This window comes from Crinia signifera, chromosome 8 (genome assembly GCF_055691185.1).
Source record: "Crinia signifera chromosome 8, ASM5569118v1, whole genome shotgun sequence".
Lineage (NCBI taxonomy): Eukaryota > Metazoa > Chordata > Amphibia > Anura > Myobatrachidae > Crinia > Crinia signifera.
In genome coordinates, this window is record NC_139224.1 from 40,379,951 (window position 1) to 41,533,383 (window position 1,153,433).

At 43.9% G+C, this 1,153,433-nt stretch overlaps 3 protein-coding genes and 2 long non-coding RNA genes across 9 annotated transcripts; 1 reads left to right on the plus strand and 4 right to left on the minus strand.

Annotated features, from left to right (window-relative positions):
• Positions 1 to 25,692: 25,692 nt before the first annotated feature.
• Positions 25,693 to 901,727, plus strand: CACNA2D3 (calcium voltage-gated channel auxiliary subunit alpha2delta 3). Of its 5 annotated transcripts, XM_083156212.1 has the most exons (39): positions 25,693 to 27,128; positions 27,740 to 27,821; positions 137,117 to 137,128; positions 247,015 to 247,131; positions 336,488 to 336,547; positions 381,472 to 381,634; positions 433,088 to 433,219; positions 442,624 to 442,684; positions 442,774 to 442,924; positions 454,687 to 454,761; positions 461,541 to 461,630; positions 465,646 to 465,759; positions 547,072 to 547,150; positions 553,990 to 554,123; positions 584,332 to 584,349; positions 599,724 to 599,795; positions 605,697 to 605,777; positions 610,612 to 610,686; positions 641,855 to 641,938; positions 652,932 to 653,003; positions 653,109 to 653,170; positions 657,812 to 657,879; positions 662,550 to 662,595; positions 663,155 to 663,252; positions 667,267 to 667,360; positions 673,306 to 673,401; positions 675,077 to 675,198; positions 706,305 to 706,385; positions 794,991 to 795,052; positions 798,724 to 798,768; positions 814,581 to 814,643; positions 828,706 to 828,776; positions 838,308 to 838,383; positions 841,313 to 841,365; positions 847,748 to 847,803; positions 852,283 to 852,394; positions 894,611 to 894,723; positions 899,523 to 899,605; positions 901,316 to 901,727. In XM_083156212.1, the coding sequence occupies exons 1-39, from the start codon at positions 27,010 to 27,012 to the stop codon at positions 901,406 to 901,408; spliced, it is 3,285 nt and encodes a 1,094-aa protein (XP_083012338.1). In that variant the 5' UTR covers positions 25,693 to 27,009; the 3' UTR covers positions 901,409 to 901,727. The 5 variants fall into 5 exon arrangements, with proteins under 5 accessions (XP_083012338.1, XP_083012340.1, XP_083012339.1 ...); XM_083156214.1 differs by lacking the exon at positions 584,332 to 584,349; XM_083156213.1 differs by lacking the exon at positions 137,117 to 137,128.
• On the minus strand, positions 107,448 to 121,455 carry LOC146026888 (uncharacterized). Its single transcript, XM_083157940.1, has 5 exons — positions 121,359 to 121,455; positions 120,967 to 121,182; positions 120,728 to 120,766; positions 119,793 to 120,515; positions 107,448 to 107,497 (listed from the first exon to the last, which is right to left on the minus strand). The coding sequence occupies exons 1-5, from the start codon at positions 121,453 to 121,455 to the stop codon at positions 107,448 to 107,450; spliced, it is 1,125 nt and encodes a 374-aa protein (XP_083014066.1).
• LOC146026989 (uncharacterized) lies at positions 495,353 to 502,073 on the minus strand. The gene is made up of 3 exons (XR_014454613.1): positions 501,646 to 502,073; positions 501,310 to 501,527; positions 495,353 to 495,629 (listed from the first exon to the last, which is right to left on the minus strand). It is a non-coding gene; the product is annotated as an uncharacterized LOC146026989 (long non-coding RNA).
• LOC146025966 (uncharacterized) lies at positions 696,121 to 697,402 on the minus strand. The gene is made up of 2 exons (XR_014454327.1): positions 697,196 to 697,402; positions 696,121 to 696,673 (listed from the first exon to the last, which is right to left on the minus strand). It is a non-coding gene; the product is annotated as an uncharacterized LOC146025966 (long non-coding RNA).
• Positions 736,751 to 753,410, minus strand: LRTM1 (leucine rich repeat transmembrane protein 1). Its single transcript, XM_083156217.1, has 3 exons — positions 753,024 to 753,410; positions 748,132 to 748,728; positions 736,751 to 737,389 (listed from the first exon to the last, which is right to left on the minus strand). Exons 1-3 carry the CDS (start codon positions 753,028 to 753,030, stop codon positions 736,935 to 736,937), a joined length of 1,059 nt encoding a protein of 352 aa, XP_083012343.1. The 5' UTR covers positions 753,031 to 753,410; the 3' UTR covers positions 736,751 to 736,934.
• Positions 901,728 to 1,153,433: the final 251,706 nt, after the last annotated feature.

The window sequence follows — 1,153,433 nt, forward strand, 5'->3', positions numbered from 1 at the left end:
TATGGATTACAGTAAGCTCACCCCACTCCTGTGGTAAGACAGGGGTACAAAGCCGTCAAACGGAGAGTACTCAATTAGTGTATTTCTCCGATCCCGGAAGCGACCGGTGACATCCATGGGGAACGCATGCGTCACTTCCGCCGCCGGGTGTCTGTACGTTCTTGACGAGAATGGGAGGGGAGCGGCAAGTGACACGCATGCGTCACTTCCGCTACTCGATCGCTCCCACTGCCCGGATTTAATAGAGCGGGGAGGAAGTAAATATAAAGCGCACAGCAAGTGCTGTACCTAATAGGCAAGGCGGGCGGGCATCTTAACAATGGGAGGCTATTCTGTGATGCACCACATCTGTGTATCACATCTGTCTCTGCTTTATTACTTGCAAGCCATATTATCATGGATCACTTATACCACTTTACCACCAACATTCCTGGTCAAACGCGGGATGTCTGACCCGGGATTTTGTCGGGTCTCCACACTGGGGTCCCCATTTCCACTGCACTGTGTTCCCAGGTTTTTCCCAGGTAAACACACCGTTTCTACTGAAGCGGATGGGGACCAGGTGGACTGGAGGGCATCTGCGGGCATGCATTGGGGACCAGTGGGTGGGCAGCGGGCAGCAGGGACCGGAGAACGGGCAGCGGGGACTGGCAGGTGAGCAGCGGCAGCTGGAGGGCAGCAGAGATTGGAGGCCAGCAGGCTTTGGCCCCACCTCCATTAATCTGTGGTCTAGAGTACGGAGAGGTTCTGTTATCTATTGTTCCCCACTGGACTCAAAGATAAGGAGTTAAGTCAAGTATAAAGTGGCTTAAGGGATCCAACCCTCATTATGGGGGTTATTCAGACCTGATCGCTGCTCTGTTAAAAGAGCCCTGTGATCAAATATACGCCCCCCTGCTAGAGTGAAATCCTGCCCCGTGCAAGCCTGCGAATTGTGTAGCCCGGCTTGCAAAAATTTGCTGGATCTGCGATAAGCTTCAAATCCATTTGCTCACCAATCTGTGCATAGGCCAGGACCTATTCGTCAGCTGCGATAGAAGCAGTTGCTTAAGGGCCGGAACTGACGTCGCACGCCTTCCTCTCAAACGCCTGGGCAGGTGAGTTTCTCTGACACTAGAAGAAAATGGCCGGTTAGCACCCCCCTAACTCCAGCTTGCTATAAATCAACTTGCAGATGGACACAGCAACTGATACTGTATAGTTGTCAATATATCTAAAATTGTTTTTACGACATCAAAAGTCCCAAAGTTTCTGGGGTTCTAGGTGTACCAGAGATCCACGGCTATTCTATAGAATTCTCCAATCTCCCACCTCCAAATTGCCACTTCCACCACTGGTCTCTTTAGTATCTGTTTAATGTGCAGTTGTTCCTGCTGTAGGTGACAGGTACTCTACATAGATTGAAATACAGGACTACTGAAAAATAATAAGTGGGTTCTTCGTTGACTTGACCCAGACCTACGGATTTGTTAAACACACAAAGTCACAAAATCACTTTCTTTGACCCAGACCTCCGACACTGTTGGTGCCATTTGTCTAGCTTGCACTGGACAGATAGACGCTCGATTGCTCTCATCCAGTCCAGGCTTTACGCTTAATGCTGTGTGTTAATAAATGAGTCCTATTGTTCAGGAAACTATTTACATTTTGTACAGCTATTGATGGCACTTCTGTCTATGAGAGATGCTTCAATGGAAACTTAAAGCATTGTAATGTCAAGGAATCCTCCATTCATCTTACTGGATGCCAACATGCATACAGATATTCTGTGAAATTAATATAATGTCATCATGTGTTATTGATCATTTCATTACAGTAATTCCTCTTTAGATATGGGCTCAATTTTCAATTTAAAACCTCAAGGTGAATTTCTTTTTAGGCCATTTATAAACCATATTGGATAAACACGCTGAAGGGAAGTTTATTTGGGGGGAGAGGAACAGGAGGGGACTGTAACTAATGCTTTTGTTCCATAGATCTGACATACAGACCTTTTGTCTTTTTATCTGTTAGAAGAGCACAGGCCGCCCTCATTTACAGAGCCATCATCACTAGTTCTCGGAGACCTGCAAAGGGATTTTATACACAGGCAGATAATTGACTTGTGAATTAGATTAGGCCACTAATGTATAGCCAAGGCAGTCACTTTATAGCACCGGTCCCACTTAGCAAGACCTAATAGAGTCTAATACAATAAAAGCACTTCTGTCAACAGACTTTCTCAACAAGGTCCAACAATTTGTTTAATAATTCAGTGGACAATTGGCAGATTAGGAAAGTTATAGAGCATCGGAGTTGAGACTCGTGGAGGCTGAATTGTTGCACCTTACATACTGAATATTTGTTGTTATGGTACATACGCTTTATGTACAGAACTCACAAAGCAACGTAACATTTGAGAATGGAAGGGACAAAGATTTGGCCAAATCTACCAATGTTTTTTGTTTTTGTTTTACCTAAAAAAGAGCCACTTAATCAAAGAAAAAAAAGAAATGACACAAATTCAAATCTTTTTTTTTTATACATTTTGGGATTCAGTTTGGCAGTAATGCATAGGTACTATTCATAGTCCTGGTCCCATAGCAATGCTTCATTAGTGCAGTCTTTAGAAAAGGTGAAGTACAGTAGCTGTAGCTCTATAATTCTCAAAATCCTTACACAGGGCTCTAAGGAATAGCTAAAAACTTTTTTTTTTACAAAATAAACCTATTCAATTCATACACTAATCTCAGTAATAATGTGTTACAAATTGTGTTTGAAAAATCTCAGCTAAGATATATTTAATTGATACTTTGAGGCGGTATTCAATGCCCTCGGCAATCGGTGGTGAAGGGGGTTTGTACATCGAGAATGGCTTTTTTTAGCGAGGAATGGCCCCTCGCCTGCCACTCGCTGTATTCTATGTTCTCTGGAAATCCTCGGCGTCAGAGGGCGGCAAGGATTCCTCAAAACGGCAGAGTTTGCGGCAAATGCAGGAAGCTGCATATAGCGCAGGGTTGCCGACTTTTAAATGCTCCTCTCCGGTAGAAGCCCGGAGAGGAGACTATCCTTACCCGATCGGGGGCGGGGCTTGACGGTGCCATCATTAAGCCCCGCCCCCATTACGGGAAATAGGAGAAATGACTGATCTCCATGGAGGGGGCGGGGCTAAAATGACACAATTGTGCCATTTTAGCTCCGCCCCCTCCTCTGAGACCCGCGGATTGCGGCATTTACATGCCGCGATTCGGGGGGCTCAGGGGGGTTCCCCAGATTCTGGGAGGGTTGCCCGATTTTCGGGAGACTCCCGGGAATTCCGGGAGGGGGACTCGATTTTCGGGAGACTCCCGGGACCCCGATATAGCGATGAGCCTTGCCGTTTTGCCGGGAGCAGGCAAAGCATTGAATACTGATAGCGGGGTAACGGCACTGCTCGCTGTAAAGCTCACCGTCAGACAGCTGCCTTCCCCAGTTGAAGTAGGACACACCAGAGAGAGACGATAATCCCAGCCCAAGTGCAAAGGAGAATTCACCACACCTTCTCTTGGGATTCTGTTGGATATTATTCCACTGGGGAAGACAATTAGTCTTCAATTATTTTTAATGGTCTCATGCACTTAGGTGACCAAAGCACCTTAAAAAAATCTTTTTTCTACGTGTTAATTAATAAACACACACTCAGAACGATGTATATTGTATACCCCTGATGAAGTCTTGCTAGACGAAACGCGTCGGGAGTTTTTTACCTGTTTCCTGTGAACTTCTAAGAAACAATAAAACAATATCTGGAGAAAAACAGCAGTTTCATTGATTGTCAATTTGGATAAACACCATATATGGACTTGAAACTAACACAATTTAGGCGCCATACCACAATTGTGTGTTTATATATATATATATATATATATATATATATATATATATATATATATAGTATATATATATATAATATTAATCCATGCATATTAGATCACTTTGAAAGTTTTGATTTTCTCCACTGTTATTCAAAAACAGCAGATCTATCTAATAGTCCTATTGATCTGCTGATAGATTAGCTATTTATTTAACTTGTGGCTCTCAGAACTCTATGGGGAAAATTTAATAGGATGAGAGATTCAGAAAGTGAGAGATTTGGTGAGAAATCGACAGGTTTTTTTTTAAAGCGGCCATCATTTAAACCAGTTTGATTTTAAAGTGTAAATGATTGGCGCTTTTAAAAAACTGGAGATTTCTTACCAAATCTCTCATCCTATTATATTTCACCCAAAATGTCAAATAGCAATGCATACTCCAGTGGTTCCCAAACATTCTTGACCATGGCGCTCTAGAATATCAGCATTTGTTCAAGGCATCCCTAGTCAAAAAGTTTCTTATGGATAAATAAAAAAATACAGTAAATTGTGCTTACAGTAACTGTCACCCTCAGGTTCAGTTATGTGGTGGAGAACATAGCTGTGGTTCTAATTGTCCATACATATTGTCCATACATTTTATGATTGGCAGCCACCAGCACTGGTTTTAGCATAAATAATTAGTTTTTTGTTGTTGTGGACCCCCAACACGAGGCAACCTTGCAAACATCTCGAGGCACCCCAGGGTGCCTAGGCACACAGTTTGGGAACTACTGGCATACTCTCTTGATGCAAACATCACCCCCATTCCAACGATACTGTGTGTGTGTGTGTACAATATCAGCCCCAGGACCGCATGGGCTTCAGGAAGAGATAAAAAGAACCATATGAATTGTCCCTCTTTCAAGTCTGACTGTGTGAGAAGTGAGCCGGCAGCCGGGGAACATGGACTGCAGAGATTCCCAGGCATAGCCATAACCGCAATAGCAGACAGCTGCAGAAAGTGATAACAAATGGTGGTTGCCAATTTCAGGATTCACCACCTGAGCTTCAGCCAGTTCTTAAAGGAATATCAGTGTTAAGGACCTGAGATGTCTACAGCAGCACAAGAGGCCATGGTGTGAGCACTCACAGGGTCTGAGTCTGCCAGGCGCCACAATATTTATATCACAATGATTGTCTTAAATATAATCTTGTTATATCATAATCAATCACTAAAAACCTACAGTACTTCATTATATTTCCACCAGTTATCTCTGTCTATTGGTAATGCAACAATACACGTGACCCCTCAAGCTCGTTGTTCACATGTCATGCTTGACTCTGAACTATCATTTGTGTCCGTCCCCCCCATATTCAATCTGTATCCAAATACTACTTACATGTAAGAAACATATTCAGAATATATCTATAGAGTCACACAAGACACTATAAAAACTCTAATTTATGCAGTCATTGGGGTAAATTTACTAAGATATGACTTCTATTACAGATGGGAAGTTGTGGCAACCAATCAATTCTAGAAGGTGCTAAATTAATAAGTAGATTCTGATTGGTTGCCCATAGCAACAGCCCATCTGAAATAGAACTCCTATATTAGTAAACTTACCCCAATACCTCCTATATTGATTATTTACTTTCTTTCTGCCATACTAATCCATTCATATGACCAGATCTCTACATATTTCCACTGAGGCTCCCCACATGCCATAAGACTACCTCTACATGTTATCATATACCCAATGCCCCTTATATACCCATTAGATGTCCATCCATGTCCCTTTATATGCACATTATATATCCCCACATGATCCTTATAGGCCCATCAGATGATATTCACACATGTTCTTTATATGACCATCAAATGTTCCCACATGCTATCGACCACTTGCAGTATTTGACCATGTTGACCTTTTAACTATTGACCTTTTGACCATGTTGACCTTTTGGCTGTGGACCAATAGTTTTCAACCTTTTGACTGTGGGCCTAGACACTGTAGATCGAATAAATGGATACCCCTCTACTGCTGTTCTCCATGTTTGAAGCAGCACTGCAGTGCCCAATTGATGATGCTGTAGATGCTGACTTCTCTCAAGAGAAGGCCATGGAATAAAAAAATGGACATCTAAGTATAGAGGCCACTGGTGTCAGGCAGGTTTTCTAGGTCCCACTGGGCACTGGCAGGGCCATCTTAACGTATGGGCTAATGGGCAGATGCCCAAGGGCCCCCTAATTCTAGGGTCCCTCAAGCTGGGGCAGATTGGATTGTGGGTATCTGCCTTCTGAGCTTCTTGGGATCCTGTAGAGCAGTGGTGTCAAACTCCTGTCCCTCCAGATGTTGTGGAACTACACATCACAGCATGCCTTGCCACAGATTTTATATAATGGATTGCAAAAACTGTGGCAGGGCATGCTGGGACATGTAGTTCCACAACTTCTGGAGGGTCATGAGTTTGACACCACTGCTGTAGAGAATGCAGCCTGGTCACATTTTTTTCCCCATGAATAGGAGTGGAGAGGCCCCAAATACATTGCTTTACTCGGGGCCTACAATGATGTTAAGACGGCCCTGGGAGGTGGCTGCACCACCTTGTTGGTAATGCAGCCTGCACCTCAGTTGTCATAGGAAACGTCATTGTTTCTCTGTTTGTTAAAGCAGAAATTTAAAAGAGCAGATTTTTTAACAGAAAAACTCCAGTCAGGGGATCAGTGACATATTGATCTCAACTCAAACTTGTGCATGTGGCATGAAGAATTATTCTCTGTAGCTATAGCAGGGTTGCCGACTTTTAGAAAATCCTCTCCGGGAGAAGCCCGGAGAGGAAGCTTTCATTACGATTTTTTGGGGGCGGGGCTTAACCGTGACGTCATTAAGCCCCGCCCCCATTACGGGAAATAGACTAAATAACTGATATCCAAGGAGGGGCGGGGCTAAAACGTCACGATTGTGCCATTTTAGCTCCGCCCCCTCCCCTGAGACCCGCGGATTGCGGCATATAAATGCCGCGATCGGGGGGCTCAGGGGGGTCCCCCTGATTCCGGGAGGGTTGCCCACCCTTCCGGGGGCCGGGAGGAAGGACCCGATTTTCGGGAGACTCCCGCAAATTCCGGGAGGGTCGGCAACCCTGAGCTATAGATCTCCACCTACTGTATGATTGTGTAAGCAAATCCTGCTGAGGTTAAATAAAGCTCAGATTGTACATTTGGTTCTGTCACTAAAACTATAGTGTTTACAGAAACCACACTGAGGGGGAAATTTACTAAAACATTCTTATCTTTAGATCCAACTGATAGTGCACTGTTCCTTGTTCAAATCTCTCCAATATATATCATGCGAAAGAGAGATATAAGAATACCATCATAACAGGTTTAATAATATACAATACACAGTGACATATATGTAAAAATCCTCACACATGAGACAATTTCGCAATTACCATAAAATACAGAGAACTCTGATTAAAAAGTTCTCAAATAAGCAGGTACAGAAAAGGAATCCACTCCAGATGCATCACAAACAGGAGAGAAGAAATCGTCAGCAAATTACCAGATGTTATGGAGAATCAGTGAGCCACTAGATTCTCAAACGGGCAAAGTGATCTGGGACTGATCCTGGACCTCTGCAGCAAGTCTCCGGGCTGCGTCACCTCCTCCCTATTCTTGCACCAAGGGTGGGCTCCTTCCAGTCCTTCTCAATAGGCCGACGCGTTTCGACCACGTCCGTGGTCTTTTTCAAGGCTTTGAAGTGTTTGTCAGAAAGTTCCGTCCGGCAATATTTAAAGTCCATACATTTAATGAACTGTCCAATAAGGGAGAAGGTCCTCCTCGCGTCAGCGCGCTGACATTCCGGCGGTCACGTGACCCGCTCCTGCCGGTCCGTCCGCTGATAGGTGGAATATACTATGATGTATGTGGGCACCTTCTTCCCTGATCAAAGATGGCCGATCCTGGATTTCCTGTCCACTGTATATCTGACTACGGGGAAGGTTGTAACGTGACGCCCGCATGATTTGGGTCACGTGATCGCCGTAGCCAGCCAGCACTACTACACAGGATGTTATTCTTGGTCGCCTTGGCAACCTTTTATTTTCTCATTGGTCCCAAATTTTCCTTATTTCTATTAATAATCAGACATAAAAAGTACATATTAAAAATCCATAAAACAGAGTTTGCAAATATATATAGAAAAAATACATTTAAAAAGAACCGCAATGGATAGTTTCATTCCTTATTCAAAGTGACGAGTGCATGACAGATAGAAAAAAAAGAAGGGGGAGAGGATCATAAAAACCATTTTAACTCGAAATCAGAGTTTAAGCCACCAGGTATCAAAGTGCCATATTCATATATTAATTGCATTTCCTTTTTTGCTAGCAGTGATGCGGTATCCTTGTGTCTCATATTGTTCCTAATAAATTTTATGCCAGCAAAACCTTTGATCGAATTGGTGGAGCAGTTATGCTTCACTTTAAAGTGGTGGGACAATGCATGGGTCTCCACACCTTTCTTTATATTTCGTAGGTGTTCTCCCAGTCTCACTTTTAGAGGTCTGGAGGTTCTACCTATATACACCAAGTCACATGCACATTTAATCATATATACAATGTTACTTGTGTGGCAAGTTATAAATTCCTGAATGGTTACCTCCTTCCCATTGATTGTAACTTTTTCTATTTTGCTGTTACCCTCCCCTTTTATTCCTCGGCATCCCACACATACGCCACATCTGTGGAAGCCTTTAGTTCTCAAATTTCCATCCCATTGTTTTGGGATGAGAGCACTATTTACAAGGTTGTCCTTCAAATTCGGGGCCTTCCTGTATATGAATGCCGGGTTTGCAGGTAGTACTGACTTAAGGGTCTTTTTTCAATTTTTTTTTTAAATCTTTAATATCAGCTCATATAAACTCAATGTCTACTAAGTACTCAGGAGGGGTCTAAAATATGCCCCATCAATTCCAGTAAACAAATTTTCTACATTTGTGGATATTAACAAATACATCAGTAAACTGTGTATAATTTTTTTTTTTCTAATGAAGGATAACAATCCAGAAGTTAGAAAGGAGGAACCACCTCTTACATCTTTCAAACCCAGATCAGTTTTCTTTCCCTCCCATGTCAAAGGGAGTTTCATAGATAGTTTTAGTTCATTGGTTCAGGATGATCTGAAGGATATAAAATTGGAGAAATTCCAGCGCAACCTAAGCTTTAATGAGAGAAAGGCCTTGGAAGGTCTGAAAAAGAACCCAGAACTTATCATAAAACCCACCGATAAAGGTGGGGGAGTGGTGTTAATGGATCGTCAATGGTACAAGATGGCTGTCAGCACTCACCTTGATGATCCTATAACATACAAAAAACTTAAAGCGGATCCTTCAACTAGAATCCAAAAAGAGCTGGAAAATCTAGTTAAAAAATATGTCACACTAGGGGAAAACGAAGAATTTTTTTTGATTCATACAGAAGTCACTATTTCAGTGATCTATCTGTTGCCAAAGGTACATAAGGACCCAAAAAATCCCCCGGGACGGCCTTTTGTGGCGGGGATAAATTCGGTCACAGCAAATTTGTCCGAATTTATTGACCACTTCCTGAAACCTCTAGTATTGTTAAATGACTCACATCTGCAGGACACGGGGGACGTTCTAAGATTCCTACCCACGGTCCAGTGGGAGGAGAGAATGTTCCTCGTGACTGTGGATGTGAAGTCCCTATATACTATCATCGAGCATGAGAGAGGAGTACAAGCTGTCACAGACTTCTTAGAAATAAGCGATATAGATCTACAGGCGAAGGAACTCATCAAGGAAAGAGTTTTGTTTATTTTATCAAATAACTATTTTCTTTTTAATGGTACTTTTTATCTACAACGTAATGGCACTGCAATGGGCACCAGGTTTGCCCCTAGTTATGCCAATATATTCATGGGCAGTTGGGAGCTCGAATGTATTTGGCCAAAAGAAAGACATGGGGCAAACCTGGCGGCCTGGAAGAGGTATATAGATGATGTGCTATTTATCTGGCATGGAGATAGAGATGAGAATGAGAACGCTTGGAATATAGAGTTCTCGTTCAATATTAGCACTACAAGTGTGGATTTCCTGGATTTGACAATCTTTCCAGAAGAAGATAAGCTATGTACCAAAACATTTTATAAACCGACAGATTCAGGTATCTATATTAATTATGACAGCTGTCACCACTTGAGTTGGCTTAACTCCATCCCAAGTGGCCAACTCAAACGGATTAAACGAAATTGTACAAGTGACGTCACTTACCAGGAACAAGCACAGGGCCTCACAAAGAAATTTTCTGAATGCGGGTATAAGAAGGATCTCATAGAGAAAGCAACATCACAAGTAGGGGACACTGATAGACAGATGCTGTTAACAAGGAAAACTAAAGAAAGAACAAATGACAGCAGGTATGAGTGGGCATTCATCTCAGGATACAATGTACAGCATAAGGAAACGGAGAAATCATTCCAAAAACATTGGAAAATCCTGAAAAAAGACCCAATACTTAAGTCAGTACTACCTGAAAACCCGGCATTCATATACAGGATGGCCCCGAATCAGCGGACGGACCGGCAGGAGCGGGTCACGTGACTGACGGACCGGCAGGAGCGGGTCACGTGACTGACGGAACGTCAGCGCGTCAGCGCGCTGACGCGAGGAGGACCTTCTCCCTTATTGGACAGTTCATTAAATGTATGGACTTTAAATATTGGCGGACGGAACTTTCTGACAAACTCCTCAAAGCCTTGAAAAAGACCACGGACGTGGTCGAAACGCGTCGGCCTATTGAGAAGGACTGGAAGGAGCAAACCCTTGGTGCAAGAATAGGGAGGAGGTGACGCTGCCCGGAGACTTGCTGCAGAGGTCCAGGATCAGTGCTAAGTCGCACACTTTGCCCGTTTGAGAATCTAGTGGCTCACTGATTCTCCATAACATCTGGTAATTTGCTGACGATTTCTTCTCTCCTGTTTGTGATGCATCTGGAGTGGATTCCTTTTCTGTACCTGCTTATTTGAGAACTTTTTAATCAGAGTTCTCTGTATTTTATGGTAATTGCAAAATTGTCTCATGTGTGAGGATTTTTACATATATGTCACTTTGTATTGTATATTATTAAACCTGTTTACGCTATGATGGTATTCTTATATCTCTCTTTCGCATGATATATATTGGAGAGACTTGAACAAGGAACAGCTCACTATCAGTTGGATCTAAAGATAAGAATTTTTTATTTGTATATTCTTATTGTTTTAATATACATGTGGAAGGGTTGAGGCGCAAAAGTGTTGGGTGATAATATTCTTTTCTACTGTATTCCAGGAGGGGTGTGGAATTACCTCCATTTATCTCACCAACAGATTTGCTGCCCACCTGGGAGCAAACTTGCTTGAAATAATTCTTAGTTACAACTTTCATAGGGGGTATTCAATCCCTGACAATATTTTTGAAAGTCAGAAATATCGGAAGTTTTTAATCAAAAATAGTTTAAATTCACATTCGATCTACAGTAGTTAAAGTTTTTCTAGTTTTTCCGACATTCGGATCGTTGAATCTGCAGCTCTTTAGGCAGAAATGGGCGAATCTGGGATTAAATAGTTTCAAAGTCCTGGTGCTACCCTGCATTTGCGGTCTGAAAGTGGTATTAGACTTCAAGCAAGAAGTTAGAAGTTATTGTGTCAGGGACAGCATACCTCCACATGGAGATAATGTGGAGGATCCGGTTCAGGTTTTAGAGCAGCTGTAGCAGGGAAACTGATGTGTTCAGGGTTGGTCTGATTAGCAGCACCTGTGCTCTCCTTATATAAGGGTTTTCAGGATAGAGGGTCATTGTTCCTGATGGTGGAACAGCTGCCCAAGTGATAGGCTGGGGTATTGGACTACGGTAGTAACCACTCGAGCATTCTAAAGAGTTTGTACTATGCTGTGACACCAGCATGCTGCAACTTTTTCTTGCTTCTGCTGATTACCTGGTAAGCTGTTTACCTGCTACAAAATAAAGACCAAGACTTCATCTGATCCAGTGTATATGTCACATTATGTAAACAAAGCTGTAAGGCATGAAAGAAGTAAGGTACAGTAGGAAAGGTGGTGTGGCAGCCCACAGAGAAGGAGAAGTGGTGGTGGGGGATCATGTGGACTATCTCTAGAAGTAAAATAATACAATGAGAGTGGGGCGTCCAACGTACCTCCGTGTAATTAATAGATTTAGAAGCATTGTAAAGATGGTCACATGGGCCTACCCAATCTTCTTATGTGGGTCACTGATCATACAAGGCCCCATATGGTAACACTTGTACTACAACCTTTTATAGCCAGCACTTTGGCTTGTTTCTTATACAGTGCAGCAAATTCCATGGCACAGTTGGAAAACACAGTGATAAAACTGGTTAGTTACAGACAGGTGTACAGGTAGGGAGGTCCTGCTTGCAAGCCTACAATCTATTGTGTAATGGTCTATAAGATTGCAAAGGTATTGGTGGGCTATAAGATATGGTGATTTAGCAATGTTGGCCGGGGGACAGGAGGATGGGAAAGTGAAGAGAAAAGGGGGATATGTTTGGACTGAACAGTGGGGATGTAATTGGATAGGAAAGGCTTACAAAAACAGACCTGACTCACACTGGCCTGGACCTGCATTGTACCTCTGGGAACAGGTTATGGACATGCCAGGGCCGGATTTACTTGGTGGGTGAGGGGAAACTAAGGACTCGTTGCCTGTCACAGCTGCTATGGAATGAATGAGGAGCTGCATCAAAAAAATAAATGGTACAATCGGTACAGTGGATTTATGAATGCTGTGTGGGTGGCTCTGGAATTTGATAAGCTGCATGGAGAGGTGAGTTTTCAGGGAGCGCTTGAAGGTTTGGAGACTAGAAGTCTAATACCCCTTTTACACCAAAATCCCTGGTCGGACCCTGGTCTTTGAACACAGGAGTTTTCAGGGTTGGACCCAGCTTCATACCCCATTTACACAGCACTGTGACCCAGGTCGGACCCAGGTCTGCGCCGTTTACACTGAACCTGGGTCAGCACTGCTTTTCCCTATGGATGACATTAAAAATGTCCATTTTAGGACTGATAAACTGCCATCCAACCTTCCCTCAATGATTTAATATATAAATTAAAAGACATGACAAGTTAGCATTGAAAAATGTTGGTTTGTTTATTTTGTAAAATATTTTTCAAAAAGTTTTATTCAGTGCTCAAGCCCACATAGCGGTATAAAAGTGCAGCATCACCCATGTGCTCTCCCCAGCCCCTTCCCCTGCAGCAGCAGACCGAATCTCCCATGTGCTCCCCCCAGTCCCCCCCCCCCCAAAAAATAATAATAATAATAATAATATAAATGATACTGCATCCAATTATGATTTCTGTGTGCACTGCCCGTATCCTTCCTAGCTGCTGTCTTTTGCCACTGCAGCGCACTGTGGAAAGGCGTCCAGCACTTCTGGTATCCTTTTAGCACTACCCGGATGTCCCAACCTGGGTTGGGACCATTTACACCGCCCACGACCCAGGTCTAACCAGTGTTCAACCCTGCTCAGGACCTGGGTAGGAGACCAGTGTTACTGGACCTGGGTTGACCCCTTTTACACCAACGTTGACCTGGGTCCGATCTGGGTTATTCCTTGGTGTAAAAGGGGTATTATTGTGCATGGTAGGGCATACCACAGAGTGGGTGAAGCCCGGAGAAAGTACTGCAACTGTGAATGGGTACGAATAATAACTGTGGATAAGAGACAAAGATCTTGTACAGAGAGGACAGGTTGGGAGATATTTTGAGATAAGCGAAGAGATGTACGTTGGTGTAGTTTGGTTTATGGCTTTGTGTGTAAAAGTATTTTATATTGAAGACCGTAGTATACAGGCAACTAATGGAGGGACTGACTGCGGATCCAGAGATGATGAAGGTCTGGCAACAAAGCAGTATTTAGGATGGACTGTAGTGGTGAGAGTCTGTATTGGGGAAGGCCAACAAGGAGAATATTGCAATAATTAATGTGGGAAATAATGAGAACATGTATTTTTTGCAGTGTCTTGTGTAAGGTAAGGTCATATATTGGATATGTTTTATTAGAGGTATGTAGCATGATTTTGAAACAGATTAACTTTGGGGAACAAAGGACACTTCAGAGTCAAGGATAACACCTAGGCAGTGAGCTTGTGGGGTATGATTGATTGTTGAGTTCTCACTTTGGTAACTAATATTGTTCTATAGAAATAGAATTTCTGTTTGGAAATATCGAGGTGGCGAGTAGGTAAGCCAATCTCAGGATCGGGATTGGTGGGATCCCAGGATTTTGAGCATATTTGGTTGGGATTTGAATCCGGTAATGGTGCCTCCAATCTCTGGATTTTGGGATCGAAATGTGCATGCACATTTGATCCCTTTCTGCCAGGTGCAGAGAAAAATTAGTGTATAATATGATAGAATGTACTTAAAATGACCTGTGGTAGAACTGAGTATACATAGGCTCCAACTCTACTGTACCGGCTAAAATCCACTGTACAAGATTGTACCATTTTTTTAAGCGGCTCCTCATTCATTCCATAGCAGCTGTGACAGGTGCGACTCGGTGAGTCCTTAGTCCTCTTTCACCCACCAGTAAATCCAGCCCTGGCATGTTCTACACCCATTCCAATAGGTGCATTGCAGGTCCAGGCCAGCGTGAGTCAGGTCTGTTTTTGTGAGCCATGTTTCTGTTCAGCAGGTTCATAGTTGTTATATATGAAGAGGTCATGGGTGGATGTTAATTTATTACAATAAGGAACATTTGGAACATTTTACTGATTTGGAGGGTGATTGAAGGCATGTAATATTTATGAGGTTAGCTGGATTTCTATGTAGCTGCGAATCAGGGGAGTGGGGTCAGTGGTTTGGGCTCAGATCTGGTGAAATGTCACCAGCTAATAGAAGCAGGAAAGAGAGATAAATATGCTTGTGGGAAGTTTGTGAATGTTTTTTCTGGTGACAGGTTGTGGATGTTATTGTTAAAGTATAAAGGGCCTAATTCAGCATGCATCGCTTATCAGAGAATTAGCAAACCATGTGATTATCGAAGAACTGGGCATGTGTACTACAAGTGCATTGCGCATGGTGGAATAGCGACAAAAAATTTTGTATGGATCGCAAATGCAATGCGGTGGGAGCTTGACAACAAGAATCTGATTTTTGAGGGTGGAAACTTCACAACAGATTCACAAGCAGCAAGGCCAGACTAAAAATGACTTGCACCTATGAATACTAAACAGGGGGAACACCAAAGACAGTGCTAGGGACAGCGGGAATGGAGCCAACATCACTAATGTCTATGCTGGCATGTCATCATACACAGAAGTAATTGTAATTGTTAGCCACATATTCAATCATGGCCAGTTCTCACCCTGCAGAGGTGTCTCAAAGACAATACTACTAACAGATGCCGCACAAACCTCCTCCCACAATGGTTAATGCCACAACTAGATGTCAAGCACCAACTGGAGAAATGGTAGAACTGCAGCAGAAAATTTCTCCCTGCTGACATCTCTATGAAGTGAACATTTCTTCTAAATCTAAACTTTTGTTATGTTTTCTAGTTTGTTTGGTGGAGAAATGTTTCTATTTCTATTAATTTGGCTTCCTTTATTTTTTACAATTTATCCCCATTCATATGAGAGAGGGGAGGCAAAGGGAGGAGTCGCCCATTGGGTCTTGTGTCACAGTGAAGCCGCCATCCATGGGCAGTGTGTCTGTAGTCTCTGAATGGAGATATTCGATTTCTGACTGCTCTACCTTCATAGTCCTTCCCCCTCCCACCTCCTAAACCCTCCTCTACCTACTGTAGTTCTGACCCCTACAGTGTGAGGCTAGTTACTCTGTTCTGGGACCCGCCCTGCACCCTTCTCACTTCATAGGTTTCTTTTCTCCCCTCTTCTCTCTCAGCTTCCCCTTAGTCCTTCTCTTCCCCATCTTGGTCCCAAGTTTCACTTTCTGGAGCTTTGTACATATTATCTTGTTTTCAGAGTTTTTCCATTTTCCCATTCTCTATCTTTTTCTCTTCTCACTTCTCCCTCTCTCTCCTCTCATTAGCTCTCTCCTCTTCTCACTTCTTTTCTCTATCCTCTTCTCAATCCACTCTCTCCTCTTATCACTCCCTCCCTTTCCTCACTCTCTCTCCGCTTTTCACACTCCCTCTCTCCTTTTCTTACTTCTCTCCTTCTCCTCTTCTCACAACTTCTCCCTAGTCCATTTCTCACTCACTCCCTTTCTCTTTCCTCCTCTCATCCTTCTCTGTCTCCTCTTCTCACTCCCTCTCTCCTCTCCTTTCTCCTTGCTCTCCTCTTCTCACTCCGGGGAAGATTTATTAAGTTCGGTGAAGTGATAAAGTGTCTGCTGTTTTATCACCGGCCAATCAGCTCCTACCTTTCATTTTTCAAACCAAGCCTGTAACTTCACAGTTAGGAGCTGATTGGCGAGTGATAATAAAAAACAGACAATTTATCACTTCACCGAGCTTAATAAACCTGCCCCACAGGGCCAGATGTATCAAGCTTCAAACAGTGATAAAAGGGAGCATGATAAACAGCCAGCCAATGAGATCCTAACTGTAATTTTACTGGATGGGTTCACAAAATGACAGGTAGGAGCTGATTGGATGGTTGTTTATCACTCTCCACTTTATCAGTTTTTGAAGCTTGATACATTTGGCCCTTACTCTCCTCTTCTCCTCCACTCCCTCTCTCCTCTTCTCACCTATTCTTTCTTTTCTCACTTGCTCCTTCTCTTCTCCTGCCTTCTCTTTGACCTTCTCAGTCATCTATTCTTTTCTCACTTCTTGTTTCACTCCATTATTTTCATCACTCTTTTTTGATCTTTCCTTTATACACTTTCTCTCTTTCCTTCTCCCTTCATTATTATTATTATTCTCTCTCTCTCTCTCTCTCTCTCTCTCTCTCTCTCTTTCTCTCTTTCTCCAATGATAATGTGTCTGATCTTTTTATAGTATTCCACATTTCGTTGAGTGAAACTTGATACCTCATGACGTACAATGGAAACAATAAAGGAAGAAGTCTGGGCAAGCAGAACAAACACTATATGGAAATTTTGTGTGGAACCCTTAAGGCCAAATCCTTTATAAATTTTGTGTGGAACCCTTAAGGCCAAATCCTTTATAAAAAAAAATTGTGAAATTCAAAAAAGAGAAAATTCCACAAAACAATTCTGGAAATATTTCACAACTCAACAGAAGATATAGGAGACAGGTAAAAATGTAAACAATGAGATTATTATTATTATTATTTGTAATATTATTAACAGCTTCTTATATAGCGCACACATATTCCGCAGCGCTTCACAGAGATTTAGACATTCACATCAGTCCCTGCCCCAGTGTAGCTTATAATCTATATTCCCTACCACATGTAGACACACGCACAGACATTCTAGGGTTAATTTTGTTGGAAACCAATTAGCCTACCAGTATATTTTTTGATTGTGGGAGGAAACCGGAGTACCCGGAGGAAACCCACGCAAGCATGGGGATAATATACAAACTCTGCACATTTAGGGCCATGGTGGGTATCAAACCCATGATGCAGTAATGCTAACCATTACACCATCCGTAATTAATCTCTAATTCATCATATTTAAATGACACAATAGATCATTGCTATTATTATATTTGTATTGTTTTACATTGTTACAAGAAAATATAAATAAAATGAAAAACTCAAAACTTATGGTGTGTACACACGGTAGATGTGCCTTAAGATCCTATCCACGATCCGATCAGATAGGATCGTGGATAGGATCTTAAGGCACATCCGATTTGCATCCTATCTTGACTATATAGTGCAGATCTGCACTATATAGACAAGGCAGCCAAGACTTTCTGGCTTCCGATACGTGAACGCGCATCGGGATCGGATCGGGATCGCAAGGGTTAAAACCCTTGCGATCTGCATCCGATTCCGATCCGATGCCGATCCGATGTTGACTATATCATCAACATCGGAAAGGAAATCGGACCGTGTGTACACAGCATAACTCATATATTTTATCTAGTAGCGTAAAATGACATACTTTAAATTACTAGCTTATGATTTGTAACTTTCACCTACAGTAGGTCAATTTCAGCAATGCTGCCCTGGGTAACGGAGAAGAGACGCTAAGATTTATTTACCATGCTACAGTATGTAATAGAATCAGCTATGGTCATATAAGAGAAATACGAAGCGACTCCCGTGACATTAGAACGTGGAGCTTAGGATCTCAGCTGAACTTTGCACAGTTACTGAGCAAATAGTGATGTCTCTGTCTGGATACAAATGGGTACAGTTTCAATCTGTAAACGCTGGTTCTAGAAATAGGGCATGTCTGAAGTTCACACTTCGGAATAATGCAAGTATATTGCCCTCTACGAAAAACATTCTACATTAACCCTGAGTGCCAAGTGAATTTGTCAAAATAGGTGTGAAAATTGACAAGCAAACCTTTTTATTCATCATAACGACGCGCAATGTTACCTTATATAGGAAATATATATATTTTCTTAAACAACATTTTTTATTTGAATCTATATAACAAATGCCTTTTTCAGCGGATATTTTGCATACTGGATCTCTCACAGAGATTTTGGCACTCAAAGGGTTAAAGAAATAAAAACTTACCGACAAACTCGCAAACGATGACTTTTACGTTTTGCACAGTAGCACACAATGGGGCAGATGTATCAACCAGCGTTAAGTGCAAAAATGCACTTAACGCTGGTTAACTGGGGGGGATTACGTCTATCCCTAATGTATTACTAGCGCACCTAACGTGCGCTAGTGACAGCCCGCCGAGTTACCATTGGCGGGGCTGTCCCTGCAATCCCCCCCAGGGATTAGCGGCCCGGGGCGATGTATTAACAGCCTTCAAGGCGTTAATTCGCCCCGGCCGCTTCGCCAGCTCAGGGCTAGCGTTGTCCTATCCCCCACTGTGTGCTTCTGGCTCGGGCTGCGCTGGAGATCTCGCGCATGCCCAGTAAGCCGGGCAGGGGGGGGGGGGCGACGGCGAATGCGCATGTGCGGGGCGGCGAGGGAGCCGATAAGGAGAGCCGTTAACGCTGGGGATAACGGCTCTCCTTATCGGCTTGGGGGATGTTAATACATCTCCCCAGTAACGAGTGCCCACTTCTCCTCGTTATGCAGGAGAAGTGGGACGTTATTTCTGAAGCGCAAAGGGGGGGGGGGGGTTAGTACATCTGCCCCTATGCAGTTTAGTAGTGCAAGACTTTGATCGCTTTACATTCTACATGCCAATGGTAGTCATCCCTATTGCTTTATATATTATTTTCGCAGTTGTACTATGTAGGAATAGTTTATAGTTGTTAGAAAAAGCATTCACCCTTTTGGCATTTTTTACAGTTTTTTTTTTTTATGTTAGAGAATACAAAAAGATGTATTCCCGAATGTTTATCACTGATATCAAATTAAAATAAAAAGCAAAAGCTCTAAAGCCTTTTAAGTTTTTCGAATAACCCCTACATAGACAATATTTGGGTCGGGTGCCATTAGTTAATATCCCCCAATTCATAATAAAATAATAGTCAGTAGATACACTGTTTTTTTATACTGCATTGTATGTCTTCCAATCCATTTTATGTTTATTGTACACTGTCAAACTAAGAGCCTAATTCAGTGTTGATCGCAAATGCAAAACCATGTGCAATGCAGATAGATCAAATGTAACCTGTGCAAAGATAATTAGAGTTATTTTCAGGGCCGGCGCCACCACTAGGCAGGTTTAGGCATTTGCCTAGGGCGCCGGCCACTGGAGGGCGGTAGTGAGCTGCAGCAGCAGGAAAGAAAGCTACCGCAGCGCAGAGGAGAGCCGGAGGAAGGAACTGGAAGCTGCAGGCAGCGATCAACAAGCGCGGTGAGTGATTTCCCAAATCCCCCTCCCCCCCCCCTCCACCGGAGCCCGCCTGTAAACTTGCTGTCACTGTCAGTCGCAGACGCAGTCCCCACGGCCCGCCGCCCACCTCATCCTAGCAACCAGCGGCAATCTTCGGCGGTGGGCGGGCGGCGGCCGCCCCAGCCCCCGTCAGCTGAGTAAATCAGCCGCAATCCGCCCCCTCCCCCCGGTGCGCTGGACCGACACCAGTGTCCAGCCGGATACAAACAGCAATCCTCCCAGGTCAATCTCCGGCGGGTGGAGGAGCTGCCGCCCGCCCACCCCCCTCCAAGCCGCCCGCCCAGCAATCCGCTGTCCTCCAGACTCCAGTCAGTGCTGCCTGGCTGCTGAGCCTGGCTGTAATAATACACACACTGTTATAATAACATAACCCAGGTCACTGTCACATGTTACTGGGATAATATAGCCTATGCCTATATATACTAACCGTTGTCCTTATATTTATAGACTGTTATTTTTAATTACACAAAAGTGTGTAAGAATCAGGACAATCCCCATAGCCTATATCATATAGGCTATGGGGATTGTCCTGATTCTTACACACTTTTGTGTAATTAAAAATAACAGTCTATAAATATAAGGTTAGTCACACAGAGCATGTCCTCTATGGGGGGAAGCTGGAGCGGAGCAAATGACTGCGCGCCTGCACAGTTGCACTTCTGGGTTCTCTCTTTCTTGTTATACGAACACTTGTCTCTCCATAAGATCTCTGGGACATATGGGTAATGGGTATAAGGAGCCAGAGGCTTTATATATCCTTGCTGTTATTAATAATCTGTGTGTAGGATATTTATACCATCCTTGCTGTCATTATTATTATGTTGTAAGTGAATTATATCATCCTTTCTGTTATTATTACTCCCCTTTAGGCTAATTATATCAACCTTTCTGTTATGCTATCCCAGTTTGCTCAGTATCAGGGGTGGTGTAAGTTTTTTTGGGGGGGTTTGCGGTCCGCACGCAGCAGGTGTGTCCGGACCATTTTCAGGGCGGCTGTCAAATGAAGAATAGCAGCAAGGCTGTGCTGGGGTGGGGGTGGGGGGCTTGCCCTAGAAATACGATTGCATTGGGTGAATCTTTACATACTGGGCATATTCCAGTATGCGAGAGACTGCAGTTGCAGTTTTGCTACTTTAGCAAAACTGCAACTGATGCTGAATCAGGCCCATATCACTGTAGAATTAAATATGAATTAACTGAATATTTCAACTACAGAATGAATTATATTTCCACCGACCATATGCAGTTACCAACCTGGTATCTCTATCACTGTTGAGAACACGACAATCACTTCTACCCCACAAGCTCGCTGCCTAGGTGTCATCCTTGACATTTGAACTGTCCTTTGTTCCCCACATTCAATATGGCCCCCTCCCCACACCCGCCCTCCCAGCTACTCAGAGCCGTGGCAATCCGCTGCCCTCCAGACTCCAGTCCGTGCTGCCTGGCTGCTGTACACAATTTATAATAAATAATCACTGTCTGTAGCTGCTGGTGGGGACTAGCTGTGTGGTTTGCCCAGTATAAATGTTTGGCATAATGCTCCCTGCACATAGAAATGAATGGACAGCCAGTGATTGGCGGAGAGCTCTCTGACTGAAAGTATGTCAATCAAAAATCACAGCTTTTCATGAATGGGGCAGAGGTGATATTGTATCTCCATATATATTAAAGATAATAATGTTTCGGTGTTGTTCAGTATTATGTGATGTTCTGGTATCCATATGTACAGTATGTGCAGATTAGTCTATAATTCGTGTATGTATAATAATGTATTAAGAAGCATACAGTAACCTTGGAAAAAGGCTGACACAGCCGAAACGCATTGGTTTAAACACCAAATAACACACACACTTTAACCCAGCTTCCTACTAACAGCACAAGAAGCAAGACCTCGCTGGAGAAAAAGGAGTCTTGGTCAGACGTTACAGCAAGAAGCAGAGTGGCCGGCAAAATCAGAGTAGACCCGCTCTACAGTACCCAGCAAGTGAGAGACGCCGCAAAGAGTGGTCAGCCCGGGAGACATCACACCCAAGATCTACTCACGGAGGCGAGCTCCAGACCGGACGGTCAGACCCCAGTCAGGGACTACAAAACGTGAGTGTTAACCAGACAGCCTACAAACACTTGCCCACTTGTGGTAGACTGTGGTACAATGGTAGAGCTATCAGGTTGGTAACTAATATTGGGGCAGATGTATTAAGCCTTAACAAGAGATAAATGCAAGGGTGATAAGGAGAGATAAACGTCCAGCCAATCAGCTCCTTGCTGACTTTTTTCAAACACAGCCTGTAACATGGCAGTGAGCAGGTGATTGGCTGGACGTTTATCTCTCTTTATCACCCTTGCATTTATCTCTTGTTAAGGCGTAATACATCTGCCCCATTGATACATCTGGCAGTATCGCAGCAGGTACATGGATGCAGAGATATACAATATTTGTGATAAGCCCCCTAAAATATTGTTGCTATCATTTATGTTGTTAATCTAAAAATATAGCTAATAAAAATGTTAAAAGTCAATTGTGTATGTGAGAAGTTGGGGGGGGGGGGGGGGGGGGGGGCGGGTATCCTGTAGGTTTGCCTAGGGCGCCTAGATGCCTTGCACCGGCCCTGGTTATTTTGTTTCTGTGCAGGGTAAATACTGGCTGCTTTATTTGTACACTGCAATTTAGATTTCATTTTGAACACACTCCATCTAAATCTAACTCTCTCTGCACATGTTACATCTGCCACACCTGCAGTGCACATGATTTTGCCCATTTGGAAAAGATTTTGCATTTTATTTTTTATTTTATTTTGTTATTTATTCAATGTTATGCCAAGTTTTGTCTCCCTGTACTGTTCCTTTGTACGGCGCTGCGAAACACTTGTGGTGCCTTATAAATAAAATAATAATAATAATAATTTGCGCGCCACTCTGAATCATGCCCAAAGATTTAATTTAATGGGGAAAGTTACTAAGATTGGCAATTACGGCTGATCCGTGGTATGTAAAGGTACGACCGGGTTCGGCCGTAATTGGGCCAAAAATACAAACAGATTTACTAAGCTGCCGTATTCTCCAGATTCGTATATTTTCTGACGGCGAAGCCATTCGTATTTGACCGAAGAGGACTTGATCTCCGCCGGGGGGGATAGTAAGTAGAATGTCTTTTCACGGGTACCCTAAGGATTCTACTTAAGAAGAGGACAGGCTTACGGGGGACCCTATAGGTGAGTATGTATATGTGTGTGTGTAGTATGCATTAAAGTTTTACTTTATTAGTGTGTGTGTGAGATTTATTTGTATATTGGTTATAATGTGGGACTACAAGAGCCAGCGGGCCCATTAATACCCCCCATGCTCGGACTTGTGGATCTCCAAGTCCCTGCATGCGGGGAAGTCTTTCTGGGACTTGTAGTTCCACAACATAAATTAATATTTTCATTATTTTTTTCCCCTACTTTTTAAATCCATCAGCCCACTGCCCACAGCCCACGGTGGTGGGGACACTCTCCCACAGCCCCGCCTGGGCTAACCAGTCAGGGTGATCATGTTTTGGGTGGGGTACCTTATGTAAAAAGTGCCCCCCGGCAGTGGCATTACACCGCTGGCTTTTTAAACCTGGTGCTGGTTTCTGAAATAGGGGGGACAAAAGGAGTAGGGGTCAAGTGCGCACAGATAATGAAGAGGCCTATGAAACCAAGCATACAGATGTCAGTGGCTCAATAACAGGTACTCTTGCAACTCAGCATACCAATGATTATGCGTATTAAGGGGGAGCTATACCAAGTCTCGAAGAGAGCTAAAGCATAGACGTTGAACATAACAACCAATCAGCTTCTGTCTAGACTGTGCTTGACAAATGAGTTAAAAGCTGATTGGTTGATTTTAGTCTCCCGAAGCCAGTCCAAACATGCTACCTTGCCACTCACTTCCCTAGGTCCTGTTGCTGATGACACAATGCATCATGGCCCCTGTGCCACAGCAAGCCACAAACTTTCATTAACTTTCACTCCCCTTGCTTTGCCACGCCCCCTAACAGCTCCTGCTCTGTTGACCATTCTTTCACCTCCCAGAGGGGCAGACAGATGGTTTAACTTTATATTGGCCCCATTAGCAACACTTTCCCCAATTAAGCATACAGTAGCTGTCAACTGTCCCTAATATCCAGGAAGTCTTTGTGTATTCACCAACTGCACAATATAATTCCTGTCTTTTAATGGAATTATTATCTTCTAGTCTCTTTCTTTGTCCATATGAATCAAAAATTGTTATATACAACGCACAAATGTACATTATAGTATAGCTATTTCAGTGTTCATGATGTACTAAGGGTCATAGTTCAATAAGGTTGGCAGTGGGACAGTTGGGTGTGTGATGTGTTAAAGTGCTTCATTTTGGGAGCACAGTGCCTCATGAAAGGTTAAAGTAACGGAATAAATGTGTGTTATTGACTCAAGTCATTCTTTATTTGATTTAATCACCGACATTCTGTTTTTTTGGACCGTGTTTGAGCACTTTGATTGGACGGACACAATAAATCCGTAAGGACCACTCCTGGTTGTTAAAACAGAACACAACCCATCTACCCTCACCAGCTCACCCAACCATATATTCCATTTTTCCTCATATGTCATCAAATATTAAAGCGCATCAACCTTTTCCGCTTTAGACATTTCCTCTCTGCTAAATTGATTTTATCTCAGGAAGCTCTGGCTCACTAATTTTAGCAAACAAGAGGGTACATCCCTATGATCTATGGAATATTGCAGATTACCCACTAATTAATTGTGTGTTCACACAGCTGAACATTTAATGTCCAGCAAAAACAAGGTTAAAATTAGCACATTATGCAACTAAATACAGACCCAACTTTCCGGTGGGTGGAATATTTGGATCATGACGCTTACCAGCAATGGAACGTATGAAAAATATCTTCCTAACAGTTATTCTTTTTTTTTTTTTAGAATAAAGGAAAGAGACTACGCTGTGTGCGGTTTGTGTGCACGCCGGCGAGTAATTCATTATACATGGTAAGCCATCCATGCGTATCTGTACATTTTGCCTGTAGGTAATCTGTGCACCTGGCGATACAACGTCTAATTCACATTAAAGGCACAGTTTGATAAATATGCAGCACATAATCTAGGTTTTAAAATAAAGATATTTAAAAAGTAAAGAAAGACCTGTACATATTGTATATAATGCAGGGCAACCCATTTAGCCCCATTACGGTGCTTTAACAATTATTAATAACATATTGTGTATATTATTATTCTTAGCGTTGTTATTTTATACAGCGCTGTACATTTGGGGATCGTATTACCACCTCAATGCATAGATGACATGAAGTAGAAGTCAAGATGACCCTGGCCAGGGTAAATAAATACAGTGTTTATTACTAATCTGGGAAAATTGCATAATAAATGCGTTACTTAGCTAAACTTTTTGAAACTCTACAGCACGCAGGAGTGCTAGATTTAAAACCGAGTGAGTGTAGGGTTACAATATATACTCACATCCTAATTTGCATTTTTGGGTTCTGTGACAAAAAAAAAAACCGTTGCCCTAGACCTTTATGTTTGGATGGTAATCAACCGAAAAAATGTCCTTATTATCCACTGATGCACAATGCTATCAGATGCTGGCAATACGTGGTAATAGGGAATATATTGTGGGCTGAGTATAATACATGGAAGCCTTTCGCTTATAATCGCACATTAGCATAGATGTGACCGCCACACTACTGGGGGGGGGGGGTGTCTCAGAAACTTTGAAAGACAGTGCTCTGAAGGGGCTTCCAGCGCCAAAGGGGTTAAGGGATAAACCTTGGCAAATGCAGAGATGTTTGCATTGCAGCGGTAAACAGGACTTGTTCTAATAGTATGCTAATTACAAATAATCATGGCATTTTGTGAGCGCTTAGATTAATGGGCGCCTAGCATGCATGCAATGAGAGGAATGTACAACAATAAAAGCGTAGTTCTGACTCGGGGAAGATAAAGGAATAAGTGTTTGGATTAATAACTGGAAAAAAAAAACAAAAAAAAAACTCCAGAGCTGCTGATCTGCTTTTATGGGAGATATCTGATGCACCATCTACCAAAGGGATTCCTCCTCAAACCAAAATTAATAATTTATTCATGGGCTCAAGTCACTTAGCCTGCATTGATCTAGCAAGGCTGCTTTTTTCCTTTCATTCATAAGCATTTAAATTCGGTATATCTCGAGCAGCTGCTGCAGCTGTGAAATACAGGCTAGCATGCCTCTATGCACAGAGACAGGTTACGTATGACTCCATCGAGCCAAGCTGGGCTGACTGTCCGTGTCACCGAATAACTGCCTGCGATACCAACATGACATATCAGCAAAGGTCCGGCTGTCTTCCTTCTCTTCCTCTGCACGTTGCCAGCAAGCTCCTGTTTGGGTGGCTGCTCTCTAGCTGTTCTCAGTCGCACAACAAAAGCTGCTATGCAGTACGGCACTGAATGAATTGGGGGAACTCTCCGGAGGGTGTTCATTGTCCCTTGTGTCAGCTTCCCCCCACCTCACTTGCTGTCAGCACAACACCCCCAGCAACTGTTCGTCGGCAATTCCTCCGAGAAGATTTGCTTGCCGTATAACTGCTCCCTCTTCAACTCTTTCTACCCCCTTTTTTTTCTCGTCCTCACGCACTTGTTCTTAATATATTTTCCGCTTGGTCCATTTGCACAAGTTCCCTTCTTGCTATTTGTCAGCACTTTCCCATTAATGTCCGTTCCTGCTCCAGTGAACCAGCACTAGACTTAATATGGGATGAAGGCTCGAGGTTACCGGGAACAGAAAGGAGACCTGAAGGCAGCTTCTTATTTGTAAAGTGAGCAGTAATTGTGAGAGGACAGGCTACACAGTTGGAATCAATAGTCTGCTTTCTCGCAGCTAAGAGCTCCTCCAGTCTAGCAGTAGGTCAGGGAAGAAGTAACTCCAGTGCACTGCTTACTGCAGAGTTGTACAGGAGTAAGCGCACGAGGCTGCAGTGCTGGTACATCACGCTTCCTGTTACCAAGGACACAACTTTTCAAATCATTGCAGGTTTTTCCCCTCATAGTCTTACACCCATCATCCCGGATACTGTTCTAGGATGGATGATGAATGATCAACTCTGATTCTTTTAAATCTGTTCTACAGAGGGGGGAACAAAAACAACTGCCTGTGCTTTCATTTTACTGTACAAATCTCTACAGACACAAGGCAAGGAAACATGCAAGGGATTGTCACTACTCCACTAGCTGTTGGGATCTTTTTCTTGTTCTTCTGGATAGCCCTGAACACAACGCTAAAGCCAGCGATTGGATCGGAACAGCAGATCCCCTTATCTATGTAAGTGTCAAGTTGTTTTCTGCTGCCCTGCGGAATTTTTTTGTTTCAATGCTGAGAACGTCGCGTAAACTTATCTGGTAGGAAGCAAGTTTAAGAGACTGCAGATATTTTTTTTTTTTCCGAGGGCTATTCTAAAATAACCTATTAAATGCAGTCGTGCGGGGAGGAGATTATGGGTTTTTCCCCGCTTTCCCCCCTCGATATAATTTACCTGCTGTATAATTTTGACCTTGCTTTACGGTTTTTGCAGGCGTCCTCTTGATAGTGTCATTTTTATACGCATCCGTTGTGGAATTAAATTGGTGGTGGATGAACCGGATCATTGATTGCAATGTAATTTCTAAGGGAGTGAAGCACAAGGTTTTTTATTTACAGTAAAAAAAAAAAAAAATACTAAGATCTGCAGTAGATGCAAGACAGAGAAAGGCCTTACCTAGATCTTGGAAGCTAGCTGTACGTTTGCTATGGGCTGGCAAGTACTGGAGCTCCACTCTCCTGTTTTTGCTGTGCTGTTAGTTTTCCTAACTAAGCTTTTCCGATGGGGGGAAAAAAATATTCTCATCTAAATGACGCTGGTGTATTATATTTCTCTCTATACCTTGTCTTCCTAGGGTAAAGCTCTGGGCCTCTGCTTTTGGAGGAGAGATCAAATCCATAGCAGCTAAATACTCAGGTTCCCAGCTCCTGCAGAAGGTAAGCGCAGTGTGATGTTTGTGATATACTCTGATCGCAGCAATTTGCGCGTTGGCAGAGCGTTCCGATAGCAGACACTGCCGGAGGATGTTCCACCGTGCACCCTGCCTTTTATTATACATTTGAATCTAAAAATAACTTGTTAATTAAGCCATTACTCTTAATTGCAAAACCGACGAAGTGAACAGACTGTTTGGTCATGTCATCCAGGAATTTGCGGGGTTTGTGCCTTTTCGGTTCCCAATTCTAGATACAAACAGCTGGTGGAGCGGAGATTTGCTAAGTTAATTCCGAGCCGAATTAGTGTTTATTTTCATATTCCCCTAGCCTGTCCGTGTCAGAGGATTGCGCGTTACAAGCGACAGGAGGCATTTCTGTGTTGTCATCTCTGCAGTTCTTACAATCCCATTATTCCCCAATCATCTCAACCCAGTGCTGGGATGTATTACATCATTACAGATAAGACGCTGTGAATGTGGTTATCTCCCAGCACAGCCGCACAGCTGGGTAATAACCCAAAAGAAGTCATGTACCAACTTGAGGAATCTGTCTAAGTTAAAATTATTGCGGGTAATAATAAGCAAGGTGAAATTGCGAATATCAGCTCAGAGGCAAAAGCTGCACATTTCCGCAGGCTAGAAGAACGCATGGCTTCCAATAAACTAGTCTTATGAACTGTATTTTTTGCTGGTTTGTCCCTGACATAGAGCCATTTATTTTGATTTAGTAACAAAGAGATTGTTAGCGGTGCAAGAGTTAATAGGACGCACATACAGTCTTTGAGGAGTCATTGGGAATGATTGCATTACCAATAATGAATATTAAATAGCAAGTAGTTCTGTTTGGGTCCTTTAACCTACAAATCATTCCACCATGTCCTATAGCCAACCGCTAGTTCCGTACCTTGCTCAGTATTCCTGATCAGGAAGTAGCTGATGTCCTGAAGCCACTGCATAAATTACCAACAATCTTATGGATTTTCAAATAGAGAGAAAAGCACAAAAGAAAAGTTGGATTTGGGCAGGAGACAAACAATCACTAACTGCTGAGGGTTACACTCTTTTAATGACTGTCCTCCATATGCAATCGAAGCTCTCAGTCTTACAAAGAACTTGAAACCACATCCACATGTCCAAAACACAAAGTGTAGTATGCACACACACATACACAGCCTTGTACGATCCAACAAATAAACCTAGTCATTGACATGCAGACACTCCGCATTTTTTCAGAACAGGTCTTCGGTCCTTTTTTTGCTGTAAATTACCCAGCATTGAAAAACACAAATGGAAGAAATGAGTGATTTTCTGCAGCTGCTGAAATTACAGTTAGAATGAAGGAAAATGAGAGATATTATTTAGCAAATTACAACTGATCATTAAGCGTACTTTGATCTGATGAGCGCTGCTGGGAATCTGTGACAGTTCCCAACCGACTTTCTGTACATTAGATATTTTGTAAGATTGTTGATGGCGGCTTGACCCCTCTCATTGTGATCTGCAGTGTGTAAACATAAGATAAGTTCAGAGGTCCTACAGTATTTACACATGATGAGAATCCAGCCACCTATAAATCCAGGCCTGCAGCATTTTACTGGGTCTTACATTTAGACACATCCAGCTTATAATTATAATACAGTATATGTGATAATGCACCCTGAATCGGGCAGTACGGACGGTGTAATGGTAAGCATTACTGCCTCACATCACCGAGGTCATGGGTTTGAATCCCACCATGGCCCTAACTGTGCGGAGTTTGTATATTCTCCCCGTACTTGCGTGGGTTTCCTCCAAGGACTACGGCTTCCTCCAACAATGCAAAAACATACTGGTAGGCTAATTGGCTCCCAACAAATTAACCTTAAAATGTATGTGTGTTCATGTACATGTGGTAGGGAATATAGATTGTAAGCTCCACTGGGGCAGGGACTGATGTGAATATTCAAATATCTCTGTACAGCGCTGCGGCATATGTATGCGCTATATAAGAAACTGTTAATAAATAAATCAGTACAAGCCACAAGGGATATATTAGAATTATAAAGAGCCCAAGCATTGTTATTTTACATTACTGAATTTCATAACCTATACATCCTGCACATCGCTAATGAATTCTAAAATGGAATTTCCAATCAGCGTCTATTCTGTATCAATACTGTTCCACGTATTGGGTATTTTAGAATAACATTATAGTTGAACCCTATGTGCTTTAATACATATACATAAAGCGACTAGATGCATGGAATACGGGCGACCATACTTTGTCTTACTGTATACAGGGTGCGCACGTAACGAGGTGGGGAGCTATGTGTCGACCAACCAAATACCAGTAGTATGTGTAATATTTCCTTATTTCTAATATTTAAAAGGATCCTTCTCATCTTTATATGTACGTGCCAAGAGCGCGCAACAGTCTCTGATGAACAGTTAATGTGAGTGCCAGTGAATTGCTTGTCACTCATGCAGTAAGTGAAAGACATAATCTTCTTCATGCAAATACATTTGTGCCTTATCTTTTTCATGGGGCGCCATGTGGTAATAATTGCAGTCAAGCAAACAGTAGAAAAATGACTTAAGTCCTGAGGGCTCACTCTGATTCACGCGTGTTCCATACAAAGCCCATTCTTCATGGTTTGTGTCCAACTGATCTCCTAATAATCTGGTCACATTTTCAGTGATCTCGGCAAGCGAATCGTTCCTGGACAGTGATTGCCAGCGTCTGTCCGCTATTTCTGCTGCTCAATAGATGTTACACAATAAAACAATGGACATATACAGGCACCAGAACTACAGATCCCACAATGCAATTGTCACACTCAGCCGCGGCGGTGCGCGGCGGGCATATTACTCACCCGTCCGCGCCCGCCGTCGGCTAGCGTGTAGTGGTCTCCGGGTCAGCGGCAGCGGGCAGCGGCAGTCTGGTGGGCAGCAGGCAGCGTGGGACATCGACAGGTGTAGCAGTGTGTGCTGTAATGGTGCCGGGAGGCCGGCGCCGCCATCTTGGTTAAGGGCAAAATAGCAGATTGGCCCAGGTCTGAGGTTTCCTCCCATACTGACCTGACAGCCAATGGCAGCCGCCCTCTTGGGATATAGGGGATCTGCCTAGGGCTGTTCAGTGTCAGTGCAAAGAGTCTCCAGAGGCGTTCACAGCTCCCAGCTGACTCCGGCTCTCTGACTCACCTCTCCTGACCTTGGTGCCTTGCTCGTGCTCTGTGTTGGTCTAGGTTGCTGCTTAACCCCATCGCTGCCAGTTCTCTCCACAGTCTGGTCTCTGCCTGTATCCCTGAGCTTCCTGGCCTAGCCCTTCAAGTCTCCTGCTTCCAAGCAATTCTTCAATCTTCATTCATCATTCATCTTCTTCCAGTCTTCAAGGATCCTTCATTTACCATCAAGTACATTCTCTTTCCGGATCCTCTTATTCTTCAAGACCCCAGCCTGCCGTCCTATGCTATTTGAACTGTCATTATTCAAATGAACTTTCTTCTTCTAAAGTGCCTTACTGGCTCAAGTATTGTTTATCACTAACTGCCACTTTAAGAAAGTATTCAAGTGTGTATTGTTTCCATTTATGAATTCTATTATTAAACCTGCACGATTTAATCCTTCATCATCTGGTCCGTCTCCAGTCGCTACACACCACACGACTTCATCCAGCCCTTCAGTCGTGACAGTTTGCACTGACCCGATGGAGTCGGGTGAAGTACAGGCTTCCATGGCGGACGTCTTTCAAGGTATCGTGACTCGTCTTGAACAAGTGGAAACTACCCAACGCCAAGTGGCTCAATTTCTTCAGGCCTTGTCCCGCCCCAGGCGGCTCCCTCAGTGTCGGTTGCTCCAGCGCCAGAGATTCCAGTTCCTGTTTCCACACCAGGATCCGTAGTTCCTCATCACATGCAACTCCCTACTCCTAGCAAGTATGATGGTTCGCCAAGGGCATGCCGTGGGTTCCTGAACCAATGTGATGTCCACTTCACCTTGCAGTCATCTCACTTCCCAACCTCCAAGGCAAAGGTGGCCTATATTGTATCTCTCCTGGCAGGGTCAGCTCTGGACTGGGTGTCCCCTCTCTGGGAACGCTCTGACCCCCTGCTCAATGATTATGAAGCTTTTATTACCTCTTTTCGTCGCATCTTCGATGACCCTGGCAGAGTGTCCTCTGCCGCCACTGAAATCCTGAGGATTCGCCAGGGTAGCCGATCGGTGGGACAGTATGTTGTGCAGTTCCAGACCCTGGCCTCAGAATTAAAATGGAACGAAGAGGCTCTCCTCTCCGCCTTCTGGAATGGGCTGGCAGGTCGTATCAAGGATGAATTAGCTACTCGTGACTTCCCGGCTACCTTGATCGAGCTCATCTCTCTGTGCAACAAAGTAGATCTACGGATGCAGGAACGCCAACTAGAGAGAAATCGCTCTGATCGTCTTCGCCCTCGCTTCACCCCAAATGCTGTTCCCGTTCCTAGACCAAGTCCTTCCACAACTACACCACCTGATGAACCTATGCAGATCAATCGTTCTCGGCTCTCACAGGAAGAAAAGTCCCGTAGACGACGGGAGAATCTCTGCATGTACTGCGGGTGTGCTGCCCATCTACTGTCCTCCTGTCCATTGCGTCCGGGAAACGGCCGCTCCTAACCTCCCCGAGGGAGGCCCGGTTAGGAGTCTTGCTTTCATCTCCCTCCTCAGCTGTTTCCACCATTCCAATTACCATTGTGTGCCCTCAAGGGGAAAATAAAGTCCAGGCCCTATTGGATTCCGGAGCGGCAGGAAACTTTCTTTCTTCATCTTTCGTCTTTCAACACTCCCTGGCAGTACAACCCTTGACCCATCCCCTGGTTCTCACTGCAGTGGATGGGAGTCGTATCTGTAGTGGGCAAATCACCCTTCAAACCAATCCAGTGACAGTCCTAGTGGGTGCTCTGCATCAAGAGACTCTAGAGTTCTTAGTTCTTCCTCAGTCATCACACCAGGTGGTCCTGGGTCTACCATGGCTCGCTAAACACAATCCTCATATTGATTGGACCAGCATGGAGATCAAGGCCTGGGGTACGAACTGTTTAACCACTTGCATGACTCGTATCATTCCACTCAATCAAATGAATCCTCAAGAAGAGGGAGGTTCCAGTCTTCCGTCTTCAACAGCTTCACCCTTGTCTATACCCACACCATACCATTCTTTTTCTGATGTCTTCAGCAAGGGAGTTGCCGATTCTCTGCCCCCTCATCGTCCTTGGGACTGTCCGATAGAGTTGGTACCCGGGAAATTTCCACCGCGGGGTCGTATCTACCCCTTATCTCTACCCGAGACCAAGGCTATGTCTGACTACATTCGTGAAAACTTGAATAAAGGCTTCATTCGTCCATCCACCTCGCCAGCCGGAGCGGGGTTTTTCTTCGTTAAAAAAAAAGATGGGACTCTCCGGCCATGTATCGACTATAGGGGTCTCAACGATATCACAATCAAGAACCGCTACCCATTACCCCTCATCACCGAACTCTTCGATAAGATCAGAGGGGCGTCTATTTTTACCAAACTGGATCTGAGAGGGGCGTACAACTTGATCCGAATCCGTTCCGGTGACGAGTGGAAGACGGCTTTCAACACCCGGGATGGCCACTACGAATACCTGGTGATGCCATTTGGCCTTTGCAATGCCCCGGCCGTCTTCCAACAGTTTGTAAACGACATATTTCGGGACTTACTGTATCATTCTGTCGTGGTGTATCTCGATGATATCCTCATATTCTCTCCTAACCTTCATCTCCATCGTCAAACTGTATCTGAAGTCCTGCGCCGTCTACGCCAAAATCAATTGTTCTGCAAGCTAGACAAATGCGTCTTCGAGGTCACTTCCATTCCATTTCTTGGCCACATCCTCACCAGCACTGGGATAGAGATGGACCCAGAGAAAGTAAGAGCCATCCAAGACTGGACAGCGCCTACCACGCTCAAAGGTATCCAGAGGTTCCTGGGTTTTTCAAATTATTATCGTCGCTTCATCCGGGACTTCTCCACCCTTGCTGCACCCCTTACAGCTCTAACCCGCAAGGGAGTAGATCCTAGTCAGTGGCCACCCGAAGCCTCGCTAGCTTTCCAACAACTAAAGAATGCATTCGTCTCTGCTCCAATTCTTCTTCAGCCGAACCTCGACAAACCCTTCATTATCGAGGTGGATGCATCCTCAGAGGGAGTCGGGGCAATCTTGTCACAGAAAGGAGAGGACCAGGAACTTCACCCCTGTGCTTTCTACTCTAAGAAGTTTCTTCCAGCAGAGAAAAATTACCCCATTGGGGAGCAAGAGTTACTAGCAGTAAAGTTAGCGTTGGAGGAGTGGCGGTACCTCCTGGAGGGGGCACGACATAAGATCACGGTATACTCTGACCATAAGAATCTCTCATTTCTCAAGCATGCCCAATGTCTTACTGCTCGTCAAGCCCGCTGGGCCATGTTCTTCGAACGATTTGATTTCCAGATCAGATTCAGACCCGGGTCGATGAATGCCAAGGCCGATGCCCTTTCACGCTCCTTCGAGACTCCGGCCGACCTAGAGACTCCTCCTCGACCAATCCTCGACCCTCTGGTTTTTGCTCAAGTTACGGTCCAACCTTCACCTCCTCCAGGCAAAACCTTTGTTCCCCTCAATCTTCGCAAAAGAGTGCTGTCCTGGGCACACGCTTCCCGTTTTGCAGGACATACTGGTGCACAGAAGACCCTAATGTTCCTGTTACGTTCATATTGGTGGCCCACCATTCGTCAAGATGTAACCAGCTTTGTCGCTTCCTGTGTAAAGTGCGCCCAGCATAAGTCCCCCAGAACATCTCCTGCCGGTCCTCTTCTACCTCTAGCCATTCCTACAGAACCATGGTCCCACTTGTCTATGGACTTTATCTGTGAACTTCCTCCCTCCAAAGGGCATACGGTAATCTGGGTGGTGGTTGACCGGTTCTCAAAAATGGCGCACTTCTTCCCATTGAAAGGTCTTCCATCCGCTCCAGTTCTGGCTCAGCTCTTCATCTCCACAATCTTCAAACTTCATGGGTTGCCCAAAGAGATTATATCTGACCGTGGAGTGCAATTCGTTGCAAAGTTTTGGAGGGCTCTCTGTTCCGCTGTACAAGTCAAACTCAAGTTCTCCACTGCATTCCACCCACAAACCAACGGGCAGACGGAACGGGTCAACCAAGACCTGGAAGCCTTCATTCGCTTATTCATCTCTTCTTCTCAAGACGACTGGGTCGATCTTCTGCCTTGGGCGGAATATGCGCACAATAATTCTTATCATTCATCCTCCGGCACCACTCCCTTTTTTACTGTTTTTGGCAAACATCCCCGATCTCCAGATTTCTCAGACTTATCTTCATCCGATGTTCCTGCAGCTGCTGCTTCTTTACAACGGTTTGCGAAAATCTGGTCAGATGTTCATACCGCTCTCCTCAAAGCATCCGCTCGATACAAAAGGATGGCGGACAGGAAAAGAAGAGCGGCTCCCAAATTGAAGGTTGGAGATCGAGTGTGGCTGTCTACCCGCCACATACGCCTTCGGTTACCATCCATGAAGCTGGCTCCCCGATTCATCGGACCGTTCCCAATCACGCAAGTTATTAATCCTGTTGCATACAGACTACAGCTTCCTTCTTCCCTGAAGATCTCAAATTCTTTTCATGTGTCTCTTCTAAAGCCCTTGAGATTGAACTTGTATCAAAAGAAGGTGCCCAAACCGCCCAAGATTGGTTCTGAAAGAGAGATTGAGTTCGAAGTGAGACGCATCATCGACTCACGTTGTCGCAATGCCCATCTGCAGTATCTGGTGGAGTGGCTTGGATTCGGTCCTGAGGAGAACTCCTGGGTTGATGCTGCAGACCTCCATGCTCCCCGTCTGGTGAGGCAATTCTTTCAAAGGAACCCACATAAGGTGCGTAGGTGCCCTGGGGTCACCCAGAAAAGGGGGGGTACTGTCACACTCAGCCGCGGCGGTGCGCGGCGGGCATATTACTCACCCGTCCGCGCCCGCCGTCGGCTAGCGTGTAGTGGTCTCCGGGTCAGCGGCAGCGGGCAGCGGCAGTCTGGTGGGCAGCAGGCAGCGTGGGACATCGACAGGTGTAGCAGTGTGTGCTGTAATGGTGCCGGGAGGCCGGCGCCGCCATCTTGGTTAAGGGCAAAATAGCAGATTGGCCCAGGTCTGAGGTTTCCTCCCATACTGACCTGACAGCCAATGGCAGCCGCCCTCTTGGGATATAGGGGATCTGCCTAGGGCTGTTCAGTGTCAGTGCAAAGAGTCTCCAGAGGCGTTCACAGCTCCCAGCTGACTCCGGCTCTCTGACTCACCTCTCCTGACCTTGGTGCCTTGCTCGTGCTCTGTGTTGGTCTAGGTTGCTGCTTAACCCCATCGCTGCCAGTTCTCTCCACAGTCTGGTCTCTGCCTGTATCCCTGAGCTTCCTGGCCTAGCCCTTCAAGTCTCCTGCTTCCAAGCAATTCTTCAATCTTCATTCATCATTCATCTTCTTCCAGTCTTCAAGGATCCTTCATTTACCATCAAGTACATTCTCTTTCCGGATCCTCTTATTCTTCAAGACCCCAGCCTGCCGTCCTATGCTATTTGAACTGTCATTATTCAAATGAACTTTCTTCTTCTAAAGTGCCTTACTGGCTCAAGTATTGTTTATCACTAACTGCCACTTTAAGAAAGTATTCAAGTGTGTATTGTTTCCATTTATGAATTCTATTATTAAACCTGCACGATTTAATCCTTCATCATCTGGTCCGTCTCCAGTCGCTACACACCACACGACTTCATCCAGCCCTTCAGTCGTGACAGCAATAGCACGAAAGGAGGGAGATGTGTGCCTGAATTTACTTTATTTAAAATCTTTGTTTAGAACGATGTAGAAGAATGTAAGGAAGAGCACTGGGTGGTTAAGAGACCAAGAAGCAAAGAACCAAATGTTGGTTCTGACCCAGTTAGCATTATTAGGTATTAGCAGCACTCACTGTTACTGTATGTGGGGACGCTCAGTGCTGTCTTGATTTGAATCCGTAGACAACTGTACGTGGGTTTTATAGGTTCCATCTATCATCTAAAAAGAGATGGAATGTCAGTTCTGCTGTACCTCCGTTGGTCTTTGCAGCATGGCTGTCATCAGATATTTTGGGGCTTGTGAATGGAAAATAGGCAGGACCCCTCAGACCACTGTCATTATTCCCATAGGGGAAGGGATGAAGCATGAGTGACAGAATAACGAGAACGAATAAAGGGACATGGTAGGGATGAAAGAAGGAATAGGTGGGAATGGGACCAAAAGAATAAGGGGAGATTCTATTTCATCATATAACTAGGAGCCAGACTGCGTCTCCTTGTCTATCTGGGCCCGGGATTGCTGTACTGGCGCCCCCACCCTTGATGTCGGCACTGCAGTGCAGACCCAGTGAAGTGTGGTGGATCTGTACCCAAAATTACAGGTCAAATGAAATGTACTGTAACGCTAATATAACTGATGTATGCCCACACAGTTCTGGGATGGAGAGATATCTGCACCTATTGGCCATGTTAATGTGCATCTGTCCTCTTCAGCAAGCAAAGAATAGCCCCTGCCAACATGATGGTTGGCAAAATAGAGATAGCTTCCAAGGCTTGGTGGGTATATGGGATACAGGGACTTTGGATTATGTGCAATAAAGCAGTTTTAATAGAAATATACTGTGTAGAGCCGGGGTTCTCAAACTCTGTCCTCAGGACCCCACACAGTTCACGTTTTCCAGGTCACCCGGCAGATGCACAGGTGCACTCATTACGCAGGTGGAGCTAATTATTTCACTTGTGATTCTGGGGTAGATTTATTAAGCTCAGTGAAGTGATAAAGTGTTTGTTTTTTGTCACCGGCCAATCAGCTCCTACAGTGGCGTAGCTACGTTTTGGGCGCCCCCCCTCGCCGCCGCCCCGCCAAGCACCCCTACCCCCCTGCCCTGCCGCCCCGCCGCCTATGCAAACCCCCCCCAATCCCCCACAGCCTTACCTATCGCGCTGGTCCCGGCGGCTCCGTTCTTCTGCTGAGGACCACCACAAAATGGCCGCCCCCATACAGCAGACAGTTTCAGAGAACTGTGTGCTATATGGGGGCGGCCATTTTGTGGTGGTCCTCAGCAGAAGAACGGAGCCGCCGGGACCAGCGAGATAGGTAAGTCTGCAGGGGATTGGGGGGGGGTTTAACTATAGCACCGCAGCCCCCGGCGCCCCCACATGGTGCTATAGTTACGCCGCTGAGCTCCTACTGTACCTGTCATTTTTCAAACCAAGCCTGTAACTTCACAGTTAGGAGCTGATTGGCCGGTGATAAAAACCAGACACTTTATCACTTCACCGAGCTTAATAAATCTGCCCCCTCTGTGAGGAGACCTGTAAAACATGCACTGTGTGGGGTCCTGAGTACCGAGTTTGAGAACCTGTGCTGTAGACATTCTGCTTTTCAGTTTGTTAGTAATGAGGTGACCATGGAGCAGAAGCAGGCTGGAGATGCAGAGTAAAGTCCGTGTCACTATAAGCTGCACATGTAGTGTAGGCATTGAGTCAGGGAGCAGTGGCGTAACAACAGCACCGCAGCCCCCGCGGTCACGGGGAGGTGCTGTGTAGGTGCGGGCGCCGGGGGGCTGCGGTGATATTGTAATGCCCCCCCCCATCCCCCGCAGCTTTACCTGTATTCGCTGCGGTGGTCCCAGCTCCCCTCCTGGCTTCATTCTGCTGCTATGGAGAAGGACCATCATAAAATGTCTGGCCCCCATATAGCACACAGTTCACTGAAACTGTCTGCTGTATGGGGGCGGACATTTTGTGATGGTCTGTTCTTCATAGCATCAGAATGAAGCCAGGAGGGGAGCCGGGACCACTGCAGCTAACCCGGCCGCAGCACTGACATCCCACCCGCAGCGCTGACAGGCATCCAAGCTCCCACCTGCAGCGATGACAGCCCAGCTCCGGCACAATATTTAAACTTTTACGCCACTGTCAGGGAGAGTAGTGCATTCCGATTCATTTGCAGTGGTGTTTTCTCCATGTATTCTATAAGGAACTTGAGGCCTGGTGTGAAAATATAAACTTGACAGTAGTCATGAATAGAATAGTACAGTAAGTTCATGGAGAAAAGTACAGTAAGTTAGTGTTGTTGGACCATAAGAGTTATTGATCCCCAACAAGGGCATACAGAGGGCGAGATTCACCAAACACAAAAATGCTGTAAAACCCCCGTTTCTGGGTTTTTACCGCATTTCCATATGCAGCAAAGCCCCGACACTGGGGCTTCGCTGCGGGGAGTTACGCAGTTCTATATGGCGTAACCCCATGGAAGCCTATGGGCTTCCCTTCGCGTCCCCCGCCGCCCCGCGCACCCCCCGCTGATCCGCGATGCCCCCCCCTCACCTGTGTCCAGGCAGCCTCCTGCTGTGCTGCCCGGACCGGTGATCTCCTCCTCCCTGCACAGCTTCCAAGTGCAGGGAGGAGGAAACGGAGCCGTCACACAGCCGGCTGAGGGTGCAGGGAGGGAGGGGGGACCCGCAGCCATCGCCTTGGCGTTAATAATCGCATATGTTACTGCATATGCGATTATTAACAATGCGAGTGCCGGCGATGTGCTGCGCTGGCTGTTAGAGAATCCCACCCAGAAGCTGGTAATATCTGAATGCAGGTGTCAGTGTGGAATTGCTGCTAGGGAGGTAAATGTTTCTGTTGGCAGAGTGTTGCGGTGTTAGTGTGATGTTAATCCACACAACAGAATATAATCAGGACTTTGGTTTATTGAGTAGCCACACGATAACAGTAGTAAAAGAATATAAGAGGTTCTGCAGCAGCAGGAGATTCCGCACACACACAGCAAGGCAGAGACAGTGGCTATGCAGCAGCTTGTACTAAGCGTAATGCGCCGGGGGTGTATGACTGTGACTTACGCTTGTAGTGGTGACAGACCGCATGGCCATGCAGTCTGACACTCTCCGGTATAAGAGGCAGTGAGATCGCGTCAGGCTCCTCTCTGCAGTGTTACTGCTCAGCAGTGTCACACTTCTCTCTCAGACAGTGTGGAGGAAGGAACTTCAACTGACTCATCAGGTTCCTTCCTACACAGACCTAACACTAGGGGACTCACTGGAGCATGCTCAGTGCTGTCTAGTGGACACAGGAGACCAGGTGAAGAGCGCTCTAGTCTCCAACAGTTTCCATATTGAGTTAATGTCTCACAGGTATTAGGTTTGTCTATGTGTGTTTCAGCCTGAGGAACATGGCTCTGAAACGCTCTACAAGTGCGAGATTACTTTACATAAGAAATACACATAGTATTCCTATCAGTAACACCAAGTAATACATATTTACATCATATCCTAATAAATACATTACTGTAAGAAATAATTATTTAGGACAGATTCAATTACTGTAGCCGCAAGTCGGTTTGCCCCACAAGCGGCGTTATATGCTGCAGGTATGGTAGTTCCGCACTCAGACTTTACATGCAGCCCCATAGGTGTACTAAAATCCGTGAGCCTGGGGCAAAATCAGGGTGAGCTCATTTGCCGCAATGCCTCTTCGAACCACTCCCTCCCTAAATGAATTGACCACTTTATATTCACAGTTTTTTTTCTTAGAAACATATAACAAAAGAAAAAATCAGAGACAAACTAAGATATCATAAAGTATTATTGTAGATATATAATAGTTTGTGCAAGTCGTTCTGTTGAATTTACTTTATTTAAAATCTTTGTTTTCTATGATGTAGAAGAATGTAAGGAAGAGCACTGGGTGGTTAAGAGACCAAGAAGCAAAGAACCAAATGTTGGTTCTGACCCAGTTAGCATTATTAGGTATTAGCAGCACTCACTGTTATGTGGGGACGCTCAGCGACGTCTTGATCTGAATCCGTAGTCAACTCTATATACATGGGTTATATAGGTTCCATCTATCATCTAAAAAGAGATGGAATGTCAGTTCTGCTGTACCTACGTTGGTCTTTGCAGCATTGCTGTCATCAGATATTTTGGGGCTTGTGAATGGAAAATAGGCAGGACCCCTCTGACCACTGTCATTATTCCCATAGGGGAAGGGATGAAGCATGAGTGACAGAATAACGAGAACGAATAAAGGGACATGGTAGGGATGACAGAAGGAATAGGTGGGAATCGGACCAAAAGAATAAGGGGAGATTCTATTGCATCATATAACTAGGAGCCAGACTGGGCCTCCTCTATCTGGGCCCGTGACTGCTGTACTGGCGCCCCCACCCTTGATGTCGGCACTGCAGTGCAGACCCAGTGAAGTGTGGCGGATCTGTACCCAAAATGACAGGTCAAATGAAATGTACTGTAACGCTAATATAACTGATGTAAGCCTCTGGTTTAATGCAGCTGCGTACACTGCAGGTAATTATAGGGGTTAATCTTGCTCTTTTTTGCTTGCACCTCTATGGGGGTGATACAAAAGTAAAAAACTGATATCCAAAGCGCAATCAGTGATATTCAGCCTGGATGACACAATAAGCCTTCACCATCTAAGCTTAAAAGACATGTGTACGACAAGAAAAGAGTGCACCCGGGCGAATGTCACATACACTAACATATGTTCAGGATAAATCTTTATATACTAAAAAAGAAAATAACAACAGTATTGTAGGGAAATAGATGAATGCTTTTATTTCACTCAGCACACTCACATGGGTGCAGAGATTATCAGCATATCACAAAGGAGATGTAGTCTTCACTTTAGGAGCCTTGTTTGAGCCTCTAATCCTAAATAGACTTGAGATGGATACAAATAGTGCAATACCGTTTAGACCTGGCTACCGGGAGAATCCATGCCCCTTGGAGGGCGATATGCTTTTTAATCCATCCAAATTGTGAGTGTATAGAATAAATGTTTTCTTGTTTTAGCCAAACGGTATTGCACTATTTGTATCCATCTCAAGTGCATTTAGGATTAGAGTGGTAGTCAATCAACCCCTATGAGGTGAAAGTATCCAAGCCAGCCTTACGCAAAATGTGAGACTAATAGGTACCACGTGAGATAAGTTAACAGTCCCACCTAGTGGCAGTTTTTACCTATGAGCAGGGGCGTAACAAGACCTTTGTGGGCCCCATAGCAAGATTTTGAGAGGGCCCCCCGTGACCTGAGAGAGCAATGGGGGTGGTGGTCGGGGGCTTGCTTTTGAGCTGATCAGAACAGCAGAGAGGTGGTGTAGCCTGACAATGGATGGCGGAGTAAACAGCAATAAGGACAAAGGCGGCATTTAGAGTACTGTAATTCCTGATACTTTAATGAATTAAATGCACTATCCTTTCACAGAATTACAAGACCACATTATGCGCCACACAGTAATGCCCATTGCATCCCATGCCCCACATAGTAATGCCCATTGCACCACATTACACTACATTTAGTAATGCTGATTGCATCACATTACAACCAACTGTCGCCTCACACAGAAATGGCCAATGTGCCACATTCCACCTTGCACAGTAACTCCCATTGTGCCACATTCCGCTCCACACAGTATTGCCCATTGCCCCACATTACACCCAGGACAGTAATTCCCACTGTGCCATATTACTCCCTGTACAGTTATGTCTACTGCACCACATTACACCTTGCACAGTAATGCCCACTGTGCCACATTCCACCCCACACAGTGGGAATTACTGTGCAAGGTGTAAGGTGCCATGTTATGTCCTGCATGGTAATGTCCACTGTACTGCCATTTGCACCACATTATGTTCCAATCAATTATACCCATTGCTGCACATACCTCTATAGATGCTGGATCCTCGATGCTGGTCACCATAGCAGCAAATTACAGCATTCAACTTATCTTCCAAATATCCAGCTATGGATGATCCAGGGGGCGGGCTTATAATGACCAATGGGGCGGGGCTTATAACAGCCCACAGCCCAGGCTCAGGCAGAGCTCTTGGTGACCTGGGGAACTCAGCTGTGGACGGACCAGGTCGGAATATGAGCGGGTCTTCAGAGTCATATCTGTGGCCAGATTACTTATCGCTGTCTGAAGGCAGGGCTGTTTGGAGGCAGAGCTTTAGGCAGGGGGGTTTCTGTGTCCTGTCTGTGGCAGTGCTGCTCCGTACTCTGCAGCGGCAGAAGATCCCAGAGCGTGACTGGGTGCAGGGGGAGCAGCGGGCCCTAGAAACAGCTCGGGCCCCATAGCAACTGCATCCCCTGCACCCTCAGTAGTTACGCCATTGCCTATGGGCTGCAGCCCCCCCAGTTAAAAACCGCCACTGCTCCCACCCATCCTCTCCGCTCTGATAATGCATGCTGCCTAGCCTGCAAACTAATTATTTTTCATGTGCTGCTCCCTTCCTCTAGAATTCTTTGCCTCTCTCACTCTCAGGCTCTCCACCTCCCTACAAAACTTCAAATGGGCTCTCACCAAACCCAGCCAAATCTCACCTTAACCCTTTGTTCCATGCTTACTGTCTACCATCTGTGTCACCCCTGTTTGTCTGCCCCTTCCCTTTAGAATGTAAGCTCTTAGAAGCAGGGTCCTCTTCTCTCATGTGCTTTTCCTTCTCTTACTTAAACCATCTTTGATGGTAACCAAATCCTGTGGTTTCCTGCCACGCTGATACTTATTTCAGTGTCCTCTACTGATGCAGCGGTGGTTATATACCTTGTACTTGTCCTCTATTGTATTCAACTATAAGTCACTGTTTTGCTTATTCGTTTATGCACTCTGTAATTGGGCGCTGTAGATCCCTTGTGGCACCATATAAATATAGTTTATTAATAATAATAATAATAATAATAAATAGGTTGCTTGTACCGCTGGTTACTCTCTTATGCTATCACTTCCTATGGGAGCGCTGTGAACTGCGATACTGCACGCCCCAAAGAGATAGGAACCCTAGGCATGAACATTTGTCTGGAATCGCACATTTAAAAAGTTGGATGGTATTTCCATTCAGATGTTTTCATTTAATACATTAATTTGTATTATTTATGAGGGGAAAATGGCAGAAATAAGTAAAGAAGTTACTAAGCATTGTTGAGTTTATTGTTATATTTTATACGTGGGTAGTGCCAACTCTTACAAACATTGTCATCTATTACTGTACATCAGCCTACTTATTTGTAGAACCCTAATTACACGTCTGTTCTACTAGAGGTGTAGCATGTAGCCATGGTGCCCATCACCTACCAAATGTTCTAGGGCACAGGTTCTCAAACTCGGTCCTCAGGAGCCCACACAGTGCATGGTTTGCAGATATCCTCACAGAATTGCAAGAGAAATAATTAGCTCCACCTGTGGATCTTTTAAAATGTGTCAATGAGTAATGAGTGCACCTGCGCACCTGCCCGGTGACCTTTAGCACTTAAACTATTTTTTACTAATGTAACACTTTAACACTGTAATTGTGGGATACCGAGGACCAAGTTTGAGAACCCCTGTTCTAGGGAAATAAAGTAAAGGGAAAATAACCATTAGGGGCAGAGCAGATATATTCCAACAAGTGATTTCACTAATAAAATCCACAGTTCAGCTTATGAGGATGACTATACCAACACTTTTGAATGTGGATCTGCTTATTGTAATGTGGTATCAAATGAATTGGAGGGCATCACAATGTTACATAATGTGAACTGGGGGCACTGTAATGTGGCACATTATGAAGTGGAGGCACTATAGTAAGGCATAATATGAACTGGGGGCACTGTAAGTTTGGCATAACATGAAGTGGAGGCACTATAGTGTGGCATGATTTTAACCGGGGCATTGTAATGTGGCATAATTTGATTTGGGGACACTGTATGCAGGGGCTGGCTGGCAACTTTTAGCCTAGGGGGCAAGTCCAGAGCACTGGCCCATAATCAGCCAAGTCACCGTCGGAAGGAATGCTTTTGCGCGCCGTAGGCGCGCCGAAAAATTAGGGGCATGGCCTATCATAAGGGGCGTTGCCTGTACCATGATTGTATTGTGTACCTGCAGATTGCACATTTTAGCGAACCTTGTAATACCCATTACACATAAAGCCACATGCCGTAATGCCAATTACACATTATGCTGAACACCATGATGCCAGTTACACATTACGCCCATCACTGCGATGCTAATTACTCAATACACCGCACACTGTGATGCTAATTACACATTATGCTGCACACCTTGATGCCCATTACACCCCATACTGTGATGGCAATTACCCAATGCTCCCCACACCGTAATGTCCATTACGCCCCATACCATGATGCCCATTACACCGCACAATGTGATGTCCACAGTGCCAGATATGCCCCCACAGTGCAAGATATTCCGCCACAGTACCAAATACACATATGCCCCCACAGTGCCAGACACAAATGCCGCCACAGTGCCAGATATTCTGCCACAGTGCCAAATACGCATATTCCTCCACAGTGCCAGATATGCCCCCAGAGTGCCAGAGACACATATGCCCCCACAGTGCCAGAGACACATATGCCCCCACAGTGCCAGAGACACATATGCCCCCACAGTGCCAAATACACATATGCCCCCACAGTGCCAGACACATATGCCCCCACAGTGCCAGATACACATATGTCCCCACAGTGCCAGATACACATATGTCCCCACAGTGCCAGATACACATATGCCCCACAGTGCCAGATACACATATGCCCCCACAGTGCCAGATATGCCCCCACAGTGCCAAATACACATATGCCCCACAGTGCCAGATACACATATGCCCCCACAGTGCCAAATACACATATGCCCCCACAGTGCCAGATACACATATGCCCCCCCTGTGCCAAATACACATATGCCCCCCTGTGCCAGATACACATATGCCCCCACAGTGCCAGATACACATATGCCCCCCCTGTGCCAAATACACATATGCCCCCCTGTGCCAGATACATATATGCCCCCACAGTGCCAGATATGCCCCCCACAGTGCCAGATACACATATGCCCCCACACAGTGCCAGATATGCCCCCACACAGTGCCAGATATGCCCCCACACAGTGCCAGATATGCCCCCACACAGTGCCAGATATGCCCCCACACAGTGACAGAAACACATATGCTGGGGTGAGGGAGGGGGGGGGGAGAGCGCTTACCCACTCGCTAGCTGCGGGCCGTGCTGCGGCTGGATCAGCTTCTCCAGCCCTCCTGCGCTGGCCGCGGCTTCCAGAACACGGCCGCGGCTACAGGAAAATGGCCGCCGGCCTCCTGCACTGAGAACATGTCCTCAGCGCAGGGGGCCGGCGGCCATTTTCCTGTAGCCGCGGCCGTGTTCTGTAAGCCGCGGCCAGTGCAGGAGGGCTGGAGAAGCTGATCCAGCCGCAGCACGGCCCGCAGCCAGTGGGTGGGTAAGCGGCCCGGGGGGCATATGGCACTCTGCCCCCCGGCCCAGCCCGCCCCTGACTGTATGACATAATGTGAATTGGGGATACTGTGCTGCATAATGTGTACTGGCAGGCCTTTAATGTGACATCATGTGCACTACTATGAGAGAAGGACTGAGACAGGGCCCCCTACAAAATGTTGCTATGGGCCCCACAAATTTTTTCCTAAACCTCTGCATGCTGGGTAAATACTGTTTGCTTTTGCATGTAGCCCATGTAGGCAGCAAGGTCGACAGGGTTCTAGGTCGACATGGGTGAAGGTCGACAGGTGTCTAGGTCGACATGGGACAAGGTCGACATGGGTTTAGGTCGACAAATGCGTTAGATCAACATGGGTAAGGTCAACAGGTCACGAGGTCGACATGTTTTTTTTTACCCGAATGTTGGCACAGTCGACGTGGACACAGTCAACCGCAGCACCTCGCTTCGCTCGCTATGCTTCGGGCACAGTTCCTCGCTGCGCTCGGCACACTATTTTATTCTCCCACAACGCCCTAGTGGATGGTAGGGCTTGAATGCGATCTGAAGCGGTAAGGCATCACACTAGTAATACAGTAAGTATCAGCTTAAGTGCTAAAAAGTGTTATATTAAAAAGAATTACAGTAGCAGCTTAAGTGGTAAAAGTGATATATAGGTGAGAAAGAGCAATTACAGTGTTATAAAATACATCGGCGCCCTTCGCGCCCCCCCACCGCGATGCCAGCGCATATGTACTAACATATGCGGCTGGCATCGTGGTGCGGTAACGGAGCCCCCCCGCGATACCTGTACTCTGGTATGCGGGGGGTCTCCGTCATTTCCCAGCTGGCTTCTGCTGCCTACACGCCGGGGACAGCTAAGCAGGCTGTCCCCGGCGCCTCCCCCCCCCCCTGCAGCCGGAAGGACGTCCGGCTGCGTTGATAGGGGGAGGAAGGGCTTACCTTCCGGGGTCCAGGAGGACCTGCAAGAAGGTAAGCCCAAGGGAGGGGGAGAGGGGGGGTCGGCGAGGCGGCGGGGTTTCCCGTAGGCTTCTATAGGGTATCGCCACCCAAATGTGGCGATACCCTGCCCTGCGATAACGGTGCGGCCGGGTAATAGTACATAGGAAAATGCAGTAAAACGGGGGTTTTACCGCATTTTCCCTTTAGTACATCCCGCCCATAAAGTGTTACATTAGTACAAAATAGTTTAAGTGCTAAAAGTGTTACATTACGTAGAGTGAAACCAGTAAAACTATAACAGCAGCTGTAAATCCTGGATAATGGTGCTGCTGGGCCCTTTGGTGAAGTAAATCCCAAATCCGTCCCTATGCACACTACCGCTATATGCACACCCTCCAACATGACCCCTTCCATTAGGTACAAAATGTTCTGCTCCTGGTCTTCCCTCTAAAGCTCCATACACACACTGGGCCTTATTCTGATCTGAGCTCAGTACAAATTTGTTCTGAAAATGGGCAAAACCATGTGCACTGCAGGTGGGGCAGATGTAACCTGTGCAAAGAGAATTAAATTTGGGTGGGGTGTGCTGAAACTGAAATCTAAATTGCAGTGTAAAAATAATGCAGCCAGTATTTACCCTGCACAGAAACAAAATAACTCAAACAAACCTAACTCTCTCTATACATGTTACATCTGCCCCACCTGTAGTGCACATGGTTTTGCCCATTTTAAGAACAAATTTGTACTGAGCTCAGATCAGAATAAGGCCCACTGAGATGTGCGCTTATCGATGTGTGCTACGGGATTCCCGGTGTTTAGATCCCCCATACATTCATAGTGATGTGTGCTAAGCAGTCTGCGATAAACATGTTTTGTATGCACTTGCTGGGCGAGCTAACTAGATTTTGCCTGCACGTGCTAAAGATCTTACTCAGCGATGGTGACGCACGTGACCTTGCATCGCCATCGCTATGGGGTGTACAATCGTAAGCAATCTACATATATTGCTTAGAAAATAGCTAGACATTTCCCCCTTGTGTATGCCCCTTTACTGTATGATTGTTGTCACCTGTGTTGAAACCCCCCTCTCATTAATTGACTAGTTCAGCGCAGGTGACGGCAACCATAAATGAAGTGGGAAGTCCAGGAGCAGAACATTTTGTACCTAATGGAATGGGTCATGTTGGAGGGCATGTATATGCATTATAAACTGTGTGGAAAGAGAATGTTTCCTTCATGGCATGACAGCCTCTAGTGTTGCAAGATCAGGCCTGGTGACAGGGTGGTGGGACAAAGGGGACTGCAATCCTGGGCCCCAAGGTTCAAAGGGGCCCTGAGACTCAGAGTCCCAGAAACCGGCAGCGTCACCTACAGCAGGCAATGGGGGAAATGCACTACTAAGTAATTACTCCCATGTGGCAGTGCCCAATGGTCAGATTAGCATGTGCTGAGCTATGATTGGAGGAGTCTGTCACATGCTCCTTTGACCCGTGGAGATTAGTAGCAGCAGGGGCGGATCCAGGATAAAATGACAGGGGGGGCACCATGATAAAAAAGGGTTTGGGTGGGGGAGGGGCGGTGTTAGTGGTGCCAGTGTACATGCTAAGAGGGTGGGAATGGAATTAAAAATAGGCCCTGGCATTTAAAGTACGCAGTCCCACCATGGCGACAAAAGTGAAGGATGTAGTTGTGCGCGCGCCAAAGGCGCGCTCCAGAAAAGGGTGTGTGGCCACTCAACAGGGGGCGTGTCAACACCATATACAACTTCTACACATTATGCAACAAAATACTAGACCCCATTATACTTGCCCCTTACACATGATGCCAAATGGAATGAGACAAAATTGACATAATGCCACATGGATTGAGCCAAAATTCAAATAATGAATCATGGATTGTGTCAAAATTCACATAATGCCACATGGATTGTGTCAAAATTCACATAATGCCACACGGATTGAGCCAAATGCATAAAATGCCATACTGATTGAGCCAAAATTCACATAATGCCACACGGATTGAGCCAAAATTCACATAATGCCACACGGATTGAGCCCAAATTCACATAATGCCACACGGATTGGGAAAAAATTCACATAATGGCACACGGATTGAGCCAAAATTCCCATAATGCCACATGGATTGAGCCAAAATTCACATAATGCCACACGGATTGAGACAAAATTCACATAATGCCACATGGATTGAGCCAGAATTCACATAATGCCACACAGATTAAGCCAAAATTCACAATACACTTCATAAACAGGGACATTGTCCACCAAAGGCACGCATTAAACATTTACACCAGAATGTCCATTACACCTTAAGTTGGGTTGGGATCATTTGGTCTATTGCATTATCGCCATTATGTCCATTATGTGTTATGCCAAACACCATAATGCCTATTAAAAATTATGCTACATAAGTGCTGCTTCTCTACATGCTCATTGCCAAGGGTTCCATGCTCATTGCCAGAGGTTCCATGCTCATTACCATGTGGGATTACATGCTCATTGCCAAGGGGGAATACATGCTCGTGGTAAATGGGGGACAGCCGCCGCCAGGCAGAAGTGATAGCCACTGACAGTGTCAGAGCCTGGCTGTATTCAGAGCACTGCAGGTCCCGGCTATTTGAAATAATACCCCTTCACACCAGAAAATGCATTCCCAGGTTGGCCCCTTTTACACCAGCCTAGTCCCTGCATTTTCTGGTGTCATGGGGAGAGAAAACCACCCCTCCCCCTTTAACCAGTTATCTAATTTAACCGGCTATATCTTCGGAACCAACTGACCCATTTACATGAGACAAGTATTATATTGAAGAACTTTGGAGTGAGCTTTGAATGATTTTGGTCCAGTGAAACTGGAACGTTTGGTTCCTGAGTAATCTGCCCTCAAAAACATGAACAGCCATGAAATTACATTTAAAAAATAAAGAAATCGGTTTACACGCAATATCTCTGGAACCGATTAACCGATTTGGACCCCCTGGTATCATATTGAAGGCCCAGCGATTTGGAATTGAATGAAATCAACCAAAAGCTTCTGTGATGCCAGGGCGGGAACTGGCAGCCGTCGTAACCGGGTGGGGGTCAGAATTGACGGGTCCCATATTATCCTATGGGGAAAAAACGTTACAGGTTTGCCAGGCGATATCTCCGGTTCCCGGGGGGCTAGAGACACGGGGCTGGGCTCGTTGAAAAGTCCTGGTCCTCAGCTACAAAATAAATGACAGGGGGGGCACGTGCCCGGGTGCCCCCCCCCTGAATCCGCCACTGAGTAGCAGCAGAATCCTCGTAGGAGTGACACACTGAGACTGAAGCTGTGCTATGGTAGCAGCTAGATTCCCTTCACCGGGAGGACCTCCCCTATTATGCACTGGGTCCATGCATACCTGGAGGAGGAAGAGTAACCTGTGGCGAGCGCAGCAAGCCACCTTGCCCAAAGCGTGAAAAGCGTCCACTACAGCTGCAATAGATGTAAATAACCTATACCAAAGTACATTAGACACAAAATAAATATTGCTGTAAGGGCATCAAACAATGTCCGCCCTCACCTGACATCTCATCCTGGTCCTTAAGGTGAAGGGGAATTAGGGCCAGATGTATCAAGCTTCAAAATTGATAAAATGGAGAATGATAAAGAGCCAGCCAATCAGCTCCTACCTGTTATTTTTCAAACCCAGTCTGTAACATGGCAGGTAGGAGCTGATTGGCTGGCTGTTTATCACTCTCCCTTTTATCACTTTTTAAGCTTGATACATCTGGCCCTTAGTCACAACCCTGATACCATGCTAACTGATGTCTGACTACATGGTGGCATTATGTGGGGCATTTAGGGCGAGATGTATTAAAATACATCGCCACCTTTCGTGGCCCCCCGCCGCGATGCCAGCGCATATGTACTAACATATGCGGCTGGCATCGCGGTGCGGTGACGGAGGCCCCCGCGATACCTGTACTCTGGTGTGCGGGGGGTCTCCGTCACCTTCCTGCCGCCTCCTGCTCCCCTCACGCCGGGGACAGCTAAGCAGGCTGTCCCCGGCGTCTCCTCCTCCCCCCTGCAGCCGGAAGGATGTCCGGCTGCTTCACTAGGGGGAGAAGGGGTTTACCTTCCGGGGTCCAGGAGGACCCTACAGGAAGGTAAGCCAGAGGGGGGGATCGGCGAGGCGGCGGGTTTGCGTCGGAGGCGGCGAAAAGAAGCCCATAGGTGGCGATACCCTACTATGCGGTATTGGTGCAGCCGGGTTTTGATACATCGGAAAATGCTGTAAAACCGGGGTTTTCAGTTTAATATATCTCGCCCTTAGAATGATGTAGGGTTTTACAGTGTGTGTGCATGTAGTTACCTCCTAGTCCGGGAACGCCACCCCTTCGGACGCCGGTCTTGATTACCATGTGGGTGTGTGTGGAGGGGAGGGGGGTTCTGCAATGTGGCAAAATGTGTGGGCATTACAGTTTGGTGATGTATTTTAAATATATCTATTTTTTTTTTTTACTGCTGGCTCTAAGTAAAGGCCCCCTTACACTTGTAAGATTTTGTGAGATTTAATCCAATTCAGGTGGATTGAGTCAATTTATCTGACAAAATCTGATGTGCCTGATGTGTAGGACACAATCCACAATCCACAATCCCTTGCCATTGGGTATAACCAAGAGATTGGAAGAGATTGGAAGAGATTGAACCTCCTGCACATAGGATAAATCTCGAGTCAATCAGGTTCAAGTTGTTGATCAATAAGTTGAACAAGTGTAAGGGGGCCTTAAGATCACTGCGCCACCAAGTGGAAGTGTGATGTCTGTAGTGTTGTTGCTTGTATATTCATTTTTATGTCATTACCTAGATTTTGAGCAAAACCCCCTTATATGTGAAAGGAATACATAAAAAATGTTTCCATTATCATAATAACCTTGCACTAGACATTGGTGCTGCTGTATAATTTAGGTCTCCTAGATTATCATATGCACAAAATAAAAGAAGTTGGAGCCTTGGGTTTAAATTAACAAAACTTTATTATCAGCACTTTTCATGGATGGTTTAATCAGTGACAGTAGCAGCAGTGTCCCTTTGCCCTCTGTAATCTCATTTATCTCTGGGAATAATAATGACATACATTCTAACCCCATGCATGCAGGTGTGTTGGTTCTCTAGTATTTTGGTCCTCCATGCTCAGGATAATATTGCAATAGAGATGAAGAGGGCAAAAGCTGTGTCCCAACACTAAATTCAGAAAAATCTCCAGAACCCAAACTAAATTCACATAAACTCTCCTGGATGGACACTAGGCAAGGGCGGATTGGCCCGCCAGGAAACCGGGCCATTTCCCGGTGGGCCGGTCCAGATTTCCACCTGGCTGGGCCGCCGACCGTGCTATCAGGGCCGGTGCAGGCATCATCCTATGCGTCTATGCTGCGGCCGCATAGGATGACGTCACCAGACTCCTGCACCAGCGGGGACCTGGAGCTGCCCGGGCTTCGGTGAGTAGCGCGAGCACCTGCAACCACTCCCCCCCGGGCAGTAGTGCGAGCACCCGCACACCCTCCCCCGGGCAGTAGCGTGAGCACCCCCCCCCCTGGCAGTAGCGCGAGCAACCGCACCCAAACACCCCCCCCCCCCACAGGCTGCTTACAGAATGTTCACAGGCCGGTTATCTTTACCAATCCACCCCTGACACTAGGGGTTACACTTACTAAAATAGGAGATCTATTGAAGATGGAATGTTGCCCATAGCAACCAATCAGACACTGCTTATTTATTTAGCACCTTCTAGAAGATAATCAATAGAATTTGAGTGGTTGCTATGCGCAACATCACAGGCAATATGTAGTAATGTGTGATTTTCTCACTTTTGCGAATTTTGGTCAAAACACGCCCGATTTTGCACGTTTTTAAAAATAGCAACTGCAATTGCGATTTAATTCACACATTGAGCGGTAAAAATCACGTGTTTTGTTATGTGCAAAAAAAAACACACACATTACAATTCACATCTAAATGTTTTTCTATTACAAAGTATCCAATTCCCAAATATAATACTAAGCAATTTTGGTCATTTAAAAATCGCACAACAAATAGACCAGGTTCAGACTGGTGAAATTGACAGAACCTTGCACAGATCAGTGCAAAAAAATTGAATCATCCCCTTCTCACCCTTCATCACCAACCCCTCTCACCTTGCAGTGAGGGAGACCCCCCTGTCACCCCCCTGGCTACTAGAGGTTCTTTCTCACCAGATCATGGAATCTTCTGGAAAAAGTCTGTTTTAAGGATCCATGATACATCATATTTATGATTTGTTTCTTATTTGTCTGAACCCCTGATGAAGTCTTTTTCAAGATGAAACGCGTTGAACTGAAAAATTCAGATGTGAATCATGGAATTTTATTAAAAACATCCGATTTTTATTATTATCAGTTGTACATTTTTATTATCAGTGGTTGTACACTTCGTTTCACTCTGAAACTAGTGGTGAAAAACTATCAGGTGGTGGGTAACTTGAGCGCTCTCTATACACTCCATTTCTATCCTCATTCTATCTCCCACTAATGGGGGATTTATAGAGTAGCTGCTGTACTGTATAGGGCACATTAGGGGTCATTCTCTGTTTTGAGATATATATATATATATATATTTATTTAAATTGTTCCAACTTTTAAATTGTTCGAACATTTGTTTTTAAAGTCTATTGGGTACCAGCCAATATGTATTTTTTTCACCTTATAACACATAAGACACCCATGTTAATGGTATCTAGTAGGATATGGCCACTTAATTAGCAGAACGCTATATTAGTAATCGTTCCAACAGAGCCGCCAGGTGAAACACAAGCCTTACATTTAAAGCCGCCAAGTGGAACGCAAACCACACTAGCTGTGGATCACATATCTAGATTTCCTCCCAAAATGGCCGCGATTTGGACCGCACTTCCGGGCGAGCGTGGAATGCAACTCGGAAGCCGCGGTTTCACCATAGGTGCAAGCAGGGGAGACACTGCACCTACTCTTGCCGCGATCCAATAACTTTAGACAATGATCGGAGCTCAGCCAGCCACTTCACTGCCCCCAAGGGTAATAATTAAGCAATTAGGCATGTTTACACAACCCGGCTTATTAAAATAACATAAATATACTACGGAAAGTAGTTACTAGGCATTGTGGGTAAACCCAATGATTTATGGGTAATGCCACGCTTACTAGATTTAATAGAAACCCCTCTCTACAAATGGGATCTATCAAAGAAATGTTAAGGTTAGTGGTTCATTTTACAACACTGACATAGCTGTTTATTCTAATATCTACAGCATTTAGCATTTATTATGGTACAAAAAATGGACCAATTAAATGCTCACAGGAAATGATGTAATCTCATACCCCCTATAAATTAGAGACCATGGCCCTATCTACTCAGTGTGCTCACCTTCCTTGCAGGAGATAGAGGTCCAAGTAAGAGGTAAGAATATGTATTGGTCTGGTAACCTAATGGACTATTGTTAATATGTGTATTATTTTAAAGGAAAATCTTTGTTTAAAATGGGATATTTAATTCCTATTGTTTATTACACTATTTTTTTATTAGACTCAGTCCAATTTGTTTTATACAGTACATAGACCCATTTATATCGCCATTTTTACCGCTGTTTGGATGCACAGTTATCCATTTTAACCACTGGTACAGTATGTTCCCACAACTCTTTTATTTTCTCTTTTCATGTCTTTATAAATACTTCACATTATTCACTAAGATCGAACACCATAATATTAATTCTAGGTGTAGATGTATTGTATCATCACATGCAGGGAAGGCATGTCTGAAGAATCATAATTTATATGGTATGGATGACACATATATTCCTTTAAAATACATAGAAATTATTTTCTTATATGGTTTAATGTATAGGACATATTTATTTATTTATTTATTTTAGGTTTCTTATCATTATATATAATACCAGCACTTATTCACCTGGTCTCATAGGAAGTGCGGTATGTAATTTCCGACCTCCCTTACAGAAAAAACAAAAAAAAAAAAACTGCCAAATTATTATGATATAATAATTTTAATTCTGATCATGTAGGACTGTTTGAGATTTAAGTAGTAGGATTTTCCTGGTTCAACTTGCTGAAGAACCAAAATAAAAATATCGGATTAACTTTACGTGTTGATTCACTGAATTCCGGATCTCCATATATATGGACATTGTCTATAAATTCTAGGTGCCATACCACATATTGGGTTATATACACAGTATATATATATATATATATATATATATATATATATATATACACACTGGGGTGGGTACTGTCTTGCGCTGTAACCCTAAGGTGGATCTGGATTCAAATTAGTCCTTTTCTTGAAGGATCGTTCCTCCCTTTAAAACACAGTCCTGAGTGACAGGCGGCCGCCAAAAATTCTCCTAGTGGGACGTTTGTTGTTCCGTCTCAATGTGGGTAGATCTAGAAAGTGATGAGAATGGCGCTCTATATTGTAATAAGTTAGTGTGTTCACTGTGACTTTAATTTAAGTTCTGCGTACCGTGAAATGAAGAATAAAGTGCATATCAATAATACTGTCCCTCCTCCTTGGTAGTGCTGGTTACCAGGACCTTCCTGGCTACTGTCCAGACTAGACCTTGTGGTCCCCCAAGTGAGTTCACAGTGGTGCTCCAAGTTTGTGCAGTAGTGATTGCAAAGAAAGAGGATAAGGTACTTATGTAGTATCTGGGCGTCCGATTTAGAAATCGGATCGGATCGCATCGCATCGCATGCGACCAAATCGTATGCGATGCGATGGTCAAGATTTTTCCATAGGATTCAATGTTAAAATGGCCTGAGTCCATTTTAACATAGAATTCAATGGGAAAAAGGGGTCCTTTTCCTTTCCCCACTATCCAAGTGGGCATGTAGTTGGATATAAACCTGTGGCGAGCGTAGCGAGCCACCGAGCCCGAAGTGTGGCGAGCGTAGCGAGCCCCGCGAGGGGACACAGAATACTTTTTAAGAAATATGCGTCCCCTCGCGGGGCTCGCCACGCTTCGGGCTCGGTGGCTCGCTGCGCTCGCCACACTATATAAAATCAACTCTATGCCCACTTGGATAGTGGGGAAATGAACAGGACCTTCTTAACATTGAATCCTATGCAAAATCGCATCGAATCGCATCGCATCGCATCTGATTGTATGCCTTAAGGTAAGGCATACAATCACAAAATCGGCAGCCCAGATACTACATAAGTACCGAGGATAACTCCAATTAAATTTAAATTAGGAGTTTTTTAATAAGTGCACACACAAAAAAAAAATTAGACTTGCATAAATGAATAAAGTGTGCGAATGAAGGTTGGGTAGAGGCCTCTCTACGCGTTTCGTCTCTGACGCCTATAGATTCAGGCTGGACTTCATCAGGAGAGCATATATATATATATATATATATATATATATATATATATACACACACACACAGTAGTTATCAAGAGCAGGACACTCCATCCATTTGAAACAAATTTTATTTTTTAAGCAAAGCAACGTTTAAATACAGGTAGTATTTTCGATAGGCTTAAAGCAGTGAGCAGACAAACATACCTTATAAACCAACAAAGTGAGATATGGGTGGGTTACTACCCGCTACACGTGAAGCACAGAGGGTGTGTGACCATATCATCTGCCGCTGCAGCACGCAAATGATATTTTCGGAATAAACCAAAAATCACTATGGCAACCAACTGCTTGATCTGTAGTGAACACTTCAAGGCATTAGCATAGACGCACATACATATGTACATTTACCTAGACATTATTTTGGTATAAATAATTGCAGAAATATGTATACAGTAATTAGTTAAGGCTGCACAATACTAATAGCGGAATGTAATTTACACATATCATTATATTTTTATACAAGTGCGCATCAGAAAAAATATAAAAAATTAAGAAATAGCAAATATACAACAAAAATTAAAAAAAATCAAAGATAACATAAACAGAAAAAAATATTATATATTATACATGTCCAGGGTTTTATCATACAGTATCAAGATCAACAAATAATATTAATAAATAATAATAACCTTCAGACAAATATGGGCAGTAAAGAAAATTTGTCTTATTTAAGGTGAATCATTACCAATAATCTGACATAACTTTATAGGGCTACAGTATATTAATTATATTAAGCCCTGATGTCTCATTAAGGCCTCTAGTGGCCATAGTCCCCAGCATTAAAATCCAGCGGGCTTCACATTCTAATAATTTATTGTTTCGATCTCCACCCCGATTTAAATCGGGGATATGGTCGATCATGCGATATTTAAGACTTGCAATATTATGTGAAACTTCCGCAAAATGAGGAGCAAAGGGTTGCTTTCTGGTACCTTTATTCAATGCCTTTATGATAGTGGACCTATGGGCCGCCATCCATTCTTTGAAACTTCTTTCAGTCCTACCAGTATAACTTAACCAGTATGGGCAAATTAATTTGGTAGACCACGTATTTGGAGTTACAGGTCAACCTGTGTCTGAAATAAAAGAAACGTCCTGAAAAATTATGGACAAATGTATCTTCTGGGATTAGACATCTACAAGTAGTACAAGTACAACGAATACATCCCAGCATTTGAGGTTTAGGATCAGGTGGCATTACAATATTAGTTTTCACTAAACGGTCTCAAAGGCTCCGCCCTCATTTAAAACAAGGCATGAGTTGTTTATATTATTATTATTATTATTTATATTGTTTATTATATATTTTATTTATTATTATTTATATTGTTTAGGTTCAACTCGGGGTCTGATCGTACAATTTTTGTGCCCATTTTTTGGGGACGTGGCATAGAAGAAAGAAGGCGTGGCCTGTACTTGTGCCTTTACGGCGAGGCCACGACTAATTTTCGCAGCTGCGGGGGCATTGCTCAGCAGCTTCGTTAGTTGCTGGCGATGCCCTCAGACTCTCTGGCCGCAGGAATAGACACTGTTGTGCGCATGCATCTATTCAAGGATGACGGGGGGGACGGACGGATGGACGGACTCCCAACTGCCCCCCGCCATGGGACACTTCCAGCCCCGAGAGGGACGTGGGAATGTCCCAAAAAACATAAGCGGGACAGTTGGGAGGTATGGATTAGGCTCTGCATATTAGACTTGGTACCAGATCAGGCTCTGCATGCTAGATTTGACACCAGATTAGATTTAGGACCAGGCTGGACTGCGTGCATATTAGATATGGCTTAGGCTTGGCATTAGATATTCTTTTACTGTATTACCACATGGTATATATATTGTACAAAATATTACTAATGGCTTTCACATACCCAGCACTCTACTTTTCCTGACTGTGCGGCTGATTCTCCTCCATGCTCACTGGATAAGCGAGCGGCTGCTTTTAAATCAATTAGCTCTTTCAGAGCTTTTCACACTTGATTTGGGATTTATTATTAAGAGGAGAATGAAAATTGAAACCACATTATGCACCATCTGCAATGCTGTTAATATGTACATTAGAATGCTGATTTAAATGGCATGCACAGAATCTAGATCTGATTAAATTATTACTAAAAACACAATTATAGAGATATAGGTTTGAATACTAACACAATTAAGGGGTTACTAAGACTCTTATGATGAAATGCTCTCTCCCAACCCCCAACGCCCCCCCACCCCCCACACATACACACACACACACACACACTTTTAGTGCCAAAATGAATTGCTCCATTTAAAACAAATTGAGAATATGCACACACATGTACCTTGACCATTCTTCAAATATCCCAATGTCTTATGTGTTCCTCTAGCATGGAAAACATTTCACATTCTTAACTTATATAACTAAACCAGAAATAACGACTCGGAGACATAGGTTTGGCAGAAATTGTTAACTGATTTATTTATCGAACTTTAAATTTGATTATTTAAATTAATTAAGTATGGTGGCCAAGAAAAAAAAGCTAATCAACTAAAACTCCACCCCAAACTACAAGCATAAATGGCCTAACTACAACAAGCGGTACCCACTCCATCCTACTGCATTGACTACCCACCCGGCCGGGTGGGGTCGTTGTCCCTGAATGGGTGATACAGCGAAGGCCTAAGTCAATGAGAGATGAGTGCACCGAAACAAGCCATATACGTAAATCAACACATAATGTAAGCTAATTTGATTAAACCTGCCGTTCTTTCCCGCCTATCAGCTAACGCAATGAAAACGCACCACCCTCTAACAAAACAAAAGGGGAGGGAGGGCGGGAAAATTCAGCAGGAACAAGCGGAAGCCTCCTCCCCTTCCTGCACTGATATCTCAGATAACCCATGCTACCCAAGGGTGACACACAGACTGGGCTGTTTAACCCACCACATGCCTATTGCAGGCACTGCATTAATCAAATAAGCGCCATCAGGCTGAAACTGTTCTATAAGGAGTCAGCCACTGATGGATACTTATCTTATTTACTAAGATGGGAGTTCTATTGAAGATGGGACGTTGCTATAAGCTATTTCCAACAGCATTGAAGGCAGAACTCGACAAAACACATCCGACTTTCAAACCAGTCGCATCTGTTTTGTCGGAAATGCCCATGGATTGTCGAGATCAAGGCCAGGTCTCAAGATCATGGTCATGGCCATTTTCTCCAGGACACCCCTTTTCTCCACTCGAAACATTGAATTCTGCTTGTCGGTAAACTGTAGAGCTGGCCAAAAACAGGGCAGGATTCCGACTGTTGGAACGTTACGACAGTTGGAATCCAGGATTGAATACCCCCCTCTATCTGTTATCTTATAAAAGGTGCTAAATTGATACAAAATAGATTCTGATTGGTTTCTATGGGCAACATCCCACCAAAGTGAATAAACCCTTTTGATAGCAGTCATTACTTACCATTTAATTACCATTGCAGTTCATTCCTTTGTTGAATAATGGGGGAAGAGTCCTACATATGCTATCACCAGGTATTGGCTTGTCCCTATTTTTACAAGTCCTGCAGCTGGTGTTAACATTCAGCGGTTACCCTCAGCGATACCTGGGCAAAGCATGGGAAAGCTATCGTAGTTATCACATATTAAATCTTCCAACAAAAGTGCTTTATTGCGCATGTGTGACTCGGCAAAGGGACATGGGGCCAGATGTACTAAGCTTCAAAAGTGATAAAATGGAGAGTGATACACAGCCAGCCAATCAGCTCTTGCCTGCCATGTCATAGACTGTGCTTAAAATAATGTCAAGCAGGAGCTGATTGGTTGGTTGTTAATCACTCTCCATTTTATCACGTTTGAAGCGCATCTGGCCTATGGACTGGACCGCAAAGCAGGGCCTTAACCAGTGGCATAACAATAGCTCCACAGACCCCGTGGTGGCTTGGAGGTGCTAGATAAGGTGCCATGGAGTCTAGTTTGGGCGCCGCGGGGTCTGCGGAAGCTATTGCTGCTAATGGGGCAGCAACCACCGAGTCTGTTGCTGCCGGCCCTCCAAGACCAGCTGAGCCTATTGTCTGCCGTCCCTCCTATTTCCATTATAAATATCCCTCACAAAATGGCCGCCTCCCCCACAGCAGACGGTTATTAAGGATGCTAGAGGCGGCGGCGGCCTCCTCTTGCATCCTAAATAACTGTCTGCTGTAAGGCGGCGGCCATTTTGCAAGGGATATTTTAAATGTAATAGGAGAAGCGGCAGGACCACAGACAGAAGGATCTGCTGCACCCGGCGGGCCAGCGCTGATAGATGCAGCGATGAGTGGTGAGGCGCACAAGTTTTAGTGGTGGGGGTGCACAAATTGTAGTTACATCACTGGCCTTAACTATAGGTGTGGAAGTGGTGCCACCGCACATGGCTCTTAGGCTGTGCTCTCGTTGTCCCATGACACAAGTTTGTGGCTTGTAGGTTTCCTGGAGCAGCACCTTGCAGCCAATAGCACTACTGCAGTATTGAGGACCCTGTAATCAGGGGTCTACAACCTGGAGCCAGCGTTGGTGTCAGTGGCCCTACCTTTAGATGTGTCTTAACATCACATGTGTAGGGACTGGCACAAGGCACAATGATGCCTTCTCCCTTAGGGCCAGGTGCACTAAGCTTCAAAAAAGTTATAAAGTGGAGCGTGACAAACAGACAGCCAATCAGCTCCTAACTGTCATTTTCAACCACAGCCTGTAACATGATAGTTGGTTGGCTGGTTGTTTATCACTCTCCACTTTATCACATTTTGAAGCTTTATACATCTGGCCCTTAGCATGATCCATGACACTTTTGTTCCTTGCATTTTGCCTCCAAGCCCATATAATGACTCTGGGCTGTGTACACTCGCCATTACTTTAACACAAATGTGAGATTGTGCAAGAATTGCAAAGTTCTGAGATATCAGCAATTTATCAGCACGATTTAAATTGCTCATTTTATTCCATTGCAAAACCAGGTTATGTTGCATGAATGGGACCACAAGCTCAGCAAGGCTTCATATGCTGAACAGTCCTTTGGGACCATAAATGAGAAGTGGATAAACAAAATGATCCTCATCTCTTCCCTTATTAATAAGGAAATAAACGATTCTAAAAAGACATGGGATGTTGTGTAGCGCAGGGGGTAACAATGTTCACATACAGTACAGCTTCTATACTGTACGTTATCAAGTGAAACATTTCACAATGTACTATAAATATTTTTAACAGTATTGACCCTTGTCCCAAGCGTCTAAGCCAGTGGCTCCCCAACTGTGGGCCAGGGCACCTTGGGGTGCTTCTGGACAATTGCAGGGCTGCCTGGGGTTGGTGATCCAGGACCAATTCAAATTGTTTATGGTCAATAAAATATGCAAAACCAGTAGTGGTGACTACCAATCATAAACTATGTGGACAAACAGACATAACTCAACCTAAGGAAGACATATAAACAGTTAAAAAAAAAACAGAAAAGAGGCTGCAGCATGGTTCAAAGTTCAAATAGGGGAGTCACACCAAGTTCCACCAACTGCCATTCCAAACTGACTCACTGGAAGTTGGTGTGGTTCCCCTATTTCAATTTTAAACTGTGCTGCAGACCTTCTTCTGGAGCCATCATTGCATATAAACACAATTTACTTATTTATTTTTTTATTCCTACATTTCTCAGTAAGAAACGTTTGGCCTACGTGTGCCATGACGAAAATTCTGAGGGCGCAGTGATTCAAAAAAGTTTGGGAACCATACCTCCAACATCAGAGATCTTTTTAAAGAAAACCCAATTTTTTTATATGCTGCACAATATGAAACCAGCTGCTCTCACACAGTGTGGCAGTGCAGCACCTCCAAAGTACAGCACTACTTGAGGGAAACATCCTGCCGGACAGTCCTGCTGCAGGTTCAATCTGTTGGGTCGGACCCATCAGTGACACGTCGCCGGTACTTTTTAGCACCCGTTATGTGTCGTCCGATCCGTAGGTGTGTGCCAGCGGTGCAGCGCCGCTGGCACACACCTATGTGCAGCAATGGGTCCTGCGGCGGGCAGCGTGGTCCATGTGGCTGGGGGTGGGCAGCAGGTAGCAGGCAGCTGGGTCAGTGCGGCTAGTGGCGGGCAGCGGGGTCAGTGCGGCTGGTGGCGGGCAGCGGGGTCTGTGCGGCTGGGGATGGGCATCAAAGTTCATGCAGCTGGGGGCAGGCAGCGGTGACTGTGAGCGCTATTTCCCGGGCGGTGGGACGGGAAGCGCTACTGAATTTGAAAAGACTGTCCAGGCGCTGATTGGCTGAATTCTTCCAGCCAATCAGCTTCCAGCCAGTCTTTTCAAATTCAGCAGCGCTTACCGCCCAGCAAATAGCGTTACGAGCTCACAGCTGCAGCACGGACACCGCTGCCCGCCCCCCGCCGCAGCTCTCCGGGGATATTACACACAATAAATCACATGCGAGAGACATTACCCCCCTCCCCCTTGCAGTGCTACTGGGCAGAATAAAAGTCCCCCTGTTTTGCCACTGTTACCCCCTGGGCAACCACCAGCCATCAGGAATACAATTTTTATGCTGGGTACACACTGAGCGATTCCTGGCACCGCCAATATTGTTAAATATATTGTTCGTGTCTCGGGGGTAACAATATAGTGCAGACACACTGACCGATATCAGTAACGATATTTTTCAGTGATGTCACCCACCCCCCACTCCATACATGCAGTTGTTGACTGTCGACTTTGAGCTGCATGTACAGACGAAGGGGCGCATCGTTAATGACATTGAGCATACACACAGGAAATATAGATAATGATATCCATATTGTTAATGATATATCGCCCAGTGTGTACCCAACATTACTACACTCCTAGAGGAAGAGAGCAGTTAAACTATAATTTATATTAATTAGCATTCAGCCAGTAAGACCCATTCACATTGCACATCCATCTTTTAGTTCCTAACCACATTTATAGAGTCTTTAGAAGTCCATTTTGTATTGATCTACAAAAAACAGTTAATTTTTCTTGACACTAATTGAGATTTTATTATTGCTTTTGAAACATCTTTTTTTTCTTCCCCTCCGGGGCTCTTCCAAGGTATTTACAATGAAATTGCAGGGGCCGAATGCAAAAACATTATTTCACTTTCTGAATAGAACTTTCATCACATATGCTCCTTGATTGACTGCAAATTTCCATTCCCCCATAGAGCAACAAGTAATGTCACATCAAACAGCTGCATCTTGCTTTGTGCTGGAGCAAATTGTGTTCAGCCTAATAGAAACAGTTAGTAAAACTGTGGGATTGTCTGTAACTATGGCTAATGTCAGAATTTGGACGACATCAAAATTATTTCAATTAACTAGGCTTTGGGAATATTGTTCATAGTCAATAGTGAGCGAAACATTTGGCAAAGATTGGATCTAATGCAAACTTTTAATGGTCTTTTAAAAAGTTTTTACTGAACAGAATTTGGAGACATTAATTAAAACAGGTGCAAAAGCAACATATTATTAACGTATTTAAACAATATAAATAAAATTAGTGGTAATTAAATGGTTAAACATCCTATAAGAAATAAAAAGACAAATATAATAGTATCAGTAGGAGACAAAACTGCACTTTGTAAGCACACATTCTTCCATCCCCTGTCTCTTCTTACTGGCAGCTGCTCTCTGGTCCAGTGCACTGATTGAGGGCTCAGATCCACACACACTAAACGTGGTAGAAGATGCTGCTACCACTGGTCTTATACAGCAGCTTTGCTTTGTCTCTTAGTTGTGGCAGCAACTGTAATAATCTTATTCTCACAGCAAGAAAAGGGATGCGGTTAATTTCCCGGCGGTCGGGATCCCGGCGGTCGGAATCCCGACACTGGAATCCCGACCGCCGAAATCCCGAAACTTTCTCCCTCCGTGGGTGTCCACGACACCCATAGAGGGAGAATATAATAGCGTGCCGAGCGTAGCGAGGCACCGGGCCCGCTGCGTGGCGAGCGCAGCGAGCCCGCAAGGGGGGGCGATCCATGTCCCCCCCTTGTCGGGATTTCGGCGGTCGGGATTCCAGTGTCGGGATTCCGACCGCCGGGATCCCGACCGCCGGGATATCATATCGGATCCCAAGAAAAAGAGAGGGCCAATTCGGCATGAGAAAAGTTAAGAATCCCAGGTTTTTCCTATAAGGTCAGGTGACAAGCTTGTCACTGAGGCAGAACTGGTTATGGTCTGGCTGTCTATAATTCGGGTTAGCCAATCCCTGTTAGGGAAGGTAACTTGAAGTAAGGGTATATATTGGAGTCCCCAGAGGCACAAGGCCTCTTGGGAATTATTCATTCATAGTCCCACCCGCCCAGCAGCAGGTCACAACAGGTCGGATGATCACTGCATTTTTTGTGGCTTTTATGGCACATACGATCATTCCAGGGAACCTACCCCCAAATCATTGGCAAGTTTATCCTGCTCTGTGCGAGGTGACCTGGGAGTTACTTGTGCAGTTTATGTCCGGTCTCGTCCATGAGGGTTAGGTTAGCCCCCACCATGATAGGTGCGTGAATTGGGAAGGACGTTGTAGTCATCCTCCAGGGCATGGCCCGAAGTAAGTAAGCTGGAGCAGGACCCAGGCCACCTTTCCCTCGTTTAGGGTAATTACCAATTGGAATAAAAAGCTGTGACTTTTTTAAGCCAAGCTGTACCATGTCCGTGTCATTATTTTACACCTACATAAGCTTTGCATGGTAAGATTCTAAGGCTGTCCCTCTTAGGGTAGTTTCAATTTGGTTGAATTAAAGGTTATGAGTTAAGTATTCAAGGTTGATGGTTTTATAGGCAGAAATTAATACAGCTCTTATTTTATTATTATTTATGTCTTGGTTCTGTACCTACACATCCCCTTCAGACCCCTTCCTGACTTCTCAAGGTGTGTAGATTATTGGGCAGTATGCAGCAGAAACTTTCTTAAGGTGCGTACACACGTACAGATTTTGCTGTCTGATCTATCTGGTGGGAACAAAAACCTGGAAATGTATCGGAGCATATGACAATCAAAAATATCCACCCAAATGTAGGAATTGTTATATCTGAAGGATTTAAACAATGTGTCTGACTGATCACTGTCTGCGTTTGGGAACAATTTTTTGATTGACATTTGCTCTGATACATTTCCAGGTTTTTGTTCCCACCAGATAGATCAGACAGATGAATCTGTACGTGTGTACACACCTTAAGAAAGTTTCTGCAGCATACTGCCCAATAATCTAGCAGGAATGCCGACTGTCTTTCCAAGTATTCATAAGCTAGTGTTCATTCTAGCACCCGCTATCTTTAAATACCCATGCAGTTCCTGTTCCCTGCCTGGGGTGTCTCTGTCTGCTGTGGTGTTTTATCACAGGTCTGGTTTGCATATCAGTACTGATATACAGACCACACTGTGCTAGAAGCACTACAGCAGAAAGCGACACCCCAGGCAGGGAAGAGGAACTGCATGGGTTTTCAAAGATAGCGGGTGCTAAAATGAACACTATAGCCAAATGTGGATCCACTTGAAAAACAAAAAGTTAGGGATTGATGTATCAATAAGTGAAAAGAGGGAAGATTGGATCTGAGGAGAAGTTGCCTACAGCAACCTATCAGCTTTGATGTAAAATGTATCTACTTATCACTGGGGGTTATTCTGGTTCACTCCTTCTGGCAAATTCCTTCTTAGATGGACAAAACCATGTGCACTGCAGGGGGGCAGATGTAAAATGTGCAGGGAGAGTTAGATTTGGGTGAGTTATTTTGTTTCTGTGCAGGGTAAAAACTGGCTGCTTTATTTTTACACTGCAATATAGAAATGACTTTGAAGTAAAAACCCACCCAAATCGAACTCTCTCTGTAAGTAAAGCCCTGTACACACACTTCGTTTTGTTTTAGATTTGATGTTAGATTCGATTTTCTATTAGATCTGGCATTAGATATTCCCATTCAATTTAGCATTAGATCTGTACTTTTGCATTTGATTCCATTTCGATTTCACAATGTAGGCACAATGTACTCATTTGATTTACTGGATCGAATTCGAGATTTCCTTGGCTGCACAGTCTATTTTTCTTTTCGATTTTGAGAAAACGGGAGCGGGCATCGAAACGAATGCAGATCGAAAGTGTCCTAAAAACTGTTCGATGTGGATTTGATTTTGCTTCTATAAGCAAAATCGAATCGAAAACAGGGAAAAATCTAAGCGTGTGTACACAGCTTAACATCTACCCCACCTACAGTGCACATGGTTCTGTCCATTTGAGAAGGAATTTGCCAGAAGGAGTGAACCAGAATAAACCACTGTTAAGCAGAAACTGATCTACAGTACAGGTCCTACTTTTCCACACTTTTAGTGAAACACATTTGCAGTATCAGATGCTTCGTTTCTGAGATATATTATGGTATTTTTACTTGTGATATTGGAGTCCTTTAGATATTATTTTTGTACTGATGCTATTTATTGTTTTCAGAGTAGCACCTGCTCTTCTGGCTGCAAAACGCATCAAGTCGCTGATTATATTTCTTCACAAAATGTAATGCCAGAAAAAAACAAATTTTAACAATTATAAACTGAGAGAGATGGATGCTTAAAGCAATCTCGTTTTTTTCTTGAGAGATAAGTGGGGAAGGGTTAATGTGCATATATAGCGTCTATGCAAATTTATGTAACGAGTACAGCAGAATCTGCTGCATGTCAAGAGGCAATATGGAGGCTTCAAAATTGCCTGCAGTTCTGATTTCACACAACAAGCCATTATCTGGGAATTTATCATGATAGGTACTTTTCAAGTAAAAGGGTCCAGCAATGAGGATGCGCCTCTTCAAGGGAAATGAATGCTAATGCCCCTGCTTAATGCATTTACTGTAGGTTTGTCTGTTTCTAGATCCTGTATTGGGAGCTAGTAACATTTCAAGGTTAAAAAACCTGATCTTCATGCAAATGTGCGTGATAGGGAAGGGAGATAGATCGGTGACTGGATGCAGCGTGTGGAGGTTTTAGCTTATGGTGATTAACCTTAAGCAAAGAAACTGCTAATCAATATTCTGCATGAATGACTATTGTCCACATACAAAAATGCTAATTGCTTTTCAGGTGAAGCAAACTCTTCTCTATTATAGTGCTGCAGGTGGAGGCTCTCTGAGCGCTGATTCAAGTAGCTTTTCAGTAAAATAGGGTATTTAATGCTCAGTACAGATGGAGCCACCCGCCTTTATCTATATCGTGCATGTGAGACGCTCGAGCACCCCATTCGCAGCAATGGACGTGTATGAGATGCTCACGCGTCATTGGACGTGTATGAGATGCGCGCGTGTCATTGGACGTGTATGAGATGCGCAAGTGTCATTGGACGCGCGTGGAGATGGGACACTCGGGCACATCGGCACTATAGATAATGGCAACTGTTACTAGATAATGTATCAAAGTGGTTAGTGTCATTACTGATATGTCCTAATGCTGGCCATACACTAGACCAGGGGTTCTCAAACTCAGTCCTCAGGACCCCACGCAGATCAGGTTTTCCAGGTCACCTGGCAGGTGCACAGGTGCATTCATTACTCACATTTTAAAAGATCCACAGGTGGAGCTAATTATTTCACTTGTGATTCTGTTAGGAGACCTGCAAAACTGCACTGTGTGGGGTACTGAGGACCGAGTTTGAGAACCTGTACACTCAGTGGTATAGCTAGAAATTTTTCTTTACCCCGCCAAAAAATATTCCGGCTCCGCTGGCTGAGCTGACAGGCAACCCAGGCAGCAGTGAGCGCTGAGATGGTCCCGCTCTGTGCTTATCTAATGAGCGAGGACCCAGCCCAGTGCATATTTAATGAGCGGGACTCGCTGCCTTCTGGGTCGCCTGTCAGTTGTGCCAGCAGCACCCACCCCAGACCCCACTGGCACCGCTACCCAAAGTCACTGCAAGGTTTGCCAACTATGTAGCTACGCCACTGTGTACACTAGACCAACTTTAATCCAATCATCCAACTAGCTGATTGGTTGAAATGAAAATCTGGGACCAGTTTGGTCATCTATGTGGGTCTGATGGACTCACAAGCTGATCACTGTGTAAACAAAGTGAAACAATTATACTTACCTCCCCAGGGTCCACTGATCGGTGCTTCAGTGAGGTCTGCTGGTCAACAGGGCTCTGCGCTGCCCCTGTGACTCCAGTGCAGTTAAGTGATGCTGTAAGGCAGCAGAGAGGGTAATTTGGGCGGTATACCTGTGGTCACAGAAAGTGGAAGCCCTGGTGACTGTGAGCCCTGCAGGGTTCATCGTGATAGAGAGGGGTTGCCACCGGCGGTGGTAGCTCATGGTCAGGTTTAAAAAACACAAAAAAAACAATATTGCTGCGGACACAGCTTACTCACAAGCTCTGTCCCTGCTTGCAATAATTGATACATCTATGTGATGTAATCAATTATCTCATTGCGAATCTGGCCAATGTTATCACATCACTATCTGAGGATGCAGATGGGAATATATCGACCCGTTAAAGTGGCAGCTCTCAATGTTAGACTGGACACCCTACTCTTTGCCTTCTGTCTAATTTCTATGCCCACTCTAGCTGATCCTTCCTGTGTATCTTCTCCCTACTAGCTGCCTAGTGGCTGTAGTTCCCATAGACATTCTTCATAAACTGCTTTTCCATATCGACTCTGCCCAGACAGACCGTGGTCCACACAATGGCTACATCATCTTTCCTGGCCACATTCCTCTGCAGTGGCATATTCTAATATCACTTCTTTTTGATCTGGTATGCTCGAATACAGTGATGGCTAACCTTGACACTCCAGCTGTTGATGAACTACACATCCCAGCATGCCCTGCATCAGTTTTAGCATGGGCAAATAGCAAAACTGTAGTATAGCATGCTGGGATGTGTAGTTCAACAACAGCTGGAATGTCAAGGTTAGCCATTAAGGCTCTATTATGTAGTTTCCTTTGTCTGAGGCAATGACTCCCCCTGATCTGTCTCTGCACTCCCAGTACCCAGCCTCTCAGGTGAGCGCCGGGTTAGAGGTTACAATTATGAGCTTTTCTGTGTATTTTGAAAGTGTACTTAACAATCTCCTGTATTATCAGTAATAGAAAGGTAATTATAGATATTTCTAGACTTTCTTCAGTGCTGCGCTGTACGGTTCTGTCGGAGTGCAGTAAAAATACATTAATAAGGAATGCAGGAACAGCAACCAAATGATAAACAACCAACCAATCAGCTCATGCCTGACATTTTTCAAACACAGGCTGTGACATGGCAGGTAGGAGCTGATTGGCTGTCTGTTTATCACTGTTGAAGCTTAGTGCATCTGACCCTTGATCACTAGAGGGTACAATCCTAAAGGACACCATGGAAGTACAGTACAGGTTGAGTATCCCTTATCCAAAATGCTCGGGACCAGGAGAATTTTGGATAACGGATTATTCCGTATTTCGGAATATTTTAATATTTCAATGATGTTTTTTGAAGTATCTTTCATTTATGCTGTATAAACACATAAACTACACACATATATATTTTATTACCACATAAAATACACACAAATATATTTTATTTGTTCAAAAAACAAGGTTTCAAAACATGAAACAAAATTTGTGTGCTATCTCAGATACTGAATTTGAATGGCAAGCAATCATTTTCTTGTACATATATAGTGCCAGTTACATGTCATGTCCTCAGTAGTGCTGTTACATATGTCCCCAGTGAGTTTTTATCAAAAAAAATAAAAAATTCTTCACTTTCTGGAATGTATGGTTTTCGGAATAATTCGGATAACGGATATTCGGATACGGGATACTCGACCTGTAGTACAAATAGGATAAAAGCATGTCTTGGGTATGTCAGCATTGTCCTGTTCTGCTGATGTGCATAATGCATTAGTGTCAGACGTGGCTTTATTATATGAAGACACAGCAATCAATTTGTACCACTTAATCGAAATTTCCATTTGCAGGAAGGAAATTTTTTGTTTGATTTTAAAATGTAAAAACAACAGATGTGTGTATTTAGTTTAGTTTAATGTAATTTGTATTGGTATGTAATAATAACATTACATAAAATATGATTTCATGGTATAAAGAACCATCCAGGCATTACACCCTTTTGTGTATATGACATTGTATTATATTGTGTACAAATAGGTTGTGCACCTTTTTACTAACATACACTCCTGGCACTGATGCTACTGGACAGATGACCTATCTTGGGATCTTGGGCCAGATGCACTAAACTTCAAAAGTGCTAAAATGGAAGGTGATAAATAACCAGCCAATCAGCTCCTACCTGCCATGTCACATGCTGTGTTTGAAAAATGTCAGGCAGGAGCTGATTGGTTAGTTGTTTATCACACTCCATTTTATCACTTTTGAAGCTTGTGATGCATATAAATGTACTGAATGTTCTTCATGAATTTTTCTTTTATAACATACACTCAGGGAGCAATTGTGTTTGATGTTAAAACATGAGATAATTTGCATGAATGTCAGTCATCTGAGTAACCCCAGGTTACACAGAATGGCTAGTGCCATGACATCTGTGTCTGAAGAAGCAGAACCTGGCATTGGTGCGCCTGCAGAATAGGGCTGTCATGCCCCCCGTTATAAATCGCTGGTTATCACTGCCCCACCTCAAAACAATAACAGCAGCAGCAGCACTGGGATCCTCATCGCATTCACTGAGCTGTGACAGTTTTAGCACACAAACTCTCCACACCACACCCAGTCCCTATCTGCTCCTACGTCCAATCTCTGTATTCACACCTCCCTCTCTCCATATCCAGGAAGTTTAACACAGATCAGTGTCCCTGCAAATATGACTTTCACTTTCTTTTGGGACATCTTTTAACACACAAAGGAGTAATTTGGTCTGTTGAGTGGCCTCTAGTGGTCACTGGTGGTACTTTACCTCATATAGGCGAGGAGGAGATTTTTACTGAAAGTTAAAAAATTATTTATGCCTCATGAAAATGTCCATTCTGCACAATTGTAAAAGACAAGGGCACAAAGACTCAGTAGGTCAAGTAACTGTGTTATGAAATTGTCTATATAAGGCTGGATACATACTGGGCGATATTTACCTAACGATATGGACGATACTGGTCATGATATCGCGTACATATCATACAGTGTGTAGGGTCAATGGGCTAGATTCTCTAAGCTTCAAAAGTGATAAAATGGAGAAGTGATAAACAGCCAGCCAATCAGCTCCTACCTGCCATGTCACAGACTGTGTTTGAAAAATGTCAGACAGGAGCTGATTGGCTGGCTGTTTATCACTCTCCATTTTATCACTTTTGAAGCTTAGAGAATCTGGTCCATATCATTATTGATGCACACGGATGCCGGTAGTTAACGTCACCCCTTCCCCCCCTTTTATCTGTACATGCAGGTCAATCTGTCTAAATTTTTGGCGATTGCATGTAAGGAGCTGGGGGGGCAGGGCAGGTTACCTCACTGATCAATATCGTTAACCATATCGGTGGCCGCGGGAATAGCTCCAATGTGTATCCAGCTTCATAGTGACAGTGGGATAGCAAATTTCTAGCAGATAATGGGGGAGAAGCACAAACATTCACAGTATTTTGCCATCACCATTCGTCTTATTGTTAATAATTGCATATGCACTAACATATGCGATTAGTAACGCAAAGGACAGCTCTTGCGATAAAAGCTATCCTTAGCGATGCAGCGCTGCTGGACTTCCTGGGATGAGTGAGGGCACTGGCTTTGACCTGTGGGGCATGCTGGGTGGGATCCGAGACTGATCCCTCAAACAGTGCCGCGAGGAGAAGCCTATTGGTTGGAGTTTCCCTCCATGACAGAGCCCCGGCGGAGGGGCTTTTGTGCATTCGGAAATGCGGTAAAACCCCTTGAAACTGTGTTTTTACGCTTTAGTGCTTCCTGTCCACTGTGTTTTCTTTCCTTTGTTCTTACTGACAGGCAAAAAAAATGCTTTATTTAATTGACTACTAACGGCTGAGAACGACTATACCAAAAACCAGCTTTGTATGCAAACTATGGAGCATTCAAGCCCCTATAAATGGTCCCAAATTCAGAAATAAACACACATCCAAGTCATTAATCCTATGAATCCTCATCTTCTGTCCCTGTGATTGTGATTTCTCTTGGCGGATATGTAGGTTATGTTTTCGACGTTACCCCAGCAGCTTTTGCTGCAAAACATTGTCTGTTTAGTGCGTTGTATCTGGATGCAGTGTGGATAGAAATCTCTCATCAGGTTACTCAATTAAACAGATGGTCAGTTAAGTAGGCCAGCGATCTTCCGCTCAGTATTTCACAGAGTTCGGTTTAATGTTCATGCAGCAATGTGATGTTGCTGTTGTTTTTTTTTTTCCTATCAAGGGAATCGTATGAATGAGAATTTCTGCAAAAAAATCTGACAAAGCTCTTCAGCGTCATGTTTTAGAGTCGCTGCAGTTTAAATCTGCATTAAAACCTAATAAAAATGAACACTTTAAAAAAAAAATGATTGTAAAGGTGCACAAGGTCAGTTACCCGTGACCACAGGACTATAGATAACACGCTCTCTCACAGACATTTCCGCATTGTGGGCGGAATGTATTAAATGGAAAATGCGGTAAAACCCCGGTTTTACTGCATTTTCCAATGTATCAAAAATGATACCGCACTGAAGGGTATCGCCACCTTTGGGTGGCGATACCCTATAGAAGCCTATGGGCTTCTTTTCGCCGCCCGTCGACGCCGACGCAAACCCGCCGCTGCGCCGACCCCCCCTCTGGCTTACCTTCCTGAAGGGTCCTCCTGGACCCCGGAAGGTAAGCCCTGCCTCCCCCTAGTGAAGCAGCCGGACATCCTTCCGGCTGCAGGGGGGAGGAGGAAGCGCCGGGGACAGCATGCATAGCTGTCCCCGGCGTGAGGGGAGAGCGTGGCGGCAGGGAGGTGACGGAGACCCCCGCACACCAGTGTACAGGTATCGCGGGGGGCCTCCGTCACCGCACCGCGATGCCAGCCGCATATGTTAGTACATATGCGGCAGCATCGCGGCGAAGGGCGGCGATGTATTTTAATACATCCCGCCCTTAGTCTGAATTCTCGACATGAGCGGGTTAGATTTTACTCGGATTTACTTATCTCCAAATTGTCAGTTGGTTATCGGCTGTCACATGTTTTGGATAGCCAATAAGATCCCGCTTTGAGATCCAATTAAATCCGAATGAAACTGAACCTGCTCATCTCTAACCTGAATTCATAGGAAGAGCGCCTTGAATTGGGTTAGGCCCTGTAAGGGAAAGGAATTAGGCCCTGTAAGGGAAAGGAAAAAAATGCATATACAGTAACAGTATGTCTGAAACTAACCATGTTGCCAAGCAAGGGGAGCAAATATATTTATATTTGTTCTGTGCAGGCTAAATACTGGCTGCTTTTGCATGTACTGTAGCGCACAAATGTAAATGTGCCCATACACAAAGCGATAAGCTATATACTTTTTTAACTAGATTGCATCGCATCCATTTATGGGTATCATTAGATTTCAGTTTGAACACACCCCACCCAATCCTGGAACCCAGTGACACGTGCACATGAAGAGGGTGTGGTCAATCATCACTGGGGGCGTGACTAGCTATTCCAATGCACAGGCATGTATCTGTTATTTGCTACATGCACTGTGTTACGGTTGCCATGTGGAGCAGAGATAAATGTGATAAACCTTCTGACACATCTTTATTTGGAGATGCACATACGGTTAATATTCATCACTAGACACCAAGATCACTGTAGCAGAAATTTACAAGAAAAATTAGGTTTAAAGAGTACCAATCGCCACCTACACACTATACAGACTTACTATCCCGAAAATACGGCAATTCGTATTCGTATCGATGTGCTATCAATGCGAATACGAATTGCCGTATTTTCGGGTAGTAAATGTCAAAAATAAGTGTATTTCTAAATACAAATACACCTATTTTTTACAAATTTCCTTTAGTAAATTTCAACCTTAATGTCTGTTTCATATTCTACACTTCATAGCAGCATAGATGCAGAGTCTGTTGCTGAACAGGTAAAACATTGTCAGGAAGCAGGGCCGGATTAAGCCTTCAGAGGGCCCAGGTCATTTTAGACAGGGGGGCCCCCTCCCACTTGTCATTACTGGCCGCAAACTGCACAGGAGAATATTACAAAACACAGAGTAAGGGTAGTATATAAACTAGGTCAATGGGTAACTCCAGGGGGAGGGGGTTTATTATAAACATATATATATTAAAAGCCTGTGTTTGTCCCTCTTTACCTTACTCTGCCTCTGATTAAAAACCTTCCCATGAAAGGCCGCTGCTGCTGCTATCCTCCATGGGCCTAAGAAACATGTGATGAGCTCCTGGAAGTAGTCTACTTCTAAACTACCAGCAAAAACAAATATTGCATGGGATGAGATGCCAAATATGTACAATACTGTAATTCAAATCACTTGCTGTATACCGCAGATAACCCGAATTACCCGTTTACACTGGGTGTGGATTATTATATAGACTGTGCCTAGATAGTGAAGAGGTCAACCACTATACACTAGGCGGACATGCAAAAGGTCGACATACAATAGGCCGACATGCTCAAAAGATTGAGATAAACAAAAGATGGGCGTGAAAAACGTTGACACATGAAAAGGTCGACATGATTTTTTTCTCAATGTTTGGTTGTCAATGTCAACATTTGTCAACAAGGACTCCCAATTATGGTGTAACCCCCACCATGCTTCAGGCCTGGGACACTTTACCATTCTCAATTGTAGTCCACGTGGATGGTAAAGTACGAAAAAAGTCCCAAAATTTAAAAATAAATTGGCTTGTGTTAACCTTTTTGGCCGTGTCTGCTTATTACATGTCGACATTTTGTCAGTGTCGATACGGTACATTTCAACCTTTTGCATGTCAACATTTTGGTGTGAACCAATTGGCTGTCTAGACCCGGCATGGCCAAACTGTGGCCCTCCAGCTGGATATTAATTGCGGGGCAATAGCAACGCGCGGGGCCGTGCATCGCTATCGCTCATACACGGAGCGATGTCGCTACATGTGTAGGACCCATTAGATATTGGTGAGTTGTTTTGTTTCTGTGTAGACCGGGTATATACTGGCTGAGGAACTCCCAACCCCTCCCCACAGGAGGACACAGCGGGCCCGGAGCGGGGCGCTGGAATGTCGCAAAAAGCAGGACAGTTGAGAGGTATGGCAAAGAGGTTCCTGCATTATCACACGCAGTCGTCCCCATTTTCTGGGAGTGGTGAGGTAAGGTCCTGGTCTCGGCTGTAAGGGCCAATCAGAGTAATCTCAGGATACACAGATGGCCAATGCAGATAATCTGTTTCTATGTCTTCAGGTGCAGTACTCAGATCTGCAGTGCTGACAGGACGCATCTTTTTCATCTCTGTATGTGTTAAGGGAAATCACTACTAATTGAGTCAGAAATACAGAATCAATGTTAAACAGCATTTATCAGACCAGTTAGTAGCAATAAGCGGATTGCCTGGGCCTGTTCAGTCTATAGAATCTGGCAGATATCCCCTGACTGATCGCAGCCAGTAATTGCAGATGTACACACACTACTGCATTCTGAACCCCTTTATCTCACAATGAACCCGCTGAGAGCATCTAACCGAGCGCAGGTAATTACGGAACATTTTGTGGTAATAAATTATGCATTTTCACTTGTTATCTAAATACACATTAGTTCCATATAATTATGTATGGTAGATGTCTATACCCACCCTTCTGTTCTAGGCATTAATCCCCGCTCCCCATACACGTGCTGTAGTCTGTTCGTGCACAGATTCCCTCTATCTCATAGAAAAACACTGCAATTATTACACCTTTCATGCCCAAACCAACTGGCATCTAAAAAATGGTTAAAAAAAAAAAGAACATTTCCATAACATTGTACTAATCTGTGTTAATCTGTAAACATAGGGCCCGATTCAGATGCGCTTGCTAGGCTGCATATAGACAGAGTCTAGCGAGCAGGTCATAGTTGCCTACCCTCCTGCATTCTGCAGGAGACTCCCTGATATAACAGCAATCTCCCTCTCTCCCTCACTAGTCTAGCAATCTCCCTCATGTCACCTAGCCCACATTACGCTGTTACATTTTGGGGGAAAAAAGGAATGAGAGACAGATTCATTTACATTGAATCATCAGCACCATTTCCCAACACTTTACCAAGTACAGTATAGTACTGTATCTCTTACTAACTGCTTTGGGGCTCATCTACATTTGGATCTAAGTCATTTTAAAAGATTCCTCTCAGATGTAGCAGTACACACCCACACTTCTAGGTGCCACGTTCACAATCTCTTTTCACAATCTCTCCATATATGGAACTAGACACACCCTTTGGGTGGAGCATGACACGCCCCCTCAATGGGGCACTGTTCTAAATTCTATTTCCAACAATAATCTTTCTGAAACTAGTTTTCAATAGTAGGCAAGTATAGTTATAGATCATGTGTTGTTAATACCAAGATGTATCGCAAGACCTGTGACACTGACCCACAATATCATGTAATATTTTGGAGCTCTATAAATGATGATAAAATTATTATGTTACACTGCTTCAGCTAATTGTTAGCCCCCAGTTATACACATGTAAAACAATAATAAGCGTATGTAAAATAATTACTTGGAGACATATTGGCGATGAAAAGGGTCAGGTTTAGTAATTAATAGCTGAAGTACCCGGCGATAACCGAGTTTAAATGTTCAAATTATTAAATTATCAATGAGTTGGATTTAATTGTCAATACTTTAAAAATATTTAGCAGCTTAGCAGCTCTTCCAACAAACCCATGAGGTGGCTGCTCAATGTCATTTTGTTTTTGGGGTGTCGCCAGTAGCCCTAACCCCCAGCTTGTTCTCATCAATTCCCTCCAGCTTCAAAACAGAAAATAAAGTAAAAGAGAAAAACACTGTAAATGTGTAACAATGATTGTTGGAACTGGAGGGATCAGTGACAAGTCGTATTAATCATTTGAAAAATACAAAAAATGTAAACAAACAAAACTGTAAAAGTGTAAAAACTTTTGAACATTAAAAACAGGAACTTTCTTACCGCTTTAGACCATTGATCTTATGTTTGGTTTTTCCGATTTGCTGGGGAGCCGTCAGTTAAGGTGGGAGAAAGTGTCCAGGTTGAAGAGTCTCGTGCGGCACAGAGGGCAGCTGTTGTTGACCTGCAGCCATTCTGTAAGACAGGGAACATGGAAGGTGTGGTGACAGTGTGATACAGCCATTTTTGTACCTACCTCAATGTCAGAGATGCAGATGGTGCAGTGCTCTGGTTCCTCTCCTCCCACAATGGTGCTGCTGTAGGTGGGGAGACACCGCATGAGTCTTTCCAGCAGGAAGAGTTCTACGGTCACTGCAGCTGCCTGATGGTCACTGGCACTGGGCTCATTTCCTCCTCGTCCAGATCTTCCTCTTCCCGATGTTGGTCCAGATCTTCTTGCTGACCGACTCGAAATGGGATGATCTGCGGCGTCCTGGCCATGGCTCTCTGATGTTCTGGCTGGTATTTCATATATTGTAGATATAACAAATAGCCATATGTAACATGTAAAGATCAGATATTGCTGGTGTACAATAAGAGTTCCAGCAGTAACATGATTTATGTATTATATTACTATATAACTGAAAAACAGAGCTGTAACAGTATGACTGTATGGATGCAGGCCCCAATGCTTAGCGGTTCCTGATCTGTAACTAACAGCATGGGAGGTGCCAGCTAGTAACACAGGGACACTGGCCAAACACCACTGCTATAATCCCTCCCACTACAAAGGACAACTGCTACAGATGAGACATTGGTCTAAGATTTAATTTACTTAACAATCATGGGGCTCATCTACATTTGGATACAAATCATTTTAAAAGATTCCTCTCAGATGTAGCAGTGCACACCCATACTTCTAGGTGCCACGTTCACAGTCTCTTTTCACAATCTCTCCATATATGGAACTAGACACGCCCTTTGGGTGGAGCATGACACGCCCCCTCAATGGGGCGCCGTGCCAAATTCTACTACCAACTATAATCTCCCTGAAACTAGTTTTCAAAAGTAGGCAAGTATGGAGCAGGTCAAGGCCGCTCCAGCGAACGCATGCTCATCCTGCCGGATCCCTTTGCTGTGCCGCTTACACATCTGCTCGCATGCGCCCCCATACCATTGAATGATTTTTCCTCTGTTTGTAGCTAAAAGTAGCCCAGGACTTACTTTTCAGTAAGTCCTGGGCTACTTTCAGGCCGGTCTTCCACGAATTGGGGCAGGCGCTGATGTCATGTGACGTCATCTGACCGGCCCGAGCAGGTGTCTGCCCAACATTTCTATGGGCATGCCCAACGGTTTTTGTGGGCTCACCCATGAACCGCCGAGTGTCCACCCTGACATGCTCCCTGCCTGTTAATCAGGAATTAAAAGTTTGCCAAAGATGTTCGCTCCTGGGGTTTGCACATGCGCATTCAAGCTGGGCCCCAAGGGTCAAAGGGGCCCAGGCAGTAGCCTGTGACCCTCTGTCATTTCTGACATGTTTTTTTTTCTTTTCTTAAAACGGAGCGTTCAGCACCAGGGAGGAAGGGACAGTCAACAAACGTGTTGCCACTTTACAAGTGTAATCAAACACTGCTGATAGTGATTAGACTTGTATAGTGGCAAGCAGTTTGCAGACAGCCCCTTACTCCTAACATGACTCCTGTGACCCTGCAGAGGGAATGCAGAGTGGTTCCAGCTGCAAGTTATTATGGATGTAATGGTCAGTGTGGAGGATATAAGGGGAGAGGGGCATCTGTCATCTTGTATGTGGGTTTGGGTCCCTTGCAAACCCCAGTTCTCAGCAGGGGCACAGTGTTTGCAGTGTTTCCATACACTTTATTTCTCAGGCAGTCACCTGGTAAAATCCCCCTTCCACCAGCTCTATTACATGCCAAATAAGTTCCACTGCGCTGTTTCTATGTAAAACATCAGTGCAGCGCAATGTTTGGATGCCTCAGACATGACGGCAGAGCGTATCCATCCGACAGTATAAATTGGAGGTCTTTATTGGATGGCCATTATTGCGTAAATAAATATGTATTGTGGGCTTTGCTGCCCGGTATAATATAAAGGGGGCAGTGCGTGTTGGGTGGGGATACATACGAATGATGACAGGAGGTCTGGATGCCGGCAGTCAGAATACTGACTCTGGCTTCCCGTAGTACGGAATTTCGACAGGGTTCAGGTAAACATACTAACCTTGCCCCCTTGTCCCCTGTCCCTCTCTAACCCCCTTTCTCCACTTCCCCCCAGCCTAACCCTAAAGTCACACGTGATCCCCTTGAACTGCCAAAGACCTTCCCGGGCGGCAGGATCGCATGCAATATATATCAAGCAATCCCAGCAAGTGCTGCCAGAGGCTGTCTGGTTCCACAGATCTTACGTGCAGCACATACGAGCTACGGGCTCTGATCCGAGGCGTACGGGACGGCGAATCAGATCTAAAACCCATGTGAGTTACACGATTTCTCGGCCCAATGCATCGGAATCGGGCACAATCACAGTAACTCCCCTAACCCCCCACACTAGTACTGCTCATATACCTACCCTAGGGATACCCCATATACCTACCCAAGGGATAATGGATGTTGGCATTATGGCACCAGTCTTCTGTTGGTAGTGGGCATCAGTATTGTTGCTGGTGGCATCCGATCCGTGAGATGCTGAACGCATCCTGTGTGTCTCACGGTGCAGTGGGTTGGGGGGGGGGGGGGGGCGGATAGATCAGTGTACCGGGTCCCAAGATTTGTGTTGCCGGCCCAGTGTGCATTATCCCCTATGCGCATGCACAAACCCACACCATCGGTGGCGGGGGTAAATTCAGACCTTTGCGAACCGGTCTGAATGAGCCCCATAGTGTATGAACCTGATTCAGAGATGAATGCAGAACTGATACAGCTGTGCTGCGTATTACATGTGCCCGTATTGTAGCCGTCTCCCAATGACTCACGGGGTGGTAGGCACATGCGCGCACTGGCTCCCATCGAAGCCCGTGTATAGCTCAGTAACGCCCATAATCAGTGTGCTGCGATGTGTACGGCCGCAGCAACATGGAAACTTCTATGAGTGATGACTGGCTGACTGTGTACGTGTCTTGCAGCAAGTCATTGACCATTTGTGGGCAGTTGTGGAAGTTGGCGGCAAAACGCAGACCATGGCTCCAATGTCTTACTTCATGCAACCCTGCTGTGCAAGGGTTTTAGGCATCTGCTGGGACTCGCAAAGCCTCAGTTCAAATCCAGGGGGCTGCAGCATCTGCATATTAATGCACAGTGTCTGCGTACACAGGGTCTGGTTCACACCTGGTAGCAAGGCTGATGTGGGGCAGATTTAACGTGCAGAGAGAGATACATTTGGGTGGGGTGTGAAGTCTAAATTGCAGTATCAGAATAAAGCAGCCATTATTTACCCTGCACAAACAAAATAACTCCCCCAAATCTAACTCTTTCTCAGCACATGTTCCATCTGCCCCCCCTGCAGTGCAGCATGGTTTTGTCCATCTGTAAAAATTGCAGCCTTGCTAACAGGTGTGAATCAGGCTTACAGTAGGGATGGCCATCAATCATCAATGATTTGAAATCATTGATGGTTTATGGCCGATGTTGAATACTTTTGCCATCAGTGTCAGAGAACCAGACGGTTTCCCTACATCCATGGCAAAAGAGAACCAATGTTTCTTTTTGGTCAAGGTGGCGGAACATGGAGCATAGCTCCGCCCCTGACACCCAGAAGCCCTGTCCCCACATTCTGATTGGTTCACGGGTCATTTAGTCAAATATAATGGATAACCATCGATAGCTAAATCTGTTGATAGTTATCCATCACAGTTTATGACTATCGATAGTAATTGCACCGATGGCCATCCCACAGGCGTGACGGCGTCAGATTACATCTCAGGGTCAGGCACTCAGATAGGTGCTGGATTACTGCTTACTAATATAACTACTACCATGCCTAATTTCCCTCAACACAGGAGATTTGGCAGTTCCATTAAATAAGAGTCGGAGTGTGATAAAAAATTTTTTTTTCATTTTAATGAATAGCTATTTTCTGACGGATTACTTGCACATGTAACAAATTGTATTGTGTCATTCTGTAGAAGCCAAAGACGCAGACATTTATCTCTGCATTAGTAAACAAGCGCATCCCTGTTATTTATGTCTTCTCAGCCTGTAGCTTCTCTTTCTAATAGGAGCAACAAAACACCATTGTGACATGTCATTGGCATTTTATTGTGCCCAAATCCAAAAAGATAAAAAAGCAACAAAGTACTGTTAAGTCTCTGCCCTCAGTGTGCTCACACAACAGCTGATGTAGAGTGGTATAGAGTTATGGTATATAAAGGGTTGACGGTCAAAAGGTCAATCCTATTTGGTCGACACGGAAAATTTTGACATAGACCATACCTCCCAACTTCTGTGTTGGGGAAATAGGGACACTCGCGCGGCGAAGGCCGAAAAGGGTTTGGGGCGTATGCAAATGAGGGCGTGGCTTATGCTAATTAGCCGCAACCTCATTTTCATACAAGAATAGACGCTGTGCGCATACGCACAGCGTCTATTCTATTAGATTGGGGGTCTCCCAACTGCCACCCCCCGCAGCGGGACAATGCCTGCCGCGGGTGGGACAGCGGGACAGGACCCGAAAATCGGGACTGTCCCGCTGTAATCGTGACAGTTGGGAGGTATGCATAGACTAATGGTCAATATGGATATAGTCGATACAAGGCCTTTGTCGATTTGTAGAACATGCGACCACAGTGTAAGTGTTGGTGTGTGGGGGGGGGGTGGCCACGGGACAGCGATGCAGTGCTTTGTGACCATTGACACATCGTTTGGAGGGGACCTGGTTCGGACAATGAAGGAGTGTCCAGACCGTTGCTGGGCAGATCACATTGGCTGCATGATGTCACATGCAGCCACTGCGACCATAAAAATAGCAGCCCAGCTGTGCGGGCAAGGACCGAACCTAAGGATGCAAATGTTTTGCTGTACAGCGAAGCGTTCACATTTCTGCAATGCGATTACAAAATTTTGCAATTGCATTGCAGAGAGGGATCCGGCATGTGGGACAGCCTTGCTCTCGCTGGGTGGCCCCCACATGCTAGTGTAAGGAGTTGTAGTTTTGTGATTATTCACAACACAACTAAACTTGTTGTATGAGGCCCCCAACCGTAACCTAAGTGAATGGTAAAGTATGAAACAGAACAATTTTTTTTTACAGCAAACCTCATGTCTTTTTCACCTGTCGGCCATGTTGACCATTTGGCCAAGTCGACCTTTTGATCAGGACGACCATATGGTGTCGACCTATTGACTGTTGACCCTAACGACTGGATACCGCCCTTTTGTAATGGGCATATTGGGAGTTTTCACACTACGTGAAAACACACAATAAACTCTGCGTTCCAGCTTTCAATCTCATAGACTGAAAGGTCAAACGCAGAAAATGACCACGTGATTTCTGGCTAAATGACCCATGAGGGCTGCTGCTAAGGCGATAGATAGATTATACCGCCTAACTTTGGTGATCTTAAAACCGGGACCTGCTTCATTTGAAAAGTGAGCTGGGCCTCAAGTAAAGGGGGCGTGGCCTTGTGCAGCGACCTCCATTTTTATAATTTTTTGGGGGCTTGCCCAGTGTTCCCTGCACTGAAGAGATGCTGTGCAGAGCAGCAGTGATCTCCTGCCCAGGGGACAGTGTCTCGCGGGAGGGATAGCGGGACTATCTTGCTGGTAGGTATGGATACATCGATTTACACCAATTGCCCCAGTGACGGACAGAGGTTAGCATAGCAAGATGGGGTGGGTCTGGGGGGCAACATAATTTATATACAGCATGGTTGCCTACCTGACCCTCTCCATGAGGGAGAAAATGCTGTGTTCCTGGACTTGCCTGGTAATGTATGATTGCCATCACCTGTGGGGAGCTAGGTAATTGATAAGAAAGGTGTGTTACTTACCACAGGTGACGGCAATCATACATTACCAGGGAAGTCCAGGAACAGAGCATTTTCTCCATCATGGAGAGAGTCAGGTACTGTAGGAAACCATGATATACAGTACTTTATGTTTATTACTTGTAAATACATTCCCATTTTTAAGACTATTATTAGAAAATGTAAATTCTAAGAGAAGTTGTGTATATTTATTGTGAAGCAGCATTGCAGGAAATGTAGAGGAGCTTCTAGTCACACTGGCAGACATGATGTTTGATATTTGATACCACTTTAACTGTATTTGAGAAACCATTTAAGTGGGTTAGAGCCTGGAGCTACGTGCACTCACATAAATGAACAATGAAGGGACGCAAGGACAATGTACTGTCTCGCACTCCCTCACAGAGCGATGGACCATCATGCATAGAAAAGCAAATCTATAACTCACTGAGGGGCCTATTTAGCATTATGGGCTGTACTTTATCTCTCTCTCGCTGCTTCTCACAGAAATGGAAAAAAAATTTTGGAGCCGATTTAACAATAAAATGTGCTCTTATCGCCCTGCGAGCCAGTGCAAGAAACTGCTACATGTGGAATAACCTGGCATTACGGGGTCACACATGCACATTTCACTGGAAGCCCATTTTTATATTACACCCTACAGTACTGTGTAGTGGCTTCCCAGCCTGCCTGTCATATTGCATCTTGAACAATCACCACGTGGTCGTCTCATGTCTTGCAGATTTGGCCGCACAGATGCACACAAGGAAATATACGCTGCTGCTGTAAATGTAGTGATCCATTGATCATCGGCGTCTATCCGATGAGTGGTGCTGCTCTTCCTTGTGGTGTCTGTCCAGCACATTCCAGTCTGGGCTAATTGCCTGATTTAGCAGCTGTGGACTGCACCTGGGACTCACTGATAAATACCTGTTTGTTTCACGGTACTCCCCTTGCCAGATCCTGGTGTCTATTTTCTGGTATTAGTTCCCAGTGTCAGATTCCTTGTGTGCTTCTATTTTGCTGTGTTGGAGTCCTCATATACTCCTGGTGCAACCCAGACTTCCTGCACTGCTCTGACTCACGCAGGGTTGGACTGTCCCACAGGTGGGCAGGGGAAACCCCCGGTGGGCCCCGCGGCCTGGCCACCGCCTCCTCGTAGGATCAAATTCCAGACTGTGCATTTGAATTATACATACAGTATGTGCATTATACTGCTCAGGACTGTGATTTATTGTCTGCAGTGCATTGCTGTCATTCGTTTGGTACATTATCATAAATGCAATAGGGGTATGGGTCATAGGGTTGACACAATTTAGGTTGACATGCATTGGGTCAACCAAGGAAGGTCGACATGGGCTTAGGTTGACACCTCAGAAGGTTGACATCGGCTTAGGTTAACAGGGTCATTAGGTCGACAAAAGCATTAGGTCGACATGGGCAAGGTCAACTGTCAAAAGGTCAACATGGGTTTTCCACTTTTCTGTCCCGAAGGTTGACACAGTCGACATGGACACCATATCGGTCCACCACGTCTCCTCACATAGCTCGCTGCCCTTGCCATGCTTCTGGCTCGATGCCTCGCTATGCTCGGCACACTATTTTATTCTCCCCCCACACCCTAGATCAGTAGCGTAACTATAGAGGGTGCAGGGGATGCAGCTGCTATGGGGCCCGGCGGCTTGGGGGGCCCGAGGACTTAACAGCCCATCCCCTGCACCCTCTTGATGTTTTTTTTCTTAATTTGTTTTTTTTTTTAAACTATCTGATTACCAAGCCCCCGTCAGCAGCTGGGGAGCAGGATATCCAGCAGCATTAGGTGTTGGACTCGGCAGCGTCTATATGCAGGGGGGTGGGGGCAGGAGATGCCCCCACCAGTGAGATGTGGAGCAGGAGGCCAGGGGGCGGGGCTGGATGAACGTGGAGGAGCAGGAGATCAGTCAGCGGCTGCCGCTGTACACGGATGAACAGCAGACTCGGCGGCATGTTGGGGAGCAGGACGTTCCGTGGAACCAGTGTGTGGGGAGACAGAGTCCCGGCTGTGCCTCTATGCAGGCCACGGGGATACAGGAGACCTGGCGGTGGAGTGGGAGGCCTGATGGTAGCGATGATACAGGTGACCCGGTGGCTAACTGTGGAGTGGGAAGCCCATCAGCGTTGGTGAGAGGGGAGCAGGTATCCTCAGGAGGCGCTGCTTATGAGACCCTGTCACAGCGTGGCTCTCCCTCTCTCATCTCTCCCTCCCTCTATCTCCTGTGCTTCCTCTCCCCAGTGTACCCCTGTCCCTCTCATGCTCGCCTACCCCCTCCCTCTTTCCTGTGCTCGCTCTCTCTCTCTCCTCTTTTAATCCCTCCCATGCTGCTCTCTCCTTTTTCCCCATCCTGTGCTCCCCCTTCCTTTCTCCTCTGCGCTCCCTCCCTCTCCCTTCTGTGCTCCCCCTCCCTCTATCCCCTGCAATCCCTTGCGCTCTACTCTTTTTCTCCCTCCCGTGCTCCTTCCCCTCTCTCATTTTTATTCGTTCCCATGAAGCACTCTCTCTCTCTCTCTCTCTTTTCCATGCCCTCTTTGTTGCTCACTCTTTCTTCTGCCCCCTAGGTCGCATAGGGACAACGGTAGTGGGGGGGGGGCCCTTTCAAGATTTTGCTATGGGGCCCACATAGATGTAGTTAAGCCCCTGCCCTAGATGGATGGTAGGGCATGAAATTACGCCTGTCGGCGCGTTGGCAAAAAAAGCCCATGAAAAACCCATATCGACCTTTAGACTGTCGACCTTACCCATGTCGACCTAATGACCCTGACGACCCAAGCCCATGTCAACCTTCTGAGGTGTCGACCTAAGCCCATGTCGACATTCAGTGGTTGACCGAATGCATGTCGACCTTAGGTGTGTAAACCTAACGACCGTATAACATACACTAATAGTATTTACTATGTATACATGGACCCCTACCAGTGCATTCCCCCGGTGAGCCCCTCTTTCCCCAGTCCGACACTGATTGGCGCTACCTCTCATCTGTGCATTCTGCTGTTCCAAGCTGCTAATGATCTTGCTTTGACCACGGGCACTGCTCTGCTAAATTTTGGCTTGGTGCATCCATGTTTACTGTGGACTCCTGCATACTGTACTCTGATTTCTGTACTATGGATCTTATTCTGGTTGACACACCAGGCGGCAAATTTCGCAGCCTTGCAAGTCCACCAAATGCCGCCTGCATGGCCGCCGCCCCCCCCCCTACCCCTCGCACGGCATGTGCATAAACGCATAAACATCCCTTTGCAGTTTGCGTGCGGGGAGGAAATCACCGACCATCTAATGATTTCTACAGCGGGAATCAGACGGGCAGCTGACATCCACTGACATCAACTGCCCGCATACGCGTCATCGCAACATTACCATGGGAACGCCCATAAAACGCTGGGTCGCCACCTCACGCCCCCTGCCCTATGACCCATATCCCCCATGCCTGCTTGCACCAGAGGTCTGCACATGCACATAAATGCAGACCCCAAACATCGCTCCCCTGCGAGAGCTCATAGGGGTGCGAACAGATTCGAATAACCTCCTATAGTCTATCTGCCATCAGGGCTGACACTAGGATTTTTGTCACCTGGGGCAAAGCAGTCATTTGGCACCTTACCCAGGCGCTGCTGCTATAGATTGCCATCTCTATGCTGCTTTTTGGTTTTCCCTCAAATCTGGTGCACGTGCCCCTCCCCCCTCCTCACCTCCCCTGCAAGTGCAAGTTTGGCATTAGAATAGAATTACCACCACTTTGTTTATACTGTTATGAAATAAACTATAAATAATGTCTGGAGCTTTAGCCATAAACAACCGGCAGAAGAGGGAAATGTAAAAAAAAGTGGGCAAGGTTGGTTCATAAGTTAATGAGCTTAGGGAAAGATTTTTGTGTGATACTAGATGATCAGAAGGACCATAACTGAGAGTGGTCATACCAGTGCTGCCACCAACAGGCAAGGCCGAGGGGCAGCACACATGCCTGTTAGTCCTTGCAGCGACACACATCCCTGAATACGCCCTGACTCACTTCTGCATCTCACACATTACTAGTCCACCTGCCTAAACCGCCATCAGCCTAAACTGACAGTATATATACCATAGAATTTAGGATATCCCTGAAGAAGTCTTTATTAAAATGAAATGCGTTGGATTTAAAATGTTAAGCTTAAATTGAAGAAAAAATTACACTGGGTAGCGCAGTGATAAGATCGAAGTAGCCTATGAAGGCTGTTAGGGTGAAATTTACTAAGATGTGAAATACACTTCACAGGTCATGTTGCTTTAGGCAACCAATCAGAAGCTACTTCTTATTTATTTACCACCATCTAGTAGATAGTAGACAGGATGTGATTGGTTGCCCATAGCAACATGACCTGTGTAGTGTATTTCACAACTTTGTTTATTGTTTTATTACATTGTATCCAAATGTGAAATCAGAAGGTTTATTAGTGTACATTATATAATCATTAATCTACATCTGGTACCCCAACAGACAATAAAAATAATGACAGGACCCCAGCAAGTTACTGCAGAAGGTCATCACGTCACATGTGTAGTCAGCAGACAGCACATACATGGCAGCATTGTGGAAGCACAAAATGATGTGAGAAGTCTGAATAACAGACAATTCAACAGATGTTTCAGACTTCTTGAATCACTGACTGAGATTAGAAAAGTCATCAGCCTGATGGTCAGCAACATGGAGTCGCAACCCCATGCTGAGAAGGTCGGGACCCACAGTTTGAGAACCGCTGTTCTAAATAAAGTTCAGAATGAAGAGGGGGGGAGTACTGAGGACACTAAAAAGAGGGCTGGGGGGAGGGGTCTAGTAGGTGTCCGGTTGTCTACAGTGAATATTCACATGTTGTTATTTCTTTAAACACTGTTAAACCTTCAAATGTTAGTGAAGTATATTTATTTATTTATTTTCAGTTTCTTATATAGCGCAGCAGATTCCGTTGCGCTTTACAATAGTATACTTCATTGGTATCATGAGACCTGATTATATATCCGTATATATTCTTTTAGAATGTCTTAAAATGCTCATTTTAGGTTTATTTTGTAATTCTATTCAAAATATTTTTGAAAAAAAAAATAACCTGATAGAAAATAAATTGCTACAACTGTGCTTTGAAGAACATTTTGCTAAATCATAACACACTTAATTCAGGCAACATTTCCTAAAATAAAAGCACTATGTTGCCGGCTAAATCCTTGTGAGAAAGGGCATTTTTAATGGGATGCTGGTGAGCTGTGTACTGTAATGGTTTCCAAAAATAAACAGGCAGCAATATGAAAGCATCAGGGAAAAAGGCAAGTTAAAAATTAATGTAAATAAAGGTTTTTTTTTTCCTTCCATGTTTAAAGAGGATTGTTTGTGTGTGTCTGTGTTATTTGTGGTGGGGGCTAATATCCTATTTTTAGTATTTTGTTTTCCTGACTGCAAACATGGATTGAACAAATGCCTGCATTTTGGAAGGGGGTCACTACAACACTTAGGACCTTATTCCGGTCTATTCGCAAGCCCATATGCGTTTGAACTGGGGCAATGTTTTTAATGCACATGTTCGCTGGGGGCACATACCCATCCTTACGGATGGAGGGTAGGAGGGGGGTCGTAGGGCGGCGGTCTGGCACATTAGCATATGGGATTGCCCAGTGTATCATGGGCGTTCCCATGTGAACGCAGGAAGTTCTTATGCTAATGCAACCGTGACGGAGATGCGGGGGGGGGGGGGGGGGGGGAGGGCAGCTGATATGACTGGATGTCAGCTGTCCACCCACTTCCCCCCCCGAGCGTACACGCATATATAAGGTTGCTCAGATTCTTAACTTTGACACATGAGAGTTAATGGACCTTATTATTATTTTCATCGCCTGAATATGCAAAAACAAAGAAATAAAACCACCTGTGGTTACTCCGACTATGTACAGTAGTTACATATATCAATTATACATACATACAATTTCAGATTTCAATTAAGACGGTCATTTACAGATGTAATGTACATTTTTTGTACATAAAAGATAAAACGAAGGATGTTATGGTGTAGTAAGTCCAATAATCAATTTAAATGGAAAAAATAGAAGAAAGTTCATAAAGCTGGGATCCCCTATGTTCTATGGATCCGTGATATGTAGCTTCTATGGAGTCACCTTGAGTATGTAAATTTAGGTAGTGGAAGCTTACATGAAGCTTACTTTAAATAGGTGCAGGGTACACATATAAAGGTATCTTTCAAATACACCGGATGCTTACATCAAAGCTTACATGCATACGTGGGTTGTCCTCATATAAAGGTATCTTTGTTGACTCCGACCGGTATTAATCCAGATACATTTCTGCGCATGTGCAGAAGCAGGGTGCATGCGGCCACAACGAACAACATTGAGGGGAGGGGGGTGCATGAGGGTGATGGGAGGGTGCATGAGGGGGATGCCATTTACACCGCTCTATCTCAAAAAAGAGGTAACAAAATATTGCAAAGAATGCAAGAACTCTACGTGGTGCATAGATGCTATGGCTGCAAGTAGTAGCAGAAAGCGGTTACTCCTCAACTCCTGGCAGCTTCTATTATACTAGACTCTTCTGTATTAATGTAATGTGATAACATCATATGCAGATAGCTCCACGGACGGAGACGCACCACATCTGCCAGGAATTGATAGTTAGAATTGTAACATGGAAGGTTTAATATTTTTTCATCTGTGTTACCGGCAGAAATTGGACTGTTAAAAATAATAATACAGTGATCTTATCTATAAGGGTTTTTGCAAATCTCATTGCAAATGAACAGTATATATGTGAATCCCTAGTTATGCAAACAGATGCTAACCTACAGTATATAAGCCATGAACAAATTTTCCAGGAAGTGATTGGAAATGAATCATGGGTAATGCAGCCTTTAGGTGACTGGTGTAGTATTATCTGCTGGTGATGATGTCATAAATACGTTTTATGATCTGTATTTCGTAGGTCGCACAGCTTTGACTAGGACAATTTATATTTCAATTTACTTTTTTAGTTTGCAAATATATTTTTAGAACTGCGTCCTTGAGTGGTTTGCTAGTTTTGTTTCTGAATAATATATTTGGTAAGGAAAATAAATAAAATAGGTGGTGCAACGCAGTGACCACCATTAGTTTAGAATCCTTAACCTTACAAGACCTTCAAAGATATCTTACCCAGGTCTCTTGAGTATGTGGCCTCTACTGACATCACATTACCATCGTTGCTAGTTCCTGTGTGGTGTTTATCTGTACGGTAACAAAGCAGCATGTGATGATGTCATGCTGTAGTCCCTGCAGTTATTAGTCTGAAGGTTCTCTGTGACATGAGATTACGACCTGTTCTAAATATTCTGTGTCTGCGGACTTGCTGTGTAGACTTCTTTGCCTGTGCTTACTTTGGCCTCTATGACCACTGTGTTGTGACCCCGTCTACCTTGTCTGGTGACCTTGATTATCTGACCATCTCAAGTTTCTGAGCTCAGTAATTCTGTTAAGGAATTCTGCCTTATTTCACAGGACACAGTTCCATACACACTTTTTGCCTGTCAGTGGCAAAAGATCTGCATATACTGTACTGTTATGCCAGATCTGCATATACTGTTATGTTGGACTGCATTGGGTCCAGAGAGGGTAAGGGTCTCCTCTGCCAGCATGATCTACGTGATTTTTTTTTTATGCTGTACCTGGGCCCGGACCTGATCTCTACGGCCCTTCCACTTTTTGTGGAAATGTAATGCATCCTATGTGTCACGTTTCGTGAAGCACCAGCTGTCACCTGTAATTCCTCCGGTCTCCCAGTGGATGGTGCTGAATCACCTGTCTTGGTCCAACTATATCTGGAGTCACCTTTGGGCTGGTGGGCTGATGGTAAGCCTGTATGGTATCCCCTGTAGTGCAGAAAGAATTTTTGTAAATATCCAACGCGTTTCCCCGCCTCCGGTAACGGTATCAGCGGCTTTTTCAAGGAAAGGCTTCCTTTCTTTCCTTGAAAAAGCCGCTGATACCGTTACCGGAGGCGGGGAAACGCGTTGGATATTTACAAAAATTCTTTCTGCACTACAGGGGATACCATACAGGCTTACCATCAGCCCACCAGCCCAAAGGTGACTCCAGATATAGTTGGACCAAGACAGGTGATTCAGCACCATCCACTGGGAGACCGGAGGAATTACAGGTGGCAGCTGTAAGGTACCCCAAATGCAATATTGTCTGGCCAGACATTAAAACCTGGACAGTTATACATACTAATCCATACAAAGACTGCTACTTAACCAGTATTCTAATCACAACTAACATACTAATGTGACCGTGACAAGTCAAAGGGAAGCAAAATCTATTTGGTTTTAAACCTTAACCCGACACGACCGGTTGTGCAATAATCCTTTTATATAATACCCCCTTTTATGTATTATCATTGTAATTTTTTTCTTTTTCATAATATTGTGTTTTAAATTTCTGTGTATGTTTTATATGTGTTTTTTATTGGTACATAAATAAATTGCATGTACTATTTCCCCCTTATTGCGCAGTTCTACTCTCTGTTTTTTTCTGCTTTAATATAAGGTTGTTGCATTAACGACAGAAGGGAGTGAAGAAATGAGATGAAGTAAAACCTTATTTAATGAAGATACTGCGGTACAGGTTGTAAATAATGGCACAATAATAATACTGTAGTTGCTGGTATGATAAAAGTCAATAATATACAATACTTTATTGAAGAAGTTGAAGATGCTTGGCAATTGAAAGAAGTATTGAAGAATTGTTGAAGAATTGGATGATCGGGTTTAAGGTTGGATGATTGGATGAAGAATTGGATAAAAACTTGAACGATTGGATGAGGATTGGATGATTGTAATAATAATTGGATGGTTGAATGAAGATTGGATGATTGGAAGAATAATTGGATGGTTGGATGAAGATTGGATGATTGGAAGAATAATTGGATGGTTGGATGAAGATTGGATGGTTGAGTATAGAATTGGAGAATTGAATGAGGATATGATGATGAAGTCCGAATGACCTTGCTGAATAGGATCTTGGCTGCAGAACCAGAAGTAACCGTGGAGAATAACTGTCAGGAGTGAGGAGAAAGAGAATACCCCTTTGGGGGGCTAACCTTATCCAGTCCGTTTAGGACTGGACACAGGTATAGCAGTGAGACGATCAGCAGGAGTAGAGTATGACTTCACCGGAGGTGCAGGAACTGTAGTGAACGCTACAGACAGCCAGGAGTGAACAATGATGTATAGGGATGGACATCATTGTACTGACTGCCGGTCTTGCCCGGCAAGTCAGTACTTGAAGGGTGAGCTGTGTGGCGATTGGATGGCTGTTTGACAGCACTAGGTGGAGCCACGCAGTATAGGTTGATGGATCACAAAATATGGCCGCCGCCAGCGGAGGCGACGGAAACCAGCCGGCGGGGATTGTGTGCACATGCGCTGCTGCCGGCGATTCCAGCCAGAGACCAAACCAAACACAGACCTGTCATGGCGGCTCTTATCTCACACCACCCAGACCCTGCATGGCACAAAATGGAAAAATGGAACAGTGTGCTGCAGCTTGACCCGGGACTGGCAGCACTGGTTAGACAGAGACCGCTTATGTGGTGACCCGGCACCACTGAGGGGTTTCGTTCTTATGTGGAGACCCAGTGCCACTGAGGGTATCCGCTCTGTTATGGTGACCTGGCGCCACTGAAGGGATCCTTCTCCACTAAGGAAGCCCGGCACTGATGTGGAAACCCGATGCCGCCGCTGGAGGTATTAAGCAGTTTATACTGAAAAATGGGAAGAAGCACAGTAACTTGTAATGGGCAGGTTAAAATCCTGCTTAACCCCCAAACCACTCCCCCCACCCTGCACATCTCTCCTTTTTTGTTCTCTGTCTTGCACTCTCTCACTCCCCATTCCCCTCTCATGTTTTCTATCTCTTCTTTTACACTCTCTTATCTCACCTGCCCTATCATTGTTCTCCTCCCTCACCTCCCGCCTCCTCTTTCTCTTTCTCTCTGTGTCTTTCCTCTTTTCTGCTCTGTGTCACTTTCTAGCACTGCTGAAAGCAGCATTGCTGTGGGGCCCTCAAAGTACTGAGTACAGCCCTGATCTAGTTTGGTATACAGTAGGTGTTTTTACTTTTTTCTTTAAAACATATAAGTACAAATCAGCAAAAGCCCCAGGAGCCTTTTTTGCTATCATGGGAAAGCACAAAAGCTACAAGGGGGACTGTGAAGAAGCTTCAAGGGGGAATGGCTGGCTCCCATCATTTTTGGGTGTACGTTAAAAGATCGACCATATCTAGATAAGCAGCCCATAGGGTGACACCAGATGGTTGACGGGGATAGATCAACAGGGTCAAAAGGTCATCATTTAAATGGTCAACATAAACTTAGGTTAACATCAAAATGTTGTCAGTGTCAAAAAGTCGACATGCAAATGGTTAACACAAAAGTCAACTTTTTTTTCATTTTTTTTTTTATTACAGGTCAAACCCTAACCCTTGACCTGGTTCCTGACCTTACCATACCCTTCTGCAGTCTTATATTAGCCCTCTGCAAAGTTCCTGATCCTATCCTTCCCTATGGCAGCCTTAACCTCCCCCAAGTACCTAACCCTCACCCTAACCTGAAAAATCACAAAAAAAAACCATGTGTCGATCTTTTGAACCTCTTGACCCGTAGAACTGTCGTCGAACTATTAACTGTCTATCTTCCATCCGGACACCGTCATTTTTCTAACATAAAGAATTCAAGTCATCATTATACTTTCATTAATACTGAACATTGATGTCCTCAGCAAGACGCGGGATCTACGTGACGGAGAAACAGCTTCCCATCGCTAATTACATGTATTAGTGATGATTACAGCTAATCTCCTAATCTAGTTACTTTGTTGATGTTTTGGAATTCAGCCTCACCCATTTACAGCAGATGTGCAGCACCACTGCTACACGCAGGAAGCCTCCTACCGCAACCTGTCACGATGCCTCGAAAGATGTTAATATTTTGATGATTTGGAATATAGATATAATCTGCAACCACTGCTATAATTCTCCTTTCCCGATTTAACATTCATGACCGCCATCCCCTTTATTTGTTGTTTCATTTTGCTGACCCCCCGTAGTCTGAATTATTGTTGCTGGCCGGCTTCTTTTTAAAAGCTTTTATTATTGCGAAGCCGTTATTGATATTTTTCTGCGGGAAATGAAAAGACCACGTTGTGTGCTGTTCTCAAGAAAGGGAAAATAATCAAGGAATGCTCATCTTAACTGTAATACATTCACGGCTTATTTAGATTTTACATTTGTGTCCATTGCAGGTGGTATTCGGATAATTATTATGTATTTGGAGCAGTGGGACTCGTCTCGTTGGGAAAATGCTCGGCACGCACGCACCGGCCTGTGCCATTTTCACCGGTAATTCCCCTATTTCATGCCTCACAGACTTGTACCCTGACCCCTGCTTGATTATATTTTCCCTTTCAAACTTCTGGTCATCTATATGTTTGATGACTATTTCAGATCTAGGATGAAAAGGAAATGGGAAAAGACACGTAGACTATAATATGTATATTAACTGCTTCTCTGCCAATGTCTTCTACACCAGTTAAGATTGTTTGGATGTGTGGTGTGACCCGGCACTACTATATAAGTTGTTTAACAAAATTACTGGCTTCCAATTTAAAGCCATACAAAACACATTTTAAAGAATATTAAGACACCACTTAAGTCACATTCCGAACTTACTGTGCACTAGGGCCCTTATTCTGGTTCACTTGCAAAGGCAAATTCCTTCTCAAATGGAAAAAAAAAACATGCTGCACTGCAGAGGGGACAGATATAACAGGTGCAGAGAGATTTTAATTTGGGTGGTTATTTTGTTTCTGTGCAGGGCAAATACTGACTGCTTTATTTTTAGTAAAACCTTACCCAAATCTAATTCTCTCTGCACATGTTACATCTGCCCCACCTGCAGTGCACATGGTTTTGTCCATTTGAGAAGGAATTTACCTTTGTGAGTGAACCAGAATAAGGGCCTAGAGATGTCGGGCCGCAGGGGTGGTTTTCCCTCAGGCCTCAAGCTGGTCATACACTACTGCGATCTGTCACAGCAGTGTAGGCCAGCCGATCCCCCACCAGGCCACCCGGGACCTTCCCTGGTGGCAGGGTCGCATGCGATACATCATCCAGTCAGCCAGTGACTTTTTTTTATATGCTGTGACACTGCCCAGAGTAGTGGCCCCATACCCTCCTGTCTCCCACACAAACAACCTCTGCTGGTTCATAGAGTTGAGTACCCAACGCTGTAAATACTCATATATGACTGGTGCCCATCTATATCCATTGTTACATCGGGATGCGGTCATTTGGTCTACTGCATTATGGTAGACAGTCATTAGGTCGAATCCATTAGGTCGACATGCTAAAAGGTCGACATGACTCTAGGTCGACATGGGAAAAGGTCGACATGATTCTAGTTCGAAAGGTCATTAGTTCGACAGGTCATTAGTTCGACAAGGTCATTAGTTCGACATTGTCTATCCGACATTCACAAGGTCGACATGGAGTATTTCACTGTTTTTTGAGCCAACATGTGCCGACAGGCGGTATTTCATGCCCTACCATCCACTAGGGCGTGGTGGGAGAATAAAATAGTGTGCCGAGCGTAGCGAGGCACCGTGCCCGACGCATAGCGAGCGCAGCGAGCGATGCGAGGGGTTGCAGTGCACTTTAAACTGTGTCCATGTCGACTGTGTTGACATTCAGGTAAAAAAACAGTGAAAAACCCCATGTCGACCTTGTGAATGTCGACATAGACAATGTCGAACTAATGACCTTGTCGAACTAATGACCTGTCGAACTAATGACCTTTCGACCTAGAATCATGTCGACCTTTTCCCATGTCGACCTACAATCATGTCGACCTTTTAGCATGTCGACCTAATGGATTCGACCTAATGACTTTCTACCATAATGCAATAGACCAAATGATCCCAACCCGTTACATCTGTTAAAAGGTAGGAGTGGGTGTTATCTGGGGCTTAACAATATCTGGGGTGTTTCTGGGCTCCACTGGGATGAGGTGGGGATATTTGTGATATTCGAAGGATTATGGTAATGAGTTGTTTGTCTGCATGATGGAGGTTTTGGGGTCTGTGCAAGAGGCAGAGTCCCTGAGGACTAAGGGGCCCACTGCTGCCTCTGTGACCCTCTTCCTGTCACCCACAATTTTTCCCTATCACACTCTGCCTCCCCCCCCCCCGCCTCTCCCTGTCACCCACTGCCATGATGCATATTGTGAACTTAGGCGGAGGAGCGGAACCAAATTATATTTTTGCACCAGGGTTCACCACCCACAAGTTCCGCCACTGGTCTGTGATCAGTCTCAATGGAGAGGGTATTAATTGGATTGTGGAGGTTTGTGGTTTGTAACCGCATCTTAAGGGCTGTTGGCCACTAGACTGCCAAGCATATTGAAGTAGGCAGTTATAGCTAAGGCCGATTCTTTATCACTGCTTTTATTGGCATTCAAAAAGAATTGCCAGGAAAATTAACAAATACTGTAGCTGCCTTAGTAATAAAACAAATCCCCGGAATCTAACTCTCTATGCACAGGTTACATTGTCCCCACCTGCAATGTACCATAGTTTTGTCCCTTAGAGAAAAAATGTTCTTTGCGAGTCTGAATTAGGCCCATTGTTGGAACATGTAATATCACAATACTTGTAAAGCAGTGTAATACAAGAAAAGGCAGGATTATCACTGTCAGGAAACAGTGGTGTCACAGCAGTAGCCATCATACTGAGATGGAAATAAAATTAATATTTCTTACTACAGCAAAATAAACATAATAAGATTATACAGGTATCTGCATGCAGGCAGCACCTATTGATACATCTCCTGAGCCCATGCCAGCACACAGGACAACTGACAATGGAGGACTTTGTCCAAACACACTGTTATACCAGCCGGCAATGACCTGGAACTTACTCATCCACAGAGAGGCAGCTGTTGGTTGTATATCTGCATCTTAGAAATCTATTTATTAAAAAAAAATGCCTTTTTTCTTCTTCTGGAAAATATGTTAACAATGCATTTAGCTATTAGTTATCTTCAACTGAAATTCTATCTGTATACAATGTTGGTCCTCTATGCTGCCCTTCATTTGCAAAGTAAAAAGACAGCAAAAACATGTATGTATATGTGTGTGTGCATACATGTACTGATGTAAGTAATCAGCATACTACTAGCGGTTGGCCGCCATAGATATAGATGTAGATGGAGCCGGCTCCATCCATGCAAGGGCTGGCGATTCTATCGGCCGGCTCTCACCAGGGGCGCGCGCGCACAAGACGCTCACGTGCCCCGTGGCTACAGAGCTTTCTCCACCGCCCGCTGCCTCTCCCGGTACCCCTTGCTGCCTCGCCGTCCCCCTATCCCTGCCCATCTGAAGTGGAGACGGGCAGGGACCCGCAGCGGCGCCATCCGGAAACTGCGCGCGTCCCAGTCAGATGGAGTGCCTCTGCGCTAGCGATCGCCAGCGCAGGCATGCTGGCGATCCCCGGGCAAGAACTATAGGCGCTCCATCTGTATGTGGGGAGAGATGGTTGCTGAGTAGGAGAGAGCTGTAAGTGGAATGTAAGGAGAAGAGGGCTATGGATACAGGAGGGAAGAGGGCTATGGCTACAGGAGGGAAGAGGGCTATGGATACAGGAGGGAAGAGGGATATGGCAACAGGAGGGAAGAGGGCTATGGCAACAGGAGGGAAGAGGGCTATGGCAACAGGAGGGAAGAGGGCTATGGCAACAGGAGGGAAGAGGGCTATGGCTACAGGAGGGAAGAGGGCTATGGATACAGGAGGGAAGAGGGCTATGGCAACAGGAGGGAAGAGGGCTATGGCAACAGGAGGGAAGAGGGCTATGGCAACAGGAGGGAAGAGGGCTATGGCAACAGGAGGGAAGAGGGCTATGGCAACAGGAGGGAATAGGGCTATGGCAACAGGAGGGAATAGGGCTATGGATACAGGAGGGAAGAGGGCTATGGCAACAGGAGGGAATATGGCTATGGCAACAGGAGGGAATAGGGCTATGGATACAGGAGGGAAGAGGGCTATGGCAACAGGAGGGAAGAGGGCTATGGCAACAGGAGGGAAGAGGGCTATGGATACAGGAGGGAAGAGGGCTATGGCAACAGGAGGGAAGAGAGCTATGGCAACAGGAGGGAAGAGGGCTATGGCAACAGGAGGGAAGAGGGCTATGGCAACAGGAGGGAAGAGGGCTATGGCAACAGGAGGGAAGAGGGCTATGGCAACAGGAGGGAAGAGGGCTATGGCAACAGGAGGGAAGAGGGCTATGGCAACAGGAGGGAATAGGGCTATGGCAACAGGAGGGAATAGGGCTATGGATACAGGAGGGAAGAGGGCTATGGCAACAGGAGGGAATAGGGCTATGGCAACAGGAGGGAATAGGGCTATGGATACAGGAGGGAAGAGGGCTATGGATACAGGAGGGAAGAGGGCTATGGCAACAGGAGGGAAGAGGGCTATGGCAACAGGAGGGAAGAGGGCTATTGCTACAGGAGGGAAGAGGGCTATGGCAACAGGAGGGAAGAGAGCTATGGCTACTGGAGGGAAGAGGGCTATGGCAACAGGAGGGAAGAGGGTTATGGCAACAACAGGGAAGAGGGCCCTGCTTTAAGAAGCTAACAATCTAGTGGGAAGGGCCAACAGACAGATGACATGAGGTGACTTTATGGCAGGATGTAAGCAAAGCAGAGATGGTCGAGGCATGGGGCAGGGGATTGGATGAGCAGCCCCAGGGCTAGGTTATGCTGCGGAAGGGTACACTTTGATCAATAGGTGCCTGTTTGTAGATTTGCAAGGTTGGGGCGAGCATAATGGAGCGAGGGAGCGTATTCCACTGAAGGAGTGCAGCACAGTGAAAATCTTGAACTCGAGCATTAGGAGGCAGTGATAGAACAGAGGTAAAAGTCATCAGCCGACCATAGAGGGTGGGAGGGAGAATGAAGGGAGATGAGGTTGGAGATGTTTGGAGCAGAGGAATTAGAGATGGCCTTGTTGTGAGGGGGTGAAGAGTTTACAGAGAATTCTGCTTGGCTCAGACATCTAATTGTGATAGTTAGTTGACCGATTACCAAGCTGAAAGGGTCCGGCACCAGTGACATTTTCTTCTAAGGTAACAAAACACATGTTGGGAATACACAGGACACATTACAAAACCATCTGGACGCTACCCTGTTGGAAACAAGCACTCAAGAATGTTGAGTTTTTAGCTTGACACCCAATATGCACCCATATTGTTTTATAGAGCATAGTAAAAGATGATCATTTGCCTATTTTATCTTTCGGGAATCCATAGCCCATGCTCTTTGCTCTAGTGAACCTGCAAAGGTGCATTGTCAGGACTGATTATCTCATTGTTGTGCCTTGTACTTCAAAGTATATCACTATTCTAGGGTATGTGCATCCACCCAGCAGGCTTTCTGCTGAGGATGACATCACCCTGAGTTCTGTGCTATCATTACCTGGGACAGTGCCATGTAGGTGTGACAGTAATGCACATATACCACTACTCTGGGATATGCACATCACCCAATGATCTTTCTGCTGATTCCCATACTATCATTACCTCTGACAGTGCCATATAGGTTTCGGAGTAAGGCACATATATCGCTACTCTGGGGTATGCACACCCATCCAATGACCTTTCTGCCGAGGATGACTTGGACCTGAGTTCCGTGCTATCATTACTGTACATTGGACATTGTCATATACAGTAGGTGGGAAAATGTTGATTTACATTAGTTAAGGTCCATATACACTGGCCGTTTTGTCAGCCTGTATGCTGACAGATGATGGGGAAAACCGGTCTGTGCGTGCACACTGGGCATTTTTCACCCGTTTTAGCAATTTTTCCCAGGGTCGAAAACTTTCCAGTGCAAAACGCTACGGAAAGCCGTCCACTCCTCCTTCTCCTGTTAATACCAGCAAATAAGCAGCTGGGCCAGCGATGATGCAGGACTGCACATCCGTGCTCACCGCTCCTTGCTGCCCCATACACACTGGGCGGCTTTTAAGCTGAAAGCAGCTCAGATGGGTAAACTTAGCTGCTTTCAGCTCAAAACCGCCCAGTGTGTACTGGCTTTTAATGGCCTTCATATATCAATATGTCTCTGTTTTTCCACTATCTGTTGTATGCTTGGTCTGGGAATGTTGTGTGTCATGGACTTGCATGTCTATAGCAGAATCCTCCGCTGACAGCTCTGCAACTGACGTTTTCCGGAACGGGTGGCCAACCACTATCAATGACATGGTTGAAATCAGTAACAATAATTCATTGTCAAAGTGTCTTGTAGACATCACTGCATGCAACGTCTAGAGAAATCCCAACCTGTACCAGTGAGCCATTGATACCTGCATGGTTATCTGTCGTCTGCCTCCAGCCAATATATAAGTGTACAAAAAGGAAGGGTAATCGGTTAAATACAGATCTGTTCTGTGATTGGTCCTGCTTCTGTCACACCTGACAGCAAAAAGCGTGTCATTGTTACGGTTACCCTGTGATCTAGAAATTGCCCTCCTTGGTTTTTATTCTTCGGTCAGAGCGGTACTGTAGTGTGAATTCCTTTCAGCAGGATCGTCAATCTGCATGCATGCCTTTATTTTCTTGCAGTAGCACACAAATTATTTCTGAGCCCGTGTGGAAGTGTACGCTATCTGATTCCTATCTACGTTCTATTAGTTTAAGCCGGTGAATAGATCAGGTGATGATAGATGAGTGTTTCACGGCAGATATTAAAACTCCAGCATAAGTCAGTGAAGCGTGAAGGCTGTCTCTCCAGCATTGGGAATGGGTGGAGGAGGAGGAGGGAGGGAGGCTGCTGTACTAGGCTGAAAAATGCTGCTGCAAGATCCGCATTGTGGGACGGCCGGCGCGGCAGAACACTGCTAATCCTATCTTAGAGGACATGGCATTTATTATGAAAATGATGGATAATAGCTGCAGTGCAATTTGGGATATATGTGTTAGAAATGTTGACAGTTCTGTGACATCTTTTATTTCTGCTTATTTTTGTAAATTGTTAATGTTTTTCCAAATATAAGAATGTCCGATCCAAGGTGCAGTTTCAGAGACCGCAGTGCTGCCCTAGGCCACTGAATACATAAAGGAACAGCAGTACCCCATTGCAGTACTGTGAATCCATGCATTTGGATGCGAGGGGATGTGTACACTTACTCATCCTCTAGCATGTGGCGCACAAGTGAAAAATCATTCGATGGTCGCGACCATCAATTTTTTTTTCCTGTTCGCAAATAAAAGACTGACTGTTCTTTCTAGCAGCGATGATCGAAATGAGATATGAGATTTATCGGAAGATTGAAGTCGCATGTTGTTTCCCGTATACTCCCTGGCAGCTACCTGGGTGGCAGGGTGGAATACGATACACCACATGCGGTCCTTTTCCATACAATGTATCGGATGCGATCCCAGTCATGGTTGCGGGATCCGATAAATGTTTGTGGTAGCGTTCACTCTAGAATTTTGTGCGGGCAGGTTGCCGTGGGGCGGACCGGGCCCGCCGATGTCACAGCTGTGGGTGGTCCTGGGCCGCCGATGTCACAAAAGGGGCGTGCCCGGGCTGTGATGTCATCAAAGAGGGCGGGCCCGGCCACCGACGTCATTAAAGTGGGCGGGCCTGGCCACTGTCGTCACCAAAGGGGGTGGGCAAGGCCACTGCCGTCACCAAAGGGGGCAGGCCCAGCCACCGCCGTCTCCAAAGGGGGCGGGCCCAGCCCCTCCGAAAGTTGCTGTGCTGCCGGGGAAGCGTCGGGCATCACCGTCTACGGCGGCGCTGGGCTTCCCTGTGCGGTATTTGTGGCAGCCACGGTGATCTTTGGTTCTAATCCAATGCGCAAGGGACAGAGCATCGAAGCTGAGGGAAAACACATACAATTTGACACTTTCCCAGCAATTTCTCGACCCGATGGATAGGAATCGGGTTAAAAGGGCCATCAAAGATGGTTTAAGTAACCCTGCTTGTTAGAGCTTATATTCTAAAGGAATGGATATCCAGTGTTTATATTTTCCACCAATAACACATACATATTACCAACTCATTTTCCGATGGGTCTGATGACCTAGTAAATGTCGTCCAGCTATAAGTTCAACATCATTTCTTCTGGGCTCTGTACATCACCAAACAGAGAAAGCGGAAAAAAAGTATAAACTGGTGTCCTAATTGTATTTCAAATATATTCATTACTTCCATGTCACTTTGATGAATGCTATATTTACGTAGCACAAAAGTAATGTATTCATTTTAAGGCATCTGAATCCAGAGACAGATAAACTTAGTACTAAATTAGAAAATTAATTTGAACAAGAAAGCCCGTTCCTTCATTGATGTACGGATCCTCTGTTTTCTCTGTTGCCTTTAAAGAGAAAGCTACCTTTTACTTTCTATTACATCTGGCAGGACATATGAAAGCACTGGGTTTTATGCAGGAAATAAACCTGTGTATTCTGCTTTTGCATATACTTGTCAGGAGGCAGCAATAATACTACTGATGAATATGACTGATACAAGGATAAGACATCCTGGGGCTTATTCTGAGTCAGAAGTGATGGCTTCCTTTTGCCGCTGTAACATGTGCGACTTTATGCCGATGCCGCTACAGAACCCATCCCTAGTGTACCTACATGTGTATGCATTCCTCCCAACTGTCCCAATTTTCACGGAACCTTCCTGTTTATTTGGGCAGGGCCGTAACACCGGGCGCTGGAGGGGGGGCGCTATCAGGTCCGGGGACAGCCAGCGGAGGTCCGGTGACAGGCAGCGGGGTTCCTGGTAGCCGCTGTAGCGGCAGCTAGACTCCGTCTGTCTCTACTCTCTCCTACTACGGCGGTGGCGGGATGCGCTGGTGATGACTTTGAAAAGACTTGCCGGACGCTGATTGGCTGAATTCAGCCAATCAGCATCCGGCGAGTCTTTTCAAAGTCATCACCAGCGCTTCCCGCCGCTGCGCTAGTAGGAGAGACGGATGGAGTCAAGCTGTCCCCGGACCCCCGCTGGCTGCACACAGGAGGTATGTATGTTGTCAGCAGGGGGGGGTCTCCGGCGGTAAGGGGAGGAGGGGGGGGGGGCACCAAATGACTGCCTTGGCCCGGGTACCGGAAACCCTAGTTTCGGCCCTGATTTGGGATGGTCCCGCATCCAGCCCAGTTCCGACAGTGTCACGTGGTGGGGGGCAGTTGGGAGTGCCCACTGCTTACCACTGAACTGCTGAGCAGCGGTGAATAGATGCCCTGCGCATATGTACAGGGTATATTCACGGGAGGCAGAGGGATGGGAGTACACAGTGCTGACCACGCCCCCAATGTGATGCAAATGGGGCGTGGCTTCACAATATTGGCATTATGTGTTATGCCCCTCCCAGCATTATGTGTAAACCACACCCCTCCTGACTGAAGCTACATCCCCTTTTCGAGCCGTGCATGGCGGGCTGTGCTGATGTCCCAAATGGGGAATTCTGTAAGTTGGGAGGTATGTGTATGCATGTGCAAGGACTGAGATACCCACTTTGGCATCTTCAGACGGGTCCTGATTCATATGTTGGCAGAGTTGCAATTGCTGCTGTCTTCACAGTTGCACTATTATGCTAATGCAGCAGGGGATGGCATACAATGGAACAGTACAGGGTGACAGATATTATAGCATGGGCGTGCGCAGACCATTTTTTTAAGGGGTGCACCATTGGAGGATGTGTCTATCACTGCCTACTGGGCATCAATGCAAACTAAATAAATCATTCCCCCATACATACCAGAAATGGGGACAGTGCAAAAAGGCACGCTGCAAAAATTTACACTGTAATGCACATTATACATAATGCCACACTGTAATGCCCATTAAACATAATGCCACACATCGTAATACCCTATAAACATAATGCCTTACACCATAATGTCCATTACACATAATGCTGCACACGTAATGCCAATTACACATAATGCCACACTGTAATGCCCATTAAACATAATGCCACATGCCCTATAAACTTAATGTCAAACACTGCAATGCCCATTATACAAAATGCCACACACAATAATGCCCATTACACATAATGCCACACACTGTAATGCCAATTATACACAATGCCACACCGTAATGCCCATTAAACATAATGCCACACATCGTAATGCCCTATAAACATAATGCCACACACCGTAATGCCCATTACACATAATGACACACACCATAATGCCATTTAAATATAATGCCACACACCATAATGCCCTTTAAACATAATGCCACACACTAATGCCCATTAAACATAATGCCACACATGGCATTGCCCATTACACAATACACCACATACGGTAATGCCCATTACACATTATACCACACACCATAATGCCCATTACATATTATAGCACACCATACACCATAACGCCTATTACATATTATACCACATAAGTGAGGCTTACCTACTATACATGCTCATTGTCAGAGGTATATTGCTCAATGTTGGGGATACATGCTCATTGCCAGGGGTTTCATTCTAGTTGCCATATGGAATTACATGGTCGTTGCCCAGGGGGAATTTACATGCTTGTTGCCAGGGGGATCTTACAGGCTCATTGCTAGGGAAAAAAACATGGTTGTTGCTATGGAGTGCTACATGCTCATTGCTGGGGAAGGGGGGTGGGGTGTTACATGCTTGTTGCCAGGGCGAATTAGATGTTCTTTGCCAGGGGGAGGTACTGCATACAGACACATGCATGCAGCTGGAAAGCCTGTGGGTTTGTGGCTGGAGGTGGTGGTGGCGGCAGTGGCAAAGGGGGTGTGTCATCATTAGGGGATGTCTGGGCACCCCCCTGCGCACGCCTATGCATTACAGTAAATACATAACAAAAATTAAGTACAGGTAACAAAGAGTGCCACAATACAACACACAATGCAGCTTAGATGTACAGATGGAGCCGTGCTTATTCAACCACCTGGCGCACCAGAGAGTTCCAACTCAGCGTGCCATTCGACGAGAATGGAACGCACGTGCGTATGAGACGCTCCCGTGCCCAATTTGTGGCAATGGGACGCGTGTGTGTGTGTGTGAGACGCTCGCGCGTCCCCATCTCGAGGACCAGCACATTGAGACGGAGCGCTCTGGTGCACCGGTTGGTTGAATAAGCACGGCTCCATCTGTATGTAGCGAGGGAGTAGTCATCATGCTACCATGGGCTGGCGGTCATAGGCAGGAGATGAGCATTTACCAGCAGGAGAATATTCGGGCAAATATGCTCGAGGTAAGAGGGCCCTGCTCTGAGCTTACAATTTAGAGGAAGACTAAAAAGTAATTTAGAGCCGCTGCAATCGTCTGATTTTCAATTTACACTAAAAATCTGACGGTCATTAACTAATGATATTTTTACACACAAACACAACGCCGATAAACGTCAATGCCAAAAGTACAGTACGGATGGTGTAATGGTTAGCATTACTGCCTCACAGCGCTGAGGTCATGGGTTCCATTCCCACCATGGCTGCGTGGAGTTTGTATATTCTCCCCGTACTTGCGCGGATTTCCTCCGGGTACTCCGGTTTCCTCTCACAATCCAAAGATATAGGTAGGCTAATTGGCGCCCAACAAAATTAACCCTAGAATGTCTGTGCGAGTGTATATGTGGTAGACAATATAGATTGTAAGCTTCATAGGGGCAGAGACTGATGTGGATGTTCAAATATTCTCTGTAAAGCTGCGGAATCTGTGTGCGCTATATAAGAAACTGTTAATAAATAAAATAAATAGAAACATAGAAACATAGAATTTGACGGCAGATAAGAACCACTTGGCCCATCTAGGGCGGGATTCTCTAAACTAAAAATGCAGTAAAAACTCAGTTATCGGGGTTTTTACCGCATTTTGGGATGCTGTAAGCATCCCCCGCCGGGTTACCGCGGCGGGGGGCATCGCCAGAAAAATCTGGCGATGCCCCATAGAAGCCAATGGGCTTCTATCGCAACCCTCCGCTTCCCCGCGCCGACCCCCCGCCGACCCGCATCGCCCCCTCCCCCCTCACCTGTGTCCGGGCAGCACAGCGCAGTGCTGCCCGGACCTGTGACCTCCTCCCTGCACTGATCCTCTTCCGGGTGCAGGGAGGAGGAGAGCCCGGCGCAGCAGCAGCAGCGCCGGGTGTGTGAGGGAGGGGAGAGCCGCCGGGACCTGCTGGGACCCGGCGACACTCACCGCAAAGGACAGCTCTTAACGCAAGAGCTGTCCTTTGCCTTAATTATAGCATATGTTACAACATATGCGATAATTAAGTATGCGATGGACGGCGAAGGGGGGCGGAGATTCTTAGAGAATCTCCCCCCTAGTCTGCCCCTTTTTTAAACATGTTACCTCAAACCATATCTGATCCTTATTTCTTTGTAAGGATATCAATATGCCTATCCCAAGCATGTTTAAATTGTACTACTGTATTTGCCTCCACCACCTCTGATGGAAGGCTATTCCACTTATCTACTACTCTTTCTGTGAAGTAATTCTTCCTCACATTTTCCCTGAATCTTCCTCCCTCTAATAATAGAAAATAATAAATAAGTACAGTTAAATAACAAAATGAAATCCAGGTATTATTTTTTCCTCCCTTATCTTCAATTTAAGGTAAAAATATTGATCTGTAAGGCGACTTTGTGTAACTTTTCTGTCAGGCATTGTTATGTCTATAACCTCTGCCATATGTTACCCATTTGTTCCGTTTTATGTCACACGGTGGCAGCATCAATGAGACGGCATTAATGTTTGTGTCTGACCTGCTTGGAAGCAGATTGTTTCTGGCCAGAACACCGCTCATTTATCAGTAGATATGGGTCATGGTGTGGCGTAATACCAGAGCTTGTTGCCCAGTTTCTCAAAGTAAACTTTGCCAAAAATAGTAACGTGTTTTATAAGGTAAAGGATAACGATGCTGTAACAAACACTGCAAGTAGCATATAATATATTTAGGGGAATATTCTGATTCACTCGCAAAGGCACAATCACTCTCTAATGGACAAAACCATGTGCACTGCAGGTGGGGCTGATGTAACCTGTGCAGAGAGGGTTAGACTTGGGTGGGGTTTGTACTTGAGTGAGATCTATATAAGTAGATAAGGCACACTTTTTCTTCAAACTAATTGGTTTTGACAGGTCCACGCCCCTTTTATACACTTTAATATCAAACGCGATATCGAGTTTGATATGTCTGATATCAAGCCCGTATCACGTTTGATATGAAAGTGGTATAAATAATATTAACCCCCGTATTAAAATATAATTGGTTTGATACTGTAACTTCATACACTGATATTGGCTATGTGAAATAACACATATATAAAGTACGCTTAATGTTATCTTAATCAGCTGGTAGAATTTCTAAACATAATGCTAAAAAGATGTTAGAAAAATATGGTATACAACAGATATATAATTCGTAGAACTGTAGATCTTGTTTTATATCAAATTTGATTTGTGTAGGATGTCTCGCAACGCTGATCATCAAAACAGCCGGCTGAAAGCCTGGTATTATAACGTTTTAAAGCCGGGTAGTTTTTGCGGCATTGATAAATATTATAAAGCTTTGAAAAATAAATTTAAAAGGTCCGATGTGAGAAAATGGTTACAAGAGCAAGACGCGTACACATTGCACAAACCGGCTAGAAAAAACTATAAAAGGAATATGATATGCGTATCGGATATAAATCAACAGTGGCAATGTGATTTGGTATCGCTCATAGATCTGGCAAAGCACAACGACGGAGTAAAATATATACTAACAGTCATCGATATATTCAGTAAGAGGGCCTGGGCTGAAAGTCTGACTGCTAAGAGCGCGACGACTGTCGCTAAGGCTTTTGAAAAATTATTCCAACAGGGGGACGTACCGAGGAAACTACAAACCGATAATGGTAAAGAGTTTCTAAACAAAGTCCTAAAAAAGTTGTTAGAAAAATACGGTATACAACATTTCACAACCAATAATGATGTGAAAGCAGCCGTTATAGAACGCTTCAATAGGACTTTAAAAACACGAATGTGGCGATATTTCACGGCGAATAATACATACCGATATATAGACGTTTTACAAGCGTTCATAACCAGTTATAATAACACATACCATAGAACGATTAAGCGGGCGCCGAATGAGGTGGATGGCTCTAATGCGCTGGATGTCTTCAAGACGATATATGGCGATTACTTTAGAAGTAAGAAAACAAAGGCTTGTTTAGCGGTCGGGGACCACGTTCGTATCTCAAAATATAAGGATATATTTCAGAAAGGTTACGAACAGAGTTTTTCTGAGGAAATATTTGTAATACGCGGCGTGAACACTAAAGGACTTAAGCCGCTTTACACGTTGGAGGATCTCTACGGGGAAGCTATAACGGGTAGTTTTTACCCCGAAGAACTTCAAAGTATACCGAAAAACTATAATAGGATTTACAAAGTGGAGAAGGTTTTAAAAAATAAGACGGTTAGAGGGAGGAAATACGTATTAGTCAAGTGGCGCGGATACCCCACAAAATTTAACAGTTGGGTCGCTGCATCAGAGATAAAAGATATATAAACAAAGAGGAAGATGGATGACAAACCCTTCTACATAACATTGCCGAGTAACGCCTCAGCCGATACATTTCCACAAAATAAGATTTCTGACTATGGCCCTTATTCTGATCGGTGCGGATATTCCCGCATTCTTACGGTGCGGTCCGCACGCCACGGTGTTTTGCCGCGTGCGGCCATCGTCCGTAGAAACGCCCACGTGTCCTCCGCATTCGGACGGACTCACTCTTTAAGAACAGGGCGTGTTTACGGACGACATACAAAGCATGCGTGTGCGGGAGAAACACTCCGATTCGGCACGGTATTACAGAGTATTACAGAGTATGCTCGGGAATACCGCATCCGAACGGGAGCCAAGCGGTGCTACCGCACGTAAGCGGAGTATTTACGCCAAACAACCCACTATGAAGTAACTTCTGCTATACATCACATGACCCACTTATTCAATTACCTATCCTCATAAAAAACTTCTTATTTTGAATTGGAATCAATTAGATGCCAATATATCCTTACAAGCATGCCTAACACATGCATTGCACACATTAACCCTTACAGCAATTGAAGTGCAATGGTTTCAATTAAAGCACTGACAAGCGTCCTATTAGTGAGTAATGAGTAAAGGAGTCGATTCTATTGGGTTCAGGTGTTAATGCTTGTAGTCATTAGGCGTACGTTCGCCTAGCGCATGAACGAGTGGTGTCCGCAAAGCAATAGTACACTTGTGGACACCGCACATTTCTGCCCTTTTTGATCGCGTGCATTCGGAGTGGTTTCCGAATGTACGCCCCCCAACATAAGTGTACTCCCCCGTGTCCGCCCATGTTTCCGCCCCGTTTTGCCCACTTTGAAACTACGCCCATGTGTCATTCCGCATGACGCCCATAATACGCCCCTATTTCCCGAATGATAGCGGTGAACAGTTCTGGACGGGATCTGGCCGAACTGGTACCGAGTCAAGGCGTGGCACATGCGCGTTGCGTTCTCCACGCATGCGCAGACGCCGTAAACACGCGATCCGAAAGTATGCGGTAAAGTCCGCGTCAATCAGAATAAGGGCCTATACCACAAAGTTAGCAAGGCCTATAGACTTAAGTGGAGATTGGGAAGTAGCTCTTACAGAAATACAATACCCACACACCTGGAATACAATCGATGTGCGTGATTGTGTGTTGAAAATAACAAAGTGGGATGGGACGAGCGGTACAGTAACGAGGGTTTGCGTTAAACCGGGGTTTTATGAAACCATCGGGGCGTTACTGTTTTCTTTCAACGCTGAAATTGACCGACATAAACTGGATGGTTTAAAACTATTGTACGATCCGCTTGAACGAGAGATAATCATCGACAACAAGGCGATGTACAACATCTCAGCCGGTCCTAAATTGTCGAGAATACTGGGGTTATACCCGAAAACTAAGTTTTTAAAACCGTGCGCCGACATCAGCGGAGGACAATATACGCTCTTTGTGTACACAGATATTATCGAACATCAGAGGGTCGGTGATAGTTATGTTCCGTTGTTGCGCACCGTTGAAATAAAGGGCCGTAACAACGAGATGGTCACTATACGGTATGAGAAGCCCGATTATGTTCCGTTGTGCAAGACGCATTTTGACACTATAGCCATAGAGATAAAGAATGATCAGATCGAAAACATGTCATTCAAGTTTGGGAAAGCGAACGTGAAACTACATTTCAGACGTCGCAAATCCGAATTTTATTAAAGACAATGGTGGCCGTTAAAAATTATGGTGACCCGGGGCTCTACGCGCAATATTATAAAACACAGGCTGGTAATGGATTACCCGGTTTTCACGGCAGCGCGTATATGTACGGGTGCGGTTTAGGCGGTATTTTTCGAAGCCTGTTCAGAAAAGCGGTACCGCTTTTCCGAAGAGGGCTGGCGATAGCAAAGCCCCACGTGAAGAATGCAGCACGCAACATCGCGAAAGACGTCATCGGACAAGCCACAGCGGCGGTTGTGAGCAAAATACACGATGCAAATCAAGCGAAGCAAGATGGATCAGGTTTAATCTATGCCAGGAAAGGGGCGGCTAAAAATGAACGGAAGCGGGCAATACGACTTCCGACATGGTGCAGACCCCTTTTAAACAAAAAACGGAGCAGACGCGGCTTAATTAAAAAAAGGAAACCGAAGCGGAGGGTCGGTGATATTTTTTAAGCATGTCTTTCATACACAATGAATCCATGGAATGCGCAAAATCTGAACTTGATCTTTTTGACGTACCACCGACGCAGACCAGCGTAGAGAAAAGCCTCTACGTCGAAGTTCAACCTTTGGCGGCATTATCCGAGACCGCTCCGCTTGAATTCTACATAGCGGCCAGCGGGGAACACTACTACGATCTGAACAACACGTTGCTGTACGTGACCTGCAAGATCGTACGGCATGATAACACGGCTATACCTCAAGACGCCAAGGTCGCTCTTATTAATTACCCCATAGCAACTTTATTTAGCCAGGTTGATGTCACATTGGGCGATAGGCTCATATCGCAGTCCAATAATCTTTACGCTTATAGGGCCTACATAGAGACCATACTGAATTATAGCTCAGATGCGTTATCCACAAAACACACAACTGGATTATTCTACAAAGATGTGGCTGGAGAACACAACACAAGAACCCTGGATGGTGTAAACACAGGGTTTATAAAAAGGGCAAGAACAACGACACAAAGTCGAACGGTTGAATTATTGGGGCCGCTACACTGTGACCTTTTTCATCAACATAAACTAATATTGAACGCCGTGGACTTGAAGATAAAACTCATCAGAAACAAAGATGCTTTCTGCTTAATGTCTGCTGAAGCGGAGGCCTTTAAAATTCAGATTGTTGCAGCGTCCCTGTTTGTGAAAAGAGTTCAGGTCTCACCCGCAGTCCGGATTGGACACGCCCAGGCCTTACTGACCACCAACGCCAAATATGCGATCGATAGAGTGGGCATGAAGATCTATAGCATACCGACGGGGAGTCGCGTATTTAATTTAGAAAATCTGTTTTTAGGCCAGGTACCAAAAACCGTTATAGCCGCTTTTGTAGATAATGAAGCGTTTTCAGGAGCCTATGACAAAAACCCTCTACGGTTTGAACATAAAAATGTAAACTTCGCATCCCTATACCTGGATGGAACACCGCATCCGGCCAAACCATTTCAACCAGACTTTGAACACGGTAATGCGGTTCGCGAGTATATGTCACTCATTCAGATCACAAATAAGCAGAAATCAGATTCGGGTATACTAATTGACCGTGAAGAGTACCTCAACGGCTACACACTATTTGCTTTTGATCTGTCGCCTGAACAGGAATGCGCGGAGCATCTGTCTCTAATCAGAACCGGAAATCTACGAGCTGAATTCCGGTTTGCAGGAGCACTAGACCGGACAGTCAACATAATAATATACGCATTATTTGATAATATCATCGAGATCAACCAGAGGCGCGATGTGCTGTATGATTATCTATAAATGAAATAAATAATTTTTATATTTATCGTTTATTTACCAATATTCAGCACCCCAGCAGCGATATGAACACATTACAGATAAATTGTATACTGTACGCTAATCCGGTGACGCGCCTGTTTTTTAAAGGGACCTACCCGTGCGATATGCTACCGAGCGGTAAACTATCGCAATACCCCTGCGCGTTTGTAATCAACACACATACCAGCACCCAACCGGGGGAGCATTGGTTGGCCGTTTATTTTAACAACCAGCGCGAGTGTTACTTTTTGGACTCTTACGGATTAGAACCTGACAACCCCCTATTCCCAAAGGCCATAATAAATTTTTTAAACTCAAATTCAAAAAGAATTTACCACCAAAATAAGCAGTTGCAAGGTTTTAACAGTACCGTTTGTGGACAATATTGTATATACTTTATATTTTTCATGTGTAAAAATTACAAATATACAGCTGTGTTGGCCCGTTTTAGTTTTGATACAAAACGTAATGATCGCTATGTGTCAAACTTTGTAAGACGTCTCCCTAGAAGTCATTGTTTGAGTCGATATACGGGTAACTGTATACAGTCCTGTGTCACCAGTAACCAACATGTGTTTGATAAAAATAATGTGTAATACAAAAATTGTTTGTGTAACTTGTAACTAATGTTGTGATTGAAATGTTGTATGTACATCGCTTATGGTTACTTTCTATTAAAAAATCTTGCTTATTGAACTTTATACCGTGTGATTGCATATTTTTGCAGACAAACTGATTAGAATCAAAGAACAAAACAGCATTTTATAAATCATAATCATATTTTATTGGTACAGGCAAAATGTATTTACAGCAAGATAATCACGAATAACACGATAAACTTTACAGTTAAAACAATACACTAAATACATGATACAATACAAATTAAACGTCATCGTACAAATTAAACACACAAAAATACATTGTATAAAAACATTATAAATTAGTTATATGTTAAAGGTTCAACCACTGCGAATCCTGAAACAGATTTACGGATCTTTTCCTCGGTAGTAAGTAGCCGTGTGGCGTTGTTAACCCGGGGGAATTTAAAACATTTATACGACTTTTTTTAATGTTGTGTATTGGGGAGGCTATATTTACATTGCCAATTTCATCATCGTAGATTTCAGCTTTTAAGCGATCTAACTGTAATCTGTTTGAGGCATTACCAACTACAGTGGACGGGATATTCAACTCAGCCATAGCGCGCATAAATTCAATCCAACCGTTAGGCATTTTATGACTCGTCACGCTGTGATTTTGCGTGATACCCCTTATCAAGTCTAACACATTGGATCCTGGCACTGTGACACCTTTATACATAAACACACCCTTGCGGTCCCAATTCGCAACGTCTTTAGAGCGAACCATTTTACTCATTAGTATTTCACAGTTCTTTTTATACCGCGCATTAACACTGTTCAAGACATCGTGGTAAACAGCGTCGGTAGCATCATCTTGTGTAGGGTTAGCAGTATCCTCAACAGCATTTGCACCGGGTGATAAAAGCGTTAAAGTTGACATTTCTCTATCAGTTTGTTTACTCAACACCAGGTACCTCTGTAACACAGCTGTGTATCGTTTTGCCTTTTCATACTCTGATAAAGCATTATTATGTAGTATACTTATGATCTCTGCATCTAGGCTTTGCGTGGCTGTTTTGCGTATATCATCGCCGGTTGGTTTGTTGTTTAAACGGTCTATCTGTTGCTGGGGGACCAGATACATTTTCTCAGCGTATTCCATCACCGATTAGACAGTAGTCCGGTAATTAATGGAATAGCAAATCCTAGCAACGATCCGATAAACCCACCCGACTGTTTCACCAACCTCTTCTTTTTCCCAATGGCGCATTTCTTATTACAAAGCGATTTTATAAGGTTCCTCTTCTTTTTAAGGTAGTTCAACTGACGCTGTGACAGGGGTATTTTACCTTTAAGCGTATTGAGAGCAATCTCACATATGGCTGTCACCAAATCGTTTGAAGCGTTGGATAATATAGTGTTTCTTTGGGCCGGTTTGGCTTTAATGAGGGTTTTTAAAAGGGCCCAATTACGCCTTATCCTGGTCGACATGTTCACAGCTGTTAGAAGTGGTAATGAATGACTATAGGATGCGCGGTTATAGCTATTTAGAACCCCGCTTCTTAACAACATAAGCTACTGGTGTGTCGGGGGGAAATAAACCGCTTCGTAAACGATAATCATCAAGGGCATTGTTTCTTAAATCAACCAGTAAATAACCGTATGGTGGCTCCGTAGCGGACTCATAGGCTTCAAGAAAAAAACGATATTTTGATGGGTACATTTGTCTAGCCAGAATGCTAACCTGCATTTTATCCCGGGGGTTTTTAAACAGGACCATGTATTTTGTGTTTAAATGTATAGTCCTGCTCTTTCTACCTTGACAAAATATGTTTTGCACAAGGTACATGACACTGAGATTACGATGGTGCACATACTTTGTGAACGCTTTCTCAACCTCAGAATTATTACTCGCTGCATCCATCAAGTCATCTATCACCGTTAAATTAACCTTATCAGGGGGAAAAAGCTGGTCGTCGCTAAATGACTCGGGCAACCCCTCTATAAAACGCATACCAGGGTGAACACTCAGAAGTTGGTCATATATCGGTTGCCAACAGGTGTAAAACCAAACAATATTATCAGGTACATGCGTCATATGTGTGGATGCGTGTTGTATTAGCGTTTTCACAAAATAACTTTTCCCCGAATTGGAGGGCCCAGCTAAAATACAGGAGAAGGGGTGTTGAAAACGGATATCCATCTTAATAACCAAATGGTAGGGTTGTAAAATTATCCGTGAGGTTACGTTTAGTGTAAACGCACTTTTGCGTTTTCTGCAGCATACGGGTTTCAATCTGCCAGTACTTTTTCACACGTACTATACCGGGCTGCCTGGTCACAATTTTTTTCTGATCCTCGCCTTTGGGGTTTAAAGGATAATCTAAGACCAGTTCTTTCAGACTGTCAAAGTTAACGTGCTGCTCATTACAAACATTCAACGTTATACCTTTGACCTTGAGGCTCGTCTTGCCGTTGCTTAGTCTATAGCCGTATGACTTGGGGCCGGCTGAAACAAACTCTGTTATATGCGTACCAGCTGGTAGTTCGCTGGTCAACTCCCCTAGATAATCGCCTAATGGCGGATTCCAGTCACCGGGCCTGCTGACAAATATTACAGAATCTGTATCGTGATACAGACATCTATCTTGTAATCTATCCAATAGGTTGTACAACTCGACGCGTGCGTGCGCTGTGGTAAATGCAGCTATAAATATATTTGTTGTTGAAGACCTGGTATAATGGTCTTTGGCGTATTTCCAGTTGACCATAACAGTTTCTGAGTCTATGAAGTCTAAAGCAGACACCTCATAGTGTGGTTGAAAGGCATATTCAAAAAGCTTATCAGGATCTGTCACTAGACAAGTATTGGGCATGTTGCTACGTTGACCAAATTTACCCCATAATGAGTTTAAAAACAATTTAGAAATTTGTCTTTTGGCGGGGTTGACATTTATGTGTTCGTGTCTTAAAGCTATGCCCTCATTTTTTTGATACGCGTCTATGTACTCTTGTTGTTTCACAGAGTCTGTACACCAATCGGGGTAACCAGAAGCCTCCTGTTTATCTCTGAGGTGTGTTTTAATGTAACCTGAAAACAAATCATCAGATCTCTCATCAAAATGCCACACCTCATAGATTTTACACACTTTGTACCCCTTTTCTATAGCAAGATTTATCTCCACTGTGCACCATGTACCGGTTAGGGCGCGGTTTTCTGAGTCATGAACGCACGGCTCACACTGTCCAGATTCGGCGCATGTGCGGCACAGCGGAAACATTAACTTACCATTCATTTTAACCGGTAAAACTGGAAAGAAAAGGCCTCGCGGAGGATTAATTTTTAATTTAACAAAACCGAAATACTTTGTGACATCATCAAAGTCCTTATAAATGATGCGTGGGTGACGTATAGGATATGTTTTGGTCTTGTTGACAAATGGGTATAGGCTAGTAAAGTCAAAATAGTGTATTTTTTCATCGCACTCTGTCTTGTGATAAAGTTTTATGGCGTTAGTGCGTCCGCCATAAAGACCATCACGAGGATCCAAGGGTTCAGGGATTTCCAAACCTTTCAGAAAAACCTGAAGCTCCTCATCAGTCTCCCTCATTTTCTTCCACTCACACCCCCACATCTCCCTTATCTGAAATCCACACCGTTTAAGGAATTGTATCCTTAACTGTGTCTTGTGCCACAGTTGACCGTAGGTTGTTTTAGTCAGATTGTTTTCATCATCGGCTTTGTAACAGTTGTCACAACCGTGATAAAAACACCCCTGGAATTCAAAAGCTGTTGGCACGCCGTTAATCACGGCGTAACCATCCAGACTGTATCTGCCGACTTTCTTCTCACCACCTTGTAAAGCGTGTCTTATACTCACACCTTCTTTGTGTTCTATGTACATTAACCACTGTATGGCAGGTGTTGAGTAACGCTTCTGGGTCTTGTGATAGTTATCACCCGGTACAAGAGCCAATGTGTTTGCCTGTAAATATTTACAACGATACATAGCCATACAAACCGACGCTAAAGTCGTCAGTTGGAATGGATCAACGTGACGTTTAACGGCTACATCTTTTTTCTCTGCCGCTATTACAAACTCCTGTTCTGTCATGGCTATAACGGCTGATCTGAAAGCTGCGCACCCTTTTTGCAATATTCTGACATCCTCTTTACAATATCGTATTAATTCTTTTTGAAAATTAAACGCCTTGTGTTTGTTTTTTTCGTACCACTCTGTAACATCAGCGGCCTCCTCAGGCATCATGTGTTGTAGGCCAAAATATTCTATTGAGGGCATGCCCCCTATGTAATTTTGGTTATCGGCTGTGTTAAAAAAATGCGGGAAATGACCTTTAACGCCATCAAATCCCATGGCCTTTGGAAATCTGCTCAATTTCATGGGGAGAAAATTGAGAGAGTCTATAAACCTAATCTTCAGATCTTTTATTGTGATACACATTATGTTTCCGCCATTAGAGATAAGGGATACTGTATACCGTTCTTTGATGATCTTGTTCAATACAAAATACGCATCATACCGCCCAGCGTTATGGGCTATGAATGTGTAATGCGCAAATTTTGGTTTCATGAACGTCTTTACAAAATCATCGATACAACCTTTGCCCTTAAACTCCCAGGATTTCTCACCCATTAATGTGAGAGCGTAACAGTAGTTTGGTATATGTATACCTGTCTCCTGCATGCATTCAAAATCATAAAAGATGTATTTGGTGGTGGGTTCTTCCGCTTTGATGGGCTGTATGTAACACAAATGATCCGCAAACCCATCAACATATGCCTTGCAAGTAGAACACTTTAGCCCCTGACACTCATGAGACCTGCGACGGTAGAGACAACACCTGTCGCAATAAACATGTTCAAGACAGGATATTTTGCGATCTAAAGCTAAGGATTTGTGCTCCTCTAAACATTCACGCGATCTGCAAAATACCCTACAAACCGAACATCTTAATGCGGAAGCCCCATCATCAGCGCACGCTTGTCTGTGACAAGCCTTACAAAAGAAAAGACAATCGTGGCTATTTTTGCGCTCAAAAGTTCGATTACAGAAGGAACAGAAATTTCTCGATCCGAGAAATGCGCAGATATTAATCAGGCCATAATAGTGTGAATCGTGATATAATACATACAGGGTATCATCGTAATACGATACTGAAGAAAAGTAATGCCAAGACCCATTATTATGATATAATATTGTAATTTTTGTTTTTAAGTGTTTTTCAAAAACAACAACGTCGCTAAAGCTGACTGCTTTATCGATCGGTAGGTTCAAATCCTTATGAATTTGAAGCGCCCGATCATGTATTTCAGCGTCTGTGGCATTACCTTTATCCAGAAGTTTGCAGATCGATGCCGCAAAGCACAAATAATTGTGCGTATTGTTGAAATCATACAGGTGTCTTCTGCGCCTTTCTATAATTAAGCTGTATGGAATGCGTCTAAGGCCGCGACCAGTTAGGGCCCCACCCGCTCTATTTCTAAAAACAGTGATCACAAACCTTAAACCCGTGGCTAATAAGAATTCTGCGTTACTTTGAAGAGTGTTTGTAATTTGATTCAAGAAACTGACAGCGTCTAATGATTCTTGCGGCTTACGGTGTGAGTAGATGGCGTTGTGTAAACCACCCCCCTCCAATCTTAACTGTACACGATCATTAGGGTCAACACCAACCATGAATTCATCAATCATAACCTGTATAGCGTTGTGTACGGCTTCAACACCCTCTGCAAATGATGTAACTCTTTCCAAATTAACAAATTGAAAATGATTATGATACTCAATAGCTCTGAAATTAGGATGGTGTCGCTCATACCTGTTAACAGCTTCTAAGTACACATCTCGCCGACCTTCACCATTACCGGGTGGCGCACCCCCATCTATGTCATTATGCATGGGCGTTGCGGGGTGTTCAACATTGTCAGGTGACGCAGCGTCACCCGGTGATGGTTGGTCCGGTGATTTGTCAGCCTGTGCACACGGGGTTGGGGGTGTGCCTCGCACCCTGTGTTGTTTACGCTTTCTCAGCCTGTATATGCATTTTAAAGCCTGTTTTATTTTCGAACGGCGAAATAAGTGTGAGATTTTGCACGGTACATTTGCTTTAATTCTTGGGGCTTTTTTACACACATGTAAATTACGTTTCAACCCATAACCCACCATGCCTAGTCACTGATTCGTTTCAATTATCTCGGCAAAATGATACATGTTCGCTTTAATAAAATCCCTAGTCCTCACGGTCTCTGCTATATGATTTGATGTTACATTCATGTACATTTCTACAAGTTCTTTAATGATCTCTGGCTTCTTTTTTGAACCATAAAGCTCATCTTTTATACGGTTCAACAGGGAATTGACATTTCTACGCATGTACCCTATATGCTCACGCATCCTCCCCATGACCGCGTAGTATTGTATTTCCGCATCTTGTCCTAATTGTTCCACATTCTGACCCCCATCAACTATGTCTGTCGATACCACGGTCGGCGGGGCATCCGCACCGCCCAATGCGGTTGCCTCGCCGACCGTGGTAAAAACACTGGGTAGTTTTGTGTAATCATCACCCATTACTTTATCAGGGATTCCGGCTACAGATGTTACAGTCTCATCATCATTCTGTGGTGTATCTGAGACTGACTCTTCACTAGGGGTGATAAAAAATGTTTGCCCATTTAAGTCCTCATCATTAGCGGATAATGTAGCTGCAGGCGTGTTACTGACCACGCTTTGCGTTTCTGCAGTATGATGTTCCTGCGTGTCTGAAATTACGATGACATCATCATCCGTCAGCGGCGTGTATCTCTCTCTTGACAGTCGTAAAGTTTTACGAGTCTTCACAGTCTTTGTATTACCGGCAATGTCAATGTCGGATTCAGTAGGTGTTGCAGGTGTTGTAAATGCGTGCGGGTAATCCACATTACTCACGGTTGGCACTGTTTGTAATGCAATTCTTTTTCTCATGGGTCTACCTTCCGAATATTTCAACCTTCTTTTAAGGTCTGATAAATCGGCATTGTTTTCTTGACCGGTTCGACTTTTTGAAATTCTCCGCTTGCTTGGCTTGAAATCGTCGCGCTCGGTGGCCATGATCTCGGCCCTTGATACATTTTCTTGGCGTTGTGGGTCGATCACCGTTTTAGCGGATTCTCCCCCATCCATTTCAGCATTGAGTGGTTGAGCAACCCCGGCCGCGGCTATCATTTTTGCGAATTGTCGCGGATCCGCTGTAAATAAAAAATAACAACGTTTTAGTTACACATTCGCGGACACTAAGACAACCGCTTTATAACACCTTCAGGCCCGCCTCCCAAAACACCCACCCCTCCATGTCGGTTTGCATCTATACAGTCTGTTTAATACCGGTGGCTTCCATTTGTAAAGAGCAATGATGAACGCGGTCCTATATAAGAAACTAAATAAACATTACATTACACACCTGAATATTTGCCAGATCTTTCCATCGGCGTGGTTCCTACTGTAATAAAAATCACACCGTTTTAGTTACACATACGCGGCCACAAAGACAGTCGCTTTATAACACCTTCAGTCCCACATCCCAACCCCACCTTCCTTGTCGGCTTACGTCTACACAGGCTGTTTAATACCTGTGGTTTCCATTTGTAAAGAACAATGGTAAATGTTGTGCTATATAAGAAACCAAATAAATAAACATACACGGGTATTTGTCAAAGGTTTGTGCCGGCATGGTTCCTTTAAACAATGACCAGAAAGCTTGATCGCTGATCTGGGGTCTTTTTGCACCTTTAGCCAAGCTGTTGTGTTGTTTGGCGTTTGATCCAACACCCGCTGTCGGTTCTCTGTATCCGGATGGTCCCGCTTCACACGTATCGGCCCTAGGTACCGTAGGTTCATACCGGCTAGCTATAGCATCTGTAATACATATATTATCAATTAACAACACATTCGCTGACTTGAGAAAAAAAAACGCCATTTAAGTCATGATAACAACAACTCCTGTGGACACTATTCATGATTTTGCGACGATATGCAACATTTAACACAAAAACACATTATAAAAACATCACTAGCCAAGCGTCAAAATTCACCTTGTATAGCCGGGTTCTGGTATAACGGTTTATAGTGTTTTGCCGATGGTAAATTCCAGAGATCATCCATTATGTGTTCTGCATCAGCTTTCGACATAATTGGTGATACTAACAGAGAACAAATAACACATTAATATCACAGGCTGTATAAAAATGAATATAACAGGATATATATTTATATATATATATACATATATATACAGTATATATATATGAGAGAGATCGAGAGAGTGCGCGCGAGATAGCGTGAGAGAGTGTGAGAGACATATTTTTGGAAATTTAGACACGCCCCCGTATATTTCTTTTAACATACATCACATTTTTTGATGGCATATATGAATACCTACATTTTTGCGACTCGGACAAATCAGAGTATGCTGCGTATGGGTTTTCGAATGTCGTCAGATCCGGCCCGACTGTGAAATCCGAACCAAATGATCCAACTTCAGATGCGTCATTTGTGACATCTGAAACTGATTTATGGGATTAACAATTTAATAAAAAATAATATATACATAAAAAATAAAATAAAAATTAACACAACAATTTTGTAGAACGAAAAATACAATCAACACGTGTAACATTTATACCAATAGGGCGCTTGTCTTAACAGACCCTGTGACTAACACAACTGAGCCTTGTAATAATAATTAACACCAACAACGTAACATTTATAAAACCTGTCAATAGCCCCTGTGCCTTAACAAATCATGCCCCTAGCAACAACAATGTGTCCTTGATCTGTAAACTTACATGTATTTGTCTGCTCATTTGACTGCTGTTGGAAGCTGGGTAAATCTTGTAAATCTCTGAGACTTATTGTGTTTGCATTAATGGTTTTGTATTCCTTTCTCTGTAATAAATAATAATAAGTTGAAATAACAATACAATAAGCTATTGTTAAACTATTGTAAATATCATATACACACCTGCATGTTGATGTTTTGTTAATTGATACAGTAGCTTAATTTGTGGTGAATATTTATAGTTCAAAGTCAATTTCTGCAACAATCACTGTTGATAATAAAAGATAACATGATAAGTATCCATAACGAAATTTGCGTGCACAAAATCACATAAAACTATTAACGCTCTCACAAAAAAAAAAAAAAAACTCATCTATGAATACGACCTGACAATGTATTCTATAGATCATCCAATAAAAATTAATTACAGGGGATCCGACAAAGCTACTGCAGCATCCCCATCATATCACATGTGTAGTCAGCAGACAGCACATATAAATGTGATAACTAGCTCATTATTTAAAATCATTATGTATAATACAATGATACAATATTAAAATGAAGCTATTTATAAATATCAAAGCTGTAATACCAAAAACCACATCTACTAACATTGTATTCTATAGACCAGCCAATAAAAATTAATTACAGGGGATCCAATGGAATCCGGTGTTTAAAATTACTTTTGAAAATTACAATCATCAGTCAAAATGGGTTGACGTGTGTGTAAAACAATATGCCATTTCTCAGGCCCCTGTCTTTAAATGCATAACATATGTATACCCAGACCTCTTTGTTATGTACTCGGATATTTCATTTATTTTAAAAGCAAGAAGGTCCTTAGATGATGTGGAAGTTATCGTGTGGAATATAACTTTTTTTTTTTATTTTTTATAACCCCAAATGGTCAGGATTTTTGTTTGCCGCCCTCTCCATGTTCTAAGGTATGTTCTATTATAAATTTTATAGTTTTTGGTTCTTTTAAATTTATTTTTCAAAGCTTTATAATATTTATCAATGCCGCAAAAACTACCCGGCTTTAAAACGTTATAATACCAGGCTTTCAGCCGGCTGTTTTGATGATCAGCGTTGCGAGACATCCTACACAAATCAAATTTGATATAAAACAAGATCTACAGTTCTACGAATTATATATCTGTTGTATACCATATTTTTCTAACATCTTTTTAGCATTATGTTTAGAAATTCTACCAGCTGATTAAGATAACATTAAGCGTACTTTATATATGTGTTATTTCACATAGCCAATATCAGTGTATGAAGTTACAGTATCAAACCAAATATATTTTAATACGGGGGTTAATATTATTTATACCACTTTCATATCAAACGTGATACGGGCTTGATATCAGACATATCAAACTCGATATCGCGTTTGATATTAAAGTGTATAAAAGGGGCGTGGACCTGTCAAAACCAATTAGTTTGCAGAAAAAGTGTGCCTTATCTACTTATATTGCAGTGTAAAACTAAAGTAAAAATAAAGCAGTCACAATAAAACACCCAAATCTTACTCTCTCTCTGCACATGTTACATCAGCCCCACCTGCAGTGCACATGGTTTTATCCATTAGAGAGTGATTTTGCCTTTGCGGGTGAACCAGAATAACCCCCTTAGTCTCCATGAAGGACACAAATATTATTAGCACCAGAGTTTTCATGTATGCCAATAGGGTTATTATGAGACTTATATCCTCTGGAGCCGATTCTGTGTATTAGTACATTGCACAAAAACATGTTGTGACAATGAAAGCCAGTGACCGCATGCTCACACACAGTTCTTTTATTCCGCAGTGTTGCAGCAGCGATGAAATTTTTTCTGCCATTCAATACATTTCCTATTTTAGTTATAGTGACGCCAATACAGTGACCTTCAATGACCTACTGCAGCAGCAAATAACAGCATAATACATGTCCCCTGCTGGTCATGTAATGCCACTGGCATTTTATAATGAAATGTAAATAAAATGGCCTGTGAGATTATGGGCCAGATTCTCTAAGCTTCAAAAGTGATAAAATGGAGAGTGATAAACAGCCAGCCAATCAGCTCCTGTCTGACATTTTTCAAACACAGTCTGTGACATGACAGGTAGGAGCTGATTGGCTGGCTGTTTATCACTCTCCATTTTATCACTTTTGAAGCTTAGAGAGTCTGGTCCTATATCTGTTCTTAATAAAAGGTAACAATGTAGCTATGAGGGTCAAAATAACAGCCTGCGAATTGCAGGCCCCCTTGAGTTTTTGTTGATTTAGCTGCTAGATTTAGAGAGAGAATAATTTTACCAGGCAAAAACATTTAAAAAAAAAAAAAACCTTCCAAAAATCTGCAAGTGCTTGCAACACGCCGGATTCTGCATTTGCCCAAACTTGCCTATACTCCTGCATTCTGCAGGAGACTTCCTGATATATTAGCGATCTCCCTTACTCCCTGAATCTTCTAGCAATCTCCCTGATTTTCACCTAACCCACATTATGCAGCTGTTACATTTTTTGAGGGGGAAATAAAGAAATGAGAGATACTGTATATACATTCAAATGGGATGAGCAAATGTGCAATTTATCTGCATTGGTTAAAGCACAATTATCCATATCTTCCACTCTACAACAACTGCTTTCACCTATTTCTGCTTTTACCACTCATGAGATGGCTATATGACACATGAATCTGACTCTCGAAATAGCCCTTGATGAAGTGGCTCCAGCTACCCACCACACTCCATAACCGTGGCACTCTAAATTAAGAAGACACCTACAAAAACTTTCATGTAAGCCAAGGTTTAACATAAATGGCGTGAATCTCTTATCCAATGGACTTCCTCACATATAAGACTATCCACCACTCCTATACTTTGCCCTGGCCTGCACATTGCCAAACAAACATATTTCCAAACTTTCATCTCTGTTCAAGCTTATAACCCCTAAAAACTGTTTACATTTAAATAACTTCTCATCCCTCCCTCGACCAAGCCACCAAATGAACTGGTATGCGCCTCCTCAGCCAGTGTTCTGCTCAATTCCCTACCGGAACCCTCTGGCACATTCTCTTCATTTGATCCCACAAGGAATCACATACACTGGTTAAAAATGAAGTCTGGTTCTTTATTCTCAGCAGGTAGACAGCATTCCAGGATAACAGATTGGCATTTTTTAATTTACATCATGGCAGTTCTCACAATAAGGGTACTTCCAGAGAATCACTAACGTAATCCCTGAACCCCGCAAGTTTATTGCTCAGGCACAAACTGCCATTGGAAATACCAACCTTATGTCTTGGACACACATATAACAGGAAGCACCAGGTGCTGCTAATCAGCCAGTGATTCCAAATAAATCCTAGGAACATTACATTTCCTAAAAAGCATAGCTTTATGTTATGAAATGCCCCAGCTTGGAAGTAGTCTATGACCCGTATTCTGGTTCAATCGTAAAGGCAAATTCCTTCTCAAATAGATAAAACCAGGTGCACTACGGGGGGGGGGGGGGGCAGATTTACGGTGTGCAGAGATAATTATATTTGGGTGGGGTCTTACTTCAAAGTATGATCTATATTGCAGTGTAAAAATAAAGCAGTCAGTATTGTCCCTGCACAGAAACAAAATAACTCACCCAAGTTTCTCTCTGCACATGTTACATCTGACCCCCCTCCCCTGCAGTGCACATGGTTTTCTCCATTTGGGAAGGAAGCTCCCTTTGCGAGTGAACCTGAATAAGGGCCTACATTTAAAATATTTGAAACTCTAGACAACCATGCCTATTGTATTTTGGCTGCAGTATTTCAAAAGACTTAATTCACTCAGCTTTTCAGCTCACAGTGGGTGGTGGTTTCTCTATTGAGGAATTATTTTGATCTTTTATGCAGTTTCATATTTTCGGATTATTTTGTGAGTTCTTTTGTCCACAAAATTTTATTAGAATAGCCGATAATTCCAAATAGTTTTAAAATACTTGTCTTTACTTGCGAATGCGAATATTATTGTATAATGCCAGATAAAGCATTGTTATGTAATGTTAGATAATATAAGTTCAATAACTGGAAAAAAAAATAAACTTGTTGCATTGCTATTTTCCAGTCTCACACAATAACAGGGAAACCGTTTAATTCCAACAAAATCCAGCATCCATTGTGCATTCTGATACAGTATTATGAGACTGCTGATAGTATTAACCCTTTGAGTACCAAGTGAATTTGTCAAAATAGGTGTGAAAATTGCCAAGCAAACCTTTTTTTATCATAATGACCTGTTATTGCTTTCCTTATATATGAAATATCATCTTTTAATGCATAAAACATTTATTATTTGAATTTATATAGCAAATGTGAGCAACGCTGGCATTTTTAGCAAATATTTTCCATGGACGTGCGGTGAGGTAAATGGCTCGAGTCCCTTTCAAGTACCAGAGCCAGATTTGCACACAATTTATGAGCCATGGGGTACATGCCGGCATTATACACATGTGCAGCAGTATATACTGCTGGAGATTTGCTGAGTTTTGATCAGAGATGCACAGAAAAGGTAACCAGGTGAGGCACTGCCTCACCTGCCATAGACTTTTTACTCCACCGTTTTGACTATAAAAATGATTAGAATAATAAAAATAAGATTTTTTTTAATAAATTATTAGTATTTCTTACATACTTTATCAATTAAAAATGCTGGCATATGCGCTAGTATGAGAGTAAAGACGGTGCCTCACCTGCCTCACCCCACCGCATGCCACATATTTGAACATTTCCCCCCCCCACCGGTCTCCGTCCCCACCACCAATTATTTTGCTCATATTCAGCTAAAAATCTGCTCCATCCATATTGCCACTTACAGCCCTAGCAGTGCTGGCAGCGGTGGCAATGGCATCAACTAATGCCCACCATAGCTCTCACAGGATCTCCTCTTCCCACACCCCTGCTTCGATGATGCCGGTTAATTCCACAGCAGGGAAGTGCGGTGAGGTAAATGGCTCGAGTCCCTGGCAAGTTCCAGAGCCAGATATTAACACAATATATGAGCCATGGGGTACATGCCGGCATTATACACATGTGCAGCAGTATACTGTACATTGCTGGAAATTTGCTGAGTTTTGATAAGAGATGTGCAGAAAAGGTAACCAGGTGAGGCACTGCCTCACCTGCCATAGACTTTTTACTCCAGAATTTTTACTATAAAATATAAAATTAGAATAATAAAAATAAGATTTTTTTAAAATATTCTTTGTATGTTTGACATACTTTATAAATTCAAAACTCTGGCATATACCCTAGTATCACAGGAAAGGCTGTGCCTCACCTTCCTCACCCCACCGCACGCCACTATTCCACAGATATAAGTGCTCCCATCCCAGTGCAATCAATTCTGCTCCCACAGAAAGAAGAGCCCCCCACCAGGACCCAGGACTACAGGCTGCAACCTGATCAGCCTATTGGTTAATCGGGTGCTCACAGTCACTAAGGGGTATGGTATGGAGTATATATAACATATAGAACTCAAACTCTGGAGATAGATAGAAAATAGAAAATAGATTATTAATAAAATATTTTCTATCTATCTCCAGAGTTTGAGTTCTATATATTCTATATATTCTATATACTCCATACCATACCCTTAGTGACTGTGAGCGCAGAGTGACACCCCTAGGGTGTATTCCCATTTTTTGCATCTGTCTCTAGGTATTTATAGTGTACCTATACTGTGAAAAATAATTCCATGCTGCTGGTGCACTGACGTGTGCCACTGAGTGCCACTGCCAAGCAGTACCTAATAATAAAATTAATTATTATAATTTCTGCTGGTGCACAATACTAGTATTGCTGACGTATCTACCTGTCTGGTGCCTAGTAATGCCTTATCTACCTGTCTGGTGCCTAGTACTGCCGTATCTGCTGCTGCAGTGCCACTCTTGCATGAGCCACGTGTTTGCACCGCACACTTGTGTGGCTTAGCATAGTTATCCATCTACCTCGGTGCAACCTTTTGCCCTAAAAACAATATTGTGAGGTGTTCAGAATAGACTGGAAATGAGTGGAAATTAATGTTATTGAGGTTAATATAGCGTAGGAGCAAAAAAAGATAAATAAACAAATTCTGGGATTTTAGCAGTTTTTATGCTTTTTTAACAAAAAAATCAGAACCCAAAACCCAAAAAATCCAAACACAAAACACTTAGGAGGTGTTTTGCCAAAACCCATTAGAACCCAAAACCTCAAGGTAATCAGAACCCAAAACCCGAAAAGTGGCTGGTGCACATCCCTAGGTAGGAGCAGATACGGACTAAAGGCCCATACACACTAGAAGATATGAAAGACGAAAGATATTGGTGAACAATTTCCCTTGAGCTGATGATGAAAGATATTGTACATTGGCAGATTGACCTGTATGTCTGCATTGTTGATGATGTTAAGGTCCATACACACTGGGTGACTATGCCCAGCATGTATGGACAGCGATGATGTCAATCATCGCTGCGGGGAAAGCCGCTCAGTGCATACACACTGAGCGGCTTTCCCCCTGCCTGTCGCCGACGAAGGGGGAGGACGGCGTTGCCTAGCGCAGAGCTATGCAAAGCCATCTTCAACGCCGCTCATCTGCTGGTATAACCAGCAGATGAGCGGCTTTCCCGGCGATGATGTGGGAGCGTGCAGCAGCACTCACCGCTCATCGCTGGGCCATACACACTGGGCGGCTTTCAGCTGAAAGCTGCTCAAACCTGCTGTTTTGAGTGGCTTTCAGCTCAAAGTCGCCCAGTGTGTATGGGCCTTAAGGCATACACACTAGAAGATATTGCCATCAATATCGTTCAGAAGCCCCTTTCCGAATTAGATTAATGCCAATATCTTCTAGTGTGTATGGGCCTTTATGCAGAGAACTGCTTTTGTCCATTTTCCAGCGTTTGGGAGCAAACGGTTGATTGTAATTTGTTCCCAGAAATTTCTAGAATTTCATTCCAACCAGCCATATTGGACAGATAACCTTTTAGTGTGTATGGGCCTTAAGCCATCATTTTGAAGGCCTTTTAACTATTGGTAATATAAAGCATCACTACAGTATGCCCCTTTCCCACTGCAGGTCTTAAATGGTATATTGCCGTTTTTTTCCCCTTTCTAAACGTTTAAGGCTGAGTTGATTTACCGGTTAAAGTTAACCGGTGTTTCAACACGTTTAAAAAGCAGAGTCCTACATGTTTCAGAGCTGTTTTTTAGGCAGTGGGAATGGGTCTCCCCCACTGCCGTAACCAGCACCAGGCTGAATGAGCCGGGGCTGGTATTAAAAAATCAGGAAACCCGACAAATAGGGCTTCGCTGATTTTTTAAAACCAGCCCCAGGCTCAAGGGCCGGGGCTGGTTCCCAAAATACGGGGGACAAAATGAGTAGGGGTCCCCCGTATTTTAAGAACCAGCCCCAGGCACAACCAGCCAGCAGGGTAATGCCACAGCCGGGGGACACTTATTATATAAGGTCCCGCGGCCAAAGCATTAACCCTACCGACCAGTCAGCCTGGCCAGGGGTCCTGGGGGAGTGGGGATCCCCCCAATAAAGGCCCTCCCCCCTCCAGGACTTACCTGACCAGGCTGAAGCCTGGTGCTGTCCTCTATGCCCTTGGGCTGTGGGCATCGAGCTGATATTTGTGTAAAGAAAATAGATTAAAAACTATTGTCTTATACTGTGGAACTATGAGTCCCAGCAAGCCTCCCCCGCATGCTGGGACTTGGAGAACCACAAGTCCCAGCATGCGGGGCATCAAAGGGCCCGCTGGCACTTGTAGTTCCACAGTACAAGAAATAGTTAAATAAACACACTGACAAGCCAGAAAAATTAAAAGTTTAATACATACATTACACAAACACACTGATACTCACCTATCTTGAGCCCGTAGGTAGGTCCCTGGATCCTGGGTCAGGGGTCCGGGGCTCCAGGGCTGAAGAGTCCGGGGTCCAGGATCCGTAGTAATCCAAAGGGGTACCTGTGGAAGGAAATCCTACTCACTCTGGCGACGGACCCGGCATCTTCTCTTCAAGTCGCACTTCTCCCGGCTGGTAACCGCTCGGACACTGGAGAGACGCAGAGATATTCATCTTCCGCGCCTCTCCTCAGAATGATTCTATTGGCCACCTGGCGGCCAATCGAAAGCCAAAAACGTCTTTTAAACGGTAATTTACCGTTTAAAAGCTGCAGTGGGAAAGGGTCTTTAAGGCTCTTGCCGTTTAAAAACCTGTTTAAAAATAACGGGTAATGACCCGTTTCAGCAATGGGAAAGCAGTATTAAATAATTTAAAAATAATAAAGAAAAATGTAAATGTTAAAAAAAAAAATCTAAATTTATTAGAAATTGTCCAGGAGAGTCAACATGTTGTTCGCACAGGATCACACTGGGAAAGCGCATGTTCTACAGCTGTTTCTTTGCTTCTGACACTTCATGACATATCACAGAATGTAGTTACAATTAGGGGCTGATTTCCAGGTACAGTTTGAAATGTCAAAATTTTGTAACCATTTATTTCTGACATCAATGCTGCATAATAATCATATACATTCACTGCCACAGACAATAAAAACAATGGCACTTTTGCTGAATATAATGGGAATTAATTGCTTTATCAAGCACCAAACAGGCTCCGCTTCATTCAGAAACAATTACCCAGCTGTGGTTATCACAACTTAATAGAACAAATACCCACGGCAAGTTCCGTTTTCTAATTGTTATCAAACACAGTTCTTAAAGGAGAACTGTGCTGGGGGAAATTGATTTTCAGTAGATGTAAATAGGGCGCTGTAGCAGATGCCTTTGTGGAAGGCGTAAAGATGAGTTAGGTACCGGTGTGGGATAAATTTCTTCATTTATTCATTAACGTGATTATGCTACAATCTTATGTTTATTTATACTATCTTTTATCAGGCCAGATGCACTAAGCTTCAAAAGTAAACAAAACGAAGAGTGATAAACAACCAACCAATCAGCTCCTGCCTGACATTTTCAAACACAGTCTGTGACATGGCAGGTGGGAGCTGATTGGCTGGCTGCTTATCACTCTCCATTTGATCACTTTTGAAGCTTAGCACATCTGGCCTATAATCTGTCTAATATCTGCTAACATACAGATTGTTAACTACAGATGTATACACAATCACACAGGATGAAATCGCACCTTAACGACTTAACTGCCCCAAGCGTTCCAGCAAAGACCTTTTCACAAAAATATAGGTACTCTTTACCTAGATGGGCGCCAGCGATTGAAATCGCGGGCGTCGGGGGTAAAAATCGTGGCCATCGCGGGCATCGCGGGTAAATCGGGATGCCCGCGATGCCCGCGATGACCGCGATGACCGCGATTTTCCCATAGGGAACAATGTTAAAAAGGCTGATTGACCGCGATTTTACTGTTAAATGCCTCAATGGACCCGATTTGGCCATAGGAATCGCCATGGGAATTGGCCATAGGAATGGGCCACAGAGCCCAAATAGGCACAATTAACCCTTAAATGTCCCCCCCAATTTTTAACGCCACCCCACGATCCACGGCAACCCGAAGCGTGGCGAGCGCAGCGAGCCCGCGAGGGGCGGCGGTACGCGTCCTCCGACCTTTTCATGCCCTACTATCCACTAGGGCGTGGAGTGAGAATAGAATAGTGTGGCGAGCGCAGCGAGCCACCGAGCCCGAAGCGTGGCGAGGGGACGCGGATACCTTCACAGGTAGACGCGTCCCCTCGCGGGCTTCACAGGTGTCCGCGTCGCCACGGACACCTGTGAAGCCCGCGAGGGGACGCGTATATCTGTGAAGGTATCCGCGTCCTCTCGCGGGGCTCGCTGCGCTCGCCACGCTTCGGGCTCGGTGGCTCGCTGCGCTCGCCACACTATTATATTCTCACTCCACGCCCTAGTGGATAGTAGGGCATGAAAAGGTCGGAGGACGCATACCGCCGCCCCTCGCGGGCTCGCTGCGCTCACCACGCTTCGGGTTGGCGTGGATCGAGGGGTGGCGTTAAAAATTTGGGGGGACATTTAAGGGTTAATGGGCTCTGTGGCCCATTTAACATTGATTCCTATGGCCAAATCGGGTCCATTGAGCCATTTAACAGTAAAATCGGGTCCATCGCGCCTTTTAACATTGATTCCTATGGTAAATCGGGAGCATCGCGTCGCGGGCATCGCGGGTACATTTATGGCCGGCCGCGACGCGACCGACACAATTTCCATGTTTAACATGGGTTTCAATGGGAAATCGCGGGCATCGCGTCGGTCGCGTCGCGGCCAGACATAAATGTACCCGCGATGACCGCGACGGGCGCCCAACTAAGTAAAGAGTACCAAAATATATGTCTTATTCACATCACTAATGTGGCAAAAGTACAATGCTGGGGTACCTTGAATACTTTTTGCATTACAAATACTAATTGTAAGTACTTAGGACTGATTCTATTGCTTTACCCCATGGCTGCCGCTAGATGGCGATTTCACAAAGCATTCAATTGTTGCTCCAGGCGCAAAAAGATTCCACATTTCAGCTTGAGGACTCCTCCATCAATAAGTTTGGTGTAGACGGGTGTATCGCTTTGCACGGCTAAACCTGGTACTTCTGGAATTGCTCTGTTGGGCATCCCGAAAACAATTGAATTCCTCCCATATATCTGTGAATGAAAGTCCTGGCAAAAGTATCTAAAGTAGGGAATCGCTACACATGGCGGATTATTTCATTTGTACCACGGATTCAAGCCGTATTGTGCATAATGGATAGGTGTATTACAAAACGCCAGCATGCCACAGTTTTTACCTATTTGCTCACCATTTACAATCTATAGTCATCAAAATTTAAAGGAGTATCTGATTATTGGGGAGTTGTAAAATGAAAACCAACTGCAATAAGGAAATATTCTATACAAACTACAGAATCAAACTACAGAGCCAGCGGCAGCAGCACCGGCTCCTCACACTCACCCTCCTTCTCCATCTGGCGTGCATGGTGTGATGTCATCAAATGGTGGGGGCTTATCTGTGCGGGCTCCCAGCATTCCGCTGCACTGCCTGTGTATGTCCTCGGGCAGCAGGAGGTACCTGCCGGGCCTGGGGACTGTGTAGTGGGGGATGGCGGCCAGATGACCCGCGGTCATGGCCCTACCCTCTGTCATAGCGGCTGGGCCCGGGACAGTTGTCCCCATAGCACCCACCTGTTGGCGGCCCTGACCACTCAGTTCTCACTATTGTGGGCATGTCTTAGCATGTTCTCTTTCATCATGGCACAATAATGCAGCTACCAGCTCGCTCCCGTCCATTCTGTCCTCAGCTCTGCAACTATCTTCCTTCTCCCAAGCTCCTGCACTGGCTCCCATTCCCCTACAGAATCCTCTGCAAATTCCTTACCCTCACATACAAGGCCCTCTCTAATGCCACTGCTCCCTACATCTCCATCCTCATTTAACTACAACTCCCTCCCACACCCTTCGGCTGGCCAATGACTGTCGCCTCCCCTCTACCCTGGTCACTGCATTCCATGCGCATATCCAAGATTTTGCCTGTGCTGCCCCCTTAACTGGAATGAGCTCCCTCATTTTAGCCCCAAGCTACAAATGGGCACTGAAAACCCACCTGTTCATCAACTCATGTCCTTCCACATTACCTAGTACCGAGGCCTCTCTCTATATCTGCTGCCTCATGTCCTGGCCATCCCTATCATGTTCACTTACTGCCTTCAGGCCTCCTTGTTTGTATGTCATCTATCTGTCCCAGTGGCGTAGCTACGTTTTGGGCGCCCCCCCCCCCGTCGCCGCCCCGCCGAGCACCCCTACCCCGCCGCCCCACCGAGCACCCCTACCCCGCCGCCCATGCAAACCCCCCCTCAATCCCCCACAGCCTTACCTATCGCGCTGGTCCCGGCGGCTCCGTTCTTCTGCTGAGGACCACCAGAAAATGGCCGCCCCCATACAGCAGACAGTTTCAGAGAACAGTGTGCTATATGGGGGCGGCCATTTTGTGGTGGTCCTCAGCAGAAGAACGGAGCCGCCGGGACCAGCGCGATAGGTAAGTCTGCGGGGGATTGAGGGGGGTTTAACTATAGCACCGCAGCCCCCGGCGCCCCCACATGCACAGCGCCCCCCCACGGTGGCGGGGGCTGCAGTGCTATAGTTACGCCCCTGATCTGTCCCCCTCCCTCTAGACCAGGCATTCCCAACCACGGTCCTCAAGGCACACCAACAGTGCACGTTTTGTAGATATCTAGGCTTGAGCACAGGTGACTTAATTAGTATCTGAGGGATTCTGATTAAACCATCTGTGCTGAAGCCTGGATATCACTAAAACCTGCACTGTTGGTGTGCCTTGAGGACCGTGGTTGGGAATGGCTGCTCTAGACTGTAAGCTCAATAGGGCAGGGCTCTCTTCCCACCTGTTCTCAAAGTTCTCATCTTTGGCACATCAATTACAGGTGTTACTCAGCCACCTTCTATACCTGCAACTCTTCTCACTTGTGTTCATTCATCTCTACCAATGATAACCTGCCCCGGGACAATACCCTGTATTGTTCCAAAGCATGCCATATGTATGGTGCTGCGTACCACTGGTGGCACCTTGTAAATATAATGTAATAACAATAATAGGAATACGTTTGGGTGGTCTCAACTTAATTAGATTTTTTTTCCAAATACTCTGGGAGAATGGGTAACTTTGTTAGATGTGTATAAATATTTGTAATAATAAAATGATCTATATTTTTTGATACAACAGACATATTACAATTGTTTTATTTTCAGCCAGCCCTGGTATTTACACCTATGTATTTATTTATTTATTATTAATGTATGGTGAGGATTGACACCCCTCTTACCAGCTGCTGTTGACCGCGCACCTTAATTGTTGTTTACTTTTTTTCTACTTTTCGTAACCATCACAAGAGAACCTTAACATTCCCCTTGGATAAACTTCTATAAAAGCAAAATGTCTTTGACGTCTATGCAGCTGAACAGACCACGCACTGTCCTGAAAATGCGGATGGGGAACATGAGGTCACCACTACAGTAAATGTAGTATATGAGCTTCATGCTTTAGATTGCAGTATAGTGGGCATTTAACGAGCACTCTATTCCCCAAGGCACATCTGCAGTAAGCAGTGCTGTGACAATGGATGTCAGAATGCTCATGAGAAAAGTCATCATGGACAGTGGTTGCTTTGAACCGACTCCCATCAAACGTGGTAGAGACGAAGCGCATTCCACCACTCCACACATGCTCACGTTTAATTTGGAAAATAATTCCTGATTTGGTAAACGGTCTTGATCTGTTTTCAAATGTGTTTGTCTCTCAAGGTTTCTATAAGAGGAATCCTGGTGCTGAGTCACCTGCTGTGACCTCGCAATGTCATGCTCTGCAATCGTTCTTCAAGTGGAACTGAACCTGCTAAATAATGCATGTGTTTCCCTCACCTTTCTATGTGTACCGAGCAGCACGAACCGAGACAGGCTGCCGCGTCAGCAGCCTCCCAGCTTACTAAAATCCATCCTTCATCCTTCCTCATCCGCATCTTGTCTCAGAACTTATTTTCACCTGTGCATCTTGCTCAGCTTCAAGCTCTTTTGCCTATTGAGCGGGAAGCCCTGGACCATGCTCGTGAGCCAGGGTATTAACCTTCATGTGTAACTTTGGAATGGCTTAGTCTGTCAATTTCACCAACCATCGCTGCACAGGAATATCATTTTACAAATACCGCTCAGGCTGATGAAATTACTCCTCAGGCGAGAGACTTCACAGACAACACTTTGTGATCATTTATATTTCGATAGTGTTCAGGGGGAAATTTCCTTGTAGGTGAAATGACCCGTTGTCCGAATGACCAAAATAATTATATTTGCAGCCTGTTTACTTAAGCTCTCCGTGCTCTGCGTCTGTCTGCCTTTCAGTTAGGGCTTACTGAAAGCTGAAAGCCAATGTAGTAATAAATCTGACCCATCACACAATAAAACCTATCCAGTTAATAACACCATGCTTACATATATTAATAGAAGTGGTGCATATAGACCAGTGGTAGCCAACCCTAGCCCTCGAGAGCTACCAACAGTTCACATTTTCCAGACAACCTAGCTGCTGCACAGCTGCACTCAATCACGGACACATTTTAAAAGATCCACAGATGGAGCTAATTAGCTCACTTGTGATTCTGTGAGGAGACCTGCAAAACATGCACTGTTGGTAGCTCTGGAGGACTAGGGTTGGCTACCCCAGATATTGACGAATGGTGGCGGCTTAGCAGCAGTTTTGCAATCTGATGGTTTTATCAAGGCCTAAATGGCGGCAGAGACAGCACACTTTAGAGGGAATGGGTCATATGGTCGACAGTAATTAGGTCAACAGTTAACAGGTCAACCACTATTGGTCAACAGGCAAAGGGTTGACAAGTAAAAAATGCTGACATGATCAAAAAGTCAAAAAGGTCAACGCATTTTTTTCAGTTTTTTTTTTTGGGTGTCTATGTCAACATAGGTCTACATGGATAGTTAAGTATGACAACCCCCTTTATCTAAAAAAAAAAAAACCTGAAAACTCATGTAGACTGTTTTTCATGTCGACCTATTGCTAATTACTGTCATTAGGTCAGCATGAACATTAGGTCAACACAAGCATTAAGTTGACAGGTCAAAGGTCGACATGAAAAAGGGCGAAATGGGGTTTTATAATATTTTTATATTATATAAGCAATAAGGGTCATAACGTTGCTTTATGTATACGTATATAGTTGGAATGTGCATGTTTATATTTCTGTTTGTATTACTTTAACGATCATTTGTTTTGACATACTATAGTTACCCATGTGTTATACATGATCATTAGGAAACATTCAGGGAACCCTTTAATCTCCAGAACTGTATTTCATATATTAAAGAGAAAGTTACAATACTATGTACAGTATGCAGGACTGTGAACTGTGATAAAGGGCTTGATAAGATATTTATACCTGTTCCATTATACCCACAGAGTTACAGACTTTAACATGTCATCTTATTTTCTGTTACTGCTGCAGAGCATCTTCACGGTGAGTCACAATGTGCTGCATGTAATGTAATGTGCTATGCTGGAATTATATATTGACATTGTTCTGTGCTTTATAATTATTATATTACTATAACTAAATATAGTCTCCAAAACACATTGGGGGAAATTTACTAGGATGGGCGTTCTATTTCAGCTGAGATGTTGCTATAGGCAACCAATCAGATCGACTTCTTATTTATTTCTAGAAGATAAGAAAGTATGTGATTGGTTGCCCGTAGCAACATCCCATCTTGACCACACACCTTGACCACCAGGAGGAATGGAGTTGAACAAACTTTCTTATTATGATCATATTAAATCTAGAATGGAATAAGTTTTGTCTTTGTTAAGTTATAGGCCTCTTATGAAGATAATTATTACATGACCCAGCTAACCATGTTATAGAGCTGTCTGCTAGCACCGCCTATTGAATGCTGATGTGTAAACTGTTACTAGCTAGCAGAGAACATAGGATGTATAGTACAGTATGAGAGGGTAGAATGTGCACATCAGTGTCATGGCGCCATATTGCCCTCAGTAGCAGAAATAGGGCTCAGTGGGTTTGAGAGAACTGTTGTAGGGATGATTCAACCAATTTATAACCTGCAAGATTGGAGGGTATACAGTCGGGGGAGTCAAAACATATAAGGTTTGTTTCTGGAGGGTCGACATGTCTTAGGTTGATACATTAAATAGGTCAACATGCCTAAGGTCCACATGGTTGGAAAGTCATTTGGTCGACAATGGCTTGGTTGATAGTCAAAAGGTCGACATAGGTTTTTCACCTTTTTTTTGAGCCGACATGTGCCGACAGGCGGTTTTTCATGTGTCCATGTCGACATTCGGGACCAAAAAAAATCTGTAAAACCCATGTTGACCTTTTGACTGCCGAACTAGCCATTGTCAACCTAATGTTTGCGTCGACCTTCCAAGGCACGTCAACCTGCTTTATGTGTTGACCTAAGCCATGTAGACCAAAAGGAGAAGGCAAAGAGTAAGGGCTGAGTCCTGGGCATCCCTGTAACCCCGTACAATAACATTGACATTACAAAAGCAGAAAGAGCGCGTCATTAGTGAATGTTGCGCTGCCCTCAGCATGTTGAATGGCAGCATTGAGTATGTATTAAATGAACCAAAGTGGTAAGCCGGACATACAGTATTGGAGGTATCTCCTGCTCACCATTTATTGACTCCCACAATAGTTGTTCCCCTAGTTTTCTATGGGGACAGCATTTAACAAGATCTGCAAAATCACGCTTTCCAGATATTGCCTGCATGGACTAATGCCATCTTCAGATGTCATTAGCCCTTTGACTGCAGTGGGGAAGCTCTGCAGGAGAGGGATTTTTTGTGATCCCTTTCTGCTGGGCTGCTGGAAATCCCAAAGCACATGTGTCAAAGCTTCAAGGGGTGCCATAGGTCGACAAAAAGTGATCATTGATAAAATCACTTCTTCCTGATCGCCAGAACAGGCTCTTTTCAGTGTCTTTGTGAGCAAAATGGGTACATCCATTATCCTAACAGAAAGAAGATTCCTCACTTCTTAGACAATGCAGACTGGACTGCATATTTTAATAAATATGAGAGAGAGAGAGAGAGAGAGAGAGAGAGAGAGAGAGAGAGAGAGAGAGAGAGAGAGAGAGATTTTATTATTTATGCAAAGACACCTACTCTTAATAATAAAATATTATCACATATTTTTATATTATCTACATATTTGTTCTGATACTGCCGCACATTTATGTACATTTTATGTTTCAGGATGCTACATAAAAATTCCTAGCTTTAGTAAGAATTAATGTGTATGTATTATCCTGCTTTGTTCTGTTTATCAAAGAAAACATGGGAGATATTAACAATAACATTTTAAAAAGCTCCACTTTATTTTCAGGTCTTCTACAATTAGGCATACATTAAATTGATCCTTTGTGGCAGAAGCACTGAATACTGTATCTTATAAATACAGTAATTATGTCTAAACTCTTCTCAATTTAATGCACTGTCCAGTGATAAATTGTACCGACTCCCACTATATTTTTCTCTCTATGTGCTAACACCTGTGACAATGCCAAATTATCATGCCACAAATTTTCTCTCCTCCTGCCCAGTCCTGTTCCATGCAAGTTATTAGCGGCTCACTTTGAATGAACATAATGCAAAATGAGCACAATGTGCGTCTGTCTATTGATTGACTAGGCAAGTGCCTTTATTTTGCTCGAGAACTCGCTAATTTTTCCAGAAGGACTGTAATTTTAATTTTAATGGTCTCTTTAGAATTTAAATACATTGTATCATTTTAAAAGGAGAATTATTTTTGACAACTTTTTTCCTTGCCAACTCGACTCCTATATTAATACTTCAGATAAAAGAGTCCAGCTAAATGAACGTACGAACATTTTTATGTTGATTACGTGAAAAGTGTTTTTTTATTTTATTTACCAATAGTATATAACAATAGTAAGCAGTACAGGTACTAAGCAGTGAAACTGCAGATACAGTAGGTTCCAATCGAGATTTGGAAGTTCCCATAATTTTCTCTGCTATAGACCTCCTATGCTAAACAGACATTCAGCTGCAATGACCTGATATTGTACATTAAAAGACGGTTTTCTTTCAGATAAAAGAATACCCAGAAGTTTTGTCATTTCATAATTAGGGGGATTCAATATGGGATTCCGACTGTTGGAATCCCAGGCCATTTTAGTTTCTCTTGACTGCAACTCGACAGCGGAATTCAATGTTCTGAATGTCGATTGCCAGAAAGTCGTAGTATAGGTGAAAATGGTTGCGGATTGTCGAGAAATGTCCAAGAATTCGAAAATCCGCATCCATTTCAGACAAAACAGATTAGTTCCCCACCTATTCAATGCTGCCCCTTTTACTGCCGAACTAAGTAAACTATGATAGCAGTGCAATTACACTTGGAAAGATTTATTAGATTTAGACATTTTGATCCCAACTTCTGTTTAAATATTATAGGCAGTGGTGTAACTATAGCACCGCAGCCGGGCGCTATGCATGTGCGGGCGCCGGGGGGCTGCAGTGCTATAGTTACACCCCGCCGCCCGCCCAGGGGTAGCCAACATCAGTCCTCGAGAGCTACCAACAGTTCATGTTTTCCAGGCCACCTAACAGGTGCACTCTTTATTCACTGGCAAATTACAAAGTTCCACAGGTAGAGATAATTACTTAACTTGTGATTCTGTGAGGAGACCTGGAAAATGTTAACTGTTGGTAGCTCTCGAGGACTGGAGATGGCTACCCCTGATATAGAGGGATGTAGCCAAAATGTAGACTTTTAAAACATAGACCATCAAAAGGTGGACATGGACATAAGGTGGACAGGGCCAGGGCAGCCATCAGGGGGTACTAAAGGGGCAACTGTCCCTGGCCACTCCCCTCCACTCTGAAGAGAGGGGAGGGCTTGGGCTGCTCTAGCGGAGCTGCCAGCTGCTGACCCTCTGGCCGCACAGTGCAGTGAATTGCTTACCCTGCATAGTACTGAACAGTGTTCAGCTTACTATGTGAATAGTGCGCCGCTCATGTATACACTGCTGGCTGATAGCGGTTGGCGGCAGCAGCAGCAGCAGCATCACTGCTCCTCGTCCCGACTCCCTACAGGAAGAAGAGGAGCTCATTGAGGTATATAGTGATGAGCTCTTCCTCTTACCACTATGAGCTCTTCCTTTAGGGATGAGGAGCAGTGATGCGACTGCTGCTACCAACCGTTATCAGCCAGCAGTGTATACATGAGCGGCACACTATTCACATAGTAAGCTGCACACTGTTCAGTACTATGCAGGGTAAACACTGCACTGTGCGGCCAGAGGGTCAGCAGCTAGCAGCTCCGGTAGAGCAGCCCGGGCCCTCCCCTCTCTTCAGAGTGGCAGGGCCCGGGACAGTCTGCTCTTTGTTCTGTACTGCACACAGTGCGCAGCACTAGGCATTGAATGCTCCATCCAGCAGACTGTGAGCAACCCTGCCCTCACATACTCATCCTTCCACAATCTCACTGCGCACCCCCTCTTTACCCCGCCCTCGATTGTATCTTTCTGAACTACCCGCATCCTCCACCACTATCTCAGTGGCAGCAAAGTGGGAGGGGGGGCGCACTTCTATGTCAGCTTCTATGTTATTGCTTGGCCTTGCTGTGCTCTGTCTCACACAGAAATGCAGGTGATGGGGCCGAGGGACATAGATTGAAAGAGGGGAAGGCTGGGTGGGGACATCCATTGAAGGGGGGGGGGGGGGGCAGGCTGGGGGTCATACAGTAAAAGGGGGTTAGGCTGGGGGACATACAGTGAAGGAGGGCAGGTTTAAGCACCCAGGGTTACCCTATGGCTATGAGCATGTAACACCCTCTAGCAGTGAGCATGTTTTCTTCCATGGCAACAAGCATGTAACTCCCCCTGGCAATGTGCATATCATCCCACCCCATGGCAACGAGCATGAAATCCCTGGCAAGGAGCATGTAACCCGTAGGGAACTAAATGTAATGCCTGGCAATGAGCGCGGTACCCCTGGCATCGAGTAGGAAACTGCTGGCAACAAGCATGTAACTCCTGGCAAGAGCATGTACGTAAGCGGCAGTTATGTGGCATAATATTTAATAGGCATTACGGTGTTTGTTGTACAATAAAGTAGGGGGTTGGGTGGGTCTACTTTGTCAGTCCCGGGCCCCACAATTTCTGATGGCAGCCCTAGACAGGGCCCCTGGTCTGCAGTGCCAACCATGTATTACAGGAGGTGATCGCTAAGCACATAATAATAACATGTATATTTACAGTATATATGCTTGATGGCGATATTTACTGTGCTGAGAATTGAATCGACCCCTGTAAGCAGTAATACAGGAAGGGAAAAAAAGGTTTTATGCCAAGATCCCAGTAATTGCAGTAGGAAAAAAAACACTACAGTACCTTGGGTCATGGACAAGTCATTGGTCAGTTTATTTTGATGCTGTTCAGGGGTTAAAGTGTGGAAGTGTGGGGGAACTGGTGAGGTGGGACTACTGTAGTTCACCCTACGCCTTTGTCCTGCACAGTTATTCTAACATGAAAGCACTAAAGTGCTTTCATTTTAGAAGTGTTATGCGCCAAGTGTTTCATGCACTAAGTGTTTCGTGCCCAAAACTCTACCAACAGCACTTGCTCTGCCTAATGGGGGAAGAGGGAGGGAGGTAATTAGGTGGCAGAGGGAAATGAGTTCCACCACCTCTACAGCACCACTTTAAGCCCTGATGCTGCTGTACTGTATATAGTTGTAACAGAAGGAAATAGCGAACAACACGCTGCTTTTAGATAATGTTGAAGAAGTAAGTTGTATGGAGAAAGCAGAATGATTTTACTGTGATTGCATTTTACACAAAAATATGTTTAAATGAAGGGATATTATATTAAGTTGGAAACTTCCCTCCTCGCAGACTAGAGGCGAACATCATTATACATGTAAATATGCTCAATTAAGGATTTAATTAATATCGTTCCTCATAGAGCAACAGAAGGGGAACAATGACTTTGTCAGCTCGGTAATCTCTAATTGACAAGCGTATTCCACAAACTGAAATCACAAGCACTAGAAGCTGACTGTATAGCAGGAGTCTCGCCTGTAGATATTAAAGTCATTTCATCCATAAATAAATAGACTTGAAGAATATAAATGCGTAGCAGTCCTATGGAATGGCCAGGTTGGCAAAGCTTTATTCAGGGCATTTATTAAAACGTCTTGGCTTATTTATTTTAACATATTCAGTAAATATGCAAGTAGACATCAGTGGCAGTAAGAACTGACCTAATAATTAATGAAAAGCTGTGTTATCTGCCTAAAGATCGCAGTGACCCTTCATTTAATTAGAGACCAACCTCCTTCATTAATTCCGTAATCCAGCTGTCAGCTGGCATTTCTGACACTGGCACACGCCAGTTATCGCGGGGTGAAAATGCCCCCTTCCACATGAATCTGCATACAGTCACTGCACCTGCCAATTAACTTATTTTTATTCTACAGTTTTGCATAATTAAGAGTTAAAAGTCACATCACAATTTTACTGTATATGTGTGTGTGTGTGTGTGTGTTTTGGCCTAGCATATTACCTACCGTGCACATTTTCATAATTTGATTCCACTTCATTTCAAATTATATTAAGGGAGGTATTAAATGTAGGGTCACGCCTGTCGGGCTGGCCCGACAGGCGTGACCCTGTCCTGTTCTCGGCCGGCTCGACAGGGATTTTGCAGGCATGATTCAATGTCCAGCTTGCTGAGCACCGAGAAGGGGGCGTGGCCTCGAGAAGGGGACGGAAGTCGGCGAGCTGCTGCCAGGAGCTCGTCATTTCTCGACCGTTCTCGGCAGAACATGCTCGACTGCTTATGAAGTCAGGTACGTTCTGCCGAGATCCCTGTTCAATGCTGTTGGGGAAGACAGCATTGAATAGGGCTACGCCACCATTTCCCCCTTCAGAATGGTGGCGGGAGATTGAATACCCCCCTAAAAATCAAACACAAGTCATCCTTATAGAAGCTATACTTTTTTGTGGGCTGAGTTAGTATGCACCCAATTCCAGAGGCACTGTGTGAGTAATAATTTTGTGGAGTAACTAATCTTGACGAGGTCCTGGTTCCTAGTCAGTTTTTAGACTACATTTTTATGGACATTCGTCTAGACCAGAAAGGGATCTTTACACCTAGGTGACAGGTTCATTAGAAATACATCATCTTCCAGCACACTGATTAGTCCCTGAACAACTTATAAACTTCCTATAGGAAGATGGGAGTGAAAAATACATTGTTTCCCCCAGCACACTGAATGATATCAGTAACCAAATGTAAATACTGCATGATAGTAGAATTCACAGATCTTGATTACATATATTTGCACTATATCAAAAAGCCCCCAAGCCATGGTCAAGGCTTCTCTTTGTATTGGGGGTCCCTAATGCTATATCAAAGCATCTAGATTTGTCAAATACAGATAGAGCCATTCTCATCTAGCCCTTTAATAGGAGTAAGTGAGCCAGAGCTGTCAGACTTCATCCTATGCTAATCCCCTACTGCAGGGGTTCCCAATCTTTTTTGAATCACGGCACCCTAGAGTATCAAAAATTTTTCACGGCACCCCTAGGCCAAAAATACATTTATTAGATTGGGTTTATATGTGATTCTTTGGGTCAGGTATGTGGTAAAGGACAGGATTTGCTTCTGTTTGTACACATTTTATTAATGGCAGCCACCAGCATTGCTTTTGCTTATAAATAATTAACCATTAATAATTTGAGTTGGTCCTGGACTACCAACCCAGGGCACCCCTGCATGTGTCCCGAGGCACCCCAGGGAGCCACGGCACACAGTTTGGGAACCACTGCCCTACTGTATTGTTCTATGTATTGTACTCCAGCTGAGAACAAAAGGCCTTGGTGAGCCATGGCTATCCAGAGAAGGCTGGATGAAGAAGGCTCCATCTGTATATGAGACTGAGTGTAACAACACACAATAAACCTTATTTGCCAATGATTAATTTCTAACATATCTAGAAATAATGACACAGACAATTGAAATGTCATTCAAATTGGTCAACCTTATTTACTTTACAGACTTAGCCGCCCAATAAATAAAGGAATGGTCAACTTGAAAATCCCTAACCTTTTAACCCTACAACCTTGCGTGAAGCTTCCCCAATCTCACACTCCCTAGGAGTTTATACTTGCACCTTCTCATTCAAGCACTTGCCCGTCATTAAAGAAAAACCTATAACTGATCGGATGTTTCGAATGCTCCCAGGAGCAGAAGATGGAATTTGTGATAAAAAAAAAACTTGTATGTCCTTGTTCTAGTGTCTTGTCTGAAGCTATGTCCATTGTTGTTGAAACAATTATTACCGGAAAGAGCAGCCAACAAATGTATTAAATAAATTAACAATGTACAAGCTCTACATTCAACTACTTGAAAGATTCAGCAAAAATACTTACCGATGATACTAGCTGATACTAGCGGGCATATTTACTAATATTATTTTTACCAAAGTAATATGAGAAAGGGTATTTACACATTATTTTAGTTTCACTGGCATGTATTAAAGTACAAATACTAAGAAATATAAATGGGAAAGAAATACCCTAAGGAGCCCTGTGATAATAACACTATCCTGAGACTGTCCCTCCAGTTCTTGGCTCCATTCTCCAATCTGACAGGTAGAACAGTGTTAGGTGGTCTGCCATGTGTGTTTAACAAGAACACTGGCTGATCACCCCATAAAAAAATTAAATTGATCTACAGTACATGCCTCTGGTATGGTGATTGGTGTCCCGGTGAGCTCTTCCGTGCCTCCGGTCATCTGTTTGCCATCTTTCTGCATTGTGACTTTGCTGGAAATAGTATATGGGTAATGCACCCCACTGTGTCGGCATTGCTGTGCATAATGGATAAGATATATCATACTTTCTAGAGAACACACGTAGAGAAGTTGCCCAAAACAACAATCACCTACTACAGTATCTATCATTTATCAAGTTCAAGTTATGGACATTTTTACTTCTTATCTCTGATTCCCGATGTTGTGTTCACCAGATGATTAACACAACTGAATGAAATGCAAAATAAGGATTATTGTTTTAACCTGTTTTCAACTTTCCAGTGAATAGATACCAACTATCCATAATTTTCAGGGACAGTCCCAGGTTATAAAGATATGTCCCTAAAAATTGCCATCCCAGAAGGCAGGGTAAGTCCTTGTGGTTCCTGCAAATGTCACTTTTCTTTGTTATTCCCTGGGCTTATCATTTATGAAGTTGGCCCACTAAAAATCTTAATTTAACATGTCACCTCAGTCTGCATTTCTCAATACCCAATCCCCCCCCACACACACACGGTGTTCCACCCTGCACCGCTCTCTACTGCTATGTCCTAGTCAGCTATCCGTACACTGCCCCATCCATTACCGCTTCATCGCATCCTGTGCCATTCACTCTGCCCCGCTTCATTCCCAGCAGCCTGATGGGCTTTCCTCCTCGTTGGCTTGGTCCCTTCTCCCTAATAGAGGACGCTGTCAGTGCATGCCACTGCTCCACAAGCACTTGGTCGGCTTAACAGGCCTTAGAGAATTATTATATAGATGTAGGAAGACAGTGCCGTAAATAAATGTCTAACAAATGTAAATACATTCTATTTTCTAAAAGACATTTATGTTCTCTAACAATATTTTTCTATTCATTTTGATAATGCTGGACAAATAGCATAACTATAATAAACACTATATAACCATGATAACAAGTGACATATTCCTACTGTTGCTCCCTCTTTGTCTTTAAGCTTATGCTGGTTTTGTGGCCTCTCTCCCTCTGGCCTAGACTCCCTAATTCCCTGCCCTCTTATACTTTGTAATTCTCTGATACAGCCTGTCGGTCGGCTTTGTACATTTTCAGAAAGTGTGTTTATTAGGCAGTTTGACAAACTAGCAAGATTGTACCACAGTAACTGTAATCATAATTAATATTTTCTGACCTTAAATCTTAAGGCGGCCATTCTCTATGCAATTATTGGTCCAATCAGCCAAGTATAATGTATGGCTGTTTCAATTATCGCGCTTTCAGGCATACATAAGCTTCCAGTACTCAAGATCAGACAGTGTATGGCAATATCAAATTATTGGTCTGTCTGTCTAATGGTGACTTTTATCTGGCAGTGAGTAGCTATTTTTTTTTTTTTTTTTTTTGTATAATCTGTTTCTGTTGAGTAGCCATTTTTTGTATACAGAAGCAGTACCGGAAATTAGTTATTTTATTTATTATTTATTTATTTACAGATTCTTATATAGCGCAGCAGATTCCGTTGCACTTTACAATAGTAGACAGTGATAGAACAAACTGGGTAACAACAGACAGACTTGGAGGTAGGACAGCCCTGTTGCAAGCTTACAATCTATAAGGACATAGGAGGGAAACACAAGGACAGGCACCAGTAATAGCATAGCAGTCCCACCAAGTTGCAAGTCCAGAAGGGAAGCTATATAATACATAAGTGCCACAGAGGGTTATGTGTGTAGAACTTAAATATGATAGGCTTGCCTGAAGAGGTGAGTTTTCAGGGAGCGCTTGAACGTTTGGAGGCGAGTAGAGAGTCTAATTGTGTGTGGGGATTCCATAAGGTGGCAGCAGCGTGATGAAAGTCCTGTAATAGTGAATGAATAGTGAATAGTGATTTTTTTCACAAACATCCATGTGGCCAATCAAGGGATTTTATTTTAAGATGTCATTTATTTTATTCAGAACAGAATAATATTTGTTTGGCGTGGGAATTTTTATTTACAGTTTACTGGTACCGCAATGGGTAGAACATGTGCACCAAGTTATTTAGATTTACTTAATAATAAAGTGTAAAGTTTGCTAATTTAGTAGGTTTTCTTCACCAGTATTTATAGAAATATTGCATATATCGTTTACTATTTTAAATGATAGGAGTTAACTTTTTTCAGCTACAAAGTCTTGATTGTCAGTATCTTAAACTGTTTTATAGCAAAGGGTGCTATGAAGACAGAAACAGGGTTTTTCTTTTCTTAAAGACAGATAGATAGAATAGTTATTTTTATAAAACAAGTTGTCATTACCTCGCATGAGTAAAGAATATCCCTAAGGGACAATTCAGGATGGAGAAACTGCAGAGATAACAGATTATTTGTCACAAGGGGACCGCTTGAGAAGATGTTTTTTTGATAGAGGTTATCATTCATCTGAGACACATACAGACCAATGCTTTAAAGGAATTTTAGAATCGGGCTGGAGTTCTTAAATAGAATCCAGTAATAAGCTACAGATGTACCTAAACTGATCTATAAGAACACCCCAGTATTCGATACTGGGGTTGTTTTGGCAACTATCACATTGTTTTGCTGGTAATAAGGGCAATAATGTTTAACTGACCCCAACACATGCAAAGCAAGCATTTAATTTTAAAAATCTAATTTTAACTTAAATTCAGATGACTTTTTAAGCATTTTTTTTTTATTTTCTATATAAAATGGTTATGCAGTATAACCACAAAGTGCTTCACAAGCCTTTACAATGGAGACACCATGGAGTGAGGATAAAGCAGCCGTATTCACTATTACTTACTCTAGTAGATGGAGTTGAGGGGGTTTCATATAGCTCACCAGCCATTAAGTTTATCATGTAGCATTGCAGGATCACTGGAAATACTTCTGGGAGGCAGGTAATTCGAGGTCTTTTTGGAGCTAAGTGGAAGATTACGGGCTCTCACTGTGGCAGTTTTACACCGTGATAAAGTGGTGCTGCTTACAGTATGTGCAATACATAGGTGGGTGGCCATCTTGGTACAGGGAATGAGGCTTCCCTGGAGAAAAAATATAGAGTCTATGCAGTAGTGCTCTAAATTTTTAACAGAGAGAAAACCTCCACTTTACAGACTAGTGTATGATATAGAGACGTAGCCACTCCTATACAAAATGAGGAGTACAGCCTCACTTGTAGGACTTTATGCTGTGCCTTGGATATTTTACAAAGCCTTTAGATGCTATTGACATTGCCTATTTCTGGTGCATCTCCTCTGTAGTATATTACCTTTGCAAGATAATGAAGTCATAAAGGTACATTTACCAAAAGACAAGCACTGATTCTGTATATACATTTGGATATAAGTCATTTTAAAATATTCCTCTCAGATGTAGCAGTACACACCCACGCTTCTAGGTGCCACGTTCACAATGTATTTTCACAGTCTCTCCATATATGGAACTAGACACGCCCTTTGGGTGGAGAATGACATGCCCCCTCAATGGGGCGCTGTGCAAAATTCTACTACCAACTATAATCTCCCTGAAACTATTTTTCAAAAGTAGGCAAGTATGATATTAAGTAATGAAAGTACAGTATAGGGACAATTCAAATCTAAATATTTGTAAAGAAAACTTTTGAGGTGACTTAATACTGTTTTTATAAATATATTCAATATACAGATGGAGCTGGCTTCATGCTTGTAGGGGCTGGCATTGCCAGTCGGCAGGCCCCCACCAGCCATCGGAAGGGGGTGCGCACGCACAAGTCGCTTGCGCGCCCCATTCCAACAGAGCTCCCTTCCGCCGTCCACCACCTCCATGGTCCCCACACCCATCCCTGGCTTTGCAGTGAGCCAGGTTATGTTACCTGGTTGCAAGGCACTCGGCAGTTGTGACCAGAGAAATAGATCACTCTCTGATGAAACTACTCCTTACCTACATGAGGTGAAGTACCGCCACTTGACGGACCAAATTACTCTTTTGTGTGCTAAAAGATGTAATTACAGAAAGAGAAAGCACTTTATGCAGGGACACTAATCTGCTTAAAACTTGCTGGATATGGGGTGAAGACAGAGACTGGAGGTAGGAGAAGATAGGGACTGGGAGTGGGACAGAGAGTTTGTGTGCTAAAAACTGTCACAGCTCATAGTTAAAATACATTGAGGAAGCGGTCATTTTGTTTAACTAGTGTCAATATAAACATCTGTATTTCAACCGTTTCCATTAAAGAATCATATAGGGAAGGAAGATGGTTTCACCATCAGCATGGGAAGGATTCTTTATGGTAAGGGTGGTAAAAGCTGTGGAATTTCTTACCACCTGAAATGATTATGATAAAGAGAATTTAAAAATGAATTGATTGACTTTCTCACAATAAATGTTTTTTGTAACTAGAATTGGTAGAGGGAATTATGGTATGCCCGTTGGGCAATTTCTGTTTCAAGTTATCTGGATAAACACTTTTAGAGAATACAATCAGCCAACAAGTGCCTACAAGTGGCTTGACTTGCACAAGTGCAGACAGAAAGTACACTGGGTCTCTGATGAAATCCCAACAAATTCAAAGACTTTTGCCTGTAGGAAATGCCGGTACTCGCCACAGTTATAGAGCCTTAGCCGGCAGGCTCTGCCTGGAAAACCTGAAATTTACAAACACAGCAAAACAAAAAGTTTTATAATAAATAAAAACATTCATTTTATTGAAAACAATATTTAAACAAAGTCAATATCCCACAATATAAAAAAAAAAATTGTTCAGTTCGGAATTATTAACCCACAATCCTCTTTATTTATATCTGCATTGAACAATTTAATTATTGGGTCATGTAGCAATCCGCTCACTAGTAATTAAATGACAATTCATGAGATTAAATAACAGGTCATCCACCGCCTCTGACCCCCCATCCCTTGCGATCACACCAGAATTACAAAGCCTTAGTCGCCAAAATACATTGTTAAAAAAAATGTTAGCTTTATTTTTACTAGTTAAGGAAATTGAGATTACACAATTGAATATATCCACAAACAGTACAAAGTATAAAATGAGCCAGTTGTTATGGCAACCCTAGATGACACGCTCTGTAAGATGGCATTGCTGTAATAATTACATACCAGCATACTGTAGCTGAAACATCTCTAGACGTTGCATAAGATAAATGTACTATTCTGAGACCTTTATTTAAATCAGAAAGTCACTAGCATTCAACTCCAAGGAAAAGGGAGGTTAGGAGACCGCCAAGCGTGAAACAGAAATTGATCTAATTGAAAAATATTTTTTTTAACACACACAAATATTTATGCAAAGCGGTGTGACACGATGTAATGTAAATTATGTTTTATACATATACCTATATACATATATACTGTACAAGGCGGTATCCAGATGGCAGATCAACCAGTCATACGGCGGCTTTGACCTGGTCAAAATGTCCAATAATGGTACATTAATTTGTGGTCGATGGGACGGTGCACGGACAGTGTAATGGTTAGCATTACTGCCTCGCAGCACTGAGGTCATGGGTTTGATTCCCACCATGGCCCTATCTGTGCAGAGTTTGTATATTCTCCCCGTGCTTGCGTGAGTTTCCTCCGGGTACTCCAGTTTCCTCCCAACCTCCAAAAATATACTGGTAGGTTAATTGGGTTGCCCCCCAAAAATTAACCCTAGAATGTCTGTGTGTGCGCGGACATGTGGTAGAGAATATAGATTGTAAGCTCCACAGGGGCAGGGACTGATGTGAATATTCTAAGTGCTGTGGAATATGGCCCTTATTCTGGCTGACTCGCAAGGCTGCAAATTTCGCAGCCTTGCGAGTCCACCAAGGGCCGGCGCCCCCCCCCCCCAAACCCCCGAGGCATGCGAATGGATAATTTGCATAATCATCCCCTCACAGCCTTGGGTGTGGGAGAGAAATCATTCGATGGTCGGCAACCATCAAATGATTATTTCAGCGCTTGCAGATCTGAGACACCTCAGCCTCAGACCTGCAGGTGCCCTGTGCGAGGCCCGCCCCCCGTGTCACAGGGCAATTTGCATGCAATATTGCAACATATGCAAATTGCATGGGAACGCTAGGCGTTCCCATTTGCAAATTGCCCGGCCCACCACCCCACACCACTGCCCGCACTTAAGTGTGCGAGCGGTGTCGGTGCTCGCACACAGCGGCTGCACATGCGCATAAAGTTGCGAACAACCGGTCCCCATGTGAACACGCAGGGGATCAATTGAATCTGTGCGCTATATAAAGTGGTTATAAATAAATAATAAATTAAACCTACAAACTTTTTTTTTACGCATTTACCTTTCCATGTTGACCTTTTGTCTATGGCGGTATTGTGCATGCAAACTGTTTGGGGTTGACCTAGATTTTACCTATTTTACCGCACCCTTACAAGCCTTTTCCTCAGCCAATATTTGAAGCAGACATTTGAAGCTCTATAAGACTTTTGCTTTGTTCTACATCTACAAGAAAACGTTCAGAGTCTCTAAATCCTGTTTTTGTTATAACACGTGCAGGAGATGAACTAACAAGAATACATTATGTGGAATCTCCCTGGATCTAACACATTTCTGAATGTGGGTTTAAAAAACTTTAAAGTGCCATTTTTACTGCACACGTGGTGCGCGCTGCATGTGTGCAAGACCCAGCATTTCTGGGTCTTGCACATTTCAGTTGCTCCTCACTGTCAGCTGTGTGGGCATTACAGAATGGTAACGTAGAGGTAACAGGGAGTTTGCACATACAGTAGAATACATTTTCCATGGATGTGTACACATAGTTGCATCCTATTCAGAGGGGAGTCCTGGTGCAATAGTGTCCACTTGAGCTCTGCAGAGCATAGGGCTGGGAGTGGTGCAGTTGCTTAGATGAGATAGAGATATGTGCTGAGCGATCTGGGCCATACTTGCCATACCTTAAGGGACTCCTCTCCAGGAGAAGCCTGGAGAGGAGCCTCTCTGCAGTTTTTCAGGGGGCAGGGCGTACTGTCTCCACCCCCATTCCAGTAAATGCCATGATTCACGGATCTTCAGGGAGGAGGTGGTACTAAATTACACAATTTGTGTAAATTTAGCCCTGCCCATTCCCCAAAGAGCCGCGAATGCCGGTATTTGACCGGCAGAGGGTAGGGATGCAGGTGCTTATGTGGGAGGCTTGCCCACTCCTCTGGGGAGCTGGGAGGGGACCCATTTCAGGACCCTCCCGGCCATTCCGGGAGGGTAGGTAAGTATGATCTGTTCTAACTAGTGCTTTCTTTAGCAAATGCAGAAGATCTATCTAGAGCTTGACTGCATGTGCAAAAGATTGGAACGGCAATGTCGATGCCCGGGACTGCTCATCGCCATCACTATGGGGCATACACACGGAACGAGCTTGCTGTACTATCTACGATGGCACTAACACATCATTTGGACAGGAAAAGTGAGACATTAATTAATTGAAGTACCTCCCTAGAATTGCTTATAAAGCCATGTTTTACAATGTAGTGATGAAATTTAAAGAAGATTTGCATTTTAATTGATGCTCTCTTGAAATATTTTTTATATGGAATAAATCGCTATGTTTTTTTTTTTAATTGAAACCATTTCTTGGCATGAATTCTTGCAACAGCAGAGTGATTATTTTTATATGTAATGCAGTGAAAACATTCTTTCTCTGTTACTTAGACATAAAAGGCTCTAAGAGATACCCCAGCAGCTTCACACCAACTCCCCCAATCTCACCACAGACATGAGATTTTTCAAACCTATTTTGACAAATTCACATGGCACTGAAAGAGTTAAATATCAGTGTTTAAAAAAAAAAAAACACAGATAATTATGTAGCGATCGTGGGGTTTTCTGTGCTCCCGGCACACTGTACTACCCATTGCATCATGGTAACTCCCTTTGATCCAAAACGATGATTGCATAATTGCATAAAATGGTATAATACACCAGTGCAATTTCGTATGTGTGAGATAAAGCCTCTGATATGAAGCTTAAGGGTGCGTCCAGGTGGAATGTTTTGAACGTATTAGAAGTGCTTTGGCAACAGAATGTTTTCAATAGAATTCTAAAATAAACCACTTCTAAAATAAGTGCCTACAAGCCTTTTTTTTAGAATAAGATAGATAAAAACATGGAAAATGGGAACTCTCTTATTTCTAAAATAAGAAAAACACATTTAGCTTCCTATGCCCTTAACCGTAAGTGCTTGTTTATACATTTTACTCTAACCATTTGGCATATGGGAATTTAGTTACATTTTTCTGTTACTATAATTTAAACATTTTTGACATCCCTTAAAATATTTCAAATCCACACTAATCACCCACTATTAAAAATGTCATCAATTTTACTATGTTAAAGATCAGTTTAGTTCAGTAATTTATATCAATCAAAATCTGCAGAAAAAAATTGTGAATTCATTGAGAAAACTCTGCAATCTAGTAAACAGTGATTTTATTGCTAGGGTAAATCATAGGAAGTGTGATACCTTAAGGGGGATATTCAATCTCCCGCAGCCATTCCTGACGGGGGATACAGTATGGCTGCGGGGCCCTATTCAATGCTGTCTTCCTCGACAGCATTGAACAGGGGATCTGGGCAGAACGAGCACAACTTCACAAACAGTCGGGCCCGTTCTGCGGAGATCAGCCAGGTATTGATGAGCTCCCGGCGGCAGCTCGACGATTCCCGGCTGCTTCTCACGGACACGCCCCCTTCTTGCCCCGTGGCTGGCAGGACATTGAATCCCGCCTGCAAAATCTCAGTCGAGCAGATCGAGAATGGGACAGGGTCACGGCTGTCGGGCCAGCCCGACAATCGTGACCCAACATTGAATATCCCCCATAATTGATTTTGAAAAAAGAGAATTCACTAGTTTTATATATATATTTTCCATTTATTTCATGGGCTGCAAGCTCAAATTAATTTTAAATGAATGGATAATGAAAATTAATAGGACAATTATGTATACAGTATAAATATATACATGAGTGGACCAAGTAAGGTAGCAAGACCTTTCCGTTGTGTAATGTTCTCTATATCATTTTAGATTTCCCATCAGGGCAGACATGGTAGACCACTGCTTCCCCTCACTGCCATTAGTTTCTCATATTAGTCATAAGTCCCAACATCAGTTGTAGGATGGTGGGGCTGGTGCTTATCAAACAGGTGATCATATTTTTACATCTAAAGGTCACATCAGGAGCTAAAATTCATGATCAACTTGTCGAGGGGTATGGTGATAACACCATGTCATGGAAATAGTTTGTGCTTGGTGCACTGCCTTTAATAATGGCAGGATAGGTGTTCAAGATGGGCAGTGATCTGGGTGGCCAAGCATGTCCACCACATGTGCAGCAATAAAGTTCTGAGGACAAATGTATAAGAGTAAGTGATATTGCTGAGGAACTGAACATCTTAGTGGGTTCATAAATGCAGCTGATTTTTTTCAGCTTTAACTAAATATCATCACTTTCCTCTTCTTTAAACTACAGTAGACTAGTTTGCAGGGTTCCCAATATCCAATCCATATAAAGCAGTTATAAGTCCTAGTTGCCCTCTCCTTCTTCCTCCTTTTCCATCCTCTTTATACTTCTTTAGCCCACTCATCCTTCATTCTTATTGTTCCTCTTCTTCCTCCTCATGATCCAACTTCCTGTTCCTCTGATTCCACCCTGCTCATACTCCTTCATTGTACACCTCCATTTGCTATTTCATTAGCCTTCTTAATTAGCCACTTTCATTATCTTCCTCCATCACATTCTTTCTCCTTCATTCTCTATTCCTTCCTCTATTTTTCTCCCTCTTAATCCTCTTGCTTTGTCATCCTCCACATGCTTTATCCTCTTCCTCATTTGTGTTCTTCCTCCTTCAGTTTTTCCCTCTTATAATATCTTCATTTTTGATCAGCTTCCTCCTTCACTTTCCTTTTTCTACCCCCTTCATTGTCCTCCAACTTCTTCCTATTTTTCTTCTCATTTGTCCTCATCTACCTTCCTTTTTTTTCGTTCTCATTTGTCCTTATCCACCTTCTTTTTTTCTTCTCATTTGTCATCCATCACTTTGCCTTTTTATCTTCTCAGTTGCACTCATCCACCTTCCTGGTTTTTACTTTTGTCCTCATCCACCTTCTTTCTATTTCATTTGTCCTTATCTGCCTTCCTTTCTTCTTCTCATTTGTCCTTATCTACCTTCTTTTTTTCTTCTCATTTGTCCTCATCCACCTTCTTTTTTTCTTCTCATTTGTCCTCATCCACCTTCTTTTTTTTCTTTTCATTTGACCTTATCCACCTTCTTTTTTTTCCTCATTTGTTCTTATCCACCTTCTTTTGTTTTGTTCTCATTTGTCACCCATCACCTTCTCGTTTTCTTCTCATTTGTCCTCCTCCGCCCTCCTCTTTTTTTCTTCTCATTTGTCCTCCTTCCTCTTCTTACTTTTAACTCATTCTGTTCCACCTTCATCCTCTCCCTCAATCCTACTGCTTCTTCCTCTTTTATCATCCTTCCTTGTCTAGACTCACTCTCCCTACAGAATCACAGTGCTGCTGGAGCAGAACATTCCCTGCACCGCACATCACTCAGTATCTATGCGGGAAATCAACACTTCGAAAGAGGACAAATGGAAAAGGTATTCCATTAAACCGTAGTTAGAATCTGTTTTGTTGCTAGATAAACTTCTCCATTTGTGCTCTTTAGAAGGTTTGATACAGCTTCTCCATTGTGTGCTAAGATCCTGAAACTAGGGTTTGGCACACACTACTCTGACACTAAGGGGTACATTAACTAAAGCTTCTAAAACTATTTTTTGTTGCTCATAGCAACCAATCAGATTCTGCCTATCATTTCCTAGGGTTCAATAGAGAAATAATAGACAAAATCTATAGGAGGGTACATCCAGGTCTGATGAGAGAGTACGCCTCGAATTTGGCCAGAACCACTTGATGACTTAGGCCAGAGTATAGTCAGCCTCAGGGGCAACAGTAATTGTAGAATTGTAGTTTAGAGACAGATCTTCAGTGTTTCCTCCACTGCATTACTCAGGATGACAAAAAGGAAAAGGGGCATCCAATTGTGTGACAGTAAACTTGTTAAGAAGCCATTGAGTAGAGGCATGAATAGGCTGTGTATTCTCTGTAAAGAGATATCCATGGTTCCAATATAAGATCCACAGCAGAGGATCAGCAAAGTAGGTTAAACAAACCAGTCAATGTAATGGTGGGCCACAGGAAAATGTTGGTGGCTAGCACACCGTCAAATGCAGGGAGGCAACAAATAACAGTGAGTGATACTGGGATGCCACTTAAGCAGAGATAGTAGGGATAAAGTACAGACTTGGGGTTGTGAGGCTGTTAACGTGGGGAAAGGGTGGACAGATAAAGCAGAATAGGAGTGTGACTTACCTCCGAATGGGGTTCCCGGTCAGGATATATATGTTTGCTGGCTTCCTGGTTAGGCCACGTCCCATGTTTGAGCTGAGCTTTGATTGGATGCATTTAGCACAGCAGTGTCATAACTTATTGGCAGGTGCCTAGTGCTGTGGGACCAGCCACCAATTTGTGAGAGGCTATCTGGAAATGTAATTTTGTAAGCACCATTGTTAATATGGTTCTCGCATTTCCTTGGACAATAGCAGGAGGTAAAGCCTCTGTTACCTTCAACATTCCATCATTTGACTGGCTACCTAGATTTTCTCCCATCATCATCTACAGAATTGAGAATAAGTCAGATAAGCAAGAACTGGTGTTTTGACTCTAATCTAATTTATAATGACGGCCTGCCAAGCTCTATTGTAGAAACTAATGTGGTCCAATTCCCCATTTTGCCAATCCAATGCAACTGCTCTGATCCGAGAATCAGCTAAATACAGCATTTTAAAAATCCCAGACTGGCTGAAACTAAAAAAGTTTTGCCCAAAATCATCAAATTGAGGATTTCTAGCATGTTGGATTTCCCGTTAACCCGACCCAAGCATCAGCATAATGGGTAATTGGCCTAATACTCCCTTGATGTACGCATGAGATGTGAGCTCAGACCAACACATTTCCAAATCCATATGATATATGTTAGTTAAGATAACCGGATGTTTATAATGGGAAGTTCTATAACAAAATAAGCATTCTATAAATATATTTTACCAGAAGTCGACAAAAATATAAGTAGATTTTTTTTATTATCTGATTTATGTTAATCATGGAGCTAATTTTAACAGGAACTCCACGTTTGTTTGTTTTTGTTCTATTGATTAATTGATTATATAATTTATAAAACACTATAGGGAAATTTACTAAGATGGGAGTTCTATTTCACATGGGATGTTGCTATGGGCAACCAATCAGAATCATTTTCTTACTTATTTAGTACCTTCTAGAAGATAATACATAGTATCTGATTGGTTGCCCATAGCATCCCATGTAAAATAGAACTCCCATCTTAGTAAATTTCCCCCTGCAGATGGAGCACTGGGAATCGACAGATTGCATCCGCTGGCGATCGCTGGCAGAGAGGCGCTCCATCTGACTGGGACGCATGAGCGTCTCACACGCACGCGCGTCCCAGTCACTCGATGGCGGGAGCAGAAACCCTGCCCCCAACTCTGGGGGGTGCGGGCAGCAGGGGGAGCGTTGGGGAGGCGGCATAGAGGCAGGCTGGGTGGCATGAGCGCGTCCCCTTCCGGTGGCTGATGGGGGCTGGCGGTTGATGATTCTATCGCCAGCCCTTGGCAAGAAGAGAGGCGCTCCATATGTATATCATCAATTCATCGATAGAACAAAAAAAAAAGTGGAATTCATGTTAAACTTCGCTCCATGATTAACATAGATCAGATAATAAAAAAAATATTATATATATAAAAAAAAATGATGTACTGGTGGCGTCTGGCTTAACTGCCATGAAATAAATCTATGTCCATATAAAATGAGGACAGGGCGAGTGGAGATGGAAGCAGGTAGAGCACTTTCACCGCTAATCATGTTTAGCCAATTTCGTTTAGATGATAGCTTCTTTTCCAGTAATTTACCATGAAATTACAGATTGCATTAATGCTATTTAAATTAGATTTTATTCCACTAGCTCCTCCAGAGGAGTCCACATTTCAGAGAGGGCGACGGTACCTGAAGAGGTAATCTGGGATGATTTAACAGCACAAAATCAATAAAAAGGAACCTTAGTCAGGGGAACTGTTTTCAGCTGGTGTTTTCTTTATTAATGGTGAACGGAAATAAATCGACTTGAAGCCAGTGCAGAACAACTGACATTTACAATACTTATACTGCGCTTATTGTAAGAATGGCTGGGGGCTGGATCATCATTAATCACACTGTCAGCTGGAACACGAGAGCCTTATATTTATCATGCAGCCTAGAATTTTTACAAAGAAATTGAAAATAAGTGATAAATAGACATTGGACACCAATTATTCAGTTGCTATTAATCATAAGATTCCCATTTTTTTTTTGTTTTGTCTTTTTAACAGTAAACCTGAGATGAGAGGCTTTTACATTAAATAATATTTGGTTGGAAATCGTGGTGTAGTGGGTGTATGAACTGTCACCAGCTGTGTGGAGAGGCTCCAATGGATTTTTCAGGCAGTTCATGAGCTCATCAATAAGGGCAGTTAATAATCTATCTGGAACTTAGAGATAGCGCAGCCTGAGACATTTAATCTGAGACAGTTAATCAGAGAGAGCAGATCGCTTTTAACTAGAGATGGGCAGGATTTTCAGAACTGTTCCGCAGAATATTGGCCTCGTTCCACGTTTTGGCTGTGGAATTGTTGCACATTTTTCTGATAGAATTTCGATGTATGTGCTTAGCAGGCAATTCCCTCATCATTGTTTTCTGAATGGAATTCCTAGTAGAGAACTTTCTGTGACAACAGAACTTTTAAACAATACAGAACCACCTGTTCTTTGATTGACTTAATATTGTCGTGAAATAATTACCATATATGATCATTATCTGAACTTTACAAGTTAATTTTTCTTGAATGGGAAAAACAGAATACAATGTTATACAGCTTGAGTATCCCTTATCCAAATATCCTTTATCCAAATTATTCCGAAAACCATAGTCTCCAAAATGTACCTTTTTTTTTGTTTTGCTAAAAACCTACTGGGTACATCTGTAACTGGCACTACTGGGGATATGATATGTAACTGGCACTATTGGGTACATCTGTAACTGGCACTACTGGGGATATGATATGTAACTGGCACTATTGGGTACATCTGTAACTGGCACTACTGGGGATATGATATGTAACTGGCACTAATGGGTACATCTGTAATTGGCACTACTGGGGACATGATATGTAATTGGAACTACTGGGTACATCTGTAACTGGCACAACTGGGGACTTGATATGTAACTGGCACTAATGGGTACTATCTGTAACTGGCACTACTGGGGATATGATATGTAACTGGCACTACAGGGTATATCTGTAACTGGCACTACTGGGGATATGATATGTTACTGCCACTACTGGGTATATCTAACTGGCACTACTGGGGATATGATATGTACTGTAACTGGCACTACTGGGTATATCTGTAACTGGCACTACTGGGGATATGATATGTAACTGGCACTACTGGGTATATTTGTAACTGGCACTACTGGGGATATGATATGTAACTGGCACTACTGGGTATATATAACTGGCACTACTGGGGATATGATATGTAACTGGCACTACTGGGTATATCTGTAACTGGCACTACTGGGGATATTATATGTAACTTGCACTACTGGGTATATCTATAACTGGCACTACTGGGGACATGATATGTAACTGGCACTACTGGGGAAATAACATGTAACTGGCACTAAATATGTGCAAGGACATGATTACTTTGCATTCAAATTCAGTACCTGAGATAGTACACAAACTTTGTTTCATGTTTTGAAACCTTGTTTCATGCACAAATAAAATATATGTGTGTGTATTTCATGTGTTTGATGTGTATATACAACATAAATGCAAGAAACCTTAAATTACATCATTCAAATATAAAAATATTCCAAAATACGGAATAATCCGTTATTCAAAATTCTTCTGGTCCCGAGCATTTTGGATAAGGGATAGTAAACCTGTATATAAATAATTGTTTAATTAAACAAATGTTTATGTTCTCACACACCTGCAACACCCCCCCCCCCCCCAGACCTATTCCCTAGGCTGCGTATATTCGCTGCCTAGCGTGCAGGTAAACTCCGCCAAGCCGAAGACCCTCCCCCCAGCTGAGCGAATCTCTGCACTAGCATGCGAGTGGATGTGGCCTCACGGAACTTAAATCATTCGCTGATCGCTCACCATCAAATTATTTTTCCTCTGTTTGTGGATAAAAGTAAGTCTATACTTAATTTTATCTTGGACGGAGATGGCCGAAAAGGGGGAGTCAGGTGCCCGCCCCAAGCAGGCATCGTCACTCCCCCTGCCCCCCATCACTTAGCAAACGCAACGGCCGGTGGGAGCAAATTCAGCTCTCACCAAACGGGTGAACCGCCCCTTAATATAAATCAATAATACATTTGTCTGATCTATTCCTGTATTATTTAAGACTGGCTATCTACAGTATTTCTATTGGTGTAAAGGAACAGATTTATGGAAGGACATTTTCCCAGGATTTAGGGCTAAATTTGGAGCTAATTATTTAATTATTCTGTGAGGAGACCTGCAAAACATGCACTGTGTTCCTGAGGACCGAGTTTGAGAACTTGTGCACTAGATGATATGCATGATAATGTAGTTAACGATGTTTGTTATCATGCATATTGCGTAAAAAATGATCTAAAATGCTGTTAGTTTTGATATTATGTTACAATGTACACTTATATTGCGTTTTTATTCTTCAATGCCTACTGGTGCAGGCCATACAGTGTATAGCACCTCTGCCCGGTGTACAGCTGCTCAGAACCAGTGCGTCTTGCTTCAGTCAGTCTCACTCCACTTGCTCAGTAAATAAGGGCATCCTCCGTCACTGTCATCGATTTATCTACCAGATTGAGGTTAATTCTATTAAATGATGCTGTTTGCAAGGATTGAAGTCACTGCCGGGTTCTCCCTCTTTCCAAATTATATTAGCAGTCTGAATGACACGTTAAGTGAATAACTCCGTAGTAACGTTGCTTAGTGCAGTACAATGCTGGCGTTCCCGGCACTAAAACAATAATCTAATTTATAGAGGTGCAGACATAGAAGTCAGTTGCGGTAGGAAAAGAACACAAGCAACATCAAAATGTGAAATAAGGTAATTACTAAAAAGCTACTTACAGTATGGAAATACAAAAATGTGGTCAAGAAAATATCTCCTGTTCTTTGTATTGATGTCAGTCAGCCACGTTTACCAAGATGGCCACTAAACTTTTACTGCACATGTGCAACCCTACACCACGGTACTTATATGAGACTGTTATGTACTGTCCAGACGTCCATTCCAAGTAGGTTGTGCCACAGATATCACCATTATCATTACCGCTACCGCTGTCCCTGGTGTTATAACCGCTTACTCTTATTCTAAATAACTTCCAAACCGGCTTAAGGATACACTATTTTGCCTAAACTCCAATTCACATTTGTCTGATGCCAATAGGGCATAGCAACAGTTTTCAGTTGAGCCATGGCCCTGCACCCAGTCCTTATGCCATACCACCCACACAATAATTTTCAGATGAGCCATGCCCCTGCACCCAGCCCCTATGCCATACCTCCCACACAAAAGTTTTCAATTGAGCATATTTACCCGTTATTTAACTTTAATCAAGCCTCTTGGAACTGGCCCAAACTCACCACCCAGCCACCCAACGACACGTCCTGTGCTGAATCTTGTCATTGAAGATGGATCCCAGCTCTAGAACCTGCCATCTTGAGCCAAATATCTGTACAAAAGTATAAGCAAGAAAAGCATATTCCCAGGAAGGGGCAACTTTGCACATTTGTAGCTTACCTTAACTAGCATCTGTGTGTCTTTTTTCCACTGGTATACGAATAAATATACAGTATAGTTTTGTGTCCTTTAAGTTAGTTCCATGACCCAACATCCCCATCTGCTGGTGCAACTGACTGACAATTTGGCTATGTTATCACATGCTGTAGTCGGCTGCTCATGCAAATTGGGCCTGATTCAGAGATGTACTCTATTGCTTCCGCACCTGCACCCTGCACCGGTGTATAAAGATGCAGCATCGGTTACAGATCAGTCGATTAAAGAACTTCTGAATAGCCCTGTGGTTGCCCTGTGAGCTGACACACGTCTCAAAAATGATCACAACACTGTTGCGCTTTTGCATGAGTGATAATGCCCTCATGCCATGCATAAACAAATAAAATATTAAAAACTGAGTTGGCTTTGAATTTTTAAAATTAGAAAGGAAAATAAGGGGATTAAAGAAAAAAGGGGGAAGAGGGGAAACCTCTTATACAGTGCGTAGCCAGGGCCGTAACTGGGGGGGGGGGCTAGGGGGTCACGTGCACCGGGCGCTGGAGGGTGGGGGCGCTAGTGTGAGGTCCCGGGGATGGGCAGCGGGGGTCCAGGGACTGGTGGGTTAACACTGGCTCCTACCGGGGTCCCGGGGACGGGCAGCGGGCCGGGAAGCAAGTTTTGAAAAGACTTGCCAGACGCTGATTGGCCGAATTCAGCCAATCAGCGTCCGGCAAGTCTTTTCAAAGTAATCAGCGCTTCCCGCCGCCAGGCAGATAGCGCTAGGAGATGGAGTGAGTGAAGGCTGCCGCTATACCAGTCCCTGGAACCCTGGACGCTGCCTACCCCTGCTGGCTGCACTTAGGTATGTTGGCAGCGGGGGTCCAGGGACTGGTGTAGCAGCAGCTTTCACATACACAGCCGCTCGCTATTTGCCTGGTGGCTTTCACATACACCTCCGCTCGCTATTTGCCTGGCGGCAGAAGGCGCTGATGATTTTGAAAAGACTTGCTGGACGCTGATTGGCTGAATTCAGCCAATCAGCGTCCGGCAAGTCTTTTCAAAATCTGCTTCCCGCCCACCGCCCGGCAGCGCTAGGAGCCGGAGTTAACCTTCTCCAGTCCCCGGATCCCTGCTGCCTGTCCCCAAGGCATTAATTTGGTGGGGGGGCGGCCAAATGACTGCCGCCCCGGGCACCGAAACACCTAGTTTCGGCCCTGGCATAGCAGGGGAGCAGAGCCATGAGAGCAGAGGCCTAAAGAAGCGGTAAAGGAGAACCATGGCAAAGAGTCCAAGGTTCCTCCACCTAATGAAACATCCATGAAGTTCTACATAGACTAGAGTGTCATATTATGTTTCTAAGAGTGTCATATTATATTTCTAAGGAATGTTTTTGCCCTGGTTCACAAAAAAACCATTGCATCAGATAAGTAATTATTTCTTGCCTAAAGATTTGCGCCGCTTCACCGGAGCTAAACCGCTGATGTCTAATTTTGCTAATATCCAGCTGTGTTCAATGATTACCGTTGATGGTAATTTACCACTACAGAGAGTTAATAAATAATTTGAGCTGAACAGATAATCAATACTATAATGATCATCATTTCTAAGCCATGGCTTCAACTGGAAATGCCAATACTTGTTTTTCTAAAAGTGTTCTCTGTGTTAACGTATTGTGCAGATGGCACAAATTGTTACTGGTGTACAAAGTAAAGTCAGATTGTCTGAATTAGCCTGGCATCAGATTACTGAGATTGGCATGGTATTAGGATGGTGGTACCTTTGGCAGTTGGATATCCCTCATTACAAGGTGCATGATAACTGTAGAGCAGTGTTTCCTTGAATCACAGTATCACAGTTTTTCATGGAAAAATGTTTCTTTGAGAAGGTCAGAAAAACAAATGAGGTAGTTAAGTCATTTGGCTTACCTGTTAACAGCAGATAGAGTAATGGGGTGGGAATAGGGTGGTGCTTCTGTTTGTCCATAGTTTACGATTGGATGACACTAGCACTGGTTATAAATATCACGTTGACCGTAGATAATTGAATTGTTCCAGTAGCACCAGCCCTTGGCAGTTTGAGAACCACTTCTGTAGAGCAATACCACCTGTCACTGAAGTCTGATTTTCCCAGTCACTGCAGTATCATGTTTCTCATCATTGATGTATGATGTCCTTAACACTGCAGTATCATATTTCTTCTCCATAAATTTTGATATCCCTTATCCCTACAGACTGATATTCCACCTTCCCTACCAATATTCAGTGGAACTCTTGGACAACTTGAGTTGGTTATAAGACTTCAGTATCTCTGCTCCATTGGAAGTCAGCTAACATAAGAAGCTTTCTGGTCAGGGAGTTTTTAGAATAGTCATGGCCATCGACCATCATCAACCATCTACATTATTGATGGTTTGTAGCCGATGTTTAATACTTTTGCCATCGATGAGGAAGAGCCAGATGGTTTCCTTCCATTGATGGCACAGCAAAACCAATGTTTTTTTTTTTTTCAAGGTGCCGGAACATGAAGCATTGTTCCGCCCCCGACAACCCTAAAGCCCAGCTCCCACATTCTGATTCAGCCACTGGCCAGTCAGTCAAAGAAAATGGATGACCATCGATAGGTAAATCTATCGATGGCCATACACCTCATAGTTTGTTGCTATCGATGGTTGGTTGCAGTAATTCCATCAATGGCAGCCATCGATGGCGACTGTACCGATGGCCATCCCTAGTTTAGAATCCAATAGCCTTGTGTTGAAGCCATATATATCTGAACTGTGCGGCTCCATCCTCCTTTGTGTTATAACACACAATATTACTGAGTTCTGCTGCATTATGTTTACGTGAATTTAATATACAACAAATTCATCCCTCATTTACACAATGTTTTATGCTTATATTTGAATGGCACATTTTTTTTATCAGAGAAAGAAACAAGTCTACTCTTGGTCTGTAGGGCCTTACGGCAACTTTATACCTGGTGCATTTCAGGGGTTGTCAATAGACCACTCTAAAGATGATTAGACTCCAAGCACTTTATATGTAGATAAAGGTCAACTTAGCTCTTAATATGTATAATGTAGCTTAGAGTATTTAATGTAACAGCTCTGTTCTGGTATTGATTAGAAAGGGCATTATACCGGTCATTGCACACATTATCACACACACAAGATCTCCATTCATGCCTGCTTGTTATAGAATCAATACTGTTAAAAAATATTTATTTTATATATTTACATAATTTAGTCCAAGGGCGTAACTACCATAGGTGCAAGGGATGCAGCTGCTATGGGGCCCAGAGCTGAAGGGGGCCCATCTCTACAGTCTAAGTTGTATGTGCTATATACATTTATTACCATCAGTTGCTAAATAGAATATGTAGTTACACCCCTGTGTCGTCTATTTAATATTTTGATACCATAATATCAACATACATTTACATAATGTCGATTTTTTTAACATGTTGACACAAATTTTTATTTTCATTTATTAGCCTAACCCTAAACCTCATACTATCTCTAACTTTAACCCTGGCTCTAAAAATAACACAAAAATATTTATATGTAATTATGAACTATTTTGTCAATCTTATGTCACATGCAGGGGCAAATGCAGGATTGTTAAAGGGGGGTTTCCAGATGGAATAAAAAATAAAATATATATATATATATATATGTATCGAAGTTTAAAAATTATATATACACACACATATATATGATGGTACTGTTAAGTGCTTCTACCCTAGTCAGTCTGAATTGCCAGTCCCAGTCCTTATAAAGTCTTAGAAGGTGCTCCTTCCTGTGCCTCAGCTCTCCCATCATTATACGATTCGCGGCAAAATGTCTTGAGTGGGCGGAGCCTAATCCGGAAAGTGGGCGAAGCTATGGCCGCAATGCTCGAGCAACGAAAAAATGTATGTGCTTCATCACGGGGGGTTTCTGGGTACTCGGAACCCCGCCCCCCGGGTGCGCTACTGACATCGACGTAAGAGCACATGCTCTGTTGCCGAATAAGAGCAACCTTAAGCAAATACGGTCAATTCAGTCTCCACCACTTGAAACTATTTCACAATACTGCACTGATTAATTTCCTGTGCGATGCTTGTATATCTGTATGTGACTTAGAGGGAAATTCACTAAGCTAAATATGCCTAAAATGGGCATATTCGTATAATTAAATACACCTATTTAGGCATATTCCTATTTTCGGCATTTACTATGCCGAAAATACGTAAATTTGTATTTGTATTCATGGCACATTCATATTTGTATTTACGAATACAAATGTACTGTATATGCCATCGAAACAATACGACTAGGAATCACCATTCATTCGAATGATGATTCCTAATTTACTATAATATAAGGCTGCTAATTAGCAAGATATGGCCGCTAATTGCCGGTAAAATATGCTTGGAAAATGCACTTCAGGGGGGCCAGGGGGACATCCCCACGGTTGTGGCATTACCCTGCTGGCTGGTTGGGCCTGGCGCTGGTTCACAAACTCTGGGGACCCCTATTCATTTTGTCCCCCGTATTTTGGGAACCAGGACCGGCCCTTGAGCCTGATACCGGTTTTAAAAAATACAAGGGACCCCTACTTGTTTGGTTCCCTGATTTCTTAAAACCAGGACCGGCTCTTTGAGCCTGGGGCAGGTTATGGCCGCGTGGGAGGGAAGAGGAGGGGCAGCGCCATTTTTTTTATGATTTATTTTTTCTTTTCATACTGCCTATGCCTAGCCCTAACTCCTGTACTTATGGTACATACAGGATGTGTGGGTCTTTGACAGCATCCCCTTATCTATCGCCCTATGTTTGCAACTATGCATGATATATATATATATATATATATATATATATATATAGATATTGCATTGGTTTGCGGCACTCATCCATGTAATAACTGTACAACGCAAATAAATCAGCCAACAGGCAGTGCGGTAAGTCGACGTTTCGGGTACTGAAACCCTTTATCAAGACATAAAGGGTTTCAGTACCCGAATCGTCGACTTACCGCACTGCCTGTTGGCTGATTTATTTGCGTTGTACAGTTATTACATGGATGAGTGCCGCAAACCAATGCGATATCTACATTTCTCTACCTGAGATTGCGTGCACCATACAAGCTGCAACAAGTTCGGATGAGTGCTGGGCATTTCTGCCATCCATACAGAGCCAGATTAAGGTCTAAATGGGCCTGGAGCTGAAAATTATCAAGGGCCTATTAGGCGCAATAATAGGGGTTGTGGCCAGCACCTAATAATATGGAAGGCGTGACCAGTGTTCTGTTTGGGTGGTCTGCTCATAGATGTGTCTGTATTTGTGTAAATACTTTCAACTAATTATATATGCCTGGACAAAGCAGGGGTCTGGCATAGGAAAAATGCAGGGAGAGATATTGGTGGGTGCCCTCCAAAGGTGCACCCGCAGGATGCCGATGTCCTAAGATACTTGCGGGGTGAGGTGGCACTGCAGTGATAAAAAAATACTGAAAGCCGAAATTTGGTAGACAACATTTCAGCACCTTTTATGTGGTCACCTAAGTTTACCACACCATATACCCCTTATACCAGTGGTCTCCAACCTTTTTGGGGTGTGAGCTACTCGCGCCAAAATAAACCACCCAGAGGGCTACTAAAATTAAAAGAATTTTAAAAAATCTGCCTAATAACCAAATAATGCCCTTTACGCATCATGCCACACACCGTAATGCCCCTGACACAATATGCCACATACATAACTGCGTCCACGCGCCAAAAATTGGATGTGTGCATCCAATGAATATGGGGGTGTGATACACATATGCCTCCAATAGTGCAGTGCCAGATATACATATGCCCAAATAGTTCCAGATACACATATGCTCCCACGGTGCCAGGTATGCTCCGACAGTGCCAGAAACAGGAATACCTCCACGGTGCCAGGTATGACCCCATGGTGCTGGGTATGCCCCCACAGTGCCAACAAGTAGGCCCCCACAGTGCCAGCAATAAGTATGCCCCCACAGTGCCAGCAATAAGTATGCCCCCACAGTGCCAGGTGTTTCCCAGCAGCAGCACACTCACCATTGCTGCTGATGCTGCCGGCACCACTGCTTCCCTATTCAGGGGAGAAGAGCACAGCACACCATGCGTCTCTCCTTCCCCTCACTTCCTTGTGACTGTGCCATCTGCCAATCAAAGCTCGTGGACCGGCTCCTCCAGCTCCACACAAGCTCTGATTGGCGGACGTCCCAGTCACAGGGATGCACAGTGAGGGGTAGGAGAGAAGCGCAATGCGCTCTCCTCCCCTCAGGGATAAGGGAAGCAGCAGCGGCGGATAATGGAGTGGCGGGCGGCGGCAGAGTGGGCGAGCCACCTGGATCACTGCCGCAAGCTACCGGTATACAAATCATGCAACACAATAGTAACCCCCTTATACTGTACTTGCCTCTTACACACTATGCCACATGGAATGAGCCAAAGTTCCCCCCACGACTGAGCAAAAATTCACACCATGGCACACGGATTGACTCAAAACTCACGTTATGCCACACAGATTAAGGCAAAATTCACATTTTGCCACATGGATTGAGCCAAAATGCACACTATACCAAACAGATTTAGCAATAATGCACAATATGCTTCATAAATAATGCCTATTTGCCTAATGCTACATAGTTGCTGCTTACCTACATGCTCATTGTCATGGGTTCCATGCTCATTGCCAGGGGTTCCATGCTCATTGCAATGTGGGATTACATGCTCATTGCCAAGGGGGAATACATGCTCGTGGTAACTGGGGGACAGCCACCGCCGGGCACAAATAACAGCCATTGACAGCTGGGCAGAGAGCAGGGGGCTGCCCGGCTGTATTCAGAGCACTGCAGGTCCTGGCTATTTGAAATAATACCCCTTTCACACCAGAAAATGCAGGGATTTAACCAGGATTATGGTCCCAGGATCATGCATGGACATTCCGGGGCTGGCCCATTTTACACCAGCCTGGTTCCTGTATTTTCTGGTGTGAGGGGGAGAGAAAACCACAACCCCCCTTAAACAACCAGCTATATCTTCGGAACCAACTGACCCATTTACATGAGAACAGTATCATATTGAAGAACTTTTGTGTGGGCGCTTGGTTCCAGAGAAATCTGTCCTCAAACAACATGAACAGCCGTGAAATTACATTTCAGAAATAAAAAAATAGGTTTACCCGCAATATCTCTAGAAACAATGAACCCATATGGACCCGCTTGGTATCAGATTGAAGGCCCAGCGATTTGGGTTCGACTGAGATCAACCTCGAGCTTCTGTGATGCTGGAGGGGGAACTGGCAGCCGTTGGAACCGGGTGGGGGTCAGAATTAGTGGGTCCCATGTTCCAGATTTGCCTGGCGGTATCTCCGGTTCCCAGAGGGATAGCGACGTGGGGCTGGGCTAGTTGGAAAGCTCTTGCCCTCAGCTACAAAATGGGCCTATTTGGAAAGTGGGCCTGGAGCTATAGCTCGATCAGGCCCATTGTTAATCCGGCCCTGCATCTATATATATATATATATATAGGGTGCGGAAGACGTGGCACTCGCGGCGACTTGAGAAAGAAGACTCTTGGAGACGGTGTGTATCACCAATCAACGTTTCATTCAATAAAGAATTTCGTCAGGATTACATCCTGACGAAATTCTTAATTGAATGAAACGTTGATTGGTGATACACACCGTCTCCAAGAGTCTTCTTTCTCAAGTCGCCGCGAGTGCCACGTCTTCCGCACCCTACATCACCCCCTTCTGACAGGGGCACCGGGCGCAGCTATCAGAGTCATTGGGAGTGCCGGGCTATCGCAGCTGTATATATATATATATATATATATATATACATATACAGGAAGAGTGAGGGCACTCAAAGTTCCTTTGGTACACCTCGCCCTGGTGCTGAAATAGTCGGAGGACATCCGAATGATAGCAAAGGAATAGAACAAACAGCACTCTCGGGACTTTCAACAAGCAGTAAATAAGGCTAGGACACGGCGGTCTCTTTAAGCAACGTCTAGTGCTTTAATGCACGTCATCAGGCTCAAATTGTACAGCAAATGATACTTACCTATATAGACACCCCCCATCACCGTGCGGCTGGGCTGCCAGGCTCCCGACCCCGTAACCAGACGGGGGGCACTTTAGAAAGGGGGCCCCTCCTACTTGTCATTACTGGACGCAAACTGCATGGGAGAATATTACACTGTCAAAACACAGAGTAAAAGCAGTGTAGGGGGGGGGGGTTGATACAAACATATTTAAATACCACATGAAAAGCCTGTGTTTGTCCCTCTGTACCTTAAAAACCATCCCATGACAAGGCAGCTGCTGTTCTGCATGGGCCTGAGAAGCATGTGATGAGCTCCAACAAGCAAAGCTCAGCACAAGCCTCTCTGCCTCTGACCTCTTGTGCAAAGTCTTATGGGACTTAGTTAACTCCCAGTAATGCATTGCACACTTGTGCAGTCAGTGTGCATTGACTCCTGATGCTCAGCACTATTAATCATTGTCACATTGGCAGATAGGTGAAGCTGCAGCGCCACCCCACTCCCATGCACAAAACCTTTAGCTGAAAAAAAAATTATTTTTTAAATACATGCCAACCACAGGGGGCCACTAGATAGAGGGGGCCCAGGGGTACAGACCCCATGGGCCCACACTATAATCCAACCCTGTATCTAGGAATTAACATTGATTATTTAATGAATTTTATCAAAGTTATAAAGTCAAAATCATAATGTCACATTTCCAAGAGACAGAGAGCAGGATATCTACTGAATCTGTCTATTATTCTTGCAATTTGTAGGCTCCTCATTTTTACCATAATGGTTTCTCCGTAATTGTATTTCTTGAAAATCCTTTTTCATAAGTGATTTACATTTTCTGCCTCATGGATCTAACATGTCACAGTAATTGTGTCCCACCCTGAGATCTCTGATAACAGCATGTATGAAATATGATGGGAAATTAAGGTAAAAAGATGAGTTGTACATTCTGAGTTCTCTATATTTCTAAATGTACAACTGGGCAGGCCTAAGAGATGCCCACCTTTCTAATCATTAAATACTAAATAATTAGTATTGACATTAGTATATACTACAGATTGATTCTCCCATATCTAAAATGGTAGTATTTTAGATTTCAGATTTTTCAGTGTTTTGGAACATTTGTATAAAATAATGAGATGGAAAAACATAGAAACTTAGTATTTTACGACAGAAAAGAACCATTTGGCCCATCTAGTCTGCCCCTTTTATCCTTTAGGTACTTTTTCGACAGTCGACAGTACTTTTTAATGTTTTTAGGTCAAAGTGATATTCAACCTATTCAATTAAAACGCAGATTTTTCGACTATCGAAAAAATCTGGCACAGTCAAAAAACACGTGGATCGGCAAATTAATCACCGAACCATGCTTTTTTTTAACTTTAAAATAGGCATACCCGAAACATGCCTAAAAAACATGTGAAAATGGCTGCAATTGAATAGAAAAGTCTATTTTTGTCAGCTAGCCACAAAAAAAAAAAAAAACAACCCAGACTGAATTGAATACCCCCTTAACCTCTACCACCTTCGGGAACCAAGTCTAATTTATTTATGTTAACACATAGCCTGAAGGTAATTTCATACAATATATGTAATTATTTTGTGCATTTAACAACGTTTATGTACCTTGAATGGTCAGAAAAAGCAATGTCACTGTATCAAAAGCCTCGGATCTGAACATGCTCATTGTACAGTAGCTTCTGCTCATGTGCCGATCGAAAACAAGAGTTGTACAGAAACCATCAGGTTTTATGCATCTCTGAAATAGGCCCAATGTACACAATCCAATGTAAGCAATACTCCTGTACTGTATGTACTACTTACCACTCCCCTTTTAAATATGCCTCCACTGGATTCCCATACCCTCCAGACTCAAATTCAAAATCAGCTGCTTAATTCAACCTCTCTGAAATAAAAAAACACTTAACAACAGCAACTTATCAATACAGGATCTCTTTATTTATCTCATAATGGATGAGATGGACTAAGCCATGAAAAGTAATAAAATTAACAGAGATAAACCACCAACCAATCAGCTCCTACCTGTCATTTTTCAAACACAGCCTGTGACATGGTAGTTAGGGTATGATTGGCTGGTGGTTTATCACTCTCCATATTATCACTTTACAAGCTTAGTACATCTGGCCCAATGGGTATGGGTCATGGGTCCACAGCATTAAGTTCAACATGCATTGGGTTGACCACTGAAGGTTGTCATGAGCCAATGTTGACACATGGGAAGGTCAACATGGGCTTCGGTCAACATGTCATTAGGTTGACGCAAGCATTAGCTTGACATTGGCTAGGGTGACAGTGAAAAGGTCAACATGAGGTTTTTCACTTTTTTATCCTGAATGTGGACACAGTCAATATGGACAATGTTTTGGCGCACCGCGTCCCCTCACACGGCTCTCTGCACTTGACATGCTTCGGACACTATTTTATTCTCGCACCATGCCCTCGTTGATTGTAGGGCATGAAATACCGCCCGTCGGCACAAGTCGGCTAAAAAAAAAAGAGTGAAAAACCCCATGTTGACCTTTTGACTGTTGACCTTGCCCATGTTGACCTTATGCTTGTGTTGACCTAATGACATGTTGACCTTCCCATGTGCTGACCTTGGCTCATGTCCACCTTCAGAAATGACCATTTACAGTCCCAATACTCCTTGATAACAAACATAATTTAGAGCCTTGCCTTTCTGGGCATTGTTGAAGTGTATTAGAAATTGCCTAGCACAGTGACAGGAGAGCTGTCCACAGTGACAATTACAGTACACCTGTGTTCTGAACAAAATAATATAGCTAATTAACATTATATTTACAGTACAAATCATATTTGGTTTATTAAAAATAAAGGAACTTGTTGTTGCGTATAAGAATTTTACCGCAGAGATTCCTAAGGAAAAGATACATATCTGTATACAGATATGTGGTCCGGCACTCCAAACAACAGTGTCTCTTTGCGGTCGGAGCCCCCACAGCTAGAGTAAGCGATATACACAGGGAAGGTGCGGCACTCACGACTCTTGTAACTTGGATGCCTCCAAGTTACAAGAGTCGTAAGTGCTGCACCTTCCCTGTGTGTGTGTGTATATATATATATATATATATATATATATATATATATGTGTGTAGTACAAGAAGATAGACTTTTGTTTGCGCTAAGGATAGCAGTAGCTCTCTATTAGTCCTCCCTGTTAGTGGAGGACGGAAAAAATAGATATAGAAGAAAGTACTGCGTGAGCTGTCCGTACAACAAAGCCAGCAAAACCAAATGCTCGCAGCCCAGAGATCAGGTCTGAATCGGGCCCTCAGTACTTAAAACAACATAATATGGGAATTACTATGAAATGGGTTAGATGACATGGATTTTTTTTTTTTACAGTACAGAGGGATGTGTTTAATTAACCCTTTGTCACATTGGCTCAAGTGAATGCTGATGCGTGACGAATTTCACCCTTTATTTCCAAATAATCCCTATTCCACTCTCTGATCTACATCTGACCTTCCCCTCACCTCTGTACCCATAATCACCTCCCACATCATCTAGAGAATTTATCCCATGCTGCCACCTATTCCTAGGATTCCCTACCACACCATATAAAGCTCTCCTTGCCTTTATACTGTGTAATACTACCATGTTGCCCAACACTCCAACATGAGTAACACTAAGGATTAGATGTATCAAGCTTCAAAAAGTGATCAAGTGGAGAGTGATAAACAGGCAGCCAATCAGCTTTTACCTGCCATTTTTCAAAGCCAGCTGGTGATATGGCAGGTAGGAGCTGATTGGCTCCTACATGACACTTTCTAAGCTTCGTACATCTGGCCCTTACTCTTCCACTTTATCCCTAATCCTACTCTCCTCCTTTTATCTGTGTTCACACTCATGCCATTGCTGTCTTGCATGCCGCTGTTTCCTACGTACACCATTCCCCCACAGTCCAGCGGTGTTCCTCACTGTGCCACATTGCGCATAAACAATAATAATAATTATAATTATGGCTCACATAAATGCATGTATACTCCAACAGGTGTATCATTTAAGTGGTAATGGGGAACTAAGGCAATTAATGGCTCACATGCTGAGTAAACAAATTGCAAAATACAGTCATTTACTAGAAAATCTATTTATCGGGAGTTTGCCACCTGCTATTTTGTATTATTATAATGCACAAATGGTGGGGAACATAATGGAACGGGGACATTTATTTTCATTTTCACATTTTCCATTGTACGGTAGATTGGAGGAATGAGTAACTTTTAATATTTTGGCTGTACAGATTGTATACGTCTACAGCTTGTCAAGAAGCATCTGCGGAGGAGAGTGGTAGAAGCTTCTATGTATGTTCTGCGATATGTTGGGACAGTGTGAAATGAGGACATTAGACAGGCTGGTTCAAGGCTTATAGGAAACTGTATGACTCACATTATTTTTGCATGAAAATCTCATATTTTTAAATAGAAATGCAAATCAATATTTACACTTTGGTATTTTATGAGGACTTGGAAACAATTCGTTAACACCCAATAATGGCTACAGAACAATTAAGCAACTAACAAAGTAATATCATATGGGAACCAGCAATACAGGATAACTGCCTCTCTCCCAGGCTGACTTGGTTCTAGTCTAAACAAGTAACTTCTTACCAAGCACTGGAGTGATCATTCACCTGTATATTCCATTATGGCTTATCAAGGTGGATGTACTGTATGTCAGTGTAAACTGTGTTTAAAAAACAACCTTTCTTGGTGAGTACCAGTGGTGGCTCCAGAGGAGGGGCTTCAGCACAGTTACAAATTCAAATAGGGGAGAAACTCCAACTGCCATTCCAACTGACTCACTGGAAGTCCGACATTCCCTACCCCCTCCCCCCCCTCTTTGAATTTTGAACTTTGCTGAAAGCCCACCTCTGGAGCCAACACTGGTGAGTACTGTATCTGTAAGGTGGCCATACACTACTGCGATGTATCATAGCAGTGTATGGCCATTCAACTCTTCCTGAGCCGCTCCAAGATCGGATGCGATACATTGAATGCAATCCTTTCACATGCTATGTAGGTCGACACTATGTACTCTAGTTAACATCTGTTAGGTCGACAGTCACAAATAGTTGACACTGTCAAAAGGTCGACATGTGGTTAACGTCACATATGTTCTTCCAACTTTAGCTTGATTTACTTAATATCCTAGTGAACTAAGATTGGGAAGTAACCTGTGGTTTGCGCAGTGGAGCGTGTCACCTTGTACCACAAGGGTACGTTTTCATTTATTGTTGTGAAAATGCCACCCCCCCCTCCTAAAAAAAAAAGTGTATCAACTATTACTATGTCGACCTTTTGTATCTCTCTACTGTCTCCCTTTTTAATGTTGACCTTTTGAACCTGTCAACATAAAGCATGTCGACCATAATGGTTGAGCCTATTAACTGTCTATCTAGACACTGTAGATCTTCATACATCTGAATATACTTACGAGAACTACTTTCAATTTTCCTCTATTTTTTTTTTTTATATTGTGTTCACCTTGTGCCAGCAGCCAATCCCCAGGAGTCAGGATTATTGCCATGGGCACTGTATGCAAACAAGGGATATATGAAGAGCATTAGCAGAAAGAGAACGCAGCTATTTCAGAAAAGTAAAAATTCATGATTTCTAAAGTGTATTTTTAACTTGCTTTGAAAACAACACATTTGTAAGAAGTCCCACTACACAGATAACGTCCTCCACAATCACTGTCACCAATAATATAGAGATATATTTACTCTTCCAAGCTAACATATGGTTCTTCCTACAGATATAGATGCTGTGAAATACATTTTCTAGATTTTTTTTTAAAATCAAATTTGCAATGGTGTGCGGTCACCAATAATTATTAAGGAGGATAAGCCTGTATCATAGTTGCCTACCCTCCTGCATTCTGCAGGAGACTCCCTGAAATAGCAGCAATCTCCCTCTCTCCCTCATAAGTCTAGCAATCTCCCTCATGTCACCTAGCCCACATTATACTGTTACATTTTTTTGGGAAAAAAGGAATGAGAGATAGATACATTTACATCAGCACCATTCCCCAGCACTTTAGTATTGTATCTCTTACTAACTGCTTTGGGGCTCATCTACATTTGGATCCAAGTCATTTTACATGATTCCTCTCAGATGTAGCAGTGCACACCCACGCTTCTAGGTGCCACGTTCACAATCTCGTTTCACAATCTCTCGATATATGGAACTAGACACACCCTTTGGGTGGAGCATGACACGCCCCCTCAATGGGGCGCTTTGCAAAATTGTACTACCAACTGTAATCTCCCTGAAATTGTTTTTCAAAAGTAGTCAAGTGTGTCCTGTATTGTTGATGGGCATGAGGTGAGCAATCGCTGGAATGCCGGGACCTTATAGCTTCCAAAGTCTGTACTTTAAATTAATATATGATTCAGACCTAGGGAACAGTGGCTCTAAATTGCCCACCCTCAGTAATGAAAGGTGCCATTTACTGAGAATAAAATGGTTTACACAGAGAGAGAGAGAGAGGGTGCAAATGCACTATGCGATCATTACATTATATAATAAGCGGTTGTTGGTATATCATTGGCCAGTGATATTGGCCTGCCCACCAATCGTCCAGGTCACCTCTTGTCGAGCAGGTCCCTAACACTATGGGGTCACCACCTGGGATGCAGGGAACCCCGAAACATGATCCAGTTAAGGACCCCCCCAGGGCATCACAAGAAAGAATAGTGATTCAGACCTATCTATTTTGCAGTGTAAAAATAAAGCAGTCAGTATTTTCCCTGCATAAAAACAAAATAACTCACCCAAATCTAAATCTCTCTGCACATGTTACATCTGCCCCCCTTCAGTGCACATGGTTTTGTCCAGCTAAGAAGGAATTTGCCTCTAAGAGTGAACTAGAATAAGGTGCTTTTTAATATCTTTATTGGTGATATTGCAAATGGAATTGAGGGTAAAATGTGCCTTTTTGCAGATGACACAAAGGTATGCAACAGGGTAGACACACCAGGAGGGGTAAAACAAATGATTGATGATCTAGGTAGATTAGAGAAATGGTCAAGAGAATGGCAACTACAGTTTAATGCCAAAAAATGCAAAATCATGCACTTGGGTCTCAGAAATCCAAAGATCAATATAGTATAAATGGCACTATAATGGAAACTACTGAGGAAGAGAGGGATCTAGGTGTCACTATTTCAGGGGACTTAAAAGCAGGTAGGCAATGTAACAAAGCAATGAAGAAGGCAAGTCAGATGCTTGGTTGCATAGGGAGAGGTATCAGCAGTAGAAAGAAAGAAGTAATAATGCCACTGTATAGGTCATTGGTTCGACCTCACCTAGAGTATTGTGTTCAGTTCTGGAGGCCATATCTCCAGAAGGATATAAATACATTAGAGACTGTACAAAGAAGAGCAACTCAAATGGTGCATGGCCTACATCACAAAACGTACCAGGAAAGACTAAAAGATCTTAATATGTATACTTTAGAGCAGAGAAGGGAAAGGGGGGACATGATAGAAACGTTCAAATATATCATGGCTTTAACAAGGCGCAGGTGGGAGACATTCTTCACAGGAAGAGGAGCAGCAGAACACGAGGACATGCACTGAAACTAGAGGGAGGAAGATTCAGGGGAAATGTGAGGAAGAATTACTTCAAAGAAAGAGTAGTAGATAACTGGAATAGCCTACCATCAGAGGTGGTAGACGCAAATACAGTAGCACAATTTAAACATGCTTGGGATAAGCATATTGATATCCTTACAAAAAAATAAGGATCAAATATGGTTTGAGGTAACATGTTTAAAAATGGCCAGACTAGATGGGCCAAGTGGTTCTTATCTGCCGTCAAATTCTATGTTTCAAAATAACCCACTATATGAGGACTATATGAGGGAAAGGTAAAAAAAAATGCATAATTTAATTAAATCTAGTAGTTATGACCTTTTGGTGGATTGTAATAGCTGATACTGGTGGACTTCCTTTTAAAATTGGTTTCAATTTTAGCCTCTTTGCATTATGATTAATGTCATACTTTTCACTCTCAATAGTCCTTAATCCCAAATTACATTTCTACGAAAATGCTAAATTGTGGTTGTGCTGGTAACAGCAGCACTGATAAAGCAGCATAAAAATGACATTCCATAAACAACCTGCATATTATGTTCCGGAACAGCAGCCGCACTGCGAGTGGAGAACATTGTATGCCAAGACAAGTTTTATGTTCTTACAAATTAGCTTTGTGCTAATATTTCAAACAGTAGGTACACATCAACTATGCTATACCATACATAAAACATACAAATAATCTAATATCTATTTACAACAATGGCAAATACTAAATTCTCTCTGCACATGTTATATCTGCCCTACCTGCCTGCAGTGCACATGGTTTTGTCCATTTGAGAAGGAATTTGCCTCTAAGAGTGAACTAGAATAAGGCCCATAATCCGTAAAAGCATCATCATCAACATTTTTTTTTTGTATAATGCACAATGAAGGAAATGTACTAACCTGAATACGCCTGAAATAGGCGTATTGGTAAGCATTCGTATGCTAATACGACTGCCTATATGTATTTTCAGCATTTCAATATCACCTACATAAAGCAGAACATTATTTAGGTACCAAACCAAGACAGAAAAAAACATGAGAAAGAGAACAGGGGATGTGTTTGCTAGCTTATAGAGCAATGGTTCCCAAACTCTGGCCCCAAGGACCCCTATCAGCTTATGGTTTTTAGGTCACCTACGGATTTTTTAATGTGACAAATGGTCATACACCTGTTCCCTTCTGGGGACTTGTGTATTCACCGAGAGTGAGGTCAGCTGAGGTGAGTTCCGGGGAAGGGGGGCACGGGTGCGGGGAGGGTTTGTGTTGTGGGAGCAGAGCAGGGGGGGGGGGGTGTCGTGCTGCGGGGGGGGGGGGGAGGTGTTGTGTTGCGGGAGTGGAGCAGGGGGGGGCGGACTGAAGGTCAGTCCCGGGCCCCAAAATTACTAGTGGCGGCCCTGGTCGTAACGTCCATTGTGTCCTATAGAAGGGTAAAGTGATAAAGTGGTAATAAAGTGGAGGGTGATAACGCATCAACCGATGAGCTACGAGCTGTCATGTTTCAAACACAGCTGGTTGGCTTCCACTTTATCAACACTTTATTACCAGTGGGCAGATGTAAGGTAGGATTGGGATCAGCTATAAGGGAGAAAACACACCTGTAAGGTAGGCTTTGGGTAGCACAATGGAGGTAACATTGAAGACACCAGGGGCCAAATGTAATAGGGTGAGAGTTTCAGAAAGTGAGAGATTCACTGCAAAACCAGGTTGATTTTGCCATGTAATTGATTCCTGCTTTAAAAAACAGGGGAAAACTCTCCCAAAATCTCTCACTTTCTAAAACTCTCACCCTATTACATTTGGCCCCAGGTGTGCTGAGGCAAGGTCAGTTAGCACAGTGATTCTCAAACTCTGCAACTCTCCCAATAATTTGGTTAGACGAAAGGAATATAATTAACACCTACTGTGCTGACCCAAATGTATTCTTGGTGGTATAGGAAATATATAAGCATAGCTTCCAACATTGTCTATATAGATATTGGGTGACATTCTATGGGTGACATTCTATGGGATGAGATAAATAGACTTTTGCGATTTTTTTTCGCAAAAACGTCCGAAATCGCATTTTTTTGCATATTTAATGAGCTGCGAAAATGTGAAAAAAGTGCGATTTTTGCCAACAAGTTGGACACACTGGAAATGCGATGGCTGCTTTTCGCAGCACATCGCATCCAGATGTTTTCACATGAAAAAGTATACAAATCGCATATTTAATTATGCGATTTGTATAATTCGCCCAAAAATCAGACCAGGTTCTGATGGGCGAATTAGCCAGAACCCTGCACAGATCGCAATGTTCTGTGCAGGGTTCTGGTGTAAAAAAAAATTTAAACAGTTAAAATAAAAAAAAAAACGAGAAAACAATAGTTTATATTCTTTTTTTTACACTTTACATCAACCCGATGCCCACCGCCCACGGGCATCGGGGACAGCCCCGGACTTTCAGCATGGGCTGGTAAGTCCTAGAGGGGGGGGACCCCTTCTTTGGGGGGGTCCCCACTTCCCCAGGACCCCTGCCCATGCTGACCAGCCAGGGGGTTAATGCTTTGGCCGCGGGACCTTATATAATAAGTGTCCCCCGGCTGTGGCATTACCCTGCTGGCTGGTTGGGTCTGGTGCTGGTTCTTAAAATACGGGGGACCCCTAGTCATTTTGTCCCCCGTATTTTGGGAACCAGCGGCGGGCCTTGAGCCTGGTGCTGGTTTCATTAAATCAAGGGGACCCCTATTTGTCGGGGACCCTGATTTTATGTCACCAGCACCGGCTCAATGAGCCCGGGGCTGGTTATGCTCGGGCGGGGGACCCCGCGCTGTTTTTTTTTTATTTTAATTTACACTTTCCTGCAAACGTGCGATTTTCAGACATGAAAATCGCACATTTTCAGGACTAAAGACATCGCACCACCTCGCACCTATTCGCACTATTTGGCCCGTTTTTTGCATCTCATTAAATATGCGAAAAACGGGCCAATTTTGCGATTTTAAAAAGGGCGAAGTGGTGCGATAAAAAAAATGCACATTTATCTCATCCCATAGAATGTCACCCCAAGCGTCTACAGTAGAAGTCTGTATTTTGATCCTTTGTATCTATTAAGTTTTCTCTTGGTGCTGTGGTTTCTTACCACAGGGGTGGATCAGTTGGTCACCAGCAAGTTGTTAGACAGTCATTAGGTCGACACCATTAGGTCAACATGTGTCTAGGTCGACATGGGTTAGGTTGACAGGGTCATTAGGTTGACATGATTTAGGTCAACAGTGAAAAGGTCGACATGGGTTTTTTCACTGTTTTTTGACCCGACTGTCGACACAGTCGACATAGACACAGGTTAAATACACTGTGTCCCCTCGCATGGCTCGATGCACTCACCATGCTTTGGGCTCGGTGCCTCGCTATGCTTGGCACACTATTTTATTCTCCGACCACACCCTAGTGGTTGGTAGGGCATGAAATACCGCCTGTTGGCACATGTCCATTCGAAAAACAATGAAAGCCCCATGTTGACCTTTTGATTGTCGACCGAATGACCCTGTCGACCTAATGGCCCTGTAGACCTAACCCATTTCAACCTAGACTCATGTCGACCTTCCTGCATGTAGAAATAGACACATGTCCACCTAAATGCATGTTGACCTAATGGTGTCGACCGAATGACTGTTTAACAACTTGCTGGTGACCCAATGACCATATCCCCTTACCACCAGGGCATATAATGGTCCTGGAGAGGTAATTTTTTTTTGGAACTCAATTTTCCCAGTAGCTGCTCTCCAGCATGGTAAGCTGCTGGAGACCCTTGTGGAGGCCAAGGTAAAATGTGCATTCATTTAGCCATGCAGGAGAGCTGGGGCTGAAACTACCTCTGGCAGTTCCTGGCCAGAGGTACTGCTAGCAGCACCCGTCCTCCTCCTCCTCCTGGTGTGTGAGGTGGTAGGTTTATGAGGCTTCAGGGAGCGAGTGCCGTGCGCTGCTTTGGCTGGGCATGGTGGGTGGGCAGAGGCAGAACAGGTACCACCTATAATTACAAATGATGGAATACATAATGGCATAGAATGGAGAGAGCCTAGAACACTGTGCATGCTGAGGAGAGAGCTGTTCTAAACTACATAAAGGGTGAGATTTATTAGGATGAGAGATTCAGAAAGTGAGAGATTTGGTAAGAAATCTCCAGTTTTTTTTAAAGCTGCAATCATTTACACTTCAAAATCAAACTGGTTTTGCAGTGTAAATGATTGCCGCTTTAAAAAACTGGAGATTTCTTACCAAATCTCTCACTTTCTGAATCTCTCATCCTATTAAATCTCACCCAGTGTGTCTTGTGACTGTGGTTGCCATGGTAATCACATAATACTTAATAAAAATAAAATAATTATGTATCTTCTAAAAAGAAACCAGAATGGTTTACATTTTTTTTAAAAATCAAATAAAAATCAATCATTAAATTGTAGCTTTAAGCTCTTTAAACTTACATTTTTTTTCCTGAAAATCTCCATTAAAGGCAATTAAAATCAACTTGTGTTCTAAATTAGTAGACTTTGACAAAGTTTATTAATCACCTCTGTTTCAGCTCCATGTGTGATATCTAGTTTAAAGTAAATTAATGAACCCCGTGATAACGGTAGGCCTGTATTTGGCAGATAAGAGCCAGTTACCAGCTATTTGCTCCAGCCAGAACCTAACGTGTTTGTTTGTGTGTTTCTGGCCTGACAATATGAGTTCCAAGCTCCATAGCACATCTTGTTACCGCTGCAAAATAAATTGCGCAGCGACTGGCATAAAAATTGCTCAAATAGTAAACTATCAGAATTATATAATACAACTTTTATGCTGGTCTATTTAAAAGGGCATAATGTCGTGACATTAAGGAAAACAGGAAAATGGGCTAAATAGCAGGTGCAGCGCTGTAATTTCACCCGGTGGGGTAGCGCATTTTGCTTTTCTGTAATGTAAGAGTAATAAAGGAAAATACATTTCAATTTTCTATTCTGCCTCTTAGCCAGCTGCCTTTTTGCTATTTCTGATGCTTTTATACTAGAGAAACAGGTAACTTAATGGTTATAAATGCTGTTTTATAAGGCACTCCATGTCCTAAGCAGCACTACTTACGAAAGCTTCAATGGGTTATTTCTCTTCACTCTCTCATACTCAGTGGCACTCATTTTCCAGGATGAGAAGAGTGCGCTGCATTAATTGAGTCATTTTGGAAGAGACAGACAGCAGTGAACGTCAGGTTCCTTTCCTTATAATTTGTTTCATGTATCATAGAAGTATATAAGTCTTTGCACACACCCCCATATCCAGAAGCACTCCCTTAGGGCCAGATGTACTAAGCTTGAAAAGTGATAAAATGGAGAGTTGTAAACAGCCAGCCAATCAGCTCGTAACTGCCATGTCACAGACTGAGTTTGAAAAATAACAGGTGGGAGCTGATTGGCTGGCTGTTTATCACTCTCCTTTTTAGCACTTTTTGAAGCCAGATACATCTGGTCCTTAGTACTGTAGCATTCAGTGGCATAACAATAGCTCCTCAAACCCCGCGGGGGCGGGGAGGAGCTGTGTAAGTGTGGGCGCTGGGGGTCTGCGTTTTTGAGGATGTCGGCGGCCTTCTCTAGCATCCTCAAAAACTGTCTGCTGTATGGGGGCGGACATTTTGTGATGGTCTGTTTTCATAGCAGCAGAAGCCAGGAGGGTAGCCGGGACCGCAGACAAGATCTGCAGGACCCTGCTACACAAGCGGTGCAAAGCTGGTAGTTACGCCACTGGTAATATTGCAGCAGTAATACTGATATTCCTGTCATATGCCAGCAGAAATAAGGCACGATAATGCGGCTACCTTAGTAGTGATGCTCTTTTATGCCACCAGTGTTTGTTGTATCTGGTAGTTGCTAGTAGCAATGATAGAATGCCAGTAATATGTTCAGCAGTCGTGATACCCCATAATATGCCCTGCAGTAAGTCACCCCTACAAAATGCAGTCACGAACCCGACAGTCAAGATCCTGAAAAGTATTGATAGGGGAATATCGATGGTCAAAATTTCATCAGATCCCCAAGGTAAGTTCTAGAGTTGGGGTTGCATACTAAGGAGGGGGGGGGGGGGTTCTGGGATAAATGATCAACAATGTCTAGGTCAACAACCACTAATGGTCTACTAATGGTCGACAGTGAGTAGATCGACACCTAAAATGTTCTACATCTTCTAGGCCAACATTGGCAGAGAGTCGATACATGCAAAATGTTGACATGAGTTTTCACATTATTGGTGTCTGGTCTAGGGAGCTGAGGTACTATAGAAGCTTCATTACTATGAAGCCTATTGGCAGGCCCAAAACAAATTCCCTTTGTTTTGCCTGACTGTTGTATTCCAATGGAGTTTTAAATCATGATCTACTACTTTCAGGGGTAGATGTATGAAGCAGTGATAAAGGAGGAAAATTGAGCCAGAAGAGAAGTGGCCCATGGCAACCAATCAGCTGCTCTGTATAATTTTATATTATGCAAATTCTAAATGTTACCTCAGTGCTGATTGGTTCGTTGCCATGGGCCACTTCTCCTCTAGCTCACTTCTCTTCCCTTTTCAATGCTTCATATATCTACCCCTCAGTTTTTTCCACTCAGTGCCATTTTATCTGAGGAGTGCCTTATTTCCATGTGCCTTCCCTGTACCAGCACATGTACAGTGAAGACTCTGGCAACAAGATCCAAATATCTACCTCTCACAGCACTCCATCCCCTCCAGTCATCACCTCAAAGAACCAACACTTCATTTATTACCTCACAGCACTCTCACCCCCCCCCCCCACTCTTCAATAAATGCACACAACACTCAGCGCCTAGTTAAAACAGACAATTCACATTAATTAGAGAGCACAACTCCCAGAGCTAGACTACAACTCCCAGCAGCTGCCGCAGTAATAAGCGATGCACAACCAAGCTGGTGTGGGAGCTGTGCTGTACTGGAAGCCTAGGTGTCATGGTGATATTGGTAGTGAGCTATATAACCATACAAAAAATCAAGAGGTGACAATCTGTTTTTTGGTAATAAAATGCACAGACGAGACGTGTGCTGATTCTGTCTCTAAAAAAACCTTATTTTAATAACACACGCATAAAAAACTCCCTCGATATTGTTGAATCACTCATTAAAAAAAATTGTATCAGGACACCTCTGGGGTTATACATGTATATTACTGGATAACAACTATGTCAAATATTGTGTGATTATGTAAATGCATCATGTTTCCTGGGCAGTGGAATAGAGAGTTCTGGATTGCTTTCCAAAGCTGAACTGTTCTTTCTGGGGAGAAATATATTTTAAAGGCTGTCACCGAGCCGTCCCCAGCCCTGTAGTTCAGAATCATTTGGGAAATAATCAATTTCAGTGAAGCATGGTGATCTATTGATTCGCATCACAGAGTCAGTTTATTGCTGCCGAGTCAAGGGTCTTTACAGTGCGTACAAAACAGCATAAAACAGCTTCTATCAGGACCGGCTTAATTCTTCCATAAAACAAAACTCTATAGGAAATAGACTGTTCATTGACTTCTTTGGAATCCTTTATAGTTGGACGGATTCACTTGGTTGCATAGATTACTCTTTAGCACTGATACAAACAAATACTTTTCTCTCAATCAATCTCAGTTGTACTTTATGGAAGCACGGAAAACAGCTGAAACACACAATGAAACAAATTTAGGGTCTAACTCAGTTTTGATCGCAAAGCACATTTTTTAAATCCATGATGCACTTCAGGTGGGGCAAATGTAATATGTGCAGAGAAAGAGTTAGATTGGGTGACTTGTGTTGAAATTTAAATCTAAATTGCAGTATAAAAATAAAGCAGACAGTATTTACCCTGCACAGAAACAGTATAATCCACCCAAATTTAACTGTCTCTGCATGTGTTACATCTGCCCCACCTGCAGTGCACATGGTTTTGTCCATTTGAGCAAAAATGTGCTTTGCGATCAAGTCTGAATTAGGATCTTAGGGTTGCAAGAGTCCAGAAACAGGCAATTTGCGGACTTCTTTGCACATGTGATCGCAACCTGGAAGGATGAGCCACAAGTTACTATGATAAGGGAATTCACTACGAGTGACATTGGCGCACAGCACACAGGTGTTGATGTGGCATTTTCTGGTTGTGGTCTGGACAATGCAGCAGGTTATGGGTGGATTTTTGACATCACCCGCAGCCGCTGTGGCGGTATTTGCGTCTACATTTACAGCTTAGCTGCACTGGTAGGGGTCGGCTCCAATCACTATGATAAAATTGCTGGACAGCCCTGGACATCTTTTGCTGAGTTCTGGGCAAACCTCAACATGCAATCCCTAGCAGTAGCAGTTTTTGCTGTTTAGCAGAATTTGTTTAAAGTTTTAAAAAAAAAAGTTACAAAAAAAAATGTAATTATCATGCGTGTGGATGATGTCACTATAACCTACATTCATTCATAAATGCCAGCATCGCTCACAGCGACTGTTCTTTTGGAATGAATAAATACAAATCCAGCCAAGCCAATTAAGTGAATTTTAGCTAAATATTGCACCCAAAAGAAGAACAGTCGCTGCGAGCAACGCTGGCATTTTTAATGGATATTTTAAGGATCTCTTACAGCAACGTTGGCACTCAAAGGGTTAATTATTAAAAACAAGGTGTGGTTGGCAATTTTCACACCTTTTATGACAAATTCCCTTGGCACACAAAGGGATTTAAAGTGCATTGCTACCTTAGTGGCAGGACACCTCAGGTAACCACTAAACAATGACTGCAAAGAAGGCTGTTTAAAGGTTGGAACCAATCAAAAGCTTTAATATCAGTGATTGTGAATTCTGATTGGTTCAAAGATGCATCTGCAGTACAAACTGCCTCCATCTCTGAATCAGACCCCAATTTATTGTTACCTCTCTTCTCTAAGCAATGCAATGTGCACCTTTAAAGCGATACAATTGCAATACTGGTTCTATAGTGCTTTGTTTTTACATTTGAAACCGTGATTTTGAATCAGAGCTGTTCCATTTCATTGCCCCCCCTCCAATGGACTCCTACCACTCTCACATTTGTCTGTTGCTAAATAAACAGCCACCAGGAATTTACATAAAAATCAGCAATTTCTGTTTTAACTGACTGAATAAAAATACTATTAAAACATCTGATGCTTAGATTGGTATAATGTTTTCCACCCAATGGCTAATTACTCATTAAAATGCTTGAAAGCACATTATTACTCTTTAAACACATACCACATTATTACATTGTATAAAAATGTGAAAGAATGCATCCAGTGCTGTACTTTATTGATGAACGTATAAGGGTAAATGAAAAGGTGGGGTTCTAACTTGCTAGTAATGACTGAGATAAGCAAAGGCAAATGCGGGGGGGGGGGGGGGGGGTTCTGGTTGCTCAGAAATTATGACAACAATAGCTGGTATATAATATGATCAATAGAGCTTATTCTACCACATTTGCTGTATGTGTGGACCAGACAGTAGCTGCAAAAAAGAAGAGTCAGGAGCCTTACCATGAAGTGGGAGACTGTGAGCTTAGAAAGTGCAGTATTGGTTCCATAATGTTTATGTATTTATTTATTATGGCATGTTTAACCTTTTCCTGACCACTTATCTTTTTTTAAATGTTTGAAACAGCCTACACTTATAGTAGACCATCTGTACTATTAAATATTAATATTGTATTCCATACAGTATCCAGTGTATAAAAAGACTAATTTTCGGGGCTGTTAACACTCCCGTGCTTGCTCTGGAGTGGGATTACATTTGGAAACCCACCCTCTAAAAATCCTGCATTTGCCAATGAGAAGCCCCTATTCATTACAACAATATAAAGTCAGGTTTTTGTGCAGGTTAATGTCTGTCCGTAAGATTGACTGTGTAGGGAAAATAAGCCGCACTTACTGTACATTTGTGTTATGCTTTGTGAATTTGTTATATACTGTACATGTGATTATATATTATATATGATTATATATTTATTAATACATGTGATTCATTCATTCTGTGGAACAAAACAGTGTTTTGCTTAAAACTATTGATTGCAGATAAGCTCTCTGTTTCTCTTAAGATCATGACACGCACATTTGTAAATTAATCATTTTTTTATGCACACTGCTTATTTAATTCAACTGATTGTGGTGTAATAATTTACGTGGGTTGTTGGCAATATTGTAATTTGACATTTCCATATGAGAAAGGTTGACTTTTTCCAGAATGCTTTATCTAGGGATGCAGTCATGTTGACATTTAAAATGTCAACAATCATAATTTTGACAACATTATGGGCCTGATTCAGAGATGGTGCAGTGCACAATGCAGCTGTGTCTTTGGGGGTAGCCTCAGTGTGTAAGAATGTTAATGCCGCAGGAAAAGTCTGTAGGAAATAAAGACTCCTCTTGCCAGCATCTACGATCCGAGTGTTGCATTGTTAGCTGTCCCTGGCATTGGCACTTCAAGTAACAGTCCCTTGTTGTTGTGAACATTGGCTAACTCCTCCCAGCACTGCCCCAAATTCCAGCAGCCTGACAATCAGGGGACACCCAGTTGCCATCAGACTTGTATGCAAACTACCAGGTTTGCAAACATCTTGTTATCAGTCCCAATGTTGTTTGGGGATACGGTTAGTTGGTCGACCTAAATATTGTCAACAGTCATTAGGTCGACACCACTAGGTCAACATACTGGAAGGTCGACGGGTGTCTAGGTCGACATGGCACAAGGTCGACAGGTGGTTTGGTCAACACAAGCATTAGGTCGACATGGTCTAGGTCGACAGTCAAAAGGTCGACATGGGGATTTTCACTTTTTAGCTGACATGTGCCGACAGGCAGTATTTCATGCCCTACATTCCACTAGGGTGTGGTGGGAGAAAAAAATAGTTTACCAAGCGCAGCGAGGTACCGAGCCTGAAGCATTGGAGGTGGTGCACTTTAAACTGTGTCCACGTCGACTGTGTCGACATTCGGGTAAAAAAACAGTGAAAAAACCCAATGGTCAACCTTTTGACTGTCGACCTAGACCATGACGACCTAATGCTTGTGTCGACCTAACCACCTGTTGACCTTGTGCCATGTTGACCTAGACACCTGTTGACCTTCCAGTATGTCGACCTAGTGGTGTCGACCTAATGACTGTCTACCATCTTTAGGTTGACTCTATGAACCATACCCATTGTTTGCTTGGATGTCTGTATTGTTGAAATGTCAACATGGAACATATACAGTACAGATTTTCTACATTTTGCACAAATCAGAGGGTGTGGGGTAGGCTTGGAAAGGGGAGGGTTAATCATTAAGGGGACAATTAGGCTTCTGGGGAAAAGGGGGATATTAGGTATAGACACTATAAGGGGCATATACCCTATTAGATTTGGGGTTTACCTGCAGCTAATTATAAACACGGACCTGATCAGGGAATGTGCTGTACTTGTAGCCTCAGTTAACTCTGCATTCATCTGGGATTTACCTTTTGGGGAACCCTGTTGATTCTGCATTATCAGGTTAAAATGCATATTTATTGAATGGCTCTGCGTGAAACTCAGAGCTTTTCCCCGCACTGTAAACACAGTGCCTAAAAGGATTTCCACTTAAGGTAGAAGGTTTAGGTTGTGGGATGGTAGAATAAGTTTAGGCACTGCAGAGGGTTAGTGATACCCACTGCTGAAACCACCACAGGAACAGAAGCCAACAAACTCGCTGAACTAGGTGAATCGCCACTAGATCACCGGGAACTATTTGTCGACAATGGAATCTTGGTGATATTTCATGATAAATGTCAACAAAATATACAAAATCCCCTTTTTTGAGGTAAATCTTCAAGAAGAACATCTCAGAAAACAATGGCAGGGCAAATTTCTCAAAATGGGAAAAACCATGCTGCACTGCAGTTTGGGCTGATGTAACATGTGTAGGGATGACCATCAACCATCGATGATTCAAACTCATCAAACAAAATCGAATACTTTTGCCATCGATGGGGGGAGACCAAGATGGTTTCCCTCCATCGATGGCACAGAAAAAACAATGTTTTGCTTTTGTTTTTTCAAAGTTCCGGGATACGGAGCATACAGTAGCTCCGACACCCGTAAAGCCCGCCCCCACATTCTGATTTGCCTACGGGCCAGTCAGTCAAAGAAAATGGATGACCATTGTTAGGTAAAACTATCGATGGTCATCCATCACATAGTTTATTACTATCAATGACCGGTTGCAGTATCGCCTTCGATGGCAACCATCGATGGCAACTTCACCGATGGCCATCCTTAAATATGCAGGGAGAGTTAGATTTGGGTGGGGTGTGTTCAAACTGAAATCTAAATTGCAGTGTAAAAATAAAGCAGCCCGTATTTACCCTGCACAGAAACAATATACAGTAACTTCCCCCAAATATAATTCTCTCTGCACATGTTACATCTGCCCCACCTGCAGTGCTACATGTTTTTTGCCCATTTTGAGAACATATTCAAACACTACATAAACAAATACATCTCTGTGCATTATAAATGTATCATAGGTCTGTATTTGTCAGTGTTACTTTGTTATTTTCTACAGATGATTATTACAAAATAATTGCTTCTTAAGAGTGAAATGTAAATTTCCAAAAGGTTATTTGGGAGCGGGAATAGGTAGAACACAATACGCATCTCTTTATTACCTAAACATATTTATTATGGACAATTCATGGGCCAATGAATTGGTTATTAAAGAAAAGAAAGAAATCTAGAGCTGGAACAGGTTTAACAATTATGGGATGGAAAAAGAACATTTTAAGACTATCACAATCAATCTAGCTCTGAGTACAATAATCACCTGACATAATAATTGTCAATGTAAGTTAAGAAGAGACTTTGCTTCTCTGGTATAATCAGGAAAGAGAATCTGCATAAATGTTTCTTGCTCAGACATAAATGGTCTGAATATTAATTATATTATGCAATTGAAAAGAAAGTGCTAGCAGCAAAAATACGGGGCTTTAAATATCTTCAAGGAACAGATGAAGACGGAACGTCAGAAGGTTATACGGTTGATTATTGTTCATAGAATCCGTACCTTTGATTAGACCCCTTTTGTGTTTCGTCACTGAGTTCAAAAGTTCATATAATTAAAATTCCACCCACTTTTATTGGCTAATGACCAGAAAATAAAAAAGAATGGGAGATAGAAGAATTACTAAGCCCCAAATCAGAGAACAAAAATGAGACAATTGTATTTGATTAGCAGGGAAAAAATTAAATGATTACGTTAATGAGTACTGGTAGAATTTCGCAATATCAGTCTATTCATTTGTTAATTGCTCAATTGGGACCTCTTTGAGTAGGAATTCACTCTTCCATTGGGAGTGTTTGCTGTAAAAGCTTCAGCAATCACAGTGAGCAGCTATCCAGCTTTGTCCGTACAAGTATAGTTAAAGGGGCAGTATTGTCGCTGTCCCTGATCATCTGTGACACGAGAGGACATGAACTTTCCTACAACTTCAATCATTTGCTCTATTTAATGGTCCCTGATATTGTTCTAGATGCTGCTTTTCTATTCTATTGATTTTCTGATCTCATCTTGATTCGCATACAGTACTAATGTTCCATGTGACTGACTTCCGATATGACAATAGAAGTTCTTATGTCATTTGAAAAATCAAAAAAAGGTATAATATAAAGTTTTCATTATTATCAATAGCCTTTATCGATTGAAAGTCTTGAATAAATTATATCTTGACCTGGGTTGCAGAGACAGAGACTTATGGGACCTACACACGGGGCGATTTGATTACATTTTCTTAGCGATCCGCTCCTCTGCAACGGCCTCTCTCCCCGCAGTAGACAGCAGCAGGATAGCACACCCCTTGCACTGAGCACTGTGCTACTGGCACCCAAGTGCTGCCAACTCTGCTGGCACTACTGGAACCCTTGTACTGCTGACACATCCACCCCCAGCACTGCCGAAACAACTGGCACCCGCAATGCCGGAATTGTCGGCACTCCTGACACAGTTGTCTCCCTTGAACTGAGGGAACCGCTGCCACTCTCAAACTGAGTACAACACAAGCACACCTGTACTGCCGACACAGTCTGTGCTCCTGCAGTGCCGCCATCCTGCACTGTATCCATCCCACACTGTTTCCATCCCACACTGTATCCCACAGTGTATCCATCACTCTGTATTCCACACTTCATCAGACCCACACTGTATCCATTTTGAAATGTATCCTGCCCGTACTGTATCCACACTTCTTCTAACCCATACTGTATCCAACCCACTCTATACCCCATATTGTATTTATCCTGCATTGTATCCTGCTGTATATCCAATCTGCACTGTATCCCGCATTTTATTCAACCTGCTTTATATCCCGCACTGTATCCAAACCACACTGTATCCAACCCACACTGTATCCAACCCGTACTGTATACCAAACTAATCTTCACTGTATCCAATCCACACTTTACTGGACACTGGGGCAGATGTATTAAGCTTTAACAAGAGATAAATCCAAGGGTGATAAGGAGAGATAAACGTCCAGCCAATCACCTGCTAACTGCCATGTTACAGGCTGTGTTTGAAAAAAGTCAGTAAGGAGCTGATTGGCTGGATGTTTATCTCTCCTTATCACCCTTGCATTTATCTCTTGTTAAGGCTTAATACATCTGCCCCATTGTGTCCAAACTGCACTGTATCCTAGCCACACTTTAATCCGCACTCTGATGGACATTGTATCCAACCTGCACTGTATCCAAACCACACTATACCCCGCACTGTGTCTGATGTACACTGTATCTGACCCACAGTATATCCCGCACTGTATCCGGCCCACACATTATCCCGCACTGTATCTGGCCCACACAATATCCCAAGCCCTGTGTGCAGTTGCAGTGGAATGTAGCCAAGTGGCACTAGTGTACAATGTGCAGTAATGTGAATAACAGACACTACCATGGGGTGTAATGTGAATAGCGGACACTACTATGTGGCGTAATGTGAATTGGTGCTAATATGTGCCCATGCCCCTTTCCCCGTGAAGTCACACCACTACATTTCCAGAGCGCCTTACGTGCGCACTGTTCATATTTTCTGTATGGATGTGGGAGGGGGCTCCATTCCCTTTCTGGCACAAGGCACAAAAATGTCAGGTAAGGCACTATGAAAACAGGTGTATTTATGCTGCTCAGCACAGACAAAAAAGGTTCATTTTACAACACAAGTTTTTAAAAAGCTTTTAAACAGTAATGCTGGGTACACACCAGGACGACTAGGGCCCGATCCCCACAATCTAGATCCAATTCCGATCAATTGGATGTAGATTGTGTGCTGATTGGGCCCTTTTCTGACCTGGTGTGGACGATACCGATCCGATGCGCGGTCCCGCGGGTCGGTCGGTCGTTATTGAGATCCTACCTGCTGCAGGTAGGATCTCAATTACGACCATACAGCCGGGTGCGGGTCGCCATCGGATCGGACCCGCTCACGGTGCACATCGTGAGCGGGTCGTGCCCCCCCGCGTCATCGTGAGCGGGTCGGACGAGACACTGACGACCCGCTCACGATGTGCATCGTGAGCGGGTCGTCCTGGTGTGTACCCTACATAAGTTAACATTTCCATAGCATGGAGTGGCATATACACATATGCCTTTATTGAGGTTTTTTTTCAATATCTGATTATTAAGAATGATGTCCCTGTAAATAATCAACTGACCTTCTGCAGGCGTGTGGCAATGAGTCTCATATATTCTATAGATAACAATAATAAACCGCAGAGCAAATTTAGCCTTTTCAAATACGTCCCCCACAAATTACGACATCCGGCAGCGCTTTTGTGTGAATAATACAAATACTTTTCATGTGAAATGTATAAAGCACATTACTGTAGGTTATGTGTCCTTGAACTTACTGCACGGTGACTGTATTGCGGTTTCTCTTTACTACCTCTCATTGTAGTTGTTTATTTGCCTCATTCACTCCTTTCTCCTTTTTGTCTTATTTCCATTAAATGAAGATACCACTCAAGGCATCGGTTTTATTTTGCAATGTCACAAGCATATCATTTAGCTGGAAATGGCTTGAAAATCAAGATTTAGAATTCATATTTACAGAATAAAATAATGTACTAATATATATACAGTAGACTCGTATATTTTTATGAAGTTTTTTTTTCAACTATTTTATTGATTTTTATTCATCTTATATACAAAATATGCAGAATAAAGAATCATGAATATCATTATTATTTTATTATTATTTAGAAGTTTGTTTATAGTTTGTCGGATATTATAGCTGCATATTGTAAATTAATGATATGTAAATGGGGGAGGTGTACTTTGTTCACATGAGAATGTTGGCATGGTTGTAATGTTGACATGATTGGCATATCGGCATTGGCCAAAGAGGCATTCATCTTAACATTGCTGAAATGTTGACATGATTAGTTTGTGATCCTGATGACCTCCAGCAGATCTGGCCCAATGACAATGGCTACCCTGAACCCCTAGTGTCTAACCATAACCATTCACTGCTACAGACTAACCCTCCTATCCCAGAAGGACATCCAAATTTCAAATGTCAATGAATGCTTGCCCCACTTCCGCTTAGTGGAGAGTGGCTGCAGCAGCTGTCCGTCAGCCTCAGGCTGATGCTTCAGTCGGTATTGGCTTTCTAGAGGGATCTTTGTCTCCGTTCGAAAGCCAATACCGACTGAAGCATCAGCCTGAGGCTGACGGACAGCTGCTGCAGCCACTCTCCGCTAAGCGGAAGTGGGGCAAGCCTGAACATCCGCCGGAGAGAGGCGGAAATCTCCGAGTCTAACGAACTGTATACACACAGGAAGCGGGGTGGAAGTGACGTCCACCCGCCGGAAGTGGGGATGCGCATCCCTTTACTCCATTCGCACGTCTTTTTACTATTCAAACGATGTTTTTTATTTATTCTGCACTAATGTCAGCTACATGTTACCAAGCACATAAGCACCTTTATAAGTAAACACAAATTCTATATATAATTACTTTTATAAAAAACGGAGGCCACATCCCACAGGATGTGACCTCATAATTATGAGCACTAGGCATATCTAGTATAAATAGAGCACCAGACACATCTCTCCCTCACCCCTTGAAGAAGTCTCCTAGACGAAACGCGTTGGGTACTGCCTGCTGACTCCTCCACTAAGTTAAGTCCTTCACTTTTTAGATTGTTTCTTAATTCCCTCCCCATTTTTAGCGATACCACCTGTAGGCATTTTAGAAAAAATCTCGCATTTTTTACTATTGTGTTTTTTCTATGTAAACTGTATTTTACTGTTTGTTCTCCAAATTAGTGCTATTTTGCAATTTTTTATATACGTAAAATAAATTATTTTTTATTATAAAAAGTACTCCTTCTAGTATATAGGTATCTGTTGTCGCTTACACCTCTATTCAACCATTTGCAATATATATATATATATATATATATATATATATATATACAATCCAAAGATCCAGGGCACTCACCAAACTGATAGTCTGCAACAAAAGTCCTTTATTTTCTCATTTCTGAGAGTAAGCCGACATTTTGGACCAAACAAGGTCCTTAATCATAACAATGATCCAACACACAAGCACAACTGCTATTTAGATATAACGATATATATCTCTATATCTATCTATCTATCTATCTATCTAATATATAGAGTAACTGAGATGAAGTTGAACAATTAGATAGTAATTACTTCCTAATAATTCCCCTTGACACGAATGCATGACATTTAAATTGCATGGGCAGCCATGCCACTTACAAATTACCAATCGTTGCGCAACATTTTCCAGTTCTCTCCCTGCTGGAGTGGAAAGTGAATGTTGATTGATGACTGTGTGACAGTAAGCGCTAGTCTGCCACTGACCGGATTATTAGACATCAATCAACGTCCACTGCGCACAATAACCATCTCTCTGTGTCTATTGTAGATTTTCACATCAGCGCCAAGTTACACATATATGATCGACAAACATGTTAGGTCATTGTAGGGTTATCTACCCTCTGAAGGGCAGCGAACGCCCAGGTGATGGACGGGTTATGTTAAATGAAAACATATCAATGGTCGTTTAGCTGCATGTGATAAAATCATCAAATATAAACTCAGTTACTTCCATCTTCAGTGGCACTTGGAACATGCTGTACTGTAAGCCAGTCCAGTCTTGATTCCCTTAAAAGAGACTTAATTACATACATCATATTGGATAAAACCAGGGGAAGGGAAAGTCACAGATGCCACTACGGAAAGAGACTCTTGCAACTTAGAATCGAACCCTTAGTGTGTCATTTTAGTGAGTTAGTCTATGCTTAATGGGTTACTCTGTTTTATCACAAACAAAGGTTTAGGCGTGCAAAGGAGCCAAGTCACTCCCACATTATGGAGTGTTCCCCCCGCTACCCTTCCAGGACATAGACTGCTTACCTTGGCATCCCGGGTGATCAGTCTTTGTCCAAGAGCAAGGGGTGGAGTACAGTAGGTAGTCCATAAAGTTGTGGTTGTGGGAAGTCCCATAATGGCACACCCAACAAGGGTCCTGCACATGCCTATGGACAAAGGGGTCTATGTACTAAGCCTTGGATAGAGATAAAGTACACAGAGATAAATCATCTCCTAATTGCCATGTTGTCAGGAGCTGGTTGGTATATTATCTCTGTCCACGTTATGTGGCCATACACTGCTACGAGACATCTCCATCCGATCCCCCTTGAGCTGCCCCGGACCATCCTGGGTCGCAGGATCGCATGCTGTCTTTTCAAATGCGATGTATCACATGCAACTCCATTCCTCTCCGCTGGGAAGGGGGTCCAATCTGGACATCACATGTGCGGCACATATGATCTCTGAATCCAATCCGATGCACACGGGGCCGTGCATCGGATCAGATGTCAACACATCTGATTTGGAAAGTTTTCATCTGATCTGTTGACCCGATCTGTCGGAATCGGATGAAAACAGGTCAAGTTGGACCTGTGTATGGGGTCCTTAAGGGTTAGTACAGTAAATAGACCCCACTCTGCAAACCAAGACCATACCCTTTGTGTCCATCTTTTTCTCCAATATGAAAGTTTGAGTAATTGGGCTGTAAAATAATAATGTGCATCAGTGCGGCTAGGCCCCATGGCGGTATAAAACTCCCAATCCGCCATCACCTCTACCAACATATTCTATTGCAGATGCTGCCATTGTTACAGCTATGGACTGCATGGTCAACAGCCAAAAGGTCAACCACTCAATAGCAAACATGGTCAAGGTTGACATAGAGGTCACAAGCAAAAGGTGGAAATTGTTGACACATGAGAAGGTCGACATGAGTTTTTACATTTTTAAGTCAATTTCAGCACATGGACCTCAAATTAGTGTACGGCATTCCCTTGCTGCCCTTGCACACTTTAAGATCACATTTGGAGTCCACGTGGATAGTAAAGTAGGAAAAATAATTATAAAAAAATCCATGTCGGCCTTATTTATTTTAATTGGAAACAACAGTGATTAAACAATTGGTAGAAACAAACCGACATAGAGGTAGGAGGGCCCTGCTTCCAAGCTTACAATCTATAGGGATAATAGGGGGGATACATAAGGATAGAATTCCATAGCATGGCAGTCTCACCAGACTACAAGAGAGTCCTGATGGAATGCAGTTAGATATGAATGCTACTGGAGGTTATGTGGGGGTTCAGGAATATGATAAGCTTGCCTGAAGAGGTGAGTTTTCAGGGAACACTTCAAAGTTTGGAGGTTAGAGGAGAGTCTTAGTGTGCGTGGAAGGGCATTCCATAGGGTGGGTGCTGCCCGACAAAAATCCTGCAAGTGTAAGTGGGAGCGAGTAGTGAGTGTGGATGAGAGATGCAGATCTTGTGCAGAGCGGAGGGGTCTGGTGGGGATATATTTTGAGATAAACGAAGAGATATAAGTCGGTGTAGTCAGAGTAATGGCATTGTATGTAAGTAGAAGTATTTTATATTGAATACGGTAATATACAGGCAACCAGTGGAGGGACTGACAGAGTAAATCAATAGACATTGAGCCAGGAAGATCAGCCTCGCAGCTGCTTTCAAAATGAATTGTAGTGGTGAGAGTCTTTTCTCAGGAAGACAGGGTAAGGATGATACTGTATAATGAGTGCATGGATTAGAGTTTTTGCAGTGTCTTGTGTAAGGTACAGATTCATTTTGGATATGTTTTTTAGAAACATGTAACATGATTTAGAGACAGATTGAATGTGAGGAATAAAGGACAGTTCAGAGGCGAGGATGACCCTAGGCAGCGAGCTTGTGAAGTAGGATTGATGGTACTTATGTATTATCTGGGCTCCCATGTTAAATGCACCCCATTTTTTCATACCCCTACTATCCTACTACGCATGGAGTTGATTTTATATAGTGTGGCGAGCGCAGCGAGCCACCCTGCCCGAAGCGTGGCGAGCGCAGCGAGCCCCGCGAGGGGACGCGGTCTCATAAGAAAAACGGGAGCCCAGATATTACATAAGTACCGGATTGATTGTTGTGTTCTCAACAGTGATATAGATATCAGGTTGGTAACTACTCTTGGCTGGTGGGAATATAATTAATACTGTTTTGGAAATGTTAAGTTTGAGGTGGCGAGATGACATCCAAGAGAAAATGGCAGAAAGGCATTCAGAGACACGGAGCAATACAGATGGTGAGAATTCTGGGGAGGATAGATAGATTTGATTATCATCAGTGTACAGATGATACTGAAATTCAAAAGAGTTGATTTGTTTACCAAGAGAGGAGGTATAGATTGAGAAAAGCAGAGGACCTAAGACTAAACCTTGTGGTACACCAACTGACAGATGTATTGAAGAGGAGGTAGAATCAGAGAAGCGAACACCGAAAGAGCGATTAGATAGGTAGAATGAGAACTAAGAAAGGGCTGTGTTCTAAAGATCGAGGGATTGTAGTGTTTGTATGAGAAGAGAGTGGTCGACAATGTCAAAGGCCGCAGAGAGATCTAGAAGAATAAGAAGTGGGAAATGGCCTTTAGATTTAGCAGTGAACAGATCATTGAATACTTTAGTCAGTGCTGTCTCTGTGGAGTGTTGAGAGCGAAAGCCTTACTGAAGTGGGTCCAATAAGTTGTAGGAGTTAAGAAAGTGTGTGAGGCGAGTGTAGGCAAGTCTCTCAAGTAGTTTGGAGAGGCATGGGAGCTGAGAGATAGGATGGTAGTTAGAGAGGCAATTTGGATCAGAATTGTGTTTTTTTTAGAATGGGAGCAATAAGTGTATGCTTGAACAGAGAAGATACCAGTAGAGACAGAGAAGTTACAGAGTTTAGTTAAGCTTGGGATAAGCACAGGAGACAGAGCTTTACTGACTTGATAAAGGATCAAGAGGAAAGTCAGTGTAGTAGGAGGATGAGAAGAGTGTTGATACTTCATCCTCACTTGTGAGGTCAAATGAGGAGAACGTGGCAAAGGGCTCAGGAAAGGAAGTAAGCAAGTCATTGACTGAAGAAGAGCATGACATTTCATCTTGGATTTTAGCAATCTTGTCCTTGAAGAAAGAAGCAAGGATGTTGTGACCTTTTGGTCATGTTGACCTTCTGATTATGTTGACCATATGTGTGGTGTCATCCTGTTGGCCTATTGACACTTTTATTCTTTAACATCAAGTTTGTGTAAAAAAAAAAAGACATTTAAAAAAAATGCATATGGTCGCGTAGATTTATTTTTCAGCAGGCGGAGGATTTGCCTGGGGCGGGGGGAGGCTTGCACTGGCACTGTATACAAAACCTTTAAAAAGGGGTCATGGTCGTACTGACTATTCACTTGTACAGTAGTAGCATTTTACAATAATTATAGAACCCTTATTCTTCCAAAATATCATGCATTGGGAACTAAAGGGTAAAAGTATCTGCTATCTTGGAAGGCTATGAAAGTATATGGCAGTCCCTGCTGCTTTTTCTGCAGCTATGATGAAACGGAGAGAGACACCCCCTGCCTATCTCACAGTAGTGCAATTTCTCTGCTCATTTGAGAGGGGGGAAAATGCACTTGTGTACCGTGTGCTGGCAGTTGTAAAACCAGCAGGTTGCTCACCGCCCCCCCCTAGACTGTGTGAGAGATGTCAGGCTTATCTCACAGTGCCTGCCTATGAAAGTGTGACAGCATTTCTGTTACAGGTCAAAGGATATGTCACAGAGCAAGCACAACTAAGTCCCGGCACGTGTTCCATCTTACATTGCTGCATATAATGTGTTATATGATACATACAGTCACAGTAATGCGCAATTACATTTGTTTTCTAACAGGTAGATTTCTTTGTGTGCAATTAACCCTTTGAGTGCCAAGTGAATTTGTCAAAATAGGTGTAAAACTTGCCAAGAAAACATTTGTATTCCTCATAATGGCCCTTATTCTGCATCGTGCGGTACGGCCCGCGTGCGGCCGTACCGCCGATGTTTTCAGTCTGCACATGCGCAGAGGTCAATCTGCGCATGTGCAGCCCAATTCGCCGCAGACGTAGTTCGTCCGCCGCAAAGGGGGCGTATAGGGGCGTGAGGGGCTTCATACCCTCATTTCCTTATGCATACGCCCCGCGTTTCATGGGCGTTCCCATGCAAACGCGGGGCGTATGCATGCTAATGAGGGTATGACGCCAGTGATGGGGGCGGAAAGCTGACGTCGCCGGATGTCAGTTCTCCGGCCCCATACAAGCTATCACACGGACGATTGTCCGTGTGGTCTCAGCTTGCGGGACCTGGTGGGGCGTGCGGCCCTGCCTTCGATGGTCGACGACCATCGAATGCAGGGGGCAGCTCCCACCATGGTGGAGGCGTACGCCCCACCATTTTCTTGCGGATCGCCAGCCGTCCGTGTACGGACGGCCGTGGCGATCCGTATCGTGGGCGGGGATTGGTTTGTGCGGCCGGAGCCCCGTGTGCGGCTCTGGCCGCACCAACCAGAATAAGGGCCAATGACCTGTCATTTTGTTTGAATGTATATAACAAATGTGAGCGAAGCTGGCATTTTAAGCGGATATTTTGCGCATCGCTCACAAAAATGTTGGCACCCAAAGGGTTAAGTTCTGTCCTTTAGCACCTCGCAACTCCTATGCTTCTGAATATTCCATGAACAAAAAACAAAAAGGACCTTACTAGGAATACAGCTTGAGTATCCCTTATCCAAATATCCGTTATCCAAATTATTCCAGAAACCATAGTCTCCAAAATGTACTTTAAAAAATTTTTTTTTTGATAAAAACGTACTGGCTACATCTGTAACTACTGGAGAAATAACATGTAACTGGCACTAAATCTGTGCAAGGACATGATTGCTTGGAATTCAAATTCAGTATCTGAGATTGTACACAAACTTTGGTCCTTATTCTGATTCACTCTCAGAGGCAAATTCCGGCAAGGGAGACCGGCAGCAACCGCGGAGGAAGTGGCGGGAACCGGGGGCAAGCTCCGTTGCCATGGGGCGCGATACTTTTGCCAGCCCCTGCAAGAACTAGGCCATCTCCATCTGTAAGTAAAATGATCGCATCCCACTATAAGTATGCATTACAGCCTCACAGCATTGATGCCTTGCTTTTGTTTCATGTAAAGGCCCTAACTGTGTAGAGTCAGAGGTGGGTTTAGGATCGCTCATGGGATCCTAAACAAGATACCAACTCGAGGCCCTTCCTCCCTCAAAACATCCACAGCACTAAACTTTTGCAGCTGGCATGGATAGAGTACCTTGGTGTGTGCACAGTCTACTGATGTGGACATCAGATTGCGTAAAAATCTGATTCAGATCTTTTGGAAGTAGTCAAACTGCCCACATACAGTGGATGGAACCTTTTTTTGTGTCCAAGCATTTTTATCCTATCAAAGAACATCAAAGGGACTTTGGAAGTGTGGGTAGGTCCACGTGATGTCATGACATCCCACAGTAGTCACTCAGTGCTCCTCTGGGAACATTTTGGAAATCCAGAGTATTTTTATGGGGCCCCTTGGAACCTGCAGGGGGTTGCTTTGTGGAAAAATCACCTCTATGTAGAGTTTGTACGTTCCTCCTATGTATGCTTGGGTTTTGTTCTCAGGAGTCCCCAAACTATCATAAAACACACTGATAGGTTAACTGAATTCTAAATAAAAAAATGACCCTTATGCATACAGTTTATGTGGTAGGGAATATAGATCGTAAGCTCCACTGGGGCAGGGACTGATGTTTTATTTCAATTTAAAGCACTGCATAATATGTATGTGCTAAATAAATTATTATCAATTAATACTGTAAATAATGAATATATATTTCACCTTAGAAAAGAACAACGTCGTCTTTTTGATTTCTACTTAGTTTAACTTCATGAACTACTTTAAACTCCATAATTGAACTTTAAAAAACATATGAGGCTTGACGCTAATGGGCTTGACTTAAGTTCTTCTCTGAATCAGGCCCTCAGCGCACACAGCTGTGAAGGATTATACATTACATTACAGAGTTCAGGCTACGGGAGGACAAAAGGCGAGCTACCTCAGCAGAAGTTGCAGTCGGCTGGGTGACATTTTGCAAGAACATTTCTCACTAATGCCTTCATTCTTTTCCATTGTTTACCATAATAACCATAATGCATCCTTCTCTGTCACAAACTACTGTAAGACCAGCCACTGTAAAATGAGCTGTCTGCACCAGGCATGCATCTTATCACCCAGAAGCAATGTAATACAAAATATAATTACATTCTCTGATTAGCAAAATGTGGGGCATTATTTAAGTTTCCTGAGGATTCTGCTGATGCAGATAATGTATTAAAAAAAAAGGAATAATAATAATAATAAAACTTGCACAGGGCCCTATCTTTTCATTTATTCAGCCAGCCTGCTCTCCATGTCAATAATTCCAGCGCAAAGCGTTGAAGCAGAACCCCGGAGTCAATGGGTAATTAGCTGTTTCACATGCGGTAAACGCGGGCGATAGAATACTTCATTAGACTTCACTGCTCTTTATGACTTCTTAGGATGGATTCTGATCCCAAACAGTCAGCCATTTTGATCAATATCGTAATTACTCTTATTGATGGATTGTTTTACAATGGAAGTCATCATTGCAATGTGTCAGACACATGGCCCCGGACTGCACGCTCAGTGTGCCACCAATATCTCATTCAAATCAACTTTCTATTGAGGGGGTGATGACAACCGCGAAATTAATTGTTCCACTCCATGTAAGACCTGCATTCTTGTTTTAAAGAACAATTTGTTTCTGCGTTGCACGGCAACTGTACGGTCCTAATGCTGCAGCGTCTTATTCTCTTCATCTTGACTCCCAACTCTGCAGTGCCTCAGTAGAGTTATGTGAGGATGAGTCCTCCTCTTATGTGACCCGGAAAAAGGAAAGATGGCGCGATGAAGTGATGTCATAGGTTTGGACAATGAAGAACTCAATGTTTATGACAAGTTGCAATGATGCTGGTTATAAATACTTGATGACATTTTTCAATTTTGAACAACTGTTCAGAAAATGTATCTTACTCTGTATATAAAGTATACAGATGGAGCGCCTCTCTTGTAGCGGGGGTCTGGCTGTCAGATCGGCAACCGCCAGTTGCCGGAAGGGGGATGCGTGCGCATGAGACACTTGCACGTCCCCTTCCAACTGAGCTTCTCGCCGGTCTCCGCCGTGTCTCTGCTGATCGCCCCCACCTCCCTGAACCCCCCCCCCCCCCAACCATGCCTGTCTCCCTGAAGCGGAGACGGCCAGGGTTTGTGTCCCCTGTTGCCTGGAAACTGGGACACGCATGTGCATGGGAGATGCTCACGCATCCCAGTCAGATGGAGCGCCAGCTCACCGACGCTGGCTGAGAGGCGCTCCATCTGTAGGTCCTTATTTATTCATTATCACTGCACATGTGCTGCAATGGTCGTGCTACCGTGGTCGCTGAAATTATTTTTGTGCAAAGTGATTAACAAAAAGGGAGGGCCACACCACTTCCTCTAGGGGCCAGTAACTTGGTGGAGCAGAATGATGGATACATTTGGGTTTCAAGTTTGTTTCTATAAAATCTCCATCAAGATTATACCTTCTGCCAATCAAAGCACATGGCCCTGACCCATCCCTGTCATCTCCTTTTATAAAGGAGATCCATACCTTCCATTACCTCTCTAATGGTTGGCTGTCTTTCCATGTGTACTGGACTCTCTGGTGGCTGGCTCCTACCTCAGCATTCCCTGGTGAGTCCTATGAAACAGGCCCCAAGTCAACTACTCACTATGGAGGAGATGCATTAAGCCTTGAAAAGTGGAAAAGTGGAGTATGATAAAGTACCACCAGTCAGCTTAAGTTCTAACCACCATATTCCAGATTGTGGGGCAGATGTTGTAAGCCTGGTGAAGAGATAAAGTGAAAGGTGATAACGCACCAGCCAATCATCTCCTAACTGTCATTTTTCAAACATAGCTGATTTGCTGGTGCATTATCACCTTATTCTTTATCTCCGCTTTATCTCTTCACAAGTCTTAGGGGGGCATGCAATGCTCCACTGTTATTCCTGATGGGGGAAAATAGCGGCGGGTCCCTAATCAATGCTGTGTTTACCGACAGCATTGAAGAGGGATGACGGCAGAACGGGCCTGACTTTAGAAGCTGTTTCGACCCGTTCTGATGATAATAGCCGTTTACGCAGACACACCCACTTTTCACCAATCAGCAGACGGGACATTGAATCCTGCCTGCCGATTTGCTGTCGGCAAAACGTAAACGGGCCTGGATCACGGCTGTCGGGAGGGATCGACAGCCGTGATCCGGCATTGCATACCCCCTTAATACATCTGCCTCAGTGTTTGAAGAATGCTGACGAATACTTTACCGTTCTCCATTTAATCACTATTCAAGTCTTAGTACATCTGTCCATAGTTGTGGTTATTCTCTGAGCTTTAGAAGTTAAATAATGATTGATTGTGGAAAGAATTAAATTGAAATAAATAACATGTGGCCAATTTCCCTGTACAGGTAATGATAAGCACTGAAATGTATATAATAATGACGTACTGCATATACTGAGATTCACCTGTTCAATGACAAATTCTTTCTGGAATCTATTTTAAAAATACATTATAGTGTTATTTTAATTTAAGTTAACAGTACAGCTTAGAATGTAATGAAATTGCATTTCTCAATATCCCTTACAATACAATTGGTAACGTATTCAACTAAACATTTAATTTCATATCTACAGTACTGTATATCACTCAGAGACGCTCTAAGAGAGGGTGGGGCCTGTGTGCAGGTTCCAATTGGCTTCCTCCTCTCCAGTGGTGCAGAGACTCTGGCATTGTGTCTACTCCACATGAGCTGGTCTCCTAGAACATGGCGCCTGCACAGCGTTTCCTAGGACACCTTTATTTGCATGTGCAAACCATCGGAAAAGTGTGGCCATTTTCACAGTGATTTTTGTGTTGTGCAGATAGGCCCGGATCAATGAAGAGGTGAGTATCATTAAATGGGTGCACCCATTATAGGTACGCCAGTGATATCACTATTTGCCAAATTGGAGTTATAGAGTAAAGTAATTGGAATTACAGTATATCAAAAGACGGAGCAGGGCGCCAAATAAACATAAACTTACCCTAGGGTGCAGTGAGGGTCAGTTATCCTACCAGACAGGAACATTATATGTACAGTAGATATCTTTTGTTTTCTTAATGACAGTACTCACTGCAGTCATTGCCAACATTTTCTGTGGGATTGGTGTTACTAGGGTTACTTGACAAGCACCAAAAAGTTTTTTTTATTTTTTTTCAGAGGGGGTTATTCTGATTCACTCGGAAAGGCACAATCACTCTCTAATGGACAAAACCATATGCATTGCAGGTGGGGCTGATGTAACATGTGCAGAGAGAGTTAGATTTGGGTGGGGGGTGTACTTCAAACTGATATCTATATTGCAGAGAAAAAATAAAGCAGCCAGTATTTTCTCTCTCTGCACATGTTACATCAGCCCCACCTGCAATGCATATAGTTTTGTCCATTAGAGAGTGATTGTGCCTTTCTGAGTGAATCAGAATAACCTTCAGAGTTTGACTCCATTAACGGCATCTGAAGATGGTGCTTGCCAAATTACCTCTAACCATAGAGCAGTGGTCCAAACTGTGTGCCTAGGCACCCTGGGGTGCCTCGGGACACTTGCAGGGTTGCCTTGGATTGGAGGTCTAGAACAAATTCATATAGTTATGGGCAAAGACCCAACCTCCACGAAGAAGGCTTTTGAAAGCTGAAACGCGTTGAATAATACGGACACTATCCACAATCAGGACCCCTCACAAACAACGCCCGGCTACTCCGTGACGCAACCCCGGAAGACTCTACAGCAAGCACTGAAACTGAGGACGCGGCATGGCAGGACCATCCGTGAAAGGAAGGGTAAGTAGGAGGCAGGCACTGCATGAGAGGCAGGAGGGCTCCCAGTCGGGCGGCGGGACACCACGCACACACCGACAATATCGGTTACGGCGAGGTGATCTTGTCGCCCGCTCCAGTGCACACGCCTGAAACACCGGGACCGCTACACGCTGTGGGATCCACACGCGTGCGGCGGTAACACGTTTGACAGGCTGATCGCACACTGGCACACCCTAGGCTGCACCACCAGTAAACGCTTCCGAAAATCCGCACCCCGCACCCACACCGTGGCAAGTTCAAAAGGGGTAACCGAATCTTGACATTGTGTCTGAGCAGCAGGACGCCGCACTTAGACAGAGACTTTCAGCATTTTGCAATACCAGCAACCAAACTTTTGGGACATTTGACTTTAAACCAAGGAATCGTCTGTTTACCCCCAATCACCTTGGCAAGACGGGCAGCAAGCCCGGTGCGCAAGTTTTTTGGGGAGAAAGTTGTCTAGAAGTATTGTTATCATTTAGACCACTGTTGCAGACGACAATTCATTGTGGGCCTTATTCTGATCGGTGCGGCCCGATCAGAATATGCGGCCGCAACCGTGCAGGCGAATCCCCGCCTTCCATACGGATCGCCACCTGCCGTCCGTACGCGGATATGTGGCGATCCGCATGAAATTGGACGGGGATACGCCTCCTCCGTCTTGGGAGCAGCCCCTGCATTCGATGGTCGCCGAACATCGAATGCAGGGCCGCACGCTCCACCAGGTCCCGCAACACAAGACCACACGGACACTTGTCCGTGTGAAATCATGTATGGGGGCGGGCAGCTGACATCCGGCGATGTCAGATGCCCGCCCCGTACCCACGCGTCACGGCCTCATTACCATGCATACGCCCCGCGTTTGCATGGGAACGCTCATGAAACGCGGGGCGTATGCATAGGGTAATGAGGCTAAGTAGCCCCTCACGCCCCTCTACGCCCCCTGTGCGGCGTATAAAGAATCCGTGCGGCGAAATCGCCTGCACATGCGCAGAGTGACCTCTGCACATGCGCAGACGATCAACATCGGCGGGACGTCCGCATGCGGTAATATCCGCACCGATCAGAATAAGGCCCTGTGTTACAACCTTTCTTGTATTTTATTTTATTTTATTTTGTTTGATTTACGATACCACTCAGTAAAAGCATTTTTATATTGCATCACTGTGTCAGACACAATTTACATTTATATTTGATTGGACACACACCAGGGCAAAGCTCAGCACTAACCCCCATTATTTCCAAAGACCATAACTGGTGGCCTCCAATCATGAAATATGTGGGCAAACAAAGCTTATATGGTTCCTCACTAAATCATTGATCCTAAGGATGACATATAAACATAATTTACATGATTTTATATTTTTTCAAAACTTATCAACAAGAAATTTTTGACCTAGGGGTGTCGTGAAAAATATTCTAATATTCTAAGGCGCCGTGGTTCAAAAAAGGTTTGGAAACCACAGCCATAGAGTGATCTACTGGCTCCACCAATTGGGTTTCATCTGTTGCCCAGAAGGGTTTTTTGCTTTACACATGCCCAGTTGTACATTACAAACATGGGAGTAGGGAACTATTTTTTTTTCTTGATGGTATTTGAGCCCCTTAAATGATAATTTCCTATCGCTGCATATCACCGCAATAATAAATTGAGTAATTTTGCCTATCACAAAGGACGTGTGAGCTGACTTGCCTGGTACTTCTTATGTATCCGCGATCATTTTACTTTTGTTTGGTCCAACAATATACTCTTTTAATCCACCATGAAGAGCCCTTTCTCACCTCTCTCCACATACATATGCCATATGTTTCCATTGGAAATCCAGGAACTACAGTAACAACTACAGTAACAAAAAAATCCCTGCTTAAAATAATAAACTAGAACTGAAACACTCCTATAGCACCAACATTATGTACTTTAAATAGAAGGGAAAAACAGATGTAAAATGTAACATGAAATGACTGTAGCATCAGTGCCCAACAGTGTACGGGGCTTAGAGACTCTCTCTAGTCTTGTCTTCATCATGATGCAAAAATATTCATTTGCTCGTGTTGGTGTGATTTCAATCATGCTTTTAATGTAATTCTTTCCTTCAGTTTCCAGCAATTTACCAACCACTGTGCTGTTAGTAATGATCGTCCATATGTTGTGCGATAAAGAATGAGCTTCATATACTGTAGCTAAATTTCTGTTTCTGCTAAGAAATAATATACACTTATATCGCGCTCACACCTTGGTTTATTCCTATGCACATAAGATAACGCCAATTTGTAAGCAGATAATCAATAACAAAATAAACATACTGAGGACTGACTGTTGTCAAGGTGAGATTAGATATGTAGGGGGAATTTACTAAGATGGGAGTTCTATTTCACATGGGACCTTGCTACGGCAACCAATCAGAATCTACTTCTTATTTCTTTATTTAGCACCTTCTAGTAGATAATAGATAGTATCTGATTGGTTGCCCATAGCAACATCCCATCTGAAATAGAACTCCAGTCTTAGTAAATTTTGCCCTTAGTGTGAGGGAACTGGTGATGAACACAATCCAAAATAAATTCATGAGACAGGTGGAATAATCATATTAGGCTGCTCTAAACCTCAGAGGTAAAATATAAATCTGTTTTATAGGAAATATTAAATGGTGGAATCTCTAATGCCCCTGTCTGGCTGGGTCATCTGGGCAGGTGAAAGAGGTGTCAATGTGGTTCACGGGATTCCTGCTATCCTTGGCCAATGCTACTACTGGGCAAAAATAAATCCCGTAGAACTGCTGGATTTTCAGGTCTGCGGCAGTAAAAACACACAGCCACCAAAAAGTATATTGAAGAAAAATTAAGAAAAATCTTCCATTTTTCCCACTCAATCGGTGGAATGTAATCCCGCCTGAATTTGGTGGCAGTGAGGGATGCCAGACCAACTTGGACATTCTTTTAAAGGGGGCAACAGTATATGGCAATCCGATCCCTCATGTGCCTTCCGGAACCTTCCATCAGATCGGCTGGGTTGTCTGAAACATGAGATTTGGGCCAATTTCACTTGGTGGCTTGGCCCGATCTGTCGGAATCGGATGAAATTGGCACAAAAATCGCATTAGTGTATGGGGGGCTTGGGACTACCCAGTGTGACAGCATAGAAAGGCCTTTGTCCCAACAGGGTAACCAACAGAGATAAATGGATCAGGAAGGGTACCCTCGAATATGCATATTTCTCTCACTTAACGGTGTTACAGATACATTGATTTTACGTGGAGACAAATGTCCATGGAAAAATATCTGCAGTAAATAAGAAACTCTGTAAAATAAAGTGAAAATAGCCTTCATCTGGCAAAGGCTAATGGTGTTTTGCAAACAGTTTAATGTTATCCTATGTAACTCATTCTCTTTATAGAGGATTTATCAGACTACTTGTTTACTCTTCAGAGCGAATTAGGTGCGACAGATACATTCAGCGGTATTGAATTCTACTGGAGCAAATCATCTCAAACTGCCATTTTATTCAAATTGTGTTATGTTCACACAGATGCAGACTGTCTGTGATAAATTCATAAATAAATCATTGTCCTTAAATTGAATGTTAAATATTTTTTTCCTGCAAACGGTAAAGAAATTTGCCGTTTATATTATTCCACAGACACACTGCTTTCTTTTATTTGTATTTAGATCCCACATTCACACCTATTCATGATATATAAAAAGTTGGATATATGAAATTTGTTGCACATAAAGTTACTTTTGTAGAAAAATGTCTATATGTCACGGCGCATGCCAAACCTCGGCACACACAACAGTTTTAAGTGGCACGTCCAAGATTCTAAAGATTTACCGGCTATGTCCAATATGACATTTCCAGATGAAGAGCGAGCTGCACTAAAGGGAAAATGGTGTAAAAAACATTTTTCGGGGTTTTTACCGCATTTCCCGATGCACTAAACCCCGCTCAAAAAGTTGCCATAACGCTATAAAAGCCTATATTCCGTCTGCTGGGCTGGGGATCCGTAACAAATTCCATCCAGCATGCCCTACAGCTGCCGCTGTCACTCCGCAGTCTGTAACATGGCAGTTAGGAGCTGATTAGCTGGTTGTTTATCACTCTCCACATTATCACTTTTTGAAGCCCAGTGTATCTGGCCCAATACGAGTACTATAGGTAGCAACAGTACCAATGAGCCAATACAGGCCGATTTATCTATTTACAGTACTAACAGTTTCTTATATAGCGCACACATATTCAGCAGCCCCTTACGGAGAATATTTGAACATTATATTTACGGAGAATATTTGGACATCAGTCCCTGCCCCAGTGGAGCTTACAATAATGAGCTTCTATATTACCTACCAGATGTCAGAGATTACATGGAGAATAGATAGATAGATAGATAGATAGATAGATAGATAGATAGGTGATTTTTTTTTTCTTTCTACCTATCTATATATCTATCTTTCTTACAACTAGAGCGTGACGAAAGAATGCAAAGTAGATGCATCAAAGCTTTGGTGGAAATCAGCAAGACCAATACACTGACCAAGCTTACAGCTTTAGGGCAGTACAGATGGTGTAATGGTTAGCATTACTACCTCACAGCACTGAGGTGATGGGTTCTATTCCCACCATGACTCTAACTGTGCGGAGTTTGTACATTCTCCCCGTACTTGCGTGGGTTTTCTCTGGGTACTCCGGTTTCCTCCCACAATCAAAAAATATACTGGTACTGTAGGTTAATTGGCTCCCAACAAAATTAACCCTAGAATAAATGTGCATGTATATGTGGTAGGGAATATAGATTGTAAGCTCCACTGGGGCAGGGACTGATGTGAATGTTCAGATATTTTCTGTAATGCGCTGTGGTACAGTATATGTATGCGCTATATATGAAACTGGTAATAAATAAATAAAATTTAGGAATGGCTGTATCTACATGTATAACTAGTGTCTCCAATTTTAAGTGAATTGTATTATTTTTTGGCATTAGATTTCAACTAAAGAGCCCAGCATCTTATTGCATTATTTCACTTTTGCTTGGTTTCTGATAAGCAGTAATATTTCCACAACTGTCATTTTGCAGATGTTTTTCAGCGGTTTCTTTTGAGAATAACAAAAAAATATTGACTTTTTCTTCAAGGAAAAGATTAGACTGTACAATCCACCCCATTAAGTAACGTGCTTCCTCGCACCTGCTCTGCAATTTATAGATTTACTATATTTAGTAAATAACTTGCAGAATAAAGAGGTCCTTTTACCAAACTCCCTCTGGGAATTTTCTTTTTTCCCCCCTCTAGTTCTATGATCTCTTAATGGACTTCCATGTCAAATAAGGTTAAATGAGTTGTGTTACTTTGCCCTCTGACAAATAGAAACATAGAAACATAGAATTTGATGGCAGATAAGAACCACTTGGCCCATTTAGTCTGCCCCTTTTTTTAAACATGTTACCTCAACCCATATTTGATCCTTATTGTTTTGTAAGGATATCAATATGCCTATCCCAAGTATGTTTAAATTTTACTACTGTATTTGCCTCTACCACCTCTGATGGGAGGCTATTCTACTTATCTACTACTCTTTGGGGAGTATTCAACTTTTTTTTCTCCATGTGCAGCGAATCCTGTTTAGGATTCGCTGCACATTCGCAGGGTTCAGGAGTGCTGCAGCGTTCGATGCCAGCCCTCCCTGTCACCCTATTCAATGCTGCAGGGGACAGAGGCAGGCAGTGAGATGTAAGCCTCCCTGCCTGCCCCAGAATTTGTGGGGGAGGGCTCCCGGGGACACAGGCAGCAGAAGCTGCCCCCTGGGAGATCTGGCAGGGAACAGGGGTAGGGAGCTGCTTCACTGGTCCCGCACGTAATAAGCCGGAACCAGAGTGAAGTGAATATATGAATATCTAATGAGAGGCTCCTGGCCCCCTGCTGGGCAATGTGTAAAAAAATAAAATGTTAAAAAAAATAAAACTAAAAATTAAATATATATTAATGTGCTTCAAGCACATGAATAAAAATAGCATGCCCATTCACAGAAATTTTTTTTGGATTTTTTGACACCAAAAAAATAATAAAAAAAACCTATATTTTCAAAGATTACTTTCCCATTCACCTTAAAAAGATGTCAAATGCAAAACGGTGAATCATGGCAAAAATCAGGGAGAAAGCAATTCACCATCCTAGCATTGAATACACTCTCGGCGAATCCCAGTGAAAACCCCATTGAAATACACCAGCGAATTGCAGCGAGCATGAAACGGAGAACTGGCCGGCACTCACTGTATGCTTTCGGCAAACAGTGAACATTGAATAGGGTGAATCACATTTTCAGTGAAAAAGATTTACCGCAAGGAGTGAAAACAGCACAATTCGACGAAAAAAAACGGTGAATCGGGAGCATTGAATACTGGCCTTTCTGTGAAGTAATTCTTCCTCACATTTCCCCTGAATCTTCCTCCCTCTAGTTTCAGTGCATGTCCTCGTGTTCTGTTGCTCCTCTTCCTGTGAAGAATGTCTCCCACCTGTACCTTGTTAAAGCCCTTGATATATTTGAAAGTTTCTATCATGTCCCCCCTTTCCCTTCTCAAAGTATACATATTAAGATATTTTAGTCTTTCCCGGTACGTTTTGTGATGTAGGCCATGCACCATTTTACTTTCCCTTCTTTGTACAGTCTCAATATTCAGACATACACTATTTTATTTTAGAAATAACCCCTATATTTTTATTAAATTGCCTCTTAGGACCAATGTTTTCCTTTCCACAAAAATAGAATATCAGGAAATGACGCACTTTATATTTGTTGTGAAGAAGTCACATGGGTAAATTTACTAAGATGGGAGTTTTATCTATTATCTTCTAGAAGGAGCTAAATAATTAAGAAGTCGAATCTGATTGGTTGGTATGGGCAACATCCCATCTTCAATAGAACATCTTAGTCAATTTTAGCTAAAAAGAGACGTGAAAAAGGTAGACACATGAAAAGGTCAACATGAGCTTTTCACTTTTTATGTGTCAGTGTCCACAACTGTCGACATGGACTCTCAATTAGTGTGTGCCTACTGTATTTTCCAGGAATGTCCAGTATGAGGCCTGAATTTTGGTGAGCTCCCAAAGGTAAACCAGCTTCTGCCCACTTATCCCGGCTGTCTCTGTGAACTTGTCCTAAATAAGTATTCTACCATATTCAATACAAAATTATTTTACTTACACACAAAGCCATAAACCAAACTACACCAACATACATCTCTTCTCTTATCTCAAATATCTTCCATCGCCACCTCTACGCTCCTCCCAAAATCTGCGTCTCCCATCCACACTCATTACCCATTCCCAACTGCAGGACTTTCTTCGGGCTGCACCCACTCTGTGGAATGCTCTCCCATGCACAATAAGACTCTCCTTCAGTCTCCAAACCTACAAGCGTTCCCTGAAAACTCCCCTCTTCAGGCAAGCTTATCAAATTCCAGAACCAGCCACTTAACCTTCATATACCGTTCCTGACCCATCACATCCCCACTGTACAGGCCACACATATCCACTCTCTTTTTTCACATTTTCCATCCTCCTGACGCCTGGCCAAACTGCTGGGTCACCGTATCTTACAGCACACCAGGAGCCTTTGCATTCTAGTGGACTTTATGCAATAAAGAATATCTATCCTTGTGTATCAATGTCTATTTCCCTATAGATTGTAAGCTTGCGAGCAGGACCCTCATACCTTTGACTGTCTGTAAATACCCAGTTTGTTGTATCACTGGCTCCTATTGTAAAGCGCAACAGAATATGCTGCACTATTTAAGAAACTGTTAATAAATAAATAAGTGTTTTCCCCAGAGCTCAGTGATGTTATTGGCTGCAAGTTCCATCATCCTGCCCCACTTGATTCTACCAAATACCGTGTGTGCCAAATAAACAGCTCATAGAGCAATATTTACACATTATCACCCACAGATTAAAGTATCGTAAACTTGCTGGAACTGTAATTACCATGACATTATTAGCTGTTGTTCCATGTACGGCTTTAAAGTGAATCCTCTCTATTTTGACATTAGCGTGTTGCCAGCTCGAAGCTGACATTTACTTGTCAAAAGAACAAAATGATTTTTGGCTTCCCAGTTGAAGCAAAGAGTTGTAAGGTTGGGAGAGCAAAGCTTATTTCATGACTTTTATGCTGCTAATGCGGAGCGATTGCTGTGTTATCAAAGGCAGAAGTAACATCTGTTTGACCAGATTTCACAGGTTCTTTCAATTTGGAAAAGGTCTGCTCTTTTTTAGACTACGAGAACATGTATCTGTCATAATTGGGTCATGATTGCTTGGGTAAATTTATGTGAGGCGTTGCATCATCATGCACCTGCACTTTACGCACCTGTGGTATCTTATGACTAGATAACATATGGGGAGGAAAACTTGCTTTTATGCCAGAAATCTTGTTTTAACTTTGCCAGAACAGACCGTACTGTTAAACCGTGCACACACAGGGAGATTGTTCTTAGTGATTTTTACCACATTGTCAAAATTGATTAGTAGGTTTGCCTGAATTGCCCCGTGTGTACACAGCTGGCGATAGCGTTGCGCGGCACCGTAGCGTTGCTATCACCCGGCCGAGTAGACACTTCAGGAAAGAATATTTTAAATAGACTGCAGTGTCTATTCTGCTGTACTCGCTTGCTGCTGCTGGGGATGGTCACCGGCTTTTCTCCGGCAGCAACATCATGATTTTGACTATGAAAAATCACGTTGTCAAAATCGACCAATATCCTGCCCATGTATACACCCCTTCACACTTAGCTATTATGAATCTATCTATCTATCTATCTATCTATCTATCTATCTATCTATCTATCTATCTATCTATCTATCTATCTATCTATCGACACAGGGCAATATTAGCCAGAATCGCTGGCTAAATGATGACTAAGCAACCATATTGCCTGTGTTTTGGAGTGTGTACATGGCTCCCGAAACCAAACCTGTATTGATAGCTGGTCCAGGAGCATGCTCCTTCCTTTAGACTAGAAATCGCTGGTTGCTGATGTACAGATGCACTGTGCAAGACGAGCATCGATTTCTAGTCAAAATGAGGTCATCAGCACATCCCCCGGACCGGAATAGAGGATAAAAAAAATACAGAATTTCTAGCGATTTTCAGTCAAAATCGCTAGTCGCTGATGACACTGAGTACACTGCGATATGGTCACTGAGCGATATATCACTCAGCTATATTAAGCCCAAATTTATCTGTCCAATCTGTCTGGTGGGAACAAAAATCTGGCAATGTATGGGAGCAAATGACAATGAAATGCTGGAGAACAGACAGTGGTTATTTAATCTGTTTGATTTCACAAATGTATTTCACAGTAGTTTTTTTTTTTTTTTTTGTCTGTTTTCCAGTGTTTGGGAACAAATGGATGATGTTTTTTTTTGCTCCTATACATTACCAGATGTGTTTTCCCACCATAGAAAAAAGGAAAAAGCAGCGCTCTGTGATTATATACAATTGATTCTATTGCATTGTACCTTCGTGGGAGTTTGACTATACCCCCTTCCAATCAGCTGCTCCTACATTAGAAGCAACTCCTATTGGCACCCGAATTCCTGTTCACGTTTGTTCCCACCAGACAGATTGGACATATAAATCTTTAGGTGTGTACTTAGCTAAGGGGGCGTTCAATTCCGGCCCTCGCCTAATCACCGTTAACAACAGCATTTAAGGCAGTTTCCCACAAAACAGATCCAACTTTAAAACAAGTTGGATCTGATTTGTCGAAAATGGCCACGTATTGGCGAATTTACAGCCAGTTTTGGACACTTGACAGTTGGAACATTGAGTTCCAGCTGTCCAAGTACAGTCAACCGGAATGAAAGCGGCCCGGGATTCTGACTGTTGGGACATTCCGGATTGAATACCCCCTAAGTGCACAAATTAAAAATTACTTTAATTTGAAATCCTGATTCTGATCGATTTCTAATCGATTAGTGGTGCACAGTCTGTAATAAATATATATTCACACTCACCCTCTTTGTAGAAAGAGAAGTCGGAAGAACTGGCACTCCAATTATAGGGTCCAACGTGATTTCATTCAGGGCATATGGAAAAAGTATACATACTAAACACATGGCCCGACAGCTGTTTCAACTGTTCAACACAGTTTTCCTCAGTTTTCTACAAAGAAAGTAAGTTTGAATATTTATTTATTACGGACTGTGCACCACTTATCAATGCCGATCATTCAATATACTTCAATATATATATATATATATATATATATATATATATATATATATACTCTTGTGTAATAAAGAAGTCACTCTTTATTCTTATACTTCTACGTTTCGGTTTTGTGTAAAAACCATCATCAGCAATGATGACGGTTTTTACACAAGACCGAAACGTAGAAGTATAAGAATTAAGAGTGACTTCTACGCCGTTTCGGGCATCTGCCCTTCGTCAGGACCAACACAACAATGTGAGCGAACTGAGCAGTGATTAAATAATAACCTCTGCATCCTCTGAATGTAAGTTATTATTTAATCACTGCTCAGTTTGTTCGCATTGCTGTGTTGGTCCTGACGAAGGGCGGATGCCCGAAACGGCATCCAAAGACCCGGATTGACACCTGCGTATATACTGTATATATATATATATATGTTCGTGAATTTCAGTGCTGCTTTGTCTTTGGCTCAGGCACTGCTACTGTATGTATATCAAGTTTATCATCAATTTTATTTGCCACATTATTTCACAGTGTTGTATGTGAAGAGATAAACACCATGAGCGGCTTTACTGGTTTTATTTATATAGTCTTGCTTGCTACATTATTTCATTGCTGGAGGAAGTAAAGAAATAAACAGTTATTGTATAACAGGATATTCATTTAATAAAATTTGATTCTACAACATGGGAAGAACTTTCATAGTAAAGCTGGGTACACACTAGGAGATACGTCGTTAACGATATAGACAATATATATCTTTAACGTTATCGTATGTATATCGTCTCGTGTGTACGTTCAATATAGGCACATGCAGCTCAATCTGACAATATCATCAGCGGCTGCATGTACGGGTGACACCACTGACAGACAATGTGAAATATTACTTGCCTACTTCTTTAGTGTCCTCCCTGGGAGACACTTCAGACCACTTTGGGGACAGGACCGAACTGGCTTATCATTAGGCCCCACCCCCATCACAGAGAAACACCTGCGTGGGTCCTTTGTGATGGGGTGGAGCTACAAAATCATTTGATCTAGCCCCTTTCCCGCAGGGTCTGGTAAATGTTACACCATCCTACCCACTTCACTAGGAAGCGGGCATTATGCAGGACAGCTGCCTAGTCTTCCCAATGGAGGGAATCCTAACAGGGGTCAGGTAAGTATACTTGTGCAATCTTCTGAAGGTACTCGGGATGCTGGCATCGGTATTGTCCTATCATGTAATATTGCTCTGTTACAATTCTATTTACAGTAATACTTATTGTTCTGTGAATGTTGTGAAGTATTTGTGTTAATTAAGGGTTTATCAAATGTTGGTTCAATTAAAAGTTTTGGGAGATAACTGCTTGCACATTTCCATTACAATTCCACTGGCAGCCAGTGCCGTCTTTCCCATTGGGCACGATGGGCAGTTGCCCGGGGGCCCTAGGATGGTGGAAAAGATGGGAAAGATGGTGGCCGGGGTCCGGGAATCCGCTCACCCTCGCTGGGGGATCCGGGCAGGGGGATCAGGGCGGTGGCGTCAGAGGCCTAGCGAGGGCGGTGCCGGTGGAGCACCAGCTCCGGGCGATGGAAGCTATCATGGCGCCGGAGCCGTCCCAGCACCGCCAGCTCGCCCGCTCCATCTCCCCCGCTAGCTCCCACCGCGGCTCGCTGTGTGCGGGAGACGTGATGCTATTTAAAATTCACGTCTCCCTCTGGACCGCCAGCCAATAGGCGCTTGCGGTCCAGCAGCCAATCAACTGGTGGCTGCTGGACCGCGAGCGCCTATTGGCTAGCGCGGTCCAGCGGGATATGTGAATCTTAAATAGCAGGCGCAGCAGCACACACTAGTGCACTGTTACAGCGGGGACTGGAAGCGCCTGGGCAGCGGACAGCTGGGGGGTCCCCACTGTCAGATGTCGCGCGCAGGGGCGATCCGCGGCACTGCTCCCCTCTCGCGACAGCCATCACAGCCGCCGCAGCTAACATCATCATCCCGCCCACCCGGCTCCCAATGTGCTGGTAAGTTGTGGCCATCAGAAGGGGGACCATGCTCGAGCTCCAGTATAACAAACCTAAAAGAGGTCCAGACTCACCACCCTGGTGTTGGATGTTATGGGTATGTTGGGGACAGTGAAAGAGTAGGGTGTGTAATTGGGAGTGGTGTAGAGGAATAGGGAGTGAATGTGACACAAACAGGGGGACTAGGGTGTATATGTGAGTAAAGCTTTATAGGGGGTCTGTGGGTGGAACAGGGTGTTTGTGGTGGGGATAGAGGGTTATGGGGTGTATGTTGGGGGACAGGGTGTTTGTGGTGGGGATAGAGGGACGTGGCAATGAGGTCTCTCCTCTTATATGGAATCAGTATGGGAATTCTGTAAGGGGCAGTAATATGGGCAATGTTTAAGGGGCACTACGAGGGGAATTATGTGTAAGGGACATTACGCCGGAAGCTGACTGGCTGCCGCACGGAGCCAGAGAGGTGAGGGTTGGGGAGGTGACTGTGGGCTCCTGGGCAAACTAATTTGGGGGGGGGGGGGGGTCCAGTGAACTAGGTTGCCCAGGGGCCCTTCCTAATGTTAAGACGGCCCTGCTGGCAGCACCGAAAACAAATGGGAACACTGCACAATATAACATGGAAAGAAAAGTGTTTTACTGACTCTTGTGAAAAATTTCTAGCCGCTGGTCCAGCAGATGATTATGTGGTGATGGTACCATAAGGCAATTCAGGTATCGCTCATGTACGTAAGGTGTGGAACTGGCCAGTTCATCATTTAAAATTATTTTTTTTAATGTCTGTGCAATTTTCATAAGAATAGATTTTTTGAATTGTTAATAGATTTTCCATTTCCCTTAGAGGGAGTTTTGTTGACAGTTTACTGAATCTCATTATTATATCCATTACTATTGACATGAGATTGTTGATGAACATGAAGACTTATCTTTTCTATGATTTTTTTTTTTTGCCTATTTTCAAGTTCTTTTTATAGCATGTTAACAGGGGCAACTGATAAGCACAATCAGACAGTAGTTTATCCATGCCTCCCAACTTTGATGGAGGAGCAGGTGGGACAACGCTGATGAATTTTCGGGGGACGTGGCCTAATTTCGGGGCGTGGCCTATACTCGCGGATCTCCCGCGAGGCCACGCCCCCATTTTGACGCTATGGGGGCATGACCTAGAGGCTCTGTGAGCCTCTAGCCATGCCCCCAGCCCCCTGGCTGCGGGAATAGACGCTGTGCGCATGCACACAGCGTTTATTCCCCGCTGCTTAGCAGCTGACAGGGGGGACTCCCAACAGCCCCCCCTCACCGCGGGACACTGCCGGCCGCGGGAGGGACAGCGGGACAGGCCCTGATAATCGTGACTGTCCCGCTGAAATCGGGACTGTTGGGAGGTATGGTTTATCTCTTGTATAACGTAAGCAAAATACAGTAAATTCACTTGTATATGGCTATAGACATATTGATCCCTGATTGGATACTTTTTTGGTTCAAACTCTGTGATTGGTCTGATTTTGCAGTTGTCCAATTTTTGGGCGGATTTGATCCATGGATATATTTTCTGATACCGAGAACAGTCCCAGGGTGTCACCTCCTAGAGGTGACACCAAAATGCCAGCTCTTTCTCAGTGACAGGGAGCCAGTTGCTGCAGTGTTAAATTATTGTCCTATTAATTTAATTATTTTATTTATAAGGCACCACAAGTGTTCCTCAGCACTGTACAAAGGAACAGTACAGGGAGACAAAACTGAACATTACAGTAAATAAGTAACAGAAATAGATTACAGGTAAAATGAATGCCACAGTTCAATACACATTACAGCTTAACCCCTTGAGTGGTGGGTTTTGATGGGGCAGGACAAACCTACCAGGGCAGGTTTGTCCTGCCCCAGCAAAACCCACCACAGATCACAGGAAGCCGCCGTCCCCCCTCACCTTTGCTCAGGCTTTAGTACGCCGGAGCTCCCCTGCCGCCGCTGCCCCAGCCGCCTGTCAGTCATCACAGAGGCGGCAGGCTCGGGATGTTTTGAGGTGGCTCGGGAGGACTCGGGTGCCTTGACTCTCCCGAGTCCCCCCGAGCTGCCCGAACATCCCCGGAGCTCTGGTGTATGATTGCCGGGTACGCCGGAGTGGATGGACTGGGGGGGACCAACAGGAGAAATGGGGGGTGACGGAGGGGGGGACCCCTAAAGGTAGTATGCCAGTGGTGCTCCGGTGGAGGCACCACTGGCGCGCACCTACTACATAGTGGTATGCCCGGAAATGTCCCGGGACAGCCCGCTGCGGCAGCGCAGCTGAGCCCGGAAAATTTCTGGGCATACCACTCAAGTGGTTAAATGTAAGTAGTGTGGACTTGATCAACGTACTACTAGGGACTGGTGGCCAGAGATGGAGGCTGGGTGTTTGAGTATGGGAGAGCTGTGAGTGCAATGTGAAGAGAAGAGGGCTTAAACAACAGGAGGGAAGAGGGCCCTGCTCTGAAGAGCTTACAATCTAATAGAGCACTGGAGAGCAGGTGGTAGTGCAGGTACATGAGATTCCGGGGATGTTGGGATGCCCCCAGAGTAATGAATGTGGGGTTAGCCATGCCCTCTTTTTGGATGTTTTCAGGTTTTTTTTAGCGCAACGGGTGTCACTGACCCCAGTGCCGCCGCTGATAAAATGTACACTATTCAAATCGGTTCTTATCATACATTACAATATTTATTTCATTCATAGCCTTATAAAACATTTTATTATTTTGTTGATACATTTTTCAGTGCTCAGAAACAATTTTCCATGCTGTAAAGCAAAATTACTGTCGAGTTTTGCATAACTAACAAAAGTGAATGCTGGAGGGGAGTGAATTGATTCGCTTGGTATGCAGTTTACAAAGCATTTTCAATGGAGACAAAACAATGTAATCATTTTACAGTCAATTCAGTTACAGTAAAACACGTTTATCTCTTCCTGCTTTCTAGGCCTTTGTTTTAATTGTTTTTATCAGGATTTAATTACCATAATACACATCTTTAAATCAGTATTCTTTTTGCAGAAATATTTTACTGAACAAACTAAATACTAAAGAAAGCAATTCTACCAAGTTACAGAAATTACCTGCTGGTGGCGCTGTTTTATTAGACTCTATACGCCGATATGTCAAATTCGGCACTATTAACTAAGCTTGGAACGGACCAATCAAAGCACTGCCTTTGATTTCAATGGGATGACTGTTTGTGACCTGACAGTCACAAAAGGGCTTTCAAGGTCCTATTGAAGATTTACAGCATAGTCACGTATGTTTTTATAAAAAATGTCTAGTGTTGGGGAGTCTCTGAAACACTGCCATCTGGTGGCAGAGAGTGAAACTACATCTCTTTCTCACACATGCACAAACTCAGAAGGTAGCAGACTAGCTTTCGGAGCTTTTGCTTTGAGTAGATTTACTAGTCTTTTTAAATGGATTTAGGTGCCATCATGAACGGGCAGCCATTTATATTCGGTATAACACAGCTAGCTTTGACATATTGAGCACCAGCAAATATCATTTATATTTTTAAATCAGATTTATTAACCCTAAAACCTGTGTTCTAAGTAAAGGGTGTGTTCTTAGGAAGGGGTGGGCCAATTATTTTGGTGGACTTCCAAACCTCTGTGAACTGGCCAAGGTTGGTTGGCATTATAGTGAGGCGGCACCAAGTCCCTATTGCTATAAGGCCACAAGCTCTTTGTCTCCCTGATTTTATTCACTACTAGCTTAAGTTTACAAGCTTAGGGTCTTATTTTGGTTCATTCTTTCTGTCAAAATCCTTCTTAGATGGACAAAACCATGTGCACTGCAGGGGGGGGCAGATGTAACATGTGCAGAGAGAATTAGATTTGGGTGAGTAATTTTGTTTCTGTGCAGGGAAAATACTGACTGATTTATTTTTACACTGCAATATAGATCTCACTTTGAAGTAAAACCCCACCCAAATCTAATTCTCTCTGCACATGTTACATCTGCCCCACCTGCAGTGCACATGGTTTTGCCCATCTAAGAAGGATTTTGTCAGAAAGAATGAACCAAAATAAGGCCCTTAGTGTTGGTTCTAATTGGCCAGATGCATCAAGCTTCAAAAAGTGGGAGTGATAAACAACCAGGCAATCAGCTCCTAACTGTCATGTTACAGACTGGGTTTAAAAAATGACAGGTAGGAGCTCATTGGCTGGCTTTTTATCACTCTGCATTTTATCACTTTTTGAAGTTTCTGAGGTGGGAAACCTCTGGATCAGTTCAATGCTTCTAAACACCATTGTTTTCAGCAGGAGTGCGTCAGGACCACAGTGGGATTGGGTTTCGCAACCCGTGGACATCACGCCAAATCACATTACACCACACGAGTGACGCAAAGTTCTGTGATGGGATGGGAGGGGGAAGGGGGTCTCTTTACAATTGTAAGTTCATCTCAGATGTTGCCTGTGATGGAGTTTTGTGCGCCCTTAAAATTTTATATATATATCTGTCTACATCAGGGGTGTCCAAACTTTTTGCAACGAGGGCCAGATTTGATGAAGTGTAAATGTGTGGGGGCTGACCATTCAGCCTGACATTCTTTGAATCATTAATCACATCAGAATGGTCCCCCACTCTGCCCCATTAACTTTATGTACCCCAGCCTGCCCCTCCTTCACTGTATGTCCCCCATTCACTGTATGTTCCCCACTCTACACCCATTCACTCTGTCCCCCAGCCTGCCCCCCTTCTCTTAATGTCCATCAGTGCCTCCATTCATTGTATGTCCCCAAGCCTAACCCTCCTTCAGTGTATGACTCCCATTCACTGTATGACCCCCATTCACTATGTACCCCACTCTGCCCCCATTCACTGTATATCCCCCAGCCTGCCCCTGCTCCCCCTTCTCTGAATGGCCATCACTGCCTCCATTCACTGTATGTCCCCCAGCCTGACCCTCCTTCACTGTATGTCCCCCACTCTGCCCCCTCCCTTCTCTGTATGTTTTCCAGTCCCTTGTGTGAGCCAGAGGAAGGAGAGGCAAAGCAGGAACTGCAAGGACAGTAGATGATTGGGCTCCCGCTGCCATCCTCCTCTGCTCTGTATGTTACGGGAGCAAGCTTCCCCCTTACTGCCCTCCTCCCCACACACTGCTGTCACTGTGATTGTGGAGGAGGGTGATATATGATTGCAGCAGCAGGGGTAGGATGCATACTCAACCGAAAGATGCCAAACACATCTCACTTTGGTGGCCGGCACCTCCTCACTGCTGCAGACAGCAAGATAAAGGCACGCACGCCGGGGCCCCACCTTTAGTATCCTGTGCTGTGCTTCCCACATCTGATGCTCTGCCCACTTCCAGCTGGAGGCTGCGGGCCGCTTGAAATGACAGCATGGGCCGCAATTGGCCCCCGGGCCTTACTTTGGGCATGCCTGGTCTACATCAATAGATATAGATAGATAAAACAGGCTGTCTTACTTGCTTTGTGGGGAGCAGCCAGCCTGTAGCACAGAAACAAGAGACTGTGTCTCTCCTCCAAGCAGCCTCTGTCCACATGGCACATGTTGCCCAGCATCCTGCCTCTTGCAGTGCTTGCGGCTCAGCCAATCACTGAGCTGCCGGCATCTATCCAACAAACTATGGTACAGCTGAGTTGAGTTGGAGCAGCGTGGAGCCAGGTGTGCTGTGCCGCAGATCCATAACAGAGATCTGACCTGTGGCAGTGGGGGGGGGGGGGGGAGGCGGGGGGCCCTGTCAGATGCAAAAGTTATGCGGCGCTGCTGAGAAATCCAGGCCGTAATGACAAGCAGCTCAGCCCATTGGGCCACTTGTCATTGTGCACTGTCGGGAGGCAGCGATCCAGTCAAGATCAGGTCGCAGGCCACATATGGCCTGGGGGCCATATGCTGCCCACCTCTATGTTAGAGTCAGTGAGTCTTAGGGGGTCATTCTGATCCATTTAGATAGGTCCGAATGCGGCCGTGTTACGATGGTTGTGCTCATGTGCAAGACCATTGTGCCGCATCAATTTACAATGTCGCCGGACCATTTGCCCGGGGCAGTGCGGGCTTGAGGCGAAGGTCCCAGGTGTGCCGGGGGTCAGGTGGCTGATGTCACATGACTTCAGCCGTCTTCTCCGTCTTTGGCGGAATGGACGCAAATATAAATCATTCAATACTACCTTATATTTGCGTAGCTTGAAGAAAGCATTCGATGGTCGGCGACCATCGAATGATTTCTCCACCAGCGGAACATGCGAGGGGATGTGTCTTCCTGATTGCGAGGGGATATGGCGGCGGAGGGGAGAGCGATTCGGCGGGTGGCAGGGAAGGACCTCTTGGACTCAGTAAGCTACGAGCTTCGCAGCTTACTGAGTCAACCAGAATGAGGGCCTTAGTGAAACTCAATGACAGTGGGCCATTCTCACTCTCATGGGAGAGCAATTCTTTTTTCTAAGGAATACTTACGCAGATTGCTTATTGCCAAAGCAGAATCGGGCCAAGACGAAATGTTCCAAAACAATCTCAATAATCCTTTTTATACCTACTTTTATTGTTCCCAATGTTTTCATTTAATAACATCAGGCAATATATATAGGAGATTTCATTCTGTAAGTGATGCGATAATAGGTCAGTTAAGCCGCACTGGAACTTGGGTTGTTATTGCGATCACAGTTTGGAACGGAGGTTTACAGCACATTATGATTACATGTTTCACAGCACTATGTAATAATGGGGACTGGCAGCCATATATAGATGTCAAAATTGAAACATAATGTGATACGTTGGTGAAAGAGTCCGGAAATCTAAAGCTTAAAAGATACTGTACGAAAGTATTTATATGGATTGCCAACCACAACGGGCCGCAAGCTTATTTTTATGTTCAATGTTGTTTAAATTCAAATTAGAAATTACATTTTAAAATAATGTACATGTAAGGTATGGTAAGGTGTACTCATAATTTGTCCCAATGCCGCCGACAGGGGGGTGCCAGGGGTACAACTGTCCCGGGCCCCGGCCTCTGGAGGGGCCCGGGCAGCTGCCCACAGTGGCACGGCACCACCCCACCACCGCATCCACACAGATGTCCCCACCTGGCGCAGGCGGCCAGGCTTGCACAATACACAGTGCAGCCTGCAGAGCGCCGAGCCTAGGGGCCTGGCGCTCTGCAGGCTGTACTGTGCAGTGAGTGCTCCGAGCCCCGAGTCCCTGGAGAAGATGCTGCTGCACCGTCGACACCACCGTTGGTAAGTAATTGGGGAGGAAGGCGGGATGCCGGCACGTGCGAGGGAGGGGGGGCCTGGGGGCCCGGGACTGACCTCCAACATCACTAGTTACCAATGGTAATCATTTAAAAGGCCAAAAGAAATGAATGTGCTTAAATATGTAGAATGTACCACAGGGTGTTAGAATGTGATAGTGTTTCTTGCCACTCTCCAAAATAGCTCTTCCAGGGATGCTTCAATCCCTAAACAAGATGGACACCAGGGTTAGTAATGCAAATGCACAGCACCATCTTGCTACTGTGGAGAGTGGAATATGTCATCTCGGGTTAAGGCTTTGCGCATCTAAACCTGACCCTAATGGGAGTCAAATGCATGATCAAAATCACCATTTGAATATCGCCTCGTGATCTCCCGTCACTTTAGACAATTAAACATTTGAATTCCCCCCTTACTGCGCGGTACAGTTCTGCGAAATTGCACTACAGCATCACTCTGTCAGTTTTTGACAGTTTGATGCTGTTTGGGGGCTGGGAGGGGGGAACTGAGGCACTTCGCCGCTTTGCCGCCGAGTTGGGGATGGACCGGAGGGCAGAGATTTCCTGGCCTCTGTGTTGTAGTAGCGGCTGGGTGACAGAGACCAAGCAGCCAGTCAAAGGTGTCACAGAAGAGACGACTGCATCCTTGGAAGATGCAGCTCAGCTCAATAATGCAGCCAATAGGCATGGCGTCCCCTGATGCTATAACATAGTAGTGTTATCACTGCTGTTTCCATGTATGCAGCCAGGGGAGACGAGAGAGGGGGGGAGCGGGTACTAATTACCCGTGCACACACTTGCTGAAGGGGCCCCGCAGGGGCCCTGGTCTGACCCCTCCCTTCCCCCTCCATCCCTCCCGGGTAGCAACAGTAGCACACACTTCTACAGCATGTGCTGTGCTGACAGCAGGCTCAGCATGAGTGTCTCACTGACAGCATGAGAGGTCATGCTGAGCCTGCAGTCAGCACAGCACATGCTGTAGGTGTGTGCTGCTTCTGAGATTACAGTTTTTAGAGTTTTCTTTCACCCTCCTCTAAACATTTTGGGGGCGTGGCCTAAGTGTGGGAGGTTCCCACAACACACACTTAGGCCACTCCCCCAAAATTTTACCGGGGCCCGGCATTCCTCTCGGCTGCTCTGTATGCAGCAGCGATAGCAACTCCGACCACATTATGCCAAATATGTTCATTATTGGAACTGAATTTTCACATTTCCAGTTCCACTGGTCATGTACAAGACAGCTCATGCATTAGCATACCGTATCAGAATAGAGGGACCGGCCAAGCAATAAATGAAGCCATGTGACTCCGGATCAATATCTCTGAGGTGACAGCTGCCTGAGCTATATATTTTTGGAAAAGTGAATTCAATTTCTGTGATACATAGCAATAAAAATCGCTTGTATAAGAGGATTATTGACAAAAAGGGCCTGAATCTCTGCAGTACAGTGATGGCCAGGCAGTGCATCCGAATACACCTGGGAGCTTATTCTACTTTCAACGCTCCCCTGCGTGTACTCACAGGGGAGCGTTTTTTTTGTGTGACTGTGCACGCTCATAGTCATTTATGCGCATGTGCAGCCGCTGTGTGCGAGGGGCCATGGTGTATAGATTATTCGCCGGGCGCTTGCTCACAACAGTGTGGGTGGGGGGCGTGGGGTGGTGGGCCAGAGGATGCGCCCCATGAAAATGTTTGGCATGCTCATGGTAATTCCAAGATGATGCGGGTGTTGGGCGCGGGCAGCTGACGTCACGTGACATCAGAACCCGCCCTGTATTCGGCAGTCTGGACTGATTTTTATTACCATACAGCCGCATGTGAGGGGATGTGTTCGCGTACAAACTCACTCACATGCTAGCGAGGGATTAGGGTGTTGGGGGTGGGGTATTCGGCCAGGCGGTGGCCGGTGTTTACCTGTTTACTAGGCTGCGATTACACCCCGTCTGAATCAGGCCCGAGATATAAGGTCACACATACGCATAGGGGAAAGGTCACTAAAAACATTTATTCAAAAATATGATATAACTGCGATCACTTCAATCCCCATAACTGGTCAGAATCATTGCAGCTGAGGTTCGTAGTTCATTATTACCACACAATGGGCGGGATGTTTTTACATCCGCAGCCCAGCTCCGCCGTACATCGCCGCCCTTCGCATACATAATTATCGCATATGCTGTAACATATGCAATAATTATGGCAAAGGACAGCTCTTGCGTTAAGAGCTGTCCTTTGCGGTGAGTCAGCGGGAACCATCGGGACCCGGCGGCTCCCCCTCCCTCCCTTACCCGGCGCTGCTGCTGCTGCGCCGGGCTCTCCTCCTCCCTGTACCCGGAAGAGGATTTTAGTGCAGGCAGGAGGAGGTCACAGGTCCGGGCAGCACAGCGCTGTGCTGCCCGGACACAGGTGAGGGGGGTTGGTGCGGGGTGGCGGAGATCGCGTTAGAAGCCCATAGGCTTCTATGGGGCATCGCCAGATTTTTCTGGCAATGCCCCCCGCCACAGTAACCCGGCGGGGGATGCTTAGAGCATCCCAAAATGCGGTAAAAACCCAGATAACCAGGTTTTTACCGCATTTTTAGTTTCGAGAATCTCCCCCTATGTATGTGTTTTGTTGTAGACCTATTATAATTCTATATACAGTAGACTGATAATTGTCTCATTAAAGATTCAACCTTACACGTTTATGTATAATATTGATTATTCTATGGTTCCTTTAGGGAATGTTTCAGCAGTAAGATAATGATTAGGCCAGTAGAGAAGACAGAGACAGGACTGTAATGCATACAATTAGGATTATCATTGCATTGAGAATACTGTATAAGACATTATTCCCTGATAAGAATACAAATGTAAAGCATGGGATTTTCTCACATCCTCCAGCTGGAGGTTATTCTTAAATAAGATATAGACTAACGTTATTCAGCTCCTGCCATCCTTATAGCTGCTAATGTGTTATTAGATGCACATAGCTAATACCCCATTAACACCTCACAAATAACTCGGGTCCGACCCGGATCTCTGTGTGGTGTGAAAGCGCCATTTGGAAAAACCCGGCAACCCATCATTCCGACCTGGGTTAAAATAAGGGTTTTACCCGGGTTGCTGAGAAGTGTAAAAGGGTAACCTGGGGCAAGCGAGCCTGGTCCCGTTTAAACTATCGGGAGGAGGCAGCATCCGTTCTAATCGCTGCCTCCTCTTCTGCCTCCCCCCGATGAGGGCCCCACTCTGCCCTGTCCGTGTGCCATCAGCGAGCCGGCTTATTGACGGGTCTCTGAGGGGAACTTCACCTCGCAAATGCGGGGTCGTGTCCTGGACACAATTTGCATAATATCAAATAATACAGAGCAGCTGATTGGCTTCCAACTTTTCATGTGCCTCTTCTCCTCCCTTAACACTGCTTCATACAACAACCCCTGTGTGCCTTATTATTTTGGGAGGTATTTAAATCTGTGACCCTCAGAACTCTATATGCTTCATGGTTGGGGTAATTTACCCTCTCCCTGGACCCTGCAAGTTTAACGTTGCACACCAAGAAGATTTAGGGGGAGATTCTCTAAGGTAAAAATGCGGTAAAACCCCCGTTATCTGGGTTTTTACCGCATTTCGGGATGCTCTAAGCATCCCCCACCGCCGCCCCGCACGGACCCCCGCCACCTCGCATCGCCCCCTCACCTGTGTCCGGGCAGCACAGAGCTGTGCTGCCCAGACCTGTGACCTCCTCCCTGCACTGATCCTCTTCCGGGTGCAGGGAGGAGGAGAGCCCGGCGCAGCAGCAGCAGCGCCGGGTGTGGGAGGGAGGGGGGAGCCGCCGAGACCTGCTGGGACCCGGCGACTCTCACCGCAAAGGACAGCTCTTAACGCAAGAGCTGTCCTTTGCTATAATTATCGCATATGTTACTACATATGTTACTACATCTGGTTGCCTAGAAACCCTCCTGCTCTTGGCAAGTGCCTTAAATCATGACAACAATAGCCCTGGTATATAATATCAAAAGAGCTGCCACCACACCCTGCAGTGTAAGGGACAGAGCATAGATGCTGCACATGCCTAATGTACCAGCTTCTTATACCACATTTACTGCCCTCAAACATCGCAATGGACCAGAGAGTAGCTGGCAGGAGGAAGAGACAGTGCAGCACTGGTTCTATTATGTTTGTGTATTTATTTATTATGACATGTTTAACCTTTTCCTGACCAATTATCTTATTTAAATGTTTGAAACAGCCTATACTACAGACCATCTGTACTGTTAAATATTAATACTGTACGCCATATATTCAGGGCTGTTACCACTCCCCCAGACTCCTGTATTTATTCCAACACGCTGAAGAGTGGGAAATTTTGGATTACATTTGGAAACCCCCCTCTAAATATCCTTCATTTGCCACTGTCACAGAATACTTTACTTTGCGACAGTGCAGTATGTTAACCGATACGATCGTATTATCATCCATAGTTAGGTCGACACCTTTGGGTTGACAGGTGGGAAGGTTGACAGGGTTCTAAGTCGACATGGGTCCAGGTGGACAAGTGTCTAGGTCGACATGGGACAAGGTTGACGCGGCTTTAGGTCGACATATGCATTAGGTTGACATGGGTTGTTTTCACAGTTTTTTGAGTCGACATGTGCCGACAGGCGGTATTTCATGCCCTACCATCCACTAGGGCATGGTAGGAGAATAAAATAGTGTGCCAAGTGCAGCGAGGCACCGTGCCCGAAGCATTGCGAGCGATGTGAAAGGCTGCGGTTGACTTCCAACTGTGTCCATGTTGACTGTGTCGACATTCGGGTAAAAAAACAGTGAAAAAACACATGTCGACATAACGACCTGTTGACCTAACCCATGTCGACCTAACTCATATGTCGACCTTGCCCCATGTCGACCAAGACACCTGTCCACCTTGACCCATGTTGACCTAGAACCCTATCGACCTTGCTGCCTGTTGACCCAACGGTGTCAACCTAATGACTGTCGACCTAACTATGGTTAATAAAACGATCCACACCCCTGATTTTGTATATCTCTAAACTTGTTCACCAAAGCAGCTATAGTAGTTTAATAAGCAATTTGCCATCTGTCTCATTCGAAACTGTGTGTGTAGCACAGGAAAAATACCAATGGGTACAAAGTCAGTGAATAATCGTGGCATACACAAAACTGCAGAACCTAGAAATATAAATAAGTGCCCCCATAGTGATTAGGCCGAGAATCATATTTCTAGCTTCTGGTGTAATTATTGCACTGTACATCACATCTAATTTGGAATAAGCACTGGGGCTTATTTAATAGAATTGTGCAGTTTAACAAATCTCTTTGCAACCAATCAGATTCCAGGTTCATCTATAGTATATAGAACAGTTTAGATAAAGAACTACGATATCTAAGATTAGAATATTCGGTACTCTTTACCTAGAACGGCGCCCGTCGCGGGCATCGCGGGTACATTTATGGCTACCCGCGACGCGACCGACGCGATGCCCGCGATTTTCCCATTGAAAACCATGTTAAACCTGAAAAATCGCGTCGGTCGCGTCGCGGCCGGCCATAAATGTACCCGCGATGCCCGCGACGCGATGCCCGCGATTTCCCATAGGGAACAATGTTAAAAGGCAGATTGACCGCGATTTTACCGTTAAATGCCTCAATGACCGCGATTTTGACATAGGAAACAATGTTAAATGGGCCACAGAGCCCAAATAGTCCCCCTGAAGTCTTAAATGGCCCCCAAAATTTTAACGCCACCCCACGATCAACGTGAACCCGAAGCGTGGCGAGCGCAGCGAGCCCCGCGAGGGGCGGCGGTACGCGTCCTACGACCTTTTCATGCCCTACTATCCACGTCGGCGTGGAGTTGAGAATAGAATAGTGTGGCGAGCGCAGCGAGCCACCGAGCCCGAAGCGTGGCGAGCGCAGCGAGCCCCGCGAGGGGACGCGGATACCTTCACAGGTAAACGCGTCCCCTCGCGGGCTTCACAGGTGTCCGTGGCGACGCGGACACCTGTGAAGCCCGCGAAGGGACGCGTTTACCTGTGAAGGTATCCGCGTCCCCTCGCGGGGCTCGCTGCGCTCGCCACGCTTCGGGCTCGGTGGCTCGCTGCGCTCGCCACACTATTCTATTCTCAACTCCACGCCGACGTGGATAGTAGGGCATGAAAAGGTCGTAGGACGCGTACCGCCGCCCCTCGCGGGCTCGCTGCGCTCGCCACGCTTCGGGTTCACGTTGATCGTGGGGTGGCGTTAAAAATTGTGGGGGCCATTTAACAATTCAGGGGGACTATTAGGGCTCTGTGGACCATTTAACATTGTTTCCTATGTAAAAATCGCGGGCATTGAGGCATTTAACGCTAAAATCGCGGTCAATCTGCCTTTTTAACATTGTTCCCTATGGGAAAATCGCGGTAATCGCGGGTACCCGATTTTGATGTACCCGCGATTTACCCGCGATTACCGCGATTGCCGCGATTTTACCCGCGATCCCGCGATTTCAATCGTGGGCGCCGTTCTAGGTAAAGAGTACCGAATATTCAATAAGTTTTGTGTTTTACATACACTTTAGATCCAAAAGCCTTATTCATTGTTGCAGTGTATTGCACCCCAGACCCCTCACTACTTTGGTCATGTTGCTAATCAACCGCTCACCCTCTGTAGCACGGCTTAATGACTGCATGTACTCAGGGGTGGAAGTGACGATGCCACCAGGCACCCTGAAGCTATTATGGGGCTCAGTAAATATTTGACCCACAACAGTTATAGCTTAATTGTTATTAATTATGGGCATACTGTACCGTATGAGGTGATAGAGTGTCCATACCTATAAATGGTAGATTAAGCTATTGATAAATCATGATCACTCTCTGTACTGTCATTTATGCACAAGGTACATTATGTGCTTCTTGTAGCATCTGCGTGCCTGACAGTTCCTGGTCACACAGTATAGGACCATTTCATTTAGTAATATATGGGCTGATTCAGACCTGTTCGTTCGGCCCGAATTCGGCCCTGTTTTCGATGGTGGGTAGTCTGTGCATGCGCAAAAATGTGCATGTGCAAACTAGAGATGTGCGGCGGCCACTTTTTCAGGTTTTGGTTTTGGATCTGGATCTCCCTTCGTGTTTTGGATCTGGATTGGTTTTGGCAAAACCACCCTTGTGGGTATTGGTTTTGGATCTGGATTTTTATGAAAAAATGCTAAAAATTGCTAAAATAACAGAATTTGGGCCTGTTTTTGCCCCTAAAGTATTAATGACCTCAATAACATTAGTTTCCACAAATTTCTAGTCAATTTTGATCACTTCACAGCTTACAAAATTGTTTTCATTTAATGTAGTTGGGCCAAAAGGGTATACCGAGGTAGCTGGATGACTGAGCTAAGCGACAGCAGTGGGCATCACATACTGTACATGTGGACCTTACACTTCCAACCTGGCACATCTTGGAAGCAGAGCGGCACTGCAGGGGCAGACAGGGTGGCAGTTTAATAAACTATCCCAAAAAAAGAGAAATGCTCCAAAGAGCAAAAAATACAAAGAGGTATCTTTACTTTACACTGGACACAGCCTGTCACACTGGACACAGCCCCTTGGACACTGGACACTGCCCCTAGACACAGCCCCTGGACACTGCCCCTGGACACTGGACACAGCCTGTCACCCTGGACACAGCCCCTGGACAATGGACACAGCCTCTGGACACAGCTCCTGTACACTGGACACAGCCCCTGTCACACTGGACACAGGCCCTGTCACACTGGACACAACCCCTGTCCATATGGAGAACGCAGTCATGGAGATGCCTGCTCAGGGCAGACAGCTGACGTTGCAAGACATCAGCGCCCGACCCCAATTCGGCGATCTCCGAGCTTCTGAAAAGTAAGTATTGACTTACTTTTCGGAGCAATGATTTGTCCTCCTTTCGGCCTCATGCGAGGGGATTCGGGTGCTGGGCAGGGTGGGCGTTCGGCTGGGCGGCAGTCTAGCGAACAAGTCTGAATCAGGCCCTTAGTTAGGATATTCTGCCTTTTAACACATAAAGGCCCTTATTCTGGTTGACTCACTCTTGTGCGAATTCGAATGGGGGGCCGGTGTTTTGCGTATGGGCAGCTGCATTTCTGTGCATGCACATACGCTGGGAATGTGCAATCTCTTCTCTTAATCTGTTTGCCGATTGCACGCTCCCTGCCTTGGGGGGGTGGGGGGTGGAGAGGGGCGTGGGGTGTTGGCCAGGGGCCAGTGGCGTAACTAGCATACAGCAACCCCCGCAGTGGCTTGGAGGAGCCGGGGGTCTGCAGGGCGCTCTCCCTGACTTGCCTTCAGTTCTCTGCTGCTGTGCAGGATAAGAGAGGGCACTGGGGTCACGGAGCTGCACTGATTTATTACTTCTGTATGCAGTCCCGTCCTCCCCAGTCCTCTCAGGTGTGCTAGAGCTCACACAGTCACACACTGGATTAAGGGATAGTCTGTAAACTACTTTCCACTTTACAAGTGTATTCATACACTCTTGATTACACTTGTATAGCCGCAAGTAGTTTGCAGACTGTCCCTTACTTCCAGCGTGACTTCTGAGACTTTTCTTACAGGGTGGACTCTCTGGAGCCTGTAGCACACTAGCATGGAGCATAACGGGTGTTTAAGAGGGGGTGAGTGTCACATAAAGTGTGTCACAGTGTGTGTGTATATCCCATTAACTATGCAAAACCCAGGTGTCATTTTTTCAAATGTATAGATATCTATATTTCATTTTTTATTTCATTTGTTAAATTTCCCTGTTTTGGCACTCAGATGAGGGTGGGTGGGGGGGGGGGGCGCTCCAATTATTTTTGGCAGGGGGGAGCAAAATTTATAGTTACGCCACTGCCAGGGGCATTAGCATATGCATACACCCAGCGCTTCCTGGGCGTTCCAAAGAAAACGCTGGGTGTACATACGGTAATGCAGTCGTGCTGCACGTGTGGGGGTGGACAGCTGACATAACCGGATGACAGCTGCTCGCCCATATCACTGCATTTCTTTGTTCATATGTACGAGTGGTCTGGATCACCCGTACATATGCGTGTGCCCTTCCCATCATTCGATGGTCGACAAGGGGAGGTTCCCGCTGGCATGCAAATGGTTGTTTCTGTAAAACACCCATTCACATGCTGGACGGAAGAACCCGGCGTGCGAATGGGGGCGGGCGTACCACCATTCAACGGGTGGGTTCTGGATGACTCACAAGGGTGCAAATACATGCCCGAGCGAGTCAACCAGAAGGCCCAAAGAAATGTATTGTACTGTAGCTTTTGCAAAATAATAATTCGGCATTGTCCATAGCAACTAATCTGGTATTTTCTTTTATTATCAGAAAAAATGACAGCATCTGATTGAATGAGGCAACTGCATATTTTCCCTCTGCACCAATTTCCATATAGACTCTGTGCAGTGTGAACACAGTGCTTCTGTTACCTGTCCTCGGCTGTCCTCAGCACTGCTTGTCTTGTGGATAACCTCGTAATTGCTCCGCAAATTGGACTCTTTCATTATGCATCTTTTCTCCCGCATATCGCAGACCATTAAACGAGTGGTCTCTTTGTTATTGGCTGTCTTTTGTTTTTCCTAGTTTACCTCCTTGACAATAATGAAGTAAACCCAGCTAAGCTATAATTAAAACTTCAAGCACACGTGCGACAGACTTTGCAATTTAGCTGCATTGTTCACTGATTACATTAAAATGGATCACAGAACCACCAACGAGCCATTGCCATGTGACTTAGCATAGTGACAAGTGATATTCAGATGGGCGAACGATCGCTGGTCTCGTACGAAAATGTGGATGACCGGTGAAAGTGTTTTTTATAGCGCACTCTGTGATTATCCAATAACCAGAAAAAGATACTGCGTAATTTCACAGGTGTGTTTTTTAATTGGATTGTGCATCTTCATTAAGCGGACCTTTAACATCTGCTTCTTAGTCTGTGGACATATTTCACCTTATTGCGCGTAGTTTGGGAAATTGGACTCTTGTGCCAGAAAAGTGCTCTGCTTCTCAATAGGGGAAATAGCGGCCGTTGCCTATTCCATGCTGCCGTTTCCGACAGCATTGAAGGTAGATTTAGACAAAACAGATCTGACTTTAAAACAAGTTGAATCTAATTTTATGGAAACGGCTGTGGGTTGTAAAATTCATGGCCGTTTTCGAAAATCTGACATGCCCACTTTTCGACACTGAACAGGTAGAACATTGAATTCCGCCTGTCAAGTATCTGTCAAGCACAGCAAAAACAGCCCAGGATTCCAACTGGGGAAGGGACAATATTTCTGTTTTCCTACTGACAAACAATTTTAGTAGCAATAATGAACAATCATCCATTGAAAATACTCGTAGTCTTCTGTGCTAGATAGAATAATCTAAAGTAAAATTTAGGTTGGATATCCATCATTGGTTTGCATTGGACTAGCCAGTTTAAGAGCTACCAATGGTTCACATTTTCCAGACCACATGGCAGGAGAAAAGGTGTATGCAAATACCACTGGCACATTTAAAAAAATACACAGGTGGTGCTACCAGGGCCGGATTTGTGCCTAGGCCCATGAGGCACCGGCCTCAGGGCGGCACCAATTAAGGGCGGCAGGCAGGCTGACATTCTGGCACAGCGGGTGGGCAGCGGCGAGTGACGAGCGCCGCAGACACGAATTATCATATGTCGGCGGCAGTGCCGCTCGTCACCCGCCACTGCCCACCCACTCTGCCATACACATTACATCACCACTTAGTGGCTGGGTCCGACGGTCCACCTGTGCGTCCGGAAATGGCTCAGCCACACAGCTGACGGCTCCCGCTTATTGGCTACTCTACACACACACACAGTCTATTGGCTGCTGTGTATCCAGCAGCTGAGCGGCGCGCAGATCCTCCCTGTGCTCATCACAGTGTGTAAGCCGGAGAGAGACTGACGGAGACACTGTGCTAATCACTGTACTAATAAGTGCCTCCCTCCCTCCGGGGCCTCCGTACAGTGAGCAGTCCAAAGTGCTTTAAAAAATATTAAGGTGGGCTACAGTTACATTTTTATGAAATATATAAATAAAAATGTTTATACATATATGATTACATTAAAATAAGGGGAGAGGGGGACACAAAAATGTTGTGCCTAGGGGCAGCTTGACCCCTAAATTCGCCCCCGGATTTCCTCCAGATGCTCTGATTTGCAGGGGAGAACATACAGATAGGTTGCTTGGTTTCTAATTAAATGAACCATAGTGAATGCATACTGTAGAGCATAGGTGGTCTACCAACATGCAGGGCCGGCACCACCACTAGGCAGCTTTAGGCATTTGATTAGGGCGCCGGCCACTGGAGGGCGGCAGTTTGGAGCACCATCCCCCTGGATGGAGATCAGCGCCATCCACAACTTTCTCCCCCCACTGGAGCATCACCCACACCCCCCCCCCCTTTCATCAGCAGAGAGGATCGGAGCAGCAGGGACGCCGGCAGCAGGGGTACATTTCCTGCATCTCTTTACATCACCTGGCAAAACCCGCCTGCCCCCGCTACTTGTGGAGCGCCGCGGCCGAACCCAGGTCCCTCCCGCGCCACAGCACCCATCACCCGGCACAACAACACCCCCACCGTGGATTAGGTACTTTACCACAGCTCTCTACATTGCCCGGCAAACCCACCGGCCCCTCAACCGTGGAGTGCCACGGCCGAACCCAGGTCCCCCCGCGCCGCAGCACCCATCACCCGGTCTCTGTTACCATTCCTAATGCTGGGTACAGCATGCTCTTCACGCAACATGACTGGATAACATCACATCAGGCACACAGAAAAGTTGCGCACTTAGGAGGCATGCAGCAGTGCAGCGGGTGCGGGAGCCACATCTCATTAAGAAAAGAGCCACATTTATATAGAAAATTTAGACTTGAAAGCTCCTATTTGTCAGGGACTGATGTGAGTGGTTTCCTATTCTCTGTACAGTGCTCTAATACTGTAATATAATTATCACTACAGTATAATAGGATAATAATAATACTTACTCTATTCTCCTGAACCACTCGTTTCTTATGGCTGATTCTCACTGCTTAATGGCGAAAATGCAGAGGTTCCGTATTAAGTTCTATTTATAACCAGTACATGATGTGCTGTTTGGTATGTAATGAATAGTAAATTGACCACTGACATGTTCTGTACATTTTTCTATTTAAGACTTGGGCTCCAATTTACCTTACAGCTAAGTTCACCTGTAGGGACTAATAATTGCAATGGTAATACTTATCTGTATTGGGCTGTAAACAGTAGAAAGCCTTAACTTCTAATATATGGAAGAACATACTTTTAGCAGAGTCTGAGAATGACCATTCCAGAGGCTGAAACTTACAGATTCTCGGTTATAAAGGTGAATGCAAAAAATGCAAGGAAGGAAAATGGTTTCCAATAATTATGTTATACATATATTTTCTTCTAGAGCAGCCACGGTTATAAACTAGTGTATTTGCAACCTTTGGGTTTGGTCCTCATGAGCAAGAACAGCTTATACGTCTTGTTCTACTTCCACTTACAGTAAGCTGAATCTTCTCCTCTGTCAGCCCTTGAGAGGCCCCTATGCATGGTGTCACATGTGCATCCCGCCCAACTTAGTGATCTACGGACTCAGGAAACTGCTGCCCACAGGTGGGACATCGGGACAGTTGGAAGGTATGAAGGTGTAGTCAGTCGGCACATTTTATGGGCGGCAGTCAGCAACATCGGGCTCAGATAGCCGAGCCAGCAGTGCTGTCTCGCAGGGGATATCGCCGCTGCGAGATAGCACAGCAATCACATATGTGCAGCTGCAGCACGTGGACTCCAAGCATGCATCGTCGAGTGACAAGTCAAGCAGCGCTGCTGCCGTCATGATTGGCGGTGGCGCTGTTTGTCACTCACCACTGCCCACTTGGAGTCCACGTGCTGCAACTGCACATATGTGATTGCTGTGCTGTCTCGCAGCGGCGACGTCCCCGTACGCTCCGGTGGTTGAGGTTCAGCTCAACGTGCTGATTCTGAGCTGAGCCACTGCCCCCCTGCCGCTATTGGCTGCTGTGTCAATGGGCGTGCAGGGTGGGCGTCACAGTGTGTCTGTGTGCCTCAGCTCCAGGCTCCCACCCTCCCTCCCGAGTCCACTGTACTACAGAATAATAAAAAAAAATGGTGCGTACTACTGTGGCTGAAGTTTGATTATATATTCCAACATCAGCCTGAATGATGAATATGTTAAAATGGGCGGCGGCAAAAGTGTTGTGCCTAGGGGCGGCCTGACCCCTAAATTCGCCCCTGGGTGTAGTAGCGTAGTACAAAGCACAGATGTTAGAGGAATGGGCAAAATAACATCCCTAGATAAAATTTACAGGATATTCTAGAACCTAACTAGCAGTTTTGTGACGTTCCCTGCTATATGGAACAAGCCTAACTGACTTTTACTTTAAGCCGGAGATGAGAAATTTGTTTTCCCAAAAACTAAAAACACATAAACACGGGGGTGAAATGTAATAGAATGGTAAACACTGCAAAATCAAACTGGTTTTGCAGTGTAAAGGATTGCCGCTTTAAAAAAAACTAAAGATTTCTTACCAAATCTTCACTTTTTCTCTCACCCTATTACATTCCCCCCCAGGTGTTTCTAAATATTTCCAAGCCCAGGCTCCAGTTTTCCTGCCAGATCCGGATCCAAAAATAAGCCAAAACATCATCCTCCCGGTGTTGGATCTTGCATAATTTGTATTCAATACAATACCCTCTATTTTGGTTCAGGTGCCAGAGAACTAGGGCCCTTATTCTGGTTGGTGCGGATATGTCCACGTGCGTTCGTTCCGCCGATGTTTTGTGTTTGCGCATGTGCAGAGGCATTTCTGCGCATGTGCGAAAGGGACATACGTCCAAATTCCGCATGAATTGTTTACACTACGAACAGGGGGAGGAGAGGGGCGTGAAGGGCTGTTTGGCCTCATTAACATATGCATACGCTCCGCGAAAACGCTGGGCGTACGTATGGTAATGTGGCCGTGACGCACGTGTAGGGGGCGCACATATGACATTGCCGGATGTCAGCTGCCCGCCCAGATCCCTGCTTTTGCACGGAGAAATGCCAGAGTGGTCTGAGCTCGCGGGAGCTGCCTGACCACTCGGTCCTGCATTCGATGGTATGCGACCATCGAATGATGGGGGAGGTTCCCAGAGATGGAGGAGGTGTATACATGAGAAATCCACTCGTGCTCCGTGCGGTCAGCGGCTTACCGCATTCGGACGGAGTGATCGATCCGTACGGAAGGCGGGTTTAGGACGCTCGGTCCTGGCCGCATATTCGGCTCCGGCCGCACAGACCAGAATAAGGCCCTAGGTGTGGTGGTGAGCTGCAGTGTGACTGTGATTAGATAATGTGAGGGCTGCATAGCATGAAGGTGCCCACACACTAGAAAGATCTGCGATCGTAAGATGTGCGCACAAATTAGCCATGAAATCTTTTTTCCATCCTGGACAAAAGATTTCAGGCAAGCGCACATCTTTACCAAAGATTTTTCTTAAGATCCCGTGTGCGTTCCTATGGATCTTTTGTTAAATCTTCTGATCTTTTTTGCAGTATGTAAGATCAGAAGATTCAGCTAAAGATCCACGGGAGTGCGCATCAGACCAAAATCAGCCAATTTTCGACCGATTATCGGTAAACATCGGATGATATATCGGACGATTTATCGGAAATCGGACAATCGGCCCAAAAATCGTTCTAGTGTGTGGGCACCTTAAGAGTCTTGAATTTTTGTTATTGGTTGGACTAGGACTTGGTTGTGAGACAGATCAATCTCTGTAGGGGGTGGGTAGTTAGATTCTATCAAGAAGTATGTAGGAGGTTTTCTTTAGATAGGTATTTAAGGGGGATTTGAATGACAGCACTTCCTCTTGAGGTTTTGGAAGTTGCAGTTGTGTCCGAGTCTTTATTTTCGTTGATAAGCTAGCTTAAAATGTTATTAAGATACAATTACAATAAATGACTAAATGTATTAAGGCTGTGAGCTATGTACTGTGTCACACTATGTTTCATCATCATCAACCATGAACTAGGGCTGTGGCCTGCAATACTTTTTGTGATATAATATTTCTGATGACCAAAAGTCAAGCATGCATATATTGTGTCAGAATGCTACACTAGGCTGCTGCTTCCATGAGCAAATCAATGTGCAAATCAATGTTAATGGAAGAAATTGAGTTGACACAAACATTAAATAGATAACTTCCATCAACACTATTGTAGAATCACAGAAATAAGGAAAAACGACACAGGATGATATTCGATTACAGCAGTATTTTATTGTAGGTAATTATGCCCTTGAGTGGTGGGTTTTGCTGGGGCAAAACAAACCTACCAGGGCAGGTTTGTCCTGCTCTAGAAATACTCACCACAGAAGGGGCAGCCGCTGCCTATTGCAGCAGCCCCTGCTCCCTTGGTGCGCCAGTGGTTCACCGTTGGAGCCACCAGTGGCACACCCTTTCTTTACAGTGGAATGCTCAGAAATTTTCCGAGAGAGCCTGCGCCGGCAGTACGGCTCAGCCTGGAAAGTTTCCAGGAATACCACCAAAGGGGTTAATCACCTGGGGGCTATTCAATTAGCCCCAAAGATGGCAGCATCAGGTTTTTTTTCCACAAGCCTCCAGCTGGCGAAAGAAAATCCCTGATACCTCTGGGGGTTACCATGTCCAGGCGTTAACATGCCTGTCAGGAGAAGTTGGGAGGTGAATTGAATAGCCACCAATGTTACAACATGAGGCTACCAAGTTGATTACCTATAGTAATACTGTAATTATTATTATTATTATTATTATTATTTTTTGGTGATACCGAAAATATAAAAAAAAAATACAAGCCCGGCTTTGCCAAAATCCGATACAAAAGCACAATGATAGTTTTGTCAACAAAACCAGAACACAGTTTAATTGGCTCACCTGTAAATTGAATAGAAACTAATTGTTTTATTTGCATGGAAGATAGCTTGTGTAAGATTAACTTAATTGTAATGTCAATTTCCCTGCAACCATCAATAGTCATTATGTTTTCTACAGGAAAGAAATTAATTGTTTTTAAGCCATGTTGGTTTTCTATAAAAGAAGTTTAAATTAATTAACTTTTTCTAGATATCCATTGAACTAATGTAAAGTAGTTATAGGCACAATTACAGTATATTAACATTATTTATTTATTTGTGTGTAAGTTTGGCTGTCATTCACAAAACATGAAATCTGTATATACAGTATAGGCAGAAAGTGCTCTTCAGTTTTGGGAGACCTCTCTACAAATTGGAGTGTGCCTCCACTGTGTGGGGAGGGGCAGAGCGAATGTGGGTGAATGGCCATGCCCAATTGTGAATACCTATGTTAAATGAATGGTCATGCAATTTTGGGGCCGTGTTTACACCTTTCTGTGAGGATTTTGGACTCTTCCCCACCTGTTTTACCATTGAGGTCATTGGAAAAATCTAGAGGTCAAATGTAGGGGGTGATTCTGATGTTTTGGGAACTGCGCATGCTCTGTTATACACATGTGCAGCCCCCTGTGTGAATGGCTTTTGTAACTCGTCGAGCCGTTCTCAAGCATTGGGGCAAGCCGGGGCGGAAGGTGGCGGGAATGGAGCTCATCCATGGGAACACCTAGTGTTTCATGGGTGCTCCCATGAAAACTCTGGGGGTTCCCATGTATACGCAACCAGGCCGTTGCCTGCGGGGAGCGGGCGGGCGGCTGATGTCTGGGGACATCAGCTGCCTGCCCCGTCTTCGTCCAGCCGCATGTAAATAAATAAACGTCAGTTTTCACTGACTTCTACTTGCGAAAGAAGGAGAACTCATTCGATGGTCGATGATCATTAAATTATTTGTTCTGCAGCGGAGGCATGCAAGGGTGGAATCGGGGTCAGCAGAGAGGGGTCGGGGGTTCGGACAGGAGGCTTACTGAACACCTGAGACGGGCCCCAACCTGAATCGGGCCCCAAATGTAATAAAACTAAAGAAACTAAGGGGATTATTCTGATTCACTCGAAAAGGCACAATCACTCTCTAATGGATAAAACCATGTGCACTGCAGGTGGGGCTGATGTAACATGTGCAGAGAGAGTTAGATTTGGGTTTTTTATTGTTTCTGTGCAGGGTAAATAGTGGCTGCTTTATTTTTACACTGCAATATAGATATCCGTTTGAAGTACACCCCCCACCCAAATCTAACTCTCTCTGCACATGTTACATCTGCCCCACCTGCAGTGCACATGGTTTTGTCCATTAGAGAGTGATTGTGCCAGTGAATCAGAATAACCCCTAAGTTTGTATGTATCAAACATTTTGTTGATTTAGCATCTAGATTTAAAGTGGTAATTTTATAAAAGATAAAACAAGGTTGACTAAATCACCTAATGGCTAAATCAACCAAAATCTCACTGCAACCCGCAACAAGTAGACACATTTGGGTCCATTTAATAAAATATAAACCCTGTTTGCATAGATGAGATATTGTTGTTGTGATTCAGCATCTGCCTGGTGATGCTCTTAGACTGACCACAAGCTGAAGCCCGGTTCTGTGATCTAAGGATCAGGCAGGTACAGTACAGGATGAGGCAAAAAAAAAAAAAATCCCAGATTTTTCAGTTGATTTTGAATATGATATTGCCCACACGGTGGCCTCCATTCGTAAAAGTCGATAGTCGATTTCTGAAGTTGTGCATTACTCGGCGGGTGATTGCTGGCATTACCGCTGCAATGTCTTGAGGAAACTCACTTTTATTTGTCTGGCTACATTAACAGGTATAATTTTCATTACTGGGTGGAAAACCATCCTCACCATCAGCTTCATGAGAGGCTTCTACACAGTCAATGGGGACACCTTACAGCTGGGTACGCACTAATATCAATCAATTGATCTGCAGATATATCTACATATCTCCATTCACACTGCCCAATCTGTCGGAACTGACATCACAAGTGGGTGGGCGCATTTGAATGCGCCTGCCCAGTGAGCTGTCAATCACTGACAGCTACCGGCGAGGCTGTACGGGCAGTTGGTGGATCACCCGTACACACAGCACGATGCCCTGATATATTTCTAGATCTATTGGGCATCAGCTGTGTTGCAGAGCCAACGCAATATATCTGTGAACGACGCCGGTCACTGATATATCGCTCAAGTGCACTGGCCGATGGTGCATCGATATATTGGCTGTTCAATCGAACGGCCAATATATCGGCCAGAGTTTATGCACCTTTACAGCTGAGGTCTACAAACATCAGCCAAGAACTGTTAATAAACTTAGGGCCACAAAGAAATGACGATATCATATATAAAACCAATAGAAAATATACTATATTCCATTAGATTACGTACTAAAATTTTAAATAGCATTTACCATGCCCTTTTTTAACCTCTAAAATCTGGGAGTATTTTTTGCATCACCTTGTAGAATTCCCTACACATGTGAGGCTGGGGATGCGGTCATTTGGTCTACTGCATTATGGTAGACAGTCATTAGGTCGAATCCATTAGGTCGACATGCTAAAAGGTCGACATGACTCTAGGTCGACATGGGAAAAGGTCGACATGATTCTAGGTCGAAAGGTCATTAGTTCGACAGGTCATTAGTTCGACAAGGTCATTAGTTCGACATGGTCTATGTCGACATTCACAAGGTCGACATGGAGTTTTTCACTGTTTTTTGAGCCAACATGTGCCGACAGGCGGTATTTCATGCCCTACCATCCACTAGGGCGTGGTGGGAGAATAAAATAGTGTGCCGAGCGTAGCGAGGCACCGTGCCCGACGCATAGCGAGCGCAGCGAGCGATGCGAGGGGATGCAGTGCACTTTAAACTGTGTCCATGTCGACTGTGTTGACATTCAGGTAAAAAAAACAGTGAAAAACCCCATGTCGACCTTGTGAATGTCGACATAGACAATGTCGAACTAATGACCTTGTCGAACTAATGACCTGTCGAACTAATGACCTTTCGACCTAGAATCATGTCGACCTTTTCCCATGTCGACCTAGAATCATGTCGACCTTTTAGCATGTCGACCTAATGGATTCGACCTAATGACTTTCTACCATAATGCAATAGACCAAATGATCCCAACCCGTGAGGCTGACATTGATGAAGTACTGTACAGGTGAGCTATAGCTAATGCAAGTGTATGGGCGAAACAATACTTCCGCACATACACTTACTAGATATCAGGTGGTCTACAACTGCCAACAATTTTTAAACTGTTAAAATGCTGGAAAAAGTCAAAAAAATTTTATAACCTCTACCAAGCTATTAGCAAGATGCATAATTCAGGTAATATTTTGCAGTATCTGGAAGTGATTACTAAATAGAAAGTGTGTTATCATTTGATTTATTTCTGAGAAATTAAATTCACATGCAGTTTACTGTTGATCCACTCTGCAGACACGTAAAGTGAAAGCATAGTGCTCTATGCCACAGGATCTCAAACTCGGCCCTCAGGACAACACACATATTTTGCAGGTCTCCTCACAGAGGGGGCAGATTTATTAAGCTCGGTGAAGTGATAAAATGTCTGTTTTTTATCACCAGCCAATCAGATCCTACCTGGGAAGTTACAGGCTTGGTTTGATAAATGATAGGTAGGAGCTGATTGGCCGATGATAAAAACCAGACATTTTATCACTTCACTGAGCTTAATAAATCTACCCCAGAATCACAAGTGAAATAATTAGCACCACCTGTGTCCATGAGTATTAAATGCACCTGGGCACCTGCCGGGTGACCTGGAAAACGTGAACTGTGTGGGGTCCTGAGAACCGAGTTTGAGAACCCCTGCTCTATGCACACAAAAACATATTTAGTCAATATCTCGTTTGGAAGTTTGGGGAAATAAAAGTAGATGTATTTTAGTGCTTTCCACCGGTATGCTGCTCTCATTAGTGGATAACAGGTGTGTGGTATTTGTTATCCAGAAACCAGTGTCCTCTGAATTCCAAATTAAACAGAAAGAAAAAGGTAAATAATGGATGTGATAGACATGATGAAATGCAGTAAACATATCCCGCCGGTTGGGATGCCGTTAGTCGACATGTGCCGGAATCCTGACTCACGGCCAGAAGACAGACGTTGGAATGGCAACTGTAAAGTAGTGTACACACGGTCCGATTTACTTTCTATTCAATCCCGAATCAATCTCAATCTAATTGGGATCGAATCACACAGCACCGTGTACACATTCGATTTAGACTGTATGGCACAAATCTGTACTATATAGTCTTGCCTGCACAGTCTATTTCTCTATTTGATTTCAATGCCGCGGGGCCCCGCACCGGGATCAAATTTAAATTGATTGCTTCAACTTCTGTTTCATTTTGATGTATTTTTTTATTCGATTTTGCCTATATAAACAAAATCAAATAGAAAAATAGACTAAATCGAACTGTGTGTACTCCTTATTAGAATGTTGGGGAGAGTTGGGGAGGATGTCGGGTGTTGTTTAGGCACTCGTGGGTGTATTTGTGTGTATGTTGCCGGGGGAGTAGGGTTAGGCTGTAGGAAGGAAGGGAAAGGGTTAAACACTAAAAAGGGGGAGTTATGGTTAGGCTACAGTGGGAGGGATAGGGTGCAGGCAGGGAGAGTTAGGAACTAATGGGGAGGGTTATGGTTAGACGGCATGGTGGGAACGGTTATGGTTAGGCACCATGTAGGGAGGGTTAGGGGACATGGAGAGAACAAGTATACTTACCCAGACCCGTGCTAAGATGCTTATTATCGGGATGCTGCTGACAGTTTTCCGACTGCCGGCATCCCACCCATCGCCCATCCCTATGTATTCCAACAGGACAACCCAGTGTCTTCTGCAGTCATTGTAAGTAGTTTTTGTCTAATGTTGGAGACATTTATCATTAACCCTTTCAAGTCCAATGTCTAATCAGGCTCAACAGCCCTAGCGCTAGCAGCAGATCCAATGGTGAGCCACTTTAAGAACATTAACATCATTCAACATTCAATGTATACCATTTTTGAATAAAAAAAAATTAAAAAAATTACAATTAATTTAAACAATTAAACGAGACTGAATTGCAAAAAATGTATTTGGACTTCTTTAATAATAATAATAATAATAATAATAATAATATTTTCTGTTATAATTGCCCCACATTGTATGCTTTATGTGTGCAGAACAAATGTCTTCAAAATAATAATGATGTTTTGTTTCTACAGAAATACAAAGAGTTTGAGAAAGAAGTCTCCATAGAAGAAATAGATGGACTTCAGCTTGTTAAAAAACTTGCAAAAGATATGGAGGAGATGTTCCACAAAAAGTCAGAGGCAGTGCGGGTTAGTATATTTTAAATTGTCTACTAATAGGTGCACACCATTGGCTTATTGTTGGTATCTGTGTATAATGAAAAAGGAATCACTCCGATCCTTCCAGCTCCGAATTGTGTGCATCCCTCTCAGATGTATGCCTCTCTCATGTACCAAGGCCCATTTGTACAAGAATATGCTCATCATGTCACAGAATTACATATACAGTATGATGTAGGAGAACATACTGTACTGTACACCCCTGTGATTTATAATTGATATATTGGTACTTGTTTCCTAGCACGGCCACACCGATGTTGATCGGGTCGGTCGCATCGCATCGATCGCATCGCATGCAACCAAATCGCATGCGATGCGACCGACGCGATGGTCCCGATTTTTACATTGATTAAAAAGGTGAATAGGGTCCCTGGGACCCTATTTTACATTGGATTCAATGTAAAATTATCCCCAGACCCTAATTTTAACCCCCTCAACGCCACCCCACGATTGACGCCAACCCGAAGCGTGGGTATTAAAAGGTCGGAGGACGTGTACCGCCGCCCCTCGCGGGCTCGCTACGATCGCCACGCTTGCCACGCTTCGGGTTGGCGTCAACCGTGGGGTGACGTTCACAATGGGGGGGGGGGGGGCATATACAATGAGAAATGGGCCATATTGGCCCATTTCCCATTTTTTTCCTGATTTCAATCTTAAAAAATATCTTAACATTGAACCCTATGGCTAAATCGGGTGCATCGCGTCGGTTGCATCGCGTGCTATGTTAATGCACCCGACCGATGCGATGGACCCGATTTTGCCTTTGCTGGCAAAATGGACCTGATTTCAAAGGAAATCGGGTCCATCGGGGGTAATCGTGTACCTTAAGTTAAGGTACACGATTACCCCCGATGGTGGCCGTTCTAGGAAACAAGTACCGATATATTTGTGTTGTGAAACTAGAAATCAGATGAGAAGAATAAAGTAATGTCTGCAATAGGCATGGAGTGGGTTAAACATACAAGGCTGTTGTGTGACCTCGGGAAGCATGTGAATCGGTGTTCCAATAAGGACTTAGGGAAGTTCAGTGTTAGCTGGGATATCAGTGCAGGAAAGGGAGGAGTCTTCCTCTCTTTCCTGAAGGTTTTCCCACCCTCCCTCCCTTATGTCACTGTGGTGGGGTGGGTGTTAATTGCATTGGCTGATAGGCGGGAAAGAATGGCAGGTTAATAGAATTAGTTCTTATTCAAATGATTATGCTACGTATATGTCTGATTTTCGGTGCGCTCACCTCTCATTGGCTTAGGCCTTCACTGGATCACTGGCTCGGGGACAGCGACCCCATCCTGATGGGTGGGTAGTCAATGCAGTAGGTCAAGCGGATACCGCTTGTTAAGGTAGGCTTAATAACGTATGCAGATTGTGTGGGTGGAGCTTAGTTAATTAGCCGTTCTTTCTGGGCCACCATTAATAAATTAATTATTAATAAATCAATCTAGCTAAAAAATGCTTAAATAAATCAGCTAACAATTTCTGCCAAACCTAAGTCTCTGAGTCTTTATTTCAGGTTTAGTTTGTAAGTTGAAATGTGATGTATATACATGCTAGAGGTCACACACATCAGATGCTAGGATGTTTATAGAAACAGCATCTCTTATACTGTATTTAGTCACTTATAAGTCACAGACACAAACATACTCTGTTTTATAATGTACAGGTGGAAGTTACTGGCAATATTATGTTATAGATTGTGCTTCACTATTTAAGCATGAACCACACAGTGGAATTTGTGGAAAATGTTTTACTGTATAACCAGCACCTGAAATGTAAAACTTTATTGCATGATATGAGGATGAACAAGAGATGATAAGGAGAATGCACTATCACACAAACAAGAGAGACAACACAGTGATAATTTCTGTTTCAGCGCCACCTACTGTCCCTCTGATATAGCTTCTACTTAGCCTTCCACTGTTGCTATACTCTCAGCATCTGATGCTTAGTGGTGTTTCATTTTATATTCTGTTATATTTGTCTTTAAATGTCAGTTTGCACCCTGTAGCCTTTCTTCCCGCAGAATGATCAAGTTTACACATTGAATTGTGAAAGGTGGACAGGTGGTTTACATTTGTTGAAGGGCCTACTATGTTCTCTGTTCTTATATGGTTACTTTCACTTATAGTGCATTACCCCATATTGAACCCAATTATTGTTTAGAAGATTTTTTTTGGTGTGTTTAACAGTGTCTACCTAGGCCATTGTATTATCCCTTACGGACTTAATAAGTTGCTTACAGACACTTTGGGGTCAATTTACTAAGACGGGAGTTATATTGAAGATTGGATGTTGTCCATAGCACCCAATTAATCAGATTCTACTTATTTATTTAGCCCTTCTAGAAGATAATAGAACTCCCATGTTAGTAAATTTACCCCTTTGGTATATATTCACTTGATGTCGAAACTGCCATCTTGCCGAAAAGATGGCAGTTTTCGACATGAATAGATCGGAAGGGGTTCTGATCTATTCAATCCTAGCCGTTTTTTTCGACAGGTTTAAATAATCCACCTGCTTTTGCTGGAAACACGGACATGTTTCCGGCAGGGGTGGATTGGGTTGGAAAACCAGCCCGGGAAATTTTTGAATAATTCCGCTTATCTTTTCCTTCTATTACCAGGGTACCCTGCTTATCTTTATGTGGACCAATATTTTCCTTCCTTAACCGTTGCCCCAATGCCCCTCACACCTAAGGCATACCTGCGGCACGTGCCAAAATTTGGTGGGCACCATTTTTGTCGTTGTGAGGGCATGGCCAGTGCTGTGTGTACTGCTGGCCATGTCCCCAACCCCTCTGCCTGCCTGCCTGGCTGCTGCAGCTGCTGTCAGCGGGTGGGTGGTTGGACACACAGGCGGGCGGGCGGATGGATGGCCGTACACATGGGCAGGAGGCGGGCAACAGTGGTCGAGCCACCCGTTGTGTTCAGGCGAGCTACCGGTAGTTCACGAGTGACAGGTTGGAAACCACTGCACTAATACATAGTAGAAAATATCATAGCACAAGTATAAAAGCACCATTGGGTGTGGTAATCAGTTACTTATAGTAATGCAAACAATAAACATAATGAAAACATGAATCAAAAAACAGAAAGATAAGCAATGAATGAATAAGAAACATTAAATCAATAACATTGAACAGGCATTAGTTGTACTTCAAGCTAGCGCCTTTGAGATTAAGGGAGATATTCAATGCCGCCGGCGACTGGGTTTGTGCAGCGAGGATGGCTTGTTTACGGCGAAGATTGCCGAAAACAAGCCATCTTTGCTGTCTAACCCCCTCGCTGGCTGCTTGTTGTATTCAATATTCCAGAGAAATCCTCGCTGTCAGAGCATGGCGATGATTCCCCGGAATGGCGAAGTTCGCCGCAAATGCAGCAAGCCCACTGTATTTTGTGGTGAGCTCTGCCGTTTTGATGGCCGCACCACCGGTTAACACCTCGCCATAAAGAACCGGCGAGGTTGGAAATGGCAAGTGAAGGGCACTTGGTTGAATACTGAGGGCGAGCCATGACAGCAAGCTATCGCCACTGCTCGCTGTCATAGCTCACCCTCAGGGCATTGAATATACTTCATACAGTAGGAACACTTGCTGTAAAGCACACATATAATCCTCACCCGCATCACGGCCTTACACTCATGGAAACGCCCATGAAATACTGGGCTTTTGCATATGGTAATAGGGCTGCCTGGTGCTCCCTGCCTTTCTCCGCCCCCCGCCCGCTGTCCTGGGTGTGTGCACCCGGCGAACAGAATGTTCGCCGTGGGTGCACGCACCCTGCATCTACACATGCGCAGACGCACATCATCTGTCCCCTGTGCGGACACGCGGGCGATCGAATCAATCCGGATCGATCAAACCGAATCCGGGTCAGCATCAACTAGTGGCCAAATCCAACATCTGGATTTAGCCGCTGATTGAATAATGGATGCCGGATCCATTCCGGCAAAAGAATGTTGGAATGGATCCAGCATCAAATGAATATACCCATATGTCTGTTATTGGGTCTAGGATTCTATAACCATATTAACCCTCACTGTATATATATTTTTTAATAATACTTACTTATTGTACTTATATAGGGCCAGAATATTTTTGTACAACAAAAATCCTCTCCAGTGCTTGGTTTCGTAGCTAGTTTTTCTTGAGGAATGTGCATCAAAAAACTGTAATGTGTTTTAGATATGGTTGCCACCATGCTAACGTAAGTGTCCCTCAACCCCACTGAGGAATAATCTGCTTTGTAAGTACTGTAAGTAGCTTCACCCAAGTACTTTTCTGATAATCTGGAATAAAATATCATGTGACTGATTATATCAGGTAGGGTTTTGTCCTTACTTTCAGCTCCCCCTTTTTTGCTCTGATATATATTGATCTGTATTTTGATACTCAATGTTGTGTTGTTTTAAGAGGCTCATCTTGTAAATTAGCCTTGATTCTCACTTCAAAAAGTGAGTGGATTTTCAACTCAACATATCAACAATAAGTTAAGTAACTATGGCCCTATTTATTATTATTATTATTATTATTATTATTAATAACACTTTCTTATATAGCGTACACATATTCCGCATCGCTTTACAGAGAATATTTGAACATTCACATCAGTATAATTTTTACTAACATCGGCCCTTATTCTAGTTGACTCGGTCGGATGCGTATTTTTGGACGGCCACCGAGTGTTCTTAGCCCCGCCTACCGTACGGATCGCTCACACCGTCCAAATGTGGTAAAACGCAGAGCGAACAACCATGAGCGGATTTTTCATGTGAACACCTCCCTTATCTGTGGAAACCTCCCTCATCCTCTGATGGCGGCCGACCATCGAATGGTGCTCCAGACCAATCGGACATTTTTCCGTATGAAAGCAGGGATATGGGCAGGCAGCTGACATCCGGCTATGTCAGCTGTCCGCCCCCCACACGTGCGTCACAGCCGCATTACCATATGTACACCCAGCGTTTTCATGGGAACGCACATGAAACGCGGGGCGTACGCATATGGTAATGAGCCAAAACAACCCTTCACGCTCTCTCATCTCCCTGCTCGGATGGGTCCGACCAATCATTTTCTGCACGGAATTCACACGTGTTCGGATGTGCGAGGTGTTCACACATGCGCAGATACGCCTCTGCACATGGGCAAACACCAAACATCGGCTGTCTGAACGCACATGCAGCGATCCGACTCAATCAGAATAAGGGCCATTATGTGAAAATGGGTGTTTTCACATCCTTTACACATTGGCTCTTATTCAAATCTGATCGCAGTACAAATTTGTTCTCAAAATAGGTAAAACCATGTGCACTGCAGGTGGGTGGGGTGTGTTAAAACTGAAATCTAAATTGCAGTGTAAAAATAATGCAGCCAGTATTTACCCTGCACAGAAACAAAATAACTCACACAAATCTAACTATCTCTATATATGTTACATCTGCCCCACCTGCAGTGCACATGGTTTTGCCCATTTTAAGAATAAATTTGTACTGCGATCAGATCTGAATAAGGGCCATTATGTAAGTTTCACCTAAATGTACTATATAAGGGCTTTTGGAGCAGTTTTCATGAAAAACTAGTCCATGCTCTCTATTTTTTTTTTTTTTGTAAGCTCATCACATTTCCATACTGCTCAGATTTCTAAAAAAGATTGTGAACAAATACTGGAGGGAGCCTTTCTATGAGCTATCAATGAGTCTCCCGGCTCAATCTCCACTCAAACAGGCAGAGCTGAGTTAGGCCGGTGCCTGTGATCAGCCATGTGTGTCTAATAATACCACAAGCTGATCACCATAAAAAAAAAAACCTTACGATTGCCACGGTCCTGTGATCAGTGACCTGGTGAGCTCCGGCATGACACTGGTCATCTGATCACCTGCTTCCTGCTGTTTGCCCTCCTTCATCTGATGTTTGCTGTAAACTGGCATGTGCTTTTATAGCAGACATCAGATGGTCACAGCGCTGGACGCAGGCGATCAGATGGCTGGAGTCACGGAGTAGCTTACTTAGATTGTCATAATGTCTTCATTAACAATGTCAACTTTCATAATGTTTACACTATGGGGAAAGTTAGGGTAGGCTATGGGATGGGAGGGTCGGGATAGCCAGAAGAGGGAATACAGTAGATCAAGAGCTAGGGTTAGGCTACAGAGGGAGAGGACCAAAAAAATTAGTTTAAATGAACAAAAAAAAAAACGAGGAGAAGCATACATCGCCGGACAAATCTGCCGTTATTGATAGAGGGACAGCGACAACCAAGGGGCACATAAGGAGGTTTCATGAATCGGGTAAGGCTATTGCGCACTGTACTAGAACTAGTACATGCGCTACGGCGCCGCCCCCGCACCGCCGATTATAAAGTACCCAGCCAGCGGGTTTAATAGATATAGTGAAGCGCTATACCCTGCTTTAGCGTGCGGGGATATCGCATATGCTCCACAGCGCCGCAACATAAATCTACCCCTAAGTGTGTTGCTGCAAATGGACAGTGTACAATATGTTATACATTCTCTGGTTTTAATAAAAACATAATAGGGTGAAAAAAGCCTTATCATTTGTTCTTCTTTAGTTCTTGAAAAAAAAGACAAAACCCACCAAACGGTTTGCTCTGAGGTTACAGTATTGGCAACGTGTTACTAAAATAACCTCTTATCTGACTCACAGCACTGAGCTGATGGATTATGAAATTGCTCCGCAGTATCAAATATATTTTATTGTTCTTCATCTCACGTTTGATCATTAATAATTTGCATAACAAACAGATGACATTCCTGAAATTGGATACTGACATTAATTTTATGTGGAATGTAAAATTAATTCCATCACATACTTATTCCTTGTTTATAAGCGTTTAAGGTGTTGGATAAAATAATTATATTTAAAGCTATTAAAGAACCACCTACAGTATATACAGTATCCCCACTGAGTCTCCCATATTGTAAATCACAGCATTAAAACTAGGGATGTGCAGATCTGGATTTACCCGGATCTCAAAACGGGATCTTATTGGCTATCAGCTGTCACATGTTTTGGCTCCAAAACACGTGACAGTCGGATAGCCAATAAGATCCCATTTTGAGATCCTGGTAAATTCGAATCTGCACATAATACATAATACAAATAAAAACATAGATATGAAAACATAGCATAGGGCGAGTACTGCTTGTAAGAGAGCTTACCTTATAATTGGAAGAGGGCACGATTAAAACAAGAGTGAGAAGGAGTGACAAAGCTGCACTTAGATGCAGGGAAACGCGTCAGGAGCAAACCCTGGACACTTTATCCAGCACTTTTATTATACCACCTTTGGATCCGGACCAGTCGCCCCCAGTGACTTTCTTGCCACCCATTCCATCCTCCTTTTCCACCTCTGGACCACATCACCCATTTTGGAGAAATTTCATGCTGCAATGCATTCCGGTTGGAACACAATCTCCAGGTGACAACAACTGTGGTAACTATAAAATTCCACCACCCACAAGTGGGGACTGTGTTACTCAATCTATCCACAGTCTAATTTGGAATATTGGATCCTATGTAGATACTATTGGCGGTATATATAGGAACGGATCCACACCTTAATTGAAGTGTTTTAAATTGTTTTATATGTTATTAAATGGTATACTTTAAATGTTCATTGGTGTAGTAGCGCTACTTTATTCTCTTTTTTCTTCAAAATACAGTACAGAGATGGGCTTTCATAGAAGACTTGAAAGAGAATTCCATAAGTGGCTAGTAGATTGAGAGAAATTCTATTGGTAGGAGTAAGAAGTGTGTGTGTGTTTGTGTGTATGTTTGTGCGTGTGTGTGTGTGTGTGTGTGTGTAAGACCACATGTGCTTCATCCATAGAATACGTAGGTTCTCCTGTGTACTCTGATTAGTCTATATTTCTCTACCGTCCAATGGGATACTGGGCTTCACTACTATGGGGATTGAGACCTCCGCAGGAGAGACAGGCACATAAAAGAACTTTCAGTGTGGGTGCACTGGCTCCTCCCCTCAATCTCCCTCCACTAGTCAGTTTTGAAAAATGTGCCTCAGGAGAGGCAGTGCTTCTGGATGCTCCAGAGTTTTTTCCACATTTATTTTCAAGTTTGTTATTTTGGGGCGCTGTAGTGACCACACAGCTGTCCTGCTTCGTGGGTGTCAGGGGAAGGGTCAGTCCCCGACCTCTTCAGGTGCAGAGCTGACCCTGCTACAGGACAATCCAGTCCTGCGTGGGACTTGTCACCGCACAGCATTGCGCTGTAGCGAGCAAGTCCCCTAGCCGCCGCACACCCCTGACAGGTCTGAAGACATCGGTGGTGAGTACAGGCTGGGGGTCCCACAAGGGGTCCCCGCAGCCATTGCTGTTGCGGCAAGACGACGGCTAGTAATGGCGGCTCTCCAGCAGGGACCGCGTGAACACCGCGTCTGATAACTGGCATAGGGGTGCTGCCGCTGGACCACCAGGGACACCCCTCAGGGTATAATGTATGATATATATTTTACACCTTAATAATGTCAGTATAAATATATGTAAGCGCCAGCTCCGTGTAAGGGGGCGGGGCTTCACTCAGAGCGGGACCAAGCTCTGCTGGGCGCGCGCTGTCACTTCCTGCTTCTTCACACGCTGCCAGACTCCATTACAGGGCTCCTCACTGGCGTGGTGGATCCGGGTACTTGCAGCACGGCAGAGACAGCAGGTTTTTATAGCGATTTAGCGCTGCTGCGCTATCTAGCTTACTCAGACACTGTGTTGTTTATATCACTGTGTTTAGCGTTACCAGCTCACCCAGATCTGTGAGTTCAGGTTAAGGGTGCACTTGGCTCCCCATTTGCTCTGTTTTTTCCCCACTGATTAGTTACAGACAGTAAAGCAAAGCACATAGTCTGTTTTCACTCAGAGGAAACACATCCAGCAGTTGTGTGCACGTGTGTGACTGCGTGGGGGTTGTGTTTGTTACTACAGACATTGTAGTATTATCTCATCATGGTGAAAAAGTTCACTTGCATGGTGTGTAGCACCAAGTTTGTGCCCAAGTCACAGTCCCAGGTTACTTGTGAGGCTTGTATGTCACCTCAGCCCAGTAGTGCTGACACCCAGATCAGTGGGGTTCCCCCACAGCTTGCGGGGCAGTCGCAGGCAGACGAGCAGGAGCCTGCGTGGGCCTCCAACATAAAAACCTTGTTGGATTCTGTGGCTTCACAGCTTTCCACTAACACTCAGCAAACGCAGAGGGTTCAGAGGGAATTGTCCATGTTAGCTGCCAGGGTGGATATTCTTCATACCCAAAATGTACCTCCTCCTCCCGCACAGCCTCAAAAGAGGCAGGCTACTGCTATGGATCCTGACACAGATGAGGACGATGAGGACATATTGGAGGAGGGTGAGGAGCAGGGTCTGCAGGAACCAGCTCCTGAGGCGGCAGTGCATGGTCCCGAGCCCCTTATCAGGGCCATTAGGGATGTTTTAGATCTCCCAGTAGTGGCATCCACAGAAGGAGATCCTTTCTTCATGACTCAGAAGAAACAGCCAGTGTACTTCCCTGAGCAGGCAGAGTTAGAAACTGCTTTCAGGGCTGCATGGCAAAACCCTGATAAGAGGTTTACTCTTTCAAAAAGGTTCACAAATGCATATCCTTTTGAACCTTTGGGCAGAAAGAAATGGGAGGAGCCACCGGTAGTGGACTCCTCTGTTTCCCGCCTCTCTAAAAAGGTGTTGTTACCAGTCCCAGGGGTATCCACCCTTAAGGACGGGGCGGACAGAAGGCTGGAAGCTACCCTCAAGTCCATATATACGGCCAGTGGGGCATCCCAGCGTCCAGTTTTAGCCAGCTGCTGGATGGCCAAGGCAATTCATACCTGGTCAACCCAGATTCAGGAAGGGTTGTTGGGTGACATGACTGTGGCCCAGATAGGGGACAGCCTGCGTCACATTCAGGATACCGCAAAAATCCTGTGCGAGGCACAAAAGGAATTGGGCGCAATAAACGCGCGCAATTCAGCCATGGCGGTTTCAGCCAGACGGGCCTTGTGGCTGCGTCAGTGGTCTGCAGATGTAGACTCAAAGAAGAGTGTGGAGGGTATTCCCTTTGCAGGAGAATGGCTGTTTGGCAGTGAATTAGACGGTTGGATTTCCAAAGCCACGGCAGGAAAATCTACCTTCCTTCCATCAGCCCCCACGGTTGCAAAACGTACCTTCACAGGTGCTTCCCAGCAGTCCTTTCGTGGGAACAGGTTTCGCCCCAAGGCTAGGGGCGCCTCCAATGCCAGCAGGGGCACGAGAGGCAAGTTTAGGAAGCCTAACACCTCCAACACCCAGGACCGTCCAAATGCCGCGACTTCCTCTAAGCCTGCAGCATGACGGGGTTTTCCCGCCACGAGACTCTCTCGCGGTGGGAGCGCGATTGTTGCATTTCAGCCATGTGTGGGACGCCTCGGGTCTGGATCCCTGGGCCAGGGGTCTCATTTCACTAGGTTACAAGCTGGAATTCGACAAGCCCCCTCCCAGAAGATACTTCAGGTCGGCACTTCCAGCATCCCAGGAAGATCAGGTGCTCCTTCAGGGGGCCATTACCAGGCTGCTTCAGTCTCAGGTAATTGTACCGGTGCCAGACACGGAGCAGGGCCAGGGATATTATTCCAACTTATTCCTGGTACCGAAGCCAGACGGCTCAGTAAGACCCATCCTGAACCTAAAGTCACTGAACCCCTTCCTGCGCGTGTTCAAGTTCAGGATGGAGTCCTTGCGCTCTGTGATCGCCAGCCTAGAAAGAGGGGAGTTCCTGGCCTCTATAGACGTCAAAGACGCCTATCTACACATCCCTATCTGGCCCCCACACCAAATCTATCTCAGGTTTGCCTTGGGGAACCACCATTACCAATTCCGGGCGTTACCTTTCGGCCTGTCGACAGCCCCGCGGGTTTTCACAAAGGTAATGGCGGAAATGATGTCACTACTCAGACTCCGGAGGGTGAATGTAGTGCCATACCTGGACGATCTGCTAATAAAAGCAGGGTCGGCGGAGGCTTTAAGCAGTGCTCTCAATCTGTCCATACAGGTTCTAAGAGACCACGGGTGGATCCTGAACATGCCCAAATCATCGCTGGTTCCAACCCAGAGGATGGTTTTCTTGGGCATGATCCTGGATACGTCGGAACAAAAAGTCTTTCTGCCGATGGAAAAGGTCACTGCAATACAACAGCTGGTCAGGGAGGTCCTACAGTCACCTCTGGTACAGATCCATCTTTGCCTCCGGCTTCTAGGCAAGATGGTGGCTTCATTCGAAGCAATACAATTTGGCCGCTTCCATTCCAGGACTTTTCAATTGGATATTCTGACAAAATGGTCCGGCTCCCCCCTGCAGATGCGCAGAAGGATTGGCCTTGCAACAAGAACCAGGATCTCGCTACAGTGGTGGCTAGATTCATCCAATTTGTTGGCAGGCAGACGGTTCCAGATCCAGGACTGGATTCTGGTAACCACGGACGCCAGCCTGAGGGGCTGGGGAGCTGTGACACAGGGAGTCCGCCTACAGGGTCGATGGTCTCCACTGGAGTCAGGCCTTCATATCAACAAGCTGGAGTTGAGGGCGGTCTACTATGCCCTGTTACAGGCAGCTCCATTGTTACAGGGAAAGGCAATCCAGGTCCAGTCGGACAATGCCACCACTGTGGCCTATATAAATCGGCAGGGTGGTACCAAGAGCATGCCTTGCATGAGAGAAGCGTCAAAAATTCTGTCCTGGGCGGAACAGAATGTCCAGGCCCTGTCTGCCATTTTTATCCCGGGGGTCGACAATTGGGAGGCGGACTTCCTGAGTCGTCACGATCTTCACCCGGGAGAGTGGGGCCTTCACACTCAAGTGTTCAATGCCATAGTGGATCTGTGGGGGCTCCCTCAGATCGACCTGATGGCTTCACGATTGAACCACAAGGTAGCAATGTACTGTGCACGGACCAGAGACCCAGGGGCGATAGCGGTGGACGCTCTCACCTGGACCTGGGATTTCCAATTGGTGTACCTCTTCCCACCTCTCCCATTGTTGGCTCGGGTGCTAAAGCGGCTCCGGCATCAGGGGACGGAGGCCATACTGGTGGCACCAGACTGGCCAAGAAGGGCCTGGTACGGGGACATTCAGGCCATGCTAGTGGAAGACCCGTGGCGTCTGCCCCTAAGAGAAGACCTGCTCCTCCAGGGCCCGTTCGTCTTCCAGGACTTACAGCGGCTACGTTTAACGGCCTGGAGGTTGAGCGGCAGATCTTAGTCCACAAGGGTCTCCATCCCTCTGTCGTCACTACAATGATAAAAGCCAGGAAGCCGGTGACGGCGTCTCATTATCATGTAATATGGCGCAGGTATATTGCCTGGTGTGAGAAGAATGACTTGCCTCCAGCCAGTTTTCAATTAAACAGTCTGCTACGTTTCCTTCAGGCTGGCCTGGATAAGGGACTCAGATTGGGTTCCTTAAAGGTCCAAATCTCCGCACTATCTGTGTTTTTTCAGAAAAAGATTGCGGCCTTGCCGGAAGTCCAAACCTTCTTACAGGGGGTGCTGAGGATTCAGCCCCCCTTTGTGCCTCCCACTGCACCATGGGATTTGGAAGTAGTTCTTACTTTCTTAAAATCAGCCCGGTTTGTTCCACTGGAGGAGTCTGAGCTGCGACACCTCACTTGGAAGACTGTTGTTCTACTGGCTCTAGCTTCGGCCAGGAGGGTGTCCGAGCTCGGGGCTTTATCTTGTCGGAGCCCTTACCTTGTGTTCCACAACGATAGGGCGGAACTCAGGACTAGACCACAATTCCTTCCAAAGGTGGTGTCAGGGTTCCACCTAAACCAACCTATTGTGGTCCCTTCTAGCGCGACACACCCAGATATACCAGATACCTTGGATGTGGTTCTCACCCTTAAGGGGTATGTCAAGCGCACAGCTAGGATCCGTAAGACGGACAGCCTGTTTGTGCTTTATGATGCGCAGAAGAAGGGTTTACCTGCTTCAACGCGTACCATTGCCAGGTGGATAAGATGTACTATCCAGCAGGCTTATGCATCAGCTGGTTTGTCGCTTCCTTTTTCAGTAAAGGCTCATTCAACCAGGTCTGTAGGTACCTCTTGGGCGGCTGCTCGAGGGGTGTCGGCAATGCAGCTATGCAGAGCCGCAACTTGGTCAGGGCAACACACGTTTGTGAAGTTCTACAAGTTTGACACCCTGGCCAGGGAGGATTCCCAGTTCGGGAATGCGGTTCTACAGCAGAATCCGCACGTTCCCACCCGTTCTGGTAGCTTTGGGAGCTCCCCATAGTAGTGAAGCCCAGTATCCCATTGGACGGTAGAGAAAATAGGATTTTGGGTACCTACCGGTAAATCCTTTTCTCGTAGTCCATATGGGATACTGGGAGCCCGCCTCAGTGCGGCTTTTTCTGCTGTCAGACCTACTTTATTGTTAGGCTTATTGCCTTGTTTTCTATAGGATAAGTATGACTATAGATTTGTTCTAGTTACAGGTGTCCTCTTAAGTTGTTAGGATTCACCTCTTTTATATGTTTTTTGTTCGTTTGGGTGTGCTGGATGAATCTCACCACAATACATTATCACATACTCCTCACATGCTCTCCTTCGGCACAGTTTTTGCATTAACTGACTAGTGGAGGGAGATTGAGGGGAGGAGCCAGTGCACCCACACTGAAAGTTCTTTTATGTGCCTGTCTCTCCTGCGGAGGTCTCAATCCCCATAGTAGTGAAGCCCAGTATCCCATATGGACTACGAGAAAAGGATTTACCGGTAGGTACCCAAAATCCTATTATTTTGTAGACCTCCACTGGCTTTTCTAAATGTAGCCTGGAAGATAAAACAATATTTGTACTCCCCCCCCCCTAATTAAGCAATAGAAACCTATAACATTTCTGGATACAACATAAAGTTGCACATTAAGACAGCAAATGCTAATTGTGTAGATATCTTGCAGTAGGTCTTAATCAACCGTTATCTTAACTGATGAACCTGATAAACTGTCTATCAGAGCATTCTCCTTAACTCAGAAGATGAGGAGCAATAATAGTTTATATAGGCTATACTACTGTATATACACCCTCCTGCTACCTGACAATGGTAGAAATTTGGAACATGGAGACTAAGGGGGTATTCAGCTCTGGTGGACACTATTGAGGACAAATAGCATCTACTTCAAGGGAGCCACATAGGAACAAACAGGATTCCACCATAAGTATAATTCATTGTCCTTTGTAACATCTACATATATGTACAAAAAGTGCTATTTTTATGATCTGTTTTATTCTTTATTAATTTATTTTATATACTTAATGCTAGCAATTTTATGCTTCTCTTTTTTTCACTCAAATTAGATCATTATGAAACAATAAATTTACAAATTTTGTAATACCCAATTTGATCAATATTTAAATTTATAATATAGTTCTTATTATTTAAGATCTACACTATCTTTATCTCTGTTCTCGGTATTCAATATGTTTTAATATTTCCGACAGTTGGAAATATCGTCTCTTTTTGGCAATTCTCAGTCGAATTTACATTTAAGCTACCGTAATTGATCTCGGTGGCAATTTTTCAACTGTCACTGTCACTGTCTGAAAACACGTGGATCATTGAAAAACTCTCCGATCGATATGTTTCATCCAACAACAAAAACGCATCTGTTTTTGACTATTTTCCGTGGATGCATGTATCATAGGTAAAGCCACTGTTCGGCATTTTTGGCTACCTGAAAAATCCGGACAATATTGAATACCCCATTTACTAGTGGAATGGACATGAGTGGGGTCTTCTTGATTGGATTCAGAAAAAAATAATATTCTGGTTATGTACAGTAGCTGTGGAAAAGGAGGAATTACTTTATTTCCTGTTGTATTTTTGGTGCCTTCAGCTGGCGAACCATATTGCTGGAACAGTCAGTTTGGCATCCCCAGTAAATGTATTTTTTTGGCAAAAACATTTGTGTACTGATAATTTCCTAGGCAAGGTATTGGCTTTCTCCTCTCTCAGAAAAGGTTGCTGAGTTGCTTTTATTTTTGCTTCGATGCACATGCAGATGTTGAGATAAATGATTTTTACTATACTGACTTCTCAACAGATAATTGCAGTCATTGATTAAACTTTTATTGTGGTTTTCACAGACTACACATTGCCAGAGCAAATAAACCTCTTTACAAGCATCGCCCAAATAGTGCATTAAGAAAAAAACTGATGTTTTGCCTTATTTAACACCCTCACCGGGACTCTGGAAATCTATTTTTTATAATTGCCTAGTTCTAAATGTGAATAAGCAATTTATTTTTAATTGTGTTTGATCTGCTTTACAACATGCTAACACAGTGCATTATATTCATAACCTCCATCCAAATATTAGTAAACATATTACAAATATATTTTTTTATTGTGCTATTTATTTTCCGTGTTACCAGGTGTTCAAAGCCAAGCAGATTCACATCGCAACAGCACTGTATAAAGTAATTGCCGCAATACTTTAATTCAATTTCCAAAGATTCATGGTTCGGTGCACCGATGGGGCTTAGCTAAGGAATCCTGGGAATATTAAGCTTTTTATCACGGAACTCCACATGTAGAGCACTAGTTTCCCAAAGTACAGTTCCCTGGCATATGCATTTAATCAAACGCACTTGGGGAATGTCGTTATTTGGGATGACTAAGGATAGAAATACTCTCAGTTATACTTTCTTAGCCATTACTGAATGCCTTCCAGTTTGTAATTATTAATATATCCTAATTCAGAGCTGCAGAATTAAATTTTGAAACAGCTTTGAAACATTGGCCAAAGCTTTTTAAGATCTTTGTGAGTCTTAAACATTTTTAATTTTATAAATGCATATATTGCTATATACTGTACGTTAGTAGGAGAAAGTTTGAGGATCTTTGAAAGTTATCAGTATTATTGCATTATAATACTATATTTTATATAGCAACTTTTTGCCATTTTGACTTAAAGCAAAAACTATATTTATAATATACTATTTGATCTGATATTCATCCTAATAACATCAGAAGCAAATCTAAAAAAAAATCTTTATGTTTCTAATACACTATTTACTGTTTTACAAATCATTATGCCAGGTACACATCCATGTAGCGCACCACAATGTGGAAAACACCACCATTCTCCCTGGCCAGAGATGGGATTGGCGCACTACATGATACGTCTTCATATCTGTATTGTAGCCATGGTTAGAGAAATAGCCAATCAGAGCATGTTTTATCACTAAGAGGACAGGTATTTGCTGGTATGTGAATAAGCTGCTCAAGGGCGGATGGCAAATATAAGCCACGGGGAAGATTGCTACTGGACTCTAGAGGCCTCTATGGTCTGCCTGTGGCCCAGAGAAGGTTGAGGGTGACAGACTGGTGTGGGTGAGTTAGAGTGTAGACGCATGGGTCCTCAAACTGCGGCCCTCCAGATGTTGTGAAACTAAAAATCCCAGCATGCCTTGCCACAGTTTTAACACTCCCTTATAGCAAAACTGTGGCAATGCATGCTGGGATTTGTAGTTTCACAACATCTGGAGGGCCGCAGTTTGAGGACCCATGGTGTAGAGGGTGGCAGGAAGGTGTGGATATTTTTGTTCAGGGCCACTTTAAATTCCTAATCCACCCATAACACCAGGGTAGGGCATTGTAGTGGAATTAACATAATGTCCCAGACATAACTGCAGGAAAAGACACAAGGACGGCTGTAACTCTGTCCAACAATCTGGCCATATGAGAAAAGATGTAGATAGACTTCAGTAGATAGACTTCACCCCCTCAAGGGCTGCTTCCATAAATTTCTCACACTGGTTTTTAATCCCAAAAGTATGGAGATAGGAACTCCCTTCATGTGCTTCTTCACAGTCCCCACCACTGAAGTCCACACTTAATACTCAATAAATATACACTTACTGTTCCTAGGATCTACTAAGCGGTTTGGTATGATGCTCCAACAGTCGGGTCCGATGGTCACTATACTGACATCGGAATCCTGACCGACGTTACCCCGACAGGGGGACGAATGCTAAGATGGCCCTTACGGGCTTGGTGGCTTGCCACAGGTCCTATTCTTCCTCTATGCAGGCCATGGACCCCCACGAGGGAGTATAGCCCCTGTTAGTCGGTATCCCGTCTGTCGGGCATTTAACATTTGGGATTCCGATGTCAATATGCTGACCATCAGAATCCCGGCAGTAGGAGCATCATCCGGCACCTCTACGAAGCCGGCAGATGTGTTAAGGCATTTCCAGGTGGAAATGTGCGGGATCACAGATGCAAATGCATTAGTGTCCATCTCTGACTATTAGTAAATTCACATAATTTATGAGAATGAACCCAACAAGGCGCAGTTCATTCTGTCCTGTGATGTGGTTGGGATAAGGCTGGGGACAAATTCTGCCAAATAAATATTTGAAGTTTTGCAGCAAATGCACAATGTGGTGATTGTTTATAAGGAACTGGGGTCTGGGGTCACCTTGATTAAAGAACTTGTAACACAGCAGACATGGGAATGTTACTAAGTACGCACATGCAGTAGACTTTAGCTAATTATATTTTACATTGAAGATGTTGATTTTGATTTATTAACGGATGCTAAACAAGCCCCCATCTACAGTACCTGGAAGAGAGAAGTAGTAGAATACCATGCTCTGTGTACTGCATGACTTGGCTTCCAAGCTTTATACTGTGGTGTGCTCTCTCCTGGGCCTTCATTGGCAAGGTAAGAGAACTATATGGAGGTGGAAGCTGGCCAGAGATAGGACACGCATCAACATGCAGCTCAGCCTGGAGATTTCACTTGGCGAATTATTACAATACAAATTGCATCTGGATTAGTCTCCGTTTAGCAGTCAAATAACATGCATCAGGACTTTTTGAAATGTTAAATTTGGGGGTCCTTGACTGCAGAAGGACATTGTAAAATGCCATCCTGGAGGTGAGTATGCATAGGTAGGTGGGTGGCTCTTGTTCCCATGGTCAAGCCCTCATCTCTCAACCATGCCACTCAAAGAAAGGCATTGAGAGAATACAAGAATGCTTCTCTAAGAATACAGTGTTAGTAATGAAGAGGGGTGAGTTCCATTTAAATATACTGACTTCCATTGCTGGCTGGTCGCAAGGTGATTGACAGCTGGGGGGCTTTTGTAGGTGGCCCCTTGTACCTTGTTCAACACTTGTTTTTTAGCTTATGCATAACTCACAACATTAAAGGTGGGTGGATGGGGACAAGGGTCATAGCTGTATTATCTAGATGGTGAAACCGTGCCATCAGGAGTATATTTCCTGTCCGACTCAACTCTTCAAAGTCTTCACCACAAGGACCGTTTCACCATTTTTTTATATTACCAATTTGAGTGCTCTGTCATGATTGGGGGACTGTAGTGTCCCGAACATGACGACGGGACAAAATACATAAATCAAGACTGACCTAAGAAACTCCACACATTTGGGAGGAATTATTTCAAGGTTCTACCTTCCTACCAACTCTTTTGTTGGGCCCAACATTCCCCAGTTGAATAGGTATGACATTATAAGTGCTATCCTTACTCAAAAATAATGCAATTAAAAGCTGTACAGGATAATTGCTACACTGTATTGTTAAGGATATCTATTTGTACTGTATGTGTATTTTACTTAGAATACATGGGCACGATTCAGACCTGCTTGCTAGACTGAATATATTTGCTGCCTAGCGAGCAGGTTAACGGCCCCCCATCAAACGCACTGGTTACTCACCATCGCATGATTTTTCCTCTCTTCGCTATACATACTTTTTAGTTGAACGGAGATGGCCATATTGAAGGCGGGCGCTGATGTCATACTATGTCATCTGCCCACCTCGAGCAGGCAGAGGCACGCCTGCATTTACTTGTGTCCGCCCAGCATTTCTATGGGTGGGCCCACTGTTTTTGTGGGCACGCCCAGAAAACACCGGGTTTCCACCCCCGAAACATCCCCCTGCCTGTCAATGAAGCAACAAACGCCCCAGCATATCAAAAAGTTGCCCAAGGCACTCACTGCAGGGGTTTGCACATGTGCATTATCGCCTGTGCACTTGCGCAGACCCCCACTATTGGTGGACGAATTCAGACCTGTGCGAACAGGCCTGAATCGGTCCTTTTGCCTGCTGTAAATCAGGCAAAATAACTTGTATAAAAACCCTAATATCAATCAAACATCACAAAGATATTTATGTGCTAATTCCCAAGATACTCATTCTTTGTATTTTGCTAGAAGCCGTATAAAATGGATAATATTTGCAGGATTTCTAAGCATTTTGAGGAGAGAAATGTGAGAGGTTCGTGGGTGGAAGAAAATTATGGACTAAATGGTACCATAAATAGCCCTAAATGACAGAATCTGCCATAATAGAAGATACAATTGCCTATAATTGTTAATTGTTGCCAACAAATTAAAGGTTTTCCAGAATATTTGTTTACATTCATTTGCATTATTATATTTCTATTCGGTGCTGGCAGGATACAAATAGATTCTTTCAAGTTTATTTAGAGATTGCTCAGATTGTAATTACACCATAGTTCAGTGTCCTCGGCACTTGTGTATTACACAGTTTATGTTATGACTAATTTTCTTCCTGTTTTAATTGGGCAAATTATTCCTCCATCTACAAAATACGGCTGTCAGTAACAGCCAGCAGGTGAAGCAACGGGGCCAGCTACATACATATTTGTACAATGCGAAACACTGGAGTAAGTTTTGCATTGTCATATCAAAGCATACCTCCCAACTGTCCCGCTTATCGCTGGAACGTCCCAGTTTTTTGGGACGTTCCTGCGTCCCTCCCCAGCCAACAGTGTCCCATGGCAGTTGGGAGTCCCCCCCCCCCTTGTCTGTCTATTCTTGCAGCCAGAGGGGCTGGGGCCATAGCCATCAGCTCATGGAGCTGCTGGGCATGCCCCCACAGCGGCAGAAATGGAGCATGGCCGCGAGAACAGGCCACGCCCCATTTAGCTAGACCACGCACACTGTCCCGCAGCGCTGGAACCAAATGTTCGGAGGTATGTGAAAGCAATGTAAATTAACCATGTGATGTTACCACACATATTCTCATGTCAGCCAGGCCTGGCATTTTGCACATTGTCATAAGACTCTTGGATCAAATCTTACTGTAATTATGGTTCAGTGGTAGTAATCTCAAGCTCCCCCAACAGTACATGTTTTCTAGATTTCTTTCATCATGAACAGGCAAGTTATTGTTGGGTTAATAAAAACCGCACCTGTTTTTTAGATATACAGATGGAGCCTGCTCTCGCCAGGGGCATGCGCACGAGATGCTCACACGTGCCCCCTGGCTACAGAGCTGGATCCGCCGCCCGCCACCTCTCCCGCCGCCTCTCTCTGTGTCCCTCGCCGCCCCGCCATCCCTTCCCATCTCCCTGAAGAGGAGACGTGCAGGATGCCGCCGTGGCGCCGTCCTGAAACTGGGACGCTCGTGCGTGTGAGACGCACGCGCTTCCAAGTCAGATGGAGCGCCTCTGCGCCGGTGATCACCAACGCAGGCATGCTGGCGATCCCCGGCAAAGGATCAGAGGCGCTCCATATGTAGAAGTCCGGAAATATGAGATGTGGTGGTCAATTGAGTACTGGCACCAGAAGATGGGTCTTGTCATAGAGCAGCGGTTCCCAATATTTTTTCTCTCCCGTACCCCTTGATTAGGCTTATCATTTATGAGTACCCCTCCTCTCAATTTGAAATATCCACAGTATTCATGAGTGGAGTGGAAATGAGCGGTATGCGTCTCCTGATTTAAGTAGTAAAGGAGGAGTAGTGTGTGGTCAGGAATCAGTTGCCACTGTATCTGGCCGCTGGCTGTGTATGGTCTCTGGGGTTCCCACTAATGCCTGTAGGATTAATGCCGCTGCTTCTTCCACCCGTGTCAGCATGGGGCAGATGAATGCTGATGTCTGAGGGCAGTGCGGGTAGCTCTTAGTGGATTGCTGGTCGGGCAAAATCACAAGGAGATGCTGAAGTCGTTGCAGACGGAACAGGAAGTTAGGCAACGTGGTTCATCTCCATGGCAATGGGAGACTTCCTCCGCCCTCGGGAGGCTACTTCTTACTCCCAACTGGTCTGCAGCGTACCCCCCAGGGGTACACGTACTGTCAAAGAGTAAATAAACTGGACACAAAACACTAATACTTCAATGCAGAGTACTGCCTTGACTTACTAACATATATAGCCTTTAGTCTATTAACCCTTTTGGCAAACACACATTGATATATAGTTCTAACTGATGTCTTACTATTAAAATCATTTGTCCTAGCCAGCTATTCATGGAGGCTTTATAGAACAGACTGGGGTTATTAGTAGAGCATTGCATTGTTGTTAGACACCTGTAATAGACCCAAACTGGATTTATTTTTGCCCATTACCTTGTCCATATGTTTTGTGCTCTAGGACAGTCTGTTCTTGATGACACTGTTCCTGCTTTCCCCACTTTTGCAGCTGTTGTCATTTATAGCCAACATAAAGACAGGTATGTTTAATAGAACAGATTTTATTAAATATACCATGGTTTAGAGTAGTTATGTTCTGGCCTGTGGCAGGATTAAGTTACCACCTCATCCCTTTAATTCCGGACACATATTAATTACACAGGCTCCGTGGCTGGCTGACTTCAAGACTACATTTCAACTGTTTTTTTAAACAGCCACAGAACCTGTGTAATTAATATGTGTCCGGAATTAAAGGGATGAAGTGGTAACCCTAAAAGCTTCATATGATGTTCTTTTTTTTTTTAAATGTAATGGGCTACTTAAGGCCCTTTGCAATTTAAAAGTGTAATTGCTTAGAACTGCATGTCACAGGGAGACGTTGTAAAGGTCTTGACACTTTATCACCGGCCAATCAGCTCCTGACTGTTTAGTTACAGGCTGGTTTTAAAAGGAGACATTTAGTAGCTGATTGGCCGGTGATAAAGTACCAGGCACTTATCACTTCTCCTCCCTTATCACTGCTTTATACATCTACTCCTGAGACCCGGGAATTTACAGGCATGCTAGACCCGGGAATTTGCCGGCATGCTAGACCCGGCAACTTCACGGGTCTGCTGTCTACTGTTTTGAGCTCTAATCAAACATAAATAGTGAAAATATCCAGTTATCCCTCTTAAGTTGCAGAAAGGTAACCCTTCAGCTAATCTATAGACTATCGAAGAGCAAAATGTTAGAGGGCGTTATCTCTGAAAAACTTGGTAAATCCCAATTTTCACAGTCCCCATCAATGACCACGGTGACTGCTTATGGAAACTACAAACTGTGACGGACTGCCACAGATATAGGTCTCTATATCTTGTGTGAAGGATGTTCCAGGTGGTCTTGGCCTTTTTACACATGGCCCTTATTAAATTTTTTATACACTAGATTGTGAGAAGCCAGTAAAGACTGTTAATTCCATACCTAATTACAGTTCAAACCACTTAATATATATATTTTTTAATTAGAGCCGTGCGTAGACCCCCGTGTCATGGTTCTAATTCATCATTATGTTTTGATTTTGACAAAACCACCCTCAGGTGTTTCTGGTTTAGATTCAGTTTTATTCCAATAAAAAAATGTATTAAAAAATCTAATAATAATCATTGATAAAAAAAAAATCTATAAAAAACGCTTAAATCAAGTCATTTATGAATTTCAAAAACCCAAAATTCAGATTTAAATGATTAATTCCAAACCATGGCTAGATCCAAAATGGGACTGGGTTCAGCTTAATTATCTTTGGGATTTGGTTTAGTTGGCTTCACAAAATGTCAGGATTCTTGGTTTTGAGGACCCAGTTGTGATTTAGGAGGTTATTCTGGTTGGTGCGTATATTTCCTAATTATTTCGGAGCGGTCCGCACGCCATGCTGTGCGGACATCGTACGAAGAAACGCCCACTGGTCCTCCGCATTGGGACGGACTCACTCTTTAAGAAGAGGGCGTTTTTACGGACGACATCCAAACCTTTGCGTGTGCGGTGGACACACACATATTCTGCACGGTCTTACAGCGTATGCACGGTCTTACTGCGTCAGAACGGACGGGAACCTGCCCGTACGCACCGATGCAGTGTATTTCCGCAAAACTCACCACTATTATCTGAACACCGAAATCTGTTACATGACCCACTTATGCAATTAGGCAACCTCATTAAAAAGGGATTGTTTGTAAATGTACAAGTGACATGTATATTTATATTAGTGATAGGAAGTTCTGTCCATTGCTTGCAGTGTAAATGTGTGTCAAAAATGCAGCATATATTTGTGTGTTTTGTAATGGTCCATTTAATCTGCAATGGTTCCAATTGAAGCAATGACAAGAGTGTAATTAATGAGTAAAGGAGTGGATTGTATTGTGTTCAGCTGACATTGGTTGAGGTGCGCCTGTACTGATTGGGCGTTCCGAATGCCTAGCGCATGACCGAGTGGTGTCCGCAAAGCAATACTTGCTTATGAAGACCGCATGTTTCCTGCCTTTTTGCTCGTGTGCATTCGGTGTGCTGTCCGAATGTACGCGTACCAGAATTAGTGCACTCCCTCGTGTACGCCCATGTTTACGCCCAGTTTAGCCTACTTTGAAACTACGCCCCTGTGTAGTTCCGAATGACGCCCATAATACGCCCATATTTCACGAGTGAATGCGGTGCACATTTCTGTACGGTATAGGTGAGAACAAGTACGGAGACCTTGCGTGGCACATGCGCATAGCGTTGCCCACGCATGCGCAGACGGCTAAAAAACGCCATCCGAAAGAGTTCGGGAAAGTACGCACAGACCAGAATAAGGCCCTTAGTGACTTGCTTTTGCTTAGTGAAGCAATATTACAGATCCCGGGGATCTCAGAATAACTCTGGATAATGTCTCTGGATGAGAGAAACCATTATGGTCTCTTGACAAATCAACTAAGCAATACCTCCGGGGCAATATAATAAATTAAAATGAAGAAACTCAGGAAATGCCTCCGTGGCAATAAAAAAAATAAACTGGAAATAAACACCTCCTAGGTTATAAGGCTGGATCCAAGGATTCAGGAGTACTTGATCCTGGGATACTGAGGAAGACCGGATCCAAGAGCACCGGGATAACCAGGGATACTGGGAGCACTGGAATACCTCCCTGGATATGGACCGCGTCTATGCCTATATCCAATAGTATAGAAGTAAAGTACTGGCGGGCAATGTCGTTAGATGGTACAGGTGGCAAGGAGCCAGAGGAGTTAGGCTACAACACAGCAGATGAGAATGTACTGGAGCTAGGACTGGAAGCATTGACAGCATGGTGTGAGAATGCACTGATCTTAACTGTATAGGGGTTGATGATCAGAGCAACAAAACAAGCAGGTTTGTGACACAAAATTTGGGCAAATACAGTTCTGGCAAACTGAACCACACAGCTCTACTTTTAATAGTCTGTTCTGCTCTTCTGAAGCAGGCTATGGTTCCTGTATTATCTATTAAATGAATGCCATGGAGTTTAGTTCAGATATACCCTTTTGAAACAATCCACAGAAGTGTTTGTCCTGGAATTCTCTTTCACAGTAGAGGAAGTCATTGGGAATAATTTATGACATTTGAAAGCAGAGAAAAATTGCTTGTCTAAAGTATATTTTCCTTGGGTTTGACCTAATGTGCTCTTAGGAGCCATGTGCCTGCATACTGTATGTATAGCTCGTATAAATTACTACAGGACAGGGGTTGAACGTTTCTTTGAACTGACACAGGCAGAGCTAAGAATAAATCTAGCTATAAAATACAGAATTGTGCCTTAGGAATTCTGTGTTGCACTGCATGGGAGTCAAATTTAAATATGCAGAACAATTTGTTGTGGGGCGTGTCCTAGCACAATTCAGCCTCACGCTGGGCTTGTCCTGTCTAAATCTGCATATTTGGGAAACATTCTCTGTGCTACAGTACATACAGAACCAGTAGTTCTCCCGCAACCTAACATTGCACCATTGTTTGTCTAAGTGCATGTTATCCCTTTTAATCAGCTGTGTACAACCTGATTCCCAAGGGCCACATGTGGCCCTCACTCTCATTAAATGCAGGAAAAGTGCTACTCATTAATTTTTCTGTTCCTGATGATGATATTCCTTTGCCGATTGTTTTTTTTCACCCGTCACTGGGGAGAGGGGTGGGAATTAATCATCAGGGCGTGGCTTAACAAAGATGTCCCAGAAACATGCAGCCAATCAGATTAGCTTCCATGCATCAGTCTCAATAATGTAATTATTCTCACTATCTGCTCTAGTTCTGTTCTGAGCCACAGCTTGTAACCCAGGTAAGTATATTGTCACTGGACCGTCACATGTCATCCTTGCTAATGTTATTATACAATGCATTATAAAATACACAAATATGCTTGAAAATTAATTTAGCTATGCTTTTTATTTAAGTAAAGAGTACAGGAATTATAGAGAGTTATTTTGTTTGATACATTAAGTTTCTTTTATATATATTAGAGAATTTGGGGGGATCTATTTTCATTCCCATAATCAGGAGCATGCTGGAACTTTAAAACAAAGTTTAGCGTTCCAAGCATACAAGCCAATATTAATTCACATATTTGAAAGAATAAAAAATAACCCTTAAATCTATTGTCACATGAAGCGCAATTGTTCTCTGATAACCTCCAGAATTGCATCTGCTGATGCATATTTACCTACTTTACATGAATCCTCTCTGGGATAAGACTAGAGTGTAGATGCTCGCCGCTGCGCTCCACGGGGGGGAAGTTGGTGGCGGTAGATGGGGAGGGGGTTGGAGTTGCGGCTCTGGGTGGGCTCCAGGGGGGGCGGGGGTCACTCACCTGCTCCCAGCCAGCTCCTTTCTTCTTGCTCTCCTCGGAGGGAACTTTGCCGCTGCTGCTTATTCTGCTGCCCAGTACCGCCCTCCAGTGGCCGACGCCCTAGGCAAATGCCTAATGCTGCCTAGTGGTGGCGCCGGCCCTGGGGGGGGGGGGGTGACCATTGTTCTGGTTGGGTAGTCTGCTCATGGGTGTGTCTCTTTTTGGGGAGATATATTGCCGGGTTCCCTCCAAAGGTGCACCCTCAGGACACCGATGTCCTAAGATACTTGCGGGGTGAGGCGGCACTCCAGCCATAAAATAAATACTGAAAAACAAAACTTGGTAGACAACATTTCCGCACCTTTTATGTTGTCACCTAAGTTTACCACACCATATACCCCTTATACAAATCATGCAACACAATAGTAACCCCCTTATACTGTACTTGCCTCTTACACATTTTGCCACATGGATTGAGACAAAATACACCCTATACCAAACGGATTGAGCCAAAATTCACAATATGCTCCTCAAACAGGAACATTGCCGAAGGCGCACATTAAAAATTTACACCATAATGCCCATTACATGTTAAGCCACACACCATCATTTCCATTATGTATTATGCCAAACACCATAATGCCAATTAAAAATTATGCTACATACTGTAAGTGCTGCTTACCTATGTGCTCATTGCCTCGGGTTCCATGCTCATTGCCAGGGGTTCCATGCTCGTTGCCATGTGGGATTACATGCTCATTGCCAAGGGGGAATACATGCTCACGGTAACTGGGGGACAGCCGCCGCCAGGCAGAAGTGACAGCCATTGACAGCCGGGCAGAGAGCGGGGGGGCTGCCTGGCTGTATTCAGAGCACTGCCGGTCCCGGCTATTTGAAATAATAACCGTCTATATCTTCGGAACCAACAGACCCATTTACATGAGACCAGTATCATATTGAATAACTTTTATGTTGGTTTGATTGAATAATTTTAGTCCCATGAAACTGGGCCATTTGGTTCCAGAGAAATCTGCCCTCAAAGAACATGAACAGCCATGAATTTACATTTCAGAAATAAAAAAGGGTTTACCTGCAATATCTCTGGAACCAATTAACCCATATGAACAGCTGGTATCAGATTAGAGGCCCAGCAATTTGGGCATTAAGCTTCTGTGATGCCAGTGGGGGGAACTGGCAGCCGTCGAAAATGGGTGGTGGTCGAAATTAGCGGGTCCCATGTTATCCTATGGGGAAAACGTTCCAACTTTGCCCGGTGGTATCTCCGGTTCCCGGGAGCCTATTTGGAGAGTGGGCCTGGAGCTGTAGCGCCATCAGGCCCATTGTTAAGCCCTGGCCACGGCAGGCATGCAGGAGCATAGAAAAAGAGGTGAAGCTTCAGATAAGACAGGCGGAGCCTTGGGAAAGAAGGAAGGAGCAAGGGAAGCCAAGAAAACAGCACATTGGTCCTGGTCCTGGAGGATGGAGCAGTCCCATGCAGAGAGGGAAAGGGGCGGTTGTTGGGCGCTGATGGGTGGAGACGGAGTGGATAATAACAACCTTGCGTCCTTGGAGCTAGGCGACCTCAGCGCTAATTAACTGCATCAGCCGCCCCGGATATTGTTATGTCTATAGGTGCTGCTGTAAACAAGAGGTGTCCCAACCTCTTTTAACTCAGGTATTTAGGAAATTCATATACAGCGCTGCCTAGTAATCTGTTGAATACAACAATGTTTAGGGTGTATATTCCTACATGCCCGGTGGTATCTCCGGTTCCCGGGGGGCTAGCGACGTAGGGCTGGGCTCGTTGGAAAGTCCCTGTCCTCATCTACAAAATTTGGAGAGTGGGCCTGGAGCTGTAGCTCCATCGGGCCCATTGTTAATCCGGCCCTGACTCTACATATACGGTTAATAGGCCCAAATCTTCAGCGACAAGACTGATATATAGATTTATTTCTTATGCTAAATATTTCCAATGGAAATCATTATAAATGACCTGAAGCAGGAAATATATCCACATTAGTAGGTCTGGATCTTGCAGAGACCTTACTCATTAAATGCCCTCATCCCTTCCCTGGTCAGGGGGCTGGATGTTAACTGGATACACTGTAGATTAGAGAAGAATGTCTTGATGCAGAATAAAGGACATTTTGCATTAGGGGAATACGAGAGGCCGGCAGAGCAGTAAGTTTAGTAATATCATGATTCACTCAGCTATAGTTCAGTCTCACACAGGACAGCGAGGGATTTACGCCTCATTAAACCTGCAGGAATTCAGCTTCCAACACAAAAGATCTCGGCACTGCTATATAAGATACTGAGATTGTTAAACGCCTAAATATTGAAGCTTCAACTGCAAAGGAATACCCAGGAGCGTACTCGTTTACATTCATGTACGGGTTCTGGGTGATTGCCTGGAGAAAAGATCTGCTGGTGTTTGTGTTATTGGGGTTATGGTGAAGGATGAACTTGAACATTGATTCATGACACTGGAATGTACTAAAACAACTACATGCCTCAAAAATATTTGTTCCGAGGTAAGAGGAACAAGGGCACTCTCACTGAGTCTTCCAACATTAATATATACAGAAATACACAACGTATGACGTAGATCTCTGGACTTCAGATGGAAATTTCTATTTTGCCTTCAGCTATTTACACACGGTTGTGGTATACATTTAATCATCTTTGCATATTAAATACTACCTTCCTTATAATGTTTTGCACATTTTTTATAGCTATCGGTTACTCTGTCATCGATGTCAGTGTTTTTGAGTCATCAGCGGTGAGGATTATTTTCATTCCCATCATCAGGAGCTTGTGAAGATGAACCAACATATGTGCAAAGTGGGACCGCCACACCCATTGATGTTTAATATTTGTCCGCCTCGGATGGGAGTAGGCGGAAACCCACTAAAACAGACCATAGATGATTGATTGCTAGTCACTGATTGATTCTGGCCCACCAAACATATTGTATATATACAGTAGAATTTGGTCTTTAGTCTTCCGAAATGTAACAAAGTGCCTGATTCAGAACACTATGCCGATGTTTGTGCAGTTGAACGTTCTGTACTGCACATACCTGTACACCGCAGTTGAGCTTTGCAAAGCAAAACTGTCTTGCCGGTAATGTTCCATCACCAAACTAGGATTTCCACTGCTGACTTGTTGGGCTACTCGTGGCTGGGGGCTGGATACCATATTTTTCCCTGAAGGATAGTGTGGCGTGCCTGTCCAGCTGATATAATAAATGGGCTGGAGGCTGTTTTTCTGCTTCTTGCGTGGCGGGCGGGTTCTTTTCTGCAACTCAGTGCCGCCCTCCAGTGGCCGGCGCCCTAGGCAGATGCCTAAAGCTTCCTAGTGGTGGCGCTGGCCCTGCATGTACCACAGAAAAATAATTTATTGACAATATGTTTTACGAAGGTGTGAGAGAAATCATTGTCAAATCCATGTGTGTATTCCGGCAGCACGCATTTCAGACGATCTTCTTTAATGCACAAGCTAAATCGACTGTTTTTTTTTTTTAATGGAAAAATAAATTGTGTGTTTAGGTGATTCGTCTGTATTAATAAAACATATTTCTCCACTCTGATCCCTTTGAGGAATGGAGTCTTTCTCCGCAATATAAGTACTCCCGCAGGACAAACAATGACTGTAAATTGCAATCAGAATTGTGTTGCACGGCTGAGGTAAACAGTCTCAAACTGTAGCACAAATTGTAGTTTCTGATTCTGTGTTTTACTGTAAAGCTGAAATGACGGCAATCACTGGAGCACAAAGCACGGGAACATGAATACACTTGGAAATAATATTGTTTCTTGTATCACTTTGCAAAAAGCATTCACGGGGGAAAAACAACCACAATTTATGGCAACAAGAGGGGAAGCAATAAGCAAAACAATGCAACCAATGAATCTGCATTCTTCCTCTACATGACATGAATATAAAGGCTGCAATCATATCTACAAGGGAGTATAATTTGATTTGAAAAACCTCATAGGCTGCCCGGCTAATTCTAGCACTAATATAACATAGTAGATAGTAGCGAAAAGGCTGCGCGCTAACTGTCTGTGCTGCAGAAACTGTCAGTTGTACTTAGGAATCCAGTATCAATTTTACACATGAAGAACTAGGCAATAATTGGTCTCAAGTTGTGAAAGAAAAAAGAACAAAAGCACATTTGAAATCAAAACAGCAAAAGAGTCTTTGGACTGGGATACATTTCTTTGGAAATTGTTCGACAACTTTGTAAAATGGGATTGTTATACATTATTAGAATCGTTGCATTTTTTCAGCCTTCTTAATGAAGATCCGTCACCAGGGAGACAGGCAATGCTAAACTACATAGAATATATAGAGTCTGAATACAGCATGTTTTTTTTTTTTTAAACCTTCCTTACACACAATAGGATGCTGAGGGTTGTATGTATATTTATTTATTTAGTTAACCATTTACTGATTGTTATATAGCGCAGCATATTCAGTTGGATACAGTGATAAAGCAAACTGAATAACCAACATAGAGGTAGGAGGGCCCTGCTCGCAAGCTTACAATCTATATTTATGTATATATATATATACTCGGTAGATCCGGCACTCGGTTCCTCTGCAGGGATATTAGTACTGCTCTGGTGCCCTCCTAGAATCGATGATTCAATGTAGGTTTTGTGGAATAAGCGGCACTCTTGAGGCTTTTGTAGAAGTAGGTGAAAGAAAAACTCTTTATTGCATACTACATGTTTCGGGAGTAACCTCCCGTCGTCAGGGATAAAGCAAGTGAACACACACAATCCATTAATATAGCAGCATTAGTACCACCCACACCAATCAGTGTAAGCTCAATCAGGTGGCTCCTCCCCCTCACCTGTGGGCAACAGTTGTCACACAAGGAGTATAGGTAGGAGACCCGCCTTAATGAGTATAGGGTAAATATATATAAAATAAAAAAGTAAAGTGCAAAACAAGTGTACAAAATTTGATAAACATATAAAACATATGAAATGTACAAATTTTGATATACATAAACAGCATATAAAACATACAAATTTAAAATAACTACACGTATGTATGTAACACAATTGTACAATGTGGATAATGTAATGAGTATCTAAAAGGTTAACCAATATTATATATTCTTGTTATATATATATATATACAGATGGGGCCGGGCTCATCTTTGCTGGCGAATCGCCAGAACGTCACCGCTGGCGATCCGCCAGCAGCCCGGCTCGCCATATGACTGAGACGCGCGTGCGTCTCACACGCATGATCGTCTCAGTGTCCGTGCGCCGGGGCAATGGGACCCTGTCTGTCTCCGCTTCAGGGAGATGGACAGGGTTGGGGGGGCAACGGCGAGGCGGTGGGGTCCCCGGGTGACCGCCGACAAGCCGGCGGGGACCCGGGGGAAGCCGTCGGAAGGGGACGCGCGCGCATCTCGTGCGCGCGCGTCCCCTTTCGCAAATATAGATGGCGGGTGGTGGGGGATGGCGGATGGTGTTGCCATCGCCATCCCCTGCAAAGAAGAGCCCGGCTCCATCTGTATATATATATATATATATATATATATATATATATATATATAATCGTTGCTTTTCTTTTGAAGTTTCTTTTTATTGGTAGGTATACTGCTATGTAATTACACCATTTATTCATAAGATTGCCTGGATTGACATACTAAGGCCATTTTTGTTTTCACCACCCAGAGTCTTTTCTATTTCACCCCTGATGAAGTCCGAGTGACGAAACGCGTCAGGTTATTGTGACGATTGAAAGCTTTGACTCCTTATGAATTACTGAATGAAACAACGCTGTCATTTGTTTTACCAATTTTTTATAAATTGTATAATCGTCTTGTGATATTGAAAGAAGTGAGTAATTGCCATCTAAATCAAAGGTGGTGGTGGTGACACACGAGAAAGCACACTCTATATCTTTGTTGTGTATGCTGCTCTTCTTCCCCCACTAACAGGGGGGACTTATAGAGTTGCGGCCTAAATATATCTAGCTTAGCTCAGTGATAGGGTTATCTCTCTCTCTCTCTCTCAATATATATATATATATATATATTATATATATATATATATATATATATATATATATATATAGGATACTTGCGATCTGGCACTCCTGGTACCTTGGTCAATGGCCTGGGTGCCTTCGTAGATAATCGTACATGCAGGTGGGTGAGGATTACTCCTAGGAGATAAGTCACCAACGCGGCACTCCAGGGCTTGTGAGAAATCAGGCAAATTTATTGTGCAACAGTTTCGGGGACAACGTTCCCCTTCCTCAGGCAGACAGCAATACTGTCTGTATTGCTGTCTGCCTGAGGAAGGGTAACGTTGTCCCCGAAACTGTTGCACAATAAATTTGCCTGATTTCTCACAAGCCCTGGAGTGCCGCGTTGGTGACTTATCTCCTAGGAGTAATCCTCACCCACCTGCATGTCTTATTCAGCACATGCACTTACCTTCTTTGTCCGTCCTGAGGAAGAGGCGAATGCCTCGAAACGTAGATTACTGGACAATCTTATGATGCACTTTTAATAAATCCATCTACAAATATTTACATCAAGTCCTGTGAGTGCCGCCTCATTCCGCCTTCTCAGCTTTGGGAAGGGGGGTACCCCTGCTTATATATATATATATATATATATATATATATATATATATATATAAAGATCCAGGGGTCGAGCACAGCCACAGAAGGGAATTCTTAGTTGGGTGCCCACAAACAATAGGGATGCAGCAAACGGAATAATGTAGCACGCCAGACTTCTTCAACAAGTAGTTAAAACTTAACTTTTAATTTGCAACGTTTCCTGCAAATGATGACTGATGACACGGGCATTGAAACGTTGCAAATTGAAAGTTACGTTTTAACTACTTGTTGAAGAAGTCTGGAGTGCTACATTATTCCATTTGCTATATATATATATATATATATATATATATATATATATATATATATATCTATATGTATATATATATATATATATCTAGATATATATAGATATATCTAGATATATCTATATATATCGAGAGAGAGAGAGAGAGAGAGAGAGTAGAGAAGGGCACTCACCAAGGGTAGCTCAGTCAAAGTTTAATAGTTGCAAAGTACCCATATACATCGACATTTCGGTCAAACTAGTCCTTTTTCAAGAAAGGCATACTGTATCAAGGTGGTGTTGCTTATTGCAACCATTTTATTTTGCGTACAATAGGTCACCTCTTTTGTTTGTGACAAAGATATGTTGTAAAGGTCAAGAGATATTTTACCAACTTTTGGGCAAATCATGCAGGGCTGCCATCAGACAATACTGACGGAACTGGCAGGGCCCCACCAGGGATAATTATGTAAATGATGTCATGTTTTAACTATGCGCCTATGTAGTTGACACACCGTATACAATAAATAGTGACTAACATGTAGTACTCTAAATATTATAAATGAAAAAAAAATGCTCCCTTAATTCTTAGAGTTTATGATATAAAGTGGCATACTGTATAAGACGGATGAGATTGAAAAGTAATTCAGAAGAAGAGAGGGGAATGGGATGGATCATGGGAGGCTGGTAGAAAGTTACAATAAAATTAACATAATCTCCAAAATTGTAAGATCCCCCTCTGTCCGAGCCTGGGACTTCAATCCCAGCAGTCCTCATATGATGTAGTGTGGGGGGTAAAGTTCTGTGACTGTCAGATGACTGTGCCTATGTAACTAACTGATGGAACCATTACTTCATGTACATTGTGCTACAGCGCCAGCTGGGCAGCCTAATGCCAAAGTCTCCTTCTCATGCCACACACATTAGATCCTACATGCCAGTTGTATAACCTTCAGTGCATGCACATGGGCAGTATGACTGACGAGTCCCTGAGAGTCTATACACATGTATTTAACAGCATTACAGGGGAAGCTAAATGTATTAGCCTAGGGCACTTGGAACTTTTAATCAGGCCCTGAATAGACATCTTTATGGAGGCTCATCTTCTCTCTTTATAATGATACTGAATACTGCGGGCTGTCATTGTAATGCTCCCAGAGTGCATAAACTACATGCTGTAACCCATAACCCCTGCAGTGCACTTGATCCCATGACTTGGGGCAGTACGGACAGTGTAATGGTTTGCATTACTGCCTCACAGTACTGAGGTCATGGGTTCGATTCCCACCATGGCTCTAACTGTGCGGAGTTTGAATATTCTCCGCGTACTTGCGTGGGTTTCCTCCGGGTACTCCGGTTTCCTCCCACACTCCAAAAATATACTGGTAGGCTAATTGACCCCCAACAAATGAACCCTAGAATGTCTATGTTTGCGTGTACATGTGATAGGGAAGATAAATTGTAAGCTCCACTGGGGCAAAGACTGATGTAAATGTTCAAATATTCTCTGTAAAGCGCTGCGTAATATGTGTGCGCTATATAACAAACTGTTAATAAATAAATGACTTGTAGGGATCAGGGGTTAAAGTGGGTGGAACTGAGTTTAACGCCTGTAATGGTAGGGGGAACTCAGTTCCACCTCCTCCATGGCTCTGCACAGTAATTTCAACAGAAAAGCCTGTCCCAGCAGCTTTCTTTTCTATTATGGAATTCCGTTACCACTGCTGAAGTGAAGAAGAGAGAAAAAGAGGCTGCTGGAGGGACAGACAGATATGAGTGTATAAAAGGAACTTACTGTGGACATTTTGTTCACTACTGCTGTGGGCATTTTATGTATAAGCAATACTACTGTGAGTATTATGTTTAAGTGACACTACTGTGTGGCATAACTTGAATAAGGGGCACTATTTTGTTCTGTAATATGAATCAGGGTCACTACATGCGGTGTAATGTGAATATGATTGTGCTACTGTGTGGCATCATTTGAATTGGGGGGTACTATTGTGAGACCACATATCTTTATAGAGTATAGGCGGTATGGCACAAATGTTGTAGTTTGCAGGTGGTGCTGAAAACTCTGGCAGTGGCTGGGCTCCATCTTATGGGGGGAAGTGGAAGGGGAAATGAGTTCCTTCATCTCTCAAGGACCCCTTTAAGCCCTGGTCGGGATGCAGGAATATATTTGTTGCATTAAGGAAACATTTTCTTGCATCAGCCATGCTTAGTTTATATTCCTCATTTAAAACTTCTCTAGCAATTATGTCTGGAATTTCAGCTTGTACAATAAATCTTCACAACTTTCATGTATCACCAGTTTTCCTTTTATCATGTTTGGGCCTTTAGATTTCCATGGCAACTGGTGACAATTATTAAAGAGGGGGACTTTATGCCAGCTAAATTGCCCCTTGCTATTTAGTATCTTTTTAATGTTCCGTCCTTTGAAAACAGTACTATCTGCTTCTTAAAATGAAGGGATCACATAAAAGTATGGACATAGAATTGTAAGAAGTTTTGTTTTTAATTAAATGTTTTTAATTTTTTATTCATAGGCTCCAACTCTAGATTTGGGTTTAAATAGCTTAGTTACAGGAAAGATAATTAAAAACACGATTTTCAATTTAATTTGATCTTTCTTCTAATAGTCGGTGTACAGCCTACTGGCTACTACAACGTACCTGAAGCACAGGCTGGAATAATCCCACAGAAACTGGTATGGCTGCTTATTAAATGCAGCACCTCTAGTTGTGCTCTGTCAGCAGTGAGGTTGCAGATCTCGTTAAGGTCTACCATGGATTGCCTAGGAAACCCTGTCTTACACACACTACATAAACAGAAGCATCAGGTTAAGTCAAAGGAAACTTGACATGTTTATTAAGTGGCTGAACAACTGTACGCTGTAAATCAGTGGAAATTGAATATAGTAGTAGGAGCTTGTCCTTAGCAGAGGTAAAGTAGCTTGAATTACTGACAATGTAAGATACATATAACACATAGAGAATAGCACACATTTTGTGCTGAACATGAGCAAACCTTTAGCAGTAATATATATATATATATATATATATATATATATACACAAGGTAAGTAGGTGCGGCACTCAGCTTTCTCATCCAAATAAGGAAATGACGACAGGACCAAGTCGACGTGTCGTGTCAACGTTTCAGTGCTTTTATTTGTGCACTATCCTGATGATAGTGCACAAATAAAAGCACTGAAACGTTGACACGACACATCGACTTGGTCCTGTCGTCATTTCCTTATTTGGATGAGAAAGCTGAGTGCCGCACCTACTTACCTTGTGAACATGCTTACCTGAAGCTGTGGGGCATCGGTGAAAGCTTCCAGTGCAACGGGAGTGCCGGTCCACCTGGATCTCTCTCTCTCTCTCTCTCTCTCTCTCTCTATATATATTTGATTATTATTTACTAGCAGAATATTTGAGATGCAAGCTGCCTCCTCTAGTAGAAAGTTGCGTCCATCTCTGAATCAAGCCCATAGTATGGGGTTAAATATTTCACATTTAGCATGAAACCAATCTGTTAAATGGGGGGAAGGGGACACTTAACCCTTTCAGTGGCACTCCCGAGAATTTTCCGGTGTTTGCTCCAGTGTGCAGACTGGCAAACCTGGAAAATTCTCAGGAGTGCCACTGTTTGCGCTCCCTCTTGCCAGGCAGCACCGCTGAGCTGAGGGATGAGATCAGCACCGCACTCAGCTTCGGCGGCTGCCCGGCTCCTGCTGCCCAGCCCTGCCTCCCTCCCCTGGCTGTGTGCGGCATGACCTTGTAAAGTCATGCAGCACACCGCCGTGTTGCCAGGGGCAGGGCCAGGCAGCGGCTGATACACTCTTCAGCGGCGCTGCCCGGACCTGGGGATACAGTGGTGTTTTTTTTTTTATTTATGAGGCTCCCCAGAAAAAACTTCCCCAGTGGGGAGCGCTCCCTGAAAAAAAAACCACCACTGAAGGGGTTAATAGGAACAATATGCATGTTTATTCCTACAGGCGCTCAGCCTAAAGTGGCTAATGCAGCAAGACCTCATAACAGTCCTGGGCAATCCCATGGTCGACACCCATCTTGGCCGCCGCATGCCCCCGGCCTGCACCGCTCTGCACAAACAGCTTGGCGACTATGCAAGACGCTATTGCCGTTCGCACAGGGACCCTGCACATGCACATAAACCATTATCACCTGACACCCACTTGGACATCTGACGCCTCTGCCCACTTCCAGGGCCCTCGGACCTGGTAAGCACATACCGTGGTCCGAGGGGTTGTGATGCTTCTTCTTACTAGAGTTCATCATTCACATTCACTGATATCGAACTGAGAGACTGCCCATCATGTTAATAGGTACATTTTATTAATAGAGTATTTTTCTTATAAAGTCTTTTATGTAAAGATAATTTTTTCTGTCTTTGGGAACAAATTGCATATGTTTGATTGTAATTTTCTTTTAAGATCAAATTAATATTATTTTGATCTGTTGTTATGGGGCTTCTAAAAGGTGCTGGTCCTATAGGTCAGTGCTTATGCTTCCTATTTGGTAATCTGGTTCTGCTGCATCCTCTATAATACCTGCATTGCTCCCCAGATGGTCTGGGGCTCGGCTTCAACCTTTACAGCTACAGGGAGAGTATTCATAAGGTGCTTTCCTCCTATGTCAGTCTGTTCTTTCTCCCTGATACTCAGAAGTCTCAGATACGTCGTCACAATTATTTCAAATTCAAATGAGAGAAGATCAGATGTTTAAATCCAATGTCACACCTCTACTGACTTCACCAAGGTAAAGGGAACAACCAACTCCCCTCACAAATATGTGAGAGGTTCACATAAACTAGGTTTCTTTATCTATACCACAATGGTATATTCTTTAAAACAGACACTCACCAAATAATTCTGCCTCCCATTCCCCAAACGGTATCTTTAAGTGGTCTTTCCACAAAGACGATCCGTCATCAATAAAGTGAACTTGGATATCCAGTGCCAAGGTTAGAAAATATTTTTTTTACAGAAAGATGTCCATAAAATACATAGATAAAAAAGAACCAACGCTGAATGCACCCGGTCTGAGTGGGAATGGCACAATGCTCACCGAAGTATTGGGTCAGTATTGAATCCAAAAGGTAGATGGTGCCTTCACACCAACGCATTTCAGACTGGTCATTCCTTGTCTGTTTCAAACTTGTCCTGTCACCCTTCATACTGTAACATCAAATGCTATAGCCCTGAATGTTATGTTTTTACAGTGATAGATTAATATTTACATTTTGACATTTTCTATTTGAGAGTTTGGGAATAGGCCACTATACATTTTATTTCTTTTAAGCATCACCAGACAGTAGGACATGATTAAAAAGAGCATGGAGTTGAATTTATTTAGTGTGGCGAGCGTAGCGAGCCGCTGAGCCCGAACCGTAGTGAGCAGACGCGGAATACATGTAACGTAATCTGCATCCCCTCGCGGGGTTCGATGCGCTCGCCATGCTTCGGTGGCTCGCTGCACTCGCCACACTATTTAATATCAACTCCACGCTGATGTGGATAGTGGGAGTATGAAAAGGTAGGGAGGGCGCATTCTGCCACCGCTTACCGGGCTCGCTGCGCTCGCCACGCTTCGGGGTGGTGTGGATAGTGAGGGGGTGCCTAAATCCCATTGTATGTCATACAAGTGTATAGTAAATTAAATGGCAATGCACCCTATAAAATCGCATGTGATCGTATGCGATTTTATGTGCGGTGATAACTAATCGCACCGCCCAAGGCCAGAGAGCAGTGAAAAAATGACATAGGAAAGTCGCATCACATGTGATTGCATCGCATGCAAAAAACGCATGTGATGCGATTTTCTTACGCAGAATCGCCGACTAAGCTATTTGTTTAGTGGGCGCCCTGCAAACACATAAGTACCCAGTAAGTACAAACCTCAGATTGATAGTTACTGGATCAACCTACTGTAAAAGAGCTGGTCCAATTTCCTATAATTACGGTTTGTTAAAAGTCTTAACATAAACTGTGTCCAACATGAACCTTCCCCTCTGTTAGTAATTATAGAGTGGACAGTATTTAAGGCTGTGACTATACACCATTCTCCTGCTAACACAGAACCCATAGCTTTGCAAATTTGCATCACAAAGGTACTGTACTCCTCATCCAAATTTTCATATAATGCAATACCATAAATCAAGCGCACAGCAGGGAAGTACAAAGTGTCAGCTGCTGATTTAAATGTGTTAAGACTGTCTCCCATTGATGAACGTTCCAGGACCTATCAGCTGTGGATCTCTCACACTCATGACACCTGCTGTACATCACAGATACCTGGAATTCAATTGTCAATTAAAAAAATATATTTTCAAGAAATATCTTGCACTGCGCAAAACACACAGCTACTTGTCTTCATAGTAAATAGTTTTTGGTTGCATTTATTTTATAAAGTGTGCAAATATTTAATATAATATATTCTGCCAGCCGCTGTGTGCTGCTTCAGGAAGGGGCTGTGCCGAACTTGAATATGAACATTGGCATCAGCCAAGTTATTACTGTATGTACCACATTAAAAGGCAAATAAAAGACTACCAGTGTACTTCAATTAAAGTGTTGTAATTGGTACCCCTTCAATTTTACATTTAAAGAGGCAACACGTAAAAATTCAAACGATTGAGCGCAGGAGTTTATGTGTCTGAAAACACTTCTAGAATCTTTGGTAGACTTCCACAACTTTCCAGTTTCCACCAATGTCCAGAGTGTCGGATTAAGGGCATCATGGGCCCGGAGCTGAAAATGTTCCAGCACCTATTATGAGAGGTGGAGGAGGTGAGGCCAATGCCATGTAGGCTTGTATGACCCATACACCATAAGCCCCCATTTCTTCCTAAATATATAAAGCATACTGTATATGGAAAAATATAAATACAAATGTAATACTTGATAATGATGTGTAGCCAGCTGGTGATCATCAGGCTGTCATAATGATTGACTTATATTTATGTGGAGGTCTGGAACTAATTAGGCCCTGGTTAACAGTGGTGCCAAGAGGGGGGGGGCACTTTTTTTACCCGGGGCCTTCTACCCCCTCCCCTCATTATGGAGAGCAGCATCTCTTTCCATACCAGGACACAAGGAGAAGCCAGATTAGACACAGGCGATTTCTGCAAGGCACACACCCGCAGAATCTAAGTCTTTTTTACTTGGGGTTAGGCCATGCCTCCTCCATTGTCCACACCCCTCCCATTGACCACGCCCCTCACTTTAACAGGGCCCAGTAGAATTATTGGCCCCCTTGCCGGTCTTAGCAATTGGTGACACCACGCTTCTGCAAACCTCCACTTCTACCTTCCTTGCAGGATCTTATAAAAGTAGGTAGATATTGTCTAAATTAGGTTCCTACAACTAGTTGAAGGTTACTATGACCATGATGCTATTTTTTTATTTGCCTCCTTATTTTAGCGTTTGTGTGTAATTTATATCAATCAGCATTAAGTGAGAATATTTATATTGCATGTAAATGCAGTTTGAACCTGGTTTTGTAATGTGTCACTAACAGCAGCGTTACAACCGAGTGCCTCGCGCTGACAGCGCCTGAAAGATAGCAGTTGATATCTAGCAATTGCAGCCTGGAGATCATCAGTCAAGCATATCAGATCAGTGGCTTTTACAATTCATTTCCATGCTCACATGACAATCATGTGATGTTCAGGTTAAATATCAGTGCGTACATAATGCAGAGACTTCATAACAATGCAAATTGGATGCATTCAGCTCATTGAATTGTATCGCTAGTTGAGGAGAGACAGCAGTAGAAGGAAGACCTGAAATGTAGTCAATGCCATGTTAGATACAGGTATTGCAAACACTGTTCAGCTGCTGGAATGTTAGATAACATATTTGGGCCAATTTTCCTATTTATTTTATCAGTCATTTTTTGCAGCGTAGAATACAATTAGAAATTTGTTTAGCAGCATCAGGTCCGGGGTTTATGGGAAATCGGGTAAAAGCTGTTTTCGAAATTTTCATCTGAAATTTATATTTACAGTAAATCTGTAGAAAAGGGAAATTGCTCTCTGAATAGATATGTTTCTGTCAGCCCGCTGTTCTATTGGTGATATTACTATGTTGTACCGTTTTATAGGGCTATTACCTGTCTATACAGTAAAAGCAGCAAATTAACAACAGTGAGGTACAAAGCACAAAGTTGCTCGTAACTGAAATTGCTACCTGCACCTGGCATCATTTGTAATTTCCTTGTTTTTTGTATTGTTTAATGGAGTGACTAGGGATGCCAATCCCGGGGCATTTTTTCAATCCCGGGATTCGGGATTGAAAAATGCTCAATCCCGGGATTCAATCCCGGGATTGGCTTTCCTAATAAGAAGACACCCTGGCTGCCCCGCATTCACTTACATTTGAGGGTGCAGCAGGGTTGCCGGTCAGTTTCATACTGCCGGGAGCCAGGAGCCCGGTTGCTGGGTGGGGGGACGGGTCGTCCATGCTGTTGGCTGGGTGGGCTAGCTATGTGGGCTGGCTGGCTGGTCGGCTGGCGCGCTGGCTGGGTGTGTGGGTATGCGGCGCGGCATCATACTGCCAGGCACGACCTCTGTCTGCGCAGCGTGACCTCTGATCTCGTCACTCTGAGAGGTCATGCTGCACAGTGCTGCCGGGAGAAGTCGGGCAGTGTCTGAGCTATGCTCAGACGTTGCCCGGCATTAGACTGTGCGCATGCGCAGTCTAATCCCGAAATCCCGGGATTGGGAACTCCAATCCCGGGATTGAAATCCCGGTGTTTTGGGGGCCAAAACCCGGGATCCCGCCGATCCTGATCCCGGGATTGGCCACCCTAGGAGTGACTCTTCCTTGTTTTTTGTATCATTTGTAATCCTTAGTAAGTTCTAGATGTATGAAGCTTCAAGAGTGATAAACTGGAGAGTGATAAACAGCCAGCCAATCAGCTCCTGTCTGACATTTTTCAAACACAGTCTGTGACATGGCAGGTAGGAGCTGATTGGCTGGCTGTTAGTACATAAATATTTCTACAAACATCACATTGAACATGCAACAGTTGTCAAGAAAAAAAGGTTTTTTTTCTTTGACAGGACAAACAAAACAATTGTAAAATAAGAATGCCCTTGCTTCAAATATGGTCTGGAGCAGAGGGGCTCAATCAAATTGACAGCAAACTAGCGAAAATATCACCTTGCTGGTGTGGTGTGTGGCGTGCTATAAGGTCACAGCCTGTGATATTACAGGTAGCAGCTGATTGGCCAGTTGATATTACTTTCCATTTTATCACTTTTTGAAGCTTGATATATCTAGTTCTAAATCCGCCAGCACCGGCTAATAAAAGGACTTAGCATTGTTCCACTAGCTTCCATAATCTTTACTTATTTATTATTTATTTATTTCCAGTTATTTATATAGCACACACATATTCCGCAGCGCTTTACAAAGAATATTTGAACATTCCCATCAATCCCTGTCCCAGTGGAGCTTACAATCTATACTCCTTACCACATGTATACGCACACACATTATAGGGTTCATTTTGTTGTTCATGCAGTTGACCTATCAGTATATTTTTGGATTGTGGGAGGAAACCGGAGCACCCGGAGGAAATCCACAAAAACGCAAGGAGAATATGCCAACTCTGCACAGTTAGGGCCATGGTGGGAATTGAACTCATGACCTCTGTGCTGAGAGGCAGTACACCAAGCTTCAATAGGTGATAAAGTACCAGCCAATCAGTTCCTAACTGCCATGCTAAAGGCTGGGTTTGAAAAATTACAGGAGCTGATTGGCTGGTTGTTTATCACTTTTTGACGTTTAGCCTCTGGGCTGTTCCACAAATGTATCCAAAGTTCAATAGTTGTATTTCAATTGCACTAGTTGAGAAAATGGCATTTTTTTGTATTCAATCACTGTAGTGCAGGTATGTCCAAACTGTGGCCCTCCAGCTGTTGTAAAACTACACATCCCAGCATGCCTTGCCATAGCTTTAGCATTCCCTGATAGCAAAACTGTGGCAATGCATGATGGGACATGACATGACTGCTTTAATGGCAGCTAGAATACTAACTATTGCTCTTTGTTTGAAATGCATATGCCACAATCTTGTGTAGTCTTCGAAGCAATTTTGTGCATTTAGAGTAAGATTTTAAATTCTATATTTACTTTCCTCGAAGTTGGACTGAACAGCAAATTGTACTTATTTATGTTCAGTTATACAAGAAATTCGGAAAAATCAACTGGTGACCCATACCATACAGTCAAAATATTGTCAATATAATATTTAAGTAAAATTATAAAGTTTAAACAAGGATCGATACATTTTTCTCCCGTGTACAGACTCGCTAAACTAGGTGCGACAATTTCTCCCATTGCTGCTACAGTATGTGTCGAATTAATAGAATGACCGTAAGGAGCTTTATCATACTTATGGATCTTAGGCAGAGGGTTAATTGTTGCCAAACCTGAACTGTGGGTCATGGTTTAACCTGACATAGGACTTGTATCTGATAATCTTTAGGATTCTTGTATGGAATTTATTTGCAGATAAGTACCAATTGGCCCATCTCGCCTGCTCTAAATACATGTACACACACACACACACACACACACACACACACTAGGGTTAATTTTTGTCAGAAGCCAATTAACTTACCAGAATATTTTTGGGGATTCTTGGTGGAACCAGGAGTATCCGGAGGAAGCTATGCAAGTCCAGGGAGAATATACAAACTCCACACAGTTAGGCCCATGATGGGATTTGAACCTATTAGTGCTGTGAGACAGTAATGCTAACCATTACACCATATATACTAATACTGCCCAAATATATATAATTCCATGTTAGCTTGCTGAACAACCAAATATTTGTTTGATATCAGAACTTTCGAAGCTTGAGTCTCAGTGGAAGTCAGGTTTTATTCTAAGATTTCATTATATAATTTATTTTATTAAAGTGTCTTTTCATCAGCTGGAAAAAAAAATCAAAATATGGTCCTCCTGACTCAACTGGGGAGAATGTGGATTTATTTTCTAATTCTGATTATTTGTTTATCTTTCCCTCTTTTTTAAGGGTGCTAGTGATTTGTTATCATATTTCTGGTTAAGTTTCTAACATAGATTTTACATTTATAAATGGTTTAAGCATATTGGGAACCATGTAAGGTGCAAAATAAAGTAATTTCTTTAGAAACCCTGTTCTGTATTTTTGAATTGAACTTTTGGGGTATGGTGTAACTCAAGCGACAGTTGGGATCCCGACGGTCATTTCAGAACATCAGAATTCCGACTGCCAGGAGCTCGATGTCAAAGAAACGAGCATCGAAATCCCGACTGTTGGTGAGTCATCCGGCATCTGAACTTTTGCTTGCCTGGGTTTTCTGTGGGTGCTAGGGGTTTCCCCAATCAATCCAGATATACTGTGTATATATATATATATATATATATATATATATATATATACAGTATATAAATTATTTATTAACAGTTTCTTATATAGCGCATACATATTACGCAGCGCTTTACAGAGTATAGTTGAACATTCACATCAGTCCCTGCCCCAGTGAGCTTACAATCTATATTCCCTACCACATGTACACACGCACACAGACATTCTAGGGTTAACTTTTGTTGGAAGCCAATTGACCTACCAGTATATATACTGGTTAGCTCTGTATGGGGGAAATTTACTAAGATGTGTATTCTACTTCACATGTGATGTTGCTATGGGCAACCAATCAGAATCTACTGTACTTCTTATTTATTTAGCACCCTCTAGAAGATACCAGACAGGATCTGATTGGTTGCCCATAGCAACAAAACATGTGAAGTAGAGCTCACATTTTAGTAAATTCCCCCAATGTGTTTAGGGCAGACTAGATGGGCTACCTGGTTTTTATCTGCAGTCAAATTCTTAGTATTGCCTGTGTATACAAATTTACTGTATATATATAAGTCTGGAGGTGCGGCACTTGGCGGGAAATGAAGACAGGCAACAATCGCCTTGAAATGACCAATTCTCAATTCATTATTCATTTATTTATGTATTTATTTATTTATATTCAATAAACATGATTGCATAATTGCCTGGCACTACAGTAATATTCTCCATTTATGCAGTGGTCGTATTAAGACCCAAACAAACAATTAATGACTTTGATGTCTTGGAACATCTACCCTTCTGACTTGAGTTTTTGTTAATTGGGACTGATCGTCTTGTCCTAAGAGACTTGTGCTCTCTATAAAATAAATTAGGATTCATTTCATTTACGTGAGATTAATTGAAGTTTGGTGGTACACATGCATGTCAATAGAAGGCATTCTGATTACTCGTCCTTTCACAAGAAAACATTTTTAATGACTCAATTATACTTATATGTGTCTGAAATACTAAGATTCAATATATTTTGACTTTATATTTTCCAAAAATGTTATTAAATGTTATGCTCCCGGCCCCAGCTCGACAATTCCGGGCTGCTTCTCGAGGCTACGCCCCCTTCTCAACGCTCGACAGACGGACATTGAATCCCGCCTGCAAAATCTCGGTTGAGCAGACCGAGACCGGGACAGGGTCGCGGCTGTCAGGCCAGCCCGACAGTCGTGACCCAACATTGAATACCCCCCTAAGTGAGCAAAATCATGTATTGTCCTTTGTATTCTAAGAAGCAGAATCTAGGGGTATATTTTCCCCCTAGATATCTAATTTTGCGTTGGAACCATAAAACACCAGTAACCACAATTATTTTATATAGAGATGTGTAGGTTTGGAGTTACTTGGTCCTCACCACCAAACTCGTGCAAGTTCGGATTTATCCAAATTGTTCTCACTGGCTATCCAAAAGATGTGGAAGCCGATAGATCTTAAAGCGGGATCTTATTGAGTGAGTAAATCCGGATAAATCCGAACCTGCATACTGTATCTCTAGTTTTATATCATGTTTACATTCCATGTTTAGCTCTGCTAACAAACTGTGATGTGTGTAATGAATTTATCTTGGGGAAAGGGAATAGATAGTTGCTGGGACCTTATAGTGCCAGAGTTATGTAACAGTGCGACCTCCAGCCCAGATGCTCTACTGCGCATGCACATCGCACAACCGTACGTCCTGCAGCTCTGTCCTTTATAGAGGAAGGATGTGCCCCTGATTACCACTGTGTCCACACTGCTTGTTACACTACGTATACCACTGCCGTAAATATACAGTATACCAGGCTTGCCTACACTCCCGGAATGGCCGGGAGCCTCCCGAAAATTGGGTCCTTCTCCCTGTCCCCCGGGAAGGTGGGCAAGCCTCCCGCTTCTAGTGATAGCCCCCGCTCCCCCCTTGCCCGCTGGTTCAATTACCATAAATTGCGGGTAAGCGGTGAGGGGGCGGGGCTTAAATTACTAGATCGCGGCATTTTGCATCATTTAAGCCGCGCCCATCTCCACGGCCCGCAAATCGCGCCGTTTTTCGGCATTTGGGCGGGGCCAAGTGATGTCAGTCTTGCCCCCGCCCCCCTGACGTGTTGCCTCTCTGGGCTTCTCCCGGAGAGGTGAGATCATAAGTAGCTTAACGAGTCCCAAAGGGTGTGCCCCACCGAATCACCGCCCGCCACGCTGCCGCCGTGAAGACACATCGCTGACCATCGAATGATTTCTCCAGGACTCAGTGTAGACTGACTTATATTTGCGGGCATCCGGCCGAAGGCAGGGCAGGCGGCAGACGTCCTGTGACATCAGCTGCCTGCATCCCCCCAAATACCCATGGGAATGCCCAGCATTTTATGGGAATGCCCATGGGCATTTCCATGGGTGTTACCCGAGTCCGCTGCCCCAAACCCCTGAGTCGCATCGCTATGTGCGAATCTGTTCGCCAAAAAAACCTGCACATGCAAATAAAATGTTATGCGCATGCGAAATCGGAAAACATCGGTCCCCCATGCGAACGCGTGGGGGACCAAGTAAACCAGAATCACCTCCATGGTTCCATGTGGTACATTTTTCTATTAAATTTTGCATATATAAGCAAATCGAAATCAAATCGAATCAAAATTTAATAAAAATTAAATAGACTGTGCCGGCAAGATTATGTAAATCTGTACTATACAGTCTAAATGAAATGCAATTGCCTTGCCGTGCGATTCGATCTTGATCGAATAGCAAGGCAATCACACCATATGTACACCCCTTATGAATGATAAACTATATTTGGGTTGGTTTTATATGTTTTATACAGATTAAAGTTACTATTCGGAAAAAGTCATAAGTAACTTTTTATTGTTGTTGTTATTTATGCTCATGTTTCAACCGGAAAAAGGCAGCCGGTCAATTTAACCCAATAACAATCAATTTATCCAGTGACTCGGATCAACTAACCCTTAAGCAGGGGCAAGTTGAGAAACAAGCCAGGCCCTTTGATAGATGCCAGGAGACATCCTGAAATAAAGGCAGATGTTTTTGCTGTGTGTGTCTCATTTTTCCTTGCCTAGGAAACAGCATAAGTAAAATTTGGCTCCTCTTACCCTCCCCTCCCCTATACATCAACAGGTCAAAGACAAGAAATGCACATTTAAATGCCTCGACTTCCAGTATGTTTTTCAGCCAAGAATCATCTAAGTCTATTCTACAACATAACAAATAGAACATGACATTGAAAAAAGCAATAAATAACATTTTGTATGAATACTGCTTAAATTGCACATACATCCCGTGTTCAAGTAAATCTGTTCCATTATTGTCACTCTGATGGGCTCATTACTGTATCCTGCTCAGGTTTTAGTTTCATGTGTAGCCAACACGCTGAGTGTTTATCCTCACAATGAGGCAACAGAGACACTATTGACGTATTCGATTCATTTCACCTCTGTGCTCACACTGCACTTCATCCCTTGTGTACCCAGGGCAGCCGAGAGGTATCCCGGGCCCCGGTAAAATTGTGGGGCGTAGTCTAATTGCGGAAGGCGTGGCCACCTCCTGAAATTAGGCCACACCCCCAAAATGTGAAGAAGGGGGTAAAAAAAACACTCTAAAGTCGAGGGGGGTTGTTATTGTGTGTGTCCCCCTCAGTAGCAGCAGCACACACCTACAGCATGTGCTGTGCTGACAGCAGACTCAGCATGAGCTCTCACGCTGTGAGTGAGATGCTCATGCTGAGCCTGCTGCCAGAACACCACATGCTGTAGAGGTGTGTGCTTCTGCCCCGGAGGGATGTGGGGTCGGACCAGGGCCCTGGCGGGGCCCCTCCAGCAAGCCTGGGCCTGGGTAATTAGAACCCGCCCCCCTCTCGGTGGCCCTGCATGTACCTGTCATAGGTTGCTTCTCTCTGTGTTCATCAATAGCTTTTAGCAGTTAAAGTGGACTGCAAATTGTTTAATGAATGATCCTATTGCGCACTATTACTTAATTATATTGGGAATAAAGTCAATGATAGTATCCCAGGAAGTAGCAGCATGTTTTGGACATCAGCCGTATGTGTATTACAGTAATCCCACAGTACACGAAGGCTATCGTACACTGAGCGCTCTGGTGATCCCCGCTGAGGAGTGTTTAATAATAATCTGACAAGCCCGTCTCCTCCTTCCTGCGAGAGAATACAATGGTTTAGCCATAACAAATGAGATATGCAGAGATTTTTGTCTTCTTACCATATCTGCTGAACATAACCTATGAGCCTGCGTTCTTTAAATATATTTTCTACTATGGGGTAAATTTACTAAGATAAGAGTTCTATTGCAGATGGGACGCTTCCCATAGCAACCAGATTCTATTGTCTTCTAGGTGTTAAATAAATAAGAAGTAGAATCTGATTGGTTGCGATGGGCAAAATCCCACCTTCAATAGAACCAACATCTTAGTAATTTTTCCCCTATAACTGCGACTCAGCTACTTTGTTATTTGGGTGTAGGGATATTATTATATGCCTGATGCAGGACAAGAAGTCAGACTTAAAGAGTTTTAAAGAAAAAGGGTAGCTCTCCAGCGCTGGTTGAATCCAATACAAGTTGGATCAGTAGTGTCTCTGAGTCCGTACCCCAAAGGGACCACACTGACCTTGGTGTTGGTCCCTATATACAGGCAAAGGTATCTTTACAGATTCAATTTCAAGGTGATCGTATACACTCCTATCTAGACACGGGGGGATTACAACTGACCTTGTTGCAATTCCCTATATGCACATCACGGTTTCTTTAAAAGCTGCAATTTTTCTGTGACACATACACTCTGTTTCAGATAGTACTGACCTGGTGGCAATGCCCTATGTTCATATAGGGGTTTCTTTTAGTGCGTCCCAGTCAGCAAAATGAGTCCCCAGACCAAGGCAGCATGAATCCAAAATGTCCAAAATTTATTGCAGATAAAATTCCAATACGAATAAAAGGTAATTTTTTAAAAAATAAAGAGAGGGACCGAGAGCTCCAGATATAACCACCTAAAAAATCTAACTCATCCGGACTGAGATAGAGAATGGTGGGACCGATGGCAGGGGTCTGATCCTGAAGCTGTCCGTACCTCCCTCCTCACACACCAACGCGTTTCAAAGTTAAATCCTTCCTCAGGGTGTGCTACTGATGGCTACATGAAGGGTTTTTATACCCAAATCCCAAATATGGGGGTGGGAACAATCCTGCCCCGGTTTGGGAGAGTGTAAAAACCCGGATTACATCACAATTAAACAGAATGAGTAAACATATAAATATCATCCTTTAGAAATCAATAAATAGTAGGTAAAACATTAAATTATTATTAAAAAACGTGATAAACATAAAAATCGATGTGGGGATTTGCGGATCATATATAAGCATTTAAGAACATAACCAGAGTCCGTTCCGGGTTTGCCGGCGTGGGGAGCCTTCCTTCTCGTGTGTGCTTAGGTCCGCTTGATGCCGGAAGTTCTGGACATCGTGTAGCGTAAAAAGTTCCGTTTCCGGAAGTACGTCCGCGTCACTTCCGTCTTTTGGAACGCAAACAAGGAAGTGCTTTTGACCCGCAAGCCGCATATCAATAAGACGGCTCCAGAAGTTCATTGTAGAAGTTGTAATTATACAAAACGAGAGAGAGAAATATCATGAGTGTTGTTTGTATTACAATCTCCATATCCTCAAGGAGATAAAACAAGTTTGTTTAGGAAATGACATACATATATTTATTTCACAAAACGGAGAAGCAGCAATGGAAAAGGCGATCAGGGATGTGTTGTCAGTACTAGAGAAACCACTTTAGTTCAAATTCTGCGTTGAGCCCCTGTGGTACCAGGGTCCTCAACTCATATATGGTTTTCATCTCCAGTCTGGCCAAGGAAGCATCCCTGTCGTTCTGTCTCCATATATTAGGTGCCAACTTGATACCACAAAAGGATACAATATGACCAGGGTCACTATTGTGAACATTCTTGAAATGCATAGGAACCGTGTGAGTTTCAACTTGGTTCCCTATGTTTCTGACATGTTCAGAAAGTCTGGTCTTTAATAGCCTTTTAGAAAAACAACAAGGAACTGAAGGCGCTTGACTGGTATGTCCAGATGTGTAGATTAATTTCTCAGTGGTGGGAAACAAAACATAAACAAAGAATGTGTATCAGTGACACAATCAAAAAATAGATAATAAAATTATCATGGGTCCCAGAGACAAATATCGTACCGGAACTCACAGTGCAGTGCTTAACACATATAACGGTATCTTTTTACGGGTACACCGCTGGTGAACAACTGAAGTGCAGATATCAGAAGGTGAGTAAGTACTCCAATGTGCGTACCATACTCACTAGTGAAAATATAAGATGAAACAAATAAAGGTTTCTTTTGACACTTAATATATCACAGGCATGCGAAGGTGGATGACAATGGTCTCAATGCTGCATACCGTACTCACTCCGTGTGTAGGTAGGATCCACTTTCCCTATGTTTCTGACATGTTCAGAAAGTCTGGTCTTTAATAGCCTTTTAGTTCGCCCCACATATTGTAACCCACAACTACATTCAACTAAATAGACACAATACTTGGAGTTACAATTTATAAAATCTTTGATCTCATACCGTCTTCCTGTATGATTAGATTTATAATGTGTGATTTTGCTCACATCATGTTTACACATTTTACATAATTTGCATGAGCCGCACCTATAAAAACCTTTTGATAGAATATTGGTCTTTGATTTAGGTGCATTAATAACACTGCATACTATGTTTTCTTTAATATTTTTGGCTCTTCTAAAGACAAACCTAGGTCTGTCTTCAACATAACTTTTCAGTAGTGGGTCTTTGGACAATAAGCCCCAGTGTCTTTTTATTATCGATTCGATTTGGTTATGTTGTGAATTATATTGGGTAATAAATGGTAGATTGAGGTTTTTTCCTTCTTTTGTTTGTTTCGTATTAGATAGCATATTTTCTCTGTTCATATTCCTGCACCTTTCTCTTGTATTTGCTATATTTAGTTTCTTATATCCCTTTGCTACCAATTTGTTCTCCAGAAGGGTGGCCTGTTCATCATACCGTTCTAAATCCGTGCAATTCCGCCTAATGCGCTGGAATTGGCTGTTTGGGATGCTTCGCAGCCAATTAAGGTGATGGTTGCTGGAAGACTCTATGTATGAATTGCAGTCGGTTTTTTTAATATAATTCTTAGTCTTTAGTACATTTTCTTCTATATATACGGTAAGATCCAAAAAATTGACTTGTGTACTATTAATATCAAAGGTAAGGACGATGTTCAAGTGATTGTTGTTTAGATGATCGCAAAAACAGTTGAGGGATTCATCATCTCCGTCCCAAACGAAGATGATGTCATCTATATATCTATACCATGTCACCAGGCTGGCTCCGTACGGGTGTCCGCTCCACACCTTATCGGACTCCCACCACGCCATAAAAAGATTGGCGTAGCTCGGAGCCAGCCTGGTGCCCATAGCAGTCCCTCGTAATTGAATGAAGAAGGTGTCTTCAAACCAGAAGTAATTATTCGATAAAATTAATTCAATACCTTTAAGGACAAAATCGATATAATCAGGAGGATGGCCTTCCTTGTCCAAATGATAACGGACACCCTCTAAACCTGCTTTGTGTTCTATGATGGTGTATAGGCTTGTCACGTCAGCAGTGACAAGCTTGTATGTGGGTTTCCATTCTATATCCTTTAATATCTTTATGGTTGCTATAGTATCTTTAAGATATGAGGGTATTTTGATGACCATGGGTTGTAATAAATAATCGAGATAGTGTGATAGATTAGAGAGAACAGAATTAGTCCCTGCGACTATCGGACGTCCTGGCGGTTTGTCTTTATTTTTATGTATTTTAGGGAGTACGTAAATCACAGGTATTGATGGATGTTGAATATTAATGTAGTCCCTAATATCTACAGTAATAATTTCTTTGGTAAGGTATAATGCCAAAAAGGTTATATTAATCGTTGGATTGCCTCTCATTTTCCTATAGGTTGACGTGTCCGATAGTTGTCTTATGATTTCCGCATTATAGTCCTCAATATTGAGAACTATGATGCCGCCCCCCTTGTCGGCGGGCTTTATTACAATTTTGGCATTGTCCTTCAGATCTTTAAGAGCTTTCTGTTATTACGAGGGACTGCTATGGGTACCAGGCTGGCTCCCAGCTACGCCAATCTTTTTATGGCGTGGTGGGAGTCCGATAAGGTGTGGAGCGGACACCCGTACGGAGCCAGCCTGGTGACATGGTATAGATATATAGATGACATCTTCTTCGTTTGGGACGGAGATGATGAATCCCTCAACTGTTTTTGCGATCATCTAAACAACAATCACTTGAACATCGTCCTTACCTTTGATATTAATAGTACACAAGTCAATTTTTTGGATCTTACCATATATATAGAAGAAAATGTACTAAAGACTAAGAATTATATTAAAAAAACCGACTGCAATTCATACATAGAGTCTTCCAGCAACCATCACCTTAATTGGCTGCGAAGCATCCCAAACAGCCAATTCCAGCGCATTAGGTGGAATTGCACGGATTTAGAACGGTATGATGAACAGGCCACCCTTCTGGAGAACAAATTGGTAGCAAAGGGATATAAGAAACTAAATATAGCAAATACAAGAGAAAGGTGCAGGAATATGAACAGAGAAAATATGCTATCTAATACGAAACAAACAAAAGAAGGAAAAAAACCTCAATCTACCATTTATTACCCAATATAATTCACAACATAACCAAATCGAATCGATAATAAAAAGACACTGGGGCTTATTGTCCAAAGACCCACTACTGAAAAGTTATGTTAAAGACAGACCTAGGTTTGTCTTTAGAAGAGCCAAAAATATTAAAGAAAACATAGTATGCAGTGTTATTAATGCACCTAAATCAAAGACCAATATTCTATCAAAAGGTTTTTATAGGTGCGGCTCATGCAAATTATGTAAAATGTGTAAACATGATGTGAGCAAAATCACACATTATAAATCTAATCATACAGGAAGACGGTATGAGATCAAAGATTTTATAACTTGTAACTTGTATTGTGTCTATTTAGTGGAATGTAGTTGTGGGTTACAATATGTGGGGCGAACTAAAAGGCTATTAAAGACCAGACTTTCTGAACATGTCAGAAACATAGGGAACCAAGTTGAAACTCACACGGTTCCTATGCATTTCAAGAATGTTCACAATAGTGACCCTGGTCATATTGTATCCTTTTGTGTTATCAAGTTGGCACCTAATATATGGAGACAGAACGACAGGGATGCTTCCTTGGCCAGACTGGAGATGAAAACCATATATGAGTTGAGGACCCTGGTACCACAGGGGCTCAACGCAGAATTTGAACTAAAGTGGTTTCTCTAGTACTGACAACACATCCCTGATCGCCTTTTCCATTGCTGCTTCTCCGTTTTGTGAAATAAATATATGTATGTCATTTCCTAAACAAACTTGTTTTATCTCCTTGAGGATATGGAGATTGTAATACAAACAACACTCATGATATTTCTCTCTCTTGTTTTGTATAATTACAACTTCTACAATGAACTTCTGGAGCCGTCTTATTGATATGCGGCTTGCGGGTCAAAAGCACTTCCTTGTTTGCGTTCCAAAAGACGGAAGTGACGCGGACGTACTTCCGGAAACGGAACTTTTTACGCTACACGATGTCCAGAACTTCCGGCATCAAGCGGACCTAAGCACACACGAGAAGGAAGGCTCCCCACACCGGCAAACCCGGAACGGACTCTGGTTATGTTCTTAAATGCTTATATATGATCCGCAAATCCCCACATCGATTTTTATGTTTATCACGGTTTTTAATAATAATTTAATGTTTTACCTACTATTTATTGATTTCTAAAGGATGATATTTATATGTTTACTCATTCTGTTTGAATGTGATGTAATCTGGGTTTTTACACTCTCCCAAACCGGGGCAGGATTGTTCCCACCCACATATTTGGGATTTGGGTATAAAAACCCTTCATGTAGCCATCAGTAGCACACCCTGAGGAAGGATTTAACTTTGAAACGCGTTGGTGTGTGAGGAGGGAGGTACGGACAGCTTCAGGATCAGACCCCTGCCATCGGTCCCACCATTCTCTATCTCAGTCCGGATGAGTTAGATTTTTAGGTGGTTATATCTGGAGCTCTCGGTCCCTCTCTTTATTTTTTAAAAAATTACCTTTTATTCGTATTGGAATTTTATCTGCAATAAATTTTGGACATTTTGGATTCATGCTGCCTTGGTCTGGGGACTCATTTTGCTGACTGGGACGCACTAAAAGAAACCCCTATATGAACATAGGGCATTGCCACCAGGTCAGTACTATCTGAAACAGAGTGTATGTGTCACAGAAAAATTGCAGCTTTTAAAGAAACCGTGATGTGCATATAGGGAATTGCAACAAGGTCAGTTGTAATCCCCCCGTGTCTAGATAGGAGTGTATACGATCACCTTGAAATTGAATCCGTAAAGATACCTTTGCCTGTATATAGGGACCAACACCAAGGTCAGTGTGGTCCCTTTGGGGTACGGACTCAAAGACACTACTGATCCAACTTGTATTGGATTCAACCAGCGCTGGAGAGCTACCCTTTTTCTTTATGTCTATGTTTAAATGTTAAGGAGTTGGTGCTCCTGGATAGCAATCCAGCTGCGGTTGTAGCGCTGTTTTACTGAGAATCCATCCTTGTATAAATTAGACTTAAAGAGTTGTCTTATGAGATGTCTTATGAATGTGTCACAAAACACAGACGACCTCAACATCAACCTCAGAGTTGTGAATGAGAATTACATGTACACTTGGGACATGCTTTCCCGCCTGCACTTGGGACAAGCTTTCCCGCCTGCACTTCGGACAAGCTTTCCCGCCTCTTACAGTACCTCCCTTGCTCCGCCTCCCTAACCGTAAGTATTCATACTGGCTATGTATCATGAAAGACATCCTTTAGATCACTAAAGGCTCTGTTCAAGTTGCAACTAGGATTGGACCCTTGTCTCTGCCCAAATCTCCACTCTGACCCCACACTTTCTGCTTCTGTGTCAGCTTTGGTATCTGGTCAATGGATCTACGATGTCTAGATTCACCATGTTATGGTCGACCATGCTTAGTCAAACCTGTATAGTTAGACGCCTAAAGATAGTCGACCGCGTCTAGATGGACAGTACCGGAAGTTAGACACCAGTGTTAGAGCGACGGGAGCATGGTCGACGTTCACATGGTCATCTTGAGTTTTTCATGGGTTTTTTGTGTGCCAAATGTCACAGGTGGACATAGAGTGAGATTATAATAGTGTGCCGAACATAGTGAGCCATGTGCACATATACAGTGTCCACAGGGACCCCTCTGACATTCAGCCCCCCAAAAAGTGAAAAAATCATGTTGACCATGTGACCATCACTCTAACGCTGACGTCTAACTTCCATTACTGCCCATCTAGACGCGGTGGACTATCTTTGGGCATCTAACTAGATTGGTTTGACCATAACATGGTCGTTCTAGACAGCTTCGATCCGCTATAACATGACCGGCAGCTTTTCCCAGTAGGCTGTGAGCTTTCTCATGCATAGGCTTACCAAAACATCCATTTAACCTGAGATGCTCATGAATTACACTGATTCTGTGGTGGAGTAACACCAGGTGAAATGTAGGCTTGAAGTCAGTCAGCCACAGAACCTGTGTTCATTAGTGTCCTGATTTAAAGTGATAGTATGGTAAGCCTACTCATAAACAGGGACCTCCTACCTATCTTTTGTGCATATATTTTAATTTAGCATTTCCCTTTCTGAGGTAAACTCTGTTTTACCAGTAGGATGTGAGATTTCATATGAGCAGAGACCTCTTAGCCTTCCTTTGTGCATCTGTATTTAGTTGGATGTTCCTGTGTCAGGTCTATTCTATTTTCCCCACTGCCCAGTGTTAAGGAGCCCTGTGGCGCCCTACAAATCAATGACAATAATAAACATACTCCCTCCTTTTGTTCCAGTACCAGAGTTATGGAATCACTTTATATAAAAGGTTAAGGGGTTGGCTGCAAATAGTTAGCCACCGAATGGCCTCATTGTTCTGATGATCCCTCCTCCTTCTCGGGACCGGTCTGACTGTTGATTCTGGAATGTTACCAGACCATTAATTCCTTTTGTGCTTTCATCATCAACTAAGTTTCTTGTTTTCATTGCCTGATACATTTAGATACAGTGGTGTTCAATGTCTGGGCAACTTATCGAAATTCTGATTAGTGATAGCGTACAAAGATAAAAATCACACGGAAACCGTTATATAAGGCTTTATTAAGCTTTTGAAAATACAGATTTTCAAGAAAATTATATAGATCAGAAAAGGAAATTATATAGATGAAAAGTGGAAACAACTCTTTATACTATACCTGTAATAATACTGAGATACAAGAGAAACACAATCTATACAGTTTAAAGGTACATACACACGGTGCAATCACTAACCACACCACACCGCGTGTATACAGCTTGCGGTGCCGATGTGTGCCCCTGTTTGTTTGGCATTGCAAGAAAAAATAGACTGGGCAGGCACGCCAATTGTGACTATTTTGTATACAGTCTAGTGTTTTAGTATAGACAACATAGGCCATAGTCATAATCTCAAGTAAATATAGTCAATATTGTATGGTTCTGAGCTCTGGGGAGTACAAGGGAAATTGCATATCCAAAATCGTACATACAGTAGCCAAAATTGCACCATGTTTATGCACCTTCATTTACATACGCAGTGAGATATTGGCTATGGATGACTTTGACTATGCAATTTCCTCTTAAAGTGCATGGAGCCAATATTGACTATATGCAGTTGCAATTTTGACTACAGACAGAACAGCTCTCATTTGAGCTGCTCCTGGTGACAGAATAACCAACCGCTTCTGTCCGCCATCTGACAGAAGGGGGCGTGTGCGCATGAGACACTCGTTCGCCATGTTATGTCGGAACCTGCCACCGGCTGCCGGCTGCTTCTCCATCCTCCCTGTAGCTCCCAGAACTCACCACTCGCCCTGCCCATCCCCCTGCTATTGTTATGCTACCTCCACCTGCCTTATCCCGCCGCCGACGTGTCTGTATTTGGCCGGGAGTCCGGACCGCAGATCTACTAAACTGCATCCCGGCGCTCTTCCTCGCTCCTTATGAGTCAAATGTCCATCACAAAATGCCCCGTAGAGCAGACAGTTTTTTAAGATGCTAGAGGAGGCAACGGCGGCCTCTTATAGCATCCTTACAAACGTTTTGCTGTAAGAGGGCAGCCATTTTGTAATGGACATTTGACTCATAAGGAGCCAGGAGGAGTGCTGGGACACAGATTAGTAGATCTGCAGTCCCGAATCCTGGCCGAATACAGACGCGGTGGGGGGAGACAGGGTTAAATTTAGGGGGGGGGGGGGGGCGGGGCGCTGATATCATAAGCTATATATTATCATTGTGCGATTCTGTCTAACTTTTCTTACGATTTTGACCATATAAAAAATGCCCAGAAATCGCCCCGTGTGTACAATGTTACTTTCTCAGTGCTAAAAGCACTGTCCACTTATCCTCATTTGGCATGTACTAATAATTACCAGTATTTACTACACAACCTTTTATTTCCCAGACAGATTACCAGTCATTATAACACTGAGACCCTGCAATTTGCAGGTCAAACCATCCTGAGTAATTAACAGTTTCTTTTTAAAGCAAAGTATCAATCATTCACTAACGTTATATAAATTTGTGCTGGGTGCATGTCGGTCTCATGAATTAACGTTTCAGAGAAATTATATTAGGAGGTCTGATTACGCAAATCAATCGATATGTTTTTATGGACATTTTTAACATAAATACATGCCTTTATGGTCATCAAATATCAGGCAACAATCTTAGTAAAAATGTAATACCTTTAACCTGCAATCATCATAAATTAAATACAGTAGGTTTTCCATATTATTGATCTATAACGGAACATAGCAATGTTATAGTCTGCTGAACAGATGCCTTTCCGGTCTGGTTTATGCTACAATTCCCGACAGTTGACATGTAAATGATAATTATTAGAGTAGATAAAGGCTTAGATTTACAGAGGTGATAGCAATGGATGCATAGGAAAACTAGGCTCTTAAAGTAACCTTAAGGTCCATACACACTGGCCGATTTTGTCCAGCGTGTATGGATACCGATAATGGGAAAAATCTGATGGGCGGAAAAACGCTCAGTACATACACACTGAGTGATATTCGCCTGTTTTAAGAATTTTCCCTGGGGTGGATGACTTTCCACTGCAGGACGCTATGGAAAGCTGTCCAGTCCCCCGCTCATCTGCTGGTAATACCAGCAGATAAGTGGCCGGGCCAGCGATTATGCGGGAGCACACATTAGTGCTCACTGCTCATCGCTGCCCCGTACACACTGGGCAGCTTTCGAGGTGAACGCCGCTCAAACGAGTAAACTGAGCTGAAAGTCACCCAGTGTGTATGGGCCTTTAAGCTCCTTAACTGCAGGTGTTGCTTCCAGTGCCTGTGTCCCACAGTCATCATTTCCAGTGGATAAGAGATCACTGGAGCGGGGGAAGAAAGCATGTAAAAAAAGGGGTTATAGAGAGCGCTGATGAATTCCACCTGATAGGATTGTTGTCCAATTACATTCGGATATGACACAATAAGAACAATTATTCATAAAAACAATATATATTTTATTAAAATCTTTACTCAGACTTCATGATTTGCATCCATTTCTTTCTTTCAAAAATATTTAACCCTACGCGTTTCGTCTTTAAAAAGACTTCATCAGGGTTTTTTAAAACACCAATAAAGCTAATAATTCAAAGGGTGCAATTCACATTCTTATAGAGATCCCGTGATTGGAAATTGAAGTGTCCTATAGGACATGCGGAATGGTCAATGCCTCACGATGAAAATCAACCTTTAATTGCCAGTCAAAAAATTAATGCTAGCCAAAGAATGGATGACTCAAGTCTCACCGGACCATTAAAAAATGGACCTTTTTAATGCATCCTCAATAAAAAAAGCAGGGTCAAACCCCGGACAATATCAGCGCCTGGAATAGCTCTAATCGCATCCAGTTGCAGTCTGCTACTGGATGCGATTAGAGGCATGGTCTCAGAAATGTATTGGAAATGCATAATGTGTTTCTGGGCAATGTCTGGGAGGTGGCTGTCCCAGCCAACAGAAATGGTCCCGCCTATGGGTGTGTTATGGGCATGTCATGGCTGAGTTACATAACTGGTTGCAGACTTAGCTGCTTAATCACTTACTTTTGAGTCCATACTCTGATATACAGTATGTGCGTAGAGTTTGAGGCAGATACAACTGTTACAACCAATGGTGTTGTTGCAATGAAAGACACTCCACGCAGGATCGTTCCATCTGAACACTTACACAGTGGACATCTCGGTCTTTGCACAAATGTGCGCTGTCATAATGACTTTTAATAGCATTAGCATAGCATAAAGGAATTTGTATGAAGCAGTGAAAAGAGTGAAGTGATCCAGATGCCCATGGAAATCAATCAGCTGCATGACGCTTTCACTGACTTTTATTTCTGAAGGGGAAGAAAATCATCCGATGGTTCGCGACCATCGAATGATTTCTGTCCCCTTCTACCGCGTGCAAGGGGATGTGTTCTCATACACAACCCCTCACATGCAAGCTAGGGGGTTTGTGGGTTGTGCGTGCGGAGTGGGTGGCGTGCGTTCGTCAGTCCGGTGCTTGCCCGCTTGCTAGGCAGCATATATTCAGCGCATGAATCAGGCCCTTATTTTCTGATCAGCCTGAATGAGGCCCTTTTTTCCTTGTCAGTTATTTCTAGCCATATTATGTGTGTCATAGGGATTATAGTTGGCAAACATGTCTATCTACTTGTTTTCAGAGGTACAACAAAAAGATTCTCCCTCATCCAATAAACAGAGGAAAGATTGCCTCTGCGTTTAATGTTGTGTTGGTTTTGTTGAGTTACAGTAATACACTGCTGGGATTCAGGTTACTCTGCACAGTACATCATTTATGAATCATTTATGCCCATTAAAAGGCACTTGGATCCGAAAGCAGCTTCTTTCCCTGTAATATTGGCTCCGAACACTGTCACTCCTGCATTAATATCAAACATATATAGACAGTGAGTAGTTGTAATTATTACTGGTACAGTTGCAACAATCTGTTCGCAGAGTGATATGCCAAGAGATACAATGTCTCTGAAGCGCAGTTTAAAAGGCATGTTATACCTTTATGCCTCTCCTGTAACACTGACATAACACCTCTCCCAGCGATGGATCTAATATCAGAGTTCTTTATGTGTATCGCCAAGGGATACGGAGCAAAACCGATCTACCTTGTGATATGTCATTAATGCTGAAAAATGTAAGTCAGAAAGATAAATCAATTAATTGCATTAGAATGATCTGAAGTACGAAACACATAAGTGGGCACCTTGATGGCTCCAGATGCTGACCTACTGTGCAAGATTTAATACCGACTGCAGCTTCTTCTGTAGGGACCCACCGGAACCCCAATATGACAGAACAACAAAAAGGAGAACGAAGCGCCGCCAGTATTTATTATTTTATCTCATACAATGAGTTACATGCAATTACACCGGGAGATATCATTATATTGGGGATATATACAGTAACATAAACACGGCACCCAAGAGGGGGGGAGGGTACTAATTACCCGGGATTGCTGGAGAGGCCCAGCGGGGCCCTGGTCCGACCCCACCATACCTTCCCCCCTCCGTTCCTTCCGGGCAGCAGCTCAAACCTACAGCAGCATGTGCTGACAGCAGGCTCAGCATGAGCATATCACTGACAGCGTTAGAGCTCATGCTGAGCCTGCTGTCCGCATAGCACATGCTGTAGGTGTGTGCTACTATTTTTTCACATAGCACATGCTGTAGGTGTGTATTTTTTTCACCCACCTTAAACATTTTTGGGGGTGTGGTCTACTCGTGGGAGGCAGTCATCTCCCACAATTAGGCCACGCCTCCAAAATTTTGTAGGTATAATTATTTGCCAGAATTGGCACCTACAATCCAGTGGCTAGCCAACTCTGTACTTTTATTAGCAATCGGTTTATTTGACGTATAATAAGAGCCTAACTCCAGAAACCGGAAATAATCAATTAGCTTGATTCAAAAATTCTTAATCCTTAATCAGACAGTTTTGAAGATTTGAAATACCCCTTTTCCACTAGCAAATATTAACCGGATTTTTTGGTAGTGGAAATGGATCCTTGAAAAAAAACATGGGTAGAGAGTCTAGGGAATTTTACCCTGGTAGCTACCAGGGTCGGACACGGGAATGACACATGTCTGAGTGCAGTGGAAATGGACAGTACCCTGGTTTTTATATCTGGGTAATGCTCAGAGGCCGTTATTGGTTCTTCAGGGGCACGTGAAGATGATGTCATCCATGGGAGACACTCTGGGACATGCTGAGCACATTTTTCTTGTTGACATTCATAGGTTTTACAAAGCTTTCCCGGGTTTAGTGGAAATGGCTCCGACACGGGTATAACATGGGTCGATGTGTAATGAAACGGTGTCTAAAACCGTGTCTGACACAGATTAGGTCCGTGTTCGAAGTCCTGTGTTGAACATTCAGGTGGTATACAGCAGGGCAATTCAGCAGATACTGTTTTCAGTTGTCAATAGTGCAGACACATAACCAGTTTCACAGCACCAGAGTAAAAATATTTTAGTTAGGTTATCTAGATTGATTAATAATTGTTTTAGCTCAGTCTGATCTATTTCAAATAAAGGGGCGGGATGTTCTAACATCTGCTGCCCATTTTCGCCGGCCATTGCATTGTTAATAATCACATATGTTCTAACATATGTGATTATTAACGCGAGACAGCTCTTGCAATAAGAGCTGTCCCTTGCGATGTGGTGCCGGCACTGGACTTCCGGGTGACGGGGACGGCCGGGGGGCATGCTGGGAGGGATCCATGATGGATCCCTCACAGTAGTGCTGCGGTAATAAGCCCATAGGCTTCAACAGGGAATCGCCAGCTTTTGCTGGCGATTCCTTCTGCCTCGCTGTTACTGCGGAGGGCCATTGGAGCATACAGAAATGCAATAAAACCCCCGATAACGGGGTTTTTACCGCATTTCTGCTTTAGAGAATCTCCCCCAAAGTCCAGTAACACATATTGCTGAGCAGATCTTTAACTGTTATTCAGCCACTAGTTGAAAGCCTTTCAAAATGATGGCTTCTGCAATGTACCTGCAATCTCTGTCTTCACAGCTCCCTCTGTCCATATCCAGCAAGGTTAAAACAGATTAATGTCCCTGCAAAAATAGCTTTCACTTTCTATTAAGGAGTACTTTGTTCCATTGAGTGGCTTCTAGTGGTCATTGGCGGTATTTCCCCTCATAGAGGCGAGGAGTAGTTAATCTTTTCTATGCATAGGTGGGTTTACCATACTTTAACTTTAAACTGGTGCACTCATGAATTATACAGGTTCTATAGCTTCCAGACCTCAAGCCTACATTTAACATGGTTTTAATCTGCTAGAGGGGATGCATAAGGATGACTTGTGGTCAGGATGCCAGCGATCAGAATACTGATGTGAGCATCCTAATGGAGGGAATCCTGACAGGAGTCAGGTAAGTATACCCAACCCCTGCCCCCCATAACCCTCGCTTCCAGCAACCTAACCCTCTCCTCGCCCCATGCAGCTTGACCATAACCTTCCACACTGGTGCCTAAACCTCACCCCCACAACCCACCATCTAATCATCCCACCCCGCAGCCTATCCCCCCTACTTTTAGGTGCCTTATCTAGACCCCTCACTGTAGCCTTACTGTAACCTACTAGTGGCTAAACCTATCCCCCATCCCTGGCCATACCCTCAAGCTGCCTGCATACTAACCATTTGGCATCCAGGCACATTGACGCCAAGTTTTAAGCCATCAATGATCAATTCCATTTCTAGTTCAGTTCAGTGAAGAGAGGACCCCACGGATGCCTCTGGCCTCTGTCTGTGGCCGCACTGGTGGTGACATGCAGACACAGTGTTACCCATTCCCTCTGCAACAACAGCACACCTGGAACCCACCAAGGAAGAAGTTGGATACCAGGGTAGTGCATAATAGGCTGCTGCTTGCTATTAGTAATTAGGTTGGACCACCCATGAGCAACATGGTGAGCCCCCAACCCAAATATTGCTTTGAGACCCAGCGATACACTGTCCTGCCTCATCCTTACTTCTTCCATTCACAAATAGTAATGTACTGTAAGTTTCAAGTACAAAGACATTTTCTGCATAACATGTTAATGGCCCAACACTATGGGAATGTTTGAAAAGATAAAAAAAAAACACAAAAAAACTCCACAGATAAATACAGATTACATTTGCTTTAACAATCATATTACTGCTAATGTAAGTTAGCAAACATTGTGTTCCAGCCTTCTCATGTTCACATTTGTCCTCCTCTCTGTTAGTTTTACCTTACCTGAACACTACTCATTTCCCTCCAAAACTGACACTAAAACACTGCAAATGCAATTACACATCCAATTTCCACTGCTTGTAAAATACACAGAAAATCTGGAAAATTTATATCATCGAACATTGTTATGATTATATTGTTAACACATAATTATAGAAAGCTCCTTAGAGAACAGCCCACATAAAATCACATCATATTATGTCCTGTGTAACCTTCAAACTGCATGGCCCTTGCTGGTATTGTATTAGGTAGCTGTGGACTGGAAGACTTAATGATGCACAGTACTGTGGAATGGAGCAGCGCCTCAAGTCCAATGGTCGTGTTATCATGGAGATTAAGTTCTGAAGATGCTATGAGCTTTGAAGTTGTGGTTGTCTTTATTTTTGCTATTTATTTGTATATTATATGTATAACAGAATTATATAAACACAGCATTGGGGACCATGGATGATTTATGATCTACAGTAGATATAGTGATAAAAACAAAGATTTATGCTGGCAATCCAATAGATGTTCTGACCCAAAAGAGTGATTATCGGATTGGTTTTCACCCATGCACGCTGAGCAATTCTTAGCTTATTATGTACTGCCTTCGGATCTTCTTAATGGAATCGGTAAGTAAGGATCGACTGAAGGTCTGACTACAGGTTGGACCTTATTTCCCTTCAACTAGCCCAGCAGCTTCCCGGGAGGGCTGCATATGATTTGGCCATTGTTAAATAGCTTGTTACATACAGAGTGGGGAGAGCACCTCTCCGGCCCGGTGCTTCCATGCTCTACAGACTATAGGTGCAGGCGGCACTGCTGGCACACACCTACGGGCCTGATGGGATGCGATAAATCTCGGGTGCTAGAAAGCATCCGCGATATGCCTTGTTGGGTCCAATCTGATCATACATGCTGCATGTATTAAATACAGAATCTGATCCAATGTGCAAGGGAACACACATCGGAGGTGACCTGCTGTGAAACACCTCTAATCTGGCAAGTTTTCATCGGATATATTGGCCCGATGTATCCGAATCGGATAAAAACAGGCCAAATCGGACCTGTATATGGGCACCTTAACATATGCTGCACACCTTATCCTGACATCTTGGTCTGACCATTGCAGGAGTGTTTAAACAATGTTTATCAGCTGATAATGGGATGATCGGGCCAATCATCCAGTTATTGCTGTAGATTATCAGCTTGATAACTGGTTGGTGTATACCCAGCTTTGGAAGAAACAAAACATTAATACCCCTTTTACAATGAGGCAAAAAGCCGGGGTTTTGCCTCATGTCGGTGTAAAAGTGGTAGCTGAATAAAACCCGGGTCCATTTCCCTGCGAATCCTACCCAGGTCATGAATACGGGGGGCAGTGTAAATGGGTATGCTGGGTCATCTGTCCAGGCTCCTATCTACACCAATGGGGGAGCCCAACCTACCGACTGTAGCATCCTGCAGTCAGTATGCAGGTTGGGTGGGGGGCGCACACAGCCTCCGCTGCTGTACTGTGCATACAGCAGCGGAGCCATGGAGGAGGTGAATGGATGCCTGGGTGCGGCACCATTTACCTCATGGACAGGGGATAGGGGGTGCATGGAGGCTAGGGGCAGCCCAGAAGTTTACCTTGGTGCTGGGCTTGCTCACCTCTCCACGGCTCCACAGCGTGGCGATCAGCAGTCCTAGCCGTAAGATCCGTGGTCCCGGTGCTTGGAGATGATGTGCTGCACAAGTGGAAACAGTGATACAACAAACTGGGTAGTTACAGACAGTCAAAGAGCTACTTGCAAGCTTACATTCTATAGATAAGCACATCAAGACTGTGCTACCATCTGTTTATTTGTCATGAAGTGAGTATGAATAGATCAGACCTACGCAGTTTAACTCTGAGGCAGGGCTACCATTGGTGCAGCAGGTGCAGTGTTCCGGGGCCCCTGAGGGCTAAGGGGCCCACTGCTGCCCCTGTCACCCTGATCTTGTCACCCACTGTTTTTTTCCTGTCACGCTCTTCCTCCACCTGCCTCTCCACCTCCCCCTGCCTCTCTCTGCCTCCTCCTGCCTCTCCACCTCCCCCTGCCTCTCTCTGCCTCCTCCTGCCTCTCCACCTCCCCCTGCCTCTCTCTGCCTCTCCACCTCCCCCTGCCTCTCTCTGCCTCCTCCTGCCTCTCCACCTCCCCCTGCCTCTCTCTGCCTCTCCACCTCCCCCAGCCTCTCTCTGCCTCCTCCTGTCTCTCCCTGTCACCCACTGCCATGGTGCATATTGTGAACTTGTGTTGGGGTGGAGGAGGGGGGTCCCAATTATATTTTTGCACCTGGGCTCACCACCCAGTTCTGCATCTGGTTTTATTTATGATGTAATGTAAAGGCAGATGCAGACGAGTGTCATGGCATCCTGATAATACGGGTGCGATTTTTACAGATCAGGTTCTGGCACAGAATAGGGTTACCAGATCATTCCTATACATATGAAGTACACAGATACTGTGCCTGGCTAGCTTCTATTTCACCTGGTTTTAATAAAGAAAATTGTATTTCATATGTCCAAGACCAATATTACAGGGATGATACAGCAATGCTGGCAGGGATTCTAATAACATGAGACATATTGGTTAGGTAGAGACATATGCACCTTGCAAATAAAAATCATTTAGTGAAATAAATACAGTATATAATACATATGGGTGGCAGCATGGCCATGGTACAATGATACGGCTGTATTATCTCATGGATTGGCTCAGTCTGTATAGGCCAGGCAGGTTGCTGTTCTAAGCTAGAGAAATGTCTTCTATAATAATTGTGGTGATGAGCTCATTAACAGTAACTGGAAGGAGCAGGGAGCGTTGTCAGTGGTGACTTTGTATCCTCTGTCTGACCTCCTGCTCACATCCCTGCTGTGTGTAAATGCTACCACTCAATCACAATGCATACCGAAACACAGATATCTAGAGAGCAGAACTCCAATTCCTTCACATTAAAATGTTATCAAACACCCAACTAATTACCTCTCCAAGCCCCTGCTGTGTTACACAGATGTCTATGTATACTGTATACGTTAAATGTCATATAGGACATTGGGGGTTATTCTGGTCCATTCGCAAGGACCATACGTTTGCACGGGGATTGATGTTTTTGTGTATGCGCAGCCGCATTTCTACGCATGTGCATACCCCGGGTGCGTGCGGCCATGGCGAACAGACTGGGTGCATGCACGCACTGCTGCAGCAGGGGGGTGTAGGGTGGGAGCGTATAGTTACGCCCATGGGAACACCCAGCTTTTCATGGGCATTCCTTGAAAAAGCCCTGTTTAAGGGCGAAACATGTTAGAAGCCAGCCATCCAGCTTACTAGCCAACTTCTTGCTTGCCAGCAGAATACTGGGCGATTACCATCTGATATATCACTCCATCCTTATCGCCGTGCGTGGAACGGTACATCCGCCAGCCCCTGTCCATTGTGCAGAGTGGAGAACGCCAGCAGGAACCGACACAAGCACCCGTGAGTGAAAGTCACGGTGGTGCACTGCAGGACCCTAACATCTCCGGCAGCGTGGGTGAGACACACGCGTACCGGCCATTACATCCAGGTCCGCACTGTCATTCTCCTCAGGTGGGACACTCCACCAAACAAACACCGCACAGGACTTTTTACCATCCGGCAGCACAGGTGATGTATGCGCTCACTGTGCTATGATCCATTGCTCCTGAAAAGGACATTGGGCCTTATTCTGATCGGTGCGGCCGGATCCGAATATGCGGCCAGGACCGTGCGTGCGAAACCCCGCCTTCCATACGGATCGCCAACTCCGTCCGTACGCGGTAAGAAGCTGGCCGAACGGACCGCACGTGTATTTTTCATGGAATACGCCTCCTCCATCTCAGGGAACCTCCCCCATCATTCGATGGTCGCAGACCATCGAATGCAGGACCGAGTGGTCCGCCAGCTCCCGCAACCTCAGACCACACGGACATTTTTCCGTGCAAAAGCAGGGATCTGGGCGGGCAGCTGACATCCGGCGATGTCATATGTCCGCCCCCTACACGTGCGTCACGGCCGCATTACCATACGTGCGCCCAGCGTTTGCATGGGAACGCCCATGAAACGCGGGGCGTATGCATATGGTAATGAGCCCAAATAGCCCTTCACGCCCCTCTCCACCCCCTGTTCGGAGTGTTCACATTTCATGCGGGATTTTGACGTACGCCCCGCTCTCACATGCGCAAAGATGCCTCTGCACATGCGCAGACACAAAACATCGGCGGCACGAACGCACGCGGATATTACCGCACCAACCAGAATAAGGGCCATTGTTACTACCAGCATTCTACTAAAACATCCCCAGTATGGTCTGACACTAAACCCAGTCGACACAGTGTCAACATATGCAAGATTGCGAGTTTTTATGTAAATTCAGAGTGAATATTATCATCACCCCCTTTTTTATCCATAGCTAAATATTTAGCTTGTTTTTATGTGCACATTGTTATTATAGCATATGCTAATATACATGTTTAATTTTTTAGGTGGCCACCCTAAATAGCTATACATATGTATACTTTATATGTTAATTAAATAGTTTTTTGATACAATAGTTTGAAGCAGTCTCCAGTCTTTTGCTATAAATGTGATCCCCTCCATGGTGCATTGGAATTTATTGTATATATATTAGCGCAATCTTCCCATTTTTCCTCTTGATTCCCATGAAAGTGCTTAGCGTTCCCACAGAGGTCGCCTGGTGACGTGGACACCGGGGACAGGCAGCTGACATCACCAGACGTCCACTTCCTTCTAAATACGCACACACATCTTGTTACCTCAGAGTAACCTTAAATGTGAGCGTGCCTTCCACATCATTGATGTGGGTGTTCCCCTGCAGCCTGCGAATGGATGTTTGTGTTAAACATCCATTCGCAGCCGTGTGTACGAAAGTGGCGCATGAGGGGTTGCGTGCATATCTGCATTCTCAGGGCGGCATCTGGTGGACTCACAAGGCTGCGAATTTCTGTGAATCAACCATAAGGTCTATTGCCTTTAAAAATGTTTGTTTTTTTAGCTAACAGAAATCAGCCCATAACACAGCGCCAAGTATCTACCTGGTGGTCCACCTGCATCTTGCACAGGCCAAATGGAATGCGGTCGATAGGATGACGAGCAAAAGCTTGACCGCCAAAAAAGTCGACCAGTAATAGCCGACAGGCAAAATGTTGACATGCAAAAGGTCGCCATGGAAAAGGTTGACATAAAAAAAGGTCAACATGAGTTTTTCATATATTTTTGTTTTAAACCGACTTGTTCATACTTTACCCTAGTAGGCATAGAAGGAGAATAAAATAGTGTGCCGAGCGCAGCGAGCCATGCGCGAGGATGCGGTACACTTATATGGTGTCAATGTCAATACTATGTCGGTTACACAGCTGCAGTGCAAATCACACCGAAAGCTATATATACAGTAAACTACTTAGGGGGAGGGTCTACCAGGTCCAAGCCAGGGATGGGGTTAACATTTATTTATACATTAAAATAATTATTAATAAGGAAATTTTCAAGTTATTAAAAAAAAACCTATGGTGTGCACAAATTTTTTTTAGTAAATAGGTTATACAATCACCCAATGAATCCGCAAGTACTGGGGAGGTCCAAGGTGTTTTTTCCCCAAATTGCGGAATGGGGTTCCAGTTGTGGGCAATGCTCCCAAGGGCACAATTAGGATGGTAATCCTGAGGTAAATGAAGGTTCCTTAGGTAGGTGGGTTATGTAAGTGATCCTAGTTGAGAGGGTTGTTGTAGCACACCAGTACGAACTTATGCGTTTCACTGCCTCAGCAGGTTTTTACAAAGGTGACCTTTTAAATAGCTGCTTAGGCAGCGAAACGCGTAAGGTGTTTACTGGTGTGTGACAACAATCTTGCTCCCTGCACAGTGCTCTCAGTGTTCAGTGAAAAATACAGAGTTTCTCTTTGCAGAACTCAGATTCCACTCTGTATCCTGACTAACGCTGGAGTTTCCTCCAAAACACAGGTTTTACCCTATTGGAGTTTTCTTTTTTTATGATAAAGTGAAAACTGGTGAGAAAGTGAATCATTGGAAGAGGGATTCTGCAGCTTGTCTGGGCAAGAACCCACTTCTTGAGCTACTTTTTCTTAGTAGACTATCATTAGCAGTATGTGCATCAGAAATTTTGGAAATCATCTATGATTTAAAGGCAACAGTATAACACTATGGAATGTATTTTTTTTTTTATGTCTCCGCCCATATCTGGAAAAGAAGTGGGTCTGCGTTATTGAGTGCCTACTGGTCCCTGCCGGTGAACTTGTTTTGTGTATATGTGTATTGGAGTGTGGATGACACTTACACCGGAGGTTTCTGAGTGGGTAGCAGGTGGTGTACTTGTTCAGTCTCTCTTCATTACTTAAGTACTTGCCTACCCTGTTCCTTCCTTAATGTTTTTCATGCAGTATATCCAGTAATATGACCTGTATGAAGTACAGATGTAGTCCTCATCTTTTGCCGGGGCTCACCAGAGCCTCCCCTCTGGTGAGCGCGGGCAGACAGGGACTTCACTGAACTGGGACGCACATGCGTCCCAATCCTCCATCGGCAGGGGAAGCGGCATCCTGCCCGTCTCTGCTTCAGGGAGACAGGCAGGGTTAGGTGGGGTCGGGGAGGCGAGGGAGACTGGCGGCGGGGAAGGCGGCGGGGACCCGGGGGAAGCTCCCTTGCCATGGGGCGCGCGAGCGTCTCGTGCGGCTGGCAGGGCTGCAAAGTTTAAGCTGGCTCCATCTGTATATCAATCCAACTAGTCCTCATTTATTTATTTTATTATTTATTTAATAACAGTTTCTTACAGTATATAGTACAGCATATTCCGTTGCGTTTACAAAAGGAGACAGTGATACAACACACCGGGTATTTACAGACAGTCAAATGGTAGGAGGGCCCTGCTTGCAAGCTTACAATCTAAAGGGAAATAGGCATTGATACTTAAGGATAGATACTGTATCCTTTATTGCGTTCATTCCATCAGAATGCAAGGTTCCTGGTGTGCTGTAAGATACGGTGACCCAGCAGTTTGGCCATAGGTCAGGAGGAAAATGTGAAAAAGAATGAGTGGATATGTGTGGATGTGTGGCCTGTACAGTGGGGGTGTGATTATGGCTTTGGGTGTAAGTAAAATTATTTTGTATTGAATACAGTAGAATAGAGGTAACCAATGAAGTGACTGACAGAGTAGCTTTGCAGATGATGATCTGGCTAGGAAGATTAGCATCGCAGCTGCACACATGATGGACTGTAGTGGTGAGAGTCTGTATTGGGGAAGGCCAACAAGGAGACTATTGCAATAATCAATGTGTGAGATGATGAGAGCATAAATTAGAGTTTTTGCAGTGTGTTGTGTAAGGTGAGGGCGAATTTTAAATATGTTTTTTAGGTGCATGGGGCATGATTTAGAGACAGGTTGAATTTGCAGAGCACACATATCTCAGGGTTTGTATACAGTCCCGATATATCCTTAGCAATTTCACAGCCCGATAAAAATAGCAGCTGATTGCATTCTATTTGCATATGACCCCAAGGAAGAAGATTGCTCTGAATCGGAAATATTGCTATAAACCTCCGTTATCTCACCAGGTTCTTTCATGAAAATGACTTTTTCCCATGAGCTATTATTTGCACTAAGCTTCTCCAAAGTTATTAATATTTAGCATCCATTTACACCAATATTTTTACTCCTTGTTAACTCTGTCTAGTTGCCCCTGCAGCAGTGTATAATGAAACATGTCACACTCTAATAAGCCAGGCATGTCATACTAGTCTACAACACAAACCAATGCAGACTCATTAATTAATGTGCTTGATCTCTGTATTCCATTTTGAATGCAACTTGTTTATATGTATTTAAAAAAAAATGAACTAAAGATAGTTATTTGCATTTAAACGTTACAAATGATCAGACATAGGAATATGGAATAAGGATGAAGCCCAGCAACCGCTCAACAATTTTCTCTAATACCCCTTTCAGACATACAGTACTACCCGGGATTTTAGTCCCGGTTCAAACCCGGGTTTTTAAAAATCCCGGGTCCATTGCAGGTGCGCAGGACCCGGGATTTTAGAGGACTAAAATTCCAGGTAGAGCCTTTCAGACATACCCTAGTCCCGGGATTGTGCGCGTGCACGTGAAAAATCCTGGGATTTTGCCATATGTCTGAAAGGGGTATTAGTAGTCTTCTTTGCACTAGTCTGCTCATTATTTCATTGGGAGACATGGGCTATATGTGCTAATTAGAGATGAGCGGTTTGGATTCTATGTAATCCGAACCACTCCGAACATAGCTGTCCCGAGAGCCCGCGAGCCGCGTTCACGAGTTTCCGGCTTTGTTCGGAAACCCAAGCGCGGGCGAACGCAGGAAGCTGCCGTCGGATTCTCGAGAGAGGCTAAGTCTATAAAAGCTCGGCATCCTGATAATTCGGCGCCATTTCACAGTCACGCTTCCTGCTGTGCACAGGTCTGCAGTTCACGGCGGTGGCGGGCTTCTGGGGATGTGCACTGGGGTGTTTGAAAGTTTAACTGGGGGTGTTGTGCAGACTGCAGAGGGGTGCTGTCTGTGCAGTGCAGAGTCAGACAGAGGGGTGTTGTGCACCGCAGTGCATGCAGAGTCAGGCTGCAGAGGGGTTTGGCACTGGGGTGTTTAACATAACTTGTACTTGTCATCATCAATTACTCAGAGTCATTAGTGTAGTGCAGAGAGAGTGGTGTTGTGCAGTGCAGAGTAGACAGAGGGGTGTTGTGTGCAGTGCATGCAGACTGCAGAGAGGTTTGGCACTGGGGTGTTTAACTTAAACTTGAACTTGTTGTCGTCATCAATCACTCAGTCAAGATTACAATTACAGTACATTAGTGTGCAGACTCAGATAGGTGTTGTGCAGACTGAAGAGGGGTGCTGTGCAGTGCAGACAGAGGGGTGTTGTGAACTTGTGCAGTGCAGACTATACACCATATATGCTACTGTCAGAAGAAGCAGAACAAGTTCAGTGTGTGAATATTCTGCATCCATGGTCCACGCAGTTATCCAAGAGCCGTCCATAAAAAAGAAATACAATATTAAAATAAATGTTGCTGTTCTTTATTTGTTTGCTGTATACTGTAACTGCACCCCAATAGTATACACCACAAGTTGCGTGTGTGATTGTTCGGCCCCCAAGCAGCGTTATACAAGCTGCGCAATAAAAAACAATTAAAATTTAAAAAAATCCTAATCAATTTTTCTCGTCTTTCTTTATTCATTCTTTGTGTGTACTGCACCCATAGTATTTTTTGACCATTTTTTTTCAAGGTAAGGGTGCTTGAGTTGGCCCAATTCCATCTTGCACCTCTTTTTTTGCCATTATGTGCTTCTTGAGGCCTACATTTTCAAACTGCTATCCTGTCTGCCACTGCAGTGCCACTCCTAGATGAGCCACATGTTTGTGCCGCACACTTGTGTGGCTTAGTATAGTTATCCAGCTACCTTGGTGCAACTTTTTGCCCTAAAAACAATATTGTAAGGTGTAAATGGTCAAAATTGTCTTGAAAGGGCTGGAAATTATTGTTATTATTATGTTATTGAGGTTAATATTACTGTAGGGACAAAAAAATGCTAAAATTACGTTATTTGGACTTTTTTTGACCATTTAAAAAAAAATGCAAAATTTTCTTCACTGTTCAACAAAGCCAAATCTCGGCGACGAATCCAAATCCAAATCTTTGGCCCCGGCGCTCATCCCTAGTGCTAATATTACCACGTCATGATATAACACCACACTTAGGGGTAGATGTATGAAGCAGTGATAAGGGAGGAGAACTGATAAAGTGCTTGGTGGTTTATCACCCGCCAATCAGCTTCTTACTCTTAAGTTACAGACTGGTTTTAAAAAGGGACAGTTAAGAGCCGATTGGCCGGTGATAAAAGATCAGGCACTTTATCAATTCTCATCCATTATCATTGCTTCATACATCTACCCCTTATTTACTTTTACGTTGTTCTTGACGGGAGATCTGGATGTGCATAAAGAGGTTCGGAGAGCATGGCACACAGGAAAGCGCCATTGTGTCCCAGCTGTGGAATGCCATGATATGTAGTATCAGGCTGTAGGCTTTCTATGTGGAGGCTTTCCACAATGGATTGGGCCATGAACACCTCATTTGGCCACATAGGCCTGCGCATAGGGGGTTGCACAGTCAAAGGGGTGTGTCTAACACCGCCAATCAGATGTGGCTCTCGCTACAATATAAAACGTCTCTCAGTCACACCATAATCTCCGGCCTATTTCAGTTTTAATAACCCTGTGTAACAGTACATGCAAATAAAGTAAAAAACTTATATGGATGACACAGGTATGTAGTGATATGACAATGGTCTAGTCTAATTAACAATGCAAAACACACATCCCTATATATTGTAAGCTTGCGAGCAGGGTCCTCCAACCTCTATGTCTGTCTGTAATCACCCAGTTTGTCTTCTCACTGTTGATTCCAAATGTAAAGCACAAAGGAATATGCTGCTCTATATAAGAAACTGTAAAAAGATAAATAATTGATTGATTGGCACTTCTTTTAAAGGAATTTGGTTCTAAAAAGCAAAAGTCTTTGGTAAAAGGTCTTGCTAGTGGCAGGGAGGTGTTCATAAGGGTATGCATAGCATTAGGGTGTGCCTGTGCACCTCTAACACTCAATGTGTGCATGCCCATGCTTAGCCATTGGGTGGCATCCATGGAGTCTGGGTTCACCTGATGGAAATGGCAAAAAGCAGATAACAGGTAGGGAGGGGCGGCTGACACCACTGTCCACGATGCAAGACTGAGGAGGCAGCATGACTAGCTGCCTCCAAAGAGGCTTCTGGGTCATACCTTATATGGATGACACACCAGATGTCTAAAGCAGAAATATGGCCTCATGCATTCAAGTTTGCCAGCATTCCCATCTGCAAATTGCTACAGTTTTGGCTAGGTCAAATTACACTTTGGGCTACAGAAACCATGGCCATTTTGAAAATGGGGCTCATATTTTATGACAGGCTAGGCCTCGTTGGTAACCAAAAAGGACACCGGTGGTAAGTACGGCAAGAGAGCAACTTAAGACCCTTGTCATGCAAGTAAGTATATAAGAGTGCACTTCTTCCTCCCTACACTATATCAAATATTTTGTCTTTGATTGCAGTGTAAGATCTCTCAAAAATGCATGTAAATTATTCATTTAAAGGGAAGTCTTCTTTCATATGCATAGTGGTAAACACGTTTGATCTCGTAGCCTGTGTATCACAATGAAAGCGGCGCTTCTCTGAGAGTGATACTACCCTTTTTCTTTTTAGATGTGATGGACGCACTCTTAATATGGTACAAGAGTTTCGGCAGCCTCCTAAATGAGACACTGATTAGCTCAGACAGCTGTCATGGATAATCTCAACCTGTCATCCCACTCAGCAGTCAAAACAGCAATTTACAATATTTTATTCATCTCTGATTCATGTAGAAGATCAGCGTTCAGTATGATCCTAATTTTGTTAACTTAAAATCATGAGCTAACTGCAAAGTTCAGGTCTTGTAATAGCAGAAGTGTGTAGGAGAGGGAGAGATGCTGACATGTTAATTGTGGTATTTTAATAAGTATTCCCTTTTTATCATTTATTTAAACCAACCAGATTCCAGAACCAACCAGGCTTCATCCACTGACTGTATATCGTATCTTAGAACACTGTGAAAATCTTATGGGGCAGGTCCTCTGTTTTTGATATACAGTAGATGTAGACTCAGCTTATAATTAGGCTTTCCTACTTTTGTTTGTACTTCGGCAGACCCAGGGAGGCTTTGGCGGAAGGGGTATAGATGTGGCATTGGTGCACGTGGCATCACGTCTTTGCTGCATTTGGCAATGATGATGAGTCACTGCAGTGGCGTAAGTTTGTCCCAGTTGCCCGGAGACAAGATAAATATTGGTGCCCCTCAAATATCTTAATCAGTAAGGTGTCTGTCTACAGTAAGACAGGTCATGGGTTCTATCACAAGGTGTGACACTTGCAAAAATGATGTTAGGAGGAGGAGTCAGCCACAGAAATTACATGGATGGCTTTAAGTTAACTGATTTAAACTTGCAGAGGAGGAGAGGTGCCCCCTTGGGAGCAGGAGCCTGGTGGCAGGTGACTCCATTGCCTCCTAGAGTTACGCCTCTGAGTCACTGAAAAAATAGATGGGATGCAGAAGGATTGTATACTTTCTCGGGAGACCTTCCCCTAAATTTTACCAGTCTCCTGGAAATTACAGTATAGTAGACGAGTAGCTTTTGCTGGAACGTAGCATATTAAACAGCGCATAAGATGCATGCAACCTGCCCCAATGTACACACCTATACACCTGATATCTGGTGATCTGGTCGAAGAGTGTGTACCCAGTATTACTCTCGCATGCTACAAAATAGCAACAGAAATCCTCCTCTTACATGAGGGGTGCCCGTGGGTCCTGTGCCTAGCCCTCAAAGCAAACAAAGTGCCTGACAGTTCTTTATATTGACCTCTGATATATTTGTATCTTAGTCCCTCTTAAACTCCTTGTCTCCAGTGTAAACCTACCCAACATTGCTAATCTTTCTCCGTATCTCAATGACTCCCAATCCTTGATCAGTTTAGTTGCCCTTCTCAGACCCTTTTCCAGTTCTACAATATCCTGGGACAGGTAGTGGGCGGGTAGGGGGCTGTCGCATGGGGACGCCCAGTGCTTCCTGGTCATGCCCACAAAACAGTGGTGGAGAGGGGAGAGAGGTGAGACATATTGTGAAATCGGGTTTGGGTGGACAAGGGGGCCGAAATGATATTTTTGCACCTACAGTAGGCTCACCACCCACAAGTTCAGCCACTGAACTGGGGGTTACTCAGATAGACAATATCCACGCAAGTGATCTGATGCTGCGTCTTTGGACGGAGCATCAGATCACACAAACCTGCAGTAGTTGTTTATTGACACCTGCTCCATTCAGTGTGTTTAATGCAAGATAAGAGTATTGAGGTCAGTGGAGTAACTTTCAATGACCTTCAGAATGTAACAAAACCTCAAAGTCAATAACCAAATGTCAAATTCGTTTGCCTGGCATTTGAACCTGAATGCCGCCAGCGAGTTAGCCGGCAGGAAGAAAAGACGGATTGAAAAAGAAGTATCTAATAAAGTAACTGATTTGATTTCTATTTACTTTTAAATAAGTAAATGTTAATCCATGCTAACAGGCTTGCGTTAACTGTTTGCTGACCGGTGCAGACCCTCACTGCCAGCTGCGAGAACCATTGATCATTTTCCCTCCTCACTTGAACAAACAAACCCATAATCCAGCAATGTCAAGAGGCCTGCCTGACCTTTTTTCTGGGTTTCTTTGAACGGAAAGAGAGCCAAGCTGTTTAATTAGGATTTTGCCAGCAGTAAATAGAGTGTGGCTTTAATTGATATCATAGTTGTTTGAAGAGCTCGCTCCCAATAGAGATTTTTTTCCCTGTATTCTGCTTTCTGCGCTGTGTAATTTGGTGAAACAAATACAACACTGTAGATTTGAGTTTTGTGTATTGGAATTAAAGAGAAAAATCCCTTTCTAAGCAACTGAAGTTTAGAGACAACAACAGATTCTCATTGAGTCTCAGTGGCTGTGACCTAATTACAGGAATTATATTTCTTCCTAAGCAAACAGATGTAATCCTTTGCCATTAAAGCAATAAAACGCTCTACATAGGGTTATACAGCAGGACAATGCATTGAGGTTCTCAGAAAAGTGAATGTCACAAACGCATGAAGGCAGCCATTTTGTGGGCATGGCAGTTCTTATGAGAATACAGCATACTCTGGGCTTAACGTATGGGCTTAATGGGCTGCTGGGGGGGGGATTGCTTTGATTGTGATTTAGAATCAGAATGGCCAGGCAGTATCCTCTTCCTGCTTCCCAGCCTGCAGCCAGACAGTGACTGGCTGTCAGCATGTTAACTGGTGGCTGGCTGGGGCAACCCACCAATCAGAGTGCAGCATCCTCTTCCTTTATGTTGTTTTCCCTATGAATGGACGTGAAGGGGCTCTAGTGCATTCATTTGCCCAGTGCCTAGAATTCTGTTAAGACAGCCCTGAGCACACTTAGCCATTATTACTATAATATTTTATTTTTATGGCATCACAAGGGGCCACAGAGCTGTTGCAAGCAAAACAATCTAAAAAGGGCTAAACATTTACAGAACATTACAGAATATGGATACAAGCTGCATAAACAATGCTGCATATGCCATTATAATACCCATGAAAGCTGCACCGGGTGAAGCCATGGGTTCATGGCTAATGTTTACAGTGGAACGGAGGGGGTTTCTTGGTATTCAGAAACATCGCTTGTGTGCGCCACTGCCCCTGCTTACGATCTTATTTATTCTTCTTCAGAATGGGAGCACACAGAGGGGACATGTACAGAAAGGTAGGTGAGGGTGGGATGTGGGACTGTGACCTGGTATCATCCAAAATTCATGAGTCTTCAAGATCATTCCATTATGTCATACATGGGTAAATGTACGAAGCTTGGAGAAGTGGTAGCTGTCCCCATAAGGAACGTTATGTCCTAGGTGATAATGCTCCAGCCAATCAGCTCCTGACTGTCAATTTACATATTGGAGCTGATTGGCTGGTGCATTATCATCTTGCACATAACGTTCCTTATGGGGATAGATACTACTTCTCCAAGCTACCTACATTTACCCCACAGTTCATCTAGGCCGGACGAGTGACATCACTGAGGTAGAATGTGCCTCATACCTCAGTGTTGCCCCTACTTTAGAGTGGATTCACAGGCTAATTATTAGTTTTGCCCAAAACTTGGCTGACTCCATTCCGCTGAGCTAACGCTTATGAGCAGATAGGGAGTGCAGCAAAGGCATTGCATGTTTAAAAAAACAAAACAGGGGCCCTTATTCTGATTGACGCGGACTTTACCGCATACTTTCGGATCGCGTGTTTACGGCGTCTGCGCATGCGTGGAGAACGCAACGCGCATGTGCCACGCCTTGACTCGGTACCAGTTCGGCCAGATCCCGTCCAGAACTGTTCACCGCTATCATTCGGGAAATAGGGGCGTATTATGGGCGTCATGCGGAATGACACATGGGCGTAGTTTCAAAGTGGGCAAAACGGGGCGGAAACATGGGCGGACACGGGGGAGTACACTTATGTTGGGGGGCGTACATTCGGAAACCACTCCGAATGCACGCGATCAAAAAGGGCAGAAATGTGCGGTGTCCACAAGTGTACTATTGCTTTGCGGACACCACTCGTTCATGCGCTAGGCGAACGTACGCCTAATGACTACAACCATTAACACCTGAACCCAATAGAATCTACTCCTTTACTCATTACTCACTAATAGGACGCTTGTCAGTGCTTTAATTGAAACCATTGCACTTCAATTGCTGTAAGGGTTAATGTGTGCAATGCATGTGTTAGGCATGCTTGTAAGGATATATTGGCATCTAATTGATTCCAATTCAAAATAAGAAGTTTTTTATGAGGATAGGTAATTGAATAAGTGGGTCATGTGATGTATAGCAGAAGATACTTCATAGTGGGTTGTTTGGCGTAAATACTCCGCTTACGTGCGGTAGCACCGCTTGGCTCCCGTTCGGATGCGGTATTCCCGAGCATACTCTGTAATACTCTGTAATACCGTGCCGAATCGGAGTGTTTCTCCCGCACACGCATGCTTTGTATGTCGTCCGTAAACACGCCCTGTTCTTAAAGAGTGAGTCCGTCCGAATGCGGAGGACACGTGGGCGTTTCTACGGACGATGGCCGCACGCGGCAAAACACCGTGGCGTGCGGACCGCACCGTAAGAATGCGGGAATATCCGCACCGATCAGAATAAGGGCCAGGGTTGTGTTACCGCCTTCTGTATGTTCTGTATGTTATCACGAAAGTGCTAGCATTTATTGGGTTCCACAGCCTGAGAGAGCTCTCCGCCTGCTATTTATGCTGCTTTTACACCGGTATTTATCCCAATGCGTAATTATACGCATTATATATTAGAGCACATCACCTCTTGATAAATGTGAAGTGGAAACTTGTTTACCACAGATAACACAAAATCCTGTTGTAGCTCAGTAGCGACTAATAGGGGATGATTATTTCCATTTTCTGGCTCTCGCCTTCTTATTTCCCACAATGCTGATAGCTTGCCCCCTGGGAATTACTAATGCACATACACATGACTGTAAGGTGCAATTGCCAGATGACATCCTGTTGTTTTGTAAATAATGTATTTTTCTTTAATATACTGTACTGATACCTGGGAAAAAAAGATTGATATCATCCAAAAATACATGTTTATTATGTGTCACCAAAAATACTATTTTATTATGTCACATATCTCCAAGGCCATAACTGGAAGTTGGTGCAGAGCTTAGGGTAGCGGCACTGTTGCACTACCGGGTATGTGGTCACTGGCTAGACGATATCTAGGGCCACAGTCACTAGGTTGACCACCAGTGGTCTATACCTTGAATTGGTGGACACACCCAAGGTCGACAGTGACAATATGTCGACACACGCTTATGTCGACATGAGTTTTTCTCGTTTTTTTTAAAGGTGGTTTTTCATCTTTATAATATCCAAGTGGCCATAGAGAGTCAATATAATAGTATAGCGCAGAGAGTTCTATACTCGAGTGCAGTGAGCAATGTGAAGGGATGCGGTGCACTTATACGGTGTCCATGTTGACAAATGTCAACACAGACACACCTAAAACGTCATGTCGACCATTTCAAGGTGTCGACCTAGTCACTGTTGACCATTAATGGTCAACCTAGTGACTCTCGACCTAGACATTGTCTACCATTTATACCGTAACCGCTGTTCTCTGCACAAGTATTTTGCTGCATGGCCCGGAATAGCGTCCTGCAGCCGTGTCATTAGGAGGTTCTGGACATTGCAGCAGAGCTGCCCAGGGGGTTCCTAGAATACTCCGGATGCTCTGCTTCTGCCTGGTCCCGGCGGTCCGCCAAGTGAATGTAATGTCATGATGTCATAAATTCAGGGGCATGGATGGCACAGGGATCATTTTCATCCTGCATATCATGTTACTCATAGCCGTAGAAGGAGTGACCTAATGTAAGGGGGCGTGGCCATGTTTCAGATTAATAAAGCAGTCACACGCTCCATGGAGGATCCAATAAGTACAATCGCGCCCCCCCCCCCCCACACACACACACACAAGGACACAGGAAGAGGAAAATTAGTATCCACCGTCTCAGTACCACTGGTGGAAACATTAAATAATACAGGTTGAGCATCCCTTATCTGAAATGCTCGGGACCACAAACATTTTGGATAAGGGATTTTTTGTGATTTTGGAATATACATTTTTTTCCATACTCACCTGGGGGGAGATTCTCTAAGGTAAAAATGCGGTAAAACCCCCGTTATCGGGGGTTTTACCGCATTTCGGGATGCTCTAAGCATCCCCCACCGGGTTTCCCCGGCGGGGGGCATCGCCAGAAAAATCTGGAGATGCCCCATAGAAGCCAATGGGCTTCTAACGCAAACCCACCGCCGCCCCGCACGGACGGGATGCAGTTACAATCCCGGCGGTCGGGATCCCGGCGTTCAGAATCCCGACGCCGGAATCCCGACCGCTGAATGCCGACACATTCTCACTCCGTGGGTGTCCACGACACCCCTGGAGGGAGAATAAATTAGTGTGCCGAGCGTAGCGAGGCACCGGGCCCGCTGCGTGGCGAGCGCAGCGAGCCCGCAAGGGGGGGCGATCCACGCCCCCCCCTTGTCTGCATTTCAGCTGTCGGGATTCCGGCGTCGGGATTCTGAACGCCGGGATCCCGACCGCCGGGATTCAATACTGAATCCGCACGGACACCCGCCGCCCCGCATCTCCCCGTCACCTGTGTCCGGGCAGCACAGAGCTGTGCTGCCCGGACCTGTGACCTCCTCCCTGCACTGATCCTCTTCCGGGTGCAGGGAGGAGGAGAGCCCGGCGCAGCAGCAGCAGCGCCGGGCGTGGGAGGGGGGAGCCGCCGGGACATGCTGGGACCCAGCGACTCTCACCGCAAAGGACAGCTCTTAACGCAAGAGCTGTCCTTTGCCATAATTATCGCATATGTTAGAACATATGCGAGGATTATGATTGCGATGGGCGGCGAATGGGGGCGGAGCTGGGCGGCGAGTTTTAGGAATCTCCCCCCTGGTCCCCTGGTGGTGCCCCGATGGTCCCCCGCTGTCCACGGTGTCCCCCGGCATTCACGGCGGCCTTCAGGATCCTCTTCAGTGGCATCTCCAGTCCCAGGGGTGCATTATACGAGTGATGTCACCAGCACGCCCGCTTACTCGCATAATGCACCCCTGTGACCGTGGGACGGGAGATGCCGCTGAAGAAGATCCCGTGGACATCTGGGGACGAGGTAAGTATGAAAAAAGGGGCCGGGGGGGGGGGGGGGGGGATTAAATAGTCGGAAAAACCACTGTTTTCTGAATATTTCGGTTTTCGGAATCCACGGATAAGGGAGACCCGACCTGTATTCATCTCCAATTTCTTAAAACGTTCTTTTTGGAACAGAAATTTGATAAGATCCTACCAGTTGCGAACAGTAAATACCATATATTTACCGGTGGGATCGATCCCAGGTAAACAAAAGCAAAAAAGATGGTTTAACTTTAACCTTTAAATGAAAATAAATTGCTACTTTACAAACTCGTACACTCGTAATTCTCCCCTTAGCGTGTGCACAGACACAATGTACCGTACAATCATCAAAGGTCAATACCGACTTATTAAAACCAATGAATTTCATATTCTTTTATCTTATGTTTGAGATTGGATACGCTAATCTATAAGAATCATTTCTGTGTGTGGGTAATATATCCGTTTTGCCGAGGAATTCACTCGCTATCTACGTTCCTATATTACATGCTAAAATTGAGTTTATTTCATTGTTTATGGCTTTGGCTCTGGCTTTCTGCTCTGGTGCATTAGATTTAATTACACAAAATGCAGGTGTTTGTTGCTTTGGCTTTCACCTTCGGAGGCTAATCTACTGTAGTCATTGAATTAAAATCTAGTGGGAACCAGCGTAAAAAGTATTTTCTCAAAAGAAAATATTTCCACATTAAATACTGAGTAAAAACAACATATGTTCTGTAAATCCAACGCTATATAATATACTATATAATATATTAGCATTTCCATATAAAAATAATAGTTAATCTGAGTGACTGACATGAATCTTGGATGCTGTAACAGCCTGGTCCTCGCTCATCTGTACAGTAACTCCATTAAGGTCAGACTGGTGTTTTTTAACACTGTACTTTTATAGACATAAATTAGGCAATTAAATTGCCCATGAGTTGAGTGAAACTTGCGTAAAATGGATTAAAAGCCTGCGTTCACAACTTTTTGCTACTAGATTAAAAAACCATGACAAGGTAACAGAAGTCTCCATGAGATTTTAGTTTGCAGTTCCAGACTAGGTGAAGGGTACTGTAGGAAAAATAAATCATATATTAAAACAAATATGTCAGGACACAGTACAGTATCCCTGGGATGCACCTCCCAATAACCTATAATATTTATAAGTTTTTAAACAGGAAAATATAGACAATAAAGACAAGACATTTTTAAGGTGATCGCTATAGACTTTATTGCAGGTTCTAGAGCTTCTAGAGAGACACTGCCTAGTTTTTAATTAATTTTAATTAATTTCTAAATTTTATGTCCATAGTGTGCACTACTGTACTTCATTATGTTAATATAGATGTGTCCTAGTTTACATTATGTCACATTGTAGGGATGCCAGTGCACATTATGTCACATTGTAGGGATGCCGGTCCGCATAATTATGGCAGCTCCAGGTGCATAAGTAGATAGTATTATAGGCCACTAGACAATAATGTGTAAGGACCCCAATGTGTCACCCAATGGTAAAAAAATTGGTACTTGTTTCCTAGCACGGCCACACCGATTTACATCGGGGTGGTCGTGTCGGAAAAATCGGGTCGATCGCATCGCATGCGATTTGGTCGCATGCGATGCGATCGACGCGACCGACCGATTTTCGACCCGATTTTTTTATTGAATGAAATGTAAATCGGGTCCCTGGGACCCGATTTTACATTGGATTCAATGTAAAATATTCCCAACCCCCCCAAATTTCACGGCGTACACCCCACCCCACGATAGACGCCATCCCGAAGCGTGGCGAGCGCAGCGAGCCCGCGAGGGGCGGCGGTGCGCGTCCTCCGACCTTTTCATTCCCCTACTATCCACGTCGGCGTGGAGTTGAGAATAGAATAGTGTGGCAAGCGCAGCGAGCCACCGAGCCCGAAGCGTGGCGAGCGGACGCGTATACCTGTGAAGTTATACGCCTGCGCTCGCCACGCTTCGGACTCGGTGGCTCGCTGCGCTCGCCACACTATTCTATTCTCAACTCCACGCCGACGTGGATAGTAGGGGAATGAAAAGGTCGGAGGACGCGCACCGCCGCCCCTCGCGGGCTCGCTGCGCTCGCCACGCTTCGAGTTGGCGTCTATCGTGGGGTGACGACGGGGACATCTATAATGTGAAATGGGTCATATTGGCCCATTTCACATTTTTCACATTTTTTCACGATTTCAATGTTAAAAAATCTTTTAACATTGAAGCCTATGGAAAAATCGGGGGCATCGCGTCGGGACCTATGTTAATGGTCCCGACCGACGCGATGCCCCCGATATTTTACCTTTCCCGACACGATTTCAATGTTAAAATATTTTTTAACATTGAAGCCTATGGAAATATCGGGGGCATCGCGTCGGTCGCGTCGGGACCAATGTTAATGGTCCCGACCGACGCGATGCCCCCGATGTTGTCTCCTAGCCGGCAAAATGGACCTGATTTCAAAGGAAATCGGGTCCATCGTATGGATCGTGTACCTTAACTTAAAGGTACACGATCCATAAGATTGTGGCCGTGCTAGGAAACAAGTACCAAAAAATTATATAACACATGTAAAGATAGAAGGCGGGGACCAATCAGCTCTGGGCCCAATAGCAGCTAAATGTATGTAGCAATGTGCTTGCTTTATTGTGCCCCAACATACAATATATCATTTTATTTAGTGAATATACATACTGGCAATAATTGCTCCATTAATACTTTGGGCCGTATTCAATGAGCCTAATTCTCCATGTTTTCTGGTGATTTTGTGCTATTTTCGTGCTGTACGGCAAATTTTTGACTAAAACGGTGAATCACCCTATTCAATGACCAGATGGCGAATACATTTTAAAGGTTTTTTTCGCCATGATTCACCGAGTAGCAATCGCTATCTTTTTATGGTAAAGTGGAATGTGAACTTTTAAAATAAAGTGTTTTGTTTTTTATATTTGGTGTAAAAAAATCAGGATTTTTATTCTGAGGAGGGACATGCTATTTTTATTCATGTGCTGTAAGCACATGAATATATATTTAATTAAAAAATATACATATTTTTGTTTTACACAGCAGCCAGCAGGGGGCCGGAGCCGAGCCGCTCATTAGATATTCATATATTCACTGCACCCGATCATTACCATATGCACGATCGGGTGTAGTGAATATCTGCTTCCCTGCTGGCTCTCCCGGGGGGCAGCCTGTGCTGCCTGGCACCCGGGGAGCCCACCTCCCCCCCACAAACTTCTGGGGCAGGCAGGGAGACTTCCATCTCCCTGCCTGCCGCTGTCCTCAGGCTCCCTGTGGCATCCACCGCAGAAGTTAAAATTCGCCGGTCAGGGGCAGCGAGCCCCTGACTCGTTGAATACTGGAGCCGGCGAGGCTCCGGAACGCGGCGGGCAGTGGCGAATGTGCAGCAAATCCTAAACAGGATTCGCTGCACGTCGTCATTTTTCTCATTGAATACTGCCCTTTGGGTTCTGGATGATTTCCTCACTCCTTCATGGGGTTCACATAACTGCAGTATTAATGCACAACATCCCCACCTTACCATTTCCATGTTAATATTATTATTAATAATAATAATAATAAGAAGAAGAAGATAATCAGGTATATATTTCTACAGATGGAGCGCCTCTCACTGTAATGGGTGCTGGCAGTCAGATCGCCAACCGCCAGCCCCCTTCTGACGGAGCTCACCGCCACCCTCCGCCGCCTCCATGCTGCTCCCCAGTCAGTGCCTGCAGCCCCCCGCACCCCCACCTAACCCTACCTGTCTCCCTGAAGTGGAGACGGACAGGGTTTCCGTCCCCTGCCACTGAAAAACTGGGACATTCGTGTTGGTGAGAGGCTCTTGCGTCAAAGTCAGATGGAGTGCCTCTTAGCTGGCGATCACCTGCGGGGGTATTCTTTTGATCCCCGGCGCTGAATGAGAGGCACTCCATCTGTATATCCTGTAAAATGTGCATAATCTTAATCTGGCACAGAATCTGTGGCTACTTGAACTGCTCCCAAGTTAGTCAAGATTTCTGCTGACCAGTGGCGTATTACATATTACAAGTGTACCACAGCAGTCCTGGGTAAGTACGTTATTGACAGAGGAGCGGGAATCCTACAGTATTAGACTTGCTGACGGTAGTTCCCCTTGATGTATGAGGTAAAGCGCCACCACTGCACAAACACCAGTTTTGCTGTCCTAGGGCATTTCCGCCACTGATACTTACTGTATACCCCTCAATAACAAAAACATTCTTCTTTAAACGAAGACAGTATATTATAACAAAGCTCACATCCCCATCCGATGAAAGTTAATGTTTCAATAACTACATCAGCACATTGTGAGAAGTATTGATCCTATTCATGTAATAGAGCAATACAGATTAGTGATGTCCCGCTCTACTCTCCTAATGGATTATAGTGAAATAATGCTGTAATTGTACTTTATAATAATGTTTATAGACTTTCCATATAATGCGATATTGATTTATTTGTCTACCTGTCATTAGGTGACTCAGTTCATTGCTACCAGTGTAGAGGTTTTAAGGATTTAATATCAAGGTATTATGGGGCCTATATATTAAATAATATTTGTGTGATATCGCCTGAAAACACCAGTTTTAACTAGGAGAGAATTCAATTAGCCAAGATCATTTAACAATCCCCAAAAATGGGTCTGTTTCGCATTTTTTGTGCTTTGGGCTGCTCAATAAGCACCCATTTTTTCTGCCCATTAAATTAATATGTTTTTGGTTAAAAATTCATATAGGGGTACCTATTAGCCCCGATAATTCTTTCAGAATTGCGATCTGAGCCCGATGGTATCATGCTATCATATTACAGCCCATTTTCTTTGACTGAAAAAATGTGCCGCAATCAACACATAGGATCTGAAATAAGTTCCTGAAGCCGTGTGTAGGAAGGGCGGTTTATCAAGAACTATGATCTTCAGACATGATAGGGGGATCAGGATGCCAGCATCGGAGCTAATAGGATAGCTCACTGCTCACAGGTGGTTAGGGAGATCTCTGCTCACAGGTGGTTAGGGAGATCACTGCTTACAGGTGAATGGGGAGATCACTGCTCACAGGTGGTTAGGGAGATCACTGCTTACAGGTGAATGGGGAGATCACTGCTCACAGGTGGTTAGGGAGATCACTGGTCACAGGTGGTTAGGGAGATCACTGGTCACAGGTGGTTAGGGAGATCACTGCTCACAGGTGAATGGGGAGATCACTGCTCACAGGTGAATGGGGAGATCACTGCTCACAGGTGGTTAGGGAGATCTCTGCTCACAGGTGGTTAGGGAGATCACTGCTTACAGGTGAATGGGGAGATCACTGCTCACAGGTGGTTAGGGAGATCACTGCTTACAGGTGAATGGGGAGATCACTGCTCGCAGGTGAATGGGGAGATCACTGCTCACAGGTGGTTAGGGAGATCACTGCTCACAGGTGAATGGGGAGATCACTGCTCACAGGTGAATGGGGAGATCACTGCTCACAGGTGAATGGGGAGATCACTGCTCGCAGGTGAATGGGGAGATCACTGCTCACAGGTGGTTAGGGAGATCACTGCTCACAGGTGAATGGGGAGATCACTGCTCACAGGTGAATGGGGAGATCACTGCTCACAGGTGGTTAGGGAGATCACTGCTCACAGGTGAATGGGGAGATCACTGCTCACAGGTGAATGGGGAGATCACTGCTCACAGGTGAATGGGGAGATCACTGCTCACAGGTGAATGGGGAGATCACTGCTCACAGGTGAATGAGAGATCACTGCTTACAGGTGGATGGGGAGATCCCTACTCACAGGTGAATGGGGAGATCACTGCTCACAGGTGAATGGGGAGATCACTGCTCACAGGTGAATGGGGAGATCACTGCTCACAGGTGAACGGGAGATTACTGCTCACAGGTGAATGGGAGATTACTGCTCACAGGTGGATGGGGAGATCCCTACTCACAGGTGAATGGGAGATCACTGCTCACAGGTGAATGGGGAGATCACTGCTCACAGGTGAATGGGGAGATCACTGCTCACAGGTGGTTAGGGAGATCTCTGCTCACAGGTGGTTAGGGAGATCACTGCTTACAGGTGAATGGGGAGATCACTGCTCACAGGTGGTTAGGGAGATCACTGCTTACAGGTGAATGGGGAGATCACTGCTCACAGGTGGTTAGGGAGATCACTGTTCACAGGTGGTTAGGGAGATCACTGCTCACAGGTGAATGGGGAGATCACTGCTCACAGGTGAATGGGGAGATCACTGCTCACAGGTGGTTAGGGAGATCACTGCTCACAGGTGAATGGGGAGATCACTGCTCACAGGTGAATGGGGAGATCACTGCTCACAGGTGAATGGGGAGATCACTGCTCGCAGGTGAATGGGGAGATCACTGCTCACAGGTGGTTAGGGAGATCACTGCTCACAGGTGAATGGGGAGATCACTACTCACAGGTGAATGGGGAGATCACTGCTCACAGGTGAATGGGGAGATCACTGCTCACAGGTGGTTAGGGAGATCACTGCTCACAGGTGAATGGGGAGATCACTGCTCACAGGTGAATGGGGAGATCACTGCTCACAGGTGAATGGGGAGATCACTGCTCACAGGTGAATGGGGAGATCACTGCTCACAGGTGAATGGGGAGATCACTGCTCACAGGTGAATGAGAGATCACTGCTTACAGGTGGATGGGGAGATCCCTACTCAGAGGTGAATGGGGAGATCACTGCTCACAGGTGAATGGGGAGATCACTGCTCACAGGTGAATGGGAGATTACTGCTCACAGGTGAATGGGAGATTACTGCTCACAGGTGGATGGGGAGATCCCTACTCACAGGTGAATGGGAGATCACTGCTCACAGGTGAATGTAAAAATCACTGCTTCCAGCTGAATGAGGGAGATCACTACTCTCAGGTGGGTGAGGAGATCACTGCTCACAGGTGGGTGGGGAGATCACTCTCATAGCTGAATGAGGGAGATCACTACTCTCATGTGGGTGGTTGGGGAGATAAGAACTCACAGGTTAATCAGAGTTAAGTACTCACAGCTGGATGTGGGGAACTCTGCTCACAGGTGGATGGGGGGATCTCTGCTCACAGGTGAATTGGGAGATCTCTGCTCACAGGTGAATGGGGAGATCACTGCTCACAGGTGGATGGGCAGATACCTGCTCACAGCTGAATGGGGAGATCACTGCTCATAGGTGAATGGGGAGATAACAGCTCACAGGTTAATCGGGAGATCAGTACTTACATGTTTGGTGAGATGTTATTTAAGATTCCAATAACTTTGACATCTTTCTTTTCTTCCAGAGACTTGTGGAAGCAGCAGAGGAGGCCCATCTTAAACACGAATTTGATGCTGATTTGCAGGTAGGTTACTCACACCTGTTCCTTAGGGGGTTCAAACTTTTAATAACTTTAACTGTGATGTTAATAATGACATTCTTTAATGTCATTGTTATGTGATTATTTCCACTGACGTTGTATCTCTCATTTTACACTATGGGGGTTATTCTAGTTCACTCGGAAAGGCACAATCACTCTCTAATGGACAACACCATATTCACTGCAGGTGGGGCTGATGTAACATGTGCAGAGAGAGTTACATTTGGGGTGAGTTTGTACTTGAACTGATACTGTATCTATATTGCAGTGTAAAAGTAAAACAGCCAGTATTTATCCTGCACAGAAACATTAAAACACCCAAATGTAACTATCGCTGCACATGTTACATCAGCCCCACCTGCAGTGCATATGGTTTTGTCCATTAGAGAGTGATTGTGCCTTTGCGAGTGAACTAGAATAACCCCCTATGTACAGTAGTACGGCAGTATACTGTAGTTACACATTGTTCACAGATTGATATATTATTTTGTCAAATTGAAGCGCAAAGTGAATATCTAATACCTACAATAAATAATCAATGTTATATATATATGAAACCCAATACTCAAAGACGAGCTTATATTTGTTGTAGATTCTTTCAAAAATAAATAAAAACAGCTGCTAGACCACAGTGTTCCCTGAGGGTTAGGAAACAACAAACCACAATATATTCCCAATAGTGGTACGGCACCTCCAACTTATAATAAATCCATCCAAATGAGGCAGAAATTCTTCCAAGGTAAAAGTTTATTAAAGTCATAGATGTTAAAGCAGTACAGTAATGCCCCGACGCGTTTAGTCTAGATAGACTTCATCAGGGGAACCATTAACATCTCCTATTGGCCCTTATTCTGATCAGGATCCGAATATGCGGCCAGGACCGTGCGTGCGAAACCCCGCCTTCCATACAGATCGCCAACTCCGTCTGTACGCGGTAAGAAGCTGGCCGAACGGACCGCACGTGTATTTTTCATGGAATACGCCTCCTCCATCTCAGGGAACCTCCCCCATCATTCGATGGTCGCAGACCATCGAATGCAGGACCGAGTGGTCCACCAGCTCCCGCAACCTCAGACCACACAGACATTTTTCCGTGCAAAAGCAGGGATCTGGGCGGGCAGCTGACATCCGGCGATGTCATATGTCCGCCCCATACACGTGCGTCACGGCCGCATTACCATACGTACGCCCAGCGTTTGCATGGGAACGCCCATGAAACGCGGGGCGTATGCATATGGTAATGAGCCCAAATAGCCCTTCACGCCCCTCTCCACCCCCTGTTCGGAGTGTTCACATTTCATGCGGGATTTGGTCGTGCGTCCCGCTCGCTCATGCGCAGAGACGCCTCTGCACATGCGCAGACACAAAACATCGGCGGCACGAACGCACGCGGATATTACTGCACCAACCAGAATAAGGGCCATTGTGTTTTTGAACTCATGATTTTCTAGGCGAATGAAATTAGTAGAGATCCTTTTCTTTGGTGGAGATAAAGATTCTCCAATTTCTAAATACTAATTGGCAATCAATCACATTTTCTGATATAAGTTGTACAAGTAGAAATAATTATTATAACCATATATACTCATAGTACATCTCCTACACTGGGATGTCTCCTACACCGTTCATGTTGGTCCTATACTAAGACCAATTTTAAGGGTGATAATCGATTAGTCCTTGGCGAATGTCAGCAGTTAGAGTCTCTCTTTGGGACCTCTGTCTCCTACATGAAAGGCTAGCAGAATTCTGTGTTCTGTACTGTCCAAGTGTACTTTTTTTGTCCATGTAAAACATTTCTACAAGATGCCTGAATGCAGATCATGTAGTAACAGCTCTTAGTATTGGCCCTATGTGAACTGTATGGGGGGTGCATGGTGCTTTCCCTCCAGCCATTTACATGTGACTTGGCTCCATCGCGCATCGTTAATTCACTCTGAGCTCATTTTCTTCCTTTTGTTTTAATGCAATATACAAAATCTTTTACTTGGTGCCTGAAGGCAATTTTTCCTGATGATCTTTTAGAAAACTACTATTGTGAGACAGTGCTTGGCATCAGACAGTTCACGCTTGTTTCTTAAATAGTTATTATGTCCTGATTAAGAGAATTTTAGCAAATTTGCATATAACTGATAATTTCCGTGGGAGAATATTTGTTCATTATTATTTTTTTTTACGTATTTTATCATAACTAGACAATAGTCGTAGAATGAAAGAAAAATAACTGTGTTGATGGCAGGTTGGGGGAAATCTTTGTGATTTGTTTACAAAAGGCCCAAATTACAAAATGCAATATGGCCTTGGAACAGAGGCTTATCACTAGTCCCCACTGACCCCATGGAGGCTTGGAAGGAGTGGGTGGCTTGTGGGCGTTAGTTAGGGGTCTGCCTGGCTATTGTTAATACTGCCGACCCCAGGTACCTGCTAGTTGTTATGGGATTCAGGGGATTCCCCACTCCTCCCCCTCTCAGCCCTCCCCCATTCTGCCTCCTTTCCACCTGCCTATACACACCTGTGCCGCTACCACTAAGGTCCCATTTCGCCTGCAGGCAATGAAAATGTCCCTCCCAAAATGACCGCTGACTCCTATTAGTATCTATAGTAAATGTCTTCTATGAGGCAGCGGACATTTTAGGAGCGACATTTTTCTTGTCAGCATGTGTGATGGGAGCCCAGCGGCAGCAGAGGACAGAGGCAGAATGGAGAAGAGAATCCTTTGACACACACTGGTGACCGTATGTGCGGGGTTCACCTACAGCAACAGGACGGTGGATGCCAAACTTCTTGCGGTGGGGAGGGGGACACAGTAATCTTATGCTACTGCCTTGGAACAACTCCCAAATGTTCCGTTGTCGGCAAGACAGTCCTAATTTCACAACTCAGTATAGCATGATGGTGTTGGTTGGGAGAATTGCAGGCCTGCCATGGCATAGGACATGCTAGACACACCCCTGTAACACATGACTGTGCCCATAGGCTGTGTGGCCACAGGCATTCTGAGGGGAGGGGGGGGGGGGGTGATTTGTAATTACCCAGACTTAATTAACTGGGCCAGTTGCTAAGTCACTGTTCCGTTGCCAACCCGCCCGGACCCACACAGCTCCCCCTCACCTGTGTTCGGGCAGCCTCCTGCTCCTGCACGGACCAGTGACCTTCCGGGTGCAGGGAGGAGGAGCCGCGCAGCAGCAGCCAGGGATGGAGAGGGAAGAGACACTGGGGACAGGAAGACCAATGATGGTGAAATCTGTCTGCTATAATAGATATCAAACCAAGGCTGGTCATTGTGGTTCTGTAAAGAAGTCACAGCTACAGTATCAACCCCTCAGCAATGGCTACCAGCTTTGCTGAAAGCACTCGGGGTCTTCCAAAGCCCCAGGAGTCGGACTGTGGGCACAGAGGTCAATCCACTTGTTCGCTACCTTATTATTGAATAAAACTATTTTGTATTGCTTCATTATAGTTCAACTGCAAAAGAAAATATTTGTGTTTTCCAAATAAAATAAAATTCCCTTAAAAATGTGACCAAACCTCTCTTAAATAATACTCATGATTTATTTATGCCATAAATAAGGGTAAACCCAGCAGTATTTTAGATGACAAATAGAAATCTTTTTAAGGTTTGTAAAGGGGTATGTGTGTGTGTGTGTATGTGTGTGTGTGTGTGTGGGGGGGGGGGGGTGCACTCTGATGTGAGACTTACAGTAGCTGTGGTGCATTGCCCACCAAATAGTGCAGCTTACACCAATTTTTTCCACCTGTCATAACGTCATCATACACTCCTGACAGGGTATTGTCTAATCGCTGTGCCCATATATCCACCCAAAAATGACACAACTCTCCTGTTGGATAAAATTGGCCACAGCGGCCATCTTTATTGAAACAATACAAGTTTAACAATAACCAAAACATTCCCCACGGAGGTGGTCCCCGAGGCCCCCAATAAATTTATCCACACGTTCAAGCACTTCCAGGAGTTCTTACCCACAGCCGATAGCGATTGGCTCGAGGGCACCAATTGTCAACACTCAGTGCTCATTACTTAACCTCACCCAGGGGAGTCCAGCCCCCTCATGGGGCCCTCCCCGCCGCATAATTAAGCCTCAATGCCACTAACCTCGAGGACCCCCCTCCGCACAGGCCACTGTGACAAAAAGACATTCTATCAATTATTTTACCTAACCTTCTAAAAAATAGGGAGGGTGGGTGGGAGCTGTTGAAAAATTCTCCCAGTGACCCCTATTTCCCGCCTGAACCCTGCTTATAAACCCTTCCAACACCCCGTTAAGCCCCTCCCCCTATGACCCTCTCCTTTGACACCCCTTCTATGACTATCCTGCTAATCAGCTCCCTACAAACCCTGTCAGGGGAGCCTACCCCTAGGCTTTGCCTCAAGTCCGGCTCCTACATGACAGGGTATTGTCTAATCGCTGTGCCCATATATCCACCCAAAAATGACACAACTCTCCTGTTGGATAAAATTGGCCACAGCGGCCATCTTTATTGAAACAATACAAGTTTAACAATAACCAAAACATTCCCCACGGAGGTGGTCCCCGAGGCCCCCAATAAATTTATCCACACGTTCAAGCACTTCCAGGAGTTCTTACCCCCAGCCGATAGCGATTGGCTCGAGGGCACCAATTGTCAACACCCAGTGCTCATTACTTAACCTCACCCAGGGGAGTCCAGCCCCCTCATGGGGCCCTCCCCGCCGCATAATTAAGCCTCAATGCCACTAACCTCGAGGACCCCCCTCCGCCACCAAGCACGGGATTAAACCCTTAACCCCGTGCGCCCCCCCCACATCCGGAACGCTGTTTCAACTCCCTCTTGTAGTCCCAAAGACCAAATATCTATCCCTACAGCATTCAGGTGCACACCGTCCCCTCTCCAAAATGCCCCGGCACCAGACTCCAGTTCCCTGTGCCTCACCACCACAGCCCCGTTCCTGGCCATAAAACGCCCAATCGCCCTGTTAACTTTAATCCGTGCCTTATTGAGCTTGTCAGCCGACCTTGCATCCCTCCAATATTGGCGTGGCACAATGTCCGACCAAACCGTGATCCCTTCCGGAAACATTGCCCATAAACGCAGGAGATCAAACTTGATATCCCGTATCAACTCCCTAAATGGTCTGCCCCCAAGGTCGTTCCCACCCACATGCAACACTAATATATCGGGAGCCCTATCGAGTCGAACAAAACGGTGAAATTCCTGCAATACTCCACTCCATACCATACCGCGCTTCCCCAGCCAGCGGACCAATGCCTCCTCTCTATCCAAACCCAGCTGGCGGCCGTTCGGTCTGACATCCGCCCCTAAAGCTCCCCAAAAGACATATGAATGTCCTAAAATCCAAATCAGGCACGGAGACTGCCCTAAAAACAGAAAACACGCAGTCAACCTCAACAATCCCCTAAGCGAACATAAGAACGAAAACGAGACGATTCCCACCGCCCAATACGCTTAATTAACTCATCACCAAACCCCATTCTAGCAGCCTCAGTTGCGGCCCCAATACGGAAAGAGTGACCAGCGTATTCCTCCCCCTTGAGGCCCAACGTCCGCAGGACTGCTCTAAACACACTTGTGAACTGGAACCGTGACAAAAAGGACCCATTTGCATGCACCAACAAAGGATCACTTCCCCTGCCCACTCTGACTTCCTTAAACCTCCTTAGCCGTCCCACCGGGCACATATCCGACCCTGGTACTGAGAAGAGAACTACCCTCTTCCCCCTCCCTAACTGATCCGTCTTTGACCTCCTCACCAATAGCTCCACCCTATCCGAGTATAAATCTACATCCTCTTCCAACAAGCCCCCCGGCCTGGACACACTTGGACTCACGAGCTCACCTATCCGCAATGCGCCGAAGAAGGCAAGCGAGAAGGCAACCCCGAACAACCTTTCCTCGAAATTGGAACTACAAACCGCCCCTAACTTCACTCCCATATTCTGCAACAACTGAAAGGAAACCGGCCTTCTCTGATCCTGTACCACATGGCCTCTCCTCCAACCTTTCAATGCTTGCGCAATCAGGAAATTCTTAGTGACATCAGGCCTACCGCCTGCACGAAACCCAAAAGCCAAGCCCGCCATGCAGCGCGTGATTTTTGCCACTGACCAACCAATCTCCTTACAATGGCCTATATATAACAGAACGGCCAACTCATCGTCATCCTCCTTCAAACCTGCTACCTCACGCCATTCCAACCAGCTCCGCCAGTCCTGATTATACGCCGACCATGTATTCGGGGCCAAAGATTCCCTGATGAGCTGGTCAACTACCCGTCCAGCAGATCCCAGAGCTGACTCGGGAACCCGGTCCCCTCCCTGTCCGCCTCTGGCGTCAACTCCCGGAAACGCTCCCACTGTGAACGAGATAAAGAATCCGCAATACCGTTAGAGACACCGGGGACGTGCCTCGCCACCACCCACAAATTCAACGCCAGACATTCCAATACTAACTGCTGCAAAATAGTGACCACTGGCGGTGAAGATGCCGACAATTGGTTAATGGCCATGACAACCCCTAAATTATCGCAGTGAAAACAAATCTTCCTATTGCGGAACAACTCCCCCCAAACCACTACTGCAACCAAAATAGGAAACAACTCCAACAATGCCAAGTTTTTTACCATGCCCCTCTGCACCCAAGACTCAGGCCACCGGCCTACACACCAATGTCCCTGGCAATATGCCCCAAAACCGCCACTCCCGGCCGCGTCTGTGAAGAGGTCTAGCTCCGTGGCCACGCATGCGTCCGACATCCACAAAGCTCTGCCGTTAAAAGCCTCCAAAAATGTTGCCCATACCCGCAAGTCACCTTTCAATTCACTACCTAATCTGACAAAATGATGAGGAAGAACCACCCCTGCTGTCGCTGCTGCCAGCCTCCTGCTGAATATGCGGCCCATAGGCATAATGCGACACGCGAAGTTTAATTTACCCAGCAAGGACTGCAATTCCCGCAATCTAATTTTCTTCACCAGCAATGCCCTCCCTACCTCAGCCTTCAAACCCAGCAGTTTCTCCTCGGGCAAGCGGCACTCCATATTCTCGGTATCAATGACAATACCCAAAAAACTGATCACTGTCGCCGGGCCCTCCGTCTTACCAGGTGCAAGCGGGACCCCAAAGTCTGCCGCCACCCTTTCAACCGTCCTCAACAACAAGTCGCATACCCCAGTCCCCCCAGGACCAATACATAAGAAGTCATCTAGGTAATGAATAACTGAACTGCACCCAGAGACATCCTTAACCACCCACTCCAAAAAGGAACTAAAGGCCTCAAAATAAGCACACGACAAGGAGCAACCCATCGGTAAACATCGATCAACAAAAAACTCCCCGTCCCAACAACATCCTAACAAACGCAAACTAGTTGGGTGAACCGGCAGCAAACGAAATGCCGATTCAATATCAGTTTTTGCCAACCGGGCCCCTTTCCCAAACCGCTTCACCCACTGAACAGCCGCGTCAAACGATGTATAAACCACCGAGCAGATGTCGGGGTCAATGCCATCATTGACCGACGCCCCTTTTGGAAAAGATAAATGGTGTATAAGACGAAACTTGTTCGCCTCCTTTTTAGGCACCACCCCTAAAGGTGAGACTATCAAATCTGGCCATGGTGGCGACCCAAAAGGTCCCGCCATACGACCCAGCTGTACCTCCTTAAACAATTTATCCCGAACCACTTCTGGGTGTTCCCTTGCGGACTTCAAATTCCTCCTAAAAACCCCTGAAACCCGCACATCGGAAGGTATCTTAAAACCTTCCTTAAACCCCTCCTCCAACAACGCGGCTGTCTGCTGGTCGGGATATCTACGTAGATAGCCCAGCATCCTTTCCAGCCGAACCAGCGTCTCCCCCTTTTGAATTACCGTCCCGTGACTTCCCCCTGAAGCATTTATTTGCACCATGGGTCCCTCCACACGAGGAACATTCATGCTTAAATTTGCATTTTGCCCCAAACCGGCATGACCCGTCGTTGAAGGCAAAACAGAGTCCCTTCTGCATGGCCGTCCCGTTTGTGGCCTCCCTCGCCCCCCCGTCCCCACGAAAGGGCTGCCCGCTTTTCATGGGAGCCGTCACCTTTAACCATAAAGCAATATCCTTATGGTCCCAACGTATGTTAGGGCGCACCGCCTTCCTCTGTCTAAACTGTTCATCGTACCGGAGCCAAGCCAGGCCCCCATACACACGGTGCGCCTCCCCTATCCCCAATCACGCTAGCTAAAATAGCAAATGCTTGTAACCAGTTCGTGAACGACCGCGGTATCAGCCGATACCGCCGACGTTCCTCCTCCTCCTTCTTCTCCTCCTTACGGGGCCTATCCAGATTAAAGCGCTCCAAAGGGAGCAGTGAAAATATATCTACGTATTCCCCTTTCCAAATCTTCTCCCTCACTTCTTGCTTCAGGTGGGCCCCCAATGGCCCCTCAAAACAGACATACACCTCCCCTTTTGCAGTGTCACTGAGCCTCCCACTCTCTTCCTGCGTCTCCCCACTGCTCCCTTGTGCCCCTGCACTGCTGCTGCTTTGCCCACCGCCGGCCACCGGCACCCCGCTGCTAGCCGGCACCCCACTGCTAATCGGCACACTACTGCTGACTGGCACGCTACTGCTGGCTGGTGTGCCCGCATTCTGCGGCACCCACGCCGCTGCCGGGGACGGCCCCGCCCCCTGCCGCAAACCAGCCAACCAATCTGCAAAACCACTCAACAATTCAGTAAAACCCCTGCTCATCTCCCCTTGGAGGGCTAACCCTCCCCCCCCTGACTCTGCGCTAAAGCATTAACAGACATAGAGACAGACTCACCAGGCTGCCTGGGGGCTGTGAACCCAGCAGCCGCAGATCCAGCGTCCTGACGGGCCCCAGCCAATGTGGAAGGACCAGGTACTTCTCCATCATCTGCTGACGGTGGCATCTCACTTCTCCTGTCATCGCGACCCTCAGGTACAGCGACAGCCGGCGTGACCTCACTGGAGGCGGAGCCAGATGGGCGCCGCTCGCTCCGTGTACCAGGCCTGCGTTCCTCAGCCCGTACTTCTGCCCCCCTGGCACGACTCACCCCGCGCTGGGCAGCGGCATGCACCGCATGCCCCGCCGCTCCAGGTCCAGTACCCCGCACCGCCGGATCTTCATGCACGGGGGGGGGGATCCCCCCCACGCGGAGGGTTCCGCCTGCTAGCTGGATTCCTCCCAGACCTGGTCCTGCGGGCGGAAGGTGCCCGGCCCGCAGCCCGGCCTGGAGGGTCCCTGACGGGGCTCCGTGAACGGCGCTGAACCCTGGGGGACACCGATGGGCTGAAGCGCTCCGGAGGCCTAGACCTCCGAGGCCGTGCGCCCGCTGAAGCCGCCTCTTGCGTTGCTGCTCCCAGTCCCCCCAGCAGACCGGACATCTGCTGCTGCAGCCAATCAGCCCCTCTAGTGCCCGCTGCCTCCCTAAGGGCAGCAAGCGCAGCGGATACCTCCGCATCAGCGTCGCCTGGGGAAGCCATGGGAGATGCCAGAGCTGCTTAGCTGTTGAAAAATTCTCCCAGTGACCCCTATTTCCCGCCTGAACCCTGCTTATAAACCCTTCCAACACCCCGTTAAGCCCCTCCCCCTATGACCCTCTCCTTTGACACCCCTTCTATGACTATCCTGCTAATCAGCTCCCTACAAACCCTGTCAGGGGAGCCTACCCCTAGGCTTTGCCTCAAGTCCGGCTCCTACATTTGTGGTGGCTTGATACTGAACTTTGCCTACCTCCAACATTTGTCAAAGTCGAGTTAGAAGCAATTAAGCCACAATCTGGACAAGCCATGGCCCAAGTCCAATTACTTGTACATTATGGCTAAGCACACCCACTTCTAAACTGGACAAGCATTACCCCTTCTAAGGTTCATGAATTGGGACTAAGGGCCTCATTCAGACCTGATCGAACGGCTGCGAATTCGCAGCAGCCAACAATCAGTTAAGCCGCCGCCTTGAAATCCCACCTGTGCGCATGGATGTGTATGGGTGCACACTTGTGCGAATATGTTTGAAATCCTTCTAACCATCCAATGATATTTACACGATGCACAAGTCACTGCAGGCGCCGCATAACCTGATACTAACTGAGTACTGATGAAAACAGTCACATCCGGGCTGAAGCTGACGTCTCACACCCTCCCCCTAAGCCGGCTTCGCAAGCCTACGTTTCCACCACCACTCCTAGAGTTTTTCCAGGCATACCCAGCTTTTTTCTAAGCACTCGCAAAAAAACGGTCAGCTTCAACCCCCACTCCCTATCAATCACCTTGAGAACAACCAGCAAACAGAACTACTGTAGTTCATAGCAGGACGTTCTTGTGCCCGCCTACTATGAACCGTGCACATGCACAGTGTATCGATAATCACCCGCTGTGCAAATTTGCAGCTGTGCAATCAGATCTGAATCGGGCCTTAATCCCTCTCCATCAGCACAGCTGGAAGGTATGATGTTGGCTCCGAATACTACATTGGCTTCCCCAGTAGTATGCAAGTGACGAGGGTTTTATAAATAATAAATCCTAAATTATGCAGCAATAATGTTCTTTTATATAGTTTTTTTTTTCCTAAAGCTATAAGAAACCAACAAGAAAAATACAGATTTTCAGGCAGTATGGATGTACCTGGTTTTGCAGTCACAGTTAGGCCCTTATTCTGGTCCGGACCAGAATCTTCACAAGGGCATCAATGGTGGGTGTATGCACAGGGTCATTTCTGCGCATGTGCTTGCGCCAGGTGGGTGCGTCCACGGTGAACAGGGTGTTTGCTGGGCGCAGTCACCCAAGTGTGCGGGCGGGGGGGGGGGGGGGTGGCGGGGCGGCCCATTTGCATATGGGAATGTCCAGCATTTCATGGGTGTTCTCATGCTAATGGGCCGATGATGCAGGTGCGAGGGGCGCACAGCTTCCTGCCCGCAGACTTCCTCCCGAGCGTCCACGCATATATAAGTCACTTGAGAGTCACTTTTATATGTGTGTGCCTTCGCTATCATTCGATGGTCGCCGATGTGGGAGGATCCCCCAAGGCTGCGAATGGATGTTACTGTGTAGCATCCATTTGCAGGCCCTGTGAGCGAATGGGGCGGGGTTTGGTGGACTCGCAAGGCTGCGAATTCGCAGCCTTGTGAATCAACCAGAATAACCCCCTTAGCCCGCGTCTGCAGCCGCTGTTAGCCCAATTGTCCAGCCACTGTTAACCCGGTTATGCGGCCTCTTTAACCTGTTGTAATATTTGTTCCCTGGGATCCCTGTATAACAGCAATACAGTATCTTTGCATTGTCTTGTGTTGTTTATAGCAACTCCGGTCCATTAACACTGATCAATGTGTAATTTTCCTCCCGGCGACCCCTCTGCAACCTTTGAGCGAGATTGTTGTTCTTCATCAAAAATCTCCTAGCACCCTTGGATTCATGTAAAATAATGAATTTGATGATGTTGAGCTACAGAGGTGTTTAGTCTGGATCACTTCTTCCGTCTACGAGGATTTCTCGCAGAAAACAATGACTTACCCGCTGTATAATGTAGGAACAATTTGCTGATTGCGACATGTAGCTCAAATCTGCACTGAGATTAAAAATACTGTTTTATTACGTATACATAAAATAGAAATCCATATAGGAACACGATTTCTAATTGCAACAAATGTAGCAATCGCCGTAAAAGTAGTAATGGTGATCAAGCATTAATGTCTGTAGTGTACAGTATGTGGAAGCTTAGAAGCAGAATTGCAAATGACTGGGGATCATGTGACTCTGAAGCAGCCCTGTCCTGTTTGCGAGTTGCATTCACCATGCCAAGGCTTCTACCAGTGGTGTAACTATAGAGGGTGCATGGGATGCAGCTGTTATGGGGCCCGGGGCATGGGGAGCCCGAGGACCCAGCATGCAATCCCCTGCACCCTCTTGAATGTCTTTAAAAAAACAGTGCCAAACGCATAGTGGTGGCGGCAGCGGCGCCGTAGCCCCCAGTTAATGGAAGTGGTCTCCTACAGTCCTGTGTGTCAGCGGGAGATCAATAGAATTGAAGCGACTGGTACCGGTCAGCAGGAGACAGTTGAGTGCCACACATACATTTATTACTGCAGTCCATTATATAGCTACTATTCTTCCTTATTGTTCTATATACAGTATATCCTTCTGGATGTCAGCATTGTGGCAGCTGTAATTATGGATCATGAGATGAAGGGGGACTTGGCAGTCTCCCCCTTCATCTCCCCAGCCCCACTCCCCCTCTCTCAGTCTCCCCAGCCCCCCTCAAAGTCTCCACAACCCAACTCTCTCTCCCTCCATCTCCCCAGCCCCCCTCTGAGTCTCCCTCCCTGTATCCCCAGACCTGATCTCCTTTGGTGCCCCTACTTGTCTCCGTCCCCCCCCCCCCGCTCTCTCCATTTCCCCAACCCCCCTTCAAGTCTCTCCAGCCCCCTCTCTCTTCATTCCTGACTCCCCAGCTCTTCTCTCTCTTCTGCTCCCCCACCCCGTCTCTCTCTCTCCTCTCTTTTATGCTCCCTCCCCCTTTTTATCTCTCTCTTTTGTACCATGCCATCTTTACCATGCCATCTGTGATTTCTCTCTCCACTGGCACTGTCTTTCTCTCTTCCTGACACTCTCATTCCCTGTCTCCCCAACTTTCTCTCCCTGACACTCTATTTTGTTCCACTCTTTTTCGGTCTCCCTCCCTGACATTCTCTCTCTCTCTCTCTCTCCTCTTCTTTTCTCTCATTCTCACTTGTTCCATGAAACTCTCTCTCTTTGACTACTCCTCTGTCTCTTTCTTTTTCTCTTTCTCCTCTCCTCTTTTCCTGACAACCTCTTTTTTCTCTCACTACCCTCACTCTTTCCTCTGCTCCCTAAGGGGGGGCATTGTATATACAATGGTGTGTGTGTTTGTGTGTGTGTGTGTGTGGGGGGGGGGGGGGGGGGCTTTCAATATTTTGCTATGGGGCCATCAGAATTCTAGTTACGCCCCCGGCTTCTACTGGGCACCAACAAAAGCTCCGTTCCTCAACAGTCTAAAGGGTTGAAACAGCCAGTGCGCCTAACATGTAGCCACACTCACTGTTGATACATGGCGCAACTTGGCTACTAACTTGCCACATAAGAGGCATCTCTGAGAGCCATTGTGATGATTGTACATATAGTGATGTTTTCCATACATACTATAATCTTTTAATATAAAATACTGTGGTGTTTTGAAAGTATTCTCCCCACAGGGGAAAGGTATAGACAGCACAAAATGTAAAATGTGTATAGTATATATTTATTCAGCCATGCCTTCACAGAAGGCAACACAGACTTTCACAGAAAGTGTTAAACGGTGGACATACACACACCCTCGCAGAGGGCAGCATAGACTTTAGTGTAAAGTAATAAATGCATCCCTGGGCACCTTCATGGAAGGTAATGCCCAATCTAGGGAGGAAAAGATCCACCCCGTTCATAGCAGGCAGCCTGGACTTCACAGGGCAATCTGCCCTATGGCAACGCCAGGGGACGGAATTATCAACTTAACCCTACAGGGGAGCCTGATCCCCGAGTGTCTGAGACATGAACACTAATTAATAAAGTTGGGAGACTCGCGACCAGCGCGAGCTCCCTGTGTTTGCCCGCCTAACTGAAAGGTTATAAAAAGGGCAGTTGACAGCGGTGAGGGAGAGTTACCTCAGTGAGAGAAGAAGGGGGAGATACGGCAGAGCTGCGCAGCCGGATGAGCTACGGAGAGCGGTGCTGAGCGGTTATGTTTAACTGTGTCACCGGAGGCTAGATATATGTAAAAGAAAGAGACCCGGCTATCCGGTAACCCGGCGCTTACCGGTGACTGAGACAGCTTCTTAGCGGAGGACGGAGAAAGGGAATCCCAGAAGCCGCATCATCGGAGAGGAAAAGGCGGGCCGCGACGTCAGTGCAGGGCGTATCCAGAAGCCGGAGGCCTGACAGGCGGTGAGCGGTGACTGACAGGAATAGTGCCGAGGACGCGGGAGGAAGGCGGGCCGCTTCGACATCAAGAGGGCGGCAGCGGAGGCGGTGCTCAGCCGGAGTCCTCCCAGTGCCAGCCCAAGGGGAGTGGTGAGTGTACCCCCGGCCTCCAAAAGGCAGTCGCATCCTATGTTAGACAGACCCCCGCAGGATACATATTCCAGTGCATGCAGCGAGGTTAGAGGAGTGATTGACTGTGACACAGCAGTATATGCTGGTTTTCAGAGGGAGTTGCGTACTCCAGTTGTAGTAGTAAGGGGCAGTGAGTGTAGCTGCAGATCGTCTTATTCACATAAATAAGGAAGAGACATTCCCAGCCAGCTACACTGAGCCAGCGCAGCTACAGGCAGCAAAGTACAGACAGACAGGGATTGCAAGTAACAGCTTGTCACCTATACCTTCTTCCACAACAAATGCCAACAGCTTACCAGTGATATATATATTGCCAGCAAAATAAATAAAGTGGACATCAGTGCAGTTTTGTTATACATAAAGGAGGGACCCGTACAGCTGCTCATTAAGAGACAGCAGCTCTATATTGGACGAGCATCCTGCTGTCAAGTTTACTAGGGAACTATGTTAGCTGCACCGTATATGGCAGTGACTTTATAAACCTCAATCTATCTCATTAATATTAAAGAGGAGAAAGTATAAAAGTCTGCATAGTTACCTTGAACCAGCAGCTACCTCAATAAAACCTAAGTAACATCTAATTTCACACAGCTTCCAGAGTTATTATTCTACAGCTTTTCACACAGTGCAGTTGAGCATTGGTAGATTCCTGACGGGAAAGTAGACTAAGCATAAGCAAGGGCAATTGAGAGATCGTGAAGTTTTGACAGTCTTAATACTGACACCGTGTGCCACTTACTTATACCTCTATATATATAAATATCAGGCTAAACCCGGCTAACAAGAAGCCAGGGGACGCCTAAAGAGACATTATAACATTCCTAGCTGACACAAGGAAGCTACAACAGATCTACTAGAGCCAGGGAAACCCTTCGCAGCATACAGGAGAGAAATTATTTAGTAAGCACAAGAGGCTAAACCCGGCTTTCGTTGGGCCAGGGGACGCCTCCAACAGGATCTTCAGAGTAGGAGATACAGAGTTACAACGACCAAAGTAGGAAGAGTCAGTGCAGGAAATTACAGTCAACTTACCTCTACGCCTATTATAGTCGGTGCCCAGCAGCTTAACCTAAAAGAGAACAGTTCAATTTAGAAACATTTTATTTAACAGTTTAGTCACGTTTAGACAATTCTAAGCTCTTTATAAGTATACCTTATTGCGCAATAAGTCATAAACCCTTGGTCTGAGTGTTATTACATAATTCACCTACAGTGTAGAATAACTAAGTGTTATTGAATTCACCATTGTTATTCCTAGCGTCAAAGGTAGGATAATATGTTATGTTTATTGTGAGAGCCTGACAAGCGAGGAATTCGAGTGAAGAACAGACAGGTTCCGGTTTAATAAAAATTTGCATTGAAATGGTAGTATATTCCATGTGATTACTCCTGCGAGAGAAAAATTACACTGTAATATTGTCTATTTAATATATTGTTTGACGTATAATAAAAGTAAAAAAAAAACAGTCTTTGAAATCTAACGTGTAATCCTTGAAGAAGAGGAAACCGTCTACATACTTACCTGGGAAAACCAATCAGGGACTTCACACCATGACCTGCATAGATCCTGTAGTAAAGATCAATCTTCTTGGCAGGTATCCCTCGTGTGACCCGGATCCTGGCTTGTGGCATCATTCATGTCAGATTAGCAGATGCAAGGAGACAGTATTTAGCTGAGAAGAAATACTATATCACGCCCTCCAACATGACCTTCCTTCAGAAACAAAAAACTCTGCTCCTGGGCTTTTCTCTTCATGCAGGTGACTGCAATCAGAAATGAAGTGGGAAAACCAGGAGCAGAGCATTTTGTGCCAGATGGATCAGGTCATGCTGGAGGGTCTATTATATTGTCAAAATTCTAGTGCTCAGAAGTGCTATGGACTGCAACTCATGTATAACATTTTGTCCCCAGCTCTGGGTCGAAGGTGTCTAATTAGACACCTAATCTTGGTGGACCGTGTCTAGTTAGACAGTGACGGAAGATCTACGCCTGTCAATGGTCAACGGGAACATGTTTGACAGTAGCAAAGTCAACTTGAATTTTTCATGTTTTTTGGTGGCAAAATGCCATTTAGCAAAAGACCTGGGTGCAGGAAAGTAGCTGAATAGTCCGGTGTGTGACACAAGGCAGTCATTTTGAGAGCACTCTAAACAGTAGGTTACAGTGGGCAAGATGAGCAAAATTTCTACTGCTATGTACAAGCAGGTAGCTGAACCAACCTAGACCACTGTTTGTTGCAACTATTCGGTATCAAAGTTTCTTGAAAAGGACACTTAGCAGGATAATCAGGGTCTAAATACAGCAATGATGTGAGGTAATGAAGCCTTTTTTTAGGGCGAAGTGTGGACATGATGGCATTGTTAAAGAAGTGAAGATGGTTTTATGTCTGTCCAATTGGTTTTCTGATCTATCTTTCTATGGGAAAAGTTTCCAGATTTTCACAGGATATTTTTTTTTCCTTTGTTAGATAGAAAAGGTTTCAAATCTGTTTGTTTGCCTGACCTGGTGTTCAGTAGTTTTTGATTACCTCCTTTAGATCACCCTTCTCTAACAGACCTATTACAGAGCACTCAAGTAAAGCTGTCTAGAGACAGTTATCTGACAGCAAGTTGAGTCTGCAATTGGTCTCTCTCAGTACCTCAGCACTCCATTATCTGAAGTACAGCAAGACTATGCTAGCTGACACAAATTGCCGCCTGATTGCAAACTCTGTGTAGATGAGGAAACGTACTTATCTTATATAGCCGCCAAGCATAGTCCTATATTATTTTTATTTTTTACAGGTGAATTGTCAAAATGTCTGGAGCCACATGTATCTGTATTTGTGTTTTCTTTGTTCAATAAAATAGTATAGTTTCTGGAACCTATAGTATATTTATATATATGTTTTATATTTACCATGACTTTCCAACGTAGCTTTGCTTATCAAAAATAAAAATAAAAACTTGGTGTGGAACGCCTCCTCGCATAAGCAGAAAACATACATGTGAAACACAGATGTATAGTGGTCAGCAGTGATGTCTCACGGCACCGGGGTCATGAGTTTGATTTCTGTCCGGGGATCTATCTGTGTGGAGGTTTCAGGTTTTCCCTGTGTTTGCTTGGGTTTCTACTGGGTACTAGGATTTCCTCCCAAGCTCCTAATGCTTGTGTTAAGTGTATGTTGACTAAAAAGTACTCTATTGTGTGGTTACTTACATACAGTGGTGTAACTACTAAATTTGAGCCCCCTGCCGAAACTTTTGGCAGCGCCCCCCCCCCCCCCAGTGGCGTAACTAAGTTTTGGGCGCCCCCCCCCGCCGTTAGGGGGGGGGGTGCCCCCCCGCCGCCCATGGGGAAAAATGGCCGCTGCCTTCTCTGGCATCCTAAAAAACTGTCTGCTGTATGGGGGCAGCTACAGATGGAGCGTGGCCCATCTTTGCAGGGGATGGCGGAAGATTCGCCAGCCGCCATCCCCCGCCAGCCGCCATAAAGGGACGCGCGCACGAGATGCGCGCGCGTCCCCTTACAACGGGGCTCCCCCCTGGGTCCCCGCCGCCTCGCCGACAGTCGCCCCGGGTCCCCACCGCCTTGCCGCACCCCCCCTAACCGGAGACGGACAGGGTTCCCGTCCCCCCCGCCGCCAGGAAACTGAGACGCATGTGCGTGTGAGACGCACGCGCGTCTCAGTCAGATATTTTGTGAGTGTCCGTTTTCATTACAGCAGGAGCCAGGAGGATAGCCGGGACCACAGACAAGTAATTCTGCGGGTCCCGGCCACAGATGTGGCAGGTCCTGGTAGGAGGCAGGCAGCGGCATAACAATAGCCCTGCAGCCCCCTGGCGCCCACCCTTTCTCAGCACCTCTCCGCCACCGCTGGGTCTGCGGAGCTATTGTTACACCACTGCTTACATAGTAATATAGTAGGTAAGATTGAATAAAGATGTTCGTCCATCAAGTCCAACCTTCTTTTTAGGGTCTGATCCAGAGTCGGACGCACAACAGCTGCATCTTTGGACAAAGCCGTACCTCCATAAGCGACTAGCGGGACCAATGCCCAAAATTGGGGAAAGTGGTCTGGAAGCATGGCCTATTTTTTTGGTACTTCCCACTAGGACGCGTCAGCATTATGGGGGAATGGTCAGCACTCTATGAGATGCTGGCCATGCCCCCTGTCCCCTTGTCTCCTTGAATAGATGCTGTGATTATGAGAATAGCATCTATGCACCGCTGCAGTGCTAAGGAGAGCAGTGAGTGACGGGGGGACTCCTGACTGCCTCCGACCACCACTGCTGAATACTGCTGCCTGCGGGTGGGTAAAAAATTGTGACTGTCTCACGAAAATTGGGACAGATTAGAGGTATGCAAAGCAGCTGTGCCAAAATATGATGAAATCGCAGGAGGCATCTTGAATAAATATACCCCTCCTGACAGTTTGTCTGATCGGCTGCTGCTTCGAAAGATGCAGCATCAGATTACTCTGGGTGAACATCAGCCATCCGAGTGCCCTCAGGTTATTGATGATACCTTATTAAGGTGCCCACACACTAGAACGATTTTTTGGCCGATTGGCCAATTTCCGATAAACCGGCCGATATATCGTCCGATGTTTACCGATAATCGGTCGAAAATCGGCCGATTTCGGTCCGATGCGCACTCCCGTGGATCTTTTGCTAAATCTTCTGATCTTACGTGCTGCATGAAAGATCAGAAGATTTAACAAAAGATCGATAGGAACGCACACGGGATCTTAAGAAAAATCTTTGGTAAAGATGTGCGCTCCTGGACAGGCAAAAGATTTGAAGGCTAATTTATGCGCACATCTTATGATCGCAGATCTTTCTAGTGTGTGGGCACCATCAGCAGATTTAGCAAAAGATCCACAGGAGCGCGCATCGGACCAAAATCGGACGATTTTCGACCGATTATCGGTAAACCTCGGAAATCGGCCAAAAAATCGTTCTAGTGTGTGGCACCTTAATTTATGCGCACATCTTATGATTGCAGATCTTTCTAGTGTGTGGGCACCTTTAGTGTAACTATGCAGCAGGGGCCAGGAACTCTATTTCAGAATACGCAGATCCTGGCCTCGGCAGCTGCAGAAGGCAAACACCCCCCATTTGTCAAATGCTCACTGTTAACAGCACCCTGCCCCCAAACACACATGCTGTAGCTTAGGGAGCACAGTGATTGTCATTCATCCACTGATATGCACATGTAGAGTACAGATCCGGACATGCACAGATCAATAACCATCGGAGATGGACACAAACTAGATTGTATGCGTCATTTAGGCAACTGTTCTCCCTTGGGGGCTTTCATGTGCTGACCTGGGGAGTCAGATCTAGATTTGGACTATAGAAATGTTAGGGACCTACCTGATAAGAACCCATCCCTGCAATGCACTCAGCTGGGTGCTGGGGGGCCTGTGCAGGCATGGTCAGTGCTGTCTTCCTTTGACCCCGCTGACTGCACTTCCCCGCCGGCAGTGTGGTCTGTATCCCAAAGGCTACAATGGATAGCTTTATACATATAGATTCCGGAGGTAACGATTACGTTTTCATATTTACTTTTGAATCTCTCCGAACCGGCATGATGTTCACTTTCAATATAAGATGGGTTGTGACGATTCTATTATGATATTCCAGATGACATTTTAGATGTCTTTTTACAATATAATCTTCAATAATGTTTTGTAATATGCAGCAGAATAATGTCAGAGCTGTAACAAAAAACAATCAGGATTATATTATATGGAACATTAATGCAGCCTGTACCCATCTGACATCTGCTGTATTGCGTCTGCCACAGAGTTTGACAGTTTTACTGCGTTCAAAAAAATCGGTGAACTTTTGAAACTGTTACATTGAATATCTCCTGTTGCTCAAACATAATAATGCATATCATTTAGGTTTACATTGGAACCCAGCAGTATTGTTGCGCTAGATTCTTGTGGTTTTCATGAGTAGTGTTGGTAAATTGCCGGTGAAATAAAATAATGTCACATTGGACCTTATTCTGATTGACTCGCAAGGTTGTGAAATTCGGAGCCTTGCGATTCCATCAGATGCCGCCTGGTGCCCGCAGTGCCGGCTGCCCCCCTCGCATGCACGCCCCCCCCCCCCCGCATGGCTGGGAATGGATCGAATCATTTCTCCAGCGCTTGCAGTTCAGAGGTAGGGCCAGTGGAAGGCACCGGAGCGCCCCAGGCGCGGGGGGGGTCGCTCCGTCACTACACTGGGGGGGGGTTGCCGGGTGCTCCGGCGTTGCTACACTGCAGGGGGCGTGCTGGGTGCTCCAGGGCTCACCTGCTCCGAACGCTCCACAAGGGGGTGCCCTGCAATGCAGCGTTCAATGGGAGGGGACGAGTATGATGCGGCTAGGGCCACAGAGTAACTCCACGAGGGTGATGCGGCAGTGGCGGCCGCCGAGTCACTCCAGGGGGGGAGATGGGGGGGAGAATTGATGCTATCCTCCATCCCTGGCGACCTGCTCCTAACTGTCGCCCTGCAGAGACACCTATATAGTGTCTCTAAACTGCAGGCGCCGGTGATGTCAACTGCCTGCCCCCCACACCCACGTCACGGCCCATGAAACGCTCGGCGTTCCCAAATGCTAATGGGGCTAACCAGCGCCCCCACCCATCTCAGCCCCCCCCGCCCGCCGTGTAGGGTTCATGCACCCTGCGTCTATTACCCAGAGTTGCCCACTGAAATACCAGGGGTAAGATTTAATAGGATGAGAGATTCAGAAAGTGAGAGATTTGGTAAGAAATCTATAGTTTTTTTTTAAAGCGGCAATCATTTACACTGCAAAATCAAACTGGTTTTGCAGTGTAAATGATTGCCGCTTTAAAAAAAAACCAGGAGATTTCTTAGCAAATCTCTCACTTTCTGAATCTCTCATCCTATTAAATCTCACCCCTGGTCTCTGCATCCAAAATCACATTCAGATTCAGATAAGCACATGGTTTGCATAATAATCTGATGGTGGGACCCTACAATCTCAATGAGGTAATAGTGTAGCTTTAATACACTCAGTGGCGTAGCTATAGCACCGCAGCCCCCGCGGTCGCGGGGGGCGCTATGCATATGGGGGCGCCGGGGGGGCTGCGGTGCTATAGTAATCCCCCCGCCCCCCATCCCCCGCAGGCTTACCTGTCCGCGCGTCCCGGCTCCCCTCCTGGCTTCAATCAATGCTATGGAGACGGACCACGATAAAATGGCCGCCCCATAAAGCAGACTGTTCTCTGAAACTGTCTGCGGTATGGGGGTGGCCATTTTATCGTGGTCCGTCTGCATAGAATTGATTGAAGCCAGGAGGGGAGCCGGGACGCTCGGAAAGGTAAGCATACGGCGATGGGGGGAGGGGGCACGGGGGGCACGGGCAGCCGGGGGGGGGGGGGGGGAGAGGGGGGGCGCCCCAAACAAAGCTACGCCACTGAATACACTTTAAATACACTTGAGTCCTAGCTCACTAGTCGAAATACAGGTAGTGATTCCTCCTCTAATGGCTCAGTCAGTATTACTATAGTGTCTGACCGCCTGTTGACAGACAAGGAGTTAATGTTCTACAGCTCAGAAATCCATCTGAAGCCTCAAATCTACCTTCCCAGGCAAAGTGCTAATTTTCTTTTTGCAGTTTACAGACTGCGCTTATCATTCTGTTTCTGGATTACTAATGCAAGTCTCTTTTTTCCTGTCCAAACCATCTCTCTTATCTGAGCTAATAATTATATTTATTATGGTACTCCAGCGATGGCATGTTCTTCTGAGTATGCATATAGCAGACACAATTTAAGCCATTTCCTCACAGCGAGGGATGTGCTGTGGCTTTTACCCTCCACCCTTTCTCTCCATAGAGACAGTGAGAGATGCTATAAAATTCTTTGTTCCATGTTTCTATAGGCTAAAACTGGTTTACTGTGTTTTATCTAAAATATACCCCACTAACATGGTTTTAGGTCATATTGATATTTCACATACTATTTAATATTTTATTTGAATAGGATAATGTTTCAAATATGATATATGTGTGTTACATAAGGAAACACCTTTTTCTGGCGATCTGCGGATGCAGAGTGGAGTCTGAGCGCTCTAGTGTTCAGACTCCACAGCAAAGCGGAGGTTTATGCATGCACAGTAGGGTCTGAGCATTAAAGTGCTCAGACCCTATTGCTCCCGGCGCCGAGGAGGGGGCCCAGCAGAGGAGTCTGCACACAGGCCTCCTCTTCGCTTAAGACGCCCCTGGTCATGACCATTTTTGGAGGGAGTTGTAGCCAGCATCTTTAGCTCTGGCAGTTGCAGAAGTCATTCTGAGCAACCCTATGGTTGCTCAGTGGTCAAGCGGTGTGACCAATATATCCTATGTCCGACCAATGTTTTATTATAGGAAGCAAACAAACAACGGATCTGAGAAACAGCCGATGGGCTTCTTTTTACAGAAGACAGCACTCAGATCCCCTAAGATTTACTTATATAGGGGCTGGTGCAGAGATGAACCTAAGTAATTTTCGTGGGTGGTTCTTGCATTATTTCACCCTTTGTATACTCCGGTACCGAGCCACCACCACTGCAGGTTATACATACAAGTCAGTGAATCGCCACTTATGGCTGGAGGGACATACAGACAGAGTAGCTCCCGTTGGAGCTGCTCCTGGCGATGGAATCGTCAACCGCCAGCCTCCACCATCCGCCAGAAGGGGGTGCGCGCGCAGTTCCGACGGAGCCTTCTGCCACCCTCCGCCACCCGCTGCAGCTCCCCCACTGCCTCCCCCTCCCAGCTGTCCCCAGACCCCCAATCCCTGCCCATCTCCCTGAAGCAGAGATGGGCAGGAAAAGTGCTCCCCTCCGCCATGTTCACGGGGACGCACATGCATGTGAGATGCTTGTGTGTCCCCATCAGAAGGAGTGCCTCTCTGTCGGCGATCGCCAGCTAAGGGAATCTACCGATTCCCAGCGCTTTCTGAAAGGCGCTCCATCTGTAACTGGGTGGTAATCAGGCTTATCAGGGATAAGGCTGGTTCAAGTGTACATTGATAATGATGACTGCCATAAAACCAAGGATATAGTCCTAGGCACTGTGTGTGCAAAGGTGTGTACAATTCTTCATAAAGGCACAGATATCCGTATCCTTTGTGCAGTTATAGCTCAGTTGAAGATTACGTTTAGCCCAATTAGCACAGTTGACACAAGCCTACCCTATAATCCAAACAGCCATCCGTCACTAAAACAGGGGTACAGCACTGCTAGCTCCCGGAGTACCACCAGCAGCCTGCAGGGTTGATTACAGATTCACATTTTAGGGCTTACTTACCTGTTAAGTGTTAATCTCTGCCCACGGCACAGAACTCATTATACTGTCTGTCAGGTGTAAGATTCCTCTAGATTAATGCATTGCTACTAATTGCTCCAGCGGAATGTTTAGGTTCACTGAATTGAGACAGAATGAGCCCTTGTAGTGTAAGAAAGTTAATTAAACATAGTAATGATTTTTTGTTTGAAATTTTTGAGGGAGCACAAAGGTCATTTTGTATTAGTCTGTAAAGGGGCGTACACACGGGACGAGTTCAGGGCATTTCCTAAGCGATCTAGTCCATGCCCCCTACATCGTGCTGTTTGTAGGGGCCATAGCGATAGCGACACGTGGGACTGTGCATCGCTATCGCTATGGGGCATACACATGTGATCAGTGCTCTATTTCTAAGCAATCTAGGGCCAGATATATCAAGCGTCAAAAAGTGATCAAATGGAAAGTGATAAACAGCCAGTCAGCTCGTAGCTGACATGTTGCAGGCTGGGTTTGAAAAATGTCAGATGGGAGCTGATTGGCTGCCCCTAGTCAGGTCACTTATACCCCTTTCACACCAGAAAATACAGGGACCCACCTGGGAATTTGGCCCACGGATTCTGCCGGGGCATTCCTGGGTTGGCCCCGTTTCACACCAGAAAAGTCCCAGCATTTTCTGGTGTGGGGAGGAGGCGGGCAGGAGGTGGGAAGGAAACAGGGTGGAGGCAGGAGGTGGCCAGGAGATGGGCAGGAGTTGGGTTGGCGGTGGAGGTGGTGAACAGTACTCACTCCTCAGTGCAGGCCGGTGATCCCCACATTCGGCGGGCACAGATGACAGGTCAGACGGCGGGCGCAGATGACCCAGCTCTCCGGCGGCAGTGAGGGAGTCGGAGAGCTAGTTATCTTCATCCGCTGCCTGTCCTATCATCTGTGCCCGCCGCCTGTGTGGATCCCCAGCCACACGCATGGAGGACCGGCAACCCAGGTGAGTACCCCTTCCCCTTTCACGCTGGCCAGGACCCCGGGTTGAACCCAGGATCAACCCTGCTCCATAGCAGGGTTGAAATCCCGGCAATTTTTCCCGGTATTTTGTCCCAGGAACCTTACAAACCAGCGCTAGTCGTGGGATGTTCCCGAGCCCAATCTGGGAATTTAGGCTGGTGTGAAAGGGGTATTAGAAATGATGCTGAAATGTGTGTATGCCCCTTATGCCTCACCAATCTCTGCTTTGTAGCATTTAACACAATCGAATCACTTATAGCTGGCACAGAGCAAATACTAGCAACTGTTGGTTTTAATGCAATAAATTAAAAGTTCTCAAGGAATGAGAATTCTATGCATATGCATAAAAATCCAGTTAATACCAAAATACTTCTGACAGCTACATACCTCCTCCCATAACCCAAGCCAGCTTTGCACACGATAATGCGTTGGCTGTAAGGTTATGCTAATATCATGTTTATGACTTGCCACAGCAAGCCTTTATAAACTCTCTTATCGAGCCTGGACAGAGTGTGTTTTTAGAACTCTGAATTTCCAAGCGAATATAAAATTCAAAACATATGAATATTATAAAAGGGAAAAAGGAAAACAATATTTTAGCATTAAAATCACCAGTTAACCCTTGCAAATGTCAAACAATGTGCGTTGTTATGTTGTGTAGATGTGTGCCCTAATTTACTACACCTCTCCTACTGTAATACCGGCCAAATTAATTAGTCATTTGTTCACCGTAAAGACAACCACTAGATGGCAGAGTTAAGCTTCATTTTATACAATGTAGTATATTGTATAAACTGAAATGTAGAGGACATTCTTCAAATAAATGGCTCAGTTTCCAAATAGTAGTAGTTATTAATCACAGTATGATTTGCGTCATTTTGGATCAAAATTTTAGATGCAACATTTTAAAAAAAGGTTTAGAAATTGAAAATAGGACAATCTATAAAGAAAATGAATGGGACCAAACAACCATTTGTTTTATTAGCTTACTTTCAAATAATTAATAATAATACAACTTTTTATTTCTATAAAGTTCCTGTATCCCAATTATTTTTAAGCACTCACATAAATACTTGACCTACTGGAGCTGACACTCAAGTCACATATTTACCGGAATCCAGTGTATTTTGGGAGTGAGGTAGGAAACTGGAGGATATACAGTATGGTCAATAGATCGAACATTATTAGGTTGACATGCATTGAGTCGACTGGAGAATAGAATAGCCATGTTGACCTTCAGTGATCCATGTCGACCTAATAGGGGTTGACTTAGTGTGGTATGGGGGTCCGCCAATCGGGATCCCTATGGTCAATATCCCGACTTGGAATCCCGACTGACGGTGCTCCACCGGGGAAGGGGTCGGATGAGTCGAGCACAAAGAAGCCACACTGCGGGCTCGGTGGCTCACTTTGCTCGCCACAGGTTCTACTCTCCCTCTATGGGGGTCGTGGACCCCCACAAGAGAGAATAGCCCCTTTCAGTCGGGATCCCAACTGTCGGGCATTTAAACAGTCGGGATTCCGATGTCGGAATACTGACCGCCAGAATACCGACTGCCATGCAGTCATCCGGCACCCGACTTAATGACCCATACCCAATTGGAGCTGTTTGGTGAAAGCCATAGAAGCATGGGGTGAAGATGAAAACTTAACACTGATAGGGCCTGATTGGAATTTAACCTGTCACCCCAGCATCATCAGTCAGCAATGCTAACACTGTACAACCAGTGAATGAAATTACATTGGCCCTGCTGAAAATATATAACTGGGATCTATTAACGACCTGACACAGTGCACGGAATATGACCCACAGGAGGGGCCAAATGTACTAGCCTGTAATTTGCGGGAGAAGGTGCGATTGCGGTGTAGTATTCACTACATTTACAGCAGGCAAAACTAGGTTGGTTTCACCTTTAAACCAATTACTGCATTAAATCTACTGACTATCTGTTGCAGCGCCTCCATGGGTTATTATATCGGATATATTATGTTAATATTATAATATTATATTATTATTATTAAAGCCTGTGGCCTTTGTTTTCCACTGTTGCATACACGAGATCAATCCAGCCCATATTAAAGTGTCTGCCTAGTCTTCAAGCTATAGTGATGACCCCAGAACTTCGATGTGCACCTACATTCGCTGTGCGAAGAAGCAGAAATGTCTGAAGAAGCTCATGTGCAAATCTATAGTATGAAACTCTTCAGTTTTCTTAGTGCGAATACACTTCTCTTCTGAAGAAAAATAGTGCATATCTCACCGTGTGTACCGTCTATTTAATAGAGGGTACATACGGTGAGATATGCACTATTTTTATATTCGATTTTGCTTATAGAAGCAAAATCAAATAGAAAATCGAATGGGCATCAAATGGTTTTCTACATTCAATGCAGATTTGATCCCAATACGCGCTCCCATTGTAGTGTAAATAAAATAGAAAAATAGTCTAGGCAGGCAACACTATAGTACAGATCTGTACTACATAGTCAAAATCTAATGTGAACACTGTAACCAACCCAGATCCAGACACAGACCCAGATCGAATACAGGTCTAATAGAAAGTGAAATCTCAGCATGTGTACAGGGCTTCACAAATGCATCTGCTCAGTATGGGCTACTGAACATACAACTGCTCATAACGGGCTTATTAACTATTATTACTATACAATTATTATTACTAGATAAATAGTCAGTCAGAATGATGGCTTTCCCTATCTGCTCCTACCTCCAATCTCTGTTTTCACAGCTCTCTCTGTCCATATCCAGGTAGGGATGGCCATCGACCATCGATGATTCAAAATCATCAATTGTTTATGGCCGATGTTGAATACTTTTGCCATCGATGGGGGAGAACCAGATGGTTTCCCTACATCGATAGCACAGCCAAACCGATGTTTTGCTTCTTCTTTTTTTTAAAGTGCCGGGCCCCGCCCCGACACCCATTAAGCCCCACCCACGTTTTTTGATTGGCCTACAGGCCAATCACTCAAACAAAAAAGAGGACCATCGATATACTGTATAAAACTATCAATGGTCACCCATTGAATAGTTTTACACTATCGATGGTCAGTTGCACTTTTGCCATTGATGGCAACCATTGATGGCAAAGGCACCAATGGCCATCCCTATATCCACGGCAGCTTAAATCAGATCATTTTGGTTTCACTTTCTGTTAAGGAGTAATTTGGTCCGTTGATTGGTCACCTAGTGGATTACTGGTGGTACGTCACCTCACATAAGAGGAGTAGTTGGCTATATAAATTAGTATTTTTTTTTTTTTTTTATTAACATTACTTCCACAATACACACACAAGCAGGCATGTATGTTTTATACTGTAGTATCTTTCACCAGGCAAATAAAGAACATGCTGGAATGAGCCAGGATAGTTTTGTTTCTTTTATATGAGTGAACGTGTTAAATATTTGTACATTGCATTATTATGTTCCAAGCTATCTGCTCTTATTGTTTTTTTATTGCTTGTTTCTGCAAGTTGTAGAATGAGATCTCATTATGTTAATTGAGGAACTCATTGTATTAATTAAAACACCTGTAGGGTTCAGTTTAAATTGCCCACACTGGCTGGCCCATTAAAGTGCTCTTCTCCGCCTGATGATTGAAACTATCTATGAAACGCGTATTGTAGATTGTATAAGTACAATATGTATCCTTTAACCTCTGAGTCATTTGGGAACCTACTCGATCTACAGTATTGAGAGTTTCTTGTCTTTGGTGCTGTGTCTCCTGTATACATGTCTCTGTGACAGTAAAGCGTGCTTTCCTTAACATATTATAGGGTGTAACCAGTGGTGGAACTTGTGGGTGGAGAGCTCAGGCATATAAATAGAATTGCACGGTCCAGCCGCCGAGATGCATTGCACACTGCATATGGACAAATATGTGCATTTCGTTCAAGGCAAACAGATGGAGCAGCTCTCAAAGGATCTGCTCCTGGCAAAAGAATCGCCAATCCCCGCACCGTGCCAGCCGCTGCTTTACGACAGAAGGGGGTGCATGCTTACGAGTTGCTTGCACGCCCCATTCTGTCGGAGCCCTCCGCCAGCTCCCTGCAGCTCCCCCGCAGCCCCCACTCCCTGCCCACACTTCCTACCCATCTCCCTGAAGCGGAGACGGGCAGGGAAGCTGCTCCCCACCTCCTTGCTGACAGGGTGGGCGAGCGTGTGAGAAACTTGCGTGTCCCTGTCAGATGGAGCTCCGGTCCGCTAGCCAGGACATCTGGCGATACTGCAGTCTAGCTGACAGGCGCTCCATCTGTATAATGCAGTAGGTGTATTACGGTGGGTGGGGCTTGATGACTCAGTTAGTCTAGCCACGCTGCAGACAGAAGAGCCATTCTGGAAATATCGCAGGTACACTTTGGGGACCCCCCCTTATTTCCCTCAGCTGGTATGGGTCATTGGGTCAACCAACCCAAGGTTGACATGCATTAATTAGACCACTGAAGGTCGACATCAGTTAGGTTGACACCTGAAATAGGACAACATGTTTAAGTTTGACATAAATGGAAGGTTGACACGAGCATTAGGACGACATTGGCTAGGTTGGCTTGGATTTTTCATCTGTTTTGTCCCGAATGTCAACATGGTCGGCATGGACACCATGTCAGTGCACCACATACCCTCACATGCCATGCTTCGGGCACAGTGCTTTGCTGTGCTTGGCACACTATTCTATTCTCCCTCCATGCCCTAGTGCAGGGATGGGGAACCTTCGGCCCTCCAGCTGTTGTTGAACCACACATCCCAGCATGCCCTGCTACAGTTTTGCTATTTGGCCATGCTAGAAATGTTGCAGGGCATGCCGGGATGTGTAGTTTGACAACAGCTGGAGGGCCGAAGGTTCCCCATCCCTGCCCTAGTGGATGGCAGGGCATTAAATATACAGCCTGTCGGCACATATCGGCTTGTACAAAAAGTGAAAAACCAATTTCGACCTTTAGACTGCCGACCTAGCCATTGTCCAACGAATGCTTGTGTGGACCTTCCATCTATGCCGACCTTTTGACTGTAGACTTCAGGTGTCGACATAATCTATGTCAACCGTCAGTGTTTGACCCAATGCATGTCAACTCTAAGTGTGTCAAACTAATGACAGCACTGTATACAGTATCACCTCAGCCTCATCTCATAACAATAAAGATTTCATATAAGATGCATACAGTAGAGTCAACATTTATTGTGAACATATTATTTTGAATCTTCCATCAAGATCATATTACACTGACTCTGAAGTACAGCATTCATCTATTCCCATTTGTTGCCCCTAAATGGTAATGCCTGTTACAACTGCCTCCGTGTACTGAATCCCAGACACAGCCCTGACAGCCCTGTACTAAGCTAAAGATGTCCAAAAGCTTCAGAGATATCATTCACTGAACAATGAACGGACAAGTAATTAGGAATATGAATTAGTCCGCTGGGTATCAGATGATTCTGCCCTGACACATCTAAATTAGAACTGTGAGACGCTGATTTATTTGGAACCTGACAAGGTGAGCTGTACAATACTGCAGCATTCTCTTGATTAAAACAAAGAGCATGTGGACAAAAGGCATGGCCTGAGAAAGCAGTTCCTTCATGTTTAGATTCTTTCCTGTGTCCATATACTGTATACAGCATTGTTAATTAGTTTGAGGAGTTCAATACAGGCTTCTGTTAAGTTACTTACTTAAATACCGCTACAGACTTGTCATAGATTTAAATGTCAGTATTATGAGGTCAAAAGCTTGTTCTGTATCTGTAGTCACAGTGGCCCTTATTCTGGTTGGTGCGGATATATCCGCGTGCGTACGGCCCGCCGATGTTTTGTGTCTGCGCATGTGCAGAGGCGTCTCTGCGCATGTGCGAGCGGGGCGTACGGCCAAATCCCGCATGATATGTGAACACTCCGAACAGGGGGTGGAGAGGGGCGTGAAGGGCTATTTGGGCTCATTACCATATGCATACGCCCCGCGTTTCATGGGCGTTCCCATGCAAACGCTGGGCGTACGTATGGTAATGCGGCCGTGACGCACGTGTAGTGGGCGGACATATGACATCACCGGATGTCAGCTGCCCGCCCAGATCCCTGCTTTTGCACGGAAAAATGTCTGTGTGGTCTGAGGTTGCGGGAGCTGGTGGAGCACTCGGTCCTGCATTCGATGGTCTGCGACCATCGAATGATGGGGGAGGTTCCCTTAGATGGAGGAGGCGTATTCCGTGAAAAATACATGTGCGGTCCGTTCGGCCAGCTTCTTACCGCGTACGGACGGAGTTGGCGATCCGTATGGAAGGCGGGGTTTCGCACGCACGGTCCTGGCCGCATATTCGGATCCGGCCGCACCGATCAGAATAAGGGCCAGTATGAGGATTTCACAATAGTATAAATGGACCATTGTTTGCAAACCAGATACAGTAGATGTATAGGCGCATATTTATCATTATCTCCCTTTTTCCTGAGAATAAGGGGCCAATTTATCACAATCCGCATCCTTAGATGTTCTTTGATAATATCGGACAAATTTGCTATGCAATCATAAGACCTTCCACATATTTTTTATAGGTATGCCATACTCCTTACTTACACCAATGGTAACAGCTTTGCTGAGCCTCCATTGTTACACAATATGTTTTCAGCCTGGTTGAACCCCTTAGACACTGCACCAGGATTACGCACACCATAATGTCCATTGCACATTGTCACACACGACAATTCCTATTACATATTATGCCACACACCGTTATGCCCATTACATATTACGCCACCCACCATAATATCCATTACATATTATGACACAAACCACAATAACTGTTACATATTATGCCACGCACCGTAATGCCCATTACATATTACTTCCCACACGTAATGCCTATTACATATTACACCACACACTGTAATGCCCATTACATTTTACACCACACACCGTAATGCCTATCACATATTATACAACATACCGTAATGCCTGTTACACATTGTACTACACACCGTAATGCCTTTTACACATTATACTACACACCATAATGCCTGTTACATGTTATGCCACATAACTGCCTCTTACGTACATGCTTGTTGCCAGGGGTTTCTTGCTCGATGCTAGGGGTTACATGTCTGTTGGCAGGGGTTTCTTGCTCGATGCCAGGGGTTATATCTCCTTGCTTGGGGGATACATAATGCTTTCCACGCGTTTCTTGCTCATTGCCACAGGGGGTGGAGGTTAAATGCCCATTGCCAGGGGAGTTACATGCACCTTGGCATGCATTTCAAGCTTATGGCCAAGGTAGGGGGGAATTAAATGCTCGATGACATGGGAAGTGACATGTTTGTTGCCGTGGGAGAATACATGCATGTCGCCCAGGGGGGGTTTCTTGGTCATTGCCATGGGGGAGTTACATGCTCTTTACCATGGGATAGATACATGGTCCTTGCCTTGGGCGAATAAATGCTCATTGTCAGGGGGAGTTACTTGCTCATTGCCCAGAGGTGCGCACTGCATTCCAGTGCTCCCCGAATCTGCACTTCTGGGTAGTGCTGGTGCTCTGCACTCCCCTGTCAGACACTAGAGGTGCAGGAGCACCTCCAGCGTCTGTCTCACCAGCTCTGTGTCCTGCAGCTGTGTGTGAGCGGCGGGTGACGGGCAGCATCCGCAGCCAGTGGACTAGTCCAGGTCTAACATACCAGCCAGGGGTGGAGCTATAGCCCTTTCTAAGTGTGCAGCAGTACCGCCATCCCCTACAAAAGCCCCGCCCCCTCTTCTGGCCATGCCCATTTGTTTTACTAACATTAGAAACATACATAAATACAGTAACAATTAATTCTATCTCATTTTATAAACAAATATTTTGCATTTAAATGATAAATTACATACAGTATGTTTTCCTCTGCTTTACAAGCATCATGGTGTGGTTTTACATAAAACCTTTAATAGCTAGCAAATAAACCTCATATTTTTCTTTTGCATATTGGGTACTTGTTTCCTAGCACGGCCACAATCGGGAGTAATCGTGTACCTTAAGTTAAGGTACACGATTAACGCGATGGACCCGATTTCCTTTGAAATCAGGTCCATTTGGCCGGCTAAGACAAAATATCGGGGGCATCGCGTCGGTCGGGACCATTAACAATGGTCCCGACGCGACCGACGCGATGCCCCCGATTTCCCCATAGGCTTCAATGTTAAAAAATATTTTAACATTGAAATCGTGTCGGGAAAGGTAAAATATCGGGGGCATCGCGTCGGTCGGGACCATTAACATTGGTCCCGACGCGATGCCCCCGATTTTTCCATAGGCTTCAATGTTAAAATATTTTTTAACATTGAAATCGTGAGAAAATGTGAAAAATGTGAAATGGGAGAATATGACCCATTTCACATTATAGATGTCCCCGTCGTCACCCCACGATAGACGCCAACCCGAAGCGTGGCGAGCGCAGCGAGCCCGCGAGGGGCGGCGGTGCGCGTCCTCCGACATTTTCATTCCCCTACTATCCACGTCGGCGTGGAGTTGAGAATAGAATAGTGTGGCGAGCGTAGCGAGCCACCGAGCCCGAAGCGTGGCGAGCGGCCGCGTATAACTTCACAGGTATACGCGTCCCCTCGCGGGGCTCGCTGCGCTCGCCACGCTTCGGGCTCGGTGGCTCGCTGCGCTCGCCACACTATTCTATTCTCAACTCCACGCCGACGTGGATAGTAGGGGAATGAAAAGGTCGGAGGACGCGCACCGCCGCCCCTCGCGGGCTCGCTGCGCTCGCCACGCTTCGGGTTGCCGTCTATCGTGGGGTGGGGTTTACGACGTTAAATTTGGGGGGGTTGGGAATATTTTACATTGAATCCAATGTAAAATCGGGTCCCAGGGACCCGATTTACATTTCATTCAATGAAAAAATCGGGTCCAATCAAAATCGGTTGGTCGCGTCGATCGCATCGCATGCGACCAAATCGCATGCGATGCGATCGACCCGATTTTTCCGACACGACCACCCCGATGTAAATCGGTGTGGCCGTGCTAGGAAACAAGTACCGCATATTGTCTTTTAATGACCAAATAATGAAAATCCCCAAAAATTTTAGCCGGTAATAAATGCAATGCCTTTATGGTGATAATTCTCCTTATATGAAGTTTCAGCAACCGGTAAAAATGGCGACAGGATCCGTTAACACTTATCAAAATATTAATTGCATATGTGTTTCTAAAATATCACACTCATTTCAGAAATAATGTTATTCAAATTGCCGCATGTCTGTCAGAGTATTTACATTCTCCATCTAGCCAGGAATTAACACATCTTAGCCGCGGCTCTAAACACTAAGCTTGTTCTTCCATTTCTGAACATAATCCAGTGTTTGATTAACATATAAAGTATTTCTTAGAGAGAGATTTGCAGCTTCAATTTGTTGATTTAAAGTGAACTTGACGCCTAAAACAGCTCCAGCTAATTTGGAAGTTCGCTACAAGCTCATGAAGTTACTGCGGCGGGAGGGAGAAGAAAACTCTTTCCTTTAGTGATGGTGTTACAGCATATTAATACCATTTAATTAGCATAACTTGGGTAATACTTTGTGACAGATGATACGCAAAGTCCAGATATTCCCTTAAAGCTGTATTATCATCTAGTCTTAAATGATACAAACCTGCTCAGGGGAATGCTATGAGTGCAGGGCCAGTGGCGTAACTACTGTAAGGCAGCCCCAGCAGCCGCTTGGGGGAGCGAGCAGCAGCAGGGTCTGTGTGGGCACTGGCACCCGCTTGACCCACTGACATGCTGTTGCCTGCCGCTGCCCACTGACTGAGCACTGAAGGTGAGTCAGCCTCAGCGCGGGTGGGGCCATGGCAGAGATGACAGATTCCCCCACTGATTCAATTGACTGTACACAGAGCCGGCTATGGGCTACTGTGTACAGGATGGGCGGGCGGATGGCTGTGCTAGGGCGGCCTGGGATGCGTCAGAGCCATGGGAAACAGCAGTGTATGCTGGTCTCTCTTCCTCTCTCCTGCTTCAGCTTCTCCGTTATGCATCATCACGTCACATGCTGGGGAAACATGCTGGAGAGGGACCTGGAGGGGGGCACCACCAACGTTTTGGCAGGGGGGAGCAAAATTTATAGTTACGCCACTGTGAAGGGCCATATTTCCCAATGGGTTGGGTGAGCTACTGCACGAGGGACCCACAAGCATAGGGGCCCCAGAGCAGCCTAAGGCAGGGCAAAAAAATGTTGCTTACTGCAAACCGGTTAGGACAGGCCGGCATCCTTCTTCCTCCCACTGTCTCCTCCTCCTCCAGTGGTCGTACTGAATGTTGGGTGTGATGTCATCATGACCAATGTGATCAGTGAGGAGAACCGAGCGAAGAGCCACTGCTGCGAAGGACAAGAAGTTAGAAGAAATCAGAAGAGAACAAATCAGACGAAAGAAGGCAATAGAAACGCAAGGGAGTCCTGTGGTTATTTAGGTAGGAGGCCCACTGCACTGCTTTGCCCGGGGGCCCATAATGCTGTTAACATATCCTTGTATGGAGTGGAGGGTGTGGTGTGGCTATGCGGACCATGTACACTGCACAACCAGCACACAACACTGAACCTGCTCCTTAAACTCCACCGAGCGCTGCTCCATGCCACCATTTTCCTGGAGCTTTGTGGTTGGTCTTGTATCCTCAGTCTCCCTTAAATATTTATAGTCGTTGCATCTCACATTAAAAATCATATTTTCATAGCACTTCTGAATTTCAGAGACCCAGGACTCTGGCTAAGTAAGTTACAACCAATTTACAAATAGAAAAGCCAAAATACTCCCTTCCCATTTACAACAGTAAAGCCAAAAATCGCACCATGTTGTGTGCTACCAGAGCTGAAAAGACCTTGCTCAGTTGGTGAATTGAACGTAGTGTTGATCATGAGCCAATCAGAGCTTGTGGATCAGATTTACTGACATAATTAATTGACAGTGCTTATTTGCACAAACTATTTTCACTCCTTTTTATATGTGCATTAATTGCTAAACCATTGAATCTTTTACAACTGATGGTCTGACGCCTTCCAAGGCAAGGAGCGATGATGGCAAGAATTCACTGCCACCTTTCTGGCGGCCACCCCTAATAGGAATGAGAGGACCACCCCAACTACTACCAGGGCCCCACTACCTAAAGGGCTCCTTCTTGGCTGTCTTTGGAGCTGGCATATGCTCAGTGGGTGGGTGCATCATACTGCGTATGCTATGGAGAGGGCTCTGATCTAAGGAATATGGCGATTCATCACAATCAGTGCTAATTGATTTAGCTCTTCCGCATTGTCTGCATAGATGAGATTAAAAAACTCACCCTCATGCAGTGGTATATACAACTATGCGACCTGCAGGCATGGGCACAGTAAGGATGGCCTCTGTAGGGGAAGTGCAATACAGACCTATCCAGCCCCCCCCCCTTCATGATGCTGTGATCAAGTTGTCTTTACACTCACCAGTCCAAAGCAGCCACATGCACCATAGGCACATACTAAATAAGGGGGTGTAGCTGCAACCCTTTCTTGGCCACGCCCCCATCACCTGGGCTTGATAGACATCTCAGCTGCCTAACCCTAACCACTGGGCTTACAGCCATTATCAATACCAGTGTACATTTTTACCTGCTTGGTGCAAGAGATATCCGCAAATGCACCACTCTGCCTAGCCTGCAATTCCATTGATATTTCCTTGACTCACCCTCAATAGACGATGTGTCAAATCTCTTTTGTTATGCTAATCCAGCTGCAAGAGAAAATGCAACTTCGTTACATGAGCCTCAGCATCGCTGTGGAACACATGCAGTGCAAACATGTGCACTCACATTCCGCTTTTCCTCTGCACCATTAGGTTATATATAGGGCAGCATCCTGTATTAAGTGTTGCATACATATAAAGCCAGCTAAATATGTTTCTCCAAGGAGGAACTATACTAAGCTAGATCTATGATATGCAATTTACATTTCTGAAAGCGTTCCATGGTGTCCAAAGTCCGCTGGCTAATGCATCTGAAAAAAAAATTTGAAATACAAATCTTCTAGACACCATCAAAAAGTACTTTCATATAAGTTTTCCCCCACACTGTTGTCATCCACTTTATTACTTACTCACATTCATGACGATGGTTCCTCTTCTATCCAAAAAGGCATCCACGGTCTTAAAAAGAAAAAATAAACTCTACGCGCTGCTCAACTTATGTTGACCTGTGTCCCATTGCAAAATACAGTTTACCTCTAAAGACTGCCATAGAAATAAATAAGAAAAAGCAGAGAGCAGGGGCAAGTCACGTTCTGACCAATCAGAGCTCTCCTAGGCATCCAAGCAGTACTCCAAAACCACAGCGTTTTTTCACGATGAAAAATATCAAGCCTGGAGACAATGGGCCTGATTAATTTCTTGTTGTAGTAGCAGCGCATGTCGCAAAGATGTTCGCTACTTTGCGCACATGCGCCAGACCCATTCTGCTCTGTCAGCGACATTTAGAAGGGAGGGGGGAGCAGCAGCGTTCTCAGGGTTATAAATTCGTACAACAGGGGACACTGAATCAGGCACTCTGCTTCTCAAAATGTAAACAGAAGCGATAGCAACTCTCACCACATCTGTATCAGCCTCAAAGTTCTGTAACCTAGATCAGCCAATAAAACATTTCCTCAGCACTATGCGGATCAAAGCCAATATCTGATTTGTTGCTATCGATAATACACTGTGTACCTTCTTATTTAAGCCCGTAAATCTCCAGTCAGATAAACTGCTATAATAATATTAAAAAAAGTGTAATCCTAAAGTAAAACTCAGGATTTCGGAAATAATAATTCCTGCCAGTGTACCCTTGTGAACATGTCACACACAATTTAATTCTGTCACCTTAGTCTCAACAGCAATTAATCTTCTCAATAACGGTATGAAATCAAGAGGGCTAAGAGCTGAGCGTGGAACGTACAGTATACATAGGGTCCTTAGTGACCTGTGAAGAACAGCCAAGGACAATAATCTGAAAGGATGATATATGAACTTAATAGTGTCCGGGACCATTATCATCACACATTTGCATAAAAGTAATCACAATAGTAAGGTACATTAAAAGTATTAATTACCCATTAAAATAGTCATTTAAAATCCATTACATTGGGTGCTAATAAATGGGTGATCATTCAAGTAGTAAGTGTGGATACTGAGCAATTTAATAGCATTTATTTTACAATGTGGATTCATTTTTTGTTTTCTGCTAGAAATATGGGTTGGTTTAATAGATGTATTTATATTTTGTACTCTGTAAAACAAAGGGTTTAATGGACTTAGCATATAATTCAGAGTTTTTCCTTTGTATGGCTGATTAAGCACTGGAAGAAACTGACAGTTGTACTGGTGGCAGGGCTGGCAACAGGGAGGGGTCAAAGAAGACACCCGTACGGGGCCCAGACCTTGTGAGGGGCCCCAAGGTTCTGAGGGGCTCATTGGCTGTGCAACACAAAGCAATGGCTAATAAAGGTGCAGGCTGGCTACCCGCCCACCAGCCTGGATTCTTGAAAGGGAACTTTCATGGACCCGCCTCCAATACCCCCCTTGGGTCTGGTCTGGTCTAGTTGCCCGGGCTAATGTTTTTAGTGACATCATGCAACCGTATAATGCACATTGCTGCACCTCCCATTTGCCCTTCCGTGTTCTGTACATGCAGTGGTCAAGCCACTTAGACTTAGCAGGAGTGGACAAGAAACACAGGCAGCGTGGACAGTGGACTGGACCCTGGATAGTAGCGCTGACAGTACCAGGGAGGTACATTGGTAAAGTGTGGAAATGCTGTCACTCACTCAGTCTCATTTATGAACAGGCAGTTATTATTTATAACGCCCATAATTAAATATACACTTTGCAATGTAAAGGTAATATCAAAGTGTAGGTGTTATTATGGCCCACTGTGATCAGTTCCTGGCCCAGACTGGTGGGCAGAAGGCAGTAACTCCTTTTTATTCTGCACCCCTCTCCATGCACTACACAAGATGGCATAGAGAACCCATTATGTCTGCCAGCCTCATAGTAGACCATGCTATTCATGTCATCACAGCACCTTTTACCTGAACCACATTATTTAACCCACTACTAAGTACAGGATTATTTATTCTGGAATATTTTCCCATCATGGGTGTGCACAACCCCCCCCCCCCCTCCCCCAACACCCCTCCTGCAAAATTCCTCTGTAAAACCAATGTTTGTAATTGACTTGCATATCAAATTTGTAGTGCACCGTGAGGATAGACTGCAGAACATAACTCCCACATAATTGTATTGAGCCCTATATGTCATACAGCGGATTTTTTGATATCTACAGTATTACATAAAGCATTAGACAAATAGAACACAATAGCCTAATATTACTTGGAAGCTCCCAAGAACAGGAATTTTAGCAGTGATTTTCAACCTTTTTGTGTCCAAGATTTTAAAATTGCCAAGGCACACCATCAGTTCCCCACGGGAAAATAACACATACATACTGGCCCCCACAGGAAAGAAAAACATTCACATTAGCCCCCACATAAAAAAAAACTATAATTTTCACACCATCAGCCTTGATGGTGTACACAAGAATAAAACACATTTGCCCCCAGGTGAACACCGTAATTTATAATCCAAGCTTATCTGCCTGCAGAACGCAGGAGAGACCTTATGCCAATGCCAACTATCTTTGTTGTGGAGAGCCCCAGGGAGTACAGTTAAAAATGCATCTCTGGCTTCGTTGGTACACTTGAGAACTGTTCACGGCACACTAGTGTGCCACGGCACAGTGGTTGAAAAACACTGTACTAGAGTATAGAATCTCAGCGTCTTTCAGAGAGTCTACTGCTGGCTGATAAATATGGGGTAAGGGGGGGGGGGGGAATTTGCATGCTGCTACATTCCTCGCACCCCCCTACCTTGCACTACTGAATACAGGACCTCCATCAGAGAAAATCTATATTAATAGCGTGTAGTTATATTGTGTCTGGAGGATCTCTATGATCAACTTTCTGTAAGGAGGTAAAGTTCCAATCTCTGCTTTGGTTAGTGGGAAAGCCACTGGCACCAATGCCTTTCAACGCTTTTTGAAGTATTTTTAAATATGTAATAATCACTTATAATACTCTGGTAAGCAAGCTGTGTTTTAGGTTTGTCAAACAGTCTCTCAGGAAAAAATATAACTGTTTTCAGTGCACAATCTGGTATTTCTACTCAACCAAGTAATGGAACCTTTGTTTATTTTGAGTCTGAAAATCCCAGGGCAAGCATTTACCTGCGCACTTCCTGTTATGTACAGAGGGGTGGGCCAGAAACACTTCTCAGGCACAAGTGATCTGAGCAGTGAGGAGCCTCAGGTATGACGCTGGTGGGGAAAGGGGAGAGGGGCGCAGAAATATCAGAACATATGATATAGAACATATGATATAACAGAAGAACTAAATTATCTATGTGTGTGTGTGTGTGTGTGTGTGTGTGTGAAAATGTTAATAACATAACTAAAAGGAGGCTCACACTGGCACTGACAACATTTGAAATATGGTGCCTATCTTCAGCCTATCAGAGCTTGCGGATCGCCAACCAGTTCGCAATTGGCTGCCAGACTGCAAGCTCTGATTGGCTCATGAGCCATCGCCATATTTCAAATGTCCACCAGCGCTGGTATGAGCCACTCAGCAGCATAGGAGCTGAGCGCACACCACACAGGGCCGTGATGGTGAGCACTCTTCTTCCCTCTTTTCTCCTCTACTGCATTAATGTGGGAAATCTGTAAGGGGCACTAAATGTTGGTAATGTGTAAGGGGCACTACTGGGGGAATTATGTGTGAGGGTCATTACTGGAGGTGGTACTTATATGTACCGGCTACGCTACGCAGACAACATATCAGTGTAGGGCAGAAAATGGGGGTAGAGGTATGCGCTGTAACCCAAAGTGTTGTTGCTGCTGAGTACAGGTATACTACAAATACCTTAGGAATAGTGTTTTTCTGGTCAAAGGGGGTGTACTCTGCGCCACAAAACCGTGTGCCAATAAATGCAATATATCGATGGGTAATTTCAAAATATAATAACTTTATTAAGAAATAAATGTATGTACATACAATCTAAAAATCTATAATGGGGGGCATATTAAGACATTTAGTAGGGTGTGCTCAATAAAACCATACTCTAATACCGGTATACACACTGGGGTAGGTTTAGACAGTACAAGACAAACAAACAGGGAACATACAGTAGATAAATGAATAAATAAATAAATAAATGAATGAATAGGAACAGTCCAGTGTAGTTCAGCATCCTGAAGAAGCCGCAAGGTGAAACTAGTTGATGACCTGAACTAGGTTTGGATCCCACTGGAACTGTGCACCATCACGCAGCCCAACCCCTCACGCAGCACCTAACCCCAGTGTCCTCGTGGGTGTGGAGTTAATTTTATAAAGTGTGGTGAGCGCAGCGAGCCACCGAGCCCGAAGCGTGGCGAGCGGACGCAGATATGGGTCCCTGCGCTCGCCACACTTCCTGCGCTCGCCAAACTTTATCAAATTAACTCCACGCCTATGTTGCGCACACCTATGTTGCCCTTCCCATGGGAAATAGAACTCCCATCTTAGTAAATTCCCCCCTTTGCTTCATAGTAACACTAATATAATTCACTTTTTCTTACAGTTCGCAGTTGAAGATACGAGTTTATTAAATTGTCTTTAATGCCTTTGTTTATTATTTTGTTCATTTTATAATGTGATATTTATTTATATAACTTACACTTCTTTTAAGAGGTATTTTAACAGTTGTACATCGGCATGACCAACCACATCATGTAATTACTTTTTATATATACTACTGTATATTAAATATTATTGCTAGCGCTTCTGTTACTTATTGACATTGTTATACAAATTCGATGTTGTCTGGCAGTGTATAGCAGTTCCAGGGCTATACAATGACACTTCTTCCACTGTGGCAATCTCACACATTCTCAAGATGGCTCCATGCATGCTTAGTAGTATCCTCTGTAGACATCTTGGTACAGGGAATGAAACTTCCATTGAGGAGTTGCAATATGGAGTCTGCATATGCCACTTTCAACAGTTTCAAGCGATAATAATACTAACACTTAAATACAGATCCTTCTCTGTCAAACATATGGCACAAATAATATTCAAAATGTTGACTGTTAGAAAGAAACCTGTTGCTGCGATAGGGCAATGCTCTCGGGCATCCCTAAAGGTGCATACACACTAAGCGATTTTCTCCGGTCTAAGCGATTTTCCCAGGGCTGGACGGCTTTCCATAGCAGGCAATACCGGCATATAAGCGGAGGAGGCCAGTGATGATGCAGGAGCGCGCATCAGTGCTCACCACTCATCGCCGGACCATACACACTTGGCGGCTTTTGAGCTGAATGCAGCTCAAACGGTAAAACTGAGCTGCTTTCAGCTCAAAGTCGCCCAGTGTGTATGGGCCTGAAGAGGTAATGCTCACTGAATGTCAGGTCTCTGGGTTTCTTTTTTTTTTTTTTTTTTTGTTAAAATTAGAAAATGGGATTAAACTCTACAGATTATTTGAGGAACAAATGGGCATTCTCATTAGTTTTATCTGTGTTAATTAGCCGAGCTTCCCCACAAGTCTTCCATCACAGATAAGGATTGGTAGAGGAGGCTTTGCATTCACATAGCATCTGTTTTTTTTTGCAGTAGGTCAAGAAGAATCAATATATTTGTCAAAAACTATACTGGCTTATCTTCTGCCTGGAAATAGTGTATAAACAATTACACAATGCTCGAGGACAAAGTGTCCTTTGTTAGATCTCTCTGTTTGTGGAAGAAGATGCTGTGAACTACCTAAGTACAGTTTATATTGGAGCTTATGTTTTATATGTTGTGTATGTATTATATACATTTTCCAGTAGTTCTACAGTAACAAAATAAGATAGTCTCCTTCATTGCGTTCTTAGCACTCAATCTTATAAGTGGCCAGTATACGATATAGTCCTTAAAATCTTTCTTTTCTTCTCTTTTTCCTTACAGATGTGGAAATAATAGAAATTAGGAGAAGATATCATAGTATAATATGTCCAGTTAGATAAAATGTATCATTTTCAATGATGTAGATAAGGACCCTCCGCTATGAGTGATGAAAGTTCTCACTATAGGGTCATTTATAAGCCACAAAATAGGGTTACGTGCTTAGGATCACAATTGTGGCTTTCTTTGAAATGGGCCGATACACTATGGACATTATTCTGGTCCATTTGCAGATGGCGTTCGTTCACACGGGGGCCAATGTTTGCCGTATGCGCATGCGCTGCCGCATTTCTGTGCATGTGCATACGCCAGGTGCGTGTGGCCATAGCGAACAGACTGTACGCCAAGTGCATGCACCAAAGACTGTGGGCGTGGGGCGGCGGCAGATAGTCGCGCCCATGGGAACGCCCAGCATTTCATGGCCATTCTCAGCGTTTCATGACCGGATGTCAGCTGCCTACCCATTTCCTCTCAAATGTGCACGCAAATATAAGTAACCTGAAAGTCACTTTATATATGCGTGCACGTACAACAGCTTTCGATGGTCGGCAACCATCAAAAGATGTGGGAGGTTTCCCCTGGCATGCGAATGGATGCAGGGGCGGAATGGTCCACCGGGAAACCGTTTCCCAGTGGGCCGGCCCAAGAATCATTAAAAACCGGTCTGCTGTGCTCCCCCCTGGGCTGCCTGGGCCGCAGCACTTTGCCAAAATCCAAAATGGCCACGGGAGGGCTGCTGTGCATGCGTGCACAGCACCTCCTAGGGCCTTCAAGCGGGCTCCCAGCTCCTGTTCCCCCTCCGCCTGGGCAACAGAGAGAAGCAGGTGAGCCGCGCCCCCCACACGTGCATTACTTACCACGACCAGCACCCCCCCACGCGCATTACATACCGCCGCCACCCCCGTGAGCATTACATACCGCCACCACCACCACCCCCACCCCGTTCGCACCCAATCCGTCCCTGAATGGACGTTTAAGTTAAACATCCCGTGTCAACGTACGTGGCGTGTGAGGAGGGGGGCGCACATACAGTACCTCCTTTCGCAGGACAGGATCTGGTTGACTCGTAAGGGTGCAAATTTGCATCTGACCGAATCAACCAGAATGACCACCTACAGTATGTGTGGCTAACCCCTTTCTTATACAGCATTGCGCACATGGCCATTCTTTCCTTCAATTTTCTCGATGTTCGACCTACTGTATATACTGTATATTGAACAAACATTGCAACAAATAAACAATATTCTTACTATGGCAAGTTTTAAAATGTTTAATAATGAACTTTCCCATTTTTATTGTTACTTTAGTCTGATTACTTTGCAGTTTTTACATATGGCGCATGTCCCGCCCTATAAAACCCTTTAGATCGAATATTGCTTTTAACTTCAGGATGAATGACACTGCTCACGATTCTATTTGTAATATTTTTAGCCTTTCTATAGACAAACTTTGGTTTATCATCCAAGTATTCTTTTAGTGTAGGGTCATGGAGTAGAAAACTAACAGTCTCTAGTTTTCTATATTGGCTTTTATACTTGGTTATAAAAGGGATATTCATAGACTGTGACGATGTATTGACCTTATTATTCCCGCTTACCATAAGTTATCTATCATATCCCTTAATTTTTTGCAGTAGGTCAAGAAAAATCAATATATTTGTCAAAAACTATTTGCCAGTAGTTCTACTGAAATGTACATAACCTGTGGATACTGCACATACTGTATTCAGATTGGCTCACTGCCCAGCAGGCCCGCCGCTAGAAATGTTGGGGCCCAGGTATGACCTTCAGTCTGGGCCCCCAGCAGCACAGCCCCACCCCCCACCCACACCCACGTGCACCCCGCCCCCATTACTTACCAGCATCCAGCGGCGGCATCTCTGTCTCCCACTGCACAGTGCAGCCTGCAAAGCGCCGAACCCTATGTGTCCTAGACTCAGCGCTCTGCAGACTGAACTGTGTATTGTGCATGCCCGGCTCAGTTCTGTCTGGTGGGGGAGGCCCGGATGCGGGGTGTGGGGGGAACCAATATACGTAATTCACAAACCATCTAATGATTATCCTACTCTGTGCAAATGGAAGTCTGACAGCTTTTTGACAGAGACCGGCTGATCAAGACCGGCTCACGCACCCTCCCTTAAAAAAAGCCTGTGTGTGTCTGAAAACGTCCGGTTATACCACCCCCAAATGCGGACTTCCTGTCAGTGAAATTGCGATGGGGATTGTGATTAGATATTTGATATACCTTTTGTTGCTATTTTGGCTTGTATATTGGACCTACGTTCCATAAATGTGCGCAGTCTTTCAATAATCTAACGGATTGCGAGTTCGCACAACAGCGATCAGCTCTGAATCGGACCAAATATACTGTGTGTGCATCATAGAGGGGCTAAGAAATTGCCATTTATTTATATTTACAGTGATTTCATTATTTTTACAGATCTAATAATGATGAAAACAAAGGTAAAGGGTCCACAGAAATTCTGATGACTTTCTTTCTTTCCCTGCAGTATGAATACTTCAATGCAGTACTTATCAATGAGCGAGATGAAGATGGGAATTATGTGGATCTGGGAAAGGAATTTCTGCTACTACCCCATGACCATTTCAACAATTTACCTGTTAACATCACTTTAAGCGACGTCCAAGTGCCAACCAATGTTTACAACAAAGGTAGGTTTAATAATTGTTTGAGTAGGAATACACAGAAACAAATAACAATATACTTAGGGGCAAATTTACTAAAAATTGGAAAAGAGGTGATGTTTTCCATGACAACAATCAGATTCTGGACAAGAGCAGCTGGGTTCTTTCCAACAAATGTTGCTCTAAATGTGAGTGAGGTGATTCACATTTCCAGGAAAGCTGGGATCTCAGGTGGTTTGCAGCACATATATACTTTATTTGCAAACTGGGCTTAGGGGAAAATGGCATTTCAGCTTTACTAAATATCTGGTAGATTGGATTGTGGCAATGGGTCACTGCTGGTCTGCTTGGTCGTCTCATCCAAATCTTATAATGCTGACACCTTCTTAAATCCCAGGTGTTTTAAGAGGGGAGGAGGCCAGTGTGCATCCTTCTCCAGCCGGACTCCCTCCTCTCTGCCAGGAGCAGTGCTGTGTAGTAGCTTGCCAACCCTCCTGGAATGGCTAGGAAGCTCCTAAAAATCGGGTCCAACCAGAAAGGTTGGCAAATTACCCACATTTTCCCCTGACCACGTACCTCCCGCCCACTACCCTGCATTTCCCTGCGTTCCGCACAGTTTGGGAGAGGGTGGGGCTAAAATGATGCAATTCACGTCATTTTAATGATGTCATGGTCCGCTCAGTTCTCTAACTGCAGCTCAGCGTCTTCTCAGCTTCTCCCGGACAGGAGCACTCAAAAGTCGGCAAGCATGGCTCAGAGCCAGGCAAATCCCTGGAAAATTGGCGTGGCAGCCATTTTTCTGTTAATTTCATATTGTTGTTGCTGGAGTCGAAGCACTAGAGCCCTCAGACGCCACTGTGCATGCAGAGATCACCAGAAAAATGCCCGCCGCACCATTTTTCCGGTGATTTCAGACGCGATTTCAGACGCACACTGCACCTTATTATATATGCCACTGTTTACACTGTAGAAACTGCCCCATGGCAGCAGACCTCTGTTTACGGTAGTACCCAGAGAGAGTGATGCCAGCCCTAGGCAATAAACCAGACAGATACAGCAGCTTACATTCTATTTCCCCAAACGGATTCTTTTTGTTATTATTCCCAAATTATTTATACAACCTAACATGAAAACCTACTTTTAAAAAAGAAATCCTACTTGGTGTTTGAGCATATGTTAGATAGCCGTCTCTAGTGACATTCTATAATTACTATTACTGTAACAGGTAATTGCCTTTAGGGCACAGTTACTTTTATTTCATTACAAAAAAAAAACTTTAATTTCTTCTCAAATGCTGTTTATCCATAAAACTAGTTAATTACTTCCCTATTCCATATTTGCATGAAACTATATTTACATGAACCATTTTCTAAAGATAAATAATGATGTAGAAACAAATGACTTACATGGTCTCTGGGAAACCACAAATAACTATACTGTATTTAATTAATAGAAAAAATTCCTGCAACTTGCTTAGGGTACTGTAGATCATGATATTCAAGGAGAAAAGTGCCATCTGCAGGCTAAAAGGCAGAACTACATGACAGCTATTTGTAAACCACTAGAGATGTATACTTTGATGCTGATTTGTTGCAAATTGGATATAATTTATATAATAAAAGGCGGTACTTGTGTACTAGCACGGCGCCCATCGCATCGCAGACCATATCGCATGCGATGCGATGCGATATCGGCCGATGTTCTACAATGGCATACAATTTTAAAATTGTATGCCATTGTATATGGCATACAATGCCAGACAATGCGATGGGATGCGATTATTAATTGTATAAGCACCCTAATGGGTGCTTACAATGCTTAAATGCACCCACACGCCACCCCCCCAGTATAAACGTGAACCCGAAGCGTGGCGAGCGCAGCGAGTCCGCCAGGGGTGGCGGTACGCGTCCTACAACCTTTTCATACCCCCACTATCCATGTCGGCGTGGAGTTGATCTTATAAAGTGTGGCGAGCGCAGTGTGGCAAGCCCCGCGAGGGGACGTGGATACCTTCACAGGTATCCGCGTCCGCTTGCCACGCTTCGGGCGCGGTGGCTTGTTGCGCTCGCCACACTTTATAAAATCAACTCCACGCCGACATGGATAGTGGGGGTATGGAAAGGTCGTAGGACGCGTACCGCCGCCCCTCGCGGGCTCGCCACACTTCGGGTTCACGTTTATACTGGGGGGGTGGCGTGTGGGTGCATTTAAGCATTGTAAGCACCCATTAGGGTGCTTATACAATTTAATATCGTATATGGGTCAAAATCGCATCGCATGCCATCGGGTGTATGGCATGCGATGCGATAAAAAATCGGGCGACTAATTATCGTGGGCGCCGTGCTAGTACACAAGTACCAAAAAGGCATATGCTGTCAACTAAATAACATAGTGCCTAATGCTGGGTACACACAGAACGATTTGGGTTCAATTCCCCCAATGTTGACGTGACTAAGGACCGATTGTATGTAAAAATACCAGAATTGTACATTTTTCCAATGCAATTCCGTGATGGTCGCTTTAGAGATTTTATCTGCTGCACTAAACATCTGTCATCTACATTGGTGCAGATTGTGTACTCCAATCCAATCGTGCGACCATCGTACGATTTCAGGAAATAATTCACGATCGTCGCACAATCATGGTCGTTCTTGAGACATAAGATTCTTGCGAATTAGTATATTTATGTAGATGCATATGTGCTATAAGTGTAAGGAATGAAAATAGGCTACCTCCTAACTGTCCTGATGTTTATGGGACAGCAGTGTCCCCTGGTGGGGGTTGGCGGGCATTTGGGAGACAAAACAGTGCAGCAGCGAATAAATGCAATTAGTTATCAGTAGGCTGCCACATGAGAATGCTTAAGATTCCGTATGGATAATCCCACCTCTAATGCAATGTACAATTTCCAACTGTCTATTTTAAGTAAACATAAATCACATATCTGTGATTGTGGTGTTTGGGGGATATGGGCAGTGGCAGTTTTTACCTATGGGCTGCAGGGCTGCAGCCCCCCCAGGTAAAACCGCCACTGTAGTAAAGCCAGATGCAGTCTCTGAGACTGCACTGGCTTCACTGTGACTGGCAGTGACTTCCTATTGGAAGTCCAACCTGCCAGTCACACAGGCAGTCCCATTGGGAGGTGTTCCCTCCCTCCGGGACACCTTGATGCGGGCTGATGTACAAAATCGGCAATTGCGCATGCGCAGTACTGGTAATGCGCAAGTGCTGGTCCCGGTGCATGTCATTTATATTGTACAGGTTCCGGGACCAAGATTCCTTCTATGGGCTGTTGCCGAAGCAGCCCCTAGAAGCTGGCCGCATGCGCAGTACATATGTTTGTACTGCGCATGCGCCAGTCCCGGCACCTGTCATCATAGGACAGGCGCTGTGGACTGTGAGGAGAGCGGCAGCGGCAACAGGGGGAGGGGGTGCCTGCATGGCGGCTGCCGCCAGAGGCAGCCCCCTCCCCCAAGAAGGTAGGAGCCGCCACTGGATATGGGCCTAATTCAGATGTGGTGAGAGCTGTGCCCTCTGCTGCAAACTACCGAGTATTTGTACTTTGTGCACGTGCAGGATCCGTTCTGTGTGTGCTAGGTGGGATTTGAGTCATACAATGTTTGCTATGCGGTTTTGACTAGTGCGATGTGACCCATTTAAGATTTTGACTACACTACAATAGTAATACATTTAAATAGTGGGCTGGTTTACAGGGTTGTGTGATTTAATCCAAAAATACCTGCATGCGAATACTATTTTGCCCTTTGATATTGACTAGGCGGGAGCGTGCATCGGCAACGCAAGGCAAATACATCGCACCGTGTGTGGGCTCCATTACATTTACCTCAGAATATAATTATTTATGTGGTAGCATTTCTCCATTAATCTCTGGCTATGTGAGGCTTTGTATGAGCCTCATTTTCACTGTGGTTGTGTTGTTTTTTTATGTTACAGTGTATGAGGTAGCACCACAGTTAAGGATATAACCAGGTTTATAGCAATGAAGGACCTCCCTCCCTCAGATGTATTGGAAGGATACTTTAGATTCATCATCATATTTGCCATAAAACTCTACACCACATTCTCTACCTTTTCTCTTAGGATCTGCAAAACAATGAGTCATAGGGTCGACAAGGAAAATGCTGACGCGCAATAGGTTCGACAACTAATGGTCGACAGTCAAATGATCGACACATGGAAAAAGTTGATGTACAAAAATTAGACAGATTTTTTACAACATTTTTTGGGATGAACTTTTGTTCATGTCAACGTTTTGTGCATTTGACCTTTTTTCTTGTGTTGACCTATTTCCTGTCGACCAATCGTTGTCAACCTATTGACTGTCGACCTTTTGTTAGCCTACCTATCGATCGCATTCCTAAACAATTAGGGAAAGTGTTGTCCGATTGTCAAACAGAATTTGGCTTAAAAATGAATAGATCAAGTAACAATTATACAATTTAAAATACAATAACAGTTTTCAACAGCCACACGAGCAGTAAGTGAACAGATCTATAACAAGGTCACCATTGGCTGTAACCAAAACCCTACTTGATGGAAGGTAGAAAACACTAAAGTACATTAACTCTTTGCGTGCCAACATCTCTGTGAGAGATGTTCAAAATATCCACAAAAAAATGCCAGCGTCGTTCACATTTGTTATATAAATTCAAATAAAAAATGTTGTGTAATTTTTTTTTTTATTTCCTATATAAAGGTAAACATTACAGGTGATTATGATGGCAATTTTTACACCTATTTTGACTTGGCCCTCAAAGGGTTAAACAGGGTCAAATGGACCAATTCATGCTAATGTGACTACAGTAAATTGTCTGGAAAGCCCTGGTTGTGAACCTCTTATTGAATCACACCAGGGCTGGGTGCATTTGTGGGATTTGTTATTACAAATATATGTACAGTACATAGATGCTAAGTACCACAATTTATTAGGAAATGGATGGAGATGGTGCACTTCCAGTTGCTGACAACCAACTTTCTGTAAGTATCTCATTAATATGCTTGGCTGTAGACAGGAAGAGATCCGACACATATCAGAATAATTTATAAGGCCTTGGAAATTGTTTGAGGTATTCCTTAACCTGCAAGGCATCACAATGCCTTGTGGCCAGTGCGGGTGGGGGGCGCTCTGGTGCTCCCCCTCCCTCCAGATTGACTAGTCGGCCGCCCAGGGGCTGGCTGGCAACTTTCAGCCTGGGGGGCAAACACAAGACAGTGGCCCCGCTTTTTCTACCAGTGCATGAAATGGGATTCACAGTGTTGCGCCTGGTTTGCTTAATCAGCAGGAATGGGCTTAGAATGCCACCTGTCAGAAACCAGCAAGTAGAACACAAAACACTGCATCTTGTCAGATGCGTCAGATAAACGCGCTGCATGGAGCACTGGGAGGAGACCGATTAAATCCCATTCAGTATATATTGCAAAAAGAAGCCCATACAGAAGGCTTCTATAAGGCACTGCCATTTACAGATGGCAATTCCCACCAAGTCCATGCTCTAGAATGTATCCCATTCAGGAGCTTGGTGTATACGAGAAATGTGGTCGGACCACTGAATATGGATTTTCAGAGGTTTGGCCACATTTTCTACCTTTGGTGCACCCTGCCCCAGTGAGTACACAGAACCCATCTACTTTAGGAAACAATATATTGCAAAATAAATGAAAAATTATTTTCAAAGTCACTTGTTACTATTATATTAACAACCTGAATCAATAAGGGAGTCCTATTCATAAGTCCCAAATATAACTGAGCCCTCTATACCCGCCGCTACATCACTGACCCATCTATACCCTACAGTACTGACCCCTCTATACCCTCCGCTACATCACTGACTCCATTATACCCTACAGTATTGACCCCTCTATACCCTCCGCTACATCACATACCCGCCACTACACTACTGACACCTCTATACCCGCCACTACATTACTGGCCCCTCTATATCCACTACTATACTACTGACCCCTCTATACCGGGCCTACACTATATTACTGACTCCTCTATACCCTACACTACATCACTGACCCCTCTATACCCTGCACTACATCACTGACCCCTCTATACCCTGCACTACATCACTGACCCCTCTATACCCTGCACTACATCACTGACCCCTCTATACCCTACACTACATCACTGACCCCTCTATACCCTACACTACATCACTGACCCCTCTATACCCTACACTACATCACTGACCCCTCTATACCCTACACTACATTACTGACCCCTCTATACCCACACTATATTACTGACCCCTCTATACCCTACACTACTAACCCCTCTATATCCTACACTACATTACTGACCCCTATATACCCTACACTACACTACTGACCCCTCTATACCCGCCACTACACTACTGATCCATCTATACGCTACCCCACACTACTGACCCCACTATACCCTACACTACTGACCCCTTTATAACCGGCACCACACTACATCACTGATCCCTCTATACCCAATACATCACTGACCACCTTTATAAGCTGCACTAATTAACTGTGTACACCCTTGTACACAACTGACCCATCTAAACTCACCACTAAAATACACACCCATCTGTACAGAGGCAGAACTATCATTGATGCAGGAGGTGCACTGCACTGGGGCCCCTGAGGACTAAAGGGGCCACTGCTGCCACCCACTGCTTTGTGGCACACTTTGAGCCTGTGTTGAGAGTGGAGGAGGGGGACCCAAAAATTATATTTTTGCACCACAGCATGGATTTCCATGGGGACATAGCAGCAGTTTGAGATGAGGGACAGAGGTTGGGGCTACAGCCCTGCCCGCCCGCCCCTTAAATACATGCACAATTAGTTACACACACAAAAACAACAAGCCCCCCCTTCCAACAACACTGATATTTTTTTCCACACACATATATAATAAAGAAAGTCCCAGCAAACTCCCCCTCCCCCACACACATTATGTATGCAACAGTCACATGTATTTTTACACTCACATGCAAACACATAGTCCACACACATACACTAAACAAGATAACTCCCCCTCCCCCCACACACATCATGTATGCAAGTTACACATATATTTTTACACTCACATGCAGACACATAGTACACACACACTAAACAAGATTAACAACCCCCCCCATGTATGAAACTATAATGACACAATTTTTTCCACACAGTCAGACACACACATTTATGGAAGAAAACAACAGCTCCCACCTACATATCCCATGACTCTTTCTAACCAAAGAACTCACCGGAGGGCAGCTTCTGTACAAGGTAGAGAAGGGAGGGAGCAGGAATCATGCTGCCCGGAAGGAGAGAAGAGTAGGAGGTTGGGACACAGGAGGGGAGGGGCCAGACTGTATGGGAGTTTAGCTCATTGGTGGCTGGTCCCAGAAGAGGGGCTGGCCCTAGTAATCAAGTATTGCAGTAGCTGTGTAGTGTAGTGTAGGCTCCGTTCTGGCTGTACTTCTTGAGTTTTCCTGAACAGACTGCACCAGCCCTGAACGGCTGTCAGTGCAGCGAGGAGCACTGGCTGCAATGTCTCCCGGCCACATGAATGTGCCAGCGCAGCACACACCTGCGGCCCCAAACAGTTACAGTGTGCTGGCCTGGGGGGCAACTGGCACCCTGCCCCCCTGCCCAGCCCGCCACTGCGGCCGCCGTCGCATCACCCGATCCCCCTCCCTACACCTGGAGTGACCGCTTAGTCAATCCGGAGGGGAAGGGGGGGAGGTGCAGCCACCGCCGGTGCCACTCACCTCCGTGGGCGTCGGGGTGGCGTTACATGCTGCAAACTGTCGCCCTCCAGTGGCCGGTGCCCTAGGCAAATGCCTAGAGCTGCCTAGTGGTGGCGCCGGACCTGCCTGTGGCCTTGTTGGAAAGGGTTTTCACATGTTGCTCTCTATAATAGGTTCTCTGCAAATATAATTTGGTAACAAACTTGGCTTTTCATAAAGGCTCAGTCAGCCCAGTAATCAGAGAGAATATGTAAATCGAATAGAAAAATAGTCTTGGCAGGCAAGACTATATAGTACAGATCTGTACTATATAGTCAAATTGAATGCATTTTGCGTACCATTCGATTCGATCCCAATCGAATCACAAGGAAAATTGCGCCTTGTGTACCCATTATAAGAATAAAGCAGCCAGTATTTATTTTGCACAGAAACAAGATAACACGATCTGCACATGTTACATCTGCCCCACCTGCAGTGCACATGGTTTTGTCCATCAAAGAAGGAGTTTGCTTTTGCAAACCAACCTAAATCACTCCCTTAATTGGGTAAACCAATCTGTGTTTATATTTATCCCTAAAACTAATTGTGATAAAAAGTAATTTAACTTTAAATATAAAGAAAATGAATAATAATGGAAATATGTTTGAAACTACTACCTACTGTGGATGTGGGACCAATGTTAGACAGCACTTACATAGACAGCCATTACATCGACACCATTGGTTTGACAGCTCAATAGGTCGACATGCTTTTAGGTCGACATACCATTAGGTCGACATGTCATTAGGTCGACAGCTCATTAGGTCGACAGCTCATTAGGTTGACACTGCCATTAGGTCGACAGTGTCTATGTCGACAGTCAAAAGGTCGACATGGTTTTTTCACTGTTTTTTGGGCGAAATGTCGACACAGTCGACATGGACACAGTTTGAAGTGAACCGCAGCCCCTTGCATCGCTCGCCATGCTTCGGGCACGGTTCCTCGCTGCGCTCGGCACACTATTTTATTCTCCCTCCACGCCCTAGTGGATAGTAGGGCATGAAATACCGCCTGTCGGCACATGTCGGCTCAAAAAACAGTGAAAAAAACCATGTCGACCTTTTGACTGTCGACATAGACACTGTCGACCTAATGGCAGTGTCGACCTAAAAACATGTCGACCTAATGAGCTGTCGACCTAATGACATGTCGACCTAATGGTATGTCGACCTAAAAGCATGTCGACCTATTGAGCTGTCGAACTAATGGTGTCGATGTAATGGCTGTCTATGTAAGTGCTGTCTAACAATAGTCCGGATACCCCTACTGTATGTTCCCGGAATATACAGCAAATAAAGCTTTGAATTCAACCACTATTATGACAAGCTATTTTTCTCCATCTATATAGATCAGAATTGCGAGATCAGAGTTTTCCAAACTCAGCCATTCCAAACCAGGTTTTAAAGATATCTATGCTTATATCCTGATGGTTAATTCAAATTGACTTTGGTATTAATTAGGTCACCTGTGCTCTAGCATAGATATCCTTAAAACATGGACTGTAATGGCGGAGGAGGGGAAATTCTGGATTAGACTATAGGACAACACAGCACAGTTGAGTTCATATCTTTTACTTGTACTTTGGCAAATGTTAGATACTTGCAATCCGCCCTGGCTTCGCAATTGGCAATTTTGAATTCTGTCTCAGCATATTGGTAATACAATATTTGTATTTTCATTAAATAGTTTCTAAAACAGAGACGTGTTGACGCAACAGTATGCAAGTCATATATTCTCTTACACATGCGACTCTGTTCTTCCCCTCCCCTGTTCTTTGATGGTTTGGTGTTCATCTTTTGACTTTGGTTCCTATTGACTTTATCGGAAACGTATACAAAATATTTATAATAAAACAAATATTTAAAATTTATGTTACTTTGAGAAAAAAATAGTTTTCACGAGAAAAAAAAGGACAAACGAAACATTTTGTCAGTTAATGACCATGGGTGTAAATTACACCTATGGTTTAGGCTGCTCAAGCCAAGAAAGAGCTAGGACGGATGTTTTTTCTTTCACTTGCTCTCTATTGTCATAGATTAATGTTTCATACACACAAATGTTCCTCAACAAAAACTTTCTAGAATTGAGAAAACTGTATCAAAATCTGTCCAGTGGTTCTCGAGATTAGCCCAAACAAACGGATAGATGCCCAACTGGGATTTTATTTTATAATTTGGAGAGATTTGAAACAGATTTGCATCGTGCATAAAGTACATCAGAATGTTCAATCTCCTTCTTCTTACTTGTTGATAAAAGACATTTTATCGAATCCAAAATACCATTTTCTTCTATTGTACTATACCTCCGTCTTCCTGTAGCAATCTATTGATACTTTGCTGTCTTCTTGAAACTTCACCAGGAGAATGGGTTTATCCTGCAAAATCTGGCACTTGCGGATCACAATCTCGTTTTAGCAGCTGCAGATTCGTCTTTTTTTTTGTCGAAGTTCAAATTTTCTAGAAAAAAAAACCTGTTAATCTCATCTCAGCTGCCTTTTGGAAAGGTTTGATAGGAAAGTGTGACAGAATGATATTCATAGATCCTTTTAAACTTGCAAATTGAAAAACCTACCTAAACAAAAGATGTCAGCAGTTCATCATGTTTCAATATCCTTCCGAGCAGACTCTATACACTCTGAGAGGAATCTTTCTCAGCGCCAGCATAAGTTTTGATTATTGCAAGCATTTATCAGCTGCTGGTGAATGCGCTTGTCTTGTGGCGTGACGGAGAGGTGCATTGTGTGAGAGTTCCTCAAGACAGAGCTAGTGCTTTCCTCTTTGGCTTTCCAGCTGCAAAGATTTCTCCAGCTGAATAGGTCTCAGCCAGAGATGTTAAATGATTTTTGATCTATGCTTTGAAATATCGGGACTTTCCATTGAGCGACTGTTTTGCTGAGTCCAAGTAAAGGTGCTCCAGGTATTATTGATTGCTAAAAATTCCTGAATGCTGCACAAATCCACTGCGCTTTAAAATATAAAAATCCGTAAAATCCTTGATTTAGTTTTCCTTATCACCCAGGGCTGGAACAAAAATACTTAATATTCAGACTTGGTTTACAAGGCGTTTTGTTGCGTTACGTTTTACGAGCTTCCTTTTAGATGTCTGATTCAATGCACTTTTACTGCAGATCTATAAACCTCCTTAAAAATTGTTTAGTTGCATAATAAAATTCCGTGATTCAATTATATTTCACTTTCCATCAAAGCTTACCGCAGGAACACAGCAACATTTGGCTTTAGCCAGATTGAAAGCTGGGCCATAAGGTTTACCAGGCTGAAGCTTATGGGCCCAGCGCATACTAGAGGCCCAGCAATTTTTTTTTGGGCAAGGCACCATGGTACCACCCCCCTATGGCACCAATAGCTAAAGGCACTAGAAAAGCCTGCCCTTCCATCCCCACCAGTCTAGATGCCATGCCTGCCCCCCACAGTAACATCGGTGGACTGGCCTTTCCACAACAGTGTCCTTTCCAGATGATCCCCCTTCCCAAGCTGAATCCATTGTGGTCCCGTGGACTTGAATGCAGATGGCCAATGAAACATCATAAAGAATAGAGCAGCACGGTCCACCGCCAGGAGATGGGCAGGCTCCACTACTTGACATTCAAGGTTCCCAGGCAAAAGCAAGGCACTGGGTGATGGCATCACAGCCGCCCGGTGAGAACAGAGCACTGAGCAACAGCTGCGGCCAGCACTGTCGCTGAAAGCTGGTGAGACATCGGTCATCTGATCGTTCTCCCCAGTGTGAGTAACCACAGCTTTCTGTGGATATATAGTACATGCAGCTTTATTATAGATACAGGGAATTACCCAGAGCCATGCTAATATAACCACTTATGGGACATTTACCACCAAGGGTAAAATTAAACTGGATATATTCAGCAGATCTGTCTACATCTATCTCATCTAGATTAATAAGGAAGGGACTTTTTAACCCTCCCACCCTCCAGAAAGCCGACATTATACAGTATGTCATTAGACCAGGGGTCCTCAAACTATTTTGCTCTGGGACCCCATCAGACAAAAAAAATAAATTACACGACCCCAGAAAATTACTGCAGAAGGCCATCACGTTCATGTCACGTGTAGACAGCAGACAGCACATACATGGCAGCATTGTGGAGGAGTCTAAAATAACAGACAACTCAACAGATTTATTAAATCACTGACTGACATTAGAAAAGTCATCAGCCTGATGGCCAGCAACATGGAGTCGCGACCCCATGCTGAGAAGGTCAGGACCCACAGTTTGAGAACCGCTGCATTAGACAATTGAGGGGTAAGAGAACATGCAAACTCCAAACATACTTATTTGTAGTGAGGTTGAGTAGATTGTTCACAATTGGACAGTCAAGTACTGTATATACTTGTTATTAGAAGTGTATTATTTTAATGTAATTGTGTACGGTTTTATAAAAAATTATATCATTTTTATGTTTATATGATTTGTGATATTAATTTATTACCATTAAAATAGGAAATGTTCCACCTCAGTGCGCTCTCTTAATCAATTGTTTTTTTAGGGTCTGATATAACATGTGCAGAGAGAGTTAGATTTGGGTGGGATATGGTCATTAGGTCAACCCTATTAAGGTTGACAAGGATATGGTCACTAGGTCTACAAGCATTAGGTGGACACCACTAGGTCGACATGCAGGAAGGTTGACATGACTGAAGGTCATGGGCCAATTTGGGTGTCCAGGGCCAATTGTTGGATCGGATGATTGGAAGGGGTGACAGGGGCAGCCGTCCTGGGCCCCCATTCATTAGGGCCAACACACACTCTGCTTTATTACTCGGAGGAGTCTCCCTCTGGCAGCTCGGGTCTTGGTTGCCGCGAAGCTCCTCCGTGTACAGAGGTGGGATAATGAAGGGAAATCCTGGGAGCCACTGGTGTTTTGGTGCTCCAGCATCTGGCATTCAGGCTGCTGTTCCATGTGTGATATTGGCCCTTATTCAGATCTGATCGCAGTTCAAATTTGTTCTCAAAACGGGCAAAACCATGTACACTGCAGGTGGGGCAGATGTAACATGTGCAGAGAGAGTTAAATTTGGGTGGGGTGTGTTGAAATTGGAATCAAAATTGCAGTGTAAAAATAATGCAGACAGTATTTACCCTGCACAGAAACAAAATACCTCACACAAATTTACCTCTCTCTGCACAAGTTACATCTGCCCCACCTGCAGTGCACATGGTTTTGCCCATTTTGAGAACAAATTTGTACTGTGATCAGATCTGAATAAGGGCCATTGTGTGCTGAGTGTGTGCTGAGTGTGTGAGTGTGACGGGGTTACGGTATAGATGGTAGACAATGTCTAGGTCAACAGTCACTAATGGTCGACAGTGACTAGGTCGACACCTAAGAATGGTGGTCACAAGCTTAAAGTTGACATGGTCATGCTCAACGTCAATAAGGTCGACATGAGTTTTTCACTTTTTTGTTGTCTATGTCCACCTATGTCGACATGGACACCGCATACCGCGTCCCCTCGCATGAAAAACATATGTCGACCTTATTCATGTTGACAATGTCCATGTTGACCCAGGGATGCATTCCATGTGGCAGAATGTGGGAAGAGGGCAGGGGTGCTTTGGCAGCGATTTAATTAGTGTGGGCCCCCACACCTTCATTTCCCCGGGCTTCCCCCAGCCTTGATCTGACCCTGCTCCATAATGATAAGTGTATGTCATGCACATTATGTGATTCCGGCTAACAGTTCATGGAATAAAAAACCTTTGTGATGATCTTAAGACAGATAGTTGTTGGGATAGGAACGTTAATCACTGGCATGTAAACCCGGAATCAGACGTACTCACGGTTGTGTAGTCACTCCGAAGATTGCAAAGCTGACTCAGACCGTGAATAAAATCGTTCCGGTGCCTAGCCTAACTCCTTGTCCTTCCATCCCTGCTGTCTCACACTGATTGATCATTTCAGTATAGCAAGTGTATAGCCTAGGACTGCAGAACTGTAGGGGATGAGCACCAGGAAACCCCATGACTGAAGGATAAAGGCATAATAACTGAACAATTCTGCATTACCAAACTACGGCCCTTATTCTAGTTGAATCGGTCGTATGCGTATTTTCGGACAGGAACCGAGTGTTCTTAGGCCCCGCTCACACCATCTGAATGCGGTAAGACCATCTGTCGTCAGTCCGTCCGCATTCGGAGCCATCCGACTCAATCAGAATAAGGGCCTAATAGTCATGGTGAAAAAATTATTGGTACTTATGTAATATCTGGGCTCCCGTTTTTCTTATGAGACCGCGTCCCCTCACGGGACTCGCTGCGCTCGCCACGCTTCGGGCACGGTGGCTCGCTGCGCTCGCCACACTATATAAAATCAACTCCATGCGTAGTTGGATAGTAGGGGTATGAAAAAATGGGGTGCATCTAACATGGGAGCCCAGATAGTACATAAGTACCAAATTATTATTTTTTTTCCCATCCAACTAATGTTTTTCTCCTACTATGTTTTCAGGAATACAGTAGTGAAGTAGGATCTCCACACTTCATAATATAAATGTCTTATTTAATATGATATATACTTTTTATTGCATATACTGTATGTTCACTAGGAGGGAAAGTCTACAGAATAAATGAAACAAATGGTTACTGCGGCTGTAGACATGTGCTTACTGTAAGTGCATCTCTCAGTTACAATAACCTCTTCCTATTTAAATGATATCTCCAATCTCTTGCTCCCTGTGTACTGGCTCCGAGCTAAACACGTTCAGTGAAGCTAATCTTTCCTCATTGCCTTTTACCCATCATCCCATCTATCATCCTGGCTGCTTTGTGCATTAACATTCACTGTCATCAAACATCTCCTCTTGGAGACCTGAATCAGCTGAGAAGTTCCTGGCATGACAAGCAAGTAATGGCTTTCTTTAACTACTTTTCTTCTGGAAAGCACCGGAGCTTTCTCTAAACTTTTAAATTCCAGAATGTATGCACTTTTGGCCTACAGAAAATATTTGCAAATTTTTAATGATATATGGTACACGTCCAACGTCGTTATTTTCCGGGGTCCACGGTGTGTGTCATAATTAATTAAATGGCCGCTAAATGTAACATAAATAGAAGCTGCTCAATGTGAAAGATTTATTAGCGATGCTCACAAATATATGCATACAAGCTTCGGAAATTAGCATAACTGAAATGTTTTACAGTCGGAGATTAGGGCAAGCATCTTTTTTTTTTCAAATGCAGATTTGATTTATGTCGGTCTTCGAACGAAAACAGCTGGACGTCACACAGTGCTCATTACAAAAATGCCACAAGACAATTTATTGCACTAGATAACAAAGTTGATTGTGATATCCAACATCTTGTGTTTTGTCATGCTCTGGGATTTGATGGGAAAAAAAATGTAAGTACAGTATTACAAAATATCTTCTCATAGGGGATCACAGAGAGTCCAGCTGCTCTCATGTAAATGAACAGAACGGGGGACTTGACGCCACATCTTGACCTCACTCATTGGTCCTTGATTCTGTACAAAATGGTCAAAAGGAACTGGTTAGTACTAAGCTCCCCACTGCTGTATAAAGGAAGAACTGCTCAGGTGACTGGGCACATACTTTCCAGAACCAGGACAGAACAGGGAGCTGCAGCTGGAGGACAGATCAGAAAACATAGTTGAAGCAAAATTAATTGTCTGTAACAGAACATCACAGAACACATGGACAGTGTTATACTAAAGAATCTTTTTTTAATCTCTCATCCTGAAGCTTATCTAGAAACCTAAGCAGAATTCTATGTTTTACTTTTGTGCTCCAGTTTGTTATATGCTGCAATACACTTTCTTGCATGGGAAAAAAGCGAAATAAACAATTCTGGCCTCCAGAAGTGGTCATTATGAAGCATAGTGGAAGATTCAGGTAAAAGACGATCGCTAGCTCTTTGTCGAAGAGGCTCAACTGCCAGTCTCTTGTGTTAATGCTGATTGGCTGGTGTCGTGATCAATCAAATCTTAGTCATCTTGGCCACGGCCAAAATTCATTCTCTGGCTCTGGAACACAGTCTGAGCCACAAGAGTGACTTGTCTGCAGCCATCTTAACCAGTAGAAAAAAGGCAGGTTATCTTCATGATGGCTGACCAAGGTCTGTCATAATAGATAAGCTTGAATCGTGTTTGGGTGTTAAAATATTCTCTTCACCCATTTTCTTCTTATATGTATAGGCCAAAGGCCTAGACATAGATTTTAGCCACAGACAAAATCTAAAGTTGTGTACTTTGCGAAAGCCATTTACTTCTTACTTGTCTACTGTTGTTGGGTCCTTACTCCAGGCCAAAAATGTGGAGAACATTGTCATGCAATGTAGATCTGTGCTTTATATGTCTTGGCTGTAAGACAAAGTACTAGAGAACTCTCTGCTTTTCCATCTGGTTTTGCTCAAGACGCGCATGGCAGGTCTTATTCCCAGTGTCTCCTAGAGCCATGACTTTGTTCTCACAGAGATCCTTGGTGTCTGGCTTCCGAGCAGCTATTGCAGTTTCCATCTTGCAGAATTCTGGACTGTAAGATATGTCAGACCCGTACAGTATCTTCAGGCCTGAAATAATAAATTCTTAGGTACTTGTATACTATCACGGCTCCCATCGCATGCCATATGTAGTGGCATGCGATGGCATGCGATGCGATGCGATTTTTACGGGTTTTTTATGCATTTGTGTGAAAAATCACATCGCATCGCATGCGATGCAATGGCATGCAATTTTGATCACAAATGCATCCAAATGCATTTAAATTAGTAGCAAACATGTTAAATGCACCCCAAATGTCATTTTTCACACTGTACCACCCCCACTATCAACGCCAACCCGAAGCGTGGCGAGCGGCGGCGGTACGCGTCCTACGACCTTTTTCATACCCCCACTATCCACGTCGGCGTGGAGTTGAGAATAGAAAGTGTGGTGAGCGCAGCGAGCCACCGAGCCCGAAGCGTGGCAAGGGGACGCGGATACCTTCACAGGTATCCGCGTCCCCTCGCGGGCTTCACAGGTGTCCGCGTCCCCTCGCCACACTTCGGGCTCACTGTGCTCGCCACACTTTCTATTCTCAACTCCACGCCGACGTGGATAGTGGGGGTATGAAAAGGTCATAGGACGCGTACCGCCGCCCCCCGCGGGCTCGCTGCGCTCGCCACGCTTCGGGTTGGCGTTTATAGTGGGGGTGGTACAGTGTGAAAAATGACATTTGGGTTGCATTTAACAAGTTTGCTACTAATTTAAATGCATTTGAATGCATTTGTGATCAAAATCGCATGGCATCGCCATGGCATGCGATGCGATTTTTCCCTATACGATGCCCATCGTGGGAGCCATGATAATATACAAGTACCAATTCTTACAATCTGGATTTTCTCGAAACCTCCACCTTATTGCCTGTAGGTGACTTTCCTTGTGTGGGAATAAAGTGGGGGAAAAGGGGCTTATATTTTAGGGAGATATTGTTGATAAAGCGGCTAGTGGCCCTTATTCAGATCTGATCGCAGTACAAATTTGTTCTCAAAATGGGCAAAACCATGTGCACTGCAGGTGGGGCAGATGTAACATGTAAGACTGTAGAAGCCAGCTTGTCTGGCTGAAAACAGCATAAACTCACCTGGCTATTGGCAGGAATCCTTAGCTCACATACTTGATCTGGGCCCGGGGGTTCGGCTTATCTTGATTGACGGGTTGGCTGATTTGAATGACGGTTCAGGATAGGCTGGTTGAGGTCAGAGGTGGAGATTGATGGGGTGATGTTCTTGCTTCCAGAAGATTCTGCCTCTTGCTTCAGGGAACGTTGGACTGTTGAGTACAGAACAATTATTAGCCTGTGTTAGAGATATAACATTTCTTATACTCTCTCTATCTATCTCTTTTCTCTCTCACCCCAGTTATCTATAATCTCACTGCTAAATTATCTTCACCACTACAAAATCTTTTCCTCTATTTCTTTCTTTCCTATTCTAATCCTATTCAAAATATGTTCACTAGGCCCAAAGATCTGTGGGGGCTCCCACTAGATACGCTGGGGCTAATTCGGGTAGGCCTAGAAACAGGCCTCCCGTCCGTGTCGAGTAGAGGGGCTTATCCCCTTCACCAGCTCGCAGAACGGGGGCTGAGGATACTGTAGCCCCCGCGAATCCCCCCATCAGAGCGCAGAGTAAAGGAGGTGCGTTGACGGCGCCCACAGTGCTGGTGTTGCCCGCCCGCGCTTCCCTAACGGGTGGACGCCGTGGCGAGAGGGGCTGCAGCTTCGTCCGCCCGCGGTGTTCGCGCGGGCAGACGCCGGGTAGTGAGGTCAGCGCCAAGTGCTGTGCCAGCCGCGGGCGTCAGCGAGGGAGGTCGGGCTATGAGCAGGGCGTGGCGGCGGATGCACCGCTCGCCGCGCAGGGCTCCGGCGACGGGCAGGTAGTTAGGCCCGCGCCGGAGTGCGCAATGCACCATGGGGATTGTAGTTCGCGCCGGGCAGCCGCCAGGGGTCAGCCTGGCGGTGCACCGGCGCACAGGAACGTAAAGCGGGCTGCTAGACATAGCAGCCTGCTCAGTGTTGATGAAGCTGGCGCAGTCAGGGCTGGTTCTGGACAGCCCAGCCCTGGCCAGCTTGTTAATGTTAATGAGGGAGGTCATACATTAGCCCACCAGGGGTATAGACAAAAGAGGGATAGAAATAGAAGGGGAAGACAGGCTGTAGTGCCTGTTAGTTTTTTTTTTTTTTTTTTTTTTGTGACAGTGAAGGACCTAGCAGTGGAATGAGGAGAGGTCATGGTAGTCAGGTGACCACTGGTGCATCTGTAAGGTTAAGTGAGGATGCAGCACCATCTGGTGGTAGAAGAAGGAAGGGTATACCTGAAGGACATTTCATTAATGACATGAGGCATAAGCTTACTGAGGCAGAATATGCCATGATAACGGCCGCTATAGGTTTGTGCCGGGACTCTAGTGAGGATTCGGATGAATCATTATCTTCAGGGTTTGAATCGGGGGATGAATCGGATAGGGACAGCGAGATGGGAGTACGTCAGTGGGATACGGAGCAGCCAGGCAAGAAGGGGAAGCAAGAGGGATCAAACGGGCTCTTTGCTAACAGTCCGAGATAGTGGGAACAACCGCAGTAATGCTAAGGCCAGGCGCCGTGAGCGTAGAAGGTTAGCAGCGGATAGGGCGGCAGAGGTCAGCAGGGCTTCGCCAACGGCTGGGTTGCAACCCGGCCGCACTTATGCGGATGCGGTAAGGGGAACTAATGCGGCAGGGAATATAGTGTCGCTAGATGCATCCGCGCTAACATCAATTTGTGCGGAAGTGGTGTCTACAGTGGCTCCTCTGATGACCGCCGGCCCAGGCGGGCAGGGGAGCGCTGCTCCTACGGCCACAGTGGCTTCAGTGTCTGACATCATAGCCAGAGGCATAGCGACAAGCATTGCTGCGGCTAGGGGCGAACAAGGGGTTTCCTCGCTTCAGAGGCCATCACCCGCCAATGCGTCTGTTATAGGGGTTGTTACTGAACCTCTATTGGCAGGTCGGGGATCGGAGCAGGAAGTTATGGAAAGGCCGTCAAAAATCTGTGGCAGCGATGGAGGAGCAAGACGAAGAGCAGCGGCATCTGATACGGGTGAGTCAACAAATGACCCTGACTGGACAAATGAGGGTGACACTGTGTCGACTGGTGATGGGTCGGGGAGCTCCTATTCACGAGGGGCGTCTGAACATAGGAGGTCTGACAAGTCTCGCAAGAGACGATGCAGACATCAAAATTCCGACTCCTCGCTGGCATCAACGTCATCCGAGGGTGGTTAGATTTGTGTGAGTAATTTTGTTTCTGTGCAGGGTAAATATTGGCTGCTTTATTTTTACACTGCAATATAGATTTCAGTTTCAGCACACCCCACCCAAATTTAACTCTCTCTGCCCATGTTACATCTGCCCCACCTGCAGTGCACATGGTTTTGTCTATTTTGAGAACAAATTTGTACTGCGATCAGATCTGAATAAGGGCCAGTATTACCACTATCGGCATTATGAATGTTTGTGTTTACTTGTGCAATTGAATTTTACATTTATCAATGCTAAAGTTAGTGTTCTGCTGTTAGAAGCACTAAGTATCATTTACCAACCCCAGCGCAAGATTATTTGTGGGCAAAACTTCACACCCAATTGAATTGCCCTCTATGTGAATACATCTGGTGACCTGTTTCAACTCCAAGACAATGCTACGAATATTTGTAAAATTGTGTAATTGCTTCAAAGTGGATTGACCTAAAGGTCCTGTGTCTCCTATGTCACAAAAACACAGGAGATACATGGACACACGTGGGACAAATGGATAGAGACTGAGAATAACATCTATGGTGTGAGGTGTTATAGGATCCAGATTTGTGGCAATATGTTGCTGGGATGTAGCGAAGCGGGGATGTGCACAATAAAGATGAGATTGGTGATCCAAATCTGAAGAAGCCGATCAGTTAGCTTTCCTAGATAAAACCTGTTTGCTAATATACCCACTGGTTACCTCTAAAGTACCTCAGCAAAAGGGGTATAGCTTTTGATTGCGGCATTGCCATTTACCATCACTATTTATTTATTTATTTATTAACAGTTTCTTATATAGCGCAGCATATTCCGTTGCGCTTTACATAGGGGACAGTGATACAACAAAACAGGGTATTTACAGACAGTCAAAATGTAGGAGGGTCCTGCTCACAATCTAACAATCTAACAATCTATAGGGAAATAGGCATTGATACATAAGGATAGATACTGTATTCTTTATTGCATCGATTCCACCAGAACGCAAGGTTCTATGACTGGTTCTGGAATTTGATAAGCTTGCCTGAAGAGATGAGTTGGTACTTATGTATTATCTGGGCTCCCATGTTAAATGCACCCCATTTTTTCATACCCCTACTATCCAACTACGCATGGAGTTGATTTTATATAGTGTGGCGAGCGCAGCGAGCCACCGTGCCCGAAGTGTGGCGAGCGCAGCGAGCCCCGCAAGGGGACGCGGTCTCATAAGAAAAACGGGAGCCCAGATATTACATAAGTACCGATGAGTTTTTAGGGAACGCTTATAGGTTTGGAGACTGGAGGAGAGTCTTATTGTGCTTGGGAGGGCATTCCACAGAGTGGGTGCAGCCCGAAGAAAGTCCTGCAGTCGGGAATGGGAGCGAGTAATGAGTGTGGATAAGAGACGCAGATCTTGGGAGGAGTGTAGAGGTCGTGTTGGATGATATTTTGAGATAAGAGAGGATATGTATGTTGGTGTAGTTTGGTTTATGGCTTTGTGTGTAAGTAAAATAATTTTGTATTGAATACGGTAGAATACAGGTAACCAATGAAGTGACTGACAGAGTAGCTTTGCAGACGAAGAACATCTGGCTAGGAAGATTAGCATCGCAGCTGCATTCATAATGGACTGTAGTGGTGAGAGTCTGTAGTGGGGAAGGCCAATAAGGAGACTATTGCAATAATCAATGTGTGAGATGATGAGAGCATGGATTACAGTTTTTGCAGTGTCTTGTGTAAGGTAAGGGCGAATTTTAAATATGTTTTTTAGGTGGTTATGCCCGGGGCTCAGAGAGCTGCTGGCATGCCCCCGGACCCTGGCCTCATGTGAATAGATGCTGTGCTTTATTGTCATGCGCTCCCATAAATTTCCAAATTTTTGTTCCCACCAAGCAGATTGGACAGATAAATCGTTAGGTGTGTACCCAGCTAAAGGGGGATACGGTCACTAGGTGGACAAGCATTAGGTCGACCATTGAAGGCCCGCATGCATGAAGGTTGACATGACTGAAGGTCAACATGCATGAAGGTCGACATGGGTTAGGTTGACAGGGACATTAGGTCAACCACTAGGTCAATGCTTTGAAGGCCAACAGTCAAAAGGTCGACATGTTTTTTTTTTTGAGCCGACACGTGCCAACAGGCAGTATTTCATGCCCTACCATCCACTAGGGCGTGGTGGGAGAATAAAATAGTGTGCAGAGCGCGGTGCAAGGCAAGCGCAGCGAGCCATGCGAGGAGACACGTGCACTTTCTTAGTGTTCATGTCAACTGTGTAGACTTTCGGGACAAAAAAAAGTGAATACCCCCATGTTGACCTTTTGAATGTCGACCTTCCCCATGTTGATCTAATGCTTGTGTGGACCTAATGACCCTGTGGACCTAACCCATGTCGACCCTTAGTCACGTCAGCCTTCATGCATGTGGACATTTAGTCATGTCGACCTTCGTACATATCGACCTTCCGCTGTTCATACCCGCTAAAGGATCATGTTGGCTCACAGCAGATATCAAGTCCAGAATCTACAAGTCTGCAGTAAATTTGTCATCTCCATGATTTTCCCTTAATCCTTCTGTGAAGCCCTGTACACACGGGCCGATATATATGGGTGTCCCGTTTGCATCAGCGACCAGAGATGGTTGCTGATGAAAAAGAAACCGCCGGGGGAGCCCGGCAGTGAAAATCAGCAAGCTTCTGTGACCAGTGATCACTACGGCCAGAAAACGGGAGCGCGCAGCGGGCGATTTATCGCCGGTGCACACTCCCATCGCTGGCAATATGGTCGCTCAGCGACCATATTGCCAGCGATATTTGCAATAATCGCCCCCGTGTGTACGCACCTTTACTGGCTGTAGAAAACCTTGTTACATGAGACACTCTAGTTCATCATACAAGTATATGTTTGGGTGTAAAACATATGAAATGGTCCTTGCTTTCTTGTGAATTGGAGAAACTACTGACCAGTTGAAATGATAATTGCACCCATTATGATACCTTTTATTCGTTGAACTACAATTTCAACAGATTTTTTGAGTAAACCTTCACTAATCGCATTGCTGTTTCCCAACTAGCTGAAACAGTTCTGTTTCAAAGTGCTTTTGTGACAACATTTTTTAAAGATTAGATTTTCCATTAAAGTCTCTGCAACAAACTCCTACATCATACAGTACTGTCATTTCCCAACAGCTTAATATGTTCTCCTTTTAATTGTCTCAGATTACAAAATAATCTAGGGCTATGGTGAGAAGATGATGAAAAATATTATGAAATGTCTTTTTGCTTATAATCAAAACCACAGAGCTTCTTTCTCACCTACCGTATTGACATTTATAAGACATTCCAGCCATTTTTAAAACTTCAACTGCTCTCAACACGATACCAATAATTGTAATCTGATTTTGTCAAAGTCAAAAGTTGAGAATTATATTCTTCTTAGACAGGTGAGAGAGGGAGAAAATACTAGAACAGCAAATGTGAAAGTTCTTGAGGTGAGAGAGGGAGATTTATCATTATCAGAGGCATTTAGGTTAGACTTAAGTGAATAAAAGTAAAAATTAGGAGGACAGGAAGGGGGAGTTTATTTCAATAATCGAGTTATGAAATGATGGACGATGAGAGAGATCAATATCCACACAAATTTTGTGGATCCAAACCAAACCCAGTCAGAATCTCCTGAGGAGAATACTATTCGTAATGAGTCCTTATTTGAATATTGCCATGGTCTGGGATTCGGATTTTAAATCTGATTTTTGGATTTGGGATTGCTAAAATTACATAATTTTAGCTGTTTTTATAAATCTTTTATCAATGAGTATCATTTTTCTTTTCTTCTGAATTTTAATTGAACCAAAAACCAAATCTGAACCGAATTTGAACCGAAATTCTTTACCAAAACACAATGATGATTTAAAACCAAAACACGAGGGTCCGCGCACATCTCTTTCTGTTTCTAGGTTACGGGAATAAAAACCCCACAGTAGTTTGAGATCATTTCAATGAGGGGAGAATTCAGCGATGACTTCCTGTCAGCGGATTTAAAAGACAGCAAGGATGTAGATGTTATCAACAGAAAGAGAGATTGAGGGAGATACTTGTGTCCTTGAGGGGGTAAAACATTGCATTCAGGTATGGATATGTTTACTGCAAAGGAAAATAAAGAACACTGGTTCTCCTTCAGTTTCTCAAAAGAAAACTCACTTTAGAACATGGTAACTTAGCACTTTTCTGCAGTGTGGGAGCAGTTCTGAAAGTAATATATGCGATTAGAATGCCATTGTTGAGGGGCATGCTAAGAGTTATAACTTGGCTGCAGAGTAAGGGCGGGATGTACTAAGCAAAAAATGCGGTAAAACCCCCGTTTTCGTGGGTTTTCTGCATTTTCAAATGTACTAACACCCGGCCACCCCGTTTTCACCTATGGGCTTCTATCGCCGCCCGCCACCTCCGCCGACCCCCGCCGCAGATACAGACCACCCTCCCCCTGGCTTACCTTCCTCCAGGTCCTCCTGGAGGAAGGTAAACTCCTCCTCCCCCTAGCAACGCAGCTGGATGTATTTCCGGCTGCAGGGGGGAGGAGGTGGTGCCTCCCGCACACCACCTCACAGGTATTGCGGGGCGGGGGGGCCTACGTCACCGCACTGCGATGCTAGGCGCATATGTTAATACATATGCGAAAGCATCGCTGCGGTGGGGCGGCAATGTATTTGAATACATCCTGCCCTAAAGGGTGTAGCACAGAGCCTAGTGCAAAGTGGGGGAAGGGAACAAATGTCACTCACTGACCCACTCAGAAAGAACGGCGCTGAATCGGAACTCTGCAAATATATGCCAATGTCTAATTATTGTATTTTAAAGTTTTAAAAAAATAAGTTATGGAGGCCACTTGCTCAGGGGGGTGAGGATAGAGCCCTGGCAGGTAATTTCCTGGTTCCTCATTTGTCCAGTCCGATGTAGATTAGGCCAATGAAAAAGTGGTAGGGAGAGCACTGTAGTGATGATTTATCTACTTGAGTAACTATTGTTTGAAGGGTCAAAAAAGGCAATAAATCCTGAAAAAGATGGTTCAAAGATATCTACAAAATTGATATATTTGTCATTACAGATTTCTAAAATATCATTAAATGATCTAAATATGTTTGTTGAAAATGTTGTTTTGATTTTGAAATACTTTCCCTTTAATTTCTATAGTAACATATGGGAATCTGTGCAGCAAAAGCTCAGAAATCCATCACTGTGTAATGAATCCTTCGTCTGTGTGATGTGAACGTGTTGAGAATTGCTTTCCTCCTCTTTGCCTATAAGTCATTTTTCTGCACCTCCCCACGTCAGGCTTCGGATGTGTGATATTCATGTCCTCTTTAATCTTTCAGTCATGCATCTCCTGACCAATGCTGGGAGTGACAGCTACTAAATTGGTACAAACATTCACAATATTCCTGCTAGATATATTCTATGCCGTCAGTGTTGTGGCTGACAGGGTACTTTTATTAAATTTTACTGATAATCAGATTGCATCATGACAGCAGCACAAGAGAGTCTGCCACAGTGTGTATAAATAAAATGGTTGGCGGGAGGTGGGTTCAATGTATAAGACATATACTAGACAGGGATATGCTGATTGATATATATATATATATATATATATATACTGTATATAATCTTTTTGTGGCTACTGCAATATTTTGGGGAATCCTAGCAGTAGACTAGTTGAAATACATACGGTACATGAAGATATAGTATTAGTAACAAACAGTATGACACCTCTATATCTCTCTAGTCATCTCCTTCTATATCCAGAGCAGTAGCTAGGTGATATGGTGCCCGGAGCAACAGTATGTTTCGACGCCTCGTCATTTTTCCTTGTTAACGTAAGTCTCCTTACACATTATGCCCTACAAACTGTGTAGTACCCTTTACACATTATGCCCCACACTGTAATGCCTAGTGTATGTTATGCAAAACACTGTAATGCTTTAATAACTTTATGCCACACCCCTAATGACCAAGCACATAATGCCCCTATAGTTCTGCTTACTTTCTACGAGTGAACAAGAATAAGGGCCTATGTCCCTGAACTACATACCCCCTATTCACCGCAGTACATCCCCACTATATGCTGTACTACATCAATGCACTACATGCTGCACTACATACCCCATATTCACAGCAAAACATCTCACCCCATACAGTATATGCTACACCTCATCACTACACTAAACCCTCTATATGCTGCACTACATCACTTCAGTACACTCTCTCCCCCATACATCGAGCTACATTCCCCACAACAACATCCTTGTGCCACCCTTCATGTTAACTCACCATGATGAAGTCTTGTATCCACCACAGCTTCAGAAGGTGACCCTGCACATGGTACAGTGGATGGTGGGGACAGGGCCCCAAGAGACAGCTGGGTAGAGGGCTTGTTAGTTGTTCCTCCACTCCTCTGGCCAGGACAACACACTTTGCAGATGGAAAGTAGGGGGCAGAGCTTGATCCTTTGGCAGAGACAGAGGATGTTTGAGAGGAAAAGCCAGGTAGAGGGGACTGGGCTGCTTACGCCGTCCTGCTCCTCCAACCCAGAAGTAGATGGCAACGAGGAACTGGCTGAAGGGAAAGAAGGGGGCGGGGCCATGGAAGACAGAGAAAGAGATGCTTAATCAGCTGCTGTGCTGTCATATACTGTAGATACACTAACAGGTGCAGCGCAGCCAGCAGCAACCACTGACATGCAGCAGGCTTTGCATGTCCGTGGTTGCTGCTGGCTGTGCTGCGCTGCACCTTTCAGTGTATCTATATGACAGCACAGCAGCACCGGCATCTTGAAAAGCATCTCCTCTCTTTTCCACTGCCAGCACCACCCCCGCCCACTCTTCCCCTCTGCTGTCCACGGGCGGCATCCGGAGGGTTGACCGGCGGGCAGGGAGTGTGGTGCTCCGCCGGCTCTACCCTCGCTACGCCCCTGTCTATATCCTGTGTCTCACCTTATATCTATCTTTTTTCACTAAGGGACAGATGTATCAAGCTTCAAAAAGTAATAACATGGGAGAGTGATAAACAGCCAATCAGCTCCTACCTGTCATTTTTGAAACCCAGCAAGTAACATGGCAGGCAGGAGCTGATTGTCTGGTTGTTCATCACTCTCCATTTTATCACTTTTTGAAGTTTGATACATCTGTCCCTAATTGGTTGGACTGCCATGACCTGAATGCCGGGTACAGCCCAGTCCAAACCTAATTACGGGATTCCCTGATGAATACCACTGGCATCAAATGGGGGCCTACACATGGGACAACACTGCTGATCATGGGGATGTGTCAGCACTGTGTGCTGATCGATCTGTCAGAGTCATCATTCTCTGGTACCGGACCAGTGATCTCACTAGATTTATCCTGCATGAGGGATTGCCTCTTACTGAAACCGGTGATACACAGCGTAGCCTGCCTTGGAAAGAGCTGGCGTTTTCGGAGATGCTGCTGCTCTTGATGCGGAAGGGGATGCATCTACCCAGTGGGTAGATGCATCAATCGTCTAAATCCCATGCCACTGATGCCGGACACCGGACGCACATCTAACACCAACATAGCTGTCAAGTCTGCAGTTATCCGCTTTGCCATAGGATGACCGATGTCGTACTTCATTCTCATCGCAAACGACTGTTGGATGGTCAATTACTTGGTGAAAGACATAGCAGTGTTCCGACTTCCCCTCTGGGATGATGAACGACTCCCAGCAGCAACTTCAGCAGTAGGCATAGTGCTGCAGGATCCTCCAGAGGAATCCTGGATGGAAGAGGAGTCAGTCATGCTTATGACATGGCCTGCAGGACTACCTCCGATCCAGATGGAGGAGGAAATTGATGAGGAGTGACTTGCTGGTGTGGTTTTCAGGTGCTTGGATACAACAGGATCAAGGGATTTAGGTGTCCCTGGACTGCTTACGGTAATAGCCCAAAGTTTCTGAACTAAACAGTGACTTATAAACGAACTTCAGGTGAAACATAAGCAAGGATGTCCCTAGGTGGCCAATGGCCTGCTTATTGCAGCATTACATAAGCTACATATGGCGAAACAATTTTTGGACGGATCTGGATAAAAATAACTCCAGACCAAAGAGGTGGATTTTTGGGTCTTCTGCTCAGGCATGGTGACAGCCTTTTGCATCCCACAGACAACAACTCTCTCACCCGGTGCCTCATTTAAGCACACCACATCACCATCAGCCGCACCCTCCTCATCAACCTACTCCTCTTCACCAGCTACATCAATTTCCTCCTCCTGGTGTACAACATTGACACCTTCAATATCAGGAACTAGACTGTGATTCAAGTAGTCAGAGCCAGGAAGCCTCAGAGTGTGCACTGGTCTCACTCCTCCCTGCTTCACGGGGATTCAGCTCCCAGCACTGCAGTGACTACTGACCATGGGCGGGATGCACTAGGTGATAAAGGCGGTAAAAACAGTTATCGGTGTCTCATTTGTTATTATTATTAGCATTTTTGCAACACGTGCAAGACAGATTTGGGGTATAATTTTTGAAGGAGGGTTGAGTGTGTGAAATCTGGAGTCTAATTTTAAACAAAGGGGGTGGATCTGAGCGGACATTATTTTTATTAAGCAAAGAGAAGCAGTCAAGTTTTCTTTTTTTTGGGGGGGGGGGGGGGGTCGTGGGGTGGTATTGTGTAACTTTGCCTAGGGTGTCTAGAAACCTTGCACCGGCCCTGCATATATTCCACTGTGGATATTATAAATATCTCATTCTCTCTCCCTCTCGCCCTTTTATTGGGCCAGATGTGCTAAGCTTCAAAAGTGATAAAATGGAGAGTGATAAACAGCCAGCCAATCATCTCCTACCTGCCATGCCACAGACTGTGCTTGAAAAATGTCAGGCAGGAGCTGATTGGCTGGTTGTTTATCACTCTCTATTTTATCACTTTTGAAGCTTAGTACCTCTCTCTCTCTCGATTTAGAGAGCTGGTCTGGAGGATAAACAGAGGTACATAGTTATTATGCCTGGTGAAGTGATAAAGTGGCTAATCAGCTCCCAACTGTCACTTTCCAATCCCAGCCTGTAACATAACAGTTATTCGCTGATTGGCAGGTGCGTTATTACTGGTAGCTTCATCACTTCCCCAGACTTAATAAACCCGGTGGTCCGGCACATTTTATAGCAGAAGCGGCAGCCCACCCTAACTACCTGGGCCGCGGCATCTCCGTGCTGAGCCGGGCACTGTGCCGTAATTAAAGATGGCCGCGGCCAGCCTCGAGTTCTCCCAAAGCTAAAATGGCTGCGGGAGGGCTTGTGCGCACACAGCTGCTCCCGCGGTCCGGAGGAAGGATGACTGCGCTGGCGCTGCCAACGTGATCCACCCCAGCAGCAGCGCGCAGGACTGTTTTGTGCGCTGCGCTGGATCCTATGGGTGGCAGCGGCAGGAGCAGGCAGCCAGGCCAGCATAAACATAAACAGCAGTGACGGTCTGATTCCAAAAGGTTTGGGAATCGCTGCACTACCTTATTGTTTGTAATTTAATAGAGCATCCAATTGTTATGTAACTTACATCCCACAGTATATTATTCACCTTACACAGCTGTAACTAGCCATTTTGGTTAAAAAACAAGGAGAGTTTGCGCCGTAGGCGCGTGTAAAAATGTAGGAGCGTGGCTTCACGGGGAAGGGGCGTGGTCGCATAAAAATACCAATTACACCGTAATCCCCATAACACATTATGCTTCACACCTCAATGCCCATTACACATTATACCACACACAGTAATGCAAATTATACATTATGCCACACATCATGATGCCCCTTACACAATATGCAGCACACCATAATGCCCATTACACATTATGCCACACACCATAATTCCCCTTACAAAATATGCCATGCACCATAATGCCCATATGACATTGACACACATTATGCTACATATATATCCCAAGTACTCCTGCATATGCCCACATTTGTAGCATTGCTTATTCATAATGCCCACACTAGTTGCCAAAAGTAGTTGCTCTGCTTATACGTAGTGCCCACACCAGTTGCCGACATTAGTAGCACTGTGTAACCATATGCCCACACCAGTTGCCGACAGCAGTAGCGCTGCCTATACACCTTGCCGACAGCAGTAGCACTGCCTATACAAATATGCCCACACCAGTTGCCAACAGAAGGAGCACTGCCTATACACGTGCCCACACCAGTTGCCGACATTAGTAGCGTTGCCTATACACATACTCACACCAGTTGCCGACATTAGTAGCGCTGCGTAACCATATGCCAACACCAGTTGCAGACATTAGTAGCACTGCCTATACAAATATGCCCACACCAGTTGCCAACAGAAGGAGCACTGCCTATACACGTGCCCACACCAGTTGCTGACATTAGTAGTGCTGCCTATACATAATGCCCACACCAGTTGCCGACAGTAGTAGCGATGCCTATACATAACGCCCACACCAGTTGCAGACACTAGTAGTGCTGCCTATACCTGTGTCCACACCAGTTGCCGACAGTAGTACCAGTTGCTGACAGTAGTGCTGCCTATACACATGCTCACACCAGTTGCCGACATTAGTAGAGCTGCCTATACACATGCTCACACCAGTTGCCAACAGTAGTATCGCTGTCTATACACATGCTCACACCAGTTGCCGACATTAGTAGTGCTGACTATACACGTGCCCACTTGAAACAAAGAGAAAGAAAAGAAATCAGTTTGGACGGGACGCACTCCTCACCCACAATGTCTATTTTAGACTCTTTATAAAAACATACCTACAATTAGGTGTATACTTTATTGGTGTATATTTACACATTGACCTAACCGGTCATCATTTATTTTGGAGGTTCTCAATTTTATTAATTGTATGCAACCTTTTTTATATATGTTCCCTTTGCAAGGGATAATAAGTAGCGAAATGATTAAAAACAAACAACACCAGTTGCCAACAGTAGTATCGCTGTCTATACACATGCTCACACCAGTTGCCGACATTAGTAGTGCTGACTATACACGTGCCCACACCAGTTGCCGACATTAGTAGCTCCTGCCTATACACGTGCTCATACCAGTTGCAGACATTAGTAGCACTGCCTATACATGTGCCCACACCAGTTGCCACCATTAGTAGCGCTGCCTATACACATGCTCATACCAGTTGCCGCCATTAGTAGCACTGCCTATACATGTGCTCATACCAGTTGCCGACATTAGTAGCGCTGCCTATACACGTGCCCACACCAGTTGCCACCATTAGTAGCGCTGCCTATACACATGCTCACACCAGTTGCCGACATTAGTAGCGCTGATTATACACGTGCCCACACCAGTTGCCGCCATTAGTAGCGCTGCCTATACATGTGCTCATACCAGTTGCCGACATTAGTAGCGCTGCCTATACACGTGCCCACACCAGTTGCCACCATTAGTAGCGCTGCCTATACACGTGCTCATACCAGTTGCCGACATTAGTAGCGCTGATTATACACGTGCCCACACCAGTTGCCAACATTAGTAGCGCTGCCTATACACATGCTCATACCAGTTGCCGACATTAGTAGTGCTGACTATACATGTGCTCACACCAGTTGCCGACATTAGTAGTGTTGCCAACACATGTGCCCACACCAGTTGCTGACATTAGTAGCACTACCTATACACATGCCCACATCAGTTGCCGACATAGTACACTCACACTTTAGTATCCTGGCAACTCATCCTCTCCTGTGTCCACTGTCTTCAGTCTTGCTCCCTCATAGCTCTGCCCCTTCTGCTCTGTGCAGCCCCACCCCGTATGTCTGTGTAGCCCCACCCCTTTTAGTCCGTACTGCTGACCAGTGACATGATGTTTAGGAGCCTGCCTGGAGGGAGCTCTGGGCCTCCGGCGCTGCTGCGTGCCCTGCAGTGAGACAGGCGCAGCAGCAGCCGGCAGCCACAGAGACAGCAGGGGATGCAGAGCAGGGACAGCAGCACCTCTCCTGCCCGGCGCCTACCTGCTTTGCATCCTCTGCTGAGTGGGTAGCGCTGGCCCTGCATCCGGATCACCAGCAGAGGACACTTAGTAAGATAAGAGCCTCTCCCACACAACACTGTGCACCCGCTGCTCAGTGACGGCCGGCCTGCACCCCAGGTAACAAATGGATGATACAGTGCTATTGGGCATGGGCTGTCCAGAGGCCGATTTCATTTATTTCAGGGTACTTGCCTACCCTCCCGGAATGGCCGGTCCCGCAAATCGAGTCCCCCTCCCGGCCCTCCCGGAAGGTGGGCAAGTCTCCCGCATTCTAGCCACAGCCCCTACTCCCCCCCTTCCCCATGGTATAAATTTCGGTACTGCTTTCCTAGCACGGCGCCCGTCTCATTGATTGTATGCCTTAAGTTTAAGGTACTCAAGGCATACAATCAACGCGATGGACCCGATTTGTTAATCTCATGGATCTTATGCATCCAAAAGATGCATGAGATCCATGAGATGCATGAGATAAAAAATTGTGAGCCCCCAATAACCATTGTTAATGCCACCAGCACTATCAACGCCAACCGGAAGCATGGCGAGCGCTGCGAGCCCGCGAGGGGTGGCGGTACGCGTCCTCCGACCTTTTCATACCTCCACTAGTGTGGCGAGCGCAGCGAGCCACCGAGCCCGAAGCGTGGCGAGCGCATGCGGACTACTTTACATGTATTCCGCGTCCCCACGCGGGGCTCGCTGCGCTCGCCAGGCTTTGGGCTCGGTGGCTCGCTGCGCTCGCCACACTATATACAATCAACTTCACGCCGGCGTGGATAGTGGGGGTATGAAAAGGTCGGAGGACGCGTACCGCCGCCCCTCGTGGGCTCGCTGCGCTCGCCACGCTTCGGGTTGGCGTCAATAGTGGGTTGGCGTTAACAATGGGGGGGCCATTTCACCCATGAGGGGGGGTTAGCAATTAAAATTGGGGTTTTGGGTGCTTTTTACATTGATTCCAATGTAAATATCTCGTCGATCGCGTCAATTGCATCATCTCATGCATCTTATGCCGCACAAACACATAAGATGCATGAGATGCTTGAGATATCAGCCCGACACATACAATCTAGATCGTGGGCTCCGTGCTAGGAAAGAAAGCAGTACCCATATTTCCGAATTTTGCAAGTCCGCGGGGAGGGGGCGGGGCTAAATGATGTGAATCGTTTAATTTCAGCCCCTCCCCCACCCACAGACCCGCGAGTTAATGAGGCTGCCGGTAGTGGGGGTGGGGCTTAGTAACATCAGCCTCACCCCATCCCCTAAATGAAGCCTCGCCCAGCCCCCCTTCACTCCTCTCCGGGCTAGGGATGGCCATCATTGCCATTGTCATCGATGTTTGCCATCGATGGCAACATACCCTCCAACATGACCCATCCCATTAGGTACAAAATGCTCTGTTCCTGGACTTCCCTGCCAGTGACAGTTACAGATGTGAGCCTACAGCACAGTCCAATATTCAAAGAGGGGGGGTCACATCAACTCTCAGTGATGTTTGGGATGGCAGCTGGTGTGGCTCCCCTTTTTGAATATTGGACTGTGCTGCAGGCTCACATCTGTAACTGTCACTGGCAGGGAAGTCCAGGAACAGAGCATTTTGTACCTAATGGAATGGGTCATGTTGGAGGGTATGTGGCAATTCTGCAACTGGCCATCGATTAGTGCTTAACTATGCAATGGATGACCATTGATATTTTGACATAGTTCGGGGGGGGGGTCGGGGTGGTGAGGGGGGCCGGTGGCGACGGCGGGGGAGGTTACAGGGACCCCCGCCGAGCTCTGTTGCCACGGGGCACATGTGCGTCTCGTGCGCGCCCCTGGCGATAGCCGGTCGCTAGCGGTGGATGGCGGTAGACTCGCCATCCACTGCAAGTATGTAGCCGGCTCCATCTGTACGGCACCTCTGGAATTTTAAGCGGGCAGAATATGTTTCTAGGACAAACAGTTATCAATGACAGATCTTTGGGGCCGATTCAGAGCAGATAGCTCAGGTCTGAATTCGTACCCGATGGTCAGGGTTTGTTCATGCGATAATATGCACATGTGCAAACCCCCAGCACGAACACCTTTGGCGAGTTACACACTCGCCAGGCCGTTTGCTCCATAGTGGGCAGAATGGAGGCGGGCATGGGGGCATGTACATTTAAAAGCTGGGCGCACCCCTACAGACGCAGGCTTACTTTTTATTACGAACGCAGGAAAAATCATTTGATGGTGAGCGAACACATCCGCACGCATGCAAATGCGGGGATTCGATAGGTGGGGGAGGCGTTTATCTGCACGCTGGGCAGCATCTGAATCAGGCCCTTAGAGCTTTGTACTGCCACTGCCCTATGAATTAGAGGGTGAATACTTTATATATACTACTGTATATAAAATGACATAGACCTTAATGATCATTTACCTTCATTCTGCAATAAGTAAAGTACTGTACATGACTTTTCCCAGCCCTGTATTCCTTTGTTGAACTGAGCTGTGCATGAAACACTGTGCACATTATTTTGGCCATGACAGTAAGGTAACGGAAAGGTTTGGCGATGAGAATACTGCTTATCGCATGATCAAGCTCTCTGACAACAGCACATAGGGAATCCAGAGGATTTGAGTAGAAAAAGGACTCTGGCACTTAAATACAATCCTCAAAGTCAGAGAGCGGAACCTTCATTGCTGTACAAACTCTAAAGGAGTTTTATTGATGTGTAGCATCCAGATTAATGTATTGGAAAAAACATATTGGTCCCATTTGCACCATAGTAAACCACATTAAAAGATGCAGGTGCAGGAGGGACCTGCCGCAGGAGGCACTGGCCAGCAGGGCCGGTGCAAGGCACCGGAGCGCCCCAGGCGAGTCGGAGTGGGGGCGCCCCAGTGCCTGGGGGTGGGTACCTGTATTATAAAACTGTCGGCGTCGGCGTCCCTGCAATGCTGGAGCGGGCAGGGGTGTCCGTGCCGCGGGGTTACCTGCGGCGCTGTCACTGTGTATAAAGCTGCTTTCGGCGGCGGGGTCCCTGCAGTGAATAGAGAATAACTAGCGCTATGCGGTGGCACCGTTCCAGCACTGCAGGGACGCCAACGCCGCCAGCTATATGCACATGCTGGGGGTGAGGGGCGAACTCAGTGTTGCAAGTAAGGGGGTACGGCGTGGTACGGAGTACCTGTAAGAAATATGTTGCAGGTACGCAGTACCACTTACCCCTGATCCACTGTCATTTCTATTTTCATTTTAAGTCTAAATATAATGCATCCGCAGCCCGCCCACCCAGCGTTATGATTGGTGCTGTATGCAGCTACCGGCTACTGCTGTTTTAGCCTGTCACACTGACTGGCATCAGCAGCGCCGACAGCATGAAGAGCAGGCTCCACTATTGTAAGCACAAGCTGCCTGGCTCTCCCCCAAGCAAGAGCCAACCCACCCCCAGTCATTCCCAGTTTCTCATTCCCTGTCTCCTGTGTCCACGCCTCTATTGTCATTTAGTCACTCCTCTAGCTTTGTGTGACCACGCCCCCTGATGACACATGACCATGCCCATTTTTGGTGGAGGCTATCAGTACCACCAAGAAAAAAATTCTACTTGCACCACTGGGCGAACTGCCGCCCCCCAGGTGCCGGCGCCCTAGGCAAATGCCTAGAGCTGCCTAGTGGTGGCGCCGGCCCTGCTGGCCAGTCCGTACGATTGTGATTTGTGAAAAGAAGTGACATGAACCCATGTAAGCCCTGGAAGTTATTAGAAATGTCACGCCGTGAAAATTATGCCTTTATTACTAATACCATCTTTTACAATACCCAATTGCAGAGTTAAAAGTATACAATGCTTCACTTCCCTTTCAGCGTATCGTCCCCGGTTCAGTGACACAGTTATTTGGCTCTCATTGGACGGCAGAGTGGCCTATAACACGACACCTGCTGTGTTCTGCTATATGGACTTTTCCATTAATTAAGAACAAACACAGTGATATATTTATTTCTAGCAAGTGTCTGAATTCGGAAAATGCAAACTCTTCATACAGAAATAGAACCAGGATTTTTTTTTCTCTTTATAAAATAGAACCTCATTTACATAAACATTGATGAGGCGTGGGCATGTTTCCCAGCACTATGGGCCTGATTCAGACCTGCTCGCTAAGTAGTGTACTTTCGCACTTACTGTTTTTTGGGCATGTCCATTCAACATTGGGCATTACATGCGAGACCCCCTCAGCGAGTGAGATGCTCCCCACGCAATTTACACAGTAGCTCTGCATATGCGTATATTTGCCAATACGCATGTGGAAATTGAGAACATCGGTGCCCGCAGTGAATTTGCAGAGGACCAATCAAACCTGAATCGCCCCCTAAGTAACATGTATGCAGAGGTGGATTTTGACCTCATGGGATCCTAAGCAAGTACCTTGGTGCGTGTTTACTGATAACTGCTCAGCTGCATGAACATCGGCATTACATACAAATCTGAATCAGGCTCTAGGAAGTAGGTTAATACCTGTGTCACATTTACAGTAACCTGACTGCCCAAATAAAGTGGATGAGACCATTTTGTGTGTCCAAATATTTTTTGTCAAAGAACATCACTGGGGCTTTGGGCCTGTGGGCAGGTCCATGTGATGTCATGACATGATGCAGTAGCAGCTCAATGCTCCTCTGAGTTCATTTTGGACAGCCAGGGTATTTTTTTGGGGCCCAGCTACAATCAGTGTACAATAGTTTGTTTTTTGCCCAAACCCCTCCCTCTTCTTAAGAAAAAGGTGAGACAAGGGCCAGTGAGTCAACATGCTCACAGGATTCAGCATTCACCAGTGGGTTCCATGTCACAGTCTAGTAGTATGTATTGTTGAGTACTGGCTGCAGTATAAGCTGAGCAGTACCAGCTGGAAGCTGTCCTGTTCCCTACTGTAGGTGTTGGAAATGGAAATGCAGTGGTCACATGTGGATTTCGCATAGAACCACAGAAGGGTTGCTGTATGTGCAGGCGGCTCTTTAAGGCCTGGACCCTGGAGCCAGGCATTTCCATTGCCTCTGGGATTTACACCCTTGCCTGGATTTCTCTTGAGATGCCCATTGTGGCTTCACAAATCAAAACAACTGTGTACAAAGACACAGTGACGGTCGCCGATACTTTGATGATCAACCCCATGTGTAACCCTATAGTTGCGAAAAATAGCTGGTGCTATGTTTTGTGCATATGGGATTTAACATGGAGGCTGAGACACCCCCCCAAAACATTTGGGACACACCTGCATTTTCCCCACCCCTCCCTGTTACCTACCTCCCCTAAATGGTCTCTGCCCGTCAATCACTTTGCAAATCAATCCTACCATACATTTCCCTTTGTGAGTCCTGGCCTTGCACAGATGTACTCGCAGACATCACCGACCTCCCTCTACGAAGCATGTCACACACCACAGTGTGATAATAAAATAATAATAATAAAATAATCATTTGTATTAATGTTTTAGTTTTTAAAGACAATATTTGTGTTTTGCTACTTTATTGTCTGTTATTGTGAGATTCCTCTCTCCAATACAAAGAATATTACTAGTGTGCCATGAGCTTTTTTTAAGTGTGCTTGTGAGTTTTTTGTTTTTTTCATATGGGGGCAATAGGTTTTTTTTTTTTTTTCTGTGGGGCCAACGTGTTTTGCCCTGTGGGGATATCATGGTGTGCCTTGGCAATTTGAAATCATATTTAGTGTGCCACAAGGTAAAAAGGTTGAAAATCACTGCTGTATTCTATTTTGTGATTCTTACCAGCATTTGGCCTATTTAATTCTTGTATGGTATTGCAGAGCTGCATGGAAGCCACTGAGCAAGTTTGTCTGATTATGTTGTAAAACAGCAGGAGCCTTCAATAGGAGATACAGGGATATGCAGCCATTAGGTCGGAAATAATTAGGTCAACCACTATTGGTCGACAGTCAAAAGGTAAATATAGAAAAGGTCAAGATGGGAAAAACCATTTTTAAAACCGACTTATTCATACTTTACCATCCCAGTGGGCACAGAGGGAATATAAAATAGTGTGCCAAGTGCAGCGATACACCGTGCCCGAAGCATGGCGAGTGCAGCGAAGGGACGCAGTACAATTATACAGTGGCCATGTTGACCTATGTCAACCTAGACACTAAAAACATGAAAAACTCACATCAACCTTTTCCCATGATGACTAGTTTCATGTCGACCTTTTGACCATGCCAATGTAATGCATGTAAACTTTTTTCATGTGTTGTCCTAATGACTGTTATAGTGGTCGACCAATAGTGGTCGGCCGAATGACTCTCAACCTAGACACTGTCGACCTAATGACCATAGGTGGATTTAGAAGGAATATTTTTTTTTGTCTTTGTGTCCCCCCCCCCCCCATAGAGTAGAATGTGCCTCCCCTTCTCTATATTTTAATTATAATGTGCCTCCCACTTCCTGGTAGTATAGAATATAATGAGTTCCCCTCCTTTAGCGAGAATTGGAACCCCAAACTGCCTTTAGATCCCATGCATTGACCCATTCCAGCTGCACTTCTCCCTCTATCACACAGGGAAGGAAGCTGCCTTGCCGCCCCAGCAGGTGCCACCCCTAGGCACATGCCTCACATGCCTAGTGGAAAATCTGGCACTTCTAATGACCTATACCCGATAGAGGCATTATCAAGTATCTGAGTGCTGCCTCACAGGACGCAGCCTTGCATCACCATGGTGACCATCGGTTGTGATTCGTGATGGTTACATAAAAATTACTCACCCCCAATTTAAGGAGTGGCATTGGACGCATTACCCCCCAAATGATGCAGCAAGTCAATTTTGCTGAGGCTGACAGGGGTCTGGGAGCAACACTGCAAAATCTGTTTTACATCTGCACAGACCCTCAAACATCGTCACCAGTAAGTACAGGTATGTGGTGGTGACATGATTGCACTTCTGTTTGTCCACATATTTTATGATTGGCAGCTGCCACTACTAGTTTTTCATATTAACCACAGATTTTACTTGGATCTGAACCTTCGGCACCCCTACAAGTGCTCTGCGGCATTCCAAGTTGCCACCGCCAGTGTTGGACTGGGTCAAGAAGGGCCCACCAAGGGAATGCAGTTGCAGGAGCCTATGCTTAGGGATATATCCAACCATCATAGAGTCTGGGATAACAATTTGTGAGTGCATGTCCTAGGCTCCTTCATAAAATACTTCTGGTCCATGCATGATTATGTGCCAGATTAATAGCAGTAATATACCTTGCCACGGCACTCATTTTGAAAATGGTAAGGTAAGGCCACCCTAGAGGGTTATAGGGCACAGGCTTTGTGCTAGAATTAAATGGCTGCATATGCTTAAGGCCCAAACCATCAGTTGCTGGTAGAGGTATTGGTGGCACGGTGGTCTCTAAGGACAAATGCCCTTGCAGTTTAATGGGGCCTAAGTGCCAAGAAAAAGAGCTATACCTTCTCCATGTCATTGGTCAGTCTTTGGCTGTTTCTGGACAATTGTGCCTTAATTTAGGGTGTCTACTGTCTTGCACAAAGTACCTATACTTCTGGCAGTGTCTTCTACTTTGAATCTGGTGCTTCTTTCATTCTTCTGGGCAGCAGATTTCTTTCTTGGGAGCTCTTCTCTGTTCCCTCTCTGTTGCCAAACTCATGCCATGATTGGTCTGCCCTGGTGAGCCTTGATTGGCTTATCAGACAAACACTGATTGGATGCACAGAAGTGTATACATTAACTTTAAACTGTATGGGGGATATTCTGGTTCACTTGCAAAAGCACAATCACTCTCTAATGGAAAAAACCATGTGCACTGCAGGTGGGGCTGATGTAACATGTGCAGACAGAGTTAGATTTGGGTGGGGGGTGTACTTCAGTTCAAACCGATATCTATATGGCAGTGTAAAAATAAAGCAGCCAGTATTTACCCTGCACAGAAACAATAAAACACCTAAATCTAGCTCTCTCTGCACATGTTACATCAGCCCCACCTGCAGTGCACATGGTTTTGTCCATTAGAGAGTGATTGTGCCTTTGCGAGTGAACCAGAATAACCCCCTATTTGTGAATGTGGCCTGCAGGAAACAAATACAGTACATTGTACAGATTTTTTGTTTCGAATACATGGACGGCAAGAGTTCTGCCATTTTGCATTGGCTGTACATTAGATTTGTTTTTATTAATCTCAGCAGTGTTTTTATTATTAGATGTGTACATGTCATGAATCTAGCAGGAAATACTCCATCACATATTAGTTTGTAATATAACTTCAGAGGAAATCAAGGAAAGTCCTTTATAATGTATTTTATCGCTATGCTTCATATACTGTAAACAAAAAAATTCACTTGCTGGAATCAGCTGTCCTTTAATAATATCTTGATTAACTGGAACTTTTCCGATTGAAGTATTGCTCAGAAAATGTTAACTAAAACCAAGCTACGTAGGTCATAGAAATATCCCAGAGGCATTATAACACATTTTACAATTTCTGGCAAAATAAACAGAAATTCCGCCAATAATTAAGAATTAATTGTCTCCAGTGGATTTTGATCACCTCTCGCAAGTAGGGTCCATTTATCTCCCTGCTCTGAGAAACTGCTCCAATATTTTGCAGATACAATGTCAAATATCCTGATTTGTCTTGGAAAAGAAAAACTTCAGATATTGTTATAGTTACAAAAAGCAGAATCTGTAATTCTACAACGCAGTTATATCAAAAAGCAGATCTTACGTACTGTAGCCCATACGATTACTGTAGTTTGCTTGTTTTGTGTAGACGTTGCTGGGAATAACTTTTTTTTTTAAATGTGAAACAGGGCTATCATTTAGTAGCAAATTCAATTAAATATCTTTATTAAAAAAAAAAAAACAGAGGAATATGTATTGTATGCTGTTCTTTGACATGTGATGTATCGCAAGCGGGCCCATCGGGAGGTGGTCCAAGTTGGAGTTCAGAAGTGCAAGCAAGTTTGACCTCCGATACAATGTGCGTGGGACCGTGAATCAGATTGGATGGGATTTCAAACACATGTGATTTTGTCCAATTTTCAACCAATCTTTTTCATCCCAATCTGTTGGACTCGAGGGATATTGGCCCTTATTCTGGTTGGTGCGGTAATATCCGCGTGCGTTCGTGCCGCCGATGTTTTGTGTCTGCGCATGTGCAGAGGCGTCTCTGCGCATGTGCGAGCGGGACGCACGGCCACATTCCGCATGAAATGTGTACACTACGAACAGGGGGTGGAGAGGGGTGTGAAGGGCTGTTTGGGCTCATTACCATATGTTTACACCCCGCGTTTCATGGGCGTTTCCATGCAAACGCTGGGCGTACGTATGGTAATGCGGCCGTGACGCACGTGTAGGGGGCGGACATATGATATTGCCGGATGTCAGCTGCCCGCCCAGATCCCTGCTTTTGCACGGAGAAATGCCCATGTGGTCTGAGGTTGCGGGAGCTGGCGGACCACTCGGCCCTGCATTCGATGTTCTGCGACCATCAAATGATGGGGGAGGTTCCCTGAGATGGAGGAGGTGTATTCATGAGAAATACACGTGCGGTCCGTTCGGACAGCTTCTTACCGCGTACAGACGGAGTTGGCGATCCGTATGGAAGGCGGGGTTTAGGACGCACGGTGCTGGCCGCATATTCGGATCCGGCCGCACCGATCAGAATAAGGGCCATTGTCTCAAATCGTATAAGTGTATGGGGACCTTTAGACACACACAATAGACACAAAGTGTAGCATATCAACTTAATAAGTGCAATCTGCAGGTGCGTCCTAACCGAATTGTGTTGCAATTAAGAAGATTTTTTTGTCAAAAAGGGACGTCTGATGGTAGCAGAGTGGCAGAGGACTTGGTTTATGACCGGCATCTCAGCTGCATGGCATATTGAGGCTAGATGTAAGAGGGTGCATCTGTATTAGTCATTGAAGTCCCAACGGAAAGTATTCACTAATATATAAAAGCTTGGATGGAAGTTCTACACATCAATACCCTTGCCTAGGTGGTGTTCCTGTTCCAGATCAGTTCTGAAGTGTAAAATCTACACTGTGAAGGCCAAACTACGCGTTTCGTCTATGACTTCTTCATGAGAATGGCCTCCCATCTCTCAAATTGACCCCTTTATAAAAAATCATCATTTAAAAAAATATTCATTCGTGGACCAAACCAAAAGGTTTGTCTGCAAAGCTAATTTACCCACATTCAAAAGGAATATCTGATGGCATAATTTGTAAAATTACAGTATGTAATACTTGGTAGAATACAAGATCATGTTTGGTATTTTCTGCATAATGTAATTTATATCAGTATATATGACACTAATTAGCTGATGTCATGAAAGAAGCCGTCAGGTAATAATTAAGAGTTGGGATAATTGTGCTCTTTCTGCAAACTTTATGACAACATCTGGGGTGACATTCTATGGGATGAGATGTGTGTTCTTGGCGATTATTAGTAAAAAAAATTGCGACATCGCATTTTTCCATGAAATCGCATATTTAATAGGATGCGCTAAGGGCCGGATATAGTATATTCTGTGCGATAACTGATGCGTACTGAAAGTGTGGTAAAAAATCGCACTTTTTTTGCATCCAGATGTTTTCGTACAGAAAAGTATACAAATCGCTTATTTAATGGGATGCGTTTTCGTAAATCGCACTTTTAAGGTGTCTAATAATCGCACTTTTTTCAGACCAGGTTCTGTTGGTCGATTTGGCCGGGAACTCACATTGGTCAAGTGCACAAATGGTTAATTTCAACACAGGTGCCCTCAATTTCACTCAGAAACACCCCTACATATACCCCAACATCATTAAGGACACCTGTGAGGGTTTGAGACATGGAGATTTTGCAGAGTGGTTTGGAGTTGCTGATTTGTGGTGTGGCCCATTTGGAGGAGCTGCGCAGGAGGGAGGAAGCTGCACACCAGATCCAGGTAGCCCCCCGACTACTGCGTGCCCCACGTATGTATCGTGCTAGGCTGTACCTGGACTCCCTCTCGGATCAACAGGTTGTGGGGATGTTTAGGCTGACCCGCAATAACCTGTTGGACTTATATGAGCAGGTGAGAGATGATTTGGACCCTTTCGGGGGAGGAAACTATGCAGTGTCTGGGCTGCAGAAATTAATGTGTGCCCTCTACTATTTGGCCACAGGCTCCACTCAGTCTGTGACATCATGGTCCTTGGGGGTATCACAACCCACTTTGTTGCACGCTGCCGTCTGGGCTGCGATGCACCGGACGGACGGCGGATGCGGCACGGAGTGACGTGGCCGGGGACGTTGCCGGGCAGCGTCCCAAGCCTCACTCTGACACGGAGCGTCGGGACGTTGCTAGGCAACGTCCTCGAGCGTCCGCCCGGCAGACGCGCGCGCCTGACGTTAGTCAGGCATCGCGAAAATCAAATAAATAGCTGGCGTCTGCTGGGCACAGACGCCGGTTATAGCGTTAGCCTTCCATAGCTAATTGCTTTCTGCCCAGTTTGCAGACAGCACTGCTTTCCGGTCCCCGTGGATTCCAGTCCACAGCCCTGTGTCCAGCTCCTGGTTCCTTCAGTGTTTGCTTCTCCCAGCCTTCCCTGGAGTGTCCTGTCAGTATTCTGCTTCAGCCAGAAGACCTGCTTCAGCCTGAGCCTGTGTTTGGCCCACTGTCTCCATCTTCTCGTGGGTCACGTAAGTGCTCCAGTGGAGCCTCGGTCTTTCTTTCTTTCTTTCTCCAGTGGCCCGCCGTGGCCGTGCCCCTCCGCGGGTTCATTCTTTTCTCTTTACATCCATCTCCAGTGGCCCGTCGTGGCCGTGCCCCTCCGTGGGTTCAGTATTCTCTTTCCATTCACCTCCTGTGGCCCGCCGTGGCCGTGCCCTTCAGTGGGTTCAATGTTTTATCATCTTTATTGTATCCTTCTTGTCTTTATTAGCATCTTTCAGGCAGGGAGTGTCCTCTATTGCTATCCTAGTTTTGAGGAGTCGCCGTTCCTGGGGCGTAGCCTGCTGGGGACTCCTCTTCCCATTTATTTGTGTCTGCGACTTGGTCGCATCCTGGTTTGGCCTGGTGCCGGCAGTCAGGGGTAAACTCCCAGCTAGGCCCTGTAGTTAGCGGTCCTCTTGGGTACCCTGTGGCGATTGTTTACCCCTTGTCAATACATAAGACCTGGCTGCATCGGGGTCGGAGCGGGCCTAACTCGCTCCTTCGGACGCGGCGGCCACAGGTGAAGCCTAGCTCTGCAGGGGTTTACCATCTGCCTCAGGGACTCAACAGAGTTAGAGTAGCATCCGCTGTGGCCGTCCTAACCGGCGGTCCCGGCTACGGGCTCACGCCTGACCACCTGTCTACATCCGCCAACCGTTGCTCCTTGTGCCACAGTAGGCATCGTAACACACTTTCTCTAAGCATTTTACTCAAGTGTTACTTGCTTTAAAGAAGTTGTGGCGGACAAACATCAGATTCCCACATTCTGAGTTGGAGTGGCAGGACCACAAGGTGGCTTTCTATAGACTCTCAGCCTTCCCTCAGGTGCTGGGAGCTATAGACTGCACACACATTGGGATTAGGGCACCGCACGTGCGTGGATACGTCTATGTCAATCGGCGTGGGCGGCACTCTTTGAACGTACAGGTGGTATGTGATGCTCATCTCAAAATCCTAAGTGTAGTAGCAGGCTTCCCTGGGAAGTGCCATGACGCCTATATTCTGAGGCACTCAGCCCTCTGCCACTCCTCACTCTGCCACCAACACCTCTTCCTCTGCTCACACTGCCACTTCTCCTCTCCATGCTCCTTACTTCCTATCAAAGAGTGAAATGGCGCCAGTGCCCCTTTGTTTAGGGGGTGTGATGCATCATGGAGGGGACAGAGGTGGGCCAATAGGTTAGGGGGTTCTTAGTCATGCGAAGACAGTCTTGTAAATCACTCTCCGGTTGGTCCAAAACTCGCACATGACCGGCGGAAGAAATCGCACTTTTATGTGTCATAAATTCGCACCACTTCGCCGCAAATCGCACTACATTGCACTTTTCAGCCTCCAAAGCGCATCCCATTAAATATGCGATTTAATACTAAAAAATGCGATTTCAGAAAGAGCGAAGAGCGGCGATGTGGAGCGAGATAAAAAAAATGCGCTTTTATCTCATACCATAGAATGTCACCCCTTGAGTGTTTTTGCAGAACCCTTTCAGTTTTATTAGCAATATTTTCCTCTGATTAATAATGTTTTTATTTTCTGGACTAAAGTGTATAAAATGTTTCACTTTAAGGACAGTATTCAATGCTCCCGATTTACCGTTTTTTTTTTTTCGGTAAATCGGGCTGTTTTCACTCGATGAATCTTTTTCAGTGAAAATCTGATTCACCCTATTCAATGTTCACTGTTCGCCGAAAGCGAACAGTGAATGGTGTATTTCAATGGGGTTTCACTGGGATTCGCCGAGAGTGCAACAGGGGGCGGGGAGCCGTTCATTAGATATTCACTTCACACTGATCCCACTCATTACATATGCACGAGCGGGACCAGTGCAGCGGCTCCCTCCAACGCGCCCCTGCCAGCTCTCCCGGGGGGGGGGGGGGGGGAACACGGCGAATGTGCAGCAAATCCTAAACAGGATTCGCTGCACATGCCGAATAAAGTAATTGAATACTGCCCTAGGACTACAGTTATCTTTTTGTAAACACAGAAATCTTGTAGTTTGAAATGTTAAAGAGTTCATAAGGTATGTGGTCTGGGGATCCAGACGGTCAGAGAATTGACAGCGGGATCTCATCGGTCAGAATCCCGATACTTCCCAGAGGTATCTACTGGGGTTAGACATTAGGGAAGGGGTTAGGTTAGGCTGTGGGGATGGGGAGGGTTAGGTTAGGCTGTGAGGATGGAGAAGGTTAGTCTGCAGGATCGGTAGATAAGGGATTGGGATTCTGGCCATCAGGATTAGGAAAGCCCGGCTTCCCGGGATCTGGGATAGGCTTCCCTTATAAAAAAAAAAACATGCAGGCGGGATCATCTGGGAGCTGGGCCGGAGCTGCTGGGAGCTGGGTGGGCGTCCAGGAGCCGGGCCGGGAAAACGATGTGGTGCAGCTGGAGGCGGGTGGAGTGGCTGGGAGCCTAGTTGGGAGAGCGATGCTGTGCAGCTGGGGGTGGGTGGAGGGAGTGGGCGGAGCAGCTATGCAGCCTGAGCAGCGGGACCTCTGTCTATCATTAGACATCCCGGAATCCTGGAATTTAAATTGCCGCAATTTTGGGGCCAAATCCTGGGATCCCGCCAATCCCGAACCCGGGATTGGCCACCTTAGTCAGGATTCAGCTCTCGGTCTTTTGAGTATCAGGATCCCAACTGCAGGTATTTTATACCGGACCCTTAAATAAAGCCACTCAGATTTGTTCAGATATTCTTATACAGATATAGGCAGCCTCGTCCAAGCTGTGGCTATTCACAACCATGCAGGTGTATATGCGGCTCATAGACAGTGCATTGTCTAGCCACTGGTGCAAATAGTCACACCCAAGCTCACATTAACCCCTTCCCGACGCAGCATGTTTTTGCCTTCCTGACAGAGGCCTTTTTTTCAAATCTGACATGTATCACTTAAGTGGGGATAACTTTTTTTTGCTTTTACTTATCCCAGTGATTTTGAGATTGTTTTCCCGTGACACATTGTACTTTAAATTAGTGGTAAATTTTGGTCGATACAATTTTTTTTTTTTTTTGTGAAAAATACCAAAATGTCGTAAAAAAATGGAACATTTTGCTATTTGCAAAATGTTACATTTTCTGCTTGTGAGACAAATAATCATACCACTCAAAATAGTTAATAACTAACAAAGACCATATCTATACTTTATTAAAAAATCATTATTTTAACCTCCTTTATTTTTTTTGGACACTAGGGGGCAGCAGAGTCAAAATTTTACACTATACGCAGTTTTACGCTAGTTTTGGCTGTTCACTTTTGAACAGCCAATAGCAGCGATCGCCCAAGACGGGGGGTATCGCTACCCCCCCTGGGCAATGAGGGAGGATGTCTGCTGTCAGGGACAGCAGACATCATCCCTCTGTCACCGCGTCTCTGGACGCGGCGACCGTTTAAAGCCATGACGTATATATACGTCATGTGTCGGGAAGTACATCCCGGCCATGACGTATATATACGTCAAATGTCGGGAAGGGGTTAATACTGCGATACATGCGTACATATTGCAGCAACAATGTAACTGGCTACATCTGCAGTTCCTAGTCTTTTATAGAAAAGTGCATCATTAACTGGTAATATCCTCAATGCTGCAATGATATCACCTCCACCAGTAGAAGTTTCTGATCTAAGTTCCCTACAGTATATCGATGCCAGCCTCCATAGTGATAATTCATCTGTTCTGTCAGTCTCTGCTCTGTGGTACTATGCGGGCCTAATAGAGGGAGTATCAGCTCTAGCCAAGCATGGCTGCTTTTCCACAGTAGGAGAATTAAAAACGATTAACCGTAAAAAAGTTTCATCTAAGTTTATTAAGTCTATAGAGTATATTCACTGAGCGGCGAAGTTTCAAGGCTGCCAATTTAATGTGGTTTTGCCCACTGGATTTAAAACCGCATTAATATTCAACTGAAAACCAGGTGCTTTCTGCCATTCTAAAAGTTTTTCTAATTTTTCTGTAAATCCCACAGTCAAAACCATAGAAAATAAACAGCTATAAAAGCCCAGTGCTTAGTAAATAGATCCCTAAAGTTTGGCTATGGGTAAAAAACAGATCCGGACAAGACCCTGAACTGTCGGACTGGACATCAAACTCTGTATTCCGGAGCTTGTCACCAGGGAGAGCAGGAGAGGGATAATAAAGCCCCCCTGTATGGTCCGGGCATGTAGCAAATTCCAGAACGGTCCGAACCACACTGGGAGGCTGTAATCTCCCTTTCCCCATGTCCCTGGTGAAAGCTATCACAGGAATCCTCCCGGACAATACCCCCCCCCCCCCGAATGGGACACCCCACGGACCGGACACTACAAGCTCCGGAATGTTTACATTTTCAGACAGCATTATTAAAGAATCTATTATTTATATATAACTGATGTTTGGCTGTACTTTGTTAAAAAGTAGAAAACAATCATTTGTGCCATGTGACTATTTTCAAAGGGAGGTCATAAAGACTCGAGGGTCATTGTCATATATAACATAGATTTTTGTGTGAACGGTCTATTGCTTTTTAATTGCATTTTTGGCGCCCTCCAGTGGTCGAATCTCAAAGAAACTGCACTGTCTCATAGGCAACCTTAGACAGTAACAAGTAAACTCTACTTTTAGATTTGTACAATCTACTAATTACCATTTTCAAGTCAGGCTACTCATTCTCTTTATCTATGTTATAGCCAATGCACAACATGCATGACAAATATTATTTCTGTTGTACAGTGTATTTATGACACCATATTACATTTTGTCTGCTGCTATACAAACAACAAGAATTACTTCTAGTCTATCGGATATTTTCCATAGACCAACCAAAATCCATCCATTTCTTCTTAAGGTGGATCAGGCATGGAAAAGACAAAAAAAGTGCTGATTTGAACACCTGGGGCTACATTTACTAAGCAGTGCATTTCAAATGGCTCTGCAAGGGCCAAACAGGTCCGAGAAAGCTACAATGCTTGTTTCAATGGGGAGGGAGCTGTGGCATGGGGAGGGTGCTGCAGCATAATAGTGAGCAGTGGGGCAGCATAATAGTGTGCACTGTGCCTGCATAATGGTGTGCACATGGACCTGCATAATGGTGTGCACATGGACCTGCATAATGGTGTGCACATGGACCTGCATAATGGTGTGCACATGGACCTGCATAATGGTGTGCACATGGACCTGCATAATGGTGTGCACATGGACCTGCATAATGCATACATGCCGACATTTTAAAACTCCATTCCGGGAGAAGCCCGGAGAGGAGTGAAATGGGGTCTGGAAGAGGCTTCGTTTTGGGGGCGGGGCGAGGATGATGTCAGTAAGCCCCGCCCCCAATTCGCGGGTCCGTGGATGGGGGAGGGGCTAAATGATGCAAAATGACGCGAATTGCGTCATTTAGCCCCGCCCCCTCCCCGCGGACCCGCGAAAATCGATCATTTATCCCGCGGGGAGAGGGGGAGAAGGTGCTGTGGCACACAATGCGGGAGACTTGCCCACCTTCCCGGGGGACCGGGAGGGGGGCCCGATTTGCGGGACCCTCCCGGCCATTCCGGGAGGGTAGGCAAGTATGGCATAATGGTGTGCACATGGGCCTGCATAATGGTGTGCACATGGACCTGCATAATGGTGTGCACATGGACCTGCATAATGGTGTGCACATGGACCTGCATAATGGTGTGCACATGAGCCAGCATATTGGGGTGTGCACATGGACCTGCATAATGGTGTGCACATGGACCTGCATAATGGTGTGCACTGTGCCTGCATAATGGTGTGCACTGTGCCTGCATAATGGTGTGCACTGTGCCTGAATAATGGTGTGCACATTGGCCAGCATAATGGTGTGCACATGGGCCAGCATATTGGGGTGTGCACATGGGCCTGCATAATGGTGTGCACATGGGCCAGCATATTGGGGTGTGCACATGGGCCTGCATAATGGTGTGCACATGGACCTGCATATTGGGGTGTGCACATGGGCCTGCATAATGGTGTGCACATGGGCCTACATAATGGTGTGCACATGGGCCAGCATAATGGTGTTCACATGGGCCAGCATAATGGTGTTCACATGGGCCAGCATAATGGTGTTCACATGGGCCAGCATAATGGTGTTCACATGGGCCAGCATAATGGTGTTCACATGGGCCAGCATAATGGTGTTCACATGGGCCAGCATAATGGTGTGCACATGGGCCAGCATATTGGGGTGTGCACATGGGCCTGCATAATGGTGTGCACATGGGCCAGCATATTGGGGTGTGCACATGGGCCTGCATAATGGTGTGCACATGGACCTGCATATTGGGGTGTGCACATGGGCCTGCATAATGGTGTGCACATGGGCCTACATAATGGTGTGCACATGGGCCAGCATAATGGTGTTCACATGGGCCAGCATAATGGTGTGCACATGGGCCTGCATAATGGTGTGCACATGGGCCAGCATAATGGTGTGCACATGGGCCTGCATAATGGTGTGCACATGGGCCTGCATAATGGTGTGCACATGGGCCTGCATAATGGTGTGCACATGGGCCTGCATAATGACGTGCACATGGGCCTGCATAATAGTGTGCACATGATCCTGCATAATAGTGTGCACATAGACCTGCATAATGGTGTGCACATGGGCCTACATAACGGTGTGCACATGGACCTCCACTTCAGGGAGATGCGCAGGGATTGGGGGGAGTTAGGGGCAGCGTCTCGTGCGCGTGCCCCCTTCCAGCTCCTGACGGCGGCTAGCAGTTGGTGATTCCATCACCAGGAGCAGCTGACGGGAGCTGCTCCATCTGTATCTCATACAGTAAGTGTATGTACAGCATAACTTTAAAATAAAGATTTGCCCTACCTTATCACCTGATTAGTGGGGGGTGGCAAAAACACAATAATTCACTTTATAAAAATATGCGAGTATGGACTTAAATTGCAAATGCAATTTGCGATACTGTGAATTTGGCTTGCACAATCAGAACTCGAATCTAATTAAATTCCTCCATAAATGCCAAAACTTGTTTTATGTCTTGTTGGTAGATTCAATAAAGATAAGTGACAATGTTTTTTATTTTATACAGCATATAATTACTAGGTTTATTGTGTTTTATTTTAACTTTTATAAAGAAAGCAATGGTACCATTTTATCTGCCACCCCAGGAAACATTTTAATGTATTACCAAACAGATATAGGTGCTCATTTATCAATGAGTCACAAAACTCGTTGTGAATGGAAAATCCCATTGCATATGATAAATTGTACTCCAACCAGTCACCTCTTAGCTGTCAAGAATTTGAAAAATCACAGTTAACTGATTGGCTGGAAAACTGTTTATCATATAGAGGGCCAGATGCACTAAGCTTCAAAAGTAATAAAATGGAGTGATAAAAAAACAACCAATCAGCTACTGGCTGACATTTTTCAAACACAGTCTGTCACATGGCAGGTAAGAGCCGATTGGCTGGCTGTTTATTATTCTCCATTTTATCACTTTTGAACCTTAGTGCATCTGGCCCGCAATGAGTTTTTCACTTGTTGATAAATGGGCCCCAAAGACAGTTGGATTGGCCCACAGGGGTTCAGGGGAAACCCATTGTGGGCCCCACTGGTTGGATTGGCCCAAATGCCTGCCCACCTTTTTCTTTAGGGATCAGTTTCCAAAATGCACATTTGAATGATACATTTGAAATATTTTACCTCATACTGCACAGGACTACGGTGTATTTGCTATAGTGCATTGCTGTATTTAATCGAGTACATTTTTGTGCATGCGCTAGCAGTATTTATTTATCAAAGGACCCAGAGCATGCACTCTCTATTGGTTATCCAAGCCTCTGTGGTAGCTGGCCACACCCCCTCTGGGGACACGCCTAAACATGGGCCCCTTGCATACCTCCCGACTTTCTGAAGTTTAGAATAGGGACACTCGCGTGGGGGCGTGGCGTATGCAAATGAGGGCACGGCTTATGCAAATTAGGCCATGCCCTCGTTTTCGGCCGCGAATAGACGCTGTGCGCATGCACACAGCGTCTATTCTGTGAGATTGGGGGGGACTCCAAACTGCTCCCCCCGCGGCGGGCCACTGCCGGCCGCGGGAGGGACGCGGGAACGTCCCCAAAAATCGGGACGTTCCCGCGTTTAGCGGGACAGTTGGGAGGTATGCCCTTGCATTACATTCCCTCAGTGGGCCCTTCATACCCCAGTCTGACATTGAGTAAATCATTAATGTGTTATTTGCTTAAAATAAAAATGAAATTATAAAGAGGATCTCACCTATATTTTATTTTCCGTTTCAGATCCCGAAATAGTGAATGGAATTTATTGGTCCGAGGCACTAAACAAGGTGTTTGTTGATAACTTTGACCGTGATCCATCCCTCATATGGCAATATTTTGGAAGTGCAAAAGGATTTTTTCGGCAGTATCCTGGTAAGAGATCAATCCTTAAAGTAAATGAATTCATTAGATTCCTTATACTTAGATCTGTAAATATTTTGTGTTACCTTTGCATAACCTAAAGTAGGGGTCCTCAAACATTTTTCCTCTGGGACCCCATCAGTTAATAAAAATTATTGCAGGACCCCAGCAAGTTACTGCAGAAGGTCATCACATCACATGTGTGGTCAGCAGACAGCACATACATGGCAGCATTGTGGAGGCACAAAGGGGTTTATTCTAAACATAGAAACATAGAAACATAGAATTTGACGGCAGATAAGAACCACTTGGCCCATCTAGTCTGCCCCTTTTTTTAAACATGTTACCTCAAACCATATTTGATCCTTATTTTTTTGTAAGGATATCAATATGCTTATCCCAAGCATGTTTAAATTGTACTACTGTATTTGCGTCTACCACCTCTGTTGGGAGGCTATTCCACTTATCTACTACTCTTTCTGTGAAAAAATTCTTCCTCACATTTCCCCTGAATCTTCCTCCCTCTAGTTTCAGTGCATGTCCTCGTGTTCTGTTGCTCCTCTTCCTGTGAAGAATGTCTCCCACCTGTACCTTGTTAAAGCCCTTGATATATTTGAAAGTTTCTATCATGTCCCCCCTTTCCCTTCTCTGCTCTAAAGTATACATATTAAGATATTTTAGTCTTTCCTGGTACGTTTTGTGATGTAGGCCATGCACCATTTTAGTTGCTCTTCTTTGTACAGTCTCTAATGTATTTATATCCTTCTGGAGATATGGCCTCCAGAACTGAACACAATACTCTAGGTGAGGTCGTACCAATGACCTATACAGTGGCATTATTACTTCTTTCTTTCTACTGCTGATACCTCTCCCTATGCAACCAAGCATCTGACTTGCCTTCTTCATTGCTTTGTTACATTGCCTACCTGCTTTTAAGTCCCCTGAAATAGTGACACCTAGATCCCTCTCTTCCTCAGTAGTTTCCATTATAGTGCCATTTATACTATATTGAGTCTTTGGATTTCTGAGACCCAAGTGCATGATTTTGCATTTTTTGGCATTAAACTGTAGTTGCCATTCTCTTGACCATTTCTCTAATCTGCCTAGATCCTCAATCATTTGTTTTACCCCTCCTGGTGTGTCTACCCTGTTGCATACCTTTGTGTCATCTGCAAAAAGGCACATTTTACCCTCAATTCCATTTGCAATATCACCAATAAAGATATTAAAAAGCACCGGTCCAAGTACAGATCCCTGGGGTACTCCACTTGTAACCTTTCCCTCCTTTGACTGTACTCCGTTTACTACAACTCTCTGTTTTCTGTCCTGCAACCACGCTCTTATCCATTCAACTATCTTAGAATCCAATCCCAAGCTTTCAAGTTCATTTAACAGTCTGCGATGTGGGACAGTGTCAAAAGCTTTACTAAAGTCTAGATAAGCTACATCTACAGCCCCACCTTGATCTATTACTTTAGTCACCCAGTCAAAAAAGTCAATAAGATTTGTTTGACATGATCTTCCCCCAGTAAACCCATGCTGTTTTGGATCCTGTAAATTGCTGGTTTTGAGATATTCTACAACTCTTTGTTTTAAGAGTGTTTCCATCAATTTCCCTACTACTGATGTAAGGCTCACTGGTCGATAGTTGCTTACCTCTTCCTTGCTTCCACTTTTGTGCAGTGGGACTACATTCGCTGTTTTCCAGTCCTCTGGGATTACTCCAGTAGCTAGGGACTGGTTGAATAATTCTGTTATTGGTTTTACCAGCTCCCCTTTAAGCTCTTTTAGTATCCTTGGATGTATCCCATCTGGCCCCATTGATTTATCCACTTTCAGTTTTGAGAGTTCTGTGAGGACTTTCTCCTCTGTAAATGTACTTGTCTCTCCCTCAGTTTTCTGACTATACTTGCAACTTAACTGTGGCCCCTTCCCCTCTCTTTCAGCAGTGAATACTGAGCAGAAATAATTATTAATATTATCTGCTATTACATTGTCCCCCTCAAGAAAACTTCCACTCTCTGTCTTCAGTCTAATTATTCCACTTTTTGTTTTTCTCCTTTCACTTATATACCTAAAAAAAGTTTTCCCCCCTTTACCCACTGACTGGGCCATTTTCTCTTCAGCCTGTGCTTTTGCACATCTGATTACCTTCTTAGCCTCCTTCTGTCTAACAAGATACACCTCTTTGTCCTCATTCTTCTGCGTCTGCTTAAATTTCTTAAAGGCCAACTTTTTTGCTTTCACAATACTTGCTACTTCTTTTGCAAACCACAATGGCTTTCTTTTTCTTGTGTTTTTCCTAACTCTTTTGACACAAAGTTCTGTTGCTTTGTGTCAGTTCATTCTAGTTCATTCTTTCTGACAAAATCCTTCTTAGATGAACAAAACCATGTGCACTGCAGGGGGGGCAGATGTAACATGTGCAGATAGAATTAGATTTGGGTGAGTTATTTTGTTTCTGTGCAGGGAAAATACTGGCTGCATTATTTTACGCTGCAATATAGATCTCACTTTGAAGAAAAACCCCACCCAAATCTAATTCTCTCTGCACAAGTTACATCTGCCACACCCGCAGTGCACATGGTTTTGTCCATATAAGAAGGATTTTGTCAGAAAGAATGAACTAGAATAACCCCTTCATCACCATCACCTTCAGTTTGCACAACCTGGACACTGATCTCCATGCTGAACTAAATGCTGTCACACACTGCCTCTGTCTCACTTATACATTAACTATACTTCCTGTAGGCTCTCCACACTTCCAGTACACCACCTTCTCACTGCTCATTCTAGGCCACTCCAATCTCACTCTATATCACTACTCTGACCAACTTTACACAGAAATATGGCTCCTAGATCCAGTCCCATACCAGTCCTTGCTGTCAGGTCTCGCCCCCTCTCAACTTCCACACCTTTCACACGCACCCACAACCCACATAACCTAATTACTATCTCACCTGTCCCCTCCCTTCCTTTCTCCTGTGCTCTCTGGAATGCTAGATCAGTCTGCAACAAGCTCCCAACTATCCACGACCTCTTTATCTCCCACTTTTTTAACCTTCTTGCCATCACTGAAACCTGGCTGTCCGCATCTGACACTACCTCCCCTGCTGCCCTCTCTTATGGAGGCCTCTCCTTCACACACTCGGTCAGACCGGATGGCCGCCAGGGTGGAGGAGTGTGCATCCTCCTCTCCCCCAACTGCACCTTCCGCGCCATCCCACCTGAGCCCTCCCTCACATTCTCCACCTTTGAGGTACACACTATCCGCCTCTTCTACCCCATTCACCTCCTTGTGGCTGTAATCTACCGCCCCCCTGGCCCCTGCTCCCCTTTCCTTGATAACTTTGCTGCGTGGCTTCCACACTTTCTTGCCTCTGACCTCCCCTCTATCATCCTCGGTGACTTTAACATTCCTATTGACATCAATAATGCTGCCTCCTCTAACCTTCTTGACCTTACCACCTCCTTTGGAATTTCTCAATGGACCTCCACCCCCACTCATAATCTCGGACACTCCCTTGACCTAGTCTTCACCCACCATTGTAATCTCTCTGATTTCTCCCTTCCCACTCTCTGACCACAATCTGCTCTCTTTCACCCTCTCATCCTCCCCTCTCCCCTCATTGCCCAGACCCACAGTCACCAGACGTAACCTCGGATCTCTTGACCCCACTGTTCTGTCTTCCCTGAAGACTTTCCTCTTTCCTCTCTCAACCATGACTTGCCCCAACCAGGCTGCCTCTTTCTATTACTCTTCTCTCACCTCTGCTCTCGACTCTGTAGCCCCCCTCCACACTGTTCCCCTTCGACGCTCTAAACCACAACCCTGGCACAACAAAATAACTAGATTCTTGCAAAAATGTGCACGCTCTGCTGAACGCCTCTGGAGGAAATCTCACTCTCTGGAAGACTTCCTCCATTTCAAGTTTATTCTCTCCTCCTACAGCGCTGCTCTCTCCTATACCAAACAATCTTTCTTCAAATCTCTCATCTCTTCTCATTCCTCCAATCCCCGACGTCTCTTTGATGCTTTCAACACTCTACTTCGCCCTGCACCACCCCTCCTCCCTTCATCCCTCACTGCCACTGACTTTGCCTCCTTCTTCCTCTCTAAAATTGAGGTAATCCGACATGATATCTCCTTCCATACCCCCTCTGCTGCCCACCCACCCCAATCATCCTCCCCTACCAACTACCCCACTCTGTCATCCTTCTGCCCTACTACAGCTGAGGAAGTCCACTCCCTCATCTCATCCTCTCCCCCCTCTACCTGTCCCTTGGACCCTCTCCCCTCCCGTCTCCTCAGTTCCCTCTCCCCCACTGGCTGCTCCCACCTTGCTCACCTCTTTAACCTATCTCTTTCTACTGGCATCTTTCCCTCACCCTTCAAACACGCTCTGGTCTCGCCTATTCTTAAAAAACCTAACCTGGACCCTTTATCTCCCACAAGCTACCTCTCTATCTCTCTTCTCCCATTTGCCTCTTAAATACTAGAACGGCTGGTTTACAGGCGTCTCACCAGCTACCTGTCTGACCACTCCATCCTAGATCCCCTTCAATCTGGCTTTCACCCACTTCACTCCACTGAGACTGCCCTAGTGAAAGTCACCAATGACCTGCTGTCAGCCAAATCCAAGGGTCACTTCTCCCTGCTTATCCTTTTGGACCTATATGCTGCCTTTGACACTGTGGATCACCCTCTCCTCCTCCACACACTCCAAAACATTGGCCTCTCTGGCACAACTGGTTTTCCTCTTACCTCTTCAACCGTTCCTTCTCAGTCTCTGCCTCTGGCTCTACCTTACCACCTTCTATCCTTCCTGTCGGGGTCCCTCAGGGTTCCGTCCTTGGCCCCATTCTGTTCTCTCTGTAACCTCCTCTCTGGGTGCACTCATTAACTCCTTTGGCTTCCAATATCACCTCTATGCAGATGACACCCAAATCTACCTCTCCTCTCCTGATCTGTCCCCCACTGTTTTCTCTCAAGTTTCCAACTGCCTCGCTGCCATCTCTACCTGGATGTCTGATCGATTTCTGAAGCTGAATATGGACAAAACCGAACTTATTATCTTTCCCCCACCCAGAGCTATGCCCCCTACTAATATCTCTATCACTGTTAACAACACCATCATCTCCCCTGTTCCCCAACTCCGCTGCCTGGGTGTCACTCTTGACTCCTCCCTCTCCTTTGCACCCCACATCCAAGCCCTGGCCCATTCTTGCCGGTTCCAGTTACGCAACATTGCTCGCATCAGGCCCTTTCTCTCACAGAGTGCAACTAAGCTGGTCATCCACTCATTAGTCATCTCACGGCTTGACTACTGTAATGCTCTTCTCACTGGCCTCGCTCAATCCCAACTAGCTCCTCTCCAATCTGTCCTCAATGCTGCAGCCAGGCTTATCTTCCTCTCCCGCCACTCTAACTCTGCTACTCCCCTTCAACAAAATCTGCACTGGCTTCCATTCCCCTACAGAATCCTCTTCAAACACCTCACACTCACATACAGGGCCATCTCTAATTCCATTGCTCCATATATCTCTAACCTCATCTCCATTCATAGTTGTCTCTCCTCCACCCTGATCACTGCTTCCCATGCTAGAGTACAGGACTTTGCCCGTGCTGCACCCCTTCAGTGGAACGCACTCCCTCGCTCCATTAGACTCTCCCCGACCTTGCAAAGCTTCAAACGGGCACTGAAAACTCACCTATTCATCAAAGCGTACCCTTCCACTCAGGGGCGTAACTACTTCCTTCTGGGCCCCATAGCAAAATTTGGAAAGGGCCCCCCGCCACAGGAGAAGAGGGTGACAGGTGTGTGGGGGGGAGGGAGAGAGAGAGATTATATGGAAGGGGGGGGGGGTGTAAAGGGGAGGTTGTAGCAGAAGAGAGGGAGAGACATGGTGGGGAGGGAGTAAATGAGAGGAGGTGGAGAGAGACATACAGAGAGAGAGAGACATACAGTACACAGGGAGAGAGAGAGACATACAGAGAGAGAGAGACATACACAGGGAGAGAGAGACATACAGAGAGAGAGAGACATACAGAGAGAGAGAGAGACATACAGAGAGAGAGAGAGAGAGAGAGAGAGACATACACAGGGAGAGAGAGAGACATACAGAGAGAGAGAGAGACATACAGAAAGACATACAGAGAGACAGAGACATACAGAGAGAGACAGAGAGACAGACAGACAGAGACATACAGAGAGAGACATACAAAGAGAGAGAGAGACATACAGAGAGAGAGAGACATACATACAGAGAGACATACACAGAGAGAGAGACAGACAGAGAGAGAGAGACAGACAGAGACAGACAGAGACAGAGAGACAGACAGAGAGACAGACAGAGAGACATACATACAGAGACAGAGAGACATACAGAGACAGAGAGACATGCAGAGAGAGACAGACAAACATACAGAGAGACAGACAGACAGAGAGAGACAGACAGAGAGACAGACAGAGAGAGAGACAGACAGACAGACAGAGAGAGAGAGAGGCATACAGAGAGAGAGAGAGAGAGAGAGAGAGAGAGGACATACAGAGACAGACAGAGAGAGAGACAGAGAGAGAAAGCAGGGAAGAAAATGAGGAGGGGGTACCTGCATCACTTTTTTTTTCTTCTATTCACATCCTCTCCCCTCCGACCCACAGTTCAGGCTGCTCTGTTCCTCCCTCCCCCTCCTCCCCTTCTTACCAGTACAATTGATGCTGTCAGTGCCGAGTCTGCCTGCACTGACAGCTCCGTGTCTCCTGTTTCCCAGGGCCTGGGTCTCCCACACAGAGCAGGCAAGCAGCACACTTCACAGCGTGTTTCACGCCGGGGCTGGTCACTAGATAGTGACGTCAGTCCCCGGCAGCATCAAAGCAGGGAGAGAGGGGAAGGCTGATACAGCCGGACCATCACCTTCCCTTCATTATGTAGCAGCGCATCGTCGCTAGCGGGGGGGAGGGGGCAGAGAAGGCACCACCGACACTGCCATTCTGCCAAGGCAAGCGAGCATAAGGAAAAAGGGTGCAGGGGATGCCTGCTGTGCTATGGGGCCCCCCAAGGGCCCGGGCCCCATAGCAGCTGCATCCCCTGCACCCTCCATAGTTACGCCACTGCTTCCACTGCATAAACCAGCTGGTTCTCCGACCCCTTGCCTGTTTACATCCTGCTATCTAACCACCACCCCCTCGCTTGCACCTCTTGTAATCTGTCTGTCTCCCCTTCCTACTAGATTGTAAGCTCCTCCGAGTAGGGCCCTCTTCCCTCCTGTTGTCAAAGCCCACTTCTCTTCACATTTCACTCACAGCTCTCCTTTACTCCAACACTCAGTGACCATCTTTGTCCGCATACTCATCTCCATCATTGGCATCTAGCCTCTAGTTGTATGTTGATTGAGTCCTCACTACTTTATACAAGCTGTAATGTGTATTAAACTGTGGCGCTCTTTATTTGTACTGTATTTTTGTTATTTATTCAATGTTATGCCAAGTTTTGTCTCCCTGTATTGTTCCTTTGTACGGCGCTGCGAAACACTTGTGGCGCCTTATAAATAAAATTATAATAATAATAATAATAACCCCCAAAGTGATGTGAGGAGATCTATACGATGGCATAAGATAAAAATCATGGGCACCGTACTAGGAAACAAGTACCGCTATTTTTTATATATATAAGTACATTTGTCTAAGATTTTTATAAAATCTATCAAACTAAATATTTATGTGCGATTAGTGCACCTCCCAGCGCCACCTGAGTTTTTATATTGCATTTGTTTTGCTGTGAGGGTTGGTGCTCCTTCTCTTCAGCCAAGCTGCTGCAATTATATAGTGCAGCAGATTCCGTTGCACCTTATATATGTAGACAGTAATAGATCAAACTGGTAACAACAGACAGGTGTGGAGGTAGGAGGGCCCTGCTGCAAGCTTACATTGTTAATACATTGGCGCAATGATTATCAAATTTATTTTGCTGATTGCTGTTTTCAAATATAGACATATACCGGTACTTTATTTTGCAAGATACAGGCATAGACTTATCACTTTGTTGTCAGCGTCCCACTGTGCTGCATGGGGATAGACATCCCTGGGACACTGCTTTCCTGCTTGTCCAGTTATCACCTTGATGTTCTGCTCAGAATAAGTATCGTCAGATATAAGGTTATTTTTGCAAAATATTTAATGGGACATAAAGTACCTGTATATTAAGGATGTTACCAGGGCCATATTTAGGGTTGTGCATGGAAGTGAGTTCATGGAAGACATTCTCCTGCCTGGAGAGAAGACTAGAATAAACCCGGAATGCATCCGGCACCCACCTTTCTGTATTCAGCTTCCTTTTGTGCAGATGCATCCTCATACATTTTGTCTCAATATGATATACAGCACAATATGCTGGGAGTCAGTGAGCTGGTAGGTCCTCTGTAACGTCGGGTGCATCTTAGTCAACTGTAAATGCATCTTAGTCAACACGTAATGTGGCTAAGACGCACATGGAGACTGTGCTGCTAATTGATATATGACACTTGTATATTGTGTGTAACTGAGTCTGTAAATGGACTAGAACAAAATTTGTTAAAAAAGAAAAACATTATATCACTTCTACATTATAGCACTTTGTGTACAGATTCAGAGACTCAGTCGCACACAGATATCCAAGTGTCATATATCAAATTAGTCAGTGCATCCAGGTCACATTGCATTCGTCTAAGACACATTGTATACAAAAAAGAAGCAAAAAATACAGCTGACACTAAAAGATTGTGTAAATTGTGTATTTTTTTTTAATTTCACTAGAAATTAGCAAGGGGTAGAGAAAGCTTATGTGAATTTGGGAAATAAGATCTTAATTTACACGCAGAACTTGAAAAGAAATTAAGGGGGAAATTGGGCAATCAATCAGATACTACAGATGTTGCGCCGCTCATCTTTGCGAGGCTGGTGGTAGATTCGCCACGCGCCAGCCCCCGCCAGCCGCCGGAAGGCCCTCACAACGGGGCTCCCCCAGGGTCCCCACCTCGTTCCCTCACCTCCCCACTCCTCCCCCTAACCCTGCCTGTCTCCCTGCAGGGTTCCCGTCCCCCCCGCCAACGAGAAACTGGGATGCACGTGCGTGTGTGACGCTCGTGCCTCCCAGTCAGATGTAGTGCTACTCGCCAGTGGGGGTGGTCTGGCGAGCCCTGGCGCTGGATGAGCAGCGCTACATCTGTATCTGGTAACTTCTAGAAGGTGCTAAATAAATAAGTAGATTCTGATTATTTGCCCATAAAAACATCCCATGTGAAATAGTAAGTAAATAATAGTTAATAGAAATAGTTAGTAAATTTCCCCCAAAACCTTTATTTTGCACTAACATCTAATAATTACAATAAAATCTTGTAGCTTTGATCGATTACATTGTTTCTTCTTGTCCGTTTTAAGGTATTAAATGGGAACCAGATGAGAATGGCGTCATTGCGTTTGACTGTAGAAACCGAAAATGGTAGGTTCCCCATCTCACCATAAACATATTAACACCTTCCACCTCCAAAAACAGAACGTAAAAGAACAATCTGTTTCTCTGTAACCCAGGTACATCCAAGCAGCTACCTCTCCAAAAGACGTAGTGATTTTAGTTGATGTAAGCGGGAGCATGAAAGGACTGCGCCTGACGATTGCAAAGCAAACTGTTTCCTCTATTCTGGACACCCTCGGAGATGATGACTTCTTCAACATAATTGCCGTACGTTCCTTTATTTCTTCACTTTTCTTCTGTTAAATACATTCTCCTGGGTCACCTTGTAACTGGTTGCCCCCAGACACCTGCTGGTGGCCTCTGAGTGGTGTCAGGCCTTCAGATGCGCTCATTTCTGCATTCAATCAATGTTCATTTAAGTTACAAGTTGAACTTTTGTAAACTCCCCGCTAAGGCCGCATTGACAAGCACCCCAGCAAACAGCACAACGAACAATACTCTTTACTATTTTAAGGTCAACGCTTGTTATTCTTAGGCTGAAAAATAGTACCGTGTGTTGGGAACTACTTATGAAACGGCAATTGAAGTTGTTAAAATACAAATCATAATAATGCTGACATTTCTAGATTTTTTTCTAGAGTTAAGAATATACTCATTTCAATATGAAAAGCTTCTTTGCTTTCTTCTTCTAAGCTCAGTGTTATGCATTGTACATACTACATATGGTTTTTGGTTATTTCATATGAAAGTTACTGTATAAGCAGGGAATGTTGAAGATGCAGAGTTCTACTGTGCAGACCCTTTATTGCTCCGAGGCTTCATTCCCTGTACCAAGATGGCCACCGAGGTTATATCATTGTGCATTTGCATTACCATGTTGTTGTTGTGTTAGAGTGTTAAGTGGGAGACACATCAGTGCAATCTTATGACTCTAAAGGTGCCCACACATGCACCGATCCCGGCGGTGCGATGCTGTACGATGGGGTGCGCGCTCCCGCGGCACCTCATCGTACAGTACAAAAAGTATGTGCTGCACATACTTTTTGTACTAGCTTTTTCTAGCATTGCATCGCATCGCATGCACATCGTATGCACAAGGCATACGATGCGATGCTATGTGTGCTAGTTAAGCCCACAACGCACGCCGGGATCGGTGCGTGTGTGGGCTCCATAAGAGGTGATAAAGAAAAATGTAAACTACTCTTTGATATGACTGCTTTCACTGCATTGCAAGTATCTGGATGCTTCCAGTTCCAACTAATGCCGGGCATACACTGTCAGATTAATGTCAGGGATGTCATGCTTTGTGACACCCGGTTAGGCTTAGTGTCAGTAATGGAGTCTGAAGGAGTTGCACAGACGCTAGAAGGCTCGATATAGTTCTTTTACGTGAATTTAGTATTGCATGTTAGATACACAAACAAGGTAGTTCAATAACTTTAAAACCTGATAAAAGAATAGTTACAGTATAGGTCTGGGCCTTAAGGTTCCCATACACGGTACAATATCACTGTGCGCTTTGAACTACATTGCATCACATGCGATTTGCGTGCGTCGCAAATCAATGCGATGCGATCGGGACCTAGTTTATAAAGCATGGACTGCACAGACTTTATGTGCTGTGCGAAGGGATTCCCGTGGGAGCACGCATCGCACAGCACCCCCACACCATGTATGGGCACCTTTAGAATATTGCCTGATTAGCTGGATGCTGGGTTTGTTGAAAAACCATCTGCATAGCGTTCATAGGTCCAACTGTTGGAGTACAAAGCAATACCTGGGTACACAAGATACTCAAGGTTAGATGCTGGGGTTCCATGCCATGCCATCTGCATGGGAGACACAGGCCTAGCTGCTGGGGAGCGGTGCCAATTGCATGAGAGGTACAGGCTTAGATGGTGGGTTGCAAACCGCACCAGCTATTCAGGATGCATATGCATGGGTGTTCGGTTGTTCAGCAGTACAGGCAACTCTGGAGACACACGGTACAGATGCTGGAAAATGGAGCAGTACCAGCTACTTAGGATACACAGGCATGGATATTGGATGGCAATGCATTACCAACTACTCAACGATACACAGGCATGGATATTGGATGGTGATGCATTACCACCTACTCACGATACACAGGCATGGATATTGGATGGTGATGCATTACCAACTACTCAACGATACACAGGCATGGATATTGGATGGTGATGCAATACCACCTACTCACGATACACAGGCATGGATATTGGATGGTGATGCATTACCAACTACTCAACGATACACAGGCATGGATATTGGATGGTGATGCAATACCACCTACTCACGATACACAGGCATGGATATTGGATGGCAATGCATTACCAACTACTCAACGATACACAGGCATGGATATTGGATGGCAATGCATTACCAACTACTCAACGATACACAGGCATGGATATTGGATGGTGATGCATTACCACCTACTCACGATACACAGGCGTGGATATTGGATGGTGATGCAATACCACCTACTCACGATACACAGGTGTGGATATTGGATGGTGATGCATTACCACCTACTCACGATACACAGGCGTGGATATTGGATGGTGATGCATTACCACCTACTCACGATACACAGGCATGGATATTGGATGGTGATGCAATACCACCTACTCACGATACACAGGCATGGATATTGGATGGTGATGCAATACCACCTACTCACGATACACAGGCGTGGATATTGGATGGTGATGCAATACCACCTACTCACGATACACAGGCATGGATATTGGATGGTGATGCATTACCACCTACTCACGATACACAGGCGTGGATATTGGATGGTGATGCAATACCACCTACTCACGATACACAGGCATGGATATTGGATGGTGATGCATTACCACCTACTCACGATACACAGGTGTAGATATTGGATGGTGATGCAATACCACCTACTCACGATACACAGGCGTGGATATTGGATGGTGATGCATTACCACCTACTCACGATACACAGGCGTGGATATTGGATGGTGATGCATTACCACCTACTCACGATACACAGGCATGGATATTGGATGGTGATGCAATACCACCTACTCACGATACACAGGCGTGGATATTGGATGGTGATGCATTACCACCTACTCACGATACACAGGCATGGATATTGGATGGTGATGCATTACCACCTACTCACGATACACAGGCATGGATATTGGATGGTGATGCATTACCACCTACTCACGATACACAGGTGTGGATATTGGATGGTGATGCAATACCACCTACTCACGATACACAGGCGTGGATATTGGATGGTGATGCATTACCACCTACTCACGATACACAGGTGTGGATATTGGATGGTGATGCATTACCACCTACTCACGATACACAGGTGTGGATATTGGATGGTGATGCAATACCACCTACTCACGATACACAGGCGTGGATATTGGATGGTGATGCATTACCACCTACTCACGATACACAGGCATGGATATTGGATGGTGATGCATTACCACCTACTCACGATACACAGGCATGGATATTGGATGGTGATGCATTACCACCTACTCACGATACACAGGTGTGGATATTGGATGGTGATGCATTACCACCTACTCACGATACACAGGCATGGATATTGGATGGTGATGCAATACCACCTACTCACGATACACAGGTGTGGATATTGGATGGTGATGCATTACCACCTACTCACGATACACAGGTGTGGATATTGGATGGTGATGCAATACCAGCCACTCAGATTATAACGCACAGATGCTTGACTGCAGTGCATCGTAATAGGATCCAGCAAGCAATTGGATGGAAACCCGCTGGAATCTGTGGATGCACATGAATGAGGAAATGCAACAAGTTGTCGACATGTGTACCGCATCCCCTCGCATGGCTTGCTGCGCTCTCCATTCTTCGACCGCGGTGCCTCGCTGCACTCTCCACACTATTATATTTTCACTCTATGCCAACTTGGATAGTAAAGTATGAACCAATTTGGTCTAAACCACAAAAAAGTAAAAAAATTGCGTTCACGTTTTGAGTGTCGACCATGTCCTTGTCGACCTTAAGCGGGTGTCGAGCTTCTGTTAATGCCGACGTATGGTATGTCAACAATTTTCAGGTGTCGACCTTGTCACTGTCGACCAATTGTGGTTGACCTAGTGACTGTCGACCTAGATATTGTCAACTCAGTGTCCAGATACCGCTTGCGGAGAGTGGCGGGATGCATCACATGCAAATAGCAATGCTTGTTGCATCCTGCCCAATGAATACCCAGCATACAGGAAATGATTAAGGGTGACACGTTTAGAAACAGTAAGTTTGATCATTGTATGGTGTTTAAACGGTGTGGTTGCTTTTGGTTGTGTTTGTGTTACAATCATCCCTATTTACATCTTTATCTAAGAGCAATGGTATTGCTGTCTTTTTTTTCTATACATAAAAATCAGATCTGTCTGAATTTAACCTTGTTTGCACAATCTACAGTACATGTGTGTTTGTGTGTTTGTGTGTGTAATTATGTAGAATTGAGCTTAACTTATTATAGTGAGCACATTGAAAGCATAAGGTAGATGACCCCTGTTATACAGACCCAGGGGAGCCATTTGATAATGTATGGTTGCAGATGTACCATGAAGCACAGGAACGATTACTATACAGAGACAGTTCCCAATGTTTATGTTAATGTGCTGGACATACTGACAAATTGGTTTCTACATGGTACGTAATACTACCTGGAGGTGCTATGTGCACACAGTTGGGGATGGTTATCTTTCTGATGTCATGTATAGCATATGATTGTTGATTGTTAACAATAACTTCCAACATGGTGCCCTCCACTAAGATGCAAGGAAAAAGTGATTCGAAGCATATGTTTTAGTTCTTTAGATTCTTTAGATTTTTCTCTTTTGCTTCTGGTATGACTGGTGTGCATTAGTGTGGTCAGGAGAAAGCAACCAGGCTGCAAATAATGCACTTTCTGCTTACAAAATAGAAACGGTGACCTATTTACTGTAGGACACTGGTGGCTATGAAATTTCCCATCTCAGGTATATACAGCATATCTTGGATTTCTCTAACTTTAGTTTTAGTTCCAAGTTTTAAGTGGGTAGTGACTGTTCCAACTTCCCTAGATGAATCCTTTGATTCACAATTCCTTTGATTGTTATTGGATAGCTCGTCTGTTGTGATTGTATTGCCACTAAACTGCACCTGAGTCAATATACCAACAATTTTTATACAGCTGTATGTGACCCTCAATGCTGACTCATCTTTACTTATGCACTTCTTATTCTGCATAGTGTCAGTAAATGCTGCACTGGCATGCGCATCTTACCTGCGCTTTGATCTGCACTCTCCCACAGATCAGTTGCTGGCATTGCTGGCATGATGTACAGCTGTCCCATTGTTCCGTCACCTTGTTGTTGTGGTCTAGAATGTGGCCTGGCATCCCACGCCAGCATGCGGCTGCATGGGCACCGCCATGACACCAGTGGTCATCTGACCCCTGTACTCAAATCCCTAGAGCCTGCATGTGATGCACTTGGACCATATAGAATTGCCAATTTTTCATGCAATTGGAAGCTTAAGAACTCCTGTGTGTTCTCCTATATATCACACTCTGCTACAGTAGGATAAACAATATGGGGAGAACACACACGATTGAGATATTTATCTGACATACAGTATATCACCGTGAAGAGAAATGCCCATTTTTAGCGTTGAGTGTTCCATCAACTGCTGCACTAATTACAGCAGAGGGAGGTATAATTATAATCCAGTATCTCTATCCCTCATTTTAAGATTTGGGGGGAGATTCTCTAAACTAAAAATGAGGTAAAAACCCCATTATCGGGGTTTTTACCGCATTTTGGGATGCTCTAAACATCCCCCGCTGGGTTACCGCGACGGGGGGCATCACCAGAAGAATCTGGCGATGCCCCATAGAAGCCTATTAGCTTCTACCACGACCCACCGCCGCCCCGCTCCGACCCCCCCCCCCCATCTGTGTCCAGGTAGCACAATTATGCAGGTGAAGGGGGGCAGAGCTGGGCTGCGGATGTTAGTCCCATCTTGATCTTAATCTTCCAATTGCACAAAAAATGGTAATTCTATATGATCCATGTGTGATTCAAAAAAGATAAGGTTCCCCTGATGAAGTCTTGCATAGTATGAAACCCGCTGGGTACATGATTTTATTAAACATCGAGGACACCAACCTGAAAGGTTGACATTAAGTAGTTCTATGAGATTAAAATCATGTTATTATGAACTGCTCTGAAAAATGGGTACTTGTGTATTATCACGGCGCCCCCGATTTCCATCGCAGGTCATTGTACAACCAAAAATTGCGTTGCATCGCATGCGATATGACCGATTTTAAGTCGAACATGCACCCAGATGCCTAATTCCTATGTTAAATGCCCCCCAGACCCGATTTTAGTTTGTACACCCACCCTGATGGGTAATGACTATGTTAAATGCCCCCCCATTGTTAACGCCACCCCACTATCAACGCTAACCTAAGCGTGGCAAGCGTGGCGAGCGCAGCGAGCCTGCGATGGGGGCGGCGGTACGCATCCTCCGACCTTTTCATACCCCCACTATCCACGTCGGCGTGGAGTTGATTTAATATAGTGTAGCGAGCCACCGAGCCCGAAGCGTGGCGAGCGCAGCGTGCCCCGCGAGGGGACGCGTAATACTAGTGAAGTTATGTGCTTCCCCTTGCGAGGCTCGCTGCGCTCGCCACGCTTCAGTCTCGGTGGCTCGCCACACTTTATAAAGTCAACTCCACGCCGACGTAGATAGTGGGGGTATGAAAAGGTCAGAGGATGCGTACCGCCACCCCTCGCGGGCTCGCTGCGCTCGCCACGCTTCGAGTTGTCGTTGATAGTGGGGTGGCGTTAACAATGGGGGGCATTTAACATACTTATTACCCATCAATTAAAAAACGGGTCTGGCTGGGCATTTAACATTGAAGTCGCGTCGCATCGCATCGCATGCCATTATAATGGCATGCGATGCGACGCGATATTAAAATTGTACACTCTGCCCGGGAAAAGCCTCAAATCGGTCCCATCGCATGCCATCACATACCTTAATTAGTGGTATGCGAATTTGTTTTAATTGTTATCATATTTTGAACCAAAAGGTTCACGGGTGTTTGCTGTATGGACGTTTTTATTTGTGAAGTTTTGCCCATGATCCATATATAATGTTCTGCCATTGTCTTCTAAAATATTTTTATATTATTTAGGAGGCATCTTGAAGCCTATGAAAATTTTAAAACTGGTTTATGCAAATAAACCCCTTCCATTCATACCATTAGCAGTAAAGATAATGTAACTGCTTAGTTAGGTCAAATATCTCCCTTATTAATCTTTAATTACCCAGTGTGTAATTACTGGGAACATTATTATTGAGAGACATAATTACATTGAAAATTTAATATCTTTTACATTTTATTATATTTTCTTAACAAAATCAATCAAAATTTACATGAATGATGTTCTTGCATTTTAGCAATTAGTTATCATGGTAATTAGGGTAGCTAAACAACTAAATGTTATGTCTAATTATAATTATTATCAGATACAGAATTGTATACGATGACAACCTGTATCATCCTAAATTAATAGTAGTCTATGGAGTAAAGTTGTGACACGGAGCTGCTTATTAAGTACTGCAACATTACAATTTCAGCTGGGTTTCCCCCACGCTCTAAATTTTATTATTGCTATTTGTGATAAAATAGATTAATTTTACTGTGAAAAAAGTATTTTTCTTGCATTGATATCTTAAACATTTTTGGAGGTAAAAAGTAGGTTATATAGTGAAGTGATAGACAGTAGCCATTTGAATATTGGTACAGCCCACAAAGTGTCTGTCCTTATTATAAGTTATGAGTGCACATTATCAGTATACAAAAGCAATGGGAGTTTGCTTGAGAAGTTATATGGGGGAACAGTAGGTGGCACTGTAACTTAAGTTGGCAATCTGTAGTCTTTCTTTGTTGTGGTAGTGTATTTTCTCCTAGAGTCACATAAAAAAGTTTACATTTGCTAGTGACAACAAAGTTTATTTCATATTCTTTCACTCGGTGTTTGATGTTTGTTGCTGCAAAACATTCAGCATTATAATACCACTTACTGCCTAAACTTTTTAAAAACCGGTATTTTGAAATGGGTCTGAGCCTTCACATTGCAGTAGATTACCGTTTTAAATACCGTTTAAATACCATTCACATCAGTCAACCCGTTTAATCCCCTGAACACTTTTCAAGGCAGAATGCAGGGGACAGCCTATCACAGGTCTGTAATATGTTGTTTTTACTAAATACCGTTTCAGAGTCATTCTCACTGCATAAAAAACGGCTCTGAAACGTGTAGGTCTCTGCTTTTTAAATGTTTTGAAATACCGGTTGTCTTTAACTGGTAAATGAACTCTGGCGTTTTCCCACTGCAGCCTTAAATGTTTTAAAATGGAAAAAAAAACAGCAATATACCGTTTAACAAGTGCGGTGTGAAAGGGGTATCAATAAATATGATGTATTTGGAGGCAGAGAGATATGAAGCTTATATGGAGGAATTTCCATGATCTTTTAGGTCTATCTTGTGAATCTGTGCTTATGGAATCACTTGCAGTGGCATATTTATAATGAGTGCAGTGAACCCATTTTTTATTCTTTACTCCTTCAAAGTCCCGCAGCGTCAGCTGCAGTGCTGCGGAAATAGTCGGAAAAATGGCCGTCACTGTGCCAAAATCTGTGCAAATACATTAGTGTCTGAAATTAAATCAGCATAAACTAGATATGTGCAGGTTCTGATTTACTCTGATTTACTCTGATTTCAAAGCAGGATCTTATTAGCTATCAACTGTCAACAACTGTCATGTGATTTGGGATAGCCAATAAAATCCTGCTTTGAAATCAGAGGAAATCAGAGTAAATCAGAACCTGCACATCTCTAGCATAAACAGGTATAAAATGACAGCATTGCGGTTTTCTGGGAAATGTGTTTGATAACTTTTCTGGAGTCTGTACTGATAAAGGAACAAAGGATCATCTCAATAAATGTAATATTGGACTCTTAGGGCCAAATGTAATAGGGTGAGAGTTTCAAAAAGTGAGAGATTTTGGGAGAGTTTTCCCATGTTTTTTAAAGCAGCAATCAATTACACTGCAAAACCAGGTTGATTTTGCCATGTAATTGATTGCTGCTTTAAAAAACATGGGAAAACTCTCCCAAAATCTCTCACTTTCTGAAACTCTCACCCTATGACATTTGGCCCTTAGGGCGGTATTCAATCCAGAATTCCGACTGTCAGAATCCTGGGCAGTTTTCTCCCAGCTCTACAGCTATAAGATAGGTGGAATTCAATTGTTCCGCCGGTCGACTCGCAAAAATTACCATGAATTGTCGAAAACGGGTGTGAATTCGACAATCCATTGCTGTTTCCGACAATTTAAAAGTCAGATCTGTTTTGTCGAATTCCATCTTCATTGCTGTTGGAAATAGCACCTGGGATTGAATACCCTTATTAATGCCATAGCCGGTGGAAAATGTACCATGTTGCCCACCAGTGGTGGCGCTAATCCAATGTTGCATAGAAATTTCCACCATTAGTCACACATTAGATGTACCATCGGACAACTGTGTATATGTATAACAACCCAGTTATGTGGTCACAGGAGTGTGATGATAAGTATTAGAATCCGGGTAATATCACTAACCTTCTTGCATGTCACACCGTCTTCAATTTATGAAGCATTCTCATCTTCTACGTAAAAAAAATTGGATAACAGCTCTTTGGTTGATCTGGAGGAATCCATCATGCATCCGACCGAGCAAAACAATTTTCCAGGAATGAAGACACTGAGGCAAAGCTCTTCACTACACACGCCCAACTGGAAAAACTCTACGTCATTCATCGGCAACACAATAACTCACTGCGATTAGATACAACACCGCTACAGCAAAAGTTTCCTTTTCATTTGGGTACACCCTATATATTCCCATTTATGTTTGGAAATGGACTCAATGTTTGGAAAAGTCACAAAGCAAAACATTGTTTGAAATTACCAGCTCGAAAAATTCTATGTTCTGTTGCTTCTTTGTCACGTTGAGGAGTAGTAATAAAGCTTGCTGATTCATGTGCTGCTCTTGTCAATGCATATCAACAGTGCATGACCAGCAAAGATGGAACAAGGGAGACTTATTTTCACACTTTTCATTGAGTCCAAGCCATGCAGCAAATTGCACATTGAGTATTGCTATGGGACTCATAAGTTCATTCTACCAGCTGTAAATGGACAATGGATTTGGAACGGGGAAGAGTGTTTTGAGTAAAAGAAATACTAACTTAGGCTAAATGTGAGACATTTCTTTAATGCTTACCAAAAACTTTAAAGTGCAATTGTCGTCTACAGTCAATGAAGGCAGCCATGTTTGTTGTTGACATCTGAACCTGTCTTCTCCTATATTGCTAGTAGCCATAGATACTGTATACTATACAAGCAATGTAAAGTGTATATATATATATATATATATATATATATACTGTATATATATATATATATATATATATATATATATATATATATATATATATATATATATATATATATACACACAAATATTACTGGTATTCTAGCTTGTTTAAAATGTTTTGGATTTTTTTCTGTACATACTGTAGGTAAATTACACATTGGAACATGAATTCCCAAAATTCTTTCAAAAAATGTTACTCCTAGGGGTGAATTTACTACAGCTTCTAAAAATTAAAAGAGGTGATGTAGCCCATAGCAACCAATCAGATTATGGGCCAGATGCACTAAGATTAAAAAGTGATAAAATGGAGAGTGATAAACAACCAACCAATCAGCTCCTGTCTGACATTTTTCAAACACAGTCTGTGACATGGTAGGTAGGGAGCTGATTGGCTGGCTGTTTATCACTCTTCATTTTATCACTTTTGAAGTTTAGAGCATCTGGCCACTAGTCTGTAATTTTCTTTAATGGTAAATTTACCCCTTAAAGTATTATGTATAAAGATGCATGTAAAATGCTTGTAAAGAAATCTTTCCCATGGAACTAGACAGTATGATCCTAGGTTTGATGAATATTATTTACTTAGACAGATAAGTCATGCACAATAACAAACAGTTAAAAGACAGCATGCATTGCTTCAACATTTCTCTACATACTGTATCAGCAATAAGATACTGTAGGTGACTATGGCCCTTTTTATCAATATTATTTTTACTACTGTTTATCATTTTCTAGTATGCAATATAGAAATGATAGACATAATGTGATTGGTTGTTATGGGCAACATTACCTCTTTCCTTTTAGAAGCTTTGGTAACTTTTCCCCCTATAATGATGACTAAAAGTTTTGTTAAAAACTGTTATGGTGGATTCCAAAAATATGTCTGCACAGTATATTTGTCAGATTGATAAAGTTGCACTTGTTTAAATTCTACCAGATACTTTGATACTAGTAATCCTCAGATTAGTAGCAGCCATTTTGCAAGGTGAATCCATGTTTCAGCTATCATTTTGCCACACACTTAAAGGGAGATTTACTAAAAACAGAAGTTCTATTTCAAATGGGATGTTGCTATGGGCAACAAATCAGATACTATCTATTATTTTCTAGGTGCTAAATAAATAAGAACTAGATTCTTATTGGTTGCCCATAGCAACATCCCATGTGAAAGAACTCTTATCTTAGTAAATTTCCCATTTATTATTATTAAATAAACATACTACATTCTCATTCTCAGCCCACAAAAAGTCTTTCCAATTTCATAATAGGTGACAAGACCGACCACATAAATAGTTTTTCTATGTTAAAAACCATTAGAATTTGTAGAAAAGTTCTATAGAATACAACATTAAACAGTATTGATAGTATTTACATTACTTCTAGAATATCCCTTAGATTATGATCTCGGGCCATTGCCAGCGTATATTTTCCTTGCACTTGTAATAGTCTTTGTTTTAATGTCTCTTTTCACAGTATAATGAAGAAATTCAATACGTAGAACCTTGTCTGAATGGAACATTAGTACAAGCCGACAGGAACAACAAAGAGGTAAGAGACTAATTGGGTATGAAAATTGAAAATACATTAATGTCTTTCAAAAAAAAAAAACCACACAAAAGAGCTGCCAGTAAAGTAAAATTGAAGCGAATGGCAGAAAAGTTTGCTGAAAAAACAAGTCAAATGGGAAAGTATATTGTAACTTGAAGTTTTAGTTGAACAATTTTGTATTACAATTTGTGGCAAGGTGATCCTAAAGGCCCCCATACATTGAGGTGATTTGGTTCGATTTCGGCCGATTGCGACCAATCGGCCCGTTAAATCGGACCAAATCGCCTCTTCCTGACATTCCGTCGGGTCCGATGCGCGGTCCCGTGCACATCAGACTGGACCAGGTGGTCGGACCGGCAGGCCGTCTGACCACCCGTTCTTCCAGGTGGCGAGGCGGGCGGGAAGCAGGGACGCATGCGATCCATCACAACGGATCTCATGTGTCCCTGCGGCTCGCACTCTGTCGGGTGTCCGTACACCTTAAGACTCTTCACCCTACATACATCTTTTCCCACACGAGTGGAGAGGAGTCCCAGATCACACAGAGGTCCTCATTCAGAATGATGTGGATGGAGCAGTGGCTTGTGCAATAAAGTGCCGATGTTCTGTACTTTGTGCATGCACTGAACCAAGTAGCATTGGGGGTAGCAAAAGAGAAAGCAAGCATGATAGTCCATAGTTTCATCCTCCTCATGATAACTCAAAAAAGCCTCTATGCCAGGGCTGGGCAACACCGGCCCTTCAGATATTGATGAACTACACATCCCAGCATGCCTTGCATCAGTTTCAGCATGGCCACATAGCAAAACTAATGCAAAGCATCCTGGGATGTGTAGTTCATTAACATCTGGAGGGCCGGTGTTGCCCAGCCCTGCTCTATGCACATGTTACATCTGCCCTACCTGCAGTGCCACATGGTTTTGCCCATTTTGAAAACAAATTTGTCCTGCGATCAAGGCTGAATTAGGCCCTCGATACCTAGAATTTGTATTTCACGAAATCAACATCTACCGGCATCCTCATAAGTGGTAAGCCCAGGTGACATTAAGGGGGAAATCTACTAAGAATACGAATATGACTCGGTAGTATTCTTATTCTTAATATAAATGAATACGACCGCCATCGGTCGTATTTCCCCCGAAATACTGTACGAATCGTAAATAGGGCAGATTTACTAGTCTGCCCTATTTACTGATTAGTATTTGGCCGATGGCGTATATACGGCCACTAAATACAAATACCAGTTGGCAGCCTGCACGGATCAGTCAGATCCATGCAGGCTGCAGTGAAAAAAAAAATTAATAAATAATTTTTAAAAATGGCGTGCCCCCCAAACAAGCCAAATAGGGGTTCCCTGTAATTTTTAAAACTCAAGGGCCGGTCCTGGTTCCCAAAATACAGGGAACAAAACAAGTAGGGGCCCCCAACATTTTGGCAACCAGCACCAGGCCCAACCAGCCAGCAGGGTAATACTACAGCCAGGGGAGACTTTTTATACAAGTCCCCTGGCCAAAGCATTACCCTCTAACCGGTCATCCCGGGCCGGGACCCTGGAGAAGTGGGGACCCCCAAAATAGTAACATAGTAATATAGTAATTTAGGTTGAAAAAAAGAGGTTAGTCCATCGAGTTCAACCTATCTAATTTTATATCAGACTAGCAAATAACTATAATATTCCATTTGTGTCCATTTTTTTTTTAACTCATTTACTGTGTTTGCTGTTACCACATTTCCTGGCAAAGCGTTCCAGAACTTAACCGCGCTCACGGTGAAGAAACCTCTTCTTAATTCCGTGTGAAATTTTGTCTCTTTAATTCTTAGTGCATGCCCATGCGTCCTAAGTACCGCCCTGTTACTGAATAAGTCATCTCCAAGCTCCTTGTGAATTCCCATCCTGTACTTGAACATAATAAGCATATCACCTGTAAGTCTACGTTTTTCAAGTGAATACATATTCAGCCTGGTTAGCCTACAATTATATTCTGTCGACTCTAGACCCCTTATTAATTTAGTTGCCCTTCTCTGAACCAATTCAAGTTCATTTATATATTTTTTAAGGTGAGGTGCCCAGAACTGGACACAGTAATCTAAATGAGGCCTTACCAACGATTTGTAAAGTGGTACTATCACACTGGCATCTCTTCATTCCATTCCACTTTTAATACATGCCAAGCTCCTGTTTGCCTTCGCCGCCGCACTTGAGCAGTGTGCACTATTACTCATTCTATCATTTACGAAAATGCCTAAATCCCTTTCCACTGCAGAGTTCCAATATTAACCTCATTTAATTTGTAAATAGCGTGGGTATTTTTGCTCCCGAAATGAATTACTTTGTATTTATCTACATTAAATTGCATTTTCCACCTTGCTGCCCACATTGCAAGAAGGGGTACCCCCCTCCAGAGTTACCCCTGCGTGGGCTGAAGCCCAGTACTGTCCCCGGTGCCCCTGTGCTGTGGGTACTGGGCTGATGTTTGTGTAAATAAATAAGAAGATTCTGACTGGTTGCCCATTCACATCCCATGTGAAATAGAAATTACATCTTAGTAAATTTCCCCAATGGGATAAACTCCCTCTTTAGATGTGACTTGGTCTACTGAAATATAGAATATAAAGGCTTTAAATGTATTTCAAATTCTGACACAGCTTAATGTACTGTATATAATACACTTGTGGAGGCTAATATTATGAGATTAATGGGTGTTAAACATATGGCTTCCCTTTAATGACGGCCATCTTTCATCGGTCTTTCCCTTAAGTTAGAGAATTCCGTAAGTGCCTAGTAGAAGGAGTGTTGATTTCTCCCGTAACAGAAAGCTTTGTAAGTCACATGATTCTTGCAGAAATACCTCAGCACTTTTCATCGTAGTTTAATACGTTTCATTACCCTGTACTTTTGATATATCCCTGAATACCATTGAAAATCACAGCTGTGAAAGTATTTTCAAAAGCAGCCAAATTGTCCATCGGTTTCTTCATCACGACCAGTTACCTACAGCATTCGCTGGCGTACAGTTACATTATACAGTGTTCTTGTTTATGTTAGATATACATGAATTGAAACTGGAGACTTCAATTGATCTTTACTTTGCCGGAACATCTATTTCAAAGAACAACAGAGAGCCAGACACAAAATTAATGAGGATGGTATCTTTGTAATATCAGAACTAGAAAACTTGTCATTAACTCATCATTTTCTCACTGTCGCCTACCAGCATCTGCTCGCTGTCGAGCCTGGGAGCAATATAAAACACGGGTTTATTAAAATTCACAGTGCGTGAAATCCGCATTGCACACAATTTTATACCTAAAACAAGTTTCAGCATTTTATTTGATATATTCCTACAGTGCACTGCACATTTCAATACTTCTCTTCCTGAGAGATATAATGAGGTGGGACATTACGTACCACATCTCTGTTGTGTATTAGTAGAACAGGAAATTGATATATATTTCTGAAACTACCGCATTTACCTGATGAACACCCTAGAGCCACATTGTATGGAATTGCATGGAACAATGGTACTTATGTAATATCTGGGCTCCCGGTTTTCTTATGAGACCGTGTCCCCTAGCGGGACTCGCTGCGCTCGTCACGCTTCGGGCACGGTGGCTCGCTGCGCTCGCCACACTATATAAAATCAACTCCATGCGTAGTTGGATAGTAGGGGTATGAAAAAATGGGGTGCATTTAACATGGGAGTCCAGATAATACATAAGTACCGGAACAATAAAGTTTTTTTTTCTCCACATCACCTTCGCATTCCATTTTGTATTTACCAAATTTACTTAGTGGTAGATGGAAAAACAAATCCGTTTCATTGGCTCAGCAGTAAAGGAGTCTGCTATTCATGTAACTCCATTTATCATGTAGATTTGCCTCCACTTGGGTTTTACCACTGTAGAAGCGACAAAACTGGTAAGCGAGACTGCACTGATCAACCTGATGCGTGACACTTGTACATCTGCGTGCTAATGAGTTTGAATCTGTATACGAAGCAATATGATGTAGTAGCTGCTGCTTCGTTTGAGAATTTTTACATTTTTTTGTGGTAAAAATCACAGCCCAGCATCTGTAGTACACTTTAAATGGTGTTTTGCTGCACTTACAGTGGCCCCTGAATCCCAGGTGGGCCCACACCGCACACACTACCCCATTTTTTAATACTAGATTTAGTGCTACCGTGTTGCACTGGGCGGCCAGGGGCTGCGGTCAGCAAAGAGGAGGAGGCCTGAACTTCGGAGGCTGCACACGGGCCGCCTCCTCTTTTAATGCGCTGCTGTATGTCTGTAATGTCAATAAGACACAAAAAGTTTTTTGGGACGGTCCTGCCCCCCCACCCAGGGCCGGCAGTGTCCCGCGGTGAAGGGTGGGTTGGGCAGTTGGGAGTCCCCCCCAGTCTGAAGGTAATAGATGTCTATTCAGAGACGCAGAGAATGAAGACTGGGGGCGTGGCCAGATGCCCTCATTTGTATAGGCCGCACCATCATTTGCATAGGCTATGCCCCCTTTTGGGCACACACATGGCTCCGCCACACAAGTGTCCCTCTTCTGCTGCTCTAGAAGTTGGGAGGTATGTGTGCGGCCCACACCCCCCAGGCTTCTCTGCCTCTCACATCGAGTGGCCTATTGAGAACACATCTTTTCTTATATTTATTGGGTATTCACTGAAAATACAATATCTTCTATGGTTTGCATTATCCATAAACACATCCGAAGCAGACAATTTAAAGAGATCAGTAATGACAAGAAACATAACTCGCAATTGAATCCAATTCTGATATAGGACATAGTCATTCTTCAAGTGACACTTTCCATTTGCTGTTCCTCAGTGCTCGGTTTTCTGTGCCATTGAATTGAATGACCTGCTTAACTATACAATAATTCTTTCTTGCATTAGAATTGCAGAAATATTCTTTGCTTAAAGAGCTTAACACTTTTTATGACTTCAATCCTTATTGAGATAAGCTAAGCCCGTGCTTGCCTTGCGGCTACTGGAGTATTGAGCGGCGTGAACCATGTTTAGTAGGTCAACATGAACGTTAAACTGCTCTAATTACTGCAGAATCCCAGCAGTTTATATGCATCGTGCAGCCACAACAAATGCCTCTAACGACTGTGTTTATAGGCTCTGTCTTTATGCTTCCATCAGTAACAATATGCTGTGCAAACTTGTGTAAACATGGCTTAAGCATGGAAGCTACGTGTACAGTACCACTGTCCCCAATGCAGATTAAATGGCACTTACTGTATAATTTACACCACACCTAGTTACCGGATATTTCTTTTAAATTCAATGAAATATCACAAATTACGTATCATACTGTCCTTTCTTGTTAGAATTATGGGCCTGATTCAGGTTGTCTGAAAACATCACAGCTTACCGTGCACCTGAGACGCCACCCACCTGGTCGAATACCCACCCCTATCCCACGACACCGCCGAATCCCTTTGGTACCATGCAAGGTGATGTGTACAAGAACACAACCCCTTGAATGCCTCAGCTGCAGGAGAAATCATTTGATGGCCGCTGACCATGATTTCTCCTGCCTTTGCAAATAGAAGTCAGTGAAAACTGACTTTTATTTACAAGCTCTACCATAAAGACGGGGTGGGCGGCTGTTGTGTCAGCCGCCCACACGTGGCAGTCATCGGCCCACCTGAGTATCCATGGGAATGCCCATATAACGCTGGGCTTTCCCATGGTCCAGCGCCAATCCCTGCTCCTGTCTGCACCCAGGCCCTCCCTCCCGGCAACGAACGAGTTTGTAACTCGCCAAAGCCGTTCATTGCCGTGGTCTGCACATACACACTTGTCGCAGACCCTCAAACATGGGAACAGGGCCGAATTCGCCCCGTTCCGAGTGAACTTGAATGAGGGCTTATGTAACATAGTAATTAAGGCTGAAAAAAGACGTTAGTCCATCAAGTTCAACCTATCTGACGTGTAACTACTGACCTGAGTAACTCATATCTATCAGATTCCCTTAGTGGCCAAAAATGCATTAATTAACAGTAGTTGCTGTAATCGCCCCCACCGGCAATGAGTTCCAGAATGTTACTGCTCTAATGACGAAGAATCCTCTTCTTAATTCAGTACGGAATTTATTTTCCTCGAGCCTCATTAGATGCCCGTGTGTCCTAAGTATGGGCCTGTTAGTGACCAATCATCTCCCAGTTCCATATGATTCCCAATCCTGTATTTGAACATACTATTCATATCACCTCTCAACCTCCGTTTCTCCAGTGAAAACATATTTAGCCTGGTTAGCCTATCTTTGTATTGTAGTAATTCAAGACCTTTTACTAGCTTAGTCGCCCTTCTCTGTACCTGTTCTTATAAATCCTTTGTCTCTCTAGTGCCAGTAGCATACCATGAAAATGTGTGGCAGCAACTAATTAATCAGCTCTTTAGAAATATAGATACAGTGGTTGCTCCTGCATTTGCAGATTACAGAACATTAATTTGTTTGCTTTTAACTCAATGTCAAATCCACAAGAGTGATAATTTTGGCGATCCAGCCAGGTGGCTGGAGCTCACATGGACTCATGAAGATATGAATATGTCTTCTTCCATCTGTCTTCCATGATGTCATCATGTCCAAATGATTGGATCTAAAACTTTCCAATCTTATTTGTAAACATGTTGTTTAATAGACGGCTAAATCTTTTGCATACATCTTTATTATTTTACAGTAATATTGAAATCATATTGTGCTTTTTTATAATCTCTTTTACATAGGATACTTATTAATTATGTTTTACACTTCTGTTTTAGCATTTCAGGGAACACTTAGATAAGCTCTCCGCCAAAGGGATTGGAATGTTGGATATTGCCTTGAACGAAGCCTTTGATTTGCTGAGTGAAGTAAGTATCTTATGTATAGCGCCTTTAAGTTATACTACAAAATGTCTATATTGTTTATAATGCCCCAGTGCTAGTGAGCCGTTGAGATGTTTAGAGAACATCTAAAGCAGTGGTATACAACATGCGGCCCCACAGCTAATGTGGAACTACACATCCCAGAATGCTGTTCAGGGCATTCTGGGATGTGTAGTCCCATAACAGCAGGAGGGGGGGGGTGTATGTTTGCATGGGTTTTCCTCTGTGTCCTCCAGTTTCCTCACATATTTGAAAACATAGTAGTATGCAGAATGGGTTTTGGCAAAAAAAAAGGTTTTCTTTTACTGTGTGGTGTGATAACGCCTAGATATGATTGATAACCCAAACTTATATATATTTACTTTATAACCTTTAAATATAACGGCAACGCTGAAATGATTGCACACCAACACAACCTTGTTATAAAATGTATGACAATGCTTTACTTGAAAAATAGCTTCATTACAGGTATTTGCAAATGCAGACTAACACAAGAAACATAAAATTGATTAGCTAATACTTAAACAGTAATTCTAAATCAAATCAAAATGGAAACCTTTCAAGGACAGTGATCAGCCATTAAACCTCCTTCATAGTTACCTCCAGCCCCCCGTGCATGCCTGTTCTTCCTCAACTGCCTTCATCTTCCTTCTCTAACTCTGATATTTAAACCTTAATCACATTAATTCAGAGGTTCCCAATCTTTTTTGATTCACGGCACCCTAGAGTATCAGATTTTTTTTCACGGCACCCCCAGGCCCCCAAATAAATAATTAGATTGAGATTATATGTGATTCTTAGGGTCAGTTATGTGGTAAAGGGCAGGATTTGCTTCTGTTTGTACACATTTTATGATTGACAGCCACCAGCACCGGTTTTGCTCATAAATAATTAACAATTAATCATTTGAATTGGTCCTGGACCACCAACCCAGGGCACCCCTGCATGTGTCCTGAGGCACCCCAGGGAGCCACGGCACACAGTTTGGGAATCACTGCATTAATTAATAAATTACTCATAAGCATTGAGTCCTATTGGCAAGCTCTGCCTTCAATCATGATGTCATATTTAACCCAACACCCAACTTCCTTGTTACTAGGCAAAGATTCATTGGCCTTGGGGTCTACGCATGTGTGGCCCTGTTCCCATAGTATTGATAAGTTAGTGGAGACTGGCTGTCTGCCCTTGCTCCATTATACTGTCAACATCACATTCTTAAGCTTCTAAAACCAAAAACAATTCCCTATAAGAAATCACTTTTACAGCACTTTTCTGTATCTTCAGCCATTTTATAATGTTATTATGCAAGTCATTGTTGACAAAATGGTTGCTGCTTCTAACAAACACCTGCTGCTTAGCCCAAAGGGTAGGCCTCATACGCCATGGCTAGTACCTTGTGCAACAAGCTAACGCCAGCAATAAATAACAATGTTCGAGAAAACAGAGTATAACAAAAGCATAGAATTATTGATGCGATATTTCTGTTTTAACAGGTGCTATCGAGAATATAGCATCTTGCTGTTTGAGAACAAAGTTAGTATATTCATGGATGAAGGGAGAGCAGGCTTGCAGCACACCTCCCCCTCTCAGCAACAGCCTATGGAGTGCCATGGTAGTCCTGTGGGCGTGTCGCTAAAGTTCAGTGCTATTCTGAAGGAAACCTATTTCATACAGATCTCTTGTACCCAGCAAGTGCCATTGCTAATGGCGGCTGTGGACAGGAAATCAATGGACGTGGTGGGTTCCTGCGTTAAGCCATATGGATCCTTACACAAGCCTTATGGAATCTCACATTAGCATAAGAAAGTGGATAATGCTGCCATGGTATCATGCAATTCCAGACACTTTGTGTCCAACACAGAATCAGCCACATTGTTGTGAGCATATATAACGACAGAGGGACAAAGTGTACAAAACACACTCTGACAGTATCCACTCTCGCTCAATGTATACTCCGCCCACAATCTTGACAGATTTCTCAGTACACTGGTTCTTTCTCTTCCTCAGCTTAGCTTGTCCTATTTTTCAGCCCTGCCACAGACTGACCCCTGTTTGCAACTTTGGTGACAGCGTCCCTGTCATTCAATACTTACTGTACCTGTCTGAACACGCTGCAGAAATCTGCACATGCGCATTAGACCGATTACTGGAGATCAAACCATGAGCGGTAGGCTCTGCTCGGTAAATGCACCGGCGAGAGAGAGAGGAGGGGCTAGCACAGAGGCTGCACACGGATCCCCTCCTTTCCTAGTCCGCCCTTGACTGTGCTGTGGAAAGTTGTGTTCTATAATGATGATAACAGCAACTGATGCCATTACTGGCGGGATTACAGATTGCTGCATCCTCCGCCAGGACAGGAAATGTCCCCCTCTGCTTATTTATTACAGTTTACACAAGATGATCAATAAGTTGCTAAGATGTATTGCAGCCAAGGAAATAATCAAGCTCTTGCAGCTAAGAATGATTTTTAAAGTCACTGGTAAATAATGACATAATCATTCCCATATAATATTAGTCCATATGATTAATTTTGATATGCAACTCTATGAGATCGGCTCATGCTATGTATTTTGACACATTATTGTGTTTTTAAAGTAATGTAGAATGACATCATTAAAAACGAATTCCACAAGCTTTCTTACACTAAAATAATGAGTGTTATTATTGCACGGAGCTGTCAATTGTACTAATCAGATGTCACAGCAATATTTCTGCAAAACAGCTTCTAATGCTATTAATCAACAATTAAGTTTGGATGAATACCACCTCGGTAATTATCCCCTTTTTCAGTTGTAATATTTCAGCTCCTGTTTGTTGACACTAATATATGCTAACTTCTATAAATATATAGTTTTTCCATCTGGAATGTATTCTTTATACACTATATTAGACAATCCATCAACATAAACCTGTTCAATTGAACTCATGTTCCCTTTAATAAAGAACAACAACAATTTTAAAGGGTTCCTTTTGTGTGACTAAAGTCTTTATGTACAGCAATTTCAATTTAATCAATTAGATAAAATCGTGCTACCTTTCCATTGAATTAAAAACACAAATCACGCACAAGCTCGTGTCAGGAGTCTTTAAATTAGCTTCACGCAAATAGCTGAACATCTTAAAAAATGTATTATGTTTGAATATAAAAAAATGAAACAAACTTGTCAGGGATATTGAAGGATAACAACTCAAATCCACCTGCTATTCTGCTAAATTATTCATTGTGGGCCAGATGCACTATCATGTCACAGACTTTGTTTGAAAAATGTCAGGCAGGAACTGATTGGCTGGCTGTTTTGCACTCTCCATTTTATCACTTTTGAAGCTTAGTGCATCTGGCTCTCTAGCTGCTGTGCCGGGAAGTTAGGAGATATGCCAGGTATATTCTCTGTCATCTGGTTGGGGGAATCAAGAAATTAAACTTCTAAGACAGTCTGTTTCATCAAACTGGTTTAGTCCTAGTTGTACCAGCTTCTTGCTGGATACCAAACACACATTTCTGGTTTAGTCCTACCTTATATTCCGTTCAACAGATGTAAATCTTCAATAAATGATTGCTCCTTTTTGCATGTCTTTATTCAGTGTTATTTGGCCCAGTAGAATTCCTAAAAGTCATGACATTTCATAGCAGAGGCGGCCATTTTGTGAGCAGTACAGTCATGTGACATCCCTGAGGTAAATTCTCTCATGACTCAGTAATATAACTAGTAGTTTCTAGTTGACCAACAATCTTTAGTCTATTGACTATTGGTTCAGCTCACAAAAGGGTTGTATTGTGGTGATGAATGCAACTTTAAGTCTTCCTAATGAAGTGATGATGATACTTATGTTGGAACATTGCAACAGCTGCCTGCTACATATTACTTGAAAGGCTGCACTTGGGGACAATAGGTGGCGCTGTGACTTAAGTGACAACTAGTGACATTCCATATCTCTTGTTATATCAGTCAAATTCGAACAAGATGGTTAAAACTCACATCATTATTTTATCTCTTTGCAGTTTAATCACACGGGAGAAGGAAGTATCTGCAGTCAAGCAATAATGCTAATTGCTGATGGGGCTGTGGACACCTACAATACTATATTTGAGAAGTACAACTGGCCTGACAAAAAAGTGAGTTAAGTGGGGTTGACAGTGACAGGAACAGCATTTTGGGTTCCGAATGATGAGTGTCTAACATTATATGACCCCCATTTATGCTTTTATACAGTAACTACTGATGAATGTACAATACGATATCAAAATTCTCATAAATGTATTAGGTGACCAAATGCACTTTATAATGCTTATATAAATGTTATACTGCTGGCTCCCCCATCAATATATTTGCTGTAATTTTTAAACTCAATTGTTGGTAAACACACCCAGTGTGATAATATTAGGGTTGAAACAGTGGCATCATTTGGGGATGCAGTGGTGAGGGCCATACCAACTCTTCACCTGCCGGAGGGTGACACCCAGTGTCTGATTAACCAATAGGCTGATTAGATTGCAGCCTAGGGTGCCAGGACTGGGGGGGGGGCACCTTGAAGGTGACAGTTGAGGAATAAAATGAAGGCCTAATTTATTCTATGCTTGTTAGCTATAAGCCGTCCTGATGTACTGTGGCGGGGGGGGGGGGGGGGGTAAAGTTCTTAAGGTGACTACCAGATGTCTGTGCTAATGTAACTTACTGACGGAACCATTACAGTATGCCACAAGCATTAGATCCTACATGCCAGTGGTATAACCTTCATTACATGCACATTGGCAGTATGACTGGTGAGTCCTTGATACACGTGTGTTTAGCAGGATTACAAGGAGAGCTACATGTATATTAGCCTAGGGCTACCAACCCTGGTCCTCAAGTACCCCCAACAATGCACGTTTTCCAGGTCTCCACACAGAATCCCAAGTGACATAATTAGCTCCACCTGTGGATCTTTTAAAATGTGCCTGAATAATGAGGGCACCTGCCGAGTGACCTGGAAAACATGCACTGTTGGTGGTACTTGAGGACCAGGGTTGGAAACCACTGGCCTACACTGTCACCAGGGGCCAGTCTGCATCTTTCAAACCGCTGGAGTGATAAAAAATGGGCATAGGGCCATGAGACTTCTCCCCTCTCAGCGAGGAAATGTAAATCATTTTTCAATAGTTGTCTTTAAATATTTTATTGTTGGATTGATCAGTGCTAATCTAACTGCTTGATTGACCTTTAGCTCCATACACACTATGTGGTCAATATCAGAGGACCTGGCGGTTTGCTAAAATTGACAAGTGCATGCACAATTGCCAGTGCTGGCGGGGAAAGAGACAGCAGGGAAAGGGGGCAGTGAGGGCCGGGATCATTTTGTCTACAGCATGATGTTCGACAGTCGTTAGGTCGACACCATTAGGTCGACATGAGTCTAGGTTGACATGGGAAAAGGTAGACGTGGTTCTAGGTCGAAAGGTCATTAGTTCGACAGGTCATTAGTTCGACGGTGTCTAGGTCGACAGTCAAAAAGGTCTACATGTGTCAACCTAATAACTGTCGACCAGCATGCTGTAGACCAAATGACCGCATCCCTTCGGGCCATGCTGCATTTTGTACATGCACAGATGACGTGGCGGGTCTTCAACGACTCACAGAAGTACTGTATGCATTGTGAGTTATTGGAGGCACACACACTGGGAAACATAACAAACTATATATAGCTCAGAAGTGCGCACAGGTTATCTCTTAATTTCTGTTTCCTCCTTCTTGATGATTTGTTTTTTATAACACTATAAGGTGATGGTGTCGGATCAACCTGTCTGTATTATGATTGGCTGTCCCATAAATTATTTCAATCAGGTTTTCTGGTAAAGCCTATAGAAAAATAGATGAGATGAGCCAATATAATGTGGGTGAGGTTACAGAGAATAGATGGAAAGCATCTCTTTATCTTCAGAAGTAGAGTTGTAGATATAGGAAGCAGGGATAAGGGAGGAGAAGTGGTCCATGACAACCAATCGGCTGCTCTGTATAATTTTGTATTATGCAAATTATAGATATTATTTCAGTGATGATTGGATGCCATGTACAACTTCTCCTCCCTCATCACTGCTTCATACACCTGCCCCACAGTACAGTATAGTATATGTAATTAAGCACATTCAGTTTACAAACAGGGCTTCATTGGTGGACAGCCCTTAATTCTACAAAGAGTAGCAGCCAGTAAAAACAGATTTAATGGCTTGTGCCGCAGGTGGTGAGATTTTTATTAAAACATAATTATGCCTTGTTTTTCCATTCATTGTTTCTGCCATTTCATTATAATCATTTTTGGAGACGTGAAGTTCCAGCACTTGACTGATACCACTGTTAAAACTTTTGAAGTTATAGACGGGTCAGTGAAATCATCCTTAACACTGGGAGTGGAAGAACAACTTCGGATTACATTGTGTGTGAAGCATGATTAAAGAACATCAAACGCAGTGACAGGGATAATTGGTGTAAGATGACAAAACACAGTCATACAATTGTCTCTGTTCTCTACTTTCTAACAAAACTCCACATACACTCCCCGCACATCATTACCTCTTGTGCTAGTTTAGAAAACACTTTCAAGGGGTTTGTTGAATCTATGACTAAAATGTGCTCTGATAGTACATGGCACAATATTTGCAGTAGTTTATTGGTTATCATGAAGCCACTCCTCTGTCAAGTATAATGATTCAAATGGTCTCAACTTTATTATTGATTCACAAAGGACAATTCTGTTTAGAGCACCCTATGCTCCAAGCTTCTTATTTTTTTTAAAACCATTCTAACAAATGCACTTCTGATCAGAATACATATAGTTTACATCAGTATCGGCCGAGTTCAATGGAATCAATGCATGTATTATTTTTCTTAACTCTATAATCATTAGAAGTGATCAGAAGTGCCTGAAAACTGTGTTGTGGTCCTAAGCCTCAGGCCCCCCATACACTGCGCCGATTCGGGTCGATTTAGATGAATCGGCTGTCAAATTGGACCAAATGGGGTCAGTTTGATGGCCCCTGAGGTCCAGTGCGCGTTCCCGTGAGCATCGGACCTGAGTCAGTGGTCAGACATGCTGGCCCTCCGACCACCTGACCTGGGACCTCCCTCCCGGCGACGAGCCGGGCAGGGAGCAGGGTTGCATGTGATCCATTACGACAAATTGTGATGGATTGCATGCACTGCAGGTGGGGCAGATGTAACATGTGCAGAGAGAGTTAGATTTGGGGGGAGTTATTTTGTTTCTGTGCCGGGTAAATACTGGCTGCTTTATTTTAAACGGCAATTTAGAATTCAGTTTTAACACCCCCCCCCCCCTCCCTCACCCAAATCTCTAACTCTCTCTGCAAGTTACATCTGCCCCATCTGCAGTGCAGCATGGTTTTGCCCATTAGAGAAAGATTTTGCTTTCGCGATCCATGCAAGGTCCTAAATGCTGAAACAGGCGGCAGGAAAGGTATGTAGCATGCATGCGTGTGGGCGGGATGAACAAGCCGCTTGGCAATAATTGAAGACTTACTTTCTGAAAGAAAACAGTTTTCCCAGCATCACAGAAATCAAGGTCTTTACAGTTGGACGATTATATATTATTTTATATAATTGGCTACTGTAGCGATTACCATTGTGGATCAAATTGTCCGTGTCAAAGCAGCCTTACCCATGTAGTTTGTCCTAACAAAATCTTCAGAATTCTTCATGTTAGTTCAGGGGAGACATAGAAGGAAATAGATTTTTACTCTAAAACATGAAGTCAATCTGCCCAGGGAACCTTATTTCTGTGAATATTTCTATTAATAGCATTGACCACATTTGGATGCCCCCATACACCTTCTTGCCTGCCTCTCCTTGCTGTAATGTCAGGTCAGGAGCATGCTGTTTGTATGAATGCAGCTGCGACAGCAAGTTACACAACGGCAAACAGTCTGACCGGTGATTCAGCACTACAAACAGAGCTTTATACACATACACACGGTGTATTTTTAAAACTATAATATTGGCCCTTATTCTGGTTCCCTCGCAAAGACAAATTCCTTCTCAAATGGACAAAACCATGTGCACTGCAGGGGGGGGGGGGCAGATGTAACATGTGCAGAGAGAATTAGATTTGGGTGAATTATTTTGTTTCTGTGTAGGGTAAATACTGATGCTTTATTTTGACACTGCAATATAGATCTCACTTTGAAATAAATCCCCACCCAAATCTAATTCTCTCTGCACAAGGTACATCTGCCCCACCGACAGTGCACATGGTTTTGGCCATTTGAGAAGGAATTTGCCTTTGCTGGTGAACCAGAATAAGGGCCATTGTCCAAAATTGGAAATAATTCAGAAAAACTGAACCACAGCAGGAGTGATCTGTTTGTGTGAAGGAAGATAAAACTCTGTACCATACAACATAATAGATGAAATGATTGTTTTACATGAACACAATTGCCTCACAAATGTGTTATCATTGTTCGCTACATCCAGGGACTAATCACCGGTCCACAGAGATAGAGGATGCGTAGTTCAAAGACTGTACAGCTTTCCTGCTGCCTTGGAACCGAAGGCTTGTTTAGGTATCTTGTTAGTTTTAACATTTTACAAATAATCTTTTAATACAGTTTTTCGCTCAGGTATCATGTATCCTGATTTTTTATTTTTTGACTATTAAGGAACATTTGGGATTCTTAGAACTTTGTTTCCAGGATCATATTGAAACATTGTTTTTCTCTGTAGATAATAAAAGCTTTAAGTCACACGAACATCTTTTAAACCGAAGCGAATGATGCCCAGATTTGGCAGCAGTTTGTATTGCGGATTTCTGTCAGTGTTTGCAGCTTTTTTGTTTTTGTGGTTTGTATTTTTTGGGAAGAGAAAAAAAAAAAGAATCTTGGCACACGTTAAAGGGCCTTGAGTCTGCACTCCAGTGTTTATACTAAATGATAATCTTCAGTAGCATTGAAAACAGAGACCGCATGCTATAATTATAATAGACAATCCTGCAACCAGACAAAGCTTCGCTCTGTTATAACGAGAGATGTGCAGAGACCACTGTGTTTTGGTTTCGTTCTACATCATTGTCGTGTTTTACTTTTGGTTTTACAAAAATCACACTTAAGTGTTTTGGATTTCTATAATATCGATAAAACCAACTAAAATAATTGAACTTGTTTTTATTCCTATAGTATTAACATCAACAACATGAATTTCCAAAACTTTTGTTCACTCTATCATACACTATCATGTAGGGATGCCCATCGATCATCGATGATTCAAAATCATTGATGGTTTATGGCCAATGTTGAATACTTTTGCCATCAATGGCGGAGAACCAGGTGGTTTCCCTCCATCAATTATGTTTTGCTTCTTTTTTTTTGGGATGACCATGGATAGGTAAAATTATCGATGGTTATCCATCACATAGTTTATTACTATAGATGGCTGGTTGCAGTATCTGCACCGATGGCCATCCCTACTATCATGATTTAAATGGCATCTTAAATAAAAGGCAGGGACTTATATGCAATCCAGAATGTCAAATTGGGTAAATTTGTTTTCCAAACTCAAGTGAAGACCCTACTTACTGTAGGACTCTGCCCGCTGTGATCACCAAAAGGGATCTGAGCCAAGAATCTGTTCTATGCAGATCCCTAAAGTTTTTCTGTTCTCAACAAAACCAAACTCTAGTAATACAGGTTGAGTCTCCCTTATCCGTATATACCTAAACCAAAATATTCAGAAACCATGGTTTTTCAGAGTATTTCGGGGGGGATACCGCATCAGTATACTGACCGCCGTTATCCTGACTGCATCCCCCTAGTTAGTCCAGTGACGGTGATTCCATATTCCCATATAAGTGAGGGCATGGCTGTTGAATACGACATTCTCTTTGAGAATGCAAAAGAACTCTTTCCTCTAATCTCATGCCATAGTGATTTTTCCCCCCTTCGCAGATAAAAGTCACTCTAAACCAGTCATGTCCAAACTATGGCCCTCCAGCTGTTGTGAAACTACAAGTCCAATCATGCCTTGCCACAGTTTTGCTGTTAGGGAATGCTAAAACTATGGCAAGGCATGCTGGGATGCGTAGTTTCACAACAGCTGGAGGGCCACAGTTTGGAACATACCTGCTCTAAACTGACTTTTATCCTGGCCGGAGATGGACGAATTTGAGGCAGACGCTCATGTCATGTGCCGTCAGCCGGCCCACCCCATGCAGAGACCAATGCGCCTGCTACTAGGAATTTTGGGGTCCAGGACTGATATCCAGTCCCCCCCCCCCTCCCTCCTCACTTCACTTCCCACCCCTGGCTCCTGCACTCCCATCTCCTCTTCTGCTGTGCTGCCTGCACTGCGCTCAGTGCACTGAATGAAGCAGGTCCCGGAGCACAGGCTTCTTCAACTCAGGATGCCGGCAGCCAATTAAATGCAGCACCAGCTGGTGAGCCAAGCGGAGGTCGGCAGCACAGCAGAGGCAGTCGAGGGGGGGAAGTGCGGTGGGCAAAATAAGCTGCCAACGCCCTTCCATCTCTCTCAGGGCCTGGTACAGCTGTACCCACAGCACCCCCTAATGGCAGCCCTGCCCAGCATTTCTATGCGCTTATCCATAAAAGCTGGGAGCGTTCCCTTTGCTTCCTCTCCTGGCCCGCCCCCTACCCTCCCCTCACTGAACAAACACCTTGGCGAGTGTGAAACTCACCAATGGTGTTCTCACAGTGGGTTTGCACATGCGTATATTCACACATGCTCATACGCAGACCCCCACCATCGGCCGGGGGCCCAAATTCGGCCTGCTAGGAGCGGGTCTGAATCACCCTCTTTGTTTGGTAGAATACTTTTGGATCACACTATGGCCACATTATTAGTTGTTATACTGTATAACTCATACTGCACACTGTGTATGAAATAATCATTTCTTCCACACCCGTTGTTAATGCTAGAAAGACTTGATATGTAATGAAAGACGAATAACTCGTCATTCAAGGGGGGGCGTGACGGAGGCTCCACAACGGGGAGAGGAAGCAGGAAGCAGGACGGAAGCTAACCTTGCACACGTGCACGCAGGACGCACCAGACCCAGAGGGTGAGCCGCAACCTCCACGGGAGATAGTACGCTAGACAGTTCACCACCCTGTGTAGCAGATAGCGGACCATCTGTGCCAGGACTGGCGCCGCTGCCGAGACGAGTGAGGTGCCTGGCCGGAGCGAGTGGAGAGGTCGGAGCCGCCCGTGGACTGGGAGGCGGGAGCCGACTCGCCAAAGTGACCGGGCGTACAGCAGCACAGCAGCAGCCGGCTGAGACAATAGCCGGAGGCGGAGGAGACAGCCCGGCGCTGAGACGCAGACGGAAGCAGCAGCACGGGAGGGACAGAGAGCCTCTCAAAACCCCTCAGGCTGATAGACACAGTGGGCCGTGGTGATCATCCCGCACAGACCCACGGGCACCTGGAGGTGACCCGTAAGAAGTGTACAACAAGAAGACGGGTGAGAAAACCTTTAATAATTTGCTTTGAAAAAAGGACATGGTAAAACTTGTAAATCCTGTATGACCGCACTAAAATAGGATAGTCCTGCTCCGTGCCTCTTCCCTTTTCCAATGATAACCAGGAGAAACAAGGGTGTGATCTCCTGTCAGAAACGTATAATGATATAACACAGAAGATGTGGCGCCTCCACCCTCTCTAAAAATATTTAAAAAATCCTCTCTTGTTTACCTCCTGCAGGAGTCTCTTGCTGCTCCCTGGCATAACCACTTACCAGAACCCTATCAATAATGCCAACAAAAAAAGCAAAACCAGCGACTAACACACCAGCGAGCATATTTAAATTAGCTCAAACCCCCCCAAGTAATGTGAAAGGGAGACCTTCCATATCCCCAATAATGCAAAAGAAGGCGCCCCAAAAAGGGATTGACACCACCTTACCTCCAGAAGAGGAAACCCTAGATGAGCCTATCACTCTGCGAAAAATGGCACAATTGATGGCAGATCTTAAAAATGATCTCTCAGTGGAGATTAAAACACAATTTCAAGCCATAACAAAAGAAGTAGTAGCCTTGGGGGAAAGGACTGACCAAACGGAGAGAAGGCTAGAAACAATCATTGAGGCCTATAATAACTTAAAAATAGCCCATGAAAGTGTTCAAGAAGAAGTTTCTTCTTTAAAAGATAAATTAACAAGTATGGAAGACCAAGCAAGGAGAAACAACTTAAAAATCAGGGGAGTTCCTGAGAAAATCCCTGATGCTAAATTAAACCAATATGCCTCTGAGCTGTTTCAAAAAATGCTCCCAGAAATATCAAAAGAACATTTGATTATTGATAGGATTCACAGATTACCAAAACCCAAATCAGTACAAGCCGACTTGCCTCGAGATGTGATCCTAAAACTCCATTACTATCATATTAAGGAGCAAATTCTGTTCGCCTCCAGAGACGAGGAGAAAAACTCAGAGGCACTAGGTAACCTCCAGATATATGGCGATTTATCAGCCGCAACCTTGGCAAATAGAAGAGCCTTTTCCAAAATAACTATGATACTAAGACAGGCCAAAATTAAGTACAAATGGGGGTTCCCGGTGAGGCTCATAGTCTCACACAGAGACACAGTAAAAATATGGAGAACGGAACAAGAAGCAAGAGAGGGTCTAAATCAATGGAACCTACAATCCACCACAGAGGAAGGTGCAAAATTGACAGTCCTACAGCAAGACTGGACTCCAGTCACGGTTACATGATGAAGTAGAGCCACGGAACCGGTCCCCTATGTCCCCCTTTTTTTTTTTTTTTTTTCTCTCCCTCTCCGCCTTCGGGCCGTCCGTGTCTCCTCGCCCTTCCAAATCTTGCCCTTGCATTGGACTTAGTCTGTTGGCATCATTTCAAAGGACTGAACTGGTTGGTTGGGGGGGGGGGGTGGGGGGGCGGGGGGGGGGGAGGTGGGAGGTGGGAGGTGGGGGCTGGGACGAGTGGGGGGGTGGGGGGTGGGGGGCACTACTATCATTGTGATGCAGTGTTTTTTTTCTCTTTTTTTTTTTTGCCTATATAGTTAGATATAAGACATTAGCAAGTAAGTTTTGGAGCAGGAAACAAGGAAACATAGGATAACTAACCAAGCTAAGCTAGCCGTGGTTCCACGGAGATTCTTCCTTTTTCCTCGTGTTCCCCTGTTTTTTTTTTTTTTCCTCTACAGAATAAGAACACAGTTATACTTTTTCAAACTATGTAAATTAAGTAACACGAACTTAAGTAGAAGTAGAAGTATTAGGAAATTATGATATCACACCAACTCGTTTACACGCACTATCACGTAAACGCTTGGATAAAATATTAAGGTAGACATAAATACTGACAAGATCAGTACGTACACAGCGTAGATAAAAGTTTAATGCACCTAAGATGAAGAAAAAGATAAGGGAGGAAGAAAGAGGGAAAAAATAAAAGGAAGGGAAAGGGAAGAAAAAGGTCCAGGTCAGGACATATATTATAAACACAGTACTTCTTTCTCATTTTCTCTCACTGACACCTTTTCCCCTTCACCTTGTTTAGACTCCCAATCCCCTTTTTTTTTTTTTTCTTTTTTTTTTTTTTTTTTTCTCATCCCCTTCTGTCCCGGCCATTGCAATAGTGGTGAAAGGGTAACAGTAGCATTAGGAAGGGTAAAAGTAGCGTTGATAGCAGTGGGGGTGGTGGGGGGTGGGGAGGGAGGGGGAGGAAGGGGGAAATCCGGTTCAAAGATTAGGGGAACCTTAGTATTATTAAGTATTGCACACTCCCCGCAGGTGATGGAGATGGGGGACATAAGAATAAGCAAATAGAGAGGGGTAAGGTAAAGTCGCTACCCCCCAATAAACGACATGCAACTCACCTGGATAGGAGAGTTCTTTGGTACTCAGTATAGTACACTTAATGTTTTATGTAGGGTTGTGGGTTTATATGTGTATGTTGTATGTATTACATGTAATGACAAGAGAATTTTTGACCTTTCTGTGATATTAGAGTACCGTAAAAATGTGCTATACCACAGTGCGAAATTGATGTTATTATGGGTAAAATAGTCAAATTGATGTCCTTAAATGTTAAAGGCCTAAATTCGCCGCAAAAAAGGAATAGAATTTTGAAATTGTTGGATGATCAAAGGGTGGAAATAGCAGCATTGCAGGAGACACATTTTTCAAAGGTATCACAACCGAATTTAAGTAACCATAGATACACAAAGGTATATTGCGCCAGTGCGCTAAGGAAAAAGGCAGGAGTGGCCATCCTTATACAAAAGGATCTCAGCTTTGAAATAGAGTCACAAGAAATAGATAAGGAAGGGAGATATGTAATAATAAAAGGCCAAATTGATAATAAAAAAATCACCATAGCCTCAGTATACGCTCCCAACACCTCCCAAATCACCTTCATAAAAACCTTCTGGAGGAAATTCAATGCGATAGCAGAGGGAACAAAATTTGTACTGGGTGATTTTAATATGATAAGAGACCCAAAATTAGATAAATCAGACCTCCAAAAATTGAAGTCTGCAAATGAAGTTAAGAGAAAGGCAGAAGAATTCAATGAGGTCCTGCACAAAGCTGAAATGTATGATACCTGGCGGGTCTTAAATCCGACCACCAGGGATTATACTTTCTATTCATCAGTACATAAAACATACTCAAGAATAGATTTTGTATTTACAGACAGGATTACCCTCCAGAATATAAGTAAAGCAGAAATCCTACCTGCCTCTTGCTCGGACCATGCACCAGTAGTGATTGGCTGGTCACAAAAAGCCGCTACCTTGACCCCTAGAATCTGGAGATGTCCCAACACTCCCTTTTCCGTACCAGAAATTAAAAAAGAATTAAAGGAAGCAATAGACGAATTTTTGTCCTATAATAACGCACAACAGACCAATGCAATAAATCTATGGTGTACACTAAAAGCAGTGATTCGGGGGAAAATCATACAAATCAGTTCTAGATTAAAAAAACAGCAATTACAACAGACTACAGAGTTAGAAGATAGAATTAAAATATTTGAAGAGTTACATAAAAAGTTTCCCACTAATGAACAAACCCTTAAAGACCTCCGTAAAGCAAGGGATGAATTAGAAACATTAAATATAAAACAAATAAATGTCCAACTTGAGAGATTTAAACAAAAATTTCATGGTGAAGCTAACAAAGCCACGAGGTTTATGGCCAGGAAAATTAAAGGTACTAGAATTAAAAATGCAGTAAAAGCCCTATATAACCATAAAGGCGAGAAAATAACAAACCCTGCAGATATGCCAAATATCTTTGCTAAATATTTAAGGAATCTATATAACTTAAATACGGATGAAGGTACCCCACAACCGACCCCCGGCGAGATCGACCAGTTCTTAGACAGGATGAAATTACCCAAACTCTCTGAACATCAGAAAGGAAAACTAAATACGCCATGGTCCTTACAAGAAATTATAGAGGCAATCAAGTCCTTGAAACCAAATAAAAGTCCGGGCCCAGACGGTTTCATAAATAATTTTTTTCTAATATATCAGAATGAGATAGCTCCAGTCCTCCTCCAGACATTTCAGGAAGGAAATAAATTAGGCAAATTTCCAGAAGAGATGCTCGAAGCACGAGTAGTTATGTTAGAAAAAGAGGGAAAAGATCCCACAATTCCCGCAAATTACAGGCCAATAGCCTTACTCAACACAGACATCAAAATCTATGCGAAATGCATTGTTAACAGGCTCTCGCCAATTCTGAGAGACTTAGTTCACATAGACCAGGCGGGTTTCGTAAAAGATAGGCAGGGCCCACATAATGTATATAGAGCACTCCACATAATGGAATATGCTGAAAGAGCGGAGTTCCAGCTAGTGGCTCTATCGCTTGATGGAGAGAAAGCTTTCGACCGCCTGCATTGGTGTTTTATGGAAAAGGTCCTTCAGAAATATGGACTAGAGGGTAACTTCCTTAGAGCCATCCTTGCCTTGTATTCTTTCCCATCTGCAACTGTATATTGCAATGGGTATATTTCAAATAAATTTCAGATAACAAACGGAACAAGGCAGGGATGTCCTCTATCTCCCATAATATATATATTGGCAATAGAGCCACTAGCAGAACTAATCAGACAAAGTCGAGAGGTCTCTGGTCCATTATTGGAGGACTCCCAGAACAAAGTCCTATTATACGCAGATGACATTCTCCTCTTTGTCACGAATCCGCGGGAATCTCTATCAGCGCTACTAGATATAATAGAGGAATTTGCAAGGGTATCATACTATAAATTAAATTCGACTAAAACCGAAGCTCTCCCAATGAACCTAGACCCAATTGAACAGAAACATTTGAAAGAACGCTATAAATTTAACTGGAAAAAAAATTCCCTACAATATCTGGGGATACAATTGGTCGCCAAACAAAGGGATATGGTAGAACTTAACTATGCCCCTTTATTACACCAGCTAAATATAAAAGTTAACAAATGGATGTATATAGAGTCATCCCTAATAGGTAGGGTGGCGACTCTAAAGATGTTCATTCTCCCAAAGATTTTGTACCTCTTTAGAGCCATCCCAAAAAAGCTACCCAAGTATTGGATTCAGAGATTCAACTCATTGTTCAACAAATATATATGGAGAAACAAACGACCAAAAATAGCCAAAACTTATCTCATGCTTCCTAAAGAGAGAGGAGGACTGGCCCTTCCAAATTTGGAATTATACCAAACGGCAGCATTATTGGATCAAATTAAGAACTGGAGCTGCCCCATGAAAAATAATGGGTGGGTAAACCCGGAATCAAATAATACATTGGGGTTGACCCCTAAAGACCTAATATGGCTCCCCCATAAAATAATTAAAAACCATAAGGGCTTAGCGGAAGCTACCAAATTGATCTTACAAAAATGGCAGGACCTCCTAAGAAGGAGTGAGTTAGTAGATGCCCCGTTAGCATGCCTCCCGCTGAAGGTTATATCAAAAATAATTCCAAACCTAGCCCTGGAGAGATGGGGAAACCATGCAATAAAAACCCTAGATGATATATATGAAAATAAGCAACTAATGTCTTTTGAGCAGATAAAAAAAAAATACGGCCTCCCCACCTCTGAGTTTTTTAAATACCTCCAGATCAGACACTGGCTCCAATCTGACATGTTCGAAACACCTGATTTAAAAACACCCCCAAAAGACTGGATAGGCCAAGTAGACGGAGTTAAAAAGAAAGGGGGAATAACCTTCTGGTATAAAAGACTACAACAAGAGAGTGAGGGAGAAGAAAATAAAACAAGGTGGCAGCTGAAATGGGAAGGGGTGCTGAATTTTTCCTGGGACAAGACACAGTGGGCACAATTGTTTACTTCGGTAAACCAGATGTCTAACTCCACAATACAGATAGAGAAATTTTTTAGGGTATTTTACCAGACATATTACACCCCTGTCAAAATCAATAGATTTTTCCCAGAACAACCAGATAGATGCTGGAGATGTGAAAAAAAAGGAGACATAAAACATATATTTTGGTCCTGTGATAGACTGACAGATCTCTGGGTAGAGATAGGTAACCTAATTCAGCAGTGTGTCGGCCCAGCAGTACAACTGTCGCCACAGATGTGCCTCTTGCATATGCTCCCTCCAGAATTAAATAACACACAAAAGTACTTGTTAAACCAAATAATCTCCGCAGTGAGAGCATCAATTGCGCAATTGTGGAAACAGGAGCAGAGTCCCACACTGCAGAAGGTAGTGAGTAAAATAGAATATAATTATAAGATGGAAACGCTGGGGAAGAAATATAATAACAAAAGGGCCAAACTGTGGAGAGATTGGCAAAAAGCCAGGGAAGAGCTCTAATACACACTGATGCAATATTTAGGGGAAAAAACTCTTGTCAAATAAGTAATGTGTATGTATTGTATGTACGTCTTGTCGTGTATAAAATGTACGGACTTTGTTGTCCTTGTTTTTTATATGTCAAAAATTGCAAATAAACAAATATAAAAAAAAAAAAGAAAGACGAATAACTCACTTTTCCTTTAGGGCAGAACGTGAAATAAAACAGCCTTAACGACAAAATGCCAAAGGAAAAAAATAGATAGCGCAATCTCACTGGGGCATCGATGTGACTGTATTTCTTTCCTCCCATGTTCCCATCTTGTAGGATATAAAGATTCTATACTTGTGGCTGTGTCCATATTTCAGGAACATGCTGATTCTGCACAAGTGAAACATTAGTCCTCTAAATTGAATGTCCCAGCTGCACCATTGTCTGGCTCGTATCAAATTGATTTTTTTTTTCTCCTACAAAGCGTACGCTAGAACTTAAACAAGGAACGCTATTACTGTAATACAAAAACCCTTTTTTCATTCTTTACGCTTCTTATTTTTCACACGTCAGTGTATAGTTTGTAGCTAGGTGGAATGCAGAACATAACTTATCTTCTATTTTATAAGGAAAAGAAGATTCGCTACAAAGCCAAAAAAAAAAAGGAGACGATGAAGATTCTCAGATAAGAATACAAATCCTGAAATAGATTTGTTAAAGACTGAGGTGCAATCATTGGCAGCCATTAAATCATAGAGCGTCCATTGTCAGATGCACAATCTAACATCTCTCACTGGCTGAATAGACTTGTCAGAGAACTACTGTGATGTATAGACTGACCAATCACATACAGAGACTAGCCTTTGTATGGATGAATGAGATAAGATTAGGCAGCAATTCCTGCTTCAATGCATGTATATGCTGGAAAGCACTGTACTACATTGTTATAGGATGTTCCTATGGTATATGCTTAAACAGAAATATTGCGCTGAATAAAACAGCATCTTTCTTACTGTGAGTAATGCACTAAGGGCCGGGTTGCCTACTTTTAAAGTCTGTCAGCAGCACTTTGTGGGACAGGGCCTGTTGTCATCAAGCCATGCCCCAGTATGACAAATCCCGTGGGTCTTCAGGGGAGGGGGCGTGGCTAACTGACACAATTTGCATCTTTAGCCCTGCCCCTACCCCGGAAAGCCACTAATCGCGAAAAATTAACGCTGCTGCGAGGGGAGTGTGTTAGTATCCGGGAGGGTTGCCCATTTTTCCAGGGGGCTGGGAGGGGGACACGATTTTTGTGAGCCTCCCGGTTATTCTGGGAGGGTAGGCAACCCTGACTAAGGGCCGATTCCAACCTGCTTGCTCAGGTCTGAATCCATCCCCATCCCCAATGGTCAGGGTTTGCACATGCGGATGGGCGATTATTAGCACGGGCAAACCCCACGAGCAAACGGCTTTGGCGAATTTCACACTCGCTCCAGAAGGGACAGGCAGTGAGCGGCAATGGGGTAAAAGCACCCAGCGTTTTATGGACATTCCCTTAAAAGGGGTGCTGGACGGGTTCCCGACAGTCGGGATCCCGACAGTCATTTACCCGACGTCGGGATCCCGACTGTCAAAACGCCGACAGCCGGGATAATGACTGTTGGGATCCCGACTGTCGGAGCCCCATACCACACCCCCTTAAAAGCGCTGCGTGTCCCCCTGCAGAGGCAGGTGTGTCGTCAGAGCATGCTCCCTTTTTGCCCTATCGACTATCAATTGCTACTAGTATTTCCTTTATAGATACATCAGTTTTAATATTAGGTTTATTCCCTGCTTGTGGTTAGAGTCTATAGAGAAAACATCCCTATATTGCCTTTATTAATTTGTAAAAGAGTCATACTACAGTATATACATCCCCATGGTTTATGATCTATTTCATTTTGTGTATAGGTTACTGTATACCAAGGTTTTTAAAAATCTTTACTATAATACGAGCATTATAGTTGTGTTAAAGTTAGTTTAGGATAATGTTCTTCCGCATTCCCAAAGCCAGAAGTGTCATTCGAGCGCTCGGATTGGTTCGGGGAGCGGGACGTCACTTCCGGCCTCGGCATGTCAACCCACAGTGTCTTTGATCATGATCGCCAACTAATAGTAATATATTTCTGCAGTATTCTCCTACAATGGCGCTATTTCCTGTATGTCCACCCATACAGTATTTTTAAACCTGAGCCCAGTAGTAGTAACAGAGAGATTTAGTAATCCCACGACCCAGAAGTGATCTAGGGAGGTCAAATATATGTTGATTTAACAACGGTTTTTATAAATATTTCTATAGTATATTTTTAGTTTGTGTTAAAATACAATCTTGTGTGTATATTATCTACTGTATCTGTCTCCGACTCTTTTTATTATTATGAAAATTGAACAAGTGATTCTATTAATTATGAAAATGGCCCATTTAGCGCTCTGGGTATCAGTACCCTAACAACAATGAAACCCCTTGATAAAGTTGCTAGGCCTGTCAGCGAAACGCGTTGGTTCCACCCTGGATCTGTGCCATACACCTGACTGTTTACCTGCTGGTTCATCTGATCACCACATCCCACCAATTTGGAAGTCCTTTGCCAAACTCTACCTGGAGACTAAGCCGCATTATTGTTGCCACTTTCAGCGGCACCCAGGAACACCATTGCCATTCTGGACTCCGTCTACTTCTGACTATTGCCTTGGTGCAGGATAAACTCTCCCAATTGGGTTTATTTCATTGCATGGTTGTTGTTGTTTTTTTTTCTGCCATTCTTTGGTTTTATATTATGTGTTATTAAATATGCTTTTTTTTAATTGATTCTCTTAGTGTAATAACCTTTTAATTTGGAGCACTGCTTTCCTTTTCTGGATATCTTTTTCTTAAGGTACTGTATAATAGTGAGCCGAGCGCAGTGAGGCACTGTGTACAAACTAATCCACGTCCACCTTTTTTTGTGTCGACCTTATGACTGTTGACCAATAGTGGTTGATCTTTTAACTGTAGACCTAGACTCTGTCGACTTAATGACCCATTCCCAGTATTTATGGGATTGCTGACATTCAGATTGGCATTGTACACTACTTTCCATTGTGATCCTTGAGGTTTCGAAAGAACATCACACTTAACACTTACTGTACGTTCTTGGAAGAGTGGCATACTGACACTTGTGGTCACAAAAGAACAGCACACTGACACTTTGTGGTCACAAAAAAACATCACACTGACACATGTGATCGTGGAAGAATGGCACATTGACATTTGTGGTGACAGAAGAGGGGCACGCTGACATTTGTGGTCACAGAAGAACGGCACACTGACATTGTAATCACAGATGAAAAGCATATTGGCTCCCTTTGGCACACTGACATTTGTAAGCAAACAAGAATGGCACACTGACATTCGTGGTTAGAGACTAGTGTATGTGTATTCATTATCAAACATTCTAGCAATGTGCCAAAGTCTTTGCTAAGTTGTGTACAATCACCAGCAGGATATTGTTAGTGCATTTGGAGATGTGGTCAATGGATTACCTGGTCTAAGTGCTGTTACTCCCACTCATAAAAAGCACCATAAACATATCAGTGGCTTAATTTATGCAACAATCCCACTACTCAGTAACCCATTACTGTTATACAGTATGTGTGTGTGTGTGTGTGTGTGTGTGTGTGTGTGTGTGTGTGTCCTACTATTCAACAGATTTCTGGTTAAATTGTGCAATTTGTTGTTGTTTTGCTGAACCCTAATTTATACAGAAATGCAAACCCTTTATAGTGACGTCTACGTTATTAATAATATTTTTATTATTAATAATAATAATAATAGTCATACATTTTATTTTTGAGTATCATTACTCGCATCTATTACATACAAGATTAATTATATTTTAGTAGAATTTACAACAGGACTGGGGCAAAACAAACGGGTGTGGATCGACCAGAGGAAGGTCGAGAGGCCTTAGGTCGACACACTGAAAAGGTCGACGTGGCTTTAGGTCGACAGGGTTACTAGGTCGACGCAAGCACTAAGTCGACATGGAGAAAATCTCCGGTCAAAAAAAAGTGAAAACACAAATGTCAACATTCGACTGTCGACCTTCTCTATGTCTACCTAATGATTGTGTCAACCTATTGACCAGGTCGACCCAAAGCCATGTTGACCGTTTGAGTGTGTCGACCTAAGGCCTGTCGACCTTAAGTGGTCGAGATAATGAAGAATTACTTAACAGAAAGGGTAGTGGATAAGTGGAATAGCCTCCCATCAGAGGTGGTAGAGGCTAAGACAGTAGAACAATTTAAACATGCTTGGGATAGGCATATTGATATCCTTACAAAGAAATAAGGATTAAAAAGGGTTGAGATTACCTGAAGGGTAAAAAAAAAGGCAGACTAGATGGGCAAAATGGTTCTTATCTGCCGTCAAATTCTATGTTTCTATGTCGACATTTTGTATGCCGACCTAGTGACCATACACCAAACACACACACACACACACACATATATAAAAAAAATGAAGAACTCTAATAAGCAACTTTGAAAACTATTTTATTGGAATATTTAAAAAGTGTCAATATTACCATCAATCCCGCCGATATATATTCTATGGAATTACGGGCTGTCTGCGTACTGTAAACACTTAGTAGTTATTGTTATGAGTTGTTTTTTCAGCTGGGATGTTTCATTAATTCTCCCCGTGAATGCACAATGAGCGCTCTGTTTGGGTTGATTACAGTTTTGAAGCTGCTTTTTTTATTTTCATTGTATTTTACCATCGTCTTTTCCCTGATTTATTCCAACACTCACCAAGGGCGAGATGAGATCATTAGTTTACTCTTCTCCATCTTTCATCCATCTGACAAATCCAAGTCGGTTAATTCAATTAGATGTGAGTGCAGAGCAGTTTAATGAATCCAGTATGCAGTTTGTAATTTGAAGGAACAGTTCATGGGGTATACATTTGATTTTTATTATCCCATTCATTTGTGTTTCATGGCTAGATTAAGCTTAATTTAGGTTAATCCATAGTCTGCACATTATTTAAAATTTGATGTAAATACAATTCCAGAAGCGACAAAATAGTTTTAATTCTTGATTTAAAGATTTTTGGTACATTTATGTAGTTTTAAGGTCCATTGTTACTTTTTGCATTTTTTTTTATCTGCAAAAAAGATACGTCGATTAAATTTCTTTCAAATTTGCAATGTACTGTGTGTCCTGTGTTCCAAAAAACAAACAAAAAACACTTGACATAAATGCATTCATTTTATTTTGAAAAATAAATTCTTTGGATCCAAATTCTGAATTATGACTACTGCATGTGTGATATGTTAGTGAGATTTTCCAATAGCTAGATAAATTGGTGGTCCAGCAAAATCTTGAAAAAAAAAAACTCATCCTGAAACAAAGGTCAATAAATGTTTGTAAAATCTAGGAGCCAGATTAAATGTTTAACACCATCTATCCCAAACAAAATATATGAAATAATTTATAGATTACTACACATGCCCCTCATATCTGTCACATATTTTCAGAATACCACATGTGCCCCTAATCAGGGCCCCCAAATCATAGTGTGCCATACACAGGTGTGCCACAGATTAATAATGTGCCACACACAGGCAGGTCACCTACTGTATCCATAGTGTGCCACACACAGGAGTGCCCCTAATTCATAGTGTGCCACACAGGAAGGTCACCTACTCATAGAGTGCCATACACAGGAGTGCCCCTGATTCAAAGTCTGCCACACAACAGGCAGGTCACCTATTCATAGTGTGCCACACACAGAAGTGTTCCTGATTCATAGTGTGCCACACATGAAGGTCACGTACTCATAGTATGCCATACACAGGAGTGCCCCTGATTCATAGTGTGCCACACACAGAAGGGTCAACTCTTCATAGTGTGCTACACACAGGAGTGCCTCTGGTTCATAGTGTGACCCACACAGCAGTGCCCCCAATTCATAGCGTGAACACATACTGTAGGTATGCCCCTGATTAATAGTGTGCCACAAACAGGTAGGTCACCTATTCATAGTCTACCACACACAGGAGTGGCCCTGATTCATAGTCTGCCCCATACAGGAGGGTCACCTTCTCATAGTGTGCCACACATGAGTGCCCCTGAGTCATAGTCTGCCACAAACAGAAGGGTTACCTTTTCATTGTGTGCTACACAGGAATGCTCCTAATTCATAGTGTGTCACACACAGAAGGGTCACTTATTCATAATGTGCCACACACAGGAGTATCCACAATTCCTATTATGTCCCATGCAGGAAAGCCCTCTTATTCACAGTGTGCCACACACAGGAGTGTCTATGAATAACATCTTAGTTGATATTGGCGTCTGCTATTTGTCAAGCCCTGTCCTAAAAAGATTGAGTTTATGATTTCAGTACAGCATTTTTCTTATAGAAGAAAATTGTGCTTGAGAAAATGAAAACGTAGCAGACGGAATTTTAGAATAAAATATTAAAGGGACTACAGTATGTTTTGTAATCAGCAAAAAATGTTCTGTAAGACTTTAAATGAAAAAAATACTTTGAAACAATCACAAGTTTACGTTGGATGATTTATTTTCATCAGCAGAACATGAAACCATTACAAAGTGCCTGTGTTAAGAGTTTTCTGTTTAATTTGCATGCCCTGAAGCTGCAGGTGGTGCACATAATGCAGCCAGTGTGTACAAGCGTAGAACAGAGCAATATCACAGGTGACTCCTTTCTAGTAAATGAAAGATGGAAAAATAACCCAATATTTAACATTCTCGCATGTGTTGATTATACACTACAGTATGTTACCTGTGAAGTTTGCCAATACACTTCTATACAATCTCCTTATATATATATTATACAGCATTTCTTCTAAATAGGTCACATTATTTTTATTTCAATTCCAAAAATGATATCAAATACCATTTCACAAGTCTGCTTTTCTCTGTGTAAAGTATGGTTACACCTTATTTCATTATTGTTCGAACATGATTAGTTATTAGGAAAGACTAGTGAGCCCTACACACATAGCGAACCAATGAGCGTTTTATGTGATGCTAGATCACTCAGAACCAGGGGTTAAAGTTGGCCGGAACTGCGTTCCGTCAGTTCAAACTAGAGACAGAACTGTTCAACCTACGTCCGCCTACCGCATGTTGAACTCCAGTGTCTGGACAGCCTCATCATAGAAGCGACTTGAACTGTCAAGAACATTACTCCCATCCCTCACGAAGGGCTAGCACTCCACCGACAGTAATGTGGCTCTGGCGGCTAGCCAATTGGAGCTCACGCACTGGCAGCCAATCAGGAGCAGCGGCCGGCAGCAACTGCTCTTGATTGGCTGCCAGGCCAAGAGCACAGGTGGTAATTTTGAATTTCTGGCAGCACTGAGAAAGCTGACAGGTGCATGCATGGGCCCTGTGGGGGGGGGGGGGGGAGAGGACAAATATTCTGCATTCCAGTGTGGTCCAGTATTATGAGGCTGGGCTGTGCTGAGGAAAACTGCATTTCCTCACAGCCATGAAGCTCCTCCCCTCCGGAGTCCCAAGATCCTCCTGCCAAATGGACAGACCTGCCAGATCTCTGCACTGCAAACGTGAGCATTGTGTACAGTATATATATCTGGCACTGTGAATATGGCCATTATTTATAAATGTGTATATGTGGCACTGTGAATGTGGACATTATGTGTATAAGCGGCACTGTGAATGTGGGCATTGTGTGTATAAGCTGTACTGCTACTGTAGGCATTGTGTGTAAGGGACACTACATGTGCTGTAATTACAATGTGATTTGTGGCCCCACCCCTTTCTTGTAAGACCACACCCATTTTGCACAGGCGCAAGGTGGTGGTAGTAGTAATGTAAGCTTGGGAAGGCGGGGGAAATTAGTTCCACCACCTCTCCCGTACCACTTTAAGCACTGCTCAGAACGCTCAGCATGATCACTCAGCACACATCGATGTGTCATCGATGTGTGCATAGCGATCTGCCAGAGCCAGTGTTCCCCGGTGAGAACACTGGCCCTGACCGATTAATAACCTGCATGTGGGTTATTAATTGGCGGGAGATACCAACACACAGGGCCTCACATCTACATCGCTATGGCCCCTACACACACAGCAATGTAGGGTATTTTCTGAGCGATGTATTTAATTTAACTAAAATCACTCAAAAAATGCCTGCCTATCGCTGTGTGTGTGTGTAGGGCCCATAACTCACGAGAAGAGAATAAGGAAGACAAGATTGTGAAACTTGTGGCCACCCCAGCATGCCTTGCCATAGTTTTAGAATTCCCTATTAGCAAAACAGTGGCAAGGCATGATGGGACTTGTAGTTTTATAACAGCTGGAGGGCCACAGTTTGCACATGCCTGCCCCAAATTATCTCCCCATACTGCCCACTTCACTTGGCAGCAGGCGGAATGTGGGAGATCCACCCCTCTTTCAGGGACTACAGTACCCTCAAGATTGGGAGTCTCCTGGACCTTTTGAAAGACCGGGCATGTCTGCTCCTCTGCCTGTGGCCTAGCCAGACAACCGCAGGTCATACTGTTTTTATTTAAACCTTTAATTTTATCTAAACTTTATCTACTACTTGGCATCCTGTTGCTGCCACTATATACTTTCATCCTGTGGTCTTATATTGCACAACAAATGCTTTTTCTGCCAACAGTACAGTAGCTCCAGTGGCGTAGCTTGGTTTGGGGCGCCCCCCGCCGTTAATGGTTCAGGGGGGGGGGGCGCCTCCCCCCCCCCCTATCACCGCAGGCTTACCTGTCTGCGCGTCCCGGCTACCCTCCTGGCTTCAATTAATAATTCTATGCAGACGGACCACAATAAAATGGCCGCCCCCATACCGCAGACAGTTTCAGAGAACTGTCAGCTTTATGGGGCGGCCATTTTATCGTGGTCCGTCTCCATAGAATTGATTGAAGCCAGGAGGGGAGCCGGGACGCACAGACAGGTAAGCCTGCGGGGGATGGGGGGTGGGGGCATTACTATAGCACCACAGCCCCCCGGCGCCCCCACATGCACAGCGCCCCCCCGCGACCGCTGGGGCTGCAGTGCTATAGTAAAGCCACTGAGTAGCTCATTGCTATCCCTGCAAGCAAATGAGTAAGTGTTCAGTACTAATACATACAGCTTTACTATGCTGAGCTACTGTTTGCTTACAATCCAGCCATTACTTAATATGGACACCTGGGTAAGACACACAGGAGGATGGGTGCAGACAGAAGGAGGGTTTACTATACATGCAATGCAAATTGAGACATATATTAACAGACAAAGGAAACACAAGGAAAAGTGGAAGACAGGGGAGACACCATGGAAAATTAAAGATCTGCAAAGTAAATGTTTTATACCCAGAGACCTGAGAGAGAAGCCGGAACACAGATACATTAGGGAATGTCAGAAAATGGCTCCTTCAGCATTGCTTCATTCCATAACCAAGATGGCTACCAGAATTACTACTACACATGCTCGGCGCCATCTTGTTAGTGTGTGCTTCATGGTTCAGGCAGTGCAACCACAGTGAGTACGGCTGTACCTTCACTTCTCAAAAACCACACTACAGTGGCTCAGCCACTGGACTTGACCTTGAGTCAGAAACATTCCGCTGGTGTGTACATGGGAAGTTACCCAGAAGATATGAGTAGAGTTGCCAGATCATCCATTTAATAAGGGACACATGAGAATTACACAGACACCCTCCACCCTTTCTCCCTCTAATGACTGGTCCTGTCTCTCTGGCAGCTGATCACACAGTCACTGGCAACTGTCCCTGGCCCATACTACTGCATTCCACTGGAGGACCCTTTTTGCCCAAGTCTAACATTGTTCCTTCCAATGTGTGTGCTCCCTTTAAATGTATTCCGATACAACAGACGGGGCAGAAGGGAGACGGATGGCAGAGCTCCAGGACCTTTAAGATTTGCAAGTGAAGAAAGGAAAACTTCTAGACAGGTTCTTCAATCACTGGAACATCAGACAGCTTTTTAAGTATAGTACATCAGTCATTGCCAGCATTAATTCGCACTGACTAGAGATACGTCCAGGATACAGGAAGAATCCTAAATTTAATACAATCACACAAGCAGCTATATGGCGAAGTACCATAATCACATGCATATTCTTTTTAAATTAATTTTATATTATAGCTGATATTTGATTTTGTGGCAGGAAACTGAACATCGGGCCTGGTTCTGAGTTGTGAATATAGAGTAAGAATGAACTAGTAACTTATTTAGAAATGTCATTAACATTCAAATGCTACAGGAGGCATCTGTAGGGTATAGACGCCTCCTTTTAGCATGTGCAGGATCAGAGTGCTGCATCTGAGGTAGCAGCTTTAGATCACCATTGTGGCCCTCACTGTCCTGGCATTCACTGTGACTTGGAATCATGGCATTTGTTACCCAGCTGGTGAACAGTAGCAAATCTCTGCAGCCTCTCCTCTGCCTGACCCAGAACAGGTCCCTGTTGCTTCTGGTTCTAGAGGCTACATTTATATGCATAGCTACTACAGTACTTCCTGTGCGCTGAGGCACATCCTTGTCTTTGAACAGAATGATGCGTTGACACTTCTTCTTTGCCTTTTAAAATTGCAAACATTTCGTCAAAGTCATTTATACCCTTATCAGACCGCAGCAATAACCTGTGATATTGCCGGGTTTCTGCCTGGTCCACCCATTATTCTGGTTGACGAATTTCGCAGCCGTGTGAGTCCACCAGATGCCACCCATGCGCCCCCCCCCTCACATGCCACGACCCCCCACAGGCATGCCAATAGTTGTTTTGCATAAACATCCATTCACAGCCTTGGATGCGCGGGAGAAAACATTCGATGGTCGGTGACCATCAAATGATTTCTCCAGCGCTTGCAGATCTGAGACACCTCTGTGGTGTCTCTGAGCTGCACGCCCACCACACCCGCAGCTTTGGGGAATTACCATGAGAACGCCCAGCATTTTCATGGGAACGGCCATGCGCAGTCAAAAAATATCTCTCCCCTGCGAGTACACAGTGATTAAACTAGAATAGGGCCCTTAGTGTGAAAGGGCCAGATCAAGATCACAGGTCCGTCCCGGATTTGCGATCTGAGAGCTGTATTATATATTCCATTACATGAACCCCAAGATGGTACCACTCTTTAATTCCTTGCATTACTGATAAAGTTATACAAATGATTTTAGGAATCCAATAGCTTTAATAAATACCGTATATACTCGAGTATAAGTCGACCCAAATATAAGCCGAGGCACCTAATTTTACAACAAAAAAACTGGGAAAACTTATTGACGCAAGTGGGACCCTCACTCGAGTATAAGCCGATGGGGGCTTTTTGAGCATAAAAAATGTTCTGAAAAAGTAGGCTTATACTCGAGTATATATGGTACAGATGTAGCGGGATTCATCTTTGCAGGGGATGGCGATGGCGTCGCCATCGCCATCCCTTGCCCCCGCCGCCATCTGTGTGTCGGAAGGGGACGCGCGCGCACGAGGTGCGCACGTGTCCCCTTCCGACGGTGCTGCCCTCTGTCGCCCGGTGCCCACACCGGGCGACCGCACCACCCCGCAGCCTCCCCGGGTCCCCCCAGCCCCCCTCGAGCAGGAGGCGGACAGTATTGCGTCCGCCTCGCCGCTCGGCCGCCCGGATACTGAGACGCGCGTGCGTGGGGGACGCACGCGCGTCTCAGTCAGATGGAGCCGCCGTGTTGCTGGCGGATCGCCAGCAGCATGCTGCTGGCGATTCGCCAGCAAGAATAAGGCCCGCTCCATCTGTACTTGAAGTTGGAGGGCAGTACCCGGTGGGCTCCATGTGCTGTGCGCCATGCTCATTACCACAGAAGCCCCTAGCTCTGCAATGGCAATGCTATTCTGCTCTTTCTATATGACAGGAGGGGCCTGGGCAAATTTCCACACTAGCAGGCATCATGCTCCTAATCTCCATTTAGTGGGAATCAGAATCACTGATGCTCAGTGGCAGAACTTGTGGGTGGTGAGCCCAGGTGCTAAAATATAATTTGGGCCCCCCTCCTCCACCCCAACCCAAGCTCACAATATGAAAGATGGCAGTGGGTGACAAGGAGAGGCAGGGGGTGACAAGGAAAAACAGTGGGTGACAGGAAGAGAGTGGCAGAGGCAGCAGTGGGCCCCTAAGTCCTCAGGGGCCCTTGTGCACTGCACCTGCTGCACCAATGGTAGTGCCGACTCTGCTGGCGCTGGTTATAGATTTTTAGTAGAGGCAAGATTACCCATGTCTGTATTTAATTATTGCAAATTTTTTACATGGGAAATCCAGTGCACATGGGAGGTTGTTCTAGTTCGATCGCTCCCCTGCGCGTTGGCACAGTTTGATCGCTCCCCTGCGCGTTGGCACAGTTTGATCGCTCCCCTACGCGTTGGCACAGTTTGATCGCTCCCCTGCGCGTTGGCACAGTTTGATCGCTCCCCTGCGCGTTGGCACAGTTTGATCGCTCCCCTGCGCGTTGGCACAGGGGAGTGATGTTTAGCCACATTGTGCGAGCTGCTTCTGCAAATTGATTATTCAACGGCTGCTTGCACTCAGCAGTGTGGGTGGGGGTTGTGGGGCGGCAGCCCGTGGTCACACCCAAGGGAACGCCCAGAGTTTCATGGGAGCTTCCATGAAAACGCTGGGCATTCCCATGGACATTCACCGGTGATGCGGGTGCGAGGGGCGGGCAGCTGACGTCAGCGGATGTCAGCTGCCCACCTGCTTCCCGTACAGGGACCCAGAGAGCTAAGACTCCACAGAGGTGTCTTAGATCTGCGAGCACTGTACAAATCATTCAATGGTCCGCGACCATTGAAGCGTAACACTACAATGAATAATTAATCATTACAATCTTTTCCCAAATTTTTTTTTTTATTATTTAAAACCAATGGATCAAAAGTTTCATTTGTATAGCTTGCTAGCAGTTCAGTTATACAAGTGTGCCCACAAAGAGTCTTCTTCCTTCTTCTTTGATAAAACTTTCTGGCATTAGATTCCAGGGAGCACCAGCAACAATTGAATCAATTTAATTAAATAAAATATTTTCTTTGTCGTTAGTTGTTTTTCGTGTAACACCTACACATACGTTGTACAGAATCTTACCACTTTTGCTTTTGTATACTTGCAAAATGCTAAAGGACTATAAGTTCATGTAGGCATTTAAGGGTACTTGGTAAAGCAAAAAAAATGCTGCAATTTCACCCTACAAGAGACCACTGTGGAAATAACGCGGCCACACGGAATGGCCAGAGCAGCAGGAGCAGCGGTTTTGTTTTGTTAAAAGCGAAATATCCCAGTAGAAGATTTTGTATATTCTTTTAACAAAGTACTGTACTGTACCCCACTGTGCCCAAATATTAGCCATGTTCACTCCCCATCATTCTTTTGATCCCTGCAGATGTTCTCAGGGCTGCAAGTTGAGTAGTGTTCACTCTAGGATTATTTTAGGGCAATCGAGAGGGCACATTTTATATTTAAAATTTACAATAGAAACAAAAAATATCTATAAAAAATTGTACACTGCACTAGGATTACGCTCATTAAACCATACTCTGCGATGTCCTAATGGAAAGAATATGGTTATGAGTCACCTGAAAGTTTAAAGCGCTATAATAAAAAATAAATAAAGTGAATGTGACAAAATCAATGTGCACTAAAAAATATGGTGAAATGTACTTCCCCTTTTATGTATCCATATCATCCAGAGCATGAATATGTCCAAACTCTTGAAAAAATTTCTCGGAAAACAATCTGGGTATTTTTGCCTTTCAATTCCTTGTATTCTTAATCCTCAAATGGGAGGTGCATTTGAAAAAAAACCCAAAAAAGAAAAGTATGACTATACACAAAGTCCATAGTAGGGCTAAAATTCCAACATACGTGACAAAAATAAGCAATAAAAAACAATTGTTAAAAAAATAAAAAAATTTGCAGGCTGAGCCCCAAAACAAGGAGGCAACATGGGAAACCACAGCACAATCACCACAAAAGATGGTAAGGTCCGGACAGAGTGAATGGTGATAGAGTCCAAAGTTACCTCCGTGGTTCTGGTAGGCTTCAGGATGCAGAAACAGAGTCCCCTAGTGTCAGCGCGTTTCGGCTTACTTGGAGCCTTTTTCAAGACTTGTCTTGAGTGAAGGGCCTGCAGATCTACTTGTCCCGGCCACGACGGTGGCAAGCGGATGGTTGCGGCAGGGTTAACTTTCATGTAAAGGGTGTCACCTCCAGAATATTCTGTCGGGGGGGGGGGGGGGGGGTGCCAATTTTTTAGTTATGCCACTGGCTACATTCTGTACATTTGCATACAGTATGCTAAGCCACCATCCACTGCAACGCATATCTTCTTTGGTCCTACACTACATGATAATCACACCACTTTGGGTCATATATTTATGTAGGGAGGTTAATTGTTTAAGACAAAAATGAATGCACATTATTTTGTTCTTTACCATGAAAGTGAAAGACATTGAATTCCTCTTGCCTCTTCTAACCAGAAAACCCATTTTCCTCCTCCTAAGATCTACTTAAATAAAGATGCCTTTTGCTACTAACATTTCACAGCACTAAATTATTTTGGGGAAATTGCTTTTTATTATTATTTATTTTTTTGCCACCACAATCTACTTTCTCATTAAAATGATTAGTTCAGTAACTGTTTTTCTTGCGGACGTTCATTATCGGTGCCCGGGAGTGTCTGGCTTGTACGTTATCTTTCCCTGCCAGTTCAGTCTTATGTTTCAATCAAACTTTTAATAAGTCACAACATGTTCCATTAAAGCGGAGCTTAGTGGAGACATTTCCTGCTTTAGACATTTCCCTTTTATCACAAGACAACTTGTTTTTAAATGAGATATCATGCTTTTTCCAAGTCTCTAAGCCATAATAACTGTGTTATTTTATTTGTAAATGAGCCGTAGATTTCCTCAGGAAAACAGCACATGGTATCTTCATATATAAAAGCCAGTCTAAACTGACTTTTATCCTGGCCAAAGATGGCCGAATTTGGGGCTGGTGCTGACTTCCTGTGTCATCAGTGCCAGCCCCAAGCAGACACCAACACACAAGCGTTCGCAGTGGTACACCCAGCATGGTACTTGTGTAGTTTCACGGCGCCAGTATGGCGCCGTGCATCTGAGTCCCCTTGCGGGGCTCGCTTCGCTTGCTTATGCTGCGGGCTTGGTGGCTCGCTACGCTCGCCACGCTATTTAAAATCAACTCCATGCCAACATGGATAGTGGAGGTATGAACTATCTATGTTGGCATGGAGTTAAGTTACTTTTTTTAACATAGTTTGTGGCGAGCGTAGAACCCGGAAGTAGCACAGCGCCATGCTGGCGCCGTGAAACTACACAAGTACCCCCAGAATTTTTTGCTGGTACATGGGGTTTTAGCCATATGCATATTTGGGCATGCACATGCGCAAACCCGCACCATTGGCCGGGGGACCGAATTCTGCCCGCTACGAGTTTTTTTTTTTTACTAAAATAGGGGCCCCAGTGCATTGCTTTGCTTAGAGCCCAAGACGGCCCTGGTCATGTGCCAGGGTTGTGTACAGAGTGTGTGCATCATTTATCGCATTGCGCCAAACATGTTGCAATGATGACAGCTGCCATCACCACCGGTGATGCTGATTTGCATCCAGTGCAACTCAGAATCAGGAAAGAAGACTCTAACCTGTAATGGAACAGTGACTTCTATGAGGTCTCCTTAAAGTCCAGAATCATATGGTGGTGCATTATTATGACATAATAATAATAATAATAATAATAATAATAATAATAATAATAATAATAATAATAAATATAGGCTTTTTGTATATTAATTGTATAGTATGGCTTTGCATTGTATCATAGTGTATATTTACTCATTTAAAAGCAACTCAAATTAAAATTGAGACAATATAATTCAATATATTTAGAGATTAGCTGAATTTAGTTGAAATTTATTATGGCTGAACGAATTTAACTTTTTTCAGCTTGCAAAGTTCAAAAAATTAAAATCTTTTATAAAATTAAGTTTGCTCTACGTATCCAAAACATTCTTGGAGGCATAATACACAGATATTCTATTTGTCCACTCCATGATCATTCTAGAATATCCCACCCTCCATATAGAAGTGATCGATAAATGTCCTTTGAGTTTGGCAGTTTGCTTTGTCCATTGTGTTTTTCTTGTTTCTCATCGGTGTATCTAAAAAAATATATAAACCAAAACTGATTTAGGGGGCGAGATTTATTGTGTTGACCGTTTTTCCGAAAATGCGATTTTTGCTCAAATCGCCCTGTATCACCGTTTTTTAAAATCGCATTTTTTCCCAGAAATCGCATATTTAATGAGGTGTGTATTCCGGCATGAAAAGTGCGAGAAAGTGCGATGTAGGGCGATTTTCGGGATGAAAAGTGCGATTTTTTAGTCATGGAAAGGTGCGATTTTGTCAAAATGTGCGATTTTGTGATTAAAAAAAATAAAAAATAAAATTGGCGTGAGGTCCCCCCTCCTGTAAATAACCAGTCCTGGGCTCATTGAGCCAGACCTGGTTCCAAAAATATGGGGGACAAAAAGCGTAGGGGTCCCCCGTATTTCTGAAACCAGCCCCGGACTCTTGGACCGTTCCTGGTTCCAAAAATACGGGGGGAAAAAATCTGGGGATCCCCCATATTTTGAAACCAGCACCGGGCTCCAACAGCCCGCAGTGTCATGCCACAGCCGGGGGACACTTTTTACACAAGGTCCCCCGGCCGTACCATGAGCACCGTGGCTGGTCAGCCTTGGACGGGGTACCTGGAGGATTGGGGACCCCCCCAATAAAGGGGTCCCCCCCCAGGCTTCACCCGTCCAGGACCCCGTATTTTTGGAACCAGGACCGGTCCAAGAGTCCGGGGCTGGTTTCAGAAATACGGGGGACCCCTACGCTTTTTGTCCCCCGTATTTTTGGAACCAGGTCCGGCTCAATGAGCCCGGGGCTGGTTATGTACAGGAGGGGGGACCTCACGCCAAATTTTTTTTTTTTTACTTTTATAATAATAATAATAATAATAATAATGATATTTATATAGCACTTTTCTCCCAATAGGACTCAAAGTGCTTCACACATTGTCTTTACAGCTCAAAATACAAAACAAGTTTAACAGTAGATGTCAGTGAAATGCTTGAGTAAATAAGTATGTCTTTAGTCTATTTTTAAAGGATTCTATAGTGGGCGCTTCTCGCACTGTGCGAGGAAGAGAGTTCCACAGAGTTGGAGCAGCAAAGTTGAAAGCTCGACCCCCAGATGAATTCAGGGAGATTCTGGGTACTGTTAGTAGTCCTTCTTCAGTGGATCGTAGTAATCGAGTAGGACAGTAAGGGATCAGCAGCTGTTGCAGGTACCTTGGGCCCTGGTCATGTAGGGCCTTGAAAGTGAGTAAGCCAATCTTGAAAACGATTCGCCATTTTACAGGTAGCCAGTGAAGGGCGTAGAGAATGGGAGTTATGTGGCAGGAGCGGGGCTGGTTAGTTAATAGTCTGGCGGCTGCATTTTGTACCAGCTGCAAGCGGTGCAATTCTTTTGCTGGAAGACCCAGGTAGAGAGCATTGCAGTAGTCTAGTCGTGATGATATAAATGCATGTATGACTTTAGGAAGGTCTTCTGGGGGAATTAAATGCTTGATTCTGGCTATGTTTCTCAGATGAAAGAATGAGGATTTGATTGTGGCTGACACCTGATGTTTAAGTGTCAGGCCATTATCCAGGACAACACCAAGATTCCGCACATGATCAGAGTTTTTTAGTGCTGTGCCCCCCAGCTTAAGACCTGTCAGTTGGCTATGCTGCCGTCTTGTCCTGTGATTTATCATCAGGACTTCTGTTTTATCTGGGTTCAGTCTCAGCCAACTGGCACTCATCCACTCCTGGAGCTCAGCTAGGCAGCCATTTAAGGTTGTTATTGTGTTATCGGTGCCTGGAGCAAAGGACAGGTACAGTTGGGTATCATCTGCATAGCAGTGGTAGACCAGGCCGTGACGTCTGATTATGTCACCAAGTGGAAGCATGTATACTGCAAAAAGCATGGGAGATAGTATAGAGCCCTGTGGGACACCACAAGACAACGGCACTGGTGGTGAAGAGTATACTCCCGATGCAACTCTCTGTGACCTGCCAGCGAGAAATGATTTGAACCAGCTAAGGACTGTGCCACCCAGGCCACAGAAATTCTTCAGGCGCTCAATTAGAATCCCATGGTCAATGGTGTCAAATGCTGCAGAGAGGTCCAGAAGGATTAGGATTGTACAGTCTCCTCTATCCCTTGCATTTAGAAGATCATTGAGCACACATACCAGAGCTGTTTCTGTGCTATGTCTTCTCCTGAATCCTGACTGGAATGGATCATAAATGTCATGGGTTAACAGGTGGGTCTCTAGTTGAGTTGCAACCACTTTCTCAATAACCTTTCCTAGAAAAGGAAGATTTGATACTGGCCTGTAGTTGGTCATGCAGTCAGGGTCTAAATTAGATTTTTTAAGAAGTGGTCTGACTATTGCTTCCTTTAGTGGTTCGGGAAAAACGCCTGTCTGCAAAGAGCATTGAACTATTTTTGCAAATGCAGGGCCGATTATTTCCATACACCCTAAAAGAAGCTTGGATGGGGCAGGGTCCAGATCACAGGAGGAGGGACGCAGCAGTCTGGAAATTCCAGCAATGTATTGTACATCCACTTGGTCAAAGATGTCCCATGAAGGCAAGTGTCTTAAACTGGTAGGCTTGGTCTGTTGGAACTCCTTTGGTGTCACTGTGGGGATTCCAGCCCGGATGATAGATACTTTATCTGCAAAGAATTTAGCAAACTCATTGCATCTTGACTGCGAGAGGGTTACATCAGGCTGCAGGCATGCTGGTTTGCAAAGCATCTCCACTGTACGGAAAAGCTGAGCGGGCCTATTTTTTGCTGTCATGATCTCATTTGAAAGGAACACTGTTTTCTTGCGGGTGATTGTTGATTGGTATATTCCAATGTGTTTGATTAGATTTAATTTATCCTTTTACACATATTTTACCAAAGAACCATACACAGATCACAATGATCTGTGCATGGTTCTGACAAAATCGCCATGTTTCTGACAAAATCGCCAGTCAGTATCAGGTCTATTTTTTTTTTGAAGTTTAGACCATTTTTTTGGCGATTTCCAAATTCGCATCTCATTAAAAATGCGAATTGTATATTTTTCAATGGGGAAAACATCTGGATGCGAATTCCAGAGTTAAAAAAAAATCGCACTTTCAGAGAGTGCGATTTCGCGGCAAAAAGTGCGATTTATGCCGCAAATCGCCACCCATTAAGTAGTCAATTTGGGAAAAAAAATGAAAAAACGGCCGTTTTCGCGATAAAAATCGCCAAAAACCCAACATCGATCTCTAATAAATGTCACCCTATATTTCAGGGTAGGCAAGGTATACAGAGACTTATCTATTATACTCCAGTATACTCCAGTGTTTTGACTATTAAAATGATTAGAATAATTCAGAGATGATATCTATAATTATCATTTTTGTATTATTCATATCATCTTTGTAATATTTTAATAATTTTTATAGTCAAAACTCACCATCAAACCATATGTGTGTGTAAATATGGCTCTTATGCTAGCCAGTACCTCCCCAGCTGTTGACCTTATCACACCTCCTAATCAGCACTACGTTGCCCATAAATCTAATATGATTCACAATAAAATGAGTTTTTAAACCCACAAGCATCTGAATACATGTGACATCCAATCATCCAATGGTCAGGAACATTTGCTTCATAAGTCACTTCCACATTATAGTCATGCATGGTTCAGTATCCCAGATTTACTTTACCCCCTCATCTGTGTGACTTAAAGGGGAATATTCAATGCAGGGTCACGACCTGACCCTTTCCAGTTCTCGGCCGGCTCGACACAGATTTGGCAGGTGGGATTCAATGTCCTTCTCGCGGCCGGGAGCTCAACAATTCCCGGCCGTTCTCGGCAGAACATGCCCGACTGCTTGTAAAGTCGGGCACGTTCTGCCGAGATCCCTGTTCAATGGTGTAAGAGAAGACAGCATTGACTAGGGCCCCACCGCTATTTCCCCTGTTGGGAATAGCAGCAGGAGATTGAATACCCCCTTACTGTTTAATATATTTTACTTAGAGGAGGGAGGAGAAAGGACCATTGTAAAAGTAGTTGCAGTAAAGAGGATTTGTATAAAACAATTGAATTGATACCAGCGCTAGAAAGGTAATCCTTAGAACTTTCTCAATGTAAACCAACTTTGGACAGTCCCCTAAATGGGTATGGTATTATGGATGTTGTAATCCCCCGAATATGAAATGAAACAGAAATAGTATATAGTGCATAATGCTTCAAACAACAAATTTAATAAAGGTTTGCACTTACTAATGATTGAAGATTAAAAGCATGTAACAAATAACCCGGGGCACAGCAGGAGGGATGGAGTCTGTGAGTGAGGCAGATCAGCTCCGGAAACTGATACAGCCTGAACACGCCAACCAAGGATTTTCTGAAGTCCAAAACGGGTGAAGAAACAGAATGGCAAGCCTTGCCATTCTGTTTCTGTTGATTCTCCCATGAACGGTGAGCATGTCACCGCCATCATTACCCATAAATGTACGCAGGCCGGATTCAGACTTTGCCCTACCTGCAGTACATGTTACCTCTCTCTCTGGGGGGAGAATGTAGTGGCATTTTATGCGGTTATTCTCTTTAACCTTTAATATCAAGCACATCACCCTTCAGTTTCCTACAACTACTGTAGTATAAAAGTATTGCTCTACCATCCGGAGAATCAGCAATGTAGCTTTCATCTCGCAGTATTCAGTAGGTTCATACTCCTCATCCTACCTCCATACCTCAAAGCATCATGGGAGAAGCCTAATAAAGAATAGCTTATTCATAGTGCACAATAAGCAATCTTATGGCAGATACAATCATATTTAAGACTCTGAGAAAACAAAATATTAACTAAATATACAGATGGGATGTGGTTATGATGCCAGGGAATGGGATGGCGGGGTCAAAAATACTGGTGCCGGAATTCCCGACCGGTGTCCAAAACATCAGCACCAGCATCTCCGCATCAGTGGATTTCTAGCAGCCGGCATCCTGATGGCATGTAGGCCGGGGTACTATCTTAGCGTTAGGCCAGGGAGGGGAGTAGGTTTGGGCCCTAAATGGGGGGGGGGGGGGTAGGCACTAAACAGCGAATATTAGGGTTAGGCTGCAGGTAGGAAGGGTTAGGTAGGTATGGTAAGTAGACTTACCGAGCTCATGTTGGACTTCTGTTTAATGGGATGCTGCTGTCAGTATCCCTATGGTTTGGGAAACCATAGGGATTCAGGAAACATTAGACGAACACATTGTAGAACACAATAAATGTATTTTTGCTCAACTTCAAGCAACACCGTTGACTAGCATTATTTATATTTTACATATGCTTGAAAAATAATTAAAAGCACATGAAAAATACAGCACTACAGTGTACCCACCCACCACCCAGACATAAATGACATCACCGTTGACCATAATTGAATATTACCGTGTGATCTTTCATATCCCTCCAATTTTATTATTAAAAATGCAGAGATACCTAACTGCTGAATTATCCAATCTGGTTTCTGGTTTGTCATCCTGACAAATAGATTACACCTGTCCATACAGATTTTAGGAGCAAAGCGGTAATGTATGAATCCAGTCTCTTAAACTTCCCCTGCACAGCTTTATTTAGTTGGGTCATTCGCTGCTAAAACCGTCTGTGCTCAGAGGAGCCCAGGCCATACGCAATGATCTATAACTGAGATCTGTACATCTGGATAAATTCACATTTGCAGAGGGAAATACTTGGGATTTCTTACCTGAGATCATTCTTTCATAATCACATTGGCACGGCTGCTTGAATGAATAGAACACACAGCTTTTAACTGCACGAAATCTGGAATCAGTATTAATGTGGTATTCTCGCAGAGATTGCAAATCAAACATCGTATGTCAGCTATTCAAGGGCATCGCGAAGCCTGGGCTTCGAGTGTTACTCCGCAAAGATGTTTTGTCTGTAGGGATTTTTACTTTCCATCTGGGAAACATAAACCACATTTAAAATGATTGTCAAAATCTTCCTGGAATATTTTCGCATTACATTGTTCCAAAACAAGAACTTTTTTTTTAACAACTGTACAAATTAAGCATTTTACCTTAAATGTTTTCAGGGGGTAGTTGACCGCAACGTCTTACTGCACATGCTGTTCTATAGAGTAGTTGGAAAGGTCTTCCCATGGTGACGTCTCTTGGACAAATCTCCGCATTTCCATTCCGATAATAAAACACTACTCTAAGGACCAAATTATGACAGTGTTTATTTTTCAAAGACAAAATAAAAAAAAGTGTTTTCCTTGATCGCCTTGTTTAATCCTGACCTGGAGTTTCTTTAACATGTGGTGTTCAAATGCTACATTGACTTTTCCGAAGTTTCAGAGCTCCCCTGAGTTTGACTGACCAAAAAAACCCAACAATAACTGCTCTGGGCCAGGCAATTATTTATTACAAAGTGCTCTCTATTTCTCAGTAGAATGGAGCACGGTCATGTCTTGTGTATATTTTTTAATGCTTTTGATATACGGACATAAATGTTTCAATCTGTTGCCTTTGTTCCACCAAACTGAAAACATGAGATCCATTTGTCACATTTTCTATACGTTTATTAGAGCTGGCGATAGTTAATACAAAATTATATCTAAAGGAAAATGATTAGGAAAAAATGATTCTAAAGTGGTCAGGCAGAATTAAATGTAAGTGGTGTGGTTTGTTACTTTAGCAATTAATAATATGGTAATTTTGCACTTTCCTCTGTGTCGTGGGCAGAGGTTTTAATTCATTAAACAATGTGGCCATCAGCAGCCAAGGTGAATTGCAGAGTAATTTGAGGGACACAGTTTTCTCAAGTGCGTCTACACCCTATGTGGTCATGGAGGTTGGACAAGCTCTCCCCATGGACAGCATTTCACATGCCAGTTTGCTGTATGAGGATGGCAATAAATACGGAGGGGGGGAGGGGCAGAAAATAGCCAGCTTATTTAACCCTTTGAGTGCCAACATCTCTGTGATAAATGTTCAAAATATCCGCTAAGAATGCCAGCGTCGCTCACATTTGTTATATCAATTTAACGGCGGGATGTACTAACGGGAAAATGCGATAAAACCCCCATTTTACCGCATTTCCCTATGTATTAAAACCCCGCCGCCCCGTTAACGCATTGTAGGGTATCGCCACCTCTGGGTGGCGGTACCCTATAGAAGCCTATGGGCTTCTATCGCCACCCGCCGTCCGCCTCCCCCCCCATCCCATCCTCCTTTGATCTCCTCCTCCCCCAGCAGGTGTCACAACCGGGAGGACATCCGGCTGCAGGGGGGAGGAGGAGACGCAGGGGACACTGGCAGCCGCCGGGAGGTGACGGAGACCCCTGCAGACCACATCACAGGTATTGCGGGGGTCTCCGTCACCCCAACCCGATGCTGTTAGTACATATGCTGCAGCATCGCGGCGGCTGTCAGGCGAAGGGCGGCGATGTATATTAACACATCCCGCCCTAAATAACAAATGTTGTGTAAAAATAGATGATATATTTCCTATATAAGGTAAACATTACAGGTCATTGAGGAATAAAATATTTGCTTGGCAATTGTTACACCTATTTTGACAAATTCACTTGGCACTCAAAGGGTTAAATACTTTTTTGAGCTGTAAATGGGTGAGACAATGCACTCATTTAAGTGTCCTTTTTCTGTTTTTAGAATAATTGCATCTATGTAATTTTATCTGGCCTATTTGACAATAAATTGTAGTAGTGTTTCCAGGTTCTGTCACTGCAATGTTACCGCACATGAGCAACCTTAAGTCATGTATTTAAACATTCAGAACTCTGAGAGATCTAAAGGTGCCCATAAACACTGCGATAATTGCATGTGTTTTTTTTAGTTCAAAAAGTATGTGCAGCACATACTTTTTGAACTGTACGATGGGATGTCCGTGGGCGCGGGCATCTCATCACACGCGGCAATCGCACCGTGAATGGGCACCTGCAGTGGATCCCTCATCTGAATCTTAGTAAACTGAAGCTATCTTTTTGTTTCCAGAACTTGATTAAATAGCACAACTTCAACACTTATTTATTTACAGTTTCTTATATAGCGCAGCAGATTCCGTTGCGCTTTACAACCGTAGACAGTGATAGAACAAACTGGGTAAAAACAGACAGACATGGAGGTGGGAGGGCCCTGCTGCAAGCTTACAATCTATAGGGAGATAGCTACTGCATTTTAAGCTGAATAAATAACCAGGATTAATTCAATGATTAGGGTTTATAAATAGACCCCCAGGGGGATATTCAATCTTGGCCGCTATTTCGGCCAGGGGATATAGTGCCCCCCTAATTAATGCTGCAGTTTCCGACAGCCTCGAAGGTGGATTTGGACAAAACAAATCCGACTTTAAAACAAGTCAGATGTTTTGTCAGAAACTGGCATTTTTTTACAACCTACGGCCGTTTTTGCTGACACGCTCACTTTTTGACACTCGACAGGCGGTACATTGAATTCTGCCTGTCGAGTATCTATTAAGAAGAGTAAAAACAGCCCGGGATTCCGACTGTCAGGATGTTCCCACAGTCTGAATCCTGGATTGAATACCACCCTTAATCATTTTGCTATGTGAATTTTATATACCACATTTAAAAAGTTTTTTTTTATTGCAATTTGCTACCAGGTAATACAGTATATGATATGTCCCATGAAAACAATCTCATATTTACTTGGTTTTCCCAAGGACTGAAGAGATCACTACTGTATCTGACATCATAGGTGCCGATTCTGTGGGTGCTCAAGGGCCCAAGCACCCACGGAAATTGTTGAGCACCCACGGGCCCGAGTCCAGCTCCTGGACCGCCATATTAACTTGCTAATTTGCAACTGCAGCACCCAGATTGCCGGACCTGCCACCTGGGAAACAGTATGCCGGGAAGAGTGAATTCTGTCTGCAGAGTACCTGGACAGTGGGGGCATTTATGTACCTGCACTGTGGGGGCATTTATGGATGTGGAACTCTGTTGCCGTAATTTGAAGAAGACAACTGTGCTCCGTAAAATAAATTGGTATTATTTCGTGGACACACCCCTTCCCCATGAAGCCACTCCTATATTTTTGGCTTGAGCACCCACGAGCAAAAACATAAATCGTCACCTACAGATGGAGCAGGGCTTATTATTGCTGGCGGAGCGCCAGGACCGTGTCCCTGGCGATCCGCCAGCAATCTGGCGCTCTGGCTGAATGAGACGCTCGTGCGTCTCCCACGCACGAGCGTCTCAATAGCCGGGCGGCGAGGCGGCGCGGCGGGTGCAGTCCTGCCCGTCTCCAGCTTCAGGGAGACGGGCAGGGCTGCGGGGGGCTGCGGGGGGGCGGTGTGGACCGGCGGGGACCCGGGGAAGCCGGCGGGGACCCGGGCAAAAGCTCCGTCGGAACGGGACGCGCGTGCACCTCGTGCACGCGCGTCCCCTTCCGACATACAGATGGCGCGGGGCGGGGGATGGCGGGTGGCGAGTCCTCCGCCATCCCCAGCAAAGACAAGCCCTGCGCTATCTGTATGTCTGACATACTGTAAAGCAAACTGATATGAAGTCAGATGAGGCATGCTTCACACAGCTTAAAGTGATATAACAACTATAAAATTCACAAAACACAATTATATTCAGTGCATAACATTCAGCAGGAAGGCTTAATAGAGCTAATTCAAATTGAATAGTTTAATAACAAATGTTGATTTTATAAACAGAAATATTGTAAGAGTAATGAAACTAGAATGATATATTGCTTTAAGTGATTTAATCAGTCTAATTAATGTAATTTTGTTGAAATCATTGTAGTAACCATTATGTGTTCTAGTTACAGATAAAAATGATTTATGTGGGATAACCCTGCTGAGGTCTTGGCAATGTAGCTGGTGACTAACACTAGGACCCTGCGCACGCTCTCCAGACCTGTCACATTTGCTTAGTAATGACAGACATCTCAAAGTTAGCGCTGTACCGATCAGCATTTTTTAGCCATGAGTGAACTCCTTACCTGGAACACAATTTGCTGACAAGGCTGGTGTGTCCAAGATAAGAAACAGGTTTGGGTTGAAGATGATAAAAAGTTAAGTCTTTATTAAATATTAATTTGTGAATAGTTTATCGGATGCACATAGCTCAGGGTGACATTCGTTGTTTGGATCACAGTCCTGTTCACAGTGGTGCAAGTTCGGGGGAAGATAAATATTGGTGCCCCCCAAATAGCTCAATCTGTAAGGTGTCTGTCTCCAGTAAAACAATACATAGGGGGAGGGGCCCTAAACTGCACACCCTGGACATATGAGGTGCTACCTGCTGAGACCTGTAGTGCAGCAAGCAGGAGGAGGAGTTTGCAGGTGCACACTAAATATAAATGCTAGACCTTTTAATATCTTTGCTATATTGCATTGGAGGTTATTAGCATAATGATGGCCATTAGTATGGGCTTGTCCACCACGTCCAGGTTACCTCAATAGGATAAGTCCCTAACACTACTCTGAGACAGGTCCAGTAAAAAAGTCAAGGGTTCTCATACAGGCTGTGACACTTGCAAAAATGATGTTAGGAGGGGGGGGGGGGGTATCCATGGCTTTCAATTAACTTATTCAAATTGGCAGGGGAGGAGAGGTGCCCCCTTGGGAGCAGGAGCCCGGTGGCAGATGACTCTGTTGCCTCTCAGAGTTACCCATCTGCCTGATCATTGTCTTAAGTTAGGTAAAGTCAATAATTTGTTAATTTGTTATGATTAGATTATAATAGACCTTGTCACGGACCCACCGGTCGCTCCTCCAGATACATCAACCTGAGCAGCTCCTGGCATGACTGGGGTACACTTTGGACACACAGGTCCCCTATACTGTATGAGGTATGCCGCCACCGGCAAAGCCTGATTTAGCACCTCCAAATTGGGCAAGGGGCGCCTTGCCACTCCTGACCACACAATACAACATATATAAAAATGTTTTAGCGTTCTCTTTTGGCTTAAGTCCTAAGAACACAAATTCAGAACTGGAATTTTGAATGATTTATTCCAAGAAATTCTTTAGAGCTTTAGTGATAAAAATGGTTACAAAGATGATTACACATAATAATACAACGCCACAAAATAAAAGGGAATTAAAAATTACATAACTGTATCTTACACCCAAGTACTGATTCTGTAGTGGAGGGGGTCCCACATAAAACATTGGGTCGCTTCCAGCCAGCTTGCTGTTCCCCCAAGAAGTACCAACTTGCTATAGGGACAAGAGAGCAGTTATACCTGCAGACTCCCTCATCCCTCCCACCCTTGAGATTTTGACCACTTCCCTGCTGGACATTAATGAATGTCCCTAAATAATTGATCTTCTACATGAAGAATTAGTCAACTGCTTTTAAGTGATTTGTACACATTCCTTACCCAGTGGAATGCAACAGCCAAGTGTGATAAGTGATCTATACTGGAGGGGCAAGGACACCTTTCGCCTCTTATCTGAACACTATCCCAATCTGATGTATGAGGGGGTCTCAGACCCTAACTTCAGAGAACTCCACAGATGGTTACTCTGAGGTAATGTCCACAGTGCTTACACTCTGCAGGGGGAAATAGCAGGCAGCCCCCCTTTAGGTCACATTAGGTTTACATGCATAATACAAGATATGCCCTGATCTCACACATAATAATAACAGAAGACATGATTTCACAAGCAGAATACAAGAACTACATTCATCTCACACATAATAATAGGAGGCATGATTTATTCGATCCATCACCTGATTGGATCGTGACAGGCCTGTTTAATTGTCCAGCTGTAATGTTTCTCCGCTTACTGTACATTGCGGTAAACTATGGTATCCAACAGTAGAAGTGGTTGCGAAAGGCCGTCATTCTGACCATACTGTAACAACAGTATTTTGTCATCATCAAACGCATACCAATCACCATCGAATTCTCCAATTGCTAAGTAGCTGACCCCAGACTGTTATTAATTCTAGAATTCTAGCTGTAGTTGCGGCTCACTCTGGGCAATTCCAGTCTAGTAGTACAGGATGAGTATCCCTTATCCAAAATTCTCGGGACCAGAAGTATTTTGGATAATGGATTAGTCCGTATATCGGAATATTTTAATATTTCAATGAGGCATCTTGCATTTATGTTGTATAAACACATTAAACACATGAAATACAATAAGGTGCTCACTGCCAACCTTTACATGGCTGCACATTCATTATTTGAGCTACTGTACAGCATTCACACGTGCTCTCGCCCCTCTATTCATTCTTCATCCCAGTAACTGAAGGACCGTATCCATTTATTCTACTTACATTTTAATTTCAAATCATTTTTGAATAACTTTCTTTTTTACTTCATGAAGACTGAAGACCTGAATTAGCACCATATTTGTATAGGAATCCTTTAATCCTTGCATGGTGTACTTTTTACATAACAGATTCTCTAAGCTTCAACAGTGATAAAATTGAGAGTGATAAAAAACCAGCCAATCAGCTCCTGCCTCTTATTTTTCAAACCCAGCCTGTGACATGACAGGTACAGTAGGAGCTGATTGGCTGGCTGTTTATCACTCTCCATTTTATCACTTTTGAAGCTTAGAGAATCTGGCCCCCTATCCGTTTGTATAATGCAATATTATGTACATCTGATTCAAATGAAAAACTATGAAGTTAGATCAGGAACCAAATAAAGCAAAACAGTTCTAAGTACCTGTTTCCATGTACCCTGGTAATTTAGGTGCTTCAGTTCATGACGTCTTTACATGCTGCACTGCTCATTCAAGGGCACGTGATCACACCATCTAAGGTGGTTGTCTATGCTTCCTTGGCATAACTGGCACACAAAGAGGTATTCTCCCTCCTCTCAGCACCCCCGTATATGAGTGTGATGTGGCATTGCGGAGCAGGAGTTGCTGGGTAATATTTAAACATTACTCTGTAGTTTCTGTGTTGCTGGAAACCTGGTGTCTTCTTCCACCTCTTGGGGGTTATTCGGATTAATGGTGGTAAATCTCCACCCTAAGACAGAGAACCCTGACCTCTTCATATACCTTAAACGGTGCTGACATCCTCCATTTTCAGAACTGAGGCAGTTAATGGCATGTCCCCTCTGTGCCCCGCAGATGGCAGCACACTGTCAATTACTGGCAGACTATTGCCGTCCTGAGTTACAGGACCTATTCACACACATGATTGACAGGCTAAGAAGAGGAGGTTAGATTGAAGTGGCGGTGTATGGGGGTTAAGGTTAGACACTAGCGGGGAAGGTTAAGGGGGTTAGGCTGTGGGGAAGGCTTAGGCTTTAGGAAGGGAGGGTTCTGGTTGGGGGAGAGGTACGTATACTTACCTGACCCCTATCAGGATTTCTACTGATGGGATGCCAGCATCAGTATTCTGACCACTGGCATCCCCACAGCGGAACATCCATATATAGAATAATTATTCTATATACAGTATATATTATATTCACTGTTCCTTACTGACAGCAGTCCCTGTTAGACTTATAATGTACATTTGTGCCCAGTTCCGTCTACAGTGGCCCCGTTCCAAGCACCAGGATCTTGCAAATGCCTTGAACAAAATGCCGGTGCCAATGGATTATCAGGCAGATCGATTATCACTAAAATAGTCTCCTGATGGGCGAGGTGATTATTTGCTTCTTATACGGAAGGAGAGGAAATACATATAGGAGGTTATTCTGGTTCGGGCGGCTGGGCCGTAGGCGTACGTTCCTGGGTTTTTTTTTATCTGCGCATGCGTACCTTCCGCAATGCGCAGGCGCGACGACTCCACAATGCACACGGACGGGTCTTTCCGTGCGAAAAAACCTGTCCGCAAGAGTACGGTCACTGTGGGCGGCATAGGGGCGTGTTGAGGGGAGCGGCCAAAATAATAAGGGTAACTGGGCGTAAACATGGTCGTACACGGGGGTGTGCACCAAAAATGTACGCTGCTACTACCGCTCGATCGGAGAAAGCACCGTTCATTTCGGACACAAAACAGGCGAACGCCAACCGCCACCTCAGACCACCCCTACAGATACCGCATGAGAGCGGGCGCCTGGGTTTGCTAATTAACGCTGATTACTACTCAAACACATACACCTGAATGTAATAAGCAATGCTGCAGGCTATTAAGTGAAAACCATGATTTCACTACCTGCAAGCCACACACGGCACTCAAACACATTGGAAGCATATCTTTCTACACTTCAACATGTAAAGGTTGGTTTAATTTTAGGTAAGATTCATTCTAAGGCCTGGTTATTTTGTCAAGGTAGTTATTTTATAACCATCTACACCCATTCAGAAAGTGTTTTTGTATACTTTAAAAAGCAGGACACTGAATTCACAGAAGTCGACATGTGTCAACTTTTTCACTGTAACACAAACATAACAGTTTTTTATATGGAAAAAGACACACAAACCACATCTAAGAGCAACTAGGATGTTTTTGGACTTGCACTGTGGCATACGCTCAGATATACGGAAGGTGTCGGTGTGAAAACGGACAACATCCGTCCGTAGACGGTGGCGTACGCTCTGTTGTACGCCAGTTGTCGGAGTCTAAGGGGTGATCCGTCCATGTACGTTGGCGTACGCTCAATTGTACGCCACTCCCCTTTGTCGGTGTTTGTGCCCGTACGTATGCGGCTGTTTTGTGGGTGGACTTTCGCTCAACGGCCGCGTACGGCAAACGTACGCTGATACGGAACGTACGTACGCACGGCCGTCGTAACCAGAATAGGGTCCATAATCAGATACATGCCTTTTGGTGATGGTCGCCATTTTGAAGTCCAACAGTTTGAATATGAGCCCTTGTTGTTATGTTTGCCTCTAGTGCACACTCCTGTAGGTTATTTTACATCTCTGTCATGTTCTAGTCCTGATAGCCAATAATAAGCTTGGTCTACAATATGGCCGTGTGTTCCGTCCAGCACATGATATACAGTATCCCCTTTCTCCCTCTACACTTTCAATGTCTTTGTTAGTTTAAAATATGTCCTCCCACTTCTCTACTCCAAACCATACATATTAAAAATATTAATGTACCATATCTAGGATTGTGGAGAGATTTATTAAACAGGGTGTTCCACTATGCAGTTTTTATCTTGCATCGCCTCTCCCAAAGCCACTCAGTTTTCTGTTACACCTTAAAACTTTGCATCATAGAACTCACAGAATTCATTCAGTTTACAGTATATAAACCACAGAAAGTATATATTATACCCTGATCACACCAGTGGCGGACCTACATTTTTGGGACCCTGAAGTTTGAACTGTTATACTGTTATGGGGGCACCAGAAGAATAGTGTAACATTCAACAAAGTCCAAATGTATACCTCTCATTGTACTCTCCCCCCCCCCCCCCTTACAATAATCACCTAACAGTGCCACCTTCTATCATTAAAAAAAAAAAGTAGCTTAACGGACCCTTATTCATAATGGTTTTGCCTCTGGATCACACAGAGCACAGATTCCTGTCACACACTGCTTCCTGTCACACACAGCACTATTCCTGTCACACAGAGCACAGCTTCCAGTCACACACAGCAGTGTTCCCGTCACACATGGAACAGTTTCCTGTCACACAGAGCACAGCTTTCAGTCACACACAGCAATGTTCCCATCACACAGGGTACAGTTTCCTGTCACACAGAGCACTGCTTCCAGTCACACACAGCAATGTTCCCATCACACAGGGTACAGTTTACTGTAAAACACAGCACAGCTCCTATCACACACAGCACAGCTTCCTGTCACACAGAGAACAGCTTCCTGGTACAACCCCAGTCTGCTTTGAAATATTTTCCTGGGAGAGACCTTGCTGATGCAGTATAACTACCTTGTGTCTTTTTGCTGTGTCTTGCCCTGGCATATGACCTGTGAAACTGTCTTCCACAACCTCCCCCTTTGTAGCAGAGTTTGAATGTTCCTCACCCAGTTTCAAGCCTCTTACACAGTTTCTGCTTTTGATTCAGTTAATGATTGTGTTTCAACCTACATATGAAAAGCATGATCCTTATCACCTGTTTGGTATGATTGATCAATCATACACCTGACTATAGGCCTAATTTAGCTTGAGTTGTAGTTTTGGGTGGATTCACAAAACTACAACTCTCGGCAGCAGAATGACAGGTACTGCCCAGCACAGGGCAAGGCCGCCACACATGCCTGGTCCTGCCCCATGACGCAATTGTAAAATATAGCAATTGCATCGCTCCATCACTATTTGTGATGCTTTTGCACTTTTGCATTTATTCTTTCTTTCTTCCTGGGCGCCAACTTTTTGATTGCAGGTAACTTCTTTTTCTCTAATTAGCAATCCATGCTGAATTAGGCCCTTTGTGCAAGTGTGCCTAGAAGAATTGATGCTGTTTTGAGGGAAAATGGGGTCACACCAAATATTAATCTGGTTTAAGCCACATAAACACTTGCTGACACCGATATTGGCGGCAGCGGAAACCCGGCGGGGTGCTGTTGGGTAAGAGAATACACACCTGCCGATGCTGGGGGGAGGAAATGGTGGGGGAGGGGAAGGCTGCAGCATGACATTCATTAACGAGGGACCTCTGTTCATTCACTTTGCATGTGTTAATAGATAAACTATTAACACATCTATTCACAAAAGGGGGACTCACAGAAGCGTTGAGTGGACGCTGGCGGTGGGGGGGGGGGAGCCGAACACCGGTGTTCTCAGAGAGCCTGGTAGCGGAGCTGGGAGCTAGGAGATGAGATGCATAAAAAAAAACATACAAATGAATGGGAGGCCGCTGATTGGCTAAGATAAGCCAATCAGCGGCCTCCCATTCATTTGTATGGGTATTTTCTTTTTGTGCGGCTCATCTCCCGGGTCCCAGCTCCCCTAGACATCTTCTGATTTAATTATAAAGTAAGCATGATATGTCTAGTGCTGAGGATCCATGTGTTTTGGTGATTCACGGATGTTTTTGCCCGTTTTTGGGTCCATTTTGGCCCATGCTGACCCCCCCCCCCAAAAAAAATGTCAGTGGCAAAATAATGGCATTGATTGAACACCCCCATAGATGTAATATTGTGGGAGGTGGAGTAACTATTTATCAACTAAGCCATCTAATGAAAGGTTCTGCGATTCTGATGCTGAACACAGCAAACACAGTATACGTTTGAGACACATACTAGATCTCCTTGCAGCTATTAATAAAGAGGTTTGGGGCCAGTATTGCTGTCATCAGCTGCAGAACTGTCCATGAGAGTGCATGAGAGATACAGTGCTCTTAAAATTCCCTGTCTCCAAGGAACAGATGTGAGTGTCCGGAATAGATGAAGCTAGGTGCCAAATGTATTTCAAACATATGGTGATGCCAATTTCAGATGCATAGTAATGTCAATTTGGAGAGTTCAGCACAACATAAACAATTGTAAATGTGCCATGAGACTAAATTATGTCTGACACAAAAGAACTCAGGAATATTGTAAAATATGCCAGAAAATACAATGGGTTTGACAGAACCATATTTTGCAACCAAATTATAAATGTTTGGCTAGGAAACACTAGAAGTGCTGATTGTTAGAATTACAGTGGTGCTGGGCACCGCTATTTGCAAGCCTGCTTTATGTTGGAGTGCTTTGAAAGTACATTACAAAAGCCCTGTTTGAAGAGCTGGAAAAGAAGTTTCATGACATTGACTCCACCCAGGGACTAGCGCTTGTCACCTTGATGTACATTTCACCTTATATTTTATACAATCTTTCCTACAGTATTGATACATTAGAATTGAACAGAGTTCTGATACTTCCGGTTAGTGAAGTCTTCATATTAACCAGGATCTAGAACAGGGGTGGCCAACCCTGTCCTCAAGATCTCCAGCAGTTCATGTTTTTCAGGCAACCTGTGGATGTGACAGTTAGTAATGACTACAGCTGTGCACCGGCTAGGTGATTTGGAAAACGTGGACCGTTGGTAGATCTTGAGGACCGGTTTGCCCAGCCCTGATCTATAGTGATCCATATAGATTGGTCTCAAAAGCCTTGTGAGACCTGTTGGGCTCAGTACTAGGGATAGTGGTCAAGTGTGTACCATGCCTTATTGTAAAGCCTTCTTTACATACTGTGTCACACACTGAAGGGGATGCAGTCACAATGTCTTGATCCTCCTTGGCAGCCCGTTCCCAGGATACTTTGCACCTATCCTTTCTGGTCAGCCTACACTGATTTATTCGGAACTTGCTGCTCTAAGTTGGGATAATGTAAACAATGTACCAGTCTGTCATTATTCATTCCAGCCTCAACATGGTTGAATAGAGCCAGGGGTCTAGGTACAAAAAACATGGCCGTTGAGGATCAGAAATCCATCTGGAAATTACAATATACTGCATGTTAAAATTCCCTGATTTGGCCAGCCCAATCATTGTCTTGGTGAGGGAAATTCAACATGACCCTGGTGTCGGGAATTGGGGAATTGTTCCAATCCACTGTATCTATAAGGGGCCATAAACAGTCCCCTCACTTCTGCAAGAGTATGCTAAGTCGCGGTGTGAACTCATGCGTTTATCCTCTATTACGCCTGCGCATATCTCCTGGAATATGGCAGCAGAACCATTTTACAGGAGATGTGATCTGAGACACAATAGCAGAACTTGTGGGTTGTGGGCCCAGGTGCAAAAATATAATTCGGGCCCCCTTAGTCCACCCAAACCCAAGTTTACAATATGCAACCTGGCAGTGGGTGACAGGGAGAGGAAAGGGGTGTCAGGAAGAGGCAGGGGGAGGCAGAGTGTGACATTAAAAACAGTGGTTGACAGGAGGAGCATGACAGGTAAGTATATTGAATAGATGCAGGGTATGTGGTGTGTACCCGTAATAGATGGTTATGTACCTTGGGCTTCTGGAAAACGATCTAAAGGTCAATAAATCCATTTATAGAGCGCAAAATTAAAAATGAAACAGAGGGTTTTACATGTAATGATAAACAATTCCCACATATGCCTCACACACTTTGATGTAAAAATATCCTTGTGAAAAAAGACTATTAAAATAATAAAAAAGAATTCACAACGCCCTCATCCTCTGCAACTAATATTTGTTTTAATTATTTACTGTTTCACTTAGTGGAATTTTTTTTTCTTCATTTTTTCCACTGAGGTTATTCATTTGGAATACATCTAATTAATTCCTTTATGGCCAGGACAGTTCATACCCTAGCCAAGATGCTGACTGTGATATACCTCAGTTCAACATGAAACCAATCAGAAAAACGAAGTATGTCTTTCCCAAATAAAAAGTATATATTGGAAAATATAATATAGTATTCCTAATATGTATAGATGAGTTGGTTTTGGAGATGCAGTTATCCCACACCAGTTTCATAGGAGCCCCACATCATTATCCTGGGCTATTGCTACCACTCTCTAATGCTCAGTTCATCTTTGCATGTTTGTCTCCCCTCCTGGCTCTTCGCATCATGTCCCTGCTACGCCCCCAGCCCGGTCTTAAAATAATAATACTATTTCCGTTAGAGATCTACATATTGTACAACAAATTGCGGGGAATTTACTAAGATGTGTATTCTACTTCACATGTGATGTTGCTATGGGCAACCAATCAGAATCTACTTCTTATTTATTTAGCACCCTCTAGAACAGGGGTGGCCAAAAGGTCGATTGCGATCTACCGGTCGATCGCAGACCTTCAACCGGTAGATCGCGATCATTTTCTGATGTGTGAAGCCCCCGTTAACTTAAATTTTCTTCTGAAGCCATGCCTGGCTTCAGTGTTCCCAGGAGAGCATTGCGTGGGTGCACGGGTGACGTCACCCTGCACTGGCGCAGTGCAGGACTGAAGCACTTTGAAAGCAGGGCGGCAGAGGCTGGAAGGAGCGGCTACAGGGAGAGCAGCGGCGGCTGAACTATGAATGGTTGCGAACGGCAGAGCGGCGGCAGCAGCAGCGGCGGGCAGAATCTACAAGAAGTGAGACTGAGGATTATTTTTTTTTAAAGTGCTTTATAGTTGTGTTTTTTTGTGTCTAAAGGTTATGGTGGGGTGAGATGAGTGAGATGAGGAGTTGGGGGGGGGGGGGGAGGGGGGAACAGGGTGTCTTAATCCCAGTTAATTGGGATGTTGTTTTATGGCCCTAATATTTTCTATAAAAAGTAAAAAACAAGGAAACTCTACTGTTAGTTTTAGTTAAAATAGCAGTTTTATTTTTTTTATTTATTATGGTTGGGCACAGCATACCCTTGGTGTAAGACTGGTGGGCATAGTTTGATTCTGTGGGGATTTGCCTTGTGAATTTTGGCTAATTTCCTGTGTCCTGGTGTGAATTTTGGCTCATACCCTGTGTCCTGGTGTGAATTTTGGCTCATACCTGTCACATGCCGCGGCGGCGGCGCACGGCGGGTACACTACTCACCCATCCGTGCCTGTCGACGGCTAGCATGTGTAGGTTCCCAGCTTGTGGACAGCAGGTGGCAGCGGCTTCTGGTGTGAGGACGGCAGCAGGGAAGGCTGGGGAGTGCAGCGCTGTGTCTGTGATTGGCGCCGCCGGGAGGCCGGCGCCGCCATCTTGCTTCAGGGCAGAACAGAGATTGGGCCAGGTCAGGGGTTTCCACCCATACTACCCTGACAGCCAATGGCAGCAGCCCTCTAGGGATATAGGGAATCTGCCTAGGGCTGTTCAGGGTCAGTACAAAAAGTCTTCTGAGCTGTTCAGTTCTACTAGCAGACTCCTGACTCTCCTGGAGCCCTTGGCTCTAATGCTCTGCTCTCAGATTCATTTGGCTGCCTAGGACCCCATCGCTGTAGTTCCTGCCAAGTTCAGCAGCCAGCCCATACTTCCAAGCTACCGGCACTACCACTTCTCAATTCTTCATTCAGAGACTCACTACCCATCTTCTTTCAGCCCAAGGATCCAATTGGGTACTTGTGACTTATCTTGGCGCCCGATGTTGAAATTGTATGCCAGTACCCTAAGCATGCGATTTGATGCGATTTGACGCGATTTCCCTTGATTTCCCTTGAAATTCCCTTGAAGAGAAAATCGCTGTTGCATTGTATGCATTGTATTGCATGCGATGCGATTTGATGCGATTTTAATATGTACAGGCACCCAGATGCCTGTTTCATATGTGAAATGGCCCCCCAGACCCCATTTTTAATTGTATACCCACCCTGATGGCTAAATGACCCCCATTGTTAAAGCCACCCCACTATCAACGCCAACCCGAAGCGTGGCGAGCGCAGCGAGCCCGCGAGGTCCGGCGGTACGCGTCCTCCGACCTTTGCATACCCCCACAATCCACGACGGCGTGGAGTTGATTTTATATAGTGTGGCGAGCGCAGCGAGCCACCGAGCCCGAAGCGTGGCGAGCTCAGCGAGCCCCGCGAGGGGACGTGGATACCTTCACAGCTATACGTGTCCCCTCGCGGGCTTCACAGGTATCCGCGTCCCCTCGCGGGGCTCGCTGCGCTCGCCACGCTTCGGGCTCGGTGGCTCACTGCACTCGCCACACTATATAAAATCAACTCCACGCCGACGTGGATAGTGGGGGTATAAAAAGGTCGGAGGACGCGTACCGCCGCCCCTCGCGGGCTCGCTGCGCTCGCCACGCTTCGGGTTGGCGTTGATAGTGGGGTGGCGTTAACAATGGGGGGCATTTAGCCATCAGGGTGGGAATACAATTAAAAATGGGGTCTGGGGGGCCATTTCACATATGAAACAGGTATCTGGGTGCCTTCACATATTAAAATCGCGGCAAATCGCATCGCATGCAATCTGATTGTATGCAATGCGATTTGACTCGATTTTTAGGTGCGATGAAGAAAATCGGGCGCCCAGATAAGTCACAAGTACCTCCAATTGTGCCCACCATCATTTCCACCTTCTTTCCGGAACATCATCACCACTAGTCTTTCTGCCAGCCTCCGTACCCATTTGAACTTACTTTCAAAGACATTGCCTTTCTTCCCAAGTACCTTGCCTGTGTTATTTTGTTTACCACTAACTGCCACTTAAAGAAGTATTTGAGTGAAGTTGTCAGCTATATATGAAATCATTCATTAAAACTGCACGTTTTAATCCTTTATCTTCTGGTCCATCTCCTGTCCCTGAGCATCACACGGCTTCATCCAATCCCTCAACCCTATGTCCTGGTGTGAATTTTGGTTAATACCATGTGTCCTGGTGTGAATTTTGGCTCATACCCTGTGTCCTGGTGTGAATTTTGGCTCATACCTTTTGCCATGATGTGAATGTTGGCCCATTCGGTGTGGCATAATGCACTGGGAGGGGAATATTTTTGCACATGGGGGAGATGCCGGTAGATTATCGGTAAGTAATTGTACAAAAAGTAGATCCCGTGTGACAAAAGTCCGGCCACCCCTGCTCTAGAAGATGGTAGACAGGATATGATTGGTTGCCCATACACATCTTAGTAAATTTCCCCCTTTATATCCAACTAATGCCATGGTTTCCAAACTGGTTTTCAAGAACCCCAAAGAGGTCAAGTTTTCCAGGTCATCCGGCAGGTGCGCTGTGTATCTCCAACTGTCCCCAACTAGAGATAATTACTTCACTTGTGATTCTTTGAGGAGATCTGGAAAACATGCAGCATGGGGGGTCCTTGAGATCATACTGTAGTTTGGGAACCACTGAATTAATGCATTCAAACTTTCCCTACGTTCACTGGATCTTTTGCCTTTTAGTGACTTGGTTTTGTCAAGGAACTACACGAGCACACATTTTTATCTTCCATTTATGTATCATTATAGTCTATATAGCCGTTTATGCTCTTATAAATCACAAGAGCTCTGCAAAGACTCATCTGACAGTAATGGATCTCACTTTTGGCATTTAAACATCACAAGCTTAAATAATGCAGTAAAACTGCCCCATCTGTGTACTCGATACAAGTGATATTGCCCTGGGAAGTCATCTCCTAGAGCATAACAAAGGTCATTTCATGTTCTGGGAGGGAGAGATAGCAGGCTGCAGGGAAAAATGCCACTTATACCAGTTTATTATTTTAATTACCTTTTTATTAGCTGCCATTCCAGCTATGGGGATTGTGACGAGCATTCGGTTTGTTATAGAATTTTGAAAACTATAATGACGTTATACTTTTTTCATTGCGGAAAGTGGAATTTAGCGATTTTGAGTCCATCCACCCCAATTGAAATGACATAACAATTCAAATTAGAACCACAAAGACGAATGTGTCATTTCATGTAAGTTTGTCTGTTTAGTTTAGTATGTTTCTTTTTGATTTTGTAGAAAAATTATAAACTAAAAAGTTTTGGGCAATTCTACAACCTATTACCATCTTGTCCTGGCAGTAGATGCTGGCGAGCGGTGCAGCCTTGCCCTATGTCGGACTCACCTCCCCCTTTCCCGATACCTAGCATCGCCAGTTGTAAATTTACAAATTCTAACAAAATTACAACTGATACTGAATTAGACCCATGGACATTTGTGATTGAAGAGTGGTAGAGTAAGCCGTAGCAGGACTACGCTGTCCTCCGCCCATCATTCCCTTCCAGAACCTCACTCACAGAGGCGCCCTCTGACGCTTGGCACAAGTACAAGTCATTGACCTGCTTCCTGGGCAAATGGGACTGTTGGATGCATGGAGGAACCTGCGCACTGTATCACCGTACTAACGGGTCTCTTATATTATCACTAACTGCTATTACATCTTGCTGAGCTTTTATAAACTAAAAAAATATATGTATATATTTTATCAGTACATTAAAGGTCTTGGAACAACCGAAGGTGCTAGATTCTACAGGTCTGCAATATCCCTTTACAGAGTAATATTGTTATAAGTTTGTTGGAATATTTCCATTACAATGGGCACCATTCCGATTTAATCTCTTTTGCTTTATCCGTCTTTGTAACAGCCTATAGCTTTTTGCAATTATTATTATTATTTTATAGAGCAGCTTTTGAAAAGTAATTTAGTTTAAACTGTGCCTAAATGAAACTATGAAACATACCAGATGGCAGAGTGAATTAAGATTCTCAACCTCAATTTGAAAAGCCGGTGAATTCTTCCTGCTTTGGCATTAAGCTGTGTGCTAATATTGACTTCGTCATGAGTTGGGATCAGAATATAACTCACCGTGATAATGTGCAATTTGATTGGCCACGGTGAGACAATCCTGTAACATCACTTGCAATTATGGCTTTACTATGTGATAACTGGCCCCCGGGGATTTTGATGGGCTGCACTGACTCTTTTTATACAGTAAACGAGCATCTATCAACCTATAATGAGTTTTGGCCGATGTTGATTGAACATGCCTACTACAAAGCCCCAGTAATCCAAGGTTTAAAACGCTGAGCAGAGCAAGATTTACAGCAAGGCTTTGTTCACGTAACTGGAGACCAGGTGGCGGTACTGTACTTTCTCAATGCAGAACACTTGTGTGCAGGTGATCTGAGCTCAGTGCCTGTGAACGCAGGGCGCACACCAGATGTGTGCTGTGATCTGATTGAGACACGGATATTTATCTACAAACAAAATGTTGACATAGACACGTCCACATTGAAAAGGATTGACACAAGCTTTTCATGTTTTTTGGGTGTCTATGGTGACATATATGTCGATATGGACACCTATTCTATTCTCCCTCCACGCCCTAGTGGATGGTAAAAAAAAATTAACAAGTCGGTTTAAGCCAAAAAAAGAAAAACTTTTGTTGATCTTTTCAGTGCCGACTAGGGAGGCCAATCCTGGGGCATTTTTTCAATCCCGGGATTCGGGATTGAAAAATGCTCAATCCCGGGATTCCCGGGATCCCGGGATTGGCCTCCATGGTTAAAAAAAAAAAAACCTACGTCCCTCCTCCCCAAACTGGCCGACCCGCACATCAACACGGCAGACTAATCCCCACTATCCCTCCTGCCCTGCACTGCGCTGTCACTTACATGATGGTGGTGACAGGCAGTAGCAGGACCATCTCCAGCGGGCATGCAGCTCAGCTTGGCTTGTGCTGCTCGGCGGGCGGGCAGGGAGCTCCTCAGCGGGCGGCTAGGTGCTGCTCAGCGGGCGGGCGGCTGGGAGCTCCTCAGCGGGCGGCTAGGTGCTGCTCAGCGGGCGGGCGGCTGGGAGCTCCTCAGCGGGTGGTTGGGAGCTCCTCAGCGGGCCGGCGGGCGGCCAGGCGAACAAGTTCAGAACAGTGTGCTACTGTGCTGCAGCGGCATGACGGCGGCCGGGCTGTGCAGCGTGATGTGATGTCAGGGGTCACGCTGCGTAGCCCGGCCACCGTCATGCCGCTACAGCACAGACACTGTTCAAAACAGCCGCCTGCTGTTTTCTTTACAAACAGGTACTAATCCCGCAATCCCGGGATTGGAAGGCTCAATCCCGGGATTCAAATCCCGCCGTTTTTAGGCCAAAATCCCGGGATCCCGCTGATTCTGATCCCGGGATTGGCCTCCCTAGTGCCGACCATGTCTATGTCATAGTTCTGTCTCTATCGACCTTGAGTATGTAGACCATTTAAAGGTGTGGTGGACCTAATGACTGTCGACCTAGAATCAATCTATCATGAGTCCGGATACCGGTGGATGGGGGCCTTAAGAAATGATTTGCAGCAGCAGAGCCCATTAAGCTGCAGAGATTCAGAAAGGGAGTGATTCACTAGAAATCCATTGTATGAGATACAGTAACATATCAGTATGTATCTGTCAGGTGACCCTTGGGAGAGTATTATGTTCTGCAGGTCTCTGTAAAGGTCAGTGACCTTAACCTGTAAATCAGTATTACATAAAGACAAACTGCTGTATGAGTCTCTTAAACTGCACAAATCCATAGATTAATAGTTCCTGCCTCTGAGAGGAAAAATATCTTTAACCTATGAAAAATAATCCTGTGTGTATAAATATAGGCTCAGCCCAAAATCCTGGTAGATTTCTGAACCTACTGCTGGTTATCCGTACTCTGCATCTTGAAGATACGCGCCCTGCGAGGTAACCCGCACTGCGGCACAGCACTGGGCCCTCTGTCAGCCTGTGGGTTAATGTTGTGTGAACGCTTAGACTTGAGAGCACATAAACATCACTTGTAAGTCTAACATATGTTTCAGGTCAGAATACAATAGCCGTAATAGCTCTCCATGTGCGCACTGTAAAGTTCTACACCAGGCATCGTGCATTTCAGATCTGACTCTCTGCGGAAAAGCTTTAAAATTGAAAAAGAATAAAAAGAGGAAAAAAAACCTGCCAAAATTAGACCACACAAAATTGCGTAAAATCTTCATTTTGTGTGGTTTTTTTTTCATATATATTTTTTATGACACACACAATTGTTTGCAGCCCAGATGGTGAGGCCATGCAAGACCGAGCAATTTATTCTGCTACTAAAGAAAGCTTTTGTAATAGTTAAAATCTGGGAAATATATAATTTGAGATAAGAACAGTACAAGAACATGATGGTTTTCTCTTTTGTACATGTTATTTATCCGGTCTAGGACGGGAGCACATTGCGGTTGTTAACTTGTTCTAGGGCGTCTACTGGAAACATATTGCAAAACAACAGAACCAAAATGACTTTTACACTGTGATCAAGAGGGCAACAAGAATAACGCTCTTATATTTAGACCACTGCTTCGGTTTGAAAGCGGAACATATTATTATAAGGTCTAAGGTGATCTAACGCGTTTTACCAAGGAGACAGCTACAGTAGGCATATCCCATCCACGGAGTTGGACATTATTGTAGTTGAGACTAATGAGCTTTACTTACTTTACTTATGGGGATGATCCAAAGTTGATGGCAACTTAACTGCTTTGGGTGTACAGGTTGAGTATCCCTTATCCGAAATGCTCGGGACCACGAGCATTTTGGATAAGGGATTTTTCCAGATTTTGGAATATTTTTTTTAAAACATACTTACCTGTCCCCTGGTGGTGCTCCGATGGTCCCTCGGCGTCCACTTTGTCCCCCGGTGTCCAAGGCAGGCCTACAGCACCGTCTCCGGCATCTCCAGCGTTCCCAGGAGTGCATTGCGCGAGTTCCCAGGCGCGCCGGTGACGTCACCGGCGCATGCACACACTCGCGCACTGCACTCCTGGGACCGCTGGAGACGACGGAGAGGATGCTGAAGGCCTGCCGTGGACGCCGGGGGACTTGGTAAGTAAAAAAAAAGGGTTAGGGGGGTAAAAAATATATATATTTTGAATTATTCCAAAAAAAACACGTTTTTTTGAATAATTCGGATACGGGACACCCAACCTGTACTGGGAAAAGATGCCTAGATTATTTTGCAGCTGGATCACCCTCTACCTGTATCTTCGGGGTGCACTTGTACCAGCCTATAAGTCTAACTCATCATGGCTTGCTAATTAGAGAAAAGCAGAAAGTCGCCGCCCAGACAGAAATAAATAACGCCCCTTTGCAAAATTGCTGATGCATCACAATTAGCGATCCATTTGCAAAAACCAAACCCTCTAACAGTTTTTTCCATCTGCACTAGTCTAGCGCTTCCATTGATCTGCTCAAGCTCCAGAACGGAAGAGGTAATTGTTTCCGCCACTAAATGATGGCTTCCTGTCATTCCAACTGTGACTACTTTATTTGCTAAATAACGCTGCGCATGTTCAATGTCAACACTGCGCATATACAGTTGTTAGAAAATTGAATACAGATCTCTGATTAGCTATCAGTGCTGAAGTAGGCAATATACATGGTGCAAATATGGAGTCTGGAAATATGCACTGCCGTTGCTGACTGCATGTTTGCCTAATCCACCCCCACTGTTATGACACTAGGTGTTCTGCCAACATTGACAGCAAGGGGAAGCACGAATGACTTGACTCTTTTTAATCAGCTATGCTGGGAAACTATCCCATGCATGACCCTCATCCCCCCCCCCCCCCTACTGCATCCCGTCATATGCCGCTTATATTGCGGTAATTCAAGGCTCTTCAAAATTACATTTTAACCATGCTCTTCCTCACAGACCTGTGATTACTGTAACGAGAGTGGGGTTTGTTCCTGGGCTCTGTTCCCACCCAGGACCAGCGCCACCACTAGGCAGCTTTAGACATTTGCCTAAGGTGCTGGCCACTGAGGGTGGAAGTTAGGAGCAGGATGGGATGCAGGTGAGCGGCAACTCCCCCCCCCCACCTGTGGAGTGACTCGGTGGCCTTTGCCCCCCCCCCTCCACAGCGCCTGGCAATTCCCCACCCCCCCCACGTAGCGACACGGCGGTCACCGCATGAAACACCCCCCCGGTGGAGCGGGTGAGCACCAGGGCGCCCCCCCTGCCTGAGGTGCTCCGACCCTGTTCCCACCCCCCAAAGTGCTGACTAGAGAGGAGAATTAAGTAGTAAGCAAGTATGAGTCATCCAGATGTAAGTGCAAAGTCAAAGACTCACATCATAACCTAGGTCACCCTCTGTACCCATTTTCTTTTCTCTCCCACCGCCTGCGGCACTGCAATATATATTGCTAGGTGGGCAGAGATTTCCTATTATTTAAGAAAATAATCTAGAGAAAATGAAAGCTGTGCACAATGATTTGATTTGAAAAACTGCTAAATTCACATATTTTGGGCCTTTTTTATCCCACTAAAGCAGTGGCTCCCAAACTTTTTTGAATCAAGACCCCCTAGAGTATTAGAATTTTTTTCACAGCACCCCTAGGATAAAAGTTTCTTATACACCTTTCACATCGCATCTTAAGGTGCCTATATTGTATACAATATGGCATCTAATCGCATCTCAGTTTTTGTTTTGAGATGAGATCAAGTAAAAAAAGTATGTGCAGCATATACTTTTTGTACTAGATCTCGTCTCATCTCAAAACCGAGATGCAATGAGATGTGATATTGTATACAATATTGTATACAATAATTGTAACGTGTATGGGCACCTTTAGAACCAGGTTATTGCTTGGTCAATCTGTTTTCAGGTGCAGTGTAAAAGCAATAAACTACATAACCCAGGTTCACTAACCCGGCAATTCAATTGGGTTATAAAAAGGGTTGAACCCAGGTGGCACTGTGTATAACGGGTGACCCGGGTTTAATGTGAAATGGTCTGCTCTGGTTTTGTTATCTGAAAGCTATATTATTGAGAAATTTGAAAAAAAATATTAAATTAGGTTAATATTGTGTTTATACATTATGTCATCTTTAGGTTCAGTTATGTGGTGTGGGACAGGATTCACTTCTGATTGTACACATACTGTAGCTTAATGGCTGACCGCTGCCAGCACTGGTTTTGCCTCATACACTGACCATAAAAGTATTACAGTTGTCCTGCACCACAACCCGTGGCACCCCTGCATGTGTCCCAAGGCACCCCGTAGTTCTAGGCACAGTATGGGTACCAGTGCCCTAAAGCATTATTAACCCATTCATTTCCAGTCCATTTTTTTTTTTTACCACATGACAGCTCACCCAATTTTTATTAATATAGTTTAGACCCTAAATTGCACTGAGCTGGCTGCCTGACTAAGCTAAGCAACAGCAGTGGGCAGCACAAACAAACAAACAGCATTTCCACTTCTAACATTGCACAGGAAACAGCCGGGCACTGCAGCTGCAGACAGGGCAGCAGTTTAAAAAAACTCTATGACCCCATAGAAAGTAACCAAGAATGCTTTAATTAATTTAGAAACAGAGTGCAAAAGGAGGATTGATTCTTAAATTAACTACATTTATTCCTTAATTCCAAAAATGTTAATCAAGGTTGCTGTAAAACAAAGAAAATATTATCTCATGGTTGCTGACTTTCTGAGAGCAGCGAGCTCAGTATGGCGGGGGGGGGGGGAGGGGCAAAGTCGGGAGGAAAAGGGGGGCCAAAGTCGGGAGGAAAAGGGGCAGAGCCATGGCTGTGATGAGAAGTTTAGGGGCCTGGCTAGAGCGATCGCGTCATTTTACCCCCGCCGTGCAATGCCGGTATTTTATGCATTGCACTGCGGGGATCTGGGTTTAAGTGACGCTATCGCGTTATTTGACCCATGGACCCCTGGCTGGAGATGCAGGACAATGCGGGAGGGTTGCCATCCTTTCCGGGGGGCCGGGAGGGTAGGCAACCCTGGATTATCTTAGAATTTTATGGCAGATAAGAACCTCTTGGGGGTTCAGGAGGAGTGTGCAGGAGATGCTGTCTTTTTATTTATTATTTATTTATTTACAGTTTCTTATATAGCGCAGCATATTCTGTTGCGCTTTACAATTGGTTCTGGAAAAAGTTCTGGATGCTATCAACATTCATTCAGCAATCGCATGTACAAGATTGCAACGACTGCAAGAGCACTTCCATTTGCCATGACACCAACTGAAGTGAGAGATTGTGACCAGCGAATGGAGGAACAGCAACAAGCCATCTAAACCTATACATGACAAAGCTGTAATATAGGGAGAGGAGAGGGGATGTATCTTACCACAGGACCCTGTAGAATACTGTCTGCTTTATGCAAGATCCGGAAAAACACATTTGAAGTAGCAGTTGATGAAATCTGGTGTTATGTTCTTAAAATTTAACTACACATACTATGAGGAAGACCTTTGCCACCCAGTGCAACAAAATACAGATATTTCTGTGTCGGTGGATTCTAGTGTTGGCAATTTAATATTTTCAGCAGTAAATTCTCCCTTTATTAGAGGTGATTTGTCCATGCAAAGTAAACCATCCAAGAACCACCTTAAAAATACAGCCAATTATGAAAAGAAAAACTGGTGCAAGATGGATGTTTCCTTGGGTCCTTGCACCCTTTTATTTTGAATATAAAAAACAAGGACATGCACAATGTCCCTATCTCTAAATCTGGCCTCATCAATGGCAATGCCTTCACAAACATGGTCATATTTGGGTAAAAATAATCCAACACCCCAGAAGTCTTCTGCCCAGGCATCACAATCACTTGCTTTTGATCACTGGTAAGAACAGTAGCAAAATTCTATTACGTCCTCATCACCCTCTTTACTTTATGTCCTCAGCGCCATCTTTAATTGTACTGCTCCCCACATGTGCAGATTATGCAGAAATGGCATTAGGAGAAGAAACGGCTTCTCTATGAGGACCATGTGAGAATTTCAGGCTCACATATAGCAAATATGGACACCCCTAGACTCTACTTAGAGATGTGTGACAGTTTGTTCTGCTGCCTTAGTGGTTTTCATTTTTTTAACACATCTTCTAGACTGAGTGAGCGAGTAGGGCTTACATCATCATGAGAGGCAGAAGCAGATGCCTCACTGACAGTTGCAGAACCACCACTTATAAATAACAGCCAATTGTAATTGTGTGTGGTAAATTGTATGTTGCTAATTGCATGTTTTTCTACACTGAACTTTCCCTTTATTAGAGGTTTGTTTTTTTTCTTTACCATTGTAAAATATTTTCAGATGCTCTGACTTAAACCCTTTATGCCCTTGGTATCTTCATAACTATTGGCAGTAGCTGCATTGCTAGTATTTGGTTGCTGCTCCTGCTCTCCCCTGAAGTGATTGTTGTGATCCATATCGATAAACACACACAAGTTGTATTGAAATCACTACAATTTAATAATATTTATTTACCTGAATGTATTTCTTGGAAATCACTCCCTGCAGAGTCACATTACTTATATGTTACATGAATGCAGTGGTCAGGTCAGCTCAGCCACAGCATAGCCCAGCAGCTAGTGGTATGGCCTGTATGGACAGAGCACAGCCTAGCAGCCAGTAGAGTGGATGGACACAGCACAGCCCAGCATCCAGTGGAGTGTATGGCATGGATGGACACAGCACAGCCCAACAGGCAGTGGAGTGTATGGAGTGGGCTCGGATTTACAGAAACAGCCCACACCTCTCTAGTTAAGATCAATGCTCCCTTTATTCAGATCTGATCGCAGTACAAATTTGTTTGGAAAATGGGCAAAACCATGTGCACTGCAGGTGGGGCAGATGTAACATGTGCAGAGAGAGTTAGATTTGTGTGAGTTATTTTGTTTCTGTGCAGGGTAATTACTGGCTGCATTATTTTTACACTGCAATTTAGAATTCAGTTTCAACACACCCCACCCAAATTTAACTCTCTCTGCACATGTTACATCTGCCCCACCTGCAGTGCACATGGTTTTGCCCATTTTCCAAACAAATTTGTACTGCAATCAGATCTGAATTAGGGCCTGTGTTTGATTTGGATTTACATCATGAAATAATTGAAAGAAATAATTGAAATAATAAGAAAATGAAATATATTTCCTGGAATTTAAAACTTCAGATTTTGAAAAATATCTTTAAAAAAAATATATGTTTTAGCACAGCTGAAAAATGTTACTTTTTAGGGAGGAAAGTTTAAGAATTCCTGTGTGAAACTTGTAAATCTTGGCCCAATATTTTCCTTTCTGCAGAGAATGAAATCCCTGATCCGTCCGGCTGTGGTGTAATTAGCACAGTTTGAATAATTGCAGATATGAATAATAAAATGTTATACCACGCTGACGTTATGATCTAGGAATCATATATATATATATATATATATATATATATATATATATATATATATATATATATATATATATATATATTGAAACGGGAAGACTGGCTAAATAAAAATATCTATTCTGTAGAACTGCATACAAATGCCTTTCATCCCAGTAAGAGGGAAGGCAGCCAAAAAAAGTCCGGCACTCCAATAATAGGTATGTGTTGATAGAGGTGGTTTTAGGAAGTACTGACGCCTGATACAGAATCGTACTTCATTTGGACACACATGCTGAGGGAGAGAGAGTGATGCACAAGCTTCCTGCCTACCCAGTGTGCGCCACATTGTAGCTGCACAAGGTTCTGGCATTGCATTTATATATGGGCATAGTGGCATACCCAAACCTTTTCCTGACAGTTCCGATAAAGAAACCGTGGAACTCCCAGAGGTCACATTATGTACTATTAATCAACGTATTGTATTTCACAGCACTAAATAGGAATTGTAAGCATTTTCTATTCGGAACGTGTATCCCAAATGAATTATAGCAAACTGGCAAATATATCAAGTTAACAGTATCAAGTTGTTGACTGGAATAGAAAGCAGATCTTGTGATCTCCAAAGCAAGAGCGTCTTGCCAAATATATATATATTACTGGCCAGTGGCTGGAGTGCTTATCTCATGCTGGGCGCCGTATTGCTGTGGAATCCAGTGCGAGCTGCCAGTCAGCATTGTGTCTTTTGTTTCTGCTGAACTGAGTTCACTAATACAAGGAGTAGATATTAGGGCTTTATTGATGAATGGACCAGATAGTTCAGAGCTTGAGTATACAAGTAATGTTAGTAAGATGACTCCAGCAGGAACCCAAAGCGAGTGACATGGTCCATGTCATATTGAGGGTTACTTGTCCTGGAAGGGCATTTGGTTGCCAAGAAGCTCTAGAATGGCTACAAATGATCAGTGAGGCACATAATAAATTCACCTACATTTATTGACATTAATTGCTTGCCCATAAATAGGCTAAATCCTCCTCCACCTTTTTGAGGTGAAGTACCGCCAGTGACCACTAGAGGCCACTCAACGGACCAAATTACTCCTTAACAGAAAGTGAAACCAAAATTATATGTTGTATACTTCCTGGATATGGAGAGAGGGAGCTGTGAAGTCAGAGACTGAAGGTAGGAGAAGTTAGAGACTAAGCCATAATTTTGCCAGACTTTTAACTATTTTCCAATATTGGGTCTGATTCAGATTCGTTCGTAAAACAAAAATGGGTACTTATGTAGTATCTGGGCGTCCGATTTAGAAATCGGATCGCATCGCATGCGACCAAATCGTATGCAATGCGATGGTCAAGATTTTTCCATAGGATTCAATGCTAAAATGGTCTGAGTCCATTTTAACATAGAATTCAATGGGAAAAAGGGGTCCTTTTCCTTTCCCCACTATCCAAGTGGGCATGGAGTTGGATATAAACCTGTGGCGAGCGTAGCGAGCCACCGAGCCCGAAGCGTGGCGAGCGTAGCGAGCCCGGCAAGGGGACACAGAATACTTTTTAAGAAATATGCGTCCCCTCGCGGGGCTCGCTTCGCTCGCCACGCTTTGGGCTCGGTGGCTCGCTGCGCTCGCCACGCTATATAAAATCAACTCTATGCCCACTTGGATAGTGGGGAAATGAACAGGACCTTCTTAACATTGAATCCTATGCAAAATCGCATCGCATCGCATCTGATTGTATGCCTTAAGGTAAGGCATACAATCACAAAATCGGACGCCCAGATACTACATAAGTACCCAAAAATGCAAGTAAACTGTGTTGCCATGCAAGGGGAGCGAATACATTTATATTTTTTCTATGCGAGGTAAATACTGGATGCTGTTGCATGTAGCCCACACATGTTAGACAGCTTTATTTTTACACTGTGATTTAGATTTCAGTTTGAACACACCCCACCAAAATCTAACTCTCTCCGCATGTTACATCTGCCCCAACTGCAGTACAACAGGGATTTGCCCAGATGCTTGCTTTTTCGATTTGCTTCCAAACCTGAATCAAGTCCATTGTTTTCTTACATAGCTCTAAGGTGGATATGCTATAAGCAGCAATGATTTGCCGCTACCAATATATCGCATATTTGTCTATCCTCCCGGAAAGGTCGGGAGGCTCCAAAAAATTGGGTCCTCGTCCCAGCCCCCAGAAGGATGGGCAAGCCTCCCGCATGCCCCTGGACCCCCACATTACCCCCAGGATCCTCTTACCCTGCAAATTATTGTAAAATACCAGCGGGGGGGGGGGGTGCAGGAATAAAAATATGCAAATCATGTCATTTTATGACGCCAGGCTCTGGTTCCGCCCCCAGAAGCACTGCTGAAAGTTTCCTAGCTGGGCTTCTCCCGGAGAGGAGAAACAAAAAGTCGACAAGTATGATGTATCGCCATGGTCCTGATCCCCCGATTCCTGAACTTATTAGGTATTATCCTTAAGGTGCGTACACACGGTGCGATACATCGCCTGGCGATATATTGCCGGGCGATATATCAGTGGGCTGTGTATATCAGCGGGCTGTATATATATCACTGGGCTGATATTTCAGCGAGCCCCCTTTTCATCGGCGACCAGAGATGGTCGCTGATAAAACCGAACCTGCTGCAGAGGTAATCAGCTGGTCGCAGGGTTAGAACGGGGCTAAAAACAGGAGCGCGCACCCAGCGATTTATCGCCGGGGCACACTCCCATCACTGGCAATATGGTCGCCAGCGACCATATTCCCAGCAATATCAGCCCATATCGCTGCCGTGTGTACACGGCTTTAGACACAGAAAGCATAATCCCAGATAAGCAGCCCTTCAGACCCATGGTAACACGTCTTAGGGAGTGATCAAAGGCACATTTTATAGAAGAAAATGGGCTGTAATAGGAAAACTTGATGATACTCATTGTTGGTCTAAAATCACATCATCTGTCCATTTTTATTTTTGTATGAAAAATGATCAGGTTAATAAAATACCACCCTAGATTGGGTAACAGCAAATACAGGCAGCCATATTGAAATGAGCCGATTTGGTAAAGAATCGAGTTTCATAGAAAACGAGTGTTGGTGTAGTGCTTTTATTTTGTCATACTAGATAACATTGCACTAGCACAGTCAGCATTATTGCAAATTACATTTTAAGTGAGTTAAATAAATGTTGTGATTATAGTCTGAATACCTTACTGATCAACAGTTATAATTTCGCTTTAATTAATTGATTAATGATGAAGCTGAGAGCCATGACGGCTTTTGGAATATGACTTACCGGACGCCCCACAAGTGTTAAAAAAGGAAAGCAAGCTGTAGTTTGGCGGTGCCGTAGCTGGCACTTGTGGTGTCACACATTATTTCTCAACTAAACATATATTGCTAAATACACGCCCAAACAAATATTAAAGCGGTATTCGACCTTTATGTACATGTCCCGGGTAAGTTTTACTAAACACACTGCTTTATCTTTTTATCGGGTGCGGTATAATAAGTCGACAGTGAAAGTAATGACAGTCTCTCTGTCCACCTCAAAAAAGTTGAAAGGCACAAGATCAACATAGACAAAAGGTCAACGCACAACATGTCCACACGTAAATGGTATATGCATGAAAAGGTCAACATGATAGTTTTTACGGTGTCAGTGGGGTAAATTGATTAAAATGGGAGTTCTGTTGAAGATGGGATGTTTCCCATAGCAACATCCCATGTGTAGAAATGAGAACGTGGACCCCAGATTAGTGCATCGCATCCCCTCGTATGGCTCACTTTACTCGCCATGCTTTGGGCAAAATGTCTTGTGCACTTTACCCTGTAATGTAATGTATGAAGAAAACGGAACTTTAAAAAAACAAAACATGGCGACCTTTTCATGTTTCGACCATTAGATGTAGACATTTTGTCCATGTAAAAGATATGGTGTCGACCTACTGTGGATACTTTTCACCTACATACTGTCAAACCTACTATCCAGAAACCCCTTTTTATCATACTAGCTCCCTTAAATGATTTTCAGTGACAGTATATTATTTAGAGATGAGCGCCGGGGCCGAAGATTTGGATTCGTCGCCGGGATTCGGATTTGGCTTTGTCAAACAGTGGTGAAAGGCTTTGGATTTGGATTTGAATTTTTTTTTTAAATGGTCAAAAATGCCCAAATAGTGTAATTTTTGCTTTTGTTTGTCCCTATAGTAATATTGACCTCAAAAACATTAATTTCCAGCCCTTTCCAGACAATTTTGACCACTTTGCAGCTTACAATGTTGTTTTCATTAAATTTAGGCCATTAAGTTGGCTGAATATTAACACACCGAACTTCTGACAGTATCGGTATGGTGTATTGGGGTGCAGTACACACAAACAATGAATAAAGAAGATAAAAATGTATTTGAAAATGTTTACTTTAATTCATTTTATTTGTTTTTACTGCACAGCTTGTATAACACTGCGTGGAGGCCGAACAATCACACACACACACCTTCTGAAAGTATACTATGGGTGCAGTACACACAAAGAATGAATAAAGAAGAGAAAAATTTACTTGGATTTTTTTACTTTAATTAATTTTATTAGTTTTTACTGCACAACTTGTATAACACTGCGTGGAGGCCGAACAATCACACACACACACCTTCTGAAAGTATACTATGGGTGCAGTACACACAAAGAATGAATAAAGAAGAGAAAAATTTACTTGGATTTTTTTACTTTAATTATTTTTAATGTGCAGCTTGTATAACGCTGTGTGGATGCAGAACAATCACACACATAACTTGTGGTGTATACTATTGGGGCGCAGTATACTGCAAAAAAATAAAGAACAGCAAAAAAAAATTTTATACTGTATTTTTTTTTATGGACGGGCCTTGGATAACACTGCATGGACCATGGAGGCAGAACAATCACACACATAACTTGTTCTGCTTCTGACAGTAGTATATATGTATGGTGTATTGGATTGCAGTGCAGCACACCACTGTGACGACACACCACAACGAAATTTTTTTTTACAATGAAAAGCTGACTGACAGCCTGCCTGTGTACCCCACTATACTGACTGACAGCCTGCCTAACACACGACCTGTACAATTACTACAATATAATTAAGTATATTATATATTAATATATAACCCAGCACACAAACCCCTCTGCAGTCTGCACAGCACAAACCCCTCTGCACTGGACAAACCCCCCTGCTGAGTCTGCACTGCACTGCCACAAACCCCTCTGCACAGCACAAACCCCTCTGCACTGCACATCACCCCTCTACACACTGCACAAACCCTTCTAGTCTGCACTGCACAACACCTCTCTGTCTGCACTCTGCACTGCACCCCTCTGCACAACACCCCTCTGCACACTAATGATTGATGTTACAAGTGATTGATGATTCAAGTTCAACACCCCCGATTCCTGCTCGCAGCACAACTATATCCGTAGGGCACGAGCAGAGCTGTGCGCATCCGGAAGCGTGAGTATGAAATGGCGCCGAATTCTCGGGACGCCAAGCTTTTATAGACTCGGCATCTCGCGAGAATTCGACGACAGATTCCCACGTTCAGCCGCACTCGGGTTTTCCGATCAAAGCCGAAACTCGTGAGCGCGGCTCCCGGGCCAGGGATGTTCGGTGCGGTTCGGATTCCACGGAATCAGAACTACTCATCTCTAGTTATGTATACATTCTATAAGCAGACCAGCAAGCTATTATCCAGGATATCCAGGCAAGCTTGTCCAGCGCACAATACCTTCTGTTTAACTGAAAACTATTGTAAACCATTTCTAATTGTCTATATTTATATTGTGATGCATGCTGATACATGATAAAAGAAAACAGAATTTGCAGCGCTGAAGAAAAATAAAAATTAATAAAAACCAATTGGCAGTTGGATTGACTTCACAAATTTATATAAAAAGGTAATCACAATTTAATAGGCCACATGGCCACACATATACATAAAATATTGGGATAAAAAAGCATGGGTGTAGTAGCAGAACTGGGATAAACTGGAGTAACTGTCCGTTCCTATATTGCCTAGAATGGTATATTGGGACCGCCTTTGTAACCAGAGCAATATTTGTGTAGATATAATTACCGTCCACCTTGCTCACTTGAGGGGGGAATGGATCCTGATGGAATGGAATTTCCCTTGATATGTCCAAAGTCCCTTTTGAATCGAGCGTGGAGTGGGGCTTGCCACTTGGTGTTCGGGTGATGCTGGTTTTTCGGTCCTTTTTAGGCTGGTTCGGGCAGTTGAATTGGCAAAAGGTTGGTAGAGCCAGTGGTCCTGCTTCTGCTACAAAGGTATGTGTCCACGTTTCGCTTGAAACAAGCTTTATCAAAGGTATAATGGATGTAGAGAGGTAGGCAACTGGCCTGATATTTATACCCGAACCAGCCTAAAAAGGACCGAAAAACCAGCATCACCCGAACACCAAGTGGCAAGCCCCACTCCACGCTCGATTCAAAAGGGACTTTGGACATATCAAGGGAAATTCCATTCCATCAGGATCCATTCCCCCCTCAAGTGAGCAAGGTGGACGGTAATTATATCTACACAAATATTGCTCTGGTTACAGAGGCGGTCCCAATATACCATTCTAGGCAATATAGGAACGGACAGTTACTCCAGTTTATCCCAGTTCTGCTACTACACCCATGCTTTTTTATCCCAATATTTTATGTATATGTGTGGCCATGTGGCCTATTAAATTGTGATTACCTTTTTATATAAATTTGTGAAGTCAATCCAACTGCCAATTGGTTTTTATTAATTTTTATTTTTCTTCAGCGCTGCAAATTCTGTTTTCTTTTATTGTTTATATTTTCAGGTCTGACACACCTGATTGTATTGCAGCTGCTCTTGAGTGAAGCAGGTCACACCTAGCGCCCCTAGGGGATTCCTCCCTTGCCATCACAGCAAGAAGAGGGACCCAATCCTTTTCCATGCTGATACATGGTTCACTTATATGGAATGTATCTAATGTGTAAAGGATTTAGATAAATATCAGAGAATATTTAGAGAGCGCATGTGTGATAAATATCAGAGAATATATAGCACACACATGCGCTCTCTAAATATTCTCTGATATTTATCTAAATCCTTTTCACTTTGTTGGGGGGATTGCAGAAAACTCCCCATTTGAGAGCAGCAGGTGTCACACTTGTTTCAAATATATATATCTTAATCTCCAAATATATAAAACAAATATTGTGGTATAATTTGTGCGCCCGATTCTGGTTCCCTAGGACTTACTCATTGGGTGTGATAAGTGGACGTGTGTGTAAATTATCACAGGTTACCACTTTGAAACTTCAGTGAGTGAACTAGGAGATCCAGTTTTTGTATATGTATCTAATGTGTATTTGTATTAGGATAAATAAACTGATTACATAGTGATAGTGACTTGTTCAACACCAATTATTTCGAAACATTACTCTGGTGATGTTCTGCAAAATGACGGGGTACACAATGTGTTCTAAAAAACGTATCCATAGTTTTCTTGTGGTTTGCCCCACATAGTAAAGTCCACATCCGCAGGTTAGTATGTAAACCACATACTCTATGTGGTGCTAAAATTTATAAAGTTTTTTTTTTGTCTTTATCTTCATCTTTATATGAGAGCAGGTGATACAGATGGAGCTGCTCTCTTTGTTGCGGGTCTTGGCAATTCTATCGCCAATCTCCCGGACCCGCTATCAGACAGAAGGGGTGTGCTTGCATTATATTCTCGAGAGCCCATTCTGTCTGAGCCCACCGCCACCTCCCGTCACATCCCCGTCAGTGCCTGCAGCCCCCCGCACCCCCCCCCCCCAACGCTGCCCATCTCCCTGAAGCGGGAGTGCATGTCAGATGGAGCGGCTCTCTGCCAGCTCTCGCCAGCGGAGGGGTTCTGGCAAGAGCTGGGGCTGAATGAGAGGCGCTACATTTGTACATCTTGAGGCTGTCACATTTAAAGAACCCTTTAGGTTTTAAAGGGAGCCAGGAGGAAGTAGCAGATGGTAGGATTGAAGGATGTTTGAGAAGACTCGGTGCCAACAACATGGTTTCTCTGGGATGGAATCTATATGCAATGGATCCTGTTGAAGGATATTGTAATTCTTTTTTATACTATTTTTGATTTCTGGACAATAATTATTGTATGTGGCTATGGAAGCCACATCTCTTTTTGTGTGTTGAGCATTAGCCTGTTTGAGTCTAAGCAAATTATCTCTATGAAGGGAAATTGTTTCAGCCAGGGCATTCTCCACAATACCTTGTGGGTAGCCATGATTTTTAAAGGAGGAGGCCATGGTGTCCGCTTGCAATTTAATCTGCCAAGTTTGAGCAGTTCCTCCTTAGGCGAACAAATTGCCCCTTGGGGATACTTCATTTCCAGGGAGGTTAATGCTCACTTTTAAAGTGGAGGTACGCTTGCATACCGACCTCTTTTACATAATTTTTGGTAACTACTGTATTTTGTTATCGATGGTTTCAAGAACCACATCCAGGAAATGAATGTGCTGGGGGTGCATAATGTGAGTGAAGTGTAAATTATGATCATTCTTATTAAGAGTGTCAACAAATTGCTGTGCTAAAAATGCATCCCCATCCCTAATGCTTGTGTCAACCTTCAGACACTGCCGCCCTTAGCCATGTCAACCTATTGCATTTGTCGACCTAAGGCCTGTCTACCTTTAGTGGTCGACATAATGTATGTCTACCTTCATAGTCTTGACCCTATGAGCCTTACCCATACAGCCAATGGTTGAATTTAGGCGTTGGTACTGCGTCATTGAGCAGAATACAAGTGTGGGACCCTAGATACGCACTAAAGGTCATTTCAACCCTTCTCAGGCCACTGAAGGGGTGTTCTAATTGGATCCGATATGTAATGCCGGCGGTCGGAATGCCGGCGGTCGGAATCCCGGCGGTCGGAATCCCAACACCGGAATCCCGACCGCTGAAATCCCGACATGGGGGGGACGTGGAGCGCCCCCCCTTGCGGGCTCGCTGCGCTCGCCACGCAGCGGGCCCGGTGCCTCGCTACGCTCGGCACGCTATTTTATTCTCCCTCTATGGGTGTCGTGGACACCCACGGAGGGAGAAAGTTTCGGGATTTCGGCGGTCGGGATTCCAGTGTCGGGATTCCGACCGCCGGGATCCCGACTGCCGGCAAATTGACTGCATCCCGTTATAATTATATTATCCAAAATAACAATACTTATTCCTTAAGGCACCGATTCTTTGTCATTTATTATTCAGTTTAAATTTTATATCCTATTCTTGGCCTCCTCTTTACTGAAGTTGAAAGCTCTATTTCCAGAGTTGTTGGATGGATGAAATCGAACTGGTCTCTCTGGGACTAGACCTCTTTGTCATCGCTCATGATTTTCTCATTTAATCCAAGCTGTTTACACGTCTACGCTCCCTGGAGCACAGTGTTACAGAATACATTGTGACCTATTAAAATATCCTGCGGCCCTTCATTGAGATGTTATTTTAAAAACATTAATCTCCAAAAGCGAAAAAAAAAGCAATTATTTCTTCCTCCGTTTATTTTCCTTATGCACTTTTTTGTAGTCTGTGCATGGATTCCATGTAATTAAATCATTCGGATAAATAATACATTTCCAACTAAAGCTGCACATATTAGCTACAACACTGATTTAAAATTAACATATATAATCGTTTGTATATGAGTTATAAAGTTAAATTTTATTATTTTATCATAATAAAATGCTTTAACTGTTTAACATTTCACAAGACTATGGGCATTTAATCAAATACTTGGGAGATCATTTATGAAGTACACAATGTTTGCTGCTCAGTGTAAAGCCAGCAGTGCATCAATATACAGTATGTGGGTTTGCCAAGCAAGAAGGCAATGTATGCAGTGGTGCAATCAATTGTACTGTACATGCAGTGAGGAGTGGTTGGGTGGGAAGAAGAGGGTCTGCAGGGCCTGAGTTCTGAAGGGGATGTGGTCACATCGGAGAGGCATGGCCATGTCCTATCCAGGAAAAATAATTGAAAATACAGTGCGCTGCATCAGGAAGACTCAATGTAAGTTTCAAAGGGGAATACTTGGCTTCCTCAGCAATATGTCATTGCCACTCCCAGGCACCAGTGCCCGGGTCCTACCTGATTTTCCTCTGGAGAGAAGGTATTTTATCTATATGCATCCAACTATGGAGTAGATCCACAAGGCTCTGGTAGTGACCCTCTGCTTTACTCACAGTAGTCATCTTCTCTAAATAAAATAAGTTACTACTTTGGAGACAAAGTTATTAAGTGTGACCCCCACCCCTACACAGAATCAATCAAAGCATGTAGAAACCGCAGTTTGATCATTGTTTTGGTATCATTGCTATTTAACAAAGGATTAACTCAAGAGATACCACCAGAGCCACCACATTCCCTCAATTCCCCCTCACTGCAAACACCACAATTTCCTTATTTTCCCAAGCCACTGACTTGGTGTCACACTTGACTCTTCCATCTGCTTTATACCTCACATCCAGGCCAATTATTTCTACCTCAATCCATCGTAAATGCCACAGCATGACTCATCTCTTAGTGCTCCTCATCCACTCTGTTCTGCAAATTACAGTAGTACACTGTTTCCTCATATCTTCCACAATCAAGTTCAATATATATTCAATTATATAATCACAGAGCCCTCAATTACAACACCCATGCCTACATCTCACCTATCACCTCCTCAAAGTTTTCACATTCTTAGATCTACCCCTGACCTGAGACTGATACGCTGGTATAACCCCACATCTGTACCAGTGTCCAATATAAGCTCAAGCGTGGACTTCCAGTTCCAGTGCATATGTGTGACCTGGCAAAGCACTGACCTCATTCTGTACCACCTCAAGCTATTAGAGCAGAGGCAGCGGAGTTTTGCTCAGGTACCTAAGTGATAGTTTATTGATAACTTGCTTGGCAATAAATAAATCGGCCTTGTTGCCACATATTAACAATTAGTCTCCTTAATTGCATCATTATGCTAATCAGTTTTCCAGTGAGCTTGTTTGTTTGCTCGTTGCAAACCTCTTTGAGGTGGAATCTTGCCTAGATTATAGCAAATTAAGAGGGGCTTAAATGAAAAGATAATGAAGGATTGTGTTGGATGCTAATAAGGATGAAAGGATGATTTACAGCAGTGGTTTCCAACCTTATTTTGAAGTGTGAGCTACTCCTGAAGAGCTATTAAAATGTAAAAAAAAAAAATCTGCATAATAACCAAAAAATTCCCTTTACATATAATGCCACACACTGTAATGCCCATTACACATTATGCCACATAACACAATGCCCCAGACACAATATGCCACACACTGCAATGTCCAATATGCAGCATATATACCTCCCAACACTGGAGGGAGAGGAAAAGGGACATATGTGCGTGCCGAAATTTGGAGGCATGACCTAATATCGTGGTACTCCTGCGAGACCACGTCCACCATTTTTCCGCTATGAGGGCATGACCAGTGCTCTGAGAGCTGCTGGCCATTACCCCAGCCTTTCTGAATAGATACTGTGTGCATGTGCACATCCTATTTTCACTTCTGCTCCACCGAACGTTGAGGCGGGGCAATTCTCTGTCATCCCATCCCCCCTGCACACCATCGTCACTTCTGCACCTCTCTATACTCCAGTGAGCCTTGCACATCTCTGTACACCCTGCATCTCTCCATCCCCCCTTCACCCTTCCAACCTCCATCCCCCTTGCACGTCTCTTTCCCTCCTGCACCGCTCTATTCCCCCTGCACTTCTCCATCCCCTTTGCACCCATCCATCATCTCTCCACCCCAGTCAACCTTGCATGTCTCTGTCCCCCCATTACTCCTTCACCTCAGGAACCTGGGAAGGCAGATGACAGTAGGCATCAATAAGCTGTGCTGGCAGAAATCTATCACACAATCTCCAGTGCCTGAGACAAACACTACAGAGCATATTTCACCTCTAGCATCTAACAGGGAGCACATCGCTACAGCGTTATCCGGAAGTGCCAGCAGCGATTTGATCTCTGTCAGATGCTAGAGGTAAAATATGATCTCTAGCATCTGTCTCAAGGGAAGACGGCGGCGGGTGATGGAGGGATGGGCGGACTGGCACAGAGTGGCTATTGGGGCAGATGTATTAAGCCTGGTTAAGAGCTAAAGTGGAGATAAAGTGGAATGTAATAAACTCCTAACTGTCATTTTATTTAAACATAGCTGATTGGCTAGTGTGTTGCCAACTTCTACTTTATCTCCATGTTATCTCCTCTTTATCTCGTCACCAGGCTCAAAACATCTGCCCTATTGTTTGTTATTTATATTCCAAAGATTTTCGTTTTCTTAAGCGATCAGGCACCTCGGCAGCTGCGTTGCCTGAAGCACATATTATAAAACAGCTGTGTTAGACACGTCACAAGCCAGCCACGGTTTTGTGACTTTGGCCCGTGCCAAAGGGGCAGCTGGCCTGTTCTGAGCTGTCATCAATTTGACTTTAACTATGGTGTTGCCTTCTGGCAGCCGTATATGGCAGATAAGGACAAACACATCACGGGACAGATCATTTGGAAAGTCCTAAGAGGGGGCTTTAGGTTTTGAATAATGTGGTAATAGAAATTATATTCAGATGCAATTTAATAGTCTAATTACAGTTGACAATTGAACTCATAGGAAGAAGAGACGGAGGTTAATTTGAGGCCCCTGGAGTCTTTTCACTTTCACTTACAAATAGAAATTAGGTAGCAGTTTGTAGTAATTAGAAGGACTGATTAGCTATTTCGCCCCTATGAGTTTCTCTGTATGAACAGGTAGTCTGCCAGCCGGCTGCTTTTGAAAAGTCAGATTTCATTTTTAATAACAGATAAAGTGTAAAGCAAGTGATAATGTGCAAAGCAGATTACCCTGGTGAGATTTCTGTTCTATGGATTAGTAGCAGAATGATAATTAGGGGAAATGGCTTTATAGAATTAAACACAAAAACCTCATAAATGTTAACGCTCTCTGTAATAAATACATATTTATACTTACGTAAGTGGAACTGACGTAATTCATTCTTATAGACACTCAACCACTTCTCTCCAAGGGAAATAATGATGATGACCTTTCTCTGGTTGGACCAATACGGTGATGGGAGAACATTCTGTGGGAACATGTAATGCTCAGATATGGTGCTCTTGTGGATGTCTAATTTCATTTTTTGGTTTATGTCATAATTGCAAATATTAATCTTGTGCCCTCTGGGAGATTACGGAGGGGATGCAGGTGGTCAGGTTGCACCCCACTGTACAATACCACTGCAGAGTACTGTAATGTGGTGGTCTGGCTAAAATGAGTCTTGAATTGCGTCATCAAGTCTTCAGACCCCCAGCTTTAGTGGGTCAGGGAGGCTGACTGATCTCCTGGGATCAGGAGAGATCATAACATTTGTGAGTCTTCTGGAAATTTTCCAGAGATCGGGAAATTATGGATTATTTGCATCAGGTAGCCCTAGGGCATCATACAGCACCCTGACTTAATTTGCAGTCCTCAGTACCTACCTGTTTTCTTGTCATATTTATTGTTGGTGTAACAATGCATACCTCACAACTTGTGAACTACACAAGTCGGGACTTCCATGCATGGCCTAGTGGCCAGGAGGCATGGCCTCGCAGGAGAACCGCAAGCATTAGCCATAGTATGAACAATGGTTTTATGGTCTTCTGATGGTTTACAGAGAGGTATTCTGATGCAAATGCCACTGGCAAGAAGGTCCAAGAAAAGAGAATTTTGTCCCTCCTGGAATGCGTAATGTTGGGAGGTACAGTAAGGTTAAGCAGTGGGATGGGGGGTTAGATTTACCTAGCAGGATACGGGGGTTAGCGTTAGGCACTATCATGGAGGGTTAGGTTGTGGGGGGGTTAGGAAGGGCAGGGGGAAGGTAGTATTCTGATGTATTCGGATGTATAGTTAGGATGTGTAGGCATTTGGTTTCGGTATAGGATTTTAGGATATATAGGTATTCAGTATCTGTATAGGATGTTACGATATATATAGGTATTCGGCATCGGTATGGGATGTTAGGATGTATAGGTATTCGGTATCAGTATAGGATGTTAGCATGTATAGGTATTCGGTGTCAGTATAGGATGATAGGATGTATAGGTATTCGGTATTGGTATAGGATGTTAGGATGGATAGGTATCGATATAGGATGTTAGGATGTATAGGTATTCGGTATTGGTATAGGATGTTAAGATGTGTAGATATTACGATGTATAGGTAAGTATTCAGATGTATTCTGAATACCAGCAATCTAACTGCCGGTCATCTGTATGTACCCACCCCCACATTGGATTGTCATAAAGACTTTTTACTGAAATAAATATTTAAAAAATGAGTCAATCCTACAGTTGACATTGCCGTATAAGTGTATTGCTCAGTCAGTATAGAATACACCAACAAAATAACTATGGAGGTTATTCTGGTTGGTGCGTAAATTTCTGAATTCTTTCGGAACGGACCGCATGCCACGCTGTGCGGACATCGTACTAAGAAACGCCCACCGGTCCTCTGCATTCAGGCGGACTCACACTTTAAGAAGAGGGCGGGTTTACGGACAGCATCCAAACCTTGCGTGTGCGGTGGACACACACATGTTCTGCACGGTCTTACAGCGTCTGCATGGTCTTACCGCGTCAGAACGGATGGGAACCTGCCCGTACGCACCGATGCGGTGTATTATCGCAAAACTCACCACTATTATCTGAACTCACAAATTGGTCACATGACCCACTTATATTTATATTAGTGATAGCAAGTTCTGTCCATTGCTTGCAGTGTAAATGTGTGTAAAAAATGCAGCCGTGCTTTCAGCATAGATTTGTGTGTTTTGTAATGGCCCATTTAAGCTGCAATGGTTCCAATTGAAGCAATGACAAGAGTGTAATTAATGAGTAATGAGTAGAGGAGTGGATTGTATTGTGTTCAGCTGACATTGGTTCAGGTGCAGCCGTACTAATTGGGCGTTCCGAATGCCTAGCGCATGACCGAGTGGTATCCGCAAAGCAATACTTGCTTATGGAGACCGCATATTTTCTGCCTTTTGGTTCGTTTGCAGTCAGTGTTTTGTCCGAATGCACGCCTGCCAGAATTAGTGCACTCCCTTGTGTACGCCCATGTTTATGCCCAGTTTAGCCCACTTTGAAACTACGCCCCTGTGCAGGTCCGAATGATGCCCATATTACGCCCATATCTGCCGAGTGAATGCGGTGCACTTTTCTGTACGGTATTAGTGAGAACGAGTACGGAGACCGACGGCTAAAAAAAATTACGCATCGACCAGAATAAGGCCCTAAATGTTTGCAGCATATTTTGCAATGATGATGGGATTGTACATAATAACAATATTAGGATTCCACCACTGCAGCAACTACCCAGATTCTCTATTTTCAGTGCAGTTATCAGGCTGGATGGAGGTGGCAGTTTGTTGATACATGAACCTATTTCCTTTCCACCTCAAGCTCATAAATATCAAAACAAATAACCTGCGGTTATTCTACTGGAAGACCTAAATTCCCGAGTTTGATGTAGTGAGATTATTTTCTAGAAGCGGTTATATGATCTATTGCCAGGCTTATTATCTTTCAAGGTTGCACTATGATCTTATTCCTGCCAGGCTTTCTATCACTGTGTCAACCCAATCCATTGCACAAATCACAAAACATATGTTATTAGTCTATACCAGCTGATACTAATACAATCAAGACCATGGGGTAGATGTTGGACAGCTGGCCAGTGAGCATGAGAGTCTAAAGCTGGGTACACCCTGATAGATATATCTGAAGATAGATCTCCATACACGCTGCCCGATCCGTCAGGACTGACGTCATAAATGGGCGGGCCCACTAAGCTATCAGTGGTGGCTGTACGGGGATTCGGTATGGAATCCTGGCGGTCAAAATCCCGACGACGGAATCCCGACAAGGGAGGGACGTGGATCGCCACCCCCCCCCCCTTGCGGGCTCGCTACACTCACCACGCAGCGGGGCGGTGCCTCACTACGTTCGCCACGCTAATTTATTCTCCCTCTATGGGTGTCGTGGACACCCACGGAGGGAGAAAGTGTCGGGATTTCGGCAGTCGGGATTCCGGCGTCGGGATTTTTACCGCCAGGTTTCCATACAGAATCCCCGGGAAATTGACCGCATCCCCTGTACGGGCTCTCCGCGGCTCACCTGTTACCCTTTTAGTTTGGCAGCCCCAATTTTATTTAATACAGTTATTTTATTTTAACCCTTTGATTGCCAACGTTCTCACAGCATTGTTTTCAACTCAAAAGGTTATAGTATGTTTTCTTATTTTAAAGGAAGGGTGTTGTTTGTGCAGCTTGGACTCATCTGAGACACCTTTGGCATTAGTTGATGATTTAGCTATTTAATGTAAAATGTTCTCTGCATTGAATGGTTGTCACTTGAAATTTCTCTGTATTGTATGACAGTCACTTGGATGATCTCTGTATTGCATATTTATTAATAGGATGCTGTCTGTACTGTATGATGGTCACTAGGATGCTCTCTCTACTGTTTGGTGAACACTGGGATACTTACTGTTTTGTATAGGGATAAATGTGGTGCTCTCTGTATTTCATACTGATCACTGAGATTCTCTCATCTATATATTATAAATTGGTCATTTGGATGCTGTCAGTAATGTATGTCATCACTTGAATGCTTTTTAAATTGTGTACTGTATTCTGTATTGTACAGTATATCAATAGGATGCTTTTTATGTTTTATATAATTTTTAAGATGCAATTTTTGTATATTTGATGTCACTGGGATGATCTCTGTATTGGGCATACACTGTAAACTAGAATTAGCAGAAGATTTAAAGCTCTTACTTTGTTTCAGCAGATTGAAGATAGTGATGTTCAGGAAAATTAATGAGTATTAAAAATGGGGTGTTTTATAGGGTGGTGAAAGATTTTGTGATTCTAAGAATGTGTTGAAATGTAAAAACAATGATTTAAGAACTATTCCACCAATGGGGACCATAACACCAATGCTCCATATACTGTAAATGGTCATACTGTCATTTTCAATAGTTTTGTCAGACCCCATAATGTACCTCTCTCTTACCATCTCTCTCTCTTACCATCTATGTTTTATTGATAGTAGGGGTGGGCCAATACAGGGCAAAGGCACTACTAAAATCATATTGAATACTTTGCAAAAGCTTGGAATGAATTACGTTTTGCTGACATCAATAAGGTATAATATGATCCCATATAGGTCATGTTTCCGGGTCACCCGGCAACAGCACTGGGTATCACCAACAGTCAGAATTTAAAAATCCACAGGTGACCTGGGAATCATGTTAGGGGACCTTGAGGATCAAGTTTGGAAACCACTGGTCTAGATAGACAGTCAATATGTTGACACCATATTGTCGACATGCATTAGGCCAACATGGTCGAAAAGTTCCAAGACTCAACTGGTAAAAGGAAAGAAAAAGTGCTTAAGGTTGTCAGATACAAAGGATCGACAGGTTCAATGGGACACAGTTTTTTCAAGTTTTTCAATATACTGTATGCTTCACCATCTACAGGGACTATAACTGGGAATAGTAACCTGTGATGCAGTAGTAAAGTGAGGCACCTTGCTGGAAGCATGGTGAGCGAGGCGAGCCCTCAGGGCTTTTGCCTTTGATATAATTGTCATATATCATGAAATACACATAATAAAATAAACTATTGTAAGAGGGTCAGCAGAACAGTTACCATCTCCTGAGGTAGATGGTAAGGTGCAGCAGCTGAGAGGACACAAATCAGTCTAATAGGGGTGCAACTGACCTCGATCATTTTTATTAGTAAATCAAACAAAACAGAAATAGCATCAAAATAAATCCTTGCTGTCTGGTTCTAACTAATACATAGGATAATATCCTAACTCTCTGGAAAACAATATCAGATGCATACAGTATCAGTCTTAAGGTGGCCATACACCACCAATCCATACAGATTTGTCTTCAGATCTGGCTGGTTGGAACAAAAACATAGGTATGGATGACAGCAAATAACAGTTGACCATTTGCTTGGAAATGCTGGAAAACTGACAAACTGTCACTCATCCATAACCATGTTTTTGTTCCAACCAGCCAGATCTGAAGATAAATCTTACTGGTGTATGGGCACCTTTAGGTTGTCCCCCACATAAAGCACTGCACAGTGTCTCTTTTCCCCAGGTAAAGAGACCTCTAACTCTCAGTCTAGCAGCTGTTTCACAAGACTCTCACAGGTGGAGGTACTGATTAGCCTTCTGGGGCAAACCCTCCCTCTCTTCAACCACCCAACCCCAGGGCCCTATACTGATTCTTAGAAAGAGACCAATAGCTCACAGAAGAACCAGCAAATCTCCTGTGCTTTTAAAACACATATGGCAGAAACCTGTGGAAACTATACCTGCCTTCCATTACTATACCAGTGACCCTGTCACACTATGTAAAAAAGGGTGTCAACCTTTTTGTGTTTCGACCATTTCCATGTCGAACTTTTGACCCTGTCCCCCTTAGGTATCTGATGACCTTTTCTACTGTCATATTTTTGACCCTGTCAACCTTTTGACCTAATGGATGTTAAAACTAATGACTATATAATGGCTACTTAATGACTGTAGATCTGTGCCACACCCATCGATAAAACTTCAGCTTTACAGGAAGTCTGACGTTTCGCACAGGTGGGAACTGTTAAATATTGACATGAAAAAATAGTTCTTCTTTGTTTCCCTACAGTATGATGCAATGTATTAGGGTACTGACCATTCATCTCAAACATATTCATCAAGCACTAAATATGTTACCGCTTATTGGACAGTTATTCTTTCTGCAGCCAGTTTATGGAATGCTTTGAAATAAATGTAATAATAACCCTGGATTCAGCCATGAAACATATATTTTTGGATTTCTTAGATTTGCCAGATGAAACTGAACATTTTAGGTTCATGTTTGAAGTTTTCACGCCTCATGTGTGATATTAAGCACCTTGCCCATGTATCACAGTGATCTGCAGTACAATAAACTCATTTTAATTTTACAATTTTTTTATTGGTTGTTTTATTTGTAATGAGATTGTTTCATTGTACTTCTAGGTTCGCATATTCACATACTTGATTGGAAGAGAAGCAGCTTTTGCGGACAATCTGAAATGGATGGCTTGCGCCAATAAGGGTGAGGACACTTTCCTATGCCGATATTTTTTGTTTTGCTTAATACTTGTTTGTAATAAACTTAAGAGAATGAGCCTGGAATAAATGAGGTAATTCAGGCCTGCTCGCTAGGTACACTGCCCAGAGAGCAGGTAAACGCCGCCCCACGCACCCCCCCCCCTTACACATCCGCTCGCATGCGGTAGCACAGAGGAAAAATAATTTGCTAAATCTGGACATACTTTTGACCTGCACGGTGATGGCCGTATTGGGGGCGGGCACTGACGTCATGTGATATCATACGCATCTGCAGGGGTATGCCCAGTGTTTCTATGGGTGCGCCCACAATTTTTGTGGACATGCCCATAAAACGCTTGGAGGACCCCAGAGACCACCCCCTGTCTGTCCATCATTTTAAGAAATCCCTGGCAACTGTGAAACTCGCCAAAGGTGTTCGCTACGGGTGTGTGTGCACATGGGCATGAGCGACTATGCGCATGTGCACTCCCCCAAAATTGAAAATGGGTCAGAATTCGCTGCAAATTAAGCATGTCTGAATCGGCCCCAAAGTCAGCTGACTATAAGCCCACAGTATCAGTCCACAGTACGATTCCAGGATTTACATTTACTGAGGGGTTACCAGAGTCATCAATCATTGATGGCTTGGATCAGTAGTTTTTTAAACAGCAGTAGGAATAAAGGGTAATCATAGTGTTCATTCTAGCACCCGCCATATTTGAAAACCCATGCAGTTCCTCTTCCCTGCCTGGGGTGTCGCTGTCTGCTGTGGTGTATCTAGCACAGGTCTGGTTTACATATCAGTGCTGATATACAGAACACACTGTGCTAGAAGCACTACAGCAGACAGCAACACCCCAGGCAGGGAAGAGAACTGCATGGGTTTTCAAATATGGCGGGTGCTAGAATGAACACTAAATCAATCCTGTCTTTCCAATGATTTATATCGCCTTTATAAAATGTAGTCAAGGATTGGTGGCTTAGAAAACTTAAAGTAAATCTACCCTTAAATATATATATTTCTAAAAAGTCATATTTTCAGTTTCAATTATTCTGTGAATCTGGATAAATTTTCCCAAAATGTCATCACTTTGTTGTATGAACACTTTGTGTTGTTCTGCATTGTTCTGTATTTTCTTTAGTGGCAATCATGACATTTGCCCTGGTAACTGTACAGAAAAAGTGCTGGATAATGTACAGTACAAACTAATCAGGGGTTTGCTTTTATTTCATAAGACCTGGTCCAGGCTGGCGAGTTTGATGGAACCATGCACAGATCAGTGAGATCTGTGCATGGGTTCTGTCCAAAAAAGTGTCTAAAAGTACAGACAATTAAAAAATGGGGCACTTCAGACACCAACACTGGATCAATTTTGTTTATGCGCAGGATGCGGACTGTATCTGCACAGCGCGCCATCCTCCGGAACTAACTGAAATACACAAGATACGATGAGGAGATCATCTGTCGTGGTTGAACTACTGTATTTCAATCCTCTAGCAATGTTGCCGTGACCCATTCTGTACCTTTGAGCTTCCCATTTGGATGTCTATACATCATTAATAACATACTGTACTTTGGGGGCTATCTAGTTTGCTCCCATGCAGATGTTTGTATCGCCCAATACCTCCACTTATTGGGGATTATGCATTGTGTGCCTCAAACAGGTGAAGCCTAATCCCGATAATAAGATGTCCAACGATAATGCATGGGATCAGGGATTTATACCTAATCCCATGTGTTTTTGCATGACCGCGGCTCTTATTTTGGCCTCTAATTGGATCAGGCGATAACGACCATCAGTCATAAATCATGATATCCGTCCGTTTTTAACGGCTAAAACTGTTTTGAGGATAATTGGATGTCCCCTAAGTACTTACACTGAACCTGTAGCAATAATTACACGTTTATACTATCACTGTTTGTTGGACAATTACATATACTTTGTTTATGCTATTATCTGTCTACTACCAATTATTTGCCTGGACCCAATCATTATTGCTCGAGGCCTTTTATGAAAATGTGAGTGAAAAGTCTAATTCCGCCGGCAGTTTAAATTGAAACTGCTTTGTGTTTAAGATTGAACTGTTAATTCCAAACGTTTTTGTGTTTAAAACAATTACTTAGATAAATCTTGTTTTAAAGAGACCAGTATGGCTTCATGTGCCGATAAGAGTTACCACTTACACATAATTACACAAGAGCAAATGCTGAAATTGAAAGCAATTTAGCTTCCAGTAAACCTTAGCCAGAATCGCCGGCCCTCAGTGTTATTCCATATTCCTGCACATCTACAAGTTTTCTCTTGCATCAATCAACTATTCTGGCTTCTGTTGTCTTTAGTGAACTGACGCGTGTACCGTATCCTTGGGGATGGCAGGAAACTAAAGCCGATTTAATCTCTGACTCGGCCAAACGGCGCGGGCTTTAATCCACGAGTGGGTTGGCCGAACACACAGCAGTCAAAGAGGTCACTGGCCCACAAATCAATTTTACTTGAGGATCATTTCTTCCTTGAGTGCACCGTACAACGCACAGTAGTTTGCAAAATTTCCATCTCCGTGTGCAGTGTCCTTGTGCCGGCCAGAGATCACTGGGGAGTCGCTCTCATTCTCTGACTCAAGCTCCTAATGCGAAAATCGTAAGCCCTTCCGCGCACGTACTCCATTACATTTAATGCAGAAGTAGAACATATCTTGTGGGAGAGGGTGTTTAATGACGCATGGCAGCAACCCATTTTAAATACATTAGAACAATCAAAAGCCAGAAATCCCAACAGAGACCGCCGGTGAAATTGACATTCCATTTTCCGGATGTGCTGTAAGCAAGTACGCTTCTGAAAGTTAAATGACAGGATTAGGCCGTTTTGATTAGATTGTTAATTGAACACAGCTAGCTCACACAACGCGTACAGTATGTCACAACACACATAATAAGGCGCAGATTTGCAATCATCGATTTGTGTTATCGTCTATGTTCCAGCCGTACAACCCCTATTGCTGTTGGTTTACTGTCTACTGCGTACACACTGTACGGCTAAATTATGACAGCTGGCAAGTGCAAAGTATATTTATACTGTGTTTCCAACATCGTCATTATTTGTATAGGAAATTGAATTGCTATAGTCACCTTGTGGGTTTGGGAGGGTGATCGTTGTTGCTATGGTTTCCTGTTATTCCAATATGATTATACAATAAAGGATCATACTGTATAATAATAAGTTGAACTTCTAAAACCCATAGCAGCTATTAGGGTCTTTACTTTCTTTAACCTACTGTGCATTAGCCTGGTCACAATTAATATCTGATTGAAAATTATGGTACAGAACACAGGGGGTTATCAGTGGCGAGGAGAGGGGTGAGTACTCTTTACTGGGTCCTGCTGCCCCCCCCCCCCTTTTTTTTTTTTTGCAGTGAAGTCAGCGGCAATTGGACAGTGAGAGAGGTCTAACTGCTGTTGCTGCAGTGCCACTCCCGGCACGGCACTGGCTGCTGTGTACTGCACTGGGGATAGTGTCAGTCCATATTCCCTCTCACTGCATGATGAGCACGGCACTGGCTGCTGTGTACTGCACTGGGGATAGTGTCAGTCCATATTCCCTCTCACTGCATGATGAGCATGGCACTGGCTGCTGTGTACTGCACTGGGGATAGTGTCAGTCCATATTCCCACTCACTGCATGATGAGCATGGCACTGGCTGCTGTGTACTGCACTGGGGATAGTGGCAGTCCATATTCCCTCTCACTGCATGATGAGCACGGCACTGGCTGCTGTGTACTGCACTGGGGATAGTGGCAGTCCATATTCACACTCACTGCATGATGAGCACGGCACTTGCTGCTGTGTACTGCACTGGGGATAGTGGCAGTCTATATTCCCTCTCACTGCATGATGAGCACGGCACTGGCTGCTGTGTACTGCACTGGGGATAGTGTCAGTCCATATTCCCTCTCACTGCATGAGGAGCACGGCACTGGCTGCTGTGTACTGCACTGGGGATAGTGTCAGTCCATATACCCTCTCACTGCATGATGAGCACGGCACTGGCTGCTGTGTACTGCACTGGGGAGAGTGGCAGTCCATATTCCCTCTCACTGCATGATGAGCACGGCACTGGCTGCTGTGTACTGCACTGGAGAGAGTGGCAGTCCATATTCCCTCTCACTGCATGATGAGCACGGCACTGGCTGCTGTGTCCTGTACTGGGGATAGTGGCAGTCCATATACCCTCTCACTGCATGATGAGCATGGCACTGGCTGCTGTGTCCTGCACTGGGGATAGTGTCAGTCCATATTCCCTCTCACTGCATGATGAGCACGGCACTGGCTGCTGTGTACTGCACTGGGGATAGTGTCATTCCATATTCCCTCTCACTGCATGATGAGCACGGCACTGGCTGCTGTGTACTGCACTGGGGATAGTGGCAGTCCATATTCCCTCTCACTGCATGATGAGCATGGCACTGGCTGCTGTGTCCTGCACTGGGGATAGTGTCAGTCCATATTCCCTCTCACTGCATGATGAGCACGGCACTGGCTGCCGTGTACTGCACTGGGGATAGTGGCAGTCCATGTTCCCTCTAATTGACCCGATAAGCTGTGAAGCTCGCAGCTTACCTAGTACTTGTGACGCCACCCTGGCGATTACCCGTAATCCCCCGTCGCTGTTTCCCCTTGCAACCATGCGAGGGGATGTGTTGCAAAGACATATCCCCTCACATGTGCCCGCAGCAGGAGAAATCATTCAATGGTCCACGACCATCAAATGTTTTCCCCTGCCTTCAGTGGAGATTGACTTATATTTGGAGGCGCCCGGGATGAAGACAGGGAGGGTGGCTGACGTCATGTGATGTCAGCAGCCCGCCCCCAGCAGGGATCGACCTGCCCACGTATCCATGGGAACGCCAGCCTTTTCATGGGGACGGCCGTGAAACGCTGGGTGTTCCCATGTCCAAACGCCGCCACCACCCCCTTCTGTCCCTCCCCATTGCAAGCGGCCCGGCAACACTGTAAATCACTGAAGCCATTCGCAGGTGGGGTTTGCACATGCGCATTAAGAGAATGTGCAAGCACAAACCCCGCCCATTGGGGGCAAGGGCTGAATTCGGTTCACTCCGTGTGAACCAGAATCAGCCCTGATGTGTGAAGGAGTGAGCAATCACAACCCCCCCCCCCCGTCCCTTCTGACCCCAGTCGCTTATTGATTCTCACACCGCCCCTATAAGGTGATAGACCTAGACATGCATAGAGCGATTGTTACTTCTGACACCATCATATTTGATTACATCATACAAGCTATCTCTGTACTGCACATAAATTACATCAAATGACGAGATCAAGAAAGACAGATGGAATTGGCCACATTTGATTGACCAACATTTATCCTGGCACCTCATTAACACCAGCATTGCAGATCCCCTCTCCCATTTTGTTACTTAACCCTTTGAATGCCAAGGGAATTTGTCAAAATAGGTCTGAAAATTGGCAAGCAAACCTTTTTTTAATAATGACCTGTAATGTTTCCCTTATATAGGAAGTATAATCTTTTTACACAACATTTTTTATTTGATTTATATATCAAATGTGAGCGACGCTGGCAATTTTAGCGGATACTTGGCACATCTCTCACAGAGATGTTGGCACTCAAAGGGTTAATTCTGTATATCTCTATGATGGGCCTTCGGTTAAGCTTCATTGTTCTATTACTGCTGCCATAAAGAGATTGTCTGGTACTTCCTCATCTTTTTCCAGACACCGCTTACGCTTCGGAACTTACATAGCATCATCGTCCCCTTGCGGGCTCGCTTAGCTCGCCATGCTTTGGGCTCGGTGGCTCGCTCTGCTCCGCTTCCCTCGCCACAACTTAACTAAGGGTGGCGTGGACACAGGAGGGTGGCGTGGACACAGGTTCCCTCACTGAAAATCCTCATGTAGCGTCTAACGTAACTAGCGTAAGCGGTGGCTGCAAAGATGAGGAAGTACCGATTATCTCTATAGGTTATACCACCCAGCAGTCCAGATTTCAGCGGAAAAGTCACAGGGGGGCTGGGGGCATGGCCAGCAGCTCGCAGAGTACTGGGCTTTCAAGTTAATACAATACTGGCTGGATTGTATTATGCGTCTTAGCGTATTAGGCTACTGCACAAATACAAGTGCTGGCTGGACCTCAGAGAGCACACACACTCAGGAGAACAATAGGGAATATTTCCCAATTCCGCTTGTTTCTGCCGAATTTACACATTGAAAAGTTGGTTGGAAAATAACAAAGTGTCTATTGGGACTGTAAATATCTTTAAGTACTGAAACGGCTATACGTTATATTGAGTCTTCAATATACAGGTGCAGCAGCACCCAAAGACGTGTCTTTCGTCTTATTATAATAAACCAAGGTATACACCATTATAGAGGACTAAGTCTAGTCTTTTCTTCGACCAGTAGAACAACTATTTTTCAGAGCCTAATTGGGCATTTAATGTATAGAAGAGGAAAAAACCCCTGATGAAGTCTCCAAGTGAGACGAAACACGTTGGGTTCTGTTTCAAAGCTCTGTGAAAATAAAAAGAAAATCATTCCACAAGAAACAAGAAGCTACAAGTGTTCTTTGTTTTTATACTCATTTATTAGTTTTATCTATTGATTATTGTTTATGACATCACACAGTATAGGGTGCTGAAGACACTATTGTTGGTGTATATATATATATATATATATATATATATATATATATATATATATATATATAATGTATGTCAAATTGCTTTAATCCACAGTTGCTTGTGAAATGATAGCAAACTTTATACATGTTTTATTCCAAGTTCATTCAGAGTTTGCGTTTTTGCTGCAGGCTTCTTCACCCAAATATCCACCCTTGCTGATGTACAAGAGAATGTTATGGCATATCTTCATGTCTTAAGTAGACCGAAAGTCATTGACCAGGAGCATGATGTTGTGTGGACAGAAGCGTATGTGGATAGCACAGTAAGTATAGTTAACCCTTTGTCTGGTGTGGCATCATTTACTGCCATACAATACTACTGTGCCAATGTTTTATATAGTAGCGATGATAACGCCAGAAGTGGCTGAAAGAAAAGCCCACACTAATGTTTTATTTAATCTAATTAACATTCCTCAATGAATAACACGATGACTTGTGAATTATTATTAACCTTTCCTCTTTATTTACAACAATAGCGCTTTGCAGCTTCAGTCTCCACCATTAGTTAATCATTTGGCTGCAACAATGTCAGTGCTGCAGAATAGTTACCCCTTAGGAGGATATTCAATCTCTGCCGATTTACCTATGGTAGCAAAACAACTAGGGGGAGGAGACTGCTGAGACCTGTAGTGCAGCAAGCAGGAGGAGGAGTTTGCAAAACAACTAAAATTATCTAATTACACATTTGGATTTAAGTCTCTGTATTCTTATTCCAGATTAAATTCCAATGGGTAAATGCATTAGGGTCTGAGTAGCCTGTAGAGGGGGACTTTGGGAGAGAATTACCATATTTTTAAAGCGGCAATCCACCTCTGGATGGAAGAGCTCGTCTGCCCTTACCAGATGTCCCAACTCCAAGTTGAACCCAGCTGCGCCCCCCCCCCCCCCCCCAAGAAGAAGACCCCAAGTAGGAGGTATGGCTTCAGTATTGGTGGGCAGCGGTTCTGACCCTTGGCCTCACTGACTCTCCCCCTGGCCTCACTGACTCCCCCTCTCACACGCACTGGCTCTCCCTCCAGCCGTAGCTCCATCCAGGGCCCCTGACATGTTGCCCCCCCACCACTCATGATCCATCCATGTTGGCTGACTCCTGTGGGTGCTGAAGGGGAGATGGCCTGTTGAGCCCTACCACTGCTGCCTGTGAGTAGCAACGATCAAGATGGCACCGCCAATGGCTGCCTAGGATCTGTGTCGCTCAGCCAACTTTTTATATTCCCCCTGTCTTCCCTGCCGTGTTCATATCTACTGTTTACTTGTTTTATTTACCTATTTGGCTGTTACAGTGACTAAATGGCACCGCTGACGGTTGTTCAGCTCAGCAAATATATGTTCCCCATGTCTCCCCTGTACATGTATATCACCCTCCCCAGGGTACATCTAGCGTATACCTGTATGTGTTATGTATATCTGTACTGTCACTGTTTAACTGTTACCCAACTGGCTTTTGCACAGTAATCCAAATCTAATTCCTAGTATACGCCAGTATACCTGGCCAAACAAAGCTTATTTTGGCTCTGATTTACAAGGCAAAACCAGTCGATCTTGCATTTTAAATAATTGCTGTTTTAAAAATACAGGTATTCTCATCTGAGGTCCCACACCTCCATCAACTTGGACCCTATTAGTTACCCCCAACTACATTGGGGGGTGTTCACGCTTACATAGGGGGATATTTCCTGACAGGGGAAATATCATCACATGGCAATTTAATGCTGACGTTAACGACAGCATTGAAGGCTGTCAGATCCGACTTTTTATAAAGTCTGATCTGTTTTGGCGGAGATGGCCATGGATTGTCAAATTCACAGCCATTTTCCATCAATCAGCGGCCATTTTTGCTGATTCACGGACTTTACAACGCTCGGCAGCCGGAACATTACATTCTGACTGTCGAATTACCGTTTGATCTGATGAACCGGCCCAGGATGTTCCGACAGTCAGAATCCCAGATTAAATACACCCCGGATTGTCGAATTACTGTTTGATCAAATGAAACGGCCCAGGACGTCCCGGATTGAAACCCCCCCCCCCCCACAGTTGGGAATGGTTTGCTGTACTGAGAAGGTTTAAATATGTCATTGTAATTTGTGAGAGATGACCGATTTTTTTATTTTTTTATTCATCTGGAGCATTTTCATTAATTGGTTGTGAGCAATTGTAAGCAATACAGTATGTAGCTGTGCAGTAATGAGGACACAGTGTGGCACCAGAGCACTGGATCGCAGCTGTGCTTCGGTTCCTAGAAGATTTGTACTTTTCCCGCGTTTATTATTTTTCAGAAAAACTGTTTTATCTAATAATGTTTTTCACTCAGCTTTCTTATCATGAAGTTTTAGATTTCTCTCGGTGCTAACAATGTCTTTCACAGCTACGGTATGTGGTCACAGGTAATCCGGTCAAGGGGCAGATGGGACTTAAAATGTTAAATGATGAAAACAGGATTTCCCGTCAGATCTCATTCCACCATTACTCTCTGCCAAAGCTACATCTCATATTTCATATTGTTGCACAAATGTAATATACACACAAGTATTGTATATAGTGTGTGCATTGTACCCAATAAATATACAGTATCTAAAATACATTCTCCAGTAAGTATACAGTTGGAATAGATGGGCTCTTCAGCACCGCCTGGTGGTAACACAAACATATTGCATTTATTTTTGTTCACTCCACTTCCTTGCCATCTGTTTGGACAACTGACCTTGGTTGAAGCCGAGCGTTCCTAGTGCGTGAACCTTTTGTACCTTTGTTTACTTATCCATTTACTATTTTAAGATTTGAACTTGAAGTTCCCAGATTAGGGTGAATTAGTCTTTTGCATGATGTTAAAACTCAGCTACTTTGTTTCTTTCCCATATATCGCTCATACTGTCCTCACATCATCTCTAACGATATACCCCATATTGCAGAGGGTTCATCCTCTCGGTAACTATAGCAATTTTATTCTGCTAATGCCAAATGGTAATTTTACATATTTTAGAGTAATCATCTTGGAAAGGAGTTTTTTTTCCTGGCTCTTTCATCACTCTTGATGATGCATTACTGTGTTTTAAAGAAGCAATGCTTCAGATGAGCCCATCAAAGAGAAAGATGTTACTGGCTGGAGTGCGATCATTTAACATTCCCCGTCTCTTTACACATGTGGAATCTTATGTTTTTGTATTTACATACAGACAGCAGATCTATCTATCTATCGATCTATCTATCTATCTATCTATCTATCTATCTATCTATCTATCTATCTATCTATCGATCTAAATTATCTGTCTTTCAGGGGTATTCAATTAGGCGCGAAGAAACATTGGGAGTAAAAAAATTTGTTATGTATTTCTGAAGTCTCTGATTTTTTTTCCCCCCGGTTATCCAATGTGGTAGACCCATTTTGGCAGTTCCGTTTTGGATAAAAATGGGGTAAATCTTAGGGATTTGATTTTGCCTGCCTGAGGCAGGTGAAACCAAATCCCTGATAAGCCGCGGCTTGCGCCGGTTTATCATGTAATTGAATAGCCCCCTGGTGACACAATACCCATGATCAATGATTGTTGGTAATTGCATATGATTGACGGACCATGGCAACGCCCATCTTTTTATGGGCGTCCTTATGAAAATGCTGGGCATTCCCATGGGAACACAGGCAGGCCGATGCCTGCCGGGGGCGACTGGCTGACATCCCAGGTTGGCCTCCACCCGTTTTCGGCGATTTACGGAGGGAAAAAAAGTCTGTTTCTACTAACTTTTATTTCCGATGGAGGAGAAATAATTTGGTGGTCGGTGACCATCAAATGATTTCTCCTGCTAGCGGACGCATCCCTTTGCGTGGTACCAAGGGGCTTCGGCAGTGGGGGATGTTTGTCAGGGCGGCGATTTTTCGCTGGTTACAGAGCCTACATGATTCACCTCCTTGTTGGTTTGCTACTTGTCATCATGATCATCTGGCACACTTGCACCTGTGTTACCTATAGAAACAGCCCCGTTACACCTCTCCAGCCATAAGTGTAGTTGCTATTGATGTATGAACTTTGCATCGCCAGTACTTGTACACGTCCAGTTCCAGAACACATGCAGAGCAAAAACACGTGAGATACCGCCTGACAAAAGGCGTACGTTTAACGCCAATTATTAATGACAGGGCAATGATCTGGAGCGATTGCAATGTAACAATTGGAAAGAAATAATGAAGCCAGTGTTTTTCAACCACTGTGTCTTGGCACGCTAGGTGTGCCTTGAGCTGTTCTCAGGTGGGCCTCCAGATCTAGAGATGCCCAAACCAGTTTACAGCCACCACCAGCTCAACTGTTATTCACTGGTCTCTTCTTTTCATGTAAAGGGCCAATGTATTTTATTTTTGTTACCTGTGGTGACCAGTGTGATTGTTTTGTTTATATGGGGGCCAATAGGTTTGTTTTTCCTGTGGGGGGCAATGTGTTTTGCCCTGTGGGGGTCTCATGGTGTGCCTTGGCAATTTTAAAATATTATTTAGTGTGCCACAAGGTAAAAAGGTTGAAAATCACTGCTCTAAGGGGTCTAGTTCCAGAGTGTGCACGCACACTTATGTAGTCAGCTAGAGGGTCAGTAACTTTGTGGAGGACCACGGGTAACTTCTGTAGAAAAAACTATACCAAGATTAGTCCTCCTGACAAACAAAGCGGGTGGTCCTGGAGCAGCCCTGTCCCGTTCCTTGCAGGCTGGCTATGCCCTCTGTCACTGTATTGCAGCTGGCTACATGCCCATGTGCTTTCTGTCCACACCTCTTATATAGAACAGGCCCCCTGCCCCTGCATCCATGCCCCAGTCCGACACTGCTTCATAGACAATAATTTGCTGCAATATTAGCACCTAAGGAACGAACACATCTTTTGTACACTTCAACTAATCGTTATCACAAAGTCATTCACATAATACGACTTTAGTAAGTTGTCGCATGAGAACACTGAGCGTCAACTGGAACTGCTAATGCGTGTTATACTGCACAGGTGGATGACATCATATGACATCAGCGACCACCCCCGATTCGGTCATCAATGTAGAACAGTAAGTCCATGGCTCTGCGGACAGAGGAAAAGTTATTTGATAGTGAGAAACCATCAAATGGTTTTTCCTCTGTGCGGGTGCTTGCGAGTGAATGTGTAAGTGTACACATCTGCTCGCAGCATAGCGAGGGGATCAGGCTGGCGGGGGGTGTGTTTGGCGGGGTGACGTTAACCTGCTCAATAGGTTACGAATGTATGCAGCCTAGTGAGCAGGTCTGAATGACCCCTTAAGTTCATAGAAGGGGCATGTCAAGGGATATGTAGAATTGGGTGTATACCTAATTCCTCTTACATTGTGCTTTAAGGATAGGGCAGGAGCAAGTGTGCATTGATAATGATGCCAGCTATCAAGCCAAAACTTCCGATAGGGATGGCCAAGTAGCAGAGCAGCGACAGCCTCCATTTCCCCGGAGAGAGGCCAAGATCTACCTCCAAGCAGATGCAGCAGCCGGCTTACGTGACACCATGGGTCACAGCTGGGTGATAGCGTTACAAGTTATCTGATACTGCGTCCTACAACACAGTTCAAATCTAGTTCAAGTGCGTGCAGGAGGTGTGACGCATCCTGCTGCATTAGCATATAAGTGCTATCCATGCTTCTTACATGGAAGCAGCAGCGATATCAAACTGCGTGCGTCTGAATCAGGCCAACTAGGCAGAGTCTCTGGCAGAATGTCTGACTTGCGTAGAGAAATTTAGGTTTAGCTGTCTGCAAATGTAGTCCTCAAAATAACTTATCAATGTATTCTGATCCTGAATCTGAAGCACGTTATCTTGTAGAAAAGGAGACCTTTCTTTGTATGTAGGAAATACTGGGACCATGCAGACAAATATTTATAAGTTGTTCACTGACCACTGCCACACTTGCATGAAAGCCATCTCATATCAGAAGTCAAAGAGAGTGTTTATATATAGCATGAACTTATTTATTTATTTATTAATGGATTTGTGTATTTCCTATTTCATTTTTAGAACAGTTACAATGTCATCTAATATTAATAGTTGTTAGTATAAGAGCAGCCCCAACCACTTCAAGAGACTTATTTATGGCAGACGCCAATCAGCAAAAGGTACATACAGTATTATAGTGCAGTCTTGTACTAAGTACCCATACAGTAGTACACCTTCGTTTGTATTATTAGGTAGGCCAAACTATGACCCTCCAGCTGTTGTGAAACTACAAGTCCCAACATGCCTTGCCACAGTTTTGCTAGTAGGGAAAACTATGGCAAGGCATGCTAGGATGTGTAGTTTCACAACAGCTGGAGGGCCACCATTTAGCAATGCTTGCCTTAAATGTTCAGTTTCTAGTTGGAGCCTGCGTACAGATTGCAAAGAGTTAATAAATGCTGTCTTTTCATACCTCATTAGCTGTTTTCATTAGGTCGTACAAGAAAAATGTCCAAGAACTTGTGGATGCTATGTGTTTTAAATCATTCCAAAATATGATACTGATTAAGTTGTCCCTGTAGGCAATGCCGATAATTGCTAGCATCGGTCTTTCATACCATATCCCCTGCACCTCTGAGAAACAGCCCTTCCATGTACGGATAGCAATGTCTATCTTATATCAGGTACATCAGAGTCCTCACATTCACAACAGATCAAATGCATCGTTCTGGTTTAGGTTACAGAGACTGATAGAGAAAATGGACTTTATTCCGCACGTACAAAATGGACGGAAATTTAATAATATGCAGCTCACGGACAATGGCTTTTTTTTTTTCCAAATGTGATGTCATACTGTGTGTCGGTTTGGATTTTTTTTTTTATATTAAGACTCCTACTGGATAATGGAAAACTTGTTTATTGTGTTATTAGGTTCTACTACACGGAGGTCCTTACTTGGCGTAAAACAGTGGATGCTTTGTACTCTAAGTAGGGTTACTCATTGATATGTGAGCTAATGGAGGTGAAAGTGCTATGTATAAATTCAGGTCCCCGCACTGGGTGCCGGGCGTCTTATGGATTTAAATGAAACGCAGAGAAACGCACTCGCCTTTCTCAGAGACTTGATAAGGTGGTATGGAATATAGTGGTGGTGGTGGTGGTGGGGGGGGTTATAACAAATATTTATCATTTTAATTATGTTGAATGGTGATGTCACACAGTGGTGGAACTTGTGAGTGACGGGCCCAGGTGCAAAAATATAACCTGGGCAGCAATGGGCTCCTTGCTCCTCAGAGGCCCCGGTGCAATCCACCAGCTGCACGAATGGTAGTTCCACCTCTGATGTCACAGCTCAGCATCAAAGTCCTTGACTATCAGTGATTTGAGGGGGGTACCTGATGGGAGGAGTCAAATAGTGCCCTTCCACCTAGCCTGGTCTTTATAAATATTTATCCTGTCAATTTACTCAGAGCTCTTGTAGAAATATTGCTGGGACGTGAAGCAGAAATTCCCTCATGCAACGATGATGGTTAGGCTGCATTCCCAGCAATCCTGCCAGCCCACAAAATGGCTGCCTCCACAGTGAATAGACAGTGAGATGGATTTACGTTCAGCCTAGGGAGGAATATTTTAACCCTTTGCAATCCACAAAAAAAATATTTGTTTTACTTATTTCTGCTTTGAATGCTTATTACGTACTATACTATGTTTCGGGGTAACCAAAACCTCAAATACTTGTTCCTTTATGACACATTTTTCACTGATTGTACAGGAAATTTTATTTTTGGTAGTCTTTAAAATATCCATATTGATGACATTAATATTGATTAGACAAAGAACATATGTTTAATGTGTTTGACATGTTATAATGTGAATTCAGTTATACTTTTAATTCATATTTATGACCATCAGCATCTTACTGTTTTTCGTATTTCCCAAATTTAACAAAAAGTTAAAAAAAAACTCCTTTAGATTTGCCTAGAAGCAACCCATGATTCTCACAAAACCAATTGCAATCATAATCTGATAAATTATTCCCATTTTATAAACTAGGCCACCTACAGACCTAAGAATCTGATATTGATAGTGATGTCTTCAAGGACAACTTTGGGGCCCATATATCAGGGTGCGGACAGGGCCGGCAGCAGAAATCTTGGGGCCCAGAACACTGATATCTCTGGGGCCCTACCAACACCTCACGTGTATTTGTATTACATTGCATATGAATGTATTTTTTATTATTAGAAATAAATAGATAATTAATATTTACTATGCAATATAATAGGGAAGAGCAGATGAGAGAGCAACAGCATTGTGCGATGTGTGGTTTGGTGCGTTGCATGATGTCACTAAACTCATTAGTACAAGTAGCCAGACAGGAGACAAGGCAGCCATGCTTACAGTCCCTGAGTCCATCAAAGCCTTGGGGCCCCTCAATTGGTCAGGCCCGGTACAAGTGTCCCCCTTGACCCCACCTGTCGTCTGCCCTGGGTGCGGAGGCAATTCCTAGTACTGACGATGCCTGGGTTGGGAGTTCAGAGAATCTAACATGTTGTTAATCCTCAATTGGGGATTACAACCACAAAATAATCAGCATAGGTGGGTTGAGAATTTTTAACATGCAGCTCTGTCTCAGCTCTCTTGCACAACAAATTACTGAATAAGGTCAGCTGATCTATGTTTTATATTGCCAGTTGGCCGATCGGCATAGTCAGACCTTAAATTTGACCCAAAGGTGTATGAATTCCATAACCCTAAAGCACTGTACAATTTATCATATCCATTAAAGCTACTGAAAAAAATTATAAAAATTCATACCGTTTCAAGAGATTTTCTAAAAGTGAGATAAATCTGTGATTGTTGGGGAAGATTTCCTACAATTAAAGAAATCTGAAATCATTGCGTTTATCATAAACTGATTGATAATAAACTGTAAAAGGCATTTGCATCTTCTGTCCTATCCTCTCTCTAAGAGAGTACAGGCAACTGTTTGTCTGAGTACTGTTACTTTTTTAATAAAATAAAGCTCTGTTTTTACAATATTGTAAAGCAATTTAAGTTTAGCAGTCTATCCTGAGCACCTGAGGCGGAACATGAGCCTTGAAGTAAGGAGATTCAATGCCCTGAAATGTATGTCCATCCTTCCATGGTCTTCATTTTTTGATTATTTTTGGTTGCTGAAACATGTCCAGAAAAAAAATCTGGAGGCCATATGGATGGACTGACATCTCCAGCTCTGTTAAACATCCAAGCATCTGATGTGTGACCTTTTGCATGTATACAGTTTATCATCAATAATCTTACTTATCTAAACCTGAAATAAAAACTCGAATACTTAGGTTTGGCAGAGAGTGTTTGCTGAATATATTTAAAGCACTTTAAGCTAACTAATTTGATTATAATTAATTAATGGTGGCCATGAAAGAACGGCTCCACCCACAACTGACATACGTAATCAAACATTCCTTAACAACAAGCGGTATCTGCTCCACCTTCTACCCATCCGGGTGATGCTGCTGTCCCAGAGCGGGTGATCCAGCGAAGGTCTAGAGTAAATGAAGGTGAGCGCACCAAAAAAACAAGCCATATACACTGAATCGTCACTTAATAAAGTCTTAAATCAATTAACCTGCTGTTCTTTCCCGCTAATCAGCCAACGCAATTAAGCACCCACCATTAAGAAAAAAGGAGAGGGAGGGTGGGAAACTTCAGGAGAAAGAGGAAGACTCCTTCTTTTCCTGTCCCTAATGTCCCAGCTAACTCTGCCATCCCCAGCATCCTTATTGGACCCGAGTCACATGCTTCCCTAGGTGCACACAGCCTTGGATGTTTAACCCACTACATGGCTATGGCAGTCATTCCGTTATTCTTCCCATATTGTTATAGTTCACCATCAAAACCAAAACCAGAAAATCAAAAGAAGATATGCAGAAGTGGTGGTACTTAACGTTTGTAGCCCTTCTACAATCTACCTGTACCGTACATTGTTATTTTATTGTTTTAGCGGAGAACTCCTAGGAACATCTAAAAACTTGATATGGCAGTAAACATCTAGAGCGATCTGTGTAGTTCTTTAAATGATAATTGCACACTAAAAACCTCATCCAATACTAGTAGAACACTGAATGAGGCACATTAAAGGGACCACACAGTTCTAGAATATTATACTGGTGCTCCAACTGCTGATTGTTCTCCATGAAGAACTCTCTTAGAAATGAGAGGTGTATAAAGACCTGTATTTGTTTCTATTGCTGATAGGTCAAAGCTGTAATTTAGACCAATCTTCTAGAAACTAACAAAGGACAGTTTGTGCTTTAATAATTGCAGATTATCAGTAATGGATGATGCAGCCCTACAGTGCCTGTGGGGAGCGGGGAGCTCTCCTTTTGTGTAGCATTCCTTTGTACATCCCCTCCGCAGATCTGCTACTCAGGAGCATAAGAAAAATAATACCGTTAGTAGAATTACAATATAAATAAGCCCTAGAACTCCTTGATGTTATTTTTTATTGCTTGATCCTTCCGTGTTATTTATTGGCTATTATGGATAAAATACTGTAAGGTCTTTTAATATAATTTTTATCATTTCTGCAAAACCGTTAAGAAGTATGTATTTTCCTCTTGATGTAACACCCGTGGCTTTCTAACAAATGATACTGGATCAGCGCCCAAAAAAGTTTGAGAACACAGCACTGAGAATGCAGACATGGAGACAGCACGTTCCGTGCAATGCGATAAAAAGATCATTTAGCAAAAAATAAAATTGCATTTCAGTCCTCAGGATAAAGTTTATTTTCCCTTACGTTTGTAGTAAAATCAATAGTGAAACCATAGAAATCAGTGGTGGTTAGCTAGTTGTCATGGTGTAGAGGTCATTGGTGGCTAGCTGGTTGTCATGGTGTAGAGGTCAGTGGTGGCTGGCTTGTTGTCATGGTGTAGAGGTCAGTGGTGGCTAGCTTGTTGTCATGGTGTAGAGGTAAGTGCTGGCTAGCTGGATGTCATGGTGTAGAGGTCAGTGGTGGCTAGCTGATTGTCATGGCGTAGAGGTCAGTGGTTGCTTTCTGGTTGTCATGGTGTAGAGGTAAGTGGTGGCTAGATGATTGTCATGGTGTAGAGGTCAGTGGTGGCTAGCTAGTTGTCATGGTGTAGAGGTAAGTGGTGGCTAGCTGATTGTCATGGTGTAGAGGTCAGTGGTTGCTAGCTGATTGCCATGGAGTAGTGGTCAGTGGTGGCTTGCTGGTTGTCATGGTGTAGAGGTCAGTAGCGACTGGCTGGTGGTCTAGGCGTAGAGGTCCGTGGTGGCTACCTGGTTGGCATGGTGTAGAGGTCAGTGGTGGCTAGCTAGTTGTCATGGTGTAGAGGTCAGTGGTGGCTAGCTGGTTGTCATGGTGTAGTGGTCAGTGGTGGCTAGCTAGTTGTCATGGTGTAGAGGTCAGTGGTGGCTAGCTGGTTGTCATGGTGTAGTGGTCAGTGGTGGCTAGCTGGTTGTCATGGTGTAGAGGTCAGCGGTGGCTAGCTGGTTGTCATTGTGTAGAGGTCAGTGGTGGCTAGCTGGTTGTCATGGTGTAGAGGTCACAGCAGGCATGTCCAGACCATTTGCAGGGCGAGCCGTGGCTGCGTGATGTCCCTATATCCCGCTATGATCCAAAACAGCTGAGCGGCCACACAAAAAGATGTGAGTGCTTCGCTCAATAATGAATCATCCGCATCTGTCCAAGGAGACCCAGGAAGCGAGCGGTCTTGACCTGTGCTGGATGGCCCCCACATGCTAGTGACAGCAATTGTAGTTCTGCAAATCTTCGTCCAACTGATGCTGAATTAGACCCTGTGTCGGTAGTTTTAGAGGAATCTTCATTTTAATTTTCTTTCTTCTCACAGACTCATTACAGGTAACTGGAGGGTCAACATAAGATGATGGGACACAAACATCTGGAGAGTGTTAAAATGATGGAATCTTAGGATCGGGTTGTAAATCTTCAATATCTTTATCCCTTAGTGCATTCACAAGTTCACGGACCGATAGAGAGCCCAGGATGAATATTGCTGAATTGCAAGAGCTATGCACATTCTGAAATGAAAATAACATCATTGACAATGGAGGAATGCCACGTAAATAAAGCGTAGGGCAATTTAGTTTTCAACATCAGCCCCAAATACATGTTTAGATTTTACTTTAAAAACAATGTGAGGCTTTGCCAGTCGCTGACATCGACAGAACTATTATAAGATGAATCTACGCAATTTCTCGTGATCTCAGATGACCGAGAAGAGAATTGACATTGGAACTAGAAAATACACAAATGTAGTCTTTGAATAGTGCATTAAAAAAACTGGCAATAATGTATGTACAGATGAGAACCAGGCTAAATAAAAGAACAGACAGAAATGATTTTGTAGTGGATCATTACCGTTCGATTATTCCACAGATTCACTACTCCCTCCTCCGCAATATTCATTTTCTTTCTCATTCCCACCGCCCTTCCACACCGACATCTAATCTGTGTATATTTTAATATTAGAATAAATGATTGCTTTAGGCAAGCACTTGACAGCAAGTCAATAGACAGGATTAAAACCAGAAGTGTGCTCACACACAAATGGCGAACCTTAATGTGCAATTCTGAATGAGCCCTCAGTAATGGTGTGTACATACAGGGCTGATCCGGTGGGTGCCGTTCTCGGTTTGAGATTGGTGGGCCACCGGGACCTGGCTAGGTACCGGCATCTGCTGGCAGGGAGGGAAGAATGGTGCCGGGATTGAAGTGGGGCCATGGTGCATTGAGCAACTAGGCGCTCATTCCAAGATAGTAGAAATACAGATGGAGCGCTCTCCATCCAGCGGGGGTCTGGCAGTTGGATCGCCAACCGCCAGCCACCGGAAGGGGAAGCGCGCGCCACAAGACGCACGCATGTCCCCTTACAATGAAGCTCCCCGCCACCTCGCCGCTGGTCCCCCGTCGCTCTTTGGACTTTAAGGGACGTAATCCTCACTGTGCACAGTTCACTTATATAAAGTAATTTTTCTTTCCAGTGCGCCACCAGATCACATCAGTTCCTAATTTTTGTCGCTATTGCACAGATAGATTCTCACACATTCTCACACTTTGCTGCAGTCGTTCCAAGCAGCCCCTTTTGGCACACCGGGTCAGGGGTGAATCTTCTGTGCAGATGAATTTTATATGACACTTGTATATCTGTGTGCGATTGATTGGCCCTACACATGTGGTGAAATTCAGGCATTTTCTAAGCGATTTTACTAAATCACTTAGAAAATGCCTGAAAATGCCTGAAAACGCATGTAAATCACTGTGTGTGTAGAAAACACAGCGATTTAAATGTATGGGCCTGCTGGTCTGAATCCGGTGGTAATTAATAAACTGCATGCAGGTTACTAATTGATCGGGCCAGTGTACTCAACGGAGATCCAGTGGCGGAACGTGTGAGTGATTGGCCCAGGTGCAAAAATATAATTTAGGCCTCCCACCTCCAGTCCAACATAAGTTCACAATATGCCACACAGCAGTGATTGGCAGCAGTGGGCCCCTTAGTCCTTATGGGCCCCGGTGCAATGCACCTGCTACACCAATGGTAGTTCCGCCTCTGCGGAGAACACTGACCCTGACACCTCGCTCAGCACATAGCACTCTGCAGCGCTGTGTGCTGAGAGAAACCGAGCGTTCTGAGCGAAGTAGCTTTGGCGACCCGTGTATACGGCTCTTTAGTCTGTGAATCAGTATATGAACAATGTAGCAGCCATAGCTTTTTCCAATACGGCCTCAACCTCAGTCCACAATTTTCTGCCCATTTTTCCTCTGCTGTCAGTCGCCAAATAAAATCTAAAAAAATATGATAGTTGTGAAAAAAAAATCACCTGGTTTCTTCAGCCTCATCCCAAGGCCTCATGTGCCTAGTGGAGAATCAACCAATACGTCGCAAACAGACATAAAATGAATCAGTACATTGACCTCGTACGTGCTAGCCGCTTTGCAAATAAGATGCCTGACATTAGCAGAGTTGGTGGCCCCAGGCATTTCACTCTCGCCACCAGTATTACAATGCTAGCATTGTAATACTTTCTAGTTACAGGGACTGATTCTAGATACTGTAGCTCTCTGACTATTCTTTTTTTGGTTAGGTCAAGGGAAATGTATAAAGCTATGTAGATGTCTCACCACTGACGTTACCCAACCCTACACAAATTGCTCAGAGAGTTCACAAAAAGTGCAGTCTGTCTGTAGTAGTTATATTTATAGTGCTCAGGCGTAACTCTGGAAGAGAGACAGGTGCGGTAGTATTGCCGAAAGGGGTTTTAAAGAAGTTGTACACATACTTTACATAAGTGCCAATAAGTGGTTGTCACTGTGACCGTCTGGGAGAGGCCTGAAGAGGGAAGGATCCGGTCTCTGTAGACTGGCATCATGGATATAACTTCCCAGGGTAGCAGCTGCTACGGGCTCTGGTAGGTTATCTTGTGTATAGGATTCCTCTGTAGTTCGGTGCCAGTGCTCGCGTAAAGCTGCAAGTTGATAATAGCTTCCATACTACATCTTCAGACGCTTATCTTATCCATTCTCAAATGCTTGCACTGATTTCTGCATCTTTCTAGTTAGGATAATTAAAAAGGATTCCAAATAAACCCCAATTAGATAAAAAACGAAAACACTACATTGGATGCAACTATTATACTTATAATGAAATTGGTTTATGTGCATGGAATACTTTATTATCTATTATTTATATACTGTGTCTACATCTACAGTACTGTATAAGGGTTAAGATAATATTTTTATTGCAGCTATTTTACATATTATTGGTATATTATATATATATATATATATATATATATATATATATTATATTTCATGCTATATATATATATATATATATATATATATATATATATATATATATAGATTATACTTTATATGAAAATCAATAAACCAGCACTCCTCCTGTGGTATGGGTCAAACTATATCTGACCCGGGTGCCCGCTCCAGGAGATGCATCACTGCGATCACCAAATATAAGCCAGTATGAAAGAACGTAACTCAGGAACTTGTAGTTTAAGAAAGGTGCTTTATCAGACCACTGATAAAGCACCTTTCTTAAATTACAAGTCCTGGAGATATATACAGTATATATATATATATATATATATATATATATATATATATATATATATATAATTATTATTATTTATTTTTCTATGATTGCCTACAGTATACGTTTCGATGGAGAAAAAGGAATCCAATGTTGGTAGGGTACCATTGCCATTTATTGCCACAAGACAATAACAGGAAGGATGGAAATGGTTAGGGGAAAGTAGGAGCTCCATCCAGACTCCGCTTCTTATCTGAAGAACTTATCTGTAGGAACTGATTTTTCATTCAATGCAAGTCCAAATTGTATGCTTCTATAGCCGTGCATGTGCTACAGGAAGCAGTCACGGACTGTGCATGCGTCTCACCATGTATACACACATTTATGGAGGATAAGAATTAATGATTTGCTCTGTGCATGTCCGAATTGCTCTGTACATGAATGGGCTGCCACTGGGTGGCTACGACCGATCACATCTATCTGGCCCTTAATGTGGACAGTACTCACATTAAGTACATCCAAAGGGATGCGGTCATTTGGTCTACAGCATGATGGTCGACATCATTAGGTCGACATGGAAAAAGGTCAACATGGGTCTAGGTCAACATAGGAAAAGGTCGACGTGGTGCTAGGTCAAAAGTCATTAGTTCGACAGGTCATTAGTTCGACAGGTCATAAGTTCGACAATGTCTAGGGCGACAGTCAAAAGGTCGACATGGTGTTTTTCAAGCCGACATGTGCTGACAGGCGGTATTTCATGCCCCACCATCCACTAGGGCGTGGTGGGAGAATAAAATAGTGTGCCGAGCGTAACGAGGCACCGTGCCCGACGCATTGCGAGCGCAGCGAGCGATGCGAGGGGATGCGGTGCACTTCAAACTGTGTCCATGTCAACTGTGTTGACATTCAGGTCACAAAACAGTGAAAAACCCCATGTCGAACTTTTGACTGTCGACCTAGACATTGTCGAACGAATGACCTGTCGAACTAACGACAGGTCGAACAACTGACCTTTCGACCTAGAACCATGTCAACCTAGAACCATGTCGACCATTTCCCATATCAACCTAATGGTGCCGACCGAATGACTGTTGACCATCATGCTGTAGACCAAATGATCCCAACCCCATACATGAACATGTACATGGCATCATGAGATGGAAGAACTTTGTAACCAGAAAGATTAAACTATGGATGTGTCCTAAATTAGAAGATGAGGATGCAGCATAAAAGTTATTCTATAAAAAATAGCTTTGAAGAAATATGTCTCTGGTGGTAGGAGTGGCTTGGTGGTTACTTGCAATGGGCACTCTCCGGTTCTCATTTTACTAGAATGCAAGGTTATAATGGCAAATGAAACAACAACTGGGCCTCTGAACCAAATGTGGACTCCCTGTGGACCAGACCTTTACTGGATCTATGGGCATACAGTTGTATTCAGTTAGCAGTGGGGTTAATCCTACAGCTAATTGTTACTTCCTGACCTATTCAATGAATGGGGATTGCCCCACGTGTGATCCCCCGATTGTGGACTAAACCATGCAGCTTTATAAGTTGTGAGGAAAAGTCAGTGAAAAAAGGGCAATGGGTTCAAGAGCAGGGAAAACCCATTGATTACACACTTTATGCACAATCAGTTGGTTTCTGCACTGTAATGACCAATTTTAGGTACAGGAAATAACCTAATTGAACAGCCTTTCTCTGTGCCAGACTGGCCTAAACTTGGACTCTCTATACTGTAACTTCAGTTCCTCTGGACCTTTGGACTTTACATAGACCCAGCATGAAGATCTGGCAACTTTTGGACAGGGCGAGAACAAACTAGGTTAATCTAAAGACTCCTCGTGGGATTGAGTAAATGAAGATAAGGCCACAGCTCTTGTATGTAAAGAGAGGAATGGAAACAAGAGATTCCATGAAATAGAGTTAGACGGTGGAAGATACACGAAGACGGCTCCAAGAACACAAAGTTAGACTTTTGGTATACATCATTATTGTGCTGGCAAGTGCCCCTCTTGTTTGTAAGGATAATCATCTTGTAGGTATAGCTGTCCTTTAAAGAGTCCTTGGAGATATTAAAATCAGTAAATGCATTACAAAACCTGGACTATTATTTTCATCTGTTGCAGTTCAGTGCTTCCAGATAAATTCACAGCTCAGCGGGTGTTCATCAGATAAGAACAAAACATGCTCAAGTTATGCACATTTTTGCATTGAAAATACTATGAATTAATTACACGTGACATTCATGCTGTTTCTGCCATTTAAAAATGCAAATGTGCAATGCGTCTCTTGACAGGAGAGAGAATATTCCTGCAATGCTACAAGTGACCTCTGAAACGCCATTCCCTCGCAGTCATTAAGAAAATCCCTTTATGTTTGATAAATGAGACGATTGCTCCGTATTTCTTCCTCCACTACACATGCTACAACCAGTGTGTGACACGGGACGTTCTCGCTGATTGCACGCAGCCGCGGAGTGCTCATTTGCTGAATTAATTGCTCAATGTCAGAGTACAATGAAAAAGACGTTTAAACCAACAGCAATATTTGTTTTAATGAGATGGCACGTTTCATCCGCGCCAACATGTACAGTGATTATTTATTTCCAAATAAAGAAAAAGTAAAAGCGCAGCACATCAAAAAGAAACTCAGAACATCAAACCAAAGCGACAAACATGTACAGGGAGGAACACAACGCTTCCTGCTGGGTGTGCGAAACGCAGATGCCATCTGTATTAAATGGCACAGAAAGATCTGATTAGGTTTGGCCCTCCTTTTCGTGGCAGATGGGTTCATTAAATTTAATAGCCTCCAGAGCCTTTACAAACAACGCTGAGAACATGTGGTGCATACTGTGACACTTCACATCCAGCCCCTAAGTCATTACAGCTCTGGCTCAGATCATAAATATTACAGTCATTTATTTGTATTCAAAACAATTAATGTTATCATTATTATTAGTGACATGCAAGATTCAATGTATCGCGTTATTTCTGTTTTATTTGTCTTAAACTGTATAATACAGTACATCCAAGGTATAGTTTCCTTAATTACATAGTTACAGACAGTGGCGTAAATTCATCCCAGTTGCCCGGAGGCAAGATAAATAACGGTGCCCCCCTTCCCCACAAACACACACACACATACCGCCTTATATAAATATATTTTTGCTTGTGTGTATGTATGTTATGTGTAATATGTATAAAATAAAGAGTGTGTGACCTCTGTGGTCCTGCTAGGAGGGGGAATCAGCCATAGAAGCGATATCAATGGATTTCAATTAACTGATTTATACTAGCAGGGGAGGAGAGGTGCCCCCTTGGGAGCAGGAGCCCGGCGGCAGATGACTCCATTGCCTCCCAGAGTTCTGCCTCTGGTTACAGAAACAGAACTTAACAGTTCTAGAGTGGGGAGAGCGGGTACTAATTATCCAGGCCCAGGCTTGCTGGAGGGGCCCGCCGAGGGCCCTATTCCAACCCCCCTCTGTCCACTCTTCCTCCTCCATCCTTCCCAGGCTGCAGCATGTGATGTGCTGACAGCAGGCTCAGCATGAGCATCTTGCTGACAGCATGAGAGCTCATGCTGAGCCTGCTGTAGGTAGGTATGTGCTGCTGCTGCTATGGGGGTAGGTGCGACAATAACACTCTTCCCTCCACGTGTTTATTCACCCCCCTAAACAGTTTTGGGGCGTGGCCTAACTGTGGGAGATTGCACGCCCTCACAATTTTACCGGGGCCCAGCATACCTCTCAGCGGCCCTACTCATAGTAAGAAAAAGTTACATTCTGAAAGAAGATACTTTTAATGAGAGATTGCAGGGCAATTAATCAGATTCTGTCATTTAACTAGCACATGCTGTAAAATGATAGGTGGAATTCGATTGGTTCTATGGGAAACACTTCAGTTTGTCCTCTTTAGAAGGTGTTATACAGTAAATCTACTTAATATTAGCCATCTTGGCATATTTAGTCATTCTACCGGGAACGGCCAGGGTGCCCTCGAAAATGGGGCGGCATTGCAGAACCCTGGAAGTATGGCAATTCTCTTGATTTTCAGCTAGTGCCCCCTGCCTGGTCACCCACTTACTGAGTAAAGTAACCATGCCTTATGTTGTATAATGCCAGGAGGCTTGGCTAAGATGCTGTGGTCGCAGACAGCACCCCTACCCCCCCGTACCATCTCATTGCGTTGTCACAATGGCCCTTATTCTAGTTGATTCAGGCTGATGCGTATTTCGGACAGGAACCAAGTGTTCTTAACCCCGCCTACTGTACGGATCGCTCACACCGACCGAATGCGGTAAGACACCGAGCGAACGGACCGCGAGTGGATGTTTCATGTGAACACCTCCTCCATCTGTGGGAACCTCCCCCATCCTCCGATGGTCGCCGACCATCGAATGATGGACCGAGCGGTCAGCCAGCACCTAGTGCTCCAGACCACTCAGACATTTTTCCGTATGAAAGCAGCGATATGGGCGGGCAGCTGACATCCGGCTATGTCAGCTGTCCGCCCCCCACACGTGCGTCATGGCTGCATTACCATACGTACACCTAGCATTTTCATGGGAACGCCCATGAAATGCGGGGTGTACATTTTTAATAATGAGCCAAAACAGCCCTTCACGCCCCTCTCCACCCCCTGCTCGGATGGGTCCGACTGATCATTTTCTGCATGGAACTCACACCATGTTCGGACGTGTGAGGTGTTCACACATGCGCAGAAACACCTATGCACATGTGCATACACCAAACATCGGCTGTCCGAACACACACACAGTGGTCCAACTCAATCAGAATAAGGGCCGTTGTGACATCTCCACCCGAAGCCTGTTATAGGTCACACCCCCACACCGCCCCACAGCTGCGTTGACCTGCCAGTTCTGTCCCAAAGAGGGCAGCCAGAAAGTTAGCATTTATGAATTTTGGTTGCATATAGGTGCAGGTTAAGGATGCAGGATAAATGCTCCTTACAATAACTACAGGATCAGTCCTATTCCCTGTGAGGGTTTCCCAGGTGTAAGTGCAGCACTATGTTGCACTTATGGAATTTTGTCTGCAGTGCTGCAAGCAAAAATCTACAAACTGGGCACTAAAAGAGGCTGCAAGGTTGCAGTTATCGGGTAGCGTTTCCCATGTTTACATGCGTGGCAATGGCACCTTACACCCTTTACAGGGAATAAGATTAAGCCCTAATTGTGCTTCTATTGAGCACTATAATGATAATATTCTAACTAACTTTACCCAGGTATTGTATTGTTATTTATATTACATTGTTATATGTTGTGATATCACAGTTTAGATCAGGGGTGGGGAACCTTTTTTGTGCCAAGGGCCGTTTGTATAGCGAAAAAATCCTTTGGGGGCCATATGTAAAAAATTCTCTTACAAATTGTCCTGCTGCAGCCGTCCCACTCTCCGGCGGCTGCCGCTAAATAGGACTGACAGTCTCCAGCTGCTGTTGAGTAAGAGGAATCTCATGAGAACTACCAACCTCCTGCGAGAATTCCCCTGTACTTGACTCCCGGTAAAGCCGCCAAGCGGGTGGGTGGGCCACTCAGACTGGCTACGGGGGCCGCATACGGCCCCCAGGCCTGAGGTTCCCCACCCCTGGTTTAGATGATATTTTTTACACCGTAAAATAAGAAAGGAACAGCATTATGCATTGGAATAAAATTTGTCCTCATGGGCAATGGGCAAGAATGTTTAACTAAAATAATCTAAAAAATTCACAAAAATAAAACTGGTCAAAAATTAGAAAGAAAATGTCGGCACAAGTTTACGTACAAGAATTTGTATAATACTATATGCTGACTACTTTTATCAAAACAAATCCAGTGGTCTTCTGTGGCAATCAATTAATGTCACCTACTGTATGTGAGGGCCATAACTACAGTGGTGCAGATGGTGCTTAGCACACAGCACGTTTGACCCCGATTGGCCTCCACAAGCTTTAGTGCTTCCGGCAGTACTGTATTATGGGAATCTCATGATTGGTTGCAGACTTACTGTAAATGCTTAATAACTCACATTGGTGTCCATACTCAGGGAAAAAATGGAGCTAGCATGGTATACCTCTTGGTAGCATCTAAGGACGCATCAATATACTGTAGTAGGGTATCACATTAGTAAATATTAACTGACATGCTGTGCTTTGCAACTTTTGCTGTTCGATTCCACTTAAATTCCCAAAAATGCGGAACGTGGATTCAGTTGTTTGTGAATTGTGGGCCGAAAAAAAAGGGTGGATCTGTAATGACACAATTCTGTTGCATCATATTAGCAATGCCATCTTCCTATGACCTGCTATTTCCAGTATTATATCCCTGTTCTGCCCACTTCACTAATAAGTGGGTGAGATGCCTGAGTTTCACCCACTCATAAGTGGGGTCCAAGGGACAAGGGTCTGGGGGACTGCTGGAAAAATCCTGCACCTTCCGGGAGAGTAGGTAAGTAGGCATAAATACCATATCTTTCTAGTTAGAAACTATGCACTTAAATGTTAGAGTCAGAGATTCAGTGTGACCTGCATATAATTGTAGAGTGATATTTGTTTGCTATGTGGAGTATTTATATTCTTCCTGTGCTGGCGTGGGTTTCCTCTGGGTACTCCGGTTTCCTCCCACAATCCAAAAATATACTGGTAGGATCATTGTCTCCCAACAAAAATGAACCCTAGAATGAATGTGTGTGTATACATTAGGGTGGCCCTTATTTTCCAACTTTCTAAAAGTTTAGCTCCCACCCCCTTATCTTGTTCCAATTAACAAAAAAACAATCTTGGCAAAATTTTTGCTCAATTGGACAACTGCAAGGCGACCCTCATCGACCCTGAACTTTTTACATTTTCGCCCATAAAGTAATTGTTTTTAAGAATTTTTTTTATATAATTTTCTTTTAAAGTAAAAAAAAAGACTTGGTATTAGAAGGATAATTGACAATAAATATAACGGGGAAGGAAACTTGCACAGCTGGGGGCAGAGCGCAGGTATAGGGCAAAAACCTATTTTCCACCTTCATACGCGATTGAAATTTTTTTTTTTTTTATTTGTAGTAACTATTGCTTACTCTTTCATTTTGTTGTGGCATTATGATATAGATCTTCCCCTGTTGTGTTGGTAGCCCTGAAAAAGTTGAAAAACCATCTCCATTTTTATAATTTGAGTGGTTTGTATACTTATTTTGTTACCAAATATGGGGCAAACTGTAATAAGGTGTGGTATTTGGGACAATTTCAAAATCGCATCAAATCGCATACTGTATGTCACATTTGCCAGAGCCCAGGGGACACTAATTATACAAGGTCCCCCGGCCGAAACATGATTGCCCTGGTTGGTCAGCCGTGGATGGGATACCTGGGGGAGTGGGGACCGTCCCCCCCCAGACTTCACCCATCCAGGGCTGAAGCCCGGGGCTGTCCCCAGTCCCCCTGGGTTGTGGGGTCCGGGCTGATAATTAAAGTGTGAAAATTAGAATAAAAAAAACATTGCTTTTGACAGGAGAACTACAAGTCTCAAAAGGCCTCCCCCATGTGCTGTGGGGCATTAATAGGACCCCTTAGAGTTGTAGCTCACCTGTAAAAAGAATGTTACAACAAATACACATACACATAGAATAGTAAAGCTTTATTATTATTATTTATTTATTAACTGTTTCTTATATAGCGCATACATATTCCGCAGCACTTTACAGAGTATAGTATATAGTATAGTATAGTTGAACATTCGGTACTTGTGTAATAGCACGGCGCCCGGCTACGCTACGGTTTCAGCGTAGGCTAATCTACACTGTCATCTTAGCCAAACGGCTGCCTAGCGTACTTAGCGTAGTGACTCCGTGGCAGCCCGGCTCTGTCCTCGGCATCCATGGCTCTGTCCCTGGCGTCCATGGCAAGCCTAGTGAGCGCCTCTCACACAGCCCCGGTAACCGCCAGATCCCCTGCACTGGCGGACGTTGGTGGAAAGGGGGGCACTGGCGGAGAGGTGCTACATCTGTCAGAGATGCAGGTGCGTCTCAGATGCTCCTGTGTCTCGGTATTATTGCGGCAACCCTGCCCGTGTCCGCTTCAGGGTGACCCTCCTTTTCAAACCCCCACTATCCACACTATCCACGTTGGTGTGGAGTTGATTATTTAAAGTGTGGCGAGCGCAGTGAGCCATCGAGCCAGAAGCGTGGCGAGTGCAGCGAGCACCGCGAGGGGACGCGGATTACTTTACATGTATTCCGCGGCCCCTCGCGGGGCGCTCTGCACTCGCCACGCTTCGGGCTGGTGTGGATAGAGGGGGTGCTTACTACGCTAGCGGGTACACTACACTACTTCTGACTGACTACGCTAACTATGCTGGCCGCGCACACACTACGCTGATTCTGACAGGGACGCTACGCTAACTACGTAATGGGCGCCGTGCTATTACACAAGTACTGAACATTCACATCAGTCCCTGCCCCAGTGGAGCTTAGGATCTATATTCCCTACCACATGTAAACACACACAGACATTCTAGGGTCAATTTGTTGGAAGCCGATGGACCTATAGGTACCAGTATATTTTTGGATTGTGGGAGGAAACTGAAGTACCCAGAGGAAACCCACGCAAGCGAGGGGAGAATATACAAACTCAGTTTGAGGTTGTGGGTTTGACACCCACCATGGCCCTGAGATATATAATCTCCTAACTGTACAAGTTCTGCTCACCTGCTTCAATAATAAGTGAAAGTCACCTATACCATTACATTCAATATAATAATAATACCTTTAGTGACTGTTAGATATGCAACCAAACAGACAGTTCTTAGAATTGAATACATTTTTTAAATCGCCCTTGGCACATTGTGTGGTGAAATTGTCTCTGGAGCCTTTTCAGGGTTCTGGGCTCCTAGAAAATTCCCTCAGCAAGTGGAATTTATAGCGATCCGTCTATTGCTGGGATGGCTCAGTCCTTACCTGACATACAGTACATCTGCACTGAGCAGCCCTTCTCAGCTAGATTGTGAGCTTGGGCTGCAGAACAAGCTGGCTGCAGTAGCAATTGGCAGCATGTTTCCAATGACAATAAAGGGTATTTGTTTCCTAGCACGGCCACACCGATTTGTATCCGGGTGATCGTGTCGGAAAAATTGCGTCGATGCATGCGATGCGACCGACGCGATTGACCCGATTTTTACATTGAATCAAATGTGAATAGGGCCCCTCGCCACGCTTCAGGCTCGGTGGCTCGTTGCGCTCGCCACACTTTGTATTCTCATCTCCACGCCGACGTGGATAGTAGGGGTAAGAAAAGGTCGGAGGACGCGCACCGCCGCCCCTCGCGGGCTCACTGCGCTCGCCAAGCTTCGGGTTGGCGTCAATCATGGGGTGACGCTCACAATGGGCTTCCGTAACTTTTTTACCATGACGGGGCCATATACAATGTGAAATGGGTCATATTGGCCCATTTCACATTGTTTCCTATGTAAAATGGACTTAATCAAGTCCATCTCATCTTGTGCCATTATAATGGCACAAGACCGACGCGATGCTCCCGATTTCAATGTTAAAAATATTTTAACATTGAAGCCTATGGCAAAATTTGGTCCATCGCGTCGGGGGCCATGTTGATGCCCGCGACCGACGCGATGCCCCCGATTTTGCCTTTGCCGGCAAAATGGACCTGATTTCAAAGGAAATCGGGTCCATCGCGTCCATCGTGTACCTTAACTTTAAGGTACAAGATGGACAAGATTGTACCCAATAAAGTGTACTCAGGGCCATCTTAATGTATGGGCTTAATGGGCAGCTGCCCTAGGGGCCTTTGAGCAGGGGCAGAATGGGCTGTGACCATCTGCCTCCTGAGATTCTTGGGAGGCAGTAGAGATTCAGAGTAGCCAGTCCACATTCTTTACCTGCTTCCCAGCCTGCAGCAAGACAGTAAAATGTTGTCTGCATGCTGATTGGTGGAGTTATCTACCAATCAGAGTGCTGACAGCCATTCATTGTGTGGAAGCATGGCGAAAGATGGACTGCAGGAGAGGCATGATTTGTTTAAAAAAGAATTGGCATTAATGGGTGTCTAGGGGCCCCAGTGCACTGCTTTGTCCAGGACCTACCATACTGTTAAGATGGTACTGAAACAAAAACATAATATCCTTCAGAAGATGGATCCAACTCGCCCTATAAATGCCATGTGTGGCAGGTAATATGTAGCTGTACACAGAGATGCAATAGGTAGTACATGAGATGTAAGGACGTGAATTGAAAGAATAAATATTGCCTTTAATAAAGGGGTTAAAATGATAATAATAATAATTAAAAAAAAAGTAAAGTAGATAAAACAATACCGGTATAGTCTCCCATATCCGGAGACCTCTTATCTGAAATATTCCAAACATAGAATATTTTGGATTTTTTTTCCCCTGCCCATTTTTCCATACTTACCAAGTTCCCCGGTGTCCACGGCAGCCTTCAGAATCTTCTTCAGCATCTTTAGCGGTCCCCGATGCGCCTGCAACCTCGCACAATGCACCCCTGGGACCGTTGAAGAAGATCCTGAAGGCCGCCGTGGACGTTGGGGGACGCTGTGGGACCATCCAAAAACCGTAAAAATCCCTTATCCGAAATACTTGTGATCCCGAGCATTTCAGATAAGGATACTCAACCTATATTAGCCTTTGATCTTCCCAGCCACTCTGCTAGTGTGTGGCATTTCTTGCATTTCCAGTACTTCATTCATTCTGGGTCACCCAAGGTCATGTTCACACATTACACATTACACATGTTCACACAGCCTTCTGTCTGGCCCTCACATTGATGTCTCACACCTACACCTACTGTAATCGAAGTTCCGGGGATTATAGCACCAAGTGTATTTCCCCATACACACTGGCCCTTATTCTGGTTGACTCACTCGGGTTAGCACCCTTCCGAGTCAACCAGAACCCCGCCCTGCGAATGGTGGTACGTCCGCCCCCCCCCCCCCCCTCCCTTCGCACGCCGGGTTCGTTCACCCGGCATGCAAATGGATGTTTTACATAAACATCCGTTCGCATGCCAGTGGGAACCTCCTCCATCTTTCGATGGTCGGCGACCATCGAATGATGGTGAAGGCGCACGCCTATGTAAGGGTGGTACAGACCACTGGTACATATGCATGTAGAATTCCAGGGAATTGGACGGGCAGCATTAGCATGTGTACGCCCAGTGGTTTCATGGGAATGCCCATGAAAACGCTGGGCGTTCACATATGCTAATGGCCCAGGCCGGCACCCCACACCCCTCTCCACCACCCAAATTCAAAGGCAGGGAGCGTGCACTCAGTGAACAGATTTTGCACCGAGTTCACACGCTCCCAGCGTATACACATGCGCAGAAATGCTGCTGTGCATGCGCATACGCAAAACATCGGCCCCCTACAGATGTAGCGGGATTCATCTTTGCAGGTGATGGCGTCGCCATCCCCTGCCTGCCGCCATCTGTATGCCGGAAGGGGACGCGCGCGCACGAGGTGAGCGCGTGTCCCCTTCCGACGGTGCTGCCCTCGGTCGCCCGGTGCCCACACCGGGCGACCGCACCCCCCGCAGCCTCCTCGGGTCCCCCCCAGCCCCCTCGAGCGGGAGGCGGACAGTATTGCGTCCGCCTCGCCGCCCGGATACTGAGATGCGCGTGCGTGGGGGACGCACGCGTGTCTCAGTCAGATAGAGCGCCGTGTTGCTGGCGGATCGCCAGCAGCATGCTGCTGGCGGTTCGCCAGCAAAGATAAAAGCGGCTACATCTGTATGTGAATTTGTTCCTGACCGAATCAACTCGAATAAGGGCCACTGGTCTATTTTTCTATTCGATTTTGCTAAAAAAAGAAACGAAATCGAAGGAACATGAAACGGTTTTCACATTCGATGCCGATTCAATCCCAATCCGCGGCATCAAAATCGAATAAAAAAATAGACTGTCCAGGCAAGAGTTTAGCATACAGATCTGTACTATATAGTTCAAATGGAATGTGTTTTGCATGCCATGCAAATCGAAACGCAAGGAAAATCGCACAGTGTGAACACCTGGATAACATTGTTTTATTTGTCTTATTTTATTGTTATTTACATTTTTACACATTTATTAAACACAATCTTTTTTCTTCTAATTCATGTCCTTATTCTATCTCTTTGTAAAAACCTTCACATTACATGCCACACACAGAACTAATAGTACACATGCGTGACACACCAACAGGCAGCACTTCAGTCATTGTGGAATATTTAACGCTGAAAGATACCGCAGATCAGAAAGGGCAGGAGGAATGGACCACCGCCTTGTCCCTACATAGAACGACAACAGCAGTGTTTACAACAAAAGTTAATCAGGAAAGAAATACTGTAGCTTCGCTCCCAGTGTAAGCGAATTAAACTTGTGACTTGCTATATTCCTATTAAAATAAATTTTTCATGTCACTAAATCTTTGCTCATATTTGCATTTTTCACAGTAATGTGAAATGGCTTTTTATATTGCCAATAAACCTAGAACGCACAGTAGACAGATCCAATATAAATAGACATTAAACATACTGAAGTTTGTATATATAACTGAATACATGTTCTTTGCTAAACAGCTGAAATTAAACTCACTGTGGTGACACCCGGATATGCCTTAAATGGCGGATTGATGGGGTGGAGGTCGACAATACCATGGTTGACCACTAGAGGTCCACGGCATCTAGTTAGACGCCTATAGTTGGTCGTCGGTGTTTAGATAGACAGTGAAGGGAGATCGACAGAGACAAAAATCTGGTCGACAATAGCAAGGTCGACTTGGGTGTTCCGTCTTCCTTCTATACCAGTGGTTCCCAACCTGGTGTACTAGTACCCCTGGGGGTACTCTGCAGACCAGTTGTGGGTACTTGTATATAATATTGGTAATGGCGGACAATGAAAAGGTCTATGACACAACCATGTTGTGTCATATGCCTGACCAGCAATCCACTGGGAGCTTCCCATCAGCAGTCATCTGCCCAGCACTGACAAAGGTGGAGGAAGCAGCAGAATTAATCCTACCGGTGTTAGCGGGTATCCTGGAGATAATACACAACCAGTGTCTAGACACAGAAGGGCATGATTCCTTGCTGTATAATACTCCTCCGCTCCTCCTTAATATAAGGACATGCATAAGGATCCACATATTCCAAAATCAGAGGAGGGGGTACTTATCAATAAAAAGCCTAATCAAGGGGTACGGGAGAGAAAAAAGGTTGGGAACCACTGGTCTATACAGCCAAGTATAGGCATTTAACTGGATGCCGTCCACCTCTGGTGGTCAACCATGGTATTATCAACCTAAACATGGTCAATGCCATATACCATAACCATAAAGACCTATGTTATGTCCTCTAATGTGTCTGCAATGGTTATATCTCAGGATACGAGCATTCAAAGTATTGGGGCCTACACACGGGGCAATTTCAGGGCATTTTATAAGTGACCTGACTTCCCCATTGTTTTGGGTTTTTTGCGCAAGCTGTTTGCTCCAGGAGTGGTGGAGTGGGGGCAGGCAGAGAGGGGTCAAAGGGGAATGCCCAGCGTTTAATAGGCGTCCCCATAAAAATGCCGGGTTAACGCAGGCATGTCGATACCAGCTTGGGGCGGGCGGCTGACGTCACATGATTTACAACCCGCCCTGACTTCGTCAATAATGCGGGCATAATAAAAGTCAGTCTAGAATGACTTTTACAGTATTAGCGAACGGGTGAAAAATCATTTGATCAACTGATTTTTCAACCGTGTGGCCGTATGCGAGGTGACGTGTTAGCGACACAGGGGGGGGGTGGACATTCGGTCAGGCGGCATTTACCCATTCGCTGCATATTGAACAGGTCTGAATCAGGCCCTGTGTGACACCCACAGACGCTGGCTTCTTGTCAAACAACTTGACGGATTATCGACCTAGCCTGAAAATGTTTATTTGTGCGATCGGGTCTGAATACCCCCATAGATAAGTCTGCACTGCAACATTTTAAATATAAATATCACAATCTGTGGGGGAGATTCTCTAAGCAAGAAATGCGGTAAAAAGGGTTTTTACCGCATTTTGGGATGCTGTAAACATCCCCTGCCGGGTTAACGCGGCAGGGGCATCGCCAGAAAAATCTGGCGATGCCCCATAGAAGCCAATGGGCTTCTACCGCATCCCACTGCCGCCCCGGGCCGACCCCCCGCCGCCCCGCACGGACCCCCGCCGTCCCGCATCGCCCCCTCACCTGTGTCCGGGTAGCACAGAGCTGTGCTGCCCGGACCTGTGACCTCCTCCCTGCACTGATCCTCTTCCGGGTGCAGGGAGGAGGAGAGCCTGGTGCAGCAGCAGCAGCGCCGGGTGTGTGAGGGAGGGGGAGCCGCCGGGACCTGCTGGGACCCGGCGACTCTCACCGCAAATGACAGCTCTTAACGCAAGAGCTGTCCTTTGCTATAATTATCGCATATGTTAGAACATATGCGATAATTATAAATGCGATGGGCGGCGAAGGGGGGCGGAGATTCTTAGAGAATCTCCCCCTGTACCTCTTGCCCCCTATGACATTACATATGGCAGCCTTTGCTTTAATACTACAACAGTACAGTACAGTATGTCTTCATGGATTGATCAATACCACATGGTTTGCATTATAGTTGAGTGTTTTAGTCCTGTGACTTGTTGTGACTCTCTGATATATGTAGGTTAATTGACCAAGAAAATGTGCAATAAAAATCTGCACCATCCGTTACCGATTTCCTTGTATCTATAACACGCAACAACAACTTTGTAGTGGTTATTAGGTCATATAGTGTCACAGCTGTCAAAGCTGCTTGTGGGCTGTTGTTTTTACTTTTGTTCTCAGTGAGATTTTATGTCTTTGCGCGAAATATGTAAAATCTGACTAATCTGTGACTAAGAATATTTTACTGAGTGAGTGCAACCATATCACAGGATCACTCTGTACAAGTAGACACATGCTGAATGTATGGTGAATCTCTTCATAACTTTATGCATCCATAAGAAATCTTCTGTACAGAAGTTTATTTCAGATATTTCCTAATTTCATCCGCAAGCTGACTCTGATGACGTCTTACAAATACAAACCCCATTCATACAGAACCAGATACCCAACAAAGTCTTGAGGCGCTGAGACACCCTAAAAGCAGTCCTGGTTGTTACAGTACAGCTATCGCCCTACGCACAGTGGCTGCAGCCATTTTGAGAGTAGTTTTTTATTATACATGAGCACAGTTGAATTTTTTTACCTCAGTGATGTCACTACATCCAAGTAGACTGCACAGTCAACAAAATGGCTGCCGTCACTGTGTGCGGGAGATTGGTCCACTTTTAAACTATTTTAATGTACTTGCCAAAGCACCATAATCAGTCACAGAAGAAAAAAAATGAAGATGACATTAAAGATTTAAAGAGACTTAGTTACACTAAATGAATTTTGTTTTGTTGTTTCTGTTTTTTCAGCTCCCTCAGGCTCAAAAGGTAAAAAAAAAAAAAATAACAATTCTGTTAATACTTCATTGAGTAGAACATTTTGACGTTCGTGCATGTTTGCAGTGCTATACACCAAGTACAGTGGTAACTAGGATAATGTATCTCTGGATCATATTCAATGGTGTTTGCTCAAGTTACTTGTAACCCCAATCATAAAGAATTGGATTGCAGCAATAACTAACAAAGCCGGTGTAGACATTAACATGCAAAGGTATCAAACTGCATAGCAAACAGTGTTGAACTGCCTACTGCACAGTGCTAAATTGTAAGGTGTCTTATATTTTTATTCGTATGATATAAGCGGCTTTTAGGTTTAGCACTGCCTAGCGATTACACATCATAACCTGGTCTCCACTGTACAAAGGATTATTCTATTGCCTCATCTGAATAAAGCACATTGAGACCCATGTTATGGAAATATCCTTTCTGTAGCTTCAACCTTATACCATAACTGCTACAGTGTATCACAATATGTATATATAACATAGTGGGACTTATTGAATGACAAGGTGCAAAGTGGGATGGAAGGAACCCAAACCAACCAATCAGATTCTTGCCGTCATGTTTTCAGTGCAGTTTAGAAAATAATATCAAACATCTAATTGGTCAGTGTCATAAAAACCGGTCCATGCTGTACCAAAACATTTGCTGGTTCTTTCAACAACCAGTCAGAAATTGCCTTTCATTCTCTACACTCCACTGCAGAAATGACAGCCAGACTTTGATTGGGGTGGCAATGAACTCATGTATGCACCGGTTTTAAACGCCGTTCCCCCCTTTGTTATTAAATAAGCCACATTTCGGTTATATGCATACATATGAATAAATATATCACATCATGTGTATCACATCGTACATGTTTGTATAATCACAAATACTTCTCTGCAAAAACACTGTCCCGTTCCACCTGTCCCTCACTCCCCCCATACTTTCTCACCTCAACGATCCCATGTTTTGTCACTGACATTTGTTTGAGAGGTTGACGTATATGATCTGATACTGTACATGTATTTATTGCTTAATGTTGTCCCAGGAAAACTTCAGAAAGTTGCAGCAGGTTACTTATACAATAATGTTGATGACCTTGATGTAGTGATCCTCATTTATTTATTGTTCAATTATAACCCCTGAGTAACATTCATGGTTTTGCACTCAGAACAAGAATTCTTTAGATCCTTCTGAACATGCGATGAATAGCGACTTCTAACTCAAAAGGGTGGGAGCATCTGAAATGATTGACACCGCAAAGTAACTCCTAAAATATGTGTTTAAAGGCTCGGTGCCTAAACTTGCTATGATTTCCACTGGAATTTCTATGTGTTCTTGAAATGTTATTTTTCTGTCAACATTTCAAACAGTCCTAATGTCTAAACCATGTATGCTTTGATCTGTTGTGGCCAAGGCCATTTCATGTTCCACATTGTATGGATTTCTTTAATACATGTGTAGTACCGTACATAGCATTTTGCAAGCTCAAAGTACACCTGGACTGCAGAGCTTACAATTTGTTCGTTGCCTTGTGTTTGGTAGCATACCATGTAGAGAGCTGGCACAGCTCACCTTCTTCAGAGGCAGTGCCATGTGTACTGTTCCGTCACTACTTGTGTCTTCATACATACTGTATTGCTTGTCTTGTTCCGCTTCATGCTGTCTTTTGTTGGTGTCAATAATGGAGACAATATTCCGGATTTCAAAAAAGAGCATAGAGACAGCAATAATATCATTGTGGGATTTAGCAGCATGAAGACATGCTCATAATTTAAGGCAAACAAATGCAATGAAACAATATTTATAGTGCTAGTTACATTACTAACTAGTGTGACTGACATTGAACGCATTGCGGCTAGTATATGGAACAGCAAAGGGTAGGACATCCAAAAATTAATGGGTGATTAAACCTAGGTTGATCTATATAAAAGTACAAATTACACATTTAAATATATAAAAGTTTCATGACTTTATCAGCTGAATATATTTTGTATGTGAACGGGTTTTTTTATTTGAAGGGGGGGGGGATTTTTTCCCCTACGCTCTAGAGACTTCCTTCTTGTAAACCTTTGGTAAAGCAGCGGATGCATGAAATAACTGGAAAAGGGAGGTCAAGTGAACTTTTACTTGTCCCGTTAGGAAATGACCTCCCAACATTCTAAATCCAGAGTGAGGGCATGACCAGGTCATAATGAATGTGGGTATATCTGTTGAAGGGATGATGGTTCCACATTGGGGTGGCCATACCTCAGGAAGAAAGCTTATAGTAGCAGTGGCTTACAGTGTTATTGCCACACAGAGTGGAGGAATATGTTTTCACAACGCACAGAGGGGAAACATCTTCCAACCTCCCAAAGTCAGGATCACTCTGGAGGACAGATGGTTAGTTGACTCGAATCAGGACTAGCCAAAATCAAGGTAGTTGTAGGTATGCCCTAGAGGCCATTCCCCTAAAGCACTCTCCACTGCTTCTTATATGGTATGTAGTATCTAGAGGCAGTCAAAGAGCTTAAAGATAAGGTATGCTGATCTTTTATGTCAGTAATTGGTTAGAAGGGTGATGCCATAGTGCAGTGCCACGCTCATAGCATATATAATGAACCACACCCCATCTCCACATTGTTATCCAATGAAGGTTTTGTGTTTAGTTAGATTCACTATGCAAGCTGTGGTTCAGGCACCACCATTGTCTTTAGGTATTCTCTTTAAGGTAGCTGGTAGCAACATAAATGAACATCCATATGTACAAAGCATTACAGCGGCCTGATTGACCGGCAGGGGGGGCGTTCCGGGGTGGGCACCTGGCTTTTCATGGGCACGCCAACAAAAATGGTGGACGCACCCAAAGAAACACTGGGTGGTACCAGCGAATGCCCGGAGTGGGCAGATTATATCACATGATGTTTACGCCCGCCCTCAATTCGCAGGAAACCATTCAGCTGAAAAATATGCCCTGGCTTACTTTCGGCTGCGAACAGAGGAAAAATCAGTCGATGGTGAGTAACTATCGAATGATTTTTTTGTTCTGTGCATTCGCATGTGAGTGGACGGGTATGCCTATACATCCGCTTGCAGTGTAGTGAGGAGATTCGGGCGGGAGACGGAGTCATGTGTTCGCCGGGGCGCATTAACTTGCTTGCTAGGCTCTGAATATATGCAGAGAGCAGGTCTGAATTGGGCCCTTAATGTGATACCTTTTACAAATTCTAGTTGCATTTTGTAATTTATGTAGGTGCAGGTTGCATTAAAAAAAAATTCATATTTCAAAAAAGTGCATCATCTACTTCAGGTCACCTACATTATTTAAGCCTTAATGAAATTAAACCAAAAAGTTTATCAGGAAAAAAACTAAAAAGTTTTATTTCATTACTGGGTTGATTCTAATGTGATGCATAAATTACACTTTTGCACAGTTTTCAATGCAGCCACAATGGTTATCAGTTGATCCTGGTAAGAATATTAGAGGCCTAAAGTATTAAGTCATTTTGTCCTTAAAATACTGCTATTTCCACATGTTTAAACGCTCTTTGGATCTTGTACTTGTGGACTATTGCCACCTTCGGATGGCATAAGCGTGTTACTTTCACTGGGGCAGCCCTGTCGGACAATAATCTTATAATCCCTCTCTTGGACCTTGTAGTCTTATGAATCCTCCTGGATTCTCCTTAGCAGTGTCTCGACCATGTAAGGGAAATTCAGAAGGAAAGGTCGTGGTTACTACTACCCATAATATAGTTTTACTGCAGTAAACATATACGGTGTTTCTTGTAAATCAAAAAGAAGCGTACCCTACTTACGGTAAGCAGGGCAGCGTAAATACACGTAGCGGTTTCTTTTTTTCTTCTTTTTTCCTCTTGTCCTCCTTCTTAATTTTTCTTCCTTTTTTCTGTTTTCTCTCTTTCTGCGGACCACCTCTCACAATATATACCTCGGTATTGTAGGGAAAGTATACAATATGTATGGTTAGTGATTTGTTCTCAGTGTGATGAAAAATTAGAAAGAAACACCCAGTGGTCAAATGAAGTGAAGAAGTGGTGATTGGATCGTACCTTACTCACCAAGGTAGAGGTAAGGTACACATATAGAGGTTTCTTTATCTTGGAGAGGTTTTGATAGACCTAAAGAATAATGGCGTACCCCTACTCACGTCAGTAGAGATTTCTTTACACCCGTAGCGTGTTCTTTAGAGGGGCTTTAACCTTGGCCGGAAAACAGCAATTTTTCTCTCCAGGTTGTGTGGCGTAGGTGTGGATATATAATAAAGATATGTTAGATCTTGGTGGATCTCTAAATCATATGTAAAAACACCCGGTGATCATATGGAATGGAGTGGTGATAATCAGGTCGTACCTTACTCACCAAAGAAAAGGGTAAGGTACATATATAAAGGTTTCTTTCATTCGGAGAAATTCTATTTCCTCTATAGACCCAAGAGGTAATGGCGTACCCCAACTCACGTCAAGGGAGATTTCTTTATACACGTAGCGTGTTCTTTATATGGGGAGGGGGGCTTGACCTTGGCCCGAAGATGACAATTTTTCTCTCCGGATGATATAGTGCAGAAAACAATATAATATGAAAAAAGATGTGTTAAATCTGTGCAGTGGGTTTCTATATCATAAATGTATAGGGATTACTCCTATTAGAGGGTGTATAGTGTAACCGAGAGGTACTAGTATCGTACCATAACTCACACGTGATAGTGCAATTAAACACCTGTAAAGGTATCTTTATCTGGAGGTGAAGTTTTTCCACAGTGAAAGAGCTTCTATTAGACGGTGTAAGATAGGGGGATCCCAACAGAAGATTATTTTGGCGTACCCAAACTCACAGTTATATGGCGTTTTCACCACATATAGCGGTTTCTTTAATCCTGAGCCTAGGGAGGCTTGGTGATTGATAAAAGTAATTCCAAACCGGTGGGTCCAAAAAAAGGGGGAGATAGTCTCTTCAGAAAAATTATTTATTTATAAAAACAATGGCAAGAAATGTCCTTCATCCCAACAATGAAAGGATATCAATAATAATTCCAGGGAATTTCCACAAACAGTCCCAAAATTTACAAAAAACGTATAAAAATACAAAACATGATAAAAAATCCTAAAATTTTTTTTTTTAAAAATACATACAAAGTCCAGAACGAAGGTATCCAGGGGGAATGATGGCTGCTCACCTTCCACAGAAATTTGTCAACGCGTTTCGGTGTCTACACACCTTTTTCAAGACGTCTTGAAAAAGGTGTGTAGACACCGAAACGCGTTGACAAATTTCTGTGGAAGGTGAGCAGCCATCATTCCCCCTGGATACCTTCGTTCTGGACTTTGTATGTATTTTTTAAAAAAAATTTTTTTAGGATTTTTTATCATGTTTTGTATTTTTATACGTTTTTTGTAAATTTTGGGACTGTTTGTGGAAATTCCCTGGAATTGTTATTGATATCCTTTCATTGTTGGGATGAAGGACATTTCTTGCCATTGTTTTTATAAATAAATAATTTTTCTGAAGAGACTATCTCCCCCTTTTTTTGGACCCACCGGTTTGGAATTACTTTTATCAATCACCAAGCCTCCCTAGGCTCAGGATTAAAGAAACCGCTATATGTGGTGAAAACGCCATATAACTGTGAGTTTGGGTACGCCAAAATAATCTTCTGTTGGGATCCCCCTATCTTACACCGTCTAATAGAAGCTCTTTCACTGTGGAAAAACTTCACCTCCAGATAAAGATACCTTTACAGGTGTTTAATTGCACTATCACGTGTGAGTTATGGTACGATACTAGTACCTCTCGGTTACACTATACACCCTCTAATAGGAGTAATCCCTATACATTTATGATATAGAAACCCACTGCACAGATTTAACACATCTTTTTTCATATTATATTGTTTTCTGCACTATATCATCCGGAGAGAAAAATTGTCATCTTCGGGCCAAGGTCAAGCCCCCCTCCCCATATAAAGAACACGCTACGTGTATAAAGAAATCTCCCTTGACGTGAGTTGGGGTACGCCATTACCTCTTGGGTCTATAGAGGAAATAGAATTTCTCCGAATGAAAGAAACCTTTATATATGTACCTTACCCTTTTCTTTGGTGAGTAAGGTACGACCTGATTATCACCACTCCATTCCATATGATCACCGGGTGTTTTTACATATGATTTAGAGATCCACCAAGATCTAACATATCTTTATTATATATCCACACCTACGCCACACAACCTGGAGAGAAAAATTGCTGTTTTCCGGCCAAGGTTAAAGCCCCTCTAAAGAACACGCTACGGGTGTAAAGAAATCTCTACTGACGTGAGTAGGGGTACGCCATTATTCTTTAGGTCTATCAAAACCTCTCCAAGATAAAGAAACCTCTATATGTGTACCTTACCTCTACCTTGGTGAGTAAGGTACGATCCAATCACCACTTCTTCACTTCATTTGACCACTGGGTGTTTCTTTCTAATTTTTCATCACACTGAGAACAAATCACTAACCATACATATTGTATACTTTCCCTACAATACCGAGGTATATATTGTGAGAGGTGGTCCGCAGAAAGAGAGAAAACAGAAAAAAGGAAGAAAAATTAAGAAGGAGGACAAGAGGAAAAAAGAAGAAAAAAAGAAACCGCTACGTGTATTTACGCTGCCCTGCTTACCGTAAGTAGGGTACGCTTCTTTTTGATTTACAAGAAACACCGTATATGTTTACTGCAGTAAAACTATATTATGGGTAGTAGTAACCACGACCTTTCCTTCTGAATTTCCCTTACATGGTCGAGACACTGCTAAGGAGAATCCAGGAGGATTCATAAGACTACAAATTCAACTTGCGCCCGTGGTTGGAAATCCCCAATCTTTGTGTATTGTATCGTTTTTTCGGTTATTGGGTGATAACTGGGGGTCTGTACAGTCCATAGGCAGCATAGCGCCATCACAGGTCATTTTCTATACTTTTCGAGAATTGTCCTCTCTTGGACCTGTTTATGGTTCCAATCTCAAGATGGCTGCCTTTTCCAGTCACTTTTCCTCTTACTTCCAAACAGACTATTATCTGGTGACTTTCATTGGCACATTCTTCCATAAACCTAACCAATATTGGCAAAATATGTGTTAATAAGGATTCTTACATTTGGGGGTCTGGCCTCAGTATCACATAAATAGGTCCCTTAGAATTTTTGATGGAAAGTATCCATTAAAAATAGTACACCCATCTTCCTGTTTCTGAAATTCTAGGTCTCATGGAACCCTGTCTAATGACATAACAATTGGGCATGTGTTTAACACATGTAACCATCCACTGAGAAAATATAATGGAAAGATATTGCAGATTTTGTTAATGGCTGTTACCCACATGTGTTACCCAACCTTTTAAGTGAACTGTTGTGGCCACATGCAGATTGTAAATTTGTCCTTGCAGATAACAGTAGGCACAGTTGCAGCACATCCTGTTACTCATTAGGTGCAGTTAGGAAACGGGAAAAAAAAAGATTTACACTCTGTTGCTTTTAGTCAGTTCAGTTCCTTAATCGGTTGTATGGATAATTAAAAGCATTAACCCTTTTGAGTGCCAAGTTAATTTGTCAACATAGGTGCGAAAATTGCCAAGCAAACATTCATAATAATGACCTCTAATGTTTACCTTACAGTATATAGGAAATCGAGGGAGAAATTTATAGGATGAGAGATTCAGAAAGTGAGAGATTTGTTAAGGAAGCTTTTTAAAGCGGCAGTCATTCACACTTCTAAATCAAAATGGTTTTCCAATGTAAATGATTGCCGCTTGAAAAAAACTGGAGATTTCTTACCAACTCTCTCACTTTCTGAATCTCTCATCCTACTAAATTTCCCCCATAATCTTTTTTTTTTTTTTGTTACACAACATTTTTTATTTGAATTTATATAACATGTGAGCGACGGCGACATTTTTAGCGGATATATTGAACATCTCTCACAGAGATATTGGCACTCAAAGGGTTAATATTTCATGTTACTTACTACTGCCCTTAAGATTAATTTTGCAGACTGGGTAACCTGAGCAGATTCTTATAAATTTGTAGATTTTAAGACTACAAAGGGCAGTATTCAATGCTTTTATACATTGAATACTGCCTTTTTACATCCGACTCGTAGTACTGAGATGAAATCCTGCTACTTTTTCTATTCGCTAGCCGTAGGCAAGGTGATTGACAGGAAGTAGACTTGTGGGGGCGGTAACCGGCCGTTTAGTGGGTGTGCTAAGAAATACGGTAGGCGTGCATAGGAAAGACAGAAAGTGTCTGGAAAAATGCTAGATATGTCTGAGCGTTTGAGGGGAGGGTGTGTGACCTTAGCATCAGGCCGGATGGGCCTTTTTCCTTCACAGCCGCCGAGCAAGTCTCTGGCTATTCTAAGCCTGTGATGAGTTGTGCCCAAAAAAAACATTCTATGGTGAGCCTGTTACAGAGTTTTGGACATATTCTCCCGGCTGCAAATAGATGTGTAGCAATACACATCCATTTGAACAGCAATCACATTAATTCACAAGGCTGAATTTCATTGATTTCACTCTGGTGGGGCGGCAGCTTTGACTGAGCGCTGGCCGCTGCACCTTTGCAGTCATGTGATCAGGCCTGAATCAACGCCAAGTTTGAGAACCACTGTTCTAAAAAGATATCTAGAAGTAAGTACCACCCAGTATTTATCTCATTGCGTTTGGAATGTTGTCCCTGTTCTGGGAGGAGGCCTTACCAGATCTATGTGGCATTGCCCGCTCCTACCCCAGTTACACTGCAGAGAGGAATGTACAGTTTTTTACAAGGTTCTAGCTCTATGCTTTCTGTAATATGCATGGGACAGGCATCAGCAAAGACTTCACTCACCCTTTCTTGCTATAGTTATATAGTCATATGAATTAATGACAAATCTAGTTTTAATTAGATTGATTACTCTAATCTAAGTAGAACGGGATTTTGTGGCACAAAAACTTGCAATATTAAAATAAGTAATGGCATCGTTTATGAAATGGATACATTTTTATATATATCAGTGGCAGGTTCAGAGGTGGGATGCTGCACAGTCCAAAATTCAAGTAGGGGAGAAACACCCACTGTGAGTGAGTCCCGTCCCGCTTTGTCCGGTCTGGCAGCTGTTGGGAGAGGGGGGGGGGGGGGAATAGTTGGTGTGACTCCCCTATTTAAATTTTGGACTGTGCTGCAGCTCCACCTCTGAAGCTGCAATTGGTACTGATTATTGCCAATACAGAGTATGAACAGTATTCCATAATGAGTTATTTGAGTAATGTTTATAGGCCCATTGTCACTGTTACTTTTTCACATTAATATTTTACATTTTTTGAGGGTTTTTTGAGCCCTCACTAGAAGAAAGGCTTATGTGCCCAAACTATTTATTATAGATATAGATTATTATAGGCACAATGTAGCTGTGAGTGTAGATCATCCTGTCTTATCTGATAAAGTGCATGGTCTATGAATTAGAGACGTGTGGTAGTACGCAGTAGGAAGCCAAGAGCGATAAAAGTACAATAGATCAGGCGGTTTCTATAGGAATATGATCAGGGATATCACCTTTCTAACCAAAATATATCATTTGTATTATTACCATGCATTTGTATACTTCTAACTTCCAATATGTTCCACAGTATGAGCTAGCGGATGCCAATCAGCTTACCAGTATGATTGTGCCTTGGGTGAGCCAGGACCTATGGTTCTGCAAGATAGGACCCATGGTTCCAGTGTTACAAGATAGCAACGGTAATCACTGTGTCAATCCCCCACCCCCCCTTCCTGTTACAAGGAACTTCTAAATTTTGTGGAATTCTGTGAAAGATGCCTACTTCCATAGAGAAATGGGCAGTCTGTGAACTTGGTACATGATGGCATTTTATTGGGTGATCCTGGCCCCACTCCCAGTGGAACAAAGCCATGAGTTAGATTTACGATGCATTTACTTCACAATTATTCATTACATCACATCTAGCCTCCTACCATCTGGGCCTCCCACTCTGGTAAGTATGGGTCTCAATCATAACTTGGAACATAGAGGGAGGAGTGTATTAGAAGCCATGTGACAGACTTGTCATGTGAGAATGCTTTCATCCGCATTTACATTAGATCAGATCAGTCTCAGTTCTTTGATAGTGACTTTATTTGGAGCAAATATCTGCATATTTCTTTGAAACGTAGATGCATCCAAGACCAGTCATTGAAGACATAACACTGTTAAATAATAAAACACAATATTCTGTCCGGCTGGAGCAACCATTTTCCAGCTGTTGCATGCTGGTACTTGGCGGTTTACAACAGCTGGAAATAAGAAGGTTGGCCGCTATAGGTATTTCATATATGTACGAGGTCAATAAGTACTGTTTCTAAAATGTAATTATGAAAAGGGATCTTGTCTCCAATACATGTAAAAAGAAAAAAAAAATCTGTCTGGCGTTTATTTGTTTCCAAAAATGTGCTGACGGCTTTCTTTTTCCCTTCTCCGTCATTCTTTACCTTGTGTAAGTAGCGTTTTGTCCTCCTTTACCTTGCCACGCTCATGTCTCCGCAATTTCTGTGCACCATATATCATGCTTTGCCTCATTAACCTGTTACTCTATGTAGTGTTGAGTCTTCTACCACTGGGGGCACTGAAACCTGAGTCCTCTCCTATCACATATACAGTACTTCAGGACTCACACATAGAGCACTATGTACTATTGTCCTGGGATACCTCATACAAATAATATTTGAAATACAGTATAGGTAAAAAGAAGACATACAGTAGTATCATGTATTAGTCTGTATTTATATATGTGTGTGTGAGTGTGTGTGTGTTTGTGTGTGTGAGTGTGTGTGTGTGTGTGTGTGTGTGTGTGTATACTGTAGATCCATTCAGTTATCCTGTTTTAAATTATCGGCATCTAGCTGCATTTATTAGATTTCTAGATCCCATGTTAAACAGTTCAAAATGTGTACGAGACCCAAGAGTCACTGTTGCTATTGATGGCTATAAAAGGTTATTTTCTTCCATGACTACGAATAATTTAGATACAGATGGCGAATGAAAACATTTAAAAGCAGTAAACATAACAAAAACCCTGTGATAGTGTGTAAGTGTGTATATATATATATATATATATATATAAATATATATATACACACACACATACGCTAAATGGGCACCATTTCTGCTACAATATATATTTAATGTATTGTATTATATTGCATGGAAGGGCGTCACTCATTTGTCTTGAATCCTAGTAAATTGAGGTGCGGGACGCCAAATAAATATCGATGTTTCAATTTAATGATAAACTTTCCTCAGGAAACATTATACATACATTGTGTTATAATATATAGTGTATTGTATTATATTTATTGTAATATAGAACAAATGTAATATTGTATAATCAAAGGATTCATTTAGAAGCACATTTGTTACCTACAGTATAAAGGGCCAGATGCACTAAGCTTCAAAAGTGATAAAATGGAGAGTGATAAACAACCAGCCAATCAGCTACTGCCTGACATATTTCAAACATAGCCTGTGGCATGGCAGGTAGGATCTGATTGGCTGGTGGTTTATTACTCTCCATTTTATCACTTTTGAAACTTGGTGCATCTGGCCCAGAGTCAGGGAAGCAATACATCAGCTGAAATGACTTCCTATAGCTAATTGCCAGCAGTATACTTTTTGTGAAACATAGATATTGTACTTCTAAAATATACAAGATACTGAAGGGTCACGTCTCTAAACTATTGCTTCATAGACTTCTATCTCTGTGTTGGGATTATCCCTTTGTAATACAAAAACCTTCCCATTAATTAATCAAATTGCATTCAAAACATCAATATTTAATTTTCACATTTGTCTTAAAAATGTGTATTCTTTCTTAGCTTGTTTATATCATTGTTATGTGTGATCTTGTCTTTATCGTGTAACCGTAACATGTCTGTGGAAAATCTAAGACAGTGCTGGCACCCGGCCAAATGATGGGTCCAATCTAATTTTTATTATTTGATCCGATGACTGTAGCTGAAGGTCAAGATTTTCACCGATAGCTATTCATTCATGTTTTGATTATATATATGGTTATTATTTGGTTATATAGATTTTATTTTTAAAAGACTGCTGTGACTTATATACAGGGTTGTTCATCCCCCAGGGACCTGCATTTATTGATTAAATTAATTAATAAATATATAAATACTAAATATATGTATTATTTAAATGTCAATTAACGGATACTACTCAATTTGATGTTTCTTTCAATGTTTACAATTTGTAATATTTTTACATTATTGATGGTTTCTTAATTGACAAATAAGTGTCAGAAACATATTTATTTTGGTAAAAATACATTTATTGTTATTGTTGTTATTTTAACTTTTTTTTAACTCTACTACCTAACATTGTGGGACTACTAACATTACAATTGCTAGAATTACTTCTTATATTTCCCTAAAAAATATATACATTTACTATGAGCAACTAATTAACATATCATGAGCTTCCATAGTAATTTGCTGATTTCTCATAATTCTTGTTCAACCTCCTAGTTAACACTAACACCCCATTCACACCAGAAGCAAATTACCAGGTTAAAGCTTTTCAACCCCGGAATTAGCTAAATAACCCGGGTTTTTCATTGGTGTAAAAGGGTCAACCCGGGTCTTACATTCCTGGTCATGGAGTCTGCCCTTTACAAGGGTCGGCAACCCAGGGTTTAAGGTTGATCCTGATAAAACATCCTTATATTTAATTACTTTATAACCCTTAAATATGATGGCAAACGCTGAAATAATTGCACTTCAACACACAGGTTTTTCGTCAAATTCCCGGGTTGAAAAGCTTTAACCCGGTAATTTGCTTCTGGTGGGAATTCAGATCAGACTGCACCCGGCAAAATGACCCGGCATTTAAAAATGGTGGTCAATTGACGAGTCAGTGGACATTTGCCCTAATTCTTCTGACTTTTATCGGTGATTTGATGACATTTCTTGTCTGACATGCTATCTGCTACATTCAGATTTAGTTTTAGATTTAAACTTAGATTTTTGAGGCAGCACAGCACAGGGTGATTGCCCCATTAAATGAACTCTAATCCCTGGTCTGCTGCAAACCCACGAGACACGGAACTGAGCAGTCCTGCATTATTTCAAACTCCATTAATTCATCATTTTTATCAATGCATGTGTATTGAAATTAAATGTGTCACACATAAAATATATAAACTAAAATCTAGTGGTGTTTTCAATAAAGAAACAATTCAGATTATAACCATAAATAATATGTGCCCATGACTTCAAAGCATATTACTGAGTATATGATATTTATTCGTCCGGAGTTTGAGCCCTTGTTTAGTTGCGTAACAACCCTCCATTGGAATTGTTATCTGCACATATTTGCTGGAAGCATGGACACAGTTCAAAGAATGTATCCATTTCTCAGATGCTCACATACCCACATATGTAAGCCGTATACAGAGCAATTTAGAAAAAATAATAATATATATATGTACTGATAATAAATATACATATAGGGGGTTATTTTAATGCAATCGTTCCCCCACGTGTTCGCACATGGGGGACTGAGTGTTTGCGTAGGTTTTATGCGCATGTGCGGTCACTATGTCCAAGCACCCACAGCGCTCACACATAGAAGTCCAGGCGGGAGGCGCGGAGAGGTGTGGGGAGGCGGACCGGGGAATTTGCCTTTGAACGCCCCAATGGTAATTCCCCAATGACTCTGGTGTGGGGAGCGGGCAGCTGACATCAGCGGTTGTACGCTGCCCTCCCTGTCCTTGCACAGGGCACCCGCAGATCAGAGACACCATAGAGGTGTCTCAGATCTGTGAGCTGTTAAGTAATCATTCGATGGTCGCAAAACATTGACTGATTTTTCCCCCGCAACCAAGGCTGTGAATGGATGATTAAGCAAATCATTCATTAGCATGCCTGTGAGGGTTTGGGGGGGTACGCGGCTGTGCTGAAAATTTGCAGCCTTGCGAGTCAACCAGAATAAGCACCATAATTTGTAGTACACATATATATATAGTAAAATTAAATATTGAGTAATTCCCATCTGGCACATTAAACGGTAATCTCCACATTATAGCAAATGCGCAGACCAGTCTTATAGATTTGCTTCACATGTAAGTTAGTAGTCCCATATTAGGGTTCTTTTGGATGGCTGAATTAATTTTAGCAAACACAATTAGGGGTACCTTTACTAAGATGGGTCTTCTATTGAAGATGGGATTTTGCCCATAGCAACCAATCAGATGCTATATATTATCTTCTAGAAGGTTCCAAATAAATAAGAAGGTGGAATCTATCCCGCCGGTCGGAAGAATGGAGCCCACATTGAATAGGTCAATTGACATTCGACCTAATAATGTCATAAACGGACGCTAGTTTTGCCAGGCGAAAATAGCATCCAGGATTGAATACCCCCTTAGTCTCTACAAATATGACATCTCTCACTCAGGAGTGTGGTCTGTTTTGTGGACTTTTAGAATGTTGAGATTAAGAATATTGCCATCTACAGCATGTCATCTATAGAATGTCAACTTTCCCATTGTTGACACCCAGCAATTTCTCCTACACTTTTAGTCCAAACCTAACCCTAATTGCAGCATAACTAGTCTAGTCTAAACCTAATCCTAAATTAGGGTGTCGACATTGTGGCTGTTGACATGTTCAATGTTGACATTTTATACATTTTGACATTTAGGGGTCGATCCAACTAGCTGCAATGATCTCACAGGTACTAGTAATTGCGGCAGTGGTTGTACTTTACGGCAGCTGGAATTCGCACAAAAGTAATCGCTGCCCCATAGGGCAATTTTTCTGTGAATTGTTGTGAAGGGTACAAGATCGGGGCGGCCATTTCTGGCATTGATATGCTGAAGCAATGGCACATCGCACCCTGCGCAGGTAATAGGATCAACCTCTTAGACCATGCCAATATTCTGGTGTCAGCATTCTAAATGGTAACAAGGTGACTACACATCCTCATCCAGTATCCCTTGGTCTGCTCCTGTTTTTCCCATCCTATCACTTACTTATAGCAGAGGTAGGTAACTTGTTCTGACTGGATGTATTCTCATGAGTCTTGATTAAACCACAAACTCTGTCTCTTTTATTGAGTGCTGGAATATGATTCTCTTTGAAGGTTCTTTTTATTCCATCAGTTAATTTAGTCAATCAGAGAAAAGGACAGGAGCAGGCCAGGGATTCCCTGGTGAGATGGGCTATATGGAAAGATATGAAATCTTCATTCTGAGTCAGCAACTGCACCATTGTATAACTTAAATCATTGGTAACAAGAATGATATCAAGAGCCACTGTTTAAGTACAGCTTGTGACTGACCATTTGTCTCCTATCCAGCTCAATGATGATCAGGGATTGGTGCTGATGACAACCGTTGCCATGCCAGTGTTTAGTAAAGAGAATGAAACTGTAAGTACGGTGACACTGTTCCTGGCTGATACACTGATTTTTTTTTCTTTTTGTGTATAAAGGTTCATAAACTCTTTAATGTTTTCAATTACATTGAGAGTAACTTCCTACAAATTAGCAGTGCAGTCATTATGCTGTATGTGGTCTGTGATGTATGCAATGCTGAGGTCTTGTATCTGGATTCAATGGGAAATAGTCTTTGGGTGAAATTTAATAGGACGAGACTGAGATTCAGAAAGTAAGAGATTTGGTAAGAAAGATCCAGGTTTTTTAAAGCGGCAATCATTTACAGTACATTGCAAAATCAAACTGGTTTTGCAGTGTAAATGATTGCCACTTTAAAAAAAAAAAAATCTCACTTTCTGAATCTCTCATACTATTAAATGTCCCCCATTGTGTCTCATTTAAAGGTGAATGCATGTGCTATCAGATCCTGTGTTGTGAACAGTCCCTAACACCAATACCGATACAGGCGGAAATATCGGCCATCAGTATTCAATCACGGCCGGGATTCCCCTCATGCAGAGTCAACTTTGTTTAATGTTGACCTCTGTTATGTCGAATCCGCGACCTTGTTCATCTATAAGCGGCCATTTGCTCTGATCCACTGAGATTCCGACTGTCGGAATAAAACAGACCCAAATTTGAATAAGTTAAATGTCACTTTGTTTCTGACAAGATTAGGTGAGACTGAATACACCCCATACCTCCCAACTGTCCCGCTTATCGCGGGAAATCACATTTTGGGGGACATTCCGCATCCCTCCCGGGGCTGGCAGTGTCCCGCGGTGGGGAGGGGGGGGGGGGCAGCACCCATGAATAGGAATCTATTCCTGCAGCCAGAGGATCTGGGGCATAGCCAGCAGCTCACGGAGCTGTTGGGCATGCCCCCACAACAGCAAAAACTGGAGCTTGACCTTGCAGCAGCGTCATGAATACAGACCATGCCCCCTTTTCGCTAGGCCATGCCTACGGCGTGCACACTGTCCCTCCTCACAGAGATAAAATGTTGGGAGATATGACACCCCATAAAACTGATCTGCAAGAAATACACTAAAGGTTCCCTCTCCTGTCCTGTTACTTTTTATTTCTTGCGGTTGTAAAACGCTTTAATGCTGATTCTTGCTATTTTCCCTGTCAAAATTTTCCCTTTATATTTATCTATGGAGAAACAGATTGCAAATCCAAACGTTGTGTCATTTTCTGGTGCTATCTTGTTACCATAGAAAACTGCTCTGCAGCAAGAACTAGAACTACAAAACGTGGTGAAAACAAAGACCGGGGACAATTTACAGCGCTGGCAAAGTTTAAGAGCCTTTACAGAGTCTTTGAACTTTTCTAGATGAATATTTCTCATACATCTGGCAAAGGCCACAATAAATTTTGTTATTGTCACAAATGAAAAAATGCAAGAGATATAGGGTGATTTCAGAGCGTTACGTTTTATTCTTAGTACAGTGGGGAAAAGAATAAAGACTACGGTTTACCTCACACATTTCAGTCACTTTAAGCACCACTAGTAAACTAGTATTGCCTAATTTAAATGTTTCTCAATCCCACATTTTCCATATAACCTTCCTGTAATATACACAGATTTAGGGAAATAAGTGTTCTTTCAGATCTGCTGAAACACTGGTGGAACAAGTGAAGATGGCTAAATGTATTCAACTATGTAACTATTGCTGCAAGTTATTATTATTTTATTGTCCCTCTTTTGTTATACACAATGATGCCCCCATGCAATGATCCTGTGCTACACCCAGGGCAATAGAGAGTCTGGCGGGGCCCATGTACTTTTTAGGGTGTTTGGCCTAATTGCAGGAGGCGTGGCCATGCACCCTTTGAATAAAATGAAGAAAAAAATTGTACTTTAAGCACTTCCCTGGCCACACTGCAGCCCAGCACACAGCAGCAAGTGTTGAGTTGACCCCCATTGCCAAGTAATGGGATTTTTACTGGACCCCTCCATCAGACCTGGTCCTGGGTGATTAGTACCCCCCTTCTCTGGGCACCAACTATATACACCTACACATACTGTATTCTATATATAGCAGTTGAGTTGTATGGCGTAAATCTCAAAATCCAAGTAACTTCATCTTAATTTAGGACTATCTACCACTGCTATCGTAATGCTCTGGACACTGCTAAACAAACATATTTTCCATCTCTAATCTCTTTATGCAACCAACCCCAAGTGACTTTTTATTACATTTAAATCACTTATTTACCATCCCTCACCCTCCCCACCAGCTAATATCAGTGCACAAGAACATGCTTCATTCTTCAAGGATAAGATTGATAGAATCCAAGATGAAATGGCATGCTCTTCTTCAGTCAGTGACTTGCTTACTTCCTTTCCTGACCTATTTGCCACTTTTTCCTCATTTGACCTCACAAGTGAGGTTGAAGTATCAACACTCTTCTCATCCTCCCACTCCACTAACTCTCCTCTTGATCCTATACCTGCAAAAGTCAGTAAAGCTCTGTCTCCTGTGTTTATCCCAAACTTAACTAAAATCTGAAACCTCTCTCTCTCTCTACTGGTATCTTTCCTTCTCTGTTCAAGCATGCACTTATTACTCCCATTCTAAAAAACTCAATTCTGATCCAAACTGTGTCTCTAGCTACTGTCCTTTCTCTCCACTCCCATGTCTCTCCAAGCTACACTCGCCTCACACACTTTCTTAACTCCTACAACTTATTGGAACCACTTTAGTTGGGCTTTCACTCTCAACACTCCACAGAGACAGCACTGACTAAAGTAGTAAATGATCTGGCCACTGCTAAATCTAAAGGCCATTTCTCACTACTTATTCTTCTAGATCTCTTAGCTGCCTTTGACACTGTTGACCACTCTTTTCTCATACAAACACTACAATCCCTAGGTCTTCAGAACACTGCCCTTTCTTGGTTCTCACACTACCTATCTATCTAATCTCTCTTTCAGTTGGAGTACCACAAGGCTCAGTCTTAGGTCCTCTGCTTTTCTCAATCTTTATCTCCTCTCTTGGCAAACTAATCAACTCTTTTGGATTTCAGTATCATCTGTACGCTGATGCTATGTAATTCTATCCTTATGTATCCCTCCTATTATCCCTATAGATTGTAAGCTTGAGAGCAGGGCTCTCATACCTCTATGTCAGTTTGTTTCTACCCAGTTTGTTGAATCACTGTTGTTTCCAGTTGTAAAGTGCAATGGAATATGCTGCGCTATATAAGAAACTGTAAATTAATAAATTCTATGTCTTGTCTCTGCAAATGTAAAAGCCCCTCTGCCTTCATTGCCAGCATCATGCAGATAACACTGAGGTCTACTTCTACTCACCTGCTATTTGTTCTTTCCCTTACCCATCTATACCCACTATATCTCATGCTATATTCCACAGTAGGACTAATCTTCTCCTCTCACCTCTACACAACTGCTGTGCACTCCGCAATCCCTACACCAACTTCCTATAACTTCCAGAATGCAAATGAATGTACTCAGCTTCATAAACTTAACCAATACCTCTCCCTAAAACATCTCCAAAATTATCACCAGGTACTTTCACTCTCATTTCTTAGATTGGCCCTTGACCAGCAGTTCACTTCACCTCTGTTGACTACAAAGCGTCTCTTTATGGAACCTCCTAACTCACCGTTACAGAAAGGTTTTTTTTTTTGTTAAAGTTTTATTTATTCTGTTAAGAATTAAAGGGGGACTAAGCGAGTCTGGCTACTCATGCATCATTTGTGGAACTCAAACTGGAAGGGCAGCATAGTAGCATACCCAAGGGAAACATGAATGGGAATTTGTAAGGCCGTTCATATACAGTGCTAATAATTGTTTCCAAACTGGTGAATCTGCTACACTTTGTTTTTGAGGACAGAGATAGATGGAGGGGCTTTTATGTTTTCAAGTTAGCAGCGATTAAGCCAGGAGTAGACATGTGGAATCTTCTTACATAAATTATGAACCTCAGAATGGTAACTCTTGATACTGAGATAATCCCGACACACATGGGACATTGTGCACACATGGAGGCAACCTCTTCAGCATCTGTCTAACATACTTAGATTAATTCATAGCTTTTCTCCCACTGGAGAGTCTTCCCAGTGTCTTTCTCTAACTTGAGTTCACATTGGTCTTTGTCTTGTTAATCAGTAGAGTTTGGTAGAGTTAGGAGATGTGGCCTTTAGAGTTTATGTTGCGGAGACATTACCCATTCTATTGTTCGTTAAATGGCATCTAAAAAACATCTGTTTGATAAATTATATCCTACTCACACTTGGTCCTATTCAATCTGGATTTACTCCAGCTACAATTCGAATCTTGTTTGTACCCCCTGTCTCAGCATTGCCAAAAATTAACAAAAACCATCGGAAATCGGAGCAGTTACGGGTAACAAAACAGAGGCTATCATAGCTCTATGCACAATACCTCATAGGTATTCTCAGACAGCCAATCAGCATGTCTGAAAGGTTGGCACTAGAAAAAGGTCCTTGATGAGTTGGGATCTTGAGCATAAGGGAGAGAGATGTGTCATGTGACTTAGTTTTAACTTTTCTCAGTGTGTCTCTTTCCACCCCAAATGAACGCCAATGATATTGTATGCCAGATAATCTAGTATTTTTTAAAAGAAAAATACTTTCTGTATTCATTTCTAGCTGAAACCTTATGTAATATACTGTAGGTAACAAAGTATAGAGAAAAGTGTCAAATGCGGAACCACTATAGCAGTCTGTGGACGCTCCACTTCTTTCGTGGCCCCATAAAAAAAAAATGTGAAAGTTTGTTTAGAAAATGAGTGGGGTGTTCCCTCCACCGGTGCTTCTTTAAAATGTATATTATATGTCCCTCCATATGTATAATTGTAGAAGAGGATATGTTTATACAAATGAAAGGAACGTACAGATAGAGCCATCCTCATCTAGCCCTTTAATAGAATTAAGTGAGCAAGAGCTGTCGGACTTAATACTATGCTTATCCCCTATTGTATTGTTCCATGTACTGTGTTGCAGCTGAGAACAATAGGCCTTGGCTCACCATGGCTATCCAGAGAAGGCTAGCTGAAGAAGGCTCCATCTGTATAGTATACAGTACATTTGAAAGAATCGCCAGTGGAGGGAACAACCCATTTGGTTTCTATATGAACTTTTCATTTTAGAAACCTTATCTAATGTTTAGAAACAACAATCATGTTTTTGAATAGGGATATTTGGTTCTTTTGGTTAACTAAAACATCTAAATAATTATCAGTATCTTCAAGGCAACAAGCTTAGACCTGAAATGAAATAGAGCCATTCATATCTACATGCATACAGTACATACAGTACATACATACATACATACAGTACATTAATATGGAGGTTCCTGCTTTAGAAATTTCCATCTTTAAAAATCGAATTTACCCAAACTTTATTTTACAAATGTAGGATTTAATTTTCAATATAATAAAAGTACATTCCTATTCTTACGAGGACAACTTATGTTTTTCTGCCCAAAAAGTGAGGCTCAATACTGTACTCAGCTGTCCGACATAAAACACTTGCCAGATATAAATACAATAGAACTCTACGTAATAATTGCAAGCATAAATGTGTCAGTTCTTTGCTGACGTGTAGTAGAAACACATATTTGTTGATTACTGTTGATAAATTTCTTATGTTGGACCGTTCTTCATCCAGTGAAAAAAAAAAAAAAAAGAATAAAAAAAATATGACAGCTGTTTTTCCTCATTTTACTTTCATTCATATCCATCAGTGTCTCTGGGACGGCGGCACAACAAAGCTCAAAGTCATCTGTGTACTATAATAGATTTATGACAACGTGAAAATAATTAGTGCATGTCTGTAATGTTTTACCAATGAATGTTTACCTTAGTTAGATGCCTGTTTTACTTCATTTCTTGTTTTGTGCAGAGATCAAAGGGGGTTCTCCTAGGTGTGGTTGGCACAGATGTTCCAGTTAAAGAACTTTTAAAGGCCATTCCGAAATATAAGGTAAAGCTTCAGAAGTCAATAGTTACCTATTTATGTGGTATTTATGTCATTTAAACGCACTAGTCGGTAGGAGGCTTAGGGTGTCCATTATAAAGTCAGTCTGACAATCACCAGCGTACACCTTACAGATCAGCACTGGTATTTGATTACTGTTCTTATGTATGTATACAAATAAAGTTCTAGAACAGATTTTTTTCTTAAATTATTTTTTTTTATTGTTCAAAAAGAAATGACTTTGAAAACTGCACTCGTGGTGGCAGCCATTTTGTGAGTTGAAATAAAAAACTGTATAGTACATGAGGATTTAGCTTATCAAAATGATAAGGATCAGTGATGTCATTGGTACTTCCAGGTATCCTTTTTAGAATATATTTGTGGGGATTTACAAAATTAAGCATCACTAGAACGTATGTATGGGGGACCACAGCAGATATTAGAGATTTCGGCTGTGGGCCTCTGTATTTAATTGTGAAAACAACCTCCATAGATTCCTATTCATATTTATTTTTACTCAAGTTATTTTTTTTAATTATATTTTATTCAAAAATAACACACTTGGGGGGCTATTTAAAACACTTTGAGTATGGTAAAGGGTACATCAGCCAATCATTTTTCAGATACATGACAGTTAAGAGCTGATTGGCAAAGCACCAATTACTGTATCATATGCAATCATTTTTAAATAGTATCTAACGTGCTGTTACCTCTAGCGATCAGATATTGGATTTATCCAACTAATTGCCAGATTGAAAGTATAAGGTCCAGATGTATCAAGCTTCAAAACTGATAAAATGGAGAGTGATAAACAGCCAGCCAATCAGCTCCTAACTGCCATGTTACAGACTGGGTTTGGGAAATGACAGGTAGGAGCTGATTGGTTGTTTGTTTATCATTCTCCTCTTTATCACTTTTTGAAGCTTGCTACATCTGGCCCTCAATGTGCTTGATATGGAATACATCAGATGTGTGTTATGTGCACTGTTGTAAAGTACACCTACAAATGCATGTTTCCATTGGAGATATACTGTATGTATCTTTTGGGGATTTTTATTCAATTGCCAGTAGAGATAAGCGGTTCGGATTCCACGGAATCCGAACCGCTCCGAACATAGCGGCTCGCGGGTTTCCGGCTTTGTTCATAAACCCGAGCGCGGCCAAAAGTGGGAAGTTGGCTTCGGATTCTTGTGAGGCGCTGAGTCTATAAAAGCTCGGCGTCTCGAGAATTCGGTGCCATTTCACAGTCACGCTTCCTGCCGCACACAGTTCTGCTGTTCACAGCGGTGGTGGGCTTCTGGGGCTGTGTACTGGGGTGTTTTAAAGTTTAACTGGGGGTGTTGTGCAGACTGCAGAGGGGTGCTGTCTGCGCAGTGCAGAGTCAGACAGAGGGGTGTTGTGTGCCGCAGTGCATGCAGAGTCAGACTGCAGAGGGGTTTGGCACTGGGGTGTTTAACATAACTTGAACTTGTCTTGTACTTATCATCATCAATCACTCAGAGTCATTAGTATGCAGTGCAGAGGGGTGTTGTGCAGTGCAGAGTAGAGTAGACAGAGGGGTGTTGTGTGTAGTGCATGCAGACTGCAGAGGGGTTTGGCACTGGGGTGTTTAACTTAAACTTGTACTGTACTTGTTGTCATCAAGGGTGTTGTGAACTTGTGCAGTGCAGAATATACACCATATACTGTCAAAAGAAGCAGAACAAGTTCAGTGTATAATTATTCTGCCTCCACGGTCCACGCATTTTTAATCAAGAGCAGTCCATAAAAAAAGAAATACAATCTAAAAATAAATTTTGCTGTTCTTTATTTGTTTGCTGTATACTGTAACTGCACCCCAATAGTATTATACACCACAAGTTGCGTGTGTGATTGTTCTGCAGTGTTATACAAGGGCCGTCCATATAAAAGAAATACAATATAAAAATACATTTTGATGTTCTTTCTTTTTTCTTTGCTGTATACTGCACACCAATAATATACACCACAAGTTGCGTGTATGATTGTTCTGCGTTGGAGCAGGGTTATACAAGCTGCGCATTAAAAATAAACTAAATTTAAAAAAATCCTAATCAATTTTTCTCGTCTTTAATTATTCATTCTTTGTGTGTAAAGCACCCATAGTATATACTGTCAGAAGGTGGGTGTGTGATTGTTCTGCGTCCAAGCAGCATTGTCCAAGCTGCACATTAAAAACAAATTAATAAAAAAAAATCCTAATCAATATTTCTCGTCTTTAATTATTCATTCTTTGTGTGTAGAGCACCCATAGTATATACTGTCAGAAGGTGGGTGTGTGATTGTTCTGCATCCAAGCAGTGTTATACAAGCTGCGCATCAAAAACCAATTAAAAGTAAAAAATCCTAATCAATTTTTCTCATCTTTCTTTATTCGTTCTTTGTGTGTACTGCACCCATAGTATTTTTTGCCTATTTTTTTTACAATTCCATCTTCCACCTCTTTTTTGCCATTATGTGCTTTTTGAGGCCTACTTTTTCAAACTAGCATCCTGTCTGCTGCTGCAGTGACACTCCTAGATGAGCCACGTGTTTGTGCCGCACACTTATGTGGCTTAGCATAGTTATAGAGCTAACAGCTAAGTGGGTCAAAATTGTCTGGAAAGGGCTGGAAATTAATGTTATTGAGGTTAATATTACTCTAGGGACAAAAAATTACGTGATTTGGGCATTTTTTGACCATTTTTCAAAAAAACAAACAAATTCAAAGCTTTTCACCGCCGTTCGACAAAGCCAAATCCAAATCTTTGGCCCCGGCGCTCATCCCTAATTGCAAGTGACATCATCGATATGCAATTTGAATGGCGGTATTTAAAGTTCGCAACATTTCCACTTTCCCCTCACCAGCGGTCCTAAATTGTACCGCACAGCCAATCGTCACAGCCGCACGTGGCACAGTATTGAATAAGGGCCAAAGATTGATGAATAAAGTGTGTTGTTTTGCTGCTGTTTATTTGCTCCTGCAAGTAATTTGTACCTTAAACGCAGACTTCTGTACTTTAACTGCTACGTGATCATCTGTTAATAAAATGACTGGTGGTTTATTTTGTTTTCTAGCATTTACTGGGTAATCTATGTCATCGGATAATAAAAATGATTTTGGAAGTGTTGCTTTAGAATATAAACAAGTAGCAAATGTGCCCCAACGATTTAAATTTAAGTTCTCCTTTCCACTCCTGTTCTCTGCTGAACTTTAGAAAAAAAAAGTTCTGTTTTGATGCAGGGGAAAACCAGATGGGGAGTGAGTATCTATGAATGGAGCGCAGGTGTTCCACAGTGCCTGGCTCATTCCCCCAGCCTTGTAAACTGCATGTGCTTTTTTCCTCATATGTCTTACTTATAACCTTTTGTAAACAAACTCCAAGGAACACTTCTAAAATCTCTGGAAAAATCAGAAATCGGACTACAGCAATGAATTGTGCTGTAATTGTGACCTTCAGGAGAGATTTATAACTCCAGATATATAGACCATGAAGGAGTGAAAAACATAGGAAAAACGAGAATAAGACTCAAATGAAAAAAAAAAAAAAATAAACATTTTATTCCAGCTAAAGGTCTCTTAGGATTTAGATTTTTTTTATGTTTAGTGTATTTGCCTCACACACAAAGTATCCTTAGCCATCCTTAGTAGCCATGTGTACATCAATGCTGCATTTGAGCATCTGCGGACGTGCGCATCTTCCTTTGAGTTGGTGTACCTGGGTGGTAGATTGCCAGCAATGTGGGTTTCGTGTATTATAAATGAGCATGGGCGCATGTATAGAAGGACTTTGAGGCTAATCTGAGATAAGCGTACACAGAGTTTGGTTTTCAGGTGGATATCTTGCACCAAATATAAAGCTGTTGCCATGGTGATTCTAAAGTGATTAGGGAGACTTCAACAAATGGATGACTAGGCATGGTGCCTCCTATTCTGATAAAGATCTACATACAATGAGGTCAAATTACATGTAATCAGTGGTGCCACCTGAGGTGGGGCTGCAGATCAGTTCAAATAGTGGAGCCACAGCAACTGACAGTGAGTTGGTTTGGAATGGCAGTTAGTGCCAGTTGGTATGGCTCCCCTTTTTGAATTTTGAACTGCGCTGCACCTCTGGGGCCTCCCCTGCATGTAACCATGAACCCTTACCTGTGTGTACCTCCTACTGTTATTTTTCTCCCTCCAGGGGACTTTCCTCAGGTGAGCTGGTGGTAGCCATACTGGTGGTTGCGGTTGTAGTGGGCAGGAGAACTGGGTCATTTTGCATCTCGTCATCACACATAACTAGAAAGCAGGAGTGTAGGTATTAGGTAGGAAGGGTTACCCATCCGGGAGTCCGTGGGACTTTTATGTATCCCCTGGATGTTCCCAGAGAGTGAACAAGTATGTCTACTTGTCTATGTTGTGTCTGTGCTTCCTGGTAAAGTCATAGGCTGTAGTCTTTTACTTCAGCATACAAAATGGCTGCCTCCTGTGGAAATATTTGGAGGTATAGTATCCCTTTAAAGCAATCCTATATAAATTAACATTCCAGGGGCCAAATTTAATAGGGATTGAGAATCAGAAAGTGAGAGATTTTGGGAGAGTTTTCCCTTTTTTTTTTTAAAGCGGCAATCATTTACACTGCAAAACCAGGTTGATTTTGCCATGTATGTGATTGCTGCTTTAAAAAAAAAATGTATTCTCACACCCTATTACATTTCGCCCTGTAGTTGTAAAAAAAAAAAGCCTGGAAAATACATTTCTCTAATGATACACTATGTTTGATACATTCCTTATATTTCTATATGTGTGTTTATATGTTCTATGTGTGTTTATATGTTTCTTTGCTCCTTGTTGCAGCTTGGAATACATGGCTATGCTTTTGCCATCACTAACAATGGGTATATCCTGACTCACCCCGAGCTGAGGCCTCTGGTAAGTACAGTAGCTGATGTACAGTAACTGTTATATGCAGGAATAGCTGGATTCATACATATCTGACTATTACAGAAAGCTCCTAACGTTACAATTGTTACTTGCTCAGTGTTTTCTTTTCTAAAACTGTGGGACAAATGAGCTGTAAAATAAACGCAAATGTTTATCATGAAGTTGTTATTTACACATATCTCCCAACTTTGTATCTTGCCAAATCGGGGTCTGCTGCTGCCGGACCGAAAACGAGGCAGAGTTATGTCATGAGTGGGCATGGCCTCAGCTAAAGGGGTGTGGCTCAGCACCACGACCCCTGTTTTAAGCCTTTTCAGGGCTGTGCACAGTGCTCCCCTAGCGACTGGGCCGCCCCCTTCCTGCACTCCCTCCCATCACTGAAGAGATACCATGCTCTTGTACACGGCACCTCCTTAGCAATCATAAGGTGCCTATTGGATTATCGAGATTGACCTTTGCTTTAACATAATTCTGATGACCCCTAGAAATAACTCACACTGACACCTTATACTAAAAATAAACACGCGGACAACAACTGCATAAGTTTTAAGGTCAACAGTATTTATTGTTGGTTTGACCCTATTGAAAGGGATGGCCAGGAGAGCGCTTGGAGACCAGCTAAGTCATAAACGTTACCAATGGCAGCGACTACAACGCCTCAACTTGTAACCAGGGTGATGAACCGCCCCCATTGAATTCAAAGCACAGCCCGCACTGTGACGGTCTTACCAAACCTCCTATTGCATGGTGAGGACAGTTCAAGGAAGTGGCCATCGTCCCCCCTCGGGGGCAGGACTCACCAGCTGTCCTGGCAGAGGGTGGCAATACCGCACAGTGACCTCCTGCACCTCAAACTTGACCGCTGGTCGAGAGCGCCCTCCCGCCAATTATAATTGATTTTAGTGAAGCCAAATTGCGTGGCGGCCGAAAGGCCGGGTGGTAAACACAGCAGGAAAGGGAGGGAGGGTGGGAATCCAGACTCAAAGAGGAAGTGGGAGACCCTGACTACCCTTTATATAACCTGCCTAAGCTACCACCCCTTCTGCCCCTGATTGGCTACACCTGACCACTGTGGATTCTGGGTTAAGAGACTTCGTCAACTAACTTTATCAAACAATCACAAAATCCTCAGGCTCTTAAATGCCCTCATGCCTATGCAGCCCTCGCTTAATCACAATGTCCCACAGGACAGACACTGCCACCTGCAAGAGAGACAGCAAGATAAATTTCCAAATAGCAGGTCTGTCCTGCTGCAATCGGGACAGTTGAGAAGTATGATTTACATACAGTGATTTGGGTAGAGAGGGTGTGGCCTATTTTCACAATCCCCTTATTTGTCAATTTGTGGGCATGCCCTGTGCTCTCCTAGGTGACAGACAGCCTCCGCCTCCCTCCCTGTGCTGTTGAGATGCCGTGCGGGTGTGCACGGCATTTATTTAAAGATCACCGGCTGCTCCCGGTGATCGGCGGCTCCCTCAACTGCCCCCGCCCCCCATCCGTGGGACACTGTGACCCACAGGAGGGAGAGCGGGACAGTCTGCTATTGACGGGACTGTCCTGATGTAAACAAGACAGTTGGGAAGTATCGTGTACATGGTACCAGCTCATACATTCCTACTTTTGTAAACTTGTTTCAGGGAGATTATAGTTGGTAGTAGAATTTAGCACAGCGCCCCATTGAGGGGGCGTGTCAGGCTCCACCCAAAAGAAGTGTCTAGTTCCAAATATGGAGAGATTGTCAAAAGAGATTGTGGACGTTCCCTAGAAGCGTGGGTGTGTACTGCTACATCTGAGAGGAATCTTGTAAAATGACTTATATCCAAATGTAGATGAGCCCCAGAGCAGTTAGTAAGAGATACTATACTTGGTAAAAAGCTGGGAAATGGTGCTAATGATTTAATGTAAATGTATCTATCTCTCATTCCTTTTTAACCCAAACATTTAACCGTGTAATGTGGGCTAGGTGCTGTGTATGATACCCATATGTAAATGCAGGAGGGGGAGACGGACTCAGGTCAAATTACTGCCTTGCCCCAAGTGATGAAAACCCTAGTTTCAACCCTTGTTTGGGGCACATGTGCCACAGATTAAGCAACATTTAGTGTGCTAGGAAAACAGTACAGTACTTGATGCATTTAGAACCCCAGCAATAGTGATATATCAAATACAGCTATACAAATAATTGTAGAATAAAGTAGAAAGTAGGTAATTCTCACATTACGACAGTAGGTGGCACTATAGCACTATGTTTTTCATGTTGGTATGTAAATACATTTCATCTTCGTAAAATAAAATCCTTGGTGCATTTTCCTTATTCTGTTTTATATGCATTTTCTAATTTATTAAAACCAGACTTGAAAACCATCCTGATTTGTGCACGGTTTAAGGAATTTTATATACTGTACGTCTATGACATAAAAATGTAAAACTTATTTTCTTTTCTGGATTAAATAATGACACTCGGTAGCACAACTGGCAGCTGCAACTTGGTTATGGGCTTGAGAAAAGAAGAAATAAAATCCGGTAATTCAGCTCTGCACAATATATTTCCTTATAGGGATGCTGTGATTTGCCTGGGCAAAGGAAGTCACCAAAATAATTCCTTTTTGCCAAAGCATTTAGGCCCTAATTCTGGTTGGCTCACAAAGGAGCGTTAGTTTGCTGCATTGAGAGCCTTATAGAGCCGCCCGCCGTTCCTCCAAAAACCCGTCCTCCCCGATATTCGCAGATTTTCCATGCAGCGCGGCAAATGAATGCAATCCATTTGGGTTGCCAAAATCATTTGATGGTCACACTACAGATGTCATTCGATGGTCAGTAACCATCGAATAATTTCAGGCCCGCACGCAAGCTTGCGAATAGATGTTTATGCAAAACATCCATTCCCGGGTATCTTCGATGAGCGGCGGGGTTATTTTGCGAATACGAGAATGAGGGCAATAATCTGTTGTTCCTCCCAAACAATAATATATCTGAAGTTTAGCCGAGAACTAATCCCTCTCCCCATAAATGAACCCTAATCCATCTTCTAAATGCGTATCCCTCCCTGCCCACAGACTAGCACTAAACCTACCAGTGCCTAAAACTAATCCCCCCAACCTAATGCTGACCTGTCCCACATACTTACAATCAGTATGCGGCAGTTGGGATTTCAATGTCGGCATTCCAGCATTGGTTCCTGAGGAACTTGGGGGTTGTGGGCCCAGGGGCAAAAATATCATTTAGGCCCACGTTCTCCACCGCAACACAAGTTCACAATAACACATTGCTGGTTTGGGCAGCAGTGGGCCCCGTAGTTGTCCATGGCCCCAGTGCAATGCACCTGCTGCACCAATTGAAGTTCTGCCTCTGGTGTTGAATAGTAATTAGTTTGTGTGGTATAGATGGAAATAGTAATACGTGTATGTAGTATACTGTAGCTGCAAATAATAATTATTTTGGGTAGTATAGATTCAAATAGCAATTAGTGTGGGTAGTATAGATGGAAATAGTAATTAGTGTGGGTAGTATAGATGGGAATAGTAATTAGTGTGGGTAGGATAGATGGGAATAGTAATTAGTGTGGGTAGGATAGATGAAAATAGCAATTAGTGAAGGGAATGGTAATTAGTGGGAAGGATCCGATACGCAATGCCGGCGGTCGGAATCCCGGCGGTCGGAATCCCGGCGGTCGGAATCCCGATACTGGAATCCCGACCGCCGAAATCCCGACATGGGGGGGACGTGGATCACCCCCCCTTGCGGGCTCGCTACGCTCGCCACGCAGCGGGCCCGGTGCCTCGCTACGCTCGGCACGCTATTTTATTCTCCCTCTATGGGTGTCGTGGACACCCACGGAGGGAGAAAGTTTGGGGATTTCGGCGGTCGGGATTCCAGTGTCGGGATTCTGAACGCCGGGATCCCGACCGCCGGCAAATTGACCGCATCCCAGTGGGAAGTATTGATGGAAAAAGTTATTAGTGTGGTTAGTATAGATGGGAATAGTAATTAGTGTGAGTAGTATAGATGGGAATAGTAATTAGTGTGAGTAGTATAGATGGGAATAGTAAATAGTGTGGGTGATTATATATGCGGGTTATATAGATAAAAATGGTAATAAGTGTGGGTAGAATCGATGAGAGTAGTAATTTGTTGGTAGAATAGTTGAGAATAGTAATGGTAATTATTGTGAGTAGTATAGATGGGAATAATAATTAGTGTGAGTAGTATAGCTGGGAATAGTAAATAGTGTGGGTTATATAGATGGAAATGGTAATTAGTGTGGGTAGTAAAGGTGGGAATAGTAACTATTGTGGGTAATAAAGTTGGGAATAGTAATTTTTGTAAGTAGTATAGATAGGAATGATAATTAGTGTGAGTAGTATAGATGGGAATAGTAATTAGTGTGAGTAGTATAGATGGGAATAGTAAATAGGGTGGGTTATATAGATGGGAATGGTAATTAGTGTGAATAATATGGGTAAAAATAGTAATCAGTGTGGGTACAATAGATGGGAATGGTGTCAGTAGTACTGTATGTAGATCGGAATAGCAATTCGTGTTTGTAGTAAAGAGGAGAATAGTAATTAGTGTGAGTAATATGGGTAAAAATAGTAATTAGTGTGGGTAGTGTAGGTGGGAATAGTAATTAGTGTGGGTAGAATAGATGGGATTAGTAATTAGTGTGGGTAGAATAGATGTGAATAAAATCACTGTGGGTAGATAGATACGAATGGAAACTATTGTTAGTAGTATAGGTGGGAATAGTAATTAGTTTGAGTAGTATAGGTGGGAAGAGTAATTAATGTGGGTACAATAGATGGGAATAGTAACTGGTGCGAGTAGTACTGTATGTAGAGCGGAATAGCAATTAGCGTGGTAGTAAAGATGAGAATAGCAATTAGTTTGAGTAATATAGAAGGGAATGGTCATTAGTGTGGGTAATATAGATGGGAATGGTAATTAGTATGAGTAGTATAGATGGGAATAGTAATTAGTGTGAGTATTATAGATAGGAATAGTAAGTGTGGGTTAAATAAATGGAAATGGTAATAAGTGTGGGTAGAATAGATGGGAATAGTAATTGGTGGGAGCAGTATAGATGGGAATAGTAATTAGTTTTGGTAGTAAAGATGGGAATAGTAATTAATGTGAGTAGTATAGGTGGGAATATTAATTAGTGTGGGTAATATAGATGTAAATGGTAATTAGTGTGGGTTATATACTGTAGGTGGGAATAGTAAATAGTTGGTAATAATAATTAGTGTGAGTAGAATAGATGGGGATATTAATTGGTGTGAGCAGTATAGATGGGAATAATAATTAGTGTGAGTAGTATAGGTGGGAATATAATTACTCTGAGTATGATAGATGGAAATGGTTATTAGTGTGGGTAGAATGGGTGGAAATAGTAATTAGTGTGGGTAGAATAGATGGGAATAGTAATTCGTGTGGGTAGAATAGATGTGAATATAATTACTGTGGGTAGAATAGATGGAAATGGTAATTAGTGTGAGTAGTATAGGTGGGAATAATAATTAGTGTGAGTAGTATAGGTGGGAATGGTAATTATTGTTGGTAATATAGATGGGAATGTAAATTAGTGTGGGTAGAATAGATGGGAATAGTACTTGCTGTGAGCAGTATATATGGGAATAGTAATTAGTGTGAGTAATACAGGTGGTAATAATAATTACTGCGGTTGGTATAGATGGAAATGGTAACTAGTGTGAGTAATATGGGTAAAAATCGTGTGGGTAAAATAGATGGGAATAGTTATTGGTATGAGTAGTACTGTATGTAGATCAGAATACCAATTAGTGTTGGTAGTAAAGATGAGAATAGTAATTAGTGTGAGTAATATAGAGGGGAATGGTCATTAGTATGGGTAATATAGATGGGAATAGTAATTAGTGTGAGTAATATAGAGGGGAATGGTCATTAGTATGGGTAATATAGATGGGAATAGTAATTAGTGTGAGTAATATAGAGGGGAATGGTAATTATTGTTGGTAATATAGATGGGAATGTAAATTAGTGTGGGTTATATATATGGGAATGTGAATTATTGTGGGTAATATACATGGGAATGGTAATTAGTGTGGGTAATATAGATGGGAATAGTAATTAGTGTGGGTAGTATAGATGGGAACAGGGTAAGATGTAATAAAGAGATGGATTTATAGAGAACACATAAACATATAAAATACGAGGAAGAGTCTGATTGGATGTTGTAAGGAATTCCTAGTGGGTAGTGGCAGTGGAGAGTAAGAGGTTTCAGCCTTGTTTGCACACAGATGTACCATTTTTGCACACCCCAGTGGTCAGTGTACACTAGTAATGCAGTTTTTTCAGTTCCAGTTGTTTTATTAATACAAATAACATGCACATATTGAGTGAAATGTCATTAGGCGTGACCGTGTTGCACAGGACATGAGGCGCCAAGTAGAGCTATTTGGCAAAACTAAAACCACCATATAAAAGGACACGTGTATGGAAAGGATATCACAAGCTGGACCAATATCAGCATGGGCTCCCCTTGTCATAGTGGGAACCAGTCCCACCATAGTCAGCTAACGTCCAGGGTTTAGTGTGAGAATGATTGGCTAAGCAACCAATTACCATTATTTTACAGCAAGGTTCTGTAAAGAGCCTTTATAGTTGCACATTTGGGTTATGTTAGTTATTAAGAAAAAAAAGAGGCTCCTGATTGGATGGTGGGCTCTGACATAAGCTGCTGATCGGATGGTCACAACTATCTAATCAACTGCTTCTTTCACTCCACAGTTCCCTGAAACCAATATTTGTATTGTATCTGCTGCCTCCTGTTCTCCACCGGCTGCAGGATTGACTATGACAGTACCATTGGCTTACTTAGGACAAAAAAACTGTTTCCTTTTGATCGTCCTTTAAAAACAAAGATATTTAAAAAATAATTACCAGTAGAGATAATGTATTATTTAATATTAAATCATGTTCTATGTTAGGTTCTACGGTGCACTGTGACCTGGCAGGCAATGATATTGGCTGACCGTCTTTTGATAACCCATATTGCCAAAACACCATAACTTGTATCAAACAGATAATACCGTAGAAAGTAAGTTGTACAGTATATCAAAAATGATGCTACAAGTATGCCAGTAATCAGGTGTCCTTATATTATTATTATTATTATTATTATTATTATTATTATCACCCCTAGAACACATACATCATTTTTGCAGGCAGTCATTCCAAGTTTCTTTGGATTATTTAATTATCCCTGTATGTGTTCTAGGGTTAATGACACAATAAACAGTACTATATACTGTATGTATTACTTATATTTTTTGCCCTTTCTTCACAGCAATGCCATATTTTAGTTGTTTTTTAGCATTGGGATGCTCCCAGTTTTTCTCACTTGGCTATTAATAATTTTACCCGTTATAACTGAGCTGTCATTGTCACTGTATAGTGCTGATTGTACAAAATTTAATAATGTTGTAATTTTTTTCACACAATATTTGACCAATTTTTGAAAATTGGAAAGCTTCTCCTAAGAAAAATCGAGAATCACATCTTTGTGCCTATGGGGGGTATTCAATGTGTAGGTCACTGCGGTCGAGCTTGCCCGACCACTGTGAACCTGTCCCGTTCTCGGTCAGCTCGACTGAGAACATGCAGGCGGGATTCAATGTCCTGTCTGCAGTGTGACGAGAAGGGGGCGTGGCCACGAGTTGCAGCCGGGAAGAGGCGAGCTGCAGCCGGCAGCTCGTCACTTTCTGGCCGTTCAGCTTGTGAAGTCGGGCTCGTTCTGCCTAGAAACCCAGCTCAATCCTGTCGGGGAAGATAGCATTGAATAGGGCTGGCGATTGAATACCCCTCTAAGTCTTATGTGCTAATTAGTATTAAGTTCTTCATTTCTAACAAAGCCCAACCCCTTCCTTAAAAAGTCAGCAGATGAACTATGACATTGCCACACTTACATAACGAGATCATTAAAAACCTAGTTCTGGGTGGCATGTCCAAACTTAATATTAGAGGACTCAGTTATTTATAAGGCTGAGCAGGACCTAGTTGCGAACCAAATTGACATGGAAGGTACTCTAAAAGAATCCCAGTAATCTCAGCTTAAGGCAAAGTCCTATATGGAGAGATACCACCTGTGCCGAATGCTGGACCAGTAACACAGCAAGAGTTACAAAATAACTGAGAAGATTTAGTTGGTAAATTTTGGTTTTGTGGAAAACAGGTCAGTTTTTGTGTAAGCTACATACCACCATAGGGACTATTAACCATTCTTCGTAGTGGTTGTTCCATATGCTAATGCAGCAGGAGGCTTATGGTGTAAGTCTATGCCTCCTGCACGCATGTGTGATCCTCTGCTGTGTCCCATGATGCATCATCGGATCACTCTGAGAGACCGTCAGCTTGCTCTCTGGAGTACTTTGGAGATTGGCTGCCGCAGCTTCGTCCCTAGAGTCATAAGAGGGGAACCCAGGAATCGGCTCTCCCACAATACAGAGGCAACACACCTACATTTTGGGAAATGGCTGCCCCCTTCCTTCCCGCAAATGGTTGCAGATTGTCAACCCCCGGATGACCCTGGAACCATTCTGCACATGTACAAAACAAGTCCTGCGCATGTACAGTGTACCAAACATTGGTACATCACATCTTTCTCTGATATCAACCGGTGCAAAGTGGAGTGGTGATGTATCATAGCCAAGAATGTGCCACTGTGGAAGCAGCACCTCAGTGTAGTGGATGCAGCTGTATCACGGAGATTAAATAATTGATGACTAGGGGCATTTTAAAACTAGGATCTAAGTTGGAAGGAGAATCCTGAAACTGTGCACTAGATAATGTAGGCAGGCATCGAACCTTGGCATAAAGAAATGTGGTAGGAATTTTATATCCATACTGCTAAACCACCAGATTCATTCTACTGGATGATTCAAAAAGGTAACAGAGTTCAACCAATCAGCTCCTACCTGTCAATTTTCAAACAGCTTGTGACACAGCAGTTACGAGCTGATTGGCTGGTGGTTTAATACATCTCCATTTTATCACTTTTCAAGTTTAGTACATCTAGCCCTTATCTATCATCTGATTATCCATTCTGCCATCAATTTTTTGGGGGGCACACCCCACTAGAGGGCACCCGCTGTCAATGAATCAATTGTTCTGCCATTCAGGCACGAATACAGTAGGCTCCAACATTTCTGTTCCCCGGTTCCTAAGGGGAAATGTTTGAAAAATGCCCCATTTGGATGACCAAGCATTACTTTTGGTGTTGTGGAAAGGACTTTAATTGGGTTTAGCAACTTTGTGTGACAAAAGTAATGGGCACCCAGTTGGAGCAACAATTGTAGTTCTCCACCCAAAAAATTACATTCTCACTGTACAAAAAAACCCCAAAAGTTTATATTTGTGATTTGTAATTATGTTGACAAGCACGTCTCCTGTGCTCCACATCCATCATACAAACCATAAAGGGCAGAATGTAACAATTTGACATAAAAACTGATGAAGAAACCGAGCCACGCATTTTACCATAACTCGTCTACGGCTAAGAGCTCAGTATTTGAATTGGTTTTTTTTTATTGTTCAGAGTAACATTTTCCCTACATCCATATGTTTGCAATGTATCACTGCCCTCGGTTACAGTGCACACACAAAGCTGAGTTAATGGTTCAGGTATGCGCATTTAAAACTGTTTAGTCCTATTTAAAACAACATTGGATTTTTTGCAGCTTAACATCGACTTCACTTAAAAGTAAGTTTAGCTATTTAATTAATTTACTGTACTTCAGTCATGAAATGAAGGATAAGTACTTGCAGGAATCGTACATATGTGTATAGGGTTTTTTTTTCCAGAACAAACCTAATCACCTTTAGGATACATTAGGGCCTTGTGTTTCAGTTTTATGGCTGAGTACACATCAGCTAATTCATACGGATTAGCATAAATCAGTTCATTTTAATGATTAATTTTGCAAACAACACATTTCAATTATAAAAAAATATATATTTTTAAAAAATGTCAGAATATAATCAAAAAATTTTAAGTCCTTAAACCTTTTTTTTTTTTCTGTTTTGGCAAGGCATAACCAGGGTGGTGTCTATAGGAAGTTTCTGCATAAAATAAAAGATGATTGGCGCATCACCTGACCAGCGACCCCCACTAGGCTGCTCCCTCCTCACCTTCACTCCGGCGATCGTACGCCGGAGCTCCCCTGACGCCGCCATTACTTCGGGAGAGATGGTGGCAGGCTCGGAGATGTTCGGCACGGCTCAGGGGACTCGGGATTGCTCAGGTGTTCGGGCGTCCGAGTACTCCCGAGCCGCCCAGAACATCCCAGAACCTGCTGCCGGTTAGTGTGCTGCTATGATTGGCAGCGGCCGCAGCGGCAGGGGAGCTCCACTGAAGACTGCTGGAGCAGAGGGGCTGGGAGGGGGGGGGGGTTGGGTCACAGGAGGAGAGGGGAGTGCTGGGACTCATCTACCCCATCAGAGGACTGTTTTTCGGGACAGGAAAAACCTTTCCTATTAAGGTACTCCTGGCCCAGAAAAACCCACCACTGAAGGGGTTAAGATGGGATGTTGCCCATAGCAACCAATCATATTCTACTTCTTATTTATTTAGCACCTTCTAGATCAGGCATTCCTAACCAAGGCACACCAACAGTGCAGGTTTTCATGATATCCAGGCTTCGGCACAAATGTTAATTCAAAATAACTCAGGTTCTAATTAAGTCACCAATTCTCACACATGGAGATCACTAAAACCTACACCAACAGAGCCTTGAGGACCGAGGTTGGGAATGCCGGTTCTGAAAGATAATAGAATCTGATTAGTTGCTATGGCGACATCCCATTTTCCATAGAACACCCACTTTAGTAAATTAGGGGAGTATTCGATCTGGGACTCCGGCTGTCGGAACGTCCCAACAGTCAGAATCCCAGGCTGTTTTCATCCGATCTGACAGTAACTCGACAGTCGGAATTCAATGTTCCAGCTGTCGAGTGTAGGAAAAAGTCTGTGGATCGGCGAAAACAGACGTGGATTTTCTAAAAACGACCATGAATTTGTCAATCCAAGGCCAAAGAAAAAACAGATCCGACTTTAAAAAAAGTCTGATCTGACAGTCGTCAATGTTGTCGGTAACAACAGCATTGAATAGACATTATGTGGCACTATTTCCGCGGGCACAGATTGATAACCCCCTTAGAGTACTATGGCAGGGAATAGATTAAAGTCAACACAAACTAGTCAAGGGTGGGAGAAGAGGTATTGTACTGGACCCCAACATTTCTGTTGCTGGCCCTGGCAGACACTTGTGTCCACTTTGTTGGTACACTGGGAGGCACCCAGCTGTCTGGAGACATACTGAATAGTATTGTGTCCTAAGCCCAGCAATCTGTTCGGCCAACATAATGCCAGGGCACCAAAGTGCCCAGATCTAGCAATGATTTTTGGAATATCTGTACTTTGAAGGCCATTGCCCTATGTAACACCCACGCCTCAATCATCAAGTTCAAAGCGGTACTCACATCATGTACATTACACCAGTGAGACCACACAGAGCCTAAACTATGTAATTACAGAAATATACCAATGATAGTATATGCAAATGCTTAATATCTTACTCTAACAGTATGAGCACATTTTGCAAAGTTGTGGATCATCTTTGATTGTAGGCTTTTATGTCTATTAAGTATTTGTTCTACTCTTTGGGTCTTATTCTGATTCATTCGCTCGGATGCAAATTCAGAAGGGGGAGCGATGTTTTGTGTATGCACAGCAGCATTTCTGCGCCTGTGTATACGCTGGGTGCTTGCAAACTCGGCGAGAAGTCTGCTCGCCAAGTGCACGCTCCCAGCCTTGCGAGTGGGGGGTGGAGAGGGGCGTGGGGTGCTGGGCTGGGGCATTAGCATATGTGTACACCCTGCATTTCATGGGCGCTCTCATTAAAACGCTGGCCGTACATATGCTAATGCAGTTATGACGAACGTGCATCGGGGCGGACAGATGAAATAGCCGGATGTCAGCTGCCCGCACAATTACCTGCATTTCTTCGCTCATATGTACGAGTGGTCTGGGCCAACCTTACATATGCGTGCGCCTTTGCCATCATTCGATGGTAGGCGACCATCGAAAGGTGGGAAGGTTCCCACTGGCATGCGGATGGATGTTTATCCATTGATGTCTATTCAAGCCTTGCGAGCGAATTCGGTGTGCAAATGGGTGGTGCGGGCTAACCATTCGCAAGGCGAGCTTTGGGTCATTCGCAAGGCTGCGTGCACGCGTCCGAGCGAATGAACCAGAATTGGGCCCTTTGTAAGCGAGATTTTCTTTGCAAATAAATGTATCAATTTCCATGAGTTATTCTCTCATCAGGCATAAACCCTAGCACAAAGCTGACTTATGTGCGCACACGGGCAATTCACTGACATAAATATATGAGTCTTTTAACGATTGTTCAATAAAGGTTTTTGCTGTGCGGATCAAGTCATAGAGAAGCTGAATGGAACCTATGTGAGCTGTTTAGCTGCCAGAAGCTACGGTAGTTGTTAACTTTAAATTAAAAATGTTAACTGTCACCATATACTGTGTGTACCTGAAAACCAAGTATTTAGCGATTCCTAAAGCAGTATTAAGTCTTTCATAGCTGTAAATTCTGGGAAAATTAGCTTCTCCTAATATAGCAAAACAGAAGAGGCCGAGTCTCAGGGGGAGAGTTAATGCCCCCACTTAAGCAGCGTGAGGCTTTCTAAAGCGGCAAAATCCCATTTCTCCCTAAGGAGCACAGGCTGCCATACAGATAACCTACACTTATTCCTCTTGTGCTGGGAAATCTTCAGCCCGGGCTGACAGGAATAAAATGGTTTCAACAGTTGTAGAGTTTTTTTTATTCATTGATGTCATTTGCAAGCGAGTAATCTCTGTAATTGCTGCGTGCTGCTCTTGCTGTCAGAACACTTATGGGATATTAAAGCCTAAAAGTGGACATATCATTGTGAGGTGAAGTTTTCAAATTTGCTAGAGGGGGAATTTTTTTTTTTAAATTGTACTGACGAAGTAATCCCGAGCCGTATCTAACACACCTGCCAAAGGCAGCCATATTGTGGGCTGGACTAGTATTCAGCAGGTTGCAGCCTATCAGTTACATAAAAGCGGATAATCTCACTGAGGTATGAGCAGTTGCACCAAGAGTCGATGGGGAGCGGGGATTAACTACCCATGCCTGGGCTAGGTGGAAGGGCCTGACCTGGGCCAGCTGTTAAAGGGGGAAAAGCAATTCTATTATTTTTTTAGGGGGCATGGCCACACTTTACAGATTTGCCTAGGCCCCCACTTCCTTTAGTACCCAGGCCCATGACTTCTTTCAGAGGCCCTGGGTATGAGATACTGTGTATGTAGATGATGGGTCCTCTCTTTTGAGCCAACAACCACTCCCTAATTCCAGCTACAGGTATTGGTTACAAGAAAAAACATTAAAAGAGACTCATCAGAAAATAATGTACACATCCCAATTATCAGTAAGGAGAGTCTTGGCCACATCATCGACTAACCACAAGAACACCTCCAACAAATCCCGCTTGCAACTTAGGGCTCCTGGCCATTGGCCACTCCCTTTTATTAATATTGATTATTCTATATCTAGTTTCCTAACAGGTCATATCTTCCTTTACACAGTACAGTTTGGAACAATAATAAGCAGGCTAGTGCACTTCAGGGCACACGGGCATGGCCCTATAACCTCCAATCCGCACACTTCAATAAGGCAGCACAATTCCTTGTATGATCTTCCCATCCTGCCCACTTTGCTATGAAGCAGATGGTATGCGGGAGATGCGGCCCCTCTTCTGTGGCTGCTGTAACTGGGAATTGGGAGTCTCCCAGCACAGAAGGTTAGGCAAGTATGGTTTCTAACTGATGCCTCCCTTGTCCCATGTTGCGGTGTTTTAGTGCAACCATCATTTAAAGACATTTACAGTACTTCATTTCACACAGTTTTTATTTTCATGCAATTACGCGATTAGCTGGGGGAGGGTGCAAGGCTAAAATGAGACAATTTGTCAGACTCCAATTTGGAGAGGAGACTCTAATAGGGCGTACACACTGGACCTTATTCTGGTTCATTCGCTCGGACGCGAATTCCCAACAGGGAACAATGTTTTGCGTATGCGCAGCTGCATTTCTGCACATGTACATATGCTGGGTGCGTGGACAGCAAACTTGGCTCACAGCCTTGCGAGCGGGGGATGGAGAGGGGCATGGGGTGCTGGGCTGGGGCATTAGCAACTCCCATTAAAATGCTGGGTGTACATATGATAATGCAGTTGTGAAACACGTGCAGGGGGCGGACAGCTGACATATAGCCGGATGTCAGCTGTCTGCCCAATTCCCTGAATGTCTTCGGCCAAATGTACGAGTGTTCTGGGCCACCCTTACGTATGCGGCCGCCTTTGCCATCATTCGAAGGTGGTTGACTATCAAAAGATGGGGGAGGTTACCACTCGCATGCGAATGGATGTTTATGTACAACATCCATTCGCAAGCCTTGCAAATTAATTCAGGGCGCAAATGGGTGGTGCGGGCTAACCATTCGTAAAGTGGGTTTTGGTTAATTTGCAAGGGTGCATCCCCGCCTCTGAGCGAATGAACAGAATAAGGCCCACTGTCTATTTTTACATTCGATATTGCTAATATAAACCAAATCCACAGGGGCCACGCATCGGGATTGAATCAAAATCTAATGCGTTCGATTTCCATTTGAATATAAAATGGACTGTGCAGTATATAGTATAGATTGGTACTATATAGTCTAAAAAAAAAAAGTGTAAAGGGCACCGTGCGTTTTGATCCCGATTCAATTCCTGTTGAATCGGGATTGAATAGAAAATAAAGCGCACCGTGGGTACACTACTTAAAAGGAGTTAAGCCTGATCCGGCCATTTCCAGCTGTACCATTCATTGCTTTAAATATCATACAGTACAGACATCATGAAAAGCTTTTGAATTCTTGGAATAACCAGTTGCAACATTAAAATGAATGACTGTAAATTTACCCCAAGTCCACAAGGCAATCTCTCTCTCACTTCTTTGTTGTAACATTTCTTTTTAAACTTTTCTGCACACACAGAGTAGACTTTGGGGTCTGGCCATTCTGAAAACAAACATATTTTTTGCATTATTTTGTTCCTGAATCCAAGATAATTAAGAGCAGATGCCTATTCTCCCAATCCTTAATGGCAAGGTATGAGGAATGTATGCAGAAAGGCTTCTCTGAACCCAACGCCCATATGTAAAATGGTTTGGCAGCCTGCGTATACTCTAAATCTAATATGCTTACTATATTATTTAAGCACCTGGCATACACAGTGGGTATTTTCCTATTAAGTTACTGCTCCTATATATTTCATGGCATTATGCAAAAGTATCATGTACTAAAATAAGCAACACATTTCTAATGAAAGCATAAACCGAGAAAGAAGTAAGGGCATTTGGTAATGAATGGTAGTTAGTTATATTCATTAACACAGGGGTAGGAGACATGTGACACACAAGCCATACCTCCCAACATAAGACGAACAAGACACTGCATGCATCGAAGGTGAAGTCTTTTTTGGGGGGTGGCATAGAGGCATGGGGGTCTGGCCTTAACGTGCAGCGCTCTTGTGAGGCCACACCCCCATTTTGTGGCTCTGTGAGCTGCAGGCCATGTTTTCAAGCCCCACTGGCTGCAGGAAAAGACGCTATTCCATGGGGTGACATGAGAGACTCCCAACTGCCCTCCACCCTCTGCTGCGGGACACTGCTGGCCGCGGGTGGGGCGCAGGAACGTCCCCAAAAACGGGATGGTTCCACAAAAAGCAGGACAGTTGGGAGGTATGCACAAGCTGCTGTATAACTACATATCCCAGTATGCCCTGCAACAGTTTTGCTATTAGTGCATACTGAAACTGTGGCTAGGCATGCTGGGTGGGACAGTTCTCCAGCAGCTGGAGTGACAGGTTTCCTACCTGTGTATTAGCATAAAGGAGCAATTTCTGATTTTACCTGGTCAGCCTACAGAGGTTTCAGCCCCATAAGAGGGTTTCAGCAGCAAACACAGGGTTTCTAGAGGGAGGTTTCCAAATGCTTGGAGAGTGGAGTGACAGGGAGGCAGCTGAGAGCTCTGTTGGAACGGGGCGTGCGAGCGTCTTGTCTGTGCGTGCCCCCTTCTGACAGATGGCGGGGGTTGGCGGAGGCTGTCGGCTGGCGGTTCTATCGCCAGCTGCCAGTTATATGAGAGGAGCTCCATCTGTATATGCACAAATTGGTTTCTTAAACACTGGATAGTGTATGAAATACAATATTAACTATAGACATACTTTGCTATCCTCTCGGAATTGCCTGGAGGGTCCTGAAAATCACCACTTCAGAAGGGTGGACAAGATTCTCGCATTTTGCAGGGCTGCCGCATAAGCCCCCACTCCCTCTGCCGGTCAAATAATGACATTCTCTTTGGAGAGGAGGCGGGGCTAAAATAATACAAATCACATCATTTAGTACCACCCCCTCCCTGAAGACCGCAAGCCCTGCTCTCTGGGAAAAGTTGCAGAGAGTCTCCTCTCCGGGCTTCTCCCAGAGAGGATAAAATGAAGGTACTGTATGTAAGTATGACTATAGATGTTTTACAGCTGGAGTAGCCAAACTGCTCCTCGACATTTACCAACAGTTCATGTTTTACAGACCATCTGTGGATCTGTAGAATATGTCAGGTTAGGAACTAATGCACCTACAGGCAAACCTACAAGGTCCAAATGTCTACCTCTCACAGCACTCTCCCCTTCAGTAATCACCTCACAGGCATCCCACCCTTTCAATAATCACCTCACAGACCCACCTTGTCCCAGAATCCTTCATTGCTCCTGGCCTCCATCCTATGATGGACCCTCTCATGCTCCAACCATTACTGGGAATGTCGAAAAAGACAGGCTATCAGGAGATGTATTTTAAAACAGCGACACATTTCACATTATTTACCAAGCACAAACAATAGAGTTAGGCTACAACTCCATTAAAGCTCCTGCTTTAATTAGCGACACGCATCCAAGCTGTAATTACGGCTTTGCTGTAGTAGAGGCCTAGATGTAATGTTGTCATTGGTGACACTGACATGCTATAACCAAACAATGCATGAAGACAAGAGGTTAAAATCTGATTTTTGGTGTTAAAATGCACATGTGAGATGAGGAATGATTATATCCCTAAAATCAGTAGCGCACGCAGGGAGGGTTTCTGAGTACCCAGAAGCCCCCCCCCAGGAGTCTAAGGACACTAGTCTTAAAGCTGAGGGTCCTCTCTTTCCATGGGTACAAGAATTTAAAAAAATCGGCCCTTGGGAGACGGAGATATCTGACTTCAAAGTAGTGGTCCCCACCCAAGCCTGTTAATTGCTCTTCCCAGTCAGATATTTCAGGTTTTGTCAGACTTAGAGTTTTTCTGAGTATATATTCCAAAAGCTGGGACTCTCCCCCTTTGATGGACACTAGTAGCCTGTCTCTACTGTTCCCAGAACCAGAGATATCAGATACCAGGTGTGTGCTCCAGCTCCACACACCTGGTATGTAGTTTTATTTTCTCGTTGGCAGATTGCTCTGCCTCCTGAACTCTGATCCCCTAGTGCCGAATAGCATTTGGTAGGTGGGATTCTCTAGTTTTTAATTCCATCATAATCTTAGAAATCTATTTCCGGAAACTGGAGATATCTGCAGTCAAGCAAGCTGTCCTCCCACCAGAAAATTATGAATAATAAGCCCACTCCACTATACACCCCTCCTCTGTGTATTAAACATCCTCTACCACCCTGGAAGTTATGTATCAGGGCCCCTTCATTCAGCCCAATGCCCCCTTATCCCACCCGATCTCCCACCATCCGTACAGTAAAGGGGTAATTAGTGGAAATTACTGATCCAGGTCCTACATGCTGAGCAGTTGATATAATACCCCCTACCACCCGCGGGACATCAAAGCTTCCCCCACCACTACCGCTGGAGGATCGGTAGGGGCCCCAATACATTGCTATGCCCAGGGGTCTACACCGCTGTTATATTTTTATATGTGTGTGTGTGTGTGTGTATATATATATATATATCATTTTTTTTTTATTATTATTATTATTATTATTATTTATATACATTTGGTCTATCTATAATACTTTAACTGACCCGGCATATACTGGGTCACCTAAGTGTCCATCTCCGTGCTTTGCTCCGCCCCTCTGAAAACTCCCTTCTGAAAATCCTGCGTTTGCCACTGAAAATAACCATATTTTAATACAAAAACTCCATCAATTTTGTTTCATGGATCCTTTGAGATTAGAGGCCCCGAAGCTTAAGCTTCATTAGTTACATAATAGATCCTCCCCTGAATCATAGGTGCCGATTCTGTGGGTGCTCAAGGGCCCGAGCTCCCACAGGAATTAATGAGCACCCACGTGCCCGTAACTCCAGAGTCCCAATGCCGGGCCACTGTATTTGCTTGTTGAGACTTTCAACAGGCTTGAGCACCCACCAGCAAAAACATAAATCGGCACCTCTGCCCTGAATGTACCACATTTGCTGACCCCCCCCAAAAGAAGTGGTATTTCTTTAGAAACAGACACGTGTTAACGTTGTATCTGAGGGGGGGAACTTGTTATATTGTCCAGATTTTTCCATTTTAAATGTGAAAATGATACTTAACCGTTTGAGTGCCAATGTTGCTGTGAGAGATGTGCAAAATACCCACTAAAGAATGCCAGCATTGCTCACGACGATGTTCTCTTTCAGTGCAATGTTTAACTAAGCTTCAATTAATTGACTTCAGATCATTTGCCGGCAATAACTAAAGTGATTCATATTCCTCGACTTTATTCATTATCATATTCCTTACAGCCATTATTTATCGTGCACAGAAACAAAAGAACTCACCCAGGGGCGTAACTATAGCACCGCAGCCCCCGCGGTCGCTGGGCGGCGCTGTGCATGTGGGGGCGCTGGGGGGCTGCGGTGCTATAGTTAGCCCCCTCCCGCCCGCCCATCCGCCGCCCACCGCCCGCAGCCTTACCTGTCTTCAGTGGTGGTCATTATTCTGCTAGTGAGACGGACCACAATAAAATGTCCGCCCCATATAGCAGACAGTTCTCGGAAACTCGTGTGGGGCGGACATTTTGTGTTGGTCCATCTCCATAGCAGAAGAATGAAGCCAGCAAGGGAGCCCGGACCAGCAAGACAAGTAAGGCTTCGGACGGGGGGGGGGGGGTGCGGGCGGGGGAGGTTGGCGACCCCCCCATTAACGGCGGGGGGCACCCAATTCATAGCTACGCCACTGAACTCACCCAAACCTAACTCTGCACATTATACATTTGCCCCACCTGCAATGCACATGAAAGAATTTTTGAGATCCTTACTGAATAACCCCCATTGTGTGGGAACGACACCAAGATTAGCCGCCCTGCTAATCCCAGCGTGTGGTCCTTTATAAAGCAACTCTGTTCTTTGCTTGTCCTCAACAATGATTCAGTAAATCCCTCTGTGATGGCTGGCCACACCCTCTATGGTGGCTGATCACACCCTTAATATTGCCACCCCCGCCACACACACACAACACTTCCTGGTGGGTCTTAAAAATCAATACATTCACTTAGTGTAAAAAATAAAAAAAATTATCTTACCTGAGGAAAAAAAAACTATCTACCTTTTTTCTCCGAAGGACCAACCACAAGCAAAACAGGACAACTTCAAAGTGGAATCTACTAGTAAGAATAATAACCTAGACAATGTTCTTTTATAGTGCTGCCCTATTAATGTCCTTATGAATTTCCCATCACCCAAAGAACCATTTTGTGGTTCAACTATTCCTGTCATCCTTTCCTTTTGGCTAAAAAAAGCACAGTATGGCAGTTTTCCCGTGCCAACTGGCATGGACATTAAATCCAAAATAAATGGGTTTGATTGCCAATCTAAACCCATTCACTTCTACGTTAAGGTCCTCCACATAATACAACACAACAGCCTTCAGAATGGCAGTTGCCTCTACCCCGTGAAACAAGCAGAGAGGTAACACATACTTAATCTTAATCACTGCAGTCACATTTACAAGCTATATTTATGAACAGATAGCTGAATATTCTTTAAATCCTATTCATGAACAGTTGAGTAAAGTCTTACGTGTACGTATCATAAATCGTAGAGTAAAGAGATGTACATTAAGGACACGTAGGACCTTACAAAGGAAACACTGATTTAATATTTACATATCTGTAGAACATTCGTCTGGTTCTCACTGCACTAGATAATTACCGAATGCTTCGTTCCCAGGGCACAGAGGTTGGTTCTTGCATACCTAAGTCTATCATCAGAACCGCAGATTACCAATAAACATTTCTCAGCAATCCAGGTGCTGCCGGTCTCTATAAAATGTAGAATTTAAACTATTCAAATGCCACACCAGCATTAGCCTAATTATCAGCTATTAAACTGGAGGAATTTCCTGTTTTGCTGAATGCCTGCTTTTGTTCCGGAGAGTCATCCCCCCACTGTATTTCAGGGCTTTCTAATATTTTGTCTTGTTTGTGGGATGGCCATCCTGGTCAAATCTCCCTGTGGGGTTGAGGTCCTAAGAATGTTTCGTTCTCTTGCTCTTCGTGGATTGCAATGATAGATTATACCAAGGACTGTTAGCTCCTTTGCATAAAATACTAATCCACTTTTCCTGGAAAGATTCTGATTTCTTTCCTTTGAGCAGCCTGGATGTAACTGCACAGGTATATACACACACTGGCTTATTTATAATTAATTATTGGCAGAACCCAGACAGAATCTGTAAATAAAACAAAAAATTTAACTCATTCCAGGAGCAAGGCATAGACTACTGCATTGTATAGCAGCAGTGTTTGGCACACTGACGCCTCCTGAGCCGCCCTGGACCTTCCCGGGCAGCACATCTGATTGGTTGTTATGGACAACATCACACGTTCAATAGAACTAGTGACTGTTGACTGTTCATATTATGTGCATCTTTGCTATACATGGAGTTCAAAAAGTCCCTCCACAGTCATTGGGCCAAATTCTCTAAGCTTCAAAAGTGATAAAATGGAGAGTGATAAACAAACAGCCAATCAGCTCCTTTCTGACATTTTTTTTAAACACAGTCTTTGACATGGCAGGTAGGAGCTGATTGGCTGGCTGTTTATCACTCTCCATTGTATCACTTTTGAAGCCTAGAGAATCTGGCCCATTGTGTGCTAAACATATCTCCTTGCAGAGAATGCATGAGAAAGTAACATGGCAACAAAATTGATCTTAAACATTTTATGTACATAAAATAAGAAATTGTTTGTTATGTACATAAGTGTTAACAGTAACGGGTCAGACCTAGATTATTTGGGTGGTGTAAAATCGGTATTACAAGATTATACTTTGAGAAATGCAGCTTTTGAGACCGACTACATTCCATAATATTTTTTTACATTTGTTTTGAATCCTTAATCATTCTTGTTTATATTTTGGGAATAATATCATCATTCTTCTAGTATTTATTATACGGCAGTCCTGATGGATGGGACTGTTGCTATAACTGTCTGACCATGGCAACCACACATGCGGCTCATGTAATAGCCTGCAAGATGCAAGCTGTGTGGGAACTCTGGCAAGTACAGTATATCTGTATTTTTAAAGTAGCAATCATTTACAAGGTGAAGCCAATTACATCAGCCCCATCATCTTCCGGGCCTTGGCTCTCCATGGTTGATGAGATCTCTCAGTGGGGTTCCTGGGCCCCACTGAGAGATATTGAAAATACTATTGAAAATGCAAATCAAATGCAATAACTATAAAATAAAGACTTACTGTAATATATGTGCCTGAATATTCCCTTTAAAGGCACATACAGGAATGTAAAACTGCAACATGCTTAATTTTCCAAATATACTGTACATATCACTATCCTGCAATTGTGACCTCACGTCAGTCATAAGGCCCATACACACTGGGGGTTATACTGGTCAACTCGCAAACGCACAATCACACTCTATATTGGACAAAACCATGTGCACTGCAGGTGGGGCTGATGTAACATGTGCAGAGAGAGTTACATTTGGGTGTTTTGGGTTGTTTCTGTGCAGGGTAAATACTGGCTGCTTTATTTTTGCACCGCAATATAGATATCAATTTGAAGTACACCCCCCACCCAAATTTAACTCTCTCTGCACATGTTACACCAGCCCCACCTGCAGTGCATATGGTTTTGTCCATTAAAGAGTGATTGTGCCTTTCTAATTGAACCAGAATAACCCCCTTTCAGCTAAAAAAACCGCTCCGTGTGCATTCTCGCATCATTGTTGGCGACTGCTGCTCATCTGTTGGTATTACTAGCAGATGAGCAACGGGGTGGGTGGCTTTCTATGGAGTCCTGTAATGAAAAGTCATCCACCCCCAGAAAAATCGCTCAGAAGGGCAAAATGTGTATGCACTGATCGATTTTCCCCATCATTGTTGTCCATGCATGCTGGGTAAATCGCCCATTGTGTATAGACCTTTACCATTAAATAAATGTCAATTCCCGGACTTGGGAACATTTAGGGATATTAAAAAACATAAGGGGTGACATTTATTTGGGAGCGATTTTGTATTTTTTGCGTTTTTTTCACCAAAACGGCCGAAATCGCACTTTTTTCATAAATCGCCAACTTAATGGGATGCAAATTGCGGCAAAAATCGCACTTTTTGCCTGAATTCGCATCTCATTAAATTTGCGAATTCACAGCAAAAGTGCGATTTTTTTTAAAAGGGCGATATAGGGTGATTTTGGACAAAATCGCACTTTGTAAAAAATCTAATTTCACTATATCTCGCCCCAAGATTGTTGATATAGGAAGGATATTTATGCATTCGAGTAGAGATCATTTTGTTGCATCGCTCAATAAAACAAGCCACTGTTAAATTTCAGGCCATTATAATTTAGTTTTGAAATTGTGTAAAATTAATCTTCTCTGATCTGCTGTACATATCGTAGTCATTAAGCTAAAAACACCTTAACTCCCAGAAACTCAACAGATAACAGAGGCTGAACTGTAGGCCTCATCAAGCCAAACATTGCGGTGGAAATCATCTTAAAAATAACTTGTATTCCCACATCCTTGTTTTTCTAGAAAGGTGTTAGTACCTCTGTATCCTGCAGTATCCAAAATTAATACCGTAATGACCCAATGCATGCTTGCGGGCCAAAAAATATAGATTGCCCTACCTAATTGCAGTCTAGACTTTAAGGCAATGGGCCAGACGAAATGTATAACATATTTGTGCTCAGGCTTCAGAAAACGCTCAAATTCCTAATAGCGCTAAAATAGTTCTGCAAATTTTTGACATTTAAAGCTACAGATTTTCCTAAGAGAGAATTCTAGAACTGTCCATTTTGGAAACCATGAAAACACATTAACAACAAGTTGGTAAAACATGGGGCCTGATTCGGAACTGTTTTCTGGACTGTGTATGTTCGCAGTCTAGCAAACACGTAAACACTGGCCGGCCGCAGGCTAACAAACAGCCAGCCCTGGCCCTCTCTATCCCCCCCCCCCACCCTTCCTGTCTGAAACGAATGGCACAACGAGTGTTAAACTCGCTGAAGCTGTCTGCTCATGGGGTTTGCACGGGGAACGAGGTTTGGCGTCTGTGCATGCGCATTTCTTGGCATGTGAAGATGCCGGGTGCGATTTGCACAAAAAATTCAGTTCATCGGGACTATGTGTTACTTGCCAGTCAGATGAATGAATACTGAAGACTGTTCTGTGCCGCTGGTGTCCGCTGTGGTGTCGGGACTTGACACTTCACAGCAGGGGTCCCAATAAACGGAACTGGCTGGGTGTAGGAAGGCTAGTGTACCGGGGGTCAGGGCAGCGTCTCACCCCACCCTGCGTAACAAAATGATGGTGTCCCTGGTAGACGGGTCATGGCGTCTCTCACCCGCCGTGTCACGATACACAGTACCTATGCAACAGCACGTGTATCGTGACATATCAACGTCATTGGGAAATTACCATGAAATGCTGGGTATTCGCCCCACGCCCCCAGCCCGCACTGGAAGGTGTGAACCGGATGGCAAACAAGCAGGTCACCGTGCTCGCTCGCACCAATCAGCTGCACATGCGCATAAAAGTATATGCACATGCATAGTTGCGAACTATTACAAAAGGACCAGAATAAGGTCCAAAGTACGGAGTTCATCGCTCCATGTATGGGCACCTTTAGATATATTTTAAGCAAGGACCCCTTACCCTGTCTGTTATTACCTAATCTATTACTGTTCGTTTACTGTTTTGTTCCCAATTCTAAAGTGCAGCAGTATTTGCTGGCATTATCAGGGCCATCTTAATGGTATTGTGGGTCCTATGCAAAGTAATGCACTGGGGCCCCTACTAAAGTTTAAAGAAAAATCGTAACTTCTCATGGTGTCTATCCACCTGCTATCAGCCACCCAGCAATTAGCATAGGCATTAACTGTATGGCTGCAGGCCGGTGGAGGATGTTTCCTGGCAGCTCTGATTTTGTGTAATTCACAATCAAAACAGCCGGGCAGCAATCTCTACTAGCCTCACATGAAACTCCAGAGGCACCAGCAAACCCTTCTCGGAGGCCCCTAGAACCATGGGGCCCTAGGGCAGCTTCCCAGTAAGCCCATGTGTTAAGACGACCCTGGGCATTATATAAGGCACCTAATGAATTATACTGATTGGCCTATACCGTTACTTAACTCTTAATTGCCTAGAAATAACTCACACAGACACCTTATTCTACAAATAACGACAAGGACATCAACTGCATAAGTTTAAAATGGTCATATATATTTATTGAAAATGGTATGACCCTTATTTGGCAAAGAAAGCACTTGAGACCAGCCCCAGTCAAGGGTGTTAATCATGGCAGCGACTGAAATGCCCCAATCTAATAACACCCCCTATCGTAAGGTACAGCTCGCGTTGTGACGGACACACCGCCCCTTCTATGGCATGGCGAGGTCACTTACAGGAAGTGTCCAATATCCCCCTGCTGAGTCGGGACTCACCAGCCATCCTGGCAAAGGGGGGGCAATACCGCACGGCGACCACCTGACACCTCACCTGACTGCTGGTCGAGAGCACCTTCTCAACGATGTTAATTAAAGTTATAGAAGCCAAATTGGGTGATATCCCGAAGGCCAGGTAGCACAAAAGATTGAAAGGGAATAGGGAGGGTTGGGATCCAGACTCAAAGAGGAAGTACTTCCTCTCAACTTCACCTAATATACCCCTCTCTAAGTTGAAGCCCCTACCACAGGGCTGGGCAACACCGGCCCTCCAGATGTTGATGAACTACACATCCCAGCATGCCTTGCATCAGTTTCAGCATGGCCACATAGCAAAACTAATGCAAAGCATCCTGGGATGTGTAGTTCATTAACATCTGGAGGGCCGGTGTTGCCCAGCCCTGCCCTACCAGCTACCTGGTTGGTTAACCTGCCTGCCACTCACTACCTGAGCTTTTCCTGGGCAATCTGACCTTCTTCAATAACTTTATTCAAACAATCATTAAATTCACAGGCTCTTAAATACACTTGAGCTTATGCAGCCCTCGTTCTATCTAAGTAATTGATGATAATAATAATAATAATAATAATAATAATAATAATAATAATAATAATAATAATAATAATAATAATAATAATAATAATAATAATAAATTAGATATGAGCATTACCTGATAAAAACAGTTTAGGGAAATAATTAATTTCACCAAAAACTTAGCAGGGGGCAGAATTCCACATAAATTTCATCCACTTACCGAAGTTAATTAGCACATATTTTCTTTGATTAGGAAGGTACTTGTGCCAGTACTTTTCTTCTATGAAGAAAGGGGCTGGTACCCCCCCCCCCCCAAAAAAAAGTGTGCATTCCCCGAAAAAAGTGCATATACTGAGATAAAAGGTACCAGGACTCCCATGAAGTTGCTAAAAGTTTTATAGTATCATGCAAACACTAGACAAGCCTGCACACTGTGCATAACAGTCACCCAGAGCAGGGAAACAGTAGATTTACTAAGATAACCATTTATAAACTAGGTGATTCATCGCGCCCTACGGGCGCTCTTCACACCGTCGTAAGGGGCTGCGCCCCCTTAATTTTTGAACATTTGTATATGAGAAAGATGGTTAGAATTGTATGAAAGATGGCCTGTATTGCAACTTGAGTTATAGGTGAAATGTGTTAAATAGAGAGCATATGATGTGGAAGGGGGTGTGTATTGTTTTGTTTAATTAAAAAGCGGTTACAGAGTAAGATGTACATTGATAGTGTGGATGGTACAGTGACATTTGTGGGTGTGGGGGGGGGGGCTGTGTGTGCGTGTTGTTTAGGTGTGTGTGTGCAATAGTATAGTAGGGTGTTTCTGAGTCAGCGGCTCCCCACTGGCGGAGGTCACGACACAGGAAAACAGGAGGCTGGGTAGTGATAGGGGTGTGTGGGCATAAGGGGGACTAAAGAGGAGGGTGGGAGATACTGTGCAGCTTCTGCCAGTGGGTGAGGGTCCAGCGTGGCAGTACAGGAGTACAGGATGGTGGCCCTTAGTCAGTGTATCCTCCTACTGGGTGGGAGTTCGGGTGCATGAGAGCAGGAGGCTGGGCTATGAGGCATGATAGGGGCATGTGGGCAAAACAGCGTCAGCGACTCCCCAGTGGTGGAAGTTACGGTTCAGGAGAGCAGGAAGATGGGTAGTGATAGGGGTGTGTGAGTATACGGGGGACTAAAGAGGGGCTATGGGGTGCTGCCGTGGGTGGATGCCGTGAATTGCGGGAGGGGGGGGGGAGGGGGGGGGGGGTGTGGGTACCGCGAATTGTGGGAGGGGGGGGCCCAGGGGGTTGCAGTGAATCGCGGGAGGGTGGGTCGCGGGGGCGGGGGGTTGCCGCAATGACAGGAGGGGGGGTCAGGGGTGGGAAATCGCGGTAGGGGGGTCGTGGGGGGCACCATGAACAGCGGGAGGGGAGGCCCGGGGGGTTGGCGCGAATCGTGGGAGGGGGGGGGTCGCGGGGTGCCGCAATCGCAGGAGGGGGGGTGTCACGGGGTGGGGCCACGAATCGCGGGAGTGCCCGGGGGTGCCGCGAATTGCGGGGGGTGTGCTGCAAATCGCGGGAGGGGGGTCGTGGGGGGTGCCGCGAATCGCCACAAGAAAAAATCAACACAGAAAGTTCAACACATGTAAATGTTGACATAAGTGTGGCACTTCATCGGTGTCCATGTCGACACATGAGAATGAATATGAAAACATTAAAAAAAAGAAAAATAAATCTTCAAAAACTCATTTCAACCTTTTTCATTGTCGACCATAGCCGTGCCAGTGTTTTGCATGTGCCATTTAATCCTGGGGTTGCCGTGAATCGCGCGCGGGGGTGGGGGGGAGGGAGGAGGTGAGGGGTGTCCGCGAATCACGGGAGGAGGGGTCGTGGGTGGATGCCGTGAATTGCGGGAGGGGGGGTCGCGGGGGGGTGTGGGTGCCGCGAATTGTGGAAGGGGGGGGGGGGGCGCGGGGGGGGGTTGCAGTGAATCGCGGGAGGGTGGGTCGCGGGGGGTTGCCGCAATGACAGGAGGGGGGGTCAGGGGTGGGGAATAGCGCTAGGGGGGGTCGTGGGGGGCACCGTGAACCGCGGGAGGGGGGGCCCGGGGGTTTGGCGCGAATCGTGGGAGGGGGGGTCGCGGGGTGCCGCGAATCGCAGGAGCGGGGGGTGTCACGGGGTGGGGCCGCGAATCGCGGGAGTGCCCGGGGGTGCCGCGAATTGCGGGGGGTGTGCTGCAAATCACGGGAGGGGGGTCGTGGGGGGTGCCGCGAATTGCCACAAGAAAAAATCAACACAGAAAGGTCAACACATGTAAATGTTAACATAAGTGTGGCACTTTATTGGTGTCCATGTCGACACATGAGAATGAATATGAAAACATTGAAAAAGTGAAAAATAAATCTTGTCAACCTTTTTCATTGTCGACCATAGCCATGTCAGTGTTTTGCATGTGCCATTTAATCGTGGGGATGCCGTGAATGGGGGGGGGGGGGGGGAGGGAGGTGCATACCTCCTAACATGACCCTCTCGAGGAGGGACACATTGCTCTGTTTCTGGACTTTCTTCTTAATTTATGGATTACCATCACCTGTACTTAAACACCTTTCTTATCAATTACCCTGTTTAAACCAGGTGATGACAATCATAAATTAAGATGGAAGTCCACAACCCAGCGTTACAGCTCCAGACACACTTTGAGTGACAGATGTAGCCAAATATATAAGAGATAATTTATTACTCTTCTTTTAAGTGACAGCTTAAGTTTTGTTCAATGTAAATGTTGCCTTCATGATGTCCTGTGGTGGCAATGTACGACATTCCAGTGTCAGTATTGCATCCAAGCTAACTACGAGCTCCTTGTTTACAAATGTTTCTGCTTTTGGTTTAAATGGGGCTCCAGAGGCTCCACTGATAAATACTACCCCAAATGTCACCAGGCATTACCTGATTGTAGTGCTGCCAGATCATCACCATACTAAATATGACAGTAGGACAGTGTTGCCTACACTCAGGTCTCCATCCCGACCCCCTTGGAAAGGGGGCAAGCCTCCCGGATTGCATGCAGTCATTGCATGCGGTCCATAAGTCCAAAGGCGAGAATCACGTCCTTGTAGCCTCACCCACCGATGTCCAATGCATGAAATACCGGCATTGGACGTTGGGGCGTGGCCGTGAGGGTGTGATCACACTGTCCATGCCCATAAATATGAAGTGTCTTCCATGGCCCCGCCCCTTTCCTGTGCATCGGCGGCCCCTCCCCCCCACTGACATACTGAACTGGCTGCCCTATCCCGGAGAGGGCAGCTATAAAGTAGGCAACCCTGCAGTAGGAAGATGGACAGCACTGTACAGTGATAACATCTGTAGCTTCACCATGTATGCGCTCAGATCAATCACTGTAGAATGCAAGCTCTTAGGCATACAGTGATTAAGTTTTTGCTATTAGGTAGATTAGTACAGAATGCATTCTATTATATTTTTGGTTTTGGGTGTACACACAATATTGAGTTATCGGCTGTCATCCCATAGAGTGTATAGTGAACTTCTTTTAATGGTAAAGGGGCTGCGCAATGTGGTATAATTGGAACTGGAGGACACTGTGATGTGATATAATATGAACCAGAGGACACTTTGATGTGTCATAATATGAACTGGGGCACTGTGACGTGGTATACATTTAATTAGAGGGCAGTTTAATGTGGCACAATATCAACGGGAGGCATTATAGTGTGTCCCAGTTTGAACAATGGGCACTACAATGTGGCATAATATAAACTGGGGACACTGTAGCCTGTATATGAGGGTTCATGGCATAATGTGTACTGTCAGCCGTATAATGTGGCATCATGTACAGTATACAAGGGAACTACAATGGAACTACAATGGCTCATTAAATAAACTAGGGAACTACTATGGGGTATAATAGTAACTACGGCACTACTATGGTACAGAAAATCAACTAATGCACTATTATGGGGCATAAAATACATATCTGGTGGGGAGAGGCATCTCTCAAGAATCATTGGGACAGAGCCCATTGGATTTGTTGCTATGGGGCTCTCAAACTTCTGGTTACACCCCTGTGTATATGTAACTATGTTATTAGGAATGCCGTCAATTTACCGACAGTCAAAATGCGGACATTCATTATGCCAACATGGTCAAATGCTGACATGTCAAAAAGTTGACACAGGCTTTTCGTGATTTGTTGTTTTTGAAACCGACTTGTTCTTACTTAACGTTCTAAGCGGGCATAGAGCCAGGATATAATAGTGTCCTGAACACAGCGAGGCACCCTGCACGAAGCATGGCGAGTGCAGCAAGCCATGCAAGGGGACGCAGTACAATTATACGATGTGCATGTCGACATAGACACCAACAAAAGTCAACTTTTTGACATGTTTTTATTTTCTATGCCGGCCGTGTCGACGTGTCGATATAACAAATGTCAGCATTTTGAACATGTTGGTATTTCACTGTCTTCCAAGGCTTGTCTGTATTTTGACCGTCTGTATTTTAAATGTTGGGAAATCATAATGAATCCTGTCATTACTACGGGAAAGTATAATTGCTGTGGTATCCATTCAGCCTAATTCAGGCTTGTTCGGAAGGGGCCAAATTCAGCCCTGGGGGGGGGGGGGGGGGGGATGGGCTGTGCACTTGGGACTCAAAAACCCAAAGGCTCAATATAGTATAAATGGCACTATAATGGAAACTACTAAGGGATGTACTGTAGGTGTAACTATTTCAAGTGACTTAAAGGCAGGAAAGCAATGTAGCAAAGCAATGAGGAAGGCTAGTCAGATGCTTGGTTGCATAGGGAGAGGAATCAGTAGCAGAAAAAAAGACGTAATATAATGCCATTTTATAGGTCATTGGTACGGCCTCATCTGCAATACTGTGTCCAGTTCTGGAGATCATATCTTCAGAAGGATATAAATACATTGGAGAAATAATAAATACATTGTACAAAGAAGGGCAACTAAAATGGTGCATGGCCTACATCACAAAACTTACCTGGACAGACTAAAAGATCTTAACATGTATAGTTTGGAGCAGAGAAGGGAAAGGGGGGACATGATAGAAATCTTCAAATATATCAAGGGTTTTAACATAGTACAGGAAGGAAATTTTCTTCAAAGGAAAAGTAGTAATAGAACACGAAGACATGCACTGAAACTGGAGGGAGGTAGGTTCAGGGGAAATGTTAGAAAGAATTACTTCACAGAAAGGGTAGTGGATAAGTGGAATAGCCTCCCATCAGAGGTGGTAGAGGCTAAGACAGTAGAACAATTTAAACATGCTTGGGATAGGCATATGAATATCCTTACAAAGAAATAAGGATCGAAAAGGGTTGAGATTACCTGAAGGGTAAAAAAAGGGGCAGACTAGATAGACCAAATGGTTCTTATCTGCCGTCAAATTCTGTTTCTATGAACTGTGATGAACTTTTACAAAATGATTTGCACTCGGTGAGTTAATAAAGTCCAGTGCAACTTCAGATACATTCTGCTATTAATACTATTCTACACTATGGGTCAAATTATCACCAAGTAATTCTCTTTAATGAATTTCCAATAGTATGAAGAAGGGAAGAAACGCAGGAAACCAAATTACAGCAGTGTGGATTTATCAGAAGTGGAGTGGGAAGACCGAGATGACGTGGTAAGTTCTAGTTTTACCAATGTGAAGCTGATTTATTATCATGTGCAGTATATCTAAAATATGCTGTAGATCAATGCCACCAATTCTATATCTGCTGTGACTCTGAGCAGACCAAAATTATTTATCAATACACTGCTATGGGGTAAAGGCACTGTACAATTTGTTAGTAAATAACCCCTGATTGAGAACTGTGTCCAGCAAATAACACAAGAGAACCCATAGAGTATGGGTTGTCACAGTGGCGTTAGTTCCTCCCAGTTGCCCGGAGGCAGATGACTCCATTGCCTCCCAGAGTTCTGCCCCTGTGTTGACATGCCAATACTCGCCTGCAGTTGACAGAAAAGGGGAAGTTGCACAATCTTGTTATCTTTTATAGATAGAATAAAACTGTTAGTAGGGTTCGTGGTAGGGTAGTTAGTGTCAAGTTGCCCCCTAGAATGTTTGTGCCCTAGGTGATTTCGTCATCTAATGGTAGCCCTCAATTTTGGTAGAATTAGATCTGACATATAGAACAAGAGAAGTGGTTCTGTACATTAATGGCCCACATCAGCGGTCCCATTCCCCCGATTCCTCAATCCTCCACTGTTCAACTGGGATTAGGAATTGGGATTTTTGCTGTCCGAGGATTAGCACATCGCCCAGTAGTTGCCTCAATAGTGGGTGCATTTAAATTGGGGAAATTCCAAGGGACATACTTTTCAATGAAATTAAAGAAATGCAGATGATAGGTCAACGTGGACCTTTTCGTGTTATGACCTTCTCCTTGTAGACCCCCCCCTCTTTTAGGTTTCTGGTGTTCTTTAAAATTCTTTGGTGCTTGATCCTTTTAACCAAGTTGCACCCACATTTCATCTACAATGCGCAATGAGACAGACTCTGTGGAGATATCCAGCATCAACCTCAAAACACATTTATTCCCCCAGGCATTAAGCTACAATTGATGCCATTTATCACAAAAATGTATTTCATGTAATTGCTGTTGTAAAGCACTTGGAGTCAAGTAGGATGAAAGCACTATATTTTTAAAACATGATAAAGATATCCTATCAATTCTTATTAAAATAATTGTTTACATATTGCCTCCTGCCCTATGTACAGTATATATACCTTAGTGATCTATGTTCACTCTTAGGCCACCTGCTTTCATTCAGACCCCCAGCCTCCTTCTGTGCTTTCTCTATGCATGAAGAAGCATTATAAATCATAGTATATTATGCATAAATATATAGCAGAGATAGATAAGAAAAAAAACAGTCAGTTTCTTTTTATTATACTCAAAAGCAGGGATGGGGGTATGGGAGGAGGTCAGTCGCACTGGATCTGTACCACAATTTCTAAGATATGGTATAGGCGGACCCTCAGCACAGTTATAGTGGTGTTTCCACTTTATCAATTTCAGGAGGGTGTGCTACCACTGGACATGGAGGAGAGCTTAATTCAAAAAGAGAGGAGAGAAATGTCTCTGTGTGGTGCACCTCAGAATACAGAATTTATTAAAATGTAACCTTTATTTAATTTTTATTAAAAGACAAAGAGGCGAAATATTGACAAACAAGTGAAAACATATAACACAGACAGTGTAATAAAAAAGGATAAAGAATTTATCCTTGCTCAGTGTGGCCCAATTCCCCTAGTATTCCATATGGATGTGAATAATTGGTGCTGCTGTGGCACTACTGACAGGCAACTGAAAACTTTAAATATCTGAGTGCTCAACACTTCATTCAGTGTCTGTCAGCCATTGATATGTGTCCAAATAGCTAGACTTGCCTGCTACTTTCTTTAATAGCTGATGTTAGCTTGGCCCAAGTTTAAACAGTGCTGCTACACTCCCACCGGGTATGTGGTGAACCGGGATATAATAGTATTGTCACTCCTTAACTCTGCTGGGGGAAGAGCAGCGCAGATTCAAGGGTGATTGGCAAGGTTTGATGTGTATGTATCGAGTTTCTAGGACTCTGCTTTAATACTGCCGTTGCCAATCTTAATTCATATACATGCGGGGCTAGGAACCTTCCCGGTGGGTGAGAACTGACGACAACTGCCACTCCTTCGCCAGTCTCACACTGCTGCAGGGAGGTGAATGTGGTAGTGGCAGCAAGGTAACACAGAGCTGTGCGGGCGGCGGCGTGTAAATAGCAGCGCCGTCCGTCTCCCGTCTGCTCTGTAATCAGGAAGCAGCGGTGCAGACGTCACACACCGCGGCTTGAGACAGGCGTGCAATCCCAGTGAAAACTGGCGTACGCTCGTCCTTACAGTTTACAGCTAAACACAAATCAATTCAATAACATGGTGTACATGGGGAGGGGAAAAGGGAGTCAAACACACTGAGTTTTCAGGTCAGTGTACACTTCGCAAAACGGAGCTTCATCAGGACCACACTGAGCTAGGATAAATTCTTTATCCTTTTTTATTACACTGTCTGTGTTATATGTTTTCACTTGTTTGTCAATATTTCGCCTCTTTGTCTTTTAATAAAAATTAAATAAAGGTTACATTTTAATAAATTCTGTATTCTGAGGTGCACCACACAGAGACATTTCTCTCCTCTCTTTTTGAATTGTTCTTTTTATTATATTTTATGCCAATGGGGCCCAAATCACCGACTAGGAAACCTAAGCTTCTGCCTAATGCCTATAGGGCATGATGAGAAGGAATTACCTTAACTTCATTTCAGATTTGATTTTATTTCCTACTTTTTTTAATGTACTCTGATAAGTCTTTCCCGGTCAGATCAGCATTTCTTGTTTTCCCTGCAACTACTGTGTAAGATACCGTACAGGCAGGAAACCAGCATTTTAAAACCACTGTGCCATGGCACACTAGTGTTCCTTGAGCTGCTCCCAAGTGTGCCCCTTGAGCTAGACCAGCCACCACCACTGGTTCAACTGTTATTCACTGGTCTCTTCCTGCTCCATTCCTGTCTCTGTATCCTGGGCATATGATACCACTTCATCTGATGTCAGTCGGTCCAGATCTGGCTGTGGACCCATCCAACTCCTCTTGTCATCTGCTAATCATTGGTTGATGGAGGTGGTTGTTGGTCTCTCTCACATCGATGGTGTCAAGGGCTTATTCTAAGTTACTCCTAGACTGCATAAGACATGAGCTGCTCGGGTGTCCTGCTGTTATACTGTCCCCAGTATCTTCTTAGGAGAACATAATGGCAGCTAGGCATGTTGTTCACATAAGTGCAACTCTACCCCCTGGGGCACTACACACTGAAACCAATGGCGTTTTTTTCCTGTGGGGGCCAATGTGGTTTTTTTTCTGTGGAGTCTTGGCAATTTTAATATTTTTTTTTTTTGGTGTGTCATGAGTTGAATAAGGTTGAAAATCACTGTGGTACACTGTTATGGACTCGGATTGGCAGGGAGACGTGGCAGCTGCGATGATCTTGACTACAAGCTACTGCATTCTCATTCTTTCAGTCAGAAACAGTTTGTCATCATGGTGGTGCCATCAGCGCTTGTTTGACCAGTTTTTGTTGGCGGCCCCTGTTCAGCTCCCTCCACCGGCAGTAGCACTTGGGGTTAGCACTGTCCACACGATTCCTGTCTTCAGATCAGCTGTCTACACACCACAGCTAGTTGTTATCAGCTCCCCCAATAATGAACAGGTCCTCAGTCATAACACCGGCAGTCCCTTGACCCCCGTATAGAAGTTTGCATGGACACTGGTCACAGACTACCGTTTGGATTGCAGAGGGCCCATCCTAGCTCTGCATAGCGATTACCAGTAGTGGCTTTGTGGTATAGTGAATTTATGTGGAAATACCCTCGGAGCTGGTTAGAAAAGAGCACAGTTATCCTAGAGTTTTAAAACAGGTTGAAGATATTAGAAAAGCCTCTTACTGTGTGGCATTGAATGAATTAAACATGCCACTGGTACTAGATCACTTTAGCCATAGATGAATCTCCTTCTTTAATCTTTTTGTATTTTGTCATGAGCAAAATTCCTTTTTTTAATTCTTTGCACATGTTCATTTGGATAAACATTTAAGGATAGGATAAGTGGCACCAACCAGGGTTATATGCAGGTCTCAGATCGAGACAATTTAAGTAGTGAGGCCTAAGAGACGATGAACTTTCTTATCCTTTCCAAAATATAGCAATCTGCTGTCATGGAAGAGGTATATATATTTTTATGAAGCATATTTATCAGTTACTAGGGTTTAGACCGGATAATTGTAATTCCTTATCAGTACTATTTACGGGAATAAGACATTAAGGGCCTGATTCAGTCCTGTTTGCTAGGCTGCGTATACTCGCCGCCAGGGCTGCCATTAGGAATTTTGGGACCTGAGACTGATTTTAAGTTGGGGTCCCCCCTCTCTTCTCACTTCACTTACCGCCCCCGGCTCCTGCTCCCCCATCCCCTCTTCCACTGTGCTGCCTGCGCTACGCTCAGTACACTGAACAAAGCAGGTTCCCGGAGCACAGGCTTCTTCAACTCAGCAAGCCGGCGGCCAATTAAAATGCAGCATCGGCTGGTGAGCCAATCAGAGCCGATCAGAGAGGAAACAACTAAGATTTCCTACCCAACCCACTGGCGGTGATGCAAGGCAGGCAGGAGCGAGTTTAAACATGTTAAGCTTTTGAGTGCACTATGTTGACTTGTATCGGATATATAGTCATTTTAGAAGGCTGAGTGGATAGCTGTTTGTGATTTTTTTTCCCCGTCATTTGGAATTGTGTGTTTTTATTTGTTAAGCGGATTTTTAGAGTGGGTTGAGTCCATTTGCTGGATAATCGGTGGTTTCCTCTTTGCAGGGCGCACCCATCTCCACAGCCGGCTAATTTTTACCCGCTACTTTGTCTCCGGTGCAGGGTGACTCCTCCAGTCTCCCTGGTCTCCCTGCCACTCATCTTCTCTTGAAGCGCTGCTCATTTCTGCCGCAGTGTGATTTCACCTGCTGCTCGTCCCCACCTTGCAACATGCCTCCACGCTGCATTACTAGACCCTCCAGCTGACCCTCTGAACACACTCAACTCACCAAATCCTAATTCCCCTCCCAGAACCTGATGTGTCCGGATTAAAAAAGGGCGCAGGCCCATCAGGCACTGTAAAATCGGTGGTGCACCTATATTAGTTTTTTTCCAGACATCCAGCAACATCAGGAACATTGCGGCCATTGCATCTTTAACTTTAAAGTTTTAAATTTAATTGCAAATGTAATGCACAATGTCTAAGGGCGGGATGTACTAAAGGGAAAATGCGGTAAAACCCCCGTTTTACCGCATTTTCCTATGTACTATTACACGGCCGCACGGATTTCGCCTGGCAGGGTATCGCCACCTTTGGGTGGCGATACCCTATAGAAGCCTATGGGCTTCTTTTCGCCGCCCGCCACCTCGCCGCAACCCCGCCGCCTCGCCGACCCCCCCTTTCCCCCTCCGGCTTACCATCTTGCAGGTCCTCCTGGACCCTGGAAGGTAAGCCCTTCCTCCCCCTAGCAACGCAGCCGGACATCCTTCCGGCTGCAGGGGGGAGGAGGAGGAGGTGCCCGGGACAGCCTGCTTAGCTGTCCCCGGCATGTAGGCAGCAGGGGGCGGCAATGAGACCCCCCGCAGACCACAGTACAGGTATCGCGGGGGGTCTCCGTTTCCGTGCCGCGATGCCAGCCACATATGTTAGTACATATGCGCTGGCATCGCGGCGGGCGTGCAGCGAAGGGCGGCGATGTATATTAATACATCCCACCCTAAGTCATCAAACTAGTCGTCATACTAATTAGAAGTAACTGAATTGGATTCCCCCTAAGTGTGTAATGAATATATACACCTACTGTACTGCTAACATCAATTTCTCATTACACGGTCACAAATTACAGTATCTTATATCAACATGTACAGTAAATTTACTATTGCTGACAGGAGAGTGAAAATGAGGGACGTCATAGACCCACGTTAAACTCATGCTGCAACTTGAACGTAAGCTGTTAAACAGTGATTGTCTCCCGTGCGGTGTCATTTTCCAGAGAGATTATACAAACGCTATAAATAAAGGGAAACTCATAAAGTCTTATTATTATGCAAGCAGCTGTTTTGACAACCATGTTAATAGAAGATGCTACTGAACCCATATACGAGTAAACCATATATACTCTGTGTAATTGTATACGAGCATGGGACATTGGGTCGACAGTCATTAGGTCCATGCATTAGGTTGACATGGAAAAGGTTGACATGAAAAAGGTCGACATGTCTTTTTCATGTTTGTTTTTTTATTTTTAAAAAGGTGTTTTTTTTTATACTTAACCATCCAAGTAAGCATAGAGTGGGCATATATTAGTGTATCCATGCGAGGGGACGCAGCACACTTATACGTTGCCCATGTCAACTTGCGTCGAAATAGACAACAAAAAAACATGAAAAGCCAATGTCGACATTTTTCACGTTGATCTTTTTCCATGTCGACCTAATGCTTATGCTAACCTAATGACCATGTCGACCTAATGCATATCGAACATCTTCAGATTTATATCTATCTATATATATATACACACACTTACACACGGTGGCACTCCACAGATTTTCGAAGATGGTCGGGATTGAATAGCAAAATGCCCTTATTTCTGAAAATTGGAAATACTGTCAGGGGAAAGATTGTATACCCCACATAGTATGCCAACTTCTAAACCCCTTTAACAGCTGCAGGTATACTATGTGGGTGATTGTCATTTAATCTACTGCGCATTCGCATGTGGGGGAGGGAGATTTTTTTGCGACTGCGTATGGGCAGCCACTGTGTACAAGCAGCCACGGTGAATAGATTATTCGCTGGGAGCTCGCACACAACAGCACGGGCAGGGGCGGCAGGCTGGGTGATTCGTCCATGGGAACGTCCAGCGTTTCATGGGCGTTCCCATTAAGAAGCTGGGCGTTCTCATGGTAATTCCGCAATGACGTGGGTGCGAGGGCGGGCAGCTGATGTCAGTTGCCTACACACTTCTCACACAGAGTGCCTGCAGATCTGAGACACCACTGAGGTGTCTCAGATCTGCAAGTGCTGAAGAAACCATTCAATCTTTCCCCCAAACCCAAGGAAGCAAAGTTGCGCTGTCTGGGTCGGGATGTACAGGTCGAGTATCCCGTATCCGAATATCCGTTATCCGAATTATTCCGAAATACGGACATTCCAGAAAGTGAAAAAAAATATTTTTTTTGCTAAAAACTCACTGGGGACATTTGTAACAGCATCACTGGGGACATGATATGTAACTGGCACTATATATGTGCAAGACAATGATTGCTTGGCATTCAAATTCAGTGCTGAGATAGTACACACATTTTGTTTCACGTTTTGAAACCTTGTTTTTTGAACAATTAAAATATATTTGTGTGTATTTTATGTGGTAATAAAATATATTTGTGTGTATATTATGTGTTTATACAGCATAAATGCAAGATACTTCAAAATACATCATTGAAATATTAAAATATTCCGAAATACGGAATAATCCGTTATCCAAAATTCTCCTGGTCCCGAGCATTTTGGATAAGGGATACTCAACCTGTATTAATATTAGTGCTGGGCACGTTAACGCGTTAATATCGTGTTAACGCGCCGGCACATTAACTGCGATTAAAATATTTAACGCAGTTAACGCGGGGAGGGGGTGCGCAGGTGCACGGGGGGGGCGATGTGGCAGCAGGGAACAGGAAAACGGGGCTGGCGGGCACGGGAAATGAATGGTCGATGGGGCTGCACCGCAGGGGTGCAGAGCGCCCCTCCAAATATGGCCACGGCTGTGTAGTAGAGAGACGCTAGAGGTGCTCCTTTACCTCTAGCGTCTGTCAGGGAAGTTCAGAGTGCACACACAGCGCTACCCGGAAGTGCGGATTCCGGGAGCGATGTGGACCTGCAACCCCGGGGATGGAGCAAGTTAACCCCACTGGCATGGAGCAAGAAAACACCCCCTGGCAACGAGCAAGAAACCCTTACCTGGTAACGAGCAAGTAAACCTCCCTGGCAACAAGCAAGTAACCCTCCCCTGGCAACAAGCAGGGAACCCACTATGGCAACATGCATGCAATCCCCCTTAGCAACACGCATGTAATCCCACCTGGCAACGAGCACGGAACCTCTGGCAACAAGATTTTAGGTAAGCAGCGCGTATGTGCCTATCAGTGCGATTAATCGCAGTTAATCGCAAAAATTGCATGCGATTAATCGCGATTAAAAATTTGAATTGTTGCCCACCACTAATTAATATACATCACCGCCCCTCGCCACCCAGCCGCCGCAATGCGAGCATTGGGGTGCGGTGACAGAGACCCCCACGATACCTGTAATGTGGTGTGCGGGGGTCTCCGTCACATCCCGGCGGCTGTCAGTGTCCCCAGCGTCTCCTCCTCCCCCCTGCAGCCGGATGTCCTCCCAACTGTGACACCTGCTGGGGGAGGAGGAGATCGATGGAGGACGGGAGGGGGGTCGCGCAGACGGCGGGCAGCAGGCGGCGATAGAAGCCCATAGGCTTCTATAGGTTATCGCCACCCAGAGGTGGTGATACCCTGCCCGGTGGAGACGGGGCAGACGGGTAATGGTACATAGGAAAATGCGGTAAAACCCCCGTTTTACCGCATTTTCCCTTTAGTACATCCCACCCTTTGTCTTTTGTCATGCTTTTCAGTCACACGCGATTCATAGTACTAGAAGTTTAGAAGTACTAGACAGTACTAGAAGTTTAAGCTTAGAAGCTGTACCTACCAGGGCCTTAGCTAGATCCAATGGTCTGCATGTAAAATGTACCTATCACTGCGAAGCGCCATACTGATTTTTTCCCTTGTTTACAAAGGCTTTCTGTTTTTATGCGCTCTTGCCCGAATCCCGTTTCTGTTCCTCTCTCACTTTCAGCATTTATTACCTGGCCTCAGTAAAGCCTTTGTACTTGAAAATTGCATTAAACAATGTGTCTTTAATTGATGATTTCAAAAAGCTTCCCATGCTGTTTTAATGATGGAGCTGGCGTCCATAATTAAGCGCTGCACATAAAATATTATGAAACTCAAAAATTATAGGTGTGAGGGAATGTACAGACTCATAATAGCGCAGCAAAGAATTGCTAATAAACATTGATCTCATTTGTGGATGGGAGAAACATTTCTGGTAAATGTTCATTCAGTAGAGTAGGAGACACAGCTTAAATGGCGGTTGCGAGTTACAGTTTCGGCTGCAGGGTCCATTTTTATAGACCCTTTGGAGCCTTGTTACCGTGCAGTGTTTGAATGGGGTATTGTGTGAAAATTGTATCTCTGGCTCGGTGGGGTCCAATGGTAGCAGGGAAGGGGGGAAAGTGTTCTAAAGAATAATAGGCAGTATGTTACATTAACATCTGTAAATGTGCAGAATATTCCCATGTTATCCTCCCATTCTTAATATGATGTTTTTGTACCATTATTGCAATTAATGTAACTGATATTATTTTTCTGCATCAGTCAATGGTTATCGAAGTTCATGCAAAATAAAAATTAAAATTATTGTCAAGGTATTTGCTATAGCCAGTGGCGGAACTACAATTTAAGCGCCCCCACCACTACATTTTGAGTGCCCCCCTCACCGATGTATTTTCCACCGCCCGGTCCATTCCCGGCCTGCCAGGACCAGCAGATACTCCTGTTTCCAGTCCCAGTGCTCCTCCTAATAGAATGTCACTTTTTAAAATGGCCACCGCCTTAGAATAGACCGTTATTTAGGATGCAAGAGGAAGTCGCCTCTAGCATCCTTAATAACCATCTGCTGTGAGGGAGGCGGCCATTTTGCAAGTGACTTTCTATCAGGAGGAGCGCCAAGACTGTAGAAAGGAGTATCTGATGGTCCCGGCGGGCCGGCAGGGCAGCACCAGATCCGGCGGCTGCCCTAAAATAGCTTCCGCTGACCCAACGGCACCCAAACTTGCCTAGCACCTCCAAGCCACCACGGGGTCTGCGGAGCTATAGTTAAGCCAGTGGCTATAGCTGAAAATTCCGGTTCCTCATAAAGCATTTATTATTGGAAGACAACTAATTTGACACATCATCAAACAACTTGGGGAGCGGGGACCCCAGTGACATCACGGAATGATATCGTTTAGTGTGTATGTGTTATATTGTTTGGTCATGGAGCAAATAGTCAAGTGTGTATGCACCTTTATTTAGTGCCAGCCAAGCCTTTAGGTGAATGTGGGTGTACCAATGTTATCTAGTGCCAAGCCACTCAATACTGAATACATTTCAGACCCTGATGTGGGGGTACAGCAGCTGGGAGCTTCTTACCTGTCCATGATAATATGGCTCTAGGTAGAAGCTGCCCATGTGGTCAAGAAAGGGGCGGAGTAAGCCTGCACCTGCATACACATTGTCCGCAGCACTTTACAGAGAATAGTTGCCCGTTAACATCAGTCCCTGCCCTCAATCTATATTCCCTACCACATGTACACACACACAGACATTCTATTGTTAATTTGTTGGGAGACAATTAACCTACCAGTATATCTTTGGATTGTGGGTGGAAACCGGAGTACCCAGAGGAAACCTACGCAAGCGCAGGGAGAATATACAAACTCCACACAGGGCCATGGTGGGAATAGAACCAGTGCTGTGATGCAGTAACCATTACACCATTTGTACTGATCCAATAATTGGTGCAGATTCCCTGCTTTTTGCTGGTAAACGGCACATTGGCCACATAGTCTTCACTATAAAGTCTTAGTATACTGGCACATTGGCTTGGTCAGTATTGTGTCACATACCCAAATAAGGGAATGTGCTTACCCCATGACCCCAGTTATAAAGGTCATGATGAGGGCCACTTTTCTTCTACTTGGGTGTCCCCAATAAATGTTACTTTTTTCCTTTCCAAACCATCAGCATACTCAGAGTTCCTATTTACTCACTTATTGGCAGCGGGAATGTATGGTTTACATTTGTACATTTTTGTTACATAATTATCTCGGCTCATATTCCCGTATAGAAAGAAGGAAAGTAAGTGTAACTTTTTTTTCTTTTCAAAGCTAAGAAATGCAATGGTGAATAGAAAAACAGGAAAATTTACCATGGAAGTGAAAAAGACAGTGGACAAAGGGGTAAGATTACCAAATGTAGATTGTATCGTCCTTGTTATATTTATGAATGGCATCAATAATACTGTATACTGTATATGTCTTGCCATGTCTCTTTTACCATTCCAGAAACGAGTGCTGGTGATGACAAACGACTACTACTACACAGATATCAAGGGGACACCATTTAGGTATATCAGTGCTAAATATTCTGTGTGTGTGCTTATATTTATATATATATATATATATATATATATATATATAAATATATATATATATAGGTACTTGTTTCGTTTCACGGCACCCGATATATCGGATGCGATACCGGACGATATATTGATGCAATCCGATGCGATTTTTTACCTGTTCATAACCCCACTATCCACTACGCTTCGGGCTCGGTGGCTTGCTGCGCTCGCCACACTAAATAAAATCAACTCCATGCGTAGTGGATAGTGGGGTTATGAACAGGTAAAAAATCTCATCGGATCGCATTGATGTATCGGCCGATATCGCATCCGATATATCTGCCGATGTCGCATCCGATATATCGCATCCAATCTATCGGGCGCCGTGAAACTAAACAAGTACCTATTTTTTATATATATATATATATATATATATATATATATATATATATATAATGCTGCTCCTCACCTCTATGGTGCCAATGAAGGGCGCCAGACAGATCTCCATTCAGGACACACACGCCTTTGTACAGTGTACCATATACACACACCATATACTGCCCATATATACACTGCACCCATCCTCTTGCATATCCTGCATCCTCAACCACATACTAAGGGCCCGATTCAGACCTTTTTGTTGGATGCGGATGTTCGCAGCCTAGCGTACATGTACATACCGCCCGGCCAGACGTTCCCCCCTCCGCACAAATCCCCTCTCTAACATGCAAGTGCATGTGTACGGTAACACATCCCCTCGCATCTGACCGATCGTCGCTCACCATCGAATGTTTTCTCCAGCCATCGCTAAGAAGCCTAGACTGATTTTTCGAGCGCCCGCTGTCTTCTGAGTTCAGGGCGGGCGCTGGCGTCCTGTGATGTCAGCCACCCACCCCAAGCAGGCAACACTATGCTTACATCTGCAGGGGGGGAACGCCCAGTGTTTTTATGGGGGTGTCCATAAAACCCTGGACCTTCCCCTGCTGCCGCCCCCATTCCACCCCCTTCAGCCCCTCATGGAGTGAATGGCTCAACGGGTGTGAGTCATTTGCTCCTGGGGTTTGCTCATAGGCAAACCAAAAACATCGGGGGCGGGTCTGAAAAAAACCCCTATATTCCATATAGTGCTCCCTATATACAGGGCACCCGCTACACCACATATTTCTTCTGATATATACCTCTTCCTCCCCCCACTATAAACCAGCCCTGGTGTCCATCATTCTTACAGCATACCTCCCAACTGTCCCGCTTTTAGCGGAAACATCCCTTTTTTTGGGACATTCCGTGTCCCGCCTGGGGCCGCCCCCTGTCACCCATGAATAGACACTGTTCAGCATCTATTCCTGCAGCCAGAGGGGCAGGGGGCATAGCCAGCAGCTCACAGAGCTGCTGGGCATCTCCCTGCAGCAGTGAAAACGGGATGGGGCCTTACGTTAGTTTTGCATATACAGGCCAAACCCCCTTCCTGCTAGACCACGCCCCCCAAAACTGTCCCTCCTCACAGCACTCATATGTTGGGAGGAATGTTACAGGCTTGTAAATAGTAAACGCACATCTGCTCCGTGGCCATAAGCTATACCTGTGCCTGCAGATGTGTAATGAGACTAGAAGAACGCAGGCTTGTAGAAGAAATGAAGCAACTGCTGTTATCCTGGGATTTTCATACAATCTGTCGTTTGAAGAGAATGGTGCACAACACAAAAACATGAGTGTCAGTTCTGTGGGTGAATCCGCTGACATCAAGGCAACAATGACTAAAATAAGTATTCTTACAGTAGTACGCAGAAGAGCATCTCTAAATGAATAACACATTGAGCATCTTACAAGGCAAACGTCAAGCTGGTTCTACAAACATAACAATGAGTTCGGTATAATCCTATGAGCAACAGGGTCTAAAGCAGGGATGAGGAACCTTCGGGCCTCCAGCTGTTGTTGAACTAGACATCCCAGCATGCCCTGCAACAGTTTTAGCATGCCCAAGTAGCAAAATGGTAGCAGGATATGCTGGGATGTGTAGTTCAGCTTGAGGGCTTAAGGTTTCCCATCCCTGGCCTAAAGTTATGTCAACAGAACTCAGCGAAGGTCAAATATGAAGCCGCTGGTGCTGTGATAGATCTTACTTGGCATTCTGGGAATTAGGCCTGATTCAGAACTGCTCGCTAAGCAGTGTATTTTCACTTGTCGCGGACCATCAAATAATTTTTCTCCCGCTCGCAGATAAAAGTCAATCTGAACTGACTTTGAACTGGGTCGGAGATGGCTGAAAAGGGGGCGGGTGCTGACGTCATGCCCAGCGGCGTAGCTTGGATTTTTACGCCCCCCCCGCCGTTATAGGAGGCGCCGCCCCCCCCCCCCAGGTCTTCCAAGAGTTAAACACCCCTTACCCCTCTGCCGCCGCCGCATTACCGCAGCGCAGATCTCCTACAGGCTCCGGACCATCTCCTACTGATGTACAGTGCTAATGAAATAATACCATCACAAAATGGCTGCCCCCTAATAGCAGACAGATTTTAAGGATGCTAGAGGAGGCCGCCGCCTCCTCTAGCATCCCTACAAAAACTGTCTGCTGTTAGGGGGCAGCCATATTCTGAGGGGCGGTTTTCAATAGCACTGTACGTCAGGAGGAGATGGTCCGGAGCCTGAAGGACTGGAGATCTGCGCTGCGAGAATGTGGCGGCGGCGGCACAAGGAGGGGTAAGGGAGGTGATTAACTGTGTGAGGGCGGATGGGATGGGAGGGGGAGGGGAGGGGGCCGCACTGTCTGTCCACACGTCCCGGCCAGCCACACACAGCGTAACATAGCCCCGCAGCGGTGACCGGCGCCCACAGTTACTCAGCGCCTCCCCGCCATGGCGGGGGCTGCGGGGCTATAGTTACACCACTGGTCATGCCGCCCGCCCAGAGCAGACATTGGCCCACCTGCATGCCCAGCATTTTCATGGGGACGCCCATCGTAGACTGGTTGTTCCCCTGCCCCAGACCGCTCTCCGCCCCCTTCCCTCCCCTTCCCGTGCGATCGCCTGGTGAGTGTGAAACACAGCGAGTCAGCATGTGCATATTTTTACACATATGCGAGTGCAGACCCGCAACATCGGTCACTGGCCTGAATTCGGGCCATACCGATCAAACCTGAATCAGGTCCTTAGTGCAGCAATCTTCCACATGGCTTCTCTTCTTTGCCCTGCTATGGTGTGAGTGTTGAACCTAAAAACCCTACACAACAGATTTTACTTTCCCCCCACTTCACTACACGGCAACATGTCCCCCTTGCACAATTATGGTGGCTTCTCTAGAGCAGTGGTTCCCAACCTTTTTTCTCTCCCGTACCCCTTGATTAGGTTTTTCATTGATAAGTACCCCCTCCTCTCATTTTGAAATATGGACAGTACTTAGCGGTATGCGGATCCTTATACATGTCCTTATATTAAGGAGGAGTAGTATACAGCAAGGAATCATGCCCTTCTGTGTCTAGACACTGGTTGTGTACTATCTCCAGGATTCCCGCTAACACTAGTAGGATTAATGCCGCTGCTTCCTCCACCTTTGTCAGTGCTGGGCAGATGAAGGCTGATGTCTGAGGGCAGCATGGGAAGCTCCCAGTGGATTGCTGGTCAGGCATATGACACAACATGGTTTGTCTCCATGGAAATGGGTCTTCTTCAGCCATCAAAAGACCTTTTCATCGTCCGCCATTACCAATATTATTTTCAAGTACCCCCAACTGGTCAGCAGAGTACCCCCAGGGGTACCAGTACCCCAGGTTGGGAACCACTGCTCTAGAGGCCTTCTTGCTTACAGTGGGACATCCCCTCCTTTCACAACTCTATAATGTTGGGGTAGCCTTCTTACATTTCCCATCCCTTCACTGGCCATCTGCAAAATCTTAACTGGAGGAAACTAGTTCCTTATTAAAGTCTATGGTTCACAACTGAGGGCTTTAAAGTAACCTAGCAGCAGTTTAAACCACCCACAACCATGACACGTCTAACCTAGGTCACCTGCCCTTTCATCCCATAGTATATCTGGCCTTTCTGTCTCGGACAGGAGGATGTATACTACAAACTATGGGGCCTTATTCTGGTTGACTCGCTCTGGTGCCATCGAATGATGGTGAAGGGGCAGACATACAGTATGTAAGAGTGGTCCACACAACTCGTTCATATGCGTGCAGAAATCCAGGGAATAGAGCGGGCAGCTGACATCCGGTTATGTGAGCTGCCCGGAAACGGTATGGTCAGGTGAATCATTAGAAGACATTCCACTTTTCTACATGTATTCTATTGTCAATGTTCCTAGCCTAGTGTGATTATTTTCCCGGTAGTGGTCCACTTCATCCCCCATTGCAGCATTTCTATTCCTTACAGGCAAAGTGTCCTGTAGGATATCAAAGGCTCTTTCAGAGATGCCTGAGACACATTTTTCAACCCCCATCAACCATCGGATGTTTGACTATTTTCATGGAAGTATGTGGCTATGTCCATCCTGTACATTTCCAAACATAAGTTGACTTAACGCCACTGTACACATAGGCTGTACTGGCCAATGCCCCATTCAGCACAAACATTTTCCGGTTGGCCTATTAATACTTTTATAATATGCTGGTAAAGAATTGTCCCTTGCACAGGTTTCACTTTTATTTTTCAGCCTAGGTGTGGTTCTTTCAAGAGGACATGGCAAATACTTATTCAGAGGAAATGTAACGGTCGAAGACGGTAAGGTGCTTCTAAATCAAATATATCAAATTGTTTTGTGGATATAATTATAGTTACCATACAGATTTTGTTTTAATTTGAAATGTATGTACACTATTCCTCACTTCTATGAGGTGAATTATCGCCATTGACCACTAGAGGCCACTCAACAGACCAAATGACTCCTTTGTGTGCTAAAAGATGACATAAGAGAAAGTGAAAGGAGGTGTGAAGACAGAGATTGGAGGTAGGAGCAGATAGGGAATGGGGGTGGGGTGGAGAGTTTGTAGGCTAAAAACTGTCACAGCTCAAAGTGAAAGTACATTGCAGAAGCCATCATTTTGATGGGCTTTTAACTAGTGTAAAATATTTATGAATGATACAAATAAGGTCCATGTTATGGGCTATATATAATGAGCAGTGGCTTTTGCAAGCTGATGCTTCACGGCAGGTGTAACCCTAAACTCTCTGTCTTTCTTCACTCTCCTCCTTTATTGTAGCCGGGTCTTACCCATTCATTTCTGTTCTCATTCACTCCACCAACATGTTCACTTACCCACTCCTGTCACTCTCTAAAAGGTCCCTCAATGCTAACACACACTTGTTTACTCCCTCATTATCTCTTGTATTGTCTATTGTAACTTCTTTTCTTCCTCTAGTTTTCCCCTCTCTTCCGCCATTCTTTTCTACAATCTTTCTTTAACACTACTGCTAGACTGACCTTTCTTCATGCTGCCTGGTCTATGCCTCTCCTCTGCCAATCTCCCCACTGCCTCCATACCCCCCCCCCCCCACAGGATCCTCTTCAAATGCCTCATCATTACGTACAAAGTTCTTACACTGTCCTATTCCTCTTACATTTCCTACTATACTGCCTACCCTCTCACCCTATCCGTCAGCCAGTGACACCGCCTTCATTTATAGGTGCTAAAACTTTCCACAGCACCATACAGAGCAAAGATACAGAACAAGGTAAATAGGACCTTACTCTGGTCCCTTCGCTCCCCCATACATTAGCCGTTTAGCCATTTTTGTGCATTTGCAGATGCAGGGTGCATGCGGCCATGGCAAACAGGGTGTTCGTCTGGCACATGCACCCAGGATTGCGAGCAGGTGGCATGCTGCGGCGGGCCGGGCGATTTCCCCATGAGAATGAGAGTGGACTCGCAAGGCTGTGAATTTGCACCCTTGCGAGTCAACCAGAATAACCGCCATAGAGTAGCAGAATAACAAATATACCTAATTACAGATGTTGGCATAGTAATAATTTATACCAGTTGGCAGACACAGTGGACCTAAGGGGAGCGATGAAACAATAGGAGGTATGGGCCTTGCTCACTAAGCTTACATCCTAAAAGGAAGAAGAAGGAGCAGGAGATATTTGATGGAAAAAGTGATAAAGGATGTGAGAGGGAAGACATGGTCAGGCAGGGATACGGTACATTGGGGTAAATTAGTGAATTTTGAAGGAACTTTTGAAACACTAGATGTTGAGGAAAGTTGAGGGAGGGTGTTCCGTCTTGTAGGAGTTACTGGTACAGTAGGTGCCTCCATTTTCTTTTGGTTGATAACATTTGAATGTTTTGATTTTTTACTCCATAGCTATTGACTCTTCTTTCTGTGTATCAAGACCCTTTTGTTTAAGTCTACCGACAACAAGTTTTGTGTTAGCTTCCCATCTATTGTATGACTTCATCTTAGTTTACTATACTGCATGTTGTGCATCTTATCAGATACCAGATTACTTACAGCAAATTGGTGAATTCCACTGGAGAAAGAAATTTGTCCAAGACCCCCTAGTAAGGGCTACAGCAAAGCCTCGGAAACATCTGCCGACAATGTCTGTCTCTCTCTTAAAGAAAATTGTGTTTGATCTTTCCTAAGAAATCTTCCTCCACGAAGTTTGCTCATTCAAAGCAATAAATAAATATATACATTAAAAAAAAAAAAGTATTAAGCTCTGAAACAGTTGAAGTTCTGTATTTGTTTTCAGTACTTCCTCATCTTTGCGACCACCACTACGCCAGTTAAGTTAGCCGCTACTTAACCGCTACGTAAGGATTTTTGACGAGGAAGTACCCCACCCTCCTTTGTCCACACCGCCATCTATTACCTTTAGTAAAGTTGTGGCGAGCGAAGCGTGGCGAACAAAGCGATTGCGCAAGGAGACAATAGTGCTAAGTAAGCTCCGTAGCATAAGCGGTGGCCGCAAAGATGAGGAAGTACCTTGTTTTCTCATTACACATTACTTTTATTAACATAAGTGGGGACTGCCATGCTGATAGCTCTGCAGAAACAAATAAGTACAGTATTGTCAGTAGAAAACAAGAGGACAATGACATTATGTTGTCACTTTATTATATAAAGCAATGAAATACTTAGTAGGTGTGATGCAAGCAAACTTTTAATGTAAGGAATCCCCAATAAACTACACAATTTCAAAACTGTTTTTCCTCAGTTGTCATCGGCTGATTACCATTTACCATGGTTGAGGATAAACAGTATGGCTGAGCACACTCATGTTTATATATGAATATTAGCAAGTACAGTATGCATATGAATTAAGTTTTATTCTCCATTATGCCTCTAGATTTGTCATATCAACTTGTTACTCTGAGATCACTGGAGCTGGTTTTTGCAGGAAATGTGTAGGCAGTTGAGGAATAGTAATGTACTAGTTGGGTACTAAATCCCAACAGTCGGGAACTCAACAGTTAGAAGATTGGCAATGGAATCCTAACAGATCCCGGTTTCACCCTACCCCTAATCCTAACCCACCTCTCCGGCAGCCTAACCCTTACCTCCTCTTCCCACAGCCTACCCTATCCACCCCCTCCCTCCGCAGCCTAACCTTAACCCTTCTTCTAGTGTACTTACCTACGGGATCTGTTGAGATACTAACCATCTGGATCTCGCTCTTGGTCTACTGCCAGGAGTTTGACCACATCCATAATGAACATGCCAGTGGAATCATAATAGATCCAAGGACAAGTCCAGTTCAATTAAACAGGCAGTGTTGCACATTAAACAAGTTATGGTACAGCCGTAATCTGTCAAACTGGTTGACAGATAGATCACCAATCGTTTTCTTGGAGTTAAGGGAAAGACATCCATCTTCCACCATGTCTAGGCTTACCAGGCTATCTGGTTAAACTGGGACACTCATGAATTACACTGGTTCTGTGGCTGGCTACCTTCAGGTATGCATTTCACCTGGTTTAAGTGTGCCACAGAGGGATGCAGTTAAAATCCCGCCGGTCGGGATCCCGGCTTTCAGAATCCCGACGCCGGAATCCCGACCGCCGAAATCCCGACACTTTCTTCCTCCTGGGGTGTCCACGACACCCCTGGAGGGAGAATAAATTAGTGTGCCGAGCATAGCGAGGCACCGGGCCCGCTGCGTGGCGAGCGCAGCGAGCCCGCAAGGGGGGGCGATCCACGTCCCCCCCTTGTCGGGATTTTGGCGGTCGGGATTCCGGCGTCGGGATTTTGAACGCCGGGATCCCGACCGCCGGGATTTCATACTGCTTCCGCCACAGAAACTGTTCAATTCATCAGCGTTCCTTGTTTAAAGGGATAATAGGGTAAACCTAATTATGTCACTCATGCACAGTAACAAGATGGCGCCCCATCTGAACAGTAGTAGTACTGGCAGTCATCTTGGTAAGGGAATGAAGCATCACCCCGGGAGGAGCCATATTGGGGACTTTGCAATACTGCTCTCCTCCTCTAACAGGTTCATGGTCCATACATGTACAGAATGCCCTCATCTGCTCAGACATGTCCTTCACGAGAGTGCAGGGTGGGTCGGAGGATTCTGCCTACCCAAATAATGACAGTGTTTGTCAGAATTCACCAGTGCTCAATGATGGATATGAAGTCTCTGCATGGGGTGTGGATCATTAGGTCACCAGCAAGTTGGTCGACAGTCATTAGGTCGACATGCATTTAGGTTGACATGAGTCTAGATCGACATGCATTTAGGTTGACATGAGTCTAGATCGACATGCATTTAGGTCGACATGAGTCTAGGTTGACAGGGCCATTAAGTCAAAAGGTTGACATGGATTCGGTCGACAGTCAAAAGGTTGACATTGTTTTTTTTCACATATTTTTTGTCCCGAATGTCAACACAGTCGACATGAACACTGAAACATAGCACCGCATCCAACCACGTCCCTTACCCTGTGCTTCGGGCTCGGTAGCTCGATACGCTCGGCACACTATTTTATTCTCACACCTCGCCCTAGTGGATGGTAGGGCATGAAATACCGCCTGTCGGCTCAAAAAAAGTGAAAAACCCCATGGCGATTTAACGACCCTGTCGACCTAATGACCCATGTCGACCTAACCCATGTCGACCTAGACTCATGTCGACCTTCCTGCATGTCGACCTAGACTCATGTCGACCTAAATGCATGTTGACCTAATGACTGTCGACCGACATGCTGGTGACCCAATGACCGTATCCGTCTGTATGAATAATGATATATACCTACCAGTCTAAAAGGCATAGTATTCCACTAAACATTAATATGATTATAATGGAGAAACCTAATCTGTAAGGCAGTTCAACCATTGCATTGGTTAGATTTCTTCTACACATACTTATAATATAATACTGTATATAATAATATACATCAGTACATAATGCACATTGCTGTTATACTATTGTGATCTTCTGCTTCCAGGTTTACATGATCTAGAACATCCCGATGTATCATTGGCTGATGAATGGTAGGTACACCAGTCAGTGCTACGCTACACAGTATTTTGTATGTATACAGAGAGAATAAAGTCAGACAACTAATCATAGGTGTGCGCACATTGAATGTTAGGGGTGCACAGGCACCCCCTAATGCTGTGCCCACCCTTATGAACACCTCTGCTGCTAGCAATACCTTTTACCAAAGACTTTTACTTTTGAGAACTGTATTCCATTAAAAGAAGCGCCCATCAATCAATTATGTGCGTTTTGCATTGTTACTTGTACTACACCATTGTCATATCACTACAATACCTGCGTCATCCATCTAGGTTTTGACTTTATTTCCATGTACTGTTACAGAGTAGTTAGAAGATTAAAACTGAAATAGGCAGGATACTGAGAGACGTTTTATATTGCAGTGAGTGCCAATAGATGATGGTCGACATGCCTGATTGGCTGCGTTAGACACACCCAATGAGCGATGTTAGACACTCCCAATAGGTGATGCTAGGCTCACACCTTTGACAGTGCACCCCATAATAAAATGTTCTGCGCACACCTATGCAACTAACCATGTGTTATTTGTAGGACTTACTGCAACACTGACCTGCAACCGGAACACCGGCATCTCTCTCAGTTAAAAGCTATCAAGAAATACCTCACAGGAAAAGAGCCATCATTGCATTGTGAGTACAGACGGTCGGACGGGAAGGGGGGGGGGGGGGGGTTTATATTTAATTGCCCAGTCTGTTAACATGTTTTTACTAAGGTATGAGATAAAGACAGTATTGGTAGCACAATTTATCATGTATCCAGTATCCATTAGACATGTGGAAAGTAACTAGGTCGTCACCATATGGTCCACAGTGTCAAAATGTAAACACAAACAAAAGGTCGACAAAGCTGTAATCGATACATGGGGGGATTTATCACAATTTTAAGAATTTCTTCATACATTACCGTCCAATTAGAAAAGTCCCGAATGGACACAGCACACTAATTGAGGCTGCACGTGCTCAGGTGTCAAATACAGATGGAGTGCCTCCCAGCCAGCTCAGGGAATCGCCAGATGGAATCGCCAGGCTGGTGGAGAGGTGCTCCATCTGGCGGGCACGCGTGAGCGTCTCACACACTCGCGCATCCCCATTCCTTTGCAATAATCATGTAGGAATAAACAGCACCTTTTTCCTATTGGAATAAACAGCACCTTCATCCTATTGAAATAAACAGCACCGTTACCCTATAGGAATAAACAGCACCTTTATCCTATTTAAATAAACAGCACCTTTATCCTATAGGAATAAACAGCACCTTTATCCTATAGGAATAAACAGCACCTTTATCCTATAGAAATGAACAGCACCTTTATCCTATTCAAATAAACAGCCCCTTTATCCTATAGGAATAAACAGCACCTTTATCCTATAGGAATGAACAGCACCTTTATCCTATAGGAATGAACAGCACCTTTATCCTATTGAAATAAACAGCCCCTTTATCCTATAGGAATAAACAGCAACTTTATCCTAAAGGAATAAACAGCACCTTTATCCTATTGAAATAAACAGCACCTTTATCCTATAGGAATGAACAGCACCTTTATCCTATTGAAATAAACAGCCACTTTATCATATAGGAATAAACAGCACCTTTATCCTATTGAAATAAACAGCCCATTTATCCTATAGGAATAAACAGCCCCTTTATCCTATAGGAATAAACAGCACCTTTATCCTATAGGAATGAACAGCACCTTTATCCTATAGGAATGAACAGCACTTTTACCCTATTGAAATAAACAGCCCATTTATCCTATAGGAATAAACAGCCCCTTTATCCTATAGGAATAAACAGCACATTTATCATCTAGTAATAAACAGCACCTTTACCCTATAGGAATGAGCAACACCTTTATCCTATTGGAATAAACAGCGCCTTATCCTATTGTAACGAACAGCACCTTTATCCTATAGGAATAAACAGCACCTTTATCCTATAGGAATAAACAGCACCTTTATCCTATTGTCATGAACAGCAACTTTATCCTATTGTAATGAACAGCACCTTTATCCCATAGGAACAAACAGCACCTTTATCCTATAGGAATAAACAGCACCTTTATCCTATAGGAATAAATAGCACCTTCCTAGATTCTTAAATTATATTGTTACTATTCTTATCTTATTATGTGTGTTCTTATTATTATGCTATTACTCTTACTCTTACCTGTACTTGAACCTTGCTGTAACACTGAAATTTCTCCATTGTGAGACGAATAAAGGAATTCTATTCTATTCTTTATCCTATAGGAATAAACAGCACCTTTATCCTATAGGAATAAACAGCTCCTTTATCCTATAGGAATAAACAGCACCTTTATCCTATAGAAATGAACAGCACCTTTATCCTATAGGAATGAACAGCACCTTTATCATCTAGTAATAAACAGCACCTTTACCCTATAGGAATGAGCAGCACCTTTATCCTATTGGAATAAACAGCGCCTTATCCTATTGTAACGAACAGCACCTTTATCCTATAGGAATAAACAGCACCTTTATCCTATAGGAATAAACAGCACCTTTATCCTATAGGAATAAACAGCACCTTTATACTATTGTAATGAACAGCACCTTTATCCTATTGTAATGAACAGCACCTTTATCCCATAGGAATAAACAGCACCTTTATCCTATAGGAATAAACAGCACCTTTATCCTATAGGAATAAACAGCACCTTTATCCTATAGGAATAAATGGCACCTTACTAGATTCTTGAGTTATATTGTTACTATTCTTATCTTATTATGTGTGTTCTTATTATTATGCTATTACTCTTACTCTTACCTGTACTTGAACCTTGCTGTAACACTGAAATTTCTTCATTGTGAGACGAATAAAGGAAGTCTATTCTATTCTATTCTTTATCCTATAGGAATAAACAGCACCTTTATCCTATAGGAATAAACAGCTCCTTTATCCTATAGGAATAAACAGCACCTTTATCCTATAGAAATGAACAGCACCTTTATCCTATAGGAATGAACAGCACCTTTATCATCTAGTAATAAACAGCACCTTTACCCTATAGGAATGAGCAGCACCTTTATCCTATTGGAATAAACAGCGCCTTATCCTATTGTAACGAACAGCACCTTTATCCTATAGGAATAAACAGCACCTTTATCCTATAGGAATAAACAGCACCTTTATCCTATAGGAATAAACAGCACCTTTATCCTATAGGAATGAACAGCACCTTTATCCTATTGTAATGAACAGCACCTTTATCCCATAGGAATAAACAGCACCTTTATCCTATAGGAATAAACAGCACCTTTATCCTATAGGAATAAATGGCACCTTCCTAGATTCTTGAGTTATATTGTTACTATTCTTATCTTATTATGTGTGTTCTTATTATTATGCTATTACTCTTACTCTTACCTGTACTTGAACCTTGCTGTAACACTGAAATGTCTCTATTGTGAGACGAATAAAGGAATTCTATTCTATTCTATTCTTTATCCTATAGGAATAAACAGCACCTTTATCCTATAGGAATAAACAGCTCCTTTATCCTATAGGAATAAACAGCACCTTTATCCTATAGGAATGAACAGCACCTTTATCCTAAAGGAATGAACAGCACCTTTATCATCTAGTAATAAACAGCACCTTTACCCTATAGGAATGAGCAGCACCTTTATCCTATAGGAATAAACAGCACCTTTATGCTATAGGAATAAATAGCACCTTTATCCTATAGGAATAAACAGCACCTTTATCCTATTGTAAGGAACAGCACCTTTATCCTATAGGAATAAACAGCACCTTTATCCTATAGGAATAAACAGCACCTTTATCCTATAGGAATAAACAGCACATTTATCCTATAGGAATAAATAGCACCTTTATCCTATTGTAAGGAACAGCACCTTTATCCTATAGGAATAAACAGCACCTTTATCCTATAGGAATAAACAGCACTTTTATCCTATAGGAATAAACAGCACTTTTATCCTATAGGAATAAACAGCACCTTTATCCTATAGGAATAAACAGCACCTTTATCCTATAGGAATAAACAGCACCTTTATCCTATAGGAATAAACAGCACGTTTATCCTATAGGAATAAATAGCACCTTTATCCTATTGTAAGGAACAGCACCTTTATCCTATAGGAATAAACAGCACCTTTATCCTATAGGAATAAACAGCACTTTTATCCTATAGGAATAAACAGCACTTTTATCCTATAGGAATAAACAGCACCTTTATCATATAGGAATAAACAGACTTTCTCATGTCAACATGGTTACTGTCAAGCTATTATACATAACCTGTTTGATTTAACCCATTGAATGCCAACATGAGAGATGTGCAAAATATTCGCTAAAAATGCCAGCGTTGCTCACATTTGTTATATAAATTCAAATAAAAAATGTTGTGTAAAAAAAAATTATATTTCCTATATAAGGTAACATTACAGGTCATTATGATGAATACAAATGTTTGCTTGGCAATTTTCACACCTATTTTGTCAAATTCACTAGGCACTCAAAGGGTTAATCATCTGCCAAGTTTTCTCAATCATCACAAATCAATAAATTGGTACTGAAGTCTGATGTATTTACACGTGTCACATAAAATGTTTATGTTCCACATGCTTATTATGGCCTGTGTCTTCTGGGGGCAGGTGACAAAGAGCTAATACAAGAGGTTCTGTTTGATGCTGTTGTCAGCGCTCCACTGGAAGCATACTGGACCAGCCTGGCACTAAACAAATCAGAGTACGTACAAGTATTTCTCTGTATTCCTATAACTACAGTATATAGTTATCACCATCACTGTAATTAGGGTAAAAGTTCAGCTTTCTACTACACTAGATGACAGTAATAGGGTCAATCCAATTAGCTACATGTTTACCGCACTGAGTTTGTTTCATGGAATTCCTATTCATGGTATAAATGTAAACCGCAAAGAAATACATAATGCGAATGAGCAGTAGTCGCTGAGAGCTTGTGTGACTTTTCGGTACTTGTTTCCTAGCACGGCCACACCGATTTACATCGGGGTGGTCGTGTCGGAAAAATCGGGTCGATCGCATCGCATGCGATTTGGTCGCATGCGATGCGATCGACGCGACCGACCGATTTTGGACCCGATTTTTTTTTTTAATGAAATGTAAATCGGGTCCCTGGGACCCGATTTTACATTGGATTCAATGTAAAATATTCCCAACCCCCCCAAATGTCACGGCGTACACCCCACCCCACGATAGACGCCAACCCGAAGCGTGGCGAGCGCAGCGAGCCTGCGAGGGGCGGCGGTGCGCGTCCTTCGACCTTTTCATTCCCCTACTATCCACGTCGGCGTGGAGTTGAGAATAGAATAGTGTGGCGAGCGCAGCGAGCCACCGAGCCCGAAGCGTGGCGAGCGAACGCGGAAACCTTCACAGGTAAACGCGTCCCTTCGCGGACTTCACAGGTGTCCGCGTCGCCACGGACACCTGTGAAGCCCGCGAGGGGACGCGTATAACTGTGAAGGTATCCGCATCCCCTCGCGGGGTTCGCTGCGCTCGCCACGCTTCGGGCTCGGTGGCTCGCTGCGCTCGCCACACTATTCTATTCTCAACTCCACGCCGACGTGGATAGTAGGGGAATGAAAAGGTCGGAGGACGCGCACCGCCGCCCCTCGCGGGCTCGCTGCGCTCGCCACGCTTCGGGTTGGCGTCTATCGTGGGGTGACGACGGGGACATCTAAAATGTGAAATGGGTCATATTGGCCCATTTCACATTTTTCACATTTTTTCAGGATTTCAATGTTAAAAAATCTTTTAACATTGAAGCCTATGTAAAAATCGGGGGCATCGCGTCGGGACCTATGTTAATGGTCCCGACCGACGCGATGCCCCCGATATTTTACCTTTCCCGACACAATTTCAATGTTAAAATATTTTTTAACATTGAAGCCTATGGGGAAATCGCGGGCATCGCGTCGGTCGCGTCGGGACCATTGTTAACGGTCCCGACCGACGCGATGCCCCCGATATTTTGTCCTAGCCGGCCAAATGGACCTGATTTCAAAGGAAATCGGGTCCATCGTATGGATCGTGTACCTTAACTAAAGGTACACGATCCATAAGATTTGTGGCCGTGCTAGGAAACAAGTACCGACTTTTCTACCAAATCAACCTAGTAGCAGTGAGTGTATGTAAAAGGGGGACCATCCTGGACCTCAGAAAAATGGCAGCTGAGATAGAGTGAGAGTTTGGTGGAGGGAGACAAACAATAGCAGATCATCTAAATAATAATTTTTGGTCAGTAGTCACTATACAATGGGGTAACAGTTAAGCTGCGATGACGTTTATAAAAATAATGTGGATGCAAGTACCTTTACAAAATTATTCAACCAGTCAATAGCTATAGGATCAATTCCAGGGGACTGAGAAAGAGCAAATGTTGCACCTTTGGACAAAATTGGAAGCTAGGAAGAAGTGAGTGACTACAATAAGCCTTACATTAGTAGTAGGGAAAGTATTGGAACACTATTAAAAGAATGAGTTGTAAAATAACTTAAAACCAACAATTTACAGGATCAAAAACTGGGGGGAGATCATACCAAACAAATTTTATTTACTTTTTTTACTCTTGTACTAAACTAATATATCAAGAAAGTGACCATAGACATAGCATATTTAGATTATAGTGAGTATAGGTTATTGGTACGATCTCATCTAGAGTACTGTGTACAGTTCTGGAGGCCATATCTCCAGAAGTATAGTCACACATTGGAGAGTGTAGAAAGATAGGTAACTTAAATAGTACATGACCTACATCACATACAGATGGGGCAGGTCTCATCCCTGAAGCGGAGACGGACAGGGTTCCCGTCGCACCGCCGACGGAAACTGAGACGCGCGTGTGCATGAGACGCACGCGCGTCTCAGTCAGATGGCGAGCCGGGCTGCTGGCGGATCGCCAGCGGTGACGTTCTGGCAATTCGCCAGCAAAGAAGAGCCCGGCCCCATCTGTAACTTACCCAGAAAGATCAAAAGATCTTAACATGTACAGTTTGAAGCAGAGAAAGGAAACAGGTGACATGATTGAAACTTCAAAATATATCAGGGGTTTTAACAAGGTCCAGGAGGGAATCTTACTGAAAACAGGTACAATTCTGCACTTTTTACATGCAATCGGTCATACGATGAAAATTAGGGGAATCGAACACAGATCGTCCTGGTGCGTACCCCACATTACATTGCATTTACTAGAGGAAGAATTGATAGTCTATGAATAGAGTTGAGATGATAATCTATTCCTTCTGCTTTGGGATGCAGGAGGACTGGGAACTCTTAGGGCCAAATTCCACTTGTAAAACTCACCAAGGTTTGCAGCTGAATGTGGCACAAGCTGCATATTTTGTGTGTGTTTTCACTGCTTGAAGATCACTTAAATATCTTACAGTATATACAACTTTTCTGATTGCTTGTCTAATTGCCTGCAGCACCACATGCTGCACCTGAAAAGAGGATCCTGACACGTGCACTTACTTGCACTTGATATAATGAAAATGATATCTTGATTTTAAAATGTTAGAATGGGAAATGAGCATTATAATGTTTAGTGTTATCCTTCATTTTCAATGAAGGTTTTACTAAAAAGAAATGTGTGATGTAGTATTTACTCTCTCTGTAAATAGTTATAGATTAGCGGATGGGCTGGGCTGAGGTTGACAATACCATGATCAGCCACTAGAGGTTGATGGCATCTAGTTAGACGTCTATAATTGGTCGACCAGGTCTACATAGACAGTGACGCTGGATCGCCAGGAGGCATGGTATAGAAGTCTAACTAGACACCGTCGACCTCTAGTAGTCAACCATGGTATTGTTGACCTCAGCCCCATTGATCTGCCATCCGGATTCCCCTTAATTATTCCTATAAAAACAGCTGTAATAGGGAAGGATAACATGGTCCTTATCATGGAGTATTATATCTTCATGGTCAATAATGCTAACCACTGTGCTACCATGGTGACCATCGGAAAGAATCCCTTTCCTTGCCAGGCCAACACAAAGGACCAGCAAATGCATGGGTAGGGCATCATGAATGGCGTAATGGTTAGCATTACTGCCACACAGCACTGAGGTCATGGGTTTGATATACATTAAGTTTATTATTTGGTTCAGTAATACACATACTTACAGTATCACCTTTCTGGTAGTTTCTGAGCCATTGACACTCAATGATAATGCACCCAGGAAGCATTATAGAATGGACAATTATTCCTAGGTGATGAGAGGTGTGGACAGCGGTGTAGCTAGGTGCCATGGTGCCCGGAGCAAGGGCATGTTTTGCACCCTCCCCCCGGTAATGAATTGGGGGCATGGCTAACATGTGTTGTCACTGTCACTATCAGGCTGCAGTACCCCCACATTGCTTCACATTTTAAACATATTTTGCACAAAGAGTTCCATATTTTTTACATAAAAAAACTAAAATCCACCTTGATGAGGAGTCAGTTATCTGGCCCAACAGCCCTCCTCCTCCAGGCTACAGCCAGCACTTGTGACGTGATGATGACGCTGCTGCAGCCAGGGAGGGGGATGGGGTCACCCGGAGGGTATTGGTCACTTACTGTGCTTCCATCTGTTGCAGTGGGGTAGGACTGTATATTTATCTCATCTCTCATATTTGCATTTCTATCTTTATTTCTCCCCCTTTACACACATTCTCTCTTTTGTATTTCATTGTCTCTCATTTATACATACCATGCACTGCTTCTCCCATCCATCCATCTATGCATACATACATATATACATCCACTACCTTTCTTATATATATATATATATATACATACACCTATATATCTATACACTGCCTCCCACATACATACATATATACATACATACATACATACATACAGTCAGCATCCCGGCGATCCTGATGCCAGCATGTCAGTATACCGACGATGGCATCGGGACTGCCTTCAGAAGACCGGTGCTGGAACTACATAGGGGCCGGAATGCCAACAGACAGCATCCCGAATTGTGAGTAAGCGGGAGGCTGGGAAAAGGGGGATAGGTTTAGCTACTAGTGGGGCAACTTACGGTTAGGCTGCAGGGGAAGGTCAGGGTTAGGCTGCGGGACTAGTTTAGACACTTCAAAGAGGGGCTTAGGTTTAGGAAGTGGGGTGCATGGGTTAGGTTTATGCACTAGTGGGGAGGGAAAGGGTTAGGCTGATGCAAGGGAACGTTAGGAGGGTAGGGGAAGAGGGTAAGGGTGCTACGGAACACCTGTCATGATTCTCAGATTCGGGATGCTGGGGTCAGTTTTTTGACCACCAGCATTCTAATAGATGGGATATCATAGGGATCCCGTCCATACACTACCTTCCTCATACATACATGCAGATGCCACCCACATACATATACTTCCTACCTTCCTACCTCATACATCCATACAGTGCCTCCCACATACATACTTTACATAAAAACAGTACAACCCCCACCATCCCAACCCCCCCACCCCCCACACACACCCCTTCTATCCAGGGAATATGGATAACGACGATATCACATTCTATGCGGACTTACTTCAGGGAACCACTGCTCACAGCACCATAACACACAACAAAGGTCAGCTTACCGCTGGCTGGTACTGCTAGCAGTTGCTGCTGCCAGCTCCAGACTCACAATGCTGCTGGCCGGGTGGTTGGCTCTGCTGCCAGGCAGGGGCCCAGGCTGTCACTGCCGCCGGCACTATGGGGCCCTTACTTGCAGGCAGCGCGCTTTTGCTGGGTGGGGGGATTGTGTGTCTCAACCTGGCTTCGGTATGCACCGCGCTGCTGCTGGGCGGGTGATTTGTCACTGTCGCCAGCACTATGGTGCTCCTAGCAGGCAGCGCGCCGCTGCTGGGCATGTGCGGAGGCAGGGGGGGGGGGTGTTTGTTTGTGTGTGACTCACTGTCTCCTGTCACATCCTGCGGGCGGAGACCCTGTTACTGCCGCCGGCGCCATAGTCCACCACTGGCAGGCTGTACACTGCTGAGTTGAAGGCGGCTTCTGCCTCATAGTGCTGAAAGAAAAACAGTTCTTCCCAGTCCCTGGCCTGGACTCCCAAGTCCCGGCTCATTTGCGGAGGGGGGGCGGTGCCCTGCACCCCGCATGCGCCCGGAGCGTGTGCTCCACTGGCTCCGCCCTCCCTACGCCTCTGGGTGTGGAGAGGACCCCCTCACACAGAGACTTGTGATAATGCTGAGAAATGAGAAACTGGTTCCTAGTGAATTCTAAGGGCGGGTATTCAATCCCCCGCCGCTATTCCTGATGGAGGAAATATTCAAAGCTGTCTTTCCCAACAGCATTGAACAGGCATCTCAGCAGAATGGATTCGACTTTAAAAGCAGTCGAGCCCTTTCTACCGAGAATGGACGTAGATTGCCGAGCTCACGGACCTATCTCGATGATCCACGGCCGTTTCTCGCGCCCCATTTTCGGCGCTCGGCAGGCATTGAATCCTGTCTGCCGAATCTTAGTCGAGCAGGCCAAAAACAGGCCAGGGTCATGACCGTTGTGACGTCCCGACAGTCATGACCCAGGATTGACTACCCCCCTTAGACTGCAGATTCATCAATATTCTTTCAAGCTAAGAACAGCTGATTGTATAGTGTAGGGGTGCTTGATACCCTTTACTACCATGTAAATGGCACCTGATTTTTACCTGAATCTTTTCCAGAAACTCAGACAAAGATGTTGAAATTGCTTTCCTCGGTACCCGCACTGGCCTGACTCGTGTGAACCTATTTGTAGGGCCTGAGCAGCTCACATACAAGTAAGTGATATTGACTGGTCTTATCCTTGTGACTGATGGGCAAATATGATTATTCATACAGTACTGTATGTGTCCCTGGAGTTCAAAATGTGATAATTGGATTAATGTAACTGACCAATAGAGGATAACTTTTAGCAGACTATGAGCTCAGATGAGTGCTATTCTTGCTGAGCCAGACAAGTGAAGACGTATCCAGATGACCAATCGTATGGGCGAGACCACTTGAATACCCGCATTTATTACCCCAAAACAACTCTTACTACCAGAGGCGGGGCCATTTCGAGCCAGTATCAACTGATTGAGACAGTAGCATAGGCTGGGTGCCCTTCTCTTTCGGCTTAGAGGAAAGAATCGCACACCTTCCACCTTGTTTGTAGTTTTACTACAACGTTATTCTAGAAAGCTGATACCCCTGAGGAAGCCCCTTGTTGGGCGAAACACGTTGGGTAAAAAAAAGAACGTTTTGTCTTTTAATAAAGAGAATAACACCAAGTTATGGACTTTGTTTAATATATTATGGACTGAAGGTGAGAAGTGCGCCATTCCACACTTGTTCTCGTATCTTTTCTAACTCCCCTTAGCCAACAGGGGTATTGTGGAAACAGACAGCACACTAATAATATCGCAGAATTTAGTGCGAAAAAGAAGGGGTTTGGTTGATATATATAAAGCACATATAATATAGACAGCAAAGATGGGCCCCCTTCAGCTCTGGGCCCCATAGCAGTTGCACCCCTTGCACCTATGGTAGTTACTACGCCCTTGATCTATAAGATAAAGTGTTATTTAGGCAGATATACTGTATGTTACTATGCACGTTATGCAGTTATTAGATCTACAGTTATTGGTCAACAGTTAAAAGGTGGACAGTTATTGGTCAACAGTCAAAAGGTTGACATGGTCAACATATCGACAGTCAAAATTTTGACATGGACAAAATGTCAACAGGCTGAATGTCAACAGTCAGACATGGAAAAGGTCTACATGAAACGGTCGAAGTTTTTTATATATTTTTTGAGCCGGCATGTGTCGACAGGCAGTATTTCATAGACTTTTGCATATCAACCTTTTGAATGCCAACCTTTTGACCATGTCGACCTTATGATTGTCAAACTTTTGACCTTGTCAACCATTTGACTGTCAACCTTTTCACCATGTCAATCTTTTGACCCTGTCGACCAATAGTGGTCAACCTTTTGACTCTAGACCTAGACATTGTAGATCTAGTACACCATAACCACAATGCGAATGTGCTTTGATTGACACGGGCATTGGATCTTTTTAAGCTTGGAATAGTTTCTTGGTACATTGGTACAAAATGAACCTCTGGTTGCCAGATTAGTTAACAAACAGAGCTATTCATTCCAATAAGCCATTGAGAACCTTCTGCTGTGTATTATGTCTATTGGGTATGGGGCAGATGTATTAAGCCTTAATAAGAGATAAATGCAAGGGTGATAAAGAGAGATAAACGTCCAGCCAATCACCTCCTAGCTGCCATGTTACAGGCTGTGTTTGAAAAAAGTCAGTAAGGATGTGATTGGCTGGACGTTTATCTCTCTTTATCACCCTTGCATGTATCTCTTGTTAAGGCTTAATACATCTGCCCCATTATTACAAAATTTCTTTATCAGAAAATGTAACATGAATGTTATGTCTCCTCTTTTGTTTCAAGAGATTTCCTCACATCTGAGGACAGAGAGAGTATATATAACGCAGACCACTTTCCCTTATGGTACCGCAGGGCAGCGGAGCAAGTCCCTGGGAGCTTTGTCTATTCCATCCCCTTCAGTACAGGTCAGTGATTACTATTAAAACCTCAGTGTTTAGTAACAGTATTTTTTCTTGTGCACCAGTATTCACAATTACATACCTGCCAACATTGGAGTAATGAAAAGAGGGACACTGCGGGCGCCGCAGATGCGCAACCAAAATTTTGGGGCATGGCCTAGAGGCAAGGGGGCGTGGCCTATTATCAGGACGCTCCCATGAGGCCAAGCCCCGTTTTCGCCGCTGTGGTGTGAGCTGCTACGGCGATAGATGCTGTGCGCATGTGCACAGCGTTTATTCATTGGTGACAGAGGGGACTCCCAACTGCACCCCGCCATCCCGCGGCCCTGGGCATAGATGCTGTCCACATGCGCACAGCATCTATCGCCCCATAAAACCAGGACGTTCCCGCGAAAAGCGGGGGACAGTTGGGAGGTATGCATTTATGAAAAACTAATAGTAAAAATGTTTGTACAGGATATATTCTTAAAAAAATGTGCTCTAGTACCTTCTGCACCAAATATCAACTCTTGTGATCATTTCTAGCAATACATTTTTACCATGCCATCTCATAATTTATTATTGTCTATTTAAATTTCCCATCCACCATACAAGACTGGTAAGGAACGGAAGGTTTTGGGTCCATCTGTTCTACATGGTCTTTTATTTAATTGAACGCAACACAATGATTTCATACAGATTGGTGATAAATAAGCACCTGGAAGAGTTAGCCCAAGTTATAGGAGTTGTACACTAGGTGATATCATTATTAAATGTCAGTGTCTAGGAAATACAGCCGCTATGGACATTCGTAGAGGAGGAGAGTGCCACCTTACTGGATGCTAGCATATTCAGGTATGGTTCTATCATTATGCATCCAGCGCCGGATTAACAATGGGTCTGATGGAGCTCCAGCTCCATACCCACTTTGTAGCTGAGGGCTGGGGCTTTCCAACAAGCCTGGCCCCGCGTCGCTAGCCCCCCGGGAACCAGAGATACTATGGGGCAAAGCTGGAACGTTTTCCTCATAGGATAACATGGGACCCGCTAATTCCGACCCCCACCTGGTTCCAACCCCAAATTGCTGGGCCTTCAATCTGATACCAGGCTGGTCCATATGGGTTAATTGGTTATAGAGATATTGCGGGTAAACCTAATTTTTCATTTCTGAAATGTAATTTCTGGCTGTTCATGTTGTTTGAGGCCCAGTTTCATGAGACCAAAATCATTTGAAGCTCACTAAAAAGTTATTCAATAGGATACTGGTCTCATGTAAATGGATCAGTTAGTTCCAAAGATATAGCCAGTTGGTTAAAGGGGGGGAGAGGGGGGTGGTTTTCTCTCCCCGTCACACCAGAAAATGCAGGGACTAGGCTGGTGTAAAAGGGGCCAGCCCGGGAATGTCCCTGCATGATCCGTGGACCATATTCTTGGGTAAGTCCCTGCATTTTCTGGTGTGAAAGGGGTATTATTTCAAATAGCCGGGACCTGCAGTGCTCTGAATACAGCCGGGCAGCCCCCTGCTCTATGTCCAGCTGTGAAGGGCCATCACTTCTGGCCGGTGGCGGCTGTCCCCCATTTACCACAAGCATGTATTCCCCCTTGGCAATGAGCATGCAAGCCCACATGGCAACGAGCATGGGGCCCCTGGCAATTTGCATGGAACCCCTGGCAATGAGCATGTAGGTAAGCAGCACTTATGTAGCATAATGTTTAATAGTGTTTGACATAATACATAATGGACACTATGGTGTAAATTTTTAATGCATGCCTTTGGCTCGCAATTCCCCTGTTTATGAAGCATATTGTGAATTTTTGCTAATTCCTGCGCCTCGCTGCGCTCGCCGCGCTTCAGGCTCGGTGGCTCGCTGCGCTTGTCACACTTTATAAAATCAACTCCACACCGACGTGGATAGTGGGTGGGGGGGGGGGGGGCGGTTTACGCATCCGCTCGTCATGCTTCGGGCTGGCGTGGATAGTGGAGGTGTTTCAGGAACACATTCACACCTGTCATATCAGGCAGGTTAAAATGGTCAATGGTTCCTACACAATGTAACATGCGCTGACTGACTACGCTAACTGCGTAAAGCTGACTGACTACGCTCACTACGTAAGCTCCGGCTGGCCGCGAGCGAGCGGAAACACAATGCTGATACTAACAGGGACGTCTGACTGACTACGCTAACTATGTAAGCTTCGGCAAGCCGTGAACGGGCGGGAACACTACACTGCACTTACTACGCTGCCTACGCTTGCCGCGGGAACACTACGCCTATTCTGACAGGGACGCTACACTAACTACGTAACAGGCGCCGTGATAATACACAAGTACCAAAAGTATTTACACGATAGAGACACATCCATGAGCAGACCACCCAAACAGAACACTGGTCACTCCTCCCACATTATTAGGTGTTGGGAACAACCCCTATTATTGCGCATAATAGGCCCTTGATAATTTTAAGCTCCAGGCCCATTTAGACCTTAATCTGGCACTGTAGGCATCTGTATAGGGCGTCGGGTGATGGGGAAGACGCCATTGAGTCTGCCTATCACAAAATTAAGGAAGTCTAGGGGCAAGTCATCCTTGTTGTACTTAATACAGGTGGCGGCTGTGGAACTTCTAAGATTCTACCTACACACTTTTACTTGTGGGGCTGGAAAGAGGATATTGGTGGCACTGCAGGGTTGGTCGGGGCGTTACTGTAGGATGAAGTCTTCACTTGGGTGCCAAAAAGCCTTACATTGACCCTATTTCTATTGGACCTGTTATTTGCTGAACCCAGCATGATTTGATGGGTCAGCCATAGCCGATTATTATATAGATTATATAAGCATGTGGAAGAGTATCTTACAGGCATCCCCATATCCCTTTTGAGGCACTGCTTCTCCCTTGCCGTTTCTTACCTTATGGGGTCCTGCCTGTGATACTGCTGGCTGCTGCTCCTCAATGTCAGTGACAGGTTGGGAGTGAGAATTGAATGCACAGTGGTATAATGGACACAGTGGAGCAGCAGTTGTAGTATCACGCAGAGGCGTAACTCTGGGAGGCAATGGAGTCATCTGCCGCTGGGCTTCTGCTCCCAAGGGGGCACCTCTCCTCCCCTGCAAGTTTGAATCAGGTCATTAAAAGCCATTGATATCACTTCTGTGGCTGATTTCCCCTCCTATGAGGACCATAGATGTCACAGTATCTTTATTTTATACATAATATACATAACATACACACATACATATATACAAACATACATACATGCATGCATATATTTATATAAGGTGCTATGTGTGTGTGTGTGTGAGTGTGTGGGTGTGTGATGGGGGCACCAATATTTATCTCGCCTCTGGGAAACTGGGACAAATTTACGCCTCTACTATCACAGGTAGCCAAGACACTGACATCATGGTAAGGCATGTGGCACGTAGGGTCCACTCATCATAATTGAAACAAACACATTCCCAGTATCATCCAGTTAGGAAGGGTGTGTTTAATTTTTATCCCCATGGTCATCATGTACTGTATCGCCATGAACATACTGTATATCATTATTAATGTTCTAGAGCAAATCAACTCTTAAACCTATAGAGTTTCCAACTCCTTTTAAGAAGTATAGATCAGGACACCAAGGCGCAGAACCTCTGGGTCTTATAAAATATTCTATAGTTCTTCCAACCTCATGGATCATTACTACCAGCATGTGATACACAAAACCGACCGCACACTATTCCTTAGTCAAAAAGTAACTTGACAAAATCCAACACAGCCACCCTCAGGTTGTATTTCCAACTTTGATTGTGCATAACAAGATCATCATCTTGTTTGTTTCAATTGCTTTCAGATGTAATATGTTTTTTTTTAAACAAAAGATTTATTCCTAACATTTAAACTCGTACAAGACCGTCTCCCTGGTCTTATTCCGACGTCGGGTTAGGGAAGGTAATAAAAATCTGAATTTCAAATCTTTCACTTTTGTTAAGTCCATTTATGAATGTTTTCCAAACGAAATCCCAACCAGAGAGAATTCCGCTGCAGACAAGTTACTGACTTTCTTTGCCATATTTCCTCAGGGTGTCAAGTCCACATTTGTTTTATTGTCTAATTGACTCATTGTGCTTAGAAACATTTCGAAAATCCCACGCAACATGGGATCATTATTAGTGGCAGATGCATTAATCTTACCATTGTTGTCTGACTGATGGGCTCCAGCCTAGTAGATCAGGATTCCAATGTTGTTATTACAGTGGGGTTGCGGATATTACTGGGATTGTCCTTACTTCAATGTTCTACCGCAGTTCTGTGCTTAGATATTGTACATTTCCCTGGAGCAGCGAGCCTTCTACTTTTTTTTTCTAGGTTATATTAAAAGTTTGATTAAAAACCTCTCACTTATGTCATCCATAAAATATGAATTTCGGGTCAAATTTTCAAGCACAACATTTATTAACGTGTATATTTGTTGCAAGAAAAATAATGTTTTCCCCTAACACGTTCTCGTGTTCATTACTCCATGTGTCTTTTATCTGGTCTCTCATCCTCCCACTTCCTCCTTATAATCTCTTCAAACACTGCGGCTGGAATGATCTGCCGGCCTGTTACTCATCTTCCACCGCGACCCATCTCCTGTCTCATTTCCTTACACTGTTCACACATAGAGCAGACTGTTGTTTCCATCTATACACCATCTGTGTGATTTGGTGTCTACCTTCAATAAAATGTTGCATTCTGTATATACCATAAAAGCAAAAAAATGTAATAAATAAATCTCCAGAATGTGGACTTTGGAGAATAAGCAGAATAGCCAACCGCAAAATATGCAAGAGAAGGGTGCGGATGGCAATTGTACTACATGGATGGATGGCGAGGATGTTGGAATATGTGTGTACTATTGGCGGTGGTATGACAGAGGAGTTGTAAGCACCAGCAGATGCAGTGAACAGCCCAGTACTCATCCAGTGGGGTATTTTATTCAGCAGTAATGTGATTTGCGCAACCCTGCTCACAATTCTGTGTACACAGATTTCCTGCATATAGTGAAGCTTGAGCGGAGTATACAGGTCACCAGCTGGCGGTTGTAATTCCAGGATGCAAGCAGTACCAGTAGTTGTAACAGGATGGAATAACAGTAATTGTAGAGTCTGTCCGGAGTTAAGTTGAACATATCAAGGTCCCATTGTGGTGCTCTAAAGGTGCCCATACACGGTACAATGGTGCTGTGCTGTGCGCTCCCGCAGGCATCCCATCGCACAGCAAATAAAGTCTGTGCAGCCCGTGCTTTTAGTACTAGATTGCATTGTATCTAGTACAAAAAGCACAGTGCTGTAGCACATTGTATGCTTTTTGTACTAGATGCTATGCAATCTAGTACTAAAAGCACGGAGTCCAACGCACCGTGCATGGGCACCTTAACACAATGACAAGGTGACACCATGCGTACATAGAAGTACAGACAGTGGCCATCTAGTTTAGGGATTGAAGCCTCCATCGAGAGCCAATATAAAGTATGTACAGTGACATTCTTTATCTTCAATCTTATCGCTAAAGAAGCCATGATGTAGTGTGCTCAGTAGAACGCTTTGGCAACACCAAGCAATGGTCCTGCTAGATGATAGCTATGTCCGGAGAGAATTCATATATGACTCTTGCTTGTATGGAGCATTTCTAATACATTTAGGTTAAATTGTTCTTATAGATTTACAGAAATGTTCTAGTTGTGGACTGATACAGTATATTGATTTTATCTGGCATACAGTAGACTGGGCACTGGCTGGATAACATACAAAAATGATAAGCCAGGCATGTCCAAACTGTGGCCCTCGAGCTGTTGTGAAACTGCACATCCCAGCATGCCTTGCCATAGTTTTAGCATTCCCTAATAGCAGAACTGTGGCAAGGTATGATGGGACTTGCAGTTTCACAACAGCTGGAGGGCCATGGTTTGGACATGCATGATCTAAGCCATACAGCTGGTGTCAGGGGAAAACACAGAATTTCTAGGAACGTGGGCTAGTTCCATATGTTTGATTTTAGAGCAGGTGCATAATTAGCATTTCATACAAAGTGCAGTGAATGCAATATCTCTGACATATACAGAGCCAGTGATTACAGTTGGACATTGGACACAGCAGTAAGGCAAGCACACCTGAGCTGAATGTGGGTAACATTGCATAATCCAAATTTCCTGTTCTGTGGAGCATTGGAGCAATGCTGGGAGTCTGGGAGAGCGGCAGCAGAACTTAGCATAGAGTAGGTCTTGGACATATGTACATAGTTGTCTCCTTAAACACTATAGTGTATGTAATGCAATACTAATAATTAAGACTATAGATGGTATCTAGAATAGGCTATAGGGGAAAGACTTTTAAAAACAAAGGCTAATACCATAATAAACATACATGCTATACCCAGTTAGTAAGCTTTCTAATCGCACATTCCCCCACTACATATTAAGATGCCTGTCTCTTCTTGCTAGCAGCTGCTATCCTGCCTCTCTGGTCCAATGTGCTAATCCATACAAACTTTGTGGAAAAAGTGGCTGCCACTCTGTTCCACCGCTTATACTGCACATTGCGGATGTACTTCTAACAAAACCATATTACAAAATATACTACTGCTATTATCATTATTTCAGCGAGGGGATGGAGGTGGGGGGTTATGGGCAACTGAAAGCCCTCCCATTATTTTCAAATAAATCCTTGGACTATTACACAAAATTGTTACAGACTTACAGAAGATGGCATTATAGTAGATTACATTATTTAATGCACTCGGGCCTGGTCAATCTGGTACAGTAGGCAATTATTCTGCTACCTAAACATATCCAGGCAATCTTCATCTCCACTGATTCTCAATACCAGAGACCCTGCTCTGTGCTCAGCATGAATCACACCCAAGTACTTTCACTGGCAAAATGCCTCCGTCTAGTTCTACCGATCAGTGTCCTTCTCTGAATCTAGATTTCATGTCACGAATCAGCACAAATTAGATTTGGAACTAGATTTACTAAAGCTTCCAAGTGGTGATTCAATCAGATACGGGTTATTATCTTCTAAGATGGAATAAGAGATGATTCGGGCAACACCACTACTTTTATTTTTAGAAGCTTTAGTAAATGTACCCTTAAATTTTCCATCTGCAAATGCAACATTTCTTTGTTGTATACTTTTTATATTACACATATTAACCACCATCATTCACTCTTCACTCTTTGGCTTCCGCTCTCATTATAGAGAGGAAAAAATTGGCCCCATGTATGATTTAGGGGCTCCTAGGGGACAGGAAGCCTTAACTCTCCAGATCCTGTCTTCTGTGTTATTACCATGCCAATATTTAATTAGTCAATGCTTGATAATATTATGGACTTTAACATTAACCTATACGCTCATTAACTGATGCAGAAAGTTTGGTCCTGGCTTTACTTCCCATGAAATTACATTTCATTTTGCTGAATCATTATTCTGGAAAGAGTATATTATTCCACACAAAAAAACATTACACCGATAAATGTCTAAGTCAAATAAATAAAGCAAGACCATAACTATCTTCTCTGAGAAGCATCCTGATTCCATCTCTGTGTTCCGTGTATCTCATCACCAATTCAGTATATTCATTGTAATCAGAATATATTCAGTTCATTGACTACTCTTGGCTAGTTCACCGGTATTGGAACAACTCTGGTGGACAGACATGGAGGCTTGGTTGAAACGCTACAGTGCAAGATGAAATTAGACAGAAGGGCTGGATTAATTCCCAATAGCTGACACACAATTTAGATTTGTTTTAAAATGAGAACAGAATATTTTTGGGTATGGGCCACGTGTGCTGGCCAACTGTAATGAAATTCATTGAAAGGTTCTCCCATCAACTGGCTGGAATTCACTGCTACCCATTGACCTAAAATTAAATAAAAGAACAACTTTCAGACATGACGACATTGTAAGGATATTAATTTATATCTTCTTTTGGTCTTTGCGGAGGGAAAGGTTGGGATACAGGCTACAACTTCTGCCGAATCATTTGTTAATAAAAATGCACTTCTCACATGTAATCCTTGGGGTGCAGTAAAGTAAAACTCTCCTTCGAGGAAGTGAATATAGTATTAAGAGGCTTTAGAGAATGCTACCTATAGGAAAGACCCCACAGATCTATTGGGCTCACAGATCCTTTCATACATTAAATGTTTTAATCAATGTTGACCAAAGAGCATAGAACAGCATACTGCCTATGGGAAGTAGGTTTAGGTTAGACACCAATCTACTCATACAGCACTTGTAACCCTCCTGTTGGTTCTTTAGTCACATGTATTCTGATCAGTGATGTTAATACTCAAACATATTATTATTATCCTCTATCTGGTGCCACTAGGGATCCACAGAGCCTGGTTACAGAATTCATAAACAAATAAGCAAAACAAGACAATCGTGAATTACAGTTCGAAAAATAACATAACAAGTACAGGGTATAAACATAACATAGCTGCATCAGCAGACAATACTGAAATAAGGGTGGCAGAAAACCAAGGTATGTGGTCTATGGAGTAGAAGATGGTTTAAGTAAGGGACCGAAGGGCACATGACGGAAGAGGGCCCTGCACGTGAGAGCTTACATAATGAAGAACTGGAACAGTGTTGCTACAACTGTAATATAAATTACAAATGCCTGGGAAGTAAGGAATCTACTCACAGTACTGGGACAATTACTGCACTGTACATACTGTATGCTATACTGTGCTCAGAGAAATAGATTTTAATTCAAATGATGTGTGTGTGGCTGTTGATATTGCAGATATATAGGCACACACCAGCACATGACTTAAACTATGAACATTCCAGTAAGTTAACCGGTGATGTTGGTTTATTAACATAGCATGAGCAGCCGTACTCACTGTTACATGTGCACTGGTGATGGAGCCAGCTTGAACGGTGTGGGGTTTCACACAGCTCAACAGCCAGTGAGTGTATACCACAAATGGGTAGCATAAATGAACCAGGTATCTTATTGGGGTTAAGCAGGAAGCTTCTATCTCCCACTATGACACAGTCTACACAGTACAGAACAAGATGGTCCTTGCACACACTCAGTAGTGATTGTGGGGGCCATCTTGGGATAGGGTATGGAGCCTCTCTGGAAGTCAGGAAGCCTGGAATCAGTGCAGAAGAACACTCCTCTTTTAATATAGTTATGTGAATTTGAAATGGTGCTGGATTTTGAACAGGGCAATGTTTTGAGAATAGTCAGCAACGGCTATACCAACGGGTCGTTCCTATTAACCCTGAAATGTGCAAATGATTTGCCGAGTGCGAATCGTCACCATACCGGGTGCACTTTACGGCTGGCCGAATTGGCTGAAAAGTGCTCGCACCTCCATAGGAGTGCGAGCAATTTTCAGCCAATTCGGCCCTGCGAAGGGTACGTGATAGGCTTAATTCGGGTGCCATTTGCAGGGTGCACCCGAATGGCAACTGGCACCCTTCGGGCATAATAGGATTGACCCCCTAGTGTGATACTGAACATGGGTGTGCTGATCCTTTTAGTTTTATACACACTTGGTGTTGTTTGCTCCGACCAAATAAGTCAACTTTCTTCATCTGTCCACAGAACATTTTGCCAGTAACCCTGTTGATGCTTCTTAGCAGTCTTCAGAACTTCAGAAATGTGGACAGCAGTGGCTTCCGTAGTGTCCTCGCATGCACAGCATTCTTGTTCAGTGTGTATTTCTGCGACAAGCCCACAAACGCCACGCACCTGTGTCTCTGTGTGCCAGGAGGCCAAGCTGCTAGGCCCTGGCTTTGTTTGCCACGTGATAGGGTAGCACTTCTTGGACAGGCTTTTAGTCAGGCGTTAGCTTTTAGTCTCTTTAGGTTGACAATGAGTAGGTCGACAGTCAAAAGGTTGACATGAGCTTTTCACATTTTTTTGTCCTAAATGTCGACATGGTCACAGTATCAGTGTACTACGTCCCCTCACATGGATCGTTACGCTCGGCACACTATTATATTCTCCCTCCACACCCTAGTGGATGGTAGGGTATGAAATATCGCCTGTCGGCACATGTCGACTTAAAAAACAAAAACATGAAAAAATCATGTCAACCTTTTGACTTTTGACTTTCCCATTGTCGACCTAATGCTTGAGTCGACTTTACGACCCTGTCGACCTTCAGTCTGTTGACCTACTTTATGTGTCAACCTAGGCCCTGTCGACCTTTAGTGGTTGATATGTATGTCGACCATCAACTAACAACCTATGCCATTGCAGTAGGGCCACTAAGCGAAAAATGCGGTAAAAACCCCGTTATCTGGTTTTTACCGCATATTGATATGCAGGAAAACCTGCACGCTGGAACCCCCGCATCAATGCACGCCGCCCCCTCCCCCACCTTCACCTGAGTCTGGACAGCCCAGACCAGTGACCTCCTCCTCCTTAGCCCCTACATCCCCTTCCAGGTGCAGGGAGGAGGTGGAGCCCGCAGCAGCAGGATCATCAGCTGACTGGGTAAGGGAGGGATGTGGAGTTGCCGGGGACCCGCTGCCACCGCCGGGTGCATCACAAATGGTAGCTCTTAATGCAAGAGCTGTCCTTTGCAATAATTATTGCATATGATAGTGCATATGCGATAATTATCTATGCGGTAACCGGCGATGTGGGGCCACGGATGTTAGTGCATCCCGCCCAATGTCTGTCTGTTCTTGTTACTTACTGTAGATGATGATTAGATTACATTTCATGACCAATTTATGTAGACAACCAGGTCATTCCGAAGGCTCCTGTGCTTTTCTGTATATGAAAAAAAGGAACTTCATCAATTCAGTTTAACTATATTTGTATTAAGGAGCAAACCCAGCCAAGGGTTGCAAATATATATCTACAGAGATCATGATATGACCCATTGGGTGTAAGTGCAATATATTTTTGTATGCATGAAAAATGCTGCTTTTTATTTAAGCACGCACACGGGGTGATTCAGACCAGCTCATGGCGGGTCTTATTCGGTCCCTCGGCCGATGGTGGAGGTCTGAGTATGCCCCCAGAGCAAACACCTTGGGCGAGTTTCACATTCGCAATGCCGTTTGCTCCATAGTGGGGGGAATGGCGGCAGGCAGTGGTAGGAAGCAGAGGAATGCCTCGGTGTCTCCTTGGGGCAGGCGGCTGATGTCAGCGCCTGTCACAAATTCGGAAGACAGCGTTGAAATGAGGAGTCAGACCAGGCCGACTTTTCATTCCAAACAGGAGAAAAATTATTCAATGGTGAGAGACCATAGAAAGTTTTTTCGCCCGTGCGGCGGCATGCGAGTGGATTGTGTAAGCGTGCAAATGTGGGGAATCACTCAGTGGGGGGGGGGGGGGGGGGGGGCTTTCACCAGTGCACCATTTACCTGTTTGCAAGGCTGCGGAAATAGTAAGTTCATTTTTATACTGTGCGGAAGACTGGAGATACAGCCATAGGCCTTGTCTATAGTGGGGAAACTAGGGGTGCAGAGAGTGTGGTTACCTACTCAGTTTCTACTAACCAGCACTCTATTGTCCCCCAACTATGGTCCCAACCAGATCCATTCCAGATAGAATCATGGCTGGGGATCATGGTCTCAAGATACCATGCAGGTTCCCCCTTCTGTGTAAAACCAGCCCTACTGCCAATTGTAGTAGAGCTGTTCCTCACACCTAAGGGCGGTAGGTGTCTGGTTACTAATAGAATTAATATTGACATTTATTGGTGTACTACAGGTACCAGCAAGAGCTATCATGCCCAATTTCAAGTACTGCCAATGTAGGGTGGTACTTTGAAAACAATAAGTTTGAGTTTGCCCTCTATGGTTCCACCAGCGCTGCCTGGTCAGGTTCTGGTTCTAGACTGGAGGAGCTGCAGTTTCTCGAGAGCATAAGCATCGCTTGTACTGTTACGGAAGTATTGGCGCCTTTGTAATAGTATTGCAGTCAGTGATATCCGTGTGTTCCCTCTTCAGAAACAAGATTTGCGTTCGCCAGAGAAAGAATTCAAAGAGATTTTTCCATTTGTTTTCTCCCTGAGCAATTGTTAAACGAGTGCTATTTTAATTCAGTAACCTGCAACCGGTATACTTGTACATCTAATATTACATAGAAATACTACATTCTCCAGTTGCACAGAAAGCAATACTGTAATCTTTTTCGATTTACTGGCCTCACATGGAACCTTTCTTCCTTATCATAACGCCATAAATCAGACTTGTAGGAAGATCAGCATTTTCAGAGATAGTTTTCCTAAATTGTAATGTCCCTCTACAGAAAATTGGGTAGTAATTTGCAACTGTTAATGGGCTGGGCTTGTAATTATCCAGCATCTGGTGAACTGAAGTATGAGTTTCTGGATCTCGTCTTCAGGAACCGCATAATAAAATCCCAGCGTTCAGTGTTCTCATTTCAATAAACTTTTGATACTGCAGCCAACACATCTCTGTTTGAGAATGTCCAGATTATCTAGAGGATGGTGTTGTTAAATAGATATAATGTTTTCATAATTTGGCTAAACAGACTATTTGTAATATAAATCACGTACAGTACAAGGAATCAGCCAAAGGCCAATGTGTATGGAGATGGGCCCGGACCTCATGTCATGTCACAGCTCTCAGTGCACTACCAGTCCTAAAATCCATCTTAACAACTTGCGTTCTTGCACTGTTGCAGTGAATCAGATGGATTTTGTGGCTGATACATATAAATTACAGTTCTGCAGAGAATACAGTGGATTAGGTATTCAATGTGTGAATGTAGCCACACTGATAGGGCCTGATTCCTGTTTGTAATACCCCTTTTACACCGCCTCAAACCCTGGGTCTTCGGCGGGTCAGACCCGGGTCAGAGGCGGTGTAAATGGGACACGCCGTGACCCGTTACATGGGACTTCTACCCAGGTCCTGACCTGGGTAGAACACAACTAGGACCTGGGTAGAGGGTGGTGTAAATGGGTACGCCGGGTCGGATGACCCGGCTCCCATTTACATCAATGGGGACATACAACCTGTGTATGGGGGGGGACGGACGACGACAGACAGCCTGCGCTGCTGTCTGCTACACTCTGCAGACAGCAGCGGCAGCAGGGCAGGAGGTGAATGGATGCCTGTGTGCGGCATCCATTCACCTCCCGGACGACGGCTGGGGGGTGCACGGGGGCTAGGGGTAGCCCCGCAGCTTACCTTGGTGCTGGGCTGCGACCAGCATGGCGATTGGTGTATCCGGCGGGGATCACCGCGGTCCCGGCGCTTGGAGATGATGTCATCTCCAAGCGCCGCCTCCGTCTACACTGCGGGTGGGCACCGCAGTGTAAATGGAGTAAATCCCGATTCCAACCCGGCTTGGGTCCTTCTTCCAAATGCCGGGTCGGATCCGGGATTTTTGGTGTAAAAGGGGTATAAGTAAAGCAATGTTTTGAAAATGTGTTTGTTCTATACTTTGCTCAATTATGGGATTTGCAGCCCTCAGTGCAATTAGGGGTACACCAACCCCTTAAAGTAGACACATTTCAAAAGATATATGCACTTGATTTGGTGCAATCCCCATAAAAAAAATGCTCAGATTGTTTTAATAGGGTAAAACTATTTTTATTAACAGGTACGGTGACATAAGATGAAAATAAAATCAAACATAATAAAAACTTATAAAAACATACAGTACATGTGATACTTTTGCACAAGTGGCTCAAACACTTTTCAGGTAAAGATGGTTTCTCACGCTGCTGGTAAAATGCGGTGGGTATATGCTCAAAAAGCAAAGCAGTCTGACAGAATTGCTCGGCACCACCGCAGTAGCTTGAAAGGTCCAATTCCACAAAGTGCTCGTGCATCCAAAGAAGTCTGTCCAAAAGTAAGAGAGACTTTGGGCCTTATTCTAGTTCACTCTTTCTGAGAAAATCCTTCTTAGATGGACAAAACCATGTGCACTGCAGGTGGGGCAGATGTTACTTGTGCAGAGAGAATTAGATTTGGGTGGGGTTTTACTTCAAATTGAGATCTATATTGCAGTGTAAATATAAAGCAGCCAGTATTTTCCCTGCACAGAAACAAAACAACTCACCCAAATCTAATTCTCTCTGCACATTTTACATCTGCCCCCCTGCAGTGCACATGGTTTTGTCCATCTAAGAAGGATTTTGTCAGAAAGAGTGAACTAGAATAAGGCCCAAAGTGAGAGAGACCGAAAGAAAGAGAAGGAGGGAAGGAGAGAGGGTTGGACACCTGCTGTTTTCTGGATCTGTCTGAAAAAACTCAGGCATGCCCAGGAGCTTTTGAGGATGGTGACATCAGCGTCTGTGTCTGTGACATCAGCGATGACCACTTCCACTCTCTTTCAGTCACAGATAAGGGCAGGGTCAGTCTTATTCACATTTGCGCAGATGACAAAATCCTTTTGCTGGTTCTGGAACTGCGTATGGATTTGCAAGTGGATGGAGATTAGCAATCGACTCGCAGTTCTAGCGGCCAATCAGGAGTCACTAGGTGGCCAATGGCGCTATTTGCGGGAGGTAGAGCCTCAGAAAGTAAACACAGCTTTCTGCGGCTCTACTCAGTTCGTAAAGGGAGCGCGACCTGATGGGTTTTTGTTTTGCCAAGTACACGGGATGCCTACATGGAAAAAAGAGGACGTGATCTACGCTGGAGGACCCAGGTGAGTATTGTTTCCTTCCACAGGTACCCATATGGATTATTACTGGACTAGTGGACAGACAAATGCCTACCTACGTGTCAGGGTAGGTAAGTATCAGTTTGTATGGGCTATGTATGTAATAACATTTTACTTAAATTGTGTCAGTGTGTATTTGTACTGTTGTGGGACTACAAGCGATCCAGCGATCCCTTTAACACTTTGCATGCTGGGACTCTCCAAGGCCATGCATGCGGTGCAAGCTTGCTTATATAGCAATAAACAATAGTTTATTCTATTTTTTGCACTACCATCAGCCCGATACCCACTGCCATGGGGCACTGGGGACAGCCCCAGGCTTCAGCCTAGGCAGGTAAATTCTGAAGGGTGGGACCCCTTCATTGGGGATCCCTGCCCAGGCTGACCATTCAGGGGTTAATGCTTTGGCCAGGGGGGACTTGTATAATAAGTTTCCCCCCGACTGTGGCATTACCCTGCTGGCTGGTTGGACGTGGTGCTGGTTCTCAAAATACGGGGGACCCCTACTCATTTTGTCCCCATATTTTTGGAACCAGGACCGGCCTGGTGCTGGTTTTAAAAAATCCAGGGGACCCCTACATGTTTGTCCCCTGATTTTTTTAAACCAGGACCGGCTCTTTGAGCTTGGGGCTGGTTATAGCCATGTGGGGGGAGACCCCGCGCCGTTTTTAAACTTATTTTTTACATTGAAGCCGGCATGGATCTGACTGATCTATACCGGCTGCCCACTCGTATTTGTATATACAGCCACTAAATACGAATACGAATCCAGCGGTATACATAAAGTATGTATACTTCATCAGCCAAATACGAATCCGTAAATACAACAGATTAGTAAATCTGCACTATTTATGAATCGTATTTTGCCAAAAATACGGCCACTGACAGTCGTATTCATTCACATTTTGCAGAAGCAACCTGCGACACTGCTCACTGACCAGGATCCCTGCTGCACTAAAAATTTAGGTAAATTAGAGCCAGTTTGTACAGGGGCCTCCAAACTGCCTTTTTATCCTTCCAGTACAGGTATGGACTGTTTGACATGTCTACTTGTATGCTGTCAACAAAGTAATCCTCCACCATTTTTTCAATGGTGACAGCATCCAATGCAGCAACAGAAGAAACGTCAGCAATCCTTGGCAGGTCCTTTAGTCTGGACCAGATGTCCAACTCCAAACTCCCTCCTGCCTGCCCTTTTTCCTTGCATGAGATAATGAGGGAGGAGCTGTTGCGTGTCACGACTGCTTCAGATGCCAATCTCCTGACCAGCAGGTCTTAGCACCTTTGTAGACTTGTGTCTGCCGGAAACAGAGACACAACATAAGCTTTAAACCGAGGATCAAGCACGGTGGCCAGAATGTATTCCTCTGACTTTAACAGACTGACCACCCTCTTATCCTGGCAAAGCGTATTGAGGGCTTCATCCACAAGAGCTACATGCTTTGCGGAATCGTAATGCTTTAGCTCCTCCTTCACTTTCTCCAGCTGCTTCTGCAACAGCCTGATCAGGGGAATCACCTGACTCAAGCTGGCAGTATCAGAGCTGACTTCACGTGTGGCAAGTTCAAAAGGCTGGAGAATCTTGCGCAACATGGAAATCAGCCTCCACTGCGCTTGAATCAGATGCATCCCTGCTCCTCTGCCTATGTCGTAGGTGACCGAGTAGGATTGGATGGCCTTTTGCTGCTCCTCCATCCTCTGCAGCATATAGAGGGTGGAGTACAAGCGCATCACCACCTCTTGCTTGAGGTGATGGCAGGGCAGGTTGAGGAGTTTTTGCTGCCGATCCAGCCTTCGGCAGGCAGTGGCAGAATGCCGAAAGTGTCCAGCAATTTTGTGGGCCACCGCAAGCATCTCCTGCATGTTTCTGTCACTTTTTAAGAAATGTTGCACCACCTAATTTATAGTGTGGGCAAAACATGGCACGTGCTGGAAATTGGCCATATGTAATGCCCACACAATGTTACTGGCGTTGTCCGACACTACAAATCCCCGGGAGAGTCTAAGTGAGGTAAGCCACTGCAAGATGATTTCCCTCAGTTTCTCTAAGAGGTTGTCGGTGCTGTGCCTCTTACTAAAACCGGTGATACACAGCGTAGCCTGCCTTGGAAGGAGTTGACATGCAGGAGAAGCTGCTGCTGCTGTTGATGCGATGCATCTACCCAGTGGGCTGTCACAGTCATATAGTCCTTAGTTTGCTCTGAACCACTTGTCCACATATCCGTGGTTAAGTGGACGGTGGGTACAACCGCATTTTTCAGGGCACCAAGGACACTTTTTCTGATGTCTCTGTACATTCTCGGTATCGCCTGCGTAGTGAAGTGGAATCTAGATGGGATTTGGTACCAGGGACACAATACCTCCATCAACTGTCTAAATCCCACTCCACTGATGGTGGACACCGGACGCACATCTAACACCAATACCAACAACAGATAAGTGAGTGAGTAGCTTTGCGCACCCAGCAGCCGTGAGTCAACTAATTCTTAAGGTTCCTCAAACCTTCACCATACACCACAAACGAAAAATAGAATAGTGACTTATCAGGCGCTTGGAAATTCCATAAATTCCAGGGTCCCTCTCATGTGCATCACGTATGCAATAAAAGAGAAATGGCATAAAATAGTGAAGTACGTTTAAAACATCACAATTTAATCACAATGGCCATATAAAATACAGTTTAAAATACACAAATATAAAAAGCACTACAGATAAAAGTGCCATTATCTTTCTGGAGTACAGCCACATAGCAGCAGAGACACAGAAAAATTTAAAATGATTATTATTTACGTCAGTAACCCTTATTGCAAAAAAAGAGAGAATGATTTATTATTTTTCAGCACCGATGTGTGGTGTGCACACAGCTGAGGTGAGACTTGTAGTACCAGTCACAAAGCAGCAGACACAGAAAAATTGAAAAGGATTTTAAGGAATTTATTTAAGTCAGTAGCCCTTATTGTCCCAAAAAATTAGATTGATTATTTTGCAGCACTGGTGTGCACACAGGTGAGGTGAGACTTGTAGTACCCTCTCCCAGCTAACAGTCACACAGCAGCAGACACAGAAAAATTGAGAAGGATTATTAATAAGTCAGTAACCCCTTTATTATTGTAAAATAAAAATGACATTTTGCAATTTGCACTGACGTGTGGCCTGCACAGGTGAGGTGAGACTTGAAGTACCCTCTCCCGGCTTACACACAAAGCAGCAGACACTGAACATTTTTAAAGGATTTTTATTATTATTCAGTATTATTTTTTAACCCCTTTATTCTAAAATAAAAATGATATTTTGTCATTTATTTTGCATTGACGTGTGGCCTGCACAGGTGAGGGGAGACTTGTAGTACCCTGTTCCAGCTTAGTCACACAGCAGCAGACATAGGACAATTTAAAAGGATTTTTATTAGGAATTTGGTGGTAGGGAGTGGGAGTGGGACTGGACACTGGAGGACAGGTAAATCAATCTATGAGGCACAGGCACAGACTACATAGATAAATATATAATATACAGCACAGCACAGACTCTGTCAGTGTACCACCACACTACACTACACTACACTAACACAGTCCGACTCAGCAGGTTGAACTTGTCGCTAATATATCAGCAGGGCAGTAGTTAAAACTACTACACCACGCATGTAGTCACTATCAGCAGTGTAGAACTATTACTACACCACGCAGGTTGTCACTATCAGCAGTGTAGAACTACAGTATTACTACACCACACAGGTTGAACTTGTCACTATCATCAGCAGACAGCAGTGTAGTAGTTAAAACTACTACACCACGCAGGTTGCACAGCGGGGCGGGAGAGAGAGCCCGGACGTCCTTATATACGTATAGTGACGTAGTAGTGACGTTGACAGTGGGAACTCGCGGGTGCTGGAAAGGCGCGCTCCGAGTCTGGGCGGGAAAACCTGAACAGGCTCCTGAACGTGGTTGGATTGGGGAGTGTTCGGGGGAGTCCGGATTCCCAGAATCCGGACACGCTCATCTCTAGTTTTTATAGCTGATTATCATTGATTCTCGATCGTTTTATTGTTTATTATTAAACTGAACCAATATCTATACCAAATTACTTGAAAGTGGTTTTGCCAAAACAACCAAACAATGATGAATTTGAACCAGAACCGAAACACGTTCATTTGCACGGGGGAGCGATGTTTGGAGTCAGGCGCATGCGCATTTATGCCCATGTGCAGATGCTGGGTGTGAGCGGGCACTGCAAACTGCTAGTTTGTCGTCCTGTTCACACCCACCAGTGCGGGCAGGTGGCGGCAGGTGGAATGCGCTCATGCGAAATTCAGCAGTGAAGCAGCTGCCAGGGGGCCGGCAGCTGACATCAACGGATGTCAGCTGCCCGCCCTGTTCCCGTACAGGGTGCGCGGAAAACTAAAACATCTGAGAATGTCTTAGTTTTGCGTGTACATATCAAATCATTCGATAGTCGGCGACCATGGAGTGATTTGGTCCCCACAAATGTCCATTTGCAGCCGCACGGAACCTGACCAAGAGAGGGGGTTGGGTGGGCGGATGTGCGAGCATTGGAATTTATCCGTCCTGTTGGATTATTGCTGCTGTTGTGCTGTCTTGACAAAGGCCCGTTTAGGGTCGAAACGTTGACTTCTTTTAACATGGATTTGTCTACCTAAATAAAGTATCTCCTTTTGCATCGATTGGTGAGTGCCCTCCTCAGTTTTTCCTTATGGATGCTGGACTATATAGCTATATATATATAAATATACATATAAATATAAAAAAAAAATCATTTGGTACTTGTTTCCTAGCACGGTGCCCGTCGGGTCCCATCGCATACCATTAGTTAAGGTATGCTATTGGACCCGCCCAGACCTGATATCGGGCTTTTAAGACGTTGTTATACAATTTTAAAATCGCATCGCATTGTATGCCTTTACAATGGCATACGATGCGATTAGACCCGATTTAACACGCGGGGCTCGCTGCGCTCGCCACACTATATAAAATCAACTCCACGCCGACGTGGATAGTGGGGTTATGAAAAGGTCGGAGGACGCGTACCGCCGCCCCTCGCAGGCTCGCTGCACTCGCCATGCTTCGGGTTGGCGTTGATACTGGGGTGGCGTTAACAATGGGGGGCATTTCACATACTAATTACCCATCAGGGTGGGTGTACAAAAAAAAATCGGGTCTGGGGGGGGGGGGCATTTAACATAGTAATCAGCCATCATGGTGGCTGTACAATAAAAAATCGGGTCAAATCGAGTCGCATCGGATGCGATCTGGTCGCATGCGATGCGATGTGACCCGATTTCATAGACCCGATGCCATAAGATCAAAATCGGTGTCGCCGTGCTAGGAAACAAGTACCAATCATTTACTTATTTTTTAAAGGGGGCACAAAACTCCATCGCAGGCAGCCAACTTTTATGAACTTACACATATGAATAGACCCCCTTCCCCCACCACCACCCCCCGTAAATAACAACATATAGAACCCCCCTGCCACCACATAACAGAATTTTGTGTGATTCTGTGTGGCTTAACATGGATTTTGGCTAATACCGTGTGGCCTAATTTGAATTTTGTTGGATTCCGTGTGGCATAATGTGCATTTTGGCGCATACTGCATGGAATAATGTGAATTTTGGCTCATATAGGATCCTGATGACAATGTGATATACATTGAAACGTTGTCTAAGTGTATTAGTTTATGAAGGCCGCAACTGCATGCAACATTTAATTTATTAGTTGGGATCCTCCCCCTCTTGACAGACTCCACTACCTCAGCAGACCCCGCCCCCTGCTTCCATAAATTTCTGGTTTTACATCCCAATCCGCCCCTGGTGAGGTCTTACTGTATGGACCAAAGCAAGAAAACCTCTAAGATGTATGTAGACAGGACACTGATGGGCTACAGGGCTGATATTTAAAAAAGTAAAAGTATACCTTTTTTATTTTACAAATTATGACACCACAGCTCACAAGCATTCATTCAACATTGAGACGCTCAATTTGGGGGGGAAAAAAGAGAACCATTATCATTAAGCAACACTCATTTTATTTAAAAAATTGGTGCATGCCACTCTGGTGTTTTGGGGGGCACATGCTGCTCTGGTGTTGTAGGAGGCGCATGCCATACTGGTGTTGTTGTGGGTGCATGCCACTCTGTTGTTATTGGGGGAGCATGCCACTCCGGTGTTGTTGGGGGTGCATGCCGCTCAGTTGTTATTTGGGGCGCATGCCACTCCGGTGTTTTGGGGGGCGCATGCCACTCAGGTGTTATTTGGGGCGCATGCCACTCCGGTGTTTTGGGGGGCGCATGCCACTCAGGTGTTATTTGGGGCGCATGCCACTCCGGTGTTTTGGGGGGCGCATGCCACTCAGGTGTTATTTGGGGCGCATGCCACTCCGGTGTTTTGGGGGACGCATGCCACTCAGGTGTTATTGGGGGCGAATTCCTTTATGGCAAGGGGGCCTGTCTCTCCTGGCGAGGCGGTGGGGCTTTTCTCACACGCGGAGGTGGTGGGGCCAGTCTTACACGGGGAGGCGGTGGTGATTGCCTCTCCCGGGGTGCCGGTGGTGCATGCCTCTCTCGGGGTGCTGGTGGTGCTTGCCTCTCCCGGGGTGCCGGTGGTGCTTGCCTCTCCCGGGGTGCCGGTGGTGCTTGCCTCTCCCGGGGGGCTGGTGGTGCTTGCCTCTGCCGGGGTGCCGGTGGTGCCTGCCTCTGACGAGGTGCTGGGGGCACCTTCCTCTGCCGAGGTTCCTGCTCAGTTTGTTTCACTGAGGGCAATGGGGCCATTTCAATTTCTTCAGGTGCTGTAAACTGCTCCCTCTTTGGTGGAAGTAGGGGGGCGTCACGCTCCATCACCTTAATTAAATAAAGATAAAACATAAATTCTAATTAATAATTAGGCTATAGAAAAATATCCCTTCTAGTTATAATGAATGGAATCCAGTTACTTTTGGGGCTGTCAACCAATAGGTGGTGCCCAATGGAGCTACTGGGACTATTTGCATTGCGCCCTAATGTTACATTTTTGTGTAAAGCTGCACAACTGACCATACATAAATACAGGTATTAGCAAATACAATACAATAATGCTGAATGGGGGGAAAAATGGTCTTTATTAAAGCCCATTTATCAACAACCCCATTTGCAGTGCAATGTGGTGCCCAAAAGCACCGGCAATACTATAAATAATAAATTACCCCTTAGCTTAATCAGATCTGGGCAGACACCGGCTGACATTTAGCCCTACTAAATTGGGAAAAATCCACTGTCTGCGCCCTGACATGCCCACTTTCAGGTTAGCCCGAACCCTTGAGAAATCCATATAAAACCATAATTGTGCAAACACCAAAACACGAATAGAAATAACAGCGCACTTACCCTGCTGCTGAAGAATGGCCAGCACATGCTAAACGGGAAACAGCTCATGGCTGCTCCCACACGCCGCCTCCTCCTTCCTCTCCTCTTCCTCTTCTCCTCTCCTCTACTAATACTATATATAAAGTATATAATAATACTAATACTAAATATGAAGAAATTCAATTTAGAAACCAAAAAGCACAAGCTCCAAGAATCTCTGACTGCGCAGGTCTGGACCAAGCAACAGAATGATCCCTGGTGTGCCTCCCTGGCTTACCACTGCCCTGGTTACGATTGTGACATCATAGGACACTTGTGATAACATTAGCAGAAGCCATACAATATGTGTGTATGACATTATGGGCCAGATGTACTGGGCCTTGGTGAGCAATGTGTGTGGAGAGATGGGCTAACAACCAACTTCTAACTGTCATTTTTTTCAGGCACAGCCTGTGACATGGCAGTAAGGAGCTCATGGTTGTTTATCACTCTCCAGCAGGGGAAGAATAGCATATCCCCCACCTGTGGCCTGTCACAATTTACACCCCTGAAAGGGGAAGTATTTTAATTAAAATAGGTGGAGCTTGTCAGATTTTGGCTGGGTTTTTGTTTCCCGGTATGATGTACCCTGCATAGCACTGGCTTACTGACACATTGCATGTAACTATAGCAGCCTACCCTGTATAACACTGGCTTACTGACACATTGCATATAACTATAGCAGCCTACCCTATATGGCACTGGCTTACTGACACATTGGGGCAGATGTATTAAGCCTTAACAAGAGATAAATACAAGGGTGATAAAGAGAGATAAACGTCCAGCCAATCAGCTCCTTACTGACTTTTTTCAAACACAGCCTGTAACATGGCAGTTAGCAGGTGATTGGCTGGACGTTTATCTCTCCTTATCACCCTTGCATTTTACTCTTGTTAAGGCTTAATACATCTGCCCCAAAGTGTGTAAATATAACAGCATACCCTCCAACCAATACCTTGGTGTGGAAAAAAACTTTGCGCTGCTAAGTGGATAATTAATCATTTGTGTGAACTCCGCTGAGCAAAAAGAATACTGGACACACTTTAAATTATATAAAACAAATAGGTAGACATACATACATGACATAATATAAATCAATTTACTACAATATATTGTAATTTGTAGTTGCCTTAAGACTATAAAGCATGCCAAGACCATCTGTAAAACCAAGTAGCGAACATTGGAACAAATCTCCGGCTGAATCTTCCCTATCCATCCTCATTCTCCAGAAGAAGGCCGGATAGGAGACTCTGTGGGGCTCTTCATGGGCGGGGCCAAGCTGCCATATCACTTGCCCAGTGCTATACAGAGTGAGCTGCTATAGTTACATGCAATGCGTCAGTAAGCCAGTGTTGTACAGGGTAGGATGCTACAGATACATGCATTGCGTCAGTTAGCCATTTCTATACAGGGTAGGCTGCTATAGTTATATGCAATGTGTCAGTAAGCCAGTGCCATTGCATATAAGCCAGTGCCATTGCATATAACTATAGCAATGGCTAACTGACGCAATGCATGTACAGTATCTGTAGCATCCTACCCTGTACAACACTGGCTTACTGACGCATTGCATGTAACTATAGCAGCTCACTCTGTATAGCACTGGGCAAGTGATATGGTAGCTTGGCCCCGCCAAACAAGAGCCCCACAGAGTCTCCTATCCGGCCTTCTTCTGGAGAGGAGATATTGGAAGTTGCGAAGTATGGATAGGGAAGATTCAGCCGGAGATTTGTTCCAATGTTCGCTACAGGCAGCAACTGAGCGGGTGCCCGAACGCTGACCCACATTAGATTGTACATGCATAGTCTAATCCCCAAAACGAGCGCAGCGAGCTCTGCGAGGGGACACGGATTACTTTACATGTATTCCACATCCCCTCGCGGGGCTCGCTACACTCGCCACACTATCTAAAAAAGGGCTGGGCAATTGCGGCCCTCCAGATGTTGATGAACTACACATCCCAGCATGCCTTGCATCAGATTCAGCATGGCCACATAGCAAAACTAATGCAAAGCATCCTGGGATGTGTAGTTCATCAACATCTGGAGGGCCGCAATTGCCCAGCCCTGATCTAAAATCAACTCCACACCGACGTGGATAGTGGTGGTATGAAAAGGTCGGAGGACGCGTACCGCCGCCCCTCAAGGGCTCGCTGCGCTCGCCACGCTTCGGGTTGGCATTGATAGTGGGGGTGGCGTTGACAATGGGGGTGCATTTAACATTGTGAGCACCCAGCAGGGTGCTTGTACGATTAAAAATCGCATCGCATGCCATTTGCTGGCATGCGATGCTATGCGATATTTCATTGTACAAGCCCATCGATATGTGATGGTATGCGATGGGCGCCGTGCTAGGAAACAAGTACCTTGTATGGTGTATTGGATTGCAGTGCCGCACACCACCGTGACCACACACCACAAAGAAAAAACATTAACAAGGAAAAGCTGACAACCTGCGTGTGTACCCCACTACACTGACTGACAGCCTGCCTAATACACGACCAGTACAATTACTACAATATAATTAAGTCATACTTGCCTACTTTTGATAACTATTTTCAGGGATATTATAGTTGGTAGCAGAATTTTGTGCAGAGCCCCATTGAGGCCAAACTCTGACAATAATCGCAAACCCCTCGCAATTTGATTGACAGGATGCTGGTGTGTAGTGGTGGTAACCTGCCATTTTCTGGGAGTGTCTGGAAAACGCAGGTGTGACTAAGCATTTAAGGGAGGGCCTGCAATGTAAGCAGCAGCCTCTATCAGGCTGTCTCTGTCGCACAATTGTGGAAGGGTCAGAGTACACTATCTAATCGCAGGCCACTGCAAAGCGGTCAGGTCAGAATTAGTCCCTTTGAAATACTGATGCCTGGTGGAACAAATTAATATTTCTTTTTCTTTCAATCAGTAGTTTAATGACAAACACCCACAGATTTATGACACTTTTCCTCCTGAGTACAGGCCGATTTTGTTTTTTATTGTCTCCCTTGTGTGTTGCTTCCAGGGCTGTCAAGAGCAAGTAGGGGAGGTGGGTACTAATTACCCAGGCCCAGACCTGATGGAAGGGGCCAGCAGGAGACCCAGGTCTGCCACCGCTCCCCTGCCCCCTCCTTCCTCCCCAGGCAGCAGCAGCAGAATCTGTCTTCTCCTTAGCCCAGCTTACACTTCTGTGGACTGAGCTGCAGTGATCACACTGATCGTGCGCCCCCCCTCGATTTGCCCCTGGCTGAGTTGCTCAAGGGCTCTTCCCTGCTCGGCAAATACAGTGCTACAAATATTTGTGATTGTAGCACTGATTAGGCCACTCCCCCAAAACTTTACCCGGCCCCTGCAGACCTCACGACAGCACCATTTGTTTATTAACCATACATACAGTATAATAATAGGAGACAAGATTGCGCAATGGTGAAATATAATTTTATTAGGAACAAATGAAATAGACATAAAACCTGAAGGCTATACAGCATACCAGGATGTAAGGTAATGCCGTCCTCCAGCATTTCCAGACCTGGATATGCAGGGTGTATTCCTGTTTCTGGTTATTGTCTTGAGCAGCGTATGGGATGCATCTCACACATAACCTTTGAATTTTGTGTCTATTACCCATGATCCTATAAAACTAGAGATGAGCGAGTTCGGTTCCTAGAGAACCAACCCCCCCCTGAACTAACCTGATCCAAGGCCGGCTCGAGGAGGGTTCGATCCTTGGTGCCATTTTCCGAATCCAAAATGAGGCTGAACATCAGCGTTCCATTTTTCGGATTCTCACAAGTTTTGGATTGTATATAAGTTCCGCTAATTGGCGTCACCTTCTATTTTCCAGGCAGTGCCTTAGCCGAGTGCTGCTCATTCTCAGTGCTGCCCAGTAGAAAGGGATGAAATGCACATGCACATTTCAATCCCAAAAACAGGGATTGGGGGTCAAATCACAGGAATTTAATCCTGGCCAAAAAATGTAAGAAATCCTGGGATCCCTACGATCTCGATCCTGGGATTGGTATTTCTTGTATGGTCTCTGGTTGAGGTGTGGTGTGAAAGCACCACAGCTTAAAACCTGGGTTGACCAACCCGGCACTTCCACCCTGGTTTTAAGAAGAGTTAAACCGTGGTTGCGCCCTATATAATGGGTGACCCGAGTTTAGTGTGAAAGTGCCGGTCCCAGCACTGACCTTGCTTTTCGATGTAAAAGGGGTATAAGACGGGGTTCCGCTGCTCACCCTGCACAGAAACAAAATATCTCCCTCAAATTTAACTGTGGTCACATTGTGGAAACTGGGACCCTGATTCTAATCCCATCGCTCGTTCGGACGGGGGAGCGATGTTTGGAGTCAGGCGCATGTGCCTTTATGTGCATGTGCTGATGTCATATGCGAGCAGGCACGTAGAACTGGAAGGCGGCGGTGGGTGGACTCGCCAATGGGAATGCCCAGCGTTTCATGGGTGTACAGGGTGCACTCAAAACTAAAACACCGAAGAGTATCTTAGTATTGCATGTAGGTATCAAATCATTCGATAGTCGGCAACCATGGAATGATATGATCCCAGCACCCGAGGCTGCGAATGGATGTTTATGTAAAACAGCTCGCGAAGACTTCCAAAACATTTCTAAAGCCGCTCACCGTCGAATGTTTTCCGCACTGTCCAGAGTAGATCTGGACTTAGTGGCTGCGATGGAATCAGCCGGAGCTCTAAAACGCTTGGGTACGCCTGCATTTTTTTCAACACACCCATGAAACGGCCGGCTACCACCCCAATCATCTAGAAATGAAATAAAAAAAGAAGCATCATTTCTTTGCTGGATGGCTTATTTCTTCGCTGGACACTTGTGGATGACTTAATCGCATGAGTATAAAACCTCAAATATTTTGCTTAGAGGTCCTATCTGCCAGTGCAAGAACTGGTGGAGTCAGTGGGACAGCTGAGATTGTGTAATAATTAGTGAGGTGACCAAGCATAGTAGTAGTGTTCCTATGCACAATAGACAAGCCAAGATATACTTAGTGCGTGAACTAATGCCTGATGGCAGCAAGTGTTAGTACAGGGAGTATTACAGAAATATTGGATAAGTGAAAGTGTCAGTATTTGGCTAATGATTTGACGGGAGGCTGGAAGGAGAGGTTAGAGTAAATGTTTGTCCCTAGAAATCAGGCATGGAGGCAGGTGTGTGGACTGTGGTGCTGACAGGGATGGAAAATTCTGTAAAGCACTGAACGTGAGGTGGGGGAAGTATTAGCCGTTCTGTTTCAGTGTGTGTTTGATGGTGGTGGCACATCCAAACCAAATGAGAGGTTAAGGAAGGAGTGAGCTAAAGGGTTCGGAAATAAAAGGCAGTATTAAGGGGGTTATTCAGAACTGGATTTTGCATGGCGGACAGTAGACTGCGCATGCGTAAGGACAGTGGGACACATGTGCGAGGATATTTACTCTCCCCACTTTGGGGGTTATTCTAGATCATGCGGTCCCCCGTGCATTCGCGTTCCCATAAAAACGAGTGGGGGCGTTGGCCTTTGGTGGACTCGCAAGGCTGCAAAATGAGCTGCCATTTCTCAAGCACAGTCTGTAACATGGCAGTTAGGGGCTGATTGGCTTGTCCTTTATTTCTCTTCATCACTCGCCACTTTATCTCTGTTAAGGATTAATACATCTGGCATAATACTACTTATTGTAATATGGGCCTGGTTCATTAAGGATCGGTCCCCAGCGTTTACGGGCTGGGGACCGATGTTGCAACTCTGCGCATGTTGCAACTCTGCGCATGTCACCAAGGCATTTGTACAGAAAGGGGCGGGCAGTGGGCAGACAGGGGGCTGGCACATGGGGACACTCAGTGTTTCCTGGGCGTGCACACAAAACCGCTGGGTGTCCCCTTGCCAACACAGGCATGTCAAAAGAAGCTGGAGATATTCCAGCAAAACGCATCAGACTGTGTCACCCCAACTTCTGGGCCACTGTTTTACCACCATCTACCTACAGTGGATACCTGAACCAGGACTGCACTTGGCTCCAATCAGAGGAGCGCTTTCAGGGGACACCTATCCAGCTGGCACCACTGCATAGGGTAAATACCCCAGCACTGTTGATGCAGGACTCCCACTAATCATGAGCTTTATAATGTGTATAAATAAATTTGATTATTCATTTTTTACATGCTGTGTTATCATTGTGTTCAACTTCTTCAATAGCGCAGTTTACTCCCTTACAGGATTTTCCAGGCGTGTCAAAGCCTGCATGGGGTGAGTGCCTGCTGTCAGACTGACTTTTATCTGCAGGCGGGTGAAACATCATTCGATGTTCTGTGACCATCAAATGATTTTTACCCCTACATCCGATTGCGAATGGATGTGCATACCTCCCAACATCTGTGTTTCGCTAATCGGGACACTTGCGCAGTGGAAAGGGGTGTGGTCTATTGAAAGAGGGCATGGCCTTACACGATGGCCTGTCTGTTTTTCGCCACTCTGTATCACTGTATAGGTGCTGTGCGTATGCACAGAGCGTTTATTCCCTTCAGGCTGGGGGACTCCTAACTGCCCTGCTACCGCTGTGGGACACTAGCGGCCCCGGGTGGGATGCGGGAACTTCCCCAAAAACTGGCACATTCCCACGGAAAGCGGGACAGTTGGGAGGTATGGGAAGTGTCAGCCATTGCCATGGGGCAGACATTCACATAGTGGCGGGTGTTCACTGGCCTGGAGGGACGCATTTCAGCGCTCATTAAGCAGCGAATTTCGCCAATTACTGTGCAAAGCTGAATCACCCCCTATATCAGACTTGCGTATCTCCCGGAATGGCCGGGAGGGCCCCGAAAATCGGGTCCCCCTCCCGGCCTTCCGGAAAGGTAGGAAACCCTCCCGGTTTCTGGGGGACCGCTCCCCCCCCCCCCCCCCCTGTTCCTGGATACCTTACCGCTGCCTGCGCCATTTAAATAACCGGATTGCCCGATCTACGATGAGGGGGCGGGGCTAAAGTGTCAGAATCGCATCATTTTAGCCCTGCCCCCTTGTCGGTGATCAGCAAATCGGGAAATTTTTCATCATGGGGGCGGGGCTTAATGACATGACTCTTAAGCCCCGCCCCCAAACTCCAGTTGAAAGTCTCCTCTCCGGGCTTTTCCCGGAGAGGAGATTTAAAAAGTCGGCAACCCTGCACTATATACCATATAAGTGGATAACCCAATACAGATCAGAGTTATTGTACATTCGTCTTCTCAGTGGGTAAATTTAAAAGTAGAACTGTACTGTATGTGTTTGTTTTAAAGCATGGAACTACTGTAATATTTCTGCTTTAATCATTGTGTTAGAGGACGGCTGTAAACTTAGTTTTTTTCTTGCTGGCGGGCAGCTCGGTGCCGCGGGATATTGCTTTTATTTCCATGTATCAAGTCACACGACATGGTTACCCAGGAACAATATTATCTTACTCAATATTTGCATAAGTTGTTATAAGCAACCGTGTTTATGTTAGCACTTGAAATAATATGAATATTGGTGAATTGCTTTCGTTAATCTCTGCTGAAGTTCTAACATAAAAAGTCATACACTTTAATACATAAGTAACAAATTACAGTGTATTCATGCAGACCGATACAAAAAATAAGGAAGAACATCGATGGACAATGGTTACTATTGCTAATGGCAATTCTATCCGATGGCCACACTGAGATAATCTGTGTCATCAAACAGTGAAAATCTGATGGCGATGCAATGCTTAGGGGTATCCGGGTGGCTGACAGACAGTGTCTAGGTTGACAGGGAATAAGTCAACACCCAAAGGTGAAATATCTGATGGTTGATATTGACAAAAGGTTGACCCAAGCAAAGTGTCGACTTGAAAAGGTCAACATGACATTTTTTTTTTTGGAGGGGGGTGGTGGTGTTCATTTTTTGAATTCTTTCAGACTTTACCAGCCATGTGGACTTAGATTGGGAAGGGTAAAGTGTGCTGAGCACAGAGGTAGCGGAATGTGGCATTTAGGATGAAGCCTGGTGATCGGAGCTATCCATTAATGGGGATGCGGAACAGTAATTGGGGGTTCAGGTGTTCAGATAGCAACATACCGGGCATTTCCTGTGTCTACTTTTCTATGTCAACCTTTCGTCAATGTTGTCCTTTTGCTGACATTGTATGTGAGCTTTATCACACCCATAGTTACCCCCCCCCCAGCACTGATCATAGAGCGTTTCCTATTCATTGGAGGCTGTCACATGGCACTATTGGTCGCTGTCACTATTGGTCGGCAGTCATTGGGTCAACACATGAAAAAGGGCAACGAGCATTAGGTTGAAATGGTCAAAATTTCGACAAAAGCAGTAGGTTGACATGGAAAAGGTCGACATGAGTTTTTCATGAGTTTTTTTTTTTAAACCGACTTGTTCATACTTTACCATCCCAGTGGGCATAGGGGGATATTAAAATATTGTACCAAGGTCAGCGAGGTACTGTGCCCGAAGCAAGGGGGCACTGTAAACTGATATTGTGTCCATGTCCGGCTATGTCAACATGGGAAACTCATGTGGACCTATTCATGTGTCGGCCTTTTGCTTGTACGAACATTTTTGACCGTCGACCTACTGCATGTCAACCATTTTTGTGTGTCGACCTAATAACTGTCGACCAATAATGGTCGACCTATAGCGTTTCAACCTTTACCCATTCCCACTCTTGCATCTTAGATATTTGGTAATTCTGCCCACATGCCGGATGCCAAAACAGCACTGAAGTATGGATGTTATAGGTTGCAGATGGCAGTTGGATATACTTCATTTGAGCCATTTATTTATTACCAGTTTCTTATATAGCGCACACAGATTCCACAGCGCTTTACAGAGAATATTTGAACATTCACATCAGTCCCTGCCCCAATGGAGCTTACAATCTATATTCCCTGCCACATGTACACGCACACACAGACATTCTAGGGTTAATTTTGTTGGGAGCCAATTAACCTACCAGTATATTTTTGGATTGTGGGAGGAACCTGGAATACCCGGAGGAAACCCATGCAAGCACAGGGAGAATATACAAACTCCGCACAGTTAGACCATATGAAATGTTATGTCCCCAACGCCTGACCATGTTATTTCCAATTTCAGGTTCAGTAAACAGAAGCACTGTGGTAACAGCTAGTACAGCCATTCAGCTCCTCGATGACAGGAAATCGCCAGTGGTGGCAGGTAAGGACCATATGTTGAGGTGTCATAATATAGCAGGATGTTTTTGTGATACAGAAGATACAGATGTCACAGGGGGTCTACTAGGACAACTCCAGGCTTGAGTAGAGGCTTGTACATGGATTGAATCCATTTTCGATTCGATTTTCTATTAGAAATGGACTATTCCACCTGCTCTGAAGTTTTTTCTACTCCTTTTCGATTTACACTATTTCTTAACTTATTCGATTTGCTATTAGATCAACACTGGCTTCAGGCAGGAGATAAACATCCAATCGAATCGAACACATTAGATCAGCGTTTCTCAAACTGTGAGTCCTGACCCCAAAGTGGGTCCCTACCTTCTCAGCATGGGGTCGCGACTCCATGTTGCTGACCATCAGGCTGATGACTTTTCTAATCTCAGTCAGTGATTCAAGGAGTCTGAAAAATCTGTTGAATTGTCTGTTATTTTAGACTCCTCCCATCATGTTGCGCCTCCACAATGCTGCTCCACAATGCTGCCATGTATGTGCTGTCTGCTGACTACACATGTGATGTGATAACCTTCTGCAGTAACTTGCTGGGGTCCCGTAATTATTTTTATTGTCTGATGGGGTCCAGAAGCAAATATTTTGAGGACCCCTGCATTAGATTTGCACTATCTGCGATTAGATTTCCACTATATAGTCTTGGCTGCTATTTTTCTATTCGATTTACACTACACGGGAGCGCGCATCGGGATCAAGTCTGCATCGAATGTAGAAAAAACAATCAATGCCCATTGGATTTTCTATTCAATTTTGATTCTATAAGCAAAATCGAATAGAAGAATAGTAGATATCTCACCGTGTGTACGCTTTATTAAGCAAATCTCTTTGCTACTTTTGGCCACTGCAAACAAAAACTTCACTGGAAAATAATTGTCATCTCTATTAGTCTGGTAAACCAAAAATGACTTTTGGCTGCGTGAAAGTGATTCATTTAATAATAACGATAATTGCAATATCGTGGTTTAATGTCTTAAATCTAGGAGTGTTTCTGCAGCGCAATTACATAGACATCTCAATATTTCATATTACCAAATTGCTAGTTAGGAGACCCCTCAAATTACAGGGTTTATAAACCACTGAACAATATGTTCTATAATTTATTTGTACATAAGAGTACAGCTGAATTGCAGTTTGTCCGGCTACTGTGTTGTGTAACCATTTGCTCCAAGTTTAACCTCATTTTTTTTTCCACTGTTGAAGAAACATAATTTAATATCCTGATTCAGAAATGGCTCTATTCACAATTTGTCACAGACATTGTAAGTTAGTGCTTATGGGTGCGCTCTGGAAATCTTTTTGCAGGACCTGATTAACCAATAGGTTGATTAGGCAGGGGGAGGGGGGAGGCTCCTTGCAGGCGACAGCCGAGAAATAAAATGAAGGCCTAATTTATTCTATGCTTATTAGCGATCACCCATCCTGATGGACTGTGGGGGGTAAAGTTCTTAAGGTGACTGCCAGACGGCTGTGCCAGTGGGGCAGATGTATTAAGCCTGGCGAAGAGATAAACTGGAGATAAAGTGGAGAAAATGTGGAAGGAGATAATGCACCAGCCAATCAGCAGTGTTTGAAATATGACAGTTGGAAGTTGATTGGCTGGTGCTTTATCTCCTTCCACATTTTCTCCACTTTATCTCCAGTTTATCTCTTCGCCAGGCTTAATACATCTGCCCCAATGTAACTTACTGATGGAACCATTACTTTATGTACATTGTGCTACAGCGCCAGCTGGGCAGCCTAAAGCCAAAGTCTCCTTCACAAAGCACAAGCATTAGATCCTACTGTACATGCCAGTTTTATACCCTTCATTACAAAGGGCAATAAGACTGGCGAGTACCTGAGCTCCAAGACACATCACATGTTTAGCGGCATTACAAGGGGAGCTACATGTGTATTAGCCTAGGGTGCCTGGAGCATTTAATCATACCTCCCAACTTTGTATGTGGTAGCAGTGGGACCCCTTGCGCGCCGAAGGTGCGCACACGGTTTTGGGGGTGTGGCCTAGCGATATGGACGTGGCCTATTTCCACGAGGCCGCGCCCCGTTATCGCCATTGTGGGGGCATGGCTAGCAGCTCTCTGATGCACACAGCATCTATTCTGCAGCCTGTGGGGCTGGGAAGATAGCGACAGGGAGTGAGAGGAGTGACTCACAACTGCCACTCCCCCCGGCTGCGGGACACTGCCAGCCCCGGGAGGGACGCAGGAATGTCCCAAAAAAAGGGATGTTCCGGCGAATAGCATCACAGTTGGGAGGTACTGTATGCTTTAATGAAGCCCTGATTATATTGTATTGCAATATTAATGATGTATTGTAGCTGTAGCTAATGTATTATACATGTTTTACCTGTTTACTGTCCTAATGGACCAGGAAAGGGATGGGCAGTACAGGTGGTTTAATGATTAGCATTCCTGCTTCACAGCACGGAGGTCATAGGTTTCATTCCCACCATCGCACCGAGTTGCTAGTGTTTCTTCTCCATGTCGACCTATTGCTTGTGGTCGACCTTTTGACCTTGTTGACCTAGGTCTCGCAACCTTTCTTTAATGTGTCGACCTATGGCCTGTCGACCAATAGTGGTCAACCTATTGACTGTCGCCCTAATTACTGTTGACTCTGTGACCCATACCCCTCCGAAATGTGTATTATAATTGAGTTAGTGCATCCCAGGCTGTAATCATAGTAACCATTGATAAACCAAATTAATAACATTGGGAATAAAATATTTGTCCAAAATATTTGTCCAATATTTGTCCACCAAACCCCGCCTTGCGAATGAGTGGCTACCGCCACCCATTCCCAAGCGCAATTCACATGCAGGGCCTGCGAATGGATGTTAAACCGTAACATCCATTTGCAGGCCAGGGGGACCCGCCCACATCTTTCTCTGGTTGCCGACCATCAAAGGATGTAGAAGGTGCATGCATATGTAAGGTTGCTCTGAGCAACCTTACATATGCGTTCCCACTGGGAAGGAAACGGTCGGCCAGCTGACACCCAGTGATGTCAGTTGCCCGCTCCTTGCACCTGCCCAGCATTCTCATGGGAAGGCCCATGAAACGCTGGGTGTTCCCATATGCTAATGGAGCTGACCGCCGCCCCTCTCCGCCCCCCGCCCGCTGTCCTGTGTGCGTGCACCAGTCTGTGCACAGAAATGCACATGCACAGTAAAACAACATCAGTCCTCATGTAAACACAGACCTGCTGCGAACAGACCTCAATAAGGTCTAGTATGTTTGTTTAGGATCCAGATGCCACATGAGAAATGGGCACTGTGGTATGTATACAATGGGCATGAAATGGCAATTTATAAAACCTTCCGCATGAATTTAAAGGCATCATTAAATTACACAGCAGTGCGATGGAAAAAAGACATATCCGGCCTGGAGCTGACATTGCACACTCTCCCCTACACTGCTCCGGCACACCTAGAGGTTTCCCAGACACTCCCAGCATTTTCCTAGACACGCCTACATTTTTCTTAGCATTCCCATTAAATGGCCGGTTTCAGCCTAGTTCCTGTCAATCAACTAGCGAACCGTGTGCGAATAGAAAAAGGAGCAGGATTTTATTGCACGATGGCTTAGCCTATCAATAATCAGCCATTGTGTGAATTCGCAGCCGTGCGATCTGGTCTGAATTAGTTCCATTGTACCCAACCCATTGAATATGTTGTAGCCAAATTCAACAGGCTAGGTCATGCCTCCCCCAGAATAAAACTCACATTTTAAATACTGGGCAGTTGGCCCAGGCCTCCACCAGTGCACTTGTTTATGGCAATGGTGGTGCAACATGGAACAGTGATTAAAAATGTAACACATAATAGGATGAATGCACACTATAGTAGCCCATGCACTTGGCGATGAGGCTCCTCGGACTGACTTTTGGGCCTCTGGGTCTCCAGGGTGTAATATACAATAACTGCTGGTGATATGGTGGTATGCCTAGGCACTAAGAGGCTAATCTGTTACATTGTGATTTAATGGGATGCAGTCGCAGGGATGCACAATGTCTAGGTCAACAGTTACTAGGACGAACACTAATGGTCAACAGTGACTAGGTTGACACCTAAAAAGGGTTAACATGTCTCAGGTCGATACTGCCAAAATGTCGACACAAGCTTATGGTTGATATAGGCAAGGTCCACAATCAAAATGTCGACATGAGTTTTTCATGATTTTTTACTATTCAAGTGGGCATAGAGTGGGAATATAATAATGTGCCAAGCGCAGCAAAGCACCATACCCGAAGCATGGCGAGCCATTCAAGGTTACGTGGTACATATATACTGTGTCCATGTCGACGTACTATTACATAGACACCAAATAATCATGAAAACTCATGTTGACCTTGCCTATATTGACCATAAGCTTGTGTAGACCTTTTGGCAGTGTCAACCTACGGTATGTTGACCCTTTTTCGGTATCAACCAGTGGCGTAGCTATAGCACCGCAGCCCCCGCGGTCGCGGGGGGGGCCGCGCTGTGCATATGGGGGCGCCGGGGGGGCTGCGGTGCTATAGTAATCCCCCCGCCCCCCATCCCCCGCCGGCTTACCTGTCCGCGCGTCCCGGCTCCCCTCCTGGCTTCAATCAATGCTATGGAGACGGACCACGATAAAATGGCCGCCCCATAAAGCAGACTGTTCTCTGAAACTGTCTGCGGCCATTTTATCGTGGTCCGTTTGCATAGAATTAATTGAACTTAGCCAGGAGGGGAGCCGGGATGTGCGGACAGGTAAGCATGCGGCAATGGGGGGAGGGGGCACGGGCAGCCGGGGGCATGGACGGACGGACGGGCGGGGGGGGGGGCGCCCCCCCATTAACGGCGGGGGGGGGGGCGCCCCAAACAAAGCTACGCCACTGGTGTCAACCTAGTCACTGTCGAACATTAGAGATTGTCTATCATCTATACCATAACCGGTTTAATTGACCTACCACTCCCCAGACCAGTAAGCAGTGTGGTGCAGATGTATTAAGCCTTAACAAGAGATAAATTCTAATGTGATAAGGAGAGATAAACGTCCAGCCATGACTTTTTTGAAACACAGGATACATGGCAGTTAGCAGGTGATTGGCTGGATGTTTATCTCTCTTTATCACCCTTGCATTTATCTCTTGTCAAGGCTTAATACGTCTGCCCCTGTGTGTGATATGAGCCAGCCATGGAATCAGACAGACGGTAGGGAAGGGCCGGTGTACAGTAAATGCATACTGAATTCTCTACATGGATTTTTTACTTCTAGTTTACTGCTGTTCACAAGTAGACATAGACATTAATAGCAATTCATGTACAGAGATAAGATGAGAAGCACTGCCTATATGTAACATAATTATGTAGGATTAATGCAACATGACAGCATTCCTGGGCTAGAATTCTACTACTTCTACCTAGAAAGACGCCAGTGATAGCTCTGGCTTGGTGCGGACTGTGATGGATCACATCATGCAAATCAGCTCATTTCCATGTTTAAAGGGATTAAATGCTGGTAATACTGCAGAAATCCTTTCAGCATTCAGCCGTAAATATTCCAGGAACAATGCTTCAGTTCAGCTTGTGCCTCATATCCAACATAACAGGAGTTGGCCTTAATATCCTGGCGTTACATTTATTTTCATTTCCTTTTTATTTTAACGATCTCTTCATGGAATTACTGATAGCTTATTTGCAATTCATGATCCCGCCAGTGGAAAGACAACTTGTGAGTGGCAATATTTTTTAGATGTTCTTTATCCAGTTTTTACAGTAACTAACTGTCTTTGGAACGCTTTATCTTTCTTAAACGGAACCCTGTGATTGCAAAAGTAAAGTGTAAAAAATTAAAAAAACAAGTATGTGTCAAGTTCGTACTTAACCACTTAATGACTGGACTATGGGGGTTATTCTAGTCCATTCTTTCTGACAAAATCCTTTTTAGATGGACAAAACCATGTGCACTGCGGGTGGGGCAGATGTAACTTGTGCAGAGAGAATTAGATTTGGGTGGGGTTTTTCTTCAAAGTGAGATGTATATTGAAGTGTAAAATCATGCAGTCAGTATTTTCCCTGCACATAAACAAAATAACTCACCCAAATCTAATTCTCTCTGCACATGTTACATCTGCCCCCCTGCAGTGCACATGGTTTTGTCCATCTAAGAAGGATTTTGTCAGAAAGAATGAACTAGAATAAACCCCTATGTAACATACATAGTTTTTTTTAAAGAAATTGTATTAATCTAATATAACATTCCCAAGTAAATGTTATCCTAAAATATAATCAATCAATGCTCCCAAGTAAAGTGATACTGATACTCATTTTACCGCCTGGTGCAGCGGTAGGGCCCAGGAACAAAGCTATATCTTTTGGGCTGTGTAACCCCTTGACCCAGTGTTTCCCAGAGGGAGAGGGACAGGTCCAAAATGTTGATTGACACGGTGGGTGGAATTCCAGGTAGCAGGGAGCAGTGTAACAGAGCCTTGGGTGCTGAAAACTACAGTCACATCAACCTCAAGGTGGTGGGACAGGAAATTACATTAGATACATGAGGGCTTTGGTGCCCAAACCCCAAGAGAAGGAGTCTAAGGGGTGAGTCCATTGGCAGTGTGTCCATTGCAGGGGTGTCCATTGTCTGGCCTGCAGCCATACCCGTAGAACCACCTGCATGCACAATCAATCGACTGGGAAGGAGAAGGAGGGGGAGTTTGATTGCACACCATCATTTTAAGCATAATAAGAGCCACTACCTTGCTGAGTACCTGCAAAATGCAGGTGTGGACTAAGCAGTAACAATCCTTAGTCAAAATTAACAATTAACAATAGTCAAAATAATTTTGATAAACGCTTACAATTATTATGGATTTTCATCGAAGTTCTCAGCACGTTTGACCAACAAAAATGTAGGCCCATCTAGCACGTCAAGGTGAACTTCATCACATAGGTCCACAAATCCCTAATTCTAACACATTATAGCAATTATCAAGGACTTACCTTTATACGTACCCATTCTAATAGGTTGACAGCAGGGAAGGAAACTGAAGGCTCAGTAGAAGAGTTACAGTAAGGGCAGATGGGAGGGGTACTAATACAAATGACTGCAAGAGGGCAAGAAGCACACAAGAATAGAACCGGCTGCCTTTAGTCACAAGTGGGGTTGAGGACCTAGTTGTGACCAAAGTGCAGAATATGTAGAACTGTGGGGAACAGGATCTAGGAACTCCGGAATGATACAGGGATCCGGTAATGCTGGAAAGTCTCAGAGATTCTGGATCCAGGACTGCCGGTAACTCTGGAAAGTTCTGGGTTCAGGAATATCGGGGCAACTAAAATACGCCTCCTTGGCAATAACCAGAATTCAGGAATGCATACTCGGCAATATCAGAACTGAGAAAAGACCACTTGGCAAAAACTAAAATCCGGGGTTCCCAGATTAACTGAGGAGCGCCTACTTGGCAGAGTAACTGAGGAATGCCTTTTTGGCAGATACTGTATGATTGCGTGGTAATGAAAAGTAATGCATAAGTCTCTAGAGATGAAAGCTCCTAGATACTGGGTGTCAACTGGAACCAGATAGCAACTAATCAGCGGATGGAGGCTGGAACATGCAGCAGCTGGTTTGCAGGTTAACGGCTGGATAACTCGGAGTGGCTAGTTAGCAGATAGTGGATGGATAATTCAGAGTGGCTTGGTTATCCAATTAGCGGCTGGATTACAGGTAATGAAATAGTTTGGAGTTGGCTTGATAGCTCGTTGCGGCTTGGTAGCCAGAGACAATAGGATGACAGGACACACAGGATACACTTAGCCACACAGGAAATTCGCTATGGAGGTAGCCTGGCATCAGCTGAGTTCTGGATGACTGAGAACTGGAAGCAGCTGGGAATCCAAACTGGAGCAGCTGGAAAGCCGGCCAGTGCCAGAGGAGGGGATAGTGGCTGTGGCAGCCAGACAATGGCAGACGACCGGATAGCGGCTGTGGTAGAATAGCAGTTAGGAGTCTGGATAATGGGAAGCAGGAGCCAGAAAATGGAGCAGGTAGGATTTATGTTCCAAAAAATGAGCCCATCCCTGCAAACTGCTCAGCTGGGTGCCGGGGAGGGGGGTGTGATGCCTGCAAATGCGTTGCCAGCTCTGACCCACACTGATCGCATTGCCCCACCAGCAGGATAGTAAGACAGTGAGAGTTTCAGAGCAGGATGCCAGGAATCAGTGTACAACAGGGTTGATAAGCAACATTGTTCTTTTCAACGTCCTGTTCCTTGAGCAGGATATTTACCCCCCTTGCCCCATGCATGGATTGGTTGACTGGCCATGTGGTAGCTGAAAAACCAGGAACAACTCAGAATGACCTCAACTGGGCCTAATATCAAAGCTAGCAGCATCAGCAAACAGACAGCCCAATGTTTAATAGCTGATCATAGGTGACCACATGTGACCAGCAGCAGCAGTATACAGTCTCTCACTGAAGGCTAGCAGCATTACTGCAATCAGTATGGGGAAACTCAGAAATTCTGAAGACTAAAAGGAGGATTCCAAACAGACATCTAAGCCAGGAATACAAGAATAGCCAGGTTCGTGACACCTGTTAGGAAACCCGGAACAGCCAGTTAGTCAGAGAAACTACACAGCACTTGGTCAGTCTACCAGACAAGGATTCAGGGCTATGGGCCCATTTATCATTTAATATTTGTGGCTAAGGTTAGCTGCAATTATTAAGTACTGTCGACATGTAAGACAGGGGGACCACAGCAGGCTCTGATACCTTCTACAATCACTTATGTCCCCCATAGGAGATGGCAGTAGAACATTGTAGCCTATGGCCTATTTACTGTCGTGCTGGCTGGGCAGTGCGATCAGTGCGGGTCAGCACTGGCAATGCATTTGCAGGCACCCACCTTTCCGGCACCCGGCTGATCAGTTTACAGGGAACATAAACCCCACCAATAGGACTGCATTGCAATATTAGATCCCGCTCAGATTGCATTTTATATGTGTTCCTATAGTAAGTGGGCCCCCTATTAGAGGTACACTTATTGTAAAGTGCAAATCCCAAAGGGCCCTGTACAAGCTGTAAACAGAGGCAGAGAAAGTCCAAGTCCTTCACAAGGGAAATAAAGAGAGGCAGATACCAGAACAGAAGTGAAGAGAACGCAAAACATCAGAACATATTCAAAATACCGGGTCTTAAACGTTTAGGCCATGTGAAAGCAGCATAATTGTATATGCGCTATATCATTTGCCTGCAGCACTACCAATATACAGTAGTTAACAATATCGGCGGTGCTGGGAATAGCCTAAGTATCCTAACAGGCAAACTAGACTTCTTGTGTGCTGCCAAATTCTGTGTTTCCAATTTTCTATGCATTAGTATATGCTATGCTCTACTTTACTGTAAATTGATTCCATTTTTAAATAAATATTGTTTTGTATTATCCAACTTAGATTAATATTCTGGGCCTTATTCACTACTGAGTGCAGAAGCGATCAGTACAGCAGTTTCCCAATTATCGGGAAACTGCGCACAATTAAGAACCATTCTGCGCATGTGAATAATGGGTTCTGCAATTGCATCTCAGAAATGGGAACACCTATGCCCGATTGACAGGCAGAGGTGATCTAGTGGGGATCTATACTCAATGAGGGTCTCTGTTTGCTTTTGCTTTAAAATCCCAAATCACATATTATTCCATTGTGTAGCCATTAATAAAATTGTTGTTGAGACATCATTTCCAGATGTTACCCTGTAGTCACAAAGTGTCAGTATAAAGATAAATGTATTTATTTATTTTATTTATTTACAGTACACAAATCTTTAAGGTGGATTTAAGAATGGCACTGTATCTTAGCTAAGTTCTCTAAATAGGATCTTTCATTTATTCCTAGCTGGACTCAAATTCCCAATGACCCAAGATACCCACTATGATAAATGAAATTATCTTAAAGTGAGATTCTATTTTAGAGATACTGTATAGGTATTGAATTGCGGATTCCCACTGTCAGAACGTCCCGACAGTCGGATTCCGTGCCATTTTTCGTTCCTTCCGTCAGGAACTCGACAGTTGGTATTCAATGTGTTGGAAAGTCCACAAATCATTGAAAACCGCCATGAATTGCCGAAAAATGTCCAATATTCAACAATCTGTGGTTGTTTCCAACAAAACAAATCCAACTTATTTTGAAGTTGGATCTGTTTTGTTGGAAACTGCCTTCAATGCTGTTGGTAACAGCAGCATTGATTAGGTGACAACCTCAATTTCAGTTGGCAAAAATAGTGTCTGAGATTAAATACCGCCCATAATTTATAACTGAGGAGAAAGGGTGAATGAGACCAATCCAACTGTAAGGTGGGAAGAGGGGCAGGTACAAGTATCCGGGTCTGTCTAGGGGCCCTTAAGCGCACGGGAGGCACAACACCTCCCACCATGCCATAATCAATTTACGGTGCAGAGGGCATGGAAACCAGACAATAATGTTATGTAATTACATTATATACACTTGCAGAAAGACTTGCTGAGGACACATAAACAACTATCATCAAAATGCAATCCGGCTGCTACCGCGCAAATCCGAGTTAATCTCCATCACAGGCACTGTGCGTATAAAAATAGATTGTCATTTATGAAACACAATATTGAGCAGCTTAAGTGTTCTATTTCGTGGTGTAATATATTCCACACCATGTGCAATTGTGTAAGTGAGGAATGGGCAGCAATAAAGCTGCTGTGGAGAACTACAGTACGAGTAGTGTAGACGTGGAGTGGAGACTTAATGGCACAGTGACTAGAATGGTTCTCATACTACTGTAAACATTAAGTATTACTATTAAGTGTTGTCCTATATATATAATATATAATAATATATCCATGAGTTTCTGGACTACACAAATATATATAGAAGGTGCTTCATAAAGTGAATATTGTTATATTATTTCCTAAGGCGACTACATGTTTCGCTATGCTAATATGAAATACTGTATAATCTGTGTCTACTAATGTCTTAAAGTCCATAGATAAGCAAAATTTAGTCTTCCCTGAATAGGGGAACTTTTCTTGCTTTCAAATATATTTTTGTGCCCAATGAGCCTTTTACCACACATTGGGTGAATTTAATAGGATGAGAGATTCAGAAAGTGAGAGATTTGGTAAGAAATCTCCAATTTATTTAAATCAACAATCATTTACACTGCAAAATCAAAGTGATTGCCGCTTTAAAATTGGAGATTTCTTACCAAATCTCTCATCCTATTAAATCCCCCCCCGGTATTTCAACCAATGCAATGGAATGCCTGGACCACAAGTTTACATTTTTTGTTTCCCCCTGTAGCAGGGGTGGATTGGGAACTTAAAGTGACCATAGAAATATTTCTAGAAGTGGCCACACATGGGCGGCACCAAATTAAATGTATGTAGGCGGAACACAAACCAAAACAGGTCAGGATTAAGACATCACTACACCTGTGTAGAGGCCGTCGGTGTCAAAATGTTTGGCAAACTAGTGACCCCCAGACCTTTAAGCTGCTGTTACAACCACAAACCTCCACATTTCAAAAAATACTGTCCTCCCACCAAAGAGACTGACCACAGACCACTGAACCTCTATCAGCAGACAAACAACTCATTACCATAATCCCCCGAATATCAGCATGCACTAGCTACAATTGACTGGAAGGACATGCTGGCACTTTTTGAACCAGATGTCATGGTTTTTTTTTTTTAATGAATGCTAAAAGCACCACAGGTGAAGAATAGCAAGCCGGCAATGTCTATACAGAACCCCAAAACTTCAATACAAGCAAACGGTTGACATTGAAAAGGTCAATATGAGTTTAACTCTTTTGTGTAATGTTGACACCAAATCACATAGATCCCCAATAATTGTATTGCATCCCCTCGCATGACCTACTTCACTTTCCATGCTTAGGACCACTTCTTCACTCCTAATCAGAGTCCACATCGATGGTATAAAAAAGTCCCCCAAAAATACTAAATCCTGCACACTTTTATGTTTTAAAAAAATCGCATTTGTCTACAAATTTGCACATTTTCATGACTGAAATTCACAGGTCTAAAAATGTGCATATTTTTATGACTAAAATTTGCACATTTACGTGACTAAAAATTTTCACCCGCAAATTTGCATCCCATTAGTCAATTTTTCTTTAAAAAATCTGGAATTTCAGAAAATGCGATATTGCGCGATTTCAGAACCTTACTAAAAATCGCATCCCATTAAATGTCACACATGGGTCTATAAAAACAACGCATGAATACAACAGGAAAGTGTTGGGAATAGAATAAAAATTATGATATTTCAACCTAAAATTGTTTTTAGTTTTTTTATTTTTTTTAATAAAAATCAATTTTTAAAAAAAGGTCAGCAGAATTTTTTAATTACCATTTTGCAAAACAAAGTGTCACCAGATTCTAAAAGCAGCACAAACATGGAAACCATTATAAATTAAGCCCTGGGACAGTCTCGAGGTTTTTTTTTTGTCATCTTTTGCCATCGGAATTTAGCCCTTTTCTTGTGTATTTTTCCTAACGAGCCCAAACAGTGATTAGTGATTATAAAGCCTGGAGCCAATCATGCTCTGGAAGGAAAAATAATTCTTAGACAATCACAATTAATCAAAGTAAAGTGACAAATGTGTTTTGCCTTCTATAAAGGAGCAAAACAAGTTGTATAACTGTAATAGTGACAAGGGACAAGCACAACAGAGGGCATTGTCACAGGAAAGGACACATGGCTTTTTCCATTCCTTCAGTTTCCATGAGCAAAAATAAATTGTGATCAACGAAAAAACGAAAAAGGAGAATGTAACAGGATTATGCTGGGTACACACTGGTGAGATTCCCAAGCCCCCTGATATATTAACTATATTGCCGATCCTAGGGGAGAACAACACATACACACTGACCAATATTGTTCACAATATCAGTCATACCCCTTTCACATGGCAAATGCCGGATTTCACCTGGGATTTAGACTTAGGTCCATCCCGGGAAATCAACCGGATGGGGGTGTGGGGCGGAGCGGTGGCACATCAGGTGAGGGCAACGGAGATTTCATTACTGAGATTATGCTGCTGCCTCCTCCAGAGAAGTTGACGGGACCCGGGTTGCTCGACCGGGGTTACCCATTCACACTACCCAGCAATCAGGATCCGACCCAGGAATAACACTTCTTTTATCCCGGGTCGTATTGCCGGGTTGCTGGACCAGGGTTTATTCGACATGGCCCTTTCACACCACACCCCGACCTGGGTCAACCCGGCAACAACCCGGGATCAACCTGAGTTATTTGTGCGGTATGAAAGGGGTATCAGTGACATCACCCGCCCCCTGCTCCGTTCATGCAGTCGCGGACGAGATTGTCAGATTGAGCTGCATGTACAGATGACAGGGGGGTCGTTAATGACCCGCGGCCATGTGCAGCATTAACGATAGTGACCGCACACACTAGACGATATGCAGATGATATCATTAATGCTATTGTCCATATTGTTAAGTACATACAGGTGAAACTAAAAATTTGAATACTGTGCAAAAGTTCATTTATTTCAGTAATTCAACTTAAAAGGTTAATTCAATATATTATATTATACGAATCCTATGATATAGACACATTGCATGCAAAGTGAGATATTTCACGCCTTTATTTGTTGTATTTTTGATGATTACGGCTTACAGCTCATGAAAAACCCAAATCCAAAATCTCAGAAAATTATAATATTACATGAAATCAATTTAAAAAAAAAGAATTTAGTTACAGAAATATCGGCCCTCTGAAAAGTATAATCATTCATATTTGCTCCATTACTTGGTCCGGGCCCCTTTTGCATGAATTACTGCCTCAATGCGGCATGGCATGGATGCTATCAGCCTGTGGCACTGCCGAAGTGTTATGGAAGCCAGGATGCTTAAATTGCGGCCTTCAGCTCTTCTGCATTGGTCATCTCTCATCTTTCTCTTGGCAAAGCCGCATACTGTAGATTCTCTGGTGAAGCAAGCCGTGAGTAGGGGAGCGTTACACTAAGGAAGTCCATGTGCTCAGGTGTCGACATTGTCCCCCCAAAACTTGAAAAAATTCATTTTGACCTTTTCATGTGTCAATCCTTTTCCATGCCAACCTGTGTCGACCTTCTGTCAATGTGACTTTTAGCATATTGACCTTTTGGTGTTGACCTAATGACAGTTGACCCTTTATTACCATAACCGCATAGGATAACTGTTTTTAAGCAGACCCTGGGGGTAAACTTAATAAAGCTTCTAATACTACTACAGTGCTACACTCTTACATGCCCCCGATGTCACCCCCATAATAACCCTGCACATCTATGGCTATGCACCCCCTATGGCAGAGATAGGATCATTGGTACTTGTTTCCTAGCACGGCGCCCATCGCATCACAGACCATAAGGCATACGATGTATGCGATGCGATGTGATATTACGCAATGGCAGTCGATGGTATACAATTTAAAATTGTATACCATCAGATTGTATGTCATTGTATTGTATATTCAATGGTATGTGATTTAAAATTGTATAAGCACCCTAATGGGTGTTTTCAATGTTAAATGTGCCCCCTATATGGGTTGGGATCATTTGGTCTATTGCATTATGGTAGAAAGTCATTAGGTCGAATCCATTAGGTCGACATGCTAAAAGGTCGACATGATTCTAGGTCGACATGGGAAAAGGTCGACATGATTCTAGGTCGAAAGGTCATTAGTTCGACAGGTCATTAGTTCGACAAGGTCATTAGTTCGACATTGTCTATGTCGACATTCACAAGGTCGACATGGGGTTTTTCACTGTTTTTTTACCTGAATGTCAACACAGTCGACATGGACACAGTCTAAAGTGCACTGCATCCCCTCGCATCGCTCGCTGCGCTCGCTATGCGTCGGGCACGGTGCCTCGCTACGCTCGGCACACTATTTTATTCTCCCACCACGCCCTAGTGGATGGTAGGGCATGAAATACCGCCTGTCGGCACATGTTGGCTCAAAAAACAGTGAAAAACTCCATGTCGACCTTGTGAATGTCGACATAGACAATGTCGAACTAATGACCTTGTCGAACTAATGACCTGTCGAACTAATGACCTTTCGAACTAGAATCATGTCGACCTTTTCCCATGTCGACCTAGAGTCATGTCGACCTTTTAGCATGTCGACCTAATGGATTCGACCTAATGACTTTCTACCATAATGCAGTAGACCAAATGACCGCATCCCATATTAAAAGCACCCCCAACGGCACCTCCACTATGAACGCCAACCCAAAGCGTGGCGAGCGCAGTGAGCCCGCGAGGGGCGGCGGTACACATCCTCCGACCTTTTCATACCCCCACTATCCACGTCGGCATGGAGTTGATATTATATAGTGTGGAGAGCGTAGCGAGCCACCGAGCCCGAAGCGTGGCGAGGGGACCTGGAATACATGTAAAGTAATATGCGTCCCCTCGCGGGGCTCGCTGCGCTCACCACGCTTTGGGCACGGTGGCTCGCTGCGCTTGCCACACTATATAAAATCAACTCCACGCCGACATGGATAGTGAGGGTATGAAAAGGTCGGAGGACGCATACCGCCGCCCCTCGCGGGCTCGCTGCGCTCATCATGCTTTGGGTTGGCGTTCATAGTGGGGGTGCCGTTGGGGTGCATTTAACATTGTAAGCCCCCATTAGGGTGCTTACACAATTAAAAATCGTATAGGGGGCTTATACAATTTTAAATCGCATCGCATCGGGTGTATGGCATGCAATGCGATTATATGTCGTACGACTGAATATCGTGGGCGCCGTGCTACGAAACAAGTACACGATCATTTATTACTGTCCAATCCCTTACTAGTCACAATGGAAATGGCTGGGAGATGGTGGTGCAGGGAATCCTGTTCAGAGAAGCATCCAGAAGCTGGGGGTCACATTAAACATTGGTCCGTGGTAATTGTTAGCGTGTCAGTAAGACAAGATGACAGAGGTTTTGACAGGATAACCATCTAAGCAGCCTCCACCGTTTCCTGGCAGCTGTCTGCTGACAAAGCCGGTATCAGCACTGCCTGTATTGTGCTCCTGAGGTGACGAGTGATGGACCCTGTATTATTGTTAGCTGCTGTTTTAATAAACCTATCACCTTACTGCTTTTAATTGTACAGGATAAAGAAAAGAGTGTTTGGGTGATAATCCATTTGCTTTCACTGCTATTATATGCGTATTTACCTGTAGAGTGCAGCAGTAATTGGAGTAGATCATTACGGAAGGTCATGATAAGGGCCCGGACACACAGATTGGTTTTATTTTTTAGAACAATTGGCCTGACTCGGAGTGGGACGTAAGCCCAATGGTTTGTACGAATTTGATGGAAAGCAATTGCGAATTCTATGCATGTGGAGCAAGGAACAATAAGTCTCCCAAATGTAGTCCTCAGGGAACCCTTATAATGGGTACGAACTAGCGGCCAAATGTAATAGGGTGTGAGAATCAGAGTGAGATATTTCGGGAGAGTCTTCCCATTTTTTTTTTAAGCGGCAATCCCAGGTTGATTTTGCCATTTAATTGATTGCCGCTTTAAATAAAATGGGTGAACTCTCCCAAAATCTCTCACTTTCTGTGTCTTTCACCCTATTACATTTGGCCCTAAATAATGTATACATCTGATGAATGGTATATGATTCCAACCATCTGCACTTGTACACACACAATATATCTGTGAGCGATGTCTTTCAGTTATATCACATCGATTAATGCTATATGGCATTATCATACAGATATAGCTTTCAGATTTTATTGTATGTACATATTGACCCCACGTTATGTTGGCTGCAGGCGCCATTGAAAATTACATTGCAACTGGACGGACATCTTTAAATAGTTTCTTCTTACTAGACATATATGGGGAAATTTACTAAGATGGGAGTTCTATTTCACATGGGATGTTGCTATGGGCAACCAATCAGATACTATCTATTATCTTCTAGAAGGTGCTAAATAAATAAGAAGTAAATTCTGATTGGTTGCCCATAGCTACATCCCATGTGAAATAGATCATAGTAAATTTCCCCCATTGATCGGACGATTGGTAAGCCTTGAACCTTTGAATACCTAGATGCAAAAATCCTCTTAGGGGGCAAGGGTATTCAGGCTTCCTTCCACCTTATGGTTAAGGGTCCAAATCCCCTAGTTGCTGTATCGGTGTAGATCCACAAATGGGGCTAATTATTTCATTTGTGGGAATGGGGAGTAATGGGGCCTCCTTTTGGAGAAAGTCCAAAGTCCCATGCCCCCAGCATGGCTTTTGAATACATCAGGTGTTGAAGCCATGTACCTTTGGCTCTGGAAATATTTTTGGAAAACTAGCATGTGGAGTTGGGAAACACTAAGTAATCAGATTGACTTGAAGTAGAATAAAGGGGTTTCTTGAAAACAGTTGAGTTTGGTGAGATAAATAAAATTCCAAAAATTATTCCAACCCAAATTCTCTGATCTGCTGGGCTTCTGAGCAGGAGAAATTCTTTCCTAAGCTCTAAAGGTGCCCATAGACGCTCCGAAGCGGCGGTGTCCGTTTTGTACTTTGAGGTGCGCGCTCCCGCGGCATCTCATCGTACAGTACAAAAAGTATGTGCTGCACATACAGTACTTTTTGTACTGGCTTTTTCATCGCATCGCATGCACAACACATCCACAAGGGATGCGATGCGTGCTATTTAACCCCTTCCCGACATTTGACGTACATTTACGTCATGGCCGGGATGTACTTCCCGACGCATGGCATAAATGTACGTCATGGCTTTAAACTGTCCCCGCGTCTATAGACGCGGTGACAGTTTAAACATGTCTGCTGTCCCTGACAGCAGACATGTCCCTGCATGCCCAGGGGGGGTGGCGATGCCTCCCCCCCGTCGGCGATCGCTGTGATTGGCTGTTCAAATGTGAACAGCCAATTACAGCGTTTTCTGTGTACCGGCGAATAACGTTCGCCGGTGACACAGGGATCGGTGGTGATTGGTGCTGTAAAGTACAGCACCAATCACCACGGGGTGTAAGGGTGACACTGGTGTCACCCCACCTCACCCCACCCGCCCCCAAAGGCCGTGATTGGTTCGTCGGACCGACGGACCAATCACAGCCATGGAGGGTGATTTAAACTAACGGTGACTGCACTGCAGACGCCATTCCGGTCTGGAATTGCGTGCAGTGCGGTCACCGTGCCTATCTGCCGTGATATACTGACCTGATCCTTGCAAATACTTACCTGATCACCTGATCACTGCTTGTAGCGTGCTGGATGCTTCCTGGATCTGACTTCTTGTGACTTCCTGTGTTGTGCTGCTGCTGCTGCAGTGTGATAGAGTTATAGATAGAGAGATAGAGAGAGAGATAGAGAGAGATAGAGAGAGAGATAGTGACAGAGAGTGCTATATTTTGTGTCTGCTACCCCCCCCCCCCCCCCCTGTTGTGCTGATCAGTATATCTGTGCTGATCAGCAACTTTTTGGGGGTGCTGGTTTTTTTTTTTATATATATACAGCTGTGCTGCGTGTGCAACTGACTGCTGCCCCCCCCCCTTTGTGCTGATCAGTATAAATTAACTGATCAGCAACTTTTTGGGGGTGCAGGGTTTATATATATACCTGTCAGTGCTGCTGCTGCAGTGTCATAGAGTGATAGATAGTGAGAGATAGAGAGATAGAGAGAGATAGTGACAGAGAGTGATAGAGAGTGCTATATTTTGTGTCTGCTACCCCCCCTTTTGTGCTGATCAGTATATCTGTGCTGATCAGCAACTTTTTGGGGGTGCAGGGTTTTTTTTTTTATATATACCTGTCAGTTGCTGCCAGTTGCACTGTCAGTTGCACCAAAGGTTGTGCACCTGCTGCCCCTCACTGGTAATCAGTGTCGCATCACTGATCACCTTTTTTTTTTTTTGAGGGTGCTGTGGGGTCTTTTTTTAATTTTTTTTTTACACACACTGTGATTTTGTGGGTGTCCTGTGGCCACTGTGCGCTGATCAGTGACGTACATCACTGATCAGCTTTTTCGGCACAGGGTTGATCTATTTTTTTTTTTTTTTTGATCAAATTCCTGTTGCCTTTGAGCGCTGTTCAGTGACGGACGTTACTGACCAACATCTGTGCTCAATTTTTGGCGCAGGACCTTTTTTTTTTTCTGCACTACATACACACTACACACTACATACCCCCTCGGGTTGAAATAAAGTTTGTACCCCCCCCTACACTATACACGTGTTGAAACATTTCACTACCAGAAACACAAAAATAAAAATGGCATCCCAAATGTCATCCCAGTCATCCAGAAGAATGTATTCAGCGGAGGAGGCATATGCCATGCTTGCCTCTGACTCTGACACAGCCAGTGAGGCAAGCGGGGAATTTGAAGGATTCATCTTAAGCTCCTCTTCCTCCTCTAGTGATGAGGGACCCACTTAAAGACGCCCCCGTAGAGCAGCTGAGACCCCCCCCAATAATTGATCTCGTATGGACCCCACCACCAGACAATTTTGAGCCCCAGGTTCCTGAGTTTTTGGCCATCCCAGGAATCCAATTTGATTCCACAGGTCTCAGAGAAATTGACTTTTTCAAATTATTTTTCTCTGATGATTTTATAAATTTAATGGTGGACCAAACTAATTTATATGCCCAGCAGTTTATTGCTCAAAACCCCACGTCATCATTGGCTAGGTGGACCCCTGTAGATGCAGTAGAGATGATGACGTTTTGGGGTCTGGTGTTTCATATGGGCATAGTAAAAAAGCCAGAAATTAGGCAATATTGGAGTACAGATGTTCTGTACAGCACCCCACTTTACCGTATGGCCATGACCCGGACTCGTTTTGAGTTAATCCTTAAATTTTTGCATTACAACGATAATGCACAGTGCCCACCCAGAGATGATCCCACCTTTGACCGGCTATTCAAAGTCAGGCCGGTCATTGATCATTTCAGTGCCAAATTTCCAGAGATGTACATCCCAGATAAATTCATTTGCATAGACGAGTCCCTTATACATTTTAAAGGAAGGGTTAAATTCCGCCAGTACCTTCCCAGTAAGAGGGCAAGGTATGGCATAAAAATGTATAAGCTGTGTGAAAGCACCTCAGGGTACACTCACAGGTTTAGGGTATATGAAGGGAAGGATTCAAGAATTGAACCGCCAGAATGCCCCCCCTCCCTCGTAGGTGTTAGTGGAAAAATTGTCTGGGATTTAGTGCACCCCTTCCTGGATAAAGGTTATCACCTCTATGTGGATAACTTTTACACTAGCATCCCCCTGTTTAAGGCCCTTGATCCAAGAGGTACAGCAGCTTGCGGTACTGTGCGCAAGAACCAAAGAGGCCTCCCAAAAACGCACATTGCCCAAGTAATGAGAAGGGGTGAAAGCAGGGCACAATCCACCGAAAATATGTTGTTGGTCAAATATAAGGACAAGAGGGATGTCCTTATACTGACAACAATTCACGGAGACAGTACCACCTCCGTCCCTGTACGAGGTACCAGTACCCACACCTCAAAACCTAATTGTATCCTGGATTACAATAAGTACATGGGCGGAGTGGATCTTTCAGATCAGGTACTAAAGCCGTACAGTGCCCTGCGGAAAACAAAAATCTGGTACAAGAAGCTGGCCGTGTATATCATCCAGATGGCACTGTATAACGCTTACGTGCTATTCCGTTCTACCAGCCAGAGGGGGACATTTATGCACTTTCAAGAGGAAGTCATAAAGAGCCTAATATTTGGGAACCAGCAGGCAGAGGGCCCCAGTACTTCTAGTACTGGCCCCCGTATTGTACCAGGGCAGCATTTTCCTGATGAAATCCCCTCCACTGGAAAAAAGGGCAGGACACAAAAAAGGTGCAAAGTTTGCTATAAAAAGGGAATAAGAAAGCAAACTATTTTCCAGTGTGACACTTGCCCCGAAAAACCCGGCCTATGTATAAAGGAGTGTTTTAAAATATACCACACATCTATGGATTATTAGGTTCATCATTTCACCGTGCTTCGGGGGTCTTGCTAATGCCACATAGCACCCACCATTCATTCCACCACAATCTGAGCCGCAAAATCCAAAAATCACTCCTTCCCTTCTGAGTCCTGCCATGCACCCAACTGGTATTTTTTGGTCACATGTGAGGCATTGCCGTACTCGGGAGAAATTGGGGCACAGATTTTGGGGTGCTTTTTCTCCTTCATACCTTATGAAAATGAAAAATTTTGAGCCAGAACTGCATTTTTGTGTAAAAAAATGTAATTTTTCATTTGCACAGCCCAGTTGTATCAAAATTGGTGAAACCCCTGGGGGTTTGAAATGTACACTAAACCCCTAGATGAATTCCCTGAGGGGTGTAGTTTGCAAAATGGGGTCACTTGTGGGGGGGTTCCACTGTATTGGTGCTTTGGGGGTCTTGCTAATGCGATATAGCACCCACCAAAATTCCACCAGAATCTGTGCTGCAAAATCCAAATATCACTCCTTCTCATCTGAGTCCTGCCATTTTTTGGTCACACATGAAGCATTGCCGTACTCGGGAGAAATTGGGGCACAGATTTTGGGGTGCTTTGTCTCCTTCATTCCTTGTGAAAATGAAAAAATTTGAGCCAGAACTGCATTTTTGTGTAAAAAATTAAATTTTTCATTTTCACTGCCCAGTTGTACCACAATTGGTGAAACCCCTGGGGGTTTGAAATGTACATTATACCCCTAGATGAATTCCCAGAGGGGTGTAGTTTGCAAAATGGGGTCACTTGTGGGGGGCTTCCACTGTATTGGTGCTTTGGGGGTCTTGCTAATGCGACATAGCACCCACCAAAATTCCACCAGAATCTGAGCTGCAAAATACAAAAATCACTCCTTCCCTTCTGAGTCCTGCCATGCACCCAAATGGTATTTTTTGGTCACATGTGAGGCATTGCCATACTCGGGAGAAATTGGGGCACAGATTTTGGGGTGCTTTGTCTCCTTCATTCCTTGTGAAAATGAAAAATTTTGAGCCAGAACTGCATTTTTGTGTAAAAAATTTAATGTTTAATTTTCACTGCCCAGTTGTACCACAATTGGTGAAACCCCTGGGGGTTCGAAATGTACATTATACCCCTAGATGAATTCCCAGAGGGGTGTAGTTTGCAAAATGGGGTCACTAGTGGGGGGCTTCCACTGTATTGGTGCATTGGGGGTCTTGCTAATGTGACATAGCACCCACCAAAATTCCACCAGAATCTGAGCTGCAAAATACAAAAATCACTCCTTCCCTTCTGAGTCCTGCCATGCACCCAAATGGTATTTTTTGGTCACATGTGAGGCATTGCCATACTCGGGAGAAATTGGTGCACAGATTTTGGGGTGCTTTTTCTCCTTCATTCCTTGTGAAAATGAAAAATTTTGAGCCAGAACTGCATTTTTGTGTAAAAAAATGTAATTTTTCATTTGCACAGCCCAGTTGTATCAAAATTGGTGAAACCCCTGGGGGTTTGAAATGTACACTATACCCCTAGATGAATTCCCTGAGGGGTGTAGTTTGCAAAATGGGGTCACTTGTGGGGGGCTTCCACTGTATTGGTGCATTGGGGGTCTTGCTAATGTGACATAGCACCCACCAAAATTCCACCAGAATGTGAGCTGCAAAATACAAAAATCACTCCTTCCCTTCTGAGTCCTGCCATGCACCCAAATGGTATTTTTTGGTCACATGTGAGGCATTGCCATACTCGGGAGAAATTGGTGCACAGATTTTGGGGTGCTTTTTCTCCTTCATACCTTATGAAAATGAAAAATTTTGAGCCAGAACTGCATTTTTGTGTAAAAAAATGTAATTTTTCATATGCACAGCCCAGTTGTATCAAAATTGGTGAAACCCCTGGGGGTTTGAAATGTACACTATACCCCTAGATGAATTCCCTGAGGGGTGTAGTTTGCAAAATGGGGTCACTTGTGGGGGGCTTCCACTGTATTGGTGCTTTGGGGGTCTTGCTAATGCGACATAGCACCCACCAAAATTCCACCAGAATCTGAGCTGCAAAATACAAAAATCACTCCTTCCCTTCTGAGTCCTGCCATGCACCCAAATGGTATTTTTTGGTCACATGTGAGGCATTGCCGTACTCGGGAGAAATTGGGGCACAGATTTTGGGGTGCTTTGTCTCCTTCATTCCTTGTGAAAATGAAAAATTTTGAGCCAGAACTGCATTTTTGTGTAAAAAATTTAATTTTTCATTTTCACTGCCCAGTTGTACCACAATTGGTGAAACCCCTGGGGGTTTGAAATGTACATTATACCCCTAGATGAATTCCCTGAGGGGTGTAGTTTGCAAAATGGGGTCACTTGTGGGGGGGTTCCTAACTTTTAGCATCTTATGGTGCCTAGAAACCTACATGGTGCCTAAAAAATAATCTCATAAATAGGAGGCTCCAAAATCAAGTAGGTGCTCCTTCTATTATGAAGCCTGTGGTTTGGTCAACGTGCACACTAGGGCCACATATAGGATATTTATGAAAACAAAAGAATTGGGGGAATCAATTTTTAGTCACATTTCTCTAGTAAAATCTACTGTGTTCCTTAGAAAAATGTATTAAAATTGCAAATCTGCAAAAAAAATGAAATTTTGAAATTTCACCTACACTTTGTTTTAATTCCTGTGAAACACCTAAAGGGTTAACAAACTTCCAAAATGCTGTTTTGAATACTGTGAGGGGTGCAGTTTTTGAAATGGCATCATTTATGGGGGTGTCTCACATACAAGTCCCTCAAAGTCACATCAGAACTGAACTGGTCCCTAAAAAAATCAGTGTTTGAAATTTTCTTGAAAATTTGAGAATTTGCTATTCATATTTTAAGCCTCCTAGTGTCCAAAAAAATTAAAAGGAGGTTGAAATAATGATGGCAACATAAAGTAGACATATGGTCTATGTTAGTTAATAACTATTTTGAGTGGTATGATTATTTGTCTCACAAGCAGAAAATTTAACATTTTGCAAATTGCTAAATTTTCCATTTTTTTACGACATTTTGGTATTTTTCACAAAAAAACACAGACTGTATCGACCCAAATTTACCACTAACTTGAAGTACAATGTGTCACGAGAAAACAATCTCAAAATCACTGGGATAAGTAAAAGCAAAAAAAAGTTATCCCCACTTAAGTGATACCTGTCAGATTTGAAAAAAAGGGCTCTGTCAGGAAGGCATAAACAGGCTGCGGCGGGAAGGGGTTAAGCACAAAACGGGCGCCCGCATCGGAGCGTCTATGGGCACCTTAAGGGAATTTCTCTTATATATCCTAGTGCAAGGCTTTCAAGCATTGTTATTACGTACAATTTTATTATTTAGATTTGTATTTTCAGTAAAAATAAATGTTGTTCTGTTGAATTAAGTTTGTAGGTCCTCATCTACAGGATGCAACAATTGCCCAAAAAAAAAGACAGTCAAGGATAAGTTTCATAAAGAGCAATGGTTTTACCCATAGCAACCAATCAGACGTTTCCTTCTTTGTTTAGAAGTAGCTACTACAGTATGTGTATGGACATCTGCAATTAGCTCTCACTTTGAGTATTGAGGTTAGTTTTGAATATATTACCCTTAATGTAACAGTAATCAAATAGAGAAGATTTAAAGAAGGGTGAACTATACTATGTTAAACTTATGACTGATTACAAAACATTTAAAAACGTATATGAGCTTTTACAAAGTAGAAGGGGGGTATTCTCCCAAAAAGCACAATTCTACACCATGACAATGCAAGAAGAAGCGTCTATTTGATGCACTGAGCTAGAGAAGAATCAGGCTGTTTGTGTCTTGCTTGGCTGAGCTCAGGATTGTCAGAGTGTGTCGAAGAGTCATTTATCATTGTCAGTCGTAGCTGACAGCACAGTGTACACCACAGATGGAGAGTGCAAGGTGAGCTGCTCTTAATTCAAACTCTTAAGAGTCTTTATCTTGCTGGGACATGCTGCCCTTCACTTCTCCCCCCATAGAAGTCACAGATGGCATACACTGTGTTAGGGTGGCCAGTCCCGAGATTGGGATCGTTGGATCCCGTGATTTGGCCCCAAAATTGTGCAGTCTAATTCTGGGCAGCGTCTGAGCAGCCGCTCAGATGCAGTAGCGCATGCATGGGCACAAGAATTTAAAAAATCGGCCCTTGGGAACCGGAGATATCTGACTTCAAAGCAGTGGTCCCCATCCAAGCCTGTTAATTGCTCTTCCCAGTCAGATATTTCAGGTTCTGTCTGACTTAGAGTTATATTCCAAAAGCTGGGACTCTCCCCCTTTGATGCACACTAGTAGATTGTCTCTACTGTTCCCAAAACCAGAGATATCAGCCTTCCAGCAACTGGTTACTGCTCCAGCTCCACACAACTGGTATGTAGTTTTATACACTCGTTGGCAGATTGCTCTGCCTACTGAACTCTGATCCCCTAGTTCCCAGTACCATTTGGTAGGTGGGATTCTCTAGTTTTTAATTGCATTAAAATCTAAGAAATCTATTTCCGGAAACTGGAGATATCTGCAAGCTGTCCTCCCACCAGAAAATTATGAATAATAAGCCCACTCCACTATACACCTCTCCTCTGCATATTAAACATCCTCTCCTACCCTGGAAATTATGTATCAGGGCCCCTTCATTCAGCCCAGTGTCCCCTTCTCCCACCATCTGTGCAGTAAAGGGGTAATTAGTGGAAATTACTGATCCAGGCCCTACATGCTGAGCGGTTGATATAATACCCCCTACCACCCGCGGTAAATCAAAGCCTCCCCCACCCCTACCGCTGGAGGATCGGTAGGGGCCCCAATACATTGTTATGCCCAGGGGCCTACACTGCTGTTGATGCCTGCTGTTGATTCCTCTGTATGTATACATATATATATATATATTTTTTTTTTATTATTATTTTTTTTATTATTATTTATATACATTTGGTCTATCTATAATACTTTAACTGACCCGGCATATACTGGGTCACCTAAGTGTCCATCTCTGTGCTTTGCTCCGCCCCTCTGGAAACCCCCTTCTGAAAATCCTGCGTTTGCCCCTGCGATGCTGCCTAGCTGTTCTCGATCCCCGGCATGCGGCTCTGCTTTTATTTAAAATAGGGAGGCCAATACCGAATCCCGGGATTGAAATAAAATGCCCTGGGATTGGCAACCCTACACTGTGTGTGTGTACACTGAATGTCAGCTTCCTATAAGGACACAGATCAGGGGTGTAACTCTGAGAGACAAAGGAGGCATTTGCATTTGCCTATGGGCACCAAGTGTCAGAATTAGCACCAGTAGGTATGCAGAGAGGATGCAAGGCACTCCCAGAATACTGGGGCCCACAGCTGCTGGCATCTACTCTTTGTAGTAAGGGCTGTGTGCTGCCTGGTGCCGGTTGACTCACCGGAGTTGGGATTCCGATGGTCATTTTGCCGACATCGGAATCCCAACTGTCAGGAGCTCAACAATCGGACTTACACAGGCTGTTTTCCCTCCTGAGGGTCCACGACCCCCATAGAAGGAGATTAGAATAGTTGGCGAGCGCAGCCACTGAGCCCAAAGCGCATTGAGTGCAGGGAGCCCGCAAGGGGCTTCAATGCGCTCAACCCCCTGTCGAGTTCCTGACTGTTGGGATATTGATGTCACAGAAACAACAGTCAGAATCCTGACTGTCGGTTATACCATACCCATGCTGCCAATAGAGTTAGAGGCAGGACTGGGCCTATTGCATCATCACCTCCTCCTACTTTACAACTAAAGATTGTGATGGGGATATCTTGGAGGAGACCTTACCTCTGGATACTGACAATGAAGTCCGTATTTATAGCCCCTACAAACCATGTATGTGACCCCCAAGTAATAATAGTAGAGGAAGCATGGTATTTTTATAAAGTTAGCATGTTTTTTGGGGTGTTTTACCTCCATGGGCATAAATGATTTCCACCATAGGATACTGTACATTGGAAGTAAATTAAGAATATATGATAATGGGCTCACACACGATTTTGTAGCTTATAGCAGCTATTTAGAATTTATTTCATTGAATAAACTTTATAGTCCAACATTTGCAGCTCCTCCTCTTAGAACATGCTAAATGCTGCTCCCGGCAAACAATGTTATTACCATATGTCTTTTGCTCAAAATTGATGATACAAAACAAAACCCCAACGACAGGTCCACCATTGTACGCTTCATGAATGACCTTTAGTATTCCTCTTAGTCACCCACATGATATATAAGGGTTATATTTCCTTGCCAGATCTAGAGCCAGGCCCATAATGTGAAATTAGGGTATAATGTCATTATGTTGTTCAGCTTCTCCATTTAATAACAAACATTTGGTGCATATGTCTCACCCTTCATGTGAATAGAGGCATGAAATTGAACATACATATCCTGAAAGCTCTAACTTGTACCAGTATTGGGATAGTTAGGAGACAATTACTCCCATATGTTCTTGAAGTTCTGACAGCACAGTTACTGCTTGGCTTTGTTCTGGAGTGTTGTGGCCCTGTCTGGAAAGGAGATAGATAGGTGCTACTCAGCTCATGGAAAGATAAGTGAAATCTCAGGCTTTTCATTTTAATATGGTACACAATTCAGTTGAGACACAGTAATGTCCCATTTAGTTTATACATATTATGCCACAGTAATGCCCCTTATACACATTATGCCATAGTGGTGGCTCTTATGCACATTTTTCCATAGTAGTGCCCCATGTAGACATTAGTTTCCTTTATTGACATGTGGCATCAGAATACTCAAGGGGGGCCTCACCAGATTTACCACTCAACCTGGGCTCTGAGCAGCAGCACATGACTCAAGCCTCACCTCAGTGGCATGGAAACAGCCACCATGGTACAGTGCTCAATCCATGCGACCCAGGCTTACCAACATCGGGTCATTATGAGTCCCAGCATAAAGGAGGCAAAGAGGAGGAGCCAGTGATCATATGAGAAAGATGACCACCACCACTTCCAACAGGGTGGTTGGCATCTGGAACACGAGCTCCTGTTTCTCTGCCCTCAGTAAACCCCCTTCCCACTCACCTTATATCAATAGCTCATTTGAGAATTCGGCCTTAGCAGTACCAACATTCATATCTAATAGTTGGCCTGTCCTCAACCCAAACTACTGCTATATTCATATTTAATACAGAGAGTGAAATAATAGCCCATACAATATAGCCCCTACCAATCCCACATTACATTAATGGTCACCATATAAACTTGAACCCCCTTCATTGCTCCATCCGTAAATATACACAAGCCAGTGCTTTCATACCATTAAGCAGTCCATCCAATTCTCATACACTAGTTATCATAGCAATAACCAACATTATATTATCACAGATACACCAGTCTCCACATTACATTAACCCTAACCCCAGACACACACTATTCTCTACTGTATATTAAAAACAATGTAAATACTCCAGTGACTAGAATATATTAACCCCGTACACAAGTCAGCATTCATATTATATAAACCCCAAATCCAGAATTGGTTTTGTCCTTGAGTACTCTCATTTCTTGCATACACATAAAATTACCAGGAGTTTAATTAAATAAATTATAAATAAACCTAAATTCACAAATCTGTTTAGAAAGTGCTGAGCCTTTACAGACAACAGGGGAAGCCATTTTGTGGGCAGGACCAGTACTATATCCTGCCTTTGTTTGAACAGCGGTTAAGTTCACAGTGGGGCAGATGTACAGTATTAAGCCTTAACAAGAGATAAATGCCAGGGTGATAAAGAGAGATAAACATCCAGCCAATCACCTGCTAACTGCCATGTTACAGGCTATGTTTGAAAAAAGTCAGTTAGGAGGTGATTGGCTGGACGTTTATCTCTCCTTATCACACTTGCATTTATCTCTTGTTAATACATCGGCCCCAATGTGTCTACCCCTACATTAGAGGAGATTTATCAAAACTTGAAGAGAAAAATAATATGGGAGGTGATTCAGTAAACAAAAAAAGCAAGATTTGTGCGATTTTTAGTCAAAAAACAGCCAAAATCGCACATTTTTGCGAATTGGCATATTTCATTAGATCCGAAAGACGGCAAAAAAACCCCGTGTTTTTTACCGCGAAATCGCACAATCAGCCCCGGACTCTTGGACTGGTCCTGGTTTAAAAAATACGGGGGACAAAAAATCAGGCTTCACCCATCCAGGGCTGAAGCCCGGGGCTGTCAACTGCGTCCCTGGGCTTTGGACGCCTGATAGGGTTAAAACAGTCATTTATAACATTGCTTTATACAGGTGAACTACATGTGCCAGCAGGCCTCCCCCGCATGCTGGGTCTTGGCGAACCACAAGACTTGTAGTCCACCTGTAAAAAGAATGTTAAAATAAAACACACATAGAAAAGTAGAACACATACACACCTCATTTTTACACCAATATACTTACCGACCCAGAGTCCAATGGTGTCCTCCCTTCTCCAGAGCCAGCTCACCCCGCACTCACCCCACAACAGCGGGGTGAGCCGGATTTCTCCGGCGCTGCCAACAGCTTCTATAGCGCTATCCCAGCGCTACAGAGGCTGCTATGGAGACGCATAGCTCAGCCCTGATTGGCTGTGACATGGCACCTCGGGCTGTTGGAGCCCAGTGCTGGTTTCAAAATATGGGGTACACCAGATTTTTTGTCCCCCGTATTTTTGGAACAAGGACCGGTCCAAGAGTCCGGGGCTGGTTTCAGAAATACAGGAGACCCCCTAGGCATTTTGTCCTCCGTATTTCTGGAAATCAGTTTTATTCAAACTTTTGAAGCTCAATGAAGAGGCTGAGGAGTGCACTCCGTTATTTATTGTTGGCTGTATCTGGAGCAAACCATTTAAAATGCATCTGGAGTTGCACTCTAGCATGATGCTTAAGACAACTATGTAATTGCAGTATATATATATATATATATATATATATATATATATATATATATATATATATATATGTGTATATATATATACTGCATATATACAGTGTATATATATATATATATATATATATACTGTATATATACAGTGTGTGTATATATATATATATATATATATATATATATATATATATGATACATAGTGTTCGTGTGTGACTGAAACACTGCCATCTTCTGGCAGCGAGTAAAACTACATCTCTTCCTCTTTTACACATACAGAAACACAGAGGCAATCACAAGGTAGCAGACTAGCTTTCAAAGCTTTTGCTTCAAGCGGGCTTAGCTAGTATACAGTAGTACAGGCAGCAGGCATATGTATAAATGCAGTAACCCTTTTTGTGTTATGTTACTAATTTGGATTCACCACAGAAAAAAAATTAGATATTGTAAATGAAGACAAACAGCTAGAAACCTAAGCCCTTACTTTATATTATATATTGTATATGTATTACTGTAAGCTCACCTTTGTACTATTACATATTCATATCAAGTGAAATGTTCATAATGGGGCAGTTCCACATTTGTCAGTTTTGATTTGAGGTTTCCAGAAATATACAAATTTATAGAAATATATCTTCTTGAAAAAAATAAAATAAACCGCAACTGCAGTTCAGGCCAATGTGCCATCAAGCGGTTCTTTTTCTTCTGGACTACCATGTTCTGCCCCTGGAGCCAAGCGTTCCACTTCCTTCAGGCCTCGTTGATATTTTGCCATAACTGCAGCATAGGCACACCCATAAATGGCAGCGGCCAACATCATAAGGCATACGATGCCACACACCACCCCAGTGATGACCACAGTGGCTATGGCGTGTCGCAAACTCACTGGCCGTGGTTTCGGTTTTGGCTCACATCCATAGTGACTACCATCCATGTTATCCATGTGATGTCCGTGGCGTCCGTCATACCTGTGTTCAGAGCCATAGTGGTGGTGGTGGATTTTGGCCATTGGGTATGAAGCAGTGAATGGAGCACAAGTCTTGAACATTTCAAAAGGAATTTTAAGAAGATCCTTTCCCTTCCAGTTCTCAGGGCTGGCGCAGATCAGCTCATCAATAATTCCTCCTAAAACAGCACACAATGAAACCAAGTTATAGTAATAAAGTAACCTGTATTACAAAGAGTGCTAGGAGGGGGGCAATGGATGAAATACTTGGGGGGAAATTTAATAGGATGAGAGATTCAGAAAGTGAGAGATTTGGTAAGAAATCTCCAGCTTTTTTAAAGCGGAAATCAATTTACACTGCAAAACCAGTTTGATTCGGAAGTGTAAATGATTGCCGCTTTAAAAAAATGGAGATTTCCTACCAAGTCTCTCACTTTCCGAATCTCTCATCCTATTATATTTCCCCTTGATCATTATTTACAGGGCTCTGAAAAAAAACTGCTCTGACACCTTATCTGTTGTGGGATATTCCTAGATAGGTTTTCTAGGGTCTGAAATGCAATAACTTCTTCCTGCTTCCTTATCTACTTTACATCCTATTAAAGGACTGGTTTACATCAGTGTTTCAGGATAATTCTGATTCGCACTCATGCAAGTATACAATAGGTTCATCGAAGGCGGCAGATGGAAACAGAAACCTGTGACGCCTATTGATTTTACATATGCCCCATGCAACGTACAAGATATATGTCAAAAACAGATTTTAAAGAGAAATCTATGTGACCTATGGGGCATCCAATTAACCCCCATGTATTTTTAACTGAGGAACCATTTATATCGGGGGGGGGGGGGGGGATGTAAGGTCCCGTTTTCACACATGGGATCTGTGATAACTTTGGGTGAGGAACCTGGATAGTCTGTGATAGGTAACTGCTGGGTTTTGGGGCTGATTGGATAGTCCCGTGCAAATCCATTAGCTGCGATCTCACTAGATTGCTTAGAAAATGCCCATACATTGCTCTGTGTGTAGACCCCTTTAGAATTAGAATCTAAAAGTGTTCCAGAACCATATCACTGACTGTTTATTGATAAGTCTGGCATTGAATGGAAACTTTAGAGAAAGAAATATGGCTGTATTCAATGCTCTTTCTGCAAGCTATGACGGTGAGCAGTGCTGATAGCTCGCCGTCAGAGTATTCAACTGCCTCCCCTTCACTCGCCGTTTCCATCTTGCTGGCTCTTTTCAGCAATGTGGAAATGGCAAATGTGCCCATTAAAACGGCGGCGCTCGCCACAAAATGCAGCAAACTTGCTGCATTTGCGGCGAATCTCGACGTTTAAGGGGAACCACGCCGCCCTCTGACGACGAGAATTTCGGGCAAACATTGAATACGCCGAGAGGGCATGACGGCGAGGATTTGCCGAAAATAAGCCATCCATGGGCATACACCCTCATGGGGAAAATTGGCATTGCCTCGCCAAACAAGGGATGTTGCCACAATGGTAATGTCATATACGTATGATGGGGTGAGTGTGATGCCTTGGAGTGGCAAAGGTTTACTGCAGAGAGAGTGAAGGTGAAGCTGAAGGTGAGGCATAGGGTGACAGGGAGAGATAGTGGCAGATGGAGAAGAGTGGGTCACAGGAAGAGGCAATGGGTGATACCAGGGAAGGGGTGATGGGGAGCAAGTCGGTGGTGACATCGAAGATGACAGGGAGAGGCAGTGGGTAACAAGAGAGGTGATGGGGAGAGATAGTGGGAGAGAGTGAGGCAGTGAGTGACAGGAAAGGGTGCTGCGGAAAGGCAGTGGGTGATAGGAAGAAGGTGATGGGGAAAGAGAGCCACAGTGCGGCAATGGGTAACAGAGTCAGAGGTAACATGGAAAGACAGTGGATAATGGAAGTAGTCAGTGAGTGATGGGGAGAGGCAGGTGTGACAGGGAGATAATGGGTGACTAGGGAGGTAGTTACAGTTTTACAGCAATTAGGTTGCTGCAGTACATACTGTACAGTAAGATTGCTTACTCTTTTGGGCTGGTGGCTAGGCCAACAACAGCAGTATACAGTAGCTGGTGCAGTCTGGGAGAAGCCAGGGAAAAGGAGCTTGACAGGGACAGGCAACTCTTGATACTCTGCTCTGCCTGAGATCAGGACATCTCCCAGGAAGCAGCTTCTGTCAGTATACAGTCAGACAGGAGGCATAGAGGAGAAACCATGGAGAAATGAGAGGAGGCTTCTCTGCCCTTACTCTACCTTCTCCAGCAGGACTACATTCCTGATTCCTTGTGGAATAGCAACACAGTGGCTACTCATAATGAGTCAGTTCAACTCATTATCTAGCTGCCGGTAGCAGGTCAATTAATAGTTACCGGTTTCAGTGCACCATCTACAATGCTGCTAGTTATGTTTCTGCCCATAAGGAGGGCTGACTGACAGCCACCAGCCTCTCCCCCCCCCCCCCCCCCGCCACTGCATGTGACCACAGAAATAAAATGGGCAACTCTGCAATCATTTTCCACTTACCACTATGAATTTTTATACAATTATTTTGAAGCTAGGTTCTCTTCATAAATGAATAGGTTTGGAATAAAAAATAATGTTTATAATAATACAAATTGGTGTTTTTATAATTCTGTGAATACATAATTATGGTATTTTTTTTTTTTTGCATTGAAGACCGATGAGAATTGAAACCATTGCATGTCTCCGCACATAAGCAGGATCAGATAATAGGATATCTGACATAAAACTATAGACGGTAATCTCTTCCCTGGCACAAGGAATACATATTTTAGGCAGACGTCCTATTTGGACACCATGCTGTGCATTTTTCTATGGATATTTGGATCTCAAAAAACGTTTGGATCATTGTTTTAGTTTTTGTTTTTTTTTCCTCTTGAAACTTTTTATTTATGGACAGAACCTCCAGAGAAAATAAATGCAGCTACAGCCAAAAGCCTTTTAAAGATTTGGCTTGGTTTGCAGTCTTTATGCTGCAATTTGTGATACTAGGAAAAAGAAAAAAAAATGTTATTACCCGTTTTAGTGGGACCACAGAAATTTGAGAAAAAAAAAACAAAAACAATAAACCAACAAATTATATTTCTTGTTGCAAAAAGTAAATAATATATTTACATAAATCTTTAAATTCCTTTAAAAAGTTCCAACCAATCAGCTTCGGTAATTTTTGCAAACGCAAATCTTCCTGTATGTTGGCCCCTTTACTTTCTGTGTCTACTGTTGCATTCTGTGTCTAGAGTTATCTACAGTTAAGCTTAGAACAGGGGTGGCCTTAAGATCTCCCAAGAGTCCATGTTTCCAGACCACCTGTGACCCTGTAGATTGTGTCTGTTAGGAATGAATGCAGCACAGTTTGAAAATGTGACAGTTAGTAATGACTGCACCTTTGCACCAGTTATGTGGTCTAGAAAATGTGAACCGTTGGTAGATCACTAGCCTTTTGGTAGATCACTAGCCATTGGCTAGCACTGCCTTAGAGTAACTCAGACTTCCAATGTCCTTGCCAATGGGCACAATAGTGATACAATGCTGCATCTTCGGACTTGGACACTGGATCACATAAACTGTCATTGGCCATCTTTTATAGATGAGGCTTTCAGTGACATTTGCATATTCATGAACAGCCTGCTGCAGCAGATACTGCAGAAGCAATCCCTCCTACATCTGGCCATGAATCAGGCCTTCTGCCTGTTAGCTGGCTTCTTCACTCCTTCTTGGCTTAAACCCTGTGCTCCAAACTCATTGTGTTAGCTGGACTTGCATCTGCCTCAGAAATAATCCCTGCTACTGTGACCAATATGTTATTCTCACTGACACCTGTCATAGGGTACAAAGGTGTTGAATTGGTAAATTTGCATGTAATCTCATAATAAATGTTTCACAGCGGCTGAGATGTGTACCAATCTGATCACCGTAGTTACATTGCGGAATTTGCTAGATCTGCCTCAAAACAGGTTTATGTGCAACTCAATATCAATGTATAGAGCTGCCAATATAAGGGAAAGGTATTGCACTTGCCATGTCAGGTCTAATCCAGACACAAGTCTTCCTTCTTATCTCGACATAGGGATGGCCATTGTTGCCTTTGCCATCAATGGCGGAAGTGCAACTGGCCATCGATGGTGTATAAGTATGCAATGGATGACCATCAATGTTTTTACATATCGATGGTCATCCATTTGCTTTGAAAGATTGGCCTGTGGGTTAATCAAAATATGGGGGCGGGGCTTCACAGGTGTTGGGGCAGAGCTCCATGTTCAGTGTCCCGGCCCATTCATTAAAAATGAAACTATTCAGTTAAGCTTGACGTCGATGGTGGGAAACCAACTGGTTCTCCTCCATTGATGTCAAAACTATTCGACATCGGCCATAAACCATTGCTGGTCGATGGCCATCCCTACCTCTACATCATTGTCTTGTGGTAACCTCTATGACATGTATGCCATAACGAGACTAGGTAATAACCGGAATCGGATCGGACACTGGAACACCAGACAGGCTTCATTCATCAAACTGCCATTACGGATTTTGTATTGTCCAGTCTGGGGTGCCTGTAGGGGGTGTCCTTTCCATTGAGGTTGAATGTGACACCTGTCTCCAGGGAGATGGTGAAGGAGAGATTACTGCCTCCCCATATTGTCCAGAACATTCCAGTTTTGACTACATCCCCGGACCATTTAGGAAAGATGTAATCTTTCCCTCCCCATCTCTCTGGCGACTGGTGTCATAGGCACCCCCACCGGAAAGGACACCCCCTGTACAGGCACCACCAGAATCTAGTTTGTTTCTGGTTTTTAACCATTCCCTGCCATCACTGCTCTGTGTAGAAAGGACAGCAAGGCGGCTGCACATTGACACCCTCGCTAAACTTTGTCTCTGATGCTGCTCTTCATAGTCTACAAATATGATTTGTAAATGGACAACCTTCAGTTCGAATGAGCATGAAAACAAAAAGCTGATTATATAATGCAATATCTGAAACATACAGAAATTCCAAAAATAAGATAAAACGCAGTGCAACTTCCATTCATACCAGGCTGAACATACTGATGCACTTAGATGAGTATTCATCTGATCCACGAGCAACAGATTAGCCAGAGAACATGTGGACTCAAGCTGGGACTATCACTCAGACAAATGAAGAGAAATCCTACAAGTTGGACGGCTTAGGATCTGAAATACAGTCTTAATCCTGATGAATGTTATTATGAAGTATGGAAAATCCTCTAGAAATGGACATGGTGCTTCTGAACAAAGGTTAGAGAGGTTCTACGACATGGGAAGTCCAGACTATTCCCCAGGTCCAACCATTTCTGCCATTTTTAAACCTTGTTAATTAATCAGGTATTTTACATACTGATTTTAATCTTTAGCAGATACAACACAGGTTAGACATTGTCCAGAGACAGCTCATTGACAAAAGACGTTAGCTGCGCGGTTTCAATGTCAAAAACAGGCATGCTATACATTGGAAGATAAAATTCTATGGATTCTGACACATAAATGTAAAACACATTAGGTGAAGTGTCAGTAGATAAAATTAGTGTTAAAGTGAAACAGCTTGCTTCCATAACCTGCGATCCGTCTCTGAGGTAGAACACACATTAAAAAAAAATGGTTTTCCAGCAAGGGTCATGACCGTTACCTCTTACACCCCTATAAGGACACTATTTATGCATTTGTCACTTTATGCAAAGATTATTCAGAGAAGTTGCTAAACCCTGCCTTCTGTAGATTGGCATGCATTTGAAGAAGTCATAGTTGCGATGAAATGCGTAAGACTTGATTGCACTACCCTTTTTTCTGCACATTTTTTCAGTCATAACTAACGCATTTGGGAGCTCAATTAGAGCACAACATTGGACCAATTATGAATATTACAAGTAATTCTTTTGTGAGCAGTGGAGAAGAAGAAACTATTTTATGCAAGTCCATAATACTTAGTGGTGTCTCACTTCCTAAGGACAGTGCAAAGGTTAAAACAATCTGCCAGGTTGATTCCGTTATAATATTAGCACTACTGTGAAATGTCTGAGCAAAATTGCGTCTAGTTGAGATTTATTAAACAGACAAGAATATTGTCGTAAGCTACAGCTAAACGTCTTCTTCTGATATGTATAGTTAAGATTCTTATGTTATTGGAAGTTATGGTGACAGTGATCTGAAACGGGAGATTTTGGGATGGTGACATGAGATCGTTTCCTGATTTTCTGTAATAGTATGGTGTGAAAGAAAAAGTAACATCAAAGTTATACACTATGGGCCTGATTCTGTATAGTTTGCTAAAGAAAACTCCTTCTTTAATGGACAAAACCATGTGTACTGCAGGTGGGGCAGATGTAACATGTGCGGAGAGAGTTCGGGTAAGGTGTGTTCAAACTGAAATCTAAATTGCAGTGTAAAAATAAAGCAGCCAGTATTTACAAAATAACTCACCAAAATCTAACTCTCTCTCTCTCAGCCAGTGGCATAACTATAAATTTTGCTCCCCCCTGCCAAGAATTGTGCCCCCCCCCCCCCAGTCTCCTCTCCAGCGTGAGGTGATGACGTCACACACATAACGGAGAAGCTGAAGCACGATAGAGGAAGAGAAACTAGCAGACACTGCTGATTCCCTTGGCTCCGACGCATCCCAGGCCGCTCCAGCGCGCCCATCCGCCCCCGCCCATCCTGTACACAGTAGCCAATAGCCGGCTCTGTGTACAGTCAATTGAATCAGTAGGGGGGGGGGTTGTCATCTCTGCTATGGCCGCACCCGCGCTGCAGCTGACTCGCCTCCGGTGCTCAGCCAGTGGGCAGTGGCAGGCAGCAGCATGTCAGTGCTTCCAGCGGGTGCTGGCGGCCACATAGACCCCACTGTGGCTTGTTCCCCAAGCGGCAGCTGGGGCTGCCTTACAGTAGTTACGCCACTGCACATGTTACATCTGCCCCACATGCAGTGCACATGGCTTTGTCCATTAAAGAAGGAGTTTGTTTCAGAATTAGGTCCTATATAAGAAGTGAATATACAGTAATAGCTTTATGTAGATTTATTTATTCTTGTTCTAGATGTGTATTGTGGACTGTAGGGTAACAGGATGATATAAAGTGATAATATTGGCTAAGGGAAATAACTTGATAATAACTGATAAAGTGGTGTAAAACTGTTTAGAACATGTGTAAAAAGCTAACCACAGCGTAACCCTAACTCTTACCACAGCATAAATCTACCCTATTAATTTAGACATGCATAATGTCAACATCTTATCAGTGTTGACATTTTGAACAATACAGTATGTGAACAATTTTGTTATCCATCTTGAATGTCGATATTCACAACAATGTCGACAGTGAGACTGCAACCCTAATCTGGATTTACCGTATATACATTTTGGATATTTCAATTAAACAAGTTGAACTGTGGAGTTTAACTAAATGAGCCAACTTTCTTGTATCCGGTGTGATTTATCTGGAGTTTCCAGTTACTAAAGGTTCAGGAATTCTTAGCTGGTAACTAGTCTGGAACTCTTAGCAATTACCCAGTCAGTGACTTGGAAACTGATCTGGATCTTGATTATAATGACTCATTGACAGAGCCGTATTTATTGACTTATTAGGGTATGAGAAATCAAATAATTTAAAGAAGATGTATATCCTGCTACCACTTGTTCTCAGTGTCATGGGGCTCTACAAACCATTTAAGCATAAATAAAATATTCTGTATGATTTATATATCTGGGCAGGGCCGTAACTAGGGGGGGGCTGGGGGGGCACGCGTACCGGGCGCTGGAGGCTGGGGGGCGCTGGAGGCAGGGTGTCGCTGGTGTGAGCAGCGGCAGCAGCGGGGAGCTAGCGCCGCGGCGCCGCTGCCACATCAAAGATGGCCGCCGCCATGAAACAACAGACAGACACTAGAGGTGCGCTTGACCTCTAGTGTCTGTGATAAACACAGTGCGCGCCCAGCGATACGCGCTGGGGCTGGAGTCTGGACAAGCCCTGCCTGTCTCTTCATGGGGGAAACTACATCTCCCTCCTCCTGCAGCAGGCACCCCCTTCGCCCTGTCCCTGGATCCACTGGCTACCTGGACACCCTGCAGCTCCCCCCACAAATTGGTGAGTGCCCAGGGATTGACCCCCCTGACCCCCCTGTACTCCCTTCCCCCATGTGTGACCCCTGTTACCCCCTTCCTCTGTGTCTGTGACCCTATCTGCCCCAATTTCCCTGGTGTCTGATCCCCTCTTCCCCATATGTGTGTGTGTGACACCTTTTACCCAAATTAAAATGTGTAATGGGCATTACGGTGTGTGCTATAAATTGTAATGGGCATTACGGCATGTGATATTATGTGTAGTGGGCATTACGGTCAGTGGCATTATGTGTAATGGGCATTACAGCATGTAATATTATGTGTAAGGGGCATTGCAGTGTGTAATATGCGTAATGGGCATTAGCGTGTGTGGCATATGTAATGAGCATTACGGTGTGTGTCATTTTGTATAATGGGCATCACAGTGTTTGGTATAATGTGTACTGGGCATTACGGTTTGTAGTGTAATGTGCTCTGGGCATTACGGTTTGTGGTGTAATGTGCTCTGGGTATTAGGGTGTGTGCTGGAATATGTACTGGGCATTACGGTGTGTTCTATAATGTGAATTGATACTACTATGTGACGCACTGTCCCAGTTTAATGTCCCCCTTCTGCTGTCTATAAGCACACATAAATGGCTTCTGATTAATGTGTACTGGGCATTACGGTGTGTTCTATAATGTGAATTGATACTACTATGTGACCACACCACTCCCCCCTCCCCCCCAAAAAATGCCCTAAATTTTTAGCGCGCGCCTTCGGCGCGCACTGTCCCTGTTTACTGTCCCCCTTCTGCTGTCTATAAGCACACATAAATGGCTTCTGATTAATGTTTTTCTTTCTGTGCAAAACCAAATGCCAAATGTGTGCCTGCTTCTGGAAAAAAAATTAAAAAAAATATTTATATATATATATATATATATATATAATTATTTTTTTTTTTTGGGGGGGGGGGGCACTAAATGTATGTCTTGCCCCGGGCACCAGAAACCGTAGTTTCGGCCCTGATCTGGGTGAATGTTTTGAACAACTGATTGGATGTTGGGAAGCGATTGTCAAGCCCCTTGGCAGGTTGAGGAACACCGCTGCTTCGGGTCCTGCCTATATAATAAACCCGCAACACTGGGCAAGAAGAAAGTGATATTCTGGAACTATTTTAGGCTAGTGGCGGTCCTCCGGGCACCCCAACAGTTCAGGTTTTAGGGATATCCTAAACCAAAGAGGTACTAAGTAAGTACCGTGTTCCTAAGCATGGAAAACCTTCAAACCAGTGGCTTAAGTTTGCCCCAGTTGCCCGGAGGCAAGATAAATATTGGTGCCCTACACATATATAGATAAATGTATGTATATAAGTGTATATTATTTATACACTGAATGCAGACACCTTACTGATAGTGATATTTGCTTCTGCAGATCCTACAGTATATGAAGCTACCTATAATTGTTAGTTCAAAACCATTACAACTAGGCAGATCTGTGTAGTGTGCAGCCACACATCCAGTCCCCTGCAGCCACTCACTACATAGATCTGCTCAGTCACAATGTCTCTGATAATTACAAGTCACTTCATATAGTTAGAATGATCATGTTTCCTATGTAGGAGCAAATAGATCCATCGGTAAGATGCCTGTCTCCAGTGAAATATCTTGACAAGACTCCAGAGGGTGATGCTGCAGCACAGTTCAAAATGTAAATAGGGGAACCACACCAACTGCCATTCCAAACTGACTTACTGGCAGTTGATGTTGCTCCCCTATTTTAATTTTGGACTGTGCTGCAACCCCTCCTTTGGAGATACCACTGGTTCTAATACTTGATATGACACTTGCAAAATTTACATCTGTAATACAGATAGACAGGATGTGACTTTGAAGATGCGGGGACTAAGATGCGGGGACTGAGGACAGTCAGCCAGAGAATACATAGTTGTGGCTATCAATTAACTGATTAAAACAGTTAGTTGAATGGTGTCACTAGGGAGGCAATGGAGGAGAGGTTCCTGCTTCAGAGCAGGAGCCCAGGTGGCAGGTGACTCCCATTGCCTCACACAGTTCCACCTCTGCTTCTAACCTCGACTGTCACTGTCTTAGGGAAAATAATGTGAAAAAAAATATTGATGTTCTTGACCATTTCGTATTTTTGATGCGAATGACATGTACATACCAGGAACACTAGCCATCTGATCATTCCTGCTACATATTTCAGCTAAATGTTTATATATAAGTAAGTCAAAATATGCACATACACGTGCACGCAAGCCCGCGCACACACACACATATAGTAAATGTTTTCCTTTATTTAACTGCTTGACTGATAATTATATGCTAATATAGCCACATTTCGGACAAACGTTGTAGTCTTTTAGATTTAGATTTTTTCCATATTTTGAAATTTTATTTTTTGGAACGAAGCCACGAGAAACAAATACCCGTAACAGAGTGATGTTTTAACATACACTGAGAATTAATACAAGTAATTCGATCTTAGAGAATTTTTTTGGGGGGAAAAATGCAATTAAGTATTTGGCTGATGAGCTGTGAAAATATGATGTTTGCAGAATTTGAGACTACTGTTCCTTAGTCACTGACATCTGTATACAGTAACAGATCGTTTACAATCATGTGTAAAACGAAGGAAGCGGACCTCAGCTAAATCTTATTTCTCACTGTTAATCTGACCTCTGGTGATGACAATTTCTACAGCAACAACATTTCGCTATTAATAGGACCGATTACATGTTAAAGGACTGTGATGATGGTTGTTGTATTACATTTTCCACTGTGCTAATGTCAGCTATGTGTTTTTTGTTTGTGTTTTTTTTTTGTCTACTGACCTTTATATAATAAGTTCTCCAGCCAAAGCTTTAGGCCCAAAACGAGGCAGTTACATTGCCAGGGGTTGGATTTTGCAAGCAAAACTTTTAGGTTTGGAAATGTCTCTAACACCATCCTGTCCACAGTCTGCAGTTGGTTATGTTTCAGCCCGAGAAAGGTCAGGTTTTGGGTGTTGTTTCCTAGGGATTCTGGCAACGTACTAATGTTATTGTAAGACAAGTCCAGTTCCTTAAGTGCAAGAAGAGATGTGAACACTTGGCCTTCAAGATTATGGATGCGGTTGTTGGTGAGATTCAGGGCCTGCAGGGAACGAAGGTAATGGAAGGCATATGGTGGAACTCTTGAGATAGAGTTGTTGGACAAGTCCAGAATTCGGAGACCAGGAACATTTGTAAAAGACGTGAGAGAAATAACTTGAATCTGGTTACCGTGCAAGTAAAGTGCCTGAGTTTGTGGCGGTAAATGACTCGGCACTTCCAGAAGTCCTCTGTAGCTGCAGTCTACCATCTTTGCCGAGGGCTGGCACGTGCAACCTTCGGGGCATCCACAGGCTGCGTGGAACACCAGAATGACGCTTGAAACTAATAGCAGTTCACCTGTATAAAACACAATTGGATGGGATGTGAACATTACAGTATTTCAGCAAGTACATGTATTTTCTTAACGCATGTTTTAATTCACATTTGGCTTATTTCAAGTTAAATGATAATCATTATTAAATAGCTGTGGCAACATTAACATTTTCTGCAAGGACAGGTTAAAGTGACTTAAATTGGCATATGGTACATTACGCATGTTTGATACATACGCAACTATCACCATGGCAAGGGACACAATTTTGGTCAGTTATGTTCTCCATAGTTGGCCTTTTTCCGATGAGAACACTCCTCCTCCCTGTTTTTTTGTCTCTCCTTACCCCTTTCATTAGATATCTGCCCTGTTTTCTATATCTACACGGAAAGGATGCCAGTGGCCTGAATACCAACCCCAGCATCATGATGGAGGGAATCCTGACAGGAATTCCCCCCTCTACCCAGGCAAAATGCTTAAATTCCCTCTGCCCCATCTTAACCCTCCCTCCCTGCCACCTAACCCTAAACACTTAGGGGGAAATTTACTAAAGGAAATTTGTAAAAAAAAATAGGTATAGTATTTGTATCCAGAAATACACTTATTTTTGACAAATTTCCTTTAGTAAATTTCCCCCTTAATGTGAGCCCTCGATGGGCTAGGAATGGGATGTTGTAGACTATTGTCTTTTTTACTTGCCCCCATAAATACATGTGAAGGAAAGAGTAAAAATAACACTTTAAAGGCCATGTATTGCAACATGTACATTTCCTCATAAAATGCTGCTTGGTCATGTCTAAATTACAGTATATCTCAATTAAAATGTGAGTGACAGTAAGGGGCCATTAGTTTAGGTATTAGTCATGGGAGGCAGAGAGCAGTGACACTTGGGCCATGACATCTGAACTGGGAATCTCCAGTCCAAGGGGCTGTATCAAGATCAAATAAACTTACTTCACACTTAAGAGTGACAGCCAATGACACCCATGCTGTGTGTGAGACTTTGTGATGTGCTCATAACAGCAATTCTAGAAGCTAAATCTGCTTGCATCTCCATTGGATGAGAGCAGATATATGGAGAGAGCTCCATCCCACCATTTCACTAATCCCTCATGGTCCCTAATACCATTCTGAACCAACTATAGCTATGAAATAACATAGAGGCCATGTCAGTGGGAGGGAATGTGGATGATATAGAAGTCAAGCTATGTATGCAGTTTTTTTATATTGTGCAAATATGACCAAATATTTAACCAAAACATGTACACATCCCTGTTCTCGTTTTATGTGAGGGGGAGAGCTACTGTCTATGGAGCAATCTGGATAATATCCTACGTGCCATGCCTCTGCAGTCGCTCCGATTAAGGTGCCCATACACTAGTCCGATGTCCAATGTGCATGGGACCTGAGACGGAGTTCGACCTCTGACTTGGACCTACTCCCAGTAACTGGGAACTGGGTCACATGCAATACATCGCATGTGAAAGGAATGCATGCGATGTATCACATGCGATCCTGCTGCCCGGGAAGGCCCCCAGCGGCTCAGGGGTGGTTGGATAGCCAAACACGGCTACGATACATCTCAATACTGTATGGCCACCTTTACATGGTCCCCACTAGAGGATTTGTGCAGGATAACTTGTAGCTACAGTATGTGGTTCACTCATCGTTTTTACAGATATTTTCCTAGATATGAATAATGTACAGTACTGCAGTGTGACAGCGTTCTACAGATTAGTGGGACCTATTTCCATAAGAACTACAAATATTGAACAACAAATGGTCAAAGTACATGATGTATATGACATTATTCTTTCTATCTCATTATGAGGTACCCTATTCAGCAGCAATAGGCAGCAGAAGCGGAGATGGGCAGGGATTCCGTCCCCCGCTGTGATCTCCAGCGGGGACATTCTGGCAATCCCCGGCGCTGAATGAATATACAATGCTTTTTTATACTGAATGGATCATGGATCATGGCAGAAATCATGGCATCATGGATCATGGCAGAAATTAATCCTAGTATGTACATGTCTGTGTTTACACAGGGTTGGAGGGGGACCCGATTTGCAAGACCGTCCCCGGGAGGGTAGGCAAGTATGGTCTTGGGGTTCTAGAATCTCGGGAAACCTCGATCACAAAATTAAGGAGATGACTATGAAGATGACATCCTTGTTGAACTTAATGCAAACGGCAGGTGCTGAATTTGTAAGACGCCACCCCACACCTCAGGCTCTGTAAATCCAGTATTGGTGTGGGGGATGTGGGCGCAGTAAGTTGAAGTTTTTCCTAGGGTGCTGCAAAACATTACGCTGATCCTGGCTGCTTGGGAAACTTGTAAGCTTCTGTATCCATTTGTAAGACACAAAAGAAATTGCTTCCTGGGAGCGCTGGAGAAAGTTAGCCCAAAGTCTGTCACATTCAGTTATTTCGCAGGACATTTATTTAAAGCAGAAATTTCAAGCGTTCATTCATGATCTCTGTCAGCAAAATGTCTATCTCGGAGCCAACGCTGCTTTCTCAGTACTTGAACTTGTCCTTTATCTGCTGTTAAAACATTTGTCAGGTGAAATTGTGAAAATGATAAATGAGGTCACAAGATCACAACGTGATATTTAATACCTTAAGTATTGACCTAGACCGAAGGGTCAGTAAAAGTGATTAGATCAGTGACTTCTGTTAAGAAAATACCCCATTGTTCAAATATTTTAGCTGGTGAACAAAGGAGATGTTTTCACCTCCAATTTCTCGGAAGAATGGGAAGTAAAAATTACAGCTCGTAAAGACTGATGTTTTTTAAGGGAACGACAAAGATTCTAAAAAAGGATCATTTAAACCCCTGTCTGGCAGAGATTTCACATCACCACTGTCATAAATGACTAATACAAAATGTAGATAGGAGTGTTGTATTAAGTTTGTTATTTTAATGTTTACTAAGGGGGGTGTTCAGACCCGGCCGAAATTTCCGCCAGTGGAAATAGCGGCGGTCACCTATTCAATGCTGCTTTCATCGATAGCACTGAAGGTAGGTAGCACTGAAGGTAGGTTCCAACAAAACAGATCCGACTTTAAAAAAGTCGGATCTGTTTTGTCAGAACGGCTGCGGATTGTCGAATTCATGGGCATTTTTCGACAATCGGCGTCCGTTTTTTACTATTTACGGACTTTCCGACAGTCGGAACATTGAATACCAAGTGTCGAGTTCCTGTTGAAAGGAACGAAAAAAAGGGCCGGATTCCGAGTTTCAGGATTTTCCGACACTCGAATCCGGCTCTGAGTACCCCCATATGGGTTTATCATTTTGAGACTAGGGGGTAAATATACTACAGATTGTAAAAATAAAAAGAGGTGAGGTTGCCTATAGCAGGCTCAGTAAATTTACCCCTACGTTTCTAACCTAGAGGATGTAAACCTTCTATACACATGTACTGTATATAATAGTAGAAAATCTACAATAAGTATTTTAAATTACTCACACTTATACTGATCTGCTTTTTCATTTCTTTAATACGTTTCTAATCATTTTCCACATACTGTATATCTACATTCTTTGACTTATTAACACTAGATAATACCCTGGGTGACATCAGATATTACACAGGGTGACAGCGGAACCTAGTGACAGTAACTAGCTTTAATTTGCAATGACTTTGTATGTTCCCAATATTTGAGGTTGACAAACCTTATTGTTAATCCATTAAGACGGATCCTTATGGCCAAACTGCCGTCTGTTCATTCCACACTCCTGTAACCTCTAGAACACAAGCTTCTCAAACTCGGTCCTCAGGACCCCACACAGTGCATGTTTTGCAGGTATCCTCACAGAATTGCAAGAGAAATAATTAGCTCCACCTGTGGATCTTTTAAAATGTGTCAATGAGTAATGAGTGCACCTGTGCTCCTGCCGGTTGACCTGGAAAGTGGGAACTGTAGAACTCTAGAACTCTTGCTCTAGAACTCTTGCCCCTCTTCTACATCAATCCTAACACATTGCCTGCACATCTTACTCTTGTGTTCTCTCGCCCCATATAGAATATTTTTATGTCATATATACATTTTAGTAAAAATGGAATTCATATTTATAAGTAAATATAATGATATTTAATATTATTTATATAATGACATATATTTTTACAAACATGTTTTTATCTACATACATGTGCACACGTGTTTTCCTAGCCTGTTCAGTTGTCCCGTACCCATGACAAAATGTTTGCAAGGAACTAGCTGGGGAGAATTATCTCTTGACTCTCAGGAAAGTTGTAGGGATTCGCTGTAGGGTTGAGAAATGTTAAAATTTTTTGGTATTTTCTTTTCTCACCTTTCATTGCTGACTGCGCTGTTGGCCCTGTTACCAGGTGTTCTCAAGCATCAACAACAGAAAGAAAAACAATGGGAAAGTTCGGACTTGTCTGCTTATCAATCCATCTTCATTAATAACCTTCATTGCACTGCGACGCGCTCTTTCTTCCCGCCTGCACGCGTTGCCCATCACCAGCACAAATGGCTATTTTTGCATCTTGAAGCCACCTCATAATATTCTTTTCCTAGGCACCATCAAAGAGAAACTGTCTCCTTCACTCACTCAGCAGGCCGGGGAGTGACTGGCTGCTCTGTCACTGTGGACAGCTGTAACGGGCAAATCTCATCCCCGGACCTAGCCCTTTCTCTTACTTAATCTGCCTGAAATCGAGGTCAACACAATTAAGCTGCCTTTTAATCCTGTGTCGTTTCTGAATACTTCTGAATTATTACTCATGCCAGCGCTGGCAAGATCAGGTGACAGTGGACGTGGTGTATTCTGGTCATCGAAGGCTTATGATTGGAGGGCGTGATGGTGTGCTTGTTCCTTGTGTATCACTAGACATTTGCATGTTAATGACAGGTTTTGACAGCTCAACTTGTTTGCATTACCCACAAGTCATTCCGTGTGACATCTTCGAAAGATTGTGTTTGCTGAGCTGACACAATTTTGTGATGTGAAAACACAGAACCCTTTCTCTCTTTCCCCTAACTCCCTTTTTTAAGAATGGGATTAGAGGTTCTTTCCAAGTACCCTCTGACAGATAAATATAGCAGGCACTTGTGCGGTGAACATGCCGCTGCATACCGGGGCAATGTATGGATGTTGATATGTATAAGACAGTATATAGTTAAACATCTAAGCAGCTCATAAGTGCTCTACACATGTACTGAGCTGAGGGGTTGGCACTCGGATTACAGAGAGAGCTGGTACGGGAAGGGTTAATCTTATAGATGAGAGTCACGCTTGCACTGCACAGCTGCCCGCCAGTTATATCTGCTATTTGTAGTCTATCTAAAATTAACGTGACAAATGCACTGTGTATGTCGGTTTGTAAGATGCACATCAATAAAGATGTTCTCAGATCAGCATGTGAAGGGATTAGGTTCACTTAATGGTGGTATGCGTGCCCATGGGGGGTGGGCAGTGGGCGAGGGACCCTGGTACAGACCATTGTGGAGATCATAGTGACCCGTTCTGCTCTCCCATGTCATTCCAAGCATATGCTGACACATACTGTATTAGGTCGGATTGACACAAGCACAAGCATTGGCACTGCCTAGGTCAACAGTCAAAGGTCAACAGTCAAAGGTCAACATGAGTTTATTTACAGTTCTGCAAACGTGCCAACATGCGGTATTTCATGCCCTACTATCCACTAGGGCGTGGAGGGAGAATAAAATAGTGTGCCATGGGTGCCGTAGCATGGTGAGCGCACATTGACGGTACAGTTTGACGGTGTCCCTGACGACATTCGGAACAAAAATTGTGAAAAAACTCATGTCAACCTTTTTGACTGTCGACCTATCCATTATCAACCAAATGCTTGTGTCGACCTTACAACCCTATGGACCTTAGCCATGTCGACCTAAGCAATGTCAGCCTTCTGTGATTGACCCAATGCATGTCAACATAATCGATGCAATGACCCATACCCGTCTCTGAGGCATTGACATACTGCTGGTTTGGTGTGACAGTCCTGATTTTTGGGGACTGCCCCAGAAGCGAGAATTTTTGTTTCAATTTTTGGGGGGTGACGACAGGTGTTGCACTTTTGATTGATAGGAAGGTAAGTGTCCGTCTCCATAAAAATAGGCAGTCATTTATACCCGTTCTCACTGACCCGGGTATTTGCCAGGGCAAGCAGTAATTTCCCGTGTCATATCTCAGTGTGCATGGGTGTGAGTGAAATTCCCGGGTGTAATGCCCCTGTAATTACACACAGGTTTTTTGCAGGGTTATTCCTGGGAATTACACAGGTGTCCACCAGTGGGAACAGGCCCGACCCGGATTTATCACACAGGATGCGAAAAAAACAAGCTGATTGGGGAATGAGATCAGGTGACATGTGGAGGGATGAGGAGGTGCTGGAGTTGCTGGCTGTGAGAGGGGAGGAGGAAATAAAGAAGCAAGTGACTGGCACTGTCAAGGATTCGACAGTGTACTACAACATATCAAATATACTGTCTGCCCAATGCTTCGTATGAAGTACTCCAAGGTGCATGATCTCAAGCAGAGGAAGAGTGGTGGTACCGTATGGACAATCAAAGCTGCTCTTTCAATAGCCAATAAAAGCTGATCTTTCAATAGCCAATATTAGCTGCTCTTAGATTCCTCACACTTGTTGGCAGGCAGGCCAGGGAGCATTGTGAAGGAGGAAGACATGGGAATTTTCCGGGTGTAATGTGCTGTATGAAAGGGGTCTGTGAGCTGAGATGATTTGTGTCCCGGCAAAAATCCAGCAACAAAAACCCAGGCTTGTCATTGCAGCCATAGCCTTTGGGAGACAGCACGGAAACATGGATCCAGCGATTACATCCCTTATGTATCCAGCATTACTTATTAATAAGCAATTCCTCAATTTCATCTTCATTTCTTTAGTCATCCTTTCCGCGCCTATTACAGGTAGTTGGAAGAGAATGATACGAGCACTGGTTCTATGCTCTCACTGTTCTTGAATTGTATCATGCTGCGCCAAGGAAAAAAAAAACTCTGTATTAAACATATATTTATCTTTATCCTGTGCAGTTGCAGTTGCATTCATTTTAGCAATGAAACCGTTTTAAACATACTCCTATAATAAGGTCAGGAAAAGTTAAACCACATGTGAGGGTGTCGTCCAGCAATAACAGAACACTTGTTTCCAATGCCATAAAGAGCATTATAAAAAAATATGAATCCCTACTTGAATTTTAAGATGAAAGGCAGTGATTTAAGGAGTGACGGGTTATCTGTTATGGTTCTGTAGTACTTTCCTTTACTATTGGAAGCATTCAGTATTCTTGTTTAATAGGGCTTTCCCTTGCTAAGGAGCCTCTTTCTGGTGTAGCTGGGCCTTGCCGTTTGGGATCATCAGGGCAGCCGAGAGGTATGCTGGGCCCCGGTAAAATGTGGGGGCGTGGCCTAATCATGGAAGGCGTGGCAACCTCGTGTGATTAAGCCACGCCCGCAAAATGTTTAGAGTGGTGAAAATACACTTTAAAGTCAAGGGGCGGGGGTGTGTTATTGTTGCCCCCCCCCCTCCCCTTCAGCATCAGCAGCACATACCTACAGCATTTGCTGTGCAGGCTCAGCATGAGCTCTCACATTGTCAGTCAGATGCTCATGCTAAGCCTGCTGTCAGCACAGCACATGTGCTGACATCAGGCACGGAGGGGAAAGGTGGGGGAGGCAGTGGGACCAGGGCCCTCGCTTGGCCCCTCCAGTAAGCCCGGGGCCCCCTCTCGGCAGCCCTGGAGATCATAGACACATATCTGCAATCTCCCCTTCGGTTCTAACATCCCAAACATGCAAGTTGACACAAAGACAATTAATGTACATGGTAATTACCTGATCATGGTGTTTATATATACACACTCACATGTTGTATTCCTATGTATGCCACGCCTAATGATGTTGTCCATCTGCTTTCATTGGCTAATGTCCAGGTTAAACTACTCATATTACAGGCTGGAAAACTTCATAATGTATCTGTTAAAAAAGTTCCAGCACCAAGAATGGCTAATTATAACTATTCTGTGGGTCTGAGTTGAATATAGATGTTCCTCCCTTTACAGAGAGAAACATTCCATTTATGGCATTGTATACATACATGTAATTCACATGATCTCCTCCTAGCCATATGGTGGGTTTGATAAAATCACCATCATCATTTTCAGTAGCCTACACTTTTTCTGGTTCTCTCGCAGGCAAATTCCTTCTCAAATGGACAAAACCATATGCACTGCAGGTGGGGCAGATGTAACTTGTGCAGAGAGAATTCAATTTGGGTGGGGGTTTTACTTCAAAGTGAGATCTATATATTGCAGTGTACAAATAAAGCAGCCAGTATTTTTCCTGCACAGAAACAAAATAACTCACCCAAATCTAACTCTCTCTGCACATGTTACATCTGCCCCACCTGCAGTGCTCATGGTTTTGTCCATTTGAGATGGAATTTGCGTTTGCGAGTGAACCAGAATAAGGACCTTGGTGCAAATGATACATGTAAAATAAAAAAAACATAGCGGACAAAAAAAAGATCTATTTACAGCAAGGCCCCCTATTTTTCCCTGTCATACATTTTATTATTATTATTACATTATTTATATAGTGCACACATATTCCGCAGCACTTTCCAGAGAATAGTTTAACAATTCACATCAGTCCCTGCCCCAATGGAGCTTACAATCTACATTCCCTACCACATGTAAGCACACACACAGACATTCTAGGGTTAATTTTAGTTGGGAGCCAATTACCCTACCAGTATATTTTTAAATTGTGGGAGGAAGCTGGAGTACCCAGAGGAAACCCACTCAAGCATTAGGAGAAAATACAAACTCCACACAATAGGGCCATGGGAATCGATCCGTGGGAATCGAACCCATGACCTCAGCGCTGTGAGGCAGTGATGCTAACCATTTCACCATCCGTGATTTATGCCCCTAGCTGGCATTGGCACTCTGAGAATGGGCGTTTTGTTTTAGCATCCTTCTGCTTGTCTTTTCATCACGTTTTTTTTTTTTTTTTTTTACGTCATTTCCTACTTGGGGTTTGCAGCTTTTTCATTGTGAGCCGGAGGATGTATTTATATTAATTTACAGAGAAGATAAAACAGAATTTGGGTCCAGGGATGTTTATGAGGAGGATGCACCAGCAAAAGCTTGCAAAGGGGAAGGCATAGGCTTTAAGTTTGGGTGACAGATGAAAAGGTATCATCACTACATCATACCCTCCAACTGTACCTTTTTGGCAGGTACAGTACAGTACCTTTTTTTTATGACCTGTATCTTTTTGTGGGTCTACAACTGCCCATTGTGTGTATAAGAAAGTTTTATACAAGTATTTGCTCTTCAGATGTTGGAGGATATGCAACATACAGACACTTTTTGATGCTTAAGGGGTATACACCAGCAGATGAACGGCTTTCCCGGCGATTTTGTGAATGAAGGATGCAGAGCAGGAGAGGAGGAACAGCACAGCGCTGTGGGAGAGGAATTGGACCAATGGGGAATTCTAGAAACACATTAGGTCTTTTTTTTTTGTGTGCAAATCGGGACACACAATATTGTCGTGATACAAGCAATGCAAATGCAGTTGGTTTTGCATGCTGTATAGATACTGCCTAGTTTTGTATGCAGCATTTAGTACGGGACAGCTTTTATTTCATGCTGAAACTTCTTGCATCTGTCTTAACTTTAAACCATGTATCTGAGATTTAACCCACTCACCAAAGCCAAGCAAAATACATAGTTATCTCACATGGATCACAGCGACAGGTTCAGGTCATGTGTCAACGTTTCGACCGCGCCAGAGGCGGCCTTTTTCAAGACCCCACCAGTATCGCCACCAATAAGCAAGCACGGGCTTGCTTGTTGGTGGCGATACTGGTGGTTTATGTGTGTATATATATATATATATATATATATATATATATATATATATATATATGAAAAAGAGATATATAGAGTGCGCCAACAACTGTGCCATATATATATATATATATATATATATATATATATATGTTTGTGCATGCAGATGTCTACCACAAGATCATGTAAAATCTCAGTCCTTTCTCCAAAGCCGCCTTAAAGCAGAACAGACCTCTCCCTGCCTTGATTTATCAGATGGTTACTGGTGACATTGAGGCCTATATATTCATCTTGACACAATGAGGACAAACCAGATGTAAGCAACAGGCCAATCACCCAGCTCTAGGGGAGCTTACATATTAACCCCTTCAACACAGCACATGCCTACCACAAACAGCATTGTCTCTCCAAAATCCTGTATTCATTTCACATTCTCTGCAAGGCTTTTGAAGACTGTGCTCGGCAGTGATTTATAAAGTGACAGTTGAGCACTTGTAACCTGGCAGAGAACAGTGTAAAGGGATTTTGAGGGAAAATGCGAATGATTATTCCAAAAGCTTTAAAACCGAGGACATTCTATCGAGTGATGATATCCTCAGCTGGATCATCCCGAAAGCTGCTCTCCAGACGCATCTCATAAGTACAACATTATCAGTTGTGGAGAGAATAATATAAAATAACAAAAAAATAAAATATGTTTCCGATTTAATGACCCGCGGGTTTCATTCCAGTCGGACACTGACATGTGGCCACATCTTGTCACCTCATAGAGATTTTCTCTGGCTTTGGTGACCAGTTGTGTACATCAGTAACATGTACCCTGAGGAACACCTGGTGGGAATTACACAAATCCAAGATGGAGTTCCTGAAATATGAAGCTTGGCTGCAGAGTGTTTACTCCCAGAAGCCACCATTACTGGTGATGTCATCTGGATGTACACAGGTCAATCCCGCCTATCAGTGAGACTGCTGGGTGGCTTGGTCTCTGACAACAAAGAACAATAGAACATATAGATATGCACAGTGATGATTAATACTATCATACAGCCAAAATTCCGTCAAGGGGTGGAAACATTTACATATATATTTGTGAATGTTACGTGCTTCCAGTAGTTTTGATTCTAGCTGGATTGTCAAAATGGCTGTGGTGTATTAGAAAGGATTGGGGCCAGGACTAGCAGAATGATATACCACTATGGGGTAGATGTATGAAGCGGTAATAAGGGAGGGGAAATGATCCAGAGGAGAAGTGGTCCATGCCAACCAATCAGCTGCTCTGTATAATTTTATATTATGCAAATTATAGATGTTACTTCAATGCTGATTGGTTGCCATGGGACGCTTCTACTTTGGCTCACTTCCCCTCCATTATTACTGCTTCATACAGTACATCTATTCCTGTGTGACCTATGCAGTTGCCTAGAGCACCAGGGTTCAGGGGATGTCTGAAACACTGAGGGTGGAATGTATCATTGCCAAAATGAAGTCAAAACTTTGAAATGGGAAGTTTAGACAGCATTTCCCATACGTTTAAATCTCTGGAAAGCAAATCTTTCCAGAGCTTGTATCAATAGGCAACACCATCTATACAGTATATGGTGTTGCCTAATAGAAGCCTCTGAGTTTCTCATTGCATAATTCCTGGGAGGGATCCAATAGGATCCCTCCCAGTGTTCCCCACCGCTCCTGCTTCAGCATGTGCAGAAAGACTCCTAAATTATTCACCCAGAAGTCCTCTTATTGGAAGATCTTTCCTTTGCAATTTTATGGGACGTGTGTACTGTATCACATTCATAATGCGATGCATGTCATTATGACACTCATTAGTGTTATTTACCCCATGGCACCAACACCCTAGGCACTGCTGTTGACATGGAGGGGCATTAGCTGGCAGCATCTATAAAAAAAATAATCCAACTGATTCTTGTCAATGTCAATGTCAGTGACTGAATAGGGAATGTGTGATTGGGTTGTGACTCAAAAGCAGCGAAAGATTTAGGGGGTAAGGCAGTGTCCAAGGGAAGGGGGGTCTGGATGTGGCTTCACAATTTGCCACGCAAATTGTCATCAGACTTATATTGCATTTGTTATATTTGTTGCTCCTTGAAAAATACATGTAAAAAGTTAGAAAAAATATAAAAGAGTTTTTATTATGTGAAATATTATACTCAGTGTTTGATTTTAAAAGGGCAAAAGGAACAATCCTGTTTGGCTGGCTCGCTGGGTGCACATGTGAAAATGACATAAAGGGTCCAGCATGCCTCTGTCATTCTTTCCATCAGATCATGTTACTAGTCACAGTGAGCAGCACAGAGAGAGCGCTGCCACTAATATACGCACGGAATCCTGCAGAGGAATTCAATTTAGAGCTAATTATCATATATTAAAATATATATATATATATATATATATATATATATATATATACAGAACTCTTTCCACAACAGTTCATCTCTATAATGAAGTCATAGAATTTAAGGGACAGCCAAGACCAAAGCATTAAATTATCTTCTATAAGACAATAAAACATGGGGAACATGCAGTGCTCAGTCTTTTAATCCTGACTACCAAAGTAACAGATGATGGACTTCTTTCTCCCTGCTCCATCGCAAACTGTAATATTGTGCCTGGCATCCTGGAGTTAACAGCTGGAATTAGATGAAACGATAAATTTCCCTGAGAAAACAGGACTTTTCCTATTATGTACTACCCAAATGCATCCACATGTGTAATAACTTATTACACATTTTTAGGGCTGTCCATTGACCATTAATGATTCCAAATCATGTATGGGCTGTTCTCGATGTTGAATACTTTTGCCATCGGTGGAGGAGAACCAGATGAGTTCCCATCATCGATGGTAGAGAGCCATCCAATTTTTTTTCAAAGAGTTGATACGGAGCATAGTTTTGGCCCCTGACACCCACGAAGACCACACCCAGGCTGTGATTGGTCCACAGCCATTTAAATAGAACAAAGAGGAATGGCAGTTGGGTCAGACATTGATGGTTCCCTTGCAGAATGGTTTCATACCATTGAGATGAACCATCAATGGCAACGACGATCGTAATGTTCAATGCTTAACCCACAGATGCTCATCCCTAGACATTTAGCAACGGGTAGGTCATAATAGGAAAAGTTCTGTTTTCTTGGGAAGATTTATTTTGTTCCATCTATGGGTGCCCAAGATATCATTATAATAAATCCCCCTCAAGCACAGGGGGGAATACTATTTTGAGGTCATTTAGCAGGCTAGTTTATCCATGGCACAGTACCCTGTGGAGGGGGTAGAGGGAGAGAGAGAGAGGTAGAATTCCAGCTTGTTGTCACTACAAATCGATAAAGTTTAAACAAAGTAAAAAAAAAACCTCATGTTTCATATAATGTCCCTTTAAATGACCGGATCACAGCCGGATTTATTTGCGTGACATGAAGTGATAGGTGATGGTTTTGAATCTTTAATGAGCGGAGCCACACACACACTGCCCACGCCTGGCCATGCAATTCTGTTTCTTTTCCCTAACACCCTCCATCGCTGAGCTGTCTTGGCAGATTGACCAAGGCCTTATGCAGGTGTTCGGGGCACAATGATCTTCTACACTGTATACAAAAGCGCGAGTTCCAATAATACGCAGTTGTTTTTATAGAGCAGATCACTGGACACCTTTGCACGCTGTACATTTAAACTTGGCAATACTGTACACCTTCCAACTGGCAGTCAAATCTGGCTCTTATATTTACATACATCAGAATTGTATAGCATAACTTCTTCAGCTAGAAAGTTCCATTTCATCAATAGGGGGAAGTAGTGCCCGTGGGGCCACAGTAAAGGCTAATGGAAACAGACCCTCTCACCGTGATAGGGTGGTCTGTTGTAAATAACATATTTTCCTTTATTACCCTTGTTACTGTATTTTCCATCTCATAAACGTTATATGAATGATGTAGCGCCACAGTATTTTCTTTTCACCTGTATAGAATTAAACAAAACTGTGCAAAATATATTCCCTGCAATGTATATACCATATATATATATATATATATATATATATATATATATATATATATATATATATATATATATATATATTTGTATAATTTTACATAATACAATATATTTATTATGCACTTGGGAGCTATAAAGCCTGTGTGAGGCATTCAATAGCAAAAGCAATATATCACATGCCCACGTGATGATATAAATTCCATGGACATTAGCACATTAGATTGGAATGTTTGATTTACAAAAGAAATAAAAAATGAACTATGCATTATTTTTGTAAATATAAAATAAGTCAATTATAAATGTAGTACAGCAAATATCAAATAGACTGCTTATTCTGTTACATTCACTGTTTCTTTTAGTAGTAGTATTCTGATAATTTCTCGTAGATCCAGTTTTTTGGGTACACCCCTGCAGCCCTGGAAGAACAGGCACCCCTCCCTCATTCTGCCCTTTTCCTAGTGCAGTGGGCACAATTAGTACAGTAAAACCATTGTCCCAGCGATGGAGGAGGAGCCTAATGGTGCCTGGCAGATGCTGATCGTGTAATTTTGGTCCCACTCCTTTGAAAATCTCCTATTGTGGCAAGTTTCCCATGAGGGGGTGGAGCCTAATGATGTCATGGTAGGTCCCTGACCCCATTATCTGCCACCTGCTTCTCTCTTCAAAGCATTTCCTGGAGAGGAAATAATGAAAGTAGAAAGTAAGGAATGAACCTGCTCCTTGACAGGAAGGTTGTGCTACAAGCAGTGTTGTCCCCTTGCAAGGGTGAGACCTGGCCCTGCACGTCCCTCAACCCCCTAGTGACACCACTAGCTACAGTATGAGGCCACCATTTCATTGGGCCAAACAGTTTTGCAGCATATGTGGTCCCAAATCAATAAGCTCATAAATAGGTGACTCATGTGTGTGCTTATCTTCCAATCACTGATGGGTCATATTTATAGGGCAGGAACATCAAAGGAGAACACTGCTAGCTTGATTGCGTGGCGAGCAGCAACTGAATGCAATAGCAAATCTGGTGATTATTTGCCACTGCGCATGCATACATTTCTGGGAAATCCTTTGGGGAACATGCATTAACCCTAATGTGTGACTACAAATAGAGCCATCCTTATCTAGCCCTTTAATATGATTAAGTGAGCCAGAAATGTTGCACTTAATCCACTACTAATCCCCTACTGTCTTGTTCTATGTATTGTATTGCAGCTGAGAACAATAGATGATAATATGCCTTGTTGACCCATGGCTCTCCAGAGAAGGCTAGTTGAAAAAGGCTCCATCTGTATATAGAACTATGGCATAAGCATAGTGGCGTAACTACTGTAAAGGCCCCCATACATTAGGCCGACTTGTCCTTAGGACAAGTCGGACCCAATTCTCCTGCAAGCCGCCCGGCAGCTCCCCAGGAGGCTCACGTACAATTTGTCACTTGATGAGCCAATTTTTACATGTGATAAATCGCTTGCGATTTATCACATGTAAAACAAATGGGGAGCTGCAGGGCGGTGAAGAGCAGTGGGGCGGGCAGCGGTGATGCCAGTGAGGAGCAAGGCAGTGGCAGTAGTGGGGGCGGGCGACGGCTCTCAAATGTGTTCACGGCGGGCGGAGGGTGCGGCGAGTGCTGCTGACCTGGCCGGGCATGTGATCACAAATAGCGCTGCGGGACGGGCAGTGCAGTGGCGGCTATTCGATTTTCAAAATACCTGTCAAATGACCGGCCGATCTCTAATTGGCTGAGAGAGCTCTCAGCCAATCAGAGAATGGCCTGTCATTTGACAGGTATTTTAAAAATGTAATATCCGCCACTGCACTGTCCGTCCTGCAGCGCTATTTGTGATCACATGCCCGGCCAGGTCAGTGTGTGCTAGTGCTCAGGGACCCGCGGCCCGCCGTGCTGCTCCCGGTCAGTCTGCATGCATATGCCTGTCAGGTGGGCAGGCATATGCATAGCATACAGGGAGGTCGGACGTGATCGTATGTACTGACCGTCCGACCTCCCTGATCCAGTCCGATGCGCACGGGACCGCGCATCGGATCTGATCAGATGTCACACAACTGCGATTTTGGGCCGATTTCACCCGGTTATCGGCCCAAAGTGCCGAAATCGGATGAAATCGTCCCAAAATCGCATAGTGTATGGGGGCCTTTAGGCAGCCCCAGCTGCCGCTAGGGGGAGCAAGCCACAGTGGGGTTTGTGTGGGCGCCAGCATCCGCTGGACGCACTGACATGCTGCTGCCCACTGGCTGAGCACCGGAGGCGAGTCAGCGACAGTGTGGATGCGGCCGTGGCAGAGACGACAAATCCCTCCCACTGATTCAATTGACTGTACACAGAGCTGGCTATTGGCTACTGTGTACAGGATGAGCATGCTGGGGGGCCTGGGATGCGTTGGAGTCAAGGGAATCAGCAGTGTCTGCTGGTCTCTCTTCCTCTATCGTGCTTCAGCTTCTCCGTTATGCGTGTGACGTCATCACCTCCACCGCCACAAACTTTTTGGCAGGGGGAAGAAAAATTTATAGTTACGCCACTGGGCATAAGGTATAGCTGCTAGAAGAAATTAAGTAGCAAAGCTTTGAGTGGTGACTGCGATGAGGCCCAAAGTGAATGTAACAATCCACCGTGTGAGCGTATTTCACTCTCTCAGCTCTCCACTCCATCAGCGATCATCCCCTTGTCCAATTACTCCTTTCCTGTAGGTGCTATAATCTCTTTCACTAAGTCCTATTTCCCTCCTACAGTGGTGGACTTACTGTGGGGGCTGGAGGTTGGGCCAATGCCAAATTAAAGATGGGTAGTTTTGTCTCGCTGAGAAGTAGCCATTTTTTATCTGTTCTGTTGGCTGCAGAAGCATCATTTTTCTATGGGGCCCAGTAATTGGTAGTGCACTGCGCAGCCTCTGTCTCATGCTCCCCTCTCATACATTGGGGCAGATGTATTAAGCCTTAAAAAGAGATAAATGCAAGGGTGATAAGGAGAGACAAATGTCCAGCCAATCACCTGCTAACTGACTTTTTTCAAACACAGGCTGTAACATGGCAGTTAGCAGGTGATTGGCTGGACGTTTATCTCTCCTTATCACCCTCACATTTATCTCTTGTTAAAAGAAGGTACGTGTGGGTATGGACGACTGTTCTTCTGTTGTAAGAAACAAGGGCATCTCGGCCGGTGTCTCATTAGCAGTGTTGGGATGGCAGTTGGTGAGCCTCCCCTAGTTTACTTTTTTTTTTACTGGGATGCAGCCCCATCTCTGGAACCGCTAATGGTTCTAAGTAACAAATTGTAATTTCACTGCATTTATGTGTTAAAATCTAGAGAAATACAAGAAAATACGGATAATACAAGTTAAATATGTAGGATGTTATAGACATTGTAAAGATCCCTTAGTGCTGTTATAACTAATGTCAATGTTCCTGTTCACTTTAGTCTATTGAAAACAACGTTCAGATATCTAATAATATAACTTATACGTGTGCTGTAAAAGAAAATAATTTCATGTTGGGTTTTTGCTTTGCTACAGTTCCAAGTTTGCAAATGACTTTACATGAGCAGGCTTTTATTGACCTGTGAAGCGAGTCATGGCTCCTGGGAGCTGTTCCGTGGCCAGACTATCCCAGGCTGGTCTGGTCACGGAACTGCTGACTAAACAGGAGGGTGGTCAATCCCAGGCTGGCGGAGAGGCGGGTGGCTCTACAGTAGTTCAAGTAAGTAAACAAGCCTGAGGTTAAGGTGGGCAGCGAGCAAACAAACAAGGGCCCTTATTCTGATCTGTGCGGAAATTCCCGCATTCTTACGGAGCGGTCAGCACGCAACGGTGTTTTGCCGCATGCGGCCATCGTCCGTAGAAACGCCCACGTGTCCTCCGCATTCGGACGGACTCACTCTTTAAGAACAGGGCGTGTTTACGGACGACATACAAACCATGCGTGTGCGGGAGAAACACTCCGATTCGGCACGGTATTACAGAGTATTACAGAGTATGCTCGGGAATACCGCATCCGAACGGGAGCCAAGCGGTGCTACCGCACGTAAGCGGAGTATTTACGCCAAACAACCCACTATGAAGTATCTTCTGCAATACATCACATGACCCACTTATTCAATTACCTATCCTCATAAAAAACTGCTTATTTGGAATTGGAATCAATTAGATTCCAATATATCCTTACAAGCATGCCTAACACATGCATTGCACACATTAACCCTTACAGCAATGTAAGTGCAATGGTTTCAATTAAAGCACTGACAAGCGGCCTATTAGTGAGTAATGAGTAAAGGAGTAGATTCTATTGGGTTCAGGTGTTAATGGTTGTAGTCATTAGGCGTACGTTCGCCTAGCGCATGAACGAGTGGTGTCCGCAAAGCAATAGTACACTTGTGGACACCGCACATTTCTGCCCTTTTTGATCGCGTGCATTCGGAGTGGTTTCCGAATGTACGCCCCCCAACATAAGTGTACTCCCCCGTGTCCGCCCATGTTTCCGCCCCGTTTTGCCCACTTTGAAACTACGCCCATGTGTCATTCCGCATGACGCCCATAATACGCCCCTATTTCCCGAATGATAGCGGTGAACAGTTCTGGACGGGATCTGGCCGAACTGGTACCGAGTCAATGCGTGGCACATGCGCGTTGCGTTCTCCACGCATGCGCAGACGCCGTAAAGACGCGATCCGAAAGTATGCGGTAAAGTCCGCGTCAATCAGAATAAGGGCCAAGGTCAGAGTCATAAGAACAAAAGTGAATGAATTTTATATGAATGTTGCTGGACTTGCCATGTCGTCGGCCCAACATCAGCAGATATAAAATCTATACCCCAAATGACCCGTGTTAATTTACATTAAAACCTACCAAATAGTACTATTCCAATTATATAAAAGGGGAAGTTGGATGGAATAAAGTGTCTATTATACAGATGGAGCAGCTTCTCCTGGCGATAGAATCGCCATTCGCCAGCCGACGCCAGCCGATGGAAGGGGGCGTGCACCCCATTCCGTCTGAGCCCTGCACTGCCCTCAGCAGCTCCCCCACAGCCCCCCCCCCCTCCAGCTGCCACCAGCTCCACCCAATTCCTGCCCGTTTCCCTAAAGCGGAGACGGGCAGGGAAACCGCTCCCCACCGCCGGGTTGGGATCATTTGGTCTATTGCATTATGGTAGAAAGTCATTAGGTCGAATCCATTAGGTCGACATGCTAAAAGGTTGACATGATTCTAGGTCGACATGGGAAAAGGTCGACATGATTCTAGGTCGAAAGGTCATTAGTTCGACAGGTCATTAGTTCGACAAGGTCATTAGTTCGACATTGTCTATGTCGACATTCACAAGGTCGACATGGGGTTTTTCACAGTTTTTTTACCTGAATGTCAACACAGTCGACATGGACACAGTTTAAAGTGCACTGCATCCCCTCGCATCGCTCGCTGCGCTCGCAATGCGTCGGGCACGGTGCCTCGCTACGCTCGGCACACTATTTTATTCTCCCACCACGCCCTAGTGGATGGTAGGGCATGAAATACCGCCTGTCGGCACATGTTGGCTCAAAAAACAGTGAAAAACTCCATGTCGACCTTGTGAATGTCGACATAGACAATGTCGAACTAATGACCTTGTCGAACTAATGACCTGTCGAACTAATGACCTTTCGAACTAGAATCATGTCGACCTTTTCCCATGTCGACCTAGAGTCATGTCGACCTTTTAGCATGTCAACCTAATGGATTCGACCTAATGACTTTCTACCATAATGCAGTAGACCAAATGACCGCATCCCCCACCGCCGTGCTGATGGGGATGCGCATGCGCCAGGTGGAGCACCTGACCGCCAGCCTGCGCCAACTCAGGGAATCTGGTGATTGCTCATGCTGGCTGGGAGGCGCTCCATCTGTAGAATGGGAGATTATTCTAGACTGAAAATTGATTCAATGTACAGTAGGGAATGTTTAGGATACAAAGGGGGCAATTCTGACCTGGTTGCTCAGGTCCGAATTCACCCCTGGTCCCGGGGGTACGGGTTTGCACATGCGCGAATATGCACGCATACCCCGGGAGTGAACGTCTTCGCCGTGTTTCACACTGGCCATCACGTTTGCTCAATAGTAGGAAGGAAGGGGGCGGGCATGGGGTGGAGGCAGGGGACTGCCTAGCGTTTAATATGGGCGTGCCCACAAAAATGCTGGCCCCCACCCCCGCGAATGCAGACATGCCCATGCATCCTCGGGGCTTACGTCTCATGATGTCAGCCCAATTCGCTGGATAGCGGGCATCTGAAAGTAAGTATAGGCTTTTCAGAGCGAAAGCTAGAAAAATCATTGGACGGTGAGACCATCCAATGACTCCTCCTCCTTGCGGCCGTATGTTAGTGGATGTGTAAGTGTACACCTCCACTCACATACTAGTGCGGAGATTTGCCCAGCGGGGGGGGTTTGACGGGGCAGCATTTACCTGTGTGCGAAGCACGAAATATACGCAGCTTAGCGATCAGGTCTGAATCAGGCCCAAAGTGGACTGCGATTACTCACTGCAATGTTTAATACTATCTGGTCAACTCTCTTCTGGCCGGTCTGATTATTGCACGGCGGGCCTGATTCAGATGTGGCTGAAGTTGTGGTCGCTTCAACTTAAATGGAAACAGCAGCAATAAAACTAAGATAGTAACACAGCATTAGGCGTCACACCCCCTGCTGTATTGCTGATCCCATCTGTGTCCTAGGACGGAGCATTGGATCATCTCCAACACCAATGGCTGGCTGCGTGAGCCATGGAATGGCACAAGAACTACCAGGAGGCTTGGAAATCTCTGCCCTCTATGGGAGATCTTGGCCTCGTCTCTGCAACTGCATCAACACACCTCTGATTTGACAAACCTCTTTGTCCCCAAATGGCATCAGACTTAACACTTAAGTTGACACGGACACCATATAAAGTGTACCACGTCCCCGTGCATTACGTTCTCACTCTATGCTCACTTGTAGTAGTAAATAGTAAAGAACAGTATGAAAAAACACACTTTTTTTGTAAAAATACATGAAAAATTCATGGGAATCTTTTTATGTCAACCTTTTTCACGTTGACCTAATGTTTGTGTCGACCCAGTGACTGTGTCGACCTAAAGCATGTCAACTTATTTAATGTGTCTACCTAGTGACTGTCGACCTAATGCTTGTAAACCTAATGACCACATCCCATTTCTACCCATCACTCACACTCACCTGGATTTAATCAAACAAGTCTCTGCTCCTTATAACTGTCCAGCTGGGCTGCCCCCAGCGTGGACACAACAACGGTTGGCAAACATGTTTTAGAGTAGATAGTATCTGGATGGCTGACAGACAATGGCTAGGCCAACATTAAAATGTTGACATGCACAAAGTCGACATTGACAAAATGTGGACACAAACAAAAGGTCGACAGATGAAAAAAGGTCGGCATGAGTTTTTCATGTTTTTTTTGTGTCGGCATGGCCACAGTGTAAATGTACCACGTCCCCTTGCATAGCTCTCTGTGCTTGCCATGCTCTGGGCATGGGGCCTTGCTGCGCTCGGCACACTGTTACTGTCTAACTTTATGCCCACCTGGATAGTAAAGTATGAACAAGTCATTGTTTTGACAAAAAAACATGAAAAACCCTAAAAAATGTCAACCTTTTGACTGCCGACCGTTTCACCACGTTGACCCTTTGTCTGTCGAACAATAGTTGTCGACCTTATTGACTACAGCCTAGACACCCCTCACCCGTGTTAGAGTTTCAAAATATAAATAAAGTTACGTTTAATTTGCTCCTATAAAAATAACACCAGTCCTGAGCTTACAGAGACGCAGCATTTCCCCGTGAATGGTTCCTGCTTTTTATAAGGTCACTCAGAACATCCCAACACTTACTGTCACATTTCCAGAGCATTTATTCCAGTTCTAAAAGTCACAAATAGATTTATTTGTACAATATGTGCTGAAATGTTTTATAGTTCTCGTTACGCGGACCTGATTTTGGACCTTATTCAGGTTGCTTCGCAGCAGGGCTGCGTTCGCACGGGGACTGATTTTGTGTTAGTGTGCATGCGCATGTGCATGCGCAGGGTGTGTGCAACCACGGCACACATTCTGGGCCTTATTCTAGTTCACTCTTTCTGACAAAATCCTTCTTAGATGGACAAAACCATGTGCACTGCAGGTGGGGCAGAAGTAATATTTTCAGAGAGAGAATTAGATTTGGGTGAGTTATTTTGTTTATGTGCAGGGAAAATACTGGCTGCTTTATTTTTACACTGCAATATAGATCTCACTTTGAAGTAAAACCCCACCCAAATCTAATTCTCTCTGCACAAGTAACATCTGCCCCACCTGCAGTGCACATGGTTTTGTCCATCTAAGAAGGATTTTGTCAGAAAGAGTGAACTAGAATAAGGCCCTCTGTGCCCGCACCCAACACAGCGGGCGGGGGGCGAAGAGGGGTGTGGGGTGTTGGCCAGCTCCATTAGCATATGGGAAAGCGCAGAGTTTCATGGGCTTTCCCACAAAAACACTGGGCGTTCTCATGCTAATGCGGGCATAATGGACAGACGGGGGTGAGCAGCTGACATCACCGGATGTCAGCTGCCCGCCCACTTCCCTCTGAACGTGAACGCGTATGTAAGGTTGCTCAGAGCCTCTTTCTCTATCCCCAAGTCGGAATGTTCATGGGAAATAAAAATATATAATAGTTGTTCAATATTTATTTTAGAGATGTGCAGGTTCTGATTTACTCTAATTTCAAAGCAGCTATCAACTGTTAACAACTGTCATGTGATTTGGGATAACCAATAAGATCCTGCTTTGAAATCAGAGTAAATCAGAACCTGCACATCTCTAATTTATTTCTATTGTAGTCTAGGGAGTCAGTAGCCAATGGGGCCTCTGTGAAATGATAGAATATAGATCACTTGCTAATATTCTGAAGACTTGGGTGGTATTCAATTAGGTGCCCAATTTTTTTGGACTGTCATAAACTCCTGCAGGGTCGAAACACACATGAATCGGCAAATGTGGTGGGCACTGCGATATGGTGAAAAAAGCAGCTCAATGGATAAATTGCATATAAGAGTTGAAAAATGAGCACTAAAATAAAGTGTTTATGTACAGGATAAGAGAAAGTAAAGAAAAGAAAAAACACACAGATGGTTGGATATCAACCCAAATGGGCGCTGTGGTGGGTTGTAGTGTGGAGCAGCTACTAGGGGGGGATTGAGAGTCCCCTGGGATAGACAAGAAATATACAAAAAAATAGTAGCGCTAAACCAAAGTAAAAACAATATCACATTTAATGTATAAAGTGCACAAACAATTGAATGAATGGACTAATTCATAAAACAAATGCACCAGCACCTACAGAAATTAATTGCCTGGGAATGGGGTCCATTCCTATAAGCGTTGATTGGTTTTGAGGGTGTTACCTCAGGACTCCATTTCAAACGGTCTGTTTTGGAAGGTGAAGCAATCCGGTGGCGGCTGGTCTGGATCCCCAAATGGTGGTAGGTGGCAAAGATTGGCTGGTAGTGGGTGGCTGGTGCAAGGTGGCTGACGCGTTTCGCTGCATAAAGGAGCAGCTTTATCAAAGAATAATCTCATGGTGTTTGCTAAGGGTTTATATACCCCTCCCATTATGGGGAAATGAGTGCACCTGTGCATACATGATTCACAATATCAATAAAAAATGAAAAATGCATAAAAACGAGGAGAGAGTAATACATGAACAGAGAGGCAAAGGTATATATATGGACAATGATAACAGAAAATAAATAATGATACAATCTCAAAGAAATAAAAAACGGGGTCAGAGCTTCAAAGAAAGATGATTGGTCAGATCTTCTGCCAATCTTTCAGTGAAAGGATGGGTTGCTAGGGATACATATAAACAATCATACGTTAGACCAGGGTCGAAACACACATGAATCGGCAAATGTGGTGGGCACTGCGATATGGTGAAAAAGCAGCTCAATGGATAAATTGCATATAAGAGTTGAAAAATGAGCACTAAAATAAAGTGTTTATGTGCAGGATAAGAGAAAGTAAAGAAAAGAACGCAGCGGAAAAAATAAAAAGGGTACTCTTTACCTAGCACGGCGCCCATCGCGACCATCGCATGCACTAAAAAACGGGTGCGATGCGATGCCCGCGATGGCCGCGATTTCCCATAGGGACTAATGTTAAAAATCAGATTGGTCGCGATTTTAGTGTTAAAAGTCAGATTGGTCGCGATTTTTAGATAGGAATCAATGTTAAATGGGCCACAGAGCCCTAATAGTCCCCCTGAAGTGTGAAATGGCCCCCACAATTTTTAACGCCACCCCACGATCAACGTGAACCCGAAGCGTGGCGAGCGCAGCGAGCCCGCGAGGGGCGGCGGTACGCGTCCTCCGACCTTTTCATACCCCCACTATCCACGTCGGCGTGGAGTTGAGAATAGAATAGTGTGGCGAGCGCAGCGAGCCACCGAGCCCGAAGCGTGGCGAGCGCAGCGAGCCCCGCGCGGGGACGCGGATACCTTCACAGTTATACGCGTCCCCTCGCGGGCTTCACAGGTGTCCGCGTCGCCTCGGATTACAACATACCAGATGGAAAACACTGCACATCACATTTTTAGTCTGTCCTCTATTTTATATTATATCCCATTTGCCCTTTTGTGTGTCATGTTTGGGACTATTTATAAGCAGGTATGTGGTACTGCTATGTGACACTGTCTGTCTGTGTCATGTCAACGTGTGTCATGTGTATGTGTCTTTGCACAGACACATAGCGCCAGTTGGCTTTCTGCAAATGACCCTTGAAACTTTACTTTTTCGAACCCACCCTACTGGTCTGTACAGTATATACACTACAGCTCATTGTGACTCCTGTCCCAGCTTTACATAGAATAGTTAAAGAAAAAAATCTGTTTTTATAAACTTCACAGACTAATGATATTGTTAGGGAAAGTTGTTTTGGTGATATTAGAATTGTAGGGGCCTTTTTTATAAATTGTTATTCTTGTAATTGCATTAATTATCACCATAATTAAAAAATATTTGAATACCATAGTAGTAGGGATGCCAATCCTGGGGCATTTTTTCAATCCCTGGATTGAAAAATGCTCAATCCCAGGATTCCTGGGATTGGCAACCCTAGTTTACAGTTGTCCCCACGGCCCCGGCTGGGAGCATGGCAGACAGCAGCAGGTGCTGGAGTGCCCGGTGCCTCCGGGCACGAGCGGGCGGTTAGCACTGGCAGCAGCAGCAAAAGGGGTGGGAGGGCACCGGGCGGCAGCAGCAGAGTGGGCGGGTGCCTGATAGCAGAAGCATTAGAGTGGGCAGTGTGACCTCTTACTGTCACGCTGCACAGGCCGCACGGCTGGGTCGGGAACAGCCAGGCAGTGTCTGAGTGGGTGCTCAGACACTGACCAGCATTAGACTGCGCATGCGCAGTCTAATCCTGAAATTCCAGATATTTTGGGGCCAAATCCTGGGGATACAGTGATCCCAATCCCAGGATTTGCTACCATTCATGGTAGCAAAGTGATTCTTACAGTGTCAGCCATTACAAAAGCTCTTCGTGAAAAAAATTGATTTTTATTGCTGTAGTCCTGAACATGTGCTGGGACCTGCATTGAATGAAAATATAGCTACAGTATATATGACACGGCATGCAATCAGGATCCAAGCAGTCAGGACCCCAACAGCAGAATCTAGATGGTAAGTCCTGGGGTTAGGGTTATGCAAAAGGAGGAGGGTAGGTTAAGACTAAGGCTACAGGAGTGGATGGTTAGGGTTAGGCTACAGGAGTGGATGGTTAGGTGTAGGATACAGAAGTTGATGGTTAGGTGTAGGATACAGAAGTGGATGGTTAGGTGTAGGCTACAGGAGTGGATGGTTAGGGTTAGGATACAGGAGTGGATGGTTAGGGTTAGGATACAGGAGTGGATGGTTAGGTGTAGGATACAGGAATTGATGGTTAGGTGTAGGATACAGGAGTGGATGGTTAGGTGTAGGCTACAGGAGTGGATGGTTAGGGTTAGGCTACAGGAGTGGATGGTTAGGGTTAGGATACAGGAGTGGATGTTAGGGTTAGGATACAGGAGTGGATGGTTAGGGTTAGGATACAGGAGTGAATGGTTAGGGTTAGGTTACAGGAGTGGATGGTTATGGTTAGGCTACAGGAGTGGATTGTTAGGGTTAGGATACAGGAGTGGATGGTTAGGGGTAGGATACAGGAGTGGATGGTTAGGGTTAGGTTACAGGAGTGGATGGTTAGGGTTAGGATACAGGAGTGGATGGTTAGGGTTAGAATACAGGAGTGGATGGTTAGGGTTAGGCTACAGTAGTGGATGGTTATGGTTAGGTTACAGGAGTGGATGGTTATGGTTAGGTTACAGGAGTGGATGGTTAGGGTTAGGTTACAGGAGTGGATGGTTAGGGTTAGGCTACAGTAGTGGATGGTTATGGTTAGGTTACAGGAGTGGATGGTTATGGTTAGGTTACAGGAGTGGATGGTTAGGGTTAGGTTACAGGAGTGTATGGTTAGGGTTAGGATACAGGAGTGGATGGTTAGGGTTAGGATGACGGAGTGGATGGTTATGGTTAGGATACAGGAGTGGATGGTTATGGTTAAGCTGAAGGAGGGGATAGTTAGTACTAGACAGTGGGAGGAGACAGTTAGGGGCAAGGATAGAATAAAAATATTTACCTGGATCCTTTGGGATTTTTGAGAGCAAGGATTTCGTATTGAGGGCCTGATTCAGACTCGATTACTAATTAGAGAATTCACAAATCAAGCGATTATCGAATGACTGCGTATGTGTACCGTACGCATTGCACAAGTATAACTGAAAATGCGTACCAATTGTAAATGCAATGCGTCCGGAACTTGACAGGATGTCGTCCGTTTCCTGGGAGTGTAAAAAAAATGCAGACATGCCCAGGCATTTTAAGGGAGGATCTCACGTCAGCATTAGCCTCGATCAGCCTGTCTCGTTCACAGAGTTGAGGAAGGGACAGAGGAAGGGCTACTCAGATTTGTATAGACTGCAAAAACCTGTGTGGAATGTGCATGAGGACCATGGTTGAGAATCACTGCTCTCTCTCTCTATCTCTCTCTCTCTCTCACTCAGAACTTGAAGAAAAATCAATGTATCTGTATCAAGATACCGATTGTAGTGAAAATATGACACATATTATTATCTTTTATCTATAAGGTACATTAGGGCTCCGCAGTACTGTAGGGATTCATATTGAAACCAGAAAGCTCCTTGATTTGATGACCTTCCTGTCCCCTTTGACAACCATTTGTCAGAATTGTCTTTTGCCTCCGGGTTGTTTAAGACCATATCTAGGGCCATGTGTTACAGCAGGAATACTTGATTCTCACATATCTCTAGGGATTTCACTCCTCATTCCATCACAGAATATTAGGTTGACTAGCTTTCTCCATTCTTCAAGTAAGTCAACTAAACTTAGATCATGCCTTTCATTTGAATGCCTCTGCATAGGCAACATGGGATGCAGGGTGGCCATTTCCATTTTTTAATCCATGTTAGTCACTCTGTCTACTGATTTAAGGGACTCTCTGAACTGGGAAAATAATATGGGATATTGTCTGGAAAAGGAGGAGTGGTTACTCATCCAACAACATGGGACTTAGTCCTCTATTAACTCTAATCTCTGGGAAAATGCATATATTCAATATATTCATGTTGGAACCTTGCCCCTTAAAAATACCCTCTATATACCCAATGTCATCTGACCTTTGTTGGAGACTATATGGACACAAAGGAATGTTCCTATATATATGGTGGGAGTGCTTGTGCACAGTCCTGTCCTTGATAGGTAGTATGATTAATGCTACACCACCTAAAAACCTGCTACATGTCCTGCTGTGTGAACCGCTGTGTGTGTTCCCTAAGCCGTACAATAAACTTTATGGAATGTCTGTAATGCGACTTAGCTTCTAATAGCCAAGAATTGAAGGCATTCTTCCATGCCTTCACTGCCTGCTCTTGTTATAGGGTATATAATACTGTTTCCATGATAATGTAGGCGATCCAGTCAGTACACCAGCATTTGGGGTGATGGCTGTCGGAGAGAAGACCAGCTATAGAACTCTGACACCATAGGCAGGAGGGGGATTGGGCTGCAGGAAAGGAGAGTTAATGGGTATGGTTCTCATACTTATCCACCAATGTTGGGATCCTTCACATCAAGATGCTGCTGTCTGACTTCTGACTGGCAGCATCCTAAGTACCCGGCATCCAGTACCCAACTTATCATGGGTATGGGAGAGTGGAACACTGTGAGTTTCTCCTCAGAGGATTCTCCTTACATATATTTTCTGAAACTCAATTTATATCCCTTGAATTACATTATATTATAGAAGGTTAGACACTATAAAAAGTTTCTACTGCGGAGACGAGACTTTACTTGTGATTAAACATTTGTTTACATGGCACAGGCCCAAATGCCAAAGTTTCACCTCCCGTTATATCAGCCCAATGCTTTCACTGCATAACTTAATTTAGAAAAAAAAAACACTCAATAAAAACAGAATAAAAATAAGATCAAAGACACTTGCCTTCACGAAAATAAATTTGGCTTCAAATTAAACACAGTACCACTCTCTCGCTATATAAGGGTTTAATTAATATTGTGTTGTTTGAACAGGGTTTAGGCAGCTGAGACACAGCATAATATTTATATATATATCCTACTATTGCAGTTAGTTGAGATCAAGTTATACTGCGGGCAAATGTTGAGTTTGAGTCTTTACGCATGGAGATTAAATATTTGCTTGTTGTCTTAGGGCTGGTGAATACTTCTTATAATGTGTGCAGCCTCTTAACCTGGAACCCAAGTGTAATGAATAGGCTTACATTCTGTGGCTTTTGGGTCATAACCATCCAGTTTACTGTACTCAGAATTAAAATAACTTTTAATACGAAAGAAAAAAAATCCAAATTCTTTGAAGGTTACTTGTACCTGAACAGTGTTTTTGATTTACTTTATCATTTTATGCACAAAACTAATAGCGTTGAACTTTCATCCCACATAAACCATATTTGCCTCTAAGAAAGTTTTGTCTAGCTGTAAGAAAAAAACAAAAAAGTTTTAGCTTTTAGATTTAATTATTTAACTTATATTTATTATCTTAAAAGGAAAAATTATCTTTCTATGAATACTAATGCAATAGTGTAATGCTCAGGGGTAAAGAAAAATCGGTAGGACCATCAACACGATTAACCATCATGTAGATCTGTACTCGGCCTAAGTGTGCCATGAGGCCCATAGTTGGGAGCCTTTGTCCTAAGCCAGGCATGTCCAAACTGTGGCCCTCCAGCTGTTGTGAAACTACACATCCCATCATGCCTTGACACAGCTTTAGCATTCCCTAATAGCAAAACTGTGGCAAGGCATGATGGGACTTGAAGTTTCACAACAGCTGGAGGGCCATAGTTTGGACATGCCTGACCTAAGCATTTACTATTGTATACAGGGGTCACACATTAAGGATTTGCTGGCAGATATGGGACTGTCCACACAAGCTGTCCAATCACTGTATTTCTAACTGGTGGGATTCACCCGTGACTATCTGAATTGGTGCTGTATAAATTACCCCCTAGTCTTCACCAGATGCATGCACAAAGTTATTTGAGGTCTCCTGCTGGAACAGGCAAGGATGGACTGGGGCCTTCAAATAGTCCTGGCATATTAAATTGTGAGCGCACAAAAAGGGGACATGTCTGAGGATCTGAAGGCCTGCCCTGCATTACAAGGCTTGGCCTCACAGCGGGTCACCATTTCTCTTTATGCTTAGTGGCTGAGCAGAGTGCTGGGAGGCAGAACTGCTAGTCCAGCCCTTGTCTCTATTAGGTAGACAGCCAGGAGGTTGAGCTGCTCTGCCAGGTCCGGTCTCTCTATGTGGCCGGAGAAGTCTACCGGGCCATTGGCCTTTCTGATACTTTCCAGAAGTGCCAAATGGCCACTACGGCCCTGCCAACAAGTTGGGAGTTCCCCCTGATAGGGTAAGGAATGAAGATATATGATGGGTATACGATGGGTCAGAACTACCACAAACAATGCAGCACATGTAGTGAGCCTAATACTCTGGCTTTGACCTGTGCTCAGTGGCAAATTTAAAAGCTAACCAATTTAAAATTGCTACCTGAATGATGTTAACAGTTGCCTTTAACTGTGCTACAGAGCTGTGCATCTATCATTGAAGTCTACAGTAGCTATAATCACAAAACTCTGCTGAGGAGAGGAACCAGCCAGAATCCCATAGAAGTAGCCACAGTTCCTATTAAGAAACTACAAGATTCCGGGTCTTGCTCTGTCTAACAATGTTATAGATGCAGTATGGTAGAATAGATTCAGTGTGGTAGAAAATCAGATTGAACCATTATACAATAATAGTATTTGTGCAGTCATTGAACCGTGACAGATAGGTTACAGCAAGATACTCTTACCTGAACTATGATCCAGCTACTCAGCATACAGTGGTGGCTATACAGCTTAATCAGTTTCATTTGGACAATGACGTGTGTTTCAAGTTTTATCCACTGCCCACCCACTCGTACCGTGTATCTCTGTTTCCTCCGGAATTAAATTCAAGCTTCTCCCCCTCACCCACTGCTCCTGTGGGATCTTGTAAATAGGCACACACACCGCGACTTGTTCCTCGGTCTGACTCTCCTACAGGCACCTCTTCTTTTCACTATAACCTACCCTTACCTCATTCTTCCTCATGTTCTACCAGGTATATTCTCATGTCTGCTCCAAGTACCATTATCTCCTCAGCGATTCTTCCTCTACACTGGAAGCTCTCTAACCTACGTCTTACTCTACCTTCTTCATCACCCTCATTGAATAAACACTGGGTGCAAATCTGAAGGAGTAATAAAGAAAAAACACCAAATGACTGTTAAGGGTAGACCTATCAAAGCTTAGAGCAGTGCTGGCTAACCTTGACACTCCAGCTGTTGTTGAACTACACATCCCAGCATGCCCTGCTACAGTTTTGCTATTCCGCCATGCTAAAACTGATGCAGGACATGCTGGGATGTGTAGTTCAACAACAGCTGTAGTGTAAAGGTTAGCCATCACTGGCTTAGAGAGTAATAATGTGTGGGTATCCAATTACATGTTATCTGTGTTCATCCAATAGATTATCATGGTATCCAAATAGAGGCCAATTATTGGGCTGAAAAAAGACCAGGGAATGCATGATAACACATAGGGGGAAATTTACTAAAGGAAATTTGTAAAAAAAATAGTTGTATTTGTATCCAGAAATACACTTATTTTTGACATTTACTATCCCGAAAATACGGCAATTCGTATTCGTATTGATGTGCTATCAATACGAATACGAATTGCCGTATTTTCGGGATAGTAAATGTCAAAAATAAGTGTATTTCTAAATACAAATACACCTATTTTTTTACAAATTTCCTTTAGTAAATTTCCCCCATAGTATAAGGGACAAGCTCCCGATCCAAGGGCGTAACTACCATAGATGCAAGGTGTGCAGCTGCTATGGGGCCCAGAGCTGAAGGGGGCCCATCTTTGCTGTCTAACTACTATGTTTTACATACATTTATCACCATAAGTTGCTAAATAGGGGGCCCTTACAATCTTTTGCTATGGGGCCTACGGATATCTAGGTAGGCCTCTGTCCCGATCCCAAGGGTTATTTTGGTTCAGAAGGTTGGCTTTCCGCAGATTTTGCATTACGTGCCTCATTGAGGGGAAGAGCAAACTGCATCGGAGTGAATTGGATAGCTCCTGGTGTAGCTATAACCAGCGGTAAATTATTACAATTGTTAAGCGCAACGGAATCTGCTGTGCTATATAGGAAACTGTAAATAAACAGATAAATTGCTGCTAATATGATATTTCCAACCAATCAGCTCCTACCTTATACCTTTCAAACATGGACTGTAACATGACAGTTAACAGTTGATAAATAGGCACTACACCTCTCTCCACTTCAGCTAAATAGAAGTTTTCTTATTTTGCTCATTTGCAGTGTACTTTGTTAGGCGCTGCATAACCATTGTGATGCCATATAAATAATAATAGCGATCCTATATAATAAAGGCTAACGCTGCTCCTTACCTCTATGGGGGGATTGGAGTGTCTTGCTCATCGGAGCTGACATTACTGTCCGTTTTTTTCCGCTGGGTGTTAGTAATAATAATAATAATCTAGCATCTATTTCCAATGTTTAATGTTTTTTCCCCGTGTGTGAAATCTGACTGTTCCCAATAGTTCCCACCCATGTTGAGGCCACATCACCTCTGATTCTGACCTGACTGCAGCCTCCCAAATGGGGCATACAGAAAGTTAGTAAGCAGTGATGTAAACAAACAAACATGAAAAGAGAAAACTTAAAACATATTTAACTTTATGACTTTTCATTTAGAAAACATCATCATTCATATTGTAAAACATTTCTTTAAATCACGATTAGAAGTGATCCAGGTAAGACAGGCACATCTGCTAGTACATTATACACATACTAGACTTGCTCAAACCTTATACATATGAGGGCAATATTTCTTCAGGGTAATAGTGTTTAATCACGGAAGCACACTGGTATGTATGCTATGCGTTTATTTAAAGTAGGGAAACAATTTAAGTGACCACATCTTTTACTTTAATTCTCATTCAGGACGGACAAAATGAAATAATTCTATTGCCTCATCTATTTACATTTTTCCCAGCTTGTTGGGCTAATATTTCACCTCAGCAATGTACTCTCACGTATAACCATGTTTGCAGCGATTTGAAACAGTTCACAAAGCAACAAATGATCTGAACAAACTATTATCTCCCTCTAGTTATGCTGTCTGTGAAAGCTTGGGGAATATCCATTTCCTGACCTGCAGCCTGAGAAAATCATTTTCTTTCCCTGCAGAGAAGCTGCTTTCAGATGATTATTCCATATTGTGCTCTGTTAAGTATTTCAGTAGTTAAACCTGCAGGATGTTTAAACGTGGCGACAAAAAACACATTATGCCCATATTCATGGGTCTCTTTAATACCTTCTGGGTGGTAAAACGAAGCCAGCCGCTAGACCAGTGGTTTTCAACCACTGTGCCGTGGCACATGAGTGTGCCTTGAGCTGTTCTCAAGTGTGCCCTCAGATCTAGAGATTCTAGAGATGTCCAAACCAGTTTACAGCCACCACCAGTTCAACTGTTATTTACTGGTCTCTTCTTTTCATGTAAAGGGCCAATGTATTTTCTTTTTGTTACCTGTGGGGACCAGTGTGATTGTTTTTCCTGTGGGGGCCAATAGGTTTTGCCTTGTGGGGATCTCATGGTGAGCCTTGGCAATTTAAATTTTTTTTTTTTGTGTGCTGCAAGGTAAAAAGGTTGAAAATCACAGCCCTAGACGTAGATACTGAAGCTTGGTTGTTACCTGGTGAAGTAAAGCCCAAACAGTTAATCCGGATTCTCAATGCATGACATAGGATGAGAGATTCAGAATAGGATGAGAGATTCAGAAAGTGAGAGATTTGGTAAGAAATCTCCAGGTTGTTTTTTTTTAAAGCGGCAATCATTTTCACTGCTAAACCAGTTTGATTTTGAAGTATAAATGATTGCCGCTTTAAAAACACTGGAGATTTCTTAGCAAATCTCTCACTTTCTGAATCTCTCATCCTATTTATGCTGCTTTCACATTGCCTAAACGTTTGAGACCCGGTATTTTAAAACGGTATATTACCGTTTTAAACCCCTTTCACACTGCACATAAATACCGGGTCTCCAGGTTTGCAGTGTGAAAGCAGGACAGACAGTAACTAAGACAGCATAGTGCATATGTAATGAGCCACATGTAATGAGTGCATAGAATGAGCCGCTCATTACATATGCGCATATGTAATGAGCGGCTCATTACGTATGCACTGCACTCATTACATATGTGCATATGTAATGAGCGGCCCATTACATATGTACTGCGCTCTCATAGCTACTGCCTGAGTCCTATATACCAGTTCAGAGCCGTTCACACTGGATAAAAAAGGCTCTGAACCATGTAGAACTCTGCTTTTTAGCCGTTCGCAAATACTGGTTATCTGTAACCAGTGAATGCAGACTGGTGCTTTCAGACTGCAGCTCTAACTGTTTTAAAAGGCTAAAAAATCGGCAATATACCGGTTAAGAGCTGCAGTGGGAAAGAGGTATAAATGTCACCCATTATTATTATTATTATTATTATTATTATTATATTTATTATTGATGATTTTGTTGACATTATTACTCTAGCCTTGTGTTGTGAGGGTTTAATTAGAAAGGCTTATTGTCTTTTTTCCACTGGTGTGGCAGTGTCGGGTACGGGTCATTACGTGGACATAAGTAAGGTTGCCATACATTAGGTCCACCACTAAAGGTCAACAGGCACTAGGTCAACACCTATTTTAGATTGACATGGTCAAAAGGGCGAACACAAGCGTTTGGCCAACATGTCAAAGGTCCACATGCATAAGGGGGCGATAGCGTGGCCGTGAAACATGCAGTGTGATTGTAAGGGTGTGGGGGAAACATGCGGGAGGCTTAACATCCAAGTGTGTTGTTGTTTGTTGTGATAAAGGGGGGGAAGGTGCTGGCTGATTGTTAGGCAGCTCTGGCATCACTGCTCCTCGTCTCTTAAGGAAGAGGAGCAGCTTATTTGAGAAAATAATAAAGGCCCATATGCAAATGCCCAAAGTCGCCAAGTGGTGGCGCCAGCCCTGGCTGTACCTGACTGTCAGGTTTCCTTTATGCCCAAATGGGGCATACAGAAAGTTAGTAAGCATTCAAGTAAAAAAAAGCAAACATGAAAAGAGAAAACTTAAAACATATCGCCTGGTGGTAATTTGTTCAGTGTGAAAATGTCAACCCAGGTCTTAAATCCCGGGTTGCCGAACCTTTATCAGGGTTTGCCATCCAGGATTTGCGACCTGGGTTGACCTTTTCACACTGAAGAAATACCCATGTAATTCAGCAAATCTCCAGGTTGACATTTTTAACCCAGTGATTTGCTGCTCAGTGTGAAAGGGGGTCAGGTTGCACCTGGAAAATGACCCGGCACTCAAAATGCAGGCTAATAGCCGGGTCGCATGTCTGAAAGTGGTATAAGTCTCTTGGGACTAGCAACCTGTACTTTTATGTCAGAAATATTGATCTGTTCTGGAGTCTGGAAAGTTGGGCCCAAGGGTTCTATGCTGTCCAACAACTCTCCCTCTCCTGGTCAACAATCGATAGTCTAGATCAGGCACATCCAACCTGCGGCCCTCCAGCTGTTGTGAAACTACACATACCACAGTTTTGGCAAGATAGCTGTAGACTAGTAAGTTCCATTAGATATTCGTGTGTGCAGAAGGTTACATCTGCCCCACCTACAGTGCACATGGTATTGACCATTTGAGAAGGAATTTGCCTTTGCGAGTGAACCAGAATAAGGGCCATAATTACTGCAATGATGACTGGATGTTGGAGCAGTTCCGTCCTCACCCAGCATGTTAGCTATACCAGCTTACTCATTATCAGAGCAAATGACACACCATACAGTAAATATACGGGCATCCAGATATTCCATTGTATCACACAGTTTACGTGTGTAACGTTTTACAGATGCGCTGACTTTTTTCTTCTTCTGTGCAGATTTTAAACTCCTTCAGATGTGTTAAATAATGTAACCTCAAAATCGAGCTGTGGGTTGGGAGAATGTCTAAAGTGACTACATTTAAGGTCACCACCAACTTACTTCACACACAAGATATGCGGTGATCTGTCTCAACGTTGCAACATTACCGTATTAAAGAGGATTGATGGCTTAATTCCTGTCAATTCCTTTTGGCTCTCTGAGACATAGATTGCGGATAACCCCAACAATAGTTTAGAGATTAAACACTTTTATTATGTCTGTATTTTCCCCCAAAAAAGAGTTTGGAGATCCTATGAGACATACTTAATGGGGGTCTCAGAAGGACGTAATTGTGATGGCCTTATAAGGGGAATTGCCAGCAAAACCAGAACTAAAGCTAAAACTGCAAGATTGATTATTATATTATAGGCCCATACACACTGGGTGATATTAAACTGAAAGCAACTCACTTTTACTGTTTAAGCTGCTTTCAGCTCAAAAGCCGCCCTGTGTGTATGGGACAGTGATTACCAGCAGATGAGCGTTGGGGCACGATTGGGATTGAAAAGCAGCTCGGGAAAAGTATGCTAGCAGCCCTAATGGGGCGGGGTCTTTTTAGCGGGTGGGGTCTGTTGAGGGGGCAGAAATTACTCCTCACTAGGCCTGTTTTTGAGTTGATCACAATTGCGGCCTTCCTTGCATCTTTGCTGCAGTTGCATCTGCACTTCTTTGTGCCTGTGACAGATTCCTCTATACCAGGGGTTCCCAACCTTTTTTCTCACCCGAACCCCTTGGTTAGGCTTTTCATTGATGAGTACCCCCTCCTCTCAATTTAAAATATAGACAGTACGAGTGGAGTGGAAGTGAGCGGTATGCGTATCCTTATGCATGTCCTTATATTAAGGAGTAGCGGATCGGAATCGTGCCCTTCCGTGTCTTGCCGCTGGTTGTGTGCTGTCTCCAGGGTTCCCACTTACACCTGTAGGATTAATGCCGCTGTTTCTTCCACCCATGTCAGTGCAGGGCAGATGATCGCTGGTGTCTGAGGGCAGCACGGGTAGCTCCCCGTGGATTGCTGATCAGGGAAAAGCACAATGAGACGCTGGTGACGCTGAAGACAGAACCATAAGTGACGCAACGTGGTTCTTCTCCATAGCAATAAGTCTTCTTCTGCCATCAAAATACTTTTTTTCATCTTCCACCATTACCAATATTATTTTCAAGTACCCCCAACTGGTCTGCAGAGTACCCCCAAGGGTACTAGTACCCCAGGTTGGGAACCACTGCTCTATACCCACCACTACATTACTGACCCCTCTATACCCACCACTACATCACTGACCCCTCTATACCTTACACTACATCCCTGACCCCTCTATACCCTACACTACATCATTGACCCCTCTATACCCTACACTACATCACTGACCCCTCTTTACCCTATACTACATCCCTGACCCCTCTATACCCTACACTACATCCCTGACCCCTCTATACCCTACATTACATCACTGACCCCTCTATACCCTACACTACATCACTGACCCCTCTATTCCCTACATTACATCACTGACCCCTCTATACCCTACACTACATCACTGACCCCTCTATACCCTACATTACATCACTGACCCCTCTATTCCCTACATTACATCCCTGACCCCTCTATACCGTACACAACATCCCTGACCCCTCTATTCCCTACATTACATCCCTGACCCCTCTACACCCAACACTACATCCCTGACCCCTCTATACCCTACACTACATCACTGATCCCTCTATTCCCTACACTACGTCCCTGACCCCTCTATACCCTACACTACGTACCTGACCCCTCTATACCCTACACTACATCACTGATCCCTCTATTCCCTACATTACATCCCTGACTCTCTATGCCCTACACTACTTTCCTGACCACTCCACATCCTACATCACAGGATGGCCTCCGGAGTTTGCTGGAGCCTCTGCTACAGCTGCCGTCTTTTCAATCTCCCAGGCTGAAATTCAAGTCCCGACTCCTGACAATGCTGCTGCCGCTCATCATAAATCAGAGCAGGGAGTAACTGTTAGTCGGCCAGTGATCCTGCATGACAGGAAGGACTGGGGACAGCTTCCATTTTGCGTATCACCGCGGAATGCAAAACCCAGAAGCACAGCTGCCGTCAGGCCTGTAGGCAGTACAAGCTGTCTCAGCAGAAGAGGATGGGACCGGCCTGCCGGAAAATGACCCAGTATTCCGGGTGTCCCAATCCGCCCCTGGGCGCTTTCCATAGACACCTGCTATAAAAAGTCATCCACCTCTGGAAATATCGCTTGGACAGGCGAAAATTGCTAAATGTATATGCGTCCCGTGCGACTTCCCCCCCCCCATTCCACCCTTCCACCCGCCTGCCGTCACTCGTCACGGCCGGCATCAGAAAGTGTGTATGCACTTGACAATGCGGACTGTTGGCAGGTCTTCCTACAAAAATAATCTCTTTTGCTAATGGATTTCCGATCCCCTCTGCCGATTGACTGGGATGCGTGTGCGCTTGAGATGATCACGCATCCCAATCAGATGGAGTCCCTCTCAGCCAGTGCTTGCCAGCGGGAATATTCTGGCGAGCCCTGGAGCTGAATGAGAGGGGCTCCATCTGTATGTACAGGCCCCATAGCAAAAGTTTCTAAGGGCACATATCACCCAGTGGGGATAAATGTACATCGCACATGTTACTTTGATTCCTATCAGCTCTGGGCCCCATAGCAGCTGCACTCCCTGAACCTATGGTAGTTCCGCCCTTATCTATGTGTCCGATATTATGACCGTAATTGAGGAAAAACTTTTTTGACTTGACAAAGCAATAACTTTTAAACGTTGACCTTAACCCTTTGAGTGCCAAGTGAATTTGTCAAAATAGGTGTGAAAATTACCAAGCAAACATTTTTTCTCATCATAATGACCTGTAATGTTTACCTTATATAGGAAATATAATCGTTTTTTAACACAACATTTTTTATTTGAATTTATATAACAAATGCGATTGGCATTTTTAGTGACTATTTTGCACATCTCTCACAGAGATGTTGGCACTCAAAGGGTTAAATAATGACTGCCCGTGTACTAACCAACCTCTCTGGCTTATAAAAATCTATTTATTTTCAAGTTGGCTATTATACTTTCACTGTCAATTTTGGTTGTTTCCCAACATTAACGTCAGATATTTGAAGAAGCCCATAAACCATAGAAATGTTCTGTTATATACAGTAAATGTATACATTTCCTCACATAATTAAGGGGAGAGGATACATATGAGCACCTTTCAAATAGAATTGCATTTCCTGGGCACCGACGAAGGACTAGTGCTAGATTGGCTTTGATTTCCATGCAAATCCGAGCTTCCCATAAGGAAATGCCCCCTCTCCCTTACTCATGTTCCCCTCTCAGTGATGAAAGGACAGGATGCACATCTTCAAATGATTTAAATGTTGGTGTCTTACTTCAAGAAGCAAATCTACATTGGCTTTTTATTTTCAAGTTAAGTTTAAATGCGGAATGAGGCATTTTCATTTCATTTTAAGCGAAACAAAGTGAAGGCATTTAAAATAAAAATAAAACAAATAAGAATGCAAAATTTGGGTATTTTTTATTTGTTTTTGGGCAAAGTTAGAATAAGGGGTACCTTTACTAAAAGCTTCTAAAAATTAAACAAGGTGTTTCTGTATATCATTTTCTAGGATGCAATAGAGAAATTATAGACATAGGGTGGTATTCAATCCCAGATAATTGGGCCTTATTTTGGTTCATTCTTTCTGACAAAATCCTTCTTAGATGGACAAAACCATGTGCACTGCAGGGGGGGGGGGGGGGGCAGATGTAACATGTGCAGAGAGAATTAGATTTGGGTGAGTAATTTTGTTTCTGTGCAGGGAAAATACTAACTGCTTTATTTTTACACTGCAATATAGATCTCACTTTGAAGTAAAACCCCACCCAAATCTAATTCTCTCTGCACAAGTAACACCTGCCCCACCTGCAGTGCACATGGTTTTGCCCATCTAAGAAGGATTTTGTCAGAAAGAATGAACCAAAATAAGGCCCAATATGTCCACTGACGGAAATAGCGGGCATCACCTTTTCAATGCTGCTGTTACCGACAGCATTGACGGCAGTTTCCGACAAAATAGATCCGGATCTGTTTTGTCGGAAATGGACGCTTATTTTCTAATTCACTGAATACCGACTGTCGAGTTCCTGTTGGAAGGAGCAAAAAACATCCTGGATTCACGACAGTTGGAACCCAGAATTGAATACCAGCATAATCTGGTTGCTATGGGCAACATCACCTCTTTTTATTTTTAGGTAGACAGTTGGAAAAATCGGCACATATTCAATGAGGCCGTTTTTGGACGCATTTTTTTCCCATGTAGATTCAATTTTGATAAAGTTAAATCTGCAATGTCAAAAATGTCTCTGAGACAAAAAAACTAAACAGCGAGTTTGTGGCCCATCCAATCAAGTGTAACTAGATATTCAGAGGCCCCATAGCAAAAGTTTGTAAGGGCCCCCTATCACATCACATCTGATGGTGATAAATATATGTAAAACATATTACTTAGACAATAATGATGGGCCCCCTTCAGCTCTGAGCCTCATAGCGGCTGCCCCCCTTGCACATATGGTAGTTACGCCCGTGCATCCAATCTATCCGACAGTCGAGTAGATTGAAAAGGTCAAATGTAAATTTGTTCTAATCTTGACGAAGAGTGACGATATTTCCGACTGTCGGGATGATTGGCGCACATTGAATACCCCCCTTAGAAGCTTTAGTATTACCCCTTAATGTTTTTTATGAAGTTTTGTTTATGTTATTGTACTTGATATGATGTGAATCTGTAGACTCATTACTAATATATTGCTTATATAATGAGTGCTATACAGGTTGAGTATCCCTTATCCAAAATACCCAGGACCAGAAGCATTTTGGATAATGGATTATTCTGTATTTCAGATTCAATGAGGTATCTTGAGGACGGGGCCCATGTGTGAATACAAAATGCATTTATGTTGTACAAACACATCAAACACATGAAATACACAAATATATTTTATTTATGCATGAAATATGGTTTCAAAACATGAAACAAAGTGTGTGTACAATCTCAGGCACCAAGATTGAATACTAAGGAATCATTTTCTTGCACATATTTATTGCCAGTTACATATCATGTCTCCAGTAGTGCAAGTTACAGATGTCTCCAGTAGTGCCAGTAAAAGATGTCCCCAGCAGTGCCTGTTACCAATGTCCCAAGTAGTGCCAGCTACATATCATGTCTCCAGTAGTGCAAGTTACAGATCATGTCTCCAGTAGTGCCAGTCACAGATGTTCCCAGTAGTGCATGTTACCAATGTCACAAGTAGTGGCAGTTACATATCATGTCTCCAGTGGTGCCAGTTACAGATGTCCCCAGTAGTGCCAGTTATAGATTTCACCAGTAGTGACAGTTACAGATGTCCCCCAGTAGTGCTAGTTATATATCATGTCTCCCAGTAGTGACAGTTACAGATGTCCCCAGTAGTGCCAGGTACAGATGTCCCCAGGTGTGCATGTTAAAGATGTCTCCAGTAGGGCCAGGTACAGATGTCCCCAGTAGTGCCAGTTACAGATGCCTACCAGTAGTGCCAGTTATATATCATGTCCTCCCCAGTGGTGCCAGTTATATATCATGTCCGAGGTAGTGTCAGTTACATTATATATCATGTCCCCAGCAGTGCCAGTTGTATATCATATCCCGAGTAGTGCCAGGTACAGATGTCCTCAGTAGTGCTTTTAGCAAAGAAAAAGAAAAATTGTACTATGGGTTTTGGAATAAATTGCATAACAGATATCTGGTTCACTTTACACTACATACCGTACCAGAAGAAGAAGCCGCTGGGACAGGCTTTTCTGTTGGAATTACTGTTCAGGACTGTGGTAGAGATGGAACTCCGTTCCCCCTAGCATTTGAGGTGGTGGAACTCAGCTCCAACCCGTTCCCCCTAACTTTAACTCCTGCTTGTAGGCATCCTTGATATTGAGATTAGCAACTCCCCCCCCCCCCACACTCCAAATTCCAGTGCTCTAGGCAACTGCTCATGCTGCTTAAAGGTAGAGCAATTCCTGGTCACATGGGCCAATTCAGACTGAATTTGCAGCCCCTACGGTCCGCAGTGTGCATGCACGAGCCATCCGTGCTTCCACAGCCTGTGATTGCATGCCGAACACTGGCGGATTGACAACCGGCGTCTGTCTATGGGTGGCATGCCAGCATTTTCTAGGAGTGCCCCAGAAAATGCAGACGGCTCCTGACCGTTGGGAGTCATCAGTGGTCCCAGTCTTCCCACAGCCATGGTGGGGGGGGGGGGGTCATTTCATGGTCAGTGATTCCAAATGAATGTCCCCCTCTTCGCAGTCATACACAGGGACAGGAATTCACTTGGACATGGAGAAGGCTACCTGATTTCTGGGCTGCACATCTTCAGATTCACAGGTCTGAATCAGGCCCGTAGTTCATGTGCTAAAACTAGAGTACGTTTCCTAAAGTTTATGGGGCAAAACATTTTTTATGGTAGCCTCATCTCCACCTCTATATAATGTGTTTATTTTACACAGTACACACTACCTACTCAAACACTTGGCTACCGAACATTATTTCCTGTATGAATAAGTCACATCGGTACGAATAACACAAACACTTTATAATCATTGCATCGGATGAGATGCTTCTCCGATAAACCCTGGCCTCTTTCTGCATCAAACAATGTTTTATCTCCAGTCCTACACGGACATGTCACGCTAATGCGCCATGCAATAGAAGTGAGGAAAGATGCATATTTGCAAAGGAATCCAGTAAAATATTTCCATAGCCAGAGCATTAATACACACAATGCCCCATATGTTTGACATAAAAAGTAAAATGACAGTTTACATTTTACCTTTGATCTGTAGAACAAATTTGAAACTCCGATGACCTCTGTGATCAGGTTAACATGACTTTGAAGATGAGGAAGACGCTTAAGGAAACCATGTTCGGTTGACAGTTTTTTCTTTACAGAAAATAAGCTGATTGTTCAGCCTTTAAAAAATCAAATATACAGTGTTATTCACGATCTTAGGAACCTTGTAATCAGGCTGCATCCATTATGCCTTGTACAGTGTGGTTGATATTTATGTTCTCTTTGGTATATGAGTATGATAATGGCATAACATTGCATAATTGGCAACAGTTGGAAATCATTTCCGAGGATGCTTTGCAGCTGTGCAGGTTCATCCCGGGGGACTTCACCTCACAATGGTGGCAACAAGTGCTGTGATATAGCAGGGCTGCCACTAGGTGGTGGGGGGGGGAATGGGGGGGGGGGGGTGCTAGGGTGTTGCAGGCATACATGAATGCAGGAGAGGAGGGGTGGGGGAACTCGAAACGGAGCCAGATAACTGCCTTGCCCCTGGTGAGGAAGATTGAAGATCCTAGTTTCAGCCTGACATGCACGTGTCCCGACATTCTACCCCAATACCAAAATCTACTTAGGTAATGACAACATCATTATTTGGCATGGCATGTTGTGAAATGGATCTAAATAAAGTCCTGTATGGACTAGTGTGTGATGTCATCATACTTTCTGCAATTAGGCATTGGACATGGTCCCAGAGAGGCCAAAATTCGAAGCTATGCTGGAGTGACCCAATTGGATAGTGATCTTGTTGCTTGGCACTTGGACTGAGCACCGGTATCGGTCTACAGATAGCCGACTTATCATGAAAATTGGACATTGTTATACCGAATTTGAAACCCATTATTGACACAAAGGGGTAGAAATAAAATTATTAACACTTTTTAAAATTAAAATAAGTGGTGCTGACAATAGCAACCAATCATACTGTATTCTGTCTAACATTGCATCCTAGAAAATGATAGACAGAATCTGGTTGTTTGGGCAACATCACCTTTTTTCATTTTTAGAAGATTTTGTATATTTTTCCATGTAGAACACCTAACATATTTGCATTGTGCTTTGGTTGGGTAATAAAAGGGCTCTGATATGTGATTTTGACAAACTTAATGTCAACAGTGACAACATGGACACTGTTAGGTTGACCACTCCATGCAGACATGCTAATAAAGTGATGTACAGATGGAGCCCGTGTTATCTTTGCAGGGGCTGGCGATTCTATCGCCGGCCGCCGGAAGAAGGCTTGTGCGCACAAGACGCTTGTGCACCCCGTTCCAACGTAGCTCCCCCCGGGTCTCTGCCGCCTCGCCAACGGTCGCCTAAGCCTGCCCTCACCTCCCTGCAGCCCCCCTAACCCTGCCTGTCTCCCTGAAGCGGAGACAGGCAGGGTCCCCCCACCCAGCAGCTGAGAGACTGAGACGCACGTGCGTCCCAGTCTGATGGAAATTGTAATTTTGTGACATAACAGCAATAAGGCGTAGGGGAGCGAAACTCCGGTGATATAATCTTTGTATTTCTGCTTTTGTTTTCTCATTCTGTGGATGGCTGTCCAGCACCATGTTTATCAATTAGCAATTCACAGAGTTTGTAGTCTATGAATAGAACTAAAATGATGGTCAATTCATATTGCTGTGTGGTTGGGATTGCGGCCAAATGCGGAATGAGGGGAATATTTCACAGAACAGTTTTGGAAATGACGCTCATCTTCTCTTACAGTACATTTATTCACAAATCCATATGGCGACTGCATCAAGTGCATGGTCTGTTCTTCTGTGTACAGTGTTTTTACTAATAAAGTGTTTGAAGAAGTAAGCAGCAATCCCACATAAAATATATATTTTTTAACTTTTAATAGCAAGTTAAAAACTTTTTAAATATGCATCTGAATGTCATCTTTCAGAACTTCCCTCCTACAGCTGATCATCTCCTTCTCGAGACATCTAAGCATGGACTCAAGCCCCCAATAAATAGGCTAAAAGGTATCTGCATGTCATGTGAAGGCCAAGAGAAGGAAGGGGGGAGGAGAACAGGATTTAATATTACAAAGGGCAGACAGAGCTCATAGGAGCACTCCAAAGCCTCTCTGCTCATTACATTATATGAATGTGGTTGCTGTGCTAGTCACATGACACTGTGCAGATTTCTCTCTCTCTCTCTCTCTCTCTATATATATATATATATATATATATATATATATATATATATATATATATATATAGAAGGATGCGGGGGCGGCGGCACTCGAAATAAACACACAGCTGACAGATGTCCCAACGTTTCGAGACCACTAGGTCCCTTTATCAAGGTGCATGTGAGTCCAGTTCTGCTGCCCTTCTCTGGAGAGACCAGAAGCACCATTGGAGATTTGGTTTTATTTTTCCCGGATGACTGACTTTTGTCCACCTTTTAGGTTTAATCACTAATTACTTAAGAGAGGAGGCCAACTGGATTGTTTGACTTACCAATTTTTTAGGCATCACTTTGCCAATCATCATTGAATGTATAATAAGAAATGGAATCATTAGAGTAATAGGGCACATCACGCCTCAAACGAGAAGAGGTATTGAAGACTTCACCATAAGAAGTTGACAACTTTATTAAATCAATTTAAGCACACGTTGAAAGATTATTGTATTCCATGATGAAGTCTCATTGATACGAAACGCATTGGAAACTATCTGCATGCGGTTTTATTATGATAATCCTGTGAAGACTAATAAATAAGTGTTGGAAGATACCTCCTATGCGCTTCATTTGATTTGGATCAGTTGTATTTGGACATTTATATTCATTTTGTGGGCGCCATACCACTACTGGGTAAAGATATTGTGGTCTGTTTGTTCCCTACCCCTCAGGGAACATAGTGGTGAGGCTGCCTAATACTAAAGAACAAATTTATTAAACAGGCTTTTAGCGCGACTTGGAATATTGGGGATATATATATATATATATATATATATATATATATATATATTTACATTATCTCCTGTAAATAAAGAAACAAGCTAATGAGCTTCCAGGATTCTTTTTATAGCCTCCCAGAGTGATTAATTAAAAAAAAAAAAAAACACAACTCATTTTTTTCATGGTATTACTTATTTAGGCAAATTCAAATGTTTAAAGAATAACTAATCAGAACAAAAGTGATGTTTGAGCAATCAATATCAAATATCTTTAAAAGAAGTATCCTCGAAATTTAGATTTTTCATATATTTTTGTAAAATAAAGTGAAGTTTTATTAATATATACCAAACTAGTAAGCAAAAGCTTCGCAAGCTAGTCTGCTACCTTCTGTGACTGTGCATGTGTGAGAAAGAGATGTAGTTTCACTCAGATGGCAGTGTTTCGGACACTCGCGGACACTAGACATACAGTATATATAGATGATCTAGATTGTGGAAAGAGATTTCAAACTATTCCCTTCCTCTAATTTGTTGCGTAGAAGATTTTTGTCTGCAGTTGCCACTGTTGCTTTTGCTGCCTATAACATGTACTGTATTTACAAACCTACTGAAATTTGATTTATTTGAAAGTCTTTTTATTTATTTTCTTGAAAACTTGTTTTTTATTGAAAATCTCCTTTTACCTGAAGTACTCTAAACCGCAAATGGTAGTTAAGTGTCTCTTGCTAGATTATTAGACCGTATATTGTACAATTAAACTGTTTAAAGAAAATAAAACTGCTGTGCTTCTGTTATTAAATATCTACAGTTACCTGGCTGCATCTGCTGGGTTAAGAAACATTTTTTTCCTTTCATTTTTGGTAACTCCTAATTTTTCTAAAGTGAATCTTAAAATCTATTCCAGCTGTTGGGATTCAAATGAAACTTGAATTTTTCCAAAGAAAATTTTCAATTGCCAGCAGACAGGTAAGTTAGATGTCTCCCTTGTCAACACAACCATTTTGTATATGTATTCTGTCATTTACTTTCTGCTTTCGTTGTTAAGTTATTTGTTTAATTAAATAATAATAATAGTAATAATAATAATAATAATAATAATAATAACACAACAACAAATCCTGTCAATGGCATAGACAAACTACTTTACCAGCCCCTCCCCCAACAAAAACATTATAATAATCTTTTATCTTTGTGTCTACTCAGAGAATAGAATGCGCTTCCTTATAGTATAGACTATAATGTGCCCCCCCTTCCCTATATTATAGAGTATAATGTGCCTCCCTGTCCCATAGTATACAATATAACGAGACTCTTCCTCCTAGTGAAAATTAGAACCCTACACTTCCTTTAGATCCCATGTATTGACATGTTTGAGTTGTGCTTCGCCCTGCATCATGCTGTGCGTGCTATGCCGCCCCCAGCAGGTGCCGCCCCTAGGTACGTCCATGCCTAATGGGAAATCTGCCACTAGTCCATGGAACTATGGAGTAGTGGGCCCATAAGCAGTGATATGCTTTGGAGGAGGGTAAGGGAACCCCTCCTCCAGCTGGACCACCTCCTTCTTCAAAATGGCCTTCATTGAGGGGCTGGTTAGGATGATGCTGGCTGCAGGCCCTCTCATTGCCACAGTGTGGCCAAAAGAAACCCTGCTTGCCCTTTTAGCCCACATGTCCAAAAAGTGTGTGGCTCTGGTCCCAGATTACGACCTGACGGCCGGGATCCTGACTGTTCAAATACCCAACAGCTGGCATCCCAACTGATGGGGCTATTCTCCCTCGTGGGGGTCCACAACCAATCAGGTTCAATATATTATCTTCTGGAGGGTGTTAAATGAAAAAGAAGTAGATTCTGATTTGTTCATACAATATGTGCAAGATCCCTCCTTCAATAGAACTCCCATCTTATCGTAAATGAACGCCATAGACTCAGTTGCACACATATATTGTATATACATATATGAAATTAATCAGCACAGTCGACTGATGAATAATAATCACAATGTTTGTGACTAAGACACATTTTTACCAACAAAGTTGCCCGTCACTGAAGATGAGAGATGGCATGCGAAGAGGGGGTATTTGGCGCTACTGAAGCAAAGATGTATGAGGACATCTGTAAAGCTGCCATACACTTTTGGCCACTTATTACCCCGATTCTGATGGACCAGGCTGAGAAATTGAGTGAAACAGTGGCCAAATGGCAGGTGTTTGCAGAGTCAGAGGTTGGACCTGCTGCAAGAAGGGTCTGTCAGATTGGACAGCCTTTGTCAGCGGTGAATGGGCATTGCATGGAATATATCACATGCAAAAGGACCACATGCGGTACATCGCATGCCGGCTGGGAAGCTCCTGGATGGTACTTCTCCCTCCTAGATGCTGCATTGGGGCCATAAAACTGTCCAGTCTTGCTGCCTTGTCACCTGCATCATAAAACTGCACTATTTGCAGGTGTCCCTACTGTACTGTAGGTCATAATACCGGCATTGTGTTTGCGATTTGTTAGTCTGTAAACTTTAGCAATGGCTTAATGTGCTTAATGTGTAGTCTTCCCTTTTCTAAATTTTTTGGTTTAAAATATATTTTTTAAATGTAATTAGGGAAAGATGCACTTTGATACATCCCAGCTTCCATGTACCTATATACTCGTATATAATCAGTGTGACTAGTGCATTTGTCAAATTTATTTCAAGTAAGTGAATATTGAATGAAGATGATGATTTATCTGTGATTCCCGTGTGACCATAGCAGGCAAAAAACAAATTGATGCGTGTGTGTTGGCAGCCAAGTTTTAATCAGAGCTGATTAAAACAAAATGGAAAAGTTACAACTAGCCAAATACAGTACTGTACTTACCCTTTTTTATTCACACAGCTATTTTGTCTTCAACTAAGGGGACAATAAGTGTAAAATACAAAGCAGACAATTATGATCACTGTGTCCATGCCCTCTCTAGTGGCACATCGAGTCCCATATATTTACAAGTGGGCGTGGCCAAGCCTCCAGATTCATGACCAGGCACCCATACAGTTGCAGGGCTTGAAATTGGTCAAATAAGTGCTAGATACTGTATAGTCCTTTATCATATACAGTAAGTCCGGAGTTCTTAAAATCGGTCCTCAGGACAACACACAGTTCACGTTTTCAAGGTCAAGTGCACTGTGCACAGGTGCATTCATTACTCATTGACACATTTTAAAAGATCCACGGGTGGAGCTAATTATTTCACTTGTGACTCAGTGAAGAGACCTGCAAAACATACACTGTGTGGGGTTCCCGAGGACCGAATTTGAGAACCTGTAAAATAGGTCATTACAGTTAATAATTTCCAGTTCTCCTCACAAGTGTGTATACTGTGTACAATATATATTTGTTATTTGAACTAATAGAATCGCCTACTTATCTTCTCGATTTTAAAAGGTAAAGCTTTCAGTAGCTCCCAGGAGATCTGTGCAAAGAGTCGCTGGGTACTTATCTCTGAGATCCGGATGCAGTGTCTGATTAAGCAATAGGCTGATTAGGCTGCAGCCTAGGGCTCCAGGACTGGGGGGGTGGATGCCTTACAGGTGACAACCGAGCAATAAAATGAAGGCGTAATTGTTAGCTATCACCCGTCCCGATGTACTGTGAGGATACATTTCTTAAGGTTACTGCGAGATGGCTGTGACAATGTAACAGGTCAACACAAGCACAGGTTGACATGGCAAGTATTTTTCTACTTTTTTATACTAATCTTAGAGTCCGCAGAGAGCAGCGGTAGTGGAGCGAGTCACTTGAATCAAAGCATGGTGTAAGGGTACGTGGTGCACTAATTGGGTGTCCAATCGCTCAGGTGTCGACATTGACACCAAAAAACGTGAGAGCCTCCCACAACCTTTTCATATGTCGAGCATTTGCTTGTGTTGACTTTTTGCTTGTCCACATTGCGCATGTTGACCTATGATCCATATCCCACATGGCTTCCCTTGTCATGTGATGACTTCAGCCTAGCAGCGCGGTGACCTATGTCCTCCCAACATCAGGCTACACAACAGTATCTGAAATAACTTGCCAGGCCACCATGGAAAACTCTATCGTGGAACAAATTCTAAATAAGTAATCTGTCCTTTATAAAACACATAAATGCCTTTCCATAGCACACAGTAACATTTAGAGATGTCCCATAGAATGCAGACTTTTTTTCTAAATAAATGGAAGGCCTGCCAATAAAATGCAATTTAGCCCAAACTGTTTTACATATTCATGAGTACCTGGGAAGCTTCCAGTCCCATTCATTGTTATTTACTCGTATAATGACGGGTGCACATGGGAGGCTGTAGCCCTGAGAGTTGGGAGACCACACTGCTATAACTAATTTTCTTAGCATCTCTTGGACAATTATTTTTAGTTTGGCCGGATCCCAAACATCTGCAACCTCCCTGTTTCTCTAGGCTTAATACTTTGTTAAATACTGTTTTTTTTTTCTTACTGGATTCTACGTTCCCCTATTCAAAGACAAGTGCCCAAGCAAGGACTTGTAACATTTTATTTTCATTTTTATGGACATTGAAGGCGGATACAGGGGTATTTATTATACCATTCAATATATTTAGTTGACTTTGACTCCACATACTGTATTCATTTTTGTTCTTATCGTTTCAGTGTGCTTCTCTGGATGGTAAATGTTCCAGGACATGTGATGATGATGTAAGTACATACCTAAATGTCTTTGTGTGTGCTGGTGCCACGAATCTATGATACTGTAGGCCAGATGTATCAAGTTTCAAAAGTTATAAAGTGGAGTATAGTGAACAACCAGCCAATCAGCTCCTTCCTGTTAAATTTCAAACACAGCAGTTAGGAGCTGATTGGCTGGCTGTTTATCACTATCCATTTTATCACTTTTTAAAGCTTAGCTTACCTTACATCTGACCCAGTAGGAATAACAGAAAATAACACTCATTATAATACAAAAGGGACATATCATGTGGCGCGTATGTCTGATACAGCCCCTTGTTACGCCTGAAGGAATTATTATCTCATCATAGCCAACAGTCACTCATCCTCTGACATATGTACAAAGGGAGCAATATCTTTTTAAGCCAAGTGTTGAAATGTAAAGAAAAATACACTGCTAAATCTATGGGGCTTAAGGGCTTTTCTCAGCACAAACAAAACATATACCGCATTAGATCCTCAATTGTGACTTGTATACAGTTATACAATGCAATCAGTAATCTAGGTGAGAAGATGGTATTCCCAAATTCCCTAAATCAGAAAACGTGGCTAATTCAGTATCGCATAAATAATCACTTTTATTTCAGTGGCAGGACTAACGGCAAGTATGGTAAGGTAAGTAGCGAGGCTGATAGCAGTTCCTCCGCTCCGGAGACCCTTTGCTTCGATCTTCTGAGCTTCTACAATGTTATCACTTGTGGGCAGTCGGTGAACAGGGCTATATAGTGCTTGTGCCAACCGCTGCTCATAATAGAAGTAGGGTTGTCCAATAATTAGTTAGATACTCATGGTTGATGGTGTTGAGCTGTTGTGGAGAAAGCAGAGATGGTTGAACTATCATGGGTTCAGGTCTGAGCATACTCAAATGAACGAAGGTTGGTGCACATGGGTAGTACATGTAAGCAATACCAATAGACCACCTTCATTGATGGCAGAATTATTAAACATTGGGGGGAAACCATTAACAGTTTGCTAACCATCATTGTTTGATGGCCAACCACAATGATTAGAACAGGTGGTTGGATACGCACTCTTCTCCACTTAAAAAAAATATTGTCATTGGTTCTGGGGAGAGCATTTTGTGCCACGTGTCATGTTGTGCGGTTTATAGCTCATTGTCAATGTGGGGGAATATTTTACATTCTACATGAAACATATGTATATGATATATGAAGTTATTGGGACTTTCTAAAAAATGTCTTCGCTAGTTCAGTATAGTACCGGGTACAGTACTTCAGCGAGAGAAAACCCCCCGGCCAGCCCTTATTCTGGTACTCTCGCAAAGGCAAATTCCTTCTGAAATGGACAAAACCATGTGCATTACGGGGGGGGGGGGGGGGGGGGGGCAGACGTAACATGTGCAGAGAGATTTAGATTTGGGTGGGGTTTTACTTCAAAGTGAGATCTATATTGCAGTGTAAAAATAAAGCAGTCAGTATTTACCCTGCACAGAAACAAAAAAGACTCACCCAAATGTAAATCTCTCTGCACATGTTACATCGGCCCCACCTGTGCAGTGCACATGGTTTTCCATTTCAGAATGAACTTTTCTTTGCGAGTGAACCAGAATAATGGCCTTTGTAGCTTGTCTTGCAGTCTCCTCGACAAATGCAAGGGTCCGTGTAGTAAGAAGTGAAAAGAGAGAAGTTGTGCATAGGGAATAAGCAACGCTTACTAAGCACTATATAGAAAGTACTTGATTAATTGTACCGCAAAGTCAATTGGTTGCTAGGGGCAACCTTTTCACTGGCCCACTTCTCAACTCTTCACTACTTGATACATAAAACCTAAAGGATTTATAATGACTTAAATATCTCCTATGTACACTATACCATCATGTAAACTTTAATGACTCCTGCAACATGATTTGTGAGGTGCTGACATTGTTGCACAACTTCTGATACATTGGGCCCAAGGACCTTGAAAAATGCAGCAAGTGGGGCATCTGTCCTTAATTATTTAATTCAGAATTACAAAGAAAATATTTGACTGCTAGTAAAATAATCCCAGTGCATAACTACTTGCATTGCTTTGATGTCCTCTAATGAGCAGATTGGAAAGATTGTATTCACTTCAGACACATTAATGCTTTTAACTTAAATCCTTAATTATCCTTTGACCATAGTTTATTTGGAGGCGCACAGACTCCCGGCTCTTATTCCCCCATTTTTTTTTTAAACAAGTTTTATTAACAAATAACAATAACCAACAGCAGTGCTTGGCAGGTCACTTTTTCAGCATGCGTGCAATTAATAATGAAGTCCTGTTTTAAGCACTCAGAGTACACCTATCACCTGCGCTCACTAAGGGTCATTCCCCATTATGAGTGTAAATGGTGTGGTGTGAAAGTCCCCAATTTTAAACTGCAGGCCTGTAAGTGGGGGCATACGCTGGTGTACACTACTTAGGTGACAATTTCTTGTCCGCTAAGTAGACCCCTGGCAAACGCTCAAGGTGGTCCTCTTAGTTTACCCCTGGGATTAGCAGCGCTGTGTTCCACACCTGCAGCTGCACTCAAGATGCAGAACTCCACTTCTGTGCTGCTTCCTGTATAAGACCACCCGAGACTCCCATTGGCTAGTTACACAGGATTCTGGGGATGGGCTTATACAGAAAGTATTTGCTGAGTGCTGCTGATCCGGAGTGCAAGGGCAGTCTAGAGATGGGTAAAACGGGTCACTAACGAGAGCTGGGATCCAGCAGATCAGTCCGTGAAAAGATCTGGATTTTTTACACAGATCATCGGTTCACTTTGAAAGAAGGAGTAATTTGATAATCACAAAGCATAATTTGTTTTACAATCATTTTTTGCCATTTTTTTTTTTTTACTTTTTTTTTTTTTTTAAACAGTGAGCTGAACAAATAAGAACATACATAACCGAGTAAAACACTGATCGATGGCTGGGTGCAGAATCGCCATCGATGGCAACCAACGATGGCGTCTGCACCGATGGCCATCCCTGCCAGCAGCAGCCTTGTTATTCTTTCACTTGCAGTCGCAGCACTGTACTCAGTCTTCAGTCTTCAGAGTTAGTACATCTCAGCTGCCACAGGTGGCAGTGCTGAGATCAGGCAAGTGCATTGCAATGAAAAACGAAACTGAAAGTAAAAGAACAACGGTTGGGATCGGCGGCTCCCTCAGTCTTTTATGGGATGCGTCCAAAAGACCCACAGTGACTGATTTGGAGTGGGCCCACTTCACCTTGTGAGACCATAAACATTTGCCACCCTGTAGTTACACCACTGGAATATGCAGTAAGGATATTTCAAAGGTCCTCTAGTTGCCCTGTTCCCCGGGCATTCGGAGGGAGGGCTGCTGACGTTATCACCTTCTCCCCATGGCCTTCGCAGCACTGAGTGAGTCTCTGGCTTACTGAGTGCTGTGAGTGAGGGAAAACCATTCATCATGGAACGATTTTTCCCACACTCGCAGCACTGTGTGCACGGCTGCGTACGCGTTTGCAGCCGTGCACCGGGGCGGGAGAGTGCGCGGGGGGGGGGGCGTGCGATTGGTGGAGCGGCCTTTACCTGCTCCATGGGCTCCGAACACTTGCAGCCCAGTGAGCAGATCTGAATCAGGCCCCTCGTCCTCTCTAGGAGACAGACAGGCCCAATAATCAGTCGCTTGGATGTGCAGCACAGAACACAGAATGTGTGCAGAAAGGTCATTCCATGAATGTACTGTACTGTACTATAATGTAGGTGGCGTTACAGGTGTGCTCTATACATCCTCTGTTCTGTTATCAGACATAATGTAACAGTAGGATCTCATTTCATAGCAGATTTATCCCTGCTAATGGTTCCTTCTGTCTTTCATTTGTCATCTAGTTTATATTAGGACAAATTATGTGTAATTATATCCTTTACCTAATCCTTATTTGTCCGTATGAATCTGGCGATAACATAACATTTACTGATTTTGATTCAGATTTGGGGACAAAATGGGTCCGTTTCTATCTGATATTGGTTCCCTTTTTCCAGCTGGTGCACAGCACAAAGCACTGTAGTATGCAGCGTTCTGGCCCAGATATCCCGCACATACCTGCCTGCTTTCATAGATAATTATTATATTAATACATGTATGGTTTAATATTTCTTATAGTGCATTTCCTTCATCGTACTGTACAAATCTGCAAGAGATTGGGCTTGGTGATATGCACAGAAACATTTCTGTGAAAAACAATAAAAACCTTTGAAATAAAAAAAAAAAAAAAATATGGGTTTTTATGTAGATACTTATTTGACAGATAATTATTAGAGAAATACAAAATAGATACTAGAAATACTATGGTAGAAAGGGTTAGATAGATATCAAATATATATCAGTGAGATAGATGGATTTGAAACAAAGATATACTGTACCAAAAGTATGAGATAGGGAACTATTAGATAGATATATAGCTACAAGATACATATACAGTACTGTAGTATTTCTTATTCACATTACGACACACAGTAGTACCCCTTATACTGTACATGTTTGTCACACAGTAGTGCCCCTTATACACATTAAGCTCATTATTCTACACATTTTTACCCTTCTACACATTATGCCAAATAGTAGTGCCCCTTATACATTGTACGCTACACAGTAGTATCCCTTATACATGTTATGCTACTCGGTAGTGCCCCTTATTCACAATGGGGGTGATTCAGGTTGGCTCGCAAAAACAAACACTTTCTTTAATGTACAAAACCATGTGCACTGCAACTGGGGCTGATGTAACATTTGCAGAGAGAGTTAGATTTGTCAATATCAGTGCTGCTTACATATACTGTATTGCCCACAGTAGTTGTGCATTGTACATAATGCCCACAGTAGTAGTGCTTTTTATACACATAATGGCCCCAGTAGTATTGTTGCTTACACACATTATGGCCACAAAAGTAGCAAGGGTGGTAAGCCTGCAACTCACATCATGGCACAGGAAGCTGTAAGCAGAAATCCTCTAGTCATGACTCATGGGTTTACAACATGGCTAATTGAATAGCACTAATTCCCAGAGCTATTCAATAGTGTGCTTTATTGAATTCCTCCCCATTTCTTGCATCCAAGCAAACTTACCCAAGAAACAATTAACTAGTCTTCTAATCCTGCCCAACACAAGCATTAGCTAAGTGTGATGCATTATCTTCACTACTTATTATTTGTTACAGACAATGAGATAGTCATACAAAACATTGCAAATAGGGAATATGCCAAAGCCGACCTTTAATGGGGCTTATTTGCTATTATTTTGCATACAGTAAGCTGCTTTTCCTGTAAGGGTGCAGAGAATAGTAGTCTGCATTTTGTGATTCACTTACCTAATATATGTAGTGGACATAAGAATGTAAGCACCAATACACTGTTTTGTAATAGGGTGTTGGGCAACAGCATGTCACCAGAATGGCCTCCATGAGCCAGGCCTTAAGTCTACCAATCTGTGCGAAGAATGACTGAGTCATCATTGTTCAACAACAAGTCACCCATCTGTTTAATGGTGGTGGAAAATGCTACCATGACATTACGGAACCACTGAGACTCTTAATTGCTGGGAAAGGACATTGAGAGCTGTAAAGTTCTGATGGCTGGTTCCACATGTGTGAGGTGAATGGTGATTCATCTATCCGTATCACGTTCCTCCACTGCATGGTGGTCCAGTACTTCTGCCCTTTAAGCCACTGAACCTGCAAGCTTGTATTGCCAGGTGTAATAAGCATTTTATACCTAGAGGATGTGTTGAGGGAGGGGATGAAGTTGATCCAGTGCTGGGTCTGCAAAGAGTTAGCTGGACCTCCTGTCGTGGGAGTACAATGTCTAAAGAGCTACATGAAGCTGCTCGCCCTGCAAGACATCAAATTCCATCCCCTGAAGACTTATAATATGTGCATTTCAACTAAGATATAATAAATGTGCGTGTTTATTTCCTCTAGTTAAATATTATAATGGCCATTCTTTTTTTTTTTTTTAACTGTTACTGTAGTGCTCTACTAAACTTTTAAAAACTTTTATGGACTTTTAAGAAGCTTTTTCATTTGTAATGTTTTTGGACTTTCGATGTCTCTCCTTCGCAGCTCTCCTCGAGGTCCCATTACCCTAACCGGCTTGCTCTGGTTTAGTCTTAAGGTTCATCGTCTGCTTTGTACCCAATATGATATTTAATCACGTCTCAAACAGGAAGGTATTGCTGGAATGAATTCTAACTGTCCCCGCAGCAACCGGTTCCACACTCAGTTCCTTCCCCCCTCCTCCCCTGGAACAGAAAGTAGATTTGTTTGTTCTTGATCACAGAATACAACTTGGAAGCTATTTTTAATAAATGGGTGCTTGCTGACAGCATATGTCCTTTTATTTGCATTCTTGTCCTTTTTTTTTTACAGAAGTATTACATACAAAGCATTCCAAGCTATTAGCAGAAATCCCTGTAAATTATATAATTCAATGATTAATGAGCAAGTATCAGCGGCACACACAGGTTAGGAATGAAGCAGAATGTAACCCTTTCTTCGCAGGATGTCTGCCAGAAACAGGCCTCAAGCTAATGATTCATTTGTCTTTAATTGCACAGACACCCCAGCTCTCCAGTGGCGTGAGTAGCAATGGAAAGCGCTGCTGGGCTTACCTACATTTGTAGACTTTATAGATCAACCTAAAGCCAAAACCAAAAGCCTTGCATTCAGTATCCAATTAAATACACAGTTTGAAAGCCTTTAAGAGGCCCAAGGGACCCTTTCCTTTCATAAATCTCTGCCACCCCTCTCATTCAGCGAGCAAATTAAAAATATTACCAGCTCCCCTGTTACTACACAATGTTTTCATTAATACGCTTACATTTAGCTGAGAGCTGTGTGAGCTGAGTTCAGTGCATCAGTACAGGGGCTTGACAGAATTTAGGAACAAGACCACTGCATCCACTTTCGAAATTGGAATAAGCTCTTCCTTCCAGGACGACTTCCGCCAAACTATTAGTGCAGAGTTTGATGACCTAAGAAAGAAGAAAGTCATAGCTAAAATAGTAGAAAACCCCCACAATAGAATATATATATATATATATATATATATATATTAGTGTTGGACTTGCAGTGAAATGGGGTCCCTTGGCGATGGGCTGCAGGGATATATATATATATATATATATATATATATATATATATATATATATATATATATATATACAGGGCTATTTTTCAGCAGGCTCCAGCAGGAACTGAGGCCCTTATTCTAGTTCACTCTTTCTGACAAAATATTTCTTAGATGGACAAAACCATGTGCACTACAGGTGAGGCAGGTGTAAAACCCCACCCAAATCTAATTATCTCTGCACAAGTAACACCTGCCTCACCTGCAGTGCACATGGTTTTGTCCATCTAAGAAATATTTTGTCAGAAAGAGTGAACTAGAATAAGGGCCTCAGTTCCTGCTGGAGCCTGCTGAAAAATAGCCCTGTATATATATATATATATATATATATATATATATATATATATATATATATATATATATATATATATATACACATATATACATACATACATACCACATGAAAAGCCTGTGTTTGTGTCCCTCTGCACCTTACTCTGTAGGACTGTAGGAGACCACACATGCTCAGTGCTGCCTCTGATTAAAAACCCTCCCATGACTATGCTGCTGCTGTCCTCTATGGGCCTGAGAAGCATGTAATGAGCTCTACCAATTTAGAGCTCAGCACAAACCTCTCAGCCTCTGCCCTCTTGTACAAAGTGTCATGGGTCAACTCCCAGTAATGCACTGCACACTTGTGCAGTCAGTGTGCCTTGGCACCCGATGATCAGCACCATTAATCTTTGTCATGTTGGCAGATAGGTGAAGCTGCAGCACTACCCCACTCCCATGCACAAAACCTTTAGCTTTTCAAATACATGCCAACCACAACCCTAGCTAGTGGGGGGCCCAGGAGTACTGACCCCCTTTGCCGCCCCCCCCCCCTTAATCCAGCCCTGATATACAGTATATATATATATATATATATATATATATATATATATATTATTCCAAAGTACTGTACTGTGTGTGTATAATGTATGTACTGTATATGTCTCATTTACTATAAAATTGGGTCAGGTAAGCACATAAGGCTAGAGGTGGCAGTGTTGGTATGGGAATAGTTTATTTTTCATGCAAATAAAATACAGTCAGTTCAAGGGTGTGTCTATAATGAGGCCAGCTGCGGGTGGGGATGATAACGGAAACTGATGTTAAACAAAAGTTAGGGATTATTACCTTGTTTATAGATCTAGTAAGAATGATAGTTACAATATATGTATTTTATAGTGCATACTACTACATATTTTCAAAGTCCTACAATACCACAGTTTGTGGCCTCAGTCAGCAGGAATCACACTGTCAAGCCCTGAATTAGCCGGCCTACTTCACTGAGGAAGCGAGACGCAGTCGGGTGGCTGTCCTACTCCCTCAGAGTACGGGAAAACTGTACAAGATTCCGAAGGCTTATGCCATATGTGCACGAATGCCTCATTCTTTCAAGGAAGCTCATATTTTTGTAGGGCAAGGAGGTGCTATCTTTGGGTTTGAAAGATTTTGCATGTTAGGAGGATGGGATAATCTGTAAAAGTTTTTGGAATGTTACATGATGGGTTCAAGCTACAGTAGGTGCATGAACGAGCCCAGTTACTTCACCCATGCCAAATTAGATTTGAAAAAGTCTATAGAAATTTTAAATGTGATCAGTAGTGCTAAGAGAGGGGAAGGGTTACTAATTACCCATGGCCCAGGTATGAAGGAGGGGCCCCTATTACATGGCAGCAGCAGTACTTCTCGACTCAAAACATGTTTCTTTCTGCTGGGCTGCAGTGTGGCCAGGGAGGAGCTTAAAGTACAATTGTGTCTGTATTTTATACTAATGGGGCAGGGCCACACCTCCCATGATTTGGCTACACCCCTTGAAAAATAACTGGGCCTGGACAGGCTCTCTACTGTCCTGAATGTGACTTGTTGATTTTAGGAGCCATTTATTATGTCTCATTTCTGTCATGTCAGTTCTGTGGTTTGTGCCTGGTATTGGACTCTCTGGTGGCCTCTGGTGGGGGGTCTGTGCCATTGCAGCTCAATCTTCTGTGAGCTGATTTATGCACAAGCCTGAGAGTTAATGACCTCATTATCCCAGCTTGTGAGTTGGGCTGGATCTTTCACAGGTGTTTTGATCACCTGAGCCCTTCTTAAGGCATTATCCCCAGCACTGCCCTGCCGGTGATAGTTTCTACAGTAGTTTCCTGTTTCCAGTTTTCCTGTTCCTGTTGCAGGGAGCTGCAGTCCTTTGCTTTCTGCTGGTCATCTGTCAGTTTATTGCTTCTTGCAATGTGTCCTGATCTTGTCCTGGTCCTGTCCTGGTCAGCATTCCTGTCTTGTCCAGTCCTGCCAGTTGTTCCCAGCCTGCACTTTTCCATCTGGTGCAGCAGGGTGTCGAGGTCCTGTCGCTGTGTATCCAGTTCTGGTCACGTAAGTGCTCCAGTGGAGCCTGGTTCTGTTCTTTATTTATTTATAAAGTTCTGACAAGCTGCCATATTCCTTTTGTTATTCACTTATGGGCAAGTGACCCTGTTTCCTTTGTTACTTTATATTTCCCTTGGTCCAGCTCTTCCAGGTGTGGAGAGGCCCACAATAGTGGGTATATGCTTGTTTTGGGGTACCGTGTCTTTATGTACTCAATATTTACTTTGGCGTGTTTTAGGTTGGAGGCACCCCGGTTCTGTTGTGTCTGGTGTCTGCGACTGGGTCGCACTCCCCGTCCTTGGCCTTGTGCCACTCGGCAGGGTGTTACTCCCAGATAGCGCCAGTTAGCTAGACCTCCTCTTGTCTCTACCTCTCACGGTCGCCGTAGTCTTGTCACCACGTAAGACCTGGTTGCATCGGGTTGGAGCGGGCCTAACTCGCTCTTTCGAATGCGACGACTACAGGAGAAGCCTAGTTACCAGCAGACTATGGTCACCTGTCCAAAGAGGACAACAGTCAGGGCCTTATTCTAGTTCACTCTTAGAGGCAAATTTCTTCTCAAATGGACAAAACAATGTGCACTGCAGGTGGGGCAGATATAACATGTGCAGATATAATTAGATTTGGGTGGGGTTTTTCTTCGAAGTGAGATCTATATTGAAGAGTAGAAATAAAGAAGTCAGTATTTTCCCTGCACAGAAACGAAATAACTCACCCAAATCTAATTCTCTCTGCACCTGTTACATCTTCTCCCCTGCAGTGCACATGGTTTTGTCCATTTGAGAAAAAAATTTCCTCTAAGAGTGATCTAGAATAAGGCCCTCAGTGTAGGGTGTGCCGTGGCCATCCTAAACAGCGGTACTGGCGGTGGGTTCACACCCAAAACCCTAACATTATCACTGTCCTACAAAAAAATTCTGGAGCTTACTCCAGTCCTGTCTCAGTCCAGTCCTGTCTCAGTCCAGTTTTGTCTTGCCATAGTTTGTCTTGTTGTACTTGTTTGTTCTGTGACCTTGCACGACTTTACCACACAGGTCATGCAAGAGTCATTAGCAGCTCTAAATTTGGCTTTCACTGCCTTTAAACCTGGGTGGTTAGAGGTTCTGCAGCAGTCCCTACTGCAGCTGCAAAAACTCTTAACGAAAATGTTTCTGATCCTCCCAGAGGTCACTGGGGTTCATTCAGCCCCTAATGATACCCTGTCTAAGAGGTTATTAGGCAGTGAGTCCTCAGACCGGGAGGCCCAGCAAAGGCATAGAAGTTTATTACATCCTAGGCTGTCACAGGAGGAGCGGCGACAGTGTAGAAACTTAAATCTGTGTCTTTATTGTGGGGGTTCAGGTTATTATCTCCAGGTTTGTGAATTGCACAGATCTGGTGGTGGTTGTGACAATTTTTTTCCTGTATCCAAGTTGAGCCAGGGTGTAAAATCTATGCCTGTCTCCACTGTGGCTGAGGAGCTTGACCTTAAACCACCCATACATAGCACTCTGACCTATAACTGGGGTCCTAAGATTGGGGCACCCCATTGTGGTTTATGGAATCAGAAAAGGATGTTTCACTCATCCACTAAGATTTCTGGCAGATAGACATTAGATGCTAATCTCCCAGCTAGGGAGATCAATGTTCTTTCTAAATTGGAGTTGCTAACCCCAGTAGGGGATTCTCAGGCTGTTACCTCAGAAGGGGTCTTGAATGGTTTAACCCTAGAGGGGGTCTTAGAAGCCATTACCCCAGAAGGGGCATTAGAAACCGTAACCCCAGAGGGGGCCTCAAGTGGCTTAACCCCAGAGGGGGCCTTAGAAGCCATTACTCCCGAAGGAGCCTCGAGGGGCGTAACCCCAAAGGGGAAATCCCATGTGATAGTTTCAGGTGGGATTTTTAGTAACATAGTCCCTGATGTTGAAGGTCCCCGAGTTGCCTCCGATGTTGAGGGTCCTGGAGTTGCCTCCAATATTGAGGGTCCTGGCGTTGCCTCCGATGTTGAGGGTCCCGGAGTCTCCTCCGATATTGTGGATCCCTGTCCCTGCTAACTCCGATGCCGGGCGAGCCCAATGCCGGGGGCCCGCCAGGTGTGCCCGATGCCAGGGGCCCGCTGTGCGAGCCCAATGCCAGGGGTATGCTGAGCGATCTAATCATAGTCATTATCCTACAGTACATTACAGAGTACTGGCTTGTGGAGGGACTCAAGGCCTTCATACACTAGTCCGACTTATCCTAAGGACAAGTAGGATCAGTTTGCCCTCCCTGGGAGGCTCGCTTACGATTTGGGGGGGGGGGGGGCGCGTGGGGTGGGAAGGTGGCTGGGAACTAAGTAGCGCTATTTGCTGGGCGGGAAGTGCTGCTGAATTTGAAAACATTTTGAAAAGACTGGCCAGAAGCTGATTTGCTGAATCTCTGCCAATTAGCATCCGGCCAGTGTTTTCAAATTCAGCAGCGCTTCTCGCGCAGTCATTGCCCAGACCCTGCTGCTGCACATAGGTGTGTGACAGTGGTGCTTCCCCGCTAGCAAACACCTATGGATCAGACCAACACATCGTGGGTGCTAAAAAGCACCCGCCATGTGCATCTGATGGGTCCGATCCAACAGATTGAACCTGCAGCAAACACATCCGATTCGGGATGATTTCTCGGCCGGATCTGACTGGATCTGGCGAAATAGTCCTAAATTGGACAAGTGTATGGGCACCTTCAGCTATGCTTGGAATTCTATTAGCATACTAAGTGCTCTATCTATCTATCAGTCCTGATCCCAGAAGGGGCAGTTTTTTAACACTTTAGATCCTGTTTTTTTTAATGGACACATCCAATACATTTTTATTCATAAAATACAGAATGAAGTCGTCCTATGAGAAAATGTGTGAAGTGTTGGATTGAACACAATCCATTTTAATGCTTATATTTGGAGTTGAAACGCAAAACAATTATTTAACTCTAATTCTAATCTTGAGATTTTGCACAGCCTTAAAATGGAAAAAGGAAAATGCAGCGAAACAAAATGAATTTTCAGAAATGATCCCATCCTTTAATTACACGTTATCTCCCATTTCTGCGCTAAGTGCAGTCACAAATATTTTAATACAATTATACCCAACAGACAGGAAATGCTTTCCGTCTCTAGTCTCCAAACAGGCAAATTGAAAACATTCTGTGTAACCTATGGAAAACTATTATATCAGTGATTAAAGCAGAATAGCCGTTTCCTAAAATCTCCCATGCATTTGCTGAATCAGATCATTCCTAGCAAGTTTCCTATAGCAAGTGGTAAAATAACATTGCTTCTTAATTTAAGCCAGTTTTATGCTATAATCACTGTTGAGCGTTGAATAAATTCCTCCTTTTAATATGAAATTATATGTAAATCTGATGATCATTTGTATTCACCTTTCTATACTGTACATACAGTAGCATTATGCAATACAAATACATTAAAGTAACTCTTTTGCATCATTTAATACATTAATTGGAGGAATAGCTCATTTTTTTTTTAATTAATAACATTTAGGCCAGTATTCAATGCCTCAGATTCGCCGTTTTTTTTCAGTGAATCTGGCAATTCGCTGGGTTAACGGCGAATTTTCTGTCACAAAAAACAATTCGCCATATTCAATGGAGGCAATTCGCCACAAATGAACAGCGAATGTCTGCCGATTCGCCGTAAATGATTCTCCACAATTCGCCTGTGATTTTCAATGGGGTTTTTAGTGGAATTCGCCGACAGTGTATTCAATGCTCAAATGGAGAACTGCTTTCTCCATTGATTTTCGCCATGATTCTCCGTTTAGCATTCGGCAGCTTTTTTAGGTGAACTGTAATGTGATCTTTTAAATTAAAGCGTTTTTAATTTTTTTTTTTGTGTTAAAAAATCAGAATATTTTTCATATGAAAGGGTATGCTATTTTTATTCATATACGTGCAGCACATGAATATATTTTTAATATATATATTTTTTTTTTAAACAATATTTTTTTTTTTTTTTTTTACACATTCGCCAGCAGGGGGCCGGGAGCCGGAGCCGCTCATTAATATTCATATATTCACTGCACTGATCGGGACCAGTGAGTGCAGCGGCTCCGATCCCAGCACCCTGCCAGCACCCTGCGAGCCCTTCTTCACCCCCACAAAGTGACTGGACACCCCCACAGGTGGGACACATGTGTGTTGCTGCGCTGATTGTGGTGGTGGGGGGGAGGGGATGCGGGGGACATGAGCTGACAGGCAAGAGGAGGGGACATGAGCTGACAGGCAGCGGAGGGGAAAGGGGTGAAGATACTGCTCATCAGTACACCCCGCCCGCTCTGTTCCCCGACCCCACAGACCTGCCTCAGCTGACGTAGAGACAGATCCAGCAGCAGTAGCAGACCTCCGTCTCAGGCAGCCCCAGCGCGGTGATAGCAGATGTCAGCGCTGGGACTGCTGGAGCCGGAGGTCTGCCACTGCTGCTTGAGCCGTCCCCATCCTCATGCTGTGCGGGGGCTCCTGGCAGTATCAGCGCGCTCCCGCGCCGGGACTCTGCTCAATCCCCTGCAGTGGCAGTGTAGCCGCAGCAGCAGGGGAGAGAGCCCTGCACTATTCGCCCCAGAGAGTGATTATCGCCGTCAGGGGCTCTCTGTTGAATAGGGAGGACGGGAGGCTGTTCCTGGCGAATCTCTCTGAAGGGAGAATTGTGGCGAAAGTGCAGCGAATCCTACACAGGATTCGCTGCCAGCCGCCAGCCCGGCCATTGAATACTGGCCTTAAACTGAGTGTCCAGTTTTCACTCTGCACTTATAACATGGTATTTTGCCATTTTTTAACCATTTTGAAACGGTTATAAGTGCAGTGTGAAAGCTCCAGATTGAATTTACCGGTTCTAGAAAACCGGTATTTCTAAACGGTTTAAAAGAAGGATCCTACAGAGTTCTGAGCCGTTTACTTTGCAGTGTAAATGGCTCAGAACCGGTATTTGGTATTCAGGCAGCATTGAGCACTTTGTGCGCATATGGGTCCCGCTCATTACATATGCAGGGGGCGGGGACCTGCTCATTAAATATGCACTGCACTGGGCCCCACTCATTAGATATGCACGGAGTGGGACCCAGTGCAGTGTATATGTAATGAGCGGGTTCCAGATGTGGACAAAGAGGCTGATCCATGGCTGCGCTCATCCCGACACCAGCAGCCCCCAAGATGCTGGGCATGCGGGTCCGGGGTGCAGCGCTTCTCTTGTCACTCAGATCCCGGCAGCGGTAAATCCCCGGTCCTTACCCAGCATCCACGCACCCAGCTGTGAGGGCTGGGCACCGCCTCCACCACCAGGTACCGCCTATGAGACTGGCACACTCTCTCCAGTAGCGGCTCTGCCCAGGGACATGTACAGGAGGGACTGCAGCATGTGATAGTGTGCCCGGTGGTCATAGTGCCAGCTCCTTTGGGTGTACAGCCTGGCACCCGCTGGCTCAACCTAGTAGTGTGCGAGGGAGCAGCGGGGCGGGAGAGGAGGAGGGGGCGCCCCGCAGCAGAGACAGGGGGCAGTCACACACATGTATGGGAAGATGCCACTCACACGTATCCCGTGTAAGAGCAGAGACTGGCACTGGCTGCATGGAGAGAGGAGGGCAGAAACGGGTTCAGTGTGAAAGTTACAAAAATTATAATTAAACGGTAATATACTTTTTAAACATGCGGTGTGAAAGGGGTTTAACTTGCTCTGAGCCATTTTAAGAAACGTTCCAAAAACTATGTCAAAGCAGGTTTTGCGATGTGAAAGCAACATTACTATTATTATTTGTTTATTATTTTTTTTAAATATATATATTTCTTGTATTAGGCTATATTCTACATTTCATTAAATTGCACAGTTCTGTACCTCATTGAGGTATTCATAATAATGAGTTATTGTACTTGTTATTGTGACATGTCATCCGTGATCTGTTTCATCTGTTAGTTGTATAGGCTAACAGGATCTGCACTATAAAATCAATTGTAGATGTTTTTCATAGGCCACCCATTTATGCATAATTAACCATTTAGCCTGCTAATATTTGTGTTCCAATAATGGCCACAAAATGTACATTTTTTAAATGATCACATTTTATAAATAAATAAGTATGTCTCATCACTTCCTCTCCCTATCCTCTCATCCCACTCTCCTGTCCCGTTACACTGTTAAACTTGTCCCAATACCTGTTCCGCTTTCCAGACAATTTTTTTGTAAATTGTAAATTTGAGAAATGCAATTGTTGTGTAGATTTGGGCAAACTTGTGCTTGTATTAAAATAAATAATGTTACAGTTTACATACTGTATTAATTGTTTTATGTTCCCTTTAGGTTTTAAACTGTTATCTCATTGACAATAATGGGTTTATCTTGGTGTCGGAGGATTACAGACAGGTAAGGTGTTTTTTTTAATTTGCATATTCGCTAAATAAAATATAAATTTGATTATGCTCGGCATTTCTAATTAATATATTTATAAATAACAAATACAATTTGCAGTCTTCCTGAGCATAATGCAGACTAAAAAACCTGCAGCCAAGAAGTCTAAAGCCCTGTACACACTAGCTGCTGGTCAAATGAGATACATTCTGTACACACTGAATGATATCAGTTACTGATATCTTTCAGTGATGTCACCGGGTCCCACTCTGTGCATGCAGATGATATCATCAGATTGAGCTGCATGCATAGACGAAGGGGGTCAATACGATGCATGGGAGCATGCATCATTTATGACAGTGAGTGCACGCACTAAATAAAAAGAAAATTAAAAAAGATGTGGCTTCACTAAGCCCCTTTTGGGTGCTATTTTTTAAAAACTCATCTAGTGTGTAAGGGGTATGTTCAATGCATGTCGATATTGCCATCTTGCCGAAAAGATGGCAGTTTTCAAAATGAATAGATCGGAACCCGTTCCGATCTATTCAATGCTAGTTTCTTTTTTCGGCAGGTCGAAATGTTACGACCTGCTGAAAACCAGGTGGATTGACGGAATAGCCGCTAATCCACCTATTTTGAGGGACACACGGCCAAATTTCCGGCAGTCTCAATCTGACATGAAAATATGCTATACTGAGGTAGGGAGGATGGCGCCGGCTCCCATACCCACCAGCCAACGGCCCAGTAGAGAACCGCTCACCAGGCCCCATCCAGGCTCTGTCATGGCTCCCGCCACCGCACTCACCCGGTCCCCGCGCCAGGCGGGCGAGCATCAATCAGCGGCCAAATCCGACATCCAGATGTGGCCGCTGCATTGAATAATGGATGCTGGATTCATTCCAGCAAAAGAATTTCGCAATTGATCGGGCATCAATTGAATACACCCCTTTATATAATAACTGACTAATGTGTTCTGAAAGGCCAGTAGTGCCAGCTTTGCTTTGTGAAATCTGCTATATTGATCAAAGGCTGAAAAGCGATTTACACTCAGGCGCTGTTTGTGGAGGGTAGCAAGGGAGTGGTGTTTCAAAGGCAGGCATGCCTGTCACAGGTTGCAACTGCAATCCCGTACCCAGATAAAATTGCTCCGGTGTCTTCCAACAGCTGTGCACCCATAGGGTTCCACAGAAGGTCAAAGAATGATCAATGTGCATTTGATGGCTGTGCTTTCATACACACGTGGCAGAACCATGGCTCATCTATCCACACGACAAATCGATTTCTATAGCAGCAAATAGGGTGTCATCTTATGATTTTTATAAAGCTATTGCAGGAAAAGTTGATGCTAATATGTAATGGCGGTGTTCACGCAAGTGAGCGATTACCTGTAGACTGCACTGAATACATTCCATGGTACCTTTATGATGGTACGTACCTGCTAAGGACCTTGCAATGGCTTCATGGACAACTCTGTTCTTTTGAGGGTTGCTGTTAAACCGGCATTAAATCACATCTGCATAGGCATGTGCGTTCAAGACATCAGGCCATTTTTTTGCTTACTTTGAAGCCCTGATCCGACACATTGTCTCCATAAACTAGTATCGGGACCTAAATCAAGGTCTGATAAAAAAAAATTGCGGAGCTTGATGGAGAAAAGCACCACGATCTGCAGATCTGCAATCTATGAAAAGCATTATACTGGGTTCTCCATCTTCAGATTTGTTCCCACTTGTTCCTGTCTTTACCTCTTCTATCCTCCATTTATACATATATGTGAGCTTATCAGTTCTTTTGGCCTCCAATATCTTCTCTGCACTGATGACACAGATCTACCTGTCCTACCCTGACCTTTGCCCCTCTCTCCTGCATGGAGGAAATAGCAAAGAGAACATTGGAGATAGAGTACGAGGTACTCTATCTCCAATGTTCTCTTTGCTATTTCCTCCATGATGTCCCAGCACTTAAACTTCACATGTCTAAGACTGAGCTGATCATCTTCCCTCCCCTCTGAATACCCTTACTTCCCACAATTTATATACCCATTTAAAGCATTAACCTCTCCTCCAGCCCACAAGTGTGCAGTCTTGGAGTTATCCTTGGTTCCTCCCCTCTACATCAAACCACACATTCAGTACATTTTGCAATCCTGCCATTTACACCACATACGGTATATCACTTCAGGATCAGATACTTCCTCACTCTGGAGGTAACAAAGACCCTCCTCCACTCACTGGTCATCTCCAGACTTGATTACTGTAGCCTTCTCTTATCTGGCATCCCTGTCTCACACCGCTCTCCACTCCGATCTATCTTCATTGGTGCTGCCGAGCTCATCTTCCTCTTCAGTCATACTATATCTGCCTCATCTATCCTACAAGCCCTACACTGGCTCTCTTTCAATTGGGAACCCCACTCAAACTTCTCAAACTCACTTACAGAGCCCTTGCCGAATAATCTCCTATGTACATCTCTGACAATATCTTCCTTCACATTTTTACCAGGTCACTTTTCTCCAGAAATGTACACTGCCTCTCCTCCCAACTGATTTTTTCCTCCCCGTCCAGCCTCCAAGATGTTGCTTGTGCTGCTCCGTACCGCGGGAATTCTCTCCCTCTCCAACCTCTTTACAAAAGATCAAATGGCCCTCATTTTATTAAAGCCTTCCAGCTGTCATCCTAACCCACTGTTCCATGCTCTTGCTCACTGTCACTCCCCTCTGTCTCAATCCTCAGTCTGCCCCTCCTCTTTAGACTGTAAACTCTCACTAGCAGAGCCCTCTTCCCTCATATCCCCACTGCTTACAACAGAACCTAACTCTTGGGCCCTGCTGCTTATTTGGATAGTACGATGCAGCAATGTTTATATAAACCCTGTCCATGTCATGTCTGTACATTATGTGACTTTTTTCGGCGGTTGGTTGTACACAAAGGAAAACTTTTGTAGCCGCAGGTGGGTGATTCCTAGTAGATGCTGCTGCCTTGTCTTCGGTGTGCAAATCAGACCCACAGTGTACCCCCACCACTGGAAGACTATAAAGTTCATTTTAAAATACATCTATGGTGAAGCTTCTAATTGAATGCCTGATTACGTTTATTTGCTTGCCAAATTAGCAGATTATAAATAATGTATTGTACCCTTTGCCAAGTGTTTCTGGTATGCTTTCATGTCCACTGATAGAGCGATCTGAAAACACTGCTGTTTACAAATACACAAGGTTAATGGTTACATGTACCGTGCCTCAGATCTTTAGTACAGCAGCTGTGTCTCAAGTTTAATCTTGTAACTGTAGCATTCCGTTCACAGCAATTATAAGAAATATTTTTTTCCTTTTTGCATAATCAAAGTTTATTAGCAACGACATATAATCTTAAACGTCACATTGGTAGACATTAAATAATTGAGTTACTCAGACCTGATCGTGTGGCTGGTAATTTTCAGAGCCCCATGATAAGATAAGCTCCGCCCAGCCATAATGAGACCCCGCCCTATTCAGGGGGCACTCTTTCTCTCTCTAAAGTGAGAGAGAGAGGAGAAAGGGAGAGAGGGGGAGGGAAAGAGAGAGAGGGGGAGAGGGAGAAAGGGGGAGGGAGAGAGGGGATGAGGGAGAGATGGACAGAGGAGAGGGGGAGGAGGAGAGAGAGGGAGAGGGGGAGGGGAGAGAAAGGGGGAGGGAGGGAGAGAGAGAGAGGGGGAGGGAGGTGATGAAGGGGGGGAGAGAGAGGGAGAGACAGAGGGAGGGAGAGAGGGATCTATAGGGAGGGAGGGAGAGATGGAGGGAGAAGGGGAGAAAGAGAAAGAGGAAATTATGTTGACAACCCAGTGGATTTAATATTCAATGTGGATGTGAGTGTAACCATTATCTGGACTTTTATATATACAGAAGGTGATGCTGATTTTTTTTCCCATGGAAATTTATTAAGATTTAAACACAAATTTGACAGTATTTACTGTTTATTGGGTCTCCAGTGTAGCAATCTGCTTGGTGCAGGTAGGGATAGTTTTTAATACAGTACTATATACTATACTATATACAATATATACAATATAATATACTATATACAATATATACAATACTGGAATGTTTATTCCTCATCCAAAAACATCTATATGTTCTAAATATTCTTATATGTATTTTAGACCTTTCCATTAATTTCTGATACACCATATAGCCCCACACCTACCGTAGCCCAAGCTCCAAGCTCTGCCCTACTGATCACAATGTCAGCTGGAATGTCAGAAAGACCCCCAAATATTTACCCAGCGCACAAAGGAAGTGTCAGACATGGATGAAAACGACTAGAAATAGCATTCCTTTACTAATGTCAACATGGCTTTAATTATTACACTTAAGAAGGAGCCTCTTTAGGATTATGTGAATAATTTAGTCATTTAATTACTCTGTCCAATCATGGTTGTGTCGGGAGCTGGAAATTTTGCGACGACAATTGAACGGATTCATTTGGTGACATTGCAGCGCAGCGGAAACTCAATCTCCCCAGTTATGTTTTCTAACCAATTATTAGCAGTAGTAGGGACGTTTCCTTTTGCCCAAAGGGCAGTAACTCAGTCACTAATAAACAATTCAAAACTTGGTGGTCTCCTCGATTTCTGAGCTTCTCCTGTAAAAATTAGGAGAAATGCGATCTGATCTGCCAAAACAATAGTTCTTTCAGAAAACATTAAGAATATTGAGCCTTTCTTCCAAGGAATGACTGATTTTGTGTGATTCCTCTGGCAAGGATTATATTATTTCGCTTCTTATACCTTTCACTGTCATACTCACTTCGGCATTTAAATTTGGCTCGGTGCACAGAGCAATACATTTATACATAAACATGCGCCGCTAGACAGATGTATAAATACCTTGATTAAAACAAACATTTATGCTCTAAGATGATGGATGCCAAATTAGAAAGGACCCCTTCTTACATCGCACGGCAGGAATTCGTACAGAACAGGCTGCGAAGCCCCTGTATGAAATCCGGATGTGACTGATGCAAACGTTTCAGGTGGTCTGTAGGAAAATACCCTATTGACTGAGTTCTTGGAAACAGAACCTTGTTGGAAAATAAGTCGAGCTGTGAAAGAGGCAACTCAAAGGGGATTTAGCGCTGCCCTGTTCTGCCCTTTTGCGGAGACGTATGTACAGCACACCTCTCTGAAATATGTTAGGTTCTCCTTATTGAAGAGATTATTTCAAGGGTGCAGAAATACTGTAAATAGCAAAACATGAAGTTATCAATTCTGCCTGTCAAAGCATAGGTTCAACTAAGACAGGTGTCCTCTGTGTGACTGGCGTCCCCTATAGGAATGTCTGATTTTATATAAAAGGAAACTGTATGAGGAATCCAAAGGTTTGATAAATCTGCTTCTGCTGGTGTCGGGTGTCCATCATTACAGGACGTAATGGTCACTGCTGAGGCTTGACTGGTTGCTCTAGAGCAGGGATGGGTAACCTTCGGCCCTCCTGCTGTTGTTGAACTACACATCCCATCATGCCTTGCCACAGTTTTGCTATTAGGGAAGGCAAAAAATGTGGCAAGGCATGCTGGGATGTGTAGTTTCACAACAGCTGGAGGGACACAGTTTGGACATGCCCCCCACCCTAGAGGTTAGGGGTTCATGCTGAGTAATGCATATGTCTGTCTGTTTACTGTCAAATAGGTAAATTTATACTGTGCATAGGACATAATTCAGGTTGGCTCACTAAGCAGCGGTCCTTTGCTGCTTAGCGAGCAGCCTAACGAACGGCTGCCCCCCCTGGTGCTTGAGTCCCTTCACCTGCTAGTGACATATGTCCGCTACCAGGAGAAATCATTTGAGGGTTGCCGACCATGGAATGATTTCTCCTGTCTTTGGAAATAAAAGTCAGTCTAAACTGGCTTTTATTTCCTCCGCAGATCGCGGAAGACGTGATGGGCGCTGACGTCATGTGACATCAGCCGCCCGCCAAAGCAGGCTTTGGCCCGCCTGCATTCCCAAGGGAACGCACAGCATTTTTATGGGGATGCCCCCGGCCCTCCCTCCCTATAGAGAATAGCCCTGCGAGTGTATAACTCGATGAAGCCATTTGCTGCTGGGGTTTGCACATGCGCAGAAATGCGCATGCATGAACCCCGACCATCATGGCTGGGGCAGAATTTTGTTCGCAACGAGCATTCCTGAATCAACCCCATACTGTATACCTCCATTTGTATGTAGATACATAGGTATCTGGCAGTTGTGTCCAGTGGCGGCTCGTACCTTTTGGCATGAGGGAGGATACCACTGGCCGCGATGCAGACACCCCCTTGCTGCAGCCGTACTATGATGATAGGCGCCTGGACTAGCGCATGCTCAGTACAAACCTCTGTAATGCACATGCAGCCAGATTCTATGGGCCGCTTCGGCAACAGCCCATAGAAGGGGAATCACAGTGCCGCAGCCTGTACAATACAGATGACAGGCACTGGAACCAGCACCTGTGCAATCCCCATATTTTAGGGGCTTACGCTCGGCAGCCCGTAGAGAGGCGTCCCGGAGGGAGGGAACATCTCCCAATGGGACTGCCTTGGCGACTGGCAGGTCGGACTTCCAATAGGAAGCCACTGCCAGTCACAGTGAAGCCAGTGTTGTCTCAAAGACTGCATCTGGCTTCAATACAGTGGAGGATTATACCTGGGGGGCAGCAGCCGATAGGTAAAAACCGCCACTGGTTGTGTCTCTTTATGCTTGCAGGGATGGAAATGGGAAGGAAAATGCAATCAAGTATAATAGAATATTAAGTACATGACTCGTTATTATGGCATATGGATACACCGGTCAATACAGCGGCTGCACCTATTGCGGGTGCCTGGTTGGGGTCTTGCATCCATTCCAACTGCACACACAGGGCTGATGCAAAGTTTTAGGGTTCCAGATTAAAGGGTCCATGGTGTCTAGGTAGACACTTTAGACAGTCACTAGGCCGACACCAAAGGGTCAACATGCACAAGGTCGACATAAACAAAAAAGTCGATATGCAAAAGGTGGACCATGACAAAAGGTCAACACAAGCAAAAAGTAAATCTGGAAATGGTTGACACATGAAAGTTAAACATGAAAGTTATTACATAAAGTGTAACATAGATACAAGAAGCGCACAATGAGCTATAGATCAAATACATTTATGTAATAAATAAGGCTCACATACATATACTGTAGGTATAAAATGAACACCTTGTCAGCAGCGTTGTATAGCAGTTACACATAGCCCTCCATCAGTCGTCCTTTGCTGCACAGCCTTGCATGCCGTGGTGGTGGTGGTGGTGGTGGAGGGGTGGATACCGCTCGTCAGGAATACACATCACCACGCCCAACGTGTTTCGTCACTCTGTCAGGACTTTGTCAGGGGGTGTGGTCTCATCCTTCTAGTCATCCTTTTTATGGCACTCACATAAATATACATACAATACGGTGACGTGTATTCCTGACGAGCGGTATCCACCCCCTCCACCATGGCGTGCAAGGCTGTGCGGCAAAGGACGACTGACGGAGCACTATGTGTAACTGCTATACAACGCTGCTGGCACGCTGTTCATTTTATGCCTATACCTGTATGTCTGTATGTGAGCCTTTTTTTATTACAGAAATTTACAGTATTTGATCTATAGCTCATTGTGCGCTTCTTCTCTAATTTTCTTGCATGTACTTTGGCAAAGCCGTGGGAACGGCGTCAGAGAGAAAGCTGCACCATATCTGAATCTACTGTGAACTTTATATGGACTGAGCGCAGCTAGAATCTTTTTATATATATATATATATATATATATATATATATATATTTATATGGAAATATCATAGGCGTGCTTAAGTAGCACAGTGGTGAGTATAGCGGAGTCCAGTGAACTGAGTGCGACATGCCACTACTCTGCTAGATGTTTAAAGGGGCTTGTTTTGCAGAAACAGTGGTGGCTCTGTGGCCGGTGCTTGTCCCTATTGCTGATTGCAGGTGCGTGGTAACAGTTGGAAAAGTGTTAGGCCGGCACCGGGACGGAGGTCCTGATATGGGGTCGGGCAAAACCATGCTGTACAGAGAGAGTTAGATTTGGGGGAGTTATTTTGTTTCTGTGCAGAGTAAATACTGGCTGCTTTAATTTGACACTGCAATTTATATTTCAGTTTAAACACACCTCTAAATCTAAGGGGCATACTGTACACACGGGGTGACTTAGCCCATTTTCTAAGTGATCTGACTAGATTGCTTATAAATTAAGCTCGGATCGTTCCATGTGTATGCCCCCAAGCGATGACGATGCGTGGTCCTAGCTTCACACATGGCTACATGTGTATGGGCGATCTAGCCCTCTGTGCTGAGCAATCTGATTAGACTAGATCATGTCTGCACATGTGTACATCTGCCCCACCTGCACTGCAACATTGTATTGCTCATTAGAGAAAGATTTTGCTTTTGCGATCCATGTTGAATCAGTCCCATCGTTCCATGCCAACAACACAAGAACAAGTATGGCCAATGGGGCCCCCTTCCTCCACTCCAACCCAACTTCCCAATATGCTGCAAAGCAGTGGGTGGCAGATGTGGGTCCATTACTTTTCAGGGGCCCCAATGCAATGCACCTGCTGCACCAATGCTAGTTCCGCCTAACTTGCACTCCCCTTTGTACAGGCCCAATATTCTTGTTCAGCCACTAGAGCATTTCTCTGGGGTAGTCTGGCACAATGGTTCTTACCCATTTGTAGGTGTGTGTACAACTATCAGCATTCCTCTTATTCAGAGTGATTTATTTCATAATGGAACAATTTAGTTGCTAGCCCTTTATTAAATAGAAGCATTTAGTATTCCTGATCATTGCCATTTTAATGCTCGCATAGAATGACATTATGCACATCCATAAAGCATATATAATAATAGTTATTAGTTCATTACATGCCCCAAATTGATTTATGTTCTTGGCGACGGTTCCTCAATTAGAGTAAATCGCAATGTTCAAACGTCGACAAGTTCAGATGGATTGCCCATAAAAGAGGACATCTCCCCTGGCTCCCTGCAACCTGCACACACCCAAATATTTTGGAAAGGGTTCTAAGAGATAATGCTTGCTCTTTGAAATGTCTCTTTGTACAGTTCAGCCTATAGGCTTTTCCGTCTGTAACCTTCAGCAGGTATAATGAGGTCAAATGTGTAACTTGTTACTGACTGAGAATATACTGCTTCATAGGTGATATACTGCACTGTTTGCTCATTGCCAGTTGTCTCTTGTCTTTGGGGGTTATTTAGACCTGATCGGCTGGATACACTCCTGTGGGGGGGGATAAACCCAAAAATCATGAGTCTCAAGCCAGGGAGAGTAGACAAGTAATGTATGAGCAGCATGCACCTGTAGTGGCTGCCTCACTTAACTGTAGTTATATACAGTATTGTCTTAGGAATTGGAGGCGAGCGTGTATCTGTGTGTGTGTGTGGGGGGGGGGGGGGGTGGCTAAAGGCTCCAAATCTCTCCAGACCACTGGAGACCTTCCTTGCATAGCGTTTGGCTGAAACATGTACGGGTGCTGACACACGTGCAGGGGACCTTATGCATGTATACTGTACAGCATCCCCAAATTTGACTATGAGGCCTGGTTTCTAAGTAGCTAATTCAGAGGAAGGTGCTAAGGCACAGCAGCTGTGTCTTTATTTGCGGCAGCTGTGTAAAATGATGCAAAAGTCCTAGGAGGCGCCTTAAGGAGGCAATGTTTATGCAGTTGAGCAATGGATCATCACTGTCGGATTACTCAGGATGCCTAGCAGAATCACGCTGCTGGGGCTAGTCATGCTGCCTCCCAGGATGCAGCATGCCTAGATAATACAAGTCAGTACGTCCCCTTTGAGGAACATTCCCTTTGCCTCCACCAAATGCCAGCAGTATCTCAATCTGGCTGCAGCGACGTTGCAGGAACAAATCTGCGTATTCACAGTGCAGCTCCTGTATATATAAATGAAAATGGAGATTTAATCAAATATAAAAACTATGGGCTAAATATTTTTAAAACTTTTTGAGAACTTTATAAGTTCTGTGTGTGGTGAAGATATATTTTGTTCCAATCCTGTGTTTAAAGCATGGCACACAGGGATCTTCTGACCCGTGGTGGTTACTGGTCCAGACACTGGGGTCATCGCAACACCCAACAAATTCATCACCTTCTGGGTGACTGAGACATGCATTGACCACATGTTCCGTTACTCCTTACTGTACCAGGCCTAATGCTGCCCATACACTTGTGAGATATTGTATACAATCCTTCGATTTCGACCTCATCTGGCTGAGAAATCGAATGATTGTATGCACAAAATGTGTACTATTCGACGCGATGCACGGCCACGCCGTTTGAATGTCGCGTCTCACGTTCTTATGTGCTGCACATAATATTTCTTGAATTGTATGTGCGGCAATGTGTGATTCTTGAAGAGTTTCTGGCCCCTCCTCTTTTTTATCGAACAGTGCATTCGATAAATCGCATGATCGAATGTAAAATCAAATGCACTAAAATGCTTTTTTCATGCGATTTATCGAATGCTGAGCTTCAAGGGAAATATAACCCGAGATCGCATCGAATGCAATCGCACAAGCGTATGGGCAGCATTACATTACCTTAGTGTCAGTCTTTAAAAGTACAAAAAGCACAAAACCATCGCATTGAGTTGTGTTGTTCTTGATAAAACATACAACCCATTGTGTATAACTTCTCCTCCGGCAAATGCAGCACATTAGCACAGCATGCAGAATGTTTTGTTAATCATCCTAAGAACATTTATCATCAAATCAGATGAACACAATTGAAATTGACAATAAAATGACAGCATGAGATTGTTCCCCTTCTCCGGCTCATCATGCTGAACATTCCTTCATCATTTAAATGTCGAACATTTGGACATGAAAGAAGCAAATTAAAGACATTTGTTTTATTTTTGGGTTTCTTTTTCTGTAATTTAGAAGTCTTGGATTTGGTGTTTGTATTGTTTAATATGGGTACAAGTTAATAATGTATTCTTTACAGATACTGAATATTTATAATGTCTTAACACTGTACCATCTAGAACAGGGGTGTCCAAACTATTTGCAGTTAGGGCCAGTTTTGGTGAGGTGAAAATTTGGGGGGCCGACCATTCATCCTGACATTCTTTGAATCATTAATCACATAAGAATGGTCCCCCACTCTGCCCCCATTCACTTTACTCACTTTATGTCCCCCAGCGTGCCCCCTTTCACTGTATGTCCCCTACTCTGCCCCCATTCACTTTATGTCCCCCAGCGTGCCCGCATTCACTGTATGTCCCCTACTCTGCCCCCATTCACTTTATGTCCCCCAGCCTTCCCTTTCACTGTATATTCCCTAGACTGCCCCCCCCTCTCTGTATTTCCTACAGCATGCCCCCATTCACTGTATGTCCCCCACTCTGCCCTCTTCACTGTATATTCCCCTTCCTGACCATCTTTCTCTGTATGTCTCCCAGCCTGCTCCTCCTTTACTGTATGTCCACCATTCACTGTATGCCCCCCTTCTCTGAATGTCCATCTCTGCCTCCATTCACTGTATGTCCCAAAGCATGACCCTCCTTCACTGTATGTCCCCCAATCTGCTCCCATTCACTATGTCCCACAGCCTGCCCTCCCCCCCTTCTCTGAATGTCCATCACTGCCTCCATTCACTGTATGTCCCCCAGCCTGACCCTCCTTCACTGTATGTCCCCCAATCTGGCCCATTCACTGTATGACTCCCATTCAATGTATGACTCCCATTCACTATGTCCCCTACTCACCATTCATTCTATGTCCCACAGCCTGCCCCCCTTTCTCTGAATGTCCATCACTGCCTCCATTCACTGTATGTCCCCCAGCATGACCCTCCTTCACTTTATGTCCCCCACTCTGCCTCCATTGACTGTATGTCCCCCTGCCTGTCCCCTCCTTTCTCTGTATGCTTTCCAGCCCCTTGTGTGAGCCAGAGGACAGAGAGGCAAAGCAGGAACTGCAAGGACAGGAGATGCTTGGGCTCCCGCTGCCGCCCTCCTCCACTCATGTTATGAGAGCAAGCGTCCCCTTTGCTGCACCCCCTCCCCACACACTGCTGTCACTGTGATTGCGGAGGAGGGTGATATAGAATTGCAGCTGCAGGGGTTGGATGCATACTCACCTGAAAGACACCAAACACATCTCACTCTGTCGGCCAGCACCTCCTAACTGCTGCAGACAGCAAGGTAAAGGCACGCTCGCCGGGGCCCCACCTTTAGTGCTGTGCGTCCCGCATCTGATGCTCCACCCGCTTCTGGCTGGAGGCTGTTGGCGGCTTGAAATGACAGCACGGGCCGCAATTGGCCCCCGGGGCTGACTAGAAGAACAAGGTTTCTTTTCCATCATGTCCCTGAAAGAATGGAAAAATCTATAGAATTTCTACATGATTTACGACCTATCATCCATTCACTGCTACCATTTCATGTTACTCCTCTGGGGCAGACACTGCCCAGTCTCAATGTAGAGGTGACCTTTTACACCACTGCAAAAATCCAGGTTTTTCCCTCATGGACCTGGGTCAGCAGCGGTGTAAAAGGGGTTAACCCGTTTCCATTTATACAGGACTTATACCCAGGTCCTGACCAGGGTAGAACACGGGCAGGACCTGGGAAGTGGGCAGTGTAAACGTGTATACCGAGTCATCCGACCCAGCTCCCGTTTACAGCAATGGAGATGCCCATCCTCCGAACTACAGCATCCTGCAGTCAATATGAAGGTTGGACGGGGGGGTTGGAGGGGGCGCACACAGCCTCTGCTGCTGTACTGTGCAGACAGAAGCAGAGACAGGGAGGAGGTGAATGGATGCCTGTGTGTGGCATCCATTCCCCTCATGGCGGGGGGAGCTTACGTGGCATGGAGGTTAGGGACAGCCCAGCAGCTTACCTTGGTGCTGGGCTTGCCCCCAGCACAATGTTCGGCAGTCCCAGTGCTTGCAGATGATGTCATCTCCAAGCACCCACCAATTTACACTGTGAGTCAGCACCGCAGTGTAAACGGTAAAAATCCCAGATCCAACCCAGATTGGGACTGGGTTCCAAATACCGGGTCAGATCCGGGATTTTGGTGTAAAAGGGGTATAACTGTGGCATTATGAATCTGTGGTAAATGCCTAGGTATTTGGAATGCTAAGAATCAGCATTACAAAGTATGCAGTTGCGGGATGGGCCAAAGGTGCCCACGGCTCTGTGTTTGCTGCCACAATCAGATCTTTCAGCTAAACCGATGCGGCGGCAGCTTATACAGCTGAGCTGGTAGGAGCACTGGAGAAGAAATGCTGGTGAGTCGGCATGCACTCTCCCAGTTTAAAATATGGCGCTGGGGGGTGCCAATGCTCTTGCTTGCCATGTGCAAAATGTTTAATTATGTATTGCTATGGGACAGTGGTGTATGGTGTTGCTGGCCACTGCTGTTCTATGTGCTACTTGGTGATGGGTTCTGTGCTTGGCAAGGGGTGCTGTTTCAGAAACTAAACTAATGTAGCAACAGTGTTAGGGGTCACAGCCCAAATATTACCTAGGGCATCAAACTGGTAAGAACTTGCTCTGCCTAGCAACAGGAGAAGGAACGGAACAGTCCCAATCATCAGGACATATACTAGAACATTGTAAGTCAATGCATATTAAATGTTCCTGCTCAGAAAATTGGCATTCAGGTGTCGACAGCATAAGGTCAACATTGATGATGTTGTTTAAATGTCAATATCGATCCTTTTACAATGACATAATGTCAATATTTCCATTAGTCTTTACCATAAGGGTTAGATTTACCACTAGGATAACATTAGCAACAATGTCGACAATATTAGTGTTGTTGACACGATCATAACATCAAGGTTCACTGTATCTATTCACTATATCCTTAATGGTACACAATACACAGTGAAAGAAACTCGTCGATTGGTCATCAAGAGAGAGTGAGGACCTCTAAATCCAGAGCAAAGCTCGGAACATGTAGGATGGTTGTGTCAGAGGTCGCCGCGTGTCGCATGCTGTATACTCCATACAAAAACTTCTACTAATTTATTATACGCTGTCGTTCTCTTACAGACTGGACGGTTTTTTGGGGAAGTCGAAGGTGCCGTGATGAATAAATTGCTTACAATGGGTTCATTTAAAAGGTAAGATTGCTCTTTCCCTATACTAAATGTTAACAAGTCTGCACACAGTCTGTCATACAGATAATGCAGATTAATCAGAAGTACCCTGCTGTAGCTTAATAAATGCTTGGATTGACTTGGTGAAAGATTGAATAAGACTATTGGAAATCAATCACTTTTCTAGAGCGTTAAACAGGAAACAATGCACTTTACAGATCATACATATTGGGTACAAAGCACTAATCCTGGGGTCTGCCGAGTGTAATGGGGCTTACACGCACATACCTCCCAACTGTCCCACATACCGCCGGAAAGTCCTGGTTTTTGGGGACATCCTTGCATCTGTCCCGGGACCGTCAGTGTCCTGTGGCGGGGGCGCAATTGGGCGACCCCCTGTAATCTGGAGAATAGATGCTGTGTGCATGCAGCATCTAATTCCCGCAGCAAAGAGGCTGGGGGGTGGCCAGCAGCTTACGGAGCCATTGGTCAGGCCCCCTATTTTCGGGCACGCGCCCAGCTGTCCCTCCGTGCTGGGAGGAAAAGTGAAAAGCTGGGAGGTATGTATGATTACAGGGCATTTTCGAAATTGATCTGACTAGATCGCTTAGAAAATGCCCCTATATTGCTCCGTGTGTATGGGGAATAGCGATAACAATGCGTGGCCCGCGCATCGCTATCACCTGGCAATTAGGATCCAGCATGCTGGTTAAATCTAGTAATATCACTGCTCAGGGCCAGTGTTCTCATCATAAAACACTGGCCCTGACAGATCGCAGAGCACGCACCACTGTGCAGCGTTGTGTGCTGAGCAGGGGTTAAAGGGAGGGAGAATGGGGTGGAACTGAGTTCCACCACCTCTAATGGTGAGGCAGAACACTTTTACCTCCACATTGGCCCTGCACAGTAATTCTCACAGAATAGCAGTCTAGTTTGCAGGGGGATGCCAAAAGGGTGTGGTACAGGGGTCCGACAGTCGAGATCCCGACAGTCATTAGCCCGACGTCGGGATCCCGACTGGCCAGACCCAGACTGCATAGTGAGTGCAACTAAACCACGCTGCGGGCACGGTGGCACCTATTCTATTCTCCCTCCATGGGGGTCGTGGACCCCCACGAGGGAAAATAGCCGACGCCCGTCAGGAACCCGGCTGTCTGTGTTTTGACAGTCGGGTTCCCGACGTCGGGCAAATGCAAATTCCCGACTGTCGGCACCGCGTCCGGCACCCATGCCAAAAACCCTATCACTGGCCCTGTCTTTGCCTAATGGGGGGGAGGGGGCAGTGTAATTAGGTGGTATAGAGAAATGAGTTCCCCCATCTCTTCATTACCACTTTATGCCCTGGTGCTGAGCAATCTTGCTGCGCAATCTAGCATCGCTCAGTACTGTAAGCATAACAGTAGGCATTAGATAAACAGTTATGCAATAGATAGATAGTTACGATAGATAGATAGATAGATAGATAGATAGATAGATAGATAGATAGATAGATAGATAGATAGATAGATAGATAGATAGACAGACAGACTACTTTTCCATCTTTTTTTACTTTTTATTAATCCATTAACATTTTTTATTTATTATCATTTCTATATTTCAGTAAACATATCGTCACCGGTTAAAAATGTGTTGAAACGTATAAGATTTAGATTTCTGCAGTAACTCCAGAGTTTAAAAGTTACGGCACATCAAATGCAGGAAAATACTTTGTAGTTAGGTAATTACTCAAATTTCCTATTCCCTTGTCACATGGTATTTAACGTTTAACACAATGTACAGTGTAAACATTACTTAGTACAGTTGCTGCAAATCCAGCGAGGGGCCATCTCCGCAGAGCTGATGTAAGGACTGAAATATTTTGCTGAAGGATACTATGTAGTTTGTCAGGTCAATATTCTTTTAAAATCTAATCTATCAGTCAATCAATCCGGTATTTCAAAGCAGAAACAGAGACATCGGCTAAACAGGACTCTAGGCTGAACATGTTGCTCATGCCCCACTGTATAATAATAAGCAGGCCTTTTAAGATGAAACACATAAGTGCTGCTGTGATAATGTAGGGCTTATTTACAAAGGACAACGTTATTTAATTTATGTAGGTTTATTAATGGATTATAGTTTCACATCCATGTGTTATATAACTTCTTGACGTTGAGAACAAGATAGGGGGGTTATTCTAGTTCACTCGCAAAGGCAAATTCCTTCTCAAATAGACAAAACCATGTGCACTGCAGGGGGGGGGGGGCAGATGTAACTTGTGCAGAGAGAATTAGATTTGGGTGAGTTATTTTGTTTCTGTGCAGGGAAAATACTGACTGCTTTATTTTTACACTGCAATATAGATCTCAATTTGAAGTAAAACCCCACCCAAATCTAATTCTCTCTGCACATGTTGCATCTGCCCCCCCCCCCTGCAGTGCACATGGTTTTGTCCATTCGAGAAGTAATTTGCCTTTGCGAGTGAACCAGAATAAACCCCTGAGTTATAAAATATATAACATCATATTATTAGCATTTTGCTTTTTATTATTATTATTATTATTAATAATAATAATGTATTTAATCATATATTCCATTGCTCTTTACTAATCATTAACAATATATTCCATTGGGCTTTGCTAGAAAATACTCTAATGGAAGGGTCTATTCTGACATTGCAGTACCTATATATTTCTCAGCCAGGTCCTAGCCAATGTAGATAGATACCACTGTGATAGGCAATGTGAAAATATTGGGGTTCTCAGATTTGTATCAAAAGATTTCTGTCCAGGATCCAGTTCACCTTAATGTTAAAAAATAGTTCTCTCATATCTTAAATGCTTGGGCTCGGAAATACGGTATTTTGGATTTTCCAGTATTTTGGAATTTTGCATATGATTCAATCTTGGCCGATATTCGGAAATATCAGCCACCACATATTCATTCCCAGCACTTTCAGCTTTACTTGCAGCTCTTTAAAAAGCTGAATTTTTGAAAGTGCTGTCCTCTCAATCAGTAATATTATCGACCAGCATTCCAGTCCTGTCCTCCTCTGAATCAGCAAGATCATCCTTCGTTCTACCAGTGCTGTCCTCCTATCAATCAGCAATATCATCCACCGGCCTATCAGTGCAGTCCACCACTGAATCGGCAAAATCATCAACTGGCCAACCAGTGATGTCCTGTCCTCTTCTGAATCAGCAAGCTCATCCACCATCCTACCACCGTCCTTTCAATCAACATGATCATCCACTGGCCTCTCAATCAGCAATATCATCCACTGGCCAACCAGTGCTACCCTCTTTTGAATCAGCAAGATCAATCACCAGCTTATCACTGCTGTCCTCTCAATCAGCAAGAGTGTCCACTGTTCTACCAGAACTGTCCTCCTATCAATCAGCAAGATCATACACCGGCCTATCGGTGCTATCCTCCTCTTAAGAAGTGTATCTGGAGGTTACCAAAGAAAAATCAGTAGCTATATAACCAAGAGGTCTAGGATGTGTTTTGTTAACCTTTCTGATGCAAAAACTAGCTATGCCTCCTGTCACTAACACAGTAGAATGTTCCCGTACATCGCGTTTCAGTGTTATGCTATAATGTGGAATTGACCTGGGGGCAACCGAGTACCAGTAAGCACAAAAAGCTTTTTGGGAAAGGTGGAGTCTTCATAGAGTGACTACAAGGAAATTCTGAATGAATGGAATATGATGGTTTTACACCCAAAGCAGTTGGAGATGACAAACCACCCTATCATGACCTACTTTATATACTGGAATCATATACTATTAACATTGGAATTATCGTAATGGAATTGCAAATGACTATGCTCTCAATGGTTTATATTGATAGACAAGATGAGACATAAAACAGGTCTAGCAGTGATTGTTATTATGGGATCAAAGTAATAATGCTACAGTAGGAAAACACTTGAGTACACGCTGTAGTGGATGTGATGAATGTACTGTGTATATGAGAATGAGGGGGTAAAGGGTTAGATATGGTAAATATGATGACAATGTGATTTATAAGGTATATATGAGGAGGTTCTGTGATGAATTGTGTTATTGGAATTGTTGTATTAAGGCTGTGATTATGTGTGTGTCTGCATGTCTGGGTTGTTCTGTAATTAGTATATGTTTATATGCAGGAATGGAAGTGTTGTTGTATATATACAGGAACAGAGACATTGGGCCTAATTCAGACCTGGTTGCACGGCTGCAAATTTACAGAGCGGGTGATTACTGATATACTGCACATGAATACGGCCCGTAGAACCCAAGCGCGAGGCTGTCCTGCGATAAAATCCTACTATTTTTTTTTTTATCGCTGCCCGTTTTCTGGGAGAGTAAAGAAAGACGCAGGCGTGAACAGGTGTTTGAGGGGAAGGCACGGCCCCGATCTGACTGCTTCTATTGCAGCTGCCAAGTAAGTCCTGGGCAATGCACAGACTGCATACAGTGGGAAAATCATTCGATGATGAGCAGCCTGTGAATGGAATTGTAGCGATATTCTAAGTAAATCGAAGGCTTGCACAGGACAGGATTTTACTCTGGTGCGGCAGCGTATAAGTGATCCCAGAGCTCCAAAAATTAGCAGCCAGATCGGAATTAGACCCACTGTTTATATGCAGAAAAGATCTAATTGTAAGATATACTGGGACAGGCACACCCGATTGTGAGATATACTGGGACAGGCACACCCGATTGTGAGATATACTGGGACAGGCACATCTGATCGTGAGATGTACTGGGACAGGCACACCTGATTGTGAGATATACTGGGACTGGCACACTCAATTGTGAGGTATACTGGGACAGGCACACCTGATTGTGAGATATACTGGGACAGGCACATCTGATCGTGAGGTATACTGGGACAGGCACACCCGATTGTGAGATATACTGGGACAGGCACACCTGATTGTGAGATATACTGTGACAGGCACACCTGATTGTGAGATATACTGGGACAGGCACATCTGATCGTGAGGTATACTGGGACAGGCACACCCGATTGTGAGATATACTGGGACAGGCACATCTGATCATGAGATATACTGGGACAGGCACACCCGATTGTGAGATATACTGGGACAGGCACACCCGATTGTGAGGTATACTGGGACAGGCACATCTGATTGTGAGATATACTGGGACTGGCACACTCGATTGTGAGATATACTGGGACAGGCACACCCGATTGTGAGATATACTGGGACAGGCACACCTGGTTGTGAGATATACTGGGACAGGCACACCTGGTTGTGAGATATACTGGGACAGGCACACCCGATTGTGAGGTATACTGGACAGGCACACCTGATTGTGAGATATACTGGGACAGGCACATCTGATCGTGAGATATACTGGGACAGGCACACCCGATTGTGAGGTATACTGGGACAGGCACACCCGATTGTGAGATATACTGGGACAGGCACATCTGATTGTGAGATATACTGGGACTGGCACACTCGATTGTGAGATATACTGGGACAGGCACACCCGATTGTGAGATATACTGGGACAGGCACACCCGATTGTGAGGTATACTGGACAGGCACACCTGATTGTGAGATATACTGGGACAGGCACACCTGATTGTGAGATATACTGGGACAGGCACACCTGGTTGTAAGATATACTGGGACAGGCACACCTGATTGTGAGATATACTGTAACAGGCACACCCGATTGTGAGATATACTGGGACAGGCACATCTGATCGTGAGGTATACTGGGACAGGCACACCCGATTGTGAGATATACTGGGACAGGCACATCTGATCATGAGATATATTGGGACAGGCACATCTGATCATGAGATATATTGGGACAGGCACATCTGATTGTGAGATATACTGGGACTGGCACACTCGATTGTGAGATATACTGGGACAGGCACACACGATTGTGAGGTATACTGGGACAGGCACACCTGAATGTGAGATATACTGGGACAGGCACACCTGATTGTGAGATATACTGGGACAGGCACACCCGATTGTGAGGTATACTGGGACAGGCACACCCGATTGTGAGATATACTGGGACAGGCACACCCGATTGTGAGATATACTGGGACAGGCACACCCGCTTGTGAGGTATACTGGACAGGCACATCTGATTGTGAGATATAATGGGACAGGCACACCTGATTGTGAGATATACTGGGACAGGCACACCCGATTGTGAGATATACTGGGACAGGCACACCCGCTTGTGAGGTATACTGGACAGGCACATCTGATTGTGAGATATACTGGGACAGGCACACCTGATTGTGAGATATACTGGGACAGGCACACCCGATTGTGAGATATACTGGGACAGGCACACCTGATTGTGAGATATACTGTGACAGGCACACCCGATTGTGAGATATACTGGGACAGGCACATCTGATCGTGAGATGTACTGGGACAGGCACACCCGATTGTGAGATATACTGGGACAGGCACATCTGATCATGAGATATACTGGGACAGGCACACCCGATTGTGAGATATACTGGGACAGGCACATCTGATTGTGAGATATACTGGGACTGGCACACTCGATTGTGAGATATACTGGGACACACACCCCTGATTGTGAGGTATACTGGACAGGCACACCTGATTGTGAGATATACTGGGACAGGCACACCTGATTGTGAGATATACTGGGACAGGCACACCCGATTGTGAGATATACTGGGACAGGCACACCCAATTGTGAGATATACTGGGACAGGCACATCTGATTGTGAGATATACTGGGACAGGCACACCTGGTTGTGAGATATACTGGGACAGGCACACCTGGTTGTGAGATATACTGGGACAGGCACACCTGATTGTGAGATATACTGGGACAGGCACACCGGATTGTGAGAGATCCTGGGACAGGCACACCTGATTGTGAGATATACTGGGACAGGCACACCTGATTGTGAGATATACGGTATCCAATATCTAGGTCTATTATGTAGAGTCATCGTGTTTAGATAAGGCATCGCCAGACCAGATAACCCCCCCCCCCCCCACCACCATCCTTTACAACAGAGGTTTCCAACCTTTTTTCTCTCCTGTACCCCTTGATTAGAATTTTCATCTATGATTGCCAATTTGAAATATCCACAGTACATACGAGTTGAGCTAATGTGAGCAGTGAAGGAGTAATGTGCGGTCAGGAATCGTGTCCATCTGTGTCTGGCCACTGGCTGTGTACTGTCTTTGGGGTTCCCGCTAATGTCCGTATGAAAAATGCTGCTGCTTCCTCCAGATAAATGCTGATATCTGAGGGCCGAGCAGGTAGCTCATCTCCAAGGCAATGGCAGACTTCTTCCACCATTGGGAGACTTCTTCCCCTTCTTCGGCCATTACCAATATTACTTTCAAGTACCCCCAACTGTTCTACAGTGTACCCCTAGGGGTACACGTAACCCAGGTTGGGAACCACTGCATTGCAGGGTATATGAAAAGAATGATTTTTCCATGCATGCTTCTTCATTCACCACAACAGACCTCTACCCGGAAAACGAGTGTGACACGGTTGTTCTGTCTGCTGTCCACCTGTCTTTCTATTTTCCCCAAAAATTTACCATTTTAAGACATATTGCTGCAGTAGGCAGTAGGCAGTCAGGCAGTCAGGCTTTCAGGCCTCTAAACCTTTGAAATAAACTGTTTTAAGAACAGTGATGATAATAACATATTGTGAGTCTGTGGGCAGTAATTAAATTAAGATGTTGGATACTGTATGTCATTATGCCTCAGGCATGTTATCTGCAGGAGGAAAAAGCAGTCTGCCATTCCCAAGAGCTGAAGTGAGCAGCATTAGGTTGTGCACTGCCCCCTTTAATGGTTTTATATTTAGGTCTAAAAGACAACAGTCAATTATTATGTTTCTCTGCTATAATCAGCAGGGCGACATACAGGTAGTCATACTGCAAGCATAAAATAGTAACAAAAGCATATCAAGGTAGCTAAGGAAAAAATTATGCATAATGCATAAATACAATGAATATATTATGATAGATAGATCAGAGGCATCACTAGAATGGGTGTGGCCACATGAGCACCAGCTCAATGTGGTGGGTGTTGCCTAGTGAGGAAGGAGTATGGCTTTGTGACAACCCCCAACCTCATCACTTCAGGAGGTGTATCATCTTCCTCTATGACAGGAACCGGGTGCTATAAGAGACTATCACACTACCATACTTAGGGCCTGATTCAGACCTGTGTGCTAGGTAACATATATATATATATATATATATATATATACATACTGTACTGTAACTTTCACTGAGACAATATATATATATATATACATACTGTACTGTAACTTTCACTGAGACAATTTCAATCAGGAACTGATAAATGAACAGTTGCGGCTTTTACCTCTTTGGACAGAAGATCCTAGCCAACCTTGTCTTGGGACCTGCGCAAGGTGCCAAGTCCAGCACATGCGCACTATCAGCAGTGGGGACTGCGCATGTGTAAAACACCAGCTTCTATAGAATGTATCGGCTGCAGCCCATAGAAGCTGTGTAGGGCTGATGATAAGACAGGGAGTGGCTTCCCACCTGAAACATGCTCTCTGCTAATTGCAGCTCTAATTGCAGTCCCTGTGGATGACTGGCAGGTAGCACTTTCAATGAGAAGTCACTGCCAGTCGCAGTGTAGCCAATGTAGACAGGGACTGTAACTGGTTCTCTCCCACAGTGGTGGATCGTACTTGGTGAGGGGAGGGGGGGCTGCAGTCCATAGGTAAAGTACCCGTGATCATTCGGATTTGCAGGTAAATTTAGGAGTTATCTCAGTGCCACATGCAGCGGAGACAGACGGCTTCAGTGGGTGCTACAAAAAAAGAAAAAAGAAAAGTAATATGAGAGGTATGGCCATGCCCACTGCCCTTGTTAATAGCTTTATATCACAATTCTGTATTTCCAACTGCTGGAAGGAATGCAATATAGTTTAATCCCAATACATCGGGGCTCTAGTGTATGATTAAACGACCTGTAAAAGGCTGCATAATGTGTAGATGTCAGATAGATTTATGCCTCACCATCCAATATCCACTAGGGGGCGACCTAAATGTGACAAGCAACACGACTAGTAACCACACACAAAGTCTGCAGCAACAGGTAGGATCATAATCAGGGGAGTATTAGGAGAGGAGGAGGCCTGTGCGCCCATCTGGGCCCCCTTTCCTCTCTGCTGGCACCTAGCACATTGCAGCAATATCGAATCTGAGCACTAGAGGGCTCAGACACTAATGTACATGAGCAGATGTTTGGGGGGAAAAATGGCAGCCATTTTTCCGATAATTTCCATAATGCTGCAACCATCATCGTGCGACTACTAAAGGGTAAATATTTTAAAAAATGAGTGCAGTGTATCCAGTGTTAGCCCCTGAGCTCAGGAGCCTGTGTATGCAGCACACACTGCACCCATTATAAATATACCATTGCTCACAATAGTAATGTCTATGTTCAGCTGTTGACACTGCAGGTTTTTCCTTGTAGTTGCTGTGGGTGTAATGTCTTCTGTAATGTAGTATTCTCATAAATGTGTTTGTCTCCCACTTCTAGGATAACCTTGTATGACTATCAAGCCATGTGTAGAACAAATAAGGAAAGCAGTGACAGCGCACACAGCTTATTGGATGTAAGTATGCCTGTCCTCCATTGCAGAGGCGTAACTCTGGGAGGCAATGGAGTCATCTGCCGCCGGGCTCCTGCTCCCAAGGGGGCACCTCTCCTCCTTTGCTATTTTGAATCAGTTAATTCGAAAGACATCAATATTGCTAGACATCACACACTTTCACAACCAATGACCTGTTCCACTCGTGCAGGATCAAATAGCTCTATCAGTAAGGTGTGTGCCTCCAGTGGGACAGGTTACAGGTTCTTATTCTGGGTATGTGTGTATGGGGTTTTGTCCATTAGAGAGTGAATTTGCCTTTGCGAGTGAACCAGAACAACCCCATATATCTATACATCAGCCATGTCACATCTGGGGTACACATCATCCAGCTTGCCAATATAGCATGGCTGTACCCAATGTGTGCACTCCAATAAATAGAAGCTCCTGGTTAAGTCTACAGGCTGGCGTGTCTACCGGACTTCTTTCTGCTGGTGTCTGTTTAACAACTGCATACAGTACACACAGAATGCTCGCCCCACAGCAACTTGGTTTGACAATGGTTCTATTTGTTGGAGTTCACCTGGAAAAATCTAGTCTCTACTGAAGAGCAGCATGGAGGCCCATAAGTGTGCCCTTGGTTTGTGTACATGTCAAGCATTTTTATGGAGGAGAAATGGCCGCCATCTCTCCGCAAGACAAGGAATGCCCTTATGATGTGCCTCCACCACCTCTTTATTTTGTTGCAATAGTTTCACTCGTCTAATAACTTTATTCTCCCCCCACTGCCTCATTACCGTTCTTTATATTTTGGTTCTACGTAATAACCAACACTAGGTAGACTTGCACAAATTGAGGTGTATAATAAATGGCCTAATTCAGACTTAGGGGGGTATGCAATGTCAGGGGAAAGGCTGTCGAGCAAGCTCGACAGCCGTGCCCCTGTCCCATTCTCACTTTGCTCGACTGGAGCTCGGCGGTCGGGATTCCCAGCTGCCGAGCGGCGAGAAGGGTGCGTGGCCGCGAGTTGAGGACGGAAATAGACGAGCTCCGGCCGGGAGCTCGCCTATTTCCGGCTTTTCTCGGCAGAACGAGCCCGACAGCTTGTGATGTCGGGCTCTTTCTACGGAGAACCCCTGTTCAATGCTGTCGGGTAAGGCAGCATTGAATAGGGCCCCGCAGCCATCTCCCCCGTTGGGAGATGGCTGCGGGAGCACGACAAGGAATGAATACCCCCCTTAATCGCAGCACAAATTTGTTCTCAAAATGGACAAAACGGTGCTGCACTGCAGGTGGCACAAATGTAACCCGTGCAGAGAGAGTTAGATTTTGGTGAGTTATTTTGTTTCTGTGCAGGGTAAATACTGTCTGCTTTGTTTATTCTTGCACTGCAATTTAGATTTCGATTTCACTGCACCCTACTCAAATATAACACCCCCCTGCAGTGCCCATTTTGAGAACAAATTTGTCCAGTGATCAAGTCTGAATTAGGCCCAGTGTCGGAAGCTGATCTTTAGTCAACGGATGACTTGCACTTTAGATTTTCTCTCCAGCAGAGGGAGCCATCATGAGCAGACAGTATATTCAGGTTATCAGGCGGCTATAGTGCTTCTGTCCTTAGTTCTATATCAATTTATAAGCTACATTCTTATGCTACAGTACATTACCATGAATATTGTATCGAATTAGATATTTCCACAGTGTACAGGACAAGGGGACAAGTTATAATGAAGGTTTTTGGGGTACTCTTTACCTAGAACGGCGCCCATCGCGACCATCGAATGCACTAAAAAATGGGTGCGATGCGATGCCCGCGATGCCCGCGATTTCCCATAGGGATCAATGTTAAAAGTGAGATTGGACGCGATTTTAGTGTTCAATGCCCGCGATTTTTCCATAGAAAACAATGTTAAATGGGCCACAGAGCCCAAATAGTCACCCTAAAGTCTGAAATGGCCCCCACAATTGTTAACGCCACCCCACGATCAACGTCAACCCGAAGCGTGGCGAGCCCGCGAGGGGCGTCGGTACGCGTCCTCCGACCTTTTCATACCCCCACTATCCACGTCGGCGTGGAGTTGAGAATAGAATAGTGTGGCGAGCGTAGCGTGGAGAGCGGACGCGGATACCTTCACAGGTAAACGCCTCCCTTCGCGGGCTTCACAGGTATCCGCGTCCCCTCGCGGGGCTCGCTGCGCTCGCCACTATTCTATTCTCAACTCCACGCTGACGTGGATAGTGGGGGTATGAAAAGGTCGGAGGACGCGTACCGCCGCCCCTCGCGGGCTCGCTGCGCTCGCCACGCTTCGGGTTCACGTTGATCGTGGGGTAGCGTTAAAAATTGTGGGGGGCATTTAAGACTTCAGGGGGACTATTAGGGCTCTGTGGCCCATTTAACATTGTTTCCTATGTAAAAATCGCGGGCATTGAGGCATTTAACACTAAAATCGCGTCCAATCTCACTTTTAACATTGATCCCTATGGGAAAATCGCAGGCATCGCGTCGCACCCATTTTTTATGTGCATGCGATGGCCGCGATGCCCGCGATTTTTTACCCCCGACGCCCGCGATGCCAATCGCGGGCGCCGTTCTAGGTAAAGAGTACCGTTTTTGGGTGATATTCAATTCCCGCCGCTATTTCCAATAGGTGAAATAGTGGCGGGCACCTATTAAGTGCTGTTTTGCCGAGAACGGCCGTGAATTGTCACGATCATGGGCGGATCTCGACAATCCACAGTCGTTTATGCGGACACGCCCCCTTTTCAGGGATCGGCAGACGGGACTTTGAATCCCATCTACCAATATGCAGGTGAGCAAAACGAAAATGGGCCAGGGTCATGGCTGTCGGGACGTACCGACAGTCGTGACCCGGAATTGAATAACCCCCTTAGTGTCTTTTTTTTTCATTAAAAATGTAATTGTTTTTCACTAAAGCTGTGTTCTATATTCCAGCCCTATCATGCTTTCTTTGCTGCAGTAAAATGGATAATGACAGAACTTATCCTGTAAGTGAATTTTTATCATTATGAAGCACTTCAGTTCTTCATGTTGTAATGTTGTTTATTACATGACACACATTAGTAAATAGTGGTAAACCCATTAATGCCACACACATGTGTATTACTCTTGATGTGCTGCCTTTAAGTGGACAGATAGAGAAAAATGTAATTACGGTGGTTGCAGTTTTGTGGTGGGTAACGGATGTCTGCAGCCTGGGTGGTCACCACCGATGTACATCAGGCGCTCTTCATGACTCATCTTGTTACTTAAATCTGTGATTTTGTGTTCTGTGAAATAGTTTCTCAGATGCTCATGTCAGGACCAGGACAAGCTGTCAGGTGTTCGTGAGACCTTGGCTTTATGCTATAAGCAGTATGTGACTTTATTATTGAGATAAGTTTCAAAACTATGGGGCTTATTTATCAGCACGTTTTAGCTATTTACAACTCGTTGGGTATGATAAATGGTGCTCCAACCAATCAGCTCTCAACAGTCATTTTTCATGCACATAACAGGAGCTGATTGGCTGAAGCACCATACAGATGGAGCCGCTGCCGTCTAGCGAGGGTCTGGCGGTCGGATCTCCAACCGCCAATAGGGGACGCGCAAGCATGAGACGCTCGCGCGTACCCTTCCGACGAAGCTCACCAAGTTTGAAAATAGTTAAAAGTGTGTAACACAGCTGTAAATAAAATAGACAAAAAAAAAAAAACAACAACAAAAAAGGTATGCAATACAATAAAAAAAAAAAGACTGATGTTACAGCTCTTTTTTTGATTAGTTGTGGTAGCGGGTGTTGCAGAGAGGGCACACTAAGCTTTCCCTTACTACTAGTATGGCGCCTCCAGATACTCAGTAGTCTGCAGCTTCTACTGCTGGGCCAACCAGTCACAGGGGATTGCTGTAGTGCCTCTGTGTTCTCTGGGTTCCTCAGTTTGTATGCGCCTTCCATGACTAAGTATTACAGCATGAAATGCGTTGGTGAGACTGTGCGAGTAGTCGGAAGTATTGAGTGATGGAGTACCAAAACCGGAAGTTGCCGCTGACCGCCCGCTAACTGAAGAAGCATACAAACTTTGAATTATTATTTAAACATCACAGAGCTGCTTTTTACACCACATAGGGGCAGAAATCAATTTTTGTACTACCTTATACGTTTTCAAATAGCGAAAATTAGGTACATACTGTAGCTAAAACTCATTGATAAATGGGCTACTATGGATTATGTGGAGAGGCAATGTGCCTATAATTCATTGGCAGGTATTCAATACTTTAATTCCCCTTGTGCAGCGAATCCTGTTTTGGATTCGCTGCACAATCGCCAGGTTCTGGAGGGCTGTAGCATTCACTGCCAGCCGTCCCTCACCCCCTATTCAACGCATCAGGGGCTTGCTGCCCCTGGCGGCGAATTTTAACCCCCCTAGTGAATGCCGCAGGGAGCCGGAGGACGGCTGCAGGCAGGGAGATGGAAGCCTCCCTGCCTGTGCCAGACACTGTGGAGGTGAGGGAGGGCTGTCGGGGACAGAGGGAGAGCCCCCCAGAGCTGGCAGGGGGCTGTGTTAGGGAGCCGCTACACACTGGTCCTGATCGTGCATGTGTAATGATAGAGATCAGTGTGCAGTGAATATATGAATATTAATGAGCGGCTCCCGTATCGGCCCCCTGCTGGTGAATGTGTAAAAAAAAATATATATATATATATATATTGTTTTAAAAAAAATATATATTAAAATATATTCATGTGCTGCAAGCACATGAATAAAAATAGCATGCCCCTTCACAGAAAAAAAACAACAGATTTTTTGACACCAAAATAAAAATAAAAAACGCTTTATTTTCAAAGATCACATTCCAGTTCACCTAAAAAAGATGACGAATGTAAAATGGAGAATCCTGGCCAAAATCACTGGAGAAATCAGTTCTCCACTTCAGCACTGAATACACTCTCGGCGAATTCCACTAAAAACCCCAATGAAAACCACCGGCGAATCGCAGAGAATCACAAACAGAATCTCCAGCCATTCGCTCTTCATTTGCAGAGAATTGTGTCCATTGAATAGGGCGAATTGTTTTTTATGTGAGAAAATACCCTGTAAACCCGGGGAATTGCCTGATTCCCCCGAAAATATGGCGAATCAGAGGCATTGAATACTGGCCATTGTGATACACTGCAGTTCAGCACATGATAGTATTGCCATACATGCTAGACAAGATTTTAAATGATATGAACGGTAACAACCAGTCAGAAAACCTTTTTCTGGTCTGTCATCCAGTGTGGAAGCACTATATCGTTAACGATGAGTGCTCCGGCTGGTGGTCATTAGCGACGTCCTCTGTCATCTGTGCATGCAGCTCAATCTATGGATATTGTCAGCAACAGTCAGGGGTTAAAGTGAGGGGGATCGTTGTGGAACTGAGATCCACCACCTCTAATGGCAGGGGGAACGGAGGAGCCCTGAACAGTATTTCCAATAGAAAAGCCTGTCCCAGGGGCTTCTTCTTCCGGCACTGTGTATGTGATGTCATGCCATCACTGATGCTGAAGTTAAGAAGAACCACTAAGAGGAACAGGCTCTGTGCTTAATGAAGACCAGTGAGAAGGGGCTGGAGGAACTCAGAGGAGGGGAAGCTGCTGGAGGGACACAGGGCATCGAGCTCTGGAGGGACATGGACAGTGAGCTGCTGGAGTAACAGAGACAGATGTGTATATACAGCACTAGGGGCCTTATTCTGGTCGGTGCGGTCGGATCCGAATATGCGGCCAGGACCGAGCGTCCTAAACCCCGCCTTTCGTACGGATCGCTCACTGCGTCCGAATGCGGTAAGCCGCTGACCGCACGGAGCACGAGTGGATTCTCATGTATACACCTCCTCCATCTCTGGGAACCTCTCCCATCTTTCGATGGTCGCAGACCATCAAATTCAGGACCGAGTGGTCAGGCAGCACCCGCGTGCTCAGACCACTCGGGCATTTCTCCGTGCAAAAGCAGGGATATGGGCGGGCAGCTGACATCCGGCTATGTCATATGTCCGCCCCCCACACGTGCGTCACGGCCGCATTACCATACGTACGCCCAGCGTTTTCATGGGAACGCCCATGAAACGCGGGGTGTATACATATGATAATGAGCCCAAACAGCCCTTCACGACCCTCTCCTCCCCCTGTTCATAGTGTAAACAATTCATGCAGAATTTGGACGTATGTCCCTTTTGCACATGCGCAGATATGCCTCTGCACATGCGCAAACACAAAACATCGGCGGACCGACCACACGTGGACATAACCGCACCAACCAGAATAACCTCCTAGGTACTTGTGTATTATCACAGCGCCCACTACGGCATTTGCGTAGTGGGCTATTCAGGGTAGTGAAATCGCATCGCATGCCATTATTGTATGGCATGCGATGCAATGCGATTTTCCTATGTAATATATTCACTGCTCTCTGTCAGTGAATACATTACCAAAATCGGTACAGATAAAAAATAGCATCGCATCGCATGCCATTATTGTATGGCATGCGATTCGATCATATATCGATTCCAATTGGACATATAATAATGGCATTTAATGTGCTATACAATTAAATTAGCCGCCCCCCCCCCCCCTCCACACTATCCACGTCATGTCAAGTGTGGCAAGCGCAGCGGAACGCGTCCGGCCGACCTTTTCATACCCCCAATATGCACATCGGCGTGGAGTTGATATTATATAGTGTGGCGAGCGCAGCGTGCCCCACGAGGGGATGCGTAATTTCATATAACATAATACGTATCCCCTAACGGGGCTCGCTATGCTCGCCACGCTTCGGGCTCGGTGGCTCGCTATGCTCTCAACACTATGTAAAATCCCGCCACCGCACGCCACGCTTCAGGATGGCGTGAATACTAGGGGGGGGGGTTGCGTAAATAAATGACACTATATGTCATTTAATGGTATAGTAAAATTAAATGCCATTATAACAGGTAAAATCGCATCTCATCGCATGCCATACAATAATGGCATGCGATTTCACTACGTTTGCGTATGTAGTAAAATCAGGCGCCATGATAATACACAAGTACCCAGCACTACTGTGGGCATTATGTGTATATAGGGCACTATGTGTGATTTAAGATGAATCAAGGGCACTACATGCGGTGTAATGTGTATATGATTGTGCTACTCTGTGTTGTCATTTTAATTGGCTATTGTGTGACCACACTCCTTCCTTGTGGGACCTTTATCCCTTTATGGGAGGTAGGGCACAAATTCCTTGGTAATGGTCTAGGCTTTTGATGGCTAACCTTGACACTCTAGCTGTTGTTGAACTACACATCCCAGCATGCTCTGCATCAGATTTAGCATGACCAAATAGCAAAACTGGAGCAGAGCATGCTGGGATGTGTAGTTTAACAACTTTAGGCATAAAGGGTCTAGGGGATCTGCCTAATGAGGGGGGTGGGGGGATTGGTGTTAGGGAAAAGGAGTTCCACCACCTCTCCGGGACCACTTTAAGCCCTGGCGACAGCATTCTATTGGAATGTGGCCATTAACAACATTGTTGGTAAAATCGCTCAGTGTGTATGTACTATATCATTTGTCCAGGAGTTCAAGGGAAATCAATGATGACATTGCATCATTGGCAATGTTGTCTAGTGTATACTCAGCTTAAGTCATAGCAGCCCTTATGGAAGGAATACAGATAATAATATTTTTTTCTAGAGCTGCTTGAACCAATTTAAAAATCAACTGAAAAACACTAAAAGAACCCAGACGCTGAGGAAAGTTACATTGTTACAAAGCAGATGTTACAGTACTTCATACTGTATGTAAGAGAAGGGACAGAAGGGGAGTGTGGTAGTGGTTCAGCAGCACTGAATAACCACCTAGTACAGTACGGGATGTTTAATGCTCACAATGGTATAATAATAAATAGAGGAATACAATGTTACCAATATAAAATGAATACCACTTTATTACACTGGAAAGCATAAACATATCAGTACAATATATCAGTGGTGGAACTTGTGGGTGGTGATCTCAGGTGCAAAAATATAATATGGGCCCCCCTTCTCCACCCCATCCCAATTTCACAGTATGCAGCATGGCAGTGAGTGACAGGGAGGGGCAGAGAGAGGAAGGGAGTGACAAGGAGAGGCAGGGGGAGGCAGAGTATGATGGGGGAAAACAGTGGGTGACAGGAAGACGATGACAGGGGTGTAAGTGGGCCCCTTAGTCCTCAGAGGGGTATGGGTCATTGCGTCGACCCTATTTAGGCCGACATGCTTTTGGTCGACCACTGAAGGTTGGCAGGGCTTAGGCTGACACCTGGCTAGGGTCAATAGGGTTGGAAGGTCAACACAAGCATTGGGTCGACAATGGGAAGGTCTGCAGTCAAACGGTCGACATGAGTTTTTCACGTTTTTGTCCCAGATATCGTCATGGTCGACATGGACACTTTATTCTCCCACCAAGCCGGAGTGGATGGTAGGGCAGGAAATCCCGCCTGTCGGCATATGTCGGCTCAAAAAACACATAAAAACTCATGTTGACCGTCGACCTCCCAACTCTGTCATCCTTAGCCAATATTGCCCTACAGATGCAGCGGGTCTCATCTTTGTAGGGGATGGTGGAAGATTCACCATCCGCCATCCCCCACCAGGCACCATAAGGGGACGTGCGCACACAAGATGCGCGTCACCTTACAACGGGGCTCCCCCCGGGTCCCCGCCACCTCGTCGAGGGTCACCCCGGGTCCCCGCCACCTTGCCGCCCCCACCCCCCCTAACCCTGTCCGTCTCCCTGAAGCGGAGACGGACAGGGTTCCCGTCCCCCCGCCAATGGGAAACTGAGACGCGCGTCTCAGTCAGATGGAGTGCCTCTCCGCCGGCGATCGCCAGATGACAGATTCTGGCGCTGGCGGGGCAAGAGCGAGAGGCACTCCATCTGTATTTCAGATATCCACCTAAGCCCTGTCGACCTCCAGTGGTCAACCAAATGCAGGTTGACCTAAATAGGTTCATCCCAGTGACTGTATCCCCCTTAGAGGCGCCTGTGCACTGCACCTGCTGGACCAATGGTAGTTCTGCCTCATATGTATATGTGTGTGTGTCGATCTTTTCCTTGTGCCGACCTTGCGCATGTTGACCTTTTGGTGCCGAACAATTGACTGTTAAGCTAGACAGTGTCTGTCAGCCATCCGTATACCCTTTAGATGGGGGATTGCGATAAGCATCCTTTGCACTGTGCTGACCTCGGTACTAATCACGTTCCATCACATAACAATTCCAGAATACATTATATGCATAAGAGTAATTGCAGCGAGAGGCACGAAATATCAGGGACACATCATACAAACATCTCCTTCTGTCTGTCTCATCTAATATATCTTGTGACCTCTTCAGATTCCTGGTGGAGTTTAATCTATGCAGTTGGTGGAACTCAGGACATTCTGTTAAAGGTAAGGATCACGGCTAACTGTTGTACATTTATGAAAATGCTTAAATGAATGGAGGAATAAACTAGTATTGCCTATAAATGCCCTCTGTAATAAGTCAGGGTTAGGCAGTCTTTGCCACTCTAGCTGCTGTGGAAATAATATACATACTGTACACATTGGCCGACTTTGAGCTGAAAGCCACTCAGTTTACTCGTCTGAAGGATTTCAGCTCCAAAGCTGCCCAGTGTGTACCGCCCGGCGGTGAGCGGTGATGCGCGCTCCTGCACCATCGCCGGCAGCCGCCACTCATCTGCTGGTATGACCAGTAGATGGACAACGGGGTGGATGGCTTTCCATAGCGTCCTGCTATGGAAAGTTGTCCACCCTGGGGAAAAACGCGGAGAAGGGCGAAAATCGCTCAGTGTGTTTTTCCCCATCATCGTTATCCATACAAGCTGGAAAAAATCGGAAAAAAGTGGGGCCTTGCTCAAGGGCTTCAGAAAAGATTGAATGTGTCTCTTCTGGGGCACTCTTTAGTCAATTGATTACTGATACTAAAGAGTGCCCCAGAAGAGACGCATTCAGTCTTTTGTTGAACCCTTGCACGGGTGCCGGACACGGTCCCGACAGTCGGTATCCAGACCGTCATTTACCCGACGTTGGGATCCCGACTGTCAAAACGTCGACAGACAGGTGCCCAATGGCCACCCGCTATTTTCCCTCGTGGGGGTCTACGACCCCCATAGAGGGAGAATAGAATAGGTGGCGAGCATAGCGATCCACCGTGCCCACAGCGTGGTGAGCGCAGCGAGTCCGCAAGGGGCTTTGTTATGCTCACCATGCTGTCTGAGTATGGACAGTCGGGATCCCGACGTTGGGCTAATGACTGTTGGGATACCGACTGTCAGAACCCTAAACCACACCCCCCTTGCACAAAGCCCCCCTTTTTACAGTTAAGTTTTCTGAATTTGTTCTGGGAGCACCACCAACGGAGTCATTAATATAATACTTTTCAAAATGACACCGGTGTTGGTTTCAGAATGAGTACATAAATATGTGAATTCTGTACAGACTTGTACCAACCCAGCATGCTGGGCATAATCGCCCAGTGTGTATGGACCTTGAGGGGGGAATTTACTAAGATATGAGTTCTGTTTCACATGGGATGTTGCTTTGGGCAACAAATCAGAAACTACTTCTCATTTTTTTTAGCACCTTCTAGAAGATAAGAGATAGTATCTGATTGGTTGCCCATGGCAACACCCCATGTGAAATGCAACTCACATCTTACTAAATTTCCCCCTTAATGTCCTAGGGGTCTGCTACAACCATGCCACAGTTTTTGTATGGAGTGCTGCCGTTTACTGATCCCTGTAGTAACCCAATTTGCCACAATTATATATATTTTTTCTTATACTACATATTTGAAATGGCTACTGGAGTATATATTTAGGGTTAGTCTCTGGATTGGTTAGGGTTAGGCTGTGGGAGGAGATGGTTAGGGTTAGGCTGCGGGAGGGGAGGTTAGGGTTACGCTGCAGGGGGGTGGTTAGGGTTAGACTGCAGGAGGGAGGTTAGGTTAGGCTGCGCGAGGGGAGGTTAGGGTTAGGCTGCAGGGGGGTGGTTAGGGTTAGACTGCAGGAGGGAGGTTAGGTTAGGCTGCACGAGGGGAGGTTAGGGTTAGGCTACGCGAGGGGAGGGGAGGTTAGGGTTAGGCTGCAGGGGGTGGTTAGGCTGCGCGAGGGGAGGTTAGGGTTAGGCTGCGCGAGGGGAGGTTAGGGTTAGGCTGCGGGAGGGGAGTTTAGGGTTAGGCTGTGGGAGGGGAGGTTAGGGTTAGGCTGCAGGGGGGAGGTTAGGGTTAGGCTGTGGGAGGGGAGGTTAGGGTTAGGCTGCAGGGGGGAGGTTAGGGTTAGGCTGCAGGGGGTGGTTAGGGTTAGGCTGTGGGAGGGGAGGTTAGGGTTAGGCTGTGGGAGGGGAGGTTAGGGTTAGGCTGCAGGGGGGAGGTTAGGGTTAGGCTACGCAAGGGGAGGGGAGCAGAGGTTAGGGTTACGCTGCAGGGGGGTGGTTAGGGTTAGGCTGTGTGAGGGGAGGGGAGGTTAGGGTTAGGCTGCGCGAGGGGATGTTAGGGTTAGGCTGCAGGGGGTGGTTAGGGTTAGGCTGTGCAAGGGGAGGTTAGGGTTAGTCTGCGCGAGGGGAGGTTAGGGTTAGTCTGCGCGAGGGGAGGTTAAGGTTAGGCTGCAGGAGGGGAGGTTAGGATTAGGCTGCGCGAGGGGAGGTTAGGGTTAGTCTGCAGGAGGGAGGTTAGGTTAGGCTGCACGAGGGGAGGTTAGGGTTAGGCTACGCGAGGGGAGGGGAGGTTAGGGTTAGGCTGCAGGGGGTGGTTAGGCTGCGCGAGGGGAGGTTAGGGTTAGGCTGCGCGAGGGGAGGTTAGGGTTAGGCTGCGGGAGGGGAGTTTAGGGTTAGGCTGTGGGAGGGGAGGTTAGGGTTAGGCTGCATGGGGAGGTTAGGGTTAGGCTGCGCGAGGGGAGGTTAGGGTTAGGCTGCAGGGGGGTGGTTAGGGTTAGACTGCAGGAGGGAGGTTAGGTTAGGCTGCACGAGGGGAGGTTAGGGTTAGGCTACGCGAGGGGAGGTTAGGGTTAGGCTGCGCGAGGGGAGGTTAGGGTTAGGCTGCGCGAGGGGAGGTTAGGGTTAGGCTGCGCGAGGGGAGGTTAGGCTGCGGGAGGGGAGGTTAGGGTTAGGCTGCGGGAGGGGAGGTTAGGGTTAGGCTGTGGGAGGGGAGGTTAGGGTTAGGCTGCAGGGGGGAGGTTAGGGTTAGGCTGTGGGAGGGGAGGTTAGGGTTAGGCTGCAGGGGGGAGGTTAGGGTTAGGCTGCAGGGGGTGGTTAGGGTTAGGCTGTGGGAGGGGAGGTTAGGCTGTGGGAGGGGAGGTTAGGGTTAGGCTGCAGGGGGGAGGTTAGGGTTAGGCTACGCAAGGGGAGGGGAGCAGAGGTTAGGGTTACGCTGCAGGGGGGTGGTTAGGGTTAGGCTGTGTGAGGGGAGGGGAGGTTAGGGTTAGGCTGCGCGAGGGGATGTTAGGGTTAGGCTGCAGGGGGTGGTTAGGGTTAGGCTGTGCAAGGGGAGGTTAGGGTTAGTCTGCGCGAGGGGAGGTTAGGGTTAGTCTGCGCGAGGGGAGGTTAAGGTTAGGCTGCAGGGGGTGGTTAGGGTTAGGCTGTGGGAGGGGAGGTTAGGATTAGGCTGCGCGAGGGGAGGTTAGGGTTAGTCTGCAGGAGGGAGGTTAGGTTAGGCTGCACGAGGGGAGGTTAGGGTTAGGCTACGCGAGGGGAGGGGAGGTTAGGGTTAGGCTGTAGGGGGTGGTTAGGCTGCGCGAGGGGAGGTTAGGGTTAGGCTGCGCGAGGGGAGGTTAGGGTTAGGCTGCGGGAGGGGAGTTTAGGGTTAGGCTGTGGGAGGGGAGGTTAGGGTTAGGCTGCAGGGGGAGGTTAGGGTTAGGCTGTGGGAGGGGAGGTTAGGGTTAGGCTGCAGGGGGGAGGTTAGGTTTAGGCTGCGCAAGGGGAGGGGAGCAGAGGTTAGGGTTACGCTGCAGGGGGGTGGTTAGGGTTAGGCTGCGTGAGGGGAGGGGAGGTTAGGGTTAGGCTGCGCGAGGGGATGTTAGGGTTAGGCTGCAGGGGGTGGTTAGGGTTAGGCTGTGGGAGGGGAGGTTAGGGTTAGGCTGTGCGAGGGGAGGTTAGGGTTAGTCTGCGCGAGGGGAGGTTAAGGTTAGGCTGCAGGGGGTGGTTAGGGTTAGGCTGTGGGAGGGGAGGTTAGGGTTAGGCTGCACGAGGGGAGGTTAGGGTTAGGCTGTGGGAGGGGAGGTTAGGATTACGCTGCAGGGGGGTGGTTAGGGTTAGGCTGCGCGAGGGGAGGGGAGGTTAGGGTTAGGCTGCAGGGGGTGGTTAGAGTTAGGCTGCGCCAGGGGAGGTTAGGGTTAGGCTGTGCGAGGGGAGGTTAGGGTTAGTCTGCGCGAGGGGAGGTTAAGGTTAGGCTGCAGGGGGTGGTTAGGGTTAGGCTGTGGGAGGGGAGGTTAGGGTTAGGCTGCGCGAGGGGAGGTTAGGGTTAGGCTGTGGGAGGGGAGGTTAGGATTACGCTGCAGGGGGGTGGTTAGGGTTAGGCTGCGCGAGGGGAGGGGAGGTTAGGGTTAGGCTGCAGATGTCACCAGTGTAATGTTAGCCAGAGAATGCTGATATGTTAGTAATTGTTATATGAAGCCATATATTTAACCATTTCAACATTATAAAGTTAAACATGATACTATATCTGCTTCACCACAGTTGTCTAAGCCTTCTGTAGCAAAAGGTTATTGCAGCAATTTATGTGTAGCAGCAGAATGGGATACATGAATACAATACTTGAAAAGAGGTGAAAGAATGGCAAAGAACAAGCACCACCATTTTTAATCTCATGGTGTACAATTCATTCATTATCTTTTTGTTCACTGTTATTAAGCCTTGCACTTACTTTCTGCGCAGCTCAGAGACATAAGCAGACCCTGGAGCCGTGTGACACAGAGTACCCAGCTTTCGTTTCTGAGCGTACCATCAAGGAGACGACAGGCACCATATCCTGTGAGGATTGCTTCAAGTAAGACCACATCTGTTCATGAGTAGCCTAGAACGCCATTGCCTAGAACTATTCTGTCTGCTAATGAATAACACACCAACCCTCTCATTACACAACCATGCCAATGTCTGACTTAAACAACATGTTCACTCACAGGTCCCCATTTTGAACCTACTTCTTTGTGTTTAATGAAGCTGTAAAAGGGATGCACTATAAATGTGGTCAGCTCTGTGGCCTCTTTATATCAAAAACATTTTCAATTTACTGCATATGATCTCGCCAGAAAATTGCAGAAAATCCAAATGGTTACTTACACCAACATGCTTTTAGCATGCCGCAGTGATTGCAATGAAATAGATATGGATCAATCAACTTTCATGTTAATCCAGTCTGTTCAACGACCTGAACTCACCTCCGTGCCCCACTGCCCATTGGCTCCTTCCAATAGCACTTTAAACACATACTCATCAAATGTTTAGAGACATCCTCTCTTGACCCCGTGGCTCTTACAGGCTGAGTTTCTTTCTTCCCGTTAACTCTAAGCTACTAAAACAGTTTGTATACTGCTCGGTAATTCCCTTCCTCTGTACAGTGTGCTCTCTGAGCTACCTTTATTCATCCGACACTACACCATCTGGTGACGGACAGGAGAATTTTGCATAGACAGCACCATCCATAACATTTGTTTGGATGTAAAGGCGAGTAATGAAGGAAGAGACACGATCATAGCTTCAATAATGTAACAGTAGAGGTCTCTGTGACCTCTCCGTCCGGTCTCCTACAACCATCCACTTCTTTTTACATGTTTTAGTGTTGCTGCTATGGGTTTTTTTGTCTCCACTTTTAATCTTTGTATCATTTAATGTTATTTGTTTTCCTTAATATGTGTTTTGTACTGTAAAATGTATCTCTCTATTTACAGTATATATATATATATATATATATATATATATATATATATATATATATATATATATATATATATATATATTAGTCACAGGTGGCACTCCAAAGACTTGTCAGTTGCTAGTAAATAAATGTAAAACTTCAAAAGTGTCTCATCAACGTTTTGGGAGACTTTGCCCTTTATCAAGACATATCTTGATAAAGGGCATATCAGCCCGAAACGTTGATGAGACGCTTTTGAAGTTTGAGCTTTGTTTTGCATATATATTGCATATGTATATATGTGTGTATATATATATATATATATATATATACATACATACACACATACACACACACACACACACACACACACACTTGTTCTTAATGTACAGTACATAGGTTCCTAAACTTGGACCCCAAGGCATCCTAAGTACTGGCCAATCATTCCCAACTATGTCACAGATCATGGCTGATTTGTCTTGAATTGCTACATCTGCATGTATTCTGATAATACTTATTGATTTGGTATGCTGTATACATTGGTTGATGCCACAAGGTGGTTAGCAGCAGGGGATTTCATTACAAGGCAAATGCTCAGTGCAGCACACATGCATGCACAACTTCTTTGTACATTGGGAACGACATTACTCTGCCCAGTTCCTCCCCCAATGTAACAATGTTGTGCCGCAATTTCAATACATTTGATGGACAACTGCACAAAGTAATGCACAGATCTAAAAGGAATTTACATTGCACCTAAGTGTTTTATAAATAAGGCCAAGCTCTGTTGAAAAGTTAATTGCTAGCTATGGTTGGTCCTCTTTGCACCATATTAATTGGCATTCTAGCTTTATTGGAAAGCTAAATGTTAACATATGTATGTAGAGTACAGTATATACGATCAGAACATTAATTTATTTTTAACAATATTGTAGTATATAATGAATTATGTGAAAGTACCTACAGCCGTTATTATCCATACAGCTTTGTTGCTGTAATCATAGTATATTGTGGTAACATAGGGCTATTTCATCATCCCAGAATGCATAAGGGGTCTTCAGTGGAGGGTCTTTGACAGTAATGTTCTGTACGGTGAGTGCCAGGATGATGCAGCAGTCTGTGCCCTGGCTGTGCTTATTGTCTAACCATTGCATGGAAATATTGAATGTCGAAAAGTTGTGCTTGGACATCATTTCCTCAGCAGAGAACTATCTTGATTCAACATGACAAGAGCAGATTTAAGACCTCAGGTTTTGAGGGTAATTTTAGGTCATGGAATCTCTTTCCAAAATAACCACATAATGCAGCATTTGGTCCACAACCCATTGGAAACTGAGTCAAGTGCAAATTATAGCATTTTAAGGCGACTAAGATCTTTTTTTATTTGTAAAGAAAACATTTGTGTCTTTCAGCGTGCAATCCAAACTGATCTCAAGGCATCCATTATTTTGCAAATACTCCCAACAGGAAGCCATAAACTGCACCCGTGATAAACCTCTAATGAGCGCACAATGATGGCTCTTAAATGCGCCCCATGAGTATTAACAATCACGATATTGTCTTTCACACAAACACAAATATGTTTCTCTTCAAATGGCTGATTCCAGAAAAAGATTGAAATAAATGGAGATGTTTGTGGCCTGTATTACAGATTTGGTCTACCTTTGACTCTGTACTGTACCAATATGAGGAGTTTTTCCATACATGATATTACAGCTTTAATCTGCTACATCTCTATTTTAAGTCTACTGAGGCATCAACCACAAAACCTTTAACTTCTTCACGTGTGCAAAAAAAGTTTATTAGCATTAGACCAACTCCAAGTATGTCTTAAACTGATTGCTCATTAAGGTTCATCTTATTTTGTTTATCTTGGATAAACATAAAGATGTAGAGAGCTGGGTTGCCAGGATCAGGTTTTTTCGGGGCATGGCCTAACAGGAGCTTCCAGACAGAGGAGACTGCTACCACCTGCCCCTACGGCAGCCCAGCACACAACAACATGATGCGGTGAGAGAGGAGGTTGCGACAAGCCTGGGCAATTAGTACAAAGCTACAAGCGACTGACTACTCAGCAATAAGCTACAAGCTGCAGACTACTCAGAATTAATATGCATTAAAGGCTTTCTATTAATAAGCTAATTAATAATGGTAGTAATAATAAAAATACTACTGTAATAGATGGAATGCTTATTCTTTACTTAGTATGTCAAGCATGCTATATGTCTGCTTTGTGAAAATTCAGATTTTTACATCAATCTTTAAAGGAAGGGGCCTCTCTATCTTCTATCACTGTGCAGTGGAGAAAGAGGTCATCACTGCTAAAGTCATAAAGATCTAAATTACTGGCTTGCAGTTTCCTAAATGTCGCCCAGTGTATATGTGGCTTAACTGTGATTGCCACTTTAATTTTTCAGTTCCAACCCACCGGGAAGCTGAAGTTTACAAGAACTAGCAGACTAATGGTTGTCATATAGGTTATTTATACTACACCACATCATTAGGATCAGTTCTGTTCAGTATCAATCCTGAAGATCAATCTCTTTATTGCAATAAAAGTAGGGAGGGTTTTCCATCAAAACAAAAGGTACTTGTTTCCTAGCACGGCGCCACCGATTTTGATTGTATCCATCGGGTCGGAAAAATTACGTCGATCGCATCGCATGCCAACCAAATCGCATGCGATGCGATCGACGTGATCGACCCGATTTTTACATTGGAATCAATGTAAAATGGTCCCTGAGATCCGATTTTACATTGATTTCAATGTAAAAAGCCCCAAAACCCCCCATTTTAATATCAACCTCCCCCTCATGTTTGAAATGCCCCCCCCCCCCCCCCCCCCCCCCGCATAACTTCACAGGTATACGCGTCCGCTCGCCACGCTTCAGGCTCGGGGGCTTGCTGCGCTCGCCACACTTTATAAAATCAACTCCACGCCGACGTGGATAGTAGGGGTATGAAAAGGTCGGAGGACGCGTAATGCCGCCCCTCGCGGGCTCGCTGCGCTCGCCACGCTTCGGGTTGGCGTCAATAGCGGGGTGGCGTTAATAATGACGGGGGCATTAAACATACTTTACAACTATATTCAATGTCAAATGGGCCATATTGGCCCATTTCACATTGTCACCTATGTAAAAGCGCGTTGATCGCATCGCGGGCAATTATAATGGCCCGCGACGATCAACCCGATTTTCACTGTAAAAATAATTTAACATTAAAGTCTATGGAAAAATCGCGTTGATCGCGTCGGTCGCAATGCGGCCCCTTATTAAGGGCCGCGATGGACGCGATCAACGCAATTTTCTCTTTCACCGGCAAATTAGCTGGTGATTGACAGAAAATCGGGTCCATCGCGTTGATTGTATGCCTTAAGTACCTTAAAGTTAAGACATACAATCAACGAGATGGGCGCCGTGCTAGGAAACAAGTACCAAACAAAAAACATATACCTTAAAACAACAAAACAATCAGTGTACTGTAGTTGCAAAACTCTAAGTGATCAGTGGAAATGAATATAAACATCGCAACAGTAGGAAATATGGCCAGTATCAGAGACAGGTGATTATAGACACAATCAAATAATGCAGGATCAGTCAGCTACATGAGCATGCTATATGTCAGTATTTCATTAAGGTCTGACGGTTTCTAATTTAAATATCCAATGTGTCTCTAGCTACAGCAATCTCTTGGCTCTGTTTCCTGCTCGCAAGTCATCAGGAACCTGATTGATTATGATATATTTGAGACTGGCTAGAGTATGTCTCTCTGTAGCGAAATGTTTCGCTACAGGTTGATCTATAGGTTTGTTGTTCAAAGCTGCATGGATCACTGTCCAATGTAGGGCAATGCGTTCTTTGAAAGACCTTATAGTCTTCCCTACATAATAGAGCCCGCACGGACATTTAATCATATAAACGACAAGGTTACTCATGCAGGTTAACGGAAATTGAATCTTGAAATCGTAGCCTGAATGTTTTAGACTGAATCATCGAGTTGCACGTTGTGCAACCCATGAAGCAATAACAGCCTCCAGGTTTACATTTGGTACCAATGGGGAGTCTCTTTGAAATGTCCGTCCTTACTACCCAGTCTCGAATATTTCTCCCTCTGGTGTAGCAGGTCATCAGTTGGGTTTTCTTCAGTTGCCTCAACTGCCTATCATGCTGTATTGTAGGCCATAGCACTTTTGTGGTTGTTTTAATGGAGGCATCTGCTGGTTAAATGCTCGTACCCAACTGATCGTATCTCTTTTGGGACCATCTGGTGATTAATTTATTTTAGTGTATCACCTCGAGATATCTTGTCAATTCTGTTCCTTGCTTCCATGAGGGTTTTTTGAAAATACCCTCTTGATCTAAACTTCTCTTGCATCTTATCCAGGTCATCTTCAAGTGTGTCAGGGGAACTTGTGATTCTTTTCATTCTCTGTAACTGAGAGAAGGGAAGCCCTCTTTTTAGAGCCGGAGGATGAAAGCTCTGAGCCAACAAGAGTTTGTTACGAGATGTTTGTTTGGAGTAGATGGAAATACTCAATCTGCCAGATTGTAAAGCAAAACAAACATCAAGATAATTAACAGATTTTTGGCTCATATTAAATGTAAATTTGATCGGACAGTTGAGGGCATTAATTCGAGACATTGTCATGACAAACTCCTCCTGAGAGCCAATCCAAAAAAGCAGGATATTGTCTATATACCTTGTATAGAACGATATCTTAGGTGACATTTCTGCATTGAAGAACAAGTCTTGTTCCCATGATGCCATATACACATTGGCATAAGACGGTGCTATGGGCGATCCCATAGCACAACCGGATTGTTGACGGAAGAAGCCTTTGTTAAAGAGAGAGAAATTTCTTTGCAAGGTCAGAGTCAATAAGGTAATATATAAGTCCACATCAGGGCCAATGTAATTCGGATTCAGTTCTAACAAGTTTCTCATCACTCTAATCCCCTCCTCATGGGGGATGCTCGTGTAGAGACGGACTATAGATATCCAGAGTAAACAAAGAGTTAACCAGCGCTGGCTTGTTTCTCAAATAAGGTGACGGTTTCTTTCAAGTTAAAAAATGTAATAGAATTAAAAAACATACATATAATAAATGTATAGACACAAGAATAACTATAATGAATAAGGTTAAAATAATTCAATACCCTTGTAGGACATTTCGGACTCCTATATCCGGGATGTTTTGTTCCACTTGCGGGAATGTCTCTAATTATAGTAGCATGTATTGCAAGGTGGCCGAATCCTCATGCAGTGTGCAGAGCAATAAAATTTGTAGTCCGGTAAACCTTGGTGTGCTTGGAGTAATAGCTGCAGGTCCAATCCAGATCTATTATAGGCAGGATGATCAGGTAGAGATAATGAGAACCCGTATCCAGTGGAGCGTGTTGATAAATGGTAATTCCCCAGAAGTCCAATATGTCAAAGGGTGTAAGGCTATGAAGCTCTACGCGTTTCCCTGGGTATAAACACCAATCTTCCTCAGCTTCCACCTCTGCTCATGAGGAAGCTGCCTCAGTCAGTATTGCATCCAATTTAATTTTATATTGACTAGTAGGATTGCTGCTAAGTTTTTCATACGCATTATTGTTAATCTGTGAGTAGACCTCGGATTTATAGTCCTGTATGTCCCAGATGACTATCCCTCCCCTTTTATCTGCGGGGAGGATCATTATGTCATCATAGGATCGAAGGTCTCGTAAAGCCGCCTGTTCGTCTTATTTATATATATATATATATATATAAATAAGACGAACAGGCGGCTTTACGAGACCTTCGATCCTATGATGACATAATGATCCTATGATGACATAATATATATACTTTGAGCTGAAAGCAGCTTAGTTTACTCGTCTGAGCTGCTTTCAGCTTGAAAGCCGCCCAGTGTGTATGGGACAGGGATGTGCGGTGATGCGTGCTCTCGCATCATTGCAGGCCCTGAACTCTCTGACGATGTTTGGAGATTATTTACCATGTATGCAGAAAACCCCAATTGTAATATGGAATGCTCCAAATGCAAAGATACTTGCTTTTGGGGAGGCCAATCCCAGGCCACATTTCAGATCACAGCTGGGTGTTGATTGGCTGGTGCGTCATCTCCTTCCACTTTATCTCCACTTTACCTTTTCACCAGGCTGTCCCAATACATTGTTTGATATTCTTTCCGCCCCTTTATTTGCAGGTGATGTTAATTACACATCTGAAAGGTTCAGAATGAGGGTATTGCAATTAAACCAATCAACCAATTACTGTTCTATGTGCATATCATTGTCGACTCTACATAAATATACTTTGTAGAGGATATGCCAAACTCCATGCCATACTCCATGATTAAGCAAACATAGGTGTGAGAAGTATTTTGAGGGTCCGTGCCGGTTTGATCGCTCGCTCCTCTCCCAAACACCAGTTTCTCTTTAAGCCTGATTCCTGTCAGCTATAAAGGCTATTTTAATTGCATTCCGATCTGCGGCGTTGCCTTTATTCATCGACATGCCTGTGACTGTTATAGAAGGTGGGGAAAGGATGCAAGTTAAAAAGAGTGGTGTGAGAAGCAGAATTTATTTTACTGTAATTGCTCTAAAGTAACTTGAACCCGCGCTTCATATATAATAGTACACTTTCTGTACTTTTATTTGGCTTTATATGATTTGTTTGGCCAGCGTTTTATTTTTTTGCAGGTTTCATGATGTTTTCACGAGCCGGCAGATTTCTAATTGGCTGAAATAAAACATGCATTTAATGGAATGCAAAGGCCCGGCGTTCTGAATTTTTACATTCATCGTTGAATGCCATCCAGTAATCCTGCAGTCTTATAGGCCAACACGTTTGGTATAATCATGCATACACTGCGCTCTTATTAAGGTGATGGGATCCAAAATGAGTACAATTAACATAAAACTTTAACTTTCTTTTTAAAAGGATTGGCTGACCCTGGTCATATTTCTGACATGTTATATAACTTTCTTTATTAAATTAGTCTGGTATTCCATTAATCTTTGAAAACAAACGGAATTAAAAATATTGAGTCTGGCATAGCTGCAAAGATATTGTCTGAATAAATTCAAGTGACGCATTTGGGCTGTCCTGGAAATATTTGATGTGGAACGTGGAGGTAAAAGATCCGGCTAACGTGACTTTGTTGCAAAAGGCTCATGATCATTTCTTATTTGCATTGGGGTCATAAATATAGGATCTCATGAGAAGAGAATAGAGGAAACCGGATCTATATGATTAATGCAGGTCCCAGTATTTCAGCACCCGGCGTAGATCATCAACCTCACATACTTTAGCTAGTATAGCACATTACGTACATTTGGATGGGGCCTGTAACTCTGCTTTATGTACTGAAAAAACATTGGTGGTGGAGAGGCCGAGACAGCTTATTTCCATCAAAATAATTTAATAAATGAGGCAGAAAGTGGAACAGGGATAAAGGACTATAGCATTGCTTTATAACACCAGGGATGACTGAGTGACTGTCACAAAGGGAAAGTAGAAGGCTACACAATTATTTGTCAGGAGACTATTGGGTTAAGTCTATGACCACTGTGGGGAGGGGTATGATTAATTGGAACACAGTCTGATGATCGGTGGTGGGGATGCCAACAGTCAGAATACTGACCATGGCATCCCAAAGCAGGGAGTAGCGACAGGTAAGTATGCTTACCTTCCCCCTGACCCCTAACCATAACCCTTCCTTTCCTGCAGCCTAAAGGTATATATAAATGGGCCGATCCGACGGCCGCCGAAACCCGGCAGGTGTCGGCATCAGCTGGCGGGGAGGGAGGACGATGTGCGTTGGGGGGAGACAAGAGGGGGCCATGCTGCAATGAGCAGATAGACTGTGCTACACAACATATTTGTACTTTTGATTCCGATGCCGAGAGGCCGCGCATCGGGATCGAATAGTTTTCTGGTGTGGCAAACCACAGTACAGTTTGCACTATCTTGTTATCGATTTTGACTATATAGTCAAAATTGATAGTGCAAATCAGACCGTGTGTACACAACATTACCTTCACCCCTGCAGCCTAATCCTAACTCTCCTCGCTAGTGTCTAACCCCACCACCTAAACTCTTACCCCCCCACAGCCCATGTTAAAGAACTAATGATTAGCAGGTATCTTTGTCGTTGGAGAGGCGTAAAAGAATCACTGTACTTAAATCTTCAAGTATTCCAAAGAAAATGAACATTTAAAACTTGTGTAGACAGTGTACAACAATGTAGTATTTTAGGGGACAGTGCCTAATGCAGTGGTAACCAAACTGTGTACCATGGCACCCTGGGGTGCTTTGGGAAACTTGCAGGGGTGCCTCAGGTTGGTGGTCCAGGACTAATTTAAAAAAATTGTGGTCGATGTAATAGGCAAAATCAGTGCAAGTGGCTACCAATCATAAACTACGTGGACAAACAGAAGCAAATATTGTCCCTTTCCACCTAATTCAACCTAAATATGACATATTAACACTTTTTACTTCATTTTATATAATTTTCAAAAAATTTAAATAAGAAACTTTTGGCCTAGGGGGGCCGTGAAAACAATTCTAAAACTCAATCACCGGTCGTTGGGTTGGTCATAGGAAGGTTAATCCCGGGAGCTCTGGGATCCCAAGATTTGTCCCTAAAATTTAGGGATTAGAGTGCGCATGCGTATTCTAATGCCAGGCAGCATCTGAGCTCATCTCAGGTGCTGCCCAGCTGCTACCATCTCCCGCTGTCCGGCTCTGCGTAGCGTGACTGGTCAGAGATCTTTGGCTGCATTGTTCCCACCTGGCCACCCATGCTCATGGCCGCACTTGTCCATGTGAGTATATGTGCGGGCGGCTGGTTTGGGGGGTGTTTCTTTATTACAGATGCCACCTGAACCACTTCCACCTCTGAACCTCTGTTGTGCTTTTGTCCATTTTAACCAAGATAATTTACATTATGAATAGTTAATATTGTTAGATACATTATGTATGAGGAATATGACTGGTAACAATTACACAGATATATTCTGCCAAAGTGAGAGCGCTACATCAGATGGAAACCCCTCTTTAATTAGGCAATCTATATGCTTATTTAGAGAAATGTTAGTGCAAGCATTTGCTAAATGTTTCTATAAACTTTTACATTTATTTAGCTCTGGCATTTTGGCAAATGATGTCAGCTTATTGAAGATGTGTAAATAAACATGTGATTCGCCACAGCATGAAATAACCCTGTATTTGCATAAATAATATAAATAGCTAATTAACTCAAAAGAAAAAAAAATGTCCTGTACAAAAACAAGTGAAACACCGTCATTATCTTGATTAATTGTTGTTGTGTTTTTCACGTAATCTTCAGCTTCCCTTATGGGTTTCATTCATCTTCTTGAAAATTTTATTTTATTTTTATTATATTTTATTTATGAGGCGCCACACGTGTTTCGCAGCGCCGTACAAAGGAACAGTACAGGGAGACAAAACCTAACATGACAGTAAATAAATAACAAACATAGATTACAGAAAAAACAAGACCACAATTCAATACACATTACAGCTTAGATGTAAGTAATGAGGACGTGATCAACGTACTACTAGGGGCTGGTGGCCAAAGATGGAGAGGAGTATGTGGACGAAGATGGTCGCTGAGTGTTTGAGTATGGGAGAGATGTAAGTGAAATGTGAAGAGAAGAGGGCTTTGACAACAGGAGGGAAGAGGGCCCTGCTCTGAGGAGCTTACAATCTACATTGTATAATCTTACAATTACAGTAATAATGTAGGGGCAGATTTATCAAAGATTGGCGAGAGAAAAAGTGGAGATTTATAAAATACAGACCAATCTGCTCCTAACTATCATGTTACAGGTGGTGTCTGAAAATGTCAGTTTGGAGCTTATTTGTTGGTAACTTTTCCCTCGCTGTTTTATCACTCTCTGATGGTTAGTACATAAATGTGCAAAGAGGGCTACAGTATAATTCTACAGTAACAGATTTTAGGTAAATAACTTTTTCTGTCCTAAACATGCAGGGCAGTGGTGACGGGGTCAACACAGGGGGGGTGTTTGATACCTGGGTGGGTGTCACCTATCAAGAGGTGACACCATAGAGCTAACTCCTGCTCAGTGACAGGAGCTGGGTGCTGCACTGTAACATTACAGCATCTGGTTCCTGTCCCAGTGTAGACACGAGCTCTGCAGTCTCTGGGGGCAGTCGGTATCTCCCAGACCCCAGAGTGACAAAACTTAATTTAGAAAGTGTTTATAAAAAAAGTTACTGCCACAAGGCCCCCTACCCACAATGCCATGCCCCCTACCCACAAGTCCATGCCCCCTACCCACAATGTCAGGCCTCCTACCCACAAAGTCATGGCCCCTATCCACAAGGCCATGCCCTCTACCCACAAGGCCATGCCCTCTACCCACAAGGCCATGACCCCTTCCCACAAGGCCATGACCCCTACCTACAAGGCCATGCCCCCTACCCACAAGGCCATGCCCCCTACCCACAAAGTCATGGCCCCTATCCACAAGGCTATGACCCGTACCCACAAGGCCATGCCCCCTACCCACAAGGCTATGTGCACTACCCACACTGCCATGCCCCTTTTTGCTCATGTGTGTCTTTGGCACGCAAATATCATGTCATGTCCTCCCACACCAGGTGTCACCAAAGGGACATGACTGGGGTCACCCAGTGCAAATTGGGACCCTGCATGTGTCCGAAAAATGGACATTCCTTGCAGGGAAGGCTGTGGCCCCACAGCACATCCACATTTTCATCACTCTGGGTTCGTGTCCAGCACTAGCGGAGATGCCCCCGGATACCCTCCCAGCACTGTGTTGTTGCCTTTTGCATGTGAACATCATCTATTCACCACCTGGTCTACTTTTCAAGCCACCTCCTCAGATGGTGTTACTCAGTTCATTGCGTGCCCCCTGCACTCCCCCAGTGACGCCTTTGGTGCAGGGTATGAGGGCTTCCTCTTAACTCATGTGTCCCCTAATATAACATGTTTAATATAGACAATAACTTAGCCTGTGAGGCTCCTGAATTGTTTTGAAACCAATGATTTTGATTATTAGAATTGTATAAAAAGGTTATACAATAAATTGAGCATTTTTATAACCATAGGAAAACAGTAAGTACAAGAATACAAAGTATAAGGTACAGAGAATGTAATCAGTTGAAGATATACATAAACAGTCAAAATCCCAGGGAAAGGTTCCTTGATAACACAAAGACAAGGGCCGAGGATCCTGCCTCGGGTTCCAGTAGGCTTAGCCTACTGGAACCCACCAACTTCCCTTATGAAGTACCCACCAACTTCCCTTATGAAGTACCCACCAACTTCCCTTATGAAGTTGGTGGGATTGTAAGGATGCAAAACACTTTGGGCCTGATTCCAGTTCACTCCTAAAAGCAAATTCTCACAAAACCATGTAGACTACAGGAGGCGGTGGGGAAGATGTAACATGTACATGAGAGTTCGTTTTGGGTGGGGTCTGCACTTCAAACTGATATCTATAGTGTAAAAATAAAGCAGTCAGTAGTTACTCTGCACAGAAAAAAATTATTCACACAAATCTAACTCTCTCTGCACATGTTAAATATTGTTTCCAATTCTTTGTTCTGAATTCAGTTTGTCAAAAGGATGGACTAAAAAATTATTGGTACATTATTGAATACCCAGATTTAGCTATCTGGTTTTAAGCTTGTATATTCTAAAAACCTGGACTGTATTGGCGAAGTTTAGCAAAAACTAAGAGATTTGCGGAGAGATTTCCCATGTTTTTAAAGCAGCAATCAATTACATGGCAATATCAAACTGTTTCTTTCAGTGTAAATGATTGCCGTTTAAAAAAATAATAATGGGAAAGTCTCCCAAAATTTCTCTCAATATTCCTCCCCTGCGCAAACACGTGTTTGCACAGGGGAGGGACGGTGAGCGACTGTGCATGAGCATATACCATTATGCGCATCCGCAGCCTCTTGGTGCGTGCGGGCACGGCGAACTGCTTGTTCGCCATCCCATTTGCACCTAGCAGTGCGGGCAGGGGTCATGGGGTGGCGGTGAAGAGACATGCCCATGTGAATGCCCTGCGTTTCATGGCATTCCTTAATTCCTCCTTGATTCTCACACACTATTGCATTTGGCACCCATTTTCCAATTGACATCTGTCTCCGGTGCCGAGATGCTATCGTGGGACTCCGGGGGGGGGGGGGGGGTGCCATGGGTCATAGGGCCAGACCCTATGATGAGTGCAACAGGTTATGGGTTTGAATCCAAGGTATGGCAGTATATTGAAATGTTTTATTTAATAAAGGGTATAGGATTGTATTCAAATCTATTATTTTGCACTTTCTGGCAAAGGGCACCAAGAAGCCTTCTTCCTATCTTAGTACATACTATTTTGGCCTCTGTATTTTATCTGGAATAAGAAAAGTTAGTATGTTTCAAAATACAATAATTTTTTTGTTAATTAAAAAACAATGGACCAAATTTAATTGCGTGTGAGAATTAAAGCAGCAATCAATTACACTGAAAACCCCGGTTGATTTTGCCATGTAAATGATTGCCACCTTTTTTTTTAAAAAAGGGAAAACTCTCCCAAAATCTGTCACTTTCGGGTTCTTACACCATATTACAGTTGGCCCAATAATCTGATGCCCTCAATTAAGATGGTTTAATGTAACTAGCATAGACTGACAAACTTTCTCTAACCAATGGTGACGATTTTACATATAAAACACTTTAATGCTATAGAATAACTACAAATAATCTACAAAAATTTGAGGAAACACATCAAATACCACAGACTACACGATTGAAGTCTGATTTAGAGTAATCTAATTTTGCAGCCATCCATCTGTAAAGTACTCCTTGTTGTCACCATCTGAAATATATTGACTTTGAAAATATTCTTGACCCGGCCAAAAATAACAGCTGTGGACTTTCCCTGACAATGTATCCTGCCCTCTCACCTTCCGACAACCCGACAACAGTTCCAGGCAAACATGGCTACAGTTACTCATGTTCTCTGCCTGTTAATGCTGATAAAGGGACGCAAGGAGAAGCGATACAACAGAGTTCCCAAACATCGTCATACAGTACAGGTTTTAAGGATGTCCATGCTTGAGCTTGTATTTAAGTCAATTTGATTTAACCATGGATATCCTTAAATCCTGGACTGCAATGGCAGAGATTGGGAAACTCTTAAATACAGGTCCTAATTCAGAATCAATCATTCCACAGTGAATTCGCTGCGGGGAACGATGTTGCGTCTTTGTGCATGCGTATCGGGAATATACGCATTTGTAGGGCCGCAGTGCGAATGCCTTCGGTGACTATCACGGTGGCCGAGCCGTTCGCACAGAGGTGGGCAGGCAGTGGGTGGACAGGGGGCTGGAGCATGGGGACACCTGGTGATTCCTGGGCATGCCCAGAAAAATGGTGGGTGCGCCCAGAAAAACCCTGGGAGTCCCCATGCAAATATAGGCGGGTCGAAGTCTACATGGGACGGACGACTGACCTCATATGACGTCAGGGCCTGCCCCCTGTTCGGCCCAGATAAAATTCAGATCAGACTGACTTATCTGCGTTAAGTGTCAGCGATCATCGTATGATTTTTTTGCCCATATGGGCGAATACGAATGGATGTGTAAACGAACACATCTATTCGAATGCAAATGCTGCCATTTGCTTGGCGCAGGGGGGAGTGCGCTCGCTCACCTAGTGGGCCTGTTTACCCGCATGGTAAGCAGCGAATTTATGCTGCTTACTGAGCCAAGCTGAATGACCCCGACAGTGTAGATGAAAATTTCTGAAAGCTTAGAAAGTGCCATATTAATCTAATTATTTAATGAGCTATCGCTTTTTCCTGTAAACTTGTCGCTTTAGCATCATGTCTGCAGTAAGTGCAAATATACACGTTTTTTTCTGGTCTACTATGAAAAAGGCTTGTGTTCCTATATTACTACCAAAGTCCTCTGACTGCGATCCCCACTGACTGCAAACCAAACAGCACTGGGTCTAAAATTGAAGCAGATTTTCATGTCACACTTGCAAGCCTATGAAACTGACAGACTTTGTCATATTTAATTTTTTTCGGGCAAATCTCCAGTTATCCCACAACGCTAATTGCCGGCGTAGGTGAAAAACCCTACTGTAGGCGAGGAGACATCGCTGCAGCCTGACAGTGACTGGGGATTTTTAAGTGATTAAGAAAATAAAGTTTTCATTCTTTCTGAAGGTAAATTCGCCCATTAATACTTCTAAGCCTAGATCATTATTTTTTTCACAGTTGCCTAAATATGTCTTTATAATGAATGTGTTCCTGTTGAAGCTGGCAGTGTTCCCTACAGCTATGGGGACTGTAATGCTGATATTTAGGAATCCATCTATACAGTACTTGGGAAATTTTGGATTGCAGAGTTCACGACGAAGCTTACTGACTGCGCAGCACTTATGTATCTCTACAGCATGTCTCCTATCAAAACGCAGGCTCATTCCAACACATGGCAGTGCACATGCAGACACTCTTCAGCTGCTCTGCTTAAGGAGGTCATTCTGGTTTACACGCAAAGCTGGGAAATTTGCAGCTTTGTGTTAACGCCGCCCACACGAAGCCCCCCCCCCCCCCCCCCTTCATGCCTAATATCCCCACACACATGCAAATGGATGTTAAGTAGCCTAGGGAATTATGTTGCTTGTGACTCTAACCTTATCATACCTTGGCCTAGAAATAACTTCACACTGACACAACTTATCTAAAATAAAGACGCGACACCAATAGCTCAGTTTAAACGGTCATAGTTATTTATTAAAGACCAAGAGAAACTGGTATAACCCCTTTAAAAGGGGATGGCAAGGACCAGGCACCTGAGACCGAAGACCGTTCAGGGGTGTTACTCCGGGCAACGACCAGGTCGCTCCCAACCTCTTAAACACCCCTTACCAAAGGCACAGCCCGCCCTGCGCGGACATCCCCACGCCTCTAAGGCCTGACGTGAACATCTTCGCCTAAATGTTCATCGCCCACCGCGTTGAGTCGAGGCTCGTCCGCCCTCCTGGCAAGGCGAGGGGTAATACCGCGCAGGGACCACCTGACGCCCTTCTAGAATCCTGGTCGAGGGTGCCGACCCGCCAATTCTAAAATTGTCAATTAGATCGAAATTTTAAGGCAAGGCCTTAATGTGCAAGGGAAGGGAGGGTGGGGATCAAAATTCGAGGAGGGGTATTCTGGCTTACTACCTAGACTATATACCCTAGCTCCAGGGTGCCACCCCCCAGGACCCCCATTGGTGGGGCTTCCCGCCCTGAATAACCCCTCCTTCTATGCCTGGTCATTTTTCAACAACTTTATTCAACCAAGCTCAAATTCACAGTCTCTTAATTTCACTTGGGCTTATACAGCCCTCGTTCCACCTAAGTAGCCTAGGGAATTATGTTGCTTGTGACTCTAACCTTATCATACCTTGGCCTAGAAATAACTTCACACTGACACAACTTATCTAAAATAAAGACGCGACACCAATAGCTCAGTTTAAACGGTCATAGTTATTTATTAAAGACCAAGAGAAACTGGTATAACCCCTTTAAAAGGGGATGGCAAGGACCAGGCACCTGAGACCGAAGACCGTTCAGGGGTGTTACTCCGGGCAACGACCAGGTCGCTCCCAACCTCTTAAACACCCCTTACCAAAGGCACAGCCCGCCCTGCGCGGACATCCCCACGCCTCTAAGGCCTGACGTGAACATCTTCGCCTAAATGTTCATCGCCCACCGCGTTGAGTCGAGGCTCGTCCGCCCTCCTGGCAAGGCGAGGGGTAATACCGCGCAGGGACCACCTGACGCCCTTCTAGAATCCTGGTCGAGGGTGCCGACCCGCCACAGCAAGTGGCACACTAACCACTCATCCTCAAGTGCCAATTGCCCCGCCATCCCCTAACAAATCTATTCGTTCTAATAACTGTTAGCCCAATCTCTTAAGAATTCCTCTCAAAAAGATAGCCATTCCTTCCTCAGACAAGTGCACCCCATCAGGCCTGTATAGGTCCGGGTGTTCTCTTGTAATCTCGGGGTGCCTGACAGCCACTCCCCCTTTACACACCACGAACCTGCTTAAGGCGTGATTTAGCTTTCTCCTTGCCCTCTCTATTGCCTCTACGTTATGCGCTCCTCTCCAGGAGAACCGGGGGATGATATCTGACCATACCAGCCGTACACCCTGCCAACTCTTCAACAAAGCCGCTAAATCCTTCTCCATCATGATTCTCAAGGCTATGCCAGTAGTCTTTGCTAGGTCATTCCCTCCCAGGTGTATTATCAAAACATCTGGCCTGTCCCCTCTGCTGGCTTCTCTCTGTAGAAGGCCTGTCAAGTTCTTCCATAGAAGGCCCCTCACCCCAATCCATCTTACTGCTTTTGCAGTGGCCAGCACTGGTGAACTCCTAGCTACTAAGTGCTTCTCTGCCCAGAATATGTAGGAGTGCCCTACTATCCAAACTATCCCCAAGGGACCGAAGGGGGGGGATGGGGCTGCAAAGGAAGGAAAAACCTAGGGGTTAGTATTCACTTATACTCTAATATTTCACAACTTATAAATGACATAAAGCTAGGGTCCAAGTGGAGTTGAAAAACTTAAAAAACCACCAGAAAGGCCTGTAAGGTGGGGCCAGATTGAATTAGGCGCATTCTGGAGGAAAAATCAAAAAATTCACCCCACACCTCCGATTGCGGAACGCTAATCGTTCCCCAACCGTTTGTAAACTTTACGTTTTTGGACCCGCGCAACAGGCGCATACTATACTTAAGCTAATACTTAAAATTCTATACACTCTATATTAAAGCATATTAACTCTCACGTATTTTTTAAAGCTGTCTGACTTCCATCTGCCCACTGCTTTGACAGCCTCAGGCGGCAAACCTGCTACCGTTGCTGCAGTGGCTGCGCCAATCCGGAATGAATGTGTTCCATAATCATCTGGACGCAGCCCTATTGCCGCTAAGCCCTTCTTCATAACTGCAGTAAACTGAAATTTTGTGAGCGGTGACCCGTTAGCGTGGGCCAAAAATTGAACCGCCTCGCTGGGCCTTACGGAGGCATATTCTTGAGTTAGCGCAACCGGGCAGATTACTTTGTTGACGTGTGGCTTAAGCGTAATCCAGGTGCCCCTGCCTTGCTGGTCAGTCTTTGACCTTCTTAGCCTGCATAACACCTGCTCCTTGCTTACCACCACGTCATCCTTAAGAATCCCCGAGCTAACCCCTTTATTGCGCGCTGTTAACTCACTAACTCTGAACGCCCCGTGAAACGCCCAAGCAAAAGCCACCCTAAACAGCGCTACCTCCGGTTCATTATCTGCAACATTGGATAACACAGCCAATAGTTCTCCTAACTTGGTTTCATCCAGGGGACGCCTATTATCCGGTTGTACCGGTTGTACGCGCGACCAACCCCTCATTGCCTTACTGATGATGAATGATTTAGTAGGATCTGGCACCCTACGCAATTTGCTGTGAAATGCTATCCCTGCCAAAGCCGCCGCCATGGCCGACTTGGACCGTCCGTTGTTAAAGTGTTCCCATACAAAGGCTAGGAGGCAGTCATCCACTGACTTACCCCTGGATTCCGGTTGCTGCTGATAATTACACCAATCCTCCCATGCCTTTCCATAAGATCTGCGGGTAGCAGGTGCTAGTGACCGGCATGCTAGTTCTGTCATGCCGGCTCTACTACCTGCCAGACAGATTTGGGACATCTTAGACCTGTTTCCGCTGCTGCTGGCGCCAGTTCACGAAACCTAGTAAACTGAAATCGCGACAAGGCGTCTGCGATATCATTTTCAACGCCTGGTACATGTCTGGCCCTGAAGTTGATGTTGTTTTTTAAGCAAACTAGAATAAGGTGCCGCAACAGTCTTAGGGCCTCTGGGGACGAAGCCCTTTGATTGTTAACTGAATGCACCACCCCCAGGTTATCGCACCAGAAAACTATGCTCCTGTTCGCTAGTTGCCCTGCCCACAGTACCACAGCCACAATGATGGGAAACAGTTCCAACAATAACATATTCCCAGTGAAACCCCTGTCTATCCAAGATTGCGGCCATCTCTCACAACACCATTCCCCTTCAAAGTAGGCTCCAAAACCTAACGACCCCGCTGCGTCTGTGAACAGCTGCAGCTCCCCATTCGAGGCCGCTTCAGCTTGCCAAATCAGATTATGATTAAAGTGGTGCAAGAATTCTTGCCATACACTCAAATCATCCTTAATTTCCCTGCCCAGTCGAATAGAATGGTGAGGATTCCTAACTCCGGCTGTGGCCCTTTCCAGTTTCCTACAGAAAACCCTACCCATAGGAATAACCCTACAAGCAAAGTTAAAGGAGCCTAACAAGGACTGGACGGTTCGCAGTTGCACCCTGTTCCTAGCCCTGCAGTCCTGAATGAAACCCTGAAGTCTCTCCACTTTGTCAGCTGGGAGCCTACAGCACCCTACCCCAGTATCAATTTCAATACCTAGGTATGACAGGACTGTCACAGGCCCTTCTGTCTTCTCATGTGCTATGGGAACGCCCAATGACTCAAAAACTCGCAAAGCCACGCCCAGCGTCCTACCGCATGTCTCCTCGCCCCCTGTTCCTACAATGAGAAAGTCGTCAAGATAATGGGCAACCCCCTTGGATCTTGATTCATTTTGAATGCACCATTGTAAAAAAGTGCTGAATCTCTCAAAGTATGAACAGGAAATCGAGCAGCCCATGGGCAGGCACCTGTCAATATAAAACGCCCCTTCCAACTTGAAACCCATGAACCTAAAAGAATCAGGATGCAGCGGAAGGAGCCTGAAGGCAGACTCTATGTCTATCTTGGCCATCAATGCCCCGGGGCCGAAACTTTTAACTAGGCCTAAAACTTCGTCAAACAACTGATAGTGGACGCTCGCCAATTCAACTGGAATGGCGTCGTTAACTGAATTGCCGGGTGGATAAGAAAGGTGTTGTATTAGTCGGAACTTTCCTGGATCCTTCTTTGGTACCACCCCTAGGGGTGAGATACACAGGTTCGGAATAGGTGGGGTCTCAAAAGGCCCCACCATCCTGCCCAGACTAACCTCCAGCTGTACCTTTGTCCTAACAACCCCTGGCAATTCCCTGGCTGACTTCAAATTCTTGTTTGTGGAAGTGAAAAAATTATCGGGGATAGGGAGTCGGAAACCCAAAGAGAAACCCTCTAACAAAAACTTAACATCAACTTTATTAGGGTATCCTCTTAAATAGTGCTCCAACTGATGTAGCTTAATGGGCGAATCTGCCTTACTTAGCGCTAGCTGCGCCTTCTCCTGCACTATTCGCTTTGCCACTTCTGCATGTCTTAGCTGGGTGCCCTGCTCCACATATTTTGCACTCGTGCTTGAACCGGCATTTTGCGCCCTTGTCACATTTCCCATCATTAAAGGCGAAACATCGCCCTTTCCCCCCAGACTTCCCAGACGCTTTCCCACCTTGAAAGGACTTCTTACCCGCTGACTCCGTCATGGGTTGGCTCTTTCCTATCACCTCCCACCAAATCTCGACGTGCTTAGAACCCATCGGCATAATCTGTTTACCCTCATGACAAAGACGGAATTTCTCATCATATTCCCTCCAAGCCGGACCCTTATAATTCATAAAAGTCTCATTAATGAGGTGAAGGTAACTGATCACATTCTGATATTCTGTCGGCCTGGTGGTGAGGTAAGATGATGCAAATGCCAGGAAACCCTTCAACCAGTTATGAAACCCTTTGAAGGAGGCTTCGCTACTGTGCGAATCTTTTTTGACTTTGTCAAAATCCTTCTTCATCTCTGTCGTTATTGTGAAAAGGTCAATGAATTTGCCCTTTCTAATCTTTTCTTTGACCCCTTTCCTAAGTCCCCTGGCCACTGCTGTGTTGGAACAATGAGATGCATCCCCAGCTACCTCCCCTGTCGCTACGGGACTATTCTTCCGCCTGCGTTTCTTGCCCCTAACCGCCCTGGCTACCTGCTTGGCTACCAGCTTGGCAAGCTTGCGCGGCCTTTTCTCTGCGCCTGATACGTCGCTATCGCCTGATGAAGCAGAAGACGCTGACTCACCAGAAGAGGACTCCTCCTCGTCGACCACCTCCATCCGAGGTGCGTCACCCTTTTCCTTGGCGGCTGCTTCCGAGACCGTTGTCTTTTCCCTCGCGGGTGTTTCCCCTTCCTTCCTGGCCGACTGGGATGCTGGTGTGGCTTCCCCTGTCGTCAGTTGTACTGCGGTCGCCACTGCTGCAGCTTCTACCGATGAACTTTCCCTTCGCACTCGCGGTGAAGTGGGACGTGTCTCCGCAACTGAAAGAACACAACTCTCGTTAATGGACTGGCTGGATGTACTCCCGGCCTGCGAACGCCTTTGTTGCGTTTCTGCTGCTACATGTGCGTCAACCGAGGGAGCCCTTTCTCTCTGAAACTCCCCTGCCCCTTCGCCTTGTCTAAATGGTAGACCCTGACCCCCCATGAGGCTCTCCCGTGACGGGGGTGCCCAGCCCCCGTAACCCTGCACAGGGTATTGTGGCATATTGTAATGCCCTTGCGGTGGAAAGTGACCGTATTGATGTATTCCCTGGCTAATGGGATGGCCGGACCCCGCTCCCCAGTACGGGTATTGGGGCCCGCCGTAACTCCCACCAGTTTGTGTCTGGTTAGGCCACTGCCCCTGCCCCTGTTGACCCCAATTAACAAATTGTGGAAATGTATTAACCAGGCCCCCTGGTGTTGTATTAAAGTAAGGGCCTGGAGGCATTAGCGGTTGATTCTGCGGGCCGTATCCCTGGGCCCAGGGAGTAAAAACCCCGTGCTGTGCCTGCCCTCGCTGTCCCATCATACGGTGGTCATACAAAGGCTCACCCAGTTGCTGGCGGATTTCACCCGGCCTGCCTAAACCCCTTACTTCATAACTCATATGCCTATCCCAATGTCTAGGTCCGCTGTCCCAACTACCACCAGCAGGGGGGCCTCCTGTAATATGAATAAGCGGGCTTGGCCCCCTGCCTTGCTGCCTTACTCCCACACCCCCTTGTGTGTTATTTTCCTGTGCATTAATATTGGGGGCACCTGTCCCCCCTCCTTGCTCTGTGCCTGCATTTAATTCATCCACATTGCTGACATCCCCAGGGGGGGGGGGGAGCACTCGCCCCCCCTGGTCCCGGCTGCATATTTATGCCCCCGCTGGTTTCACCTCCGTTCAACCGAACGGAGGTCCCAGCGTGTACATCGTGCCCCCCCTCTCCTTGCGGCGGCTCCACTTCAGTGGACGCCGCCTGCCGCTCGTCCCCGTCTCCTGCCGTTGCTATGTACGGCGCCTCGTCAGAGACGCCGACATGCGCAGGCACAACAGGGAGCAGGAGATCCTGTCCAGGCTCCCCGCCCCCCGCCAGCACCGCCCGGCTCGGCGCTCTGTCGCCGGAGCCCGGCGATACACGCACGCAGAACACAGACACCTCTCCCCCGCCTGCTGCATTAGCCGGGGGGAGAGCGACCATATCCCCGCTGGCATCCATATTAACCCCCGCACTACTGCTCGCGCCCGGCGAGGTAGGCCGCGATCCCGCGGCCCCCACACTATAGGACGCCTGACCACCCACACCACCGCCCCTGCGACCAGGGACATGGCTGAGCGGACGAGCTGCATCCGCCAGCCAGCGGGGTGGTGGAGCTGAACGTTTAGGACGCCCGGACATTTCAGGTAAAAGTGATAGCAGCGCTGCACTTATCTGAAACACTTTTCTCTCACAGGATCAAAATTCGAGGAGGGGTATTCTGGCTTACTACCTAGACTATATACCCTAGCTCCAGGGTGCCACCCCCCAGGACCCCCATTGGTGGGGCTTCCCGCCCTGAATAACCCCTCCTTCTATGCCTGGTCATTTTTCAACAACTTTATTCAACCAAGCTCAAATTCACAGTCTCTTAATTTCACTTGGGCTTATACAGCCCTCGTTCCACCTTAGCATTCATTCGCAGCCTTGCGTGCTGGGACAAAATTATTTGATGGTCACCGAATATCGTATGATTTTGCAGGTGCTCGCAGATGTAAGACACCTCTCTGATGTCTTACATCTGCGGGCGCCCTGTACGGAAAGCGGATGGGAACCTGAAATCCACTGACGTCAGCTGCCTCCCCCTCCGCTCTGTTGCCATGGACGAATTTACATAGGAACGTCCATGAATCACTGCCCCTCGCCACCGCCCCATGCTCGCCTGCACTGCTAGGTGCGAACAAGAGGGCGAACAAGCAGTTTGCAGCACCCGCTCGCACCAAGCAGCTGCACATAAAAGTATATGCGCAGTCATTCACCATTGATGCCCTGCGCAAAGGAGCGTTGTGATCAGAATCACCCCCTAAGTTGTACCATTAATCTGGATGCATATAGTGGGACCCTTTACAGTGTGTAAAAATGTGCTCACATGTGGCCAGATGTATCGTGCTTCAAAAAGTGATACAATGGAGAGTTATAAACAACCTGCCAATCAGCTCCTACCTGTCATATCACAGGCTGGGTTTGAAAAATGGCAGTTAAATTAAGTTATGAAACTAACTTAATAATTATTATATTTAATTATTATTATTATTATTATTATTATTATTATTATTATTATGTTATTTTGGGAATAATAAAATAAGAACAGCAGGTAACTGTGCACCTCGGCAGACATTGTAGCAAAACAAATGACAAATACATACACTGTGTTGCATGCAAGATAAATACTGGCTGTTTTTGAATGTTGTTCTCCTTCGTCTGTACATGCAGAATGATGGGGTACATCGTTAACAAACCCTGGGAGCACCCGTCGTTAATTATATAGGGTCTAATTCAGGGTTCATCACTAATGTGCATACTTACAGTTTGAATCGCACAGGCGCAAGGGGAAACATGGACAGAAAATGCATATGGATCATTATCGTGACAGGAAGTCAATGTCTGGGGGTGGTAACCTGGCATTTTCTGGGTGTGTCTGAAAAACACAGGTGTACCCAGTTGTTTTTGAGGAGGGTCTGTGATGTCACCGATGACCACTTCCACTCTGCCTCAGTTGCAGGTTAATAGAAGACTCAGAGCTACTTACATTTGCACGGTCAGTAAAATCCTTTCTATGGTTTGGGAACTGCGTATGGATTTTTCAGTGGGTGCCGATTAGCGATCCATTCACAATTTTCGCAAAAGGTCATTTGCGTACACACGAGATGATATGGTTATCGCAGTGGCGTTACTAATATTTTTGCGCGTACTTTAAGAATAAAATTGTGAGGCAGATACAAATAAGCATTGCTCATAGTCAATAAGGACAATGATTTTATTATTGTTCTTTATTATAAAGCGTCTTGACGCTTCCTGCCCTACCAGTGTTTTAGAACCTAATTTGACATATTTAAATAGCACAAGTACATATATTTCTCCCTAATCTCTAGCAATATCTGTGAGACTTCTGACTATCAGGCAGCTCACTGTGAGGACTGGAGGAATTGGGCGGCCCAATCAACCATATCTTGGCTTTTGCTGTCAGCCGCACATCAATCATGTGACTGTAGAGCAGGGGGGCGGGGAAACTAGGATTAGATGATTCGATTTTTGTGATCCTTTAATAAAATTACATATGATCCATCCCTCTACTTCAGAAAACAAATTATTTTAAATATACCACCTATTTTGGCATACCACACATGATTTCTTTTACTGGAAGAGACTTTCACATTTTTATTCTTACATTGCAATATTATTTAGCAAATTGAACCTTAACCAATTCATCAATAAACATTGCCCAGAGAAACGACATTTACCATCATTCATTCAATCATTAATTAATTTACATAGGTACATAATCATAAGAGGGAAAACCCCATTACAATGCAGAACTCATGCTAGCCTAGAACACAGCTAATTATTACCAGTGCTATCTAAGTACCAACCTCAAGGGGGCAGCAGGATTTTTCTTATTCCTGCAATACTGATGAATGGGAAAACTTATTTTTTTTCCTGTTGAACTCATTTAAATGAGACGTACATAATGTAATGTTTGTATAACAATTATATAGAGGAAAATCTGCACATATAGTTCCAAATATAGGCCTTTATTTGCAATATTTTCTTAAAATGGAAAGCTGAAAGTCTCGCTCTCTGAGTAATGCTGCGAATGTATTCCACAGTCTCTGTTTCCCATGTAATCAAAGCTTTTATCTGTAAAGCTAAGTATCAACATTAGAGTGTCAATTGTTTAGACTGGACGGCTAATTCATGTAATCAATGCTACAGATCAATGATCTATGGTATACATACAGGTCTGTTATTATCAGAAGGTCCGGTCTCCTGGCATTTTGTTCTGTTTTTTTCCAATATATTTAGCATGAGATATTACATATGCTCTATAGAGACCACCAAAGGATAACTTAACCTAGAGGACAATTATGCTTGGTACCATCAGTGATACCTTAGAGACCCTTAAACTTAATCAGGAAGACTTAGCTATAGCCCCGCTGATTTATCTCAGATTTGAAAATTTTCAAATATTGGGCCTTATACAGAATGGAACGCAAAATCTAAATCTCTAAAGGGCAAAACCATGCTGCACTTCAGGTAGGGCAGATGTAATATGTGCAGAGAGAGTTAGATTTGCTTGACGTCTGAAATCTACTGTAAATGCAGTGTAAAAATGAAGCAGCTGGTATTTACCCTGAATTCTGCAGGAGACTCCCTGAAGTAACAGCAATCTCCCTCTCTCCCTCATTAGTCTAGCAATCTCCCTCATGTCACCTAGCCCACATTACACTGTTACAATTGTTGGGGAAAAAAGGAATGAGAGATATATATACATTTACATTGAACCATCAGCACCATTTCCCAGCACTTCTCCAAGTATAGTAGCCCTTACTAACTGCTCTGGGGCTCATCTACATTTGGATATGTCATTTTAAAATAATCCTCTAAGATGTAGCAGTACACACCCATGCTTCTAGGTGCCACGTTCACAATCACTTTTCACAATCTCTCCCTATTTGGAACTAGACACGCCCTTTGGGCATGACACGCCCCCCCCCCCAATGGGGCACTGTGCAAAATTCTACAACCAACTATAATCTCCCTGAAACTAGTTTCCAAAAGTAGGCAAGTATGTTGAACATGTTACATTTAGAGACAGATTTTCTTTTTGCGATCCTTACTGAATGAAGCCCATTATTTAAAAGAAATTCACATTATTTCCACATCAGCAGCAGTTCTCTATAAGGCGAGAAAGTTACAACAACAACAACCTGATGTAGGATTAGCCACGGTGAGGAGCTTTTGAAGGAAGACTATCATCAAAAGGAAGGTTTCTGCAGTGAAGGCCCCATACACTATGCAACTTGGGCTCTTTTCCTAAAATTACAGTGATCAATTACCCAAATTGCAGGTGAATGACATCAGGCCCGATGCGATGTGTGACGTAGGGTCCTAGTCCATGGAGGTAAACAGGGAGAAAGTACTCAGACCGCTCTTCCTTGTCTAAATCAACCTCACTCAGCGCTGTCTCTGGTAACATAACAATAATAAATCCTTACATAATTTTAAAGTTTCACCTGTAACCAAAGACACAGGGTATTGTCAAACATAACATTCTTTGACATATTCAACCTTTTAAATGTATTTTTCGGCCCACTTTCCTGCAATAAAACATATTAGCGTGTATTGTAAATTCATGAGGATTTCAAGAAGATTCCCCTCACTTACAACCAGGGGCGGATCCAGTAGAAAATGACAGGGGGAGGAGGGCACCATGAGAGGGAGGGGATGGGGGAGGGGGGGGGGGACGCCAGTGTGCCCACTCAGAGAGAGAGAGAGTGGAGGAGAGCAGAGAGAGGGGGGAATGGTATTATACATTTACCCTGGCCTTTAAAGTACACAGGTCCACCTTGGCCTCAAAAGTGAAGGATGTAGTAGTGCGCGTGCCAAAGGCAAAAAGGGGTTGTGACCAAGCAAAAGGGGGCATGTCCTTGAGTGTAGTGTACCCAGCGGCGTAACGTAGCTACGCCACTGAGTGTACCACACCATATACCACTTCTACACATTATGCAACAAAATAGTACACCCCATTATACTTGCCCCTTACACATGATGCCAAACGGAATGAGCCCAAATTCACATAATGCCACATAGATTGAGCCAAAATTCACATAATGCCACACGGAATGAGCCAAAATTCACATAATGCCACACGGTTTGAGACAAAATGCACAATAAATTCCACAAACAGGGACATTGCGCTCCAAAGGTGCGCTGCAAAAATTTACACCGTAATGGCCATTACACATCAAGCCACACACCATAAAGCCCATTACATATTATGCCAAACACCGTAATGCCTTTTACAAATTATGCAACACAAATGCTGCTTACCTACATGCTCATTGCCAGGGGTTCCACGTTCATTGCCATGTGGGATTATGTGTTAGTTGCCATCTGGGATTACATGCTCGCTGCCAGGAGTTCTATGCTCATTGCCAGGTGGGATTACATGTTCGTTGCCATGTGGGATTACATGCTTGTTGCCAGGGGTTATATGCTTGTTGCCATGTGGGATTACATGCTTGTTGCCATGGGGGAATACATGCTCGTTGTCATGTGGGACTACATGACTGTTGACATGGGGGTTACATTCTCGTTGCCATGGGGGTTACATGGTCCTTGCCATGGGGGTTACATGGTCCTTTCCATGGGGGTTACTTGGTCATTGCCATGTGGGAATAAGGAAATGTGTGTCAGGAATGACAGGGGGAAGGGGGGCACGTGCCCGGGTGCTACCCCCCTAAATCTGCCCATGCTTACAACATATAATACACTGATTAGATCAACTAGTTTGTGTATAGAAGGGAATCTAATAGCAATATTCTTGGAAGGCCCATGGTGCTTGGTGCTGGAGGTAGGTCACTTGGACCTTTCATGGCAAATGCAATGTTGACTACATCATTTGGGCAGCGAAGACGTACTTCACACCCACGTCTCTTTTAACCACAAGGCATCCTTGGCAGTTACTGTAAGTGGCATGTACCCTACCTCAGCGGCAGATAAGGCAACAGTGGGCTGTTTCCTGCCCGCGTAAACAGATAACCATGTAGAAATGCCAGTTGCTTTTGTCTGATGACCAGTTGGCATCACAGAAACTTCCAGCACTGAGCTCTCAGACTTTACAAATGTTTACTTGTTTCTTTTAAGTATCTGAAGACATGTTTTACAGCCATCTGCCTGGTTACTGCTGCGAATGGCGGCAGGGGCAGTGGCAACTAGCCCAGGGACTAGAGCGGGTGGGGAGTCAGGACTGGCTGCTGCAGCGGCTGCCCTTGAGTGGTGAGAAATTATTGGGCAGGACAAACCTGCCCTGTTTGGTGTGTCCTGCCCCAACAAAACCCAGCACTCATGGGGTTAATCATACTCACATCTCCGTCAGCACATTGTGCAACAGCAAAAGTCACTGCAGATGCACGTATACACAATATGTGTCTCCGGAAGTGCGGCTCAGGCGCTCTGTTCCCAGAGATCTGCACATAAGCAGTAGAATCTGGCACAAGCTTTTTACACATGTTTAGACTCACACATGTGCAAATACAGCAAATCCCAGTGATTAGTGTATATTAGCAATATATTTTTTTCTCATCTGGTTGGTTTATTATGTGAATAAGATGCACAATTCGGACAAAAAAGATGCTCAATATGCCAATGCGGCATGGGGCCTGATGCACCAGGAGGGGTTACTTGGCACAGAGAAGAGCAACTGTATATGAGGGCACATCTGTAAATGCTAAAATATAATTGTGTATGGAGACAAGCAATGATTATTTAACCCTTCCATTAGCTGGGGGATGTGGTCAGCATTCCGGCGGTCAGGATCCTAGCGTTCAGTATACTGATACCGGTATCATGAGTACCACTGGGAGTCTGGGCCAGAATTGTGACATCAATGTTGGTGCCGATGTCTCAGGTGCCGGGACACTGATCAGTAAGCATGCGGGGAGCGCTAGCATGTGGCCTGGGAAGGGGGAGTTACTGTATGTTTAGGCACTAGTGGGGGGATTTAGGGTTAGGCTGCGGAGGAGGGAGGGTTTGGTTTTTGCACTTAGAAGAGTTAGGTTTAGGTTTTGGGGCAGGGGAGGGAGGGTTAAGCTCTAGAAGGAAGTGTTAGGGTCAAGCTGTAGGGTGGGGGAAGGTTAGGGTTAGGCTGCTGGAAGGCAGGGTTACAGTTAGGGCGGGGCAGGCGGAGGGTAAGTATACTTAAGTCATTCGGGATGCTGGCATCAGTATTCTGACATTCGGCATCCTGGCATATGTATCTCGTAGCTGGCACATGAACGTGATCTCACTGATTATGCTTTAAGCAGTAGTGTTCCGTGGTTAACTCTGCATAGATTTTAAAAAATAAATGTGTCTAGAAAATTACAGTCGTTCTGCTCAGTATTTAGTGATCTTGGACAAAATATCACATTTAGGTTTCCAGCGAAGTTCTCAGATTAGTTTTTTTTAAAAGAAAAAAAAAATAAAGAAAAAAAATGTGGTTAAACTTGTTAGCGCATATGGAAAAAGCATGAAAAAGAGGTGGGGGTTTCTTATTGTGCTACCACAGCGTGCCCTGGCTACAAAGGAAAACGTAACAAAAATGTGAAAAAAATATAATGTAGAACTCAGTTGAACACAGACATTAAAATAACAGAGTATAATTATAAACCGTCCAAAACTGCGGGATGATCCTAGCTTAGAAGTCGTGTTAGGTTTCATCTCTAGAGACTTGGGTTCAAGCAAATCCAAGCTTAGGTTAATGCAATATGAATTTGTTGGTCAATCTAAACCCTAGCGGACTTGTGCCTACATTGGAAAAACACTACATTTTAATCGCATGTTTGTGCAAGGCTAGAACTCCAACATCAAGGGTACAGAAGGTCATAAACATGTTGTGCTTGGAATCTGTACCAATAATTCTGCGTAAGTCATTTACCGTTACAAATGTAGAAGAAAAAAAAGAACATCGTCTCTTTTTAAAAATAATAAACAAAAATAATAACTGACCACAAATATAATTCTATAGTTACACGCTGCTTGTTGGATAAAACATTGGAAAAACATCCTGTTTAAAACAAATGGATTAACTAGACGTGTGAATTTAGTGGTGTAACTAAAAGTTTGCACCCCTGCCACAATTTCGGCTGTGCCCCCCCCCCCCCCACAGTTAAATCCCCCCCCCCCCCCCCTGCAGAGTAAAGTTAACCCCCCGCCTTTCCCCTCCAAAAGCCGCTTGTCTGTGGTCCCGGCTCCCCGTCTGCTCCTGGCTTCAGCGTCTAATGAAAATGGACCATCACAAAATGTCCGCCCACATACAGCAGATAGTTTTTTTCTGTATGGGGGCAGACATTTTGTGATGGTCCGTTTAGAAGCAGAAGCCAGGAGGGGACAGGGGAGCCTGGACCGCAGACAGATCTTCTGTGGGTCCCAGGCTCCGGCCACAGGTGAGCTCCCGGCAGGGAGCAGTGGCAGCGGCATTACAATAACCCTGCAGACCCCCAGCGCCCACCCCTATACAGTGCCTCCCCGCCACCAAGGGGTCTGCTCGGCTAATCTTACACCACTGTGTGATTTATAAGAAAACCCTTTATTAAACCCTATGGGGGAAATTTAATAAGATAGTGCGTTCTGTTTCAAAATTCAAATAGGATGTTGCTATGGGCAACAAATCAGATACTATCTATTATCTTCTAGAACAGGGATGGGGAACCTTTGGCCCTCCAGCTGTTGCTGAACTACTCATCCCAGCATGCACTGCTACAGTTTTGCTATTTGGCCATGCTAAAGCTGTAGCAAAGCATTCTGGGATGTTTAGTTCAACAACAGCTGGAGGGCCGAAGGTTCCCCATCCCTGTTCTAGAAGGTGCTAAATAAATAAATAAATAAATAAAAAGTAAATTCTGATTGGTTGCCCACAGCAACATCCCTTGTGAAATAGAACTCCCATCTTAAGAAATGTCCCCTATAGCTCACTGACATCCAATAAACCTGTATGTGAGAGGCTAGCAATGTATTTTAAATATATTATCTCTATACATGTTTTTATTCTAATCTTAAAGAAGCAGTCGACAAAAAACCTTTCAAAAACAAGAACTGGTTTATATCAGGTTTTGGCCAAATTTACCAAAGTATCTTTTTTTTAATTGAGCAGCTCTGATTTATTTATAATGTTGTGAGGTATTTTAACTCATGAAAATTGCCTTAAAACATGGGAATTATTTTTCGTTCCCTTGAATGGCCTCTTCTCACCCACATAGAAATCCACAAAACCACATATACTACAGTGCAGTGATGTCAGTTCAACTAAACTAAAGCTGTGTACATTTTTATGTATTTCTATGTGTAAAGCTGTGCCTCTGACTGGGCCGGAGGTGCTGAATGCCGAACACTAAACTGGGATAGATTTTAAAGACACGTTTGAAGTTTGATATTTGATAGTTAATTCTGAACGAATCGCTGCTGTGCTAAGACAATTATCGATGAACTGCATATGTGTATGGGTTTCAGTGCGCATGCATACACCCACTAGCAAAGAAATCCTGCTTCTTCTTGCCTTTGCTAGCCGTTTGCAAGGTGATTGACAGAAAATAGGCGTCTGGGGGTGGTAACCGGTAGTTTCACGTGGGAGGGCCAAGAGAAAAGCTTGCAGCCAAATGGGACAGAATTCAAGAGGCAAGAGGTGGTATGCAGGCAGGAGGTGGTATGCAGGCAGGGGGTGGTATGCAGGCAGGAGGTGGTATGCTGGCAGGGGATGGTATGCAGGCAGGGGGTGGTATGCAGGCAGGAGGTGGTATGCAGGGGGTGGTATACAGGCAGGAGGTGGTATGCAGGCAGGGGGTGGTATGCAGGCAGGAGGGTGGTATGCAGGCAGGAGGGTGGTATGCAGACAGGAGGTGGTATGCAGGCAGGGGTGGTATGCTGGCAGGAGGTGGTATGCTGGCAGGAGGTGGTATGCAGGCAGGGGGTGGTATGCAGGCAGGAAGTGGTATGCAGGCACGGGTGGTATACAGACAGGAGGTGGTGTGCAGGAAGGAGGTGGTATGCAGGCAGGGGTGGTATGCTGGCAGGAGGTGGTATGCAGGCAGGGGGTGGTATGCAGGCAGGGGGTGGTATGCAGGCAGGGGTGGTATACAGACAGGAGGTGGTGTGCAGGAAGGAGGTGGTATGCAGGCAGGGGGTGGTATACAAGCAGGAGATGGTATGCAGGCAGGATGCATACAGGGAGTGGTATGCAGGCAGGGGTGGTATGCAGGCAGGAGGTGGTATGCAGGCAGGAGGTGGTATGCAGGCAGGAGGTGGTATGCAGGCAGGAGGTGGTGTGCAGGCAGGAGGTGGTATGCAGGCAGGAGGTGGTATGCAGGCAGGAGGTGGTATGCAGGCAGGGGGTGGTATGCAGGCAGGGGGTGGTATGCAGGCAGGGGGTGGTATGCAGGCAGGAGGTGGTATGCTGGCAGGGGATGGTATGCAGGCAGGGGGTTGTATGCAGACAGGAGGTGGTATGCAGGCAGGAGGTGGTATGCAGGCAGGGGGTGGTATGCAGGCAGGAGGTGGTATGCAGGCAGGGGGTGGTATGCAGGCAGGAGGGTGGTATGCAGGCAGGAGAGTGGTATGCAGGCAGGAAGTGGTATGCAGGCAGGAGGTGGTAGACAGGCAGGAGGTGGTATGCAGGCAGGGGATGGTATGCAGGCAGGGGTGGTATGCAGACAGGAAGTGGTATGCAGGCAGGAGGTGGTGTGCAGGCAGGGGGTGGTATGCAGGCAGGAAATGGTATGCTGGCAGGAGGTGGTATGCAGGCAGGGGGTGGTATACAGGCAGGAGGTGGTATTCAGGCAGAGTGTGGTATGCAGGCAAGATGCAGGAAGGGGGTGGTATGCTGGCAGGAGGTGGTATGCAGGCAGGGGGTGGTATGCAGGCAGGGGGTGGTATGCAGGCAGGGGTGGTATACAGACAGGAGGTGGTATGCAGGCAGGAGATGGTATGCAGGCAGGATGCATACAGGGAGTGGTATGCAGGCAGGGGTGGTATGCAGGCAGGAGGTGGTATGCAGGCAGGGGGTGGTATGCAGGCAGGAGGTGGTATGCAGGCAGGAGGTGGTATGCAGGCAGGAGGTGGTATGCAGGCAGAAGGTGATATGCAGGCAGGAGGTGGTATGCAGGCAGGGGGTGGTATGCAGGCAGGAGGTGGTATGCTGGCAGGGGATGGTATGCAGGCAGGGGGTGGTATGCAGACAGGAGGTGGTATGCAGGCAGGAGGTGGTATGCAGGCAGGGGGTGGTATGCAGGCAGGAGGTGGTATGCAGGCAGGGGGTGGTATGCAGGCAGGAGGGTGGTATGCAGGCAGGAGGGTGGTATGCAGACAGGAGGTGGTATGCAGGCAGGAAGTGGTATGCAGGCAGGAGGTGGTAGACAGGCAGGAGGTGGTATGCAGGCAGGGGGTGGTATGCAGGCAGGGGTGGTATGCAGACAGGAAGTGGTATGCAGGCAGGAGGTGGTGTGCAGGCAGGGGGTGGTATGCAGGCAGGAAATGGTATGCTGGCAGGAGGTGGTATGCAGGCAGGGGGTGGTATACAGGCAGGAGGTGGTATTCAGGCAGAGTGTGGTATGCAGGCAAGATGCAGGAAGGGGGTGGTATACAGGCAGGAGGTGGTATTCAGGCAGGGTGTGGTATGCAGGCAGGATGCAGGCAGGGGGTGGTATACAGGCAGGATGTGGTATGCAGGCAGGAGGTGGTATGCAGGGAGGAGGTGGTAAGCAGGAAGGGGTGGTGTGCTGGCAGGGTTTGTATGCTGGCAGGAGGTGGTATGCAGACAGGGGTGGTATGCAGGCAGGAGGTGGTATGCAGGCAGGGGGTGATATGCAGGCAGGAGGGTGGTATGCAGACAGGAGGTGGTATGCAGGCAGGAGGTGGTATGCAGGCAGGAGGTGGTATGCAGGCAGGGGGTGGTATGCAGGCAGGGTGTGGTATACAGGCAGGAGGTGGTATGCAGGCAGGAGGTGGTATACAGGCAGGAGGTGGTATTCAGGCAGAGTGTGGTATGCAGGCAGGATGCAGGAAGGGGGTGGTATACAGGCAGGAGGTGGTATTCAGGCAGGGTGTGGTATGCAGGCAGGATGCAGGCAGGGGGTGGTATACAGGCAGGATGTGGTATGCAGGCAGGAGGTGGTATGCAGACAGGAGGTGGTAAGCAGACAGGGGTGGTGTGCTGGCAGGGTTGGTATGCAGGCAGGAGGTGGTATGCAGGCAGGAGGTGGTATGCAGACAGGAGGGGGTATACAGGCAGGGGGTGGTATGCAGGCAGGAGGTGGTATGCAAGCAGGAGGTGGTATGCAGGCAGGGGTGGTATGCAGGCAGGGGGTGGTATGCAGGCAGTGGTGGTATGCAGACAGGAGGTGGTATACAGGCAGGAGGTGGTATGCTGGCAGGAGGTGGTATGCAGGCAAGGGGTGGTATGCAGGCAGCCGGGTGGTATGCAGACAGGAGGTGGTATACAGGCAGGAGGTGGTATGCAGGCAGGGGTGGTATGCAGGCAGGGGGTGGTATGCAGGCAGGAGGTGGTATGCAGACAGGAGGTGGTATGCAGACAGGAGGTGGTATTCAGGCAGGAGGTGGTATTTAGGCAGGGTGTGGTATGCAGGCAGGATGCAGACAGGGAGTGGTATGCAGGCAGGGGTGGTATCCAGGCAGGGAGTGGTGTGCAGGCAGAAGGTGGTATGCAAGCAGGAGGTGGTATGCAGGCAGGGGGTGGTATGCAGGCAGAGGGTGGTATGCAGGCAGTGGTGGTATGCAGACAGGAGGTGGTATACAGGCAGGAGGTGGTATGCAGGCAGGGGGTGGTATTCAGGCAGTAGGTGGTATTCAGGCAGGGTGTGGTATGCAGGCAGGATGCAGACAGGGAGTGGTATGCAGGCAGGGGTGGTATCCAGGCAGGGAGTGGTGTGCAGGCAGGAGGTGGTATGCTAGCAGGGGTGGTTTGCTGGCAGGAGGTGGATGCAGACAGGAAGTGGTATACAGGCAGGAGGTGGTGTGCAGGCAGGAGGTGGTATGCAGTCAGGGAGTGGTATGCAGGCAGGGGTGGTACAGTATGTAGGCAGGAGGGTGGTATGCAGACAGGAAGTGGTATACAGGCAGGAGGTGGTGTGCAGGCAGGAGGTGGTATGCAGGCAGGGGGTGGTATGCAGGCAGGGGGTGGTATGCAGACAGTGGTGGTATGCAGACAGGAGGTGGTATGCAGGCAGGGGGTGGTATACAGGCAGGAGATGGTATGCAGGCAGAATGCATACAGGGAGTGGTATGCAGGCAGGGGTGGTATCCAGGCATGATGCAGGCAGGGAGTGGTGTGCAGATAGGAGGTGGTATGCAGGCAGGGGTGGTATCCAGGCAGGGAGTGGTGTGCAGGCATCAGGTGGTATGTAGGCAGGGATGGTATCCAGGAAGGGGGTGGTACAGTATGCAGGCAGGAGTTGGTATGCGATCTGCTATATGAACAGTTCGGACGGGATCGGCCCAAAAATATGACCTGAGAATTTGGCAAATTTACTAAGCTGTCGAATTCTCGGGATTTAGATTTTCCATTGGTGAAGTCATTTATATTTGGCTGCCAGGAGACCGAAGCCTGCACGGATCGGTCAGATCTGTGCGATGCTTCTCAATGTAAAAACTAGATTAAATAAATGTTTTTAAAAAACGAGTAAAACCAGCCTCAGGCTCTGTGAGACAGTCCTGGTTGCAGATATAAGGGTGTCAAAAAATAGGGATCCCCATATTTTTTTATCCAGCACCAGGCTCCAACATCCAGCAGTGTCATGCCATAGCCGGGGAAAGTTTGATGCAAGTAGAACTACAGTACAAGCCCCAGCATGCTTCCCCCACATGCTGGGACTTGGAGAACCACAAGTCCCAGCATGCAGGATATAAATGGCCCGCTGGGACTTCTAGTCCCATTACAGAACTAATATCCAAAGAACTGATCCACACACATAATAAAGTATAGTTTTATTACATGCTCCATACATACATACATACATACATACATACATACATACATACATACATACATACATACTCACTTATCTTGATCCCGTAGGCTTGGTCCTCTTCTCCAGTAGAAAAAATCCAAAGGTTAAAAGAACAAACCGCAATCACCCGAACCAGCGGACTGAGAAGCCGCAAGTGTGTTTACATATCGCCTCCAATGCTTTTGGCTCCCTATTGTAGAGGCACACACACATAATAAAGTATAGTTTTATTATCTATCTTGATCCCATAGGCTTGGTCCTCTTCTCCAGTAGAAAAAATGCAATGGTTACCTGTGGAAAAAACATATACTCACCATCCCTCTGGTATAGATTGCGTCCTCTTGGGTCCATGTAGGCATTAACAGGGTTTACAAAAACAAACTGCAAATACCCAAACCAGCGGACTGTAGCCGCAAGTGTGTTTACAAGTCGCCTCTAATGCAGTGGCGTAAGTTTGTCCCAGTTGCCCGGAGGCAAGATTAATATTGGTGCCCCCCTCCCCCTCACACACACAACCTTACATTTTACATTATATATATATTTTCTGAAATGTATGTGCTCTCTATATATATCTATATATATTTAGAGAGAGAGGTAGAGATAGAAAGAGAGAATACATATTTCAGAACTCCATTACAAAAGAGATATTGACAGTTTTCAATTAACTGATTTAAACTTGCCGGAGAGGAGTAGTGGCCCCTTGGGAGCAGGAGCCCGGCGGCAGATGCCTCCATTGCCTCCCAGAGTTCTGCCTCTGCTCTAATGCCTTTGGCTTCCTATTGTAGAGACAGTCATTATACAATAGCAATTTATAAGTTTACATTCTTATTTACTTGAGTATTGAATATTAACCTGCATCCCTGTACATTTGTGTTTGTGCAGTACTGCATGAGCTCCAGTACATTGGAAAGGTATCATATCGCCCCTTCCCTCTCCTCCCCCATATTGCCCTATCACCCCTTCTCTCTCCTCCCACACACTACCTCATCGCCCCCTCGCTCTCCTCCGCCATACCACCTTATTTCCCCTTCTCTCTCCCCCCCCCCCCCTCATACCGCCTTATCGCCACTTCTCTCCCCTCCCTCATACGGCTTCATCACCTTTTAACTAGGGATGCCAATCCCGGGGCATTTTTTCAATCCCGGGAATCGGGATTGAAAAATGCTCAATCCCGGGATTCCCGGGATCCCGGGATTGGCATCCCTAAAAGAATATTGCCGCTGTACCCCCTCATTTACTTACATTTTGAGCTGTGGAGGGGGGCAGGTGGCAGAGGTGCTGACAGCAGTGGTGCGGGGGCATGCGGCAAAGGTGCGGAGGAAGGCGGCAGGGGTGCGGGGCAGGCATCGGGAATGACGCGGCGGCTGGGAGGCGCGTCGGGTATGACGTGGGAGGCGTCTTCCGGATGCTGGGGATACCACGCTGCGGCCTGCGCAGCGTGACCTATGACCGAATCACGCTGCGCAGGCCACACACAGGGTCGGGAACAGCCGGGCAGCGTCTGAGCGACTGCTCAGACGCTGCACGGCATTAGACTGCGCATGCGCGGCCTAATCCCAAAATCCCGGGATTGGATAGTCCAATCCCGGGATTGAAATCCCGGACATTTTGTGGCCAAATCCCGGGATCCCGCCGATCCCGATCCCGGGATTGGCCACCCTACTTTTAACCCTCCTCCCTCATACTGCCTTATCACCCCTTCTCTGTCCTCCCCCATACTGCCTTATCACCCCTTCTCTTTCCTTCCCAGTACCACCTTATCACCCCTTCTCTCTCACCTCCCATACTACCATACAGCCCCTTCTCTGTCCTCCCCGTAATGCTTTATCACCTTTTGTCTATCCTCCCCCATACCCCTTATTACACCTTCTCTCTCATCCCCTCCACTGCCTTATCACCCCTTCTCTCTCCTCCTCTTCCTCCATACTACCCCTACTCTCTCCTTCCCCATATTACTCTATTGCCCATACTCTGTGTTCTTCTCAGAGGATCAAATCAGCCTGAAGATTGGTAATCAATAAATCATATAATGTAAAACGTAGTGTAACTTATTCAAAGTGATTTCAAATGATTGTAAATAATTATTTGTGTGAAACTGCCTCCTTAATTGCCCTCTTTGTCCTAAAGCCAATGTCTTCTATATGCAATTCAGAGGTACAGGAGATAGATTCAGTAGTATTGCAGACTAGACAAAGAAAACATGGGTTGGGATGAGTATATACCAGGCATGTCCAAACTATGGCCCTCCAGCTATTGTGAAACTATACATCCCAGCATGCCTTGCCATAGTTTTAGCATTCCCTAATAGTAAAACTGTGGCAAGGCATGATGGGACTTGTAGTTTCAAAACAGCTGGAGGACCATAGTTTGGACATGCCTGGTATATACAATGGGTAGTGCAAATCAAGCTGGGTGAAGTGGGCTGCCATTTCAGGCAGTTAAATGCCATGGCAAGGCAAATGCAATTTTCCAATAGTATAAAATTGCCTAATATTCAATGTTTTATATCACAAGTCATTGTTATGTATCTAATGTATCAATGATTGGAGATGTGAAGCTCGTTTTTTAATATTAAACTGTTACTTCATCAGACAATTGTGTATATTTGCCTTCTATTTGTAACTGCAGATTTGTTCATGTTTGGAAAGACTCGGCCTGCCGATGAATCAAGTGGTCAAGTAAAATTTTATACATATTTTAGGCACCACAAACTAAACCTATTTCAGCACGAGTCTATATTTGACATTTAATAGATAGGGGTTTTATTTTTAACCTTGTGGAAAAGGTATCTGTTCTTGAGAAGGCAAGTGTGAGCTGGGACTGATTAATGTGTTTACAGATGTTATACAAAAAATGATTTGGACATTTACATAAAAGCCCCCAAAAACTGAACTTTTCACTTACGCAGCATAAAGGAATAACACTCACTTGAGTCTTCATTTAACTTTTTGCAACATCTTTTATAAAAAAATTTTTTTTTAAAAGAGCCCAAATATCCAGCTGCTCATAACGGCGTAGACTGAGGCCACACATTGCGTTTTAGCAGGATGCAGTCAAACAGAAACTGTTTGTCAGGATACACCAACTTGTGGTCACACATTGGGCCTTGTTCTAGTTCACTCTTTCTGACAAAATCCTTCTTAAATGGACAAAACCATGTGCACTGCAGGGGGGCAGATGTAAAATGTGCAGAGAGAATTACCCACCCTAACTAGTCAGCCCAGACCGGGAGTTCTTGGAGAGATGGGGACACCCCAAATAAAGGGGTCCACCCTCTACAGTGCACCTCAAGCCTGGGCTGAAGCCCAGTGCTATCCCCCACACCCCTGGGCGGGGTGTGAGGGGTTGATAGCTGGTTTTAAAAGTAATATTGTCCTTAACAGTAAGACAAGGGCCTCAGCAAGCCTGCCCTACATACTGGTACTTGGTAGAACCACAGGTACCAGCATGTGAGGCATTAAAGGCCCGCGAGTACCTATAGCTCCCCTGTTAAGAAATATTACAATAAAAACACAAAAGAGTTTTTTTAAATACCCCTTTCACATCGAGCTTCTGACCAGGAATGTGGTTGGGGCAACCAGGATCCTGGCTTTGTGTGAAAATAACTTCTCAGATTCATTCCCCTGGAAAATGGAACCCAGGACCAACCCATGTAGCCTTCAGTGAGAATGGCGTGACCTGGGTTATTTAAGTCACACTACCAGTATGCAGAGAGCTGGATCATTGACACTTATTGATGATGTCATTACCAAGTAGTGGCAAAGTGGAGATCCGGCAATAACCAGAGTCCAGCCTGTAGTGTGAGTGCGGTTTGAAAACATGTTCTGGGTTGGACCTGCGTTTTTGTTGTGAAATAGACAATGTAATATCAACACAAGTTAGGAACTTGGGACTGGCAATGCCTTCAAGAAACACAGCGGGCCTGGGGAATACTGAGGGGGCGTGCCAAATGTGAGCAATTCAGCCACACCCCCTCTGAATACTATTGTACACAGTGGTTCAAGTTGCTAAGGGGAGCATTTGTCCCATACCACGACCAACATGGGCCCCTCGAATAAGCCTGTACCTTGATAATTAGTACTAGTCCACCCCCATCATTGGTTGACCTGGCAAGTGGCATGAGACTTCATAGAAACTGGCAGTATAAGAGCACCCACTTAAACATTAATGAGTTTGTGTGTCAGTTGGGTAGACTAGTATCACCCGAGCACGTATCATGCACATGTATCTTTAGGTATCATTTTTTACTTTTAAAATCAGAAAACAAAGAGTCTGTACAAATACGTAGACATTACATACAGTAACAAAGGGATGAAGCGATGGGCTGTATCTTTGTTAGTGTCCTAAATCTGCTTACTGAGCAACACTTGAGCCTGCCAGATCAATCTAATAAAACCACTGCGAAGGCTCAAATTCTAGCAAAGCATAATGCCAGAAAAATGAGCAGCAGAGGATTCATATCACTTATTCGGATTGAAAAGCCTCCGGGCTGGGATTTCTATTTTATTTATTTTCTTAACCTCCATTATCTAGTGTTTTGTTTTGGCTTATAGAGCAAAGCTTGCAGGTGGGGAACACAGGCATTGTTATAAAATGCTGAACGCAATCAAATCCTATTGCATCATTTCCTGTTTACTAATCTAACAATGCCTATTGTATGAATGACTTAGTCAAAAATATTTATTTAAAAAAAGAAAGGACAATATATATTTTTTTGTATTGTAAGGGAGGAATATACTATAGCTACTATCTAGAGATTGGTTTTAATTGTCTCCTTACATGACACCAGGGGGTTTATATACCAAGATGGGAGTTCTATTGAAGGTGGGATGTTGCCCATAGCAACCAATAAGAATCTACGGTACTTGTGTACTTTCACGGCGCCAGCATGATGCCGTGCATCTGTGTCCCCTTGCGGGGCTCGCCGCGATCGCCCACGCTGCGGGCTCGGTGGCTTGCTATGCTCGCCACACTATCTAAAATCAACTCCATGTCAACGTGGATAGTGGGGGTACGAACTATACACGTTGGCATGGAGTTTTCAGCCCCGCAGCTGGACACAGACGCACGGCGCCATGATGGCGCCGTGAAACTACACAAGTACCGAATCTACTTCTTATTTATTTAGCACCTACTGGAAGATAATAGATATAATCTGATTGGTTTCCCATAGCAACATTCCATCTTAGTAAATAAACCCCCAGCAATCTGGTTTAACATTGCAAATGATTGCCGCTTTAAAAAATGTTTGGCATCTCCTACCTCTGGCACACTTGGACATGCTTATATATACGCCCATATAGCTAATTTAGCCCAAGAGGTCCCAATTTGTAATCTTCTAAAGAGGGATTGTATTGAGATTATGTGGGTGTAATGTAGGCACGAGGACCAGCTATGGGTTGTATTGATCTGGGTGTGATTTGTATGTATCTAAGCATCAGATCATGGCTGGGGTATATTTGTATTGGGCTTTTGGTTTTTGAAATATTGGGGCTGATGTATTAAGCCTGGTGAAGAGCTAAAGTGGGAGGTGATAACACACCAGCCAATCAACTCCTGTCATTTTTCAAACACAGCTGATTGGCTGGTGCGTTATCACCTTCTACTTTATCTCCACTTTATCTCTTAAGACATCTGCCCCATTGGAAGATATGCTAAAGACGCCCCCCGCTTACTAACCAGTAGAACATGCCAAATGCCAAAAATACATATTGCATAAATAAATTTGAATCACCTGAACCTGCCAAAATCTGATGTATTGGGCTAAATTCAATTTAATGGTAAAAAAGACATGGGGTGAGATTTAATAGGATGAGAGATTCAGAAAGTGAGAGATTTGGTAAGAAATCTCCAGTTTTTTTAAAGCGGCAATCATTTACACTTCAAAATCAAACTAGTTTTGCAGTGTAAATGATTGCCGCTTTAAAAAAACTGGAGATTTCTTACCAAATCTCTCACTTTCTGAATCTCTCATCCTATTAAATCTCACCCATTATGTCAGTTCCAACTGATAAAACATTTGCAGTATTATGCAGAGGGGGGCAAGGTCGTTATAATGAGACTCTCTGCACCCTCTGACATCCAGCCTCCAGACTTCAGAGTGTGGACCAGGAGACGCTACTGGAAGTTGGATAACTGGAGAGTCTGCCAGACATTATGGGAGAGTACACAGTCTATAATGTATAGTGAAAGCCACGGGGCCATTTGTTATATGAGCAATTAGATGCATTGTTTTTGTCATTTACAGTAAACTTATGTTGGTGTATTTTTATTTTGCAGGTCGTTTGTGATCCAGCAGATCCCAAGCAGCAATCTCTTCATGGTTGTGGTAGACAACGTCTGCAGCTGCAGCTCTGTCGCTCCAATCACTATGACCCCTATAGAAATTAGATATATCCTTTATTCTGTAAGCAACTGGATCTCCTGGAAATGTAAGACAAGCTGAGAGTATTGTTCTGTCTGTGACAAGGGGAAGACATCCCAGGTGATATAAAGATGTAAGGTCAACCAATCAGCTTCATACCAATGAATATAACATACAGTCACCAGGTGCAGGTGTCACCAGTGGTGCCAAAAGAGGGTGTGGTAGGGGTGGGGGGGGGGGGTTGGAACTAATGGCCCAGGTCTGATGGAGGGGCCCAGTGGTGGCCCTATTACCTGGCAGGTGCAGCAGCTCTTAACCCAGCACATGCTGCTGTGCACTGGGCTGGGAGTGTGGTAAGGGAGGTGCTTACAATGCTATTTCTTTCTGTGGGTGCATGGCCATACCTCCCATTATTAGACCACACCCTCTGACCACAGGGGTCACTCTGACAGCTGATGGTATCTTAGGAGAACCAATGCTGCATGGATCAGGAATGCATGAAGGTGACGTCTACTTATACCAGGCACCCCCTGCTGTATTACCATAATAATGCATCTATGCTGCCAAGTAAGTAGCAGCAATGCCACCTCCAACCACATCTAAATCCGACCCCTGGGCAGTGCCTTGTGTGATGCCTTTCTTCTGGAAGAGAGTGCTCTAGCTCCTAGGTATTTGTTTTATTTATTAACAGTTTCTTATATTGTGCAGCATATTCCATTGTGCTTTACAATAGGAGACAGTGATACAACAAACTGGGTATTTACAGACAGTGAAAAGGCATGAGGGCCCTGCTCACAAGCTTACAATCTATAGGGAAATAGGCATTGATACACAAGGATAGATATTCTTTATTGCATAAAGTCCACCAGAATGCAAAGGTTCCTGGTGTGCTGTAAAATACGGTGACCCAGCAGTTTGGCCAGGGGTCAGGAGGATGGAAAATGTGAAAAAGAAAGAGAGAGGATATGTGTGGCCTGTACCGTGGGGATGTGATTGTATAGATACAGTATATGAAGGTTAAGTGGCTGGTTCTGGCATTTGATAAGCTTGCCTGAAGAGGGGAGTTTTCAGGGAACACTTGTAGGTTTGGAGACTGCAGGCGAGTCTTATTGTGCATGGGAGGGCATTCCATAGTGTGGGTGCAGCCCGAAGAAAGTTCTGCAATAGATAATGGGAGCAAGTAATGTGTGTAGGTAAGAGACATGGATCTTGTGAGGAGCGTAGAGGTCGGGTTGGAAGATATTTTGAGATAAGAGAAGAGATGTATGTTGGTGTAGTTTGGTTTATGGCTTTGTGTATTGGGGCCAATATGGAGACAATTGCAATAATCAATGTGGGAGATGATGAGAGCATGGATTAGAGTTTTAACAGTGTCTTGTGTAAGGTAAGGGTGGAGTTTGAATATGTTTTTGAGGTGCATGGGGCATGATTTCGAGATAGATTGAATGTGGGGAACAAAGGACAGTTCAGAGTCAAGGATGACACCTAGGCAGTGAGCTTGAGTGGTAGGAGTGATTGTCATATTGTTACCAGTGATAGAGATATCTGGTTGGTAACTTCTATTAATTGGTAGAAATATAATTAATTCTGTTTTTGAAATATTAAGTTTGAGGGGGCGAGATGACATCCAGGATGATACAGCAGAAAGACATTCAGAGACACGGCTCAATACAGATGGGGACAGGTCTGGGGATGATAGGTAGAGCTGAGTATCATCCGCATACAGATGATACTGAAATCCAAAGAAGCTGATTAGTTTGCCAAGAGATGAGGTATAGATTGAGAAAATCAGAGGACCTAAGACTGAACCCTGCGGTGCTCCATCTGATAGAGTTAGCGAAGACTGAAGGAGCGGTTAGATAGGTAAGATGAGAACCAAGAAAGGGCTGTGTCTTTAAGACCTAGGGATTGCATTGATGATGTCTGATGATTCCTTCATCCTCTGTCTTTTATATAATGTTCAAATAACCAGGTGTGGATTATTAGGCAGTAAATAGGTCGACAGGAAAAGGTTGACATTATCTAGGTCAGGGATGGGGAACCTTCGGCCCTCCAGCTGTTGTTGATCTGCACATCCCAGCATGCCCTACTACAGTTTTGTTATTTGGCCATACCAAAACTGTTGCAGGACATACTGGGCTCAACACAAGCAAAAGGTAGACACAGGAAAGGTTGACATGAGTTTTTCCACATGTCTGGTCAAAATCTGCTGACAGATATAAGTGTACGACATCGCCTCACATGGCTTGCCGCGCTCGCCACACTTCGGGTACAGTACCTCGCTGCACTCAGCGCATTATTCTAATCTGACTCTATGCCCACTTGGATCGTGAAGTAAGAACATGTGTGTTTTAGACAAAGAATCATGAAAAGTCTTGTGACCTTTTTATGTGTCGACATTTTGCTTATGTCGGCCTTCGTTAATGGTGACCTAGACACATCAACTTGTTTCTTGTGTCAACCAATAGTGGTTGATCAATTGACTGTCGACCCCATCGACCGGGTCCCCAAATAACCCTGCAATACAGACAACTGTCATAGGGACAACTACAAATCTGTGCAGAACATGAGCCCCCGTACAACACACAGCCCCAGCCAGTACAGCGAGCGCAGTTGTGTTACTCTGTAATCTCAGGCAGCTTCTCTTTCTAAGCAATTTGTGCCTTAATAACAATCTATCCAGTGTTTATCTGACGGGTGCTTTTTATATAAGAGCTGTTGACCTTATTACATGGGACAGGTGTTGTGTCAACACCACAAAACCACAGTTTCAACTGGCAGTGAAGTCATGGAGGTCAGTGCAGGCTAAGCAGTAAAGTAACACTCGGGCTGGGCTACAGCGTTACCCTTCCGTTCAGGGATTAGACGCAGGATAATTTCAGGACACAGCTGCCTATGGTTGTGGAGATTAGTGTTCTACTTATTCTACATCAGATAGTTTTAGATTTTTTACTTACAGAACTGAAACACCTAAAGTCATAAAGATGGCATATATATGAATGTGGCCTAAAGGATACTTACCGGCTCTGGCCCAGGGATAACCGGAAGGGTAACTAACATCGTGGGGTAAATTTACTAAAATGGGAGTTGAAGATGGGATGTTGCTTCTTATATATTTTGCGCCTTCTAGAAGATAATAGAATCTGATTGGATGCTAGTAAATTTATCCCCTTGACTATTGTTCCTGGAGACCAAACCTTTTAATAGAAAGAGACTAAGGGAATGATGCAGAGTGGAACCTACGTCTGTTTGCAGAGTGATGGCCAGTTGCACTAAGCTTCAAAAGTGATAAAATGGAGAGTGATCAACAGCCAGCCAATCAGCTCCTTCCTGCCGTGTCACAGACCGTGTTTGAAAAATGTCAGGTAGGAGCTGATTGGTTGGTTGTTTATCACTTTCTATTTTATCACTTTTTGAAGCTTAGTGCATCTGACCCCAAATCTTGTGCCGGCACCAGAAATGGACGTACTAAAAAAAAAAAGGGCATCGTGGGTGTCCGTGCATCTCTCTCCTCCATCATACATAGTTATGGACATGCCCCTGAGTGTACAGTATATACCAAAGTCAAGATCCACCGAGTCACTACAGCTATGTATGAATTGTATATCTCAATGCCACCACTATGGGGTTAATGTTGGTTGGTGTAGCAAATGCAGCATCTGTGCATAAAGGTGTGTGCTACACCAACCAGTATTAACCCCATACATTCCTGGCCGGAGATCCTGCATTGTGAACCTGCTGCACATTGTTTAACCCTGTGTTGCTCTTTACCTAACCTCCTGTGACATCACAACCAGTGACATGTTGGACCCAGGTCCGCGTTGGTGTAAACGGGGTCAACCCAAGGCCAATAACACTGGTCTCCTACCCAGGTCCTGACCAGGGTTGAACAAAATCAAAAACAAAATCATGTATGACATCATAGGATCTGCTCATAGTTCTTCCTTCATTTATTGCTTTAGTTCGCCATCACTGGTTTATCTATAATGCCACATTGCATGCACAATGACCTCTGTATCAAGGGAGCCCCACACTGCACCCATTTAATAGACTCACCTTGCGACCACATCCCCTGTATCAGGGATGGGAACCTTTGGCCCTCCAACTGTTGTTGAACTACACATCCCACCATGCCCTGTTATAGTTTTGCAATTTGGTGATGCTAAAACTATTGCAGGGAATGCTGGGATGCATAGTTCATCAACACCTGAAAGGCCAAAATTTCCCCATTCCTGCCCTGGATAAATGCTTAGTATAAAGTTGCCGACAACAGACATGGGGGTTATTCTAGTCCATTCTTTCTGACAAAATCCTTCTTAGATGGACAAAACCATGTGCACTGCGGGTGGGGCAGATGTAACTTGTGCAGAGAGAATTAGATTTGGGTGGGGTTTTTCTTCAAAGTGAGATCTATATTGTAGTGTAAAATCATGCAGTCAGTATTTTCCCTGCACAGAAACAAAATAACTCACCCAAATCTAATTCTCTCTGCACATGTTACATCTGCCCCCCTGCAGTGCACATGGTTTTGTCCATCTAAGAAGGATTTTGTCAGAAAGAATGAACTAGAATAAACCCCATGGAGACATGGATACATGGAGAGTACTCATTGTGCATGCTATGGCATGAGGAGGGGGCGCAGGGAGATTGCACATGGTCCCCTCCTCTGTCTCATTATATTGGAAGCAGCCATAGCTATAAGTGATTACACCATGCCGTTTCCTATTTCCTCGGGTACTGATTGGCATTTGTGTATCTTATTAATTTGTTTATGCAAATTATACTGTTCTGTATTCTGCAATATATTTATCCTTAACTCCACTGTACACAATGAATCCCTTAAATGTGAACGTTTAAAATCCCAAAAGATACGAAGACGACCAGAGTCTTGCCACGGATTTCACCCGGAGGTACGTGATAGACCCAGTAATTGCTTACAGCTAATTCTACTGTGTGAATAAATTGTCAGTGAGAGAGATGCCAGTAATGCAGGAAATGGAGATTTTGTAATAAGACAATTGTGGCTTACTCTGGGGGAAATTTACTAAGATGGGACTTCTATTGAAGATGGGATGTTGTTACGCGCAACCAGATCCTATCGATACTATCTATTATCTTCTAGAACATGGGTCTTCAAACTGTGGCCCTCCAGATGTTGTGAAACTACATGTTCCAACATGCATTGCCACATTTTTTCCTATAAGAGCATGTCAAAACTGTCAGGGCATGCTGGGACATGTAGTTTCACAACATCTGGAGGGCCACAGTTTGAAGACCCATGTTCTAGAAGGTGCAAGCACCTTCTTATAGCAACATCCCATGTGAAACAGAACTCCCATCTTAGTAAATGTCCACCCCTTGTATATTTAACAATGTGAATGTATGAACAAAAGCTGCCACAGTATTACTAAATAAGGTTACGATTAAGTTGGGTGTTGTCCATATCAACCCATAAGATTCTGTCTGTCATTTCTCTATTGCATCCTAGAAAATGATAGACATAATCTGATTGCTATGGTCCTCTACTATTGCTTCCATACAGTGAATGGCTGTCAGCACTCTGATTGGAGAATAGATCCATCCCTCCACCAATCAACATGCTAACTGCTGTATACTGTCTGGTTGAGGCTGGGTGTCAGGTAGAGATTGCTGCCTGGCTGCTCTGATTGTATGACCACTCACCCTTGCCTGGAGTGCACTAGAATTGGGGGGCTTGGGGAACTGCCCAGTGTGCCTGTACTGAACATACTCACTTCCTACTCACAAATTGTAAATGTGAGCTGTAATAGCCAGATAAGCAATGACCAAAATCATAACCAATTGCCGCCCCGCACCATCTGACACGTGCCCCATTCTTTCAGAGCCCTCCACCAGTCTCCAGCAGCTCCCCCGCAGCCCCCTGCACTGCCCCCACTCCCTTCTCATCTCCCTGAAACGGAGACGGGCAGGGAAGCCACTCCCCACCACCTTGCTGATGGGGAAACGCGAGCATGTGAGACACTCGCGCGTCGCTCGCGCGTCCTTGTCAGATGGAGTTTTCACCAGCCTGCACCATCTCAGGGGATCTGGCGATCCTGCAGGCTGGCTGACAGGCGCTCCATCCGTAGTCAATAAAAACATACTAATGGATTCTTAACTTTTTGTCAAGTGAATTTTTCAAAATAGGTGTGAAAATTGGCAAGCAAACATTTTTATTCACCACAATGACCTGTAATGTTTACCTTATATAGGAAATATAATCGTTTTTTACACAACATTTTTTATTTGAATTTATATAACAAATGTGAGCGACACTCACATTTTTAGCAAATATTTTGCGCAACTCTCACAGAGATGTTGGCACTCATAAAGTTCATCTGAGACTGACGCGTTTCACTGCACCTGGCCACTTCCTCAGGCAGTGAAAGATGACTACGCAAACTTCATGTAGATGAAACTAGCCGTATTTGTATTTCAATCAACAACTGTAAGATAGAAAATAAATTCTGTCTTGCATTAGCAAGATGACGCAGTCCTTTTGTTCCCCGGATTAATGCCCCTTCTACCTATTTAGCAAACAGTGATATTTATATGTCTCTATTATTTAAGTTCATTGAAACTTTTTCCTTTTTTTTTTTTAGGAGAATGCCAGAGAATGTGGCGGAGCCTTCGGCCTCTCTTCCCAGCCCATAACAATGCTGCTATCTCTTCTAATGTTCTATATCTCCAGGTGACCCTGACTGTGACGCCGTGGCATGCTACACTCCTGGATAAACTGTGAACTCAGACGATTGGTGCAATATAGGCGAGACGGAATGTAGTCTATACATCAGCATTTCATGACTTGGTATTGGTACGGAGAGCTGTAAAACTCCCCGATATCAGAGAAAGATTATTCTTCTAAGTCCGCAAATCATGCAGCTGTGACAGCCTCATTCAATTATCACACTCCATTACAAAAGGACAGCCGACACTGGTGATCATCATTCTCAGCTTTGCCCCATCAAAACAATTTAAAATGGTGTACTTTTTAAATAAAGTATATTAAAATCATTATTTAGTTGCCTGGAATATTTTTTTTTATTTTATAGCCAGAGAAATGGTGGCAGGCGGGACAGGAATACTAAAAATGGACATGTGAATCTGGTATTGGCTGAGGTGCTCCGGATCAGTTGTGCATTAAAGAAAGACTCTATTTTCAGTCATTTTGTCATTGCGTGAAGATACTTTTCTGTTCATGCGTCTGGATGTGGTAACAGATAATAATGAATGTACTGCAGAACATACTGTAGTGGGTCTGTTGTCCTATCTTAGAACATCAGCTGAAGGCATTGTAGATATAAGGTTAAACGGGCAACAGGACATGCTGCGCTATATAAGTAACTGTTAATAAATAAATGGTACCTGTTTAAATCTTTGTGTCAAATATGTCATTGTTATACAGAAGCGTATAAAGCTGCACGGTTGTCAGATATAGGAGGGTATTCAATGCAGGGTCACGACAGTCGGGCTGGCCAGACAGCTGTGACCCTGTCCCGTTCTTGGCCGGCTCAACACTGATTTGGCAGGCAGATTCAATGTCCCTCCTGCCGAATGCCGAGAAGGCCGGGAGCTTGACAATTCCCAGCCGTCTAAGCAGAAAGTGCTCGACTGCTTGTAAAGTCGGGCATGTTCTGCCGAGATCCCCTGTTCAAGGCTGTCGGGGAAGACAGCATTGAATAGGGCCCTGACGCTATTTCCCACCATCGGAAATAACGGCTGGAGATTGAGTACCCCCCCATAGACTTTCAGGAGTGTGGTGGCAAAGTTGCTAAATGGTTATGCTGTTGCTTTAATACTACTTGAATGCAAAATGAACTGAAGTAATATAATACATGTTTCCATAATGGGGGGATATTAATATATATTAATATAAAGAAGGTAGTGTGGATCTGTTGGTGCCTCCTATTTGACAACACAGATATTACACATTCAACACAAATACTTCCATTTGTATGATGTCATCCTTTAATCCATCTGGGTAGTAGGCAGTGTTGGCCTTACTTTGAAACAGGTCTAGTATTGGTTGGGTAACATGGATGTGAAAATAAACTTTTTAAGGTGAAGAAAGTTTTTAATACTGAACATAAATTAACAATATGCAGGACTCAAGTTCTGACTAGAATTCAAAATGCAGAGGGAGATTCAGAGAGCAATAAAGAAAAAGAACTGGTACTGTATGAAGCAGTTCTTATAAGCCTGTAATAGTCACCAGCCAGCAGCCTGGGTAACTAGATCCTTGGGTGTAGCTGGAAGAAACTATTGCAAATGGTGCCCCCAATACCAACGCGTTTTGACCCGCACACTTGGGGTATTTCTTAAGGCTTGAGAAAGACCCCAAGTGTGCAGGTCAAAATGCATTGGAACTGGTGGCACAGGGTGTATAAACCTTGTGTACAGGGCAATAGTTTTATGGTTAATGAAAAAACAATGATGTCACTATTACTCTTTATCAGTATGATCCACAGGACATCACTCGAGAATGTACAATAAAAAATCATAGTAGAGGAAACAAAGATGTTCAGATAAGCACATTTGTATTTACAGTATTTTAAAGTATGCTGTATATTAGTATGGATTATTGTCCAATTGCCCAAAAATGACTACCCTATCGGCACTCCTTTCCAACGTATCGGATTACTTAACCTGTCATAAGGGAACAGTTAATGCATCCAGTGGAACCTTACTTTTAAATAACCGGCCAGACTGTGACAAACACCATCTGTCCCTGTTAAACACCAGGAGTACAAGCAGGTCTTCCAGTCAAAATTGGTTTTGTTACCTGGGCAGCCTGATGCACCGTGCTCTTGCGGACGCAAAACCGAACATTTGACCAGAAGTCCTGCTTGTACTGATGACAGAGCCTATGGATCGATGGCATTTGTCACAGTCTTGGTGCTTATTTAAAGATAAGATTTCACTGTATGTATTTACTGTTCAAACAGTGATTACGGTCGGAGTGCTGTACTGCTCTAAGACTATTATTGCTATAGTAACCACCACTATTTGTTTCTACCAACTATTCTGGATAGGTACGTAAGTATGTACTGTATATACATTTATGTGTATATACAGTATATACTGTGTGTATATATATATATATATATATATATATATATATTTGTATGAATCTATCTATATATACACACACACAGAGACAAACACACACTACTGACACATTTTTGTATAACTCCACACAGCAATGCAGACTAATTGCTTATTCAAAAAATGCTCACAAATTTGTATTCATATATTTTATTCTGCCTATGTGATTAGTGGTGTTTGACATTATTTGTCTGCACCTACTGACCTGAGAGAAGCCTGAAGCATTTCAGACTGAAATCTATTCACCTAAAATGCTAAAAATGTTTACTGTTAATGGAAAAAGATTGGCATTTCTTAAATATAATATAGGTTTGTGTCTCCTTTGAAGTGCATCCATATGTGTGGGATTTAATTAGCTCTACACCTACCTGTTTGGTAAAACTGTTTCCAGCCTAAACAAGTTGGAGCAAATGTCCAAAGTGAGCAGAGAAAGTTATTTACTCCACTGGAAGGTTGCGTTTCTCAGCCTTACCTCGATGAATTATAGAATTCTTTTCACTGTTTACATTCAGTCACTAAACCAGGGATGGGGTACCTTTGGGCCTCCAGCTGTTGTTGAACTACACATCCCAACATGCCCTGCAACAGCTTTAACATGGCCAAATAGCAAAACTGAAGCAGGACATGCTGGGATGTGTAGTTTAACAACTGCTGGAGGGCCAAAGGTTCCTCATCCCTGCACTAAATCTTCCATGAAGTGATTGGATAAATAATGATTACAAAACGTAATATTTGAGGTAAAATTGGATCCAGACAGGAAAATTTCATATTATATGAAATATGTTTGAATGTAACACATTTTTGTTCATTTATTTTACTAGCAACCAGTGGCGTTATTACCTATGGGCTGCAGGGCTGCTGCCCCCAGGTAAAATCCGCCACTGTAGTGAAGCCAGATGCAGTCTGTGAGACTGGCTTCACTGTGACTGGCAGTGACTTCCTATTGGAAGTCCGACCTGCCAGTCACTCAAGGCTGGCAGCCTTGAGTGCTCCCTCCCTCTGGGATGCCTCTCTATGCACAGCTGCGGGGCAACCCCTAAAAACGGGTACTGCGCATGCGCTGTACCTCGGACAATACTGCGTATGCATCGGACCCGGGACTGTCAATAAAATTCTATGGGTCTGCTCCCGAATGCTAGAAGATTCTAGTGCTATGATTTCTCTACTGCTCATGCGCAAAGTGGCAGAAATATGTGCATTGCTGATGTAGGAGACCGGAGAGATAAGTGTTAAATAGTGTGCAAGGTGCATGTTGACTAAGCTTGCAACATTAAATCCCACCCCCCGCTGTGGGAAAATGGCACAAATTTCAGGTCTGATGAGGTGGCGGGGCTGAAACAGTGAGGTTTAAATTGTTTAGCCCCACCCCTTCACAGTTTCCAAATACTCCACCAGTAAGTATATGGGATGCAGGAGATCCGCCTGCTCTATCAAGGGTGTGGGGTCTAACCAAATAAACAAGACTCTCCCGCAACCTTTGGGACAGTTGGCAGGTGAGCAAAATGATAGCATACATAGCAAATCTCCATATTGGTTGATAGTATACACAACAGAGCCGTATAATTGTGTCAAGTATATGCAGCAAAGATCTAGAGTTCAGAAAGCACACACCACGAGCAATATAGTAGAAACTGGTGTATATAATAGGGTTTACATAGAAAATGTACATCAATGACAAATGCATAATATAAAATACAAAGAAGGCTTAGCGTACATTTCCTTTAAATCAGGACCGGGAGCTGTGGCATTACCTATTACTGACTGGTGGAGTCCGGTGCTGGTTTTAAAAATATGGGGGACTTTTACTGGACGTATTTTGTCACCTGTATTTTTGAAACCAGGACTGGTTTAAGAGCCAGGTGCTGGATTATAAAATACAGGTGGACCTCAACAATTTTTTCCCGTTTTTGTGACAACCAGGACATCTCAAAGATCCCAGGCTGGTTATGCTTAGGCAGGGGGACCCCAAAGCCATTTCTTTAAAATTTTATAACTATTTCAGCACTTTTCCTGACAGAAACATGCACGGATCTCACCCTATTACATTTGGCCCCTAGTGTTTAGTAAAATCAAGTAGCACCAAAAGGTCATGTTTCATGAATTTCTTCAATCATGCACAGGTGAGTTGATTTATTTTGCTGGGTCAGTAATTATCCCACCTGTTTTCATAGACTGCAATACTAAAAATGTGACCTGGGGTACTGGATACTGTATCTGGAGTTAAGAATCCCTGAGCTACATTATCAGCAAATAACATTATCCATCTTAAAATGTAAAGTTATCATTATAAATATGTATTTCTGAATAAAAAAAATGTCATATCATTTTTTGAAAACATTGTATGATTTTCCTACATGACAAACTGCAACCATGGAAGTAAACAGTGTAATAATGGCAATGTTAATGGTAACACTAAAAGCAAATAAAAAAATAACGAACAGGTGTACAACCACATGAGAAACAGGAGGCTGTTGCCGCACAGTATTTACCCCAAATACTGGATAAAAATTGCAATAGTTGTACAACCACATTAAGACAAAAGGCAACCTGTACTCATCATATAATTATAAAGGCAAAAATTGTATGAAATGACTAAACTTTAGAAGTAAATGGGAGTGAAAACTGAGAGGGCGGAGTGAGAGATGGGGCCACAGATGGAACAGCAAAACACACATAGAAGTGACCATTCTTGTCCAGAAGGAGGCCAGTATAGAGAACGATGACATCACTAATACCCAAGAGAATCAGTCAAATAGTAAAATGCTATAGAATTAGCTTACGATTGGGAGAAGGATGACATGGACTTCATGGCCATATGTTATGATGTTGGCCAAAGGTACGGGTTCTCAGCTAAACTTGGCCTTTTTCTTAAGGGGCAATCATTTACAAGGCATCTTTTGCGTCTTGAGTTTATCCGGTACCCTGCACCTCCTGCCAACTCGGATGTGTCATGTTGGATACATTTGTGGGATCTGTTGTTAAGGAAAACAGAATTAGTTTGTATCCTGCAAGGTGTCAAACCCAGTCCTCATTGTCCACTCACAGTCCAGGTACTAAGGATATGCAAACATGAGCACAGATGGCATAATTATTGTCTTAGTCTTAGTTTGGTTTACCCATCTGTGCTCAAGCAGGGCTGTCCCTGATGTCTGCACTGTCAGTGTGCCCTAAGGAAGGGGTTTATAAAACACTGGTCTAGAGTCTTGAGTAGGAGCCCTAAAAAGAAAGCTCATGGTGTCATAGTAATGGGACAATAGTCACTACTACTGAGATTGCAACCTCAACTCATGATGCTGTATTTTTGGGACAGGAACACCCGGAGTGAATAAAGGAGTCTAATTCCCTGCAATTTCTCCAAAATATTGTGAAGCATATGTAATCTGGTGCGGACCAGAAAAACACTTTGCACGCATTTTCTCTAATTTGTGCACAAACTGAGACTCTTGATACCCATTCCATATTAGTGGACCGCTTATCCTCTTCTGGGGAAATGCCCACATCCACAACCCACCTACATTCAGAAGCAGGGTGTTACCTACAAGAGAGGAGAATAGTTATAAAATACAAAATATCTAAAATGTTTCAAGGAATCTACAATAATATTTCTAGGTAATTGCAATATAAACTTTTAAAATTATGGTCTGGAGCACCTGGACTTATCAAAAGAATAATATAGTAGGAACTACGAGGGGCCAAAGACCCAGAAAAATGATCAGCACTTATTATACTTTTGGCTTTTTGTCTGAAATCCAATTGGTGTATTTGATCTGTAGAGAAAACATAAAGAGGACCATATGACTTTACGCAAACATTGTATATATTTATTGGCAAACCGTGTTTTTTTTCTGGAATGATTTTTGTCTGAAAAATTGGGGCTCTGTTTCCAAAAATGTATCTTGGCTGAAAACTGCACGGAACATTCTACCAATGATCCATCTCCCTCCCTGTACTGTCATGTCTGTTTTGATAAGAAAACAACTCTAGTACATGTATACATTAATAAACAGCGTTTAATTCAAAGGTCCATGAAAATTGAAATTAATCACAGGGGATTTTTTTGATTATTTTTTAAAGAACATCCTATCTATCAAAGGTGCAATCTCTTTTAATGTGGTAACAGGAAATGTTATCCACATGACTTCATATTTTGCTATGACCCCGAGTTGTTGGACACAGCCCTGATTACGAGGCTTGCAGGAATCACCAGTAGTTTATCAGTTATGAATGTTAATTGCACAGATTAAAGGGAACACATTTTGGGAGCAGTAGGTCACCCAAGGAAAACAAAACAACTATAGAAACAGAAGAAGTACACATGTTGCAGATTTCTTGTGCAATCATTTTTCAATGTTGGAGATAACATTAAACACCGCACATCGGCGCTGAGAAAGCATCAGAGACACCCTACAAACAGTGTGCGCTGATGCCTAATATGACCTGGAATGCCTTAGTTGACTACAGTTTGTGTCTCAAGCTTTTGACTAATTAAATCAGAGTGATAATGGACAATTTGTAATGATCAGATGAAAAGCACTGTCTGTAGACCAAGCTCCCACGCAGCAGGCCTGATTCAGATGTGGTTGGAGGAGGCATCACTGCTGCTTACTTGGAATCAGCAGTGATGCAGATATTCTAATACAGCAGATATTCTAATACAGTAGATGCCTCCCGCTTGCATCAGTGATACTAAGACACAGCATAGGCTGCAACGCCAATGGCCGGCTCATTGACTGATGGGGTTCTGCAAACCAGCTGCTTCAGCTCTGACCAACTTCCGGTGGAGTGCCTGGCCTCTGCACCACCAAAAAGGTCAGGGATACAGCTCTACTTTAAGAAAAGGCTACCGCCCCATCCCCAAGCAGCAACAACTGTAGTGTGTCCAGTGTTGCCAGACTTGTACGTATGTGCAGCATAAGCCTGGCACGTCTGCAAAGTACAAAACATCTGTACCTTTTGCTATCTGATGCAGATCCAATGGGATATGACTTACACCCAATATTTGCTTACTGTATAAACAAAAACATTGATTGAGAGCCAGTACCCAGGCCCAGATTAAGAATTTGAGATGGAACTACTGTATACTGTGTAAGCTCGTTCCACTCAGCGAATGTCGTTACCATTCCATCGGTACAGTATATCAATCCACCGCTAGATTGGTGGAGCATTAGCCACCCAGAGGTGGCGACTTGTATTGCAAGGTGAGCATCCACACCTTGGCGGATAGGAGCGCAAGAAGAAGAGAGGATCGCCAAAACCTCTGCGATGGTGCGCTTGCGGAAAGAATGAGAGGCGCTCCATCTGTATATCTCCAGGCCTCTGCATAAACTTAGGCCCAACATCATGACAGTATGATGATTGCCAGTCACCCTACTGGCATTTGATGGGTTGAAGTTCAGTTTGACAGCAGATAAGAGCACCTTGGCCCATCTATTTTGCCCACGTACACATACACGTTCTTTCACTTGGGTTCATTTTAGTTGGGAGCCAGTTAACCTAGCAGCATATTTTGTATTGTGAGAGGAAATTGAAGAACCCAGAGGAAACCCATGGGGGCAAACTCAACACAGACCCTTGGTGCTGTGAGACAGTAATGGTAACCATTACACATCTGTACTACCCTTTATATATATATCTGTTTCTCATAATAGGCCCTGGAACATTGTTAACCCAAGGGCCTATGTACTCTACAAGAGTATACTACAGTATCATACAGATGGAGCACCTCTCATCAAGACCAGCTCTTGCCAGATCCCCTTTGCTGGTGAGAGCTGGCGGAGAGGCGCTCCATCTGACTTGGACGCGTGAGCGTCTTACATACACACGCATGTCCCCGTCACTTGGCGGTGGTGAGCAGAATCCCTGCCTGTGTCCGCTTCACGGAGATGGGCAGGGTTGTGGGTGGGGGAGCCATGGGGGAGCGGCTGGGAAGCGACGGAAGGTGGCGGTGGGCTCAGCCAAAATGGGGTGAGTGAGCAACTCATGCGCGCGTGCCCCCATGGCGGGTCCTGGCGATTGGGGATAGAATCGCCAGGACCCGCACTAATGAGAGGCACTCCATCTGTAAATATTATTTGTTTTTACAATAAAAAGGATTGTTCTATGATGTATTGTACATATTAATAGCATATGAACGTTCATTGGAGGTATTATTACAGGTGAGGATATATATCAGAGGCTGGACCTTACAGTAAATGCACACTAGGCAGCTGGCTAGGGCTCCAAGATGTATGGGGGCTTTCAGCAGTGATTGGCTCTTGTCTCTGAAGCTTCCAATGGGAAGTAGGTAGCGAATGCTGTCCAGCCACTTTGTTTGTGAATTGCATACAGTCAAAGTGGCCAGGTAGTGTTTGACTGATTGGTGGATGGTTTTAGCTATCACAGCGCTGTATAGAAGCATGTGGAGAGAGAGTGTTAAGTTATAATTCTGTAATGTATCAGCACACAACGCTGCACAGTGTTGCGTGCTGAGCGATCTGTAAGGGCCAGTGTTCTCTGGTGAGAACAAAGCTGGAATTAGACGCTGCATGTGCACAGCGTCTATTCTCCAGATTACAGGGGGTCTGCTGGTGGCTTACAATGCTATTAAGACTGCCCTGATGCTTTACTTGATTTCTTCCTATAGACCTTTGCAAGTTCCTCAGCCCTAGAAATACAAACAAGACAAATGGACAGTGAATATTTTATTGCTCCATTCAGAAATAAAAACTTTTTTCAGATCTTACAGTGCTGATGCCATATTTGACATTAATGTTTCAGGAAAGTTCCATTTATAAGCCAACTAGAATAACCTCACCTCTATTATCATGACATTGCGGTAACACCCATGAAATAGTCTGTTCTGTGCTATGCAACATTGGATTGCAACGTCGTTTACAAAAGACAAATTATTCTACAGTCTTTTGAGTCTATTCGTTATTTCAAATGTGACACAAATATAAAGATGTTCCAGAAATGACTATAGCTGGCCAAATTCTATATTACATTTTTAAAAATCAATATTTTATTTAAACAGCATTTGTAGTTCCTCATGTTGATAATGTAAAAAACATGGTTTCATCCAACACCGTCCGTGAATGATTGTCCCTATTTCTCAAAAACTGCTTAAATGTTTCATATTGCAACACAGCGATGATAAATAAGTGTGAGTGTTTAGAACTTTCCAGGATTCTGCTGTCTGCAACAAAAGAACAGACTGTGGGACATTAACACTTCCCTTTTTATAGATTCAAAACACAGTTCAAAGAGGCTGGAGAATCTCAAAGGAACAGTTAATTACAGGACTGAAATAAATGGAGACGTTTTAGTAAAATTGTCCAACTACCCCTCCACGCTTCCGTTATCACGTAAGGAGGAAAAAAAATAAATAAAAAAAAATTGGTCGCATGTAACAAAATAGGCAACAGATTCTATACTCATTGTCGGAACTTTGCAAAGCAAACACTTATGTGCAATCCAAAAGATTTCTATCTTAATTAACCCATGACTTCATCTCCAAAGAACGTTATAGTTCACTGTAAAAGAAGTGAGGAAATTGGACAGATACGTAAAAATAAAACCATGTCCTGCAATGATCTTCATTGTCTTTTATATTTTTTTCGAAAAACGACTTCAATGGACGGCGTTCAGGAAAAACGATCAGAGATAAGAACATAATCTAATTGTCTGCATTAAGTCTGTGCAGATGGAAATGTATCCATTTTAATCCTTAAAATATAATATATATTAATAAAACATAAACTTCCATTTGGAACATGTGTAAGGACTGTAATGAAATTAAAGCACTCAATATAACTTATTCAGGAAATTAAAACGGATCTGTCAACACAAATTAAAATTTTTAGTTCAAGTGTACATACAGTGCACCCAAATTGTGCTGGCTGTTTCCTGTAGACAGTGCACTGAGCCCCATCGCTCTCTCTCCCAGGAGTAGCAGATGCGAGTTGTACGGAACTCTAGCGGTTTAGTCTTTCAATGAAATTGGGCATTTTGGGTGGTACTTGGGTGGAAACATTGCGAGTGCATGGGCTCGCCCTTCTAAATTGTGCATATGGGGATGTGTGCATATGTTTCTGATGGTAATTGCCAATAAAACCGAATAAGAGGCATGAGTTTCTGCTTTTGTGTGAACACAGAATTATCTCTATCCATAAGGTCAGGCTTCCTTGGCTGCCAGTAGCCACTTGTGTGCACAGAATCCGCTCCCTGATGTTCCACGGCTTTTAGATCTACAAGGTGGATGCTCACTCTCTGCATTTTGATGCTTCCTTCACAAAACTGAAAGCATGCACAGGTGTACTGGAAAGGTGAATAATATTTAGCAGGCAAAGCTCACAATTCAAACTCCTTTCAAACTACCCTTTCCTGTAAAAACTTTTCTTATTGTGACCTAATAAATTGCTTGATTTAACTAAAAATGTTTTTTTCCAAAATATATACACACACTTAAAGTGGTTCTAAGTTGAAGCAAGTCCAAGTTTGGATCACTTTGACTTTAATGAGTAGATGAGAGTCCCTGTTTGGGTCTACTGCAGTAGTGGAATTTGCCTATGGACTGCAGCCCCTCTGTAAATAACGTCAACCTGCTCAGTGTCAGTGAAGCCAGATGCAGTCCTTGAGACAGGGCTGGATTCACTGGGACTGGTAGTGACTTCCTATTGGAAGTCTTACCTGGCAATCACAGACACTACAGGCAGTCCCATTGGGATTTTTTTTTTCTTCCTCGAGGACTGCCAGTCCAGGCTCCAATAAGCAGAGAGCTGGCATCCTGCTGGAAGCCACTCCATGGCTTTTGCACAACCCTAGTTGGCTTCTATGGACTGCAGCCAATGCAGCCCATAAAAGTCAGGCTCTTGGGCATGTACAGCACCATTGCCGCTACTGCGCATCTGTGAACTATATTGTACAGGTTCCGGAACCCGGTAGGGGACAAGGTGGCAGGGACCTGTTAGTACAGCCAGTGGCAGACCCCTCTTACACCCAAGTAGGAGCAGTCGCTGGCCTTTTGTTAATTTGCACTCGGATTTAAAAGAAACAAACTCTGGTTTCGAATTACATTTAAGCAGATCCAAATTACATACTTTTTAGCTGCTAAATCAATTTTTAGCATTAGTATCAATGTCCAAAACCGAACCAAAACCCAAATATAAATGAAAACACCTGTGGGTGGTTTTGCCAAAACCAAAACACAATGATGAATTAGAACGAAAACAGGGATCTGAACACATCTCTAAATGTAACCTCATTTAGAACGTGATATTTCATAAGTGAGGGTACATCATTATTTATTCTATGTGCTATTTTGGGACATATGAAGCTTTTTATTCCATACCTCAGAGGGCACCTAGTACTGTGCTTCTCTACTATTAGAGAGAAAATTGTCCAAGAAATGCTCTCCCAGGTCGGTAGTCTGTAGCTCACTGTTCGATTGCCCTACAGTTGCACCTTTATAATAAAAAAATAAGCTTTTTATTTTTAAATAAATTAAAGTAATGTACATAGTGCTTTGATAAAATAATGTTATAAAGTGAATAAGTGCTTATCTTAAAAAGACGATTCTGGAGGCTAGGAACACCCAACGCGTTTCGTCCTGTCTCACTGATGAAGTCAAACAGGACGAAACGCGTTGGTAGTTCCTAGCCTCCAGAATCTTCTTTTTAAGATAAGCACTTATTCACTTTATTCATGTCCAATTTTCATAATATATTTGTTTTTTAAGAAAAATATTTTACATATATTTCTTTTACTGTAGTGTTATAAATAAATTATGTATATATATATATATATATATATATATATATTGGTATTAACAGACATGAGTTACACCTTATTGCTTGATAAATAGACTTGACAAAAAAAAAGTTATCACTGATGGAACCCTAGTAATGGGTAGGACGAAACAGAAGTATAGTGTGAGGCTGCTACTCAGGGTGGGCAGGTGCATGAAGGGGAAGAATGTTGGTGACATGAGCAGAGAGGGAGGAAGCGGAGGCTGGTGGAGGTGGGTAGAGAAGTGAGGGAACTCTTTAGCGGTAAGCAGGCCCAATAGTGTAGAATTAGATGATAACATACAGTATCTGGACATTTTGACAATAACTAATCACTAAATTATTAGGGAGTCTTTTTTCCATTTGCAGTTCCAGAACAGGCTTAAGCAGTAATAAAACCAAACGACTTTAGATGTATAAGTAAACTCGTTACTCTGTCGTTTTCCAGTAGTTAAGGCCACATCAGCATGTTCTCTAGAAATCCACCGGTATTTACACGTCTTCTACACAGAATTACAGAACAAGTTCACTTGAAATAGCCACCAGAGTTGTGTACACAAGATTTACAGCATCAATAATTCTCTTAATTTTACGATTCCTGGATACGTATAGATTTAAAGGCTTCTTTTACAGAAAAGGGGAAGTATAAGTCTATAAATGGTGTTGATGTATTTGCCTTATGGTCTCTCTTCCTGGAAGCAAGACTTTCATGTTAGTATACAGGAGCAGTGAGATGTGAAATACTATTAACAGCATCAGATCTTCTGTATTGATGACACAAACACTACTACTAATTCTACAGTGCCACAAATAGTTATTGTCAGTGGCGTAACTATAGAGGGTGCAGGGGATGCAGTTGCTATGGGGCCCGGGGGCTGGGGGGGCCCCAAGAGAACCCACTGCACCCTCTATAGCTAGGAGCCCGGTATTTTACTTATCTCATGGTGGACGGTGGTAGCAGCCAAAGCCGATGTGCAGCCTCCGTAAGCTAGAGCGGTGCTGTCAGTGTGCGGCGCCAGCAATGCGCGGCTGCCAGACTGTACAACTCACAAGCGATGGGGACGGAGGATGAAGCACAGAGGACGGAGTAAGGAGCCGAAGCCACTTCATGTGCAGAGTAGACTCCGATATCTAGAGCGGTGCTGACAGTGCGCGACGGTGCGCAGCTGACGGACGCGCATTGGGCGCATTGATTATCTCTGACAGTCAGCACCGCTCTAGCTTCCGGAGTCTACTCTGCACATGAAGTGGCTTCGGCTCCTTACTCCGTCCTCTGTGCTTCATCCTCCGTCCCCATTGCTTAAGTAAGTAACATGGTGGGCTCATAGAAGCATTTGCAGCAGCATTTAGTGATAGATTAGCTGGTAGAGGGTGAGGGGTTTATATTGTTATATAGTGGCGGGGGCACACAGGGCCACCATGAGGCAGCAAGGATTTAAGATAATGCCCCATAATTGTTGCACTCCTGCACCAGTGAGTAATTACAGTACCATAGGTGGAGGGGATACAGCTGCTATGGGCCCCAGCTGCCTGTATGGCCCGCAGCTCCCCTGCACACAGAGCCACCATAAGGGAAGTATACCCTGTACCATGCTTGGGATCAAAGAAGCCCACAGAAAGCAAATGATCTACAGTATCTGTGAAATGCTTCTGGCAGGATCATTTCTGCGCTGCGGTTCCCGCTTCCTACCACCCTGCATCTCTCCATCCCCTACCTACCATCCTGCGTCTATCTATACAAAACCCACCACATTACATCTCTCTTCATATTCCCGTCCCTACTGCCCTGCATCTATTTATTCCTACCCCACTGCATCTCTCTCTCCCCCCGCCCCCTTCAGCCTTATCTATCTATTTATGAACTCCCTACCACCCTACATCTCCCTCCCTACTGCATTGGGTATCTTTAGTCCCTCCGTACCACCCCCACACCTCTACCTCCCCATCAGCAGGTAAGAACTTACTCTGCACCACAGTGGGGTACTGATCGGTTAAATGGGGGGGGGGCCCTGTTCAAAATTTTGCTATGGGGCCCACAATCTACTAGTTACGCCTCTGGTTATTGTGGAAATTAAATGAGACACAATGTGCAAACATCAGCCAGTTTATGTTGTGTGCCGAGTTTGATCTTCATTACTCTTGACATCAGTTCAACTATTATTAGGGTCTTAGAATTATTTTGAGCTGACTACGGTTGATTAAGGGTCTCATTCTGAGATGGGAATAAAGTAAGAAAGAGCAAGAACAGGGCACTTTGGTAAAACAGGTGTTTTATGATTTGTCAACACTATGTTAACAGACATCATGTCGATATGTCAACAGGATTAAAGCTTGAATCTGCTAGCTAGAGGATGTTGACCTAGTGCCATTCGACAGTTACCATGCTCTTCAGCCTTGATCATTATGCACACCACATCTTTTTAACTATTGTGCTGCTTTTGGTGTTACCGCTTCGGATGGGGTCAACCAATGTGGTCTGCAACTTCCTCCCCCCATGCCCAGTAATGGCCCTCCATGTTATGAAGTCCTGGTTACAGTAAAGTTTATCTCTCAATCCCGCATGAGTGTTTCACACATTGACAAAGATTCAGATTACTCAAGAAACCCCTACTATTTGCTATTATAACATTTCTTGTTGCCGCTGTATAATACAAATTTCTAATAGTCCTTCAGAAAACAGAATTACTAAGGACATTTGGGAACCCACAGACATCAGTAGTGACTCTATGATCACCACAAAGATAAAAGAATAACTGGAATAATAGGGAAGACTAATATGATAAGAAGGAACACACAATAGACCCAAACTTTGTTCTGCTTGAAGGACACCACATAGTTGAAGTTATGACCAGATTTCATTTGATTATATCGAGAAGTTCACAGAATGCACATAAAAGACTTTCTACCCTAAACCGAGAAAGCGGTCAGTGTACTCATGAAACATGTTACTACAGTTTATACGTGGACTACACTGATGAGCCATAGGTGAAATGATGACCACATTTCCATGTTTCTTTATGAAAAATAAGCGATATGACTAATGGTCCCATATATCTCCAACCAGGCAACCAGTGGATCGGGCCATGGTGCCAATAAATCTCTAAAGTATGGGGGCCTTATGTCTTCTCAATCGTGAGGACCTGCACTTCAAAGATCTACTGCAACATTTAGGAAGGGGTATCCAATAGACCACACAGTAAGACAAAACTTATTAGCTATATCTTGGTGTGACACATTGATTGATGGTAAATTAATTGAACTGGACTTCGTTAAAAATATTGACGCACATACACTTTAGCTAGGCTCAGTTGAGAACCACATCAGTTTGTATAAAACCACAGCCTAAAAACACACGACTTCACTGTGCCCCGATAAACAAACTTCTTTTTAAACAATAGCTTATATGTTCTATTGTAGATGCCATTTTGTCCAAAAGTGTCTCCCATTAGTCTTGGTACCGTTCTAAACAACAGCCCTGATTCATCAACTCGTAATACAATCACATATTGTAAGTAAAGGAAGTGGCTTGGGTTTATTGAGATCCTCCAGGACACTGGTTTCATTAAAACTTGTAGACGACAATAATTGAGAACTCCATGGGGCAAAATCACCAACAAGCACATGAAATACATAACAGATTGGGAGGAATGAGATGCTGCTTTTATTCACTATAACATCTTAATTAGCCGCAAAAAAAAAAAAAAAGTCCTGTGCAATGTTTCTTGCTAGATTGGGTACATACTTGTACATTAACACATATTTCTTGTCTCTTGTGGTATTGGAAGAGGGACTGACAGGGAAGACACACACGTCGCTAAAGAATTAAAAATTCATGTTTCCATCCTACTTCATGTGTGGGAAAGTCAGGGTATAGAGCAAAGACTTAGCTCCTGCAGTGAAAATGTCTTTTTGTAACATTGATGACATTAATCACTTCAAAAGGATAACAAACCAGGTCTGCCCTGTTCTCCGTGTTCAATGCGCTTCCCATTCTTAAGTCTTAAATGTGTGTTCCCCATGGAAACATCATTAAACTGGTGCTGACAGCACATCTTGCTATCGTAATTTATTGATGAGCTGAATAAAAATCTGTTACAAATATATGGGCCTTTAACTTTTATGGTAATTTTGCATTGCATTAATTTTACTGGCAGCCTCGGAAGCATCTGTAAGAAGAACATTGTGGCACAGCTCATTCTGCACCTCTGGTGGGTGAAAGCGGAACTGCGGATTTCAAAATCATTTATGAAAACCTCTTCAGAAATGGCTTTTCCACCAACAGATAACATGAGTTATGACAGGGTGACAGGTAGAGGAAGAGCCTGACAGGGAGAGGCAGGGGGAGGCAGACTGTCACAGGGAAAAAAATTGGGTGACAGGAAGAAGGTGAAAGGGGCAGCAGTGGGCCACTTAGTCCTCAGGGGCCTCGGCGCACTGCAGCTGCTGCACCAATGGTAGTTAAGCATCTGTGTTTGTCTGTTTTGAACATATGTATCTGATTTTAAACCATATATCAGGCCACCTTTTAGTATGACGCAGCTGTGTAAGAGGTCTGTGAGCCTGATCCTGTGATTCAGATTTGTACGCAATGCTGACGCAGCTGTGCATTTATCGGTATACTGTGTGCGCACCAAGGTACTCTATCAGTGCCGCAAAAATTGTGTGCTTTGGATTGTTCTAGGGAGAAGGACCCCAAACCAATAACTTGCATAGGACCCTGTGAGGTCTAAATCCGTCCATGGGTCTGTGCACAGCTATTGAGTCTTGAGACCTTTGTGTTATGTTTAGTGGTAATGCAAATGAATCACTATAACTGACAAATTTGCAATCAGGGGCATAACTAGTCATGGGTGGCACCATAGCAGCTGTAAGAATGTAAGAGCATTACTGTACATACCCCAACATGGTTCCTCCAGGGAAGCTTCATCTCCTAACCAAAATGGCCACCAAACTTACTACATAGCATGCGCAGTGCCATCATGTTACTGTGTAAAGTGTGAAATGGAAGTCCACCCTTAGCTTACATGAGACCTGCCTGTTTTACCTGTGTTACTGCAGGGTGTGGTATAATGATCAGACAATCGAGATTCCGACAGACATTAGTCCGACATCAAAATCCCAACTGCCGGGACTCCAACTGTCGGGCATTTAACAGTCGGAATTTCAAAGTTGGACTAGTGACCGTTGGAATCCTGACTGTTAGAGTGTCATCCAACATTTCAGTGGTACGCCCGGAGATTTTCCAGGCTGAGCTGTGCTGTATTAGGGGGCACACCACCAATCCTCCCCCTGCCACTCGGCGACGATCATACGCTGGGCCCCCTCCTCCAATGTTCCACACCACCGATCCTCCCCCCCATCACCACCACTCGGGGTAGTTCGTGGCCAATCAGGGGTGCTCAGGCATTCATTTGCTCCAATCACACGAATTCCTGAGCACCCAAGGTCACCCGATCCTCCCCCTGAGCGGCCCCAAACTTTTCCGAGTGGCCGCAAACAGCTGAAGTCAGAAGCAGCAGCCCCAGGGCTGACCGGCAGCTGGGACACCTGCTCAAGGAAAGAAAAAGACAGGCGGCATGCTGTGCTGCGGTGGCAAGTCCTCTCTAATCCCACTGTCCGGCTAGCTGCAGCGGAGGAGGGGGGGAGCGAGTTCAGGGTCCCTCCATCATACCCGAGCAAAAAGTAACTCCCCCCCCCGCCTATTTGGTGCCATTGTCTGTATCACGCTGCCTCTTACCTCAGAGACAGATCACTCACTGTATCACTCCGCCCCTTTGTGCTGATACCTGTGCACATTCATAAATGTATATCTACTTACACAGTGATGCCCTATACTGTATATAACTGTATCATTAAAGGCAATTACATTAATGGGCTATCAAACCAGCACCTGTACATTGTAAATGATAGACGCGGGCCTGGCTCTAGGGTTACTACCACCAATCCGGGATAACTACGGACAGTTCGGTAATTTAGACTGGAGTACGGAGGGGTGGCGTTCTCAGACTATACAATGTCATGGAATAGGCAGCTACTAGCTGCCTATTCCTGTACATTGTATAGTCTGCGAACGCCACCCCTCTGGACACCGGTCTTATTTACTGGACTCTCCGTAGTAATCTCGGACAGGTGGTGGTAACTCTACATGGCACATACTGCCCATAGCTAAAATCCGCTACTGACTACAGTACTAATTATAGTCACAAAATACTGTATATGTAAAAGTTGTCATGTTGAAAATCTAAATACCCCGGTGCAGTTCTGAGGAGATACTGTAGGCCACTACTGTAGGCCGGGCATAAGCTGACACTAGGAACTTGGTTCTCCAGCAGTGGTTTACTCCCTTCCCCAACATTTGGGTATATTTATTATACTGTAGATCGTTTTTACACTGCTGACAGTTTTCGGAAACTTTGAGGTCCGAGTTAAAAGGACAATAGTTATACATACAAATACAGACTTGCTTTACATACTGTGTATTACTATTGCTTTTTTAGAAACCAATACGGTAACCACCAGTGGTAATTATTACCAAACATTGCAGGAATAAAGGGGGTATTCAATGTTGGGTCACGGGTGTCGAGCTGGCCCGACAGCCGTGACCCTGTCCCGTTCTCGGTCTGCTCGACCGAGAATTTGCAGGTGGGATTCAATGTGCTGCCTGCTGCGGGACGAGAAGGGGGCGTAGCCGCGAGAAGGGTCTGTGAATCAGCGAGCTGCGGCTGGGAGCTCATCAATTCCCGGCCATTCTCGGCAGAACTAGCCCAACTGATTGTGAAGTCGGGCTCGTTCTGCCGAGATGCCCTGTTCAATTCTGTCGAGGAAAACAGCAATGAATAGGGCCACGCAGCCATCTCCTCCATTGGGAGATGGCTGCAGGAGTTTGAATATGGCAGTGTCCATGGCTTACTTAGATATAGATATACATTTCACGCAGTGAAGATTTCAAAAAGTGGTGGATGATCACTGGTATTGCACACATCCAGTAACACCACCGCCAATCACTAAGCTGTTAAACGTATTGTGACGCCTTACGCCGTGGTCCGCCAATGCGGACTGGCGGTACAACTGCCATAGGTAGGATGAATGAGAGGCGCTACATCTGTAAGTGCCTTTTGGAGAAATTAATTTATAAGTATAATTATTGTTATTATTATTATTATTATGGTACTTGTGAGTTAACTGGGCGCCCGATTTCTAAATCGGGTCGGATCGGGCACATCGCATCGCATCGCATGCGACCATCGGATGCGATGCGATGCGATGCGATGACCCGATTTTTCCATAGGAATCAATGTTAAAATTGACTGAGTCCATTTTAACATGGAATTCAATGGGAAAAGGGGTCCTTTTCATACCCCTACTATCCAAGTGGGCATGGAGTTGGATATAAACCTGTGGCGAGCGTAGCGAGCCACCGAGCCCGAAGCGTGGCGAGCGTAGCGAGCCCCGCGAGGGGACATAGAATACCGTCCCCTCGCGGGGCTCGCTTCGCTCGCCACACTTCGGGCTCGGTGGCTCGCTACGCTCGCCACAGGTTTATATCCAACTCCATGCCCACTTGGATAGTAGGGGTATGAAGAGGACCCCTTTTTCCCATTGAATTCCATGTTAAAATGGACTCTGTCCATTTTAACATTGATTCCTATGGAAAAATCGGGTCATCGCATCCGATGGTCGCATGCGATGCGATGCGATGCGATATCGCATCGCATCGCATCTGATTGTATGCCTTAACTTAAGGCATACAATCAAAAAATCGGGCGCCCAGATAACTCATAAGTACCATTATTATTATTATTATTATTATTATTATGATTATTATGTACTGTATATTGGCCATTTGCTCAATATTTCCAGTCTATTACATTTTAACAATGTATTTCTCAGAGATGGTACTACACATGTTCTAATTCAGGAATCCCTGTACACTATAATAGAGCATAAAAAAGGAGTTGAGGCACTAACAAAAGCCCTGAACACTAGCGATCTTGAGGATATACTACAAACTTTTTTAATTAATGGAGTACGCTACATTTTAGAAAATAATTATTTTGCTTTTAACGGGAATTTTTATCTTCAAAACGTTGGCACCGCTATGGGCACCAGGTTCGCCCCCAGTTATGCAAATATCTTCATGGGGCAGTGGGAGGAGGATGTCATCTGGAACCACTGCCCTTTTGGGGCGAGCCTGGTGCTATGGAAAAGATACATAGACGATGTCATTTTTATTTGGAATGGTGGAGAAGAGCTTTTAAATTAATTTTTTATCTATTTAAATACTAACCTGTTGAACATAGAGTTTTCATTTGAATTTAGTAAAAGTTCCATAAATTTCCTGGATATATCAGTGTATGTGGAAAATTGTCAGCTACTTACAAAAAACTTCAGTAAGCCCACAGACTCAAGCGCTTATATCCAGGCGAGTAATTGCCATCATCCTGACTGGCTACGATCAATTCCTGAAGGCCAGTTCAGGAGACTTCGAAGGAACTGCAGCACTATAAATACATATAAAGAACAAGCTGCAACAATGGAAAATAAATTTGTTTCTTCTGGGTATGATAAAGATAAATTAGAAATTATTAATACCAAAGTTGCCAATTTAGATAGAGAATGTTTATTAAAACCCAAGGAGAAACTTGGGGAAAATGGAAATACAAAATTTGAATGGTCATTTGTGACCACATATAGCAGCCAGACTAAACTGCTTGAAAAGTCACTTAAAAAGCATTGGAGGGTGCTACAAAAGGATCCCATTATTGGGAAATTAATACCGGAACAACCCAAGTGCATATATAAAAGAGCACCAACAATCAGAACAAGCCTGGTCAGGAGTGCCGCCCCCCCAACTAGGCCTATGACCACCATCAAATCAAAGGGCTTTTTTAGGTGCGGATTGTGTCTTGGTTGTAGGGGAATACCGGGGAATTCCTCCAAAATTAATGAAGTCACTATTAATAACAATAATTTCAAAATAAGAGATTTTGTTACTTGTAACAGCAGTAATGTTATATACGCTATTGGATGTAAATGCGACTTATGGTACATAGGTCGTACATCGAGACCACTTAAGACCAGGATCAGCGAACACCTGAGAAACATAAAGAAAGGTGTTACAACTCATGCGCTGTCCGAGCATTTCAGAGTTAAACATAATAGCTGCCCCTCGGGGATTAAATGTTTTTGTGGTCTCAGACAAATAAAATCAAATTGGAGACAGCGGGACCTGGCTAGTAGATTAGCCAAAGCAGAAATGCAGACCATCTATGATCTAAATACACTGAGCCCCGCTGGCTTAAATGCAGATTTTGAAATCAAATGGTTTCTATGAAATATGTACTCTACCAGAATCTGTATATCCCCGATTTATTTCTATCTAAATATTCATTGTATTTCCATCTTTTACTATATATTGTTCAATAGGTCGTAATATCCGGCAGGTGTTACCTAGCAACCAAATGCTTCTATCAGATGCGGCTGCAGGAGGAGGAGATATTGAATCAAATCACCTCCTATACAACTACGTATACAAGAGGCCGGTAGTGACGTATCGGGACTCGTGATCCTGTCAAATGACACCGCTGAATCAACGGATTAGACACGCCTAGCCGGACTGATGTATAGGCTCCCGACGTGCTGCTGCGTCAGACGCCGTGGTAGCCATAGAAACCCTGAAAGCCGGAAACGGCCGAACAGGAAGTCCCGCGCCGCAGCAGAGGACTATGGGACTTGTAGGCACATCATTGTAATTAGGAGTCCAGCTGCGGCGCGGGAAGTAGAATAGTATTTAAAGAGCTTCGATACACTTAAGCAGTACACCTTGAAAAAGTCCCCAGCAGGGGAAGAAACGCGTTGGTGATCTGTATCGAAGTTACCTTGAAGCCAGAGGAGACCGGGAGAAACACATGGTGATGAGCCCAGCAGCAGTTAAACGTTGGATTGTGACTCTCACATGCGCTTGTGGAACTGCTTGAACAGCTAGTTCCCTGTGGATCCGGTAATTACTCTTCATTGTTGCTTACAAGGATTTCCAAGTGACAGCACTCATTTATGTGCTCACAGTGTGTTTTTATTAGCATATGCTATGTATTTTATATGTATTAAATGAAGCTTTTTTAAACGTACTTCACTATTTTATATCATTTCTTATCCTCACATGTTACCCGCTGTATGGGAGAAAAAAACCTGTGACAACCTGTGAATATTCCAAGCGCCGGCTAAGTCTTATTCCAATTTTTGTTATTTGGTAATTCAGGAAGCACCTAAAGCATATATTGCTTTATAATCATGTGTCAGAACCGGCGATGTTGTTAGAATAAGTAATGTGCTTGTATCATTATTATTGGCAGGTACATTGCACAACGGCAATATGAAAGCCCGACATGTCAAACATTTCAGACAAGAAATACGTGAAATAATAATATTAACAAGTCCCTGTGCTACAATACTATATTTATCCCTAGCTCAGATGAATGATTAGACCAGGCTAGAAAAGCTTTATGCATGAAGGAATGTGGGAACATTCTTGCCCCAAATCCCTCGCACAATTTCAGCACTCGAATATACAGTTCAGTTTTATGAATTTGAATGAGGGGGAATGGATAACCCTACAGGACTCGTTGTAATCAATATCCATTTGTGTCCATCCATCTGGTTTATCCAAACAGAGAGACGGGCCAAAGAAAGTACGGCGGATCGTGTCGTACTGAACTGATGTTATGGGCAATACCTACAAGAAAATCTGGGAATGGGTAAAATAACATTTTGGGAAATCTGATCTGGTTGTCGTGTTTAATTGCTGTACTAAACCACTTTACATGAACAGAAAATGTGGTTTTCAGAGATGTGAATTAGCTACAGAACATATCAGTTCTGTGAACTAATTATTTTTTGATTTAGTCCATTACCAGAACACAGTACAGTATGTAAAACTGATGGACACGTAAAATGAGTGTAATCAAGGCTTTTCTGACTTCTTGGTCCAGTTTGTTTCTTAATTTTGTCAAATCATCTAATCCTGTGGTTTTCAAGACCAGAACCCACAGCAGATCATGTTTTCAGGATTCCCACCTGTTTACGCAGAAAGAAATTCTGAAAACATGACCTGTTGGAGCAGTGGTGTAGCTAGAAAGTCCCCCCCCCCCCCCTGCCAAAAACAATTCCGGCGCCCCCCCAAAGACAAAGAAGGGGCGAGGCGATGGACTACGGGCGCTGATGGTTGAACTGACAGATTGGGTGAGCGCTGAGCTGGTACATATCTAATGAACCAGCGCAGTGCATATTTAATAAACAGGACCTGCTCATTGCACATGCACGGGTGGGGACCTGCTCATTCAATATGCCCTGCACTTGGTCACCACTCATTAGATATGTACAGGGCGGGACCAGCTCATCGCTCACTGCTGCCTGGGTCGTCTGTCACTTCAGCCGGCGGTGCCCACCACAGACCTCGCTGGCGCAGCTCCCCCAAGCCGCCGCCGCAGGGTCTGCCACATATGTATCTACACCACTGTGTTGGAGGTAATTGAGGATTGGAGATGAAGGGCTTGATTCTGGTTGACTCTGTAAGCTGTGAAGATTTCTCATGGGCTCGCAAATATAAGTCAGTGGAGACTGACTTTTATTTGCGGGTGCCATGACAGAGACAGGACACACCTCGTCCTGCCCGGATTTACATGGGAACGCTTAGCGTTCTCATGGGGATACCCATGAAACGCTGGACGTTCCCATGTCCCAGCACCACCTTTGTCCCCTTCCTGCCCCTTTCCCTCCCCACTGCAAATGGGCAGGTGACATTGTAAATTGCCGTGGCCGTTCGCAGTTGGGGTTTGCACATGGGGACAAGGGATGATTTCGGTTCATTGCGTATGAACTGGAATTGGCCTGAGAACCACAGACCTACTGTATAGGCTAATAAAGATGACAATGACTTTTCAACAAGTTGGTTACACAATGGCCATTATTCAGATCTGATCGCAGTACAAATTTGTTCTCAAAATGGGCAAAACCATGTGCAGTGCAGGTGGGACAGATGTAACGTGTGCAGAGAGTTAAATTTGGGTGGGGTGTGTTGAAAGTGAAATCTAAATTGCAGTGTAAAAATAATGCAGCCAGTATTTACCCTGCACAGAAACAAAATAACTCACCCAAATCTAACTCTCTGTATACATGTTACATCTGCCCCACCTGCAGTGCACATGGGTTTGCCCATTTTGAGAACAAATTTGTACTGCGATCAGAATAAGGAGGGCCAATGTGTGAAAGTGTTACCTCCGTGTTAAGCTTGACCGAGATGCTTGTTGACAATAAATCTTAAAAAAATGATCAGCTACAGTATACTGTACCTGTGATACCTTAATGGAAAGATGATTTTCCAAATGTAATATACTGTATAAATTCCTAAATTGCTCATTAGTCATCTTATTTATTATATTTGATACTGTGGACATCTAAGTTGCATCATCAATTACAGAGCCCATTAAGTCACAAAAAATTAATTTCATCGACCCACCACCAAAATTGGAGTTCCTGGACCTATTTTCCAGAAAAATAGTACTGGTTATAAGGGAGGAGAAGTGAGCCAAAGGAGAAGTGACCCATGGCAACCAATCAGCACTGAAGCGATATCTATAATTTGCATAATATAAAATTATATAGAGCAGCTGATTAATTGCCATAGGCCACTTCTCTGGCTCCCTTATCACTGCTTCATACATCTACCCTTCAATACCTCGTTTCTTAAGTCATATTGGCATGTTCACGATTCTCTCCTCCTGCAATGTAACTGTACTGTTTTGCAATAACTCCACTTAAATGGCTATTAATCCTGCATGTAAGTCCGTTGATTCTGACTACCTCACTCTAAATGGTCAATATGCTATGACGCTCTCTCTGTTACAACACTCGCTTTATCTATCATGGGAATCAAGGTGAGGATGCAATAAGAATCCCAGAAGTCAAGATCCTGAGAGTGGCACCCTGATGGACAGACTCCTGATTAATCCTGAAGTTAAGTAATGTGGTTGGAGTTAGTAGGGTAGGCTTATCCAGACCATACTATCTCTTTTAAATGGGACACACATACATTACACATGTTGTGTGGCGGATTAAAACCAGGTAAAATTTAGGCTTGAAGCCAACCACCGAACCTGTGTAATTTATGAGTGTCCCACTGTAAAGGGATGGTATGGTAAGCTCGATATTGGGATCCCAAATGACTGCCAGGATTTTGTACCCAACCCTTTGGGAATATGCCCATTTGTTTAGCATATAATAACAATGTATACTAGATGCATTGGCTGATTTAGGGGGGGGGGCAGGACGATCTGCCCGGCTGTTAATTCTTTCACGTGGCGGCGGGCGCTATTTAAATTTAAAAAAAAAATGAAGTAGGTCATAGCTAACGATAAACGCCCCCCTCCCCTCGCGTGCGGCATCGGCAAGTATATATGCACTTGCCGTTGCTGGGTCCCTGACGCCGCCAATATTGGCATAGGCGGTGATTATTGTAGTGTGCATGGGTCTTAAGACTAGAAAGCAAATGTAATAGAGTCCAAGTTTGTCGGAGGTGCGGGATTTCAATTGATCTTGTGGTGTTTTGGGACTTTTTGCTTGTACATTATTGTCGCTTTAATAAAAACCTCCAATATTGCCTGTCATCATGCACCTCCAGCAACCTTAGACCCTATTACATATGCCCTTTGATTTAGTAGAAGCACAAATTAATATTGTTTTTTACATTCTTACTCATATTTGGTTTTACAATAGCGCATCAGTTGTGGAATGTTTATCTTCATTTTGACTCAAGTTTAATTTAGATATGAAACAAATCATGTTTTTAAATATGAGTCTAGAGTGAACCCCTCTTTCTGGCGCACACAAGTCTGCGGAGGTGTAAAGACCTACTTATGAGGAGATTGTCAGCGGGGGCGGGAGGCATTTAAATTGAAAAAAAAAAAAAGATGTCCTAGGGGGCTGGCTGCTGCAGTGAGCTCTGTGACGGACATCGTATACAGCCGGGCAACAGGACACTCTACCCAGCTGTGAATTCTTTCAGGCGGCAACTAGTTCCTGTAGAACCCCACATGGCAGCAAGCATGGAATTCCACATGACAACGAGCATGGAACCCCTGGCAACGAGCATTTAGGTAAGCAGCACTTATGTAGCATAATTTGTTATAGGCATTACGGTGTTTGGCATAATACGTAATGGACATTATGGTCTGTGGCTTAACATGTAATGGGCATTATGGTGAAAATTTTTGGCGCGCAATGTCCATGTTTGTCCTTTTGTGAATTTTGCCATAATCTGTGTAGTATAATTGTATGTGAATTTTGGCTCACTTAGTTTGGCATAATGTGTAAGGGGCAAGTATAATGGAGGTCTACTATTTTGTTGCATAGTGTGTAGATGTGGTATAGGGTGTGGTACACAACACTCAAGGCCACACCCCCTTTTACGCCTTCGGAATGCGCACAACTGCATCCTTCAGTATTGACGCCAAGGTGGGCCTGTGTACTTTCAATGCCAGGGCCTAATTTTTAATCCCATTCCCACCCTCTTTCTGTCCTCCTTCCCTTCCTCCTCAGCGTGCACACTGGCACCACTAACACCCCCCCCCCCCCCTGTCTTGGTGCCCCCCCTGTCATTTTCTCCTGGATCCGCCCCTGACTAGATGGCCCGTGTGATTTTGCATGTGAATAAAATACGATTTATTTTATAGCGAGGTTGGTGGATTGAAGTGGAAAAAGAAAATAGTAGAGAATTTTGTGGTGCAAGTTCTTAAAATGTAACTTTTATTGGTGTTTATGAAAAAAGAGGTGTACTAATGACACCTTCTTAATAAGACAATAGTAAAGATGCAAAAAAAATTAAGAAAATGTGATTAAAACTGAGATGTGGATGCTCTAATAAATGATTTGCATGTATTTTGTATATTGGTTGATCCTCTGTTATTTATTAGTAAATCACTCTTGTATACTTATGGTATTATTTGCATCTATCGCCCCTATATTTTCAAGTTTGGTTATTCTGTTATTATAAGCAGGGTGCTGGGTACTGTCACAGCTTAGGGCCTTATTTTGGTTCATTCTTTCTGACAAAATTCTTCTTAGATGGGCAAAACCATGTGCACTGTAGGTGGGGCAGATGTAACATGTGCAGAGAGAATTAGATTTCGGTGGGGTTTTACTTCAAAGTGAGATCTATATTGAAGTGTAAAAATAAAGCAGTCAGTATTTTCCCTGCACAGAAACAAAATTACTCACCCAAATCTAGGTTTTGTCCATCTAAGAAGGATTTTGTCAGAAAGAATAAACCAAAATAAGGCCCTTAGTTATGTTTATATGCTGTCTCATATGTATCCATTTACTGAGACAAAAAAACTTATTTTATAAATGTTACTGTTATATACAAGGCTAAATTTTAGATGTTCGAATATGGTGGTTTGCAGTAGGGTGAAAGAAGAACCGACTTATTTGTAGCCATTTTGAGTAGCCAAGCAAAACTGATCATCCTAGCTGTGCCGTACCGACTTATCCAGGGAAATAACGCTAGGGCCTAAAGTCAATTTTTAACTTTGATTTTTAAACAATCAATACAATGTGATATTCTTCATTAACAATTCATCAGAATCGGAGAACTTAATCTGTAAAATGGTACCTTATTTATCGATTTTGGTTAAGTACAGTATGAAGAAAGAAAAAGGGATCGTCACTAAAAATCCCCTTCTAGATATAATATATATGATGTGCAGTTGGTCTGTCCTAATATCTGACCAAAGATAGGCACATACAGTAGGGGCAAATGTAACATTAATGTACAGAAAAGCTTCATAAAACTTAACAAAGCCCAAATGTAAGAAGGTAGAACAACAGTAGATATCTGGGGTATATCTTCTGTGGATCCTCCATTCCAAATAACAACAGCAGCTTTGGAACTTGCCCCAAATTGCTAATACCATTGTAGACTTTGGGCTACATTTCACAAAAAAGGGCAACGGGAGGATGTGTACCACACACAGCCATACATGGTAATCATCATCATCATCAATGGCTGCCAGGCTATGTACCGTATCAGCAGGATATACCCTCAATTTCTGGGGGTACAGTGTGTATTACAACTACTGTATATGATTTCCTTCCTTTCAAATCAAGGGGATAATGGCAGCGTATCTAAATATATTTTGGGGTACAAGGTAAAAAAGTTCCCTGACCCCTGCTCTAGCACTACAGCTAATGGCAATGTGTATCCTAGTAGAGAGTTGCATGGATCTTCTTGGGCTCATCAAGAGGCAAATAAATAGCAGCGTACAATGTAGTTTGAGTTCCATCCATCATCTTCTGCCAAAACCAGCTTTTTATAGAGAAACAGATGGCCGGTGTTCATACTGCAACATTTTACATCTTGGCCTTGAAGTCAAATAAAAATAATTGCGAACTTTCTTAAGATGCCAAAATGGATAATTGGCCCCTAGTGGATTACTGGATGTTGAATATTTCTACCACATGAAGCACAATGAATAACAGGGACCAGCAGAAAAGACTTATTAGGATCGTTTTGCTAAGTTCAGTAATAAAATGATGCCTATTTATTTAATAATTATTTAATGATGTCACAAAACATACAATAGAAACTGGAACTTGTGACTAAAAAATTGTATTCATTTTATATATAGAGCACTTTCTGATATATGACTCAATGGGGCAGATGTATAAAACTTGATAAAGTGATAAAGTGTTGATAAAGAGGTGATAAAATGGAAGTTGATATCACACTAGCCAATCAGCTGTGTTTGAAAAATTACAGTTGGGAGTTGATTGGCTGGTGCCTTATCCCCGCTTTATCACCATTTTAGCACTTTTACCAGGCTTAATACATCTCCACTATGGTGCTCAAAAGGCACATAATCAATATGGTAGAGTAATTCTTTTGCCCACTGCAGTTTATTTGCTTTGTAGGGTGAAGATGCTGTGACTTCCGAAATGTTAAAACCCTTGCCAAATATTTTTCCTTGAGATGCTAATTCCATCACTGCTTGGTGACAGGATTTACCAGAGTCCATGCCATATGTTCTACCGATGACATAGAGATGGAGATCATTTGGACACTGGTACTGGGGGGTCCCAATGATCTCCCAAAGAGGTGTGGGCATGAACCCAAGCATATCAGGTCATGCCCACACTTCAAACCTCGTTGGGAATTTTGAGTTGAACGTCTTAAATTTTAGTTTTGTTAACTGTTATCTTCAGACAGCAACCTCTTTTAACCCCTTCCCGACATTTGACGTACATTTACGTCATGGTCGGGAAGCACTTCCCGACACATGGCGTAAATGTGATTTAAACTGTCACCGCGTCTATAGACGCGGTGACAGTTTCAACATGTCTGCTGTCCCTGACAGCAGACATGTCCGTGCATGCCCAGGGGGGGCTGCGATGCCGCCCCCCCGTCGGCGATCGCTGTGATTGGCTGTTCAGTGTGAACAGCCAATTACAGCGTTTTCCTGTGTCACCGGCGAATAACGTTCGCCGGTGACACGGGATCGGAGGTGATTGGTGCTGTAAAGTACAGCACCAATCACCGCGGGGTGTAAGGGTGACACTGGTGTCACCCCACCTCACCCCGCCCGCCCCCAAAGGCCGTGATTGGCCCGTCGGACCGACGGACCAATCACAGCCATGGAGGGGGGTTTAAACTAACGGTGACTGCACTGCAGACGCCATTCCGGTCTGGAATAGCGTGCAGTGCGGTCACCGTGCCCACCTGCCGCCATATACTGACCAGAACCTTGCTCCATACTTACCTGATCACTGCTTCATCACTGCTTGATCACTGCTTGATCTGTGCTTGTAGTGTGCTGGATGCTTCCTGGATCCTGTTGCTACTTGTGCCTTCCTGTGCTGTGAAATTGTGCTGCTGCAGTGTAATAGCTAGATAGAGAGATAGATAGAGAGAGATAGAGAGATAGAGAGAGATAGAGAGAGATAGAGAGAGAGATAGTGTCAGAGAGTGCTATATTTTGTGCTGCTGCAGTGTGATATAGTTATAGAGAGAGAGAGAGAGATAGAGAGATAGAGAGATAGAGAGAGATAGAGAGAGAGAGATAGATAGAGAGGCCTAGTGACAGAGTGCTATATTTTGTGCTGCTGCAGTGTGATAGTTATAGAGAGATAGAGAGAGATAGAGAGAGAGAGATAGAGAGAGATAGTGACAGATTGTGCTATATATTTTTTATATAACTGACTGCTGCCCCCTCCTTTTGTGCTGATCAGTATAAATTAACTGATCAGCAACTTTTTGGGGGCGCAGGTTTTTTTTTATATATAGATATACCTGTCAGTGCTGCTGCTGTAGTGTCATAGAGTGATAGATAGTGATAGATAGTGATAGATAGTGAGAGATAGAGAGAGATAGTGACAGAGAGTGATAGAGAGTGTATATTTTGTGTCTGCTACCCCCCCTTTTTGGGGGTGCAGGTTTTTTAGTGTCCTAGAGTGATAGATAGTGAGAGATAGTGAGAGATAGTGAGAGATAGTGACAGAGAGTGACAGAGAGTGATAGAGAGTGACAGAGAGTGCTAAATTTTGTGTCTGCTGCCCCCGCCTTTTGTGCTGATCACTATATCTGAGGTGATCAGCAACTTTTTTGGGGGTGCAGAGGTTTTTTTTTTTTTATATATACCTGTCAGTTGCACTGTCAGTTGCACCAAAGGTTGTGCACCTGCTGCACCTCACTGGTAATCAGTGTCGCATCACTGATCACCTTTTTTTTTTTTGTGAGTGCTGTGGGGTCTTTTTTTAAATTTTTTTTTACACACACTGTGATTTTGTGGGTGTCCTGTGGCCACTGTGCGCTGATCAGTGACGTACATCACTGATCAGCTTTTTCGGCACAGGGTTGATCTATTTTATTTTTTTTTTTTGATCAAATTCCTGTTGCCTTTGAGCGCTGTTCAGTGACAGACGTTACTGACCAACATCTGTGCTCAATTTTTGGCGCAGGACCTTTTTTTTTTTATTTTTTTAACCCCTTCAATTTTTTATTTTTAACCCCTTCATTTTTTTTTTTTTTTATTGGTATAAAGTATTTTTTTTTTTTTCTGCACTACATACACACTACATACCCCCCGGGTTGAAATAAAGTTTGTACCCCCCCCCTACACTATACACGTGTTGAAACATTTCACTACCAGTAACACAAAAATAAAAATGGCATCCCAAATGTCCTCCCAAATGTCCTCCCAAATGTCATCCCAGTCATCCAGAAGAATGTATTCAGCGGAGGAGGCATATGCCCTGCTTGCTTCTGACTCTGACACAGCCAGTGATGCAAGCGGGGAATTTGAAGGATTCGCCTTAAGCTCCTCTTCCTCCTCTGATGATGAGGGACCCCCTCAAAGACGCCCCCGTAGAGCAGCTGAGACCCCCCCCCCAACAATTGATCTCGTATGGACCCCACCACCAGACAATTTTGAGCCCCAGGTTCCTGAGTTTTTGGCCATGCCAGGAATCCAATTTGATTCCACAGGTCTCAGAGAAATTGACTTTTTCAAATTATTTTTCTCTGATGATTTTGTAAATTTAATGGTGGACCAAACTAATTTATATGCCCAGCAGTTTATTGCTCAAAACCCCACGTCATCATTTGCTAGGTGGACCCCTGTAGATGCAGTAGAGATGATGACGTTTTGGGGTCTGGTGTTTCATATGGGCATAGTAAAAAAGCCAGAAATTAGGCAATATTGGAGTACAGATGTTCTGTACAGCACTCCATTTTACCGTATGGCCATGACCCGGACTCGATTTGAGACAATTCTTAAATTTATACATTACACCGATAATGCACAGTGCCCACCCAGAGATGATCCCACCTTTGACCGGCTATTCAAAGTCAGGCCGGTCATTGATCATTTCAGTGCCAAATTTGAAGAGGTGTACATCCCTGAAAAATTTATTTGTATCGACGAGTCCCTTATACATTTTAAAGGAAGGGTTAAATTCCGCCAGTACCTTCCCAGTAAGAGGGCAAGGTATGGCATAAAAATGTATAAACTGTGTGAAAGCACCTCAGGGTACACCCACAGGTTTAGGGTTTATGAAGGGAAGGATTCAAGAATTGAACCGCCAGAATGCCCCCCCTCCCTCGTAGGTGTTAGTGGGAAAATTGTCTGGGATTTAGTGCACCCCTTCCTGGATAAAGGTTATCACCTCTATGTGGATAACTTTTACACTAGCATCCCCCTGTTTAAGGCCCTTGGTTCAAGAGGTACAGCAGCTTGCGGTACTGTGCGCAAGAACCAAAGAGGCCTCCCAAAAACGCACATTGCCCAAGTAATGAGAAGGGGTGAAAGCAGGGGAATATGCAACGAAAATATGTTGTTGGTCAAATATAAGGACAAGAGGGATGTCCTTATACTGACAACAATTCACGGAGACAGTACCACCTCCGTCCCTGTACGAGGTACCAGTACCCACACCTCAAAACCTAATTGTATCCTGGATTACAATAGGTACATGGGCGGAGTGGATCTTTCAGATCAGGTACTGAAGCCGTACAGTGCCCTGCGGAAAACAAAAATCTGGTACAAGAAGGTGGCCGTGTATATCATCCAGATGGCACTGTATAACGCTTACGTGCTATTCCGTTCTACCGGCCAGAGGGGGACATTTATGCACTTTCAAGAGGAAGTCATAAAGGGCCTAATATTTGGGAACCAGCAGGCAGAGGGCCCCAGTACTTCTAGTACTGGCCCCCGTATTGTACCAGGGCAGCATTTTCCTGATGAAATCCCCTCCACTGGAAAAAAGGGCAGGACACAAAAAAGGTGCAAAGTTTGCTATAAAAAGGGAATAAGAAAGCAAACTATTTTCCAGTGTGACACTTGCCCCGACAAACCCGGCCTATGTATAAAGGAGTGTTTTAAAATATACCACACATCTATGGAATATTAGGTTCATAATTTCACCGTGCTTCGGGGGTCTTGCTAATGCCACATAGCACCCACCATTCATTCCACCAGAATCTGAGCCGCAAAATCCAAAAATCACTCCTTCCCTTCTGAGTCCTGCCATGCACCCAACTGGTATTTTTTGGTCACATGTGAGGCATTGCCGTACTTGGGAGATATTGGGGCACAGATTTTGGGGTGCTTTTTCTCCTTCATTCCTTGTGAAAATGAAAAATTTTGAGCCAGAACTGCATTTTGTGTAAAAAAATGTAATTTTTCATGTTCACTGCCCACTTGTATCAAAATTGGTGAAACCCCTGGGGGTTTGAAATGTACACTATACCCCTAGATGAATTCCCTGAGGGGTGTAGTTTGCAAAATGGGGTCACTTGTGGGGGGGTTCCACTGTATTGGTGCTTTGGGGGTCTTGCTAATGCGACATAGCACCCACCATCATTCCACCAGAATTTGTGCTGCAAAATCCAAATATCACTCCTTCCCTTCTGAGTCCTGCCACTTTTTGGTCACACATGAGGCATTGCCGTACTCGGGAGAAATTGGGGCACAGATTTTGGGGTGCTTTGTCTCCTTCATTCCTTCTGAAAATGAAAAATTTTGAGCCAGAACTGCATTTTTGTGTAAAAAAATGTAATTTTTCATTTTCACTGCCCACTTGTATCAAAATTGGTGAAACCCCTGGGGGTTTGAAATGTACACTATACCCCTAGATGAATTCCCTGAGGGGTGTACTTCGCAAAATGGGGTGACTTGTGGGGGGGTTCCATTGTATTGGTGCAACATAGCACCCACCATTCATTCCACCAAAATCTGTGCTGCAAAATCCAAAAATCACTCCTTCCCTTCTGAGTCCTGCCATGCACCCAACTGGTATTTTTTGTTCACATGTGAGGCATTTCCGTACTCGGGAGAAATTGGGGCACAGATTTTGGGGTGCTTTTTCTCCTTCATACCTTCTGAAAATGAAAAATTTTGAGCCAGAACTGCATTTTTGTGTAAAAAAATGTAATTTTTCATGTTCACTGCCCACTTGTATCAAAATTGGTGAAACCCCTGGGGGTTTGAAATGTACACTATACCCCTAGATGAATTCCCTGAGGGGTGTAGTTTGCAAAATGGGGTCACTTGTGGGGGGGTTCCACTGTATTGGTGCTTGGGGGGTCTTGCTAATGCGACATAGCACCCACCAAAATTCCACCAGAATCTGAGCTGCAAAATCCAAAAATCACTCCTTCCCTTTTGAGTCCTGCCATGCACCCAACTGGTATTTTTTGGTCACATGTGAGGCATTGCCGTACTCGGGAGAAATTGGGGCACAAATTTTGGGGTGCTTTTTCTCCTTCATACCTTCTGAAAATGAAAAATTTTGAGCCAGAACTGCATTTTTGTGTAAAAAAATGTAATTTTTCATGTTCACTGCCCACTTGTATCAAAATTGGTGAAACCCCTGGGGGTTTGAAATGTACACTATACACCTAGATGAATTCCCTGAGGGGTGTAGTTTGCAAAATGGGGTCACTTGTGGGGGGGTTCCACTGTATTGGTGCTTGGGGGGTCTTGCTAATGCGACATAGCACCCACCAAAATTCCACCAGAATCTGAGCTGCAAAATCCAAAAATCACTCCTTCCCTTTTGAGTCCTGCCATGCACCCAACTGGTATTTTTTGGTCACATGTGAGGCATTGCCGTACTCGGGAGAAATTGGGGCACAGATTTTGGGGTGCTTTTTCTCCTTCATACCTTCTGAAAATGAAAAATTTTGAGCCAGAACTGCATTTTTGTGTAAAAAAATGTAATTTTTCATGTTCACTGCCCACTTGTATCAAAATTGGTGAAACCCCTGGGGGTTTGAAATGTACACTATACCCCTAGATGAATTCCCTGAGGGGTGTACTTCGCAAAATGGGGTGACTTGTGGGGGGGTTCCACTGTATTGGTGCAACATAGCACCCACCATTCATTCCACCAAAATCTGTGCTGCAAAATCCAAAAATCACTCCTTCCCTTCTGAGTCCTGCCATGCACCCAACTGGTATTTTTTGATCACATGTGAGGCATTGCCGTACTCGGGAGAAATTGGGGCACAGATTTTGGGGTGCTTTTTCTCCTTCATACCTTCTGAAAATGAAAAATTTTGAGCCAGAACTGCATTTTTGTGTAAAAAAATGTAATTTTTCATGTTCACTGCCCATTTGTATCAAAATTGGTGAAACCCCTGGGGGTTTGAAATGTACACTATACCCCTAGATGAATTCCCTGAGGGGTGTAGTTTGCAAAATGGGGTCACTTGTGGGGGGGTTCCACTGTATTGGTGCTTGGGGGGTCTTGCTAATGCGACATAGCACCCACCAAAATTCCACCAGAATCTGAGCTGCAAAATCCAAAAATCACTCCTTCCCTTTTGAGTCCTGCCATGCACCCAACTGGTATTTTTTGGTCACATGTGAGGCATTGCCGTACTCGGGAGAAATTGGGGCACAGATTTTGGGGTGCTTTTTCTCCTTCATACCTTCTGAAAATGAAAAATTTTGAGCCAGAACTGCATTTTTGTGTAAAAAAATGTAATTTTTCATGTTCACTGCCCACTTGTATCAAAATTGGTGAAACCCCTGGGGGTTTGAAATGTACACTATACCCCTAGATGAATTCCCTGAGGGGTGTACTTTGCAAAATGGGGTGACTTGTGGGGGGGTTCCACTGTATTGGTGCAACATAGCACCCACCATTCATTCCACCAAAATCTGTGCTGCAAAATCCAAAAATCACTCCTTCCCTTCTGAGTCCTGCCATGCACCCAACTGGTATTTTTTGTTCACATGTGAGGCATTGCCGTACTCGGGAGAAATTGGGGCACAGATTTTGGGGTGCTTTTTCTCCTTCATACCTTCTGAAAATGAAAAATTTTGAGCCAGAACTGCATTTTTGTGTAAAAAAATGTAATTTTTCATGTTCACTGCCCACTTGTATCAAAATTGGTGAAACCCCTGGGGGTTTGAAATGTACACTATACCCCTAGATGAATTCCCTGAGGGGTGTAGTTTGCAAAATGGGGTAACTTGTGGGGGGGTTCCTAAATTTTAGCATCTTATGGTGCCTAGAAACCTACATGGTGCCTAAAAAATAATCTCATAAAAAGGAGGCTCCAAAATCAAGTAGGTGCTCCTTCTATTATGAAGCCTGTGGTTTGGTCAACGTGCACACTAGGGCCACATATAGGATATTTTTGAAAACAAAAGAATTGGGGGAATCAATTTTTAGTCACATTTCTCTAGTAAAATGTACTGTGTTCCTTAGAAAAATGTATTAAAATTGCAAATCTGCAAAAAAAATGAAATTTTGAAATTTCACCTACACTTTGTTTTAATTCCTGTGAAACACCTAAAGGGTTAACAAACTTCCAAAATGCTGTTTTGAATACTGTGAGGGGTGCAGTTTTTGAAATGGCATCATTTATGGGGGTGTCTCACATACAAGTCCCTCAAAGTCACATCAGAACTGAACTGGTCCCTAAAAAAATCAGTGTTTGAAATTTTCTTGAAAATTTGAGAATTTGCTATTCATATTGTAAGCCTCCTAGTGTCCCAAAAAATTAAAAGGAAGTTGAAATAATGATGGAAACATAAAGTAGACATATGGTCTATGTTAGTTATTAACTATTTTGAGTGGTATGATTATTTGTCTCACAAGCAGAAAATTTAACATTTTGCAAATCGCTAAATTTTCCATTTTTTCACGACATTTTGGTATTTTTCACAAAAAAACACAGACTGTATCGACCCAAATTTACCACTAATTTGAAGTACAATGTGTCACGAAAAAACAATCTCAAAATCACTGGGATAAGTAAAAGCAAAAAAAAGTTATCCCCACTTAAGTGAGACATGTCAGATTTGAAAAAAAGGGCTCTGTCAGGAACGCAAAAACTGGCTCTGTCAGGAAGGGGTTAACGTCAACTTCCATATGTTCTTGTTGGTGATGAGCTGTCCTCCTGCCCTTTTGCAGTATCTGCAAGAACTTTTTCTAGGCCCTACACTTAATAATGAATGCTCCTCTGCTCTAATATACTAAAAGTGGCTTGCTGGCTTTCTAGATAGCATTGGGGAACCCATTCCTGATGTATCCTGCCAGTAACCTGTGGTCTCTGGTCAGGTTAGGTTTCATCTGCCTCCTATTTTCACATTGCTGCCAGCTATGTACATTTATTTCTTTATTAACAGTTTCTTATACCATGTCGCACGTTCCGTTACACTATACAATTAGAAATAGGGATAAAACAAACTGGGTATTTACACACAATCAACATACAGTAGTAGGAGGGGGTAAATTGTCAAAGCAAGTTCACTGTACACTGTAACTATATCAAATATATCCCAATGCTTCACTATCTGTAGTCTGCATTACAGAGGCAAATTCTGCGTCACGTGATGATTTCCATCAGTTTTTTGAGGTTTAATTGGAACGAACTTTGCCTGACTCTTAGCAAGTTACTGTATCTCATGAATAAAGTCACTAATTCTTAGTTAATCTTTAGGAAACAGGCTCATATTTAGCTCACTATGTACAGGATATTGTATACATTTAGGCTGATACAGATTTTGCAGCAAAAAAAAATGTATAGACAAATTAAGACTATGATGCGCCATCAGTGTTCATTGGAGCTTGTCATAGAGCAGGTGTAATTAACGCATAACTTATGTACTGCATAAGCCTGTTGAAGTGATAAAGTGGCAGCCAAACAACTCCTAACTGTCATTGTCAAACCCAACCTGTAACTTGACAGTCAGGAGCTGGTTGGCGGCTCTAACATCTCATGATTAAAAATCTGTACAAGCGAGTAGCGTGACCATGGATAGAGGGGCATGGTCACCAGTAAAGAGGGTGTGGTCACAGTTGGCCAGAACCAGCAGGAGAGTGGCTCATGCAGAGAAGGCAGCTTTGGCCCTGCGTATTCCTGCTCACCCCCTGCCGGGGAGCTGAAAAACCGATACAAAATGGAAAATTGGTTTTAGCTGGCACAGACCATGAAAGAAACGGTACTGTACCGGCTAAAATGGTACAGTTGGAGGGTCTGTTATCCCTCTCCACTTTAGCACTTCACCAGGCTAAATAAATGTGCCCCTTTGTGTACATAAGAAAACCCCTACTCACCTCTGCTGTGACGAATGATAATTTATCTATGAAAAAGGATCATTGATCACCATTCTAAACAGATCATCAGTGTACAGAAGTCTCTTGTACAATGGCTGACAGATCATAAACGCACCATGCAGTATCCTCTGCTCACCATCAGTCATTGGAGTTCTATTCATTATGCAGTCATTGGAGTTCTATTCGTGATGCTGAGTTAGTATATCTCACACCGTTTGTGGTGGCTGGAGGAAAACTGTTTGTGCCCTTTATTGCTGCAGATTGCAATGGTATAATAATAATAATAATAATAATAGTACAGTAAGTTTAATGTACATCTGATTTGTACATAAACACGGGGCCTGGAGAAAAGTCTTAAATGCTCCTGTACATCCAGCTGGGATTATCCCAAATTTTAGAGGACCATTAAAAACGTTATTAGGAAATTGTAAAGTAGTATTTTCCAAGAAATGGGACAGCTTAATATCCTATTAATGCAGCCGCTTTCACACTAAATAAAGCCAGCCATGCCTCGTGCCATCAATCGTGGACAGACTACGCAAGGTCCAAGTGTTTTACAATGTGTTGCTTTTTAGAGATTGTTTGATGGTCCTCCAGTGCTCATTGAAGCGAGTTTTCAACTTCCTTGTGGTTTTAACCACATTGGAAAGACCACAGTGTATTTAATCAGTTTTATGACATGAGACAGGGACAACATTAGCAGAAAATGACTCGTACTAGGTTGAGTGAATAAACTGTACCATACTGGCACTGGCCAACCATTAGTGTACATCATTCCTTGGCGACATAGTATTCCATCTTGAATATATAACTATCTCTTTCACATTTAAATTAAGAAACTGGCACGTTGTTCTCTATTTTCTAGGAAAGCAAAACTTTTTTTTTTAAATTGATGTTCCTAGTTTAATTAAAAGTATGTCTTAAAGAGTAAGTACAGCTCACATATTTCAAGACATGTTGCCCAAAACATCCTAATTGTCACAAAACATATAATGGGCCCCTTGTTAATAAGACAAAAACAGTCGCAGTATGGTGCTATACTGCAACTTTTTTTGTTTTATTAACAAGGGGCCCACCATTTCTCAAGTGAAGACCCACAGAGTGAGAGGAAATGTAAATGATAGCACAATAACCATTCAATATTTTTATTACACATACAGAATAAATATACAACATGTATATAAAACACTCAAGATATCAACATTGCCATTATTGGAGGCATAAATTGATCTATAGTTCCAGTTTCCAATCAATAGCATCCTTTTTTTAATGGTACGAATAATCCAGGGCAATACATTATTTCCCTGTTTTTGGATTAAGCAAGGCTACAGTCCAAAGTAATACTAAAAAAAAAAACCAGTAGGCAATGTCCCATAGACGAGTCCGATGGATAACCAACAAGTCAAATTCCCATGGTTTAGGCTGCTGTATAATGTTAGCTTAAGGATCTCACACTGACAGCCCTGGTTTTGCTGGTTGAGCATAGTACAGGAATTGGGAGTAATAAATTGCAGAATCAAATTGAAACATAGGAATTAACTAATTTCATTTGCGATGAAAACATGTCATACTGTATACAATTATTACAAAAAGCACCAGGTCTATAGGTGGTTAACAGGGGATGGTGCTAATAGGAGACCATCAAGGGTTTAGAAGAATAAATACAAGCAAACTGCAACAGACAATCGACTCAGCCTCCGCTGCCACTGCTTTGGTACTGACCAATCAGATATATTACATCTGAGTTTTCTAAGGTCAACAGGGAAACTGTAGAAGAAACTATGCCTAGAAGGAGCAGTCCACACCCAAGGAGGGATGGTCACAAGGAGAAGTGGACACAGGGGAGAATGTAGGTCTTATATTAAACTTATCTGAAAATACTCAGTCACTTGCAGAATCTTCACTATTATCTTAGTAGTTATGTTCCTACTGTTACGCATGACTCTTTAGGGGTCATGTAGATCAGTATAAATTTGTCCATAAGCTTCACCTGCAAGGATACTTTTTGAGTAGGGACTTTACTGAGCTAAGTGATATGAGTAAATTTCAAATGCCCACAGTCTCATCATTCTACTATAAAAAAACATCTTTGAGAATGACAGAGCAATTTAAAGGGCACAACATTTGGAAGAAGGTAAGAGATTAAGCAATTTGGGACTATTTACATTAGAAAAGAGACGTTTAAGTGGGGACATGCTCAACATGTACAAGTATATCAAGGGCCAATATAAGGAACTGTCACACACCCTCTTTTCTACTAGAAAGGAATCTAGGAAACAAGGGCATGAGTATAGATTAGAAGAAAAAAGATTTCATTCAGCTAGTAGAAAGAATTTCTTTACGGTCAGAACAGTCAAACTCTGGAACTCTCTTCCCAGAGAGGTGGTAACGGCTGGCTCATTAAATGCGTTCAAGGCAAAGTTGGACAAACATTTACTGGAGAAAAACATCCATGGGTACAAATAAGAAATATAATTTGCCTGTAAAATACCAGAACCTACCAAATTAGCAATAGATATCTATACCAGGTTGAACTGGATGGAAGCAAGTCTTTTTTCAGCCTTACTTACTATGTAACTATGTAACTATGGCCCTTATTCTGATCGGTGCGGCCGGAGCCGATTATGTGGCCAGGACCGTGCGTGCGAAACCCCGCCTTCCATACGGATCGCCAACTCCGTCCGTATGCGGTAAGAAGCTGTCCGAACGGACCGCACGTGTATTTTTCACGGAATACGCCTCCTCCATCTAAGGGAACCTCCCCCATCATTCGATGGTCGCAGACCATCGAATGCAGGACCGAGTGCTCCACCAGCACCCGCAACCTCAGACCACACAGACATTTTTCCGTGCAAAAGCAGGGATCTGGGCGGGCAGCTGACATCCGGCGATGTCATATATCCGCCCCCTACACGTGCGTCACGGCCGCATTACCATACGTACGCCCAGCGTTTTCATGGGAATGCCCATGAAACGCGGGGCGTATGCATATGGTAATGAGCCCAAATAGCCCTTCACGCCCCTCTCCACCCCCTGTTCGGAGTGTTCACATATCATGCGGGATTTGGCCGTACGCCCCGCTCGCACATGCGCAGAGACGCCTCTGCACATGCGCAGACACAAAACATCGGCGGGCCGAACGCACGCGGATATATCCGCACCGATCAGAATAAGGGCCTATGTGACAACTTAAAGGGGAAAAGAAGCTGTCTTTGTTGGCACTAAGGGAGAACAAAAATTTGGTGATATGTCCCACTGATAAAGTAGGTGATGTATTTATCCAAAATGAGCGTGACTATGAAAAAGAAATGCCACTGGGGTAGATGTATCAAGCAATGATAAGAGTGGAGAAGTGAACCAGTGGAATGTGCCATGGCAGCCAATTAGGAACGAAATATAATTTTAGAATGCACTTGATAAATGTTACTTTAAAGCTGATTGGTTGCCATGACACACTTCTCCACTCTTATAACTGCTTCATTCATCTACCCATTCTATTATTAAACAGATTGAACTTGATGGACGAATGTCTTTTTTTTAACCTCACTAAGGGCCAGACGCACTTCGCTTCAAAAGTGATAAAATGGAGAGTGGTAAACAGCCAGCCAATCAGCTCCTCCCTACTATGTTACAGGTTTGTCAGACAGGAGCTAATTGGTTGGTTGTTTATCACTCTCCATTTTATCACTTTTGAAGCTGAGTGCATCTGGCCCTATCTATGTGACTATTCTCTTGAGTGTAGTGTAATAAAGATATTGTTGTATCCTTGCTAATGTCTTATCTGTGTAATCTGTGAAAGTGTCTGCTAGGGTACAATAGCTGCCCAAAAACACGCCCTTGTCAAGGTTGGTCTGCCCATAAGTTATAAACCTAGAGGTACACATGGCAGTTAGGAGCTTAATGGCTGAAGTATCCTTTATCAATCGTAACAACTAACGAGTGATAACAGGAATAAGGTTCATTGATAAATGTGACCTATAGTAAGCAGAGCTGTATAGAACAGTTCTAATGACATTTCAGAAAACCTTTCTGTTTTCATATAACCATGAATAACGCGTGAGGAACTGGTTACATGATACTTGTATAAGGTCATATGGTCATGTAAAGGAAGTTGTGATTGCTTCCCTTTATTTTGACATGAATCCTTCTGATCCTGTGATGGACATTGCGTGAATCAGGACACCCCTGTGGATGTATCTGCCAGTGCTGAATTTTGAGATTTTTGAAAATGGCAATGAATCAGCCAGCCCCTGTCTAGAAATGTCAGTCCAGCGTTTCCCACATGGCTCACTCAGTAGGTTGGGGTCCTTCTCACTTTCCCAGTTTCAAGACCCCTGGCTGTTACAGTGCTGATCTCTGGAAGCCTTCCTGAAACCCAAGGGTTAATTACAACATATTTTACTTGCATGCTTCACCATGTAAGCCTGTTATAGAAAAACAGGAAGCATATGCCTTATAAAACGTATAGAACGTATGAAACAGGATATAGCCCGAAGTGCAATCATTAGGAACTGAAAAATCTGTTCTATACGTCTTTTCTCCCCAACTTGTAAATCCCATGTTTTGGCTCTTTGTTTTTCCTTAAGAGACTGTGGTTTGTTATTATGAACTATGTTAAATATATGGCTGCTAGATTTCTCTCTGTTAAAAAATCTTGTAAGATGGGCAGTTTACAATACATAATAGTTGCCATATGTTAAATGAATTTCATGGTTCAAGAATGCACTTTAGCGTTGCTTCCTCTTGAGTGCTTCTAGAACCCTTCCCATAATAATGGCTTGAGGTTTCTAGCATGGGGTGGGGTGTTGGGGGGGGTTATCAGTGCAAAATTAGATTTACATCTATTCCATCATGCAGAGGATACAACATTCTATTTACTGTTAATGGTTTTCTTGATTGCCTGTTAACTCAGGAGTCAAACGGTTTGGGGCTGATTGGTGTACAGTATATGAAATCCGATCGCTGCAGTTTTTCAGTTCTGGGAATTTTCTCTTGTGCATTAATGTTGACCTCAGACATGTCAACAATCGTGAGTCTATGTACATAGTTTTAATCGAAGAGATTCATCTTCAGACCAACAAAAAAAAACAAAATGGCTGCTAATTTGTTGAGTGGCAGATTTCTCATTTGTCTCCATGCCTTGAGGCCAAACATTGAAATGTATTGTCATCAACCATGTGCAGTATGTAAACATGGAAGGCTTGCATGTAAAGTTTTCTTCTGACTTTATATACTGAGGATAAATAATTGAAAGCAGCAGGGATACCAGATATATTTAAAATAAGATCTTCCAAGTAATATCATTTTTTCTACTCAGTTTTTGGAAAGCGCTAATCTCTATGGGGATTTATTTATTTAGATGGGAGTTCTATTTCAGGTGGGATGTTGCCAAGGGCAACCAATAAAATGATATCTATTGTCTTCTAGAAGGTGCTAAATAAATAAGTAGATTCTGAATGTTTGCCCATAGCAACATTGAATCTGAAATCTGAAATGAACACACCTCTTAGCAAATAAACCCCTATAATTCTAATAGCTTTCTAGAGTTTCTCAAACTCCGCCATTACAGTCCATGTTTTCAGGACATCCGTTCTTGAATCAGAGTCGTTGAATCAAATTTACTGAGGTACTAATTAAGTCACATGTTCTCAATCATAGATTTCCTTAAAACCTCAAAGAAGCGTAGAAGGGGCGCTCCATTGTGCAGCCTGAGGGAGCGGCCAGAGGTGAGGTCGGGTGAAGCCGCGACCCCCAGTGCCGGACATGGCTGCGGCCCCCAGCGGCAAGATGCGTCACCCCCCCATCGATACCATATACACTGGCAAGGCTGTACTGCAGGTAGCGGGTAGGACGGAGGGCGGAAGCAGATGGCCCCCCAGCACAGGAGGCGGTCTTGGCCCCCAGTGGCCTATCGGCCCGGAGGGCAAGCCTGGACTGCAGGTAGAGGGATAAGATGGACTAAGGAGAGAAGCGGACGGCCCATGGTGCAGCAAGATGCGGAGCCACCCTCCACCCATTGGCCCAGAGGACACTCAGATGCATTCCATCCAGCAGACAGCAGTACCCCTGCCCATGGCCCCCAGCGACAAGTTGCGGCAACCCGGAATAAAGCCGAGTGCATTCCATTCAGCAAAACCCTCGGCCACAAAGACCCAGCATGCCCTGCCAAGGAAGCAGAGGAATGGCCGGTCTGATATCTGGTGATCCAAGGGTGCCCGCCCACCTCCCCCTTCACTCTGTGTAAAACCATGATGGCTCCTGCATTGGGGTAGCGACAGTGGACCTCAGCCCAGTGAGGACCCAAAATCCAACTCCTTGCCTCACTGACTGACACTTGCTGACTATTCCGGCCCCTCTCCCTGAATGCTGGCTCTCCCCCATCTGCTGCTCCAGCCAGGGCCCTGACATACTGCCCCGCTTCCTCCCTCTACAGCCTTAGGAACCACCCTGTGGTGTGCTGTAGGGGAGATGGACTGTTGAGCCCTTCTATTGATGGCGCCGTTAACGGCTTCCTATGAACAGTGCCACTCAGCAATATGTAACCCTGTGTATTTCCTGTCTCAGACATTGCACGGCAATTGCTGTCTCTGCTTATTTGTTACCTATCTGGCTGTTGCAATGACAAATGGCTGCCTATGAGCTATTCAACTCAGCAAATATATTTCCCTGCGTCTTCCCTGTACATGTCTATTACCCACCCCAGGGTACATCTAGCGTATACCAGTATGTGTTATACACTATATATATATATATATATATATATATATATATATATATATATATATAGGTGGGTAGGAGGCCCGGCACTCGAAGTTTCTCCTTTAGAGTATATGCTGGGGTGCCTTCCCAGGTAGCAGCAATGGCCCCAATATAGAAATTGTAAAGAAGGCGGCACTCATCAGACTTGATTTTGGTGAATAAAAAAGCCTTTAATCCGACGGCGTTTCGGGCAATGAACCCGTTCTCAAGGACATACAAGTGCACAATAATACAAACACAGTATGAATAGCAGATGAACCCCACCCCCAAAATGATCAGGTAACACCTGAGCTTACTGGTCTCGCCGCAAGCAGCTGCAGTTGATTGCGTCCAGGGGCGAGCTCCCGTCCATCGTGTCGCAGCAGGATGACGCACCACGCTATTATAACGTGCGCACGTCACCCCGCCGTACACCATGAACAGGGTAACTCACCCCCGATCAGCTGATCAAAACCGCACGTCACCATGCTGCGTCCCGGCATCTCCCGCGTTACTAGGCAACCTACAAACAATAACAAAAAAGAAAACATGAATACAATGATCGCGTAGTACAAGCAGTTAAAAACACTGTTAAAAAATAGGACTTAATAACACACTGTCATCACATCTTTGGGCACGTTATCAAGTAATTATAAGCAGTGTAAAAATACTGCATAAAGTGCATATGGCAGTGAAACATCCATGGATAAAGATAGATAACAGTTATCAATGATTATCCAAGAAAAGGACAATAATTAACCACCAAACATATATGTAAGAACGATGTTAATAAAGCAGTAACGTCGTACAAATACGAATCAACCCTCAAAGATAACATTGCAAACCCCACTGTTCGTTCAAGCCTTTTGGGGCAAGTGTCTGTAAATAAAAAATCCATTTACATTCTAACTGCAACAGTTTTTTATTTCTGTTGCCTCCTCGAAGAGAGGCTGGTATTTGGTCGATAATCATCGACCTCATACTAGCCACACTGTGTCCAAATTTTATACAATGGCGTGCCACTGGTTGGTCACTATGGCCACATGACAATCCCTGATGGATGCCTGACCTATGTAGGGCCATCCGTTCCTTGAACGTACGTTGAGTTTTCCCCACATAGGTCAGGCCACAGGGGCAGGTCAGAAGATACACAACATGTGTTGAATGGCAAGATAAGGGAAATTTGATGGGGATACGTTTCCCTGAATGAGGGTGATTAAAGGTGGCCCCTACTGCCATGGATCTACAAGTAATGCAGCCCAGGCAGCGGTTGCATCCATTTTTTCTACCAAGGAAAGTAGGCCCTGGTGCTTTGTCCCACCCAGAAATATCTAATTTAACAACCTGGTCTTTGATATTCTTGCCTCTAGTCAAGCTAGGTAGAAGTTTGGTATTAGCCAGGAGGGGCAGGTCCTTATCAGTTGAGACAGCGGGCCAGAATTGTTTAGCTTTCCTGAACTTAGTTTTACTCCTGGTGGAAAATTGGTTGACCCATGGTATTTTATTGTCAACTACTAACTCACCCTGTTCTTTATTTTTGAGTAAATCACTACGTGGGATGTTCATGACCTTATTTTTAAGGGCCAACAGTTATTTGTGTTGATATCCCCTATCAATAAATCTAGCCATCATGGCATCCAAGGCTGGTTCAACCTTAGTATCATCTGAAGTAATACACCTTACTCTCAAAAATTTAGAGTAAGGTAAACCCTTGCGGGTTGCCACAGGGTGAAAGCTTTCATTCCGCAACATTGTATTGCGGTCAGTGGGTTTGATGAATAAATTGGTGTGGATTAAAGAATTAATGACATCGATGTTCACGTCTAAGAAATGTACTGTGGTAGGGTGTAAGTCATACGTAAATTTGACCACACTGTTAGTCAAATTGTGTGCCGACAAGAGTTCCACCAACTGCCCAGGCTCATCCCCCAAAAAATCAACAGATCATCGATAAAACGACGATAAAATAATACTTCTGATTTTAAGGTATTTTGCTAAAAAAAATAAATCTTGCTCAATATGACACATAAAAATGTTGGCATACGCCGGAGCCACTGGGGACCCCATAGCGCAGCCAGACACCTGTAAATAATATTTACTATCAAAAATAAAATAATTATGTGTTAGGATGAGACTGAGCAGTTGTAGAACAAACATTACTGGAGGGCCACTGTAATCGACATTAGATTCAATAAAAATGCGCACTGCCTCCACACCTGCATCATTGGGGATACAGGTGTAGAGGCTAGTGACGTCAGCTGTACACACACAGTGAAAAGATTTCAAGCAATTGCTATCCTGCAATGCCTCAAAATTAGCCAATAAGGTGGTAGTATCTTTGAGATATCCCGGCATCTTTTGTACCAACGGATTCAAGATACTATCAAGGTACACAGAGACAGGATGAAACAAGGACCCCCGGGCCGAGATGATAGGCCGGCCCGGTGGATGCTGCGGGTCCTTGTGTACCTTGGGCAAGGTGTAAAATAGTGGCACAACACGGTAATCCACTATTAAGGCATTGCTTAATTCACTAGAGATTACTCCTTCACTGACCGCCTTGTGAGTTACCCTGTTCATGGTGTACGGCGGGGTGACGTGCACACGTTATAATAGCGTGGTGCCTCATCCTGCTGTGACACGATGGACGGGAGCTTGCCCCTGGACGCAATCAACTGCACCTGCTTGCGGCGAGACCGGTAAGCTCAGGTGTTACCTGATCATTTTGGGGGTGGGGTTCATCTGCTATTTATACTGTGTTTGTATTATTGTGCACTTTTATGTCCTTGAGAACGGGTTCATTGCCCGAAACGCCGTCGGATTAAAGGCTTTTTTATTCACCAAAATCAAGTCTGATGAGTGCCGCCTTCTTTACAATTTATATATATATATATATATATATACTGTATCTACTGTCACTGTTTAACTGCACAGCAATCCAAATCTAATTCCTAGTATATGCAAGTATACCTGGCCAATAAAGCTGATTCTGATTCTAAATAGCGCCACGCAGATATTTATTTACTGCTGCTCTTCTAGGCAGAGCAGCGAGTGACAGAGGGACTCCCAAAGGCTGCCGCGCCCCCACTGCAAAGGTATGCTAGTGTATACTGCTGTATAGAAGATATCATTAAAAAAACAGTGCATGCATTTGTGTATGGCTGGGTCTACACTAGATGGTTTCTATGGTTCTAGTTATACCCCAAAATCCTCGGCTATTCTATTACATTTCCCATACCCCACTTGGTCCACTGATTATAATACTAATCAGTATTCTCATTTTTGTTTAAATATGTATAAAATTAAAGAAATATTAAGTGCAGGACAAGCTGGTGGGTCCCTGATACTGCGTATGTGGAAAAGTCAACCACTCCACCATGGGTACCGATCCCCTTACTTTCATACTTCTTCCTCGTTTTTATTCACGTCATATCAGCATACGTGAATCATGTCATTGGCCACCTTTACTGCCTAATAGGTGGCTATGTGAGACTTGCCTATGCTTTCAGATGGCCGGGAAGACTCTTGGCCGTGTCGGTAGAGTTAGTAAGTATGTATTGCAACGTGGTTTGCTCCATACAGCATATATCATCTCCACTGTGGGCAGCCTTGTTGCTTTTGGTTTGTGAATAGAAGATAATATATTGTTTTTTAGACAGTACTAAAATGAATAGACACATAGGGGGAAATTTACTAAAGGAAATTTGTAAAAAATAGGTGTATTTGTATCCAGAAATACACTTATTTTTGACATTTACTATCCCGAAAATACGGCAATTCGTATTCGTATTGATAGCACATTAATACGAATACGAATTGACGTATTTTCGGGATAGTAAATGTCAAAAATAAGTGTATTTCTGGATACAAATACACCTATTTTTTACAAATTTCCTTTAGTAAATTTCCCCCATAAATTCTAAAATGGTATCTGAGAGCTCATAATAATCAGTGCTACAGCAGGATGTGGTTGATACTAAACAAGGTACATTTGGAATTTGGAAAAGCAGGTTTTCTGAAACACACTGGGACGCTATGATGAAAAGCAATACTGAAACAGGTACTGAACCAGCAGCCAGGGGACTGAGAAAGTTGAACTGGTAATGTGCTGAAATGCACCTCCTGGTTTAAATAAGACACCTCTGTTTATTTTGCAGAGTTCTCATCGTCCTCTCTTTATTTCTATGAGGCAATTGTTTCACTCCAGACACACAGGAAAATCACTGATGGTCTTCTTATCCACTGAGTGGTATTTATTGAGAAAGCTCTTAGACCCATCCTGGTCCATAATAAAAGCCTGTCATTCCTTGAATGGCATTAGCTTTGGAGAGTCATGGGAGGCCTTAAATTTCCTCCTTACCATTTTTGGTCAACCTCCACTCTCCCTCCACTAAAAAGATATTTTCATCCATCAATTACACCTTTTTTGACTTAACAGGAAATCTACTTTTTCTCATCTCTTTCTTTCAATTGTTTCTTGACTTTTTTCAGTCTTTCTTCATTTATTGTTAGGGTATAACTCTACTCAAGTCCCTCTGGAATTATTCACTGGTTGTGCTTCTCCACAGGATTGTGTATTACCGTCTGTGTTCTTATTATTCTCTGGAACACAAGTATGATGTGCATCTGTTTGTGTTTACTATTTTTGCATTGTCTGTATTGTCTTGGATTTGAATTGTTCAATAACAATATTAATAAAAAAAAAACACTTAAAGAAATTCAAACTTGTGAGATAGAAGGCATGAATCTTACAAATTGGAAACCCATTAGGGCATCTGGACCCTTCAAGTGTGGGAAAAACATTTATCTTACGCGTAAATCAGGTCACTAAAAACACCACGCAGCTGACAGCGGCAAATTCAGGATTTTTAGAGGGGGGGGGTTGTTTCAAATGTAAATCTCCCACTGTGCAGCACATTGGAGTAAGTGCAGGAGTCTGGAGAAGCGGTAACAGCCTTGAAAATTGGTCTCTTTATACACTTGATACTGTATGGAATACAGAATTAATAGTACAGATGGTCTATAGTAGAGGCTGTTTCAAACATTTAATAAGATAAGTGGTCAGGATAAGGTTAAACATGTCATAATAACTAGAGATGAGTGGGTCCGGATCTCCGGGATCCGTCAGATCCGAATATGGTGTTCCGAGTCAGGATCCGAGCCGGCTCGGGAGTTCCCGCCTAAATTCCGGACCGAAAACGAGGCAAAACACGGATTCTCGCGGGATCTGGATTCTATATGAGACCCACACGCGCCCGCCATCTTCACTCCATTATAGGAGAGGGAAGAGGGTGGTTGGGATCTGTGCTCCGTCCTCTCTGCTCTTTGCTCCGTGCACCATGCTCCGTGCCCTGTGCTGTGATTTATTTAGTGTGATTTTTTATTTTGTTGTAAACTAGGTGCTGCAGTGCTCACACGCAGGGGCTGCAGTGCTGCTGACTGTACACTCAGTGTACAGGGGCTGCAGTGTCCATAATACAAGGGGCTGTATCCAGTGTGTCAGGGGCTGTGTCCAGTGTACAGGGGCTGTGTCCAGTGTACAGGGGCTGTGTCCACTATCCAGGGGCTGTGTCCACTGTCCAGGGGCTGTGTCCAGTGTCCAGGGGCTGTGTCCATTGTCCAGGGGCTGTGTCCATTGTCCAGGGACTGTGTCCAGGGTGACGGGCTGTATCCAGTGTCCAGTGTAACTGGTTGTGTCCAGTGTGACGGCAAACTGTATATCTAGTGTCCAGTGTGACGGACTATATTCAGTGTCCAGTGTGACGGACTATATCCAGTGTCCAGTGTGACGGACTATATACAGTGTCCAGTGTGACGGCCTATATCCAGTGTCCAGTGTGACGGCATATATCTAGTGTCCAGTGTGACGGCATATATCTAGTGTCCAGTGTGACGGCCTATATCCAGTGTCTAGTGTGACGTGCTATATCTAGTGTCCAGTGTGACGGCTGTGTCCAGTGTACAGGAGCTGTGTCCAGGGGTGGTGTCCAGAGGCTGTGTCCAGGGTGGCGGGCTGTGTCCAGTGTCCAGGGGCAGTGCCCAGTGTGACGGCTGTGTCCAGTGTACAGGAGCTGTGTCCAGAGGCTGTGTCCATTGTCCAGGGGCTGTGTCCAGGGTGACGGGCTGTGTCCAGTGTCCAGGGGCAGTGTCCAGTGTGACGGCTGTGTCCAGTGTACAGGAGCTGTGTACAGAGGCTGTGTCCATTGTCCAGGGGCTGTGCCCAGGGTGACGGGCTGTGTCCAGTGTCCAGGGGCAGTGTCCAGTGGGACGGCTGTGTCCAGTGTACAGGAGCTGTGTCCAGGGGCGGTGTCCAGAGGCTGTGTCCATTGTCCAGGGGCTGTGTCCAGGGTGACGGGCTGTGTCCAGTGTCCAGGGGCAGTGTCCAGTGTGACGGTTGTGTCCAGTGTACAGGAGCTGTGTCCAGGGGCGGTGTCCAGGGGCTGTGTCCAGGCTGACGGGCTGTGTCCAGGGGCAGTGTCCAGGGGTTGTGTCCAGTGTGACAGGCTGTGTCCAGTGTAAAGTAAGAAAAATAAATAAAAGTAATAAATAAAATAAAAACACATTTTTGGAGGATGATTGAGAAGGAAATAGTGGGAGATCAGCAACCTGATAGAAGTGCTGAAGCTGCTACCACCAGTCATGACAAGGCCGATACCTCTTTGTATTTTTTGCTCTTTGGAGCATTTATCTTTTTTGGGGGTAATTTATTAAACTGCCACCTTGTCTGCCCGTGCAGTGCCGCTCTGCTTCCAAGATGTGCCAGGTTGGAAGTGTAAGGTCCACATGTATGTGATGCCCACTGCTGTCGCTTAGCTCAGTCATCCAGCTACCTCGGTATAACCTTTTGGCCCAACTACAGTAAATGAAAACAATTTTGTGAGCTGTGAAGTGATCAAAATTGACTATAAATGAGCGGAAACTAATGTTATTGAGGTTAATAATACTTTAGGGGCAAAAACAGGCCCAAATTCTGTTATTTTAGCCATTTTTAGCATTTTTTCATAAAAATCCAGATCCAAAACCAAAACCCGCAAGGGTGGTTTTGCCAATACCAATCCAGATCCAAAACAAAAAGGGAGATCCAGATCCAAAACCAAAACCCGAAAAAGTGGCCGCCGCACATCTCTAATAATAACTAAATACACAAACATAATAGAACCAGTACTGCACTTTCTAAGCTCACAATCTCCCACTTCATGGTAAGGCTCCTGTCTCTTCCTTCTTGCAGCTACTCTCTGGTCCATTGAGATGTTTGAGGGCTCAGATCCACACATACAATAAATGTGGTAGAAGAAGCTGGTACACTGGGCATGTGCAGCAGCTCTGCTCTGTCCCTTACACTGCATGATGTGGTGGCAGCTCTATTGATCATATTATATAACAGTGCTATTGTAATAATTGAAGGCACTTTCAAAGAGAAGGAGGCTTTCCAGGCAACCAGAAACCCCCCTGCATTTGCCTATGGCTGGTATGGAGTGTTACGTATGCCAAGTTTCAGGTAAAAATGGCTTCCACTGTATAATGTATACTGACTACAATGTAGTTGTGTATAACAACTTATTTGTAGAACCACCAGGTATCTAAACAAGGTTTCGTGGAACATTATTAGAATGTAAGAAAACAAAGTCTCGACTCATTTTTTATACTTCATCCAATTTGAGCCTGTCCCTGCATAGAGAACATGGCAAAGTTACATCTTTTGCTACCCCTTTACTTCTGGATCCACAACCAACTTTCCCACTGTCCATACGTGCTTGCTGCAAGTGTAAGCTACAGTTACTGTTGAGGGATCCTTCGGGGAAACTGCCCCATTACAGAGAACCGTGCCTCTGAGGAAGTAGTAGGATTACAGTGACAAGTTTTATGGCCTGATTCATCAATGCTCACTAAGCAATGCCCATTAACGTCACCCACTGCTCGTCTGAATGACCGCCCCACCCTCGATGAATCACATCGGTATCATGCAAGGGATGCATGCGAAAACATCCCCTCGCATGGAGCTGAAGGGGAGAGAAATCGTTTAATGGTCACTGACAATCAAATACTTTCTTTTCCCTTCTGTAATAAGTAATAAGTCAGTCTAAACTGTCCTTCATTTCCGTCGGAGTCCGCCAAAGAGGGGGTGGGTGCTGACGTCAAACGCCCTGCCCAAGCAGGCATCGGCATGTCTGTGTGCCCAGCATTTTCATGGGGATGTCCATAAAACGCAGGGCGTTCCCTTGCTCTGGGCCAGTGTCCACCACAGCCACCACCCCCCCCTCCCTACATCCTCTACCCATAGTCTACAATGTCCATAGTCTACAATGTCCACAGTCTATGCTGAGTCTCACTATTTCCCTGCTGCTCATTAGTGTCACCAGGCAGCACCGTTGATGTTGTAGTGACGGTTGGAATTGTGACTGTTGGGAGGCCACCCAGTACCACCTTCCCTCCTCATTACATCCCACAAGTGTTCACCACCTAGCACCCATTCAATATATCGACTGAATTTAGTGCCAAATACAGGGCCGGTGCTAGGGTGTTCGGCGCCCTCCTGCAAACTATAAATTTGCGCCCTCTCACACTTCACAAAGGGACAGCGCATGGCCACATAATAGTACCCCATTCCAAATGACACCACACAGTAGCACAATCTTATTCACATTTCACAGCACCAGTGCTGTAACTAGTCATTATGGTGCCCTGTGGCAATTGGTGACTGCCCCACCACTACAGTGAAAACTGGTAGAGTGCTCGCCTAAGGCGCACGGCAAGAATGTAGGAGTGTGGCTTTATGGGGAAGGGGCGTGGCCATATAAAAGTACCAATAACACTGTAATGCCCATAACACATAATGCTACACACTGTAATGCCTATTACACATTATTCAACCCACAGTAATTCCCATTATATATTATGCATTACATCATGATGCCCCTAACACAATATACTGCACACCATAATGACCATATGACATTATGACACACATTATTATACATGTAATGCCCTGAGTACTTCTGCATACACCCACAGTAGTAGTGCAGCTTATACATAACACCCACACTTACCGACAGTAGTAGCGCTGCTTATATGTATACAGTATATATTAATATATATAACGCCCACAGTTACATGCAGTTGCACATCCATAACTGCTGTTCTATGTGGGCTGCCTGCTAAATATGTTTTGTAATTATTAATTATTTCATGCATTCTAACTGGGTTCTACAGTGCAATGTTGGAGCTAGACCCCAGAAAGTCTATGGCAGTGTGACATACTCTATTATATATCCCCAGGTAACCACAACCTTGGCTGGAGCAGCTCCTACCTGAGACGCTGGCGGCCAGCTCACAGTCACTGCAGCCGGGGGTCTTCTCCTCCTCCTACCTCTTAGCTCTGACCACCAGCACCGCTGATCCTTTCTAAGTTTCCCCCTCACAATACCCCCCCCCCCATAGCTCCCCTTTCCCCGGCCTGCCCAGCTTCTTCTTCCTGCTTGGGTGCGGAGTCCGTGTTCCCGGAAGCGCAGCCTGTTCACTTGTCATCCCCCCCGCGCGCGCGCGGTGTGCTCAGTCCCATGTACACCTCTTCCCTGCACAGCCTCCAGCAGCTGGAGCTGCTGAGTGGCTAGCGCCGGCCCTGGCCAAATAAAATTAACCAGGGCTTCACTGCACTTAACGTGAAAGTGAAAAGGCGATCGCCCCACTCGTGCGGAGCAACATCCTGATCACTGCTCTGCGACCTTATTGTACATCTGCATTACACACCCTACTAAATGACACCTGAACCTTCGAACTTCGTGTTGTCAGAGCGGAGTAGCTGCTGTACCAAAACAATGACCTTGCTGAATAACTATGTATATATGTGAAACTATTTTGTCCAATAGCTGTTTAATAATTCTCATCTGCAGATCTCCAGAGAGACATACTGTACCACAAGGCCTTTCTCATCGCATAAAGTGATCAATAGAACCCCTCAACCAAGTGATCAGAGTACTAATTGCTGCTGTAAAAATTTAAGAAGAAATATATATTTATATATATATATATATATATATGTATATATATATATATATATATATATATATATATATATATATATATATACGGCGGGATACCGGCACTCCGTGTTTCTGGATACCAACTGCCCGGGTGCTGCACTCAAGAGATAGATAGATACGGCAATAGTGGCACACCTAGGGACTTCATAAATAATTGGACACAAACGCAGATTACTCCAATGTTTCGGATTTTACTCCGTAATAGATCCTTGACAACGGAGTAAAATCCAAAACGTTGGAGTAATCTGCGTTTGTGTCCAATTATTTATGAAGTCCCTAGGAGTGCCACTATTGCCGCATCTATATATATATATATATATATATATATATATATATATATATATATATATATATATATATATATATATATATATATGTATGTATTAGAGATGTGCAGGTTTGGATTTCCCAGATCCGAGCCCGCACGAACGTCATCAATCCAAGCCCAGATTCGAGCGGCACTTGGAGCTTCCCGTCTGACTTGGACCAGGGCGCACGGGCAAAACGCCATTGCCAGATTCTTGCGAGATCTGGACCGCTATATAAATAGCGAACATCTGGCGCCATTTGTCACTCGTGATTTGAGCTGCTTAGAAAGAGTAGGATTGTCTGTGTGCGGAGCCATAGGCGAATCTAGGGGGTGGTCCGGGGGTGCACAGGACCACCCATTAGCCCATTTTGTAGCTGAGGGACGGGGCTTTCCAATGAGCCCACCCCTGTGTCTCTAGCCCCATGGGAACCGGAGATACGGACAGGCAAAGCTGTAACATTTTCCCTATAGGATAACATGGGACCCGCTAATTCCGACCCCCACCCAGTTCAACCGCTGCCAGTTCCCCCTTCAGCATCACTGAAGCTCGAGGTTGATCTCAGTCGAACCCAAATCGCTGGGCTTTCAATCTGATACCAGGCTGGATCCATATGGGTTAATTGGTTCCAGGGATATTGAGGTTAAACCATTTTTTTTTTTTCATTTCTTAAATGTAATTTCATGACTGTTTATGTTTGAGGGCAGATTTCTCTGGAACCAAACAGCCCAGTTTCACTGGACCAAAATCATTCGAAGCCATCTCAAAAGTTCTTCAATATGATACTGGCCTCATGTAAATGGGTCAGTTGGTTCTGAAGATATAGCTGGTTGGTTAATAGGGGGTAGGGAGAGGGGAGTGGTTGTCTCTCCCCCTCACCCCAGAAAATGCAGGGACTAGGTTGGTGTATAAGGGGTCAGCCTGGGAATGTCCCTGCATGATCCTGGGACCATATTCCCGGGTAAATCCCTGCATTTTCTGTTGTGAAAGGGGTATTATTTAATCATGTGGTGCCGGCGCCCGGCATGTCCCCCGACGTCATGCACAACAACAGTGCGCACAATATTTCAAATGTCCACTCGGCTAGAGGGGAAACCAGGAGGGGAGTGGGAGCGTGCTCTGTGCTGCGCTCTGCTCCTCTCCCCATAGAAGCAGCTGCACTGCTCTCCATCTCTCCCTGCAGCAGCAGCGAAGGCTCATATAAAAATTTACAGTAATTGGCACTTTTGGGGGCATTGCTTAAGGGACAAGTGGCGGTATGTAGGGGCATTACGCATAATGTGTGGCTTAATGTGTAAGGGGCATTACGGTGTGCAGCATCATGTGTAAGCGGCATTATGTGTGCAGCATCATGTGTAAGGGACATTATGTGTGCAGCATCATGGTGCGCAGCATCATGTGTAATGGGTACTATGGTGTGCGGCATCATGTGTAATGGGTACTATGGTGTGCGGCATCATGTGTAATCGGTACTATGGTGTGCGGCATCATGTGTAATGGGTACTATGGTGTGCGGCATCATGTGTAATGGGTACTTTGGTGTGCGGCATCATGTGTAATGGGTACTATGGTGTGCGGCATCATGTGTAATGGGTACTATGGTGTGCGGCATCATGTGTAATGGGTACTATGGTGTGCGGCATCATGTGTAATGGGTACTATGGTGTGCGGCATCATGTGTAATGGGTACTATGGTGTGCGGCATCATGTGTAATGGGTACTATGGTGTGCGGCATCATGTGTAATGGGTACTATGGTGTGCGGCATCATGTGTAATGGGTACTATGGTGCCATCAAGCAAGAACCCCCTAGCAATGAGCACGTAGGTAAGCAGCACTTATGTGGCAAATATGTAATGGGCATTACGGTTTGTTATATAGTATTTAATGGGCATCATGATGTGTGGCACAATGTGTAATGGGCATTATGGTATGTGGCTTTATGTGTAATGGGTATTAGGGAGTTTGCTAAAATGTGTAATGGGCATTACTGTGTATGGTCTAAAGTGTAATACCACACCCCTTTTTGTAATGCCATGCCCCCTTCCCATGAGGCCATGCCCCCTTTTTGCCGCGCGGCTACGCCGCGCAAAGGTCTCCCTGCTATTATGTCTGGGTCTGGGACCACCCATTAACATAATTCTAGATTCGCCTATGTGCGGAGCTTTATGTTTTTTTTGCCGCTGGGACGACTGCCAGTGCCTACTAGTGCCACTGTCAGCTCTGCTCTCTGGTGGTGTGTGCTCTGCACTGCCAATGGCTGGCTGCCACCCCAGTCAGTCAGTAGTACCTCTACCTGGCCACTTCAATCAGACATGTGTATATGACTGTGCAGAGTGCACAGTTGTTAAACTTAGTAACTACTTGCATACTAGTCTGCTTGAGCATCTGCTGTATAATACATCTCTGCTGGTGTATTTGGTACTTGTGTAGTTTCACGGCGCCGCGCTGCGGGCTCGGTGGCTCGCTACGCTCGCCACGCTATTTAAAATCAACTCCATGCCAACATGGATAATGGAGGTATGAACTATCCATGTCGGCATGGAGTTAAGTTACTTTTTTGGACATATTTCGTGGCGAGTGTACACCCGGAAGTAGCACGGCGCCATGCTGGCGCCGTGAAACTACACAAGTACTGTGTATTTTTTACAGCCTTATATAACTAGTAAACATATTCTCTGCTGATGCATCTACTCAGTCTGACAATATATATAATATATAATTATAAATTAACAGTGTACTGGTGCATCTACTAAATAAAATAATATCTCTGCTGGTGCATATTAATTATACTGTCGTATATATAATATCTCTCTGCTGGTGCCTAATTAATTTACTGCCGTATATATAATATCTCTCTGGTGGTGCCTAATTAATTATACTGCCGTATATTTAATATCTCTCTGGTGGTGCATATACTGCCGTATAAATAATACCTCTCTATTGGTGCATCTACTGCCATATATACTTGCTTTCCAGTGGTGCTCTCCTGTGGTTTAATATATTGCATAACTGTACAAAAATAACAGAGATTCAAAATATGGAGAATCATATATGGATAGATGAAGGGCCACTTCCTCTTACTTCTGAATCTGCTGCAAATGCAAGTATTAATGATGACATACTGTAGACAATGATATGCCATCAACGTTGTCTAACAAGGCCGATATCCAGTGTCAAAGTACAGGGCATGTAAAATCCAAAAAGCCAAAGTTGAGTAAAAGGAGGACCAAAAAAAAAAAATTCAAATCATTGGAGGAGAAACGTAAAATTGGCAATGTGCCATTTACGACATGGAGTGGCAAGGAACGGTTAAGGCCCTGGCCAGTATTCATGACTGGTGGTTCAACTACACACGACCAATGTTCCCTCTGATTTTACGAAGGCTGTGTGCGGCAAAAGATTTTGGTTGTGCAACTTTGGAAGGAAATTTACATTTTGTGCATCACTTATATATAACTGGAAAATGACGTTCAGCATTTGTGTTAACTTTACTTCAAAATTATATTAAACATTTAAACATTCAAAACACAGCACATAATGTAGTTAATGGGTGAAACACACATTAATTGAGTCCACAACTGCAAAAAGGGGCCACTGCTGCTTTGTGCTCTCTGTTGTTATGTCTGTGCGCATGCTCGTCGCGTTGTGTGCGCGCGCGCGCGCGCACAGCTTAGAGGGAACACTGCACACGACCATGCAAGCCCTCCTACTCCTCCCTTCAGAAATTTGAAGAGATTTTAACTGTCATCAAAAACACAGCAAACATCTCTGCCTACTAAAGAAGACATGTTATCACAAACCCCCAAGGAGAGTCCAAGGGTGTGGGTGGTTCCTGATCTTCCCATAGCTGTACAGGAAGAGGTGGCTACTTCCACCATTTTCAGCACTCCCTCTGCATATCTTGGAAGGATCACCCACAGCGGAGTTTCTGATTTAGATAATGACGGTGTCAATGTTGTAGACCGAGAGGAGGATATTGATGTAGCTGGCACTGAGGAGAAAATTGACGAGGAGGATGCTGAGGTGGTTTGCTTAAATGAGGCACCAGGGGGAAGCAGTTGTTGTCCATGGGATGAAAAAGCCCATCATCATGCCTGGGTAGAGGACCAATAAATCCCCCTCTACGGTCTGGATTTTTTTTAATCCAAATTCGGACAACAAATGTATTGCCATATGTAGCTTATGTAAAGCTCTAATAAGCAGGGGTAAGGATCTTGCCCACCTAGGGATATCCTCCCTTATAAGTCACGTGAAGACCCTTCATAACCCAGTGTTTAGTTCAGGAACTGTGGCTAGCAGTCCAGGGACACCTAAATCCCTTGGTCCTCCTGTTGTAGCCACGTGCCTGAAAAGCACACCACCAACTCCCTCCTCGTCAATTTCCTCCTCGATCCAGATCGGGGGGAGTCCTGCAGGCCATGTCACCAGCATGACTCACTCCTCTTTTATCCGGGATTTCTCCGGAGGATCCTACTACTGCCGCTGCTGCTGTTGCTGCTGGGAGTCGGTCATCATCCCGGAGGGGAAGTCATAAGAGCGCTACATCTTTCACTAAGCAATTGACCGTCCAATAGTCGTTTGCCATGAGGATGAAATACGACAACAGTAATCCTTGGGCAAAGCGGAAAACTGTGGCCTTGTCAGTTATGTTGGTTTTAGACGTGTGTCCAGTGTCCGCCATCAGTGGAGTGGGATTTAGACGGTTGATGGAGGTATTGTGTCTCCGGTACCAAATCCCGTCTAGATTCCACTTCACTAGGCAGGCAATACCCAGGATGTACAGGGACGTCAGAAAAAGAGTCCTCAGTGCCCTGAAATATGTGGCTGCATCTCCTGCATGGCAGCTTCTTCCAAGGCAGGCTACGCTGTGTTTCACCGGTTTCAGGAAGAGGCACAACTCCGACAACCTCTTAGAGAAACTGAGGGAAATCATCTCACAGAGGCTTACCCCCCTTAAACTCTCCTGGGGATTTGTGGTGTCGGACAACGCCAGTAACATTGTGCAGGCATTACACATGGGCAATTTCCAGAACATGCCCTGTTTTTCCAGGAGCCCACTGCTGCTGCCCTCACCCTGCATCACACAACCGTCGGAAGACAGCCTAAAAAGTGACAGTAGCGTGCAGGAGATGCTTGTGGTGGCCCACAAAATTGCTGGACACTTTTTCCATTCTGCCACTGCCTGACGTAGGCTGCTGAATTTTAAACCGGAATAATCCATATTTTCTAACACAGGTTCTCTTTGAACGCCACCAGTTGTCCTTTTTAAGAAAATTACGTTTTAAAGTAAATTTTCTTACAAACAGGTTGAGATCAACCTGTAAATCTAAATTGTTTGGGATATACGTAGGTGCAAAAGATAAACCCTTTGCTAACAAAGATTTTTCAAATGGAGACAATACTTTTTTGACAGATTATAAATACCATTAGCTTCAAGATCAATTGTGATATTTTTCGGGGAGTTAATTAGATCATTCTGATTTTGGATGCTCTTGCGGGTAATTCCTGATCCCCTCCCTCCCCTAGTCATCTTTTTTGACTTGTTGGGGTTCTTACCGGGGTTTTGTGTATCTGATGTTTCAGATGGGGAGCCTGATCTAAAAAATTACTGCTTTCCCCATTTTCATTTCTACCCCGTAATCACTCAAAACGGTTATTGTGGACAAAGCCACGGGGTTCATCATATACAGGACGGTCCCAGAATCTTTTGGGATCTCTTACATTATTTTTTCTAAATTAAGGACGTACCTCAGTCCATCTCCCCCTATCATTTCTGTTATTTGAATGATATTCATGATTTGGCTGAAAACCCTGTTGATGTTGGTTTAAATTACTGGAATGATTTCTGTCATCAAAACCTGGAGTGTTTGGAACACGATTTTTGTTTCTCTTTTTATTTTTATTTACATTTTGGGACCAATTACGTACTAGATCCTGCTCATAATCAGACTTATCTCTCAGAAATTTCTTGTGTTTATGCAAATCTAAGACCATTCCCGATTGGAGGAATTGTTCTTTTTAAACATCCCGGGTGCTCACAGAGCCACGCCCTCTGACGAAGTCTCTGACGAAATGCGTTAGGGCGTGGCCTGTGACACCCGCACTCCATTGACACCCCGGCGTCTCTCCTCGCTGTGTGCCTGCGGCTCCGGTCTCCCTTGATCATCCGGCACAATCCAGCGTCCTTGTTCCTGTGGATTCTTTGGCCTCCAGGTCCATTCGGGGAGCAGCTCTGCCAGTGGTATTTATTATATCTCATGTGGTATCCAGCCCACAGCGTGCTCGTACATGGTACGAGCATTTGTTTTTAAAATTCCGTGTGGAGTTTATTTGTATGTCTCCATATTAAAACATTGCATCTGCCCCATGGAGCGCACCTTTCAATCTTGTTGTTCCCAGATCTCCACATCCTGAACCTGGATGGTATTATCGTGAAAGGGAGCTGCAGTCCTGTTTTGTTTTGGACTTTGGTGACTTTACCCTCTCTATTGCTGTAGAGATTGAGTTTTATTCAGCTGGACATTGTTTAGCGAGATTTAACACCTACCTGGTTTCTCTCTCTCTCTCTCTATATATATATATATATCTATATCTATATCTATATCTATATATATATATATATATATATATATATATATATATATATATAGATATATATATATTATTTATTTAGATCCATGAACAAGTCAGAATCATTTAAACATGTCATATTGATGGGTCTCTGCTCTGTTGCCAGCTGTCACTTTTTTAAGCATTTATCCATTAAAAGATTATATTCGTTACCTTTACAAAGCTGAAAACACAATATAATTTAAATCAGATTCAATTGTGGGAATCTATTCAGCTTAGGCATATGTTTCTGGGTATATTAATAAATACTGTAAATAAAAAAATCTATTGGATTTTAACCAATGCCTCTGGCTTTTGAGATGTATTTAGCAATGACATTGTAGCCACATCATGCAATTGTAAATATTTAAACAATTGATACAAGGAAACTTTTTCCCGATAAGGGATTTTTAAAAGAGAATGTGGTCTTCTGTCCTAAAACATCTGCTGAACTAGAGATGCTAGGGGCAGAAAGTGTTACGGACATAGAGCTAGGGTGACCAATCCCGGGATCGGAATCAGCGGGATCCCACAATATGGCCCCAAAATGTCTGGGATTTTAATCATAAAACTGCTAAAAGTACATAATTAGTTTTTTTTGTTTTGTTTCTACAGTATTATTAACCTCAATAACATTCATTTCCAGTCTATTTTGAACACATAACAGCTCTCAATATTGTTTCTAGGCCAAGGTTGCACCAAGGTAGCTGGATGACTAAGCCACACAGCTGGGTGGCACAAACACATGGCACATCTAGGAGTGGCACTGCAGTGGCAGACAGGATGTTACAGTAGTTTTAAAAACTAAGCCAAAATAGCACATCCCTCCCAACCTTATATTGTATAAACAGGACAAGCACACTTTAACAAACCAATTGTTTCAGAGACACGACTGTGGCTGAAATGATTGCTTTGTTTGGGCTCCCACAAAACAAGTTGCCATGGTTCCAAAGAGCAAATTATGCAAAGAAAGGAGGCGCAAGATAGAATTGTCCTTCTGAAAAAATGTCAGTGGTGGAGATTGCAGATGCTAGGCAGATGATAGTGTTGACTGCGTCTTTGTTGGAGCTGGCAGTCGAGGAGGAGGAGATAAGGAAGAAAAATGGATGCTCATAGTAAGCTGATGAAGACATACTGTACTGGAGTAAGATTTGTGGGCAGGTGTGAGATTAGATCACAGCATCTTTGTAGGATCTGGCAAAGACAATGAGGAGAAGCTGAATGGGAAAATTGGATGCTTGTAGCCTAGCTGACAAAGACGTCCTCAAGTATAATACAGGCAGGTGTGAGATAATGTCACTGCATCATAGTAGGAGCTGGCAAAGATGAGGAGAAGCTGTGCAAGAAAAATGGATGCTCAGAGTAGACTGAGTTGATGAAGATATTTTCTGAGTATGATGGGGCAGGTGTGAGATCAGGTCACAGCATTGTAGCATTGGGGCAGATGTATTAAGCTTTAAAAAGAGATAAATGCAAGGGTGATAAGGAGAGGTAAATGCCCAGCCAATCACCTGCCAACTGACATGTTACAGGCTGTGTTTGAAAAAAGTCAGTAAGGAGCTGATTAGATGGACGTTTATCTCTCCTTATCACCCTTGCATGTATCTCTTGTTAAAGCTTAATACATCTGCCCCATTGTTGGTTTGTTTGGGCCGCTACAAAACAAGCTGACAATGCTCCAAAGAGCACATCATTCAAAGAAAGGAGGTGCAAGATGGAATTATCATTGGGCCCTTCTAAACCATTTCATCGACATAATTTCAACGACTGGAAAAAGCTCACCATGTTCTCTTAATCATAGCTAGCTACTAACATACCACTTCCATATTTGATTCCTTTTCACATTGTGAGAAGTGGCAAGAGGAAGAGGACAGGTAAGACAAAACAAGCTGCCAATTACATGAAGTGGCAAGGAAATACTAAGGTCTTGGCCTGTGTTTACGCCTTTAGTCTTGCTCCAGGATTACGGACGGCATCCTTACTTGACAGTCCCCCCTTATCCCACATGTGCCCAGATTGTACTCCAGGCTTCACCATCTAACCATGTTTTTTTACACAGCCCAGCAAACAGGCAGCAGCACCCCTGGACACACCCATTACTCCCTCACATTCCTGATTGCAGGACTTTCTTCGGGCTGCACCCACTCTGTGGAATGCTCTCCCAAGCACAATAAGACTCTCCCCCAGTCTCCAAACCTACAAGCGTTCCCTGAAAACTCACCTCTTCAAGCAGCTTATCAAATTCCAGATCAAGCCACTTAACCTTCATATACTTTTCCAATGCAATCACATCCCCACTGTACAGGCCACACATATCCAATCTCTGTTTCACATTTTCCATCCTCCTGACCCCAGGCCAAACTGCTGGGTCACCGTATCATACAGCACACCAGGAACCTTTGTATTAATGCAATAAAGAATATCTATCCTTGTGTCTCAATTCCTATTTCCTTATAGATTGTAAGCTTGCAAACAGGGCCCTCTGACTGTCTGTAAATACCCAGTTTGTTTAATCACTGTCTCCTATTGTAAAGAGCAACGGAATATAAGAAACTGTTAATAAACAAATAATAGGGCGGAGGAACACCACTACTAGACTTATACTGTATGTCACACTTATACGGCAGCACAGTTCAGCACAGCAGACATACATGCAGACTTAGATGGCAGCAGAGAGCAGCAGTGCTAGGATTATACAGCAGACTTATACGGTAGAACTGGGCAGCACCGCTGGGCTTAAAAGGCAGAACAGGGCAGCACCACTGGGCTTATACGGCAGACTTATACAGCAGCACAGGGCAGCAGCGCTGGACTTATACGGCAGCATAGGGCAGCACCGCTGGATTTATATGGCAGGCTTATCTGGCAGCACAGAGCTGCACTGCTGGACTTATATGGCAGCACAGGACACCACCACTGGACTTTTACAGCAGACTTGGCAGCACCCCTAGATTGATACACCCGTGAAATTCCTCAGCACAGGGGCGTGGCTTGGCCGGCCGTGTGAGAAGTCGGGTGGTGCACGAGCTCCGCTAAAATCCTGCTTCCAATCCTGCATGCACTCACCCGGGCACTCCTTGAACCACTCTGTGCCTCCCTTGTGAGCCCCCTGCACCTCCTGAGCTGATCGGCACACTCGGACGGGCTGGTAGTGACCGGGGCTGGCTACCTGCAGTGGCGCCTTCTGCTCCGTGGCTCTCGTGTGGGCGCCATCTTGGGTGGTCTCCCCCGTGGAGCGGCGCGCAGACAAAGGGTCTCCTGCTACTTCTGATCTGTGCGGACCACGCTGGTGCCTCTGGCCGGGTGAGTCGGCGGGTGGGAGCGCCGTGTGACTCTCGGGACCTAGCGGTGAGTGAGCAGGAGTTGTCCTCCTGGGGACACGCTGCTTTGGCCGCACGGAGGGGCCGGCGCCATCTCGCTTGCCTGCCTCCTGGGCTGCGGCACCTAGGTCGCCCTGCCTCACCCTATACTGAGCTCAGTGACATACCTGATCTCGCCGGGACCCACGGACTCAATGTGTGCCTAAGCCTAGTGTGGGGGGTGCTGCCATTACATACATGGTGTACTGACACTAAGTCCTTTACATGGTCGATTGATTATCTTCCCTGGCTCCTTTGAATACAATTTTGCTGAATCCTCCTCAACTGCTGAACTATAGTATCCTGCTTTGGTTTCCATTCTCTCATTCTCTGTTGAATTATTACTGCATGCCATTTATGCTTCCACTAATAGACTGCTCCACCAGATCGCTGGCATGCAGGATGGTATCCTCTCTTCTGGCGCTGCTCCTGTGCAACGTGATGAGGATACTAAGGGGGATCTGTTTGCTACTATCATCGTATATACACATGTGGACCTGTGCAAGTCTGAGGATACTTGCTGCATTACTGAAAATATCGATGGTGTCACTGTTTCCCCTAAATCCTCACTTTCACTGATGCTAGATGTGTTGGGATCCCAGAATTCGCTTATTCCTATTGGCATGAAGTTAAGAATCTCTTTTTTCATCCACTACCTATGACGGCTTCTACACCCCTGGATGGATGAGCATCTCCTGGAACTCTGGTCGCCTATTGTCCTATCCCCCTTATTTACTGGACCCGAGGACTGGCCGGACTAATATCTTTTGATGCACAGTTATCTTGATTCCCCTCACTCCTATAACATATCCTTTCCTTTTGATTATTTTCATACAGAAGTCAAAATGCCTCAGTATGTTTTGCTTTCTATATATCTCTTGATTCAGTTGGTTTTTGCAATGTAGTCTCGCAATATGAGTCGCTCGCACTATGGGCAGTATATCTGTATATTTAAATGGTGGAGTCAGATGTAATTCAGCCTGGATTAGGGCCATTAAGCTATTGCTCTCATGTTATTTCCAAATGAATATCCTGTTAACTTTATGGTCCTGTGCATCATATATCAAGCACTCTCCTGTAACTGGGCTATCTACACAATTTGATTACCTTATTTTGGTATATTAATCTATGTTGTTACTATTTAACTGGAGTGTTATCTGTTCTTTGAACCCGCATGTTAATGGGAAGGTCGGGATTATCCTAGATATAATTGCTATCGTGCCGCCCTAATCAGTCCATGTTTTTTTCCATTTATCCTCTATCTGACATAGACGGGAGGGAGGGAGGGAGTTGGGATAGATTAGTATAGTCTAGGAAAGGGATAGGGGTCGTTAGAGGGATCCAGGTACGCCTTAGTTGGGGGAGGGTTGTACAGGGTGGGAGGTTATTTGGGTGGTTTACTTTGGGCTTTTTTGTGGGTGGTTTTCTTTTTTAGAGTTAGTGGGTTTAGGATAGAGTTCTCGACAGATGGCTATACTTTGCTTTGTTTCTCCCTTATGGGGTCATAATATCACTCATACATAATCACCCTGTAGCTGTACTCCAATATCTCCTGTTATGTTTGCCCGGATGGCGCCTTCGGGTAAATACGACTCGTTTATAAATTATAAAGGGAGTCAGTATTGTTCAACTCTTCTATGCACATGTACTTTCCTTTGGATACTCTTGGAAACTATTTACTCTTACGTGATATGTGCTTATTATGTCTCTGTCGGGAATTTATTTATATGGTTTTCTTTACATGTTTGAAAAACGTAATAAAAAATACCTAATTTAAAAAAAAAAATTCCTCCGCACACTTTGCAGCACTCCTGTAGTAATAAAAATCAAACTGATTTTTTTAATAGTTTTTTAAATAATGTGGCCTCTTATTAGTCCTGCACAGCAGCCCCCATAGTAGTCCACAATAGTAATCAAAAAGATTAGTGGGTCCCCCATAGTAGGTGGTAACATGAGGTGCAGGCAAGGAGGCGTGAAGGCAAGAAGTGAGCATGACCGAGATGGCCAGGACAGAAGGAGGGTTAGGGTTAGGCTGCGGTTTTAGGCACTAGAGGAAGCAATAGGTTTAGGCTGCGGCTTTAGGTACTAGATGGAGAGCTAGGGTAAGGATGTGGGAAGGGAGGAAGGTAAGGCTGCAGTGGGGGGGGGGGGGAGTGAGGTAATAATAAGCAGGGCTGGATTGAGGAGTATATGGGCCTGGGCCTGTTCAAGGGCATAAATGTGACCAGTGTTGGACTGGTGTGACCAGTTAAATTAGGGTGTATCCAGGGCTGTGTGGGTGTGTCCAATGTTGTGTGCCTAATATCATTGCTAGGTGGGTGTAGCCAGTGATGTAATGGTGTGGTCAGTAAGTGCTGTGTGGGTGTGACCAGTGTTGTATTGGTGTGGTCAGTCCTGTGTGGGTATGACAAGAGATGTATTGGTGTGGTCAGTGCTGTGTGGGCATTTTTACAATTAATATCTTATGATTATTTTTCCCAACCATGTGGCCTGCTGGGCAGCTGGTCATCATCATGCTGCCATGATGATTGACCTGTTTACATGTGGGGTCCTTGAGTTAAAGCCCCATCCTCCCCATTGTTCATCTTGCACTGCTAAGAAGGGAGTATAAGGTTAGGTATAAAGGGGGTACAGTTAAGGTTAGGCTGTGGGGTATGGTTTGGGTTAGGCACTAAGTGTGATAGGGTTAGACTGCAGGGGGGGGAGGCAGGGTGTTAGGGCTGGGCTGAAGATAGGGAGGGTTGGGAGAGAGGGTTAGTATACTTACATACTAGGTGTCGGGATCCTGAACACCGTGATGCCTCTGTCTTTCTTCTGACCAATGGCATCACAAGCGAGGGGATCCTCATACCATTCCCTAATAATGATGGTCTAATACAGTGGTTCCCAACCCTGGTCCTCAAGTACCCCCAACAGTGCACGTTTTCCAGGTCACCCAACAGGTGCACTCATTATTCAGGCACATTTGAAAAGATCCACAGGTGGAGCTAATTATAGCACTTGTGATTCTGTGTGGAGACCTGCAAAACATGCACTGTTGGGGGTACTTGAGGACCAGGGTTGGGAACCACTGCTCTAATATATCCTAATACCCTAATATACCTTGTGAAGTTATGGAACCCATCAGACTTTGATAAGATTGCATTGGAACAGCTTGTAAATGAAATCAATCTGCCAATTCCTGACCGAGTGTAGAAGCTGATTAGTAGTGAACAACACGCTGAGAAATTAACAGAATCAAACTGCTTGCCAAATGTCCCATATTATAATGCAGCTGACCACACTTTCATAAATAATAATATTGTCATGCATGTAAATGAAACTTCCTGGGGTCATAATAGATCAAACTCAAACTTTGCAAGATGGAGAAGAGAGAGAATATTCTGTTGGGACATTATACACATCTATGTGAGCAATGTGCTGTTATTAATAGTGAGACCAAGATTAAGATAGAAATAAGTAGTATATTGCATCTCTGTTACTGTTATGCCGTCATATCACCTCCAGTAAGACTGCTCCTAGACAGTCTGGCTCTCATTGCCAACAGTAAAAAATACAATGCCTCCCTTCCCACCGCAAAGAAATGTTTTAATTGAAACATGTGCGCAACAAAAAGGGTGTGGCCTCACTGCAATGGAGTATGCCATGCCAGGAAAGACGACTTTAGATGGGTTTAGCTGCTTTGTGTGAGAAGCACAAAATACAATGGGAATCCACTTCGGGGTAAATATTTACATTTTGCCACATCTAAGGGAAAGGCAATATGCCTCAATGGGGAGTGCAAAAGCATTTTATTCGCTGGGTATAGGTCATTGAGTCGAAGGGAAGGTCGACAGTCAAAAGGATTGACATGAGTTTTTCACACTTTTTGTCTGGGATGTCAACATAGTCAACAGGCAGTGGCGTAACTATAGCACCACAGCCACAACCACCGCGGGGGGGGGGGCGCTGTGCATATGGGGGCGCCGGGGGCTGCGGTGCTATAGTTACACCTCCCCCCAATCCCCCTCAGGCTTACCTATTTCGCTGGTCCCGGCGGCTCCATTCTTCTGCTGAGGACCACCACAAAATGGCCGCCCCCATTTAGCACACAGTTCTCTGAAACTGTCTGCTGTATGGGGGCAGCCATTTTGTGGTGGTCCTCAGCAGAAGAACGGAGCCGCCGGGACCAGCGCGAAAGGTAAGGCTGCGGGGGATTGGGGGGGTTTGAATGGGCGGCGGGGGGCGCCCAAAATGTAGCTACGCCGCTGTCAACAGGGACACTGTTTAGGTTTATCGCATCCCCTCGCATGGCTCTCTGCGTTTGTGCTATTATATTCACCTACCACACCATCTGTCGGCACATGTCGGCTCAAAAAAAACATGAAAACTTCATGTCGAGCTTTTGACTGTTAACCTTTCCATTGTCCCTAATGTTTGCGTTGACCATCCGACCCTGTTGACCATAATCAGGTTGACTTATTTCTGGTGTTGACCTTAGCCCTGTTGCCCTTCAGTGGTCAACCCAATGCATGTCGACCTAGTGACAGTGTCAATCACTCGCCCCCAGTATTTCAACATTCTCAGATTGTCAACATTGTGTTCAAATACCCTTCTTTATTATTTGTATTTTGTTTGTACATTTTATGTTTAGGATTGTTTGAGCAAATTTCCTTTTTTTTTCTCTCTTTATCCATTTTCCAAGGGAAAGAATCTCGTATACTTACGTGGGGCTCCTGTTTGTCATTCACTTGTGTCACGCAAACTGTTTTGAAAGTGTTTTACGAGGAAATGTTCAACAGCCAGTGGAATCTAAACACACTAATATACATAAGGATCACCTTCTATAAAGGCGGTTTGTTGGGAGTGGATACAAAATAACCTATCAACTCCACTTTGTGTATTTCTGTCTTCAGTCTCTGAGCACTTCATAAAGAAGCACAAATCATTGGTTTCAATTTTGCTTTAATTAAGAAAGTTTTCCAGAATCTGTGCAGGCATGTCAGCACGTGTGTTAATACTTTTAGACCTCAAAACAAACTGGACTTAAATTCCCTAAACCAATAAAAGCTGGACACAGGGTTTTTCATAATTCTGCCAAGATTAATCTTCATCTCACTTTTTATGTTCTGGAAGTTTGTAAATCTGTAAGGCAATCATCAAAGATTTTGGATAAGCGGCGTCACAAAAGTAGAACTTGTTTAATGGAAAGAATACAAAACTATGACGTTTTGATATAAAAAAATAAAATCGTATAAATATTTAAATAAAAGTAAATCTATAAAGTATTTCTACAATATCGGTCATCACAATTGTTTTCTTAGTTTCAAAGTGAAAATAAAGACAAGTGAAGAAGTTCTACTGTTTGTTAGCTTTGTGGTTTTTTGGCGGATTTAGAAGGTGATAAATGAGTACTTTATTTATTTATTTACAGTTTCTTATTAGCGCACACATATTTCGCAGCGCTTTAAAGAGTATAGTTGAACAGTCACATCAGTCCCTGCCTCAGTGGAGCTTACAATCTATATTCCCTACCACATGTACACGCACACACAGACATTGTAGGGTTAATTTTGTAGGGAGCCAATTAGCCTAGCAGTATTTTTTGGGAATGTGGGATTCTCACGGAATCCGGGTGTCTAAAAAAGCCTCCAGCGCTCCACATAGCCTCTCCCAGCGGTGCCTGGTGCTGCCGATGCAGAGCTTCCAGAGTTAAAAATCCTCAATCCCAACAATGGAAGGATCCCAAGACATCCAACAAGAATCCAAAATGTATCCACAAAATTAGACAATAAAAAAAGGGTCCTTTAAAAAAAAAAAAAGTTAAAATTCTTAAAAAATAGTATAATACATACAAGATCCAATGTAGATCCAAGGAAGGTGATGGCTGCTCACACTCCACACTGGCTTGTCACCAGTGTGGAGTGTGAGCAGCCATCACCTTCCTTGGATCTACATTGGATCTTGTATGTATTATACTATTTTTTAAGAATTTGTACTTTTATTTTTTATTTTATTTTTTGGTTTTTAAAGGACCCCTTTTTTATTGTCTGATTTTGTGGATACATTTTGGATTCTTGTTGGATGTCTTGGGATCCTTCCATTGTTGGGATGGAGGATTTTTAACTCTGTTTTGGACTTTTTTCTACTGTCAAATAAATATACCTTTTAAGACATCGGATTGGATAATTTGACTATAAAGATTTTCATATGAAAAGGATGGCTATCTAAAAGATAAAGAAACAGCTATATGTTGTGGAAGACTTGCATGATTGTAAGTCGGGTACGCACACCCTCTATATAAAGAAGCTACTCTTGGTACACTTTATATTGCCTGTATACACGTGTGGCACAAAGCGGAGGTGTTTTCTGATCTGCTTAAAATATACCTTTACAGGTTTTCCACTTGCACAACATAGTGTAAGTTATGCTACGATATCAGTCTTCTATTCACTAAAACAGCACGGATGACACAGGAGGTTCAATCCTCACAAAGATACCTTTATTGGCATTTATTTATACAATACAGTGTGATTTTTTGGTACGACACCAATCTTTCAGCTATTAATATTAGGCATGTCCACTTTATCCCTTCTTCTCACAAGGGTGTCATATGCACCTTTAAACATTAACAAATCTACACATTTGAATTCTTTCTTGTTTTTCCTCCGGAAAACTTACATCAACTGGAGAGAAAGACGTCATCACTATAAATCACAGGGAAAAAGAACTCGCTACGGGCACATACCAGGATTTTCTTACAGTGAGTGGGGTACGCCCATATATCATTTGAAAAACTTATGTGATATATTGACTAAAGAAACCTTTATATGTGTACCTTTACCTCATCTTTTGGTGAGTAAGGTATGACCAGCATCTATCTAAACCTACTGTTCACTTACTTGGGTATCTAAATAAGATCAAGAAAAACAAGTCTACACATTGATCTATTCTTTTTCTTTTATATCCACGCTTATGGAGAGGAGATTACCATAAATATTGTCTGGAGGAGGAGAAAAGAAACTGCTACGTGCACATACATCACTATACTTACCGTGAGTGGGGTACGCCTATCCATCTGCTTCCTTCACCCCCCTCTTCTACCGAATATTAAATATCTGTAGCAATTTCTAACTCCTTCCTTTTTTCTGATTCTCTTCATGTATTATTGAGAATTCATTGAAGATTTTGGGAACACACGAAGATTCAGATACCCTGACACCTTCCACTCTGACTGATTGCGCCTCAGATCTGGAAATCCCCAATTTGTGTTTTGTATGTTTACACATATTGCTTACAAGCGCAACTCCTCCCATTTCTTCTGTTCACATGTGCATTTGTTTGGAGGTCGGAGATAACCTCCATTTTGGAGAAGGGGCTGCGCCATAGAAAAGGAATATTTCACAGACCACAAGATTAGAAAGAGGACTGAGCGCCTATCAGATTAATGAGATTGATTTGCACTTCTTAAAGGGGACAATCTCATATAGTCTGCAAAGGTGAGACCTGTATTTTCAAAAAAGGATTGTATAGAAGTGAATATGCTGCCAGTAGTCAGAAAATTAGGTTTAAAGTAGGGCTGGAAACTGCCCAAACAACACTGTGTCTGGGATTAGATGGATAGGGATTATATTATCCCCAAAACTGGTACTCGTACACACAACTGATATGGGAAATGAACAGCATTGGGTCCCCCAGGAAAAGTTATGTCTATCACCAGGACATGGCAAGATGGCCAGGTCACTATAGCAGGGATACCTTACCAGTGGTAGCTCTAGAAGAGCCGGCCCGCAGCACAGTTAAAACAAATACTGCCAGTGAGTCTGTTTGGAAAGGCAGTTGGTGGAAGAGGGTGCGGCAGGGGTTCCCAATCTTTTTTGATTCACGGCACCCTAGAGAATCAGAATTTTTTTCATGGCACCCCTAGGTCCAAAAAAAAATAATTTGATTGGGTTTATATGCGATTCTTAGTGGCAGTTATGTGGTAAAGGGCAGGATTGGCTTCTGTTTGTACACATTCTATGATTGGCAGCCAGCAGCACTGGTTTTGCTCATAAATAATTAACCATTAATAATTTGAGTTGGTCCTGGACCACCAAGTCGCGGCACCCCTGCATGTGTCCCGAGGCACCCCAGGGAGCCACGGCACACAGTTTGGGAACCACTGGGGTGCGGCGTCCCTATTTGAATATTGATCTGTGCTGCAGTCCTACCTCTGGAATCTCCCTGCGCATAATAGGATGAGAGAATCAGAAAGTAAGAGATTTCGTAAGAATTTTTTTTTCGAAGCGGCAATCATTTACACTGCAAAATCAAACTGGTTTTGTGGTGTAAATGATTGGTGCTGTCTGGCTGTCGGGCCAGCCAGACAGGTGTCTGGCTGGCCCGACAGCCATGACCCTGTCCCGTTCTCGGTCTGCCCGACCGAGAATTTGCAGGCGGGATTCAATGTCCCGCCTGCCGTGGGACGAGAAGGGGGCGTGGCCTGGAGCTGCAGCCGCGAATCGGCGAGCTGCAACTGGGAGCTCGTCAATTTCAAGTTCTCAGCAGAACGAACCTGACTGTTTGTGAAGTCGCGGTCGTTCTGCCGAGATCCACTGTTCAATCCAGTCGGGGAAGGCCCCACGTCGGAAGATGGCTGCGGGAGATTGAATATCCCCCATAGTGTAAGGAGACATACTTGCAAGATCAGCCATTAAATACTGTACATGCACAGTAATTCAGATTTAGGCAAGAAAAGAACTTAAAATCGGACTCTACATAAGAATATAATCTTAATGCAATTTTCAATTTATCCTAAACCACAGGTTCTAGTAATCGTTTTCTTTGTGCCATTGCGGTATTTGAGGGTAGGCCCATGCATCATTACAAAATCAAATAGAGATGTAATGTAAGGGCTTTTGAGAGAACTTTTTTATATAACGTCGATTTATACAAAGATTAGAGCACAAATACACGGAACGAAGCATTTCATTACAATCACACACAGAACCAAGAACGGTAGCTGTAGCACCAAGCCAAAAGGGTATTGTAATTCATCCCAACTGTCAAAAGTTTGTTGTGTAATGGAGGCTGCAAGTCTGGCCTTTGTGTTGTATATTTGTTTTCTATACCACAAGATGAAATACAATCTCTTTAGAGAAAGAAACAACTGTACACAGTATTTTGTTCTGAATCATTTCTGCGCTGTTATCATCCATTAGAATCAAGAACTGTTCAAGGCTGTAATCAAGACCCATCAATTATACTGTATGTGAATTAAAAAAAATAACCCCACCAATGATGTATTCATAAGCTCAACAACGATAATGTCGACACCAAAATATTGACAGATATGATGTCGCCATTCTCAGAAAAGTGACTGATGAAATGTTGACATTGTCAGAATTTCCTTCATCTCACCTTTGCATGGAATGTAGATGATAGGTCTGACAGTGTTCTTGATTTTCTCATTAACAGGAATATAGCATTTTGGTGATCATTCAAGTGCATGTGCGAGTCCTGCAGCATAATACGCAGGCTGGCTTTAGACTGTTATTGATTTACAGTCATATGCTGTTTGGGGGGGGGGGTGTCTCAACACTGGCTGGCAACTGGCTCCGTTCTGAGGACCCTTCTGAGCTAGGGCGGTTATTCTGGTTCACTCCTTCTGGCAAATTCCTTCTTAGATGGACAAAACCATGTGCACTGCAGGGGGGCAGATGTAACATGTTCAGAGAGAATTAGATTTGGGTGGGTTAGTTTGTTTCTGTGCAGGGTAAATACTGGCTGCTTTATTTTTACACTGCAATATAGATCTCACTTTGAATTAAAACCCCACCCAAATCTAACTCTCTCTGCACATGTTACATCTTCCCCACCTGCAATGCACATGGTTTTGTCCATCTAAGAAGGAATTTGCCAGAAGGAGTGAACCAGAATAACGCCCTATATATATATATATTACGGTACTTGTTTCCTAGCACGGCCACAACGATCATGATCGTGGGCATCGTGAGGAAAAATCGGGGGCATCGCGGCCATCGCAAGCACTAAAAAATCGGGTGCGATGGTCGCGACGCGATGCCCGCGATTTCCCCATAGGGAACAATGTTAAATGCCTCAATTTAGCCGTGATGCCCCCGATTTCCCATAGGAAAAAATGTTAAATGGGTCAATTTACCCAAATCATCATAGGGAACAATGTTAAATGGGCCATAAACCCCCCAAAACACCCCTGAACAGTGAAATGTCCCCCCAAAAGTATTTGACGCCACCCCACGATCAACGCGAACCCGAAGCGTGGCGAGCGCAGCGAGCCCGCGAGGGGCGGCGGTACGTGGAGTTGAGAACAGAATAGTGTGGCGAGCGCAGCGAGCCACCGAGCCCGAAGCGTGGCGAGCGCAGCGAGCCCCGCGAGGGGACGCGGATACCTGTGAAGCCCGCGAAGGGACGCGTTTACCTGTGAAGGTATCCGCGTCCGCTCGCCACGCTTCGGGCGCGGTGGCTCGCTACGCTCGCCACACTATTCTATTCTCAACTCCACGCCGACGTGGATAGTGGGGGTATGAAAAGGTCGGAGGACGCGTACCGCCGCCCCTCGCGGGCTCGCTGCGCTCGCCACGCTTCGGGTTCGCGTTGATCGTGGGGTGGCGTAAAGTACTTTTGGGGGGACATTTCACTGTTCTGGGGTGTTTTTGGGGCTTTCTGGCCCATTTACCATTGTTCCCTATGATGATTTGGTGAAATTGAGGTATTTAACATTGTTCCCTATGAGAAATCGGGGGCATCGCGGGTACATTGAGCCATTTAACATTGTTTCCTATGGGGAAATCGTGGGCATCGCGTCTGGACCATTTAATGCTTTTTTAGCCGCATACGACGCGACCGACGCGATTTTGACTATTTTCAATGCATTTCAATGGGAAAATCGGGGGCATCGCGTCGGTCGCGTCGTATACCACTAAAAATGACACACGATGCTCGCGATTGTGGCCGTGCTAGGAAACAAGTACCTATATTACTATCTTGTCTAGTTTGTATGCTCCCGCGCATCGCTAAAGACCCCCTGAACTGTTCTGACGAGGGAGATCCTCAATAACGATAGCCATGTTGTAGCTGCCGCATGGCCCCCACTCTCCCAGTCGCTCCCCTTGTCTTCGCTGCATCCCTGCCGGATATGCACTGGCCAATTCCGGCACCCCTCCGGGTTCAGATCATGTACAGTGTATGGGGCTTTAGCCACATCGTATGTGAGTATTTTCCTGCAATGATATAACCATCTTTCGGCAGTGTTTACAAATAAAGTAATTGTAAGGATAAATGTGTAGCCCCTCGACGTGATGGCCCCTTAGGTACCCGTGAGAATGCAACTTAACACTACACACCAAACACACGGTGGCGAGTCAAGAAACATTCTGTTTAATATCACAAAGGCAGCTAGTTAAAAGCAGAATACATGGGAGTATACAAAATGTATGTGTTACATCCTTATTGGTCTATTAAGTTGCTGGGCAGATTCAACAGAAGGCGTACAAGATATTATACACAAAGAAATGAGTAGCAAGGGGGGGGTTTCTATTATAAGAGAGTTTATGCAGGTGCACGCTGCATACCAAAACCTAAGGGGGGAGTAGTAGAAACTTCGTATGATAGATAAGGCATGCTTAGGCTTTACAATGTATGACCTTGTAACGTAACCATGGTGAGGACAGCCTACGTGCAAATTCTTATATGCTACATGGATTCCTAATTTTAACCCTTCAATCCCCTCTTAGAATCATGAATTTAGATGATATGATTCTTTTTACTAAACTCCTTATTTCTGTGCTTAGCAAGATATTGCTTGTAGCCTTCAGGGGAATTTGCGTGTGCAGGGGCAATGGATTCATACATAAGGGTGTTCTCAATACCTTTGGTAGCAAGTTTTCTACAACATGGTATAATACAAAATACAATAACACAAATAATTGTAAGAATAATCAATATCTAGATTGCTAATTGAACAAGGGCCTGCTTCCAATTTTCAAACCATCCAAACCATTGGCTCCATGGGTTATCGATGCTTGAATTCTTCTTCAATTCTATTGATAAATTCTCCAGTTTTTTAATAGCTAGAGTAACTTTACCATTGGGGCCTGTGTTGTCAGGGATATATGTACAACATTCTTCAACTTTTCCTATATAAACACAAGCTCCTCCTTTCTCTGCTAATATCATATCTAGAGCCATACGATTTTGAAATGTCATTTGTGATGTGGCTTCTAATTGTTCTGCAATGCCTTTTAAAGCATATTTTGTATCATTTACAAATCTCTGCTGGTTGTAGTAAATGTAATTAATCCAAGCAACATTCTTGCTTGCTGTGATTGTGGGTATGATGGATTCAAAGCCAGCCGCAACTTGATCTCTGGCCTTGAATTCATCTGGGACCCCTCTTGGGACACCAATTGCATCAATATATACATGTGGATCAAAACTCCCTAAAGGTGTTTCCCTTTTCTTTCTATTAATAGGGTCTGTAGGTTGAGATGGTGATACATAGGGATATAGGGAGTAATGACGAACAAAATCATCAGGGTCCAGGCCAGAGAGTGGCTCAGGGCTTGTGGCATCAGAAGATGGGTCCTCTTCTCCATGTTGGAGGTCAGGGCTGTCTACCCCCGTTAGTACCTCTCCATGTTGGGGGTCAGAGTTGTCTACTCCCGTTAGTACCCCTTCCTCGATCTGTTCTCTATCCGGGACGTTACTCAGGATTCTCTTTACCCTGGATGCGTGTATCCACACTGGACTCTCTTCTGTAAGGACAGCCGTCCTTGTTACTGCTACGATCTCTGTTTCTGGACCATAGGTGAAATCTCCTGGACCTTTATTCCTGGCGAGGACCTTCACAGCGACTTTGTCTCCGACCTGAAAAGGATGTGTTGATTCCTGTGGATTAAAAAGATTTTTACAAATAACACCATGTTCAATTTCACTAAGTCTGGTGATGAGGGACCTAACATACTCTTCTCTAATCTGTTCTAGGTCTCCCTCCTGGACTACTAATGGTTTCTTAGCCCAGGGCGTGAGGAAAGGTCTTCCTATTAATATTTCAAAAGGTGAATAACCCAGAGTCTGTTGGGGGGTCATTCTAATTTCTGCTAGGACAATGGGGAGGGTTTGTTTCCATTTATTAAATGTTCCTCCTGTTGCTTTCCTAAGTTTATCCTTTAAAGTCCTATTCCTTTTCTCCACTATCCCTGAACTTTGAGAATGATAGGGAATGTGAAATTTCCACTCTATTTGAAGTGCTTTCACTAAAGCTTGTGTGATTTTTTTTCTGTAAAGGCAGTGCCTTTGTCGCTATCTATTTGGAGCGGGCATCCCCATCTAGGGATGATTTCTTGTGTTAGAATTCTTGCTACAGTTTTAGCATCTTCTGCTTTTGTTGGGAATGCCTCTGGCCATCGTGAAAACATATCCACTATAACCAAAGCATACTCCTGTTTTGTACCTTTGTTAGGTATGTGTGTAAAATCAATTTGCAAATGTGTGAAAGGAGTAGTTGGGTACTCCAGGTGTTGATGCTTTGCTTTCATTGGGTTATTAGGGTTGTTGCGCAGACAGGTAATACATCTGCTAATGTACTTATCTACCAATGTTTTAGCATCTGTGATATAAAAGTCTTTGCTCAAAAGTATAGCTGTGGTGATTTTGCTATAATGTCCTACCCCATGGTAGTGAGCAATGAACAATGGGGCGCTTGATTGTGGTATGCATGGTCTCCCCTCTTTGCAGATCAATCCTGTTATAGGATTTTTCTGCAATATTGGAAATAACCAGTCATCCAAGTCTTTTTGTGATGCTGAGCTTTGTAGTTCAGTGATCAGGTTTATCTTTCTACATTTGGCAAGCTCTTGTGAGCGCTATGAGTTCTGCAGCTTGTGCTGATTGATATGGAATGGGTCTCGCTTCTAAAATGTCATTTGGGAGGCGTACCACTAGGTAGCCTGCCTGATATGTCGAGTCATTAGGTCTACTACAAGAACCATCCACAAATCAGGTCAGAACCTGGTATTGGTACAGGGGAAATGTCAAGTCTAGGGGAGGTCTCTGACTCTATTGATGCAGAACAGTCATGATCGTCAGGAATGTCATCCTGGGAGCCCTTTAGTCCTAAAAGTGCATTTAGAATGGGTGCGGGGCCTGAGGATGCGTTTGCATACTTAATGGTGAGTGAGGGGCTTCCTAGCAACAGGACCTCATCTCCACTAAGACGCTGGGCTGACATGTTGTGTGTGTAGCCCTTTAAGTAATGCTACAACATTATGTGTGGTATGGAGAACAGTGGGTGAGCCTAGGGTGAGTGTGGTTGCCATCTCAGCTACCATTGCACAGGCCGCCAGTGCCCGAAGACAGGCAGGCATACCTTGGACCGACACCGGCATCACTTTGGAAAAGAATGCCACGGGGCGCAGCTTACCTCCATGTTCTTGTGTCAGCACACCCGCCATGGTTTTACATTTTGTCCCTTGCATATAAATGAAATGGTTGTACATAGTTTGGGAGGGTCAATGCCGGACCTTTCATCAACATACATTTAAGGCTTTCATATGCATTTAACATTTCTTGTGACCATTGTATCTGTTTAGGTTTGTCATTGAGTGTGGCTTGTCTCAAAATGTTATCATAGTAGGAACAGTCAGAAATCCACTGTCTGCAATAGTTTATCATTCCCAGAAAAAATAGCATTTCTTTCTGAGTGGCTGGGCGGACCAGACCCAGTACAGACTGGATGCGTTGTGGTCTGACTTTCCTTTCCCCTTTTGTCAAGACAAAACCTAAATAATCAACATTCTTTTTTGCACCATTGCATTTTTGTTTTTGACACTTTGTGCCCACATTCACAGAGCCAGTTTAACAGTGATATACCATCCTCTCGGCATGCCTCCTTTGTTGAACTACAGATAAGCAGATCATCTGCATACTGTAGCAGGACTGAACCATAGGGGGGGTGCCAGGGAATGTGGCTTGGAGCACGATGCTGTACACAACAGGGGAATCAATATACTCCTGTGGCAGTCTGCATCATGTTAACTGCTGGCCTCAAAAGAAAATGCAAATAACAGTTGTGTCTGGGTGTCCACAGGTATGCTAAAAAATGCATTTTTTTCAAATCGGTTACTGAGAAATAGGCGGCATCTACAGGGATGGCTGAGATGGGTGAGTTTACATTAGGTACAATGGGTGCAATGGGGACAATTAATTGGTTTATTGCTCTGAGGTCCTGTTGACCATATCTGAGGATCTACAGTGTCTAATTCAGGGTTTGAGTCAGAACTGTCAGTCATGAGCAAGTGTGGTGATGAAACATCAATTCCTTTTCCTGCTTCTGATGGACTGATTGTGATTTCTAACACAGAGAGAAGATCTCTGCCTAGCAAATTGATTGGGCAGTCAGGTATTACAGTAAATTCATGTTTTCCTATGTCATGGCCCTTTAAGGTCTGTTACTTTCACAGTTATAGCAGCTTGTCTGCCTGTTGGGTGGGGGTCCCGCAGGAGCCCTCTGAGGTAGTCTGTCTCTAGGAGGACGGAATGGTTTATTCTGTCTCCTAGGATTGTTTTGATTTTGAAAGCGTATGAACGGGGTATGTGATGGTGTGACAGTGTTTCTTTTAACTTCAAAACAACCTGCTGCTTCCTTTTCATACAAATGTTTTTCAAAATCCTTCACTGTATCAGAGGTCCAAGTTGAAACACTCTGCTTCACAGCGAGGATATATATATCGGCAGCAGATTATTAATGAAAGTAGAAACAAGTAAATTATCATTATGCAGAAGCGGCAGACCTGCTTCCTCGGTCCAGCACTTCTTGAATCTCTTCCAGAAATTTGTCACTGTTTCTGATACTTTCTGTTTACAACTTACAGCTATGGGGAGAGATGAGCGTGCTTTAAACACTTCATTCATATGTGCAGCAAGTTGATCCCACATAGCATCTATGCCTTCTTGTGTGTTAAGTGGGTAACCTACAGCTGTTTGTGTGACTGAGGGTACACTGATAAGTGGAACTTTTTCCCAGTCTCACTTATTGTAATGGTCAATTATATCATCAACAATGAGTCTCATATCTTCTTGGGTAAAGCTGCGTCCTTTGCATGCTTTCTTTAAATATGTTATGCATCCTATTGGTGTTATCATTGGTTTTGGGACAATTTTTTATTATCCTATCCATCCCGCTAAATTGTCTACCCAAGGGTTAATAAAATAGTAATTTGTGGGGGAGACACGGGCAACATATTCTTTACATGTCTCTCCTGGTAAGGGCGGGGGGTATTCTGTTCCTTTACTCTAATGTGATCCCATAATATAACAGTCTGTCAGTCAATATAGTCACAATAATATCTGTCACAAGTCAAGTCGCAATTGTACTTAAAATTACTTTAAACAAAATGACATTCAGTAGCCAAATCACTTTGCAAATCTACTTAGAATCGCTCTAAACAACAATGATACTCAGTGGCCGTACACTTACCACCCGTTCACTGAGTATCCTCAATACAAAATATACAGTACATTTGTATATAAGACAGACAGAACACTTCAGCGTACGTGCACTTACCACCCGTCTACTGAGTGTTTAAACAAATACACAGTTGCAACATTAACAGACAAACATGTACATACATAAATTTAGGCGATCAAATCGAGGAGGCTTTCTCTATGAACCCCTGGTTCAATTGCGGTATCCCTGATACCTGTTTAATCAACTACGTAATCTCAAGTCCCGGACTTGAATTACCTTTACGTGGACCCCTGGTCCTTGGAATCCCTGATACCTGTTTTATGACGTCATAAATTTCCTTACATACAATTACGTAATATTAAGTCCCGGACTTAAATATTACCTTGTCACGTGTTCCCGGAACACGGAGTGAGTTCAGATCCTGTAGATGGTCGCAATCCCTTAGCGGAAAAGACAGACAAGTAATTCTCTATCTTACCGATCAGGGGACGATCGTCTGGACCCCGGACTGGCCCCCAAATTGTAAGGATAAATGTGTAGCCCCTCGACGTGATGGCCCCTTAGGTACCCGTGAGAATGCAACTTAACACTACACACCAAACACACGGTGGCGAGTCAAGAAACATTCTGTTTAATATCACAAAGGCAGCTAGTTAAAAGCAGAATACATGGGAGTATACAAAATGTATGTGTTACATCCTTATTGGTCTATTAAGTTGCTGGGCAGATTCAACAGAAGGCGTACAAGATATTATACACAAAGAAATGAGTAGCAAGGGGGGGGGGTTTCTATTATAAGAGAGTTTATGCAGGTGCACGCTGCATACCAAAACCTAAGGGGGGAGTAGTAGAAACTTTGTATGATAGATAAGGCATGCTTAGGCTTTACAATGTATGACCTTGTAACGTAACCATGGTGAGGACAGCCTACGTGCAAATTCTTATATGCTACATGGATTCCTAATTTTAACCCTTCAGTAATTGATCTAGGGAGCAATTTCAGAAGGAATTAGTATACGTTTGATTATGAAAAAGGGTAGGCCTGGCAACCTGTGGCTTTCCAACTGTTTTCAATTTAGGATCAGCATGCTATACCATGTGATCTGTGTGTGTGTGTGTGTGTGTGTGGGGGGGGGGGGGGGGTGTTAGGACTTGTAGTTTCACAACAACTAGAGAGCCACAACATCTTGAGATCCAAGCCTGCACTAGGTGGTATAACACAGGATTAGTGTGCATGGAATAGATATTAAGGCAGCGCTCAAAGTAGGACTTAAAAAGTAGGAAGATTGAGATTTAAATCCAATGGCCATGGGTCATTGATTCCAGCACCCTAAAGCTTTAGAAACTTTAATAATAACAAAAGTTTTCCCCAGCACAGAGGTGTCACTAGCCTCTGTGACACCGGGCAAAGTTTGGCCTTATTGGGAAGGGGTGTGGCCACAAAGCCCAACCCCCCATTTTTATCACTCTGGTTCCCAGAAATGTGGGCCATTCCAGGAGACAGTGGAGACTGCAATGAATGCTCCAATACAGTGATAGGAGGCAGGTGCTGCACATAACATTACACTGCAGCAACCGCCTCCTGTCACTGAGCAGGAGGTGGCTTTTAGTGTCGACCCTCAGTGGGTGACACCCAGGTGTGGCCTGTATCCACACACCCCCCTTGTGACATCACTGCCCCAAAACACAGAAATAAAATTGAACACTACAGTACATCATAATAGAAAATAAGCCATCTCTAGAACTTGTGTAACTACCATTTATATTGGAATTCTGAAAATACCATATTACTTTTATATTCTATAGTACTATGTAGTAGAATATAAAACATTACATGATGTAAGGCTATTCAACCTGTGTTCGCCTTTCCTTAATGCAGACATTTCCAAACTCTGGCCTTCCAGCTGTTGCGAAACTACACATCCCAGCATGCCTTGCAATAGTTTTTTGCACCTTAAGGCCAATATTTTTGCTAAATAATATGGATAGAATTGTTATATTATAGATTCTATATTTATAGATTCCTATAGATTGTAAGCTTGCAGCAGGGCCCTCTTACCTCCAAGTCTGTCTGTTGTTACCCAGTTTTTTTTATCACTGTCTACAATTGTAAAGCGCAACAGAATCTGCTGCGCTATATGAGAAACTGTATATAAAATAAATAAATAGACACAGACTCTCTGGATTCAGCTGGCCAGTTCCAATGGCCAGACTGAGTAAGCTTTGATGGTGACCCAGATTCTGCAACTTTGGGTCAGGAAGCTGTACAATACAATACTTATCATGTTTAGGATGAGGCCCTATGTACGGTCCTCAGTGGAACACTTGCAGCAAACAGATTGACAAGATTTGAAGTCGCTCCTTCCGTCCCATCTCACAGATTTGTCTCTCGCCCCAGAAATATGGAATCTGATGGCACTAAAGTCCAAGTTGACAATCCCTGTTTTATCTGTCTCATCAGTGCGAGATGCATTTGTCAGCTTTTATTTCCTGTTCCACGTGTCAGAACTGCCCACACCGCCATCCTTCAGACATTCAACAGAACACTAAGCTTATCCTGAACAGTCTGCGGCGTTGGGACCCCGCACTCCTGATCGGATGGACCTCTTTAAAGTAGATAAGCTAAAAAGTTTTAGGTAACATATGTATTAAATCTAGGAGAGAGATAAAGTGTTGAGAAAAAAAGAACCAACCAATCAGCCCCTAACTGCCAATTTACAGGCGATATGCCGGGTTCGATCGGCGGCGGCAGTACGACAAGTACGGCACGTAGGCAAACATAGATCAAAAATGCAGATTGCACAAAATTTCGAAGTTCAGGTATGAGAACAGAGTCAGTGTCCGGATTGAGGACGGGGACAGACAGGGCAGGTTCTCTGGATGCTCCGGAATCCTCCATTCACATACCTGAACTTTGGAAAATTTATTAAATCCGCAGCGTTTCTATGGAATCGCCCAGCGTTTTTGTGGGCACGCATATGAAACGCTTGGCAAACCCCAGCAAATGCCCCTTACCTGTCACTCAGGCAGCGAGCACCGGCAAATGAAAGGCGCTCGCTGCAGGAGTTTGCACATGTGCATTATTGGTTGGTACTTTATTTCTTTTATTTCGAAAAGTAGGCCAAGATCATTTGAATTCATTAAGAGGAAAGAATCATTTTATTTAATTAATTGGGCACATATAATAATATAAAAATTATTTTTCATTAACCCCTTCAGTGGCGGGTTTTTCTTTTAGGGAGCGCTCCCCACTGGGTGAGGTTTTTTTGGGAGCGCTCCCTAAAAAAAAAAAACCACTGTGTTTCCAGGGGCCAGGCAGTGCCGCGTACTAGATCAGCCGCTACCCGGCCCTGCCCTGCAACCCGGCTGTGTGCGGTGTGACTTAGCTAGGTCACGCCGCACACATGCCTGCCTGTATGCCATGCTTAGTGGCGTATCTATAGGGGATGCAGTGTGCGTGGTGCACACGGGGCCCTGAGTCCTAAGGGGCCCACACAGCTAACACTGCACCCATTTTTCCAATACATACTTACCAACTGGAGTCCAGGGCGGCGGCATTAGCGCTGCCAAATCGCTAGAAAAATGGTAAAGCTGCCATTTTCCCAGTGATCTGCACAGTGGTGTCTGAATGCTCTATTGCTCAATCTGCCTGCAGCAGCGATACAAAAATTGCTGGAAAAATGGCTACCACGCCATTTTTCCAGAGATTAGGCAAGCTCCCAGTAGAGTAGAGGGGTCCCGGCTGGAGTAGGCTGCACATGGCCCTCCTTCTCTGTTCATACGCTCCTGTTGGCGGAAAAAACTCGTATAGCACTCTGAAGAACTCAGCCACTCACAACTCACATGGCTTACTGAGCAGTCTGAGACAACGTTTCAAGACAACATCAAATCAAAATGTTAAGAGAGAGGTAATTCGTAGCGTCTCCAAAGTCAGGTAAAGAATGCTGCTTGGCCACTATGATTTGTGAGTTACACATTCTCTATCTGACTCTGAGCCTGCAGCCATTCACTGTCTGGCTGCAAGCTTAGAGGCAGATAGAGAATTGTTGGATGGATAAAGCTATTCACCAATCAGAGTGCAGCATTCTATTCTCATCTCCCAGCCTGCAATCAAACAGTATATTGCATGCTAATTGGTGAATGGCTGGAGCTATCCACCTATCAGTGTGCTGACAGCCATTACCTGTATGGATCCAAACATGTGGAGAGACAGCGTGGGACTGTAAGAGTGGCAGGTTGTTATTATTTTTTTGATTTATTCCCATGATTGGGTGGGGTGGGGGGCAGATAATATATATATATATACAGTGGTCGAAGTGGGGCGGTATGGGACGGTATGCCATACCGCCACTTTCATATGGGGGTTAAAAAAAAAAAAGGAAGCCTGGCAGCCGCATATCTTTCCAATGACTGATCGGAGAAAGCAGGCGCCGGGGGTGGGGTGGATGTGCAGTTAGGTTACTGCCCGCCACTAGCTAGAAACAATTTCTCTGAATACCTGCTGCTCCCTCCCTCCTTCTTTAGCACAGCCGCGCAGCTCACCAGCAGTGACAGCAGAGTGAGCCAGGTCCCCAGCGTGGAGGTCAGCAGGGTGACCCAGATGACCTCCGTGCCGGGGACCCGGCTCACTCCGCTGTCACTGCGGCTGAGCTGCGCGGCTGTGCTGAAGAAGGAGGGAGGGAGCAGCAGGTATTCAGAGAAATTGTTTCTGCTGGCCGAAGGGTGACCCGGATGACCTCCGTGCCAGGGACCCGGTTCACTCCTCTGTCACTGTGGGTGAGCTGTGTGACTGTGCTTAGGAAGGAGGGAGCAGGTATTAAGTGAAATTGTTTCTTCTGGCCGAAGGCTTAGGGTGGGGGGCATAGGCGGAGACATCTCTGAAGCAGAGGAAGGAGAGCGGAGAGTGTGCGTCGGCGGGCTGATATGTCCTACACGCCGGGGGAGAGGTGAGCCGGCGGTGATGGAGACAGGGACCAGAGACACCCTCGCAGCCAGCGGCAGCCAAGTGACCGGAGGGGCAACTGAGTGCGGTGGTGCCTGCACTAGTTTGCCCTCTCTGGCGGACATCAGAGAACCGGAGTAGACCGCCCACGTATGTGCCCAGCTACTGAGGCAGCAGACGGCGAGGTGGGGAACGGCAGCATGACCCGGAGCGGGAGTTCGTGACGGGCAGGAGCCTGCAACTTGATGCAGCATCCAGGTATACCCCACCACGCAGTGCCCACTCGCCCACTCTCACCCCTGAACAGTGCAAGCAAGCCGCACACCCAGTAAGGCCACAGCAGTGCATTCCCCACACACCAAGACCCCAGCCTGGTGGTTATCAGTGTCAGCAGGACTCTGGTGAATCCCTATTGTAGTTAGGGGCCCCATAACCCCCACCAGGAGTTCCAGGGAAGCGGGTAGTGTATCTGGACAAGAGGATACCCCATACGGGGAAGAGTAAAGCTGCCAGACACAAAGGCATTGCGGTGTGCGGCATATGTATAATGGAAATCACGTGTGTGGCATATGGATAATGGGCATCACGGTGTGTGACCTATGTATAATGGGCTCATTATACATATGCCACACACCGTGATGCCGATTATACATTTGCCACACACCGTGATGCCCAATATACATATGTCGTTCTCTTCTTGTCCCCGCTGTCACTCTCTCTGTGTTCCCGCTGTCACTCTCCCTGGGCCTTATTCTAGTTCACTCAGAGGCAAATTCCTTCTTAGCTGGACAAAGCCATGTGCACTGCAGGTGGGGCAGATGTAACATGTGCAGAGAGAATTACATTTGGGTGGGGTTTTTCTTCAAAGTGAGATCTATATTGCAGTGTAAAAATAAAGCAGTCAGTATTTTCCCTGCACAGAAACAAAATAACTCACCCAAAGCTAAATCTCTCTGCACATGTTACATCTGCCCCCCTGCAGTGCACATGGTTTTGCTAAGCTAAGAAGGAATTTGCCTCAAAGAGTGAACTAGAATAAGGCCCCCTGTCCGTTTGTCCTTGCTGTCCTTGAATTTTGGCTCATATCACGTGGCACAATGTGTAAGGGGCACTAGTATTAGCTAGTATAAGGGGTCCTACTAGTGTGGTGTATAAGGGGTATGTGGTGTGGTACGCTACACTTAAAGACATGCCCCCTTTTCAGTGGCCACACCCCCTTTTTCCTGGAGCGCGCGTATAACTAAATTTTTTATTTTTCCATACCCATACTCAAATTTCCACTTCGAGCACTGTATATATATGCAAGCTACAAAGGCCCCAGCGTGGATCTTTTATTGCAACTATTGCAACTGATTCTTACCAGGAACTACTTCATTTTTCAAAATGATTTTTACATTCAAGTGCGTGGGTGTGCAATGGGTGCGTGTGTCGCACCCACGTACGCGAATGGCTTTATGTTCCAGTTGGAACAAGACCTATTTTTTGGAAACCCTGTTTTTGTTACAAACTGCATTTTCTATAAACGCTTTATCGACGATATTTTTGTCGTGTGGAGGGGCACAGCAACCGAGTTCACGAACATTATGGAGAGAACTAACACTCAGGATGATAATATCAAATTCACTTATGATATTAATGACACCAGCATTTCATTTCTGGATGTAAAAGTGACATTGGATAGAGGACATGTAGCTACTACATTATTCAGTAAACCAACTGACTGCAACTCTTTATTATTATCTTCAAGTTTTCATCCTGACTCTTTAAAGGAAGCATTGCCCTTCTCTCAAATGTGTAGAGTCCGTAGGATATGTAATACTGAAGAGGAAGAAACTATACAATTGGACAAAATGTCTAAAAGATTCCTAGATCGGGGATATTCCCCTAATACAGTCTTAAATGCGGTAGCGAGAGTTAAAAATATTCCCAGAGGGGATTTGTTGTCCACAAAACCCAAAAAAAGTCTGAGTGCTAGTACAATTTTTGTAACACAATATTCCACTGCCAGTAAAACAATTACAGGTACAGCAAAGAGAATGTGGCCCATTATCAATACAGACCTTGATTTACCTTTACTTAAGGATAATGTATTGATACCGTGCTACAAACGCGGCAAAAGTATCCGAGATTGGGTGGTCAACACTAACCCAGTAAAACCTAAAATGGAACAAAAACCACATTTTCTCACAAAAAAACCGGGCAACTATCGTTGCCTAGGTTGCACAACCTGCAACTTCCTGGAGACAGGAGATACATTTTCTCATCCAAGATCTGGCAAGGTGTACAAAATTAATGAAATTTATACCTGTAATTCTTCATATGTTATTTACATTTTAAAATGCCCGTGTGGTCTTGCATATGTCGGCAAGACCACCTGTAAATTTAAAGAAAGAATGGGACAACACAGAAGTGCCATTCGTTTGGCTCTGGGTGGGAGAGATACAGAACAACCCGTTGCCAGGCATTTTAGAATGATGAAGCATGGCGAATCAACTGTCAGATATAAAATAATTGATAGTATTCCACAAAATATAAGAGGTGGTGATCGTGCCAAAGCCTTATTACAGAGGGAGGCACGGTGGATTTATAGGTTGGATACAGTCAGTCCACACGGACTGAACGAACAGCTAAACCTTAATTGCTTTTTGTAGATTATGGATCAAGAGACCACTAGTGCCGTGTTGTACAATATTTAATAACGTATACAAAGTATCATGTTGTAAACAGTACACTCTTTTTTGTTCTCCCTTCTAGATGATACTGGTATCCAGGCAACCAGCTGACGCCTATGACGTCACCGGTGATGCGACGCTGCGCCCGGCTGCACGAGGGCGGAGGCGGGAACCTGGAACCGGCGTCTGCACGTAACGTTGAGGTGTGGGTGAAGGTATTTAAACTTTTTGTTATTTGTGATATGGTGCTTCTGATGAAAATTCGTAATAGAATTGAAACGTTAAGCTAATCCTTGCGTTTGTATTCATTTCCGTGAGTGCCGCTACTAGTGCGTGTATTGGTGATTGGTTTATCCAGGAGGGCACCCGGAGCATTATATTACTACTGGAGTACGAGTGCCGATCTCTTGGAGGATTATATATATATATATATATATAGAATCCTTGCGGCGGCACACCAGGAAATAAATCAACGGAGGCTAATGTAACTGCAACGTTTCGATGTTTTAATTGTTCACATCGTCTTCAGGCAATAATAAACATACAGATAAAACAGGTTACCTTATATCCCCACCGGAGTACACGTGCCGCCAGCTGCCGGAGCCCACGCCGGAAGGAGGACGCATCCAAGATGACGTCACTCCCTTCACACACGGGTTACCATAGCAACCGGACGCACATGAATTTTAAAACCATTTAAAAACATGATCAGAATTCGCTGAATGTAAACAATCATATATGCACAAGCACATCAGTTATAATAATGCATTAATAAAGCGCAAGAAGAACTTGCATGATTCCACGGACAATTAACCCCTTCCCGACATTTGACGTACATTTACGTCATGGTCGGGAAGTACTTCCCGACACATGGCATAAATGTACGTCATGCCATTTAACTGTCACCGCGTCTATAGACGCGGTGACAGTTTAAACATGTCTGCTGTCCCTGACAGCAGACATGTCCCTGCATGCCCAGGGGGGGCTGCGATGCCGCCCCCCCCCGTCGGCGATCGCTGTGATTGGCTGTTCAGTGTGAACAGACAATTACAGCGTTTTCTGTGTCACCGGCGAATAACGTTCGCCGGTGACACAGGGATCGGTGGTGATTGGTGCTGTAAAGTACAGCACCAATCACCACGGGGTGTAAGGGTGACACTGGTGTCACCCCACCTCACCCAACCCGCCCCCAAAGGCCGTGATTGGTTCGTCGGACCGACGGACCAATCACAGCCATGGAGGGGGATTTAAACTGACGGTGACTGCACTGCAGACGCCATTCCGGTCTGGAATTGCGTGCAGTGCGGTCACCGTGCCAATCTGCCGTTTTACTGACCTGATCCTTGCAAAATACTTACCTGATCACAGCTTGTAGCGTTCCTGGAGCTTGTGACTTCCTGTGTTGTGCTGTGCTGTGTTGTGCTGCTGTGCTGCTGCAGTGTGTTCCAGTTATAGATAGAGAGAGATAGAGATAGAGAGAGAGAGATAGAGAGAGATAGAGAGGGCTAGTGACAGAGAGTGCTACATTTTGTGCTGCTGCAGTGTGATAGAGTTATAGATAGAGAGATAGAGAGAGATAGAGAGAGATAGAGAGATAGTGACAGATTGTGCTATATATTTTTTATATATATACAGCTGTACTGCGTGTGCAACTGACTGCTGCCCCCCCCTTTTGTGCTGATCAGTATAAATTAACTGATCAGCAACTTTTTGGGGGCACAGGTTTTTTTTTTATATATATACCAGTGCTGCTGCAATGTCATAGAGTGGTAGATAGTGAGAGATAGAGAGATAGAGAGAGATAGTGATAGAAAGTGCTATATTTTGTGTCTGCTGCCCCCTTTTTGTGCACCCCCAGCAACTTTTTGGGGGTGCAGGGGTTATTTTTTATATATATAACTGTCAGTGCTGCTGCTGCAGTTTGGAAGGTGATGTGTACAAGACACATATATTGCACTCCAAAAGTCCTCCTGCGAACTATTTTTTATTTTAACTATGCGAGTGAAAAGGTACGTTCCTGTCTCAAAAGGAACGATCCTCTTCTCCGCTTCCAGATCAATAAATGTATGGGCAAATTATTGTGATGGGTATATAGATGGAGAGTGACGTCCCTGTGTCATAAGGAACGCTCCTCTTCTCCGCCTCAAAGTAAATGAATATATAAGTTAATTTTCACAGTAGGTATAGGGATAGAGAGTAACGTCCCTGTGTTTTAAGGAACGCTCCTCTTCTCCGCCTCAGGAAGGTTTGAATGAATACAAATTAATTCACCGTGTATCTTTATCTCATGCAATATCAAAACGGGAATGTGCACCCTGCACCTCACTTTTTAGGAGTTGAAGAGATACCGTACGTCCCTTATAAGGGATTTCCCGTCTCCTCTTCTCCGAAATGATATAATTTGGTCATACACTTGTCCGCATAAATATCCTTTCTTCTCCCATATATATAGCCATAGATCGGGACACCATATGGAAATGAGATATGATTGGATATAGTGTAACACAATTTTATTTCAGACACACAAAATGATTAAAAAGGCAAATCAGGTAAAGAGTTCTGTGATGAGGGTATTAAAAAACAGCCGTATGGGGAGAATCGAACAATTACCGGAAAGGGTGGAGAACTTGATGGAAAAGTTCTCAAACAGGCGTGGAGAAGTGGAGCTCCGGATACTCCCTTACTTCAGGCAGGTACACCCTCCGTTATTCCGGCAATAAGTCCCCAGAGCGGTAGTCAAAAGATCCAACGCGTTTCAACCGCCTGCTGCAGTCTTTTTCCTTTGGAAAAGAACTTGTGTGCCGAGGAGGTAGCGGGTACTCTTTACCTGTGCCCAGGTACGTTGGGGCACCAGTCCGTCCTCTTTCCTTGTTTTGTAGGGAACAGCCAGCACATAGCACAGAGACTCTCTTTTTTTTGAGGGTGCTGTGGGGTCTTTTTTTAATTTTTTTTGATCAAATTTTTTTGATCAAATTCCTGTTGCCTTTGAGCACTGTTCAGTGACGGACGTTACTGACCAACATCTGTGCTCAATTTTTGGCGCAGGACCTTTTTTTTTTTTTTTTTTTTCTGCACTACATACACACTACACACTACATACTACATTGAAATAAAGTTTGTACCCCCCCTACACTATACACGTGTTGAAACATTTCACTACCAGAAACACAAAAATAAAAATGTCATCCCAAATGTCATCCCAAATGTCATCCCAAATGTCATCCCAGTCATCCAGAAGAATGTATTCAGCGGAGGAGGCATATGCCATGCTTGCCTCTGACTCTGACACAGCCAGTGAGGCAAGCGGGGAATTTGAAGGATTCATCTTAAGCTCCTCTTCCTCCTCTAGTGATGAGGGACCCCCTCAAAGACGCCCCCGTAGAGCAGCTGAGACCCCCCCCCCCAATAATTGATCTCGTATGGACCCCACCACCAGACAATTTTGAGCCCCAGGTTCCTGAGTTTTTGGCCATCCCAGGAATCCAATTTGATTCAACAGGTCTCAGAGAAATTGACTTTTTCAAATTATTTTTCTCTGATGATTTTATAAATTTAATGGTGGACCAAAGTAATTTATATGCCCAGCAGTTTATTGCTCAAAACCCCACGTCATCATTTGCTAGGTGGACCCCTGTAGATGCAGTAGAGATGATGACGTTTTGGGGTCTGGTGTTTCATATGGGCATAGTAAAAAAGCCAGAAATTAGGCAATATTGGAGTACAGATGTTCTGTACAGCACCCCACTTTACCATATGGCCATGACCCGGAATCGTTTTGAGTTAATCCTTAAATTTTTGCATTACAACGATAATGCACAGTGCCCACCCAGAGATGATCCCACCTTTGACCGGCTATTCAAAGTCAGGCCGGTCATTGATCACTTCAGTGCCAAATTTGAAGAGATGTACATCCCAGATAAATTAATTTGCATAGACGAGTCCCTTATACATTTTAAAGGAAGGGTTAAATTCCGCAAGTACCTTCCCAGTAAGAGGGCAAGGTATGGCATAAAAATGTATAAGCTGTTTGAAAGCACCTCAGGGTACACCCACAGGTTTAGGGTATATGAAGGGAAGGATTCAAGAATTGAACCGCCAGAATGCCCCCCCTCCCTCGTAGGTGTTAGTGGAAAAATTGTCTGGGATTTAGTGCACCCCTTCCTGGATAAAGGTTATCACCTCTATGTGGATAACTTTTACACCAGCATCCCCCTGTTTAAGGCCCTTGGTTCAAGAGGTACAGCAGCTTGCGGTACTGTGCGCAAGAACCAAAGAGGCCTCCCAAAAATGCACATTGCCCAAGTAATGAGAAGGGGTGAAAGCAGGGGAATATGCACCGAAAATATGTTGTTGGTCAAATATAAGGACCAGAGGGATGTCCTTATACTGACAACAATTCACGGAGACAGTACCACCTCCGTCCCTGTTCGAGGTACCAGTACCCACACCTCAAAACCTAATTGTATCCTGGATTACAATAGGTACATGGGCGGAGTGGATCTTTCAGATCAGGTACTGAAGCCGTACAGTGCCCTGCGGAAAACAAAAATCTGGTACAAGAAGCTGGCCGTGGATATCATCCAGATGGCACTGTATAACGCTTACGTGCTATTTTGTTCTACCAGCCAGAGGGGGACATTTATGCACTTTCAAGAGGAAGTCATAAAGGGCCTAATATTTGGGAACCAGCAGGCAGAGGGCCCCAGTACTTCTAGTACTGGCCCCCGTATTGTACCAGGGCAGCATTTTCCTGATTAAATCCCCTCCACTGGAAAAAAGGGCAGGACACAAAAAAGTTGCAAAGTTTGCTATAAAAAGGGAATAAGAAAGCAAACTATTTTCCAGTGTGACACTTGCACCGACAAACCCGGCCTATGTATAAAGGAGTGTTTTAAAATATACCACACATCTATGGATTATTAGGTTCATCATTTCACCGTGCTTCGGGGGTCTTGCTAATGCCACATAGCACCCACCATTCATTCCACCAGAATCTGAGCCGCAAAATCCAAAAATCACTCCTTCCCTTCTGAGTCCTGCCATGCACCCAACTGGTATTTTTCGGTCACACATGAAGCATTGCCGTACTCTGGAGAAATTGGGGCACAGATTTTGGGGTGCTTTTTCTCCTTCATACCTTATGAAAATGAAAAATTTTGAGCCAGAACTGCATTTTTGTGTAAAAAAATGTAACTTTTCATTTTCACTGCCCAGTTGTATCAAAATTGGTGAAACCCCTGGGGGTTTGAAATGTACACTATACCCCTAGATGAATTCCCTGAGGGGTGTAGTTTGCAAAATGGGGTCACTTGTGGGGGGGTTCCACTGTATTGGTGCTTCGGGGGTCTTGCTAATGCGACATAGCACCCACCAAAATTCCACCAGAATCTGAGCTGCAAAATCCAAATATCACTCCTTCCCTTCTGAGTCCTGCCATTTTTTGGTCACACATGAAGCATTGCCGTACTCGGGAGAAATTGGGGCACAGATTTTGGGGTGCTTTTTCTCCTTCATACCTTATGAAAATGAAAAATTTTGAGCCAGAACTGCATTTTTGTGTAAAAAAATGTAATTTTTCATTTTCACTGCCCAGTTGTATCAAAATTGGTGAAACCCCTGGGGGTTTGAAATGTACACTATACCCCTAGATGAATTCCCTGAGGGGTGTAGTTTGCAAAATGGGGTCACTTGTGGGGGGGTTCCACTGTATTGGTGCTTCGGGGGTCTTGCTAATGCGACATAGCACCCACCAAAATTCCACCAGAATCTGAGCTGCAAAATCCAAATATCACTCCTTCCCTTCTGAGTCCTGCCATTTTTTGGTCACACATGAAGCATTGCCGTACTCGGGAGAAATTGGGGCACAGATTTTGGGGTGCTTTTTCTCCTTCATACCTTATTAAAATGAAAAATTTTGAGCCAGAACTGCATTTTTGTGTAAAAAAATGTAACTTTTCATTTTCACTGCCCAGTTGTATCAAAATTGGTGAAACCCCTGGGGGTTTGAAATGTACACTATACCCCTAGATGAATTCCCTGAGGGGTGTAGTTTGCAAAATGGGGTCACTTGTGGGGGGGTTCCACTGTATTGGTGCTTCGGGGGTCTTGCTAATGCGACATAGCACCCACCAAAATTCCACCAGAATCTGAGCTGCAAAATCCAAATATCACTCCTTCCCTTCTGAGTCCTGCCATTTTTTGGTCACACATGAAGCATTGCCGTACTCGGGAGAAATTGGGGCACAGATTTTGGGGTGCTTTTTCTCCTTCATACCTTATGAAAATGAAAAATTTTGAGCCAGAACTGCATTTTTGTGTAAAAAAATGTAACTTTTCATTTTCACTGCCCAGTTGTATCAAAATTGGTGAAACCCCTGGGGGTTTGAAATGTACACTATACCCCTAGATGAATTCCCTGAGGGGTGTAGTTTGCAAAATGGGGTCACTTGTGGGGGGGTTCCACTGTATTGGTGCTTCGGGGGTCTTGCTAATGCGACATAGCACCCACCAACATTCCACCAGAATCTGAGCTGCAAAATCCAAAAATCACTCCTTCCCTTCTGAGTCCTGCGATGCACCCAACTGGTATTTTTTGGTCACATGTGAGGCATTGCCGTACTCGGGAGAAATCAGGGCACAGATTTTGGGGTGCTTTGTCTCCTTCATTCCTTGTGAAAATGAAAAATTTTGAGCCAGAACTGCATTTTTGTGTAAAAAATGTAATTTTTCAGTTGCACAGCCCAGTTGTATCAAAATTGGTGAAACCCCTGGGGGTTTGAAATGTACACTATACCTTTAGATGAATTCCCTGAGGGGTGTAGTTTGCAAAATGGGGTCACTTGTGGGGGGGTTCCACTGTATTGGTGCTTCGGGGGTCTTGCTAATGCGACATAGCACCCACCAACATTCCACCAGAATCTGAGCTGCAAAATCCAAAAATCACTCCTTCCCTTCTGAGTCCTGCCATGCACCCAACTGGTACTTTTTGGTCACATGTGAGGCATTGCCGTACTCGGGAGAAATTGGGGCACAGATTTTGGGGTGCTTTGTCTCCTTCATTCCTTGTGAAAATGACAAATTTGGAGCCAGAACTGCATTTTTGTGTAAAAAATGTAATTTTTCAGTTGCACAGCCCAGTTGTATCAAAATTGGTGAAACCCCTGGGGGTTTGAAATGTACACTATACCCCTAGATGAATTCCCTGAGGGGTGTAGTTTGCAAAATGGGGTCAATTGTGGGGGGGTTCCACTGTATTGGTGCTTCGGGGGTCTTGCTAATGCGACATAGCACCCACCAACATTCCACCAGAATCTGAGCTGCAAAATCCAAAAATCACTCCTTCCCTTCTGAGTCCTGCCATGCACCCAATTGGTATTTTTTGGTCACATGTGAGGCATTGCCGTACTCGGGAGAAATTGGGGCACAGATTTTGGGGTGCTTTGTCTCCTTCATTCCTTGTGAAAATGACAAATTTGGAGCCAGAACTGCATTTTTGAGTAAAAAAATGTAATTTTTCATTTTCACTGCCCAGTTGTATCAAAATTGGTGAAACCCCTGGGGGTTTGAAATGTACACTATACCCCTAGATGAATTCCCTGAGGGGTGTAGTTTGCAAAATGGGGTCACTTGTGGGGGGGTTCCACTGTATTGGTGCTTCGGGGGTCTTGCTAATGCGACATAGCACCCACCAACATTCCACCAGAATCTGAGCTGCAAAATCCAAAAATCACTCCTTCCCTTCTGAGTCCTGCCATGCACCCAATTGGTATTTTTTGGTCACATGTGAGGCATTGCCGTACTCGGGAGAAATTGGGGCACAGATTTTGGGGTGCTTTGTCTCCTTCATTCCTTGTGAAAATGACAAATTTGGAGCCAGAACTGCATTTTTGTGTAAAAAATTTAATTTTTCAGTTGCACAGCCCAGTTGTATCAAAATTGGTGAAACCCCTGGGGGTTTGAAATGTACACTATACCCCTAGATGAATTAATTCCCTGAGGGGTGTAGTTTGCAAAATGGGGTCACTTGTGGGGGGGTTACACTGTATTGGTGCTTCGGGGGTCTTGCTAATGCGACATAGCACCCACCAACATTCCACCAGAATCTGAGCTGCAAAATCCAAAAATCACTCCTTCCCTTCTGAGTCCTGCCATGCACCCAACTGGTATTTTTTGGTCACATGTGAGGCATTGCCGTACTCGGGAGAAATTGGGGCACAGATTTTGGGGTGCTTTGTCTCCTTCATTCCTTGTGAAAATGACAAATTTGGAGCCAGAACTGCATTTTTGTGTAAAAAAATGTAACTTTTCATTTTCACTGCCCAGTTTTATCAAAATTGGTGAAACCCCTGGGGGTTTGAAATGTACACTATACGCCTAGATGAATTCCCTGAGGGGTGTAGTTTGCAAAATGGGGTCACTTGTGGGGGGGTTCCACTGTATTGGTGCTTCAGGGGTCTTGCTAATGCGACATAGCACCCACCAAAATTCCACCAGAATCTGAGCTGCAAAATCCAAATATCACTCCTTACCTTCTGAGTCCTGCCATTTTTTGGTCACACATGAAGCATTGCCGTACTCGGGAGAAATTGGGGCACAGATTTTGGGGTGCTTTTTCTCCTTCATACCTTATGAAAATGAAAAATTTTGAGCCAGAACTGCATTTTTGTGTAAAAAAATGTAACTTTTCATTTTCACTGCCCAGTTGTATCAAAATTGGTGAAACCCCTGGGGGTTTGAAATGTACACTATACCCCTAGATGAATTCCCTGAGGGGTGTAGTTTGCAAAATGGGGTCACTTGTGGGGGGGTTCCACTGTATTGGTGCTTCGGGGGTCTTGCTAATGCGACATAGCACCCACCAACATTCCACCAGAATCTGAGCTGCAAAATCCAAAAATCACTCCTTCCCTTCTGAGTCCTGCCATGCACCCAACTGGTATTTTTTGGTCACATGTGAGGCATTGCCGTACTCGGGAGAAATCGGGGCACAGATTTTGGGGTGCTTTGTCTCCTTCATTCCTTGTGAAAATGAAAAATTTTGAGCCAGAACTGCATTTTTGTGTAAAAAATGTAATTTTTCAGTTGCACAGCCCAGTTGTATCAAAATTGGTGAAACCCCTGGGGGTTTGAAATGTACACTATACCCCTAGATGAATTCCCTGAGGGGTGTAGTTTGCAAAATGGGGTCACTTGTGGGGGGGTTCCACTGTATTGGTGCTTCGGGGGTCTTGCTAATGCGACATAGCACCCACCAACATTCCACCAGAATCTGAGCTGCAAAATCCAAAAATCACTCCTTCCCTTCTGAGTCCTGCCATGCACCCAACTGGTACTTTTTGGTCACATGTGAGGCATTGCCGTACTCGGGAGAAATTGGGGCACAGATTTTGGGGTGCTTTGTCTCCTTCATTCCTTGTGAAAATGACAAATTTGGAGCCAGAACTGCATTTTTGTGTAAAAAATGTAATTTTTCAGTTGCACAGCCCAGTTGTATCAAAATTGGTGAAACCCCTGGGGGTTTGAAATGTACACTATACCCCTAGATGAATTCCCTGAGGGGTGTAGTTTGCAAAATGGGGTCACTTGTGGGGGGGTTCCACTGTATTAGTGCTTCGGGGGTCTTGCTAATGCGACATAGCACCCACCAACATTCCACCAGAATCTGAGCTGCAAAATCCAAAAATCACTCCTTCCCTTCTGAGTCCTGCCATGCACCCAATTGGTATTTTTTGGTCACATGTGAGGCATTGCCGTACTCGGGAGAAATTGGGGCACAGATTTTGGGGTGCTTTGTCTCCTTCATTCCTTGTGAAAATGACAAATTTGGAGCCAGAACTGCATTTTTGAGTAAAAAAATGTAATTTTTCATTTTCACTGCCCAGTTGTATCAAAATTGGTGAAACCCCTGGGGGTTTGAAATGTACACTATACCCCTAGATGAATTCCCTGAGGGGTGTAGTTTGCAAAATGGGGTCACTTGTGGGGGGGTTCCACTGTATTGGTGCTTCGGGGGTCTTGCTAATGCGACATAGCACCCACCAACATTCCACCAGAATCTGAGCTGCAAAATCCAAAAATCACTCCTTCCCTTCTGAGTCCTGCCATGCACCCAACTGGTATTTTTTGGTCACATGTGAGGCATTGCCGTACTCGGGAGAAATTGGGGCACAGATTTTGGGGTGCTTTGTCTCCTTCATTCCTTGTGAAAATGACAAATTTGGAGCCAGAACTGCATTTTTGTGTAAAAAATGTAATTTTTCAGTTGCACAGCCCAGTTGTATCAAAATTGGTGAAACCCCTGGGGGTTTGAAATGTACACTATACCCCTAGATGAATTCCCTGAGGGGTGTAGTTTGCAAAATGGGGACACTTGTGGGGGGGGTTCCACTGTATTGGTGCTTCGGGGGTCTTGCTAATGCGACATAGCACCCACCAACATTCCACCAGAATCTGAGCTGCAAAATCCAAAAATCACTCCTTCCCTTCTGAGTCCTGCCATGCACCCAACTGGTATTTTTTGGTCACATGTGAGGCATTGCCGTACTCGGGAGAAATTGGGGCACAGATTTTGGGGTGCTTTGTCTCCTTCATTCCTTGTGAAAATGACAAATTTGGAGCCAGAACTGCATTTTTGTGTAAAAAAATGTAACTTTTCATTTTCACTGCCCAGTTTTATCAAAATTGGTGAAACCCCTGGGGGTTTGAAATGTACACTATACCCCTAGATGAATTCCCTGAGGGGTGTAGTTTGCAAAATGGGGTCACTTGTGGGGGGGTTCCACTGTATTGGTGCTTCGGGGGTCTTGCTAATGCGACATAGCACCCACCAAAATTCCACCAGAATCTGAGCTGCAAAATCCAAATATCACTCCTTCCCTTCTGAGTCCTGCCATTTTTTGGTCACACATGAAGCATTGCCGTACTCGGGAGAAATTGGGGCACAGATTTTGGGGTGCTTTTTCTCCTTCATACCTTATGAAAATGAAAAATTTTGAGCCAGAACTGCATTTTTGTGTAAAAAAATGTAACTTTTCATTTTCACTGCCCAGTTGTATCAAAATTGGTGAAACCCCTGGGGGTTTGAAATGTACACTATACCCCTAGATGAATTCCCTGAGGGGTGTAGTTTGCAAAATGGGGTCACTTGTGGGGGGGTTCCACTGTATTGGTGCTTCGGGGGTCTTGCTAATGCGACATAGCACCCACCAACATTCCACCAGAATCTGAGCTGCAAAATCCAAAAATCACTCCTTCCCTTCTGAGTCCTGCCATGCACCCAACTGGTATTTTTTGGTCACATGTGAGGCATTGCCGTACTCGGGAGAAATCGGGGCACAGATTTTGGGGTGCTTTGTCTCCTTCATTCCTTGTGAAAATGAAAAATTTTGAGCCAGAACTGCATTTTTGTGTAAAAAATGTAATTTTTCAGTTGCACAGCCCAGTTGTATCAAAATTGGTGAAACCCCTGGGGGTTTGAAATGTACACTATACCCCTAGATGAATTCCCTGAGGGGTGTAGTTTGCAAAATGGGGTCACTTGTGGGGGGGTTCCACTGTATTGGTGCTTCGGGGGTCTTGCTAATGCGACATAGCACCCACCAACATTCCACCAGAATCTGAGCTGCAAAATCCAAAAATCACTCCTTCCCTTCTGAGTCCTGCCATGCACCCAACTGGTACTTTTTGGTCACATGTGAGGCATTGCCGTACTCGGGAGAAATTGGGGCACAGATTTTGGGGTGCTTTGTCTCCTTCATTCCTTGTGAAAATGACAAATTTGGAGCCAGAACTGCATTTTTGTGTAAAAAATGTAATTTTTCAGTTGCACAGCCCAGTTGTATCAAAATTGGTGAAACCCCTGGGGGTTTGAAATGTACACTATACCCCTAGATGAATTCCCTGAGGGGTGTAGTTTGCAAAATGGGGTCACTTGTGGGGGGGTTCCACTGTATTAGTGCTTCGGGGGTCTTGCTAATGCGACATAGCACCCACCAACATTCCACCAGAATCTGAGCTGCAAAATCCAAAAATCACTCCTTCCCTTCTGAGTCCTGCCATGCACCCAATTGGTATTTTTTGGTCACATGTGAGGCATTGCCGTACTCGGAAGAAATTGGGGCACAGATTTTGGGGTGCTTTGTCTCCTTCATTCCTTGTGAAAATGACAAATTTGGAGCCAGAACTGCATTTTTGAGTAAAAAAATGTAATTTTTCATTTTCACTGCCCAGTTGTATCAAAATTGGTGAAACCCCTGGGGGTTTGAAATGTACACTATACCCCTAGATGAATTCCCTGAGGGGTGTAGTTTGCAAAATGGGGTCACTTGTGGGGGGGTTCCACTGTATTGGTGCTTCGGGGGTCTTGCTAATGCGACATAGCACCCACCAACATTCCACCAGAATCTGAGCTGCAAAATCCAAAAATCACTCCTTCCCTTCTGAGTCCTGCCATGCACCCAACTGGTATTTTTTGGTCACATGTGAGGCATTGCCGTACTCTGGAGAAATTGGGGCACAGATTTTGGGGTGCTTTGTCTCCTTCATTCCTTGTGAAAATGACAAATTTGGAGCCAGAACTGCATTTTTGTGTAAAAAATGTAATTTTTCAGTTGCACAGCCCAGTTGTATCAAAATTGGTGAAACCCCTGGGGGTTTGAAATGTACACTATACCCCTAGATGAATTCCCTGAGGGGTGTAGTTTGCAAAATGGGGACACTTGTGGGGGGGGTTCCACTGTATTGGTGCTTCGGGGGTCTTGCTAATGCGACATAGCACCCACCAACATTCCACCAGAATCTGAGCTGCAAAATCCAAAAATCACTCCTTCCCTTCTGAGTCCTGCCATGCACCCAACTGGTATTTTTTGGTCACATGTGAGGCATTGCCGTACTCGGGAGAAATTGGGGCACAGATTTTGGGGTGCTTTGTCTCCTTCATTCCTTGTGAAAATGACAAATTTGGAGCCAGAACTGCATTTTTGTGTAAAAAAATGTAACTTTTCATTTTCACTGCCCAGTTTTATCAAAATTGGTGAAACCCCTGGGGGTTTGAAATGTACACTATACCCCTAGATGAATTCCCTGAGGGGTGTAGTTTGCAAAATGGGGTCACTTGTGGGGGGGTTCCACTGTATTGGTGCTTCGGGGGTCTTGCTAATGCGACATAGCACCCACCAAAATTCCACCAGAATCTGAGCTGCAAAATCCAAATATCACTCCTTCCCTTCTGAGTCCTGCCATTTTTTGGTCACACATGAAGCATTGCCGTACTCGGGAGAAATTGGGGCACAGATTTTGGGGTGCTTTTTCTCCTTCATACCTTATGAAAATGAAAAATTTTGAGCCAGAACTGCATTTTTGTGTAAAAAATGTAATTTTTCAGTTGCACAGCCCAGTTGTATCAAAATTGGTGAAACCCCTGGGGGTTTGAAATGTACACTATACCCCTAGATGAATTCCCTGAGGGGTGTAGTTTGCAAAATGGGGTCACTTGTGGGGGGGTTCCACTGTATTGGTGCTTCGGGGGTCTTGCTAATGCGACATAGCACCCACCAACATTCCACCAGAATCTGAGCTGCAAAATCCAAAAATCACTCCTTCCCTTCTGAGTCCTGCCATGCACCCAACTGGTACTTTTTGGTCACATGTGAGGCATTGCCGTACTCGGGAGAAATTGGGGCACAGATTTTGGGGTGCTTTGTCTCCTTCATTCCTTGTGAAAATGACAAATTTGGAGCCAGAACTGCATTTTTGTGTAAAAAATGTAATTTTTCAGTTGCACAGCCCAGTTGTATCAAAATTGGTGAAACCCCTGGGGGTTTGAAATGTACACTATACCCCTAGATCAATTCCCTGAGGGGTGTAGTTTGCAAAATGGGGTCACTTGTGGGGGGGTTCCACTGTATTAGTGCTTCGGGGGTCTTGCTAATGCGACATAGCACCCACCAACATTCCACCAGAATCTGAGCTGCAAAATCCAAAAATCACTCCTTCCCTTCTGAGTCCTGCCATGCACCCAATTGGTATTTTTTGGTCACATGTGAGGCATTGCCGTACTCGGGAGAAATTGGGGCACAGATTTTGGGGTGCTTTGTCTCCTTCATTCCTTGTGAAAATGACAAATTTGGAGCCAGAACTGCATTTTTGAGTAAAAAAATGTAATTTTTCATTTTCACTGCCCAGTTGTATCAAAATTGGTGAAACCCCTGGGGGTTTGAAATGTACACTATACCCCTAGATGAATTCCCTGAGGGGTGTAGTTTGCAAAATGGGGTCACTTGTGGGGGGGTTCCACTGTATTGGTGCTTCGGGGGTCTTGCTAATGCGACATAGCACCCACCAACATTCCACCAGAATCTGAGCTGCAAAATCCAAAAATCACTCCTTCCCTTCTGAGTCCTGCCATGCACCCAACTGGTATTTTTTGGTCACATGTGAGGCATTGCCGTACTCGGGAGAAATTGGGGCACAGATTTTGGGGTGCTTTGTCTCCTTCATTCCTTGTGAAAATGACAAATTTGGAGCCAGAACTGCATTTTTGTGTAAAAAATGTAATTTTTCAGTTGCACAGCCCAGTTGTATCAAAATTGGTGAAACCCCTGGGGGTTTGAAATGTACACTATACCCCTAGATGAATTCCCTGAGGGGTGTAGTTTGCAAAATGGGGACACTTGTGGGGGGGGTTCCACTGTATTGGTGCTTCGGGGGTCTTGCTAATGCGACATAGCACCCACCAACATTCCACCAGAATCTGAGCTGCAAAATCCAAAAATCACTCCTTCCCTTCTGAGTCCTGCCATGCACCCAACTGGTATTTTTTGGTCACATGTGAGGCATTGCCGTACTCGGGAGAAATTGGGGCACAGATTTTGGGGTGCTTTGTCTCCTTCATTCCTTGTGAAAATGACAAATTTGGAGCCAGAACTGCATTTTTGTGTAAAAAAATTAATTTGTCATTTTCACTGCCCAGTTGTACCACAATTGGTGAAACCCCTGGGGGTTTGAAATGTACACTATACCCCTAGATGAATTCCCTGAGGGGTGTAGTTTGCAAAATGGGGTCACTTGTGGGGGGTTCCTAACTTTTAGCATCTTATGGTGCCTATAAACCTACATGGTGCCTAAAAAATAATCTCATAAAAAGGAGGCTCCAAAATCAAGTAGGTGCTCCTTCTATTATGAAGCCTGTGGTTTGGTCAACGTGCACACTAGGGCCACATATAGGATATTTATGAAAACAAAAGAATTGGGGGAATCAATTTTTAGTCACATTTCTCTAGTAAAATGTACTGTGTTCCTTAGAAAAATGTATTAAAATTGCAAATTTGCAAAAAAAATGAAATTTTGAAATTTCACCTACACTTTGTTTTAATTCCTGTGAAACACCTAAAGGGTTAACAAACTTCCAAAATGCTGTTTTGAATACTGTGAGGGGTGCAGTTTTTGAAATGGCATCATTTATGGGGGTGTCTCACATACAAGTCCCTCAAAGTCACATCAGAACTGAACTGGTCCCTAAAAAAATCAGTGTTTGAAATTTTCTTGAAAATTTGAAAATTTGCTATTCATATTGTAAGCCTCCTAGTGTCCAAAAAAATTAAAAGGAAGTTGAAATAATGATGGAAACATAAAGTAGACATATGGTCTATGTTAGTTATTAACTATTTTGAGTGGTATGATTATTTGTCTCACAAGCAGAAAATTTAACATTTTGCAAATTGCTAAATTTTCCATTTTTTTCCGACATTTTGGTATTTTTCACAAAAAAACACAGACTGTATCGACGAAAATTTACCACTAACTTAAAGTACAATGTGTCACGAAAAAACAATCTCAAAATCACTGGGATAAGTAAAAGCAAAAAAAAGTTATCCCCACTTAAGTGATACATGTCAGATTTGAAAAAAAGGGCTCTGTCAGGAAGGCAAAAACATGCTGTGTCAGGAAGGGGTTAAATATATATCATAACATAAATTCATGTGCGTCCGGTTGCTATGGTAACCCGTGTGTGAAGGGAGTGACGTCATCTTGGATGCGTCCTCCTTCCGGCGTGGGCTCCGGCAGCTGGCGGCACGTGTTCTCCGGTGGGGATATAAGGTAACCTGTTTTATCTGTATGTTTATTATTGCCTGAAGACGATATGAACTATTAAAACATCGAAACGTTGCAGTTACATTAGCCTCCGTTGATTTATTTCCTGGTGTGCCGCCGCAAGGATTCTGTGTTGGAGTATCCCCTGGGGGATTACATTGGCTGGCACCTGCCACTTGCTGGATGTTTGTATGGGAGTGCTGCTCTACAAACCGGTCTGTATTATAGTACATTGTATATGGGCTAACTTTGTACTTGGAGCACAAGCACCCATTGTATTTTGATTCCACACATCCCCGTCTGGGTGAGAGTACTGGACTTTGGGTCAGAATGGCTGAGGGTACTGATTTACCCGTGGATCGCTTACTGGAAAGCGTGAATTTGTCTAAAGCCACACAAGGACTTGCTCTGAATTTCTCTGACAGTGATGCTGAGGGGATACTGGTGAATGAGCTTTTGATTGACGACCCTAAACCACTTGATATTGTGTATCGTGACTGGTTGAAACTCAAACAGAGGGAGGTGGATTTTCATCTACACGCTGTGACACTCAGTGACTATTATAAGCAAAAGTTGATCCCAAGGGGGTTTCGTGTGAAAAATTGCCCCACGATTGGCCGGTTTAATACCAATTTTTGCAAGCGTTGGATCGCTGTATTGAATAAGTGCAGCTATGATCTAATGTTACTCGTGATCGAGGAGGCCAGTCGCGAATTGGGTGTCACCCGTGATAAAATTGCTGCCTTTGAGACCACTTACAAAGCCTCGTTTGTGCAGGATGAGTCGCAGGACTGGCTATCCAGATTGAATAAGCAGGTTGTCACCTACCGACAGGATCTACTATTGTTCAAAAAGCAAAAACTTGCAAAGGTTCAGTTGGACTATGAGCATAATCAAGTATACATGTGGATCAGTGGTGGTAAACCTGAGTCATATCGTGGTAATGGGGGCCGTGCTGGTGTAAGACCCCGCCGACCCGGCCGTGGGTTTCAATCAGCCCGTGACATGACCTCCACTAGTGACTCTGATTATAATGAATCTGGCAGTTCGCAATTTAACATGGCTTCGGCCCCTTTGGGGTATCCGCTGCGGCCCCGACAACGCGGCGCCGCAGGCGCCACACAACGAGGGGTGGTACCCGCTCGCGGGCGCGGGCATGGCAAAAGAGGGAGGCCGCCCCTACTAAAGAACCGGTCATAAATCTTTCCTCCCGCAATCTAACTGTGGATGAATCTAAAGTGCTCGGACGTGGTTTGTCTTTTGTCCCCACTTGTCATGTTAGGCCCTTTGACTGGGAAATTGAAAAATATCGGCTTAACCGCCAACTAAGATTACAAGAACACTTTAGAAATCACCCCGATAACATACCTGAGGGGACTATACCTCCGCAGTTGCGGAAGCTTCAACGTAAATCCACTTTTGAGCCTAAATTAGTGAATTTCTATTAAGACTTTCTCTTCTATGTTGGACATTGAGGTTCGCAACAAAATGTCTTCCCCTTCTGCCTCTAAGAAAGTTTATCATAATTTACCTAATAAAGAGTTTGTAGCATTACGCAATTTAGCGTCTTATACTGATGTTGTAATTCGCCCCGCCGACAAAGGCGGGGCAATTGTTATTCAAGATTTAAGCGATTATTGTAATGAAATTTTACGCCAACTATCTGATTCTGCTGTTTATCGTGCTCTTGATCATGATCCTACTGGGGTATTTAAAGATAAACTGGTTCAGAGACTCACGGTCGCTGTGAATGATGGTGTCATTGATCAGGCACTTATGGATGCTCTAGTACCTAAGTGGCCGGTAGTACCACTAATTTATACCTTACCTAAGGTACATAAAAATCTTGAGCATCCACCCGGGCGACCCATCATAGCAGCCCGTGGATCACTGTTCCAGAATTGTGCTGTTTACATTGATACACTATTGCAGCCTTGTATTGTGAATTACGAACACCATTTGATTGACACCACTGCATTTTTGAACAAGCTGTCCGCCCTTGATAATATACCTGCTGATTGCCTGCTATGTAGCATCGACATCAGCAGCCTGTATACCGTTATTCCTAATGAGGAAGGCATTAGTGCCGTACGTGACCTCATTGGTAATCATCCAGCATACAAAGGCCCTGATGCCAGTTTGATCTGTGATTTATTGCGGATGATACTGACTTCCAATTTTTTTCTTTTTGATAAGAAATTTTATCTGCAGGTGTCTGGCTGTGCCATGGGGTCCAATGTGGCCCCATCGTACGCCAACACCTACATGATGAAGGCGGAGCAGGACATTTTTTTTCTTAACCCTTTGGCTGCAGGCAGGGTTAAACTTTATGTTCGATACATCGATGATGTATTCCTGCTTTGGGCAGCATCCAAACAGGAATTCATTGAGTTCATCGATAGTCATAATTTGTCTTATAGTCCTATTAAGCTAACTTATAATGTTGATGCACATTCTGTCAATTACTTGGATGTGGGGGTGTCACTTTGCAATGGCTCATTTGAGACTACCCTGTTTCAGAAGAGCACGGATAGGAATACCATCCTTCACGCAGCCAGTTTTCACCCCTTACCTTTAAAGAATGGACTGCCTTATTCGCAGTTCCTGCGGGCTCGCAGGATCTGCAACACTGATGCTGAGGCTGTTGCTCAGATTGACTCCATGGTTGGACGGTTTGGTGATAGGGGATATGACCGTAATTTGTTGCTTAGTGCCAAGGATCGGGTTATGTCTATTCCCAGGCAGCAACTTTTGAGTAAAAAAATCTCTAACCCCGGCACCAAACGCCTACCTTGGGTCAATCATTACAGCACAGCCAGCAATGATATCAATAAAATCAGTAAGAGGTTATGGCCCATTGTACAGGCAGATTCAGATGTGGGCATTAATACCACTCGTATTATGTCCTGCTATACTAGGGGGCGTAACATCCGTGATTGGGTGATGAAGGCTGATATTTCCCGTCGCCCGGTCACGGATGAGACTACTTCTAAGTTCCTTGTTATCAACAAGGGATGTTTTCGTTGCTTAAATTGCACCACATGTCGGTCGTTGGTCGCTGGTACTAGCTTTTGCCACCCGTACAGTGGTAAACGATATTTTATCCGACATCGTGTCACATGCACTACTCCATATATTGTTTATATGATAACTTGCCCGTGTGGGTTAAGTTATGTCGGCAAAACCGACTGCACCCTGCGTGTTCGCATGGCAGCCGATCGATATGCCATTCGTTTGGCCCTCACTTCTGGCTCCAGCGATCAGCCGGTAGCACGGCACTTCCTGGAGGCCAATCATAGCCTGGCCATGCTGAGGTACATGATCATTGATCATGTGCCGGCAGATGTCCGGGGGGGTGACCGATCTCTTAGGTTGTTGCAGTGCGAATCGAGGTGGATCTTTCGATTAAAGACTCTGTCCCCTTATGGGCTTAATGAACAGTTGGGTCTGCATGCATTCCTTTAAACAGTGGGTGCCGCTGTCATTATGTTATGATATATATTTAATTGTCCGTGGAATCATGCAAGTTCTTCTTGCGCTTTATTAATGCATTATTATAACTGATGTGCTTGTGCATATATGATTGTTTACATTCAGCGAATTCTGATCATGTTTTTAAATGGTTTTAAAATTCATGTGCGTCCGGTTGCTATGGTAACCCGTGTGTGAAGGGAGTGACGTCATCTTGGATGCGTCCTCCTTCCGGCGTGGGCTCCGGCAGCTGGCGGCACGTGTACTCCGGTGGGGATATAAGGTAACCTGTTTTATCTGTATGTTTATTATTGCCTGAAGACGATGTGAACAATTAAAACATCGAAACGTTGCAGTTACATTAGCCTCCGTTGATTTATTTCCTGGTGTGCCGCCGCAAGGATTCTGTGTTGGAGTATCCCCTGGGGGATTACATTGGCTGGCACCCGCCACTTGCTGGATGTTTGTATGGGAGTGCTGCTCTACAAACCGGTCTGTATATATATATATATATATATATATATATATATATATATATATATATATATATACATATACAAACAACAGAAGAAAAGGGCGCCCAATAGTGCAGTATCTTTTGTATTTATTTTTAAATGAATTTTAAAAGTACTTCATTGTACATATTGCGTACCAAATGATTCATCAGCGGGGGACTCAATTAACCACCTGGCAACACATTAATCCACACTGGCAAGCAGGTAACAATGGTGTGCACTCACGGTTGCCGGCTACACACTGGCCGTGAGTGCACAGCAAGGGTTCACACACTCACCATTGTTTCCTGCTTGCCTGTGTGGATTAATGTGTTGCCAGGTGGTTAATTGAGTCCACCGCTGATGAATCATTTGGTACGCAATATGTACAATGAAGTACTTTTAGAATTAACCACCTCTTTCGTGCTCTTATTTAAATTTACAGCAGCCAAAGAGCTAAATGTTGTGTACTTTTACTTCTCTTGGATAAAGCACGCTGCTTCCAATGTGAGTGCGAGTACAATAACCCCAGCTATATGTAGATGTTCTGATACCTTGAGCAGACTTGATCTTATGCTTCATCTCCAACCTAAAACACTTTGTTAAACACATGGATATTAGGCAAATATTTCCCTTGTGAGAGAAAACCACAATAAAGCCCAGTGCACAGCTTCAGGCCTCGTCTTACTCTGTGGCTTGGATGAAACAGATAATTGAAGAAGATAAGTGTCCAACTAAAGTATATTGGTTTCTGTGAAACATAAATGAAGAAACCTACGAGTATCAATGCACTGGTCCAGTTACTGGTACAGTATAAGCACATGGAGGCTCAGAACACAACTCCACCATCACTGAGCAAGTATTTTACAGTCAGCCAGAAAAATGTGGTTTTAAGGAAGACAGATCATTCACAGTGGAAAAATAACACATGTGCAAAGACATTTCCATTAATAAAATGAACATTATGTAACATATGACACATCCCACATCAAGGGTGAAGTCGGAACTTACTGACTTGATACAGAAAAGCACACGTACAAAAAGAATGACATTTTTTAAAATTGGAGACATCAGTTCTTAATGAACATGTCCCCTGGGTGGTCATGTTCCACGATCATAATAATAATAATTGGAGTAATAATAATAACAATTAAAATGACAGCTAGGAGCTGATTGGTTCTTGCTTTATCTTTTTTAAAACCTTTGCTTCCACAAATGTTGTTGCCACGACAACCTATGATGGCACTTGCATTTTCTACAGATCCCTGGCTGTGACCTGTATGCTCTGATCAAGTGCTAAGCCATGCTGGGAGTCTGTCATGTGCATACTGTAACTGTATACACCGGCTTCATGTGTTATTTTATAATTCATTTGTGCCCATTTTACTACCAACTCTGCACCGGCCCCTTTATCTGCAAAATTACATTTTAATTCACAATGGAAGCTGATGATGATTGACAGGATTTACAGTCATATTAAAATACCAACCATAAAACGTAACAGTGCCCCCATACAGCCTTCACATCACAAACCCGAGTTGGACCCAGGTTCGTGACCCCCGAAACGACCCAGGACCGGGCTGATTCTGAACTTTTAGATTAAAAATTGTACTGAGGGTGACCGCAGAGCCAGATTAAGGGGGGATGCAGGGCATACTGTACCCTGGGCCTCCCTTTGCAGTTGGGCCCCACGGCTGGAGTGAACTGACATCACTAGCTGTCCCTCTTATGCGGTAGCAGGACCAGGTAGTCTGAATACACTACCACTAAAGTATCAGGTTTCATATAACTCACCACCACAACTTACACCATCTTCCACTGGGGCTTCCCTATCTTAAGTGCCCCAGACAACCCCAAGGCTTAATCTGGCCTTGGCCTGAACGGGGTTTAAGCCACCTTATAACCCTTTTGAAAATGCCGGGTTGGTCGACCCAGGTTAATTGGTGTGATGCGTTCACACTGCGCCTTGACTCGGGTCGACAGGTCACCAACCCAGATCCACTCCGAGTTATTTGAATCATGTGAAAGAGGTAAGTGGCATTTACTTTTGAAGAAAGTATCTCCCAGATCTGTGCAATTTTTGTGCTAAACAATCATGTGTTTTGTTTTGTTTAAATGATATTATATTTTGGTGTTATTCTGCTTTAAAAATCATTTTATGCACTGGAAAGTTACAGTTTGCAAAAACTTTAGAAATTGCTTGGTGCTTTCGACCCTGGCGGACGGTCAGGAAAGACATGGTAAATGGAATTTTTTCAAGCTGCAAGCTGCCCAGAAGTACCATAACGATTAGCTGGGGACCATTATGTTTTATTGTGGATATAAGATACTTGGAAGATGGAATGAACTAAGGATTTCTTCCAGTTTCAGATTAGTACTATTAAGTTGGCAAAGTACAGTACATAGCGCACACGGAATGGATCAAACAGGAAAGTAGAAGAAAATTTGCCTTTGATAATAAAAGACATAAATGGGAACCAGAGACAACTTGTGCAGTAAGTACATGAACTACCAGAAAGAAATGATACGTGTTCCTGAAATACAGAGGGTTATGTGGTTATTAATTTGTGTCACTGACACAAATATGTTCAATTTGATCCTAATGGGAAGTGTATGTTCTTATAATATTACCTATGTATGATCTTATATGTAACATACACCATGGCCCTTATTCAGATCTGATCGCAGTACAAATTTGTTCTCAAAATGGACAAAACCATGTGCACTGCAGGTGGGGCAGATGTAACATGTGCAGAGAGAGTTAGATTTGTGTGAGTTATTTTGTTTCTGTGCAGGGAAAATACTGGCTGTGTTATTTTTACACTGCAATTTAGATTTCGGTTTCAACACGCCCCACCTAAATCTAACTCTCTCTTTACATGTTACATCTTCCCCACCAGCAGTGCACATGGTTTTGCCCATTTTGAGAACAAATTTGTACTGCGATTAGATCTGAATAAGGGCCCATATCCCTACTACAGATCGAAGCTAAAGGCTCTGTACTCTTAGTTCTCTTTCTAATATGAACTGTGCATGCATTCACCTACTCTCATATAAAGGGCTCTGTATGTGTGAGACTCACTTGTAAGGCATGGCTGGGCAGCTCACTACTGACTGTAGGCCTCATTCAGAGTGGGTTGTGGTTTTGGGAATCCTTGCAAAACTACACCACGTGGTGGCAGGCAGCAGGTGATTACCCAGCACAGGGCAAAGCTGCCCTGCATGCCAGGTCACTACAAAATAATACTTTTATATGCAGCGAATCACAGCCACATTATCAGCTACCCCCTGGCTGCGAAACCAGACACAGGCTGGATATGTTTTGGTTTGCAGCGGCTGCATGTGACATAAAAATTTTGCCATCCCCCTGACAGGTCCGGACACACCTGTGTTGTACGGACCACCCACAAAAATGGTGGTTCGCCACCATCCTTAGCATCATCGCCGTCTCCCAACGCTACTAAAAATACAGTCGCAGAGAGACAGCAGTTTAAGTGATCGCGCGCTGGCACGTTTGCCCATGCGCAGATCTCTGGAAATCGCAATGATTTTTGGAGATCTGTACAGATCTCTGAATTAGGCCCTGTATTTGTTATTTGTCCACCTCCCACACAACAGAAAGAGCCACCTGGAGGGGTGGAGCCCTTATCCCAATAGGGTAGAATTAACGTAACCAGTGTGTTGACGGGAGAACACCTCAAGATCTAAAGGCAATAGCGAATGCTACTGTTCTTTATCACCACCAAATTGACAAGCAACCCAAGGGAGAGAAGAAGGGATAATTCACACTCAAAGATATTAAAACCAAAATGTCCGCTACACTAGAACATTAAATGGTCCGGAGAACCCTCCCCTAAACCACTTCTATAGGCTGATCTCCCCTAAGCTCCACCTACAAAACATCTCACAAACAATTACAGCCCCTACATGTCTAGGCGCAGCCACATACGGGTGTGAGATGCCGGGCTGACAGTCGGGATTCCGATGGTCAGTATACCGACATCGGAATTCCGACTGCCTGTTCTCCGACAGAGGAACAAGAACAAAGAAGCCCCTTGCTGATCTCACTATAGGTTCTATTCTCCCTCTATCATAGGGAGAATCTACCATAGTCTCCAAAATGTATTTTTATTATAATTTTTTTCTAAAAACCTACTGGGGACATCAGTAACTGGCACTACTGGGGAATTAACATGGCACTAAATACAGATGGAGCATCCCACATTCAGGCAGGGGATAGCGGTAGATCCGTCAGCCGCCATCCCCGCCAACCTTCGTAAGGGGACGCGTGCACATTAGATGCGTGTGTGTCCCCTTACAACGGAGCTCTCCCCGGGAAGGTGGGCAATTCTCCCGCATTCTAGCCACAGCCCCTACTCCCCCCCCCCCCCTTCCCCGTGGTGTAAATTTCCGAATTTTGTGGGTCCGCTGAGGAGGGGGTGGGCTAAATAATGCGAATCGCGTCATTCCAGCCCCTCCCCCCACCCACGGACCCGCAAATTAATGAGGCTGCCGGTCATGGGGGCGTGGCTTAGTGAGATCAGCCTTGCCACCGCCCCCAAAACGAAGCCTCGTCCAGCCCCCCTTCACTCCTCTCCGGGCTTCTCCTGGAGAGTAATTGTCAAAAGTCGGCAGGTACTGTATTCTGTAATAGCTGTGCTTTATAGAGGCCTAGGTGACATGGTGTTATTGGTGACAAGCTATAATCATGACAATATGACAGGTGACAATATGATTTTTGGTGTTAAAATGCACAGGCGAGACGTGTGACGATTCTATCACTAAAATAACCTTATTTTCACTCACTTAAAAACTCCATCACTTTTGTTAAAATAAATCACTCATGAATGTACATGTGCAGGACAAGCCACACATGGTGTCACATGTCATTTATTTCTTGTTCCAAAATGTTGGGTCTCTACCTAAAGAGGTTAGTTTCGGTTTGTGTATATAACTGGCTAAATCTTATGTTCAAGAATCGACTTATACAGCAACTGCATAAAATTATAGTGGATAATGGTGTACTATTAAAATAAAGGTTTTGCTGGTTAGATATTTAACAAGTCTAAATACTGTCTATTTTTTGCCAAAAGCACTCTGCTTAATTTTCATCTAAATAGGAGGTCCGTGTATACTGCCAGCTAAAGGGGGTCCGTGCACACTGCCAGTAATAAGCACTGTTCTCGAGTTAATATACTGGTCTGTTTCAATTGCGCAGTAGAATGTAGAGCATGGAAATAATACACATTATGAATGTTTTTGTGTTCTATGTGCACCATAGAGACAATATAAAGTCACTATTTGGACAGCGCCTTCATGGTTCAGGCTCTGCTAGAACTCCCAAACCACTACAGTCATTGCCTGCACTATAAAGGGGCCTTGTAATAAAAGCCATTAATGTGTCTGCCTGTAATTAGTCAATTGGAAAGCGTAAATATCATGGGTGAAATGTAATAGGATGAGAGATTCAGAAAGGGAGAGATTTGGTAAGAAATCTCCAATTTGATTAAAGCGGCAATCATTTACACTGCAAAATCAAACTGGTTTTGCAGTGTAAATGATTGCCGCTTTAAAATAACGAGATTTCTTTCCAAATCTCTCCCTTTCTGAATCTCTCATCCTATTAAAGTTCCCCCCATATTTTTTATAGTTTGTATCTATTTTATAAAAAACAAATACAGAACATTACATGTTGATCAGTTAGGACCGGTGGTGGCTCCACAGTACTGGCTGCAAGTTACACAGTCCAAAATCCATATAGGGGAGCAACACCAACTGCCAGTGAGTTAGTTTGGAATGGCAGTTATTGACAGTTGGTGCTGCCAGTATGCGTAAAATTAACTAACAAGTATTTTAAAGACAGATTTGTATAAACATTGAAATAATTCTTTATTCAAATAGTAAATCATTTTTGTCTAGTAATTGCATCCATTATTGTCATCCTGTCACTTAAACTTTTACAGTAATTTATTTCAAGTGTTTAGGAATTTATGAATTATACCCTCTTCGTGACTTCTTCCACAATGAGCGATGTGACATGGGGCCTTATTTTGGTTCATTCTTTCTGACAAAATCCTTCTTAGATGGGCAAAACCATGTGCACTGCAGGTGGGGCAGGTGTTACTTGTGCAGAGAGAATTAGATTTGGGTGGGGTTTTACTTCAAAGTGAGATCTATATTGCAGTGTAAAAATAAAGCAGTCAGTATTTTCCCTGCACAGAAACAAAATTACTCACCCAAATCTAATTCTCTCTGCACATGTTACATCTGCCCCCCCTGCAGTGCACATGGTTTTGTCCATCTAAGAAGGATTTTGTCAGAAAGAATGAACCAAAATAAGGCCCATGGTGACCATTAATCAGCTCATTGATCCCAGACAGCAGAGGTAAAGAATGTAAAACTGGTAACAATCATTTCTGTCTCAATGTTTTCTTTATCCATTAGGTTTTATTTGTAGTTATATTTTCAGTATGCACAGTAGGCTCAGCTGTTTCAACCTGTGTGTACCTCACTTAACTGATGGAAGATATAGATACAGATATATACCTATATATTCCCAGGTTGGGGTGCAGTGGCCTGTGACCACATGCTCTAGTAAATACAAATCCATGATTAAGTGCTGTATAGCACGAAACGCGTTGGTGAAGAGAGTAGCAGGAACCGGAAGTAAGGACAGCGATACCGGAAGTGCCGCAAGACGGACTCAGAGAAAGCCGCGGTCGGAGGAGGAAGCCATGTGCTGATGCCGCTATCAAGTAATAGTAAGGGATAGCTAGTACCTCCGCACTGCACCAATATCTGTTTACCCGGACTCTGTTCTTAAAGGAGCGTAAACATTATGCAAATTCTTTTTTTAAAACTTTTTGATTTTTTAAAGATTTGAAATCATTTTATTGTATTGGTATTGCAACATATATTTTAGCGCATTGTTCTTTTTTAACCTCTAAAACCTATTGTACCCTATACAAAGCTGCTTCACATACAAACAAGTGCAGGAGGCAATTACTACTATATATAATCCACAAATACAGGGGGCTCAACACTCACCATAATAAAGTAACTCACCGTACGATACAAATAATCAAATATATAAATAATGGGGTTTTAGTTCATGAATTGATCAATGCATTTAAGCTTGCAGCCCATCGCCAAGGGACCCCATTTCACTGCAAGTCCTACACTAGCATTTGTTTCTCAAGAGCCTGCCAACTGCTGACACATCATAGCTAAAGTCGACATGTGCCTTTTCCTGGTTTAAAGCTCACCTGCCAAGTGCCTTATGGCTTTTAAAGATGAGGCAGTCACCTAACACAACACCTGACTTAGAATTAAAGGGGCAGCTGTAACAGGTTACAGATAAATTAGCTCATCTGGGGTGAAAGAGAAAGCTATGATCACAGTAACAAAGGTTAATAAAAATTAACCCACATATATACACACATACAGAGTACCACAACACTCGCCATCCCTGCGAATGGGGTGCAAACAGCACTCGCCATTCCCAGGTTGGGGTGAAAGTGGCCTGTGACCACATGCTCTAATAAATACAAATACAGGGACTCAACACTCTCCATAATGAACTAACTCACCTTAGTATACAATTAATCAAATAAATAATGGGGTTTTAGTTCATGAATTGATCAATGCATTTAAGCTTGCAGCCCATCGCCAAGGGACCCCATTTCACTGCAAGTCCTACACTAACAATTGGTCTCTGGCAACTGCTGACACATCATAGCTAAAATGCACATTTTTTTTTCTGGTGTAAAGCATTGGTAAAATCTAACAGTAAAGGTTCTGGTGAATGACGGCTTCCTTTAAAAGTCTAAATTTAATCCGACAATAAAATGCTTAAAACATAATGCATATGAGAACAACAATAAATGTAAAAAATAGTAATAATTGGGAACCATTAAGAGGCCCATAAGAACCGGTCTGGACCTAATGGCTTTATCAACCAGCACCTGGCTGCAGAGTTTCCCCCATTAATCAGAGCTCCTGATGGCAGTTAGTGTCCAGATGCCCTTTTGCACCACGGGAGGTTTCTGTCCTCCCTGAGCTCACCTTTATCTTTCGTCAAGGTTTGATACATCTCCCCCTGCAAAAAACATGTCTTCTTCATCTTATGATCTGGTCCTGATAGTTCATACAGTATAACCTGCCAGGTTATGGTCTGTAGTGACTATGTCATAGTCTTGGAAATGCAGTATAATGAAACATATGCATTATATTAAAGTATGTGATGATAACCCTGTTTATATAAAACATTAATCCACGCTGCATATAATAGGGAACCCCCTGCACCTATTAGCCAATAAAGGCTACATTAGGTCACATAAAGCTCAAAAAGGGTGCAATTAATAATGAGACATAACCCCTTTAGTGCACAATAAAGGAGGTTATTTACCAAACCGTGGTAAATATAGCTTTCCACTGTTTGCCCTTGTGCTGCTTATGGCGAGACTGATACAGTCTCTTTTGCCACCAATCGGGACCCAGCAGCATCCATTCTGGCTCCACTAAACTTCTAGATATTGCCAGACCCCACCAAGTAATGTTATTTTTGGAGGCCCCCACAACTTAGTTGCCCCTGGGTCCCAAAAGCCTTACAATGGTCTAAGTAGGTGCAAAGAGCTTAGGAGGTGATTCTGGTTGACTCACAATATAGCAAAACACTGGGTGTTCCCATGGGTACATGGGCGGGCCGATGCCTGCCGGGGCGGGTGGCTAGCATAATCTCTAAAGCTTGTAGATCCAATGGGTATCACAATATACCCACTGTACAGTAAACCGAGAACATAAGACCCATGTCACCTTTAAAGCTATAAATGGACGTCTCTCCCATAGAACTTAAAATAAGTGTTTTCATTGGTCTGTTTTGATTCTGTGTAAGGAAACGCGTCATGTGTGATTCAGGTCTTTGTAATGAATGCATATTTATGTATGAAAATGCACTAACACTCAATGTGGCAAAGGCTTGTACCGTAGAAGCATTGGCTTATTGCTGTACATCTGTATACCGCAAAATTTATGCTTTTCTAGATATGTCAAGGAAATTTAAAACTGTGGGAACTTAACAAATCTGCATTGGAAGCATAATTGGGTCAAACAAAGCCAAAAAAAAGTTGCTTATTGCTACTTTTGATGCCAGCTGTTATTTTTTTCACTACCATGTTCTACTTCAAACCTCAGTCAACAAAAGGACTATGTAACGGCTGCTAATACTAAGTGTCAAATGACAAAACCATGAGCTGTGGTGCTGCTGTGGGCAGAGGGAATTTAGTAATGAGGAATAGCTGGGGAAATAAGGTTTGTTCTTGCAGGAATAAGAAAGGTCTTGCGGTAATCTAATTAATGCTTTTTATTCTTATAAATAGGCTGGGCAGCGTCAGGGAAGGGTTTTTTCTTTTTTTCCTGCAATCTCCTCCCTCTATTATATAACAGAGTATGATGCTTTCTCCTGATACAGAATCCGCTTGGTAATAAAGGCAGGTTGGCTTGGCGGTAATAATAGCTGGTTGGCGTGACTTCTTACATGTGTGACTTATCTCCATCATCCATCTTTGAATTTCAAAGGTAACCAAAACAATTAGATTCCAACTTAACTACTTGCCAACAATCTAAGTCATCTGCTTGGAAGCAGAAAAACAACCAAGATGTCTTTGGGCAATTGAATGAGACATAAATCTACGAGAAGTTTCCTTTGATTTTTAAGCAATTTTTCTTTAAGACCAAGTGATGCTCAAAACATATTAGTGACATTTTTCTCCAGTGGGGGACTTTAAACTGCTGTGCACACTGACCGCAACTTACTGAGCTGCCCGCTTACCGAGCAGGCGCTACTGTGTATATATAAAATTACAACCATGCTCCTGTACATTTTAATCGCAGTACAAATTTGTTATCAAAATGGGCAAAACCATGTGCACTGCAGGTGGGGCAGATGTAACATGTATAGAGAGAGTTAGATTTGTATACAACTTTAGTAATCCAAACAGAAAAATAAAGTGTATTTGTGGAGATCTTCTCTCTATGGGGTTTATTTACTAAGATGGGAGTTCTATTTCCGATGGGGTGTTGTAGTGCCACCCTTTGGACCAGTGGCAGAACTTGTGGGTAGTTGGCCCAAGTGCTCCATCACTCCAATCCAATCCACATTGTGCCACACAGCAGGGGGTGGTAGCAATGGGCCTCTTAGTCCTGGTGAATTGCATCTGCAGCACCAATGGTAGTTCCGCCTATAATTTGGATGCTCCATGCAGCCTGTACAGCCACTCATAGCATCCTCAGGACACTCTGCGCAGTGTCTTACTTCCTGTTGCTAACCGCCATGCCCCCTACAGCCTGACATCATACATACTGAGGGGGCCGGGCGATTAGCAATGGCCGGCACTGGGCATTCTGGTGTCCTGTTATGGGACAGTCTAAATGGGAAAGGGATCTTACCTTATGTTCGTGAGCAATAGTCATGTAATAAATAGGAGAGTTCATATCTCATACAAACAAAACTTTTAGATTTACAATGGTTGCAAATAAAAAAATACAAATACTGTATCAATACGAAATGTATAAAATAATAAAAAGCATTGTGATCATAATAAAAAAAAGTAAACTTAAATAAATCTCCACAAAAACAACAAAAATCTTTAAAAAATACTTTCAAGTAACTAGTACTACGTACAGTAGTCCCAAAATGAAAATAAAAAATAAAATATTTTTCAAAGTAATATTTTTTAAACTTACACTTAACAATTGAAACATTACATGCAGTCTCGCGTCTACATAGTCTCATAAATCGACCACATTCTTGTTCAGTATTCTAAATGTTTTCAATCCCTAATCACTTCAATCCTGTAGGGTTGCTATTACGATGGTGTTCAAAATTCCTAGGTTGTCTACGTTCCATTATTCATACTGCGTCTGGTATATGAGAGACAAGGGATTCTACGTCCCATCAGACACATTAATGCTAAAGCAGTTACTCTTTGAAAAAATGAGGTGTGTTTTAAAAATAATCTAAATGTTTTCTCATTCTCCTTGGATTGGTTTTTAAAGGTGTTAATAATCATTTATAATTTTAGAATGTCATAGACTGCCATGGCAACCACAGTCAGACGTTAAATGGTGTAGGCAAGAGGGCAGAGAAACTTTGCATCCCACTATTGAGCTCTATTTGCACTGTGATATCCTCCGTCGCCTTTTCCCATTGTTAATTAACATGACATGCTAAAAGATGTCTGAGTTTTTGTCTGTGTGGCAGAATGACTGGGACTGTGTCTGGCAGTCATATTTGTTTTCCCTCCAGAGAGATTTTGAAAGGAGATAATAATTTATAGAAGGATAAGTAAGGAAAATGACTATCAGATGCAAGCTTAAAAGGTACTTAACTTGCAATTTAAAGAAAAAAAGCTATATGGGATTGCTGTTTAAATGTGGATTATAAATCAATCAGCAACAAAGCCTTCAAGTACAGTCATTTGGCAATGATATGCAATATCTTGGCTTTTCCATAGGTCTAGAAAACAGATTTCTACTATGATAAACAACTTTGGTTTGGCTAAAATTCATATAACTGTTATATTCATTTGTATCTGAACTTGTTATACTTATTATTGGATTCCATATAATTTTAGCATTGCATATTTTGCAAAACAATACTGCTAATAATTAGGTATTAAAGACAACAGTGTGAAGTTTTTGGGGAAGCGAAATGAAAACATTTCTCTTGGCAGAAGGTACAATTCAGAGTTAAATTATATTTCTGGCCTTTGTACGTTTAACACAACACAAAATTTTGGAAGGAGAAGTTCTGTTCATATTGACACATGGATCTTTTAACTTCATGGTTGCCAGTTCAAACATAGACATTACGATTTGCGGCTTGCTCTTTGGGCTTAAGGAAATGGGTTGATGGGTACCTTACAGTTCCCAGTGGATGACAATTCACATTACTGAAGACATACTACAACACATGGCACTAACTCAAGGGCGTAACTAAAATAGAAGGGAGTGCAGCTGCTATAGGGCCCACAGCTAAAAGGGGCCCACCTTCCCTGTCACAGTAACATGTGTTTTATACATTTTTCACCATTGGGTGGTACAGAGTGACTCTTTCGGTACTTGTGTATTATCACGGTGCCCATCGCATCGCAGACCATAAGGCATGCGATGGTATGCGATGCGATGCTATGTTCCACGATGTCCCCCGATGTCATACAATGTTAAAATTGTATGGCATTGTAAATGGCATACAATGCCATACAATGTGATGCGACTATAAATTGTATAAGCACCCTAATGGGGGCTTAAAATGTTAAATGGACCCCCCCCCCGGTCCACCTCCACTATGAACGTGAACCCGCAGCGTGGCGAGCGCAGTGAGCCCACGAGGGGCGGCGGTACGCATCCTCCGACCTTTTCATACCCCCACTATCCACGTCGGCGTGGAGTTGACTATATATAGTGTGGCGAGCGCAGCGAGCCACCGAGCCCGAAGCGTGGCAAGCGCAGCGGGCCCCGCGAGGGGATGCGGAATACATGTAAAGTAATACGCTGCGCTCGCCACGCTTTGGGCGCGGTGGCTCGCTGCGCTCGCCACACTATATAAATTCAACTCCACGCTGACGTGGATAGTGGGGGTATGAAAAGGTCAGAGGATGCGTACTGCAGCCCTTCGCGGGCTCGCTGTGCTCGCCACGCTTCGGGTTCACGTTCATACTGGGGGTGGCGTGGGGGTGCATTTAACATTGTAAGCATCCATTAGGGTGCTTATACAATTTAAAATCATATAGGGGGCTGTGCATCGGGTGTATGGCATGCGATGGCATGCGATGCGATGCAGTGAAAAATCGTGCTCTGCTATGCGATGGGCGCCGTGATAATACACAAGTACCACTCTTTCTAATTTTTTGCTATGAGGCCTACAACTATCTAGATACATCACTGCATTGACTGGCACATTATTTGAAAATTTTAAAGAAATCCAAAACCAAATATGTATAATTTATAAGACTTTTAAGTGTCACCTATGTGAATTACAGTGAGTACACCAGAACTATTATTAATATGATTAATGATCTAATTACAGTATTCAAATTGTGAAATGCCATAGATGTTCCTTAAAAATAATATAATCATAATCATAGTTTTAATTTATATAGCACTTTTTCTTTAACAGAACTATACAGCGAATACCAATTTAAAAAAACAAAAAACCAAGAAAGTTTGTAATAAATTATTGCATGATCACTAAATATTTGCCTGGCACACAGCCAAAACATGAAAATAGTCATAAAAACTGATCACTGGTTAGTTTAAAACCGGGTACGCACTACTATGTGATATTTGCAAACTATATGCATGGTTATGACATAGTTAACACGATTATCCTGCATATTGTCTAGTGTATACCCACTATATTTATAACGTTAATCGCTTCTACATGTTTTTAACGACCCCCTCTGTCATTTGAACAGTCAATACTGCATATATCGTCAACGATTGCATGTTCAGCGGGGGTCCAGGTGATGTCACTGAACAATAGAGTTAGTTCATTGTATAAGTGCTAGATTGTTTGTCCGGGACCACCACCAATATCGTCAATGATATTAGTAGTGCCATGAATTGCAGTGTGGGCCCAGATTGGACCTGGTTCACATCTGATCGCTGGGCTGTGAGTGTTCGGAGCCCAACGAGCAGGTAAGCGCAGCCCCTGTGCACAGCTGTGAACGTGTTTGCAGTCGTGCACACAGGGGGAAAATCACTCACCATAAATGTTTTTTCTCCCTGCTCACAAGCGTTGAGTAAGTCTAAACTCACTCAGTGCCGTGAAGACCATGGGGAGAAGGAGTCCGCTCTCTCCCAATGGCCAGGGAACACCGGCATTTTCTGGGGCACTCCCAGAAGATGCTGTGTTACCGACCCCAAATGCCAACAGGGTGTCAATAACCCTCAGAGCCGGCCCTAGCCTAAATGATGCCCTAGGCAAGATTTTACCTGGTGCCCCCTAGCACTACCACTAGTTCCGCCTCTGACCCTGCTCCCCTTTCCCAGCACCATCAACCCTCATCATAGCAGTCATCATTTTGGTGCTCCTACCCACAATATTTTAAATAGAAACAGTGCACACATTCGGTGCGCAGCCCAAACAGGGGTGTGTTCTTGCTGGGAAGGGGCATGGCCACACAATAGTACCCCCAATTAAAATTATGCCACACAGTAGTGCAACTTTATTCACATTATATCATGCAATGGTGTCCCTTATTCAAGTTGTATCACACAGTAGTACCACTTTACTGTATATACATTACTCCTCACATTATTCACATTATACCCTTAGAAAAAAATCCTGAGAAAATATTGTATTTTAAGCACCTCCATGGCCACACTGCAACCCAGCGCAAAGCAGAGGAGAAGAGCTGCAGCTGCTACTGTCACTTAAGGGAAGGGGGCCTGGGGCCCCCACTGGGCCCTTCCATCAGACTTTGGCCTGGGTAATTTTTACCCCCTACCCCTTTCTCTCAGCACCCCTGATAATACAACACAGTAATGCCCCTTACACATGACACACATTATTAATGTCCTTATAACCATAATGCCCCTTTCACATTATGCCAACCTTTATTAATACCCTTCATACACATAATGAAACACATAATGCCCCTTACACATATGTTGCATATTATTAATGCTCTAGGCTGTACCTGCATACGGAATGCTATGTTACAGTGATTTCCGCGAATACACTCACACACACAATATAGGCATGCTGCATATCATTTTAATCAGCAGAAGAAATGCCCTAGGCAATTGCCTAGTTTGCCTATGCCTAAGGCCAGCTCTGATAACCCTGCAAGTAGCCAGCAAAGGCTAGCTTAGCTGGCCGCCTTAGGAAGGACAGCTGATGCATGCGCGATCTTTTGATAATCGGTCTGTGAATTTACTGCCCAGCGAGTGACTGAATCGGGCCCATTATTCTTTTACAAAGCCCTTACATGTGAATTGTACATAGATACTTTTTATTTTTAATACAGTATATACTTTTTTAACTATAGCATGACATAGAGGCATGCAAGCAAATGATTTATCAACAGTATGTTTGGTGCATATTGGCTGCTTTTCAACTGGACACTTGAGAAAACGTTATTTTTGAAATGTTTTTATTTTATTACAAACAAGTATTATGAAGCTAAAATCCTCCTCAATTAAATATATGGGGTTGGCATAATTATAAATGTGTTCTGTCATATTCTTTTCGACTAAGGAAAGCCAAACATATAGGGAAAGTCCATATATCAAGCAGATTGGTAAAAGGGGAAAAAAAAAACAACCATTGATCCCTGCTATTTTGGCAAAGAACAGTTCCTATTTGCACTTAATAATATTAGTCATGTTACAAAGCTTGAATTGACATTTATACTGCACATTGCACCAACCACACAGTGTATGGTTCTGGTGTGTTGCTAACCTTGAAAATGATCCACAGTGGGACAGAAAGTTTTCTAAACACTATTGGTGGTATGTAAAAAACAACAGTAAACAACTAAATTTGGATGCAACTGCAACTTGTGAGTGCCCGCTACATTTTATATAATGCTCATAGATGGCGTATGACCCAAAAAATACCAGTGAGCAGCCCAAAAGGCCAAATTAGTCTGTAAAATGTCCCCATTAATCAGGGATGCAAATACTATACCTCCGCAAATTCAATGGTGGCAGCTAACTCTAACCCCCAAATTACAGACTGGATCCCTGTTTGTAAATCTGTGAAGGTAGGGAAAGAAAGGCACCTTCTAAGGGTAGTATTTTAGAAAATATGTATAAGCATTAGAGCGATAAATATAAAGGTAATAATAATAATAATAATTTTATTTATATAGCGCTCTTTCTACAATAGGACTCAATGTGCTTAACAGATGGAATGAATGTAATACAGTACAGAAACAATGAAGTACATAAAAGCTTTTCATAGAGAATACTTAAGGGAATTAAGGAAATGCTTGAGTAAACAGTAAAGTCTTGAGTCTACTTTTAAAGCATATTAGAGAGGGGGTCTCTCGAACTGTGCGGGGAAGTGAGTTCCATAAAGTCAGAGCTAAATAGGGCTAAAAAATAAAGGTACTGTATGTTTGTCCCAGAGCTATACATACAAGTGCTTTTCTGTGTGATCTTTAAATAAAAGGTCTGGGGAAACAAAGTAAGCTTATCAAAACTCAAGGGTGTCTTTAACAGGAACCAGCCAATTAGTTAAAGCTTCAAATTCTGATGCGTTTCGTCCAACAGGGAATTCAGGAGGGTGATAAAGTCCCTGTTGGACAAAATATTATTACACCACAAAACCAAAGTTACAGTACCCTACTTAAAACTTTACTACTAAACTACACCCTCCCCTCCATACTGTACCTCTTCTTTGCTTGTATCTAGCTCTATTTGTTCCTCTTCAGAACGTCATCCTGCTCCTTTACCCTACCAATTTTTAGTCACTGTTTGGGTAATTTTGAGTAATGTACTCTTCCCTAGTTTCAACCCCCAGTCTGGAAAATACTTATCATATGTTTTCATTTTCATGTTTTTTTTTTTTTTTTATGTTTTAAACTAAATCATTTATTTAGTAGATATTGGGGAAAATTTACTAAGATGGGAGTTCTATTTCACATTGGATGTTGGTATGGCCAACCAATCAGATACTACGGGGGGTATTCAATCTCCCGCTGCTATTCCCGATGTGGGAAATAGCGGGGGGGGGCCCTAATCAATGCTGTCTTTCACGACAGCATTAAACAGGGATATCGGCAGAACGGTCCCGACTTTAGAAGCAGTCAGGCCGGTTCTACCGAGAATGGCCGTGGATTGTCGAGCTCATAGCCGCAGCTCGAGGACCCACGTCGGTATCTCGTGGCCACGCCCCATTTTTGGCATTCGGCAGGCGGGACATTGAATCCCACCTGACAATTCACAGTCGAGCCAGCTGAGAATGGGACAGGGTCATAACTGTTGAGTCAGCCAAACAGTCGTGACCTGGGATTGAATATCCCAATATCTGTTATCTTCTAGAGGGGCTAACTAAATAAGAAGTAGATTCTGATTGGTTGCCCATAAGCAACATCCCATGTGAAATACAATGTCCGTCTTAGTAAATTTGGGCCATAATAGTGTAGGAGAGGTGCTGATTATTGCAATCGTTTGCTAATTCAGTTATTGGCAGTTGTGGACATAGAGCAGACGTATTATTACTCTGTAGCGTCTGGTATCCAGAACACAAAGTTCTGCTGGTCATTCTAAGTATTGATTTAACTTTTTAATGATTATAGCAGTACTAGAGGTATTTAACCATTACTTATACTTTTGGGGGAAAAAAGCATTTCAGGAAGATTGTGAAAGCAGGCACATACATATATAGCAAATGGCCAGAGGCACTATGCATGTACAGTATATTAATGCATTTTATTGTAAGAATAGACTGCATAAGAACTGTAAAGCTGCTGCCAAAAGAGATTATGGCTTTTGCACAGAGGAATCCATTAAGGATCGCTACTAAAAAGGACAATATTACCACTGGAAGCCCCTGTGTGAATACAGTTTACTAGATTTTGGTGCCTATTGAATACCGATAAAAGAAAGTTGCAGACATGTAATCTGGGCTGTTGCTGCACAGTAAAGTTCCATACACACTGGGTGATTTTGAGCTGAAAGAAGCTCAGTTTTGCGGTTGAGCTGTTTTCATCTCCAAAGCTGGCCATTGTGTACGGTGCGGCAATAAGCGGTGAGCGCACGTTCCCGAATCATCACCGGCCACCGCCGCTCATCTGATGGTATTATGATTTTAAGCTTTAAAAGTGATAAAATGGAGAGTGGTAAACAAACAGCCAATCAGCTCCTACCTGATATTTTTCAAACACATTCTGTGACATACAGTAGCAGCTGATTGCCTGGCTGTTTATCACTCTACATTTTAGTGCATCTAGCCCAATGTGTCTTCAGTAACTACTATATTCAGTGTAGCATCCTTGAGCAACAAGATCAGTATATTGGGGATTTTGATTCAGCTTCAGTATTGCGTCTCGATCTGAGTAATGAAGCAGTTTGGCGTTCCCGGCAGGCCCAGCGGGGAACCGTGGGATTCCCCGGTGGGCCCCAATGGTTTCTGACCCCGCCCACTTGTTTAGGGGGGGGCGGCGCATGGTGCAGCCCTAGTGTTCATGCCGCCAGACAGTCAGTAGCACAGGTTTGGGCAACAGGCGGCCCGCAAAGCACTTCTGACTGGCCCGCCATTCCCGAGTCTAGCCCAATGAATAGAGAAATAGATGAGGTCCCCCCGCTGCATGACCGTGCCATCCCCGCACAGCAATGCATTACTGGGAGTATGGGAGGGGACACGGTCACGCGGCAGCCGCAACAAGCAATGGTGGGGAGGCGGCTGCCGCCTGACCGCATCCCCTCCCACACTCCCAGAAGTGCTGTGCGGGGATGGTGCGGTTATGCATCGGTGGCAGCGGGACTAGTTAGGAGAGCACAGCAACGCAGGCACTTGAAAAGTCAGGATCCTCCTGTCCTGACTTCCCTCTGGCAGGCTACACCACAGTAAAAGTAAGGCACTGCTGCAGTGTTCAATATATATATATATATATATATATATATATATATATATATATCAGGGACGTGCAGTCAGGGGAGGCAGGGGAGGCAGAGCCTCCCCTGTCATTAATGATTAATGTCATTCACAAATACAAAGAAAATACTTATGACACATATTATGTGTCATAAGTATATGTTTTGTATTATTATAATCCTTTTACCTTTTATTTTTTAATTTAGGAGGCATCCAGTCCGGTGCCTCCCGCTGTCTATCGTACAGTTACAGAAACAGGGGGCGGGCAGGGGGCAGGGCTGAGCACTGGGCTGTAAAAGCCCATTTAAAAAAGGTGTATAGGCGGCACCTATAGCAGTGCCTCGGCGACAGGGACGTGCATTCTGCCTATATGAAAGCACACCCCTGTCACTGAGGCAGATGTGATTGGGCACAGTGGTACTGCCTCAGTGACAGGGGCGTGCTTTTATATAGGAAAAAAGCACATCCGTCACTGTCACCGTGGCTCTTCTGTTGGTGCCGCGTATAGCACTGTGGCATTTTTAAAACCGGACGAGCCGTACCGCACAGGGCGCCGCTGCACGGCTCGTCCACTGACTTGTACTGCCGCTGTTGTCGGAGCTATCTCCCGCGGTCTCCCGGCCACTGGGTACCTGCATAGTGTCAGGCACAGTGCGTGCTGCTCTTTCCTGCCCAGTGGCTTCTGCCTCCTGCCCGACGCGGCAGGATAGCTCCGCTGTTGTCGGAGCTATCTCCCGCAGTCTCCCGGCCACTGGGTACCTGCATAGTGTCAGGCACAGTGCGTGCTGCTCTTTTCTGCCCAGTGGCTTCTGCCTCCTGCCCGACGCGACCTATTTCCGGGTGCCTGTCCTTGGACCTCCGGGTGCCTCCGGTCACTGCTGCTAGTGTGCTGGTGCTGCAGGTAATCAGTGCCTGAGCTAAATTATGTGTGTGTGTATGGTGTTTGTGGAGGGTTGGGGCTGTGTTTTTTAAGTGACACAGGTGTGTTTGTGTAAAGTGACACAGGTGTGTGTGTTGTGTAAAGTGACACAGATGTGTATCTGTGTGTTTGTGTAAAATACTGTAAGTGTGTTTTTAAATGAATAAAGTATATTGGCCAAATGTACTAGCCTCTGAGTACAGTGGCTGTGCGGGATGCCAGCTGAACTCAGAGGTTCTTTTAAGGCAGACATCAACAATACAAAACGAGGCATTGTAAATGATTGCCCTGTTACAAAAAACTCAGAGTTCAGCCGGCACCCTGAACAACCACTGAACTCAGAGGCTAGTACATTTGGCCACATGTTTCTTTTAAGTGAAAGAGTTATGTGGGCAGACCCCATGGTGGCTTGGTGGAGCCAATGACGACGGGGTCTGTGGCGAGCGCTGGTCCGGGTTGCTTCTGCATTGACAGGAAGGAGCTGCTCTGCCAGTCTTTGCTGCTTATGCAGGTGTCAGCTCCGCACCTACCTGTCAGCACAGAAGCAACCCGGTCCCAACGCTCCCCACAGAGCCCATCGGTACTGGCTCCACAAAGCCAGTGCCTCACCAACCACTAACCTCACCGCACGTCACTGATATATATATATATATATATATATATATATATATATATATCTATGCTGCTCCCATGGCTACACCATTGCATACACCTGCACATGTACTACTGGTGCGGATATGGATGCAACAACATTGGAGACATTAAAGTTGCAAATCAAACACTGGTGATGTCCACATAATGTATGTCAGTGAAAGAAGTAGACAGTAATGTGGCATCCCGCATTACCTGCACTCTATCTTATCTCAGTCTCTGGTTGTGGCTTCTGCTGTAATTAGTGGTTTGTCTTCTGTGCTGAAATGTCTGCAAACTCTCCTGAAATGTCTGCGGAGTCCCAAATTTTGGGGGGTTCTTCTGGGAGACTAATTACGCACGTTGAATTGGGTCATTGTGAACCTACCCTCACTGTTAAATGTCATCATGTGAATACTAGTATGTGAATTTCCATCAGCCCAGAGGTACTCCCAACCATCTATTGGGCCACAGAACTGCAGGAGGTTCTGCATCCTCCATCAATGCTGCCCATGGGGTAATGAGCATCCCACTACACAGCTATGCATCACTTAGGCAAGATAAAAAATGGAACATCACCACAACCCCCCATAACCAGCTGGTTCATTAAATATGGACTTTCACAATCAGACAAGACACCCCTGATATTTTTTTTTCCCTCCAATTTTTTACTTACCACTATTTAGCCATAATATTTATTTAGAGATGAGCGGTTCGGATTCCACAGAATCGGAACCACTACGAACATAGCTGGCCCGAGTGCCCTGGAGCCGCACTAGCGAGTCTCCAGCTTTGTTCGGAAACCCGAGCGCGACCGAACACGGGAAGATCCGCGTCCTGAGAATTCGGCGCCATTTCATTGTCACGCTTACTGCTGCGCACAGCTCTGCTGCGGTGGTAGGCTTCTGGGGCGTTGTGCACTGGGGTGTTTTAAACTTTAACTGACGGGTTTTGTGCAGACTGCAGAGGGGTGCTGTGCAGTGCAGAGTCAGACAGAGGGGTGTTGTGTGCAGTGCATGCAGAGTCATACTGCAGATGGGTTTGGCACTGAGGTGTTTAACTTGAACTTGTACTTGTCATCATCAATCACTCAGAGTCATTAGTGTGCAGAGGGGTGCTGTGCAGTGCAGAGTAGACAGAGGGGTGTTGTGTGCAGAGCATGTTTAACTTAAATTTAAACTTGTTGGGTGACATTCTATGGATTGAGATAAATGCGCATGTTTTTTTTTCGCACCACATCGCCGCTATTCGCCCTTCTTCAAAACGCATTTTTTGGTAATAATTCGCATATTTAATGTGATGCGCTTTGGAGGCTGAAAAGTGCGAAGTGGTGCGATTTGCGGTGAAGTGGTGCGATTTAAAGTAACAAAAAAGTGTGATTTCTTCCGCCGGTCATGTGCGAGTTTTGGACCAACCGGAGTGCGATTTACAAAACTGTCTCCTCATGACTAAGAACCCCCCAACCGATTGGCCCACCTCTGTCCCCTCCATTATGCATCACACCCCCTATATAAAGGGGCACTGGCGCCATTTCACTCTTTGATAGGAAGTAAGGAGCATGGAGAGGAGCAGTGGCAGTGTGAGTAGAGGAAGAGGTGTTGGTGGCAGAGTGAGGAGTGGCAGAGGGAGGAGAGGCAGAGGGAGCAGTGGCAGAGGGAGAAGTGGCAGTAGCCAGCCAAGTAGGAGAGCCAGCAGTGGGGCAGGCAGCATGGCCACAGCAAGGCCAGCCCCAGACCAGGCCCTGGGCATCCAGCCCCAGCAGGAGGAGGGGGAGGATCCACTGGCATCCCCATCCTATAGCCAAGACCTTGACCATAACCCACAGCAGCTGCAGGAGGGCCACATGTCAGAGGTGGAGGAAGATGGAGGTGTGGAGGAGGAAGACACTGGCATGGAGGAGGAGGGGTACATGGCTGGAGTAGAAAATGAGGAGGAGGAGGAGGTAGAAGCTGGCCGCACAAAAAGTGGCCGAAAGGTCAGATTCTCCTACGAGGAAAATGCTGCGCTTGTCCGGGCTATCATGCCTGTGTTTGACCGGTTACTTGGGAAAACTCACCACAAGACCACTGCACAGCGCAAAAGGGCCATGTGGAAGGACATCACCCAGGCGGTGAACGCTGTAAGTCAGCACAAGCGCCTGGTCAGACATGTCAAGAAGAGATTCAATAACATCAAAAGGCAGCTGAAAAGTAAAATGGCCATGGAGTTGGAGGAGGCCACCAAGACTGGCGGAGGAAGCCCCACCACTGTTATCTACACATCCTATGAGGTGAAGTTGAAGCGCATCATACCCCCTGAGGTCCTGCCTGGCATGCACGTGGCGGATACCGATAGGCCGCAAACACCATCCAGAGCTGGTAAGTGTGACCACATGCAATCTTAAACAAACATGCCAATGTTTTCTAACTGTAACCCTCAATTGAATTGTTATGCTAAGTAAAGTGCTGCTGTGGAACTACATAGCCCAGCAAGATAATGCACAAGAAATTGCCTGCTCCTACTTTCAAATTGCTCATAATGCTGGGCCTTGTAGTTCCACAACTGCTCATATTGATCAACACTGTAACATTCTTTCTAGCAGCCTAACATGTATGTGGCCAAAAACACAGAGGTGTACTGGTGGTTTAGCTGCCATGCCTACATACCCCAGATTATCCAAAAGTTGTCATGTGTACAATAGTTTAATAATACTCTAACAAAATAATATTGAAAAAAAAAAATGCGGGGAATAAATAATGTAGTCCTTATCCAAATGAAGTATTGTCCATTAATGTCATTTCAATGCATGTTTGCCGTAAATGCTTATCCATTGCAAGGTACATAATGGCTGCCCATCTTTCCTTTCACAGATTGTCCATCCCAAAGTGCTCACGCATCCAAGACAAGAAGGCCCGTTGCTGCTGAATCTGTGGAAGCAGGTAAATGACCAAAGAATACGCCATTACACACACCCATGTCACATCAACAATATCTCACACTACATTCATCTCCTGCTGCTACATTGCAACAGAAATGAATGTAATCTGAGCTAGGCATGTGACTTATTATTAATGTCAATGTTACATGCTGTATCGGGGTACATGTGTAAGTACATAAGACCCCTAGATATGTGCGTCCAGCATCTCAAGCCCTTTCTAAAACAGTACTGAAGAGAGTCTGGCCTATATATGCATCAGTACTCACCTCCTCATCTGTATCCACAGGTACTATACAACTAGGGACAGATCAAACAGATTCTTCAATGATGGTGTTAGACGAAATGGACATCATTCTTGAACCCGTGGAGACCTTTGCGGCAGAGGAGGAAATACAGACCTCATCACAGAGTGATCTTCCCCCAAGTGGGGTGTCTCCCAACCCACCCCCACCCACAAACACACCCCATACAGCAGCTTCTGCTTCCCAAGTAGCTAACTCCTTGGTCAATTTCAAGTAGAAACAAACAGAATTTATGGCCTCCCAAAGCCTGCAAATAGGTAACATCCAGGGGTACATGCGTGACACGTTTCTTCAATTACACAAAATTGCACGTAGTGTACGGGTAGGTGTAGGCACTCATGTGCGCATTGCTAATAGCATTGACACCCGTTTTGCAGATCTAACTTCTGCTGTAAGGGAACAGAATAGCCATATTGGCAGCCTTGCTCAAAGTATAGCTGCACTAAGCCAATCATGCACAGCGCAGACCAATGCCTTAATAGGTATGCAGGCCCAATTAGAGCAGCTGGAAGCCAATGTCGGAGGTGGCGCAGCATCAACTCTCAGTAGTGTATCTAGCACCCCAATAAGTGGCTCCCCCACTTCCCCACCCCGTCGGAGTATTAGGACCCGTGGTGGCCTGGGTGCAGGTTCTAGAAGTGGTGTAGGGTTGCCTGATGGTGGCAGAAGATAGCTCATATTTTTGATAATTTTGTAATATGCAATACATCTTGTTACATCCCCCGACAGTTTTAATGTTTTAATTGCAGAAATGCAGATTGCTTCTGTCAGTATACTGCAGTAAAAATGTCTAACCGCATACCATTGTGTCTGTGTATTATTTATCAACCAATTGCTGTGTGAATTATGACATAGTGTAATGGTATATGACAATGGGATTGCTGTAAAGTAGTGTGGGGTAACTCCTGGCCCGTCAAAGGTTGTGGAACTACATATTCCAGCAAGCTCTGACACTCATGGTTTGGACTGTAATGGTTATAGTGTGTCAGGGCATGCTGGCACGTGTAGTTCCACAACACCAGTGAGCCATGTTTTTCAGCAAACGTAATTCATACATGTATCAAATGTACTTACAAGCTTGATACCAGCAAGGGATAGGTCAGCACCACCAGCTGCATCCGTTGGGCTCTGTTTATTAGGCTAAATGTGGGTGGAAACAGATGGTATTGGTAAATAATTTGTTTATGAGTACACTTACAGCAAAGGTACATTTTGGAATACAGGGCACATGTGCTTACCAGAAAAGTAATGGCTGATGATGTTTGTGTGCACCAGATTCCCCCTCTGCGTACCCCTCACTACCCGAGGTGTGGTAGGTTGGGCTTCCTGCACGACTGCATGTTCCTCCTCCACATAGGCAGGTTGGGACAGGGCTATGTTGTGCAACATGCAGCAAGCCTGGATGATCATCACTACTTTGGCAGGGTGGTAAAGCAGCGTACCCGATGACCGGTCCAAACACCGGAATCGACTTTTCAAAACGCCAAATGTGCAATCCACCACATTGCGGGTTGCAATATGGGCTTCATTATACCGGTGCTGTGCAGGGCCCTCTGGGGAGCGCAAAGGTGTCATGAGCCAGGAAACACACCCATATCCTGAGTCACCTAAAACACAGATAGGAAGTGATTGCCTTATATGGTAAGGTATGTGTGTTTTGCAAACAGGAGACACTGGTAGAAGAACAATATGCTTGTGAAACAGGAAACACACACATTAGAGCAAGTACAAATAAGGACAGACAGGGTAATATGTAAAAAGGTACTTACCAAGTAGCCAGCCCTCTGGTATTTGGTGGTCGGTAAATCGGTTCCAGAGGGCTGAGTGCCTCAGAATATAGGCGTCGTGGCAGTTCCCAGGAAAGCCTGCAACAACACTCAGGATTTTGAGGTGAGCATTGGAAACAACCTGCACGTTCAGGGAGTGCCGGCCATGCCTATTGACGTAGACGTGGCCCCGCACATGCGGTGCCCTAATCCCAATGTGTGTGCAGTTTATAGCTCCCAGCACGTGAGGGAATGCTGAGAGTCTATAGAAAGCCAACTTGTGGTCCTGCCACTCCAACTCAGAACTGGGGAATCTGATGTATGTCTGCCACAACTTCTTTAAAGCAAGTAACACTTGAGTAAAATGCTTAGAGAAAGTGGCCTGTGATACCCCCAAGGACCATGAGGTCACAGACTGAGTGGAGCCTGTGGCCAAATAGTAGAGGGCACACATTAATTTGTGCAGCCCAGACACTGCATAGTTGCCTCCCCCAAAAGGGTCCAAATCATCTCTCACCTGCTCATATAAGTCCAACAGGTTAATGCGGTTCAGCCTAAACATCCCCACAACCTGTTGATCCGAGAGGGAGTCCAGGTACAGCCGAGCACGATACATACGTGGGGTACGCAGTAGTCGGGGGGCTACCTGGATCTGGCGCGCAGCTTGCTCCCTCCTGCTCAGCTCCTCCAAATGGGCCACATCACAGTTAAGCAACTCCAAACCACTCTGCAAAATCTCCATGTCTCAAACCCTAACAGGTGTCCTTAATGATGTTGGGGTTTATGTAGGGGTGTTTCTGAGTGAAAATGAGGGCACCTGTGCTGAAATTAACCATGTGTGCACTTGACCAAAGTGAGTTCTGGGCCAAATCGCCAAACAGAACCTGGTCTGAAATAAGTGCGATTATTAGACACCTAAAAAGTGCGATTTGCAAAAACGCATTGCATTAAATAAGCGATTTGTATACTTTTCTGTACGAAAACATCTGGATGCGATATAAATGCGATTTTATCTCGCACTTTTGGTCCGCATGCCTTAACGCACATAATATGCGATTTCAGTCCCTAAGCGCATCCTATTAAATAGGCGATTTGACGGAAAAATGCGATATCGCTATTTTGTTTACTAGTTAACGCCAAAAAACACAAATCTCATCCCATAGAATGTCACCCGTTGTCATCAATCACTCAGTCATCATTACATTAATGTGCAGACTCAGAGGAGTGTTGTGCAGACTGCAGAGGGGTGCTGTGCAGTGCAGACAGAGGGGTGTTGTGAACTTGTACAGAGCAGACTATACACCATATATACTTTTATGGTGTATTTTATTGAGTCGGACCGGCCTCCCTCTACTGGCCATTACCCTGTCTGACCCCACTTGCAATTGTTGGCAACTAAGGGTTTTTCTGTACACTGCTCTTCCTATCTTTACTCTGACTAATCAGCCCGATTATCAAACAGGTGCCGCTCACCCTCCAACACTACAGCTTGTCTGCAAGTGGAGGACAGCAGCGTACCTGAATGACCTTTTGAAAGCTGTGACTTACTATCCTCCTTTACCATTTCTCTAAAGCACACTCATCCAGCATAGCCTGTGGTAACCTCACTGCACTGGATCCTAATCTACCCAGGGGGACCACAGGACTACGGTGGACAGCAGTTGTTCATTTTTCTCTGAACACCCCTGGAAATAAGGGTGCTCACCCACAATACCTCTAGAGCCCATCGCCCCACTTGGATGGCAGCTGGCAAATTGTGGCATTTCCCATGAGAAATTGAGAGGGTGACCTCCCTGACCTTCAGTGGAAATCTGCCCACCTTATGCCATAGGTATATAAAGTGAGAGTGCAGCATCCTAAGTACAGGATCAGTAAGAGATTTTCATTATCTATCCCTTAAATCCCACTGCAAATTGAGATTTCTCACAATACCTGACAAAGCCCACTCTTGCATAGTAGAAGCTAGCAAAGGTTTTTGGTTTTTTTCTGGTATACAAAGGGTGAGGTGACTCCCCTGAGACAAACAGAATCTCCCACCTTTGCCTTAGGTATATAAAGTGTGTCTTTGAATATCTCTGAGCGGGGCATCAAAGGGAGACTAATACTTCCCCCCAAATAACCCTGCCCCCCTCTCAGACTTGTACCCTACCACGGAATTACTCTGGGACTTACTGCTGCAGGATAAATACAGTAATTTTGGTGAATACCAATATATATTGCACATTTTACGTATTGACTATTTAAAAACTGTTCTTTTTAAAAAAATATTATCACCAGGGGATACTCATCCTAAATGTAGCTGGAATTTATGAAACCAGCCTATAGCACTTCTAGTTGAATCAATATTGGTATTACCATATTCTTTTGATACCTAACACCTTGTGATATTGGCACTGTGACATCTATTTGATAAGCATTATCCTGTGATATCATTTATTTGATTGTGTTCATCTTAAAGGATATATAAACCCTGAGATTGTCTGATAAAAACCTCTGATCCACAGACCTTTCAAATTGAATTAGACACAACGTTTCTTTTCTAAAAAGCCTTGTGTAACGTTCTTGTCTGAAACATTGTTAAATCTCTAAATCTCTGTACCTCTTCTATTTAAAAGCAATCAGAGTACAATCAAATACAAGTTTTTCACAGGTACTGACTCCTGACAGGAGCCCTCTCCCCATTTTGATTCAATAGATGGGTTATGGACTCTTTGACAATCTCAGCACAGATTATATACCTATACTGACCATCACCAAGGGCCTTATTCTGATCGGTGCGGATATTCCCGCATGCGGACGGACCGCCGATGTTGATCGTCTGCGCATGTGCAGAGGTCACTCTGCGCATGTGCAGGCGATTTCGTCACACGGATTCTTTATACGCCGCACAGGGGGCGTAGAGGGGCGTGAGGGGCTACTTAGCCTCATTACCCTATGCATACGCCCCGCGTTTCTTGGGCGTTCCCATGCAAACGCGGGGCGTATGCATGGTAATGAGGCCGTGACACGTGGGTACGGGGCGGGCATCTGACATCGCCGGATGTCAGCTGCCCGCCCCCATACATGATTTCACACGGACAAGTGTCCGTGTGGTCTTGTGTTGCGGGACCTGGTGGAGCGTGTGGCCCTGCATTCGATGTTCGGCGACCATCGAATGCAGGGGCAGCTCCCAAGACGGAGGAGGCGTATCCCCGTCCAATTTCATGCGGATCGCCACATATCCGCGTACGGACGGCAGGTGGCGATCCGTATGGAAGGCGGGGATTCGCCTGCACGGTTGCGGCCGCATATTCTGATCGGGCCGCACCGATCAGAATAAGGCCCCAAGTGTGGTTCGATAGAAAGTGTTTTTCTATGTTTTATGTTTTTTGTGTGTCGATTGTGTGTCTAAATTGTACGTCTGTCTAGTACTTATTTTAGCGGCAATTAGAAATAAAAGTTAATTCATTTTTATTACATTCAAATCCTTTGCTCTACACCAACTCTTAATTCTTTATATGGAATACTAGTGTACTTGACTATATTTACAAGAGGCGTCTCCAGGGTACCCCAGTGTGGTGTTTCTCTTTCCATCCCTCCACACCTACATTGAATCTCAGACAACCGAGATTACGTTTATTAATCTCTCCACAAGAGTGCCCCAGAAAAAGAGTGTCTTTCCTCTTCCTTGCTTGAAATACCCCTATTACTCTCAAGGGTGCACCTCCACCACAATTAATTTCAGGAGCATAAAAATGTCCTTTTATACTGAACAGATTGGTGGACTAATAATTATTTGTTCTTCATCTTACATAGCTTATAAACAAGTAAGCTTAACCTGTGCACCGGTCAAATTAAATTCCCCATTCCCCTTACCCTCAAACGCGACACCATATATACTGTCAGAAGAAGCAGAACAAGTCCACAGTCCACGCAGTGTTTTCCAAGGGCCGACCATAAAAAAGAAATACAATATAAAAATAGATTTTGCTGTTCTTTATTTTTTTGCTGTATACTGCACCCCAATAGTATTATACACCACAAGTTGCTTGTATGATTGTTCTGCGTCAAAGCAACATTATACAAGCTGCGCATTAAAAACAAATGAAATTTAAAAAATCCTAATAAAATTTTCTCGTCTTTAATTATTCATTCTTTGTGTGTAGTGCACCCATAGTATATACTGTCAGAAGGTGTGTGTGTTATTGTTCTGCATCATAGCAGCATTGTCCAAGCTGCAAATTAAAATCAAATTTTAAAAATTGTAATCAATTTTTCTCGTCTTTCTTCATTCTTTGTGTGTAAAGCACCCATAGTATATGCTGTCAGAAGGTGTGTGTGTGTGATTGTTCTGCATCCAAGCAACGTTATACAAGCTGCGCATTAAAAATAAATTACATTTAAAAAATCCTAATCAATTTTTCTCGTCTTTCTTTATTCATTCTTTGTGTGTACCCATACTGCACCCATAGTATTTTTTGCCCATTTTTTTTTTACAAGCTAAGGGTGTGTGGGTGGGCCCAGGGACAATTCCATCTTGCACCTCTTTCTTTTGCCAATATGTGCTTTTTGAGGCCTACTACTTGCCATCCTGCAGTGCCACTCCTAGTTTGTGCTGCACACTTGTGTGGCTTAGCATAGTTATCCAGCTACCTCGGTGCAACCTTTTGCCCTAAAAACAATATTGTGAGGTGTAAAGTGGTCAAAATTGTCTGGAAAGGGCTCGAAATTAATGTTATTGAGGTCAATATTACTCTAGGGACCAAAAAACGCAAAAATTACGTGATTTGGGCGTTTTTTGACCTTTTTCAAAAAAACTCCAAATCCAAAGCTTTTCACCGCCGTTTGACAAAGCCAAATCCAAATTTCGGCAATGAATCCAAATCCAAATCTTCGGCCCCAGCGCTCATGTGTTTTATTCTTTGTTAATTCATTATTAACCATTAAAAATACCTAATATTGGTACAAGCAATACATAATCATTGACCATATTAGCGCAGACATTTTTCCTTTTTTTTCCCTTGTTTATCATATTTTATACTGTCTGTCACAGTTAAGGTGAAGCCACACCTCCACCTGTATTCCAGTCACCCATACGTCTCTTATCTGAGGACATAGGCCAATGCAGAGGGGTTTCAAGTTGCCCGGAAATCAACTTCCCACATATCCACACACAGCAGACGTGGTAGGGAAATCTGCTGACACCTTAATGATAGAGTTATTTGCTCTTGCACAGTAAAGCATATTCTGACTATGTATAATTGTTAGTTCATTACTATTAGGCAGAACTCTGTAGTGCAGTCAATGTGCAAACTTCCTATGCAGGAGCAAATAGCTCAATCCTGCTTCTAGTGGAGCAAGTTGTGAGTTCTAATACAGGGCGTTACACTTGCAAAATGATATTTAGAATAAAGACAGTGTGACTTCTATTGTCCAGCTAGGAGGCCACAAAAGCATGTACTGTAGGCTTTCAATTAACTGATTCAAACCCACAGGGGAGGAGAGGTGCCCTCTTGGGAGCAGGAGCCTGGCGGGTAATGACTCCATTGTCTCCCATAGTTACACCTCTGAAGCTGTACGTATCTTGCATTGATGGCTAACTCTACATTCGTAGCAAACATCCAGATTTATTTTTTTTGTGGATCAAATTTTTATGTTTACAACTAGATGCTTCTTGCGTCCAGCTCAGCTCGAGCCCCTTGAATGTGTACTGTAGAACATTATGACATTCTCTCCTTAAACAATAACTTCTTCTCTGCAGCTGAGCATGGATATATAGATAGTATATAATGATTTAACTGTTTTTACAAACATAATGCTCCAGAGGGACAGGTCAGGATACAATAATGAACTTAAGCCAAGGTAGATTTATGATTATTGTCTCTGTGATTCAGCCATGTGTTCCAGCTACTGCGATCATTGTACTACTCTTGTTTGGACATCTGTAGTGATAATGAGTGAAGCTGCTGTACTCTATTCAAAGAAATCAACACACATAAATAAAAAAAACACATGTACTAGAAGTTGCCAGCAAGAACAATGACCCACGGTGAGGGGTCAAAATAGTTTTATACAAACTTGGAAGCATCTTGGAAAGTTTAAGGCTTCGTGTTTCTGGTAAACAGCTGTATTGTGAAGTAATTTCAATATCATAATTAATTTACCCAAACATAAATAATAAACTGAAATACTGGATATGTAAGGTCAATGTACCGTTTATCTGGGTAAATTTCCTGTTACTATGGAATAAATTATCCATTAATATATTTTTCTTAAAGGTGATCAATCATCATCAAAAACAGATTGCATGTTTTAGGAAAACATTTCTCCATGTAAAAAGGTTATGGAATTGTGTTTGGGAATAATAAGCTTTTTTTTTTCTAAATAAAAACATGTTTCACTGGGTAATTTCTCTTCATCTAGAACAGAGATCAGCTTGCAATCTCTCTCCCACAATAAAAGAAAACGTTGGGGTTTATTAATATATTTGTGGACTATCCCGGGTTGATGCGCGTTCATGTGCAAAAACCCCAAAATTTTAGAGCACATGTCTTCAACCTGTGGCCCTCCAGATGTTGTGGAACTACATTTCCCAGCATGCCCTGACAGTTTTGGCATGCTCTTTTAGGAAAAAATGTGGCAATGCATTTTGGAACATGTAGTTTCACAACATCTGGAGGGCCATAGGTTGAAGACCCATGCTTTAGAGGATGTCTACAGTGGCATAGCTACATATGTGTCAGACCCCACGACGGCTTGGGGGAGCAGCGCCAGTCGGTTCTGTGGTGGGCACCGCTGGCTGAACTGACAAGCGACGCAGGCAGCAGTAAGCGCTAAGATGGTCCCACCCTGTACATATCTAAAGAGCAGGAACCAGTGCAGTGCATATTGAATGAGCGTGTCCCCCTCATTACATATGCACTGAGCTGGGTCCTCGCTCATTAGATATGCACGGAGCGGGACCAGTTCAGTGCCCACTGCTGCCTGGGATGCCTGTCAGCTCAGCCAGCAGCACCTGTAGTCCATTGCTTCACCCCTTCTTGGGGGGGGGGGGGGGGGCAAGGGGCAAAAAAAATTTGGGGCAAGGGGAGAAAAATTTCTAGCTAAGCCACTGGATGTCTAAAAGTGGTATAAGTTCTGTTGATTAAAACATATGAGCATAGATTGCATTATAATCCATGAAAATGTCCTACACACAAATAAAAGTGTCACATCCACCATGGCGCTTACCCAAATCCCCTGTGCTGTGCTCAGCCCTAGGCTCTCTAATTGCATTGACAATACCATGGCGCTCACCTCTGCTTATATCCCTGGCTCCGGTGGGGTACATGTGTTCGTGTTGTCACCGCATGGTGACACCGGTGATGTGTGCTCTGGTTCCATGCAGGGTATGAGCGGCGTACCGCCATGTGTGTTTGTGCTTGGTTAGCTCTGTGACTGAATGCCGGCGTTTGTGCAGCTGCGCACAATCCTGGCCGGCTGAAACCTGACGCCCTCTCTGGCGGCCGCCATCTTGTTGGTTCCCTCAGCCTCTCCTGTGCGGCTCCGCCTCCCCTGTCAATTGCCTGACCTATTGCTGCACAGTCCACCTGTTAAGTACTGACTGGCAGTGTTAGACCGGCAGTCAGTACAATGATGTCTAACCCTAAGCATCATTGCTCCAGCCTGGCTCTGTAGTTTCTCACTACATTCCTGTGCGTCTTCAAGGAAGTCTCCCTGCTGATCGTCTACTGCTTCTTCTGATCGTCTACTGCTTCTTCAAGTGCCACGGACTCCATTGCCGCCAATGAGGATCCAGCAAGGTTAGCCCTCCAAAGGGGTATTACCTTGTTCTATATTCCCGACGGTTATTTCCCACGGTCACCTCTGTTTGCAGCCACGATCCTATTTAGCAAGGACAAGTCTTCTTCATTCATATTCTTTGTAATTATTCCAATCATCCAATCTCCAATTCATTTATCCAATCTTCAATCCAATCATCCAATCTTCAATCCAATCATCCAATCCTCAACCTCATCATCCAATCTTCAATCCAATCATTCAATCTTTAATCCAATCATCCAACCCTCAACCCAATCATCCAATCTTCAATCCAAACATTTTATCTTCAATTCAATCCTCCAATCTTCAATCCAATCATTCAATCCTCAATACAATCATCCAATCTTTAACTCAATCATCCAATCTTCAATTAACCAATCAAATCCTTTCGTCTTCATTTATTCAACAACTCTTCAAGCAACAATATCCTTTCAAGTACCAAGCATCATCTTCTTCTGCAATAACATATTGGACTATTGACTTTTAACATTTGCATAATCTGCCATATATCATTTGTGCCATCAATATCTTTGTCTTGCAATATCTTTATTAAACCAAATTCATTTTATCCTTTTTGTTTCACTCCCTTCTGTCGTGGATGCAACCCCCATACGTTAAAGCACCCAGCCTCCGTTACTCTACAGCTGGTGCTTCTAAGAACGTGACAAAAAGCTTATACTAAAATGCATTGTATGACTATTTTTTAGGTGCTCCTGCTGCCATTGCCTAATAGAAATATTTGTAAATGAAGCATAATATTTATTCTTGGGGTAATTCAGTAATGCTCGCTAAGCAGCTTAACGCTGCCCTCCCGAATGCCTGCCTCCCCGCTGCCGAATCCCCACGGCACCATACGAGGGGATGTGTCCGAATACACATGCCGAATGGCAGAGAAATCATTTGATGGTCTACGATGATCAAAAGATTTCTCTCCCTTTTGGAAATAAAAGTCAGTCTTTTACTTCCGTCGGAGTGTGCCGATGAGAGGGTGGGTGCTGACATCATGTGACTTTAGCCGTCCACCCCCGGCAGGTATCGGCCCGCCTGCGTTCCCAGGGGAACGCCCAAGGTTTTCATGGGGATGCCCATAAAACACTGGGCGTTCCCCTGATTTTGTGACCACGCATGTGCCAGTGGTGGCTGCCCTGTTAGATAGACACCCCCAGCCAGCCCCCTTCCATCATCCACTTCACTTACCTGTAGCCAGGACCAGTGATTGGTAATCTGAAAGAAGGGATCATCTGATCCTACATTCATTTGACCCTATGCTCTGCTGTGACATCTGGTGCTGTAAATTGAGATGTCAGCTTCATAGCATCACTTTACTGCACCAGAGATTACAGCAGTAGAGCAGAAGATGACCAGCTGCCCTTACCGGATCACTGATCACAGTCCCTGGGTGCAGGTATTATCATTTTTTTTACACAGTGATCAGCCTGTGGTCTATCAGGCACACATGGCTGTTGGCTGCTTAGAGAAGGCTGTGCATGAGGCGGGAAGGCTGGATATCTAAAGATAGCATTATTATCACAGGGCTCCCTCTGCTATTTTTGACAATTTGTTTTTAGAATTTAGACAGAGCACATTTCCCATTACATGTATAGGAAATGCGATGTGGTTACTAAAAACAATGAATGTATACCTCCCAACTTTTCAAACAGGTAAAGAGGGACAGCTGCGCACGCCTAAGGCACGTGCCCGAAACTAAGGAGTGTGGCTTAGTGGCAAGGGGGCATGGCCTACAAATTGCATCATTCACATGCCCTGTTTTTGCCACTGTGGGGGCCTGATCAGCGGCTCTGTAAAATGCTGGCCAGCCCCCAGCCTCTCTGCTGCCGGAATAGGCCATCTATTCACAGGATTAAAGGGGTGACTCCCCACCGTGGGACACTGCCGGCCTGGGGCGAGAAGCTGTACATCCCCAAAAACTGGGACGTTCCAGCGGAAAGTGGGACAGTTGGGAGGCGTGTGAATGTAAGGGCTTGGAGGAATTTGTTGCGAATTCTGATACATGCACATTAGTACATGCTTTCGTAAGTGAAAAGGGTGTAAAAATACTCTTTTTTATATTATTTTAACAAAATTAATTTTGATAAATATGCACTTAAATCAGCATTATGGTTGTTTTTTTGTTATTCATTTCCTCCCTCGTCCCTCTTGTAGGACTTAATCATTTATGACAGTGGTTTTCAAACTCGGTCCTCAGGACCCCACACAGTTCATGTTTCCAGGTCACCCGGCAGGTGCACAGGTGCACTCATTACTCACTGACACATTTTAAAAGATCCACAGGTGGAGCTAATTATTTCCTTTGATTCTGTGAGGAGACCTGCAAAACATGCACTGTGTGGGGTCCTGAGGACCGAGTTTTGGAACTTGTGATTTATGATAGTGCTCTCCGTGTATGAGAGAGTGAGGCCTAATGGCAACAGGTAGGAATGACCTAAGTGATGGAATGCCCAGGTCCCCTGACATGAAAATATTGCAGAGCAGGCAAATACCGTGTGTTCCAGATAGTTTTCCTTAAATGCAGGGCCATTTATAAACTATCAAAGTGTAAACCACATGGATTTATCATGAAGCAAGTTCGTAAAATTGCCAATATTTCAATATGACTTTGGATACTGTTGCATTTATCAAACTCAAAACTCAACTTTCCAGCATTACTTGCTATTACAATCTTTTTTGCATTGCACGTACGAGCAGCGGTGCTCAGGCAGGGGTGTTGGTTGAATGGTTCATGGCCAATGTCGAATACTTTTGCCATTGATAGAGAAGAACCAGATGGTTTCCCTCCATCGATGGCACAGAAAAACCAATGTTTTGCTTTTGTTTTTTTTCTCTAAATGCCAGGACATGGAGTATAGCTCCGCCCTTGACTCCCATGAAGCTCCACCCCTGTGTTTTGATTGGCCCATAGGCCAATCAGTCAAGCAAAATGGATGACCATCGATAGGTAAAAATATTGATGGTCATTCATTGGATACTTTCACACTTTTGATGGCTAGTTGCACTATTGCCATCAATGGCATCCATCGATGACAATGGCAAGGATGGCCATCCCTAGGAGCGGGAACTCTTTACCTGGGCTTGCTAGAGGGCCTGCCCTCCCTCCCCTTTGCACTGAACTGCAGTTCAGGCAGCAGCCTCTCTCTCCAGCTAATCAGACACACACTGTTGTGTGCCAATAGTGGATGACAATCTATTGTTTTCCAAGCTATCTTATTTAATTATTATTAATAATAATTTTACAAAAGATATTAAATGGATTATTATAATTGGCACCTAATTTACTGGATTGTAGTATTATTATTAACTACTATAGGCAGTTGATTGACTAAGTGAATATAAATGAAACACGTTGGAAGAAGAAGACGGAAACCCGGAAGTACGGGCAGCCGATACCGAAAGTTGCAGCATATAGGGCCTTATTTTGGTTCACTCCTTCTGGCAAATTCCTTCTTAGATGGACAAAACCATGTGCACTGCAGGTGGGGCAGATGTAACTTGTGCAGAGAGAATTAGATTTGGGTGGGGTTTTACTTCAAAGTGAGATCTATATTACAGTGTAAAAATAAAGCATTCAGTATTTACCCTGCACAGAAACAAAATAACTCATCCAAATCCAATTCTCTCTGCACATTTTACATCTGCCCCCCTGCAGTGCACATGATTTTGTCCATCTAAGAAGGAATTTGCCAGAAGTGAACCAGAATAAGGCCCGTAGACCCGGAGCAGAAGCCGCGTCTCACTGGAGAAGCTACAGATCGAGATAAACTAGTAAGGGACAGATTGATATCCAACTCCCACCGCACTACGGCAAAAATACACTACTACCCTTTACCCATAATCAACAAAATATCTGTGACTGCAAATCAATAAAATAATAAAAATAATAATAATAATAAAATAGAAATACGGAACTATTACAATGTGCCCTGGCTGCCAGGATTTGCTGGGTCTCATAGCTGTTCTACAATATTGTAGTATTTTTTTTTTTTACTTTATTTTTTTTTAGTTTAATTATGGAACATTTTTACACCCACCTCAGATGCTAATGCAATTCTATTACTTTTTGCATCCATTGAAATGCATTGTCCATTTGTAACAATACATTGATACATTGGGGGAAATTTACGAAGGTAAAATCGTACAAAAAATTCATATTCGTACAGCAAAATATGATTTTTTTTATGCGTATTCGCATTTTCAGGATTTACTATCCTGAAAATACGGTGATGTGTATTCGTATTCATGGTGTATACATGACGTATTCGTATTTTTGATAGAATACGTATCGATAGAATACGCCTATTTTTAACATGAAAACAACTTACTTTAGTCATTTACTAACAATTCGTATTTGTAAAAAATACGAATACGAATCGAAAACGCATACGAATCGTAAAAAAATATGTAAAAAAAAATACACCTTGATTTGGAAGTGTATTTCACATCTTAGAATTTTATACATGAGGAAAAATCAGAAAATGACCCCCAGATGATCAAAATCACAAATGTGTGACTTATAAAAGGCCACTAAGCACACATACTGTACACACTTTTAAAATTATTTATTTATTTGTACAATTTTTTTACACTGCAGCCTGCACGGATCTGACTGATCCATGCAGGCAAAAACTATACGAATTTGTATTTTAACATATGAATTTGTATTTTAACATTCAAATTTGTATTTAAAAATATGAATTTGTATTTAAAAATACGAATTTGTATCAGAAAAAATACGAATCAATACGCCATCGGATAATACGAATCAGTCAAATACGATTAGACACCAGTCGTATTCATTCGTATTCATTCGTATTAAGAATACGAATACGATTTTTTGTATTTGTATTCTTAGTAAATTTCCCCCATTATCTTGCTGGATTAAAGGCGATCTCCCCTGCCTGAAACCAGTGTGTTTCAAATCTCTCTTCATTATTTTCCTCCATCCTTACACATTGGAATACACAAATCAAGGTTTCGTCGGACTGTGAGGTTTTTTTTTTTGGTAGTTAAAAATTGTAAATCGTCATTTAAATTGCAAAAAAAAAAAAAAATTTGATCAAATCTCTCTCGTATCATATTTTAATATGTTTAGCTTACAAGTAAACGTATTGTTTATTAAAGCGGATTTTTAAATAAAATCAGGCGTCAATTCACATGACCTCCCTCTCCTCAACAATTCTACAGTATTGCTTTTTGTTTATACAAGCTGAAATACACCAGTGCATTGTTTCATGCCAGAATCCATAAATTAGCCAGTATGAGAACAAAATTTAAAGCAGTTGGTGGAATACATTTAATATTTGAATGAGGGCATCATATGAAAAGGAAATAGAGAAATCTATGCCACTTGTAGTGACCTTCAGTAATACAGGACCCTGGATAAAATAACAATTCAGATATACATCGAGCCAACAATAAAGTGCACACAGATGTATAGAGGCAAAGTAAATTAAATCAACATTTATATATACATTTTTTTTATACATATATACCCTTGGTCAGCATGTATCAGTACATTTTTATATACTGCATCCAGAAACCAATCAAAAGTGTGTCACATAGAATTCATACAACAGCACAAAACAGTCTAAACTGACTTGTGAGCGTGCAATACCGACTTATACTCATCAGATGATTATGGGGTAAGGATCAATGTGATAAAATGATTCTGACAGACTTATTCCAGTGTTTTAGAAGAGAAATACTGGAACAAAATTATTCTTCAGTATTTCCAGATTACAAATTGCACAATTTCACAGATTTTAGAAACTAGTCACCAACAAATATTATTGAAATGGTATATGGTCATTAGGTGTACGTACACCAATTAGGCAGGGCTGCCTACTTTTAAAGTCTCCCGGAGTGGAGACTGTCAGCAGTACTTCGGGGGGTGGGGCCTGATGTAGACATCATCAAGCCCGCCCCCAGTACCGCAAATCTCACAAAATTTGTGAGTCTTCTAGGAGGGGTGTGGCTAAATGACACAATTTGCATCTTTAGCCCTGCCCCCTCCCCCCAAAAACCCCCAGTGAATCGCGGGAAATTAACTCTGCCGGTGGTCAGCAACATGGAGTCGCAACTCCATGCTGAGAAGGTCGGGACCCACAGTTTGAAAACCGCTGCTCTAGGGTATGCCTGTGAGCACATACAGAAGGACACGCCTCACTTAGTGCCATGATTTATAGCAAGAGCAAAGCAAGGGTTGCGCAATTTGATGTGAATGGCATCATCAAGCCCCACCCACTACACTAGGAAACTGAGCATAATGAAAGAGGATGGCTGGCTCTACTGGGACCAGGGACAGACTGGGGCTGTATTCGAACCCTTGTACTGATGACATGTTTATGTATGCAGGGTATCCAAGGAGAACACTAGTAGGCTGCATTGTTAAACAAGTCTATATTTCTGTGTGGTCGGTGCAGCCCATCAGTCCATTAACCCTTTGTGCATTTCCTAGAAGTGCCAGATGGGAAATTTAGCCCTGACTGGGACAGTGACAACTCTTTGGACATTTCCTTATTAATAGCCGCCGCATACATATTCTACAGTTTAATATTTCAGTCCTTCACATAAGAGGAGCTGGCAATCTATTTTCCCTTTCTCAAGGCTACACATACAATATACACACTAGGTTCAGAAGCCAACTAACTTACAAATATGTTTTTGGACTGTTATAAAAGCAAAATAGCAGGAGGAAACCCATATATACACCCTATATACAGATGGGCCATGACCAGGAATTGAACTAATGTTAGCAATAATGCTAACCAGCTAGGCTAGCCCCTATTCTCATTGCATGTTGACGGCACAGTGTGGTATTAACATACACAGAAAGCAGTAAGAAGGCAATTCGTGCAACTTCATTTTTTAATTGCAGGGTGGCGGTTGTGTCAGGAGTGCCGCCGGTGTCTGCATTGCAGGGTGGCGGTTGTGTCAGGAGTGCCGGCGGTGTCTGAATTGCAGGGTGGCGGTTGTGTCAGAAGTGCAGGAGTGCCGGCGGTGTCTGCATTGCAGGGTGGCGGTTGTGTCAGCAGTGCAGGAGTGCCGGTGGTGGCTGCATTGCAGGGTGGCGGTTGTGTCAGCAGTGCTGGAGTGCCGGCGGAGTCTGCATTGCAGGGTGGCGGTTATGTCAGCAGTGCAGGAGTGCCGGCGGAGTCTGCATTGCAGGGTGGTGGTTATGTCAGCAGTGCAGGAGTGCCAACAGTATCATCAGTGCCGGGGATTTCTTTGTTTGAAGTGCAAGGTTGCCAGTAGTCTCCTTAATGTGAGGAAGATGGCATTGTTGGCAGCGTGGGTGGGTGCCGGCGAAGCATTATGCAGTGCAAGGAGGAGAAGGGTGGTGATATCCTGCTGCTGCCCGGCTACTGCAGAAAGACAGGCAGCGGCAGCGGCAGCGGAAGGCCAGTCCTCTCTCTGCAGTAGCCAGGTCGGGATAGCGCCTCTCCTGCCTGGCGCTTCCGAGCACTGCAGACTAGGTGTGTGCCAGCAGTGCGCCTGCAGTGCAGATGCACTCTGGTCAAGGTATCACTGGCACAAACCTAGTTATGGTCCTGCAATAAATCGATCTCTGTTGCAGGAGCCATATTGCTGCAAAATCCTATCTATTATCCTGTGATACTAAAGCATTGCTGCAAAGTTTTTATTATGGGCTATGCCGCTAATTCACGGTTGGATGCAGAAGTCCAAAAGTCATGTCCACAGCAGCCTTCAGGATCTTTTTCAGTGGTTCCAGGGGTGCATTGAGTAAGTTTGCAGTCGCACCGGTGACGTCACCTGCGTGCCCGCGCACCCGTGCAATGCACTCCAGGGACCGCTGAAGATGCTGAAGAAGATCCTAAAGGCCGCTGTGGACATCGGGAGACTTGGTAAGTATGAAAAAGGGGGTGGGGGGGGGGATCTGAAATATTCTAAAAAAAAAAAACGGTTTTTAGAATATTTCGGATAAGAGATATTCGAATACGGGAGACTCCACCTGTATCACAGGTGGTTGTTACATCCTGTCCAAAGTAGCTGGTTACACATTATCAGATAATGCTGCTGATCCAAAACAGTTCTGAGTTGACAGTGATAATTGTATCATTGTGTATCAGTACACACTGAGCAATTTCGATGTGTACTTCCTTCTGATCATTTCAATGGGATCAGGAAGTTGAGAATGAGACAGCGCATGCTGCACACCAGATTCCAACCTCCTGATCTGACCGCTGCAGGAGCAGCCCCATCAGTCACTGGCTGATTGACCCAATACTGTATATGCAACACCTAATGCATAAAACGAGTGCTTATTATTTCCAATAGTCTGTAATAAAGACAATTAAAAATATATATGTTTTAAGTTTAAGGTGTTGCGCTGGACAATATTATATTAGGTCTCCCATAATATTTTATAAGGCTCTTTGCAGTTCCTTTTTTTTTTCAGTTCTGTTGCTGCCAAAAAAACTAGCAAGTTTAATCTAATAAAATCAGTTTTCTGAAGAAAAAACACTAAAGGTATGCGAGCCAAAATACTTGTGTCTCAGAAATGCAAGTTAATTTCATGCCGGGCTCCTTCCGGTAAGAGGATTGCAGCCAAAATATAATCGGTAATCAGTCAAATCGAGACTGAGCCAGTTGTGCGTCCATAATTGAAGTGATTCTTAAAGTTGCAGCACAACTCGCAGCACAATGGACCTTATTCTGGTGTGGATGAAACGCTGCTCGCAGGGCGAATTCATGCATAAATATCCATTTGCAGCCTTGGGTGCGGGGGCCAAATAATATGATGGTCACTGACCATCAAATGATTTGGAAGGTGCACTCAAAACGAAGACACTCTCTGGTGTCTTAGCTGTGCGTGCTCCCTGTATGGAACATTGTTCCCCCGTGTGAACGGACGGGGGAACGATCAAACCAGAATAAAGCCCAATGTTTCTAAGAGTGTTGTATTACATTGAAGTCTCTTCCTTCTGCTGCAATCTTGCAATTTTCATTGCACCAATTGCCTCTCAACAGGTCAGTTGTATGTTAGTTAACACCATCCCTCAAGTTAGTAAGGTCCGTACTAATTCAGCAAATGCTACAATGGCCGATGGGCCAATTTAGTCACCTGAAAGCAAACCTGACCGAGCAGCACCACCTCTTGGTGCTTTTCTTGGTTGGCAAGAATAGCAAAGGAAGTGCCGCAAGGCCATTTTCATGAGGCATAGCCGCACCGCCATGATCAATTTAAGTAAATTGTGTTTATATGTCATCCTTGGGTTTAGTTATGTGATGACAGGATTCGCTTTTGTTTGCCCACGTATTTTATGACTAGAAGCCAAAAGAACTAGTTTTAACTATTACACTGAACATAAATAATATGAATTGGTCTTGGATTACTTACCCAGGGCACCACTGCAAGTGCCCCAAGGCACCAGGGTGATGTGGTTCACAGTTTGGGAACTATTGATTTCAAAGCGGTTGCAACCTCTTCACTATACTTCACTTCACTTCTTTCAGTTAACCATGGGCCTGATTTGGATTTGTATGTTTTCCCGATGGTTTATATTAAAATCAAAGGTTTGTGGGTCTGTGAATGTGCAGAACGGGTCCTTTGATATTGCTGCCGCATTTGGGGGGTGGAGAGGGGAGGGGGGATTACAAAACAGGGGCATGTTGCTTCCTGTTGTCCTATGCACACTTCCTGAACTCGACTGATAAGATCCAACGGTCACTTTAAGTTTCAGCTTGCTCAGACTGACCAAGGTGCTATCGTTGCGACTTATGTTGATTAGATGCTGCTTCCTCAGATGCAGCACACGGATATCGCAGATGTATGATGCAGCTGCGTCTATCTCCTACAGATTCCATCTGCTGCATGTATATTTTATGTGTTCAGTAGGTTATGCCATCATTAGATCTACAGTGTTTAGGTTGACAGTCAAAAGGTTGACAACTTTTGGTCGACATGGTCAAAAGGACGACACGGTCAAAAGGTCGGCGGTCAACATGGTCAAGAGGTCGACATTCAGAATGTCGACATTGTCGAAAGGTTGACTTGGGAACGGTCTACATGAAAAAAGTTGACAGGAGTTTTTAATATTTTTTTGAGCCGACATGTGCTGACAAGCGGTATTTCATACACTACCATCCACTATGATGTGATGGAGGAATATAATAGTGTGCCCAGCGCAGCGTGGCACCATGCCTGAAGCATGGCGATCGTAGAGAGCCATGTGACATAGACACCAAAAAAACATGAAAAACTCATGTTGACCTTTTGAATACCCACCTTGTGACCATGTTGACTTTTTGAATGTCAACCTTTTGACCATGTCAACCTTTTGACTGTAGACCTACAGTAGACATTGTAGATCATTAATATTGTAACCGTTCAATACTCGGGAGTCGTTTCCCTGTGGATGTGCAATATATTGCAAATTGGAATCAAACCCTACAGTATATCAGATAATAGCCAAAAATTCCAGAAAAGAGGTCAAAGGCAATTGGTCACTTTATTCCCATACAAAACATGTAGCCTTCATAATAACTCACTTCAATAAAGGCTCTGATCTACCCTCTCATAATTACAATTACCTGACGCTTCTTATCATCAACAGCTGTATTTGGTCTAAAGCAGTTGTTCCAAAAGACGACCAGATTCGGATGCAATGGCCCATTTAGTTGGAGATGGTAGGGGCCTCCTAGCTGAAGGTAAGATATTTGGCCAGTTGTTCTTTCTTGTTAGTCTCTATCTAGGATAATCCAATTTTCCTTAGAAATCTATCCTGGAGATTGTTTATTCCTTGGCCACCGACATCCTCATCTTAGGACAGGCGCCCAGACCTTGTTTGAAAGTATGACTGGCCCATCTTGACACGCAAATATCACGTTTCTTTAGTCTGAATGAACAGTTAGTGCAGGCTATTACTAAAAGGCTCAAGAGGAACACACTATAGATTACTGTTAAAATTATAATGATGTCTTATGTACATAATGGAGTGAATTATGGGAGGCCACCAAATTAGTAATTTGGTGAAAAGAATAAAGCTTGGTTTGATCCATAAATAAAAGAGACCCAGAAAGAAAAACTATTACTCAGAATAAAGAGAGCTCGAGACACGCCACAAATTCTCAATTTCAAAAGTGATCTATGAACTGATAATATGTAGTCGAGCAGCCCTTAACAAGTTCCTTAATGACACAACTAAATGAGCTTTCTCCTTACATGCTGTAATTGGGATTGTAAAAGCCCTTGAGGCCCGGAGAACCCTTCCTTCTTCATTACATCAAAGACAGCAAAGGCCAAATCCTAGATGCCACCCAGGGAATCACTAATGCCTTCTGCTTGTCTTGCTCTAAATTATAACATGTTACACAACTAGAACAAAAACTTCCAGCATATTTAAATATCTTTGGTGTCCCAGATCTCAGTAGAAGTGCAGAGGTTTTTAAATGAGCAATTTAATTAAAGGAAATGAAGTATGTGATTTGGCCACAGGTGACGGAAGGCCTCCAACAGCAGAGGTCTCTCTAGGGCAGAACAGGGGGAAGGAACACAATGTAATAGGAAAATGCAGGCATGTTTTTAATGAATGTTTAAGCTGTGGTGAAATCTGCCTCCACAGTGGGCAGAACTGCAACACTGCCCAGCGCTCCGCAAATCAAGATGAACATCCAAAACATAGTCTGTAACAGTCTGTAGCAGTGCACATACCAAAGGTATATTTATACAAAAAATACAGTGAGTGCAGCAGTTATGAAATATAGAATAGATATAAAATAAACCAAACTAAACCAGGATACATTTCAAAATATCTCCCAAACCGACCTCTTCGCTATTCACAAGTTCTATGCCTCTCATCCACACTCATTTTCCGCTCCCATTTACAATTGACGGACATTTTTTGGGCTGCCCCCCCCGGCATCACCATTAGTTCTGCCTCTCACCCAGCACCCCTGTAATAGCACAGCAACCATCCCCAGCACAGATCACAACAGCAGTCAGCAGCACCCATCCCTCCACACCCACAGCAATGCTCAACCACAGAGCCATAACCGGACATATTGGTGCCCTGTTCCCGTAAGAGCACTGGTGTCCCCATTCCCCATATTTTAAATCCAATATTTAGATCCAAAAAATGCTGTGTGATCTTGCTGGTAAAGAGCATTGTCATACAATGGTACCACCAAATCAAATTATGCCAAATCAAATTATACTAAATAGTAATGCTCCCTATTCATTTTAAAGCAGGCTGACAACTCCAGGCTACAGGTACTGAATACTGCAGAGCGCACAGGGAAGCAGGAACAGTGGCTGTCATCAGAGCATATAGATTAATTAATGGCCAATCAGTGTGGATGTGGACGATAGCCAAGGCTCACCATGGCTATCCAGAGAAGGCTGACTGGGGAGGGCTCCGTCTGTAACTCTTACTTTCCACTGCCAAAACCTAACCATAACCCTTTCTCTACAGCCTAACTCTCCTCTTTCATGGCCTAACCCTAACCATCCACTGCTACTACCTAACATAACCCTTCCCATAGTGTCTTACCCTAACTCTCCTCAAGTAGTCTATACCTGCCATAGCCCAACCATAACTCATCCTCTAGAGCCTAACTCTCCTCTACCATAGTCTATTCATAACCATCTGCTGCCAATGCCTAACCATAAACCTTCCCCTAGTGTTGTACCCTAACTCTCCTCTCCAGTAGTCTAACCATAACCATCCGCTGCTGCTACTACCTAACCATAATCTTTCCTCTAGTGTGTTACCCTAACTTTCCTCTCCAGTAGTCTATCCCTAACCATCCTCTGCCATAGTCTAACCATAACCCTTCACCAAATGTCTCAACCTAACTCTCCTCTCCAGTAGTCTAACCATAACCATCCGCTTCTACTACCTAACCATAGTGTCTTTCCCTAACTCTCCTCTCCAGTAGTTTATCCCTAACCATCCTCTGCCATAGCCCAACCATAACCCTTCCTCTAGTGCCTATCTCTCCTCTCCCATAGCCTAACCCTAACCATCCTCTGCCAAAACCTAAACATAACCTTTCCTCTAGCATCTAACCCTAACTCTACCATAGATACTAGTGAATGAGTTCCAGAACTTCTCATTGTGCCACTGAAATTAATCTACAATCAAATCCAGTTTTATGGTTTATTATTGTACATTGGACAAGGTTGCAATTTATTACGTAAAAATGGCCAGTACAGATAGAGACGCAGTTATTCATCCAGCCGGCACGCCAAAGCTTCCCATATAAACATAGCAATAATTGTTCGTAGAGTAGAATAATATTGTACTACTTTAAGTTACTTTAACCTAATATTTTTTCTGCATAGCGTACCAAGTTCTTTGTAATGGGGCCTACACATCATCAGATAATCTGACTAGATCGCTTAGAAATTAAGAACAGATCATTCCATGTCTATACCCCACGATGCGCGGCCACGTGCGTTGCCATTACCTGACTAGATTTATACTACAGTCTCACCAGAGAACACTGGTCAGCACAGATCGTTCAACACACATCGCTGGTGCATTGCATCTTTGTCAACGATGTGTGCTGAGCGATCTGTGCTTAATTACATCGCTCAGCATGGGGCTCCCACCTTAAATTATCCGTATTTGAAGGTAGGTGGATTCAAAAATTTTGACCTGGTGTTCAGTTTATTTACAGACCATTTCCCCTTGGCATACACCTTTATTTTCATGGACTTGGGAACATACAGCATCCAGGTGACCCAGAGCCAGCAGGAAAAGTAACTAGTTCTTTTTAGTGTTTGCCAAAATGTTTGGGGTTTACAGTTGAATGTAACAAGATTCCTATAGGTCTCCAAATGAACCGTATAAATATTTGCATTCTTTGAAAGGTCGCAAAAAAAATGTGCTTATTTTTATATTGTTGCCACCTTACATATTCTGTATTGAATATGTTGCCTTTAATTGGAGTATGTTTTGAAATGGAATAATTTACCGTCACCGTGTATGTAAGATTTAACAGCTGAGCACAACATTGTAGTAATTGCACATTCCTTCCTTTACAAGGACTCCAAAAACATAATAATAAAAAAAGGCAAAAACCAGTGTAGCTGATTTATTATATACATTCTCAATGCCAGCAATGTTTTCTCATAAGTGGATTTTACTGAGAGTTACATTTGTAGATGGTTTGCAGTAATGGGATTGGGGGGACGGGGTTTATGGGTTTCTGAAATTATAAAAATACTAATTTTACTGATACTGTGGCATACTGCATAAATATAAATTGGATTTATTTCAGTACTGTTAGCCCATTCAGCAAATAACTGGATGAATTATGTTGCCAATCGTAATAAATAGCATACTTACTGACTACACTTACTAAAGATATGGTCAAACAAATTGGTTCTTTCGGAGTCCAAATGTCTCATGTTGCCTGTAGACTTGTGGCTAGTATATTTTCTGGCTCTCTGGCAGGGGGCCACAGTACAAATATTAAAATATACCACTTCAAATTGTGAAAGATATTATGCATGCTGTATAAAACAGCACGGATCAATCACAGGATTTTTGTAGGGGGTGTAAATCACCATGGATTGCAAATGAGAGAATTGGCAAATTAAGCAGTTAATGAACGAAAGCGCGTGAGTGCGAGAGGGGAATAATCAACTGCATATGCAAATGGTTTGTAAATGCAGCCGCAGTTTGACTGATAGGAAGCCGGTGTTTGAGCGAGACTTTTGCTGGGTGTGTCAAAAAAATGCAGGCTTGCCTAATTTATTTTAGGGTGGGTCTGTGATATCAGGGCTGATCTCTTCCAGCCTAATACCCCTTTCACACCAGCCACCTGGCAATAACCCAGCATTTTTGAGTGCAGGGTAATTTTGCCGGGTGCAGCCTGACCCCTATTCACACCAGAAGCAATTTTCCAGGTTAAAGCTTTTCAACCTGGCAATTTGCTGAAAAACTCTGGTTTTTCTGTGGTGTGAGAGGGTCAACACGGGTCTTAAATCCCAGCACTCCAACCCTGGTCAAGAGCAAGGTCAGAGTGCAGGAATTTAAGACCCGGTTGACCCTCTCATACCACAGAAAAACCCAGGTTTTTCAGCAAAGTCCCGGGTTGAAAATATTTAACCCAGGAATTTGCTTCTGGTGTGAATTGAGGTCAGGCTGCACCATCAGTCGCAGATTTGTGGGAAGAATTAAATTTGCAAAGAAGGCAAAATCTCCTGGATGTTTTGGGAAATGTGAATACATGGTGGTTAGAAAATGCATTCTCAATTAATTTGTCCTTTTGCATGAGGAGCTTTTCTTTTGGTTTGGGAAGCGGCTTTCTCCGTGCAGTCCAATGCACATTCTCTAAGTAGCAACCCATGCTGAATTAGGCCCCAACAGTACTGTCTTTGCCTGGGTGATGAAAATCCTAGTTCCGCCCTGGCCCCAGGTAGAGCAGAATGCAGAAAGCAGGCAAGCATGGCAGTGCAACACTCTAGACAGCACTATATTAATTAATTCAATTATTATTATTATGCATTGCATACAGTATTTTTGGATACCTCCTAGTGATTTTATCCTTACAGAAGCTGTGGTGAAAACCTTATAGCATGTGTTACTGTGGCAGAATTTCTACCTGAACCTGCCTGACTTTACTTGGGAATAGCCCCCTGTTCTTAGACATTCTTGGATGCGTTAGGCCAGTGGTCAGGGAACAGGGATGAATTACCCCAAATGCATACCTCCCAACATTGTCCAGCTTCGAAGAGGGACCCCTTGTGTGCCGAAGGCGCAAACCTGAATTTTGGGGCCTGACCTAGCGATACTGGGGCATGGCCTATTTACGGGAGGTCACATCCCCGTTTTCGATGCTGTGGGGGCATGGCTAGCGGCCCTCTGAGTTCCCAGCCCCTAAGGCCGCATGCGTACAGCATCTATTCTGCAACCTGAGGGGTTGGGGAGATAGGGACAGGGGAGTGACAGGGGGGACTCCCAACTGCCCCCCCCCCCCCACCACAGGACACTACCGGCCCCAGACGGGACTTGGGAACGCCCAAAAATCCGGGACAGTTGGGAGGTATGCCAAATGGGATAATGAAAAAATTAAATTCCTGGGGGGTAATTTAATTTCATTGCATATATTATCTACAGAATACTGTATACAGATTCTAAATGCATGCCCGGCTGTGTTTGTTACAGTACTGTAGTGTACAAGGACCTGATGCAGTGCATCAGGCCCTTGTGTATAACACACTTCCCTGTGTGATGCCCTGGGCCCCGCCTCCAAGTCTGCCCACTTCTTCAGTAGAGTCGACTAGTTGCTGCACCACCTCTGCAGTGTGCACTGCCGCTGTGGTGCTGAGTTTCTTTGGCAGGTTATAGGCTCCTATCACGGTATACCCATCTCTAGTCTAGGGAAAAACTTTTCCACAGACTGTCACTACAGATAGAGCCACTCTCATCTACAGATGGAGCTGCTCTGATTAGAGCGGCTCCTGGTAATAGAATTGCCATGCGCCATCCTCCGCCAGCCGCCGGAGTCTTACAGAATGGGGCGCTCTCACGCCCCATTCTATCGGAAGCCCTGCAGCTGGCTGTCTGCTCTCCCCTGCTCCCTGCCTGTCTCCCTGAACCGGAGATGGGAATGGAAGCATCCGATCCCCGCCGCCTTTTAGAGTGGGATGCGTGAGCAAGTGAGCCGCTCTATTGTCCCCATCCGACGGCCATCTGACGCCCCTCCCACCCTCCACCAGTGCTATGGATATGTAGCGCTGGCAGGCTGTCAGAGGCTGACTCCATTTAGTCCCTTTAATAGGATTACACATTTGCCAGGCCGTTCGTTGCGGGAAGGGAGGGACAGGGGCGGACACAGCGCTGGACCATGGGAACGGCCAGAGTTTTTTAGAAATCCCCTTAAAAATGCTGGGCATTGTCATGGAAACAAAGGCAGGCCAATGACTGCTCGGGGCAGGTGGCTGATGTCACAGGATGTCAGCGCCCACCCCGTCTTGGGTGATTTGCAGAGGAAATAAAAGTAAGTGCAGACTGACTATTATTTTTAAGGGCAGGAGAAATTATTCGAGGGTGACCATCCCTTTGAATGGTACTGAGGGGGCTCTGCAGCGGTGGGGGGGGGGGGTGGCCTGGCAGTGGGCAGTGTCTCAGCGCAATACAACCAGAATCAGGCCCTTAATCCTGATCACTGTATTGTCTACAAGGAATCATCATAGGAAGATACTTTAGTTTTTCTTGGGATGCGCTTAGCATCATGGCGGTCTGGATGACAGCGTTTAAACACCTAAATTTTGACATCAAAGAGAATGCCGACGACTGGAATCCTGCCTGATACTGAATGTAATGATGCCAGGTTGGGTTATGGATAGGCTGGAGAAGGGGTTAGGTTGAGGCACTAGGGGATCGGATCAGAGAGTCAGACTGAAGGGGTGGATTAGGGTTAGGCTGCAGGGAGGGTTAGGGTTAGGTTGTGGCGCAGAAGAGAATTAATATAGGCTGTAGGGTGCTGAGGTTAGGGTTAGGTTGTGGGTCAGAAGAGGATCAATATAGACTGTAGGGTGCTGGAGTAAGGGTAAGGTTGTGGGGCAGAAGAGGATTAATATAGGCTGTAGGGTGCTGGAGTAAGGGTTAGGTTGTGGTTCAGAAGAGGATTAATATAGGCTGTAGGGTGCTGGAGTAAGGGATAGGTTGTGGCGCAGAAGAGGATTAATATAGGCTGTAGGGTGCTGGAGTAAGGGATCGGTTGTGGCGCAGAAGAGGATTAATATAGGCTGTAGGGTGCTGGAGTTAGGGTTAAGTTGTGGTGCAGAAGAGGATCAATATAGGCTGTAGGGTGCTGGAGTTAGGGTTAGGTTGTGGGGCAGAAGAGGATTAATATAGACTGTAGGGTGCTGGAGTTAGGGTTTGGTTGTGGGGCAAAAGAGGATTAATATAGACTGTAGGGTGCTGGAGTTAGGGTTTGGTTGTGGGGCAGAAGAGGATTAATATAGGGTGTAGGGTGCTGGAGTAAGGGTTAGGTTGTGGTTCAGAAGAGGATTAATATAGGCTGTAGGGTGCTGGAGTAAGGGATAGGTTGTGGCGCAGAAGAGGATTAATATAGGCTGTAGGGTGCTGGAGTAAGGGATAGGTTGTGGCGCAGAAGAGGATTAATATAGGCTGTAGGGTGCTGGAGTTAGGGTTAAGTTGTGGTGCAGAAGAGGATCAATATAGGCTGTAGGGTCCTGGAGTTAGGGTTAGGTTGTAGGGCAGAAGAGGATTAATATAGACTGTAGGGTGCTGGATTTAGGGTTTGGTTGTAGGGCAGAAGAGGATTCATATAGGCTGTAAGGTGCTGGAGTTAGGGTTTGGTTGTGGGGCAGAAGATGATTCATATAGGCTGTAAGGTGCTGGAGTTAGGGTTTGGTTGTGGGGCAGAAGAGGATTCATATAGGCTGTAAGGTGCTGGAGTTAGGGTTAGGTTGTGGGTCAGAAGAGAATTAATATAGGTTGTAGGGTGCTGTAGTTAGAGTTAGGTTGTGGGGCAGAAGAGGATTCATATAGGTTGTAGGGTGCTGGAGTTAGGGTTAGGTTGTGGGTCAGAAGATAATTAATATAGGTTGTAGGGTGCTGGAGTTAGGGTTAGGTTGTGGGGCAGAAGTTAATAATATGGGTTGTAGGGTGCTGTAGTTAGGGTTAGGTTGTGGGGCAGAAGAGGATTCATATAGGCTGTAAGGTGCTGGAGTTAGGGTTAGGTTGTAGGGCAGAAGAGGATCAATATAGACTGTAGGGTGCTGGAGTTAGAGTTAGGTTGTGGGGCAGAAGAGAATTAATATAGGCTGTAGGCTGCTGGAGTTACGGTTAGGTTTATAGTGGGCGGAAGGAGGTTAAGTATTCTTACCTGACCCCTATCGGAATTCCCTCCTTTGGAATGCGGGCGTCAGTATTCTGAACATCCGTATGTATGCGCCCATTTTTTCTCCAGCGAGAAAACTTTACGAAGTTTCATTCATTTCATTGCAATTTTACAACATAGCTTGTCAATGCCGTTACCTGCAAAGAATGCATACTGTGTCATAGAAATGTTTAGCCATTAATGACAGAGCAAATATACGTATGTGTCTTACACTGCTCTTTGAAGCCATATCCCTGCTATGTTGATTGAAGAAGTTTCTTTCAAATCCTCAGTAAGATGAAGATGTTATTTAAATTTACTGACATTGTTCTGGATGGTGGTTTAATCACACGTAATCACTTGAAGCCCTTAAAAAACAAGAGACATGATTAGATCTTTTTGAAGTGTCTCTTAAGTGTTCCGATGTTGGCATGTCTCAGACATTACAACACAAGTACGGCTTCGGGGCATTCTCAAATCGGGAATATTTACTTTACATCCTTGACATCTTTACTTATCGCTGTTCTTGATTTATTATTTGCATTTTCTATCATCAAAGCCACAGGTGTGTAGGTTAGACCTACAGTCATTGCACATCTGCATATGTCTCAGAGGTGGCTGCTCTATCTAGTTGCCTGTTTAAATCTAAACACATATTTCAATAGGATGAAGCATATTATAACTTAGAAAAACATTATATAATGAGTCATTCCAATATGAAATTGACTTCTACAGGTGCACTAATTATCCATTCCATGGGACGGGATGAAGCCCGCCAATCCTATCTTGCTAGCAGTAATAAGTGTGGCATAAATACTTGTTTTTCAATTGTGAAAATTGATGCATAAATGAATAACTTACTGAATAAATGTAGTGCAGTGGCCAATGTAAGCTGCTTTGTAGAGTGCAACCAGGGGCGTATGGTGGGCGGAGCATGAGCTACGCTCCCCCACCCTGCTAGCCCCCTCCTGTCTCCCTCTTTCCCCCGCCCACTCCTTGCTCTGCCCGCAGCCTGGCTGAGCTGCCCTGTCTGCTGCAGCTGTATTTTTAATTAAGTCTTCCGTTGGACCACTAGCCAATAGGCACTTGCGGTCCAGCAGCAATCAGAAGCGGCATTGATGGCTGCTGGACTGCGAGTGCCTATTGGCTAGCGGTCCAGTGGGAAACTTAATTGAAAATAGCTCCGCTGGGCACAGCGGGTGAGCGGGTGGGCGGCAGTCCCTCTTGGCAACAAGCTATTTCTGTCCCCCTTGGCATCGAGCATGAAGCCCCTTGGCATCGAGCATGAAGTTCCTAGCAATGAGCATGTAGGTAAGTGGCACTTATGTGTCAAATGTGTAATGGGCATTACGGTTTGTTTTCTCATGTGTGGCCTTATTTGTAATTTGCATTATGGCATGTGGCTTTATGTGTAATGGGTATTACAAAGTTCGCTAAAATGTTCAAATGGGCATTACGGTGTGGTATAATGTTAGGCCGCGCCCCCTTTTCGCTGCGCAAGAGCCCCACCTACTACAAATCAGGGCACAAAACATGCCCTTGCTTCGGGCACTGTGGCTCCTAGCTAAACCACTGAGTGCAACTTGCATGATTTCTCTGTATATGTACTCCACAGCCATGTGCACTACTGCATGTAAATCAAATCTGAAGGGGTATAACTGGGCTGTTCATGGCAGTCTTGTGCAAGATCAGAGGACATCTGGATAGAACTAGAGGACATACAGAGTTCTGCATCCATATATCTGGCTGACACCGGCAACGAGGGATTGATACACAGGAAGTGCAGGTGCACCACCAGAGGTAAGGGACGCCGCCCTCCGGTGCCACCTAGCACTGACCCTCACCACCCACCAACGGATCTCCATCTGCCCCCCGCCATTCTTGCCCACTTCCACCAGACATATTTCCACTCCAGCAAACCTGCCTCGAGGAGCTGGAGCTTAGAGACTTTAATTCATTACTTCTACCTACGGTCCTGACCTTTCCTTTAACCTACAGACTGTCCCCTCACCAAGAGACACAGACTGACTACCGTCCAGACCAGTACCACCCAGACCTGACAGAGTCAGTTAGCCTCAGTGAGAGAACTGTGATAGATAACCGGAAACGGCCCCTCTGACCCGCAGCAGAAGCACACCACTAATAACATCAGTGTAACCAGGATTTGGAGAACACACCCTCCTGAACATTCCTGTAGATTACCTATACTGCATTTTTTTACTGCATTTGTGTGAAATAATAAAAAGGTTTTTAAACCAACACTTAGCCTCTATCATTCATCTAGGGGTAGAGCGCAGAAAGTTTTCCATTATTGCTAATTTCTGTAGGCTGATCACCTGCATTTCCTAGCAGCTAACCCCGCACAGACGCACTTAATGCGCAGCTTCACACAAACCCATTCAGTAGTAATAATATAGTAGTAAAATAGTACTCATAATACAGTAGTAATATATTAGTCACAATACAGTATTAATAATGTAGTAATAATATAGTAGTAATATAGTATGCATAATACAGTAGTAATACATTAGTCACAATACAGTAGTAAAAATGTAGTAATAATATAGTAGTAATATAGTACTCATCATACAGTAGTAATACAGCATAGTAGTAATACAGTAATAGCAATACAGTAGTAATACAATAGTAACAATGCGATAGTAATATATTAGTAACTAGGTTGCTTGAGCAACAATGTTGCATGGGAATGGGCCAACAGTCAATGTTTAATTTTTTTTTTTTAAACAACCAATACAATGTGCAATTCTAAATGAACAGTTTGTCAGAAGCAGAGAAATTATTCTTTAAAATGGTAATGCATGTATTGATTTTGTTTAAGTATGAAGCGTGAAAAAAACGACCACCTTCACCATCTAAGAAATAATATACAGTATATGATAATACAGTAGTAATAAATTAGTCAAAATACAGTAGTAATGCAGTAGTAAATAGTTGTCATAATACAGTTGTAATATAGAAGAAATACAGTGGTAGTAATGATACAGTAGTAACATAATAGTTATAATACATTAGTAATACACTAGTAATACAGTGGTACTAATGATACAGTAGAAACATAATAGTTATAATACATTAGTAATACACTAGTAATACACTAGTAATACAGTGGTACTAATGATACAGTAGTAACATAGTAGTTATAATACATTAGTAATACACTAGTAATAATACAGTAGTAATACAGCTTTGGGTATATGTGTATTATAGCGGCGCCCCCGATGTTGGTCGTGCAATGTTTTTATCGCATTGCACGCCATACACCCGATGACATGCGATGCAACGTGATTTTTGCCCCCTATACGATGAAAATTTGTATAAGCACCCAAATGGGTGCTTACAATGTTAAATGCACCCCCAAGCCACCCCCCCCCCAATATAAACGTGAACCCGAAGCATGGCGAGCGCATCGACCCCGCGAGGGGCGGCGGTACGCGTCCTACGACCTTTTCATACCCCCACTATCCACGTCGGCATGGAGTTGAGAATATAAAGTGTGGCGAGCGTAGCTAGCCACCGAGCCCGAAGCGTGGCGAGCGGAGCGTGCCCCGTGAGGGGACACGGATACCTTCACAGGTATCCGCGTCCCCTCGCGGGCTTCACAGGTATCCGCGTCCCCTCCCGGCCTTCACAGGTATCCGCGTCCCCTCGCGGGCTTCACAGGTATCCGCGTCCCCTCGCGGGCTTCACAGGTATCCGCGTCTGCTCGCCACGCTTCGGGCTCGGTGGCTCGATGTGCTCGCCACACTTTCTATTCTCAACTCCACGCCGACGTGGATAGTGGGGGTATGAAAAGGTCATAGGACGCGTACCGCCGCCCCTCGCGGGCTTGCTGCGCTCGCCACGCTTCGGGTTCATGTTTATAGTGGGGGGTGGCGTGGGGGTGCATTCAACATTGTAAGCACCCATTAGGGTGCTTATACAATTTTTAATCGCATCGCATTGTATGGCATTGTATGCCATATACAATGCCATACAATTTTAAAATTGTATGACATTGTACAACATCGCGCGATATCGCATACCATCGCATGCCTTTTGGTATGTGATGCGATGGGCGCCGCTATAATACACAAGTACCCAGCTTTGGACTATGCACTTGATATACAGTATTTGTACAACAGTAAAGAATATGATATTAGATTCTGAATGTCCTCTACGATATCAATTCACTTACATGTTATTGTGTTTTACTATTGCCTGACTTAGTATAATAAAGGATTATTAGATGGTGTGTGGAATTTTAGTGTCTATAAATGTCAGTAAAATATAGTCAGTGTGCCAAAGGGAGAAGATTTACGTAACACTGCTAATAGTATAGCAATGAAATGTAAAAGTACTACATACTCGGATTACAAAAGGCCAAATACAACAGCACATTCAGAGCTACCCAGTCAATACATGCTTAGAGCTACCAGCCAATACATGCTCAGAGCTACCAGACAATATACAGTATGCTCAGAGCTACCCAGCCAATACATGCTCAGAGCTACCCATCCAATACATGCTCAGAGCTACCCATCCAATACATGCTCAGAGCTACCCAGCCAATACATGCTTAGAGCTACCAGCCAATACATGCTCAGAGCTACCCAGCCAATACATGCTCAGAGCTACCCAGCCAATACATGCTCAGAGCTACCCACAGTGGCAAACGCAGGATTTTCAGAAGGGGGTTTCCAGAGGGGCGGAGCAAAGCACGGAAATGGACACTTAGTATATGCCGGGTCAGTTAAAGTATTATAGATAGACCAAATGTATATAAATAATAAAAACAAATAAATATATATATATATATACACATATACATACATACATGCATATATATATATATATATATATATACTGTATATATATATATACATACATACAGGGGCATCAACAGCAGTGTAGGCCCCTGGGCATAGCAATGTATTGGGACCCCTACCGATCCTCCAGCGGTAGGGGTGGGGGAAGCTTTGAAGTCCCACAGGTGGTAGGGGTATTATATCAACCGCTCAGCATGTAGGGCCTGGATCAGTAATTTCCACTAATTACCCCTTTACTGCACAGATGGTGGGAGATGAGGGCATTGGGCTGAATGAAGGGGCCCTGATAAATAACTTCCAGGGTGGTAGAGGGTGTTTAATATGCAGAGGAGGGTGTATAGTGGAGTGGGCTTATTATTCATAATTTCTGGTGGGAGGACAGCTTGCTTGACTGCAGAGATCTCCAGTTCACGGAAATAGATTTCTGAGATTTTCATGGAATTAAACACTAGAGAATCCCACCTACCAAATGGTATTGGGGACTAGGGGATCAGTGTTCAGGAGGCAGAGCAATCTGCCAACAAGTATATAAAACTACATACCAGGTGTGTGGAGCTGGAGCAGTAACCAGCTGCTGGAAGGCTGATATATCTGGTTCTGGAAACAGTAGAGACAAGCTTCTAGTGCCCATCAAAGGGGGAGAGTCCCAGCTTTTGGAATATACCCTCAGAAAAACTCTAAGTCAGACAGAACCTGAAAGATCTGACTGGGAAGAGCAATTCACAGGCTTGGATGGGGACCACTGCTTTGAAGTCCGATATCTCCGGTTCCCAAGGGCCGATTTTTAAAATTCTTGTACCCATGGAAAGAGGGGACCCTCAGCTTTCAGCCTAGGGCCCTTAGACTTCTGGGGGGGTTTCTGGGTACTCGGAAACCCCCCCTGCGTGCGCTACTGACCCAGCCAATACATGCTCAGAGCTACCCAGCCAATACATGCTCAGAGCTATCCAGCCAATACATGCTCAGAGCTACCCAGCCAATACATGCTCAGAGCTACCAGCCAATACATGCTCAGAGCTACCAGCCAATACATGCTCAGAGCCAAGGGCTGGCTGGCAACTTTCAGCCTGGGGGGCAACACAAGCAAATGGCCCATCACCATCGCCATCGTTTCACCACCCTACCCCCTCCCCTCTAGTATGCAGCAATGATTAAACAATCCTTCACCCCCACACACATACACCAGAAATGGTCACAGTGCGTGCCGAAGGCGCGTTGCAAAAATGTACACTGTAATGCCCATTACACATAATGCCACATACCGTAATGCCCATTACACATAATGCCACACACCGTAATGTCCATTAAATATAATGCCACACCGTATTGCCAATTAAATATAATTCCACATACCGTAATGCGAATTACACATAATGCCAACACCGTAATGCCCATTAAACATAATGTGACATACCATATTGCCCATTAAACATAATGCCACACACCGTAATACCCATTAAATATAATGGCACACACCGTAATGCGAATTACACATAATGCCACACACTGTAATGCCCATTACACATAATGCCACAACTGTAATGCCCATTACACATAATGCCACACACTCTAATGCCCATTACACATAATGCCACACACTGTAATGCCCATTACACATAATGCCACTTAAATATAATGCCACACACCGTAATGCCAATTAAATATGCCACACACCGTCATGTCCATAAAATATAATGCCAACACTATAATGCCCATTACTCATAATGCCAACACCGTAATGCCTATTACACATAATGCCAATTACACATAATGCCAACACCGTAATGCCCATTACACATAATGACACACGCAGTAATGCCCATTAAACATAATGACACACACCATAATGCCAATTAAATATGCCACACATCATAATGCCCATTACACATAATGCCAACAAAGTAATGCCCATAAAACACAATGCCACATTACACATAATAACATTACAATAACATTACATATTATATCATATAACTGCTGCTTACCTACATGCTCATTGTGAGAGGAATATCGGTTCTTGTCAGGGGTTACATGGTTCTTGCCAGGGGTTTCCTTCTATTTGCCATGGGGAGTGATATATATATATATATATATATATATATATATATATATATATATATATATATATATATATGGGGGAGCCAGGGTACATGCTTGTCGCCAAGGGGCTCCAATCCATTTAAATAGCGCGCCAGCGCTACCCGAATCCGCACTTCCGGGTAGCGCTGGCCGCACTGTTCTTCTGACAGACACTAGAGGTATAGCAGTACCTCTAGTGTCTGTCTCCTATAAGGCGGCGGACATTTTTGGAGAGGCCGTCGCCTTAGATTTGTGCAGCCAGGAAGCTGCTGGACACGGAGGCGGCTGGCGGCTGCGGCGGTGATGGCTGTGGCGGTGTGTGCAAGATGCACACAGCCGGCCCAGCCAGAACACAGTCATACCGGCCTGGGGGGCATGTGGCACCCTGCCCCCCGGCCAAGCCCGCCCCTAACTCAGAGCTACCCAGCCAATATATGCTCAGAGCTACCCAGCCAATATATGCTCAGAGCTACCCAGCAAATACATGCTCAGAGCTACCAGCCAATATATGCTCAGAGCTACCCAGCCAATACATGCTCAGAGCTACCAGCCAATACATGCTCGGAGCTACCAGCCAATACATGCTTAGAGCTACCCAGCCAATACATGCTCAGAGCTACCAGCCAATACATGCTCAGAGCTACCCAGCCAATACATGCTCAGAGCTACCCAACCAATAGATGCTCAGAGCTACCCACCCAATACATGCTCAGAGCTACCCAACCAATACATGCTCAGAGCTACCCAGCCAATATATGCTCAGAGCTACCAGCCAATAAATGCTCAGCGCTACCCATCCAATACATGCTCAGAGCTACCCAGCCAATACATGCTCAGAGCTACCCAGCCAATATATGCTATGGTATGATAGTACTAGGAACTGACTTATCCATTGTAAAATCTCAGTTTATTAGGTGCACTGTACAATTAATCATTAGTAATAGAGTAATAAAACATTAATCTTTGAATGTCTTAATAAAATGGAAATCTCAGAACTCAAATAGCACATGTAAAAACATAATAGCAACAAAATTCAATTATGTCAACCAGAAAGTAGAAATAATTTGATAGTCTGTGTCAGGCACGTGCTGCATCTCATGTACTGTACATGCATAGGCTTGCTTTTTGAGTACACGCAGTGCAAAAACACATAGTATATGCCACACAAATACTTACCATCAGGTATTGCATTTCTCCCTACTTTGGAGCAGGAGGAAGAGGGACGCTTGCGTGTGACATAGTCATGCGCCCACATTTTTGGAGGAGTGGCCTCATGGATATGGTGTGTGGCCTATTCTCACAGGGCCACACCCCCATGTTTGATACTGTGGGGGCATAGCCAGCGCTGTGTGAGCTGCTTCCCATGCCCCCAGTCCCTCTGAATGGATGCTGTGCGTATTCCCCGCTGCTCTGCTGAGCAGAAAGCAGGAGGCAGGTGGGACTCCCAACTGCGGGACACTCCCGGCCCCTGGTGAGACCGCTCAAAAAAAAAAAAAAAAACGACACTTGGGAGGTACAGTATGGTATAGCAAATTGCCAGTGCATAAAAAGGAGTACAGTGTGTAGTAACTAGCATTACTGGATGCAGTTTGATTTTGCAGTGTAAATGAGCCCCACAAACTTTATTCCGGCTGTTCTATACAGGGGCGGATTGGGATCCAAATCCGGCCTGGGAACAGAACAGGGGGATTTAGGGGTGACGCTACAGCCCGTGGGGGGGGGGGGGGGGCGCTGCTAACGCTATGTCCAGGGGGGCTGCTAACGCTATGGCCCGGGGGGGTTGCGGACACTACTCACCAGCAGGCTTCAGGTTTGTCCACCGCACCGCCGTGCTTCCATCCGCTCGCTGGTAATGTCATCCGGCAGGGACCAACAGCTGCAGCCTGGTCACAATGTGCAGCATAGCCCAAAACAAATATGGGTGGCGCATATGTGCATGTAATATATACATATATGCGGCGGCCATATTTGTTTTGGGCTATGCTGCCATTTGTGACCAGGCTGCGGCCGCTTGCATATATATAGGGTAACGCCAGCGGCAGCCCTGGAAGCACGGTCGGCGGCCCAGCCATAGGGAAATCTAGACCGGCCCACAGGGAAATGGCCCAGTCTCCCGATGGGTCAATCTGCATCTGGTTCTATATATCTGGCGCATAGTGCAATATTACACATAGCAAATACATACAACAGTAGAATATATAGTCATTACTACAAGACGGGACATCAAAGCTGGGAACTCTGTGTTTAAAATGCTTTCATTTGACTACAACCACCCTGATGGGACAATTGACTGATTCACCGAAGTTGACGAGAGCAGTTAATGAAACTGAACTGCAGGAGATCATTAATACAGTGTGTTGTGGATTCCTGCTACCAAGCCACAAACAGTATAAAATGAGACAAAAAGAGATTTATAGTGATTGAGATCAGCATGTGTGCAGAATAACAGGGCTGTAAGTACAATAATAGCAGTGGAAATAATACTTATTAGAGGATGAAAAGATCTATGATCTGTGTCAGAGACTTCTGAGAAAAGTTAGTTGAAAAAGATGCAAGAGTTATACAACATATGCAAAAATAAGGTATCTGGCACTGAGACAATAATTTTGTGGACCATTCTTTTTAGCGCAATATGAATAGCGCTGGGAAAGAGGCTCCGGGGCGATTCAATTAGGTGTGCTGTTATGCCTGACCAGGGGCTTCTAGGATCCCAACTGGAGTGTGAACAGAAACGTGACCAAACCAGTGCCCTAATGCTGTTTTCTGCCTCTCGCACAGTCCAGTGGACACATACAGAGGGGTAGGTGGTAGGTGACGCGTTTCACTGCATTCAAATATGCTCTATACCCGGACCAACCTCCTTTTTTACCTACTATGCTGCGTTGATTCCAGAAGCTCCTTGGCTTATTACAGTATTTCAAGTATCTGTGCCAGCACATCACTGCACTATTTGAGGACCCTGCTCCTGCGAATTGCCTTAATTCCTCTAGCGGCGAACTGTGGTAACTAAATATACTGTATTTACTATATATACTGGATTTTGTCTATTATTTAAGGAGCAATCACACTGCTATCTGGACTTCTTATGTACGACACCACTCCCCTTCACATCCATTCAGCAGAACCAATTTTAAAAACAAATTTAAACAAACCCCTTCTGCAATCCTGCATCATCTCTCCACTTACTTCCAATCAGGACAGTTGGCCTTTCACTACCCGATGTTTGCTAGCAATGCCGGATTAAGAAGTCGGGTGCAGGGGACAAACCGGCATTGACAGCTCTCCCTATTGTGCAGCAGCAGAAGTAAGAATCAGTCTGAGAGAATGCGAACAAAACAGTGTGCAGTTCAGCAGAGACACCCATGATGAGCAGGGTTCATGAGCTGCCGACAAAGGAGAAATAGGAGTGGGGAGAGAGATGAAAATGACCCAGGGATCCCAGCTTCTCCCCCGCCAGACAATCTACTCCCAATACACAGCAGGCTAGGTAACGTATTATCTGATGAGAGCATTCAGGCTGGAGAAAAAGAACACACACACAAACACACACACATTGGAGGTGATTCTGGTTGGTTTGCAAAAGCAAACTCCTTCTTTAATGGACAAATCCATGTGCACTGCAGGTGGGGCTGATGTAATATGTGCAGAGAGAGTTACATTTGGGTGAGTTGTTTTATTTCTGTGCAGAGTAAATACTGGCTGCTTTATTCTTACACTGCAATTTAGATTTCACTTTGAACACACCCTACCCAAATGTAACTCACTCTGCATATGTTACATCTACCCCACCTGCAGTGCAGAATGGTTCTGTCCATCAAAGAAGGAGTTTGCTTTTGCAAACCAACCTGAATCACCCCCATTCCTCCTGAGTCCTGCCCCAGTGTGCAAATTGTACAGGCTGCTGAAATTCTTGATACTGTACATTGTATTTTTCTATGTGTAATTTAAGATTATGTTGTCCCACTGCACGAAAACTATATAAAATAGTTCTCTAAATAATGTGCAGCTAAAAACAGTGCCAGGGATGATTAAACTATTATTTAAAATCTTATATACACAATTGGATTACATTTAATATACATAACCTAATATAAATCTCTTCTCTCACTGCTGCACTTAGACTGTACAGTCCAATAGTGGGAGCAGTACTACAAAATGTGGCGGCCAGAAAGGGGGGGGGGGGGGGCATCTTAAGTGTCCCGAAATGTAGGGCAGTGCAGTTGGTGTAATTTTTAGCATTACTGCCTCACAGCACTGAGGTCTTGGGTTTGAATCCCACCATGGCCCTAACTGTGCGGAGTTTGTATATTCCCCAAAAACTTGCTTGGGTTTACTTACACAAACCAACAATATACTGATTAATTGGTTACAAATAAAAATTATTGACCCTAGTGTGTAATTGTGTCTATGTACATGTGTTTAGGGCAGTCTAGATAGGCCAAGCAATTCTATCTGTCAACAAATTCCATGTTTCTATATAATCCAGTTCCCCTCATCTAGGCAACCAAAGTCCTTTATTAATTTGATGGATTGGACATTTTTTTCTACTCATAGGCACCAAGACCAAAGGGATCCTTCAGCATAAAAAAAATATTATCAATATCCAAGACCATTCTGGATCATAATGACAACCAATCACATAATTTGTAGTGTTCACAATACACTCCCTGGGTTGTATCAACCTCATGGGAAAGTGCCAGTTAATAAAAGAGTAAACCCAGAACTTTTGTGATACTTTATGATACAAGAGAACCTAGATGGTAGAACTTTGGTGTGTGAGTTTGTGTCTTTCTCTTCAGCTCCGAATGCTCTCATCAGATAACAAGTTACACAGTAACTCAGTGGCGGATCCAGGGGGGAGGGCACAGGGGCACGTGCCCCCCTGTCGTTTAGGGGACATGAGCTTCATGTCCCATGGCCACGAGTCCCCTTGTGCGTGGTGTCAGGCGAGACACCGGGTTGGTGACGCTCTGGGCAGGGGGAGGAAAGGCGGAAGCATGCTGACACCCGCGGCTGCAGGAGCTCCAACCTATGGCTCTTCAAGCGCAAGCTCTCAGTCACAGTCACTCACTGCTGCGCATGAGGGAGCCTGTTAGGAGCCATAGGAGCCATGGGTGTCAGTGGCTGTGGGTGTCAGCATGCTTCCACCAGTCTTCCCCCTGCCTGGAGCGTCACCAACCCCGCAGATGACCTGACCCAGCGTACAAGGGGACTCGCGAGCCACAGCCATGGGACACGCAGCACAGACATGTCCCTATAAACGACAGGGGACCATGGTTAAAAAAGCGGAACACATTTAAAGGTGAGCCACAGCTGGGGGCATTGCAATGCTTTAGGGGGTGTGCAGGGCTCCAGACCATGGGACAGCAGGGCAGCAAGGAAGGCCATGGGTCCTCAATCATATTGCATGCATATATATATATATATAGAGAAAATGGGGTATCAGAGTGCGCCAGTTCATTTGCATATACAACAGTATTGTTGAACAGACAGTATAGTAGTCAGAAGCAGAATCATAAAAAATTTATTCAGGAATCTTCCAAGAGATGATACAGGCCCAATGCGTTTCGTCAACAGCTTGACTTCATCAGGGGCATTGGAAGCAGAGCAGTACAAAGCAATTTCACACTGTAAAATTATAACAAATTGATATCAATTGTACATAGAAGCGATAAAACGTTAAAAAAATGAATGAATAAATGAAGAGCATGATGAGAATGGAGGACATAATGTGGAGAGGAGGATAGCGGGGGAACCACTTGAAACCCTTGATATTGGAAATTATCTCAGTAACCAAAACATATTTATTTGGCACCCAATATGTGAATCACATATAAACGCCTACTTTTAGCGTGAATAGGAGGTAATAAGAGGAAAACCACGGTGACAATTTTCACATCAAAGGAGATTTACCAGAGTCCCAATAGGGTAGTTCGAGATATGACATACCTATAGAGTCGTCATTGTTTAATTAAAAAACAACGGAAGTGTTCATGCGAAAAGACAAAACTGGAAATGGTTTACACTGAAAAAGTGGAATAATAAATTTTTTTTAAATATAATATGGAAGTTTGTCTACAGTTGTAATCAACCGAAATACATCAAATATAACATACCAATAAGGATCAGCAACAGTGATATAGCATGGTAAAATTGCAATCCAATGGTATCCAAAGTTAAATCGCAATTTCGGGGGGAAGGTAAATAACCCCAATAAACAGTCTAAAGAGAGAAATAACACAACTACTGATCCATACATAATCACATAGTATGAGGCAGTGAACAGACTTGTGCAGTGATAGGGTGTACTTACTATAGCAGAGCAGACCGGAAGTTAACTCCTGAGATCCAAATGCTGAATGAGCTACTGAAGGGGATATGTGTCTTATATAGTGGAATAGTGCCTACATCACTTCCTGTTCTAAGGATAATCAGCTACCAGAATGATCATATAAGCGCTTAAATTACTGCGCTGTAACCATGGTGGATGTAGAAAACGCTAATAACTAATACTATGGAGCTCAAAAAAGTATGTAAAAATTATCATTAAGGCTATTAAAACCTTTAATTTGGCCTTGGAACGCATGGCTGTGATGTCATGCGTTCCAAATGGCGGCCATCTTGTTTCCGTATATGAAGGAAACAGCGCCTCCTTCTCTGTGAGAGGGGGTGGGCGGATAATGACTTCTAGTGAAGCATTACCATTAAGGGGGTGGGGTGTGCTTGTACCAACTAATGGCATGTAGTGTGGCCCTGGAACGCATGGCTATGATGTCATGCGTTTCAAATAGCGGCCATCTTTATTAATTACTGCGCTGAAAACTTGGTGGGTGAGGATAACGTTAATGACTTATAATCTGGGGCTCAGAAAGGTCTGAAAAAATGATCTTTAAGGCTATAAAAACCTTTAATTTGGCCTTGGAACGCATGGCTGCGATGACATGCGTTCCAAATGGCGGCCATCTTGTTTCCGTATGCGAAGGAAACAGCGCCTCCTTCTCTGTGAAAGGAGGTGGGCGGATATCGACTCCTAATGGAGCATAATCATTAAGGGGGTAAGGTGTGCATGTATTAACTAATGGCATGTAGTGTAGCCCTGGAACGCATGGCTATGATGTCATGCGTTTCAAATAGCGGCCATCTTTAATCCCTAACGTAATTATAGCGCTTCCCTTGTCCAGGAAACTTAATAACAAGTGTAATGATGACGTGTTTCTAATAGGGAAAAAACCTTAAGGTGGTCTAACCTGCTGATAATGTTTAAGTTTTTAGTATCTATCTCTGGTTTAACTTAGACTCTTTAATATTATAATAGTGCTAAGCTTTTATAGAGCATGCTGCTAGGTGACAAAAAGTGTCTTAAAGTGACAGCAGTATGTGACTATAGGACTACTGTGCATAATAGTTCAAAACGAACTTTAACAGTATTAATATTAAATTAATAAAGGAAATAAGCTTTAATGATACTGCTGAGTGACAGTGTGCCATAGGGTGATAGTAGTATGTTACTATGAGACTGCTAGGTGACGAAGTGTCTTAAAGTGACAGTAGTACGTAGCTATGGGACTATATTAGTGGTTGCAATTTACTAAGTGGTGCCTACATATATGATAATAGATATATAGTGCCTACAGTTAAAGTGATAGGCGCTGTTTCCTTCGCATACGGAAACAAGATGGCCACCATTTGGAACGCATGTCATCGCAGCCATGCGTTCCAAGGCCAAATTAAAGGTTTTTATAGCCTTAAAGATCATTTTTTCAGACCTTTCTGAGCCCCAGATTATAAGTCATTAACGTTATCCTCACCCACCAAGTTTTCAGCGCAGTAATTAATAAAGATGGCCGCTATTTGAAACGCATGACATCATAGCCATGCGTTCCAGGGCCACACTACATGCCATTAGTTGGTACAAGCACACCCCACCCCCTTAATGGTAATGCTTCACTAGAAGTCGTTATCCGCCCACCCCCTCTCACAGAGAAGGAGGCGCTGTTTCCTTCATATACGGAAACAAGATGGCCGCCATTTGGAACGCATGACATCGCAGCCATGCGTTCCAAGGCCAAATTAAAGGTTTTAATAGCCTTAATGATAATTTTTACATACTTTTTTGAGCTCCATAGTATTAGTTATTAGCGTTTTCTACATCCACCATGGTTACAGCGCAGTAATTTAAGCGCTTATATGATCATTCTGGTAGCTGATTATCCTTAGAACAGGAAGTGATGTAGGCACTATTCCACTATATAAGACACATATCCCCTTCAGTAGCTCATTCAGCATTTGGATCTCAGGAGTTAACTTCCGGTCTGCTCTGCTATAGTAAGTACACCCTATCACTGCACAAGTCTGTTCACTGCCTCATACTATGTGATTATGTATGGATCAGTAGTTGTGTTATTTCTCTCTTTAGACTGTTTATTGGGGTTATTTACCTTCCCCCCGAAATTGCGATTTAACTTTGGATACCATTGGATTGCAATTTTACCATGCTATATCACTGTTGCTGATCCTTATTGGTATGTTATATTTGATGTATTTCGGTTGATTACAACTGTAGACAAACTTCCATATTATATTTAAAAAAAAATTATTATTCCACTTTTTCAGTGTAAACCATTTCCAGTTTTGTCTTTTCGCATGAACACTTCCGTTGTTTTTTAATTAAACAATGACGACTCTATAGGTATGTCATATCTCGAACTACCCTATTGGGACTCTGGTAAATCTCCTTTGATGTGAAAATTGTCACCGTGGTTTTCCTCTTATTACCTCCTATTCACGCTAAAAGTAGGCGTTTATATGTGATTCACATATTGGGTGCCAAATAAATATGTTTTGGTTACTGAGATAATTTCCAATATCAAGGGTTTCAAGTGGTTCCCCCGCTATCCTCCTCTCCACATTATGTCCTCCATTCTCATCATGCTGTTCATTTATTCATTCATTTTTTTAACGTTTTATCGCTTCTATGTACAATTGATATCAATTTGCTATAATTTTACAGTGTGAAATTGCTTTGTACTGCTCTGCTTCCAATGCCCCTGATGAAGTCAAGCTGTTGGGCCTGTATCATCTCTTGGAAGATTCCTGAATAAATTTTTATGATTCTGCTTCTGACTACTATACTGTCTGTTCAACAATACTGTTGTATATGCAAATGAACTGGCGCACTCTGATACCCCATTTTCTCAATCTCTAAACCTTTGGGTCCTGTCTAACAGGGGGCCCCTCAGAGTTGCTGCCTTCTCTTTGTGAGGCGCGGTTGGGTTTTTCGGTCATATATATATATATATATATATATATATATATATATATATATATATATATATGCAGAAATGTAATAATGCTCATGGTTCAACATATTTATACTTACTGTATCATGTCGGCAATAGATAGCAGCTGAAGACAGCGAGGTGGATTAACACCAAAATATATACAGTATATACATATTCATAGGTGTTTAGGATGCCGGTGCTCAAAAGACAGGATCATAAAATTGACAGAGGCTCCCTAGCACCCTAATCCTCCCCACTAGTGACTACCACCCCCTGTACCCCACAGCCTAACCCTCTCTTCTAAGTGCTTTAACATCCTCCCATGCAGCCTGATCCTAAGTGCCCCCCACTAGAGCCTAACCCTCCCTTCCCCGGTCTCCCACAAATCCAGCCTGCATGACTCTGGTGTCAGCATCCTGGTCAATGTTTCGGCACTGGTATTCTGAAGGCAGTCAGGATGCCAGCTACGGTATACTGAGCACCGGCATCCTGAATATATATATATATATATATATATATATATATATATATATACAGTATATAGTTGTGGAAGTGTGATTAAAATTAGGGCATGTCTCGTAGATAGGGCATTCTTTTTGTGGCCATGCCCTTTTTGCGGGTTCATACCCAATTATTCTGATGCGCTCAAAACATCTCCCCACTGCTCCCCACCCCCCCACTCATGGTGCCCCCCTTTCCTTTTGCACTGGATCCGCCCCTGCAGTAACTACACATATCAATTTAGCATGCTGTGAATTGGGGAGGGGGGGATACCTGAGTCACTTACAGCTCCCCCAGTCTTCTTATAATACTTATTGCTCAGTGGTAGCACACCCCAGAACACTTATGTCAACCCAGATGACTTATGATCTGTGTAGATAGAGACCAATGTGTGTATATACTCTGTATGTGTGTATATACTCTGTATGTGTGTGTATATACTCTTTATGTGCGTTACCATGTGGCTCTGTACAATCCAGTAGACCTGGCAGCAGATGTGAGCTAGTTTGAGTATATGCCTTAAAAACCCTGTTTTTGGTTGTTTCCCACAGGTTTCCCACATGTCCCCCTGTGTAGTATATAAGTGGGAAGAGAATAATGTGGGGTATACTGTAGATGTGATGCGCCGCACGGCCACCACCACTGCCGCCCGCATGCCACATTTGAATCCTCAGCACGCAGCAATATCACTGGCATTTCCTGGGCAGCAGCTGAAGCAGACACAGGAGAAAAGGATTCTCACGTGAGATCTATTTGCAGGCGATTATTTGCTGCCAGTGATTCTCCTAGTGAGTTATCAGTGAGCGGAGCTCAGCGCACAATTACATCTGTGCTTTTTCTTTCTCTTTTTCCCCCCTTTTCTTTATTTATTTTTATTTGATCACCTTCTGCCTCCGGCTACAATGAGCCGCCGAGAGTTGTCCCAGCTGATTGGAAATGAAGGTCAGTGAAATGATTGGTCAGTAAATTAAATCTTAGACCAATGTCTCATCTGTAGCAGTTGTCCTTTGTAGTGGGAGGGATTATAGTAGTGGTCATTGTCCAGTGTCTCTGTGTTACTGGCTGGCACCTCCAATGCTGTTAGTTAGTTACAGATCAGGAACCGCTTAGCATTGGGGCCTGCATCCATACACGCATACTGTTACAGCTCTGTTTTTCAGTTGTATAGTAATATGATACATAGATCATGTTACTGCTGGAAGTCTTATTGTACACCAGCAATATCTGATCTTTACATGTTATATATGGGTATTTGTTATATATATGGCCAGGACGCTGCAGACCATCCCATGGGAGTCGATCAGGAAGGAGATCTGGTCCATCATGGGGAAGAGGAAGATCTGGATGAAGAGGAAGTGGAGGAAATGAGCCCACTGCCAGTGACCATCAGGCAGCTGCAGTGACAGTAGAACTCTTCCTGCTGGAGAGACTCATGCGGTGTCTCCCCACCTACAGCAGGCGCACCATTGTGGGAGGAGAGGAACCAGAGTACTGCACCATCTGCATCTCTGACATTGAGGTAGGTACAGAAATGGCTGTATCACACTGTTACCACACCTTCCATGTTCCCAGTCTGACAGAATGGCTGCACGTCAACAACAGCTGCCCTCTGTGCCGTGCGAGACTCTTCAACCTGGACACTTTCTCCCACCTTAACTGACGGCTCCCCAGCAAATCGGAAGGACCACACATAAGATCAGTGGTCTAAAGCGGTAAGAAAGTTCCTGTTTTTAAAGTTCAAAAGTTTTTACACTTTTAAAGTTTTGTTCATATATATTTTTTGTATTTTTCATATGATTAATAAGACTTGTCACTGATCCCTCCAGTTCCAACAATCATTGTTACACATTTACAGTGTTTTTCTCTTTGGCTTTATTTTCTGTTTTGAAACGAGGGAATTGACATGAACAAGCTGGGGATTAGGGCTACTGGCGACACCCCAAAAACAAAACGACATTGAGCAGCCACCTCATGGGTGTGTTGGAAGAGCTGCTAAGCTGCTAAGCTGCTAAATATTTTTAAAATGTTGATAATTAAATTCACCTCATTGATAATTTTATAATTTGAACACTTAAACTCGGGTATCGCCGGGTACTTCAGCTATTAATTAGTAAACCTGACCCTTTTCATCGCCAATATGTCTCCAAGGCATTATTTTACATACACTTACTATTGTTTTACATGTGTAGAAATGGGGGCTAACAATTAGCTGAAGCAGTGTAACAATGATTTTATCATCATTTATAGAGCTCCAAAATATTACATGATATTGTGGGTCAGTGTCACAGGTCTTGCGATACATCTTGGTATTAACAACACATGATCTATAACTACTTTTGAAAACTAGTTTCAGGGAGATTATAGTTGGCAGCAGAATTGTGCACAGCGCCCCATTGAGGGGGCGTGTCATGCTCCTCCCAAAGGGCGTGTCTAGATCCATATATGAAGAGATTGTGACTGTGGCATCTAGTAGCGTGGTTATGTACTGCTACATCTGAGAGGAATCTTTTAAAATGACTTACTGTATATCCAAATGTAGATGAGCCCCAAAGCAGTTAGTACGAGCTAGTATACTTGCTAAAGTGCTGGGAAATGGTGCTGATGATTCAATGTAAATGTAACAGTGTAGTGGGCTAGACAAAATGAGGAAGATTGCTAGACTAATGAGGGAGAGAGGGAGATTGCTGCTATTTCAGGGAGTCTCCTGCAGAATGGCAGGAGGGTAAGCAACTATGGGTTAAAGTGGAGGAAAGCCCGGAAAGGGGTGGAACTTAGTTCCACAACCTTAATGGGGAGGTTGAACTATTTCAGCCTCCACCTTGGCCTTGCACAAAAAAGAATTAAGGTTTTCAGGGGGTAACAAAAATCCTATCAGTGGCCTTGGCTCTGCGTAATGGGAGGAGGCGAGGAATTAGGTGGCAGAGGGAAATGAGTTATACCACCTCTTCAGGACCACTTTAAGCCCTGTCTGTATAACATAAACTCTGAACTTTGTTTGTAGCTTATTACATGCATAAAATTCATCCTTCATGGTCTGGTGACAATTGCTCAAAAATGAATTATTTTAAAAATAAAGCTTCCAGATATCCAACATTTGCCCCTGATGGGGGACCTATTTATGGGGAGATCTGGTTCTGTATCTCTATCTGAGTCTGCACCATTAATCTGACCCCAATGAGGTACTTACAGTATTATGCTAGTGCTTGTTATACAGAAGTCTAACTACAGTTCCTGCACTCCACTGGGACAAGATCAGAAGAGAAACACACACAGAAAAAGATATTGGGTGAGATGCACCTAAGGTATAATTGCGGCCAAACCTCAAAATAAAATGTTGGCCTAGGGATGCAGTGAAAAAATGATGGTACTCTAGGGGGGGAATTTACTAAGATCAGAGGGGTAGATGTATGAAGCAGTGAAAAGGGAGGATAAGTTATTAAGGGGTTAATGTACAGTATGAAGCAGTGATAAGGGAGGAGAAGTGATAAAGTGCCTGGTATTTTATCACCAACCATTCAGCTCCTAACTTTCCATTTTTAAACCCAGCCTGTTACTTAACAGTCAGGAGCTGATTGGTTGGTGATAAAGTACCAGACACTTTATCACTTCTCCTCCCTTATCACTGCTTCATACATCTACCCCAAAGTGCCTGGTACTTTATCACCGGCCAATCAGCTCCTGCCTGTTAAGTTGGATTTAAAAAGGAACAGTCAGGAGCTGATTGGCTGTTGATAAAGTACCAGGCACTTTATCACTTCTCCTCCCTTATCACTGCTTCATACATCTACCCCAGAGTTCTATATCAGATGAGATGTTGCTATGGGCAACCAATCAAATACTATCTATTATCTTCTATAAGGTGCTAAATAAATAAGTCGATTCTGATTAATTGTCCATAGCAACATCCATTTGAAATATAGCTCCCACCTTACTAAATTTCACCCTAGGGTGCTGTGATTCAAAAATGTTTGGGAACCACTGGTGTAGTGAGATATTACAACCTATAGGTGGCACCAGTGCTACTGCTGTCCACAATAGGGTTTAGTCTGTGGCTAAATTCTCTCCACATAGAGTAACGCACTACAAAGGAGAACAGTATCAAACACTGTATATACAGATGGAACAAAAAGCAGTTATGTGTTATTTTACACATCATTTTTAAGAATTTAATTTTAATGATAGTTCCCTTTAAACACTCACTTTCCTCTTAGCCAGAACGTAGATCCCGGTTACATAAACACTCATCACACAGTAAATGTGAACCCTGTAACCAGGCAGATTAATGCACAGACTCTTTTACATTTTACTGTGAAATATAAACTGAGGCGCTGTGAATACAGTACTGTTATTTAATGGCAGGTCACTCCATAGATTAGAATTCCATATAGGGAGCAGGATGGAGTAATGCAGCTGTGTGCCCTAGGATATGTCTCTAAGAAAGCCCATTCATCATGCATTATATTAATAATGAGAACATGCATAAGCGCTGGAGTTTTTTTTTTCTTACATTTTTACAAACCTGCAGCGACGTCTGCGTTTCTTGGGGAGTTAATTGGGAACAGAGCTGACAATAAACATCCTTCACACTGTACAATCTTATTTTAAAGGAAAACGGATCTTGCTGCTCAGACAATAGATTAAACAGTTTTTTTTAACGAAATTATGCAAAAAATTGTTACTTTTTTTTATGCAGAGTTTCCTGAAAAAAAGAAAAAACTTCAAATCTCATGAATGCGGAACAGACACAATGCAAATTGTACGGTGTTTAGTTTATAAAAGAAAATCAACAAAATATAGATTTATAACCAACGGGTAAATCTGTGTGCAAAAGAGAATCCATTAGTATTCTCCGTGAAGCTGTGCTGTATCTGTTTAAAGTTAAATGTAACAATGGAGGCCTATATCAAAGAGAGAGGGGGCTCCTATATAAGCAATTGATTCCAGAGAAGGCTGGGAAAGGAGTAAAGACTAATCAAATTTTATGAGAAAACATGAAAAAAAAGAACATTATTTACACAAACAGCCCAAAAACAGATGCTGCTGAACCCTGCAAACGGAATTAACTTTAAATGTTCAACTAAGATAATCCTTTATGTGAAACAGAATTTCAGCGCATGTTATTTTTTTTTCTTTTAGAACTAAGTTAGAATTGTCAAGATTTTTAATTTTCAAAAATGCTGAATAAAATCTCAATACAAAGGTTTGTGGAATGGAGAATACATATGGAAAATGAACATAAACCTCAGGATTAGGAGTTTATGGTAATAAGGGGTTTCCTAAAGAACCACCCAATAACTGCACACAAGTATCAATCTCCGGTGACACTGCACTGTCCCTTTATCTGACGAACATTTTGGACGGACACTTTATCTTCGAATTTTAGCCACTTTTTGAGCCGTTTTTGATCTATTTTTATGGCATTGATACTTTTTGCTATTTCATTACAGTTAAATTTTTTGTAATGCAATACATAAAAGTACTCCATTATTCGGAACACACACTAACATATTAATAAAAAACACTAGAAACACTAGAAACTGGATCACTAAGTTAAGAAAATGCAATCCGGTCAATTATCAAACAACTGCACAGTATTGGCTTTGCTCATGTGCGCCAGCAATTTGCAAATATTTATGCATACAGATTTGCTTCAATACAGTCACATTATGATTGACAGGAAGTCAGTGTTTAAGGGGAGGAAATATGGCATTTTGTGGGTGTGTTTGTCAACACACAGGCATGCCAAGACGTTTTTGGGTGCCGCAGTATTGTGGCACTAGTTTATTTGGATTTATGCAAGTGGAGCTGTCTGATCTAGGGGCCTAATTCATGTATGTACGCACATGCCTAAGTAGCTACAAATTTGGTAAACATTTGCGGGAGAAGTTGCCACTTAGAAAAAAATATATGGATTCAACTCAATTCAAAGTGATGTTAATATGAAGTTTTGGAGCTGTCTGCGCTAATAAGTCCGACCAGAGAATTTTATGGTCTTACCCCTCCTGAGGTGCTGGTATAAATCCAAATAAACTAGTGCCACAATGCTGCGATGCCCATGTCCAGTAATGTTTGCAAACAATACCGGGCGACATGTAACCACGTGAGAAGTGGACACAGGAACATCATGCCAAACAACACCAGCGGCCACTTTGTAGCGCAGAGAGCACCATCGGGCGGCCGGTAAGGGACACGCACAAGTGTTGCAATTACCGTGATGACTGCGATTCCTGGCATATTTTACTTGCTGTTGTCTTTGTTTTCCCTGTTTGAATTCCACTATGTACAATGCTATCTATGCAAACTCTGAACCAATCACACATTCTGTTTTTTTTTAGAGAGATGCAAGATAGAGAACTTGTATTTTGAACACTTTTATTTATTTATTTTGAAAGCTTTAATTGGCTTTTCAAAGGTCTATAAACTGTTGAGTGTCAAGGGATCAGGAATAAAAATAGGAAGGGAAATAGTCACGGGCACATAAATAGCATATGGGGGTGATATATCAAGCATTGAAAAGAAGAGGACCAGTGGAGAGGTTTCCGTTAGCAACCAACCTATACGTTTATATAATGTAGTTGATAAATGCTTTCTCAAAGCTTATTGCATGTTATGGGCACATTCATATCAAGAATGGGTATTTTAATCTCATTACAGAGGTATACCAGGTGCAAGAGAATTTGTTATTTTGTGTCCCACCTGATAACTGTGGATAATGGATGGTCGGAGGTGTTTCAGTCTATTTGCCAGGAGTTTTGCATAAAGCTTCTCATCGATATTAAGAAGAGAAATGGGGCGATAACTAGCGCATAGAGAGGGGTCTTTGTCACCCTTCAGAATTACTGTGATGTGATCCTCAAGGGATTGATGGGAGAAAGGGAAGACATTCTAAACTAATTTGAAATAGGAGATGATAAAACCATCAGGGCCTGGGCTCTTATCCGAGGGGGTCGTTTTAATCACCTCCTCCAATTCTGATGCAGTAAAGGGCCTCTCAAGGTTATATTGATCTCAGCCATAAAGTGAACTTAATTTTCATAATAGGAAACTATATGGAGCTGCTTTTCATAAACATCTGCAAAGTCCGCAGACGAATTATATAGAGAGGAATACTATGAGCAGAAAGTCGTTGTGATTGACTCTGTGTCATGCACTGTTCGCCCTAGAGCATCTTTAATGGATGAAATAAAGGAAAGGGCTCTTGGGGTGCGAAGAGCTCTAGCAAACATTTTTCCTGGTTTATTCCCCCAACGGTGGTATCTATTACAACATTTCCTGAAGGCTAGTTTTATTTTATCTAACAGTAATTTATTGAGAGCTGACCGGGCGGAAGTGAGTTCCACAAATGCTTTATGAGCAATTTCCAACAGTTGAATTTTGGTGGGAGAGAGTTTTCATCTGACCTTGCCTTTGTTATTTTAAGTATGATCCAAGTTGAATACCTTTCCCCAGTACAACGCATTTGTGGGCCTCCCAAACTGTCAAACCAAGAAGTCGGAGATACATTGCAATCTATATACATATCTAAAGTGTACTCTAATTGCTATTTACAATAAGGGTGGAAGAGGAAGGACTCATTTTGCCAATAGCAGTATTTGTGGATCGAGAACCCAAAGAGATATCGAGGCGTACGGACCAGGTCAAGGGGCCAATAGAAGTATCCTTTACCATATTTAAGTAGCTGTGACTAGGAGAAAGTAATCTATTCTGTAGTAAGATTTATGTGGGACTGAGTATCATGTAAAATCCAAGTCAGTGGGGTGACATATTCATCAAACATCAGACAGCTGATGTGTGTGTAGCAAGCGTCTCACCATTCTAGACCAGGAACCCAAAGTGTTAATGAGGGCAGGGGAAATATCCTGGAGAGGGTCTAAGGCCCAATTGAAATCACGGTATATCGCAAAGATGCCCTGTTGGGTCAACCGTATCTAGAAACTTCCCAAGAAAAGTCGGTTGTCCCTGGTATGGGGAGTAACCATTAACGATCGTAAACATCGTATTAAAAACAGCAAATAAGCAGCAGGCATCTTCTTTCCTCCAATATGTGCATTTGTACATCAGTAACTGGGACATGTTTGGTGAACAAAATTGCGACACCTTTGGATTTCGAGTGTGGGTAATTGCAATAGTATGTGGTGGGAAAGTAGTGATTACTGAGATGAGGGGTCAAGTCAGCCTGGCGAAATGGGTTTCTTAAACTAGTACTATGTCTGCTCTCTCCTTACAGACAGCATGGGCGAAATGTAATAGGGTGCGATTTTTAGACTAAAAAAAAATCGCACCAAATCGCACCTTTAAAAATCGCGTTTTTTGCCGCGAATTCGCATATGTAATGAGATGCGAATTAGCGGCAAAAAATGCGATTTGCCGCGATTTGCCGCGATTTTTAGTCATGAAAATGTGCGCATTTTCAGTCATGAAAATGTGCGCATTTTCATAAATGCGATTTTGTTCCAAAAAAAAAAAGTTAAAAAAAAAACGGCGTGGGGTCCCCCCTCCTAAGCATAACCAGCCCCGGGCTCATTGAGCCGGACCTGGTTCCAAAAATACGGGGGGACAAAAAGCATAGGGGTCCCCCGTATTTCTGAAACCAGCCCCGGACTCTTGGACCGGTCCTGGTTCCAAAAATACGGGGGACAAAAAATCTGGGGGTCCCCCGTATTTTGAAACCAGCACCGGGCTCCAACAGCCCGCGGTGTCATGCCACAGCCGGGGGACACTTTTTATACAAGGTCCCCCGGCCAAAACATGAGCACCGTGGCTGGTCAGCCTTGGACGGGGTACCTGGAGGAGTGGGGACCCCCCCAATAAAGGGGTCCCCCCCCCAGGCTTCACCCGTCCAGGGCTGAAGCCCGGGGCTGTCACCGGCGTCCGTGGCCAGTGGACGCCGGCCTGATAGGGTTAAATTCATCATACATATCATTACATTGCTTTTTACCGGCGAACTACAAGTGCCAGCAGACCTCCCCCGCATGCTGGGACTTGGAGAACCACAAGTCCCAGCATGCGGGGCATTAATGGGCCCGCTGGGACTTGTAGTCCACCTGTAAAAAGAATGTTTATAAAAAACACACACACAGAGAAGTACAAGTTTATTACACACACACACCTCAATTTTACACCAGCGTTACTTACCATTCCTGGATCCAGCGCTGGTCTGGCTGCTTTACAGCCGGCTCCCCCCGAACTGACAGGCAGCGGGGAGAAGCGGCTGTCTCCGTCGCTTCTAACAGCCTCTGTAGCGCTGTCCGAGTGCTACAGAGGCTGAGAGCGTGATTGGCTGAGCTACAGTATGCGTCTCCATGGAGACGCATAGCTCAGCCAATCAGGACTGAGCTATGCGTCTCCATGGAGACGCATACTGTAGCTCAGCCAATCACGCTCTCAGCCTCTGTAGCACTCGGACAGCGCTACAGAGGCTGTTAGAAGCGACGGAGACAGCCGCTTCTCCCCGCTGCCTGTCAGTTCGGGGGGAGCCGGCTGTAAAGCAGCCAGACCAGCGCTGGATCCAGGAATGGTAAGTAACGCTGGTGTAAAATTGAGGTGTGTGTGTGTAATAAACTTGTACTTCTCTGTGTGTGTGTTTTTTATAAACATTCTTTTTACAGGTGGACTACAAGTCCCAGCGGGCCCATTAATGCCCCGCATGCTGGGACTTGTGGTTCTCCAAGTCCCAGCATGCGGGGGAGGTCTGCTGGCACTTGTAGTTCGCCGGTAAAAAGCAATGTAATGATATGTATGATGAATTTAACCCTATCAGGCCGGCGTCCACTGGCCACGGACGCCGGTGACAGCCCCGGGCTTCAGCCCTGGACGGGTGAAGCCTGGGGGGGGGGGACCCCTTTATTGGGGGGGTCCCCACTCCTCCAGGTACCCCGTCCAAGGCTGACCAGCCACGGTGCTCATGTTTTGGCCGGGGGACCTTGTATAAAAAGTGTCCCCCGGCTGTGGCATGACACCGCGGGCTGTTGGAGCCCGGTGCTGGTTTCAAAATACGGGGGACCCCCAGATTTTTTGTCCCCCGTATTTTTGGAACCAGGACCGGTCCAAGAGTCCGGGGCTGGTTTCAGAAATACGGGGGACCCCTATGCTTTTTGTCCCCCCGTATTTTTGGAACCAGGTCCGGCTCAATGAGCCCGGGGCTGGTTATGCTTAGGAGGGGGGACCCCACGCCGTTTTTTTTTTATAAAAACACTTTTACACATTTTTATTAACAGAACCATGCACAGATCTCAATGATCTGTGCATGGTTCTGTCAAAATCGCCTGTCAGAACCTGGTCTATTTTTTTTGCGATTTTTGGTAACATTGACCAAAAATCGCACCCTATTACATTTGCGAGTTGTATACTTTATAATGGGAAAACATCTGGATGCGAATTGAAATGTGACTAAAAATCGCACTTAGAAAAGTGCGATTTCGCGGTAAAAAGTGCGATTTTTTACCGCGATTTTCAACCTATTAAATGTGCGATTTTCGGAAAATGTGCGATTTCGGCCGTTTTTGACCAAAAATCGCACATGTCTAACAAATCACACCCTATTACATTTCGCCCCATGTGTCCTCTTTTCGGGGACATTGAAACCAATGGCATTAATAGATAAGATATGTAAAGTTACTGCCATCTAACTGTGTCAAGAAAGAAGGTATCGGATAAATGTGATATCAGATCAGAAAGGGAATGATTAAGGGGAAGGAAGAAAGGAAGGGAGCAGAACGAAAGAAATACAGGAAAAGAGAAAGGGAGAAAAAAAAAGTTTACAGTAAAAAAGATAACACATAGCTTATCCATGTAAGACTGGCAAAAACTACAAAAACAAATCCACATCCGGACACTAGGGAGGCCACAAAGGCACCCATGTCTCCTTTAACCTGATGAGAAAAGTCCTAGACAATAGTTGGAACTGAGGGAAAACAAATGGCTCAACCGAAACCGAGAAAGAAGAACCCAATCTGAATAAAAATAACAACTGTATCTAATAGTGTAAACATAATATAAGAACAGCAGTTCATAATGAAATGAATTGCAACAAACTATTTCAATTGCACATAAAATGGCAATGTTCAGTTGCCACCTGCTGTCCAATCAAGAAGGTTCTTATGTTCGAGGTGAGGTTTCTCCTATGATTTTTTCAAGATACGGACTTGGAGCCATCTCTGCCTTTTGGAAGTATTGGAATAGGGAGCCATTGGCTGATTGAAGGTTTGCCAATCAGGGAGAATGATGTTTTCCAAGCCCAGTTCGGAGCAAAAGTCGAGCAGGTCAGCAGGAGAGCGCAGAGACAGTAGTTTACCAGCATTATAGATTTGCAGGGAAAACTGGAAACCCCACCTATATTTGAGATTTATTTTTGTAGTGTATCCATTAGGGGTTTTAGCAATCTTCTCTTTTGAAGTATACTCTACAAGAGATCTTGAAAAATCTGTACTTGAGCTCCATTAAATTCGACTGCCTCCAATTCTCACGCTTTCTGGAGTAGATCTTCCTTTTGGGAAAAATAATGAAGGCGACATATCACTTCCCTTGAGTGATCAGATGTCTTACCCTTAGGCCAAAGGGCTCTGTGCGCCCAGTCAAATTCTGTAGGAGTCTCAGGATCAAGTCCCAATATTACTCCAAACATCTTGTTGAGGACATCTACGATTCCAGAAGGGGAACAGATTCCAGGAAGACCTCTCACCCTGACATTTGGCCTTATTCTGGTTCACTCCTTCTGGAAAATTCCTTCTTAGATGGACAAAACCATGTTCACTGCAGGGGGGGGGGGGGGGGGGCAGATGAAAAATGTGCATAGATAATTAGTAGAGACAGGATTATATGCAACATAAAAAGCTTGAAATATGCATGCAAATATGCATGAAAAATACTTAAAATATGCATGAAAAGTGTTAAAATATGCTACATTAAATAATAAAAAAGTCATTTTTTAACTTATTTATTTAAAAATCAGCATACAATTAGTTGCAAATAAACCTCAAAAATAGGCCCATTAGGCCCACAGCATCTGCAGCTGTCTAGTGCTGTACACAGGATATTTTTGCTTCCTGGCTGCTACAGCATAATGCAGCGTCCAAAGATGCTCTTGCATAAACTACACGGACCCTCATCGCCAGCGCCGCAAATGTCAGTATAGCGTGTGAGGGCGGCGCAGTTGAAGGCTTCCTCCCTGCGCCGCATACTCACTGTGACAAAGCATTTCCTCTGCGCTGCATGATGTCACAACCCTTCCGCCTGCCTCCTCTGCTGCAGAAGTCTGTCTCTTGGTGTAAAGTTCCAGGCCAGGGGCAGGCAAAGGTTCAGGAGCTTTGTAATGTCATCTGCCCGACTGACTTTTGTCAACATGGATTGGCAGCCCAGAGCAGTGTCAGACATAGCGTACATCCAAGGTTCCCCACACTGCACACATATTGCCCCAGCCTGCACACTCTACTACTACCTGGCCAGCAGCAGTAGTGCAAAGCAGTGCTCTGACTCGCGGGTGGGAAGAGGGCAGTGCCTAAAATATGCACCATCACTAGATTTTTGGTAAAATATGCAATAACCAGTGAGAATGGGCAAAATATGCAAATGCATATGCAAATATGCAAATGCATATAATCCTGTCTCTAATAATTAGATTTGGTTGAGTTATTTTGTTTCTGTGCAGGGAAAATACTGACTGCTTTATTTTTACACTGCAATATAGAACTCACTTTGAAGTAAAACCCCACCCAAATGTAGCTCTCTCTGCACATCTACCTCACCTGCAGTGCACATGGTTTTGTCCATCTAAGAAGGAATTTGCCAGAAGGAGTGAACCAGAATAAGGCCCATTATTTCTGTTCAAATCTTTCCAACTTCTCTTGCAGCGGTTTCAAATCAACAGCCTGTTGGGAGAGCACCTCCTTAATAGAAGTAAGTTGATCAGCATAATTTTCTCTCTCTTCCTCCAAAGAAGCGACTCTCGACCCTAGATGTGTACCATCAGTTTGGACTGTGGCAATCTGAGATGGAATGAATCTTGTAAGTGTGATTCAAGCACCTGTAGATCTTGTTTAGAAGGGAGTGCACGAAGATGTGTTAGAACTTCCCCAATTTCACTCCTTAGTTGCGACATTTGAGCCTGAGATCGTTAGTAGGAGGAGATTGAGCCATCTCAGGAGGAGCTATCAGAGTGGTGTCAGGGGGAAGATCAGATATAGAGTCAGCGGCTTAAGAAGAGGAGAGATAGGACTGAATATTAGTTTGTGAGCTGTTAAGTGTCAAACAGGAGCCCTTTCACCTGTGTACTTTTCCTGCCTCTGCCCATTAGATGTATGTGAGTATTCCAAATCAGAGACCCAGCCAGCTGGTCAATACCACTTCTACAGAGTACTGGTAAAATATCATCTCCACTAAAGGAACTTAGCTTAAGGTCCCAGACGTATACTAGGAACAGACTGTTTCCCCCATATTTTTTTTTTCTATCAGATAATTTTCAATGTGAATGTGCAAAATTTCATGTTTTAGTCTGGTTTAGTTTTATTTTATTTTGTAATACATTTTGTGAAATATAATCCAATAGTTTTGTAATGGTTTTATAGCGCTGCTCCCCTTCTTTGTTGTAGCTTCCATTGTATACAGACCCAGCTATCCTGTTTTGAGCAGCAGGTTCATCAGGTTCAGCAGTGTTGCCCTATCCCTCATTTGAGGAACTTTTTTTCTTATTATCCTGCAGATGCCAGGTCTATTGATATGATAGTTACTACTAGTGATACAGGGGGTATTCAATTGGGGACTCCGACAGACGGAATCCCGGACACTTTCACCGCCAGAAAGTGCTGAAATTGGCAAAGACAGCCGTGAATTGTTGAAAGAACGGACGTGAATTCGACAATGCACAAAGCAGATTCGACTTTAAAAAAGTCAGACCGGACAGCCTTCAATGCTTTCAGTAACGGCAGCATTGAATAGGCAAGTTTCGATAAATATGGGCACAAACTGTCTAACATTCCATTTTAGTGGTACAGAAGCAATGTAGTCTGGATGCAGTGAAGTGGTGTTTATGCATGCACAACTCAGGGCTGGTGAAATAGCCACAAGGCCCAGGCACTGAAGTGGGGGTGACCAAATCCGGGCATGGCCATGTCCCCTCCAGAAATAAATTATGTAATATACTATATGTGTCAGCAGAAACTTTCCCTCGGCAGCTGGCTCAGGCCTCTGCCAGACCTCACAACATGGCCTTTGCCCACTTAACTAGTACCTGCTTCCCGTGTCCCTTAGCATCCATGCAGCTTATACACTATGGGGGTTATTCTAGCTGATTCGCAAGGCTGCGATTTCGAAGCCATGCGAGTCTACCAAACCCCGTCTTGCGAATGGTTGGCTGCCACCACCTATTCGCAAGGGCGATTTACATAGATGTTAAACAGTAACATCCATTTGCAGGTCAGGAGGGGATGCCCACATCTTTCGATGGTTGCCGACAATCGAAAGATGTGGAAGGTACACGCATATGTAAGGTTGCTCTGAGCATGCGAGCGAATGGACCAGAATAAGGTCAAATGTTCCTAACCCTGACCCTGGGTCAGGACTGGCTGATATAATATGCCTCTTACAATCATAATTCACATGATTGCATTAATAGGAAACATCATATTTAACATGATGCTCTTCCCAGTCATTCTGAGGGAGATGCATATGGCCAGAGGCACTGCAGAGATAAATCCTTGCCTCGGTTATGAAATGAATATCTTGACCTAAAACTGACTCTATTTATGATATATGTCAGTGTAATCTGGACAGTAAAAAAGCAGCTATTTAATATGCCAAAGTTCTAGAATCAGAACAGGCACTGGGATGTTTTTAATGATATGGAGCAAAGAGCAACAATGTGTTGTAAGTCATAGAAACCAGACATCGGCTTTCATTTCTCTGATTACACTAAACTGCTAGCAGTATGTATTAATCATTACTTAGCACACAGTGCTTATTAGATCATGTGTAATCCTTCACATCGGTACCTGCCACAATCTGAAGTCACTCTGCTGTCAATCTACCAAAAGGTGGACAGTCTGAAGGCCCTATGGTCACAGGTAGAGTGGCAGCAATGAGAACTACTGGGTCAACATGTCACCTAAAGGATTTGGGAAGAAGAGGTTAAAACTTTGAGCCTGATTCAGACCTGTTTGCTAAGCTGTGTATGTAGGCAGCCTAGTGAACAGGTTAATGCTGCCTGCCAGCCAGCCAGCGGAACGTACGCCCCCTTGCCACGCGAATCCATGCATTTGCATGTGAGGGGATGTGTACCCTTACACATCCTCCTACGTGTGGACGCATGGGCAAAAAATCATTTGATGGTCGCTGACCATCGACTGATTTCTTTGCCATTCTCAAATAAAAGTCAGTCTCGATGTCTTTTATTTCCAATGGACATTGACATGCAGGGGTACGCCCAGCCTTTTCATGGGCGCAACTACTGTTTTTGTGGATAAACCATAAAATGCTGGCTGTGCCCCTGTACGAGCCCCCTGTCTTCCCCCTTCCTTCCCTTGACAGTGTGAACGCCTTCGGCAAGTGTGATACTCGCCTAAGGCATTTGCAGAGGGGGGTCTGCACATGCACCATTAGAAATGTGGCCAAATTCAGCTCCGACTGATCAAACCTGAATCAGGCCCTTTGTGAGGGCTCAAGGTTCAAGCTAAGTTTAAAGTGTTTTAAATATACTTTCTAAAATAGTGTTTCCCACATTTATGCATGAGCACAGGTGGCTGTTAAGATGGGGGTGCGCATGCACCTTGTTGCGAACACCCTGCTGTCCAGTTTGCCTCCTGCAAACTATGGCTTCACCTATAACATCCATGTTTGTGAAGATAGATTAGTTCCGCCCCCACCCCGGTGCTGCCAGGTCTTATGGGTGACAAGGCTGCTGCAGGAGGAAAGGTGCCGCAAGGTGCAAATAGCTAGCCTGAGTGCACAAACCCACTAAAAAGGAAGTCATCACCGAATGCAACAGTGCAAGAAGATGTTATTAGATATAATAAACCTCAAGATAAGTTAATGTAAAAATACACAGGATGGAACCGTGGAAAAATAAAATGGCTTGAATGCAACAATGCAAAAAGATGACACCGGAATAATACAAAGAACTTAAGCAGATATCTCCTGACTTATCTGTGAGATAGAAATGGCAGACCAAAACAGGAGACACGCACAGCAGGCTGAATCACAAGGGCTCAGGGCGCTATAACCAGCGTCCATCCATCAGTATCTTCAGTTTATATTTGAATTACCCCGCCTAAATGTGTGGGCGACGCGCTGCTGCTGCCTATCAACGTCCCGGGGCTTCCCCGCTGTCAGTCGTGGGAAGGAAGTTTGGGGAGTTGCCTGCCAATGTCCCGAACATCTCTCTGCTGCCTCTCCGGATGATGATGGCCGCCACTAGCCCCCGTCCGTGAGCCTCCTGCACAAACATCACATGGATCGCTGAGGGACACAGCAGCTAGGCAGCCACGGCATCTAATCTATTACTTCAGTCGGTACTTGTGTAGTTTCATGGTGGCACTTCCCTGCGGATTGCATCGCATGCAAATTGCATGCAAATCATATGCAAATATTGCATGTGCTTTGCATACAATTTGCATATGATTATGCATTAAATCCGCAATGCGATTTAGCACACCCCCACTATCCACGTCAGCCTGAAGCGTGGTGAGCGCAGTGAGCCCCGCGAGGGGACGCGGTACACATCTTCGCGACCTGTTCATACCCCCACTATCCATGTCGGCATGGAGTTAACATTATAAAGTGTGGTGAGCGCAGCGAGCCACCGAGCCGGAAGCATGGCGAGTGGACGTGGAAAATGAGCCAGTAGCATGGCGAGTACAGCGAGCCCCGCAAGGGGACATGGATTACTTGACGTGTATTCTGCGTCCCCTCGCGGGGCTTGCGGCGCTTGCCATGCTTCAGGCTTGTTTTCCGCTTGGTGCACTCGCCACACTTTATAAAATTAACTCCACGCCGACATGAATAGTGGTGGTATGAACAGGTTAGGAGGACGCGTACTGCGTCCCCTCACGGAGAGCGCTACGCTCGCAGTGCTTTGAGCTGCCGTTGATAGTGGGGGTGTGCTAGATCAAATCCTATGCAAATCATAAGCAAATCGTATGCAACATAGCATGATATTTGCATATGATTTGCATATGATCTACCATGAAACTACACAAGTACCCTTTAGTCAATTTACACCAATGTGTACTGTATTAGTTGTTGGAGTTTTATAAATAAAGAGGAGTTTTATAAATAAAGAGGTCAGTATTAAAAATGTCCCTTTAATAGGGGACACATATGAATTACACAGGTTGTGCTCTATTCAAACCTGCATTTAACCTTCTTTAATCAGCCCCAGAACCTTTGTAAATCATGGGTGTCCCAGATTAAAGGGATATTATGGCAACCCTATAAATAAAGGATTGGTTGTGTATTACAACATTTTACATCTTGTCAATAAACGTATTGTACACAAATGAACCTAGCATGATTTAATACTGACCGTCTGGATTCGAAGTGAAAGGACCACATACTGTATGAAAGATTGAGTCAAGTGACAGCAAATACACATGACTCAATTATTTAGTAAAAACATTTATTTTAGTTTATTTACTAATATGGGAGTTCTATTGAAGATGGGGAGCCAATCAGATCTACTATTTTCCAGAATGTGATAAATAAATAAGTAGGCAGGCAAGGTTAGTGCTTGGTGCCAGCAGCGGCGGGGAGCGGGGGGAAGGGCGATGGCGGGTTCCATCAGAACGAGGTGCGCAAGCCTCCTTCTGGCGGGTGGCAAAAGGAGGTGATTGGCAATAGAATCGCCAGGAGCAGCTCTAATGAGAGCTGCTCCATCTGTACACACACACAGGTTGGTTTATTTGGCACTCAAGATGACAAAAGACAACTGCCAGGATGCCCTCCTTAATACAAGATATATATACAGTTCTTAAATTCAGAGGATCCGGAAGAAAGAATATGCGTTCTCATTCAAAAAGATATATTAAAGTGCCTGTAACATCATAAAGCCATAGACATGGTCGACATTTCAAGGTCAAACCGCCCTTTTTCCTTCAGGACATAAATACCATTAAGATGCAAGGTGAATGCAGTGTTGTGGTGACCACAGCTGCCACTGATAACATGTATGTACATATGGGCTCTGCAATCTCCCCCAGCACTTCATGGTCAGCTCTGCAGCTCAGAAGCTGTATCCACCACTGATTATAAATCTGCTATATTTGCTATTCAAGCTGAATCCTTGTTTCAATTCTGAAGCAATTGTGTAGATAAATCCGCAGCTGCTCCAGCTGCTGTGACATCATTGCAAAGGGATAATTAAGTAGGCAATCCAATAAGTATACAAATATTAAAATAAGTTTAGTTCCACCAATTAATCACAGTCTGCAACTGATTTGTGAGTTAGCAAACTATTTAGTAAAAGGAAAAACATTTTTAATTTTTTAAACTAATTGTTATTGGAACTCTAACAATAAATATACAAATCTTAATTAATATTTATTACCATGGCGCTTATTAAAGAAATAAATATAATCATCTGTTTTTCTTATCTCGATTTACAGTGTTTTACTCTCTGGGGCATTACACACATACTGTACACCTTACAGTAAAGACATCGAAGTAGTCATTAAATTGTGGAAGTTGTCCAAAGTTTGGCAATTTTGTTTTTGTTATTATGATTTATTAATAATTATAGGGTGAGGTAGCAGGATATACTTCTGGAGAATGTTGTATTTCCATCCTAAGTAAAATGAATTAAATAAATTAACTTTATGGTAACTGCAGATCTTAAACCAATGTTTCTGTAAAAACTCTTTCTAAGAAGTTTTTGAAGAAGTTATCATGTAGATTTGCTTACATTTTTTTAAAAAAATTGTTAATGGTGACAAATTTAGCTGGGCACAATTTGTACCTAGAGATTTGCCCTGGTTTGTCAAAATCAGGGAACTGTGAATTGCCTATCTAAATTTGGTTACACACTACAAGACAAATGATCTTGCCAATGGACAAGGAGATCCTACAATGTTACAATGGACAATGTAAGATTGCCGGGACACACTAGCTGTAATGAAGTAATGAAAGACGGAAGGACATCTCGTTCCGTTCTTCATTACACTGCATGGTGCCAAAATCAAGATCGTCAGCTCTGCATGCACTGCAATGTCATTCCAGTACTGTGTCACTTAATACTCATCCAAAATATTGTCTAGTGTGTACCCATGTACCCATCTTAATCTTTTCTAATTCAAGTGTTTTAGCCAACTGGAAATTGCAACACATCATTCAATACCATAAACTGGAAAATCCATGAAAAATGTGTATATTCTAGCCTTTATGAACAGTGGCTTATTAACCAATAGGCTAATTAGGCTGAAGCTTAGTGTGCCAGTACGGAGAAATAAAATTAAGGCCTAATTTATTCCATGTTTCTTAGCGATCATTCATCCCGATGTACTGTGGGGGTTCTTAAGGTAACAGCCAGATGTCTGTGCCAATGTAACTTAATGACAGAACCATTACTTTATGTACATTAAGTTACAGCGCCAGCTGGGCAGCCTAAAGCCAAAGTTACCTTCACACGCCACCAGCATTAGATCCTACATACCAGTTGTATACTATCCGTTACATGCACATGGGCAGTATGACTGGTGAGTCCATGAGCGCCCATACATGTGTGTTTAGCAGAAATAGAAGGAGAGCAACATGTGTAATAGCCTAGGTGACCTGTAACCTTTAGTCAGACCCTATTTATGAATTTCATTCTACGATAAAAAAAAATTACACAATTCTGCGCAGTTCCCACCATTGCCTGGCCTCCCATCTTGCATTGCAAACTCAACCATCATCACTAATGAGCCCATTGCACTTATTAGCATTTCCACATGTTCTAAGCAATGGCATATTGATTATTAGGGCACACAATGGCTACCTAGTAGTGCAGGAAGCTACACCACTTTCAGTTGGCTTTTCTATGTTCTTTTCTAAGAGTGACCCAAAATTCTGTGTGGAATCATTCCTTATTTGCCTTTACACATTTCCATCTCATTCCATATGAATGTCTGTACAACCATTCCGGGCAGCAAACAATGACAGAATCCTCTTTTGATGTGGCAAAAAATTGGGATGATCTGGCAACCTTGTATTGAGAGGCCTGTTTATTTCTGATACCCCGTAGGTAATGACACATGCAGTATTGTATAGTGAGAATATTTTTTTATTTTGTGCGGTCATTGGTTTTTAATAAATACAATGGTTTGAACCAAAGGATGTATTTCTATTTGTACAGCTACATAGGATATTGAAAATATCAAACTAAGGGCCTTATTTTGGTTCATTCTTTCTGACAAAATCTTTCTTAGATGGGCAAAACCATGTGCACTGCAGGTGGGGCAAATGTAACATGTGCAGAGAGAATTATATTTGGGTGGGGTTTTACTTCAAAGTGAGATCTATATTGCAGTGTAAAAATAAAGCAGTCAGTATTCCCTGCACAGAAACAAAATTACTCACCCAAATCTAATTCACTCTGCACATGTTACATCTGCCCCCCCTGCAGTGCACATGGTTGTGTCCATCTAAGAAGGATTTTGTCAGAAAGAATGAACCAAAATAAGGCCCTAAATTATGTTTGCATGCAATTGTCGATGTTCATGCAAGTGAGCGTTTATCTGCATATTGCACATATGCAGTGATTGCACTGCACATATCTCAAAGTGCTTTTTGATCACACTCGCACTGACATTTTTTTGGCATAGTGACTTACAGGAAGTAACCATTTGGGAAAAAAATTCAGGCATGTTCTGGCAGTTTTATGATGTGTTTCTGCCATCAGTTGCCTTCATGCATGTAGAGAAACATGGCTCCTGCGATTGCATTTACCTACATACATGGATTAGGCCTTATGAGAAATACAGAAGTATATCTAGTTTTGCAATGAATTGCCTGTCTAGCTCGGCAATGGTGCTAATGAAAGTTGTGTTTAGAGGCAATGTGTTGTAGTAAGAGTGTAAAATAGTTAAGAAAAACAGGGAATAAAAAATCAAGCAGGCTATCCTGCAATGTTCTTTATGTAGCTATGTAGTAATAAATTATACTTGCCTATTATCACTGAATGTTCAGGAGGCTACCAAATATCAGGTGGCACCTCCAGTCACCCGTAAATGTTGGTAAGACTCCCAGAGGCCACCCACTGCCCAAAAAGGACAGCCAGTAAGTCAGCAAGTATGACATACATATACAGTAGTCAGTAGAATCTTGAGTCCTATTTTTTGCATCCCATAGAAGCCCACATTGTATTCATTGTAATGTGCCCAACATGGCTGTTATTGTTTTTGAATCCCATAGAGTAGCACATTGTATCCGGTGTTGTGTGCCCAACATGGCTGTTGTGCCGGTTTCTCTGTGTAAAATAAAAAAAAAATACTTGTTTATGTACAGGGTTCTTATCTCACTACTAGCTATAATTATGTAACTTGAATTACCATGTAACCAATGTAAACTATTAAATGTAGCAGGCCCATCCTACATCTATCATTAAAGGATTGGTTTTAATATTGTTTTCAGCGTCAAGTGGCAGCAGTATCCCTCAGAACCTGAACATCCTGTGGACAATACTAATGGAACCTCTCCTTCTGACAAACAAAACTTGCATTTAAAAAATTCTTTTTAATTAAACACGTTGTCTGCTTTAGTTTCCTGTCTATCTTCACCAAAAAGCAGCACCTGTTTCTAATAAATTATGCACAAATTCAGTATCAGAATATAGCTGGCAACAGCTGCCTCCCGTACATGCAAAACACCCCGGAGTACAATACACCTGTGAATATAAACTGTGTTTATATAACCGAAAGCCAAAGAGTTTCATAAAGTAATTATCTAAAGCCTAATATATGCCCATTATTAACACAAAATAACCTTGTTCTTAAAAACCCATAAAAACATATTTAAAGGATTTTTCTAAATCCCAGAGAAAGAGCTGCGACTGTGAGGGTCTACTATTAGCCTACGTTACAGTTCTAATAGCAAAAAGAAAGGGGGACTCTGTGGCGGGTTGAGTTACTCAATAATACTCTAGACTAGACCCACTAAGCTCAATTTATAGATATAATGATTAAAACTCCAGTCAATTCCAGGCTGTACTGACTTTAACAGAGGGGCAATAATACTTTCAATTGCCCATTAAGACTAGATTTAGGGCTTTTTTGGTTTTGCTTTTTATATTTAAAATAGGCTCAAAACATTCTTAAAAACATTACTGTTTTAAATATAATAGGTTTTAGAGCATTACAAACATAATACATCAAGTTCAAAACTTGTCCTTGACAAGTACATATAAAAGATTCTTTCCCCAGTTACAGTGTTAGAATATAATGCATAGCAATAAATTTGGATCACTGGTACCAATTTAAAAAGGACCCTTTGATTCTGCTCCAGACATTAGAACACATAAATGTTGGAAGAATTAAATGATTTGTAGGGAATAGGCAGCTTTATACCGCTTGTAAGATTTCCCTCTCAACCACATTTCTGCTTTAGTGCCCTTGCAATGGCAATCAAGGCACTGAGGTGACTGTTCATGTACTGAAGCATGTGTGTGTGTGTGGTAGGATCACGACAAGTAAAAATAACTTGATTGTGAACACACTTTTATTTAAAACATTAGCATCATTTATGAGTTAAAGGGGCAAAGTCAGTTCACCACACTGTACATGTCTCAGCTTAATGCTGCAGCAAAACATTTTTCATTTCCATGAACTGAACCACTCCAGAGACACTTCTTGACCATTGCGCTCAATTGAAATCCACCATCTGAGTCCATCAAGGTCACATATGAAAATCAAACATCTTGTGGCCGGAGATAATATTCCAAAGATTCTTCATCTCATCCCCATGACTAACTGAAGTCTTATGCACCAATGATATCCTTATGTTGCCCAACTATAAGTCAAGCACAGGTGGCATGGCCAGACTAAACTTGGGATGATTAAACTACAACTCCAAGTGTACCTTAAATGGACCCATAACATAATTTTTCTTTAATTATGGTGCATATGTATCAAAGCTTGGAGAGAAACAAAGTGGAGCTAGATAAAGTACCAATCAATCGGTTTACAAGCTTTGAAACATTATTTAATTTTTTTATATACTATACAAAACTTGGAGCAAAGAACCGGTATGACCTTTTTATTTTACTATTGCAGGTATTATACATAAAATAAAATAAAGTAATACAACATTTATTTGTTAATTAGGAAGCTGAACAAACGATGGAACTGTTTAAATGAAGTCCTCTGTACTTCTTCCAGACGACTTGATGCACACAAAATTCCAGTCGTTTGGATCAGCTATAACATTGTACATACTCTCTCTAGGGGGTATATTTACTGAGGTGCTGGTTTTATAGAACTGGAGATGTTTTTCATAGTAACCAATCAGATCTTAGCTATGAGCAACAACTCCACTTTTATTAAATTAGCACTATAGTAAATATACTGTACCCCTAGTAGCAGAGCATGCAAGTCAGTGTAGGCACAATGGGTCAGATGTACTAAGCTTCAAAAATGATAAACTGGAGAGTTATAAAAAAACAACCAATCAGCTCCTGCCTGACAGTTTTCAAACACAGTCTGTGACATGGCAGGTAGGAGCTGATTGGCTGGCTGTTTATCACTCTCCAGTTTACCACATTTGAAGCTTAGTGCATTTGGCCCAGTGTCTTGGTGTCCATTGAAGTCAGTGTAGGGAATATATATATTTTTTGCACTTTTTTCAAATAAGTTTAATTAAATGTTTAATTTAACATTTAACTTAAATATTTATATTTTGGTATATAACGGTGTTAAAAATACTACAACACTGTTATAATCCTTTTTTTTCAATATATAAAACCTAGTAACAAGCAATAAACAATATAATTTGTCTAATGTAGAATGTTATTGCTTGCATACTGTATAATTTACTTATGTTGTATTAATGCATTTATATTATTACTATCTAATTGGTTATATTTGAAACTTGTTTTAGTCCTACAGTACATTAGGAAAAGTTTTCCAACTGTTTTGTATATATTTAAGAGGGTTTACATTGATTAGATACATATCTTATCTTGTCTTATTTTTTTCTGTATCATTTTTAACTCCCATGTAAATAAATAGAATAATTTAAAAAGTAAACTTTTAAATTCACTATTTTTTATTTATTTTACATTCGATTTAAAGTTACTTGAAAAAATTGCATAATTGTAGGTACCCTGCATCATGTAAATTTAAGTTACTTTTATTAATCCTTGTACTGTATGTTTCCCCTAACATATGACTTACATGACCCTTTAGCAAGTGACAGTATTAATAAATCGGTACTTGTTTCCTGGCAGGGCGCCCAGTACATATTTAGCGTACTGGGCTATTCTCCACAGTGAAATCGCATCGTATCGCACAACGTGTATAGTGCTGTGCGATGCGATGTCCATATTCAGTGCAAAGGAGTGCTTATACAATGAAATATCACATGGGACCATAGACAAGGTGCGATGCAATGCGATATTTCATAGTAAAAGCACCCATGCGATGAGATGTGATGTGTGCTTACTATGAGATGTCATTGGATGAGATATGGTGCGTGCTTAGTATGACATGTGATGGGTGCTTACAATTGAAAGCACCTATGCCATTGTTTAGCGTCACCTCCAGTATCGATGCCACCCCGAAGAGTGGTGAGCACAGCGATCCCCACGAGGGGTGGCGTAACGCATCCTCCGACCTTTTCATACCCCCTTTATCCACCGTGGAGTTGATTTTATAAAGTGTGGCGAGCGCAGCGAGCCACCGAGCCCGAAGCCTGGCGAGTGCAGTGAACCCCGTGAGGGGACGCGGGTTACATTACATGTATTCGCCATGCTTCGGGCTCAGTGGCTCGCCACACTTTATAAAATCAACTCCACGCAGGGCCAGCGCCACCACTAGGCAAATCTAGGCATTTGCCTAGGGCGCCGGCCACTGGAGGGCGGCATTTTGCCCCCCCCCCCCCCCCCCCCGTGCCGCCCGGGTACCTGTCCTGCGGCGCTGTGTATTTAAAGCTGGCGGCGGAGGCAGCGGGGGTCTCTGCAGTCCATTAGAAATAACAAGCGCTATCCGCCAGGCTATGCGGAAGCGCTTCTGTTGTGAAAACACTGGCAGCACGGCGCACGCTGATCTCAGCCAATCAGCGTGCTGCCAGTGTTTTCACAACAGAAGCGCTTCCGCATAGCCCAGCGGATAGCGCTCGTTATTTCTAATGGACTGCAGGGACCCCCGCTGCCTCCGCCGCCAGCTTTAAATACACAGCGCCGCAGGACAGGTACCCCCCTCCCCTGGCACCGGACAGCACCGCAGGACAGGTACCCCCCTCCCCCGGCACCGGACAGCGCCGCAGGACAGGTACCCCCCACCTCCCCCGGCACCGGGGAGCCCCCACCCCGACTCGCCTGGGGCGCTCTGGTGCCTTGCACCGGCCATGACTCCACAGCGACAGGGCTCACTGCGCTCGCCACGTTTTGGGGTGACATGGATAGTGGTGGTGTTTTATGAACACATTCACACCTGCAAAATCATAAAGCTAACACAGTAATGGCGACATGTGTTAACTAAGAACTGTCAATTACTTAAATAATTAAAAAGCATAGGGATAATGATGATAAGAACAATGAATCAATTTAAAACAGCGCCCCACATTCTCTCCACATCCTGTGGACGGGTCTATGAAATTGAAATGGTGATTAACTTGGGCTTGCTGATAACCTCCAAGTTCCAGCTGTTCAGTGCTGTACGCCCTCCAGCAGTCCATGTAAATTGTAGTGCCTGGCTCTCTATTGTCAATAACAGCCGCCATCAAAGTGCTGGCATCGCGTCTGGGCACCATGGTGAGGAAACACTGTCCAGTTTCCCTACAAATTCCTCCAAAAATCCACTGCTGTAGTAACAGCCGTCCGACATTACTCTTCCTTCTCACAAACTCTCATCGACCACCGCGATGTGGCGTGGACCGCTGATACGGTGCTGCGGCTGCGCCATGAGGTCCATCGTGCAAGCCTCTCGCATCCATCTGTTGTACAAAACAGCTGTCTTTTTAGCTGTTGCTGACAGTACTCAATGGATGTCAGCTCCTGGGCCCATGAATAGATAAAGCGCACCAAAGTCACAAAGGATAAGTGGCACCCTGGAAACAAGTGGGCCGCTCTGAGGCTCACCTTGAGCTGGCACACTTTAACATGGCACCGCCACATACATTCCTTCACTGATAGGCGCATTACGTGCCCATTCGCACAATTCTGCGCCAGCGGAAGGAGATCATGTCGTTGAAAGAAGTTGATAGCCTCCTCCTCCATCTGAGGCAAGCAAAACATATTCATAGATGCAGCCATTTCATAAACTTTCGATATTTTACCAGCAACTCTGAGGGACGCTTCTACTCCTGTCAGAAAATCACCTCAGAATGATTTCTGAGAGGATCTGACAGGGGGCGGGAATGACAGGGAGTGGGAACGGGAGCGGTACTGAAATCGCATTGCATGCATCGCATGCTACTATAACATCATGCGATGCGATTTCACTACGGTCGCATACTGTACGTAAGGAAACTGGGTGCCCTGCTAGGAAACAAGTACCAATAAATCCAAAAAATCAAGCGCAGAATGTTATAAAAGCAACTAGATTTTATTAACAATTATTATACAGGTTGAGTATCCCTTATCCAAATAGCCGTTATCCAAATTATTCCGAAAACCATCATTTTCGCTAAAAACTTTCTGGAGACATCTGTAACTGGCACTACTGGGGAAATAACATGTAACTGGCACTCAATATGTGCAAGGACATGATTGCTTGGCATTCAAATTCAGTGTCTGGTATTGTACACAAACTTTGTTTCATGTTTAAAAACCTTGTTTCATGCACAAATAAAATATATTCGAGTGCATTTCATGTGTTTGGTGTGCTTATACTACATAAATGCAAGATACTTCAAGATACCTCATTCAAATACAAAAATATTCCAAAATATGTAATAATCCATTATCCAAAATTCTTCTGGTCCCGAGCATTTTGGATAAGGGATACTCAACCTGTATTACATTATAAAGTTAATTTGAAAAACAAAACAAAAAACAATATACATTAAAACTATAGCATTCGGGTAAAGTAGACTATTCTTGAATTTAGTAAATAAGTAGCACACTAGGGGAATATCAGCGATTTCCACAGTATGCAACTTCATACAGTACATTAATATTGTTGAATTAATATGACTATAACTAATTTTTTAATGTACAAATGGGGTATTTATATGTCATTTTCTATATGTTTCAGGTTTTAATATAATACTTAAATTCGTGGTAGCTTATGTCTCATCTATACAGCAGTTGTTTTCAAATATTTCCTAAGATGGCCTTTATTATAATGCACTATTTCATATTTATGAGAGTGTAATAAAATATCCAGTATCCTGGCAGAGTCATGCTACATTTGTCTCCAAAATGTTCATTCTACTTTAAATCAAATGTAGAAATATGTAGAATTAAGAACATGTACAACTATTCAAGATAACTATTTCAGGCTTTGTGGTAGCTACTTTTCAGTATGGGGAGAGTGAACTTTATGTGAACCGGACCAAGGTGTGATATAGGCTGTGAACACACAGGCTTTAAGTATTTTTTTTTTTTTATGGAAAGCAAAGTTTTGAATTACTCATTTCTTAACTTAAAGCTTAACTCTGGAACAAGATTTTGACCTTTTAATACTTTACGCCACATCACTATTACACTACGTTATGGAAAACATACAAGTAAATACTGTATTGTCGATTGTGTGAAAGGACATCATCATCACCATCATCGTTATGAAGCAGAAAATAAAACGTAAGCACAGCAGCTGCTAAAAACATTTTCAAAATTGAAATGAATTACAATTCCCTCATGAAAAATAAAATAAAATATTTCCTTTTTTTTTTCTATTTACAAATTTCCATCTTACACTGACAGTTTATCTCTGGTAGAGAGCATGCCGCACCTATTCTGCACAGTATAATATGTTCTAGTGATTTCTTTTGGATGTATTAATATCACCACAGTCAAGATATTGATGGTCAGAATGCCATCAGCTGCATCCTAAAGTTCCAAAATTCCCAAATTCACAACAGACATGGTTTTAAAACCTTTATCCTTACTCTAACCCAGTGGTTCCCAAATTGTGTGCCATGACACCCTGGGGTGCCTTGTGGTACTTGTAAGTGTGCCCTGGGTTGGAGGTCCAGTACCAATTTAAATAATTCATGGTAAATATAATAGCCAAAAACAGTGGTTGTGGCTTCCAATAATAATAAATGTGGACAAACGGAAGCAAATCCTGTCCAATGCCACATTACTGAAATTACATATGAACAATAAACACAATTTATTTTATATTTTCTTTTAAAATACTCAAGAAACGTTCGGCCTATGAGTGCCATGAAAAAAATTCTGTTACTCCAGGGCTCCGTGATTCAAAAAAGTTCGGGAACCACTGCTCTAACCCCTACCATAGTCAAACCCCATCCCCAGCCACAGCCTAACCCTTCCCTTTGTAACCAACCTTAATGTACTTTCCTTCAGAATCCATCAGGCTGGCAATTGGGATCTCGACCATCTGGATATAAACAATATACCTTTGTGTTTGTAGCTGTATGTATTGACCTACAGTATGTTTTTATGCTTACCAACTAAAAAAAAAAGTGTCACACCCCTAGTCTACGTTACCCAAATTGTTCCATAAGCCTGTCCTTTTTACAAACCAAACCACACACTTAACTTGGTAAGACTCACTCCTTTTTGGGCACTTGGCCGGTCATTTACAATAGTTTGAATGGCATGAATAATAGCACACACAAAAGAGCATTTTCTTTATAACAAATCTTAAACTTCCTGTTCTTAAATGTTATTTAAGTAGCGTGGTACAAAAAACAACATTCAGAATGTTAAAAGCAGAATAGCAACAGGCTCCGAATGTCATCATTAAGAATGTCATTGTGGATATGTCAGATGTCTACATTCACAATGATGTTGACATTACCATGAAGTTGTCAACTACCTCTTATCATAGCTGCAGCCTAACCCTAACCCTAAAATTGGTTCTTGGCTTTCTGTCTGTCAACATTCACAATATCAACATTGTGACATTATAAATGTTGAACTTTTGAATGTCGATATTCTGTCCAGATCGATTTCCCGAATGTTGACATTTTGACCACTGGCCAATTTTAATTATGGAAATGTATTACAGTATACTGTATACGCTAAGCTTTACATGCAACTAGAAACTAAGAAAGACATTAGGACTAATGAGTCATGTCATACAGGGTCTTATTCTGGTTCACTCCTTCTGACAAATTCCTTCTTAGATGGACAAAACCATGTGCACTGCAGGGGGGGCAGATGTAACAGATAATAAGATTTGGGTGAGTTATTTTGTTTCTGTGAAGGAAAAATACAGACTGCTTTATTTTTACACTGCAATATAGATCTCACTTTGAAGTAAAACCCCACCTAAATCTAACTCTCTCTCTGCACAAGTAACATCTACCCCACCTGCAGTGCACATGGTTTTGTCCATCTAAGAAGGAATTTGCCAGAAGGAGTGAACCAAAATAAGGCCCATAGTTATTACCTACTGTACACCAAGATGTGACATTTCATATAGTAAAATGACATGGTCAATGTCCATGTTAAATACCGTTATTAAGATGTAAACTAAACATAATCTGGAATAAATAGAAAGCAATATTAGCATAGCTAAGCAAACAATTGTGGAAAATATTAATGCTAAACACCACAAATTAATGAAGAACATTCCTAATCAATCTAAATCACATTAAATGATCACACATTGATGGAATGTATTCACACTGTTTCTAAAGAACCATCAATCATTACTTAATGTGGGCTCACTTAACTTAATTACTTTCTTAAAGGGCTTAAAAAAAAAACCTGTCAACATACTGTAGTCTGAAAAGTTTTCTTCTCACAAATAACTACAGTTGCACACAATACAAAGAAAGATGTCACCATGGGGTTTATTTACTAAGAGTCGGGTTCTAAAGCCCAAAGCCAAGCACCTCCAATGCTTATGCCTGGAATTTAAAATAATAATTAATTTACTAGCAAGACACAGCACTTTTCTGTGATTTCCACTGTTTACACACTTGCTCATAATATTTATGGAGAGGACAACATCATTTATGAATGAATATTTCTTCTAATTATTTTGTCCGTCGTCTTCTGAGCAGAGATATGGGGCCAAATGTAATGCCAATTTTTTTTATAGGGGCAATCACTTACATGGCAAAAATATGCCTGGTAAGTGATTGCCCCTTTAAAAAAGAAAAAGTCAAAGTTTACCTGGGATCCTGCATGGCCGCCGAATTTGGACGGCATTACATTTGGCCGACCGTTTCAAAGAGATACTACATTATTACATTATAGAAAAAGTTCTAGGTATTCATGAAACTTTTTGTTGGAACATGCTGAGTTTCCCCATCAACGAGCATTTTAATTCTGAGGGAAAAATTTTGTGTTAATATTTAAAATGTAAAAGTATAATAAAATGTATTCTCATGCAACAATTACCCAGATATTAGCAATCTCTCCTCAAAGACATGCTTGCTGATTGTTTCTGAACCAGACAAATTGGTTTAAGTGGCTTGCCCATCATAGTGCCCAGAGGCTCATCCCATAAACAAGCTCTCAGGTTTGACAGTGCATTAATGCCACTCCAGGACTTTACCACCTTGTCTGAGTGAATTGTTATCAGCCTATTTAAGGAAAACCTCTTTATATTGCAGTGGTTAATTATTGCTACTTGTGTACAATATCTGTTATGTTGTGACTGCACTTCTGTTAGATAGACTATAAAACCTTTACCGCATTCCGCAGATTTCTTCTTTACTCTTGCTATATGTGTACAATGAATTTCTACAGGGGGCTTAAAAACCTCTGGGACAGCCTGTGGAGGTATTTATTTATTTATTTGCAGTTTCTCATATAGCGCAGCAGATTCCGTTGCACTTTACAATTGTAGACAGTGATAAAACAAACTGGGTAACAACAGACAGACTTGGAGGTAAGAGGGCCCTGCTGCAAGCTTACAATCTATAGGAACAAGAAGATGTGTGCCAGCGCTGGCTGATTTAATAATTACACGGTTCTCTATAACAATAATTTTAACAAAAATGATTTACCATATAGTACATTTGTGTACAAAATTTTACATAAAAATAACAATATGAATAAAAGTGAATCGTTTTGATAGGTGTATCACTTGGGTGATGATAACATATGGATATTCCCTTAAATAGGGGAGAGATGTTTTGAGCTGACAGGTGTAATAAAAAATTACCATCCAATACTTCTGGTGTGATGTATGTCCAGGTATCTGTGACTTTGTTGTTCTGAGTTGCCCTATATTTTCAAAGGCTCAAGGTTCCCATTCGACGATCTTCCTTTTATATCCAGGATTTAGGGACAAAACAGATATCCCACAAGATTTTATCTAGATGTTTCTAAGGGACGTCAGAGGGATGATGAACAGGTCCCTTTCAATGGATGAAGTCAGCAGGTTTGATTATGCTCAACGCGTTTCCCCGGAATATGCACCTCCGGCTTCCTCAGGAGCAAGTGTGATAATGATGGGTACTTATGTAATATCTGGGCTCCCGTTTTTCTTATGAGACCGCGTCCCCTCGCGGTGCTCGCTGCGCTCGCCACGCTTCGGGCACGGTGGCTCGCTGCGCTCGCCACACTATATAAAATCAACTCCATGCGTAGTTGGATAGTAGGGGTATGAAAAAATGGGGTGCATTTAACATGGGAGCCCAGATAATACATAAGTACCCAATGATGCAGCCAGTCCTTGATTTTATACCTGAGCTGCTAATTGTCTCAAACGATTCACATGTGAACACATCATGCATAATAAACTTAATAAACTCTATCTCTTAAGTTTATTATGCATGATGTGTTATCATCACCCAAGTGATATACTTTTCAAAACGATTCACTTTTATTCATATTGTTATTTTTATGTAAAATTTCGTACAAATGTACTATATGGTAAATCATTTTTATTAAAATTTTTTTTTTTTTGCAAATTAAATTTTTATTGGTTTTAAATACAGGTACAAAAAGCACATTCTTTTGTTTCACTGTCATACAGACAAACAATCTGCGAGTAAAATCGTACCAATATATTTCGGGAATAAATTGTAAAGTGGAAGAGTAGAGGGGGACAGAGAGAGAAGGGGGTGGGGGGTGGGGAGGGGGAACACTCTGGGTCACTCAAGTTGGGGTTATCAAGTATACCACAAACACATAGGCCATAGGGAGATAATGGACCATCAAATACCAGAGGGATTGTGAGCTATATAGGCATAAGGAGAGAGGGTTCTACATGGTTGGAGAAGCCATAACATCTTTATAGATCTTGGAGTCCAGAAAGACTAGCCAGCGGGTCCAAGTATCCCTGAACTGGGCCTGTCCATCGCCCGCTGAAGACAGGATGTCTTCCATATCCGCATAGAAGTCCACCCTCCTAAACCACTCTTTGATCGTTGGGGGAGATGTGGATCGCCACCTTACCGGTATTACTGATTTAGCGGCATTATTTAAGTGGCATAGCAGGGATTTTTTATATCTTGAGAGAGGAGCAGGGGAGAGGTGGAACAACCAGAACAGTGGGTCCGTAGGGACTGGGTCTCCTAATATAGTCCTAGAAAGCTTGAAAACCTCTGACCAGAAGGGTACTATGAGGGGGCACTGCCACCAGATGTGAAGTGGAGTGCCAGGAGCCCCTGAGCATCTCCAGCAAATATTGGGAACCCCGGTGCCCATCCTCGAGAGATCATCCGGGCATCTGTACCAACGGGACAGTAATTTGTATTGGGTCTTGCGCGCGCCCACGCTCGGGGAGCACGCGTGTGCCAGGGAGAATATCTTTTCCCAGTTGGTTTCACCGACCTCCCCACCTAATTCACGGTCCCAGGTGACAGTGAAGTGGGGTAGTTTGCTGCTAGTGTCGTCCAAGAGGAGGTTATAAAGTTTGGAGATCGTATGGGAGAGGGGAGATGTGTTATTACAGAGATGCTCAAAGGGTGTAAAGGGCTTAGATAGATTACTGGAGGGACCCATGGATTGGAGGTAGTGGCGGACCTGCAGGTAGCGCCAATATTCAGCATCAGGTAGGTTCCAATCCGCCTGAACATTAGCAAAGGGCAGTATCCATCCCCCACTCACCAGCTGACCGACCCGGAAGAGGCCACTATTTAACCAACATCTATAGGCCCTGAGATCTAGTCCCGGGGGGAAGCAGCTGTGTGCCAGAAAAGACATATACGAAGAGGACTTAGATTAAATAGAGGGGAATTTCGGCACCAGCTTCCAGGCACTCAGGGTGGGCCCTATAGTGGGGTGTTCCAAACTAGGAGGGGAAGGGAGCCACGGGGCCAAATAGACCGGTATGGGCATCTCTTGTTGTTCAATCTGGACCCATTGTTTCAGCGTATCTCTCCTTGTCTATTCAAGAATTCTAGACAGCAGGCAAGCCTGATAATACCCCTGTATATTGGGAAGTCTAAGGCCCCCTCTGGACGTTGTTCTATGTAATATATCTAGTCTCAGGCGTGGTCGTTTACCTCCCCACACAAAGTCCCGGATTATAGCCTGAATGTCCCGGAACCAGCCCGGGGGAATCTTGATGGGCAGAGTCTGTAGGAGATACAGGATTCTTGGGAGGAAGTTCATTTTTAGGACTCCCAGTCTCCCAAACCATGAAAAGGGCCGAGCTCGCCATGAGTGCAGGTCGTTTCGTAGTTTAGTCAAGAGGGGGGTAAAGTTGGCCTCAAATTATCGCGCAGGGTTTCTGGTGATGGCTACCCCAAGGTATTTCAGTTGGGAGTCGTGCCAGGTGAAGGGAAAGGCAGATTTAAGTCCAGAAAGCATTTGGGGAGGTGTAGTGATATTGAGGGCAATTGACTTCGAGTAGTTAACCTTAAAATTAGAGAGGTCTCCAAACCGGCGGAACTCTTCTAACAAGTTGGGGAGGGAAGTGGTCGAGGAGGTAAGAGTGGCCAGAAGGTCGTCTGCAAAAAGGGCCAGTTTATATTCCCGGTCGTGAAGGGTATAGCCGGAAATATCTGGGTTCGATCTAATAGAGAGGGCTAAAGCTTCCATACATAAAATAAATATCAGTGGTGATAGAGGGCAGCCCTCTCGGGTGCAGTTCTTAATGGCAAAGGGGTTTGAGAGGGAGCCGTTAACTCTGACTTTGGCTGATGGGTTGTGGTAGAGGGATAGAATGCGTTGGTAGAAGATAGGGCCTAGCCCCATGTGTTGTAACACACCGGACATGAAGCTCCAGTCAATCCTATCAAAAGCTTTTTCAGCATCGGTGGATAGTAGGATGGCAGGAGTCCCTGTCTTGGATATCTGGTGGATGAGGGCAAGGACTTTGGAAGTGTTGTCTCGAGCCTCGCGGCCCGGAACAAACCCCACCTGGTCACTGTGGATGATGGCCGGGAGGAAGGTCTTCAATCTATTAGCCAAAAGTTTGGCAAACAGTTTGACATCCGAGTTGAGGAGTGAGATAGGGCGATAGCTGGGGCAGAGAGAGAGGTCCTTGCCCTCCTTGGGTATCACAGTGATGTGAGCTTCTAAGGACTGCTTAGAGAAGGGGGTCCGGTCAGAATTGGAGTTAAAGGCCTCAAGGAGTAGAGGGAGTAGTTTACCCTTAAAGGCCTTATAATAGACAATGGTGAAGCCATCTGGGCCAGGACTCTTCCCCGCAGGGGAGGATTTTAAAGCCTCTTCCAGTTCGAGCATAGTGAAAGGCTTCTCTAGGCTCTCTATATCTAGTGGGGAAAGTTTTGGGAGCCTAATCTTAGTGAGGTAATCACTAACTGCACTTTGCTTCTCTGTAACGCTGGCAAAGCAGCCTGCAGAGGTGAGGTTGTATATTTTTATTAAAATTATTGTTATAGAGAACGGAGTAATTATTGAATCATCCAGTGCTAGCACACATCTTCTTGTTTCTATAATCTCCATTTAGGGTCTGACCAACCTGTGCCAGCAGCTGTTGATTGCGCACTACACACCACTTGTTTTTTTCCTTAAAATCTATAGGGACATAGGAGAGAAACACAAGGACAGGCACCAGTAATAGCATAGCAGTCCCAGCAAGTTGCAAGTCCAGAAGGGAAACTATATAATACATAAGTGCCTCAGGGGGTTATGCATGTGGTACTTAAATATGATTACATTTTGGAAATATTGAATTAGAGGTGGCAAAAAACATCCAGGATGAGATGGCAGAGAGGCATTCAGAGACTCAGGCCAAGACCATTGGTGACAACTCTGGGGTTGATAGATTTGCGTATCGTCCGCATACAAGTGATACTGAAATCCAAAGAGCTGATTAGTTTCCCAAGAGATGAGGTATAGATTACTGCAAGATCTCATAGGAGTTTATGCAGAGAAGACTGCTGGTACTTTTAGTGCTGACAAATGTAATTCACATACCTGTGAAAAGAGAGGGAAACGGATGATCAATCCATATTCAGGGAAATTCATGCAGGATAACTAATTTTTTTTTAACTGTTCTTTAAGAGTAATTCATTCCCACTTTGTAAAATTTCTCACTTCGTAGATTTCTAACTCCGACAACTGCCCTGGCAGACAACTGCCCTCTAACTATGGTACGTACAAGCATGAGCCAACTAGCCTTTTTGCACATGCACAGAGAATGTGATAGATGAAATTAGATAACAATTATTTTAAAATATATTGAAAATATACGTATGCATCGGAAAAAAATGGATTAAAAGAAATTAAATTAAAAGAATATATTTTGATCAGTTATTTTATCCTATTCACAGATATGTAACACCGATATAATGGGTCATATTGGAAACTCTTACTGTAGGTAATTCCTGAGATGGTGATAACAGAACAAGAACTGCGGCAGTACAAATAACCAGATGGATGGAGCAGCTTTCATCAGAGCGGCTCCCGGCGTGCCGACCGCCATCCGCTGAATGGGGCTCACACACATCCAGACACTCGCACACCCCATTCTCACCAATGGAGGTGCGAGCGTGTGAGACGCTGCACGTCCACATCCGCTGGATCACCATCCACCAGCTACCAGAGGATGGCGCACCGGCGGACACATAGAAAACATCCTGATCTGTATCTGAGCCAGAGAGTGGGTATTACATTTTTCCATACCAGAACAATCAGCAGCAGTTAATCTGAATAATAAGAAAAAGACTTAACTGCAAAAAGAAGACATAACGTACTATTTTTATAAAATGTTTCACTATTAAAAAAATAATAGATTTTATAAGGCATTTGCTGTTAATTCTATTTTTTCATATGTACATTAATTTCATATAGAGAAATCTGGTGATCCAGAAAATTATAAGAATACATTATTATTTGGTTTTTACATAGAGTAGCATCCAGTTATTTGTATTTTACTGAAGGAGCTGGTGACATCCAGTGGTCACATTGATAAATCTATCACAATCACTATATGTTACTCTTTCTGTCAGTGATTATCCTAAAATAGTCTTTTCTTCTCCATACAAAGCTTAATATGTATCTTTTAATATATGCAATAAGTATTTGTCTTGTTGCCAGGGGAGGCTCTAAAGGCGGGGCTGCAGCACAACTCAAACTTCAAACAGGAGAGCCAAAATAACTGCCACCAACTGCCATTCCAATCTGACTCACTGGCAATTGGTGTTTCTCCCCTATTTGAGTTTTGGACTGTGCTGCAACCCCTCCTCTGGAGCCCCCACTGCTTGTTGCCTGTATAATTAAGAACTATTGCAATCTTTTTTTTTTATTCCTTATTATAAAGCTACAGTAGCATGTTAGGTGCATTTTGTTTAGACAAAACACATGTGCACCAACAAATATATGAACTAGACCCCAGTACAGCCAGCTAGTAGAGCTGCGAGGGTCCCATGCAGGGGCATAGTAAAGCCCAAGAGGGTCTGTGTGCAGTCTCACATCTTACTTTATACTGGAAAGCAGGCCCCTCTTGCACATTGCCATCTTCCCAGTTACATCTATGGAAAGATGGTGCCACACAAAACAGTGCCAGAGTATTTGCTTTAACTGTACTGTGCCATCCTTCTGAAGATGTCAATAGGAAAATGGCACCCTGAGAGTGGATGGACCGGCTTGGCAACACTAGCTAAGTAATTTAAGTACAGAATATACAATGTGGAGCCCCCCTGGAGTCAGGGACTCAAGTGCACCACACACCCTACACTCATTATAAAAATGCCCATGGTCATATGCTAGGGAGAACACTCCTCTTTTGGGGCTAAAATGTCTCCTCCCACAACTGGACAACGCAGGAGTTTTGAAAAGCAAATGTGTTAATTTCTAATGCAGGTGCTGCTTGGTTGGAAATAAATGAAACAAATATGGTGATATATATTAAAAAAAAAATTACTTTGTAAGCTATATCTGGAATTAGCCCAAAGGGTGTGTGGTTTTGTTTCAAAGGAATTCATTGTTATTTTATTACATGTTTGAAACTAAATAGTAAGGAAAGATGGAAAATGAGAAGTGAAATATTTCGTTTATTCTTTATAAACACAGAAATATGAGTGGAAAAAATGAAGCTTGAAAGTGTCTTGTTTTTCTCCCACAATACTATACCGTGCTATACAATATTCTTACTTCAGTGTCCCTATCAGATGTTCTACTGGAGAAATTGGTATTCTAAGGAAAGATGATTAGTGCTGCAAATCAGGACAGGAACACTATACAAGTACTCTATCCTATATAATAAAAGGCTAGTGTTGCTCCTCACCTATATGGGGGGGGGGTTAAAGTGTTGTGCATGCCCATGGCCACTAAATGACACCCAATGGTGCAATTCAAGTGTTGCTTTGTTCCGGCGTGCACAGCCACTGGAGCTGATTTTACTCTTACGTTGTTAAATTATTTTGATGGAGTGGTAACGAGTACATATAATAAAACTGTAAGTTTTGTGTCTGTGTATAGCAATTTTTTGGGGGAGAAATATCTAGTGCAATGATTTAAAAAAAATTCAACTCGCAGCACACCAAACAAGATTTTAAAATTGCCAAGGCACACCATCAGACTCCCATGGGGATAAAACACATTGGCCCCCACAGGAAAACAAACAAACCCATTATCACACACATGAATAAAAAAAAATGACACTGGTCCCCACAGGTAACAAACAAAATGCATTGGCCCTCACAGAACAAGAAACCATTGAATAAAATTTTGAACTGGTGGCAGTGGCTTTAAACTACAGTGGATATCCTTAGCTCTGGTGGCACACTAGAGCTAAGGCATAGTGGTTTAAAAATGTTGATCTAGTGATGGTTTATGAACTATGGAGACAGAAATTGGTACTTGTGTACTATCACGGCGCCCATCGCATTGCAGACCATAAGGCATGCAATGCGATGCGATATCGCGCGATGTTCCACAATGTCATACAATTTAAAAATTGTATGGCATTGTGTATGGCATACAATGCCATACAATGCGATAGGATGCGATTATAACTTGTATAAGCACCCTAATGGGTGCTTACAATGTTAAATGCACCCCCACGCTACTCCTCCAAGTATAAACGTGAACCCGAAGCGTGGCGAGCGCAGCGAGCCTGCGAGGGGCGGCGGTACGCGTCCTACGACCTTTTCATACCCCTACTATCCACGTGGGTGTGGAGTTTATTTTACAAAGTGTGGCGAGTGCAGCGAGCCACCGGGCCTGAAGTGTGGCGAGGGGATGCGCAGAACTTTACAGGTATACGCTTCCCCTCGCGGGACGCGCTGCACTCGCCACGCTTAGGGCTCGGAGGCTCGCTGCGCTCGCCACACTTTATAAGTTCAACTCCACGCCGACGTGGATAGTGGGGGTATGAAAAGGTCGTAGGACGCGTACCGCCACCTCTCGCGGGATCTCTGCGCTCGCCACGCTTCGGGTTCACGTTTATACTTGGGGGGTGGCGCGGGGGTGCATTTAAAATTGTAAGCACCCATTAGTGCTTATACAATTTAAATAGCATAGGGGGCTTAAATCGCATCGCATGCTATCAGGTGTATGACATGCGATGCGATTTAAAATCGCGCAACTAATTATCGTGGGCGCCGTGATACTACACAAGTACCCAGAAATTTTTGTGGAAATGTTAGTCTGTCTGGCACCACACAAAAACTACGGGACAAATTTCACTCTTGTATAGCTTAGTAACCTAGAAAGAAGATGAGTATGTATTATCACAATTTTTATATGATTTTGCATGAAAATTTGGCTATGTATCAATCACTTATCAGGCAGGTTATCTTGACTCATAAAATTTACATTTACATGTCAATCTAGTAGATGGTGCACCAACACAAAACTAAACTTTATGGTTACACACAATGCTAGTTGATATGTATGAGTTGCTGGTCATGTTATTTGCAACCTTTCGGTGTTATTGTGTTAAACCCTGAAAGATACTGTAAACTGCAAATATTGTTTACAAATAAACATTGTGATCAATAAGCGCAATCTAAAATATACATAATATAAGATGGAACTACCGACTTCGTGTAAATAGTTCAGCTGAGCAACAACAGACATCCACGCAAGCGAAGCCGCGGGCAAATGCTAGTATATAGTATGTTTATATAAGTGTTTATGATCATTTTTTATTTCTGGTGACAGATCCCCAGGCAGTGACAGATGTCAGCAGCCAAACATGTTTTGGACATTTCAATATATTACTGCACTCAGAATTATACAGAATAACAGGATGTTAGTTGAACACGTGTTTATTGTCCACTATAGAAAAAAAATGAAGACACATTACACATGGAATTAATGTTTTTTCATTCTTACTAGATATCTGCATATGTTTAAAAGTAAACATTATGTTCTTCGTGCACAAGAATTGTCATCCAGGACCCAACCATAAGATGATAGATGAAACAGAACAGAACAATGAGATTGGGAGGTGAAGCAGATTATTGGCCAGTATTTGTGTCCGTCACGACTCATTTAATATGCACGATTACAGTATATTTATGTACTATAAACAACAGTGTCCCGTTTGTATCGGTCAAACATATACAGTATTATTCAAACCTACAGGAAACTTTGCACCAGGCTTATTACACTGTTTTAGCTTTGCTTTAATTATAGTTAACATTTGTTTTGTGTTCTTCTGAATTTCTCAGTTAATGCACATAAAAAAGTTGCTTATAGCAAAAAACGAAATGATAAAGGATTTACAACCGGTAAATGACAAACGAATTCCAACTGTATTACAGTACAGTTCCTCTCTCGGGGTATCTGCAGATATCTGGATAATGTTTGTCCAATAGATATGGTGTATTACTCCCAGAGCATGTTCCAAGGATTTTTTGTGGGAACATCATTCTGAAAGGTTTTCCAGTTAAATATATAGTTGTTTGCACACATCTGCGGTCTAGTAAATCATGATATTCTGCATAAATAGGGCTGGCAAACGGTTGCTAAATGAAAACTGCTGTTGTTGAAGTAAAACTTAGTCTGTCTACATATTTTAATTGATATTACATTGTAGATTGTGAGCTCTTTGGTCAAGGAGCTATATTTCCTGATGTGGCTTCACTTGCCAAAGTATAGCACTGTAGAATATGAGAAATCTGTATAAATTCTATTGCTTTACATACTGTTTCTTATAGGTAAGTCACCAAGAGCGGGATCGCCTCTGAATGTGATGTACGCTGCCGCTTAGTGCATTCATAGCAGCATTAATAATTGCACCGGGATGCATGTGGATTTGCAATTAATGTAGACAGTTCTTTCAACAAGAGCAGTCATTCACAATATAACGACATCACCAAGGAGTCTTTCCACACATGTGCGCCCATCAGTCAACACGTGTGCAAGCCCCAGGGGACCCTAAGAGGCATCCGTTTGGATCCTTCTCAATGAATTATGAAAAAAGAAGCCCATAGGCTTATCATAGGCAATGGCATCTACAAATGGTTACATGCGCCAGAAACTTACAGTTGTTCCTCTGTAATACACAAGGCACAACTAACTAATGATCTCCAAGATGCAAAAAGGGTGAGCTTCTTAATACACCTGCAATAACTTATGTAACAACATAATACATTTGGTAGATAACAAAGACATTGGCAAAAAGTAAAAGCATTTCCCAGGCACAACAGTAAAGGTCCATACACACTGGGCGACTATGCCCAGCGTGTATGGACAGCGATGATGACAATCACCGCTGCGGGGAAAGCCGCTCAGTGCATACACACTGAGCGGCTTTCCCCCTGCCAGGCGCCGACGGATGGGGTAGGACGGCGTTGCATAGCATAGAGCTATGCAAAGCCGTCCTCAATGCCGCTCATCTGCTGGTATAACTAGCAGATGAGCGGCTTTCCCAGAGATGATGCGGGAGCGCGCAGCAGCGCTGGGGCATACACACTGGGCGGCTTTGAGCTGAAAGCAGCTCAAACAGGCTGTTTTGAGCAGCTTTCAGCTCAAAGTCGCCTAGTGTGTATGGGCCTTTAGTATGCAAAGAAAACAAGGCAGAAATAAAACAGAAGCCACAAAGAGAACAGCCAGAACAGTTGTGTTCATAATGTATATCAACCATATCACAGAATTAAGGTATAGTGGGACAGATGTACTTAGCTTGAGAAGTGATAAAATGGAGAGTGATAAAGTGCCAGCCAATCATCTCCTAATTGCCATGCTACAGGCTAAGTTTGAAAAATGTCAGGTATGAGCTGGTTGGCTGGTTGTTCATCACTCTCCACTTTATCACTTCTCAAGGCTTAGTTCATCTGGCCCTGTATAACATACATCGAGAAAGTCAAACCTCATAATGAAACGTAAAAAATTGGTCTATTACCAATTTGGTGAAAGTTAAGAATGAGAAGAGGGGAAGAGGGAGTGTGGAATAGGTGCAACATTTCATTTGTCTGGATTGGTTGATCTGTTCATCAGAACATCATAGGAACCTTAAGGAAATGACTCATCTTTGTGTCGTTTGTGCAAGGATGTGTATTTCACTGGCTGTGACTGGGAAAGCAGGTACAGTATGGGCCTTATTTTGGTTCATTCTTTCTGACAAAATCCTTCTTAGATGGGCAAAACCATGTGCACTGCAGGTGGGGCAGGTGTTACTTGTGCAGAGAGAATTAGATTTGGGTGGGGTTTTACTTCAAAGTGAGATCTATATTGCAGTGTAAAAATAAAGCAGTCAGTATTTTCCCTGCACAGAAACAAAATTACTCACCCAAATCTAATTCTCTCTGCACATGTTACATCTGCCCCCCCTGCAGTGCACATGGTTTTGTCCATCTAAGAAGGATTTTGTCAGAAAGAATGAACCAAAATAAGGCCCCATATGAGATCAGAATACATTTTAACTTCACTACAAAAAGTGTGGATTAAACATTCATAATTCATAAGTGGTCATTTTCAGTGGGCATGACATAATCAAGGGAGGCGTGGCCAGGCACCCATAGAATTAAATACAGAAAAAACAACACTTAAAGCTCCTCGCTCGTCATACTGCAGTCCAGCACATTTCAGTAAGTGCTGGGTTTAGAAGAGCTGCTTCAGCTTCTGCTGCCAGGCAATGGAGGGCCCTTCCTTCAGACATGGACCTGGATATTTAGTACCCCCTACCTCTCTCTTGGCACCACTGCATAAGAGTACAGTAGATCTAAAGTTTATTGTATTAAGAAGAGATTATGTACCTCATAACTTCCATTGTGTCCCATTAAAATGCAGCAATTGCATAAAAATAATTAAAAATGTCTTTTGGAATTTTGATATAATGTTAATTATACATCTAATGCTGGGTACACACCAGAACAATTTGGCCTCAATTCCCCCAATTTAGATACAATATCGACCGATTGCCGTTTGTATGTAAATTTGGCATGTTTTGGCATGTTTTAGATCCGATTCTGATCCGATGCACGTCCCCGCTGGTCGTTTGGATGTTTTGCAGATCCTACCTGCTGCAGTCAAGATTTGAAAATAACCCCTTCAACTGGGTACAGAATTGGATCAGAATCGGATCAGATGCAGATCGTGTGCTCCAACAGATCGTGCGACAATCGTATGTGTTCACGATCATGACCGTTCTGGTGTGTACCCTACAAGAAATCAGTCACAATGATGGTGTTAATCTTTGATAACCTAAGCCTCAAATGGAAATTGAATTTTTTACAATCAAACTCAGTGACTCAAGTATCAACTTGATAAGAGTCATTATAGAGACAGATAAACCCAACAATCTATAGAGGGCAAGTGAAAGTGCCACCTAAAGCAGCCAACCAGATCATAGCTTCCAGAAATAGAATGATAGTCATAATTTGGTTCCTAACGGTAACTCCATCTCTTTAAAAGGTTTGATAAATCTTAGGGGTGAATTTATTAAGATGGGAGTTCTATTGAAGATGGAATGCTGCCCATAGCAGCCAATCATATTCAAATTCTTAATTATTTAACACCTTCTAGAACATAATAAGTAGAATCAGAATGGTTGCTATGGGCAACATCTCCTCTTCAGTAGAACTCTCATCTTAGTAAACTTACCTCTCAGAGTAAACATTTGCTTCATGCGTTTTCCAATGAACTCTTCGAGATGTTTGCTCTGTATAACACAATACTTCAAGATAAATCTTATTGTGATGGTGTAATGGTTAGCATTACTGCCACACAGCGCTGAGGTCATGGGTTCAATTCCCACCATGGCTCTAACTGTGCGGAGTTTGTATATTCTCCCCGTGCTTGCGTGGGTTTCCTCCGGGTACTCCGGTTTCCTCCCACAATCCAAAAATATTCTGGTAGGTTAATTGGCTCCCAACAAATTAACCCTAGAATGTCTGTGTGTGCGTGTACATGTGGCAGGGAATATAGATTGTAAGCTCCACCGGGGCAGGGACTGATGTGAATTTTCAACTATACTCTGTAAAGCGCTGCGGAACATGTATGCGCTATATAAGACACTGTTAATAAATTAATTAATTAATGAACTTCAAGTGAGGTGCTAGCTACAGTATGGGATATTATATGTTTTTTTTTAGTTTAAAAACGATCAGAAATGGTTCCAGGTAAATATTAAAAACAAATAAAAAGGTAATGTGGGGCATTTAGCCGTTTTTACCCACCAACGATGTAACTGCATTATATTTCATTGCATTTGGAAATGTAATTGAATTTATGTTTGAATGTTATTTAATCTCAATAGATTATTATTGGATTTAATTAGTACATTTCGCAAATTGTCATTGACCACAACCAAGAAGAGAAAAACAATGCTGAAAGGGCGTACACACTGCACACAGACCTATTTTGTCTATTTCTCTTTTAATATTGCTTGTACTGTATTAGCAAAATCAAATTGAAATCGAATCAAAACATTCGGTTTGATCCTAGTGCATGGCCCCGCAGCATAGAAACTGAATAGAAAAATAGTGCGTGCAGACATTTATAGTACAGATCTATATTATATAGTCTATATTCAATGTTTACACGGCACCTTGCAATTTGATCCTGATTCGATAGGAATCAAATCGGGATTGAATAAAAAGTACATCGCACCATGTGTACACCCATTTAGAGACTGTAGAGACAAACAAACATTTAGGTACAGTTTGTTAAACACAAGTACTTTCTCTACTGTCTGTTGGACTCAATCATGAAGCCCCTCCCCTTATGTCACATGCCCTGCTATAAAAAAAATTAATGTGCAGATCACCTCGTTCCTGATTATATTTTATTTTTGTTGATGTATTTGGTTACTAATTGACTTGATTAGTTTACAATGGAACATCAATCCAAACAGTTGATTACTTTAAAATCATCATCATCATCCTCATTATTATGATGTTACAGCACTCTGCTCTGATTATCACTGCACTTGATAAAGATTATAGGGCATAAACTAGTCTCATACCAAGATTCACTCAAGCGCCTCGCCCCGTACATCAGTGATTTACCAGCAATTCCTGTACAGGGAAAGGGATGGAGAGTACACTGACAAACTGATGAGGTGCCAGTGATAGGGGAATAGATAAGCAGTCATTTAATAAAAGATTATTTACAACATATTTCTCAAGGGGTTTGTAAGTACATTATAAATTTCATATTCTCCCTTTCCCCGTCTCCTTAAGGTTATGCACCCATATTATTATATTTTACATCTTTCTTTGTTTTTCTGCTAGCTGAAGTAGAAAACACTTTTCCACTTACTTATGGGAATGCTCCTATGTACAATGTTCTGTGTTGCTCTATCCACTTAGAGGAGAAATACTTTTTCTCCTGCAGTCAACTAAGGTCACGTTCACAGGTCCCAGTCCTTATTATAAATGTGGGTGTGGCCATGCTGCATTGCAGTGTGTAACTATATTGTGGCATACTGTAATGTGGCATTGTACCAAACCACAGTAATTTAGTAGGCTCAGCCCACCCCCAACAGACCCATATAATGTACCTTGATAGTAGAGGTAAACTAAAAAGGTGCTCATGCCCGCAAATTCACAGATTCAGCCACAGGTATGTGGTAGGCTGTATACTGTATCTCAAGAAGGATAGCGGCACTCATAGTTGTGATTCAAGGAGATAAACAGACACTAGGTTCTCACTCTGGCAAAAACATTTTAATGACTTTTGATAGGTATGCCTGATGAAGGTCATTAAAGACCAAATAAAGTGTGGCGAGCGCAGCGCGCCCCACAAGGGGACGCGCAGAACTTCACAGGTATACGCGCCCCCTCGCAGGGCTCGCTGCGCTCGCCATGCTTCGGGCTCGGTGGCTCGCTGCGCTCGCCACACTTTATAAAATCGACTCCATGCCGACGTGGATAGTGGGGGTATGAAAAGGTCGTAGGACGCGTACTGCTGCCCCTCGCCACGCTTCTGGTTCACGTTTATACTTGGGGGGTGGCGTGGGGGTGCATTTAACATTGTAAGCACCCATTAGGGTGCTTAAAAGCACCCATTAGGGTGCTTATACAATTTAACATCGTATATGGGGCAAAATCGCATCGCATGACATCGGGTGTATGGCATGCGATGTGATAAAAAATCGGGCGACTAATTATCGTGGGCTCCGTGCTAGTACACAAGTACCCTTTTCCCCCCTGGACTTTTTCCGATGCGGATGCAGAATCGATTAGATTCAAGGAAAACCTCTCTCAAGCCAGTGGGCAAGAAACAAATGAGCAATTGTATCTGAAATTATTGAGACTTAAAAAAAGAGAATTGATTATTACCTGCAGGGGTGACCCTCTCGGACTACCACAAGGTGGGTCAAATTCCGAGGGGGTTCCGTATCAGGAGCGCACCCACTTTTGCAAGAATAATCCAGATATTAAACATGTGTAGTCTTTATTTAATCCTTTTAGTGATATCGGAGGCTACACGGGAATTAACCACCATAAAGGATAAAATCACCCAGTTTGAAGCTGTGCACTTGAATTCCATCAAAGAGGATAGTCAAACCGATTGGTTGGATAAGTTGTCTGTTCAGGTGGACAGCTATCGATGTGAACTGGTAAAGTTCAAAAGAAATAAGCTGAAAATTGTCCAACAGGACTACACGGACAATAACGTGGGTGCACAATAGGTCCACATCGTAAAAAAAGGAGAAATTGGAGAGTACATAAAGCCTGGGGGGATACTAACACCTCTAGTGGAGGCTTCTCAACTCAAAGTGAGTCCGAAGACACTTCTAAAGGAAAGAAACCCCCTTTAGGGGTAAGTACCCATGCGTGATGCGCTGGGAAAGCAAGCAACCAATCAGTAGACTTGGCCAGTGGCTCAGGATCAACAAAAAAAAAGAAAAGAGGGAAAAACAAAGCAACATAGTTTTTAACTTGTCCGATCATAAACTCTCTGACATTGAGCTGACTGTGTTGAGTAAAGGGCTAAACTTCATGCCTACGAAGGGGCATGATGATTTTCAATGGCTCCTTTAAATTCAAAGGGAAACTTAGGCTTAGAGAACACTGATAAAATGACACCTGAATTATCAAAACCTAAAGTGTCTGTAGAGAGACCTTTGCCTTTAAAGAAGTCTTCAACTTTTGATCCTATGACTAATAACCAAGCCCTAAAAAGCTTTAACAAAGTACTTGACTATCAGGCTAAGAAAAATAGCAAAGCAAAGACCTCACAATATCCTAATTTATCGAAGGATGAGTTTACTGCATTGAAAAATCTCAGTAGTGATAAGAGCATCATTATCCGCTCCACCGATAAGGGAGGCGGGATAGTGGTTCAAGGGATTGATTGCTCGGCGTCTGCTATAGGAACGCGCTCACTCTTTCATACATTGACAGTACTGGGGTTTCTCTTATGCATTGGAGATCCCCTGTTATATTTAATTGTCGGCTACTGTGTATTGTTAGTGTGCTCGGCGTCTGCTATAGGAGCGCGCTCACTTTCTCATGTATTGACAGTGCTGGGGTTTCTCCTGTGTGTGATGTCCTCTAACCCTAACAGGCATATAGATGTACCTATTCCCTGCATGTGGTGTTCCTAATTGAACCTATCTGGATGATGTTATATGTCTATTATAAGATTTATACCCCCATAGGTGGAAAAAGGGGTTTAGAGAAGTAGGAATGTAAAGCAATAGACTCTTTAACAGTGAAACACTATGATCCGCTGTTATATGCTAAACACCATGAACTTAGGGCAGAGGACTGTTTAATGTACAGCGCTGTGGACAATAAAGTTGCCTGGAGCGTGACAGGCTCAGACCTGGAGAAAGCACAAGAAACTCTGGGCTAGAAACGGTTAACGAGCAGAGAGCGGTTAGCTGGGTGTCGCAGTGGCTTTTGGAGGCGGAAGCTGTAGGTCTGGAGCAGAGCGGTATAGCAAGAAGCGGCGCTGGGGCCAAATAGAAGATATACTTACCGGAGAGTACCTCATCCCGTCTCGGTGTAGCTAGGCTGGTTGCACTTCGTCCCGGGGACCGCTGACGGAGGCGGGGATCTGGACGCGACGGCAGAGGAAAGAAGGCGTTGTGGCGGAGGCGGGGACCAGAGGCCATAGGCGGAGCAGGAGGCGGTGACGCAGTGAATCTCGGAGAAAAGCCGGGGAGTGGTGAGTGCTAACCCTACCCCCTGCCAGCCAGATACCGCCTACTAGTCTCTAGGGACGCCCCTGCACACACCTCTGACGGAACTCCATTCATAATATAAAGACTACTAAACTCGCATACTAGCAAGGCTAAACCCGGCATCCGTGGAGCCAGGGGAAGCCCAGTGAAAACGGCAGATACTTACCCACGAATTAGAGGCGAAACCCGGCTGTCCCGGAGCCAGGGGAGGCCCAGTGAACATAAATAAATACATAAACTTTATCTAGAGGATAAACCCGGCTTAAATCAGGGTCAGGGGACTCCTCTATAGAAGTGACACTTGCGGATAATAGAGCAGTAAATCTTTGCTGCGCTGTGCAGTTAGGAGCAGTTCATCCCATCTGTAGTACAGCATCAGACAGTGCAGCATTAACCCCAAAAGTGTATACAGTTCGTGAGACAGTAATAGACAGCTCCTGATTACGACTTTGGAAAAGAAATTACTTACCTGCAGGGACATCCGGAGTCTTAACGAGGACTTGTCATCTTCAGGACAGTGGCCACAGAGAGAGACACTGTGTAGAGAGAGATAAAGCACTTTAGGGTATATAGTAAGTGTTAGGTTATTGCGCAATAACATAAGAGTAGTAAAGTAAATAGACAATTATATCTATAATATTGTTACCAAATAGAGTCTTATTAGTAATTGCACAGGTATAAGGTTTAGCCTACTATTTAACCGATATAAGAACAATAGGGTAGAATAAGTATAGCGAGTAGAAAAATAAGTATATATCTTTGATGCAACGGATATTTGTATGGCATAAAGTACATTGTGTCTATAGGTAAAGGAACCAGACGTCTGAGAAAAACAAGCACATGTTCCAGTACAATAAAATTGTTACTCTATTGTCATGATTGTTATGCTATATGTATATGCCAATGTTTATAAAAATACTGATGTAATAAATCTGTTTGAATATATTGCGTGTTACAACGTTTCTAAAGTGACCTATAGGAGAATAGAAGATTAATCTTTATAAAAGCAAGGAGTGGTCACATTTGGCGTCACACGAACAGGATCGACAAGGAAAGGAAAGATGTCGGCTAGTGAACAAGAAGAAGGGACAGGAGTATCATCAAGCGCACAGACGGAGCCCATGGGGCCAGGAGCGAATCCTATCACCCTCCCATACTATTTCGGTGCACCATGGCTCCCTATGTACTCTGGAGAGGAGGACGACAGAGATGGAAGTTTATTCCGAGCTTTTAGAAAAAGGATAAAATCTACGTTCCAATTATACCGTCCAGGAGATCAACAACAGGTGGAAATCTTACTGGGGCAGTTGAAGGGGGCGGCGGAAAGGGAAGTATCCGCTTGGCCGACCAAACAGAAACAAACCGCTGATCAAATCTTTGAGAAGTTGGCCGTAACTTTTGACACAAGTACCCCGCATGAACGCAAAAGCCGGTTCTACAACCGAAAGCAGAAAAAAGGAGAAACCTTAAGAGATTTTGCTCTTGCCTTACAGGAAGCATTGCGGGATGTCCAAGGGAAGAATTATGTAGAGGAGGATGAGGAAGATAATACAGCGCTAATAACTCAGTTCATTGAAGGGGTAAACAATGAGGGGATCAAAATACAGTTGAAGATGCTGAGGATGCAGAACAATGAAAAGTCCTTTGAGGCATTCAAGGGCATAGCCATCAAAGTATTAGGAAAAGTACGACCAAAGGAAGTGGAGTTCCCTGAATTACCAGGTTTCCAGGAAATTGCGGGAGAAGAGGCTAGTACTCTAGGGATGGAAACAGGGAAAAGAAGGCCCGCAGTGCCCCAAAGTGCTCAGGCCCCGTCTACCGAACCTACCCATATATTAAAGGGGCAGGTCGAGGATCTTGCTGTAAGTGTGAATGAAGTAAAGAGAGAGCTGCAGAAATTAGCCCTGAGGAACAGTGGTCAATTGTTTGAACAAGAATGGCATCCCAATAATAGGTCAGGACGAAATGATTGGAGAATGGCTCCATCGGGACGAGGGCGCCGTCCCACAGATCAATTCGACCCGCAAGGTCGTCCGATTTGCCGGCGTTGTGGACAGAGTGGCCATATCGAAAGAGTGTGTCAAAGTGAAGAGGGGTTAAACCCACAACCCCCGAGGATGGAGACCGATCCCCGGGGGCAGCAGTAACTCAAGGTCCTTCGTCGGAGGAGTGGAGTAGCCACTACATTGGACATTGCCCGCTGGTACCCATCACTATTGGGGGAAAAGAAGTAGTGGCCTTATTAGATACAGGATCTCCCGTAACCACCATACAATGTGGGTTCTTTACACAACAGGAGGGGGTTGAAAGTGATTTTATCCCAAATGATTGGGACACTATCACTTTAAGAAGCGCAGTCTGATCTGAAAAACCATTGACACAAATTTATAGTAAAATACTCTGTTGAATTTATTCAATTATACAAAGTAGTACAAAATACTATATGTGTGAAGTGCACTTCATCACATAGAATGCAATAAAAAATAGATAAAATGGTACATATACACAAAACAATGACAAACAACATGAAACATGAATGGCTGGCTGTGGTATTTAGAGGCAGATTTTAAGCAGGCTTGGTTATAGTTTCAATGGCATTTTTGTAATCCTTTTATATAGTTACCAGTCCTTTGGCAGGGATTAAGAGTGGATATAGGTGGATATGCCTCCTTAATAGGAAAGACCTCCGTGGGTGACACTTTTTCTCCTCCTTTACCAGTATAGTAACCGGATATGTAACTGTCCACTGATGATAATACCAGGCTAGTGCTTTGCCCAAAGAGATCTGGCGTCTGGTTCAGCTCAAAAACGCGTTTCTCCGCCTTGTGTGCTTGTCGGCGGCTTCCTCAGTTTGAGCTGTCAGGTGCACATGCAGCGTTTTATATAGTGTATCGATTCGCGCGTCTAGCGCCCCCGCACTTCCGGGTTTGAGTTCCAAGCCTCGGTTTGGCTCCAGTCATACAAATAGACAGCGGCGGCCATTTTTAACTTGTATTCCAAGCCTCATTTTCATTCCTTTTTCAGGAAGTCGCGGCCATCTTTATCAGTACAAACCAAGCCTCGTTTTCACTTTCCACATAGAACATATAGATAACGGCAGCCATATTGGTGTGATATACTCCAAGCCTCGTTTTTATGTCGTTTTTGCGTGTCATACACCAAGCCTCGTTTCCAGGAAAAAATAGAGAGATATATTTATATTGTAATCCAAACCTCGTTTTTTGGGAGTGCAGCCATTATTATAAAGATAACAATAACACAGTCCAGATTATTACTGAGTATTATCATATTTATTTTTTGTTGTTGTTATTCGTTTATTGTTATTCTTCCAGCCTCTTTGTTTTATTATATTACTATTGTTTGGCCAAACAATAGTAATATAATAAAACAAAGAGGCTGGAAGAATAACAATAAACGAATAACAACAACAAAAAATAAATATGATAATACTCAGTAATAATCTGGACTGTGTTATTGTTATCTTTATAATAATGGCTGCACTCCCAAAAAACGAGGTTTGGATTACAATATAAATATATCTCTCTATTTTTTCCTGGAAACGAGGCTTGGTGTATGACACGCAAAAACGACATAAAAACGAGGCTTGAAGTATATCACACCAATATGGCTGCCGTTATCTATATGTTCTATGTGGAAAGTGAAAACGAGGCTTGGTTTGTACTGATAAAGATGGCCGCGACTTCCTGAAAAAGGAATGAAAATGAGGCTTGGAATACAAGTTAAAAATGGCCGCCGCTGTCTATTTGTATGACTGGAGCCAAACCGAGGCTTGGAACTCAAACCCGGAAGTGCGGGGGCGCTAGACGCGCGAATCGATACACTATATAAAACGCTGCATGTGCACCTGACAGCTCAAACTGAGGAAGCCGCCGACAAGCACACAAGGCGGAGAAACGCGTTTTTGAGCTGAACCAGACGCCAGATCTCTTTGGGCAAAGCACTAGCCTGGTATTATCATCAGTGGACAGTTACATATCCGGTTACTATACTGGTAAAGGAGGAGAAAAAGTGTCACCCACGGAGGTCTTTCCTATTAAGGAGGCATATCCACCTATATCCACTCTTAATCCCTGCCAAAGGACTGGTAACTATATAAAAGGATTACAAAAATGCCATTGAAACTATAACCAAGCCTGCTTAAAATCTGCCTCTAAATACCACAGCCAGCCATTCATGTTTCATGTTGGTTGTCATTGTTTTGTGTATATGTACCATTTTATCTATTTTTTATTGCATTCTATGTGATGAAGTGCACTTCACACATATAGTATTTTGTACTACTTTGTATAATTGAATAAATTCAACAGAGTATTTTACTATAAATTTGTGTCAATGGTTTTTCAGATCAGACTGCGCTTCTTAAAGTGATAGTGTCCCAATCATTTGGGATAAAATCACTTTCAACCCCCTCCTGTTTTTTGATATTTGAAGAGGCCACACATCCTCTTCTGAAAGCGGCAGCAGTCTCATCTGTTATTAAAGTGATATAATTAATTTTATTGTGATCCATACAACCAATTATAGTGATCCAGCGCTCTTCAGTGCCCCTAGGGACACTATTTCCTTTCTTTACACAACATTGGGGACCCACAGAAACTCTACCCACTCCTCCTAACTGGTTGCGGCTTCTGGCCAGCAACGGACAAGATATCGATTGCATCGGCTACTGTGAAATGACTATACAAGTGGGAGGAACTGTTATGCCTGATCAGGGATGCTTGATCACCAATGTGAATGACCCGTTGGTCCCCGCAATCATTGTGGGCATGAATGTTCTTAGAAATTGCCCTGAAGCACTAAGCTCGACACTTACACAAAAACTGTACAGCCAGCATCAGACTCTGAACCGAATTTCGCAGCACACTATTTATGGCTGGAGAAGCCCAGCAGGGAAGAGAGTGCTGACTACTCAGGTACAAGGAACGGTCACGTGGTTTAATGTCCGGAAGAGGTATGGTTTCATCAACCGGAATGACACAAAAGTTGATGTCTTCGTTCATCAGACGGCTATAACCAGAAACAATCCCCGGAAGTGGCTGCACAGTGTCGGAGACGGCGAGATGGTGGAGTTTGATGTGGTAGAAGGAGAGAAGGGTCCTGAGGCAGCCAATGTGACTGGCCCTGGCGGTCTACCTGTTAAAGGAAGCCGGTTTGCTCCCAACAGACGCCGGTTCCACAGGCGGTCCTACCCGCCAAAAGTAGAGTATGCTACAGAAGCTAGAGGAGAAGGAATCAGTATGTACCAAGCGAGAGAAGAGGAAAGCGTAGAAGAAACATTCCCTCCGCAGAGACCTGTTCAATGTGAAAGTCTATCGCCCTTCCTCCACAGACGATATTTTGTCAAAAGAAACTGAGCAGCGGAACAGGAACCTAACGCCATTCCCGAGGGAACCGAAGTTATACAGCATGATGGGGTGAACGAACATGAACATCGGCTTGAACTGGCTGAGAATGTAGTGAAAGAAAAGATGGAGACAGCCCACCCTCAATCAGGGCTAAGTTATAGTCAAGCTTCGAATGTTGCATCATTTCAAGTGGGAAAACGAGTTTGGAAGATGGATGATCAATGGAGTAACAAGTTAGCTCCCTTCCGGGAATCAGAATCAGGTGTGATTGTCCATCTTCCGGCTACAGCCACTGGGGTGTATGAGATAAGAAGAGATGCAGATAACCACCAAGTTCTTAGCACGGTAATTAGTACCTATATTCTGTGTAGTTAATTAGTGATGTTCATATTTACTGTTATTCAGAGATGGGTTTAACATGCATGAGGACATGCAACTTTTTAGAGGGGAAGAATGTGATGTCCTCTAACCCTAACAGGCATATAGATGTACCTATTCCCTGCATGTGGTGTTCCTAATTGAACCTATCTGGATGATGTTATATGTCTACTATAAGATTTATACCCCCATAGGTGGAAAAAGGGGTTTAGAGAAGTAGGAATGTAAAGCAATAGACTCTTTAACAGTGAAACACTATGATCCGCTGTTATATGCTAAACACCATGAACTTAGGGCAGAGGACTGTTTAATGTACAGCGCTGTGGACAATAAAGTTGCCTGGAGCGTGACAGGCTCAGACCTGGAGAAAGCATGAGAAACTCTGGGCTAGAAACGGTTAACGAGCAGAGAGCGGTTAGCTGGGTGTCGCAGTGGCTTTTGGAGGCGGAAGCTGTAGGTCTGGAGCAGAGCGGTATAGCAAGAAGCGGCGCTGGGGCCAAATAGAAGATATACTTACCGGAGAGTACCTCATCCCGTCTCGGTGTAGCTAGGCTGGTTGCACTTCGTCCCGGGGACCGCTGACGGAGGCGGGGATCTGGACGCGACGGCAGAGGAAAGAAGGCGTTGTGGCGGAGGCGGGGACCAGAGGCCATAGGCGGAGCAGGAGGCGGTGACGCAGTGAATCTCGGAGAAAAGCCGGGGAGTGGTGAGTGCTAACCCTACCCCCTGCCAGCCAGATACCGCCTACTTGTCTCTAGGGACGCCCCTGCACACACCTCTGACGGAACTCCATTCATAATATAAAGACTACTAAACTCGCATACTAGCAAGGCTAAACCCGGCATCCGTGGAGCCAGGGGAAGCCCAGTGAAAACGGCAGATACTTACCCACGAATTAGAGGCGAAACCCGGCTGTCCCGGAGCCAGGGGAGGCCCAGTGAACATAAATAAATACATAAACTTTATCTAGAGGATAAACCCGGCTTAAATCAGGGTCAGGGGACTCCTCTATAGAAGTGACACTTGCGGATAATAGAGCAGTAAATCTTTGCTGCGCTGTGCAGTTAGGAGCAGTTCATCCCATCTGTAGTACAGCATCATACAGTGCAGCATTACCCCCAAAAGTGTATACAGTTCGTGAGACAGTAATAGACAGCTCCTGATTACGACTTAGGAAAAGAAATTACTTACCTGCAGGGACATCCGGAGTCTTAACGAGGACTTGTCATCTTCAGGACAGTGGCCACAGAGAGAGACACTGTGTAGAGAGAGATAAAGCGCTTTAGGGTATATAGTAAGTGTTAGGTTATTGCGCAATAACATAAGAGTAGTAAAGTAAATAGACAATTATATCTATAATATTGTTACCAAATAGAGTCTAATTAGTAATTGCACAGGTATAAGGTTTAGCCTACTATTTAACCGATATAAGAACAATAGGGTAGAATAAGTATAGCGAGTAGAAAAATAAGTATATATCTTTGATGCAACGGATATTTGTATGGCATAAAGTACATTGTGTCTATAGGTAAAGGAACCAGACGTCTGAGAAAAACAAGCACATGTTCCAGTACAATAAAATTGTTACTCTATTGTCATGATTGTTATGCTATATGTATATGCCAATGTTTATAAAAATACTGATGTAATAAATCTGTTTGAATATATTGCGTGTTACAACGTTTCTAAAGTGACCTATAGGAGAATAGAAGATTAATCTTTATAAAAGCAAGGAGTGGTCACATGTGCATTTGAGATCCCTTATTATATTAAATTATCAGCTACTGCTTTATACAAATACCCTTCTATCACCGATAATGTCTCGGCTTCAGTGGGTATTATTGATGTTACAGCTGCACTCGGCGTCTGCTGCCTCGTGCAGTGAGAACACGCGCTCCTTTCTAGTGATCTATACACGCTGATTCTACTCTATATATTTCTGTATCACACACTGTTATCGTATATAGGGGTTTTAAGGTACAGTTTTTAACATTTACGACATCAAAAAAACATTCATATGCTTTTAAATATCCAACATCACGCGCCTATGCGCATTTCACCGGCTGTGCCGGCTTCCTCAGGGCAAAAAAAAAAAGAAAAAAAGTGTAGGTTGTACCACCTGTAGGTACCTGGAAATAGGTAGTTTCTTCGTACACCCTCATTCATGGGCTAAAATCCCTATTAGACATGTTTTATCGTGTTCTAGTACACATGTGGTGTACGTCATCCGGTGTCCTTGTGGTCTCCTCTATATGGGGAAGACCACAAGGACATTCAAAGAGTGGATGGGTACCCACAGATCAACCATTAGACAATCAATTGAGGGTAAGCCCGCTCCTAATGAACAACCAGTTCCACGCCATTTTAGAGAACAGGGACATGGACTGGCGACTCTACGATATAAAATTATCGATCAAATCCCACCTAACATCAGAGGGAGAGATCGAGATAAACTTTTGTTACAGTGTGAGACCCGCTGCTTTCACCGTTTAAATATGGTACAACCAGCGGGTTTGAATGAGTATTGCAGCTTCAACTGTTTTTTATAAGTAATTTCTGGTTTGATTGTCAACATGATATTTCAACATGGTATGTCGGTTGTATCTTCATTAACCATTTTGGTGATTTTTTCCTTATCATCCCCCTGATATTACTTGTTAGGATTATATGAGCAGTTGCTCACTTTTAATTGGTCATATTTTATGTATTGTAAATATAGTCAAGCTCTTTTTTCTTGCTGCCCGGGAGTTATATACACATTACCACTAAAGTGTATTATATTTGTTGTTTATTGTTCCAGCATTTTTAGGCTTTATGCCTTGAATAGCGTGTTACTACTGTTGTGCTTTATGTCTGCATATTTTAATGTTTTTTTTGTGCACTTCTGTAGATAGTGGGCTGCCTAGCAACCATCTGGCCGGCTTGGCTGCTGAACTGGTGTGCGGCATGACTTCATTGGGGAGAGACCAAACCGGTGAGTGGCGTGATGTCATCAGGGAAGGACGCCGGGACAGACGGGCGGCACGGCAATCCTGACATGGTGGTGGTAGGGTATTTAGGTATGTCATGATTGTATGTATCTTTGAGCCTGAGGACAAGCAAATAAAGCTCGAAAAGTTGCTACAAGTTATCTAGACCCGTGTGTAGGGTGGCCAATCCCAGGATCGGCGGGATCCCGGGATTTGGCCCCCAAAACGCCGGGATTTCAATCCCGGGATTGGAATTTCCAATCCCGGGATTTCGGGATTAAACTGCGCATGCGCAGTTTAATGCCTGGCAGCGTCTGAGAACTCAGACGCTGCCCGGCTTCTCCCATACCCCGCAGTGCGCAGCGTGACGAGGTCACGCTGCGAGGTCACGCTGCGCAGGGCACAGCCGCACATCCGCCTCGGCCACCGAATCGCCCACCCAGCGCTCTCGGACACCCGCCCAGCGCTCCCTGCCACTAAGCCCTCCCACCCAGCACTCCCTGCCACCCCGCCTTATGAGACTTCCTACCCGCCCATTCAGCAACCCAGCTCTCGGCTGCACCAGGGACCAGCCTACCGGCCGCCCGCTCAGCAACCTGGCTCCACAAATGTAAGCAAATATGCGGGCGGCCAGGGTTTTTTTTATTATTAGGGAAGCCAATCCCGGGATCCCGGGAATCCCGGGATTGAGCATTTTTCAATCCCGAATCCCGGGATTGAAAAAATGCCCCGGGATTGGCACCCCTACCCGTGTGTCAGTTATTTACTTTGTGCTAAGACCCATGAGTGCCTGAAAGTCGAATGCTATATGTTTATATATATATATATATATATATATATATATGACAAAGGTGTACCGGCACTCTTCCTTAAGGATGCAGATACTTGAGGTGCCTTTCCGTTTCTCAAGGAAAAATGTAACCACAAATAGGTAGATGGCACTCACAAGATTTGTATAATAACTGCGCGGCGGCAGCAATAAAGAAATAAATGAATCAACACAGGCTTGTGTCAACGTTTCGGGCAAAGCCCTTTATCAAGACATAAAGAAAAAACCAGCAGTGTACTCACATTTATAGCAGACAGTGGGGGCAGGAACACCTTGTGCAGAAATCACCAGCACGACCCGGGCAGGTGATGAGTGACGTCATCTGGCGCACTCAAACGGGGAAAGCGGGGTCACCAGGGGCGTGCTATCAAACCCAAAGGGTGGTTGCTAAGCGACCAAGAACGCTGTCTGGCGCTTGCAAAATAAACTGAGTGAATGCCGACTTGGAGCTAAGTGCGGGGAAACAAGTGTATACGTGGAGCGGCAATGGTGCTGAAAGCCGGCTGCTGATCTCTGCAGCGGTGTCCTATCAAATAAAGACGTTACAAGTTAGAAAACAGTATGGACATCAAAGAAATACTGAGTTAACAGCGGATAAGAACATAACATGCATGGGACACAAAGAATCATAGTATAATGCAGATGTATACACAGTTACCACAGAGTTCTAATGAATGTGTGCTGCAATGAAAGAGCAACGGAGGAAAAGGGGGGGAGAAGGTGGAACAGAGAGGGGGACAGGGTTACAGCTGGAGGGGTAAAGACCAGAGTGGAGGGAGAACGGAGGTGGCGGGCTGACGACACTGAATGTGTCGACTGCGGGGGAATGGCTGGGGATAGTGAAAACAGAGGTGACGGTAGAGTAGACGGAGTGTGCGGCCGGTGTGTGACAGTGTGGGGAGCTCAAGTATCAGCGAGTGAGGGAGGGAAGTGGTGCCGGAGGCATGCGGGTATGCGCCCGGCAGTGACGAGTGACGGCTGTGTAGGTGAAGTCTGGTGAAGTACCAGCGGGTGAGGGACAGGTGGCTATCAGGTGTGCGCCCGGCAGTACCGGGTGACAGCTGAAGAAGTGGGGTCTGTAAGGTGGTGCTGAAGATTGACCGGTGAATGGGCTGCGCTAGGAGGGCGCTGGATACCCTAAGGTGGTTACGTGTAAGTGGGGGTGACGAGTGGAAGAACCGATTGGAAGACGGTGCTGGACTGAGTGTACTGGCCGCATTAGATAGCAATGCGCGCGGGTACACTGAAAATGGCACAGAAGACGTCCATATGGACAGATGTGGCAAGGTGCACAGGGCAACCTTGTAAAAGGGAAGGTAGTAAGAAAGAAACTGACTGGGGTGATGAGGGGTGCAGTAAGTGGCGGATGAAGGGACAGAACTAACGGATCTATGCGTGTGGGGTGCAGAGGACGTGCTCAGAAGTGCAGGGAATATGGTAAGGTGCCTGCAGCAACCTAACCCATGTGTGTCCGTTATGAGAAAGGCTGGATGGGTGGGGAATTAGAGAACAGACAGAAGATACAAACAAAATGATGTAAGGAGATGTGCAATGACAGGGGTAGGGACAAAACAACTAGAACAAGGTTGATGGATGAGGCAGGCAATGATGCTTTTAAAGAAAACAAGCAAGTGGTAACATCTCATTCAGTCCATTCGGTTGTACAGTGTCCAATTGGTGGATCCATTTGGCCTCTAGTCTCAATAAGGCTCGACCTCTGTCACCACCCCTCTTGTTGTCAGGAATACAGTCAATAATCTTGTACCTTAAGCTGGGGAGACTATGCTGGAAGGCCTTCCAGTGTCTGGCCACAGGTTGGTCTGAGCCTTTGGTCCCCAGAGCTGCCCGAATGCTTGATTTGTGCAACGCTATACGTTCCTTAAATTGCCGGATGGTCTTACCGACATACAAGGAACCACAGGGGCATTTGATGTAGTATATGACGTATCTGCTGCTGCATGTGAGGGGGTGGCGAATGGGGATCTTGGTGCCAGTTCTCGGATGAAGAAAGAAGTCACCTGTTTCCAGTCCGTTACAGGTGACACAACTGAGGCAACGAAAGTTTCCATTTTTTCTGCGTAGAAAGGACTGTGGTGGAGCCTCTTTGAAATTGGAAATGTCATTATGCACAATGAGATCTTTAATGTTTTTGCTGCGTTTAAAAGCAGGCATGATGGCACAGTCCTTGAGGGCAGAGAGGTGGGGATCGCAGGTGACGAGGGGCCATATTCTCTTAGCCGCCTTCACTAGGACCTGGCTGGAAGTGGAGAAATATTGGGACCAAACGATTTTATTGGTCGTCCCTGGTTGGTCTTTTGGAGTGAGCAACAGGTTCCTGTCTAGAAGCAGAACTTTTTCTTTCGTGGAAAGTAGTAATTTGGCTGGATAACCTTTAGCCAAGTATTTTTCGGACATAGCGGTCATCTCCTTCTCTGCATCAGCAGAATTGGAACAGATGCGGCGTGCTCTCAAGAACTGCGAGTAGGGTAGGGACCATTTGGAGGCTGGTGGGTGGAAACTGCTTGCAAAAAGTGCAGTGTTCCTGTCTGTGGGTTTGTGGTAAACTGTGGTGATAAGTTGAAGGTCTTCAGTTTGTGTAATGTGTACATCCAGAAAGTTGATGTCCACGAAACTGCTCGTATGTGTGAACTTGATGTCCGCGTCCTGACGATTGATATGTTCCATGATTGTAAGGAAACTATCTTGGCTGTCATCCCATAGCAAGATGATGTCATCAATATATCGGTAGTAGGCTTTAATTTTGGTGGAGATTTCAGGGTCTGAGAAGAACAAGTCTTTTTCAGTTTCAAACATGAAGATGTTAGCTAGGCTCGGGGCCACACAGGACACCATCGCAACCCCAGAGTGTTGCAAGTAGTATTTATTGTCAAAAAGAAAATAGCTGTTTGATAGTGCTAAGTCAAGCAGATCCATGAAGAAGGCGCAATCCGGGCCTTTGTACAATTCACTATTGAAGACTGCCCGTCTCACTGCTTCCAGGCCCCTGGAGTGTGGTATGCTAGTGTACAGTGAGACAACGTCAATGGTGCAAAGAAGGCATTTAGACGGCAGGGGGGACAGTGCTTGCAGGTGTATTAACAGGGCAGTGGTGTCTTTCAAATAGGTGAACTGTTGCTGTACAATGGGTTGAAGGAACATGTCCAAAAATTGAGCTGCGGTGTAAAACAAAGAGTCTCTGGCAGCAATGATGGGCCTACCAGGGGGATGTACCGGGTCTTTGTGCAGTTTTGGCAGCGTATAGAGAATCGGGGTTTTGGGGAATTCTGTGGTGAGAACTTGTTGTATCTCTGGCGGGATGGAACCGGCTGTCACAGCGTCGACCAAAAAGGTGTCGAGGGTCTTTTTAAACAAGATGGTGGGATCACCAGGTAATTGACGGTAGGTCTGTTGATCAGCGAGTTGTCGGGATATCTCATCCTTGTAAGCTGCGAGATCTTGCACAACGATCCCACCCCCTTTGTCTGCCGATCGGATGACAATATCAGTGTATTTACTTAAGGCATTGAGAGCTAGCCGTTCTTCATTGCTGAGGTTGGCTGGAATATTGCTTTTTTTGGCATGCGAAGAAGTGATGGTCTATTCCATGTGGCCCAAAAAGCTTTTGATGGAGATATTGGAGGAGTTAGGATCGAAGGTACTACTTTTATGCAACTGGGGTGGTGTCATGGAGGTGGGTGTGGAGTTCCCGAAGTGTTCACAGAGACGGAGTCCGCGGCCCAATTTGTACAGGTCAACGCGATCTTCCAACAGATTCGGACTGTGTGTCGGTACGAATGACAAACCTTTGTTAAGGATCGAAAGTTCGGCGTTAGACAGTGGGCGTTTGGACAGGTTGAATACTAAGTCCTCTTTTTTGCAGATCTTTTTGGCCTGCCTGATGCACTGGCCTCCTCTGCGGGTTGGCTTGTTGCGGGCAACGGGCCTCGAGATCTGGTAGTTGCTCCTGAAGGAGGTTTGCGTGGTTTGGTGCCACGGTAGTTTTTTGACGGTTCTACATCACTGGAAGAATGTTCACTGGATTGGTCTGTGTCAAATTTTGTTTTGAAGTTGCGTCTGGGTTTGTTCCTGCGGGATTGCTGTTGCGAATTTCCATAAGCCCAGCTGTAAACCCTATATTCCGCATAATCGCGGTTGACAGTTTCCAGTTTTGTTTTCTTAAACGTGATGAGGTCCTGTCTGTATTTCTCAATCTGGCAGGTGAGGTCTTTAAGCCAATCTTGCGTTTTATCCGCTTTGATGGAGGGAAGGTGCATGGCTTCAAAGTCTGAGATTTTTTCTTTGACGATGTCCAATTCCCTCCTGGATTCCTCTATCACCAGAAGGATGAGATCATGCGAGCATTTATTCAAGACAGAAGTCCATCTCCGGCAGAATTCAGGGTTGTTGCGGCCGATTGTGGGGATGTTTCTCACCCTGAAGCCACGAGGGATTTTTTTCTCCCTGAAATACTGAGACAGCGTCACACCGTGTAGAAAAAAGTCTATTTCTCTTTTTTTAAGCCGTGTAAGCAGAGCGATGAGGTGTTCAGTGGGTAGTTTTTCATCCTTCTCTGAGAGGAGATCTTTGAAGAGGATGGCTTCAGCCTCGGAGTCCGTGAGGACCAGGGTAGCACCCGGCGTGAGTGTGACATCTTTGAAGCCAGGGATGGTGCTTTCTGATGCCATGGCCGTTCACCGTGCGTAAAACCAAGTGGAGGGATCACCAGTGGGGGGAGAAGGTGGTGGTGATGTCCTGGATGCCGAGGAAGGTTTCCTGGGGTAGAAGATGAGGGTGCCTTGGATCTCTGCTGACCATGGGATGTGGTGAGCAGGAAAATGTAGGACAAAGGTGTACCGGCACTCTTCCTTAAGGATGCAGATACTTGAGGTGCCTTTCCGTTTCTCAAGGAAAAATGTAACCACAAATAGGTAGATGGCACTCACAAGATTTGTATAATAACTGCGCGGCGGCAGCAATAAAGCAATAAATGAATCAACACAGGCTTGTGTCAACGTTTCGGGCAAAGCCCTTTATCAAGACATAAAGAAAAAAACAGCAGTGTACTCACATTTATAGCAGACAGTGGGGGCAGGAACACCTCGTGCAGAAATCACCAGCACGACCCGGGCAGGTGATGAGTGACGTCATCAAGATGGAAGAGAGCGCACAAATGAGCATATATATGTAAAATTATTTTACTTACTAAATCTGCACACGTACATAGGGATTAGGGAAAACAGCTTGCTAATAGCAGAGAATCAGCGATACAGCACAAGCGTGAGATGGTAACACGATCACCGCTCAGTCAACAACAGTTACCTTACTGCATAAGTGACTTGTTAGCCACATAAGGAGCCAGGCATCTGCGCAGTAAAGCATCTCATTTATAGCAGAATAGAGAACAGTTTTCTCCAAATATACAGAAATTGACCATACCTAACCTTAGACAGGAAGACAATAAACCAGTATTGATATATTTAACTAATACAGTAGTGCAACATTTACTTTACAAATGAACCACTTCTCTGAGGAGTATACCTAAGGTACAATCCAGCTCTTCGGTCCCAGACTCACTGATCCCGATTATTTATTTGGTTAGAATCAGAAAATTGAAGAATTCCAACATGCTGCACCCAGGCAGTGGGAAAACAGGGATTTCTCCAATAGTACCCAAATGTTTGGGCCCATTAATGTGAGCTCATTTCTACTACAACTGTTCTCCCCTCTTGTATTATTTAATAGGTAATTACATCATTTGGAAACACTAATTTGTTCTCATTATCTCTATATACTTAGAATAACAGTCCCAGAGTTGAAATATAAGATGTATAATATGTCACTAATTGTGTGCAAATCTTGGCCCGGTACAGCTATAATGTGCAAATTGGCACTTTTTGAAACATAACTGTATTCAGAAAGAAAATAAAAACTCGAAATCAGTTTCAAATTATGTAACCAAAAAGTTACAATTATTACTTAGTTGGAAATTGAAACTCATAATTGCCTCAATTACATAAAAATAATAAGACATTTCCTGCAGATTTAGGATATTTCACTCTATTTGTAACAACTTTTAAGATATAATATGGCTGGTTAGTTGAATTATTCCTGTAAAATCAAGGAATAAAACAGTAAAAAACATTGCACCTTAAACTTAACAGATGGACAGAAATGTATAATAGGCCAGGAAAGATCGTGCTTCCTATTTTAGCCAAAACAGACGTTTATAATGGACCCTCTTATACCACACAGCCAAATGACCATATGGAATTTATCTATGAGAGAATGAATTTGCAAGACATGCATAAATCATATATTTGCTTAACCTGGAGGTAAAATGGCCTTGCCTTGGGGTGGCATAATCATAACAGTTTCTGGGGATCAGACTAGAGCTAAGGTGGACAGTGTCACCTCTCAGATTAATCGCCTGTTCAGCAATGTAAATATGGCTGGTCTATGATCCTCCAAGCCTTTTTGTGCTTTTATAGACAGCTGTTTCTTACTATGTGTTTGTTTGGTCTGTTATACTTATAAGGGGTCAAATAGTTCTGGAAAGATTTATTCAATACAGTACTTAGCTTTTTAACAATCTCCATACTAGGGCATACGTGGTAGTCATTTTCCATTTTTGTACCGTAGAACAGATCACTTGTAAGCTATAACACATTTTAATGTACAATTTCAAGAAGAGGTACTATTTTGGGGGAATATTCAGGTTTTTATGTATATTGCTTGGAAAGGGTATGGAGTTCCGAAAGAAATACTCTAGTTCTCTTCCGTAATAGATACAAATAAAAAACTGGTATTTTGATCCCATTTATGCCAAGTTACACCATGGGATACCATGTCATATGTGACATTATTGTGGACGCTTCCTATACATTTTTATTGTTCTATTATTTTTTATATTATTATTTCTTTATGATATAATATTTAATATTTTTTTGATCCACCACTAAGTAAAATTATGTATTAAATAAATAGGATATATTGGAGGATATTGTTGTATCAATACAGGTTGAGTATTCTTTATGCGCATATCCCACATCCAAAATAGTAGGTTTCCAGAATACTGTATTTTGGGACTTTTTTTTTCCCACCTGCACCTTTTTTCATAATCACATCGTCCCCAGGTGTCCATGGTGTCCATCAGATTCATCTTCAGTGGCCTCCCCGGTCCCAAGGATGCATTGCGCGGGTGCACCAGTGACATCACCAGCATAATCGTACCCATGTGCAATGTATCTGGGGGTGCTGCTGAAGATGAATATGATGGTTGCCGTGGATGCCAGGGGACAATGTGAACTTTTTTGGGGACCGCCAGGGGACCAGGTGAGTATGTAAAAAAAAATATTCTGAAATCAGGAATAATTCCATATCCAAAATGCTCATGGTCCCAAGCATTTTGGATAAGGTATACTCAGCCTGTAGTAACATTAATTGATCCTTATATATTTTCCATATTAAAGTACTGTATTTTATTAATTTATATCAGTCTTGTCTTATTTTTATATATGTGTCTATAGTGCAGAGAACTAGAGTATTTCCATTGTGTTGATACCTTTTTTAAGGGTATTTTACCATGCTATCTCAGGCATAGTATAAACTCTGCAGCTTTCACTATTATTGTTGGAGAGTGATAAAGAGAGATAAAGGACCAGCTAATCAGCTGTCATGTTACAGGCTGTGTTTACAAGCCCATTGGCTTGTCCTTTATTTCTCATTATCACTCTCCACTTGATCACTTGCTAAGGTTTAATACATTTTGGCGCATTTATCCATGAGGCTACATGCATTTTAAATAGGGTTTCTTGTGGCCGCTTATATGGAATCACTCGTAAAACACAATACATGAACAAGCCCTGACACATATACAGTAAGTGTCTTTTCTTCAACAAGTACAAGAGATCTTACTAATTGCTTGGGGCTCCTTAACATTTTATGATATACATAGCAGTATTTCCTCCACAAAGTCCCGGAAAGCTTTTTCCGAAAAGGTGACGCCCCTTTCCCAAGAAGAATGCAAAAGTTGGGCCAATTTTTAATGGATGTGGCCAGCAACTAGAGGGGGGGGGGGGGGGTTACCAGCCACCACAAACACTTGTTTAATCATTAGGTGAATCTCTGTGTAGTTTCTGAACCAAGCACCCATGTTTATCAATGGTCCTGCTCCAGCAGGTTACTGATCCACTAATAGAGTAACAATGTATTATTTGAGGGCAATGTCTTGAATTTGACCCCTCAAGAAAGTGTTTGGCCCTCAAGCTGTGGGGCCCACCAGGGATTTCCCCTGTACCCCAGAGGACCAGTCTGACCCTTCTTGTGTGTCATACTTGCACCATTATTTGGAGATGCAAGTAAATGAGACTAGAGGTACACTTGCAGTTGGATGTTGGATCAGGGATGATCTCGTGATAGTGGATGTGCAGATAAAAGTTTATCTTATACATGTATGTTAATTTTTTTTTTGAATTGATAATGATTGCTGTACATCTGCACTGGACAAGTCTATATCCTAGATTTAAAGTGGAGCATCCAGTATTAACAGAAGGCATGGAAACACCATGTGCTATAGAATATAGTGGACAAATCACTCCATAAATGTATTTATTTTATTTTTATTAAAACTACAAGTAATTTATTTTACAAGTGTGCGCCCATTCTTTCCCACCAAAAAGAGGTGATACGCAATACATAATTGAATAAAAATGTATACAGACATTCCTCACTTAACGACCTACCTGTTTACCGACCACCCGGACTTACGACCTGGGCCTTCGCTTAGCGTCCGTGCTGTGACTCCTCGGACTTACGACCCCGTCTGCTCTGATTTACGACCGGCCCGCCTACCCTCTCGCAGTTACGACCTGCCCTGCCTGTTTAACGACCAGCGTCTCAGAAATCTTGAGGGGTTTTATATATGCTCGTTTAACAACCAATTCACTTAACGACCGGGTCGTAGGAACGGAACCTGGTCGTTAAGTGAGGAATGTCTGTACTCTATATTTTTAACTACCGAGAGATAATATGCTATTTTGTGCCTAGGGTGGATCTTATTTCTCTGAATATTTGCCGCTTTGGGAAGGATTCGTTATTCAAAATATCATCCTAAAGCTGGGTAAACATTAGACAATGTGTTACCAGCCTGACAACTCTGCTAACAGGAACCTTCATGTGGTAAGTGCATACACTCTTACCGAAGGCAGGTCCGATAGGGAGATGGGGGTGGAGCCATGTAGCATGTTGAATTCCCATGTTGCTAGCATCATCTTCTGTTGGCCTTACTCATGCAATCACCAGGATCATGAATATCATGGAAAAACACCTAAAGATGTACCTGATATGTCACTCTGATCTACCGGACCGGCTGACATATCGTCTAGTGTTTACTCAGCTTCAGACCACAATGGAACAGTGCCCCATATGTCCAAATGTATCATAAAAAATATAACATTCAGTGCTTTGTCACCAGGTTTTAAGGAGAGATTAAGAGGAGAGGTTATCTAAACCAGCCAATCAGCTTCTATCTGTCATTTCAAAGACTGTGCTAGATAAAAAGATAAAAGCTAATTTGTTTATTTGATCAACTTTTCCACTATATGGGGGTTATCAATCTTGGATTCCGACTGGCAGAACCTTCTGACGGTTGGAATCCTGGCCCTTTTTCGCTCTGCTCAACAGAGACTCGAAAATGGTCGTGGAATGTCAAGAAACGGGCATGAACTCTACAATACACGGCCATTTCTGACAAAACAGATCAGACTTGTTTAGTCGGATCTGTTTTGTTGATATCCGCCTTCAATGCTGTCGAAAATGGCAGCATTGAATAAGTGGTGGGCGATATTTGGCTATTTCGGAAATATCGCCCGACACTGAATACCACCCTGTATCTCTCTCCAAGGCTTGAATCTGTATATCTACACAAAAAATATGTATTAAATGACATGTTTTATATGGGACGAGGAGGTGTAAAAAGCATGGATCTTACATTACAGAAACTATGCTCTATGATAGCTTTATAATATCCTACTGAAATCTGTTGTTTTCTTTGTAATAGAATATAATTCCATACACCAAACAGCCGTTCACATGGGAAAACTGGCATAGAATCCTCCTGGGACTGGACCAGGTTTTGTGCTATTTTTGGTAGGCCATTCATTAGACATAATTGAGAAAGTTACTGTCATTGAATGGATTCAAACACATGAATTGCAGAATCTGATAAGCGTTTGCAACTAGAGGCTCAACGCCAGAATACATTTCAATACTGTGACAAACTGGCAGTGGTTAGCTTTCTCCAAAAATAGCAAGATGCATTTAATATGTAACATTAACCTTATTATAATAATATATTGTGTTTTATTATATCTTATATGTAATGTAGTATTAAATAATACAAATGGAGAGTATTGACAAAGCGTGTATCTTTTAAACCAGAAAGTTAAATAATTATTAATAGAATGGGAGTGCTTAAATACACTGTTTTATTAGTACTAGTGTAGTTTAGAGTGTTCCCATTGTAATTGTGACCCTTAGGTGAATGGCTTTATTTGTAACATGCCCACAATTATTTTTGTTTAATGCTTAATTTTACTGAGTAGGCACCAGGGCCGCCACTAGCAATGTTGGGGCCCGGGCCCCCGGCGGCACCCCCCCCCCCCCCTGCGTGTGCCGGCGCACCCCCCACCTTCGCACGCGCCAGCACCCCCCCATTGCATGCCGGCACCCCGCCCCCCCCCATTACTAATACTTACTAGAAGTGGCGGCGGTGCGGCATCTTCTCCCTCTGGGACTCAGAGCACTCACTGCACAGTGCAGCCTGCAGAGCCCCTCTGTATCCTAGGCTCGGAGCTGTGCAGGCTGCACTGGGTATTGTGCGTGCCTGGCCGCCGGCTCCGGGTGGGGGATACTGAGCGGGTGCGGAGGGGTGGTGCCATGCCACTGTGGGCAGCTGCCCGGGCCCCCGAAGAGGCCGGAGCCAGGGGCAAATGCAGGATTTTTTTTCCAGGGTGGTAGAGGATGTTTAATATGCAGAGGAGGGGTGTATAGTGGAGTGGGCTTATTATTCATAATTGTCTGGTTGGGAGGACAGCTTGCTTGACTGCAGATATCTCCAGTTCCCGGAAATAGACTTCTTAGATTTTAATGGAATTAAAAACTAGAGAATCCCACCTACCAAATGGTACTGGGGACTAGGGGATCAGAGTTCAGGAGGCAGAGGAATCTGCCAACGAGTATATAAAACTACACACCAGGTGTGTGGAGCTGGAGCAGTAACCAGCTGCTGGAAGGCTGATATCTCTGGTTCTGGGAACAGTAGAGACAAGCTGCTAGTGTCGTTAAAGGGGGAGAGTCACAGCTTTTGGAATATACCCTCAGAAAAACTCTAAAAGTCAGACAGAACCTGAAATATCTGACTGGGAAGAGCAATTAACAGGCTTGGATGGGAACCACTGCTTTGAAGTCAGATATCTCCGGTTCCCAAGGGCCGATTTTTTAAATTATTGTACCCATGGAAAGAGGGCCCCCTCAGCTTTCAGACTATTGGGGGCCCGGGACAGCTGTACCCCTGGCACCCCCCTGTCGGCTGCCCTGGTAGGCATATACAGGTAGCAGAGTTGTGTTAAGACAATAGTGCCGAGGTGGGCAGGGGGCTTGCAGCCAGACAGTGAATGAATGGCTGTTAGCATTCTGATTGGTGGAAGGCTGGATTCAGTACTATTATTCTGGATAAATAGGTGCAGGAACTCCAGGACTGAGGAGGTGTTTGTACCCTGAGATGTTGTTATTAACCCATAATACAACTTTGAAACTTTATATCTATAGAAAGATAGATAGATAGATAGATAGATAGATAGATAGATAGATAGATAGATAGATAGATAGATAGATAGATAGATAGATAGATAGTTAGATAGATAGATAGTTAGATTGATTTGATATTGTCATAGGTAACCAGCATTCTACATACTTGGTCTGGCTGGGCTGCAGATTATTACACCTCAGGTGCTGGATGTATTTAAATGCTTTGGTAATTGATCATTCTGCACACTGCTTTAGATATCAGAAATGTGTTTTTGACAAACTTAATTTTGCAAGTCAAAAAGCAAATCTCTGTTTCCTATGTGAAGGGAGGAATATCTTATAACTCTTAATGACACATGCTATCTTGGAATGCATGGATGTTTATGTAAGCCCCTTTTATTACCATTCATTGTAGTAGGGGGGTTGGGATTGGGTGGGGAAAGTCCAATTAATGAGTGTAGATGCATTTAAAGATCATTACATAGGCTGTGGCCGAATAGGCTGTGTGCATGGTTTAGCTGTGTGCATAATCGTTTTGAAGTGCATCATTTTTAAAGTGCGGCATAATTTAAATATAACTGTGGCGTTATACCAGCGTTACACTGAAGTGAAACAGAAGGACAGAAGCAACAAGTGAGAAAACCAAAGACTGCTTTGAGTGAGTTCAATTTATTCTCACAACATACTACTCCTGGCTACTTAATCTGGCTATTCAACCATAATATCATCATTTTACATCTGCAAACAACTTTTACTATCACTGTTAATGCTTGTATATTCAGTTTTGAAAATGCCCTGCTGTCCCACTAATGACTTCACCTGTCCTGCTCTTCCATTGATTTTAGGTGTCCCCCAAAATTTTATTCTTGGCTCTCTTCTTCTCTATCTCTATATGTCCTCTCTGGGTGAGCATATTTGCTCACTCGACTTCCACTATCACATCTATGCTGATAACACTGAAATCTACCTCTACTTTCCTGACCGCTCTCCCTCTATCCTCACTCATATCTCCAATTGTATCTCTGCTGTCTACTCTTGGATGACCCAGCTCTTTTTTAGACTTAAAATATCAAGGACTAAGCTGACCTCTTCCCACCCTCCTGCATAAAACCTGACCATCTCTCATCCTATCCTTCTGTTTATGCTCACTTCTTCCCCTTCTGTGTCACCCCTGTCTGTCTAACCCTCCCCTTTAGAATGTAAGCTCTCACGAGCAGGGCCCTCTCTCCTCATGTGCCTTTCTTAGAATATATTAACCTCTGCCACCCTGATGCTTGCTTCAGTGTCCTGTCCCCTGTTGCAACTATCCATATTAACCATGTACTTGTCCTAAACTGTCTTATGCTGTAATTCGTTATGTGTTTTTGCTCATAACTATGCTCTGTAAAGCGCTGCGGAATATGTGTGCGCTATATAAGAAACTGTTAATAAATAATAAATAAATAGATAGATATACAGTACCTTTACTCATTGAGGTCTGGAATAAAGAATTGAGGCTGCACTCCGTGGTCTTGATAATTGATTTTTATTTAAAATGCAGATAGTGTTATGCCATACTGAAATGTCAACGTTTCAAGACGACATGCCTTTTTATCAGGAGTGCTGTGCTTAACACCTGATTCTGGTTCACTTGCAAAAGCAAATTCTCTCTCTAATGGACAAAACCATGTACACTGCAGGTGGGGCAGATGTAACATGCTTGTTTGCCATCCCGTTCGCACCTTGCAGTGCAGGCGGGGGGGGGGGGGGGGGGGCGGTGACTGGTTGGGCTGGATGGCCCTAATGTGGCACACCATTACATTCTAACACTTAGCACTTATTATCTTGCATGTTCAGTAGATATCAATCACCATTAATGATATTGAGTGACCACACTAGATGATATAGTGAAGGATATCATTCAGAAAGCCCTTTCTGAAAGATATCTTTCGCTATATCCTTCAATGTGTAGGGAGCATCTCACTTCTGCTTATTCATCATCTATTTTTTTGATCTGAATTCAAAAACCTCATTCATGTGCCAAGAAACTGGTCCAAGGTAATTCTCAAAATCTGCACTTGTAGATTTTAGAACATGATTTTTAAAATGTTGCTTTATTAATCTGATATTTGTTTCAGACAACAGACATGATCTGCCATTTCGTAATGATATGAAAATTCTTTATAAAAGAGAAATCAATTAAAGGTCCTCTGTACAATGCATGATCCAAGTGTTGTAGAAAGATCAAAACCCCAAATATCTGTAATGAATTTGCGGAGGTTATGGCTCATGTTTACATCTGTATATTATCAAATTCTGAACGTTCCACCTGATTTACGTCTAGGTATAGAAATGTCTTTGTAGAAGACGCAAATACCATCACAGCAAGAGGAGGTAAACAGCTATAATTACTGTAATAATGCTTGATGCCTTCAAGAGGCAGTAAACAAATATTTTCTAATTATTACATGGATTTGGTAAAGGAGATTTCAAAGGAGAAAGACTATGGACAACATACTGTATCTATCTATGGATTATAGGGTAATGAATAATGAAAACAGTATATTTAACGTAACATGCTCCAGGGGAACCATTGCACTCTGGGATCATTAAGGGGTTTCTTCTTTACATGTGGAAAATGAAATAATTTGGTTAAGGAGAAACAATTGACTCCAGAAGATTGACTCCATATGATCTTTTCTATATAATTAAGGAAACATATGACTTATGTATGAACAGGGGTTTATCTATATTCAATAAATGTCTAGTAGAACTTACCAAAAATATATATTTTTTTTTATTTTTTTATTTTTTTTTGGGGGGGGGGGGTGTATCACAGAGGAACCGTAGGAGATATCCATTGTGATACCTTCATTCATGCAAGCAGATACAATCCCCAAAGGTTTCTAGGGCGAATGTGAAGCATCCCGGAGCTTGGTCTCACAGCCTACGCCCTCTTCTGATAGAGTTAGCCTATTGTAGCCTATATACTACAGAAGATTACCCTAGAACCCTTTCCAGCAATGAATGCTGCACATGCAAGGTCAGTGGCACATCTGAGCACATCGTAGGAATGGGCCCTGTATCCTTGTGACTGTTAGTTAATGCATCTGCCCAGTGTAATCACATAAGGCAGTGTGATTCTGGCCACGAATATAGCACTTCGGTCACACCGACGTTGTTGGTGGTGGTAAATAGACTCCATATGCACGGGGCAATAAGCAAATGTACTTATTTCATTTACTTATTAGTATTTGTCTACGTAGGTGATATATCATAAACTTCCATTCTACTGAATAGTACATATAGGAATAAATAAAGATCACCTAAAAAAGATAATGTTGCAGTGGGAAACAAATTCTGTATGTTCATATACAATACTGTGTACCCCCAAATATGGGGGGGCAAACAGAGGACACTCTTAGCATTGTGCCTACAACATTACTGAGTGTCACCTGTGCACATTGCCCTGTGCTCGGCGCCCCCCTACCGCCAATTGTTAAATCGTGACTGACCTCCCGTATAAAAAATGACTGGAGATCGTAAATTCAAGTGAACTATATTTTTGCGCATATCGCACTCATTATGGTTAGGTTTAGCCATGCATTCGCCCATATCAGCTCACCACCCCCGGGGATAGTGAGTTGAAATGCTTGTGAAAAACAATTGAATACCACCCCAGGAGTTGTAATTTAGCAAATCCTCACTAAGGGCCAGATGTATCAAGCCTCAAAAGTGATCAAATAGAGAGTGATAAACAGCCAGCCAATCAGCTCCTTCCTGCCATGTCACAGAATGTGAAATTTGAAAAATTTCAGGTAGGAGTTGATTGGCTGGCTGTTTATTACTTTCCATTTTATCTCACCTTTGAAGCTTAGTGCATCTGGCCCTAAACTAGAACTGACTCTGAATCAGGACAACGTGTGAAAATGCTACTGTGGTTGCTTATGTTAGTTTGTGAGCCCTGTGTGTTGTCAATAATAGTTTCTCCAATGCATACATTATATGGGGGGTATTCAGTCCGGATCTCTGATTGTCGGAATGTCCCGACAGTCAGAATGCCAGGCCGTTTTTGTTTCTGTTGACTGCAACTTGATAGCTGGAACTCAACGTTCCAACTGTCGAGTGTCTGAAAGTCAGATTATTGGCAAAAACTAAAAATGGCTGTGAATTTGACAATCTGCAGCTGTTTCCGTCAAAACAGATCTGACTTTTTTTTTTAAATCAGATCTGTTTTGTCGTGAAGTGCCTTCAAAGCTGTCTGAAACGGCAGTATTGAATAGACGAGGGGCGAGGGGCTCTATTTCCACCGGCAGAAATAATGACCAGGATTGAATACCCCCTATATCTTTTATGTGCTTGTGTTCATGGTCTCACATGGTCTCAAATCCTTTTCCACGCTGCAACATTTACTACAATTAATAATTCTGCACCATCTGTACTGTGCAGTTGAGGTAAGCCCGTAAAGCAAGTGCATCATAGAGTTCTAACTAACAGCATTGCTGGAACCTAGCTAATGGGGACTGGATAATTCA

Coding starts and splice junctions, on each gene's coding strand:
- LOC146026888 (XM_083157940.1), bottom strand. CDS start 121,455: ATGTCGAAAGCTGATGCAGAACACATAATGGATGATCTCTGGAATTTA. Junction 121,183..121,358: donor CCAGAACCCGGCTATACAAG/GTGAATTTTGAC, acceptor TATGTATTACAG/ATGCTATAGCTAGCCGGTAT. Junction 120,767..120,966: donor AACCTTTGACAAATACCCGT/GTATGTTTATTT, acceptor TTTTTATTACAG/TAGGAACCACGCCGATGGAA.
- LRTM1 (XM_083156217.1), bottom strand. Junction 737,390..748,131: donor GGAGAACTTATTATATAAAG/GTCAGTAGACAA, acceptor GTGCTGTTTTAG/GAGGAATTATTGATGAGCTG.
- CACNA2D3 (XM_083156212.1), top strand. CDS start 27,010: ATGCAAGGGATTGTCACTACTCCACTAGCTGTTGGGATCTTTTTCTTG. Junction 27,129..27,739: donor CAGCAGATCCCCTTATCTAT/GTAAGTGTCAAG, acceptor TTGTCTTCCTAG/GGTAAAGCTCTGGGCCTCTG. Junction 442,685..442,773: donor GACTGTAGAAACCGAAAATG/GTAGGTTCCCCA, acceptor TCTGTAACCCAG/GTACATCCAAGCAGCTACCT.